The 1,147,788-nt window shown below is 41.8% G+C and overlaps 50 protein-coding genes, 2 long non-coding RNA genes and 2 other non-coding genes across 110 annotated transcripts; 25 read left to right on the top strand and 29 right to left on the bottom strand.

Moving 5' to 3' along the window:
* The first annotated feature begins 47,508 nt into the window (after nt 1-47,508).
* On the top strand, nt 47,509-83,438 carry BAIAP2L1 (BAR/IMD domain containing adaptor protein 2 like 1). 2 transcript variants are annotated; one of them, XM_032125681.1, is made up of 14 exons: nt 47,509-47,728; nt 55,886-55,961; nt 58,719-58,805; nt 72,918-72,979; nt 73,071-73,142; nt 73,472-73,609; nt 74,726-74,878; nt 75,332-75,481; nt 76,241-76,391; nt 77,501-77,708; nt 78,009-78,086; nt 78,420-78,585; nt 82,055-82,095; nt 82,633-83,438. In XM_032125681.1, the coding sequence occupies exons 1-14, from the start codon at nt 47,678-47,680 to the stop codon at nt 82,706-82,708; spliced, it is 1,509 nt and encodes a 502-aa protein (XP_031981572.1). In that variant the 5' UTR covers nt 47,509-47,677; the 3' UTR covers nt 82,709-83,438. The 2 variants fall into 2 exon arrangements, with proteins under 2 accessions (XP_031981572.1, XP_031981571.1); XM_032125680.1 differs by having other exon boundaries at nt 47,510-47,728; nt 75,332-75,499.
* A 1,074-nt stretch (nt 83,439-84,512) lies between these two features.
* BRI3 (brain protein I3) lies at nt 84,513-97,098 on the bottom strand. The gene is made up of 3 exons (XM_032125683.1): nt 96,846-97,098; nt 95,207-95,321; nt 84,513-84,901 (listed from the first exon to the last, which is right to left on the bottom strand). The coding sequence occupies exons 1-3, from the start codon at nt 97,012-97,014 to the stop codon at nt 84,769-84,771; spliced, it is 417 nt and encodes a 138-aa protein (XP_031981574.1). The 5' UTR covers nt 97,015-97,098; the 3' UTR covers nt 84,513-84,768.
* Nucleotides 97,099-101,003: 3,905 nt separating this feature from the next.
* TECPR1 (tectonin beta-propeller repeat containing 1) lies at nt 101,004-125,471 on the top strand. Its single transcript, XM_032126020.1, has 25 exons — nt 101,004-101,091; nt 104,107-104,339; nt 106,016-106,198; nt 106,691-106,813; nt 107,476-107,601; nt 109,106-109,280; nt 109,377-109,477; nt 110,841-110,942; nt 111,336-111,481; nt 112,345-112,862; nt 113,598-113,743; nt 114,657-114,812; nt 115,317-115,466; nt 116,106-116,263; nt 116,908-117,035; nt 117,143-117,245; nt 117,901-117,997; nt 118,371-118,450; nt 118,751-118,807; nt 120,229-120,403; nt 121,327-121,462; nt 121,756-121,848; nt 122,477-122,583; nt 123,042-123,161; nt 123,844-125,471. The coding sequence occupies exons 2-25, from the start codon at nt 104,109-104,111 to the stop codon at nt 124,039-124,041; spliced, it is 3,609 nt and encodes a 1,202-aa protein (XP_031981911.1). The 5' UTR covers nt 101,004-101,091; nt 104,107-104,108; the 3' UTR covers nt 124,042-125,471.
* Nucleotides 125,021-130,765, bottom strand: BHLHA15 (basic helix-loop-helix family member a15). Its single transcript, XM_032126023.1, has 2 exons — nt 130,514-130,765; nt 125,021-128,605 (listed from the first exon to the last, which is right to left on the bottom strand). Exon 2 carries the CDS (start codon nt 128,567-128,569, stop codon nt 128,069-128,071), a length of 501 nt encoding a protein of 166 aa, XP_031981914.1. The 5' UTR covers nt 128,570-128,605; nt 130,514-130,765; the 3' UTR covers nt 125,021-128,068.
* Nucleotides 130,766-132,073: 1,308 nt separating this feature from the next.
* On the bottom strand, nt 132,074-173,492 carry LMTK2 (lemur tyrosine kinase 2). Its single transcript, XM_032126019.1, has 14 exons — nt 173,222-173,492; nt 158,947-159,071; nt 157,972-158,116; nt 156,148-156,221; nt 155,556-155,674; nt 154,746-154,833; nt 147,837-147,970; nt 145,019-145,103; nt 144,258-144,379; nt 142,667-142,816; nt 139,498-142,408; nt 137,860-137,995; nt 137,200-137,448; nt 132,074-136,071 (listed from the first exon to the last, which is right to left on the bottom strand). The coding sequence occupies exons 1-14, from the start codon at nt 173,373-173,375 to the stop codon at nt 136,043-136,045; spliced, it is 4,521 nt and encodes a 1,506-aa protein (XP_031981910.1). The 5' UTR covers nt 173,376-173,492; the 3' UTR covers nt 132,074-136,042.
* Nucleotides 173,493-201,718: 28,226 nt separating this feature from the next.
* On the top strand, nt 201,719-214,038 carry LOC116451982 (parvalbumin, thymic). Of its 2 annotated transcripts, none has more exons than XM_032126025.1 (5): nt 201,719-201,844; nt 210,420-210,487; nt 211,267-211,399; nt 211,617-211,726; nt 213,019-214,038. In XM_032126025.1, the coding sequence occupies exons 2-5, from the start codon at nt 210,427-210,429 to the stop codon at nt 213,042-213,044; spliced, it is 330 nt and encodes a 109-aa protein (XP_031981916.1). In that variant the 5' UTR covers nt 201,719-201,844; nt 210,420-210,426; the 3' UTR covers nt 213,045-214,038. The 2 variants fall into 2 exon arrangements, with proteins under 2 accessions (XP_031981916.1, XP_031981915.1); XM_032126024.1 differs by lacking the exon at nt 201,719-201,844 and adding an exon at nt 208,620-208,724.
* A 1,737-nt stretch (nt 214,039-215,775) lies between these two features.
* On the top strand, nt 215,776-221,904 carry LOC116451983 (parvalbumin beta-like). The gene is given in 6 exon segments (XM_032126026.1): nt 215,776-219,041; nt 219,393-219,463; nt 220,048-220,174; nt 220,908-220,990; nt 220,993-221,016; nt 221,493-221,904. Coding segments are annotated over 5 exon segments (321 nt in total). The 5' UTR covers nt 215,776-219,041; nt 219,393-219,402; the 3' UTR covers nt 221,519-221,904.
* A 7,460-nt stretch (nt 221,905-229,364) lies between these two features.
* On the top strand, nt 229,365-232,016 carry LOC116451984 (parvalbumin, thymic CPV3). The gene is made up of 4 exons (XM_032126028.1): nt 229,365-229,429; nt 229,795-229,927; nt 230,353-230,462; nt 231,991-232,016. The coding sequence occupies exons 1-4, from the start codon at nt 229,369-229,371 to the stop codon at nt 232,014-232,016; spliced, it is 330 nt and encodes a 109-aa protein (XP_031981919.1). The 5' UTR covers nt 229,365-229,368.
* Nucleotides 232,017-239,294: 7,278 nt separating this feature from the next.
* On the top strand, nt 239,295-251,663 carry CCZ1 (CCZ1 homolog, vacuolar protein trafficking and biogenesis associated). The gene is made up of 15 exons (XM_032126022.1): nt 239,295-239,493; nt 241,123-241,220; nt 241,347-241,440; nt 241,538-241,612; nt 242,630-242,677; nt 242,946-243,029; nt 245,000-245,175; nt 245,403-245,484; nt 245,642-245,703; nt 246,194-246,305; nt 246,894-246,927; nt 247,283-247,400; nt 248,901-249,059; nt 250,094-250,221; nt 251,329-251,663. The coding sequence occupies exons 1-15, from the start codon at nt 239,392-239,394 to the stop codon at nt 251,382-251,384; spliced, it is 1,428 nt and encodes a 475-aa protein (XP_031981913.1). The 5' UTR covers nt 239,295-239,391; the 3' UTR covers nt 251,385-251,663.
* On the bottom strand, nt 251,433-265,548 carry LOC116451978 (radial spoke head 10 homolog B-like). Its single transcript, XM_032126021.1, is given in 20 exon segments — nt 251,433-252,096; nt 252,098-252,193; nt 252,591-252,786; nt 253,874-253,984; nt 254,506-254,557; nt 255,761-255,934; nt 256,247-256,354; nt 257,152-257,300; nt 257,401-257,480; nt 257,565-257,673; nt 258,386-258,575; nt 259,054-259,175; nt 259,657-259,798; nt 260,451-260,627; nt 261,412-261,532; nt 262,149-262,234; nt 262,782-262,955; nt 263,160-263,228; nt 263,454-263,529; nt 264,238-265,548. Coding segments are annotated over 20 exon segments (2,718 nt in total). The 5' UTR covers nt 264,522-265,548; the 3' UTR covers nt 251,433-251,894.
* Nucleotides 265,549-266,373: 825 nt separating this feature from the next.
* On the bottom strand, nt 266,374-278,362 carry PMS2 (PMS1 homolog 2, mismatch repair system component). The gene is made up of 15 exons (XM_032126329.1): nt 278,259-278,362; nt 277,885-278,024; nt 277,216-277,302; nt 275,994-276,096; nt 275,141-275,324; nt 274,494-274,661; nt 273,093-273,190; nt 272,685-272,784; nt 272,341-272,425; nt 271,783-271,935; nt 269,877-270,768; nt 268,869-269,036; nt 268,296-268,396; nt 267,191-267,360; nt 266,374-266,808 (listed from the first exon to the last, which is right to left on the bottom strand). Exons 1-15 carry the CDS (start codon nt 278,276-278,278, stop codon nt 266,665-266,667), a joined length of 2,613 nt encoding a protein of 870 aa, XP_031982220.1. The 5' UTR covers nt 278,279-278,362; the 3' UTR covers nt 266,374-266,664.
* A 170-nt stretch (nt 278,363-278,532) lies between these two features.
* AIMP2 (aminoacyl tRNA synthetase complex interacting multifunctional protein 2) lies at nt 278,533-282,237 on the top strand. Its single transcript, XM_032126323.1, has 4 exons — nt 278,533-278,706; nt 280,292-280,498; nt 281,010-281,241; nt 281,713-282,237. The coding sequence occupies exons 1-4, from the start codon at nt 278,575-278,577 to the stop codon at nt 282,096-282,098; spliced, it is 957 nt and encodes a 318-aa protein (XP_031982214.1). The 5' UTR covers nt 278,533-278,574; the 3' UTR covers nt 282,099-282,237.
* A 25-nt stretch (nt 282,238-282,262) lies between these two features.
* Nucleotides 282,263-295,734, bottom strand: EIF2AK1 (eukaryotic translation initiation factor 2 alpha kinase 1). 3 transcript variants are annotated; one of them, XM_032126317.1, is made up of 16 exons: nt 295,133-295,734; nt 294,562-294,720; nt 293,211-293,347; nt 292,483-292,514; nt 291,916-292,015; nt 291,136-291,216; nt 290,635-290,734; nt 289,508-289,562; nt 288,825-289,212; nt 287,630-287,741; nt 286,006-286,112; nt 283,890-284,025; nt 283,699-283,778; nt 283,092-283,325; nt 282,501-282,623; nt 282,263-282,391 (listed from the first exon to the last, which is right to left on the bottom strand). In XM_032126317.1, exons 1-15 carry the CDS (start codon nt 295,689-295,691, stop codon nt 282,501-282,503), a joined length of 2,403 nt encoding a protein of 800 aa, XP_031982208.1. In that variant the 5' UTR covers nt 295,692-295,734; the 3' UTR covers nt 282,263-282,391. The 3 variants fall into 3 exon arrangements, with proteins under 3 accessions (XP_031982208.1, XP_031982207.1, XP_031982209.1); XM_032126316.1 differs by lacking the exon at nt 282,263-282,391 and having other exon boundaries at nt 282,415-282,623; XM_032126318.1 differs by lacking the exon at nt 282,263-282,391 and having other exon boundaries at nt 282,415-282,623; nt 289,508-289,559.
* USP42 (ubiquitin specific peptidase 42) lies at nt 295,700-313,879 on the top strand. Of its 2 annotated transcripts, none has more exons than XM_032126314.1 (17): nt 295,700-295,793; nt 299,321-299,558; nt 300,314-300,514; nt 301,646-301,756; nt 301,920-302,022; nt 302,187-302,254; nt 302,418-302,488; nt 303,028-303,110; nt 304,420-304,531; nt 304,916-305,056; nt 305,259-305,359; nt 305,810-305,948; nt 306,592-307,320; nt 307,662-307,747; nt 308,479-309,975; nt 310,445-310,737; nt 312,772-313,879. In XM_032126314.1, the coding sequence occupies exons 2-17, from the start codon at nt 299,330-299,332 to the stop codon at nt 312,810-312,812; spliced, it is 4,005 nt and encodes a 1,334-aa protein (XP_031982205.1). In that variant the 5' UTR covers nt 295,700-295,793; nt 299,321-299,329; the 3' UTR covers nt 312,813-313,879. The 2 variants fall into 2 exon arrangements, with proteins under 2 accessions (XP_031982205.1, XP_031982206.1); XM_032126315.1 differs by lacking the exon at nt 295,700-295,793 and adding an exon at nt 296,401-296,515.
* Nucleotides 313,880-314,908: 1,029 nt separating this feature from the next.
* On the bottom strand, nt 314,909-363,819 carry CYTH3 (cytohesin 3). Of its 3 annotated transcripts, none has more exons than XM_032126321.1 (13): nt 363,555-363,819; nt 338,785-338,867; nt 338,163-338,227; nt 337,674-337,740; nt 333,478-333,596; nt 330,861-330,941; nt 328,721-328,833; nt 327,518-327,666; nt 326,621-326,733; nt 319,409-319,487; nt 319,256-319,327; nt 318,968-319,122; nt 314,909-318,357 (listed from the first exon to the last, which is right to left on the bottom strand). In XM_032126321.1, the coding sequence occupies exons 1-13, from the start codon at nt 363,583-363,585 to the stop codon at nt 318,285-318,287; spliced, it is 1,200 nt and encodes a 399-aa protein (XP_031982212.1). In that variant the 5' UTR covers nt 363,586-363,819; the 3' UTR covers nt 314,909-318,284. The 3 variants fall into 3 exon arrangements, with proteins under 3 accessions (XP_031982212.1, XP_031982213.1, XP_031982211.1); XM_032126322.1 differs by lacking the exon at nt 363,555-363,819 and adding an exon at nt 340,753-340,858; XM_032126320.1 differs by lacking the exon at nt 363,555-363,819 and having other exon boundaries at nt 319,409-319,485; nt 326,622-326,733; nt 338,785-338,901.
* LOC116452142 (translation initiation factor IF-2-like) lies at nt 363,583-379,137 on the top strand. Of its 8 annotated transcripts, none has more exons than XR_004243416.1 (5): nt 363,903-364,336; nt 364,572-364,676; nt 366,724-366,829; nt 367,365-367,495; nt 375,506-379,137. XR_004243416.1 is itself a non-coding variant. In XM_032126324.1 (3 exons), exons 1-2 carry the CDS (start codon nt 363,584-363,586, stop codon nt 364,578-364,580), a joined length of 717 nt encoding a protein of 238 aa, XP_031982215.1. In that variant the 5' UTR covers nt 363,583; the 3' UTR covers nt 364,581-364,676; nt 366,724-366,829. The 8 variants fall into 8 exon arrangements, 1 of the variants encoding a protein (XP_031982215.1); XR_004243415.1 differs by lacking the exon at nt 375,506-379,137 and adding an exon at nt 373,559-374,152; XR_004243413.1 differs by lacking the exon at nt 375,506-379,137 and adding an exon at nt 373,544-374,152.
* On the bottom strand, nt 378,636-386,749 carry LOC116452144 (small integral membrane protein 10-like protein 2A). The gene is made up of 2 exons (XM_032126328.1): nt 386,519-386,749; nt 378,636-385,049 (listed from the first exon to the last, which is right to left on the bottom strand). Exons 1-2 carry the CDS (start codon nt 386,702-386,704, stop codon nt 385,029-385,031), a joined length of 207 nt encoding a protein of 68 aa, XP_031982219.1. The 5' UTR covers nt 386,705-386,749; the 3' UTR covers nt 378,636-385,028.
* Nucleotides 386,750-394,989: 8,240 nt separating this feature from the next.
* RAC1 (Rac family small GTPase 1) lies at nt 394,990-409,129 on the top strand. 2 transcript variants are annotated; one of them, XM_032126326.1, is made up of 7 exons: nt 394,990-395,183; nt 401,198-401,269; nt 402,578-402,695; nt 404,945-405,001; nt 406,473-406,535; nt 407,247-407,406; nt 407,560-409,129. In XM_032126326.1, exons 1-7 carry the CDS (start codon nt 395,149-395,151, stop codon nt 407,688-407,690), a joined length of 636 nt encoding a protein of 211 aa, XP_031982217.1. In that variant the 5' UTR covers nt 394,990-395,148; the 3' UTR covers nt 407,691-409,129. The 2 variants fall into 2 exon arrangements, with proteins under 2 accessions (XP_031982217.1, XP_031982218.1); XM_032126327.1 differs by lacking the exon at nt 404,945-405,001.
* Nucleotides 408,624-422,005, bottom strand: DAGLB (diacylglycerol lipase beta). Its single transcript, XM_032126319.1, has 15 exons — nt 421,784-422,005; nt 421,160-421,311; nt 418,808-418,982; nt 418,045-418,306; nt 417,828-417,953; nt 416,709-416,836; nt 415,692-415,818; nt 415,262-415,345; nt 414,768-414,845; nt 414,286-414,366; nt 414,070-414,197; nt 413,524-413,592; nt 413,356-413,428; nt 412,161-412,414; nt 408,624-410,685 (listed from the first exon to the last, which is right to left on the bottom strand). Exons 1-15 carry the CDS (start codon nt 421,876-421,878, stop codon nt 410,493-410,495), a joined length of 2,025 nt encoding a protein of 674 aa, XP_031982210.1. The 5' UTR covers nt 421,879-422,005; the 3' UTR covers nt 408,624-410,492.
* Nucleotides 422,006-422,729: 724 nt separating this feature from the next.
* On the bottom strand, nt 422,730-435,422 carry KDELR2 (KDEL endoplasmic reticulum protein retention receptor 2). Its single transcript, XM_032125966.1, has 5 exons — nt 435,216-435,422; nt 428,593-428,693; nt 426,000-426,158; nt 424,722-424,974; nt 422,730-423,954 (listed from the first exon to the last, which is right to left on the bottom strand). Exons 1-5 carry the CDS (start codon nt 435,304-435,306, stop codon nt 423,920-423,922), a joined length of 639 nt encoding a protein of 212 aa, XP_031981857.1. The 5' UTR covers nt 435,307-435,422; the 3' UTR covers nt 422,730-423,919.
* Nucleotides 435,423-437,446: 2,024 nt separating this feature from the next.
* Nucleotides 437,447-478,913, bottom strand: OTOA (otoancorin). Of its 4 annotated transcripts, XM_032126256.1 has the most exons (30): nt 478,563-478,913; nt 475,932-476,041; nt 475,575-475,603; nt 475,459-475,489; nt 475,337-475,364; nt 474,392-474,479; nt 472,818-472,949; nt 471,982-472,217; nt 471,681-471,784; nt 469,210-469,316; nt 468,630-468,769; nt 466,061-466,184; nt 465,485-465,700; nt 464,804-464,971; nt 464,356-464,496; nt 463,710-463,765; nt 463,221-463,338; nt 462,625-462,698; nt 461,266-461,401; nt 460,226-460,416; nt 458,719-458,812; nt 457,459-457,591; nt 453,824-454,011; nt 449,972-450,127; nt 448,436-448,578; nt 447,901-448,037; nt 446,866-446,963; nt 444,812-445,007; nt 444,055-444,237; nt 443,600-443,688 (listed from the first exon to the last, which is right to left on the bottom strand). In XM_032126256.1, the coding sequence occupies exons 2-29, from the start codon at nt 476,008-476,010 to the stop codon at nt 444,098-444,100; spliced, it is 3,483 nt and encodes a 1,160-aa protein (XP_031982147.1). In that variant the 5' UTR covers nt 476,011-476,041; nt 478,563-478,913; the 3' UTR covers nt 443,600-443,688; nt 444,055-444,097. The 4 variants fall into 4 exon arrangements, with proteins under 4 accessions (XP_031982149.1, XP_031982147.1, XP_031982146.1 ...); XM_032126258.1 differs by lacking the exon at nt 444,055-444,237 and adding an exon at nt 437,447-443,051 and having other exon boundaries at nt 443,599-443,688; nt 475,932-478,912; XM_032126255.1 differs by having other exon boundaries at nt 475,932-478,913.
* A 1,932-nt stretch (nt 478,914-480,845) lies between these two features.
* On the bottom strand, nt 480,846-499,205 carry METTL9 (methyltransferase like 9). Of its 3 annotated transcripts, none has more exons than XM_032126154.1 (5): nt 498,751-499,205; nt 495,057-495,247; nt 492,667-492,876; nt 492,067-492,251; nt 480,846-481,576 (listed from the first exon to the last, which is right to left on the bottom strand). In XM_032126154.1, exons 1-5 carry the CDS (start codon nt 498,922-498,924, stop codon nt 481,371-481,373), a joined length of 966 nt encoding a protein of 321 aa, XP_031982045.1. In that variant the 5' UTR covers nt 498,925-499,205; the 3' UTR covers nt 480,846-481,370. The 3 variants fall into 3 exon arrangements, with proteins under 3 accessions (XP_031982045.1, XP_031982046.1, XP_031982047.1); XM_032126155.1 differs by having other exon boundaries at nt 480,846-481,573; XM_032126156.1 differs by lacking the exon at nt 498,751-499,205 and adding an exon at nt 498,274-498,509.
* On the top strand, nt 482,262-488,627 carry IGSF6 (immunoglobulin superfamily member 6). Its single transcript, XM_032126157.1, has 6 exons — nt 482,262-482,395; nt 483,995-484,345; nt 485,246-485,352; nt 486,402-486,455; nt 487,070-487,153; nt 488,297-488,627. Exons 1-6 carry the CDS (start codon nt 482,329-482,331, stop codon nt 488,333-488,335), a joined length of 702 nt encoding a protein of 233 aa, XP_031982048.1. The 5' UTR covers nt 482,262-482,328; the 3' UTR covers nt 488,336-488,627.
* A 4,323-nt stretch (nt 499,206-503,528) lies between the features above and the next one.
* On the bottom strand, nt 503,529-520,559 carry LOC116451794 (transmembrane protein 180-like). 6 transcript variants are annotated; one of them, XM_032125588.1, is made up of 7 exons: nt 520,493-520,559; nt 516,942-517,120; nt 515,470-516,204; nt 512,346-512,500; nt 510,815-510,898; nt 509,628-509,771; nt 503,529-504,650 (listed from the first exon to the last, which is right to left on the bottom strand). In XM_032125588.1, exons 2-7 carry the CDS (start codon nt 517,092-517,094, stop codon nt 504,518-504,520), a joined length of 1,404 nt encoding a protein of 467 aa, XP_031981479.1. In that variant the 5' UTR covers nt 517,095-517,120; nt 520,493-520,559; the 3' UTR covers nt 503,529-504,517. The 6 variants fall into 6 exon arrangements, with proteins under 6 accessions (XP_031981479.1, XP_031981478.1, XP_031981476.1 ...); XM_032125587.1 differs by lacking the exon at nt 520,493-520,559 and adding an exon at nt 520,268-520,364; XM_032125585.1 differs by lacking the exon at nt 520,493-520,559 and adding an exon at nt 518,721-520,049.
* An 87-nt stretch (nt 520,560-520,646) lies between these two features.
* Nucleotides 520,647-536,642, top strand: CDR2 (cerebellar degeneration related protein 2). Of its 2 annotated transcripts, none has more exons than XM_032125592.1 (5): nt 520,647-520,989; nt 526,262-526,374; nt 530,946-531,094; nt 531,259-531,423; nt 532,565-536,642. In XM_032125592.1, exons 1-5 carry the CDS (start codon nt 520,911-520,913, stop codon nt 533,430-533,432), a joined length of 1,374 nt encoding a protein of 457 aa, XP_031981483.1. In that variant the 5' UTR covers nt 520,647-520,910; the 3' UTR covers nt 533,433-536,642. The 2 variants fall into 2 exon arrangements, with proteins under 2 accessions (XP_031981483.1, XP_031981484.1); XM_032125593.1 differs by lacking the exon at nt 520,647-520,989 and adding an exon at nt 529,749-529,822 and having other exon boundaries at nt 526,303-526,374.
* POLR3E (RNA polymerase III subunit E) lies at nt 536,159-566,016 on the bottom strand. Of its 3 annotated transcripts, none has more exons than XR_004243340.1 (21): nt 565,899-566,016; nt 561,833-561,914; nt 560,679-560,729; nt 559,887-559,964; nt 558,256-558,371; nt 557,877-557,959; nt 557,045-557,152; nt 556,554-556,603; nt 556,149-556,268; nt 555,527-555,612; nt 554,447-554,491; nt 554,271-554,362; nt 552,405-552,525; nt 550,502-550,583; nt 548,195-548,254; nt 547,094-547,251; nt 546,750-546,814; nt 544,768-545,267; nt 540,186-540,277; nt 539,225-539,350; nt 536,159-537,005 (listed from the first exon to the last, which is right to left on the bottom strand). XR_004243340.1 is itself a non-coding variant. In XM_032125583.1 (21 exons), exons 2-21 carry the CDS (start codon nt 561,866-561,868, stop codon nt 536,949-536,951), a joined length of 2,112 nt encoding a protein of 703 aa, XP_031981474.1. In that variant the 5' UTR covers nt 561,869-561,914; nt 565,899-566,014; the 3' UTR covers nt 536,159-536,948. The 3 variants fall into 3 exon arrangements, 2 of the variants coding, with proteins under 2 accessions (XP_031981474.1, XP_031981475.1); XM_032125583.1 differs by having other exon boundaries at nt 540,186-540,263; nt 565,899-566,014; XM_032125584.1 differs by lacking the exons at nt 559,887-559,964; nt 560,679-560,729; nt 561,833-561,914; nt 565,899-566,016 and having other exon boundaries at nt 536,645-537,005; nt 540,186-540,263; nt 558,222-558,371.
* An 86-nt stretch (nt 566,017-566,102) lies between these two features.
* Nucleotides 566,103-566,184, bottom strand: TRNAL-AAG. The gene has a single exon. It is a non-coding gene; the product is annotated as a tRNA-Leu (tRNA).
* A 2,582-nt stretch (nt 566,185-568,766) lies between these two features.
* Nucleotides 568,767-595,450, bottom strand: EEF2K (eukaryotic elongation factor 2 kinase). Of its 4 annotated transcripts, none has more exons than XM_032126343.1 (19): nt 595,315-595,450; nt 591,038-591,359; nt 589,206-589,256; nt 587,401-587,501; nt 585,791-585,851; nt 584,925-584,962; nt 582,613-582,784; nt 581,345-581,494; nt 579,722-579,854; nt 578,920-579,047; nt 578,283-578,484; nt 577,950-578,002; nt 577,132-577,209; nt 576,237-576,299; nt 574,849-574,983; nt 573,721-573,909; nt 573,224-573,348; nt 572,476-572,654; nt 568,767-571,827 (listed from the first exon to the last, which is right to left on the bottom strand). In XM_032126343.1, exons 2-19 carry the CDS (start codon nt 591,278-591,280, stop codon nt 571,718-571,720), a joined length of 2,211 nt encoding a protein of 736 aa, XP_031982234.1. In that variant the 5' UTR covers nt 591,281-591,359; nt 595,315-595,450; the 3' UTR covers nt 568,767-571,717. The 4 variants fall into 4 exon arrangements, with proteins under 4 accessions (XP_031982234.1, XP_031982231.1, XP_031982232.1 ...); XM_032126340.1 differs by lacking the exon at nt 595,315-595,450 and adding an exon at nt 594,388-594,940; XM_032126341.1 differs by lacking the exon at nt 589,206-589,256 and having other exon boundaries at nt 595,315-595,426.
* A 4,026-nt stretch (nt 595,451-599,476) lies between these two features.
* TRNAL-UAG lies at nt 599,477-599,558 on the top strand. Its single transcript has one exon. It is a non-coding gene; the product is annotated as a tRNA-Leu (tRNA).
* Nucleotides 599,559-600,543: 985 nt separating this feature from the next.
* LOC116452151 (putative short-chain dehydrogenase/reductase family 42E member 2) lies at nt 600,544-611,666 on the bottom strand. Its single transcript, XM_032126345.1, has 11 exons — nt 610,772-611,666; nt 610,149-610,244; nt 609,119-609,176; nt 608,424-608,542; nt 607,271-607,346; nt 605,739-605,821; nt 604,365-604,502; nt 603,317-603,382; nt 602,593-602,656; nt 601,861-601,934; nt 600,544-601,287 (listed from the first exon to the last, which is right to left on the bottom strand). Exons 1-11 carry the CDS (start codon nt 610,991-610,993, stop codon nt 601,030-601,032), a joined length of 1,254 nt encoding a protein of 417 aa, XP_031982236.1. The 5' UTR covers nt 610,994-611,666; the 3' UTR covers nt 600,544-601,029.
* Nucleotides 611,667-621,325: 9,659 nt separating this feature from the next.
* LOC116452152 (putative short-chain dehydrogenase/reductase family 42E member 2) lies at nt 621,326-632,850 on the bottom strand. Its single transcript, XM_032126346.1, has 12 exons — nt 632,762-632,850; nt 630,390-630,625; nt 629,426-629,521; nt 628,595-628,655; nt 626,709-626,827; nt 626,280-626,355; nt 625,185-625,267; nt 624,527-624,664; nt 623,391-623,456; nt 622,535-622,598; nt 622,141-622,214; nt 621,326-621,938 (listed from the first exon to the last, which is right to left on the bottom strand). Exons 2-12 carry the CDS (start codon nt 630,618-630,620, stop codon nt 621,735-621,737), a joined length of 1,212 nt encoding a protein of 403 aa, XP_031982237.1. The 5' UTR covers nt 630,621-630,625; nt 632,762-632,850; the 3' UTR covers nt 621,326-621,734.
* On the top strand, nt 621,425-643,639 carry LOC116452153. 2 transcript variants are annotated; one of them, XR_004243419.1, is made up of 4 exons: nt 621,425-621,512; nt 624,999-639,842; nt 642,031-642,204; nt 643,022-643,639. It is a non-coding gene; the product is annotated as an uncharacterized LOC116452153 (long non-coding RNA). The 2 variants fall into 2 exon arrangements; XR_004243420.1 differs by lacking the exon at nt 642,031-642,204.
* On the bottom strand, nt 638,951-664,128 carry VWA3A (von Willebrand factor A domain containing 3A). 5 transcript variants are annotated; one of them, XM_032126338.1, is made up of 34 exons: nt 663,910-664,128; nt 663,183-663,265; nt 662,838-662,955; nt 662,100-662,201; nt 661,924-662,006; nt 660,953-661,007; nt 660,100-660,198; nt 658,938-659,044; nt 658,535-658,660; nt 657,180-657,288; nt 656,721-656,786; nt 656,133-656,258; nt 655,587-655,725; nt 655,394-655,497; nt 655,077-655,157; nt 653,945-654,039; nt 652,922-653,041; nt 652,720-652,794; nt 651,871-652,015; nt 650,782-650,980; nt 650,265-650,335; nt 649,132-649,272; nt 647,638-647,737; nt 646,492-646,602; nt 646,030-646,127; nt 645,728-645,880; nt 645,104-645,212; nt 644,272-644,416; nt 643,638-643,782; nt 642,472-642,623; nt 642,076-642,202; nt 641,393-641,490; nt 640,965-641,028; nt 638,951-639,898 (listed from the first exon to the last, which is right to left on the bottom strand). In XM_032126338.1, exons 2-34 carry the CDS (start codon nt 663,245-663,247, stop codon nt 639,893-639,895), a joined length of 3,534 nt encoding a protein of 1,177 aa, XP_031982229.1. In that variant the 5' UTR covers nt 663,248-663,265; nt 663,910-664,128; the 3' UTR covers nt 638,951-639,892. The 5 variants fall into 5 exon arrangements, with proteins under 5 accessions (XP_031982229.1, XP_031982226.1, XP_031982227.1 ...); XM_032126335.1 differs by having other exon boundaries at nt 642,472-642,620; nt 663,910-664,127; XM_032126336.1 differs by lacking the exon at nt 646,492-646,602 and having other exon boundaries at nt 663,910-664,126.
* Nucleotides 664,129-664,603: 475 nt separating this feature from the next.
* MOSMO (modulator of smoothened) lies at nt 664,604-695,853 on the bottom strand. Its single transcript, XM_032126047.1, has 3 exons — nt 695,642-695,853; nt 675,103-675,315; nt 664,604-668,457 (listed from the first exon to the last, which is right to left on the bottom strand). The coding sequence occupies exons 1-3, from the start codon at nt 695,745-695,747 to the stop codon at nt 668,273-668,275; spliced, it is 504 nt and encodes a 167-aa protein (XP_031981938.1). The 5' UTR covers nt 695,748-695,853; the 3' UTR covers nt 664,604-668,272.
* Nucleotides 695,854-696,261: 408 nt separating this feature from the next.
* On the top strand, nt 696,262-699,157 carry LOC116451802. Its single transcript, XR_004243342.1, has 2 exons — nt 696,262-697,031; nt 697,704-699,157. It is a non-coding gene; the product is annotated as an uncharacterized LOC116451802 (long non-coding RNA).
* A 1,486-nt stretch (nt 699,158-700,643) lies between these two features.
* Nucleotides 700,644-712,843, bottom strand: LOC116451799 (cytochrome b-c1 complex subunit 2, mitochondrial). Of its 4 annotated transcripts, none has more exons than XM_032125610.1 (14): nt 712,762-712,843; nt 709,997-710,089; nt 709,717-709,866; nt 709,207-709,271; nt 708,203-708,259; nt 707,727-707,851; nt 706,225-706,322; nt 705,744-705,801; nt 705,483-705,578; nt 704,433-704,632; nt 704,080-704,160; nt 703,427-703,503; nt 701,725-701,878; nt 700,644-700,885 (listed from the first exon to the last, which is right to left on the bottom strand). In XM_032125610.1, exons 1-14 carry the CDS (start codon nt 712,816-712,818, stop codon nt 700,802-700,804), a joined length of 1,395 nt encoding a protein of 464 aa, XP_031981501.1. In that variant the 5' UTR covers nt 712,819-712,843; the 3' UTR covers nt 700,644-700,801. The 4 variants fall into 4 exon arrangements, with proteins under 4 accessions (XP_031981501.1, XP_031981503.1, XP_031981504.1 ...); XM_032125612.1 differs by lacking the exon at nt 712,762-712,843 and adding an exon at nt 712,044-712,151; XM_032125613.1 differs by lacking the exon at nt 712,762-712,843 and adding an exon at nt 712,044-712,149 and having other exon boundaries at nt 709,997-710,086.
* Nucleotides 712,725-723,053, top strand: CRYM (crystallin mu). The gene is made up of 8 exons (XM_032125615.1): nt 712,725-713,017; nt 713,219-713,369; nt 714,427-714,489; nt 716,547-716,648; nt 717,495-717,678; nt 719,111-719,232; nt 720,094-720,178; nt 720,850-723,053. The coding sequence occupies exons 1-8, from the start codon at nt 712,845-712,847 to the stop codon at nt 720,912-720,914; spliced, it is 945 nt and encodes a 314-aa protein (XP_031981506.1). The 5' UTR covers nt 712,725-712,844; the 3' UTR covers nt 720,915-723,053.
* A 2,099-nt stretch (nt 723,054-725,152) lies between these two features.
* ANKS4B (ankyrin repeat and sterile alpha motif domain containing 4B) lies at nt 725,153-730,408 on the bottom strand. The gene is made up of 2 exons (XM_032125616.1): nt 730,160-730,408; nt 725,153-726,433 (listed from the first exon to the last, which is right to left on the bottom strand). The coding sequence occupies exons 1-2, from the start codon at nt 730,321-730,323 to the stop codon at nt 725,359-725,361; spliced, it is 1,239 nt and encodes a 412-aa protein (XP_031981507.1). The 5' UTR covers nt 730,324-730,408; the 3' UTR covers nt 725,153-725,358.
* Nucleotides 730,409-734,113: 3,705 nt separating this feature from the next.
* ZP2 (zona pellucida glycoprotein 2) lies at nt 734,114-739,975 on the top strand. Its single transcript, XM_032126353.1, has 17 exons — nt 734,114-734,118; nt 734,196-734,269; nt 734,606-734,700; nt 735,525-735,683; nt 736,018-736,062; nt 736,288-736,452; nt 736,926-737,022; nt 737,105-737,286; nt 737,696-737,825; nt 737,964-738,145; nt 738,219-738,310; nt 738,394-738,518; nt 738,772-738,961; nt 739,216-739,351; nt 739,437-739,533; nt 739,620-739,706; nt 739,797-739,975. Exons 1-17 carry the CDS (start codon nt 734,114-734,116, stop codon nt 739,937-739,939), a joined length of 2,004 nt encoding a protein of 667 aa, XP_031982244.1. The 3' UTR covers nt 739,940-739,975.
* Nucleotides 739,976-743,625: 3,650 nt separating this feature from the next.
* TMEM159 (transmembrane protein 159) lies at nt 743,626-748,899 on the bottom strand. 2 transcript variants are annotated; one of them, XM_032125873.1, is made up of 5 exons: nt 748,398-748,503; nt 747,290-747,424; nt 746,212-746,380; nt 745,677-745,815; nt 743,626-744,505 (listed from the first exon to the last, which is right to left on the bottom strand). In XM_032125873.1, exons 2-5 carry the CDS (start codon nt 747,359-747,361, stop codon nt 744,415-744,417), a joined length of 471 nt encoding a protein of 156 aa, XP_031981764.1. In that variant the 5' UTR covers nt 747,362-747,424; nt 748,398-748,503; the 3' UTR covers nt 743,626-744,414. The 2 variants fall into 2 exon arrangements, with proteins under 2 accessions (XP_031981764.1, XP_031981765.1); XM_032125874.1 differs by lacking the exon at nt 748,398-748,503 and adding an exon at nt 748,662-748,899 and having other exon boundaries at nt 743,628-744,505.
* DNAH3 (dynein axonemal heavy chain 3) lies at nt 748,141-805,435 on the top strand. 2 transcript variants are annotated; one of them, XM_032125863.1, is made up of 62 exons: nt 748,141-748,273; nt 751,619-751,727; nt 753,270-753,383; nt 754,177-754,381; nt 754,763-754,796; nt 755,298-755,478; nt 755,993-756,182; nt 756,654-756,849; nt 757,816-757,941; nt 758,658-758,853; nt 760,093-760,272; nt 760,645-760,781; nt 760,939-761,044; nt 761,609-761,787; nt 762,080-762,264; nt 763,561-763,684; nt 764,257-764,413; nt 766,171-766,315; nt 766,597-766,808; nt 767,068-767,159; nt 767,581-767,695; nt 768,235-768,351; nt 768,542-768,721; nt 769,841-769,977; nt 770,638-770,839; nt 771,391-771,483; nt 771,791-771,901; nt 773,539-773,653; nt 774,040-774,238; nt 775,278-775,386; nt 775,729-775,842; nt 776,948-777,124; nt 778,279-778,370; nt 778,780-778,999; nt 779,834-779,968; nt 780,722-780,833; nt 781,383-781,624; nt 782,231-782,331; nt 782,410-782,515; nt 783,571-783,700; nt 784,199-784,435; nt 784,823-784,926; nt 785,924-786,218; nt 786,695-786,874; nt 787,899-788,022; nt 788,103-788,259; nt 789,153-789,296; nt 789,784-790,450; nt 790,561-790,726; nt 791,058-791,274; nt 792,231-792,413; nt 793,300-793,498; nt 794,406-796,547; nt 797,524-797,749; nt 798,118-798,362; nt 799,685-799,801; nt 800,582-800,736; nt 801,492-801,659; nt 802,459-802,601; nt 803,166-803,370; nt 804,625-804,762; nt 804,946-805,435. In XM_032125863.1, the coding sequence occupies exons 3-62, from the start codon at nt 753,285-753,287 to the stop codon at nt 805,297-805,299; spliced, it is 12,117 nt and encodes a 4,038-aa protein (XP_031981754.1). In that variant the 5' UTR covers nt 748,141-748,273; nt 751,619-751,727; nt 753,270-753,284; the 3' UTR covers nt 805,300-805,435. The 2 variants fall into 2 exon arrangements, with proteins under 2 accessions (XP_031981754.1, XP_031981755.1); XM_032125864.1 differs by lacking the exon at nt 748,141-748,273 and adding an exon at nt 748,999-751,176.
* Nucleotides 805,436-810,411: 4,976 nt separating this feature from the next.
* LYRM1 (LYR motif containing 1) lies at nt 810,412-823,165 on the bottom strand. Its single transcript, XM_032125875.1, has 4 exons — nt 823,048-823,165; nt 814,635-814,793; nt 813,554-813,646; nt 810,412-812,539 (listed from the first exon to the last, which is right to left on the bottom strand). Exons 2-4 carry the CDS (start codon nt 814,791-814,793, stop codon nt 812,423-812,425), a joined length of 369 nt encoding a protein of 122 aa, XP_031981766.1. The 5' UTR covers nt 823,048-823,165; the 3' UTR covers nt 810,412-812,422.
* A 27-nt stretch (nt 823,166-823,192) lies between these two features.
* Nucleotides 823,193-848,999, top strand: DCUN1D3 (defective in cullin neddylation 1 domain containing 3). Of its 3 annotated transcripts, none has more exons than XM_032125869.1 (4): nt 823,193-823,294; nt 833,837-833,912; nt 838,640-839,172; nt 841,068-848,999. In XM_032125869.1, exons 3-4 carry the CDS (start codon nt 838,742-838,744, stop codon nt 841,549-841,551), a joined length of 915 nt encoding a protein of 304 aa, XP_031981760.1. In that variant the 5' UTR covers nt 823,193-823,294; nt 833,837-833,912; nt 838,640-838,741; the 3' UTR covers nt 841,552-848,999. The 3 variants fall into 3 exon arrangements, with proteins under 3 accessions (XP_031981760.1, XP_031981762.1, XP_031981761.1); XM_032125870.1 differs by lacking the exon at nt 823,193-823,294 and adding an exon at nt 832,959-833,044; XM_032125871.1 differs by lacking the exon at nt 833,837-833,912 and having other exon boundaries at nt 823,200-823,294.
* Nucleotides 849,000-850,541: 1,542 nt separating this feature from the next.
* On the bottom strand, nt 850,542-865,499 carry REXO5 (RNA exonuclease 5). Of its 2 annotated transcripts, none has more exons than XM_032125865.1 (19): nt 865,294-865,499; nt 863,522-863,643; nt 862,491-862,617; nt 861,541-861,625; nt 860,906-861,055; nt 860,671-860,759; nt 859,747-859,862; nt 858,828-858,966; nt 858,163-858,257; nt 857,240-857,342; nt 856,504-856,640; nt 856,080-856,188; nt 855,642-855,752; nt 855,393-855,530; nt 854,806-854,898; nt 854,093-854,312; nt 853,371-853,564; nt 852,664-852,773; nt 850,542-850,774 (listed from the first exon to the last, which is right to left on the bottom strand). In XM_032125865.1, the coding sequence occupies exons 1-19, from the start codon at nt 865,405-865,407 to the stop codon at nt 850,705-850,707; spliced, it is 2,322 nt and encodes a 773-aa protein (XP_031981756.1). In that variant the 5' UTR covers nt 865,408-865,499; the 3' UTR covers nt 850,542-850,704. The 2 variants fall into 2 exon arrangements, 1 of the variants encoding a protein (XP_031981756.1); XR_004243362.1 differs by having other exon boundaries at nt 850,690-850,774; nt 852,371-852,773.
* Nucleotides 865,499-871,266, top strand: ERI2 (ERI1 exoribonuclease family member 2). 2 transcript variants are annotated; one of them, XM_032125867.1, is made up of 8 exons: nt 865,499-865,618; nt 865,698-865,837; nt 866,422-866,549; nt 866,699-866,855; nt 867,348-867,448; nt 868,341-868,422; nt 869,099-869,187; nt 869,398-871,266. In XM_032125867.1, the coding sequence occupies exons 1-8, from the start codon at nt 865,533-865,535 to the stop codon at nt 870,739-870,741; spliced, it is 2,127 nt and encodes a 708-aa protein (XP_031981758.1). In that variant the 5' UTR covers nt 865,499-865,532; the 3' UTR covers nt 870,742-871,266. The 2 variants fall into 2 exon arrangements, with proteins under 2 accessions (XP_031981758.1, XP_031981759.1); XM_032125868.1 differs by lacking the exon at nt 865,698-865,837 and having other exon boundaries at nt 865,530-865,618.
* A 455-nt stretch (nt 871,267-871,721) lies between these two features.
* LOC116451912 (cysteine--tRNA ligase-like) lies at nt 871,722-872,880 on the bottom strand. Its single transcript, XM_032125872.1, has 2 exons — nt 872,160-872,880; nt 871,722-871,842 (listed from the first exon to the last, which is right to left on the bottom strand). Exon 1 carries the CDS (start codon nt 872,842-872,844, stop codon nt 872,332-872,334), a length of 513 nt encoding a protein of 170 aa, XP_031981763.1. The 5' UTR covers nt 872,845-872,880; the 3' UTR covers nt 871,722-871,842; nt 872,160-872,331.
* A 34-nt stretch (nt 872,881-872,914) lies between these two features.
* Nucleotides 872,915-876,539, top strand: THUMPD1 (THUMP domain containing 1). Its single transcript, XM_032126240.1, has 4 exons — nt 872,915-873,176; nt 873,466-873,646; nt 873,998-874,246; nt 874,853-876,539. The coding sequence occupies exons 1-4, from the start codon at nt 872,961-872,963 to the stop codon at nt 875,170-875,172; spliced, it is 966 nt and encodes a 321-aa protein (XP_031982131.1). The 5' UTR covers nt 872,915-872,960; the 3' UTR covers nt 875,173-876,539.
* A 6,318-nt stretch (nt 876,540-882,857) lies between these two features.
* Nucleotides 882,858-891,463, bottom strand: LOC116451998 (acyl-coenzyme A synthetase ACSM4, mitochondrial-like). 2 transcript variants are annotated; one of them, XM_032126058.1, is made up of 14 exons: nt 891,376-891,463; nt 890,582-890,850; nt 889,915-890,125; nt 889,313-889,520; nt 889,054-889,197; nt 888,643-888,799; nt 887,917-887,996; nt 887,035-887,158; nt 886,436-886,516; nt 886,223-886,324; nt 885,712-885,839; nt 884,945-885,044; nt 884,007-884,126; nt 882,858-883,172 (listed from the first exon to the last, which is right to left on the bottom strand). In XM_032126058.1, the coding sequence occupies exons 2-14, from the start codon at nt 890,780-890,782 to the stop codon at nt 883,086-883,088; spliced, it is 1,743 nt and encodes a 580-aa protein (XP_031981949.1). In that variant the 5' UTR covers nt 890,783-890,850; nt 891,376-891,463; the 3' UTR covers nt 882,858-883,085. The 2 variants fall into 2 exon arrangements, with proteins under 2 accessions (XP_031981949.1, XP_031981948.1); XM_032126057.1 differs by having other exon boundaries at nt 891,135-891,454.
* A 385-nt stretch (nt 891,464-891,848) lies between these two features.
* Nucleotides 891,849-920,329, bottom strand: LOC116451997 (acyl-coenzyme A synthetase ACSM4, mitochondrial-like). Of its 8 annotated transcripts, none has more exons than XM_032126051.1 (14): nt 916,943-917,104; nt 910,781-911,045; nt 909,801-910,011; nt 909,145-909,352; nt 908,190-908,333; nt 897,036-897,192; nt 896,502-896,581; nt 895,689-895,812; nt 894,907-894,987; nt 894,668-894,769; nt 893,628-893,755; nt 893,427-893,526; nt 892,694-892,813; nt 891,849-892,285 (listed from the first exon to the last, which is right to left on the bottom strand). In XM_032126051.1, exons 2-14 carry the CDS (start codon nt 910,979-910,981, stop codon nt 892,199-892,201), a joined length of 1,743 nt encoding a protein of 580 aa, XP_031981942.1. In that variant the 5' UTR covers nt 910,982-911,045; nt 916,943-917,104; the 3' UTR covers nt 891,849-892,198. The 8 variants fall into 8 exon arrangements, with proteins under 8 accessions (XP_031981942.1, XP_031981947.1, XP_031981941.1 ...); XM_032126050.1 differs by lacking the exons at nt 891,849-892,285; nt 892,694-892,813; nt 893,427-893,526; ... (5 more) ...; nt 897,036-897,192; nt 916,943-917,104 and adding exons at nt 900,257-902,022; nt 902,665-902,784; nt 903,398-903,497; ... (5 more) ...; nt 907,469-907,625; nt 920,258-920,329; XM_032126048.1 differs by lacking the exons at nt 891,849-892,285; nt 892,694-892,813; nt 893,427-893,526; ... (4 more) ...; nt 896,502-896,581; nt 897,036-897,192 and adding exons at nt 900,257-902,022; nt 902,665-902,784; nt 903,398-903,497; ... (4 more) ...; nt 906,830-906,909; nt 907,469-907,625 and having other exon boundaries at nt 916,943-917,106.
* On the top strand, nt 914,225-937,975 carry PDILT (protein disulfide isomerase like, testis expressed). The gene is made up of 11 exons (XM_032126059.1): nt 914,225-914,423; nt 922,008-922,214; nt 925,066-925,199; nt 926,943-927,080; nt 927,796-927,906; nt 928,597-928,722; nt 929,675-929,872; nt 931,171-931,291; nt 933,440-933,621; nt 935,987-936,076; nt 937,820-937,975. The coding sequence occupies exons 1-11, from the start codon at nt 914,225-914,227 to the stop codon at nt 937,886-937,888; spliced, it is 1,575 nt and encodes a 524-aa protein (XP_031981950.1). The 3' UTR covers nt 937,889-937,975.
* A 79,005-nt stretch (nt 937,976-1,016,980) lies between these two features.
* GPR139 (G protein-coupled receptor 139) lies at nt 1,016,981-1,034,193 on the top strand. Its single transcript, XM_032126302.1, has 2 exons — nt 1,016,981-1,017,165; nt 1,029,841-1,034,193. Exons 1-2 carry the CDS (start codon nt 1,017,045-1,017,047, stop codon nt 1,030,773-1,030,775), a joined length of 1,056 nt encoding a protein of 351 aa, XP_031982193.1. The 5' UTR covers nt 1,016,981-1,017,044; the 3' UTR covers nt 1,030,776-1,034,193.
* A 44,074-nt stretch (nt 1,034,194-1,078,267) lies between these two features.
* On the top strand, nt 1,078,268-1,095,086 carry GPRC5B (G protein-coupled receptor class C group 5 member B). 2 transcript variants are annotated; one of them, XM_032125716.1, is made up of 4 exons: nt 1,078,268-1,078,476; nt 1,084,457-1,085,470; nt 1,090,030-1,090,142; nt 1,091,520-1,095,086. In XM_032125716.1, the coding sequence occupies exons 2-4, from the start codon at nt 1,084,465-1,084,467 to the stop codon at nt 1,091,562-1,091,564; spliced, it is 1,164 nt and encodes a 387-aa protein (XP_031981607.1). In that variant the 5' UTR covers nt 1,078,268-1,078,476; nt 1,084,457-1,084,464; the 3' UTR covers nt 1,091,565-1,095,086. The 2 variants fall into 2 exon arrangements, with proteins under 2 accessions (XP_031981607.1, XP_031981608.1); XM_032125717.1 differs by having other exon boundaries at nt 1,078,359-1,078,476; nt 1,084,461-1,085,470.
* IQCK (IQ motif containing K) lies at nt 1,094,270-1,136,935 on the bottom strand. Of its 2 annotated transcripts, none has more exons than XM_032125719.1 (9): nt 1,136,901-1,136,935; nt 1,135,532-1,135,605; nt 1,132,070-1,132,196; nt 1,130,623-1,130,720; nt 1,125,284-1,125,336; nt 1,125,093-1,125,170; nt 1,115,966-1,116,050; nt 1,108,377-1,108,488; nt 1,094,270-1,096,457 (listed from the first exon to the last, which is right to left on the bottom strand). In XM_032125719.1, the coding sequence occupies exons 3-9, from the start codon at nt 1,132,176-1,132,178 to the stop codon at nt 1,096,396-1,096,398; spliced, it is 597 nt and encodes a 198-aa protein (XP_031981610.1). In that variant the 5' UTR covers nt 1,132,179-1,132,196; nt 1,135,532-1,135,605; nt 1,136,901-1,136,935; the 3' UTR covers nt 1,094,270-1,096,395. The 2 variants fall into 2 exon arrangements, with proteins under 2 accessions (XP_031981610.1, XP_031981609.1); XM_032125718.1 differs by lacking the exon at nt 1,136,901-1,136,935 and adding an exon at nt 1,136,368-1,136,775.
* A 329-nt stretch (nt 1,136,936-1,137,264) lies between these two features.
* Nucleotides 1,137,265-1,147,403, top strand: KNOP1 (lysine rich nucleolar protein 1). Of its 2 annotated transcripts, XM_032126294.1 has the most exons (5): nt 1,137,267-1,137,621; nt 1,138,060-1,139,425; nt 1,143,052-1,143,120; nt 1,143,618-1,143,695; nt 1,146,039-1,147,403. In XM_032126294.1, the coding sequence occupies exons 2-5, from the start codon at nt 1,138,061-1,138,063 to the stop codon at nt 1,146,348-1,146,350; spliced, it is 1,824 nt and encodes a 607-aa protein (XP_031982185.1). In that variant the 5' UTR covers nt 1,137,267-1,137,621; nt 1,138,060; the 3' UTR covers nt 1,146,351-1,147,403. The 2 variants fall into 2 exon arrangements, with proteins under 2 accessions (XP_031982186.1, XP_031982185.1); XM_032126295.1 differs by lacking the exons at nt 1,143,052-1,143,120; nt 1,143,618-1,143,695 and having other exon boundaries at nt 1,137,265-1,137,621.
* The last annotated feature ends 385 nt before the right edge of the window (nt 1,147,404-1,147,788 follow it).

Raw genomic sequence — 1,147,788 nt, 5'->3', positions numbered from 1 at the left:
TTCCGAGTGACATACAAACACCAAACAGTTCTTGCAAACTTCTTGTGGAAATGCAATAAAAACTGTTACCTCACTGGAAAAATAGAGAGACAATTTCCTTATGCATCAGCAGAGGCTGCTCTTAGGACTCCCAAATCTTTGAGCAGAAGTTCAGATTTTCAGAAAACTTACATGTATGGAGACGAAAGACATTTTACCATAGGGTCAGTAGCTCCTACTATGAAATACATAACTTACTTAATAATAATGAATAAAAATTAATAAAGAATATGTAGTTGAAAATAGTTTTAGCTTTTTTTTCAGTCAGTATGAGAATTGCTTTGTTACAGAATGAATTAACAAGTTTCCAGGAGTGTGTACCACAGGGACAGTTAAATCTGATTGTTTCATGGAGTCCAATTTATTTGTTCAAGTCTTCAGGCAATGTCCTGTTTAAAGTCACAGGAGTCAAAGGGAACTGCAGCCACTGTCCAGCCAGACAGCTGAGATGCAGCTCCTATTGCTTATTCGAGGGGAGAGAACACCGGGGGCAGGCAGAGTTCAAATGCAACCAGAAGCTCCAATTTCCGTCTGAACTCCCTTTGTCTGGAAACCAGGTCTCAGGAGACTGTGCTGCTTCCTGGGTGAATGAAAACGTCCCCACTCAAGTGCAGAGGCTCTGACTAATGCCTGGTTAGACATTTCACTCCTGTCGAAATCAACAGCATATCGTTGCTTCATCACTTGGCTGATTAAAATTCTGGATGCTGCAGTGAGGAGGACCAGGCAAGAGCACCAGGAACGTCTCACCTGTCAACACAGGGTCTTTGCAGTCCACATAAGTCAAAGAAATATTAAAGCTTATGCAGAATAATGTACCAGAGTTATTGCTCTACATGTAAAATTAATCAGTCCCATCTGTATTGCATTACAGCTCATTTCTCCCAAATTTCATGTGAAGCGGTATGAAAAAAGTAATAAAATAATTGTAAAATGCTGGATATAGCCTGTAGGACAACAGTAGTCAATTGCTTTTACACAGGTTGATTCTACCCTCTAAAGTATGAATTATGATGGCACCCTGTGCAAATAACCTCACATTACTTCAAAATAAACTTCAAACTCCTGATCTTGATTTTAAAGCCCACTTTACAATTCAGAGCTGTTCTCAAGCAGATTTTGACTGAATGCACGACTGTAATAAAGGCATTGCATCCTTTTAAATTCAAGGAATGTATAACTTGGAGGTTTTGCTTAATTATAGATAGATTTTTGTCATGATCTCTTATTCAGACAAGCTGAGGAACAATACGAGCAGCAGCAAGCAATAAACATCTGACTTCCAGAGTTCTGTAAGGTATATGATGGTAAATTGCTCATGACAACAAAAGTATTGTCCTTTATTACTCTACTGTTTCTTCTTGACAGGAGAGGTCAGTAAAACAGGAAAGAATCCCAACAAAGACACTCAGAAATGTCAGTTATCACACAGTGGGGTATAAATGTGGAGGACATGGGGAAAGACAGGTATTATCCATTGTGCTTCTTAATATCCTTAATATTTTGCTACGGTACTTCAGTGCTTTCAGAATAAAAGGGAGGTGATTGCCCTGCTCTGCTCTGCGCTGGTGCAGCCTCACCTCGAGTTCTGTGTGCATTTTTGGGCACCACAATATAAAAGAGTCATTAAACTAATAGAGACAGTCCAAAGGAGGCCACAAGGATGGGGAAGGGTCTGGAGGGGAGGTCCGGTGAGGAGCAGCTGAGGACACTTGGTCTGTTCAGTCTGGAGGACACTCAGGAGAGACCTCAATGAGGTCTCCAACACCCTCCTGAGGGGCAGAGGAGGGGCAGCTCCAATCTCTGCTCCCTGGGATCTGGGACAGGATCCGAAGGAATGGCTGGAGCTGTGTCAGGGGAGGTTTAGGCTGGATATTAGGAAAAAAAATTTCACCCAGAGGGTGTTTGGATACTGAACAGGCTCCCCAGGGCAGTGGTCACAGCAGCAGCCTGACAGAGCTCAAGAAGCATTTGGACAATGCTCTCAGGCACAGGGTGTAGGGCATTGCAAAGGCTGTCCTGTGCAGGGCCAGGAGCTGGATTTCAGTGATCTCTGTGGATCCTTTCCAACTCAGAATATTCTGTGATTCTATGAACCCAAACAACATGAATTACCCCACTTTACCCCACTTGCAGATTCTAAGACCTAAATTTAATGCGTGCAATAATTTATTGAAACACTTCTTGTGACTGTAGGCAGTGTTTTTTCATGTTGAAGGCCATATAAATCTTCATTTTGAGAGACTGGCATGCAGCAGTATATTATCATAAATAATAAATCTTTAAAATTCTGAGAGAGTCTATCATTATTACATCAATACATCACATGCTAAAGCATAAGCTAGCTGAATACTTGATCAGTCAAGATGTTTTAAAAGGATAGGCTTTTTTTCTTATGACCAAGATGATCACTTCATAGGCACCGTGACGATATTTCACTGCTGGATAAAAGTTGATCGGCTTAGAGGGGGAAGCACAGAGAGCACAGGCAACTTACAGTTGCTTTTGAGAGATTTTTGAAACTTCTGGTTCTGTGGCTGTCAGGAAGCCTAGTGTGTCAGCAGCCCACAGAATGGATTTTTAATTTTTAATTTAACTTTGACAGTTTCTATTGCCTTCAAAAGGGCTTTATTCTCTTTGGAAGCAGCACTTGCATGCTAGCTGCTATCTGTCTTTGATGCCTAACTGTAGTGTCTAACACCAGAACTTCAGTGTCTGTGTAAAATGCATTGGGATTCTCAATAATATAAAGGGTTTGTGTTTAGGATGAAGGTCTGGAATTCAGGGGAGCTGACATAAATCTTTGTTAACACACATCTGTCTGGCCACTATCACTAACACAACTTTGCAAAAACTTCTAAATAAATTAGGAGACCATGCCTCATTTTTTAAGGTGTAGCTTAAGCACATGAAAGGCAGCGTGCAAGTGACTTTAGATGAAAGATTGGCTTCTTATTTTTTTTGATTCTTCAGGTTTGTTCCACTCATTATTATCCAGATATTCAGTGAAATATTGGTCTTTGTTATCTGAAAGGCCTGATTTAAGCTAGACCTACAGATACAGGTTTAAGTCCTTTTTATAGGTGACTTAGAAATTCAGGTCTTACTGTAATGGAAGTTAAGCATTTAAATGGCTAAAGGAATTTTCAAAAGTGCCATGTTTCCAGCTTTGTCAGTAAGAAGGGATATTTGAAAAAAAAGTCTAATTTCTCTACATCTCCTTAGCATTTCTCAGATTATAAACTCACACTAGGCAGAAATTGTCTATTCCTGTATGACTGTGCATCACAACAGCACTTGATGCTTATTATTTGTATCAGAGCAGTGTTTATATTAGCTAGGTTGTAGTAGCTTATTTATTCCATTTTCTTCTAAGAAAATGCTACTTGGGCTGCCATTTACAACTTCCAGAAGTTGAAAAAATAAATATTTCATTTGTGTAATTCCTTAAGTATGTATCACTGTCAAAAAACACCAATTTCACTTCTTTCATCACAAGTTTAGCTATTTACTCTATTAACTAGAGAACTATTCACCATTAATGAAGCCTGAAATTATGCAAGTTTATCAGTATCTTCCAATATGTTTGCTGAAGCAATCAGATATGAACTGACTCTGTATTTATTCTTTAATATCTACTTCTGACTGCATAAAAGTCCCCTGGCTACTGATTAGAGAGGTGCCACAAAACTGAACTCCAATATTCTTAAGCATGTTACTATTCTTAAGCAAATGTTACTACCAGAAAATTTAGGAGGAAGAGAGACAATTAACCAGACATGAAACTCTGGTTTGCCTACAAAAGCTAAAAGTCACAGCATCCAGAAATAATTGCAGCACGAGGATTTTGTTCAACACACTCCAGGTGTTCTTTATATTCCCATTTTACATAGTTTTTACGGATAAAATAGAATATTAGAAGAAACCAATCATTAAGAGACATTCTCCATTTTTCTTTCCATAGCCTAGGCTGGTCTATGAAAATCATAAATGAAAAATATATTCCCTTTCAAGCCAATAGGATTTTTTTCCATTGATCTGAATAAATTCAGGATTTCTCTAGATCATTTAGATGACACATCACTTTTCTGAGAATCATTAGTTTGGATGATCTTCCTCCTAGCAGAAGGACGACAAAACTCACTGTAAAAACTAACTTTGTCAGAGATTCACTGCAGGAACTTTCAAAGACCATCAGGTACTTCAAAGAGAGCTTACTGCCTCCAGCATTCCCATATGCTGCTGGTGACTAAAGGACAGGAACAGGAGACTTTGTGGGAATACACATGAGCTCCTGTCACACTGGCACTGATCACCTACCAGCAAGACAGCGGGTCAGCCACTGCAGGACCTATTCCCTTCCTGCTCTACAGACATTTAGCCCAAAATGCCAGACTTAGGCATCTGAGAAGTGAAATAGGTTCGTTATATTGGAGTACAAGCCCTGAGAGCTTCACCTTTATTGTTCCATTATTATTAATGCACATTCCCCTGAAATTGTGTGAATTTTGTCCAATTCCAAGAGCAAGACAAATCACAGCATTTGGCTGAAGCCTGCCTACATATAATATATATTGCAATGTATTAAATGCTTTTACATGTTCAGATCTGGATATTTTTTGCTCAAGTTTCTTTTCATAACTCTAAGTCCACTTAGATCTGGTGTTTTTGAAGAGTAAGATGCTACTGTGAAAAGACCTAATATCACACTTCTTTCTGTAGCACGTGAGAGGCGTTTCCTCTCTGCAGGCTCCATTAGCACCACTTCCCACATGGACTTTTGCTCTCAGAGCAGGAGCTGAAACGATCAAACTCCGTTGCAGGTGTCTCAGTGCTTTGCACAGGAGCAGGATGAAGTACCTCCTGTCATCTCTCCAAATACTGCAGTGTAGATAATTATTACCGTCCACACTTAGGCTGCTTTGGGGGGTTTCTAGAGGCAATAAGACTATGTCAGTCCCTTGAAATGTTTCCAGGTGTGCAAACTTTAAAGTCCAGCAGCAGGTGAATAGTTTCCCTGTGGCTGGCTGCGAAATTGTGTCCCTTGACCAATCGTTGTCACTGTGGTATTAGAAATGTCTTTCTTCTTTCCAGGACGCAGTTACACAAACCACAAATACATGTTTGTACCAGTCATTGAAATCTCTACGTGTGTGCAAGATGCTCACACACACTCACAGACATATGTTACATTAACTGTATTTTTTAATACAGAAACACACCCTGGGATTTAGAGCCAGAATCCACAGAATAGAATGTAATGTACCCACCTTGTGACAAAGGGAGAGAGAAAAGAATACATGAGAGATTAGAAACCCAGGACAAAAGGCAGAACACCTTTCTGTGCCTTTCCATTACAGAACATTACTATAGAAGCAGCCCAGTCTTTCATGTGGGTGAGTTAGTTTCTCAGTTCTGTCAGGAGCAGAGTGATAACCTTGAGTCCTCCCACCAGGGATTTCCCTTCTCCGCTCACTATTTTTGTGTCTCACTCTGTGACTGACAATTAGAAATGCTATTATGTCATGACCCATATGACATGTGAAATGCCAAAGCCCCAGGTGTTCTGAGATGATGTTAAGTCACCTCAATAGGTTTCATTTCAAGTTCTAATGAGTGTCACACAGTACTGACTCATGGAGAGGATCTGTAAAGTTCTGTTAGGCCAAGGGAAAAAAACCCACATTGTCTGTGGAGGTAGTTTTTGCAAGAAACTAGAATGTGCACAGATGGAAGAAGACTGACACAGGAAGATTGCAAAATGAAGGGTTATGTAACTTTAGCTAAGGATGCTGCACCATGCTTCAGACTAAACACCTGGGGCTAGATTTGATAGAGAATCTGGAAATCAGTTTATTTACACCAGCAGTGAGATTGTGAAGTATTCGGGCTTCAAGAGCAGCTCCACTATTGACCCATGGAGGGCATATCCTGCCCTGGCTCGGGTAGGGTTATTTGCATTAAGAGATACTTGTGTGTGAGAAGAGTTAACCAGCCCAAAAATTTTTAGATTTTAATTGTCAACAATGCATTTACTTGTCATTGTACTAACTCTATTTGGCAAAACAGGAATCATATTTCAAGTAGGGTAGATATAAAAAATTTTGATTGTAATGCTCATAACAGATTTAGCTTACCCCTCCTGCCACTTGCCCAGTTCCATTTTGGTTTAATCTGTTATCTTTTCATCATTTAAGATGACAAGACCTTTGAGGGAGTGATTGGCCATTTTCTATGTGTTTTAAAGTACTCAGCTAACTCCCCACAGACATTAAATACAAGTACTCAGTATCGTAATGATGCTATTCCCATCTATATTTTTATTATCTAATATCTAAATTCACTGGTAGTTTTACATTTAATTGTTTTTCTCAGTATCTTTTACACAGTATGCCATCATGAAATGATGTCACAAACTAAATGTCTTTCTTTGTGGACTGATGGGTATTCATTAGAAAACATACATTGGAATAGCAATAAATGCAGTGTTAAAATTTTCAGTCCTTTGCATGTAAGTGCTTAGCAATATTTCAGGTATCATTAACTGAATGGCATTAAAGTAATTAATTGGTGAAACAGATCCCACATCAATGTTTTCATTCTCTAAGGCATGGCAAAATTTTGCAGTTGCAAATTACATAGATTTCATTTTCAAATAGAATGGAAAATCTTTTGCCTATAAATCCTTAATCTTCAGCCTGTGAAAAATATTGTGGACTATGAAAGAGCAGGTTCTACATCCTTGCTGTGCCTTAGCCAGTCTGAACAAAGGTCTAATGAGTCTCTGAACAGTGTGAAAAAAATCACTGGCTGTCTGACTAGCCAACTGTAGGGCAGGACAAAATCCAATTTGTCTAGGTTTGATTGAAACTTGAGTTAACTGTCAGTGCCCACACAAACTGGGAAAAATAGGATTAAAGGCCAAAGAGATATTAACAGTGGAAATCTTGTACACCTGCTTTGACAGGTGACTTTTGCACTTCACAGGTTTAACTAAGGATCATTTTCGCAGCAGTTCTTATGAAGCTAAAGCCCTTCTAAATGAAATTATTAAAAAACAACTGAGGATTAGAGAAATCTAAGCTTTCATAAAACTATCCAAGTAACAATAAGCAAAGATAAAGCAGAGCACTTACATTTCAAAATAATTAGATGTCTGTACATCAAAATGCAATCAGGTTGTACAGTGCTAAGGGCCTTGGTCATCTATTTTTCCTCATACTCTGTAAATTATTAATCATACACCAAAATAATTTTTATTCGTGATTATGGGAGTACAATAATATTTCACAGACTGTGAAAATTCTAAGGGTGAAAGGGAGATAATCACCTTAGCTCATAACATGACTTCACCCAGATAACTGCCAAAAATTATAACTCAAAGCCATTCAGCACACAAGAGCTGATGTACAGTTCTGGTTTAGTCTGGATCAGTGGCAAATAATTCAGTACAGAGCCATTGAGCCACCACAGCAAATAAGTCAAGGAATTTCTCTCCCGTTGTTTGATCTGATAACAAGGCTTAGTGTCAGAGCTGCTCAAGGAAATGCTACAAATCCAAAAGTGTAAGTTCAGATCCTGATGCTGGGTAGTGTTCCAAAGCCCACGCTCAGTCAGAGCAGTGGTAAAAGAGTAGGTGGCTGTTTGAGCTGGGAAGTCAAAGGCAGCAGGCACAGTAGTGTGCCACAAGCTACAGATGGGCCTGGCTTGATCTCCCATCACCCTGCTGTGGAGAGATGAGTGAAATTCTTAAAACCAGGAGATTTTGGAATCTCATCCCCAATGTACGAATAAATGAAAAATACTATTTATTAATTTGTGTCCACATTTAATTTTTAGTGTTGTTGTGTCATGCTTACACAAAACATTGTTTATGAATAAAAGGCCCTGAAGGGAATATTCTAAAAATAAAGGGAAAAGTGAAGGGAATATTTTTAAAATATTGTCTGACTCAGTTGCCATTGTGCAAGCCTCACTCAGAATTGTGCTTTATAAAACACTGCTTTGGGCTCGATCACCAGACCTAATCTCCATTTGCCAAGCTACAAGGTGCAGTCAATGCAGCAGTGATGAAACCAATTGCTGGGAAAACTAAACATCTTCTCGTGATTAACAAAACTACCTATTGTTAGAGGTTGCGATATTTCTAAGTTCAAGTGTGGAATTAGGTATCGGTAACTGATTTTTTCTTTTTTCCCTGGAGAGATTTGACACAAGCTCTTGATGCTTGGGATCTACAAAGATGCAGTAAAACCAAATGAGAACAAGTGGAAGCACTGCTGTGGAGCAAGGCAGAGTGCTCATGTGAATGAGGTTCATTACAAATCAGATTCACTCCACTCTCCCTCCAGCTGCAGTAAAGGTAAAACTTGTATGAAAATACCATTGCTCACTGCAGCTCTGCAACTCTTCAAAAAACAGATTGATCCTTGTGGTAAGTGGAACCTGGATACAAAAGGATTGCTGAGCAGCAACCAGAGGGCTCAAGATTATGACAAGGAGATTATCCCAGTAAGAACCACTCAAAAAGCAACTGCCATCAAGACCTTTTATCTACAGCATAGTTCTGTGTGGCTTACAAGGTTGGGCAAATTTTATGAGATATTTAGTAACAGAGAGGAAATATCACAGCTCAAAATTCAGAGTCTTAGCAGGTGTACACTCTCACATCAGCATTATTGTCCTGAGCCATAGTTTTCATTATTGCAGGTCTTTATTTTCAATTTGTTCAAAAATCATGGATAGGGCCAAATAGAATACTGAAGTCCAGAGGAACTGTGCAAAAATGGGAGGTGTCTTTATCTGTGAACTGTACTCATTCAAACCCAGTGAACACTCAGGTGAGCACAAGTCCCTGAGTTAGCACGTCCTAAGTCACCACCTCCAGGACAGAGCTGCCTCCTAAGGCCAGTCAGCAATCCTTGTGCCCAAGCTAAAATCACGGCTTATGTCTTTCAGTGAGAGTTCATAACGTGGTTTATTTACCTAGCACTATTCATTCAGAAGCACTCCAGTCTTCTAAAAATAACTCTGTATATTATACACATTCCTCAGCAGATGCTTAATGAACCTAAACACACATCCTAAGAAAAGCAGGGTAGCTCCAAGCTCAGTTGGGCTAGAGAAAAGGTCCCTGATTTATCTGCAGCTAGCCTGGAGTACCCAAAAGCTTTTGTTGAGAGAAGTTTAAAAATTCAAGCACTACTTAAAAATCACACGTGAGAAAATGATTTTGGAATACTCCACAGAATCCGAGCTGATGCATCCAAGGTGCATCACTGAGCTGTCAGAACGTTCCGCACACACTGCAGAGCAGCCTCTAATTAATCCACTGAGTGCCATTAATCCAGCTGCTGATGGGGGGTGTTCCTGGCATCACAAACAGCACCTTGCACCTGAGCACAGCAATGTGAGTGCATGAGATACCTGGGACCCTTTTAATAAGGCAGGTTGGTATTTGAAGGCCATAATATAGCATATTAAGGGGACATATTTTTGCACATGAGCCTTCTGGAGAACAATTCTCTATGTTTAGCTGATATCCCTTTATACTTCCATTAATTTGTTAACTCTTCTACACACAAGTCTTATCTGGAATTCATGCTCTGTGTGTGATTTCTTTCTTCCTGACCGTGCACGGGTGCTGTGCAGTATCAGACATCTGTCCACTCTCCTCATCCCCTCTGGCTTATTCATAGGTCATTTTTGGAATTTTCCCCCATGTTTTGAGCATTGTAAGCATTTTTGGAATTTTCCCCCATGTTTTGAGCATTGCAAGTTTGATGCATTTAACTTAATTCTTCAAAGATACGTTTCCTTTTTCTTGTTGATGGGACGAAAATTATAATACCAAATCTTCCATGTGGATGCTGTATCTTATGGAGACTATTGTTGTGCTTATAATGGTTATGCCATGATTTTTTTGGTGGACATTCCCACTCATAAATGTCTAGGATATTTATAGAAAGAAAATGTGTGAGGCACTAACATGGCTAAATAAGTTCAACATTCAAACACACTTTTGTTTAAAGTCAATTTAGCTGCACATGATGTTTCTGAAGCAGTTAAGTTTCTTTATAGTGAAGTCACTACATCTAATTGTTTAAATCACTTAAAAATTTTAATTACTTTTCTTATTTGAGGTATATGTCAATAATCCAACTAGTCCAAGTAGGTCCCTGGTTAAAACTGCGTCAATAACACCTCTGGGTACTATGTCTGAATAAGCTGCAAGCATATTAAGGCATTACTTTCTGTGGCTTTTGTAATATATTATGCACATAGATGAAAGTGGCAAAGTTTTTAACCTCATCAATGAAGCCTCAAGGGGGCAGTTATGGTGTAACTACATGGTCTCAACCAGATGGAATTCTTTGGGCTAAAAGATGAAAAAGTCCACAATTTATTCCAAGCATTCTTTCTCAAGTCTATTGCTGCAGGGCTCGAGTGAATCCAGAAAACCATTTTCTGAACCAGAAGTAAAGGGCCACAAATAAGATTTATTAAGGAGTCCTTCTTTTAGTGTAAAATTACACTTTGCCAATTTCAATTTCAATTACTCCCTTAAGAAATCCAGCTAAGGAGGGAGATTCAGGACATCAGATACTTGTTTCTCTCAGAAATCAGATTTGCTAGTGAAGAAATTTAAATGTTTGAAACAAGAAGGAATGTATGTCACTGATGGGAGACCAGATCCTTTTGTCACTTACATTTGTTTCAGGGTGAGAAATTCTCCTCGGTCACCACCTTCATATCAGTTCTGAAGAAGCTCAAAGTGAAACTAAGAATAACACACGAAATTTCAGTGTAAAAATATACCTGTCTTTGCTTAAAACACTACTGTGATTCCACATGATGTGCAGAATTCGTTGGTTGAATTTAACTGTACATAGTATCTCTTGACATGAGAAAGCATTTTGATTTGCTGCTTTCGACTTCAGTAAACACAGCTCCACTGACTTTTTTCAGCAATCAGTTCACTCACTTAGCTGTCTAAAATGAATGGGTGGTTTTATTTGGGTTGGTTTGGTCTGCAGAGATAAGTAATGAGTTTCTTATACCCCTGCAAATAAAATTAAAGTTCTCTCTTGTCAACAAGAAGGTGATTAGGGCTTTGAGCACAGAGAGGAGCTTATTACAGCACACATAGAATCTGCTCCCAGTAATGGTTGCACAGTCTGCCCATGCACTTATAACACTTGATAGGTGTTCATCTAATCTGCTGCCAGGGACTGGAGCCAAACACAGAGCAGACACTTTCCTATTATTTAAAACTTTAAGTACATATTAGTAATCTAATTACTACCTACTCAGTGGCACTGGGACAGACTACTAGTCTATGCAAAAGCTGTCTGTACAGAAGAAAATCTAGCAGCTTTCTTTTAAAACTATTTAATGAAATTAAATTGTTCAAATGCCAAACATGACTGACCTCCAAAGGTCAGTAAGGATCCTGGTTCTGCCTCTGGCTCTGTCCTACATTAATGATGTGTGCTTCCAGCTCTATCCTCGGTCCTAGGAAGGCTCCTCAGTTGTTACCTTTCAGCAGACTTGCTTTGATAGCTTTCAAGCCTATCAAATACGCATTGAATAAAAGTATTTTTCAGAATATCTGAGTGGAGACAGACAAAAGAAAATGTGTATGGAAACTCTCCCTGATGGCTCCTTTCTGTCACAGCCTGAAGAACACATACAATTAAAATGCCACACAGAGCTTCAGAGAGGTAATGACTGAGACTCATCACACTGTATTTTAAAGTACCCAGAGGGTGAAGCAAATCCTAAGAGGAAAAGGACAAAAAAAATTGGGGAGTGAATGGAAAGCAGTCAATTAACATCAGCTTTTGAATGGTCAAATGGTAGGAATTCAGAGAGCCAGCAAGTGACAGTTGCCTGGAGAAGTAGTCATAATGTAGAGAGGTACTATCCTGGAGGAGAACTGGGAGGTGACTCAACTACACTTCTCTACCATTTGTTTTTCCTTCTCTTTCTTCAGGAAATATGATAAAATCTATAACATCCAAATCACTGACAAGAAAAGAACATCCACATAGCAGCAGCAAAAAAAGTGTGTTAGACAGGAGTATATTCCCCAATACACAGCAATTTTCTGTTTGGGCTGTGCAGGATAGCCTGCTACATGCCCTGTACAGCCGCTGTATGACTAAACAATTTCTGTCTTAGCATTCTCATTTCCCAGCTAAATTCCACAACTGAAAACCTTCAGTCATTTGTATATTATACTGACATAAATCAAGATTTCCAGCTCTTACTTTCCAGTTCCAAATACGCCTCTGAGATCCTCGTAGCATTTAAAAGGTGTTTTTTTTCACTGTACACATATTAGCATATTATGAAAGAAATAATTGGCATATCAAATGCTAGAGATCAATTAGCTGCCAAAGCACCAGTCTAGACACAAGCGCCTGACACTTGTAATGAAATCAAAGCCAAGCTGGCCAAATGCTGCTGCTCCCTCAGTAGGGCTCCTCAGAGCAGCAGCAGGCATCGTTCATTCATTACCCTCTGCACCAACAGTGCAGAAGCTGATTATCATCTGCTCCCATTTACTGCTGCTGTTGAGCCAAATCCTAAATGAGTTCACAGATTCAGTGACTATTAGTTTCCTGTCTATGTCCATTGACTGCAGGGTTTTTTTCCCCACAATCACCACTTGGTTCCAGTAATTCCTGCACTTACTGCTGAGGTCTCTTCAGGTACAGCTCAGGGGCTGTCTGCTCTTCAGCCCTTCCCATGCTGGAAAACAGAGAACTGCTGTGGAGAGCCAGAGACATGCTCCTGGTGCACAATAGAGTTCAGCTGCAAAAGTTCTGCTGTGTCAAGACTCTTTGAGGTTTTGAAGGATTCTGAAGAGGATTTAACTCATGATGATGAAACAGGGCCAGAACACTGCACTGCACAAAGCAGAGATCAAATACATTTGCCCTCAAAAGGAGCATAAGAAATTGTGAGCTTCAATGCCTTGGCGAGCTGAGAATGAACAGCCTGAGGCAATACATGTCCAGAGAGCAGCAAATACAGCAAAACAGCAGCTAAGTACCTCATTCTGCAGTCTAAGTAAGACCAGTTCCTCATGAGATTTTCCTATACCTTAAAAAGAGAGAGGAAATTTCTTTTAAAGGAAATGTGATCAAATCTCTGCTCTAAATTCACTGTACAGTTGTATATCAGATGCCTTCCCACAGCTAAGAGTCTCCATTCACACTGAAGCTTTGCCTTCTTTGAAAAACTTCTTGCCCTTTTGCCCTAATCACACTTCCTCTGATACAGACGGCTCGAATACTCGTTTACTTCCATGGGGCAATAATCTTTAAGGTGCCATTATCAAATTTCTATCTGCAGATACTATTTAATGGAGAGGCATATTATATGACCATGCATTCAGGAAAGGAAGGAGTCTGACTGGAATTTCATCCATGTTAAAGCAGAGACAATTCAGGAAAGAAACTATAGACAGTTTCAGCATTAGGTTTATTCACATTCAAAAAAGGAAAACCATGCAAAAACTAAAGACTGGTATGGCTTGGTTTCTTAGACTCCCACAAAATGTTGTCCAACACAGCACATTTCTTTTACACCATTTCACTTCACCTAAAGAATAATCACCATTTCAGCAGAGAAACCTATCATTGGTTCTTTATGCTTTGCTTTGAACTCTATCTCAACAGGATGCTGACAGACAATAAAACCTATTTTCTAGTCCTCAACTGGAAGTTACTTCTGAAAAGAGGAGTCATACATATTGACTCCTTTGGGAAAATAGTTCTGTTTTCACCCTTTATTAAAATGTGCAGTGCCCACAGTTTTATTGGGACACACTGCAGACCCACCACACTACGTTATCTGAAGGCTCTGTAAGTTCAGTGTTAACTGCAGCTATTTTTGCTGCTGACCAGCTCTCAGATCTAGGCAAAGCAATTACACTACAGCAGTTGCCAAGAAAATCCAAGGTTAACTGAATCTTTGCTCCTAGGACTTCACTTTGTGGTTTCCTGATAGGCATTACCTTTTCCACTGTTACAAAAAGTCAGTGTCTGCCCGTTAAGTGATCACTGGAACCTTATACCCATACTGTGATTTTCAAAGGAATTATGAAGGATAGCTAATTTACACATTAGTCTTGTGCCTAAGATATATTTGCATGAACCTTATACATTCAGAAAGCCAAACTGGAGGGGGTAAAAGACTCCTGAAGGAATCTAAGCCAGTGCCTTCAATTTTATGGTTAGAAATGAGGGACGGGATGGGGGGGAAAGAACACATTTTGATTTCACTTACTATGATAATTTGTGTGGATTTAATGTAATAATGATAATTCGGGTAAGAGAAATTCACAAACGTTATCCTAGTAAGAAAACACATAAATATATTCATAATTCAGACATTTTAAACAAAATCATCTATTACTTGTCAAGAACTGAGAAACTCCTAAACATCTGCACTGAGCTTGTACAAAATACCACAAATTGCTAAGGATTCCCTGAATATTCATTTCATTTGTTTGTGTTTAATTTGCAGCATATGAGGTTTTATGCTAGTAATTATATAAAATCAACACTTCGGAACACAGATAAAGACCTTCACAGACAGAGCCTAGCAGAGAGCACGATACTGTGTAACAATGCAATCCATTTAAAAGCAAGAGAAAAAATACTGGCATCATTTCAAAAACGTAAAGCACTCAGTACAGCTGGAAGAAGTGTTTATTATTTATAATCTGGAGGCTTTTCATTCACATTTACCAACATGTTTACCATTTGGAATGAAGATAAATTAGCGAGGCAACAGCCAAAAAAATTTTTTTTTCCCCACAATAAATATCAAGTCCAGTAACATTCAGGTGAACTATTCACATCCTTCCTCCCAAGTGACTGACAGAGATGTGAGAGGCTTAGTAAGATATGCCTGGATCAAAGTGGTAGATGCTATGTCACATACAGTTTCTGGATTTGGATACATATCTGAGTTAATGCTAGAAATACATTTAGGCTTGCCAAGGCAGGTTGGTGCCATGAATAATGTATTGCATCCTACAGCAGAGAACCCACCATAGAGGCTTTTATATCAATCCATTTAATGGCTGGTCCAACATACAGAGCATGAATTTTTCACACAAAAACCTGTCTGGGGTTTTTGGGCTGTGGGTACATGACAAGTGACTGTTCAGGGCATCATCCTGTCTAAGCCAACAGTATAAAAAGTTAACAAACTTGCATGAAACCACACAGTCTTTTTAAAACCTGCCTGCGTAATTTGTGCTGTGTTACGCTTTTATCAGGCACAGCAGTAAAATACCTGCACTGTGAATATGGATAGACTCAGATGCACAGGAAAAAACATTTCAAGTCACTGTTGAGAACCATTCGACTCTCTGCCAGTGGAGAAAGCTGCTGAAAGCATTTGTCATCCCAACTAGCCAGCCTTCACCTTATTTCACACTGTAAAAATGCAAAGTCTCCTGTGACCCTTAAGACAATGGTGGAATACCCACACTTGTATAAAAGAAGGTTATACTATCTGGAACAATTTCTGTATATATATCAGCATATACACACTTGCCTCCCAACCAGTGATGAGCCTCTGCTTCCCAGACACTTCACTTTGCTCTTAAAGCTCCCTGAATGTGGAGAGCTTCTCCTGTGTGCATGGCTCTAATTACCCCACTCTGAGCACGTGTAAAATCCAGTTTGCTGAGGGGTTTATTCTCAGGGTGTGTTCAAGACATCCCGTGGCCAGAGTAACACAGAGTTGGTAAGGGTTTTTTTCCAAGACAGGGGTGCTTATGTTGATATGTGTACTTGAGTAATAGCCTGAAGATCAGAAAACTCTTCCCAGCAGTGGGAGACCCACATTCCATTTCCTCATTATCCTGAAAGGCTGTAAACCTCATCTCCCACCATCCCAGGGAAGCTCCCAGCCTGTGCCTGCTCTGGAGGGCAGGCAGCCTCCTCCTTTCCTGTACAACAACTGCTCTGCAGCACAGAAAAGACACAGGACTCACAGATGAAAGGGGAAAAGCAATCATAATACTATTACTCTAAAAATTATGGAATAGAAATGTAAAACTATTTTACCGTTGGCTATTTATCATGCACAAACTACATGCCAGCTGGTGTCAGCTGAAGGAAAAAAACAACTATCTCACAACTAATAACATTGCCAGAGCCAAAACTTGGTCCCAGATCCAGCAAATACTATGTGATCAAATTCCTGTCAATCGAATCTCATGGTGTTGAAGCTTCTAACTCAACAGCAATCTGCCTCCACAAAACCAAGCTGCATACACAAAACACTCTGAGTGGGTATGAGACAGTATCTGTTTACTAATCATTATTGAATACATTTTAAAAGGAGTAATTGCTCTGTCATTTTCTAGCTTTGATGTACTTCAGAAAAAAAATTTCAACCTTCAGGCAGGGCAAAAAAAGAACACTTAATGAGGTATGGTTTCCCCAAATCTGATAAACACAGTACCAAATCATCCCTTTAAAAAGTCAGAGCCTGTACTTTACACATAACTGTGCTCCTGGAAAAATACCAAATTATACTTAGCTGGAAAGCAAATCTACACTGGGCATCAGGGACCAACTTAAGAGAAAGAAAGAAAAATAGAAAAGGAGAGATGTGTTATAAAGAGAGAACACTCTGTGTCTGGCTTAATTTGTGCTCAGAAACAATTATCCCCTTTACCCCTCTATCACATGAATAGTGGATGAAAAATTATAAATATATATATCCAAATATAATATATTTATATACTATATAAGTGTAATATATAATATGCCCTCAGAAGTGATCTGGAGCTCACATTGACCCAGAGCACACAGGTTTGCTCTGCAGGAAGCAGTGAGCTAGAAAAGAGACAAGCTGGCACCCTCAGCCTGCTCTAGCACAGCAAACCTGTGTGTGACAGCTCCCAACAGAGCTGGATGGGCCGGTGGTACCTGGAACACTCTCACTGGGGCACCTGTTCCCATCCCTGCACATGGACTTCCCTCCTCCCACACTGTCTGTGGATGTACAAGCACAAATCTCACTGAAATTCCCTGAATTGGGTTCCCTGGTCTCCAGCCCAAGGGTGTAAAGACAAAGCACTGAATGTCCTGAACACCCTGGAGTATGAGAGGTGCGAGTTGCCATTGGGTGGTGTAAGAGTTGTGACAGATGCTGAGGGATTAATGCACATCCGTGTGCAGCGGGGTCCTGAGGGGCAGGGAAGGAGGCAGTGTCTGCTCGGCTGATGGTGGGGCTGTTAGCAGTCAACCTCGAACCTGGGGAATAAGTTATGAACCAAAGTTTTCTAAAATATAATCAGTGGAGGGAAGAACCCAGGTTAGAAGCCTAAAGACAAGTTAAAGTCATGCTTAAAATTGGAAAAAACTGCATAAAACCAGGACAACAACAAGTCAGAACATGGACAGTGCCTTCTGTAAATAATGTTAAAAATGAGATTGGAGCTTAGTAATGCTGAAAGAGTAAACAACAAATAAGAATCAACTTAAACTCCCCTATCTAAGTAATACTACTGCAAGTTCTCTATACTTCATTATGCAAACTTCTTTCCACTGATCTGACAAATCTGATTAAATGTTTCTAAGCACTCCCCAAGCTGAAACTGAGGTCAATCACAAGACTATTTTCTACAACTCAAATGACTATTGCATTAAAATAATTCAAAGCAATGCAATGTGAATATGAACAAGGATATGTATTCACTGATGTTAAATCAAAATATTAAGGGTAGATGCTGATTACGGGTTTTCACAATCCAATTTTACTATATCTTTCTGAAAAAACTGTGCCTCAAAACATAGTAGAAGTTGCTATGGTACAAAACCAAAAGCTATCCCTTTGCAAAGGAAGATTTCTTCAATAGTAGATGTGGAGCAGAGCTGGGAAAAGTATTCCTAAAACCTGCAACCCCTCTATGGTACTTCTGACACTACTGCAAGTTACAACAAATCTTCTCGTCAGGGGACAAAAGGTTCAGGACTAGAATTGCTGCAGGATCATGGGCTGTCACTGAAATTTAAAGCTTCCTTCTGTCCTCTCTCAGGAGTGAGGAGCAGAGGTCACAGCTCAGCCACTGAGGGTCCCGCTGCAGCCATGCTCAACCCTGCCACGATAATCCATGCCAAGCTTTCAGATCTGTGTAGAATATTTCTCACCAGTGAAGGAAAGTGGATGATTTTCCAGCTCAAGGATTTTTTACTCATCTGTGGGAAAGAATAGGTGTCTGACATGTGTTGGGAGGTCTGTGCCTCTGCCTGTTTCACACTTCAGCTTCAACCACTGTTGACAATCCAGAAGCCCAAGTATTTAATGCCGGGTTTCTTTCCCTGCTTCCCCAGATTTTGTTTTCATTGCCCACAGAAAGGCACCCTGACAGTTAAGGTTATGGCAACATAAACCTCCAACATTAGTATCAAAAATCTGTAAATCTACTAATATTCAAATCTATTCACAAGGCAAAGCAGTTCTGAGAGCCCAGTTGGACAGGTGTGCTTTGCTGCATGTCAGGAAAGCCACAAGGTTGTGATGGCACCTCCAAGGGAGCAACAAGTCCTGAGTCCTAAAGCAAACCCCCACCAATAATCCTTGCTGAGCGAAACTTACTGATGTCAAACCCAATTCAATTCTCTTTCCTCCTGCAGAATGCCAACAGGAGACAGATAGCATCTTAGGTCTCAAGATACCATTTTTTCATGTTTATTCAATTTCAGAAAAATTATATACTTCCTCTAAAACAAATTGTTTTGTCAATATTTCGAAAGGGTAAATAGTGTGAGTCATACTGCTCTGAGTCATCCACTTGGATATTGATTTCAGGGAAAATCATACAATATCTGATTAAAGATTATTAATTACTCTTAGAGGCTTAATTCTTTTTTATAGTACTCAACAGCTTTTGGGAGAACATAAGTCTTGTCAGATCAAATACTCCCACTAACAGAGTGGCAGAAATTGTTAACAACATATTTCTCAGCATGTTTTAAGCTTTGAACTCGATACCACACAAGTTGCTGATCCTAAGAGACAGGAATACCCAGAAGCTACAGGGTAACATCAAACTGGAAAATACTTTCTTGATACACACTTCTTAGTAAGTCATTATCAATTACTTAGGGTGAAAAGCTGCCTAGAGACTGATTCTCAGCCTGTGACATGATGTATTCTTTTAATACAAATATATAATTAAAGCTGGTAATGTTTCCAAAAGGATAAGGATGGATAGAATGGAAAAGAGTGAACAATACCCATAAAGTTTGCTTGGTAAACTGAACTCAAAGGGTTCTTCTAAAGAGCCAAGTACAAGGTTTGTGATGTCAAAATTAAACATTGAAATCTCTGACTGAGGCACCTAAAGAGTTGTCAACAGTAACTGTCTCAATATGAGCTACCAATTCACAAGCGGAACCAATAACTGAAATTTATTATCTGTGGTTTGCAGAGAAGTGTATTAGATGGTCATTATTCTAAATGTTGCTGCTTGTAAAATCTATAAGTAACAAGTGCTGCAGAAATCATTTGTGTTGAGTTTTCCCATGTAATCTTATAATAAATTACATCAATCATAATGCTGCTGGCTGCCATTATTGACAGATTTGTAAATTGGAGTTTGTTCTTTGATGTTTCTGCAATTCTAACTTTGATACCTGAAGCATATCAGGAAAAAAAATCTATATTAGACAACTACGGGCTTGTCAAATTTCTCGCACTTGATTTAAAACAAAGCTTCAATGGGTTTGATCAATGATGTTCTATGCTGATCCTGGACACAATTATTAACAACATCACTAGTATCTATATAAATAAACTTTCACCATTTCCCAAGTAAAATTACAAACCTGTAATAATTGGAACTTAGAGAAGCCAACCCAATGTCAGCTTGCTGCACTTTATTTTATGGCTTCACAGAGCTCATACATCACTTCTTCGTAAACACTCTGTTGGCCTTGATGCAGTGCAGCTTCTCACAGCAGAAAAACAAAAGGGTTTTTAATTATCACAATGAGAGGCTTAAGTGAGGAAAAACAATGTTATTCATTAAACCTTTTCTAATTGATTTTTTACACAGTCTTTTTTAACCCAGTAAAGCATAAACTAAAAGCTAAGTAAAACTAGTATTATTATTCAATTTTAAGTTTACCAAAGAAGAAAATGCTTCAGAATTTGTATCAAATTAAAGAAAGTATGTACAGCTATTTTCTGGCACATATGTGCCATAAATAGAAAGAAACATGGATTAAAAGACCAAGTTCTGCAATTTGCAATCTAAAAACAGAGATGAATTGAAGAATTGGTGGGGGGGGAAAAAGCCACTTTCAAACCTTGCAGATCATGGTTTGGAAGCATCTTTGTGGTAGTGTTTCATATTATAGCAGATATTTGGAACAAAATTAGTCTGTTCTTTTTCCTGGAAACAGGATACAATGTGCAGTAAAAATGTTTAAAAAGCAGATGAGAGTATTCTCAGTTTCCATTTTAGGAAAAAGATAAAGTGATTTGTTTCCCCCTGATGGCATCTCCACTTTTTCTAATTCTATTAACTGAGCTCTGCCAGAAATTATATTCTCATAAACTCACTTATGAGGTGTAAACATTTGTCTTTGCAATAATTCAGCAAACACAGCGTGCCAGGTATCTTCAAAGCAATTCTTTTCTCTGTAACTGGATTATAATGGCTAATTTTGTTAAGAACTGATTCCTAAAATAGTGGCATTATCACTGTCACATGACAAAGATGGTGCAGGGCAGAGTGAAGGAAGAGGACACTCAGTGGGGCTCAGTGCACTCTGCAGAGCTCAGAAACATGAATAATAATTGAGTAATGCTTTCTTGGACAGACCAAAATGTGTTTCCCAACTGCTGGAATCACTGAAGTTTTGCAGCATGTTTCACACACCCACCTCTGCTGAAGGATATTTAAAAAGCACTTCTCTAATAAGTTCTAAAAATAAATAGCATGAAGTCTAAAATTACAGCAAAAGATTTTAAGGAAAGGGTACTACAGTACACATCACATGGTATCAACAAGAAATGTTTAAACCCATTGAATTCCAGAGAATACTGAAGCATTTCTTTCATTTGAGTACTTTAAATGAACATATAAAAGGCATGTAAAAAGCATATTGGCGGGTATCTTTAAATGGTTTCCTGACAAAGGAAGTGATCTTCAACTACAAAATAAAACCTAAATTCCAGATTAGGTTTAACTATAGATTGAATGTGAAAGCTTAGCCTCAAAGAGAAACCATTTACAATGTAAAAAAAAAAAAGAAAAAAAAAAAAGAAAAAAAAAAAAAAAATAAAATGGATCCAATCCAATTGCCAAGCATTAAAACGAAATTAGACAATAAGCAATCCAAAGTTTCAAAAGACAAAATGTTCACAGGAACCATTTGTCTCAGGGAAGTCTCATGCAATGAGAAGCAATGTTTTGAAGCTGATAAATAAGAACAGGATGAGGTTTCACAGGAACAAGTATGCTGCACATGAACTGCTAGCAGCAAAGCCAGGGAACAGCATCCTGTGACACATTTTTGCCAAGTCACCTGGGATCTCGAGCAGCTTTGCACTGCGACCCTTGCATTCACTGGGTAAACTAAACACAGAAAATGAGGTGAAATGCCAAAGCACTGAGGACAGCCAGGACTAGCAACCAACCCCATAATGCCACTGCCTCCAACACTTCTTACAAAGCAGCAACAAAGGGCTCTAAGAGGCTTCTGATGTTCAGCCTCTCTGGACAGAGTTCACTAATACAATAACTTTTATTTTTAGAAGCATGAACACCTGGTAATAAGCTTGACAATACAAAGTATCTCACAAAATTATTGTATTTTTATTATATGCTGGTAACCAGTGCTAACATTGATACAAAAAAACCTTTTCCCTCTTTACATATTACTTTTTCTTCTTGTATTTCCACTTCATCATTATCACAAGGTACCATATTTCAAAAAGGGATCAATTACTAAACTAAAAACACTGTCATAAAATATACCTAATAAAAAGTCGTGGCAACCAAATAAAAACCAAGTTTTAAAAGTCTACACTAAAATTATTAAGGAACAATTTTATTCCTAAAAACAATGACCCTAAGAATTTTTTTTTTAATCCAAAATCCTGTAAATATTTTATGTTCAGTTGATTAGTTTGGTTGATAATGAAACTGTAACCTGTGAAAACAGTAATCTCATTAACTAAAAAAAAAAAAAGGGGGGGGGTAAGAAAAAACTGTGTGGCATTAATCTTATGCAGAGATTCTAAATTATACATTTTATTATCCTACAGAGATTTATACTCCCATTATCTCTTACACCCACATAAGACAAAGCAAGTGTAAATCTGTCTTTCTCCGTGCAGAGAATTTCTTAATGCTGTATTAGAGAGATAATTATTCTACCCCCACATCTCATAACATTGTTTTTTTAACAACCAGAAGCTCTCTGAGTTAATATGAAGACAGATGTTTTGACTGAGAACAACTGTGAATATGTGCTGAAACTAAAAATTAAAACCCCATATGAATAAATATTGAAATGTACATTAATCCTTATTCTAAGGGTGATCTTCCACCACCAAGTAAGATGCTTGGCCAGGATTGCCTTTAAATACTTGCAGCAGCCAAAGCAATTACATTTTTATACAGCTTTCATGGGTTAATTTACTCAAATTGCAAACCACCCAATTTCTCCTTCTGTTAATTGTACATAGGGTAGGGCTACCATAACTGTGCCAATTCACCCTCATATAAACAACAGAACTACAGGCTGAGTGCACCTAAATTGGGACACAGTTTTTAACAGTGCAAATGGTCTGAGAAAAAAAATTTGCAAATATGTCACATTTGTATTTGATATATTTTCCTATATCATCCCCCAACAAGACACACATCATCAATTCAGCTGTGATGGGATTCTGCATGAAAAGTTACCTGCCAGCCATTTGCACGTGGTAACTACTCGCTCAAACTATTAACAAATAGTCATGATGCTCCCTGGAGAACAAGGTGGTGTCTGGGTTAGCTTCAGTTATGATTTCTGGGTCACTATAAATTAAACTCATGCTGTGACTCAGAGATTTAACAGGTAAGCCAGTTTAACCACTGAAAAATACTGGGAAGAACTCGTAAAAATTTTTAATTGGTATTTCTAGAACCAAACAGGATGGTTTGGGTTGAAGAGGCATTAAGTAACTCCAAGCCCCCTGCCACGACCTTCCACTCAAAGGACATTGTTTGTTGTGTAACACTTGTAGAGTTTGCAGATTGCACAGTGACTGAGATACATTCCATGGGGCTGGACTGTAACATGGCTGCACTTGCCGTTTTTGTAAATGAACATCACTGGGTTTGGTAGGAACTCATATTGTCATGCAAGACAGCAGAGTTTAAGGAATTGCAAACCCGTGTACCTGAAGCAGCAGGAACACACCCCTGAGAATACTCTCATCTTGATGCTTGGGAAGGTTTGCATCCAAAACAGGACTCCTCAAATGGGAACATAAAACTGGCTTCTCGAGCAAAAATTATAATTCACAGACTGAATTTTTCATTGACTCTGAGATGCACCCCCATACAGCTGGGAGAAGAGGGGACACATTTCCTCCTCTATCCACTTTTCCCACAGCCATCTCAGACCTGGTGCAGTGAAGGGCAGCTTTAGGGATGCTCTGTATTATGCCAGCCTTTCTTCCAGTTTACAGTCACCCATTCCCAACAAAACTCTAACCAACTGCTGCTCAGTAACTCTCCAAGCAAGTAATCCCTTGCTCTAGTTCTATGTCCCCCCAGCATAGCCTTCCTCAGGCAAACCATCTGGTCAGCTCAGCTTGCAACTTGCTTTGATCCCACAAAGTGGCTCAAAGCAGTAAGAAAACAAAAACTATAGAAATGCCTCTTGGTATTTTGCATAAATGGAAGCAGATACTGCTCCTGGTCTGGTTAATGTAAATCCACAAGAGCTTCACTGAGGACAGGGATGCAGGTCAGGGAACCTGATTTTGCTGCTCTGCCCAATATTAAGCACAGCTGGGTTTTAAATAAACATAGAAAATACCACCACTGTGCATAAAACTTCATCTCCTATAAATCAGCATCGCCCTGCTGAAGTCAACTGAGTTATAAAAATTTACATCAGCTGCAGATTTCCTCCCGTATGTGATGAAGAGTGCTCTGTTTGCTCCCCTGGGTCTCAGCTCAGGCTCTGTACGAATACAAACGGAGTTTTTCCCCTAAATGAGTACCAACACATTTTCTCCTGAGTCACATATCCTTAGCTTCTACACACTGCACATTGCCAAGATGACTAAAACACCTTTAAAAAGTATTTAAATGTTTTCTTCAATAAAAAACATCAATGACATGATTTTCTTACACAGTTAGAAAACTCGCCTCGTTTTATTGCCATTTATTGCACCAGAATGTTAAAAATGAAATCTGCTGTAGAGAACAGGGCTCAGGATAATATACAGCACTGAATAAAATGGAAAGGAAACTTTGAGACAGAGCAACCAGGACCTCTGAAAAGGCCACACAAAATGATGTGGTATGACAGATTTAGCCAGGAATTACAAGGAGCAGGATACCACTAAAATTATGATGAAGAAATTATGAGTCTGTACACATGTAACTAACTGTAATCTTGGAACCAAAGTTATTCTTACACCAATTTTACGGATTGAAGTTTATATGCAGATAATTGGATTTCAGAAGGAAAAACAGTAAGATGTCCTTCACTAACAAGCAGGACACACTACATCAGAGTCCTGAAGTTGAAAATTTGTGTTTCAAAGAAAGCAAAGGTTACATCTGGATGTCAGTAAAAATCATGTTATTACATTTTTATAGAAAAATGCAGCATTAGTATTTTCAAAGTATATATAATACATAATTTCCACTCTCAGGGAAGAGTATACATTTTAACAAGTCCAGATATTCTGTGTATATTATTGCATTGTCCCATGGAAAAAAAAACCAAGCTCCTAAGCAAAGGCACCTATTCAATTTCAGATAATGCTCACACAGTCTGTCTTGAAAAGTGTTATTGACTTCTAAAATCAGGCATCCATAAGTTAGAAAGCATCAAAATTAGATCTGTTTGTGCTTGTTCCATTTAGCAAATCCTTCTGTACATGCTGGAATCTGGGCTCTTACCTCGTCTGTCACACAATCTCTAATTTTGGTGCACAACAGAGTCATTCCCCATGTTAGGTTTGCTGCAGTTATACAAAGGGTATCCTTTTAATACAGAAAATGTTTTATTCTTAAAGGCTTACTTCTGCTGCACAGAAGCCATTACCAAAATGTCAGTCAAATCCAGTGGGATGATGATTAGTCATATTAAATCCTGCTTGAAATTCTACGGATCTTTGTGGCTCACAAACACTGCTTACAACAGCAAAAGGGTTGGTGTAGAGGGACGAGCGTCCCTTATTCCTAGGAAAGCCATCTGCAAGCCCACTGATGTGTGGGACTGCTCAGGTCTCAGAGTGACACACCTAAAGAGCCCCAGCAGATCTGCAGACTGAAACTGGCTCAAATAAAACAGGTTACTGGCCCCACCAGAGAGGTGAAAATGTTTTGTCTAAAGATTTTAAATCAACTCTAACCAGCAATGTGTCCATCAGAAAGCTTAAATATAAATTCAGACTTTGTTAATATCAGAGCAAGAGCAGCATGGTCTGGAGGAAACAGGCCTGGTGAAGTTAAGATTTGTATGATGGCAGTTCTAGGAATTCACCAAAGAGTAGGATACCATTCCCAGAAATAAATGGAGCAGTTTCATGTATAGTCAAGAAATAAAAGAAAAATAATTCCCTTTTTTTTTCCTCCCTTTTTTAATAACTTATATCTGAATAAGAGCTTCACTTACGGTAAAGCTAATACCGTTTCTCTAATTTTGCATTTGATGCAATTTCTATTCATATAAACAGATTATGAGATTATAGTGGCATCAACCAGTAAGAAAAAATGAGGCTTGTTGTGGTTACCAGTGTAATGCTACTAGAAGCAAATAATAAAAGTAGAAATTCATAGCAGAGGTTTCTCAGAATACTTACCACATTCCACTTGGAAGCTGTAGTGGAGATGTTTGTTTCCTTGGGAAACAGGAATGGTTGAAAGCAAGGGAGGCAGTACAGCACTTGAACAGAGAACTGGCCCAGACCTCTGGACTGATTGGTTTCCCCTCCAGCTGCACAATCTGCTTTCCAAGAGACCTTGGAAAAATTTTTTCTTTTCTCTCTTTCAATCTTCTCACCTGCAGACAGGTACAACAACTCTCTGAAAAGCCTTTTTCAAACCCACAGACAGAAAGCACTTTAAGAATTATCTTTTCCCACCACTAAGCACTCACAATGCAATGGAGTCTGCAAGATCTAAGCAATCTTTTCATGTACTTAATTTACGTTTAAGTTTCTTAATGCATTCCTGAGCTATAATCATGTGCTGTTTTGAAAGATACATGACCACAATTCACATTGCTTTAATGATTAAGAAACACTAATATGGTTCTGTGAAACCACATGCAACATAACTCAGCCTCCCCTGGTACACCTGGGTCCCTGTATTGGATTGCAAAACAAGCAATAAAACCCCATCAAACAGCTGAAGCAGAATGGCAGTTAGCAAATAAAACATCTACACAAATATTTAGACTCTATACCACAACAGCATTTTATTTTACCTCATCCACCACGCAGTGATGAAAAATACATCATTTTAACTAGTAAGCAATACACTTTGCTGAAATTACCAGAACACACTCACAGATTCGAAAGTCTACATTAAGACGGCAAATTGCAGGAAAAAAACCAAACCAACAAACACCAGAAAGTACAAAGTGCAGAACATAATTTTCAAATGTGAATGTTTAAATAGAATAAACAAATACTGGAGGTTGGGAGCACAGTACTGCCAAGTTTTACTTCAGCCTCCAAGCAGGCGGATTCCGAGAGGGAACGACTGATAAGAAGTGGCTGCAGAAGCAGTTCTGCTCTGACATGTGCAACCTGTGGCCAGGAAACCCAGCTGGGATCCCCTTGAATTTTCCATACTAATGAAGCTGAACATGTGAGGGTCATCCTATGTAAGATCCACTGCCATTTCCACAGGGTTTTGGACGATAAAAATCAAATTTTTTTCATGGATGCATAATATTTTTTGTTGTTGTTGTTCGAAAACTAATCTTACAATATCATTCAAAACATATCTGTTCTTAATATTGATATGTCTTCCCTCTTCCAATTATTCTGAGAACAAAATGGATTCAGGAAGTAATACTCTCTAAAATACCCAAGACTGTAAAATAACTCTGCAAAATGTCTTACACTGCACTGAAAACAAACTGAAATAAGAGACATTTACCCCCTCAAAAAACCCACACATAATTAAGACAAAAAAATTACTTTTAATCTGGTCACGTTTTTTAAGCATCCAGTAGGCTGTAGCAACAAAATCATTTATGCATTTATCTGCTGAGATGGATAAAAACTGAAAATAAAAAGATTATCCCTTTTATCAGCACAGGTAGGGAAAAATATTCCACTCTTTAATGATTTGGCAGCTATTACAAAGTAATTATCAACTTGTGAGATTGGGAGATAGAACCAGAAAGCAGATTACTGCTCAACACTCAATTTTCAGTGCTTTGTTTCAAGAAATCTGTGACGGCATTTTCTGTTTTAAAACAAGAACTCTGCTCTCATTACTCCTGAAGTAAACCAACCTTAGCAATAAACCCATTCTGAACGTTGGGGGAGTCTTGACTCTGCCTTGAGCCACTGCAGTTACTTCATTTGTTCTACATTTACCAAAAACTACACAGTCTAGATCATAATTTCAGTTCCATGATTATAAATTCAAATCCTGCAAACAGTCTCTTCATGGCAAGGCAGACGTAGAAAACTTCACACTTGCTGCAATTGCTTATCACCCAGGAAATCAGGTTTGCAATTCAGAACCAAAAAGTACTAGTTTTTGTAGAAATAGGGAGGAGACAAGGTCAGAAACATTCTGTGAGGATTTGGAAGAGATTATGGGATCATTTGCTTGGGTGAACTGACATATTAAGCATCTTATATCAGGACTAGTTATGCTGTGCTCTTTTTTGCTTCAGAGTCCAAATACAGATGCTGCTTTCAATTTGTAAAGTCTAGGCAGGAAGCTGCAGACTGGTTTTGACACAGAAACACCAAACTGGAGCACTCTGTAACTCATATTTCTTAATTTTCTGTTCCCAGCATGAAGCTCATTTCCTCCTCAGAATTTTGCATCAAGTGGATTTGGACTGGAGGCCAAAGTCGTGAGAGCTGATGGCAGTTAAGTCATCTTGTTGCACTTGTTAAAAAAAGGGTTGAAGGATATCTGTTCTCACAACTATCAGTTGTCATTTTCACATAACACTTTTCACAATGCGAAGGTGCTCACAGAATCAGGCAACACTTCATTTTTAATATGTATAGAATCAAGAGACACCTTAATTTCTTCCTTAGAAGGATGAAAAATCTAAAAAGTACTAAAAAGCAATTTTATTCCCTTTTAAAAGTGCTTTCAAAGAGAGTGTTAACAGCTGATTTATTTTATTCCTCCTACATTCATCTGTTTGTCTTCATCACTTCACTCTGAGGAAAAGCTGTTCCACTGTTTTAACTTGTGGGCTGTTATTTTTTTTAGACTGACTCGCGTTGTCACATCCAGTTCCTCTGTAAATCACTCCATAAGGTTCTGCACCTTTCCTGAGTTTTACTTCTCCTACTATTATCTGTAAAGTCTGCACCAGAACAATGATTCCACCCACTTAAACTGTTGTGCCATATGTCAGTGATATGGCTGCAAAATGCTTTTTAAGCTTTGCATTCTACATAAATGCTCTCACACATGTTTATTCACAGCAGCAGCTGCTTCAAGAATGTGTTGTGTTGGGCACCTGGAAGGATCCAGCCTTAGAAGTGCCAGTGACACACATGCATTTCCTACTTACTTGATGTGGAATTTGCTGTCACTTCTACCACCCATCAGCAGGTGAGATGAGCAGTTTTTAAACATCCATTTCCAAATGCCTTCCTACCTCCTGCTATATGGGATTGCCTCCATGTGGGAGCATTGTTGGCCTTCCACTTGGCAAAAAAAAAACCAAAACAAAACAAAGCAGAATTCAGGAGAGCCATTTTGCCTGGAAATGGAAGCAATTAAGTTGGATGGCAAAGCCCACAGCAGCCATTCAGTTATGAGAATATCTTTTCAGTGGAACACTGAAATCAAGTTAGAGGAAAAAAGTCTGATTTTTGTAAGTTTTACAAGTGCACTGGTATGGCTGTGAAGATCACCATAGTTAAAGTGCAGCTTTTATTGTGTCATTTCATTTGATTCAGGTGTGCTTTTCAAATTAGACAGTGTTGTCTATGTGGCCTTTTATCCCAATTATGTCGATGACTTCACCACCTCTAAGCCTTAAAAAAAGCTGTTTTCTAATTGGGGTGGAAGACATCATCAAGAATTAACAATTTGGGTTCACTGTCTTGCTCTAACAGAAAAACTATGCTATATTCAAGTTGTATGACTCCTCTTTGCCTTTGTTTTCAGACAGTGAAAAACAAGAAGTTTCCTCACTTCCTGCATGGTACTGTACTGCAAAGCTTTATTAATTCAGGCCTTGTTTTCTCATTCCTTACAGCATCATTTCTGCCACAGTTCCAATAATTCTAGTAAAAATTCGCTGGAGGACATCTATTGCTTTGTGTGCAGGACAGAGAAAAATTTTCATTAAGAAACAACAGTTTCTTCCCCTTCCCCATCTGCCTTCAAAGCCTTTCTCTTATTAAAAGTACATTAGCTCCTTGAGAGCAACAGAAATAAAACGACTTTCTCTATAAGTTGTACTTTCTACCTGCTCTTCTTAAAGAGCAAAAGACCCACCTTACAACTAAACTCCTTGGAGCCCTGGCAGCAGAAACAGGAATTTTCCCTTCTGCACTATCCCTACAAACATATACAAGTTCCCTTTGCTTTTTGCTTTAGCCTGAGGCTTCCAGTATGTAGAAACCTGCTGTCTAAAATGAAACTTATACATTTAATAAGAATTCAAGACTGTCTGAAGAGAATTGGCTCTTTTATTAACTACATAAGTCTGAAACTCAGTTAGACACTGCTCAGAGTTCTGTAAATATAAGTCTATATTTCACCATGGACATGTTCAGTGACTTAAAAGCAATATAAACAAGGTAATTCCTAAAGGAGCGTGGCATCCTTTTCTCAGTGCAGTCATATCCATCGCAGTTACTGGCTACTTTATTTTACTATACTTTACTTCTTACAGTGTTCTAGAGGAGGTTTTTGTGTTGGGTTTTTCTTTTTACAAGAAAAGAAGTTGCAAAGAATAAGCAGCATGTGAATAGCAAAGATATTGTTCATGTTTTTATACAGTATAAAAAATTCAATAACTGTATGGACAACGTTGGTACAACAGAGTGTTTTGGTTAGGAAGAGAGCTATATTTCTCTGCTACCTAAAAATTCAAACTAAAAGAGACTGCAAAGGGAAAGAAATCCCTTCCCTGCCTATACTGTAGTGTTAAAAAATCTCCAAAGCAGGATATCATGCACATGCTCTATGTTGTAAAGCAGCCCTACCTTCATTTTTTAAAAAAGAAACAACACAAAAGAAAAACTTCCTAGGCTTAATGTTTCAGAAAACTGTTGCCATTTGCAAATACATTTTGGGTGCAAAAGTTGAACAATTCTGATCTTTAAAAAACAAGGTTCTCCTAAGAAACTCAGAAAAACATATATTTTTTTTCTAGACACTGAACTGGCAATATTTCCCTACAGAACAGCTCTGAATCTGTCTGAATCTGAAAAAAAAAAAAAAAGCATTCCTTGACCCACAGCCAGACTGTGTGTGTGGAGGCCCAACAGTGTGGCACCAGCTCTGTGCCAGGCTCTGGTCCTTCTGCAGCCTCCTTGGAGCTCACTCCTCCCTGCCCAGCCTCACTGACCCACTGCTGGCTCTGCACAGCCAGAACAGGGGGCAGGGCAGGGCTGTGGCCAACAGGAGTAACGCTGGCTCCATTTGCACAGAGCTAGAGCTAAACACCAGGGGTGGCAAGGAGAGGAACTGAACAGGTTTGAACAGCCCCAGAATTATTTCCATAGAGTCTTAAGGCAAAAAGAAGCCACATGAGCTCTATGCAGCAAATAGAAAGGGCATAAACAGGGACCACACAAGATGGAAAACATTTGTGGCCATGAGATTCACAACGTTGAAGGACAGAGAGTAAAAACTACAAGAACAGACATTTCCTACCGAATATGTGCAAATAACTGCAAAGCCCAGAGTGCCCTAAAGAGTGATATCAAAGGATTCAATTAAAGATAGAAAGGATTTACTGCTTCCACAGTTTTACAACAGAGCTATCGAAGACAAAGTATAAGGACTGACATTTTAATGCTTCTGAAAACAGATAGCGAGGAAACGGGTTTTTTCCCCAGACAGTATTAAAGCATGTAACAGTGAGCAGTCTATATTAATCCTCTGTGCTGCAAAGCAAGTTGGGCTTGGGTTATTTGGGAGTGAATGACAGATTTAGCTGTACTGGTGAAACAAAGTACAAAAGCGAAGGATTTCATCAAAATTATGTGAAAAGGCAACCAATGTCATTTAAGATGACATCAAATCCTAACTTTAAAAACTGTTTCAAATTTTTTCAAATCTCCAGAGACAACCAAAAATAGAGACTGAAATTACTCACTACAAGGCTCTGAAACCATAACCAAAATTAACTGCAGTGACTAAGCATACTTCTCTTGCCAGTAATGAAAAAAAAAAAAAGACATCCTTTTTCCATGATAATTTGACAGCAGTTGTTATTATTAACACAGAAATAAAGTGATCAATGCCCTCTCTCTAAAATACAGAACTCTTCATATTAACAGGTGACAAGGAGAGCAATCCTACTAGAGCTCAATTATAAACTAGTTCTGAAAGGGAATATTTCACACTGAACAAGAACTACAAGGACGACACGAAGACTGCTGCAAAGTTACAGAGAGCACAAGTCCTCTTCAAGACTTTACACAGTGGGCAGGGATTGATAAAGCAATGGAGAAGGTGACAGCGAAAATTCAACATGCAGCCAGCCATGCTATGGGTTAGCAGAGAATTCAGAAAAGACTTATGGTCAAATCTGCAACTATTTAGTCGTAAGTGGTCTTAGTGCAGACTGCAGCCACAAGGAGCAGTTTTCATCAGAATTTTCATTATAACACACAGGACTCTGAGTCTTGCAGGTGATATCCTGCTCTCACCATCTGCACCAGAGTTTCCAATGCTTTCAGGAAAGCAACAGAATTAACAAGGCCGAAAATGCTGATTTCCAGATTTCCCAGTCTTGGTTTCAGTTTAGAGCTGTTATTTTTAACAGAGGTTCAGAGATATGAATTCAGCCACCATTTCACTATGGAAAGTGAAAAATGATGCTCACAGTATTACCATTCACTTGTAAGGATACACCCTTTTCATGGAATTTGACACTTTGGATCATGCACACCTTTATGGAAAAAGCCTCCCAAGCTTGGATAGATCCAACACAACTCAAAAATCCGCTCTCCAGCAGAACTTAAAAAATACAAGAACCTTCTTCTTTTGGGGGGAAAAAAAACAAATTTCCATTACCACCTAAACCTCTAGCTTTAAATCTCCAGGCCAGATACCAGAGCCACCCACTGTGAACGGGACTTGCATGTATTTACCAAGCCACTGGAATCTGGCACATCCTCATGCACCTAAAGGAACACTTTATAGAACCACTACAATCAATGATCAATAATCAAGAAGTGCAACAAAAGAGCCCATACAATTTTAAAATAGCTCTGCCTTTATTGTACTTTTTACTATAATCTTTACTTACATAATCAAAATAGTGTTTTTCAAATATTCCAATATAATATCAAGCAATTTTCTTAAGGACTAATTTAGAACTGCAGGCACTGAAGTGATTTATACTTTAATTCCCATGCACTTATCTAAATTGAATTTAATCTGACATCTTATTACCAAGTTCTATTACATTCTCCTAGAGCTCTTAGTAGTCTTTTCTAAAATTGCCTAATTTATATAAATTTATGGCATTACCATGTATTGACACCCTGCTTTTCACCATTCCTCTAGGCAGACAGCATAGTAATATATCAGTTGGTGTGCAAAGCCTCAAATAACCCCAATATTTGACTTCTTTCTAGTCCTTCCCAGTCACAGGACTTGTTCTTTAAGTTTCCTACCAATTCATGCACAAGCATGAGTGGCCCAACTTTCGCCCTGCCTTACTTGCTCCAATTTTCCTTAGTAACTTTGAATGAGTTACTAATCCTTTCAAAGTGCCGTCTCCTAAATCCTGCTGGTTTCCTTCCAACAAAAATTAGGAAAAAACAGCTACATACATCCTTCCAAAAAACATTGGAAACTCATATGCTCACTCCACTTTCAGTTTTACAGATCTCACCCAGCACACAACACACCCAGGCTCAAGTCCTGCCTCAAGGTGAAGTAATGTAGTTGGTGATTCTCATGAGAAAATTATAATGCTCAACTAGATTATTGATTGTTTCTGTATTTCATGTAAAATGATGACTGGATAAGCACTAGGAAACCAGACAAAATGCAGAGACATCTCTAGTAATAACGTGTAGATTCAGGAATCACTAGAATGTTATGATTGAGTTCATCCCATCCTTATGTTTGGTAACAATAAATCTCAAATTTATCTCATGACCAGTGACAGGACTCGAGGAAATGGCACAAACCTGAGTCAGGGGAGGCTTAGGCTGGATACCAGGAAAATGTGGTCGGGCACTGAACAGGCTACCCAGGGCAGTGGTCACAGCACCAAACCTGACAGAGCTCAGGAAGTGTTTGGACAAAATTCTCGGGCACAGGGTGGGATTCTTGGAGTGTCCTGTGCAGGGCCAGGATTGGGACTGTGATAATCCTGGTGGGCCCCTTCCAACTCAGGCTATTCTATGATTCTATGAAGTATTTCTCACGGGTAGCAACACACTTCAGACCACAAGGACTGCAACTTGAGGTGCCCCAAAGTTGAGGCCCTGGAAAGTTTTAAGATCAGGATTCTAGACAGGAGAACTTACACTACAGCTAACTTTACTCACCCTAGAATAATTTTTTTTTACTATTACATTATATTCCTGAATAACTGAAATGCATTAACTGTCATTTTCTAATACCATCAAAATAAATGTTATATCTAGACTTCATACCATTCAAAGACCAGGGTTCCTCAAAGTCAGAGCGGCAGCTGTGACATTTGGCACACTCAGAGATCACTGGTAAACAAGGGCTGAAATTGCACTTATTTTCCTGCTCTGCTCTTCTCTCTTGAAAATACTCAAGGTCAATGGCAACACTTGGGTTTGTTTTAAAGAAGACAGCTATCTGTGGAGAAATGTTTCCCTTGGAGATTTTAAAAATTCGTATTAAAGAAAATAACAATGAACATTATTTGAATATAAATTGAAAAATATATTTCAGTTCTGTTAAGTTAATCAGACTTAAATCTCCATGGGAAACTTGCAACACTGTTCTCAATTTAAACACTTCCCAACAATTTACAGCTTCATTTTGCCAACTTTTCCCCAAACCATACTCCCCTGAATTTACACAACCTAGAATGCTATTCAACAACAGCTGAACAAAGCCTGTGAAGAAGAGGTTTAATATGCTGATGAGAAATAGTGCAGGAAAAAGTAGCAGCAGCCCCTGAAAAAAGTCCTCCTTTTTATTCAGATGAAAGATACCTTAGTAATGCATCACCACTTTCTACACTTTAGATCAACATTGGCAGATCAATTTTGTTCTTATGTTTGCACATCTATGACCAGAAATGTTAATTAGCTTTAGGATTCTCTGGCCCCTCATTAGCATCAAAGTGAGGAACATATCAGGGAGGGGGACAGGCAGAATGATGCAAAAGCTACTTAAAAGATGAACCAAACTTCAGAGTTTCTTGTACTTGGTGCAGAACTTCTAAATGGAGTCGGGCTGTAAACGTGCCACAGCACAGATCCTGTTCAAAATCTCTGTCACATGGAGACCAGGTAAAGTGGAAGTGCAAATCAACAACAGCAGAGCTTAATCTATTTTTCATTTTGCACTCTGAGCCAAAGCATAAAAATGTGAGATGTTGAGTAAGCATCAATGCATCGATGGGCTATGGATGGGTGAGCTCCCAGCAAACAATGCACAGACACAGAGCCAGAATGCACTGAATTTTCTTACCAGGACCCAAAGGAAAGTTGATTCCAGAGGATGACATTTGCACTTAGATACTGTTTCAGTTCCTGGAATTAGCCAGCACTGAATTGAACTCTTGGTGCTGAAAGAATGCAGTGAATGAAGTGGGCATCTGCACCATCCAAACGCACACCACTCTGCTGGAACAATTCTTACTGCTCCTCTTCAAGTGCCTCTCCTACACTGCCAGTGTTCAGTTTCCAGTACAATACACAGACATTTCCATAACAGCTGTTTCAAGGAAAAGGGATATAGCAGCAGTCATGAGGATGGATGAATATTAGGATCTGGCCCTTGAAGTGGATTTTGTGTTCAGAGGTGGCTGATTCTAATAAAATCAGAATACACAAACACACATTTATATGGTTGCAAAAAAAAAAAGGTGAAATTCTATTCACTATGAATTTGTTGGACTAAAATGCTTGTTTCCATAGTGAAACAAGACAAAAAGTCAAAAATCTAGAAAAAAATAAAGAATTTTTAAAGGCTGGGACTGATAATTCTATTCCCAGGCCAAAAGATCTGTATCCAGCAAAAACACTTGATGTAAATAAGATTAAATGTTGCAAAATATTACAGATTTTTGTTGTCTATTTTAAACAATATGGAGAAACCCAAATATTTTGTTTCACTATAATAAGTGAAATCTAAGCAATTTTACGACTAAAATTTTTTTTCCCCAAAAATCAAATAATCTTTCATGTTCAATTTCCATGAATTAGCCTAACACACAGAGCAAAAAAAAAAAAAAAAAAAAAAAAAAGTAATCAGAAAAAGAATTGACTGTTCCAGCTCTCAGCAGCTCACCCACAGTTGGAAGCTGTTTGATACCTTTCTTGAGCAGGACACTGGGAACTTCATGTGCATCCACTCACTGCTGAGTGCTTCATGGAGCTGCTCTGGAACTGCATTTTCACACCAGTTCCTTCAGTGAAGTCACTGGTTGTATCTGGTTATTCTTCTCCCTTCCTTTGCAATACCTGCACATAAGATGAACTACCTTACCATCCCCACGAGCAACTTCTGCTACAAGTCAGTCAATATATTAAGTTTCTGTCTCATTTTAAAAACTCTGTGATAGCAAAGTATTTATAACTACAACCCCAAAGTAATAACACTATTGCTCTGACCTCTGTTGATTACTTTTAATTTATATACAGGTTAGTACTTTTTCACCTTCTGGTCTTGTTTAAGAATATAACAACAAAGCAACCTTGACAAAATTGGAATCAACTGGTAATTAGTATTCCATTTAATGGAGATGAAAGCCACGGCACTCTAAGAGGATACTGCACTTATTACATTAAGCTATATATAACTGCATCGAATGGAATATTTAAGCATTTTAACTTGAGCATTTTATGCGTTAGTAATTCACTTAATTATTTTCTCCAGAGAACAAGTGGTATAATATCATGCTGATGCATGGGGAGTCATATGAATAAATCTTCAGGCATCAGGATAGGATCAGATACCCCAGAGCCTCACTTAAATCAATAACAGCAGGAGGAAGTAGTGGGAAGAATGCTGCTTCTGGCTTATTTCACAGCACTGTCTGTACAGCAGGTACACCAATAATGCTGAAGACCTAGTTGCCTTAACTTAATGAAAATGTAACTCATACTTTCACACTTTCATAAAAGTAAAAAGCTACCTATATTACATCCTCATTTAAAATGTCTCTGCTAGACCTCTTGCTTCATGATAATCATGTTCTAATGAATTTGAGCTGTTTAGGTCACATTGTATTTCTACACGGTCACTGCAGTCTCAGAAAACAGGTGAGAATGAATCAGTAGAGTGAGAGGGCATAAACAAGAAACTTCACTAACAATTCCCTGCAGATAAATAAATGAATGTGTCACTATTCTCCAACACATAACTTCACTAACACAACTAAACCAGCCTCTGTCTAAAATATTTTCTGCAGTGTAGCCTATTTTTATAGCTCTGAATTTGATATGGGAAATATTACAACAGTAATCAATGACTGCAGAGAGAAATTGAGATGAGAAAGAGTCATAAAATGAGCAAGTAAGGCAAGGAGAAATGGAACATTATGTTAGAGATCTGAAAATGGGAAACAGGACTTCTGTTACTTTGTGTCTATGTGCTTTATTTTATACAGTATTTTCTCTTTACTGTATTGGCAAATAGTACCCATACGTGGGGCAGGAGAAATTGGAAGTTAAAGAAATAGAGTAAGAGACTGACACAAAATTGGCAATGAAAAATTGCCAATTTGATTTTGTCTGAAATTTTGTCAAATTCTGTCTGAATTTGATTTGCACCTGATCCCAGCTGTAGTTGCTGCTACAGCTGAGTGGTGGCCAGGGACTTCCATCTTCAGACCTCAAACTCCAGCGCAGCTGTGGTGAAATCCAGATCACACTGTGAGTCAGACCAGCACAAACATCAAACAGAATTCAAGCTACAGCACTGCCCTAAATTCATATGCTGCTACCCACTTTCTTGGTGGACTGTTGACAGCTGAGACTAACTCAGAACCAAAAACCAATTTCCAACTCTTGTTTTGCACAGGAATTTCAACCAATTTGGCACTGGAGAAAAGTTGAAATGAAGCTGCTGTGGTGGTTGTTTGTTACCAAGGGATTCCTCCTGTGTAAGTGGAATTCCTACCTAGCCACTGTTTGCCTTTTCAACTACTTTGTGCTGCAGAAAAAGGGATGTGACCTTGGCCCCCATTATCTAGAAAAACTAACAAAATGTAACACACTTCTACATTAACTCATTAATATTACCCAAAGAGCACAAACTGTTGGCTGCACTTAGGAAGATGAATATTTCTGAATATTTTGGGAAAAGCATCCAGCTGCCAGCTGGTGAATCACCATAACAAAATGCTCATTCCTCTAAAGAGTTGCCCATCAATGTAAGTAATGCATGCGTTTAAATTCCCAGTTACACAGCCCCCTTGACTTGGTCATTTTGATGTCATTCCTGAATTGGTGCTACATAATTGCCATAGCTCTCTTGAAGTCATGGAAAGTTCCCCACAGTGAAAGAAAACCCAAAGAAATTTACTGCCTTACTACCCACCCCTCCCCGCCCCTTGCCTGCAGTTATTGCAATAACTGATTTAATTTTTTCTACTAATGCAGGTGTTCAATATCTCCTTGTCCATTTGCTACACCTCTGCCTATCTTTCACCCTTCTGTTTTCCATGAGTGCAGATTTCGGTCCTTGACTGTCAAGGATGCTTTTATCCTTTTTATAGGCATTATTCCACAATGAATACATAATCACTCATAATAGACCCCAGATTCCAGCCTTCCCCTCAGCAGTGCTGGTAATGCTGTTATCGTGACACTGTCACAGCTCTTATCTCACCTTCGTAATTTGCAAATCCTTTCTTGCCTGAAGTGCCATTCATGGGTATAGACAGACCTAAACTGTTTACACTGCCCACAGCTCTCACAGACTGCTCAAAGACCACAGGTTTATATTTAAAAAGTTTGGGAAAAAAAGGTTGCAGACATCTCCCTTTACATTTCTTCTGTGGTGCTGAAGTACTACTTGTACTGATATTTTCATCAGCAGTATTAATTCTACGCACCATCTCATCCCTTAGTAATTTCCAGAAAAATCAGCATAACAGGGTGATACTTGAAGTGTTATTTGAAGAGTTACCCATGGAATTAAGAATTAAAATGGACTAGAGGGACAGGACTTCTGAAAGAGAGACCTATCCCCAGCTCCTCACAGTGTGGATTTTGAAGGATTCAGAAATTGTAGGAGAGAGATGAACCATCTGTTCTGTCAGCTGGGGGAGGAAAGGGACTTAGGATACTGATCTAGAATAAACTCACAGTACAATATTACATCTTTTCTGGATATTCCCAAAAAAGGAGACAATCGTAATTATCTTTTTCTTTAATTCATTACTGTGCATGGTAATACTTTCAGTTCAGCCTTGTGTCTTGGTCTGTAAATACTAGATACAGAACACCCAAAAGCAGAGCCAGGTAATTCTAATGACTTTTCACATTTAAAAATATAAAACCAATGTGAGATCTCTGATCTTCGGAAAATTTCAGAGCTAAACCATTATTTGAATTTTGCAGCTTACAGCGTTGTCTCTATTGTAAAGAGGGAAATTTAGCGGTTTCTTTTCATTACTGCTCCTTTGATTTACTTCTAGTTGCTAAGTAGTGTTACAATAGTAACAAACGTGGGTAGAGATATGAAACTTTATGTAAGGTTTAGCTGCAAGTATGTGTATTCCATGATACTAATGAAAAACATCTGCACAACCAACTGACTGATGAAGAGCAGGTAATAAAAATGTGGCAAGTACAACAGCAAGCTCCTGGTATTTTAGGAGTCAAAGAAGGAGGAAGTATTATCAAATTGTTTCACAAATCCTGTCAGCATAAGAGTTTTGTGAGTAACTGTTTTCTCTCTTAAATGTTTGCATTACTTGAAGTTTAACAGAAAATCAAGAGCATAAAAAAGAAAGCTGGGCTTCTCTAAATTAAATCAAAACCAAAATTTTGTCCTAAATTTAAGACACTGACAAAATCTCATTGTCAAAAGAAGGTCCACCACATCCCTTTTCTCCTAGTTTGGACCAGCAGTAACATACAGGCTTTCTATATGAATAAGACAAAATTTAACATATCACCCATTTAGAAACCCAGAAATTAATGAAATTCTTGATATCTAATTCAATGAATTCTAGGGTGGAGCAGCAGTAATATGCAGCATAGAAGCAACTTGATTTATCTCCTGTATCCAGAAACTGGGTTATCTGGTTCCAGAACAGCTAGTTCCAAAACATCCCCAGGAATATAAGCTATAGCCCTTATGTGAAAAGGACGAAAGAAACAGAAAATGCTTTTTCCTCGGAAGCCAAACAACCGGTCAGCTGCAATGTCTGTGTTGAATCACAACCCAAATAATTCTTACCTAGTAAGTTATCTATAACTCTAGTAATTCACTGGCTCAATGACATGGAAGGACTATGCCCTAGAACCCCATGGGAAGCCAGCACCCACGGCGCTGTTATCAGAAGCCAAGAGCCTTCTTCTCCTCGCATGTCAGGTAAGGATGACAAATAAGCTCCTTAGGTCACTCCTAGATCCCAGCGTTCTCGATCACCTTCGTAACTCCTGTCACTTTACAGGCGGGGTCCCCTTTCCTGCCACCTTGCCTCTCAAACGAAATTGGAGCAAAGAAAAGTTCATTGCAAGTATCCACCTTAAAGGCCGAACATGTCCATCCACCCTGGACCCAGCTGCCTCCTCTGACCCCACTGCGGGAACGCTGCCGAGCTCGATCCGCCCTCTGCTCGCACATCCTCCTGCCCAGCCCCAGGGCACGCAGCGGTACCTGCACTCCCATCCCGTGCAAATGCTACTCAGGCAAGCTACGGCACAACCCTCGGCCTAGGTCAGACACTTGGAACCGAAAAACACGGAATAAAGTGATGGTTAAGGGTTCGCAGCCCCATGGGCGGAGCCCAGCAGTGACCCACAGCAACGGCCGGGAACGCAGCCGGAAAGTGCCAGAGCAAACCCGCCCCGAACCAGGTGGATTTGAGCCATCCCACACCAGTCTGCCCTGAGGCTAGGGACCGCTCCTTGTGCTACAGCCCACGTATTTGATTTTCAAATGAGAAAGCTGAGCAGAAATGAGGAATGTTGAGCCAAACTCTTTCAGGAAATCCGGAGGAACTGAACTGACTTCAATGAAGCCAGTTAATCAGGAGCTGAAAACCTCTCGTAATCACTCTAATTTCCCTAACCATGTCATTTTCCCAATCTCAATGGGACTGGAAGTGAGGTATTTTGACCCTAGAGCTATCACCTTTCAGACAACCAGTGATTAATCAATCATCCTTTTCATCCAAATCTCCAAGACTGCCTTTTGCCAACCCAATCTAATCCTCATCTTCCCCTCTTTGCAGAACAGTCACAGCCTCCAACCACCTCCTTCCTCAGGCGTTTTTGCAAGCCAGGGGCGGGACCCCAAGCGGGGACAGCGACTGTCAGCAGCTACTTTGGGTCTGCTGTGGAGACACACTCAGAACACACCACCAGGCTGCACAGGTACTTGGGATTATAAATATCCATCACAGGCTGCTCCCAAGATTTGCGCTGCTCAATATCAACCATCACTGCCCGTGCATTTTCTGGAAAACGTTGCAAGTGTTGTCACTGGCCAGTGGGTGTCTAGAAACAAGGAGTGGGCAGGCACAGCAGTGTTAGATTCCTGGAACAGCAACTGAACATAAGAGGAGAAGGCAGGCTCATAACATGTCCATAGAAAGAAACTTCAGTATGGCTCAATCCAAGAATATCCAAGTAGGGGTTTGGAATCATATTTTTATTACCAACAAATAGAAATGGATTGCTTTTTTGGTATCAGTACAACTTCTAAAAAATGTTCACAATTAAATGGCAATACAGGAAGAAGGTAATTGTATTTTTGTAATAGTTTACTATTAATACAATCTATCCTGAACCTAGTTCTAGTAATTTTCCATGACACTAAGTCTGCATAAAAGATTGCGGTTAATGAGCTACAAATTTCTTCACAATATAGAAATGCAATTCTAGGAGTTTTTTCTAGAAAAAAAAAAATTTTTAAGTACAATCAAATTACCATTTTAAAGTACAAACAAATAATCAGTATTATGTACTTGGTCTATTTTGTCATTGCTATGAAAAGGAAGAGCAGCAAAATTCTCTGAAAATCCTCACAGAAGTGCTACTTTTACCTGGTGCACATTTTGTTCCCAGCCCAGCAATAGCATCACATTCCAGTTGAGGTCTTTATGTTCCACCCCATAATAAACACTGATAATTCCTACTCTGGTTCTAAAACAGAATCTATTGACATTTCTAAGACCAGCAATGAGCAGATCTCTGTTCAGCTGGAGAACTCTACACTCAGCCCCAGGCAAAACCTGTTTATCCATCTGGGACAGCACACACCTGTTGTTAGTTAATCCCCAGCTGACAAATTACGAAAGGGAGAATAACAAATACGTAGGATTTAAAATAATGTGTTTCCAGCATGAGTCACCTCATAAAACCCTGAATTTTTAATCATTAAAATGGATTAGAAGTTTGTAACAGGAGTTTAACCAGGATGTTTTCTTGCTACTAGGGCTGACTTCCAAAATAAAGTTACAGATCCCAAGGCATATTTAGATTTCAATAACATGAACATACTAACTGCACTTACACTCTTGAGAAAAAATTCCAAGGCTGTGTCTGAGCAATATAAAGGCTGTTTCATTCGCTTACCACTAATATCTATCTTGTTTCATTATAAAGCACTTGAAAGCCCTGTGCATACAGATAATGTGTGTTTCTTCTGCTCCATCGTGCATAGCTCGCTTGCCATCTAGTGGGTAGAGCACGTGAAATAAAGCACAGCTACTCTCGGCAGGAAATGAGCAGTCACAAAATGTGTGGGTATAACAGCTTTGAATTAAATATTTCAACTAACAGCAGAAAATTATTAGCATAGCAAGCAGGACTGCCTACTAGATTCCCTTGAATGCTAAAGTTTGTCTAACTCCTAAAAAAAACACGTTAAAAAACACTTTCTTCATTAACATACATTTAGTCTCAAAAAAAGAAACCACAATGATGAAATCAGATTATAGTTCATCTTATAATACTGCCAAGATAATTTGCAACACGAGACTATTGAGACACAAAACATAAGCATCTAAAGCCTTAATCTCCAAGACAAAAACATCATCTCACTTTTAGTCTGGAGAAAGACGAGTTAATAAAAAGCATCCTGTACTTCCTTGATTCAACCCCCCAAAGTACAGTGAATTAATTACATGTTTAAATTAAGCATTCAATTAAGTGTCTTCCTTGACCAGAGAGCTCAGTATCTTATTGACCTGTGAGTCTGAGTTACGGCTCATTTGCTTTGAAACCAGCCCAGGACAATGAACAGCAGGTAACAAAATGATTTTGTGCTTGCTTGCATCAGTTTAAAAATGGAGTAAATCCTTTAAATGATCTAGAGCTGAATCAGACCGAAAGGGTCAGTAACCCTTCAAAAGTTTTGTATAATTCTTTCAAACAACACTTTGTTTAAGTTTTAGTGTGCTTCTACATTGTCAATTTGAAGGGGATTAAAATACTTGAAAAATTCCATATAAGAGTCAACAGAGGACAAAAAATATCTATCAATCAGAAAAGAGAGCCTGTAGAGTCCTTCTAATTTCCTGTTCAGAAAATTATATTCTGACTCTGAATGTTGTTTGAGATCACTAAATAACATGCTGTGGACATGTTTTTTTCCTTAATCAAGTTAAGCATCTGCTAATGACCACGGGGAATGAAATAGGCCACAGCTGGCTAGATCGTGCACATGTGATTACTGCTTAGCCACAATTTATGTAATTAGTTGCAGTCATACTAAGCTACCTAAAACACGTGTTAAAGATCTAATGATGAGCTGACATTAGTGGGTCTTTGCAGCATGCTTAAACCCTTCCCAAAGAATGTTTGAATATGTCTCTGACATGCAAACAGGACACATGCAGAAGATATCAAAATATTACTGCTTTTAAAGAAATTTACTCAAGGGAATATTTCTGAGTATGTACATTTTCAAAAGATATATCAATACCCTTTTCTCATTACAATCTCAGTTCTACAGGGCTGGCAATGTGTGGAAATTTTTATTGTGGCTATTCATGTTCAAAAGCTTAAAGCCTACAAGGGAGAACTGGCCTTCTGGAGGGAATAAACATAAGCACTTATTTTGAGTGAGTCCCTCGACAGCAGTTTTGCTAAACCTATGTGATTCTGCTTCTGGCCAACATGGAAGGAGCTGCTGGACTGGGGCCCAGAGAGGCACTTCACAGCAATACATGCAGAAAGCCAGGTTCAGGTGCTGCAGCCCCAGCTCCAGGCCAGCCCATGCCTGGCTGCTCCTGCTCAGTACCTGCCTGCCAGGGGCAGGAGCATCTTAACCATTGCAAGGGTGAGACCAGGACATGCTGGAATCCAAGCCATCCCTTATAAACAGCTAGCATCAAGTGGAACTGTTGGAATTATGCATCACTACAGTCCTTCAAACATTTTGGTTTAACATCAGGAAAGTGTAAAGTGAGGCAGAATGGCAGGTAATGAGGAAGGAGTTTTGCTTTCTGAACAGGCAATATTACAGTCAAAGTTCTCATTACGACCCAGAGGATGCCTGTGAGCACAGGCAACTCAGCTGGGTTAGTGACATAGGGAATAGACCAACACAAAATGCTAAATACTGTCTCCTATAACACTTTAACTCCTATTTTCTTTACTTGACAAGTTACACGCTCTTTCAAATAAAACTTTCAGTTCTGTCCTTCAACTTTTCCTTCAAAATTCAACTGGATGAAGCCATGAGCAACCTAATCCTGAATTCAGCCCTACTCTGATGGGTACTGGACCAGGTAAGCCACTAACCTGGCAAATTTCCCAAACCATTCTTGAGGTGCAGTTATTGCTTGAGACAAAGTACAAAGAACAGATGTAGTTATACCACAGGATTGGTTCACCACCAAAGAAAGAACATTTCCTTCTTCATCTCTTCTGGCCAACAAATCCCTATATGTTAAAAGTAAGCATCAAAAAAAGATAATCACATTAATTTTGATTCCAATCAGTTCAGAAAGCAGATATGGTTGGTGATCAGGACTCCTGCTCATTCAACTATTCCAAAGTCCTGTTGTTTGCACACATCAGGATTGACTCCAGCTAAGTCAGTAATGTAACACTAATCTTAACACAATGTAAGATAAAAATCCCCTATTAAGAGAACAAAACATTTGCATTACAAGCTCAAGCAGACTTTTTTTTTCCTAGTGAATTTGAAAATTTACTGTTTATAGAAAAGGCCTGGATACTTAAAGGACTGGATTTGGCTGTCAAGTTTCAAATTTTGCAGTCACACAGTAAAGCTAAATATCTCAACTATTTATGGTTATTTTTATTTTAATATGGAGATAGATAACATAATAGATGCAATCATTACTCCAAAGTAAGGATTCTGCCCTCCTAGCTTCATTTCTCGCTTAGGTATTCTTTGAAGACTGTTTATTTTTTAAGTTCCTTTTTCTTTTCTCCACAGCTTTACAACTGTATTATTTATTTCCATCTTTATTTTCCTTTTTTTTAAAATAACCTACAGCACTAAAAACACAAAAAAGATTACATAAAAACTCTAAAAAATGTATACACATGAAGACTACAGAAACTAACACCAAAGGTCATACCAAAGACCAAAGGTCACACAGTAGGAAATTCAGTAGAAGTTTAAAATATTTACATCTGCTTTAAAAAGAAAGACCTTTACAAATGTTTTGAAATGCTGAGCATTCCCACGAAGTGTGTTAAGTGTCGTAACAATTTAAGCACTTCTGCCTACATAAATTATCCATATTGTCTCTGATATGCATACTCCATTAACACTCACTTTGTAATTTACTATGACTGAACTTAGCAAGCCAACTGGAAACAAATACCCTGAGTCCTAGGTGAGCTCCTAGAGCTTCATAGTGTTCAGAGGAAAGAGAAATGCTCTGCCCCTAACAGGAACAGAACATTCCCTGCTCTACGCTACACTCCCAGCTCCTTTAGCAGGAATCAGGGAAGGAAAAGTCCTTTTCTGCATCTTCCTTTGGGTACCTGCTCGCTCAAATTTGAACACCAGTCCATTAGGGAGTAACATCCTTTTCAGGCACTGGCATATAGTAAAACAAAAGTTAGTAGTACCCAGTCTGTTTTCAGAGCTGTAGCAAACTCTGCAGACAAAAGACTTGGAAACAAACAGTGTGACTTGTGACTCTTCATGCCATACTCAGGCAAGCAGCCACATCACATTTGAGAGGACCGTTTGTATGAGCAAACACTGCTTAGCAGGAACATAAATTGTAGACTTGGGCCCCAAACAATCCATTATGCCCATAGGACAACATTATAAATTAAACTGAATAGCAATTAATACCATGCATACCAGAAGTCTGTAAAGACCTCAGCTGAGAGTACAAAGTCTCATAAAACCCCCTTTCTGCCCTGCATTGTAGCTGCATTGAAGGTAACACCTTAAGCGCCCACTTTTTCCTCAGATGGCAAACTGTAATTCTAAAGGCACATCTCCTTGTGCTCAAACGAAAACATTTTTGTGGCTCTCAAAACCTGGTAACAACCTCCTCCCTCACCAGAGTCCAGTATCTAGGATTCTGATCCAAGTCCAGTTTTTTATTGCTGCAATAAAGTGAAGGAAACAGAGGGAAAGACAACGACCAAGAGGACAGCCAATGTGTAAGGATGGTGATTACACCTCACACGCCCGATACCCGGCACCATAACCTAGTTATAAATACCCAAGGTTATGAAATTCTCACAAAGCCCTTCCAGATAGTGCCGGTATTACGTTATCAGAAAGATATTCCAGCTGGCATACTTTATTCTCACAATCTCTGGACAATTTATGGTCCACAAAAATTTACAGCTTCCCACAGCCTTCCTCACCACCCCTCTCCATGAAGGCCTTGTAAGTCAGTTCACAGAGGAAAGATGACTGGGGGGCACTGTTTTATGGGTGTGTATTTAAAAGAAATAGAAAACTTCCTCGTGTAGCAGGAAGCTCGGGCAGTGCTCTAGACCAGGACTGGGGAGAAAGACATTTTTGTCCATTCCTGAGAGGGTCTCTCCCCCCCGCTCTCCCTCACGTTGGGCTGCTGTGGAAGGAAGCAGGGCGACCACCCCGCACCGCACTACCGTCGCCAGGTCTACGCTAATTCATTCTGACTAATTAACTTCTACAGAACCCTCACTTAATTGCTGGGAGAAGAAGTTTACCCGCGACTTCGTGGGGCACACACAGCAGAGCGGCCTCTTGAAAGGACTTCCACAGGACTTCCCAGCCGGGCTGGGCTGGGCTGGGCTGGGCTTTGGCAGCGGGGCAGGAGCTCCCATAGAAGGAAGCGGGGAGGAGGAGGCCGGAGGATGGAGGCGGTGCTCGGGAGCAGGCGGCGGCTCAGGTAGAGAGGGGCGGTCCGTGCGCTCCGCCCGCCCCGCCCGGCCGTGCCCGCCGAGCCGAGTGCGGTGATGCGAGCCCAGCCCAGCCCGGCCCGGCCCGGCCCGGCCCTCCCCGCCCGCCGAGCCAGTCCTGCCGCGTCGGGAGCCGCGGCGCAGGGCCCGCCCCGGCGGCGCTGCCCGGCTGGTTCCGCAAGTTTTTGACAGTTTGTTCGCGGCACCGGGAGCCGAGGCTGCGGCGCTGGGCTGGGGCCGGGGCGCTCCGCAGGACCGAGCTCTCCCCGCCGGCACCATGTCCCGGGACCCCGAGGAGGTGAACAAGCTGACGGAGAACACGTACAAAGTGAGTGCGGAACGGGGAGGGGCTGCCCGCGGCCACCTTTGGCCCGGCACCGGGGGCCGCGGGGCAGCCGCGGCTCCTCACGCGGAAACGCAGCAAACTTTTCTCTTTTTTTTTTTTTTTCCCCTTCTCTTTTCTTTTTTTTTCTTCCTTTCTTTGTTCTTTTTTTCTTTTCCTTTTTTTCCCCTGTCCCCGTTTCCCTCTCCGGGAGTGATCCCACCCGCCCCGCTGTGTCCGGCCGCTCCCCGTCCCCGCGGCCGGGGCTCCGCCGCAGCCCCCGGGCGGGCACGGCCGCGGCACCCCCGGGACAAGGCGGCTTCCAGACCGGTTTCTGCCTCTCCAGCAGGCTCGGTTCAACAGCCAGCCCTCATTCCCTCGGTGTGTTTTGGTGATAAGGTGGTTTGGAGATCCTGGTGGTTGTGGTCTTCTGCTTGAACCGTTTCTTCATACGGGCCAGAGCCTAAAAATGGCTTAACGCTGAATTAATTTGCTTGCCAGCGTCCCGAGCTGATAATCAGATTTATGATGGTGCACCCTAGCACTGCTTCAAAGCACTGACCGCTGCGGGTAGTTCAGTTCATGTTAGGAGGCTTTAAAACTTTCCAAAATGCTTCATTATTTGTAGAATTAAAAATATTTTGCTTATGGGCACCAGACACTTGTTCTGAACTCTTTTTCCTTATAAACACAGTCCTTCCAAAACACAGCAATTCTAATTGGGAAAAATTCCCTTGAGAATCATACTTTTGGTTGGGTAGTGAAGTAATCCATAGTTGGATCTGTAATCCTCATTCTGTACAGTCTGTTGTACCAGAGAAAGCACTCACATTTGCATGATTGAATCCATTTGCAAATTTAACTTACAGCTGCACTGCACTTGCAGGTTTGAGCCCTAAGGAAAGCTTTCTGATGGATTGTTCTATTTCACTATTTACTAAATTTTTCTGGTTTATTATCAAATGTTTTCATATTTCTGAAGATGTTGTCATCATCATTTAAAGGTTTTCAAAAACATTTACTAGGAGTAAATTTTGCTGTTACTTTTGTTGTTCTTTGACACACTTAAGTCAACTTTACCCCCGTCTTATACCCCCAGTTATATTGGGGCCATGTTTTATTTATTGTTTACTTTCTTTGGACTTAGATATCAAATTAATGCAAAACTACTGAAAAAAAATGAGATTATCCGGCTATAAATTTTGTCCTCTAGAACCAGAGCAGATAATCGTAAATAGTCTGGTGCTTTTTGGTATCAGTTACGTTTGCGGCAAGGCCATAAGCAAACATAAATTCCCCTCTCAGAAGTGCACCCTGTAAATACAGGCTCACAGAGGAGAAACCTGGGAAGTTGACTGTTCAGGGCTGTGCCAACAAAGGAATGCTCTACTCTGTCTATTGACTTCCAGAATGCAGTCATAACAGTTTTACAGAGGAGAGGGAAGAAGATCTCCTGTGTGTTTTAATGGATATAATTTAAAATAGGCTTTAAAAGGAGTGACCACTAAATAGGAAAACCTTCCCTGTTACTCAGTTATTTCCTGGGAAAGTTTACCCTTTAGTTTTGTTTCCTAGACTGATTCAAAGAGATCTAAAGATTGAAATAACCAGCAAAAACACAGAGTAATACAAAGTTAATGTTGACAGTGTGATGAAATGTCTCCTCTGTAGGTATTTTGAGAGGTCTGGCATGTTGCATCACATAGCTCGTACTCACAGGCCTGGAAACCCTCCTGCCCTGCCCTCATTAAAAATTGAAACTTTATCCAGATAAGGTAGAAAGGCTGCTTCAGATAGAGAATGGATTCAGGGTCCACTTTAAAGCAGTTATTTCTACATCAAAGTCGAAATCTTGAAAACAGTTGGTTACCCTTTCGGGGCAGAGAGCAGGAGCCTGTGTATTCAGCACTGGCTGGGACTGTAATCACAGCTCCCCCATCTAAAACAAATGAACACCTCTTTGTGCTGTGCTCTGGCCTGCGTGGAGAGTGTGCTCTCTTTTGTTCAGCAGTGCCCATGGCACTTCTGCTCTTGCCTGTGCCATCCCAGCAGTGCACACGAACACCGTGCTGGGATGGGTAGAATCCAGAGCAGTGTTTTGTGCTTCTCCTACCTGTAAGAAGAAAGGCTTGGTCTGGGGAAACCAATTCAGTGTAGTGCTGTGATGGCATCTGTGCTGCAGGACCAAATACAGGCTTTAGAGTTCTCAAAAAGAATCAAGTTTTGGGTGACCTGGAAAAATAATAGAAAATTAAATTGAATACCTTGCTGGCCTGCTATTTTGGGGGGAGGGGGTGTTGTTGTGTAATTTTTTTATTTTTCTTTCTTACAGTGCTAATCCATTGGATTTATTAAATACATGGTAACCTGTGTTATACAAAGCTTCAAAATATATTTACAGAAGTCATCAGGTGGCTGAGTAATGCCGTTTTATTTTTATCTTGTTCTTCCTTTCTGTTGGCATCCAGACCAGAAAGTGAATACCTCAGTGTTTTTTAGCTAACCTGACTGAATAAACAGCACAATTCACAACTGTGTGTGCACACACAAAAATCAGGGCTGACATTTACCCTTTATGTAAGACCTGAAGAATCACTTTAGCGCATGATGGGAATGGCACGTGCACAATGAAGCCCAAGGGTGTGGGAGCCTATGACTAAAGAAGGCCACAGCCTCCCTTTTGCCAAGGAACTGCTGAGAGGTTCCCTGGTATGACACTGCCCTGCCCTGGCAGGGACGTGGGGACGATGTGGGGGAACACTGTGGGCCACCCTCATGCACAGATGGTCACTTGGTCACCCAGGAAGGTTGTCGTGTGCTGTTGTGTCCCTGCAGCCTGTACAGGTTTTCTGCTGTAAATGGGGGAAAACTGCTTGGCATCCGGCTGAGATACACAGAGTGCAGGGGAAAGGGGACAAAACAGGAAAGTGCTGAGGTACAGACCTGTCCTTCTGCCTGGACGGGCCAAGGGCTGGGCAAGCAGCTCACAGAGTGTTCCCATGGTGGGAGGTTTCTGGAGCTCTTGATAATGGCATGATTGGTGTTGCTAATCTTGGATTTAAAAGATGTGTTTCTCTGTATCCAAGTGAATTTTGATTATCAACCAAAGCATAATTTAAAAAAAACCAAAACACCTTCCTCCCGCAAGAAACCCATTTGTTCTCCCCAGAGGCATTGAGAATTACTTTGGTAGGCTATATTGTTTTATCAAAGAAATATATCTGATAAATTCAGTTTAAAGTCCCACATTCCATGTTTCTGTATTTTAAAAAGACTCACAATTATATTAAACTACTGGACTTATGTATCAAAATTCAGATTCACCTATGGTCCCCGCTCATACTGCAGTGAGGCTGTCGCTTTGCATTCCTGCAGTACAAATCTAACTCCGGGGAAGAGGAGCCTTTGGGAGTTTGTGAGTTTATAAAATCCAGTTCTTCCTTAGTACAAATTTTCTCCTCTGCCCTTATTTAGAGTTATGCCGGCTTGAGGTCTATCCTTGGGCATGTGTTCATAACCTGGAAAAGTTGTATTAGAAACACACCGATGGATGATGTACTAATGATGTTTCTCTTAAACAAGAAGTTTTCCATCAAGACGACTAATAATTAGTCATAAGAATTAGTCTTTTTGAATAAACACTGGCATCTTGATTTATTCTTTTCCATTCTGTTAAACCTGTTTTAAAATAATATTAAGCTAACTTACAAATGAGATATCTTAACATGAGTGTGTTGAGGGCTCAACTGTGCCCTTCTGAAAACTGTACTATGGATTTCAGAAGCTAAAGCAGGAGATGAAATGCACTAATGTACAAAATGCTTCAGGTTCAGTACAGCACAGTATTATTTCCTTTTTGAATCTTCTCAAGGCGTGTCTCCGACATAGTGTGGCAACACTAAAGACTTTTTTAAAAAATTTACTCATTTTCAGATTGAGAAATAATTTAAACTAAACCACTAGTAGCTATACAAATCTTAGCTATGAATAGCTACAGTGGTGGTAACTAATAGGAGTGATGCTAGAAATCAAGATCTACTTTTCTCTGGTGGTTTTATAATTTCAGAATTCTACCCAAATGCGTTGTTATTCACTCTTGCAAGAGTGCCTGCAGGATGTAAACTTGAAACTGCAGGGAGTCTATGCATTGTTTAGTTGTGTTCATACCTGCTGAGCTATTGTTCAGTGAGGTGTGTCTTTAAGTAAAAAGCAAAGCTGAGCATTTACAGGAAGGCACTTTTACAATGGCTGTCATTTGTTTTGAAGATTAGCGTTGTTTATACGACTGTCAGGAACTGTGGAAGATGTGATACCCACACACAACAAGTGGAAATTCAGGGTTTCTTCCTCTCCAGCCAGCTCCATGCTACCCAGCTGGATAACTCACACTGGTTTCATGTGGTGAAAGGAACACAGCAACTCCTACAACAGATTCTGAGGATTTAATGACTCAAATGACCAGAATAGGTTTCTCTTACGCTTTTTTCCTTGGAAGGTCGCTTTTGCCAACTCTAAAGGTCTCTGCATAAAAGATGTTTCCAGTTGCCTGTTTTGAAAATGTTTCCCTTTATTTCCATTCATTCTAAATAATGGAAAGCTGTAGGATCTGATCATGTGCCTCCTCTTCTCGTTAATTATTCTGTTCATGAGAGGTAGTGTGTCACTAGAATATAGGACACACGATTGACAATTAGGAGGCCCTGTTTGTGTGCCTCACTGTACAGGCAAATAATGTGTTGTGAACCTCTTTATCTCTCCCAAGCTCTTTCTCACTTTGTGATGTTTATTTGGATTAAGACAAAGGTTTTATTTCCATGTCCTTGTACACCAAGGCAGATAAAAATACTGTTATTTTCTGAGACTTTTGACAATTTTAGATTAATTGTTTTCCTGATCAGAATTTTTTCTTTGTTCCTCTGTCCTCCTTTTTGAGAAGTTTTGAGATATGGCTTTATTGTATGACTTGAAATTTTGCACTGGTGTTCATTCCACTCATTTTTGTGACCTTGTCCTTAGACTACAAGTAAGAGAAGCTATAAGGCTGTAAGATGTGGTAAGAAAAAGTAGCTGTACAAATTGATTTGAGTTGCTCTTGTCCCCTATAACTTCTGAAGCTGAATAGAATACAACAATAATTTTAATTGCTCTGAAATGCCTTGACAGTATCAAATCTATAGCTCATTCTGAAGAGGGAGTTGCCTGTGACAGCTTCCCTTTTTGATAAAGTGCTCTAGATACTTCTTCCTGAACTTCCTGGACTTCAAAGACAGCCCGTGGTTACCTGTGGTTAACTGTATAGAACGACCACTAGAAGCATGGCCAGGTTTTTTGTTTGCTTTGAGAATCTAGTCTTCAGTAGAAAGGAAAAAGATCACATATTATGCTTTTTTCCTAATGTATGAAAGGGAAATAATCTGAGAATTATTTCATCAGTTCATCTTGGAGACGTGGCAGGGGGGTCAGGGAGAGTTAAGTTTTTCTATCGAGCACAAACCTTTGATTGAGATGAGCCTTGCCCAGTGCTGTGAGGATCAGCTAACACCCATAAACCAAACTCTGCTAAACCAAGCAGACTCCAAAGGGGAATTTCCATTGCAAAGGTTTTTGCCGTTTCTCGGGCGTTCACGTCCAGGGACTGGTTCTGCTAACAATCAACCACTGTGGCAGTGCAAAGCCTGAAACACTTCCAGAGGCTGCCTGGGCTGATGGAGAAAAGATCCATTAGTTGTGCTCCTTCCAGCTGCTGCAGGCACTGGCTGTAAATAGTTTCCTCACCTTTCCCAGCAGCTTTACGTGTACCTTGAGCAGATGTGATGTCCTGGAGCTCTTCCTCCGAGTTCCCTGTGTTCAGTGGACCTGCTGTGTCTCCAGAGCATGGTCTGTGTCTGCTGTTCATGAATACCTGCTGTGGATCAAGAGCTCTAGTGAAAAACAAGAGCTGTGGTGCCTGGCTTCAGAGAGGGGAGCTGTTGAGAGCAATTTTATTGGGGTTTGTTTACTTCCTCTTGGATGAAAACAACTGACAAGTGCAATCACGATTTTTTGCTTGAAATCTGCATTAGAGGATGACAAGAAAACTATAATCTTTACCCCTGAATGCCTAATATAGTCATTCCAAAAATCAGTGCCTCAAGGCCAATAATTATCACGTTATTCTTAGAATTTTGGGGTAGGTGGCAATACGGTGTTTTACTCTGTAATTTTTTGTTTTGAGAAACAGGGTTAGCAGAGGCAGAATCTTCCAAGATTATTTTCAGTATAGAATGGCAATTCAAGGTGGCATTGGGATTCTTACCTGCCATGGATGCACACCATTATGGTACATCTTTTTTTCCCTCATATCCTTGAAAATACAGGACTCTCTATCCTGAAACAACCCCCTAATTCATCTTTTTTTTTTTTTTTCCTTGTGATTCACTGACTCCATGTAAGTCAGCAGACATCATCTTTAGTACACAGCTGGGAAGAAATGGCAAAAAGTTGGAATAGGAAGAAACAACTTGCTCCTTGGAACAAGTGTCTCACAGAGTACCTCAGCAACGAGGAGAGCAACAGGCACAGCAGCAACACAGACAGGAACAAATTAAAAAGCTGGGGCAGGAGGAGGGATGTTCCCAGACACCAGAGCCTGAATATCCATCCTGTTAAGTTGTTAGAATAGCCCTTGGCATTGTTGGCCCAACCTGAAACACACTTTCCCAAATGATTTCTGGATGTGGTTTGTGAGTTAACACAAATCAAGGGCCTGGGGACAATAGCTGGTTTGTTTGCAGTGATTGCATTTGGGTGGGTGAGAGTTTAATGGGACAGACCAGAAAACAATCCCAGTTGCATTTAATTTGTACACAAAGGCAGTGAGGCCAGGTATTGTTCTGTGGCTGCTTTTGATGTAATTTATACTATACTAGTATTGGAATCTAATAGTTTATATTGTTTTAAAATAACTGTATTTTTACTTGATATGACTGTTAAAGTATTACTGGAGTTAATCCTTCACTTTTTATGTTGAGCAGAATTCAGGTATAGTGCTGTCTTTAAAAAATAGTAAAATTCTATCTGCGTGACCTTGCCTGAAAATCAGATCAATGTGATGGTATTGCTGTTCTTTTTGGGTCCCCCTGTGTACTAAACATAAATATTTTCATTCTGTTAGTAGTACAACAGACAAAAGCTCGATAGTATTTCACTTGTCTTGAGTCTTGTATTTCTTGTAAACAGAAAGCATCTGTTTTGAATTCCTTGAACTTGATAGCTCTGCTGTGTGAACAGTAGTGAGTTTGTGTCATAAAAGTATTGCCATAAAAATAGTAAGAATAACAGAACGGTGTCCACAGGTATCTCATGATCTTCTTTTCATGACAGTGTAATTTCAGAGAGTAATGTCATAGCTATAGTTTCGTTAGGAAGATTCTGGGGAAAGGAGGTCTAGAATCTGCAGGTTGTAGCATTTGCTAGGAATGAGAGCAGTCCTGCCTGGAGCTGCTAGATTTCAGATTCTGGTTGTTTCAGCCAGTAATTGTATTTAACAGTGAAAGCAGCTGCAGTGGTTTTTATTTTCCCCTCCTATTTAAAGTCACCATTTTCACTATCTTTCTGAAAGAACCATGGCTTTGTACAATTTTCAAACAAACAAAAAAAGCAGAAAAAATCCCCAAAATAACCAATTTCACTTAATGCATCTGTAACACAGAAAACACAAAGAATATGAATCAGAGATCTGATGAAATTTTTCTTCTTTTCTTTTCTAGAATTTTTTTAAATTTAGAACTCAAATCTTGAACCATTGTCAGAAAGTTCTTGTCTGAATTTATAAAACAATTAGTGGACAAAGGATTTTCCAACATCACCCACCATAAAGATGGTTTTGTACAAACTTTGATCACACACATGATACCCTTTTGTATTACAAACAGCCAGATCCCTGTTGAAATAGTTTAACTTTTTTTTTTCCCGTTTGTTGATCTTAAATGCTCAGTTTCTTCTCCCTTCCATCCTTTGTTTTCCTGTGTGCCTCAAATCTTCCAATTTTCATCCATCCTTGGACTTCTGAGTTGTGTGCTGTACATATGAAACTTTAGACTCATCTCAGGTCGCTGAGATGAGTACTGACACCCACTGTGGAATTGCCTTGGTTATAACACAAATGTTGTTTTCTTTCACTAGAATGTTATGGAACAGTTCAATCCCGGACTGAGGAATTTAATAAATCTGGGGAAGAATTATGAAAAAGCTGTTAATGGTAAGTTTCCTGGCTGCTACATTTAGAAAGAATGTTTAATTCTCATTTAAATATACATACTGGATATGAGGGTTGTGTATATAGGCTTCCAAGTTGAACTTTGGATGTGTTTAATTAAGAGGAAGAAAACCCCAACTAACAAGCACAAATACACAAATATACCGTCTCTCCAGTCTTTTGGGGTTTTTCCACTGTCCTGGAGAAGTTGCATCACAAACAGTTAGGCACAGAGCTCCTGCAAAATAAACTGAAAGTGGGTTTAAGTAACCCACATTGGAATAATGAATGAAAAAACCCAAAGTTATGTAAATTAGGTGGGTTTTTTTTTTCTCTCTGAAAATACCTTCCAGAGATATTTCACATTCTTAGATGTGTTCCTACTCACCTACACACATCACTACCTAAGTAACCTTGTGTATTGAACAATGTGAATTAGTACAAGTTGCAGGAGTGAACTGATTTGTTGTTGTTATCCATACTAACCCTGATGATATCATTTTTATGGAGTCAAAATCAGAATGAATAAATTTGAATCTAAGGACCCAGTTTCTCCAACTTTTTAGAATATAATTGCTTACTGCCATTACTGACCTCACAGAAACAATTGAAGAAGGGCTTTCCCAGAGCCTGCACTGTGGGACCTGTCAGAGCCTGCTCCATTTCACCATGCAGACCTGTCAAACTGCTTGATACCATATTAAAGCCATGTAAAATCTCTCTAATTTTGCCTCACTCAAGCCTATGGCACATCTTTCCCCTCTATGTAATGCACTTCTCTGAGAAATGGGATCCTGCAGAAGTAGTGCATAGCCAGACAGACACTGAAATCTCTCTTCATGCAAATTTTAGACCTGGCTTGAGAAAAAGATAAAACCAAAGCCTGCTGGAGATGAAAATAGGGAAATGTTGACTTATTTGTGGTAGTGCCTAACTTGATGGATTAACATGTGGTTACCTAGTACCTGACCTTAGGAATTACAGGTAGTACCAGAAGTAATAACAGGTGTTTTCATATTCATTTGAAATACTTCTATACCAGTTTCTAAGGGTTCTGCTCTTCACACACTTTGCTGTTGATATGTTGCATTTTGCCTTTTGTTACATTTGCCTTTAAGGCTGGCTGATAAGGCATATCTGAAATGAATGCTTGATTTCAAATGAATATTTACACTGTTGCAACAACTGTTGCAAAGTCATCTTTGGACTCCCATAAATTTGTAATCTTTTCACCATCGCTTCTGAGTGGTGTAAATAGATCTGTAACAAGGAGTAAATACTCTGTTGCTAAACAAACACTTCACAGCTTTCCAAAAAAGTCGGAGTAGGCTGACAAAGAACATAAAACGTACAAGAACTCCAGATATGTTTGCAATGTATTTTTCTACATTTTGAGGACAAAAGGTCAAAAACCCCTTCCTTTCTGCAGAAGTAATTTGTAAGCCATAGTACTGGTGAAGGGACTATGCAAGCGGGGCTCTTGATTTAGCTTAGTTAGCACAGGGAAAATCACACATTTCCTTCCTTTTTTAGTGCTTGTATTAGGAGAAAAGAGTGACTTGGGGCTGTCTTGAGAAAACACAGATAGGAAGAGTTGGACTGGCATCAAACCCTCTTGTACAGGTGGCACACTGCTCCATCAGTAGCACCAGTATGATTCTTCTGCTCAGAAAGTTTGAGCACAGAGCACCTATGAGACAGAAATCACCCTTTTTAATGCAACAGAGCCTCAAAGAGGATCTTTGTTCGATTTGGAAAATGTTCAGACTTCTCAGTGAATATACTGTTATGTAACCAAAGATGTCACCTTACTAGTAAAAACTATAAAATACAGACCTGTAATTGGCAATTATATTCCTCTCAGAAAAAAAAAGTATTCTAAAGTCAACAGTGAGGCTCTGCTTGACTTTCACTTTAGGCTAAGAATGTACAACTACAAAAAACTGTGACGAATAACTTCAATAAGTTATTTTTCACATTAAAGCTTGCCAGCTTGTCCTTGTTATTTCTTTTCTCTGTGGCATGCAGATGAGTTCTAGACACTGAAGATGCAAGGCAGGCACTGTAGATCTATTCCCTGTGTAAGATGTTTCTCCCCACTGGCCTCCCTGCAGCTTCACTCCGACGTTTCCGTGTTTGTTCCAGCGAAACTGGCTTTGCTGTTTAAATCAGCCCTAACCAGGAAATGATTAACTGGCAATAACTGAAACCTTCGTGGTGTACAGTGAGAGCTTATTGGTTCCTGTAACAGCCAGCTTTAGAGGGAAATGATGATTTGTTTTTGAGGGGCTCCACGTCTCCTTGGGGCAACCGCAGGCCCATGGTTGGTGGCCAGTTGCCATTTCCCAGATCACTGGTCTGGCTGGTCAGTACAAGAGACCTCAGCACTTTTTTGGGATTGCAGTTTGGTTTTATTCCAACAGTTTTCTCTGTACCAAGGAATTTGGTTATGTCCTGACCAATGGCCTATGGCTAAGCCTTCCCACCAGGTGCTGATTGCCCCATGGGAGTTGGAGCTAAGTAACAGGCTGAAACTTCATTAATATGTTCTGGAGTTCTGTCTTTGTTTCCTGGTTTCACAGATCAGCAGGGAGCACAGGGACTTGTGCAACTTTCTCTGACAGAAGGATTTCCTTGTTGCCATGTACCCCTCTCTTACTCTGTGCTCTGGATGACAAGATTTCATAGAATCATAGATTAATAAAAATTGAAGATACTTTGATTTTTTTAAACAGTTGTGTTTTTTTCACTCACCCCCAGTTATGGTAGTGGCTGGAAGAGCATATTATGATAGCCTTGCAAAGATTGGGGACATATCAGCAGATTCTCCAGTATCTAAAGAATTAGGTAAGTGAAAAGTAATTTTTTAAAATTACTTCAAAATATAAACTTTATTTTTGCTTTCCTGCTGGCAGTTCACCGAACGAATGTGAAGTAGATAGGGACGAGTAAAAGTATGTTCTACTCTTATATAACAGGGGTGGAAGGGATCAGATGCCTTTAAGGCATATTATTTCTCAAGACACTTACAATGTTTTGACAAAATTACCTTTTTTTCCTCCTTTTGTGAATATGTATCTGCATATGCATTCAAAAGCATGTATTTTTAAGCTCATATAATTCTAAAATAAATACAAAAGTATGTATCTTGATTTTGAATGCAGAGGTGAAGGTTGAAATACTTCTGCAACAGACTATTGGTATGAGGAGTCCTAGTGTACAGCAGCAGTTTTAGAACTAAAACAATTTTCTGATTGAGTGTCATTGTGAAGGGTTCAGTTTTACTTCACTACTTTTGATCAAGTGTATCACTAAAAGTTCTCAGGTACATTTATATTTATTTCCTACTTGAGCTTTTGAAAGAGAAACTGTAGGCTCAAAGATGGATTAATTTTACATTAATAGAAATCCACTTCAAGTTCTGTACTCTCCCGAAAACAATTTCTGAATGTTTGAAAGATCAGCAGCAACACTTGCCCTTGACAACTTCACTTTTGTAGGTTGAGCAGTATAATTGCAACACTGGGCAAAGGAGTACAAAATATTTGTAATATTTCTGGCAAAAGATTCTCAAGTCACTGCAAAAGAAAGAACTGGGAACTATACTGCAAAGAAGAAACATTTGCTTAATGCCTTCATTTGCTTTTTGACAAAAATAACTTGATGACGTGTCTTGCCTCTGAACTTTTGATTTTGGGCAATGTAGGACTCTTCCAGTGATGTAACTTGCATCTCCTGCTGTAACTCACAGTATTTTGTTAATTCCGCTGATTACAAAGGATGGGTTTAGCAATTTTTTTTTCACAGCTCTGGAGAAGTAGAATTGAGGGGACAGACTCCGCTTGAAAGGTGGCCACTGGTTTCTGTGTGGCTGCCTACATTTTTATGGCTTGTCCTGAAACCACTCATGGGTGAGTGTTAACGTCTGTGCCGAGGGCTGGGAGAGGCAGAACAGCAAACAGGGCAGAGCAAACAGTCCCAGCAAGCAGCTCCCTCTGTTTGCTCTGCAGGCTGTTTACAGAAAGCAGAGCTGCTGCTGTCAAACTGTGGAACAACAGCTAAAAGAAATGGCTGTGCAGAGTCTTAGGAAATCGCAGAAAATGCACAATTTCAGTTTTTGCAATCAAGCGCTTGGGCAGATGCATGGCAGCAACTGATTTATGACTTGTCGGGGGGGACATTTTCTGCTTGTTTGGAAATATTATTATTATTGGGTAATCTTCTGCTGACTTCTGAAAATAACTGGTTTTCCCTATTGTTTGGGACAATACAGAATTGTGATTGAAAACATACTTTTGTTGAACTATGAATTCCATCCTGCAATTACAAATCTTTTTCAAGATACACCATATTGAGAAAACACAGCCTTCTTCCCTGCTTTCTGTTCACCTTCTGCTTTAACTGTTACTGCAGACAAATCTATTCTTCTTAAGGCAAACTAACTCTGGATTTCTTCCAACGTACTCTCTGATGGAATACTTAATTTAGAGATAAGGAAAGTCAATGAATGCTGGAAAAGGCATGATAATGTGGCTAGGAGTCTGTGACAGATCATTTGCATTTTCAAGAAGAAGTCTTTCTTACAAGTTCTGAAGCTGGGCTACAATATTGGACTATTTACCACAGAAATATGATACACCCAGGTGTCTCCAAAAGTATCTGCTTGAAAAGAAAAGTATTTACTGTACACTTGTGTGTTTTAATAGCATTGCAGGGCATGCTGAGCAGTGTAAGGACTGGGGTGTGTAAGGACAGATCAAACTTTGCCCATTCATGGGCCCTGTAACTCCAGGGGAGTTGCTGCAGCCACCTGTGCAATTGTCTCATCCATGAGTTCCTTTAGACTTGCCAAAAGACAGGTGATTGACCACTAGCAGCTCTATCATGCATAACACTTCTGTTATCTCTGCCAAATTAGAGGTGGTTTCCCAGTTCAAAGCCAAACCTGCTGGGTGACCTAGAGTGTATTCACTGCCAGTGTGATGTAAAGATTTGTATCAAACCCACAGCCAATCCTTCCTTCTCATAAGGAAACACAGAACGGAACTTCTGAGATGAGACAGTGAAATGGACACCAGCTCCACAGCAGGGTAGAAAGAGAAATGCACTAGAAATAAAGGAGTTTTTTTTAAAGTAGAGGGTAGAAAGCAGAGAGGCTGGAGAAGTCATGGGGTAAAAAATCAAATAAAAATCAAGCCAGAAAATGCTTTCTTCTGTTGAATGAGATTGGAGCAGAAGAGGGAAATGAGGATGAAAAGGAAATCTGGATATTCCAGCTGATTCAGAGCTTTTGTACTAAGTATCTCTATCTTTCAAGTCTGGTTGAAGCTCTGAATCATTTTAATACAGAATAATTTAAGCAAATTGAGGAAGTAGAAGAATGTACTGCAGTCATAACACAATCCTTATGAATAAGGGATGAGTTGATTGAGTCAACATTCTTTCTAATTCCATATTTCCCTAAATTTCTGAGCTTGTAGTCCCTCAGACTTGGCTATGAGCATTTAAAGAACGGAACCTGAATTTGGTGGTTCAAGCTATTCTGCAATACAGAATTTGCATACCTTTTTTCCTAGGCACCTTTTGGAAATCCCTCCAGGAAGAAAAGATAGAAAACAAGAAACTGCACGTTTAAAAATGTTGAGATTTCATACTATTCAAATTTCAGCATACCACACCAGCCCAATAAAACGCTATGTTTCAATAATGCACTAAACCAGTTCCACACAGACACTTCACCACGGTGTTAAAACAGTAACTTTCACATGTTGCTAATTGTTTTTGCCCTGCCCAAAACGCAAAGGCTTGTGAGGCTCTGTCACGTCGATTTTTAGTGCTTATAATTTAAATAAAATCTCCTCTAGTAACACAGGCTGTCTCTGTAGCCTTACACAAGGAATCAGGAAGTTATTTCCTGCTTGCCTGTGGAATACTGCTTCTCCTATCTTCCCAACTATCTTCTCCAGCACCTGCCAGTTATTGTAGCTACATCTCATTTTATATTGTGGGTGTAAAGTCCCACTTAGTTTGTTGTGTAGCAACGGTATCTACAGCAGTCACCCACAATTGCATTATGGGTCTGTACCCAGAGCTTATTGCTCAAGAACTAAGGAGTGTAAACTATTAATTGCTTGTCAAAATAGAATAAGAAAGAAAAATATTATCTTGCATGGTCTTGATCAGTGGAACTAAACTATAGAAGATCAGTATGTTAATAGGACAACCAGAGGAGACAAAATAGTCTTCCCTAATCTAACCAAGACTGATAATTTATTTAAAGATTACCCTGGTTTACAGGCTTGTTTTTTATAGTTTATGTATTGTGTTCTAAATTAATTTGAAGCAGGTATGCAAGAGCTTATGCTCATCTGCAGTCTAAAATGTAAGAATTTGGGAAGATTTGGGTTCCTTTCAGAAGAATTTTTTTTGTTAAAAAACCAGTACAAATGATCTGGAGAAGCAAGTCTTGTTCTTTATTGTGGCAGTCACAAGATAGAGAGAGGTGGGGAGAAAACTCCAAAACTTCTCATGGTGCACAGAGGATGTGGAATTCTTTCCTGACAGAGGGTGAGCCCTGAACTTGATGTTCCTCTCAAGCACAAAAGAACAGACTGTTCTTCAGGTTAAAATACAGGATTTGAACACATTCACAAAACACTTTTGCCCATCAAGTGGTGTAATTTTAAAGGTTTCCACAACTTTGTCATGTTTTGCCAAATACAAAATCTTGTGGTATAGTAATACCACTTTATTTTACAGAGTAATAGATTGATTGCAGGAATTCTGTGATATGAATAACGGGGCAGGAGTTCTCTGTATCCATGTTTCCTTCTTTTGAGAGCCTTTATACTCCTCTGCAGGTAGGCAAATGCCTGTATTGGGGTAACTGAATGTTGGTTTGAGAGTCAAGGCTGATAAACCATCAGTCACAATAAACTAGTGATGGTTGATGAATAGACCTGCAGCTTATCCAAGAGTTGGCATTTCGTATGAATCTCTATCAAGTTTGATCCTTTGATAACCATGTACATTTAATACTAATAGAACCAGCAGTGTGAGGTTCAATTTGTAGAGGGTTGTGATTTTTTTTTTTTTTAGTGATAACCACTTTATTTCAGCTTTGCAACTAAGAGAAACCCTGTGGGCTTTTCTTTTTCCTCATTATTTCCAGAATTAAGAGAATTTCTGTATCAGAAACTGTGTGCTTTAAGTGTTCAGCTCATACAGGAAAGAATTTGGAACTAAATTGGAAAATTCTAATTTTGCTAAAAAGGACATACCTACTTGCTGAAAAATTTCTGATCAGGCCATAATGTAAAGCAGTACTTTCTTTTTAAAAGATTATCTTGCAAGTATTTATTATTCAAAACTATCTATTTTCTTCCTGTTTAGCAAGCAAAATTGCCACTTTATTGGGTACTTGTCAGAACTATAGGTCTGGGGTTTTAATTCTGGGATATAGCACTTGTGTCACTCTCACTAGTGGGAAAACCAAGCAGAAAAAGAGAAAATTCCATAGTTTAGGATGAATGCAGCTAGCTCTACTTCCATTTTTAAAAAAAGGGAGGAGGGAGAGTTGTTGGCTTAGTTTAACACATATACATTGACCCTGTCAACTGGAATCCTATTGCACTTAGAAAGATGACACCTTGCACTCTTCCCTTCTCTGGCTCATTTCAGCTGGACAGGAGAGCTCTGTCATCTTTGTCCACCTTACTGCATCCGTGTCTTCTCTGTAGAACCTCTGTGCTACCTTTGGAATAGATTGTGTTGGATAGAAAGGAAAGAGAAGTGTGCCAGCAGCTGCAGAACCTTACACACCTCATCTGGTGGAAACTTCTGGGAAAGCAGCTTAGAGGCTGCAGTTTAAGTAGTTAGAATCAGGCCAGCTTTTCCTATGGAGCATTAATAAAAGAGTCTTCTACTATATTTATAATGGAATTTCATTTGAAGAAGCCACTCCACTCCTGTGCTCTAAAAGGAAACTACACAGAGAGCTGCCTTGAAAGGGAAATGCAAAGTATTTGTGGGCTATTACAGGAATGAGGTTTTGTATCTTCCAAATATATATTGTGTATTCTGGGCTTGTGCCATGCTTGTCTGCTATAAGAAAGGTGGAAGGAGATGAGCCAGTCTTGGGTGTAAGTTCTATAATATTTTTCTGATAGAATATAAACCAGAAATGCTACTTTCGAGAAACACAGTGAACAAGAGGTGAGTTTGTTACTGAACATAAATAATGTGTCTAAAAATGCATACTGCAGTTTGTTCTTACAGAACTATCCAAAACAAGTCTGTTCTGTACACAATTATATTGTTGTAAATTTTGTTATGAAGACTTCCAGGTAAGTTACAAATTTTCTGGTTCTAGAAATAGCTGATGGGAGGAAACAGACTATGAAAATACACAAGGCATTTGGGATCAATTACAGTAACACCAGGGAAGGAAAGAAGACAGATACTCACATGATTTCAGTGATACTTTTCCAGCTATTTTTTCATTTTAAGTTAGATAATAGGTTATATTTTTCAGTCAGTTTTAATATTTTATTCCTTACCTGCCCCAGCCTTACAGCACCCTGTAAACTGAAGCTGATTCCCCTGTTTTCAGTCAGTGATAAGATAGGGAATAACAGTCCTGCGAGTCTGTAGGGTGTGTAGGGTGTAGGTCTGTGGGGTGGCTGTCTGATGCAGTGTGGTGGTGATGGCACCAGCACAGGTGTCTTGGCACCTGCAGCTGTAGGAGCACCTGCTTGTGTGCCATGACTCTGGGCTTCAGCACAGAAACCCTTAATGGTACTGGTGAGCACACACCCTCCAGGGAAAAATACATATTCAAAACACCTGCAGTGAGCAAGACTTGATATCTTCGTGCTGTGCCTCAAAGGCCTGAGACAACAGTGAAGGGAATCCTTAAAGAATTTCTCACTATACTGGAACACATAAATTCCACTCGGGCCTCACACACATCTTTCATCTTGCAGTGGGAACCCTGGGAAGGACACCCTGGACCTCACCTGCATGTCCATGCAATCTTTCCTAGGTTGTGGCTAGGTCTGGCTAGGCAAGAGTAATTCCAGGCCCTCTGTGTGCACACAGCTGTGTGCTTCCCCCAGTTCTGAGCCCACCCAAACACGGTACCAGCACCAGGGGCCCGTTCAGGGCAGGAGGTTGTTCTCTCTCACATCTCTAAGCTCAGGATGCTGAGCAATCACAGCCTTTCCTCACCACCAGCCCCAGGTGAAATAAGCCTGAGAGCTGCTGTCAAGAAAATGTACTTGATTGTCCTCTCAGTGAGAGAAAAAATGGAAAGTAAATGACAACTTTGTGAAGAAAATAAAGCCGTATTTTAAACCAGCTTGTAAATCCTTTAGTGAAAGTCTAACTATACTTAGTCTGTACAGTCAGCTCTTCCTGCTGAATTTTTTCTCAACAGAAAAATAATCCAGTGTCCATCGCAGATGTCAGTACCAGTCCCAGGGGGTAGGGCAGGGAATTAAAACCAATTGTCTTGGACTTCTGAGAAAGAGACTTTTATCAAAACTTGCGACTCAATTTGGGTGTGGGGTTTTTTGGTTTGGGTTTTTTTTGGACACTGCTAAGACTGTGAAACTCAGTGGCAGTTCCAAAATGCTGTAATGAAAGTTGCAGTGGCTGCTTGTGGTTTATTGCATTTCATGTTACATATATAATGATAATTTAAATATATACTTTCTCTGGTACTGGAAACCCATAAAAACTTCAGCTTTTGCAGGTTAGCATGATTTGTTTGTTCCAGTCCTGCTGTAAAACAGAGATTAGCTCTCTTGTATGATCTTCCTTAACTAATCTCACTAAAACCAGCAGGGTTTCATCCAGGCAAGTTCAGGCTTGTGCCTGTATTGTAACTTGCTTTCTTTTCACCTGGCTTGTGTGAGGATTACGAGTCACTGCACAGCATTGCAGCTCAGGTATGAAAAGCTGTGGTATACAGGGCTTCCAAGGCCCTATGAGAGATGAGTCTCTGACATATAAACCTTAATATATTCTGGGTTTGCATGACTGGGGGGAAAAAAAAAATGCCTGAAGCAGACTTCATATATACTAGTAATGGAGTAACAGGTGGAACAACAAGTTTGTAATTTTTCATGCATTATTTACATGGCATAGGCTTTTCCTTTCCTTTTTTAACATGAAAATTTAGTTTCTGTGCTTACCAATCATCTGAGACAAGCTGAATATTTCGTGTTAATTAACATCTGTTCAATGATATAGTATGTTTAAAAAAAATTCTAATCTCTGAATTTTTTTGACTAAGAGATCAAAACATCTTGGGAGAAACGGGGAAACCAGACTGCAGACTGAACTCTGCTGAATCTGCAGTAAAGTCACATTCCTCTTTAGAATGCAATGTGAGCTAATGTTTTTGTTCCATTTAAAACAGGAAAAAAATAGGAGCATCACCCCAAGAACAAACGCAGAGTAACTGGAAATCGTAATGGTCTTGTTAATGTCATAAATATTCACTCTTGTCTGGCCTTATGTGGGAATAGCTAATGGATTAGCAGTTCATTGCCCACTTTATAGCATGGTATGAATTGTGTAGTACTTTCTAAAATCACCTGTGTCCAGCTGAAAGAATTTGGCTGGATAAATACAGAGGCCGAAGTTTTAGGCTTTTTTTGGGTTGGGTGGTTTGGGTTTTTTTCACTTGAATCAGATGATAATTTGACTGTGGTCAAGCTAGAATACATTCTTCCCTCTGGAGCCATATGAGGAGCACAGCAGGGAAGTCTGTGAGAAGGAGCAAGAGGAGCACTGGGAGTTCATCAGTTCAAACACCATCAGTGCCCACGTCACTGAATTAGCAACAGTGTCCTGCACAATCCTATTTATTGCTTACTGGTCTTGTCTGGACGTGGGGCAAGATACCTAGACTACTTAGGCATCTTGCAGGACTGTTTATCTCTTTCGTATCAATGAGACTGTAAAGTAATTATTCATTTCCCTTAACCCTTAATCTGTTTTAAATTAACTGACTTATTTGCTTGCTATGTCGCAGAAACATTTCTGTTGTTCACAGCCTTGATGAGAACTCTGCATATTTTAAAATTAATCTCAGAATGCCATTTAGAATGTGAAGTTCTCCTTGCTTCTGTTTTTATTTGCAGATTTTATTTATGTATGGTTCTAGCTGCCTCAGGGCACTGTATCTAGCATGTAGAGTGGACTCAAAACACTACTGTGCTTGAAAATCTCTTCCCCTTTTCTTGACTGTAGGCTTTATTCTTTTTTTTCTCCTCCCCTTCACCTTCTGCAGTCACCTTCACAAAATGGCACTGAATGGTCATGTGTCAATGCCATTTTGTAAAATGAACTACAGAGAGATTTACTCCTGACTTCCTATTCCATGTTCGCTCATGCAGTAAGGAAAGGCAGACTTGACCTAGTCCTATTGATTTATGTGCGTATTACTGTTAATTCTACAGATGGGGGGAGTGTGTCAAAGCTCCCTGTCAAAGCATTCTGGACAAATTGTATCAGAAGGAAAGTGCAGTTAGAGCTGGGCAAGTTTTACATTATTTTATCCTTCTTTATGATTTTCTTCCTCCATGTTAAAGTCCATTGAAGCTTTTTGGTTTCTTTAAAGCATCTGTTGCACAGTTAAATCCTTCCTATCACAGAATGACAGATTTATCACCTTTGAAGCTTAGCAGATGTTTCATTCAATCATATTTATTTGTTATACTGTATTCCTTTGAAGATTCCTATTTTACTACCTCCTGGGGGCTACTGTTTTCAAAGGACTTTGTTTCTAACTTTCCCATGTCATAAATGCCTTTTTTTCTGGACAGAGGGTGACTTGGAGGAAAGAGTATCATGCCAGCAATAGCATCTAATAACACACTTGGACGATACTGTCTCCATGTGCAGCTTTGACTCAGCCTTTCATTCTCTTGTTTAATATAAATAATTATGTGGCTTCATCTCTAAGACACAAAGTTAATCAACCTGCCCTGAATACAAAACAGGACAACAGAAGGTAAATAAGTGATACAGTTAAGCATTTTGCCTGTTCCCAGACATCTAAGAAAGTCTCACTATTAAGAGACTTGAAATATTTCAAGAGCAACCTCCTCTAAATAAAACAAAATTGAAGTATATTTCAAGTAAGATGATGCAATTAATACTTTTATTGATTTTAATTTAGCTATTTGGTGTTTTAAAAGTTTAAGTGATTTTGTTGGTAGCTGTTGATACTTGTTTCTATGACAGAACTCTATTGATTGAGTTCCATTTTTGTTTCTAACTTGAACAAATTCTTCTAGACTTCGCAAGAACAGTCAACACAAGATGAAAATGTAAATAACCTGAACAATCAGCCAGTGCAAACAGTGAGGTTGAAGTGTAACTGCTGCAGAAGTTCTGGCCTTACAATGAGTATTTCTGATAGAAATTGCTTTCCTTGATTTTCATCTCCTGGGAAGACAGCTTTTCAAGGATGTCTCCTTGTTCAGGGGATGCTGTATATGGAGCAATGAGTGTTGCACCCTTTGGGCTCATTATTTTTTTTTTTAAACAAAACCAATATCATTAATGGAATTCTAGTCTGTATTACGTTCTCAGTAGAAAATATAGATACAACCAACAGCCTTGGTTAAGCTTAAAAGTATTCCACAAATTCCTAAAGTTTTGTCTTAAAAGATCTTTCTATGTGTGCACTGAATCTATTTGAAACTGAAACAAATTTACCATGGAACCATTACTGTTCATGGTCCTGTATCAGATTATAGCTGTATTATGAGACATGGTTTCAAGAATTGCATATGAGAAATGTTTAATTTTTTAAGTCATTTAAGATACTTGAGATGTTCCCCCAATATCCTTTTCTGAAAGAGATTGTTGTTTCCCTTCCCTACAGTGCACCTCTAAGGTAATAGCAAAATATCAGAGCAAGTATCTGTGAACATCTACAACTACTTTTTTGTTTTCTAATCAAAGTGTGAATATTTAACGTACACCTACTTTATTAAGCCACAAAGATTTCATGTTCAGGGTGTGGGGAGATAGAAAGCAGAAAAAATGTATTTTTGAGACAAGTATTTGAATAGTTATGTTTATCATCAAGACCAGGGTTTGGGGTTTATTAATTCATTGCATAATATGATGCCTAAAACTGGTTCAAGTTTACAGGCTGCCACAAATTGGACTTAAGTGGCCTGTTATCATGTGCTCTGGTCATGTCATTATGTTTGATAGGTTTGGGGTTTGCCAGTAAATGATGACGAGGTTAATATTTGGTTATCAGGTATTATGAGTTCGCATATATAAAACCTGATCAAGAGCAGCTTTAATATATAGCAGAATATTTTAATTGATGTGAGAAATACATGTTTGTCTTCACCTTAAGTAGTTTTGTCTACCCTTTTGCAAGAGCCTGGCCTTAGGTTATGCTGCCATTAATCCAGAGTAATCCACTGTCTTTCTTAGAGCTATTCTATAATTCACCATGGTGATTAAAATTCAAATATTATATTGAAGTTGGTCAATTTCCATTCTACTTGGACACTGTTCCCTTTAGGCTAGGGGTTGTTTTGTCTTTCCTGGATTAGTCTACAAAAACTTGTCTCCTTGGATAAATTAATTCAGGAGAACCATCTAAATGTGACTAACCCATTATCTTAAACTGGCTATAAGGAAACATGGTATATGTTCCCTTCAAAAAATGCTCTCTATTTATTCAAAGTGCAGAATCTGATCTGTAATTTAAATCTTAATTGATCAGAATGTGGCTACTATGGATGGGCTCTTTTCATGTTTTGAATCAACACTTTGAAAGGGGAAATGAACTGGGTGAGCCGGTACATGTAGTGCCTGTGGATTCCTGGTGGCAGGGAGGAGATCCCAGTATAAAGTATGTGTATACACAAGTATAAATATGACTTTTGCCTGATGCACAGTACAGGGAGTCTCTGGTTGAGAGGAAAAGAAAATGCAATTAGGGACACAGTCACTGACATCTAACCACACTGTTTAAAAGTGTTCTGGAACACTCTAAAATAAACTCGTAAAATAATCCAGCACAAACCATTTAGAAGGAAGTGTAGTTTTCAAAGTTCTCTTCAGGACATGTTTTGGCAGTATTTTTTTGTAACAGAGATGAAAAAACCTGTTTCCAAGCAAGCACCCAAAGCCCAAAGACTGGAAGGCTGCAGTGAGTGCGAGACAAAAATAACCCCGTGTGCGCGTCAGGTTTTCCACTCGCGCCGCCCCAGGTGAATGGGTGTTTTATGGAGGCAGGCAGGGAGGGAGGGAGGCAGGGAGGGAGCTGAGTCAATGCCCAGCGTTGTTGGATGTCTGTCTGTGCTCGGAACGCTGGCGTTGCCAAGGATTAGCTCAGTGCTCTGCCTTGGCAGCCGCTGCTCAGAGCGGGGTTTTTACACAGAGGGAGAATAAGTTCGTTTTAAAAGCAGAAATCTATAAGGGTAATTATATTGAGGGCCATTCCAGTTCTCACCCTGAATTTCTGTAACTTCCCAAACAGCTTTCTAGTCTGTGTATGTAAAACCAAACAAACTCGGTAATTTTATTTGTATTTCTTGATATTTTTTCCTGCTTTCTTTTATCAACATTTTCCTTTTTAAGTTGTAGGTAAGTATTCACAAAACTCTTCTAACTTTAAAAGCCCATTACCGTCTCAAATGTATCTTTTGAGTTGAGTAGGTGAAACAGAAACAGCAGGGACAAAAGTGCCTTCACTTCTGGAGCCTTAAAATAACACTGCTCACCTCTGTTACTTCAAGTGTTTGTGTAACTAATCGTATTTACTTTTCTCTTGTACATGAACAACAAATTACTATAGCATCTCTCCCTTCTCACAGCATTCATATTGCTGTAGTGATCAGCAACTTTAAATATGAACAGAAAAAGCACAGCACTCTGTGGGCTGTACAGAACTCAGAAAAACTATACATATTTTAAAAAAAATAAAGCATTCCTCTGTCTCTGCCATCTCCCATCCTGACTGTGAATTCCTTTTCTTGCTGCTCAAGGGGTTGTCTGTTCTCATTGTACTCAGATTCTTTCCTCTCAGTGTCCTGCAGTCTGTTATGCAAAGAGAGGTAGGGGTGGGCACTGGAGCACAAAGAGGGATTCCTGAAAAACCAGGAGAGATGTGTGTTTCTTCCTGTACCACCTGATGTTTCCCCATAAACAACAAAGCAGACCCACATTTTATATGATTTAGTTGAAGATCTGCTGTGTCATAGTGCTTCACAGGAGATGTGGTTCTCATTTCAAAGAAACCAGGATTTTGAGATTATGTGACTGGAAAATGACAAATCAGAAGGGAGGAAGGTGGTAACACATACCCAGGAACATGGGAATGCTTCTACCTTCTGTGAGAAGGTTACCAAGTCACTTCCCTGCACTATGGGGAGACAGGCTTGGATGTCTGTGCATTTCTTGGATGAGAAAGGAGAAGATGAGAAGGTTCTCATCAAGTTTTGTCATTTATTGAGCCAAATTTTTTAATTACCAGCATCTTTTGGGAGCTTTCCTGAGCAGCTGAAGGATCTGAAGCACTTTAGGATGATATGTCTTTGCTGACTAACTCAGGGGTTCTCAAAGTATATGGATGGTAGAAAACATCATACACTGGCATGTTAATGCATCCTTTCTTTTTTAACCCGAAAAAAGGAAACTAGAATTGCGTAAGATGGCAAATAGGAGGGACACACAGTCCCATGCAGTGACTGCCAGTGGCAGGCATTGCAGTGCAGGAATTACAGAACTGTGGTCACTCTGCAGCCCTGCCTGTGCACGAAGACAGCACAACTGCAGGTACCTGTGTGGCAAATCCAGGTGGGACAGCTGCAAGGGGGATTGAGGGATACAAGGATCACTGGAGGAGGCATGCCAGGGAACAGCTGTTGAACGGAACCTGCCAGTGCTGCCATGCAAATGGAGTGCCAGGAAAACACATCTCTAGTCAAGGTGTCCACATGCAGCCCAGTTTGTGACTGTGGTCCTGGCACTTTGGTAGTGGCCCCTGGCCAGGAGCTGGTAACACTGGACTGATCTGATTTGGGTGAAATCAAACTGGGTCCTTCCAGCTGCTCCCCTCAGCAGTGTGTTGCAATCTCCCAGACAGGGCTGGCACTCACCCAGTGTGCCCGTGCCAGGGCACGGAAGGGAGTGGGGATGATGTGGCCATGAGCAGCAGGCAGGGTGATGTGGCTGGCTGCAGGCAGGGCAGCACCAGCCCACAGTTTACACTGCTTTGCACATACAACCACACCCAAAAGATTGAGGGATGTTTCCTCTATATCCTCCTAAAGCAAAATGGAACAGTTCAGCTTTCAACTGCTCATGGTTCAGAGTGAGGGGTGTAAGTTTGTGCTGGAAGACAGCAGAGCAGAAGGGGATAGTCAGGGCTTCTTGTGAGGATGCTGAGGAATCTGCTTTGCCTTGGCTGTTGGCTAATGCTGTACAGGTGGGAATTCATGTGTGGATCAGGTCTGTTTTAGCAGGTGTGCTGCCAGGGAACTGAAAGGTTCCTTTGTTGACTCTGAAGGTGCAGTAACTTAATAAACATTGAAGTTTAATTTTCAGACTAAGAAATGGGTAGCAGCTATTTGGGTAGTAACAACTTGTGTGTTATTCTCTGACTTGGCATGAAAAGAGGCTGTTACTAAACCAACAGGAGCTATTCTGGAGAGAAGGAAGTATTTATTATGTCCCTTTTGCATAACAATGCATGATTAGTTCTTCTATCACTTATGAACTGCTTGGTTTGTCTGTGGCCAGAGTGAATTATTTATTTCAGCTGCTGAGATGAGCAACAGCAAGATATTTTCTGTCCCTCTTAAATATAACCATTAATGAGTATATTAGTTAAATGTATTTTATTACTGCTCTGTGTTAACTAACTTCAGAAGTCTAAGAAAGAAACCAATATGGTTGTATGTTTATCAACAGGCCAAGTTCTGGTAGAAATCTCAAGAACACACAAGAAACTTAATGACAGTCTAGAGGAGAGTGTAAGTTAAATTATTTCTTCTAATTAATTCTGCTTGTGAAATTATAAATTACTTTTTCCAATTTTTAATAACCCTTAATTTGTTTTTAAAGTTCAAAAAATTTCATAAGGAAATTATATCTGAACTGGAGAAGAAAACAGACCTGGATGTAAAATACATGACTGTAAGTACATTCAATTCTAAAACTCCTATTTTATTTGTGTATTGCTAGTCAAAGAATTTTTTGAGACATTGTTTCCCAAGATTTAATTAATTGATATAAGCTTTAATAGAAATGAACTTTAGATATCTAAAGATGGCCAAAATTTTCATGCTTAATTTAAGTTACAAAGGGAACCCCTGTATAACTTCATAGCTCCTTAAAACTACAGCAGTTGCTGAATTCATTTGGTGTGTGAGAGAGATCTCAGAGATCACAGTGATGCTTCTTAGTCCCTTACTCAGCTACCTGGCTGAGTGCATTATGAGATGATGTAAATGCTTTGATTGCAGGCAACTTTAAAAAGGTACCAAACTGAGCACAGGAGCAAACTGGATTCTTTAGAGAAGTCTCAGGCTGAGCTGAAAAAAATCAGAAGGAAAAGCCAAGGAGCGCGAAATGTAACGAAGTACGAGCACAAAGAAATGGAGGTCAGTGCGTTGTCTCTCGTTTCTTTCTCTGTATGAGAACTGGTCAAAAGGAAATGTTAATGGTTCCTCAAAGCTGATTCATATTAAAGGCACTCCTAGAGTTTGTACTGCAGCTGCAATTGAGCTCTCATTGCTCCACTGTACGTATTCAGAGACTTCTGCTCTGGTGCCTCGATTTTGTCGCCTGACCAATAATTGATTTTTTTTAAAGTACCTCTGTAACTACATCTTTATGCAGAGCTTTACACAGGGAGCCAGCTAAACTATGCAAATTCAGCAGAAACTTGCTATAGAGTAATTCCCCAAAGTAGGCAGTGCCAACTTGTGTTATTGCCTTTCCTACTGCCCTTAATCCAGCATTGCCATCTTGAGGTGAAATCCGAAATGGCAAGACACTGAAGAGAAACTGTTTTAAAATTAGTAAATCAGATTCTCATTGTCATGTGTCTCCCTGAAAATCCTTGCCTTTGATATATATTTGCATGAAACTTGTACTTCGTGCTGGCTTATATATTTTTTTTCTCCTTATCTTTCTATTTTAATTTTCAAATAAAGCTTCATGTATAAACACAGTGTAGTAAACATAGGTAACAGTAGCTCCTATTTCTTACTGCCTATTTTTTAATCTACAATTGTAACAGTTGAAGGTTTTTTTAAGGTTCTGAGTCTGAGAGTTCATGGATTAGCATTTAATCACAGTTTAGCCATGAATCCTCATAATCTCAGATAAATATAGTTTAGTCTTTTTAGTAACTCATTCCCCCCCCCCTCAAATGATTCATCACAGCTTTGTGTGAATAAATGCAGCTGCATTCAATAAATGCAGTGGAGCAGACAAAGGTCATTAGTCTAATTTGAACACACACCACACACAACCCCCTCACAAACCCTAAATAGGCTGTTGATTGCCTGTAGGGACAATACACATCTACCTGATGAGATCAGGGAAGTCAGATGTGTGCAGGAAAAGAGAGAGACTTAGAAGTAAGGCTACCCTATCCCATCCTGTCTTTCCAAAAACTTTTTCTAATTTAGAGTTTACTTAACTAATTGGATATAGCATCAAATAAAATTCAGAGGCTCTATGTGATTCTTTTTTTTCCCTTTTTCCCTCAGTATTTGGAAACCGTGAGCTCTCGACAAAGTGATATTCAGAGGTTTATTGCAGAAGGCTGCAGAGAAGCTCTACTTGAAGAGAAAAGAAGGTTCTGTTTTCTGGTTGACAAGCACTGCAGCTTTACCCAGCACATGCACTTCTACCACGTTCAGGTCAGTGGTGTGAGTGTGAACAGAAATGAAACTCCTGAAATCCAGGCACACAGGAGATGTTTTGTACTTCCTGCAGCATGTAGACCAGACTGCCAGAAATAGCTAAGGAAGACTGAAGTGCCAGACGAGTGTTGTGATCAGCTCACAGGAAATGTTTACAATACACTATTCTATGAAATGTATTGTAGCAAAAATAAAGGGTCACTGAGACTTTTTAAAAATCATGTATTAAGAAAAAATGCATGGACTAATCAGGTACTTCCAGTATGTGACCCTGCAAGAGAGTTGTTTTTACATCTTATTTGTTTCAAAGAGGTATTCCGTAGAAAAATCTTAGAAAATGCTTCCATTTTGCTGGTGTAAACATCTTGGTATAGTGAAAGTTAACCAGTAGGTTTGTGCAGTTTTATGAAGAAGCCTGTCTTTGACGAGTGTCTTTTAACTTGGATGCAGTGTGCAGACTTCCTAAAATCCAAGCTGCCGGGGTGGGAAGAAATCTGTAGTGATGCCACCAAAGTGCCTGAGAAGGTCAGGATGATGATAGATGAAATCAGGACCCCTGGTTCCACCCCGGTGTCGGGAACGCCGCAGCCTTCGCCCATGGTAAAGAGAAATACCCTGGTATGTTGTTCCTTACGGTTGGGGGTTCTCTTCAGTGGGTGTGGAGTGGCTTCATGAGGTTCTGTTGGACCTCAGCATTTAGGATGGAGTCCACAGTGTATCTCAGCTGGAATATACTGGGATTGGGTATGGAACTAAAACCATTCAGCTGAAGCTCTGCCATGGGACAAATACACAGTATAAAAGGGAGAAGCACATGTCCTAACAAGGCTCAGCTCTCAGCTGGGTGCCCAGGGCTTCTCCTGCAGAGCTCAGCCTCAGGGCTACTTTTGTTCCAACCATTCCATTTCCTGCATTGTTGTCTGTAAGTAATAATAATTACATACTCAGTAGTTCAATATAAACTTAAGCAAAATGTTATTTCTATTTTCTTTCCTTCTTCCCTTCATGATTATTAGCTTACTGGAGTACAGGTGAAATTCTCATTTCTGCCAGTTTGCATGTTGTGTCATCATCAGTTGTTAAATTTCTAAATGATTATAGTAAACTTCTAAACAAGAAAAATCTGGAGATAATCATGGTATTTGCAGAAAAAAAGGCTATTGTAGCCTTCCCACTAGCAAGTGTTTATCAAGCCTCTTACAAACCATCAATCAGCAGTTCCATAGGAATATGTGGGCTTTATGTCATGTTTAAATGTGTTATTGTTTAGGAATATAAGCCTTGCTCACTAGAATTTAATCTTACAAAAAAGTTATTGCTGTCTCCTCAGTATTGTGATACTTGTTTTTGTGACTCTAGATTGGAAATGATTTTTATCCTCATCAAGAAAATGCATCCAAAGTGCCCCCGGCTCCCATGGGCAAGGCGTACACGAGCCCACTCGTGGATATGTTCAACAATCCTGCAACAGCTCCCAAAGCACCTTCTGAAAAACTAAATCACTCAGCAGGTGAGTGTCCCTGCCCTGCAGACTGGGTAAGTGTGAATGCAGCGTTCAGAATTACCTCAGGGCTTCTCCTCTGCTACAATGATGTGAATTCCAGGATGTATAGAGGAGTAGGAAATGATCTTTACAAAGGATTTATGTAATTTACCTAACAGGACAGAGATGTGTTACAAGAGAATGGTTTGCAGTAAAATGCAGGTCAGGATAGGTGGTTTCTGTTTTAATCACTTTCTGTGTGTCACTGATTAACTCAACTTAACTGCTCTCATGGCTTCCAATGTTATCAGCAGAAGGCATTCCATAATTTTGAAAAGGATACATCTGAGTGTTTCAGTGCATGCAAACAAACATAAACACTCCAACAGTCTCGCTCTGGTTTCCTTTAAGGGCATGTAGCACTAAGGGAGGAATGCACATGGGACAAAATGAACACAATTTTGTAGTTCTTTTCCTGAAATTTAAAATCCTAGTAAGAATGGCTTCCCAAGTGTCTAATATATTGATTTTTTTTTCCCTTTCTGTGATATAGGACAGAACTAGGCCTAGATCACAGCATAAGAAATGCAGAACTCTTCAACGTGTAGTAGAAATTCCAGCATTTCTTCCTTAAAATTTTCTTCCTTGTATGGTCAAATAACACACAGTTTTAAGCCCTCCTTTATTTTTTTTTCTGATAAACATATGGTGTCTAGAAAGTGACAAGTATCTGCAAATCTCCCCAGTGCTGAAGCTGAGTGCTGAGGCACATTTGAAAGTGAAAGTTGGATTTTATACACAGTTCCATTTTTTCAGAAGGGAAGATTTTCAAAGGCCTTTTACAGCTGTGATTGATTAGTACTTTTCATGTCAAAAGAGGAAGAAACCAGTTAAAACTCACAGAACTTTTTATGCCTGTTCCATTTTATTATGCTGGGTGTGTGCATATAAAGACACATGCAGTTAAGAACTTCATGGTGATAAGAAACATTGGCAGTGAAAGTTGTCTAAGTACAAAGTCTCAGAACTCAGATTTGCACTTGAGTTTTCCTTTTATTTTTTTCCTCTCAGATTACTAATTGCATTTATTTATGTGTGTCTAATTTTTCTTTGGGTTTTTTTTCTGTTTTTGACAGAGAATTCAGATGATGCCAGTTTGTCACGTTCAACTTCTGTTGCCACAGGCCTAAATATAATGAAAAGGCAAAAAGTGAAAACAATCTTCCCACACACTGCTGGAAGTAACAAGACGTTGCTCAGCTTTGCCCAGGGGGACATCATCACCCTGCTGGTGGCTGAGGAGAAGGATGGCTGGCTTTATGGGGAGCATGACACAACCAGACTGTAAGATAATCAGTATATTACCCACCCTGAACATGAAGTAAAAGTGTGTCTCAGCAGACTGTGTTAGCAGATGTTAGTAAATGGTTTTCCACCCTTTTTAGTGGCTGTCACTGACTAGGGACTCGGAGTCTCTCGCTAAGGAAAATCTCTGCACATATTTAGTTTTACACACTAATTTGGCATCAGAAATTGGTTCCTTCAAAAGTTAAATCTGTTTGCTGAGTCTGTTGTTTTGTCCACTGCTGTATTTTGAAAGATCTTTCCAATTTTATATAATATAAAAGACTTCTCCCATTACAGAAAAGGATGGTTTCCATCATCATACACCAGACCACTGGATGAATCAACGGAAGAAAAGGCTTTTGCCCCAGTGCCAAGGTAACATTTTGGGTGGCACTTGCAGAAATGCCCAGATCTTCGCTAACATTTATTTAAAACGTTATTTTTATGCTCATGTTCTTTAAGGTTCAGTAACATGTACAGAAAATACTCTAACAGCCTGTAGTACAGTGCCTTAATTATGTTAATGTGTTTTTATGGTTACACACAGACCCAAGAAGTAGCTTTAACTCAGACTCCCACTGACTCCAGGACACTGTACCCCATTACCAACTTCCAGCTCATGCACTTCTGTGCCTTCCTGGTGCTGCAGAGCAGTGAGAGATGGATTCTGGCACCTGAGGATGGTATTTGTTGGGTTCTGTCTTGCAGCCCTGCACCAATCCGAAGTGTTAGTTCTGTGAACCTTGTGGAGAAAGGGGAAGTTGTCCTCCCACCTCCAGACTACGTGGGGGCTTCGCAGACAGACAGACAGATGGAGCCTGCCAAAGGTGCTGCTGTGAAATCTCCCCCTGACAGAGCGGAGCAGGCAGGCCCGGTGAGTGCCCGGGGCAGGGAATCCAAATGTTCCACCCTGCTCAGATGGGGTCTTCAACGGGGCCCTGGGATCTCCTACCTGACCTACCTGTGCTTGACTTCAGCCCTTTGTCCCAGCTGTCTTCAGGAATATTGGGGCTTTGGCATTTCAGTCCGTGCATCCCAACAGGAAGGGAGAAGAGTTGTTCAGGGATATAATTGACAGTAGCAGGAGACTCACTCTGTACAGCAAAACTTCTCAGCAATGGAATCTGTCAGACATGGAAAGAAATTCTCACAGAAAGCAGTACAAATCCATCATCTCCAGTGATTTTAGAGCTGTGGGGCACAGGGGATTTACAGCAGCATAAGCACGTGTACTTCTGTATGCTTCTGTATTCAAGAACCCCCTGAAAGCGAGTGTTGGGTTTGCAGCTGTGGCTGAGGGAGAGCTGTGCTAACTCCTGGCTGAATTCAGCAAAGCTCCAGCTGAGTGGAAATACATTTTTTATAAACAGATAATGCTATACAATGCTATTATTTCTGCTATCAAGGCAGCATTCAAACTGATTCAAAACGAAGACTAATCAAATTAGGCAATTTCTAGTTTTTTTCTCACTGCTTGTTTGTTTTTTGCTGATGTGTATCTAAGGGTGATGTTTTTGAGACTTTCTCCAAAAAACCTCGTGAAGCAGAGATGACATTTTGAAGGCAAAAAAACTAATTATATAAAATAAGGTTATCATTGCTAAACTTTGGGACACTGTACCAAAGTAAGATGCAAAGTTCTATTAGTCGGTGCCATGGGAAGCTTCAGGAATCAGAATCATACAGTTGGCTGCCAGTAGCTAAAAAAATGTGTTTTATTATTTATTGGTATGACTAAAATATTTTGTCTGTCAATATAACATCTAAACAAATTTTGGGATGACCTGCTGACAGATGTTTCTGCTTTCTAAGTCATCTGGTGAATCGTACAGTAGAAATTGAAGTGGCCTTTGTAAATTTGTGCTTTGTGCAAGTAAAACTAACTAAGAAATTTAAAAAGCAGAAACTGAAAGCTTGTTACACCACGTCTTGATTAGTGGTGAAAGAGTCCAAAGGATGACAATTTATAAAGGTATTCTGTGAAATGGAAAGGCACAAGGAAACAATGCCTGTCTTTAAAGAAACCTCCTCTCCTGTTCCATTTAAGTCTGCTTTTAGGATGTTGGGTACATGAACAGCATTTCTTACCTGGAGGTGTTGGGCAGTAGAGGGGTTTTTTTGCTATATTGGCAAGCAAAGAAAATGAACTGTGTTTAAAATAAGTAAGACGAGAAGCATTTGCTTAATAATAACCAAAATATAACTGCCAATACATCACTCTAGAACTCTAGAAAAAAAGCAGAAAACATGGGAAAGACAAGCATGGCATAAATTAGATAAATTGACAGTAACATGTGCATTTTAAACTATTATCTGCATTTCAGAAGTATGGAGAAATACAGAAATTTAACAAAGGGGGGGGAAAAGGAATTATATTAATTTTGTTTCTTGAGGAATAGAGTGTTTTCAAAGCAATCTCTTTTGTAATCAAATCACAGACTTGTAGCTAGTTCTTAAAATAACAGGTTACCTCAATTTTACAAACATAAAAAATGAGAAAGGAAGAAAGAAAGAAAGAAAGTTAGTTAGTTTTTGCTGGAGACTTGTGAAGCTCCTCTGAGTTGGAGATCTTACCCCATTTCACTGTGAGTCATGTTTTGGGATATCTTTTTTTTCCCCACATAAATATTCCCATGGAAAAGATTTGCACTTTTCTGGGGAGCCCAAACAGTTTAATATTAGCATATATATTTGAATCCACATTCAAGTAAGTGGGTTTATTTCTCAGTAATGAGCCTTGTGGTGTAGGAAGTGTGTAGTTTGTGCAGTGATGTGTTTCTGGGACAGTGTTTTCTGTGAGGAATGAAGCTTTTCTGCTGCATGAAATGATTATCAAGAAATGTGACCTAAATCTCAGTGTTCAGTCACTTTCAAACAAGTATCTGGGAACTTCTAAAATGATTCTGACAACCAGCATCTATATTTTGACATATTTGTGGTTTTCATTTTTGAATGAAGAAGCCATGAGCCTTAGTAATGGTTTAAGGTCAGGATTTATACAGTGGCTCCCTTACCCTGTGCCTTGCTCTTGAGACCTGCAGGATCAACACAGCCTTCAAGTGTGATTATGTTCAAAGCCCTTGAAGGTGCCAATCCAGCACGGAGAGTTCCGTGCCCTGGCACCAGGTGACTGACTAAAGAGCTTAAAAGAATTATGGAATAGGTGAAACGGTCTCAGGAGCCCTGCACTGTTCCGCTGTGGTCACTCCATTCTCAGAACAGTCACCTTAAGGGTTCTTTTGGTTTGTGGCATTAGGTCAGAGGGTTTAGGAATAAATTTAAGGCTCAGGGACTAACGTTCCTGTTGAACCAGAAACCCAAGAGGAATGGCAGACCAGTCAGCTGGCAGAGCTCTAATGAGAGCAGCACAATCTCTTTGGAAGCCAGAATGGAAACTGATAGCTCCCTGATAGCTCCTAGGAGTGGAAAACAAATACATCTTTTTTGATAATCTAAATTTCCACAGGGGAAGCAAGATTAAAATAAATTGGAAATTCTGGAGTATAGAACAATAACCACTTTTGTTGAGGCACCTCCTAACTCACAGCAGCTGCTGTGACCCCATCTTAGGGCAACTGTAGAGGAGAGATGCTGCACTTGCAACCAAGTGTTTTGTTCCAAAGTCACTATTTATTTTCACTCTTGCAGAACTTCCTTGTCTTTCCTGCTTCCGTGCAAGTCCCCAACCCCCACGCCTCCATAGGCTTTGGAAATAAGCCCAGCATTATACTGGGCTGGCTTGTATGCTCATAGAGGATTTACAGACGTGTAAAACAGTCTGTCCACCAGGACTCCTATGCAGAAGCAGAAAATTATTCAAGGCATATTATTTTTGTTTCAGAAGACACAGAAAAAGCAGCTCAGGATTTCAAGAAGGAAAGATGAGGAATGGTTCTTGCCAGTTAAATTGTTCACGCTATGCTACACTAAGTAATATGCACAATGGTATCAACTATTAAAAAAAAGACTTAGTTATTGAAATATCTTTGAGGAAGACTGGTGTTCAGTAAGATTTAATTTAGGCATTTGTTCAATTTTCTTAATTTTAAGGGCTAATTAGGCCTAATTCTAAGGTCTAAGTCTATTCACAACTGATGTACTTGAGCAATTTCACTGGAACCACAAGCCAAGATTGAGTTAAGAACCTGCTGAATGAACCTGCTGAAACCCAGCGTGCCTGGAATGGAAAGCCTGCCAGGCTTTGGTTCAGCACTGAAATTTGAAGTGTTAAAACCAAACTGGCCATATAGACTGGGGACAGGGTCTCCTTCCCTTGGCAGGACAGCGAGATCACCTGTAGTGTATTTCTATAAATTCATGTAAATATCTTTTTTTTTTAACAGAAACCTGGCATGAATGGCATTATAAAACCACCTTTTCTAAGGTAAAATACTTCTACACTGATTTAGTTGTGTTGATTTTTATATGGGCTTCTTTTTATTTTATAGATTATAAGGGTAAATAAGGATGTTTATCATTAATTTCTCTGTGACCTTTCTCAGGCACTGCTAGAACAATATGGCTAAAATTAGTTGCACTTTCCTCAAGAGTGGCATCAAGTGCAGTACAATACACAGGCCCTTCTCAGAAAAACATGTTTCTCCAGTAGTTTGACAGGGAGCAGGACTTTTCTTTAACTGACTTTGAGGATTAAAAGCAAAAATCTTTGAAGACTGGGGGCTGTTTGAAGAAGTCCAGATGTGACTGGACATTAATTTCCCAAATTTCTGGATCACTGAAAAATGATTCTTCATATTAAACTCTTTTTAAAAATTCAAATTAAACTAAGAGTTGCACAGAATCCCTGAGTCTCAGAACCATAACTTACTGTTTGATGACAGCTTGGATGAAGGACCTGAATGAATAAATTTGGGGTTGGATTGCAGCCAGCCTTCAAGTAACTTTATGCATTTCTTTTCAGTGGAGAAAACCCCTTTGCAACAGTGAAACTCAGACCCACAGTAACAAATGACAGATCAGCACCGATTATCCGATGAACACACGGGCCAGACACGTGTGCTTCTTCCTTACCAACACCCACTTCCAGCAATGACAATTACTATCTCAACTTGTCCTAAAAATTTATTTAAATGTAATTACTGTACAATAGACACATGTTGGAATGGAGCTCTGATGTTTTTTTAAACCTGTAGTTTCTAATGAGGTAATTGCTTTGGGCTAGTGTTTGAGCACTTGGGCTTGATTTTACAGTATGCCTTTTTTTGTAGTAGGAATTGTGAAAATACTAGAGATAGTTTGGATACTCTAGTGAATCAGTGTAAGTAATAGCTCACAGAATCTTTGGCATTCATTACTTGGAAGCTGCAATGGTAAGTTCTAGAATATAAGCCTGCATATGCCACCTACTAAAGAAGACAACAGTGATTTTTTTTTTTTCCAAACAGAACAATGTAACAACTGCCTTATTCCAGAATAGAGAATTGCCTGTATAAATGATGTTATTTTGTGTAAGAAAGATACCTTAGGTTATAAATAAATATTTATCCCCTTAAGAATAGAGAACTTGTAATGCCTTGCTTAATGTTCACACACAAATTTCAAGTGTCAACAGAAACTCATTTTCAGTCTAATGTTATACTGTCAACACATTCTTCAATGATAATTTTGTCTTTAAAAAGTGTTGTCAAATTTTAGTCTGATAAAAGGTCATAATAAAGCAGTGCCATGATTTTTTCTCAAATGCCAATATAAAAACCTGCCTTTGAAGTTCCTCCATTACTGTAGCTTCCCCAAAAGGAAAACAGCTTAAAGTTGGAAAATTTTTGGTTAAGGAGCTGAGCAAAGGCCTAAGTGCTGGCACAGTGCAGTAGCTGAGAAGTGAAATTGAGCTTTTACCTTCAGCCACAGCAGAGCTGAGCAGTTTGTTACCTCAGGCTCAGATGTGGCAATTCCAGTGGAGCCAGCTTGTCCAAAGCCTTTTCCTACAGTAATAATGACCTCAGAAATGAGCCCAGCATGCTAGGAACTGACTCTGAATCACTGCCCAGCTCAGGGGGCATTTCCCACCTGCTGCAAAGTCTGTGTTGTGACTGCTGCCCGTGATAAATCCTTGCTCTAAATCCTTCTGTTTGACACATGCACATGTTTCCTGCAGCATCCCCTGGCTCGTTCACTTAGTGGTGCCTACTTCTACTACTCTGAACAGTGAATTTGAGTCATGTGAAATGCCTTTCAGTTACTTAATATCAAAAAATAGTATATGAGCATGTGCTGGCTCCTCTCACCCTGCCCTTTCAAGTTCAAGGCTGAGGACAGTTTGCCAGAGCCCTGCATAAACATCCACCATCCCCACCTGAAACACCAGTTTTTCAGAGGGGTAACTTACACCCTTAGACCTGAGCCCATCTTCTAAGCACAGTAGGGGCAAGTCAGCCTTGCCTGTCTGAGCTTTCAGTAATTTAGTGTCAGAATTAAACAATCTAAGATGCAAAAGCCTTTACTCAGTGCCTCAACCTCTTCCTGCTGCAGGCAGAGGGTTCTGTGAACCAGCACCAGCCCCTGTATGAAGCAAAACCTTCAGTAATTAAAGCAGGGCTCTGATTGTGTGTTAATACTTGTGCTTTCAGTGGGGGAGAGGAGCTGCCAGATTAGGGGCAGCACACACAGCGCTTCCCCCAAATACCTGATGCCCTGAACATGTACAGCCTTAAAGCATGCTTTATCATCATCATAAGGATTCTGGCAAATACTTATCCTTCATTGTAGCTAGGAATACTACTCTGTTTCCAGACTATATGGGATCAGACATGTCAGTAACATACTTAATAATCCAGCCACAAGTTGAGGATTGCAAAAGGAAAAGCAGTTTTATTTAGTTTTCAACAGGTGCCACTAAACATGGAAAACAAGTCAGGTTTTCATGTTTTGCAATGCACATGCTCATAAAAGATTAAGTTTAAATTACATGCAAGAGACTAAAATCCTTCACACTTTACAAAACAGGTCTGAAGCAAATAAAATGATTGTACATGACATTTACATTAGAAAGAGTACGCTAACAGTTGTAGCTTCTGTAAGCACGTCCACGTTCAGCCCCTCAGCCAAAAGCTGCCCCACAGTTAGGGCATCTTCTCTGCCTCAGTGCAAGGCAGAACAGAATCCCAATTGGAAAGAATACAATGGCACACAAAACACCAAGACAGGTGAAGGTGTCCTCCAACACGCCAACCCTGCAAAAAGGGAGAACAGCAACAGTCAAGGACACTCAGCAAGTTTGCCCTCAAGTCACCACTCAGTGCTTTGGCAGTCACGAGAAACCACACCATTTTACAGAGAAAGATAAAGTACAAGGTTTGGGGTTTGTTCCTGGTTTGTACTTCTCCAAACTGATGTCCCTTTACCACTGTAGAAGAACTAATGATTGATGTCACCTGGCTCCAGCTGACTCCCAACTCCACGACCACCCAGAAATTTTGTTTCAGCACAGTCCTATGACAGCAGAAATTTACCTCCATTTCAGTCCCTGACTCCTTTCTGAACTGCTGTATCTGAGCATCCCCCAAAATGAAGGCAGACAGTCAAACAGAGAATTCATACTTTAGAAATTTGTGCAGTTACATTAAATAGTCAAGATTTGGAGTTTAGCAAAACACTCGGGACAAGATGTATCCTCCTGGTACAGTGAAAGTCAACGCAAACAGAGCTGAGCAACCCTGAAGTGCAGGCTGTGAGCAGGGTGCCAAGGCCAACAAGCTGCTCACAGCCTGCAAGCAGGCAGGGACAAGCTCTTGGACGTGTAAGTGGAGCAAAGGAAGGAAGGTGCAGGCTCAAGAGACCATTTCCTTACAGCAACTGCCCAAAACACTGGAACTTGATTAAACTTGGGAACCATTCCCCTTCCCCTCAACCATCATCACAAGCCAAAGGCTTTTCCAAGTGTTCTTGATACTCTGCTGCTTATGGAAGTTCATGTTTCCCTTAAGCATTCCCTCATTTTAATGCACTTTATTTCTGTTTGCAGAGATAGAAGTTAACTCTGTATCTGGTATAAAATAAAGGAACTGTCAGGTTACCACTGATCCCAGCAGCAGCTTTATCATTTCATGTCCTCACTCAAAAAACGCAACTAAAAAATGTAGACAAAGCTTGTATCACTACACAGATTCAAGTCTCAGCACACAAGTGTCCCACAGCTCAGACTTGTGCAGCCTTTGCTGGACATTGTGGCTGCTCCCACAAAGTCAGCATAACATTACCCCTGTTCCCTGCAAGTCAGGCAGTCCCCGAGCTCCAGCTCTCAGGGCAGGCACTTTGGCCACAACAATGCAAGATTACTCTTGAACAAGAGAGAGATGAGCTCTGCAGAAGTGTTCCGCTTCAAGACACTCCTCAGGACTTCAGATCTGACCCTTTTTCCCAGAGCTGGACCGCATTTGGTAGAGTGAGTTTCAGTAGTGTAGGTACTACTGTCCTCTCCCCATGGCTGCAAAGCACTTCAGGAGAGCCTCCTGTTCTCTCCCCATGGCTCCAAAGCACTTCAGGAGAGCCTCCTGTTCTCTCCCCATGGCTCCAAAGCACTTCAGGAGAGCCTCCTGTTCTCTCCCCATGGCTCCAAAGCACTTCAGGAGAGCCTCCTGTTCTCTCCCCATGGCTCCAAAGCACTTCAGGAGAGCCTCCTGTTCTCTTCCCATGGCTCCAAAGCACTTCAGGCGAGCCTCCTGTTCTCTTCCCATGGCTCCAAAGCAGTTCAGGAGAGCCTCCTGTTCTCTTCCCATGGCTCCAAAGCACTTCAGGAGAGCCTCCTCAAGTGTGGAAAGAGTTTCACCTATCTCTCCAGAACCTTCCAACTCCTATTCCCACACCCCTATCACCAAATTACAAATCCAGGCATCAACACTGACCTAAAATAAAACTCTTTCTGTGATGCAGGTTACCAGAGCTCTCTTCTGAATGTCTGGTTTGACAGTATATCTGTCTGGCTGACACTGCAAGCATTTCTTGTGACAATGACGATGAACAGAATTCTGTGTGTCACCAACCAGCCTCTGCACCTCTGCTGGCCTGATGAGCAGTGGGCCCATAAGGAGAAAAAGGCGTCCTATAGTCCCTGCCTGGCACACACCATGTCTCTACCTCTGCAGCAGTGTCCCCAGCAGCCACAGAGGAGCCCAGGCCACTCACCCTTGGCTCAGAGGGTGTGTGAGTCACTCTGAAAACACAGGCGCTGCTTTTGCACAGCTTGGTTAGTATTTCTTCTTTCTTAGGCTGTGCCTGGTGTGCTGCTACAAAGAACTTTAACCCAGAATTCCCCTGCTTCCCTGCCCCTCTCACCACAGAGCATTCCCCAAAGTGAAATACCAATGGTTAAACCAGTCAGAGGGGACAGGACTGCTGGGGAAAGAAATATGAAGGAGTTACTGAAAAAATCACTAACAGAACAGCAGTCACCATCACTACAAGAAAAAAAGCAAACATCATAAAGGCATGTCATGAGCAAACTTTTCCCACATAATATGGATGATTAATGGCTTCATCCAAACCACTGTATGCAGCTCTGGTCCTCATTTAAAAAAAAAAAAAAAAAAAGAAAAAAGTATGGATTACTAAGAGTCAGAAGGAAAGAAAAACATGAAAAAAAGTATTGTTCCCATCAACTTACCCTTGCTACCCAACTCTCAACTCCTAATCCCAAAGCAGCTGTTATACAATTAGCTTGTGTCAGGAACATCAAGATCTGCTTGCTAGGTCAAGCTCAGAGCACACTAACCCAAGCAGAGATGCCTTCATTAGGCTGCCCTGTAAAGCAGAGCTGAAGAGCCTCACATTAACCCTTCCCGAGACTTCCCACTGGCTGCCATACCTGAGCACATCACTGTCTATGATGGGGGGTTATGGAGCATGGCTTAAGACTCACAGGAAAGCTTCACCAGAATTCCTTTGCTGTGCAACCTGTTTTAAAAGGGCCTATCTGAACAGTAAAACTGAAATTACATTGCAAGTGACCCTCAAAATTAGACTCCAATTAAAGAATGAAGTCAGCAGACAAGGCTCTCATTTGGCAGGGAGAAGATGTGCTACTGGAAGTGCCATCTCCTGGGAACACTCTGCTACTAGGGCTGGAATGCAGAGAAATTCAGGACCATTGGGACCAGACCAGTAACAGATACCAGGGCAAAAAGGACACTGCAGTGTGTCAGCCAGAACTGTCAGGTGGGGATGAAGCAGCTGAATTTGGTAATTTGCACTTGGGAAATGCGTGAAATGCTGAGCAGCCTCAGACCAAACAGAAAGCAGCAGCACAAGCTCAGTCAGTGAGGCCTCTCCTTTTCCCCAGTAGTACAGTGTATGTACAGAGAGGCTCAGACACAGTCTAGCAGTTTCTCAGTAATTCAAGATTTAGTTTTCACACTACAGATCCACCCAAGACATGCAAAGCCCCTGTCCCAGGCATTCCATGACATCACAAATAACACTAGTTTGGAAAATGCACACCAAGTACAGTACCCAGCATGTAACAGCTGCTGTATTTCCTTTCTGCTCTGCTGTTACACTAATGCCTTCTTTTCCTTTCACACACACTGAGCCTCCTGCAGGCATCCAACTCCTGCTTCATTACTGTTCTGAAATCTTCTCCTGGTCTCTTAATAATTCCACATTCCCTTCCTGCCCTGAAACCTACATTTGTGACGAGTAAGCCAGTGTGCCCAGTTAAGAGTATAAGCACTATTGATGTGACCTTAAAGAACAAACACACTGATCAAACATTAAAGGGATCAATTGGGGTACTTCTGGTCAGCCCCGAGGAGCTGCAGACCCGACAGCCCAACCCATTCCAATCAACCCTCTTAAGCAGCTTGCAGGGCCCAAGTCTCTTGGTCAGCACATGTCCTTGACACTAAATAGAATTTCTTTTAAACTCCCTTCACCCTAAACAGAGTTATTCAGAAGTGTTTTGTGGTAGTGCAAAATGCCAAGTTAAACTAAAAATAAAAATTAAAAAATTGCCATCCATATTCAACTCCAGATCCAGGGAAAAGGCCCAGGGAGCACTGCTGGATCAGCACTGGACAAGAACAGGGATAGCCCAAGCCAGCAGCAGAGCAAGGCAGCTCCAAGGGACACTCACCAGAGCTGTGCCTGCATGACCTCCACACCATACCTGTTGTTTCAGAGCTCCTGGGGTGTCTAAGTGTGATTACAGCATTAGCCACACAAACACTTCTTGGCTTCTGTTGATTTATGTCACCACCTAATTTTAGATGAACACTTACCCAACCACTGCTTAGCCAGTTACTAAATTTAAAAAGAGAAAAAAAAATACTTTTCATAAGGGAGACTATGAATATTTTTTGCTTGTATATCTTACCTGAGCTGTGGAGTAATGAGAGACTCCATATTCAAACTGTAGATTCACTAATGTAACCAAACATAAATTTTCTTCTACAGCATAAACCACATAAAAGCTGATTATAACTGCACCACTCCCACTCTAAAAATAAAGTGGAAAGGTTTATTTATACTGCAAGCAGCATCTTGCATTTAAGCTATAACTGCAGCTGCCAACTCCATATAGTAAGGTCAATTATTCCCACTGACAAGTATTTAAAACCAAATTATTTTTCAGACAACCCCCTTTTTCAAAGTAACTCTTAAAACATTAAGATCTTAAGTCAAATGCCCACAATCAGAGGGCCAATAATGAGATTGGTGAACACAGCATTGGTAAGATTTAACATGTGCATTTTTCGACTTACACTACATCACAGTGTTTAAATGTGGCCTTATCAGCAGTTTTTAGACCTTATAAATACACTCAAAGGGTCACCCCAGGTAATCAGAGATAGGCTGGTTGTACCATAAGCTCTTCAAGACACGAAAAGAAACTGCACTTGAGAAAATTGTTATCCAGTACACAGATCACTGACCAACCACATGGAATTTTCATATCATATCCCATCTTCTGCCCTGGAGGTCAGTTGAGTTTCAAAGTTTAGATTTGAATGGAAACATCATACCAGGGACAAACATGGACTTTGGCAGCTATGCCCTAAATCTTTAATTTTGAACATACAAACAAAACCAGCCAGAGATTCTTTATAGTCTCCTGGCTAATGGAACAACAGCAGCTGTGTTAAGAATGTTTAAACCTCACCTGCAAGCTGCAGAAGAAAAAGGATTGAGAATTATATACAGAGCTACTGAGTAAGCACTGAATGTTTACAGTTTTAATTTCTACGAAGAGAGGGATCAGCTCCTCCAGCCTCAGCCTGATGGCAATTTTGAATAGTTGTTGATCCATATTCACAAGAAGCCTAAATCTCTATGTAGCCACTGGCTTGCCTTCCTCAGCATAAGATGTACATATATGTAAATGCAATTATCCTTAAAAGTCACTTTCAACTAAGAGGCATGACAGTATTTACAGATTTATCTGGGTTTCCTCATGCTTTAGGCCTCATTTCCTAAACAGAGGGCTGGCTGTAGAAGCAGAGGAATTCTGGCAATGGGAGCAGCCTGTATCTAGCTGTTGTCTTTCTTGAAATGCCTCCAAACCACCAGCCTTCCCTGCTGCAGGAGCACTACTGCTTTAATTCCAGTTCTAATTAGGAGACGAGCCTCAAGGCTTCACACCAACAGCCCAGCCTGGCAAACGAGGCTAAGCACACCAGTTCAAGCTCTCTGTGGGGTGGACATCCAGCAGGGTGAACCAGACTGAGCCCTGGTGGGGTTTTCCCTCCCTTGTCTGCACACACAGCCAAATCAGCACCGCTGTGGTGACCAACAAAGAAGGGCAGTTCCCTCTTCTCTCCCAGAACAACTCATTGCTACAGTGAAATCCTAATTATCACAATACAGACAAGTATTCTTCAAGACAAATGGTGGCTCTAATAAAAAAATTGCTGTAATTCAGGGCCAGTGACAGACAAGGCATTAGAGACCAGATCATCATTTTTATAGAGTCTCATTAGGGAATTCATTCCTGCTGTGCCTTATTTTTCTAAGAAATGAGACTTTATGAGATGAAGTCAATGATTATTGACCACAAATCAGGTCAGACCAGTGGAACAAAACTCCTCAGAAGCAGCCAGAGCTGTGCTGTTCTCATTTGGGACCCTGTTAAAGGCTTATCCCTCCTCTCTGTGGGGCTCAGCAAGCAACTTCCTGCTCAGCAGCTGCTGTTAGGCTGGGAAAAGTCCCAGCTCTCCCAGTCAGGAATTCCAAACGGCACTCACGGCATCTGCCCCAGTCTGCTGGATCAAGGCTTTCTTCTTTCCTGTCCTCCTCACAGCACTCCCAAAAAGGTATTGCAAAGTTTGCTTCACTCACAAGGTTCAAAAGGCTCTCCAGCCTGCTGCTGGAAACCAAAAATGCTCAGGTTTGCTCACACTATCAGACATGCTCTCTAAACAGGTGTTTTGCTGGTGCCTTTTATTTAATTCCTTGTATATTTAACCACTGAATGTAATTAAATTATATTAAGAATATTTACATGAAGTTTAAACGTAGCTGTGAATAACTACAGAAAACCTGTATCCTGAGCAGCCTTTTATCAAAGCCCACACAGCATTCGTGACTGAAAGAATGGAATTAAGAGCAGAAGACTGAAATTTGGAAGGACCTGATCACCTAAGTGCAATTTTTCTAGAGTCTATTTCCTCAGTAGACATGCACATAATTGAAGAAAACAAAATTTTAACCAAAACCTCAGAACTTACAACTAAAGTCAAAAACGCCCCCAATAAACAAAAAACCCCACCATAATACACCAAAACCACACCTGTGGCAGGAAGAATGCTGTGAGAGATCTCAAAATAAATACAGCTTTAATCAAACTTGTCTCATCTTCCAGTTCTGGAAGAAGCTTCAGTGTTGGCATTATTTGAGACCCACTACAATGCCTATCCAGCAGTTGTGCTGTAGTTACCAGAAGTAAAAGCTGCAGCAGTGTGAGGTCCTTTCCCTCACTCTTTCTCCCAACTGAATACTGTTGAATAGGAAAATAAAAACCCAACAGGGACCATCACAGGCTCTCTCTCAGATTTTGAAGGAACTGGCTTTTACAATCATCAGATCAAGAGAATGTTTTTATAGTCTTTAAAAGAAACTTTCTTCTGTTAAATAACAGGAAAGCAAACATTCCTGAGCAGTTAGTTATCCCCAACAACAAAAGACAGAGAAAAAGAAAATGAAAGTGACCACAAGTAAAGCAGCCAGGCTGCATTCTCCAAGCTAAAAAGATAATTCCACAGCAGGATATCTGAAGTCAGTGCCTGTAATGACTCAATGTGTACTTGGGAACATAAAATAGTTCAAAAGCAGGACTTGGCCAAACCTTAAATGTCAACTAGAAGCCATAAAGCTGACGAGATTGTGCAACTCAGTTTAATTCTCTGTACATCAGGGCTGGGAGAAGAACAGACACCAAGACAACAGGACTACAACCACCCAGGACATTCTCAGAGTGCAGGGAAGGATGGAACACACATTAAAACTGAAGTCTGTAACTAGAAAGCACCACTGAGCAGTGATGAATGAGCACAATGTAAGGAACAGCTCTAAGCAAGAGGCACAGCTTGAGAGACAGGAGAGTCATCCCTCAGAGGGCAGCAGGGCTTCAGAGGGAGAAGGGCAGGAATGCAATTACCAGTCACCAGGGGCATACTACCAACTTCAGAGAGGCTACTTCTGGAGATACTTTGTACTTTTTATGACTAAATACTATTAAAAAAGCCTAAAGATCAACTGTACTCGAGCCAGCTTATTAACCCCAAGATCACACATGACTGCAATAAAACAGACACCAATTCAAATAACAGACCAATACTGTGTACTGCTCCTCAACACCATATATTTTTAGTTGGAAATGGTTTTGACTTCAATCAGCAACATGAATACATGCCATAGTGCAAAAGACTACTTTGTATTTCTGATGGCAGAAATCCTCTCGATGGCCTTTAGGTCACTCCATCAGTTACGTCATTCCACAGCCACACAAAAGGCTTTTCCTGGTGATCCAAAGCAGATGGACTTCTCTAACAATGATGCACACCATCAAATCAGGACAGTAACAGGACAACTGACCTGGTAGTTTAAAAACAAAGTCTTTTTATGTACCATTAATAGTTTTTAATATTTTTCAATGCCCCTTCAACAACTTTTCTGTTCAGAGTGTAGCTGCACATTGCATTCCTCATAAAATGTTTCCAGGACATGGAAGTAAACTAGAACTGTGTTTAAGGTCTTGAGAAGTCAAAGATGATTGGGTTCTTTCTCTAACAGAAGCAGCCAGTGTAACCTTCTAGAATATGAACCTGATCTTTCAGGCTCCCATGAATATTTCCAATATTATGCTTTTCACCCAGCCTCCCTGTCCTTTCTCCTGAAATAACAGACTATCAATTCCATGACTACTCAAAAAAACAGCAATCTGAAATTTTTCTCTCCTACCTTGACACTTGACTCCTGTTCTAAAGACAATTAGGAACAAACAGTGATAGGGCAAATGAGACTGACACACCATTACTAGATACAGTTACTCAGCCTTGGGATCCCCTGATCCAGGTGCTGAGAAGAGTCCTACACTTCACGCAGTGCAGTAATCAAGATGTCACAGTTCTCCTCACAGTTTTTATTTTTCAAAGCCTAAAACAGAAACTGAGGATCCAAGATTAAACTAGGATTTTGTGGAGAGTACTTTGCTTTAGGAAAGAGTCCACAATGGGTGCTTCCAGCTGGGGCATATCTGATGACTTAAGAAAACAATTCAAGTGAGGTCACTTAAAACCAACTAACAACAGAGTGCTCATTTTCAAAAATTTGGCTAAAGTTAAATATTATATGTGCAAATGATTGTTTCAAAAGTCTTTCCTAGACCATCCTAGAAGCCTTAAGTCTGTCTGAGTTCAAGAAGTTTTGGACAATGCTCTCAGGCACATGGTGGGATTCTTTGAGTGTCCTGTACAGGGTCAGGAGTTGGACTAGATAATCCTGATGGGTCCCTTCTAACTCAGCATATTCTATGAACTTCCAGAAAAAGAAAAAATAATAGCAACAAGAGCCTACCAATTTTAAGCTATTGCCAAGAGCACTTCCCCAGTGAAATGCTTTGAGCTGTACTGGGGTCAGGGCCAGAAGGCCTGTCTGTATAAGCACCCTGCCTGCCTCTCTCCAAGCCATGCACAACATCTGCCCTGTCTTCTGGCTGAGCTACAGCATCAGCATCTTGATGTAATCACGCAGGTGGCAGGATCTAACACATCCTCTGAACAGCTCAGCGCTTGCTTTCCCCCACAGTTTCAAAACACATGTTTTTGGATCAATAGCTCTAGCTGGTACAGGTTTCTCAGCCTTAACTAGTGGCATTTCAACAGGCACCTGATGTTACATAACACCAGAGGATACTTCTTCTTTGAATCGACCTTTGAAGGCAGGTACTGACTCTCAAACACCAACTCTAAGAAAACCAAAAGACACCTGGGGTCCAGCCTCTGCCATATGACACCCTCTGTCCCATTCATCACACTGCAAACTGCATTGCTTCAGCTGCTCAGGCAAGTCTGCCTCCTACACGTTCTGAAAGGGAAGCAAGGGCTCAGACCTGCAGAGTATCAAGTGCCTCCCTGCAAGGTACCCCAAGGGTAACTCCTGTACACTTTAACAGAGGGGAATGAGCCTGCATTTGAGTCAGGGCTGGCCAGGCACAGCAGAGCCTGAACTGCACCAGCAGCAATCCCTCTGCCCTCAGCCACGCCCCATATCCTGGGAAGAGAAGAACTGAGAAGCGAAAGGGACAACAGCCGACTTAGAGCACTAGTGAGGAAACTGAGTGCCTTCTTCCTTTTTTATGGCTGTGATCTCCAAGGGGGAAGTTCTTCTCTTGCTGCAACTCCAAGTAACAGCTGACCACTTTTTCTGCAGCAGACTGACATTTTTAGTCTGGTCTATCAATCTCTGTTCTTCTGCAGTGAAAGGACTTTTAGAGATTTTTTTAAAGCCTTAAGCCACTGATGTTTTCAGCCGATACTGACAATCACCCTGCCTGGTTTTGCACAGTTTGGATTGGGAATGGGAACATACACCACAACAGCAGAAGTTCTTCCACATAGCTGCCAGAAAACCAGAAGTGACTATGGTCAAAAATTACAGTTTCCCAATAAAATCATGCTACTCACCATCACCAGGCATAAACACATGAGAAAGGACTTCCTGTCATGCTCTCCCCCAAGAACTGACCCGCCACATCTGTTACTGAAGTGCCTTTTCATTAAAAGTATTACTTACAGATCTGCCTCCATCTTAAAGAACAGATTCACCTTTGAAGTGTCTTGTATTATTTATAGCAGGTGTCACAAACCCATCAGGACAAGCTCACACTGCACAAACCAAAGCATTCCACTCCTAGATCTCAGTGCCCTTTCAGTTAATTGTAATACACACACAAGCAGAAACTATAGGAAACCAAGGAACCATATGGACACCTCTATCTCAAAAAACAAAACCCAAGACTGAGTTAAATTCCTTGAGAGCCATTTTACCTGCAGGCAGGACAGCCACCAACTACTACTACAGAAGTGGTGGTGGCAGGCTGCTGAATAATGGTGTACGTGCTCGAATAGCCTGGCTGTGAAGTCGGTGGAGGAACAGCATACCCTAAAATAAGAAAAAAAACTTCAATCACCACACGTAAGGTACAAAGAACAATGGTAATTTACAAGTATGACAACAAAACATGGAAAACAATAAACAGGAATGTGGCGTTGATTAAGCACTTTAAGATCTATCAAAATCAGAGCTGGAACACCTGGCACATCTAATAGCAAAGCCACTTCATAAACACAAGTATCAATTTAACCATCCCAAAAGGACACTGAGCTAATAATTAACTTGGAGATTTTGTTTCAATGCTGTTGAGCACCAGGGAAAAACTGTTTAAACAATGACCATAGCTTTCATCTCCGGATGTTATGTATCAAGAACATCCCACTCTAGCAGACAAACGACTTGAAACAGAATAAATCTTCTTCTAGTTTCAAGTTTAAATTCCATATACTGAGTTTCTAACTGGAGAGCAAGGAAGGAGATGCAAATAGAAAGAAACAGCATAGCACAGAAAAAACCACCAACTTTCAGAAAGTCCATGTTGTTAGCGATGAGTAATTTTAACAGCTGTAGATAGAAGACAGAAGCCTTTAACTCCTTTATTAACATTAAAAACGTTAAATTATATTTTTAAAAGCTTTTGAAAGGGATGGTTGGATGTACGCAGTGTAATCAAGGCACAGTTTGCCGAGGTATAATCCACTTTGACCTTATTTCCCAAGTTCTCAGATTTTCTTCAATCAAGTTATGCATCTGTGAAGTCTGGCAACCTCACTTTTCAAACCGAAAATAACCACTAATATCCGTATTGCAGGAAAGCAAGCTACAAGTTATCAGCAGGAAAATCAATATATAGCCTCAAGGTTCAACTCAAAGACGGGGGTCTGTGTCTGCTGTGTAACTTTTGTAACTTTTGAAGCATTTCTCTTTCCTGAGAGGTTACTTCTTTCTTCGACAAATATTAATTCAGTTAACGAAAGTACTGCATCTACTCACCTAAGTCTCTCCCCGACTACTGAAGTGTATCAGAAAAAAAACAAACATTAACCAGAGTACAGCGAAGTGCAAGCAAAGAACAAGTTTGGGGTCTGTTTTAGCGCCAAGCACAGCTGTGGCTCTGCCATTGTTCCGAGGCAGAAAACCCGCGCGTGTGAGGAATGCCCGCAAACCCAGCCGGGATTTTGGGGCGAGCACAACGCAAACACCTCAGGGGCCCCGAGGGAAGGAGGGGAAAGGGAGATGGCGCTTCCGAACACCTGGATGCCGGCGCACCCGCCCCCGTGCGCTGCCTTCGAGCGGGGGAGCCGCGACACCGCCAGCACCTCCGTGTGCCGGGGGAGCCGCACGCAGGAGCGGCCCGGGAGCTCCCCGCTGCCGCCCCGCAGCCCCGGCCCGGCTCCCGAGCCCGCGGGGCACCCCCGTCCAGTGCCGGGGGCAGGGGAGGCTCTCCACAGCCGCCCCCCGCCCCAGCGAAGGGGCGCTCGGGCGCTCGCTCCGCACACCGGGGACCCCCCACCCGCAGCCCTCCTCCCCCCCCCCCCCCCCCCCCCCGAGTCGGCGCCGCCCGTGACCCACCTGGGGCGGCCGCGGCGCCCGGGTAGGAGTACGGCGGGGGCGGCTGGAAGCCGGGCTGCGGGGCGGGGATGGTGCCGTAGTTGCCGTGCCCGTAGTCGTAGCCCGGCGCGCCCGGCGCGGCGGGGCTGTAGGCGGGGGGCCGCTCCTGCAGCAGCGGTTTGCTGTCCATGCTGCGCCGGCGCTGCCTCGTCCCGCGGGGCCCACCAGGAAGCGGCGCCCGGCCCGGCGCGCGCCGCCCGCCCCGCCCCGCCCGGGGGCGCCGGAGCTCGGGGGCGGCGGCGGCGCGAGGAGCCCGCGGCGGGGGGAGGGGAGGGGCGGGGCGGGGGAGCGGCCCCCCCCCGAGCGGCGCGCGCGGAGCGGCGGCCCCGGTGCTGCGCTCGCGGCCGGTCACGAGGCCGCCGCGCCCCACGTGACGGCGCTCCCCGAGCGGCGCGCGGCGGCTCCGCCGGGCGGGGCGGGGAACCCGCGGCCTTAAAGGGGCCGCGCCCCGCCGGGACCCCGCAGCGCCGCCGACACCGGCACCGGCAGCCCCCGCAGCCTTCTGCCCCGGTCAGCGGGGCTGGGAACACGCTGCCCTCGCTGGGGGTCCCGGGTTTCGCCCGCTCGGGCAGCGGGAGCAGCCGGCGGTGGGACAGCCTGGTCCTCGGCACTGCCCCGAGCCACCGCGCCGGCCCCGCTGGTCTGTCACTAAAGCGATGAGGGATTTTTAACTTGCCCGCTCAGCCCCTGTTCAGCATCGTGCTCCTGCCGGTGGTCTCTCCCCGGACTGCGATCCTGCGCCGACCCTGCGTGAGCTGGGAGGTTGGAGCGGATGAGCCGCTGTGCTCCCTTCCAAGCTGACCCTTTCTGTGAAATGCGGTCCCTGCTGGAAGCCCGCGGCATGGGGAGGGGAGGATGAGGATGGTTACTCGCAGTGACTTCTGCAAACTCTTGCATCCCCACTGGGAAGAGCCGCACTTGAGCGTTAAAGGAAAAAGAGCTCTGGGGTGGTGGCACAGAGAAGGAATGTTGTAAAAAGAGGGAATGCTTTTTAAAAAGAAATTGAGGAAAAAGCAGGAGAAAACTCTCATGGTTCAAAGAAACATTGAAGTTAAGAAACAAACACTACAGGAATGAAGAGGAAAGCAAAGGCGATGCTGCTGCCTCCTGTACAGCAAACGACAGGAACGAGTTCAACAACACTTTCACCAGACTCAGCTGCTTCTGAAACCCACGTTCTCGATGACTGCCCGGGCCAGATGCTGTAAAGATGTTAAACGTCTTTTACTCCAGCCAGAACTCTTGCCTCTTCCCTCCACACCTTTATCCCTTGAGCTGTCTGACTCACCAAATCTTTTGGTTTGGAAATCCCTGGTTTGTCCTTTGCTACAGGTCCCAACACAGCCTTATCACCATGGCAAACACTGCGGCTCCCTCCCATGACAGGTCCTGTGCAGCACGGAAGGGGTAGCCCCATTTCATGGGAAGGGGAGAAAAAACATAAAAAGCAGAAGTCATTAAACAATTTGTCTTGAAACAAATTCTTGAAATGGATAGGGACACAGATCACACCACCCCAAATCCAAGCCAGTGCCAGCATCACATGATGGTGAGGAGGTCCCTGCCCTCCTGCCTTCTGTCTCCTTCCTCTGGTTTGCAGGTGACCCATCTGAAAGGGGCACCTCCTCTGAGGGCTCTCTTGCTTACTCTAACAGTAGCAGTGTAAATACTGCAGGAGGTTCTTGAACGAAAAATCTTAAAACACGAAGGAAATGCAGCACTTCCTCACTAGGGGAAAGATACTTCCTTAAAATGAATGTTAAGTAACAAGGAAAAATCCCTCTTTTAAAGAAGTGAAGTTTGGGAAAGCATGGAAGAGCCAACAGGAGGAAACCTCTCTGTACAAACCCGCTCTGACTGTGTTAGGACACAGACTGCAAAGCACTGAAATAGGATTGAAGATATCCTGACTAGGCTTTGGTTCCCTGGAGAAAACTCCTTCTTCCTGAGTCACTCAGTAACCACAGGACTGAAGGATGTAAATGAGGAAGGATATCTGCATGTTTTCTCTCTCTTTTGCAAGGCTTCAGCCATTTAGGGAAGATCCAGGACTCAGCCTTCACAGGCTGCAGACTGGAAGTGAGGTTCCCATTAACCCAGTGTAAATCTATTTATATTCAGCTGTCTTTGCAAAAGCTTCCTCCTTAGCTCCTTACAGAATGGGAGCTCTGTTGCAACACCAGCAATTGAACACAGCAGGGCTCAGCACTGGACACCCAGAGCAGAGAGTTCTTGTAAGGTATCAATTCGATCCTAACTTTTACATCAAAGTACAGGCATAGCAGAGCCACTGACCACACAGAAGGTACGTGCTGCAGTGTTATGGAGAGCACTCGTTTGGTTTCACATGAAGTGTCCTCCTTAAAAGAAGCATGGAAAAACTGTACTGGTTGTAAATGACTTATTGTGCAAACCCCTCGCATATCCTATCGTTTATGCTGCCATCCTGTAAGATTAAAGGACTGCAGTTCAAAATCCAAACCGTGAAAAAAATCCCAGGAAATGCTCCACAAATTCTTCTGCAATCTAGTTCCCATGGAAAATAACAAAAATCTTGTTTCTACCTGCTCAAAGTGGAAATGGGATTGAGTACACATGAATTGTATCAGAGTCACAACCACTGAAAATCTTGCAACATTAATTTTCTAGGATCTAAACTGTACTTGGTCTTTATAAATATATATTGCTACAATGATCAAATCATCAAAACACTAATAGGGAGCAAAAATTCTGTGTTGAGGTAGGCCCCAGTCTGTGCAAGGGACCAAACCAGTGCAGTGAGTCAAGTGTCCTGGGGGCTCAGCAGGAAACGACCCAGACGGGATGGTTTTACCTCACACAGGAACCATTCCAGAGAATTTCATGTGTGCATCAACCCTCCAAACCACAACCCTCTGCTCATCAAAACCATCTGAATCCACAGGCCACAGGACAAGAGCAAGGCAGACGTATTCTCCTTAACCAGCAACTAGAAACTCCTCAGGCAGGATTTACAACAGATCAGCCAGTTCCCTTTGAAAGAGGTCTGCAATGCTTTTTCAACTCCTGTACTGACCTGCAAGACATATGGAGGTCTGGGATACTTTTTGTTCAGATATTTGAACGGACAGGCATGGGAGGCATTGCCTATCTTCTTAGATTTTCTATCTCACTTCAAAATGAACTGGAATGTGATGGCAAAAACTGAGATGTATGGGCAAGCAGTTTCAAAGGCAGGTTATTGTTTGTAGCAGGGCAAGTGTGCAATATCCTGCAATAAACGCTAAGCAGCACCTTTGGTGTCGCCCAGGGAAGGAGGATTGCTACTGTGCTCCTACTGCACTGCCACAGGTTGTGACAGTAAAGGCCTTCCTTACACCTCAGGCAGGGCATTTACTGATGCATCAAGAGTAAACACAGCTCCGGGTAAAGGCTGGTTTCCCTCACTCCGGCTGCAGCCACTGCTCACTCCGAGCAGCCGGACAGAGGGATGGGCACTGCCTGCACAAGCCCCTTTCACAGAATCACAGCATCACAGAATGGGTCGGGCTGGGAGGGACCACAGTGGCTCATCTGTTCAACCTTCTCTCTCAAGCAAGGTCGCTCCAGAGCACAGGATTACATCCAGACAGATCTTGACTATCTTCAGTGAGGGAGACTCCACACCCTCTCCGTAAGATCTATTCCTCTTCAGTGAGGGAGACTCCACACCCTCTCCGTAAGATCTATTCCAGTGCTCGGTCACTGCACAGGAAAGTTCTTCCTCCTCACGTTCAGGTGGAACCTCCTGTGCATCAGTTTCTGCCCCATGTCTCTTGTTGTATTGCTCGACACCACCGAGCAGAGCCTGGCTCCGTCCTCTTGACACACACACACCTCCCTTTAGATACTTCTACACTGGATGAGGTCCCCTCTCAGTCGTCTCTTCTCAAGGCTGAACAGGCCCAGCTCCTTCAGCCTTCCCTCGTAAGACTCGCTCCGGTCCCTCGCTCAGCTCTGTGGTCCTCCCTGGAGCTCACGCCCGGGCGCTCCCCAAGCCCGCTCCCGGCGGAGCCCCTCGGTCCGGCCCCGCCGCCCCGGCCGTGACGCGCCCGGCCCGCGCCAATGGCGGCGGCGCTCGCAGCCGCTGTGGGCGCGGCGCTCCCCGCCGGCCGCGGCTCCGCGGGGCCGCCCTGCCGGGGCGCGGCGGCTCCTTCGGCCGGGAGCGGCGCCGGGCGGCGGGAGGCAGGTGAGGGGCGAGCCCGGGGGGCCGGGTCGGGGCAGTGCCGCTCGCTGCCCGCGGGCCGGCGGAGGGGAGGGGAGGGGAGGGGCGGGCCGGGCAGGGCGGGTGGAGGTCGGGCACCCGCCGCCCTTCCCGGCGGCTCCAGCGCTGTTGGGAGCAGCGGCGGAGCCGTGGGGAGGTGCCGGCACCTCCGCTCAGCCCCCGCGGGGAGGGCGTGGGGGGCGCCGCGGGGCGTTTCGGGTCGCGCCGCCGCCGGAGCCCCGCGCCCGGAGCTGCCGCAGCCCGCGGGGAGCGGGGCCTGAGCCCGGCCCGGGGCCGCCCCAAGGCCGCTCCCGCCGCCCCGGCCCCGCGCGGCTCCTGAGCCGATCCGGCCTTAATGCCCGGCCGGGAGCGCCCCGGGCGGGGCTGCCGGGTGCGGTTCGAGCCTTGGCGCGTTTGTGCCGCGCTCTGGGATCCCCGCGGGCTCCAAGCGGCGCGTCCGTGGCTGGACGGGGGTACCGGAGGAGTCCCCGCTCGGTCCGTGTGACACGGAGGAGAAATGTGTGCGCGGTGTGCCTTGGAACACGTCGAGTCCTGGCGTGGTTCACATCCTGCCGCCGCCACGGCCTGAACTCGGGGACAGGGCCTTGCTCTTCGGAGGAACATCATTGCTTTTATTATATGCAAGGAATTGGGATCTTTTTCTTGAATTCTGTAGCAATCAGCGTTTTGCCAGGCCACTGGAAATTTTAATTAACAATATGTTATCGTCATTTCAGCATTTTAATTCTATCCAAAATTACCTGGCTGAGCTGCGGGATGAGAAGTCAGCAGATCTGATTTTTTCAAGGCCCCTGAGAATACTTGACAACTTCTGCTTTCACTATAAAGCACACTGAGCATCCTTCAAAACTGGGCAATATCTGTCTTCATCTTCTGCAGCACAGCCAGTGCAAAGTGGCCTAAAGTGAAGTCTTAAAAGTTTATAATCCCAAATGCATTTGGGATTTTCCCATGATTCCCCAAACACTGTCTCCAAAGTTCAGATGAAAGAATATGTAGAAACTCTCACTTGTCTTGGCTGCCTTGAGTATTTCAAGCCAGTTGCATTAGCCTGCGTTATTTTAATTGTCCCATCTATGTTTTTTTTAACTTCATAATCTTTGGAACCTTCATCACCTTTTCCCGAACTGCTCCAGGTACTTTTCTTCCTGCCTGCACTGTCATTCCAGGTACAAGTCTTCATTTATATCTTTGCCCATCTCTAAGATACCCAAGCATCACTTTTCTTTGTTACCTGGCTAGGTAGCTGTCTTCGTTGCATTATCCATAATGCTTCCTTTACTCCAGACTCTCTGGCATTCTGTTTATTTAAGTGCATAATATTTTCTTCTGTTCTAAACACTGCTTTGGAGAATTTTAAGTGCTAATACTGAAAGGCTTCTTTTCATGGCCTTTACTTTCCCAGTGATACACTCACTATAATTTCCACCCCATCTTCACTTTGTTCCATTCCATTATTCCCTGTTATGTCCTTCTGTACTCCACTATAGGAGGATGTAAAGAAGGTGATCCAAGAGCAGACAAACATGCATACCTTCAAAGTCCCAGCAACAACGAGGGAAAAACGGTCAAAACCAGCGGATTCATCTTAGTTATGCCACAACTAATGGGAGAATTCTGCTTGTGACCTCCCCCTGGTATCACTCATTCTCTGCTGCTGTGTGTTTGCTTATCACCGTTTCCTGTTCTTCAGCTGTTGGATCCAGGCTTTTAGGTACTTAGCAGCAGCAATTCTATGAAGCAAAGATTCCTGATATATTCTCCCTGGGATCCCATGGGAATTTCTGTGCTGTTCTTTGACACTGACCCAGCTGTGTGAGATTCTCCACAGTTCCACTATTGCCATTCACATACACAGGGCAAGTCAGTCCCTCTGTACCACCGCTTTTATCAGAAAGCAGGCAGGCAGCTCTCCTGAGGTTCTTTTATTAAAAGCACAGTTGCCATTTGACAACAAAGAAGCAGTGTTCCACACTGACTCCAAGCAAGAATTCCTCTTTCATTGTGTTGGATCTGAGTCCACTTTTCTACCTTTCCTCTCCTAGTTCCCTACTGCATAGTTAAAGGAGCTGAAGGCAAAGTTCAAAACACTCATCAGCAGTTCTGACTGTCAAACATGCAGAACAACCAAAATTTGTCTGTTTTGATGGCACCCAGAAGGTCAAGTGACAGAAACACACTGGCCTTTCTTGACTTCTGAAAGGACTGATGTGCACCTGCCTCACCCCTCTGAGAAGGGCTGGGCTGCAGTGCCCAGAAAATGACAGGTTATTATGTGATAGAACTGGAATGGAACTCAACCAGGTCTCTGCTGCCAAACCATGCTCTGTATATACTTAAATTCATCACACCTATTAATATAAAGATCAGATCCTAAAGCTGGATCTGATCCAGAATGTTTTGAAAGAGGTTTCCTGGCAGGAGCAGGCAGTATGTCCACGGATTAAAACCAGATGTGTGCTTTTGGAGAAGCTCTCTTTCACATCCTTGCCTTTGTACCTGTGTAGGTGTGTTCTCAGCCTCCATGGAGAGCAGGCTGAGAAGGAGGGATCAGGGGATATCAGGGCTTTGTGGAGCTGAGATGAGCAGGGTGTGTAGCACCACCAGCATTACCAGATCTTGAGAGCAGAGCTGCCTGCCATGAAATGGTCTGTGCTGTCATCCCAGTTCAGAGCTGACGTCTGTCCCCAGCCTGCCAGAGCTGTCCCATTTACTTCTGAGCTCTTGTAGGATGGGCAGTAGTGGGCTGGTAGAAAGGCCTTTCAGATGGCTTTTCAGGGCCATCTGAGAGGTGTTGGCTGCACAGCTCTGACAAAGAGATCTGCTGCCAGCTTTGCACAGGCTCTTTTTAAAAAATCATCCCTTACATCTTTATTTAATTTGACTGATGATGGCTCGGAGCATGACTGACCTGCAGTAGGTTCAAGATCCATTTTTGTACCCACCATTTCCATTAATAACCTCGGTTTTGCCTTTCAGATATGGCCATGCCCAGTTCCCTTTTGTGGGCTGTTGACATTTTTGGGAGGGTTTACACTCTCTCTACTGTTGGCCAGTACTGGGAGCTCTGTAAGGACACACAGCTGGAATTCAAACGGGTCTCTGCTGTCAAACAGTGCTGCTGGGGAATAGCCTGTGACCATCAAGTGTACACCTACGTGTTCTCAGGAGATGTTCCTATCAGATACCAGGAGGAGACCTATGAGAACCAGGTATGACAGGTACAGTCCCTCTGTGACACAGCCACTGCTTGGGCTGCCAGCACATCCTACATCAGCTGTCTCGGGGTGTTCTTCTCACCAGAGAATCGATTGAGCAGTTTTGTTTTCATTTTTTACCAGAAGTTTCTGAAGAATACATATATGTGCCAAATACCAGCTTATCTTTTAGTATTTAAACTCCCAAACGAGTTATACTACCCTGCTCCTAGCAAAAGCAATGCCAGTGTGAACTCCACCTGTTCTGAAGCATTCACCCATTTCACTGGCTGGTTTACATTTCTCCTTTCCTTACAAAAGTGACAAATACCCAATCCCCTGAAGAAAATGTCCAGTGTTACTTCCAGGCACCAAAGATACATTATCAGAAATATATTATTCTTAGGAAAATGCTATTTCTTAGTGTTAAAAAGACTTCTCTAATAAAGGCATGATTTTCCATTAAAGTACAATGTTTCCAACTTTTTTTGCATAGGAGTGTTAAGATGATCCTTTCTATCTGATGGACTTCAAAAAATGTCTTTAAAACCATATTTCAAAGGATATTTATCAGATTTTTTTTCTAGTTAACCAAAAGTTATTTGGGAGAGAAAATTGATGGATTTTCTTGAGCACATTTCTCTGATTTCTAATGGGCACTGGAATGAATATAAATTGGGAAAAGACATTAACTTAATTTGCATGGGCAAAAATACAACAAATTAATTTTATACATTATTTAATATTGATACAGCTTTTCAGCCATTTAAGAATGTTCCTTTCATTGTGTAAACATGTTCTTTAAAAATGCAAAATTTAAAATTTTATTTGTTACTTTAAAACTTTCATTTTGTTTGTTCTAGGTAATGAAAAACAGAAAACAAAATACTAGAAAGCACAAAAATAAATATTCTACAAGAGCTAACAACAACAAAATTAAACTGAAATAGTTTGCAGATAATGTACAAGGCAATTTAGCCAGATTTCTAGTAACAGCAAATAATAATTTGTGTAAAAATTATATATGGATTTTGAACGACTCAGTTTTCACATGCCCTAAAATGTAAGACAGTATTACAGGACAGATTTTGCCAGTATTTCTATAGTATGTAGGAGTGTGGGGGAAAAAAATGACAGCTGTATTGGTGAAAATCCTTGTGTTATTTGTTCTGTAACTGATTCAAGGCAGATTAGGGAAAAAATATAACGTGAGATCCAGGGGAGATTTGCTGATCCAGTTCTCTCCAGACAGTTCCTGGCAGAGGCAGTGCTGTTTTTCTAGTGCAGACAAGATATGAATCATCTTTCTCTGGGAGTAGATTAGAGATACCAAGGCCATCTATCCAGCATTACCCTAATGCTGCAGTGTCATGGTGCCATACATCACCAAAGAAAAATATATAATATATTTTACTGTGCCTAGTAAAATATAGCATCAGATGTTCCTATTTATGTAGCTGAAGCTGACTTGGTTGGGACGAGCTCTGCAGTCAGCCCTTCTTTGATATTCAAAAAAGCTTCCCCCAAAGGCTGTGTCAGGGAGGGCCTCATGGAGTGAACACTTTCTCATTCATCCCAGCAATTTATTCCTCTTCTAGTGCAGAAAATAAGAAACATGTCATGATTCCCTGTAGATGTCCAATGAGATAATGTGATCTCAAACAAAATACTTTATTTATTATTTCTGGCAGCGCTGGAATCCAGTTGGTGGCTTTTGTGAGAAATTACTGCCCAGTGACCGCTGGCAGTGGAGTGATGTGAGCGGGCTAAAACACCAGCAGCTTGATAGTTTCACACTGCCTTCACCACACTGGGAGTGGGAGTCTGACTGGTATGTGGATGAAAATATTGGAGGGGAACCAACAGAGAAAGGGGTAGGTGAACAAAAAGAGATCTATTCTGGGAATCCTTACTCTGTAAAATGAAAAGAACTGTTATAGAAGTGTAAAAAAGTCTGTAAAAATAAAACTTGCCATAGATACTTCTTTCTGGGAAATAGCTCAACTCTAATACAACAGAAGGAAGGATCTTGTTTGAAGGCTTTTGAAGTCTATAGGAGCTTCTGTAGAAGCTTTTTTTCCTGATCAAAAAAATCACAAAATCCTGGCAACTGAATGCCATTGTTATTTAAGGTCTTTACTATGAAGAAAGTAAAATGTTTTACTGTGTCTTGTTTGTTCTGTGTATATCATCCCGAGGAATTTGGGCATGATTCATAAATCATTCATGGAATTAGCTGATCTGTTAATCAGGGCTCTAGAGACACAGAGTGACTTGTGCTGTGAGTCTTGTGCAGAATTGCTCTGAGTTATGTCTTCAAGCTTTCCCTTGATCCTGTTTTCATACAAGAAAACCTCTGTTTGCAGGGCTGGACTTATGCCATAGACTTCCCCAGCACCTACACAAAGGATAAGAGATGGAATTCTTGTGTCAGACGCAGGAGATGGATCAGATACAGGAGATACAAATCCCGGGACATTTGGGCGAAGGTTCTGGATCTCTTTTAAATATTAAATAAACTGAGGGTCTGAAATAATCAATTATAAGGGTGGGGAAGTTAATTCTTATGACTTTTCTGTAGGCTGGACTTGGATTCCTTCACTTCTAACTTGCTATTTTGTTAGCATAAATGGAAGGCTGGGATTTTTCATAGAAACCTGTGGTAATAAGGTGCCAAATCTCATGGTGAAGCAATTAGAGATGGATGCTCAGCTCCTTTGCAAATTTCAGATCAACTTTTTAACTTCCTTTGGTTGTGTGACAAAACACTCTCCTTCAAGCTGGCATCTGCCTTGTATTGTTCACCAGCTGCTCCTTTATGTGTGTGAATAACTGTTCTTTAATAATCGTTGTTCCATTCTAAGGACATTAAAAATGTGTAATTTTTGATCTTTCAGCTTTCCAATTCTGTATGCAGTGTTCTGTGAATAAAAACTTCCTTTAGTTAGGGTACAAAACACAGACTTCTCCATGCTGCCTTGGCAGCGTTTCTCTCTCTGCATATGGAGGCCTTGAATGAGAGGGAGGATCTCCATGCTCAAACACTCTAGGAAGCGCTACATAACCAATCTGCAAGAAACAGGCTAGGCCACCAGCCAAGTCACCTGTTTGCAGTGTCTCCTCTCCTCAACCTTCCTTCCCTTTGCTCCAGATTGTGTCCCATGATGAACCAGACCAGCTGCCAGACCCTTTCAATGACATCTCCATCGGAGGATGGGAGATCACGGACGAGCCCCTCGGCCGCCTGTCAGTGTGGGCAGTTTCTTTGCAAGGAAGGGTATGTGTGCATTCCTCAAGTTTTCTAATTAAAATTACTAGTGGAAAGGAGTTAAATACTTGTAAAGCAAGGCAGGAGTGTTATTGTCTTATGTTGGTAAGTAAATACACTGCTTGTGCATCTGGATGAAAAGCTGCTTTGGGACTACATTATGTAACAACTTGTGTTGTAAATGGAAAGGCTTAGTATCTCTAGGATTGTTTTATGGAAGCCTTTAACCTCTGTGAACAGGTGAATCTTAAAAACTTGGGTTGAGTACTATCTTATATCTTGAAAAATGCCCAGAATGCTGACTGTGGTGCTCGTAACCAGGAGAAGGAGCTTTAAAACCTGACAAAGGTTCTGGTGAAGCATTGTGCTGTGCCTTTGGGATGGAGAGACAGAGAGAATTCAAGACTTTACAAAATGGTTTTCTAAGACTTACTGATCAGAAAGTGGTCACCTCCTGACCTGGCAATGTGGCATCCAGCTCTGAAATGTTTTCATTTTATTTTCTATTGAAAACTATACATCTTTCTCTGTTGGTGGTGGTTTTAGGCCTCCCATGAGGTGTCCTCTTTTGCTCAGTGCTGTGAAGATTTGATTCTCCCTTTTCTTCCTTCATCCTTACAGCATGTATCTGATATTCCTGTGTCTCTAGACAGTTTCTAACTTATGGTCTCACAGGGCAGAATGTAATACTTTTTAACAGATAGCCTGAGCTCTCAGTCACATTTGGCACTGCCTGGAAGGGCAAGCAATCTTGGTTAAATTGTTTAAAATAAAATTCCCTATTCCTCCTACTTTCTAGTAATATGTGACAAGCACCCCAGTCTACAAGCTTACCTGACTGCCATTGTAAAATGCTTTCATTTCCCAAGTGGAAGTCCCCAGGGAAATAAAGTATTTCCAAAAATGAAGCTTTAGCACTCAGCAGTCATGCTGTGGAGCACTCATGTGACTGCCACAGGATGCTTTCTATGTTTGACCTTCCTATTTCGACTGTGATCTACAGAAAATTGCACAGTCCAAGACTAGCAAATGGCTGGATGTCACCAAGGGCTGCACAGAGAATGGAATTATTCCCCCATATTGTGGCAAGCTCTGTTCAGTGAAAGTGAGGTCAGGCTGTCAGCTAACAGTAACATTTTTGTGTTATGTATTTGTTCACTCTCAGTTTATATAACATGCCCTGAAATACACTGAAGTGGTTTAAATGTTGAAATATACACAAAACTTGTAGCAATAAGTTACTGTACCCAATCCAGATTCAGTTCCATGATAAAAGCTGCTCTGTAGAACAGCCTCCTCCCTAAGTACATAAGGAAATGGCTTCAACTGCATAATCAACATTAAAAAAACGTACCTTTAAAGGTCAGAGTACCATACACTACATAAAAAAATCCTGTTGTTAAAGGAGAACTGTTCTTTCCAGTTTGGCTTTACTCTTGTCTCAATGGTTTCATTGTTGTAGTGATATTTTTTTCTTATTTCATTTGTTTTTGTTTTTTTTAAACTTGTCTAGGTATGGTACAGAGAAAATGTCTGCCATCACAATCCAGAAGGTTCCACATGGTCCTTAGTCACCACTCCTGGTGAAGTTGTACAGATCAGCTGTGGACCCTATGACCTCCTTTGGGCAACTCTTTGGGAAGGGCAAGCTATTGTGAGAGAAGGAATTGATAGGAATAACCCTCAAGGTAAAGTTTGTTAAATTTGGCTGGAAACCCCTTTGATTTGTATAGTGTTGAATAAGAAACTAACCTACAATGCCTTCTGGGTTCTGTCTTTTGCAGGAATTTCCTGGAGTATTGTGGAGTCTCCAAGCTCTGAAAATGGAATTATGCACGTCTCCGTGGGTGTTGATGTGGTGTGGTGTGTTACAAAGGATAGAAAAGTAAGAGGGTCATGCTCTGCTTCTGCTTTTTTCCTTCCCTTTCCCTGTCTGCTGCTCTCAAACAGGAGTGCAACTTGCCCAGGAAGCATTGTGATTTGGACTCTGTATCCCCATGGTCTGGGGAATTCTAGTTCCCCTTGCTGTTATGGGAATGCTCTGTGGTTTGTGATAGTTGAGTTTAATTGAAGGAAGACTTTCTGCTTTTCTTTTATAAGGAATTTTCTAAACCCAAGTCAGACAGATTTGGCAGGTGGGTGGGGATGTTGGTGGGGATTGGATAAGGGGCATCTTCTAAGGGATATTAAGCATCAAAATTGAAGTGACTCCTGTTTCCACAAGGACTGAATTTTACATCAAAAGCAGCATGGGGAATATTCTCATCTACATTTATGATGCTATTTTTTTATCTTCTTATTCCAACTGTTCCCTCTTCATCAGCCTTTTAATGTGGGGGTTTTGGTATTTAATTAGGTGAGATATCTCTTCTGTGGATGTGTGATTACTTTCTTACTGGAGTTTTAACTTAGAATGATAGAATGTCTTAAGTTGGAAGGGCCCATAAGGATCATGGAGTCCAACTCCCTGCTCCTTCAGACTGAATTGAAAGCCAGGCATGAACTCTGTGCAAGTGCAGCAGTTCTGTTGAGTTTCTCTGGTCTAGTGAGTCACTACTCGTCAACTGAGCCATGGTAACAGGTTGTGCCCAGCCTGCTCCATCTGCCAGATAAACCCACTGTAATCAATGGAGATAAGCTGGTGTGTTTTCCTTCAGATCTGCCACAGGGCAGTCAAGTATCCTGATGTTATGGGATTCAACCAACAGCTTCTAAGGGAGCTGCTTGCTACTGCAGAACTATAAAGCTATATGCTACATACAGAGGAAACCTTTTCCAGGTACCCAGCCCACAGACACTTTCAGATTGGTAAAGTCAGATCTAAGGGGAGACAATGTAAAGAGCTGTACTGCTAAAGACATCCCCCTGACAGTTCCCTCTGGCTGCCCTGCTTCTAGGGTTTGAATGTAAGAACACTATTTAGAAGCCCATTCAGAGTGATCAAAAATAGCCTACATGTAGACATGTAATAGAAAGTATTTTTCCAACAGCAGAGAAACTAACTCTGTCACAGAAAGTCCTACAAAAAAGTCTCCTTGTGGGCTCTTCTGGCTGCAGGTGGACACACAGTGTAGGTACTATTGGGAGAATTGTTTTATCTTTATCTGATAAAGAAAAAGAATCAAGGAAGTAATTGACTTCTTAAGACAATGTGGTGAGTCAGTACTAGAGATTAAGACTAATCCACTAAAGAAACTAAATTCCTGATACTGCAGGAGAAAAATTTGGACTTTCTGTTGTTATGGTAGGTGTGGTTTAGAAGAGGAGTGAACTCACATAATCCTTGTGGAACAAGCTGGATTGAAATGGTTGGAGAAATGATGATGGTAACTGTAGGCTTAAACAACCAGGTAAGAGAGCTGGGGAGCAGCTGGGAGGGTATTTACACTCCCCTCTGTACAGGCACTGCTCACATGTGGTGAGGACTCTCAGCCATGCCAATAGGGCTGGCTGGACAAAGGGCCCTGGGCTTAAACTGCTGGGAGGGAAAGGGGCTGAATTCTGCAGTTCTGCACCTGAAGGTGACAGTCAGCACGTGTCTTGTGTGGTACAGGGAGGTGCAGATAGGCTTTGGTACAGAACTTTGTTCTGCATCTACAGTGTCAGCATTAAGGAAGAACACAAAAGGAAAACACTGTGTCCAGCAGTTTTCTGTGCTCAATTCTGCGCCACTGCACCTTTTTGTATCTGATAACCTACTGCATTCTAAGTCATTTCTTTCACCAAGCCCCTTCCCTCCCTAGGTCTGGGGAATCGGCTGTGATGACAGAGCGATTTATTTTCGTCAAGGTGTCACACCAAGTGAGCTCAGTGGGAAGACATGGAAGGCAATTGTGTCTGGCAGAGAGAGTGACAGATCTCAGACTGGGAGCTCAACAAGTCTGCTCAGGTACGTCATGAAATACCTGCTCAAGACTTTGTACAGCAAGAGTTTCAATGCTAGGAGATATTTCTTTATGTCCAAGTGGTACAGACAGGGAGGAGCGGGGAAGACTTCTCTAATCATTATGTATGCCAAAAGGCATTTGCATTTTTGCCATTATAATTAACAGTAAGCAGCAGTTGTTGCACTCAGAGAAGAATCTGAAGCTCCCACATTGGAATTCACTGCATGATGCAGAAAATGCAGTAAAGCATTTTCCTCTGGGCATACTATCACTATCTGGAACTAGTCTCTAATAAGCGAAAATGTTGTCTATGAAATACCATGAAGGAGTGCCAATTCCACTTAGGAATTATTCTTCCTGAGTGTCACTGTATGTTTCTTTTCCTAGGGAGATTAAATCAGTTACTCCCACCTGCCTGCCGGCCTCTGGGCTGTGCCACACATGCCAATGAATCTGGGAGGACTGCAGAAGCTACTTGTTTGAGCCAGAGTGTGTGCTGAGAAGTTCCCTTTAGCAAAGACAAATCATAATGTTAATAATGGGCTTTAAAAAATTCTATTCATTCTTTCATATTCAGAAAATGCAATGTTGCTTCAGTGTTTTCCTGACAGTTGTAGGCAGCCAATACCACCAATTGTTTGAAAAGATCAGTGAAGTTCCTTCCTGTGTTTCAGATTTACTAGACCAGTTTGCCAGATTTGTGTCGGACTCTTTCCTCTGATGATAGAATTTGACCTTTAAAAGAGAAATCTGCTGTTTCTCTCCTACAGTGAAACACTAAATCAGTTTCTGTGTGTCTGTGATCTAAGGCCTGTGCTAATTTACAATGCTTTGGATGATAATTAATTATCTATTTGTCCTTCAGTGCTGGCTGTTTCTTTACTGATGATATTCAGAACCAAACAAGCGCGGTCATTCAGGGTGATGCAGATCCTTCCTCTGATACAGAGCTCCCTGGCGTGCCCACGAGCCCTGCCAGCACTGCCCTGCTGGGAGCTGCAGCCGCTGGGAACAGCCCAGCCAGCCAGGCTGACACATCTGCACAGCTGCCTGTGGATCCTCTGCACTCTGAGCAAGGAGAAGCCACTGCTGCTTCAGCTACTACTGAGAAAGATAACCTAGAAATGAATAAATCTCCTGCAAACCCAAATCCTTCTGCAGAACTGCAGTGGATAAACATTGACTTGAAGGAGGCTCGGAAGCATCCAGTCCTCTCTGTCAGCAGCTTTGCAGACACATCCAGCCTCTCTTCCCTGGGCGTGTTCTCGGTGGGAGCTGAAGACCAGTACGGAGCTGATGAGCACCCACTGTGGGCCTGGGTGTCTGGGGGAGGCTGTCTTGTAGACCTGCACAGCCCACTGAAGTGGTTCACTGCTCCATCAGGTACTGGCCAGTCACCACAGCACACTCCAGTTCCAGTCACAGTTCAATATGCTCTTTAAGGAAAATGTTGGTTTGTTTTTTCTGACCAAAGCCATGGTGCAAAACTTGTGCTAACCCACTTTCTCTTACTGCAGTTTGTTAGTAGGTTCATGTCTGAGCATAGTGCTGCAGTATTTAGCTGTAGAGCACTTTGGGCTTGAGATAAATAAATGTGAAAGTGATATTTTCTACTGAGTTCCTGTAAGTTTTGTAAAGTAATCTGTGCTGGATCTACATCTCATTTTTAATTGTACTGAGACTGCAACTTTGGGCAAAACACATATCATTGAACAGGAAGGGGTGAAAAGGGCCCTCTTGGGAGATGCAGATGCCAGAAATAACTGCCTCACTGCCATTCCTACTGAGATGGGTAAAATAAACCATGAATTGTGGTATCCCAGTATTTAACAGTCTAACTCGTGATGCAGTATATTATCTAATTGTCTTGCATTGACGAAACTCCCATTTTTACAAGGTTATGGATTTAAAAGCTTCTGTAGAATCATCTAGTGATCCTATTTCTATGCATCATTTACAAAGTTTGGCTGTAATACATTGATTCCAAATGATAATCACTATAAAAATGGTGTTAGACTGGGTTGATCCAGTCTGGTGTTCAAAGGAGCGCCGTGTTTGACCTTTCACAGAACTGTACTCAAAGCTCACTGGATTTTATTGGGTTTGGTTCTGTCCCAGGTTTGTCATCGTCTGTGCAGTCTCTGTCCCTGTCTATCACTCCTGCACAGACAGCAGCGTGGAGGAAGCAGATTTTTCAGCAGCTCAGTGAAAGGACAAAGCGGGAACTGGAGAATTTCAGGCACTATGAGCAGGCTATTGAGCAGGTAAGCAGTGAGGACATTTATCTCTTAGCTTCTAAACACATCTGGGAATCAGTAATACATTTCTGACATACTGATTTGAGCTTATTGCCAGCTTTATATTCTTGCCCTTATTTCTGTCTGGGACAACTTTCCTGGATTATTAATGTCTGAGCTCCTTGTGGGAAATGAACAGCTTTTCAAACATGGAGCAGCAGCTTTTTTCATCTAAAAGCATTATCAGATAGTTTTATTTAGGAAGAAACAAAGCATTGGTCAGCATTATTTGGGTACTGTGAGACCTCAAATCCTCAGAGAAGTGGTTGCAACAGTGGAATATTGTATGAATTATTCCACCACAAGATGAGGCATCTTAATTGAAACAGTGACTCAAGTAGGTGAGCTTCCCTTTCTATGGCCATCAGGACTAATTCAACTTGCCTAAATAAATGATGAAAACGTCAATGGCAGCACATAAATAGCAGCAGTTTTGTTTGATGTTCCCTTTGTTATGACTCCTTGGCTCTTTTCAGATTCATTCATATTTTTGGTCCCTTCATTGCTAATTGCCAAATGACATCTGGAATTATTTGATTAAAAACACTTGGAGTCCAGGGCTTTAGTCAAGTTTAAAAAAATTATGTCAAAGCCTTTAAACTCTGAACAGAGGTTCTGTTATAACAGGAGCAGACTTGAGTCAATTAGTACCTGCGTGCTACTGCATTCTTGCGGGGTAAGATGTTACTACTGTTGTACACGTGCTACTTCAGTATCTTTTTATCCACTTTTATGAGTGTTCAGTGTGATACAGTGTATGAATGTATGATACAGACTAACCTGCAGCACAGGCAACTCCTGGTCACAAAAACGGCATTTGGGAGAAAGAAAAAGAGTCGTGCAGTTTCTTCATTGCTGTAATTTTGTGTTTGCCTTGTAGTCGGTTTGGGTTAAAACTGGAGCCTTGCAGTGGTGGAGGAACTGGAAGCCTCATAAGTGGATGGACGTTCGAGTGGCACTGGAGCAGTTCACCGGGAGCGATGGCATGCGCGACAGCATCCTGTTCATCTATTACATGTATCATGAGGAGAAAAAGGTGTGTTCAGCTGCAGACCCCTGGGTTTGCTTTTGGCAAACCTCCAAAGGGGAAACAGTTTCTTGAAAGGAGGCAAATTATGGCACGCTACTGTTCTGAGCTTTGGGAACCAATTCAAAGGTAACCCCAGGTACCAGCAAACCACAGGCTTTTCTGAGCTGTGTTAATGCTGTGTCAGAAATACCCAGTCAGGAACCACTCACACTGCTTAAACCATCAGTTCTGCACTAATTAGGAATTCTTCTGGAAGTTCAAAATGTTCTTGATTGTGATGGCTTGTTCTGGCTTGGCTGAACAGGGTCTTCACAAGTAGGGTTAATGCCTGCAGGCAATAGGAATCAGAGGTGGTGCGAGGTTGGAAATTGAGTCCCATTCCCTCTGTGCCAAGAATTGATTCTTTGCTGTCCTTGGCAGGAATGCCTTGTTTGTAGACCTGAAGTGCAAAAATGCTGGATCTGTGGAAGGTTTGCCTTAAGTCACAGGTTTTTTTTTCTCTTGTCTTAGTACATCCACGTGTTCCTCAATGAAGTGACCATTATAGTTGAGGTGCTGAATGAAGCCAAGCACTCCTTTGCACTGTACACACCTGAGAGGACGAAGCAGCGATGGCCAATCCGCCTGGCAGCTGCAACGGAGCAAGAAATGCATGACTGGGTAATTCTGGGCATCTCTCATTTCAAGCTGGCAGTATCTGCAATAAAACATAGAAGCCAGTCTCTGAAATCTCAGCATTACATTTAAACTCTTGAGGCCACTCATCTGTTTTTTAAGTTTAGGTATTTAAACCATCTGATCAAACTTACTTAGAGGCACCTGAGGCTTCTTATCTCCTCTGAAGTCTGCCTGCTTTCTGGTGCTGCAGTTATCCACAGCAACACAAATGTTGCTTTTCATTCTCTTCCCATCTCTGGATATAGATTAGGGTGGGAATGAGTTAGGAGTTGAATTAAGTTATTGTGTTCTTCTGCATTGGTAGAAGAACCATTCTGTGTTGTCACTGTTGCAGAGTCTTTTGTACAGGCAGACAGGCATAGACACACTGGAGCAGGAGCAAACCTGAGAGATGCTTCATCCTGATCAGCTCCTGCAAACCACAGCGGTTCCAGTGGTTGTGTAATAATTTCTGAACCACTGAATTCTAGTGGGAATTTTTTTTGAGAAAAGGCTGCAAATTCACTTTGCTGATTTGCAAGAACATGCAGAGGTAAATTTTTGTTTTACAGTACTGAGCATCTCTATGGAAATTTTTGTTCTCGCTGTAAATAGAAGCTTTTTTTGCTTCTTGTTTTGTAGCTGTCTTTGCTGAACATGTCTTGCTGTGAAAGCAGACGGATTCAAGGCCCTCCTTCTCACCATGCCATTTGGTCAGTTACTTGTAAAGGAGACATCTTTGTTAGTGAGCCAAGTCCTGAGCTGGAGGCCGGACCCCAGCTGATGCCGTGTGATCAAATGTAAGAGGCTTCTGAAGCTGTTCTTTCTGCATGGGATGCCATCCAGCAAAGAATGTCCTTCCTGTCAGTTCAGTGGCTTTGATGGGCTGTTGGAGTGTGTAGTGCACTGCAGATGTCTCTCAGTGACAGAGTTAATGAGTGCCTTCCTATTCATGACTGCATGTGAAGAAATTCACCTAATCATATTTTAATTCTTAGATTCTGGAGATATCCTTGTGATTTCAAAAGCCTTTCTCACTGAGATCCCATTTTTTGTAATTGCATTTTTAATGTCATAAGAGATAGCCTAGACTAAAAGTAAATCTAATCTCTGTAATTGGAATATAATTTGAGCTTTCAGTTTTATCTGAAATTCGCAGTCCTCCATAGACACTGCAGTCCAGAAGCAGTTTCTCGACAGTTTTTATGACAACTGTGGCAATATGGTACTGCAAACCCCTCAAGCAGAATAACACCATCTGCTTTTTGGTAGCTGTTCAGAGGGAAATGCTTTCAGCTGGTATCTGCCTTCACTTACAGGTTGCACAGTGGTTGGACGAGTGAGCAAAGAAAGTTGCCTGTCCTGAAGATTGTTGGGTTGTTGGTGGGGAAAGCACACATTCCTGAAGGATGTGGTGTTGAATAAAATGTCCTTTTCCTGGCAGGTTCTGGCGTCAGGTGGGAGGCCACCTTTGGCTGATAGAGTGCAACAGCCGGGGCGTGGTGTGGGGCATCGGCTACGACCACACAGCCTGGGTGTACACCGGGGGATACGGAGGTGGCTTCATCCAAGGTACAGCTTCAGAGTGAGAAATACAATAATCAGTGGCTATTGGAATTGAAAATGTAATGTCTTTAAGCTTTAGCTTTTCTCTAATCCACCTGATTTATTCCTCACAGGACTGGCCAGTAGTGCTGATAACATTTATACACAGTCAGATGTGAAATGTGTTTACATCTATGAGAACCAACGGTGGAACCCGGTCACTGGATACAGCAGCAGGTTATTTACTCAATTTATTGTATTTATTTACTTTAATACTTTAATAAATGAAACAAGGCCTTTTTTCTAGCTTTTTGGAAGAGTTATTCCAGTTACTTCAGCATTCATAGTTAACCTGAGATGGAAGGAGCAGTGTTTCTCAATTTTCTAATTTGTAATTATCTTTTCAAAATGTCCTTATGGCAAAACATTACAGATTTGTGCTTTGTGATTGCACAAAGTGTGCCTACTTGCACTATCACTATTAAGGCCAGACAGAAAAGTTATTAGGCTCTATATATTCGTATACACATTGTGCTAAATACACTGGGTTCTTGAATAGTATATTTGAACAAAAGTATTGAAAAATCCATATCCGCATAAATGGGATTCACATTCCAGTTTTAAATGGTAGTGAGGAATATCGTTCTTGTTCTACAGAGAACAATTTACATGGTCCTCAGGTCTGGTATAACTGGAAGCAATAGTACAGATTCTTTCCCACTATGCTCATCACTCACTATTTCTAAATAGAGATTTCTGAATAGAGATTAATGATGGCAGTGTTCTGTGTGTGAAAGTAGGAAGTGCTACAAATAGGCTTTTCTTCCCTCGCCCTTTAAACTCCCTGTTGTAAATGACCTTGCATTCCTTGTGCACTGTTCCACCACCACAGAGGTCTGCCCACAGACAGATACATGTGGAGTGATGCCTCTGGCCTGCAGGAATGTACAAAGACCAACACCAAGCCTCCTTCTCCGCAGTGGTCTTGGGTAAGTTTTGTCTTACAAATTTTTTTACAAAGTCCAGGCTTAGCAAGTAGGATACAACACTTGAGTTCAAGGGGCCCAGATTTTCTTCTGGGATTTGTTGTAACATTTAACCTTGTTTTTCCCATTCATAACCAGTAGTAATCTTCCAGTCAAAAGAATGTTAAGCATTGAGTGAGGTTTTTTGTTTAACATGACTTAGATCCTTTTCTCTTCAGCTGAATTAAAAAGCTTTGGGAACCTCTGTATGTATTCCAAGTATTAGAAGGTTTTTAGCAAGTCTTTGCTCTCCAAAAGCTGGAGGCAAGTAGAAGCAGAGGTGTTTATCATACATTAGGTGTTGATTGTTATTCCCAGTGTCCCCATTTACCCACAGGTCTCAGATTGGTACATCGACTTCAGCCCGGCGGGCGGCACGGACCGGGAGGGCTGGCAGTACGCAGCTGACTTCCCAGCGTAAGGAAACTCCTCTTCTACCAAATCCCAGGCTCCACTCCTCATTCCTTCTCACTTCTGTTTGCACATTAACTGCCCTTTGACAGGGACACAACACTGCCTCATTTCCCCCCTTTTGTGGGCACGCTGATGTTTGCAGGGAGGGAGGGCAGCGAGGTGAACTTGGCAAACTGTCACTTTAGGAATTTTAAAGTCAGCAGGGGTGCCTGGTGGGCAGATGGAGGCAGTGCTCTCAGGCTGGCACTGACACTGGAGATGCTCTGACATCCTCATGAACACTGTTTAAATCTGTTTTGGTAGGTCCTACCATGGCCACAAGACAATGAAAGACTTTGTCCGACGGAGGCGCTGGGCAAGGTGAGGAACCTCAATATAAATAAGTTTTGAACTTGAATGCTAATTGCTCACTAAAAGGCTACTTCAGTTATGAGGTGAAGAGTCTTGTCACCCAATCAACAAAAGAAAAAGTAAAGAAACCTGCAATAAATAACCCATCTCCGGTAGAGAAACTGATGTTCTTTAGCATTATGGCTTTGACTGTAAGCCTTTATGGGTGGTTACCCTATTGGATTTTGTGGGATCTGTAGATAAAAGTCAGATGGTTCTTCTCTATATCTGATTTTCCTTATGGTAAATGATTAAGGAATAGTAGACACTGGCTATATCAGTACATATGAGGTCACTTGTAACAACAAGTTAATAGGCCTTTTATATTAATAGTTTTAATTTATGAATTCCACATACTTGGTGCTAGGCCACAGATAATGCAACCCCATTTCCATCAGAGGAAATGTCCAGGTGGAACCTGGAAAACAGCAAACTGCCACTATATTCTATAAGCTGGGGAAGTCTGTGCATTCCCTGTTTTTCCAACTTTTCTGTCCTTTCTATACTAGAGCATTTAACAGCTGTCCTAATTAATTGCTGTGAACTTTCATACTGCTGGGTTTGGTATTGATGCTACAAAGTATTTTGCCCCTTGTACAAAAAGCTTCGAAGTGAGGTTCTGAAGCATCAAAACTAGATTTCTCAAGTTGCTTATTTCAAGTCACCATTTTGATTTACTGGGTTTGTTTTGCTGTATATCCTGGAACAACACTTTTGATGCTTCAGAACCTCACTTCGAAGCTTTTTTCAGAACTGGAAAATGGAGGAATGTCCTGATGTTTTTTAGGACATTCTTCATACACAAAATATTGTGGTGATGATAGAGCCTAACATAATTTCCCCAATAGACAGCACTACTTTGTTTCAGTTTCCACAGAAAAAGTACACAAATTCCCAGCAAGACTTAGCAAATCTTTCATTTAGAGCTGCCTTACCTCTGCCTACCTCAAGATGCTACATAATCTTTTTAACAGGCCCCACCAAAAAAGAATTGTAAAATTATTCCCTCAAGCAAGACAGAGGAAGGAATGAACTGGGTGTGGAGTTCTCTCTGCAATTTATTGCCCTGCTGTTGCCCAGTGAGTCTGAGAGAGCTATGGAGCAGTGTAGCACCAGTTGCAGACTTCTTGGGTAGTCTTGGTTTTATACAGTAGCTTTAAAAAAAACAAACAACAGAAGCTTTGAGGAATCAGTATTAGTTGAAACTTCAAAATCTGATGCAAAACATGAGTGATTGTTAAAAACCTCTTTCAGATTAAAAATACTAATATTTAATGAAAAGTATGCCTAGTGAAAAGACTTTAGGACTGGAAGTCAACAATAGACTGGGAAACAAATTCAGTCATAGAAAGTATGTACTTCTGACAGGCTTGGGTTTTTTTCTGCCTCAGAAAATGTAAGATAGTCACCAACGGGCCATGGCTGGAAGTGCCTCCTGTTACCCTGTGGGACATCTCCATAATTCCCAGTTCAGATGCAGATGATGAAGAAGCAGTAGCACTGTGGGCAATCAGTGACAAAGGAGACGTGCTCTGCAGGCTTGGAGTGACACAGCAAAATCCAGCTGTAAGGCTCCCTGTTTGTTTTTACTGCTTACTGAGGTATTTAATGTAATACACAAGTACATACAATCACACAGGGCCCTCTCTCAAAGCACCTTGTTATTTTTCATCCCTTTGTGTCCCAGATTTGGAAGTCCCTGTCCATCAGCTGCAGCACAGTTTGCTGCCCACGTTCCTTATAATAGCATTTCCCTTGCATAATCTACCTGAGCTTGTGCCACATCACCTGCAGGAGCCTCTCTCAGCTCCTGGCCATCTTCTCATGAAGCATTTTACTTCCACTTTCTGCACTGGCAGCTTAGTTCCTCTTTTTTTGTTTGTTTTTTGAAATTGTTGATAATAGGTGTATCCCATTTAAAGGAATTGCCAAGGAATAGACCCTGTGAAGCATGGTCCCAGTCTAGTGCCTGTTGATACCAGTGGGATAAAAAAACAGGAAAAACATCTAAGAAAATACTGTAGTATTGAATTTAGAGAAAAACTACAAGAAGTTGAAAAATATTTAAGAATTTTTTTTTCATCCTGATCTGTAAGGCACTGCAGCAGTAAGAATTGGAATCTGTCCGGAATCTGAAATCCCATATCAGTTGATTTTTGTGAGACTTGTTCTGTGTAATAAAAAACAAGGGATTTTTAAAAAATAGAAGGCCCTAGTCTAGCTGTTCAGAGACATGTAGATATCCAAAATCCAGTGACTTTAATAGAAAAGGTCCTTCATTGTCCAACTTAGCTATTTTCCAAGAGTTGTTTATCCAAATATCTTTGAGGATCAGCAACCTTGTTTCTGTTCAGTTGTAAAGTATGTAAGATTTATTCTTCAGAATATTTTTCACTATGTTGTTTTTTTCTCATTTGGTAATAATCAACAATATTTTGTCATAGAATTTTTAACTATTGCTTCACAATTCATCTCCCATGATTTGTTAGGGAACATCCTGGCTGCACGTGGGAACAGACCAGCCCTTCATTTCCATCTCCATTGGGGCATTTTACCAAGTGTGGGCTATTGCTAGAGATGGTTCTGCCTTCTACCGGGGTTCGGTGTCTCCAAACAAACCTGCAGGTAAGAACCTGCACTTTATCTTTTGCTCTGTTCCACTGCCATGTCTGAAAAAGTCCAACCTGTTTCACAGAGTCCTTTCCCATAGCTGTGCAAAACAGTGCATACAAATAATACAATAATGAGAGCAGGTAATTTGCTCTTCACCTGCATAAGTTAAATTGTAAAAAAACGAGTTGTTAAAAATATATGAAGTGTGAGGTCATTCACAGCTTTCTTGCTTATATTTCAACTGCAGGCATTTCCATGCCTAATTCTATTTTCTCAATGCTTAACTCAAGATTTCTGACCTTTAGGTGACTGTTGGTACCATATCCCTTCACCTCAAAAACAGAAGTTAAAGCAAGTCTCAGTAGGACGAACATCTGTGTTTGTCTTGGATAAAAATGGTAAGGATTTAAAAAACTATTAGGCAGTGCTACAAAAAGTACATCAGTCTACACCAGACTGATTTAAAAAGGAGAGGCTAAGTTAGAACTGGACAGATGATTACTGGTGCTCCAAAGGGAGTAATATTTCCTATTGAAGGATTTGGAGTAGCAGTGCACTTAGGTACTGCTTCAGAAGGCCTGGGTTTTGTTATATCTGATAGTGCCCTGGCTAACAACAATCCAGCAGCTGTGCTCTGTGGGGGGAAGACACTGATGAATGTCAGAGAATTGCATGGCAGGGTTTTGTCTGGAATCCTGCTCCAAAACAGATAAATCATGAAGCGCCTTTTGTACAAGAAACAAGCCTTTAACACCAGATTCAGAAACCTTCATCTCATTTTCTTTTGTTTTCTAGTGCGTAGTTCCTTATATGAACATTTTTCCCCAAGAAGTTTTACAAAACAGAGTATTTGCTGGTTTTTATAAACAGTAATTACAGAAATACAAATTCCAAAGTGAGAACTTAATTTTGTCCACCTCTGTAACAGCATTTCCCCAGAACACAGAAAGAATAAATTCCTGATTTATGTTGTTTACAGCACTGCAGACAAACAGTCTGGGCTGTAACCAGCACTTTGTTTTACAGGCAATCTTTGGTACCGCCAGGGCATCACACCCAGCTACCCTCAAGGATCTACCTGGGATCATGTTTCAAATAATATCCGAAAAATGTCTGTAGGGCCCCTGGACCAGGTGTGTACTGAGCTTCCTTGTATCTCATTAGTTTATTAAAAATTATGTAGAACATACCTTAGTAATTAAATGTTCTTCAGCCTTAGTTTTGTTTAACTTTATTCCACAAAGTGTTGGTCTAAATGCTGGAATCTGATAGCAAGACAAAAAACCATACCAATGAAATAGTGATACAGCCAAGCCCTCTGCTGTAAAAAGCCTCATTATTTTTCCATTTTTTTTAAACAAAGCTATGTATTTTAAGAAGGCTTTTATATATTTAATCTCTTTCCTGCCAAGTCTTACCAGGCGATGTTTTAATTATAACACTGCTCTATAGTTTGTTTGGGTGTCTCGCTGCCTAAATTAGAGAATTTTCAGCCTATTGAAGACCAAGACTGCTTTTTGAGAGGGATTAGACAGAGATTTCACATCTGGGAAGAGCAGCACATTTTATTGCCTCTCTCTGCTTCCTCGAGGTGTGGGTGATAGCTGACAAAGTGCAGGGCAGCCACAGTCTGAGCTGTGGGACCGTCTGCCACCGGACTGGTGTCCAGCCAATGGAACCTAAAGGCCTCTCGTGGGATTATGGTATTGGGGTAAGTGCTGGGGGCACAGAACTGCCTGGAAGTTGTACATCCCAATGTCCATGGGCTCACAGAGAAAGGGAAGTGCCATCCTTCCCAGCGTTGGAAAGCTGGGATATACCTGCAGGAAACTTGACATTTGCCTTCAGGTTTATGTTCCTTTTTGAAGTTACTATAATGGGCTGTGCAAGTGTTGCTGGGAAGTTGTTTATTTGCATTTGATAAGTATTCATTTTAAATACGTAATTTAAAAGTTACAATGGAAAAACTAGCAGAGTAAGAGCCATTTGAAAAGAAAGTGGATTCCTTCCTGGTCTGCTCATGATTATTCCTCACTGTTGTACCCTGTATTATTCTCAATGTTTTGAGAAAGGCTTTTTTAAGGTTTTGCCACCTTTTAAGCTGGTGGAACATCTGCAGTGGCTCTGTTATGAATGCTTGACTCTACTAATCTTAATTCCCTGTGATAAGAAATAATCCTCAAGTTTTCCACCTCTATAACTCCCTGTCAGGGAGTTCTGTTGTATTTTGTTTCATTTTACAGGGAGCCTTTTTTCTGATTCATCCCAGAGCAGGATAACTTTCCTCATGAACAAATAGTATAAACTAGCAGTGCACATAAAGCATCACATCAGATAACAGCACTGACAGGGTGATGTTTCTTCTTTTGAATTTCTGTATCACTTTTTCACAGGGTGGGTGGGAGCACATTACAGTCAGAGGAAATGCAACAGAAGCATCGCGGGTTGCTGTGCCTGACACCGCCGAAGAAAACCCGGCAGTATCGAAGGAGGGAGAAGATGAGGAGAGTAAAGGGAAAACAGAACACTCTAAGACCCTTCTGATGGTCAGTGAAAGTCAAGAATTGGACAGAAATTCTGTTAACTGTTAAATTGTTGCCATCTACATGTTGCTATCAAGTAATTTAAAAGAAACAAAATGTCTCCTGCTTGAAGAGAAAAATGTGACCTTTCTGTGCTACTAATATGTTTGACTTAACTGGACTTTGCAATGGGGTATTTTAAGTACTGAATCCTAATGCATCTTGTTTAAAATGTGACTTGATAGAGTTCATAGTTTTGTCAAAGCAGGCAAGGTTTTTAACCACAATGTATTTCTGACCCTTTATCATAGCTGCTACACACCGTACAAATGTGAATATGTGCAGATGATCACTACATTTACTTCTTTTTTTTAATGTTCCCTACATCTCTCTTGTATTGACACATCTTGCACACTGTCCTTGAGCACAAATGAAGATGTTGTTTTGATTTGAATGAATTGCAGGCAAACACAACTGGTCCTGTTTGTACAGGGCCTTACCCATGCATGGAGCTCTGCTCACGGGAGGGCTCCGTGTGTAAGGACGGACTCGGGTCAGGCTGATCTTGCTCCCATCAGCAAAATCCAATTCTGTACAACTCTGCTTAGGCTGCAGTTACCAGGAAGGGCCAATTTTTGCTGTCTTTGCTCACAGTGAGCAATGTGTTAATCAGGCAGAAGAACCTCTCTCTGCTTTCAGGGAGCCACTGGAGAGAGCCCAGTCCCGGTCAGTTGGGCTCAGCGAGGTCTCGCTGTAAACTGTCAGTGCAAGAGCTGGGAAATCATGTTCTGTCCTCAGCTTAACTGGAACTGGGATAATTGAGGTACACAGATGCCTACCTAATGAGGCTGGAAGGCACCAGACTCTGGAGGCTACGTTCCACATCATTGCAAATTATGCTTTCATACTGTAAAAGTCAAGGGAAGGTTTAAACTCTGAGTTTACAGTGGTAGGAATGCAAAATAACTTCACTGATGTCAGTGGAGTTTGCCAGTGTACACTGATGGCAGTTCAGAATGAAGCTTTGCTCTTCATTTTTAGTAAGTGATTTATTCATCCCGTTTTCCAACATGAAACCACTTTCTATTCTCAAAATAAGCTTTTTTTCCTGACTTATTTATCATAATTGGACAGTTTACATTCATTTCTCCTCTCTGTGTGTGACTGTATATGGAGCTATTTTTATATGATGAGCAGTTTGGTGTGGTCTCAGTACTGTATTTGTAGAAGTAAAACTTAATGTTTGCACGTATTTAAGGAATATATTTGGTATTTAATGCCAAGGAAAGCACTGTTTCCACGTACAAATGTGAATGAAGATTGAAGATGCTTTACTGTTAAAAAAAGAACCTGTTGATCTTTCCAGTATGTGATTAGAGATTTCTGGTTTATACATACATTGTGGGAGAACCATAAATAATGTGTTGCATTAATTACCATAATAGGTTTTGCATAAATTGCACAGTATCTTGTCCAAATAAATAACTTTATTACATGTATTTTTAGAGAATTATTAGGATTGTATTTTTCTCTGCATTGTATCAAGGAGATTTTTCCTTTTAATAGTCAGTGTTTACATCTCCAACAACCAACCTGATTGCATACAATAAGCTTTATAATGTACCTTTGCATTTTTCCCTACATTGCCAAGTTTCACTTACTTTACTGTAAAAATCTGGGTTTAAGTGAAAAAAAGGTAAGTTATAAGTTGTTTATGTTTGAGTACTAAGTATTTGCCTTCTAAAACTATTATTTAGAAAATTATTTGATTTAAAAATATAATGTCATTGTTGTGGCTAGTTAAAATACAGAAAAGTGACTTTAAATTGAAGCAATTTTGAAAAATAAAAGTAATTTATCAGAAAAAAATGCTTCTTACAAATCCCTTTTGACATATCCAAGAACACAGTGCTTTGTAGCACAGTACCACTGTGGAACTAGCAGCTGTAATTCCATTAAATGCCTGTGTCCAGAGCCTGTCTATCCCTCAGGGATGGCAGTGTGCAGAGACGGGGTGACTTTCACCTGCCTCCTCTGCTGCTGTATTTATAGCTAGACATGACATGCCATTTTGGGCTTAATATTTGAAATACCTCTGGTTGCAGGAAGTCAAAAATACACTGCCCAAGCATAAACTCTGTCTATTTAGCAGCAATACCAGCATACTTGTTCTTAAAGTGCAATTCTTCACCAATAGCACTGTTCAAGTACTGGGTTTTAAACTCACTGGTTCCCTCTTCCCACCAACACAACCAGCCAGCAGTTCAAACGTAACTATCCCACAAAAGCATTTCAGGGACATTTACTAGCTGGCAACTCTCAGATAATGACCTTTAAAGAATCCTACAAAAAAATACCATAATCTACAAGTCCTTAGTCATCACTTACTGTGTGACATGCAGAGCCACAGTTTGCACTGACCTGTAGGGTGAGAAATAACCAAATAACGTCAACATCTCTTACCTGAAAAGTGCTGAGTGGAACAACTGAAAGAAAAAGCCTTGGTGTAACTGACTGACCCCACTGTGATCAGACAGTGTAAATACAGTGAAGATTAATTCACACACAGGGGGCAGCTGGTGAATGGAGTAAGATCCAGCACTGTAATGACAAGTTAAATCTCTAAGAGACACTGCAATACTTTCATTAACACTTGAGTACAAGAAGGGCTTAAACACATTTATTTTAATGTGAAAACAGTTCAAAAACTAAGAAAGTGCTGGGTTGAGGCAGGATCCAAATGTTTTCTCCAGTAAGGCAACCACAGATATAAACTGTTGTGTTGTTCTACATCATAGCTATGGATTGCTGTGGTGGAGAAAGATAATTCACATCCCTTGCCAACCTCACCTTTCACTCCGATTTAAATTGTCACCCCCTCAGCTGGGCTGCAGCAAACTACAAACTGCACAGAGCAGCACAACCCTTCTGTGATGGATCTGATTAATCCTTCCTCAGCCCCCATTCCTCCTTGGACAGCCTTCCTCTGCAGGAAAAGGACCATACCACAAACCATTATCAATCCTAGTGATGCATGAGGTGCCAAATGCTTCCTGTGCCATCCACAGCACAAAGCAGCAGCCTCCTGTTCCACGGGGCATGTGAGGAGGGGGAGCTGTTACAGGGGGGCTCCATGGGCACCACACTCTCAACTGAGGCCACCCCAGCTTCAGGTGCCCCAGGTATGAGAATACAAGAGGAAATGAGAGTTCCTCTGTGACATAAAACTTTTCACCACAGAAGGGGATATGGGGAGGGGAAAAAAAGAGCTCATTTTCCTTTCTGAAGAGTTTCTGCTCATTTATTGTTTTATAGTATCAGAATCTAACACTAACACGGAAAGAACGTGATCATGTCACAGGCTTCATTAGCAAATAATTTATATTGGCCAGAGCATTGTCTAACTTAAGACTATACTAAAGCATTTTTATCATTGTTTTGGCAAAAATAAGTCATTTGTCCCTTATTTATTATTTGTATTACAATGGCACCCAGACACCCACTAAAGAAAATCTTCATGAGGCCAGATGCTCTGGAAATGCAGATCAGAACTGTCCTTACTCTAGAGAGCTTACAATCTAAGAAAGCTTTGCAGATGTTTGCATCAGCAGGTATTTTTATGCCTTGCAAGGTTCAGAATTATCAGGGCAGATCCACAGAAGTTAAATATCAAGATAAATATTCAGATCTGGTGACCAATTTTCCATATGTGCCACTTCAGTCACCAAGTCAAATGCTGTCATCAATTTTAATCTTCTCTTTAGCATGGGAGATGAGTCACTGAAAGGCCGATGAACAGAGCTACAACCAAATTCTCAACAAACTCCAAAGAACTTGGGTGACACAGACCTTAAATGCTCAACTCACTCTACTCCAGGTAGGGTAATTTTCAGAAGCTACTAAATCACTGTTTTCAAGTCAACTCCAGTGCTACAGGATAGGTTTCCAGACCCTGGCACACCACACAAACACATTCATTATGCTCTGAAAAATTCTGAGGGTTTAAACCTCTAGGTAATGACATGTATTGTGATGTAAGAAGGAAAAACAATTACAGTAGTAGGTGGCAGCCGGTGTTTTGGCTGAAGTTATGAATCTATGTGGAATATTTCTGTAGATGTTCCTCATGGTCATCTTCCCCATGCTGCTGTTGATAATGCTGGTACAATTTGGATCCCCAGGCTCCCCCCATCCCTTCTACTGCTGGAAAGTGTCCGTTGGACATATTGAGTATAATGGAGGTCAAGGATTTAATGTAATTTTTGGCCAGCGTGAGGGTCTCTATTTTGGAAAGTTTGTTCTCAGCTCTCACGTGAGGGATCACCTCCCGCAAGGCCTGGAACGCATTGTTGAGCTTGTGCATTCTCTGCCTCTCGCGCTCGTTGCTTTCCAGTCTCCTCAGAAGCCTGTCCTTACTGCTCCAAGGACGCTTGCCTCTGGCTGTGGGGATCTTGCTGCTCTCCTTGCTTCCCCCATTCCTCCTTTCTTGGCGTCGCAAGCATTTCCCCAGTTCCTTTTTTCTCACTGCCGGCTCTTCGGAAAATGCTTCTTTGTCAACAGCTTGCCTTTGCTTCTTTCCTTTGGTTTTAGTCTTCATGTTTTGTTGGATGGACTGGTATTAATTAGCAGTGTGCTGTAAAAACATAACACCAATGTTCAGCTGGGAGTAGAGCTTGCAGAGGAAGCAGGGGGCAAGTGAATGGAACCAGTGGAACAAAGATGCAGTGAATCACCTACTAGTGAAAAACAGATGCCTCTGCTTTCTCAGAAACAGGCCTCATAGCAGAGAGATTTTTCCTTTATCACTGTACATAAGAGAAAATGGTCTCCAAGTTGATCCAGTCTTTCTGTAGAGAAGTGAACCACAACTCAAAAAATATGCACAGTATGACAGTCAGTTAGGTTTGGTAACATTGCCTCTGTTGTTTGATCTCATATGCTGCTGTTGTCTCCCAGCTCCTCACTACCCCACGTTATAATAAAACCATGCACCACTTCATTGTGCATATGCTGGCTTATGGGGGGGTATTAGACTGACCCTCAGGCTCTTATTCAAAGTAATTTCTCCTTGACTCCTGGTAATTGTTTTTTGTAGGCACAGGTTTCCACTGTGCGAGGAGTCCACTAGAGGGAAACATGGCACACTCTCAGGGAGAAGCTCCGAGCCAGCCACGTGTTTTCAGCTGCAGCATTTCTGTGTTCTGGGCTAGTCCCCACCACACACACAAAAAAAGCACTTCCCTCTTCCAGCAACAATCCGATAAAGGCAGGGCTTAATTGCAGTTACTGCCCCAGATCAACAGCAGCAGAGCAGGCTTTCCAAGTTATCCAGAAAGACACAGCAATGTTCCTTCCTCTGCATTAATGGCAGCACTGATATTTTACTCCCCCCTCAGCCCAGATTCTGTGCCCACACTACACCTGAAGACAACAGCATCACAGCAACCCTGCCTATAACACCAGTGATCAACATTACTAAGAGACATTCCTAAAATATGTTTCTTCCATGGTCTTCCAGTTCATGTAGTCATAAAAAGGTTTGGTCAAAACAAAATATATTTTATGCCAATACTATTACGTAGGAGCAGCCTGAGAGTTGGTGAGCCAATAAAAAATGAAAGAAAAAGAAGAACCAAAAACTAACCCCAGCTGCAAGACTGTCCCAGCACAAGACATCAACCTTAGCTGGAGCAGGTGGTGGCAGTTCCCAGCTGTGCTGTGGTAAACACCACCTCCTGTCTCATTTCTCATTATTTAGAGCCATGCTCAGCTGCTCGGCTTGCACAGTGACTCAGTTCTCTGCCTGTGAGGGCATTCTGGCCATCCCCAGGTTCCCTACTACCAAAGACACCAGGAATTCACAAAGCAGCTGGGTTAGGGCAGCACCCAGGTGATGACAGCTGAAAGACAGCACCAAGCAGCTTGTGTTGTGGGAGCCTAAAAAAATGCTGGAGACACAGAGGTACTTTCTGTGAGAAAACAGGTCCAAAGGCAAGCACTGGGCTTGTTCTGGACCCTTTGTGTAACTCACTTGGCAGAAAAGGGACAGCTACAGGACAGCACAGAGGCAAGGGAGCTTCCCTGCCCAAGCACAGGAAGCACTGCTGGGGAGAGCTGCTGTTTGGAAGAAAACAGCCCACAGGACTTGGTGAAGAGGGGGTTCATGGAGGCAGCCAGGAGAGAAAGCTGGAAGAAGACCCAAGAGAAAGGAAGCTTCAGCTAACTGAGAGAGCAAAGTAGTCTGTAAACTGCAGGCTAGGCAAAAGCGAATGGGTTATCATGGGATAAACAAGGTGCTGAGCTTTTCTTTCAGACTGCCACTGCTGTTACCTGGAGAAGCAACCTTACAGAGCCCCAGCTCAGCTGCTGGGAGCCCCAGAGAGGTGGTATGAGTGTGCAAGGAGCAAACAGATTGTGGGGGGATCAGCAGCAACAGATTGGAGTGGTCAAGAGAAGCCAAAGAGAGAGCAGCCAAATACCAACACATTTAACACCCTCTGCAGCCGTCTACCAGGGCTGGCAACCATCCTCTGTGACTTACCACTCTACCAGCTGCTGAGAAGGTGCCTGGGGCCCAAGGGGCAACGCGGCAGAGCCCAGGGGAAGGCAGGAACAGCAGCAGGGGCTGTGGGGGCAACAGGGAGCGAGCGCTGCGTGTCCTTTGACCGAGCCCGGGTCTGTCAGCAGGAGCCTGCGAGGGGCCCAGGCCCTGCCCCTGGCCCGAGGAGCCCCGGGCAGGCGCTGCCCCGAGCGCGCAGGCAGAGGCTGCCGGCGCTGCCGGCGCTGCCCCGGACACGTCGCTTTAGCGGCGGGGGCGGGCCCGGCGGGCGGGCGGGGGCGAGCTCCGGTCCCTCCGCGGCACGGGCCGGGCCGGCACCCCGGGCACCCACCGAGGGGCCGGGCCCGCACCCCGGGCACCCACCGAGGGGCCGGGCCCGCACCCCGGGCACCCACCGAGGGGCCGGGCACGGCCACTGCGCCCTGTTCAAGGCTCCCGTCCGTGTTCGGGGTGCCACAGGGGACTCAGGCACGGGGAGGCAGCACTCGGCAGCGCTGCGGCAGCGTGGGTGTCCCTGACACTGAGCCAGGCACGGCTCTGTCACCACAGGAGGGGTCGGCCCTGTACCTCCTTCAGCAGGTGGAGTGTCCCCAGCTGGAGGAGGACAAAGTCTGTCTCAGCTCTGTTGTGCAAGTTGTCACAGCACCCCTGTGACACAGAGCCCCAGACACAGCACTGCCCTCCCTTTGAGAACTTGCTGCTCATAAAGATTCCAACTTCTCAAATTCTTTGATAATAAGCTCTATATAAGGTGACCAATTTAGTGCCATGGGATCTTTTACATCTGTTCTCATTAATGACCATTGCCTTGGTCAAATTTCAGCCCAGTAGTTATATTTTACCTAATGAAGTTAAGTCATCTTGGTATCAGTTTCTCATTCCCAGGTCACAGCAGGTGCCAGCACTCAACAGCTGCGATGTGAGGTGGGGGCTTCCACAAGCGCCTCCATCCACACTGCCCGGGCTGCCCTGGGCCATCCCAGCCCTCCCGGATAGCAGGGAAATCAGCACTCTCCTCCTGTCCCACCGAGTGCCCAGCCTGAAACAGCCTCAGTATCTCATCAAAGGAGCTCCCTTTACACACCAGTACTACACTTATTTACTGGAGATTTTTGGTCCATTCAGCACAGGCACTTAGATTGAAAAAACCCAAGCAAAAGCAAGTCTTCTAGAAAGAAATTCAATGAACACCAAGAAAACATCATTAACCTGTTTTCTGAATTTATAAATTCCAAATCCCCATTCTTCCCACAGATCTTTAATTCTATGATTTAAAGCAATATTCAGTATCCAGAATTACACTATTTCGGTTTTAATTATTGCTTCTCTACTGACTGTGTACACACTTTACCTGACATTTTCACAAGGGTGATGATACTGGAAGAAATGAAAGGTGACTACACTATTTACCATAGACTCATCTGCTGGGACTGTGGCTTTGAGCTTTTGGAACTTTCTCAACCTCAGGACACTAATAAATTTATCTTACACTGGAACTACACTGCTGGCATCTGTTTAAAAATGAACAAACAGACAAAGAGATTATAAATATATAACTGTATTTTATTTTTAATATTAAATATTTTTAAATTACAAGCAGTTTCTTGAATCACACTATGCATGATAATCAATATACAGTAGAAATTACAATTTAAAAATGTACACAATTTAAAGACATTTTGACCTGAAATTTCATTAACTATGATATATTGCCATAAACCTCATACCTGTATTAAATTACAATAGGAAAACCTCATACCTATGATTTTGTTACATAGTTTCTCATTTACAAATAGAATTAAACATTATATATACACACACACATCAGTACCATTTATCATTTAAGTTACACCTACATCTGTGCAAGTTCAAACAATTTCATAAACAAAACTAACTGTAAGTCATATTCAAGTTTCTGAAAAACAGGCTGCTGGTATTACAAATACTTATTTTCAATAAGTTTATATGATGTTTGACTCTCCTCTAGATTTCTTCCCATTTTGTACCAAAACCATTAACATACAAGGATATTTGTGTATGACTTAAAGCTGAAGTAATTTTGTACACTCCATTCTTATTTAAGGCTATTTCTTATAAGGCTAATGTACTTGGATTCCACCTTTCACCAACTCCAACACAAATAGCCAAGTCACTGACACCTGACAATGCTGACATTTTAGGATAGTGCTTAATTGTAAAAACAAGTCTTTCTACCAACCAGCCTCCTCATGAAAGATTGAGTATTACATAAAAATCTGCTAAAAATACTGATAAAAAGAATGAGGCTTAAATGGCTTTCATTAGTGCATCAACAAGGATGTGGAAAAAAAATGTTAAATCTCCTAATTTCCAGGAAAATAGCAATTTCCATAAATGCAGTTATACACAGTGTATCTGCAGCTGGGGGATTTGGGAGAGTACAGGTGTTCCCACTGAAACTGGACACTCTTGTTGCTCTCTTGGCTTCTCACTACAGATCCTAATGTTTAAACAAACTTCTTTAGGTGGGAAAAATCAGATCTTTTAGATACCTTTAGTAGCCAAATTGAGACAATGCCTTCATTATTCAAACAATTCAGGTATTCTACTAGAGAAGGAATTAAGCTGTAACCAGTCCTCATAATAAACCATTGAAAATAGATACATGTACTTCTAAAACGGAGACCAGGCTTAAGTAGCTAGTGCAAGAAATTATACAGAGTGTAATGAATGATTTGGAACAAATCCCCTCATTATAATGTAACATGTTGGAATTATTGATTCATCTTCATTGTGCCACTTGACTGCCAGGCAGATATTTAAGTATTGCTAGTAGTTGATCAGATCTTTAAGTATAATTTTTTACCCCAAAAGACAGTTTATATTATTGCAATCCAGCCTACTGGATTACTGAAATTAAAATTCATGTTTAAGTGATGCGAGTTAACTTTAAATATTTCTTTCTCTTCATTGTACAGCTAAAAAGGACATAACCTTGCTTAATATCATACACATCTAGTTTTGGAAAAAAATGCTCCTTTGGCAATTCATTAGCAATGAGTCCATTTGGACAAAGGAGTAAACTTTCACTTCCTGTATAATATTTTCTTTAAACCTGGGTAAAGAATAAAAATCTTAGATCTCCATCAAGCAAAGGAAATTCCTGATGTGCAAGATAAACGTCTGATTTTCCAGAATTACAAGAAACAAAATGCACAAGCAAATTACAACATTCTGGAGCATAAGCTTTTATTTAACCCAGGACTATATTTTAAATCAAATGATTCAAAATTAAGGCTGAACTCCAGGTCTGACAGGTTTTTCACCACGCAAGGCAGACAAGCCCACATGTTCTTTGCAGACCATTATAGAGTTTCATTCTTACTATGGTGAGAATTAAAGACAGATGAGATACCCTAAATCTAGCTGTATCAAGGAGTTCAATGTTGGAATTATGGAATTTCTAGGCAATAATTTGTGCACAAAGTCTATTACCAACATTTTAAAATATTTTCAGTAGCGCACAGCTTCCTTAAACCCTCTACAGTACTATAAGCCTGTATTAAGAACTACTTGACTTTGCCTTCTAAAAAATGTTTTGGGAAAGGTCCTTAGGAAAATTCAGTTCTTCACTTCATACTGAAGAACAGTTCTGACTAACTCCGAACCTGAGTGCCTCATCAGAAAAAGATATCTCAACAATTCATTGGCAACTTCAAACAACATGATAACTAAATCATTCCCTTTTAATCAGTATGGAAGCCGTTCTGGTTTAAGGGCTAAATAACATTGGAAAAAAGTAGTTAACATATTCCTGTCATTTTTAAAACATACTTAGAAACCAAAATTAACACAGAGGTATAAAAAAAAAAAAAAAAATCACACATCTGAAAATATCTAGTCCTCCCATCTTCAAATAATGAAAATTCTCTGGTGACTGGATCTGGACACAGAGCACTTGGACCACCATTATCTCAAGCCCTGCCAAAGCAGCCACTAAAATACAAAGTACTTTGTATCTCAGTACATTTGCATTTTAGTACAGGTAAACAAATACAAAGCCAGGTAAACTGTTCCTATCAGTGTTCCCTACAGATCTGCAACTGCGTAAGGCATTCCAAGAAGTCAGGGATTTGTTTCTCAGCTGAACTCAGTTCGGAGTAATAACTAAGGATATCTTTTTCCGAGCAGTTTAAATGATTAACTCAGCTAAATGCATGGTAAAGCAGGAAGGTTAAGCCCCCACACTGTATTCTCTTCCCTACAGGCTTCAGAGCAAACCTATTGTACTGCACCCTTTGTTCAGGATGCACCATGGAGCTCTGCAGACATCTTAAATGGATCTGGCCCTATAACAGGTGCAAAACTGGGCATTAACCACTAATCAGAATCTTAATTGTCATAACGTCACCAAGAGGTAGATTTACCACAGGCCTCTGAACGGAGCCTCGATCTGCAGGCAGCAGAAGAGTGAGCTTCAAAATTCACAGAATGTACAACCAAAGGGCCAAGTGTACCCAAATCCAGTCTGTTGAAATTAGTCTTTTTATAAGATTCATAAATTCCAGAGTTTTGTACAGCCAATTTTTCCTCCTCTTTCTCCAAGGCAGAAATTGTAGTAAAAACTGGAAGGCCCTTAACTGTGATATAGTCAGATGCTATTACAGTTTAAGCAGTCAGTAGGATCATATGTAGGAATTAAGAGACATTATCTCTTTCATCTAAAAATTCCAGAGTATATCATATATTCTTTTCCAGTTTCCTATAAAACATGAACACGAACAACCATTCTATAACCATTATCATTTTAGAAATGGTACTGAATATAAGATTTCAGCAAGTCTAACGTGATACTCAGAAGTTATGTACGTTTTACAAGTACCGTGCATAGCAAAGGCTACAAAAAGGACAAATTAAACTGGATAACTGGGCCAATTCAACTTGTCTTATTTTCCTTGAAAGATTTAAGATTTTGATTCTGTACATCATCAGGAAATAAAGGAAGAATAATCCATAGTGCAATTGTAATAAGCAAAGTAATATGTAGTGATATCTTTTTGAATAAATATGGCTCACTACTGATCAACTACCATTCATACAGTTCCATCAACACAGCCACCTGTTGCACAGGACAGTTATACACAATTCTACAACAGGTGTATGTTCAAATAGATAATGAACTACATGGAAAAATATAAAAAGAATATTATACAATCTCATACATAAACCAGACTGTAGTGTAATTGCTTTACTTGTTTAAGTTATCTGAAAAATACTTCAAGTACTTGAAAACAGCGGCAGAATCGTCTTTCAATGAAAAGCAAAATTGCACTGATTTAAAAATACATTACAAAGTTAAATACACATTCAAATTAATGTCCTGATTTAACATTGCTTTCAGTGTTCACTTTCATTTCTCAGTACTTCTTGATTACCTGTGTTACTCCAGGAGGATCCAGAGTTTAGATAAAGAAGTTTCAAACACAAAGCCTGTGTGTTTTATGTATGGAGTCCGAGCAAGTTTAAATTGATTTAATCTTTTTCTCCATCTTCACTGCTTCCTATTAGTAGAGGAAAGGTCATAAGATACAGTGAGATTCATCTGCATAACCCCCACTACTTCTTTGCAAGACTCTTGCTATTCTGCTGTTTTGCACTTCTAAGTTTTGGTTAATTTTTCCCTACACTTTCAACTACTGTAAACATTTGGTTCATTTATTCATAGACATCTGCTTCAATCACACAGTTCAATGTCACTTCTTAGGACACATAAGGCAATGTAGGATCTCCAAAATATTCTCTCTTATCTGTAAGTTACTAAGCAGCAAACACTATCTAATCAATAAGCAAAATACAAGAACAATACAACTCCATATAGCACTGATTACATATTTATAGACATTGACCATTAGCAAGGCTCTGCAATCAGTAATATTTATTTTTAATAATGCAGTGTGTTATCAAGATGAATAATATGCCAGACAGATTCAAGTCTGCTTATTTTTGCTTCTCTTAACCTCAAAAATGTATCAAAGGTTAAAAAAGCTTTTTGTTACTCACAAGAAGGCCTGTTAATAAATACTGCTAGTACTCAGTTATTGCTCTGAATGGATTGTTTGGCTCTCCTAACAGAAGCTATCCTATTCACAGCTCTAGAAAACATGCTGCAATTCTGGACAGAATGTCAAGAATGCACTGTCTAAAAAGCAATATGAAAAGAAACTAAACAGTAAAACGAGCTTACACAATAATGGCAGAAACATTACATTCCTGGCATCCTCATCCTGTGCAATGAAAACACAATTGTGACTTGAGACAGAGCAATAACCAGGATTAGTAACTGCCACAGTGTGGCAGGTGTAACAGCAGTGCTTCAGGATTGCAGAGGTTTCATTTATCCATATACAGCACTAGGGGTTTGTAACATTAGAACTGAGCTTGTCCTGTAAATGTTCCATAGGCTGTTCAACCACAGTTTTGTAGCAACTTGGATGCAAATAAACCCAATCTCCATGGAAAACTATGTCTTAAGTGAAACACAAGACCAGACAAACTTTTATGGTTTTAAAAATGTACTTCTATATTTGGTATTTAAAATACAACAAGACTCGTTGTATCTGCTAGTTTTATCTTTACATAACAATTTTAATTTGTATCCTTAAAGTAGTTTTTATAACTAAATCACTTACCTCCTTGCTCTATATCCGAATCTGTAAGGTGTGTAAGAGAAAAGCTTGCCATGTTTGCAGGAGAGATGGAGAATCTGGAATAAGGGGATGAATGTGACCAGTTCTGATCAAGAGTCCGGGAAGGTGGAGGTGGAGAGAAGTACTTTGATGGCTGAAGGGGTGGTTTAGAACCAATGAGACTATTAGCTGCCTTGGATATAAAGGATGGCTCTGGAGAAGAGAAGTCATCGTCCCATTCAAAACCCCCACCTTGAGGAGAAAAAAAAAAAAAAAAAGAAGAAAAAAGCAGCATTACAGTAATGTCATGTAAGGTCACCCAGAGCTGTACAAGTAGACTGGAAGATTGCATTAACCCCAAACAAAACCTGTAGCCCTGGGCAGGGTTCTAGCCCAGGGAAACACAAAGATTTGCCACCCACAGTTTGGTTGCCTTTCAGGATACCTTGGACACATCAATACATAAACAACCACTATCACATCCCAGCTTTGCTCCTCAGGAACAAGGGAATCTGAGCCCAGATGCAGTGTCTGCTTAGGACACAAAACTGAAGCCAACGTCGTCCAGTGAATTTACAGATCACATATAGTTTAATGACTTCTCATAAAAGGCTGTGCATAAAATTGTCTTGGCCCCTGCTGTGTATAAATATATTCACGCACCTTCTTCATCAGTTGAGCTTTCTGAATTTGCAAATCTGTTTAAGTAACCAGGACTGGAAGATGGAACAGGAGAGCTGCCAGCACCTTCCCCGTTCACGTCTATCCCACGGCTTCCCAGCTCCTTCGTTGGTGTTTCCTACGGCAAACAAAATCACTTATTTAACTCTTTTTACACACAATGTCTCCATGCCTTCAGATGCCAGCACCCACAAATACACTCCCCCATCCAGCCATCAAGTCAAATGTGGAATTAGAAGGTCTGTAAACTGTTACAACTACACCAGAAGACTTTGAGTTACAGATTAAGCACGTACACGTACTTCTAAAGAAAGGTGCACCAAATCTATGCTAAAATGCATGCAGGAAATGACTATTTAAATATTATTTACCATATTAAAAATGGTTTCATATTTCTAAGAACAAAGCTAAAATATCTTCCAATTGAAAACAGTTCCCATATCAGCTTAACATGGGGTACGAGTTTCTTTTCCTCTTTATTAAAGCCTTATCCCATTTCCCAACATTTTTTTTTAATCCCCTAATCATGTTCAGGATAAAGAGACAGACTTTGTACAGCCGCTATTGGAAGCGGCCTACATTTTATCAGTCATTGTAATAAAAACTAAAGAGTTCAACAACTAAGAGCAGTTTAAACACAGCTGATTTTCTCTTTCCCCTCTGGACAAAAGGATTACTATTCTACAGGCTGCCTAAACACAAATAAATCACCTACGTTTTCTGTTCCAAAACACAGTTAACTCTAATATTTATGTGCGTCATCATAAGCAACATTTCCAAAGCTTGACAATGTGACTGTTCTCTTAAACTCACTGGACTAGTTTAGTCACCATAATGCTAAAATACAATCCCCTCTGTATCCAGTTACAGAAGTTAAAAATTGATAAAGCTGATAGGGAAACAAAAGTAACCTTGAATTTTATAAGCCGATCAGTATTTCACTGAACATGAATCCCATTGGAGTAATAAAAATCAGCATTACCATCTAAATACTGTTCTCATCTTTGATTATGATCTTAGTTAAATTTAGTGCTAACTAACACACGATTCAGAGTTAGGTTTTTTGGTTAATTATTGGCTTTTTTTGCTTTCTTCCTTTCTTTTATAAAGGTATCTTAAACTCAACATCTTCAAACACATTAAACAGATATGCTGCTTCTAGAAAGTTACAACAATATTCTGTCAAAATAAGATAATTAAATCTTATAAACAGCAGAAAAACCTAACTAAAACCCATGTTGCATTCAGCATGTGCAGTCAAGGGTCCAACAGCAATGGAGACTCAGGATTTGACAACCAAAGCAAAACCCTCCTTCACTTCAGATTAGTGCTGCTATTCTGCCAGCAGCACAAAACTGCACTACCCAAGTCAAAAAGTTCTTTTTTCTTTATATATAAGTATTATTCTTTTACATATATGTATTCTTGTATAGCCTTAATATATAAAGGCAAAATAACCCACATCACGAACCAGCTTTAACCCTGCCGAAACAAGAAAGGTACTCTTGTAACGAGGTTTTCCCAAATATTAAGCAATTTATTCAATTACTCCTTATTTAAAGAAAAACAAAAATAGCAAGCCAACAAAAACTTTACTTAATAATAAAAAAAAAGGTGTACCTGATCAAACAAATAGACTGTCACATCATCAAAGAATGTTACAGCCTTTTTCTCATCTTTCCAAAGTTCAGGCTGCCTTTCATTAAGGGGTTTTGGAAGTTTCAACAAGCTTCTCAAATGTTTTCCATCATCCTTGTCAGTAATTATCTCAGGTACCTGATGAACAGTTTCATCTTCACTGTCAGAACTCAGACTATGCATATGAAAAGTCCTCATGTCATCCTCAGAATCACTGTTTTCATCTTCCTCATCTGCATCATCGCCATCTTCTAAATCCAGCATTCCAGACACGCTGAGTTTGCCAAGGTATTTTCCTTCGATATCTGGCTCTTTCAGTTTTTGTCCTTCCATGTGATAGAAGGACTTCTCACTGTTACTCAGATCTAAAGCCATGTTGTGCACAGGCTTTAAGTCTCTGTGTGAAAGAAGCTCTGAAGTGTTAGTGCCAACACAAGAGACACTTTTATGAGAAGTCTCAGATAGTTTTATTTCATCCCTCAGGTTACCTTCCATCACTATTTCCAGGGAAGACAGAGTTGACTCAGCCCACTCATCAGGACACCCCTGCATCCTTTCATCCATCTCTTGGATCTCTAAATTGTGGTTTAGTTCTAGTTTTCCATTTTGATTATCATCATCCTGGTGATTCCTCACATCACACGTTTGCTGTCTCTCTTCAAAACCATAAACCTCTTCAGTGTGATTCTCTCTGTTGGAGGAAACAACACACACAGTCTCTCTGGACAGATTTACAGACTCTTCTGGTTTTTTATCTGGCTCAGAATCATTATCAGAGAAATAGGCAGAGTCTCTATATGAGTTTTGACTTCCACTCAGAAAAACCACTGGGGTTATCTCAAAATTGCTGTTCACTGCATCCAAACAAGCTGCTGCTTCTGACACAATGATGACTGGATTAGAAGGCAAAGCACTGACACTGTTCTCGCTCACAACACACAGAGCAGTATCCACACTGGAAGCGTCCTCAACAGGGACATGGGAAGTCCATTCTGGAGATTCCAGGTTTTCTGTTTCATAGCCACTGTCAGCAGGTTTATCTGGTGGCAAAAGTTTCTGAGGACTTTGAGCCTGTAAAGATTCTAAAACCTCATTTACATCTAAAGAATCCAAAGAATCAGGTGTCTCTAAGGCTTGTTCTACAGTTTGTATAGGAGATGGGCTGTCTTCCAAAAGACTGTCCTGACTTGTACAATCTGAAGCAGCAACAGAAATTAAGGTCACCTCTTCTGGAACATCCTTACAGTTCTCAAAATGATTTGATGTTTCTTGTATTTCCTCCAATAAACATTCATTTTTTTTTAATACAGGAGAACTATCTTGCAAGTTTCTTTTCCTATCTTCCTGATCACTACATTTTTCTCTATTAAAAGTTATTTCATCAGACTTGAAAAGCTTTCCCTGTTTCATCTGTGCATCACACTCATCTGTTTCAACAGCAACACTGTAATATGGACTATTTCCAACATCATTATTTTTGGCATTGCAAGATAGCTCTTCTTGACAGAGAACATTGGTGTTACAGGACATGACTTCATTCACTTCTACATTTAGAAGTTTCCCCTCATCCTTCAAAATAGGAAGATTTTCACATTTATCACATGACTTATGTGCTGTGGGTGGACTAGAGGATGCCTGCATCTCTACAGGAGTCTGAGACTGAGAACTGGGATCTTTATTCATTGTCACTGGGTTAAAATTTTCATCTTTCACTGTTCTAAGACTTTCGTGTATTAAAGAAAAGACCTGTGCATTTTCAGCCAGCACAGGCTCAGGCTCTACAGAGTTTCTTTTTGAGGTTTCTAATATACTTTTTAGAACATCATCTGAGTTTTGCCCAAAATCACTGCTGGTTTTTTTAGGCAATAATCCTGTTAATAAATTTTTCTCTTGAAGAAATAAGAAGTTATCAGAAAGCTCTTCTAAAGTTACCAGGTCCGACTGGTTAGAGATATTTTCAGATAAGGAAACTGCTTCATTTTCAGAAGCATGACTAGAATGCTCCTTCCCAGAACAGCCTACTGCCTTTCTAGCATCTGTGTTTGAGTCCAAAACAGCTGGTTTAAAGTCTTTAGGAGAATCATTTGTTTCAGCAAACCCAAGTATTTTTCTGTTTGTCAATTCTTCTGATCTATCAATGTCATTAAATATACTCTGGAAAGGACTTTCTGGACTACTAGTAGCAGGCAAAAATTCCTCTTTAGGATCTGTATTGTAGTGGAAGAAGTCCCCATCGGTACTAGATTCTTCAACATCAAGATCCCTGAGAACCGTGAAATGAGAACTTTTTTCTTGTACAGCTTCTTGATGATCAACTTCTGTTGTTAATACAACTGATTGGTTATCAAAATTCATGCTGCAGCCACTTCCTTTTTCCTCTAACTGGATATAGTAGTCATTTCCAACAGAAAGTTTGTGTGCATCAAACACAGGTAACACCCCAGGGACAGCCAGTGATGCCTCTTGACCACTTCCATCCTGTGCTCCCGGTCCTTGCTCTGAAAGTGACCTCTCAAAAACCTCCACTGGATAGAAAATACTTGTGTAGGTCATGGCTTCCTCAGGATTCACATGACCACATTCATCAAAGTGATCATGTTTAGCTGCCTCCCAGATGTATTCAAAGCTCAGACCATGGCTTGTTTCAGTTACAGTCAGAACCTCCTCCAGCTCATGGCCAAGTCTATCTCCTGTGAAGTGATCCAAGATTGGGAATGCAGAATTACTTGCTTCTCTATTTGAGGTGTTTGGTTTCAGAGCATTCCACTGCTGTTCAAAATCAATCTCTGAGTCCCTTTGGCTTTGCATGCGGAGGTAAGTTAAAAGTCTGTGCACTTCTTCTGCCGTTGGTCTCTTCTCTGGAGGCAGCCAACAGAACTGCAGAACTTCATACCTATACAAATAAAAACATGTTTCAATAGGTTTCACACTGAAAAGGAATTTATAGAATTCAGACACCTAACAAGCCTCAGAGTACCAATGTCACTAGCAGGAACTTCCACCTACAGCAAGTCCTTTTACTCCCTTTATCTAGAATTTGTTTCCTGGAAGCATGTTTCCACGTAGCAATTTCAATGTATTTAAGAGAACTGAGTCATTTGAGAAACTTCTTCAGCAGCTTTAGGAATAAATAGAAATATTTAAAGTTTACCATCTATCAGAGTATGGCTGCTCCAGACGTGGCTTGAAGGGTTTAACCTGCTTCTCCTTGATGACATGGGTCAGGACTTCCCTGTCAGAGAAGTCCGAGTAAGGCCGAGCACCATTCTCAAACAGCTCCCATAACGTCACACCCAGCGCCCTGGAAAAGAGCAGCAAATGACTGAGCATTCTCAGAACTGTCCTGGAGATGCTTTTCTAAGAAAGTAAGGATATGCAAATCATAACTGGCAAGGAGAAATAAATACCACTCCCCATTGTCTCTAGAATAACTTCAGAAGTTAACTCATTTTGACAGAATGCTAAGAGCCCGAAGAGTAAAATTGCTTGAAGGCAACAACAACTAAGGCAACAAAATATAGGGGGTCTAAAATTATTTGATCATGAAAAAAAATCCCACATATAATAAAATACTATCTTTTCAACAGTTTTTAAATAAAAAAATATTGTTATAGTGTATAGAAATGAGATTAAAAAACCTTATGGTTCATTCAACAGAAGAAAAAAGCTTTCATGAGAAATTGCAGTTATAGGTCAAACTGCTAGAAAACTTGTCTTTGTTCCAGTGTTCATAGAATTCCTTATTTTCAAGCTGCAGTGGTCAAAAGCTGCCTCTGCTCAGTGCTGCAGCTGTACTCTATCCAACACTAATCGCATTTTCAGTTATCACAGTCAATGCTAATCTTGGGGGAATCTTTCTGTGCTCAAAATGCAAAGTAACTGACTCTGCATGTAGAATAATTTAGATTGGAAGGGGTGTCTGGAATCATCTAGTCCAAACCTATTCAAAGCAGCTCTGCATAAGAGGCACTAAAATACAAGCTGGAAAGCTTAAGACCCTGGCTGCTTGCAGTCCAGATGAACACTATGAGCTGAGGAAGCCTCCTTGGAGGATGGAAGCAAATTAGTATTTACATAATTTCTATCTATCCCACCTGCTTTCTGCAACCCTACTTTTAAAACACCAAAGCCTAGTTTACTATTTAATATCCTTAGAATATAAAACCAGGAATTAACTACAATGTTTTCAGAAATGTTAGCCTAATCCACAATTTCCATTATCCAAATTTCTTGGGGCTTGAGAACTGAAGTGGAACTTGGCAATTTCAAAAACGTTCATCTTCAAGAGTTTCACCAGCCATTGTCTATCAGCTCTTTGGCAACACAAACCATCAGTTAATTGCTCTCAAATGCTGCAGCAACAACACAGCATTTTAATTAAAATGCCACTGTTCTACCAACTGAACTTAATCGGGCTCTAGTGGGATCAACTTTTTATGTCACCCACAGCTACTTAATCTTGGAAAATTCATTTACCATTTCTTTCCTTTATGAACATCTGAAGGTATTTTTATTAGTATAAACACCTATTATTCTGCTAAACATTTTTGTTTGCTCCAACTTTCTCTCAACAGATTTCTAAGAATCTTTCCAAAGCAGGATATAGTGTCAGGTTTACAGAGATTAACCTACTGTACATCCGATGCATCAGGCCAATTTAAATATTATTTACTCCTTCATGTAACACTTGAAAATATGTTCACAAATCTCTCATTGAAATTATTTTAAAGACTTCTACATACCATATGTTACTGTATTTATTTTGCTCTGCTGATAACAGTCTGTCTTGAAAACTTGTTACTAACTCAGGTGCAGTCCAACGTAGAGGAACAAGTTTCTTCTCATCTGTCTCAATATAATCTTCCTGAATTATTGATTAAAATGAAAAAAACAAAATCAGAAAAAGGCTGAACATGCATTGGATCAACTTCCAGACAGTGACAGTCCTTTCCTTAATATGTTTTTATGTGAAGCCTATGCAAAAAATTAGAATTAAAAAAAATAATCCCATTTTCCCCAAGTAGCAGAGAATAATGCTATGGAGGAAAGTCATTCACTGGTCACTGCACAGCCGAAACTTGAATGCAAATTTCTTGTTTAAGGTTTGGTACTTACAAAATGTTTTAATTAATGTCTTTAATTTTTCTTTTTCTTGATATACTTTAATATTTTAAATAGTTTCCTTAAGAAATTTGAGCCTTTCTTTCAAATTTGTCCTTAAAAGACATTAAAATAAATTTGTTCATATTCTAGGACTACTGTAAATAGGACCAAAAAAAGGTAGATTTACCAGAAGCTTCCAGAAGCATAAACTCTACTCATCTCTAGAAAGACCATCTATTCTGGTACATGAACTTGCTGCAGTTATTTGCCAGTAATACTCTGAAAGTTCATTATTCAAATAAAGGACAATCTAGTATCAGTTTACAACTTTCAGGCATGCTTGTTGTAACCTTGAGCCCGGAATCCTTTAAAAAAGTGGTCCATGACTAGATTAACTTACCTTATACCTGCTGAATCCTATACCATAATCTCCTACTTTGACATTTAAATCAGATGTAAGGAAGCAATTCCGTAAGGCCAAGTCACTGAAAATGCAAACAAATAAACAGTGAGACAAACCAGGAGGTCTTCAAGGCAAATTAAGACAAAAGGGCTAGTAGAAGTGACAATTCTTAGAACAGTCAGGTCACAGTTTAAAGTATCAAATGAAAAATCAAGAATACTATTTTTTAAAAACTTAGAATCTAAAAATCAAGGACTTATGCACAGTTACAGATCATAGCTGCAAGTAACAGGAGCACAAAACAGTGTTAATGATTCAGCATCCACTCTAGATATACTTCAGCAATCCCATGTGCATGAGCTGTAGGCTGATCCCTAAATCCTACTGAAGGCTGAGGCAAGCTGCGTGCAAGAAAGGTGTGCTCCTGGAGCTCCTGGAGTTCCCTTCCTGATTCTCTTCAGAGGAAATCAAACCAGTCCATGCACTCCGAAAGACCAACTCATGCAGTGCAAACCCAGGCAAAGGAACTGGGGAGACTGATTTCTGAAGTGCAATTGTGATCTAAACCAAATATTAAGTTTTCTTGTTGCTTACATTTTTACTAAGTTTTAGAACCTACACGTGCCAACAATTAATTCTGTATCTCATTGGAATACTGCGGACACTACAGTTCTATACAAACACTCATCACTTCCAGAAAAAACAAACACCAACAGGGTTTCTCCTTAGAGATGACTTATTGGACAAGATTTGTTTTGTGGCCAAAAGTCTGATTTCCCTCAGGTACTCCCACTGCTTCAAAAGAGGATCAGTTTAGAGTCACAGAACCAAGCAGACACAGCATTCTGGAATCCAAAGAAATCTAAACACAGTGACAAGGCAATCACATTTAAAGATTTCATACAAAAACCCTGGACTATTATGCTGTCCTGTACAAAAAAGATCAAGCTGCAGGCACTTCTCTAGAGCAGTGGTGTAGACTCTTAAGCATTCAAACTACAAACAGCATTTACATGCAGTTATTTCATTCTGCTCGTAATCCTCTCACGGAGATTACGTGGGCTGTTCACATGCTACAGTGATGTCACCCCTCTTCACACCTATCATTGCATGGCTTGCATTCTAATTGTCCCAAGCAAAATCTATCAGCAATTCAGATTAAGTTTGAATATTAGTTCACAGTATGATACTAAGCTACCAGTAATATCTTACATCTACAGTTAAGTTCCTTAAGCAACAAACCCATACATTACACGTGAGCCAGAACTACAGTCAGTCTTTGGAAAAGACCCACAGAAAAAGTATTTCATAGAAGTCCTCTACTAAACAAATCACAAAGCTCGTGAATAGACACAGAATTTGCTTCCAGTTTCTACCATAAACCAGACCACAACTAGTCACAAACCAGCAGTGCTGCTGTAATAGCACCAAGAAGCAGTTTTAGGAAACCCATCATGCAAACTCAGAAATTTATGCACGTTTAATGAAGCTGGAACTGTGGCTGCGACAGCAGAGAGCTCGGCAGACTAACTGCTCAAATATTTCACTTCTCAGTTTCACAGAAGGGGACCAGGCAATTAAGTGCCCTGAAAGAACACTACCTTTGCTTCTGTTGGCTTAAAAAACAGTCTCTGAAGTACAAATTGTCTGAAAGCCACAGCTTGCTTGCTACAAAGAAAGATGATGATGTTTTCCTTTCCAGAGTCATTGAACTACACAGGTCAGAAACACATCTATAACCTTCAAGTATGTCCTAGAGCTTGCCAAATTGTTTTATACTATTTAAATAAATATCCTGGAAGAAAAAAATTGTTGGCTGCTTGAATTTACCACTAACAACAAAATCACTGATGCTGGAGCTTTACCACTTACTCTGACAGCATCAGGATAGTGTTGCTAGAAGTAAACATTACAATGAGAATCCTGCAGATCCACAGAATAATTATTTACCAAGTTTATCTGTGTTTCACTGAAAATGTACTGTTAAATTTAATACCTACAGAGCCATGCTGCTGCAAGACAAGAAACTGGTCCCTCAGTTAGACAGGTACAACTGGTATTACTTTCAAGTCATCTGAAATTGTTAAATGGGTTAAAAGAATAGCTCTGCTCATCAGCCACCAGCTGAGTCCAGGCTTTGGGGTTTTTTCAGGGTTTTGCTGCTGCTTTACACCTGCACCTTTTAAGACTTAGGTTTGAGAGTTCATTTCTCCCTGAACTAAAGGTCTTTGCCTTCCCTAAGCTGCAAGATGTGCATTGATAAGCTCCAACACAAGCTCCTGACTTGCTGAAAGGGTGATGCAAGTGCTGGTCCATTTCAGTCAGATTTTCCCTCTAAACTCAGCTTCCCCCTTACTACATTAGAAAGGCTTTTTTTTTCCATTTTTAGTAACAAAGGTAACAGGTTACCAAAGAGAAGTTCTAAATTGCTATAATCTGATAAAAAAAATCACAGTAGGTAAGATTCATCCTAACTGAATGTTAACCTCCCTCCCTCCACAATAAACAAAACAAATTTGATTTGGCCAAGAATTAATCAAACAACTACATCTGGATTGGCTTGGCAGCAGGTTGTGTTCTGTGGGCTGCAAACTCAAAGGGCAGGTGATCAGCTTTCAGGCAGGTGGAGCTGGAACACCACACCACTGCAGCTCAGTTAGCACCTTCATTAGCATCACACCTTCATGCCTCAGGGTATGTCACAGTTAGACAGAAGTTTGTGCAAACAGTCTTCAACAGCCATGGATTTTAATGCAAATACTCAAATGAATTTCAGAGTGCATCTTGACTGAGTGGGATTTCTCTGGGAGCCTACCTGTGCACAAAGTTGTGTTTGTGCATCACAGCGAGGCCAGCGGCGATCTCGCACGCCATTCTCTGCAGCAGCATTATCTGAGACTCTCCTTTAATGTGCTCCTGCTCATTGCAGATGTAAGTTTTCAGGTCACCCTGTAAAAGAAGTTGAGGATATTTATTAGCCTTATATGTTGGTTGAATCTGAGAAATTCATTTTTAATAAAGATCCAGCCGACCACATTACTTATTTACCACGTTTATGCTCAATAAAGTTCCTCAAGTTTCCAATCTCCATAAAGGGTCATATAAAAGTCATCTAAGGCCTATGGTATTGTCCTTAAGGGTTTTTAATCTAATCATTTAGTAATTAACATCCTAGATCAGACTGCCACATGAAACCTGTCACGCATGAGTAACTTCCACTAAAAAAACCCAGAGTTTGCTGAGCCTCTGCTTTTAAATGAGATGAGTTGTCAAGTGCTCCAAATCAGCAAAAGCTGGCTGTCTGGAATTTGTAAGAGGATGGAAGGGAGAGACTACAGAAGAGAGTTTCAGACATTGCCAGCTCCCAGAGCTTTCTATATAAAAAGCATGGTAATACACCCCATTCCAGTCAGAGAATTCTGATGATGGCAGCAGTTTTACAGAACCCAGGCAATGCTGAGCAATAGACATGTAATTAATGAGCACACAGAAGCACTCCATAAATTACTAAAATAAGAACAGCTTTGAAATAGAGGAAAATAATTGAATACTGTCCAAACATTTGGGAAAAGGAAAACTTATGTAGTAAGAGAATCCAAGCCAGGCAAAAGAACAAGTTTCTCATACCATTGTTGTTCCTCTTCTCACAGTTTGGCTTTTAACCCAGCAGTCCCGTATTTTTGTTATTTAAAATATAGACTTTCCAAAAGGGTAGCAAATTATTTCAAAGACATTTCTGTATTGAGACTGCACAACATACATCACAACTTGTTTCACCAGCATAACACTCTGGGCTCTATGTCCATTTTCTTCCTAAATCTTGGGCCAGGAAGCTCTTGCCAGAGCAGAGTTCCAAACAATTAGGAAAGCAACAGCGTTTGTAACACACACAGGTTCCAAACGGCAGAGTCCAATACAAGCCCTGAACATCCAGCTGAGCAGACTGTAGGTGGCAGCAAGAGCTCGAAAAAAGTCAAACTCCCTAAAATTGTCATTCATTAAAACAGCAGCTGCTTGCTTAGGGCTTGTCCCAGGTAGATTAAGTTCCTAGGATGCCTGAAATGCACCCAGGAATTACTTTTTAATTTTTAAATGCATTAGTAACAGCAGTACTGTGTGACATCCCTTATTTCATAAATTATTCATGTAGGCACATATTTTTGTAGGAAAAACAATTTTTATTAAATCCAGCACCTTGAAACACACTGGTTCTATGTTCCCATTCTGGTCTAATTAAGGCTACAATCAAGGTTAAAAATATAAAATAGGTACTTTTGGTATTGCTTTAAAAGGAAATTGCTTGTACCAAACTGGGGTGAACCAATGGTCACACTCAGGTGCTGAACTGCCCTTCAGAAGAACCTGGACAAGCTGAAGAATGTTTCAACAGAGACCTTATGAAATTCCAGAAAGACAAATGCAAACTCTCACACCCAGGAAGGAAAAAACCCCTTGCAACAGCACAAAGTGAACAGTGGCCAGCTGGGCAGCAGCTCTGCAGGAAGGGACCTGGGGATCCTGGTGGGCAGCAAGCTCCACATAAGCCCTGTGTGCCCTGGGAGCAGACGGGGAGCAGCCTCCTGGGCTGCACGAACTGGGCCAGAGCCAGGGGAGGTCTCACCACCTTCTCAGCACTTGTCAGACCACATCAGATCCTGTGTTCAGAACTGGCTGCCCCAGAACACGACAAACTGGAGCAAGGTCAGGAAAGAGCCACCGTGACAGGGGTCAGAGCATTTCACCGTGAGGAGAGGCTCAGGGAACCAGGCTCATTCAGCCTGGAGAAAGAAAGACTTCAGCATAATAACTTGCCCAGTATTAAGTTATTAAAGACTAAGCCAGGCTCCTACCCGTGGAGCAGGGATGGAGGATGAGAGAGAACAGGCATGAGCTGAAACATGGAAATTTCAGACTGAGTGTAAGGAAAACAGTTCTACACATAAAGACATCAGCAGAAGTGCAGGCTGATCAGAAAGAACATGCAGTTTCCATCCCTGGACGTTTTCAAGATTCAACTGGACAAAGTCCTGAGAAATCTAGTCTGGCCTCAGGATGATACTGCTTTGAGTGGGAGGCTGCAGACCTCCTGAGCTCCTTGCTAGCCTGAATTATCCTATGATGCCTCCCTGCCTAAAAGCAGACAGTAGCAACACAGCAACATTATCCCTGCACTATTTCAAGAGCCACAAAATGGCCCTTTATTGACAGACTTTTTAACACAGTAAATATCAAAGGTTATATATATCTGAATAAATGCAGTTCTGCAAAATTCACTGCAGAGAAATCTAAATATAAAAAGCTCAATAATCATGCTTGAGGAAGGCTCTGCTTTCTCTCCAACCTCCTCTGCCACTCTGCCTTTTCCCTCCTCTCCTGGGACACCATGAAGAACTAAATTTTGCCTTTCTTCCTATCCTTTTCAGTTCAGTCATTTTTGTAAGTAAGTCTTAATATGATTTTTCTCTGTAATAGCCAGAAGCTGGGGGCACACTTACAGTCAGTACTCTTTGTCAGCTTTTTGTTTGTGCAAATTCCACACTGAGCTCATCTGAACACCCAAACAGATGACTGACATGACTTTTTAACCAGAAGGCACTGATGGTTTTAAAACTGATGACAGTTTTGAAAATGTGAAGAGGTTACCAAATTACATCTACACATTCTACCAAGTTGTCATAAACTGACAAATCCCCCCTTTATTTTTAAACCACACACCACTGATAGATAAGTCTGCTCCTTGGCTCATATCCATACTGACCATGATCATGAAATAGATTCACTGAACTCTTTGATTATGAAGTTTTCATCACAAAGACTCTTCTTTTGATTAGAACATGTTTTCAAGGGGCCGTAATTAAAAAAAGAACCAATCACTGCAAGCAGGCACCCTCCCCTAACAGCAGCATCCCTGAAGTAAGCCACAGAGCATTCCAGGCAAATCAGCATCCTGCTGATCTCATCTGCCCAGGGAATTGCAAGACTCGAAGAATTTCTGTAAGAATTTGATAGGCAAATCAGCCTCACAATATACATGCAACTTCCACATTTGAATAACTTTCCTTTTACTCATAAATTATGTCAATCTGTTAGAGGATTTGCTGTGCTGACAAAATGCTGGCCACACAGGGTTGAGTAATATATTAAAGTTAATAAGACAGCTACCACTATTTTTAACCTGGCATCGTTCTGCAATGTTTAACAGTGAACAGTTAACTATTCCTAGCAGACTGCACCAACATACTATGCAACTAATATGGGGAAAGGGGTTGTGAGACCTTTTAGAGCATTTCTTTTTATATTTACTGTTTTCTAAATAATTTTAACACAGGCAAAGCATAGAATTTAACAGCTTAAATCACTTACGTGAGACTGACCTCTCTTGCTTCTTTCCCAGCTCTGCAAAGCAAGGGATACAGAGCAACCGGGACTACATTATGAAATAGACTAAATGTTAGCCAAAACAGTTATTGCACATGCAACCAGCAATCTTGTGTAACAGAAATATATCAGGAGTTTCTGTGGCCAAGAAAACAAGTAAGCCAGCCTGCCTGACATTCAGCATTGCCACCCTGACAGCTCTGGTTTCTCTGCACTACAGTTTCCAGTGCCTCTGATCAAGACCTTTCAATGCCAAGGAGCCTGGGAACTGATAATCCAACAGGGCTGCCTGAGCAGCCAAGACAAGGTCAACTGGCCCTAAAAAGGCTACAAATCCAAGCAAGAGAAGTAGCAAAAGGAGGACATGCTGTGATAGGCTATGAGTTTGAAGGAGTGTGAATAAAACAACCACTGTACCCTCCAGACCGTCAATGCGTCAGCAGAATAGATGCATTTTTTGTTACTTAATATGCCAAATTTGTAAAACAAGGTCAACACTGCCAAATGAGCCTCAAAAGAACTTGTCACCTGAAGATATTAAAACTTCCTATCCAACACAGCTGACATATTTGCCATCTTTTTTCAGAACTATTGAATTCTTAAACACACAGGTACCAGGGACTAAAACAAGTTCACTTTGCTGGATATACACAGACACCACCACACAAGGGAAAGAGCTCTAGCTCAGCATTAAACCACTGGTAGCAGAACAGGACCATGTTCCTCATCCTTCCCATTTGAGCAATAGTCACCACAGACACTGGAACCTTTAGTCAACCACTTTAAGTTCCACCTGCCCTGATGTTTTTTCTGATGAAGAATCACTCCTGTGTGTGCATCTCCATGCACCCACCCCAATTCACCCAATTTCAGGAAAAAAAGTACAAAAGGAGTTTTGAGATCAATTACTAAAAGTCTAAAAAATCCAAGTAACTGCCATTCCAACCACAGCGATAAAAAGCTTCCTGACACTCCCTTAAAAACCTTTTTACTAAAAAAACCTATTTAGCACCATCTCCTGTTCCAAAAGGTGCCATCATGCTTCCTTTACATTGCTTCCTTCCTGTCTCTTCTCTGCCCTTACTCCAACATTGTCACCTCCCACTGCAGGCCCTGGACCACAACAAGAATTAGTGATGTACAGGGACACTGAGCTACTCCCTTGTCCCACTCTCTGCATCAAACTGTTCAAGTGAACACTGCCCTGTCTGCCCAGCTCCTGTGTATTTGTGTGCACATGGAAAAAAAATGTTATCATGTCTAGGAGATACTCAGCTCTACCAAGTAAGACCTCTTTAAGTGAGCCAGACTTCAATATGAAAGTTATGTTTAACTGACTAATATATAATTTTCTAAAACCAAGTTTTATTTCACTTGGAATAGAAAAATGAGCACAGACATTTATTTTCCATTCCAAAGAAATTACCTAACTACACTCAAATTTGTAAAACCACCACTTTAACTGTCAAGCTTACTGCCCCCAGTTAAAGGGAAAATCTGTTTTATCCCCTTAAATGAAATCCTTTCCAGATTACTCTGAAGGATCATGACAACTTCTGGCATAAATAATCAGGCATCAAACGAGGCTATTATTTTTTCCTGTATACTTAAAGTAGGGCAATCTTTAAAAGCTACTCCATCTTCAAATTTGAAGTTGGATCAAATCACATAACTATTTGAAAACATGGCAGCAATTAAATCTGATTTGGATGCATATCTGATGGACTCTATAAAATGAAATTCTCTTTCCAGGGTCCTTTTAAAGAAACTCCAATCTGAATTGCAGGTTTAAAAACCAGTAAGAAGTATTCTATTTCTACATTGAAAAACTATAAAAAACCTTATCTGTTAACCTTAGGCACAGAGTTTTTAATTGTTAGCAAAACCAGAACATTTCACTTTGATCAGTCACTTTAAAAGTTCAGGCATTTCTTCAATTTGGAAAAGAAGGATTTTATCAGCACTTTTGCCTCATTAATTTACCACAGCTAATACGTTTGAGCAAAAGAGCAGCAAGTAAAAACATAGTTATTTAAGGTCACAGATTAATTGATATTTCTCAAAAATCTCAAGTTCATGCTAACTAATTTAAATTGCCTGAGGCAACTAGAAGCAGATTTTTGCACCTGAGTTTAAAGGAAAACTGTGAAGTACAGAAACTGGTAAAAAAGATCTTGCTGAAATTTATAAATGCAAACTGTCTTATTTCTGAAAGATTCATTCCTTAGTAATATCTGTGCACTTCTGACTTCATTTCTGTCTTGACATTTCCCAAGGAACTCTGCTTTGGGTGACATCTGCACAACAAACCTTAAAAGCAGCTACTGAGCCAATGTTTAGACAGCCACCTGGACTTTGGGGTTTGTTTGGTTTTAGTAACTTGTTAAGCTACAATAAAACAACTCAAGTCTTTCCAGACCATGAATCCAAATTTTTGTCTCTCATGACTCTGCATGCTGGGCACAGTTCAGAGGTTCTCTACATGCCCCCCCCTTCCTCACAACATTCACGTACATTCCAAGGAATGCGGTGGCTGAGCAAGGCTTTGTGCTGTCCCTCCCATTCCAGGGACCACTGTGGCACTGAAAGCAGTGGGAACACCCTTCAGTGTGTTCCTACCTTTTCTTCTGGTGCCCAGGAAGCATAAGGCAGTTGTTTGGGGGGCAGAAGAAGGCAAATAAAAGGATAAGAAAGTAGGGAAAAGAATAATACAGTAAGAGAAAGGACCAGGAAGAGAATGAACACTGAAACTGAAAATTCTAGCTATAAGAAGACACATGACTGATATCAGATGTGAGCCCACCATTGCATTTTAGCCCAAAGCTGCACAGCATGGGTAAAATCCAGGCACTGCAGAGGTGGGGGTGGAGGCAGGAGGCAGGAAATTCTTCCATTTTCCTCAATTAACATTTTCACATAAATGGTAATAAAAGCACATTAAGATTGCAGACAGCAAATATCATCTCAGATGTGATGTTAGTGCACGCATGTGATACTGGACCGTGATAAAAAGCTCCTTTCTATGATACCCTCTGCCCTCCAAGCTCCCTGTTGAAGGCAGACTGAAAGAGACTGGCAATTCCATTATCAAAGAACAGGTATTTGCCTCTTCAGCATATTCCACAAGCACTTAGAACATACATGATGAATTGAAGAAAGTACCAAAAAAATTGTAATTGTGGTGTCTCTAAACAAAAAAAAAAAAAAAGTCCTGTGAAATTCTGGTTAATCAAAAAACTTCCCAGAGAGAAGAAGAATCATTTCATGAGCAAAGGGCAGTAAATATACCACACACAATTCACACCAGCAGAAAAACAACCGCAGCCTCTCGTATAAGTGCACTTACCAAGTCACAGAACTCAAAAACTAGGAGATAAGGAATGGCTTCCACACATTGCCCAATACACTGGAGAACATTTGGATGCTGAAGAATGCTGGAGTGAAAAAATACAGTTAAAGCCAGGAAGATCACAGCAGAATGCAACACACTGAAATCCCTACCAGAAGTTTCAACACATAACATTGGAGGGGGGTGGCAGGAACAGAAGGTGCAAGTACCAAAGCTACAGATTCCATTTGGACCTTTGTATCTCCTTTGTATTGCTGAAGTGTATCACTGACAGCAGTCAAAACTCAGAGCATCTCAAAACCAAAAAATCCAGGACTGTCACATGAGAGTCACACCCATCCTCCCACCATCCCTCATACCAAAAATAAAAGCATGCAACTGGTTCACGAACTACACCAAGGTACAGAGCTGGCTAAAAGATAAACCTTTTTTTAGCCAGGTTAGTTCCCAGCCAGATCAGTTACTTTTCCTAAATTGCTCCAAAACCACTTGTGCCAATGCAGCAGAAGGCATGAAATTTCTTCTGACAACTGCCAACAACCCAAGCCTAAATGCAAATATAGCCAGGACGTTAGAAAGCACGGAGAAGAGAAAGCACTTCACTGACCAATCTTTTACAGCATGTTCAGGCAAGGTAAAGCACAAGTTATATGAACACAACTTTTGCTCACTTTGGGTTGAATGTATTTCACATTTTAAAGACAAACATTACAGTTATATGGGAGGGCAAGTAGAGACAATAACACTGAACAAAAGCAACGTCCAAAACTCATCTGCAGTAGAACGAAGCTGTGAAACATTACTTACTAATATGGTTCTCCATTTCTTAAAAACTGTTCTTGCTCCTTGGGACCTGCACTTGCCTTTAACTCCTTCACTATTACCCTTGCTACACTAGTGCCTGTGTAGATCTCTCCAAGGAGAACCTGAAAAAGAGATTGCGTCTTTAATCAGAAGGGAATTCTGTAGTGCTCCTCCAAAGAAAAACAAGAGCTAAAAACATGTTGTAGGAAAGACACTCTGGCTTTTTTACAAACACAAACAGAGCTTTGATAATTAAATACCCATACTTAAATCTTGACAACTGATCTACACATCAGCTTTCAGAAAACATGTTTGCAGGTGAAGACCACTTATTAACTTAAATTTTTTCCTAAAAAGAATTGGTAAAAACAGGAGTGCATTAACTCAAATCCATGTAAGTGAAAAGTCTAAGTAGTCTCTAGTAAGAATCTACAGGTAAATTCAAAAAGTACTGCATGCAAGGAACTATCTAATTTCAACTTCAATTTTTCTTATGTTACTACTTTTTTTTGAGTACCATTTTAAGGTAAATACAGAGGCCTAGTCAGCTGGGAATAAGCCTCAATCTGAGCAATATTAAGAGATAACTCCTCACCTTTCCAAACCAGCCATTTCCAATTTCCTGGATGTAGTTTAGACTCTGACGTGCAACTTGAGACTTTGATCCATCTGTCACACAATGAAACAAATGTAACACGTATCAACCACTCAGATGGCCAAAGTCAGCAACTGCTGAGGAAATAATGCAAGCTTCTACAAAATTTATTCCCAACAGGGTGCACACATTCAGCCCAAGCACCAAAACCTTGTCAAGTGTACATAAAGTAGGAAGGTAATGTTGTGACAACAGCACTCAAGTGAAACTTTACTCAGGGGCAGCTTCTAAGCCATACCAGAACACACCCCCTACAAAACCACAGCAATTGTCCTGAAGAAATGTGAGCTTGAAAGTTTTTAACACATTCAGCAAGAAGGCAAAAAGGCTAAGTTCTGCTTCCAATATAAAACTGTGTTAAAGCCTGTAGCTGGGTAGAGAAAACAATCTACTTACAATAGTTTCCTATGTAAGTAAAATAGAAAACCCAATGTACATATTAATATTTATAGTTATATAGAGTTACTGTTTTAAGAGAAACAGTTTGACTGCTTTATTCTTCAGCCCAACTGCCCTACTTGTAGCTACCATCTGGAAGGAGGACATTTTTCAACTAAAAATGCTTCACATAAGAGCCCAGAGAGGAGAAGGACAGAAAAAGAAAACCCAGATCGCGGCAGATAATGGGCAGTAATAATGGCAGACCCCATACACCAGAGGAGATCCAGCAGCATCTGTCCCTCTGCTGCCCCACTGCTTAGGAACACTAACAAATAGATGCAAACAAAACCTTTTCTTGTCTGAGAATTCTAGCCCACAATTTATTTCCATAAACCACATTTAGAGCAGTATTATTGTATTGGAAGAGCCAGAGCTGTATAATTCACTGTCAGTGTGCTCCCTAAGCATGGTGAAGGCCACAGCAGTGCAACCACATTTTATCCAAGCACTCAAGCACATTGCCTTACTTCTGGCAAAACCCTTGTTGTGACAGTATCATTTTAACAATTATGGCTACACAGAAGAGCTGACATAAAATTTTTCACTCAATTTTTCCCAGCTCTTTAAAATACTGAGTCATTTGTACAACTGTGTCATTTGTATTAAAGGCACACTGAGTTTCTTGTAATTCATACAGGAATTTTACTAGAAGCTTCCCTGAACATCTAATGCTCAAGCAACACAAGTAGTACGTAAAATTATGTGAAATAGCACATAATAGGAGAGTAAGCACTCCAGGCTAAACTGTGGTTATAGTATGATAAGATGCTTAAGTTTCCCTTTACAAAAATTGTGTTTTAAAGAACACATTCCAAAAACCCTTCCACACAGAGAGATTAAACCTAATGCTCTGTCTTACCAAGATCACATTTACAGCACAAGTAGTCTACAGTGACATTAAGAAAGTGATGCAGCTGAATAGCAGCACTGATGTCAAGTAAAGGATTCACTCTTGTTTCCATTTAAGGGTGGTGGTTAAAATCCAATGACAACTTAGCCATGAAGAAAACCACTAAAGAGCAAAGTCACAAGTGTGCCAGGGTACTTCAAACCCTTTAGGTATATAGAGATATGATGACAGCAATCTAGAGAGGGGGTTTTAAGGTAGTTTTGCTCTCTTAAGCTCTCTTACCCTGCCACAGGTTAACATCGTAGAAGCAGTATTTCACATTTTATCCTTTACCCTACAAAATATATTGGCTCGGTTTATGGAAATCTGTAGCAAGTTATTTGTTACAGTAAAGTCAAACATAATCAGTCACACTCCATTTTAGACACTGAAAATGGCTACTTTTGTTTTTGCACTGAAAACCAGTATTTTACCTGTACGAGATGGAAACTGGGAGGGAGTTGGTAAAGCAATATTGGGAACTGAAAGAGTAAACACTTCTGCTGGAGACTGAACAGATGGAGTATCTTCTGCTGGAGGTGTAAAATCTATTTCATCATCAAAGTTATCTTCAAATTCCTAAACAAAAGAAGTCTTAGTAAACAAGCTGATCCTTGCCTTTAAATAAGTACTAATACATTTCTTTCAGTTTGAATGACCAATGCAAAGGAAGCTTAAGCTTTCTTCCAAGGATAGTAACAGACATTTAGTATTCTACTCTTTATTTTCCAATAATTGCTGTCTCAAAGAGATTAAAGCATTGCTTTTAATAATCAAGGGGTTTTTGTTTAGTTGGGTTTTTGTGGGCTTGGTGGTTTGGGTTTTGTTGGTGGTGTTGGTTTTTTTGCTTTGTTTTCTTTTTACTTTAAATGCTGGCTTTGAACAAACTACCATGAACTGCTCAGGCCAAATATTCTCCAGTTAGAAATGAGAGCAAAGCTCAATTTTAGGAACACTGATTACAGATGTTCCAAAAGTAACTATTCTCTGATGACAATTTCTCAAGAGTTTTGCTACAGTGCATATGCATCTTCAGTATTCTTATTCGACAGGAGTGTCTTAAACCCCACCAGCAGACTAAGAAAAACAAAAGAAAACACAGAACAACAACAAAAAGGTTCTTTACAGCAAAATTGTCTCAAGGGTGTAACTTTTACTACTGATCCTGATAGCTAGTTACTACTTTGAAAAGGCATTAAAGATTCTTACTGCAGCAGGGACCAATTAGTTCAAACAAACACCTGCATCAGGACTTCACAGCCTGCAAGAATACAGTCACTGGCTGTTTCAGAAGAGAGAGGATGTACAGTGACACTGAAGAGTATTAGCACAACTAATCAAGTGTTCTGGATATCAGGATGCAGCTGAGAATTATCACTTATACACACCTTGGTAACTTCAGGTCTTACCTTGAAATCTATCTCAGGGTCTTTACAGCAGGAGACACAATTTGCCAGCAGAATGACCAGGACTACCAGAGTACACAGAGACAGAACCACAAAAGATGAGGGAACTTCAGCTGTAGCTCCTTCTCCTAGAAATAAACATGTATGCAGTATTATATAAATATGTTTAGCACTCTAAGCAGTTCCTCCAAAACATACTACCTACCAGCATTTACTTTAAAATGGGAAGCTGAACATTTAATCCCATGGATGTGATAGTACCAAGCCTTGGGATTCTGTTTAAGTCAATAAATTTATACAGATATCCAAACACAGAGAGTAGAAATATGGTCTTTTGGAAGACATTTCCCATGAGCTAAAACACCTGACCTAAAGAACAGGCAGCAAGTAGAAATCCTCACCTAATCTGCACACAAATTTAAAATATATCACCATAGGACAGTACTCTGTCTTTCAATAAATGCATTTGTGACAATCTGCCAAACACACAAGTTGCTGTCACAAATGCAATGGATGTAATCAGCTCCACCCAGTTTCTGTTTCTTGTGATTCACTGGGTGATTTGTCTCCATTTCAAGAACTTTAGATTTCTAGCCATTTTACAAACACAAATAATTTTCCAACATTTTATAGATAAACATTCTACAGTACATTTCCTGAGATTAAGTCAGGTTATTACTCACACAGGATCAAAAGCCTCAAATGGCATTTTAGAAAAATCATAAGTTATTTCCAGGGGTATTAAACCTATTTTCCTCCCTGTTTTCATCTTCGATAGAGAACAAAGACATGTGGTTCCCTAGGAGACCAGAGCACACATCTTGAGGAGTTTTGTTGTTGCTGTTTTTTTTCAAACAGGTACTGCCACAGGGATTAGAAGAGTAGTTGGACCACAACTGATTAAAATATATTTAGATATTACATCACTGTCAGAGTTTAACAATGTCAGGTGACCTGGACTGACTGGATTTTACGAGAGCATTTCAGTATCAATGGGAACGTCTGGCAACAGGACACAGTGTATACGAAGCCTTGAAAATAAGAAAAGCAGAAGCTGATCATGAGTTAAGGGGCACACAAACTTTTCCACCTACCTCTTAAACCTTCAAAAAACTACATAATTTAAGAGATTTGCAGAAAAAAAACCTACAGCTTTTTATCATGTTCCACTGAACACTTACAGAATATTTACTTATTTTAATTACATGTAAAGACTAAATTGACATAATAAAAATCCTGCTTTCAAGTGTGTCAGCATATTTTCAGGTCACATTTTCTGCACAACTAGGAATATTACCAAAACAACAAATAAAAGTTAGCAAAAATGGAAGGTTTTCAAACAAGTGATTCTGTTTCTGGTTTCCACAACAGTTTTGGCATTCTAACCTCATTAGGGACTGGGAATACTCCACTGCAGATATTGAGAATTGTTCAAACACAGATCAACAACAATGTGAGACCACTCACCAGCTTTTAGTCATAACTCTGAAGAAAACAAAGTATCTCTGAAGAGGGCTCTCAATAGAACAATTTATATTCATTTAAATCAAGTCTTCTACATAACTCAATGGATATTTTTCAATTTCTAAGCATCAACAAGAAACAAGGGGAAGATAACAGCTGACTTCTGTTTACTTCCTCCAAATGTTCAGTAGCCTGATGAAGGAGACTGAAAATTACCTGAACTGCAAATACGAGCATTTTTTGTGAAGTCATTAATTAGTCGAATTACTGTAACAAACACACACAGGTAATACAGTTGTAGATAAAATTTAAGAAATTCCTTTGAACTCCTATTTGAAACCAAATTATAAAAGGTAGCTTTACTACAAAAAAAAAGAAAATATTTATGTTACCAGGTATTACAAATTAAAATTACTGTTTCAGACATTTTTCCAAACCCATCACACCTGATTTCCAAACAACTTCCTTACCTTCACCAGCAACTCCACTGAAACAAGAAGTCAACTCACCCCAGACTATCTACTGAACCGATGCAGATTTTCCCTAACAAACACCCAGGAACACATCACCACAATCACAATATACTCCTCCCAGTAGAAGATCAAGACTCCTGAACCCCTCAAATGTTTCAAGCACTTAGGAAAGTTGGCCAAGCAAATCCCTGCACACTGAACTCAGCCACCAAGAGCATTGTAATTACTCACAGAAAGCATTCCTGCTATTTGAGGACTTAATTTCAGACCAGGTTGTTAAAGCACCTCAACTGCCAAGTGTATGAAACACTAAAAAAATGTTATCAAACTTTGAGTTTCTAGTACACTCTAAGGTCTCTTTTGATGCCCACATGGCTAACATGAATTTTCCAGTGACTTCCTGTTCCCCACAGAAACTGAGCATTATCCCTTCTCACCAGAACCTTCTGCTCCAAACACCACATCATCTTCTAGATGGTCCTTCTGACCAGCCTCTACCGAAACTTGAAGCAGCTCTTCAAAGTTTCCTTTACTTCTTTCAATCCTACTGTTTCTTTTCAAGACCTGACCAGGGGTTTGTGCCCCCAGAAGTACATCTACTGCAAGCACATCAGTTGGTCTACAACATGATGGCCTCTCTACCTACAAACTCTCAGCCCCGCACTATCCCAGCTACAGCAGCACAATCACAACTACTGTTTACACAAACATTATCATGCTCACTGCAACTTAGGATCCCCACTTTTGACCCCAGCAGTTACAAGTTATCGTAGCAAATCCAGCTAGGAGGATTCAAGTTCCGGATGATCTTACACACAATTTATTAACACAAAGCGATACATTTATTTAACTCAAAGTGGTTTATTTATTATATCACTCAAAGTGAGACATAATGAGCACTATCAATCATAAGTTGCACTTATTGAACATGTTAGATACACTGCATATGTATTCAGACATTTAATATGAAACAGATTACATTTTTGCTGGAATTCCTTCTGTGAGGGAAACTGCACATTTATCAAGCCTAAAGTCTTAGGTGTTTTATGCAAGTTACACTGTTCTCCATAAGGTAACCATCTCTTTTAAGTGTCTTGGAAAGAATACCTAAAAGAAAAATATTGCTGCTGTTCATTATGTTACTTCCTAACCTTTAAATCCTTTTATAATTTCCTAGGAAAGAAAGCATGTGAATGAGCAGCAAATAATTGGAGAAAGTAATGAGTTTTTTCTTTTAAAAGCAAAGATCACTTTGAAAATGCAGCTTATCATTAAAGGTCTGTAAAGATGGAAGTCATCTAAACTTCCAAAAGCACAAGGCAATTTTCACATAGAAAGTTATGAACAGAAGCTTTAACACAAGAAAAATGCCAATTATCATGGGCAAGTTTCTGCAACAGTTACAGAACAGCATTTCAGATGACTCATACAATTAAGAGCTACTTACTAAGAATTACAGAATCCATCTCTGTTTGGATAAACTTTGAAGTTTCTTATACAGTAATTAATAAGTAATATCTTTAATTTTTAAAAAACCCCTGCAAATTAATGTAAAATTAAGTATTAAATTATGGCAACCTGTAACTGGGCTAAAATTTATTATAAGTGAAGCTATTTTAATAGCTTGCATGTATACATATTCAGTGATAGAAGTCACTGATTAAATATTGGAACTGGTCTTTGTGACACAGTGCTGAAAATCCGCTGCAGTATAACCTCGTTTTTCAACTATTTCCATCCGATTAATTCACTGGAGCTTTGTAAAATGACTTGGAACTAGAAGATATTTAATACACCCTTTTGTTTGTAAATTGTGGAAGTATCAAGGAATGATGGATATTTATTTTATGATCCTGACTGAAAACAGCAACCAGCAAGAAATCCATTCTAATTAATGCAGAAGAGCATTTTATATAGTCATCACACAAGAATTTTCTTTAATTAAAAAACCAATTAAAAACATCGTAAATTGAAATAATTTTAATATAAACCTGGATAAAATCCAATAAACACTCAAATTCAAGATTCTTAATATTATACATTCTACAGAAGTAAAGAGATTTACTCAGGATATCACTTTAAAACCCTGCCATATTTACTGTAACCCTATGCAGTAACAACCTAAGGCATCTTAATATCTATCCAGAAGTCAGAATCTGTTCTTTAGGAAAGGAACCATCAAACAGATTTAAAAAAAAAAAACAAACCATCTCTAACATGGCAACTGTAAAAGGCTTCCTGTCAGCTAATACAAACAGCCTAGACTACTTTGCTTTGGTATATCCAAACTACTTAAGCCAGAGGAAGAGGCCTGGATTACGTCCGTCCTATATTAAAATAAGCAGGAGATGAAGTGCAGCTGTGTCACTCTATGTGTTACTGCAAGGTTCACACAAAGTAATGCTTTACAAAGCTCCGTGCTAGCCACATGTTCCATCCCAAAATGGCACCTAGGTGGTCCTAAATTATCAACATAGAAAATCAAGTACTCTTCCAAAGCTTCACGGGATTAAATACATCTATGTTATTTACCCACTTTTTAGAAGTGCATGGTATCATAAACAATTCAAAGCCCTGGTTGAGGCAGACATTTAATTAACAGCTTGTGAAGCAGATTCCTCAGCACCTCTGAAGATGCCATTTCCTAAGCAAGTTCTTCACTAAAGCCTAAATTTGAGCACAGCACATGTGAAGTCAAAGGCAGAACACAGGCAAGCACACGAACAGGCTCACTGAGGAAACAATGATGATGAGCTGCGTTGGCATTCTCAGGATCAAGTACGGACCTGAGAATACACACGTCAGTATTTATTACAATGTTTCAAGGGGTGGAAAATATTATTTTCATACAAAGCATATTTCAAAGCAACTTCTATAGGCCAGGATTCCCTATAACTTCTTAAGTTTCTTTTAAATCTCCTTTCTTCATAAGATAGTTCTCCAACTATCAAATGCAACACTCAAGCAAACACAAGTTTTCTCACTAGAATTGTTTGCCTTCTCTATCCCATTTCCCAGTCTGCCCACAATACTCTCAAATACCCACATGTCATCCACCTGTGGCATCCTTTGGTATCATTAATTACAAGTAATGAGCATGCCAACTAGCCAAATATTCCATCCACATTTACTCGCCAAGCAACAGCCTCCACTCAGGACAACACAGGACCAGGTGTAGCTGTCCATACATGAGGGATGCTGGGCTTGCCTTTATTCTACTACCAAATCATGAAAGGCCGGTATGTACTCTTAATTTTGGTTCAATGTGAGTAATCACATTATTAGGTTCTCAACCTTCAGAAAACTGGGCTAAAAAGTGCGTGATACCACACAGTTCTAAGCTCAGGGAAACAGAAAAGTAAATGCATATTCCAGACATTACCGAGTGCACTGATAAAAGACATTCATTACTGTGATAAAGGCAGCGTAAGGCACAGATAAATTAAGCATTATTAGGGCACAGTGAACTTCAAGGGAGCATCTGATTTTAAGCTTTCAGCACAGTAGTTGCTATGCAACAACAGTCCCACTGCATAAGCAAGAGCCCATTTCCTTTCAAGAGCAGCTATATAACTGGCACTAATAGCTATAACTATTTCCAGCACAAATCTAGCATGACAGCAGTCACTTAAACTGTCTCTTGGACACACTCAAATTATATGATCATGAACTAAGATGCTACTTTATGACACCAAGGCAGAACAGCGCAGTCTTTCAAATACTAATGAATGACCAAATCTAATTTTGCTCCCTAGGTATACCCAGGGCATCTTTCATAAACTTTGTCAGTTTACTTACTCTGCTTTTAACGAATATTAAAGCAACCACATTTAAAAGTGTAATATCACCCTAATTTATAGTGGTTTTGACAAATATGATTTTAAAAGCCATCCCAACTTTCCTAAATAATGCTGTCATTCTCTTCTATGCCAGCAATTAAGTGGGAAAGTGCTATCGACTCCTATCCAGTTCTTCACAAGTCAGATTCAGATCATTATCTTTCCCTCATAAAGAGGTTCTCCTGCATTTATTTACTCCCTGAAATCTTCAGAGGTTTGCTACTAATAAGAACAAAACCATACAGACAGAACCAGGCCTATAAATTCAGATGGCCTGCAGGTAATGGAGAATACTACACGAAGCCTCTATTCAAAATTATTTTTGACACATCTATTGTGTAATGCCCAAGCTGTATGATAAGGTAAAGCACAACAGACACTGCAACTCCTCCATTTCACAACAAAAAAACCCCAACCAAACTCAAGCACATTCCATTCATTACTGCATTCTTGTAATCTCAATTTTTTCCTGCTATGCTGCATTTAACAACTGAGCCAAAAAAAGCATCGTTTTCAAGATTAAGTTTCAGCAGAAATGGGTGCAGTACGATTATTCAGTTGTGCAATGCTATATCACAATGGGCTTTAAAATACTACATTAGAAGGGCATTCAAATCACCAACCTTCAACTGAGATACAACACAAGCAAACAAAAACTTAAGTTTTGAAGGAGTGTTATTTGCACTTCAGACATTCTTTTGAAAATAAAATGAAGAGAATTCTCAGGTGAGAGAGACACTCCTAATTCCAATCTGCCCTTTGCCTTGAACGGCCATTACCAGTAAAACACCAGTACTCCAGGAAGAAACATTCCCAAGATCTCAGAAGATTTTCATTGACTTGATGTCCTCAGTGCAATGGCAGCACCTTAGTGAAATCTAAAATGGGTTCCAAATGCCCAAAATATTTCAGTGACTGGAAATGTTCCTTCATTGAGCGTTGCTCTCCAAGAACAGGCACACAACACTGCTTAAGGAACTTTTACGTTTCTCAGTTTACACCTGAACTTTTCAGCATTCAGATTTTTAGTACTTAAGCCACTCAACTCAAGCAGAAATGTTTACTGTCTTAGAACAATAACCTGGAACAAACTATTGAAAATTTTATTAACTGAAGAGTTATTTCAAAAGTCTGTCTTCTCATGACTTTATTGCTACCCTTACGTTGGATAATGCAAATGTCTAATGCATTACTAATAAAAGGAACCTTGGGTATTATGTACCCTTTTGCAAAAGCACTTTATCAACTGATTTTATTTTTCCTTCTGTGGAAAAATCTTACTTTCTAGATATAGTCTCAAGCAAAAAAATCTCTTAGGGACTTAAAGCTGCAGCTTTCCAAGTTACTTGTGCACAATTGTACTTAATCTTTCTGAAAACAAGAAGCAATAACTAACAGCTTGTCAATAAAATGATTTCCTGGCTAAATCTGAATTGCGTCACATGGCCTAAATCAAAGTCTGGCACTTGGAAAGATACAAGTAAAACGACAAGACTTTTCAGCAGTAGTGTGGGGAAAAAATAATCAAAAGTCAAATACAAGTCTGTTCCCATATTCTACCAGACAGAAATTGAAACATTTCATCCCTCTACTCAACTTGTCCACTACAAACCCTGCCTTACCCTAGAACTCCATTAAGTCCCTCATGGGGCAGGTGGGTGGGATGAAAGGCCAAGGCATGTGCATAGACAATTCTTTTGAAAAAGAATTCTTCTTTACAACCATTGACCATCAGAAGTAAGGGTAATGAAGACAGCAACATGGCCATTTCTTACAGAGTTTATCCCCATGAAACAATAAAAACCCGTCTGACACACTCCTTCAACCCATCTTGAGTTCTGGATATATTTCTACAGTGTCAAAAGCCAGTTTCACAGTTAAATGTGTGTTTTGTGGACACATGACCCTGAAATATCACTGTCCTATGCAGTAAGTTACAATATTTTCAAGAAGAAATCTTAGCTATTTCATATCACAACTGGATGTGTAATTCCATGTCAACAATTCTCAGCAAATTATCTCTGTCCTCCCATTTGTCCTTAAAAAGAACAGAAGTCTACCCTGCAGTATAAGCCAGCATTTTTTCAAACTGCTTTATCCCATGCTCCCCCCTAAATGCTTTTACAATGTGCTTCAAGTGAGTTTCTACATCTGCTTAAATCCACTTTGTGTGGAAGAGTGGCACAGGTTACATATCCTAAGGCAAGAATACCCAGGGAAATGCTGGACTCTCCTGGAGCACAGCATCTCGGAACAACACTGCTCTGATCCTCCTGCTTCTGAACACTTGTCCTGGCCCGAATATTGGCTGAACAGTTAGTAACCAGCAAAACTCTGAGCTGGGATTAGTTTTACATTACTGACCTTATTCTATTATCCTACAAGTCTTCCCAGTAATGTCAGAGAATTACTCACACAACAGCATACTGCTCAATTTTAATAAGGACTAAATATAGGCTGGTACTTCAAGTGTTTACAGAGCGAGATCTGTTTGAAGTTTCAGTGCTAGAATCTCATGTTTGCACAAAGGCATCTTAAGACAAGGTAAAAAATATCCATGTTAAATAATTATGTGCCTTATGCCTTCATGGCAGTGTTTCTGGAAAATCTGGGTAGCATTATCATCTTGCAAATGTATCACTGACTCTTCACTGTGTGCATGTATATGTGTGCATATAGGTACATACACATGCTCACAAAATTCTGCTGTGCATACTTTATTCTGTACTGCTAGATGTTGGTTTTGACAATTATTTCCTGCTCAAGTACATTTTTTTTCATCTGCTATATCATTTCTCCAACAGTGAGGCATGGGAGTTGTAGATTTTTTTTTTTTTTTTTTTTTACACAGGAAAGACCACAATAATTCAAAGCAGCATGAGAAAATCACACATCAAGGTATCTCAAACCACCAGAAAAGCATTATCTGCAGCATGGAAACCAAAACTACAGTATCTCTTTCTCCTGTCATTTGATAGCAATACAAGCTATTAAGATACACTGCCTTTGAAGAGACTAATTTCCTTCACTTCACAGGAAAGAAATCCATAAATGCAACTTTCATGAGACAGGATGTTCTGGAATCTTGATTTTATAGTAGATGCCTTTCCAATTCCAATGTACAGCTGGGTTAAGAAATGCAGGAAAGAAAGGAAAAAGCAGCATTTTGCAAAAAGAGCTTATTAGATCTATTTCTCACCCCTATTCATAGCTAAAGGATGCCTAGGAAGCAGAGGCCATAGAGTAAATGACTGATTTTGGAGAACTGGATCTGGTCTACAGTCTGAAAGCTTAAAAGTCAGCACTAAAAAAATCTACTGTTACTATTTTCTGCACATCTTTCATACCAAAGAAGTCTCAGGGTGCAATGGCAGTCCCAGAAGAGTCATGTCACTGTTAAGTCACTACAGTGATGTTTTCTACCAGGAAGGAAACTTTTGTAAGTGTAGCAGTGTTGGACAAGGTGTTACTTTGTACAGCATTTCATACTAAAATCATTCAGAAGACAATTTACTGACAATGTGCTTCCCACCACTACCTTGCCTAAGCTACATATGGCACAACACCTTGCTACAGACAGTGCTTAAAGCACATGTCCAGACTCACAGGGCTATCCTGACATTTTGTACATTTCTGACTATAAAAGTTGACAAAATGTTTCTAGTAGCTAGATGTTGCTCAAGACCTTTCATAACAGCAGTACAATGAAAACAAAGAGCTCACAGAGAGCAACAAAAGCATTGAAGCTTTTGCAAATTGTATCCAGAACCGCATCAAGCTCCAGATACTAAATGCCCACACCAAACAGAAAGGCAGACCCAAAATAAAACCTAAGGCAGACTCCAGTACTCCATGTGCTGTCCTTCTGCTGCAGAACTGCAGTGTTAGTACTGAAACAGAACTGCGATTTCTGCAGCTCTGGCATTACACTGACTGAGGTCCCTTTATCCCACGCAGATAAACCGTGTGTGAATAGTGACTGAAACCAGACTACAGCAAATATTCAGAAAATTACTCCCAATCAAATTTACCAATCCGGAATGCTGGATCTCACAAAATCTTTTTTTTATACAGGGGCACAGCCAGCACCCATCAATGCACCCTTTCAAACCAATGCCCAGCACCTGATGCTGCGACAACAAACCTTTAAACAGTCTCTGATCAGTGCTATCTCAACATGCTGCAATGATAACTGAGGAATTATTAGATACACCCAAGCATTCGAGACATAAGAAACTGCTTCAGAAAGTGACCTCCTCCTATGAGGACTCCTTTAGTTGTAGCAAAGTCCAGACACTTTATAGCCACAGGCAGAGAAAAGCAAACCAAGCCTGTGAACAAAGCCTTGCGTGGAACATCCCTGCTGGCCAAAGTCAGCACTGGCTTCCTACCTCAGAGTCAAACTCACAGGCAGAAACAAAAGATAAAAGACAAATTTCCAGCTCTAGTTCTACGATTATTAAATGCTTGGGACAGAAGCTGGAAGAAGAAATATAGGGAGAAGTAAACAAGTTCAGTGCTTGAAAGGGGAAGAAGGATAGACCACTCCCATGGAAGGCACATACCATAGTTAAAATCCCCACTTTAAAAGCAAGATTTTTCTTAACTTTCAGTGTTGCTAACTTGCATACACTTAGAAAATTTTCTTATTATGTGCAAGAGTCACAGACATTTTACATGGTACCAAACCACAGGCCACAACTGCAATTTGGTCCCAGTCTGACAGAACTCCAAGTAAAACACCAAGCCAAACCAACTCCAAAGCAACAATTTTCCCAAGGGGTATATATATACACTACAGAACTCATCTCAACACACACAAAAAAAGTGTCTTCATCTCAAAAGTTTTAACTTGTCACCTGAGGCCAGCTGAGTACACTAGACATAGCTGCATGAATATTTAGATACTCTGGATACTATATACCAATTTCTAACCATCTCTTCCTGGATCCTACATGACCAAGTCCATCAGCAGGGACTCCCTGCCACTGACACCCAACTGGGCCACTCAGTCCCAAGCCCAAGGTTCTCAAAAAGCAATCATGTAGGCACCAAGTCCAGCTGCCTCACTTCAACTGATCAGACTGTGTAGTCATCACAAGTGTGAAATTGAACACACCTGCTAAAATTGCTACCACCTATACAAGTTTTACAGGATAATAAAAGTATGTTGGAGTCTTACTTTGTATTTGCAAAGACTTCAGAGAGCACAGAGATGATGAAAAGACTTTGTCTGACATTACACACACACTTGATTCAGATGCTCAGCAGAATTAAGGTCAAGTATGGAAATCCAAGTCAGAACCAAGAGCCTGGATGTGAAGCTTTGGTGGTGGGTTGTGATGCCCTGTGTTTGGCTGCTAAACTCTGCTGCAGAAGAGCAGTGCCCAAACATCCTTACTTCAGCCACACAGCTGGTAGGGGAAGTCATGTTAGCCTGATGCACTCAGGGAAAATCACCAACACTGCAGGCTCAAGACAACTTCAGCACTTCAGTCTAGGAACTCCTTTTCAGCACAACTGCCCCAGCTCTCACCTCCAGTATAAAGTCAAACCGTAAATTCAGAACTATCACAGTACATATCAGTATCCTTCTTTTCCACTCTCAGAATAAATTAAATCTAAGTTAGCCAAAGTATTTTTAGCCAGTAGCATCTTCAACAGCCTGTTTTTTGTATTTCCTACAATAATTGCAAGGAACCTTGCCAGTTAAACAGTTCAAACCTGATTTCATTTACCTCCTCTCCTTATTGTTGGATAAAAAACATATTAAGTCAGTTTAGAAATATAACATCAAAAATGCAGATAAATATAGAACACCTCATCATCTGCTTGAAAAGAGTGGCATCATTCATCTCAATCAGGGCCCTGAGAACCTGACAGGTCCCCAGCCATCCAGTCTGGCAAACTTCCACAGCATTTCCACAAATTGGAGCATTTTTGCACAAGGAATCCAATCTAGTCTTGCTAGAACCTGCCCATCACCACTTCCAGCATTCCAGCTTCCTCCCCAGAGGAGGAGTTAATTTACTGCAGGTGTATTCCATGAAACAGTCTGTAAAATTCCTTACAATAATAACTACAGGCACTTTCCTTCTTTTTCTGTGGATCTCACCTTTCCTATTACAAGCGACACACATAAAGATGTTTCTCCATTGTCAAAGAAGCAACCACTCTTGTTAGGTGAAGAACTGTGGGATTCTAAAGTAATTTTGAAACCAATTACTAATCATTCTATGAAAAGCCCATTGAATACTTCACAAGTTTTCAATCCATATGTATCAGACCAAGTGTTACAGTGAACTGCAAAAACTGCCAAGGCCCAGAATGGAGCCCACCACCACCTGCCAGCCCCAACACAGGAAATCAAAGCAACCTGTCAGGGACACAAGAGGCACATTCAGAATACAGCTGATTTGTTTTTAAACACAACCCATGACTCTTAACCCTGCAAAATAAAGTCACAGGTTTGTCTTCAGACAGGTTATAAAACCTGCCTAGAGTGACAGAGAAGGTTCAAGCTGAACCAGTCTCATTGTCATCCACTGGGAAGCCATTCAAAGGAAGGAGAAAAAAACAAGGGCCTTGTAGCTTTCCCACTGGTTCCTGCTGCTCCTACAGGTGATGATACAGGACACCTTGCAGCCTAAGAACCTGTTGCACTCAAACCCACCAGGCACACATTATTTCAGTCAGGAGAAAGTCCTCCCAGCAAAAGTGATGCCAGTGAAACTGGAAAAGGCTCCTAGTGAGGCCCTGAAGTTTCAATACTAAATATCCATCAATAAAGTAATCCAAATACATTATCTCTTCTTACATGACAAAGACACAGTAGAAAGCAGCAGCTTCATTTCCTGGAGTCCACTGGGTTTCCCATGACAGGATTTGGGCAATTGGCTACACTTGAGATAACATCCCATGTATACATACTTTGGCCTAAATATAACCAAAACCTACAAATAAAATTACAATATCTCATTCATGTTGTATGAGTCCAATATCACAACATCATAAATATTTCTCTTAGCAGTATTGCAGTTGGCAGACCTGATTCAGTCTTTTAAAAATACAGAATAAAAAAAAACAAAAACAAAAAACTAACACTTTAATACTATGTCCTGCAATTTGTCCAATCAGCTTTTTATTTTGAGAATAAAGCTTTTTACCAGTGCCATGGAAGTTATGCTTTGTTCCCCCATCTTTGGAAGGTACATGCATAGTCCTAATAGCAAAGAGGAAATAGTATTAAAAAAAAGGAACACTTTGACATTTCCCTTTCAATAGAAAAATTAACTGCATTTCAAGAAAAGTAAGACCTTGAAAAGGCACAAAAAAATTCTCCATACAGAACTGATTCTGCTGTCCTACCTTACACCTCAATGAAAAATTGATATTATTTGGACAAAACTCAAGTATTTTATAAATGAAAAAAATTATCATTTAGCATCAAAGGAAATAAATATTTAACTGACAGATTTCTCCTTTTCAGAAGTTTACCTTTATACAAAGTATGAAAGACCTCAAAGCAAGCTGATGGACGGAGTGACTTATGAACAATTCATAAATGTTCTGGGAAGAAAAATCTGGGAAAGAGACACAGGTCCGAAAATAAAGGAAGTATGGGTTCTACTCCCAGTTTTGATACCTCGTGTGGAAGAGCAGCCAAATTACCTAATCTTTGTGCTTCGTATCTTTCCCTCCCCACTGCTCCTGCTCCTCCCTCAACATCTTGTCTATTTAAGCTATACAACTCTTCATGGCTAGAAGGGAATCTCAGCACACATTCAAACCAACCCGACTCTAACAAAATTCAGTCTCAATACAATGTTATACTTGTAAGTCCCAATGAAACGCCAACAATAAAAATGAATCAAAGACGTAGTTGGTACCTGTGAGTCCATATAAACCTCTGATCAGTCACTCCTGCAACTACGAGGGCATATTGTTTAGCTTGTGCTTTTAAGACAAACAGGAAAATAAGCAGGGAAATCGAAGGAAGCTAGGGTTACCTAACATACGAGAGAAATGTGAACTACATGACTATTTAGAGAGCCCGGCCCGGGGGGGGCGGGGGGGGGGGGGAATCCGACTAATCTGACCGGAAAACAGGGAAGCTCCGTCTGCCCTGAGGAGCCTCCACCCAGGAACGGGAGTCCCGGTGATTCACAGGCAAAACCAGAAAAAGAAAAATCCCGCCGAGCTCTGTACAGGCGAAAACAGCAGCACTATAGGAAGAAGGTCTGCGGTAAACACACAGAGAGAGCAAGCCCGTAGCTCAGTGCCAGGGGTCTGAGCGATCCACAGCGGGATATCGCTCACTGCCACCGGCAGAGCCGTGACCTACAGCCGGGGAGCCCCAACCGCCCGCCGTGCCCTTCCCGACGCTTCGGCGGAGCCCTGCCCGCAGCACGGGGGAGGGACGGGGGCTCAGAAACCCGCAGTGCCGCCGCTCCCGGGCCCCGCCGCGGAGCCGCACCCCCAGCCCCGCTTCCCCGCGCTCACCTGCACCTGCTGGCGGCAGCGGAGCCGCCTCGCCGCTCCCCACGAGCGGCCACAGCAGAAGGACGAGCCCGAGCAGGTGTCGCGAGCCGAGGAGCCGCGGGCCACCGCCCCCCCGCCGCCCGGCGCTCCCGCCGAGCCCCCCGCGCTGCCGCATGCCGTCCGCTCCCGGACTGAGGCCCGGCGCCGAACGAGGGGCTCGAGGTTCTCAGCGACTCCGGGGAGCCCCCGCGGCAGCCGCCGCCCCCCGGCTCCGCGGCATCGGCCCCGCCGCCGCTCCCCTCACAGAGCCCCACCGGCCGCCGCCGCCATCTTCCGGGCTACCTGACCGCGACGGGGCGGGGCGCGCTGCTGATTGACAGCCCGGTGCACCAATCAACCCGCGCATCACGCTCAGGAGGCGGCACCACTGGTTGGGATGGGGCTAATCCGTGATTGGCAGGTGCGTCAGCCAATCACCCTGCAGAGGGCGAGCTAGGGCGAGGGAAGGCTGCGGCGCGAGAGCCGCGGCGCGCGGTTGCCAATCAAACCGCGCTCGGAGCGGTTGGAAGAGGGCGGGCCGAGGGGGCGGGGCTTGGCCGAGCCCGCGCGCAGGACTCGAGGGCGCGGGGGGAGCAGCGCCCCCTGGCGGCGTAATGTCCCCTCAGGGCCGGTCCGGCCGTGGAGCCCCTTCAGAGCTGGCCCGGAACCGCCCCGGCCCGGCCATCCCTTGGGATCAGCCCTGCGGGAACAGAGACCCTCCTGCCATCCCTTGGGATCAGCCCTGCGGGAACAGAAACCCTCCTGCCATCCCTTGGGATCAGCCCTGCGGGAACAGAGACCCTCCTGCCATCCCTTGGGATCAGCCCTGCGGGAACAGAGACCCTCCTGCCATCCCTTGGGATCAGCCCTGCGGGAGCGCAGAGCCCCGGCCATCCCTTGGGATCAGCCCTGCGGGAACAGAGAGCCCCGGCCATCCCTTGGGATCAGCCCTGCGGGAACAGAAACCCTCCTGCCATCCCTTGGGATCAGCCCTGCGGGAACAGAGACCCTCCTGCCATCCCTTGGGATCAGCCCTGCGGGAACAGAAACCCTCCTGCCATCCCTTGGGATCAGCCCTGCGGGAGCGCAGAGCCCCGGCCATCCCTTGGGATCAGCCCTGCGGGAACAGAAACCCTCCTGCCATCCCTTGGGATCAGCCCTGCGGGAACAGAGACCCTCCTGCCATCCCTTGGGATCAGCCCTGCGGGAACAGAGACCCTCCTGCCATCCCTTGGGATCAGCCCTGCGGGAACAGAGACCCTCCTGCCATTCCTTGGGATCAGCCCTGCGGGAACAGAGACTCTCCTGCCATCCCTTGGGATCAGCCCTGCGGGAACAGAGACCCTCCTGCCATTCCTTGGGATGAGCCCCTCGGGGACCACAGCCCCGGGTGCCATTCCTTGGGATGAGCCCGGCCTATTCCTGCTGCTCTGCGGGAGCGCGATGAGTCCCAGGTTAGAGACCGGGACGGGCACACCCCCCTCCCTCTGCAGCCCGAGCGCTTCCAGGGCTGGAGGTGACCTTGATAAATTATTGATACCAGCAGGATTTAGAAATAAAGATTATTCTCCTTTAGGTCTGTGATTCTGCTGAACTTTGAGTACATGAAAATGAGGTGTCAGCTTTAAGCAGCATAAATGGAAGTGTTAATCCTAAGGAATCAGGGGCTCTCTGCAGTGAGGAAATAGGGAAATACCATATGACTAACAAACTAGATTTCCGTTTTCCAAATAATTTAACGAAAAGGCTAATTATGTCAAGATTATATAACGACTTTGGGAGCTCAGATTGTCCAAAGAAATGTACAATGAGTGCGCCTCTGGGGATTCATGAAAGGAAAGTTTTGTGCTCAAAGTAGTATTTGGAACATGGTGTCCAGGAAGACAAAACATAAACCTAAATCCCCGCTGTCCCTCAGAATTTTTTCTACCATGGGGATATATTTAAATCAAACTACTCTTACCAAGTCTGTGTCTAACCCCAGATATCCTCTGTCTGGTTGAAGACACTAATTGTGTTACCCAATGACCCATATTTTTTGAAATGTTCTAATTAGTTTTCCTTCCAAAGGAAATATTTTAATTGAATAATAAAATGGGATACAATCTTCTGTTTTGTTGCTTTAGTAAATTATTACTAATGCATTATGCTGCTTATAATGAATTACTTTTTTAAAGTAGTCCCAGAATATTGTTTGTCTGGCTGGCTGTGGATTTCATGGATGGGAGGCAAAATGTGATCCCTTCCCTTTAAAATTAGTGATATATAATATACAAGATATAATATGTATGACATAATTGTTTTCATGTACAAACAGCCACCATCTCCAATTAATAGCTCTTTGCTGTTGTGAAACTGAGGCTGGTGATGATACAGCCAGGTTTTTTTCTGTCTGTACTCTAAGTACCCAGTGGAAACATCAAGGTTAGTCCTTTATCCTTCACTCTATCCCATTTCCCTCCCATGAGCACGGACATCAGAGCTGGGGCCCCTGTATGCGAGTGTGGCTCCTTTTAGCTGACGTTAGAGCCACACTTTGTAATGATGGTTATTCAAACAACACCGTGTTTCTGTGGTGTAACATGGGCAGAAGCAGGGTCCTGATCACTGCCGTGCCTTGGGTCTGAGGTACTTCTGAGCTCTGTCACAGACTTCATGCAAATTTCACACAAAAAAGATGTTGAGATTGATAGCAGCCACAGACATGAAGTTTGAACCTTCCTTTGTAGCCTTCCAGCAAGTCTACAATGCAAGGGTGTTCACATTTCACTACTGAAAACAATTCACTGCATCTCAGCACAGCAGGCTGCTTGATTTCCCAACCCACCCTATCATAATTGAATGCTGGGCCTTTGATGTAATTTTCTGATAAAACATCATGTTGTGATATCATCTGGGATGTTATGGCAGCATATCATTACAAGGACTTGTTAGACCACAGTTCTGTAATGACGGGACACTTAAGGTTTGCTGTGAATTAGTCACTGGTTGAAGCTAAATAACCAAACCTTCCAGTCCTTTGTTCTACATGTTAGTCACAGTTTACTCCCTATCTTCAAATACACCACGAACATCAAAAAAACCCCAAAGACACAAAGCCTCATCTCCTATCTCCATCCTCGGGAATGTTAGATTCACCCGTTTACAATTTCTGCAATTAAACATTTGTGGTAACTACATGAGACTAATGGGATGAGCAACATAATAGCGAGTAACCTGGAAGGTATAAAATATATTTACTTAAACAAAACTCTTCCTATGCACAAAATGGGACCTGTCACCACGTATCACAGCCTCGCGTTTCTTGATTATGCACTGTTATCATTGCCAAATTACTGAAGTTGCTGTTTGGCGTGGGAGGCGTTAAAACCTTTTTGTCAAGACAGATAATTGGACCAACTAAAGGATGTTGATAGTTTTATTTTCAGTTGGTTTTCTTCAATATTTTTGATAACATTATTGGTGCAGAAGGAGTATTTGTCTAGCAGGCTGAGCAAGTTGCCAGAGGGGTGTTAAAGGTCCTCAATGTAACTGCGAATAAAGCCCCAAAAGATTCACAATTCATTTAATACGAAAGAGCATCACTGAGCGTCAGGAGCCGAGCTGATCACAGGACCCAGCTCTTTATTCCAGACCACTGTTTTAGGCACCAAGATTGGCTTCTCTATTTATGAATGTTGAGACACACACTCTGCTCTCCCTCCCCCCAAAAGAATCATGTCTCATCCTTTCAAATATAACCTTTCTTTCCCTGTCAGTGTTGTCTTTTTGTATTTAATAAACTGATTCACTTCTCCACCCGACAGAGACAAAATAAATATCACTGGTTTTAACCTCTACCTTCAGTTTTCAGTGACCTAATAGTGGTTTTATATAACTGGAGGCTTCTTTCTCCATTCCAACACTCCAGCATCCAGAATTTCACATTTCAAGGAAAACTGGCTGAAGAAAAATGCATTTAAAACAACCAGTAAAAGAAATTTTCTCATTTGTGTCAATTGTTCTCTCTTAGTATCTATCTGTCATGCTAAAATGGGTGTAGGTCAGAACTCTCTGATGTCTTCCCACAAATGATTAAGTTTGCACGTGGAAAAACAAACCTCTGGAATATATGGTGCTGCATGTTTTCAATTGCTGGTAGAAAATTTGGTTTGCGTTAATTCTAAAATGTGTTAAATAGAGATCAAAGAGCTCTTTTTTAATCCGTTCCTTGTAAATCATTAAGGAATTACATTCTTCTTGGGAAATATTTAATATTTGGATTTGTATCTGCCACTAACATCCTGGAACATTTAGTATAGTTTTCATTTCTGTTGACCCAGAAATACTTAGTGGATTTTGATGGGTCTGACTGGGAAGGTTCTACTTACTTTGGCTTCAAACAGGTAGGCTTTCAATAAGTTTTAACATTAAGATACGAAGATGGATCATAATTGTAAGTGTACCTCAATTAATTTAAATGTACTTTATTTACTCTATTAAATTAAATTAATTTCACTTTAGTCCACTGAACCATTCTATGGAATCAATGGAGTGAGTCAAAAGAATTAATTTTTGTGAAAGAGCATTTAAGTAGTCCCTCAAAAAAAGCATAAGTGCCAACATCCGTATAAATTTATTCTCAACAGTATTCCATCCTGGTTTACAAAAAATAGAGTCAAAAGTGGGTAAATTTCTTTCCCCACATATGACTCTGATGATGTTGCCATCCAAATTGCCAACTCATGCCAATTTTGAAGCTTGCTTTTATGCCACTGACAACTTTCTAATGCTGAAATAGAAGATACATCTGTGGTGATAAATCTGTATTTTAAAGCTTCCTATAGAACCTTCCACCAGGATCATAAGAGAGAAATGATGTGTGTCTATTCCCTCCAAAGGTATAGGAGATTTAATTAATTTCCATTAACACAAAAGGAAATGCAAAGTTATGATTTTTGTGCAAAAAAGCTATCGTAAAACTTTCTCAGTAACATTAGAAATTCCTTCCACCCTCTCCTATTTATTTTTAGTAGACATTAAACTGTGTGGACTATTAAATTTTGCTCCAGATGCAGCAAAGCAGGACCGAATAGAGTGAGAAGCCATTTAACGAAACGAATGTCTGATGCAGTGCTGATCTAAATATACATTCTATGTGTGTCAAGGGAAAAAAAGCAAACCAGAAAAAATACTCTCACAAACAGACCAAGTAAGAAGCAAGAGATCAAACAACGAGGTTGCAGCTCAGCTTCTCCTCATGCAATACTTTCATGAAGGCAATAGTTGTGGAAGCTGCTCAGCAACTCTCAAGAACTTGTCCTATCTGAGACCGCTCAAGAAAGCAAATGTCACTGCGTGAGGCTCCGGGTGTTCTTACACTGGAGGTGTAGGTGACAAGAACAGCACTTCTGCAAAGGAACAGTTCAGCACCACTTCTGCCTAAGTGTGAGGGTTTAGTAAAACTACCTACAAGGTACAGAACCAGGCAGCGCCTCTGAGAAACAAACCATCTCCAGGCTGCAGAATGCTCCTGTAATTAGCCGTGTTTAGCTAAGTGTTTGCTGATGCAAACTCTGCTTACACAATGCATTATCTGTTTCTAGACCTCTTGAACAGCAGGAATCTCTTCATCACAAATCCTTTCAATAAAGGAAGGCAAACTTTTGAGCACAAGATAAAATATGATTTGCATGTCTCACTAAATAGAAATTCTAATACTAAATTTTGATGAGTGTTATCTATCACCTCTTGAATGTGTCACCTGTTGAAAGACAAAAATGGTTTGGGATCCTATCAAACAGGGAATTCTTGATCAACCTGTCTATTAAGGTAGTCCTTTCCATTTCCATATGACTTCATACCTACCTTTATAGAAAACAATCAAGAAAAAGTCTCATACAAGTACTAGTTCTCATTAACATTGAGCAAGCTGAAACTCATGGAAGATTAAAGGACAATTTTTTTTACATGCAGGCACCCACCTTTCATTTTAAATATCTTTAATAACCCAATCCTATGCAACTGCTCTAAAATTAAACCAGAAATTATCTTAGACCTCTTGCATTCCCTTTCAACAATTTCTCACTGGCTTCCACACTTAGCTTTAGTGAAAGCATGAGCAAAGGCTTCAGGCTAAGAACCCCTCTGTGTATGGGGGGGAAGCTCATCCCAATTTGGAAATAATTTGTAATACTGACAAAATGAATTTTTGAAAGAAGTACTTGGATGTGGAGGGCAGATCCAGAAAAGAATAAAAGAAGAGTAAGGAAGCTGCTAACAGAGAGACAGCTGGTGTCTCGATGCTTGCAGCTGAAAGCTTCCAAGCACACTTGGAAGAAAAGCACAAGGGTCCAAGATTTAGAGGAAGGTGCAGCTCATTACAGCACTGCAAGGGAAGGATGTACCTTGTACTGAAAAGTTAATGCTTTCTTATGTGTTTTTCTTATATTAATGAATGTTGTCTTCCAGAGCACTGACATTTCAACATGACCAATTACACAGAGAAGAATTGGGTGAATCAAGACATATTAAGCAGGATCAGGAAGAATCTTGTCAACTGAGGAAGGAGCACAAACCAATATATCCTGCACATGTAAACTGGAAAACAAACTTTTTAATATTTTCATTATTTTTAATAATTATTTGTTTAAAAGATCATATTTAGAACAAGAACCATTTACAGAAGGTAGCATTTGGTTATAAATTTCTGTACTATTTGGTAATCAGAAGAGAAAGAGGTAAAAAATACCTCAGTGAAAAATTATTACAGAGAAAGCAATAAAAACCAATGAGTAAAGCTTGTGCCACAGACAAGGAACAACTCACTAAAAACAAATATCAGATGCATTTTAAAAAACCTTGTCCCTCTTAAGGCCAGCACCTTATTTTAAAAGTTTACTTATTAACTGGCTACTTACAAAAACAGACCTGAAATACGTAGCTCATTTGCCTTCTCCTTGCAGTCTGAGAGTCCAAAGATCATCCAAGAATCAAAGCCCTTCTATCTTCCACAATCCCTTCATCTTTTTAATAAAGCTAATCCAACATAAACAGGTTTACAAAATTATGTACATGTTGTAGTCTTACAGGTGAAGTCGCTTTGCTTGTAGAGTTATAAAATACAGACAAATAAAAAGATTGTGAGAATTTAAGCAAGGCTCATACTCACTATAACTGGTTTTCCAGCTCCAACACTAACAACTTACTGAGCTCAACTCGCCATGGGGGATATTTTTTCCTACCCCTTGTTACAGCATTATAGGAGCATTGCATGTCCTTCACTCTGCACTATATTGTTTTGGCCGCGTCCTGCAAGGGAGTAGAGCTGCTTTTGTGACTGACATTACTCATGTGTGCCAGGATATCGAGAAATATGCCTCATATTTTTACTGATGAACTTTAAGAAAATCCGGGGAATGAGCCCACCTTTTATAAGCATGAGCAACTTGAGAACAAAAGACATTTTTCAAAATGCTCACCTCCTCACCTCGCTTCATTTCAAAGCTTTGATTAAAGTAAGAAGGTCTGATCCCATTCATTAAATGTCAATAGTTACAATTTTGCTCTCCAATCCCAGAAAAGAACAATTGGTCCAAATAAAAAAATGCATTTATCTTTATGGGGAACTGGTGTTTTCTTTTGATATCGAAGCAATGTAAAAACCAACAACGGTACCTTAGTGGGATGTTTATGATATATCAGAAAATACAGAATCTAAACGACTTCTGAAGAGCAGAAAGGGGTTTGATGACAATTCGCTGACTACATATGAATCTCATGAATCAACCTCTTACACACTGAGTAATCAGGAAGCAATGGTAGCTGAAAAATGCATTTTGCTTTTCATATTTTCAAATGTAAATTATCGTAACATAAAGGAAATTCAGTCCAAAGGTCCAAAGCTAATCCAAACCCATGGGCTGTAGTATGTTCAGCAAGAGGATCTCTTTCATATCTGTATACAATACCAAAAGGATGTGGTGTTTCAGTGATATGAACTCCAGGGGGTACAGTGACTACCACTGTAAATGGAGAAAAAACATCGTAACAGATTAAACTAGATATGAAAACAGTTATCAGCACCTTTACCAAAAGTTTAGTTCCTCTGCAGGTGTGTGCTACCAGGGCTAAGTAATTTTGAACATCCAAATGTTTTTAGAACATGGCAGGTGACATACCTATTCCAAGACATTACAAAATGCTAATACCACATCTGCTTAGAACTTCTTTTAATGCAGAAGCAGACTAGGAAGTTTCAAAATAACAAAACCCCCACAACTTTATGTCATAGTGTACTACATAAACATGAAGAATTATTTCCTCTTGGGTTATGGGCATGTGCCATCAGCACACTGCTGGAAAGCTGCCTAACAAGCTGACAACTTCTGAATTACCCCTGTGTGAGCACAGCTCAGGTTATCTATTTATAAAGTCATACCACAGGTGTTGCCTACAGTGGGATATTACAATAAGCAGCAGTTAAAGAGCTTTTCTGATTTTGATGCGACCCAGGTGCTCAGTTGTGCCTTATCAGTCTTTCTAGTCAGTGCTCTCAATTAGAAATTTGGAGAGCCTGGCATCTGGCACAGGAAGACAACAGAAATGAACATTACCATTTCCCAGGGGCCATGGATTAAACATGGCTTGCACCTGCTCTGCTTACTGCTGAGCTGGTAAAAGCAAGATTATCAGTTTTACCCTTTCCTTGATTAAATTTTACAGCTTAACTATCCACCAAAGTATGGACCACTTTTTAATTTGACCCAAATATATTCTTTATCCCACACAAACCATTAGATATATTTATTTTTCCTAAAGGCGTGTCTCAAAATGCTGAATCACTGAAGATAGGTACAGAAAATGTTATTTTTATCAAGCAAATTAACACAAGTCACATTACATTCCTACACATTAAATACTCCTGTCATGCAAGAAAATATTCCAATGCTCTTTGTGCATAAGCACAACATCAGTGTGTGATATCAGATTTTTCCTCTGCCTAGATTTGCTTATGGTTGCTGGAGATCAGGACAGTTACAAGAGCTTTCCTCTTCACTGGCTGGTCCCACCACTGGTGAAGGGCTTGGACACACATCCCTGCTGCATTGTGCTTTTCTCCAGCTGGCAAACATGAGCCTGGCAGCCATCTGTTAACATTGTCCATGCTGATCTAGATTCCCTGCCTGGGCAGACCCACTGCAGAGGAAATAGCCACTCTGAGGATTCCTGGTCTCATGTACTGCGAGCCTCATCCTGTACATGAGGTGCTAATGGAAGAGAAAGTGGAGAAATGTGCTGGTTTGGCTGGGATTTTCATCACAGTAGCTGGTATGGGGCTGTGTTTTGTATTTATGCTGGAAACAGTGTAGATGTAGTTCTTGCTGAGCAGAGCTCACACAGAGTCAAGGCCTTTCCTGCTCCTCACCCCACACACCAAACAGGAGGATGGGGGTGCACAAGGAGTTGGGAAGGGACACAGCCAGGACAGGTGACCCCAACTGACCAAGGGATATCCCAGACCACAGAGCTTCATGCTCCATGTTTAAAGCTGGCAGAAGAATAGGGAAGGGGGGCACTTTCAGAGTGGTGCCATTTGCCTTCCCAAGTCACTGTTACATGTGGTGGAGCTCTTCTTTCCTGGAATGGCTGAACCTGACTGCCCATGGGGAGTGGTGAATGAATTCCTTGTTTTGCTTTACTTGTGTGTGTTGATCTTCTTTACCCATTAAACTGTCTTCATCTCAACTCATGAGTTTCCTCACTTTTACCCTTTCAATTCTCTCCCCATCCCACCAGGCAGGTGAGTGAGTGGCTGCAGGGCGCTGAGTTTCCATCTGGGATTAAACCACAACAAGAAGGAAGGTCCTAGAACATCAAGCTGATCACTGCAAGGCCCTGTGTGTGCCCCACCATCACCTGCCAATGACTCCCACAGAGATCTGAACAGCTCCAGTTACGGCCTGAACCCAGGCTCACCTCTGTACGCTCTGGTGCTGTGGCACTTATGCAGGTGGCTCAATTAATGCACACAGGTCTCCTTATAGAGCAAATTCTCGAGTGAGAAACACACAGGAGCTCTGCCACAGATTGGTTTAGTGTCCAAAGATCTCACCAATGGATATTGTTTCCCATATCTGCTCTAACTTATTTTCTGCTCTGTCATTCCTGTCCTTGTCTGAAATACACTTTGTCCACTACTGAGAAATTCAGTACCTCTCCAGATGGCTCTGGCTATTTTCTTCCCTTAAGCAGAGTTTGTGCTGCTGTATAGAACTGCATGACATTACAGAATATCAGAGAAAGTAGGTTTAGTGCTGTACAATGAAAACACAATGCTCAGCCCACTGTTAGAGGCAAAAATCTAAATAAGACATAGATATGAAGGTCACCATTCGGAACACAGCAGGTACATAGTAACTTATGGATTTGCTGATCCTATGTTGAAGGAATCTTGCATTTAATGATTTCTAGGTATATATAGATCACTCACACAGAGAAAGAATATTCATTGGTTCAGAGGACCAATAAATCAGTTGTTCTACACTGAAAATGGATTGACAGCAAACACTACACCAGTTGTGTTTTATTTTACTGCTACTGAACAACAAGCAATTAGCATAAGCACTTGTGATAATTACAAATTAAAATATGCAATTGGTCATGCATTTTGTGTATGTAATTTTGAGTCTACTTCATCATCTGGCCTGGGAACAGCTATCATATATAGCCATGTTTATTTACAGAAGGAGACTTACACTGCAACTGATTGTTTTGTGCAGTGATTTCAGCATAAAGCAGACACATTCAAATGGATTTGAGGCAGAACAGTCATTCCTGTGTTCTCTGTCCACTGCATTATTATTGATATGCTTTTGCTTTTCGCTTCATGGAACTATATTTGGCAGAAGAATTCAGGCTCCTGCCTGGTCTTAATAAAAAGTAAAAATTACTGAGGAAGGATGGAACAGAATTCCACAGATAGATTTGCACATGATAGACATACATGTGTAAGAATGCATATAAAATTCCAATGGAACAATGTCTACATTGGTGCTACTAATTCTGTAAGCCTTTAAGCCACCAAGAGAATCCCTCGTTGATTCTGCCCTTTGTTTAATTGCTACAGACTTCAGCAGCAGTTCCGGCCATTCACAGACAGAAGGGTCAGCCCCTGAGAGACTGATAAGATATTGCAGAGATTACTAGAAAGGAAGAAATACACCCACTTAACAAGGCTATGGAAGAAAACAGTGCCTTTTAAATGGATCTACAAGAAGCAGAAATCAGAATCTGTGGCTATGTTTAGAGGCACAGTATGATCCTATTTACGCAAGGGCCTCAACCCAAACAAGTTGAGGAAACTCCCATTCCCAAAATTAGGAAAAGAAAATGTAACTTGCATTCACTTAAGACTCCTTTCAGACTTGCTCATCTTTCATTATACAGTTTTGTAGATAATTAGCTCCTAACTGAGAAATTAAAGATGAAGCCACTAAGAGTGAAACAAACACAGTATGGGAATGAGATGAGAACCTAAGGAAAATTTCATATCACATTTCCTGAAAGTGAGCTTCTGTCAGAAAGATGATCATGACTGCAATAACAAGCCCCCTGGTTATTCCCAGCAACATGACTTTCAACAGCCTTTGATACACATAATGACAGCTTTGCAGTATTAAAGCTTAATTTGGGGCGAATAGAATTCTTCCTTGATTTTTCTCTCCACAGACTCTGATGCAATTAATTCCCCTGACATTTCTGCTTATAAAACCAGGTAGGTCAAGTTAAAGCAGTTAATAGCAAATATGTATGGACAACAATGATTTTTTCCCCCCGCCTGCAGTATCCTGTGCATAATTTTACATAGAATCAATTGACTCTTGTTAAAAATACTACATGGTTTGTGTAATAAGAGGCTGGAATTCTTGATTTTACATAAATATACATTAACAGCCTTAAGAAGAAAATTGCTGCAAGTCAGAACTTTATGTAGCTTTCAGAAACGAGAACTGGATCTAGGTCAAAACTGAATCTTTAAATAAATACCATAAATAAATTGAAGTCTAGACTGCCTAGTTCTGTAAACAGAAAAGATTATTCTGTATTTTCAGTGACATGTAGTTCACATTACAATACAGTTTTGAACAAAGAAGTGTGTGATCACTCATAAAACATTTCCCCTAAATGCTAATGAATCTATGGTGCACTAAAAAGCAGGCTACGATGCTGGGACCTTCCCTTCTGCTCAGCCCTCAAGCAAACATCCCCTGGAAACCCACATTGTGCATTGTCAGGTTATAGAATGAGATGTGCGGTATTGAATAAGGCTCCTCTATCCCACAAGCCAAATAAGTCTTTGCACTTTGATTCTGCAGTCAGAACTTCAACCCAATGCTGACTCATGTGCATCTTACAGGGTCACAACCCTGATTTGGTAATACTGCCTGGCAGTCAGAATGAGAGTTTCCATTGCAAAGTTCATTTTATCAAAAAAACCAGCGTGAATACAATGCTTTGAAAAGACCTGGATTGTTGCTGAAGACTGCAAAAAGCTGAATTACTAATTGCTTTGACTGTAAAGGCACCGAAACAACACATTTTTCTAAGCCAATCAGTCATGCTGATTTGAACCTGGGACATATATTGGCAGGTAGGTACTATTAAAATACAACTGGTGTAATTACAGTATCATCAATACTGTTGTATCCTTGCCATCTCTATTAAGCTGTCTCACATACTGCTGCATGTGCAAAACTCCCCGAGCTGGAGCTGAAGGATGATGTTCAGAAACAAGAGCACACGTTTGCCCAATTTTCTTCATCGGTGTTTAATTATGGTACTATTTGCAGTGACACTCTCCCTAAGAGCTGAAATCATGGACAAAATCCTATCTACCCAACAGGGTTTCCAGCCCAAGGAGCATTATACAGACTGCACAGAATTACTGCTATGAATCCCACAAGCTGGACTGTTTCACCAGTTTTAGGTAAGACTCTTGTTCACTCTCCATCCTAAAACTGTAGACACAAGATCAAGTGTTTATTTCAGCAGCCACTTTCCACAGATATAATTCTTCCCCCAGGTGAAACAACCTCCTGTCTCAGCCACCTTTCAGCACAGGCAAGCAAGAAGAACTCTTAGAGATGCAGGTGCCTCACCAAGATGACAAGAAATTTCAGAGTTTCCTCACATTCTGCTGGTGGGAAGAAGGCCTGTACACTCTGTTACCAGTAGGCCAAAAGTTCTTTGCCAACCATTCTATCTTTTTAGAAACTATTGCACTGGTGGTATGAGTTTAAACCATATTGTGCTTTTGAAGTAATCAACCCCCAAACTCCTCAAAAGATGTGCCTCTGACAAAATATCTCCCAAAAAATATTCTGAGCATGAAACAGCCCACAGAAATACCAGTGGGACATTTCAATACTAAAATTGCTGTTCCTATCCTCTCTATTGAAAAATGACCTCCTCGTACTCTCTGAGAACTGCTAATTAAGACCTACTAAAGCATTTTGCAGATACAATATGCCAGGTAAATGCCAATCCTTTCTGTAACATACTGCAATGGAAAGGTGTGAGAACAGCAATAAGGAAACATTGTCAAAAAGTGTTACCAGATAACAGGAGAGTTATTGTAGCTGAATTAATAATGTTGCAGTTACAGAACTGTTTTTGCTACATGGAAAAATGCAGAAGTTCTGACCAGAGCTGCTAAACTGTAAACACTGTGGAACTGCTGGCCCTTTGAAGAGAACTGAGTCTATTTTTGATCTGATGGAATGGTTTGAAAACGAATCAGGCACAAACTTATTACTCTTTCTCCAATTCACCCAACCTTTTGCTGCTGTCCTCCTGTCTAATTTAATTTTACATCTCTGAAAAATTAAGCACGATGCAGCCAATGGTAATGGGTAAAAGGGAGAGCATTCCTTGAGCTGCAAGCCTCAGTCTCATCCTCCTGTGGGAGACAAGAACCGCTCTTCAGCCTTGCTGCTATGCTTTGCCTTCAGGCTCCAGCCACAATGCGTGCTGCCCTTAGCTGTTATCTAATCCAGAAATGCACAATATTTACTTTCTCTAAACAGTTGCTCTTGAGCCTGTGATGGCAATTCTTCATTGTGCAAACATTTGGAAAATGCTTTGCATCATCCAGCTCTGTTTGGAGGCACTCCCAGCCACAGCAACTGGGTGTGTGCAGACATGAGTGACTGGGGCCAAAAGAACTCCAGCAATGTCGTTTCTCAGCAAGTCCTTTATTTTTTGTTTGATGTTGCAGTCAGCGACAAGAAGCAGATCTCTGGTGGATTCAGGGGATCAGGTATGTAGGAGCACATTTCTCCCCTGGCTCTGCTGAAATTTATAACCTCAGTGAATGGCCTCATGATGGGGCTAAAATAATTTCTCTGAAGAACAAGTAAGACATGCAGATTAGCTCAAGTAGATCACTCCATAGGAAGTGCCCTGACTATTCTCATTGGCTGTGAAGTCCAGAAAAATACTGGAAATATGACATCCACAGGGGAACAAATCAATAAGCACAAAAATCAGTGTTTCTGTACTTTTTCTTCATATTAATTCTTCTCTATGACAATCCTGAGAGGGTAGTCAGGGCCTGAGAACCTGTGGAGTCAGGGGGTTCACACAGGCAGCTAAACTATCAAATGTCTATTTTCAGGTCATCTTTGATTGTGAAAAGTGTTTGGTTACCACCTGGGCACTGGCAGGGCACAGCCTCTCCCTGCGCCTCACACAGGCCATGCCCTGTCTCCCTTGAAAGTTGTCGTGTTCAGACAGAATGGCAATGTCAAAGGCAAGATGAGATATCAGAAGCTCATCAGCAACTTTGCTGGAGCATGGAGAGGTCTTCTGCATTTCTGCTGAGAACAGAATATTCCCACTAATGCAGTATGCAGGTTGTTGGTTAGGGAAGACAGAAATGAGAGGAGAGGGAGGGTGTCACTGAATCTAGAGGAAATGGCTGAGTGTAAAGAAATCTGTGATCACATTGACCAAGCAAATTCTGTTTGGGTGGAAATTACTCAGACTAGAGATGACAAAAACTGCCCCAGCAAGATATTGCTGAGGATCTTTTACAGCCTCCTTCCTCTATTCAAATTTGAATATGAATTATGAGCGATGTAAAATTACAGGAAAGTAATAACTGCAATTCTTTGTTTAAGGAAGACTTTAACTTCCCAGACCTAAAGCAGAAAAATGCCACCAGTGATGGAAGAGCTCCATCAAAGACACAGGCATGGTATAAGGTGGTTTTCTTTAATAATAAATCAGAGATGGTGTTGCTTGAGAATAAGCAATGATCCTTTGCTTTGAAATTAGGCTAATAACAGATGGGAATGACATATAAAGGAAGCTGTAGTGTAACAGAAATTACAAGCCTTAAGAGAAACAAAGTATATTTCTTCATGCAAAAAACTATTGAGGAATACATACAATCTCCTCCCTAGCACACTGAAATAACTGGTATATGAATTTACAAGTAAAAGCAGCCAGTGTTTAATGAATTTCAATGAAAGCTTGCCTAGGACTTCAGCATAGCAAATACAATGTTTATATTCTGAAATGTATTTTTAGAAAATATACATATTCTAAAATGTATTTTTAAAATTCAGTATAATGCCAAGTCTTAGAACAAACTTTGAAAGAAAGAACAATTAATTGTAGGGAGGCAAACAGAATGTGAGAAAACATACATGGTTTACCAGAGCAGAGGGTATCAGACTGAGCTGGTGTATCTTGAGTAAAATAATCATCTCTCCAGAATGAAATAATGCAATGAACTCAGTCTACTGAAATTCAAACAGATCATTTGATACAACACTCTGCAGGAAATCATTACTGAAGGTGGAGTGATAGGGATTAATATAAAAACAATGCAAAGAAGGAGCAACAGGTTATAATAAAAATGGAACTACAAGAATGGAGCCAATTACCCCACAGTGTTCCTCAGGGATCACTCTTTGGAGCAATACCATAGAATCTACATTTCCATGACTAGGAACATAATCAGGCCTAGCCTCAAAAACTGTGCATGGTGATTAAACGATGGAAGGTATTGCCAGTCCTGAGGAGGACCAGATCACCTCACTGGAATTAGATGACCTTCTTGTCTGCAGTGATAGAAATTTAATAATGTGAACTGCAAAGTCATGTTCTTGGGATTCATCAGCTGGAAGCAACAGAGAAGGAAAAAGATCTGAGTGTTCTGATAGACTGACAGTGTGCCAAATCTGCCAGTACAACACAGCTGTGGCGACAGATAATGTAGTGCTCAGATGGGTTAGGTGAGATTTTTAGCAGAGAAGGAAATATTGGCACTTTTAGACAAGGCACTGGTAAGATTTTGTGTGAAATATTTATACAGTTCCTGTCAACAGTGTTGAAAAAGATTAGCTTAAACTGGAATCAGTGCAGACTGGCTATTAGAGCAATTACAGAATTAGCAGTCTTAGGGAGAGATAAAAAGAACATGACTTCTTCAGTGTGACAGTGGAGGAACAATATGCAAGTCCTTTATAAATAGATCTATGCAAGTCCTTTATAAATAGATCTTAAGATAAATAGAGCGGGAAAAGAACTAAGTTAAAGGTTAACATGGCTGTGAGATAAAATTTTTATTATCTGATCAACAGCATGTTTAGACTGAAAACTACAGAAAACATTTCTAGCTGTTGATGGATATCACACGTTTGCATGGTCCTTCAAAGGGAGCAGTAAGGGCAAAGAACCTAAACAGCCTTAATATGGAACTTGATGCTCCCACAGAGGAGTTGCATAGCTAAGAAAATGGGTCTGTGGGCAATAAATGTTTGGGATATACCAAAAGAAGCTTGAAACAAGACTAGATCTCTCTTGTTCTGTATTTCCTGTGTGTGGATCCCATGCTTCACAGAGTTTTCTGATTGCCAAAGGGTTCCACCAGCAAGGGACCAGCGGGCTCCTCCCAGCACATCCTCATTGCCACACAAGTTCATTTCTGAGGTTTTTTCACATTTCTCTGAGATACTGGGCCTTTGCCAATTGTTCAATTTCACCTCCAAAAAATTAAATCTGCCTGGGAAGTGCAGAGTGCCTGGGAAGAGACATAGCTAAATGATGTATTTCTCCTCCCAGGCAGCTGGGATTTGTACCTGGGTGCCCTGATGTGCAGAAGGATGTGTGTAGGTGTGTAGATGGACCAGCTCTTCCTCTCCAGCCCTTTCTGTGGCACTGGAGCACCTAATAGTGCAGTGTGGCTCTCCCTTTTCAAACATAATGCACTCTGTTCCATTGCCCAAACTAATCATTGGATGACATTTTATTCCCTTCAATCTTCTGGCTGAATTTTCATTCCTTAAGTGTCTGGTTTTTCCATTCTTGCTTATACTGGTATAAATCTGGAGTAACCATCCTGTAGGCTGGCCCTTGCAAACTGAAATTAAACGTGGATTACAGAGGACTGGAGAAACTTGGATTGCTTATTAAGTTCTTCTCAAATACCCTTTGCCTCCTAAGACTTCTATTCAGCATCAGCTGCTCAGTCCCCGTTCTCTGAGTTATTGATTCTGCTCTTTTATCACAGTATGGAATGCGATAAAGAACTCCTGCTGGGAGGCTCTGGAAGTTCATGGACATCTTTTCTGCACCTGCCAAAGGTGATTCTCGGAAATGCTGCAGGGTGGCTGAATGTCTGTATTACTCTTTTCTCTACAGTTATCATCTTCCTCACCCTATGTAATGAGGAAAGAAAGCCAGAGTAGTTACATAACATGTTCTCAGCAAGAAACCAAATAATTGCTAATGTTGTGTTTATTTTGTTTCCATGTCAAACTGAAAAAAAAAGCTGATATCCCACTGTGAACTACCTGGCCAGATGTAATTCTTTCTTTTATGTCTGAGAAATACCTACAACATCTCAAACATTTGTGGAAACAATATTAGTAACAGTAACAACAACACGTGCTGTGGTTTGATCTCACTCTGCTATGTTGCTTTTCAGCCCTTTCCCAACGCTATCATAATCTGACTCTGGAGGCTCCCACACAGCCTACTGGGGTTTTCCACCACATGAAATCTTTTCTCATTTTTCTGGAGGTTTGAACACGAAATTGGTATGAATAATTCTGATTTAATCACAAAATCCTGTGTAACTTGTAGCCTGTCAGGATAAGGTGATTTTTTTCTCTTAGAATAAGGATAATTCCAATAGGCCCTGCCTGTGCACTTAGACACTCCTGTGTCCCAGTGGATACGGCCCTGCAGGACATTTCAAATCCCAAAGAACTGCTTTGTTTGAATTGGGTTCTTCATCCATTTGAGGATCCCATGTCTGTCTATTATTCTATAATAGAAGGCAGCTACATAAGGTTTAGCATGGGTGATAGGATTCAGGTAGTGATGCCAATGGGAGCTTTTCACAGCTTGATGAGAGAACCAAGATTACAGGGAAAAATCTTTCTGGAAAACTGAACCTCCCCTTCAGAGAAATGCACTAGGAAAGATGGCAGTGGGCTGAAGGATCACGTACAAGACACACTGGCGGGATGGAAGGGGTCTGGGCTCTGTCGGAGCAGCTCTGTGCTCACCTGAGGGAACCAGAGGAATCACAGACAGAGGTGACACAAAACAGCAGAGCAGCTAGAAGTGACAGCCCTGGAAGCTTCCTTGACCTTGCTACTGGTATTTTGTCCCTCGATTTTTGCACTGCAGAACAGGATTTAGTGACCTATCAACAAATCCTCATATCCATCCTCCTGGCTAACTCAGCAGTGTGAGAGGGGCAGCTTTTTCCATGAAATACGATTTACAAATGTTTTTAGAGGCTCGATGTTTTTACGTACTTACGACCTCAGCTTGTCTGCCGAGAGTTCTGCGGGAAGGCAGAGCTCGGCACCCGATCCCGCCGCCTGACGCTGCTGCCCGGCCCCGGGGGGGACCCAGCCGCCCCCGGCCCCCGGCGCCAGCGCGGCGGACACGAGGGGGCGCTCCGCGGCCTCCCTGCGCCGGCAGCGAGCGCAGCGCTCCCGACGGCGGGGCGCGGGGCTGGCCATTCCCAACTGCGGGAATTCCGCACTCCTAACTGCGGGAATTGCGCATTCCTATCTGCGGGGCGTGAGGTTGGCCATTCCCAACTGCGGGAATTCCGCACTCCTAACTGCGGGAATTGCGCATTCCTATCTGCGGGGCGTGAGGTTGGCCATTCCCAACTGCGGGAATTCCGCACTCCTAACTGCGGGAATTGCGCATTCCTATCTGCGGGGCGTGAGGTTGGCCATTCCCAACTGCGGGAATTCCGCACTCCTAACTGCGGGAATTGCGCATTCCTATCTGCGGGGCGTGAGGTTGGCCATTCCCAACTGCGGGAATTCCGCACTCCTAACTGCGGGAATTGCGCATTCCTATCTGCGGGGCGTGAGGTTGGCCATTCCCAACTGCGGGAATTGCGCATTCCCGACGGCGGGGCGCGGGACTGGGCATTCCCAACTGCGGGAATTGCGCATTCCCGACGGCGGGGCGCGGGACTGGGCATTCCCAACTGCGGGAATTGCGCATTCCCGACGGCGGGGCGCGGGACTGGGCATTCCCAACTGAAGGAATTGCGCATTCCCGACGGCGGGGCGCGGGACTGGGCATTCCCAACTGCGGGAATTGCGCACTCCTAACTGCGGGAATTGCGCATTCCCGACGGCGGGGCGTGGGGCTGGCCATTCCCAACTGCGGGAATTGCGCACTCCTAACTGCGGGAATTGCGCATTCCCGACGGCGGGGCGTGGGGCTGGCCATTCCCAACTGCGGGAATTGTGCACTCCCAACTGCGGGGCGTGGGACTGAGCTCGGCACCATTCCCAACTGCGGGAATTGCGCACTCCCAACTGCGGGAATTGCGCATTCCTAACTGCGGGAATTGCGCATTCCTAACTGCGGGGCGTGGGGCTGGCCATTCCCAACTGCGGGAATTGTGCACTCCTAACTGCGGGGCGTGGGACTGGGCATTCCCAGCTGCGGGAATTGCGCATTCCTGACGGCGGGATGTGGAATTGTGCATTCCCAACTGCGAGAATTGCGCATTCCCAACTGCGGGAATTGTGCACTCCCGACGCCAGGATTCGGGGCTGGGCATTCCGAAGGGATGCGGAGCTAGGCTGGGGACAGGCCAGAGGCCGGGAGCCGAGCTAGGCAAGGACTGCACACTCTCAGTCCTTGAGCAATTGTTTCCTGCACCAGTGCAAATCCTCCACGTTTAAAGGCTTTAGATTTTAAGAAGTCTTACGAAGAGTAACAAACATTTTAAGGGAGCATACTAAGAGAAAGAAAACTGGAGGAGCCAAGAGACATCTTAACACTCTGATGTCAATCCTGACAGAGCTTGTAACTCAGTGTTTGCAGGTTACCAGCCTTGTCCCGTTCTTCCTGCCAGGCTCAGACAACAGCAGCTGAAAGGAGAAAGGTGAGAGCACCTCTAATGTGTTGTACACAACAAGATCTTGTTCACATTTTCGCTCTTTTTATTTTTCTGTCTTTTGGTCATTTCCTGCTCCCTGCCTATTTATTTCTCTTCAGTCTCCATTCTCTGCTTTGGCTGAATTGTCTCTCAGAAAGCACAAAAGAAGAGGACTCAACAAGCCAAGCCCTGACTGACAAGTCCAATACTTCCATCTCCCCATTTTTGCCACCGAGGCTGCAGCAAAGCCTCACTGCAGAGTGCAATTCATGGATCTTCTGTCCTTCCCTGCAGCCTGAAAACAAGCCTTTGTTTGAAGAATTTACATTTACATAAATATCACAGGGCAGGGAAGACTGATCACAGTGGAATATTCTCCCTAAACAGTTCTTTATTATGATCACTCCCTCTGTTACTTCTTTTTGTCCTGTACAAGCAGGTCAGGCCATGTATGCTTCAGTCACATAATCATGTCCACATGCATCACATGCAACACGTGCTACCTGTGCTGGTACCAGCTGGGTGAGATGAAGTTTCTGTATTTTTTTATATTGTATTTCATCTTGGAACAGGTGGTCTCCCCGATTTCTTGGCATCACCAGCATGTTTGAGGCCCATTCTTTCATGCACTGACATTTATGGCTGCTATAGTTGTATGACTTATCCCTGGGTAATGCCAACTAAATCAAAATTATGTTTATGCATAAGAACTACTTTATTTTTCAGGCATCCTGCTTTAGTGCAGGCAGTTCAAAAATGATTTCCCATCTTTTCTCCTTAATACCTTGTCAAAATTTGATTAGTGCATTATCCCTCCTATTCTAGCAGGACCAGCCTTTAAGCAACAGAATTCACTCTTCATTTCCATCCTATTCTTATGACATTTCCTCTTAGGCAAATCTTGCCTGCTCCAAGAAAAATAATCTAATCTGCAAGGACTGACTGTCAAGTAGGTGCAGAATTCAATGAGTTTGCACACAGTTTGCACAGACGAGTTCCATGGTTGTTGACTGTTGCATACCAAGAATGTGTCACGGAGTGCAAGGTGCATATTTGGGATTAATAAAAGTCCACTGGCACTGCTCTGCATCACCCTTCAGGAGCACCACAGCAGCACTGAAGCCATTACAAAGCCTTGGATGGCACTGTGCCCCTCAGCCCTGGTGGCAGCTTTTAGGCACCGCTGAATAGCTAAGCTGAGCTGGAGGAGGCAGTGTTTATCCTTCTGCTTTGGTTTTAGAGCAATTTGCCCAGCCAGATCCCTCTACTGCTCCATCAATGATTTCCAACATACAGCACTCCTTGGACCATTGTAAGAGCAGAATACTCCACAGCTGACTGCCCCAAGAGCACAGTTTGAGTTACACCTCATCCAAAAATGAAATACTGTGCATCTTAAACAAAAACTGGAAGACCTCAGTCAGTTCCCACCCCGCTGCTTCAGTCACTTGAGAACAAATCATAACCTTTAAACACCATTCAGAGATCACAGAGATGAACTCCCACATTCATGATGACTTACCATCTTTTCAGTTGTCCTTTTGTCAGTCCAAACAATCCAAGTCATCAATAAATCCCAGCAGTTTCACAAAGGCCTGCTGAACACTCAAAGGTCAGCGCTGTCTCTCACAGTAGGGAAAGATGTGCTCACTTTGCCATGGCTAGTTCAGCTTTGGGAGGTCTCTAAGCCAGCCATAAACAGCTACTACTAATTACAATTAGGCTCCAGATCTTCACCTACCAAAGTAAGATAAATCTGCAATGTGTTTGTGTGTTTGTGTCTTATTTAAAAGAGTCACACTGTGAAAAATCTAAGTGCAGAGCTGCTGAGTGGCTGATTAGCAACAGCCCAAATCTGCATCTTTACCCCCATTTTCACACTGGCTTAGTCTGAAACATTACTTAAAAACATTTCCCACTCCTGAAACTAATCTGACTTATTTACATACTTATACTTGCACTGCTTCAAATTCTACTATGAGATCTACCTCCCAGAGATTGGATGTAGATTTGGACAAAACAACATAAAACCAGAACCAAATAGGAGAGTCATTCTAGAATTGAACCTCCCCATCCTTCTTTCACACAAATACTATTATTCTATGCCATATAAAAGAAGCTGTTGGAGAGCTATGTGAAAACCAGAAAGCTTTACATTTCTTACTTTTCTAAAAAAAGGCAAAACAGAGAAATTATTCTCTGATTACTCTCTATCTGACACTGGAGGTTTGTTTTAAAGGTAACTTATTTATTAAAAAATGTAATTTCCTTCAAACACCAAAGCCTTTTATTTTTCTTTTTTTCATTAGTGTTTCCTGTTACATAGTTCACAGAAAGTCACATATCAGGTTTTCTGGGTGAAAGATGCTTAAAGAACAAAAGCTTTACCATAAGTGGGGGGTTTTTAAATAATTGTTGAGCCTGTAACAAGTAATATATCTGATTAGCAGCAGAAAAGCAATGACTGGCCTTTTCCTCAGAAAGGCAGCACCTTGTCCCATCTCCCGGACAGAAGGTGGCTGACCCGGAGGTCGGGTTTTGCAGCCAGGCCACCCGAGGCAGTCACACACTGCAGTCCCAGCGCTGCGGACGTGGCGGGCAGGGTTTGTGACGAGAAGGCAGCGGAGTTCAGCCCTAACCCTGGCTCTAACCCTGGCTCCAGGACGGATTTGTGAGGTGCAACACTGGGCTTTAGCCCCACGCAATAATCACCTTCCCCCCAGCCCTGCCCGCAGCTCCCCTGGCCCCGCTGCCGGGGTCACGCCGGTGCAGGGTGAGGAGGATGGAGGGTTAATGCAGCCCAGGGTCAGCGGGTCACTGCTGGGCTTCAGCACGCCGGGGATCTGGTGTCGGCACTCAAGAATGAGTCATTTTCAAAGAATGTAGGTATCAAAATGCAGGCAGTTCTCCAGCTACATACAAGTTAGACTATCTGTTTCTTGCTGATACAAATTTTCACACAGTAGGGGGGAAAAGTGCTGGTTTCATGCATCACTTTGCACTGGATTGTGTCCAGTTGCTTTACTTATCATTATGCAACTGAACCCAGGGCAATTCAACACCCAAGACAAAATTAGAAATACATAAACATATTTGCACTGTTTCTTTGCTCTCCATAACAATATTTTTTTCTCTCCCCAACCCAAGATAAATTGCACAGAACAAAATGAAGTACAGAAAAAATACCCATAATTTTATTTTTCTGAATTGAGTATTTCGCCATTTATTATTGGCTCACATAGCAGATCAGATGGGACTATTTCAGTTTAAAATAAAACTACCGTCTTGATAGCTGGGAAAATTCATACATGGACCAAATCTACCATAAGGCAGCCCTTAACCAGGCAAAAGCTGAAGCTTTGTCAATATAGGGATAAGCAAAAACGTATGACCAGTGTAACTCAAATTCTGTTTTTACCAAACTGAAGAACTTACAGAAAAGCTAAAAGCGAAACAAAACTAAACCCAACCAAAACAAAACCACCCTGACAACAAAAACAACTGGCCTGTATTTCAGTACAATTTTTCATCTCCGGAAATCATTAAAAGTAACTGTGGAGTTCATACACACCTTTCAGCCATTAAGAGATTAGCCCAGTTTTGCTTATAGGGAAACAGCAGCTTAAGTAATACACAGAAACCTTTTGTGATACACTTACACTGAGTAGGATCTGATTCCTAGAATCATCTCTCTTGTAATGAAGCAGTTTGTAGCACAAGAATCTATTCAACATATACTGAGACAATATCAACAATTTTCTCTTTCAGCTTTGACCTCTTTCTTTCACCCTTTTTTAAGGACAAAGCCTAACACTTAAATGCCTGTGGCAAACTGCACAGGGAGGTACTGGCACAAAGCACACAGTAAATATCAGCTGTCCAGGGCCACAGGGAGGCTCAACACCAACATCAGAATTAGAATTCAGATAGTCCATCCAGGGTTTTGCATTCCTCTCTCTGATAAGCATAAATGATTTACATACAAAGACAGGTGTTCCCTGGAGGCAGAACTACAGATGTACAGCAGGGAGGTCCAGTCCTGTGCTTGCTCTTGATCCCTGCCAGGGTAGGTCCTTCCTCCTAAACTCTGCCATGTGAACTATTCAGCCAAATACCTGCTGCCATTCCTGGGTACCCTGCAACTGCTGCTGCCTGAAGAGTGTCTGTTTCCTCCTTCTACTGACAATTACCCTCTTTCTTTGACCACGTGTTGAAATGTTCCTCTTTTGACTGGGAAGTAAATTTAAGAATATGGCTGATAATAACCACATCACCTTAACAGAAACTTCCATGTGTTTTGACAGGGGTCACAAAGTATGCTAAGATGGCTTTAACCATCATGAGGTACAGGATGAAAAATTTACAGATCTTGGTAAAAACAAGGACACTACTTAATTTTCAGTTGAAGTAGTAGAGAAACAAAGAAAGATTCAGTTCATACTAATGACCCACAGCTTCTGTAGCTATCAGATCCACCTTGGTAAGCAGTTTCCCAGTTTTAATTATAACATGATTTTAATGGGAAATATGTCTTACTGTGGTCCAGATCAGGTTGGCATTCAAGTCTATGGGAATTTTGCCATTGACTTCAATGGAAACAGGAAGTCTCGTATAGTAGGCATTTATAAATATCAGATATTTGTCCATATAATTCATAAATTATGGTATTGCTTGCAAGACTAAATCTTACTGCAGTCCCAGTAGAAATCCATGGAATTTCCTTCTTTTGGACCCAGGAACACTGTGGTGTCTGTGTATTGTATTTACTCCTGTCAGAGAAAGTTAATTTCATTCTGCAGTCTGTTCTCCAGCCAACAGAGGAATGACAGCAGCAGCCTCTGAAAGAGCTGTGTCCAGCCCTCATCAGCCCAGGGACTGTCACTGTGCTGCCTGAAGAGAAGGACACAGGCACATGGCTGGGCCCAGACAGACTGTGGGGGTACCCAGGGTGAGATGTGCTGAGATTGCAACTTGATTCATTTGCCCAGAAAATTTCCTTCTGGTCAGAGAGACTCCTCAATGCAAAATAAAACCACCAGTGCAATTCTCAGAGCATCCTCTTGTTATAAAGCTATCAATACAAAAATCATAAAGCAAAGTCCAACATATCACACACATACAGAGCCTGTCTTTCCATGCACAGGGAAAAAAATATTTTTCTTTTCTTTTCATTCTTATAAAACCTTTGAGTTTCTCAGCATTGGGATTGCAGCCTCTTAACTTTTTATTTTTATTTGAATCCTCCCAGCTGAAGAACTTACAGAGAAACAACCTTTTGTAGTTGAAAGGTTTTATAAGAACGAAAAGGAAAGGAAAATAATATAAATAGGTGCATATAATAAATTTCACTGTTGTCATACTTAGTGGTGCAATAAAAACCTCTATTATATAGGCACTTTATCCTTATCAAAACACATTGAGAGATTGATTCCACAATCTGTATTCATTAAATTCCCACTCGCTCCTTACCAGAGCTTTATTTAGAAATTTGCCAAGGCTCCTGTTTGCTACAACTTCACAGCTGTAGAATTCACAATCCAATTCACTACTAAACAAACGTTGCCTGCAGAAATGTCAGATAATACAAACTATCTCAGAAAGATCTGGAAAGTGCTCCGTGCTCCCCAGAAGAGAAATAGCCATTACCACCAGGGAAAGATTCCTGTCATATATGATTCAAAGAAATGGACTTTATAATATTAATTTCAAATATTTAGAAGTCGATACAATACAGCCAGTACATCTGTTTGGGGAGAGAACCTAATTTTCAGTGTTAAGAAGAGTCACTTTACCCAGGTTTTTCACTGTACCAGGAGCTCTACTATAATATTTACAGACAGATTTTTAAAACTCAGCATTTGGTCTGCAGCTCCTTCAAAAACCTAACTCTAAAAGTCTAATGTTATCAGCTGTGAGATAAAGGCAGAAATAGCTCTGTGCACAGATGTGCTCTAAGCAACATCAGAAAATATGTCCCTTCTCCCAAGCTTGTCAAGACTGCACGTTTTCCCTTTCATGAAAAGGAAATCCAAGGCTGCATTTTTAGCAGCACTATGGAGAAAAGACACTAAGTCCTTGAGAGCTAAAAATTGGATGCATTTAAAAAATCTATCTTCCATGCATTTACCTCAAAATCATACCTCTTTCCCTAAAGAGGCACAATCTGATAAAATTTGAAACCACTGAGTGGGATGTGATCAACAGGAGAAGCTAGAGAGAATTTGGATTCTGGTGACTCTTTTGGGTACAGAGGCAGAGTGTATTCCCCAAACACAGAACTCAGTGTTTTTGTTAAATATAGCCCTAAACTCTCACTGTGCTTGAAAATATGTGTCAGCTTTATCTGCATTGACCAGTCTGTAATTTTACACCCTGTCAGGGACTGAAAAAACAGTCTTAACACAAACTAGGCTGAGAGCCTGTGCTTTTAGAAAACCCTGGGGCTGGAGTAAAATTCGTGGTCTTTTTTAATTTTATACTGTTGCTTTTGCACCAAGATCACACCGCGAGGCTTGTGAGCAGCAGCACAAGTTCTTGATGCAGAATTATTCAGCTTTGCTCAGTTATGAGCACAGTTGGAGGAACATACACGAACCTTAGAAACTAGAGTTTAGGAAAAAAACATTTAAGAGTGCTAGAAAGATATTTACTTCATGATTTTGGTGGAGAGACTTTCCTACCAACAAGGATCTATTAAGCTTCTTTTGTTTTCTACTGAATTGTTATTAATGAATTGCACTACTAACAGCAAAAATAAAGAATATTCCATGCATCATCCTTTAATTCTGAGTTTTCTAATAGTGATGCCAATATCCTTTAAATTAAATGCTCTGCCATATTCAGGTAAACAAGTCTGTTATTCAGTAAGTCTGCATGGTTCTCTTAAGAATGGTGCTAAAACCATCATGGGGATTTTGGGTCAGCTGAGACACAGGATATCTGATCTAGCAGTCCCTAACTGGAATTTCCTTAGTAGCTGAAACAGTAGAGGACAAGCTGAATTATCAGATTCATCAGACAACTTTAAATGGTCTAAATTAATTGGTGGTGCTAAATGCACTGATTTTCCTTTGCTAGGCTGGAGTGAAGGGAAACAAAGATAATTTTGAAAAGTATTGTTTGAGTCAAATAGTTTTTTGTTTGTCAAGACTTTTTCACCCTAACGGCCTTCAAAATAATCAGGAAAGGGACTACAGAGAGATCTCATGTTTGTTGCTTTAATTGTAAACATTTCTCATCTATAATTCTATGTCTTTTTAATCTCTTCCATCTGCTCCTCATGTGTTCAGCATTCCCTGGACACAAACAGACAGTGTAGTAACTATATTAGCTCAATTTTGTATTTCTTACATCAAGCCCATGTCATGCCAAGCAAGCAGGTTGGGATACTCAGTCTTACTCCTGCTGCTTATGGCAGGGCTGTAAATCTGTTGTAGGACCTGGCCCATAGGCACTGCTCACCCTTGGGAGGATGTCAGATCTCCTCAGGGGAGCAAATGGCTGCTGTATTTCAGTGGGGCTTACCCAGATTATTTTAAATAAACCAGAAAAATCTCAAGCTCTGCCCAGTCATGAGACAGTGTCTCCAAACAGGTTTTGCTCTTTTGGGAAAGCTGAATTTCAGGCTGTTTTACGCCCCAGAGGCACAGCTGAGCAGGCTGTGCAGTGCTGGCTCTGCGCTGCCCAGGGACAGCTGCGACCTTCCTGAGCCATGGGCTTGAACTGGGCTTACTGGAGAACCTGAGATAACAAGAGCCAAAGCACCATGGCCTCATTCCCGAATCTGTACTCTCAAATCCCACCTCCCAGGCAATATCCCTACACAGGGGATACCCCACAGACTGCAGCCTCCAGGAGGTTTATGGATGTTTCTATTGTGGAAAGATTGTTACAGGATTTTAACCTCTAATGATTGCACCTTTATTTTCCATTTTACTGACTGGGTTTGTTTCTCTAATAGCAGTCTTGCTATTTTTGCCATTGTTGTTGTTTATGCAGTTTTCCTTGGAAAACTCTAGGGGGTTGCTAAAGAACTGGCAGAATTAGGACACCAAGATGCAAGTGCTGCCTGATTATCAGATCATGTTTTTCATACTTCTAGTCTTAAAACTGGGTGAAATCCAATTCCACTCACTCAGAGGAAATCCTCCTCTGTGAAGACAACCTGCCGGCCATATCAGCAGAAGGTAAGTTTCCATATTTTCCTTTTGTTAATGACACTGAGCTGCCCATATACTCAGGGTCTAAATAGAAATGTATTCTGCAAATAAAGGTGATTATAGAAGATGTCCAAGCAAACGCTGCAGAGCAGTGGCTCACACTGTGCAGTGAGTCACTCTCTCTCAGATCCATCAGAGCCACTGCCCAGAAACCTCCCAGGACTGGCTCCATCATCAGCTTCAACAAGGCTTAGAACAACTTTCAAACCTTATTCAATGGATGCTTCTCTATCTGTTTTGTAATGCCTACATATTTAATAGAAAAATCTGTTTGTTAGCCAAATATTCATGAATGTTAAACCATGCCTAACTTTGTACTTTTCTCCACAACATGACTTGAATTCTTCTACTAGTTCTAATAATGCATACTCTTTAATTCCTATGCCAAAAAAATCCATCATTCATAACCAGAAGCATTCATAATTTAAATGACTGTCTCTGCTGTTGATGGCACCATCAATTACAGGGTTAGGTGATGGGGAAGATCTGCACTGATTAACATGCATTTTTCAACATCACTGCTCAGTAAGGTTTTATATAGCTGCAACTTCCAGGGAGTAGCTGGGATCTGGTATTCTGAAATTACCTTGCCATGGTATTCTGAGATAACAGCTCTGGAGCATTTCTTAGTAAAGGCTTCACATTTCATTTAATAATCAAATTTCAGTAACATCACATTGGCCACAGAAGTAATTAACTTTCCAGAAAAAATTCTACGTGACAAATTTTGCCCAGAACTACAGCTTGTACAGCCCAGCTCAGCATAGTGTAGGTCACAGAATACATTTGCAGAATGCTCTTACTCTTCAAATTCAGCAAAGTTCTTATGCATTTATTCTCCTTTTCACCTGCTTTCATCTACCTCTACTCAGAAAGGGACAAGCCAATATGGAGAATTTGGGAATCAGCAAGACTCCTTCTGCTTCTTCCAAAGAATTTGAAATTATTTGGATTTTCAAATCTGGGTGTTGCTGTATGGTATATCCAAATGCAAAAGTCAAAATAATAAATCAAATCCTTCAAAATTTGTAATATTGATGCAAGAATCTCAAGACTTTTTTTCTCCTACTTGTTGTCTCTGTATTATAAAGTTACTCTGTGAGTTGTCTCAGAGAATCAAAAGTGCATCAAGCATTTCTCCATTTACCTCCTCCTGTGTGAGCAGGAGCTCAAGTTAAATTCCTTTTCAGTTCAAGGGCATTTTCTGCTCTAACAAGGAACCAGGCACAGCCAGGCTGGAATTCCTGTTCCAAGGCCTCCTGATCTAGAGATTCATCCTGCCTTTTTCTGCTTAAGCTTCCCCTTTAGTAAAATTCCTTTTTAAATGTATCCTTTTTAGCAAGGTGCAGTCAGTGCTATAATTCAGCTCAGACGGAGGCCATTACAATTCAAGGAAAGAATGTTAAATGAATTTATGACTTGAATACAATAAATTTAATTTTTCATTCAGAGAAACAGATCTGAAGTAATTTGCTTCACACCTGACTGCAGCAATTTGCCAATAAAATCCACAGAGATTATAATGTGGTTTGTCCATAGATGAAAAAGAAGAACTCGCATTTGCTGTCTGGGTTGTCCTATGCTATACAATAAAGTTTGAAATCACTGGGCTATCTGGACACTGATATCACTCAGGAGCTACAGCACAAATGCAGCACTGTATAGGAAGAACAATGCCTGCTTCTGTCTTTTCATCCCACTGATCCTTCAAATATTTGAGCAGCGGAATCACTTCATTGATGCACCATTTGATTAAACCAGGCTTAGCTCTCAAATGCTCAATGGATTCTTGTTTGTAAAGACTTAATGCTTTCATATCCGATGGTTATGTCTCTAGTACCAATTTCCATATTCATTCAGCTTACTTTTCTATAGTCCTCATTCTAATTATTGTCAGTGTTGTTGGCAGCGTCTAATGAGGGATGAAGGAATGCTTCTGAGTTCCTGGGTCCGGCTGCTGTGCCCTGGAGACATGAACTCCACATTTGGACAATACCCAAACACACATCAGCCCCTTATCACGCTCTAGTTTGCATAGAAAAGAAGCCCAGCAGCCCAGGCTGGAAGGAGCTGGGACAAGTCCTGACCATTTCCTGAACTCAGCAAACGGAGGAGCAGGGCATTAAGTCACACCTCACTGGGCACCTGTAAGTCAGATTGGTCTGGGCTTTGTGCACAGAAAAAATATCTCTCAGAGTCAGCATCTGGGGGTTTTGAAACCCATATATCCTTGGAACATATATATCCCCTTGAAAAGCAACTCTGCCAGAAGAATCAAAGGCCCTGCTTTATTCAGCAGTATCAGTACTAGATCAGCATAAGCACAGATAATGACCCAGTTCTTACTTCGAGCTCCTGCCATCATACAACCCAAGGAGCTGGTTCTGTTTATAGTGGGAGCTGCTGTTTACACAGTGGGGTAAGGACTACACAGGAACATACAGACAGGCTGAAAAACATCTGAGTTCATTTCAAACACATCTATATTTGAAAGCTTGCTGCAACTGAGGATTATTTATAGTGCTTATAAACCACAGTCATGGAGCAGGACTGCACCAAGCTACGTAGAATAAACACACGGACTAAAGTTACAGTTCCTGTAACAAGGATCCCCTTGAAGGATTTTACCAGACGGGATTTCAAGAACACAGCTCAAGAACAGAAGATGGTAGATCAAATACTGAATTGAAGTTCTGTTTTCAGCATATATCTTTGCTTCCAACTTATCTAGAGAAGACTGCCTTGGCAGAAGTGATTTTATTTTCTACTCAAAAAACATGATTATCCTACACATACCTTGTTATTGTCATTTTTATTAGGATACTTTCAAAAATACTAAGCTTTTTGCTTCAGAATTAAAGCAGGAAAACTGATTCTATAGGTTTTCTGACACTTACTGCAAGTAATTTTAGACCTATGGATGGAGTCATCGGGAGGTTCAAGTATCTTGTCTGTTTATGAATGGTTGTATCAGATTTAACAGACCCAAGAACCCACCATTTCAGAAATCAGTCTATGAGAATTTCTTTAAAAAAAAGCCTTTTTCTTTCTGCATCAATGGATGAACATTTTTAGAAAGAAACAGAAATGGAAGTGAACTGGAAAGGTTGAATTCAGGAATAGAAGTTTTGAGTTACAGCTTCAGAAATCACATAGAATTTACATCTGGACCATATTCCTTTCAAATTCTGGAATCAGGATTGAAATTCCCATTTCAGATATGCAGGATCAGAAATTGTCTGATTTATGTAAACAATCCAGTTGGCTTAAAAATAATGTTTTATGCACGTAAGAAACATATGAGTGAAGAAGTTTTGTACATTAACATTTTACAGGGCACTTGAAGCTGAAAAGTTGCATTGTAAATTCTTAGAATCTCTGAAAATCTACCTCAGAGGTTGAACCCACGCGACACTAGAATGATAACTGGTGAAAAATAAATTACTTAAATTTTGTAATTCATTCAAGTTTGCAAAAATAAACCAGATGCTTTTTGGTGTATTTCCCACAAACAGCCTCCTCCCCCCATAGCAACAGTTCCAGCATTTTTCTTTATTCAGCATTTTACTGGGGAGTAGTTATGAGGTGTCTACAGACGGTAGGTTAAGTAATATAAACCTAAAACCACTCACAAATATTTCCAGATCTCTCCAAGAGTTATGTTCCTCAAATGACTGGAGTGTGATGCATTAATACAATTACATTAAATTACATCCATAGAGTTCCTTTCATCTGATATCTTCCCAAAACAAATTACAAGTTGAATGAATATTCTACTCTCACTACTCACATGTCATTTAACAATAGGTTAAACACATTTTGTCAGGGGATCCCTGTTCCCTGACTCGTGACCATGGATACCCCTATCAGAAGCATTCATCTCATTCATCTGAAAATGATCTCAGGCATATACAAGGCAGCAAGTCACACTTATTTAAATTAAAGCAGACACTCACACAACTGTTTGCTGCACTTTTGTCATTCTCTTGCACATGATTCACATCAGCACTCAAAGAAGAACGACAAGAACAGATTATAGAACAATCACAGAACTTATGATGACCTAAAATACAACTTTTCAGCCTGGGGAGGGAGCTTCAGATGTCAAAAGAATTAAGGTTAAAAATGGGAAGAATAAAACAATGCCATGCCTCCAGAAGGCAAAGAGCCTTGAGTAAAGAGAAATGCTCAAGTCCCAGGGTTTAAAACTGCTTTTAGTGGTAACCTGACAGGCTATTTTCCTTACTTTTTCATACCTCCCCAGTTCTTCCCCTGCCAAGTTGGATGCCAGATGCAAAGTTCCTAATAGTATTTGATTTAAGAAAGCAAAAGTGACCAGACAGATGTTTGTGTAATCTCTAATGTGGTGCTCGAAAAGAAAATGGTTGTTGGAGGCTGGTTGTAAATAGTTACATGATCCCTTTGCATTTCATCAGTGCACATGTTCTGGATCTCTAGTGCCTCCAATCTTTCTGCAAAAGTGACTCCAAAATTTGCTGGAGTCTGAATACAGCTGAACACAGCAGAGCCGTAAATCATTTGACTACATGCTTTATCCTTAAAATCTCGGGACACAAAAGGAATTACCTTGTCAAAGCCTCTTAGAAAACAAACCACAATTTTAAAGACTGCATCCTTATGTGCTTCACATACTAAAGTTCAAACTAATGGCAACAGTCCACAGGCATTAAGGGAAATAACAGCAATCAATGCTATTTTTAAAGGGAAGAGAGGGGGCGAGGGGTTAACATATGTGGAATTAGCTCTGGGCAAAATGAGAAGCCATTGCATCTAAAATCAAATGCATTCTCTGAAATAGACACCAGGGACCAAATTCCCATGCAGACTCCTGCAGTCCAAGAGTTTCAGCAGAATTTGGCCTTCCTCTTAACTTAGCTTCATTAGGTCATATCATGCCATCAGTTTTTATGTTGGACACCCTACGTACTGCGCATCAGTTGTTGGCACTATGTAGACAATTTTCCAAATTGGAGGGGGACAAAAGGGTGGTGTGTGTAAAAGGGAGAGGAATTTTTTTCCCCATTTAGAATAAAAGTAATTTCTTAGAAGAGTTTGAGGGGGGAAAGTGGTATTTGCATCCCTTCTACCAGATGTCACAAGTGACAACAAGAGCCGGTATTGAATATCTCTCCATCAAATTCTTCTTGAAATTTTTCAGTGTCAGCTGGTCAAGAACCATTCAGAAAACAGGGAAAGCTGAAATCTTCCACAGCCATTGTTAACCAATGGTTCTTCCCTGCAAAAGAATTATCTGTATCTGAAACTTTTTGTGGGGGACAGACTTGTAGGATTGTAAAAAGAAAAAATACTCGTAGCAATAATTTTTCTTACGTTTATATGCTGCAAATGAAATAACACCTCCTTCACACAGAGAATCTTTTGCAATGGTCTTTTTGTTGCTTTTTGATCAGCTGCTGTCAGTGCTGGATGCACTAAGGTCTTGCAGGTACCCTCCATTTGTCACCTTTCTGTCTGGAACCCCGATTTATTAGTGGCTGGCTTTGGTGACTGGCTAGGTCTGTCTTCCATCTTAGAGGGAAATGCTTTGGAAAAGAGATGCCTTGACACCCTCTCTGACATTAAGACAGTCTCTGCACCGTCACCTCTTACTGTGCCACCACCTCAAGCTGTGATGCCAATTGCACTGTCATCCCTTACTATCCCTTAATCCCAGCCATAATGATACCTTGTGCTGTCATCCATATGACTTGTCTTTCACTGTTCTGCTACCTCAAGCCACAAGTGAGATCCAAGCTGACAGGCTCCTCACCCAGTCAGGCTACAACATTCGTGAAAGAAAACTGAGACGATCAAATTATACCCATGAAAAAAGCAACTAGCACAAAGGAACACAGCACTGGCCAAACAATTCTAGAAAATAATCTCTCTTCTAAAAGAGATTGAAGACAGGCTGAAAACTGAAAAGACACTCTTCAGATATGGTTATAGCAATGATGTTGCTATTGAAATTTTTATCTTTATTCTGAAAGCAAAGATCTTTCATGTGGGGCTCAGGGACTTTTGTCTCAGAGACAGCTGGGCAGATCATAACCCCTTTGCTCCATACATAGCCGACTAAACAGGCTGTCAGAATCTTGCAGAATTGTAAGATTTTCTCTGGAAACATAGCAGATGAAATACCCTCCCCCAACCAACTGTTCTGATGGATTGACATCATATTATTCTACCTCCTATAGCAACAAATTAACTGTGGGGTATTTTTTTTTCAAAACAACAACAGATCAGACATTCTGGGAGACAACATGGCTATTATTTTCCCTGATTGGTTTGCTATGCAAACAATACCTGAACAGGATACTTTTAATTTTTTCTTTTTGTTTAGTACTCCAGTGATGAAACTCTATCACAAGTAGTGTCTACAGATAAGATAACAAGTTATCACATTTAAACATTCATTAAAGACGCCTCTTCAGAAGTTATTGTGCTTCATTTCATCTGACTCCTTAGATCAAGCATATGAGATAGTGGGGGGTTTCATCTTGCCCTACATCACATGGAGATGCTGGTGTTTTCTGCTTAAATCAGAGGAAATTTGACATGACTCTGTTCTTTTTGCCTATCTGGCCACTTATCTTGTTTCGTTTGCAAATATCATATGTATTTTCTTGAGATAAAAATAGTGCAAGATGATTAGTTAGGCAAGTTCATTTGACACCATTCCCCCTTCGTGACGCTGAAATCTACAATCTGTATATGGTATACAACTTAAAGTATATATATGCAAGCTCAGCTCTGCTGGAGACACACAGCAAGTGCCTTCCTCCCAACCTGAGTGCGTCCTTATCCAGTCAAGAAGACCACAAAGGTAAGCTAATTACATATTCTGCTTTCAAAGAAACACAAAAGCAAAATGCTCCCTAAATGGAAAGCAATTAAAATATCTGCTCTTATCTCAGCTTCCAGTACGTTGTATCTTTACAAGCTGACATAGAATGGAATCGGCATTTGGATAATAGGATGGAACAAGACAGGAATGGTGCCCCTTGTAAAAAATGCTGCAATTCTTAGTTTTTCCTTCAATTCTTCCCCTGTCAGCAGTGAGAATTAGGTGAACATCTGAGCTCCAAATTATCTTGCCTAATGCTGAGAGGGGGAAGTATTTTGCACAAGAAACCACAGGGACAAAATAATCGCTAGTAAAAGAAAAGTAACTCAGCTGCCTGAGCTGGGGAAGGATCCACTGCCATCAGTGGGAATGGGTCCCATTGCTTTCTTAACAGTTTTGAGATATTCAGAAAGGGACTAAAATGATTGACAACGTCTTCTGCTGCAAACCAACAGGTACAGAGGCAGCCATTTCATATTTTAGGCAAAGTTTAAACCTGTGTTTAGATCTCAAACCAGTGCAGAGACTATAAATGGGTACCACCAGTTGATTCCTTCTCATTCCATGCTTAGACAGGAAGAATGATGTTGCTGAACACCAGTTAGGGATTAACAAAAAGATATTTCTATTCTCTTGTGGCTTTCAAGAATCACTTTTCCATGCCTTAGTCCCCTTCTTTCACTAACATGAATTAAGAGTAATGTTGCAAGGTTTAAACTGTAACCTGTCTGCGCTGGTGTGTGCAGTTTACCAAACTGTAAATACATCAATGCACTAAAAACTGTTCAGAAATGCAGGCAATATAGCATTTTGTTAAGTGATACATACTACATTGGCAAACTATTGCAGCTGTTGGTGCCTGAATGGCACAGAGTATTTTTCTCAAATGAAGTGCTGCTGTGTCAGAATAAAACACCTCCTCTGCTCTACTAAGTCCTAATACCTCTCTTCTAAAGACAACAATCTACTGACATGCCCAAATCTGGGCAAAAATATGGTTTATTATAACCTATAGCAAAAAAACCAACCAAACAAAAAAACCTCAGAAAATACTGACAAAAACCTTTTCCAAAGCTCTCATGAAATGTAGTCTTTCAGTGATGCAGCAGCCCAACAAGCCACATTTATTTTTGCAACTAAATAGGGGAGGAACTTACTCTCCAAATTTACATGAGTAAATTTACTATCACTAATTCTACACTAATATTTTCATTCTTTGTGAAGATCACTACATCTATCGATAACAATAAGGGACTTTTAACATTCCAGTCACACTTATTCCATATAGTTCTAGGGGACATACCGAACCTTATCTCTTGTGTGTGCTGTAAATACATTCTGGGTTTTATTGAGTAATAATCCACCTCCAGGAAAACCCACACAGAAGTCATGAAGTTCTGTTGTGCTGGACACCTTTGATTTGCTCTCCCAGAGCAGCAGAGGCATCAGATCTTCCTGAAGCCCCACGCTCCCGCGTGCAGAATTCCTCCCTCATTCCAGCTTTCAGTGGAAGCACCTGCTGCAGACATCTGTTACAGCGTGCTCCACTTGCCATCAGATGAATAATGTCTCCCCTATCACACACTGTCACTGCAGCAACTTCAAATGGAGCCATGAAAGTAGGAGAGAAGTCATTTTAATGACAAAGTAGCTCACATTTAATTTATTTTACAGTTCAACAATGGCCATCACTGACATCCTCTCTGCTAAAGATATTGAATCTGCTCTCTCCAGCTGCCAGGGTAAGGAATGGTCGCTCTGCAGACAGAAGATGCATATCATTTTTATGTCTTAAGATGACATGCCTATCATTTTCCCCTTAGATTCCTTCCCTGTGAGATCTCTTTCTAAGCTACATTACAATATAGCCCCTTAAATTCAAAAGGTCTCACAAGTGGTGAGCAGCAATTAAAGGGCCACAGTTGCAGTTAGGGCTGGCTTAACACTAAGCTGTCAGTGTCTAAACCTGTTAAAGACTTAAATTTAAAGTTAGCCTTTTCCTTCAAAATGTCATAAAAAGCCTCAGCTTGCAGAATCAGTGTCATTTGTGAAGCAGTGATCAGTCTCACTTCTCTCAAGAGCTGCTCAGTAAGATCAAGCCAATTTCTCAAATACTCAAAGATCTGGTTTGTCTGTGTATTACTTACTTTTCTATCAAATTCTTCACCTAAGTAAGGACTCTGTGAATATGAATTAAGAATTACAGGAGTTGTTTGTAAGTCGCAGTAGCACCCTCTCAATATTTATTATTAATTGCATGTGACACATGGCATAAATCCTGGTTTAGCAGAATGTGCATTGCAGCAGAAAACTTCAAACTGGCTGAAAGGAAACGTGACCACAGGCACAGAGTGATTAAAAAGGGAAATTATTATCCAGTGTATCTGCTCTTTTGCCACACCAGGGAAAAAGAGAAAGAGAAGCAGGCTGCTGCTTCAGAAAAGACATACATATTCACAAGGAATACATACAGTAGTAGCAACTTCAAGGGAGAATACTTAATGACTTCTGTTTCTTCCAGCTGATGATTCCTTCAACTACAAGGCTTTCTTCTCCACGGTTGGTTTATCCAGCAAAACTCCTGATCAGATAAAGAAAGTTTTTGGAATCCTTGATCAGGACAAGAGTGGTTTCATTGAAGAAGAGGAGCTGCAGTAAGTACTGTTCAGCTGCTCTATTTCTTTAAACAACGAAAACATTTGAACTTGTTTGGTGTCCTAGAAGAAACCCTTGATGTCATTTTAAAAATAAAACACAAATCCTTGTCTTTCCTTGAATCTGTGTGGATTCCCTCAGATAATAAGAGCAGATGTTACCTTATGGGGCATTTCAGAGAGTAAAACTCAAGCACAGCACCCTGCTCTATTTCAGGCTGTTCCTGAAGAATTTCTCTTCAAATGCCAGAGTCCTCACCTCGGCAGAGACCAAGGCTTTTCTGGCTGCAGGAGACACTGATGGTGATGGCAAAATTGGAGTGGAAGGTAAGATTTTGGAAAATGGATAAAATTCGTGGTTTAAAATGCACACATTTAGGGCTGCATTTAAACTGGGGCAGGAAGAATACACAGGAGTACTTTGGCCTGATACTTTCTGCCACAATTTTTATATGAGCAAATACTCCTTTATTTTCATATTTTTATTCCCATTTGGTCTCTGTTGCAGGAACAGAATATTTAGGCCCAGTGTAGAGTCTGGTCTTTCATGCAATGATAACAGCTTTGGGTTAATCCTGCTGTGTGTCTGATCCATAGACTCAATGTGCCAGATTCTTAAAATGTTCAGAACACCTGAATTTCTCTGAATTTCCATTTCTGCAGTGAATACTCTGCACTTCTGGCCATACAACACTTCCATTTTTAAACACACTCTCTACCTAAAGAAACTTATTTCTTCATCTTCTGCTATCAAACATTGGCCAATATTACTGAGTGCTCAATGCACTAATGTAAAACACGAAGGGTATTGTTTCTCAAGGCTGCAACCGCTGCGGTGCAGAACAGGATTTTGTGCTGGAAAATCATCTGATAAGTGCACATTTCACTGGGCAGTCCTTCAAGAAACTCAATCAAATTCCTGAAGAAAACCTCAGGGATGATGTGAACTAGCCAGGATATTTCTTTTAGAAACTGCAGCACAGAAAAATAGGACATTATGCATCATGTATTAGAGATGAAGTCACTGAAAACAAGGCTGTCTCAGCTGAACTAGGACAGGTGGCAGTAACTCCAACAGACACACGTGCTAATCTTAGCCAGATTTGGGAGGAGAGGGAGATACACTATTGGAGGAATTTGCTTTAGCAGCAGCTTTTGCAGCTTCTGTTTATGAGCCCCAAATAGGGCATTATATTATGCAGATCTTAGCCCTTAACCATTGAATCTCCCATTCTGGAATTACTTCACTACAGATATTTTTTATTTGGAACAACAAAACAAAAAAAAAATTCTTCTCACTGAGAGCTACAGGCTCTTCTTCCTTGGATATTATCGAAGTTTGTAATGGGGTAAAGTTAGTTTACCTTTAAGTCAGGATTTCCTACAAATACAAATTTACAGACACACTCCTCCTCTCTGCACTTACTCTTTTTAAGGAGTGAAAAATCTGTTACGCCCCCAGAATCTCAGTTTAGCAGTAGCTTGTGCAGTGTTATAATAACTTTGGGAGCCCTCCATGCCTAGGAGCTTTAGTCATTTTTATCTATCTTTTTTAAGATGTCAAAAAACCACTTTCCACGAGTTTTATTCCCTGCTTTTCTCACTTTCTTCCTTGACAGAATTCCAGTCTCTGGTGAAGGCATAAACAGCATTAGACCAAAGGAACCTTGGACTGACTCTGCCAATTACCTCGTCCAACAGGCACTTAGCACTCAGCATGTGTTTGTACATTTTTATATTGTTTCAGGCATTAACAGGTCCCCACACAGGAAGTTCACACACCTGACTGCTGAGAAATCTTGCAATGTTTTGGTCACATGGCATTGTTACATTTCTATTGTAAAGAAGGCACTTTGTGATTTTCAACCACTGATAATGTTGAAATTGTGGCTGGGAGCAGGGAGAAAAAATTTAAAAATCAACTAAACAAAAAGGTTCTTGGGGGAAAAGCTGCTGTTTAAAATTTTGTTTAGGTTCTCCATCCTCATACTTGAGCATGCTGACTTGCCAGACACAGTTTTGATGATCTTAAGCCATATGATATCTTCTAAGGCTTAATTGTACTGATTTAACTGAGGTTTATTTCTGATTAATTCTCTGATACTTGAGGAAAAGCAATGCTAACAAGGTAGCTAAAGATAATTCATATTAAGTCCCAACCCTGTGAATATGAGAAAAAAAATTAAGACATTTAAGAGGAGTTCACACATAGCTCAAAGCACAGAATAAGTTTGTGGGTAATTTTACAAAATAAAGTAGTAGATTACAGCGTAATGGTATTGCCAGAAAGTGTTTATGGCCTAAAATGTGACTCTCCCTTAAGAAGATTTATCTTTCATGAAATCTAAGGCAGCTGTGAGATAGAGGAGAAGGGTCTAATCCTACTCTGACACTGCCACAAGTCATGGGCCCCTGACAACCTGGGCCAAGGCCTGGAGGTTTTTCCATGAATCATGAGCCTGTTGCTTTTTGTCTCTTAACATGTACAAAGCAATAATACTTGGCCACATCTGTGAATTTCTGTATTTTCTACAGATGAAACTACAGCCAATCTTGCTGTTTGATTACCCTAAAGCTGCTACATTGTTAAATAATGGCCATTACTCAACTCTGTCATTTATTGTATGTATTATCATCTATATGTTCCATAATATCAGCAGTTTTCTTCAGTCTGAAAACTAAGAACTAGTCTTCCCTTTGGTAAGTGTCTTACAGGGTTTAGAGTTGGTTATAGCATTGTCTTCATTAGTAGGCAAAGTAAATAATGCTCATGGCTAAATGCAGACATCAGCAGGCTGAGTGGATGTTGTGCATTTCTGGCTGAGTGTGTCAGAAATTTCCCCACCAAGATTTAGCTGTTTCCTTCCCTGTGTACCGTGCTGTGGCTCCAGCTCACAAGCAGACTGTCCTTTCAATACTCCTCGCTGAAACTGAATGATAATTATGATTTGGCAGCTGTTTTGAAGAAGAGCAGAAACAAAGCCTTCTGGAACTTTTATGTAACATCCAGTGTTGGCATTTCCATGAATTGCAAGATGATTATGTGAGGCAAGCACAGCTCCCTCATTTCCCAGGCATGTAAGAGAGCTGGTGGACAGATTTAAGATGGCTAATGCAAAAGAGGAATTCTAGCAATCAGACTTGAAGCCTTGGCAGAATTACAATGATTATAAATCCTAATTCTATCCCCACTGCCTTTGATGTTAAATCTGGGCTTAAATTATAGCTGCTGTTAATTGCAGCACTGAAACATTTTGCATAATGATGAGACACTGTTGGTTCCTTTTACCTTAATTATTTCCCTGCTGAAGAAAAAAACCTGGGGCTACCCAGATCTGCAGCAATATCCAGATGTAATATATACATTAGCTCTTCAGACTGCTGATCACTAAACTATCCTGCCACTGGCTCACAAGCAGATGGCACATACAGTACCAGAAGCGCCAGACCTGACACTGCATTCCTTGCACCTTTGAGAGTCTCATGTGGAATCCAAGAAATGCAAGACTGCACAGTGGCCCATCCTGTATTTCAGAGATGCAGAACAACTGCACATCACTGCCTTGTGCTACAGGGGCACGAAGCACTCCCAAGAATCAGGGAATTCTTGTGCAAGCTGCAGCTTCACCTATGCTTAAAAGAAAATCTGTTCTTCTTAAATAGTGACTTGCAGCAAGAAGATGTGTTTTAAATCTGGTTAAAGTCACCCAGCCATTTCACTAGAAGGAGTTATAATAAAACTCCAAGAAGTCCGCAATTCAAAAAAAAAGCCCATAGGCTTCAGCAAAAATGCCACCTACTGTCTGTTAAGGTTTCTGTGGGCACATTTTAGATCCACATTTTAACCAAACTAGAGGAGTATTTTTCAACTAAAGGAAACAAATTCAACAAATGTAAAGTTTTCTGGGAAGGTTCATTTTAATTAACTTCAGTCCGTGGCAGCCTTTTTTTAGGGAATATCATGGAGTGTTCTCTGAACTTGACAATGCCATCGTGCTAGAGAAAAACTTTGGTTGCAGGATGTCTACATGAATGCCAACTGAAGTAGCAAAGAGACACATGGTTGGTATCACAATGTCACCATAATTCAGGTACAGAATCAGAGACTAATTCCTGATAGAAAGGTTCTCTGGAGGTCTCTGGTCCAATCACTCCCTCAGAAGGGCACATTGCTCTAAGATGAGTTTGAGTATCTTCAAGGATAGAAGTTCTAAGGATTAAATCTGCATCAAGTTGTTATGAATGAATTACACAAATAAAACACTGCTGAGTACACAGTTGAAAACTAAAATTCTGTTAGAAATTGTTTATGCTACATCAAATCAGAAAGGATCTAACAACCCCTGGTATTTTCACACTGATCACCTGCTCTCAGGTTTAGAGTAAGACCATCCTACTCACTATAATACTCAGTATAAGACTGCTTCATAGTTCCCAGCATAAAGGAGATGTGGTTTATGTGTTTTACCTTCACTTAGGACAATTAAAGAGCAACCCAAATTGTGAGTGGTAGATCTGAATTCCACTAGGCCCAAAGACTGTGAGTTCTCAGACACCTGAGTCCCTTAGTCGTCCTGTGTGAGCAGTTTAACCTCTAATCCTCCCTACAGTTCTTATGAAATAAAGACATACTACGATCCCTTTAAGCAGGAACAAAACACAAAGAAATTGATTGCCCTACACAAGCTCTTAGAAAAAGGATACAGAGGGCCAGGGTCACAATCCCAAGCTACCCCAGTGCTCTAGCCACTGAATTTACCACCTCTCGTAAACCAAAATTTTGGGTTGTCCTGAAAGAGGAGCAGAACCAAGCATGAGATAAAACCTCCTGGTGTTTAGTGGAAGCTGGCTGCCCCCTAATTTCATGTTCCTTTGGAAATACCAATCCAAAAGCCATTTGTAAACTTCAGATTCAATTTCAGCTCTCCAACTGTTTGAAATCTCAGTCATCTTCTAACAAGTAGAGAGCACAGAAAGGGCAAGGGGATGTCAGAACATTCATTGCACATATAGACAGGTACAGTTCCTTCACTGAGTTAGCAGCCAGCCCATGTGGAAAATCTTTGATGCAGCATCATCAGAGGCGCCTGGAGCTCTTCACACAAACAGTGTGGGCAGAGGGGGCCAAGGCTGGATTAATTTCCTGGAATGGGTTACTGAAATAGATACATCTTGATTAAGTCCCTGTACAGACATGTACCTAACACTTTCACGCTTAATTTTTCCATGCATTTTAAAACATTTTAATAAGAGGATACTGTGGAATACGAACTAAAGTGTTCACATTTTACAAACTTCATTTCCACCTTAGTTTTGATTGTAAACACAGAAAGATACCATGTTTTTGGTCTGGACTTTCTGGTACACTTTCTGTACCAAAGATCTATAGAGCACATCAGCAGCTGAGATATGGCTGCTCCAGAACTTCTGATTCGTTGGTCAGCATGCCCTACCGTCATGAAAACAAGAAAATCAGTTTTGTATATCAAGTTTCAGAAGAGAAAATCAGACCATCACTCCAGTTACAACAGAAAAAGAAGGTACCCTTAGACAATGCCTTTCCCTGCAGGTACGAAGGGATTGTTGACCCTAAATTCAAAGGGGAACTTCTGCCCAAGTAGAATACGCAAATACTTGACTCAAATGGAATCACATCAGCTCAATCACAATGACATATTAATCATTTTTATAGACTGTAAAAAGCCTGTCTTTTCTAGACACTGACTTCCTGCTTTAACTCCCAGGCTTCCAGAACAAATTGATTTCATATTTACAATGATCTCCATAATGGACTGTAAAATTCAGCCAATATAAAAATAAACACAGTAAACCCTGGTTTTGTTAGACAGACAAAATAACCTGTTTTTCTAAATCATCATGAAAGGAAAGCTCTTGGGAATTATCTCAGACTTTTCAGTTCAGTCTGTTTATATTCCTGTTCTTTCAAGCGACTTGGTAGACTAGACTTTTTTTCTTTTAAATACCTGTTCCTTCCTCTCTTCCCCTCTGATGAACACGCTCCTGTTATCCTGTTCTCATCCTGGTCCGCAGTTTTCCCTCTCCCGCAGTCCTTCAGCGCTCTCACGGCTGGACTTGCCTGTCTTTGGTGCCACCTTCGGGCAAGTGCTGGTTTGCCACAGAAATACTCCAAAACTCTTCTCTATAAATGCTTTGTAATCTCAGTGTGGGCTCCTCACAAGGATTACTTCCTGAAGGCTCAGTAATTCCCATACAATTATCAGATTGTCTCTGATCCTAGGCCAGACTCTTGATTATTTCCTAGTAACCTGAGCCAAAGGCAAAGCTAGATTCCCAATGGGAAAACTGAACAATCTAATTTAGATATCCACCTGTTTGGGTTAAAATGCCTTTAAAAGTAACTTGTTCAGTTGATCTTATATCATCCAGAAAAGTTAGTTTTCACAGTTTTCAATTTACCACACAGCATGGGTTTAGAATAACATAGTCAGTGCTCCTCTTAAAAATTCTTCTCTTGAAGAAATCAAGGGGAACTGAGATAGATGAGGTTTCGTCTGTATTTTCATGTACATAATTTTTGAAAGACAGCAGCTTTATGATATAGTGGTTAGAAGACAGGCTTCATTTTAAATGTTCTCATCACTCAAATGTTATTTAAACCTAAGCAATACTCCAGCCATGTTTACATAAGTGTCAGTGTGAAATGTTTTCCCAATGGCTTTTTGCACCAGTGGACAATTCCAACTATTCTCAACGGCATTAAGTTCCAATAAATTTCATGAGATAACTGAGTGGGGTCCCTATTAGTACCCAGTAAGAGAAAGAGCTGCAGTTTGATTTTAGCTGCTGAGACCTTACAGAAGTTTATTTTTTCAGCCCAGCAAGGAAGAACCAAATATCACTGATTTCACTGCTCTGTTTCCCTCCTGGCCATAATTGACTCACCCTCCCGCATCCTGCTGAACAACTGACAATCTTCATTCTATAAACTGACACATTTACTAGGATGATTTAAAAATGTGCACCATGCAATTAATTAATGCTGAGCAAATGCTGTCAAGATTAGACTTTTATAGCTAACCAAAGCTTATATGACAACTCATTAAAAGTACTTCGGGCTGAAGAAGTTTTGTCTTTGAGCTTGTACTTGTATATCAGATACATCTGTTACAAATGTATCAGTATTCGTATGTTTTGAAGACTACTCGGGCAACTGCAGGAGTAGTGTTTCACAGGTAATTCCTATCAGGACTGGGCCCTTAAAAGTCAAAGTCAGCTAGGAAGATGTCAATTTCTTGCTATCATTAAGCACTTAAAAATGTATGTATTTTTTCATTTATACATAAAAAGTAATTAATTTCACTAAAATAGGTGCAAGCTGAGAGGATTTACTGTATATAGCACGAAACCTTACATATTCCTTTGGGATATAAATATCAATCTGATTAGCTAGCAGGTCTTGTCAGCCACAGTAACTTATCCCCTGGGGTATCTGAGCCATCACGTGGCTCTAGGACTTCTGTAAAAGGTCAAGGGGACTTAACTAAGGTCTGTATAAGTCCTTCTCTATGTCATTTGAAAAAGAATTAAGTCAAGAGGACTCTGCAGATCTTTTACCTGACAATATTTTCTGTTCTTGGCTTGGGAAAAACTAAGTGGCCAGGTGAGTTCAATCTTTCCTCTGGAGCTTTAGAGGACATCACAATAATTCACACAAAAAATGCATGGAAATAACCAAAGATGCCTGAATGCTGGGCAGTTCTGTAAATAGATTTGGCTTTGTCCTCAGCTTGTGCACCTGAAGACTTAACTAGAAACACCAGTGACTCAGATGCACGATGTGCATCTGAACTAAAGGATGGAGCAGTTGGCTCCTGCAGGGCAGCTTCCCCTGTTCTGCCCTGGGACCTGGGCTCACCTGCCCCCTGACGAGACCTGGCTCCCCTCGGGGCCAGCTCCACAGCTGAGAGAGCAAGAGCAGTGGCAACTCTACCCAACATTGTTCATTTTGCAGTGGTCTTGGCATGGCTCTTCCCAGTATCCTGACAGAAGCTGAAATTGCTGCTGGTCTACAGAGCTGTCAAGGTAACATTTATGTTTTAAATTTGGGGTTTCAGTCTGTTTATCAAATTCCTCTGTCCTTGCTACCCCAAAGTCCCAATTCCAATGGAAACAGAAAATGCTTTCTTACTTAATGCAAGGTAATGGAACAGATGCGAGTTTTAATCTTGGCCAGCCAAGGTACAGGCACCCATCATTTGTTCATTGCAGCAATTTTAAGGATGAAAAAATCCAAAGGCTGAAATCCCACAGCAGAAATCCTGTTTTTTCAGAGAAACTGCTGATTTCAATACAAGCACGATATTTATCATCATGTTCTGCAAATATGTCTTTCAGTGACGTATCAATTTACACGGGTATGTTCCTGCATGCTGAAGACCACAGTCACTATTTCATTATCTTCCTAGGTGTGAGATATCATTGATGGAAAAATCCCATTGATCTGATATAAACTCAGGAAAATCCAAGACTGTTACTTGGGATTTGTAATTAATCCTCACTGTACTACAGAATAGTTTGCTGCTTTTTGATCAAGAAGCTAATTCTTTTTGTTCCAGATGTTTGACTACTTTTCTTCATCTCTTCTTATTTCCATCTGCTTATTTCAGCTGCTGATTCATTTGATCGCAAAACCTTTTTTGTCAAAGTGGGTCTCAAGTCCAAAGACCAAGCTGACAAAGTCTTTGGAATTCTTGACCAGGACAGGAGTGGCTTTACCAAGGAAGAGGAATTGAAGTAAGTAAATAAAAAAGTTACCAACAGGGTTGTGTTTTATCATCTTAAAATGCATGATAAGATCAGAAATATTCCCGTTCCTCCTGCCCCTTTGGATGGGAGACAATTGTGTTTGTGCACCTGTGTGTGAGTGCTGGTGCTGGAGGAGCTGCAAGTCAAATAACAAAGGCAAGGCTGGATCACAACGGGAAAACTCTCTGACAGCACTGAAAATACTCATTTCATGTAGCAATAACTGTCAGACTCTGAAGATAAAAATAGAAGTTCTGCTACAGCTGTTTTTTATTATTATAAGATTTTTTACCAGACTGAATTCAAAGGGCCATTTTTCTCTCATCTTTCTTCCTGTCACATGAATTCTACCTTCCAGATCACATTCATCTGACTTTGAAGTTAAAATTAAGGTTAGAGAAATTCTTGCTGCTAAGACTCTGCATCCTAGGAGAAAGAAGCAAGATAACAAGGGAGGGAAGATGAATCCTGCCACTACAGAGTCAGTGTTAATTTTACTTTTTTAATCCAATGAAACCAAGATGCCACCAAGGATTTTTACAGGCTGTGATGCAGCATCCTCTGACTTCCTTACCCTCACTCTCAATGAAGTTAGAGGAAGTTTTGCCATTAATAGTTCTCAAGAATTGAATTAAGCTTGAAATTTTGCAGCTATTACCAATCCAAACCCTGAACACTTTCAGTACTGTGTCTCACTCGTTTGTTCTCTCACCTTTAACAGACTTTTCCTGAAGAATTTCTCAGCCAGTGCCAGAGCTTTGACTGATGCTGAGACCGAGGCATTCCTGGCAGCAGGGGACAGTGATGAGACGGTAAAATTGGAATGGATGGTAAGACTGCTCTTATTAAAAGGATAATACCTGCCCTTGAGACTTCCTAAAGGCAGCTCTAGGCAGCTGCCCTGCTCCATGTATTGGATGTTATGGATCTGATTTTGAGGTGCTCAGATCTGCTCTGTATTATAGAGAGAATCTAACAGGAACTGACCTCTATTATGCCCCTGACTAAAGTTACCAGTCCCTTTTCTCACCTATGGAGATTTTTTCAGGACTGGAACCCAAATTCAGTCTATAATTTCACTTCTTTTTGCTAATGAACTGCGATACAATGTGACACTTAAATGCAACACTTCCTTTGCCTTAAGTATCTATTGTTATGAATACACAATGAGCTACCTTTAAGGAACGACTATCAGAGGAAGTAGCATTAGTTTCCCATTTTAACTCTAAAAATTAGGAAAGAAATTTTTGACTGTGCGATTACAAATTGAGGTCCCATTTTATTATTCTTTTTTCTTCTTTTTCAGAGTTTCAAGCACTGGTCAAATTGTAACCAGCAGTCAAGATAAAGACCAAGATAGATGTGCCATAAACAATCTTTCCTATTGCAAACCTACCATTTATTTACACATTTTGTACCCTGAAAGGTCAGGAACAATTGTTGGCAAGTGGTTTCACATTGCTGGAATACATCTGAAGTAGTACAAGCACTACTAAAGCCACACTCCCAGGTGTTTTAAGCAGAAGATCTATGCCACTGGGGGACTGAATTGGAATCCACTCTGCTCATCTGAATGTAGGGCATTAAAGATACAAACAAAAATATTAAGAGGATAAATTAAAAGCATCTCTGTGGGCCATTGAATTTTCAATATTTGCATAAATAGCTAGCACATGTTGCTAAAAAAAACAGAATTAATAAAATGTCCAGGTGTAAAACCTGGTTGTAGTAACTGGTAGTGGTATTTAATCAAGAGGCATTTTAATATTGCATTGTTTTTCTGTCATTCTTTATGCAGCTGATCGTGTTTCAGAGATAAGTATACTGCAGGACCATGCACTAATGAAGTCATCAATTTAAGATCAACTGGATCCAGGATGAATTTAGATTACTGAAATAGCTGAAAATTCAAAATCCCCCAAGGAATCCCTCACCTTCATGCCCACCCGATGGCACTGTTGTTCCACTGCCGAGAAGTTCAGTGTTCTGTGTGCTCGAATGAATTCCAGAACACTTCTTGTGTCCCACCTGCCACTTCTGCAAAAAGCACTTCAAAAAAACAAGTCCCCAGTGCTCCATATGAGCAAATGGGGGAATGTTGCCCAAATAATCAACGTTCTGCTGCTTTTCTCCTTCTCAACACTGAGAATAACATAATGCCCACATCTCACAGGGTTGTAAAATGCATCAATGTTTGTGAGGAAAGCACAATAAAATGAAGAGTGCCATAAAAAATTGCTAAGAAATTAATTTTTTTTTTCTTTGCAGACTGATTGAAATAGCAAGACAGACGTAAGGAATGGGGAGAATGCAAATTCTGAGTAGTTGCTCATTATTTGAAGTTGATCCATTTTGTGCACTAGGTTAGGGTTCTGGTTGAAAAGCATGAGTGTGATGATGTCAGCACAATTTTGTCACAGTATAAACGCACAGAGCAATCAAACTGGGCTACAAAAGGAACTCATTGCTAATAGCACCTAATGAAACACCGCACTGTATCTGGTTTTGTCTTAGATATGTGACCAAAATAAACACTCAGCCAAACAGCCTTTTAAAAAATCTACATGGCTTTGACCATCCCAAACGTTGTACTTCCAACATTATAGTTGCTCCTACATACTCTTTTAAAAAAATTTGGAGCTCTTGAAAAGTCTGTTCTTGGACATAAATCCTGCAAAAACTGGTATGACTGTCTCATACTGTACTTGTTGGAGGTCTTTAAGAAGATGTTTTAATATTTGCAGATCAAAAATCTTAATTTCAAAATTGCCTGCAGATGTTGTTGTGGTTCTAATGCACAGCATATTTGTGAAGAGACATTATGGAGAAGGAAGAAAATATCAATACAATGGTGGAGAAATCATCATATTACACAAAGGTAAAGCAATCTACAAGACTTTAATGAATACCCAATAATGTGTTCATGCTCTATACATCAGCCAAAGATATATTTCCATTAACTCTAATTAATGAATCAGGTCCTAATATTGTAGAATTTTCTATAAGAGTGAAAAAAGAATTAGCCATAAGCAAACTGACATTCATTATTTCAATGTCATCTCAGGAGAGCAATTAAAAAAGGAAATTTTGCAGAATTAATAACTGCAGCCTGATTGCAGTGCTAAAAGCTCTCATTATTGTCAGAAAATGCTTTGTGTCTCAGCTGATATCATGTTTTATGTGTTCCTTGTGCAGTATGGGTCACCCAGACATTTTCAAGAATTGTACCAACATTAATGGCCAAATGAGAGAGAAAGGCACAGACATCTCAGATAACTTCTGAGATAGCAGGCAGCTCCTTTATTTAACCACATTTACTTCCAGCCTGATTAGCCTGCTAGGCCTACAAATCTAAGACAATTTCACCACTTACCATTCCATTAAGAACAGTAAAAAATTCATGACAAGGTAAGTCTGGTATCAGCTTCAGTGATCACTCCAGGAAGTTAAGAAGAGCTTGTGACTAGAGACGTTTTTAGACCTTTCCTTTTTCCAGCATTACCACTAAGCAGATCAGTGGAGAAAATGCTGTTTTCTTTGCACAAGCGTACACTCACTCACTTTCTTTTCCTCTCTACCTCTCACTCACACAGGCTGTCAGGTACTGTGAAATTTCTGTAACTACTTACCATGGGATTTAAGAAAGCTCTTCAAATTGTGCCTCAGCTGGAAATACTGCTGCCTGACCATAAACATTCCCAAAGAGCTCCCTTAAAGTGAACAACATTCTGCTGCAATCAGACATTTGGAGGTCTGAGACCCTAAATATGGGATTGCCTCTTGTCAACAGAATTTTGTCACATGCTTGTTGCATGTGTTTTAATGGTTTGTCTGAGTCTCCTTTCTTTAGGCCATTTCTGTTAAACGAGCAACTTTTGATGATTATTAACGATAAAATTAACTCTAATTACAGGGTAATTCTACTTCAAGCCTCACCAAGGGTTATACATCCTCCTACAGCTGAAATTAATGGCTGACATCCCACTGAAATCAGTGAGGACAGGCAGTGAATACAGAAGTAGCTGGAAGCACCTCAGTGCTATTTGGTTCATTTTACCATGGTTCCTTACACTGTGGGGTACAGTGAAATGCAGCCATGTGCAAAGAGCCTTTGGTAACAGTGTAGTAGCACTGTGCTTATCTTTTACATGTCACAATAGGCAGAATCCAGATTATTTCACAGCCTCCAGCATTAGGGCATAGTTATTCCTAAAATAGACAGAAACCCTGAGCAATGTAGAGTTTTAAAGATCACTCCATCTGACACTGTCTATAATGCTGACAGCAGACAGAAACATGTTAGACAATTACATTTAGGGTCAGAGACAGAAAATTGCATTACTGAGTAACAGAAGAACTTCCAAGTGCTTTTAAAGACAAACACATATCAAATGCTGGCAGAGATCTTCCAGAACAGCTTTTTAAGTTAAAAAATATGTTTATCAGACCAGACTCTATGAATTAGTGACACTATTATTCATCTATGTTGGTCTATCCTGCTGTCATTTTCAAACAGAAATCAAGTCCATTCCCACAGAATGATAAGGACATCATTTGAACTGAGGAAAATCCACATGGTATTTCCCCCAGCATGAGAAGTACCTGCTCTCCTCTAGGTCCAGACCCACAGTGCTGCAGAATCTATCTCGTATCTTGGGTTCTCTAGTCCAGATCCCTGCTCAGTGCTCTGGGTAATATCCTCTACCTGCTGCAGGGAAAGAAAGCTCTGTCACTGGGGCCTGGCTTTCCTCCTTCATCACAGCAATGCACAGGACCAAAAAAGTCAAACACTACAGCATGTGCTCAAACTTCTCCGGAAATATGGTAAAATACTGTGGCCCGAGCAACAATTCAAGTTAAATGCTGTAATTATTTCTTTATTTCTATGTGATTAAAACATGTGCCCTAAGAGACCACTTGAAGTGGCAGGATAGAATTCATTTTGTTGTAAAGGTCCTTTTCAATGATTATAGCTGTAAACACACTAAGATTCTCTGCCGTCACCACTGAAACATCAACACTACTATCAACCACAGAGGTTACTGAGTATCTATTTTAGTTACTTCCAAACTCATTACAAAGGCAGAATCTGTTATCCAGGATCATGATACAACTGGCCCTGACACAACCAGGGCTGAAAGATGGAGTTGTGTGGGTTTGAGAACAGCTGCTGCAGCATCTCTTTACACTGTTGTAGTTGGTCTCAGGTTAACACCTCTCCTCTGATCTCACCTGAGACAACTGCTGATGTTTCTTTTGCATCTGCTTGAAGTCATGGCTTTGGTTGACTGCCACTGCTAATTAACTCTGTACTTTATGCCAAACAGAACACAAAGGGTACATGTCTAGTCCACAACCTGTCAATGATTTACCAAATACAACTTTTCTCTGATTCTTAGAGAAGTAAATAGCACTTGATTTGAAGACAATTGTTTTATATGTTTAGATTCCTAGCAAGAACTTGTCAATATGAATATTCTGTATTTCTCAGAATCACATCTTCAAGTTTAATTCTGGAAGTCTGAAGACAAAAAAAAAAGGCTTTAATATTACTTAATAAAGACACCTCATGTGAAAACGACACTAGGTATGCAACTACATGAATATTCAGATGATCAAGCCAATAGAACTTTCAGATGTCTCTCATAGAGAAAAAAAACCCCAAAACCACATAAACGAACAAACAAAAATTAATATTTTTCTTGAATTTTATAGGAACGAGTGCTAAACATTCCTGGAAAACTGTGCAAAACTCAGATTCTGTGCCAGATTTTGCACTATTGTTAACTGCCCATTATTTAGCAGCTGTTGTTCTGGTTGAATTATTAGGGATTTTCTTTATAATGTTACACTACTTGCATAGCATCTTCTAAAAAAACATGTTCACAGATCTCATTTTCTGAATGCATAATGTAATTACAATCACCTAAGCTAACACATAACCCAGAAGTAAGGAAAACAGGCAGATAATTCAGATGTAAAACAGATTATCTCATCAAAATATCCCTTAATATACTAATCCCTGATTATTGCATTCTAATTGTAGTGGAGGGAAACCTGTACTTCAGATGAAGTGTCATTAATAAATAAATAAAACCCAGTAACCCTAGATTCCCACCTGTATCAATGTACAGTGACATCAACTTGATTCTGAAATTCAGCTCTTTTAGGCTTTTGTAAACCATCTTTCAGCCAGGATTAGCATCACTTTTGTTGTCAGCATTGAATTTCAAACATTAAAAGATCCCTTCAAAAGCAATCATAGCAATTATCTCACTTTTATTTGAGATCATATTCTAATATAATACTAATTCTGGCTATTTTACTCCTGCTGAATACACACAAAACCAGCTCAGCACTCTGTGTGCCACGGCAGAGTGTATGAGGTAACCAGATGTTGTTCTTTGAACTTTTGGTGCTTTTATTTTAAATACAATGCCCAAATTAGTTGCAGACACATCTTGAACTGCTTGAGCATTACATGCTCACCTCAATCTTGTCGTTTTCCTCTACTTCATTTCAATTCCCTCGTTCTCATTAGCTGCCAATAATTAGTGTCTTATGGCAAGTGAAACACAAACAAAGAGAGCAGTTCCATGAGTACTGTGTAGGAGCCAGCAGAAATAAGGGAAGTCTTCTATAAAGGAACATCTATGACACTGTCACAGAGCACTAAAAAAAGCCCTTTTCTCTAGAGACGGCAGTAAAAAAAGAACCCTTCTGTTCAAACTCAGATAACTTGAGATAATCATAAAGGAGAAAATACAACAGGGTGTAAAAAGGTACCTAAGAGGTTGAAAGTTATTTCAGGGTGATTCTGGAGAAAGCACAGAATGAACTTAGCTCCCACTGACACTGCCTGACATCACAACATCATGGAAATCTCAGGCAGAAAGCAACACAAATAGGCAGTACGGAATAAAGAAGATAAATGGAAAGAGCACCAAAAGATTCAGCTTGTACAAATCAGCACTGTTAAATTTGTTTTAATCACACAATACTAATCTACAACTGCCCAGGGTTCTTAGGTGTAATAGGAAAATGTTCTTCCAGGTCGCTATAACCAGTTTTCCCACTGGAAGCAATAGAAGGAGCATTTGTTTGTTCCTGGACAGCTGGTATTTGGGATCAAAGGTAAGTCTGATTATTTGTGATTTATTCCTTGGCATACAGAAGAGGTAGCAAAAAAGGTAAAAGTATCATTAAATTATGTCTGCTTTTTGTGTTACTTATACCTTGCATTTCTCTATCCAAATTAAAACAGTGCTATGCAATATTGCTATGATTGACAGTTTTCTCACTGTCATTAAACCAAGTAGGAGTAAACCCACTGTAGTTCATTAACTTACATCAAGGCTTAGATATATTTATTATTCTGCTCCACAGCATAATTTGCAACCCTTGCTACTATAAAAATATTTCCTCTTTGCCATACCATGCCATTTCCATTCATTTAAAAATAAAACAATGCTCATGGATTAAGAGAACATTAGTTTAGCTACCACAATTGACTATTACACAATAAATACTAACCAAAATACACATGAGTTTTATTGGTCTTCATCCTAGAATTTTGCCCATATTAACCCCCTTAAAGATGGAAACAGATTTTTGTCTGAGAAGGAAAACCTCCTATCTGCTGTTATGAATTTTCTTAAGGCTTTTTGTTCCAAAAGTAATACTCCTGAAATATATAATAAACTCTAATTTACAATTAAAATTTCATTATTAATGAAATAGATTGTGAGAGTGTGTGTTATAAAATGTATTTAAAACTATTTCCACACTAACAATGTCTGATTCCTACAACCTACAGAATTTGCTACAACTAGTAAGCCTATTATTGATTTCATGTAATTCGAAACATTCAAAATGGATTATTAAGTAGGCCAACCGATTATACATCATCTTCCAAGGAATACTGACAACAAGATCATTTTATTCAGCTTTACCTAGTTCAGTTTTCTGCCACTGAAGGCATTGGTTTCTGTTTCTGTAATTCAGGAAACGGTCAGGAAATACAAAATGAAGCTTACTGTAGAAAGATCACCCAAATTAGGAAATGCTTTCCTCTACCCTAGTGACAAGTTATCTTTGTCAGAATGACACATTGTCACCTCTGATCTTTCATCTCCTACCTCCCTTATATATTCCATTCCAAAGGATCAACAGACCCAGGGAGAACAAATTCATTTCTTTTCGTAAGGATTTGACTGCTGGAGTCACCTTCCAAAGAGTGACTTTCAGGTGCAGAGGTTACCTCTTAACATACTTGGAGGCTGAAAGGTGCTTCTGATGGCAGAGTTGTACTTAATTAAGCACTAGTGGATTTATTTTAAAAAACCCTACTTTTTGTCCGTATTATCTTAGGATATAAATAGAAAGAAAACTTTAATTAGTTAAGGAAGAAATTTGAGCCAGGTCTCAATTCAAACATTTGATCCATGAAAGTGTAACCTAAGTAGTGGTTATTGTCACCTTTTGAATCCTTTATAAGACAGAGTGGCAAGCCAGAGCCAACAGTACGTTTTTGCCTGGTATCTCCTCAACTATTTTTCCTTTACCTAGCTGAGAAAATTCAGAAGGTGAGCAGCTGACTTGAGATTAATTAAATAAAATTACTGTGCAGAGCTGCACCAGTAGTAAGTACAATAACCATTGTTCTAAGGTTTTTATTTTAATTGCTGGAATTACATATGGATGGACTTTATATAGATAAGTATCTGTTTTCTTTTTATTCTTTAGAGTTGTTGGGGGAGATAATAGAAGCAAATTTTCTTACCTTTCCTTTTCCAACTGCAGATATTGTTACTTGTATTGCCAGATTCCATGCATTCCAGTAAGACTGGAATTATTTATTAGATTAATGGTTACATAGAGTTTTAAAATGTGCTTTATTTATATAGGTTGTAGATAAATGACAAAATATTGAACATTAACTCACAACACAGCTAATGTAACCCATCTTATTAAAAAGCATTATTTCTGCACTGCTATTTTGAAGGAAGTGATGTACTAAACCTTGTAATTTGTTAAGGAATAGCAGAGATGTTGGTTTGATCAGTGAGATTCATCTAGTCTTGTTGATGTTATATATCTTCAAACCACGGAAAAACCCAATTTGCTGTAAGATGCATTTGCATTTCAAAACTCTGCAATATTCTATTTTGTGCAGGTTTAAAATGAGCCTTACAGACATTCTAAGCCCTTCTGACATCGCTGCTGCTCTGCGGGACTGCCAAGGTGAGAAAACAATTAAAACTCTCAAAATCTATTACTTTGTGCAACACCTGGCAAGTTTAACTCATTCCCAAAGAAATATTGAACAAGTGCATACTTGAAACAGACTTCTGTAATCTCTTTACTCAGCTGTCACAGTATGTTTGTTCATAACTGGTTTATATTGTCAATTTGGAGCATCCCCACATGATTTTGTGGGATGTTTAGGAGGCTATGGGGCAGTATGGCAAATTCATTCATTCTTTGACAGGCTTCACCTACTGGTCTTGTTTAGAACAATTAAAATGTAACAAAGTAGCATCCTCAGACCGTTTAGGAACAGTGAACACAGTGGTCTGGGGTTAATTTCTTTATTAATTTATTTTCAGCTCCAGATTCCTTTAGTCCCAAAAAATTCTTTCAGATCAGTGGGATGTCTAAAAAGAGTAGCAGCCAGCTCAAGGAGATCTTCCGGATTCTCGACAATGATCAAAGTGGCTTTATTGAGGAAGATGAGCTCAAGTAAGGATTTTGTTGACTACTTGGAGGCTATCAAAAAAATCAGCAGTTTTTCCATTCCAGAACTTTCAGTAAATGTGAACAAAATTTATGCTAAATGTTGATAAAACCTTCAGCAGGTTGTGAAAAGTGTATTTAAATAGATAATCCCTACAGAGAGAAGCAAATTAATAATACCTGCCTTTTATGCTCAATATAGAAAAAAAGAGCTCCCTGGGGCTGGATTTTCATAGTGGACAGAATCAATTTAATCAGGCTTGCACCTACAAAGCGGAAATATATACAACTAAGATTTAGCTTGTCAAACAGTGTTTGAAGGACTCGGCTATTGTGGTAAATTATTTAGAGATAGCTATCTGTTTGATTACACAACAAGCATAAAAAATATTATGGCGTGAAAGTCTAAATCCAAGTTGTTTCCTTCCAAGGTATTTCCTTCAGAGGTTTGAGTGTGGAGCCAGAGTGTTAACCACCTCAGAAACCAAGACCTTTTTGGCAGCTGCAGATCATGATGGGGATGGTAAAATCGGGGCTGAAGGTATTACCTGCTTTAAATACAGAATGAGGCACCTCAGGATGTTTGTAGTGATGTGGGATTCTCTTTTATGTTGATGGTACGTTTAATGTACCCTCTGGTTTTACTGAAACCCTTGAGTAGCAACCTGTTTAAGGGTAGAAATGGTCCCTGATCTTAGAGATTCATCTTTGCAATTCCTTTTGCATGAGCAAGTAAAAAACCCTAAGGAACTTTCCTGTTGCCACTCACTCCCATATTTCCAGTTGTTCTGAAAGGAACTGCCCCTCATGTCTCCTTCCACTTACTCTAACGTAAGGCAGCGCTGGCATCACTTGGAATACACAAATGTAAAATCAAGGACAAAAGAACCAGCTGCACACAGGAGAACAAACAGCTCACACATCAGCTCGTTTCCAGCAGCTACTGCCCCACAGAAATTCCACTGGGCACTGAAATCATTCTCAATACGTCCCTTGTAGTTCCATATTTGTTTTGCATGAGAAGAACAGAATGATCAAGTGACACTACCCCAGTATGAGATCCCATAACAGGATCTGTGCAGGGATGGATGCTGTCTATCTCCAGTGGCAGGTTAAGGACCAGACAGGAAGGAGCAGCAGTTTTAGGAAGCAGCACACTGCACTCACCACGTGGAAACACTGGTGTGGTATAATGGCTGCACAGTGCAGAAACCCCCTGATTTCCTAATTCCGTACTTCTGTGCTGTCCTTTGGAGACAAAGCACACACACAAAAGGCCTGCAGCTAATGGCAACTCGCCCCATGAGAGCAGCGAGCTGCCTGGACGAGCATGAAAGGGGCTTAGGGAATAGCATGCAGGGAATGTGCTGGCGTGCAGATTCCCCGGCTCACTGCACCAGCAGCACTGAACTCTTCTGTTTCTTTCTTTGGAAGGAATTAAACCCAGTTCCTTAGGAACTATGCCAGAATAAACATACATGATTTATGAAGCAATCTGTATATTAATATAGTCACTCAGGGATGGGACTGATCAGATACTCTAATTCATGGAAGCCAAACATTTAAAAGATCTTTAAAATAACAGTATCTTATTGCACAACTCAACACGCCAGGACCATACCACATAGAACTGCCCAGTGTTTTTAGCTTTAGCCTGTGCTCTAAATCAACACTTCTCAATGTCTGAAGCATTACAAACAGCTAATAAAACACACACACTCGCTTATCATTTTTTCACTTCAGCTATTACCTGCTTCTAACTTAAATTCCATATAAGCCACTCCATTATTTTTGCCGAAGATCAGTATTATGCAGAGAGAAGGCCAAAATGACCCTGAATATTTAATTATTCCCTGTAAGTGTCATCAAAACACTGCTTTTCCGTGTGTTGTTTAGAAGAGGATGTTTAGGTGGTGCCTCTTGTCCACACATTTCTTCTCTGGTCATCTATCAGATAACTGTTTTCTGTTCATTCCTATTCTAAATCTCTTGATAAGACACTAATCCTTTACTCCTAATCCTTTCATGTGAATATTTCTTTCATGTAAATATTCTCTTATCTTTCACAGAATTCCAGGAAATGGTGCAGGCTTAGGACCAAACAAGATAGAATTGGGATGAATCTGCACAAGACACTCAAAAACCTTGAAAATTGGGAGTCCCTTATTTATCTTGTCAGGGTCTGTTATTTTTTCACTGACTTAGCAACATAATGGAACACTGATTACTGATTTTTTTCATTGTGTGGACTATTTACCATGTTCTAACCTCTACTTTAGCAGACACTTCCCTTAAAAATATCCAATAAAAAGTAATCATATACTGTAGCCTGTGTCTATTTTTTTGACTCCTATATTGAAACATGAGAATTCTTAAACCAAAAGTGTTAATCCCTCCAAGATCTTGAACTTATCAGATCCTCATATATGGAACATCTTTTGAAATTAGTGGGAGTTCTGTTTGGATTCAGCCTTCTGGATTAAGTTTAAATTCTCAGAACATTCAGATTTTCACCAAAGACTAGGAGCTCAGATACAGTTGTGAGATAGATGAGGGTAAAATCTCTCACTGACCTCCAAGTGAAAAGCAGTCGTATATTTTTGCTTAAGAAGTGGGTTCTGCATGAGGTTGTTGCAGTTTCAAACCACTCTTTTATACCAGCTAATTAACAGATGAAGAAAGAGAAACCACATGCTTTCCTGCACAAAGAATTAAAAGGAAAGCCTATGAGGACTTGATGTTTCAGACAACTGTGAGGTTTTAAGAAGCAGAGGGGAAGCAAGATATCTTCTTGGTGGTATTTTCTCATTTTCTCAACAGGGAGGACTGAAAGTGTGGAGGAAGAATTTGTAAAAATGCATGTTGAGAAAGCTCCAACGTACTCTCCCTGGTGGGCTGGACTGACCTGTTAAAAATGTCCTTCACATCCATCTCTGGGGATGATGAAGAAACGTCTTTTTATGAGCAAACTATTCACTCATTAGAAAAGGAGATATTCAGATGCTCTGATGGAGTATTTATACCTTCACTTACTTTCTCAACATCAGCAAGTTGCAGGGCACACACATGCAGCTTGCAGAGGCACCACAACACGACAGAAGCCCTTAAGCAAAGTGAACAGTTCAGTCACTGCAGTTCCAGTGCATTTCTTCCTTTGCTGCATATGACTACATTCAAAATTAACTGCATTTCTTCCTTACCAAAAGTCTCTATGAATACTGGTAATTGTGCACAAAAACACCAAACCCAGAACAGAACTGTTTATGAGATAACCAGCTACTCCTGGGCAAGAGATTAACAAGTCTGAATGGACTTGAGAAAAGGACCATGCATCTTTCAGAGCACCAGAGTCACAGAGTCCATAGAGTTAATGCTTCCATATGCTGAGCCTTTGCTCTCTCCCAGCCTGTTAACAAAACAGTACTTGAAAAATTTCTGTTGGTTAAAACATCCTCATCATCACAGCAAAAGCAGTTAAATTAAGTTCTCCTGTACTCATTGTGAAGCAAATTTCACACAGTTCCATCCTCCGAGACACCCTAGACACCTTAACCCAAACAAATTCCATAATGATTCCTCCCTGATTTCTCCTCTGTGCTCTCTGCAGCTACCTACTCTTTTGGGAGCCAAGCAATGGCAAGCCAGGCTAGAAACATCAACTGCCTTTTAAAAAAACACATACATAGCAATCCACAATTCTTAACAGTTGACAATTGAAAACAGAATTTTTGTATCATTTCGAGATGTTTTCAAGCAGATTAACTTGGTATACAAGTTGTTTGTAAGCTGGTAGACTCAATACATGTGAGAATTTAATATGGCCATCACACTTTTCCTTTTATTGTGAAGAAATAATACAAACTGATAAAAAATGAACACTGAATTTTGATATTACTTTTTAATGTTGTGAAATATGCTCACCTGGCATAAATCTCTAGAGTATCAGTGACTTAAACAGAGATATTCAGATTTACACAAGCTGAGGGTCTGACCCATGGCCATTCTCAGAGCATAAGATGGATGTCACAGGATAGTCACAAGAAATAAAGTCTGTTCTTGGCAATGAAATCAGTCTGATGACAGAAGGGTCTTGGAGTAGTTCACATGTAAGTAACAAACAAACTGCTCTGCATTTCACTGACAATTAAGTGTCCTGACCTTGACTAATCATGTTACATCAGGCAGGCAAATGCCTGTAATATAAAGAATTTTCCAGGTGCTGTTGCACTCTGAACTCTAGCTCCTCTCAGTGTCTCAGCCTTTGCACTGTGCCCTCAACAAAGAAACCCAGAGGCAAAGCACAAATTTTGTTATTCTCCACTGAGATGCAACAGGATGCTGGAGCAGGTCACCAAGCAGAAAAAAATACACTTGCTCCACTCAAGATATTCTGAGGTCTCTCAAACATCCAAAGTATTGCAGTTAAAGAGTCTTTCCATGCTTTCCATCAGGAAAAAAGGTACCTTAAAAACCCCAGTAGGACAGCACCTACCCCAGCAGATTTAAGTAACAGAAAACTTGCTGACTTGTAGGAAGAAACACTTAAAACATCACTTCACCAGGATCCTTGAAACATTAAATCATACTTTTGAATACTCTTGTGAAACATGTGATAGTCATAACTCAAACTGGATTTATTCACTGACAAAGATACTTGTCTGCTCCCTAGCATAAACCAACACATCATTGCTAAAGCTCCTAGAGATGTGGCATGTAGAATTCCCAGTGCTTCAGGCAGGCCCCTGTAATTGAGAAAGCTCCTGGGCAGGGTTTTATTGACTGATAAGGAAGGAACAACTGAATATACTGACCATATTTAACCCCCATTTAACACATGGATATGGGTGCTCACTATAAGTACATATTTAATTAATAGGGTGGAAATAATAATTAATCTACTGCATTCACCACAATTTGACATGAAAGGCAGCAGTCAGAAATCACCCATCACTGGCAGTCAGAAGTTGCAAGTGGTTATCAGAATTGCCACTTGTACATTGCATAACACAATTATTCACTAGACACAACTACTATAAAGATACATTATAGAAAATACCAGAATACTTATGATTCCCTTAAAATACAGGTCTCAGAAATGCTATTCCATGTTCAGGTCATGTACCCCCTAATACCTTGTGCCAGTCTACCCTGTCTGTGAACAGTTAAAATTAAAATATAAAAAAAACCTGTAGCCTTATTCAACTTCTAAGCAGAAAAATTCCATGCCTTAAATATGTCAAACTGTGGCATCATTCTTAATGTAATTTTCATTTCTTGCAGTGCTCAGAATGGAAATAATTAACATATTAATATAATCCATCTTCAGAGCTGAAATTCTTTTAACTGCCTAGCCCCTTCCTCATCTTCTCTTACCAGCTTTTCTTCAGACCCAGGCTAGCAACATTAAACAAAAAACCCATTTCAGTACTTCAAGTTTTGCATGAAAGCAGTTTTTCAGTTGCTACTCAGTAACTTTGTATTCTTAATCATAACCCAAGCTAGTGTAAAGTTACTGCCTTCCTTTATGAAATCTCTGGTCCTGCAAAGCAAATGCATCCATTATTAAACCATTACTCACCACGACACTCACAGTGCTGCTCACATTCCCTGACATCACACACAACAGAAGAAGTCTGGGGGATGTGAAGGCTGTCTTAGCAGGAGCCCAGCTCCAGCTGCACTGTTGTGTTTTCCCACACAGCTCCACAGGCCTCTTGCAGTGTTAACAAAGCGTGCAGACCAGGGATACACAGCCATTGTGCTTTTTGCTGGATCACAGCATTGTTTTGTAATTTATTTGCTAAACTAATCCCAAACTGCTGAGTCTACACATTTGTTAACACATTTAGACCACATTCTGTCAATGGAACAGCTATTTGAGCTGTCAGCTGTATTTATTTAAAGCTGTCAGCTCTAACACCCAGAATGATTTATGGTATACCTTTTTGTGAAGTCTGCTACTGCACAGCTGACAGAAGTGCTCAAAATAGTATCCAGAAATAGGCTCAACAAACCAAAACATATGTCTACACAATACTATATCTTACTTCTACGTATTTTTAAACATAAATTGGAAAGCACTCATAAAGTTGTTAATTGTTTGTCCCTTGATGCAGGGGTTGTCCTGCAAATTCCCAATGTACTTATGCAGCAGTTTAATTTTACATAATCATGGGCTGGGAATCACATTTCAAACTCGGGGTGATCTGATGCCACTTTGCAAATGTCAAGGTGTGGTGTTACTGCACATACAATTAAGAAGATGGGATGAAATTGGAACCACAATCGAAGTTTCTTCATGCCCTGTTAATGTGTACATTAGAAATGTAATAATTTAATTGAATCTGTTATCACTTGCTTGTTGTAGATTCTCGCAAATACTTCCACCAAAAGCAATGTTGATGAGGTTGCATTGAGCAGAATTATATGTTAGCAATCACTACACATACATTAATTCCCTTCCTAGGGAAAGTTGGACACAGAAACCCCTTCCTCAGCAATCCCCATTTACAGTGAGTACCCAGTGTCCAACTCTATGTACCTCCACAATACATCCCTTGCACCAGTGTTTGTATTGCAGCAGTAAACAGGCACCCCAGTCACAGCCCAGGATCTCCATCTTACTAAGTCCTGAACAAACACACATCTAAACATTTCAACCAACACAAACAAAAATCTACAGTCCCTGCTGTTTTATGACTTCTTTGGTAAGAAATTATTTAACTTGACTATCAATACTATCAATTTTAAGAATTCTCCTGTTTTGCTTTAAGTGAGTAGTATAAGCAAATGAACTTCCCCTCTGGCCTGATCACCACCTCACCCCTGCCTGCAGTGGAGCACAAGCAAGGAGTGGAACTGGGCTCCTTTTGTTTGATGTATTCAATCCTGATTGGATCTTCCCAGAAATTGTCTCAAGTGTGCTGCAGCCTTCACATGGACAGATCACAGTGAAAGGCCTGTTCTGCACACACTGTTGATTTTTAACTCAGAGCTGTAGGGTAGCAAACAAGAATTACTGTATATGGATACCTCACCTTGACACATTTGGCCTGATCCTTCCTCAGACCCTGCTCAGGGAAAGGCTGCGGAGCTCAGCACAGCAGGGCCTTCCCTCATCCTGCTTTGCTGGCAAGGGGAAGGAGTCACCTTCTGCTATGACCTCTCTGAAAACACCATGAAATGATAAAGAAGATTCTCTCTGCAGCTTTGGAAACATTTCCTACAGCTGTCCGAGAACTGGCTGGCACTGTCTGGAAATGCTCTGTCTGTGGTGTGGCTCAGCCTGTTGTGTCACTCCTGCCTGTCCAGGCCACACAGGAGGAGCTGCTCACTCTTGAGAGGTTTGGGTTAAACGCCACCTGTGCGGGCAGGAAAGGTGACACCCAAGGTAGTGGTGATCTCTGCACCCATGGAAAGGAGCCTGCACACATCCACATGAACTCACATATCCAAACTCGGTGCTGAGCCAGCCCGGAGGACCTCAGCATGGCCAGGGGAGGTGAGCCAGAACTTCTATTTCACGCCTCCTCTCCCTCACAAGGCACCAGCCTCCTCCAGGCCAGGCACTGGGAGGGTTTGCAGCCACGGCACAAGGCAGTAGGGATGGGATGGAGATGACTCCAGCAGGATTTGCAGCCACGGCACAAGGCAGTAGGGATGGGATGGAGATGACTCCAGCAGGATTTGCAGCCACGGCACAAGGCAGTAGGGATGGGATGGAGATGACTCCAGCAGGATTTGCAGCCACGGCACAAGGCAGTAGGGATGGGTCAGAGATGACTCCAGCAGGATTTGCAGCCACGGCACAAGGCAGGAGGGATGGGATGGAGCTGACTCCAGCAGCCCAGGGGGAAACAGCGGTCATCCCTCTCTGGCTTACACCGCTCAGTTTTTGAGTACACACATTAAATATTAAATTGCTGTAGTCTTACAGCATCTCTATTCCACACAGTGCTGCTACTGCACTGGATTGGATTCTCAAGGAATACACCAGCTGCTGAGGCTGAGGACTATCTGGAATGATGCTACTGGCAATGAAAGTAAATATAAACTCAGTGTGATGATAGGAACTGAAATAATAACAAAAGGGGAAAAAAATTTGAAAAACTCAAGAAATACTGGTTTTTTTCATATTTAATTTGGCACAACTTTAACAGAGTTTGCCAGTACATTCTTCTAAATTACTTGGTGGGATGAGATATTCAATGATATCTTCTATACCTTACCCAAGTGTTTATTTAAGCAATTACGTAACCTTAGTTTATTCAGATGCCTAAACTTCACACTCCTATGGAGAAGAAAAGTGATACATCTCTTACCGTGTAGCCATTTTTACTTCTATTTTAGCTCACACTGAATTTTATTAAAATGGGAATTGAAAAGTAATAGAAAAGCTTTTTTTATTAGTTTAATGCCACTATCTTAAATGTGCCAGGCAGAAAATGGAAAAATAATCAGAATAGACATAATATATCTATGTATGGTGAAAGGATTACCTGCACTAAGTGATGCTGCATGCCAATTCCTTCAACATACTCAAACTTCATCTCATCTTTCAAATCTCGGATTCTACCTCCAAAAATAACGCGTTTCTACTTTTTCCAGCTGACAGGCAGCTCTGAACGATCCAGAGGGGAGTGAAACGCTCGTACTTTTGCGCTTCGAACAGGGGTCCAATGGCCCGGGCACCGCGCCACACCCCGGCCCAGCGCCCGGAGCTCCCCGCCTGCGAGGGACTGCCGGGCGGGGCTGGCCGGCCACGGCTTCTGGCTGAGGGAACACCGGGCAAAGCCACTCGTTGAGGGAACACCGGGCACGGCCTCTGGCTGGGGGAACACCGGGCACGGCTTCTGGCTGAGGGAACGCCGGGCAAAGCCACTCGTTGAGGGAACACCGGGCACGGCCTCTGGCTGGGGGAACACCGGGCACGGCTTCTGGCTGAGGGAACGCCGGGCAAAGCCACTCGTTGAGGGAACACCGGGCACGGCCTCTGGCTGAGGGAACGCCGGGCACGGCCTCTGGCTGAGGGGACGCCGGGCACGGCCTCTGGCTGAGGGAACACCGGGCACGGCCCCTGGCTGAGGGAACGCCGGGCACGCCTCTGGCTGAGGGGACGCCGGGCACGGCCCCTGGCTGAGGGAACACCGGGCACGGCCTCTGGCTGAGGGAACACCGGGCACGGCCCCTGGCTGAGGGAACGCCGGGCACGCCTCTGGCTGAGGGGACGCGGGGCCTCGCAGCCCCCGGGCGCCCGGCAAGGCTCCCCCGCCCGCCGTTCCCGCGCCCGTCGTTGGGGGCGCTGCGAGGCGCCTGGGCCGGGAGCGCTTCCCGGCCGCTGCTGCGCTTCCGGGGCGCGGAGGCGGAACCGCGGCCGGGCCGGGGCCGCTGGAAGCGCGGCGGGGCCGGTGCCGCGGCGGCCTCGGGCCGATCCCCGATGGTGTCTGGCGGCTGCCGGCCCCAGGCTCAGGATGGCGGCGGCGGCGGGGGCGGCCGGCCAGGAAAAGCAGCTCGCTCCGACCCTCCTCAGTTTCTTCATCTACAACCCCAAGCTGGGGCCCAAAGAGGGAGAGGTACCGGGAGGATGTCGCGCCCGGGGATGCGGGGAAGGCGCGGCGGTCCCTCCGTGCCCGAGGCCGGGCCGCAGTGGGTGCGGGCTCGGCGCTGTCCCTGCGGAGCGGCCCCGGACAAAGGCGGTCGCAGCTGCGGCTTCTCCCGGCCCGCGGCTGCCGCACCCGCACCCGGCATTCGGGTACCCGCGGGGCCGGGGACGCCTGCCCTCCCTGCTGGGGTCTGTCACTGCTGCAGACCGAACAGAAACCGTAACCGGAGGTGTTGTCAGCAGCAGGGCGTATGTTGTAGATGAGGAGCTGGACAGTCAGCAACTGTTTTACTGATGCTTTAACTTTCTCTAAAAATAACTTTCTCGACGTAGATACAATATGGTAGAAAGGTTACCGTTTAGCTTAGTTACATTCAATTTACTGCTAGTGTTTATTCGCCATTGTGTCTCTTAGTAAGGGAAGTTAAGAAGCTCTAGTCACTAGCTTTAGGTAACAGCATATTGCGTGGTTCATGTGATAATCTTGGGCTTCAGTAGTTTTTGAACAGAGCAGTGTACTTACCTGCTTGGCAATGACAGGATGAGGAGGCTGAGCGTGTCCTCAGCACGCTCCTGGGTGACTCCAGAGCGGGGGCAGCTGTTGTTCCTCTGGAGGATGAGGTCCTGTTCGAAGGGACCCTCAGCGAGCTGAGGCCGACTGGGCCGGCAGAAACCTCGTGGAGCTCAGCGAAGTCCCGTGTGTGGGGTGGAATAATCTGGCTCAGCGTGGCAGGTCAGGGAGGACTGGCCGGGAGCAGGTCTGCAAAACAGGACCAGGGAGTCTGTGAACAACAACAGGTCGTACGTGAATCAGCAGCGAGCGCTTGTGGCTGTGGGAGAGAGGGTGGCTCAGCAGGTCCAGCCAAGCCTCCCCTCTGTCCAGCACATGGGAGGTTGCTGGTGGGTGCTGTGCTCCTCCAGGGATTCCCAGAGTAGGAAAAATACTGGCAAACTGAAATAGCCTGGTGGAGAGCCCCTAAGTCAGTCAGGGGGGTGCAGTCTGTGGTGTACCAGAGGAGCCTTTGATAACCTGTACTTGTGCAGCCTGGAGGAGAGACAATGTGGAAAGGGGGCAGAGGGCAGTCTCACCTGCCTAAAGGATGGCGGCACATGATGAAGTTGGGTTCTTGAAGTGAAGAATGAGGATGGATGAAGGGAAATTCTGATGAGATAGAAAAAAAAAATTCTTCACAGTGAAGAGATCTAACACCAGAGCAGGGCTGGAAAGTTGGGGAATTTCCATCTCTGGAGGTATCGAACACATGACTGGACAAGGCCTGGAGCAATCTGAGCTGCCTTTGAAGCTTGCCATGCTTTGAGCTGGCTTTGAAGCTCGCCTTGCTTTGAACAGGCTGAGAAATGACTGGGGCCCGTGATTTCAATAGCCTTCAATTTATGAAGTACTTTGACATATCATGGGATGATTGACTGCTTACGTGTGCTTAATATGCCTTTTATCTGTTATTACAGAAGCCTACTTTAGTACAAAATAAAATTCTGCCTACGTAATTAAGGGATTAAAAAACAAGCAAACCATGAACTCAATATTCTTTGATTCTGTTAAAATGCATTTGCTTGGATTCTTTTTTTTGAATTTTAGGAAGAAAAGAAGATTCTCTTCTATCACCCAAATGAAGTAGAAAAGAATGAAAAAATTAGAAATGTGGGGCTATGTGAAGCTATAGTGCAGTTCACGAGGTAGGAAGTCTGATTGCATGGCTCACTGTTTTGGTACAAGCACTGTATTTTCAGTATCTCAGTTGTATGTCTTCTCGTTGTGAGTATGTATGAATATCTATATCTACATATATTTTTTCTTTCCAGGACCTTTAGCCCAACAAAACCTGCAAAATCCCTACATACACAGAAGAATAGACAGTTTTTCCATGAACCTGAAGAAAACTTCTGGATGGTCATGGTACTTATGCATGTGATATGCATATTCCTAAAACACCATCCTGCAATGTTCTCAATGCATTCTGCATTGTCTAATACCAGCCTGTTCCACTTCCTAGGTTGTACGGAATCCCATAATAGAAAAACACAAAGATGGAAAGCCAGTCTATGAATATCAGGAAGAAGAATTGCTGGTAATAATGAACTTTCCTTTTTTTTTAATGAGTTGTGTTGTATTTTAAGAGTACTTCTAGAAATATCTTAGTTTGATTCTTCTTGAACTGCTGTCAGATTAATTTTATATATATCTATATCTATCTCCATAAATGGAAAAAGGGCAAAGTACTTTTCAGTAAAGTTTAAAGAAGAGCACAAGAAAGAGAATTATCCAGAGAACAGTTCAAGATCATTCCATAAACACTGGTGAAATATACAGCTGTGAGACTTTTAGCTTGGAGTGGCTGAATATTTCTGAGGATGTTTGTTTAATAAAGTTCTTAAATCTATGTATTTTTATTAGGTGCAAGTATACATGTTACTACTTTCTTGAGACTGCTAGTAATATTTACTAATAATCTGAAAAACCAAAAAAGCTCATAACTATGATGGGATTTCTTGTCCAAGCTGCAGTATCATTAGGTCTGTTCAATTGTATACCAGAAGGGTATTTGGCAGGGTGGGATAATAATTAAAAAGTTGGTTGGTTATCCTGCCCCTTTTCATTACAGTGTGCATTACTTTTGGTCCTCTCTGTGTCCTAAGAAAAGGATTGGTGTCACAGGGACTCTATTTTGCCAGATAAAATAGTCTTTTTTCGTCTGGGTTAAAATCTCAGCCCCATAAAATCAGCTGTAGTGTCCCATGTTCTTCAGCCTTTGATTTGGATGAAGAGAGAGCTGCCAGAAAGAGGTTCATTGTTACTGACCACTGGCCTCAGGGAAGAGGACTGTTTGTAACTGGAATCCTTGGCATGAGTTCTTAAAGTGGTTTTGGTACTAAATGTGAGGGGGGAAGGGACTCCCTTTGTTGAAATCATACTTTATAAGTAAGAGACATTTCTAGATGCTGACTGAAAATGCCATTTAAATTTTCAAAGATTGATTTATCCAATTTGTGTCTTAGCTGACTCTTTGAAAATATGTTATGTGTAGCTCAGCCAAAATACTTGTAATTCACAGCTCCTACTGATAATGCTGCTCTCTTTCCTGCAGGACAAGGTTTATAGTTCAGTCCTCCAGCAGTGCTACAGCATGTACAAGGTAGGATTAACACGGGAGGCTCAAGGCCTTTTACAAAACAAGAGCATGAAATACTTCAGTGTCACATAAGTATTCTGCCTCTGCTGCCATATGTACCTGGACTCTGCAAATCTAAATGTTTTTCACTAAAGAAGGGATACATTTGGATTGATGTGGAGTGTGTTAAGGAATGGGAGCTGTGTTGTAATCTATATTCATAGCCAAGTTATAAGAAATTACTGTAAATGATTACCCAACTCACTGATTTTTTTTTTCTTTAAACTGTTAGCTTTTCAATGGTACATTCCTGAAAGCCATGGAAGATGGGGGTGTGAAAGTTCTAAAGGAGAGACTAGAGAAGTTCTTCCATCGGGTAAGACCTTATTTTTCAGGCACATACAGTGTGATTCTGCACTGGAAATAAAATGCAAAAAAAAAGTGGCAGCAGTGTGACTATAACACACAGGCAGTGGAAAAGATGTAGAGTCAACACAAAGTATGTGATTACTCATTTTGTCAAATACTTTCTGCTTTTTCTGACGGAGAAGGTTCTTTAAGTGGAGTTGAACCACAAGCATGGTTATGGCTTGATGGAACAACTTAACTGTTGGATCTTTTTTCTGATGGAATTGTGTTCTTTCTTTCAAACTTCTGCTTTAATGTTTGAATTGGTTACTGTGATAACAGTTTGTGCAGATCTATTTGAGTGACTGTTAAAGAATCATTGAGGTTAGAAGGAATGTGGGGAGGTCATCCAGTTCAGCCTCCTACTCAAAGCAGGGTAACACTGAAGTTAAACTCTCCTGCCCAGAGCTTTGGGTGTTGAGACTTGAAAACATCCATGGGTGGAGATTCCACAAGCTGCATGCACAGGCTTAAAGTCCTGTAGTGCTGTGAAATAGAGAATAGTTGAAATTTTTAACTTCTCCCCCTCCTCCACCCCCCAAGTGGAATTAGTAGCCAATCCTGAGAAGGCTTCAGGAAATACTGCATACATCATAACTGGTGTTCAGAATGTCGTTTCAAAGCTGATATTTTAGTGAAAGGATGTAAAGAAAAACCTATTTTTCACATAAAGTAACTGATTGAATAGTCACATCTGGCAGAATTTTGAGTTCCTGCATGAAAAGTTTCATCACACTTTAAAAGTGCCTGCCTGCCCCCATTTTTCTTGTTTGCATGGAAGGAAACAGGACTGCGGTCAGCAGTTTGTGCTTTTGTGGTAGAGATGTGAATATCTGATAACGATGGAGCATAGACACTGCAAAAAGGTGTTTAAATTTTTGTTCTTTTAACAGATTTTTAGAATAGCAGTGTTGTGACAGTGTAAACTAAAGCACAGGCTTTGCTTGTGGATTTGGGGAGGGTCTTGCTTGTTTCTTTTTAAGACTTGTGGCAGACTCCAGAATAAACACCACTGGCACAAGGAGTACCGTGATGAGCTGGTGTGTGTTTCTGTCCAGACTAAATTAAAAATAGACCTTGGCAAAAAAGGAAGTAAATAGATTTTTATCGCTAAAACAGAGAGACATAAGCTGTGGCAGAGATCTGTCACCCTGTTGGTCTGTATTACTTGTGGGCATTTGGTAATGTGAAGTGACTGTAGAGGGAGCCATTGGATAAAGCATCTTTCAACAGACCACTTGACAGTGCATTTGAAATCTCTTGGTAAAGGTTACAGTCTGTCAAGAAAGTGAATAATAGAAATTATTTATTCCATTGCACATTGAAAGCTAATTATCTGTTCCTATTTCTACAGCTGAATCTGAAACTAAATATTAGTAAGATAGGCTTTGCTTTCTTATAGTCTCAAAAGATCTTGAACTTTCCTTAAAAGCTGTTGTCATAATGATTAAATAAAAGCAAAGTGACACTTGGAATCACATTCATGCACTCATACATGGAATCACAGAATAGTTTGGGTTGAAAGGTACCCTTAAAGGTCATCTAGGCCAACCCCCTGCTATGAGCAGAGGCATCTTCAGCTAGGTCAGATTACTCAGAGCTTTGTCCAACCTGGCTGTGAATGTTTCCAGGGATGGGGCATTCACCACCTTTCTGGGAAAGCTGTGCCAGTGTGTGACCACCCTCATTGTAAAAAGCTTCTTTCTTATATCTAATCTAAACTGAGCCTCCTTCAGTCTGAAACTCTTGTCCTGTCACTACAAACCTTTGTAAAAAGTCTGTCCCCACATGAAGGAGTGTGTCAGGCAAGCAGTGCTGGAAGGATTTTTTTTTCTTTGATTGTTAGTCCAGATTATTGGGGATTAGACTCAAATTTGTCATTTAAATCTACACCTTGGCAGTTTTCTGAATTCTAAAAGCCAACTGTCATTCTCTCAGTACTTGCAGACACTGCACTTACAGTCTTGTGATCTGCTGGATGTGTTTTGTGGAATCAGCTTCTTTCCACTGGATAAAATGACTTACTTGAAAATTCAGTCATTTATTAATAGGATGGAAGAAAGCCTGAACATAGTCAAGTACACTGCATTTCTCTACAATGACCAGCTTATCTGGTAGGTATTTCAGTAAATCTTTTGTGTGTCTTCAATTTCTAATCCTATGAGTAAGTGTCACAATAGAGAAGCTTTTAAATTAGTGACAGAGTTGGATGAAAATGAGAAAATATGAGTCAGGCTACCATTCAGTAAGAAAGGCATTGGTCTGAGCTAGTTAGAGGAAAATGTGTGGTCCGAACTGCAGCACAGACATAATTTGCTTCTTTTTCCCCACAATGTTCTAGGAGTGGACTGGAGCAAGATGACATGAGAATTTTGTACAAATATCTCACGACATCTCTGTTTCCAAGGCACATGGAGCCTGAGGTAGTTGGGCTGGGGGGTTTTGGCGGGGAAGGTGGTTGGGTGGTTTTGGTTTTTTCTTCCTGTTTACCTGGTACTAAAGGCTCAAATACCAAAGAGGAATCTCTCTCTTCTCTGTGCCTCTAAGCTGGTTTTTCCTGTGTGTTCTTTTTCCCCTCAGTTAGCGGGAAGAGATTCTCCCATACGTGCTGAAATGCCAGGAAATCTACAACACTACGGAAGGTAGGTCCTGCTTCACTGTCACTGCTTCTTCCCCCCAGGGCAAACCATTTGGGAGGAGTGTGTGTATTTTGAGTACATATTCCACACACAGTTCATTCCAGAAGGTTGCACAGTAGTTGGTGCAGTATAAAACTTGACCTCTGGAAAAAAGAGAAAATGCTTCATTAACATTCCTGCATATTTATTTTTCTTCCCATTGTTCTTAATGCATTGTATGATAAATTTGGGAATTGTTCTAATAATTTCTTTTTGGTCAAGCACTCCAGACAAAGGTGTAGATTTGATCTAGGATTTATCTGTTTGATATTCCTCTGTAGTCAGCATGTCAATGAGGAATTCTGTACTTAAACAAGCAGACAACATTATTTTGAGTAATTGTGGGTTTGGACATCCTTAATCATGAGAATTGCAGGTTTGGAGAACATCTGTAAAATTCAAGAAACTGAAATACAAGAATTCATCACCTCTCACCTGTTGAATTATTTTCTAGGTTTCTTACTGGACCTTTAAATCTCAATGATCCAGAGACAAAATGCCGTTTCCCCAAAATATTTGTTAACACTGATGACACTTACGAAGAGCTTCACTTAATTGTTTATAAGGTAGTACAGTTTCCTCTGCAATTACTCCACAGAATTAGGAATCTCTATGCAATGAAGGTGACAATGATGTGAAGTACTTAGGAATTGTATAGACAGGTGCACGAATAAGGCCAGGTTAAAGCAAAGAGACAGAAAACTGGCATTTCTAGGAACAAGCTTTAAACCCTGAATTCTCTTTTCACCTCTCCTGTACCCTGTCCAAAGCAAACAATTGTTTTATTAAAACAAAATACCAGCCTTCAGTTGCTGTAAGTGATTTCATGCCTGGTTTTAGATAGGATTAATCAATAAAACAAACAAAAATTTTTTTTTACATTAAATGGGAGTCTCTTGCAGACATCTTTGTGTAAGTGCATTTTTGCAAGTTGTGTATTTCCCCTAAAACTGTTAACTGGGCTGAATTTTAAAATCATAGCTAACCTTTGTTTTACAAGACTGCAAAAAGATTATCCCGTTGAAGTGTTACTTTTAAAAAAGATTTTTAAATTTCTTCTCACCTGTGTGTGACCTCACTGAAGTATTGTCATTTATTTGAGTTAGCTGAAGTAATCTGCTGTAAATGGTTTTTTTGCTTTTGTTTTGTTCCAGGCCATGAGTGCAGCTGTCTGCTTTATGATTGATGGTAAGTACCTATTAGCATCAATTATTTGCCAAGATTTTATATGCAAAATACTTTGACATGCAGCTTGTTTTACTCTTGAAAAATACTCACATTAATTTGTTACTTGAGTCTCTTTTTCATGAGTGCTTTTATCAGTCTTTCATCTTTGTTCCAGTGGTATAAGTAACTCATTTTACACAATAAAATTTCTAAACACTGCTTCACGTAGCCACTTTTAAAATCACCCCTGAGGTTTTAATTATGGGAGAAATTTGTTCTTGGACTCTCACTGATGTTTAAAGAAAACAACTACAGAAACTGTACCTTCAGCTGTGGGAAGAGAATCTCACCTCTCCCTTTTCTCTGCCTGACACAGCTTCAATTCCACCCACGCTGGAGTTTTGCAGAAAACTGGACAGCATTGTTGGGCCTCAGCTCACAGTGTTGGCATCAGACATATGTGAACAATACAACATCAACAAGAGAATATCAGGGTTTGTACTACACTTCTTTGCCTGTTGCATTCCCTCATTAGTTGGTGAAAAGTTAGGTTTAATGAACTGCTTAAATAATGGTAACATGAGCCCAAATTTTGAAAGCATTAATGGTGTACTTAAAACAATGCTTGTCTACTTTTCTGTATCTTTAAGAGTTTATGAAGTGCATATTGTTGCATATTTGGGTCTCTCTGAAGTAACAATAGATGTTACTAATTTAGGAACAAATGTTTATTGTCTGGCTGAAATGGGAATTTTAGTGAGTAAATTTAGTTTTAGGAATTTTAGTTTGGTTACAGTGGAAGCTTTACAGCTGAGGACTTTTCCAGAGTTACTGCTTCTTGAAATGTTGCCATGTATAGTTGGTGAGGAAAAAAAGGTCTTTTTTGTTTTCTGTTTTGCAGGACTAAGGTAATTACTTGAGGGACAAAAAACAGTCAAAAGAAAAAGGATTTTAATGCTTCATACTTCACTTAGAACTACAGCTGTCTTGCAATAAAATTGCATCTATTTTTTGATAGATTTATTAGCTGGGGAAGCAAGAACAGCACCACATATGGCAACATAAGAGGAATTCAACCAAAGATGGGTGTGTGAGTGAACTTAGTGGTACCATCCCAAATCAGCAAAATCGCACAGGATGGAATAGGATGTGCTTGAAATTGTGCCAATCTACTAAATCATTAAACTTGGGGTTTTTAAATGTCATCTGGGACTGGCTTTGGCAGCTTTAACTCTTTAAAAGTTTAATGCCATGGTGTCCTGAAAACATGATACAGTTCCTTGACACTAATGCATGTGGGTGACAGAGAGCAGGGGTATCTGGTTGTTTGTTAAGGTGAGTGGTGTCATCACAGTATCTCCTGGTTCTAAATAATGCATTGCCTCAAGTACCAATTCTGCAGCCAGTTTTTGGTCAGTCTGAATTTGTTGTGACTTCTACAAAAAATTACAGCTCTAGGTTTTTATACTAACTTCATAAAAGAGGAAATGGAGGAAGACCGCCAAGGCAGGAGTTTGAAAATAGTCTCTTGCTTGGCCCACACAAATGATGGTTGTAACAAATAACAAATACATGAATAGAAGATGACTTATTGCTCAAAGAGCCAGGATCCATTCAAAGCAGCTTGGACTGGCATAGAGGAGAGCAGCAGGAACAAAATGGGGCCAGAGAAAAAACCAGTTCATTAGAAAAATGCAAATGAATTACTACTGTGAAGTGGAACAAGGCCTTCAGACTCCCCTGTGAGTGTTTCCTGGCAGCCTGAGTGGCAGAAAGGGAAACACTGGCTGGTTCTGCAGGCTTGGTTGTCTTTTGTTTTTTTTTAAAGTGTGTTAAAATGAAGTTTGATCCCACAAGTCCCTTCAGTGTGAACATAACTCCAGGCTAAGTTAGCTTTGCACTGGCTCACTACCCAATCTCTGGGAGGCCTGTGCTTATAGAACATGTTGGTATTCACAAAACACAATTTTTTTTTTCTTTTTAAATCTTCCTAGGGCTGAGAAGGAACCTCAATTTAAGTTCATCTATTTCAATCACATGAACTTGGCAGAGAAAAGTACCATTCACATGAGGAAAACACCCAGCGTATCACTTGCATCTGTTCACCCTGACCTCATGAAGATTCTTGGTGACATCAACAGTGACTTCTCCAGGTAATGCTTAGCTATTAAGTAGTCTGTAACTCCTACTGTCAAGCAGATTTAGTTGTTTTTCAAAGGAGTGGAGTTTTCCAGTCTTTGTTGATGGCTGTCTGTTCATGTTTGGTATTTTGTGTTAGTCTAGAAATAGTCCATCTTAAAAAAAACCTTCTACTGTCCTTTTAAAAAAATAACTTAAAAGAGGGCCAGGGCCTCTATCAAAGAAAATACTTCATCTATTGGAGGCTTCAGAGTAGTCCTAACAAATGGGATGGGAAGCACCAGAGTCTGTCTAATCTGGGAAAGCAGTATAAAGGACAGGGACACCTGCTTCTGCCTGTGTCATACCTGCCCCGACACAGCTGGTGGCCTCTAGGGGTGAGACAATGGATGAAATGCAAACCTTGCAGTTACTGCAGTCCTGCTGATAGAGAAGATAAGTGGCTTCTTGTCAATGGGTATCACGCTGCAAAGTGGGAGAGACCCTCTGTAACTACAAAAGTTAATGAAGATCATGACAGTGCTGAATGATTGGGATGCCTGATGCTCTAATTAGCAACAAGCAATTTTCCCACTCTGCTTAAGGACAAGGTTTTAACTTTTCTGTAAATGACAAAAGCATGTGTCATCATGTTATGGAAGTACTGGGTTAGTGACAGCTTTATAGAATATATGTAGTTGTTGAGCATAGTTTAGGTCCAGGTTTAACAGTTCAGTGAAAGCTTAGGATCACCAACCCATCTCCAGCTTTCCGTATTTGGTCACTGTGTGGCAAATCCTCATTCTGTGAAGTGTGTTCTTGCCAGAATGGAGGAGTTTTCTTCAGAGGACTGGAGTGTTTGGCTAATGAAAAAATTACTGATTTGGGGATGTCCTAAGCAGCCATTTATGAAGCCTTCGTGCTGGACTGAATGTTGGCCAAGTTAGAACTGATGTTTTCTTTGACACTGCACAACATTTCTGACATTGAGCTGTTCCTAATGATTACAGATAAAGTTGTTGAAGATGAACTTGCTGCCACCTTCTTTACTTTTTAAAACTTCTTTCAGAGTTGATGAAGACGAGGAAATTATTGTGAAGGCGATGAGTGATTACTGGGTAGTTGGGAAAAAGTCTGACCAGCGAGAACTGTATGTTATTTTGAATCAAAAAAATGTAAATCTGATTGAAGTTAATGGTAAGGTTTGTTTCTTATTACCTTTAAACACAGTTACTCCTAAAATGTGTGTCCCTAGAGAAGTAATAAAACCATCTCATGAGAAATCTAGAGAGGGACTGATCTTTGATAGAGCAGGTGAGTTTGCCTAAGGTTTTGGTCTGCCTACTACCAGCTGTGAAAGGACAGCATAAATATTCAGCAGGCATTCTTAATTATTAATCAGTCATCCTTCCTCCTTCAAATAATAGAGGACAGCAGTGTGAGCTTAGTTTAGGAGTAATTTAAAAAGTGTATTACAGGTGAGAGATGAATATATTTACATCTGACTTTTTATCTGTCAGATCCGGGCGTAGTTACTTACACATTGTGGCTGTCCTGTCAGTGCTCCTCATCCATCGCTATCTTGTTTCTAATGTGGTTTTGAGAATGATTTACTATGACTGAGAGTGAGAATTACCATTAAGATGCAATAAGCTTTTACATTGCTATTTCTCTAAAAATCTGTTTGAATCTTACTTGCAGGAATTCTAGGGCTCTGTTTTAACAGGAGGCACTGTGCTCGCTTAGACAATGGGAAAGAATTTGGTCCTTTTCCAGGACCAAAGCCTAGCAACCTACACTTTAAAATCAGGAATGAGTTGCATAACTTGGAAATCTTTCTATAACTGTGTTTCAGCATCAAACCTAGCATACAGAAGCAGTAAATGAGTGTTTCTGTGCCTGATAAACTTAGAAAGTGTTGTCTACCAAATAACACAAAGTGAACGTTTTGCAGACTTGATTTACTGTAACAGAATACCCTAATTCCTCCCTTCTCTGAAAAGGGGGTTATAATATACTTCCTTATGTAAAGCCAAGTCTGCTGCTGTTGCAGTGTCTGGTGAGAGGCCCATCATTTGCACTTAAGCCACTTAGACACAACACAGCTTTCAGGCAGTGGAAGATGTCAGACTTGCCTTTCTCCTACTGAAGACAGCAACATTAAGTGTATTTCTACATTAGAAACTCTTAGGGCTTTTTCTGTTTGAATTTAATTATATTCTCCATGACAATCCCCAGGGTTTTTCTTGAGGAGGTTTCTGTAAAATACCATACTGATGTATCTTTTTTTCTTTTTTTAAACAGAAGAAGTGAAGAAACTTTGTGCAACACAGTTTAATAATATTTTCTTCTTGGATTGATCTGCAAAGGGCTGATTTATTGAAGATGTCAATGTCAGGCACTTGTTCAACATGAGAAGTTATTAGTCATATTATTGACTGGAATAATGACAATAGTAAAGCAATACTTGCTTTGTAAGAATCAAAATTTCTACTAAAATCTGTAAACTGACCATAAAATTTTTAAATTTTAAAAATGTTTATGTGCAAACTAATTAAAAACCAGTCTGAATTCATCTGTACCATTCCATTCTGATAGGTTATGTGAATATTTTGCTGAAAAATAAAACTAATAATTGTTACACTTTAGGAGCATCTGTGTTCATTTGCGTGACGTGACTTCCTGCTAGTTAACCACTTGCCCAAGACCCTGGTGTAAAAGACTCTTCCCTCTGAAACCAGCAATTCTTGTGCATATGGCTGAACCATGCTTCCTACAAGTGAGGGTCTTCTGGGTTTGTTTTGGTTTGGGGGTTTTTTCCTTATTTGGAGAGTACTTTCTGGAAGCTTCAGTAGTTGCCAGCAGAGGATTTATTTATTTATTTTACATTTTGTCAGCAGGTGCTTAGTACCTGTGGGTGCTGCCTCTTCCTCCTCAGGCTGTGCTGCCTTGTGAGCCTCTTTATGATGAAGGTTCTGTCTTGGGGGCCTCTTTATTTGCCAAGAGACTTCTCTTGGGAGAGGGTCCTCTCTTGGACGTATCTTTCTTTGACCAGGCTCCTCTCCTGGGCTTTCCTTTCAGCGTTTTGACACTCTCTAACTCTGCAAGTGCCTTTTCTGCTGCAGCTGCTTCTCGCCTTTTTGCCTCTTCTTCTTTTTCAGCAATAAGTCTGCGTGAACAAAATTTGAATTTGAGGTACTGCTAGAGGAGGGAGACAGATTTATACTGGCTAAGCAACTACAGCTCTAGTCATAGTATAAGTAGTATGAAGTGTCACAGCGTAGAGAAGCAGAAAGTCTCTAATTACCTCATCAAGTCCAAATATGTCTTAACTGCCTTTCCACAGAGCAGGACCCAAGTGTCAGGAAATACCAGAGTTAAAAGTTTGTAACCTGAAAGCAGCCTGTCTTTGTTACTCCAGCCAGTAACAAAAAGCACGTGAGTTACAATCTGTATGTTACTAATTATACCTGGGTGAGTTTCTTTTCCAGTACAGTATGCTATACTTTCTTAAGCACACTTCTCATTTTTGAAAACAGTACTGCCAGACAAGACTCAACACTCACCTTGCCAGCTCCTCAGCTTGGATCTTTCTCAGCCCAGCTAATTCAGCATCCTCCTTTTTTACTTCTTTTATTTTTTCCCTCAGCACTATTTCATGCTCAAAAGCAGGGAAGAACTTAGTTGTGAAAAAGGTTTGCATCTGACACCTCCACAGACTCAATAGCTCGTCTTGTTCATCTTTGTCTTCTTTTGCTTCATCTGCAACATGCAAATTAAACATGTTTATTTAGCAGGGCACTTCAGTTTCAAATGTGGTTTGGACTACAATATTTCAGCTCTGATACTCTGCAAGGGGAAGGTCTGACTTCTGCATGGTACAGAAGATGAAAGGTGTGAGACACTTTGAACTGAAAGTGGGTGGCCCTTTTGTGAGGCTTCAGTGACTTGGCCCTTGAAATGGCACAAAAAGACAATGAACTCTTCCCTTTAATCCTGTAATAAGGGTCTTCTGCAGTAACCTGATGACAGTTCAGTATCTGTGACTCCTGTGCACAGGGGAAGGGAGGAACAAACATGACCACCTGAAAGGACAGAGGTGTCCCTTGTCATGTCAGGAAACAGGCCAGGAAACAGGCCAGGCCCAGGTGATGGGCCCTGAACGAAGTTTTTCAGATGTGTAACTTTTCAGCCATCAGATTTCAGCAGAAGAGCTGATGACTACAGAGATCCTTGTCTACCTTTGTCCTTGGATTTGAGTTCAGTATCAGCAGAAAACATTTAACAAACACAAAAAACCAACCCAGATGAGATCTGCTAATCAGCTGGAAGGAAGATGGCACAAAAATCTAGGACCCTCAACATACCAAAGTGCTCTTACTGATATCTCTTCTGCATGAATGTTGGCCTGTCCTAACATAAGGCCTCTTGTCCCAGCTAGTGGTGGCACCACCACTAATAATAATTCTTATATTAAGTAAAAGAAGCAGGACATAGCAGTAATACATTTTATTGTCCAGGACACTCCACAGACAGGCTTGCAGCTTGAGCTTCAATAGAGTAAATACAAATTACAGCTTATAGATGCCCTACAAATAAAATGTAGCATTTTAAATTTGAGGAAACTATGTAAGTTGGTCTTTAAATGTCTCATTTAATCATGAAGTTTTATTTTCTTATTTTTAAAAATACTTAAAGTTTTTTACAAATCTTTCTCCAGAATTAATGCTCATTTACTGCCCTCTTGTGACAAGCTGAAATCTGCATATACAATTAAAACTTCACAATTCAAGAGCTACAAGAGATTTGTGTGTGTGTGTTAAGTTCTAAAACAGTAGGACTGTTTTACCTGAGAATTCCTTTTCTGGACAGGAATCCTGTTCTTCTTTTACATCCTCATTGGGCAATGACACATCATATTTGCTTTCTCCAGGAGTTGTGGGAAATGAGGGAAGAGTTTCTGATATTGCAAATAAAGAAAATTAAAATTACTCGGCCTTTAATTCTGTGCGTGAAATACCAAGTTTGATCTTCAGCACAAATAAATATAGATTGTCATCTGACCTGACAGCCAGACCTGTGGTTAAAATACTTAAGAAATGATGAAAAGTTTGTTTCTAATGAAGGCACAATGCAGAGTTCAATCTCCTGTTTCCATGCCCAAATGAGTGGGACAGAACAGGAAGAATTAAGGTTTAAAAAGCCTTTAAAGTTATTTTTAAGGAAAAAGTGATAGCTTCTAATTAAAAAGCACAGAAGATTCAGAGATTTCAACTTGCCGAGCTATCTGTGTACAGCAGGTATGGAAAGCTAAACATAAACCTTGCCATAATTGCCAAACTGAATGGAGCTGCCCTCTGTAACTGCAATTTATCAGCTGTTTCCATGATCAGCTCCTGTTTAATTGTTTTGAAAGTTGCAGAAAAAGTGAATCTCCTCTAGCCACTTCGTAGTTTTGTAGCCACTTTATACAGTACTCACCCAGTAGAGAAGGTAGACAAGCAAGCTGTGTGCCTTCACAAGGTCTCGGTGGCTGGCAAGAAGTTTTAAATTCAGTTACTAAATGTCTGGGCTTGTGTTCAAATTACTAAGTGAAATCCCAAGTCCCTTTGAGTCATGCAAATTCCCATCTACAAAGCATTCTGCCAACCAAATGCATCCTGCAATCATGCCTATCTCAAAACATTTAAACTGCAGGGGTGTTTCACCTTTTCAAGTACTACCAGGTAACATTTTACCTTTGATACCAGCCAGGCAAGTAGGATTATCCTATTTCAGAGCCAGGGAAAGACAGCACTACAGAGAATGAAAGCTCCTGTTCTTTGACCTGTTCCTCTGTTCTTACATGTTGCTCTACATATTGTTCATCTATTGTTCATCTGCTCCTGAGCATACAGCTCAGCTGCCTCAGAAATGTCATCACTTATGTCTGTACCAATTATACTCCTGCTGTAGGTGCACTAATGAAATGTAATGCAAGAATTTTACCCTCAATACATTTAAATTAGGATTTTTCTTTTTGTTTCTTTACTATTTTAATTGGACCACTTCAGTGTACAACTGTGTCACTGCTTGCAGTGATGAAATGGAATGGGTCCATAGGGTGGGAACAACTGGCCAAAGAATGGGAAGTGGTGGTGTACAGTGGCACTACTGGCCTACAGAGGCTGTGAAATTATGTGTTTGTGAATACTCTTTGAATTAACAAAAATACTTTCATCTTGTGCATAATTCCAAACAATAACAATTCTAATTCATGCCTTCAACTACTCTGTTTACCCAAATTGCACCAGTGTCACAGGCAGCATCTTACAACCTATAAAATTCTTATTCAGAAGTTTAGTAAAAAGAAAAAGAGGACAGCTTAACTGCTGGCAAACAGCAAGGCTTGCTACATACAACAGAATGCCATTTTTACAGGACAATTTCAGACATTCAGCTTAATGCAGGAGAGCCAGATCTTTCACCAGCCAACCAATCTGTCAGTTCCCCTTCAGAAGTACTCTGTGTATATATAGTTATCTAGGAAAATGGGCAAATGTGCTAAAATTGTCTATGCTGATGTTACAATTAAAGGTACCAACAAGGAGAAAAAGCAGAAGGACCCAATCCAATGATTGTTTATGGAAAAAGAAGAAATTGGTTTCCACGGACAGGAAACAGAACATTTGCAGGGCCTGACTTTGCCCTCTAAGTGGACACATAGCAACACTCAACAGGTCTGCATCAACTTTACCTGGGGCAGAGAACATTCTGTGAGAGACACAGCTGAAGTTTTCCTGGAGAACTCCTTGATTTCAACACTACTTCTTTTTTGATCATCTTGAGCTGCTTTCTCCAGGATCATATCCTCAGTAACATACACCAATGCACATTCAAGAAGAGCTTCAAAAAATTCCAGAAAAACCATCTAGAGTAAAACAAATGCAGTGGTAAATTAGTTCATTTTTACAAAATCTCTTCATTAACAGGCCTAGGTACCTGAGCAAGCAAAGAACTCAGAAGTGCTAGTGAAGTCTCTCTGGCCTCATTTATCTAGTCAAACATCCCTTCTTCTGAAGAAAAACTGGAAACAGCCAAAGCTTAAAACATTCAGGAGGGGATATGATGTGTTACACTTTATATAAGTCATATTGAGCTAAAACACTGCACTGATTTTTGTTTTTAAAAGCAATTTTAGTTGTTCCTGTAGCAATGAACTATGGGTTTTTTCCATACACACCTCCAGATCCAGGTTGACACCAGTGATATCAGGTAGGGAAGCACCAACTTTGACAAATATTCCCACAACTCTTGAAGCAGTTAATTGTTCACTGAGAAGTTTAAAATCCTGGGTAAGAATAAATGTTACATGTTAACAGCACTTAAGGCATTCCCCACATGGACCTCATCTACCTCCCTTTCAAGCCTGTGCCAAAATTTCTAGTGGTTTCAAATGATACTTCCACATACGTAATTAACAACAGAGTGAAATTCTAGTCCTACTGAAGCCTATGGGAATTTTCCCTGGACTGCAAAAGCAGTGTCACAAAAGAACTTGTGAAAGCTCATAAACAAAAATATTAAAAAATTACAGTTTTTCCATCTGATTTTTCTTCATGAAAAATTGCTTGGATAAAGTGACAGTACCCAAACCCCAGGCATATCAGTGGGACCTTCATAGTAATCTTGATCTGTCCCCAAATTACTGAATTGTAGTAAACAACCTCATGTTCTTCTTGTAGTAAATACATTATTGAAATGGTTTACTGTGTTACTTCAATAGCTGTCAGTCTGAGTTCTAACAATAGGACATGTTCCTATGTACATTTTATACAGGGGGCAGAGGGAGACACAGTGGGGACCAGGAAAAAAATATTTATATTCTTTAAACACATTTGTCTAGGATTTGATTATATGAAATTATAAAGTACAAAATTAGAATTCAATCCTGAAAAAGTGCATAAATACTAGTAAATAACAGTAGAACAACTGTTCCTTTACTGTTCCTTGAACAGCTTGCACAAATAACCTCACTCCTACTTTTCAACTGTGCAGAAGCCACAGGGACTATTTTAAAAGGCTCATACAAACTGAACAAAGAAAGCACATCTAATCACACAGAACAAAAAAAAATTAGATTATTACAGCCAACATCCAGAGGAATTGCCTCATCTTCACTGTGGGTTCAAATGGAGGCCTGGAATGCGGTCTACAAAAATTGTTGTATATTTCCCAGCATTTGTCAATGTAGCTCATGGCAAAAGATGTGAATTGTTCACCAGAAAATAAGAGACCTTTCAAAATGAATTGGGGAAAAAATAACAGTTACAATAAAACTGTAATGCATGTGGCACTAATTAATGAATTCTGCACAGAAAAAATAGCATTGCTTACCTTGGACACAACAGGCAGAGGGCAGAACATTCCTGGACATCATTTTTAAGAAACACTTACAGAGATGAGGAACTTCGTCTCTAGAGTTGAAACAAAAATGCTCTTATCTAGGAAGGCTCAAGCTGATTACACTGAAGTAAATTTCACTAAAAGATGAAACTTACTTGTACTCTTCATGATAGATATGAAATGCCAGGTGAACAAGGTAGGATAAAAATGTTCTGAACACCAATACCTCATGTGGACAATGTATACTCTCAAATGGTTTATCACCTAAAAAATTAAAAAAACCAAATCTCTACTGTTCGCATGTACATTAAAATGCTTATAGGCATATTGACTTGTCAGCCCTTCTTATCCTCTCCATCTCCACCTATCACAGTGTAACAACACTCCTGGAAGACTCTGACCAGACAATACAGCACTTCTAAATAAAGGTCAAGGGGGAACTGTCCACCTATAGCTGGATCTTGGACAATTCTCTTTCTAGAAATGCACCCACTCAGCATATCTAGAAATAGAAGGGGATTCAAAGCTGGAGTTAAACCCTTCCTATACTAAGGACACTGCAAGTCTAAAGGGAATTGATTGATTAACTGGCTCTATGGATGAAAAAAACCCATACTACGTGCAAACCAAAGTCAAGAACACTGAAAAAAAACAAAAAAAGATTTGTTTCTCCTACTTCTCTCCCTCTTAAAACTGTAATAGTAATGGCAAGACCGGGGTGAATATGTATTTTGAACAGATGGCTCTTCAGTGCAGTTTTTTATGTTGTATTTCGATTTCGTATTTTCTCACCTAAGGACCAGAAGTGCCCAGAGATGTGTAAATTCATCCTCTGACAACTCACAGGCACAGAGGTACTGACTCAGGGCCACTTAACTCCCAGAGCTGAGCTGCCAGGAGACCTTGCCACTCCAACTCTCCACAGCTTACTAGTAAAATTCTTTCATTCTAGACCCGGATCAGGAGGAATACAAACCTCTCAACAGCCGATCCATTTCAGCGAGAGTTACGGAGGAGAAATGAAACTCACAGTCCTTCAGAAACCTCCAAAACTGCAGCTTAGTCAGGGTGTTATTGTTGTCAGGAGAATGACCATAGCCTAAGACACTGTAGAAGTGGTAGGCATTTTTCAGTTTTGAAATATGCATCAACACAGCCAATTCTACCTAAATAAAGCAGGACATGTTTTCAGCATCATCTCAAAGCAAGCAGAGATCAGTTTGTACTGATCCTGTAACAGGGCAGATAATTATTTGACCTTGCAACTTAGAAGAGCATATCCCAGGCTAAGTGTTCACAAAAGCATTACTCAAAAGTAGTTTTAATACATGGGTTTTGGTGACTGATAAAAATAAATTATTATCTGAAAGCAGACAAACCTCAGAGTACCTAAAGCTGGTTGCTCAATGCCTTTCCAGACATGTTAACCTATTTTTAATTGGCCTTTTTTAGTGGAAGCTCAGAAGAGGCAATACTGCCTATTAATTCTTTTTGCTTTTCTGTTTTCATGGCCTTCAGATTTTTGAATAATTGTTTAATAATTTAATAATGGAAAGAGTTACTTTAACACAAATAAACTAGAAATAAAATAATATGAAACACAATACAAGGGAAAACTGCAAGTATTAAACGGTAGACTCTTACTTGTTTCACTTCTTCCTCTCTGTCTTCCACTGGCAACAACTCAAGCAGTAAAGATATATCCAACTCAATATCTGATTTCAGAATAGAAGTCTCTCCCAAGGCATTAATGATTATGGTCTTTTCTATCATGCAAATAAAATAAGTTAGACAAACTAAAACAAAGTTTAATGCATATACACACAAAAAACCAAAACATGTATTATTCCTTCTTACATTACTGACTTGGAACAACAGATTCCTTCATAGTGAGGAGCAGAGATTTCATAACCAACAGCACAACAACTGAAGAGCAATTTTGTCAAATCAACCTCTAACCAAAAGGAAATGCAGATATTACATAAGCTGTGAAACTTTCACACAGCAGTGTTCCATCCATTACAAGCTGTGGTGTGGATGTGTCACTCCACTCCAAGTGTCACTCACAGGAAATGCTGCATGGAAGCAAAAACCATGACCTCCATTTTTATCTAAGTTCTTTGAAGAAATGCCTGATTCTTGGGTATGTACAAACAGTTTCATGTTACAGAAAACGGAACAACAAAATGTGAACTGAGTAAAATTTGTTTTGTTAAGCAAAGTTAAGTAAAATTTTGTTTTGCTCACCAGTGCCAGAACACCTTCTTGTGCCAGTGGCTCTCTGCTGTTTGGCTTCCACAGCAGCCCCTTGACGAGCAGGACATTCCACTGGATGATTGTCTATGAACTCTCCTTGAAACACTTGACCATTCGGGGAGACAAACACACCCTACAGACAGATTAACATAATGTAAAACAAAGATCGTAAAAAGCAAAGCAAAGCAAAACTAATGCTCCCAGTCCAATTTCCTTTTCAGAATCTTGGCTAAAATGCAATATATGAAATAAAATACAGCAAAATAATTTTTCCTACCGTCTTTTATAATGCATTTTGTCACCCATTAAATAGGTACATTGTTGAGATAAAGAACTGCCTATATATATATTTGAAAAGTTTTTTCCCCCATATAGAAGGACTTGTTTGCACTCCTTAGTTTGCATATGTGGCACTCCACTCAGAGTTTTTGCAAAAGGCTGTTTTATGTAAGAACCTCTCTGTGCAAAGACAGCTTGAAATCCATTAGTTCGCTGTGGAACTGTGAAATTCTGACCAACCACTGCAAAACTCAAGATGCACCTATTGCACTGAAAATCTCCACAGTGAAATGTATGTCTTTGTACACACAAAACACATCTAACCACAGACTCAACCTGTGTCCTTGGAAATACTCCTACTGCTTTCAGTGGATTCTCTGCCCTTTGTGTGGGGATTCCATCCACACTGCAAACTGAATGTAATTTGCTGTAAAGAAATCTAGAGATCCTCTATACAGAGCAGAACAGTTTGCTCTGCTGTTGTCTGCAGTTTTGTCAATCCTCACCTTGCCATGCTTCTTATCACAAACCCATTCTCCATTGTACGTTGCTCCACTAGGATATATAAACAAGCCACGTCCATGGCGCTTCCCTTTTACAAAATCACCGATGTATTCACTCCGCAGAGGATACTGAGACATATGCATTGCCTTGAAAAACCATGTGTGGGTGCCAAATCCATGCTGAAAAAAACCCCAGTGTGTTTAAAAAAATAGGTCCAGACTTTGGCAATTCTCTGAAATAAAAGCCCCCAGCTAATGGCTGCAGCACTTCAAAGCAGGCACAGAACTACATCCTACAAAGGTGCACGGGAGAAGCGCCCAGAGGATACAGTGCATCAACATATAGTTGAGCAAGCTCTACCACAGGACTCCTAAAGTCACCCGCCCTTCCTCCCTAAATCCTTCTCCCACAGTGCTGAACAGCCAGGTGAGGAACACCATGCCACAGAGCCAGGATATTACACAAGCTGGACTCCTTGACAATTTTAAGCAGAGTGAAAAGACAGAGCAAGTAGCTCACATTCTTTTTGAAACAGAATAATAAATGGAAGGAAGTGAAAATGCCACAAAATTGTCTTCCATCATAAAACTTTTCCAAGAGGGAACAGTATGGCCTAGTATTTCACAGGTGACACAGAAATAAACTGCCACATATACCTGCTGCTGAAGTCATAGCTCAAGCTAAGTCACAAACACTTCTTTAACTTTTTTTAAAATTGAATAATGTTTATATTTTCCACTAGGAATTAAATTTTGATTTTATAAGACTAAATCAAAGCCTTTTAACAATTTTAATATTGCTAACATGAGAATCAATTTACAATAAAGAACATGTTTCTGCTATCTCAACTGGCAAAAATCGTACAAAGCTCCTTTGATATTGCACAAAACTCCCTATTTAGCTTTCCTAGAGCAGTGGACAGATGCTGAACTAAAGAAAGGTTTCTGGGGAAGAAATGAATACCTGTATGCCACACACCCACTGTCCTGTATACTCTTGATTAGCTGCCAGCCATGTCATTTTTCCATGTCCATGTCGTAGATTTTTCTTCCACTGACCTACATAGGTATTTCCAGACCTGTAGCTGCAAAAAAACAACAAAAGTTAATTCACACTAAATTCTATGCTGATCTTATGAAAGGTTTATGTGAAACCTCGTTGCTAATAAATTTAGAATGTATTAAGGTTAAATATAAGCATTAAATTGAAAATTGACTCATTATGACATGGATACAGAGGTTTGAGTAGCCACTGTTTACCTCCTATTTTTAATTTAGAAATCACTAAAAATATTAACCAGCTCCTTTTCCCAAAAAGTCTTTGCCATAGCTATTAAAAATATTTGTTTATATGTAACTCTATAGATAAGTGATTTACTCATAAGGCACCTCCATCTGCTCAAATCAATTGAGTGTGTTTGGTTTTAAATCTTGAATTGTGGTTAACCACAGCTGATTTGGGATTTTGTCTTTACCTATTGTTTTGTGCAAATGGTCAGTAGAAACACTGCACATAAAAATAAACTTAAAAGAAAGCTTTGTTATCACAAAGCACTTTGTACATTTTTTATTCCACTGCAGAAGGTACACACTACTATGAAATGACAGCATTTGTACCCCTTTTAAACAACACATGAAACTGTAACATAAGACACATAAAATAAAAAATGTGAGGGTAAGAACAAGTGTTATCATATTTACCGTCTCAATCCCTGTCCTTCTCTGACATTATTTACCCATTCACCTGAATACCAGGAGGTATGTTCCTCATCATAATAAATTACACCCTGAAACAAAGAATTTAGTCAATTTAAATACCTAAATATTCATCTACATGAATAAAACACCACATACAAATTATATGACACTTGTAATCACGTTCTAATACTTAAGAGTCACTTTGATTCACTGTACTGAAAGCAACTGAAGGGATACAATTAAATTAAAAAAGCAACCTCTTTTGATTAATATTAGGTAAGACCTTAGAAAACACTAAGTGTTCAAAAGAAAAATCCTATTACATTACATCAAAGTCTACCATGTTTTACAAACCCCTTGGAAATACTTTAAGAGAGCTAACCTTGGCATCTTAATTACAGTACTCACTCTGAGGTAGATCAGTTTTCTGACCCATTCAGAATTTTACTTCCAACAGTAGGTCTACAGTATTAACTGTATTCACAACCTCAGAAAAACTCCCCAGGAGAAACAAATCTCCACAGAGCATAAGACCATGCAACAGAACAAAATACTTTTGCAAAATCTTTGCACAGTAACACTTGCTAGTTTTGAAGGCATCACCCGAGCCCACACTCTCATTTAGTTGTTACTGACCTTTCCATGTCTTTTGCCATTGCACCAATCACCATGGTAAGAAATTGGATGAGTACCACTCCTAAAAAATCCATATCCATGCCTAAGTCCATCTTTGATTGATCCTTCGTAAACACTGCCATCACTCCAGGTATAACGGCCACCAAGCATCTGCACATTCTTAATAAATGTTCCCTGAAAGATTAAATTACAACATTAAAAACTAAGACTCTGTTCCCCAGCTTCCTGGGACAAGTCAGGCTTGTGATTGAAATTGCTGTCACAGCTCTGCAGTCACCACCTGTACTGTACCAATTACTGCAACTTCTCTACTTTCCTTCAGTTTGCACATCTAACTTGGTGCAACTGTGTTCAGTTATAACTTAAATTGTGCTTTACCTCGTACTTTACTCCATCAGCCCACGTGTAAGTGCCCTGTCCATCCATACGTCCTTCAGAAAATAGACCCTTCAAAATGAAGAGAATAGCATCATTTGCAGATTTATTCTTACCCCAGCTGAAGCCTACAGCAACTGTAAGGTTTCAAAAGAATGACATGTTAATTCCCCTCCAACTACTGGTTTCAAATCAAGAGTTTTATTGCCAGAAATTAACAGAGCTTTCAATGCTTCTCAGTGCTCTTGAGAGAGAACTTATTCCACTACTATCTTTTTTTTAAATTTATACACTCACCTTGTATGTATTTCCTCCCTCAAAACATATAAATCCTTCACCCTCATAGAATCCATCAACTTCTTCACCTTCATAGCTACAAAGAAAACAAACTAAAGATGAAGATTTCAAGTCACTGCTAAAAGATCTAAATCACATATAATAAATGACCTTTGATTTACCACAGTCTACACAGAGGTCAGCTGTTGCATCTTATGTAGAATAATGAACTACAAGAAAATTTCCAATTTTTTTGAACCTTCCTTGTAATATTCCATGTAATTTTTGTGTTGCCTCAGACCCATAATTCCACCAATTAAGGAAAAAAATCACATTGGTAGCATTTACTACCTTACAGCCAGGCATGCTGGAATATGAAAATTACATATAGTTCTCTTGAAATACAAAAGGATTTTGTTAACATCGCCATTCACCTGCTTCCTCAGTTTTGGATATTCTGAAGGGATATGAGCAGCCCTAAGCATTAAAAGGCAGCAGCAGCAACTAAAGATTACATGATATATTTTCTTCATCATCTATATATTTTAACAAAACTTCATTGAAGGTGAACAAGCTAAAACAATGAGGGTTTTCGCAGACAGAGAGCATGAGCAGCACTCTAGTATGCAAGAAGGCAGCAGAATTCCACATGTATGTCTCCTAAGGTGTCACTGCTACTAGGTCTGAATAACCTGATTTTCTGCTTCAAATAAAGAGTCAAATCTGTGTTTGTATGACACTGGCTACAGCAGAGATACTTAAATGAGAGTTCTTGACTTCACTGCTGTATTTGAAAGAAGTTTACCTTTTTATAATCACTTGAGCAAGAATAGGCTCCTCGTGGAACAGGGGAACAGGCTGGACTGGTGGTTCCTCTACCTCTACCTCTTTGTCTGGTGCCTCTGGAATTGCCTGAGTTTCTTCACTCACTGACTCATTCTGCAAATCTGGCTGCATTGTTAAGCTACTCTCAGCTGTAGGACCTATAGATTCTTCTGACTTCTCACCGGCTTCCTTCTTACCATCTTTCTTGGCATCTTTCTTCTTGACATCTTTCTTCTTGACATCTTTCTTCTTGCCTTTTGGCATAGCTACTGAACTGTCTCAATGTGTATTTTCCTTCTGAAAAATGAAAATTTACTTCTCTCTTATATAAGTATTTTTACCTCATAAACTAGTTAAAAAACCCAAAACACAGACAACTAAAAAAAAAAAAAAATCAGTATTTCTGTCATTATATGTTCATGTATTTAAGTTATTTCTGTAACAGCAGTTCCTCAAGGCAGGGGTGGCAGCTTGTGGCAGGGAGGCCACAGGGTAAACAGGGAGCAATGTCTGTGAATTACCTCCAAGTCTTCCACCAAAACCACTGTGATGGAAGTGTTGTCAGCAGACTTACTTTTGCCACATGGAGATCACCTTTACTCGATTTTTAGGTGTCTATTAGATTTAATTACATGGAAAAGTTGAAAGCCATTTCTCAAAGATATGCATTCAGCAAGTTCTTGGAAGATACAGCTGCACTACTGTGATTGATTTAATTTGCCTTCCAAGTTATGAGTTGCAGATTGAACCACAGCACAGCATAACCACTCTAGCTTGTAGTTATTTTGCCAGTTGAGAGCTACCTGAAGGTTACAGGACTGCCAGAACCACAGCCGGGTATCACCGCTTGGCAGCGCAGGAACCCAGCCCGCCAATGCTGCAGTGGCGAGGGCTGGCAGGGACAGCCTCAGGCCCGCGCCGGGTTCTCAGCACCGCCGGGTGACCGCAGCCCCGGCACCTGAGCGGGGGAGGACGGGGGAAGGCCGGTGCCAAACCCGTCCCACGGAACGGCGCGGCCAGGCGGGTGCCGAGCCCTTGCTGAGGGACAGCGGGGCCGAGCCCTTACCGAGCCCTGGCTGAGGAACGGCGGGGCCGGGGCCGGGCCCGTGCGGAGCCCTTACCGAGCCCTGGCTGAGGGACAGCGGGGCCTGGTCCGTGCGGAGCCCTTACCGAGCCCTGGCTGAGGGACGGCGGGGCCGAGCCCTTACGGAGCCCTCACCGAGCCCCGGCTGAGGGACGGCGGGGCCGAGCCCCTACCGAGCCCGTGCCGAGCCCTTACGGAGCCCTCACCGAGCCCGCGCCGAGCGCCTCCGGCCCGCGCAGGCGCAGTGCGGCGGCGCTGCCGTAGCCATGACAACGGCGCCGCGGGCCCAGGGCCCCGCCGGGCCGGCTCCCACCCGGGCAGAGCAGGACTGCGGAATTGCGGCTCCGCACGCAACACGAACAATTGGTTGAAGGTTCTTGGCCACAGCCGTGCCGGGTAGCATGGGCACGCTCAGCCACGCTGCTCCGAGAAGCGGCATGGACGGCTTTGAGCACTGGAGGAACAGCAGCAGCATCACGGCCACCCCTCCATCAGCAGCAAATGGAGTGTGAAGAGAACATAACCCATAAACACAGGTCCTACAGAACTGGAAGAGCTTAGCCAATTTACCAATTTAATGGTTTCTGATTCAAAAAGCCCGTTTTCTAACTATTTTGATTGTACTGAGATAGAATTTGGGCTGACCTGACTGGCAAGACATTCATTGTCAGAAAAGGAATCCCTGTTCTTGAAAAACAGTTTGGAATTCGGAAGGGAACAATGCTAATTAAAAGTAAAGATGCTAGACGAATTATTCTATTCAAGCCTTAAACGCAGATACCAGTAAATTAATCATGAAATGAAATATTAAAGCTCTAAGTCATTATCTAATGAAACCCAACTTTGGTATAAGCAAAAAAAAAAAAAATTTTAACTTGTGTATCATTTTCATTTTCTTTAAAATTGTGATAGACATGATGTATAAACACAGAAAGCTAATATTTGTTTTATGGCACTCCTAGGTACTTATATTCACATGCCACTTCATGTTAAGAATCAGTGTATTTGCTGTAAATGAGGTTCACCTACTCCTGATCTTTATATATAAACATATTTATTTTATAAAAGTTTTGACTGCTGCTCAGATAAGTACAACACACAGTAAAATGCAGAAAGAGAGGAGTTATTTACATGAATTCCAGGATGTTTGTGTTGATGACTCGACAGGGATAATGAGGAAACCCTGCTGAATGCCTTCAAGTGCTACTGTTTCCAGCTCTGAAGACTGGCTAAAATTTTTTTAGTCAAAATAAGAGAGTCACGATAAAAGCTCAAAATATTGCCAAGAATTAAAAATAAAAATGTTAATAAACAGACACTGACTTATTCTGGTGAAATCAAGTCTAAACTGACTATGTGTCTCATAGTAGGCCTTCCATGGGGGCAGTTCCAGGGATGCTCAATCTCACCCATATGGGTGATCAGTTTTCTCATTTCCTGCACATTCAGTGCAGTTCCAATCATCACCTGCAAGTAAAGGAAAAAAAATGAATTATTTCCTTTTTCCATTTGCCAGCTGACACGAACCAGAGCAGTACTTCAGCTACTACAGGAAATAAATTAAATAAAAGGCATTAAAAGCAAAAAAACCTACCAGACAACCAAAAGACAAAACACAGCTAACACAATCTTCATAAATGACTTAGTTTGGAACAAAATGAAAAACTAACAGAAGTTGTCCCCAAATTCTACTAGATAAACATGAGGAACAGATGGAAGGATATCAGCTGTTGACACTCAGCAGTAAATAAACCTGCCCTGCAATACACATACAGATACAGCCACCCACACTGCATCAGGAAACGTGGTATTTATTTGTTTGAACACAAATATCCAGCACAGGACTTACAGACTTTCGGCAAGCTCGAGAAGCAAACATCTGCCGGACCCTGGAGGGCCTACACATCACTCCAGGGCAGTCACTCAACATGAAGATCAGCTCATCTATGTCCTGTGGACCAAAAGTCCAGTTTTTGCTTGTTGGCAACGATACCAATTTAACTCTTTGAGTTACAGGAGCTGGAAGGTTTGCAGCGATAATAAAGAAGCAGAGAAATACAGGAAATTACTTTTTCTTGAGAGAAAAACTGAGAAACTACTTTAAAACGTTAATATGATGTGATGTGTGTATATACCAATGCTTAAATTGAATCTTTTGACGGATGTAATTAACTAACCAAAGTGGTAACTATGGCAGACGCCCTTTTGACATTAACAAAAAAATTGTTTGCGAACTTAAAAGCAGGAAGATCTACTTTCTGACAAACCCTTCAATTCCAAAGAACAATTGGTTTGTGAAACTATTTTGAGTTTATGTGACTACAAAATCACTAAGGATTTATGATAGTAAGAGATTGATAATTAATAGCATTTTAGACCAAAAAACCCCTGGGATATTCTGGAATGAAGACTATGGAAAAAATGTGTAGTGACTTCCCAGATAGCACAGTGGTACCTCACTGCATTTTCATTATCCTCACTGTAAAAGGGAAACAATAAGGAGCTTGCAGGTTCCAAAATTTGCTCAAAAGAACAAAGCAAGTCAGTACTAAAGCCATAAGGAAACCAAAGAATATCAGTTACTAATGGTATCTATTTATTTTAAATTACTACATTTACTGCATGCCTGCATTTATCCCTGCAAGTGTACTAATAAAACAAAAGGATTTTAATATGACATATCCAGAAAATGCACATCCAGTCATATAGCCAAAGAGTGACTCCAAAGAGTCTTCAAAAACTTCTGTAAAAAGCTGGAGAGACAAATAATCTACAACATTCTGTTAAATCATGCAGAGAGACCACAGAACTGTAAGTCTTAAAAAACAAATATCCCATATACAATAATGCATCTTATCTCAAAGTTTCTGATAATACCCAAGGGAATTTTTGCACAGTAAGTAAGATTAAACCTTTGAACTCTTTTACTTCCAGCAATTCTGGTCCCAACTCACCATTTTCATTTATGAAAAAATCAAATCCATTTTTTCTGAATATCTCCAGGTTTTCAATCAATACAGTTTCATTTACTGCTGTTAAATTGAGATTTTGAGGCCTGAAATAGAGAAAAAGATGGTGTTGCACAGCTACACAGTGCAGAGCACTTAAAACAGATTTCAGAAGCAACCTAGAGATACTTAATAGAGAGCTCTGTGGTAAAACTTTTCACTTTGCTTTGTTAAAAAAATCTCACTACTGAACAGTTACTTCCAAGCATTACTCAGCAGAATAAAGTTGGGCAGCATTCCTTGTTGCAGGAACAGCTTCCAATATCCTACCTAATTGTGGGTTGCTATGAAAGCCCACTGGGAAATCTGTTTGCAGATTTGCTGCATAGCTACAACTGCATCCATGGAATTGATGTTTCATGTGAGGATTGACTCTTTGAAACACAGAATATAAAAACCACTTTAGTCTCAAGTGTTCTGAACATGTGAAATGCTACATAAATATAAATCATAGATATCCTTCTGAAACACCAAATTAATTTTAAAAAATGTTATTGTTAAAACACTGAAAATACTTACACTATCAGCTTCTGACCTTGGAGAACAGTGTGTTGTTGCAACATCTCAAAGTTGTATTTCTCATCAGTGGCATGTTGGTCAATTATGAAAAGATCAGAATTCAACTTTGCTATTATAAACCCTAAATTGAACTGGCCAATGATTTCCATTTTTGCAAACATTTCTTTACTGTATACAAAAAATATAAAGAGATTACAAATTACACCGTATCAGTTACCATGTAAAACTTAAAAACCTCTTTTTCTCCCCTGCAGAACACACTTTATATTTAAAAAAAAAGAAAATCTCATTTAAGCAGGATATAAATGCAAAAATAAATTACAGTTATTGAGAATCTCTCACTGACTGATGAGGCCATTACTGGCAGAACACAATCCATCATTAAGACAGGACTTGTTCAGGATTCCCCCATTTGTGATAATAAAATTAGAAGCAGGCAATATGGCAATAGTCCAAGTAAGTAACACTGAAGATGGCATCACGGTTTTGAAGGCAGCTGACATATTTGCCTTCTTTTCCTGAGTAGAAGACTTTAGAAGACTTTCCTAACATTTTTTTTTAATCCAAATACTAACAAATCACAGACTTTTACTGTCTGCTGACCACCTGAATTTAACTTATTTTTCCAGGTAAGTCTCACCAAATTTCATTCACACAAGGGAGAAATATGAGCTATGCAGTCTTTTCAGTGCATTGTTATCTGTTGTGAAATTTGGTGTTTCTCTGACTGCACTGCAATTTACAGGGCTGATCTAAGCCAAATCTATGATGGTTGTGGCCTTTTTAGTGTCTTTTTCCGTACTCTTTTGCAATTAGTTCAAGTAGCTGCTCTGTCAGCAAAATAACTCATCAAACAAACTTTTTAGTGACATTAAATAAAAAACAGACCCAAAACTAACAGGTACATGTAAGTCTCCTGCCCACCTCCCAAGAAAGTCTTATATTCTTCCTCAACTAATTTTATTAGCTGATGAACAAAATACATCAAGCAAGTGAAAGCAGAAATACCTGATCTCTTTTCTTAATTCATCTTCTGCTATTTTATTGTCCCCAGGACTAATTTTTGCTTTAAATCTTCTGTAATTTTCAGTTTCTGTATTTTTCTGTTGTTGTTGTATTACCTTTTTTACCTTTTCTGCCAAAACCTTCATAGAGAATTCAAGAGGCACAATTTTCTTTTTAACTTCCACCAGTACATCAACAGTAGTGTTCTTCACTTCAGGATATTTACCTGCCTTGGAATCATCTGCTTCACTTTTAAAGTTTCTGCTTTTAAAACGTTTTACTCTTGGGGAGCAACTACTGGGTTCTTGAGAGAACTCATTTTGATTGGTCCAGTCATTCACTTGATCTAACTTGGGTTCAGTGCCCAAGACCTGAACATCACAGTCCAGTGACTTCTTACTACATCCAGCAGTTTTAAGACATTCCTTCTGAATCTGTTCTTCCGTGCTACAGAATTCTTCTTTAGAATTAATTGCACTTTCACTGTTGATGCAGCTTCCAGCTCCTGGTGTACTACATCCAGCATCTGACTCAGAAATGCTACAGAATCCAGAATCTGCATTATCTTCTAATTTTCTCGACTGTCTCCTTGGAATTGACACCCTTGAGTCAAACTTAGGACAACTCTCAGCCTCCTTAGTCAAGACAGCCTTTTGGATCTTTACAGTACTCCCAGTGGTATTGAGCAACCTTTGTCTAGGGGAACTGTGCTGCTGTTTTACCTTTTTAGAGCCTTGAAAATTACTTTCTGTTCCTTGATGGAGAGAGAACGACTCCCTTAATCTGGCAAGAGTCATTATTCTTTTGCCTTCACCACTTGGATTTTCAGTCTCAGAGTCAGACAGCATTTCTGCCTGAGGCTTTTCTGTCTCTTCAGGAAGTGTCTTCAAGTTGCCTAATGAAATCAGAATACGGAGCTTTTCAAGACTCTAAGTTAGCTGGAAACATGAATTAAATGATGTGCTTTAACAAAGAGAATGAAAAGAGGTAGAAAAATAGCAAACTGCCCAAAGGAGCCCTGAAGCTTCAGACAATGAGTATGGGGCTGAAATGCACTAATAACAAACACAGAAACAGGTACATCTTGAAGCCACTTAATGGTGCTACTAAGAATGAATTTGTAGTCTCTTTTTAAATTGGAGCAGTAATGAGTCCAATCAGCACAATTATTTATATTATCAAAAGAGTTTAATGGCAGAGCGACAATGAAAAGTGAATTGCTCTTACACTTCATGGTCACTATAAAATTCCACTGACAAAGTGTTAAGGAGCTGGCACAATAGGCACTTAGAGTATATGGGATTTGCAGGTCATTAGAGGACTTCAACCTCACCAACTGCCAGTCACACATGGATTTTACTAAAGGTTAATTTAAAATAACAGAGAGAATCAGGCTACAACAGATTCTGTATGTCAGCAAAAAGGAAAATTAGAAAGGGCTCAGTTAATGAAAGGAAGAGGATGAGATGATCATAACTCGGGAAAGCGATTTTAAAAGACTATACAGTCACAAGAGAATCATCAATTTCTGTAGATGTCATACAAGAATCAAAGTTTAAAATCCAATAAACTCATATTTAATTTTCATATTTTGTTTATGAGCCCTTAACCATTATTTCTCAAAGACATTTTCATACAAAAACATAGATCTCTTTCAGTACCTTGGGGGAAATCTTTTGCAAGCATTATCAATTAATTTTGTGTTAATTTTTTCCTCATAAAGTTGACTGTAAATCCTGCTGTGTTGGCATGTGTAATTTCCATAACAATCACTTAATAACTTAGGGTCCTTCTTAATTTTTGTTTAAATTTTTTTTTCATTTCTTCTTTGGGTTTTTAAAACCACTTTTTTCCATCTTCAATTCCCTGCCATATATCATACTCAAAACTTCCACATTTTGTGTCCTACCTGCAATGTCCAGAAGTTTCTGATTGACATTCAGTTTGTTAACATCACTACCAAACATTTCCATCAGAGAAGTCTTTAGAATTGCTAATAAAAACTTTTCCTCCTGAAGTAAAATTTGCCTTTTGTCAGGAGTTACATTGATATCAACACACTCTGGGAAAAAAAAAGAAAAGAAAAATATTACTGCTTTACAAATAAAATTAAATGCGATTGCCCAGAATTAGTTCTGGTTTGTTTTCTATTTTGTCTGCAAATCAGATTTAACCGTCTCAACATTCCAGCAAACAAAAACATGACACTAGTTTTCTTGTATTTAAGCTGACCTCTTCCTCATCAATTAAGATAAGAACTTACTTTTGAATATAGAAAAAGTGTAGGGGAAAAACAGTGGAACCACAGCTAGACCTTCTTTCTCCCTCACCAACTGAGCATTCAAAAATCCCCAGAGAGCAGGAAGTCATGCAGATGAAAATTACAATATTCTCTAAATAAAAGCATCATTGAAGAGTAAATTGTAATAGCCTTTACTGAAGTTACTAAAAATTATTCAGAACATACCAGAATCTACCCCAATGTTAAGGACAACAAATGGATACTGGTGTTTATTGTGTAAGTGATAAACTTCATTCACAATCTTGACAACCTGCAAAAAAAGTGAAAAACAGTAAACTTCAATACTATTATCTTCTATTTTGCACCAGTGTATATTAATTAATGTACTAAAACATAGATTGCATGATTGAGCTCTTGTTCACACAAATAGACACAACTAAGACTGAAGCTTGAGACACAGGAACTTGTACCACCAAGAAACAAACATGCACATGAGCTGCTAATCCTGAGGTTTTCAGAGAATATTGAACAAATTAGTGGGGGTGATGACAGAAAAAGAAACCCCTCACCTTTGCTGGATCACAGGGACGTTGGTTGATAAAGAAGAACTGTCTGTCTGTCGCACTCCTTCCAACACCGTGATCACAACGAGAAATGAAGCCAGTAATACTGTTGGATAAATAATGGAAGAGTAAGGTAAAATGGATAAGAAAAGCATGTTTAAAGGGAAAGTATTTTATAAGGGGCTTAAGGAAACACTATTATATAGCATCAGTGAAAATGAATATACACATTTCCTCTCCCAATTTCTTATCTGACAAAGACTACTACAAAACTACATCCCAATATGTACCATGCTGTTCTTGGCTCTTTTTAATACTATAAACCACAACTTTTTATTTCTTTTACTTTTTATTTTCAATTTTGGTTTATGGTAAAATGCCACAGGCAACAGTGGTTTGTACTTGTCTAATTACCTATACAGATTTTGTGGCATGTCAGCAGAGTTGAGTCCATATTCTTCACAGACAGCTTCACTAGGAGGAAGCTGAACAAAAGGAATAAGGCTCTGCAACTGAAAAAAAAAAAAAATAAGGGAAGGAACTGAAACATCAAACCTACACAGATTTTTCCCTTCTATTTTATTGTCATTTATTAGCCTTAAAATTTGAGAAAATGGTGGGTTTTGGCTAACCAAGATAAATACTAAAATATCAAAACCTAGTAGAAGACAACAGCACTGTTCACTGAGAAACAGAACAACGCCTTTAATAAAGGCTGTTCTCATCCTTTGATATCACAACCTGTGCCTTAGTTATTTCACAGACCCTTACTTTAAATGTACACAGACAGAACAACAAAATAATTGACAGTTTGACATACATATGACCTAAACAAGTTTTATGCTAAAACAACAGGCAAAAAGAGTAATAGAAATTTCTTTTGAAAGGACAACAAAACTATTTCAAAATGTGTTACTTGAATCACAAGCTCCCTAAGAACAGTTATGTTTACCACAAACATTTTCCCAGTCGTGCCACTATTATTTTTCTGCCATTAGAGCAGCCTCTAGGAATTTAAGTATTCAATATTAAAAAACAGGCTATAAGCTAAACATTCTATTCAGATAACACTCAATTTTCAGCTGTGCTTGGTGCCACGTGGCAAGACAAAGTTACGTCTTCCATCTCATCTTTCAGCCACAGCATGAACAGGCTTTGAGATCTCTGCATGGGCACTGTGGAGGGAAAAAGTGTTCATCAACAGCCAGCAGCTGTCAACCACTCCATACTTCTGATGATTGCAACATACAGTTGTAGGGAAGATGCTTTGGAGCTTTCTTTCATCTCTGCTCTCATCTAGAGGATAACAATTATTTTTATAGCTATTCCTTAGGAAGCATCACAATCTACAGCTTTATAGGGGCTGACTGCAATCCCATTTAAAGGCTAACCAGAACACCAATAAAACTTAGTTTCATAGGAGGAGCTTGAAAAAGCTGGATTGTGCTGGTTTGGACACGGATGCACCTCAGTTTTCTGTTCTCCAGCTAAGATTTTCACATCACATCATTTTAAAGATTTTTTAAATTGCTTGTTGTTGTGACATACAGCCCGTTTGCTGGTACAACAGCTCTTAAAACTGGTTTCAGAGAGATATTAAGCCATAACCCCATCTCCTAAATAATTTCTTTTCCATAAAACGTCTCTGAGCAGATCCAGGACTTTCAGAGGAAGCCGTGGAGGCTGCGGTGTTTCTCCTCTGTCAGCCTGTAGGGTGTACTGCAGGCCAACACTCCATCCTCCCACACTTTATTAGACATTAAAAACCTCTCTATACAGCTACATTGTCTCTCTTTTCGATAATAAAAGCAATACCTGTTTTTGTCCAAATACTGCTCCAATGTTCTCCTTTAAACTGGGACTTCCAGCAGTGGATATCACACAGCTTTTTTTCCCTTGGCCGATTTGATTAGTGCAGTTAATCCGCACTCCTTTGGAAATAATACAGTAGGCCTGCAACAGCTGGACCATTTTTGCATATTCCTATTAGAAGAAAAAGAAAGTTCATATTTATACAAAATGTCTCTTTTTAAAACATATAGGTATACACAAAGCATTCAATATCTGCAGGTAACAAGTGGCGGGGGGAGTTTTATAGTTCTTAAAATCTTTACCAACTAAATTAAAATACATATATATGAAAAATAGTACTTTAAAAATAAACAGGATGTTTACAAGACTGATATTTTAGCCACAACACAGCAGTCCCTGGTTTTAAAATACACGTTAGTGATCATGATAAGGATTCTTTTCAAAACCTTAAAATCTGAAAACGTACCTTTAAACCCAAATATTGCAAAGCATAAAAGAAAAGCACACAAGAAGACTTCTTATTTGATTAAGATGTAAGACAGGCATGAACAAGTCTGTAATCAATATATTCTACAGAGAACTGAATTCATTCAGCAGTGAATAAATTCTGGGGTATGACACTCCTTTGAATTGAGGATTTCTGGCATTACCTTTTTGATGTTTCTCTGAAACTCTTTATGCCGCACTGGTAATGTATAAAACAACTGCTGGATGCTGACAGTTGTTCCCTGCTGTCGTGGGAAAGGAGTCTTCTGAGTAATTTTGCCATTGTGATCAAACACCAAACGAGTCCCAACCTTTGCTGACTTATGACAGGTAAAAATGGTAACATCACTAACAGGAGGAAAGAGGCAACAGAATTATTCACTGAGCACTGTATTACCTATTCCTCACGACAATCAGCATAGAAACTACAGCAATACTATTAACTTATTTAAAACAACTCTCCACCATAAACAACTAAGAACCTGCTCTTCAGAGTAGTGTAACATTTTCCTAGCTACAATACAAACATTCTTATTTCTATCCCTTTCATTCCTCTCTTATAAAATTCAATGTTAAAATCTAGTTTTGTTGAACACTACATTCCTCATTTTAATAGATACCACAGCACTGTGTACAAAAGCTGATTTAAAATGTATAGTTGGTCTGAAAGAAATTTAAGTACAGTTTTAATGAGTTACAGCCTAACAATCAGCACTTAAATATTACACTGCTTTACATCAGAGGATCAAATACTCATGCAAATACACACTCCCACCCTGTAAAGATCTGCACACTTAAGTAACGCTAAATTTTGTACATAAAATGACCAATTAGGTGCTTAGGATCATTGAATAATTTTGGTTGGAAAGGACTCAGGATGTTGTGCAACCTACTGCTCAAAATTGACCTAACAGTAAGGAACTGGAAGCCTCATTTTATCAATAAGGATAAACTGAAAGGGTGTCGTGTTTTTGTGCATACAGTAACTTTCTACTACTAACAAATAATATTAATTACCTTAATGCACACAGTGAACTCAAAGCTTCACCTCGAAACCCAAATGTTTCAACATGTATTAGATCAGAAAAATCTTGTATCTTTGATGTATAATGTTTCAGAGCTGGAAAAAGATATTTCAAATACATATTTCACTTCAAAGTGACACTGGTCTATGCAAGTAGATTTTGTATGCATGTCAAGAAGCAAAAAACCTTCTGTATTATTCATTGTACTTTACATAACGATTAAAGACAAAATACTGCTTGCTTTCCCTTTTTCCTATAAACAAAATCTCTTTAAAATCCTCAGATGCACTTGTTATCCCACACTTACACCACAGATTCATTCAGCATTATTGGTATAAGCACTACAAGATGCCTCAGAGCAGGACACAGTACCTGTCTCTGCTGCTGCTGTACCTGTCACAGATCTTGCCCTGCCAGAAAACAGTTGCAGCCTGTGCTGAGCACGGTGGACAGAGGACAGGCATAAGCCCAGTCCCCCACAACAGCTGAGGAGGACTCAATCCCCACCATCAGTTCAGCACCAGCCACCAGGTAACAAACTGACCTAGCAGCAGAACCCCTGGACTTTCACTGTCCTGGAACAGCAGCAGAGTGAGTTTCTGATGTACAATAATGTACACTGAACACCAAAGTTACTGAGTAATAACCTAAGGTGGAAAGATTCCTAGCTGTTATATCAAAAAATAAATGCCAGTATTCCTGCTGCAGTGGCCAGTTAGATTCTTCAGATGGTATTGTTTCTGCTCCCACTTTGTGCAAGCTAAAACCGGCAAATGGAAATTAGACAGTCAGTGCAACATCAGCTTCCTTTCAGCAAATACTCAAGCTTACAATTCACCTTCCCAAAGCAGTCACTTACACACAGCTCAATTCCTTCAACAATGATCAATGATTAAACGAGAATTAATCCACATGAACATTTATAGAATTTTCTCCTCTGTGATTATTTGTATTGCTTGTGACACTTAAATAAGCAATGAAACTAAAGACTATTTCTGAGTTACAGGAACTGTAACTACAAGAGCACTACAGAACACCAGCCTAGTGTTGCTCAAGTCTCGCAGATCACACACGCATTATATAAAAGCCAAGTATGCATTAAATATGATTAAACTTAGGAAATTTACTTTTTTAAAAAAAAGTGGTTTTCTTATTGAAAACCCACTTTCAAAATGCCCAAATATAAATTACAAAAAAAAAAAAAATCAACTTACTCAAGCCTTCAAAGTTTTCCTCTTCCACTCCACCTCCATTATCTGAAACTTCTATCAGATCTGCTCCATGATCTTTAAGTTTTATATCTACAAAATTGAGTTGTAAAGTATTTTAATTCTTTATGTCCACACACGGTGGTTGGTATCAATTTTTCACTTGAAGTCAATTTTTCAAGTAACAGCTTTCCATGTCAAAATTGAACAAACAAACAAACAAACAAATCCTGATAGCTGTCAAAAGTTAGGTCAATCTAATTCAAACTGGTCTGTAGTTCCATGTAGTTAAGCTTCACTGAACTTCTGCCTGAACAGAAGTTTTCCCAATTATCCCAAGCCACCATCCTGGGAGCTATGGAAACCAGCCCTGCCTTTACCCTGTGCTAGCCTAAGGCCAGCTGGCACAGCCTGATCACCACTGCTGTACAGCCCACATACTTTTTTAGTGGCCAAAAGGGCTAGAAATTAAATAACACAATCTCACATGCTACTAGGAATGCAGCTAGAGCCTGGAAATCAGCATTTTTATTAACCTAAGGTGTAAGATCACTGCAAACATGCTTGGCCCTAACAGAAAATATAAGCCCAGATTTGTTAACATGCACTCGGTTTTGAGGAAAAAGACGTGCTTTAGAAATCTATGAAAAGTTATGAAAATAGAGGAAGAGTTACCGATGTTGGTAGCTCCGGCATCCAGGCTGTTTTCCACCAGCTCCTTCACGGCAGTGCCGAGGTTCAGCACAACCTGCCCTGAGCAGATGCGATGGACAGACCCGCGGTCGATGGGCCGGATGGCCCCGGCGGGCTGCGGGCTGGGGAGAGAGGGACAGCAAACCAGAGCGGTGAGAGAGGGCAGCAAACCCCACTCAGGCTCCCCCAAGACAGCCGTAAGGGGAGCCAGGAACTGAGGGGAAGCCGGAACCGCGACGGCGACAGAGGTACGGCCCGTGCGAGGAGCACGGCTCCCGCGAGGGGAGCAAAGCGGCCTGGGCGGGGGGTGCGAAGGCCGGGGCCAGGGCCGGTGCCGGATCGGAGCACACACTCACCAGGGCGCAGCCGCCTCCATCGGGGCCCCGGCGGGGCGGGACGCGCCGCGCTCTTCTCAGGCTCCCGCCCCGCTCCGCCAGCGCCGGGAGCGGCCGGAGCGCGCCCGCCCCGCACCGTCCGCGCTCCCCGGCCCGACGGCTCAGCCCCGCCCACTGCCCTGTGGGGGTCAACCCTGGCCAATGGCAGAAGGGCGGGACGGTAATCCCGCATCCCATTGGGTGTCGTGAGTGTCAGTAACGCGCCGCTCCGCCAATGGGCGGAGGGGTGGGCGGGCCGGTGGTGGCGGAGCGGGTGCGCGGCGGGGCGGGAGCCGCCATGCCCGCGATGTACAAGGTCCGGCCGCTGCACAGCGCGGGGGTGTTGCCGGGGCACCTGCCCACCTGCATGTACCCCGTGCCCAACCTGCATCGCGCCGCCGACACCGCCACGCCGCCGACACCGCCGCAGGTAGGGGCGAGGAACCGAGTGGGCGGAAGGAGCTGCTCAGGCCGCGGCCCGCGGTGGTCGCCCTGGCGGTGTCAGCCACGCGGCCGCCGGGCCGGGGTTCTCTCTGGTGGCAGCCCCAGCTCCGGTTAGGGACCGGGCGGAGCCTCCGTTGCCGGAGAGCTCACGGAGCCGAGTCCCACCGCCTCAGCCCGCAGGAGGGGCCCTGGCTCCGCCTCGCCGTAAGCGGCTCGTCGGAGGGTTAAATAAAACCAACGTTTTCAGGAATTTCTCCGTAATGTTTTTAAAGCCTTCAGTAGTTCCCTTTTTGACTTTTCTGGGCTCTCGCGTGTATCGCTGTCGCGGTTTTTATGTTTGAATGGTCGTGCCGAGCTCCCTGCCAGCCTGGCAGTCCATGAGTGCCCAGCAGGCCTCGTTCCGTCCTGCTGCATCATCGCTCTGCTGGCTCAGCTCGGGTTTTAGCCAGCTACACACCCTCTATTTCTAGTTTCAGTTTCTTTTGCCTTAAATAAGACAAAAATGTAAAATGCTGTGTTACGTAGGTCTAGTTGAGCAGCCTCTCTCCGGTGCCAGAAATGCATGGAATTCTCAAAGGCTGCTTGTGGCCAGTTCAGGCTTGATGCCATCAGGGATTTGCTGTGCTCTCACCCAGGCTGATGGTGGAGGTACTGAATAGGAGTAACTTCGGGGCAGAACCTAACAGGAGTGCTAACTAAATGCCTTCCCATTGCAAAGTATGGACTTGTGTACTGACTAAATAATGATCACTTAAGGAGTCTTTCCTTGTCTTGTCTTTGAGCATGTTGATTGTGTTGAGTGTGTCATGATTGTGTTGAGTGGGTATAAAGATTTTACTTTGATACCTTGTCTATGTCTTCATCCATGATAGTTTGGGTTTTGTTAATCCTCCTTCAGGATGCTTAGAAATAAGCTATTTGAAGATTTTTCTTTAACGTTATTGTAAGTTTGTAGACGTAAAACCTGCCACAGGAATATATTTTTCATCTTCTTTTAAAAGAGATTGTAAGATGAGATGCTTGTAAGGTAATTGAGATAAAAAGCTGCATTGGTATTAACGTAACAAAGCCCATGGTCTTTTTTTTCCTCTATAATTTATATTCTCTGAAACAAAGACTGAATCCAGATGATACACCATCCATCTAAACCTACAGGGTTTTTTACTTTTATTAACTACCTGATTAGTCAAAAAGTTTCCTTGTTTGGCTGCTGTAGCACAAACCTCCCCATCTGCTCTTCTGGGCTGAAAAGAACCTGACAAGTTGTCTTTGACTTTTCAGTCATCATTCCGCACTTCATTGCCAGCTCTGTCTGATTTTGACTATGTTACAGAGTTTGCTATAACAAGTGGTTTTAAAAATATACTAAGCAGGAAGATTTCAGGAATTTATTAAATACGTCACTTCACCACACAACAGACAACTGATAGACATAAGCCCATGACATTCACAATGGTCTGGGTATTTGAATGTGTTTAGTCTTTCAAAACTTAATTTCAAGGGAGCTGTGGACTCTTTTGACACTGAGCTGAGTGAACGTTTACGTGGCCTTGGTTTTTTCTGTCCTATAGGAAGAGGCTGACCCATCACTTCAAGCACTTGAATCCCGCCAGGAAGAGATTCTAAAGCGCTTGTATGAACTGAAGAGTGCTGTGGATGGGCTCTCCAAGATGATACAAACCCCAGATGCTGACTTCGATGTAACAAATATCATTCAAACTGATGAATTTTCTCCTTTGACAACAAATGGAGCAGATTTAGATCTGATGCTTGGAAAGGTAAGTCTAGTTGAGTAGGTACATTGGTAGATACTTTCTCAATGTTCAGTTTTCAGGGTTGGAAGGAGAGCATTAAAACCTGGGATACTCAGAACTCAATATACAACCTACAATTACCATTTCCTTTTGGCCATGCAGATTATAGATACAAACATTTATAAATACTAGTACTATATATGCTCATTTGGATAGAATTTCAAGCTAGAATAGTTGATCTTGAAATTACAACAGTTGGTTTCTTGTTTGTTACTAAACTGGAAACTTTGACATTGGCTTCAGCTTGGGAGTAGAATTTACCTCACTCATGTCCTTGAATTATGTGTTGAGGAAGGAAGATGTTCGAAGGTTTAAACGAGTTTTAAATATCCAAGCTTGAATGATTTACTTGAATGTCATTAGAATTTCAGATATACACATGCATGACTGTACATTTTGGTGTCAAATAAAAGCAATACTTACGAGTATGATCTGGAATGTGTCTTAACTGCTGAATGTTTTACTTTCCATTCAGGATTATGGTGCCCTCAAAGATGTTGTCATCAATGCAAATCCTTCTCTACCTCCGCTGTCACTGTTAGTGATACACAGTCTGCTTTGTGAACGCTACAAAATATTATCAGCTGTTCACACACATTCATCAGTGAAAAGTGTGCCAGAAAACCTCTTGAAATGCTTTGGAGAGCAGACTAAGAAGCAGCCACGTCATGAGTATCAGCTGGGCTTTACTCTGATTTGGAAGGATGGTAAGAATGAAAGCTGTAGATCAATATTTTACAATAGGTGAGAAAATGAAACTTGTGCTAAACCCTTGCCAACAGCTGCCCTGGTATCCCTGTGCTGAGACATGGTGGATATGAAGAAGCAGGTAACGTGTTTGTTCTCTTTTCATAGCTGTGAACCATGCTGGGCCAGAAGAGGAAGATTCTTGTTTGTAGTTACTGCTGTTAAAATACACGACATTGACAGAGCTGCTTGTACCTTCAGGATTTTTTTCTAATAGAAGTGTTTTTCAGTTTCTACAAATAAGGTAGCTAGAAGAGAAATTATGGGGGAGTTTTGGCTGATGTTTTCAAAAAGCCATCCCTTTATCCCAGAAGACTGAAAACTGCTCATTGGGTTAATGTTAACAGTGGTGCTGGCATCACAAATGTGCATCATGTTCTAGTTCATTTCTTTACTATGTTGTATTCACTTTTTTTTCCTGTTAATTTCAGTTCCCAAACCCCAGATGAAGTTTAGCGTTCAAACCATGTGCCCTATAGAAGGAGAGGGGAACATCGCTCGATTTCTCTTTTCCCTGTTTGGCCAGAAGTACAATGCAGTTACCTCAACTCTGATTGACAGCTGGGTGGACACAGCCATCTTCCAGCTGAAAGAAGGCAGCAGCAAGGAGAGAGGAGCAGTGCTGCGCTCCATGAACGCTGCCCTGGGCAAGAGCTCGTGGCTGGTGGGCAATGAACTGACGGTGGCCGACGTGGTGGCGTGGTGCGCGCTGCGGCAGACGGGCACTGCCAACACTGCCCCGGCCAATGTGCAGAAGTGGATGAAGTCCTGTGAGAATCTGGCGCCTTTCAGCTCTGTGATGAAGCTCCTCAAGTGAGCCTGTACTCTCTGCACAGTGGTGTTGTTTTAATCTTACTCCACCTCATGCCTGCTGTAATGTTTGAGTCCTTTCTGAGATGTATTTTAGCTACTACAGTTGGACAGGATCCTAAATTAATAAAAGCATTACAGCTGCCTTTTGGGTGTGACCTTCCTTTTTTGTAACTCCTGTGTAACATGTATTTGTTCAATGGCTAAGGTATGGAAATTAATCCTATGTAAATACAAGCTGTGCTCTTAATTTTTCCACTGCAACATGATTCCTTTCTCAGGAGCCTTTGGTCAAGATACCTTTTAAGAACAGACAGCAGAAAGAAAATGCATTGAAATATTTTATGTAAAAAAAAAATGAAACATTTTATATAACTTAATACACAATAGAAGTTAGTTCTTCCTGTACTTAAACAGGAGAGCCTAGTCTCGTTTGTTCATCCTGCTCTTCAGAAAGCTGTCTTATTGTCTCCCTCAGCTTCTCTATTTCTTCTTCTTGCTGTCTCACCTTCTCTTGAAGGTTAGAAATAACCTGAAAATTAGAGTCAGTTTACTTCATTTATAGCTAAGCAAGGATAAAGCCTTACTGACCTACTTGAATTGTGTTTGCAATCCACTACACACACAATGCAGCAGCACTCAGCTATTCTACATTCCTGATACTACAAGTTAATCCACAAAGCAGTGGGGCATGGAAAGGAAAAATGATTAGAAGAATCTGCAGATGTGGTGAAAAGCTTTGAAATCTTTTCTGACCTATGAAAATACCTCTCACCTGTACAGTCTTCAGAAAGTTACCTATAGTTAAGGACCAGCTATCTCAGTGCAAAGACACCAGAAATAATAGAGTGGCCTAAATACTGTAATCAGAAAAAGAGTCTTAAGAGGAATGTGATTAAGTTCAAAGCCAAACAAATGTAATGGTGGCAGGGATAACAGAGGGCATTTTCTTTTTGTGCTGCTTTATGCTGTAAGGGTTGGGGTCAGTGGCATGACTTACCTGGTCTGTGGTGTGGAAGAGTTCGCTGTCCCGAAGCTGAGCCGCTGTTGGGCGTTCTGTAGCTCTCGCACTGGTGAGGAGTTTCACATACTTGGCCTGAGTAGGCCATTTCTTGTAGAAAGTGTGAGGAATTTGGCCTGTCCTTAAATGTGTAAGAACTTCAGTTCTTTCCATTTCTGTTCCAAATGGTTGGAAGAGTTCTAGCAGGATAACACCCATGCTGTACATGTCTGACTGTTGATGGGGTGAAGAGAAAGTTCTGGGATAACTGTGATTTTAACTTAGTACGCTTCTCTTTCTCATAAAATCATGACATGAAAACGTTTAACAACAATGAAGTTTCATGATGATATGAGGAATATCATGACACTACTAAAGGAACACAAAGCTATCTACATTCTCAACATATTAAAAAATAATTTTTGCTTTAATAGCAAATGAGAAGGCAAAGTTGAAATCCATGTTTCAACAAAAACATTAGGAGTGACAGTAGGAGGAATATTTATGTATTTATCAAGTATGTATTTGCCCATTGAAAGGCTTGATTTATTCCTATTATCTACCATGTGTTAATAGAGAAAAGAAGGAACAAAACAAAGTTCTCTACCTTGAAATCATAGTGAGATCCCTGCAGTTGTTCTGGTGAGGCATAGAGGCAAGTCCCAACTCCTGAAGTATGTGTCAGTCCTTTGAAAGGCAATTGAGATTTAGCAAGTGTTACCCTTGCAAGTAACAGTTTACTGATTTTAATACCATAGAAACTGAAACACTGAAACCCATTAAACTTTCTTCTCTTACCATTTATCCTTTTACCATTTATCCTTTCTGTCTGAAACCGCTGGTCTGCATCATCCCAAAGAAGGTCTTTGCAGGCTAATCCGAAGTCACCTATTTTTACCTGATGATCTGATCCATGTAGAAAGATATTCCTAGGCTGCAAGACAGAACACAATTTAAATACATGTCTATATAAAGAATTATGTAATTTCAGTAGTTTCAAAGGCTATAAAATCCAGTTCACAGGTATAAGATGATTATTTCACTTTTTTGAGTAGTGAGAGAGAAAAAATAGTCATTGCTGATACCAAATCATGTGTTAGCAACACCATTTGGGCCGAAAGACCACAGACCTAGAACAAGGATCTAGACAAAAAGGAAGAAAAGCAAAACTGAAAAAACCAAGATTTAGTGAAAAAATGAAGTACTTTTTTCTCCCCAACAGAAACTGGGAAATTTGCAGAACAGTAGACAGGAACAGGCAAGAGTGGAGAGTAAATTTGACCAACTGATGTAGCAGGAAGGATGACTAAATATCATTGGGCCAGACATAAAGAAACCAAAATAGACTTTTCCGTATGATGAGCACAGCTGCAATATGCTACTTGGTTCTGGGAAGCTGCTATGAAAAAAAAAGCCAAATTATGACAGACTTGAGAGCTCTGACTCAGAAAACTGAAATGTTTTTTTCCATATATTTTGATTTTAGGACCACTAAGGAGGAGAAATGCAAGCATTATGTATCTAGAAAAAAACCCAACTTGCTCAGGTGGCAGAAAGGAAATAGTTGGTCTTCTGTTAGAGTATAAAGGAAATGTGAATAGTTTAACAAGAGATGGGCAATCTCCATTCTTTTCCTATCCACAATGCAGATCAAATTTAAAAGATGCAGCACTGTTGAACAAGTTGCTAGGCTTCTCATATGCACTGAAGTTAAAACATACTCCAGGACACCCACCCACTGGGCTTCTGTTCTCAGAAATTCACATGCTGAAAGACTTAGAATATTATCACAGAAATTACAGTCTCTGCAAGATACCTGCAAAATCACCATTAGAAGAATATATGGTGAAAACCATCAGAACTGGCTCAAACACAGGTTTGCAGTAACTGTGTGGAATTCTGGAATTCTTTATACAACTACCAGGACTTTGGACAATAAGGCCATGATGATGCTAAATGGGAAGGCAAACTGAAACCTGTTCACCCTGAAACAGTTGACAGGAAAATGAAAATTAATCCTGAATGAAGATTGTGTGACTTCAAGTACTTCCAAGCTTCCACATGTGAAGTTTTAATAATCATGATTTCTTCATACTGCTGCTGTATCAGATGCAGAAAACCTGAGTGGGAAGCAAAGTAGGAAAACACACATTCACCTCCTTGCTATTCAGGTTTATCAGTTTAATGGTGGGGGTGGACCAGAAGTGAGATTCATCTACCTGTGCTTCAATCCAAGCCAGCCAGGAAGTCAAAAGTATTCTTAGAGTTCCAAAAATCTTCAAGGGAACATATAAAGGGCATCCTATTCTAATCATTCTAAGTGGTATTTTTTAAAGTCTGCTCTTTATTACTGTTAATAGGAATAAACCCAAAACTTTCAGTCACTAATGACATCTATAATTTTGGTTCCTTAGAGGATGCAGCAACTTCTAGAAAGACAGCAATTATTTGCAACAAAGGGGGTTGGGTTTTTTTTAAAGCAAGTAACTAGAACATATTTCCAAAATCTAACTGGTATGCAGTTAGCAAACTGAGGTGTAGTCAAGGGGCTTTTCTTACTTTTGCCTAAAAGAAAATTTTTTTAGGTAATTAAGTTCCTACCCTGGTTAAGGAAAGACTGAGACAAAAGAAAACCACTCTCACCATGCCTGTTTCAGACAGGAAAATGGCTTCCAAGGAGAAAACACTTCCAGAGCTTAAAATCCACTTGTAAGTCAGTGTAAATCACTACTATGCTGACAGCAAAGCAAGCATGGTACTGCTATAGAGGAGATAATGTAATTTTTCATATGTAACAACTAAATTCTGAAGAGCCCAGGTCATCTCAAATGCAACTATGAAGTTGCTTTCATTTTCCCATAATGTAAATTGTCTTTGTTTTCTTCAACCTCAAGTAATAATTTGATGGACTTACTTTAATGTCTCGATGCATCACTCCCATGCTGTGGATATAGCAAACTCCTTCTACTACCTCCTGGAAAATTTTTGTTGTCCAGCGAACATCCACGAGATGGTATGGACCTTAAAACAATTTAATTTATTTCAGCTAGTTTTACTGAGTTATGTAAGTTTATGGTGGTATGTCTTGTAGAATTCTGTTTATTTATGCTGTGGAATAAATTTTTAACAGAATGTGCATATTTTAAATATGGATTTTCCCATGCTTCTCTCAAGATATTATTTCTGAATCAGCAAAAAGTCACTAAGATCAAAATTCCAAAAAGGAAAGTTGAAGGAACATGAACCTAGGTTCTCCTGAAAAGATTCTTCCAAACCCCGTCAGATAGTTATTTGATTATGAATTTAATAAACTCTTTACTTTCATGTCAGTCCTGACCTAGCATAAAAAATACAGTTCCAGATAAAATCGTACTAATTTATGTAGTGACATGCTGTCTGTATTGCTTTGCACTCTTCCTGTTTGGTTCCTAATCCTGCTGCTGCTGTGCTACCCTCTGGAATCCCTCAATCTCCTCTGGCTGTAGTGGTCCTAAATAAACTTAGCATCTCCTTGTTTTGACTATTTTCCACATTACTATTTTAATAAACTATGTTGTCTTCCTGCTCTAATAACCCACATGTTGTCCATTTAAACATTAGCAATTTACTCACATTTGGATTTCTGTTTCTTCATGTCTAACCTATGATAACATTCACCATTTCCATGAAAATGTGTGAAACCAGCATTTTGCAAGCACAAATGCCATAGTAATTCTGTCATTTCCTGACCAGGAACATCATCTTTTAGCTTAAGAAAGCTACAAGATTATGATTACAGGAGGGATTAGTGGAAGTCAGCTGACAGTTTGCTGGTAAACCTGACTCTATGAATGAAGAGAAGAACAGATTTACCTTAATAATGATTAAAACCAAGATAAAACATTAATCACACAGTTTGTTTTACAGTCTGATATGCATATGCTGCTTTTATACAACCACCCCAGAGAATGGAACATGTCTCTAACGCTTTAAGAGCATTAGACTTGTTCCTCTAAATGTCAACAGTTACTGATGACTGCTTGGTATGAGAGCATGAGAACCCCCTGGTCACTCAGAAAAAGGGAGTGTTACATTCTTTGACCTATTACAGATTAGCCTGCATAGGATTTTTGACTCCTGAGAACAAACCTTTAAGTTTGTTGTAATCTGTCTGGATCAAATGATGTATTTGTATTTTCCACAGCAGATAAATTTGCCTTTAACCACTTTCTGAGAAGCAGCAGATTCTGTCAATAAAAAACTCAATTCCAAATAAGGAGTATTGCCCAGACACTGATCTCCCCTGGTAACAACTATGCCTCAGGCATTCAGTCATTCTTTTTTGAAGAGCTGTCTAAAACTGAAGAATTTCAATTCTTTTACCAACATCTATCGTACAAAAATTCAATACAAGCTGCTATTTGATAAAATGAATAAAGAATTTAATGAAGATCTGTATTATAAGCTGCTAAAGTAAAATAAAAGTAGACAACTGCACTCAAATCACAAAAAAAAAAAATTATTTGCTTTACAATGAATAAGATAGTGATGAATCTTACTTGAAGTGTCCTCTGATCTCTTGTTGCATCTTTTATTACGGTCAACAATCCAATCCCACAAGGATATTTCACACAACTGCATTTGTATATGAAGCATCAAATGATACTCCACCTAACAGAAAAATAATGGTCCATAATTTTGCCATAGTAATATGAACAGTATTTCCTTAGTTATTTTCTCTAAATAAACCCAAAATTTATTAAACAAAAAACCCCTCCAAAAACAGGTGCCAAAAGGACATCAAGTATAGTATTAGTAACCTACTGCACTCAAGAAGCAGATGCAACAATACTATCTAGTTTCAGGGTGTTTTTTGCTTGTTTCTCGAATTTTAACAATTTTTACATGATAAATGCTAACAAAACTGCCAGATACATACTTTAATATTCAAAGCAGAGTTTGAAACCTTCTAGACATACTAAACAGACACTTATTCCAGTGTAATTAATATAAAATAGAAAAAAAAAACCAATTTCTTGACATGGAATTTTATGGAATCACAGAATTGTTTAGGCTGGAAAAGATCTTTGAGTCCAACTGTTTGATTTATTACCATGAATATGTATCTCAGTTTCTGATAATGTACCAGTTCATCTGACAAGTCAAGCAGACACCTTTAAAATTGGGTTTCTTGCAAGAGGGAGCTCCAAGTGATAGCAAAAGCTTGAAGCATTCCAGAGGTGGCTGTGTTGTACAAAACATATCAGTGGTATGGTATGAATGCTAACAAGGTTTTAGAAGCACAAGTGATTCCCTGCTCAAATCTGCTTTTTATCTTTTTCCCATGTGCTCCTATACTGCATGAGCACCACAGGACAGACCAAGACACTTTTACCAATAACAGCTGCTTTAGCCATCATTACTGATAGCTAAATGTTTTCAGGTTTGATGGGGCCATTTTATGCAGCAGTAGCACTTTTTATTCATACAGGTACTTTGAAAGGACTCAAGGTGCCAAACACATGGAAAGTTCCTCACAGATGCTGTGCTTTGCCAGCTCTTCTGGTCATTACATTCCTTGTAATGATGTTACCCACTTAAGTAAAAATTGTCTGAACTTTTGGCTCTACTTGCAGTCATTTAATCCTTTTAAATTTATTGTTATGAATCATTCTTTTCCTGTCTACTGAACTACTTTTAAAACAACACAAAATTAGACAGCAGTTAAGGATACTTAAAGAGAATTGTATTTACCTCAAACTCTCCACAGAGTGCTACCTCGTTTTTGGAGCATTCTTCAGAGTAGGACTTACTTTCAGAGCTGGACTGGCTTTCAGTGCTAGCATCTTGATCCAGACTGGAATGACATCCCTGTGTTGAATGATTTTTCACATCAGTTGACAAACTGTTAACATTATGTACAAAGTCTTCTTGTAGTTCTATGGATAATTCACATTTATTTGGTTTCACACGCTCTTTGCTATTGCTGTTTGTAAAGTCATTCCTTACATCCATATTCTGCACTGATTCTCCACCCAGATTTTTAAGATTGGTACTGTCAGAAGACTTCTTTTCTTGTGAGGTAAGGTCAGCAAAGATAATTGAACTATCACTTTCCACGCTCTGGATGTGACAGTGATCACTGAAAATAATAAAGGGAGAGAAATCCAAGTAAGTACACAGTTTCATACCATCTCTTTGTGATACACCATACTGATTATTTTTTCCCCCCAGTTGCAAAAAGCACTCCCAAGTAAGAGTTTAGCTGCTTCCCCACACAAAACTGCAGGATTACATAACTGTCAGTGCAGGCTCCAGCTGTTTTAATGCTTTCTCCCAGCAGGGATTTCGGACAGCTGTCCCAGACAGCAATGTCTCAGATACACACCTGAAGCTAAAGTCAAATATACGTTGACGCTGAGATTTGTAATACTCACTTGCTGCTCTCTTGCTCCAAAGATAATGGCTGCAACTCCATTATTGTTTTACCTGCTGGATGAAAAGATAAATATGGTATTTTATAAAACAAAGAATGCATGCACATATTTACTAAATTCAGCATTTAAGCTACAGCACCTCACTGAATTTAACTTTGTTACCTATGCATAGCTCTAGATGACCTCTATTTCTGCTGCTGCAAAAGAGGCTTGTTAAGTTTCCTAAGAAGCTACCCTAATATGTATTTAATTTTTCTTTAAATGGAAAGAAAATATATGTTTTACAAAGTCACTAACTGGGCTCTCTTAGATATTTACTTAGACTTCATCTTTCAGAAGTCAGCCTGTTCAAAGTAAGGGTTTACAATGTATAAAATAACACACAGTTAAAGAAGCAGCTCCAAAAGGCACCACCCTTCACATCACACTGCTGCTGTTTTGAAGACACTTGATATCTTGGAAATAACTGTCATCAAAATTGCATTTTTATATGAAAAAGCTGCTTTAGCACACAAAAGCAAATATAAAACACCAATCTTGTAACACAAGGGAAACCATTAAGTACCACAGAACCTACCGATAGATCTCATTATGTACTTCCATTACCACCATTAAATACTTGTGAAGGACTCCCGGCATTAAAGAATTGCTTCCCTCGAGAGTCTCTGGATCACTGGTTAAAAAGTTTTGCCTGTTTTACTCTGCAGTCAACTTCCTATGCATTTATGCATTTTCTTTGGTGTTTTTGGGCTGGCTGGGCATCAAGTCAGTGACTTGGAAAGCAATAAAGTTATACAGAGCATAACCAAACCTCCCACTAAGAGAGGATCAAAAGATTTAACTGCTAAAGGCATTCCAGGAAAGGACTAGACAGGGACCAATGGATTAGGGTTACAAAGGGACCAAAGGACAGAGTGTGGAAAGAGCTGAGAACAAAGAAACTGAAGAGGAAAACCAAGAAGAAGGTATAAAATTAACACAAAAAAAGATAAATTCTCAACAGTTACAGACAGTAGCTGATACACAAAAAAAATTAGTTATTTTATCAGAGAAGTAATACTCTCCTTCAAATAATAGTAGAGAGGTTGCAAGATGCAAGCAAGAATTACACAATGAGCTGTACTTTCCTTTTGGATGTACTGTTTGAACTTGTTCCATCCAAGCAGTGTGATAGCCTACAATATTGGGATGCTGCAGCCCAGCCAGCACTTTGACTTCTCGGAGCACCTAAAAAGACCAAAAACCCCACAGTGTGACAGTCCTTTATTCTGAATGCTTAGAAACACGAAATGTAACAAAAAATAAGTTTCTTACAGAGAAGGAACAGATAAAATTGTTACAGTAACAGAGAAAATTTGAAAGCTTTAAAACAAATTGATTTTCATGGTTGCAGAGATGCATCACGTTCAAGTAATTAATATGGCTCTTTTAATGGACTTAAATACCTCTCATTTACTTTTTTCTACTAGGTATTGATTGGCTCAAACCTTTAAAAACTCAGAATGCATAAAAATCGTATTAGTATTTTTAATATATCAGGAAATATTAGCTACATTAATAAATTAGAACAGAATAAGCTAAAGCCAACAAGGTGTTAAAACAGGGACAAAACACAGGAAGAAGAATACCTTCATGCAATCTCTTCTTGTAGCCTTCTTAATTTTAATTTTTTTAATAGCATAGAACTGACCATCTAACTTGTTTCTGACCTGAAAACAATTGCAATAGGAGAAAATTAGATGTTAATGTGCTTGGATTAATTAAATCCTTTAGAATCCACTATTTTCTAGAATTTTATTTCCGCACCCCATTCATATAGAGTATCACCTGCATCAGAGAATGAAACTGGAATTAGGCCCCTGCTGTCTAAGATAGGGATACTGATAGGTCCAATAACTGCTTAACAGGTCCTCAATAAATATGTGAGACCACACTTGCCATTTCCACATGGCACATACCTCATGGGGAACCTTGGGCTGGCCATGCACTACAAGTCCTTAATACAATTAAGCCAATTCCAAGCCAATGTTGACAGTTTATGTTCATATTAAGGCTCATTTTTTTTCAAGCAGCCACAACTAAAGCATTGGATTGTGGAGACTAATCAGTTCTGAGGCTGTTCAAAGTCAATGTAACACAATACTTCACATGTGAAATAAGAAGTTTTCTTTCATTTTAAAAGGGTCAAAATACACAAAGTAAAACATCTGATATATCCTGCTTCTGACAAGCAAAACTAACTACAACTGAGCAGCTTCTGAAATGAAACACCAGCTTTCTTCTAAGGTACAGATTTGCACCTTTTCTATTCAAAAAAACATTTGATAGTACAGCTGAAACAGTAACTCTAAATTCCAAACAAAAACTAGATACAAACAGATTCGTTTTAAATGTGAGGTAAAGAATACCTTGTATACTTTACCATATCCTCCTTTTCCTAGCCTTGCAACCTCTTCAAATTCAATCAAGTATCGTGAAGTCTGTGCTTCAAAGAGAACTTCTTTTTCCCTGATCAAAAAAAGTTAGGCTGCATTAAACTAAATTACAACTTACAAGTAAGATACAGCTGTACACATTCTAAAAATATTATTCACGTTATGAAAAGAAGAAGGAAGTACCTTGACATTACCATACTGTACCAGCCTGAGTTTCAGTGAATACTGAAAACCAGCAGACTGCAAGAACATGCACATGTGCTACGAATCCATACTCTGTTTTAGCAGAAGTATTCAGCTTACTTCTTTTACGTTGATGCCTGATAAATCTTGTTTTCCTGAACAGTGGCAGTGAATGCTAGAGTTGTACTGAAGAATAAATTTTCACCACGACATTTTGAGAATTTGAAGAAGCTTTTACCTTTTTTTTCTATGTTTCAGAGCCAAAATATGATATGCAGTATATATTAAATTCAGAGTAGAGCACAGAACTTTAAGGAAGGAGTTAGTTTAGTATTTGTACATGCCTTGAATACATACCCAATTGCATGAGACTCTCCATTATCAAGCTCCTGTGAAACAACAAAATCCAACATAAAAATATGCCATATAAAAAGAATAACATGTCTACTGTGCTAGTGGCATGGACAGCTTAATCAAACCAGAAACTGCAACCTCCTTCTTAGAAGAAAATGAGGTTACAGCCAGGCATTCGCATGCTGCGGAGAGCTTCACCAAATTAAAGTATTATTATCCCACTGGTAATCTGTTAACATCTCTCTGCTGGAGAGATTACTGCCCTTTTAGAGTTCTGCTGGCAAACAGGATAAAATGAGGGCTCTAAAATGTGCTTAAAACAAAATTAACTAGCTTAGTTCAAGCAGTGAGATAAGCAAATGGGTCTGATTCAGCCTGAAACACAAGTACACAAAATACACCCTCCACTAATGTAAATATGAGGGTGTTAACATAACCAACAGTTTCAAGTTGAAAATGGATGTCTGTCAAAAAAAGCTGTAGCAATACTTACACCACCTTGCCTTTGTTTATAAACATTTTAACTTGGTTTATTATTATTCTTATTTATTAAGGTACAAAATATTGATGGCTTCAAAAATCGGTTTCCACATATAGAACCAGAGCATGCCATTCCAAACAGCTAAGTTCTTTTGTATAACTATTAAAAAGACCCAATCCAACAATAAAAGAACTCCCCAAACAAAAGCTCCTTACTGCAGAGGTTGCCAAAGACATGTAACAAAGCTTACTCCGTTAAGTATTTGTTGATTAGCTGCTTTCATCAGTTCAGCAATGGCTCTGTTGTGCTGCAGTCTTACAGTACTAAATTCATCACAGAAGGCAAAAGGGGAGAGCAAGCCTGTTCTTGTGAAAGCCTGACGAAGAACTGCACAAAGGAACAGAGAAAGGTCAGAGAAACATTAAATAAAGCCAGCCAATAAGACCATGCAAAGTTTTTAAACAAGAAATCTTATTTGAAAGATAACGTGTCTGAAAAACTCAACAATCCCTCCTACTCTAAAGCTGTTCCTGTACTCTTAGCAATAAAAACTAATTAAATCCAAACCAGAGCTGCTCTATGGGAATCTCTTTGCATAATAGTTATTTGCCATGCCCTTCAGCGTCACAACTGCATCTCCTCTTCTTCCTCATCTCAGCAGATGAATCATACAAACATCCGCCCATCCACTTACATTTTACCTTTGGACTTATTTTGACCAGTGAAAAGAAAAATTCAAAGCAGGTTTGCAATTAGAATTAAAAGTGGTCATGTCAAGATTTTTTAATTCCCCTGCAAACCCACACACTTGTGCACATACTCATAATAAAGAAAGAAGTCACTCCCTTCCACCACCTCCCCAAGGCACCTCATCTCTCTCAGTTGCAGTAAAACAACTGAGGCAAACAAAACCTAAAAAGTGCTGGAGATGGGTGCAACTGTGTTGTTATAAATGGCATAAATTTTAGCTATGAACAACACATTAGATTTTATTGTCTACAATCATGTAAAGTAAGGACAAACCCCTTGGATATGCATTTTTAAATGCACTCAGTATATGCCTAAATGAATGAAATACCCATGATAAGTCACATACCAAAAAGGCATTTTAAAAGTAACACTTCACACTTAAAAATGCAAACTCCCTGAATGACTTTATGGCAAAATAAATGGCTTATAAAGGTATTTACTCAGATTTTCGCAGAATTTTGAAATATTTAGTGAAGACTCTACTACAACTATTTCTTGATAAATATTTTATTAAATTCCTCTTCTACCTGCCTTTTTAGATCACATTTAACAGTTACATAATTTACCCTGCTGCCCTTCTCATGATGCAACTCACAGGATCTAGCTGGAACAGAACTGTCTGATTCTTACATCTACAGCAATATTCTGTTACTGTTTTCAAGAATAAGACAAGTTGTCATTGCCAATTTAGTTGATTCAAGGTATTCATCCTCTTCAGAGAATCATTCTTGTCCCAGCAGGATGAAACCTACAGCTTTGTATTGATATTACACTGTAACTCTGCACAGAAGGGTCTGGTACGTATTGCAGTAAGGCAGGTTAAGAGACAGGAATGAACTCCTCTTACTAACTTCGGAACAAACACCTGGAGTGAACGGGGTTGTGCGTGTACATGTGGCAGAGATGCTCCAGCAGTGAAACGAGCAGCAGCTGGTTTTGGATGGTCGAAGTGAACTTCACAAATTTTTGCGACCCGTTTGCAACTCGCAGCTCGGCCGGCACATCCGATTCTGAAAGAGGACAGTTAGACGAATGAACTGAGGTCTCAGTTCACACCTATTTACCTAAACATCAAAACTATGTACGACCCAGGCTCACAGAGGCAGCACCCGAGCTGCCACTGAGCGAGTAGCTTAAGACGCTAATTAAGAACCTAATTAATTTTTTTAAGTGTACACGGAAAGCAGCTACCCGGGGAGGCCGAGGCGCCTCGTGCCCGAGGCAGGGGGAGCTCCCACGGCGGCCTCAGGGCAGGGCACTGCTGAGGGCCTGCCCGCTCTTGCATCACCCCCGCGGCCACCGCTACCTCAGAGCGGTGGGGAAGGACGGGAAGAGGAAGGCGGCGGTTCTACCTTCCTTCCCTCCCTGCCAGCCGGGGAAAGGGGCGACTTCCCCGGTCGCCCACATGGTTGCCCTGCTTACCGTCAAAGCGCGGCTCCGGGCTCTCCTCAGGGTACTCGATAGCGGGCGGCGGCGCCCGCAGGGCCGCAGCCCTCCTGCCCCCCCACATGCCGGGTGCCGGGGCCCGGGTCCCCTCCGCTGCGGCCGGCGGGGCCCGCCCGCCTCCCTGTGGGCGGCTCTGGGGGCCGGGCCAGCGTTTATGGCCTCTCTTTGAGCGCGGAGCGATAAAACATGAACCGGACGGATAAACCCGAGAGGGGAACCTTCGGCCCGGGAGGCGGGGACGGGCAGGCAGGAGCTTATACCGAAGGTCTGCGGCGGGGAGCGGAGCGTCCCCTTCCCTCCGCACGGGGACCGACACCGCCCGCAGCCCGCGTGAGCCCCGCGCCCGGACCGGGGGTCGCCGAGCCCCCTCTAGCGGCTCCCGGCCGCGGCACAGGGGCGGTGCCGGTCCCCGTGTGACCCGGAGGCGCTCGCTGCTCCCCCCGCCGCCGCCGCCGCCTCCTCTCCTCCCCCCGCCCGCCCGCCTGCCCGGCCGGCGCCGGGCCCCGGATGCAAGAGGCCGGCGGAGGGACGTCATTGTTCCCCGACGGACTGTAACAGTAGGCGGAGCGGGCCGGGCTGAGGCGGGGGCTGCGGCGAGGGGGACCCGGCAGCGCCGAGTCAAGCGGGGCCGAGCCAGGTAATGGGGCTGGGGGGCAGCGCCGGGCCCGGCGGCGGCCCCGGCACAGCCCGGCGGCACCGCGTGCGCATCCCGCCTGGAAATCAATGGGCCGGGGGGAGGGGCCGGCCCGGGAAAGGGAAGGGAAAGCGACCGGCGGGAGCAGCCGGCTCAGCCCAGCCCACCGCACCGGGGCGCGGGCCGGGCGCTCGGCCGCTGCCCTCCTGGCTGGCGGGCAGCCGGAGGGGGTGGGACCCCCGGGCGGGGCGGGGCGCCGTCCCCAGCACGCGGCGGAGGGACCCAGCCCCGCCGCCGCCGCCACCCCCTGGGCCGGCGGGACCGGCCCCCTCCCGGCGCGGCGGTGCCTCCGCGCCCGCCCTCTCTGTTACGCGCCGGGGTCCCGCCGGCGCCCACTTCTCCTTCCTCCTACTCCTGCTGCTGTCGGCGTGGGGGACCCGGCGTGGCTCCCCCGCGTCCCGGCGCTGGCGGGAGGGCGGCCGGGACGCCCCGGCCCCGCGTCCCGCGGCGGGAGCGGCGCTGTGCCCCGCCTGGCCCCGCGTTGTTCCCGCTCGGCGCGGCGGTGGCGGCTCCCGCGGCCCCTCCGCCCCGTGCCCGGGGGGCTCCGCGCTAGGTTCGCCGCCCCCCTCTCCCCCCCCTCCGCGTTGCCATGGGCACGGAGCCGCCGTTGGGCGCCGCCGCCGCGGTCCTGCCCCCGGGCCGGGATGGGACGCGGGCCCGGACAGGTCAGCGCGGGGCCGGGAGGCGGGCACGGCACGGGCGGGGAGCCGCGGGGCTGGGGGGTCTGGCGGGTGTGCGGTGTGACGAAGAAGGGCGAGGCGGGGGCTCGCTCAGGGCCGGTTCCCGGCACTCCTCGCCTGCGTGTCGGAGTGGGTTTTGTTTTGTGTGTGTTTGGGCTCTTGCCGCGCTGAGCGCGGACATGTTGCTTGCGGTGCCCGTCCCTGCCCCTGCCAGCGGCCTTTTACTGTCGGTGTCACAACGTTTTCGGGAACCGGGACTCTTCCGAAAGGCAGAGCGGGGGAAGCCGGGTCGGTGCCGCGGGCTTGGCGCTGGCGGTACCGGGGCGGGCGGGTCGGTTGTGAGCGGGGTCCCGGGGCTCGGGGCCGCCCGGAGCGAGGCGCTCACGGCGCCGGGCTCGGTCCCGCCACAACCAGCGGCCCCGGGACACGCAGCGCGGAGCTGTCCCGCGCCGGGCGCTCCCCGCCGCCTGCTGAGCAAGGGTAAACTCATTAATTACTTTTGCCTCTGCTGCCTTTCATTTTGTAACTAAAGTAACAGCAGCGCGGGGGGTGTGTGTTTGTGTTCCGCACTGCCCCGGGTTGTTTTGCTCCCGGCGGCGTGTGCGGTGATGTAGCGAGGTGGCTCTGCCTGGGCTTCTGCTGGAGTAGTTGCCTCCTGCTTCTTGTTTGTGCCTCGGCGTTGCCGTGTGCCGCTCTTGTTTTTTTACACTCTCTGCTGGAAACGTTTGGTTTGTACTGAGATAAAGGCGCAATCATGCTCCCTGGCTGAACGCGGTTCTGTGAACGGGATCTTGTCTAAAACCCTCCTCAGCTGTGATTTATTGTATGCAAAGCGGAGACCAAACATAAATACTTAGATCCAAGTCGTAACTGATGCGTGTTGTGATGAGACTGCGAAAAAAGAGTCTAAACAACCCTGATGCAACACTCCAAATGGGAGGAAAGCAACTGTTTGTTCTGTTTCAGTATCATACTGGGAGAAGTCTGTTATGGGAATAGCACGGGGAAAAAACGCTCAATACACACGGCAATGTGCATTTATGTTCAGCAGTGGTACAGGAACAGAACCTGTACACGCATTGAATAGCGGGAGAGGAAGAATATCTTTTGTAATTTTTGTGCTACTTCATCACAGAGATGTTATATCCAAATTAGTTATATTGACATTTTTTAAAAGTGGTGGATCTGAGTTATTCTTGACATCCATTGATATTTGCAGGTGTCTTACTGTTTGATATCTGGTAGTGTGCTACTCGGTTGTCAAAAATAAGTTTAAAAGTACATGAGGCATCCCTCATTGGTCAGAATAAGGCCAAAGCCTGTTTGTGATAATATTCTTCTGATTGCTTTTCACTGCAGTCTTGATTCTGGTTTTTGTCTTGCAAACGAGTTTTAAATATGATGTTGGAACCCCTTCCCTTTCCATCAGGAAAAGGAGATGTCACTGGTATCTGCAATTTGAAGTCTGGATCTTACCTGAAAATCACTGAGCCCAAGAACTGTCATCTTAGTCTTTCAAATGGAAAAGGATGTCCTATTTTTTCAGTAAAATTAGTATATTTTCATTTTTTTTGTGTATTATCATCTCTAAAATGGAAAGTGTGCACAGAGTAGATTCGGAATTGAAAATTTAGAGGGGGAAAATCTAATTAAAGGCTCCACACATCATTTGTCTTTTGTGGGCCTAGAAGTTCTCTGATTTACTTGCTTTGTTTCATCTACCCAAAATTTTATCATTAGCAATCAAGTTGTGCTATGAATCTGAAGTGCTTCATGCTTTGTTCTCTCAGTTATTTCAGGATTACAAAGCAGGTTATACTTTAAACCCTCAGTTAAGTTTATAGTTTCCCTAAACTTAAAAAGGCCCTACATGATATAGTACGATAGTAGTAAAAATTCATATATAGGAGTTGATAGTTGATCATGTAATTATTAAGCAGCTTACTATGCACACACAATGACACATATTTAAAGAGGTACCATCTTGAAACATAATCAGCATTTTATAAAGGCCTTAATATCAGTTGTTGCCTTTATTCTTGAGGGCTGAGGATTTCTTTTGCTTTCTTTTGCATTCATCATTTTCTTTTTATAGTTTACGTTCCTCTTTTGTTTTTCCCTGGTAAAATAGTTTCACGTAACTAGAACTGAAAAAGATACTTTTTAATTCAACTTCTTGGTTGATAAGTAAGCATTGTAAATGTGATGGCTGCAAAATATCGCAAGGAGTGCTGCCAAAATTGTATCCAAACAAATACTTCTTGGAAGGGCAGAAGAAACCCAGGTGGAAATAAATTTGCAAGTGTTTTCTTGCTCTCCTTTCCCAAGATTTCTGAGCTATATCCCATCCTCTGTGTCATCCGGGGTGTGTGGTTCCCAGGAGTGAGAGCATGTTGGCCAGACAATTCCTGCTGGATCTCAACAGGCCGGCATGTGATTGTTCCACTGCTCACAGCTTCTTTTAGGAAGGAGGTCTTGGTAGCTATAGTGGTTTAAAACCCCATGAAAGTGTAAGAAATCCCATCAGTCATTAGCTCAGCAGAAGTTAAAAGCAACATTGATACAGTTTTGATGGAAAATGCTACTTTGTGCGTTTAGTTGTGTGTTGGGTGGAATTTTTTTTTTTTTTTTTTTTTTTTTAGTTTTGGGTTTGTTCCTTTGTTTGTAATCACTTTTAGCTGTTCAATTCTTCAAGTTCTTTGAGGCTAAGTGACAGGATCTCTCTTAGTCTTTCCTTTCTGGAATATTTTGGACATTCTTATGCCAAACTGAACTTTTGCCTTGTTACAGATATGAACAATGACCATAGTTAACAAGCCAAAATCTTCAAAGTCTAAAAAATCTTCCTCAAGACGGTCTGACAAATCTATGAAACCCCGTACTAAAAAAATGACATCACGCACTGCAAGTTTGGGCCGGGTACCTCCTACAGAAGATCCAAACAAAGTCTCTGTGGACAAAGGTCCTGGGGGGCATATTTATTGTAGATCATCTCAAAAATCAAAGCCTTTTGCCCAAAGAGATCTAGGTAAGTGTCTTTTGTCCTCCCTCCTTTTTCTTAAAAACAAAACCAAAGTAGAAGCAGATTTTAGTTGTTGCATTGCTATAAAATGGGCCCACAATGAATCAAGAGTTCAGCCATAGACTTCAATTCTGTGCATCCCCTGAGGCAGCTGCAGGGATAGGTGTTGCAGAACTTGGTTTTATCTATTTACAATTGATTTGTAAAGTATTTTTTATTTATGTATAATCAAATAAGGGGAGCTTTTCATAGTGCACAGATGTACCTAGGTCTCTTCTGTTCTGGAGAGAAAAGTACATTTTACCATTCATGGCTTCCATTATTCACAAGTCTTTGAATAATAACACTGCCCAGGAAGAGATTTGATATTTGTAGGGTTACTTTCTGTACTTGCTTGTCCGTCTGAGTTCTTCTTACTGTGTAACCACAAGTGTAAGTTTGTGGTTGAAGTTACAATAAGGAAAAAACCAGTAATTTAATTAATAAAGAGATTAAAGGATATAGATACAAAGAAACCAGGTACTAAAATAGAGTGGTAGTTTGTCTTGCATTAGAAGAATTAAAACAGATTAATAAATTGTTGTCCCAAACAGTGTGTTGACCAGCAAATTCACGTGGCAGTGTTAAAGCTGTGCATCGTGTGTTGCTGTGTTTTGGAGTAGAGCTGGTTCTTCAGGCTGCTCCTGCAGAAACCTACCTTTTAAATACCTGCTTTAAAACAAAACCAATACAACTCTTTCTAAAAGAAAGTTTTCTTGCAGTTGTTAATGATGGGATTGCTCCGCCACAAAGAATTCTTTTTCCACCTGAGAAAATCTGTATGGATTGGCAACAAACACAAAGTGTTGGAGTTGGGCTGCAGAACCTCGGCAACACATGTTTCCTTAATTCTACTCTCCAGTGTTTGACCTACACGCCTCCTCTTGCCAATTACATGCTTTCTCTTGAGCACACCAAGTCATGTGAGTACTTTCTAACACTATAAATCTGTTGGACAGCTCCAGAGGTGAAAGAAAAACAGTGGCTCTGTGAAGAAAATTCTTAGTTGTCCTGTTTTGCCTGTAGAAGCAGGTTTTGCACATGATCTTAAAGGTCTTTTTCAGCCTAAATGGTTCTATGATTCTGCTAACAGGAAGCTCAGAATTATAGGAGGCATATAAAGTGAATTTGTTAATTTAATGTGCCACGGTAAAACTTAAAGAAAAGATCATTTCTTGCTTCATGTGAATAATAAAGTACATTGTAAAGTAAGGCATTTGATGAACATTTGGCATTTGGGCTTCCTGCTGGTGGAAAGGTGGTAAAATTTAGGATGCTGGCGTTGAAGATTCTTAGTGTTCACAGCTGAGATACTGCAGTGCACTAATACTGTGATAAATTGTGTGTTCAATGTTGACCCATTAAAAAACCCAAACATTCTAGAGAGCGCTACAAACTAATATGAACCCAAATAGAAATTTGGGATGGGGCTGGATTAAAATTTAGGCTGATTTTAATCTAAATAATTAAGTTTGTGTTTTTTAAATGCTGGAATTCGTGTTCTTTGAATTTTGTTTTTCTACTTGAATTTATTTAAGCCTAGGGCAGCTTCTTTTTATATCCATAAATGTGGTTTTTTCCTAAGGCACCTCTGTGCTTTCTAGTATGGTATCTTAATGTGTATTCCTAGAAGTTTGATTGCATTTTGTTCCCATATGAAAATTATTTCCATTCAGAATCGTAGAATGGTTTGGGCTGGAAGGAACCTTCAAAATGATTTAGTTCCAATCCCCTGCCATGGGCAGGGACACCTTCCACTGGGAGTGTTCCAGGCCAGGTTGGATGGGGCTTTGAGCAGCCTGGTCTGTGATTCTAAGAGTTTTATTCTGTACAGTTCTGCATATTAAAATGCCACAAAACTGTTGGGATATTGACACCTTAGGAGAAGGGAATGTAACACAGAGAGTGGACATTGCACCCACAACTTAGATTATTATTATTTTGGGGTGGGTTTGTTTTTAGCAATGTACATTTGACTGGAATCAGTCAAATATACATTGCTGAAAAGATGCAAATTTGACTGGAATGGGATGCTGTCTTCTTTCACTGTCTAGGTCATGTAGAAGGATTCTGTATGATGTGCACAATGGAAAGTCACATCAACCAGGTCCTGTGTTGCTCTAATAATGCCATCAAACCTACGTCTGTTATCAATGGCCTTAAAAGTAAGTAGTATAGCTTTATTTTCTTTGTTTTGTTTTTAGTTTTTCAAAGAGTTATTTGATGCATATAAATAATTCTGATACTTTAAAGAAGAGATATTTTAGAAATCTGTGTTTTCTTTCATTCTATAAGAAATAAATATATAATAACCTTCTTATTTATTAGGAATAGGAAAACATTTCCATTTTGGCAGTCAAGAGGATGCACATGAATTCTTATGCTTCACTGTTGATGCTTTACAGAAAGCTTGCTTGAATGGAAGCACCAAGTAAGCATAAACTAATTAAATTTAAATGTTTCTTAGCCCCTCTTACTACTTTAATTACTATCATGAATTAAAATCTATGTCCTTGGTTTTCATAAAACCAAAAATTGTTTGCGGAGTTAACTGTGCTTTCAGTCTTCTGAGGTCTGACTCTAATTTATTTCCAGGTTAGACAGATCTTCTCAAGCCACCACGCTTATTTATCAAATATTTGGAGGATATCTAAGATCTCGAGGTACTTTTTAAAAAAATCTACTGTCTTCCGAACTGATCTGTGTCTTTTTGTCTGCCTGTAGCAAAGGAATTTTTAGTTTGACTAAAGTAATGTGTACTAATAATTTAAATTCATGCAGTTAGTCTCATTCACATGATGTTAAGCATTTGTATTTTGTTTCCAGTAAAGTGCTTGAACTGCAAAGCAGTGTCGGATACGTACGAGCCATTTCTCGACGTTACTTTGGATATAAAGGTAAGATGTTTTGTGAGCATGGGTTGAGATGTGGAAAGGCCTATAGAGCTTCATAAAATAAAGTCATTTTCCTTAAAAACGTATCTTGTTGAAACAAAAGAACTTGGTGGTGGATGTGGGTGGGTTGGACTTTGTTATTCTGTGGAAGCCGTGGAAATGCTCTCTGTGTTTGGATTGGATTTAAGCTGGAAAAATAATAATTATGTCTACACAAACAGTGATACAATCATACTTCTCAATTATTCTACTTCAATATACATCTATTGTCAGACTGATGGGTTTGATTGTTCTCATTATTGGTGCCAAAGCATACCACAGATATTGTCTGGCACTGCAAAATTTATTTATTTTGAAGTAGGATCATTTTCAAATGAGGTAAAGGCTCAATGAATTCTGTTTCTGTCTCCTCCTTCACAGTGTTTGCTGTTCACAATAGGTCACTTAAGTATGAACTAGCAAGGTTCTCTTGTATAGTGCTTGTAAGTGCTTGAAATTTTGCATTTCTTGTGACTTAGTGCTCTACTTTCTTACTCATCCAGGCAGTTACATCTGTCACCAGAGCTCTAGAACAATTTGTGAAACCAGAACAACTGGACGGTGAAAATAGCTATAAGTGTAGCAAGTAAGATTATTATTAATTACACTTTAATAAAAGATACACGTTTAATGCAGTGCATGACTTGGAGGATAAGTTATCTCTTGACTTTGTTTACCATTGAGACAGACATGGCTTGCTGTTTCATTTAGTTTTGTTTATACAACTAATATACTGAAATCATTCAAACCTTGGAAAATAATGCACTTGTTTCTAAGTGAGTAACTTTAATGTTTCTGTTTGAATATTTGGAAATATGTTATAAGAATTGTGTTGCTCACATTAGACTTTTGTTCCTAATGTTGTCTGTACTGGGGCTTGTCAGCCTTCCTAAGGGTGAAGTTGCACACTAAAATACTCATGGCTGGAAGTTAAAAGGCGTGTCTGATAAGAAGTGGTGAGCTGGAGCACAGGGCCATGGACAAGGATTTGGGGTGGGAGGCAACACCAGCTTAGTCACACATAAACCCAGAAGCTTTAGTCTTTTTGTGAGTTTGAAAAGAAAGGTTTGGTATACATACAATGTCATTTCCATTGCAGGCAAGCTATTATATTACTTTTCAGTTTCCTTTTTGTTTTCTACCATTATTTTTTCTAATAAAGACTACTGCCTGAAAATTTTGTTTCTAAATACAGGTTACAGAATTTTATAAACCACCTTTTTTTTTTGTATTCTGGGTGGGTCTTTTTTTTACACTGGCTTTCACTATCAGTTTGGAATTCTGTGCCTTGTATTTTGACATCAGTTTGAAAAGAGGCTATTAAATTCTTTCTGTTTGTTAGCTCTCAGCAGTATTTTTCTTCACAATGTAAAGTGACATATTTCAGTCTTTATGCTGATTGTTGCATTTCAGGACTTAGTCTGTACCTCCTTTGAGTGTGCAGTGCAACATACAAAATTACCAATTTTGTTTTGAAAGACTGCAGAGGGTTTCAGTGTCTTTCCAGGCAACCTCAGTTCAAGAAAACTCAATATTGTCCAGTGTCTGCCTCTTTGCAGCATGGCTGACTGTTTCCTTCCAGTGATTTTTGTTTACATTTTTTACAGCCTTACCTTTTTGGCATAAGAAAGATGCATGTTCAGACATTTATTTGGCTATCAAGAGATAATGTCCTAAATCCTTTATTCCTTGTTCTGTAGAGCTGTCTCTAATGTCCTATCTTCTCTCTCTTAACAAAGCTGAAATGCAGTTTATGGATTTAAGAAAAGATCTAACATATTACACAAACAAATATCATTCAAATAGCATAAGCATGTGTGAGAGATGAAAACTTGTTTGACTTCTGGGTGAGAAAAGAATATACTGTTAAAAATATGTCTGTGCTTGTTTTAAAGGTGTAAAAAGATGGTCCCAGCATCAAAGAGATACACGATACATCGCTCTTCCAATGTTCTCACAATATCACTGAAAAGATTTGCAAATTTTACAGGTGGAAAGATCAACAAGGTATGTTTGTAGCTGGAATGCTACTTTATCTTCTCAGAATGGGACGTTTCCCAAAGATGAATACTCATTTTAAAGTTGTTCACATTTTCAGGCAGTACCTGTAAGAGAAATCGATACAACAACTTAGCAGCAGTGGCTGCTTCTTTCTTTTTTAATTGTGATAAAGTTCCTGTGTGACCATAAGAACATACCTTACCCTTAAAGAGCTAATTCTGTAGAAAATAGCTCCCTGCAGTTAAGTTATTAAATGTTGTTTCTGAGAATAGGCATTTTTAAGTGAATCGAAAAATATGTAAGTCCCTAGTCTGTGTTTGTAGAAATGTTTTTTTCAGGCTGTTCTCTGAAGTATTTCAGGATAATGTTTGAATCTTTGTCTGTGTTTAGGATGTAAAATACCCTGAATATTTGGATCTTCGAGCATATATGTCCCAATCCATTGGAGAGCCCCTCATCTATGCTTTATATGCAGTTCTTGTACATAGTGGCTTCAACTGTAATGCTGGACACTATCTCTGCTTCATAAAGGTAGGTGTCAGCTCAACTTCTAGCAGGGTAAAATATATGCTGGCAAAGAAATCAAAATGTTACTGGTAACCACTGGCTTTCGGGGAAAACATTGCATCATGTGCTTTGTTTGCTTTGGTGTGCTTTGTTCTGTAGTGCTCTATCTGTGATGTCCTTTGGAACGCATGCAATTCATCTGAAGTTGTTCTGTCTTTGTTTGCAGGCTGGTAATGGACTTTGGTACCGAATGAATGATGCCTCAGTAGAGCTTTCTGATATCAAAACAGTTCTCAATCAGCAAGCTTATGTACTTTTTTATATCAGGTAATAACAAACACCAGTTGTGCTCACGATATTTTTACTATGAAGTTGTTGATACTTTTCTTGTGTTCAAGTCTTTTTCTTTTCACCCTAGGAAAATATTATTGTTTGTATACTTCTGTCAAAGTGGAAATTCCCCATGTCATTTATTATCTCTCGTTGCTTGACATTAAACTTCTGCTCTTGGGTACACTGCATTATATCTGCTCTCTGTAGCTGGCCACCTTAGAAAAAAGGAGAAATCATGGCCATAGATGGTGTGAGGCTGAAGCATTGCTCTGGGAAGTCATTGTAGGAGGACTATTATCTAATCTTCAGTTTGTAGTCTTGGCTAAATCTTCCTCATGTGTCTCTCATGTCATATACACTGTTCCTGTGAGATTATAGGGTGGGGTTTAATCCAGGGACAGGCTGAAAGCAAAGCTCTGAGCTGAGGTGCCCTTGTCTCCCAAGGCGCTACGATCTGACGCTGGGCGAGCGAGCCTTTTACCTGCCCGCGCCGTCCTACCCCCGCACCTTCCTCGGCCAGCGCGGAGCCAACAGCAAGCAGGCTGCATTTATGGGGCCACGCCTTCCTCCTCACATGATCAAGGTAACTGGAGCAGGGCAGATTATAGCACCAAATTATGGTGGGTTTTCATGTGGGGTTGGGGGTTTTTTTTGAGTTTTTTCTTCCCTTCCACACTGCAGGTTTTTTCACGGCTCTCATGCTGGAGCCAGAGTTATTCAAACAGTAGCTAATCCTAAATTGTGCAGCCTTGCCACTTTGTTACTTTACCCTTCCAGCTCAGCTTTCTAAAGCACTGAGAGCTGTGCTCGAGACAATTTAAGTCGTCTATTAATGCCTAAATAATTTAAATTTACAAAGTAAAAGCCCCGTCCCTATCACTGTCACTTTAGTTGAGACAGTGATAGAAGAAAAATTGTCTTGTTCCTGGGTACCAGCAGAATCATTCCAGTGTTGTCAGAGAATGTTTTAAAAGGAAAATAAATATTTTTGGGATAGCTTTAGTCAATGTTAAGTTGTTTGGGTGGGTGTCAAAACTGATGCTCATTTGATACCAAAAGCAGGATTTACACACACTTGTTGGACTTGCAGTTATATTGGAAGGGAGATGAGGTTTCTTCTTAGGTGTTGAGGCAATCTGTAGAACTATTTAGCGTGAGAATTCAGTGTTGTAAACCTTGCAATGCTGTGTTTGAACATGTCCATCTTACAATCTCATTAAATCCAGAGTTCCAGTCGCTTAAATGGAAATGGACCCTTGAAAGAGGATCCCAGTACTGTTGGTGTTGCTGTAAAAAGGCCGTCTTCAGCTCCACCAACAGCTTGTGTTCAAAACTGGGCAATTTCCAGGCCTTCAATGACAGACCCTTCAAAGCCCCAGAAGATCACGATCAGTATTCACAACAAGCTGCCCTCACGCCAGACGGTGTCGCAGGCGGAGTGTCCGAGCAGTGCTGTGGAGGAGGAGGATCTGAAGCCCCTTCCTTCAGCCACAATTACAAACTCTTCCGCAGCAGAGCCTACCTCAAACCTAGCCACAGTGTCAGTTGCTACTAATGTCTCCAAGCAGGAGGTTCCTGATGAAATCTTTGTTGAGCCAGCAGTGAATGGAAACCCTAAGCTCTGTTCTGATAACACAGTCCCATACGGTGCAGAACCTTCAGGAAAATCCGAGGAGTCCAAGGGCTTGTTTAAAAGGAATTGCAACGTCATATCTTCCAATGGAATTCTGATTGGGAAGGTGGTCCGTACATTGCATAATTCCCATTCGTCCTGTCAGAATGCTGAAGAAAGATCCCAACATGAGCTGCCAAAAATTGATTCCTTAAATGGTGCTATTAGTTTAGATAATGAATATAAAGAAAATGGACTGAAACTTGATGATTCCACTTGCCAAGTCCAACCCGTTAAACCTTCTGAGATTTTCTTCTCTAAAGCAAATGGAGTGCTTGAAATGGTGAGTTACGTTTGTTCCTCTGGACTTCCTCACCTGTGATATATTCAATATTCATGAGCACTACATTCTAACCCTTTGTGCTGTTATCCCACTGAATTTGCAGAGCTGAGCTGCCACATGACATATGTCAACATAAGAGAAGTTCAGGGAGAGAAGACTTCATAAGTTTCATAAAATACATTTTTGAGCGAAGTGGGGGATGATGTGTAAAGTGGGAGTAGTGCAGGTAGCTCAGTGTGATCTTGTTTAACATCTGATGTTGGAAGTTTGTCAACAACAGTAGTTTTCTACTAAAAATAGCTTTTTCTTTCTGATTGTTAACTTCTGTGTTTTAATTGTAGATGCCTAAAGCTTTGTCACCAGATCCTCAAGGTATCTTAGAATCTCTTACATACAGCCAGTTGAACAGCTTGTCAGAGGAAAAAAGGTAAAATGAGTACACACTGATTAAAACAAGATTTCGTACAAGTTTATTATTATTTTACCCCTCTACTAACACTACTTAAGAGATTTACTTCAGTACAGAGAATTCCACACTGTACATGTGGTATTGCAAACATCAGCACTGGGCACACATTATTCTGATACTAAATACAGGCAGACAGTTTCACTCCTGTAAAACTTTCACAGGATGTTTTTACGTTTTTCTTCCATTGTCTGGAATACTTTTCTATTCCTCTTTCCCTTTTTTGCATCCTAGGATGAGTGAATGTAAATTCCCACAATCTGTTCTCCCGTTTGGGAGAGAGTGGGAGATCTGTGTGTTTACCTTTTTTCTAATTGGGGGGAGAGCAAATATCACTCTTCTGGCTACTGATATGATTCAGAGCTGCAAGTGGAAGGAGATGGATGTGTTGGGGTTTCTAATTAAAACGGGGATTTTCTCTCAATTTTGCTTGTGTGTTATTTGAAAAATGCCTAAAAATGGTGGGTTTTTCAAGGCAAGACTTGAAGAATTGAGAAAAGAAAAACTCTCCATGGGAGCAGAGGGAGGTGTAAGAATAGTTTTCTAAGGACAATGTCTTTCAGAGTTTTGCATTAGCCACCTTTTTATTTCTTTTTTATTTTATTTCTTTTTTTTTACTTTAGGAGATTTTACTCCTAATATCTTTTACATGGAATTTTTTAAGTTAAACATATGTTTTTGTTTTTATGCAGTGTCTCTGGATCTCAGAAATCTTCTGACAATGATGGTCTTATGGAAACTGTAGTGATGGAAGCACTGTTTGCCTATGAAGATTCCAGGAAGGTTTCTTCCAACTTCAGCTGTGACGTTGAGAAACTTTTTACTCAATCAGATTCTGAAACTGTTTTTACCAAAGAAGAAGTTGCTGAAAGTATTATAACAAAAGCTGATAATGCACATCTCAATATTAATGGTCAGCACAAGGTTAGGAAAAAATCCTTGGATACTGAAGGTGAATTCCTTGGGCAGTGCGAGTCTGAAGACATCAGAGATAAAGACAAACTAAGAAGATCAAAGGAACCTGAACTCATTTCAAAAGAAAATCCTTTGTACATGAAAGGGTCTCCTGAGAGCAAAGAGAAATTAGGGCAAACTTCCTCTATAAAGCCTGACATTGAATGTAGTTCTAAAAAACTTGCATCTCTAGATATTACAGATAAATGCCAAGATACAAAGGACATTTCTAATAACTATGTAGAGGTACCACCCGTTAATGACTCCTCTATTACAAAACTGGATAAAGTATTGGAAAGTCAATTTTCTAGAGCAGATGAGGGACTGAGTAATAAAATATGTGAAGAAGATGATAAACATATGAAAAAAAATAAGAAAAAAATCCACGACTCTAAAAGAACTGACAAAGAGCACTACCGGAGGAAGAGAGAAAACTCGGACACTGAGGAGAAGGAGAGGCAAACCAGAAACAAACCAGATGATCATTCCCACAGGAGGAGGAGCTCTCACAGCATGGAAACAAACAAGCAAAGCCGTCATAAGCAGGAGTATTGCAGTGAGAGCAAGTACAGATCCTCCCACAATGAAAGAAACAGTCCCAGTAATGGCAGGAGCTCAGGAAAATATTCTCGTTACAGATCCCGAAGCAGAGAAAGGACAGATCCAGACAGGAATAGGTATTATTATTCCAAAGGAGACAGACCTTGGATTAGAGAAAGATACTATCAAGATGAACCACGGAGATGGGAAAAATGCAGATACTACAATGATTATTATTCCTCCCATGGAACAAGGGATGGTAGGGAGAGGAAGTCCTCTCATTGTGATAAAGACTATGACAAATTGAGCCAAGCTTACAGCAGGTCACACAAGGATTATCATTGCAAAAGCAGATGGGCTCACAGCACACTCTCCCGAGAGGAGGATGTGCATCACTTCAGCAGCCACAGAGCAAACTTCCACCACTGTTCAGTACCTCAGCAGCACTCGGAAAAATACTCTCGTGAAAGGCACACACTTCCACCAGTGTCAGCTCACTCAAATTTTGAGGACTCTTCCCGGGAAAATGAAAAAGAAAAACTAAGAAATAGCAAAAGAAAATACTCCCACCAAGAAGAAAGTGGAAGTGACATAGAAAAGAAATGCCGAAAGGTGGATGACCAAAGAATGAAAAAGTATAAGAAGGTCAAGAAGAAAAAGAAGTCCAAAGATAAACATCGAGAGAAGGATTACAAGTAAGCAAGGATTCCAGCATAATCAGCAATTTTTTCCTAATTATTTTCTGGGTATTTCTCATGTCTGCCTTTTTTTCCTTGTTTCTAAGTAACTTTTCTGTCATAATGTGACGGGATCATGTCATTAGGTTGGCCAAGTGAAGATAGGAAAGATGTTGCTGAATTGTGTTAGAACACTAGAGCTGGACAATGTAGTCAGAATAACATCTGCACACCGTTCTTGGTTAGGTTACAATTTTAATTTTTTTTTTTAATTCCCCATATGCCTGTTAATGATTTGTGTACAAACCAGGACCTCTTGTCCTTCATTCTGAGGGCTTAAGGTTGCTGCATCTAAATTAAGTTAGATGTGCAGAAATTACCACAAAGTAGCAGACACTCTGCAAGTCGTCACCTGTGGTAAATAAATAACATTTCATATATACATCAAGTGCCACATCTGTTTTTCTAACTTGCATGTTTCCTTCAGACTTTATGATTTGGATTGCTCTGTGCTCCACTTTGACAATGACAATCGCAAACATAAGAAAAAGAAGAAAAAGAAGAAGCATGACAGGAAACTGAAAGACTTATTGGAATATTTAGATCCTCGTTTCCAGAAGAAAACATGGGAGAAGAAGGAAGAATCCCATCCTCCAGATGACCATTTATGTGAGCAATACAGAAACCAGGGCAGTAAACAACCCTACAAGGAAGAGAAGCCTTCTGGTGCAGGTGACAGCAAGAAATACAGCTCCATGGCATCCAATGAGTATGTCAGAGGTAAGGGGCCCTGGGATGCTGGCAGGACTCCTGGTTATTCATAACCATCTTTAAATGCTTGTGTGATAAAATCCCTGGGTTTTATCATGGCTTCCAAACACTATCGTGGCAGGGGGTTGGAAATAGATGATCTTTAAGATGCCTTCCAACCCAAACCATTCTGTAATTTAAGTAAAATACCACATTCAGCTGTTCAGAGCATAGAAACAGTGCTGGTTGCTCACTCAGAGTAACAGAAGTTGGTGATGATACTGAAATATTGTTGGTCCAGGTGTAGCTCTGCCTTCTCCTAAGCACAGCTGTCAAACCTCCAGAGGACACTTCACAATTAAACACCTGGAGAGTGTTAAATTCCTGCTATTGTTTTATTCAGTTGTGGGGTTTTTCTGTTAGCATAGGCTTAAACAATACATAGAAGTGGGCTGAGGAAACAGCTCTTCCCCAGTTTTTAATATTTAGAAAATCTGATTGGTGCTTCTTACAAAAAACCTGAATATGAATTTGTGTGCCTGACTAAATTTACACTGAGCTCTCAGCTGTTGCTTGTCATAATCTCAACTTGGGCTCACAGTAGATCAATTAATTAAATTAATTAGCTCTAAAATTATGCAATGAAGATGATTGCATACTGCAACAAATTCAACATCTAAAATCAAACTTGACAACATCTCCCATGAAATTTTTGCTGAACAGAAGTGTTTATTATAGAAATAAAATATTATTAAATGGCTATTATCTGACATAAACCAGTTCCAGTTACCCATCTATTTTAATAAAAAACCAAAACAATCCCCCAGCTATCTATTTTACTCGAAGATAAGTGAAGTAATCCCTGAAGAAGACAGCTCACTATCCAAAAGCAAATTTTATTGTCAAATTTTCTACGTTTTATACCTACCCATGGTTTAAGAACTGGGTTAATGGTCAGGAGGGAAAGCTGACTGTTCATCCATTATTCTTTAACAAGGAAAATTTAAGAACTGAGTTGAGGTCTTTCAAATCCTAATGTTGTAAAAAGAGATTTATTTTATAATACTCATGTCCAAAATAACCCTTATTGCACTAAAAGGTTATCGAGCTGATAAATCAGGAACTAAACAGAACAAAATGCTTGTGATCAGTAGGGGTTTGGCCTTAGTGATTTTCTGGCCAGCAGATGGCAAACTCGGGTTTTTCCAAACCAGTCAGGTTTAGTGAGGAGTTCAGGGTCTTGCCGTGCTCACAGGGCACTGGGGGTGCTGGGCTGTGCAGGGAGGGAGCCGTTCGTCCATTGCACAACTCGCCCCTCACAACTCGAGGGGAGACGAGGGCTGGCAAACGCAATTTTTTCAAGTCTTGAGAATTTTAGTATTTCCTCAAGTGCATGGATGTTAATTCCATCTTCTGGAAGGTCAGTGTTTTTTTGGTTTTTTTTTTTTTTTAATGGGTCTCAGAAGTCTCTGAACAATGAAAGCTGCTTTCCAAAGAGGCCACTTGGGCTGTGTTTTTAGAGTATTGAACCTCTCAAACAAGGTAGGGACAGGCGTGGAACCACTGAAGAGGAATTGTGAGGTTGTGCCTTTTCACCACAACTCCTGTTATTTTGAAGGAATTAATAAGGATGAAAACAGCTAGTGCTGAGTTGTGGTTTAAGAAAAATTCACACAGGACGGGAGAAGGAGCAGCTTTGAAGCAGTTCTTCCCTACATTCCTACATGTCCTCTCCAGCAAATTTCTGAGGGCTCTGCCTTTGTGGCTAAGATCTGGTCAGCCTGACCACAAGATTGTTACTAAAACAACAATGCTGTTTGGGCAGACCTTAAATTAAATTTGATTCAGCCAAGGTCCAGCACTTGCTGTTAAAGCAGGTGGCTCTGTCCTGTTCAGCAGCCTTAGCTGAGAACTGGGATGCAGTTGGTGTGTGAGGAGGTTGGATCCTGTACTGAGGGAGCAGATGGAGCTGGGGAAGATTTGAGCCTTTTAGAAATCAAGCCCGAGACAGTTTTCTGTTTAATGTCCCAGCAGAGCCTGACCTTGCTTCCTTTTGCCTTTCAGATGTGGAGCTGACTGATGAAAGCCTTCAATACTCAGACTGAACCCACCACCAACCCCAATGACTTCTGACCACCAACCCCAGCAACCCTTCACCTTCAAAACCAACAACTTTTCATCATCAAAACCAATGACTTCTTACCTTCAACGACTTCTTACCTTCAAACCTGACATTACCAATATTGACCATCAAAACTTAAAATTTATTATCAATTACCATCAAGACAAAATCCAGTCATAAGTGGTGCTTAACATTTCTGTACAGAATTTTACCATATAAGAACTTTTTTTTAGTTTTTAACTTGAGACTTTCTTTTTTAAAATATACTTCTAATCCAAAAGGGTGAAAACTTTTTACAACTGCTGAACATTGTAAATTACCACATAAATATCTCACTGTGCTGAGATAATGCCCTGGAATAGACCATCTCAAATGCTGCTTAATTACAGACTCAGGTTGACTTTATGTTATTCATGTAATGTTACTCCAAGTTAAGACATCTGGTGCAAGAGCGACCAGGAATTATAAAAGTTGCAACTGACAGTCTGTATATTTAATTTAAAGACTTATTTAAAACTTCACAAGTTTTGCAAGAGCTTCATTTTTTTCTGTGGTCTGACACTAGAAACTAATTTACTTCACATTTGAGTTATATTCAAGATCTGAAGAAAATCTTCTGGTTTTCGGCATTGTGAAACAACAAATATGCAGTTCTGAATGTATCTCTCAAGACTATTTGTATATTGTTCCATATGTTTTTATTACATTTTCTTAATATACTGTCATTTGTCTTAAGTCTCAGTTGTCTGTTTTGTCTCTCTAAAGTGTCTAGTTACAGACAAATTCATACTGTGATTTTTATTTTTATTATTAAATGCTATCAAACTGTGATGCACTTATTATTCACTGGTCCTGCATCAGGAGATGAGTGGGGAACCTGTATTAAATACAGTTCATCTGAATAATCTGTCTGGTTTATACAAGCTGTGTTGTTCAGAGATGTCTAAAGTTTGATCTTTGTTTTTTTAAAGATAAAAAGCACTTGCCCCACTGTAAATATATAGCATGTAAAATTTATATAGTATATAAATACAGCAAAGTTAAAATGGATTTTTACTTGAGTTTTACTTGAGTTATTTAACGTGCACTGTGTCATGGGAGCTGACAGCTGTCAGAGCATGTTTGACACTCCAGAAGTCACATTTCCTCTCAGTGTAGGGGAGAAGATGCTGTTGATGTGAGCCAGAGAAGATCAGTAGCCCAGGACTGCAGCGGCCCAGACAACGATGCAGAAGGCTTCTCCTTTGAACTCAAAGCTGCCCCAGCCAGGCACCAGGCTGGGAGCTCAGCAGGAGCTTCTTATTGTGTGTGACAAAATAAAAAAAAACCCAATTAAAAAAAACAGCAAAAAAGAGCAAGGTTAATGTTTCACTAATACTTAAAAGTACTATTTTAGTACATGGAGAACACCACAAAGCCAAACCATAATGTACCTGCATAATGTTCCTATGGCAACAGTGATGTGACGTTACATAAAGTAACATGGCAAAGTAACCAACATTCCTGTCCTGTATCTGGCTTTTTTTTCCTCTTCTGTCCTCTGGCTCCAAGATCTGGTGGTGTGTCCTTTGTCTGACGAGTAACTCCAGCACAAGTGTCTCAAGGAGTTTGTGTTGCTGCTGTGCCTCCCTTCAGAGCCTCACCTGGCTCTGGAGCAGGGAGGGCACATGGGGTGACACTGCCCCAGAGCTGTGGAGCAGCAGCACCTGTTTCTAAATGCTAATTGAGGAAACTAATTAATCTACTCCAGGAGCACAGATCCATTTCTGCCCCTCACATCTGACTGAAACTCCTGGCAGGGAACTGACAAAATAAAATACCTCAATTTAGGGTGGCTCTCAAGGGAAACCAGCTCTTACTGGAGTCACACTCATGTGGTAACACACTGCACTGAAACATTTTGCAGTTGAAGGATTTTTTCTCTGAAAAATTAAACCTGGTAATTCAAATTACTGTGCCTAAGGGGTAGGGAAAAGAGGCCTTTTATTTACAAGAGCAGTCATAAAATTAAACTTTAACCTCTTAAGAGTCAGCAACTGCCTCTCATCTATTCCTGGTAAATGAGGAGATACATGATAGTACAGTTACACACTTTATTTCTGAGAAAACTGACAGATTTAAGCAACAGGTCTTATAATGCTAAATGAGAACATTAATATTGCTGTGGCTTTACATAAGAACATCACCGTTTTAACAATGATTGATACAGAATATTTTGTCATGCAAATCACTTGTGTACACCAAGTAATACTCATATCAATACATACCTGTACAGTATTTACATTTTATATTTAAACTCTAGCTAGAAACATTTTCCAAGAAAATATAGAAATGAAACTGGTAAGCCACAAGTCTTAATTTGTAGCATCTGGTCTACAACAGACCCAGCTTTTCCAGCAAGCATATCTACATAGATATGTAATAAATCTTAAAAATATGCAGTTTTTTATATATGAAGCATTATAAATGCTGCTCAGTTTATAAAGGTTCAGTTTTGTACCAGCTTAAAACGGTTCAAAATGTTAAGTGACACAGAGCTTATTTTGTCAGAATATTGTAAAATTTAAGTCAGTCCAGCTGAGCTTAAGTTTTGTGTACAGCTCCCTTCCAGCTGCACTGGCACCGTGGCTCTCACTGCCCCTGCAGCTGTAAAGGGCAGAGTCAAAAGCAAAGAGCTCAAGAATCACTCAGGTTTCAGTGCAGCAGGAAGGGAGAATCTGTTGTCCCCAGAGGACTTTTCCTCAGCATGGCCAAACTGTAACAGATCCTGCTTTAGGCCACTGAGCAGCCACTTTCAAGTAGCCACCCCTGGACTTGAAGCCCAATAAAAAAGGGAAAGGTTGAGAGATTTTTCTTCACCCTCGTGGATAGTACCTGATACGGCCAAAATTTTCACAAGCCACTTTGTTTTACTGGCCTCATGGCCAGTGGAAATTTTGGGCCAGTTTCACTCCCCTGTTAATACTGTTACAAAGAGCATCTGAAATCAAATACAAACACACACACACACAAACGCTATTCCATTAGCTTTGGTAAATTAAATAGATACATTGAGCACCACAAGTAGCTGTTTAAGATGTTGCATTTCAATGCTAAGAAATAATGTATTTCCTGCTATAATAGCCTCAGTTACATGTCACTCTAAATAATTATTTCTGCTCGATATAAGAACTTCAAACTAAATACAGCAAATGAACTCTCAAGGCATTTCCTTCATGCTTATAGGCAGACATCCTCACCTGGTTAAATAAATAGATTTCCTCAAAGGTGGTATTTCAGAAGATTTGATACAAAAGTGCTTCATGGCTTATTAATGCTTTTGTAATCTCACATTTCTCCAGAAATACTGTATTTGCTGCCTTTCACCTTTATGCTCTCTAGTACCACTGATTTGGCTTGTCACTATTTGCATTACAAATCTACTTGTCCACAGCTATGACTGATGTAGCCAGTGCTTGAAAACAAAATGTCACTGCAGAACAGAAGACTCAAAACAAGTGCTGGCAGCAGCTCCATCATTGTGCTGCTTTGCAAACACAGGACACAAAACTTAATTCATTTCTATAAAGAGTTTAAATGTGTTCCATTAAGCAAAGATATCCCCACACTGACACTTACTCAAGGATTCTATCCCTTCTGGCTGAGTTGTATTCCTTTGGAAGCACTTGGATTTAAACATTCACCCAAGCAGTTCCACACACGCTGGGGAAAACCTAAAATGTAGGAAAGTTTACTTTGTTCTTCTCCTCTCAGCCTCTTTTGCAAACATGCAATAAAGCAAAACACTCACACGGCTGACACCCCATGCAAAACAAGGCAAATCAGTAAGACAGAACAGTGAAACAGACTCTCCCTCACAGTTCAAAGGAGATTTCAAACAGATCAACTTGCTAAGTCTGTGGGTTTGCCACTGCAGCCCATCTTGCTACAACCGACCCAGAGATGCTCCTGTAACCAACAAGCAAAGCTGCTTTTAACGTTTTGGGTCTCCAAAGCATCCACTGGCACAGTAGGCACAGCTCAGGCTCAACAAGTTTTTCCGAAACTGAGTAGTAACAGAAGCAGTAGAGTCAAAACCTCCCACTTCCTGCGCCCATTGTGGAATTAGGGGCTTTACCTTAAGAACAGTATGTGTGCTATCAACAGAAAAGCACTGCAGTAAAATCTGCTGCAGCACTTGATGTGTTCCTGAAAGACCCATGAGTAGGACCACAGAAAGATCTTCCACAAGTTTCAAAGACAGACACACGTGCCTGTGGGGAAGCCTAGCTGCACCAGGCAATCAATGTGTAATACTTTATTTTTCAGTAAAAACATCTATTTTTTTCAATTTTAACTGCTGAAGCACAAATCTGAAAATTGCCTCTAAGAATGCAATAAAAATGCTGAACTTGTATGAACTTGCATGAACTCTGTATGCCCAAAGTTTGTTGTCAAGCAAAGGAGCGAATCCTGCTTGTTTAACTCTCTAGGGCTGCATCTTACAGAGACAGCTCACCTTCCTGGCTCTTCCCTTTAAAAACGTTGAATGCATGTGAAATTATCTGGGGGTGTTTTCACACGCAAGGCCTAAAATCACACAAGCCCTGTCATCTCTCTCCTTTAGTAGCAACTTAGTGTTAATCAAACTACATCATCTCAAATGTAAGAAGGACGTTACTGTATAAAAAACAGATTAAACCAGTCATTAAACCCTAGTGTTTGTTGTGAGTGTATGAGCAGGCAGGAGTGTATTTTAGCCAACTGGCAAACACCAGACCACATCTGTACTTTGTGTCATGGCTCAAACCTCTGCTGCTGGGCCCTGCCTGTATTTCAGTGCACACTGACAAACCCTTTGGCACCACGAGGTACCTGCTGAGCTGCCAGTCACTGTGTTTCTGAAGAAAAGCTATTTCCATGAAGGTGGGAGAGGAATCCTGAATGAAAGCTGCACTCAGCTGTTACTGTGAAACACACACGACTTGAAAACTGACGCTGGGATTGTGAGGTTTCTGCTTACAGGAAAATGCAGTGCCAGATCATGCCCTGCTCCACTGTTGGTGCTGCACTTTAGTGAGAACTCAAAAGTCTTATAATCACTCCTTTTATGGGAAATGTGCTCAGGTAACAGGTAGAGGACATTTTAGTGTTAGCCCTGGACTCCTTCCCTCCCAGCCCAAGTAAACTGGAGTTGTCACTAATGTAAGTGAAAACAAGGCTTCCATGTGTTCAGTTGCATTAAGTTCCAATATAATCATTCTCTGGGATTTGAAGCTTGCTTCAAATTATATGCCAGTAACTATTTACCCTGAAAAAGTTTTGCCAAGTTTTTATGCCATAATAAAATGTATATATATGTATATATATATATAAAATTTACAGTTGTCTTCACTTAGTTTGTCCAATTTCTTCTATCTCTCCACTGTACGCTCAGTTGTTGGTTGATGCAGCTTTACAAGCTGCTGATCATGTTCTATTTCTTATTTGCAATTCTTCGTTTCCTTGTTGCCAGCATATCATAAAAGGGATCCCTGCTGATACTTGCTCTGGAAGAGAAAAAAGGAATCATCAGTTTGGTTAACAAATACCTAGTTCTGAAAACTAAAACCTCTCATCCTTGTGGATGACTCCACATTCTTAGTAAGATGGATGGCTGACTTCTAAGCACCACAAGTATTTCTTTAGCAAAAGATGCTATTCAGCTGTGATTTGTAAAGAGTTCACATCTTCACATCTTGACTATTATTTATTTCTTTTAAGTGGGTCTGTTAACACACCTTCCAAGATAAAGTCAGGCTGTGGAAGTTTAAAGCTGCCTGTGAACATGCTTAAGAAACACGTTACTGAACTTAATTATTAAGTGAAGTAAGAATCCAATAAAATTAGATTTAAAGACAATCCACACAAGGTTTTACATTTGCATAAAACAGTAAATCCTGTTTTCCTCATTTGAGTTAGCAGCAATACTTCTTTAGGACCAGAGAGTAACAGGAGATTTGTATCTTCATCCATCAACCCTGCAGAGCTCATTGTTAATCCTCGAGGACATTGCCACATCAGAGTTCTTCAAACAAGTTACAACAAATTCTCTCAGTATCATACTCTGAAAAGAGCTTATACTTCATTTCTGAAAAACATTTAAAACTTTAAACTCACTTGATAGATTTAATCCACTCTTCCTTTTCTTCTGGGGTGGGAGCAGATATTCTGTACACTACATGGTTGCCTTCCACCACTCTACCATCAGCTTCAGTTTTACATGCTTTAATTACTTGACCTTTATGACTGGGGTTGTAGAGCTCAAAGCAGTTCTGGAGGGTAGAAATGAAGTAATAAATTTGAAAGAACAAAACAAAACTGACAAATAAATTCGTTTAACAGCACGATTAAGTTCCCTATGGTTTACTTATCTTCATTTAGAAAATAAATATGAAACTGTCTTACTGGTTTCCTAGGGTCTTCAACTTCTCTTATGCTAAGATTTTCTAATGGAATAATTCCTCGAGGTTCTTTGTCCTAAAAAATTAGGAAAATATCACATTATTGGCTACTTATATGTCTTGATTACAAAGAGAATTCACCATGATATATACTCACTGTTGTGTATTCAAAGTAATACAGGCAATTATCAGTCAGAATAAACCATCTCCGTTTCCATGTTTTTACTCTTCCCCCTACAAACAAAAGGATTCCAGAATTAAACATGTGCTACCATCAGGGCTTCAACAATGGGCAAGGAAATAATTAAGTTTTGCTTATTTCTCAAAGTATGGTTTAATTGCTTAATGGTAAATGGATCAGGCACAGATGAGGGAGGTTAAAGGAACATGTTACTGCAACTTGTCCTGAGGCAGCATCAGCTTTGGAGGTGCCATCAGCCACAAGAGCTGTGGGCAACCATCAGTGGCCAGACCTGCTCCCTCTGTCCAGGCCCTCACACATGTCCACTGCACCAAAAATCCCAAGTCTGCAGAGTGCTGGACACAGCCAGTGCTGCCAGGGAGCCCTGGGCTGGTCTGACACCCCCAGCTGCTCACTCACACCAGCACTGGCTGCAGAACCAGCAGCTGGGCCCAGCAACAGGAGCAACCCCCTGGACAGCTTGGCTGGGGCAAGGGAAAGGTCCCATCAATAAAATTAAGGGCATTTTACCACCTTCCTGTCACTCCATTCACAAGCAAACACGTGATTAAGAACGTGTCTTTACTTTCAGATTTAATGTCAAGTGTGTAAGGTGCTTATGAACATCACTAACAGAACAAATATGATGTCATCAATGAGGAGCAAATCCTATGCCAAAATATACCATATTTACTAATTTGTCATCTTTCAGTATTTTTAAAATATCTTCATGGGTCATTATATCATTGAGTACACTTGACAGAAAAAATAGCTACTGCTCCAAAAATGCCAATTTTTCCTTCATTAACAGTTCAGACAACAGCAACCACAGAGTTCCTTTTCTTTACACCTGCTAATGTCACCCTGTAGGGAACAGTTTCTTTTTAGAAACAGTATTGCTTTGGCCCTTTCAGTTGTTTTGCTGCCACTGGCTGCTTCAGAACACACCTGGCTTCCCACATTTACACTATTTTAAAACTCATTTCCAAGAAGGACAACTGTAGATAAAGCATTCATGTGTTATTAGTTTAAAGGTTTAGATACACCATAGTTATCTGACTTCAGGATTATGTCACCACCTGTGCATCATCCATTCAGCAGTATTTAATTTCATTAAGCCAACATTTCAAAATAGTTGATCTTGCTATTGAACACCTGTGCATAAAAGAGCACCATTAATACACACAAGACACCCAGTTTAATCCAAGTGATATAACCAAATTTAAGACATAAGCATAATTTTTTAATCTTTTTGTTCTGCTTAAGATAGCTGGGTTTTTGGTTAATACAGAAATCCAAATCATATTAAAGAACAATTCTAGGGATATCATGACATTTCTTGATACCAATCTACTGCATATTTGCATTGCAGACCAAGTATGTGGCACATTGTACCTTCCTTTTGCTGGGTTTCATGACCTGCACAATAACCCAGTGCTAACACACTGCGACATTCAATGTACTCAAACTTTGTTTCCACCAGACGCACTCATATCTTAAGAAAAATTTAATCTGCAAGCAGGTGTGGTGAAATAAGTGAAGGCAAAATAGTGCAAGATGCAGAAGCCGTGACACAATGAATGGTTGAGTGAACTGGAGACAGTGAGGGAAGAACTGGTGGCATTTTAGTACAACCACTGTGACAGATCTGTAAATAAAGCATGGCAGAGATGTTCAAACTGGCACGTAAGTCACTAGAAAAATTCCCCACCACCTTGACCGAGAGCTGGTTCAAGTATCAGGAAGTATTTGGGCTAGGAATGATGAACTCAAGCTTGACTCACTTCCAGACCAATGGAAGAGCAGCCGCCGAGTCACGGTGACTGCCAGGGCACTCCCTGCCACCACCTCAACGTGACTCGTGTTCACATAACCCAGGACCAACTGCCATGGCTTTAAGTCACGTTCTGCTCTCCAAGGTTAGCAGATTAACATCACTTAACATTTTTATGGCCCTAAACCATCACCATGTTTTCCAGGCTAACAGTCAATATCAGCTATCAGAGGTCATGGCTTGCCCAGCTCTAGCAGAAAAACAGCTCAGGAGAGAGAATGAATCAAACAGGGAAACAGGTTACTATCACAGAGCAGCTTAAACTGAACAAAAGTGCTTCTCATAAACTCTGATATCATGCCAAAACACAATAAAAAAAATCAGTAATAACCACATATTTAAAAGAAGACCTATTTATAATTTGAGAAAGAAACAACAGACCTAAAACACACACTCCCAGAACAATATGAATTGCCAAGCAGTAAACAGCAGTTGAGCTTGCTGAATGTTTTCCCAACAACACTCCCTCTCTCTGGAAAAGCCAGATTTCTCAAACCTGAAACCTTTTGTAATCATGCTGCAGTTTTGATGAAGCTTTTGTCATGAAACATCTCCCAGCTCAAGGGAAGCCACAAAGAGTAAGCATTTCCAACAATCCTCTTACTGCTCCCTTTTCCCTGAAACAGCCAGTAGCCCACTGGGTTACAGCACTCATGGGAGCCATGAAAACAGACCTTAAGTCCCTGCTCCACCAAGCTATCAGTTACTCTTCCAAAGAAAAGAAAAATGGAAAAAAAAAAAAAAAAGCAGTCAGTCAGGATTTTTTGGCAGGATAAGGAACTACTCTCACATGCAAGTCCCTGTCTCCCCACGCCATTACTGAGTTGCAGCTGTCAACAGCACAGAAACGCTAATAAAGCTCAAAATCTAATCTGTACTAATCAAATTTGCAGGGGTCACCACATAAAACACATTTAATATGCCTTTACAATGGGCTGCAGCCCAAGCAGCTGGCTGATAAGGCACTGTGGCCTGTAAACTCTGCACATGACATTAATAGGTAAAAACATGTGATAATAAAACATTCTTGTCCTTGGCTGAGATTGCTGTAGGCTCACAAAACAACAACAAAGGGTTTAGTACCGTACTTCATCTCTTATTCCAGCTCCCAGCCTTTTAAAGATTAAGACTGGGAGGAATTAAGTTAGCAGAAGAGGATCAAGAAAACCAGAGTATGAATTCATAAACATCTACAGAAATGGAGAGATAAGTGACATACTTCTGAAAGATCAAGCTGATTACAAAAATGCACAGACATCTCAAATAATGAAGTATAGAAGCATGGTATCTTCCACAGCATGTGGAAATGTAAGTAAGCTACAAGGAAAGGCTACAAGGCAAAATGTACAGAAACAGAAACCCTCTTCACCTTTGTAACTCAACATAGGATTTTTTTTTTTTTTAACTCTGAGCAAAGTACAAACTAGGCAACAAGGTAAAAGAAACCATCTATAATAAAAGGAAAAACAACTGGCAATGACTTAGGAAACAAATCTAAGTAAAAAAGGCCTTAAGGCTAAAGGCAACAAGGTATCTAAAGTTAGAAAATTCTACCCAAATCTTCAGCTCATTTATATAAAAGTTTTAGAGCTGAAGGAGATGCATACACCAAGAATGTTTTTTCTCCTCCTGAGTTCATTTAGATATCACCAGACAGAAAAGACTCAGCAACTGCACAGCTGGTTGGATCAAAGTTTGGCTTTCTTTTAAAAAGCATTTTCCCTTGACCACAGCACTGATTGCCTCGACCTGGAAGAGCCTCAGTCACCACAAGAGCCAAGCAGGTACCGGAAGGCACCGGTTTCCTGATCACCCGGCACTCTTCTCTCACCCCAGATCAGGGAAGAGAAACAACATCCTCCCAAGGACAGATGTGCTGGAATAAGCACCACTGGAGGGACAGGCCCGGATGTGAAGCTTTTGGACCATCTCCAAGCATTCCGTAACCGCCTGACTGGCAGAAAAAATTAACACACTCATATGTCTGGCTGGAATCATTTCCTCTCCAGTTTGGGGGAATAATGTCACAGTTTCCTTCAAACGAGAAGAAAATATTACACAAACCAAGAAATTTGCCAAGAGAAGCTGTTTAAGGCGAGGAAACATCTCCCTGTGCAAAACAGATCTAACTTGGGCACTAGCAAAGAGAGCATAGGCAACAATTTCAAAATACCTTAGAGCGGATGGCAGAAAATTTCATGGTACCAACACCACTCATTAGGCAGAAAAGTCTGAAAGCTCATAACGTGTCAAGCTGCTCCAAGGAGGACTCACTAGCACTCAGCAGGTTTCAGTTTTTAACTTGCTGCATTCATTTTCATTACACCATGCTTCAAACAATGCAGAACTGAATGATAATTTAGGTCTACCAAGATAAAGATGTCTATTTATAGGCTCTGGCTAAGTCTAGATAGACAAAACCAGAATTGCTGTCTGGCTGCCAGGTTTGGCACTCGGACTTAACATGGTCACCTCTGAACAATTCAGAGCAGCAAACTCTCCAAAAGCTTTCTGCACCCTCCCAGCCTTCTAAAACCCAGAGTAGTCTTTTGGACAGATGAATTTTACAATATATGAAATTTTCACGATATCCTTCTTCTGCCCAAAGAAAAATCAATATAGTGAGAGATGGAATACTAAAAAAAGGGCACAACTGCATAAATGGGAAGAGCTGTGAGAAACACCAGATACAAAATACTGTCTTGATATACTCAGAGCCTGCAAGTAGTCTTTAGTCATGTTTATAGTTTCATTTAAAACTTTCTATTTCAGCTTTTATGCGTTATCACAACTGAGCACTTAAACCCTCATAGAGGAGTTCGTCTCCTTAGCATTTCAACAATACACAACTTTTTAGTATCAGGATCTTCTAGAACTGAAGGAAGCCCTACCCATTTCACAAGAAGAGCTTCCCAACAGAAAGGACTGTAAAAATGCAAACCATGTGGCTTGAGACAGCACTCTCAACATACAGTTTAAGACTCCTAGCAAATAGGAAACTCGAGGGAGAGGAAAGAAATAAAATGGGGGGGGGAAAAAAATAAAAAGACTGTCAGGTTTATTTCTGGTCATTGCATCTAAACTAGCAATGTATTAGTCTGTACCAGTCTGTCTCTGCTGAAAAAAAATGCAGTCTTTCATGGAAGCACAGCTCCAGGCATTCCCAGGCTGATTCACCGGAGGCTTCTGGACACGTTTCATTTCTTTATTCAAATAACCCTCACACTGTGGGAGTGTTGCGTGTAACACCCTTCTGCTTCACACACTCTTTTACTACTGGGTTTTCTGTGCTCTGTGTCTCATCTGCATCCCACACAGCAAAGACTCAGGCACAGTTTTCAGTCCTCTGACCCCTGGTTTATTGACTTTGCACCAGAGCCAGAGACAGCCTGTGCAGAAGTACCTGGCAGCTCTCACTTACTTTCAGTCATTGCTTCCTCAATTTCTTGGTTCCTCTATTTTTCATTAGATCTATTTAATGGGCAGTTTCTTCCACAGAGGATGTTGCCACTTCTCTACACACACTCACACTTGCCTGCACTCACATTATGTGTAGAAGTCTATGAGGGAGCACTGGCAACAGCAAAGGCACAGCACAGCCTTATACTCAACCTCTTCTCCAAGCAGCACATTCCACCTACATCAACTTGAAAGGCTTTTCTGTTAACCATCATCTCATACTACCAAATGGAGAAAAGCTGCAAAGTCACGTTTGAAATTGTGCCAGCTGAGCCAATACAGGTCAAAAAGCAAGAGCTTTGCTTTTTTGTAGTTAGAAAAGGAGCTCCACAGCATCTGTAGCACAGAGGTCAGAATACGACAATGCAGAGCATGTGAATGAATTCCAAATGCTTCCTTTTCACATCCACTTCCTTCCAGCACAAGCATGACTACCAGGTTCCAGGTGCAACCAGCAGAGTGGGCCCAGGGCTCTGTCCAGGCTCTTTTTTCACCATCCTCCCCATGTGCACCCCAGCACACATCCCTTTTCACACTTCAGTCACCATTCTCCAAGTGCAAAGTTCTTCCACTTTAACACATTCAAGTGGCCAACAACTGACTCTACTGAAGTGTGTGCTGGTGTTTAAATCTTAAAAACTTATTGTTTTGAAAAACAACTGTTAAAACAAAGTGTCAGTCTCCTTTATATGGGAAAAAAATTCCCTAAGGTCAAGTGAAAAAGTGAATCCCATCAACTTTACAAGAGTCTGTAAAAACAAAGGCACCTTGCAGTGCCAGGAGACTGAAATACCTGAGGTTTCTGCAACCCTAAATTTGATGCACATTTAAGACTCTGTTAAGTGAGCTAAATGTATTATTTAAAAGGGAAAATAAGCAGGAAAAAGAACAGCTTTTACAACTGTAGTTCAAATGTAATCTATCTTTCAATAATCTATTATCATTGATAAACAAGTAACATAACCACTCTGAAACTTCATGACAGAGTGAGACATTGTTTACTCTCAGTGGAGATTATTCTTTCCTTGTTATGTTTTTCCACGAATGAGAGAAGTGTGCTGAAGTCATCTTTATTTTTCTGCTTTACATGTAAACGCTTCCTTCTTTTGCTGAACTCACTTGCATGTGAGTTAGACACTGACATGCCAGTCCCTCAGAGCACCACTGATGACACTGTTAGTGACACTGAGTGAAAAAGCAAAATGCTACAACAAATCTGATTTAAAAAAAAAAAAAAAAAAAAAAGAAAAAAGAAAAAACCAGGAGGAAGGAGGAAGAAAATAAAAGAATGAGCAACTGAAGAAGAGGGGACTGGAAAGCAATCAGATACGTACCTCCTAATGCAGAATAAGCAGAGACAGCCAGTCACAGAACAGAAAGGTGATAGGTCATAGGCCATAAGGAAAACAAGAAGGCACATTTAAACCACTCATTAAAAAATCATAGCCAAAACCAAACCAAGAGAAACTCACAAATAATATGGAAAAAAAAAAGACATACAAAAGTAACTATTTGAGGAGACATCCTTTTTTTGTACACAGAAAACTGTGTTGAAATATCACACACAGTTTTCTGAAATGACCTTATGGAGACTTAGTTGTTATTTATCAGTCACAGCATGTGGTAAATACCATGTGGTGTTTCCTTTTTGCCGCCGAGTTTTTATTTCTCAGATCTCAGAAATAAAACTCCGAAGTTTGAAACAAGATTGCTAATTTGGGTATGCAAAATAAGAAGTAACAGCCTTCAGACGCAAAGGAGCTACTTATTTTGGTTCACACGTTTTTAAATAAAAAGTTCAACCTGTTACCTTCACGAGAAAGCAGGTAGACACGGAGCAGCAAACATGCTAACAATGAACAAACATACAGCAGCAGAACTGCCCTTGTGACTAACCTAATTTCAGCAGCCAACCTTCTCTATCTGGATTAAAAAATGTATGCGTTAGATCATTTCCATCATCCTCTGGAATTTTAAATGGCTCATTCTTAATACTTTCATATAAATTCTAGAAAAATAAAGAGGAGAAAGACCTTATTAATAAATGTCTTAAGAGAAAATGCAACCAGGATATCTTATTGCTTCATAGACCATTTCTATAAAAAGCACAGGAAATACTGTCCATAAAATTCTGGACCACCCCTTGTCAATCTTTGCTTTCTATTTTGATCATGATTGATTTTAAACTACTTCATCCATAAGCAAGTCTCTCTTCAGTACAAATTTCTTAAGCACTCCTAGCAACGACAATTTTATTTTATCTTCAGCATTTAGTATTTCAAAGGTTTCAGGATCAGTCTCATTTAGTACAAGTTTTGCCAAATGAATCTGGGTTTTCAGAAAATGGTGTAGCCCATCACACTGTCTTACAGCAGTAAATATTTATACTGATTTCTCAAGGAAGGAGCTCCACAAGACACATGAAAAAAAAAAGAGACGCAATAAGGAAAACCAAAAATTTTTACTATTTTTTCTGACTTATCTAGAAATACTACTCTTTTTCATAAGAAGCCAATTGCACAAGAATTTTGCCATAAGCAAACTACTGAGAGATGCACAGAGCATTAACTCTGAAACAGCTTGTTCTCAACAAAGGTTGGATATAGGGAGAACTAGCTCAAAGTAGCTGTGAATATCAGAATGTGCTTCTTTCAGCTACTCAAATGGTTACACATCCTAGAAAATGCTCCCTTGCCTTCCCTTGACAAATCTGCCTGAGAACTGTTGTACATGCTTTTAAGTCTGCTATTACAAACACAAAGCCAGGCTTTGTCTTACCCAGCCTAACTTACCCTTAGCAATTCCTCTGGAAGGTCTCCACCTTCATTAATTCCACGATTCATGGAGATAAACCTCTCCACTGTGGGTTTATCTCGCACGTTGTGGTTGTGCAGGCTGGTATTCAACATAATGATGGCAAATGAAAGCACGTAACATGTATCTGAAATCAGATTCGAAAAATGGTTTACCTTCCCATGTGCTGTGTGTACAAACCCGTAAAATTAGTATATACCTCATCCTGACTGATAAAGGAACACTCAAAACATCCTGAATGCTGTACATAAAAGTCTAAAATCTTTCTTTAAGCTGTTGAATTAAGCCCAATTTAAAAAGTTACAATTCAAATAACAAACAAGTATAAGAAAATTGTATGAGAATAAAAAAAAATTAAACTCTTATGAAATCACTGCTATCACCCTAAATTAACATTTCACTTCAAACGCTGAAGTGTTGCGCAAAATGTTCTCTGCACAGATTTTGCCTAAATCATAGTGGTGGATGCTATAATAAACCTGGTCCATCAGCCTCCTCCTACTCAAAGTATTTCCAAAGCTCTCTCCAAAGAGAAAGAATGGTCTCTTCAAAATAATATTTTGATTGCATTTAAAAAGACTGAAAATTACATTGACTCAATTTTGTGGCATTCAGCAGGCAGCTAGCACTACTGGATAATATCAGAAGATGACAAAGGAAATCTTATCATGCTTCTTGCCATGGTTATGATTATAATAAATTCTCCCAGAATTCAAGTACAAGACTCTGTGTAAGAAAAAGCAGGATGAAAACCTGCTAGAGAGAGGAAAATTGTGCCTGCATCTTCAGCAGTTTGTTTTCAGTAGCTATTTTCCTCTCTAGCAGCTACAGACCTGCTTTACACCAACCTTTTCCCATCCTATCTAATCCTCAAATTAAGTGATCAAGAGCAAACTATTTGTGTATATAACCAAACAGACCAAAAATGCCAGGGCATTCTGTGTAGTTCTGCGAAGCTTTATAAATGAAAATGCATTCTGACCATAAGTTTGCACCTCCTGGCTTAGACAGTCACATGTTCTCACTTCCCAGGTATTCCTCATTTCACATATTATTTTATCCTCAACTTCCAAACTGGCCATTATCTCCTTGCATCAGATGTATAAGAACATACACATATATATATAAAATTGTATTTGGATCATTCAAGTACTTAAGAACTCCTGTTTCCTGTGACTGACCTGTAGACTGGAAGACTCCTGGGTTACAAAGGCAATAGCGTGAAGCAAAAGCTTCCATCATACGGTCAATTTTTTGAGCCTCTCCTGGGAGTCTGAAGCTCCACAGAAACTGCCTACAGAAGGGAAGAACAGTTGTTAGACTCATTCCAATATTTACATAGTAAGTATTTATTACAAATAACCCAAAACAAACGGAAAAAGGAAAAAAAATCAGCAGTGCCTATATAGAATGTCCTAGAAATATGTTCTCAATCTCTCAACACACAAGTCAGGAGCTATTATAAAGCAACATGCACAGATGGCTAGCCCAGTAACTCAGCCAGCAACACTGCATGCTATCAGGCAAGATAATATGGCAGTTCATATTCTGAGGCTCTCTCTTTTTTCCAGCCTAGTAAACAATTTTCTGTATGCATCCCATTTTTGCCACGAGAATGCTATGGGGGGAAAAAATGAGTTCAATCCTCCCTGGGTTTCCTGGCTACAGAAAGCAAAGAACAGTCAGCTAGACTTTATTCACAATGTAAAAAGACACAATACACAAAGTATTTCTGGTGTAAGGAGAGAGAAACAAGGAATACAGAAAGACTTAACATATTTACTTAAATTCATACAAAACCTTTTAAAAATGGTAACAACAAGAAAACCCCACTGCTTAGAGAGGTGCTGCCTGTCTACTGTAAGCTCAACCTACAAGAATCAGACCTAGGTCGTAAAAAGAGCAACTCATGCCATCATTTCAGTAATTTTGTAATACATGCAGCAGATCTTGCTGCTTCTTAGCACCATGAACTGGAATACAGAGTTGACTTTTGTAACTATTTCTACACAGAGGTACACTGGAATGCATACAGGACAGAAGTCTTCACAAATTTATTTTGGCACATGGTGGCACTAAAATGTTCCAATTAATTTCATCATTTATTCTTTTATCTCTTAGCAAAAGAATTATCTGAATTAAACCAGGATCTAAACCAGCAAAGTTACATGCTCTGCCATGCAAAACAAGTTCTCACTATTCCCTGTACACTGGATGCCATATAACAACCATTTGTTCCTGTCTTCACCAGTTTTCATTTCAGGACATTATATTCAAGTGTCACAGGCCATCTTTAGTTTGTCAGCTCTATATACTGTCTTTACTCACCTCGTGCAAGGTTCCAACCCAGATCACGAATTTTGTAAGCTACCAAAATACAAACATTTAATAGTAGCAGCTGCTGAGGAAGAAGAAAGTCAAACCTAACATCAAATTGGGTAAAAGAGACAGGAATACGAAGCTTCCCAGACAAGCTTCAGCAGCCACAGAAAAGGCTTCTTTGGCTCAAGCCTCAGGCAGCTCAAGTTATCATCACCACATCATTCAACCATAGCAAAGCTGTTCTGACTCCACATCACAAGGCACTGCACCAGAAACAAAGATCACACGGACACTTCCATTTATCTGGTGTCAGGAGGGAGTCACTCGCGGCAAAAAAAACAGGCAAAACTGTCTAAGCCAACTTAATTTGCTCAATCTGTTACAGATTTTCACCAAGTTGAGAAGGGATCTCACAAGGTCACCGTATGCAAGCATCCCAGATAAATCAAGGGAACTGTTCACATAGCAAGGGGAAAAAATAAACTAAGAAATCACACTTTCTTTCACATGACAAGTGGGAAACTGAGGGAAGCAGAAAGAAATCACTCATTTCAAAGTTTACCTCTCTGTGACTGAACATAATCAGTGACTATGGTCAGAGGATTTCTCCCCCTCCCTGCCCAGAAGGACAAGTTGAGGTGGAAGAAAAGGAGGAAGAAAATTATTTAAGTAAAGAGTTTATTTCTTTTTTAACCTATCTCTGTGCTAAGATAGAAAACAGATCTTCAAATCTCCACATATGGCAGGCACACCAAGGAGTAACAGCTGTTTTAGTTGCATGTATTTGTCTGAAATAATCAGGAGTTTTCACCCCCAAAGGTAGCACACACACAAGCCATCAGAAGGGTTAAACGGAGCTGTCTCTGCTCACTTGCACAGTAATTTGTACAGTTGTGCTGAGCTGTAGAGCAGCTTTTTTACAAATAAATCAACACAGTGACTCATATAAACATGCAATTTGATAAAGGGAGCTCAGGTCAAAAAACAGAAAGAACTCACCTTAAGGCTTGTACAAGATTGAGATCAGCGAACTCATGGAGTTCAACAAAAGCCTGAAGAACTTTAATATTAAATTCATCTCTGTGAAAGACAAATTAAATAGATGATTACAATTCTGATCTTTAAAGACTTGATAGATACTTTGATTTGCTTCTGAAAATAAATAAGGAAATAAACAATCATACTGATCAAGTCATCAGAAAATCTACACATTTATTTGAGAGGTATTTTAATATTTAACACTAGTACTTCGCCCATTTTTGCTGGTAGGTTAGCAAAAGCCAGTACATTTGAACTGATTTTAGAACTGCTTATTTAAATGACCTAAAAAATAGCCTTGCCTTCTTTGCTTCATATTTATTATTACTGTGCCTGCCTTGACATAGGAGGATACCTGAGAAATTTATTCAGTAAGAAGTCTTTTGCAGAAATTGTCACGAATTCTTAAAACAATGGTTAATGTAAAACTAATTTCCTTAGCCATACAACACATGATAAGCAAACTACCTTTTTTCCACTCTAAGAACAGAAAATATTAAAGCAGTATCTTAATTTATGTACAAAGATAAGAAACAAAAACTTATTGCTTCTATTGAGTCTATCCAAGAAAAAGAACAGCTTTTTAGAAGTGCTGCTTAGCATGTACTCTTACTCCATTCTCAAAAACTGGTACAACAAAGTTTAGTAAAATCAGAATAGGTTTTGAATGGACTTCCTCTCACCCATCTCTTAGACTGGTATGTAAATCATGAGCCAAATTATGCTTTGTTTAATACAAGGGTGCTTGAATGCAGAAGAAACATTTAAACATTAATGAACACAAAACTATGTGGATGGACAGAACTTGGCCTAAACCATGCCTGAGTTCATGTGCCAGAAGAATAAAGGTTTATAATCCTTAGGGTGTGCTTTAAATACATCACCAAGACAGAATGCTGCGTATCAGCCTCCACCCAAAAACAGAAAGGTGTGCACCCACCAGCAATTAGCTGCTGCTTTGCTGACTAACTGCATAGTCAGACTAACCTGTAACACTCAGGAGGAAATACCTTAAAACCAACTGTTCATTCATTAGCAGATTCCCACATTGTTTACAGAAAAACACACCAGTTCTGTCAGCAAATCCAAGCAATTCTCATCAAATTTAGCAATGCACAATTCAACTGGGCAACTACTTTTCAGTGAAGTGGCATGAGAGTGTAATAAAAGAGCACTTGAGAGGGGTATGTTTTTACTCTAAGCCAATTATTTATTTTGTTTATAGGCATGCAGTACTTGTGCTGGGTACACCTCCCAAGACACAAGCCAAATAACACAAATGCTCCAGGAAGCCACTTAAAAAAAGAAGTGAAGAGTTACCCACATAGAAAGAAATCTTAACTCTTTTTTAGGATGTAATTCATCCCTCATTTATTATTATTTTTGCTGTATTTTTAAGCGTTATCTCATTCCATTTTTACATTCACTTTTTTCAGTTTGCTGAGTGCTGTTAGACTATAAAAGTCAGTAATTTAGAATATATCCTTTATGGAACAATGTTATATAAATATTTCATTCTGTTGACTAACCTTGTCTTGTCTTCAGCTATATTTAGCTAGAATACAGAAGTAATTTATGATGGGCCCCTGAGAGGGGGTGGCAAAGAAAGAGAGAATGTCCTCAGACATAATTCTGCTGTATAAAAACTGTTGACATGTCTACATGCTCTGCACAGTGACTTCATAACAAAGACCTATTTTCAAAATGCTCGTATTACAGTAAAAACTTTCACTGAACCTATGAAAGCCAAGAGGAAACTGCTGAGCAAAAACCACGCCACTGATGCTGGAACCAGACTGAAGAGTGTCTCAAAAGGGACCTGCCACAACCCATCACCACAGGAGCACATCCTAAATGAGTCACCTCCGAGAGCTCCCTAAGTGGCACTGGAACATGTGCCAGCACGTCCATACACACACTCCAACCCACTGCACTGCTGCCTCTCTCAGCTGCCTTTTTAAAATCAGTTCCTGGGTTGCACAGCAATGCAAGTCATTTGCATTCTGATTGTGTTTTGCAACAGTGTGCATAAAAATGCACACTGCATGTTTACTGTACCAGGATTGATAAGCACTGGGCGCAGCTGCCCTTGGAGACGCCTTCTTAGCAATGGGACTTCTGCACGCAGGGAAGTGACTACACCAAAACCTGCTTGTAACTACTGTCCCAGGAAGTACCTCTTTTCATAAGTAATTTCTCTACTGTCAATTATTACTGACTGTAAATCATTCCTTCTCTGGACACAGTACTAAGAGTTACCAGTAGTGTTGCAACACAACTCTCAAACATTCTAAAAGCTCATGGTATTAAATACTGCACTACAGACAAATGTTTTGGTTTACCCCAAACAGTAAGTTACAGTTAATTAAATATCATTCCACAATGTACCCATTTAAAAATTAACAACCTAACAGGAAGAAAACCTATCACAATACTGTAGCAGTTTTACATCCCCACTGTAGCTCTTCCAGATCTCAGGGTACTCAAGCAGTTCTTCCATGCAGCCTGTGAAAGGTACCCAAAACCTGTACATGTGCTTTGTGAGCTCAAGAGCAAAGTTCCAATATTTCTACTTTACCTTTCACCGAGGTAATCTCCAATTACCGTTTTATTTAATCCTTCTCCTTTATAAAGGAACTGTGCAATGTCTTCTGCAGTGTTGTGCAGGAGGTCATTTTCTATCAGAAACTGTATTCCCTAGGAAGAGCAATTCCAGAGGAAAAGGAATGTTATGTCTTCTTCCACAAGCATTTATGTAAATATCACTCGTAACATTTGGTATTAATATACTGACACATATACATAGCTGAGACATATACATAGCACATTAAGAACTACATTAACTGACAGATTTTTATTTCTTTTAATAAAATGGTAAACAAATGCTTTTCTGTTAGACAAGCAATATTTAGTCCTGGTTTTAAGATGAAAATGAGAACACATTTTTAAGGCTAGAAGTACTAGGTGGCAGTTTGAATCCCTAAACCACAGAGAGATCAAATATTAATGGAATAACGATTGCATGTTGCTCTTTGGAGCTAATGTGTGAGCTGGCCTGTTCCCAACATTGCATAAATGTCTGCAGAGCTGTAATCTGCAAAATCATATAATGAAGAGGTACGTAGAAACAGCTTAATTACCACCATGACACAAAATAAAGCATCTGGTATAATCTACAAACTGCAACCCAATACATCAAGCCACTACTTGCAGAAGGAAGTCACAGCTGAAGATACTGAAACCGGTTTAAAAGAGTTTATGCTGACACTGGGATTATCAGTGAATTCTGGTTGTGCTGGAACTAAACTATTCACAAAGGACTGGAGCTACACTAGTCACAAAGGGCTGCTCAGTCAGGCTGCTACCAAAGGCAGGTGGAGAGTCTTACCCTGTCCCTCAGAGGGTACATGATCAAGCCCCAGGACTCCTACTCCTCCACAAATTACTGCCCTACAACTGGCACACTCTAGGGAAGCCCAGAGACCTCTCTGCAAAGCGGCAAAGAAAGGAGACTAAGAGTTACACAGAGATTATGGAAAGGATGGAAGGGACATTGTTCTGACACCGAGCAGGTCATGCAGGGATAACCATCCTCTTTACAGCCCACAGATCCCAACACAGATGTTGCTACTCCTGATGATTTCTTCAAACTGTAACATGCTGGTGAAAAGCAGAAATGGAGACTCTAAGTAACCTTAATGTCTTGGATTCCAAATAAGTACCGAAGAGGTTAATAAATTATTACTAATATGCTCTACTAGAATATTTCAGAATTTCAGAAATATTAGTTTTTCAGTTTCTGCAAGTGGAGTATTATTTACTTCATTTCAACTGAAAAAATTGCATTTTTTTTTGATATAGCATAGATAGCCCTCTAGTAACATTCAAGAAAGTTACTATCCTTCTGTTTGGTTAATTCTAGTTTTTAAATAATAAAATGGTTGCCCGTCTGAGAAAAAAAAAGTCAGTTTTCTGACTAATTTAACAAAGAAAGTGAACTGTGATGTTATAAAGCTTGAAGCTTCCTTTAGAAAGTCTGGAATGCAATTCTCTCAAAACAATTTTATCATCATCTGAAAACTTTAGATGCCAGGCTGGTACTCTGACAACTTAATATTTTCGTAAGTCATTTCATAACAGATATGATTTCTTTACAAAAAGTATATCCATTATATCTTGAACCAGAAATTGCTGAGCTTTCCTCAAAACTGATCCCTTCAAAGCTTATTTGTACAACATTTGACTACAAAACATAATACTTTTTCCCATACCAAGTTATCCAAAAGCTCTCATCTCTGACAATAGAATCTTTCCTCTGATATCAGAAACAGCAGATTCCCTTGTTCAACACCTGGACCATATTATTCATGCTTAGTATAAATAGACTGATCTGAATAGGTGTTTTGAAGTTGTGCAAGTTACTGATAATGGACTTGACTAGAAGTATGGAAAACAAATTTCTGTGCACAGAAGCAGACACTTCACCATACTGCAAAAATCAATTTAATTTTCCTTTTCCTGGATATTTTAAAAATCATTACTAAGATGTTAAAAAACCAGAAGTCAAACAGACAGGAAAAGGAATTTGTCTGGGACAACAACTTCAGCATCTGGAATAAATGGCAAAATAGGCCAAGCAAACCCCCATCACCTCCTACACTATCTTTTGTCTTGATGCAAATTTTCTTTCTGTAGACTGACAGGAGACAGATGACAGCTGTACTAGTTTAACTTCCCCACACAAAACTCACGGCTACAGACATATTTAATATTCCCTACAAATATTGCATGGATTTTTTTTAAATCACTGCAGCAAAATCTGCTTTGAATTTCATCGCTTTTACAGTAGTTCAATTACAAATTTTGCAGTTATTTAAACCCTGTCTTTGTCACAGTGAATTCATTTCCCGGGCCCAACACAGGCAGTACCAACTTCAGCACTGCACAATTTCAAGCACCACTTTGTCTGTGCACAGGGATTCTTGAAGTGTTTTACAAACTTTTACCATTACAGCCCTTCCCACATGAGCTCACCAAATCCAAACTCCCAGGTACCCTCTATGACATCATGGAAATACATAAAACACACCTATTTTCAGAGGGAGCAAGGCAGAATTGCTCTACATACACACTAGAATGTGTAAAGATCTTCAAATACAATGATAAAAGAAAATTACCTCACTGTGTTCCTGCTAATACAAAAACATGAGACCTCTGTTACCTGGTTTAAAGGAGGAAACTTGGTAGATTCAACCCAAGTATTACTACCCCAGTTCTCTGGCATTCCTAAATCCAGATACCATCTTCCCTCCTGTTTATGAATGAAAAAAAACCTTTTCCCAATGAACCCAAGGTAGCTTTTCCCAGCAGCAGAAGGATGTATACTTGAGCTGTCTGTAACTTAATGTAGCAGCTGCAAACAACACCATGACCCAGCTTTAGAGCAGACAGCTACTGCAGCCACCACTGATCCCAGGCACTATTAAGAAATTACTATTCTAAGACTGTTTACCACATTTAAATTATGTTGCAGTAGCAATATGGCCATAGCATCTATTTATAGAAATAATTTCATCCAGGAAGAACCATAATAAAAAATAGTTAATGCTGGAATGAAAGCATCTGACATCATCCTGTGACTTTGCCACAAACTTCTAGGACTTGAAAGAGCTGGAGGACAACAGGAAAGTACCAGGATATTTGGGGGTTTGGCCCTCAGCAGAAGTTAGGCAGTCACCAAAATGGAAAATAAAAGACATGGCCAGCAGTTTAGAAAGGGTTCTTGCACTTGAGAATTTCTGGCAAACTGAAACAGTCTGAAGAACAGAAGCCATCACTGTACTTGGAACATTTCAGAAAAGACACCAAAATGTAAATTAATTCAATACAATTGGAAAGAAAACATGTCAAGAACACAGAAAAACAAATGCTAAATGATTTCCAAAAAGACCCTAAAGAATACTCTTCACAATTTCAAAATCTCAATTACAAACAATAGAAGACAGTAAAACAAAGGAAGGAAGATGAAAAATGAAAAGCAAAGGCTAAAGGTCAAATATGTCAAAGAAGCTCTTTTATTGTAGGGGATGTCTGTAAGAGAATGTGCAGGTCCCCGAATTTTCCAGAAAATTATCAACTATTTAAGAAACAGAGAGGCACTCCAGAAAGAAGAACTGCATTACTTCTTGGCTAAATGCAGAGCAGATTTCTTGAAACTGGTAACCAAGTTTGTACAAGTCAGATGGGTACACATCTATATGTACATACATATACACACATACAGATGTTCACACGCGCCTTTTCCACAAACAGACTTTAGATATCCAAATACAAAAGTCTACATGAGAACAAATTAAAAGACATGGTAAAGGCATTTTGAAAGATAAAAATAGGAGAGCATTAAAGAATAAAAAGTATGGCCTCACTAATAACCACACATCAAAAATTTTTTTTAATTATATTTGACATATCAACATAGAACACCTCTGTCAGGTACAAAGCAAGCCAGGTCAATCAATATCTGGCATATTTGATTGTTGATAAGTAACCTCCATTATCAAAGATTTGCTTAAGTGAAAGAAGCACACAACTGGCACATGACCTGATCACTGCTTCCAATTTAACCCTCTGCTCCGTGTGTTACAGGACATGCAGTAAGGCCTGTGAACTTACATTATCAGAAATGTTTCTTAAGAAAAACATGAAAGTATTTGTCACAGATCATACTACAAGCAGAAACTTGATTTCTGACAAGTAGAAAAAAAATTTCTCTACCTTCTTAGGGTCCATGTTGAATTTCTTCCTTCCCATGGCTATTTGCTTATTTCTTTGTGTAGTTTTGCTACATATGGAGACAAAGAAGAAACGAGCACTTACCAGCTGCTCTTTTACAAAAACAACAACTTCTGGATGAGCTTTTAATTTGTATTTTGGCTACTTTGAATGTTCCATTACAAAACCAAGACATCCACTTTTTATAACGGAGAAAATTATGATACTATTTTCAAATCCCTTAAGCGACTGCAGCTTCAGAGACCCATATCCTTATCAACTGGACAGTAAAATATTACACACTATCCAACATATTCTCTAGCCAAACAAATGACGCACCTGCATGGGATAAAGTCAGGCTTTAGAGACTTTATAACAGACTAAATAAAGGTGGATCCATTGTTTGTTTAGCATGGGAAAGGTATTTTCACTTGCTGTTCCTGGAAGACCAAGGTCTTAACTGAATCATGTTCATATGTTGGCATTACTTACCTTTCTTCTACACTAGTCAGATTATCAATTTCAGTCATAACCTCAGCAATTTCAAATTTTAATCTCTGTCAAAAGAAGGAAGGACAATACATTAACCTACACTAGAACTCCTTTTGAAATCATCTATCATATAATAATATGATAATTGGGTTCTATTTTCTAATATTTGTTATTTACCAGAAGAAAAGTGAACAATCTTAGGGCTTCCTTAGATATTTAAAGATTTTACCACAACTGAATGACTGTTAAACACATGAACCTGCACTCCCAGTGAGTGCTTGGGTCAGAGCACGAAGACCAAGCTTCCATTATCAATTAAGATTTCTTTATCCACATTTCTCACTTGCTCCTATCCTGGATGCAAACCTGCTGTTTAATGAGCTTTTGATTATACAAATCAAATGTGGACATCTGCACATATTGCATTACAAAAAATTCAGAAGTTAATATTTTTAAAAGCACACATATGATGCATAAATCCTGTTCATAATTAGGAGTATTTAGCTTAAGTCATTTATATGCTTTTAAAACCATTACCTGAAATTCATATCTAGGTCTGCAGCTTACTGTAACTTAATCTACTGAAGCAGTTTTCTAAGGATCTTTCCAGTAAATCAATTACCTCAATATCATCAATCAGTTCTTTTTTCCTACGACGAATATTTAGAAGCTCTTCTCTTTCTTCCATGGAGAGGTCATCAGGCACTGGAACAGAGCAAAACGTACAATTCTTTAGCATTTGCAAACATACCTCATCATCACAGAAAACTTAATAAACTGATTAGGAAAAATAAGCTTACATGAAATATCAGGACATTTCTTTTACATCATTTTCAGGAAAAAGAAACCAAACAAATCAAAACAACACAAATGAAACCTAAATCTAATCTATTTGTAATCTGCTTTATAAAAATCCTAAGTAAGGCAATTGAATGAATGACTATGAACAGAATCTATCTTTCAAAAGAAAGACAATGAAAGGAATCCTGTTATCACACAATGTGGCAAAATTTGGCTCTACAGCTTAATTGCTGAACTCAAGTCTGGTATAATTCCTATTATATCAGTAACATACTAAAGTTCTTCATGTAAATTAATTATGATTCAGAAGATATTACTGTCTTCCAGAGAAAAAAGCCAAAGAATAGCCAGTGATGTGTATCTTGGTGCTTGACCTCAGACATCACTTATCCCAGCAGTGCCCTTCATTTGGTTGCTTTGGAGAGGTGCAGGCAGGTCCAACCCAACAAACGCCTGCAACACCAAGTACCTCCCCTCAGTAGGATACACCAATACAGCAGCAGAATCAATTATCTAACACAAACATGGGCTTGGCATAACATCATTTAGGTGAGTCTGTAGTATTTAAGTCAATTTTAGGTCTCTCCTTGGCCACGCTAAATCAAATATATGAGCCTGCTCATAAAAATCAGTTGCTACTGAGGATGCAAGCGTGTGTGTGTGTGTCACTCACCCTACCCTTACCCTGTCTCTCTGACAACCAGCAAACATCAAAGATTATTTGCACAAAACCTTTGCTTTTCTTGATGCTGCCCAGCAAGAAGCTTCTTTGGACAGCAATTACTTCTGCTCATTTGTACAGCACTAGACACCAACCACAAATATTCACCTCCTGTGCGATGATCCTATAATAACAGTTCTAATGCTACCCACTTTCTTGGAAATAGCTCCTTAATTACAGAACAGCTTTTCCTTCCAGCTCAGTAAAATGGAACAACAAAAATAATTAATAAGAAATGTAAGAGCAACACACAACAAATGTAGTCATTTGGGATGGCCAAGGCCACTACTTTATGTCCTATACACATATAACAGACTGTAGCAAGAGGATTACAAAAAAAAAAAGTTCAGCTTGAGAGGAGAGTTTTAAACACACATTTGGAACAGAGCTTCTGTTCAAATCCTAATAATGAAATATATTGATTATTTCAACGTCCAGTGGTTAAGCTCCTTTCCTTTTAGGATCCTAATCATAACAAAATCCAAATGGCGACAGACCTTGTTAGACATGAAGTAATTACGGCAAATTATTTCATTTAACTACTCCAGATACAAACGTGATTAAATTACTTTCAGTATAGGAAATGACAGTCTTCTGTTGAACAAATACCAGACTTCAATATGTTTACCTGCTTTTATTCTCTTCATCTCGTCAGAAAGACACCCACTCCTAAAAATTTCTTGCATGCGATAGTGGTAGGAGTCTTTTCACATCAAACCTTATAAATACACGTGCCTACACCACACCTTTGCCTTACATGTTTACTCTGAGATCCTAAACCAAGGAGAATTAATGACTATACACACACTATGTACATACACCACAAATATTCCAACTAGTTAAGTGACAACTGACAAGAAAAAAATTAATATAGCTACCCAGTGCTGATTATAAAAAAGGCAAACCATATATAATCACTCCCTTAGCTAGGAAGCACATTCTGATAGCCTTAAAGCATTTCTGCAGTACTGTAGATGAAATTACACTGCAGTTTTACAGTAGCAGTATCAGTATGAGATGCTAAGTTTTTAACTCTTTGCTGCAGCAAGATGTTTTGGTAAATCTCACCTTTGCTGGCAACTGGAAATACTAATCAAACAGAAAATCATCTCTAAGCATTAAATATTCAGAATTCATAGACGGTGTTGCTTTTTCTTCAAGCTGAGTTACAAAACCTCTGGGTTAGCTGCTACCACAAGCCCTTCCCAAATCTGCACGCCAGTGAGCGGTACTGCAGCTTCTTCTCACTCTACCACGCAGTGAAGGCTCCTTGGGACACGTTTGGAATATCTGGAACAAGTGAAATTGCTTTCTTGGAATCAACATGAATTGTAACAGTTTTCTATGCATGAGCAACCCACAAAAAAGAGAAATCAAACACCTCAGTGTTTTCCTACAGCACCCAAATACTGTCTGCTGTGTTTTCCTCTCCTCTGATCACAGCCACAGTAGAGACAAGCCTCACAGTATAATTAATGATGCTGTTAGACAGAAAGGAAAAAAGCTAAATGGAGTCAGACTATGTTTTGCATTAGGCAATAGCATCAAGTATTTATCTGCCAGATACAAGACAAGCAGTCTGCTGGAAAACAAGATTCTGTACTTGGAGAACACTTAGATAGAACTGGACATTAATGCAACATCTTTAAATAACAGTATTTAAATACCAGAGCCAAAATATTTCAGTATCTTTTGAGAAGAATAGAAGAGTCAGGATATAACTGAGTGGGAGCTACAGCACTGCTCAACCTCTAGAAACTCTTGGTATAGACAGTATTTTCCTTCCCCTCACACTACCAGCACGAGAAGGGATGATTGACTCTCCAGGATCACTCCCAAGAGCACTGTCCTATAGTCACATGAACTGGCCTCTGTGGGATACTGAAGATGTCTGCCTTATTATCATCCTTCTACTGGTTGTCCATCACTGCCTCCCTTCTCCACCGCTGCTGTTTATGCTGTAGAAAACTTATCAGGGGGAAAATGAATGCACCAAAAGAAAGCTTCTGAAGAGCCCTCATGTGGTATTACAGCCTGGAAAGTGTCTGCTCCAGGAGGCCGCGTGACTTTATGTCTGCTGTCCCTGCTGTTTTAACTCTGTGTCTTAAAACAAAGGCTAGCAGTATTTCTGTATTTCAATTAAGGCTTTTGAAATATTAACATAGGAGGGCAACACACAATGGTGCATTAAAACATCTTTACAGTCCTAAGCAAGCACTGCAGGTACATGGTAAGAGATGATCTGCTCTGGCAAGGCCCCTCCCAAGGCCACCCTTTTGCCTCTAGCAGCAAGAGCACTTCTTTTTCAACCTTGTGTTCACAATTCTCCACACAGAACAACTCATGGAGCACATATCATGTATTTGTTCTGTAAAACAAATTTTCTAGCTGTCCTCTCTGAGTCACTTCTGAAGTTTTTTGTCTTTCACCAATCTAAACACAAAGTAGATAGGATGGGGGGAGTTAGCATGAACATTTAAATACTAAAAAAGAACAAAAGCATTTCAGTACTGTGAACAAGCTACAGCTGCAGCATGCTTTCATGCTATCTTCTAACCTTTAAATAAAGACAGTTCTAATGTTCTAATGTAAGTCATTTCTGTGAAAACCTTTTCACTTACAGGGAGAGCATTTCTTTTTTCTAGAACTTCAGAGCTTCAGGTACTACTAAATAGAAAGTCAATATACTACTGATACTTTATTTATGAGGAACAAAGTTGTTGAAAATACAAATTATATTCTTGGCCAAACAGAAAGAAACAAACACACAACACCATATATGTTGCAATACTACTCCTCCTACCAACAGGAAAAAATAAAAAAATATTTAATATATTCCAACTTGGACTATAGAGTTCAAGTCCTGTAACTGAACTAAATGTACTTAAATTAATATCCTGTAAACCAACACTTATTGGAACACACTTTTAATACAGTTCTGTTTACTATACCATGTTAGGGAAAACAAATGAACTGCACCTCACCACAGAAATCAGTGTACTGTGCATCAGTTGTGATGACACTTGGTTAAACAACTGTCCACTATGGACAGCCCAAGTACAATATCCGAAGAGGAGCATTATCCCACAACTCTCCATATGAAGCATTTTTGAGCTATCAAATACCAAAAAATCCAAAAACTTCTAGAGACTGAGAAAGAACTGCAACAGATTAGCTTGCAAAGAAAGTTCCCATAGGTTAGTGAAATAGGAGCAAATCCCATAATAGGAAACAGAAATCTAGTGCTTTCCAAGTCCATAACTATGATACCTTCATCTTTTTCAATAGCAAAATGTAAATCTCTTCCAGCTCTCCAATGGCATCATAAGAAGCAAAACTCCTGTGTTTAACTTCACTTACTAGCCTTCCGATTGCCAGTCACCAGCCAAAGGCTAAAGCTATCTCACTTGACCCCTTCACCTGACTTCAGAGTTCATCTCTCAAGAGGACACAGTAAATACCCACAACCAGCAGAAAGCAAACATCTTAACAATATCTAACACAGACAAAACACTAATTCTGTAACCCCACTTACAAAGCAATAAGACACCCTGACTCTCATTGCTCAGCTAAGTTCTTGGTTTCATAAACATTTTCCTTCTTCTGTGTCAGTCTCAAATTAGTGGTCTTCAGTATTTGCATTCCAAGCAAAGAACAATTAGATGGAATTTAATTTTGGTACAGTTGAAACATCTTGCAAGTGTAAAGATATTTACACAATGCAAGGCTTAAAACTAAACAAACCTTTCTCAGCCATACACAAAATGGGTAGACATGTTTCTTCTGGCCTTTAAAATAATATACATTCACCCCTGAGAACAAATCTGATTGTCTCAGGACATTTGCCTCAACGGATATTCTCAGGCTGTTCTCTCTTCCTTTCCCCCTACATGCTTCCTTTTTTAAAAACTTGATTACAGGAACATTTTCCAGCTTTCAGACAAGATGTATAAACAGTGCTCCAACTACTTGTGGCTATTAAAAATTCCATACAAGTTTTCGTAGGAGGACATCCTTCTGAATAGATTCACTTCATAGTGCAGAAACAAACTATCTACATTAAATTCAATCAGCAAAACCAGCTGGATTTAGCTGCTTCCTTAACTACCTTACTATGTGAATCTTCTTTTTAGTCACTCCTGAGTGTGTTCCAGCATAGGAGCAATGACACTTGCATTAAGAGGGGAAATAATCCTGTACACAATATCCTTTCACACACACACAAAAAAAAAATCACCAGTTGGTGGTATGAGGAATCTAGGACAGAATCCATGGCTTGCAGAGTTATTTTGAGTTTTCAATCACAAGGGATTCTGTGGCCAGAAATCACATTAGTGGCCAAACCCAAAAGAGAACCTCCAACACACATCCATCACTCCCATTGTTTAGCTGCTGGAAATCACACCATTACAAGACGTTCCTGAAAACATTTTTTTTCTATAGGATAAGGACATACTTTGCAGGAAAGTTACAGTTAAGATATTATCATTTTATGCTTCTAATAATAGGAGGGGGGGAAACCCCCAAGATATTAATGCCATTACCACATAAAAATACATTTTCAGGAATTTAGAGGAAATAGTTTCCCTCTGACCTGCTACACCTTCATGATTTTTTTCCTTTTATTTCCACTGCAAAGCAGGTTTATTATATCAGCAATACACATTTGTGTAGGGTTTGGGTTTTTTTAAACAGACAAAAGCATAAAAAATTGGAAATATGAAATACATTTTTTATTCTTTATAGAAAAGGTCCAGCAGGGTGACTGCAGCATCAAGCGTGAAATCATCTCTTGTAAAAAAAAACCAGTATTTCTTATAATCCATAAGGATTACTTCAAATAAGGCAAGATTATGTTTTTGTTCCAATCAGAAATAGTCTGTTACATAATTTGTTAATGCGTTAGCATCTCTAGTCAAGCAGAAAGTAGGCAGTTGCAAAATCGTGCAAAATCAGGGTCCAGATAACACTGATTTGGAGGGAAGGAAAATTTTACCTGCCTCCCAAAAACCATCTGATTTCAGATGTCACAGCTGCCATGCCCTGCCATGGTACCTGCAAATGTTTCTGTCTGTAGAGTACAAAAGGAAGAGGAGTCAGCAGCAGATGTGTCTTTACAAACTGTGTGTGCAGGGAGCACCAACAGCTGTGCAGGGCAGCAGGGAGTATAAAGGCTTCCCCGAGCTCTCGCATGAGCTGCTAATCCTGCCTGGGAGCGATGAGCTGCCCTTCTTAACGGCACCAAAGCACAAAGAGGTGCTTTACAGCAACCTCAGATCTTCACCTTCCTACACAGATATACACGCAGAAACTGGAGAGGAACCTCCCTGCATTTCAGCTCCTAACCAGGCCTCTGACACAGATACTGCCATTAGATACCAGGGTGTGTTTAAGTTAATGTGTATTTCTTCTTTACTGTCCATGCTCTTATTTTCATGAGCAGGCAGCACTGAAGGTCGCATTTACATTATATTTACCTGCTTTAATTCAACAGTGTGTCTTATTTCAATGTTTTTATGTATTTCCATTAGGAAACCAAGTGTTTTGCAACAATTAAATAAACGAGCCACTTTCAATCAAATAACGGAGCATCACTGGGGAGAAAGAAGAAAGGTGTGAGGAAGATTTCACAGGTAATGAGTTGGTACCTGCTCCTGTATGGTCCTGCACTGCTTTGCCACTTGATGCCTGGACCCTGTTTTTTCTGGGTTTGTTTTTTTTTTCCCAGTTTAGCAGGACAAATGCACCAAGGGACCACAGAATTGCCCAAGACAACAAAACAGGCACAGCAGAAACCCCTGGCAGCAGAAACGTACAGGAGACGGCAACCCCCTTGAGGTTAGCCAGCCCTAAAACCAGCTTAGCTCAGGCCCAAAACCCCACCCTTACAGACTGTACTCTCAAAATACTAAAAGTAGTTCAACCTGATATTAATAATAGATAAGCACGGATTTCCTTTCAGAAGCATTTTTCTTTTGAAGTCACCCTACTCTTGCTTCAAGATCAGAAGATGCTTCTAGGCCAACTTTTCTTTCTAAAATATGTAAATACAAATTACTGAATATGAAAAGAAAGCTGAGTTTAACTTAACATTCTAAGTCTCTTACCCAAATACATTAATACTTGCATTAATAATACAAAGTGTTAAAATATGCATATCCATGCATATTTGAGAAGTGCAGAAAAATTTTATGCCAGCTAATGTGAAAATTTAAAAGGGAGATGTTTGCCACACTGTAGTGGTATGTGTTTCAGAGAGGGCTATGAACAGATTAGCACAGATACAGGAAATACTATCCAGTATAACAAGTGCCTTCATCAGCATCAGTTACCAATTACTATTCAGGAATTCTGGCGAATCACCATTCTGATTTCAGTGTTACAGCTACACACTGTCACATCTTAACATCACAGTCTTCTTCCAACATGGAAAACAGTAACATCGAAGTAATGTTGGACTAATGCAATGCTGTCCAGTGCCAAGCACTGTAAGCAAAAAATGCACAGTCTTGTATTGTCCTGCTGGCTTGGGGATAGTGGGGCATTTACATTGCCTTAAATTTTTCTTACTCTGCTTTCAGCTTTTTAAGAGAACTATTGCATCTGATTTCTTTTCTGCACAGCAAATAATGAGGGTGATCAGAACCAGCTTTGTGTAGTAATACCACCACTATAAATACAGATATCACTCTTCCAAAAGAAAGTGGCCTCAAGCCTTTTCTTTACACTGCATCAAACCAACAAAATACCATTAAACAGAAACAAATTTTTTTTTTCCCCTCCTCATTATGTATGCTGCAAGGCAGACTCTCACAGATAAATAATTTTGGGAAAGCTCAGTAATAATTTTCTCTCTGTGGAGCACTTGTACGTGCAAAACTGGAGAAACAAATGGGGAATTTATGTAGTGCCATAGCTGAAATCAAACAAATTTTTTCTGATGTTTCCATTTGAAAGCCTTTGCTTAGAGTACATTATATTATAGTATGCATGAACACAAATTTAGTCTTTACACAGTTGAAGTCTGCAAATTCTGAATTTCTTTTGTACACTTTCACGGCAAGATCCAGGTCACAAAAAGTTTTAGCACCCCCTGAGCAAAAGAATGATCCTGCAATAACACCAGGGGAGACCACGGGTAACAGCTGATAGCACACTATGTATCCACTTGCAATGCAGAACAACAGCCACTTTTCAAGTGGGAGTCTTGGGAAGGAAATCAGGGCTCCCCCTCAACACTATCTAGGAGGTGAAAGGAACAGATCACCATGCCAACTATGCACAGCATAGCTAAGTGGCACATTAGAGATATCATGTCTTTAACTGAAACCCTTCATTCACAACAGAGCAAAGAAAGGGCAGCAAAAGAGCAGTGGATTTTGCTTGCCTGCAGCAAAAAGAGAAAATTCTGAAATGAAAATGTGTAGATGCAATAGCTTTCCACAAGTAAGATCTTTTAAGCCACACAATAGAAGCAGGATGTACCTTCTAACTTGGGGCATTTATGATTGTGCCCAATATAACTGTAGTGTATTACTAGACAGAATTATACAAAGAACTGGATGGACAGGGACTGGATGGTCCCATGAGTATGACAGCACAGTTTGCTTCTGATTGAGCCAAGTATACAGGCAACACTGACAGGAATTAACAGACACTATAGCTTTAAACAACTCTTCAGATGACCAGCACAGGAGAGTGACCTGCTCGGACTGCTGATGGAAAACAGGTGGAACAAGTGGGAGCCCATACAAACTGAGAAGATGGATTGCCTGAAGTACTGCAGCCACTGCTCAGGATTCAGTTCTGTGTCCACTTCAGCAGATTTGGGATGACTCTCAGCAACTCTGTAGAGTGTGAGGCAAAGCTTAAACTACTGACAGGGGAGCAAATACCTCTCTTGTCAACTTCTTTTCCCTGGCAGTCAGGGAAAGTTTCTCCCAACCATTCCAAGGATGGTTTGTGGATGAAAAGGAAAGCAGGGACACTCCATCTCCCACTGGTACACAACTCCCAGCAGTCCCTGTGAACAACTGGACTAACCACACATGTCCTGCTGACAATCTAGATTTTTTTCAGCTCCAGGATCAGCTCCAAGATTCAGCTTCAGACCAAGGATGGGACAACTCCTTCTGAAAGCAGAGATCATTTCATCACACCTTGCATGAGGAAGAGGAAAACAAAAACACTGATTCCTTCAGGTTTTGAAATGGTATGAGAAGGAAAAAAAGAGTAAAACTGCAGCAACGTATTTCAGCTTTACCCTCACAGAAGGGCTGTGTCTCCTCAGTCACCCTGAGTTACTGGCAAGAGGAAATGGTTGGCTGGCAGGCACCTACATTTTTTCCTAGGATAGACCTTGGAAAATAGACTTGAAAAGCAAACACACCAGAGTAGTAGCAGACATTCCTGTCAGATCCATTTCGAGTAGCAGCGCAGAAAATTGACAGGAATGTCGCTGAGCAGCTGCAGGGGGGTCCTGGAGCCCAGACCTTGTGGTCAGCGGCCAGCAATACCCCCAAATCCTGCTCAATATTCAGGCACAGCTCATCAGACCTACCGTGTTCCCAGCAAAACAGTTGGGGCTCAGACAGGCTTTCCATCACAAATTTCCAGTAACATCTACTCTTGGCAATAAGGGATCTGCTCACAGCACTGCGCTCATTAGTGAGGAGCATTAGCTGTTACTTAGGATTGCCGGCTGTTTCTAAAGCACACAATCCAATTTTCAGAAAAAGCAAGGCAAAGTTCATTTTTCCCCTTCCCCCATCCCTGCCTGACACAGCTCTGGAGTTAGATTTCAGAACAGTATTTATTGCAGAAGCTTTCTATTTATTCATTTTCCAAGATCAGTTGCACACTGAAGGAGGTGGAACAACTGCCAGATTTGAAAGCAATCTTCCTTCCCTGAGGAATGTCTCCAAACGCAGCTACAGAGTGTCACACAGGACTGCTCATCTATCAAGTAACTGCTCGAGCAGCATTCACATCCACCCAAAACAAGACAGACTGCAGGATGCACAACTCTGTGCACAACGTGAAGTCTGATGTCGTGTAAGCCTTTGAAATTCCTGCAGTCTCCTCCAAAAAAAGTAACCCCGGTACCTGCTATGGAAACCACTGAGCTGCAGTACTTGGAGAGAGATGCACTGCAGCTAATATAGTATATTGCTTCTTGGATATCTTAGGCTTGAATTACTCCAGCTTCTTACTATAACATCAACAGGCACATTGGTCCCATTGCCTGAAGTCTGAGAGGGCATGGAGAGAGTCAGGAATTTACTCATAGATTTACTGGTGAAGGAATAGCAAAGCTTAGCTTAAGACTGCGAAGCATTTTCAGATTCCTCAGAAAAGAGTATACTCAGCTTTTGTGAATTGTTGGCTGCCATCACACCATGAAACAATTAGCTTGACAGGTCACTAATTCAGATATAAAAGAGCTTTTTATCTGGCCCACTGCTAACAAGGCTGTTGGATGGATCCACTTACCGTAGGGTCCCACCCCTGGACTCTCAATTCTTTGCTTGGCAAAAGACCATCAGCAGTCATACCAAATCTGCCTCACCATACTTCCAAAACAGAGCACATTCAACATCTACTGAAATTCTTCTAAGTACAGACATAACTTATATGTTGCAAAAAGAAAGATCTTTCATACTCCAGGCAGAGTTCCTGGCATTCTGATCAAAAACTCATTTGAATAAATACATTCTTCCTATTTAAACTTTCACCAACTGTTTCAACTAAATCTGCTGAAATATTACATTGCCCTTTCTAAGCTGTTTTCTCTGCCCCTTACTGGCAAAATCACTGCATTCCTTAAAGAGATCAGTGAAAAATAATCTGAACACATAATCTTTTGTACTTTATTTTCAAGTAACTCAGTCATTTTTCTCAGCTAAGTACTTAACAAGAAAAAAATCATATCCATACAAAAGATCAAAGATTAAGCAATTTAGTTTTATTACTCCCAATGTCTTTGAGATTCAGCATTTTCCCTCAAAATGTAAGCAACTAACTGGGATTCAACCCTCAATCTCATTTTTAAACCCACCTATTAATACACATTCTTTCTTAGATTTCCATTTCATCCTGTCAGGCTCAAATAGGAAACATTTTTGTTGACTGGAAAACAATCGAGTAGGATTATATGTTTTAGTTCTGCTACCCCTCAACATGGCACAAAAGGTAACAATAAAACCATACCAGTCCCATTGACAGTGTGGTCAGATGTAGCCTCTGCTAAGCACCTTTCCAAAGAGGCAGTGCCTTCAGAGCAGTGCTCTACCTGGCACAAGCTTTCATTATACAAACTTTGTGTAAGACTGAAAAAATCTGACTCATATTAACATACTTGCAATTATCCTAAATTTGCCTTAGGGCAACCAGAAATACCAAGCTATAACTTCTGTTAAGCAGTCTGTAGCAACAGTGTCTGCAGCTCTACGAACACAGCCCACATACTGAACAGTGGGAAAACTTACTTGTGCAGTTCAGAAATTCTTCTGTGTATCACAGACATGGACAATGCAGCAGCAAGTACAAAACACCTGCAGAATACCATTCACAGGTAAACTCTTCATTGTTTTAAGGATTTCTTGAACACCTAGAGAAGTGGTTGGTAATAAAAGCAGTGGCACTTTAAGCCTAGACCTTTGTCCCCAATAATCCTGACATACATCTACACAGGCAGCAGTCTACAGTCCACTTGAAAATCATACAGAAACTACTTCTGAAAGATTCTTCAATCATAGCATCTGTTCTACCATCTGTTGAATGTCTCAATAAAGTGGACCTTGAAACTTTGTTGAAAGTAAGTATTTGAAGCTCGACCAGAACACAGAAGTGTCGTACCCAACTGACCCTGCAGATGTTTAACCAGTATTTCCAAATGACCAGAAGCAGGTTCTGAAAGATTACATTGTCATTTTTTAGAGAAAATAGATCAACATAAATCAGTTACAGAAGTTTTTAATCAGGCTGTTAGATTCCATTAGATCTGACTGCAAGTATTTTATCATGAAGTTCACAACTGATAAGACAACTGGAAGCATCTAATTTTTCTTTTTTTGAATTCTTCCACAGCTGTACCTCAAAACAATGTTGTAACATACACTGAAGAACCTCAAAGCACAATTAATTACAAACTAACAATGAAAGTCTAGCCATCCTGTGTTATCCTAGCTAAGATCTTATGAAAACAAAACCTTATCATAAATTTTCCATTTTAAACGCCAAATTGGTCACTAATGAAATCTAAAAATATTTTATACTGATTTAATGATGATGTACGTGCTTTCACGAAACCCTGCAGCATGCAACTTTGCACGACACACATAATATGCTCATACTAAAAAGATGACATATTTTCCATTAGAAATAGCAGCAATGGAAAATGACAACTTATACAGACCCACAGAATATAATCACGACATTGTTCACTAATGCCTGCCACCACTGTTAACTCTACCCCAGAAAGTCTCGAGAGGAAGCTAGATATAGTAGCAGAAGCTGATGAACTTCCAGCTGCAAGGGGGTGGGAGAAAAAGGAAGCAGACTGATGAGTTGAATAGATTTACTGTATGCACATATTCTATGGTAAAACCCTGTATCTACTTCAACATAAATTTTTTTGAGTCATTTGACTGTTCACAATTCAAATACAGGAAAATGCTATCAGACTAACATGTGTTTGTTCAGCAGGAAACCCTTTCTTCAAAATGTAAAATGAGGTAGTGAAAAGCCAAAACTTCACTAGAATTGTTGTACTGTTATTCCTCCAATGTGAGGAGGACCTTTTGATGTTCTCCCATCACATTAGAAAATCATCTCCTAAGTTCAAATGAGCTCCAGAGAAAAATACAATACAGTAATAATTGCAATGCAGTATTCTCTCCCCTTCCAAGGTGCAAGACATTATCACACTACTTTCTTCAACTTAGCTGGCAGATTTTATTCTCAAGACACAAATATTTTCTTCATTTTCCTTATGTGTAATGAATACAGCCAAAATATCCTAAAGCAAATCTGTAAGCCAAGTTTCTCATTCTAGTTGCTGTATTTCAATGGCAGAGTCTACATAAAACCTATTTTGCAAAATACACTGGAAGTTGACCTGCACTTCAAGAAAACAATTAACTGAAAGAGACTCCTTTAGGCACTTCGCAATTCACATAAAAATCACAGCCTTTAAAAATTGGGAGCAAAGAACTCTGACTACCATTCTCACTAAACAAGGATAAAATGTCATACTGGCTATTTGATTCCTGCAAATGTCCAAAAAAAAAAACAACCACCAAAAAGTAAAGCAAATTATTTGCATGGTATTCATTTAAAATACTGTATGCAAAAGGACATCACAGATGTTTCTGCATTGCAACTGCTTTGTGTTAGAAGTGTTCTGCTTTCAAAGCACAGTGTTTGTCCACATTTCACTTCCACTTTGAAGCCAGAGATCAGCTCCTGCTTGCTCAGGAAGGAAAGTAAGTTGTTGCTATTCTGTTCTAGGACTGAGGGGCAATGTGCCAGCCTATCCCACAGCCAACAAACCCACCATAAATCTTCATTCTTTTTTATTTTTCCTCCAACAAAAAAAAATTAGTAACTAAGGTTGAAAAGAAATGCAATATCCAGGTTATGTTTGAGACAGTAATTACATTTTAAAATTCATGTCACTGTCAGTATTGATGGATATCATTTACAGTATTTGAAGCTAGCTCTTTCAGTCAACCAGGACGTATAATTTGTATACTATTGTTATTAAACTTCTTAAATTAGACTAGTGCAATTACAAACTGATTGAGTAATGACATTCAAAATTAAAGGTTTGGAGCAACAGTAAAACAACCCTGAAATTCAGGCAGCTATTTGATGGACTCCCTCGGCAAGTTAAGTTTGGAATGAAGATTTGGAGAGGAAGCAGACACCTAAAAGAGAGTTGGAAGCACCAAATATACCAAAGGTAAACCAAATTCTATAGAAAAATATTAGGCTTCTCCCCTTCTTACATCCTTAGGTTCTGTAGAAGACCAGCAAAACACAGTGTAAATGAAATTAGTAAAACCAAACCTGTTTGATCTACTCCACGTGGTAGCATTACATACTGCACCAATACTATAAAGAGACTAAAGCCTTGTACTACGAATGAGCAAACAGCATCTTCTTCCATTAAATAATTTGAAAGAACAGGCACCTTCCCATTCCAACCAGCTAACTTCATTTTCTGTTTAAAAAATTAACCAAAAACTCTTAGATGACTTAAAGTCTACAGCAAAATCTGAAGGCGTTTAAGCATTTCAGGATGGGATTTATGGCAGAGTTCTGAAATGGATACTCCTAGTTCCTGTTGCTTTTACTGGAATACTTTTATGGAGAGTCACTTTTTTCCCACCCTACCCTTTTCCTTTACTGAATTTCCACACAATAACTTAGATCTGACCATCACCGGACATCTGAACAACAATAAAAAAAAGTTACAGCTGGATCCTGTATTAGTCCCAGCTGCACAGGATCTTTGGCTGCTTTCAGAAAACAAGACAGCCAATAGGAAAACAGTAGGAGAATTTCTTTTAGCAGCTTACCTTCGAATAAATTGTTTTTTCATATGCTACTACAACTAACTATTTTACTACTCAATGCAAAAAATGTTATTCTTCCTATTTTTCACCTCATTTCTAAAAAAAAAAAAAAAAAAAAAAAAAAATTAGCTTAAAAAAAATTAAAACTTCCTTCTTCAGAAACTTTTACTACAAAATGCCAGAAAATAATCATCTCCATATGTTCTTTCAAGTCTAACATACCACAATGGATAGATCCGCCAAGTCCACCCACCCACAGGCTCTATAAACTTGAGAGTATTATTTGTATTTAATTTGGATTACCAATTTCACCCAACCTTTCCCCTTCATAACACGTTACTTTTCTAGCTTTACCACTCAGGTAGAAGATACAAAAGGAAAAGAAATAAAGTTTTCAGCAGAATAACAACAATAACATAATGCATACTCACTTTACTTTGAATATCAGTGAATTCACAGCGGAAGGACTTAAACCAGTCCTTTTTTTATGTTTGCTCTTATAAAATATCACCTAATCTTTTAAAACATTCATGTGATACTATGTCATTTATTGGTACAAGACCAAGACTAAACATTGCAGTCTTTCCAGCTTACATTGCACAAAATGAGAGTGAAGAAAGTTACATGTATTCTTATTAAAAAAAAAAAAAAAAAATCTCACTGGGAGTGGGGAAGCTTCCGCTCAGATATTTAAAAAAAGAAAGTTACTATTTTTAATGCACAAAAATCCACTTCCTATCGCCAAAAAAAAAAAAAATCAAATCCATATGTTCCATTCATCTATCCTTGCTAAAACATGTACAGCACACTGAAATGTCAGCTGCCCAGAAAGGCTGACCACACATAACACATAAAATACAGGCTTAAGACACAGCCTGAGATTCCCAGATTACAGAATTAATCAGCAACGTCTACACGAAGAATAAACTCCTCCCATATACCTGGAACCTTTTAATCTCTCCCTTCTGTGACTGCAAACGTTTCCACAGACAAGAGCCAATTCCCTAAACTTTGACTAGCCTTGGCTACCAGTTTCAACTTCCACTTACAAAATAGTTAATCTACAAACTGCAAATCAGGGACAGCAGCACAGCTGATTAGAGATGGTGGGAACACAAGCACAGATACTTTCCCTCTCCCCAGATGAATGCTTAAAAATGCTGCAACTACATGACATGATAATTTTAATGACCAAAAGGGTATAGTAGGTCAAAACTGAATTGCAGAAGAGGAAGTTAGATAATAATAAAACTTCTGTAAAGTAACACAGTTGCTTTTGAGTCTATAAACTTACACTTCCATAAAATGGACTACTCATTTATGCGTTTACATGACAGATACCACATGCAACGTGAGTTTTCCCCAATTAGTATATACTGGGTTTGCAAAATACAAGACTATATCAAGAATTATTTCATCCTGATAGAGGCTCTTGAAGGCAAACTTCTGAAATATGAAGTGCTTGTTTTGGGTGGGTACCAAGCAGAACTCTTTCAGTTAAAAGAAAAGAAAAAATAAATTTAAAAATTGAACTAAAAATAAGAAAAATGTAAAGGGAGAACCACAAAGCAACAGAAAGATGCTCATTCACCTACCCCACGCAGTGAAGTCCATAGATCTATTCACAGATCTACTACAATGGATCATCAGCACGCAGAGTTTGCACACAGCAGCTCCTGCCTGGATCAGAGCCAGAGGAGCACTGCACATGAACAAGAAAGGGGTCAGGTCCTCCTGATCTTCTCAAGACAGACTGAGAATGCTCCTGTGCAGGACCCAGCCCCTGTCTTGTATACATGAGGAGTTTCATGGCTAGAGGATACATTTAACTTGCAAAATTCTTCCCCAGGAATGGAGCTTCTCCTGAACAGAGCCACCATCTCCTCTTACAGCCACTGTGGTTTAACCTCAACTTCCTGGGGAAAAAAACTTTCCTCCACATCCCCTGGCTGGGCAGTTGCAAGACACTGGAACAAAAACATGCAGCAGCTTTAGAAATTCAAAAATTGCATTTGCGAGTGGTCAAAGCTGTACTCAGAGTACATGGTCTGGTGGGAAAATTCCTCCGTGCACAGAATGACTGGGCAGGAAGCTCATTACAACAAACTTACTTGAGTAAGAAAGACAAAAAACAAACAAAAAAAACCCCTTACTTGGAATCCAGCTACTGAATATAAGAAACACTGCCTCAAGCAACCATAATTCTTTATTTTATAGTATCCAATGCAACTACAAATACCCCTTTTGAGAATTCCCCCTCTCTTGTAGTAAGGCAATGGGATCTGTTTATGTCAGAATTTGACTCTACAGACAACACTGATTGTGAGCTAAACAAGGACCTTATTAAGGAACATGATATCTACAGGACATGAAAGCAAAAATGTAACAGCAAATAGACTCTTGAATACTTGAATTCAACAAGAAAACAACATGAATGGTATTTTGCAATATGAATCAGATACTAAAACAAAAATAAATTGAAATCTGCATTCTAGAAGTCACACTAATGAGGCAGTTGTATAAACTGTAGAGGTGAATCATTAAGACATTACATCCCACAGTTCCTCTTAGAGAAAACAGTGTGAGGCAGTTCCCTTACTTGCATATGCAAATTTTTTTCAGCCTTTTTTTGTGCAGGCATGTGTGTGAGAACAAGAGTAAGCACAAGAGACATTGGACACATTTGTTTTCCTGCCCATCAGCTCCTTCTGCCAAAGTACGCCTCGCACAGTACTCAATTTCAATCTCATTTGACTGAGGAGATGATGTTCCTACAAGCTGAGTGAAAACTAGCAGCTGGATAGAAGAGACACCAAAACTAATTCCCACAGTTAGTGTTAGCCTCTTCCATACCCTCAGATCAGCAGACTCACAGTTCAACATTTCCACACAGCTTTTTTGTTTTGTTAAGACACTCAATGTATTCCATCTACAAGTCAATACTGGTTTCTCCATTTTTTTATTAAGAACCTGCACCTGCAAGAACAACAGCAGCTCCTCGAAATCCAACCAAGCCCTTGGACACGACAGCAAAAGACAGATCTGAATTCAGATTCAACTTTCACAAATGGACTGATCTCAGATTCTTTTTGAAGAATTGTTAGTAAAATCAATAAAATCTATCCTCCTTGGGACAATTTCCATTATGCTGCTAAATAAAAGAATCAGCTTAAATTCTTCCATATACCTGGCATAAGATAACTATTTCTTTTTATAATAAACATCTGAAAATGAGGCTAATCACTAAAACCACACTAAGAAGGCCAACCTGTTGAAAAATTAAATCAAAACATCTTCAAATCCGAGATGAGATTATGATTTAGATTTCCCAAGGTTCCAGCATGCAACGTTTCCTGTTAACTCATGAGATCCTACTGAATTTGCCAAACATTTTTTTCCTCGTAAATACTAGATAACATTCCTGTCTGCCTTTCAACGTGTCAACTTTGACTGGAAAACCTACCCACTTATATTGTACCTATTCATAAGCAGATATCAGAAATTCAATGAAATTGTGGAAGCAGCTATTTATCACTTTACTTTCCTTAAATAAAACTTCGTATTAGCAAATAATGTGCTTAAAGAACCTCAAAAAGTAATGAAATAAATGTGACACAGATGTTCACAAAAAAAAAAAAAAGGAGAGAGAGAACAAGAATGTTTTTACTTCATAGCAACCAAATAGGTCAAGCCATTTCCTTCTTCAGGCAAATCTCAGAGGACCACAAAACACATGGTTTTTTAGTGGATTTTGTATGTCTATCCCACTAAGAGGAAACACTGCTGTCCAAAAAAACTTGCAGTACTAAGTTTTCCCATGAAATTGTTGAAATTAAAAAAAGGAAGTCATATGCAATTAAAAACAATTTGCTAATGTTAAAATTATACAAATGGCATAAATAAATACTCTTACTACCTCATTCATACACCTTTCCATTACAACATATTGCTCTAAAAGAATGCACAGTGAAGTCAGAAATGCCAACAGTACATCTGTTCACACAACTTCTCTTTTGCTTCTGTAAAACAAAGTAAAACACCACGTGTTCTTCCCTTCCCTGGGATCCCTGTCTTACAGTTCTATATATTGACAGGTTTTCCTAATAATCCAGCTGCCAAGGATTTATTTTTATCCTCTGTGAATGAAGCACATGGTCATTAGGTCCAAACTCCTCACTATAATTAGTGCAATCTTTTGTATGTGCTTAAGTACTCATGAACTGCAGGGAGACAAAGCAAAGAAGAAATCATTAACCATCACACTACTTTAAAAAGAAGGAAAAAAATCCATATAGATTCATTCAATAATGACAAAATGCTAACCCGTGTGCTTGCTGGTCCCATGCAGAAGCCTACAGAAAATGTGATCCCATAACCAGATTAAATCTGTTTGTGCGTTCCAACAGGAAAATTAATATTGCATAGGAGAACATAACTTATTTCATAAGTAGGTCAATACTTTTGCATTGCCCTTCCGCTGCCATTTTTATTACAACTTCCCTACAGATTATTTTTTAAGAAGCAATAAATTACAACATCTCACTACTTCCTTGTCAATAACCACGCGGGATGCCAGCATGTGTCCACAGACATGAAAAAGAGGAAGTGGGTGGAAACAACATTAAGAGCTCTGTTTTAGACTCATTAAGCTTAAGACGACAATTACACAATCTTAAGATGTCAAACAAGCCAACATTTTAGCTGGGACAGATGGTACTGGATCCAGAGCACACAGAGTATAAGCTGTGAGTCATCAGTTTAAATACGATAGTTCCACTCTTACTTGCAAATTCGATTATCCAGAAACAAGATGTAGAGAGGAAGAGAGCACTAAAGCAAGCACAGGGTCCTGCACATCTTCACAAAAAAAGCTGGAAGTAGAAAGATCATCTTCCAAATGAAAAAGCAAGTAAGACAGGAGGGAGAGAAAAAAACAAAGAAGGGGAGAAAAAAAAAAAAAAACAAGCAAGATTTCAAAAAGAAAAATATAGTAAACAGTACTAGAGGCAGCTGGCAGTACAAAGAGGAGGAAGGGAATGTACTGAGTACAAGGGGTCAGGACAAGCGTGGAAAGGACCTCCAGGAGATACTCTTCAGAGAGTGACTGCAAACAGCTCATTCAATGACTCCCAACAAGGAAAAGAGACGAGTGGTAGTTCAAACGTTGGCCTTGGAGTCAAAGATGGGGCATATAAAGAATCAGACTAAACCATGTTTGCATTGGGAGGGAAAAGAATGGAGCAAAAGATTGCAGCAGGTAGGATGGAGCTACAGTTTAAGTGAAACATTTTAAAGCTTTTCAAACCTTTGTGGTACTAGGAAAGGAGAGACAGGACAAAAAGATGGCAAGCAGAATCATAGAATGGTTTGGGTTGAAAGGGACCTCAAAACTCATTTCATTCTACTCCCCCTGCCACGGGCAGAGACACCTTCCCCTATTCCAGGCTGCTCCAAGCCCTGTCCAACCTGGCCTTGAACACTGCCAGGGATGGGCCAATCACAGCTTCTCTAGGAAATCTGTGCTGTGTCTCACCAGGCCCATAATGAAGACTCTCTTCCTAAAATCTAATCTAAATCTACCCTCTTTCAGTTTACAGCCATTACACCTTGTCCTATCACTACACCCCCTTGTAAAAGGAAGAAAATGGAGGAAAGTAATTTTTTTCATTTTTCCCTTGAAAAAGCGTTCAAAATCATAAAAAGAAAGAAGGGGAAGCAATAAATATGATGGGATTGAAAAATTTTATGTGAACTGCAGAATATATCTTGAAAATCACTGTGCTGTCTCACCTTCTGCAGCCTTTCAATTGGTGAAAGCTCTTGGAACTCCTGTGGTATTAAAAGATTGCAATATCCATTTGGTAACAGTGGCCCACGGGGAGCCCACTTTCATGTGGCTATCACTGTGATTCCCAGCCGTTGTTGTGCAAAATACACTCTGTTCCTGCCTGTAAATCCCACAGCTTTCTTTCCCAGTTGTAACAGTACAGACAGATGCTGTTACAGGCACGCTGCTCCCCTAAATCCACGGCGCGCTTACATTGCTGAGCATGCCACCAAATACCATTATATAACAATACACCAAGTCTGGCAACCAACCACCTCTGGAAACTCTATCAGCAAAAATTTCACACTTTCTTCCAAGTCACAGCTAAAAATATCAAACATTAGGCTAAGAAAAACTTAACAAGTTACTGCAATTAACAAGCACATTTTCTGATACCACCAAAAATAACTATTACGTACAACATAATTGTTAATGCCTTATTATGATATTTTTTACTGCAGTGATAAAACAGTAAACGGTTTTGGGGTAAAAATTAAGACCCTACTGAGCTGACAGATAATCTGAACAAATATGAGATTAGTTTAGCATGAAGAAATACCTATTTAGCAAAAAGAGACTAAGCATGAAGCTCTGCTAGCTGGTAAAAGAACACAAAAAACTAAATTACATAAATAGACTATCTCTGTATCTGCTCTTTTTCACTCCCTAGAACCAAGTGGAGTGGTCAGTCCAAAACTCAGGTGCTTTTTTATATTCTTGGGATTTCCCCAAAGTGCTATTTAAAACTACAAGCCCTCCTCTGAAGGACTTTTGGGACATGTTTTATTTAAAACTACTGGTACAAGTTATCCACTTTGATGAGTAGGGAGTGAAACATATTTAACGTTCTTCTGTGTTAAAACACATTTGTTTATAATAAAAGGAACTCATAAAATAAGAAAACATGCAGAATTAGCCTTAAATGCAAAGCAAATGTCTATAACCATGAGGAGGCCACATGGCCTCTGATATCTTTAAGGTCTGCCTTTGAAAGACATTACAACATGGAAAGAAGAGATGAGGCTGCTCATGTCTAAAATATAAATATATATATACATTTAATCAATTTAAAAACTTTTTTCTAAGAAAAATCTGGGTCGTTTGTTACTTTTAACAGCTTTTACTTGTAAGTAGGTAACTGTTTTGCCCTGCAGAAGAACAGAAGTCACCCTGCTAAGTCTGGTTTGGCAGCAAATCCACTCTCCCGAGTCCTCTGTACGACGATCTGGTCTCTTGGTGTCTCTCCTAATGAAGGACTCTCTACATTCTGTCCTCATCAGAGATCCAACGTGCTACCTGGCACCATCGCTGGCAAGTACAGCCAGCAACTAACAGAGCTTGGCAACCCAACTGCTCTGACCCAGAAGAGCTTCAACATTCAGAAATAAAGCACAGAGTTTGGGGAACAGTAGGGAAACCTCAGTGGCATAATTAGTGCTATAATTTGGTCTATTTGTCAAGTAGAAGCAGGACTTTAACCTTCTGGCATGTCTGTTTAGAGCCCTTTGTTGAGACAGCATAAAACAAACATACAGAAGCTGGTAAGTACCCAATCTTGCAGTCTTTTTCTAGAGGAATGGCACAAAATTGAATTTGGGGGATGGAAAACCTGCTGGATGACTAGAGTCAAATTCAGAAAACAAAGAGAAGTTCTATCCTGTGCCTCCAGCACTGACTGTTTATACATTTTGACCTTTCACAGAGGATCACTCACTCACTGAGCAACCACACCAAGAGCACTATTGAACGCGAGGGTCCCGCTCACTGGCACCGCCACCAGCTAGCTGTGAGCCTGTGAGAAAAGCCACTCAAATCACACAAGACGTGGTTTTAAACCAAGTGGGGAGAGGGAGGAGGAGAAATTTCCTGGACTGAGTGAACCACAGAGATATTTTAATCAGGACACAAAAGAAAGTTGAGCCAAACACCAACTGACTCGGATCATATAGCATCAATAATCCATGCACAGAGGCTCTGCCGAAATCAATGGGAGGCTTGTGTGGAAGTGGATTGTACAATATAAATGCACAGCCCTGTTTAGAGCTCCACATACAAAAGAGAAGGAGGTACTGAGAACAATTCCCTTAATTAGCATTTCTCTTCCATCGAGTGCTTCTAAAATAAAAAATTCTAACTTTACACAGCTCTGTTTTCATTCACAGTTTTTATCAGAGGTGGTAAAACAACTGACCCCATTTGACAAATAAGAGAACTGAAGCATAGGATGCAAATCAAACTGAAGAGCAGTGCAGCAGGCAGAGCTGAACTGGGAATAGCAGCTTACCTTCTGAATCACACTTTAATGTCCTAGATATTTACATGCTTATCTAGTTCAAGTCTCTAATTAGGGTGACTCTGTGCAGCCTAATAATTTTGCACACTTCCTAAAGTACCTGTGCACAGTGATAAGCTTAGCTGTAAGAGTTTCCCACTCAATAATGTCAATTTTATGAGGATTTAGAATGTCCTGCAGAAGTTCAAAACACGGGACTGCCCTGGTCAGAATCCGAAGGGAGTCTCATTGCTCAGGTATGACAAGTCTCATTACTCAACAGCAATAAAGTTTTAAAACAGGCCATCAAATCCACGCGTTTCCTATCATTAAAGAAAAAAAGGGGGGGGGGAGGGGGGGAAAAACCCAAACAAATAACAGCTTGCCAATTCATTAGCTAGAAATGACCTAACTAATCCTGGTGTTCCAAATTGACATCGATCCCTAAGAAAAAGAGAGACTGGGTCTCTATTCAAGAATAAAGTACAATACTTACAAGAAGCCAGTATAAAATGTCATATACACCAACTGCAAAACAAAATTCCAGTCTTACTTGTCTGCGATTGCTTTACAATGAAGCTGAACATAAACTATACTGTAGTTTGACCCAAAAAAGCAATCTGTTTATTAAAGTGGTATTAGTTTCACTTGCATGCTGGAGGTTCAAATCTGGCTTCACCTATAGAATCACCTTTTAGCTAAATACAGACTGTCTCCTCCCCAGGCCCTGAGCATTTGTCCTCCCATGAAAATCCAACTTTGAAATGCTTAACACCTTATGAAAGATTAATTCAGCAGTATGTCCACTTTCTAGTTTACATTTTGCACGCGATTAAGTGCTACATTACACAGGGTTAGTGCAAGTAAAGAAGCGCGTTCGTTTCCCTGAACTATAGATGCAAGTCCATAATACTGTAAAAATAACATATTTTGAGTTAAATGAGCTTTCTGCTCTTTACAATTACAGTGTTCAACTGCTTTGAATAATAACTTTTCAGGACTGAGTTGTTTTGTCTTCAGCTTTCCTTTTTCAGATTCTTTTTTTTTAAGAGTTAAGTCTATCACTGTCAAAACAAGCAGAAATGCCTGCTGAGAAATGGCCACATTTCCAACCCACTGCTTGAAGAATTATTTTTCTGATTCATCATAGCATTATTTTTTCAAGTTGTCAAAACAAACACCACACCCTCTTGATTTCCGAGTTCTAGGTAATTATATTTAGAATTAGCAAGTACCGCGCAACTATTAATCATACAGCGCTTAGCCCTTACTTTACCTACTTAGAGATCAGCCAATGCATTCAAAGGCCGCCTGTTTAGCATTTGGTTTAAGATATACCCCCATCGCTCCCTTCTGTACCACCACGGCACAGACGGTCACAGACACGCTGAATATAGGGCAGGCCATGCAGTCGATCCCTCTCCCCCAGGGCAGGATCAGCTCCTGCTCACCCACCATTATCGCTGATGATACACAAGAACTGGTTATTTCAGGCAGCAGCTTTACACACGCACTCGCAAAACACATTATAAATTAAAGGAGGGAAGCGTGTGGCACGTCTGCAGTGCCTTAAACTGGGGCAGCGCGCAAGCCCGTCTCCAAAAGATAAAAAATACAAATAAAAGCTTCCCCAACATGCGAGTCCGGATTTTCTAAAAGTAGTATCTGGCAAGGTAAACGCCGCTGCCTTTGGAAACAGTTCACCTCGTTTAAACTGGCTGAACCACCCCGTGATTATCACCGAGCCTCCATTAAGATGACACACACAAACAGAGACCTCGCAGAGCTTAATTACTCTTTTCTCTGCTCGTACACCGCCAGACGCACACTTTTTTATCTTTTGCCCCTTCCCCTCTCGCAGCAGAGGAGCAGCTGCAGCAGCGAGCGCGGGGCTGTCACGGCAGCGGGGCCGGGACCCGCCTGCCCTGCCCTGCCGCCCCCGGCAGCGCCCGGACCCGCCGCGCCCCCGCCAGACCCTGCCCGGGCACGGGGCACAGAGACCCCATTGTGGCCCGGCCCCCGCCCGGGCGCTGCTCGGTAGCGCCGATACAGCGGCTCGGCCCGGGGGCGCCGGCAGGACGGGGCAGCACCGGCGGCAGGGGCCGCGGCCGCTCTCAGGGGCTCCTGCCGTCCTGCCGCCCGCAATGCCGGCTGAGGGCCCGCGTCCCCCCCGCACGAGCCCCGCACTCACCGCCGCCACCTCCGCCACCCTCTTCGTCCATGTTGGGATCGCGGGCAGGGCGCTCCGCGGCGGCCGCGGCTCAGGGAGGCCCGGGACTCGTTCCACTCGCTCGGCGCCTCGCGGCCGCTCCTGCTCCTTCCCCTCCTTCTCTTCCTCCTCCTCTTTTCCTTCTTCTCTTCTTCTTCTTCCTTCTCCGCTGCTACTACCAGTGCCGCCACTCTCTGCTGCTGCGCTCTGCCGCCCCGTCCCTCCCCGCCCAACCCTGCCTCAGCCCCGACAGCCGCCACCGCCTCGGCCCAGCCGCCCGCCCCTCTCATGTGACCCGCGGAGGGCGGAGGGGAGGCGGCTCCGCCCGGCCCCTCCGCCGCCACCCCCGCGCCGCGGGGTCGCGGCCAGCGCCGCGCTGCCCGTCCCCCTCAGCGCCCCGGTCGAGCCCTGCGGCGCAGCGGAGCCTCTCTCCCGTCTGCCCTTTGCGGTGTTCCGTCCTCGGCGGGTCCCGCACGGCGCGGCCCCGCAGCGCCGAGGCCCCTAAAGCGACCTGCCCGGGGGCTGTCGGGGGTCGCCGGGGCGGTCGGGAGCGAGAGGAGCCTGGGTCGAGTCACTTGGGTTCATGTCGGTGGGGGTCGTGTTTTGGGGTCTGCAAGAGCGAGAAGATGTCTGCACAGCCCCTGGCTCTTTTGTGGGGTTCTAAAGACTCCTTGGGCCGTTTTAAAGGGAAGCGGGGAAGAGCGGGAGGAGACTGGAAGGTGAGGGCTGAGCTGGCCTGAAGCAGCGTGGTGAAGGGGGACGAGGTGGGTTGAAGTCTCTGAAAAAGAGCCCGAGACATCTGATGTTTCTGCATGTTTTCTGCTGATTCTTGCTTGCTCCTTGTTCTTGGGCCTGGTGCTGGGTGCTCCTACTGCCACAGGGGTCATGGAGAGTCTGGTGTAGAAGTGGGACTGTGCCCCATGGGCGGTGCAGGGATTTGTCTCGGTGAGTATTGTGTGTGTGGATAACAGAAAATACTCTCCTGGTTAACTGCCCTAGGAGCCATAGCATCTGTGGGATTTCTTTAATCTTCAATAAAGAAGATCTTCAGTGAGTTTCCTACCATGGCAGTCAGGGTATCAGCAACCTCCAAAGTCTATAAAGGTAAGCAGAACTGTACTGGCGCACATCACCCTCCCTCCCTCCCTTCCTTCCTCCCTTCCTTCCTCCCTTCCTTCCTCCCTTCCTCCCTTCCTTCCTCCCTCCCTTCCTTCCTTCCTTCCTTCCTTCCTTCCTTCCTGCCACCCCTTATTATTTTTAAAAAACTGTTCGTGTCAAAATCTTATTCAGAAAGGAAGCTGTGGGAGGAAAGGGTCAGCCAACAGGAAAATACCGGGTTTTTCATTTTCCTTTTGTAGGCTGGCACGGGACAGAGCACCGGCTAGGAAGCTGTGTCAGGAGCACTCACCTCTTGACACTGCTGCTAATAGCTGGTTATTACAGCCCATTTTGCTGAGAGCTGAGGTTTGGCTCTGACAGCTGCTCTGGTGATAAAGTGTTTTACCTCATCTAAAAATCATAAACCTTTAAAATACCCCTCTTTGTCTTTCATATTTTATATTAAATATTGTTATAAGTTTAGTAAGTTAGTTATAAAAAGGGTATGATTACATAAAACAGAAGCATCACCTTGGTAAGAGATTTATTTTGAAATGCATGTCTATAAAGTGCTATTACAGGATGGTTTAAAATAAGTCTTAATGCAGATGAACTGACAGCGGGCTCTGAATATTTTTGCACACTGAGCAAACTGTTCATTTACGTTAGTGGGGAATCTGGTTCATGACAAAAATTCTAATTTTATAATTGATCACAGATTGTTTGCTTTCATTTCATTTATGTTGTTTTACACCTTTATATAAAGTATATGCTTTTATGTTCTTGTTTCTGTTTGTCAGCCTTCCTTCCTTCCTCCCTTCCTTCCTTCCTTCCATCCATCCTTCCTTCCTCCCTCCCTCCCTTACTATACTTTTGCTACGAGGAAAATTCTAGTCCAAAATAAAAAAGCCTAATCACAAATTCTAATAGCAGGGGAGAATGAAGTGTGGAGAACAGTCCTCCTCCCACCCATTCAGTGCAAAGTTCCTGTTCACCTCACGGAAGCAATACTAGTTTTAAAACTCTCCCAATTCATAGCAAATATAAAAATTATTTTGTTATGCAAAGAAGATATGAAAAATGTCTGTCCTAGTTCCAAGTGACCAGCTGTAATATTTTATAGAAACTTCTTGGTGAAATCCAAATCCAAACTCATGAGATATGGAAAATGTTATTTATTATATGTTTGTTATTAACCTGAACAGGGAAATTTTCAGTATTTTGCTGAATATATAGCTTACTGTGTTGGAACTCTGGAATAGATGTCATTCAATACTCTCTCAAGGAGAATCTGTTCTTTCCAGTCCTGCCTTAGCAGGATGACTTATTAATGATACATAGTACAAAAGAGTATTGAAATTATAGTGTTCTCTTCAAGGCTGAGTGTCTTTGAAAGGATGGCAGATATTCCTTAAAACTCTTTCATTCATGCTGTGTGTGTCATAAATAGACTTCCTTTTGCATGGGCCTTATCCTACAGATGTTCTAAGCATAAAACTGTTAATTTTGTGTACAAGGCGCTTTAGTGGACAAAGCTGTTCAATCTGTAGGTGAGATGTGTCATAGAAACTTTTAAGATCAAGCTTTTCGCCCTGTTGCCTCATTTTCCTGTGTATAGAGTAAAGCTCATGTCTGGCTGTAGACCTAACTAGGTCAGGAGTAGATTTTTTGAAAATGTGTAAAATCAAGTAAAGAATTACAGTCACAGTTCTACATCGTAGCTATAGCAGTTCTACCATAGCAGAACTCCTCCCTGGTTTTTGGCAATTCAACAGCAACAACACCACTATCATTAAACACAGGGTAGTTCCTTACCAACAAAGATTCCAGGAAGCAATACAGGTTACAATCTCAGCAAATTCTAAGACAAACTCCAATAGATTATTTCCTACTCATGTGGTTAATTCTGTCACATCTGCTTTGTTTTCTGGAATTTTGATCGTTCCTCTGCTTTAAAATACATATGAATTTTAATTATTTCTTCATATTATTGAGAGTTTCAATCAACAGTTTTCTTAAGATTGCTTGATTTTTTTTGTTTCCTTTCTTGCAGTGTCTTCTGTAGTCTTAGCTCTGTTTTTACCACCAGTGTGTTTGGCAGTTTCATATCCACAAGTCTAACCTTCTGTGTTGGAAGAACTTCATAGTCTGTCATTCATGTAAGTAATAGTCTAATAGCAGGTCTGTTTAAATTATTTTTAGTGGAAAATTGGGCTTTCTCCAAAAACTGCTGTTGGCAGGGTTGATTCATCAATGGTAAATGTGGTTGCTTGCAGAATTTTTGGGTAATATACTTTGTCTTTTTTTTTTTTTTTTTGGTCCCTCTTTGGATAGTTCAGTAACTGTTCTGATTCAGTTTCCACTAAGAAGTAATTTATCATGTCATTTTTCATTTTAAGGGTTCAGGAGCACATCTGTTATGGCATTTGTCCCTTCACAGAGAGCCAGTGAAGACAACTGAAACTTACATCACATTTTTGTGGTCTATAAAGCTCATTAAATATTAAGCCACTTCTGTGGGTTTCAGTTTGAACCAGATTCCAAGAGTAGTGAATGAAAATAAAAACTATACGATTATAGATTTCATAAAGTTTTTATTTCTAATCAAAAGCATGAGCTATGAAGATGTTCATACATGGATAGTAGCATTGTATTCAAGTATAAGAAATAAAATTCTGGGTTTTTTTATTGCAGAAAGAAATGAAATAACTGTTGGGCCATCAGGCTGGATGTCAGTATCAGCCACAGGGAGATGGAATAATGCTCCTTACTGTTGGAGGGAAGACTTTGAAATCTTTCTGAAGGAGGCAGTCACTTCCATGCAGGTATTCCCATTTCGTGTGTTCAGGCAAGACATGACTAATTTGCAATTCTGGCTTAGTGTGATTTCTGTTAGATTTGGTAAGAAGGATAGTTACCCTTAGGGAGAACAGTTAATCTTAAAGACATGAACATCTGTACAATCTTGATAATACATTCTTAGAGAATATAGATCTGTCTTAAAGAATGTAGGTCTATCCCAAAGAATATAGATACATCTTAAACAATACAGATGGTGTGCAGTGTTTTGTAGTCTAGACTTGTTTGGTTGATTTTACAACTTGCTCACACAGATGCTCTCACATTTTTAGAAAAATGGTGCAAGCATTACATTTCCTAAAACAACATCTTGTTGATAGAATCAGTCATTGATACCCAGCCATTGTAATAAAGAATAATTTTGTTTCAAATCTAGACAATCAAACAGTTATTATTTTTTAAGAAGCATTGCTTAATAGTTTCCATGCAGGAAAGTCTTAGTCCATCAGCATGTCTTTTTTTTTTTCCCTGTTTTTTTTATCAGTACTTGAATAATCTGGTACTCTTAAACCCCTCAGGCAAACTCTTTGACTTCCTGTGCTTGGCAGATGGGTTTTAGCCATGTATTGTTTCTTAAAATGTTTGTGTTGTCACAAGTATCATATTTTTCTCAGCTGGAAAAACATTTTTATAGAAAATCCTGTTTTCTGGTTGTCTCAAAGGTTTCAAAAGTGCTTGTACCTTGCATTTAGGCCAAAAGAAATTTACATGCAGGTATTTTATATTGCTTTGGGGAACATCAGAGCTAAAGCTTAGCAAGTCAAACGTCTTTTATGAATAGTGCTTTTTTGTATGGATAGGAAGATAGTTCCATTCAAATAGTCAAAACCCCCAAGAATAAACATACCTCTCTTCTAAGAATTTTGCAGGGGGTTCTCTCAGATTACCTTTGAAATCACGTCCTGAATTTTATTTGCAGTTTATTTTAAATTCCTGGTCTTGACACATTTGAGGGTTTGTGGTTTTTTAAGATTTCTAAATGAGCTTTATCTACTGCTAGCATCAAATATTACTGGTTTTGGAAGGCAGCGCTTGTTTCCATTGTGTAACACCGATAAGGCCACTTGTGAGTCATTGAGGAAAAAACACCAGAATTCCCCAGTGAGGAAAACAAAATGCATTAGAAATTGCAAAGGTCCAGCACCTCTGTAATGCTTCTGATCTGAAATATACTTTGCATTAGAACATGTTCTACCTGTAATAATTATGCACAGTACTAGACACAAGCAGGATGCTTTCTAGCATGAAAGCAGAAAAAACAGAAAAAAGAGGACTTGGATTCAAAGGACATGGGCTGAACCAGATCATGGGTGGAATTTTGCATGAAGCTTGAGAGGGTTTTTCTATCTCAGGAAAGAACTTGATGTAAATTAACTCTCAAAGGAGAATGTGCTGATTAAGGCCAGACTGTTCCCACCCTGAGAAGTAGCCACAGTCTGAATTCCCCTCTGCTGGCTAACCCCAGCTTGGCATGGTTAGATGTATTCTCACATACCACTCTCCAGTCTCACCAAGGCCTGGGAATGTAAAATTCCTAATTCATCCTACAGTGGGAGCTGCAGCTGGGCTGCAAATCATGCATGAGTCCTGCTCTGGCTGCATGCACATGGCAGCAGCTGATGGATGGGAGCCCCCACAGTTCCTCCTCTCTGCCTGAAGAAGCCTTCTCAGCCAAGTCCCAGTGTACCAGGGCTGGCATCCCCTGGCACACGTGGCAGCCAAGTGACAAGCTGTACTTGCTCATGACACATGGTGTAAGAAGGGTCACACCAGGTGCTCTTGCTGATTCACCAGTGGGTGAAATGCAATGGCATATCTCCACATGAGCTGGCTCAAATCTTGCTGCTGGCTAGTCAGCAGTGCACAAATCTGGGTTTAATAAATATGGAGCCATAAATTCAGACAGGAGCAGGAACTGGCAACTAATGATTTTGACTTTTAGTGGCCTCTGAGCTGTTTGTGCAGCTGTTTGTGAAGCCACGCTTAAATCAGATCACTCAATCCAGGTTTTTACAAAGTCATGTCTAATCTAATCACTTTGAACTAGAGTTGCTCCATTGATTAAATTCACGCTCTGGTCCCACAAACAGTTGCATTGGCACAATTGCAGCACTGGTAGACAGTGACACACAGATGGTATGGAAAGAAGGAGGGGAGGCTGCTGGATTGTAAATTTGTCTGTGGGGACAATATCCCTGCATAATTCCAGCCTTATTCTGAACCACAGACTCTCCATCAATTTCACTTCCTGATCCCTCATGCTCAGCCCGTCCCAAACTGAGCCTATACTCAGGCTTACATGCTTGTTATGTCTCATCTGTGTAATACTAGATCATCTAATGGTAATAAATTGATCAAGATTAAATATGAACATGTAATTGCATTTCTTTCAAGGTTAGCCAGCTGTGAGTTAGTGTTTAGACCAAGCTTTATCCTGGTGTTTTACTGGCAGCAGGAAGACAGATGATACCAACTAATGTAAAACCATCAGGAGGAAAACCACTCACCAGTCCTTGTTTTTGAGGGTTTTGGGTTTTAAATAACTTTGTACTGCTGGGTTGAATTTGCACAAAGAATTTCATGCCACATTGCCATCCAAAGATTAAATTTATTGCATTATGGAATTGTGGTTATATACTGGTGAGAGGAGGCTTTCAGCTTCTCTCATAGGTTATTTTGGAATATACCTGCCGAGTCTAGGGGAAAGGGGATGATTCTTTGTTAAAAGGTGATGTGTAGTAGTTTAAATTCTTATGGTATCTAGCCAAAGTTTATTTCAGCTGTTGCAGTTAGAAATAAACACATGGGTCTTATGCCAAAAAACATTCCTTAGACCCTTACCCTCTCATGGTTATATGTACTGTTTTATACCTTTCATATCCTCACAGATGTAAGAATAATCCCATACACATCTATACCAAATAAAAAGGTTTTGGCATTTTCTTACCATAATTGAAGTGTACTTTAAATTTAAAAAGCAGATCTTCACCTTAATTATCTTTCCCCTGCTGTATTTCTCTTTATAGTCTTAAAGAAAGAAAAACTGTCTCTAGGTACAAGAAGATGTTAAGCAAGGGAGAGTCAAAGTTAAAACTTGGCAAGAGCTAAAACAAAGAATTTTTCCAAGGAAATGGAGGAGACAGGTCAAATTAATTCCTTATGTAACTCCATTTACCTCAGTACAGTTACAGGAAGGATGAATTTGGTACCTTCTACTTCTGTGGTCAGAAAAGGATTTCTGTGATCTCAATCAGCACAGTATAAAATAATAATTCTTCAGAAACAGAATTTAAGTCTGGTAGAACTGCCCTTGTTATTTTTAGTCTATTAATATGATTGCAAAAGAACAATAGGTCTACAGAACAACAAAAAACCGTCTTCATAAAAAGATTAGTACGTGATGATTTGTAGCTTACATCCTTGGTAACAATTTTTTGTGGGAAAGAGGAATTCATGACAGACTGCTAAAATGGGCAGGGACAGCAGGGACAGCTTCTCTTTCTTGTAAGTTCCAGAAGCTTTTTTCCAGATCACTGCATTGCAACTTCAACTTTTCCCCCCTCTGATCTCATTCTTCTCCTCTAACCACCCCTAATTCAAATTCTCCTTTCCTTCAAGATTCTTCGGGTTCCACTGTGTGTGCAGGGCTCTCTATGGCTTCTCTTTACTGATAAGTTTTTTAGATTTTTCTCCTCAGGCAGAAATATTCAGCCCCTTAGGACAGATGAAGGAGAGGTGTTCAGCCTCCACCATAATTTCTTTTTATATTTTAAACTTCAATATGTTTAAATTGGAGATGCTTTAATAATGCATATTCACTGTGAGAGCCCAGCCTTCATGTGCCAATCTGTAGTACTCAAGTGTAGCCATACCCAGAGATTATTTCCATTTCAAAACCTTGTTATGAAACAACACCCCTGCCTCTCCACCCCACTGCCAAGTTCAGGAAATACTTCTAATATCAATGTTAAGGTCTTTTAATACTGTAACATAAAAGCATTCATATAGTGTATTAGTGCAATGAAATTTAAGTCAACAGTCTGTCTTTTTTTATCCTTACCAACTTGCAACTATCAGTTTTCATACAGAGGAAAGTGTCTGTGTATACAAGCATATAAAAGATGTGAAAATACAAAGGCATTTATTGAAAACAGACAAAACCAGGAAGATGATAAAATAGCAGAAGGAAGTGGCCTCACATATAAAAACTTTTGCTTTGTATAGCAGAATTTATCACTAAAAGCTCAGGCTGGCAAATTGCCATGCTTTGGACTAAACAAGGAATGTAACATTAAAAAAATTTGAGTTCGTGTAGAAAACACAATAGACACATTTGAAACAGTAATGTCCTACAAAGTAATTTAATTAAAATTTTTTTGTTTCTTTTTAATGTGTATTTTTTAAAGTTTCATTATATTTTCAAATAGCAGAAATCTCATTTGCACAGATACAAGCTCTCCTCTTAAGGATGTGTGCATCGATCAAGTGTGCCATTCAGCAGGATATATGAAATTCCCAAATATCCAAAATTAAACAATGATGGTGGAGCTGTATTTTGAAAGGAAATAATTTTATTTCAAAATAGTGGAACTATTAAAGCATGTTTTATAAAAAGTTATTCACTCTACTGCAGTTTTAATGCACAGCTGCTCAAGTAAATGTGGACTGCTCAATGTTCTCACACTGGATAAAGAATATGTTTTTTAAATAGACTATGTTCTCCATTTCTTTTCATGTTGGTGGGGAAAAAAATTGAAAGCATTAGGGAATAACAGTACAGTTATGCCTGAAAGACTTTCACATAGAAGTCTTTGAAATCTGCTGTTGATTGAGAACACTTCAAAAGCCTGAGAATCTGGGATACTTAATTCTGTTATTTTACCACCTGAGAACAAATGAATTATTTCCTGCAAGGATGTTCTCTCCCCCTGGCCTCCTAAGGCCTGCGTCCTGGTATTCCTGTTGGAAGTGGTATCCAGTAGAACACGGATAAACTCTCATGAGTTACCAAATCATGCCCTTGCTCTTTACTCTGTAAGGCTTTTCCAGAGCTTGGCAGGTATGAAAGACTCCAAACCTGAAAAACAAGATGGCAGATAACTACAATTAAAACAAACTGATAATTTTTTTCAACATCTTAATCACATTTGCAAGATAAATACACTGCTAAGTACTAGTTATGTTCTTAAATATTATCTCATTCACAGTTAAAACCTTTTCATCTTGTTGACCAGAGTAATTATCTCCTCCATACATATAAATCATTCCATGATTTAATGTATGGAGTATTTTTATATGTTTCTTATATTTGAATCTCCAGTGTCCTGCTTGATTCTGTGGAATTTCCATATTTACTCTCCACAAAGTACAGTTGCCTGGCAGTTCTTTTTCTAGCTGCTGCTTTTCCCTGAAATGGTCTGGACTTCCTGCATAATTTGTACAGAGCTTTCCTTTCTATAAATGTCATTTTAATTTTGTTTTAGTGAAGCTGAGATATTCTGATATGAGTTAAAAAGAGATAAATTCTTCATATTCTTCAGCTAAAATAATGAAATGATGCCTTGAAACTATTAGAAAGGAGATAATATTGGTTTTTTATAAGTAATGACAGATAAATGCAGATAAATCAGTATTCTCAGAAATCTAAACTGCTAATCAATAAAAGATGTTACTCCAGAATGCTGACCATAGGCAACAGCAATGAGTAAAGCAGTATCTTTATCACAATGGGCTTTTGGAAGGTCTGTATTAATTCCAGAATTATACAACAGCAAAGAAAGGTGTGCTTTTACCATGCAGCACCTATGGCTACACATTTGGGGTGTGTTTCCATTCTTTCTACTGCACTTTTAATCATTTATGGAAAGCACTTAAGCAGAAATTTATCCTTGATCTAAACAAGCAGATACTAATGCATGTGTATGTTATATATGTGTTTATATATAGTTACTACATGCAGTCAGGAAAACTACAATTTCCTATTTTATGTTAACAAAATGGCCTTTTATCTCTAGATCACATTATTACAGGTGTGCTGGGAGCATGATGAGCAAAATACTCCCTGAATGCTGCTGCAAAGCTGGTTGGACATCCTACCTTGGTTTCAGTCCAGTTTTGAACAGAGGCCTGTCCACTCACATTCAACAGTCACTTGAATAATGGGAACTCTTTAATTTCCTTACAGAGCCCCTTAGTAAAAGTTTAGACACAAACTCCACCTTTGAGTTTGGAGTCTGCCTCGTTAAAACAATCTCTCCTCCCCTTCTGCTAGCAATCAACAATTGTTTAACACTTCTGTAGTACTTCTTTATCATGATAACAATAGCAACTTTTTGAGATGTCATGTGACATTCTCCCTGAATTATTGAATTTACTCTTGATGGGGCTATCTTCTGTTCTAAGTGGAAATGGCAAGGAGACACTGCTGTGCCAGTAAATGTGTCAGTCGTAACACAATTTAGCATAACTGGCCAAAGTAACTGTAGATTCTTCCTTACAGTGACAAGAAATTATATAACTTAACAATGTTTGTCAGATTAATTTGAAAAAAGAAGTATTGTTATTTAAACTGTGACAAGAAAAGGTGCTCTGAAAATATACCCATTTCTTCTCTAACAGCCTAATTTCTTGTAAGGACTTTATAATTAATTTTGGTGTGACTTCATTAACTCTCCATTTCAAGAAGATACTCCAGTGTATTTTCTTGATCAGTAGCAGTAGATAAAAATATTAAAATTATGTTTAACTGCAGCACCAACATCAAGCAAAGTGATATAATACCCAGTGTATCACAAATGAATAATGTGTAGCTGAGAAAGAAAAAAATCAGAATTTAGTTCTCCAGGAAATAAAAAAGGTACACTTCCTTTGCATAAAAAGCTTTAATAACCTTGTTAACAATTACTTGGAGCAGTTCATGTGAGAATGTCTAAGATTAAAAAGAAATAGTAACTTTAAAGCTTTGTAAAAAGTCTTATCAAAAGCTTTTATCAATTTAATCATTCAAATAAAGTAGCAAATGTTACCCTTTTATAAACTGGAATTCCGAGGAAATTTCTCTTAGAAGACCATCCATGTGCTATAACTTTAGACATGGTGTATTTTATTTTTCTAGTTCTCAGTTGGTAAATGCTGACTCTTTTTTTCCAAGATAATACACTTAAGGATGGCTGTTCTATGAAGAGCACGGTATTTGGAATGGATGCAATGAATTTCAAGGCCCTTCAGGAACATGATATTGTCTCAGTTTGAATGGCTGGGAAGATTCACATTGACTCTGCTGTGGGTAGGGCTGCACTTTTAACCCAGACTAAATTTAATGATATTCCCATAAATCACCAAGTCCAGGCATTGTGGCTCAGCTCACGCAGGCAGATCCTCAGCTCCAGAGCTCTGATTAAGTCAACAGGGCTAGACATCAGTACTGATCTTGTGTGATTGGATTACAGGATTGGAGCTGTGATTTGTCCTACTGAAACCACTCTAAGGTACTTAGACAGATAAATCCTACTATCAGATTTCTTTTCTTATTGATTACACTTTCTGAAATAAAGAAAACCAACCAAAACCAAAAAAACCCAACTTCGCTTTCTCCATGTAGCATTCTGATAAGGTGCATGTAGGGCTGGAAGGACAACAGAAATACCTCTGGGGGAATAATAGTAGAAGTGTGATTTTCCTCTTCCACAAAAGGTTGTAAAATATTTGTGCTTTTTTTTTATTTCCTCTGAGCCCATTTCCAGTCCTTAATTAACCCCACCCTCCTTGTGTGATATGACCTATCTGACAGTTCCTGTTATAAAGGAAAATCATAGCTAGGTTGCCCCCTGTCTCAAGTTTTAATTCATACCTTCTCATCCCATGTTTCTGGCAAAATGATCTATCACTTTAAACCAAGAATATGTTCAAACACTTTTTTTTTTTAATTGGTTGGTCTTTCTGGTTTCTTCTCCATGAGTTTATTCCTTGCCTCTCAGGTTTGCATGTTAGGCTGAGAGGAATCATCTTGTGTATCCCATTATCTGATCGTGGCTGGAATATCTGCTAGGAGGCAGAAGAGGCAGATCACCTGCTGAATTTAACAAGCACATGTGAATAACAATCACTGACCAGAGGTATTTTCATTTATAAAAGCATCCTTTTATACTAACTATAGTAACAATAGCCATATACAAAATGGAATCAAACCTTTGGGCAGTGCTGTTTCAATAGGGGCCTTCAGAAAAACCACTTCCTATGTGATGAAAGAGAAGCTGCTCAAAAATCCATTCTGTAATTCCTTATGGATACTTTATGAAGGTATATTAGAATTAACTGTAAATTGAGCAAGTAGCAAAAATGCTTGATGAACTGACTGTAACAAAATATCCAGTGATGAAAATCTCTGCAGACTTCTGCTTGCTAGCATTGGCAAGTAAGTAGTTTAGCTAAAGAGAAGGAAAGCAGAAGATACAGCTGTCAACTGCAAACGAATGATTATAAACCAGAAAGAAAATGTGAGGAAGAGCTCTGAAAATTATGATTGACAGTGACAACACAGACCAGACAGCTTTTATTTTAAGCAACAGATTGTTGGGAACATAACACCGTATATCAAAGTGAAGGACTTGAAACCTGCTGTAGTCTGTACAGATGTTCTCACTCAGAAAGCAGCTAGAGGGAACAGAAGATAAAAGAAGGCTGTCCAACTTCAAAAAAGGTTTGAATTTTCATTCTGTTTTGACAAGTTTTTGTGCTAGTCTGTGATTTTCAGCGTGATAGAAAATTCAGCATCTACAAACCTGACCTAAAGTGGGAAACACCTGAAGGGGTACAAGCGAACCCTTAAGGAGGTGCTATACAACATCATAAAATATTTCTTGTTGTTTTAATCTTAAATGCTTTTCTGTTGAAGGAGGCAGAAATTGGAAATGCTGTAACTATTCTAGCTCTGGAGCAGGTCATACGTGCTTGCAGTCAGCATGCACTACTTGGAATGCAAGGCTGAGATCTGAGAAGCAATTTAGGAATCCCTGCTGTAGAAAAGATTTTTTATGATACAAAGCAAGACAGGATTACTGAGCTCAGAAGGGTTATTCGTGAATAACTTCCAGCTAAAGTGATTAAGGGCTTCAGCCACTAGCCCCAGAAAAAAACCAACAAAGCATCAAAAACATCCTGCTTGTCATTGCTGCTGACTTTTTGTTCAATGAGCAAGAGGTCTGTGTTGGTTTTGGTCCTTTGCCCTTGGGGACACTTTTAACAAAACATAATACTTGAAAGAATTCCAAAATGTGGTTGTTTTGGTTTTTTTCTTTTCTTTTCTTTGAACTACAAGGTTAAAGATAAATAAAGGAATATTTTGATTCGTCTAAAACATACTTGTGATAACAAATAGACAAAGCACTTCCTAACGTTCAAGACTTACAAGTACTTTTTACAAACACACCACAGTTCTTGATAACAAAAACCCCATCCGATACTTTCTTTTTTAATGGAAGGTAAAGCACTCCACTTTTAAAAAATCGTCTCTTTAAGAAATATGAGTATCTTCAGCAGAATCTTTGGTACTTGTGTTTGAGGTTTTGGGGTTTTTAAATTTTAAGCTGCTATAATATCTGCCAGAAAAAGCAAGAGCTAAGAAACATACTGAAGAGATAAATGTTGTGATGAGTGGAAATTGCTAAAAGGTTCCTCTGGCAATCTCAGATTCACAGAGAGGAAATTTGGGCTTCCGTGCAGACGAGTTGCTCTTACAGAATTTTACAGTATGAGATGAACAAAGAGACTACCACAAAGTCATAGGCCACCAGCTTGAATCCAACTTCAAAGCCTTTCAGATCCTAATAGGAAGAGGTTTGGATATGCACACAGTAGCATGTCTATTTCTCAGTATTCAGAGTTCCTTAGCATTCCCCATTGCAGGTATCATGCCCAGTTATATAAATGTATATAAAACTACTGGTAAACCATCTGAAAGAGATGACAACATGAGTAATTAAGGCTGTAACATAGTACGGTCACAGTGGGTGGCTGGAACATCCTGGAGACCCAAAGGTTACAATGTACTGCTTCAGGATCTGCCACACAAATTCCAAAAGCCATGAGGAACCTACAGTGATGTGCAGGGAGCACTGATAACACTTTCTTAACCATGGAGATCTAACCACATGCCAAAACCTTACAGAACTTTATTAGATTATTATATTCAGTTTTGTCCCCCCTCCTTTTTTCCTGTTTAAATGCTTGTTTTGAGGGACAATATGATCTCAGCACTCATCATTAAGAAAAATAGTACATATTAATTCTGTACTTAAAGTATCAGCCTTTTCTTCAGGGTTGCCAATACCAGTTCTTTTCAGAATACAGCCCATAACAATAACATACTTCCTCAAAACTTGTGGCAGCAAAGGACCCCCAGATCAAACAAAAACTTAAGTTTTTTGAGTTTAGAATCAAAATGCCACCTGATAGCAGCTTTCAGAAGAGACATCTCTGAAGGGTGAGTGGCTCCTGTTTTAGTATGGTTTTTTTAATGTTCAACATTAAGCAGAGGGTACATGTTTATTCTGCTCCATTAATGGGAATATTTCATTCAGCAAAAACAAGAGTTCTGGCATATCTGTTATTATCTTGGTGATTTTAACTGTGCAGAGAAGCACCCAGCAATGTTTATCCTCAATGATGCAAGAGAGGGGCTATGGCCATTACATGTATTTACCGTGGTTTGCTTTCCCCTTTAAAATGAAACTGTGCTGCAAGACTGGAGCTAGTTAGTTAGGAAATACCTTGGAATTACGTTGAAAGTAACTGGCTTGTTAAGGTTTCTCACCAAAAAAAAAGTGTGCAAAAAGAATGCTTATGAATGAATAATGTGGCTAACATCATTAAGCTAGCCTTGAGTTCAAATACCAAATCCCCAAGGTCAGGTATAAGCACCGAGTCCTTTTATTCTCACAGAGGTTTTAAATTTGCTTTGTTTCTGTAAACACAGATCTCTCGAAGTGTACCTCTGAAAAAGGCACTCACTGTCTGACTTTATATTGTCAGAAACACAATCTCTTTAAGTACATCCATACAATTTATACAATGAAAAATTGCACTGAGAAGCACCAAAACCACCTCGTGTCTTTTAAAAAAGATTTTTATTTCTGTTTTTAAATAGCTTGACAAAACCCATCCATTGGTACTCTGAGTTCAGTTGTAAACAGTTACAATACATTACTGCTGTGTATTGATTTTGTACATTAACCTATTTGCAGTGACAATCCATAAGACAAGTCAAACTGAAATGCACTGTACTAAGAAGTACTAACAATGCTGTAACTCAACATACTCCAAAGACTGATGTGTAACTCCCTCCTGTGGTGTGAGCGAGCAGCATCGCAGTCAACAGCTTCTGGCAGCTTGGGGAGCACTCCCGATATTCAAAAGTCTGTATTCAGGTTTCAAGTCTACTATGGAAACTTCTCTCCCAAGTTAAAAGTGTCACAATACATTTTAAAAATACATACAAAGTTGTAAACATCTTTCTCTGGAACTAAAAAAAAAAAAAAAAAAGGTTTGTGCCAGCCTTCTCCACCTCCCACATTGCAATAAAAAAATAAGAATTAAAAAAAATAGGGCCAAAGACCAAGGCCATAGACTAAAATTGTTCTGCAGGGATGACATCACAGTTTACAGGAAGTATTGAGTATCAGCATTGAAAATTAGTCACTATCAGGCAGCAGAACCCATTTTCAAGAAACGGTTTCACTCAACTTCAAGTGATGAATCAGGCACTGAATATTAGACTTCCCTACTTTTAAGAACAAAAGCTTGAATTACATTTAGGTGTAGTGTTTGATAATAGCTAAAATTGACTACAAACAGAAAATTAAACACTGCCACTTTTGCAATTTTGGTTTTGACCACTTTTGCTATCAGGTTTATACGGATCTTCCATGAAGAAGGAAGGAATTTGCAAAACAGACTACAAATACATAGAGATCACAGAAATAAAATGGACCTTTTCAAGGCAGATTTACTTTGTGGAAACTTCTCTGGTCATTTTCTAAAATGTTTTAGCTTTTAAATTTATTTCATCATTAACAATGAAATAACCATCTTAGGCTGAATCCTGTATCACTAATTCCAAAAAGACTAAGGTAATTGAGATTTTTGGAGGCAGTAGAGGATTAATTTCGAAGTACAATAGGATTTGCTTTTACCAGTGCAGGCTGGTAAAGGATAACATTATTCTAGCACTTCTGTATTTATTATTCTTATTTTATTTTCACACTGTCAGGAGATTGATATCTATGACCCTGTAATTTAAGTATGAGAGTTGATAATAAGTATCAGTATTTTCATAGGCAACATTGGTTTATTTTAAAGTTCTATCAAATGCATCTCTTCCATGAGGATTAGAGGCTCTGCAGTCTAAAAAGGATCCCCCCTGCCCTCAGTTACTGCCTGTGCATCACAGAAAAGTGTCAGAACACATTTTATTCTGTGCACTCTTAGGGGAAAAAAAAAAGGTTTCAAAATATTCACGTGAATGTACTCTTTAATTTTTTGAGAAGTTACACTATTTAAGTTCTGACCTTACTGTATTTTGTAAACCGCAAATTCTAGCTGCAATTCTCAGCTGACAGAGGTACCACACATGCAAATTAAATATTGGATTTTAATTAAAGCAGCTGTTTTGAAGAGAAAAAAAGCAGAAATATGTCCCATTGACTGCATATTGCTCTGCCAGTTATACTACCTGTCATACACCCTAATGAGAGACTAGGACTCTTACATCTCTTCATGGTTTCTGTCAATTTGTTGTGCATAATTAATTATAGGACACTGTTTCTGAGGTGGAACAAAATATCAGCATATGCTTATGCTGAGAAATCATAGGGACAGGAATATATGTAAGACCAGGCCATAAAAACAAAAGTAGCAACCTGACAATAAGATGATATATTAGGAGAGTACATACAGGCTTGTTTCTTCCAAAAATTAAATGTGTATACCTATAAGGGGCAAAGGTGGAGAGAAGGAGAAAGGAAGCAAACTTTGGCAAAGTTTAAGAAAGTGCAGTCTTTATAATCCTAAAAATAACTTTCAGAAAAAGAGAAATAAACCACAGACAAACAGACAAACCACCAAACCTCAAACAGCAACAAAACCAAACTCAACACTGAAAAAGCAAAAGGCTAAAAAATGTCTACAGCTAGAACTGTCTCCTGTGCAGGATGATGCAAACACACGATTGCTCGGATTGCACTGGCTAAAACCACACGGAGAAGTAACACCACCATCTCTGCTGCTTTTTGCACTGCAGTGTCAGAAAGTAAAGAAGCATTTGCATAAGCATCCCAACATCATACTGTAGTAAAACACTTTTTATCTACATGCAGAGCTCTGTGCACACACATTTAAAAGTATATTTTCTTCTCAAAGCAGTATACCATATAGTAAATTTTCACTCAAGTGTAACTACTAGGAAATTCTCTAAATATTGAGTATCTTCTTCTTTTCTAAAGGCAGAAATAAAACTCTGCTATGTAGTGCAGGAAGGATCTGGACACTAATCAATGAAATTTTAGAAAGCACAAGTTGTTTAGTAGAACCCTGGCATTTTGCTTAGAAATAACCTCTTTCTAGAGCAGGATGAGAGACAAAATACAGAAATACAAAGGCAACTCCTGGTTGAGTATAAAGGTCCCTTACCCCCTACTAAGAATGTTATTTTTCTGTACTATAATAATCATCTGAGCCAGTCTCAGCCCTAACAGCACATTAACTCAGAAAATTTTCCACATTGGGCGTAGTGAAGCCATGAAACTCCACGCAAACTGGTTCTTGGCCAGGATACCTTCCATCTTTTGAGATGAGTTAGTATCAAAACATCTATAGGAAGAAAACAATGGCATAAACCATATAGTGTTAGATTTATCTATAGTTTCAAAGGATGGATGCCATCCTTCAGGTTCCCTATTCTCCCTCCAGACAGGAAAAGCCATTTAAACATTGTCAGGGCAGACAGTTCTTTTACTGCAAGAACAGCGCTTTCAATCAATTCATGGCCTCCCCAGATTTAAAGTGCAGTATATTACATGAGATTTTAACATACCAAACTATCCTTTATTTGAATTTCAGAAGGAATGTTCAAGTTAAAATTACCCTTTAGGTTTTAAGCAATAAAATTCAAGGCAAGGTATATAAACTGTCTTAAAATGGATTAAATCCACTCACTTAAGACTTATTCTTTGTATCTTATGTTCAATAGACATATAATACACAACAACCATCCATCATTTCACTTAGCTGTGTTGTATTTAAAGTGATCCTGTAATAAGTGATGAAAGGCCACGCACTCAAACAAGACTTTGCTTAAAACAGGACTGTGATACGTAACACAGTTCAACATTCCAGGATCTCCTCCTGCATAGGCTTGTCATCAATAAGGAGAAAACCCTTGGCACTCTGCTGTACACACATTTAAATTCTAGTTTACTGGTGGTGTCTCTCATGTTTCATTCCCCCCCCCCTTTAAAATCACAATGAAAAATAGGAGCATTAAAAACTGGATTCATGGTTTTATGCCTCTAGCTACTCCTTTTGCCCATTAACCTGACAGTCTCAGCTGCAAGTTCCTGTATGTAACTGTGGTTCCCAAAACATGAAGTGCCCAAATGACATACAGCAGAGAATGTTCCAGGCCAAACCAGTCAGCTGCACAAACAGGGTCTCAAGTAACAACTGCAGGTACAGCTGTGCCAATTGATCCTTTGTACAGAAGTCCAAGCACTCAACTTTTGGGTGCAGGACTGTGTTCATGCACAACTTAAGGTAAGACTCACCATACAGGGAGAGTATGGCTGTACCTATGGAGCTGCTTAGAGAGGTTAATATGGAGTTGTACAATGTTGCTCATGTCTTTAGCAATCAAGCCAGCTTTAACAGGCTCCAACCCCTCCCCTCCCTGTCTTCATTCCTCTGCCCTCAGCTCTGCCAAGTGGTTTTTTGAGTCAAGATACAGGCAGACAGCAGCTTAACACCGTAACTCCACGCCACAGACATTTGGAGAAGAGCCTTTTTTTCTGGTGTTCTGGGATTTCAGATCCACATCACTTCAAGAATCCTGAACCTCTGCAATACCACGTGTTAATACTACTCACTGCAAGACTGATAAATTCCAGCAGTGGAGATGAGAGCGAATGGCTTGACTAAGAGGGAACTGTTGCTGTCAATACTTACTGTACTTACAATACATAATCCAGTATTATTTTGGGGCTTTTGCTCACTTCATAACAGGTAATTGCATGGTCAAAAGTCTACAAGTTAAACAATCATTTAAATACCAGGGAAAAAGTTATCTTCTAAATTAAAGTAAGTGGCCTTTCATCTCTTTTAGCATCCAAAAGAAACAATCAGCCAATGGGTATAATGAAAACACAACATATCATTTAACATAAAAAGTAATAGATCTTATTTTCAGTACTCAAATAAGATTAAAAGTTTCCAGCATTTCTCCCTGTAACACTGATAACCAGCATCTCATCTTCGTAATCAAGGACTTCTCTACACACGTGTGCTAACAGCCCAATAAACACCACACTGGGAATTCTACTGGCTTTCCAGGTAAGTTCAGTTTAAACTAAATGCAACATCACGTTCCCTCTTTCCAAGATGAAGCAAGACCAGCTGGCAAAAAGGATATCTAGTGTGTGAATCACTGGCATGGCTTTACTCCACATTGAGTCCTCACTTTTAAGTCAGAGTGAAGGGGAGGCTGAAAATGCATCCTAACTCACACACCAACACCTCCCTCTTTACATGAACCTTTAAAGCACATTAAGCCCATCTACAGCAACGTCTCTGTTGAGAATTTTGGACATTGAATCCAAAGTTTCACCTACTGCACAATGAGTTACTTCACTGAAGTGCCAACAGAAGCCTGTTCCTCAAAATGCTATTCACCAGCAGCTCTATGGAGTCCAGCACTTTTGCCCCATTCTTTGGCAAACCTCATTGTTAGAAGCCTGTCCCAAAGCCAAAGTCAATAGGCCCAGAAGTTATTAATGTACTTCAGCAATAACAATCACTTTTTCAAGGAAAAAAAAATTGTTTTAGAAAGTTTACAGTGTCTATTGTAGCACAATAAAGCTCACAAGATATTGTTAAAACAGAGCAGTGAACACTGCTGAGAATTATGCTGCATTGAAGACCACCCTCCCAACAGCTTTCCAGTTCCAAGTGTTTTAAGGACTGATATATTAGTTGCTGTTGGATTCAGAGCAGGAATTCAATTCTACAAGAAACAAGTTTCATTGGAAATGGTTATAAATAGTACTAGCCAGAACACTCCACCAATACAAACTCTAAAGAAAACAAAGGATCTGTGCTAATCAAATTGGGTTCTAGTTTAGTTTAACAGCAGACCTGCAGAAGTCCCAAAGAGTCTGAAGATTATGAAGTTCTTTACTCAGATGCAGCTATTCCTTACAAAAAAAAAAGTCCCTACTGTTCTAACAGCTAGTTTAACCAGCAATTACACAACTATAATTTTTACTTTACCTATCTACTTCTCACTAAAACCTGAACTGTAACCTTGTCTCTTATTTTCTGCTAATATTAAAAAAAGTAGTTACTAAAATCTCTGTATTTTTTTACCTTCACTACTGCACACCAGAGACCTGCTAGTGCAAAAGCTAGCACAGAGATCACTAGCTGTATGATGTGAAAAGTATTAGTCACATATTGTATATTCAAAAGCATTTGCTCGTATCCAAGTGTTTGCTCTGAAGATACAAGGTTTAAGTAACAAAGAGAAAAACATGGTTTCTGGTTGTTTATGAGTCCCACAGCATAGTTGTTCTTAGAACAGGGATCAAGAAGTCCACCAAGCTCCAATACTTTAAAAAATGCAAACTGCAATTCATTCTCTTTGCCACTGCTCATTTCTAATTCCAGAAACCACAGGTTTTTATTATACTGCAAATTTCCCAGCCAGAATTGTGCAAAACATACAAAGTTGTCTCCTGGGCAGCGTGAGCTGAAGTCTCCAGAAATGCTACAAGCTTCTTCCAGCCAGCCTGTTACTGAGATACCATCGATGCAGTGAGAAGCCCTATCGAGACTGTCTTTCCCAGAAGAAAAATGCAGATGAAATGAATCCTTCCAAGGAGCAGCTGCACTTGAGTTCGTCCCTGCTGATTCACTGAAGCTCAGAGGCATTTCCTTGCCACCAGAAGGCAGAGGTATATTATTAAAGAGAGAACAATTCCCGATGTTATATAATTCTTGTAAACTGCTACGATGATTTTGAGAACTGTCCAACATGGAATGCACATGTGTCAGATGAGCTGCTGGCTTGTGATGATCTGGGCCATCGTCACGTACTCGTTTCTGGGTAAAATCTTCTTTCTTCATAGTCCTAGAGCACACGAGCACAGCTTTGCTGCTTCACAACAGGCTGGATTTGAAGAAGAGTGTGACTGACTAGTTGCAGCATACAGTGCAAGCAGCACACCAAATCACAAGTTAATGGATCTCAATATGGACCTAAAGATAAAGAATGCAGGAAATTATTACACTGATACCCCAGTTTCCTAGTTCCCACTATAAAGAACCAAAAATAATTCAAAATCTTTCACAGAAAGAATAACCCAGCTACAGAAAGTAACAGTTGTCCCAACAGACAAATCTCCCTACAGGCTGCTTGAGCACATCCAGAGGGCTAGGAAGTATACTCAAACACCAGCCGCCTTCTGTAGTTTCAGTTTAATCTCCTACAAGCTCTCTTTTGGTGACAGGCATGAAAGTGAGTCAGCAAACGAGCAGCCAGAGAGATTCGCTGTGTAACAGCAGCATTTCCCTTAACCAATAGAAACACAGGCTGGGACTGATTAGAGGCTCAGCATGAAAGGTTAATATTAAAGTCATCCTCCTGTAAACAGAAGTGCAAGCTGAAATCAGACACACAACACTGGAAATCAACAATGTACCAAGAACAGCTTCCTGGAGGGGAGGGAACTGGTCACACTGGCTGCCCCAGCACAGTTAGCAGGTATCAGCTGTAGCGCAATCAAAGGACTGTCCCAACACTGATAACCAGCAAAGACAAGGCTTTTTCAGCTACCAGGGTTACTAAGCTACGTGTACCACTCCTGGCCGTGTGGCTTATTTTCAAGCTTCAGAACTTTAGGGCAAATTCCCAAAACAAAAATAGGATATGCCATACTTTGACCTCTTCCCATTTCAAATTATCTTTTACAAGTAACAAACTCCAACCAGACTTGTCTTTCAATACTTGGCCACCGGCCAGATGTCAAAACTTTCATTACAGCTATGTTTACGAAGAGTGCCAATCCTTGGCTAGAAGAGATGTTTGTAGTGACAGTGCATAGCCTGCTTCTGTTGCCAGTTAAGTTAAAAGTAAATCTTTCATTTCATCACAAAAACAATGAAACTTCTACCCTACAACAGGTCAAAGCTGTGTTAGAGAGTTCCATGTTTTGTAGAAACAGGTTCAAAACTGGAGAGATACAAATTAAATCTGAACCATCTTTTTCATGCAGTAACATTGGTATTTAAAACTGGCTGCGTTTTCTCTGCCGCAACTGTTCTTGATTAAAAAAAAAAAATAGATGAAGGAAATTGTTTTCTTCGCTCCTTGGTGTCAGGAGCGCGCTATCAAAGTGCACATATTCACAGTTTATTCCCAGTATTTAAGCCAGCTATGTCTTAGGAACAGGAAGGCGACACGTTTGCTGCTAACACGCAGAGCGAGGAGCACAGCGGGGCACTCACAGCTGGCCACCGACGAGGGCAAGGCTCCGGGGCTGCAGCACAACCCAGGAGACATCGCCCGGGGTGACACAGGGCAGGGCACAGCCCCCGCCCCGGCGCGGGGACGAGCACTCGTCCGGCCGAGCTCCGCCGTTATTCGGGGCAGCGGCCGCGAACCAGCCCCGGGCCCGGCCGCTGACACCGGGACGCGAGCCCGCCCCGGCCCCGCCGCCCCCGCCCACCTGCAGCCGCACGTTGAGCATCATGGAGGCGACGATGTAGAGGTAGGGGAAGTTGATGCGGAGCTTCCAGGCCAGGTCGAAGAAGATGAGAAGGGTCCTGGTAAGCCCCTTGCAGAACACGCCGTAGGACCTGGCCGCGGCCGACTGGGAGAGCCTGGCAGCGAGCGCGGACAGAGCCGCCGCCATAAACCCACCCCCGCTCCCGCGGCCGCGCCGCGCCCGGGCGCCGCCGCCGCCACCGCCTCCTCGCGCTGCGCGTGCCCGCCGGGCGGGGCGCGCGGCCGGGCGTCAGCACCGCGCGTGCGCCGGGCCGGGCCGCGCCGGGCTGCGGCAGCGCGCGGCTCTGCTCGCTGCGCACGCGCAGGGGGCGGGGCGCGGTGGCCGCGGGAGCGGCCCCGCCCTCGCGAGCCGCCCTCACGAGCCGCCGCCTCGCCCCTCGCCGCGGAGCGGGGCGGAGAGCTGGGAGCGCACGGAGAGCTCACGGAATTACCGCAGGGATCGTCGATTCCTAGTCCTAGCCCAGCACAGGACACTCCCCGAGAATCCCGCGATGTGCCTGAGAGCGTTGTCCGGACACTTCTTGAACTCCTGTCAGGTTTGGTGCTGCGACCACTTCCCTGGGAGTCTGTTCCAGCCCAGCCACCCTCCTGGGGAAGAGCCTTCTACTGATACCCAACTTTAACCTCCCCATTTTCTGAGGGCGTGACCCAGGTGTGCGCTCTGGCCTGCTCAGTGACAGCTGCGTGGGCCACGGATGTCATAGAATCATAGAAGGTTTGGGTTGGAAGGACCTTACAGCCCATCCAGTTGCACCCCCTGCCGTGGGCAGGGACACCTTCCACTATCCCAGCTTGCTCCAAGCCCCGTCCAACTTGGCCTTGGACACTACCAAGGATGGGGCAGCCACGGCTTCTCTGGGCACCCTGTGCCAGGGCCTGCCCACCCTCACATGGGGGAATTTTCTCCTAACGTCCAAAGCTACTCTCAGTCAGTGGGAAATGTCAGTAATGGTTTCTGGGTTTGGGTGTGCTTTTTTGTAATTTCGTTGTTTACACAGCCAGGTGATGAATTCAGTGAGCCAGCTACTGTCACAAGGAAATACTTGCTATGCCTTTCCAGCTAATACTTGAGTTACATAGTGAATTAAAAATACGCTGTTCAGGCGCAGGTTACACACAAGATTTTAAAAACATTTTGCGAGCATTTCCTAGGAAGGTCTTTGAGATAAATTACCATCACGACACTTTTCAAGTAGGCGAAAATATCCCAAAAGATGAACAGTGGACCAATATAATATTTGGACATGGCCCCATTTTTTTTCCCTGGAACTGTTCTTTATAGTTTCCATTCAATCAACTTTCAGTAACTGAAATGAAACAGAAAAATCAATACATTGATATAAATGCCTTATAAAATACTGTTTTATTGCCACAGAATCAAGCTGATGCATAGAGAAAGAATAATTCCAGAACAGGACATTTAGCAGCTTTCCATTATTAACTGGAAAACAAGGTAGGATACACAAAGGTTAAATCAGGAAGCTGATTAACTAGATGTCTGCCAGAGTCTCATTAGTTCTGGCTCATGTTGCATGTTGAAACAGATGCGACACAGTATCAATTTTAAAATTTCGATTTAAATTACTTTCTACACTAAAATAGGCAATATAATTGCTAAATTAGGTCATAATGACAAGTTAGCATCAGTGTTTTTTCATTAAATAGTGAGATTGATAAAACACTCTAGCTTTCCAACAAAGAAATTGGCAGATAATGCAATTGGATACCAGTTGAAGAGAAATACCAGATTTTGTCACATCGAGATTTGGAAATTAGCTAATTATTTTGATAGTGAAACTAAACCTCAAAGGCATCCCCCACTTCTTCTTTTGATTTCAGCTCTCTCATGGTGGTAAAATCATTTTCAATTTAGCTAAAACACTGATTACTTTAGTATGCAGAAGTCCAAAACTATTGACATGCAGTTTGCAGCTGATGCCTGTAGAGATCATTTTCCATCACTTTAATGCCACTATCTCTTTTTTGATTCTCAACCCTGACTTGTGTTTTTCTGTTGCATCAGAGAACATATTTATCTTTTGTAAACCGTTCATGATTTATTTCATTTTACCTAAAATTTCTTCTTGCGTATTCAAATATTCCTCTATTCAAAGAGAAAACATTGTGAGTCAACATTACTGAGTTGTTACATTTTCAGAGTGTCCTCTTAAGCTTTCTCAGTGTATATCCATAATATTTAGTAGTTCCTCATAGGTTTATGAAAAAATTCCTTTTCTTGGCTCTGCAGCATGACACAGAATAATCCTTGTCCTTGAGATCAGGTCTCCAGGCCTCTCTCCAAGAACTAATAATGACACAGATAAACTGTGAACTGAGTGTGTAAATGAGACAAAGTTTAGGGTTATTTGTTCTTACAGTTCTTTCTTTCTGGCACCTTTTATATCCACTGCTATGTAGGCAAAAATTACATTAACTGATTGCAAAAGACCGAGTCCAAACAGACGCTTGGAAAAGGGGAAAAGTCAAATATTTTAGACTGAATAGAATGGAAGTTCAGTTAAAAAAAGAAGAAAAAGAAAGCCAGATCGTTCCTACAAATCCCTTCTTGTGAGTGGGCTTTTTAGGACTGAAAAGAAACTCGTCATCAGCTGTGGTGGCCTGTCTGCTGCCACCATGCCTTCCCCAGCAGTGACCTGCCAGGACACTCCAGAATCCCAGGCACCCCTCAGAGAGTTTATTGACCCTGGTGACAAAAGCACTCAGTTCAAGCCTGGTTTGTGATGACATCGAGCTGAGAGCCCTCCCTCTCTAAAACCTTTCAGGAAATGACCACCACAACACACTGTGGGTTCTCACAACACAACGTGTGCACGTTACAGTCACGCAGGAGGCTGCTGACAACAGGGACAACTCCTGCACAAGCTGCTGGGTTACAGCACAGTGTTGCACACAGAAACACAGCAACATTAAAAAGGCATAACACGGGTATTTTTAATGAGTTTAATAAAGGGATCTAACATTAACTCAAAATACCCAGCTGCATCTCGTGGTGAAACAGCAAGCAGGTGGTTGATGTATGTCACAGTTAGCCTGCAGTGTTTTGCAAACAGAACAATTTTGTAATTTTTATATTTAGGGGGTGAGGAATAAATCAAATATCTTACTTTGACAAGTCTTCCTCTTCACCAAAATTGTAACTTAGCAGCTTATCAGTATAAAATCACTGGGGGAAAAAAAACACTGTAGGTTTTCATGTTTTCATACAATCTGTATATTCGATTTATGCTAAAATAAGCTATTTTGTATTTATTTATGATATCTTTTACTCTTAAAAGTTCTTCAGAATTTCCACAAATGGTCCCACTGAGTAATAGATTCCAGAATATATCATCACTTTTTGAGAATTGTCTTATTTCTGTTTCAAATGTTGATCGTCCTATATGATGGACCCCTGATTTTAATTTCTGGCTTTGATCTAATGTGTTATTTGAAGCTGTCTGTTTCTTGTCTTGCTTTCCACTCCAAGAAAAGCTGTTCAGTTGGGATGTGAGTCACAGCTGTGCAGCATTACAGGGGGAAGTCGGCTTCTTACCATTCCATCTGTTCTCAGACATACCGACCACAGAAGGTTTGGTCCTTTTTTAGGTCTGAGCTCTGCTGAAGTCCATAAGCTTGTCTGCAAGTCTGGAGCAAAACAAACACTGAATCTTTCTAAGCAAATCAGGGGCCACATCACAGCTTGTAGCTTTCAGTTTTATTCATGTAAAAAATGACTGGGCAATGGAAGGCAGCAAAACTAGTAATACCAAGTGGGCTTATGTCATGATAAACCTTTAACCTTTTTCTTGGTATTTTAAGGCTCATTTCTGTGAAATGCTTGATATCAAGATAGGTAGAAGTTGAGGGGCACTTGCAGCTTACGTGTCTGTGAGTTTCAGCAACGCCTCACCTCAGGGCATGATGTGATGCCTATAAAAGGCTTATTCCCATATTTCTGCTGAGGGAGTTCCAGCAATAAAAGACTGAAGAGACACAGAGAAGTCTCAGGTCCTTGTTTATAAGTATATAATGATGCCTCTATTCCAGAAAGCTCACAGCCATATACAGGGATTACTGTGTGTAGTCCCACGGCCTTCAACAACAGTTGAAGCACTGTCTGTTACTGCTTGCTAAACCTGAGGGTAGACATCAGTGAATGCGAAGCCTTATGTGGTTTTTATAACTGAAATTCTTGACAGAAGAGATATTTATCAGAAGCTACCTAAAGAAAATACAGGACTTGTTTCTGTTCTATACATACACCAGAGAAATCATCAATGCTAGAATCACATGAACGGGATGCATTTATTTTACAATGCTTTATTATTAATGTAAAGATTTACATGCTAACAGTTTCATGCTCCTTTAATCTGTTCTCTCTGATGCAGCAAATGCTGACATTTAAAAGTTGTGGTTCCTTTTTTATTGCTGGCTTTGGTTCCTCTAGAGCAGACTGACTGCTATATTTGAACAGTGTACATATCACATGCAAGTACAGGGTTTTTTCAACACTCAGGAAACTAATCATGCCAAAAACGTTTGCCTGGAATATCTAGCTATTACTTCTGGATTAGAATATTTTCTAACATTAATTTTATGTCATGGTGCCTCCCCAAGTTCAGTGAAGATCACTCTGAATTTCCTTCACAGCAATAGTGTCACTTTCCCCAATTAAAAATCTGTGCTCTATTAGCTGGACAAAGAGACATCCACTAAAGAATTCAAACATCATTAAGCAAAAATCTTGGAATCTCAGGAAACTGTTAGGTGAGAAGCTTTAAGTGGTAGCTACTGTCCTAACAGCTGGAGTAAGTACTACTGTCTGGATTTAAAAGGAGGAGGGCAGAGGGGCTCAGAGAGTGACAGGCCAGAAAGATGGATAACACCACAGGTGGAATTAGAGTCCAGGAAAGAATTCTGGATGCCCACTGCTGTCTGACGTTAAGATTTCTTCCTCCTAATTACTATGTACCTAATACTACATCATTAAATACCTGACTTTTGCCACCAACTCAAATTAGGATCAAGCCTTAATTACAATTTTTAAAGACAGTTATTTCAGCTATTTTAAGATGAAAAAGCATCTGGAAACCCCATTTTCTCCAGGAAGGTAAGTCTCTCTTCAGCTGTTTTGTGTGAGGTTTGGGGGGTTTTTGCTTCTGATTTTAATAGAAATTATCTAAAGAGAGTGCAATATGCTGAAAACGTTATTCCACCCTCTGACACTTCACACCTTTGCTTCACATAAAATTGGCTCTTGCACTTCAGTCCAAGCCCCAGTTTCCAGTGATTGTGAATTCCAATTACAGCTTTTCACCCTAAACCAGTTTTTCTGTTATTGTTAAAGACAGAAGGTTACTTTTGACCTCAGTATTGTACACCCTGTGTCCTGGAGGCAACTGAACAGAACCGGTGTCAGCAGGAGGTGTCATCTGGGAGTAAGGGAGCGCACCTATGAACCACTGCCAGGTGTTGTGGTTGTTTCCCTGTACAAAGTGTATACTGGGCCTTCTCTGCTTCTCTGTGGCTTCATTAATGAGCTGACATGTTACAGAACACAGTAATAGTTGTGGATGAAAGATACTATAAAAGTGCAAATAATTATTGTCTCTGTAATGTTGATAGTCTGTGTCATAGTGAGTAGAACTTTCCAGTATTGCATCAGCGTGATTACCCTGCCACTCCCCATCCACAAAGGAGAATAATCCTCCCTCAGTGCCAGCACACACACAATACACACATTCAGACAGCATCCCAAACAATCTTATATCATGATTTCTTGATGTCTAAGAAAAAGGCTTTCAACAACAATTGTAATGGTGAGAGAAGACAAGGTGATAGAGCGTGGAACAATATTAGGAATGATCTAAGCCTCAACTTTATGATTCATGATTTTATCAGAGGTATGGAAAGATTTATAATTGGTTATTGTCACTGCCATTCATTTTTTTCTTCTGCCCTGCTCTGTGAGGTGCATTTGTAACTATTCTGTACACAACTCAGCACTGTAGTCGTGTGTATCAAACTGAGAATTTTTCTATCAAGTTGTCTTTTATTAACTTCTCACTCCTTTGCCCTATGTTTCATCCTATTCTATAAGTTTCTTTTATTTAATTAATTAATTTATTTATTTATTTATTATTTCTTTTATTTAATTAGTTAAACTAATGTTTCAAAATATTCCATGTTGCTCTCTCTTCTCCTTCTCAGGGGAAAACCATACCTGCAAAGTCTTGAGTATTTGTAGCATGATGTAAGTTATTTTTTTCTCTTTAAAAACAAACACACTATATACTAGGTAAACCAAAAAAGATGCAATAAGAAAATAAAATGTAGCTGAAATATAGTAATGTTTCATAATAGAATAATTATCACATCATGTATTTTAAGGAGCATACACACAGTTGTCTGCCAGGGCAAATAAGGAAAGTTACTGTAAGAGAGATATCAGCTACGATTTCAAATGCAGAATCTTGAATAATTCCAAATGGCCTTTTTTATAACATTTGAGGAAATAAATATTTACAAATGTATGGGGGAAAATTGTCTAAATATGTTGCCATTATCATCATCTATCCAAACTGTAATATTGTTTTTAATGACTAACAGTAAGCATTTCTCTAGGTATTTTCTAATGTTGTCAATTATATACCAAATTCAATATAAAATTGTTGATTTAAAATGTATTTAAAGTGTGCTCTGTGTTTTAACTTACGTATTTTTTTGACAGTGCAAAACAATTGATCCCAAAACAATAGGGTGGATGAGCACTGCAAAGAACATATATAAAAAGATAGTGCTTGTCTCGTGACAGGATCATAAAAGCAATTTGTGCTAATGTGTTTTGTCTGTTACAGCCTTCATCCTTGTCTTTGTGTGCTATTTTGTAATGATATTGTAAATGCTGTTGTACCTCTTTTTCATAGAAAAAGCTCTAATCATCCCTCTGTTACACACTGGATGAAAAAGAACCAGTGAGGGAAGAGGTAGGTACTAGAAAAATCAGAAGCCGTTCTCTTCCCATGTCCTGGGTCTGCCCAGGACTGTGACATCAGTCAGACACTCGTAGTGCTGCTCTGGTTCTGTGCAGGATCTCAGCCCAAAGGCTGCTGCAGCAGGCGGGAGCAGCAGGAGCACGGCGGTCCTGCCCACACCTCCCTTCCACAGCTCCCACCTGCTGGGTGCCAGGTCATTGGCAGCAGCTGAGTTTTGGCTTTGAAGATATTTAGCTTAAGTGACGAGTCATTTCAGCTTCCATCTGTGTGAGGGAACACGGACATACAAGTGTTACAAAAATAGCCTTTCGGTTCACAGTCATAGTTAGGATTTCCTGTCTGATGGGAAATATCAGAGAATTATCTCTGCTCAATGAAAGAAAAATGAAAGAGAGTAACTGTCTTGGAATGCTCTGTCCACTGATCAAGTTGCATTGTGTGGTATCAAAACAATTTAGAAATGTTCTGAAATTAAGAGGAGATCAAATCACTGGAAATCCACCCTGATGGTACACTATTGATTCCAGTGAATTCATCGTCACTTTGCAGGAGCAGTGTGTGCATGGGCCCTCTCCCCACACTTCCCTCGAGGAACAGATGGCAATGCAAACAAAGGGAATAGTGCAACCAGGACATGCTCTGGCAAAAGTAGAACTATGGCAAGAACTAATTGTAGAAATTAAGACTCTTGGGATCATCGGACCTGCTCTGCTTGACTTCTGCTTCACTACTTCCTGGAAATAACTGGTTTGCTTGAGGGAAAGAAGAAACCCAAAGCTATGTGAGGCCTGACAATCCCTGGGCTGGCCTATCTTGAGAAGACTGGACGTGCACTGATCTGATTTAAAACTTGCCAGCCCAGTTAAGTAATGTCACAGCATATCAGGAGGAGGGAGGGTGGTGGGAAGATCCATGGATGGAGGGAAACATTCTGGATCTGCAGTGGTGGCACAGTGAGAGATGGTCCCACGGCAGGTGCCTGGTTGTGGAAAAAGGGCACCTGCCCACAGCAGCAGAGGGGGAACGTTGTGGTGACCCGAGTTACACGTGCCCAGTACGTCTGTGTGGTAAACACAACTGCACATTAACGTGCTTCAAGAGATGCAGGAATGAGGTTGCTGCATGATGGGTGCCAGGCGTGATAGACGGGATACATGGTGGTGTCAAAGGCAGCTCTTAAGTTCCGGCTTGTTAGACACAACAGGGCTGCTGTGGGACGATGCCCAGCCCCATGCCCCTGACGGGGCTGCGGGCTTGTGCAAGCAGTGCCAGCGCTGACATTCCTGCTCAGAACGGCTCCGCCTGAATGCACCAAACGGGGATGGGCGGCCAGGGCCGCGCTTCCCGGACTGGGTCAGTGGCACAGCGCCGGCTCTCCGCCCCGAGCGCCCCGAGCCGAGGCACCGCCCGCGAGGCGGCCCCGGCGCGGCCCGGCCGGATGTGAGCGCGGCGCCGCTTCCTGCGCTCGCAGTCCGCCCTCTCGCTCCCCGCCTTGGGTGGTGCCGCTGCCTCGTCCCTGCTCCAGGCTCAGGGCGGAGGCGGCCGCCGCTCCCTGCTCCGCTCAGCAACAGCCCCGATGCAGGCCATCAAGTGTGTGGTGGTGGGCGACGGGTAAGTCCGAGGGACCCTCGGCCGGGCCCGGCCCTGAGCTGCTCCGCCGGCCCGTGGGAGGTGTCGGGCCGCGGGGCGAGAGCGGCCCCCGGGCCCCGCCGCGGGGTGTGGGCGATCCCGGCGCGAGGCGCGGGCGCGGCCCGGCCGCCCTGAGGGAGCGGGGCTGCCCGGAGCCGGGGCCGGGACCGAGCCGTGGCCGGGGGCGGGTGGGTGGCGGCTGCGGCTTCCTGCTGCTGCTGCCGGGCGGGGAGGGAAGCGCGGGCACGGCGGGGCCGGGGAGCGGGGGTGTGCAGGGGTCGGCAGGCCGTGCGCGCCCCTGGGCCGGCCGGCCGAGCCTCGCGTCGCCGTGGGGCCGGTGCTCCAGGGCCGGGGCCGTGCCGGTGACCGAGTGCTTCGCGTTGGCGCGGGCAGAAGCGGGCGCTGTGAACGAACAGGGTGTGCTGGGCTGTCCGGGCAGGCCGGGCCGCGTCCCTGGACTGCCACTGCTTGCTGGTGTTCTTTCATCAGCGAAGTAGTCCAAGTGTATTAAAAAATTGCCATATTGTTAATTATATGAGAAAATTAATATTGATTTGAAATACCTTTTGTGAAAGTAACAAACTTACTACCTTTTAGAGTTTGATTTTTGACATCTGACTTTTGCGGTAAAACTGAATGAAATGGGCTGAACTCTATGCAGATCATAAATGCTTTTGGGCAGAAACTGCTTTTTTGCCTGCAGACATCTGGTCTTGTTAGGCTCCTGTCTAAAGGAGACTGGTAGGCCCTTGAAATACAAATAGTTAATGATATACTTGTCCATAAAGAGCTGTTACACCTACAGTATCTTAATATGGTGTTGCTTATATGTGAAACAAGTTGGGAATGCTTTTTAGAATCGAGTTAACCTGTAAGTTTAGCAGTTGGATTCAGTGTGAGGAGTGCTGGAATTGAAGGAAGAGTTTGTGTGTTTGGTATTTTTGAATATTCTCCATGATACTATTCCCTTCAGCTCAGAGGGATTCTCTCTCTTACTGGATGTCAGAGCTCAGTGGAACATCACAGGCCGGCTGGAAAACAAGACTTGTCTTATGCAGTTTGAGGGGCTTTTTTTTTCCTTTAGGAGAAACAAAAATCCCAGTGTAGGCTGAGCATAATTGGTGTCACAGCAAACTTCTGTAGATGACAGAGGAGTGAAGTGTATGTAAACGGACTCGCTACAGTGGTCTGTAATTTCACATGGTGCCTTAATCTTCAAGTTATTTGTGTGGGGTGGGGTTTGTTGATTTGTTTTTAATGATGTAGAATCCCTAAAAAGGCATCTAAGTATGGTTGAAAAATAAACCTTACAGTGTGACAAATTTGTTTTGACTTGCTATGTAAGATTTGGAGCCATATGAACATGAAAGTGGTATCTCGATAAATCATTTTCGTAGTAGTGTGGGCTGCTCTTTTGCTTCTACCAAATTTGAACCCAACAAAATGGCTTTTCTGCTGTATTTTGTTTTAATTCATCTGAACTCTGTATTTACAATGCTGTAAATAAATGCGATGCATCATGTTTGGGTGGGGAAAAGGTTCAGTCTACTTCTTCCTCTAGAACTGAAAACTCAGTACAGATGAACTGTATAATGTTCACTAATTCATTCAGCAAAACAGCTCTTTGGGTCATTTGCTTTGTAAACCATCCCTCTTCCCACAATTTTTGTTGTTCTTTGTCTTGGAAATGTAAGTGGTGTAGTTCTACCTGACTTTTGTACGTGTGTTAACAAAATATGGTAGTTTAATTTCTTTTCCTTCCTCCTTAGTTAGAAACAAATCTTTCTTAAAGATCTGTTTAGGTACTGTTGCTTAGTTTTGGTAGTTTTGTATAATTCTCTGTTCGCTGTTTAAAAAAAATATTTAACTATTTGTGTTTCTTTGTGCTGTTGCTGCTTCAAGAGCTCCAGCATTGCAGGCATTCTAGGAAACACCATGTTTGGCTGAGATAAGGCCAAAGTTTTAGTGTTCCTGTAAAACAATGCAGGTTAAAGATTTGCTTATGTACTATAAAACTTGGGTATTGTTTTATGTACCTCCACAAAGATCTGCTAGGAACAAAATAAACAAAGCCGTAGAAGTACCTGTGGTTATTTTTTTAATTTGTTAATGAGTAGGCTGTTTCTCATACGTAACTCATGTTTTGTTCTTAGAGTTTTGACTAGTGTATGTTTAGGCAGCTAACTTGACTAGAAAAGTGTGGCATGTGTGCTAGTTTGGGCTAGCATATTTTCCCCTTGGTTTTTTTTACTTCACTGTGGGGATTGTTTGGGGGAAAATAAATGACAACTGTTGCTTTGAGCTGTCATGATAGAGAGCAGGAGGAATGTGCAGGACAGATGAAGAGCAGCCGCTGGAATAACTGCAGGAATTGCTGTTGATTGACACTTGAGAAAAAGCATTGGTGGAAGTTATTTTTAGCAGCTTTTGTTTTCACTCCAAAAAGGCAGTTATTAAGTGGTACAAAATCTCCAGCGATGTTGTGTAACATTAGGAGAAGTTCTGCATTTTGGAGAAATTTTCAATTACTGGATGCCATAGAATTTGTCACACTTTGTGCTCTTCTGGAGGCATTTTTAAATTGTGGAAATACTGTAAGAGCAGTAATTCAGGAGCTCTTGTTTGGAATTCTGCTTAATCTGAGGCCTTGTCTACTAAAGCCGTGCTGTATTTGCTTTGATGGCTCGGTGAGAAGGGGAGGGCATAGGATAATCGGCTTCTTACTGAGTGTCGTGCAGTGTTTGTGTGAGGTGCTGAACACCTCGGGTCCCTCCCGTGCCATCTGGAGAGAGTGCAGTGACTTGAGATTTGGTAACTTGTGTTACTGAACGTTTCAAAGCTTTTTAAAAAGTACTAGTATTGTAAGTACTGAAGAGCATATTTGGGGGAGGGTGTGTCACTGTGAGTAACACAGCTTATCTGAGAGCCTATGCAGCTAAACCTACTACAGCAGCAGTACTGAACTCTTGATCTGAGGGTGGTACTAGGGAAATCTCAGCTACTCTTTAATGTCTGAGCAAAGACCTGGGCAGTTGTGCATCGTGTCTGCCAGAGAGGTAGTTCATGTGCATCAGAGAAAGGGAGAAAGGGCGCAAGCAAAGCCTTCTATAAAGGCTGCCATCTGCAGATAAAACATGGCTCCAAGCAGCTTACAGTGGGGAAATTTCATAAAACTTGTTAGCATAAATAAAGAGAAGGAATGTTTTGTTTCAGGAATTAATACATATGTGGTTATATAAATACGTTGATTCCTGGGTGCTGCTCAGAATCAAAAAGGGACTCAGTGCTGTCTTTTGTTAAGGTAGTTTTGTTAAGCGTTTAAAGCTGGATTTCTGTAGGCCATGTTTTTGATGACAGTCAAATGTTGCTAGTTTCATTTATGTAATAGTGGGTGGACAGAGCTGTGATTAAGTAGTTGCTAGAAATCTTATGACTAATCTTGGTGTTATTTTAGATTCTTAGTCTCAGCCTTTATGTACAAGGATTTAAACTTTGCCAAACAGTTGGAATTCTCTTTAGGGGAGTTGCTTTATTACAGAAATTAGAAGTCTAAAAAAGTTGATAAAGCACTTAGAGGATGTACTTTATAAATGTAGGCATTAGTGTTTATTTTTAAGACTGGTGACCATAATGATCTGATTCGTGTGGCAGTGAGCCAAAAGGCAAGGAAGGCAGGAAACCTGGATGGAGCAAGTCTGAAATGAGGTTGTTGAACGTGTTTTTTCTTGTTTAAATGACTCTGGCTGATTGGTGCTGCAGAAACACACTACAGGCACTTCTAAGCTTGGAATGAAACCTCTCACCACCTTCCTGTGCTGTTTTGATTAGCCACAACAGACTCAGGAGTTTCAGTGCAAGGTGGGCAATGGAGCCCGGATGCACAGAAAAGTTCTTGATTGGCTGCTGAAAATGTTGAGTTCAACATTAATTTGTTGGAAGCTCAAATTACCTGTAATGACTTTACTGGAAGCTGAAGCGTCAGCCCAAACAGGTTCCAGAAGCGTGAGAACGTGTCATGTCTGCGCCTCAAGAGATTTCCCAAAGCATTTGGCTGCTGCTCCACTCGGGATCCTGACGGTTTTCCCGCCTGTCCTTTGTGAGCTGGCCCAGCACAGCCGGCTGTGGTGTTGGGAGAGCAGCACATCCAAACTGATCTAACTCATCAGCAGGCAGCTAAAATAGCAAGTTGTCCTTATGGGGGAGGAATAACTTTCTTTAACTCCTTGTTCTGGCTTGTTAGAGTGTTAGTTCAGGAGCTAAGATGGGATCTCCTCTTTTGACAGCTGTTAAACAGGTATCTGCATGGTGAACTGCTCCTTGATTGTTTCCCACACAAGTTTTTTTGAAGCGTAAATCCATCTACTTTTGAGCACAAGTATATCACCAACCCTTTACAACAAGGGAATGTTCAGAGATTGTACTTAATGAGAACAGAATTAAATGCTTCCTTTCATGATGCTATTATAGCTTGGTAAAGAGTGCGTGCTGAAAGGAAAAAACCCTCAGACTGTGTGAGGAGCTACTGTCTTAGAAGCAGGTGTGAAAAGCAGGGTGGAAAACTTCATGGTTTGCATGGAGTTGCAGCAGATAGGGTGGTATGGCAGGTACTGGCTCAGAAATGTAAAGCAAATTACAATTAAAAATGGGTGTGTGGGACAAAATCCCAGATAATTTTGCACGCTGAAGCGACTCTTCCATAGCACAGGCATTTCAGGTGATGTCAGAAGCTGCTATCAAATACCTTCTTGGGCTAATGCAGTGAGGAACTGCTTAAAGTTGAACGGAGAGACTTTAGAGATTGAGCTGTGACTTACGGATGTGACAAAGCTCAAATTCACTTGTGAAGGATTTAGTTCAGGAGGCTCATGAGTCAAACCTCATACTAATGGCACAATCATACGTGTAGGTGCAGCAAGGTTTCAGAGTTACTGCTGACTGGTTGTGAGCAAATCGCTGTAGTGATAAAACATCTGCAAGACAATGCAGTTTTCCCTGCCCAGGAGCAGGAAGGAGGATCGGCAGGGTGTGAGGCTTTGGAGGAACAAGCTCACCGCTGGAATCTCTCACGTACGGCGAGTGGGAAGCCTGCAAGGGAACCAGTCTGCAGTGTCACGGACACTCTTTGCAGACGCTATTTTAAAAAAGAAATAAGGCCCAATTTCAGGTTTTCCAACACTTCAATTGAAACTGCAACAAAAATTGAGTGCTGTCGTTAATCAAATGTTTGACTCCAGATAAGATGTGGGGAGGAGGGTGGAGAGTGAAGGAGCTGGCTGCCAGAGTTCTGAAGGAATCATGGAACAGAGCCTTGTCCTGACCCCATTTGAGGCTCTTGTGAATTAGATTGGTAGGAAGAGGTTTGGTGTCCAAGTTCTTCAATACTGGAATGTAATTTATCTATAAATCAGTTAATGAAATGTTTGAATAGTTGGTGAATGCATGTGGGGTGTCACTTTGCAATAGCAGTAAATAATGTGAGAGTTATCATTTGTATTCATTCCTTAAATACTCCAAAATAATGATATATTTAGAAATTATACTTTCCAAGCTTTCTTTAACTTCACTTATATGCAAGTATACAATTTTCTGGAAAAGAGAACAGTTTTGGAGTTGTGTAAGGGTATCTGGAAATACTTCTCAGTTTTTTTTAGTTTCAGAGTTGGAGTAAGGTGATCTTCCTGGGTATTCAGTCAGGTGACTAGGAGGTGTTAGCAGTCTAATTAATACCTGTGGGTTTGTTGGGGTTTTTGAGACTAAAAAATAACAAAATGTGGTAATCTATCACTTCACAAAATGGATGTTTATATTAGGTGTGTTTTCATTGCCAGTAATTTTAAGGCTGCAGTCTGTCAGCTGTTTTCCTGCACAGTAGTGACTGGAGACACTCAGTTGTCCTTGGGTGTCTGGATGTAATTAGTCTTCTTCCCCTAAAAGAAATGTTATTTCTTGTTATTCAAGATGAATGTGTTTTACATGTGAACTTTCTCTTTTTGCAGTGCTGTAGGTAAAACATGCCTACTCATCAGTTACACAACCAATGCATTTCCTGGAGAGTATATACCCACTGTGTAAGTACTTATAAAACCCAAAGAACTCATTTCTCTCAGCTTCTCAGTGCCTACTGCCATTCCAGATTCCTTAGCTGAATTGTTTGAATTGGCTGCAAGCACCCCTCAGGTGTGTGTACAGTTGGAGCTTTTACTGAAGCACAGTCACACCAGTGCCTGCTGATGGTCCCTCAGTTTTGGCCCTCTGTGCCTTCTAGGCCTGGCTGATTAGGGACTAACATTTGCTAACATTTTACCAGATGTTGTTCTCTTCCAAAATAGTGTGTACTGTCATTTATAATAAGCAGTCCTAAGGCTGAACAGCTTGTAAAACATCATATCACAGTCAGAAATAGTTGTCTTACATGACTGGTGATTTTTTGTTTATTTGTTCCTTCCACTTTTTGTGCTATTGCCAATCCTGTGCTAAGCCAGCCACAGCTCTGTAGCTCCTCAGGCGAGACTGTGGAGACTCATTTATTCTGGTGCTTCCCTTTTTCTTTCACGCAAGGATTTGTCAGTATCAGTATTAGTGCAGTTCTCTTTTCCAGGGCCTGTTGGGGGGTGTTTTATACATGTGCAGCTTCTTTGCCCTCTTCTGATGTCTCTGTATTTTCATCTCGCTATGGTGCTCTCTGGAGTATTGAGTTTTTCAGATAAAATAAATTCTAGTAAGGTTTACAGACACTTTTGTTACCTGTCCAAGGCCTTGCTGCCTTAGTTACTCCTGTTTCTTCTCTTTGGTCTTAAATTTGAGTTTTTGCTTTACAGTTGTATTCCCAGTGAACTTGGTTTAGCCTTAACCTTTGCACCCACAGCAGTGATGAGATAAAAACGATCCTTCCACTGGCCCCTAGTTATGAGCTTTGATATTTCATTGGAGGAGGTTTTGATTAGCAGGATTAATTAGCTTTTTTCTTACCTACTGTTGTCATTAAGGATTCCTTGGTTGTTGCTCCTGTATCTTCTGTTCTAAATCTCACAGCATGAGACAGATTAACTTGCTGAATGTCCCACTAAGACTGGAAAGTGCTTGCTAAGTACATCACCTGCTTTCCTGTGCTCACTGGGATTAACACTTCTTTGGAAGAGCCATGACAGGGATCACTTCTGCTCAGACTGGACCAAGTCTGTTGTGTATAATTTTTTATTCCATTACCCAATGCCACACTTGTTATTTAAAGAACAGCTTTACTGTCTCTGGGGAGCAGACAGGTGCAATGAAAACATTTCCTTCCCTAGTTTTCCCAGTTAGGACTCTGAGGCTGAAGTCCTTGGGTGCTTTATTTTACTGCAAGCTAATGCAGCTAACTCTCTCTTTGTTTTCAGTTTTGACAACTACTCTGCCAATGTAATGGTTGATGGAAAACCAGTCAACCTGGGTTTGTGGGACACAGCTGGTCAAGAGGATTATGACAGACTACGTCCACTCTCCTACCCGCAAACAGTAAGAGCTGCAGGGTGAAACCAGGAGCAGTTTTGCCTTATGTTGGACAGCCTTGTCTAAGATAAAGCAGTTTTCTTTTTGAACATGAGGCCAACACTGTCACACCTGGAGTTGTATTTATTAGTAACAGTGACCTTCTTTCATTTTATGTGCTGTAGCTGTAATTTATGATCTCTGAGGTGTGTACAGTTGCAAAAAAGTTAAAATTTGTGTGCCCCGTGTATTCGTGTGCACTGGTACTTGTAGGGTTTTGTGTAGTTGCAGCCTCAGAATTGTCTAGAATGCTTGATTTAAAAGGGAAAAAAACCACCCCAAAACTAACCCAAAAAATCTTGGTGCACAGTCCCATCAGCTAGTCCATCGATTGTAAGGTTAGCATGCCTGCCAAAGGCAGGGTTTGTTTTTGGTTTTAGGCGATGTTTGGCTGCAACCTGACACTGTCACTGCTAAGCACTTGATACTGTTTAGTCTGTGTGAAGATGTTCTACATGTGAAAGAGGCAGCACTGAATGAAGAGATTATTGATATTGACAGAGGCTGCGGTGTCCCAGCTTTCCAATGTGCTTGAGCCCATGGTTATTTTATTGCTTGCTGTAGTTTGTGCTGTGACATCGATACAAATGCGCTTCTGTCTTCCCTGTGTGCAACTGGTTAAGTCCTGCCTGCATCCTGCATCTTTCCATGTTTGAGGAAAATGCTGAAGAGATCTGCTCTCTTCTTTCCAGTGTGACTTCAGCTACAGTCAATCTTTGCAGAGGTGGTTTTCTAATCTCTTTAGAGCCCTGACTTTTACCTGATGGAGCTGTGTTATAAGTAAAGAAAGGGTAATTTGCAGGGTTTTTTTGGCTCTTGTTGTTGACTGTCAAATATATGTTAAATGCGAGTAATGTAAAATGCAAAATTGTCCCACTTACTTGACAGCATAACTGCTCTCTTGAATAATGTGAATCTTATTTAAGGAACTCCGGTGCTATTTTTAGTAATCTGTCTTAATTCACAATTTCCTTTAAATTCACTGCTCTCTAACTTAGAGTCATTAGGCTTCCCCATCAGTTATGATACACAAGATTGATACAAGTTTGCCAGTTGTGGGCAACTACAGTTGAAATGCCAGAAATACCTGTCTTTTCTAGGAGAGACTATGGAAAGCTGGTTTTCTCTAGTACTTAGATATTTATAGGATACTTAAAACTTCAGCTTTGCTTAACATAAAAATGTTTTCAAAAAAGTGGAAAAAGATATGTTGAAAGATATTTAATAGGGATAGAATGCCTGTGACACGGAATGTCTGTGACAGAGGGACAGAATGCATGTGCATGTCTTCAGCCTGCTAAAGTAACCGTGGCTTTCTGGTAGACTGCAAAAGAATTCCATGTCAATCTAAGCATCTTAGGGAAAAAGTGTCTCCTGTGCAAGCATGTATAACTGTTCAGTACAGGTTTAAGTACTTTCAGTTATTTGGATTGGTTTTTCACAGCAGAAAATTAAACAGGGTGGTAAGTCTTGAAATTCTTGTGAAGAAGTCTTCAGGTTTCGGACTTGTCCACTATCAAAGATTCATCATCCCCACAAAACTAACAAAAAGCACAGAGGAAGAGGACAGTGGTGCTGATAAAACCTGACTTTTTTTAAGATCTGTGTTCAGCCTCCCTTTTCCTTCACTGTGGTGTTTAAAACTCACCCCTTGCATGTTCTCGTGGCCCTCCTTTCCCTATTAGTGCACCTGAACGATGTTTTGGGCAGGGTGAAAGCAGCAGGTGTTGGTTACTTGGGCAGTGTGTGTTGGGATCAGCCACCCAGCAGTTCAGTTGGTAACTTCACAGTGAAGGCTTGGCATTAATTTGTATTTTTTTCTCCTTACTTTTATTCCTTAAATATACAGGAATTTAGTATCTTCTCCTGAATGCATTTGAAATCTACTAATATTTCCAAATATTTGGGGAAGGAAAGAGTTGGGACAGAAAAGATGGTCACGTCTGTTTCCTCAGGAGAGCAAACCAAAGAGAAATTGTTGGTTGGGTGCTTTTCAGGAGAGGTTTGATCTTGCAGGTTTCCCCTGACAGTGCAGAACTGGTTTCTGGGGAAGGCTGGTGTTTGCTCTGGGTGCAGTTGGTTGTGCTGAATTACAGGGCAGCGTCTCTCTTAAGGAGAAAATCCTCCTTGAGAATGTCTGTGAGCACAAATTGCTGACTGAGAACATTTTCCCTTAAATCCATTTGAGGAGTAACTTTATCTCCTGCTGTTATTAGGTTGGAGGAACCAATGGTAAGAATATATCTTCCAGTCTGGCAGATCAACCTATTGCCGTATGTAAAACTTTAAATGAACTTCAGTTCCAAGTTCTGTCATCTTGTCTTGCCTATGATAGTGATAAATTGGCCCCTATTTTTTGAACAAATACTTTTCTTGGAACTATCAAATTGCTAGATTTGAGAACTCTGTTACCAAATTTCTTTATATGAGTTGCTAAGATTAAATATTTTCTTGAAAACAAATAGCTTTTCCTACTTAGTAAGATTGATAGTGTGCAAGACACCTGAGATCTTCCAGTATTTCCTTGTGGTTACACCAAATCTTTTGATCTCTGGAGCTAGTGAAGGAGAGAGTCTGCATCACGTGCAGCCTTGAGTCCCCACAAACCTGCAGAATTGGAAAACAGAAGTAGTGGCCATAGTATCACATTATTTGATGTTATTTCTTTCTTCTTCTGGGACGCTGCTATGGAAACCTGTTGGGTGATGCATGCAAGTGCTTAGCAGTGAGATGTCAGCTGCTGACCTAACAAAATGCCTTGAAATGCAGCACAATCAACTAACATTCTGCAATGCCTGATTCTCTAGCACGTTTGGTACCAGAATAAGTACAGATGCACAGGTAGGTTGGGGAAAGTTGGGCTTGTTTGGGAGACACTTCCCGAGTCTTGGGTCATACAGCAAGTTTACATCAACACAGACAGAGGAAATGAATGTTGGGGTTAATCTTGAATGCTTGCAGAATGGAGCATGTCACCTGTGAAACCTGAATTGTATCCTCCAGTTACCATAAACATGTGCTCTGAAATATTTTTACCTGCCTTTACTTAGAATTTTTTGCCTTCAGTTGAAAAGCAAGATGTGCAAGATTCCATTTTTCTTTCTGCTTTCTTATTATTTAGAAAGGAAAGGGGGGAGCTTTGAGATTTTTAATGCCCTTCTCAATCCTCATTTGGTTACAGAGAAATTCTAAAATTTTTTTATACTGGCATTCAGTAGGAGTGAAGTTTTATAAGAAGTTCAGCAAGATTCTTCTGATTTGGGCATGAAAGTAGTAATTGTTGAAATTCTCGTGTTTTCTTTGGCTTTTTTTATTTCATGGTGTATAGTCAGCCTTGGCAATTTAAGACTACTTTAGAGTTGTTTATTAATAGTTAACACTTTGCAACATCTTATGCTGATGAGGTCAGTGAAGAAGAAATGACATTTAGAGAAAAAAACCGTGAAAGGCAGTGGTATTAGTGTCCTGGTTGCTGGCTACTGCAAGAGCTGATTATAAATTTGACTGCAATCTATTTGTTGTTTGTTTTCCCCCCTTCTCTCTGGCTGCTTGTAGCTGCCTGGGAATGGATTTCCCTCTGGGAAAGCTGCCTTTGATTGTCACATGCAACTGTATTGCTGACCTTGCCTTTTGCAAGTGTGGTAGAGCTGGCAGTGTGATGGAGGTACTGCTGATATTGGCCTGTTCATGACATTTCTACAGTGGTTTCTCAGTTGGGCTGACTTCTGTCAACTTGTTTTGTAGGATGTCTTCTTAATCTGCTTTTCCCTTGTGAGCCCAGCTTCCTTTGAAAATGTCCGTGCTAAGGTAAGGATGTGCTGGTACCATTTTATTTCTGAATGTTCATCATCCCGTTCACTTCACAGCAGAGCTTGGAAAATGTTAGGTGCTTTTTTTTCCAATCGTTTTTCCCACAGGCCACGTGAAATGCAGTTCGGAAAAGCAGAAATCCATTTGCCTAACTTGTGAGTCATGGAAGTTCAGAGCACATGACACACTTAAGTACGAATTGTTCCTTGATGCACTGATAACAGTAATTCAGGAGTGTTCAGCCAGCAAGGTGCTGAGATCACAAACGGGAGCTTTCCTTTTAGTACAGTTTGAAATAAAAAGAGTTTACAAACAAATGCCTGTAAACACTGGGTTGACAGCCCTTGTTCCTTGCATCAGCCATCCTTCTGCACGTGCTCTGTGACTGTTGGGAGTGTTCCATGTCCTCAGACAACTCAGCTGCACAAGGAGGCATCTCCATGGGCAAGGGGGGCTCAGGGCTCTTCTGGTGTGTGAGGAAAATACAGCCCTTAATGGGCTACATTTTTTAATTGTGTGGAAACAGCTGCTGGCTTCACTAATGGTGATGTGCCCTTTTCTAATCCTGCCCTGATGGGATCTTGGTGCTCCCGTCTCCTCCGACTGACCGAAAGTGAAGGACTGGGAGCCTTCAGGTGAGGTGTTCCAGGGCCTTCAGGGAACTCTGCCCCCACACAAGAGACACCATTTTTTATTTGTCTTTTTCAGTGGTACCCTGAGGTGCGGCACCACTGTCCCAACACCCCCATCATCCTCGTGGGCACCAAACTCGATCTCCGGGATGACAAGGACACGATTGAAAAGCTGAAGGAGAAGAAGCTGACTCCCATCACCTACCCACAGGGCCTTGCCATGGCAAAAGAGATCGGTATGAGGCAGTGGGGTTATTGTTGGCTGTGTTTGTGGAAGACCTTGTACCTTAACTAAATAAAATGCCTGGCTTTTGTTGTGGAGCCAGCTGGGAGCAGTGCTGCTGGAGCTGTGGGAAGCTGCTCTGTAACTGTGTCTCTGCTTCCCCCAGGCGCAGTGAAGTATCTCGAATGCTCAGCACTTACGCAGCGAGGCCTCAAGACAGTGTTTGATGAAGCCATCCGAGCAGTGCTGTGCCCCCCTCCTGTAAAGAAGAGGAAGAGAAAATGCCTGCTGCTGTAAACGTCACCCTCCCCCACCCCATCAACCCTGTGCTTTGCTCAAACAATGGAGCATTCACATGCCAATTTTTTCTGTTATAAATTAGTTCTCTTCCATCAATTCTTGAACCAATTGACAATTTCATGGTTTCGTTTAAAGTATGATCCTTACCTTGCATTCTTCTAAGAGAAAAACTGAAACTCCTGAAAAGACACACCTATGTAAAGCCTTATTTTTAAAATCCTCTTCTTGCTCAATTAAGTGTTGCCAAACTATCTGCTGAACTAAGTCGCATTGTTGTGCTACAAACACTAAGCACTAAACTGTTTTTTAAAGATTCTTCTTGAAAATGACTCTAATTTCTGGTAGGAAATGCAAAATCTTTCTAGTTTTTCACAGTAAGTAACAGTACCAGGGAATTAGCAGAACACTGCGCTCTAATGTGTTTTATCCTGAACTGTTTTCCCAGCGCAGCCGTTGCCTGGTGGTGCACCCAGCACCCACCTCTGGCAATGACTGACACCCGAGTCACAGTGTAAATGCTTTATCGTTGGTAAGGGCTTGGTTGCAATCTAGTTCTTGCTGCTGTGATTGAAAAAATAACTATTCTTACTGAAGTGTATCTAGTCCTTTTGACAGCATTGTATTGTGATAAATGGAATATTGGGTTGGATCAAGAGATAGTGCCAGACAGTATTTTGACACTGTACAGCTGACTTACACTACACTGCCAGAGTAGCTCAGCAACCATTTTCCCAGAGGTGCAGTAGTGGAGAGAGGTTGGTGTTCATGGGTAAATTCCTCTGAATTTCAAGTAGGGCATTCATGTAGGTACAATTCTGAATCAGTCATTCCCACTTTTATGTAGTAGATGCTTTTCTTGTAGAATCTCTTCTTACTGAGCAATATAACTTGTATTTTAAAACTTTCTGATAGAAATTGGCTTTTTTTTTCTTTTTTTTTTTTTTAGAGTAGAATGTTTAAGCATATCCTCCTTATTTGCCTCTTGTTTCTGACCCAGTAAGTTATGCTTTCTGAGGAGCTTTTAGTCTAATTAACTAGGTGTAAAAATCATGTGAAGCAGCTTTACACATTTTAGTAATTTTTATATTTTAAACCTCTGTTACTGACAAACCTTCTTAAATATCACTATTTGCAAGATCCCCCCACTGTAACGTGACTAATGCAGCCAAGTGTTCTTTCTGTCACTCCATGTGCAGCATTGATTGCGTAACGGTAACTTGGGTCCGTGAGGTTCTGTAATTAGTGCTAATGTTCTGTACCTTCTAAACTGGCAGGAATATGATGTTGAACTACACCCTTTCAACCACTAAAGCAAAATTTAAAAATAAAAGTTGCAAAATTGTGAAGTTTTTACATTGATCTTTTGCTAATGCAATTGGCAGTATGTTTTGCATGTATGACTTAATAAATCCTTGAATCACAAGTGTGGTAATGTTTGAGTTTCTGAGAAAGTGTCTCGTTCTTGTGCCACTCTGAGCTCACATTCTTGTTCCATGCCAGCAGCGCTGTGTGCCTGTGTCTCCTCAGGGACAGTGTGCAAACCCCAGGCTGGCAGTGGTGCTCTGAGAGCCCAAATTCAACACAGCACTTGGCAACAGCTCTGCAGAGGCCTTGCCCTGTCAGTGCAGTTGTTAGAGCTCCTGCAGTGGGTTAAAGCTGCTGGCAGCAGGGGCCAGGTTCTCTGTTCCACTCCCCTCTATGCAAACAGAAGTGCTTTTCCTCTGAACCTCTTACAGTTTGTGCTTAAATGCCCCAGATTCCAGGCTCTGCGTGTTGGCTCCTCTCCTCCAGAGTCGCTGCACCCAAGGCTGCTGCCCTGGGCCCCTGCAGTCCCTGCCTCGTTGCTCTGACAACCAGCACTGGTCCCTGTCATTGCACAGGAGCCAAGGTTTTATTGTGCATTTAATTTTGTCTCCATACTGAGTATCACAGCAAGAGCATCCACACAGTTAATTCTCAACCACATCATATTTTACTTACATCAGTTTTTTTTAAATAAATGCTGCTGAGCCTTAAAAAGAAAAAAAATTAAAATAGTTACACACTAGAAACAAGGAATCCACTTTTTAAAAATCAGTACAACTGGTTACACATTCTTGGCATAATTGGAGTGGTGCTCAGTAGCTGGAGCTGGTGACCAACATGATGCCATGGCCTGAACAATATTTTTTTTCTTCTCATTAAGTAGTTTTAGTTTCAAATCAATAAAAGCAGTGATGTAGATCAACAAATACAAAAGACAGGTAGATTAAAGAGTATTGCACATGTATATCCAAGCAGCATTTAACCACAACACACCCTCCCCCCCCAACCCCGGGATCCCAGCACAATCTGTAAGAAAAAATAGTGCAATCACTGAGCTGTGCCTGCTGCAGCCCGGCCCGGGCTGGGCTCACTCTGCCCTGCAGCCCTGAGCTGCCCCACAGCTCTGCCACGGCCCAGGCACCCAGGAGGGGACCTGGAAGCAGCAGTGGAGTTGCAGGTAAGGTCTGGCCCCGCCCCCCTCACACATTCACTTTGGTCAAGCGTTCAGCTGCTGCGCCAGCGTACACAGGCTCAGCTGGAGCTTCTCACCCTGATCCGTTCTGGAAAAGCCCAGCCTTCAGCACAGAGACAGAATCTGTGCTTTCACCAGCACAACATTCCCCGAGGTCGCTGCACAGGCAAGGGCATTAAGACCCTTGTTCATTTTATGCAATGTGAGCAAAGTACTGAAATCCACTTAGGCATGAAAGTGGAAATGTGTCCTGAATACCTGAAACCTGCAAAAAAGCCCCCCAGGTTGTCCTCGAGCTGTGGTTATACTGCACTGGGGTTGTAGTCTCGTGTTTGACAAGACAGACACGATCCATGTTCCTGAGACAAACTGTTCAGAGCTTTCAGCACAACATCTGGCATGTGGTCTGTGATCATCTTGGGACTTATTAAAATGCTGCTGAAGACAGTTTCGTTTGACCATCTTGCTGTGTATTTAATATCTGAAGAACACAACCTAGGAAAAAAACCACACCATAAATACAATAGCTGTGTCAGAACTGGAACAGGCAACCTGGACACTCTGGACATTGCTCAGGGAGGAACTGGAACCCTCTCACAGCAGCAGGTGAGCTCCCAGAGGTGCAGGTCTGCCCTTCAGCAAACAGCTGGAATTGCTGCCATGAAGTGTCCCTGAGGGCAGAACTGCACCAAATTACACTGTGCATTAACAGGGAAAGAAACCACCAAAGATTCAAATAATCTTGCTCCCAAAAACACAGAATACAGCCTGGGCAAGGAGGGGGAGGGGGCTAAACACTGCACGTTCACGTGGTTAATGTCAAATTTAGGAATAAGTCACAGTGGTATCAACAGGAGACGAGGCAATACATTCAGTGCTGCAGACAGGCTGCACCATTCTAAATTAAATCCCAAATACATGATGGGTGCTCTTGTGTGCTAGTCCAACTTAAAAAACCCCCCATGATTAACTGCTGTGCTGTGGAGTAAGATAGAAAAGAAATTAGCTCAATAGAAGAGCAGCCATCGAGAAAACCTGCCAGGTCAGAGGTGTTCAAGTATCTAACTTGCAAAACCAGTATCAAAATTGCTAGAAATTAAAGATGTGAAGCTTAAACAAAATACTGATCTACTGAATGGGAGGAAAAAAGTGAATTTCTTCTCCAATATTTTTCTCTCCTCTCTGTAAGACACAATTTCTCTTTTCTTCTATAAGATAGTCTTGTGCAAGTTAGAAATGCTCTTATTTCTCTTTCAGAACACAACGAGAGGATATCATGGCCTGCCTGGTGGTTTATGGGCTGTTTTAGGTTCCTTTGTCTAAAATCACCCAACATCAACAAAAAAAAAACACACAAAAAACCCCTGAACATGACACTGCCCCAACAAAGCCACAATCCTCACTCTTTCAGCAGTTTCAGCTTTCTGGTGTCTTTGTCTCAGCTTCCTGCATCCACAGAAAAGCAGCAAATGACAGGAAAATCTACAGGCTCTGTGGGCACACACTGGATACTGGGGCAGCTACAGCTCTCCAGCCTGGCTGGGTCAGTGTTACAGGCAGTATTGCACCTCCTTCTGATCACCAGCACCCATGTGACTGCTCAGTAACGAGGTATTTTGTTACCACTTCACCACTACCAGGACACACTGCAGATCTGCAGTCTCAGGCAGAAACTGCAGCCTGGCAAAGCTGAACTTGCCAGTCTTAGTGTTTAAGGTCCTCACTTCAGCAGCTGCCATAAATGGGCAGGATAAGGCATAAAGAGGAACAGTGTCCAGGGCTTGCAGCAAAACCAAAAGAAGCCAGGAGGCACAGAATAGAAACTGAAAGCTGGGTAATGTGCAGTAACCAGAACTGGGTACTGGAGATGCAGGTAAGTCACAGAGCTGGAAACGTGTACTTTGAAAGGGAGAAGGAGCTGTAAGTAGACTTTAGAGAGACAGGAGAGTGGAATTCATTATTCCACTTACCTCCTAGAGCTGCATTCTTCAACAATGTGGATAATCTTCCCAGGCAGATACAGATGAGGATACTGAGGGGGTGAATTCAAGCGCGATTCCTCCTCAAGGGCGTTGTATGAAGGCGACCGATGAACCATTAAACTCTCCTCAGCCAGAAGGGGCTGGGTCAGGGCATCCTGGTTCCTTCCATCCAGCTCTGTTGGGAAGTCATCAGGATCTCCTCCAAACACCTCGTACCAACACCCCCGCAGCAAAATCTGGTACTGATAGCAGAGAGGAGAACAGTCCAACTGAAGTCTGGCATCTCTTCAAGTAACTTACTCTAAAAATTACTTCATGCACATGCTCCCCAAACTTTGTTTGATAATTATCTCCTTGCTGAGTTTTCCCCACAGTAACATTCATATCAACAGTATGGATCCCAAGCCTCCAGTAATACCACAGAAAACATTACCATCTTTACCAGCTGAATTACTCCATGTGGATTCTGCTCTGCAGGTTTAAGTTTTCTTGCACCTTCTAACTGTCCATTATCTTATCCTGTATTTATGACATCACACAGACCCTCTGCACATCCTGGAAATCTTGTGGGTATGGCAGATTCAAATTCAGATGTTCAAAAATGGCAGTTCTGAATCTTTAAGCCACACCTCTATACCTGCAGTACCATCCTGCCTGACATCACACTGATCCAGCACTTTCAAAACTGTGTTTCCCACTAACAGTAAAAAGAGGTAAAGAATTAACACTGTAACAGAGAAATATTTGCTTTCCAAATGAATTCTGACAGTAATATTTAAGTAAAATCATTAATTTGCTTACCTACTCGTACTAGAGTATTAAAGTAAGTAATCTTACTGACTTCTCATAATTTTAGCCATTTGGGGTTTTTTTCCCCATTTTTGTTTTTTAATAGTTTCCTTTTATCAGCAAAACTAGCAAACAGATAATTTCAGGTGTTTGATGGTATAAACTGGTATATCCAGAGTCTTCCTGAATCCTAATCTCCAACAATACAACTTTACAGGATAGGAGACTAACACAAATGTCACTGAATTAACCACAAACCATTTTGTTCTGAAACACAATTGTAACTCTCAGCTTTAAGATCAAAAATACACACAACCAGCAGTGACTGCATTAAATCTGGGGCTTAACCCAGGTAACAATTCCACAATTTTAACCAGGAACTGCACTTAGTTACCTTGGGTCTGTTGCAGTTTGCCACAATTCTCACTATTCTTCTCTTTAAATCCTCCATGTTGGGCATACTTAACCTGTTTAAACACACAGAACAAAGTAAAGCAAAGCCTCCTATTGTCTGCTATCAAACACATCTCCAAATATCAATTTAAAAGTATTTTCATCTCACCTTGCAACAAGGTCTTTTCCAACAATGACTGAAACAATGAAGTGCTTAGTATAATCTGCAAGTGATTTGCTAAAAATAAATAAAGAAAAAAGAAAAAAGACACTTTAGATGCACTAAAGAGATAAGCAGAGTTTAGTTTTAGGATGATCACTATCTGTCAGTAAAAATGCAAGCATGTGGCAGCAGCATTTGCAGTCAGTGCCTCAGTGGGCGTTCAGACCTCCTTGCTGAAGGCACAGAGTAACTTCAGTGCTGACTGTAAGGGTGTGGGGATGTCCACCAGGCCACAGCAGACAAGTCAGGTGAACGTTTTTCTGGAACGTTTAAACTCTCATTTCACTGCCTGACAGAATTCCCTGGATGTATTTCAGTCTGTAATGTTCTGCCAAGGACTCGACTGTAATTCCAGACGGAGCAAATTAATTTGAGTGGAGAACATAGAAACTCTTCCCATAGTCAGGCCACAGCTACAACCTAACACACCTGGCAGCTGCCTTAAAGACTTTTACAGCTTAGACACAGAGCCAAGCAACAGAAGTCTCTCACCTTAAGAGCCCTCCTGGGGGAGAGAAGGCGTAACACCTCAGTGTGGGGAAGGAGTTCCTGAGCATGACGGCCAGGATAGATGCTGTCCCACCACCCAAACTGTGACCAACTATCACAAGTTTATATTCCTACAGACAGAGAGACAAACTTAGACAGACACAGAAAAAGCTGTGGGTAATTTTTCTGACAAATCAAATTATTTGGGAGGTAACTTACTGGGGCAATTGTGAAAGCCTGGTTTAAAATTCCATCATTTATTAGTTTTCGATAGATGTAATTTGCAGCCTGAGTTATTCCCTACAAGAGAGCAGTTCAGGTTAGAAGGGTGTATCTAATCTGAGGTGTGACACATGTATAGTTCAAATACAACACCATCACAGAAAACCCTCCTTTTTGCAAAGCTGGTCTTCTCTTTAACATCCTCCTGACAGAGGTCTGGTTATAACCAAGAGGTCTGTTGGTGTTGTTATGTATGGGTTAAAAAGGTTTTGGGCTATTTCGTAAGGACATTAAGTCTGATAAGAGGATTAAAAATTCTACTTTGCAGTGCCAGAGGCAGTATTTGATGCACCAAACACTGAAATAATTTGTGCAATCCATCCGACAAGGAGAACATTCTTCTGTTTAACTAAGGACCCCAGGTGTTTACAGCTTGCTACTGCTGAGCTGATCTACAAACAGCCACAGGCTGCACACACCTTATGCACAAACCCATTCTCCAGAACTTCCTCCAGTGTCAGGTCTTCGCAGTCTGCTGACAGATCAGTGAGAATGTCCTGCAAACAAAGCTTTGCTCAGCCCTCCCTGCAGGGCTGTGTGGCTCGTGGGTTGTGCTCTGCTGCTCACTGCTGCCACAGGGACATCAGCTGTGGGAGCAGCACAACACATCCCACCACACACCACCACCCCAGCAAACACAGCAACCACAGCTCCAAGCCTGGCTATTTCCAACTGCAGACACCCCACTGTGGATGCACTCCACCCACAGTGACCTGGAATTACCACCGCCTGTCCTCCACTCTCACTTCCAGTAGCACAGGGAATATCACCCATCCAAGGGTTTATTACTTAAACCTGCAAGACTCTTACCTGTGAGTTATTTTTACATGTGCCAGAGTAACACAATTTCCTCTAGGTACTGGGAGTTCACTCATTTCTATAAAGCTAATTATTGATATCAGATGGATGATACCTCAAAAGACAAGGTTCCTCTCACAGCAACCACAATAGCTTCTTTTTTGTGATCCAAAGCAACAAAAAATGGAATCTCATAGATCTGGAGGAGAAGAATGTAATCAGTAAAGACACCAACTTTTTGTAAGGGCAAGCACTTGTTCTCACCTTCTGAAAGCTCTTATTGAGCTCCATATTGTACTACGGAAAGAAGCAGAATTGGTCTCTTATCTGGTTAGTCTAAGTGCCTTTTTTCAATACTGAGACAGACTTATATCAATGGTTTTGTGGCTGTTCCATTAGAATAGAAAAGAAATCCAAACTGAATTGTTTTCATTTGGCTTTGCATCCTGCACTTCATAAATGCTGAAGGCAAACTAGACCCTTCACCCCTTGCTTTCCCTGAATTAATCACAACAGCTTGCTGAATGCCTGTCCAGGTTGTTTACCTTGTTATGAAAACTGATATGAATGAAGTCTCTGTACTGCAGTCCTGTTATTTTTAGGATGGATCCGAAGTGAAAGTTATGACGATCACTGCCCGTTATATCAGAATCTGTTGGTCTATTTCTGCAACTAACAAACACAGAAGAGAAAAACTTTCATTTTCCAATTTTTTAAGTTTCCTTTCAAAGAATCAAACTCAGTTAAATTTGCAGAAGGCCTTCTGGCAGGAACCAAAAGTACTTTCTTTTTGCAGTAGCACAAGTAGTCTGATACAAGATGTTACCTCTGCCTTGTTACAGGAGCACTGGCAGAGCAAACAGTGCAGTAAGAAAGAATTCTTAAGATTAAAAGCCACTGAGAGAAAATACAAATGAGGAAAAAGGAAATTCAAACAAAAATCTGACATCAATCTTATGTTTTATCCACAGTATTATGTGGTAATTTTTTTCAGTAGATTATATTGAATATTTCATGTTAGTAATTACGAAAATCGTTCTTACAGTCACAAATATCAATGGTCACATACAGCAATCATACATAGCAATATGCAAAATGACATACTGACTATAAACATTTTTGATTAAAGGGGTCAAAAGAAACAGAAAGGAGGCTGGAGGGACAGGAAACTTTAGCTAAGTCCTTAAGGCAGGCAAAACTGTTGATAGATTTTTATTTCTATATGTACGTCTGTGCCCAAAAGGCACCTAGAAAAAGCCTCATTTTAAAATATGTTTCATTTAATTAGAATTCCTCCTTTGTCATTTTGCTAAATGATTTTTTTATCTCAATCACAAACTTTTCTCATTAAAAAACCCCCAATCTTTGAGAGTAGTTAGAGGTTTGAGGGTGGAATTTTCTCTGAATTTGTGAAAGAGAATTCTACCAGTCAAGCTCATGTACTCCCAAGAGTGATACAGTTAAATGCAACAAAAATACTGCTATTGCAACTGTTTTATTTCTGCTATGACTAGTTAAATAGAAGGCAGCTGTGTGTTTTTAAGCTCTTGGGTCAAACCTACCAGTCACCATTGAGCTTACAGAGTGCAGTATACGGGTTGGTGTATACGTAGTAGGGCCAGCCATAAGCAGCTGCAGCAAACAGCATGTAGTGAGCAGCATTCTCCAGCTCAACATCCAAATCATCAGTCTGGAAGCACACAGGGGAAGAAAAGGAAGCAGAGAGAGGGAGGAAGGCGTGTTAGGCAGCCTCAGAATAAAACTGAACACAGGCTAGTGAAAATCAAGGCACGATGGAATACACACTACCCAAAAGGAAAACCTCAAGATCTAAGAGGAACTAAAAATAGCCACTTGTATTTCAGGAAAAAGTCTGTGTTTATTTATGTAGCTACAGAGCTCAAGGATCTTGTAAAGCTCTCATTGAATCAGTTTCTTCCAATACTGATACACTGATAAGCTCGATGCTGAAAGCAACATTCACTCCAAATATGTTACCTAAGGATGTCCAGGGGAAGGCTAAAGAGTCTGCAGCAGATCTCTCTGGTACAGACTTTTAAAGTACGACCCCATCACACTGGCTGGATTCAAAAGGAAGTTGACAGAAATGCAATGGTTGAAGTAAAACTATATACATCTATGAAACACAGGCCAAAAGGAGGGGAAAAAAATTACAAAGGCACTTTTCCACTGAAGACCAGCAAAAATCAGTTAGCAAACTAACCCACCCCCTGCAAGCATTTTAAAAGATGCTATTTCTGTTCTTACCCTGTCTGGGTATTTGCAGCAGACAAAGAGCCCACAATACATACTAGAAGACTATCTTCTCAGTTCTATGCAAAAGGCACCAAATATTATATTCTCCTTCTGTTCCCTTTCTCTCCCAACTGTTCAACAATGATCAAATGTCCTAAATGGTTCCTTTTTTGCACTGAATTCCCATTCAGATATAAGTTCTACTCATGCAAAGGCAGAAAAATGTTTGGCTATAAACTCATCAAGTTGTTTTCTCTGCATTTATTAATACCTTACACTGTTACAAATTTTTATTGCAGTGTTTAATTTAGTTAAAAGAATAAACAAAACCAAGAAAACCCTCTACAGAAAGAAGTGCATTTCAATTTGCTCTGGCACCATTTCCTACAATAATTACACCAGAGGCTGCACCAACCCTATCTTACCACAAGAGACGATGGAGAATGACACAGGACTTCTTCAGGCTCCTTGGGGCAATTTTCCATTTTATCTTGCTCTTGATGGAGCAGAATCAAACCAGCTGCTATGTCACTTGGCACCAGATCAGTGTCCTGCACAAAGACATGGAAGACTGTGTAAAACCACCCCAGAGCTCAACACTGCAGAGCTCTCTGGGAACACAAGCGAGGCGCTCCCTCTTACTGAGAAGTAGTTGCGGAAGAGCTCGGCGATGCTGGTGAAGGCCACCCGGTGGTCATCGTCCTGCACGATGCAGCAGCACAGCAGCCGGATCCTCTTCTCCCACACCCTGGTGGCAGAGCTCTTCACGTTGTACAGCAGCTGCCCCGACTGGCTGCTCTCCAGGTTGCGGCTCACACCGTCGGGCAGATAGAACGTCTTCTTCCCCCCGAGGGGGTCAAAGACAATGACAACTCCAACGATGGTGAAGACGATGATAATCCAGCTGCCAGACAGGAGGGAGTGGGATAACTGATCTGTGAAACCAGACACTTCTGGCAAGTGTGCAAGAAATCCCAACAACAGATCTTGACAGGCAGAAAACGCAGCTGGGTATGGAATTCTGTATGGAGACCTCTGCTGCTGTCCTGAGGGTGCAGCTCTTGGCACTGGGCTTGCAATACTCTGGGCACCAGAACAAGGCTGTCAGTTCAGTTCACACAGGGCACCAAACCTGGAATCCCAGCCCTGTGCTTTGGAAGCAGCAGCCCAGAGGTGTGACAGCTCCATTTTTCAACACCAGCTAAGTGACCTTGTTACTATCCCCTTCACATTTATCCAGTTTTCTACACTCCCATTGTCCCTCTTACCCTTTCTGATCTTCACCTCCTTTCCTTCTCTGCAGGACATGCTCTCTCTCCCAAGGCAAGCAGATTTTTTAGGGAAGGAGACCATTTTCCTTCTCACATACACTACCAAGCTCAGATTTGTGGGAAAGCACCTTTACCTTGCAATAACTGTCCCAATGACGCCATTTATCACAGTCTTCTCACAATGCACACTGTTGTCTGACACCCACACAGCTCCTACAACAGCCCAGATGAATTCAGGGAAGTAGAGAAGGAGGCGAGTATAAAGTATTTTGGGAAGTGATTTTCTTGGGCCTGGATTAGAAATTGTTCCTGAAATTAGAGAGAGAATTTAAAACAAGAACCGCTCATGAATGCACCTCAAGAACATAAAATCCTATCTGGAAACATGAACTTTCTGGGCTTTACAGAAAGTAAGAAACAACTGAAACGATCAAGTTCTTTCATACTAATGGAAAGCTATCACTGAAGCAAAGAAAAACAACAATGGGTTTATAGCTGTGATTCTTAGAATTTACTAAAACCCAAACCAACTCTAGTCAGAGACAATTCTGCACTGAACTTGGGGCAGCAGTGCTGTGCCCAGCATAAGCCAAAGCTGCATCCAGGAGCAACGGCTCACCTACAGCTCCTCATAACACTTGGGGCCCTTTATTATTCTATTTAGCTTTTAGTTGGTTGAATATTTAATTTTCAGATGCTATTTTGCTGGGCTATTATGAAGTTTTGTTAATGGAGTTACTAAATAATAGGAGAACAAAAGTAGGACCATTACCAGGACAAATACTTCTCAGGCTATTCTCTGCTTTGTTAATTTACTAACAAGCTCTTCGTTTTAGCACTCTCAGGCAATAAAAAGGGAGTAACTTTTGGCCAACTCATCTCCTTAAACCAGTTTGCTGATCCCAAGGTAATGAGGTACACCTGAGCGGGGTGTGCGTGCTCAGGTGTAGACAGGCAATTTATAAAGGCTGCTGAACAAAAACAACTTTGGAAACTTTTTTCCAATTACACAGCTGTGGTTCACACCCAGTGATCAAACTGTTTCAGAAGCCCTCGATCCAGAGGTTGCTTTTTCCCATTCCCAGGTCGCAGCCTGTCCTGTAGCAGCGTGGTTGCTTACACAGACACAATCAGATGGAACTGTAGTTCCTCTAAACAACTTTTCCTTTCTCAGCACCACCCACAGGGTGTGGAGACTCCAGCCAGGTTCCCTGCTGGCATCACCAACTGCCAGCACAGCACAAGGGCTGGTGCAAGACCCAGCACACCCAAACCCACACATTACAACCACAGTCCAACACACCTCACCTTTTATTTTCTTAGAAATTTATTCAGCTTCAGAATTCTTCCATCTCTTAGTTACAACGGCCTTTACAACACAATAGCTGTACTTTCATACCGAACAAGGGTCTTTTATTACTGCTATTTACAGTTACCTCTCTCACCTCTGCAGCTTTGGTTAGAGCCTGGTGCTGACAACACCAAGGATATGGGTTTGACCCCTGGATGGGCCATTCACCTAAGAGATGGACTCAGTGATCCTTGTGGGTCCCTTCCAACCCAGAATATTCTGGGAAACTTGGATATAAACAGCACAGTCTGCCTGATCTTACTTCCCCTCCTCTGAAAACTCTAGGAAAACCAGTGGTCAGATTCAAGGCCACGATTATCATCCACACTTCTGCTCTGTCATTTTCTCTTCATGTACTCTTAAAATTGCTTAAATTGAAAGAAGTATAAATACTTATTTACAGAAGAATAAATACTTATTTTCATTGTGTCATGAGAACCAATATATTAGAAACTGTGGAGTCTCATCTGTTACTCCAGAGACCACACACATTTTTCAAACTAATCCTCTTAACATTACTTCGATGATCAGGTGCTTCACCAGAAAAAAGCTTCCCTAGCAATTTTAACCCAAAATGAACCATTTCTACAAATGATTAGAAGTTGCACTGGGATCCTTACTTCTGTTCAGCCATTCAGTTCAAGCTGTGGGTCCTGCTCTATTTAACAGTACTCACTGTCAGTTTTATTATGACATTTATACAATTCACTTTTCTCTGTGTTTTTCCCCAAGCAGCCCGCTGCAGCTAAGGGACTTTTACAAGACATGACTAAACCTGCCCATGCAAGGCAGAACTAACATGATAGTTCATATGATTCTGGATGCATTTCCCTAAATTCCTGTCAGAGAGGTGGAGCAGTGTTTCATCAGCAGTCACGCAGAGTTTTCAGGATGCTCTGATGGCAATGAACCATTAGCTCCACTAAGATGTTGTGTCTATTTATTATGTTAGATTCCAGACTAATAAAGATAATACTATTAAAGCAAATATGTTAATGCTGATGGAGTTTTTCAAGTCTGACTACCATCAAAACATTTCAACTTTTGGTGGCTTTTAATGTCAGCTCCGGATTAAAACCACGTATCTATTACAATTCTAGTAGATAAACACAAAATATCATTATCAACTATTTACCTTGCATACTGATGTATACAAGAGCAGATAACGCACATATTATGGAAGCCAGAAGAATGAGGAGGCCGAGCAGGTAGCTGTGCAGCAATCCTCCCCCAGGACAGTTAAATTGCCCCTTGTGAACCGTGTAAAGGACAAGAATCCCAATCCACCTGCCGGGACGTGAGATAACAAGAGTTATAGCCGGAAGGGGGACGCGCCTGCTGCCAAGTGATCACCTGATAGGTAGCGCTCGTCGTAAGGAAAGCATTGCACAAAGATTAACAGCAAGGGACCTGTTACATAAGGGAAGTGTCAGAATGAAATCACTACACGAGCACTCAGCAGGAATTACAATTCAGTGGAGCCACGGGCTCCGAGCGTGGTGCTACTCCCTCCCTCCGAGCCCAAAGCACCGCGGCTGGCGGACACAAAGCAGTCCCGGTATTAATTACGAAACCACACGAGCGCTACTCGGAGATGCAGCACAGCGGGTGCCGGCGGCCCGGAGCGCTCCGGCAGCGCGGGCACCGCACCGCACCGCGGGGGATGCGCCACGGCCGGACACCGCCCGGGCCGCGGGCACCGCTCACCCCGCCGGGAAGCGGCCGGGCCGGCGGGCAGCGGCCCCGGGGCGCGCCTTACCACACCAGCCTGACGAACAGCTCGAAGGCCCCCGGGAGCACGAAGTCGTCGCTGCCGATGGCCCAGCGCCGGCCGAACACTACGAGCCCCGGCATCCTGCGGGTCCCGCCGCCGCCGCTCCCTCAGGGCCGCCCGAGCCCCGTCCCCCCCCCACCCCCGCCAAAGACTTCACCGCCCGCCGGGGCGGGCACGACGTCACGCTGCCGTGACGTCACGACGCCCACACCGCGCTGCTGCCATCGCCCCGCCCCCGCCCGATCGGGCCGCGCCGCGCACGCGCCTGGCGGGAGCCCCGCCCCGCCCCGGGGCGCGCGCGCGGAGCGGCGGGAACGCCGGGGGCACCCAGGGCGCGTGCGCGGTGCGGCTCGGGCGGGCCCGGGCGTGGCCGCAGGGAGGATTGGGCGCCCTGACGTCACCGCCCCGTGACGTCACGCCCGCCAGTGACGTCACCCCGCCCCGTGAGGAGGCTGGAGCAGGGCCGCCGGTGCCGGCACAGAGCGAGGAGGCGGCTCCGGCCTCGCCCGGAGCTCCCGCGGGCCTCAGCGGGCGGCCCGGCCCCGCCAGTCCAGCACACGGACAGAGCGCGCTGGGGAGCGCTGGGACAGGGATGGCAGCACCGCGGCTGCAATAAACACTGCTCAGCTGGGCTTAGGAACGAGAACCAGCACTGACGAGGGAGATAACGACGGCAAATTAAATTGAAGGAGATAAAACACATACAAGCACTAAATCCTCCTCTGCACCCGGCTGGAGACTGAGCTCTTACTAAACAAGCAGAACTCAGTCATCGTTTCCATCAGTTATAATGCCCCTCAGAGCCTTAAAGACTTCATATTTCAATACAGCAAGGACATAACCAACTTGTCCTCACTGCAACGTTTCATCCAGTCCCAGGCGAACAGAAAACTTTCATGTTCAGGAATGAAAAAAAAATATAAAACCAAACTGTTTTCACCATTTCATAAAGTGTTTATTGAGGATGGTAACACAGGATAAATCATGCAACAGCTCAGTAAAAAAAGGGAATCATTTAAAGGATGAAGAATGGTAACTGGTGCTGCTGATTCTGAAAAGTTTATAAAAAAAATATTAATTGTCCAAAAGTGACATTGAAAACCACTTGAAGCTGAACATGGAAATTGCTTATAAAGCATTCATTAATAAGAAAATGTAGATATTGTTTCAAATGATCACCCACAGATTTCTGTAATCAACAACTTACAAGTCTCCCATTCCTACAGCTGTAATGGTGGAGCAGGGCTGGACATCCAAGATATTTAACCTTCTCTTCCTGAACAAACAACACAGTCACAAACATTTGCCACTAAGTAACACGATCGCATCTCTCACCCCTCACAACCTGGGCTGCCAAGTGCTTTCATTATTGGGATGACCTTCCCAGACATCATGGCAGAACAGGAAAGGGCCCGTCCTTGTGGCCTCAAGTGATTTCCTCGCTGCCCTCTTGCCATCAGTCTGTTTTAGAAGGGGAACAACTACAAAATGTGACTGTTCCCCTTCTAGCACCAACATACATTTTGAATAAGGAACTCCATGTCAGCAGATGGCACAAAGACTGGGCACCAGCACATCACATCAAACATCGGTGGTTTCAGATTTAGAGTTGACATATATTCGCCTTTTGGAAAAAAAAATAAATATAGTGGAATGAAAACTGAATCAAAGGGAAAGAACAGATGACTACCATCCATCAAGGATGCACATATTTGTGCACTGAAAAAAAAAAAAAAAAGAAAAAATATCAGTCATTTCAAAGAAAATCTTGAAAATTAAAAAAAAAAACGTTTGCACTTGTTCCTGGTCATAAACAATCTCACAAAAATCTCACTTTTGGAACTATTCCAATTGAAACCATACACTGAATTTATTAATACAGTATAAGTTTCTTTATGTAAAAAATCTTTATACATAGTAATAAAAAAGATAAAGGCAAGATGCATCAAACAGAAATCTGCTGGTTGTTTTTCCTCCGTTCTTACAGAGCCGCTGATGACTACCTGCACTATAAAGAGCTGTGTTTCTGACTTTCTGTCTCAAGCATCTTCGCCTTTGCTTGTGATAAGGATTGTTCTGTCCAAGCATCCAAAAGGACAGATGCTGGTGATGTTTTGGCACTTACGCTGGCAAACTGAGCTTCTTTCCCTTGAGAACTGCAAGGAAAAGTGGGAAAGAAAACAGTCAGCAAAACAAAGTTGTGATGTAGGAGAAGCAAACACTGTTAAAATGTGCAAGGGACCGAAACCTTTCACACCAAATAGGCCCACTGCAGACAGTCCTGCCAGACTGCCTCTCTCCTTCCAGTACATACTGGTAAAACTAGAATTAACAACTCTCATCTTGCCCTCTTGTGGCACCCAGGAATTCCCACTTTTCATCCTCATAGGACATACTAGCTGCTCACCACAGTCTCTTAGGAATTATGACTAAAACAACACAGCCCCATGCAGCTTTGTGGTTACATGATAGAAGTTGAGATGTGAGTAAGGGCAGAATTGTTAATGCACCCAGCAGAAGTGTCTGTCTGTTCAGCATGAACAGAAACATCCAAAACACTTTCAACTTTTATGGTATTTAAACCACTGAGAAAGGTGTGTCTGTAAGCACAGGACCTGCACATAACGGTGTAGATAGTCAGGGGATGCAGGAGGATCATGCTTATCCATGGAAGGCAACAGCAAAATATACTTAGCCATACTTAAGTTTTTCCAAAAGTTCATCAGACCATCTATACATTTATATTCTACCCATACCCCAGAAATGCTCCCCGGAAGCAAAAATGTACTTGATAAATTAAGGATATTTCAGCACTAATTTGCACACAGAATTAACGAGCTCCTAATGCTGATGCAGCAGATCCTATAAACCTGTTAACTGCTACATTCCACAACCTGAAGCTGGAAGTTACTGCACTACTTACCTTTTGTAACATACAAATAGAAGAAGTCACAGTACAGAACGGTCTGGACCACACCAGCAACAACAGCTATGAGGTCAAAAAATCCCTCAAAGTAGTAGCGCCAAATCCAGTTGACTAAGTACAAGGCACGGTACAGACCCAAGAAGAAAAGATAGTGAGTAGTGATGGTCTCTGCTTCCCCAGTTTTGCTGATCATAAAAAGTTGAGGGAGAATAGCAACCGATTCCAGATAGATGGAGAAGGTCCACAGTATCTGAAAGGACAAAACCACAGGTAAATTCAACTGTCTTACTGGTAACAGTAGGACAGAAAACATTCTCACTCTCTAACAATGTTATGGATGAATACCTATTCATACAGGTACAGTATTTTGGCAAACTTTCCTTGGTACAGGAAAAACAAAGTGAAAGCTTCATAACCAGAGGATGGTAGGAGGGAACTCTCCTGGCAGACAGCAGACTCTCCAAACCAGTTGTCTGCTGAGCTGGCACACAACAAGTTCACTTGTGAGGGAACTTGTGTGCTTCCAGTTCACATTACCATGAAATACAGCTTACAGAGCCCATGCTGTGAAATCTGCAGGGAAGATGAAGTCCTTTTTCACCCCTAATGTTTCTCCATTTTTTATCTGTTTAAAGAGTGAGCTAACACAGAGCAAAATCTAAAATACGTCTCAAAGTGTTGCAATTCAAATTCCCTTACTCTATAATAAATTCATTTAACCCCAATATAAAAATGCACCTCAGTCCACGTAAAACAAGCATCTAAAGTTATTCTCTATTTTGTAGGAAAAATTCCCTGTTTGAACTCCCTATAATTACATTTTTAACATATTTTTTCTGCAATTAAACACACAGCTGCACTTTAAATATAATGCAATTCTTTTTATTAATCTAGACCATTTGCAATTCTATAAAATTTAAGTAGTAGTATAATTCCTTTTGTTTTCACCAGGTGGCACCAACTATTCACTAACTGCATTCCTGGGGATTTCTTTAACAAACAGAACAAAAGGAATTCTGAATTAATACAGCCATCAGAGTGTACTGGGAAAAACACAGTCTTCTGCTAAATGAAATAATCAATGCTGATCTCCTGAGGTGCCTTAAATTTGCACAGACATCTGCACCACACAGATTCTTTGAGGAAAGCATTAGCCTGAACCTATTAAACATAGACACCCTTCAACCATTTACCAGTCAGACTAAAAATGCTCATCTTCACATTCTAAATATTTTAAGGAAAAAATAAATAATCTCCTGCCCACAATCAACTCACCTCCAGAGGAGAGAAGTCATGATTGACAAGAAAGGAGAGCCCACCAACAGGAACTATCAGAAACTCCACTCGGAAGGTGTCATGGTTTCCATCGTAGGTGGCCTTGAACTTCATGTAGATCAGGTACACGGTGGCGTACGAGCAAGCGATGTAGATAAGCTGAGGGCAAGGAAAGAAAGAAACAAAACACCAAAACAATCCATAGAGGTTCCAGGATTAAATCACACTGCCTGAATAAGCACTAAGAGGAGTAAGTGTGGTCTTTTTGGATTCTTTGCATTGTTTACGTGGTTTAGCTGGCTGTTGGTGGTGCTTAACTTTTGTCAGCAGAGTAATAATTCAAAATGAGTGACTCTGGGCTCTACTGGTTTTGTTGCTTTAAAGGCATCACATGGTTGAACTGATTGCCCAAAGGTGAAGACCCTTTCCAGAGTAGACAGAACTAAGGAAGTGACTGGAGAAGGAATACATGTTCTGCAGCTGCAGGGGAAGCACTGGCCCCAAACCTTTAGGTTAAAAATGTGCAGGTGCATAGACACAGTAATAATGGAAGGGGCCTTTCTACATTCAAAATGCCCAGCGTGGTGTGGCTCATGTGGCAATTAAAAAAATATTCAGTAAGCCCCATTCAGACAACCATTTACATATCACAAACAAGCTGGTTTGCTTTGGACCTTTAAACATCTCTAAAATCTGAAGAGTGACAACTGGACACTGCTCTTCACCAGCCACCAGGCCACAAAACCTGCAAGACTAACAGACTATGAGAAGCAATGAACCAGAATTCAGTTTGAGCTGATGTCTAACCATTTTGAATGGTTATGGCACAGTACACTTTATAGCTATTCCCTGTGGAATGAGCAAAAAGCTTGATTTTACAGGTGAGAAAACAGAACCAGAGAGAATCTAAGACTTTCTAAAGGTCAATCTGCCATCATCAGGACAGAGCTCATTGTCCTGGAGTCAACACAGTACAGCAGACTAGACAAATATTTTAGCTTCTGCCAGTTCCAGCACAAAGATTAAATGCTCCAAACCATTTATCACATTAAAAAAGGCTTCTTTGCAACAGAGAAGTAACAGATTAAAAATCCAACTGTTTGCAGATGCTATTAATCACTAAAAGCTCTGCTCACAGATACAAAATCCTACAAATACTGTATTAAGGAGCTCAGAATCCAAAGGCTCTGCTACACAAGCATCCCAGCTGAGTAAAGATAAAGGACGACAGGACAGGATACAGAGAACCTTTACTACAGATGTAAACTAATCACAGCTGGTATAGTCATAAGAGACACTAAGGAAGTGTGAATGAATCCAAATTTCTTATATTACAGATTTCTTCATCACAAGAATCTCAACTCTCGACTTCTCAACTGAAGTTCTCTCAAGTTCTCAACTATTCTCAGTGACTGTGTAACATTATATACTCCTAAATGTATGCAAATAGAACACAAAGTTGTGTTGGGATACTCAAGCAGCTTCATCTTGACACTACAACAATGGGCTGAAAAGACAATTATATCCAACAGTCTTTCTAAGCAGTAACCTTTGAAACTGAACCATTTTCAAAGTTAGTATTTCCACATTCATTCCTTTTCTGGTTAGGAGGGCTGCAGAACAAAGATGTGGTCATGGCCCTGAATCACAACCAATAAATAAATAAATAAATGGCAAAACCCCCCCACCTGCTCCTTTAGTGCACCTAACAGTTCCTTCCAATCAGAAACTGCAGATGGAAAAAGCTTCTGTTTCAAGAATATTTTACTTAATCCACAGCCCTTCATCTATACTGTTAATATTAAAACTTAAGCATACACATTTCACTTGTTGGAAAGCAAGTGTGAGCTTAAGACACAAAATTTTATTTTACAGTATTATTTCCCTAATTCTTCAGTATGATTTGCCTTATTGATTATTTAGTCTTTCCTCTTGGCAAAGTTATACTGCCCTCTGAATTAAAGCTGAAAAGCATCAGGAAAATCCAAGAATAAAGGAATTGGATTTAAAAAGCACGAACATACTGCCCTCTCCCAGACTACTGCTTTGTTTTCTTGTACTCAGCACCAGAAATTGCAGGAATGAATAAGAAGTAACAAACTCAAATTCAGGCTCACTGACATTCAGTGGGCAAGTGACAGGGTATAACTCACAGAAGCTACATTCCTTAGAGCTCACTCCTGTCAACTTTTGATCAGCCTCTGACCAGACACTAGCTGCAATTCTGGCAGTGCATTCTGAATACTAATTTACCTTGTAGTGAATAAAGGAGATTTAGTTGAGCTTTAATGTCTCAGTTGAGGAATACAGTTTATTTGAACTGTTTTTCCAAAAGCTTTTATTTTCAATAACCACAATGCCATTTGTTCTAAATGTCACAGTCCTGATACAAACAGTTTTTTTAAAATTGGATGTGGAGTGCAGCAAAAGAAGCAGGATTTTGAGTCCATCTTCCACATTCTTTATCTAAAGCCCATCTAGAACTTACTCTGTAACAATTGTGCAGTGGGTCATTCAAAGTGGCTTTTATTAATGAAATTATGCACTCTGCATGCAACATCACTGGCTTTTCTAACTCTTCAGTATACTCTACCTTCATAGATGTGTTATACAATGAAATGAATGAAGTGAAGAGGTCCAGGTAACGAGTAGTGAAGACCAGTGCAAACAGAAGCTGGCTTTTCCCAGAAATACCTGAAGTGACAAAGGAAATAATTAATTATTCAGAAAGTGATGAGGTGCTTTGAAACACTTGACACCCGGGATGAGAAAGGATATATCCTTCATTTTTAAGCAACTTGATCACAAAATTAGAACAACATCCAAGTTCCCAAGCTGTACAAACAGAATCCTAAGCCCATATAGCTCAGTAGTGTGAACGTAAGTTACCTTGTACTGCAACAGGTGCTGGCACTACACAAGGTTTAGAAGTTACAGCAGGTAGTGTCATCTCCAAAAACATCACCTGCAAGCTATCTGTTCTGTATTATCACTGGGCAAGGCTGCATTAGTTTTCAGTTCTCAGCTGTCACATGCCTCAGTACAATCTTTAGATGCTGAATAACTGGAAAGGCACAAGGGCAATAGACAGAACAGACCCAGTGACAAGCAGAAGGTATGCGGGCACCAGTAACGGGATTTTAGAGGAATACATAGATTTTAAAACATAAGACAATTCAATTCACAGACTCAATTGGCCACATGGTGAGAAAAACATCAAACAATCAAGCCCACATGTTATTATGTACTAAAAGAAAATTTTAAAAAGAGAGGGAAGTGAGAGAAAATGTCAGATATCTACACCGCATCTTCAAAGCAACTTTCGATTCTAGGTCAAAGCCCCAATGTCAAAACGTTTGTTTGTACTTAACTTCAGGCACTAGAGCACAGTTAGAAGCATAAAAGCTTTGCACAATCAGTCACTAAAAGCTTCTGAAAACTGAGGCGAAGCATCGCTCCATAATACTGATGTGGTGGTGTGTCACAGCAGGGGGACAAAACAACCTACTCTGTGCCTCTGTCTTGTTATTCCAATTACTCTTGTTTTCAGTCATCCAGGGTGAAAATAATTGAATCTGTTCAGCTAAGCATGCAAGTCTTGTTCAAAAAACAAGAGGGAAAAATACTCTGTAGGGAGAGGGTTATGATGCAAGGCTGAAAATCCTTGTCCTTTTATATAGAGATATTTCTAGAAAGGCTTTTGTCAACAGTGCCATAAAGCAATTAAGAGAAGGCAGTCTGCTATGGCTATTGAAGTCCTTTTTCACTCCAGCTTAAGGAACATGGAACAGGCTGCTCCAAATGAAGAAATTTAACATATGAAGTACAGGAATGGCTGAAACAGTAACAATTAGAAAGGGGGGTGTTTGCAACTTTCACATGTGAAATGTCTGCAAGGTGAGCCTGATGTACCACCAACAGAACAGCTCGAGTGCAGTACAGGGAACATAAACCACCTCAAAACCTGTGGGCTGTAAAGCTGTAAAACACAAGCTGCAAGTATAAAAACCAAAACAACCCTCCCCCACAAAAAAAAAAAATCACAAGCAAACCACTTCCCAAAGTTTAGAAAAAAATACATTTGACATTTCTTGAACTACAACTACATTGCATAGACAGCTGAAGCAGCACTCCGGGCTCATCCCAGGTGTGCTTGTTGGCATCAGGACTTGTCAATAAAACCTCCCAGCAAGCAAAGCTGTCCTAAGGTCAGAACCCACAGGACAAAGAAATCCACCTGGACAGATTACAGAACAGCATCTCACTACAGAATATAATTAAGCTAAATTATTTAGCATGCTATTTTCTTTTAGCAAATAACTGGGGGGGGGAGGAAGCATATAAGAGACATTAATTATTGATAACAGCTATAAATTTGGATCTGGATGTACTGTCACAAACACATATAATATACTTGACAAATTCTTCTAAGCCATTGCCAGTCTCACCTCCTCAACCCCAAAGTTGTAATTTTTATTAAGACTTTCAATACTCACTGATTTTTGAATCTTCAGAATAGTCATAAAATCCTGAAACCCACCCTAGACCCAAACTAATTTTCAAGTTAAGTAGACTAGACTAGACTAGGCAAGGTTTAAAGTGTAAACCAAAGGCCTGTGAAGGGACAGGCAATCTGGGAGAAACATCTAAACCATAAGCAAAAACAGGAGGAGGGAACAGGTAAACACACTCTTGTACCACTGATGCAAAACTTTAGGAAATGTGTCAATATACGTGTCACAGCACTGACCCTGGCTCACCATTGGCAACTGCAATACACTGAGGCTACAGTGATATTCTCATCCTTCTCCCTTTTCCTTTTACTCCCACAAACATTATACTTAGTTCTTGAGCTAAATAAAAATGGTTTTATTTCTTTTTCCAAAGCTCTGGGCTCAAATTTGGAGGAGCCAAACCTCTCCATTCTGTTTCATCCTCACACCTGGAAAAACTCCTTCAACTTCTGTGCTCCAGCTTGGCTGAAAGCCATAGCATGAAACTTTAATTCAGGTGATTTTCACAGCCAGGCAGGAGGGCAGAGCTGAAATTGTAGTACTTTCTTATCAACTTCATTTTGCTGTGGTGAGGCAGGTAAGAATTAACAGGCAGGAGCAGAGACACTGAGCTGTGGAGTGTGTACAGCACTTACCAACTATGAACAGCACATCACAGCCTTAAAACCCACAAACAAATCCTCTCTCTTAAGGAAGGGCAGTCCATACTTGGCCACGGAAACTTCGCAGACTTTCTAAAACAAAGTAGTTTCGTTCTGTACCAAGTCCACATCAGCCACAGAACCACAACTTCTTTGGTTCTGCTAATAACATACTAGTATTAAGACTCTTGTGCTACCAATTTAAAAACCCAACCTAATTTTAAAGATAAATTTTCCAACTGACAAAGAGAATACTTTCCTTCAAAGACAGAGAAAAAATTCCAAAGCTACCTAAAGCAGCAGTTTTTGAAAAATACAGACAAATTAGCAGCAGCCTATGGCAGAGTACTGTCAGAAATCTTCATCTTCGCATATTATCTGGTCCACAGCAGGCACATAAAATAGAGACACAGCTACATTACCTAGCAAAAGTACTACACATTTACTACCTACACCACTTTTTTAGAGCATACAGCATATAATTTGACAGCACTGCAACTGCAGGTCACCTTTAACACTTGATAAATGACACAGAGAAATGCAAATCAATTTTCAGGCAGTAATTTGCACTGCAAACAATGTAATTTGACTTGAAATGGGTAAGAAAATGCAGTCTGAACAGGACAATGTTTGAAAGCATGGGATTCCTCAAGTCTCATGAATTTCCTAATTATGACATGATGTCAATAATGGAGTTACCTACTACATGCTCCATGGCTCTTCCTAATGACTTTTGAGCTGTTATTTTGAGTAGCAAACATTTTCCCAAATTCTAAATTTGGAAACTCCAATAACCAGACATGCAAAAAATTGTTTCCCTGCCAGCTCTAAAATTCTGAAGTCATGATTTGATTTGCTTTCCCCTTGTTCTCTTTTCAACCTATTGACTAAATTAGAAAAAAAAAAAAAAGTTAAGTTTCTTGAACACTGAAAACACAGACTGATTCAAAGTGCAGATGAGCTTAGTCTCACCTATCTTCCTCAATTAGAGGAGTCACTGCTTAAGAAAGGCAATGGGGACTATGAGTCTTCAAAAAACAGCAGGTTGCAGCAGAGGTGCACAGGCTGTCTCCCTCATTTCCAGCTGATTTTACAGGCCTCTGCGTTCCCCCGGAACAAAGGCCTCAGACACACACAGACACAACCAGAAGAGAGGAGTCGGCACCATCTGGTTTGCCAGCTCTTCATGGATCACAGGCTGCAGCTCAGCCAGCAGTTAGAAGCCCTTATTTATTTTCAAAGCCTCTACTGCTTCAAAAGTCACAGTTCAAGCAGCAGCTGGTTTGCCCATGTTTCCTTAGTCACCAATAACCACAAGGTATAAGATTATTTAATTTATAAATGGCTCTAATAACCATACAATGTAAAGGAACAGCATAAAGCCCCCTAATAAGAGGCTCTTCGTAGCTGCTCAACATTAACTGGTAACTACTTAGGGGTTACTGTCATGCATGACTTTACAAACATATGCAAATATATATTTACAAAGTTTTTATCAATAGAAACCTCAACGGACAACAATGAACCACTAGGAGGAACAGAATAGAGCCCCAAAAATAAAAATCTCATTCTAGACAATCTTGTTAGGCCTCAGACACCAATCTCACAGCAGCAACATGGGTCTGGATTTACTCCTGAGGACTCAGGCAGAACTGGAAGACACCAAAGAAACAACCCCTGACAAATACATCCCTGTTTCTTCTTTTTTTGCTCAGGAAAATGAATTAAGCAAATATTTTCTACTGAAAGACCTTATGCATGTGTGTTTGTGGCCAGGGATGCTGGCTTATTTGAGAAAGGGAAGAGCTGAAGGCCCTGTGTCATACACGCCATTTATTTTTCTGTCCTGGAGAAAGCTGTACCAATGATTGGTGTGAGGCTGCTTTCTTATGAATAAACCCCTAGCAGCAGAGATTCTCAATCACAACAGGCTTAAGGAAAGCAGCATCAGATCACTTTTTAAGCAGAAAGACGGGACCAGGTCACATTGTGCTATACTGTGTAAATAACCTCACATCCAAAGGTCACTTAAAAATTTCTCTTGGCTCAAATCCTATCTGAATTTCAGCTTTGCAACAGAATTTCTCATTTTCCTTCTTCAGACAGTAAATGATATTCAGTTTTTAGATCATTAACCCTCTTGCAGTTTGTAATCTCAACTGCCTTTCTCAAACACAGGACAAAACTCTACGCAAGAGTTGGAGGAGGCAAGGCCCTCTCCTGCCAGATCCAGGCAGGATTCCTGATGCACTAGAGCGTGAGCCAGGTAAGTTCATCAGGAAGGTGCTCTTGTGCTCCATGACGTCAGGAACAATAGTTCTGCACTACTGCTGCATGTGGGCCATGGAGTCATTTCCCTGACCTCTTCTGTAAATTTAAGAAGAGTTTTTACTTTAAGTGTGTTTAAAACCAAAGCTATTAGTTTACTTTATAAAAACCAAAACTATTCATTTACTGGGTTTTTTTGTGCTATCAAGTGATTAGCCAGTGATTTGACATGAAAACATACAGAACCTCTACTTCCTCCTACCTGTAGTGTAAATCTCTTTCATTTCCCCATTCTCAGTTATTTCAAGTTACAACCTCAACTAATTCTTCTTGCTTTTAACTAAAGACTTTACAGATACATCTTTTCAACAGTGCTAACGTGGTATTTGAACAGTTATCATCAACACATGGCAAACTGATTTCAAGAACAATCGCCCTCACTAAAGAAGCAGAAGCTCACCGGAAAGAAGGCAAAGTCAAGCTCAGAGTCAAAGCCCCGTGCACAACGAAAGCGGTATTCCCAGGGTGTGTGGTCCGATCCACATAACACACAGCGCACGGAAATGCCCATTTTGAATGACAACAACCCCCAGTTTTCTGAGAGAAATCAGCTACGCTGCGGTTATGGGAACTGCCTGCAATTCCCTCCAACCACCACACCGTACAGCCGAAGGGGGAAAGCGAACCAAGGCACAGGGAACTGGAGCATGCCCGTTCCGAACGGGGGGGAAGCGGCAGCGGGGGGCGGCGGAGCGGGGCTCGCCCGGCCGGGACCCGGCGCAGCTCCCGCTGCCACGTCACACAGGCCCGCGGCTCCCGCCGGGAATCTCCCTCCGACCGCTTCCTACTGCAGCTGGCCCGGCCAGCAGCGAGCCCTCCATCAGCCCTAAAAGCGGCACGAAACACGGTTCAATTCCTGCACAAAAGCGAAGGAGAGCGGGAGTGTGAGGCCGCTGCGGAGGGACGGGAAGAACGAGGAAACTTCAGAGGCTGCGAACCACGAGTCAGCGGCGGCCGGCGCTGCACCAAACCCGGGGCTGCCGCGTACACCGGCGGCCCAGAGGCCGGGCGCAGCCAGGGCAGGCGAGGGAAGGGACGGAAGGACGGAGGGACGAAGGGACGGAGGGAGGGCGGCTGCCCGCTCCGCGGGGGACGAATTCCTCCCCTCCTCCCCCTCCAAACCGGCCTCCCCATTCATTCGCCTGCCGCCGGGCAGTTACATAAGGAAGGAGCGACCCTCCCGGAGACAGCCGGAGCGGCGGTGCACAGGGATTAAAGTACAAATAATGGCAACCACAACACCTTTCAGGGAATGGCAGCTCCCGCCGGCGCACCCCCACCCCGACGCGGGGATGCGCCTCCTCCTTCCCCCTCTCCCGGCGGCTCACCCGCTTCGCCAGCGCTGGATTTGGAGCGGGCCGAGTCACGGGGAGGTCAGGAGGAGGGCAGAGCCCACTCCCTGCGCGGACGGGAGCGACCGTCCCTTTTCACCTGCCCGGGCCGAGTTCTGCCTGCCCGCCCCGGGGGCCCTCGGGGACGCCCCAGGGGGGAAAATGCCCTCCCCGCCTTTCCCCGCTTCACCAGGGCCGCCTCCCGGGCCAGTGGGACAGGCGGGACCCACCCCCCCCCAGCTCGCTGGGCTCTCCCCGGGCCGCGGTCCTTCGGGGGCGATCGCAGCACCCCGCGGCCGCGGCGAGCTCGGGGCGATGCCGCCCGGCCCCCGGCGGGGCTCCCGCGGGGCTCCGCGGCCCGGAGCCGCCCGGCCTGTCCCGCCCCGCGGCCTCCGCACGCACCCGCGCAGGAGCGGCTCTTCCAGATCTTGAGCAGCAGGATGATGATGGCCGCCAGGTGGGACAGGTCCCCGGTGAGGCGGAAAATGTTCATGGCGGCGACAGAGGCGGCGGCGCAGCCGGAGCCGGGGAGCGAAGATGGCGCAAGCTCAGCGGGCACCGAGCGACGTGGCCCGGGGACGTGGCCAGGCAGCCCCGCGCCGGTGCACGCCGGGAAGCGGGGGGAGCGCCCGCCCCGCCCCGCGCCGCCCTCACGGCGGGGCCGCCCCGGCAGCCGCGGGCCCGGGCGAGGGGAGCGGAGCGACCGCGGGACTCAGCCCTTGGGGCGGCCGCGCAGCTGATATGTGTGTATGTATATATATTTAATAGCGAATATAATATATATTTTATTATAGGTATGTTTTATTATGTTTTGTAGTCCAACAGTGTGAAAATCTACATCAGCTACTAGTGAGGGTCCAGCGGAGGCCATAAAGGTGATTGAGGGGTCTGGAGCGTCTCTCTTAGGAGAGACTGCGGGGGCTGGGGCTGGTTTGTCTGGAGAAGAGAAAACTGAGAGGGGATCTCATCAATACATATAAATATCTCAAAGGTGGGTGCCAGGAGGCTCACAGAATCATGGAATCACAGAATAGTTTCAGTGGGAAGGGACCTTAGGGATCATCTCATTCCGCCCCCTGCCACTCACCAGACCAGGTTACTCGGGGCCCTGTCCAGCCTAGCCTAGAACGCTGCCGGGGATGGAGCAGCCACAGCTTCTCTGGGCAACCCGTGCCAGAATGGTGCCAGACTCTTCCGTGGTGCCCAGTGACAAGACAAGGAGCAGTGGCCATAAACTAAAACACAAGTAGTTTCACCTCAGCATGAGGAAGAACTTTCTTCATGGAGGGTAGCAGAACACTGGGACAGGCTTTTCAGGGTCATGGATTCTCCCTCCCTGGAGACATTCCAAATAACGTTCCTGTGTCACCACTCCAGGTGACCCTGCCTTGGCAGGACGGTGTGACTGGGTGATCTCCAGCAGTCCCTTCCAACGCTAACAATTCTGTGATTCTGTGTAAACTTCCAAGAAAAAAAGAAATTATTTCTTCAATAAGAAGCACGCTGAAGCACTCTTCAAAAGAGCATGCTGCCTCTTCAGAGTCTTGAATCCCTAAAACAGGACCAGCATAGTTCAGTGGGCAGTTCAAAGAGGCATCTCCTCTTAATAATGCTCCAATGTTCTCTGTAAAAAAACCCCAAAAATCCAAACAATAACAAAGAAAAATAGGAATAGCCATCCAGGAATAGGATTTCCAATGGTTGTAGAAAATGGGTAACAGCTTATTCCAGGTAAACAGTGGTGCTTTGCTGGATAGCAGCATTTCTTTAAAATATCTTGCTTTACATTGTTTCACACCCTGTTTGAGGAAATAGTGTAAGGACTTTACTGTTACAGAATGATATACTGAAAAGATCCCACAGCAGAAGGTTATGGATTGTTTGAAATTTATGAAAAGGATCCTCACTACAATCTTTAATTTTCCTGTTTAAAATGTGGCACAAACATTGAAATCTTTAAAGAGTTTACATAATCCTGGAAAGAAAAGAGAACTGATTAGTACTTGGTATTGAGTTTATCTTTTTTAGTAAGGACCCATAGTGTGACAAAACCAAATTTACTTATTTTCAGAGATTAGGAATCAAAGCCTGTCCTCTTACAACACTGTGTTTACAAGTACAGCAGTACAACTCCTTGACAAGCTCCATAGTATCTCTTATCACTTCCTAAGAGAAGAGGTTGTATGTTGCATTTGTTTTATAGATCTGAACTCTAACAGAATAATTATTTTTAAAATACTGAATAATTTTTGGCATCAAATAATGTTTGATGTAACCACCAGTGAGTTGCCTACTTGAGGACACGTTAAAAACCCAAATATAGTACTTGGAGAATTTGTACTGAAGACAAGAGCGTTTGGCAGAACTCCCCAGATCTGTGGTACCAACTGCAACAGGAGGGGAGAAAGTGCAAATTCATAAATAAAACATTTGCAGCTGCAGTGCTGAGGCACTTCCATCACTGCACACACGTGTGAGGTCTGAAAACTCAGACATGTCTCAGAGCACTGGCTGGACCAGCCTGTTTGGCACAGGCTTGACTGAAATGTGGACATTTAATATGTCAGATCTCAACACTTCTGAAAGGATGAACAGTGAAATAAAAGTAGCTAATAAAAACACTGACAGATGCATATCTGGAATCTATTTTAATAGATACGTTAAAGGCAGAGAGATGACATCCATTCTCTCCACTCCCTTCTCAGTTCATGCAGGATATATTCAGAACTTGTTTGTGATCTAAGTTGTTTTTTGTGACATCTGATTAAGTGTTAAAACATGTCAGGCCCCAATTAAAGATGACCTAGGGCAGTTTCAGCTTGTGCATCAAACCAATGTGATTTTAACTATAGCAATGGCTATTCTATGATAAATCAATACAGTTCACTACCATATGCAAGGGTTAAAAGTTATTGAGGAAAGCAGTACCAGAAAATATTATGCTGCTGTATTTGTGACATATTAGCATTTTCCACTGTTTTCATGTTTCTCCTTCAGGACTTTACTTCTGGCTTCTCTCCTTTTCTCCTTGTCCCTCAAAGAGAAGATTACAGATATTAAGTGAGATATTGTTAAGTATTTGTAAGGCTAATTATACCAGCTAAAACATTAGAAGATAAATGCTATGCTGTTGCCAGCAAAGCAAGAAATCCATCAGTCAATTCCTCCATTTAATACTTCAATGTTTAGTCACTTGGACTGTGAGTTCTGAACATGCCTGTGTTCCTGCATCATGAGGGCAAGAAAATCCTCTCATTAATCCGGATTGGGAAAGCAGACTGATGCTGAACAGAAAGGGGCAGGAAGAGACAGATGGACATTGGTTGCTTTCTACTCATTGCAGAAAAAATGTAATACATTTTGTGACTATCTATTTTTGGGTACAAATAAAGAACCAGATGTGAATTGTGATAAAAATATCCTATGGTACAAAACTCCTACGTGTCCTGATGCCAGGCAAGGTCTGGTGGGGTCTTTGAGGTAGTTGCATAATTTTTCTGTCTAAGGACTGATAGATATGGAAAGATAGTCTGATAATGGATCACAGTCTTAACTAAAATATGAAATTATGCATACCTGGATAGCACACAGGTCTGTTTTGCTTTCTGACAAGTTTGTTATTTATCTGCACTTTCAACAGCATTTTGTATAACAATGCACAAAATACTCTTTCTGAGGAGCAATTCCAGATGTTCTGGGGTACCAATAAAAGAAATTTAACTTACAGTGGAGTTTTTGTTTATTCTTTGCAGACCTGTCTTTTCTATCCAGTTTCCCTCCTGCCTTACTGGAAAAGGAAGTCAGATCCCTCACCTCCAACAGCACTGGAGTAAACAGTCCCCAAGGCTGTCCCACATCATATGGCACGGATGAGAATATTTTACTAATCAGGACTCTAATGTTCTTAGCTCTTCTTATCCCATGCCTACAGATCTTGCTTAAAAATACAAAACCAAAATACACACACCAAAAAAACCCACAAATTCATCAAAAGCATTTAAACATTTTCCCTGAAATAAAGAGAGCCCATTGCTTAAAGTTGTGTACCAGCCTGGAATATCAGCCTTTTTTGAGAGAAGAAGGAAAAAAAAGAGGAAGAAATCACTTGAAATTTGATTTCTTTTCTAAGGAGGACAGTCTATGAGGGGGAACAAGGTACTGCAGCTGGATGACTGTTCCTCGACTGCCATGAGGAAATTGGCAGTGTCCCACTGGGAAGCAGCATGTGGTATCTATAACCACAACACAGCACGAGCCAAAATACCAACAGTGCCCTATGGGCAGTTACCTGCTCAAGTGACACATTCCATGTGACTGTCGATTCCTTGCTTCTCTCTGAGTGTCATTTGAGCGAGCCAGGCCTCTCCCACAGCCCCAGGTTCGATGGGCTGGCACACCTCGAGCAATGTCTCACATCTGCTCCAAGGGGGACAGCCAGTGGGACTCTGACAAGGTCCCAGCCTAATATGACAGGGCTGCAATTTGTGTTACTGGAAAATAAAGGAGGGGGTGATGATCCCTAGGCACAGCAGTGAACTGGTAAACTGAATCTGCCTTAATACAGCACGTAATTGCCTCTGGAATATTTGAGCAGATTATACGGAGGCATAAAGGGCTGCTTAAAATTAAGGAAGGTTGCCTTTTTTTTTTCTGTTTTTTTCTTGTGGTTTTTTTGGGTTTTTTTTGGTTTTTTTGGCTAAACAGTATCTTTGGAGCCTCACACTGAGGAGCTGGTTAGCTCTGATGTGTGACAGATTGAGATCACTGGGACTCAAACATTCTGTGCACTGTACAAAACCTGACAACAGCCATAATGCCAGCTTTAACAGGGACGGTTTTCAGACACTGTGGATGGGTAGTTGTTTTCTTCCTTTCGGGGATTTAGAGATACCACAGATGTGGCACTTACCTCAGTACCAGGTCATAGGGATATTTTCTCTCCTGCTGATCCAGAACCAGTAGCCCTTTTCTCTTTTCTAAACACAATTCTGAACATAAATGTCTCAGGCACTGAAATAATAAGCCAACAAAGTATTTCTTTCCATCTGTTAACTCCTGAAGACTCCTACATCCCATCACAGGAATGAAATGCCTCCTCTCACATACTGCTGGCCAGGGTCACCTGTCACAGGGCTCACAGCACTCAGAGGAGCCAGGCCTACACCAGAGTTGTGACTGTCAGCAGTTGGATGGTTGGATGCACATCCCACAGGATGCATGGCACTGCCCAGCAACCATCAGAGGAGTCACAAGTGGAGAGGACAGCTGCAGTTCTCACAATAAGCAGATAACAAAATTATTATCATGATATATATTCAACAGCAGATTTATGCACAAATCTGATTTTTTTTCATTCTCAAAGAACTAAAAAGAATGTAGGAGAAATTAAGCTTGGTTTAAACAAACATTACCCACATCTACAAGCAGCAACATTTCTCTAAGAATCAAATCTTTATACCACATTTCTCTCTAGTATATTTTTCCCCAAAATCCTGATCATGCAAAAAGAAAGGGACTGTGACACATTTTTCCAATGAATGCATTCCACTGAAAGTGATCACGTGCATGTTGTATGCAATACACATCTGCAGAGGGGACAGATGCCTGCTCTGAGGGGTTCTATGGTTTGTTTCACAGAAGTGAAGTGTCCATGTTTCAGTTTCCTCTTAGCACTGGCAGTGTGCAGGATTGTGAATGGATGGCAGATCACACACACGGATTACATACCATGCATACTAGTGCTCTCCGTGCCTTTCTCCCCTTTCCATCTATTCTTCCCACAGAAATTCAGTTTCAACAGTTTTGATGGAGGTGTCCCATAAATCCCAGATTTTGTAGAATGGGCTTTTCCATCAGTGACCTTTACAAGAGTTATATTGGCAGGAGTAAAACTGCTTTTCTACAATACTTGCCATCCAAATGCTCACCCATCTCATGAAGCAAACAGGATTTGCAATCTCACCGTGAAACAAGTACAACATAAAGTCAGTGCTCCACATTTACACCTCCTACACTACTCTTCTAAGAAATAGATAAGTCCTTGACCAAACATAAATGCAATGCCAAAGTTCTTAACATAATTATTAATTTAATAAAATATATAAATAATCAAGCAGTTCAGCTATTTAAAAGCACTTAAACAGCACAGATGGCACAAAACAAAGAGCTCACTCCTGCTCCAATTAAAAGCTAAACTGTGACTCACATAATTGCAAACGGAATCACTCCCAGGTATATTGACAGAAGAAGATCACTTTCAGCTCATATAGATTTTTGAAGGGCTTGGTAGAGCTAACTCACGTATCTGACCTAAGCAGCTGAACTGGAAATGCTGACTGTCTTCTTGACACGAAAACACTCTCCTGCAGCTTCAGAAGTGCACACAGAATTCAAGTCAGGCAATTTCTAGAAATCAAACAACCTTTTAGTACTTTCACATCTGAGCGAGGCAGAACTTTTAATGTGAAAACACAGATAAATCTTTATAATGCATTTGATCCACTGAAGTATTTTTTGGTTTTAGTGGACATTTGCATGTATTTGCTGGGATTAATAAAACAAATGTCTTCCTATTTAAATGTATGTCTCAATCTCCTGTTCACATGCAGAAAAGGAAATGCACCTGGAGAAGCTGGAATCTTACTGTGAGGATTAGAGAAAAAAGTGCCAGGCAGCTTGCAGCAATCATAATTCTTTGCTTATAAAATGCAGAACTAAAGCATGTAGTATTATCTGTAACATCATGTCACACTTGCCAGGGTTAGTTATAGACAAAGGCAGTTCCCAGAGCAGCAGATTGATGGAGGGGGAGAGGGAAAGGAGGGGGCGAGAAACGGCTCTCACTGCCTACTTTGCCAATAACAAAGCCCTGAAAATCAAGTTAGCCCCTGCTGCTGCAGGAATTACAGAATATATGGGACTGTGGTGGGAACTGTTACTCTCAACAGTAGCAACAGCTCACATTCACCTTCCCCAGCAGCAGCCAGGCTCTTCCCCCCAGCTCTCCCTCCCATTCCTATTGCTTCCCCACCTGAGCAAAATTTCAATTCTCCTTTCAGGGCTGAGAAGCCAGATATAATGTTTGCCATAAAGAAATACAAATTATAGTTTGAAGGGCATTTACTACAGTACAGCCCTGAATGAAAAAGCTAAACTTTTCAATCTATGCATTGCCTTTTTTAGTCTAGAAAAAATAAGACTTTTGCAATGGCAAAATGGAAAACTCTGCCATGTGTTCATGGTCTAAAATAATGTTGAATGACATAAAAATGTATGTTCACATGTAGAGGATTTTTAATATATTTTTTCCCCCATTGTTTAAAATACTGAGGTGTGGCATGACAAGCTAATATTAGACCTGTAAGTCATATGCTGATAAAACACAGGAAAGTATCTATGGTTTATAATTATGAGAAATTCCTTATTCTAGGTCTTGTGGAAAAAACTGGATTGACAGTCCAGTAGTGTGTAGGCTCAGTGAACAGTTCCCCCTTAGTATTCCCAGGCATACACTTCAACCCCACCTGAAGTGAAAGGACTGTCTCTTGATGAACATAAGCAAGTTTCCATGGTGCATTTTGTCACATGAAATACTAATAGTATTGCCAATGCCCTCAGTGTCAACAGTTCTGTGTTGAATACAAACAGCCATGGGGAAACTACGTTTTGTAGAGGTGCTTAAATTTTAAGAGCCTGTTATCACTTCTTGTCTGAGCAGGATTTAAACCAGCAGCCCCAAGACAAAGTTATTTTATTGCAACAGCAGTAACTTTTAGTGCAGTTTCTACTACACCACACAGAAGGATAGCCCCTCTCCAGGGAATGTGCATCTGAAGTAGAAGAAAACCCAAGAAATGGACACAACAGTGTGACCAAATTAGCCTGTGTAAAAAGCACTGGGTATCAGACATCAGCCTCCAAATAACATTCCCCTGCTACCTGTCCCCCCTATAATTCAAGTTCCTCCCTAACACAAGATCCTATATTTCAGTGATTTTCTCATGAGACAGATAAGCCATTTCCAGTTTTTAAATTTGGACTATTTGGAGGGATACTGTGTTACTTGTTAGTGATGAAGCTATGGAAAGGAGATAGTTCTCATCATGATAGCAGATGAAGGTCTTGCTTGTAAGAATTTAACCACTGTGCACCCAGAAATCTCAGAGCCTCTTGATTCTACTGTTCATGCTGAGCTGACACTCTTTTATCTTTAGCATCTTTGTTGTAAGCTCCAGGACACTGAAAATCAAAGCAAAGAAAAATATTAAGTCCTTTGACATGCCTTGCTTTGCAATCTTAAAGACTTAAGCATTTAGTTTGCCTAATTGGAACCTAAACTTTAAGCCCACCAGTGCTCTTCTTAAATGTTAGCCTGCCAAAATGTTAAAACCCAATGAAAGTTAATGGCAGTACTATACTAAATAGCGTTTATCAAAGTGTTTGTGGAATAAAATCTTATATATAGCCTGGAATAGGCAAAACACAGAGAAAAACCAAGAACATGTTCCAAATAACAATGCAGTAATTGATTGGTGTTACATGGGGTTTTAAATATACCTTTGTTATGTTTGGCTTTACAATAAAGATAAGATAAAGTGTTTTCCCCTTGATTAGATTCAGAGATAGTCTAACCAAGGTAGAAGACACCTTTGTAATACAGAAAAATTATTCAAGAATAGTTATCTTTGTATTCAAAGCAGGAAGAGGGTCCCATAGTCCTCCTTCTCTGTTACAGGTGATCTGCACTTCTGTTATAAAGTTACCTCCAACTGAAAATATAACTTACCTCAAGCTTAACACCTGTGGGTTCAGAAAGGCAGGTGCAGTGTAAACACAGCACACAGCCAGATGCCAAAGCCGCTCAAACAAGGAGCACCTGGAAAGCAGAAGGCTTTATTGTCTTAGTGTCACGCTAAAGTTCAGCTCTAGAAGTCTTACCTACACCACCCCAAAGTGGTGCAGCAAATTCCAACAGTTGAATCCTAACTGCATTCAGCTCTCAAGAGATGTCACTTCCAGTTTAACATACACAGCTCCAAAGAGAAGCATTTCACAGGGAACAATGGACAAGAAGCCCAAGAACTCAGGTGATCTTTTCCCAGAAAACTCCTCCCTTTGGCAGACCTCCAGAAGGAACAGGTCACACCTGAGAGGGAGCTGGGCTAAGAGCATTTCCCAGGTGCTTCTGGGAAGGTCTGCTCTAATTTCAGCAAGGGCATCATAGCAATTTAGTTCCCCTTACCCCTATCTCAGCACTTCAGCTTCCCTCTCTCTCCTTCAACAGCTTATGTCTTGCTGGTGTCACTGGAAGCAACAGTATTTGCAGTCTGATAGGGATAAGTTCTCAACATTGTCTTGACCATGTGCAAACTCTCCCACTGTAATACATCCTTAGACATTGCCAGTGTGACTTGCCCAGTGTAAACTGCAACGTGCAGAAGTAAAAGGTTAAACCACTGAAGTATAGGTACTAACAGGCCTTAATTCCAAATAGGATGGGAATGGCAGGACAAACCATTCAACGGTCCTACAGTCTGGATAAAGATGTTAATCCACCCCAGTGCTACCTCCTTTCCCACTTGCAGCTCTGCAAACAACACTGTGCTGCACATAAAGGTTGTGACCTGAAGGTCCAGAGATGGAGACCCCTACCTTAAATTTCAGCAAAGAATATGGGAAGGAAGGAGAGGGAAAAGCTCACTGTTTCAGACTACATTTTACACAAGCTAGTGCTTAGCACAGTGTAATGCTACTGGACAGCTGGTAATGCCATCTGACAGTCTTCCTCCATTACCTCTTGCTGTGGGTGAATCCAACATCCTCCTGGCTGTTTGTCTTGGTCAGGCATGTGATTTGAAGCATGACTTTAAGAGTTGGTTAGTAAATTCACTGCAACCCACCCTCAGAATAGAGGCCTGATCCTGGTGCATGCTGTGAGACCTCACACCCCACTGGTGTGTGCCCTTCCCCTAAGCAGGAGCGGGGAGGGCTCCACTCACCGCTGGCAGCCGGGGTTTGTCCCTCCTGGGGAGATGCTGCACTGCTGCTCTGTGTCCCTGGGCTGCCAGTTCTGGCTCCATCCAGTGCCAGCCCCAGGCTCTGGAGCTGGGATGCATCCAGATGCTGTCGCTGCGATCCTGTCACCATGGCGGCGTTCTCGGGGCCCAGGTTTGCTATTTGTTCTGGGGACAATGCCTGGGAGGAACAAAAGACAGAAAAATTCGTTTAGGCTGTCAATTATAGAAGGCAGGTAAGGAATCAGAAGTCAGCACTGCCTTGCATTTGGAATGAGGGACAGCAGCCTGCAACATTGTGTTGCTATAAAAGAGCTCAATAGAGCTTTAAAAAATCCTCTGTATTCATTTACTTCCCTGACCACTCATCTCTCTGTCACCTTTCTCTTTGATGCTGGGAGCTGACAGCTTGAGAAGCTTTCTATGCCAGCACTGTATTGGACACCTCTTCAGTATATTGTTGGAGTTTAATTTTCCAGCCATTTATTTTCTGATTTGTTCAAAGACTGATGGCATTGTGCATCCTCTTGTGTTTTCATTTATTTTCTCTTACATCTGCTCCCAAGCAACCTTCCTTGAACTTACATTTGACCTTTCATTATAGTTAGCAGTAGAGCAATGAGATGAAAAGACCCCATGCTTTAATCTCATTCTTCAATTTTTCTCTTTTAGATTGAAAATCTTCCCAGTTTGTTCATATTAAATTTAAAAATTAAACATGGCAGTCATAATCTTACAGTAATTATCTTATATCACAAAGCAATTAACCAGTTTGTAAAGCCTGCATTATTGGGCAGGCTGGATTGCTTTAGCTCTAGTTAAGATTCTGCAGTCACAAGCATTTTAACCCTCCTACACAACAAGCTTTTTTTCTTGCAACAATTCTGCATCCAGGTTCTACTTTGGAAAGACAAAATCACCCTTGCAAGTAGATCAGATGATGGAGCAAACCCTTGCCCATTTTTCATTGTCTGCCAAATGGTGTGCTGGTTTAAACTGAGCAAACTCATGGAAATGCCTACAGGTCCAGACATTTTGAATTGAGCATCTTCTTAACTCACTTGAAGTCCATAATACAATGTAATTTTTCATAAATCAAAATCTGAATAATTTATACAGTTGCAAAATGAGGCCATAAAAAACCTGTGTAAAACCAAAACCTGCTTTGAATCTTTCAAATACAGAAAACTCTTCCAAAGTGGTACCCTGCTTTTTGTTAATTACTTTTTGTAGTCTCATTATTACTCTTACTAACAAAAATGTTGTTTGATAGAAATTCTACAAGATTATATAGAGCTGTTTTGCAAAGAAATATTTTCAGTAAGGACATTTTAGGTTTATCTGAACTGTCAGTGGTACTGTGCACAAACAGTTAGTGCTCAAGGAGATTTTCTCTTTTATGGGAGCTGACACAGTTAACTCTCTGTTTAGCTCATCTGTCCATAAGTACACTGCTTGCCTGAGCATCTGAAAGAGACCAGCCCAGGCAGAGTATTAATCTTGTCACTAAGTCAAAGAAAGTCCGGGGCAATGATCTCAGGATCCCTGTTCTAATTTCTGGTCCACATTCAGTACTGCTGTAATTAGATGTAATTCCTTTCTGATCTGTATCTGCCTGTACAATCTGTTTTTCAGAGCTAACTCAGGAGAATGGTGCCAGATTTTAGGTTAATAAAACAGCTCTTACACAGCAGAGAAATCTGTAGCTATTACAGCATCCTTGCAAATGTTAATAAACAGAGAAGACAACTCAAATCTGAATAAAATGTTGGAAGATACAGAGTCCATTCCCTGTTTTGTAATACTTGCTTTTTCTTTGGGATGCATTCTGAAGGATGAATAAAGCTTGTCTAGCATATTTCATGGGCATCACAAATACAGTGATACAGCTGAAAGTTAATGTTTCAGATCCTTGATGGTCTCTCACTTAACAGACCATAGAAAATCTTTTGCCAAAACCCAAAATCTATAAATCAGTGCTGCAGTTTATTCCTACTAGAGTAGAAATTTAGTAACTTCTTCAGTAATCAGGCTCTTACTTGGAAAATTTCAGGAGGTATATGTCTTACTGCTGATGGCTGGAAATATGGCATCAAGCTTTTATCAAAAGCTTTTAATTCATCCTCATTCAAACCACCTAAAAAAAAAATCAAACAAAACTCTGTTAATGTTCTTTTTATTAGATTTCTTTTTAAGGTAATATAAACTTTAAGCATTTATAAAAAATATATAATCAATGGTTTATTCCAGGGCATTATAGAGAGATGATGGTTCTTTTTATGTTCTGTTTCTTTCATTATATTCCAGCATTACAAATAATCTGACCTTAACCATTGACATGTAATGTACTTTACCTGAGTTATTTTATCTTGGAAAAGAGAATTACAAGAACCTACAAAATCATAAGCAGTGTTACTAGGGAATGCTTGTTCACAGTCTCTTCTGATCCGAGGTTAGGGAGCATAATCATGCAATGGGAGTGACTTCTTCACCCCTTAGGTGGTTACGGTGGGGAATCACTGCCACAGGCATCGGGGATGCTAAAATATATGAGAGTTCAATGTGCAGTTAAATGATAACAGGGAAGCAAATCCAGGAACAAAACACGGGGTGACCTCTGGCTCAGGAAATCTCCGAGGCTGCAAGAGCACTCTGGAGAAGTATCCCTCCAGGCTAATCCTGCCCTTGTGCTCTTCCCTGGGCAGCCCATTCTTTCCAGGCAGGATGCTCGGGCAGCCAGAGCACAGCTCCTCCCAGTACAGCCTGGCTCACAAAGAGTGACTGGCTCTGGAATCCTGTTTGGTTTTGCCCTCCTTGATTTACCCTTTCCGACTTACAGGACCCAAGTAACTTCAGGCTGTGCTTCCCAAGGTCAGTTTGACCAGATTTACAGAACCTTACAGAGAATACCACTTCTCCTTAGTGCTTCTGAAATTGCTGAATGTCTGTGCCTGCAGGTGACTCCCCTCTGGAAGAAATGTCTTTTGCCAGTCTAGAAATCCCCAGCTCCGTGAACCCGTCTCTTAATAGCAATGCTTCACAACCATCACCATCTGGAGTAGTAGTTTTGTTACCTGCTATGGTACCAATTTCCTGTAAAATAGAGCCATTCCAGCTGGTAGCAGCACCAAACACGGACTCTGTCATCTTCTTAAACTGCCTCAGAACAGGGGTGCTACAAAACAACAGGCCAATTCTTGCAACTGCAGCACTGCAAAAGGCAACAAGGTCAACATTAGATGCTGCAATTACATGCAGTATAAATAGGCCTGGAATATACTTAGCCTGCTTTAAGAAGATTGTAAAACCTGTTTTCAATTTAAAATACACGTACATAAATTGCATACAAACATTTAAGGTTTTGAGCAAAACCCTGGATTTCTTGATGCAATACTTAAATGGTGGGATATAAATGGCAGAGGAATACTATAAAACAACATGTTTTAAACTACTGTATGCTTTCCATAACAGTGACTGCTTTTCTAAAGGCATTTAAAATGCAAAAAGCTGTCCTTTAGGCTCTGAAAATCTAAACAGAACAAAAAAGGCATAATAAATTTTATCAATAGAGTTACTAATAAATATTTCATTAGGTATAAAATGCAGTACCTGAATTCAGCAGTCTTTATGGATTTGATTTCTGTGGAATTCAAAGCACAGAGGATTGCTCCTAGTCCAACTAAATCAAAACTTTTTAGTGTGCCGATGGTCTGGCCAGAGTCTTCTAGAAAACCTTGCAGAATAGCTCTTTCCTACAAAACCAGTAAGATAGCATACATGAAGAGGGTAAATATAATTTTGTTACTAGATGGTTAAAACCTTATCAGAAGCTATGGAGCATAAATATATATCCTGAGTGTCCCCAATGGATGGCCATGGCCTTCAGGAGGAGCACTGTCACCACCTATATGTGACACTAAACAGGGCACTGTTACCCAACCACTTGCTAAGTGCAACTGGTGTGAAAACACTGAGTATTTCTTCTGCCAGGTCACAAGGAAAGCCTTCACCAGAAGAAAAGGTGCTGGATTGCCTCACAGAATCAGTTAAAATGCTACAAGAAAATATAAAATACCTAAGGGGATCAGTATGTAATTTTTATTGTTTTTAATACTCAGGATGACTTGTCTTATTTAAGTGCCATATATCTATCAGTGGTGACTGTGTCTAGGATTAATTTTCAGATATGAATGGGATATTGGTACCAAAGTGCCTTTCCAAGCCAAAGTACTTTAGGATGGTGCTCATTCTAAACTAAGCCTTTAAAAACTGAGCCCAGCTCAAGCCTGTCACCAAGGCATCCTCCAAAGCCAGTGAAAGAAACAAGCATCTTCCAAGATTTCTTAATCTATCCACAAAGCTGAGCCTCAAATAACTAGCTTAACTAGCTGCCTAACTTTTAGACAACTGAAGTTCAGCAGGATGAATCTCTTTTAAATAGCTACTCTTACTGACAGTAGGAAACCTCAAAAGCAAACTGGTTTTGTATAAAGTCCTCCCAAGGGCTTCCTTCCTATGGTGCCCTTCAGAACATGAATCTATTAAACAGATTTGTGATATTCTGCCAGAACTGCCACCATGCCAGCATCTGTGGAGCCACAGAGCCCTGATGGTGTGGGCCACAAAGTCAGAAATATGCTGCCAATTGCATGTATAAATAAAAGGTTTTAACTCTTACGATGAAAGTCCCATTGACATAACTAGACGTTATCCAAGGAAAGGAATATGAGAGGAGTATATCTGCCAAAAAAGAGCTTCTAGGGCAATGCTGGGGTTGGGACACACTACTTATTCTGTGATTGTCCTTAGGCAGGACTAGTACTCCTAGCAGTAGTGTCTGTTCCAGGGCCAGTGTGAGAGGAGCTGCTGACCTCTTTCCACTGCTTGGTGGGCAAGTGCTAAAGAACACACTCAGCCCCACCCCAATTAACAGTGATTGATGTTGTCTTGGCCACTTCCCCAGGGAAGCCCCCAGCCAGGCAGACACAAGTGCTGACCTACCTGGCCACTTTCACTGGGGTCACAGCTGCAGAAAAGCAGCAGGGAGTAGTGTGGTGTTTCCTAGGCAATTCCAGGACTTCAGTCTCAAAGGGCGTGAATCCAGAGCCTTTCACCAGGACTGCATTCACTCACTCACTCACTCACCTGGGTAAGAGTCCACTCTGTTTGCTGACTCAGAACAGAAACGGTGTCGATGGAGTGCAGATCCAGCTCTGTGATTTCCTGCTCAGTGAGTGCCAGAGCAATGCGGCCCAGGGAGATGATTTGGTAACTCCTCCAGTCTGGCAGCGACCCCCAAACCTTTAGAGGAGAGCATTAATAACTGTTAGATAATTATGATTCTTTCTCTATATACACACCATTCCCAAACCCCTTGGTTTAAAAGTCCTAAAACCTGAATATTCCTCTTTGCACACAAAAGGCAGAGCTAAGGTATTGTGAAGGTTTTTGAGGTTCTACACCAACAATGGTCAGTTCATCTAAAAATGCTGCAATTTTTACAGCTTGGACTTGTTGATGAGTCAGAACAGAACCTGCTGGAAGTGTGGCTGTAGGAGCAAAACCACTAAGAACAATAAAAATGGGAATCTGTGCCTAGATCCACACTGTTATACTGCCAAGAAAGCAGCACCTGGACTACCCAGGCCTCTACCCAGCTGCAATCGCTCCAGGGGACTGACTTCTAAGTTGCTTTTGTGACCAGTCACCCTGGCTCAGTCACTGACAAGGAAAGACAAAGTAGAGAATTGAGTAATACCAACAAAGAGCTGGTTCCTAAAGTTCCTATTCCTAGTTTGTGTTCATATAATGTTAAAATAAAAAATAATTTAAATGTGTTTGTACAGATAGAATTAAATCTGTAAAGCTTTGTAAAAAAACCCCCCAAAATAAGCAGGGGCTCTTCTAAACCAGTACCAATGTATTTAAACTGACAACTTCCCCTGCTTTTGACTTTATGTGTGATAAAGTTACAGTGATTGAAAAGCTGTCACCAAGCAGCCCAAAGGAAATTTTGATATCAGGAAAAGTTCTGCCTGAATAAAGAATAATAGAAGTCCATCAAGAGCTGAATTTTCAGCGGCCAGGACTGTCAATTACATTTAGTTGACAATGATAGAAGACGATAGACAGTGGTCAGTATCTCCCTGGATGTGGCCAATTGCCTTTCCAGAAAAAGACACTGGATTTTGGCTGGAGGAAGTGACTTGAACAAGACAGGCATCAATTTAAAAAAAGGCTCATTTTAAAGCTCTCATGAATTTCAGCTACTCTACTTTGTGTCAGTGAATACATGACAGGTTTCTAGTATAACATTGTGCTGCTAACTCCACTTAGAAAATTACAACTAAAAGCCCACGGCCGGGTGTCTGAGTCAGAAAAATATTTACTCCATTTTCAGGATAGCTACAATTTAAGTTTTGTTCAAAAAGTTAGAAAGGACAAAGCTAGTGGGGACTTGCTGAAGAGCATCTCTGTAGTTGCCTACTAAATAGTGTCTGCACCATCAGATAGACATGAAGCTGTACAACCTCCAGAAAATAAAGAAGTAGGGCTCAGGACTCTGGACCTCTGGAATTAAATACTCCTTACACAGAGCTGCAGGCTCTCTGCTGTTCATACCAATGTGCATATTCAGCGCAGAGCGGCCTCAGAGCTGCCAGGCTGCTTTTCCCAGCTATGACCCTCGGGTTAAGGATTTGTTTAAGAGATGCATTGCTGGACTTGTACCTCCCAACTGAGTTTCCACCAGATCTTTTATGTTGGTTTTACAATGTCATAAAGGGTCTAAGTCTGGGAAACTTCAATCTTTTCCAAAGAAAATAGATAGTAAAAAGCATTAGCCCAATTTTAAAGCTTTTAATTCTCTAGCTTAACAGATACATTAAACACATGCAGGCAAAAATACGTCTGTTTCCTGATCTAGGCCATAAACTACAGAATTTGAAGTACTTCATAAATAGTATTATCTGACAGTGCTGGGTGAAATCTCAGGCAGAATGATATAAATAACACAACACATGAAACTGAAACACTCCTTTGTCCTCATTCACCTAGAGACTACAGATCCATACAGCTGTCACTGCTGCAGAGCTGGGAGACCTTCCACTTACACGTGAGCTAAGCTTCTTACTTTCATTAAGACACAATCTGATAACCAGACCTTTTGAATTAGTTTGGAACAATGAGTAGTACAGGCTTAATAAAACCTTTAATCAAAGATGTTAATAACGTAACAGCATCTTATGCATATAGTTTCAAAAAGCTTTGCATGTCCTGTTTCATTTCTCGTGCTTTATGTTCAGTGTAGCACCACCTTGCATTTTGCAAATTAATATACAGGAAGTCTGTCTTTGTCTAGCAGAAATCTGTACAAACACTCACACAGAGAATAAACATACTGCCATTCAGTGCACTACAGATCTGTGTGTCTTTGAATATAGCCAAAAAAGTGAGTGTATCAACCTTGCTGGCAATTTCCCTACAACTGATACCACTCTGTAAGCACACCAGTATGTTGTTGCACTGCTGTAAAGAATATTAGTTCCCACGATCCCAGGGGAGCACTGTTTTTATCTTCTTCTAGAATTACATTTTTTCCCCTTTTCCTACCCACCTGTGTCCATGCTGACAGAGGGAAGCTGTCTTGGGAAGAATACATTTGCTGCAGTTGTCCTCCTGCAACAAGGCAGCAGAGACACAACTGCAGAGAGTCGCCATCTGCTTGCAGAAATCTGGGCAGTGCCACTGCTCTTCAAGCACCTGCAGTTCCACTGTTTTAAAAGCTGAGCTTCACTGCTAAAAAATGCACAGTTGGCCTTATTTACCCCAAATCCATGGTCAGCTCCACTACTGGCTGCAGCTGCTGGTTAAACAGATGCTGCCCAGGCCCATGTTGTTCCCTGCTCCCACTTTCCTCCAGAGGTCACAGCCCTCAGGTCTCCAAGCCTCTTGCACTCTCTACTACTTACAGCCAAGTGCAACTTGTAAATGCTTCCCAACCTCATTCTGTCAGAATTATCTGATGGGACCTAAAAAGGACTTTTAAATGTTGGATCATTTTGACAGAAAGGGATTACAGAGTAGGCATGCAGAGATGGGAGCAGAGAGCAGATAACCTCCAGCAGAAGCTGCTGACAGGAAGCTGAAGCCAGGCTGGGGCCAGTAACCTCTTCACCTTTGGGTTTTCTGCAACCAAAACAATTTGTCTTACTGCACCCTAAGGCTTTTCCTTGCTGAACCAAAACTATGTTTGGGAATTTGCCTATTCCCTGGCAGTGCAGGCAACCACAAAGCAGCAAGAGGAGGTCACCCCTAGGGAGAAGTGCAGTGGCAACAACAAGGATGGAGTGAGGTCTGACTTCTCTGCCAGCCCACACCGGCCCAGGCAGGGCCACTCAGAGCCCAGACCAGATGCAGATGCCCCAGACCCAGCCAGAGTGCTGACCTGCCCCCAGCACAGTCCTCTGACCGACTCTGCTCCTGGTAAAGACAAACTGTAGGTGATTTTTTTCCTCCCTAATATTTCCTACTGATGGATCTGTCCCTGCTTGCAACAAGAAGGTGGAGGAAGGAGCTTTTTTCAGCCAGTAACTCCCTTTCAGTCAGTTTGGGTTTACCCCACTGTAAGCTCTATTTAGCATCGATGTAGACAGTTTAACATGCCAAGCTTAATTCTCAGCAGGGCAACCAACAGCCCCTAGTACTGCTTGCTGATTTTTCATTTATGAAAGGAAAGTGAGAAGCCAGCAGAAAAGCAATTCAAAAGTAAAAACACTTCACTTTTCCAGCTGCCAATAGCTCAGAACTACTTGCCTGTTGACTCTAAAGCAAGGGCAATAGTCTTCTATCACCACCTCACATTATTTTTCCAATAAACCATAGATATTCTTGTGGCAGTAGTGACATTGACATAGCACAGTTATTTTAGAACTGCATAGTTCAATAACACCAAATCAAATTACAGATTTAATTTTCCTTCACAGACAGGATAGTTACCTGCTTGGCTTTCTCCTTCAAGGCAGTCAGCTGGGAGCTGTTAAAACCTGAGACAGCCCCAAGAAGTTCCACATTTTTGTCAAAAGTCCCTGGGTCCATGCACTCCAGTTCTTGAACTGACCAAAAGACATTTGCTTCTGCTAATTTAATTATTTCATTTGAAGAAGGAGCTCTGGTTCCCAGGCAATCTGAAAAAAGTCAAAAGAGTTTTCATCAAAGAGACAACAAACTAAATCAAAGCAATATTGATATTTAAGAGAGCAACAGACTATGAAAATTAACTACAGCTGATGTGATATTGATAAATTAATTATTTTGTAATTAAATAATTTAAAAAATATTTATATTGTTCACGTCCTGGATATAAAACCAGAATTTGCCTAATTTGCAAGACATTGGTTATTTTCTTTGTACTCCAAAGGCAGTGCATGCTGGACAAGAGCAGACATACATTTCAGAACAGTTACAATGCAAGATGCCATAATAAAACGAAAATATGGATCTGTGCAATAAGAACAACCAGTATCTTGGAAGTTTCATTCAAGTCTAATTCTCTAAAGGCATCAAAACCCAGGCAAGAGCTCGTTCTGAGGTAAAGCCACCATTTGCTGGGAGCCTTGATTCAGTAAGAGTGAAATGCAAATGTTTGGGATGATCCTGGTGGAAGTTCACCAAAAAGAGCTTCAGCTGAATAAACGCCACGTTCAAATAGCAAATTCAACTCAACAGGAAAGTAACAGACATGAGAGGTCCTTGCACTCTGAAATGCCCTGATAGAGATATGTCTTGTAAGACTTGCCTGACATTTAAACAAGGTGAAGAGAGGAGCTGGATGTGTCAGAGAAGCATGGTGCTTGTTCTTTATGTCAAGCCTGTTGTTAAAATGTCAGGATCTAGAGAGGGCTGTTCACTTACCACAGAACTGTTTGGACAGACAAACTGCCTTTAAAGATCTTATTTACAGTCAGCTTCCAGCCCTATGCATTATCCAACCAGACAGTTTCCATTGTGTGTTTTAACAAATCCTAGTCTTTGTTGGCATAATCTACCTCTAATGTTGATGGAAAGCAGAAATTAGAATCCTAATGTGGTTGTTTACTGCTCCCTCTCCTGTCACTAATTTAGGAAAACCTTATTAAATAATTATCTAAACCAAATAATCCCTACATGTCTTCAGATACGGTCATTACCAGTAAAAAGCATGGATTTCACAGATGCTGTGCCTCAGCTAAGCTCCCCCAGATAAATAAATTAAAGTGAGGATGTACAAAGTAGATTTGTACTTTGAAAGGAGGCAGAGGAGGGATTTATTTGCATCAAAGGAAGCTGCAGTAGTGGGTAGAACACTGAAAAGATTGAATCTGTTGAGCAAACGAAAACGCTGTTCAGCTTCCACTGTACCAGCTGATGTTCTGCTCTCCCTTTACCTCCCTCTTGTGAAGCTGCATTGTTTCCCTTTCCCCTGCTGCAGAAGGTCAGCTTTTCTCATGTAAATACTGCCCATCCAGACACAGTGCAGCTCCCTTCCCCAAGTCATGAAAACCTAAGACTTTGTGTCCTTGAAAAAAACCCATTGATTTTATTATTTTTAACACACCAGATACACTGGTGCGATTACACAGGGAAATACTAATTAGATTTTTGATGTGATGCCCCTTTGCTCTTCCTTTTGCTATACATGTAGTTTGATGAAAAACATATATACATATTATAGCATCTCAGTGCTTGTGGTGAGAAACCCGAGTTCTTTCTCCAGCACTGCCACTGCTCTGTGGTAGCATCTCAGACACACAGTTCCCAAGTCTTGCTTTTCACATTCCATCTTGCCTGAAGCACCTTAAAACCTTTGTTTTTAATCTTGATATAGGCACAGATGTAAGAACTCTGTCACTGGTAATTGGTACTGTTATTAATATTAGCTCACAACTGTGAGAAATGCAAAAAAGCATTGGTGGCATGAAAAGCATCAATGTCATTCTGGAGTAATTTTCGTAATATCCAATTTTTTAGTGATTTACAAATCAGTAATTAAAACTCATTCCTTATTGAAACCACCGTGTGAATTTGATGGAGCTGATGAGATTATGTTTGGTAACAGAAGTTCAGTACCATGTTTGGACTGCAGAAGCATTTCCTAGAGTAGCACAAACAATCCCTCAACTTCTCACCTCCCAAACTTTCCCCCAGCTGAGCTCATGCACTCCAAGTGAAGACTGAGGAGCCTCCACAGCCTTAGAGCCAAGTTATCCTTTGACAAAGACCATCAGCATTGCTGGCAGGTTTGTATTGGTCTTGCAATGCAGATGAGAGAGCTCTGCAATCGAACTGGACATGAGCTGGGGTGATTAGAGAAGTCTTTGGGATTCATGTAGATCCAAAGGCTTAAAAAAGCACACATACGGACACAAGCAGACTGAAATACCTGCTGCTGAACCTTTGGTCCTGTGGCCCGTGTCTAAAGAAATATGGCTTATGATCTGCTGATTTACTTGTTGAAGGAAGAATGAATTTCATGCATACAGGTGAACTAACACCCTGCTATTTCACCAGCTTGATCCTGCTTTTTTTAGAGCCTGATGATTGTGTAATGACTCCTCTGATCAAATTAGGTCATGTTTTGTTTCAGGCTATGAAAAAACACAAGTCTTAGAACTCCTTCCACCTCTCTCTGTCTATGAATACAGCATTGTAAGAGGCAAATTCATTCCCAGAGACACATAGTCATCATTCAGCGTTCCTGCTATACAAGCACTTGGATTTCCATCATGGCCCAGGGCTTGCTGAGAGCTTGAATCTCTATTCTGCTAGGCAGAAAACCAATGGGGGGATTTTCAAAGATAAAGGCAGACAATATCAAACTCCTTGAATTTGTTTGGGTCTAAATTCCCATTGGTGCTTTCAAAAGCTTTCCCCACAGCAGGATTGTTTTCCATGGCACAGGATGGTACAGCTTACAAATTCTGCCTGGGTGAATTTCAGATAAGAGAAAGAATAGTTATTATAATAATCAAACATAGTCAAAGTATGTACCTTATAGAAAGAAAATGATCCATTCCTCACCAGAGATTCTAATAGATTCATTTGGTTGCTAATTAAAATACCTTTTAGACGATTACAAACTTTGTCCATTTGGACAGAAAAAACACAGTGCTACCACTGTCAGATTTAAGAACAGATCAGTCACCATATGCTCATGTCTGGCAAAGGATTAACTATGTGCAATCTTTTGGCACGAGAGTAACTTGTCACCTTCACAGGTTTTTAGTTCAAGGGGTTTCAATTAGATTACAAAGTAAAAATAAACAAAACATTAAAAATAAACAAACCCCTCTAATTCACATCATTCATCGTTTTCCTTTGTGCACTCAGAAACATTTCAGGAAATGCTTAATTATGCAATCCTGTAATAAAAGTGTTTCAGCAATTAGTCAGTGCATCATACAACTCTGATGAGCAGCAGAATGAAGACTCCCAACTGGTTTTTGCCAGAAGTCTTTAAGTTGCTCAATACTTCACTTTTATTGTCTGGCTTCTCAGAATGCATTCGATGACAAAGTGAGACGAAGTCTGTTTGAATTGCACCATCACAGCCCCAAATGGCAGCACTTTGAAGAGGCCCCAGGTGCAATACTGACCAGCTCTGCTGAGAGACAGGCGGATGCTGCCAGTGCTGTTGGAGACTGACTCGAACACAACTGATAGAAGAAGCTCTTCAGCTGAAGAAACTGGTCCAATTGTCTTTGCTATTTGTAAGATGATATCTGGGAACTTCAGAAGGAAAGAATAAATAAGACTTCTCTCTCCCTTTCAAAACAAACCAATTTGTGGAGAAAGACTGTGCAGCCCTTAGCAAAGCAGGGGTTAGTAACAGTTCAGCCTCGTCCCATTGTGCAGACGTTTCAGAAAAGAGTAATTGGCTGCTACTGAAAGGTCATCAGCACACGTTTGAGGGGGAAAATATTAGGAACAAAGCAAATTCTGAGTGATTCTCCCTCCTGTATGCCCTCTCAGCTTCTGGCAACACCTGAGCACTGCCTGATTGGCATCTGTGTCCAGACACTGCCAATGGAGGAGCAATGAGTTCCACCATTTTAATACGGGCTTTATCTCGCTTGTCTTAAATTTGCCAGGTAAGTATAAGAACTGAGGATAGGGACCCAATTAAATTATGAGAAATAACTTTGACCTGTTTGCCTTCTTAAAGCTTTTTTGACCTCTCTCCTCCACCCTGCCAGACACCTTACTTTCCTTTGAAGAGTCCTTACTTTCCTTTGAAGAGTCCTATTCTATCTGGTCAATTATAAGCATTATCTCCGGTGGAAAAGCTGCTGTGTTCACATATTTCTGCTGAAAAATGAATCTCTCATCCAGTATGGTTTACTCCTATGCATTAAAAAATTAAGATTATATGAACTAAAGAGGGCAAGGAAACTACAAAGTGCAATGCTGAGGCCATCAAATATCGTTACTTGTACTATGTTGGCCCCAGGGCAAAGGGCCACATGAGTAAATGCTAATTTGATCAGTATGATCCCATTAATAACAGGATAAGAAACACAACTTTTATGATTGGGGATGGAGTAAAGAGCACTGCAAGGTGTAAAGTACTAAAAATAAGTCTGTGTCACTATAAATGTCCCTTTTTTTTCCTATGTGACAATGTATAATTGTCATTGTACACATGCAAATAATTGCTTATAGTAACATTACTCTCAAGAAGAAATCTCATTTGATGGAATCAAGCATATGTGAAATATTAACACAAGGTTCCTTGACAAAAGAATTATTTACCTAGTTTAGCATTCAGGTTACATAATTTAGACTGCATTATGACATTCACAAATCCAAGTTCTAAAATACCTGTTACAAATTTTAAATTTTTAATAAAAGCATACCTTTTCAGCAAGGACATTTAATTCCTCTTTTGACAGCAGAGCTATGAATGGTCCAACATCTAATGTTGTTTCTGCTGTCCAGTTGTTTGAGGAGCTGAAAAAATATTTTGAAAAATTATATTAATAAAAAATGTTACAATAAAAGTAATACTAAAACTTCAGTGTTTTTATAATACTTTATCATACAGGAAACACAGACAGTTCTATGCCAATGTGATGATTGATTGTTACTAGCATCAGATTGTATTTTCTTATCTCTCTGGGCATAGGGCATCAGTGGAACTTGCAATATAATCAGAAAAACCCTTCAAATATGGTGGTGATGGAGCTCTCCCTCAATAGTCAAGTGTTCTTAGCATTACAGTGTTTGAACAAAGAGAAATCATTCTTTCTTTGAAAGAAAACTTACTATTTTCTGTCAGTTCATATTGCAATAGTAGTCTGCAAAATGGTTATCAAAAGAGAAGTAAAAACATCATCCAAATCTGACAAATGTTAGTCAGCCCATTTGGTGGGTGACTTAATAAAACACTTGGATAAGTAACTTTAAGCCTGACAGAGCCTACAGAAGAGGGTAGCAACTAATATGGTACTAGTTCCTGTTCCCACAAACAACTTTATTTGCTTTGTTGCTCCACTATGAGGACGTTTAAATATTTTCAAAATTAAATAATATAAAATAAAGTAAAATCTTATTTAGCACCATGTGCCACGATTCAATAAAACCGATCTGCATCAAGATCAATGCAGGGCTGGGATCTGGTGGAAAATACAGTTATCCTATCACAGAAAAATGCTGACTAGCAGGAGGCTGACGTGATTAGGTGGATCAAGTGGCTGACTTTAGGGTGAAGGGGTGGTCAGAAACTGTGCATCCAGTCTCCCTTTTCAAATGCAGGTAGTCCTGAGGGACAATGCAAGAGAGAAACAGTCTATTCTTGTCAGACAGAGGATGGCTTTGTTCTTTGCCTGGCTGATACTGGTGAGGTTCCAGTTGCTCGCCTAATCTGAGACCTTAGTGACACCCAACAGGCTGCCAACTCTGCTGCTTCAGCTGCTTGAGCTTTATATCCCTCTTCTTCTCTGCTCTCTCCTATGGTGAGAGGTGCTTGCAGTCTTCTTTATTTGTCTTCTCACACCAGCACACCGAGTATCCCACTTCCATTTTCCCATTCTTTGCATTCCTGTGCCATTCTCTGCCTGTAACCCCCTTCTCTTGCCAGGCCAGCAAGTCTATTTGCCTGCCCCCCTCAAACATTACACTTTCTCTCCTTTTCCTCTGGGACTTAAGTCATGCAGGGTGTCCCTGGGGTTGTATTTTGTTCCACAGTTATCACATTACACACAAGAACAGAAATGTCATTCTAGTGGACAAGGCCTCGAGCCTGGCCAGTGACAGAAGCTGCTTTGTGCTGTTTTCACTGCAGCTCATCTGGGCAAAGCAAATGCTTGGTATTTGCATGGTGTAACCACCAGCATGACCCAGGTGGTGTATCCAATACCTTACCCATATAACTGAAGGAGTTTGTATTTAATTTCAGTCTTCTGCTCATGGCTGAGCTCTTGGCAAAGTTTGAATTGATGTAGGGCTGCTGCCATTGCCTTCAGGGACATTCTGCCATGTAGAAAGGCTGCAGGTAAGTAGCAGATTAGATTTCCAAGGAGGTCAACATCATATTCATCAGCAATGGAGCTGTTCTGAAACAAGAAGCATTTGCCCTGTTGGCAGAGCTAACCTTGGCTCCTGCCCTGTATCACTCAGCTGCATCACAACTCATTTAAGCCCGAAGGAATAAAGACAAAACAGTTTGCACTGGCAACTTAATCTACAATTTCTGCTGAGACTGCCTTATATTTTTTGTTTTACCAATCCAGCTGGTGATATTTCATAAGCACTTCTCAGAGCTTTCCGTATTCTTTATTCCATACTGAATCACACAGAAAGAATGTGACCACCCAGCACCTGCAGAAGCGGTGCAGTTCTGTCTGGCAGCACAGCCCTCACCCGGCCCCTTGCAGCAGAGGGGCCCCAAGCTCTTGTTGTTAGAAGGCTGAGCTCTGAGGGGTTTCTCAAGCAGCTGCCAAAACACTGGGGATTATACAGCTGGTAGTGTGTAAGGACAGGAATAGCCACAGCTACATCAAATAACTTAGTTTCCCCTAAAAACTGGTGAGTGCTGCAGCTCCCAGACAGCAGAAGTCACTAAATCCTCCTGGTACCACCACCTCTCTCATGGAGCTCCCTGTGCCACAACAGCTCTGCTTGGACTGGCACTGCTTGGAGCCAGGGGAGCAGCTCAAGGTGCAGACTGGTCAGCTCCCGGCTGTCCTGGCCAGCAACGACAATTCATGAGAACACTTTGTAACATGCATGGAATCAAGGAAAATTGTTAAGGAAGGTTTCCTTAAGCAGCAAACAATAAAGTTGAACCAGTACATAAACCCCCCAAAGAATACAGATGGACAGGTGAAGAACTCGGGTAGGTGGTGACTCTCCCCACCTCCACGGTGTCTCCTCCTCTGCTGAGCCCTCCCAGCCATACCCACCAAGCACTCCTGCACTTTTTGCAGGACAGCATCCCTTTTGTGATGGCTTGGATTCAGAAGGTCCATTCCTGCCTTCCCCAGACGTTCAAGGAAAGGGACGCACAAAGGGCCTGTAACGTACTCCAGGTACTCAGAACTGCAGAAAGAATTCGAACAAACAGTCTCAGAATGCAAACCTGACCTTCATACACCCACAGCCATACCCATAAACATCTGTGATGACAGAAACATTTAGAGACAAGGCTGGACTTGAAAAATCATAAACCAGACAGCCCAGAAAAATTGCAATTATTCCTCACCTTACTTCAACATCCATCTTCTTCCAGTTCATCAGGACATGAACTGAACTCCAAAAAATGGCTAAGAATTATAAATAGCTGCAAGTGGATGAAAGAGCTCTGAGATGCTTTAACACCATATAAAACAAGACTGTCTACAGTTCAGAAACTTTTCCCCTTTCTCTGTTTCATTAGGAATAATTCTCTGATGAAGATGTGGTGGGTGGCCTAAGGACCACAAGCACTTTTAGAGTAGGTTTCCTTTTTATCAAAGTTCCAAAAATCCTGCCAAAGTAAACAAAATTATGCTCATCTCCACACAGAGTGGCAGACAACCTTTGCAAATAAAGCCACAGCCCACATCTGCACTTGCCTTGCCAGGGTCTGTAGACAACAGCACCAGTGACTTCTGATGGCCCTGAACAAGCAACATGCAATTGTTGCCAAATAAGTGGGTGCTGCAGTTTGTAGGAAGCTTTGCATTGAAGTCTTTCTATTACTATTTCATAGTTGTTAAATAGAATAGAGCCTTTTCAAACTGAATACTTTTCTTACTTTTTCAATTAAAAATTATTTCACAAAAAGAATGGTTCTCGGTCCCTTTTATCACCTTAGGCACATAGACAGAAAAAGAAAGGAAGGAATTAACAAGTTCTACAATTCAGGAGTTCTTATCAATATGCAAGGTTTTCTTCTAAGAAAGAAAGCTGTCACTGAAAAGTTTTGCTAACTTACACAAATGTCTTAAAACACACTGAAATGTTTTTAACCATACAGAGCAATATGCTTCAGCAGCACTCAGTGGTTTTGTCTTACATATCCACTCTCCAAAAAAACCCTAAACAAATAAGCAAACCTAAACGAAATAAGCCCACCTAAAGGGGAAAAAACCCCTCAATTGTGACAAAAATGTGCTGTACTAGACACAAAGTATGACCAACTTTCACTTGAGACAGACTTTGCCTACACACAGTGACCACTCTTGATAAATTACCATTTGTTTGATTCATCAGTTTTCTTAGGACTGAAGGGATTATTTAAAAAGTGCTCAGAAGTTAAGATGGACTAAGATATAACTCACGGAAGTGCCAGTAAGAGGAAGGGAGGAATAGATGCATTGGAGACTTTCCAAAACTTCCAAGCTAAACAATTAACCTAAAAGCAACAAAAATTTAGGATCTTAAACCTCTGTCAATTTTAAAGAAAGGAAAAAAAAAAAAAAAGGCTTGTTATTGCAGCATATAAATTAGCATCTATAAGACTGTGCATATTATCTTCAGAGAACATTTTTATCTGGCTTTTTTTAGTTTTCTTTTTGTAGACATCAGAGATGAAACATCGTCTATTTGGGAACATGAGACTGTTTGTATGTTTTCAAAACTTCTGTGTATTTCCAAACAGATTACTCAGGAATTAACAAGTCAGAAGGGCTGTAGGAATTTCTTGCAATTTTTAAGTGACAAATGAAATTTTCAAACTGAAGTATGATAACAGACAAATTCACACATAAAAGATTTAAATAAAATATGCTAACAGACAAGCTGAGACATACAGGATTCTGAAAAAAAAACCAAACAAAAAACCAAAGACAAAACAGAATGAACCAAATTCTGATTTACCTAATTTGGATATTGGGTAGGATGTTTTTGTACATAAAGTCTTTTTTTTTGGTTTTACCTGATATGGAGAAAGCAGATGAAGATTAATTTCAAAGAATTTAAAATTGTTTAAAAACGTATCTGTGTCCATACTTTCAATGAGCTGACAAGTTACTCCTTTCACAAGCTGTCCTGTGCTGATAGGAAAAGAAAATGTCAATCTTTTGAATATTTAAGCAGGATCTAGTCCTTACTTCCCACGGCCCCATCCTAAAACAGTTTCTTCACCTCTCTTTCTCATTTCTTGTAATTAAAAGGCTCTTGAAAGTAAAAATGCAAAGAAATTGAAAAATATCAACTAAGCCTTAAAACACCCAAGCCTCTGCAATGCTTTGATCCTGATTTTGGTTTTGAAGACCCTTTTTAGTGAGGGGGTGAATTATCCTGTGGTATCCAGGAATGAACAAACATAAAATAATACAAAACAACTACATATTGTTTACCTCAAAGTTGCTCTCATCATAAAACTAGTCTCTAAACCCCATTTCAAAAGAGATATAATCCATACCTTAGAAGGTCAACAGGATAGTTTTCCTTAGACAGTAATTCATACAGATACAAAGCCTGAAATTAAACCACCATAATTAAAGTTAACTTCCGTTAATCCACTTGTAAGACACAGTGACTACTGCAAGGTTTTTGTACTCTCAGCTCTCTTGTTTCCTCTAAAGGTACTTCTAGGGTCCAGTTTGAGCAACCACAAGGTTTGGCATCCAGTGCTGAATTTTTTTTTCACAAGACAAGACATCACTGAGTGGCATTATGGGATGTTGTTAAACCTGTACGTGGCCCACAGCCACTGAAAAACTTTGGGCTGAAGGGATGTCTGGAGATCATCTGATCCAACCTTTCATCTCTCTGGACAGAGTCAAAGATTTTTACATGGAAATGTCTAATATGCAGCACTGGAAAGAGAAAATTTACATGGCAGAAACCTGGGAACTTAAATTCAGCATATTAATGCTTCCTTTTACAGCATTGTCTCATAATGCTGCCTGGGCTCTAAATGCCCTTTTGGTGTTTATGTTGAGATGTAATTGGGGCAGTTCCTTCCTGTTACCTGTGTTCCTTGAACACAAATACATTACACCACTTTTCTAATTCTTCCCTCACACTAAATTGCAGTGGATTGGGAACTGCATAGTAATTTTTACCTGGCTGCTTCTTAGTTCTTTTTCTTTCAGCATTGAGGAATTATATCCAGTCTGCTTCCATAAACCAGAAAGAGAGACTTCTTTAAAGAAAGCTCCTTGTATATCTTTGACTGATGAAGAAAAATCTCCAGATGCAGCTATCTAAAAAGAGGAACACAGAAATACATGGCATTTCAGAATTGATGCTTAGATTTACAGGATTTACTCTTCTTTCTACTCTGTGTAATATTTCTCTTAAGAGGATAAAGGAAAAACATGACAGTATTAAAAACAAAACAGAAGTAAGCAAGAGAGAACCTTCAAAATGCACTTGGTGTTCAGAAAAAAAGCAGTAGAACCATTAACCCTTGAGCTGAAGGACACACCTTGGTTTAATTCATGCTCTACAGTTCTGGTTACTGTGCTCTTGTGCAGAGAGAATCTGCCACACACTCGAGTTTATAATCACCTTCCTGAGGATGCCTTGTTGCTGTGCAGGAGATAAGTCAGACAAGTACTGGGACATCGTGCCTCGAATAATCTGAGACAGCTCCCTGGGGTTCATGCTGTGGAGTGACTGGGTGCCAATTCCTGTCACCAAGGCGCCCATTTGGCTCACGTTATAAAATGATAAAACCTGCAGGGACAACAGCACAAGCAAACAGGAAGTTTTCTGGCTTGAGAACAGCAGATATATTTAAAAGCAAAAGTCAATAAATAAATCAAAACTATTCTTGTTAAATGCTTAATACATTTCTTGCCTGGGAATACCCTTTCTGTGTCGGTCCATGGAACAAATGTGTGCAGTTTCTCAGAAGTTCCTTTTTCTGCAACTTCAGCCAGGACCTGATTCCTTGCATTAAAATATATTTGAATATACAACCTGGGATCTCTGACCATGCAAGTTCTGCTTAGGGCAGTGACACAGACAAAATAATATATACAGCTGCCAAATCCAAATATTCACTCTCTTTTACTAGAGAATTACTTTGGGATGTACAATCTTGGACACTTTTGATTTAAACATGTATTTCAGACCACTAACTAAATAGAATTCATGTATTAAACTTTTCAAAATTTACACTTATTGTTGAGAAAAAGCCATTTCACCTTTAAAAACAGAAGGTAGGAAAGCTGTTATCAGAGGTACCTTTTCATAAGAGAGGTATTTACTGGATAAAATCATAACTTGGCTCTTTGCCCACCCAGAGACTTGGTTTAATGTTGCAACAGCATTATGCACTGCTTCAGGTGACAGAGATTCCAGCTGACTTGAAGTTAGTCCAACCACAGCATCTGACAGAGATCCAAGGGTATCATTCAATGTCTGGTTTTGCATGGCAATGTTCAGGAGTTGAGATTTGAGCTAAATCAAACAAAAAGAGCAGATGGGAAATAAAAATTTGCCAAGAACCAATTTCCATTACCACCCAAAACATTAACTGGAATCTCTGGAATAGGCATTGGCAAATATTCACACACTTCATAAAATTTCAAAAATAGAACCACAGTTGTGAAAGGAATATGGAACAGGAATATGAAACAGAATGAGAAAAGAATGAGCACTCAAAATGGGTTTCTATTCTTTGCATGCTCAAGAACTGTTTTCCCTTATTTCTTAAGTCCCAGTAATTTTTCACTCATTTCTTTCCTTATTTAAGAAGAACATCCCTCCTCCTCTGTTTACAGGATTGCGTTAGGCAAGAGGAACAAGTGTTGTACCCACCTCATGAAGCTCGGCCTGGAAACCTCTCAGCTGATTGCATTTAATCATTTGATGAAGTAGAGCCCGGGCCACAGCTGCCTCCATCTGCTCCAGGTCATCATAAAAGCAAACCAATAAACCCAGCCTACAGAGCAGAAATACATTAGCTCCCTTCTGACATAAAAGGTGTCACTGCTGGGAAATGGAAACACAGCTTGGTACCTTCTCCTTGTGATCACAGCTTGAGCCATTTCTGTTTGTCAAGAGTGCCTCAACCTGCAATTTTTAAAACTTAGCCTGTAACTGGGGTATGAGAACATGCACTGGCCTTTGTATTCAGCTGAATTCTGCCTCGATTGCTTGTGCTTGAAAATTTACCTGTCCTGGTTCCATTTGTCCATGGCTGGATTGTCCCAGTTAATGACTCCACTTCCCTTGACAGGATAATCTTGAAAATGATGGAGGGCTATTACTAAGTCTCTAGAAGTGGCTGGCTGGTTTGATTGGATGTTTTTGAAGTCTAAGTCCTGCTTGGATTGCACATGCAACACAACCCATTTGTGTTTCAGAGCAGACCCCAGAGCACAACATGGCCTCTTTATCATTTTAGGATTAAGCAAAGCCTGCTGTATTTCACATCAAACACAGGACTGGCCAATGGATGGAGGCCTGTCCAGTTCAACAGTGGTTTGGAGAAAGCACACTGAGGCTCACTGCCCAGTTGTGCCAGCACAGCAGTCTGCAAGGCAGGGTTGAACTGAGCTCATTTTCCTTCACAGTTCCCATGCTGTAATATTTAAGTCAACATTTCCATTAACCTCTGCAAAGTGCAACCACAGCCATAGTTTCTGGAGAGGAGGAGTCACACCACCATGGGGAAATGCCTCTTGTAGGTGTCCTTCTGGCTTAGACCTTGTGCTCATTTACTGCCTTTACCTGCAGCCCTGCAAAGAAAGAGCTCTGAATTGTGCACACTGTCTCTGGCCTTTGAGCTTTATAGTGATGGGGATGAACTGGTTTGTAGGAAGCCTGAGTCAATTCCCTGTCCCTGTAAACTCTCAGCCTTTGCTTTCATAACTTAGAACAAGAACCTCAAAGACATGGCCAAATATATATCAAGCTTTCCTGCTACAGTCCCTGGTTTTTAGCAGTTCAGTGAGGCAGGCACAGGCAGAGTCTGGGCAATAATCTCCAGATGTGAATCAAGTCAACAGTGGACAATGCTGCAGCACTACCACAAACTCAGTCAAATTCTACAGCACAGAAAGGCTTTTAGTTCCTCTAGTCCCTCAACAACAACCTGCCAGCGATATAACAAAACATTCCTTCAGCAGCACATCTGAATTCATGGGACATCATCAAACCAACACACAAATCGAAGAAACATCTCTAAGAGCATTTTTATAACAAATAATTACATTCTGATGCATTATTACATACCCACCAAGAGCTCTTCATCTCCTTTGGGATTTGCAGAAATGAATAACACTACTTCTTAAAAGTAAAAGTGCATTTAAATCAACAGTATGGTTAAAATGAGTAACATAAACTAAGTGTGTTGTAAAAATGGAATATATTAAAGATTATGGAGCATGACATTTCTCTCATCTGTGAGAATGTGGCAGCTCTTGTGAGTGACAAAATCATTTTTAAGATTTCTGACATTGAAATTTAGAGCGTGGGCATAACTCTTCTCCCGCTTACTCCTCCGACAATGAGCAATGCCTCATGGAAGTCAGCGAGCTGCACTGCAGTAATGACAGGAGCTCTGAAGCCATAAAGCATATTCTCCATTAGTTTAAAGCTCCAAGGTATCCCCCAAGGAGACTACAAATAATTTCACACAGCATTGTCTTGGGACTAAATACATCCACTGATATGACAGTGTAAATGTAAATGTGGAGTGCAGAGCTTTCTCACACTTGCTGCGTATTTATGAGTAACAGCAGTTTATTTTGGTTTTTTATTATTGTTAAAGTTACTTCAGTGCAGATTTGACAGCCCTGAAAATTCAATTTCCTGCTCACACACCTAACATTCAAGCATATTTAGGCGTGGCTCATCCCTACCCTGCAGGACAAAGAGGACAGACAGCAGGGCAGGCTTTACACCACTTCACTATGTGGCTTCTCTGGTGACACCCATGTCCTCAAAACCCACTTGTAGTCCTGGCTGGCAGGAGTTGAGATTTCCTCCTTCAGTCCTAACTGTAACATGATTTCCACCAAACACCTCCATGTTCTATGATTCAAGCAGCCAAGATAACCCATGCTCTGCTGTCCCAGTTTATTTTATTGTTCCACAATGTGGTGGAGCTCTGCCTGGGTCTCCCAGATACTGCTGCAGACTTCCTACGAATGCTACAGGCATCTCTTCACTCTGGAGCAGGAGACAAAGCATTAGCTAATTAGGCACACCTCCAAAAATTCATAAAGTAGCAATTCTTCACTGTTGCTAAACAGAGCTGGATTTCAGCCTAGATTTTTCTGCTGGAATGAAAAAGCTGTGCCACATTATCAATTTCCATTTTCTCCTTATTTATTCATTCCATCCATACACAGCCATAAAAGAAAAAGCAAAGCAGCCTTGCCTGTAGATAGTTGAAGTGTTCCTCATATCAAATCCTGACGAGTTTATCCTTTTCAGGAGGGCCTGTGCAAGCTCTGGTGTGATATCATACACCGTGTCCAACTGCTTTGTTGCATTGTCGTAGCTAATGAACAGTCTGATCTGACCAGCACAAACAAAACCATCATCAGCTCTGTGAAACAACAACAGCCTATAAAGTATGTGTCTGACACTAAATTAATTGACCCTATTCATGTTATAGAGAAAGGAAGAAGATTTGGATAAAACAGTATTTCTGAAGGCAAAGCTGAGTGAGTGATTCGAGTGATTCTCTGCCAAAATGTCACATAATTTGAGGGTCTTCTATCATTGGTCCCTTTCAGTAGAAGTCACAGAAGTCTGATACAGATAAATAATTACATATTAATGACAGGCAATTTAAAATTAAAAATATAGAAGAATTTTGTAAAGAATATGTTTATATTTTCCCTCTATATTTTCTCTTTAATTAATGAAAATACATAAAGTTATTTTTCATGTTTAAATTTGCATTTGTGTTCATATTGTTTGTAGCTGACATCCAATCACACTTTGTTACTTACTTCATTGAGACTAATTTTCAGGATTTCTTCTAATGGGAGATGGACCATGTATCTTCCCAAAATCCATAAGCTTTCTGCACTCACCCAAGAAGTTGATTCATTGAACTCTGTTTTGTACAAATAAATACTCACTACAATGTTAAGAAAGTAATTACTTTTCAAATACATTGTACCTAATATATTGTTATTGGTAAATAATAAAAAAAATCTGCAAATCAGAAAAATCCTTAGCAGAGAGAGTCAGGTTCCCTCCATTTGCTACATTTTAGCACCACACTTTTATGAGCCCATAAATTTTTTAATGAAATGAAATAGTGTTTCAAATGTCTCAAATTTTCTCATATAAAAACAATGAATGTTTTATGTTGTTGAAATAGAGAATGGATGAAGTGTGGGACAGGAAAAATTTACCCAAAAGTATTAAATATGGAGCAGTATTTTTTAAATTCCCTTTTCCTAATCAATTGCATTATTTAAGAACATCAGGAAGGCATGACACTTTATGTATCTTATATATTATTATTGATGATGCCATTTATTTTGGCAATATGCAATAGCAATAATGGAGAAAATGAAAAACTGTTCAAATACCTACATGGAAATATGTTGACAAAAATACAAAACACTGCATAACAGTTAAAAAATGCCATTCATTTAGTAACATTCTCCCAAGGATTGAAAACGAAATCAAGATCCAAACATCCCTGAGAAAAAACATATTTATGGACTCCATGGGTACCCTGAGCCACAAAGACCGTTTTCTCCAGAGTGTTGTGATTTGGATGGCTCAGTGTGTGACACCTCTGATCACATTCCTTGGCAGTGCTGATACTCACACAACTCTGCTAAATAAAATCATCAGAGCACTTGGAAGAGTTTCCAGCGTCGGGAAAAAACCAGCCTGTATCTATCAGAAGCTGAAGGACTCCATTAAGAGATTTTTTTGAAAACACAGATCTAAGCTCCTTAACTGAGACAAGATGATGCTCCCAGCAGACTCGTCAGGCCTGTGGTTTTTAAAGTGATACTACCTCCCATTACCCAGAATATTACAAGAGCTGAAAGACCTGGCAAGAGAGCTAAAGACAAACCAGCACAATTTAACGATGCTGACTGTGGCCTTTAGCAGAACAGACTTGCACTTACCAGCCATGGCAGCTGTGATCCCCAAAAACTGATCCCTATCCCAGGTGGTCCCAGTGCTACCCACATATAAAGTGAATAAATCACCCTCCTGCAGGACTCTTCCTGCACTCTGCTGTGGCCTGGGCATTGCAGATGAACATGAGGGAGCTTTAGACTTCCAGTCTGAGTGTGCCTGCCCAGGGCTGATGGTTCACACTGCCACAACCAGCTGGGAATCAGCCCCTGCTCGATGCCCTGGGAGTGGAGTCACCACATCTACGCTGCTTTCAGCATGGGAAGCAGCAGCCAGGAGGAAAAAGAAGCACAGCAATTCCCAGTCCCTCCCAAGCTGGGTGATCTTCCTTAAATCAAGGGTTCACCAATGCTTCAGACACAACCCAAGATGATGCTGAGTAGCACCAGGCAAGTTCTGCATCTTCGCTTCCCCAGCAAATGCACTGGCACTAACATCACCTCATAGCAGCAGCATGAACCTCCTCTTCACAACTTATTACTCTGATATTTTGAAATGGCAGGAGACACAGGAGGCAGATTTAGCTCCACTGAAGCAAGTGGGCATTTTGCCTTTAATTTCTAGGGAAAGAGGAAGAACACACACATATAAAAGTCTAAAATGCTCCCAGGACAGCTGTGTTGGGATGTTCAGTGAAACCCAGGCACCGGCTCTGATGGTTCAGTGCCCTGCACAGCCCCCTTGTGGAGCCCATCCTGCCTGTCCCAGCTGTGGAACAGCTGTTTAAGGCACATTAACCAGGCAAACAGATGTGGGAAAATGCATCCAATCAGGATTAATTAACTTCAGTTTTATCTTGTCCCTTTGCTGATCGAGTCAGTGCCATGTGCTTCTACAACATCCTGCATTTTTTTAAACAGTGCAGTGGATAATGTATCCTGAGCCAGAGCTGTTTTTCTCCTCTGAACAGGAGTTCAGAAGGGAACAACACACTTTGGCAGAGCACCTGGCCACTGTATCCTATTTCAGACTTAGTAAGTACAGAGAGAAAAGACTGGCATACGAGAAAAAGACTTTGTGTATAGCTCTGTGCAGAACAGAGGAAGAGTCCATTGGTTGGACTTGATCCTGGAGGTCTTTTCCAGCCTTAACAATAGCATGATTCTATCCTATAAGTGCAAGCATCATTGGAGAACTATTTGTCATGAGTAACAAACACATTATATTTACTGTGTTCTGGAGAAAAGGTATTCCAAACAGCTACTCTTAAACAGACCTGTGTTAAACTAGGCAAACAATTCAATACAGTGAACAGGCCTTTTGCTGAGTGCTTTTCTCTTATGATAAGCAAGAAAAAACCACTGTAACATACCACTCATGTTGTAAGACTTCTGTAGAATCTGCTTCATCCAGCCATACAGAGCTCTCTGAGTGCTTGCTGAGGTTCTGTCATAGAGGTCCTTGAATAATGATGATCTAAGTGATACAAGGGCGTTTTAGTTCACTAGTGAGTTAACTATTCATTTTTTTAATGACTCGCATGGACAAATGATTTTAGAAACAGCGACACATAAGCAGAAAGCTGTGTCTGGAAAACAGACTGAGACCATATAGCAACCTCTTTTTAAAGAGCCAGCAAATCCAACATAGTGTCTGAAAAATAAATGGCTTACAAGTTTCTGAAAGCATCCTCCAGCAGAAGGTTTGGGAGGCTTCCAATAACATCAGGGTGGAGATAGCTCACTGCTGACATACTCAGAACCTGGCTCAGGATATCCACACAGTCCAGAGCACTCAGAGCCAGGAAGCATTTATCCAGTGTTACAAGGAACAAGGTCCTGTTTACTCCTGGGCTTTGAAAAATTCTCTCTCTAGTCTTGTCCCAGTCAAGAATAATATTTCCCACTTCCTGCAAGCAACAAAGTGTTAAAGTAGTATCTCTGATTAATTCAATATATTGTTCATTTTGAGGCCTGACAGAGAGCACTCTACACAGAACATGATGCTATTCTCATGAAAAACAGCTGCAAACTATTGGTTGTTTGCATTACTTCAGATCACTCCTTTCTTTTTTTACAAAACTACAATGAAACCCAAAAAAAGGATCCAAAAGGCTGATTAACAAAATTACTAATTTCACCTTCTTTAGCCATCTTGGCTCTCTTCCCAGCCACTGAAAAGAAGACACTCCCTGAGAATTACTGGCCCTACCTACCTTAGATGTTACTGTAGGAGGGTGAACTCTTCTCTGGAGATGAGTTTCTCTCTACTGATTACAGTGAAAACCCAAACGACTGACTTGGACTTGCAGCAACTTTGAGACAATAAGAATTAAATGAAGTTAAGTCTAACCTAAGAGGAGAGGGAGTTTTGGAATGCAATCCAAGCCAGGTAAGGAACTGCAGGGCCTGCACTGCGAGCCCCCCAGTCTGTCCCTTTCTGTTTATCTAAATGGACAGTTTATCCACTGACAGCAGCTTTTCCTTTTCCAAAGTGTAAAGTCACTTACAAGATGCTCCTTTTTGCTGTGGAAGAGGTACTTCATTGCAGTTTGGAACTGCTGCTGATCAAGCTGTTGCAATTCAGACAGTAGTTGCCTGGGCTGGTATAAAAGGTTCTTCAGGTAACTTTTTATGGACATCTGAAATATAGAAAAATATGTGTAATATACATAAAACTCATACTATTGTACTAGGGGCATCTTTTACTCCCTGAAAATCTCTGCTCAAGGAGAACTAAGTGCTTAGCTCTGTACTGTCTGTGCTGTCAATGATCAAAATAACTATTCTCCACACAAACTGAAAACAAAAATAATCTAAATGCATTCTGAAAGACAGTAATTTTCAAATCCTATTCTTGGCTTCGTGAACAAGTCCTCTCGAGGGAGCTTTTTAGCAAAGATGCCTCAGTTTCTCACTTCATAAAACAAGAGTAATAAAGCTTTTCTGCTTCACACAGCAGAGCTGTGAAAAGGAAACTTCTAAAGAGCTACAAAAAAACGAAAAAAAAAAATCAGGTACCATGTGCATATTATTACTTTAAAAAGGGAAGGAATTGTGCAATTAAATGGGAGGAAAAGTCTGTACCAGGTCACAAGCCAAAAATATTCTCTTTCTCATCAAGCTGCACTACCACTTAACAATCTCATGCCTGTTTTGAAAAATTTAAGGGAAATGATAACATTGGAACAGAAATAAATGTAAGGCTCATTAGCATCAGACTGGAGTAAAATCCCTTCTAATTCCTGACAGAATTATTTCAGAATTGGTTTGCAATTTGAGTTGCAATTGTTCTTTACTGCCTTTGCTTAACTTGCATTGCCACCACCAAATATTAACACAGTTCCTTCTTCCCTGGGGGTTCAGCCTGCTGAGAGCCTCAGGCTGCCAATAAACCTGACAAAGGGAAGGGGCAGTGGCAGGAAAATATAGGTGAGGATGAGCTGTGACAGCGACATGGAGCTTGGGACAGGGTTCAAGCACTGTGGAGCTTCTGGGAATGCCTGAGGCTCAGGGATGGCACAGTTGACACTTCCCTGTTTCAGCGTGCAGGGACGAGGGAGGGGCTCAGGTTTGATGAGCTGGGTACAGCTCCACTTAAAGCAGCTCATCACGAATCCTCAGCAGCAGGAGGAACAACAACTCCTTCCTGCATCACTTCCACAGCCATAATTTACAAAAACAGCTTTCAAAGGAGCTTTAAAAGATGGAGACATTTTGTAGGATGCTCTGGAGCCTCTCATTCCACAAGGAGCAGCGTGAACTACAGCCAGTCAAAACCTGTCGTTTTCTGGGGAAGCAGCATTTATATACACTCAACTCAGAAATAATGAGCCTGAAAACTCCTAATTCCTGCTTCCCATCAGAGGAAAAACAAAAAAGATCGTTATTATTATTTCTGCCTTGCATTCTCCTGCAATCTTAGGGGGAAAAGACAACCTATGCCTATTTCCTGTTTAGTTGCCACACTACAGATGTGTCAATTACCTCCATCATTGGCCACCTAGCTTTGGCTACAGAGGTAGGCTGGTTTTTTAAATTCATTTTCAAATAAAAGTTTTCATGCATCTTAAATGTCACAAACCTGGAGGCTGCTAAGAGTAAACATAACTTCCTGAGCATGAAAATATGCCATGACTTTTGTAAGCATATCTGCCGTCCAGACATCAGAGCTGTAACAGAAAACAAGACCAAAAATGACTGTAAAATAATATAACGAGTTAAATAGCAGATTACCAAAGTAAAGAAGAAAAAGGGAAACAAACAGTTCTGCTAACACTATACTCACAAAAGTATTCTGGTTTTTGCCTAACCAGAGTAAAAGTTGATCTATTTAACGCAACGAAAACACATAGTTCAATGGGGAATGGAATTAATTAGTTATGTTTCTTTCCATCTGATTCCACAACCACCCACAATAATCTCAGTTTTCCAAGGTGTTGCCATTAGTACCATCTCCAGGCACGTGCTTCTGGGCATCCCATTATGCCTGTTCTGATCTGCTTGCAGAAAGTACAGGGAGTAACTGGTGCCTTTCCCTCAGCACAGCCATTAATTTCACTGTCTTCTTTACACAGCCACTGATTTTCTCAAAACATGGAGTGGAATGGCCTTTGAGGCTTATACTGCTCTTTCAAATTTAGACAAAATTAGCAAATAGTTCAAAAGTCACCAGGAGCTGGAGGATGGGGGATGGAGTGGGACTGAAAGAAGGAAGTGGACAGAAAGCTGGAACTGCACCTAATTTCCTTAAGAAGCCATTTGGACACATGTGAGAAAAGTTATTTATCAAAACTTCTGAAAATTGAAGTATATATTCTCAGCCTCATTCTATTTTTTTTTCTTTTTCATGACAAACAGGTCTTTCCCTGTTAATAGGAAATATCCTCCCAGGAGACCTAAATCCAGGTAATCGTATGTGCCAATTTCATTCTATCCATAAAGTTCCAGTTTCTGTGGAAATGAAACAGATCATATCTGAAGTGCAAGATAATACCGAAAAATCAAGATAGTGAGAGTAATTCATTACCTTTGACAATTAAGTACATCTAGGAGAGCTGCACATGAAAAATGGAACATAAATAGTTACGGTGAGACACTGAGTTTTAACTCATTTTAGAAGTGTTAAGAGGGAACAACTCTGTACATTACCATTCAGATACTTCCCAGCTATTACTTCCTCCTAAGGAAAAATTAGGAATATATGTAATAAATTATTATTTTTAGATTATAAAATGTTAGTAGAGAGATCAAATAAAAATACTCACCACAGCTTTGAGTAACAATGGAGGCAAATCTGTAAAAGATTATCCCGTTACTAGATGTTAATTTAATGTTTTATCATTCAATTGTATTACACAAAAATACATTTATTGTATGTAGTGAATATAAATACATATATAATTTATTTGCAAACATTTAATGCAGTTTTGATTACATTTATTTGCAGAAAAACAGTGGGGAGAAAAAAGGCTGTTAAATAATAATCAGTCTTGGTGAAATTCTTTGCTGGCATAGCTCCATGAAATCAAGAGAGCAGAGACCACTAAACAGCACCTAATTTATTACACACAGCTTTTTCCACCCCACAAAATACACCCCTTAGACAGGAGTTCTGGTCTTACCTTCAGAGTTCTGACTGTGAGTAATCTCAGCATGATTCATTGATATCAACAAGAAACACATCTTCAAAAGTCTGGACATTTTTTCTGGTGTTTTTTAGAATAAAAAGATACTTGAATTGAAAAGGAAAATAGAACAGAGTCAAAAGGCAATATTTACCCCAAACTTTCATAGCTATAAATCAGAGACAGCCTATGCTATGGAGTACAGATAGAGATCAGAACAATCCAGAACTGCTTGCTCCCAGGTTTTTAATTTAGATCTTTTTCTAGGATAGAGATATACCTTATGCAAACACAAGTCCACTACAAGTGTGTGAGCAGCTAGAATTATCTCCCTTTAGCAAGTGGCTCATTTAATTTTCTTCCTTGTAGCACCATTTATTTACTAAATTACACGGCACCTAAATATGACTTCAATGCAGTTTTCTTAAAACAGGCAAGCAAATCCTTTTAAAATCAGATAAAAAAGAAGATAAATAGAGGGAGAAAGGAAATTATAAAGAAGCTTCAAACAAACCCTAAGCTTTTCCTAGCTGGTTAAGCTGCCTGCAGGATCACTGCAAACTTGGTCTGGGACCCTCCATTTGCAGATGTCTGACCTCAGGGGTGGGACAGCCTGGCCCTTGTCCCATGTCACTGTAGGGTGCTCCAGGCAGGGAGGGGAAAGGAGTGCTCCACTTCCCTGCTGCCACATTTGGCAAAAAGGGAGAAAATGTCCTTATGCTCTTCTGAAGCAGAGGGAAAGTCACACATTTGGGAAACAGACCATGTCACTTCACCTGGACGGATCAAAGCCGTGGTCCTCGTACTCACAAGAAGTGTCCCATCAATGTTCCACCACCATCTCGGACAGTTTGTATAGAAAGAGATGTTTTAGTAGCTCTTGCTATCCCTGCTGCCCTGTGCTATGCAGCATGAAGACCACTGAAAGATAAATTATCTGAAGGGCAGTAATGGGATACCCAGAGCCTTTCACTGGGTTGTCACTGACTGCCATCAGAAAAAAATTGACAGTCTCACAGTCATCCAAAACAAAATGAATGTGTTGCTTTTGGTCCTGTTCATAGACATAGCAGCAATGCAATGGGATGGAAAGGAAGCCAAGACTGGGCAGCTCTCACTCACACAGGGGTTTCTGCAGCCACGTCCCCTCCGCAGCTCTGACGGCCATCAGCTGCTTCAATCCACACTGCAGGGAAGATTTTCTGCATCTGCACCCCTCAGCCTGACCCCCTGCTCAGCCTGAGAGTCACCACCCCACAGGTAAAACAATTAATTAATCTGACGTATTAGATGATGCCTTGATCCACAGATTGCAGCTTCTTACACTGGGATTAGTCCCTGATGTAACAAATGACATAGAGGGTCCCATTGGCCAACTTGGCTCTGACCACAGAGAGACTTTGTTAGTTTTCTCTCCCTTTCCCTCATTTCAAAGGTTTATTTGCAAGACACTGAATTTCTGCATTTCTTTTTGTTGCTGAATTTGGATCTGTGCTCACTGTCTCTTTTTTCCCCCCAAAGTTCTCTGCCACAGCTTGAGTTACAGATCTGACAATTTGATAAATACAACACCTTTTTTGGACTGTTTAATCCCATGTACCAAGGTACTCTTTTATGAAAACGTCTTCCAACAAGCCTCCAGCAATACTTCAGTCTACTGCAAATACTTAAATCCAGTCTTGTAACAGGAATGACTCAAACTGACAGATGATGAAAAATTTAAACATTAGACTAAGAAGCTATCACCTCTATCCTGTTCTTACACAGACTGAAACCCCTTTCAGCCACTCTTTTGGGAGCACCACAGTAAATGTCTCTCATTCAGATGTATCTGGTTTCCCAGACAATGAACTCACTTGTGTTTGTTTCAGCCGGTGCTCTAATAATTTTGCAGTAAGTTTTTGATAACTCTGCGTAGGTTAAATCATGCTTCCAGTGTCAGTCCTGATGTTTATTCCAATTCATTCACTTTGATCAGGGAGTGCATTTTAATTAAAGCATGCTAACTTAATACATAAGGAGATTAAATGCTAAGGGAAGTGCTTTTTCACCCTGACTAACTCAAGCGGACAATCAGCAGGTGCACAAAAAGTCTGCTGTGCAATAGCCCTGCTTGGTAAAACAATCTGTGGGATGAAGCAGTTCATTTTTTCGGTGAAACAGGTCTGTTTGCAGTTCACAGCAGCTTTCAGACAGCCCCAAATCACACTGTGGGGATCTCCTGCAGATCCCATCCAGCACTTTCCCAGAGATCATTCCTTGAATATGCTGTGATCAGATCTCTGACAAGTCACCCTTGCAGGACTCCCCACTTACGAGGAACTCCCAGATTGCCTTCTCCTTTCACTCCCCAAACAGCCACTATAACATGTACAGAAATCCTAGACATGTTATCACTCACTCCACATGCAGTCGCTCTCTTATCTGAAGCTTGATAACCAGAAAGCTGACCTCACAATCACAAGCCTTGCTGATAAGCCTGGGCACTGCCGGTGCCCACCTTCCTCCTTGCACCCGGGCTCTGAGAAAAAGCACCACACGCTGTGAGGGAACCCGCAATGGGTCCGGGCTGGAAAGGGAGAGAGGGGAGGAGAAGAGAAGGAGAGCCAGGACCCCAGAGCACTTTACCTGCCTCTGCCGTGTGCGCCTCCTGCCCTGCACTGCGGGAGCTGGGCGGCTCCAGCCACGGACCCTGAGAGCAGCGCCAGGCCCAGCACCGCCCTGCAGCCTCAGGCGCCGGCCCAGCAGCGCCGGCCCTCAGAGCGGGCGGGCAGGACTCCCCTGCCGGGCTCGGCGGGCGAGGGACTCCCAGAGCAGGCAGAAGGGGACACTTCTGTCCCGAGATGAAGAGAGCTCAACAAGCTGTGCAGGGGAAACTTAGGGCTGGGGTGGTGCTGCCCGGCTACCTCATCTCCCCGGCCCTGGGTTCCTCAGGGCAGAGTATGAACTGACTGTTCCTGGGATCACCCTGCAAAAGGGGGCTGTGGTTTTGACGGATGAAGCTGTTCCAACTTTGCTTTGAAGGTTTCTGGCTAAAAATCATGCCCTTGCACAGCATTGTTTTCCTACAGTGCAACACACCCAGTCCACCCTGACAAAACAGAACAGTTTAGTCACTCTCTAGGGCAAAACACTGCACTCAGCGAGAGCACTGAAGTGCAGCCCGGACGCTGCCACCCACAGCAGGACAGGAACAGCGGAAGGATGAGGCAGGATTCCCAAACCCGGGAGTAATGAATTCGGACATTGGAATTGCAACACTTGTTCCCTTAGATGGCATCTTAGAGTATTTGGGGCAATTTAATGAACTACCGGACTCAAGAGTTTCTCTGTGTGGGCTGAGCAGCATTAACTGCACACAAATGCTCTCTCAGGGCCTGCAGGGAGGAAGAAGTCCCTTCCCTCCACAGGAACTCTGGCTTTAGAAATACAGATGTAGGTACAGTCCTACGGTTTATTCTGTTTATTCAACACGACTAAGGTTTTCGACCCTGCTGATTTAGGCTTTGTAGAAAGCTTTTCTTCATTATTGCTCATGTTTTAATTCCTCATCTCAAGTGTAAGAATACTTTGTTAAACAGAGTGAATAAAGTAGAAAATCATAAGAAAGGAAAAAAACCTCCTATTATTTACATTGCACATTCTGTTCCTAGACCTCTCAAAGCTATTACAAACTGAAATCCTAAGTGACAGGACTAAAAGATGAGAAACATGAAATGCAGTCTCTTGTGTGATTTTTAACCTGTGGGATTAAAACACTGAAGTACCTTTGAAGAAGTTTGTCTTAATACGTATTTGCTACCTTAACCTAAATTCATGACACATTAAAAATCATTTTCCTACTACTAGATGAGTACAAAATGAAGGTAGCAGAAGATAAATTAATGGATTCACTCCAGAGCATACATAGCTCATTTTCCCAACAGACAAATCTGATTGCACTATGTGCCAAAATGCAACAGCACATCATGAAATGAGAATAACACAGAGTCTAAATTACTGTTGAAAAGTAATTTGAAATTTCACCAGTCAAGTCCCTTGCCCCATACTACAGAATACTTACTTTTCCACAAAGATGACTGAGAACAAAAAGCTAATAAACTGGCAGGAGAAATCATTAACCATCAGGCAAAGTGAGTTTGAGGTAAACCTAAAATGACATATTAAGCATCCTACCTGGCACAGAATCACCAATAATTATAAAAACCACAAAACCCCCACAACAGACAACACCACTTTTAGACTTCAAAAGCAACAGAAGTCCGTTCTCACTTTACTTACCTGAGGTTTCTCTGCTCTCTCACACCTGCAGCTCAAGCACTGCATGATGTACACCTGCCAGGTCTGTACTACTTATGATGTCTCTTGTTGTTTTAAAGGAAGGTTATATCCCAACTGCCAGAAATTATCCACTTAAAACAGTTTTTTAAACAAGACATGTTAAAATAAATAGCAATTATTTACTGCTCCTGAAGTAAGGAGAATGTCTCAAGCTAGCTGAACTCTCAAGCCCCTACAGCCTGATTCTCTCAGGCAGTTTGACTCAGGAAATTTGCAAGAAACCACCTGCAACTTTTTAAAGCTGAAAACATTTGGCAACAACTTGCTTAGAGGATTTGTTATTAAAGCCATCAGTTTAAAGTGCAGTTTTAACACGTTCTACCGTAAACCCTTTATCTGGAAAATGGCATATGCAAAAGCAATGAGCATTTATGAGGCTTTGAGAGGAACATGAAGGAACCCCAACCAAAAGTGATACATTTTTTGTGCACTGTTATCCCTAACTAAATGCTGTTTAAATAAATGCAAGGTTGTGCTGCTACTGAAAGCTTGATTCTCAACACAAAGAGCAGTTGCTGCAGACAAGCATGGCTATGGTTACAAAAATGAACACAGAAGTTAATGCAAAAGTCATCTCAAAAAAGTTTATTAGCATGATTAAAAACGTGAAGAATGACAGTAAGAGAGAAAGTAACTTAGCATGGAAGATTATCCATTTCAACAGTTTTTATTCAACAAGGCTTGAACTGAATGGATAACTTTATTGCCAGATTTTGCTTGATTTCTTTCACAACAGTTCACACTGTATCGGTTTCACCATTATAAAGACTATTGCTTTTGTTTGGATATGATCCCTGTTGCAGGTAAGTATAAAAAAATATCCCCCATTGCTGCTGGATTGCAGAATGCAATGTTGGTTTAAGAGCTGGTAAAAAAGAAATTCTCAGCTGAGGAGTCCATTTAAAAAACAACCTTTTTCCCCCCCCTAATCACACTACAAAGAAATACATTAGTATTTTGGCCTTTAAATTTCTTACACGGTATTTGTTTAGCATGGCAATCCCAAAATTCCCTCCCTTTAAGTAACCATAAATCAAAACCCTCTTTCAGAGGCTGCTTCTTGCGTTAGACTGTGGAGCTTTACTTCACACAGGCTTACACTGGCTTGAGGACGAAGACAGCATCATCCAGCACGTAGTAGTCATTGTACATGTCACCTTCACAGAGGTAGGGCAGTCTGGTGAAAGCCTCGATGGCAAAACCTGCTTTACTGAAGACTTCTGGCAGGCTGTTCACCTGTTCTTCCCAAGTGTGCCCTTTGATTTCCAAAACTTCTGAGGGTTTTTCCCACTTGCCACCTACTGAGAAAACAGAACAGCTTTGTTTCAATTATAAAGAAAACTTTATTGTGTGCTGCATTTTCTTACAGAAAGCATAATTACACTGATTATGTTCCATTCCACGCTACACAGGAGGTTGCCAAACCCCTTGTAGATCTGCTGCAAGATCAGTTCTAGTTTGTCCCTGTTCAAAAGCAGCTTCTTTAAGGTTATCTTTTGTTACATTTTTAACTAGAAGTCCCAGGAGTGGCTAAAAGGTAACTGCCATTAGTGAGGCTGGTGTCCAGCAGACAAGTGCACAGGTAATTAACAGTTATTAGAGTCACCAGCTTGGAAATTATGATTTGCTGTGAAGCTTTCACCAGTGTATCACCACATTACAATGGATGGCTACTTTGTGCCTTCAGTGGCCATCTACTAGCTGATCTGCTAAAGGCTGCTTAGGGTCATATAAAACAAAGAAGCTGATCACTTGCAGCATGCTGGAAAATGCATTATTTGTTATATCCAATGAAATAATCTGAAGGATTATAGGTACAACTCTCAGAAGTTCAAAATTTAAAGTTTTTCACTCATTTTCCAAGTAATGTCATCCACAACAAACAAAAGCTTTCTGGCTTGATCTGTACCTTTAACCAGTTTGCTAAATGCAGTAGTAAACACCCTTCTAAACAGGAAGTTCTACATCTTGTGATTAAGACAGTTCTGCAAATCCAAACATTTCCTAAGTTCCTCTTCCTTCATGAAGATTCATTTCCAGAGAGATACAAGAAATGGCATCTTTCAACAAATTAAACAACGTGCTAATGCTGGCATTTGACTGTATCCTGTATGGTGCTGGTAAGACTTTAAAAATATTTCTTATATTTTCTCATTTAACAGCAGTTAAAAAAGTCTGAGAATTTTGTGGTTATGATTTGCAACACAGCTACAAAATAAAAGCAGTGAAAAGTTTCACTGAAAATCAAGTTAATTTCTGCTATCTTTATAGAACTTCCAAAGTACGTAACTGCTAGCAAATGCTTTTTTCTTCCAAAAGTCTGAAATGCTGCTGTAACCTGTGATTTATGGGTCAGATCCCGCTGCACCTCCCTGCCTGGAACACTCCAGAAGCAGCCGGGTTTCACTGCAACTGTGTTTGTTTGGGAGGAGGGTTTGGGAAGCTCAGCAGGCAGCACCTACATGACCTGAGGCCATGGAGTTCTGCTCTGCAAGGACACCAGAACCTGTGGATAAGGTGGAAAAGAGAAGGGGATCAGCTGCAGAAGCACAAGCTACCATCTTTCACCACACAGGGTGCAAGGACACGCACAACTTAAAATTTTCAGATTGCTGTAGCTGCTGTGGAATGGCTCTGATATGGACCTGACACAGAATCAGCTTCATTTTATTCCTGTAGAAGTCACAGACACTGAATCTGATTGGATTTGGTGAGAAAAATGGTGAAGAGACAATGTTAATTGTTCACCACGGACAGGTTTACAAATTGTGTATCAGCATTACACTAAGAGATTTCAGTTTATTTATCTTCTAATTTGTTATTTTCTGGCAAGCACAAAAGGATGCTGTTTAGATACTACCTTTATTCTCACTGCAATAATTTCAATGCCATACTTTAAATAACTACACAACTTATTTGAAAAAAAATATACTAAAACAGAATTTACACTGTGGATTTCAATAAGGACTTTAAAAAACCCCTTCCAGACTAGTCATATTAAACCACACATTATTTTAGTTCCTTAATTAAAACGCTCTTCTCTGATTACCCTTCCTGTTTTCTCTGCACACATTTTTAAATGTCAGAACTAACAAGCACTATTATTCTTAGAAACCCAGAGTCAATATGTGTGATGAAGTGGAAGAATGTCTTGGAACTATTGTGAATTCTAATCAATGTTATGACGTTGCTAAATTATAGATGTCTTGATTTATGACATTTCCACTGCCTGCCTTCGGGTCGTCTGGCTTGACTCAGACCAGTGGAGGAGAGAGAAAGCCCTGCAGAACTGCTCCACTGAGCAGCTGCACTTAGGTCACACAACACCCACCCCCACTGCACAGTACCCCCCCAAACGTGCAGGACTAAATCTCAGGCAGGAAACTGCACAAAGTATTCTTCTGGTCTTCTCCAGTGCCAAAGGAAACATTCACATTGCTTCACATCTATCAGTCTTCTCTGTTTTGTCAGAAAATAGAAAGCCAAGTGCACTACCCCGTAGATGAAAGTGTGAAATTAGCACATGTGCAAGCTGTAGGAATTATCTAAGAACAAAGTTCACTGAAAACAGCCTTAACAATTTCAAGTTTGAAACGCGGCTGGTTTCCTCCTTTCCTCCCACCTTTTCCTGAATGAACCAAAAGCAGCTGTATTTTCTTTTTAGACTGTACCTTGCTTTTTAGCTGTCCCTCATGGTACCAATCGTTCCTTCCCAACAGGTGTTGCAGGTCAGTGCCGAGTCACTGTAACACAGCCCAGGTTTCAGCAAGCTGACTCCTCCACGAACAATGTGTCCCTAACATGCACTTTCTCTGCCTCTGGATGCTCCTCCTCTCCACCTGAAGTTCTGTGGTTTCGCTTTTTAACTAATACACATCAGGATTTGTGTACTCCTGGATGCACAGATCATCAGAAGTACAAAGTACACTTATCAGGAAATAACATCTTACTTCAGATAAAAGATCTGACTGTAGATGACAATGCTGTTTATATCTGTGGAATAGCATTTTCAGACTCAGGTTCACCCCTCTCCAAACAAACAGGAGATGGAACAGTACTAACGGTAACAGGTCAGTTGTTCATTCCTTCTTAATGAAGCATCTTAGAAGAAATAAATTATCTTGTCTAAATACTCTCTTTATTTATACTTCCAAGAATGACATTTAAGATGGAAATACCAACAAACCCATTAGGAGTAGTAGGACTATATTAAGATGTTATTAGTAAAATCAGAGGGATTCCACAAATAAGCATCTCAACCTCGTTTGCTAATTAGCCTGTTCTATCATATGATGATGATGACCCTAGAATTCTACAAAAGAAAGAAGTTTTGTACTTGTGCTGTCTAAACATACTGTACATCTTCTTACATAAAGACTTTCATGGCTGTCAGAAAGGAAGTTTCAACAAAAAAATGGGAAGTAGAGAAACCAACATTTAGTAGAAGTATGTGCAAGAGAGTGCAGGCCTCAGACTGGGGGATTCACTGTGCCAGCCTGAGAAAAATGTTCTAAACCTTTGTATCACTTGCCTTCTAGTTAAGAAAATAATGAAACTTCAGTAACTACATTTCAGTTTTACATGCCTAAAATAGAAAAAGAAAAAAACCCCAGCTGGATTATTACTTTCTTTATATTCCTTCCTTCCTTTAACTTCATGTCTGAACAGAAGCCTATGAGCTTTATTCAGATACACCTTTACAAGAGCAGAAAACTGGATTCCATTCTCTCTCTACCCTTAAAGGAAGGGTTTGTAATCAAAACTAACAGGTCTCCATTGCCCTTGCAAACGTATGAGCAAACAAAAGGAAAATGGTCTCACAAAGGAATTTAGACTGAAAATGAACCAGAAAAATATTGATGGTATAAGGTTTTTTTAATTCCTCAGAGAAAGGGAGCTGGAATGCAGAGTCTTAAAAAAATTATGTGACTCAGAACTGCCCTTTATTCTAACGCTCATTTTTAATAAAGGATCAGGGAAGCAACACAGCAATGGAAAACTCATCTTCATGATCATCACCTCGTCCTTACTGTTCCTGTACAGCTCTGCTGTGTTCACATCCTTTGTGGTCTACAAGGTAGGCTCAAAGTGTTTTTTCTGGTTTTGTTCATTTTCTAAATCGATGCAGTTTTAACATCTCCATAAGGGGAATAAAAACACATTTCTAGATTTCATAACTTTTATGGTTAAGTTTTAAAGAGGAGGTTGGTTCAAGTCCATGAGCTGCGCAAACACATCTGTGAAATCCTGTGTGGCACACACCTGGACTCTCAACAGCAACCACATTTTCTTTTTTCAGTAAAGTGTCTAAAAGAAAAGGTATTCTGAAGTTAAAATTACCCTGAGAGTATAAATTTCCAGTAAAGGTAAAATAATTTAAATTTCACATCAAAGTATTTATGAGGTGCAGTAAAGTTACTGCAGACTGACTTCGCTTGTCTACAGAGTCTCTTCATACATGGACAGAACAGATAACGGTAAAATTAAAAAATGAGACTTGGAAGAAGTTTTATGCTTATAGAAACACACCCATTAAAATGCACATGGTTAAAAGCTATGTAATTACTGTTTTTTGTTTTTTTTTTTTAATCTAGAACAAAATTTGTGCTTAGATAAAAACACCCAGAGCTACAACTGGAACTGTTACATAATAATGAGACTTTGACAGGAGAATCAGGACTTCACAGTCCTTATTTCTATGATATGGTAAAATGGTTCTTTCCTGTAGTGACCACTATCCAAGCATAAAGACAGGACTGGCTTTTTCATTTTTGTTTTTCTTTAGAAGTGAAGGTACAGAGTGAAGAGTACAGTGGGAAAAATTAAACAAGCCTTCTTCAGGGGAAAAACTGGATCTATGATGCCATTGGTTTCTTTTTGAGATTAAGTTGTGTTTCAAGCAGGTCCCACTGTGCTCAAAGCAAAAATACTTGCAGTATCTACTACTAGAAGCTGAAAAAAACTTTACACATGTGAAAACCTCTCTGATTTTTCCTATGGTATCAGCTGATCTAGTGAAACACTTACCTACAAACTGACACTGCAAAAGGGCAACAATTTTAACTACTCTGCTAATTTCTCACCTTATATCTTATTTGCTTTGTCATTTATTTTCCCTCCCTCCAGTTAAAACCAAAGCTGCTAAAGAAAAGTGGGAAAGACCAAACAACACAGAACTACGTATGTTACCATGTTATTTGCTTTGCCTGTGATTCAGATCTTCTTCTTCTTGTCTTTTTAAAGTATATTTGGCATCAAATTTGTGATTAATTGATGATTCCATTGAAGAGACATTCCAAGCTGTTAAGGCTTCACTTTATATTTAACTAATTTTAACAAACCAGTTAATTTATTTTTAACCCATTGGATACATGGTAAAGTTAATCTATGTAAAGGCCATCTCTAATACACTGTTTCCTTTAGGTTTTAAGTAAAGTTGGTTCAAACTTCTGACAGTAACAGGTTTTGCTATTAATTTTTTGTTTCTTTAAATGATCCATTCAAGTAAGCGCTAATGTGTTTAAAAAACCAACCTGGACCATTATGTATCCTTGTACAAAAATCAGAAGCCATGCATTTAAATATCCATTAAAGAAGGTGCATATGTTAAGCAATGCAGTAGTAATGTAATTTAAAAGCCTTCTGCTTGCCAAACTGTGTGGTTTTAAATTGTTACTTAGTAACATTCCCAAAGACAAATCCAGGTAAAAAACCTGAATTACAAAAGGTAGAAAAAGATGCTTCCTCCAACATAAAATGTTGCACTGAACAAAAATATTTTACATAATTTGCAGAACATAAATAGTGGCCGAAAAATTTTTCAAGCAATTGCTCAAGAACTTCAAAAGCAGAGATACGCTCAACACAGTCAGCAGCCTGTGAGTATGCACCTACTAATACCTAAATTTATGGGGAAAAAGAGAAACCAAAAGGTTTTAGGAGTACAGCGTGCCCATTTCCTTTAAAGTTGATAGAGGTGTAAAAAAAAGTATTCTGAATGACAGTCAGACATTATAAAGCATTATAAATGGCCATATGCATACAATTACATATCTATCTATTTACAGATGTGTGTGCAGATATATATACACATACACACCCACTCCTTTTAAAATTATGCATGTACATTTAAAAATAAAATTGCCAAAAGTTTGTATTTTGCCAAGAAGAAGTCTGGTTCTGGACTGTTTGCTAAATGCTTGGAGCTATTAACAGGTCATGTTTGAAAAATATTTCTTTTGCAGCTCCTCTTGCTCCCTTAACCCAGAATAGGGGACAGAAACATAACAGAACTATTATAAAAACTCAGGAATATATTTAAAGGTATTTCCCCTCCTTCAGCACACAGAGCCTAAACTAAGTATTCAATATCAGTGGGTAAAGAAAGACACACAACTTATTTCATCATTCCAAATTTATGCCATCAAGTCTTATATGACAATAATTTTACATGTGCCATGTAAATTATCAAAAAAACCTGCAAAACCAAACCACACGACTTTAGAAGTCACAGGTATTTACAAGCAAAGAAAATGGCTTCAAAATTTTGCTTCAAAAATCTTGCTTGAGAAACAATGTTAATTCTTTCCTGTTCTGAGTACAGAGACCATTCCAAGATGCAAGGAGGAACCAAATGAAACACAGACCAAAGTCAAGCACTTCTCCTATATACATCTTACTTCATTTATTTCCATACAGCTCCAATCATTTTCCCCTGTAATTACCCCTTTAAAGACTTCAAGTCCCTGCTGACATGACCTGGTCTTTGGTTTGAGCATCAGATATGAAAATATGGGCTATGTTTTACTGCCTCTGTGCTCCCTGGAGATTAGGAAAAGTCAATAGGGTAAAAAACATGTTCTGAAGCCTGTAGATACCACATGGACAAAAACAACTGGGTAAGAGGGGAGAAAGGATTTTACTGAAACACTAAAGGGATGGAGTTTGCCTCAAAAAAGGAATTTTGCCTTTATTTAAAAAAAATAAAAATCACCTCAATAACGGAACACTTCTCTCCCCAGGATGATTCGGAAGATGGCACCGTTTATCAGAACAGATGAGAATGTGCAGCACTTCAGATCTGTTCAACAGTTCTGGTGCAAGCAAAGGGGCTGGTGAGGAAGTTAAGCTTCTTCACAGACTTCCTTTGCTTTAAAGGGAGAGGACAAAACCTTGCAGGGCAGTGTTCTTCAAGAGTATTTTCTAAACAGATCACCAGAACCAAGTGCATTGTACCTTACATCTGTGTTACCCATTCCATTTTCCATTTCCAAGAACCCTGGGAAAAGACTTCATCTTTGTAAGATAACTGCTGATGCTTCATAAAAGTTTCCTATTTTAGTTTAGATTGAATTCTGTGTCTTCTTTTTTTTCTCTTTACATAAACTTACATGTATTCCTTTTACATGAACTGGGCAATTGTGAAACACGTTTGGTAATTTACAGCAACAGAAAATAAACTCGTTTCATGGGTGAAATTCTGGGTTTGGTCATATTAATGGGATAGCTATTGATGTACCATTTACAGACCAACACTTAATGAGCCTTAGAACAGCTTAAACAGAGCAAAACCTGTCAGGCAAGCAGAAAAAAGTGACAATATAAACACATGCACTATCCTGGCAAAGCTCATTTGGGATGGGAGCTTCCTCCAAGCCTATTTAGGAAAGTAATGCTCATTGTGAAAAGCTTGTTCCTCCAATACTAAAATTCACCTGCTAGACTGGCAACCCCCATCTCCCAGTCCTACCATCCCAAGTCAGGAATACCTGGAGCACCACATTTTGCCTTTGCATGCCTGTTCAACATGGACACAAGCACAAAAAAGAACTACACTATCCAGTCAAAGGAAGTATACTGGTTTTTTTAAAGTACCTTTTTCAGCAGTTACTACCCAGCCAATCTGCAAAATCAGCACTTTTACAAGATACCTGTTGGTATCAAGCATTTTCCCTTCTAAAGAACAGCTGCATCTTTTATCGTAATTTAAATAAAGCAAGGCTTTGTTTAACAAATGAAGTGGCATTTCTCACTTCAGCAGGATGAGAACTGACAACTGAGACAAAGCAAGGGTCCATCTTACACACTACTGTGTTTCCAGCTCAATTAATAGTATTTCAGGAGGATGGAAAAGACACCTTTGCCTTCTCATCCCTGTCAATCAATCACAAGGGTATTAATGTGTTCAACAAGGAAATTTCACACTCCCAGGCTCCCAGTGTTCACTACTTCTGAAGTGTGGCATGGCATTTTTATTTTAGAGAAAATTACACCAGTCTAGTCATGTATTATCCAATAATGACTTTTTCTGTCTGTATTAGGAAATACAAAGGATTCTCATATGACTCTATGAGATACCTATTAGAAACAAAGTTGTGGTAATATTTGTTCTTAGTGACTGGGTTTAATAAACCTGATGATTCATTCAGCTCTCTGACCTAATTTAGAAATCTGAAATAATTGCATTCCTGGTTGTCCTGCATGGTGAAATAAAACTGAAAAGCCCAGAGAGAATTTATGATTAAGCTCCTACGGACTCTAGGTGTCACTGTCATTCCACAAACAGTGAGCACAGATCTGTATTTTAATTCCTCCTCCACCTTGCTTTGTTCTCTTAGAGCAGGTTTTATATTATTCACATAGACTGTTTCCACCATTACCATCCCCTTATATTGCATGTAATAACCCAAATATCTCATTTTGATTAAAATAATTTCTCCACTTCTATCTATGGATCTGCCACTGGATCAAACACCTTACCTGCCCCAACTCTTTTCCATTTGTTCTCCCTCTAGAAAATTCAAGTTTCACTATGTGGGTCCAAGCTGGTTTTAATGAGCTGCTACAAGAAGTTACTTGAGCCATGAAATGCTCTCCTCTTTGAATGTTCCAAGTATAATTTTGTTACATATAAAACATATGTACATATCTATTTTTAAAATGCATCATCATGTAAAACAGCTGAATGAAATACTGAAATCCTAAAATGTTGTTTAGATCATGAAGATAGTCTGGCAGTTCACTGTCTGTTTCTTTAGCCCACAGTTAAATTGATCTTAAGTGGGAAGGCTGTAACTTTTGTGTGTGTTAACCTGCATTGTGAACAGTTTATACAAGTCCATATCCATAACAGTGGCAAACAGACAAACAGAGCATGTTTTTAAGTTTCAGAGAATATTAAGGGAACAAAAATGCCTTCAGCAAAGTGACTCATCTGCCAAGTCACCATCACGAATAAAATTATGACACTGGTTTACGAATCATCTTACAACAGCATTTCAGCTTTCAACAAGTAGGAATGAGTGTGTCCAACAATCACAGAACAGGTGTCCAGTCCCTTGGGATTTATAAATTTAACTCTCTCTTCTCCTCCTAGTGTAAAGTAGGAGACTAATGATGGAGGATATAAGCAGGCTCAGAATAGTTTGTTCCTTCATTTATCCTCTTCCTGTTGAGCCAGGGAGTTGTACATGGTCTGTCATGGGGTTACCCAACAAAATGCAGAAAAGTAGATGTGGGGTGCAATAGTGATTGCCAAACACAATGGCACAGAGTTTTGAAGGCACACAAAAAAAGAAGTACTTCTCATTTTTTGGTTTTAATATGCCAGTGAAAGACTACAAAGACACTGCTGTTATTTGGAATTTTGAAGGATTTCTACAAGGGGAAGCCATATTGTTCCACATTACAGGAACAATAAGTTGCAACTAAATATGCTTGAAATACTTTACAGATGCCTAAGTCAAACCCCAAATCTAATTTAAGACACACTACTTTTCAGAACAGTTACAAAATTACAAGCTCAAATACTGTATTTTAAGTAATTCTTCATCTGTTGGCATTACTTCTTGTACTTAAAACTTCTTTTCTCCCTTCTCCCACCAAAACACCATTGGCATGTAAAAAGAGAAAATCAGATTCAGTTTGATGCATTTGTGATTGCCAGAACATGATTAGTTCTGTATTTTCTGGGCATCCATGCCTTTCCACAGACAAGTCTTAGCACTCAAGGAGAACCAGAGGCCAAACAATGACTGATGATCATCAGCCTCCTGGAACTCAAACCACCTTCAGGGTGCTTCAACCTGAATCCACAATCACAAGCATGTAAAAAAGTTCCTAGTCTCTTTAGAAGTTTAGTCAGTGGGACAGATTAATCTGAAAATCTCTCATATATTTCTTTAAAATCCAAGTAGGGTAAATAATTGAGTTTTAGCACTGAATTTTACTTTTTTATTCCTGTTACTAGTACAAGGTAAATGAATACAATACTAGTAGTGGTTGATATTTGTATTCGTAGGGGTCTGTATTTTACTTTGAGACCTCATGTTGGAAAGTCAAAGTTATCTCTCTATGAATTTTTAGGTAGGATTCATCTGGAACACTTCAAACAGCTTGACCTGAACTACCTATCCAGCACTAGACAGTTCTGATGGTTTTGCTCAATTGGTCACTAGAGACAGCTGGAGTCACCTCTAGGTAAAAGGCCCTAATCAGGGACCAGTTTTCCCAAGCTGTTCCAACACAGCTGAAATGTGGTAACTTGCAGAACAGGATCTGTGACTTCAATATTTGAGCTTTTTGTTGGTGCCAACAATGTATTCTGTGGAGTTAACAAAACAGCTTACATCATGTAGCCTATTTACCTATGATTTCATACTTCTGGACATGCCCTGTTATTTGCAAAAAAATCCAATACAAACATGTCATTTATTAAACATTTAATTTGGGATACTAGATCCTACAAATGTTTTCTTTAACTGCCTAAACAGCTGTTAATCTGTGCACTTACCATTTTCCACATAGGGGTGGAACGGCAGAACCAGTGCTAAGATGACTCTGCCTCTGGTTGGCTCCAGTACACTTCTAATATCTTTTAATACAGTCAGTGGTTGATCACAGCGATCCAGCAAATTCAAACAGCTGATAACATCATACTGAAATCCTGTGTTTTGCCATTCATTTATACCAAGCACCCTGTGAAAGGAAAGACAAAGAGATACAGTCTGTTGAAGACAAAAATTCCCTGTGGATGTGTTGACAGTGCAGGTAAGGTCAACCATTTAGAGAAGAGCCAGACACAATCCCTTCTGGTCTTTTGGAAAAGAAAACTAAATCAGTGAACAGCATGGCTACATGTCCAGCCCTACGAACCTTGATACTGCCTGATAAACATCAGGTAATAAAGGAGACAAAACCCAACACTGCTAACATCAACCAACTGCTAACACAACATCAGATGTGTTTGTTTTTCTGCTTTTGTACAGGTTAGCCTTTTCCATAACAATCAAACAATAAAGGAATTGACTGACAATACTGAACATTAATTAAATTACAAACAGATTGCTGTAATGTCTGATATAAAGGATGTAGGAATTATTCAGTACAATACCTGTATTTCTTCTTCTGAAGCTGCCATATCATAGTTTCAGACAATTCAGTGGCATAGATTTCTTCAAAATGAGGACTCATGACTTTAGTGACTTCTCCATCCCCAGCCCCTAAATCAAGAAGTCTGTGGGATTTCCATTCAGGATTTATTTTAAGCAGTCTTTGAAATTGTTCTGGGGAAAACACAAACATTGAGCCCCTTCCCAGCAGCCTGAAATGTAAAACCAAGAAATGACCAATTTTGTACAAACTTAACCGGACAGGCAGTAAAGAAATTTAGAATGTGCTTTGGCAGGAACCAGTCACACATAATATTAAAAAAGGTCACCACTCGGATAAATTCTAAATCCAGTTCAACTTGCCTTGCACTTCTCAGAGCTCAAACACAGAGCCACATGCAGTTACAGTGGTTAAGACTCCAGAAGGAATTTGATTAGGTAAGGAAGAGCTTGTGGAGTGCAGCTCAAGAAAATGATTGCATTAAAACAGAAAAAGGAAGAGGAAGAGAAAGAGAAGCAAAGATAAAGACTGAACTTTATTTGTCACATCTGCAGGTCTGAATCTCTGCCACCTACTTTAAAAAAAAACCAAGATAAAATAACAGAGGAAATAAAATGGCTGCAGACACAGAAGTATGCACAATGAATGAGGAATAGGATGTGGAAAGAGGAGACAGGGAACAGATTTAAAGAAAGGATGGGGGTAACACTGCTGGAGGGGCAAAAGAGATTTTTTTAATTCTATGTTACAATGGCTTTTGCTGCTATCTGCAGATCCTGCATTCAACATGAAAAGCTGTGGAACAGAAAATAGACAACTCATTAAGGAATTGGGTAGAGGTGACAGTTGGATTCCTTGTGGATCAAGTCAATGACATACCCGCCCATAACTGTTTGAAGACTACACTGTGACACACTTCAGCTGTCATAGCAGAATTCAATGATGAAACAGTTAGAAGAACAGGCAGAGGAAAAATAACTGGTCAGTAATAGACTGCAGGTAGATAAATACTATTCTTTAAACTCCTGCCGGATAGCAGGTTAAACTTAAAGACAATGAACAGGAAAAAAAAAAACCCCAGAAAAAAGATAAACAGAGATAAAAAGACTCAAAGAATAAAAAATGTGAAAAGGAGGTAGCCTAGGAAAGACTGACTGTACTAAAACCCAAAGAAACAAAAAGGACAGAGTATACAAAGTCATAGAGAAGAAACTAAGCAGGATATCAAATGTATAAAAATAAACAGACTACATCCAATTTAAGTAGAGGCCCCTTGCAGCACACATGTGTCAGTCCACACTGTATAATTGGCTCATAGCTATTATTCCTAACAGCATTATGAGGTGTTATTCAAAGCCCTGAAGAGCCTTTGAAAAAAAAAATAGAAGAGAAAGGAAGAAGAGACCAAAGGAACCTTTATATAGAGCTACACATAACTAAGAACACCACAGGGAAGCTCATAAAGTCATCTGGGTAGAAAATAAGGAAAAAGACTATTTTTCTAGCCCCAGTAGACAGCTCCTATCTTGTGTCAGACTGTGCAGAAGTATGTAGCAGGTGCAGAGGTGGGGATACTGGAGAAATTGGCTAAATGTAATAAAATGCATTCTTTAGGAGCTCAAAACTGATAATCTGTTAAACGTGTCTGAATGAGGTGAGGTGAGCAAAAATAGGCACTGACTTCTTTGAAAAAAATACTAAAGCACCTATGAACAGCCAAACTCCCCTGCAGCTGATGCAATAAGAATAGAAGAATGCTGTTTGATCAACTTATGTTTTCCTGCTCTGCTGATGCAGACATGCTACATCAGAAGTTTCCTGTTCCACTGCAGCTTACACACAAATTGAGGTGGAATTGTTTTAGAGAATAAGAGGAAGGACAGAATTCCACATTAGTGTTACAACATTTGGCCAGCTTTGCACTGTTTGCCATGATTTGCAGTTGGCAGGTACATACTCTGCAGTAGGAAGAGTTTCAGGTGCAATACAGAACTGACTGGATACAGCCAACAACCTGCACAATCACAACAGTAACTGATATAAATGTGGCAGTAGGGAAAGGGCAAGGTGTGGGGGGAGAAAGCTGAGGGAAGGGACACAAAGAAAACACTCTCTTAGTTAGAAGAAAATTACACAAGTTATAAAATACAATCAGAATCCTCTGTCTTTTATTAATAGCAATTAGCTCCTTTGTCCCCCCATACTGGAAATAGTGATCACCAGTTAAGAGGGCTGGGCATGATGAGCACAGGAAGGCATTTCACATCTGACAGACCAGCAAAGGGAAATTACACATTTTGAAAAGCTGGCAGATTAAGGGGTAGGGCTGAACACTTGAAAACTCTAAATCCAAACTGTATTTAGCTTACTCAAGATCGACTTTTCACTTACCCATTGATAGATGTTCTGGACATAAAAAGGCTAAAAATAGAGGACACAAAAGAGTGATAGAGCTGGATAAACAGCCAGCCTGACTTCTCAATGCTGTTGTTTAAGAAGATCTGTGTTCCTTGGTCAAGGTAACTCTGGACAAAAACGGGCTGAAGGGATTCAGACAACTGTTCTGTGTTGCAGACATACCACTAGAGAAAGAGACAAAGGATCATTAAAAAAGTTCAGCAATGTAAACCCAAAAATAGTAAAAATAATACACAGAAAGCTATTATCAATTTCCATAAATACTAAAGTTTAGTTTTTCCTACAGTCTTTCCAACAAACTTCAGGTTAAAATTAACTCAGAATTGTAACAAAGTGAGGACTAATTACTTGCTAAGAAATAATGCTTTAAACTTTTGTCTTAATCATTACTCTGTTCTTTGAAGATATCTACAAGGTAAACTCCCTAGAAAGCCATTGTAGGTTCTCTGTGCGAAAGTTGTATTTAAAAAATTTAAATTTCTTTTTTAATGAAGAGCATCACTATTATTTTTCACTCTCCTACACTGACATGGAGTTATTCCCAGTCCTTCTCATAAAATGCCATTGTGTCTGTTTTCTACCATCAAGAATTATTCTCTACAGCCAACACCCTTTTATCTCACCCTTAAATCTTGCAATAATGTGCCTTAATCTGACTGCATGTGTTCATTGTGCAGATAGGGAGCTTTAAGTATCCTAAAGTGAGATGTAGAGTTTTAACAGAACCTGGTAAAAAACGCACGTGGAAGGACAGAAACTGTCAGCTGGGGTAACTCCCTGAAGATTTAACACACAGGTGCTCAGACCCTGATCCCATCACATTCATTTGCCTTGCTGGGAGAGGAACATTCACTCAGTGCAGGTTTACACAGCCTTCAGCACAATGGAACTTCCAGTCACTACTGTAATAGGACAGGATTCTCATCCCAGTGTGTGCAGCATCCCAGCAAGCAGAGGGGAGCACACAGTGCACCAAGGCCCTTATGCCAGATCAAACACTGGCCCAAAGCAGCGAGGGAAGACCCTTCAGCTGAGCAACAAATGTGCCTGCTTAGGATTGAAAACCACCTGGAAATGGGTGCATTTCTGGCAGAATCAGGCTCGTGACTGTACTTTCAAACACACTTGTAGACAGAACAAGTGAGTGATCCTTTCCTCTGAAAAACAGATTCTGAGTCTGCCCCAGGGATCCCCGAGACTGCTGATTCACTGGTTTAGGTCTCTTCTCACTGCAGCTCAGTGCTTGTTAAATAAAACAGCACAGGCCAGTGAGTCCCAAAAGGAATCCTTAGTGGCTCCTGAAAAACCACTAAAGCAGCAGCTTGTGTACTTTGTCCATTCATTCAGAAGCCAATTCCAAGAGCCTGGCAGAAGCAAATGATCCCAAGGAGCTGAGGAGCAGGCTGCGATGTGTCAGGTTCACTCATGAGGCTGCTGCCTCACTCCACTGAACAGGTCTGGAGTGGCTCAGATGATTTGCCTTTTGCAGTGTGTTGCCAGTTTCAATCCAGAAGAAAACATTTTCAAAGCCTTGGGAAACACCGGCTTTGTTCCATAAGCAGCATGACTACACATATGCTGTACCTGAGCTCATACACCTTGGGGTTCTGCACTGAACTCTCACCTGCAGTTCCACTGAAAAACAACAGTCCTGCAATTCTTGTCTTTAAGACTTCTGATTATTGACATAACCATTGGCAGAAGGGTGATGGTGACAACTAACAGAAGCTTGTTTCCAAAATTAAGGTGTTATTCACAGATCTCCACTTTCTTCTCATTATGGTTTAGTGGGCATGGTGGTTATTTGGTCGAAGGTTGGACTTGATGATCTTGGAGCTCTTTTTCAACCTCAATGACTAAATGATTCTATGATCCTCCATGGTTAATCTTGCCAATAAGGTTATCGACAACTACCTATATAACACCAGTGAATAACAGAAATGCTAACAAATTATAAGACCAAAACCCCCCTCACCAAAAACTCCCAAACCCAATCTAAATTTCAAATTAAAAAAATGGTGAAAACCAGCTTAATTCCAGAACTACTTCCTCAGAACAGAAACTGCTTTTGTTTTCCTCCATGTACAACATATGAAATGCCACTAGTTTCATGACAGAAAGTGTGTCAATCTTTTATCTTTTCAGATTGTTGTGCTAAGACCTTTGTTACAATAAAAATTATAAACATTGCAACTCTTGCCTAATATTAGTAAAAGGATTAAACACTTCTTTAAGTGTTAAGTCAATAAAACTGCAGAGAGTCAAAGTACCAGGGGTCTCAACATGCAATCCTTGCTTACCCCACAAACTCAGTAACCATAAATCTTACTAAATGTACTAAATAATCAATACCTACATTTAAAATCTAGATCTAATATAATAGAGATGGAGGTTATCCACTGCAGACCATCTACCTGTGAATGACACAGGCACCTCCACATTTTCCTGACTTGTTTTTCTACTACTGCTTTTAACAACACAAAAGACTTTCAGATTTTCTTTGTTCACCAGAAGGAAGTTCTTCCTGTAAACCTGAACTCTGCTTCTCTTTGTACTTATGTCTTGAATGATCCAAACAGCAGACCACAAGCATTAAATTCCAGGGATACATCCACCCAGCAAGATTCTGGATGTCAGTGCCCACCCAGAGCACTAAGAACGCTGCAGTAATGGATCAGCAGGAAGAATTATGGTCTTCCTTTGTACAGCAGTCCTCAAGTGTTTATACTACGTTTTCTTCGTTAGCTCAGCTCTGCATATTTAACCTAGATTAGGCTGCCAGCTTCCTTCTGCACTAAGAGTTTCTATTAGCCCTTCTAACTCCTGTCAGATTTTCAGTAGCATTTTGCCAAAACACAGCGCGGATCTGAACACGTTCCAAATGAAATCTATCACATAACCATTGCGTTGCAAGGGCATAGCCCCTAACTTCTCCACCAGGTACCGACCCATGTGGCCACACTGCCCAAACATAGCAATAACCTTTTATCGCAGCCGGATCCCATTGCAACAACTCATTCCTAGTTTGCCACCTACTACTGCTCCAAGGCCTCTGTGGGATTCTCAGTTTCCCACTTTTTTTGTTTTCCTCTAGATGCACCGGTACTAATTACAAACATCTCTGTGATTACAAACCCCCTCCCGTCACCGCCACCTGCAAACTTCACTGGAGCGCTCTCACAGGGCTCACCGGACAAACCGGGGGTGGCATTGAAAATACCGGGGTGCACATCCTCAGCCCGGGGCGCGCGTCCAGAACCCGGGGCGCACCTCTGCCGGGAGCAGCTCCGGCCCCGACCCGCTCCGGCTGCCGGGACAGGCGCCGCTGCCCCCGCCGGTACCGCCGGGCTCGCCCCGGCCCCCGCGGCGACCCCGCAGCGGCGGTACCGCTCCGCGGCGCGTTCCGCAGGCAGGGCACACGGCAACTTTCTCACCGCAGGACCGAGCGGTTCCCTCTCTTTGTCTGCGCTGCCCGGCCCGGTGCCCCCTCAGCCCGCACCGCGGTCCCCGCTCCTGCCGCCGTTCCCCCCGGCGCACCCCCGCCCCTGCCCGGCGGAGCTCCCCGGGGGCGGGGGGTCCCCGTGCCGCCCCCGCCGCCCAGCCCGGCACGATGAGGGGAGGGGAGGGAAGGGAGGGGCGGGCAGGGCGGCCGCCGCCGGGGCTGTACCTGGTGGTTCTCCCTGGCGTCCGGGGCTGGCTGGCGGTGGCTGCCCATCATATTCACGTAGAGAGACCTGGATAAAGGGCTCCGCAGGTACCGGGCAGGGCCAGCCCACATCGTCCTCCTCAGCACCCACAGGAGCAGGGTGTAGCAGCCCAGCCAGCACAGCCACAGTCTCATGGGGAAGGGGCGCGATCAGCCCCGCGCACCGCCGCCGCCCCCCCGCTCCATGGCAGCGGCGGCTCCGCTCGGGGCCCGCGCACACGCTCCGGGCGGAACGCGCCGCCGCGGCAGCGGAGCCCGCCCGGACGCCTTCGCTGCGACACGCCGGGGCCTGGCGCGCACCGGCTCCCTTCCTCTCCCTCGCCAATGGCCGGGCGGGGCCGCGCCGCGTTCGAACCGGAGCGGGGCTGGGCGGGGCGGGCCCGCGGCGGCTCGGCCGGGCCCCTCGGCCGGGCCCCTCCTTCCTCCCCGCCCCGGGCACCGCCGGCAGCGGCGGGCAAGCGGCGGCCGCCTCGGCGGAGCTGGCGCACGTGCTCGGCGCCGCCCTGTCACCCGCGCGCGCGTGCGCAGAGCGCCCCGGGGGGGCGCGGGACTGAGGGGGCCGGGGGGCGCAGGGCTGAGGGGCTGCGGGCCCGGGAGGTGCGGGACTGAGGGGCCCGGGGCTGAGGGGCTGCGGGCTCGGGACTGAGGGGCCCGAGGCTGAGGGGCTGCGGGCTCGGGACTGAGGGGCCCGGGGCTGCGGGAGGCGCGGGGTTGAGGGGGCCGGGACTGAGGGGCTGCGGGCGCGGGGCTGCGGGAGGCGCGGGGCTGAGGGGCTGCGGGCCCGGGAGGTACGGGAGGCGCGGGGCTGAGGGCCGGGGACTGAGGGGCCCGGGGCGGGACAGTTGTTTGTAAACAGCCGCCAGCGAGCGGTGTCTTTATCTGATTTGATGGCTGGGGTCCAGCCCCTTCATTTCCTGGGAAGGATAGCACTGAGGTCAGACCCCTCTGGGATCCCGGCTTCTACCTGGAACTTCCTCTGGTCAAGCACTGATCATACCCAGCCTTGCTTATCCTGGGAAATGAGCAAAACCAGAGCAACAACAGAATAGTGCCAGAGGATTGTTGTGTTCAGTTCATTTTCACTGATGTTTAGCCTCCTTGAGGAAAGTTTTTGACTTGAGAACTTTAGACAGTTTTCCACTGAAGACTGGGGTTTTTTCTCTCCACTGGCTAGATGGGCTAGAATGCCTTTTTGGTATATTTTTATTTGGCTTGGGATTAAGACTCTCCTTTCCATGTGTGCTATTATTTGTAAAGACGGAGTAGTTTTATTTTTTTTCCCTCCAGGAATAAAATAACTTCATAATCAAAATCCAAAAGGACAAAAGCTGCTTTTTAAACAGACATCTGCTGACAATGTTACAAACCAATAAATAAAATTGCTTCAGGTTAGTTACATGTTCACAGGGAAACATATCTTGGTTTTATCACATAAAAAATACAGATAATTGCTTGCATGCCAAATAAATTAAGAACTTTGCTAGCTTTTGTCTTTGCATTGTTAGCATACAACCTGGGTGTGTTTTAGTGAGATTTTTCAAAATTCCTACCCAGTGTTACATTTGTCATTAATATTCTGATGCAGTAGTTGTATACTCAGCATATTTTTCTCTTGACAAGCTATAAAGAACTCGCTATTCATGCATATTTAGGTAATAATTTTGATGTATAGTCATTTGCACATAAGCTGGTGGAGTTTTAACCAACTGCTGGACAATCTGAGCAAACCATTTTTGGGGTAAGTGCATTGCTTTGTCATTCAAAGCAGTTCGTGTGCTGGGAGAGGATTTCCAGAAATAATGGAATCACTTCTCTTCTACTTTCTGCTGCACTATTTGGATGGTGGTTTTTCTTTGTCTTGATGGAAAATTTCTATAATCAGTTGAATCCCTGGAGTCTTAAAGGTCCCAAACACACCCAAGGGTGTGTTTAACACAGCCCTTGCTGCTTCGTGGTGATCCCAAGGAGCCTGGCCTCTGGAGCAGGCTCGGTGGCAGGGCTGCCTGCACAGCCTCGTGTAGTCTGCGATGTGAATCCTCAATTTTCCCAATAAAACACAATGATAAAACAACTTTCCCTTCTATTATTTAAACATTAGCTGGAAAGGGATTACCAGAAAGAGATCTTTAAGGTAAACACAGGTATCTAAAATCCTCTCCCCCAAAGGTTGTGGCTCTGTCTAGAGCCTTCAAACAACTCCCTCCAGTCTCAGCTGTATGTTCCTTTACAAAACCAGCTGGAATTCTTTTGCCTTCGTGTGGGCTACTGAGCTTTTTCCCCAAGCTCGCTTAATTCTGCAAAGAAGTGCCTAGAAGTACTTGTGGAGATGTGGCTTATCTTAAGTGTTCCTTCCCCTTCCTGCTTGTCTTTCCTGACAGCACCCATTAGGCTGTAGAACTGTATTCAAATGTAAACATCCCTACTAGCCATGTCAACACAGTACGCTCGTGAATTACTGAGCAGTTCCAAAAGCAGGGCAGCAGGAGACTGGGAAGGTCATTTTGTACAAGACCAGAATAGAGGTAGGCCTGTAAGCTCCACAAAACATCACATTTACCCACTTAAAATTAAATATGCTTTGTTGTCATTTCTTCAGTATTTTCACTCTATCACTGACCATATCTTTTATTACTACTATATTAGACTAACATTCTTTAGTGTGTATTAGGCAACATCCTTTTAAGCCTAGCAGACACTTCTACTTACTGATTTTCAATAAATAAAATTCATTCAGTGTATTAAGTTCCATATTCTCAGAATTTATAGAGAAACACTTAAGAATGGATTCAAGCATCACATTTCTCCTCCTCTGAACCTACCACAGCATTTCATATTTTATACTATACACACACAGCCTCTTTATCAGTTATGAGACTATTTCAGACACTCTTAAATTATCAAGATTAGACTGAGGCATTTTTCCAGCAGTGGGAGTTCAAGCTCAGATACTATTGGCTAATAAGGAGAGAAAGCAGGGAAACCAGCTGTTGCAAGACACTGAACTTTTGCCTTTGATCATCCTTTACTTGATTCACAGCCAAAACCAGTCGTGTAGGTTTAGCAGAAGATAACAAATTTTAGTGGGTGACAGAGAAATGGAGAATAAGCAACGTCAGTCACAGCACAGTGCCAACCTTCTACTCCCGTAGGAACACCACCACCCAAATTTAAAGCACTTTTCCAGTCCTCTTTGGGATTGACTATTGATGCTCTGAAAGACGTTTCTCCTGCCCTTATAGCAAGGGAAATAGGACAGACAAATGGGAGGATAATGCATAATAAATTAGGAAAATTATTAGTATTTTACACCTTAAATAAATTGTATTGTCTTTCTCAGGTTTTTTTTCTAAACTGGTTTATTCTATAGTTAATGTCTCCTATCTTCAGGGTGTCTTGCTTAGCAATCTTTGATTATGTACTTTTCCTATCTGAATTCTAGAGATGCAGCAGTTTGTAGAGGCTATTCAAACTGTGCATTGAGTCATATCACTCCTCACTCCTTTCTTATTTCAGCAAATTTATGGTAACTTTACCAGACATTTTCCAGAAAAAATATTTCTGATGATTTCAAAGAATTCTTGATGTAATTTTGGCTCTTAAAACCACTTATTAGATTTCCTGTTGTATAGCACGATACTCTTCCAGTTGTACACTATATTCTAATAACTTAATATTAGAAATAACTAACACAGTCACCTAACAAAGCCTATTTGCAGTACAGTAACATTATATTATTGTAGATGTTAAAATATATATTCTATAAGGATGGAATGAACATGGGAAATTTAGGAAATACAGAAACAGTAAAGAAAAAAGAGACTATTTTACTTGACTACCATTTTAAAGGAACCTTCAGGGAGAAGACTGTTTCATATAATGAATCAAAGATTATATTAACTTAAATTCCTTTTTGCTCCTGCCTTTCAGACACAAAATAAATTCATATAATGCGGGAAATCTTTTCAAATTCAAAACCTAAACACAGGCCATATCTGCTCTGGTATTTGTATTTACCTATCCACAGAGTATTTACACAAGTGATGCTGTATGTGTACATAATGCTGTTAGCATGCACAATGCAAATGGGCAACACTATCTCTGACAAGACAGATAAAAACCAGATAACACAACTTCAAACTTCACCACAGTTCTGGCTTCTTGCATTTTAACATAAATCTTCATATTCCTATCAAAGGATTCATTTGGATTTCTAAATATTTAATGATGCTCTCCCACTTTTTCACGCATCGCCTTGAAAGCACTTCAGACTTCAAAAAAGGTAAGGAAATATGTTATTTCTACTCTGCAAATGTAAAAAATCAGGCACAAATGAATGTTTTTTTCAACTCTGGTATTTCAAATCTCAAACATCTTCGTTAAATTATGCTAGTGTCCACCAAAATGCAGAGCCATTTCTCACACTCCTTTCTTTTCCAAGTTCCCTGTCACAGTAAATGTAGAGCCTTGAAAATAAGCTGGCCCAGCCCTTTAGAACTGGAATCTGCACAATGCTCTTGTACTTTCAAGTGGCACTCCCTAAGAAAGGTGCTACTGAAACTGTGTTTGCCCAGGCAAAACAAAATACAAAAATGCAGTGATTATATTATGCTAAAGGTATTATCATGGCACAATTACACCGTGAAAATACTGAAGGAAGAATAATATTGATTGAATAGGAGTACTGTAAACATGCTAATGTCTTATCATTACAACATGTGAAATGAAGAGAGGACTCCACGTTTCTGAAATTTTGTCAAAACCCTTTATTTTATAAAAATCACAGGATCCATTTAAAAGGTTGACTGAATACATTCTGGTAGGAATGAATTAGAAATTAACTAACTTTAACTTGATGATTCAGAAATCAACTTCAATTGTCACACACCAAATGAGTTTGCCAACATAACACCACTGAACAGGTAGAGCTTGGTTTAGTAACTGTGTGTGCTTAGATTTGTCCAAGAGCCACAGACTAATGCTCTCCTTGCCACAATGACATTCTGTAGGAAGCACTAACAATATGATACCTTCAAAACTATTTTCCCATTAAAGCCAGAAAACTGCACTGACCTTCCACCAACCAGAGACACTCAGAAAGCCAGTGAGGACTTATGGAGCTTTTTCCATATTCAGCAACACTGAACAGCATTTTAATCTTTTTCTTCTTTAGCCTTACACAGACTTTCACAGGGTAGTTAATTACTCATGGCACTTCCTGTGGCAGCTGTCAGATTTGTCTTGAGACTGGCCAGCTAGGCACCATCTAAATTTTTCTCTTCATCTCCCTGCCATCCATGAGGGATGTCCACCAGGATCTTCCAGATTAACTTCAGAAATCTGCCATTTTATCAGTATGGCGAAATTAATCCACCAGTAAGCTTAAGAAAATACAGTTCCCTGGAATTCCAGGTGCTGGGTTGGGATTCCTTTCCCTGATCTGCCATATCCTTTCTTCAAATGAGTTATTAGGAGTCATTATATACCAGAAATTACTTTAAATAAAGTAATTAAGGATAAAACCTATTAATGGAAAGCAACCGAACTAGGAAAACTCTGTGTAGGCTCAACATTAGGGCTGATGTGACTTAGAGCCTACAGAGACTGCAAATGCAGCCCTCCTGAAACAGCTCAAACTGTGTTTCAGCTTGCAATTTTGCTTTCTCACATGAAACACTTACTGAACTCTTCTGTGGTTCAGCAGGAGATGCACTGACCACTGGGTGCATATTCAGTGTAGAGCTGCCACGTGGCTGTTCTGGATGGAAAAGGGAGTCCAGGTCAGGATCTGCAGGACTGCAATGCAGAGTGGAACCAGACACACCAGGTAGAACATGGCATCGTGGAGATCTAAAAAAGACCTGCTGAAACAAATGAGAACACAGCTTTCAGTGTGAAGATTAACATCCATGGTCACTAAATAAGTTATTTTTAAAGCATTCCCATTATATACACAGAGACATGCTACTGTACAGTCAATTCTAAATAAAAGAAATATAAATATCTTGTGTATTTTCTAATTCTGCATACGAATATGTATTTTACGTTGCTTTCTCTAGCTGGGAGGAATTCAGACAATTAGCACACAAAGAGTTAATTTTAATACACTGTAGGCAATCTAAGAAATCCTGCTCACTACTTTCCTGCTCATCTGCATTATGTAATACAGAAATCAATTTAAGCAAATTTCATCCAATTATAGAACAGAGCATCTGAAAAGCTTTAGTAAGACTGAAAAATCTGGAAGAGAAAGAAAAGCAGAAAATGGAAGCAAACATTTTAACATGAAATTCATTTATTAAAGTTGAAATCTGTGCTACTAACTACCCACATAGTGTGTTGTTTTAGCTGCTGAGTGCTAGATAGAAGTTATGATAATTGCACAAAATTCAGGTGTGGTTTCAAGGGCTGTTTGAAATATCAAGCCTTATTTTATTTCGTTTTAACAAATGATTACAAGATAATATAAGCCATAAAAAGAATACATGTGAAATTAACACTCATTTTCATTTTTTCTAATGAATGCATGGCATTTCCTCATGTAAATCTTCTCTAATGAAAAAGAAATAAAAGCATCAGCAAATATGAATCAAAAAAGAAAATACAGGAATTAAATGAGCTCCCTTTTATGAGCAGTATGGTTTCTGACAGCTCAAAGCATGCATTTTGGCATTCATCTAGTAGCTGGAATCATTATCTACTTGCATTTTGTTAATTATGGGATTCTAATTACTTAAATATCAGGAAAGTCAACTCAAGCTGAGAAACAGCCCCTAAGTGAACTTTCTCTCCATGAGGCAGTTTATGTTATTTTCTAATTTTTTTCCTTAGCATTCAGGGATGAGATAAGAGACTCACAGAACAGCTATGGACATGATCCAAAAAACCTGAAATCTGTGAAAAAACCCCCAAACCTCAAGCAGGTTTTTGAGTAAAACCTAAAAGCTCCTCTGAATCATGAAAGAATCAACTCATGTCTCACTCGATTTAACAGAAAAAATGTTTGCAACCTCCAACACAGCCCAGATCCCGTCCTTAGTGCAGACACAGGCTCATAAACGAGCACAGTTTATCTCAAGTCATGTACATGCTAATGCTACATAAGAAAACAAAAGCCCACAGGCTCACAAGCGAATCACTTAATCACTCAGGCAATTGCATTTATGACTGGAAGTGTTCACTAGCAGGCCACTGGTCCATAGCCAATGTTTATTGGCAGTGACAATAATTTACCATTTGGAGTTGTTTACTGGCCTCTATCCAAATGCATTTCCAGTGCACCTACAAGGGAAGGAGCCCACATCATGCACAGCTCTGGCACAACTGCCCCCAGGGACTGCAGGAGCAGTGCCAGCAGGGAGGCCACAGACACATTACTTAACCACCTAACGATGAGAACAGGACTCAGACACAGTTAACAGGATGCTGGGGCTTGCATTTGGCCTGTTGTGCACACTAAAGAGGATTGCAGCTTTCAGTACTAACATTATTCTGTCTTTACACAAAGAGCATCTGCAAAGTTACTCATACTCTGCAATCCTAATTGTTCACTGGAACAATGCTGATTTAAGAAAATAACATTACCTATTGTACTGTAAAACCTTAAGTTATTGCAAGAATTATGAAAAAATATCTATAATACACGAAACAAGGAATGGTGAAATATTTCATTAAGGGACTGGAATAAATCAAGAGCAGAGCTTGGATTTTATCATGATTACAGCTGAACAAGTACCTTCAGAAATTTCCACATCTATGTTTCTTTTTGCACACACAGGAATAAAACATACAATGTTTCCCTAAAGAGCCCTAAAATCCCTCTGAACAGAATGTCATGTAGTTCAGTAATTTAATATGAAAGCATTAACAGTTTAAAGTGCCTTCAATAAATAATGAAGAGTTGCTGCCAAATAACTTCGTTCTGAAGAATGAACTTGAAAAGCACTTTCAAGAGAAGCTGCTGGTAGTTACAGTGGCTCTCCAGAAGAGGGAGGTTTTAAACTAGGCATTTTTTCTGTAGCAAAGAATAAAAAGAATCAAGCCAAACTAAAAAAAAACCAAACAAGAACAAAAACCATCTCAAGCCATACAGGGCAGGTACTGCTTTGCTATGATGATGGAAGAAAGGAATAATCAAGACACCCCATTCTGCAAAGTACTGCTCAAATTTTAAGGATATTAAAAAACACTTTCCCTGACAAAGTGCTGAACTTCTGTGTAGTGACCACATTTCCTAAGGATGTGGCACAATGTGTGAGCAGAGGGGAAGGATCCCCTGTGAGCTGCTGGCAGTACTTTGTCTAACGCAGCCCCAGGTACCATTCCAGCCCATTTCTCCAGCTTGCTGAGATGCCCTGGGATGGTGGTGTGACCCTCTGTGTACCTGCCACAGCCCCAGCTTTGCGTCATCCCCAGACTTCCTGAGGGTCCATCCTGCCCCATCATCCTGGTGATTAAGGAATGCAGCCCAGACAGGCAATATCCACTGCCTTCCCCTGCCCACCAGGCAAGTCATTTAACTGTGGAAGTTTATCGAGTTGGTCAAGCATCACTTCCCCTTGGTGGAGCCATGCTGGCTATTACTGATGATTTTATTGTCCTTACTGTGCCTGGAGGTTTCCAGGATTAGCTGCTCCATCATTGTTGCTACGGTTTAACTTTCAGTTCAAGAAGAAGTAATAATTATTAATAAAGTAAGTCATTAAAAAATAACTTAGAACACAGCAAAGAGTGTATAGACTGCATATTCTGCCTTCTCTCGGTAAACAACATTGCTGGAAACTCTTAAGACATATTTATTCAGGGCCCAAACATTTTATTAACGCAGAGTAAGGGTCCTCTGTACAATCTTCACAAATCACTGCCACTACACCTAATACAGCAAATGCTTTCCTAAACACTTAATAGATATTGCCAGCTTTGGAGAAGGAGGAACAACAGAGCTGAGATTGTATTGGCATGGCTCATAATACTTCATTTTCTGCAATTCACATGTGTGAAATGCTTTTTCCCCCCCAAAACAGTTTGAGCCTATTTTAAACAATCTCTTGTATTTAATTTCTGTTTGTCCCCAAACAACTTCGTCCTAGTGCAAGAGTATTTTAACTGTCTGCCTATGGCTGAAATACAAGATCAGCCAATAGGTTTTTAATATATATAAGTAATTTTAGCTCAGTCAATGGTCTGAGTACATTGCCAAGGGCAAACTGACTCCCTAGAAACAACTTTGAGTTTTCTGGTCTTGGTGGATTGTGTATCAACCCTGTACTCCATCTGCAAGCAAAGGACATCCCATTCACACACTACATATACAGGAAACACAGGCAAACTGCTTCATATCTAAGAAATTATTTTTTGAAAGGATGGGCAAAAGAAATACTAAATAATATATTTCAGGTGCTCTGATTCACTTATCTCAGCTTTGTAAGTTTTATGCTGTTCCTGGCCCTAGTGAAATAAACAAAATTTCAGCATGACTCAAGTGAACAAACAGACTTTATAGGTTGAGCATTCCAAGTATTTCAAATCTGTATATAATAAATTTATTGTTGCTATAGTCCAGGGGCTACTTACCAGGGAAAAAAGATTCATGACTACTGTGATTTAAAATCCATCCACAAAGGGATCATTTCTCTGATTGAAAGGGATCAGAACTGCAGTTTTTATGTTTCAAATCTGAATTTCTCTGAATCATCAAGATGAATATATTCAGCCCTCTCATATCCACATCCAGTTCAACCTACCGCTCTTCCGCAAAAATCATTCATCTTATTTGACGTTATAATGAGGTTCATGTCCTCTTCACATCATCTCACTGGCTATCTACAGACTGCATTAAAACAAGCTGTTCTCACACACAGCCTCAAACTTAAGCTGCCTTTGCTTCTGTCTGGATGCATTTCTGAAGACCACCTGTTGTTCTTTTATGTCATGCTTGTCCTCACATATTTTTTTAGAAAATTCCTCAAATACAAAATGTTCTCCTAACCTTAGGTGACACATAAGCAGAGCTTTCTCCCTCAGGAGCTATCTCCACAAAAGTTCATATACAATTGTGTTTCCCTATTTCTTGAGGTTTTTACTAAAAATTTAGGACAGCTATGTAGTTCTCAGGATATTCATGTTGTTCCCTCAAGTAAATCCTAATCAGGATTTTTCCGTTTAGCCCTGACTTCAGTTGTTCCTTACGTTGCCACTTCCTCCTGATGGGTCATAAATACAGCCTGTGACCCTTTCAGTGTGGTTATTCCCCATTAATTTGTTTTTATAAAAGTCCACACATGTCCAACTAACCAGCAACCACAGCTTTATGCTGTATTAAGGTCTCCAGGGACTGCAATGAAATCATTAGCATTAGAATGGTAAGTAGTATTGGAGCCAAGATTATACACTCCTACTCGAGGCAAATTCCCTCCCTCCAGTGACCATACTGCTTTCTCTCAATCAAAAAATGGATCTTATTAACATTGTATATTATATATTTAAGGAAGTAGGTTTATGAGGTAAACAAAATGCAGAAGCCAGGACAACATGGATCTTATAAGAGCTACTAGGTGATCTCAAACTTTTTTTTTTATTTTTTTGCAAAAAAACAGGAGCTGGTCATCTACTTTGCTTTCCAAAATTAGGCAGATATCCTCATGTATATTGTTTAATAAATGATTTACTCTTTAAAAAACATTTGTACTTCTACACAGACAAAAACAACTGATAAGTATTTTTAAAGTGTGTATGTTTTTGAAGTTCAGTTGATGCAAACTAATTGCTGATCAATTTGCCTTTTAGATTACAGAGCATTTCACATTATTTTCTAAGATTTAAAGTATCTCTTTTGAACTCACCTTATATCAGGATGACCAGGTACATTATTCAAGTTGTAATATCCATAATGATTTAGTATTGTAACCACAACCATTGGAGCCAAAGATTGGGCAGGCTTGGTAAATAAAGCATTGGTACCAAAAACCATAGAGGAAAGTGGTAATCTAAAATATTTGGGGAAAAACCAAATTAATGCACAACACAAACTTTTTAGTGTATTAATTACAATCGTGATTTTAAAAAGCTTGAAATCCTGTTAATATGCAAATGCTAAAAATCATGACCCTTAGCTTTATCTAGTTCACACATTATAGCAAACAGATCTATTAGCACAATGAAATTTGAATTCATTTGGAAATTAAAGGTTACAAACCTCTGAGGGGTGCATATAAATATATATATATATTAAAAAAAAAAATATATATATATATGCACACATATATATACACACACAGAGCTTGGCCCCAGTTCTGAAGTGACTAGTACTCAAATTCAGCTTGGTGCACTTTGAGTAATTACTGAAGTTCAATTAGACTGAACAGTGCATGGAGAATTAATTACAACTTAAGATTTTGCATGCATAGGCCAGAAAATGAGGCAAATTTTTCCTCATGAAAGCAACAGATCTCCCCTTTGAGGGGCAAGTTCTTTAACAGGGCTGAACCTGCACTTACATAACCACTGATGGAACCAACAGGAAGTTATGTGCACTTTGATAAAAATCCAAAAGATCAGTGAGTTGCAATATGCTATTCTGCAGCAGGTTTTATCACTTTTATTTCAGGGAGATAATGGAACCAGTTACACTTTGAACTTTGCACTTTAGCTAGCATAGGCAAAGCTTTCTTAACACCTTTTCCATCTTAAAAAGGCCTTATTCAGAAAATCATACATGATTACAGATGCATCGAGTTACAAAATAATTCAATTGAAGCTAACAAAAATAAAGCCACAAAAATTGGAAGGACTTGGCTTATATTATAGAATGATAAAAACTAGAGATGACCTAATAATCTAAGTGACTCTACTGAAGTAACTGCAGGAAACTTGAGTAAAGTTCTGATCTTTACTTATGCTAAGTTGCTCTCCCAAAAAGTGCTTCTGTATCAAGGACCCCAGATCACTTACTGTCTTTACTTTGACATAATTTATTACCAAAGGGGGAACAAGGCAAACAGCATGTGTAAAAAAAACCAGACTGACATACCTCCTCTTGTGCTTTATTAAATCTGCATCGACAATATCTGCCAAAGGCAAATTGAACAAGCTAAATGAAGCTTGCACAATTACCCTGAAGAAAAACAAAATATTGAAGATGTTCATAGTTCTTATATTCACTTTCATAATGAAATTGTAACTGACATTCTAACACAAACACATCAACATTGATATTCTGCAAACACACAAAGCTGAGATGTCTTTAAAACTTGGTGATCTATCTGAAAGCATTGCTAGATCTGTTCTTAGTTGAGAAGTAGAGATCAAGATGCAAACCTAAAAGTGGGGGGTTTCCTGCTTTTTTTTCCTGGACATTGGTGTATAAGGTCATGAACACTTTCACAATAAATTTACATTATCAGTAAATGTCATTTAAAATGATCAGGAGAAAAGAAACACCTCAGAAAAAGGAGAAACTGAAGATTTGCTCTTGAATCTGGAAAAGACATGATCACATGGAAGATAAACTTCAAGATGGAAGAATTAGAAAGAATAGCTTACATGCATTCCTATATATGTATTTACGGTGTATATAGCTGTATATAGATATGCATTTAAACACACACATAAAAAAGCTGATTCTTAACAAATAGCTAAATGAAACAAACTCAAGTATTACAATTTCTGTGTCTTATTAAATTTTGGGTGTGATGAGCTTTTACTAACAAGATACTTTGAACAACTAGCACTTCAAACATACAGTCTTTAGGTACCTTAGATTTTTTTTCTTGGAGAAATCAAAATACATCTTCATCATTTAAAACATGCAGATAATGAAATTCAATTTATTGTTCACACAATTCAGTGTTAGAGTAGCCCATGACTGCAATACTGAAAATAAAAATGAAAACAGGGTGGGGAGAGAAAGAGAAAGAAAAGGAGGGCAGGAAAGAACATGTAGAAAGACAGAAATGAAAAAGAACATGAGGAAATAAAAACAAACTGCTATAACACTATGCTGATACAAACAGTTCTTTATCTTTAAGTAAGATTCCCATGTATCATTATATGCTTATGTGAAAATACTACTTCTTGGCATCTTACTACTGAGCACCAGTGGAAATGTGACTCAGTGCTGGTTACCCAAGAGACACCTGAGTTACCCAGATTTGTCTGCAGTGCAGCACACAAGTGGTCCTGCAATACAGGGTGAGGTCTGAGCTTTCGAGCAAACTGACTCTGGGGAGTTCCTCTGCTGAGCTCTTCCATGTCTAGTGGAAAATATGAGATTCTCCTTCCCTTGAATCTCAGGTTAAAGTGACTGAAGGCATGTGGCTGCAAAACGTAATTCCTCTGTATTTTAAAGCTTTTCTTTTCTAAGCATAAATTAAAAGCTGAAACAAAATAAAATAAAAGCTGGGGGAAAAAAGCTGTTATCTGGAGTTTCAACTTTTCTGACAAGTGAAACAGAATGAAAACCATGAAAGCAGAGGCAGAATCTTCATGGTAATGAAATCAAGTGTGTGGTCTGTTAGAAATATTTCAGCTGTGTCTATGAACAGGGGAGTGTATTTACTTACATATTTGTTGTGACATAAAATGCCAACAGGTAATAGTGTTCTTGCCCTAGAAGACACATGACAGCAGCAGCTACTCCTTCATAGTAAAAGGAAAACAAGATGATTCTGTAATAACCAAACTTCTTCAACGAAGCATGACTGAGAAGAACAAGGCACTGAAAAGACAATATGTACACATACAGGATGACAAGATACAGTGTCTCAGCATTAGCAGAGCTATAAAACACGGGCCAGACATAAATTATTAATAGCCTTTAAAGAAAAAAACCTGACCAACAACCCTTTCTAAGAAGTTCAACAAAATAAAAAAATAGAAATTGAACAAAGAAACTGTCTACTGGCTCCTTCTATGCTACCTCTACCAGGTAGTCTCCTTTCACTCAAAAACTAGCCAGCTGAGAACTGCCATGTCCTGAGGGAAATACTGTTTCCCACAGTGCCTAACTAATATTTAATGCTCATGATCTTTACTTTTGATATCCCTGAAAGTATTAGCTTTGCAGTATGATAACTGTAAATCAAGCATCTTGCCATTCAACTGCTGACAAGAAATATTTTCAGTAATTGCTTTTTCATTAATATTACTATTTTCATTGACATTTCTAGAAATCAAGCACGATTTTTAAGTTGGCAAAGCAAGCTCACCAAGACAGCTTTAACTAAGCAAGTGAGAGGCTTTACTAGCAAGCAGAGGAAGGCAGAAGCCAGTGCTTGTGCATGGCTGGGTTTTAATTTTGCCAATCTTGGCAAAAAGTAGATTCTGAGAATCGAGTGACTGGCAAACTCATGAAAATGATATTATGTGCTGACTATAGTATTAACAAACTAAGTTCTTCTACATTGTTCCTCACTTTCCACTTCCAATAGGACATTCTGTAATGAATTGTATCTTTTTATTATATGGGCCTTTGTCACCATCTACACGGTCCTCATCTCTGTCACAAATACACAAACTGTATAAAGATACAGGTTTTCTCCTCTCTTCTGTGTTACAGAGATGAACTGTGTAATATTCAGATGAAGAACAGGAAAGAATTTTCCTTGTACAATTGTTGCCACACTGAAGTGCTTTTTTAACATAACAAATAAAACCAGGATGCTACAGTCAGACAAAGATTACCATGGCAAATGCTATTGTAAAAAAGCTCAAGATTTCTACTTGATCAGGGAGGTAAAACAAATCTGGAAAGTTGGTATAAGAAAAACATCTTGTTATAAGATTAAAGCATAATCTTTGCTCCTGGCTGTTTTCAGGGATTTTGCTGAAAAGTGCCCCCACTAGAAATACTAAGGGATCATTAATGCCTGCTATTGTAAACATCATGTTCCTGTCTCCCTGTAATTGCAAAATAACCCTGTCTCAGGAAGTACTTATGACTTAGAAAATTCCTCACTACTTGCACATCTCTAAGACTTTGTAAGGAAAATACTAACAATGATGCAAATTAAAAGTTGTTTGCCTGTGTAACAGCAACATTTTCCTTGTGGGCAAGTTGTATTCCTCACATCCACTACTAAAAGGAACCTAAATCAGAAGCTGAATTCTAGTTTAGCAGAGGCCACTGAAGCAGAGTTCATAAAAATGAGCTTTATTTTACAAGGGTCGGGTGTTTTTCCAGTAAGTGAAGTTCAGGACACTGCCATCAGAGAATTCTCTTATTATATCTTGAGCTCAAAGGGACAAAACCTGAGAAAAATAAGGTCACGGCAAACCCTCAACGGTTCAGTGACCTTGTAGACAAAGAGTCTCTGGGGAGCAGAGAGAGACTCATTTTCTGAAAGATTGTTCTTTTCACACTGTCACACTGATTTTATCAATAAAAGTGATTGCTACATATTAAATGTAAAATTATTTAAGCTTTCCTAACTTCTGTAGCTTCTCATTTATTTCCAGAGTTCATTATCTAATTTAATCAAAGTTCATTATCTTTCTAAGTTCATTACCATAGTCTGAGCTACAGGGGAAAAAAACCCAAAACCATTAAACCTGTGGTAAGAACAAAAGCTGAAATTAAAGACAGTTAGGAGTTATGGAATTAAAGATCGTTAGGAGTTATGGAACAGAAGGTACATTCAGGATCTGTATGTTTTACATGCAAAAGCCAAAATGGGAACTGAAATTGAGCCGTGAATTCCAGTTGCAATTGCATTTATCTTCTTATAGATACTACTTATCAAAACCCATCACAATTTAATGAATGTAGCAGCCTGATTCTGAGAAATTCTGAACACCATCAGCACCTATGATGAATGTCAGGATAGTCAGATTTTGAGTATCCTGACTTTCAACATTTAACAAGTAAACACAGAGAAAGTTCTAAAAGATCTAGAGAAAGAAGCTAGAAGGCAATGAACAGAGGAATATTTTGTTTACTGCAGACACATATGTTCACATTCTGTGGGGTATATTTTTGCTGCTTTTCTTGTTGTCACATATTACTCTTTAGGGTTCTCTTTCTCTTTTCAGTTCATCACTCCTCCCCCCATCCCTGACTGGGCTCTTAAAGGTATGTCTCTCTCCCCCATAAATATTTCTGAGCAAGAGATCAAACAACAAAATAAATGTATTATTCTCCAAAAGCAGCTGTTTAGAGTTTTGTTTGGTTTCCATGGCTGAGATACCACATATTTCAACAATGCTTTTAATACCTTATAATTTTTTCTGGTATTTTGTGCAGCTTATTTCAGAAACTTCCTGAAGAAGAGCTCAGCCTTTCATTAGTAGTATACAATATTACAAAACAAAACAAAGAAAAAAAGAATTCAGAATTCTGTAGATGTTGCTTTTAGAAATGTTTTATCTTGGCCATGTTTTTCATTCCTTTATGCTTAGGTATTATAAGCACTGTAGGATATGAAACATTCATTCCTTGCCTACTCATGTCTCACATTGTTTTAAACAGATACTCTACCAGCCTGCCTGTCTGCTCTCTCTAACTCTTACATTTGATCAGCCTGCACAGACGTACTTTCTTTTTCTAGAGCACTGGGGAGTGAGATTTATTACTCATTTTGGCCAATGCCTTATGCCAAATACAGCATTTTTTCAAGCGTTAAATGGATTCTGTGAACTATTAAAACACCAGGTTTTCATACTTAGAAATAAAAAAGTATGACTGCCTACCTGAGGACAAATAAAACCTGCTCCATACATGATACTTCTTACTGAGGAAGAAAGGACATCCTTAGGAATAAGATTATCTGCAAAGATCATCATAAAATTGTTGTAGAAGGCTAGGTGGAAGACTTGGAAGAAGTTCATTGTTACAAAACATAGAAAGTTCTTCTCTGTCATGATCTGTTTGGTCAATGAAACTACTGAGGCCAAGGAGAAAGCTCCATCACTGTTTTCCAGATTAGCATTCTCTGTATGGATTTCCCTCTGCTCATATTGACTTGTGCTGTATTTACCTGTGCAACACATACAAGCTGTTGCTAACGCTGCAATCAAAACAGTGAATGCCTGAAAATAGGCAAAGTTTTCCATATTATCTGAGATGAGACCACAAAAGAGAACACTTGTGGACCCAATTAACGTTGCCACTTGGTTGTACTTGATGAGCTGGAGCCTGCTCTCGTGCCGGGTGGAGCTCTCGGCGAAGAGCGCGCACTGCGCCAGGAGCACGAAGGTCAGCAAGGCGTCGAAGGCGCACAGCGAGACGACGAGGTGCAGGCCACTGAGCCAGTCCCCCTCCTCGTAGTGCCCCCAGGGGAACCAGGGCAGCAGGAAGGCCAGCCCATACAAAGGGGCTCCGTACAGAATGGAGAACTGGCGCCTTGCGCAGCACCTCAGCTTGGAGTTGTCCTGTATGTACCCAAACAGGGGGTCATTGATGGCATTCCAGACCATAAACACAACCTGCCACGAACAAGGGAATGTGTCACTACTGTCACTCTTCTACAGAGGTTTACACAAACACAACAGATTTATTTAAAATAAATCTCTATTCAGACAATAAATAAATACATAGAAAAGCTACTCAGGTCAAAACAGACTCTAAAACAATGTCTTATTGGTATTCATAGGCTTATAGAAATCTTGAAAAAATAAGATGAATAAGTAGGTAGGTGACCAACTACATCTGAAATGAACTGTCTCTAAGACTTCACTCTTGCAAAACCTTATATATCTGGGCTTTCATCCTGCAAAGCTCAGATATTATTCTCACAGTAAGTTAATTCAAAACATGAGCTGGCCCATTACTTTCAGGAGACCATTTACAACAAGAGTTACTCATGTGGATAATGACTCGCAGGATAAATGCAGTATTTAAGTACTTAAACAGTCCATAGGAAAGCACTAATGTCAAACTTATCTATGGAGCTGAGGTGCAAGATCAGTTTAGAAAATTACTTCAAGCTATCAAAGGTAAAAATCTTTTCAGCAATTAAGTCTGGAGATTTTTACTCTATAGACTGTAAATAATGTGGTTTATGTGTACGTTCCATTGCTTATGGATTACCTAAATTCAAAGATAATTTACTGTTAATTAACTGCAATGATTCCAAAATTAATGTCATTAAAAGAATCACTTTGTTGTAATAACACTGCTGCGTAGCACAACATGGTAATCAAACTATTCCATTGTTCAGTACCTGTGCTTCATGAAATGCTGCTTCTGAAATTTTGTATCGGTTTAGGAAAAGCTTAACGTAGTAGAAATTAAAAATACTGTTCATCATTCCAGCACCTAAGGTTGTCATGGAATATGCCAGCGCATTAGCATGAATTCCCCAAAGGATCTTCATCTTCCAAGAGTACAGCTCTCTTCTTCCTCAAGTTACAAAAGAGAATTACAACAATCAGTAGAATAATTTTCCAAATTAAAATAATATGGGGGATTTGCTTGTTTCAGAGGTGCAGAAATGGATTCTTACAGGAAAATTTTCCCATTCTTCCTTTTTTTTTTAAATCAGAAACACATTTTACTGAGCTGTTAGACACTGAGCCCAAAATAATAAGAAGTTATTAGGTGACATTTCTAAGTATAATCAGTGCTTAAAAGTCAATGGAACAAGTAGACAAAAATTTAAAAGAAACCTTTCCTAACTGATGCATAGATTCCACTTAAAAACCTACTACTGCTAACAGTCATCTTGGTGTAGAGTTTGAAGTAATCGTACACATTTTAGGTCTTTCTTGCTAGCTATATATTCTTAAAATTATGGACTGTGTTGGAATAAAGTGACTCAACTCATATCCTTACGTATTCCATTGCAATGAATGTCAAATGCAGTGTGCAGGTAGGGGAGTATTTCTTTCAAAACAAATACCAAGTTTTGCCCTTCTGTTTTAAAATATTAATTGCTAAGAAGTCATGGAAGCAGTATTTTCACCTAATAAACCATGAAACAATCAAAACAAAACATCTTTTAATTAACATTTTCATGGTATGGAAGACTGCATGTAAATAAAACACAGCAAGTAACACACAGCATTTTACATATGCCCAAATAACAGAGATTCAGCCCAAGAATAAAGATTTCTTTAATCTATCAATGAATTCAGACAATGAATTTTTAAGATGCTGACCTTTTCCATCAATTACCTTAGCATGTTTGGTGTAAACTATGCCAAGAAAAGAGCCAGCTCCAGTAAACCTCTACTTTTTAAAGCTGTTTAATAGCTACCTAACAGTAGTCCTTGACCATACTTGATTCTATAACCCCAATACAAAAATACTGCCAGGTATCTGTTTTTAACCGAGACTTTATTCATTTTTACATCTGTTGAAGGAAGCTGTCTCCCATTAATTTGGATACTTCAAGTTCAAATTTTAGCCTTACTATGCAGAGCTTTACAACCTGCTTTATGTCAATAGTTCACACTTTGCTCCTCTGCATATTAACAGTTTTACCCTAAATGCAATTTTCATATATCCATCAAAATACTGCGCCTGAATATCTGCTTGATCAGCAGCTCTATAAGCAGCTCCCTGAACTCCTCATAAAAATAACCATGGAAGAAACAGGAAATGAAAGCCAAGGCTGTTTCCAGCCTTCCTGTGGTTTACAAGGCGGCTGAAGAGAGGCTGCTGTGCAGGAAGGGAGGAACTTCCGAATCACCAGGTGAGGACCACGCAAAAGCCACAAATCAGGTAGGGACTGGGGAAGATGGAACAGGCAGCTTTTCCACCCCCCAACACGGAAAATGGAATGTTGAAGAATAATAAGTGTGGATGCACTTCGGCACATATATGTAAGGTGCTGTGATACGAAACGAGACGCAAAGAGTAGGTAACCTCATTCTATAGCTAAGAAAAAGAACCAGCTGACAAACAACTGGAACCCTAGGATTTGTTTTTATTAAAGCCAATTTATTTCTAAGAATAGGACTGATTTTTTTAAATACTTGAGAATTACCATGATATATACCTTCAAACTTGTTTTTCTACAGCCATAGAGACAATTCCATTTTCAGGGGACAAAATTTTGCATTTTTGCAGCAAGTTTGGTTTCACAATCTTTTACTGAGAAACCTATAATGAATAAAAAGGTTATTGAAAAGATGTCCAATTGAAGTATTTATTTTTAAAAATAAGTTTGATATTAATGTAAAAGTCATGACAGTATATTATTAGCAAGCGTCACATTTGCTTTTTCAAACCTTCACAAATATACTTAATGAAATTATTTATATAGTGGATATTAGGGTTTTGGAAAGGTAGATATTTCACCTCTATTTCTACCTGGAGCACCCTACACAGGTCTTCAAAATGGAGAACTGGGAGACTTTCATTTCCTTCAAATTCCATAAGCACCAAGAATAAAAGTGCTTCACACTAACATTACCAGCAAACAGTCACTTCTCAAATCATGTTTGACTCGATTCCTTCTGACACAAATAAAAATGGCCCTCTCCGTTCAGAAAATCTGAAAGAAGGTATTTGAAATTTCATCAACAAAAATCTTCTAACAATGCACAAACTGGCCTCTGGTACCGTGACTAATTGTCATTGTGCAGGGCCTGACACAACTCTACCCTAATTGGTACATCTGGTTCTGCACCTTGTTTATGGAATAGGTTCAATTAGAAGTTGAGGTACCACACTTCCTTCCCCAGAAGTAAGGGGAAGCTAGCACTACAATGAAATCATGCATGAGCATCCCCTCCCTCTTAATAGTCAGCCTTTATATTGAGTACGTAAAAGCACGGGCGCACATTTTGTGACTCACAGAAGGCAAATCGGTTTCAGCAATGTCTAGTGGTTACAACTGTGTTAATACACAGAGGCCAAAAGAACAGGCTGTTCGGGCCACTGAGATGCAGTGTGACATTACCTGCGTTTCTCCCAGAGCGGGATGACAATTGCTAAAGGAAACTAGAACACGAGTCTAAAGAAGAAAAGTGTATTCCAAGAGATAATAGCAAATGTTGCCTGAGGCACACTAGCTGACATCCTGCCCTGCCGTTCTGGGTCCCAAACCGCTGTGCCATGCCCACAGCCCTGACAGACTGGTTGGACACACGTATCTTCCTCATCCTTCTGACGTGACTTGCACCACATTAAGAGTGAAGTCAGAATAAACGCGCTGCTAGTCCTGAGGGTAGCACTGAGGGGAAATGCTCAGGGGCTGCTCACAGAGGCGGCCGGGCTGTGGCACCGGCGGTGCCCGCTCGCCGGGCCCGCGCTGCGGGGCTGCCCCGGCGCTGCGCTCCCGCCAGCCGGGGGCTCGGGGAGCTCGCATGACTGCACCTTTGGAAGGGCTCATCTGCTAAGAACAGGGAAGTTACGCTCGTTTTCCTCAGCAGGTCCCCGGACAGGAACACGGCTCCCTCCGCTTTGTGCGGAAGACAGCCGAGAGCGAGCGGCGGCCGCCCGAGCGAGGTGAGCGGAGGGAGCCAGCCCTTTTCGGACTGACCCTGCACGCTCCCCTCTCCGCCCTCCGCTCCCACACTCCGGCGGGGAGGCCACTCGCACCTGGGCACCACGCCGGGTCCCTCCTCACGGGCTCTTCCCTCAGCGCTCCCAACGCGGGGCAACTACGAGCCCCGGCTTTCCCTACGCCAGGTCGCCCTGCCCCATCCCGGGCCGTGCCAGTCCTGCTCCGCCACGAGCCGCAGCAGACACCTTCAGCAACCGCTCCCCGCCATCAACGCCCCAGAGCGCCGGCGACCACCGCCCCTTCCACAGGCACCGACCCACCTCTTCTGCCGAGAGGCTGCGCACCGCGCGGCGGGGCGGGGCACGGCTACCCCGGGCCCACCCTCCCCTAGCCCTTATTGGCCGCTCGGTATGAATTCACCTTGTGATTGGTCTAGCGCCCTTTCGATCTGTGCGGCGGGCGGCTCCCCATTGGCTGCCCGCCGGCGAGGCGAGGCGAGGGTGCTGTGTTTGAATCGCGGGAGGCGGGGGGCGGGCGGCGGCAGCAGCTGCCACGTTGCCGCCGGCGCAGCCCGGCCAGAAGGGGGAGAGGTTCGGCAAAGTCCGGAACCGCTCGGCAATGGCCGGAGGCGGCTGCTGAGGCGGGGAGCGGCTGCCGGCTCGCTCTGCCCCGCTCGGTGCGAGGGGGATCGTGGGGTGGGCGCTGCCGGCTCAGCCGCCCGGGAAGGGAAGGGGCGCGATGCTGGCCGACAGCCTGGTAGAGGAGTTCGAGATCCGCGAGGATGAGCCCTGGTACGACCAGCAGGACCTGCAACAAGGTGAGCCGGGGCCGGAGAGCCGGGGCGGCGGCGGGGGGCGTGTGAGGGAGGGAGCGCAGCGAGCCGGGTATGTGAGGGAAGGGGCCGTGGGGAACCGCCGCGGGGGTGCGGGTAGGGGCCGCATTGAGCGGAGCGTGTGAGGCAAGGGGCCGTGGAGAACCGCCGGGCGCGGGGTGTGTGAGGGTAGGGGCTGCGGCGAGGAGGGCGTGTGAGGGAAGGGGCCGCGGCGGGCGGCGAGGAGGCAGCGGCGGCGCGGGGCGGCGGGAAGGGCGCTCGGGGGCCGGGGGTGGCAGGGCGGCGGCGGGCGGGTCGGTCGTGCCGGGCTCGGAGCGTCGGAGCCCGGGATCCCCGCACGGCCGCGCTTCCCGCCGCCGCGGGATCGCTGTCACCGGTAACGACTGCGGCCGTCTTTGTCTGAGGGAAGGAGGTGCGGCAGCCGAGCTGAATGGTGCCGGGGTCTCTCTCCGCCCGGAGGGAGGGAAGCGGCTCGCCGAAAAGTTGCACCTTGCACGGAAGGTGAAGCAGCTTCTGTTCGGGGCAGGCGCTGGAAGCACCGGGTGGGATGCGCTGTTGCGCCCTGTTGAGTTCTTTGTAAGGGCTTCCAGTCGATGAAGTTGTAGTCGCAGCAGTGCTCGATTAGTCGCAGGTCCCTTAATAAAAACTTTTTAGGTTTTCTTATTAAAATATCAAATGACTCCATTATGTCTCAGAAATATACGTGTCGCTTCTGTATGTAATTCCATCAATAGGTCTTAAAACACTACATGCAAGAGGTAAATGCTGTTCTCATTTCACAGATGAGAAGGGAGCCCAGAATACAATTATAATTGCACTAAAAATCTTTTTAACAGGCATGATACGGGAAGAATGTGCAATTTCCTTAAGAGCTTAGTGGCATTTATGACTGGTATTTACCTAAGTTACATAGTTCTACTTTTTGTTCTTAATCCCAAATTTGTTTTGAAAGGCCAGCTCAAAAGTGGTGAAGTGGCTTCCTGCAAACCTGCTCCAGTCTTACATGTTTTGCTTTTATGTTGAAATACATTAATTCTTGGGATTGCTGGGGCCTGCTGTACTGTAAACCATAGAGAAAGCTAAACAGTATTCACACTGAGATCAGGCATCTGACAGCAGAAACTTTCTTAAGACAGGAACAGGTCTCTCTAATTATATACTATATAAAACAGCTAACTGTTTGAAAGCTGTATTTAGGTACTCTTCACCCAAAATTGATGTTTTCCTGGCTCTAGGATACAAACAAATCAGTTTAAATAAGATCCTGAAACTACTGTTGGCTGTCAAAGGGAAGAGAGTGAAAAATTTGAAGACATGATTCAGTAATGTTTTTACTATGTCAGTGTTTATGGAATAGAAGACCTACAAAGAGACTTCACAATGTATAACAACTGACTTCTTGCCTTCTCGATGTTTCTCTGCTTTCATTTTAATTAAAATAAAGTAAATAATCACCAGTTGACTCTGCTGTCAACTTTTAAGAAACAGTATTCCATTCTAGAGGTTACTGCTTTTTGGGGGTTGGTTAATGCGCTCTCAACATGTGAACAGTCTTTTTCTGGGGATTCTCTGTTCTCAAGCTTAAATGGAAGCAACTAATAGCCTCGCAAAAAGGAAAAGGGGGAAAATAAACTGATGGGCAAGTTGAAACGCAAAGAAGGAATTCCTTACAGGAATGTTTTTCAAATGTTGTGCTGTACTTTATTTCTGGACTCTGAAGGATACTACTCCTCCTGCTGCTAAGGCTAAGACACACAGATGTGTGTAAACAGGGTAGTAGGAGTGCTTATCAAGGTCTCGTGAAACCCTTCACAACCCAAACAATCAGTGCATGTTTAAAAACTGGTGAGTGTGATTATGAGAACCTAGGTTGTAAAACATTAGAATGCACCCTGAAACAAGCCTGAAGTCCTTGTCAGCCAGTCTTTGAAACTTAAAATTAGGGTAGGGGTTTTGGAAAACCTTGGCAGTCTTCCTACTTACCAAAGATTTTTGCCTTGACAGCAGAGATGGGCTTTTCTGGCATACTGCTCATGCAAAAAGTGCTTGTGGAAATCTTGTAAAGATGGGAACAGCCATCCTTCTGCAATGTTTTGCTGAAGTATGCTGACCTTCAAAAGAGAATTTTTTTATATGACTGCTCTTTTTGCATCTTGCTGTTACTCACTTTTATGGAATAGAGGGTATTCTGAATACAGAATAGGAAATAGGAAACTAAGTAAAAAAATAAAGGTTTAATTTTACAGTTAAGTAAACTTCAACTAGGTTTACTAATACATCTTGCACAATTGATGCCTTTTGCTGTTTAAAAGAACAGGCTTAATTTTATATTGAAAATTTCTGAATAATTTTGTTAGGTGGGTTATGAAAAAGTAGACGAGAAGGATTTTGGTACTGTTTCTATCTTTTTTTCAATGATGGTAATGCAGTCAGAGATTGTAAGGCGCTGGTAAGTGAGGCGCTGGTAAGTGAGGGCTGTTCAACATCACAGAAGACATCCTTGAAGTCTGGCTTTGGGGATTTCTGATGGAGCTGGTAAACGCCAGTACAACTAATCAGATTAACGAAAATGAAGATCTTTAGATCTGCACAGACATATTTTGCATTATTAAAAACCTCTCTGCTTCCATCTTTATGGTGAAAAGGAAAAATGCATGTCTGTCAGAATTTAGTTGTTGCTTTACATAAATTTACAACAGAAAATGCAGTTTTGCTTCTAGTGTTCTACCGTAACTCTCTCCAGAGAAATGTAAATTAACACTTTCCATTTTGTATCTGGAAAACATACATGGGACACCTCACTTGTAAAATTTGCTCTTAATAGGGCTTCCAGGTACTTGACAATGTAGAAAAATCAATGCAAAAAAATTCTGAATTTTAGAAGAGGTGAAATTATTTCAGTACTTGCTTTCTCTGTGGTTAAGGTTTTATTGTATGTTCTTGAGCGCTCCCACTTGTATCCTCCCCGTCAGAAACAAATTGTCTTAATTATAAAAGTGTTTCTCCCATAGTAACCCATTTGTGCTTCTGCCAGTCTAACAAACAGAACGAGTGTGAAGTATGACAGTAATTCTATTATTCACCTTGTATTCCAAGTACTGTGTGGTATGTGCTAGTTGATTTAGTAGATGAGGGGGCATTTAAAAATGAAGCTATAAACTCCTAAATGTACTTAAACATGAAAACAAACTTTCACTTTGGGAAGGGAAATGATAGTAATTCCATTATGTATTATGTCTTTAACATAATCCTAAATCCTCTCTAAAGCTCTTATTCTACTCTATTAAAATAAAAGAATAGACTATTTAGTCTTTGCCTTGAATGATGCTAGTATTGTTGTAAAGATTGTGGCTCCTAGTAAAGATCTGTGCAGTACAAGATTTTGTGAAGCAGGACTCCATTTTCTATAGGATAATGAATTCACTGAATTTGAAGACTACAGTATTCCATAATGAGATAGAACAAACAGCTTGGTGTTTGACTGGGAGTTACTCTGTCCATGGTAAACAATGTGCAATCTGTTTACCAAATGGGAAAAATTTAAGCAGGATGCCTTAAGGTTTCGTTATCCAAATACTTTAAATCCAGCTCTAGCATAGGCTGCTTTGTAATGAGTGGTGCTATGGTGAAAAAGCAATGTGAGGATAAACTCCTAAGTACAGACCAATATGCCTTGTGCCTTCTAATCGTACATCTTTTGAAACTGAAGAACTCCCATGCAGTGGGATTTCTTTTAAATAATTTTTATGGCATTTATGCTAAGAATCTGACCTTAAGGTAGGAAACAATGCATTGTGGCTGTAAAGAATGTGTAAAGAATAGCACAGCTGTTGTTTTGCCAGAATTGGACATCTACAACTTTATAGGCAAGCGTTTGTACTGACTTGTCCTTGTAAGTCTGAATTTGGTCTGAATAAGATCTTTGGCTTATGTATGGAGATGGAGTAATCATTTTGGACAGGCTGCCAAACTGAAGGTTAGCACAAAACAATCTTGGAACAGTATTGTATGTATTACAGTTCCTAGCTGATAAGATAAATGAGAGGGGGCAGGAAAGAGGTAGGATAACATGTTAAAGAAAGGCCATTGCAGTCAGATGAAAATGGAATTAATGTGTTCTCTTCTCTGGCTGTAACTACTGATGATGCAATACATGTCTCCTGTTTATTAATTTAAGGCTTCTTGATGTGACTCAAAGTGTTTCTTGACTTTTCTTCTGTCTCTTTCCCATTAATGATACAAGGTCTGTGTGAGAACCAACTAGGTTGTACTGTATGCATGCAGGTCATGGGTCATGTGAGGGGAAGGAGGTGGAAAATCAGAGATTTCTAGAAATCTTTTGGATCTTTGACATGTAGTACTTTGCACAGAGTAATTACAATTTTAGCATTAATACCAGGATTTATTGCTTTGTCACATTATGTTAGCTTTTAAATTACACTTGTCTTTAAACATAATATTATATGATATCTAGCACTTCTGATTCTGTTGAGCAAATATCAAGCTTCCCTCTAGAAAGCTGAGTGTTCAGATGACTTATTTCTTAATTTGCGACAACTACAGTCACTGCACCCTGGAGGTGATTGAAGATGACTGAAGTGAAATTGAGATTAAGTGCCTGAGAACAAATGACATTTAAAGTGATGTTTTGGAGCACATGAAACAATTCTTGTCACCTGGGTTTATGAGCTTGAAAAGCAGAATAGCTGCAAGCCTCCATCAGTTTTATGTCTTTTGATATTATTGGTTCACCATAAAAAGCATCTAAAACTTTCATTTAGCACTTTGATCCTGAGTGACCTGAACTCTGAAGGAGTAATGGGTAGGAACAGTCAAGTAAATAAAGAATTCATCAGCTTCGGCCTGGGTCTGAGGAACATTTACAGGGTCTCCTATGCTTATTCTTCTGAGTGCTGTAAAGATGGTGAGCCCCAAGATACGTTGGGCAGAGGTGGTGCAGACCGGGCACAGGGTGGGAGGTGAACGTGGCTGGGTGTGTCTGGACGGCTTGTGGAGGGACTGAGGAAGCTTCATGACACAGAGTGTCTCTGCATCTCAGGGCCAACTTAGACTTGCATTAGAGATGGTAGATGAATGTCCTAACTCAGTGTAAGCTAACTTCCATTTTGGGTACTGGAGATAACTTGGAGCAGTTATAACAGCAATGAAAATACCTCAAGTATTTGATAACATGCTTTAGAATTAGATTGCATTATTGTTTCTCTCACTCACATGCAAACATGATTTCTTTGTTTAGATCTTCACCTTGCAGCTGAGCTTGGGAAGACACTACTGGACCGTAACACTGAACTAGAAGAATCCTTACAGCAAATGTATGCGACAAATCAAGAGCAATTGCAGGAGATAGAGGTAACATATCTGAAGGATCCCCATGTGAAAGCATCTAGACCTGCAACATACAGTGTATAAATTAAGATCTGAATTCCTTGAGATCTGATGGAAAATACTGAACAATCTTTCACCACTTCTGCTATTTTGAGAATTTGAGAACCAGTATAGGTAGATCATACTTAGAACTGTTTTTCTGATTATCAAAAGCTTTGTGCCACTAAATGTCATGTTGGGTTTGGTTTGTTTAATGACAAATGACTGGTATTTTTCAGTTTTGTACAGAAAAGATACTTCAGTTATTTTTATTGCTCAACTTTGCTGATCTTGCCAGGTAAAATGACATTAAATTATATGATGATAAATACATTAATAATTTAAAGTATTACATGAGAGTTTTAATGAATTCTCACTGAAATTTAAATGCTGATAAGTGCAGGTGTGAGATTTAAGTAAAATCTAAAGATACATACTTCCATACATAAACTGGGCTGTGATAAAAGGAGCTAAAGTCTATTTTGATGTAAAAGAAACTCTACAAGGACAAAAAAAGCCAACAAAACCCAGGAAAAAAAATCCCACTTAAGTAGTATCTAAATATAGGACATAGTGGATATATTGTCCCATATTTTCCAGGGGAAAAAACCCAAAAACATAACCATCCTTTCAAAACTACTCATCTTTAGGAAACAGAGTGGGAAAACCTGGCTATTTTTGGCAATTCCTTTTTTTTTTTTTTTTAATATTGCCTATGTTCTTGCAGACCTAGCATTTGTCAGCATAATGAGATTTTTTCAGCTATTAGAGGGCAATGCATGGTCTCTAATAATCAAATTATTAAATATTCAGGACTTTGCTGACTGACAACATATTGAAAACATAGTCAGCATTTCAGTTTGGTTCTGGTGTGAATCACAGGGCACAGGCTGTGACTGGTATATACCAGATTTTTACAAAATCCGATTTCCTTTGTGCTAGCAGTACTTCTGCAGGTAAGAGATGTGCATTTTGTACAGCTGCAACTTCAGACTGAAAACGCTCACTATTGTAGTGTCAACAGGTAACTGAAAGAATCCTAAGCTTAGTACTTAAAGATATATAGGTGTCTTTAAAGTAGTCAACACAAATGCAGCATTTTTAGTAAGTGATAAACAGTTTCTGAGTGCAGGTTTGATTTGTGGGAGTTTTTTGAGAAGTTACTTTTGTTTTGTACCTCATATATTTGGCTTTTTTCTGTTATGTACTAAATGTAATCTTTGTTATCCTATTCATTCTGGGATACAATGGTTGGAATGGCTGATATTTATATTAGTGCTGCAGCGTTAAAAGGTGTATTTACTTATGCAGAGGCTGAAAATAACTCATTGCCATGAATAGTTTTTATAAAAAGATCCATTCTTAAGATGTAGAGAGGACAAGCCCTTCCAAGGTGCTATACAAACACTGTAGACAAGGTTCAACACTTGTATGAACAACCACGTGTAAGAAAGTGTTTAGCAGAGTTACGACACACCTTTTGAAATAACACACCAGAACTTTGTGATAGGCAACTAACCTGGCTCATTGAGTGTAGCTACTTAATAAGCAGCTGGATTTTAACACTGTCTAGAAATACGGAAAATATACTATTGCTAAGCTACATTGATTTACAGAAATAGTCCGGTGCTGTTAAGAACGCAATATCCTATTGGTTTAAGCCAGTTTATTTGCTTAAGCTGTTCTGGTGGGTCAGTGTTTATTGACTCCATAAGAGAGCTTCAGCTCCAGGAAGTGTCATGAATGTCCTTCCAGCAGTGATCTATAGTTGGTGTGTTGCAGGGTCAAGTACTTGTGTGGTCAGACTACCTCAGACATGACAGAGGAATTTTTTCTCTCAATGTCTTGCTCTACCAAGATTTGGGCAATACTACTTTTTGAAGGCTTTATCTGATACCTCTTCAGTCTCTTTTCTCCTATCCCCCAAGGAGGATAGGAGATGTGTATTAGATTGTCCTATTAGCTCCCTCCGAAAGGGGAGGGGGAGAGTGGGAGAACAGTTTTTGTGATGCTTCAGACACATAAATAGTGCCTGCACCTTTTATTTGCCCAGCCTGTTGAGCCAAAGGCTGTATTTGTATCTGCTGTTACAGCACGCTGTCTTCTCAGTTCCATCTCCTGTCTCAATCTTTTCTCTTTCCCCAGTGCCATTTTAAAGTGTAATAGCAACAAAAAATTTTTCTTCCTCCAAAGAAGTTTCTCTTGCCTATGGATTTCTGGTAGAAAAGGGAAGATGAACCCAGAGATCAAATACCCAGAGAAACCCTCCAGCTGGGGAACTGAGTATATTAGCTTACTGGCACGAGGAATTGTTACAGGAATTCACTGAAACAAATGGGAATAAAATTTTCATATGCAAGGTGTAGTACTTAGCTGGTAAAGCACTTCAGTCTATTATTTTCATACCAGCATTTGTTTCTCTTGTGGGATCACAGGATACCCTGTTGCACAGGTTACCTGTGCAAATGGCAGATTTAGTCTCTGTGCTTGATTTTTTCCCAATTTTCAAGTGCTTGTCTCTGCAACCTACATGTGATCTTTCAGCTGTTCCTGTAGCTACTCTGCTGAATTTTTGTACTGGCTTTTACAGTGCAGTATCTGTGTAAGTTTTTGGGGCCTTTTTCCTATTAATTTGGATCTTACAGGTAGCAAAGTCTGGAACTGGCTGAGAAATCATTCTGAAATATGGCACTGCTTTGCCTGCACTGAAAGAGAAGGGTCAAAGTCTCTGATGTGCTTAAGATTACATCTCATATATTAAATACTAACATATTAAGCATTTTACATTTGGATCATTATACCTGACCTTTGTGCTGACACGTGTGCCACTAACTAATCACTGCAGATGTAATAAAGTCTGGGTGGAAACAGCAACTTTATTCCTGCCTGAATCTGTTCTCAGCACTCAGACACTGGAATCCTGACAATGTCCAATTTTCATGTGCTAGAATGCAAAGTGCTGCTTCATGTTAGGTGCTCAGTTGTAGGGGACGTGGATTAAATGTGAACGTCTAAAGTATTTATTACATCATCTTTTGGTGGTCTGGTTATACCAGGACAACGGGACACCAGCCCTGAAGATACTGGAGATGGAAGGTGAAGGAAGTGGTGCTTCACCCCTTCCATTCATCTCAAACTTCTGCAAAAGCCCATTGTAATAAGTGGCAACATTTCTTCAGGCACTAAAGCCTTGGCTCCTGTGCTTGGCCACACTCCTTTTGCTAAGGAAAGTCTGAGAATATCCAGCTCCTTCCTCAGCTATAACCAATAGGGAAAGTTAATCTGAAGTGGGTCACACTGAGATTCTACTGCTAATCTACGTTCTATTTTTGTGTAAATCCTCTGTCATGTGTGCACAGGCTACAAAAGGATCTAGCCAACAGCTATCATGTTGATCTTCTAGAAGTCTGTATGGAGCAGTTACTAGTCCTAGATAAACTTATTATCTGTTCTTAAATTGCCTAAAATGTAAACCCACCAATCTTTTAATGAGGTAAAAGGTTAAGTAGAATATTAGAAGTTTTTTAGTATGTAACAGGCCTATGTAAAGAGAAGTAATTCTGCCTAGGAGTTTGCTGGATGTTGCTACTTAAAGCTTACTTTTAAGAAAGTAACATGTAGCAATACAAAATATATTGCAAAATACAAATTCTACGCAAGAACAAAATATTTCAGATTTAGGGGGTTAGACTCAAACTGAAAAAAACTGTCTCATGTAAATGCTCATGTCCTGGGTGGGAGAATATCAAATACTTTTTTTAAGAGCTTTAGGTGATTGTGAACTGCTTAGACTAAGAATTCCAAGCTTTCTGACATTATTCAGGAAACTAAACACTCTATGTAGTTAATTGTAAAACCCAAAAGGATTAAATTGAGAATACTTCATGTGAGGCTTTATTTTTTAAAAAAGGCCAGAAGACCTTTGTTTGGGATTACAGTAACTGGAATAGTTCCCTGTGAGTAATTAAAGATTTGAATTCAATAACTTGATTATACTTCCTGACACATATTAGCCCACATACTGTCTTAAGTGTGACCACAACCTAAATTCTGCTGTGCTGAACCTAATGCTGCTTCAGACTGGAAGAACTTAGGTCAGCTGAAAATAAATTTAGTTATGTATGGTGCTACCCAATATTTCAGTTTTAATACTGAGAAAGTTGTTGGGTCAACACAGTTAAGAAATTTCTGTTGGACCCCACTGCAACCTTTAGGCCACAGCGGACAGTTGAGGGCTGTGTTGGAATCTGAAGGCTCTGTCAGTGCTGACTGCAGCACAGCCCCATCAGAAGGCGTGGGCACAGATAAGGACAGCTGGCACCATCAAACCCAGCTCCTCCAGGTAAAAGGCTGCTGGATCAGCCTGGGGTGACCTCCATGACCAAAGGCAAGCTGCCTGGTGAGTTACCTATAGCCTCTTGAGCTTACCAAAGCAAACACAGGAATTTACATTTGTAAAACTCAGGAGTTTCTCTCTGAATGTGAATAAAAATGGAAAACAGGAGTTGTGGCTTGTGTTTCAAGTGTAAAGCAGTAACAGCAGAACTGTCTTGCAGTACCTCACAAAGCAAGTGGAGCTCTTGCGGCAGATGAATGACCAGCATGCAAAAGTCTACGAACAGCTGGACGTGACAGCAAGAGAACTGGAAGACACGAATCAAAAACTGGTTGCAGAAAGTAGAGCTTCACAACAAAAGATAATAAGGTAACAAACTTTTACAGATTCCCTCACCCCCCAGCTGATAATACCAATAAGAGCAGTCCAGGTGTATTTGTGTAGTTACTGGGTGGCTGTCTCTGTCCAGTGGCGTTCTACAATACTGGTAAATTGAAAGGTTAGTTTTATTTAAAGGTCTTTTCACTTTCTAGCTTGACAGAGACTATTGAAAGTCTACAAACACACATAGATGACCTGCAACGCCAAGTGGAAGAACTGAAAAAGCCTGGACGAGGCCGGATGAGCCAGGAGAGATCTGAGCAGCCAAGATCAATGCACAGCTTCTCATGTTTGAAGGAGCTGTATGACCTCCGCCAGTAAGACTTTTTACCTTACATAGTAAAGAACACTGAAACTATTTTAAGCAAAACTTTAAGAACTAAGACACAAGCACAGATAGCAGACAAGCTGGAAGAAGAATTATCTGATGTTCACAACTACCAAAGTATCTGCACTGTGTGGTGCTGCCATTACTTCTGGCCTGCTTCTAGACCACACCAGTAGTGGTACGCCACTTTCTCCCCCAGAGCCAGCCATATCAAATGGTAGCCTGGAAAGCTTACAACAGTTTGCACCCCAGTGTTTTCAGTCAGATAAAAGCAAACACACAGATAATCAGAAAAACAAACTTATTCAATGCAAAATATTTTCTGTAACTTATCCTTTCCTTGAATGTCGATGGACGCTTCTTTAGCTTACCTGAACTGAAGCTGGTTAAAATGATCCTAAAAGCTGGGAAGATAGTGCATGGAGCACTGGGTTGCCATTTAAATGTAGAGCCATTTGACCCAGCTGAACTGCATTAGGGGGCCCATCGGGACAATCACATGGTAAAAGCTCAGAGTAACTGCAAGCCTAGAGGGCAGTTTTGTAAGAGAAGCATCTCCACAGATAGAATGGGCTCTTTGTGTCTGGGCTTCAGCACTACATGGAGGTAGTACTCCAGAATAAATTGTACATCCAAAAAGAAGTTATTTCTTGGCAATTCAAAAGATAAGTGAATCCTTCAAGCTGCCAAAGGGTCGTGAAAATACCAGCCTACAGCATTGCTTTGTTAATTATGAAGCTTGTTCCTACCATCGATAGTGACAAAATTTACAGGAGTGGAGTGCTGTAGAAAAAAATCAGTGTCAGAAAGTACTGTATGGTACAGGGAGGCAATGTGTATTTAAACTGAAATTATAATTTAAGCTTATTCAATCATCTCGTCTGTAACTTGAAACTGTTAACGAGCTGCTATTCTGCCTAAGTTGCGAGCTTGGTTCAATGGCATGGAAGTCCTTACAAACTGTTCCGATTACTAAATCGACTGACTGGTTAAGTGCAATGGCCCCTGTGAGTGCTCTGAAGTGTGTTAGCACACAGTTTAAATACATCATTAGTTACCCAGGACAGGAAAATTTTAGGTGTGGTCAGCTGTACTTCCTATGTTTGATAATCCTTATTTTGTTTCTGCAGGTATTTTGTTTATGATCACGTGTTTGCAGAAAAGATTACTTCAATGGATAGCCAGCTAAGTCCTGTAGAAGAAGAAAATGAGAAGTTAAAGAAGGCAGTGACAGTCCTGCAAGCCCAGCTGAACCTAGAGAAAGAGAAGAGGGTAACCATGGAAGAGGAATACAGTCTTATGGTGAAAGAAAACTGTGACCTGGAGCGGAGGCTGGTTGATGTAGACTTGTATCGGGCTCGTGCAGAGGAGCTGGAAGCAGAAGTAGCTGAAATGCGACAGATACTTCAGTCTGAAAACACGGTCCATAATGCAGAGAAATTGGTGCCAGAATCCTTTTTCATTTCATTTAAGGAATCTCTAGACAGGGAGCTTGGTCAGAGCCTGGCAGATGATGGACTTCTGACAGTATCGGAGCTTGAGAAGAAGGCACTGAAACGGAGCAGCAGCGAAAGCCTCCTGAGCAGTGCTGCCGGGGCAGACATTCTCAGGGGCCATGAGGAAACGTGTATTAGGAGAGCTGAAGCTGTGAAGCAGCGTGGAATCTCTGTACTCAATGAAGTTGATGCTCAGTACAATGCTCTGAAAGTGAAGTATGAGGAACTTTTGAAGAAGTGTCAAATGGATGAAGACTCTTTGAAACACAAGGCTGTACAAACGCTGAAGCAGTATTCCAGAGACCTAAATGTGGGAAACACCCAGTACGATCTTTCAGCTAGCAATCAAGAATTCACAATTGCTGAGCTAAGTGACTCTTCCACAAACGCTCTCCCTGAATATAAAGCACTCTTCAAGGAGATTTTTAGCTGTATCAGAAAAACAAAGGAAGAAATAGATGAACACAGAGCGAAGTACAAGACTCTCTCCTCTCAGCCATAACCTTATCTGTTAGTCAAGAACACACTTCATATGAATGTCAGAAGACCCCTTAAACGGATGTATTTCTTAAGCACTCAAAATGAATGTTTTTGGATTGGCTGGTAGCCCTGTAGTTAACCAAGCTAGTTAGTTATCAGCTAGATTCCCTGTTCTATGTAGCAGTAGATTTAATGTTCAGCACTGTCACACAAACTAGTGGTTGTAAAGCAAACAAATATCATAGCTTAATGCTACACTACTACTTCATATTACACTTCATCTCTGGCCAGAGCAGTGACTGACACTAGTTTCCTTATTCCACTTCAGAAACAACAGAGCTAAGAACTCCAGATCTCTCACAAGAACCAGACTGAAGCTTTCCTTTGGTTCACAGGGATGATCTAGCCCTGTGACTACGCTGATGTAGAAAATTAACAAAAGCAAATCCCCAGCCAGTCTCAGGGGCAGCATCTCCTCAGCTCCAGAGGAGGGGAGCAGTCCAGCTGAGCGTGCTTTGGCAGGGTGGTGGAAAGCTGTGCTTGCTTTAAGCCAGTACCATGTTTCAACAATCACTAAACTCTCCCACAGATCAGTATAAATGTCTTCCTACTAAGAAAGGATTTGATGTAAAGTTTGTGTGGCTTTTTAGATACAGTTTCCTTTGTAGGGCACTTTGTCTTAAGGCAAGATACTGTGAATTGACTCTGTGTTATTTGGGACCTACTGTTCTTTGGTGGAATGTCTGCAAAGTACATTTTTATGTGTATTTGGTAAGTTAGAGAGTTGTTATTTAGCTATTTAACTTTAGAAGTAGCATTGACATAGTGGAGTAGCTTTTAATGTTACATACCACAAACTCCAAGTGCTTGAGGAGACAGGCCAGGTAAAACCTTACATTGTTTTGTCTGTTGCTTCCAGTGTCAGCCTCTCTGGACCTATTCCACGCTGCCTGGGGGGGTGGGAGAGTGAACACAACACTGCCAGCACATATCCTACTGAAAACGGGGGATCACACTCTTGTTCTTCCTCTCCTTTTCCACTCCCTAATAGTAATTCATATATACTTAATTACTGAAAAACAAAGAACATGGAGATGGTGGTTGTTTAGAACAGCTTCAAGCTGTGAAGAAAACAGATGAAGAGGGAGAAAAAAAGGCACAATGAGAAGGTGACATCCTTCTCCTTGTGAAGGGTCTCAAAGCTTAATGTGGCCAGCAGTTCTTGGGAAGCAGCTTCCTGCCGAGTTGCTGCAAGGTACCAAACCCTTGACCCGGAATGTCGACAGTTTCTCAGCTTTAGTCCAGCTGCTGCTGCTGCAGCTCTGCTGCCTTATGCTGTTCTCTGTTCAGCTCGTCCTTCAGGTGCAGTATTAAGACTTCATGTTGTGGGAGTTTCTCTAAAACGTATTGCAGTCTGAAAATTATTTAAAAATGGGACTCTGAATCTTCTGAATATTTTTCTAAGCAAATAAATAATCCAGTCAAGCTGCATGTGTAAGTAGTAATTATATCCATCTGTGCCAATCAGGAAACAGTGTGCTTGGTGCAGATGACACCTGCATTATCTAGGCTCGTCATCTTTCCTACAGAATGGAGTTCCCATGAAATTTGTATTTTAGAAAAGTTAAGCTGCATGGAAAAGAACAGGCCTGTCTAGGACAGAAATCCAGATAAAAGTAAGTAGTTTTTCCTCGTTGTTGTGGCTTATTTCAGTGCTGTTCAAAAACGAGGCGAGTGGGGGAAAAGCAGAAAAGCTGTTGTGCCATGAGGTTACTGTGCTGTCACTGTGTCCCTGCCACCTGGACCCGTCTCACCCCAATTCGGAGACTGAAAGCAGGAACCTGAGAAGGGCACAAAGAAGTTCACTGCCAGTATTCCGTACCACTTCAGGGGCAATCCACACCTGCTGGGCAGAAGACATGGAAAAATAGGTGATCTTCAGTGGTTTACTACTTTTGGCTAATTTAGAGCACTTTGATAGGTAAAATTTTTGTGCTTTAAAAATACCAAAAATATTTCCTCAAAACTTCTTGATTCTTCTGTACTGTACCTCTCCCTTGGCTGCCTGTGCCATTGCTGAGCTCTGGCTGTCCTGCAGCACTTACCTGTGCAGGCTGTGCAGTAAACCCCTCCAGGCTGGGCTCTTCTTAGAGCTGCTCTTGGAGCGTGGCTTTCCCAGAGAGCTTTCCAGCCACAGGCAGTGGGTCAGTGCCAGCCAGGGCTGCCTGAACATAAAACACATCCCAGTTTTATTGATGTAGTTAATAAATTACACTAGCCTATTAAATAAGGTAGAGTTTTAGCAGTTTGAAAATATCTATTTTCCATCAAAATGCAAAATGCCATAAGTATGGTAACAATATTCTTAGCCAATCTTATCTGGATTAACTACTTTAATCTGCTTATTTTAGTCAACGACTCGAGTCAGCCTTTTCTGAGCATAAGGAGATGAAATCAATAGAATCCCCTTGGGCTTCTCATGTGATGGAAGAAGCTACAGCAGAGAGCAGGACCAGCAGTGCCCGTGTTGAGCAGTGCCCACAGCAGATACTCCTCTGGTACTGCAGGTATGGTCAGTTCAGGATGTGCTGCCAGGGCTGGGTCCCTGTCCCTGCTGCTGCCCAGGGAGCTCGGGGACTGCACTGCAGTTTGCTCTCCACCTCTGTCCTTCCTCCCCAGGCCTTCAGGATGTAAAAGGAGCAGGTGCAGCTTCTGTTTCTTCTTGGACAAATACAAGGCGGGGTAGAATTGACCTCTGAGATAAAATTTTATTTAAAAATTACACAAAATAGAGGTTTTACATGGTTGCCGTGTGGTAACTACAGCTGGATGCCTTCCAGAGGGTGCCCTCGGTTACCTACCTCGCTATATCACATCAGTAATACACAAAGTCCCTCAAACCAACCCCACACCAGTAGAAGAAATCCAGTAGTTGTTCCCCATGTTTCAGATGTAGGTACTTTTCCAAGTAACTCATTTCACAGACGACAGGTGAGAACAATTGCTATGTAGTACACAGTTCACAGACAGTGATTTTGTTCCCCCCTCCCAGGCCTGACATTCCCATGAACATGACTACCTGCTCTCTATGGAGAGGGCTGCAAGGGCTATGACAATGCTCAGACTAAAGTATGAGCATCCAGGGATTTAACAAAAACTGGGATGTTTGTAAACAAATTTAATTTATTGGCGTTACTTACAAAATAAAGTTTTAGACCATGATTTTCCATCATGTCTGTGTCACTATATGGTTTTATTTTTTCATAACGAAACGGAAAGGGAATTGCAATACATGAGAAATCCCAGATTAATCAAGCTGCAGACAGGGTCCCACGGTGCCTTCCCGGCGGCTCCCGCGCCTCGGAGGCCATGCAAACTCTGAGTGTTGGGATGTCAGTGACTGCCCGCAATGCCCACGTGCCCCAGAGCAGCTCAGATCCTGCCCTGGCTGCCGAGGCCGCGGCATTGCTCCGGCTGTGCCACCCGCTGCAGGTTCCTCTTGCGTCCCCGAGATCACCTGACACCGCTGCCACCGCTGTCAGGACTGCACCGTCCCCTTAAGATACCACATTCCCCCGTAGCTCACGCAGCAGTCCTGGGGAGACAGGGAAAGGCTCTGTTAGGCTGCTCCGGCAAGGGAACGGGCTGAGCTGGGACATGGTGGAGGTACCATCCCCGGAGGCGTTTAAGAGGTGCTGGGTGGTGGTCTGTGGTTACAGTGCTGCACTGATGGTTGGACTGGATCATCTCGAAGGTCTCTTCCAACCTTGAAGATTCTATGATTCTAAAGTCCATAAAATCTTGGGAACTGGCTGGCTCTGGGACAATAAATGTGATCAGAAACAGAAGCCTTTGTCCAGTGCACAGGAGAGAGCACGAACCCAGAGCGTGGGGTATCCCCACCCTGGAGGACAGATGGCTTCAATGGAGGGGACACACAGCAGGGGAAGGTTGAGAGCCACAAAGGGACAAATGATGCCAAGGCAGTGAGGAACAGTGGTGGCTCCTGGGGGAGAACGTGGGGCTCGTGCAGAAGGCAGCTGAGAGAGGGCAGGGTGTGTGAGGGGTGAGGAGCAGGGCAGTGGAGGGCAAAACGGGCTGAAGCTCAAGGGAAGAGGCCAAGGGGAGCAGTGGGACAGAGCAGGGGAGTGAGGGCAGTCACTGGATCTGAAGCCTTTTAAGAAACCCATTTTATGACAATGAGAGCACCTCAGCAAAGGAGCGCAGGGACTGGCCTGTCTCGGGGCTCATTTCCTTGTTTCTGTTAGGTGAGCACAAAGTCTGCAGTTCTGAGCTAATGGCTTCCCTTTCTTTTGCTCCAACCACCCTCTTGGGCAATTCAACACAGGCTCGAGCACTGCTGCAGAACTGAGGCTGTGGAGTTTAAATGTATTTTTGTTTCTGAAGTCTTGGGGCTCGTCCATCATGAAAACAAACCCAGAGGTTAGAAAGAGGGTTTGCAGACTTGATCTGCAGATGTGAAAATACAAACCCTGTCAGTCTGTTCCTGTGTGTATAAAAATGAGCACAGGCAGATGGGGAAATAGGAGTCAACAAATCCAATTTCACTCATAGAGGAATCCAATCTCTTGTGGTGTAAAGAAGCCAGAGAATCTTCCCTTTTCATTAAATCATACTTCTAAATTTTATTTCAGAAACAAAGGTAATTTCCCATACTCCTGTAACAAATGTATTCAAGGCAATAAGGCCTGCCACAACACAATGCTGGTTCCCCACTGACTTAGTGACTTACATAAAAACAGTGCCTGGTGACTTAGGGGCAGGTATTTTTTCTAGAAATAGGTTATCTGTTAAATAGCAACAGCATCATGAAAAACTAATGCCAGTACATTGTCTAGATGTTCCAGGAGAGCTGATACTTGAGCTCATGTAGTCGCTGACAAATCCCCCAGCACAGGGAGCCACAGGAAATACTGTCTAATAGGCAGAAATGTCTGAGCTTATTTTACTGCTAAGACACCTGGGTTCTTTCAAGCGAGACCAGTTTGCTTATTATCACAGCAACAGATCTGCAGTTCTTCAAAGATGCTATTATTCATTTGTAGATCACAATGTAATAAAGTACTTAAGCACTTGTCTTATTGAAGTGGGTGACAGTGAGCAAAGGCCCAGCCACAATGATTAAAGTATTACATTAGCTGGCAACTTTCTGCTTGGCCATCCTGCATCTCTTTTAAAGTCATGGCCTGTGTGGTCAGTACTTTATACCTTAAACTTCTTGAGCAAGTAAATGGTGCATCTTCAAAGACGGATGAAAGGATTCAAATAAACATTCACAATGAGATGTGTTAACTACTGCTCTGCCTGCTGGGTTTGGCCAGGGTTTTGCTCTGTACAAAGCTGCACATCCTGCTAGAGAATGAAGCACTTCCTTCTGAACATGTGGCACTCGTGCTCTTCAGCATTAACCACCAGCAGTCAGTTGGTAACTCAGAGCACTGCACAGAGCCCTCCCACCTCCTTAATGTTTAATTCTGCATTATTTAAAAATAACTCAAGTATCACACTCAATATTCAATATTACTACACTCTATTCTCTGCTGCTCCAAGCTGACAGAGAGATTTGTTTAAATAATACAAAATAATGTGTGAGCCATTGCTCCTTGGAGGGAAAGAAGATAAAATGATGCAAGTGCATTTTCAAGAAGACAAGCTGAAACACAGGCTTTGTCCATATTCTAACATCAACTGTTCTAATATCCTTACCATTTGTCAGTATATAATCCTTTGCTCAAATCAAGCATTAAAACTCACCTATTAATTGGATCAAACCCAAAGTGAAGAGAAGCTTACCTTTAACACTCTATCCACCTCCTGCTTGTTTAGATCCTCTCCACACTCCTGACTCAGCTGGTTCTGGATGACGTTCCTGCGCACTCGGTAGTTTTTCGAAAAGATTTCAAGCAAAACTTGGCGATGCTTTAAAAGAAAATGCATCGTAAGTACACAGAGAACAATTATTTCTGCCTTTCTCTCAAAACTGCACATGCCTTAGTCTGTACAAAACATTCTCTGAACTACGTTAGAGGACTCTTGCTTCATAATCCTGAAACCATCCCACATATTCCTGCTCTCCAGCAGTGCCTTATCCTCCACAGGCTCTACAGGGGTCCCTCCATACCCTGTGGCCACACCTGCACCTGTCCTCTGACCTGGGGCACCCCCAAAGGTACAAAAACACACTGAAGAAGGGGTTGCAATGTATTCCTCTCAAATGCGTCCATGGAAGCTCACATCACTCCAGACAAGAGCCTGGCTAGTGCTTGGCTCTTTCCTGTAAAAATGTATTTAGTTCAGGAGCTAGGAACTGCACTGCCCATCCACAGGTCGTTAGGCACCTTCCCTTTCACCTCAGTTACTCTGACAGCAGTTAGAACTCAGCAGATGTTCACATATGCTGCAGTCATTTCCTACTCTGAGTATAAACAGATACAACAGATACGCCGTTAATCTCTGGTTAATGTTGCATTACCATCAAAAGGAAAAAAAACCTTGGACTGGAGCCTGGTCTGAGGCCTGCACTGAAGAATCCTTTCTTCACACAGGTTCAGAAATAGCCACTGAGCTGGTCACTGACATGATTACCAACACGTTATGAGCTAAGAGCTTCCTTTCAGCTGGAAGCAGGTTGGTGTTGAAAACACCAATAGAGAAAGAGGAAAACTGTACCTGCTGTACCAGTTACAGAACCATGGATGCAAACAATGCCAAATGCTCAATAAACAGTGGGGAACATCCCTTATTTTATCTTTACCTGATCATAAGTGTCACCAGCTTCCCAAAGTGCATAGACCTTTAGTTCATCTGGCGAGGCAGCAGTCTGTGGAGGAAACTGAGAACAAGAGGCTGTTAAAAATAACCAGCTATTTAATGAGTCTGCCTAATGATTCTCTGATACTGTATCCCAGGACACCCATTACTGAATCAGAACCCTGGCTGCCATGGAATAACTGCTGAAACAACCCAACTGCTGTCCCACCCCACACTGGAAGGGGTGCCTTGGCTCTGGCAGCCCTGTGCCTGCTCAGCACCTTCTTCACAGAGCAGAAACATGGTCTGTGTCACACCTGTGACCCAGGGAATGGGATGAGCACCATGGACCCCTGAGGTGTGCCTCGACGTGCCCAGGTTTGACTGATGGCTCTGGTCAGGGTGGGAAAACTCCCACAGGGCACTGGTGCCACATCTGTCACACACCAACGACAGCTGGGCTTTCAAGGGAGCTGCTGGACAAACTGGAATCCCGTCAACTGTGCAGGGGACAGTTTTCCACTGGTGGAGAGTCAGCCACCACGTACCAGAACAATCCCAGGGCTGGGACCTTGATAGTATCCCATGGCAAGAGGTCTGTAGGTTTTTCCTGTCAGCAGTGTTTGCTTCAAGACCATCCAGAACAGTACTCAGCTGAGAGCACCAACTGCATTGCAGGGTCTTTCTGGAGGGTTTTACCTTTACAGTGGCAGGTTTTAGAGATTCAGCCTCTATCCTGTAGTTATCTGCTTCACTAATCCCAAGCCAGTGTTACTGACAAGAAGGTGCTTCTGGTGTATTGCCATCTCTGTTTTGGGGCAGACTACAGGACTCCAGAAGACTGAACACTGATGGACTTGCTCATTTCAGACTCCAAAAGTGACAGTGGTTTTGTGTATTTTGTTTTTTCCCCATGTGCCAAGCTAGAGAAACACGTTCATTTTTTCTGAGGCAGAAGCTTCACACCCCTGCAGACAGGAGGGAGCTCAACTGCCTCCCCTCCATACCCTGAGTTCCTAAAAAAATAAAATAGCATCCATTTGCCTTAACATTTCCCCTTGGAGCAGCGACTAATGAGCACTGCTGGAATATGCCTTCACTCCTGACGTGTCTCTTCCTGTCTGTCACTAACGATTTATTCCTTGCTAACCGCCCAGACGACCTAAATCAATCATCTATGAAAAGCAAACAAGCCAGTCCCAATTGTTCCAGCATCCCTCAATCCTGGCTGCTGGTACAAACCAAACCTTTCTTCCCAGCCTCCCTCACACCAGCCAAAAGACTTGTGCATCGCAGAGTGAAAAGATCAGCATTTCCTTTCATGCTCTGCCTCTGATCTTACTGCAAAGGGGAAGGGTTTTGTCCAGTGGGAGCTGCCTAGTGGGATTAGCAGCTTTGACTTTCAGGTTAGTCCAAATGGCTGGAATATAACAAGGTTTTACACTTGGTTTAGAGCCAGGATTCAGGTTGATTAGGCTCACAGCACCTGACATAATTCTCCTCCTGTAAGGACACCTGCTTTTGAGGAATAATCTCTCTTGTAGGTTTTCACCAGAGATAAAATCAAATACTCCAGCTTCCCTCCACAAAACAGCTGCAGCAGGAATGGCAAAGTGCAGGGCACTGGGAGCACCCAGGCACAGCCTGCTGGGCTCCACAAAGTGAGTCAGCACAGCCCTGGAGTGCAGACTCCTCCTGCCTCAGCCACAGGGCTGAAACACAGCTGTGTTTATCCAGCCATTCTGTGAGGAAACAGCTTCCAAACAAACACAATACTTAGTTGGGAAGAAAAACACACAGAATCTCCTCCTCCCTCCAGCCTTCCTCTGCAAACTGCTGCAAGCACTGGTGCCAACAGCTCCCTGCTCGCTTGCTGCTGTCACACAGCCCGGCCATGGGAGTGGGAAATGCCATCAGGGATTCCTTGGAGAGACACGAGCCCAAACAGCTTCACTGCCTTGCCATCTGCTGTCCCTTTGCTGGTTTATGTCACCTTGATCTCTCCAGCCTCACCTTGATACAGCTCTCTGCTACCCTAAAATCATTTAAAAAATATTTGTCCTGTGCCCCTCCCTGCTCTAAGCCCCTGGAGCAAGTGCAGGCTCTTGGGAGATGAACTGCTGCCCCAGGTCCCAGGGCTGCCACGTTCAAACGGAGCCTCTCAGGGAGGAGCCCTCGGCTCTGGGACGTGTCTCACTCAAGCACTGAGCCACTGCCAGGCAGCCTCAAGTTACAGGTGGAAGGGGCTGATTGTGCCAGAAAAAAACTTAGCAGCTGGAGTAATCCTAAAGGTAAACTGTTGATCTCACATGTCAGGGAGCCTGGCATTGGTACCAGCCTGCAGGGCTCTCTGTGAGTGCAGGGCAGCACTCCCCTCCTGTCAGCCCAGCCAGGCAGGACACCCACAACAGTTACATCATTTCCTTAGGCCTCAGAAATATGCTCAGGCTTTGGCAGAACCTTGCCACTCCATGGGCCTTGGGAAGGGAGCTGGCAGGAGCCAGTCACCCCCCAGTCTGCAGGAAATGGGTGCAGATCCTCAGGAGCCAGAGTCCTGCACAGACGCTTCCCATGGGGCGGGAGAGTGGCTCAGCCTGCACAGCTCCGGGCACAGGCACCAAGTCCTGCCTGCCCAGGGCTCCTCTCCTCTCCTCTCCTCTCCTCTGTGTCTGTCCCTTCTCCTCACCCTCTCCCATGGCAGCACCAGCCCAGGATTTGCCCTTTCCTGACTCGTGCTTTTCCCTCCCGCTTGATGAGGCTACGAAGCACAGCAAGCACAGCACCCTGCAGGCATCCCCATGGCCACATCTGCAGCTGGAGTGGCCTCTCTTTTGGCTCCCCACAAATACTGTTTATCTCATACCCTGGGTGCTGTTGGGTCAGCTCTGTAATAGATCCTGCATTCCCCTGCTAAGGTTTCAATTGCCATTTTCAGCCACATGTTTTCTATAATAGGTAAGCACTCAAGCCAAGAGTGTCTTCACCCCCCACAGAACATCATTTTAATTACCTCAGATCATTGATTTTTATCACCAAAGCACTTTCAATTACAGAAAACTAATGAGTAACCATGAAATCCCACACTAAACAACCCTCCAGGCTTTCCCTGAGCTCAGGCGCCCTTGCTGGCTTCTGACAAAATTGTCCAGGGGAACAATCAAGAAACTCCAAAGTGTCTGAGCCCATGCAAAGAGTAAACCCAGCCCCAGCCCCTTTGCCATCTGCACAGAGCATCAGGGGGAGGCTCGGGGGCAATGATTTACATTGCTGACAGCAGTACAGGCTCATACAGGCTCCTGTACAAGAGCTGGGGTGTTGTGGTAAATTCTGAGTCAGCAGAACTAAAACCTGCAACAGTCTCCTCAAGAGACATTCCAGGGACCACTTCTGCACCTCTGCAGGTCTCCTGTGTCAGGGTTTTCCAAACAGAAGGAAGCTCCTGGCCACCCCTCTTCAGCAGGATTTTATTTTGCTTTTTGAAAAGAGAAACTATCTCACTTTCACTCCTCGTGTAGATTTCCAAAATCCCCAAATTTCCAAAGCAAACAAGTCCCAGTTCCAAGTAAGAGAGCAGGAATGACCTCAGCTGTTTACCATCAGCATGGCAGAGGCACACACTACACCAGGTACAGGGGAGAGCCTGGCCAGCACCAAGACAGTTCCAGGCAAGCACCACCCCAGGACTTGGAAACTGCCAGGGGAGGAAGCAGAAAGCAGCACAACTGGTGCTCTCCCTAGTGACATTTCCAGGCTGTTACTCAGTTCCCAGGTGCCACAACATGTACTTTGCACACGACTGAACACGTTCCTGCTGGCCCCCAGCAGCTCCCATGCTCCAGGCTCTCCCAGCCCTCCTCTTTTGAGCAGTTCACACGTTCCTTCTCCTCTCTCCTCAAAGGCAGCTGCTCCCAAGCTCCTTCTGGTTGTAACCCAATCAGCAGTGCCAGATGTCTTGTAAAATTAATTTCCTTTTAGGCTCTTTCCCATGATGCCAGATTCCCTTTCCTCTCCTAAGCAATCCAGTCTCACAGCCCTGCTCTGTCTCACGCAATCCCACACGTCACTTCCATACAGACACAGAAACAGACACCTCTGCACAGCCTAGGAGGAAACAGACTGGCCAAGGAAACCTGCTGCAGATGGGCTTTGTCGCTTCCCAGAGGCTCTGCTGGGTGTGCCCTGCTGCTCCCAGGCAGTCAATGTCACCTTTCCTCTCCCAGCTGGGTGCCTGTCCCCTAGGGAAGGAGCTTGTGCAATTCCAGGAGAGCCGATGGGAATCTGGGACTGCCTTAGATCATGGTAACAGGAGCAAGCTGGGACAGCAAATCACTGTGGCCCAACACCTTGGATGTGGAAACAGAGCCCCAAGGACAACAGGGCACAGAGAGCAGAGTGCAGGGCCTGCCAGGAGCAGGACTCCAGACGGAATTCCAGCAGTTTCAACATGTCCAGTATGGGACAGTTCCTCCGAGCACATCTGTCCTTCCTGTCCACCAGCACAGGACACAAATATTTCACAGCTCAGATGTTTAACTGTGCCCCACACACCCCTTCCCCAAACCACACCAAGGAAAACCCATACTTACAGGCACCAAAATCTGTTTGCAGCCAGTGTCCAACACCATGTCCTGTAACATTTTGTCCGAAATGCCACTGAACAAGGTATGTCCTGGAGGCAGACTGGCTAAGTGGAGGTTAAATAACCGTTTAAGCTCACTCAGGGTGAGCACAAATTGTTTCTTAAATGTCGACGACACAAAGGCCTTCAGTTCCTGAGCGACCCTGTCGATGCAGCCCCCGGACAGGTGGCCATTCAGGGGCTCTGTGGAGCCCTGGGCTGGGTGCAGGCCATTGACCAGGCCGTTGTTCAGGCCCTCGTTGTGGGCCGAGGTATCCATGGGCTCCTCCACACTCACGGGCTCCTCTTTAATGCGGGCATTGGGAACATCCATCTTGGCTGAGGTGTCGTTTGATTTCATCTCTGCCTTCTGCTTCTGGAACTCCTTCTCCAGCTGCCCATAGTTCTGCTTGACTTTTGCTTTAGCCATGTTGACCCTTTGCTCCCCAGAAACCAGCAATGGATGAGCTGGTAAAAAACAAAAGGTACCATAAATCTCAGCAGGGCTCATAGTGAAATAAAACCAGGAAACTTAAGAAATCTAAGGCATAAACCCAGTCTGTTGATTAGATTTTACATTACTTTTTGGGGGTTTTGCTGGCTTTTGAAGGCAGTGTGTGTTTGTTTTTCTAAGCCAAATGCTTGGGGAAGGGTGTTCCAGTCAAGGAATCTGAAGCAAAGTGTGTTTGTTCAATCACCAGGGCCTTTTCCACAATTCAGGAAACCAGGATACAGACTGCTTACACATCTCTGCTTGTGACCCAAATACTTCTTTGTCCAACAGCTCTTCTTTTTGTCTTTTAGATTCTCTAGTGGCTGGTGGGGGCCTGGTGCAGCCTCTGCCAGAGGCAGCACCAGGATGCCACCAGGTACAGGGAGGAGTGTGGAAGGGTTAACAGTGAACCTGAACACCCTTGCAGCATGAGCTGCACAGCACAAGAGGCTGAGACTCTCTGCTTAGTGTTATTATCCACTAATGGGGAGAAAGGGACAGGAGGAATTCTTTCCCATGGCATCCTGTGCTTCTGCCCCTCTCCACACCCAGCCATCCCAAGGTGAAAGAAGGGGAGTGTTGGCAGCAGAGGAATCCAGTCCTTACCAAAGCAAGGAGTGCAGAGTTTAAGGCAAAGGCATGCCCAGCACACATGCTGCTATCTTCCCTGCTGTTAGGCTCACTGATCCTCTCCAAATAACCCAACACCTCATCCTTCCGAGCAGATCAGACACAGGGTATTGAAATGGATTCATATGCTCCTTTGTCAGTTCTGCTTACACTCCTCAATTGCTCCAGTGTTTGGCACTGAGCCAAATGTTCAGTTAAAACTCTGGAATCTCAAGTTTTCCCAATCTTTTAGGATTTTGGAGCAGCTACTTTAATACTTTCACTGGCATCCATAGTGGAGAAGGATGTCAAAAAGAGACAGCTTCACACCTCCTTACAGCCTCCTGCCATTACATTCTCCAGTAATTGCTTGGCCCTCAACCACACCAGAGAGCACAATACAAATCAGGGAAGTAAAAAATCATCTCATGCACATTAAGTTGCATTAACGTTAAATTGAGAGGTGAAAACTACCTTGTGCACTGGCCCTGTCTGTCCTCCCTGCAGGAGCTGCTTACACCCCACAAGCTGCCTTAAACGAGCAAGTGGGTAACAGAACCAGTGCTTTTACAGTGTCAGAGTGAGTCCCCAGGGCCACAGGCTCCTCCCTGCTCTGCTACAAGGATGCCACAGTAGCTGGTGTCACCCCAACATCAGTGACATTAGTACAGACCAAGATCTGTCTTAAATATCCCAGAGGAGATAGTAAGAAAGAAAAGACATTAAACAAGACCAGTCTCCACCACATTCAAAACCAGAAAGAAACTCCAAACCATCACTCAGGAATATGGATGGGTGGATGAGTACATGCATATGCTCCAACATGATCCAAGCACAACTCCATTTACCTGATTGTGCCTCTTGCTTCTTTGGTGTCAAGTGCTCCTTTAAGAGATTATAGACCTTTTCTAATCTGAAAGACAAAGACAATATTCCAGGACAGTTTCAGTTGTTATGTCTGCATGCAGCCATGCCAGCTTTAGCCATTAGCTAGAACATTCCATCTCTCCAGGGAGCCAAGAACCAGGAATGAGTGATGCAGTAACACCCCCCACCACACCACTGCCTGGACACTGGCAGGGAGAAGCTTGGAGACAATACAGATCAAATTATCCATCAGTGTCTACAGAACCTTTGTACCAGACAGTTCTTTGCTTTTAGCTTATTCCCCAAAATACAGTAAGTTATTTACTTGGCCTGAATGCCCATCCACAGCATCTGTTGCCTCTGAACTATATCTGGATGCTTCTTAACAAAATCTTCATCGTAAGGGAGCATGAACTCCCAACCTTTGTTTATTCTTGCCACAGACATGTGCTCTAGGAAGTCTTTCACATCTTCTGGGCAAAGCTAAAAGAAAAAGAAAAAGCACAAGTAAGATGGAAGTCAGTTTACACAGGGGAGATGCAGCAATGAGCACTGTGCCACGAGACAGGAGAGCTGGGCTGATGTGGTGTACATGGGGCACCTCCACGGGCACACACCCAGCTCAGTCAGAGATACTCATCCTGCTCTGCAGCACCAACACTTTCACACACTGTTAGAAGCCCAGGACTTCAGAGAGCAGTGGTGAATAATCACCCCAGAGTCAAATAGCTCACGGCATGTTTTGCAAAGAAAAGGGAGTTTCCAAACTGAGATGAAAAGGTTCTATGGGGAAGAGAAGCGTATTCTACAGTGTTAATCTTATTTTAGAGGTGCAGGCCAGACATGCAGCACCTACACATGCCCAGCTTTTACACAGCACTGGTTCTTACATTCCAAAAATAGATGGTCTGTCCACAAACTGACTCGTGCTTTATCACTTCAGTGTGTTTCAAAGAATTTGGGTTTTGTCCTTTTTAATGTTTCTCATTCATTTGCCACTTTTTACAGAATGTTCAGCTGCCTGAGTTGCTTTAAAGTTTTCACTCAATATTGCAGCTGGAAAATGCCAACGGAAGAGTTGCTCTTAACACACCCAAAACAGAGCAGCCACTCTGGGCTGTGTAAGCACCTGCAGTCAGCTCAATTCTAACTGTGCCCAGCTTTGCACTGAAACACATGAGAGGACAGGATGCATTCCAGGGGCTCAGCTGCAAGGCCAGTCTTGGAGTCGTGGAAACGGTGGGAGCTGCTCAGAATGTTTTTCTCTAGAAAGAGTGTTATCTATACCTGCTCCAAATGGAGAGCAAAGCAGGCACTGTGAGAGGAAAGGCTTGCAGCAGCATCCACAATCTACACCCACACAATGCCCAGCAGCATTTAGCCAACTTATCACCACCTTCTGATTTAAGAAAAAAATTCCACTCACTTTTGTAACTGCTGCTACTTCCTTTCTCACAACCCAGCGGTCCTGTGTGAACTTCCACATCTAGGAAGGGAACAAAAGAGGAAAACCTAATAACTGCATGGAGCAGTGGCTTTACTGAAGTTGTAGCAATGACCCTGTTCAACGAAGTTACCACAAAAATAGAACCCCCATTCCTTTCAAGAATGTAGAAGTGATTCTCAGCCAGGCAGAGGAAAACATTTTCTGGCTCCTTCTGTCCTCAAATGGCCATGAACACAGGACCAAAAGCTTTGAGAGGCCATGGTGTGCCTTGGCAAATCTATGACTACAAAAGCTACGAGGAATCTCTCGAACTCAAACTCCATTTAGCTTCTGAACAAAAAAAAAACCCAACAAAACCACTGCAGTGATGCTGGGACCCCAGAAGTCACACCTGAGGCTCAGCTTCTCACACACCTCATCACCAGCCTAGAGAAACTCTCCATGCACTCTTACAAAGGGGCCTGTGGAGGCTGGTGACTGTTGCCCTTCAGCAGCACAGAGCCCCTAAAAAGTACCTGTTCCCTTCTTCCATCCCCATCACAGTCACTCACAGTTATATCAAAGTGTCCTGTCACTCACAGTTATGCCAAGGTGTCCTGTCACTCACAGTTATGCCAAGGTGTCCTGTCACTCACACACTTGTCCCCAGGTAGGGAACTGCCAGGTGCTCCATAAAGCAGCTCCTGAGGGGCAGCTGCTGAGGGCAGGCTGACAGGACTTGGGTAAAACACTGCCTAAACACGACCTTTCATTTCTTCCTGTCTCCATTTAAATAGGCTACAGCCTCTTTTAGTCTGTGTGTAGTAATAATGCTGTTAAGAATCCAAAATCTCATTACTGACAATTTCTTCCTGCCCTACTACGCCACCCATGCCTCCTTCTCTCCCATTCAGCTTCTCTCTGCCCACAAACACACAAACCCACCCACCCCACTCACTTTAGGGCACAAGGCATTTCTGTTTTAAAGCACAAGAAATCCATAAATGTTTTTTGAACTTATTAATTACTTTACACAAATATATCCAGGGAAATCAAGTTCACTTTTCAAGCTAGAACACATTTTCTCCACAGATGCAATACAGCATTACATGCTACGAGTCTTAAAACCAGACACTTCTCTTTGTCTGAAAACCAGAAATATTGATCTTTTCTATTTTCTAACATTTTAACTTCTTCCTTGTTGTAGTACTAATCAGCAAATTATTCGCCTTTAAGATCAGTGCAGATCCATTTCTCATGGAAGGTATATTTGACATGATTCTAATGAAAATAATGTATCTTTTCATCCTAATTGTTAAAACAGTATCCCTTACTTAACTGAGCGTAATAATTCTGGTCCCTGAACTTCATGCACGAAGTGTCACCTAATCTGCTGTGTCCTAAACACTTATGTCACTGGGTCACACCTGAATCCAGGTCTCCATATGGCAGTGTCTTGGGCAGACATCAAGAGACAATGAAAAGTCAGTTTCAATCACCATCAGTTTGATCTTACAGTAGTACAGTAATACCGTTACAGTCTCCTGCACAGCATCCTCCTGTTCAGAGCTAACCCTCACGAACAAACTCTGCAAAAACAGTCAGGTCTAACTGAAACAAATGAGAGCTGGGCACTCATCAGATTTGCTCTGGTGGGGCGGAAGCCATAAACTGATTATGAACTTAGGAACCACTTAGGAACTTAATTCTTTCCATGGTTAGTGAAAATAAACACAATGCAGAGGTTGTTCCTTTTTGCTGTGGTTATGTGTGTGTTTACAAGACCTGTATTCATTTCAATTTCCATGTGCAGCCACTGCTCACAAAAGGTGCCTGGGAACAAAGTCCTCTCACTGATTAGCAGCCCTAGGCAATAAAGTCCTTTTTAAAGATCAACAGTGCATGCTCAGGGAGCACAAGGCTTACCCACACTGCCCTCCTGAGCCTTCAGTCCTGAGCCCACAGAAACTGAGCTGGAGAAACAAGCACTTTATTATCCAGTCCTGGCTGTTCTGCAAGCCCCACATTGTGGGGGCAATGTGATAGTGGCTCTACAGCATGTGTTAGAAAGGGATGAATGCTGCTAATGACAGATGATCTGAACCTGCCAGCCAGACACAATGTCAGCCTACACCAACACTCCCACGGCAGACTTGTAACAACACCTTCAGGATTAAAGCACACAAACAACTTCCTTGGAGGAAACACCTCACTGCAGTAGAGCAGAAGAGTTTTGCAACGCTGTGGCCTCCCAGGCAAACTTCACCTGTGTTTTCCTTTAAAAGCAACAAACACTTTTATACTTACAACAAAGTCTCTCCCTCTACAGAGCACTTCTGCAGGAACTCCACTATGGGGACTAGAAGTATCTTTTGGGTAGAGGACATCACTGTTAATTAAAAAGGAAGAGGAACTAGTTACTAGGTACTCCAGAAAAAATAGCATTAGTGAAGATTAACATAACAAACATGCCCTCCCTGTTCTGCAGTTAAATTATACCTTTATCCAAAGCGTGGTTTTCATTAAAGGCATTAATACTGCTGTAATTACACCACTGCAATTACACTAGTGCAGAAAGGCTTACACCAGCAAAGCACAGCCTTATGGCAAGCAGGTGTGTGCAACACAGAGACAAGCTCTGCTTTGTTCTTGCAGAGCCTACCCTCCCTTGGATCCGTGTAAACAGGACCAGAATGATCCTAAGAAGTGCTTAGGCTAACCTGGTATGCAGCCTTGAAGGCAGCATTTAGCCAAAATGCTGATGTATGGGCATGAGAGTTTTTTATTTCCTTCCAGGCAATCAAGGGTTTAACAGAGCAATATTACAGAATGTCACACTCGAACCAACAGCCCCAAGACCAGCATTACTCTGTGTCCTTGTCTGCTTGCAGGGACACCTGGTAGCATGTGTTACCACGCTCTCCAAAGCCCCACAGCAACTCAGGTTCATGATCTTGCTCCTACCCAGGCCAAAGAAATGGTTCCCCATGCTGTTCAAAGCTCTGATGTGTGCTGCTCTGTGCCCAAACACCACACGCGCTACAGATCCACACATCCTCCTCAGACTACGAAGCAAAGAATCAGTCAGATATAACCTAAGAACAATCTGAATGCTAAAATACTGTCTTTTAACTCGCTTCCAGCTCCCTCCTGTCACAGCTGGGGCGACAGCAGGGTTGCTGTAAAAGCTGGTCACATTGCTAATACAGGCCTGTACCACAATAGCTGAAACATCCTGCTGGCGTACTTGGACTGGTAGCTGATGCCATTCATCTTAACACAGCTATTCCAGAGACTGCAATTCTCTGTATGCAGGGCTCCACCCAGGTAAAAAAAAACCAAAACATACTGCATTTTAGACTTCAACTCCCAATAGCATGCCTTATCCTATCAAACAGGAGGATGGTACAGACTCCAACTCACATGGTACATTCAGTACCCCCACGCTTGATTTATTAAACAAGTAATGCCTTCTAAAGGGTAGTTTGCAGCTGACAAGAGCAGCATCCACTGAAGAACAGCAAGGGGACTGCACAGAGATCCTTATAGGCCTGAATTTTGCTACGAAATACTACAGCTGACATTGGTTTGATTTTCTGTGTTTCTATTTGACACTAATCTCTGGAAGAATTCAGAGCAGCTCTCTCACAAAAGAATGTGAGTGCAAACAACATCAAAAACCTGTCATAAGTCAGATGCAAACACAGATTGCATCGCTGCTCAGCCATAACCCCACTTGGGCCGGTACTGGGCATTATCCTTCCACAGCAGCCCTTTGGATATGGAGCAGCTGACTGCACTAAGGCACAAACAGCACGAAACCAAAGGTTCGCAGAGCTGCCAGTTGGGAGCGTGGCTGTTTTGGGCCGCGAGGATGGGCGCGGTACGATCCCGGTATGACCCTGGCGCGTTCCCGGTACGATCCCGGCGCGCTCCCGGTACGATCCCGGCGCGTTCCCGGTACGATCCCGGTATGACCCCGGCGCGCTCCCGGTACGATCCCGGCGCACTCCCGGCGCGCTCCCGGCACGATCCCGGCGCACTCCCGGCGCGCTCCCGGCACGATCCCGGCGCGCTCCCGGCACGATCCCGGCGCACTCCCGGCGCGCTCCCGGCACGATCCCGGCGCGCTCCCGGTACGATCCCGGCGCATTCGCGGCGCGTTCCCGGCACGATCCCGGCGCGCTCCCGGTACAAAGCCGGGCCGTACCTCTTCACCACCCAGTTTCCCTGGACCAGCAGCGCCACCTGCTGCACGCAGCGCAGCACGGCCGTGGGGTCGGTGCCCGAGCCCAGCAGACTCATCAGGTTGGCGAACGGCATCACCTTCACTGCAAGGCAAACAGGGCGTCACACACACACCCTGTGTCACACACACCCTGTGTCACACACACCCCACTGTGTCACACACACACCCTGTGTCACACACACACCGCTGTGTCACACACACCCTGTGTCACACACACCCCACTGTGTCACACACACACCCTGTGTCACACACACACCCTGTGTCACACACACCCCACTGTGTCACACACACACCGCTGTGTCACACACACCCCACTGTGTCACACACACACCCTGTGTCACACACACACCGCTGTGTCACACACACACCCTGTGTCACACACACACCCTGTGTCACACACACCCCACTGTGTCACACACACACCGCTGTGTCACACACACCCCACTGTGTCACACACACACCCTGTGTCACACACACACCGCTGTGTCACACACACCCTGTGTCACACACACCCCACTGTGTCACACACACACCCTGTGTCACACACACACCCTGTGTCACACACACCCCACTGTGTCACACACACACCCTGTGTCACACACACACCCCACTGTGTCACACACACACCGCTGTGTCACACACACCCCACTGTGTCACACACACACCCTGTGTCACACACACCCCACTGTGTCACACACACCCCACTGTGTCACACACACCCTGTGTCACACACACCCCACTGTGTCACACACACCCCACTGTGTCACACACACACCCTGTGTCACACACACACCGCTGTGTCACACACACCCTGTGTCACACACACACCCTGTGTCACACACACCCCACTGTGTCACACACACACCCTGTGTCACACACACACCCTGTGTCACACACACCCCACTGTGTCACACACACACCCTGTGTCACACACACACCGCTGTGTCACACACACACCCTGTGTCACACACACACCCTGTGTCACACACACACCGCTGTGTCACACACACCCTGTGTCACACACACCCCACTGTGTCACACACACACCACTGTGTCACACACACCCCACTGTGTCACACACACACCGCTGTGTCACACACACCCTGTGTCACACACACCCCACTGTGTCACACACACACCACTGTGTCACACACACCCCATTGACACAGCCGCAAACTGGTATTCAAGGTGTTCACGGGCAAAGATTTGTCTTGGGAAAAGAAATAAAGCCTAAGTTTTACTCGGTCTCCCCATGTGCTATAGGCATCCTCTGTTCTAAAAGTACCTGCTAGTGTTGGATCAGAGTTGACTGGCTGAACTGTATTAATAAAACATTAATTTTTAAAAGATCAATGCCTTTGGCAATATCTGTAAGCAGAGATAGTTGACAAAGCAAGATGCTCCTGAGGAAAAATCCTCAGGACTTGCTCTCATCAGAGAGTAACCCTGAAGAGACAAAATTAAATTCCTAGGCAACACTCATGAAGTGTGTATCATTAAAAACTTCCCAGAAAATGCCAAAGTGCAGGCTGTACATGCTCAGACCCCACATTCCAGGAGATACCTGCTGAAATAAGTGTATCCAGAAAGCTATCATCAAATTAGAAAATTTTCTAAGAGTAAATTGATAGCAAGTGTACTAGCAGTCAGATCAGCTGTCACTGCTCTTTTTAAGGAAAGGCTTGGGATTTAGATTCTTCAGAGAATCAGAGAGCCAGACAGTCTGTCTGGTGGGGTGACAGAACTGGTAATACTGGGGAAGGAACCTTATCTGAGGCAACCAGAAGTCACAAAGTGAAGTGCAAATGAATTGCAAAAGCTACAAACCGTTCTTCATCAGGATCTTGATCTGATCAGCAAGGGGTAAAGTTCTCAGCTGGGCCATAGAAAGCACATTGCTTGGAGCCATTGGTTTGTCACTGCAGGTAAACAAACAGATTTGCAGCCCATGAAAAAGAGCATCCAGCCAATGTGGACTTTGAACATTATGTACAAACACTTACTTCTCTTCCTCTACGCTTGGAGGCATCAGCATCATTAAATATTCACTAGAAGAAAAGGAAGCACATTCTTTAAAATGCTTGTCTTGGGACTTCCCAGGTTTAAGTACAGTAATTTCCTACTTAGAGTAAACCTGCTTGTGTAAATCTACAAAACAAACATCAGCCTGAAAAGAGCTCTCCCTTCCACTCCCATCTCCTCAGTAAATTCAGAACTAGTAAAAGCTACTGACATTCATCTGCCCAAAGAGAAGGTATGAAGCAAATGTGAGTCAGAATCCCAGCTCTTTGGTACAGCAGAGGTGTCCAAACAGAAGATCTGCATGAGGAAATACATTAAACACAGGTGCTCTGACCAGCAGTCAGCAGGGTCACATGAAGCCCCACAGACAGAAGGAATCAGGCCAGCAACAAGCAAAAACTCTGTCCCACCCATGCAATTACCAGTGTCTGTGAGAAAGAATCAGATCCAAAAGCCTCCTCAGAACACCTATCACTGACCCACTTGATGTTAAATGTTGAGAAAAACATGCCCACACCATTAACCAGAGTCAGACTCTGCCATTTCACCGTTACTTGGGCCATGGCTACATCAGGTGACAGGAAAGCACTGACTGCATTGTGGAAGGCTCCTGTAGAGCTGCAGTCACCAAGAAACAGACACAAACACCTTTCAAGTAGTTTCAGTTGTCCCCACAAATTGCAAAGGGAAGTTTTATAAGATTTGCTAACAACAGAAGTTATTGGCTTCAGGGTATTATTTTATATTAACCACAAGAAGCTTTTGTTTTAGTTTTCCTTTGCAGTATTCACAGTCCAAATAAAGTAGGGTTGTGATAATGTACAAGAAGCTACAACCCTGAGTAAAAACAAGAGCTTTTAATCTCAAGAGTATAGGGAAACAAAGAAGGTAACCTCAATAAGATGAAAGCTAGTTTGTTTCTGTATTTTTTTAAACAATTCAACTTTTATCATGAATAGGACTTTCAAACAGCAGATTTTTAAGTAATATACCTGCTTATTACTCTGAAAACAATTCCAACTAATTAATGCCTTTTCTGTAGGAAACCACCAAACCATTACCTGGGAGATTTAATTAATTCTGTGTTTTCAGCAAGGCCGTGACCTTGACTAAATAAATACTGGCGCTCGTGTTCAGAACGGCTATCCTGGAGACAGGGAGAAAACAAGAGTCATTATCACATACTGAAACTACACAAAGTGCCAGAGAGCTAGATTTCTCATTCCAAACTATGACCACCCTGTCATTCATTACTACATCACTCAAGTGTTCCACCTCACTAACTCATGTTCTGCTTTCACATCCTTGTACAATGCTCATGTGATTGGGAACATTTCCTTTGCTATGCCTTTGAAACCTCCTGACAGATGTGCACAAGTCAGCCAAACAGGATTGCTCACTCTTGACTTTCACAAAGTCCAGTTCACAATCCAAGACCCGAGTGATTTTTGCACTCAGACCCCCCTTTATGTTCGTCCAGCTCTCAGTTTTGAAGTGTGGAGACCCCAAAGCATTATCCAGCAGAGGAGATACAGAGCACTGCAGGGTCTCTTGCAGCCTACAGACTTCTTCATTATCTTTTGATGATCCCCTGATTCCCATGGGCCCAGATTTAAAAACAGTTCTAGACTCGGCTGAGCCTTCAGGCCCAGGCAGCCTCCTCAGCAGCCAGCACACCCCTACCTTCAAGCCATAATAATGTAGGTGAACCCAGTGCTCTTCTGCTTGTCTCTTCTGCAGGAACTCATAGGACTGAACACGTCGCTGCCGAGCTTGTTCGGTCTCAGGGCGGGAGAATCGGACCTAGAAGATTTGGGCCTCATTCAACACAGCCCTAAAACCCTTGGAAAAACCCCACCTGCATTATTTCTTTGGTATATCAGTAACAAGTTAGAGGCCTTAGTGCCAATGAATCACCCCTTGCTCTCAGTGCTGTTTTTGTGCCTGTGCAACACCTGGCCTCCCCCTCCCAAGCCCAGGGTCAGCAGGACTAGCTGAGGTTTGCTGTCCTTTCATTTGGCCCTGAATTGTCAAGCTTTCTTGTGAACTGTTGCCTGAATCAGCACAAAAAGGAAAATGTGGACATACAGTAATTTGCTTAACATCGTCCTCAGCTTCATCCTGGGATGAATCACCACCTGCCAGAAAACACAGAAATAAACACAGTGGTGCAGTGAAAGAGCCAAAGCCAGTCTGGGGGCCCATGCAGGAAGGAAGCACACTGAGAACTCCATATCCATGGGTTCAATCCCAGCCTGCCAAACTATGCCATGTATGACAGCACCACACTGCTCCCGTGAGAGGACACCCTGTTGCCATGATCTTTCCAGTGGCAGTGGTGACAGTCCCCACCACTACCCTTCGTCACTACCCAGCACCTCTGCCAATCCCCCTCACTGTGCCCACCAAAGCATTTCGATAAAAAACCCCAAGATCAGTGAAATAATCTGAGAAATGGCCTAATAATGACTGTGTTGTTAGAATAAGCACCTTCAGAACAGAATGACTCTTATCAGCAAAATTATAGAGAGAACTTGTATCTCACCTCCCCAGAGAAAACCCAACTGCGGAGCATTTACCTTCATTAGCAGCTTCTCTTTCTCGGTGTTTTGCATCAGCCTTGTCCAAGTAGGTGAAGCTTGGCCTCAGCTGAAGAATTCCATGTAGGGGAGTCAAGTGAAGTTCACCTGAAAAAGAGAATTAATGTTGGTTAAAATTGATTTTTTCCACTGCACGAGGACACGACTTTTCTTTATCTCCCTGTCTCTGTAAAGCCACAGCTTCAATTGAGCATAAAAATTTAATATAGCAAAAAGTAAAAAGGGATTGAAGTGAAAAATTCATCCAGTGCTCAGGATTTCAAGGGAATACGAAAAACCAAGATCTGTTTCTGTTATTTTGCCTTCCATGTTGAAATCAGATTTTGTAGAGCCACATTTTGGCTCAGGCCTGACCCATAGTCCAGAAGACCCCCAGTAAAATAGCCATCACTGAAAACAATCTACATATTGTCATCTCAAATGACCACCAGATCAAAACTCTGTGATGGTCTGGGCAGTCAAGAGAGGGACAAGAACTGCTGAACAGGAAATTGACAGACAAAGTGAGATTAAGAAAGCAATATAAATAATAATGATAAATTCATGCTACAAATGTGTGTATTTCAGGCCACCATAAACTGCTAGGATTCTGGAGGCATCTATAAACCCAAGGTGTTCTTACATGGTATTTACGATTTTGCTAGACCTACTCAAGGACTCTTGGAACACAGATAAGGGAAAATTTTCCTTCCTTTAAAGACCCATTAGTCCACTAAAATCCAGGCCAAAAAAAAAAAAATCAAATAGGTCTTACCTTAGCACTGAAATGAGTATGTTTCACTGATGTGAGGGTTAAGCAAAAGAAACTTACCTTTTTTATAAACAGCAGCTGCATAGCGGGAAACATTACTGGCAGCTTGGGAAGAGCAGAAAGTTTGCTTGTCCATCAGCTTCCTGCAGATAGAGGAGGGCAGTGAGATGGTCTTCCACAGACAATGTGGCATGCAGGTGCCAAAGGTCTGAAAACACCAATTCTCAAAATGGACTACCAACAACTGCAGCAGATAAACATCCATCACTTCTGTCTGCAAATCTGAATTCATGACGCACCACAAAAAATGTAGGTGATTCCCAGAAATACTTGCTACAGAACAGTGTTCAAAGCAGCCCCTGTGACTGCACAGCCACTGGTGGACATACAGATATCTGTGCTCACCACAAAAAGGAAATGAAGGCAAGAGGACACCTACGAGGAATAGGTGCTTGTTTCATCTGTACATGTGCCATCCACGTTGAGAGCGATCTGTTCTCCCTTGCTGCGACAGTAGTTAGGATTTAAAGTATCAATGGCCATTTCAAGCTCAACCTAAAGAATATCAGAGGAAAGACAGCAAATTACCATGGCACAACCCCAAACATATCAATTAAAACCCAACTCCACACTTTCCAACATTTCCACAGGTTTACAGCAAATTTAAGTACATAATGCAGCACCATTCAAACCCACAGGGCAAATCTCCCACACAGAGATGAGCAGCACTTAGAAGGATTTGGTACAATGAGGTCATTTAAACAACAAGTTGGAGATACACAAACTCCTGTGTAAATGAATGGGATCAGAAGAAGCAGAGTTCTTTAGGCAGCCCTGAAATACACCTTTGCTTTGTTGAATACCTTCCACTACATTATCAGTCTAATTTACTTATCAGAACAGATACGGTGCACAAGCAACCTCCTTCAAGCCCCCCCATCACCAAGGACCCACTCAGAACCTCTCTTAAGATGTATTTCCTTCTGGTTTGGCTACCAAGAATACCAAGTAACTCTGTCCTCTTCAGAGGCAAAGGCCTGGATTCTGCTAACTCGAGACCGCAGCGCTCAGCACGGACTTCAGTTACTCCTGACTTTCACTTGTCTGAGCACTGTAACAAGCTCCAAGCCTTTAGTTACACAGAGAACTATTCCCCCCACATAAACTTAAAACTTCAAACAAATCTCCAAAAATAAGCATTCTCCTGCATAATATTTCTATTTATATACTATGACAATACAGTACATATTCTTCTTCAGGGTGTGCCAAAGCCCTTATAATTTGTGTATCACAGCTACTGTCTTATTTTTTTCTTCCCCTTTATGTTATTCATGAACTGAACTAGTTTCAAGTCCCTGGATGAGACAGTGTATTTACAAAGGTCTGCACAGGGCTTACAGTGCAAATGTTTGCTGATTTTAATAAAAGACTTCCTGAACACAACAGGCATCCTAACTCCAAAGTTCACTGAAGCACTTTCCTTAACCATTTTCCAGAACCAAATTCTAGTAACACAGACATCTACTGCTGCAGTTTTTAAATAAGGCAGTGTAAAATAACAGCTGGGGTTCTGGGATATGTTTGCAAGCAAGTGCAATGACTCTGGCTTTGGCTGTACTTTACCTGTACAGCCCCAGTGATTTCAGAAGGACTCCTGATGCTTCACTGCCAGGCAGGAGAGAAATCAAGACCTGCACTGACACTGAAAGACAGAGGATGGCTCTGAGGCTCAATCCTTCTTCAATCCTTCTATGAATACTGGAAAGACCTTTTAAATCAAGCTGAATTCACACAAGCATCCACAGACTGAATTAGCATTAGTGACTATGTTTCCCTGAGTGATTCTGTTTTCTATTAAAATAGTGGCTTTCCCACCATGATTTATAAACTACTTTTATTCTAAACTCTACCTCACAGACACAAAAGGCTCCTCACACCTTCAAGCATAGAGGCCTGGTCCTGCAAGTAGCTGCATGGTTAGAACAGCCCAACAGCGCAATGTCCTTTTCTTAAGTACATTCTGCACATCATAAAGCAACTTTTACCAACTGGACTCAAATGATGACCAACCTTTTGCTGCTTTGGTTTTATCTTCGCTGATAAATGTGTAACATCATCGTAGGTCATGGAAGCTGGGCGAATGGGATACTGGAAAACAGATTATTTCATACACCCCTCTTCTTTTAAAGATCAAAGAATTCCACAGAAATTAACTCAATTTCCCCTGTCCCCTCACATGCAGATCCACTTGCCAGATCTCAGAGACAAGACACAAAGAAAAGAAATTAATTGACTGATTTGTGAGTCATGAGGGGATTTGGGAGCATGACCTAGAAAGTCTGTTGTTTCTCTCCCAGCCCTCTGCTTTTGTCACTTCACAACCCGCTTCCTGCCCCTCACACACCACAATAACCTGTAATACAGGAAAATAGTCCCACACATTAGTCCAGCAGAAAAATAAAACCTTATCCCTCAGCATTAATTCTCTGTAGAGTTATTAGAAGTAAAATATCTGTGGGTTTATACAAGTGTTAGCTTAGAGAGTAGAGTGCATGTTGCTGGTCAGGAGAGCAGACCCAGGTTTAGCCACATGGGTCTCTCTTCCAAGCCCCTTGGGAATGCTGAGAGGACAGTGTGGTCTCCCAGGGAAATCTCCCAGCCACAGCAGCATCCTGCTGGAGCTGCCACGTCTCCAGCACACCCACAGGCCCCATCACCAACCAGCCTCACTCCTGACTCCAAACTGAGACCCAAACAGGTTCTCTGTATCCAAGATGTTGGCAGACTAAAGCACTAAGGAAAGCTATGCTCGTTGCATTTATTTTAAACAAACTATCACTGCATAAAAGTTAACTGGAATACCTGAAACAGATAGAGCTTCTCCAGTAGACTTCTGGCCAGGAACACGTCAATCTAAAAAGCAAAACACACAACTTTCATCAGGTGCCAGCTGTAATAGAAGTATAACCCTTAGAGCTCAAATACTGACAACACTAGCTTTTCATTATGAACTCTAACACAAAACAGATTCACGACTCTCCTGTCAAAAGTTTCCTCTTTGCTAACTTTGACATGAAATTCTGCAGTTGGCCTTTTTAAAAACCAAACCTAAAAACCCCACTACAAAGAGGCAGCAGACAGTGGCTCTAGCTGTGTTCTTCCTCTCTAAGAAAACTTGGCAAACAAATGTGAAAGAGGAATTCTTTTCCTCCAAGGGACTGAAGCAAATCTGTTATCACAATTATAGAAAGAGGAGGAAGTTCTCACTTTGGCAGAATGACTGAAAGGTAAATTTGTTACTGGTATTTTGGCACAAAATCTTTCTAAATTAGACAAGAGACACCCACATCCTCAATCTGGTTCAATACTTGCATTTGGCCATCAGAACTGAAAATGCACAGATGTTTCATGAATATAATATATGGAAGTTGCCATGTTAGGTATACTCCTGACAATTGCCACACTTTCCTCATGGCTTTTCACCTTCTATGGACTTGCCCTTCCTTGTACTTCTGGTGTGTAAACTCAGATATCAAGTGACAAGACACTGTGGCTACTTCTTGGGACACAGCAGTCCTTTAAAGAAGTCCAGACTCAGAACACAACTCCTTACTTCAGCAGAAGCCATGAACACTGTAGCTTCATGTTTAACAGATACTAACTCATGAAAGTCACTCCCATTTTTTCAGCTCCCAGAGACATGCAATGGAGTTCACTGGAAGCACAGTGGTAGAAGCAAATTCCTCACCTTCTCTTCTGCCATGGACAGATTACAAAGGGTGAAAAACCTGAGCTGCATCTGCCTACATGGGCAAGACTATTCTGACAAAAAGATACCATGAGCCACACGTGGCCCACACAACATAACTCTTTGTACAGAGCCAGCCATTGGCTATAAGACAACCACTGATGTTGATAACACATGGTTTCAGCAATGTAAGAACACTGGGAATTGCAGTAATAAAAATTATAAAAAATTCTCATGTACAATCACTGCTGCCACAATGCACTTTTACCTCTTGTATAATTGGATCATCTTCTTCATTTGCCATGCTAGGATAAAACAAAGCTTTTTCTTGGCTTATTCCTAGGCACAACCTGAAAGAAAACAGGAACGTCATATGAATAATTTCATCTGTGTCACATACCACATGCAGCCTAGAGTACTGATCAAGTTAACTTCGTTCCTTCCAGTGATAATCTGTTTAGTTTTTCTGTTTAATCCATTTTGGAGGAATGGATGTGTTTGCATGAACAGGTCCTTAATACTCAGCAATGTTAATCGAAGGCCACAAAATTATAGAGCCAAGTGAATGTCTCAAAACTAGGTAAACTGCTGTAACTTCTGTGGAAGCTGCAGTTATTAAGAAAGCCCTGAACAACCACCCTAGGGAGGGAAAGCCCCTTTTGCACTTGCACAAGGTGTATCTTCTATACACTGTGTAACAGTAACACACAGGTAGCAGCTCTTTCCCAGCCACAACTGGCCCTGCAGCACCGCTGTCCCGGATACTCCCGTCTGGGAATACCCTGACTTTGATTTCATGTCCCTGGCACACTGCAGCCTTGTCTCCTGATCTGCCACTCTTCAGACTGTACTGCTAAATGAGAGCTCCAGAACACGCTCCTCAGCCTTTTCTGGAGTCCTCCGAAACCAGCAGAACAGCAGATTTGTCTTCGTAAGACTCTGACATTAACTCAGGATTGGATACTCTGGAACAAAAGTTCATTATGTTCAATCCAGTGCTGGAGTCACTGTTGTGCCTGGTTCAGACCTCTGAATAAAAAATGATCTCTCAGCTAAAGCAACAATAGTTTTTCCCTGCTGAAATCAAACAAAAGGATTTACAAATTATTTGGTATGCCACTGCAACAATGTTAAGATACTCTTAATCAGCCAATACTGGTCAAGATAAGCATAAAAAAATAAGACCTCTCGCAAACTGACCAAGGAAAGTTTTAGCAACAAAGACGATCAGGCAAAGAAACAAGATCCGTGTTCAGGAATTCTCCCTCACTGTCCTTTCTACTAGAGGACAGCTTGCTTCTTTGCTGGACCTCCTATGGAGGAAGGATCAGCTGGGAACCGAGCAGCTGGGAAAGAAAGAACCCAGCACCCATGTTACATCAGGACAATGGCATTATTTTCAAATACTCAAGGCACCACACAATTTAGGCAGCTCAGCATATTTCAGCTGACATGCAGGCTTCTCAAATATCACATTAATGTACACACAGTTATCTAAGAAACCTTTCAGAGAGGCTGGACATTCTGGATACGAGTGTTATTAACATCCATTCGGGCTTGCACTGTTTCTGCCATTCCACCTAGAAATATGATTCCATATTTTTCACTTACAGGCTCTCTGCTACCAAAAAAGTGCCCCTCCCATTACTGAGCTGGCATTTTCCATTTCTTCATGCACCTGCGTATCCCAGAGTCTTTCTACCATACATAAGTATTTGAAAATTTATGATGTAGTATTTCAGATTCCTATCCGAAATAATTTTGTAGAAATGCAAAACACCTTCACAGCAAAAAGCCAGTACCTTAACCAGGCTGGGCTGTGAGCAAAACCCTGAGTATGTGATATCTGACTGACATCAGTGTTTTCTGTGATCAGGCACCCAGTTCTTCCCAGAAATACACAAGAATATGTTTTAAAGAAATGAGATTTGTCAGTCCCATTTTTGCTTTCCCCACTTACATCCCCTGGGTGGCCCAACACCTGATAGCTCTGCGTGACATGGAAGGACTGCAGTCTGCACTCACCACACAGCTGATGAAGGGAGGATGCCCAGGATGCGTGAGGACAAGTGGTAACACCCAAAAGATGGGACACTTGGGTACAAACCCTCCTTCCTCACACCCCTGAGAGAACTGGGAACCACCCTTCCCTTCCTGACAGCCTGCACGCCAAGTACCTGCTAGGCTTGTTCTCTCTCTTCTGAGAAAGTTATTTCACTTTTGAGAAATTAAGATTCCCTGGGCTAAGGAGGGACAGAGAAACTTAGCCTGAAGGACCTGGTCTCTGGTCCCTCACTGAGCGCTGCTTGTGCAATTATACACAAAATCTCTTTGTGAATCCACCTGTCACTACTCAGGGAAAATGCTGTATTGCAGAAACTACATTTTTTTCTTAGTCCTGTAAAGACAAAGCATGACTACAGATCCTTTTACTGGAAAGTGAGACTGACACTATAAATAGGAAGCAGTGTGTCCCAGCACAACTTATAATACTCATGAAGAAATCCTCTGAATCAGAATGAAGGCATGCAGACACAACCCTATGTCAGATACATATACAGAGTGATGTAATTTCCACATTTCTCATATACATATATTTATGATACCACAAGAGGTACAGAATGCAATCAAACACTAAGAGACAGCAAACATGGTCAGCAGGTTCAAACTTCTTTTGGTAGACCTGTTTGCTTTTAAGAGGGACTTTCCTTTAAGACTGAAGATGCAAATCAAAGTATAATGTGAGTTATTAGTGTGAATCATTAAACTTTACAACAGCTCACAGGAGGGCAAGAGATATAAATCTTCTCATTTCTCCTGCAAAGTGACCAATGTATGGACCAATCCATGAAACTGCTCATTAGCTGCCCATAACACCAACAATTTTGAACCAATGAGGAAAAATGTTGTGGTTAAAGAACTGTAAAAATCAAGTGATGAAGCGACTGAATCCTGCATCTAACTCAGAGCTTAGAAGGGCATTTGAGTATTAGAGATTTGATTTCATTTCATTACCAAAGACTTGAATATAACTGTGAGAAGGTAAACTGCAAATCTGCACATCATTTGACACGCAGACTTTTAGTCAGGCCTGCAAGAAATGCTCCAGTATTTCATTCTTACCTAAATTTGTCAGTAATAATAGACCCCAAAAGTGCTAACACTGAAACCTGAAATATTCTTCATATAATCATGCACTGCTAAGGAAAGGCCAAGAATTCCTGCTGCATCAGTGCCTGAAAGTATAAATACTGAAACAGCATCGTGGGAAAAGTGCCATCTCCTGAATCACTACCACAACTAACTCTGGCACCCAGACTCCTCTGGAAGGGGCTCTCAGCAACCCTCTCGCTCAGGGTGGCCCACGGCACACACTAAAATGGAAGCTGGAAAAAGAAGCTGAAGCACCTTCCATATATTTATGGCAATTACCATTCTGACCCAATTACTTGCTTCATTTTCTCCTCGTCTGCAAGCAGCTTTGCACAGTCATCCTCTGGCAGTGAACCTAAGAGGGCTCCTCTGCACCAGGACCTCTCTGTGGAGGTGATGTCACTGAAGCAAACCTTTAGGGTTTAACAGATTGCGCATCAAGCATAAACCTTTTTTTACCACCTCAATACTTGCATAGCGCAGGACGTGCCAGGCCTGACTGCGAGGGGCAGGGGTCACTCCCGCCGCTGTGTGACACTCCCGGGACAGGTCGCGGTGCCCGTCCCGTGCTCCCCGCGGGCAGCGCTCCCGGGCGGACGCGGCCCCGCTCTCCTGGCGCCCGCCCTCTCCTGACACAGCGGCCTGGCAGCGCAGGGGTGCGGGGAAAGGGAGCCCCGCGGAGAGGCCACAGCGAGCCGCGCAACCCGCCCTGACCGTGGGGACGAAGCGAATCCCCCCTGGCGGGACGGCGGGGCTGGGCTGCAGCCCCGCAGAGCCGGGGCCAGGCAGGGGCAGCCGCTGCACTTCGGGGCGGGTGCGCTGCGCCCTTCCCGGGCGGGAGGCGCGGGGCTGCGGGCCCCGGCAGCACCGGCGGGGCCGCCGCTCTCAGCCCCGGCAGGACCGGCCGGCACCCCCCGGTGCTGCTGAGGGAGCCGAGGGGCCGCGGCTGCGGCCGGACCCCGCCCGCCCCTCCAAGCTCCCCGGCCCATGCCGGGTCCTGTCAGGGCGGCGCGGCCCCGCACCCCCGCGGCGCCGAGTCCTCGCAGTCTCGTCTCCGCCGCCCTCCCCGCACAGGCAGAGCCCACCCCAGCCCAGGCCGCGCTCCTCCCCCGCCACCTCCCGCAGGGTCCGCGCCGCCCGGGCGGCCCCGAAAGGCGCAAAAGCGGCGCGACCCCGCGTACCTGTGCGCGGGCTGGGCGGGCGGCGGCGGCGGCGCCGCTCCCCCGCTCCCGGTGTCGGTGGGGCAGCGCTCAGGCAGCCGCCATGTTGGTGGCCCCCGGGCCGGCACGTGGGGACGCGGCGCCTCCTCCTACCCACAATGCTCTCCCGCCCGCCGCCGCCGCTAGGGGGCGATAGCGCCCGCCCGCGGCGCAAAAAAGCGTTGCTGGCAGCGGTGGGATTCGAACCCACGCCCCCGAAGAGACTGGAGCCTTAATCCAGCGCCTTAGACCGCTCGGCCACGCTACCGCCGTGGCAACACGTCCTCGTGGCGACACTTTTATTCCAGACCGCCTTTCCTCTTTCCCGCACCGCTCCATCCGCAGCATTCGGGCTCCCCACACGCCCCTTCTACCCGAAAAATAAAACGCGGGGGCTCCTTTTCGGCCTGTTTCCAAGCAGCGGCACTTGGAGCGGCGCGATGCACCCAGGACGGGCGGGAGCAGCAGCGCCCGAGCCCTGTGCGCCGCGCCCGCTGCCACGTGGATGCCACGGAGCAGCACAGCCGCCTGCGCGGTACGTGTGGCATCTCCCGAGCACCCCCTCTGAAAGCCTAAAAAAAGTTCTAAAGTTTTAATTTTCCGTTGCAAAGCCACAACTCACTGAGTTTGCACGGTCAAAGTCAGCAGTTTATGGCTGGGGGGTTGTTCTTTTGGTTACAGCACAGGGACCAGCAGGGCAGCAGTCAGTACACTCGTGCAAAGGGGTGGTAGCACACCTCAGCGGCGGGTGCTCCATGAACCTGCCCCTGGGAGTCTCTGGCCGCATTTTGCCTGAAAGTCTAGTAAGTTTTCTTAAAGAATTAATGTTATTTTCACCACTTAGTTACAACTGAAGGGTTGTATTTGGAGGAAAAATTCCAGCTTCTCTACGGTAAGGCCACAAAGCCTTAATGCAGCTTGATTTAATCTTGTCCTTGTGGCATTTCATTTAAATAGGATAGAGAAAATAAACCTGCTAGATCCCTGCTGACAGCATCATTCAACCCTTTTCCCTGGCACCTCCCACAGCCTGTCCCTGCAGCACCCGGTGGTGCCAGCTCTCTTTCCAGGGAGCTGCTGAACATGGAATCATGGAAGGGTTTGGCTGGGGTTGGAACTGTCTTTTAAAGGTCTGACAGTCCAACTCCCTGCACTGAGCAGGGACATCTTCAACCAGATCAGGTAGCTCAGAGCCCCATCCAACCTGACCTTGGATGTTTATAGGGATGAGGCATCCACCACCTCTCTGGGCAACCTGTGCCTGCATTTCACCACTCTCATTGGGAGAAGCTGCAGCATTGCAGAGTCTTGCTAAAAATTTCATTCACTGCCTGCAAGTACTGAGGAATAACAGCACACACATGTAAACATGAATAAACTCCTCCAGTGCTGCTGCAGTTGCACACCCTCCGTTCAGTGTCTTTTCAGGACATGAGGCTTTTTAAGAACAGAGGGAGCTGACTCTGCAGAGCAGCAGGAGAGGGTCAGGGAGGAGAGGAGGCTGGTGGCAGTTGGGTCACCAGTTTTTTCATTTCACCTGTGGGATGTCCGTTGTAATTACAGGACTTTTTCCAAATTAAGAAAGAATTAATGTAGAGGAGAACATAAACTATAACACAAGCTACCAGCCTCACCACATTGTTTTCCTGGCACAGGAATCAGCCACAGAACAGCAAGGACTCAACATGTCTTGAACACTTCCAGACTAAGGGCCAGGCCCAATGGTTACAAACCCCTGAGCTGTCCCCACACAGGAGTCAGGTCCGTCAGGGAGCAACTGAGAGATATCCCTGAACTTAAACCTGAAAACACCCTGACTCACCCCTAGCAGCACTGCCCAGCATCCATCCTGAGAGCTTCAAATGAAATTCTGCCTGTCCCAATTCAGATGGAAGTCCTGATTTGACCCATTGTAACCACACCTGGCTCTGTCAGCACTCCCTCTGCTCTGAGTGAAATTACATCTGTGGGGAAGAGAGTGAGATTCAAATCAGTCCCACAGTAACTAAGAAACAGGCAATATTCTTATTTACACTTCAAAAGCTGTAAGAGTTTGCCGTCTCCATGGTTTCTGAAGAATGCTATTCTTACTTTGCTACACTTGCCAAACAGGCTGTAAAGCTATAGCAGGGCCAAATTTCACCATTTTTCATCTTATTGATTCTACAGTGCAGAGGCCCACGTGGTGCTTTTTTGTTAGGAAATTCTGCTATTTCACAGTGCCTTTGCTAGGGGGTAATTTCGCATTGTTTAAACTACACAGGTGTAAGAAGTTCCACCTGTCTAAATAAAGCAATAAAAAAGCAACAGGAAGAGCTCCCTTTGTAACAGTTTGAAAGGGCCTGTATCAAACAGATTATTCTTGAACAGAAAAGGAAATAAATCATAGCAAGATGACAGTTTATCATCAAATATTGTAGCCAGGACAAAAACCTCTCCCACCTCAAATCACAGAGCCCAGGAATTTCCAGCCCATTCTCAGGACTAAACAAAAGCTAAATGCATAGGGAGGCCTCTGCAGCACCCTGCAAATGAGCCCCCCAGCTCTTACATTTTATCCTCCATTAGGTACAGGCACCACGTGTGTAATCAAATGCAAATCAGAGAGTACATCAACCATTTTGTTTTTCTGGAGGAAAACAGATTTTGTTGCTACACATCTAATAATTTCCTCCCAGTTAGTTACTTCTGACTGTTGAAAGGGGATGAAATGAGGAATGGAATAATACAAATAACAGAGAAGATTTCTGGAAGCTTGCAATAGTAGGATTGAATTTTTGGCAATCTGTAAAGAAAAAAAAAACAAAACAACAAAACCAAACACCCACAAGCAAAGAGTAAAACTCTGAGGAAAGTGACAAAAAGAACCATTTTATTGACTAGCCAGAATGAACCCAGACAAAGTGAATGAGAGGACTAAGTGATGCAGGCAAGCAGTATTTGCTTGTCTGACATACAAACAAGGGCTTCCATCTCACTGTCCTTACCCAAGCAATATTCCCACTGACATCTGGAAACACTGAACCCGGGTAAGTTCTGGCAGGCTGAGCCTCAGATTCATTTTCACATTTTTTAAAAATACAGATTTTTGTTTATTCATTGTGAATAGATTAAAAATACAGCATATAGCAGTATCATTGCAAAAGTCTTTAAAATATACAGTTTTTCCCTTCAAAAGAATGTCACAGAATAAGTTGTGAATATTTCTGTAAACAATTTCCATTTTCATATTATTGACAGTCCCATTTACTGTATGGCTAAATCATATGATACACCTTAGGACAGAAGGTAGTCTTCATCACTAAAAAGCAGTATTTGCAAACAAAGAATTAATCATAATAATTTTTGCACTGAGTTGTGTTCACATTTACATACCAGATCTACACAGAGCTGACAGCAACTTTAGCAACTACTGAATTTAGCAAATTAGACTACACCAAAAAGTGTCAATTATTACACTCTACATCCTCTGCATGCACATTTTGGACAGGCACTTTCAATCTCCTCCCTACATGGTTAGTGGTGGTGTCACACATGCTTCCTTCTCAAGGAAAATCTCAAAGATTTGGCATCAACACCTTATGAGGGAAACAAATCCTTTTGTCTAAGTTTGCTATAGTCCCTACACTGTATAGGTTCTGCACAAAACAGACTATTCAACTGTCTTTAGAGGGGAGTGGCTTCACCTTTCACTGACAGCTGATACCTTAATGCTATGAACTGAAATAGAAAAAAAAAAAAAAAAAGCCACATCTCAGAGAGGTTTTAGGCATCTAAAGCAGAACTTTGGATAGTTCATCTGAATTGCAGTTCTCTGGTTCTATTTCAGCATATTAGGAACAGAAAGTACTAGGTCCAAACATCTGGCCATTTTAGTACCTCACTACCCAAGACCAACTGAGATGTAGAAATGAGACCTTCCCCCATTAATGGGTGAAGACCTTGGTCTTCACTCTCAAAAAACAGGCCGTGGGCACTACTTTCCCACAACCCCTGCAATGTACAGCTAGATGATGTTGCCATGTGCTGCAAGGCTGCTCACAGCTACAACTGCCTGGTAGTTACAGCACCAGCCAGAAGCACAACACTGAGGATTACTTTCCCTTCTCTCCTAGAAAGGATTCAAATCCTCCCATCTCACTCCCTTAACCACCAGGAGATCACCCCTTTCAGACAGTGGCAGTTGTTATTGACATCATCCTTGGATACTGTCTAAGCAGTAATTCAAGATCCACTTGCCATAAAAAAGAGAAAATGGGAGCACAATTTGATCCCAGTGACAGGAACTTGCACAGGAAAGGGAGAACTGACTTCTGTTCCCTGAACAATTTCTGCATTTTACAAGAAATTAATATTCCTTGGCTATGCATGTGAGAAATCCTAATCAATCTGCATCATCTCTCAGCCTGCTTAGCTTTAAGCCTGCTTTTAAGAGCCTGGCTGAAGTGGTGAGCATTACAGGTCATTCAGCACTTCACAGGGGCTGCCCCTTGTGCACATCAATTTACACCTCAGGAGACAGCAAGGCCAAGGAAGCAGAAGCTTCCATCTTAAATCTCCTGCAAAATGCCTGTTAACCACAACCAAGGACCAGGAACAGCTTCTGTACTATCCATATAGATGGCACAGCAGCTTTGGAATAAAAGACTGGATTCGGAAGAAACTTATCTCTATATAATGATAATTCAACCACCACCAGGTATTTGTCCTCCCCTCACTAGTTAGGATTAGGCAAAGAGGACACAAATTCAAATGTTTGGGGATAATACTGTTCTCCCTTTCTAACTAGCAATTCTTCTCTAAATGGCATTTGAAACCATTTACAGATAAAACACCATTTAAAAATATACTTAAACCATGTAAATTGTTATCTGTACACAGAAATAGGTGAATCAACATCTCCTACCCTCTTCAAACACACATCTGGAAATGGTGGAAAATGTGTTCTCATTTTAAGTGAGATGATCTAGCTTCACTGAGATTTGAGATGACACTGTAAAAATAACTTCAAATTACCCATATATTACAAATCTTGCTACTGTCCATCACTAGACAAATATAAGGTCAGTAGAATTTTATCCAACTAAACTTTTATATGGTGCAAAATGTGAAACTGAGAGAGGTAGCTGCATGCCTCACCTCATCAGCAACATGAGTGATTTTCTAATGGTATAATATGCAATGCTGGCAATGAATAAAACATTCCACCCTGAACATCCTCACTGCCAATCAGAATCATCTTCCCTACCCCTGCCCAAACTAAGGATTCCATCTGAAATTCATTTGAGAATAACAGTGTCCAACAATGTCAGCAAAACAGAATGGGACTATTTACTAACATCAGTAGCTGCATCCATAAACTGAAAATTTACATTCATGTGCAAATTTGGTGAGATACACCAAAAATGATGAAGAAATGCTGAGAATTTAGGAAAATGTTTTTCTGTATGTGGAGAGGAGAAGAAAAATGTAAACTGATCATTTGCTGTGTAAAAAACAGGATGTCTAAAACCTAAACAAGAAGGCCTCATTTTCTTTTGTCAAAAAAAGAGACCCCTTAGTTCTAACAGTAAAAATGTACAAAAGGTCCAAGTGTATCAGCACTACAGCTTTAAAACACAAACTGAAGTATGCTGTGGCACCCTACATACTACTTACACTTAGATTTCTACCCTCAAAAAATTATAAAACTAAAATACGAAAGAAAGAAACTGGTAACATCACATAAAAATACATCTTTTTAGCTGCAAATGCAGCAAGTGTATTAAAAAATTATATACAAGAACTGCTTAATTTCAGTGTCATTCTTCCATCACTGCCCAAGCCTCTTCTGCTTTTTCGTAGTACTGATTTGCCAGTCTGCCCTTCATGGCCTCCATGGCTGCTTCTGCTGCTTCTGTGTAAAGCTCACCTAGAGAGGAAACAGTACCAGTTATGTTGACAGAGTAAAGAAAGAACATGGCTTTAGCCTGAAGCAAATAAAGGACAAAAGGAGAAATTGAGGTCAAACTGCAGGACCGGATGTATGGGTGTGTTCTAATAGTGTCAGAGTTACACCAGCTGGGAATCTGGCTTCTGCTCTTCAAGTTGAAAGTGATACAAGTGGCTGCTGATGGCTCCTCAATATATTTGGAAGGATGGGAAATAGGACCAGCCTGTAGGAGCCCCCCAAGACAGACATCTAGGATGTAGGTTACAGAGCAACTAAGAGAATGCTGTGTAGGGCCTGGGAGTCAATGGGTGTAACCCAAACTACAAGCACCAACCTGCAGCTCAGGAGAGTGACCCGAAGAGCAGCCTCGGAGGGAGTGAAGGTTGCCTGGCAGTGACTCAGTGTGCCACAGATTGGACCTAGCACCACCCACTACCCTGTCACTGCCAAGATCTCTTCTTTCACTGTTACCAGCCTTGTTACACCCAGCATCATTAAATCTGAAGGTACTGACCCTCTCTGTGTTTTGTAACAGCTGAAGCAAGAAATCTATTTTTGGGGTACATGCTGGGGGAGAAGGGAAGAAAAAGCAGGATTATAGGTAACAGAAACAAAATGAGGCCACACCTGATCTCTGTGGATCCTTATCCAGGTTGAACCCTCCCATCATGAACATCTCTGCTTCCCTGGCCAGGAGCAGATACCGGGGCTCATCCTGAGTGCCATCATATTCACCTCCCTCATCATAGTCGGTCATGTTCAGCGCAGCATTGTACCAGTGCAGTGCCTCCTTCCAGTCCTGGGCCCTGAAGTACAAAAATAATTTGGAAGATGGTTCCCTTAGGAAACAAATGTACTTTGCATTGGAGATTCAGCATCCAATTTTGTACCGGCTTCTCAGAGCTTTGATGCTCTCCAAGAAAGCAAATGTTCTCATGAAGACTCACTAACTGCACTGCAGCATTAGATCACTACAGCAAAATGGGGCTGGGGTCACGTTATGCAGGAATTACAGAGGAGAAAGTATTAGACTGAAGTGTTTTGCTGAGCTCCAGAGTCTGAGCCTCATTACCAGCTGTATGGTTTTGGTCTGGCATTTACATTTGTGAAAGTAACTGATTTAGAAAAAAACCTGAAGTTGCAGAGTCTTGTTTCGTAAATACATTAAAATCAGTTATTTTCATACTGAGAATGCTCAGTGAACTTCAATTAAAAGTTTAATGTTGACGGTGATAAAATTTATAGTTTCACTGTTGTGCAAAACAGAAAACCCAGGTAAATAACAAGGACATGCTAAAATAAAAAAGCAGAAAAATCGTTGCCCCAGCCCTGCCTCAGTGAAGTACCACCAAGTTAATTTAGCCATGCACAGTACCTGTCTGCACCGAGATTTACACCTGTATCATATGCTCTTGCTACCAAAATCATGGAAGGCCGGTCTCCAGCTTCTGCTGCTCTCAACAAGTAATTAAATCCTTTATTTCTGTTCTCCTTTGTGTCCTAGTAAAGGAAATAAAACCTTTAAAATGCTTATTTCTAAGTAAAACCATCCCTTCATCCTTCTAACATTAAATGCAGCTTCTTAAAGTCAGCAAGTATTTAGTATGTCTGAGAAACTGGCACAGCCACAAGAAATAAAGCAGCTGAATAGTAAAGGTGGCTTCAAAAGCTTCCCAAAGGCATGCAGTAATTTACTGGCAAACCCAGAAAGAGGTGGCACGTTTTGCTGTTTTGTCCAAATCACAAAGTAATTATTTTTTCTGAAGAGGCTACAGAACACCTAACTATGGTTTTTGCTTTGTCTCCCTTTCCTGCTATTCCTATGTTATTTTTCCAATGGATTACAATTCTGCTTTTTGGCATTTTCCATACCTCCAGAGTGACCTCGGAAAGAATGTGATGTGGCAGCTGAGAGCACATGAGTCCTAAGCCAACGATGGCTTCCAGCTCCCCGCAGTCTGCGGCGTGCTCCAGGTGGAACAGGGCCGACTCCCGATCCCACTCCTTGTCCTTCTCACAGAAGCGCCCGGCTTCATGATAGCGAACCATGGCCAGGTGAACCTGGACACAATTGCACAGGACAGACACAGGATCATGGAGGGATCCTTCAAAACCCCTCTGCCCACACTTTACCAGGTCTTAGAGGTATGTCCTGGAATAAGAGGAGGCTCAGGGGAAATCTTATCACTCTCTACAATTATATAAAAGGAGGTTCTAGCAAGATGGGGCTCAGCATCTTCTCCCAAGCAGCTAGTGACAAGATGAAAGGAGATAGCCTCAAGCTGCACCAGGGGACATTCAGGTTGGACATCAGGAAGAATTTCTTCATGGAAAGGGTTGTTAAACACTGGAATGGACTGCCCAGGAAAGTGGTGGAATCACTGATCCTGGAGGTGCTCAAGAAACAACTGAACATGTCTGGTTGACAAGGTGGTGATCAGTCAGAGGCTAGACGCTGATCTTAGAGATCTTTTCCAACTTAAATGATTCTGTGAAAAACAGGTTTCTTCCCACACCAAAAGGTTTGAGAACACCTAAGGCTCCCAGGATGTTCAGAAAGATGTTTTAGGTATGGGCTTAAGGCCATACATAAACCCAAACTTAATTCACATTTGCATTATCTGGAAAAGTCTGGAGTAAAAAGAGTCAGTCCATGCTACCAGTTTTCAGGAGCTCAGCTTTGCCTATGTGCGATGTATGTGGAGCAGGCACACCATATCCATCCCACTGTATCTTCCCTGCATGATGCCTCTGGAAAGGCAGACTAACAACAGCAGGGTTCTTCCCAAAGGAGCCCAGACATTGCAAGGCCAAAAGCAGATGGAATTCACGGGTTCCTGAACTCAGATGTCCCTTATACAACATGGGTAGGTGACACAAAGCTATGGATGTGTTATTTTCACCTGCACAAATAAACGCATGCAGGGCAACAACTCTATGTAAGTAATAAATACAAGATGCTTCTTGTTGGATAAAACAGTATCAACAGGCCCATCCTACCTTTCCAAGGACTGACTTCCCAATTTTCTTTTCAAGTTCTAGTGCACTGAGCCTCTGAATTTCTTGGGCAACACAGGACGGTCTGTGGATGTGGACTCTGGAAGAGTTGTAGAGATTCCATTTCTCCACACTGATCTGAAATATGAAATATATGGTTATTTATATTCAAAATTAAAATTCCCATCCATATGGATTACCACCCAGGAATCAAAGCCTCCATTAATATTGTTACTTGGTAGTAAATACTGTATTTTAAAACACAGCTTTCAAAAGTCCTATTAGTAGCTGAATAAATGGTTATTATTGTTCATTAAATAAATGGAGTAAACCCCTCTATTTCTAAACTGAACATCATCACTTTACAGTGAAGTAAAGAATCATCTTAAAGTTCTGAATCAGAAAAAGTTACTTACAAAAATAAGGAACTGAATAGTCACACTAAGCACTGAAGTCACCCATGCACAAAAAAAATGAAACCCACACTTTTCTGTCCAGAATTTCAGTTAACAACACTTAAAATGCAGCTTGCATTCTAGAACTCTAGGAAAATGACATGTAACAATGCAGACAATGACAGGCAGATAATGTGTTGGCATTTCTCAGGAGGAGCAACCCAAACGAGAAGAAAGTTTTCAACATAAGAGGTCAATGGGAAACAGCTGAACACAATCCTATCATAATTAAGGCCTTTGCCGGTACACAGGGGAAACACAGCAGGAAAGGTTACTGGCACAGAACTTCAGTCTGTTAAAGCTGTTTCAATTTTCTGAAACAGGAATATATAATAATTAAAAGGAAATTCTGAAAATTGTATCTAAATTAATTACTAATTGTTGTCAAAGCTCTGCTTTTAATTTCCTTTCACAGCAGTTATATGTTTAAGTTAAACCAAAGACCAATTATCACAGAAGTTATATCTTGTAAAAACATTCAAGGTCTGGTCTTCCCTAACTCAGGTGACAGTGCTTCTCTGCACTGTGTATCTATTTCAAACACTGCATGTTTTTAAGAAATCATATAATCACACATAGGATGTAATTCCAAAAATGACGCGCAAAAAGGAAATACAATTTAGTTAGGCAGAAAAAGAATCCATAGAACTAAAATTTATGTTTTTAAGTGAGAAACCCATGCATAATCACTGATTTATGACAGAGATCAGCTACAGAGGTGACAATTCGTTTCACAGTACTTCTTGAATGAGCAAATAAAGATGAAACATAAAAGGAAATAACAGAGAGGTAAGTTGATATTAATAAACATTTTCTGTAGCTGAAAAGGAAGGGAAACTGACATCTGGTTTAGTGATGTGGTTAGGTGGCAGATGAGTGGAACAAAGGACAAGCAGAGCAGCAAACTCATACTGTGAACATTTCTGCTTTATTTACCCTTGCAGAGCTTCCCAAACTGTCTTCATCAGACTCCTGCCTCCGGTTGTTGTTTGAATGGCCCTATGTTAATGTAAAGATTTGCATCATTCAATCTGCAGCAACTGATGTGTTCCAGGTTCACCCCTCTACACTCTCCCCATCCTGCAGAATTAATAGTGACAATGACCAAAATGGTTTCCACTGGATCCTTTTCTTTCACTGATACCACAATATTCTAAGAAACGTATCAAAATGATCAGGAACTTGGCACACATGGGCTTTAATCCTGTAAACTGGAGATGCCATGACAAATACCTTGCCAAAAGGAGATGACAAAAGGAGTAGTATCTTTGGAAGCAATATTCTCTTTCCTGTCTTCTAATTAAGTATCTTGTTAAGAACTCCAGGTCAAATAGCATTTATTTAAAAATGTGTATTTTTAAATACACATTTATTTAAATACACATTTTAAATACACAAGTAACCCACAGGAATTCTAAAGTTCCATATTATTACCTGACAACAACGTTAAGTTCTGTAATGTTTCAAGCTATATAAAGCAAAGAGGGTAAACGAGTCTGAAAGCAGATCATATTCATGGATTCCATATGACAAAAAGATGGCTACACCTCCCAAATGCAATACACAATACTTAAAAAACCCACGCAACAACATGTAATCAAATATGATATTTGAAATTAAGCTACTCATTACAAATCGTTTCTTCCTGTAGGACTGTCATTCCCAATATGGATAAGTAATTTTCAGCATCAGGGAATTTCTTTGTTTCCTCTGTTTTCAAAGTCTAGATCAGGATCAGATCTAGATCACGAAGGACAAAAAACAAGATTCTTCTACAGAAACAGTTTAAGCATGAACAGGCCCAACTCTGCTATACCAGTCAGGTTCTTACCCTCTCTCTGTGATCCAGATCTTCTGTCTCACTTCTCTTTTCACTGGGATATCCACTGTCTCCACCATTTTCAAAATCCTACAGAAGACAAGAACAGAACAGCATTAGCATCACACTTTGTAAGGACCTTGGCTTGACACTTCTCACAGAGCAAACCTTTTGCTGCTTCAATGAAAAATACTGGATGGTTATACTGGATGAAAATGATTGTGCTACCTCTGCCAGAAGGAGCAAGACATTATACAGAAAGCACCATCTAAGATTGTCTTCTCCCTTACATACATTAAAAAAACCAACGACTTGCACATTTTATCAAATCAAGAATCCACTAAATACAGTTTTCAATCTTCAGTGGAAAATCAGTAACTGACAGCCCCTGGCACTAAGGCCCAGCACTGGAAAATGCCCATTGCAAACTTCCTGCATCTCCTCAGGCAAGGTTCTCTAACATCCCATGGTACCAGTACTTGCAGAGACCTCATCCATAGGGATTCTTTAGCTTTCATGCCACAGTAGTTGGCACAAGTGCCCAAGACACAACATGAAAGCAGGGGAACAGGTACATGCTTTAAGTACCTGTTAAAATACACCAGATGCAAATAAATTTCTGGTGGCAAAATAATGAATACTAAAATACTAAAATAAAATGTTCTTCCTTTACTAGAAACAGCAAATGCACAAAGGTAACATGATCTGCAAGAGTAAAAATAGGCAGAGCATCTTTATGTGCTTTTATTGAACAAAACCTTTGGGAAATCCTATAAAGACACATTTCATTAGGCAACTGCAACCTCATTTTCTGTTGGAAAGACACTCACCCTTTTGTTGTCAAGCTGATCCAAGTTATCCACTTCATTGAACACAGGCCAGTCTAGGAGAAATATTTGCTGTTATAAGGACAACGTGATTGACAAAAAAGCTCTAGATATCATCATATTACTGCTGTTTTTTTTCACAGAAGCATCTGTACATTAATTATCTACATAGAAGTACTTTCAGTGTTATTTCTGCTCAAAGAGGAGCACCAAAAACAACCGTTCTGGACTAAATCATTGCTTGTTGTGGCTAAGAACAAAGTTAAGACAAAACCGAAGTAAGACAAGCCCACTGTTCAGAACCGCCCCCCGAGGTGATGGATGAGGCTCACTCACTGAGCACGTCCACCTTGTGGCTGTGAGGGGTTGCCGAGGAGGGAGAGCAGGGCAGGGAGTCAAATGCCACATCACTCATGCTTTCATCCCCGGAGTTCTCAGACAGGCGGAAGAGCAGAGGGGGCCGACTCCCGGACACCGTCCTCACCCGGCTGCTGCCGCATTTCTCCTCTGTGCCACGGAGAATCGTCTGAGCGGATTCCTTGGCAAATCAACAAGAAAGTCCTGTGAATAATCCTTCTGTGTATCCCAAGCATGCTACACAAGCCGATGTGGATGTTTATTAGGAGTCCTCTACGAAAGAGAGGGTATAAATATGCACATGTATAGTGAAGTATTTGCTTTGAAAAGTTCTACTCTGCAATAAAATATCAAGCCCTGACATTTTTACTGTCAGAGAGAGTTTTGTTTAGGACTGAATTTCCATTCAAAGTGTTTCATCAAGTCCCATTCCCACCAAAATTAGCTGAAACTGAGATCAATTTGCAACAAGCATCAAATCAGGTTTGTGAGATCCAAAACTTAATAAATTATTTCAGCATTCAAAGATCTCCTTGGTCCCAAGCATACACTGTGTTACAAGGTTCCCTATTAATTAAAGCTACAGCTTAATTACACTTTTTCATCAAGCACTTACAAGCAATTTTTTATTATAATCCAAGGCATCTTTCTCTTTGGATGAAAGATCAAATGGTGCAAGCCCCATGCTTCTGCAGATCTTGTTGCAGAAATGAGAATGAAAGAACAAGGCCATACCTCGAACACCTAAGGCATTAAAAAAAGGTGAAGAAAGGGTTTAATCAAATTTTTATTATGACTTACTTACCAAAAGCAAAAATTCCAAAAGCTTTTTCTAAAAAGTCCAGAGAAAGAGAGAGAGAAAATGCTTTGTAGCACACAGCCTAACCTACTTCCATTTCAACACCTGTAAGAGCTTTCCACTCTCTGCACAAGAGAGTTAAAGAGAGTCTGAAAAATCTTGAAAAGCTATGTATGAACAGGATATAATAAAAACCTAATTTGGCTGCATTGCTGAGGAATGTGCCTAAATTTGATCCTGCTTACAAAACCTGCAGTGTCCTATGAACAACTTCATATATAGACACTTGGAACTTCAAAAATACATGGTGCCTATCTCTCTGCACTCAGCTGTATCCATTCCTGCAACGTGACAAGGAAATCAAAGGCCATGATTACTGCTCTCACATTGTAGAAACTACTTAATTACATTTCTTGTTTAGGAGTAAGCCAGGAGACATGAGCCAAGATCAGCTCTCATTTTAAGTCTGCCCTTATATGACAGCTGAGCTGTACAGGACTCCTCACAACAGAACTTCCCCAGCTGCTTGCAAGACCCTCAGAAATGAGTGGCTACTCAGCAGAGCTGGGAAATAAAAAGAAGCACCCCTTAGTACGTGAAACAGAATCATTGATTTTACCTAGGTTGCCATCTCCAAAATCTGTACCACCCTCTGTATGGATCTGAGGGTCTGTGTAAAGATCTCCAACTCCCTGGATATCAACAACAATGAGTTGGTGTCCTGAGCGCTCAAAGGTGAAGTGACTGAAGGCCTGGAAAGAACCATAGAAGATGTCTGAGAACACTCTCCCTGGATCGACTGGAAACAGCAACATATATTCACCTGTTATAAATGGGAAAAGAAGTCTGATAACCCTATCAGTGAAATATAACTGGTATAAACATCATGATGAAAGAAGCGAGAGAGACTAAAAGCATGTAGTATCGTGTCTCTCCAACCTGCTCCAACTTGCAGATAGGCTAAAAAAAGGCAGGGTGAAAAGCAGCAGTGGGCACAGGCAGGGTAAAGAAGATTGCTTAATTCCTCATTTTTGTACCGGAGATTGCTTTTCACTAGAGTCTTCACCTTAGGTAGTGGGGAGCTGGCTAGCAGAGGGAACAACAGTGGGCTCTGAAGCCAGTGCAGAGTAACTTCTGTATAAACATTCGGGCTGTGCCTGTGAATCTGCAAGCTCTGCATCTCTGGGACACTGCTTCCTTCTGCCAACAAGCCTTAGCTCTGCCACATCTTGGAAAAAAACCCCATAAATAAATGTGAGCATCCCCACAAATTCTTCTTCCCCTCTGAGAGCTCCCCTGAGTGACTGCTCTGTGTCTACATTTGTGTATCAGACAATGAATTATACATTTGTGCTCTCCAAAAAACACATTTCAAGAATCAGGTATAAAAAGCCCTTCTCTTCAGCATAAAGCTGAGATATTAGGAATCTTCTGGGAAGGCCTCCAAAAAAGTGTTGCCAGGCTTGGGGGAGGTGACTGGTGGTGATAGACAAACATTTTAACTGCAGCAAATACCACAGAACATTTTGTTCCCAACCTGTGAAAGCACAGCACTGATTCAGTGCACAGACAACAGCCCAGAACATAAATTCTCTGCTTACATTAAGCATCATGATAAATACCTTAAAAATAGTGGAAAAAATGTAAAGAACAGAACTCTCAAGGCTCAGTAAAATACCTTCATTACATTGACCACTTTGCATTTTTCGACAGTATTTTAAATTTATTTCACAAGATTCAAGAATCACTTGAAATCTGTACTTGTATTTCTATATGCAATCTCAGATTCAGCTATTGAGAGGCTGCAGCTGGAAAAACCAACATTTTTATATGCTAATGGACTAGATATATTTACATGCATTGGATACCAGCCACGTCTTGTGCATTACATGAGGCACCAAAAGACTATTCAGTACATCCTACATGAGAGATCTCACTGCCTCGATTTGAAGAAAGTTTGAAATATTTTGATGCCTGCAGTTATAATTAAAGGGCTTAAGGTTTCCAAAGAGTATTAACCCTGTTCAACTCAACTGTAATCAACTGAAATGCAAGAAAGAAGCACTCAGCGCTTGAAAGAGCAGGCCCCAAGTAAGGGGCAGACAAACTGCAAATAGAGAAATTAATCTGGCATTGTACTGCAGAGCCTGCAGTTTCCTTTCTTGGCAGTCATGCAAGACCTCTGGAGAGAGCCCAGAAATTCCCTGCAGCACTCTATGGAAACCGTTAAACAAAGCCTCACTTGCGGAGTTAGACGAATGTTGTCGTCTCGCACAAATCCAGAATTTGAGTTGTATTTGATGTATTTGCCCTCAATGTAATGTTCCAGATGAAAGAGAGGCTTTCCAGGCCTGTTCTTCATTTCAATAATACAGGTCTGTACTATATCCACCTGGGGAGGGAAAGAAGATAAACAATGACTAACAGAATACTGTCTTTGGATCAAAGTTGTGTGTGAATCCTCAGCCATGAAAACTTTCCCAACACAAGAATCTGAACAATTGCTAAGATCTTTCTGTTTAACTGGGGGGAAGAGTACTGTGCTTCTTGAGTTACTGGAGGAATTCCATAAATTAAAAGCAGTCAGTTCAAAACACCTCACTTCTGCAACAAATCCCTCTGAAAAAATTCTCAGCAAGTGCTGGCTTTCTATTTTATCTTCTGGGTACCTTAAGAGTACTCTGCAAGCAGAGTCTGCTCTGCACCCAGAGAGCAAAACATACAGTCACTACTGCACAACTTGAAAAAATGCCTTTTCAGAGAAGCACTGAAGGTATCTACTGTTCAGGTATCTCTGTATTCTGCCTTAGCTTCTCCCTCTGTCCCATACACATTCCTAAAGGAGAAACCATCACAACTCTCACTCTACTTGCATATTTTCTCCTACATGGCATTTAAAAATTCTAGATTTGTAAATTTTCTCTGTGTGCTTCACTGTATAACTCACCTTGCTGTTATGAGACAGGTAGTTATTAACTAACCCCTATATGTGAGGCAATGCAAATATCCCACATATCAAAACCTCTCATTTGGCCATTGAAATTGTTAAGGTTTCCAGCAGGTTTCCAGCTCTTCTCAAAACTCACTGCTAGTTATATATTTGGATAGGTGTGCAAGATTTAAGCATCTACCTTCCTGAAGCACTAACAGTTAAGCGCTTACTGAGACTGCTGCTGGCAATAAATTCTGTGACATCTCTGGTTATCTCAAAAGCAGCTGGGCACACATCAAAGAGAGCACTACAAACATCATTTTATTTTGGTTTTCAGTCAACAGCTGAGAACAGCCAGACATGCACAAACACACAGCCCCTAGTCCTGGAAATATAAAGCAATTTCTGTATTTACTCCACTGAAAATCAGCTATCATTTAACAGAAAACGTAGTAGGGCAAAAGAATCTAAGAATCTGAATGTGATGGAATGTGAACAAGTAATTCCCTCCAAATTATGTCTGAAATGAAGCCAACAGAAGCACAGTACTGCATTTTTGCTTTGATCCTTCAATGCACCTGTTTTGGTGGCTTGTGCCGGTTGTACTCTTCTCCCCAGAGTTTTGCTTCCATCTGCAGTCGAACATCCTCAAAATACACATCCCTGCTCACACTCTCTATGTATTGCTTGGCAACATAATTATAGGCACCTTTCCAGTTCTGAGTGTGTAAGAAGTTGGACAGCTTTTTTCTGAAAGACAAATCAATCGTTAGTGAAAGGAAACCCAAGGATTTTAGTTTAATATTTCCCATTTCTTTGCCTGCATGGATAGAGCCAGGTTCCAAGATGAGCATTACCCTCAGTCATTTACCAGGTATTCTACCTGAAACGTGAAGCACAGGAAGGGGACATGGGAGAATGAAACACCCTTTGGGAATGGCTGGGATGTGCCAAACTGTTTGGTTTAGATGCAGCTACACATGCTCTGAACTTTCTCCTTTTCTCAATTCCTTTCCCTCCCTGTTCCTCTCAAACCCAGAGTATGAAGGGTTGGTGCCTCCTCAACAACCTGTTCTAATGTCAACAATTATTTTCTGCAGAAATTACCGGGGAGTGGCCTTTCAAACATGAACTGAGAAACCTCTTCTGGGATAAACGCAATCTGCTGCTTCTCAACACACAGCAGTTACTGCTCAGTAACCCACATGCTCCCAGAAGCAAAATTGCACCTGACAGTTCTCATGATGCAATTTGTTGATGTGCAAATCTTTAATCCACAGATCCCTCCAAAGCAAGGGGGCTGGGGCAGGAGGGTGGTAGTGAGTAGCACAGGAAAACTTTGATAAGAGAGGATCTGCTGACTGCCAACAAATGCATTAAGCAGGTGCTTTAATCAGCAGCAGCACCCAAACTCTCAACCCTTCCCTCTCCTTCCTCTCCTCTCCCTGCCAAGACCTTGGTGCAGAGGTCTTGGTTCAGGGGACACTCTACAGGCCAAACAACTTGATGCTGTCTGTCCTCCTACACGGATGGGTACACAGTCACTGCAACAGAGGCCTTGGAAAGAATGAACAAGGAAGTGAGGTAAGAATTTCAGCCAGCTCTCAAACTTCCCAGTTCTTGAAGGAACACACTCCTCTGCATAAAACAAGCCAGCTCATGTTTTTCTAAAGCCAATACCCTCTCATTGTTTCACTGGGCCACAGGCAGCTAATGCTCTCACTTTCTTAACTTAAGACTAGCAGAGTTACAAAAATCTAGGAGAGAGCTCCAGATGGGAAATATCAATGTACCACTGACACATATGGGAAACCAGCAGTAGGAAGCTGACATTCAAGTTATGCTTTCTTAGTACCAGAGGTTAAGGCAAAACTGCTAACAAATTTCTGTTTATGGCATTCCTCAAAATATTGTGTAATGGGGAGTTTGGTAAATAACAAGAGCTAAAAGCAATGTCAGCGGGCTGAGATTTGTTACTTCCTAGGCTTCATTCACTACTGTATCCAGCTGGCTTTGCAGGAACAGAGCCACCAGCGTGAACTGATACTGAAACAACACCAAACTGGAGCACTGAAGGGTTACTTGTCTTCCATTTTGCTCAAGTTCAAAACATCCCATTTCTGTCTTTCAGGAGTATCTATCTTTCCAGAGTTGAAACCACACATGAAGTGCAATTTCTCTGGATTCCACATATGGGAAGAAGAGGGAATGGTTTCAAACACACACACATGTACATTTGTTTCCAGAGCGTGGAAGGGGTGGGGTAATCTCTTAGCACAAAGCAATTTATATCTGGATGCTGATGCCCACAATAACATTTGATAACACTCTGCAAGGAAAGGAAAGTTCCTACTCTGTCTTCCCCCACACTTTATCCTTCTGGGCAGCGCAACTGTTAGTGTTCAAGTTCTGCCTTACTCAGAACATCATTTTGGTTTATGTGATCCAAAGCAAACTCTAGGAGGATAACCTTCTTCACAAGCTGAGGCTTTTCTAGTTGGAACGGAACCATCCAAACATTTTTTCTCCTTTTTTCTGCCTAACTATAGGCCTCAAGTTGGTCTCCAGGCTGCCCACACCTACGACCTCATATCAAATTTTAAAGTATTTTAGCACACAAGGAACACAGAAACAAAGCAGCTGTTACCACACATTCATTAATATTTTGCCTCCCAGAGATGGTTGAAGTAGAACATTCAGAGAACATTCCCCTTTCTAAATGCCACTCCCTGCAGGTAGAGTCACACAAACAGGAATAAACCCCTCAGCAATGCCCTTTAGAAAGGAGTTGAGCTTCACACAATTTCCACTACATCTAAGTGAAATTAGAGTCACCATAGAAAAAAATACTGCAGGGAAGCCAACAAAGATGAAGTGGGCAGGTACTCACGTTCTGAAACACTCTCGCATTGCTCCACGGCCGAAAGGCTGGGGAAAAGAAGAAACAAACACCCAGCATTGCCATTTCCACAAAGTTAATTTCTAACCAGTAAGAGACACAACCATGACTTCCCCTTTACATAGGGCAGAAAGCAGTTTTCAAACAGGCTCTATAAAAATATTTCCTCAAGGAAAAATGAAAACCCACTGGTAGTGCAAGCAGGTATCTGGGGAAAAGGCACTTGGATAACCTCCCCCCCAATGTCCCATGGAGAAGACATGGTATGTCTTTTAAATAAGTTATTTAAATTCTCTCCCCAGTTGGGAGTCAGCTCTGTGTGTCTGCCTAAAGAAGCTTCACAGACCTCATGCTCTCTGCTTTCAGGCTTCCATTCAGGATGCGCCAAACAGAGCATCATCTCCCCAGATGCCAAATACTATGCCAGCAGCACAGAGTGAGGCGACCCCAACACACAATCAACCCCAGGACTTAAATGGGAAGTGACAGTGCCTTCTACCCTCACATACAGAAAATTCAGCTGGTTTTCATTCTAAAAGCAGAAATTATTTGGGAGCACACAAAATACTAAGACTACTGCCAGGCAGGGAAATGATGCCAGAAGGAAATGGGAGGGGTGACATGGAAGGGAAATCACTGGGAATGGAACAAATGCCTCATGTTGCTGACAGGGAAGGTCTGACTCCATTTTCTACTCTCTCCTGGAGAGAATGAGACAAAGAAAAAGAGATAGGAGAAAAGAACTACATTGAGACTTCAAAACTTCTATGAGGAAAACATCTTGCTGCCACTATTCAGGAACAGAAAGGAAATTACAAACTTGCTGCTAGTAAACATGAAGGACAGCGTGATCTTACTTGTGAAGCCATCTTGATAAGGACTTCATCTTCAACCCAGTCCCCAGTAACTGCATTGTACCTGCAAAATCAGGAGATATGTCTCAGAAAAATGCAAAGGGAACCCAAATCCTCCCACTTCCAGCACCTATCCTTCCTCATCTGTAACTGACTCTGGAAAGTGCTGCTGCCACTCCCACACAAAAGCTTCTAGTCTTCCCACCACACTCTGGTCCTCCTCACTTTGGGCAGGCAAGCAGAAACACATTTAACTCTTTGAAGAGACACCGAAGCCTCCTGTCAATGAGCAGATTGCAATGCAGAATCTGAACTTCCGTAACACTGCAAATCAGGCTTTATCTGCTTTGAAGTTAAACGTCCTCTGTGATGCCTGGGCAGCACACTGGGGGGCAAAAAGGGCCTCACCAAGTTCTACACACTGAACAGGTTGTCTCCCCCAACCCTGAGCTTGCAGAAACCTGCCTCGGGGCTGTGGAGAATGTGAGCAGCACCAGCTGTGAGAAGCCGTGGGGCCAGGAACTGCCCAACACTGCACTGAGGGAAGAGCAAGTCCCTGCACAACCCTGTGATACAACAAAGAGTTCGACTGTGGTCTCTCCCCACCCCTTTAACTCCCAACACAGTGGAAGCCAAATTGAGAACCACAGCAGCTGAGTCATCAACACATGATTGTTTCCAGCTTGGTTCCCCCAGCCCGCACAGAGTAATTCATGCACGCAGACACCCCATATTCCTCCTTATGTATTATGTATCATCTCAGTTTGCAGTAGATAAAAAAGATGAAAATAGGAGTATCAGAGCCATCTCTTTTTAGTAGTGTATTGAGTAGCCCTAAACCAAAATTTTCACTTATTTGTATTTTAAAATATGCGAACTATTTCAGGACTGTGTGGCTGACCAGGGACAGATGCAGTCTATGGGGAAGAGCAGCACTGCATGACTGGTATGGGATTGGAAGGGAGGCCTCCCCAAACACTGATACTAAGTGCTGATTAGCTGGCCTCTAACCCCTAACCCTTCCTCCCAGAAACCTGTGTCAGTAGAGTAAATATTTTGGCAAAGCTCGTGTTAAAGCACTGAAACCAGTTTCAGGGCCAAACTGCCTTTTAGCACGTAGACCACGCTGAGCTATTCTGGGCTTTATAAGGATTTGAATTCCAGCCACATGCAATACCGCATGGACCAGCAACACTGAAACTGCTATTTTGGGAAAGGCACAGGGGGCTTTGTTGCTTTCTTTCCTAAACTACTTAAACTAAGTATGCTGTCTCTTTGTTGGGATTCATTTCCTTATTAGATTAAATTTATGGCATCAATAAACCAACTAGAAAATACTTTTCAGCCTTGTTTCCTGTCTACACAGTGAAAGTCCTAGATACTGCTTAGGTGGGAGAGAAAGAGTGTGACCATGGTTTGCTGAAAGGTTTCTTTTTTGATGATGTGCAGTATTTACATATTCCTGGGAGACTGAGTTAAAACACACTCACTTTGGGCATTATGAAAAGTCTTCAGCCATGTAACTACACATACTCTGCACGACACAAACACAGCCCTTGCACAAACCAGCAGCTCTATGTAACATCAGCATCCAAAGCAGAAGACCCACAGACCTGTAACGAGTGGCGTGCTCTGTCTCAACGTCCTCCAGATGAAATTCTGCCCAGGGATCAGGCATGTGCTTGGCTTTCTCAATAGCATGTTTCCAGGTTTCCTGAAGAAGTTACAGACTGGCACTTTATATATAATCAGCAGTAGCTCACAAAACCAGCACTTTCTAGAGCACATCAGGATCTCAATGCTATGAAGATGTGCAACTACACAAGCCCCCAAAGCACTACTCAGAGCAGGGACCAAACAGTACCAAAGACCACCACGACCTTTTTATAGTGTCAATTATAATGAAACTAGTTCAGATATATAAAGCATAGATTTCAGTTCAATTTGCACCAACTGTAAAGTTACTGAGAATAGAATCTGGCACAGTATATACCAGATATAATTTACAAAACCTGTGGTAATTTGCAGATATCTCTGACACACCCTGCAAGTGGCAATAAGGCACACCTAAATGATATTAATTCACTTTTTCTGTTTTGATTTTTAGCTTTTCATACCTAACAGCGTATGCTGATTTTGCACGCATACAAGTATAAGAAAGTCCAGTAATGATACAATTTATATGGATAAAGGGTCCCAGACTCTGCTCAGCATGAGAATGAAGAAATTAGAAAGCTGTAAAAATTGATTATTATAACAATTCCAGACAAGTAGCTATTTCAATGTTCACCAAGTCAACAGTAAAATATCAAAGCAGTTTTCTGGAGTATAAACAGTCTCTCTCTACCAGCCAATTTGGATGCTTTACTCTTAACTTTTTGTTCTCCCTCTCTTTACATTGTATATTTCCAAGAAAACTGGAGATATGACCCTGTGATGCCAAATGCCAAATGCCTTCTGCAAAGTAAGCAGGAGAAAAAGCACTCTGCACCCTGCCAGTAAAGAAGTACTGAGCTCTGAGGTATTATTACTGCCTCTGACTGAATTTCAAGTGTGCAGAAATGGTAACTTTTGACATTTGGGGATTTTTTTGGTTTTTGTCCTCAGGAATTTAAATCAGTCTTTTTTTATTAAAAAAATACTCTATGAACTTGTGTCAGCAACAGCAGCAAGGAAGTTTTTGAAGCAGCTAAGCTTTAAATGTTCATGTTTATTTTGAACTTCAGCTTTAACTATGCATACCTTGCAAACAATTTAAATGCTCCCCTTTCTGACAATAATAACACAAAATTAAAACAATACTACATTAAAGAAAACTAGTTTAAAGGACATGTTGACAAAGATTTCCTACATGTTTCATAAGAAAATGAAGTTGCCTCAGGTCATGCAATGACAGCTTATATGGACCTGAGAATTTCCATACTTAAATACCTATGACAGAAATAAGGAATAAGAAGAGACAACAACAAGAATTGCTTGGTCAATCAGCTGTATCAAATCATTCTTGAGTAGATTCCCTCTTCAAAAGGTGATGTGTGTTCATGTTAGATGGTAATTTAAATAAGTTAATTACTTGCACTTGATCTCTTGAGGTGCTTTGTACAAAGTACTCTCATCTTCAAACAAACACATGGATTTCACGGAAATGGTGCTAACAGGGCAATTTTTCTCCTGCTGGAGGCATATGGCTGTCATACAGTGACATTTCAGGGTAGAGAACACAAGATGGGTATTATTCCATTTAACGAGTACCTCTTTTAGTTTTGACTTGATGACTTTTATGGGCTGAGGCAATCAGTCCTCCCAAACAATAAAGTAATTTAAAAAAAAGGTCCATAAAAGGGAAAAAAAAAACCCAAACCAAAAAAATCATAATGCATCTATTAGACATGGTGTTGACATTTTCTTTTTAACCTACCCGACCATGGTCAACCACAGAGCCATGCTTAGAACGATGCTGTGTGTCATTCTAAAGGATCCATGAAAGACATGAAAGCAGGAAAACACATGTGATAAGACAAATGATTGACAAAGAGTCTTGGTTCTCTTTGTTAGTTAAAAAAAAAAAAATCCAGTAAAAAGCCATTCTTCAGTTTATATTTCCAATTTAAGTTGATTCTTAGAACCCCTGTGAACAAACCTATTGAGGTAAGTTGGTAATTTTTTTTATTGGAAAGCACATATTTAAAGGGTCTTGCCTAGTAACTAGCTAATTAAACATTGCTGAGTCTTGTTTAAAGCAGAGAGTTAACAGCAATTTCTCTATCTGGCTCTGCCTTTCATTATCAATGGCCCACACTGCCTTTCTTTAGCTCTGGGGTCTGACAGGCAGACTCTGATAGGCCAGGCTGTGGGGTTTAGGATGCCATCAGTTCTGGCTGTCTGCTTCATAATGTTGGAAGTCACCATTCCTGCAGCTTAAACAGGACATGGAGACTTGCTTGCTCCACATCTCCACACAAAGCAATTTATCTGTCATAGGAGCTACAGTTCCAAACTAGACATTGTGGAGACCAAAACACGGGCACAAACATTCTGCAGAAGCAAAATGACAGCTTAGGAAGGAGGAAATAATTGCAATTTCTGAAGTCCTTATCAGTTTTATATCAGACCATATGACTCAGAAATTGCACTGCAGACCCAGAGGCAAGTGTTTAGAACATGTTAAAATGTACACACAGATGAAGACCAAGCTCCCTATCAGGTCTTAACTTGCTTAGCTTAGCATACACCAACATCTGTCCCATTTCTATACTAAGCTTTTTCTCCTCACCTTCCTTAGGAATACACACCTTTTAAAGTTTCTATTCACTAGCTTTGGTAAAAATCTTTCTGCAGACAAGCCAGCTTCACTTTCAATGTGTTACTCAATATGTTATCTGACTGAAATAAATCCCCTGGAATCTTTTCACAAATAAAGCATGCATTAGGCATTACTGTGATTTTAGAGTATCTATTAAATAAATGTTAATATTTATAAGAAGAAATGTGTTAATAAACCACATTAAATTGTGGTCTAGACAAAATCTAAGAGACATGCCAGTTTAGCACAAACTGTGTTTATTTAGAATATCTAAGCTACAGAGTGGATGTCACTTGAGGCTCCATTGCCTGGCCTGATCTGTGTGAAGGGAGCTGAGTTAAAAAGGACACACTGCCAAGGAAGCACCAGCTATGGCCCCTCTGACCTCCCTGCAATGCTGTAGCTGCTGCTCATCCCAAAAAGGTCAGATACTGCTCACGTACGCTGCCAGGAACTACTGCCAGTGTGACACTTCATGCCCAAGCATGAAAGTCAACATGTCAAAAGCTCCCTAAGAAGGAATTACAACATAAAAACTAACCATTAAATTCTATAATTTACGATTTTATTTGCCCAACTAAAAATATCATAGGCTTGCAAAATTAATAATAAGTTATCTTCTGACAGGCCCCAATTTATCTTACATCAAGTGTATTATCTTTTGAATTTCCCAATCAACGCACTGCTTGTAAATGGTTTGATCCTTATGGCAGTGAATTGTTCTCCTGGATTGAGTGGAAGAAGATCTCCCACTGAACTGAAAGGGACAGTAAGCAATTCCATGGCAGTGTCAGACTATTGGCTTAATGGAATTAACTGCAGGTCTGGAAAAACAGATGAGCATCTTCATTGAAAAGTGTTAGTTACAAGAGATGAAGCAGTTAGAGAATGTCTCATGCCAACCAAGTAAAACCAAAACCTTAATGAAGACTGGAGCCAATACTTACCTTAAAGCTAAAGCTTCTGGGAGAAGAGCTTGAACTGTACTGCTCAGTTTTTGCTAAGCTGCTGTAATAATTGTCTACTTTGGTATTGGTAGACTTGTTGGAAACTGGATCATCAGTTATTGGACAGATAAAATAACTGTCTTCATCATCACTATCAGCATCAAGATAATTCCCAGAGTCCGCTGGAGTTGTTCTGGCATTATCAATCCCTTCCATACGAAAAATAAGGTCCTCGTCTGCCATGTTTGCAGGAGGTTGGTTCAACTCCTGCAACGACTGGAACACCCACTCCTCCAATGCACATGCAAACAGGGGGAAGAAGCTGGGTGAGGGAGGAAAAAAGGAAAAGGGCTGTTATTAAAAGAAAAAATAATGCATGACACCGATGTCAGCACACTGGCAGAAAAGAAACATATTTGCATCTGGCTCTATAAAAGTAATCCTCAAGTACCTACATGCAGTTTTGAACACCTCTGCTAGAGCTGGGTTTCCAGAAGGCATTCTGGTTTTAAACTGCTACAGGACTGAGAAGATAGGAGCTAGCATTATTCTATACTTGGTTATCTCCTCCTCCAAGTGTTTTTATTCTTCCTTATATGAAATGCTGAGTTTCACAACATTAGTCTTAGAAACTTGTTTTACCTTGAACACCACAGTTAAGTTTTCAAATCTTTTCAGGACAACTTTTCTCAAGGGTATTGTGCACAAATTATGAATCAAATGAATTTGAGAGTATTATTAAAAAAATTTTCCACCATCCACAAGATTTAAACTGACTTTTAGCTCACATACAATCAACAGTCCACAGTGGAAAATAGGCTGCTGAAAGTGTAGCACATTGCAGAAAAATGAGGTGGAGGAATGATCAAAGCCCTTGGAAGAGGTGGAAGTTTACACAGATACTCTGAAAATACTGGCATGTACAAAACAGAGGATTAGCGTGAATTTTCAAAATGTGGCCCTGATGCTGGCTGAGCAACAGGATGTAATTTAAAACAGATGCTTCCAAGTGTCACATTGTTTAGTTCTTCACCCAACCAGCAAAATCAAGGATTTTCACACAGCTAGCCTAATAGAACAACCATAAACCAAAGTTTTCAGTTGAGCTTCACTGTTATTCTTCAGCCCTTTGCATTTTGAGTCCTCTTTCTCCACGAAACAGGACGATGAATACACTCCTACAGCAGTATTCATAGTTGCAGACTTTACTCCCCAGTTACCAAGAAACTGGTCACCACAGAAACAGTGCCTTAACATGTGGCAGCTTTCACCAGCAACATTATCTCGTTGATTACTGCTCTTCTGATGGGGGCAGCATTCCCACACCTCAGCCAGCAACACAGGTAACTCCAGCACTCCATCCCCACCAGGCAGCAGCAGCTCTGGAAAACCACTGCTGCAGGAGGTCTCAGCCAGCTCACCTCACTTTGCCCTGGAGCAGCTCCGGAGTGCTCACATAACCTGCTCTTCCAGGAAAGACCACACAGGAGCTGTCGATTCTGGAAAGGGGCAGTAGCACATACCTGGCAGCGGAAGGTGTCCTCAGTTGCCACTGCCATTTTTACCGTGATCATCTTACTCAGTGTGCACTGAGTGCTGGAGAAACTCTACTGCCTGTCACACACACAGACAGCAAGTGTCAATGATGCTTCAAGGATGTGACTATTCCAGGACATACCAGAGCACTGGACAGCCCCATTACACCCAAGTGCTGTCCTGCACTCCCTTCTGCTCCTGCTGTCACACACACCAGCAGATCCATGGCGTTCAGGACAGTCTGAGAAGCAGCAGCAATGCAGGACTGCAGGTTGTGCAGCAGTGACTGCAACCATTCTGATTTCTGTGACTTGTGTAAATGGAGTATCACCACACAGATCAGTTTCTATTTAAAGCTAATGGTGTTTATAAAAAGTCTCTTGTTTTTTCTTGGAACCGTATTTCTTGCAAAGTACTTGTGGTGTTTACTTTGGAAGTGGATATACCAAGAGCCATACTCACATAACGTGCTCTTTAAAACAGAATTCAATAACCACACCTTGAACTACACAAACACTGCTCTAAACCTCACAGTTTGCTTGATAAAAAGCCTTATAAAAAAGCCTGAGCTTCATCTCAAGGATTATATTCTGTGCTTTTGCATTATAGCACAGAAGTTGTACTATCTAGGAATTTCTGTTACTACTGCTGTTGTGTTTTGATCATTTAATCTTTAATATCCATTACAGCAGCATTCCTAAGGCTAAGCAACAAGGAGAGTGAGACTGCACTGAACCAAGCCTGCCAGCCTGCATTATCACACACAACCTGTAATTTTAACTACCCACTCCAACCCACTTTGAAAATTTATTCCATTTTTAATCAACCTTGTACTATGTGATTCAAAATGCAGAGAATTTAAAATACAGTTCTTAAATCTGCTCTAGTCTGTATTAATTTTTTTCCCATGCCTGTTTCAAGCATTTTTCTTTCTCTTGCCTTTATACCCAAGAGCCACATGACCAGGAGGGGCAGGTGAGTCGCAAGGACAACACGCAAATATGTGAACACAGATAAACAGCAGGGAAAATTCACATCTCAGGGCTGTTAAAGCCTGACTTGTTTCTTGTAGGAGTCTGTTGTTACAAAGCACTGCTGGGTTTGGTGAGAGTCTTGACCAAGGTTCCACCGTGGCCTCAGCATCTGCCTTAATTCATCTCAAAGAGCTGAGTGATAGGAATGCTCCAGTCAGCAAAAGAAGGGACAACCAGAGCATCTCCAGTTGCTTCTAACTCACTGTTTCAGCTCAGACATGGCCCTCTGCACCTCTTTAACACAGGACGGGGGAACACTACTGCCTTGCAGCAGAATCCCCAGCTTCTCTTGAAGAGAAGCATTAAAGCAAGCATGACCCAGCTCTCCCCAGTATAATACTAAATCCCTTTTGGTTTAATACCGCATCAGTCAAAGCCATTTAACAGGATACCTGTAAGAGTAACAAGCAGTTTTTTTCTTGAAAGAGAGAAGTCATCTCTCAGATTAACAGTCTTTTAAAATACAGATTCAAAATTTAACCTAAGCAACTATACAGACTGTGCACCTTAAAAAGTACTACCACCCTTATGAACAGACACAAAGCTACATAACATTGTCCAGAACAACCCCACTAGCTATGTTAATGATCTGTAGGACATTACAGAACTATTTTGCTTTCCAAACACGCAACCGACCCCTGAAAAGAAAATGTCTATTCTCATCTGCACCACACACTGCAAGAAAACAAGTTTAGTGAGTCTAGGTAAGAGCAGTGATAAAAAACAAGATTAAAAACCCCACAGATAACTCACTGTCTACCTTTGAAAACCTTGTCTTACCAAAGACAGATCTTCTAATGAGAAGCCTTTAACACAGGTTCCATCGAGTGTGTCACTACTGCAAACACCATGGCACAAATCACAGTCCGTTTGCCTGCAAGCACAGCTGGGACAACCACTGTATTAGTCTAAGTGTTAGAGAGCACCGATGCAAAATTCATGAAGCAAACGGGTGAGCTCATCTGCACCAGCCCAGAGTACGAAGCACTTGAGACAAAAACCTGGGCAAGGAAACACAGCACGGCTTCAAACACACGAATGGCTTTTAGAGCTGCAGGCAGTGAGGCACAAGAACAGCCCTTCCGAGTCAAGTCCACCCTGCTGCCAAACACACAAATAAACACTACGTTAACAGTACCCAAAACACGGGGGTAGAAAAGGACAGGAGAGGAACTTCCAAGATAACTTGAAAATAGCCTTCCATTGCCATTAATAGACCTGCCATTTCAACTGGCTTTAAATACTCTGCACAATTACCTATCACTGACTTTTTGTAAGCATTTCCTCAGTACCCCACGTTGTTAAGTAAACCCGTGCTTTATGCGTACTGAGGCATTTGAAGAATTCTCCAAACACGAGCCGTCCTGGAGCAATCCCAAGCTGTCAGGGCGGACTCAGCCGCGGTCAGCCCTGCACACAGCAGCTGCTCCACGGTCACAGACAGCACTTGGCACTTTTAAACAGCGTAGGCACCAAATTATGCGCACTACCGCGGAAACATAAATGGACGAAACGCTAATCTTCAGGTGCGAGCGCAGCACTGCTGCCCAATAGCACAAACCAGGTTATTTTTGGGCCCGCGCAGAAGCCTGAACCACCCCACTGATCATCATTTTCCGCAATTAAAAACGCCCTTCCCGCCGCGGGCAGCGCTGAGGCAGCTCCCCACCGCCGCCGGGTCACGCCCCGCACCGCGACGGCACCTACCGGGTTAGGAGAGCCCCGCTCCACCGCGCAGCCCGGTACGGAGCGATCTCACAGCCCCCACAGCCGAGCTGCCGCCCCGCCGAGAGAAGGCAGGCGGGGGGAGGAGAAGCCGCCCCGCTGAGGGGAGGGAGGAGGCGGGAGCCGGGCACCGGGGCCGCCCCTCGCCGCCCGCGCCGCCTTCCCGCTCGCGGCCCTGGCCCGGCAGCGCCTCCCGCTCCCTCAGCCGTGCCGCGGGCACTCGCCGCGCCATCTCACAGCGCAGCGGCGCGGGAAGCCTGCCAGGTGCTTTATTCCAGTGAGAAAACCGATGAAAATCTGAGCAGAACCCCCAGCTAATACCGTTAGGTGTTAGCGATGAGGGAATCCCGGGGCGGGTGGGGACAGGAAGGAGAGCGGGTGTGCAGGTCTCCAGGGCGCTGCGCACAGGAGCGCCATCGAAATTTGCTTTCATTTCTGTTCCCGTTGGGTGTGGAGCTGAAAGGAGGGGGTGTCTTGGGGCAGGTGCTCCCATGGGAAGCACCCGCTGCACGGCAGACCCCCGAAGAATCCAGCCCCGAGAGACGGCACAGGGAGCAGACGTGGGCAGTGACCACGGGGTCTGCCTGCACTTCAGGTTGGTCTTTTCAGCTAAATTAAATAGCAGGATTATGCACCAGATTTCACGTTCTGAAGACTACATTTCCTCAAAGCACCCACATTTGCATTTTTCCTAAAACACAGGCTTTCTGGGTTGAAAATGCTCATGTTTAAGCTTTTCTTCAAGCTAGAATTTGTGGAAAATTTAAACAAAACTCCTTATCCTTTCATGAGTTACATGGAAATTAATGTAAATAGGTTCTGGCTTAATTGTATTACTTGGCAGTCTACAAAGAGTCTGCCTTTTTTACTGTTGTTCAATCCCTTATTCGTGTAAATAATTCTCATTAGTGCTTTTTACCATGAGTAGGTGTTACAGAGACTGGAAGATGTGCGTACGTCCTTTGTGACAGATGGATGGTCTCTTGCAGCATCACAGACAGAAAAATGCACAATCCCTATGTTCTCTGAAGAGAGCAGAAAAACACTGCTGCAATGCTCGTGCTGAGATAATTTTCAGAAGGAAGATTACCAATGTTTAATTAAAAACACAGAACAGATGCTCTGACTCTCTGCCAGGAAAACCCGCCTGCCACCAGCATTACTTACATAAATTAAACTGTGTCCCAGCATGAGGACTGGAGGGAGCAGCACGCACGTGCAGGAACACCACCTGCAATTTGAGGGTACCTGTAATTTTGTCACTAATTTTCAGCACCATGCTGAGGGTGCAGCCCTCGTTAGAGAATGTCAAGCAGACACTTGACTGAGCCCCCGTTTAAAGCTGTTTCCTAAGGGCATATTTTTTCTCAAATTCGTGCAGAGTTTAAACTCAAAACACGGTTGCGATGTTAGTGATTGTGCAGAAAAACTCTTGAGATCCTGTTCATCTCCCAGCTGCACATCACTGTGGTAAATATTAGCAATTATCAATAACTGTGCACTTTTGCCCCATGAGCACCAGAACCGGCATCTCCTCATTTCTCATTCTGCTGTCAGCCCAGCTGAGCACCCTGAGGAGAGCAGCACCCAGCAGAGCTGATGTTGGGATGCTTCATGGCAGGGCCTGGGAGGAGCACAGACTTATCAAATGAATTCTGAAGGCCTAGGAGAAGCCAGGTGTCTGGTTCCCACTGTGAGAATGTGTTGATAACGGTTAAAAAATCACCACCTGCCATGGTAGGCTACTGATAACTGTGGAATGCTGTAGCTGGTGTGATACATGAGCACAACTGAACACGTCATGAGAGTAGCTCGTTTTAAACTCAGGCAAATCATGGAATCATTAAGGCTGCAAAAGACCTCCAAGGTTAAGAGCAACCTTCCACTGAATCCCACCATACCCACTAGACTGTATCACAAAGTGCCACATCTGCTTGTTTTTTGACCACTTCCAGGCATGGTGACTCTGCCACTTCCCTAGGCAGCCTGTTCCAATGCTTAATCCACTCTTTCAGTGAAGACATTTTTTCTAATATCCAACCTGAACTCCCCCAATGCAGCATGGGGCCATTTCCTTTTGTCTTGTTACTTGGGAGGAGAGACTGGTCCCCACCTTGCCACAACCTCCTTTCAGGCAGTTGCAGAGAGCCTCCTTTTCTCGAGGCTAAACACCCCCAGCTCCTTCAGCTGCTCGTCACAGGACTTACCCTCTAGACCCTTCACCAGCTCTGTTTCCCTTCTCTGGACACAAAATACTCGGCATTGTTTTGAACTAAAAGGAACCCAGTGGCACACAGCTGTCTTGTGCCATAAATCCTCCTGGAGAGCATTCTGCTCTAGTCTCAAGCTACACATTTCTCATGCTTTTACATAAGCCAGTTCTGCTACCCTGGTGCAAGGGTGTACTTATTCCCAGGTTTAAGCCTCGGGCTTTTCTTCTCTATAACATTTTCTTAAAAGAACAATCAGTGATGATGAAAAACTAAAGACATGTTGAAATCAGGTATAGGCCCAGACATGCTGTATCTTCCAGTTTTAGTTTGCTATTTATACATTATGTGTTACATCCTTTACACTTAAAGAGTTCTATTCCCTTTTTTGTTTTGTTTGAAAATATTAAAAATTAAGGAAATTAGTGACCTGCTAGTCTAGTACGTTATTCTTCCACTGAGTATGTTCAGCACTGCATGTATTTTTTTTTCCAAGAGCACTGTAGCTTGTAAAGTTTCAGTATGCTCATTTTAAATAAGGTTCCCTTTAGAAATCATTGCTCTAGGGAACTGTGGTTTTTGGAAGGAAAAATAAGAGCACACCCCACATGATACTAACTTTTGGAGCAATTTTATTCTGCGTTCATTTAAATCTGCAGATTTAAAACTTGCCTTTAAATCAATCAATTCCCTGACAATTTGTGCCCTCATACTCCTATAACAATCTGCTCTTACAAGGTAAATCAAGTTGGTCACAAACCTCACTCCAGCCATATGGCAGGTGCATGTAACATACCTTGAACTTCCTGGAGCCACCAGTGCATGACTTTCTACAGGAAGAAGGGCAATGGTAGACATAATTTTTCCATATTGTTTTAATTGCATGGCATTTAGTATTGATATTTTTAGCTCTGTCCACACAGTAATTATACAAATTTCTCCTGCAGGCCTCCCAGAACATGAGAATTCATCTTTCTACTCACCAGTGACAGCCTGAATCTGGCTCTGGATGCCAAACCCAGCTCTCTCATTGAGGTGGACAGGAAAAGCATGTGCTCACACCGTGCCTGAGCTCAGTGGCAGCAGGTAAGCGAGGCACCAATGCAGCAGGACGACACTCTGTGTCCAGGCAGCCCCGGCCACCAGCTGCCAGCGAGATAAAGGCAGCCGGGGCCTCCCGTGTTGGGTGGGAATGGTTCAGCTGAGGACACACTGCAATGCCAAGTGAGCAGCTGCCTGGGAAGGTCACCGGCCTCGCAGCGAGCTGGCAGCTCTTGGGCTGCACATGTGCTCTGGTGGGCAGGGAAGGCAGCGGGTGCCTGATACGGGGCAGGACGGACCCTTTTCACGGCTGGGAGCTGTGTGCAGACCTGCTATCGAGGCTGCCAAGGGACCGGCCAAGGCCTGCCCTCGAGCCTGCGTGTCCACGGCACAGCCATCGCTGGGGCTGCAGATCCGTGCGCAAAGCCCTCCCGAGGAGCAGCTGGAGCTGATCCGCCACCGGTGCACTTGCTGTGGGGCACAGTCCGCACGGCAGCGGTTTGCCGAGATGCTGGCCTGGGCCTGCCGCGGACAAAGTGCCCCGAGGCACGGCCCCGCAGCCGAAGCGCCTGGAAGACGGGGCCGAGGCTCAAGGTCTGGCCCAGCCCGAGCGAGGGAGCCGCAGCCACGCTGCGAGCCCGGGCGCGGGGCCGCGGCGCCACCTGTCGGGCAGGAGCAGGGACTGCGCTAGGCCGGGCTCGGCGGCGCCGCCGCAGCCGCGGGCAGAGAGAGCGCCGGGCCTGGGCCGACGGCAGCAGCGGCGTTCCCGGAGCGCGGCGGGCGCTGCAGGCGGTGTGGTACCGCGACACGGGTGGGCAACATACAGAGATAGAGGGGGAGAACGGCGGCGCTGCCCCGTGAAAGAGGCCTGGCGGGCGGTTGAGGAGCCAGGCGGTAGCGTGGCCGAGTGGTCTAAGGCGCTGGATTTAGGCTCCAGTCATTTCGATGGCGTGGGTTCGAATCCCACCGCTGCCAAGCTGTTTTGTCCCCGCCGCGGCGGCTCCTTTTCGTCGCCCGCACAGCGGGAACGCGGGAGCCGCCGGCGGGGGCGGCCCGGGACCGGCACGGTGAGACCGTCGCTGAACGGGCCGGACACTCCGCCCGCGGGGCGGTGGTGCGGGGCTTGGAGATCTCATTCTTTAAAATCAATAATAGAAGTTGTGATATGTGCTAGGGAAAAGGGATTATCCACTGTGTGAGCCTCTTGCTTTAAGAATAAAACGAGAAACACTGTAATTTTCAGTGGTTCTGCCTTTCTGCCCCACTTTTGGGTTACAGCACCCCGACCTGCGGGCCTGGCACTTGGGCTTTGCGCCTGCCCTGGACTGAGGGGAGGTGCCAGTGTTGGCACCTTCTCCGGAATTCTCAAATCCGTCCATGATCACTCCACCCCAGACCATGATTTCTCAAGCTCTCATCCCTAGTCCTTTCCCAAGCTCTCTTACTGTTTGCATCCTGCTCCTGGTGTTCCTTCTCCATGTTGGAAAGGTGCAGATGGGAAGGAGATTTCTCTGATAAATTCCCACTGTGAGTAGTGGATGGGAAGGAGCCAGAGCCTCCCTGACCGTGCTTTTAGGTCCATTGTAGCTGAACAGTAATTTGAAAAGCACATTGTTCACTTTAGCTGCTGCAGGGATTTGCTCAGTACAGCTGCTGTACTTCAGAAATTTGGTGCTTTAAGTTCAGCTGAGGAGCAACTGAACTGTGTTAGTTGTTACCCCTAACTACAGGAGGTGAAGGAAGCTATACAAAGATCTGTGCAACCCATAGTGGCAGATTCCTCTACTGTGACATAAATACACTTAACTAATGTAGCTTACTAATGTAACTTCCAATTTAACTAAAATACCCAGTTTTGACCCGTGAAAAACCCTACCAGCATGTATCCCCTAGCTCTGCACCAGGGGCAGGGCAGGGAGCAGTTCTGGGACATTGTGCAGAAGCACAGCATGGACTTCAGCAATGTTTCAAGTACACTTTTATTTGCCCTCAGATGCGGTGATAGAGCTAATTCACAAAATCACACTATGTGAAGTCTCTGTAGGCCTGGTGTGTGTTATTTGCAGTAATCTGTTCTGTCTGTCCCTTTGCTTGTTCCTCTGTTCCCCAAGGTAGTGAGTCATGACAGAAGCTGTGGTCAGTCTTTCTCCTTATTTCAGCTATTTTTCTTCACTGGTGATGCACTGCAGGCTGTCTGCAGCTCTTGTTCTTTCTGCAGGTTCTCATTTACTTCAGCAATCAATATGGAAAGTTTTGGGTTGAAATAGACGCAACAATCTTGACTCTAGTTGTGTTTCGGTGATTTGGCAATTATTCTTTACTGTATTTTAATTTCTCAGGTCCAGCCACTGATCTGTTATGATTTTGTTTGTAAATTTAAAAGTAGCTGCCAGTAACTATTGTGGAGGTTAGAATTATCCGAGTGGCAGTACTGTGACTGTGCAGTTTATGCAGGTCCGTGTCGTCTTTCTTTAAAAAAATGCAAAGCTGAAAGGCTATCAAGTCTTAAAGAAAGAAAAAACAAAACTAAAGTAACAATTAAAGTAAGCAAAATATTGAGGAAGAGGTAATAATTCGAGGGTTGTGGTCTGGATTTAATGTAGTGGTCCACAGAATCAGCGAAGTCATACTTCAGTGGGTGGTACCCCAGCTGAGTCCGTGCCTTGTCTATTCGAAATGTGTGAGTTACAGAAATGTTCTGTACCTACAGGGCAAAAGAGTCAACATAGAAAGCTATGAATACACAGGCAACTGGAACAAACTGTAAATGGTAGCGAAGACACAGTTAAAGGAAACATAAAATATAAAAGCCCCACAACGTTATACCAACGTCCTATGAGTATCGCACACATTATTTTTAAAATTGTCCACTCAAAAGGAGATTCTTGAAAGGACAAAGAGGCATTAAAAGATGCAAAGTAGAATCTGTAAACATCCACAAAAAATGTTCTGCTGTTGTTCTCTTGCTTAGGTACTCAAAGAGGCACATCAAAGCCTAAAGGCCCAGCCAAGCCATGCAGGATACTGGCCCTTGGAAGGGAGGAGCTGAAGAAGCCCCTCCCAGATTGGAAGCATAAAGCTCTTTTCCAAAATCATGGCAACAAGCAGAATACGTTGCCTAAATTGTACACAATGCATGTATTTGCCTTGGAAACTGGAGGCTGAAGTAACGCTGGGTGAATTTTACTTTCTACCAACTTAATCTTAAAAGTCTCTCTCATATTAACATGTATGGATCCTGTGAGAATTAAGGGGAGTTTACAAGCACAGACTTTACCTCATTTCTGGTCAGCAGTGGGGGCAGGTCAACAAATGGTCTCAGAATCGAATGAAGGTGTTCCATGAATGTGGCTGCATAATAAAAGATTTCTACTTGAGGTAAGAACAGTAAGTTGCTTTGCCATTATGATTGTGACAAATCTCACACTGTAAATGCTCGTGAAGGATAATCACAGACCCGAGAGCTTGGGGCACGCTTACTAACACCATCAAGACTACTTGCTCACAAGGGGCTGGATTTAATTTTAGTTATCGTGCTTGTGGGAAAAGGGTTTGTATGGTTGGGCACAGATCCACTGAAAAGGTCATGTGGCTTCATAGAAAATATGGTGACAGAGAACTCAGTTGGATTCTGTCTGAGCTGCACAGGGGATTTGATTCTAGAGAGAACAAGACATTTAGCCATGCAGCAAAGCAGATATTCTTCAGCATATTTCATAAAGTCATGGAATTTTACATTTAACTTTTTTTATAATTAACTCCACAAAGTTATAAATCTGTTAGGTCCTACATAAAACCTGTTTTAGTGGAACTTGAATAAGAGATCATTCTGGTTTCAACATACTGCACAGAGCTGAATTTCACTCTGCTGAACACTAGGTGAGCCCACAGCATATTCTTTTTATACATGAAAATAAAAATTGTGGGCAAATGAAATACAACAATATTATATTACAGAGGAATGAGGGTAGCATGGACAGGAAAGAGAAATGTTGATAAAATATTTTACCTGATGCATAAACGAAGGAAGTAGGAATACGTATCCATGGCTTACTGCAACCTAATCTTTCAAACTGAAAAAAATTTAAAAAAAAATGAAAAACCCCAGAAACTTCAAACAAGTTTGAAAGTTTCTATATAGAAGATATTTGTGGAAATATTTACTGTTAAAAGAGAAAAAATAATCATTGCTCTTACTATTTTTAATTTTTAAGGGGATTCCAGTTAAATGTCACCCACAGACACTATGTCATTTTCAAATGTCAGTCTTAAAAGAAGGAAAAAAAATTATAATAATTACTTGAAATGTCATGGTGGGCTGATACCTAATTTAACATCATGACATGTTTAGGATTTTGAGCCTATCATTAACAATTAAATGGTATTTTGAAACGAATGAATAGTTGAATACTTAAGACATATTTTTTGCCCACCCAAAGTACCTATTATTCCCATCTGCATGCCCCAAAAATGAAGCCAATAACAGCTCAGGACAGGGTGCTGGTGTAAATGGTCCTTTGGCCTCAGGGAAGACGCTTTAATGTAGTATTTTGGGTGAGCTTTGTTACAGTGCTGATCACACTGAAATTCAAGCAGGAATTAAACCCACATTCAGAGAGTTCCATGTGGAACTCACACCCAAAGCAAACATACGAAATGTAACATGCACACAAAAGCTGGAGTTGCATACAGTTAAAGAAATTGATGTATTTGAAGATTAATATTGCACATACAAGTGGAGTTAACCATTCAAAAAGGTTGGATTTTTCGCCATCATGAATGAAATACACCTGGCCACTCTGTTAAAGAGGTAAAGAAGAGATAAGTCAGCAAAAATAATACTGCATATATATTCACTTCTTTTTCTTTATCTCACTCCTTATGAATAGCTTAAAAATAACACAGCAATACCAAGTATGAGTGGATGCACACACAGGTCACAAACTCTCTGCTTGTGTTTCAATCAGTTGCACTGTTGTGTGCAAAGAAATTGGTGACCAAATGGTTTGTGTGATTAACATGCCTTGGAGTAAATGATTTATTATAGTTGTGCCTGTTCAGAGTGGCTGTACTGACTGTGCAGAGACACCACTGGAGGTGGTGCTGGATCTCCTGGTGCTGCTGGCAGGTGTTCACCAGAGGGTGGAACACGTTCTGCTCTGGGTCTAGTTAAGGCTCACTGGAATCCAGAAGACCCCTGTGTAGCCAAGGTCTACGTTCCTGCTTTCCTTTTGCTTTTAGAAAAAGTAGTTTAATCTACTTTGAAACTCTTTCTAATTTACTCTCAGGGCAGTGCTTCAGGTGAATAAAAACCTGATTTACAAGGAGGAGAACAGTTGTAACTGGTTTTGAAAGCAATGAACCCAAATGAAATGTGCCTCTGTTGGCACACGGTATGGGAAGAACTGATCATCACAGTTCAGGACATTAAATCTGGACCTGTACAGGGGAATGGAATGAATCTGCCTGAACTTGCAGTTTCATTTCCAACATGGCAAACATTCTTTGCTCATCTTTCAGAAATGACAGATATTAAATTTTAAAAATGCAAAGATGGAGCTATTCTTACAGAACTGAATATTCCATCTCTGAACCAACACCAACAGCTAACACTGTGCCCCATCCCACATTGCTTGTAGCACATTTATCAGCTGAAAACACAGACAACAACGTAAGCTGAAGGACAGTAACACTGATTACTGCACTGGTTACTACAGCACAGGTTACAGTGGCAGGATCCACTGACACATGAAATCTGTGGTGCTTTTACTGTGTACTTACAGCTATGTAGCTCTTTTCAGGGGTGAGAGCTTCAGCAGCCAGAATATGAGCTTGTACAAAATTCTCAACATGTATCCAGTTCATTTTAACAGTAGGGTCCCCAAACTTGAAGCTAAGTAGCCTTCTCTCAATAATCTTCTGTAGACAAACAAACATTAAACCAAAGCAAAATGGGTTTTAGAATGAGCTAAAGTGCACTTTCTTGTCCAGATAAATGTAGGTTTATCTCTACTTAAAAAAAAAAAATAAAATACATGAATCAATTAAAAATATTCAAGAGAACTTCTCATGAGAAAATGTCAAAAAATGTATTGCAATATGTCCTGAATTTACAAAAAATACAAGTCTGTTCTAGGGATAAGTAAAATATTGTATGGAAAGGTAAGATACACTTCTAAGTGGATCAAAAGTATTCACTAAATTGTATCAAATTTATCAAATATCTTTGGCTAGGAAAAACTGGAAGGTACACTTTGGCTGGAAGGAAAGTGTCATTTTCATTAAATAGGTGAATTTTAGAAACTGCAAAACATGACAGTTGCATAAGGCCTTAAAATTGGCTCAAAACAAATAAGCTCAAAATCAAATAGACATTTAAAAATATTATATTTTTTTAAAGGGGCTAAAAAACCCATCTCAGATTTAACTGAAATGACATTTTGCATTCTTAAAATTATTTACAAGATGATAAAGTATGTTTTAGCTGACTCTAGTATAATTTCCTACCTCGGCCACAAACCAAAAATATTTATTATGTGGTCAACTTGAATCTGTAATTTCCTGAAAGCTGTGCATAACTTTGTATTACGCTAATTCTTTTAAAATAACTGGCTCACAGAATTCTACAGGGATCATGTTCCAAACATCATCTGTTGGCCTTGCAGTTTAAAAGCCAGTGAAAAAGAGCAAAATGTGAACACCTCAGCTGCTGCCCTTCAGTAACCTGTTGTACCAGAGGGTGCTTCCAGCTCTGGAACCTGCTTCATTGGACAGTGAAAGCTGTTAATAGTTGAGAGTGGAAATAAGATATTTTGCTGTATCCCTTTTCATTAGTATTTTAAACCATTTGGTGTAAGTTGCATGTAAACAGACATTTGAAATATCATGGATTGGCCTGAATCTTACAGTAATCATTACATTATAAAGCTGGATTTTCGTGTGTTCGTATTTCAAAAAAAAAGGCTTTTTAAATCTACACTCTTTACAGATATAATGCTTGTTAAAAAAAGTTATAATATCCTCAGCAGACAATTGAATTGTTGAATTGCTACCCAGTAAGACCAGTCAATTTATAATAAAAATAAGTGATGCTCCTTTCAGCTTTTTATCCATATCATAGAAAACTCTGCTGGTTAAAAAATTCAGATGACATACTGCTAGCCTTGGCAAGTGTCTCTGCTCTTCTGGTCCATAGATTCCTGGTGGGCGAAGAACACACGTATGGAGTATTCCACCTCCTAGAACATGGGATAAGACCATTCTTAAGAGAGCTTCACATGACTACATTATATGTTTGGATGAACCAAAGGCTGTGGCAGCAGAACTTACTCTGAAATAAATTCATTTCACAACCTTAAAAAACAATACATACCAAAAGGTTCTGCATTAGTAGTTGGATATTAAATTGGGAGAATCAGAGCATGCAAAACAGCAAGATAAGATTCAAAGAAGTCTTGCAAGCATAGTTGTGTTGCTAGAAAATACCAGATAGTTAAAAATCACTTTCTGATCAGTCCCTTGTCCCTGTGCCAGAGCAGTGAATGCATGTGCCAACTGTGGTGATGAGTTTGCTGAAGTGAGCAGATTATTTGAAAATCTATTGGATAGTGGAATGAAACCAACTAATGCCACACAAAACTATTGATGGGAAGCAGTGACTTGTTAGCAGTACAAGGTAGAGCTGAAATGTTCCTTCAACAGCAGGTGCAGCTCCCACTGGAGGGAGGTAGAAGCTCTTGACAATTTCAGTGGGATCATAAAAGTCCAATCTTCCCAAGTACATCAGTTGGCTATTCCATCACCTGCTAATAACTGTTCTTAATAGTACTTGTAAACATATAAAATACTCAGTCTTGCTATGGCACAGGATCAAAATGGTATGTTTGGAACACTGAGTGGTTCTAATTTCATTGACAAATGCAGAAATGTGTATTGGTCCCAAAATTAGGAGGGGCTTTGATGTGAAGTGCTGCTAAGGAAATAAAAGGGAAAAAAAAACCCCTTTCTTATTTTAAACCAAATAATTTTGTTGGGATGGAGTTCCCATCATGGACTTTCTACCTCTTATAGCCCTCTGCAAGTATCAAGTGAAAAGTCTTTCCTGTAAGTTGTCCACAGCTAAATTTAGCTCAGTATCACTTGGTCACATAGAATCAAGTTGCACTTTACATTAATTTGTTTTGCACTGGCAGTTATAGTATCTCACAGGTGAGCTTAAGTATTCAAGTGTATAACTGGCTTCTTCAGCATGGAAAACTTTGGGAAGCACTAATAAATAATTCCAGGCTCTAGGCTCAGGTGGCTATTTCAGATTTTAATATATAACTTGAGGGGGTGTGTGGTACGTAACAATTGAATCAGCATTCATGTTTTACTTATGTTGCATGAGACAGTGACATTAAACACTTGGTTTTGTTTAATTTATAGCTTTCTTATTATTTTTTATTAACATACTGAACTTACTGCTACCATGCTAAAACCCTTTACAGACATTGTGGGAACTTAAACCAATTAAAAGTAACTTTTAAGTGAAAATACTTTTGTTTGTGAGAGAGGCTTGGTAAGTTAATTTCATAACTGCTGGGCAGTCTTGTCTACTAAGGATTGATACAGGACACAGGATTTTGGGGATGAACAAGAAGAGGAGTAGTAACTTCTACTATGAATTCATGCTCAGACAAACGTACCTGCTAGTGGAGATCCATTAGCTGCTAGTATCATTTGTTCTGCAATTGATTTGGTTCTGGAATAATGGTCAACGAGCTACAGAGAAAAAGCAAAAATATTTGTATCTGTTCCTGAAATGACAGGGCAGAGAGGCATCTCTTCTTCACTAGTCTTTACTTAGCAGATGGCAACAAATACCTCAAAATACAGAAGTTGTGGGGTATTAGGTTCGGGGTAAAACATGAATATTTCTAGGGTAAGGAAGCATTTTTGTGTATGCAAATCTGTTTAATTAATTTCAGCACATTTGAGAAGCAATAAATATATGTATGCTTTGAATGCTGCCAGGAATGTAATTGATCACTACTTTGTAATCCGGATTTCTTCAGGTAACGGAAAAGTCAAAAGCCAAGTTTTGAAGTCATTACACTTGGTCTGAAGTATCCTGTCCACTTCGATGTGGCATTGTCCCAGAAAAAATGTTATTCAAAATGTTATTAAAAATATTATTAATATTTTCTCTCCATCTCTACTTCTTGAAAGACTGTGAAGTACTTGATGGAGAGAAGAGGCACACAAAAAACAACTGTGTGTGCAAAGCAGCCAGAAGTACTTTCTCTTTTTTAATTAAATGCAATAAAACCATATAAAAATAGGCTGCTTTTCTAGATCAGCTCTACATTCAATATATGTCATCCTCAATCAGGGAAAACCAAAAAAATCATATTGATAATAAATAGCTAAAGAGAAACCAAGCCATATAACACAATCCTCATGTCCAGGTGGAATATCCCTGATGTTAGTGTGACATACATTGTGCAAGTTATTTTCCAAAATCAAGGCCTTAATAGGAAAACAAAGAAATATATACTTTGAGGTATATAAAACTGATGTGCCAAGGTTGTGAATAGTATCTTCAAAGAGTATAAAGAGTTTTCTTTTTTCTTTCATAGAATCACAGAATGATTTGGGTTGGAAGGGACTTCAGAGATCATCTCATTCCAAACTGCTCTTCCATGGGCAGGGTCAGGTTGCTCAAACTCTCATCCCACCTGGCCTTTCTTGTGCCTGGATTCTGGCATCTGGCAAAACACTGTCATAAAAATTCCAGGCTTTTTCAGAAACACGAAAGTAAACAAAGAGGAAATTTGAAAATACACTACAACAAAATACCTTGTCAATTGGGAAATATTGCAAAGATTCCTCATCCCCGTCTTCAATAGGAAGCCCTCCAAACACCACATTCACTGAGCTGGTGTAGATCAGCCGAGGGATGTTTTGTTGTTTGCAGGCTGTAGCAATGTAGAAAGTCAATTAATTACTGGAAAATTATATGGGGAAAAAGTTTGTGTGATGTTTTTTCTAAGAAAGTGTCAAATCTTAAAAGAGAAAATGCTTCCATTCTGTGACTGGGTGAGTTGAAATGCAAAGTGTAGGATATTTAAAGGGAAGACATCAGTGTAGAAGCAAGTGCTTTACTCTCTGGCACATGCTGAGCTGGGCATCAGGGCAGAAGTCCTTCTGCTTCAAGGGCTGCCCACTGCCTGTGCACAAGGTATTAGCAACCAGGTTAGCTGCTACAAGATACACAGAGAATTGGTTAACTCCTTACATGGATACAGATTCCCACATCAGTCAAACAAGGTGTTGAAAAGCTGAAGTAGTAACTACAGTGCTGGCTCTCATATCACACTTCATGGCAGGATTGAGCATATCCCCCCCTGTGATGTGTTTCCTCATCTTCTGCCAACAATGTAAAGTAGTTGGTAACAAATAGAGTGTGCCAAAAAGGCTAACTGGCTTTCTCTAAATGGTTTATGATATTTGATATGCTGTACTAACACCTAATGGCACAGTTAAATACCTACCATTAAGGATGAATCTTGTCCCGTTAATGTTTACAGATTCAATCTCTTCTTTATGCAACTAAGAAAAGAAATTGTGCATTTAAAAATAATAATACATATTAAATTCAATGAGGGATGTTATAAATATTCCCAAATAAACATAATTTAGTGCTTTAATTATTAAAAATGTAATTTGGACTGCTGTTTCAGACTAATCACTAGTCTGAATTACTAATCATCACTCTAATCATTATTTTTAAATTATACCTGTATTTTTCTTGTATTTTTACAGACTAGTTTGCTTGAAGCAAAGAGAATTGTGGTGCTTCTAAAAATATGTGTCTAGTTATTATATATCTTGCAGCAGTATGTTAAATATCTGTGTTTCAGTAGCACTTTAGTGACCAGTTGCCTCTAACCAGAGCAATTCCAATTATGCATTGCTCAGTGGCAAACAATGAGTGAGCTGTTCTATCCAGACAGGGTAATTACTGAAGTTCCTCTTATTAAATAAGGTAAGAAAGGGTTATGTTTGTTTGTGTGTGTGTATGCGTGTGCTTGTAACTCTAATTATAAAACTGTGACTCCAAGTCCTACATCAAGTGCATCCTTGCAGCTTTTTACCCAATGGCAAACAATTAAAGACTTGAAATGCTGTTATTGTTATAATTCAGATATATGAAATAATTTATAATTTAGTTCAGGTTTTATTCTTCCAAGTGACCTTACACCTTAAACCTGTGAAGGTTTAGGGAAGGATCAGGGTTTCGGAGGGAACCAGCCTCCCTTGTCCTTTCTTTTATCTTCACAACATTTCAGAACTTTTCAATGCCATTTCCATCTCAAACACCTTCCCAGGTGGAGCGTCTAATGGAGAGGAAATCAGTCTGCAAGCAGCCTGCTTGCAGCTGGCACTCCACTTTGCACAGAGCAATTTACCAAAACACCAGGGCAATAAGAGAGAAAATCTGTCATACAGTGTTACAGCATCAAGTCTCTCACCCTCAGTGTGGGCAGTCACACAGAAAAAACCAAAACTATGTGGACTCACTTGCTCTGTTCCTGACATTCCATATGAAGCTACATGAAACACACAGTCGGCCCCTTCACAGGCTGCAAGTATGGCATTGTAATCCCTGATATCTGTCTGTAATACATAAGAAAAGACATTTGATTTGAAATCAAAGCTGCAGGTGAGCATTTGTCATACAGTGGGTTAGCACAGAGGGAATCCATATATATAATGCATACATAGAACTGTACTTGCTGTATGTCCTGGGACTCAAAACTGGGCATACCTCAGTACTTGCTGATAATTATACATGTCTTCCATACAACCCAAAGGACTTTAAAGACATTCATTAAGGTTCACAATACTCCAGTGTTTATTCTACAGGTGGTTAAACTAAGGCCTACATGAGGGCAGGATCCTCAGGAGTCAGGAGTGAAACTGCTCTGTTCATTACAGGTTTTGCTGGTTTCTTGATTTCAAATATACTAAAATCCATTCACCAAAACTCATGTGGGATATTCATGCAGTTAAAAAGGTTACTGAAATTTGAAATTATTGGCAATTAGGTATTTGGATTCTGTGAAAACTAGTAAGACATTGCAGAAAAGGCATTATGGAAAATGAAATAACTTTGACTGTTTGGAAAATATTATTTATCATACCTGGATCCACGCCACTCCATTGGGAATCAGCCACATAGGCTTGTGTATGTCACACAGAACAACAGAAGCTCCTATGTTGGCAAGAGCACATCCCAGCTTGTATCCACAATAGCCACCACCTCCTGTCACCACGGCTCTCATATGGATTTTATTGTGTGCTCCAGCACTTCTGTTCCATTTGCAGTCAGAGATTCCGCGAGAGGGTGTTGCTACTACACTCATTGTAAGTTTTGTGTCAATGAAATACTGCCTGGCACTACCAGATACATGCAACAATTCCTCCTACATGGTGAAAATTGCTCCATAGCACTCCTGGATGCAGACAATTTCAGGGAATTTCATGTTAACAAGATCTATTCACAGCAGCAAAATCTGACTTTAATGCAACCTGTTTAAGAGAGAAAGACAAAAGCAAAACAGAATTTACAGTCCCCAGTTTACTGCCAAGGCAGACGTCTGACAGAAGTGGTATTTCCAGCTTCTTTCTAAGTAGCAGCAGCTGAACATAAATTAAGAATATGCTGAGTTGTTATCACTGGCAGTCCTGGAGTTGAGATAGATGACGATTTCAGAAGGGAAGAGGGATGCCTGGATCCTTATGTTATAACTTTAGAAGGTGTGTCAGAGAACAAGGCTATAAAATCCCTTGCTTTTGAGGGGAACTCGAATAAAATAGCTGCTGTGCTATAGAAAAGGTTAATAACTGCATTAACAAAAAAATGATAGTGAATCACTTATTTCCTGAACATGGGAGTTCTTGCCCTTCCAGGGGTTCCTCACCGGCAGTCAGGACATTTCAGAGGCTGTGACTACCGACTCTTTCCGACACCCCCCCGTCCGTGCCCCGGCCGCAATTAAACATTCAAAGCCACCCGAGTCCCGCCAGGGCTCTCTGCATCTCACTTGCAAATCGGCCGGGCGGCAGCGCAGGGACTCGTGCTCGGGCCGGGCCCCCGCCCGTCCCCGCGGCCCCGGGCGGCTCCCGCGGCCGCCGCCGTTGTGGCCGTTGTGGCCCGGGGCCGCCGGGGCCGGCGCGGGCAGCGGCCGCGGGAGCCGCTCCGGGCAGCAGCGTCCGGCCCGGCCCCGCCAACAGCCCCGCAGCGGCCCCGCAGCATCCCCGGCGCCCGCTCACCCCGCAGCATCTCTGACATCCCGCCGCACCCCCAGGCTCCCACAGCACCCGTGGGTCCCACTCATCTGGCAGCAGCTTTAGGATTGCCAACTTTCCTGAGATATTGCTCGTCCCACAGCATCCCTGGGATTCTGCTCGTCACACGGCGTCCTGGTAGCCCACAGCGTCCTGGGGATCCCACAGCATGTCACGGTATTCCTGGGTTGCCAGAGCGTCCCAGGGATCCCACAGCGTCCTATGGTGGTTCTTACCTCCAAGTGTCTTCACACAGCTGTGACTGCTGCTCAAAAGCATCCTGTCGGTAGCGAGGGCTCCGGCCACACTGAGGTACCTGTTGAACAGGTTGTTCAGGAAAAAAACCACCACTTCCTGCCTACTGGTTGGACAGTCGGTGGTGGGACATGGCTCAGAGAGATGCAGAACTTCTGAGACACCTGTGAAACAGCAGGAGTATCCAAAGAGGCGCAAATAAACAAATAAGCGCTAAGGTGCCTTTCCACCTGAGCCTCCCGGTGGTCATTCGAGCCTGGGAGGGTGTGAAAAGGGTCAGGAGATGCAGAATTTCAGTTACCCATTCCAGGCAGAAGTCAAGCTTTGAACACGTTTACCTCTTTCCTTACACCTGTGCCATGTCTGAACGTTCATTAAATTTTAATCACTTAAAGACACACTGCAGTTATGTTAGAATAGGAGTAAATCAAACAAGAGCCAGCTTAAACTGAGACTCAGTAAAGACCCACAGAAATAAGAGAGATGGCTATTCCCAGCTGGTACTGAAGCTTCAGTACATTGATTTGTCTTTCTTACAGAGGCCAGCCAGGTCTGGGGGAAAACTCAGTGGCCTCATCCTGAGAAAAGCTGAATAATGCCAAGAAAACTGATGGAAAAGTGCATTTCTGGTCCTGGGGGTTAAGATGTGATTGACGAATGCTTTAAAATCACGTAGTGTTAAGATCTGGTTGAATGGTGCTCTCCAGCCACGGGAGAGATCTGAGCACCACAGCTGATATTCTTTAGTTTTACAACATGAAAGGAAAGGATGCTAAAATGAGTTTGAATTTTGTCTCCACCTGGAATGGTTCATATGCTGCAACGAAGTACTTATTTTTGACTAGCAACAACTCAGATTGTAGTTGTGAGATTAAGGGGTGTTTATCTTATTTTTAAGTTTGCGTTTCTGTAAGTAAACTGAAATCGAGATTATTTGCCAGTCCCATTTGACATCCAGTGTAGCCTACCAGCTTTGTTTTGGTCTGTAGGCCAGCTTTCCTTGACATTATTGCCACATGGTGAGTTTGACTCTTTAATGACACAAATAAGATCTTCACAGGTCCTGTTGGAGCATCACTGAGCAGTAGAATCGTGGCCGGGCAATAACTTTATGTCCAAAATGACAGAAAGTGTAAATCCAGGTGTGATTGTAGAACCAGCCCCAGGCCGATTCAGTGACATTGCCACCTGCTGTTCCCCAAATTTACTGTGCCCTTGGTTCTGTGAAAAACGAGCTTCAATCTTCGTAAAATTTTAAGGAAAGTTTAATAAAAGGGACAATTAGGAGATAACAGCACAAAGGGTGTTATGGCCGGGTCTTTCGGCAGAGATCCAAAGGCACAGCTTTACATCCAAAAGATAGGCTTTAAAAGTACATCGCTTATTTCGTATTCATCACCGTTATGCATCATTCATTAATTCTTTGGAGTCGCTGAGTATCATCTTATCAGTCTTATCTTTTTCCTTGGCTCCATTCCGTCTGGTTTTGGGTTCTTTTCTTCTGATAAGATTTTCCAGGAATGTGAAGACCCCCCCAATCCTTGCCAAACTGAGCACCCAAACTACAGACATTCTACAGCATTACATTACAGAACCCAGGCAAAGCTTTTCCAACATTAAGGAACATGAAAAAACCACCATCACAATCCATTCATAACAATGATGGAACATGCGAAAAGCCAATACCACAGTACATTTAGAACAGTTCCTTCCTGACTGAACACTTTTCCAAGGGCTGCAAAGTTGCCACACTCAGGCACGTTGCTGGAAGGTGTTCTGAGTGCCAGGCTGTGTCTTGCATGTTAAATAGTGCCTGCTTTTGTTTTCCAGCTGCAGGACAAACAGGGCTTTCATTAGAAATGCTGCTCTTTCCCCCAGGAATTTTGGGTTCCTGGCTTGGCTGCTCTAACCTTTCTCCCCCCCCCTCAGTTATCCAGGCACACCAAGTGTTCAAACTTGTTGCATTTATTTGCCAGTGCTCTCCTTTGGTAGCTCCCTTTTCCTTTGTTCTGTTCTACCACAGCTCCCAGAGCAGTCCCTACTGAGATCTTCCCTTTGAATAAAAGCCCCTGGGATTAAAATCATCAAAATACAGTGATCATAAAGAAAGTTCTTCCAAAAAACACTCCCAGTGTACCAGGGTTAGATGTGGTGATGCTGGATCCTCCAGGCCAGTAGGAAAAACCTCCGTTTCTGGCTTTCTTATGGTGCTGTTTTTCTCAGAGGCAGAAGGGGAAATTGAGATGTGATCTTTAAAGTGAGGAAATAAATACCACTTGTAGATATTTCCTGGCTGCAGATTATGTGGATTTTAGAAGACAGCAGCTGCAACAACTCTCACAGCCTCCTTTGACACCAGCTTAGACTCTTTTTGCCTGTAAAGTTAATTAGCTTATGTCAGTTTACAGTGCAAGGTGATTAAGTGGTCAGCTTGTCCAGTTTCATGAAAAAACCACCATCACATGCCCCTTTGGAATTTTAAACTCTGCACTCGAGAAACTCCAGCTCAGAGCAAGAGCTAAGGTGCTTTGCTGTTAATCTCTGCAAATCCAGCAGGCAGAGTTGAAATTCACCCTAACAGGGATTCAGCTGTAATCTCCTGGGACAATGACTCTGCACAAGCAGACATCTCAGCTGGGGCTGGGCTGGCAGGGCAGCAGGGTAGAGGGAAGTGCCTTCCTTTTGTCAAGGCAAAGTTTGAGATAGGGAGCTGGGCTGGAGAGCTGCTATCCATATGTGTTATTCCAAATCCAAGCTCACCAGGATTGAGAAATGCACTGTGGGGAGTCCTTGCCATCCTGTCATGGTCCTGAGTTAGCCAAAATATTGATTAATGCTTCAGCTGAGGAGCTGGAATGTATTTTAGAAATAAACAGAAAGAGCTTAGATATCAGTAAGAAGCTCAAAGAATTCTGAAGTAAGAAAACTGTAATATGTATATTTATGGCGCATATTCCTAGTAAAAGTTGCAGAGTAACAAATGAAACAGCAGATGTGATGAGTAAAGGGCAAAGGCTGGATCATTCAGTTATCCAGAGAAACATCATTTCCTGATTTTAAAGTAAGGTTGTTGTAAGTGAAAATCAGGAAATAAAGCCTCACCAGGAGCACAAATGCTGAGCTGGAGCACCAGCCCTCAGAGAGGAGCCCATCTGGATGTGGGAGATTCCAGCAGGAATGGCTGAGGTCATTTTGTAGGGAAGAAATTCCTCCCTGGGAGGAGGCCCAGAGAAGCTGTGGCTGCCCCTGGATCCCTGGAAGTGTCCAAGGCCAGGTTGGACAGAGCTTAGTCTCTTGCTGCCTGTGGTGTCTCATAGGTTCTCCCACCATAAGAGTTGCTCATCCCTTTCTTCTGGTTACCCTCCCCCAGAAGAGCCACTGTTCCCCTGAGTACAAGCAGACAGACAGAAGGACGTGTACAGCCATGAGTTGCCTGGGCAGGCATCTAATTTCCTGTGAGTGGAGGGAAGCAGGAGGCCGAGCCCAGGGGAGCTCCTCACTGCTGTGAGGATGCGTCAGGTCAGGACATCCTGCTGGGCTCATGTGCTGCTTCCTCCTGGGCCTTGTGCCCAATTCTTTTGCAACTGAGCCCAGACCTGGTTCCCCTCCTGTTTTGGGACTTCCCCCACCTGTATCATGACTAGACTGGAGAACTGTAACCGTTTGCCATGCTGGAAGCATCCCCAGCAGAAGCAGGGCCAACAGGGAAGGTGAGGGAGAGGCCGGGATCTGGCAGTGGGGGATGCTGGCCACCGTGTCAGGCCGAGGGCTCCGGCTCCGGGTTTTCGCTGCAGCTGCCCCGAGCAGGCTCCGGCTCCCACGCTCCGCGCCCGGTTTTGCGCGCGGCTGCGCTGCCGTGTGCCGCGGGGGAGGCTCCGGCTCCGTCCGGCGGGCGGGCGCGGATCCGGTGCCGGGATTTGCCCGGGGCCGGCTGGGGGCGTTGCCGAAGTTGTGAGGCGAGGGCGGGCCCGGCGCGTCCTTCCTGCGGCCCGGCCGGAGCAGCGTGGCCGCGGCGTCTCCCTGGCACAGGTACCGGCGCTGCGCGTCCGGACACGGCGCGGGGCCGCCGCCGCCGCCCCGCAGCGCTGCCCCGCTGTGTCCGTGTCTGCGGGAGGGAGGAGGGGAGGGAGAACGGCAGCGAGGGGCTGCGGGAGAGCAGCCGTGACCCGCGGCCCGGGGGTGCCAAGGGTAGGGAACGGGGTCCCGCCCGGCCGCAGGTGCCTCTGCCCGGGGCTGGGGAGACCCGGCCGGGGAGCGGCCCTGGGCGGGCGGGGCTGCGCCGGCGGCGGTCGCGGTCCGTCTTTTGCCTCTGTAGGACTCGGGGCGCCGGGCTGGAGCCCAGCGAACCCCGTCCCGTGAACGCCGAGGGCGGGCCGTGCGCTCGGGGAGCGTTCGCCAAGGGGCCGAAAGGCGATAGCGCCGGGTTGAGGTGTCCGTGCCCGGTGCCAGCCCCGCGGCCGCCGGGGGCCTCCCGACAGCGCGGGCACACCCGGCATCGAGAGGTTCTCCGGGGCCATGGGCAGGGGACCCTGGGAGGGACAGACGAATTTCTTGTTTTAACAGAAAGCCGTCTCCGCAGATACTGCTTGCAAGTCGTTTTACCTTGGTTTTAGTGGGCCCCGTGGTGTGGGGACACTGTTGTCACATAGTGCCCATACAGGTGCCTCATAGTGAAGAGTAGTGCAGGTGAGAGCCCTAAAACTTGGAGACTCTTGGCACTGTTTCATGCTCGTGTGATCTCACTTCACCTCAATCCTTACTGCTCACATTTTTTCCTGATGGTAATGGAATCACTTCACACAGGTTATTCTATACCGTTAGGACCATGCCTTATTCCCCAGAGCTGTGATAGCTAATGAACTGACACTTTTTGGTACTTTTTAATTTCATTTAGCAGTGACATGAGAAATTTTCATTCCTACGTGACATAAGGCTGAGGTGGGCCTATTGGTGCATCCTCCTAGCTTGGGATGCTTCAATCTGATAGCCAGTTGTGATATTTACAGAAAGTAAAGCTGGTAAATAAGCTTAATGAATTTCTTAAGCACATGGAAGTAAACTTAAAAAGCTGGCAGCAAGGCTGCTCAATTTGCAGTTACTTACATAGTTCTCTTTTGAGAGTATTATCAACCATTTCAAGGAAAGAAAGGAGAATAGTTCAGTGAAAAGGTGAACAAATGGTTGGAGAAAACAAATGTGTCTTTAAGAGTCTAAAGGTATAGAGTTACGACGTACAGTACTTTTGGTGAAAGCTTGCTTTATATTAAAATCGCCAAGTTAGCCTTTTCTGAGTCTCTTTTTCAACAGTCTTCAAGTAAACGAACAAGCTTTAAAGCATCTGCTTACTGAAGGGAAAGAAGTTCTCACAGAGCTGTCCTGGCTCTTCATTTGGGGAGAGGAGTGGGGTGTCAGCTCTGATGTGTTCTACAGCAAGACATTGTTGCTTACAGGCTGTGTAATCCTTTCATTGTAGAATTTATTTACTTTTTCTGGTCACATGGATGGGGGACTAAATACAAATGTGATAATGTTGACAGAAGCAGAAAAATCGCCAGTATCCTTAAAACCATTGTGGCTGCAGCTTACATCAGTGGTTAAACTGAGGGAGCTATTTCTGTGTTGACCATTTCTGTGGGGATTTCTTTTTTTGGCTTGTTTTTTCTTCTTGTGTTGCATAAGAATCATCTTAGAAAGCCAAGCAAGCCTGTAGATAATTTTTCCAATGTAGGTTCTAATATGTGGAATTTTAGGGTTATAAAAAGTCCTCACAAGTGGTGAAGTGTTCAGAATCTGTTCAAGAGCAAGAGGAAGCAAAAATGAGGGCGTGGGAGCGGGGAGTGCAGTGGTGGCTGCACCGAGATCAGTTACTGACACCGGCAGTAAAGGTGTGCAGATCGGCACATGCAGAGAGCAAGAAGCACATGAACCTGCACTCAGACTCACTGTTGGGTCCGATTTTCTGTTCCCTTTCCTGTGTTTGGTTTGACAGTACTGCAGCACGGCTGGGGCGTTGAGTATTTCAAATGAGATGAGGGTATTTTCAGATGACTTTGCAGCTGCTGTGTCTGAGAGGGCTGCACATCCTTTATTTGAATATCAAAGCTGTAATTTCAGTAATTTGAAACTTTTTGGTGCTAATTGTATTCTTCTGACAGATTAGTAAAAATACTTCAGGACTGTGTAGCTGTAGTGAAATTTATTACACCAAGTATGCTTGAAGAAGAGTTGCAAACTGAAGGTGATTATCTCCCCCTCCTCTCTCCCTGCAAGTAGTAGTCTGAAGTATCTTTCATCTCCTCATTTTTAACCCATTCTGCAACATCTTGTTGCCACTTGCATTTACTCAGTGAGTGTTACGGTCTGAGCATGACTGTGAATTTAATGTGGAACTTCTAAGGTAACTTCTACCACGGTAGTGTTTTGTTGTGGTTGCCTTTAGTTTGGAAACAAGCAAACAACAGCAACGAGAAGGAACTGTCTGATCTCACAGATTGTCATCTGTTGTTGGAAAAGTCAAATTAAGCTATAACCAATATAAGGGGTTGAATGTTTTGACCCTCCAAGGATGGCTGCTTATCTGACCTATTTCATATGGGGAATTTAGGGAGGAAGAATAGAAAACTGAAGATGTGGAAGATGGATGTTGAGAATGAGGAAGAGGTGTTCTTGAAAGGTGGGCTAATATGGACATGCAGTAACTTCTTGTTGCTCTTGAAAATTGAACTTGTGGTTTATTCTGAAAAACTGGCTGTGATTGAAGGGGAAGCTTGCAGTTCAGGGAAGCACTGTAAAGAAATATTCAGGAAGAAATTTTCTTATCCCAGAAGAATATCCTAGTTTATGTTTGCATCTGTTGGTTTATTGTGGGATATACTTTGAAGGAAGACCAAGTCTATTAGTAGTAAAATATTCTGGGAAACTTTTTTATTACTGTTACTCTATTCACAGGAAATTCCAGTTACTCCACTGATGCTGATATTAAAATGAATATTGGAAACACTAATGAAATAAATAAGAATTATTGGCTCGTCCTCTTAAGTACTGAATGAAAAGATTGTTTTGCACTTAGTGTTTCCAGTGCAGGACTTCAACACGATGTTTCCTGTCCAGGAGTGACAATGATCAGTTTGCCTGTAATAAGGAAGCATTTGGCTGAACAAAGGGTGACATTGGGCAAGAGGGATGATGCACAAGAATCAATGGTTCCAGGGGCTGCCTTGGTCAGCTCCATTCTACTTTTCTGCTCACAGCTTTAATTTTTGTCCTGTGCCTAGACTTTTACATTCTAATGAAGTAACACTTAGTAAGTCCAATATTTGAGTATTTGGGAGAACTACCACTCTAGGTTGCTGAGTGGGAAAAGAAAGCATGTGAGGTTTAGGTAAGAAAATACAGCGTGCTGTGGAGTGCTGGAAAGCAACTGAAAGTTGTTCGTTGTATTGGTGTTGTGGTAGTCTGAGGGCTGGCAAAAGTTGAATATATTTTGTTAGGCTATTTTAAGGGATGTGTAACAGCATGCTTAATTGATGGCTGAAATAATAAAAGCCAGTTATTGTTAATCAGTGCTGTTTTAACAGTGATGTAAAAAGCATCTTACCCAAAATAACAAACCACAGGTTTGGTGTTACAGGACTGAAATGATGGGACTCCACAGGGACTTAAAACCACAAAGCCAGTGAATTCCTTGGTTAGTCCTAACTGAGGATCATCCAAACAAGGTCAGAGCCTGCACTCTTGTTAAAAGTGTTGGTGTAATCTGGGATGCATCCTGAGCTACCAGTCCAATAAAAGCAATGTGAAAGATTTATAAGTAAGTAACTTAGAACCAAATTGAATGTTTGCATGCAGCTAAAATGCTCTCACTGGGAAGTAACTTTACACTTGTGGTTTTCTATTCTGCATTTCTAGGGAGTAAAGGCTTTCACAGTACCTCCTGCCTGCAGCACTTGCTGGGTCAGCTGCAGCTCTGTAGTGATAAATCGTGAATTGAACTGGTTTTAATCAAACCTGGATTAAGGTCTCATATATACAGAGCTTCTTTAAGCTTCCTGTCAATTGCCAGGAATAGGAGAGAGGGCTGAGAAATGCCCCTAACTGAAGGAAGATGTAAAGGAAGATGTACAGTGGGAGCTCACTTTGTATGGAGAAGGATAATCTCCGACTGCAGATCCATAATCAAGCAGACTCTACTGCTTTCACTGCACACAAAAATATTTGTTTAGTGAAAAGAAAAAAAAACAGAGTAAAACAAATCATTGCTCATTCAAGCTGCAGTGGTAATTGTGGCTGCTCATGCATTTTCCTGTCACTGTGTATTGTCTTTTACCTGTAACCTTTATTCTTCCAGGGTTGCTGTTAGCTCTCCTGCGTATTCTTTAGATTTAGTGAGAGACTCTCCATAATAGAGAGTCTACTGGTCTTAAAAATCCTGTAAAATGCTAACAAAAGACAAAATGAATACAGAGTGGAGATAATCAGTTGCAGAGCTTTTCCATCACTGTCTTCCATGACCTACCGTGGCAAATCCAGCGCTCCTGATTCATGTGGGGACCAAGAGAGGGAGAACTCGCTGGTCAGAGCAAAGCTGGTTCCTAAGAAAAAACTCGTAACATCTTTAAGGTTTGTCAGGGCTACACCTGGTGTGTATGTGTAGCACAGGTGGCTCACATAGTGCAATCCACCCATGAAGCAACTGATGTAAGCCTTAAGAAAGGGGAAAAGAGAGAGGCTGGATTCTCACTCCTGTCTTGGCCCTTGGCTTGTCTGCTCACCCCAAAATGCAATTCCCTGAACACACGGTGTGTGCCAGCACTGCTACAGGGTTGTGGTTGTGGTGAATGTGACTCCAGGGAGCAGTAACAGCTGGCTGAACTACCCCCTTCCCACAAGCTCCTTAAAAACAGTATTTGGTTATTATTTATTATTGCATTTAAAGCATATTATTTGATTTACAAACACACATAATGATACTTACTACATTTTTTACAAAGCTTTAGCACAATAAAACTTTTACATAAATAGGATTTTCATTCTTCTAATCACCTATTATTTATAAATATTTACTTTCCATATTTTTTGCACTGTTTCCCAGGTCTCTGTAGCTCCTCAGACTAACTGACAGTAGCTGTGGCTTCATCAGAAGAGTTGTTTAGTCACCCTTTTCTTCATTGGAGCTACTGGACTTGTTACAGCACTGTTGTCCTGTGACAGTTCCTCTTCTTCCAACTTCTCACCCTCCTGAATCATCATTTTTAGAAAATGCTTCCCAGCATGAAACCATTAATTAATGAAGAGCCATTAAAAGTATTCCTGCACCCATTTGTGGTAAACTCCTTTGATGTAAGTGTGTTGCTCTTGGAGAACATTTCCTGATACGTCCTACGTTTTCACTTTTGTAATTGTTTTTTGGGTTATTTTCTTTCTTTCTTAATGAGATCGGAGAGGTGTCATCATAGTAATATGAATAAGAAAGTCCAGAGTGGCTGAGGAATGTACTATAACCAGATCGTTAATACTCAAACAAAATGAGGTTTCCTGGAACAGGTGGGTGGTTATTTGATTTTAGAAGAAAGAAAGAATGATCAAACTTAACAAAATGCCAAAACCAAACACCATTTTAATGAACGTGTGATCTTCTTGGCAGGTAGGTCTTGTTTTCAGATAATGATCCACAGAATCAGCGAATGAGAATTTCTTCGGTTTGTAACCGAGTTGATTTCGTGCCTTGTCTATTCGGAAAGTGTGAGTTACAGTGACATTCCACACCTAAAATCCAAAAGAACAGTTATGGAAGTGACTTTAATATCCAGTTCTCTAGAACTTGGAGGAGAATATATCAACAACGATACTACAATGGAAACAGAACAGAAAACAGAGCTGTAATGCTGACAATCCAAAGGGTGTATCACATACCTAATGAGAATTTTAGTCAGAAATATATAAACATTATCTCTTTTTATCTATTTACCTCATTCCTTGTCAAGAAAGGTGTGAAGCTAAAAACTGGCTTTAGTATCAGGTGCAGATATTCCATCACAGTGGCTGTGTAACAAAAATTACTTAATGAGACATCTGGGTAACAATAAACTGAGACAATGCTGACATTGTACATCCTGTAATTCCTGCTGGTAAAAGGCACTGTTTAATTTATAGAGTACATGATGAGTTTATGACTAGCCTTTAAACTTTATCTGGTACAATTAATAGCACATAGCACAAGCGATTATTCTCAATTAAAATAATGTTAAGTTAAATAATTCCCTCAGTTTGGGCCCCTGCATTTTATAAAACCACTATGTAGCTTCATAGGAATAAAAAAATCAAACAACCCACAATAATTAAGAACATATTTTTTTTTTTACCTGCTATATGAGCCAGGAGAACAGGAATATGTATCCAAGGTTTCCTGTAGCCTAGTTTTTCAAACTAAAAAGGGTATAAAAGGAAAGAATAACAGAGAACTTATACCAAATTGAGGGTATCAATGAGGCATGAAAATGGAAAAAAATAAAAGAGTGTTTATAAAACTTGTATCTAAACTTTTTTTTCCAGCTAGTCTCCCTGTCAATACTGGTGGTAAGAAATGCAGTTGAAACCCACTTCTCATTCTTTGGTGTCCATCTCCCACCCTTCATCTGCAATGTACAGTAAAGGGGAATAAAAGGCCACTTCCAAGGAAGTGACCCAGACTGGAATACTGAACTACAATTAAATACCGGCCCACTGTTCTACTGCAGTCATTTTCTGTGATGGCATTGCAGGATCAAACCTTGGCATGCTCCTGGAATCCCAGCCTGATATTTCTGAAAATATAGTGTTGTGTCTTTTTAGCTTCTAAGATAGGATTCTGAATGGGCTTCCCTTCTGTGCTGCAGCTGGTGCCCGAACAAAGGGATAAGCAATGGCTGTAAGAGTCCTGCCAGGTGCCAGTGGCAGAGCTTGCTGTGCACTGTGGGTTTGCTTCATGAAATGTTGCTGTTCTGCAGCAGGTTCTGGGCCTCTCAAAGCAGTAAGGCCAAACTCCAGTTACATATATCCAAAACTTCCCTTAACACCAGTGGAACTTTGGGATAATCAGGAAGAATAGGACTGAGTTTAATGTTAAGTAATTCAGTAATTCCTGTGCACTGAACTTCATTTAGTTGGTCTGGTGTGTCAGTCAGTGACAGGACTTTTGCCCACGTGGTGCTGGGAGCTGCAGGGCTGTGCAGTACATACCAAAGGCACGATCCACTCAGAGAAGATGACATTTTCACCATCGTGGATGTAATAAGCCTGACCACTCTGGTAAAGAAGCAGAGAAAAACAGTGACAAAACACTGTGCACAGGATGGCATTTTCTGTCTCTCTCATACCTACCTACATGTCATGATTTTGTGAGCAACATGCACAGGGTGAATGTACACAGAGCAAACTGCCTTCACTGGGCTTCACTGCAGTAACCCCACAGTGGTGGTAGAGCTCATGATGATTAACCATGCTGTAGTGTAGATCAGAGCTCAGTTTCCCCCTGTAGTAGCCCAGCTGTTGGAGCACTATGTTCTTCATGATGTGCAGGGCACAGAATTACCTTTGTGAGTGCAACAGAAGGGGCACCACTGACAACATTTAACAAACACAGCTCTGAGGTCAAGTTCCGGCTGTGCTCTGGATGAGGGGTCTGCCCAGCTCTGAGTACCAGGAACACCTGAGCACCCCAAGCAAACCTGGGACTCTGGGAGTGACATCAATCTAAAATAGCTGTGAGGCTTCCAAGCACTGAACTAATAGAAAACACATGGAGAGATGTTCGCCTGTGTCTACCTGTTGTCTGTATGTTCCTACCAATGTAAATAAATCTGGTACCTTCAAGAACTGTGAATGCAGCAGCTGCTGCAACGTTGTCAGTTCTCTAATGCTTCACGTCCTCAGATTGCTGTTGCAATTATGACCAGTAGAACAAAAAGAAAAACCTTTTAAAATTGTCCATTAATTTTGTACATCTCTTTTTGGAATTTTCAGCTCTGAAAATTCAACTGGAATGCCTCAGGACGATTGCTCTAAATTTTATGCATCTAGGATCAAAACCTATTTTCAAGAGAACAGGATATATAGATTTGTGTAATGGTGAATATATTAAGCTAGTTAAAAATACAGTTTCTTCCAGTAACCCAGGAAATTGTGTCTTTTCAAACCAAACAAAAACATCATCAAGATACAAGCAAAATGTATTTGCATTTGCACTGTCTATGTGCTTGTGGAGCCACACACCATTTTAGAGAATTTAGCATATGACTTTTTGGAGACTCTTTGGTCTCAAAACATCAAAAATTAAACTTGTTTGAGAACTCACAATGATTATATTGTTTACTTACAGCTACGTAGCCCTTCTCAGAGGTGAGAGCCTCAGCAGCCAGTAAATGAGCTTGCACTAGATTTCCTACGTGAACCCAGTTCATCTGAACTTTGTGATTCCCGAATTTGAAGTTAAAAAGTCTCCGCTGGATATTTATCTGTAGAAACAGAAAACATGAGATAACTACATTATACCTTTATTGTGCAGTATAACATTAATTTTGTGTCAACCCAAATACTTGGAACTTGCTGTATTTGTCTACAATTGCAACACAAGAAAGGTGTCACAAGAAAAAATCCAACTAGTGGGTGGTTTTGTAAATCAAAGATGGTTGCACTGATAGGCAGTGGCAAAATATGGTGACATTATACTGTTTAGCAGAAACTAAAGTGCATATTTAAAAGACAGTATTTCCATTAAACAATAGGGATGCAAACCTACTTCTTTTGCCATGGCATTTCAGCCTTCCATTTTCTCTTTTCACTGAAAAGCCCAGCTTGATCCTGGCCCGCAGTGCTGCTTTCCTGCTGTTTGTTACCCTGCACCACATCACCTGTCCCTGAGCTTTCACCACATTCCTGCAGGAATGGTTAAGAACTGCAATCAAGGTACCCCACTTGTGTTATGCCCTTACAACTACTCGTGGTGTCCTCCAGAGCTGACTACAAAACACATACGGCTACTCGAGGCAGGTGCCGCTGCTCTTCTGGTCCATAGATGCCCGGTGGGCGAAGCACACATGTGTGGAGCTTGTCCCCTCCTTGGAGAGAGAGCAACAGGTGACTGTTAGACAGCTGTGATGGCAACATACAGTTGACACATACTGTCTGAATTTTACACTTTCAAAATTAAGGCTCAGTCTGACCATTCTGTGTGGTTCAGCTTCCTGGGAACCTGATTTCATTGTTGTGCAAAACTGAATTCAGTAGCAGTGACAGACCTGAGCTTAGCAGCCTGGAAAACCAAATCCCATAAGAGTTTGAATAGGAACAGGACAAATCAAACTTTCCTCCTGCTTGATTGACTTTTTCTATTTATTACAGAGAGAAGTTTACAACTTGTATTTGTCCACTCTAGACATGTGCAATACTGGAAACAGACCACTCAATTTACTATATCCAGACTCCGTGCTTGCTTGCAGATCAAGGGCGCCATAAAGGAATGGAAGAAGTCTCCTAAACAGAGGCTTTCAAATGAGTTTAAATATTGTAAATCAAAATTAGTACTCTAAGATTGACATGTGAATGAGTAAGCAGACTCCTCTGACTCCTGAGAACAGGCACAATGACCTTTCATACGGCCAAGAATATCAGGTCATAGGCATTTGCTCAGTAGTTAATCAAGGATGCTAAAATTGAATCCCCACCTAGCTTACGTTTGCCAACTTTTCTGTTAAGAGAAATCAGTAGGAATAGCAAAATATGTATCTAAAAGCAAGGAGACGTATTTCCCTTGCCATGTTCAGATAGATTTTTAGCCACAACTATTCATGTTGACTAGAAGTCAACATGTCCCTGATATTACCAATCTCTTCAGGAAACTGGGACTGTTCTTCCCCAGACACTTGTGAGCTGTGGGATTACAAGAAGGACCCATTGGACAGTGCTGACAGATTGGTATTATCAGAACACTAATTATCCACCAAAGAGAGGAGTAGAATCAAATAAATCCTTATTTCAGTTAAAGTATCCTATTGATAAATGAGCAACCAGAGAAAGGAATGCCCATTAGCACTCCTAATGATAGAAAACCCCCAAATACCTCATATGTACCTTTTAGTAAAGTTCCATTAGCAGCAAGAACCATTTGGTCTGCAATTGCCTTGGTTCTAGAATAATGATTAAATTGCTATAAAGAAAGCAGAATAAGATAATTGTTAAATTATATTAAACTTACTGTTTCTGACTGACAACATTTCAATCTAGCCAGCTCACAGGTATCAGCTGAGCAAAACAAAACTAGAAATAATAAGATTTAGTAAATATATAGTTTGTCTATGACAAAAAACTTAAGAGACTTAAAAATTAGTGGCACAAGCTTAGCTTCAGAGGGAATTTAAGTCCATTAGTATTTATTTAACTCACTTCTTGAGTTGAATGTACTGAGAACATCTGCAGTGAAACAACTGCTCTCAGAACAGCCTTGGCACAATCTACCCTTTGGAGCACAGTAAATGCCACACCATCCCATGAACGAAGTACCTTTTCCAGTGGAAAATATGGTACAGTTTCTTCATCTCCTTCTTCTATAGGATTCCCTCCAAACACCACATTCACTGTACTGGTATATATCAGTCTAGGGATATTTCTCTGTTTGCAGACTACAATGATACACAAAATAAATTATTTTAAAACAAAAATAAAGAGGGAGAAATAACTGAACTGGCAGATTTTCTTTTTGAAAACAAACATTATGTTTATAGAAAAAAAGTATTATTTCAATTTTAACGTTACCTTATCATTTAATATAATATTATCTTCCATTCAGCTGGAATTTTTCATCCCAAATATCTGCTATGTGAATATTACGCCTTGTGGTCACCAAATGTTTCATGATGACATACCTGTAACTATCATATCACTGGTTTGCAGTCATCAGCTGGATAGAGGAATTATCTTCATGGGGGAAAAACTCCTCCTTGAGAAACCTTTCTTAAAACACGTTCATTTTACAAATTGAATACAAAGGAGATGAGTAAGAACACTGGTGTGGGACAGCCCTTGGGGCAGTGCTGTGGGGACCAGCCACTCCAAGGCTTTGCCCTGGGTCCCATGAGCTGCCTCTTGCACCCCATTTGATGGAACATGCAGTCACACAGGAGCACAGGCCAGCTCTGCCCACATGCCACAAAACTGCCTTTGTCTCAGTCTGCTCATAAGTGACAAATGATGTGTTAACAGGAAAACACACCCTGCTAGTGTATAATCAGCAGTGCTTCAAATACAAAGAAAATTAATGTTATTTGCAAAACAAAGACTTAATTACAGATTTCAGTCTTGTGTAGCTAAATTCTGCTGCATATATGTCATGGCAAACTTGAATAATGTACATTTCCTTTTTATTTAACAATATTCCTAAAATGGAAGTGAATTAATACTCAAAGTCAGGAATGTTTAGAATGTACAGGGCAGTCTTTCCAGCTGGTTCATTGGCTCATTTTGAAAATCATAAATGTTAATTATTGTTGTAAATATTTGGGAAAAAATACAATAATAAGGTGTATTATTAAAATGTAGATGAACAGGTTCATGCTCCTCCCAGCCTCTTGATTTGCTGGGAACCTATGGAAATTTGACATGACGTGTTTCTGTGGGTTTGGAGGTTGGGGTGGGAAGAAGGGAATATGTGGCAACTCTTCCTTCTAACTCACTTAGAGCTTTACTTGCCTACTATTCCATTTCTGCATTTTTTTCCAGAAATAACGCACAGGCAGCATGAAAATTAGTCTAAATAAAAACGGATCTTGCCTTTTTTATGCTTTTTTTTTTTTCTTTCCCCCCATTTGGTTTTTGAAAGAAAAACAAAGAGAAAGTAGCTTTGGTATTTACAGTACACTCGGAAAACATTCTTTCTGGAATTGAATATACTGAAAGAGATCTACTGGCATCTTGCAGAGACAGTAGTTAAAAATCAGTATGTAATAAAAAGGGATCACAGATGAGCAGAAAGGATGGAAGATTTTCTGTATTAATGTGATAAAATAATAGCTAAATATACTTCTATGGTGCCTGCTACCAAATGTTTATGATACAACAAACAGTACAACAGCTCTCATCTTAGTTCTATGAGGAAAGAGGATAACACTGCTCCATTACATAGAGTAAAGGGAAAAAAATTAACCAGTACATGGAAGAGAGCTTTAGTTGGACTGCCAAGGAATGAAGTCCGCTGAAAATCTATCCCCAGTTCAAACCAGTGGCAAGTCTACCTGCTTGGGGCCTGCACACCCAGGTTTACATCATGCTCTGACAGGAGGGAGAGAAGAGCCTCATTTTAGTGCCTGATCTTCACAGGAAACATCCAGTTAGAAAGTTTTTTTAATTCATGGTTTGGATCAGATGCAGAGAAAGAAAATCTAGGTACCTACCATCAATTATTATTTTTGTGCCGCCAACATTTATGGATTCAATCTGATCTTTCTTTTGAAGCTAGAAATAAAGTTTGCACAAGATTTAATTAATCAAACAAGTAACATTCACAATATGATGGTTAAAATTGCCAGATCTAGAATAGCTGAGGCCTTTTTATAATATTTGTTACAGTTCTGTCTGACATACAGTGATTTCTAGCAGTTCTCGTGTTTATTGTCTTGTTTAGTGTATGAGTAAAGAAAGCTGAAAATGAAAGATAAAATGCATCTAAAGGGAAATAGCAATGCTTCAATATTTTGTCACACCCCAGATAATCCATGATACAGAAACAAGAATTACAGGCAGGGTTATGCTCCCTCAAAGCTTTCACAAGTTCTTGTTCCAGTGGCAATCTGTCCTGTTCCTAGAAATAAATCAGTAGGTTCGTGACTTTTTTGATAACACCCTCTGTGAATATCACTGTTATTCAGCATAACATATTGATTGAAGTCTGTTTCCTCATGACTGAATTCACAAGAAAATGCATCAGTATTAGTTTTAGAGCAATGCTGTCACTCTTCTTCAGATCAGAGAAAAAGACTGTACCTTCTTATCCAAGATCTTAAAACTGTGATCTCATTTTTCTAGAATATTTTGTAGTACGTTGCTTTCACACTTTGACTTTTATTATTTAAGGAATACCTCCCTTGTTGCCTGTATGGATGACTTGACCTTTATAACAATTTCTGTCTGACATAAATACCATAAAATTACATTCTTTGTTACTTGCAGACAATTTTTTTCTTTCTCAAAGTAACCAAAGAAAACTTTAGGAGAATGGTACTTGCTTGTTCCAATCCTGACATTCCACATGCAGCTACATGGAAAACACAGTCAACCCCTTCACATGCTTTGAACACTGCTTCATAGTCCCTCACATCACCCTGTAAAATGAGAAAAGAATGGAGTTTTGACAGGCAGAGCTCCTTACATTCTCTCTAGAACTATATTAACTATGGCCAGTAAGGAAAATCTAAAGCTATTCTGGTCTATTTTTCACAGTACTTAACAACAATTAAATAAAGCATTATGAACAAGGCAGAAAAATCAATGACTAAGAATTTTGCCAGTATTTTGTTGCAAAACAAAGATGACTCTTGTTGGCTTTGATTATAATGCGTATTTTCACGCTTAGTCCTGCAGCCTCCAGGCTGGCAAAACTTGTTTGACTTGAATGGGAGCAGCAAGGGCTGGAGAATCGAGCCCCAGGGACAATAAATCACAGCAGGAAGGGTTCAGCTGTTTGCCTTGGATCACCAAATAAGAGAACCCCGTTTCTGTTGGCACCTTGACACCCGATCTGTGCTGCCTTCACAAATGTCTCTTTTTAAGGTTTATTCGTGGTGCACTGTATGATAACTTTAATTACAGTTTTACACAAGAGTGAAAACCCTAGTACACTCTATATGGATTTAATACTTTATTTAGTGTACATTAGTGTATTACAATCACATTTATGAAATTCCATTTATCACTGAACACACCTGTATCTAGTATTAAATGCTATGGTGGGGTTAGAGTATTATATTGCATTTTTGTATACCAGGTAATGCTACATTAACAGTACTCCCCATACATACAGATATCAATAAAAATATAGTACCTTGGTGTTCAGAATTCAGATATTTCCAAATATTAGATACTATATTATTTCCTGTAATGAACTTGTCCTGAAAGGCTTTTCAGTAAATGTTTTAATCAAAGGTCCTTAAGAGGAAGCCTTGACAATGAAGCATCAGACATGTAACATACCTTGAAAAAATCCGCTCCGCTTGGAATTTCCCATTTAGGTTTCCGTACATCGAACAGCACAACAGCAACTCCTGAGCTAACGAGGGCACATCCCAGATTGTATCCCAGGTAGCCCCCACCTCCTGTCACCATTGTCCTGGTGCTCCTGGCAGCCAGCAGCCCAGCAGGCTCCGTCACTTGGCTCTCACAGGGTTGGCTGCTGTGGAGCTCTTCTGCGAACCCCTCTGGCATCACGACTGCAACAGAGAAATCTCTTGAAAATTCCTGCATAGTGCTCTGAGATCTGGGTCATTTCAATTACTTTCACATTACAATGGTCCTATACTAGTTTTATTATCTTAATATGTTTAAAATGTATAAATTCATAATTTTGCTGATGGGCTATGTATAATGTGTAATGAGTCTGAATACTTTTATATTCCAAGATTTAGTCTTCTCCTCATATCACTAAATGTCATATTATATAAAATGAAGAGAAATTACAGAATTTTAGAGCCATTATAATTACCTAACCTTAACAGCTATGATTGCATTTTTGAATGCTTGGTTCAATCAAACATTTTACCCTTGAAAACTCATTAACTTCTGATACATTAATGCCAAATAGATGTTATCCTACTACTCAGGAAAATAAACCAAGACGTTAGATAAGGAATATAAGGAAGGATTCATTCTACTTTTAAAATTCACTTTATTTCACATTTGGGTCTTCAGCAATGATAAAAATTTGTTACCATTTTAAGCTTTTCTGGTTATACATGAAATATATTTCGTTTTCTGTCCAGTTCTCACTAACTTTTGACCAAAATTTTCTCGATAGGCATTCAAAGACAGCTAAACTGACAAGGGGCAGAAGAGATAAGCCATCTGCCCTGTGGGTTCATCTACTTGGGAAAACGGATTAGAGTATCATTCTAGGATAACAACTCCATGGGAGTTACCCATCTGTACACCTTGTTCTGTATTGCAAATTGGTTTATTCTACATTAATCACTTCTGTTTAGAAATTCACTTATCTTCTGTACCTCAAGTGACTGGTATTCCAGACCACAGTGTTGTCCAAGAAATGAGTCCATTTAATTCTCCCACACAGAGAGCCCCTGTTGTCCTAATTCCATGCTTGGCCTTTGCACATTAGGATCTAGGCTGTTACACCCCCAAACAGAAACCCAGAAGAAATAAATCTGAAATCAGTCATGTCACTGTAAAGTGGGAGCCAAACTGAGTGCCTGCAGGCTATTACAGGAATATGGACCCAATCTCTGCAGATTATTTTGGTTTTCTCATAGGGAGAGAGGTCCTCATATGAGAGGAACCTCATAGTTAAGTACAGCTCGCTCTCAGCCATTTACACCAGGCTTCAGCAGAGCTCAGGCAGAAACTGGGCATGGCTGGTAGCTGGCATCTCTGTCACTTCCAGGGTGACAAAAAAATTCTAGAAAAGTAACACAAAATGCAGCCACAGCACACAAAATTATAGACTACCTTTGCTATCGCTTAGTTAATGTTTTATAATTTTGTTTGCGATATTTTTCTTATTTTATATATTGATTTTTAGATTTCAGACACAGGAAATTACTGTATTCTCCATGCTGTTACATGGCTTTAACACCAATGTCAGTTCACTCAATTCAGCAAAGTGAGTGGCATAACAGTGTAAAACACAAGCTCCTTATGTTGAAAAACATCCTGACATTTCAAAAATGAAAAATAATCCACATTTCAAAACAAAATTTAAACTAGAACTAATATAATACAACTAAAAAAAGTACGCTGTCTTGTTCAAGCAAGGAGACATAAATTTGTACTCCTGGATTATGCTACGCAGGAGTCTTAAGCCATATAAAATTCTTTGGCCATGTCTTCTGAGAAAAAGCATCTTTTTATACACTGTAAGGAGACCTAAAGTTAAGCTTATCACATATACTACAAAAAGACATTTGACAAATGGTATATATTTGAATACTTGTCATTAGTATCTCATGAAGATTTAAGTAAGCTGGAGGTCACATAAAAGAGTTTAAAGATTTTTTAGAAATCTCTTAAAAAGCACTAATAGCATTAATATATTAATCTGCTTCATGGAATTAGAAAATTGTTTTCAAATTTCAAATGTAAACAACTTTCTTCAAAAAAATAATTCTTTCCAGAATCAGTAGCTCTTTTTTCTCTGAATTTATAGGAGCTATTCTGATTTATTAATGTATTCTGCATGATAAGCACAGCTACATCTCATGCAGCACATGCAGTGTGAGTTGCTCGTAGCTCCCCTACTGTCATTTCAAATACCAGAAGTGTTCTAATTACTTCCCATAAAAAGTTAGAGTCAAACATATCAGATATTTAAAAATAGCCAAAGTAGTAGTAAGTACCTGTGGTAGAATCCTGCTGTCAGCACTGTCCCAGTCCTTCCTGTCCAGGTAGGAGGGTGAGATCTCTCTTTGCTGGACAATCCGTGACTCAAGGGCATCAGGTACTCTCAGGCAGACAGAGAAGTTCACGTGTGCTCAGGCCTTTTGCTGTTCCTGCTCCTTTGTAGCTGGTGGTTGGGCTGGGAGCCAAAAAAGGGCAGGGCTTAATTAGTACATAATTTATGTTCCTTTTCAGGAAAAAAAAAATTTCTCCACATCAGACCATTCTTAACAGGATGGTACCTCTCACTGACCTGGTAAAAGTGTACGACACTACACAACATAAATATACCCTTGGTATATTGTTATTCTGTAGATAAACTGTACTAGAGTTTTCCTGTAGATAGAGAAGAACTGTACTAGAGAAGAAACAAAAATCCTGTTTGGCAGTGCTACACAGCACTTTCATCCTGACTTTTCTATCTCCATCCCCATCCCAGTTTTGTATTTGCAGAGAGGCACAAGGGTTGTTCTCTGCCTTCCAAGATGAATGAAGGTAATAAACTACCTTGTGCACACCAGAACAGGAAAAGGTGATTTACTGTTAAATAATGCGAAGGATGAATTAATGAAATTATTAATAATTATTTATGTTCTCTGTCCTAAGGTTTTAAAGCACTTTTAAAACACATATGCTTTTGCAAATTAAACAATGAGAAATCAAAGCCAACATTTTTAAATGGGTGTGTCTAAAATTAAGTCTCAAAACAGTAGTTAAGATGCTAAAGAAACACTCCCACATCTAAATATAAATTACTACAATTTTCAGTGTTGGCATGTTAGAAATATCTCAAGTTCATAGGTAACCAATTGCAATTTAAATGTAATTTAATGTTCATGTGCTGACAAGAACTCAAACTGACACCTAGGAAAATGTATCTTAGCATAACATGTATGTTCCAAAGTCCCTACAGTCGGCATTAGAACCGGCACCTTAGAACCTGTCAAATTAATCTGCACTTCTTGGATTGCTGGGTGACAAGCCCAGCTCACAGTAAAACCCCCAAGAACACCAAATTCTCTGTTTTGAGCTGTCCACAGCACTGACAGTTTTCCCTATTTAATGCAAGAAATAAAGTGCCCATTCTCTCGCTGAACCATTCCAGAGCTCCTTCACAAGTCAAAGCAGCTGGTCAGCTTATTCAGGGGATATCAATCCCTCACTCTTCAGTGAAATTTAACAAAGAGTATTTTAACTTGGCTTTGGTTTCCACCTTGGCAAGAAGGGGACACCTCAGAGGAGTTCTCAGAACTGGTATTTTGTACCTCTCCTGTTATGCTTATTCTCTTACCTTTAGTAAAGAGGGGTGCCCATATTTTATTCAATGAATCCTGCTTAGTATTTCTGAAAGAAACAGAAGCTAAAGTTACAAGGAGAAAAGCTGCTGCATTAAGATTGGAGCTTGCTTTTGGTCTTGAATCACAATTCTATACTGCCTTTTTCTACTTTTTCTCCTGTGACCAGTCATAGGTCATGTAGGCACATAGAAACAAACAAAACATCCAGTACTTGTAGCAGATGACTATAAAATACAGCAGGAAGGTGTCAGACAGTTTGTCCATTTATTTACATGGAGAAGGTCCACATTTCTGAAATGTTGTGTTGGCTTACCAAAATGTTACTGACATCCGCATGGTAAAGCAATGTTGAAATGTAATTGCACTGTTTCATAGAGGAACCCAGGAACTTACACAAGTTCATTTCAAATCACATGCTGGTAGAGCCAAGCCTGAATTGAGTAAGGAGGATTTGGCATAAGACAGACAAGACAATCTCTGTCTCCAGCATACAAAGCCTGGTCCCTGTGCTAGTTCTGGGCACTGCTGGGTCCTGGACCCCAGCGGGGTTTCAAACCATGGCCCAGAAGGCAGATGTAGAGACCAGGTCTGAGTCTCTGTCACTCAGCAGGTCCTGTGAACTTCACAGCTCTGCCCTCCCAGGCCACAAAACAGGAGCTGTGCTCCAGCTGTGAGCTAACAGGAACCTGAAGAATGGTTTTCAAGTGTGGCAGATACTATGCAGAAAGGAGCCTTTAACAGACGTAACCAGAGCATGAAGAGCTTGACAGAGGTGTGAGTTAAGGTGACAGCCGGATATTTGGCGTGAGTCACAGGCAGGATGGGACATTCTGGAGGGCCCAAGGGCAGAAGAATAGCAGAAAAGAAGAGACTAAGCTCTCTTAAAGCTACTCAAGGACAGGGTTTTGCTGAAATAGCTGCAATATAAAAAATACCCTCTCTTCATTTAACTTACTAAAATTTTCAGAATCTAAGCCCTCAATTAGTAGAGTTGTCCAAGCTTGCCATGTGTTTGAGCACCTCCTTGTGCACTTGTTCACATGCAGATGCCCCATCACAGGTACTGACAGTTTGTGAACTCAGAGTGGTGAGACTCGTTTGGACAGGGTGCCAGAGCAGTGATCCCCTCTGCAGCTCCAGAGGAGTCTGGGCAGAGCTGTTGTAGGGTGTAAGTACTTCTGACTAAGGGTACTTATCTCTTTGTGACTACAAAAACAATCACCCTCATAACAAGGACTGAGTCTAAAACAACAGAGAGCCGAGAGAAGGGAACTGTCAACAGTAAGACGTTCACTCTTTATGTGAGAGAAGATAAAAAATGTTAAAAAACATTTAAATCAGGTCTTGAAATGTTAATGGAAAAGAGGAAAAGAATAGAACTCTAATTATGTCTAGCTGTGCTTATAATTTTTGGTCAAAAAGATAAATCGTGGGATCTGAATTTGTGAAAGGAAGCTTCAGAATATTTTTCATATAACCAAATGCTAAACATTGGTACATATCAAATATTTCTAAGGCATGAAGTCATCCTTAAAAACGCTTACCAACACAACATTAATGCAACAACAAATATAATACCCAAAGTGTTATGATAATACAACATTCTTCACATTCCTTGCTAAGTTAGAGGAGTAAGACACAGAGGCAAAGCAACTTACCCATGTCATGCTCTAAGTCCAGGCCAGAAATGAAAAGAAGATGCAGATCCTTATTCCTCGCTGCAAAGCTAAGAGATCAGGTTCTTCTTAAATCCCTCCATTCTTCATTAACATACATAAATATTCTCTCTCCTTCCTTTTCCCTGTTTCTTTGTGTATTTGTGTTACAGTTCTGCATATTTCACTGTTTCCTCATGGAGGGAATAAAGCACACATAAATACAGCCTTGGAACGTGCCACATAAAATGCTTTTCAAATGACTTTGTTCTCATTTCCTTTGCATTCGTGGTTACTTTGCATGTTACACAGATTGATTTACAGGTCAAATGGAATGATAACTCTGAGCCTGCATTGCCAAGTCAGGATGGAATTACAGGAAGAAACAAAGCAACTTCTCACAGCACCAGTGAACATCCCTGTATTAGCCCTTGGGTCTTGTTAAAGAAGAGGAGAGTTTATGCAAAATTTGAAGGGAAGGAATACAAATGCATCATAAATAAAAATACTGTGTTAAATTGTACTGAATAAAGGCATGTTTCTATACAATTAGCAGGGATCACATCCTGGCTTGCTACACACAGGAATCAGAGACAACAAAAGTGTCAAACAAACTATACAGATGCAAGTTTGAAAGAGATTATAACCCCACTTCCAACAGGTTTGTTATTTGCTAGTTTTTTCTCTATTTGGAAAAGCCTTGGTACCACGTTGGGAGTGGCCATGGTGACAGAGGCAGCCCATGTCACTGAAAGGATATAAACTTGTGGCTTACAAGGTCTGCCTAAGCTACTGACCAAATTCTGGGTAGCATTTAAGATTCTAACAGATGAAGTCTCATATAATATGAGTCAGGGATTATCAGTCTCCTTATAAATTACTTCTATACTTAAAACCTAAATGATCATTATTGTAACAGACAGGGAAGGAAAAGGGTATTTTCTGATGCTGGCAATTTTCTGGAATTGAATTTTCCCTTCTTCCTCTCTCTTCATATTATTTAACTAATCAGGAAGCAAACATCTCATAAGCATCTGTTTGAGACGGCTTCACAGAGGATCAAAGTTCAATGGAATGAAATATACACCTGATATACATCTGATTTAGATGCATTTAAATGATTCAATGAAAATTCCAGTGACTTAGTCGTATTGACACATTTGGGTGCCTAAAGTCTTGGAACTTTGTGATTACAGATCTAGATACATGCTAGTAATAGCAACATGCTTACAGGACACAGAGAAATTCTTACTGAACAGAATTCTAAAGGACACCACACACTGCCATTACCTTCCTTTGAAGCAGCATGAACTGCTGGGGGTGACTCAAATTCAGGCATATTTCGATGGAGGAATTTGTTACTTGGCCAAGCTGTCCCACCCCTCTTCTGGAAGCTGTCCCCTGAAGCAGCTAAGGCTGAACCATGCACAAAGGAGTTCCTGAACTGCCAGTCCTTGCTAAGGAATGGTTTGTGAACATCTGCACCAGTTAAACCCAGCTCAGCAGCTGGAAACTGGAAATTATAGCAGTACATGAGATGCTCCACACGGAAATTCCCAGCTGTGAAAGCAGCACTCTTGAAGGGGGTCGCACACGCGTGGAGATAGTAACTGCTTTAGCCATTTGTCTTTAATTCATTGCACACAAATCAGCATATTCAGTGAGTCACAGCAATGACATGACTTGCAAACGAGCTGGCAGAAAAATATGCATTTGGTCAATTATAAAACTCCTCTTTTATTATGTCTTGAATACAGTGAGTTGCATTCCAGCAAGCACAAACCAGGAAAGCAAATGACACAGAGCTGACAGATCGACACTGAGGTCACAAACCGAGTATTACTCAGGTCATCCCCACTGAGGCATCTCCTGAAAATGTCTTCCTGGCTGAGCAGCCCTCAGACTCATGGGAGCAGGTAGGATGGGAGTTTCCAGGTAGGTAGTAAGGAGACAGAATCTGTATTTTAAAGGAAGGAGCTGCTCTGAGGAGGTAGCAGGGCTGACCAGCCTGCAAGACCACATGGCTTCGGCTGCACAGGCTGAACACACAAAAGAAGAGACCTTGGATGGGGTGCAATGGCTCAATGCTGTAATATCTGACTATTTTACAGCTTCTGTGCTCATACAAATTCTAACATCAACACTTGCTCCTTACTTTTCATTGCATTTTTCTTAACAGGAGGCTGAGAAGCCCTTAGCTCACACCACCAGCAAGAGAAGGCTCTGGGTTCCCAACACCTACTTCGAGTGTGAGATCATGCTCAGGAGAACCAGAGCAACGTGCTGTGCTCTGCCCACAGAAACAAACGCCCAGTCCAAGCTGAAACAAACAGCTCAGTGATGAGTATTCGTGTAGGCTGCCCCAAATTTAGGGTTACAGATCCACTATCAGCCAACGGAGACACTGTGTAAATGCAATTGTTTTGATAGAGTAAAACCTCTGAACACCAAATACTGTATGGTGGGAAAAAGACTCTAAATGAGAGCCCTGACAATTGCAATCTAACACAACAGACTGAAATACTCTGATGCTTATCCACATTTGCAAAATCCAACATGTTCATTATGATCTTACTTCACAAAGAGCCTCTGATACCACACACCTGCATAAGTGTAATTCATTTTAAGTTCTTTTAAAGTACTTTTATAGGAATGTAAGAATCTATGCTGCAGTACTGTGACATTTCTTAAATCCTCCAAGGAACTAATAAGAAACCCTTTTTGGCAATACAGAAAGCTCTTTCTACCTTTCTACCTGGATTTACTGTTTTAACATTTCTGTTAGTACAAATCCTCATTTTATCAGTGATCATCATCTAGTATTTCTATACCCCAAACAGAAATGTAACCAATCCTGTTAATTTACAATTAACATTTTCATATCAAATCATTTCAGCAGTTACAGACATCCACAAACAAAATCACAGAAGGTGATGCATAGCACAAAGCACCAGTTTAACTGCAGTATTCCAGTGAAGGCTGGTACTAACAATGGAAGGCTGGAGTCACCTGGCTCAGAGCATACAACAGTAAAAAGATACATTTATGATAGAAATAATCTTCAATTCTTTGTAGAGATAAAAGAGATAAAGGGACAGAAAAGACACCATCTCCCATATCACAGGATACCAAGTCATGCCCATAAGCTGGCACTCAGGAGATGCAAATGGCTCTGAATAAACACAGATCGAGTATCTGAATTTTGAAGTCTGAATCCATTTTTATTATATTACATACATTAAACACCTGAGATGAATTTCTAACCCTCTAAAAGACAACAGTGAAATGTCTACAAAATACTAATGAGCTGTCATTACAGAAATCAGTAAAAAACAAGTATATTTCATAAATCAACTAGCACTAGCAAACATATTTTAAATCTTTCTAGACAGGAACTGTGTAAGAACAGAATTGCTCAGAAGATTGGCAGTGTCTGGTTATACAAATACAACCAGGCTACACCAGCAACAGGGTATTACTTTCTTGCATGTCTGATAATTTCTGAATCATCAACTCTAAATCTTTCTTTACTGCCAACATGAAAAGCAAAGAGTTGAAATAATTATTAGCAAAACTTCTCTGTGCAAAAACATGAATTACAAGCTTTGTTTTCTGCACTAAGGTTATTTCTTGGACTTTCTATGCAAAACTGGCATAAAGAATTCTCTTCCTAACATCACAGCCATCTGTCCCAACTATTATGGATAATAAGCACCGGCAAAGAAATCTCAAACCAACTGACAAAAAAGACAATTTAGGCATACCAGCAACTAATTGAAGGAATTATTAATATGATGAGTAGAAGAGAAACAAAAGTTGTGACCCTGTATAACTACTGGTTATTTTAGAAATACATACACTTTTAAAATTTGTATTAGCTATATTGAAAACTATCCTCTACTTATATTTAAACTTCGTAGAGTTCAGGGCTTGATTTACTTTGAATCCTGCAAAATCTGCAAGTGGAGTCAGTGCAGCACTTACCATCTGCACCTTCTTGTCTTGCCAGCACTTGTGACAACAAAGAATAAATCTTCTCTTTTTCTTCTTGAAGCTGGAAGCTCTGAGCACACTTTGAAAAGAAGCAGGTAAGTGGTATGATTCCAGACCTCTTCAGCATCTTTTCTTCGTCTAAAATTTAATCCTACAAGTGAAGCACATGAATACTTTTTAAAATACAACTCAAAATATATAAACTGCATAAGCTCACTACCACCATTCACAAAATTGTAATGGAAAAACAATACAATTTAAACTGAAATCAAGTTTCCTTACTTACATGTTTAATGGGGCTACAGTGCTATGCACTCTGGAGTATTTTAACAGGAATGCCCTCCTATACACTTTACCAGCAATACAGTTCTCTTTGAAATGTTGAAAGACAGAGATAGTTGTGGAAGAGCAGCCTTTATTTCTGCATGCCTGGAACAACTTCCTTGCTCCCACAGGATGGTTTTATATCTGCTCCCTCTCCAAGCATCTCTCATGAGCGATCAGCCCTTCAGTGTTGAATTCTGCACTCTCAGACACACTCTGACACACTGACACACTCTTACATGCTCAAACACCCCCTTACACACTCTCAATCATGCACAATCCTTGATGAATATCTTGGAAGGCCAACGTTCGCTAGTGCAACTCTGCACCTGTCTGTGTGCCCACTGTTCTTCCTCAAACAGCTCTGTGACAAATGCCTGTGTCTGGTTTAACCCTGAGAAAGTACTTCCACCCAGCAGTTTAGACTTTGCCAATTTAAAAGCAGCAGGATGGCTCTATGAGAGGTTTGGTTTGCCCAGCTGCCTCCCACCACTCTGTAATGAGAGTCCCATGTTTGCTGAGGCTGTCTTTGCTGTTAATGGGATCTTTTTCAGTCAGCCTTGTTCATTTAACAGATAAATCATGCAGCCCATGCAGCAGCTGTTATTACAGCTGTTACATCTGGTTCTAACCCTTCATGTGCTTAACTGCTTGCTAGACCATTAACAGCTACAAATACACATCTGCCTTGCTCTTTTCACCCCTAACAGTTCTCTTTGAACTGTTCTTTGGTTATACTGGGTTTTACTGTGGACTATCTCAGCTAAGAACTGAAATCACTACAAATGTTTTCAACTTTGGAAAAAGTCACAGCTAGAAATGAATACATTTAATAAAACACTACCCTTCTGCTGAAATACATGAACTATGATGGAAATGTGGTGACTGTTTACCTGAGCACTTTTCTGAAAGCTAGAACTGTCCTTTTGGCTTGTCTTCCATTTTTCAAGCAATAATCTGTTTGAAAGAAAAACAAACCCCAAAGAATTACAGCAGTTTTTCACAGAGGCATACAGTACCTCGGAGTCTTTGTTTAGCCCTGTCCTTGTGTGACCTTTAACGAGTAGGTATAATGCTTTTTAAAGCTTTTGCAGGTACTTTTGCCTGCTATTCCTATTGAATTGGTGCTTTCTGGTTCTGCACTGGCAGTTAGGAATGATAACAATGAAGAAACATAATGATCAATAGAATTTAATTGCCCTTCACTCCTATTCTAGACAATTCTCCAGATCTATTTTTTATATAACAGACATTGGGAGTCAGATATTCTTGTCTGCATTCCATGAAATAACAAATACAAAGATTCTTGATAAATACTCACCTCCAAGATTTTGCCTGCTTTAAAAAACTTCGAGCTTTTGCTACTTCTTGAGTAAGTTTCTTTAAATCATCTCCTTCAAAGTAAGGGAAAACTGGATCCTGAAAACATAGTTAAAATAGTTAACTTTACTTGCACCTATCTTTTTCTCTTTCACCAACTTAATTAACTGAGCCTAATCTCTAAATTTCCCTACTCCTAGCTACTTGCAGAGAAGGTCTCGGTCTTACAAGGAGAGAGCAGAGTAAGCCCAGATTGAACCTGGTTCTGTTCAGTAACATTTCCTGCTGTGGCACTCCCTGAGGTCTCACACTGGAGAATTAATGTGCTAAGCACTGTACAAGGGTTTTACAATTAAATGTAACACAAGATGTCAAGGACAAGAAGACACAGTAAAAGCTAAAGATAGCTTAAAACCCACATCCAGACACACGACATATATTTTACTTCTCTTTCAAAACCTATATTGCCCTGTGTATTCCTTTCATGGGCTTGGGCACCCTCACCAAGGCAGTTAGCAGAAAGGCAAAGACAGATATTAAGATTTCTCCTTTTGGTTTCAATGTGAAATACCTTAGGAGTTTTGTATTATTTTTTCTCATTATTTTTCTTTTTTAAATGAACTTTCTCTACTGATGAAGAACTAAGTTGCAATGAAACAAAAGAAACCGATTTATTGAACATACATCTTCATCATCCAGCCCCTCTGTCAATATTCTGTGTGCTGCTAATTGTCCATCTTCACCTCCAGAACTGCAGTGGAAGCGCCCTCCTGTTTGGGAAGCAAGCTTCTTGAGGAATTCTACAGCTTCTCTGTTAGTACAAAGTAGAAAGCTAATTATGAAAATTATTTCTCTGAAAGCAACAGCAAAAGAATTTCTAAAAACTCCTCAAAAATATTACATCAAAACAAATAGACTGGAGGACATGATTATAAACTCCTGTATGAAATGGAGGCCATGTGGCAATTACCTGTGTCAGAACAAACTTCCCCAGTACCATCTTGGTAGCACAGACTTCTGACAATAAATAAAGTAGTAATTTTAAGAGGTTTTTTGCTGTTCTTGAGAAGTATCATATACCTGTCTGCACAGCTAAAAGAAATGGTGTGGATTTTAATATCTTGTTTCTTTCTCAGTCTTCCAGTTTCTTTCAAAATCAGACTGCAACTGGTGTCTGGTTTCCCATCAGTCAATAGATACAGTGCCTCTACACCTTGGAAACTGAAAGCCTTCTGAAAAGCAGAAAATAAACTTAAATAATTGGTACATTTATATGAAAAGTTATACTTCAGAACAAAAATCCAATGATTTAAGATAGTTTTATATGTGCCACATCATTAATCAATTTAGTTTTGTCTTTTCATTTTCACTAATTAGGAAGGAGATCAAGGATATAAATTTGAAAATTTAAGTAGATAATTTGTAGCATAAGACAACATATTTATAAGCAGGGCATTGCCAAAACCTGACTCACTGAAATAAGAAAATGAACTGGTTTAAAAGATTTTTACATCATATTTTATGGGAGTTAAAGATGTTTAATGTCTGAAAATCAGGCTCACTAGGACTTGAATGAATATTATGCAAATTTGCTACAGTAATTGACTCAGTGGACATCTTTGTATTACAGACATGGCTTACAGCTCTACTGGACCTGATTCATGATGAATGCCATAACATTTATATAGAGATTGTGCAAGGATGTCTGGAAGAAGAATCATTCATTAAAGGCAACATTTCTGTTTTGATTTCAATTTTAAATCTCATAAATTGCAAATTCAGTTTTAAGTTATTATTACTAGTAATTTCTACACTGAGTATTTTTATACGAGGAAAGTTTCTTCACTTGCAACTGAAGTTCAAGAATTGTTCTCAAAACCCATGAGATTCCAACAAACACTGCTTATTTAAAATCCTGTTTGGGTTGGAGCAACATATCACAGCCACAGCTGTACATAAGCATCACTTTGAGCTCCTGGCTATTTTCCCTCTCCAGTATTCTTTCAACACAAATATTAACAAAACTATTGATATTTGACTTTTTTTTAAAACTTAGTACGAGCAATTAATTCAAGTATCTATGAGCCCTGAGGCCAGAAACAGTGACTTAATTTCTAAACTGTTCCATGATTTGCATATAAAAAGGTTGTACACTTTGACATAATTTTCCTAGAACATTACCAGTCAGGTGGGAGTGTTTTACCACCACAAGACACACTGTGTTCTCCAAGCTGTGGCCCACCAACCTGTAAAGCTGCAAGCATGCAGGAGTTGCCATGAGCATGGCATGTGGAAGCCCACTGCACAGCATCATGGCAGGTTTCATCAGTTGCCTCTACAAGATACTCTTTCCAACTCTCTGTATTTTCTGCAAATCTCACCAGGTTAAACCTGAGGAGAAAGATGACCCACAACATTTAACCCTAACCAATGCAATGAGTCACTATGGATAAGCCAGTTTTGAAATAAGTAAATAAATAAAATTAAAAAAAACCAAACCCAAACACAAACCCAAGAGCAAAAAAACCCAAACCCAATCACTGTCCCCCCCAGTCCAAGAGCCTAGTGTTGGATTCAGATGTTCAGCCTTGGAAGAGTCAAAAAGCATATCTTACTTTGCATGAACAGAAAATCTGTGGGAATGCTGACCCTAAAAGGGTAAACAGCATCAGCCTATGGCAGAGGCTCAGATCTTAGAGAGTTTACAACTAAAAACTGGTAAAAGCAACAGAAGAAGCAGTTCTTGTCACATGCACACTATACTCTAACATATAATAATTACCTGAATTGTGTTTCAGTGGTGTATTACTGTAATTATTAAGCAATTTGATTACATAATAATGAGTGCAGATTTCAGTCTTTATCAGTCATTCACCATACCTGACTTCATTTTTTCTCAGCTGTTCCCAGATAAGGGAGGTAAGTTCTTTTGTGATGGGTGGCAAATATGGGTCCATGGAACCAGATGTATCAATCAAAACACAGACATTTGCTTCTAAAATGGTACCAAACAATCTTCGGCTGCCTGGGCCACAACATTGAAACTAATTAAGAGTTATTCTATAGGCTTATTTTATTGAGCATAATGTAAATCTTCAGATTTTAGGGGTAATTCTGGCCACATTTCTACATAATTAAGTCTAATCTATGTGGCAATTAGGTAGTTAAAAGGTTAATAATAGAAAAGTCTTCTGCCATTTCAAATCTAGCACTATCAAGCATTAATTACTACCTAATTGTGGTAACTCACATTAAATAATTTGTAACTCCTTTACAATCCAGCAAAAAATTAAACTGTTTCCCAACAAAGATCTTTATGAGCAACAGAGAGATCAAAATACCCTTCACCAGCAGTGATGCTGAACTTCTAAGCAGGGCACATTCTTAGCAAAACATGCAGAAAAGCTAATTTTGCTTGTATATGTTACTGTATATATGCTGTTGATAGAAAGCTTTGCTCTGTATTCATGAACACACAAAGAGCAAAAGCTGTTTGACAGCAAGCTAGATGTTCATCAGCTGCACAGATGCTGAATTCTCTTGTATTCACAAAAACAAGTTTTAAAATTTCAATGAAATGCAAGACAGAGAACCTTTATTCCTATTGGAGGTTCAGATTGATGTTCAGATCTATTCTACCAGAAACAGCAGACAAGAAGGGTTTGTGTATATTTGAGTTGTGCTTTACAGAAAACCAGAGGCACACCAATACCTGAGAGAAGCCACTGCATTCTCTGGATATAACGCTGCAACACCTTCCCCAGTTGTTCTGTGTAGATTTCCAGTTCTCTGGGGTGGAACTGCAGATGCTTCACCACCCCCTGGAAAAATTCAGTTTGTACAAGAGCATCTTACTTTAGGAAATCTGAGCTCAGCTGCTGCATATGGAATGCTGGCATTAGAAATCAGGGAGTTTTTTGTCTTTACATCTATGAAATAGGGTAAGAAAAATTCTGTGACTCTGTTGCTTGCATTTAACTGTCTATGCTTCTCTCCAGTCATTACACAAACTGAAACAACCAAGATCTAATATTCTCCCAGTTTCAACTCATGCATGATTTTGAAAAGTTTTACTTAAATTTCAAAAATTATTTTCATACTGTATGAGCAGAGGAGATGCTGCACATTCTAAAGAACATGCAGTTTGGACTTCAAACATACTCAGTGGCTCTTTGTGGTGAATAAAAGACCTTCTCCAGCTTTCTACTAGAAGTATGATTTAGAAAGAACAGGGAAGGGTGGAGAGAATGTCACACTAGAAAGCCAGAAACATCAATCAACATTCACTACACAAGGCCTTTTAATAATGTAGGTACCTGACATCTGCAAAACCTACATTGATTTCTGCACTGGGGAAGATGGAACAGTATTTTGCTGATACTTTCTTGTGCAGAGACTCCACAGTTTTCTTCTGGTGGGTACAGCCTGGACCAAACATCAGTCTGGGCAATTCCAGTTTAAGTTTTTTAATACTGTACTTGCTCAGCCACTTGTAAGACAAACAAATAGAGCAACAGATTGTTGGCAAATATTAGAACAGTTTAAGTAATAGGACATTGTGCAGAATCACAATTAATATTTACATTAATTCAGAGGGATAGTTCCAAAATGGCAATTAATTAATAAGGAGAAAAATACCTCTTTGCTTGAAGAGATTTCCTCTTCCTCTGGCAATGTGACAGAGGAAACAGATTTTCTTATGCACTTTGCCTTTGGATACTTCTGATATACTGTACCTATTTAAGGAATGAACAAAGTAGCTAAAAAATTATTTTTAAAAATTGTCACCTTCAAAAAATTCCAAACCAAATATCCTGTAATCATCTAAATCATAATCACAGCACTTTTCCTGGGAGCACCTTTGACCAAAAGATTCCTAAGGACTTTACAAAAGAAAAACCAAAAAAAAAAAAAAAGGGGCAAAAAGAGGCACCCACCTGCACCCAAACTAAAAATCCTTACCACTAGTTGCTAAGTGAAACTCTCTTCCAGTCACTGTTTAAAGCACACTGGTTATCAGTGACTTATCATACTGCCAGTTTTACAATAAAAGTGCTGATAAGAAAAGGGCTTCACCCATCCTATCCTGATAACACATACCCACACTTCTTCCTTCATCAGTGTAAAATACAGACACAGAAAGCTCTGGTTGCTTCCTTGGTTTGTGCTTTCCTTTATTCTCAGTCTGAGGCCATTCTTTTGCTCTTTGTGCTACAAGTAAATAACAGATAAAAAACCCCTATTAACTTAGTTCAGCTGGATGAAACTCTTACATGAGAAGAGCTGAACTCTGTTCTTCTCTTCATATATTCCTATTACCAGAATTATAAATGCTTCATTTTCTTAGGTACTGATTAAGAAAAATCATATTACAGCACAACTTAGGAGGCTTTCATAGAAATGGAACCAAAACCTTTACAAATATATAAATTACCATCAGGAAGTTAGTTTGAAAAAATTAGGGGTTTGAACAAGCATGATACTTGCTGGAGAAACCAATTTACTTTGTACAAAGCACCTCAGATGCAAAAATGAATCCAGATTTGTAAACACTGCTACACATCAATATCAGTAGATTTGAAGACTCAAATTTAATGTAAAGAAAAATAAATTGCAGATGTTAGCAAAGATACAAAGAAAAAAACACAGGAAAAGCACAAAAAAATGGAGGAGAAATGAATTGGGCTTTAAGGGACCAACAGTAACTGAAATCAGTTTAAGAGCTTTTCATAGACCAGGAGCAGTTGGAAGAGTCAGCAGTTCAGACAAACTGACACTGGTGTTGTACTTTGCCTTCATGACTAGATCATAAATAAACCAAGTGGAACAGCATATTAATTAAAATTAATCTAACACAATTAGTGACCATGTATATATTGAACTAATGACATCTCTGAATTGCTGAGTCTTATGGCCTCAGGTATGGAACACAGTGGGGTTCTACTTTCCATCACACACATTTGACATTTCCTGATAAAGGTCAGGTATTCAATCCTAGGACCTGGAAATCATTGTACAGCTGTGCTGAGTTCCTTCCTTGCACAGTGCAGAAGCAAACAAGACAAATTACAGCTAAAACTCATCCCAGAGGAATTCCAAAACAAACACGATGTTTACTATCAATCTGATTAAAGATTACAATTCCAGGTGCTTCTAAAAACTTAATTTAAACTTCTAATTTAAATACTGTCTTTTAAGCAACACCCAGAAGAAACTGAAGACAAAAAGCCCCTAATCCATACAGACCAGGTGGAATTCCTGCTTTGGCACTAGGAGGACGCCATGCCAGGACTCTTACAGGAGTGTTTCTCTCTGCACCATGGTTGCCTTTAACATCCTTAAGCACCTTCAATAACAAAAAAATAAATGTAAAAAGTGTTTCAGCTGGATCATAACTGCATTATTCTATCCTGGAACTATCCTTCTTTATGCTTTAATTCCTGCTTTACTCTGGCTTTGACAAATCCACAGACTGCCATGACAACACATTAATTTGCAGTTTCTTGCTGGGTTAAGTAACTGTAATTGCTCCGTTTTAATTATCTTGCCAATATCATCTGCTGCCATAAACCTGACAACTAAAATCTATAGGGAGAGGAGTTTGGACCATTTTTGCCAGCAGTCTAGTATGGTAATGGCCTTGCTTTATAGAATACAGTATTTAGTATCTTCCTCTGCATCTTACTAAATATTGGAAATCTAGTGCTGACACCAGTAATTTCTCCTTTAGGTTTGGCTTATCCCTCTAGGGGTTGAGCAGTCTGCTAAGCAACACCAGCACTTGTTTAACCCTACCGTAGAGTAAGACTTGCTGTGACACTGAGCCTTCAAGCAACTGACATATAATTTAATATACAGCTCTACTATAAATATCACCGAACATCTACAGACAACCCTGTACCAGTCTTCCACAAGTTTAATCCCTGCAAACTGTGTTCTCTTGTCATCTCCGAGTAATTGGTTTCTCCTGCATTTGTGAAGAGGTGTTGAGAATATGTCACTTTTGATAAAACAGCCTGGAAGACCTACAAAGCCTTTGCAACATTCCCACACCTACATTCCCATTTCCTACATTCCCACACCCACAGTGCCATTCCCATTTCAAAGATGAGACCTGAAAGTTCCAGTAAGCACTGGCCCTTTATGCATAGTACACATGTGCACTCCTACTCAAAGCAGACACATGCACAGCCAAAATGAACAAAGAAACAGCAAAATCCCAAGGGACTCAGTAGTGTAACTCCATGGAAATAAGCACAGCAGGCAGGAAACCAATGCTGAATCCTGTTCTTGTTTTATTCTGGCTCTCTGTGAGGCCAAATACATGCTACTGAGCTGCAGCTGTCTCATCTGTAAATGAGCAGAACACCATAAAACTCAGTACCTTCTAGAAGGACTTGCAAAATAGATGTAATTTGGTAAAGCACATTTCTACTTTGCCTTTATTTCCATGAAACGTTATTTTTTTAAGGTCAGAGGAAGGATTATTTAGACACCTTTTGATACTAAAGTGTGGTTCCATTATAATGAATTACTTAGTAAGATGCACTTTTGGGATATGTAGCCTTTTGAATGCAAACATAAATTCAAAGTACTATCACAGTGCTGTTTTTATTCCTTCAGATCTTCAGCTGAGCACTTCTCCCACCAAGAGGAGCATCCAATAGCTGGGTAGGATCTCTAATTAACACACAGCATATTAAAAATTGGACCATTTCAAACCATTCTAGCCAGACTCACAGCTGTGGGTTTAGGAGATGGCACCTTCTGTGGCTTTTTTTTCTCCTTCTTTGTAAGCACATTTGAGTCTCCTCGTGGTGTAAGGGGTGTCACAGACTGATTCACTGAGCGTTGCTTTAAGGACTCCACTAGGAATGCACACTGAAATGGAAATTCACATTGTTTACTAATTCATATACATGGAATTTAAATAAATGACATTTCAAAGACAGTATTTTGTATTTACTACTATAATAATGAATAAAATTCCTATTTGATAATGCTTAACACCTCTAACTGAACAGAAATCCCTTTGTGCTGTGCTTGCTCAAACACACTGTATGGAAACCCTTCCTGCTCTGGGCAGACTAAACCAAAAGGCAGCAGTGTAAATAGACCAGGGCTAGGACAAATCGAAGATGGTGAACCAAGTATATGCAACTGTGAAATGATAACAAGATATTTTAAAATGTCATTGAATAGCCACCAGCTCTTCTTTTAAAAAAGTCCAACTTTTGTGATTCAGACTTGTATCCAACAGGGTGCTCAGCCCTCTGGACAAGGTTCTTACTGCATATCTCTTTCTATACACACTTTTATAAGAAACAGCCCCCACACTGCCAGGCTGGCTATGCTGCCTCAGTTATTCTGTTGGATATCTTTGGAAAAAAGTCATGTGCATGGAATATAGAGAGATACAGTCTAGTCCTACACCCTCAGTACACTTCAGAAAACAACTTGTTTTAGAATTGACAAAGGTTCCATGCTAATGACAAGCCCTCCCTACACTGGGACTTACAAGAATGTAGTATTATTTAATTGTATTTAACAAATGTAACTTTCTTATAATGGAGAATTAATTTACTTGAAAAGAATTCATCACAGGATTGGCAGCAAAAAGGAGAATCACTTGAACTGTAAACTCCTTATATTTGGTAAGGAATCATGGCTACTCCAACAGCAGTCACTGCAGTGCTATTGTACAGCTGCTTTCCAGTCCATATTTACTCTATGGTCACTATTTTCACACTCTAGAACATTCCTGCTCATCATAAAAGGGTTTTGTCCCATCTCCTGAATTGTCAGCTGAACAAACACTGTTGAAATTTTTTAGGAAGAAACATGTAATCTAAAAAGTTCTATGTAATTCATACCTTTTGGGAGTAGTTCTTTGCTTTTTCCATTTCAGATATAATACTGGCAATATCATCACTTTCAAAAATACCTGATAATCACACAGATGCCAATTAGAATGGGTTTTTTTAAAGTGTACAAAATAAGTCTTTTAAAAAATGCATAACAATTTGTAGAACATGCTAAATACCAATGCAAAGAATCAAAAAGCCTTTGTTTCCAGCAAGCCTGACCATCTGGACCTTCTGTATTAGAACCTGTATTTTAAAGGAGCATCTTTAAAAAGGTTAACAGAAAATAGTGAATTCAAATAGAAAAAAAACCCGAACAAATTTCTTCATGAAGGCTGCATTATAATATTCTGCAATGTGACTGAAAGTCTCAATAAAACTATAACCTGTGTTTATATCTCAGTGCTAGTACAGCATTAGCATATCCTAAAAAAAGTAAACTACTTGACTTGGGAGTAAAAAAGCATTAACAAATATTTTTTCATTAATGAAAAAGAAGCATGTGCTGACTTTCCTTTTCCCATACCTGCTTCTCCAAACCAGTGAAACCTCCCGTTGGCTGCCTGCACAATTTCTTTAAAAGCACTGGCAGTTTCCCTTGGGGTAGCGTAGCGGGCTGGAATAACCCCGCTGGAGTCAGTGCCCTTCACTGCACTGAACAGACAGACATGGAGCTGTAAATCAAAACCTCTGCAAACCTCAGCCACGTAAGCACTGATTGTGTGCTGTGAGACAGAAAAAAGAAACATCCGTGGTGAGCCTCTACCTCGGACAAGCTTCCATCCACTCCACTGGTTCCTGACTGATGTACAAATCCTCCCCATCGGAGCAATTCAGCACAGGAACATACCCTGAGCAGCCCAGTGCCTCCTCCATCCTTGCAGATACACACCCATTGTCACTGCTGCTGGTTACAGTGGCAACAGCTCTACTGCAGGCAAGAGGTGAGCTGGGGTACGTTTGGGAACCAAAGACAGAGACCGTGGACATCAAGTTAGCCATGCACAGAAGCAAAGCAGGGATGAAACTGTCCATTTGTCCCTCGTTTCCTTGTCAGCCAGATGGGCTTTAATGGTTTCTTAGGTTTGCCCAGAATTTCCAGAGGTTTGGTAACAAAAGGAGACACCTCACTGCACACATGTAGAAAAGGCCCCGGAGTGCACACACTACAAACATGGATCCAAGCAAGGGATTTCTGGGATAAAAATAGGAGTTGTCTCTACATTGTGTGCTATGGAGTTCCACTGGAAAATTATTTGTGTCTTTGTTCCCATGAGTCATAAGTAAATAATAAAATACAAACAATCAGCTTGTTTGAACTCAGAAATCTGCAGGGAAATGATGTCCAGAGCTGGAGTGGGAAAGGAATTCTAAAAGCACATCTTGAATTTTCTATAATTCACACATAATTAATAACTACTACCTCCAACACATGACTAGCAATTGCAGAAATGGAAGTTTGGGATGCTGGCAATTGTGCTGCCTTAGGTATGTAAAGGAGAAATATTCTGCCAATGAACTGTGATGACTAGCCATAAGGAAAAAAAAGAGAAAAATAAAGCTGAGATTAGTTTTGATAGGAACTTGGAGAAGAGTTGTCTATGATGACACTCACTGTTTCCTGATCAGGTATTCCAGTAGCCAGCAGGTAGAGTCCCTGTGATTTGTGTTTGTCTTTGTCTTTGAAGTCAACTTCCACAGCTCTCCTGAGTGCACTCAAGAAATTTCTGCTGCCCTTGCACTCCAACCTCAACACCCACCTAAACCAAGATGTTTTCAGTTCAAAGAATGAAGAAACAAAAGCTCCTGTTTCTGCTTAAAGCAATAAATAGCACTAAGTATCTTAAATAACACTACACTGGAGTCTAAAATTTTTGAAAATGACAGAGGGCAAAACCAGATTATATAATGGCCCAAATTATTTGTTCTGGTTTCTGTACTGCCAGCATGGCAAATCAGTTTTTAAAGTAAGATACAGAGCATAAAGAGGACAGAATTCTCTTTTAATTTTATGTGGAAAAATATTAATATTATAGAACTTACAGAAATAGAAATGAAACCAGAAATATAATGAAGACAGAGTGTGTGACCCCACAAACAGAAACCTTTTTTCCAAAGCATGTGGGAAAAAACCGATAGTTTAGCTCTCACATCCCAGTTGTATTTGAAGCAGTTTTCAATTCTTTATGTAACCTGTTCATGAAGTGTTTTTACAGACACTTCTGTATCTGTGTACATATATATAATGTATACATATGAAATACGAAGTCACCAAGGCATATTAACCTTTACAATACTATTTTCACAGCAAACCACCATGAACAATCAGTGTAGAACATGGCAGCCTATTTTTACAATATGATAAACTTATAATTTTTTTTAGTTGTCCACAATTTTTCTCTGTTCTATCTAATTTCAAGGAACCTGTGAAATTCACATATATGGGATAATTATTTGATCCTACCTCCAAGCCTTTTCTAAGTTTTCTGGTTGGGAAGGAAGCAGTTCCTGCTGCCAAGGCACAATGTCACTCCCAAATCTTTCATGGAAAGGTAACAGCAGTTAGTGTTCAGATTATGGTTTAGAACAAGAAAAAGATAAAATAAATTCATTGGAAAAGAAAAATCTCATTACAATTATTTTAAAACACTTAAATAGTTACTTACGCTATAATATTGAAATAATCCTTGTTTGACATTTGTTCCTCAAGTAAAAGTCGCAAAGAATGTTGGATATGAGAAATGTAGGTAGAGTTTGTTGCTGATATATCAACAAGTATAACCACCCTATATAAAAAATATGTTTTTCATTAAAAAAAAGAAAAAAAATCTTATTTAATGATGTATTCTTATCTTCAGTGCACTCTAACTTGTCAGGGAAAGTATCTGCTACCTATGTATCAAAATGTATAAACACAGAATCTATATTTAAAAAAAAATCTGCAAAATATTAGGTGAGATTTAAAAAGAAAAAAAGTAACAGTAATGGAAACTTCTATCTTCCCTAAACTATGGAATAATCAGGGTACTGGTGACTTGTAGTGCCATAATGGCTGCTGAACCCCAAACAGGTCCTCCTCCTTCTCTGTACTTGAGTATCTAAAACCCTCCTGGAAAGCGTGGATGTTTGCCAGCAAGGAGAAGTTGTTGGACAGGTCGCTGTCCTTTCCCCAGCCATCATTGCAGAACATATGGAATATTACTCTAAAGACAAATGGAGAAGCTTTCGCTCAGCATGTCAGTGCCAGAGTGGTTGCTCAGGCATGGACTGACTGATGGTACCTAGCACATTACTTGTTTTGAGAAAAGTGTTAACGATGAGATTCTCAGCATGGTCAGTTTGAAGTCTTGCTTGCAGAGACAATGCAGGATCGCTGGTTAATGGACAGGGGATAATTTGGGAGCAGCAGTATTGAAAAGACCCACAGATGAGATGGACAGTCAGTGGGACGTGAGTTGCCAGCACAATACAGTGGCCAGATGGGTTAATTCAGTCCTTAACCAATAAGCAAGAAAATCTCTGGTAACTGGGGCCTCAGCTACCTTCCTTTTGTCTGAAACTTCATATTCAAGGTTTGTAAAAAAGAGCAAATGTGCACTTGAGGTTGAGTAAGGCCTCAGACAAAACGTAAACAAACATTGTTCTCAAACACATTAAAGCTTCAAACATCACCAAAAAAAATACAATACCTTCTTTCACAAACACTTCCCCATATTCTTCTGCTAGCAACAGACAGCCAGTCAATTCGTTTCTCATAGATTCTTACCATTTTAGCAAGGATTTTCTATGCACAAATAAAGAAAATTTATATTAAAAATAAAAAGTTCAAGTATTTTATTGCCAAATGCTTAATAAAGAAATACCATAACACAGTAATGAAAAAAATAAAAAAGATTTTCATTCATTTAGACAGTGACGTTTCATTCTTAGTACAGATATGAATACACAGTCCATGAAAAAAACATACAGTGATAAAAAAGCAACAAAGAATCTAAAGGTCTCTATCTCCACTTCACTTTTCCTCTTGCTAGCACATCCCAAAACAGTGGTCAGGCATATCAAGAAAAGAAAAGAAAAAAAGCTTTAAAAATATAGTTTTTGCAAGCTTACCCTTTCTTCAATAGCATTTTTAAGCAGTGTTCGTAACAGAACACATCATTTAACATAAACACAATATTCTCAAACACATGTAATTCTTTAACACAGTATCAATTTGATACTAAGGTAATTTGTCCAAACTCTACACACCACAACCTTTCCAAGTATATGTAGGCATTATATGAGGGCATATCAAGCTAGAAAAGGGCACTGAACTTGGAAATAAAGCTATAATTTAACATGCTTTTGGAGCATAAAACAAGCATCTACCAGTGAGCCAGGAACCACAGAAGCTGCTTTCATTTCAGCCACTTTACACTCTCCTTTTGGTCTGGCTGTAGAGTTCCACAGACTTCTCATCAATCGCACTTTAATGAATTATTTGCCCTGCCTGGAAACATTCCCATAGCCCTTTGTCAGGACTGCTAGTGAAGTGGGAAAGAAAACGGACTGATAGACCTACATAGCAAACCCTGGCTGCTAAAATCCCCAAAACAGCTTCTCTTTTATTCAACTTGTCCCACTCTCTGATGACCTGCATTCTGATCTAGGAGGAAATCCTCAAGAATCACTGCTTCCTGTAAGAATTCCAGTGGCTGCAGACTTTCATGGACAGCTGTCTGCACATGAATCCCTGCAGTACTTAGCTAACAAGACAATTAATGAGGAATAATTAGATGTTAGTCTAGCCCTGACAAGGCCACATCATGACAGACAACTCACCTGATAGTTGTACAATACTGGCAGGTCAACATGGATATTTTTCACAGTTCCATCATACCATTCAAACTGCATCATCACTTTCTAGAAGGATAAATAGTGTTAACTGTTTAACAGAACCCAACGTAAGACAGACTAACATGGAATTTCTTCCTGAGCCATTCTTAAGAATGACCTAAGTATTTGATTTGAATCTATGACTCAAATTTCAGCCTGTAAAATTTCAGCCACCTTATAAAGTACTGATTTTAATTAGAAAAATGTAGCAATAGAAAGAAGAAAACCCCACAAACCCAGAAAAAAAATTCCTCATCACTTGCCTCATGTAGAGTTGATGATACTGTTTTTTTAAGAATAGGTACAAAATCTTCCACAGGAGAGAAAGCATTGGGAGCCAAAACTTGATAAAGGTCTAACTTTTTAGCTATAGGAAGAAATAAATACATTAAATAAAACACATACTCTGTCTTTAATTCATGTTTCATACCTGTTAAGCTTTTCTTTCTGTGCTACCTTTCAATCCATATGTCTTTAACCAGTCTGCTGAGGTTTTGGCCAGGATGCCTGGTGTTTGAATAACTAATGGTCCTTTGTGCTTTGGAGGCTTTGGGAAGAAGCTGGAAGGTGCTGTACTTGCAAATGTTGTGGAAACCTAAAATGGATTTCAAGAAAAGCTCTTGCAAGTTTTAGGATAATATAAGTTTGCAGTGGATTTAAATGTCCATCTAAATCACATGGGAGTAAGTATCTTTTCACCAATTTAAAGGACCGTTGGAACTTCATTTAAATGATCCTGCATAGAGTTAGGCTAGCGATCCTCTTAGACTCCCATGATGATCATAGGACGATGTTCTTTTCATGCATTTTGGAGACTGTTCAGCAAAAGGTCTTCTTTACAGATTTGGTTCTTAATTTGCTCTTACAAGAGATGTTCAATACAGAATATTCAAAGCTCACTTATGAAAATACCCGATCGTACAATTTTTTTTCATATTGTGAACACTTAAAATTTCTAACCCTGATTATTCAAAGTACATTTGAAAATAAAAAGATACATACAGCTGCTGTTTTACTACTAAGCAAGCCACCAACTCTTCTTTGAAAAGTCTGTTTGATGCTGTTGAGTAGGTCCTTAGCCTTCTGGGATTCCTGAAGTAGTAGATGAAAATCACTGCTATCGAATTTCTGCAATTATAAAAACAAATGGGGAAAAGTAAGTTAAGTACTGTTCAAACACCAACTGAAACCAACTTTCTTACTTAACTGTGCAAACATCAATACAAGACTGCCTGGCATAGCAGAATTGGGTATAAATGTATCTAATGCACTGCATATGAATTAGTAATCCTTTATAAACAAGATATTACTTTATTACTTTGAATCATTCTACAGTAAGCCACTGCTTTTATCAGCTGTCTGTCAGTAAACAATAACTGCAAAATTTATTGCACTTTTAGGAAATGTTTTCAGTTGCAGAAAGAATTAACCACAGGTTTATTGACCACATCCTCAGCATTTCTGTGACCAAGACTTTCAGCACCAAATCCTACTATCAACTTCTACTCAGGTGATAATTATTTTACCTTCTCAAAGCAAAGAATCATCAGAAAGAGAGAAAAATGCTTTGTGCCTCTGCCTGTCACCTACCTCTCCGCTGGAAGAGTAGCAATGGTAACGGCCTCTTACAGCTTCTGCAAGGTTCTTTAGAACTGCCTACATACAAAAACAGGAAGAGAAACAGTTACTTTGATTTGGTGGTCTCTTTTGATAATGTGGGTTGTTGGTATTCAGTTCTCAGCAGAGAGAGAAAAAGAATCTTTGAGGTACATATAGTGAGAAAGCCAAAATAATTGTTTCCATCATTTGCTTACCAGTCTCATTTTAATATGGCTGAAAAACTAACTCAGTAAAGAAAGTTACAAGATGATGCTCCAAACAATTTTTTCATGTGTGCAAATCTGCTCTGAAGAGAATACAACACTAATTCAAGAACTCTAATGACTAGGTTAGCTTCCCCACAAGTTTTTGAGAGAAGGCATTACAGCTGAATAGGAAAAAAAAATGACAGGGCACTTAAGGAAGTTAAATATTAACACAATTACTTACCAGAGAAACAGGGTTGCTGCAATCATATGTAACAGTGTGAATCTGCAGTTTTCTCCCCAGCATACACTGCTGAGCATAATCACATAATATTTCAAAAGACTGATCAGGGCTGATTAAAAAAAGTAAAAAAAAAGGATATTAACAATGGCAGTAATCAAATGGGAAAAAAGGCCAACTAAAGAAGTCATGGAAAAAACCCTAGGAAAGAAATAATAAATCATGGGAAATATTTATTTATTTAGCACTACCATGCTTTTGGAGGGACCTTCTCTCCCTCTTTCAATCATTACTGAGGTGTCACTACTGGAGTTTGGTTCTGTCCTGAAACCCTGAATGATAACCCACCAAGATCCTGTTCCCATTCATAACAGCTTGTGATTGAAATGTTCTGAAGTATTCCCTGCTAGCCCTGGAAGCTAAAAATCATGAACTGTGGCCCCTGTGATAGACAACCTTTCAACTCTGGTATGTAAGGATGTCCTCTGTTTCCAAAGGCACCAAAACTTTGTCTTATGTTTAGAACTTAGTGGCCCACAGAGCTTTCATTTCCTGAGTTCTGATGGCTAGTAAAAACCTTTCCTTCCAGCTACACTTCTGCCAGGGACAGAAATTAAGGAATTTTTCACAGTAGAAACTTCTGTTTTCTGTTCAGAGCAGAAAACTTGGAAGCTTTTAATCAATACTGTGCGTTCAATAAGTTACCTGAAATTTAAGTTCAATTACCCTAAGTATCAATCTTGCCAAAGTTACACCATCCCTTTTTGCACATTTAAAATAAAATACAATTAGTAAACTAGGGGTAAGGTAACACTCCCAGAATCCTTATTGTAGTCTTTTCTTCGTAATCCCAACTCCAATATTGCAATTTTCAAATTATGACAGTAGAACTGCAGAATTTAAGTCCATAACTTACACAACCTCATCTGGTTTCATTTATTTAATCAGACATTTTAAGTTCTCCATCAGCACTACTAAGATCACAGAGAGAACACAATCTTTGAATGCTCAATGCTATTTTACAGCAAAATCTATCTTATCCTCTTATCTTCCCACAGGTTTGGACTCTTTCAGTGACATCCTTAATGACACTTAACTGATGTAAAATTATAGCTAGCAGGCTCTCAATAGATTACTGTGATAAGTGATCTTCAAAGGAAAAACATAGCTTCATACCACAAAAGAGTAGATTAATAAATAGTAAAAAAGGGAAGAAATAAAGGCATTCAAAGGTATAAACTAAAAATAGGTAAAACTTGGATCTTAAATTTTCTATTTATTTTTGTATCAAGTTCAGTTTCTTGTACTAATCTTGTATCCAAGTTAAATCTGGTTGTTAAGACAGATAATGAACTTACCAGCTTCCTACAATAAGAACCAAGGAATTCAGTTCTTTCATCGTGAGGACATGCCTCAAAGCTTTCAGCAAATTGCAGCCTCGACCAGGCTCCAGCTCTTGTATCCACTGTCTTGCTTCATGTAGCCTAGGAGAGGGGAAAAAGAAAAAGAATATGTGCAGGTGCTAAGTAAGATAGATCACGAAGATTACTACAAACCACAGGAGCAGCTAAGATATTCTATACATGAAAACCATCTTGAAACCACTGATCACATGATCAAATTCATTGCTTTTCTCCCCTCTTAAAATCACTGCAGGCACAAGATAAAAACCACTATTATCTACAATACTAGAGATTGCTCAAATTAAATGGAGACCTTGTTTGAAACACCTTTATTTTTCAGAGAAATTAACTTACTTACACATGAACATTGATGGTTTTTGGACTCTCCCACAGTGGTGAAATTTCTGTACTGAATGAGAGGCAGTACAATTGCTTCTTATAACAAAGCTGTTCATCCATTAAGCACTAATAAATAAAAAATTATGAACGCATTACTATCCATGCTGCTTCTGGTAGGGTTATCATGTAAAAGACTAAAAGTAGTAATTTTCTAGAAATAGTTCCAGCAATTTTTTCATCTGCCACTAAAAACAGCTTCCAAGAAAAGCTCATAGAGATTCAAATATTTGGTAAGGATAGAGACAAAACCTGCAAACTTATGGCATTCCAACGAATTTGTTAATGGGGCAGGAGGCAGGGGTATTTGCTGTACTGGTACCAGTTTTTCTCTTCAGCTGATGACCACATGAAACAGTAGTGATCCAGAATGCACATATTCACCCACCAAGCAATTTCTAAAAATGGTTAGCACGTAATCAAGGACAGGGCTAAACAACAGCTCAGATATTCAGGCTAAGCAAACCAGACTGAGTTTGTGGAAACTGAGTTTTTTTGAAGGAGTTTTATTTGAAACACACAAATGAAAAACCACAAATAATACAAACTGATGGTAAATAATTTCTGAATGTGGGAAATTGAATTGTACCAAGTGTCAATTTTAGACAGTAAACCAGCTACATTGTATCTTCCTTCCTTACTACAAAAGTTTTCTAAAAACAAAGAGCACAATAAAGGACAAGTTTCTTCTGAGAACACAGAAAGTTATTAATTCACCAGGGTTCTGACAAGATTGTGAAGTGGGCCTTACTGTGACAAAATGTAAAGTTAAAGGAAACTATATTTACTATAAATAGCTCTATGTACAGCTTGGCTCTACCTCTTACAGCTGCTTTTGTTAGGCAAGTTTATTCCATAGAGAATGCTGACAGAATTGAGAAACGTCAACAATAACACTTCCCTTCATATTTTGAAGTATATACTGGATTTGTTTTGATCTGGACATTAACAAATACTACATTTTCAAAGACATTCGGAGCATGCTTTTCTACAACAGAAAATTTCTATTCTATTGTATATTAGGATTTTAAGCAGATTTTTTTCTGTTTGGTTCCTGGCTTCTAGTTCCACAGAAGCTTGATTAGTATGTTAAAATTGGCAAAATTTGCTTTATTATTACTTACCAAAAGGTTCTTCTGAAAATCCAGTAGTCTAGGTCCATAACTCAAATGAGACACATCAACCAAAAGTCCAACTTTATTTCCTTTTATAACGCCAAACACCTAAAAAGAGAAAGGTCACTGTAAATATGAGCTTATCTACAGTTTAATAATTTTACTGCTTATGCTGCACAACACCATTTTAAAATTAAGTATTAGGTATTTATTTTAATTTTAAACTTTTTAGCACAAAGATAACACAGTGACAAAATCAAGGAGGAAAAAAAAAAAGAAAAAAAGAGTCCTACTGGCTCCCAGTTAATCCTTACCAGGGAATCATATCACCTCCTTCCCAAGATAACCTATCCATTAATTGAGAGGATAAATGAAAAATAACTTTGTCTACAGCATCTCCTTCAGGCTAAATCCAGCAACTTTATGGAAACCAGATTTTGGAATGCTGCTCCTTTCTCTATTCCCTTTGAGAGGGAGTTACATCCTGAGCATTAGCACTGCCAGGCACAGTGGGATGAACCAGCTGTGCAAGACTGGGCACAATGAACTACAAGACAGCTCCAGTCCAGGCAGAGGTTAAGCTCAGCATTGTCTGCTCCCACTTAAATTGTGCTGAGGGGACCTGATGACTAAGACTGCAAAGACAAAGACTGAATCTAGAAAGCAGAGAACTGCATACCAATGAAAGATCAGGAAAAACAATCCACTGTCAATATCACTGCATATGATGTGGAACTTGTAGTAAATAAAGAAAATAGAAAGGCTTTCTGGAAGCCACTTTTCACTAATATTCAAAAGTGAATTTATTCTTTAATGCCATATAGAGTTCCATTCTAAAAATATACTGCAAAGTTCAAGTTACCTTTCTGCTGTCCTGCAACAGCCACTGAATTCGGTGCTGATAGAGTTCAATCACTCTGACAAAAGGCAGAGCACACATTTAGCTACTGCATCCTCTCACACTGGGTTTCAATGTAACAATCAACCATCTGTCTTCATCACATCCCTTTTCTCACAGATGCAAAATCTGTGAGAAAGATATTTTAAAATATGTTAAATATGCCCTTATACAACTGGTCGTTGCAGGGCTAACCAATTAAATACTTCTTCCCCTAAAGCAGCACAACTTCTAACAGTTTAATATCAAAATAATTATAGCTTGAGGCGAAGCTAAGTGCTTCCTGTCCTCTTAAAATGGTTTTACTTTAGCCAACTTATTTTTAATTCCATGCACATAGTGTTTACAAGTTGGCAAACAGAAAGTTTAAACCAACATTATAAAGGGGAAAACCCTTTTTGCTTTTTCAAAACAGAAAAGTTGCTTCTGTTTTATAAAAGCCTGGCACAGTGAGGTATGCTGAAATGCCACCACTCCTGTCAGTTGTGAAGACCAGCAAAAATATTATGATTATTCTACAGTTTATTAAACCTATAAATTAAATTATTTAAGTATTCTTGATTTTATACATTTAAAATTCACTTAGAAAACTTTCGACTTCCACGTCATGACTGCATCCATGACTTGAAACCAATCCAAGTCACACTAAGTATAACCCCTAACTACACTGTGTTACATATGGAAACCTGACCATTCACTGGCTGCTTTTTTAAAATGAGCAAACTGCTTCACATCAACACCTGGCTGATAAGGATATTCCTTAAAAAAGCCCAAACCTCAGTTGTAGTGACGTACAATTATCCCTTACTCTCTCAGCAGAAAGGATTTAATGTTGAGATACTCCGAGGCACCCAGAGATAAAAAATTAAGATTTAAGGCAGTGCCTGCAGTAATGGAGATACAGAATCAAAATAGTAAACAGGATGGACACTTACTCAGAAATTCTGGATTCAAAATCGGTAACGGTCTCCTCTGTAAACTCCATCTCTTCAACACCATTCCCTGAATTCCTGGAGCACTATGCATGATTAACATCAGAGATGCACACAAGTTATGACTGACTAGAGAAAAGGCAGTGTTGTACTTACAAAATAATACTGCCTTCATTTACCAGATACTCGAATGTTAATTGCAAGGATTCCAAACTGTAGTTTCTTATCCATTCTTCTGTTGTTTGCACCTTTTGAGACTGTGTTTTCTTCATTTCTCCTCTCTACAGATCAAGAGAGAAAAAATTACACGCAGTATGAGAAACTACATGTGCTGCTTAAATGTGACAAAAGTGTAAGTAGTAAGGAAAGTTGCTGCTGGGCAGTGCATGTCCAAGAACATAATTTTATGTACTGGAATACTCTTTTGAATGTGGGATACAAGGGAAAAGAAGCTTTCACAACACCCCCAGATTGTGAGCTAAAGGAAGGAAAAAAAAAGCTTAGTTTAGAGTAGAGAGGAATTAAGAAAAGAAATAGGAGAGTTCAATAAAAGAATTAAAATAAATACCCCAGTGATTTACCAGAGAGGAATAAAAATCAGCATCTCCCAAACACGACTCAAGAGTCTGAAGTGATATATATTGGCTCCTGCCTTTCTGAAGAAAAATGCAGTATCAACAGTTGATCTCATTTATTGTTTTACCTCATTTGTTCACAGACTGATTCATCTCTGCAGGGAGACTACACGTAGTTTCATGACATCAGTAATTATGCCTATCAAACTGTCTGGGTATATATGCAAATGTATGTAAGGAAGCATATTAGTTGCCTATCAGTTTATTTGTTTCCCACTCTGAATTTATAGTGGGTATGCATTACTGTACTAGCTGCTCCATTTTATAGGATAAGCCACCTACCAGCACGTCTTGTGTCTTGCTGGTATGTTTTTCCAGCAATCCATTATCTGGTCCTAGATGAGGCACAGCAAAATCTTGCCATGGTGGACAATCACCCTGTAGATGGCATTTTGTCAACCTACAAGACAATAATTTTATGCAAGCAATTCATTACTTATAATATTCCTGTACTGTCATAAAGTAATTTCAAGTTTTTCTGTAGGAACGGTTTTATACTTTGACAGTTGTTGAAGCATTAATTTAATATAGGATGTTTTGAAGGGACATAGTACACAGTTAACATGAACTTTAACTTATTTTCTATCTACATATGAAGCCCCAACTAGATTTTGTAAGTTTCCTCACCCAGTTTTTTCCAAATATTGATCATTGTCCAACAACCACGCCATTTTCCTGACGTGTGTATCCATTATATGAATAGACTTAGCCTTGTTAAAAATAAAACAACAGAATTAGAGCAAAAAAGTTAAAATACTCAGGAATAAACACTATTTAAAAGGTATTAATATTGTCAGCAACTTAAATGATAATTTGTATTGTATGTGGGACAACAGTAAACTAAAAAATAAAGATAAGTTACAATTACCCATTTATAGAAAACACAGTTAGGAACCATTCTGCAGAAGCTGCTTGTTAAGGGATTTTATGCAGTTAATTATATGTGTGCACAGCTGCTGGGAGACTGGCTACAGAGCTCAACCAGAAGAAGAGATTAATCACAGCAAACCCCAGAGCGGCGGCGGGAGCTGCGCCAGCCGGGCTGGCAGCGGGTGGGCGAGCTGCCCTCGGGTTTAGGTGCGGTACGAGTCGAGCAAAAGCCGTAAGATCCCGGGTTTCCCTTGGCCGGGCTCCACTGCCTCACCCCGTCCCGGGCCACCCGGGCCCTTCGGCTCACAGCGGGCGTCAGCGCAGCCCTTCCCATCCCCGAGACCCTCCTCACCTCACGGGGGAAAGAACCCTGGGTTCCCCGACCCCGCGGTGTCCCGTGCCCGAGACTCACCTCACCCCACCGGGGAGAGACCCCTCGGCCCCTCCGACCCCGCGCCGCCCACTCCCGTCCGCTGAGACTCACCTGACGGGGGAAAAGGCTCTCCCGTGCCCCGTCCTCCCTCCCTGGGCACCGCGCCAGTGACAGGGACCCCCCAAACCCTCTCAGCACCTCCCAGCACTGCCTCGACTCTTCCCTTGTGCGGGGCCCCGGGAGCGCAGGGGCCCAACCCGGTCCCCGCCCGGTGTTGCGGCGTTGCCGCTGGAGACGGGGCCGGCTCCGGCGCGCCACTTCCCGCCGCCTGAGGGCGCTGGTGGGAAGGAGGCGAGGGGCTTGCCGGGCGTGAGGGGAGACACCTGAGGGGAGACTCCTGAGGGGGCACACCTGAGGGGAGACACCTGAGGGGAGACACCTGAGGGGAGACACCTGAGGGGGCACACCTGAGGGGAGACACCTGAGGGGAGACACCTGAGGGGGCACACCCGAGGGGAGACTCCTGAGGGGAGACTCCTGAGGGGGCACACCTGAGGGGAGACTCCTGAGGGGAGACTCCTGAGGGGGCACACCTGAGGGGGCACACCTGAGGGGAGACACCTGAGGGGAGACTCCTGAGGGGGCACACCTGAGGGGGCACACCTGAGGGGAGACACCTGAGGGGAGACTCCTGAGGGGAGACTCCTGAGGGGGCACACCTGAGGGGAGACACCTGAGGGGAGACACCTGAGGGGGGACCTGTGTGCGGGGCGGGGCCGATTCCAGTCTGTGCAGCCGGGGCCAGTCGCTTTAGTAGACAATTTATTTTGATAAACTTGCTCAATAACAAAAATACAAGTGAAGAAAATTATGTTCATTTTATACAGTTTGTATTAACATTTGTTCGGAAATCATTAATTGAAAAAAATGCTCTAACCAATTAGAAAACAACCTCAGTAAAGGCCGGGGCGCGCAGGCGGCGGGCCCGGCCTCGAGCCCAGGCGGGACAGCCCGCCTGCAGACACCCATTTCCTTCATTATGTTCATCCTTCACAAAGGTTTTAAAGGACAGCTTTCATTTTCCTGTGGCTGTGTCAGGGCAAACAGGAACCTACAGTTGTGTTCTGGAGTGGTTAAACAAGGTCTCGGAAACACAGGGACGGCAGGAGGGCCCGGCTCTGGCAGCATCACCTCAGCCCGAGGCCGGGCCCGGCGCTGTGGCACACTCACTGCCCGTGTCTTTGGGACACTGGCATCGCTCTCCAGCAGGATGAACAGGGGGAAAAACACCTTACATTGTTAGGCTGGTGTGTTCAGGGAAGCACACCCTCCCCAGGTCTGAGCCAAACAGCTTCCAGGCAATTATTTCAGCTGAGCTCAATTACAAGATTTATATGGACAATTTAATAGTTTTCCTTCTGAAAGTATTTTTGCAGTTTCCAATCTTACATTTTATTAGCCAAATAAATGACAAAGTGTGCACAAATTACATTATGATGGGGCATCAAACCTTTGGGAGGATTTAGAAGCAAAAGAATAAATGGAATTCTCTAGTAATGTATGAAATGAGCTGTCCTTCAAAAAGTTAAAAAATAATGGCTGGCAGAATCAGAAAAGTTTATGTAAACACTCAACACAAATATGGGATTACCTTTGGAGAAGATTCATATGGAAACATTTGCTTTTCATGAACTGAAAAAGTCTACAGATGTTTAGGCATGTTCAATACGAACTTCCTGTAGTTCAAAACAGAACTTTGTGCAAATAAAACCTATAAATAGTCTTCAGCAGATTTTACAGTGATGCTCTTAGGTATGAAAAGAATGCACACAACTTTAAAACAAAAGTAACAGACATAAGTTTGACAAATGATTGCACCATAAAACAGTGTTTTATATACAGTTTACAAGATATGATTTTCTGCTATAAATTAATACTGTACTATATAGTACTTAGTGACCTTATTAAAAGCAACTGTTGACAGCTGTCTCTTCAATTACTGGGTTGGGTTTTTTTAAATGCATTTGGCTGCATCTATTTCTGGACTTGAAATGCTCAAATATTTAATAAACCTATTTGTTAAACATTTGCTAACATTTAATAATTCACAGCAATAGCACTGGCAGATCAGATAAATTTCCAGTCAGCCAACCACAGTCTGGGTATGCTCCAAGGTAAGTGTTTCTTTTTTATTATTATTATTATGATCCATTTAACCGAAGCCTAAATCCACATGATGTTACAATAACTGAAATAAGTAAATTGGAGGGGCAGGAAGGGAAAGAAATCTTAGCAGCTGAGAAATTCTCCCCACCCCCCAGCTGTGTTCCAGTTACCAAAATCTTGAACTATTTACAAGTGTAACATTTCTGAAAAAGTAATTTATAATCCCATTTTTAGTGAATACTTTATCTTAGGACACAGTAGTGATAACACCAAAATTTTAACACATACCAAGCAGTTGAACCCTGCCTTTTACCTCCACTGCTAGGGGCCTCAGACTGCCCATGCAGATGAAGGCTTAAATTAGGAACCAAATTATATTTAAACCATGACTTCCAAGTAAGTGCTTGGCTGTATTTACAGATTAGTATACTTTAGAAAAATTTAGTGATCCATTAAAACTCCATTCTACCTGTAAATGAGCTGACTGGAAAAAAAAAAATTACTTAGAAACCAGTGGCAAGTTTGGTCAGTAATGAAAAAAAAAATACATCAACAAATAACCTTTTTGTATTAAAATACCTTGTGAGGGAGAGAGGGAAGAGATGGAGAAAACAGGGATCCACTATGGTCTAAATGGCACAGAGTTTAAAATAATTGTGCAAATTGTGTTATTTTTAAATACTCCATCTTATCTGGTAAGTGATGATTTTGGAAACTGCTGATTTTATTTTAACAAAGACCTCATTCTAAAATGAGTGTCTATTCATTAATGCAGTTCCTCTAGTAAGCTCAATGAAACAACGCTCAAAACAGACAATTTTTTTGTTTTCAGAATGAATCTCAGGTAAACTATGTATTAACTGGAAAACAAATACTGATAGTGCAGGCAGCTTCCCTGGAACACCAACCTAGTAGTGAATTAAGATGTCTGTGGATTCAATGGTTTATCCTTGTGTTGAAAAATAAAACTACTTTTAGTGAGGAGTATTTACTCCAAATTGGGGTGGCCATTAAATCTACATTTAAAATTACAACTTTACTAAACAAGGCATACATTTTTAAACAATTATATTGCTCATTTTTTCGGCAAAGATGAATTAATACTCAGGTAAAATAAGTTCATCCATCTTTGCAGTGGAACAGTGTTTGCATTATTTTAAACATTGCATTTTATATGTGCTAGAGAAATGCTTACCTACGGTAAAATGCTGTGCTTGAACATGTATGAATGCTAATGTAACAAAGCAGTAGAAAAAGAGATTTCCGTACAACAGTTGCTAATAATTTAAATAGTGTCAGTTTCCCAAAATTAGGATTTTAAGGTATGACATGATCTCACCTTCTACCCTCATATACAAATAAATTACCATAAAAAGAATTTTAGCTTAACTTAAAATTGCACCTAGAAAGGCATGGGATCGTTTGTACCTATTACAAAAAACTGTTAAAATCAAGGGCTGCTACAAAGAATGAGGTAAACTGAAGACTCTCAGCTATGTGGCCTTCAGAAAAATGGCTTTTTTCTATTGAGTTCTAGTTTTGCACACCACAGTGTTTTGCTAGCAAAGCATTCTGAGTTCTTTTCCAGGAACCATTTGTGTGTATATACATATATATACATATGTGTATATACACACACACACACATACACACACACTGTATACTGCATCAGCAAAATATATATATATTTATATATATATTTATATAAATATAAGGACAAAATCCCCCTCTAAAATGTTCCTTAGTGTTTCCTAGAGCTTATGGGGGAGGAGGGGATGTATGTCTTTTTGCTGTTACATACATTGGGAACATATTTTGATCTATTGGCTTCTTGGTGCAGTAATGCAAGATTGATCCACATTGGTGTCAAAGGCTTTGCTCATCAGAAGGAAGATGTAAAATACTAATCTCCTAAACAGCGAGGCCAGCCTCACTTGAATTCCTCCGCAACCCTCTGGTCTACCACAAGGTTCATAAATACTTTGACTTCCAAATTGTGAGACGTTAAAAACAGGAACAGTTCAGTAACATGGGGCATTATGCTTCTCAGTGTAAAGCATTCTTCATTAGTTCCTATCACAGTGCAGACCTGACTGCATTAAAGTATGCTCAGGAGATTAGTCAACGTGGTCTGTATTTGGTTATGGGAAAGGCTCTCCTTTTTTTCATCCAAAGTGCATAGTGAGAACAAGTCAAAGCATTCCTCTTTTCAGTCAGTGTTTGATAGTCTGATTTAGGCATCCTCCTGAGAATGCAACTCCGATGTCTTGCTCTTTTCCAAAATAAAGTCCTGCAGTCCAGACATTCATCAGCCAGGTAAACAAACTTTGCCAGCAAATAGAAGTCCCACTATTGTAAAGAAAATGGATAAGACAAACAGTACATATGAAGACCCAACCACTGTGTTATTGGGTAATTTATACGGTTGACCTCCAACTTCATTGATGTAAAATCCTATCGGAAATATTAGGGCTGCCATACAGAATAGAATCACTGCAAAGAAAAGAGAAAAGAAAAAAACAGTCACTGCAGTGTTAAAGCGAAAATATTTACCCGTTCATAGAGCACTCCAGAAAAACAAGCAAAATATCTTGACTGAACTGAAGGGCTGAGATCAGAACTATCTGAGCTGATAACTTGCTTGAAATGACTGAGTAGGCTTTATGTCACTTTCAAAACATCCCTCATCTACTGCCAAGAAAGACTAAAAGTCCCCAATTTTGACTGTAATTTCAGTTCTGCTCACTAGATCATAAACTCTCTTTACAGAATAAAAAATTGGTAGAGATACTTCTATCACCATTTCAAAGTTTAGTCATTTCTTCTCCAGTTATTTTAGATTCATTTTGCCCAGTTAAGATGAAGCAACATTCGACATTGAAGAAACTTTTTCTATATCAGTTGTATTTTTCAACTGTAGTTGCCCTCTCCCATTCTTCACAGATTCCTTTTCTGTAAAAGTTTTGCTAAAAATGGAAAACACTGAGATTGTCATTACCATTTCTTTTAAGATTAAAAGATACCAGTTTCCTGAAGTTATAAGCATGTTTCCTTAGATAATGAAACAGCCATAGAATTTCCCATTGGAATACAATGAAATGAAAGTTTTCTGATTCAGTTTAATCCAAGCTTCTTAGTGAAAAACTAAATCCAGACTCTGTGAACAAAGAGACCAAGCAATTAGGGTTTTTAGTTCACCTCAAAGTTAGACTTATGTGTATGTTTTGGTTTTGCAACTGACTCTGTGGAAGTACAAGAAATCCAGAACTCCTGTTAAAGAATTACATTATGGATTTCACAGGCCTTCAATTATCAATAGTGGCCAAGATTCCTCACAGCACATTTCAATATCCTGATCAAATCCAGGAGAGAACACCCACTGCTGTTTCCCAGATGACGACTTCAGTGTTCCTGTAACACATCTTTGGAAAAGTAACCTTGTTTAGTTTGGATGTAGCTGTGCAGGACTCTACTGTCTCAATCAAGGGAATGACTTCCAAATATGGCTCCTCTGAGAGGCAAGATACTCTTCACAATAAAAAGGATTAGCTTTTGAATTGGTTTGATTGCATATGCAAGAATACACAATTGGGGTTTTTTAATCAATATTAGAATAAAACAGAATTTTATCTGATTCTACCAGTTCAGTCAAGTATTAGTGCTTTACTCTTACTTCACTTCTATGAATTTCACTGTTGTTTCAGACATTATTTGCTGTGAGTGGAACATGGCACCACAATACCTATTATTCAACCAAGTCTAATTAGATTTAGGGGGAGAGAGGAGCTGAACCTGCTCTGTTTCCTCACCAACCCCACAAATCCACATACCAACATCTTCTAACATGAAGCACAGCTCACACTGAAGCCTCTCCTAGTCCACACACTTTGCCTATAGCCTGGCCACACAAAAGAGAAAATTCAAGCCAAGTTACAATGCTCCTGCCTGAACAAAGTGCATCATACGCTGATTTTTTCAGCTTTCTCCAGTTAATACAGGCTGCTGCTTTTAGTTTGTTAGCAAGGGACACAGGTGCTGACCTTGTTTCTCCTTTCTCTTCTCCAGCACTACAAGACAGAAGAAACCCTGGAGATGCTGCTCCTTACAAGTCAAACAAGCAACATTAAAAACCACTGGCAAGCAACTTAATCACTGTCTCCCCTGCAAGTCAGAAGTGGTGCAGCTGCTTTTGTTCCAAAAGTATGTAAAATAAAATAGGAGCTTGCCTGTCCCCTTTGGCCTCACCAGGACAAAGTTTCTAGTCTTTACAAATGAGGAAACAACCGGCTGGAGCAGCATCAATATTTTTTAATGTAGCTTCATTACTGCTCTTCCTCACTAAATACAGATGCTCCAGTTTATGCAGCTACAGTGCCCACACTAAAACCATTTTTAATGGACTCCATGTTTATCCAAGAAAAACAGTTTACCACATATTTTATATCTTAGTGCTTATGATTTCCATAGCACAGGTCTCAGCTTTGAGGAAAGAACATTCATATTCTAGAAGATACTGGTTGTGGGCATGATGAATCTGAATTCAGAGTGTCCAAGTAGGACCTGGGCATAAACAAAGAAGGATGCTTCCATAAAGCACGATCCACATCAGAACATCAGCTGCTCCTTGCCTTCCAAAACACACAGAGCAGCTTTCACGACACCTTGAGCCAAGAGCAGCCAGCACCAGGATCTTTCCTTCGGCTGCCAGTGCCGAGCAGGAAAACCCAGATATTCCACTGGAGGGGGCTCGTGTCTCGCTCGCACCGTGCTCGCACCGTGCCCGCACCGTGCCCGCACCGTCGGGTGATTCTCCAAAGCGGAAGGGAAAGAGCACAAACAGAAAACATCTGGCAACTGCAGTTACCACATTCCTGCTCGGTGCCACTTCGTTAGGCCATTTGTTAGAACAGAACCAGCAACCAGACGTTAAACAATCAAGAAAGTTTTAATCTACATGATTATTGGTCCATGTAATTCCATGCTGCACAATCTAATCCTTACAGAATGCTTCCTTTTTTTTCTATTGTATCTCAAACATCTGAGTCCATCTGAGGAAAGCATGGGTATGTGTTTCTTGAGCAGATCCATGTAAGCACAGAAGAGCTTTCTAGTCTGCATCTGAATGGTGGCTGTAAAACCAATTAGTTCTTGTAATTCTTTAGCTTGAAATTGTTTTGAGCATCTAATGACAACTTCAAAAGAAATCCAGTCTTAGAAAAAGGTCTAGTCTTCAGAGGGCTCACGGTAATATCTGCTTGCCTCTTTAGAGACACATAACATAGAAAGCAGCACCTGGTACAAATCTTTAATAACTCAAGAAGCAGTTTATGCACTGGGGAGCACCAGACGTTCACAGGATAGCTACTGTTAGTTAAGGATGTGATTATCCTGCCCCATTTTTACTTGCATTCCAAAAAGCAGTTCATTATTGCTCATGAACTTTTAAATCCTCAGGTAAAAAAAACCAAACTAAATCCAGACCATCTGGTAACTGCTGGAAAAAAGGCAGAAATACGATTTTTCTGTCTAGCATCTTCTCCCTTGATAAATCTCAGAGAAGCACCTCATTCAGTAGTAGCAAACACAGAATTAATTCTCTTTCTAGTTGCAGCAGATGGTAAGAGACCTAAATCTGTAAGATGTAAACAGATCTTGAGGGTGCTCTGTGAATTCCTGCAATAGCCAAAATTGCAATAACATACGTGAGATCACCTATGTGACCTCCATAGGGAATAAGCTCTGGATATTGTTTCTAATTATGGAACTTAACAGTACTTGTCTTAAGGACCACGACAATTACAACATTTGAGACTTCCACACCTTCACCACATGCTATCTTTTCAACCGAGGGTAGAAAACAAGCAGTACAGAAAAAAAGAAGTAGAGGTAGCAAAATAAGAGCAGTGTCAGAGACGTGGAACAATACCAAAACCAGGTTACTTTTTGGCTACCAACTTGTGTCACTATGTGCCAGGGCACAGTTAGTGATGAGATGATTTAGAAGCTGGGATGGCAAAAGGCAGATCTGGTATACAAGCAAAGGAACAGCTCATCAGAGCTTTGCCTGCTACCAACACACCAGGCACAGCTGTGGGTTTGTAACACCCTGTCCATTGAAGAAACACACAAAACCTGGGTAGTGCACACGTGAACACCAACAAGGAACCCACTCTTCATCACACTGTATGAATGTGGTACTACTGAAACATCAGTCATAGTTTTGATAGTATCTATGCCCAGAGTGACAAACCTATCACATCAGTAGGAATACTGATTCCTGAAAGACTCTTCTCTACAAAAAATGAAGGAAAACCTTCACATTTACAAGACTTTTGTCACTCACTCATGCAGTATGACCTGGAGGACAGCAATATCTCTCCTCTCCACAAAGCTGTTTGCAGAGACATCAGAAGGATAAGTTTCTGTGCAGTAAACCCACCAACAACTGGGGAATGAGGCAAATCCTGTGCTTGTAAATACCCTCTGGGGTGTATCCCTTCAGAAAAGGAAGTACACAGGATACAGGAAAGTATACAGTATGAAGGAAAGAGAACTGACAGATCAAACTTCTGTCTTCTGCATTTCTCTTAGCTGAACACGATAGACAAGGCCACACTTTCAGCAATACTTGATACTTATAGGTATGACTCGAAAAGATCTGGAGTCATCAAAGATGACAAGATTACAAGCAAAAATTCCATGAAAAATAGAAGTTATACAATTATATATAAATTCCAGCATGGACTGGGCAAAAGTGACCTCTTACCAGGCTTTCTTTGCTGCTCTCAGAGTTGCAAGGGAAGGGATGAGCAAGAGGATTCCTTTGCCCTCAGATATTTACTCCAGACCCCCTTGCATTTGAAGGAACAGAGCTGCCAGTCCCAGAGCTTCCCTTGGAAGCCCCAGCAGACTTCCCTGCCTGCCCAGGATAGATGTCCTGAGTTGTGTTCAGAAAGTTCTGTGAGAAGACTATCTGCTAGCAGCCTGCACGAGGCCACTGAGTCTTGAAATCACTTGCAGATGAGATGTAATACAAATACGAAGTTTTCCCTACCCCCTTCTAATGAGTTACACATGTTTTCATCTAAACAGCACTGGCACTTCACAGGAAGGACCTGCTCATGGTATTCCAAGTTGATTCCACATGGCTGTGTATTTCCTACTACTAACCTACAAATAGGTTACTAATTTGTGTTTCATCCAGTGAACCACAGAAGTCACTCTCGACAACTTTTTGAAAAAATCTAGAATTCTTCCTTCCATTCACTTCTATTTTTCAAAATTAGTTTTCCTAACAAGTGAGTTCACAGATATAAGTCCCCATCATCTTTGTTAACAGGAATGCAAAGGTCACAGACTTGTATGTATCGGAGAAGAACACCAGAGACATTGAATTTTATAATTTCAGCAACGCAGTGATCATATCTTAATAGAATTATGAATAATTCTGACTTGCAAAAGAACAAATTAGTGTGTTTCATTATTAAACATCTCATACCAAGAAGACAAGTGCTGAAATAAAAATGTCCTTTTATACTGAGACATCTAATAATGAACCTGTTGCAAGCCTAAAGAAATCTCCAGAGAAAAAACCTAAAACAAAACAGCTTTAGGGTACATTTTGGCTGAACTAATCATCACAGCTGTAGAAAACTAAAGCTGCAGGGGTGTGATGATTTGAGATATTTAAGAAAAACACTGATATCTAGAACTCAAACCCCTCTCTTTACCCAAGAGCTTTGACTCCAGCTTACTGTTAGCATCTTAACTTTATATGGCATTTTGGCTTCAACCCCACCCACATATATCAGATAAACATAAATATGTCTAGATAAACAGGTGCGCTGGAAAAGCTGGGATGGAATATTCAGTAATACTCAGGTCTGCTATTTTAATCATTCACTGGAAAATAAATGAAAGTCAATCACAACAGATACAGCATTTCAATAGCTCCACTGTCTGCAAGAGCTGCACTATTAATTTAATATGCTGTGTAGCAACGCTGTCAGAAAGATGGCTTTCATTGTACAAGTGCCTCAGTGAAGTACCTTTGTTGAAGCTGAGCACTTTTAATACTATTGCCTTCCCAAAAACAAGGTTAAATCTTACTCGTATTAGATATCACTAGATGTCACAGAGTTCCATTAAACCTTATTTATGCCCATGTAAACCACAAACTTGCATTTTCTAGTTAGTGTTCACACTACCTTTAGTGGTTTGTCATAATTCAAGTCAATTTAAAAGCCCTCAGGTTTTGAGCTTTTTCATGCTGTCATCCCCACCATTAAGGCACCATTTCACAGTTGGGCTAAGCCTGTAACACACACCAAGAAAAGGAAGTTTTAAAGTTATTCCCCTTGCTCATTACAACTGTTTTTCTTTTGCACTGAAGTAGCCATAGGATATGTTTCCCTGTGTGCAAACACAGGGCTGGAGAAGGCTCAGCTGTGAGGAATTACACCGGTGCTCACGCAGAGCAGAATGAGGGGAGGCAGAAAAGCACTGGTACTCCTCCCTCCGGCTAAAGCACGGCTGCAGGTCACTTCTGGAAGCAGAAGTCTCAGTGCTGTGAAGCACAGCAGATGCTCTGCAGTGGGCAATCCTCCTGCATAGCCAATTAGGATGCAGATACTCTGAATAAAGCAGCTGCTGTGAGCATGAAGCAGGACTGAACCAGCCTCAACCCTGAACGAGGTATTCGCAAGACACCTGAGTAAGGGACAGGTTACCTCAGATGTACCAACTGCCTCCTCTGCCTCAGAGAGGGAATTTTCAGTAATTGCATGCCGCTAGGATTAAGTCCTGGATATATTCAAGTGGGGAAGTATGAAATACTACAGCCACTCTTCTATCCCTGCTCATTTTCTTAGGTCAATTAATGGCACTGCCCAAGGAAGGTAAAGGGGTCAGGCCTTCCTTTCTTTCACACCATTATTCCCTCTCAATTGCAGTCACTTAAGATACCAACCCTTTTATTTCTGAAGACTGATATTTCCCTCAGATGTGATATTTAAAGAGAAGGAATGTTTTGCGTAGCAGGAGCCCTAAGCACTTGCTCCTTTCCAACACTATGGTGTTATTTCAGACTCCACCAGTTTATCCTGCATACAGGTCAACTGTGCAGTTGAGGTCACTTACTTCCAGTGAAAGCTATCCAGCGGGCATATTTAGTAGCTTCTCTTCGCCAGTGGGAAGCCACCAGCAAGCCACATGTGACAGTTAGTGAAATGATTCCCATTATGATGAAAAATAACGTAGTGACCCACTCGGGAGGCAGCCGTGGAGGAATACAGGTCCTGTCACGTCCATGGATGGTTTGACACTGTCGCACAAGGCCAACTGTGAGAGCACCTGAAAATACATAGCAGAGAGGCAAGTAAACTTTCAAAATCCTCTCTGAGGGGCGCTCAATTGCAAACCACAGCTCAGAATTGCCCCAAAGTAAGGGATTCTTTCTTTGATGAACCTTAGTAAGCCTTTCAAACACGGAGGATGGGGGGCATGCTATAAACATCTGTCTGCATGTTCCTTCATCACACGCTTGCACAAGCTGAAGTGAGATGGCTGCAAGCTGTATCTGGTTCCTGAGTGGTAATCAAGGTCTAATCAAAGGGATAAAGCACTCGTAATAAAGCCTGCCAATATCTGCTAATGTGGTAGCTGAGTTGCATAGAGGATCACTCCCTCATCTGTGCAAGATGAAATACTTTTACAGTCTAACAAAATGAGTTGTAGCCCCCTAAAATGCCTTTAATTGTCTAATATCTTTCCCCCTCATCTGTAAACACAGCTTGAAGCCTCTGAACCTTGCAGCAGAAACTGCATTTGATTCACATATGATTTTAAAAACATTAAAAAAACCCCCTGCTTCTTGACAACAATTCATTAAAAAGAGTCCCTCCATGCAAGACTGATCAATCCTTTTGATTGTTAACAAGAGTTACTGTACCCAGAAACTGGGATATCTACACAAAAGATCTATCAAAAAGATCCTAGAAAAAGGATAAGATTGGTACAGGAACCGTAAAGATTTAACCAAAATGATGTCTTTTCTGTTAAATTATACAAAAAAAAAAATCTTCTTTTAAATCCAAGTCAGTGCTTTTGAGACTCATAAAGAAGCTTTTAGTGAGCTTTAATAGTGAAGTTATCTTTCTAACCCCACTTTAACTGGCAAGATTAAGATCCATTTCTTCCAATGTCTCTTAAACATCAAGTTCTACATTTCTCAATTTTATCCCTTCTTCTGAACTATTGTCCTAAATAATCACAATTATCCTTTATCTACATTAGGAGCAAAACCCAACAGTGGACAGCTTCAGAGTCAACATCTTTCTCCACAAATTACTTCAAGTAAATATTGTTTTAGTTGACCTGTTTCAAATAAAAAGAGGGCAACTTAGACACAATTACAGTAAGACTGGGAAGCTTAGGTTTAGCAGTTTAGGTTGGAGGGAGAAACATCTGTCATACTTTCTAGCCTCTTTTTGGGGAAAAAAAGAGCACGAAACAAAGGAGAAAGCCAGTAGTCAAAAGGGTAACCAGTCCTAGCATGCACCTCCTGGCACCCTGGAGCCGATTTCTACAGATCCTCTCTGCTCACACCTCAGCAATGAGTACCAGCAGAATCAGCTTCTGAGCTTAGAATTGTTGGGTTAGGAGGCAGCAGATCATGTTTTACTAGGCGTCTAGAGTTTTATTAGATGTACTGCTTCACATCCCAGGAGGATGAGAAGAATCAAGACCATTATCAGTTCTGTTGATATATTCTTGCAACATTTGTTTAGACTACAAAATTTCAGTCTTATTCAAATATATCCTTTTAATTACACATCCATTGACTGAAAGATTCAGGGATGAATTTTCAGCTAAAAACTGAACAACTACAAACCCAATAAAGTTGACATTTTCTCCTCCAGATACACAGCAACCACACCATTGCTGTGCATCAGGATCACACAAACCTCAGCCGGGGTTACACAAGCAGTCCTGCACAGCTCCTCACCTGCACAGTACAGTTTTGCATGAACTGCTTCTCTTCCATAGCTTGCAGTGTTTTCATTGCACATCAGCTGCTGGGGCAGAGGGGAGATGTGCCTGTGTCCTTAAAAGTCAAGCTCCCTGGAACACACACACTGCAGAACCTCATACAAAACACTGAGCAGTTTCCTGTAGTTTGGGGATAAAGAGGCTATTCACTGCAGCATCATAGAACAGGAAATTAATCCCAACCACTGCAAGACTAGGATTTAACAACAATTTCACTATCCTTACAGCAGAAGTCAGTTTTCTCTAAACTGCAATTCTAATCAAAGAATGACTTCATAAAAATGACATCATACACTCAATAGATGTTTTCTGAATTCAAAGACCTCTCCTGACTTCAGTGACAATAATTTAGTGCATTTTTAACTTTGGCAAAAGCAACGGTGATAGGAGTGACTCTGCTGGACTTGGTTCCATTTTGTGTCTTAACTGAAACACAGCTGCTGGAGATGAGCATGTATTAGCAAGAGACAACTATTTCATCTTTGCATCATTGTAGATGCAATTTGCAGTTTATATTGAAGACATTTTTCAATTAACAAGAGTACATTTAACATGTCAGATTCACAGAGAACCAAAGCTAAGCCCAGGAGTGCCATATCCAGAGGAAACTGAAGAGAACTTAATCTTGAACTATTATTTTTCAATGCAATTTTTCTTACTATCAACGTCTACTACACCAAAAGGAGATTTTTTCAAAAAAACCCCTCCCAAACCAAAAAACACAGAACTGAAAATGAAGAAAAGGAAAATAAAAATCTCTGAGTTGTGAGTACCAGAGTAGCATTCCTTCTTAATACACAAGGATAGCTGCAAGAAACTATTCAGATGATGGTTTCCTAAACATCACTTCTGGTGCCCAAGTGTATTGTTTCACCCTGGTGGGGCTTTTTGTTTTGGTTTGTTGGGTTGGGGGTTTCTTTGTTTGTTTGGGTTTTTTATTTGTTTGTTTGTTTTTTTAATCAGAGTTTTAAAGTGTCAGAATTAAATTTCAGAATCTGACATTTTGGAGAAAATATACTGAACTTTATGGCTAAAACCTTGCTAGCATATACACAGTACTTTTTCTTAACTCTGCTTTATGGATTATGAATCTGAAGTAGATATACTCCATATTCAAGGTTTTGAACCTTGAGTGTGCAGACTCTAGGGAGGCAAATGGAGGGCAAGAGGTCTGTAAACCATTTCTGAAGGTTTCACAAAGGTAACTGGAAAATCAACCCCATTATGTGCTCATAAATTCAGTTAAAGTTCAACTTTAAGTTGACTATACATGAATACCTCACTCGTGTGCATAAACTGGGCAGAAGGAAATGAAACCTCAGGGCTCGTCCCATAGTGACAAATCTGTTGAATTCAGACTTCAAAATAAGTCTCTGGTGTGGAAAAACAGTATTTATTTGCCATGAAATTCAAGAGGAGTGTGTTTATACGGTGTTTTACTCTCCCCCATTCTAAAGCAATCAAGCAAACAGTTGCCAGTCAGCTGCAAACAAACAAACTTGTTACAGAAAATCTTGTTTCACCTTCTCTAGCCGATCACTGAAAAGAGGGACAGAGATAGGAAATTGCAGAGTCCTTCTGCCTGTAGTTAAAGAGCCCAACAGCCCATCTCAAACCAATCACCAAGTTCCACTGATCCGTAAGAAAAAGGTTTTTAAGTCATCCTCTCAGAACTATTTCAGCATAATTGCTGAAAATCTAAGCACCTAACACAGGTATGGAACAAACAGCACAGCTAATGCCAGTAGATTAGGCAGCTGAAAGATGGCTCCAGCCCTAAACATGTGCAGTGGAGTAAACACAGCTGCCCACCCACCTCCCCCTGCCTGCATGGCTCAGCCCTCGGGAGCTACAATGACAACCCCGAGGTGCAGGGGCTGCTCCCCCGCTCTCATCTGCCTCTCTCCCTGAAACTTCCAAGACTGGCATTATTCAGGTCAGTATAGCTAGAACAGGAGGTGATTAGAATAGATATGCTAATTATTAAAAATGAAATTTGACCTTTATCAAATCAGAGAATGCTGCACTGAGCAAATGTTACTGAAGTGGTCCTTAGTCTTTTCCAGTAAATGTATTCCCTGAAGTGCCAAAGCATTTCAAACACATTAAACAACCTCTCAGTAGTGACAGTCTGTGTACAACCAGGACTCCAGTTAATTTCAGAGAAAGATTCTGTGATCACCCAACTCCTCCAAACTACCAGCAGTAATGCTCATTTTCCAACACAGCATATTTTTACTAAAATCAATCATAAAAAGACTCTTCAACAAATACACCAATGCTAGGGAGCATCACCTATTTAACAATTAAGTTTCACAAAACCATTGTGGAAAAGAGGGGGAAAGGCACCAAACCAAGGAGAGGCAAGCCCTCATTTTGCCCCCTGGTGCAGATGTGCAGCTGCCAGGGAGCCGACCCCTAAGTCCCACTCCAGCCCCGCGGTGCTCTGCCATCCCTCTCCTGTTTCCCTGGTAACTACAGAGCCACCAAGGAGGAATCACACTCTACAGAGACAAACAAAGATTGCTGCAACCCTTTAACTCCCCCTCCTCTACATCACTTCTGAATTATTAAAAGTGGCACAGCGATAGCACGGCTGGAAAGCAGCAGCATAAGAATGGCCATTCAGATGTTCACTGCTCATCTGTTATTTGAGTGCCAGGACATGCGGGACCAAGTGTGCCAGATGGACACAGGAGAGGTGCTACTGCCATGAGGAGCTCACCACAGCACAAGAAACAACTAATACGGTAAAAGCAAGATGCAGTGAATGAGGTGGGGCTCAAATGCTAGAAGGTCCCAGAGCTCAGCAGCTATGCTGGCACATGAACATGCAAGGCACAAACGCTCAGAACTGCTCTTGCTCAGCCTGGGGTACCTGTTCCTCCTCTGTATCCCCTACTGTCCCAAGCTGAAAATGTGTTTACTCTTTCCTATTATTGTAGAGAAAATGCTCTTCCTTGGGTTTAAATGCATCTGCAACCCTTTATATTCCTCAACAATAGCTTCCTTATTTCTACCTCCCATACATCAACCACATCCTTAGCAAAATGCTCAATACTAACATTAAATAAATATTACGGGCCAATATGCCTTGTGAGGGGGTTAAAACATGGAACTGCCCTCAGAGAGCTACCTGCTCTCCCTCCCTCATTGTCCTGATGAGATGGGGTGATGCTGCTGGAAATGCCAGTTGCGGCTGGAAGCTTCTGCTCAAAGGAGATACTTTTCTTTAGCGTACTGCGGAAAAGCAGAGTTTAGAGGTTTCTTAATGAGGTGCTGGTGACATGAATCTTAGAGCACTGCCAGTGTGGCAAGGACACTGCTAAGTAGTATGTTTTAGTAATGAGCACAGTACATGGAGCCGTGTTATTTGGGCACACTAAAACATTTATTGCTGCTGGTTAGGTAACAGTCACATGCCAGGGAATGACATATATGAAGTTAAGGGCAGTTAAGCCATTCCCTGTAACTCTCACTGGGCCACAGACAAGGACAGCTTGGTTTTGAGCTGATAAACTTGAATGGAAAAAGGTGTAGATCCATCTAAGAGGAACAGGCGGCAGCAATGAGCACAGCTGTAGCTTGTTGCCAATCCAAGTGGAAACTTGAAAGGTCTAAAGAAAACACAGTGATTTGGTCATGGTAGACTAATTCCACACACTAGTGTTAAGGATAACCATCAAGTTGGCTTCGGCCACCCTGCCTTTAACGTGTTTGCTGCTCCTTGCCTGCAACCAAGCTGACAGAAGACTGCTTACAAAGTGAGCGAAGCATAGCTGAGGAATTTCTGAGAGGAAAAAACAACACAGCACGGAAAGAATAGTTCCAATGCACCTACCCGTAACAGCAAACAAGGAGGAGGGACTTCCAAGAAGAAAATTTTCAAAGTCATCAAAGGAATTTGGCAGTTGAAGTGGGATGTTTCCCATTCTTACATATGGAATTTATTTTCCTGCAAGAGGCACTTGAAGTGATGTTGCTATACAAAGGGGGAAGAGAGAATGACTTATTTAGGTTTATTTATATGTATTTTGTTTTGGGCAAAATTTCTATGAATTCTATAGTCTAGGTACTAGTTCCTTGGAAACAGAGGGCTCTCCCTTCTGCCTTTCCCAAAATCCAGGGAAAAGCTGTGCCTTTCTAGGATAAGCACCACCTCTGGTGTGAAGGCAAAAAAGACAACAGCATCTCACTGGTTTGCAAAACCAAGGAGGAAAAAAGAATTAACAACACTGGGGAAGACCACTTGATCCTGTAAGGCAAGGCTCATGTTGTAAGAGTCAAACAGAGTTATGGGGTCTCTCTGTCAGGTCCCACTGAACAAGGCCCACAGGCACAGCTCCCAGAATCACTTTGTGTCTACAACTGCTCACAGTTATAGCCTTGTAAGTTATAGCGCTCATCTCAATTTTCAACCTTGACCCACTAAAGCAATTTTGAAAAGTTTACAGCCTCAAATAACATCATAGCAGAGCATTTTTTAAAACAGCACATACACATAATTAACTGCAGCTGAGTAACTGTAAGCAAGTTGAACACCCTGTCTTCACATTTGTGCTTCAGTCATTGTAGGACAACACAGTAACTGAGTTATACCTAAATAGCTATAAAGGGTATATAAAAGAATCAAAATATAAGATAAGATCATCTGCCAGTTTCTAATCAAGTATGAAAATATAATGTCTGGTACAGTTCTTACATAAATAATTACTTCTTCTCTGAGGGATGGAGGTAGTTTGAGTAGATGCTCTTTAGCACTTATGCTGCTAAAATAACTTTGAGGTTACCATGCAAGTACAGTATTCAGGATGTAGCAGAACAGATTGATTCTTTCACTGCGGATGTTCCAGTACGTTGTTCAGGTAGTAGATTAATAGGAAACCAAGACTCACTAAATAAGATTTATGAATGTTAAAGGATAATCTACAAGAAGGCTGAAAAGAATAAAAGAGGATCAGCTGCAAAGGCACAGAATATAGAATTCAAAATAAAGAGATTATAAATTATCTTTCCTGCCTTTTGTATGCCAAATCTTATGCTTTTGGCCTTCACTCCAATTTGTCTCTCAAATCATCTAACAAGTATCATAACCCTGGGAAAAATCTTTGGAGTTTCTCACTTTGAAGACAACCAGATACAAGATCAATTCATACACCCACTGGAATTCCATTGGTATGAAACAAACAGAAAAAAAAAAACCCCAAAAATATTTATGCAATGTTAAAAAAGTCAGTTTTCAATAAAGACCTCGATTTAGTGGCAAAGTCCCTGCTCTATCTAGAGGGCCTCTTTTAAGAACCTTGTTGTAAGAGTCCTTGTTGTAAGATTATGTTATACAATCTGTTATTTCTCTTCTACTCAATTTATCCCCTCCTCTCAAATCTGATGCTCTCTTCCTCCTAAAACAGCTTCAAAATGCATCATCGTTCTTGCTCTAGAGATGTAAAGGATGTTTACTTGCTTCAGGAAGGAAGAATTCTTAAAAATATTCATACAGGTGAGGTAATATCCCTGGCTTCAATCCCAGCTTATATCAACTATGAGGAACCTATCAATTTAATTATATTTAATAATCTTAATTTCCAGATAATTGAACTTATTAGGTACCATTTTTGGCATTCCTTAGAAATCTTACTGACTTTTAAAGAGAAGAATTCAAAATTTTAAAGTCTAAAGCCAATATTAAAAGAGTTGTGGTATATTAGCAAAAAAGCCTGCCTTGCTGCTGAAGAACATCTGGTGCCAAGTTGCCTCAAAATTTTTCAGTTCTGTGTTTGTATCATGCCTAATGCAAACCAAATCTCCCTTCCACAAAACCCACAGTCTTCTCCCTCCCTCTTCCTTTCCCAAAGAGAAAAAAAATCAGGGGCCATCTATTGGGAAAGACTTACACATATTAGAAAAGTTTATTACTACAGATGACAATCATTATGGTACATTAGTTCTGAGGGATGCTTAAATTGCAGACATTTGGACCAATAAAACGTGAGATTATTTCTGAATTCTAGTAACTTTCAATGCCCTGCTGCTTGTGTATTGGGTTTATTTAACTTTTTTTTCTTTTGCAACCCTTCTTTTTAATTTTTTTTTGAGATGGACCACCAGACTCTCTAAGAGCTACCCTCAGGCCCTAATGCAGGAACAACTCTCCTGACACAACAAAGGCTGTGTGTTCTCACATATCAGAGCCAAGAAATCTGCCTGTGCTGAAGGTATTCTTTCCTTCAGACGAAGGTATTAATTCAAATTTCAGAAGACAACATTAATTAAATGTTGGTAAAGAGGATCTCTAATAAGCTGCATCCTTCTGGTTGTTTATTTTCTAACACTATAAGCATTTTTCACAATGGAACAGTTTTGTCAGTGACTAGAATCTTTACAGTTTCTGAAGTGGCAAGGGCCTGGAAAAAAAGAGAACTTTCCTAAAATAAGAAAGCAGTGTTTTATTTAGTTTAAAACACAAACAAAGAATCCAGTTATTTCCCTTTTTCCTCCAACCAAAGTAGAGCTACTCAAAGTTGACAAAATTCACTGCCTAAAAAAAGAAAGATCAAAGGCAGTGTCAATATTTAAAAGTGATTTTTGTAGTCAGCTACACCATTTTACGCCATATGTTCAGTTGAAAGCCACAAGCTATGCCACCTACAGCTGTTCTGCCATTTAACAACTGATGAGCTTGTGTTCTTTTTAACAGTTAGTTAAATTGGGCTTCAGACAGAGCTGTAAAACGATACCTCTTTATCCAATACACCACACGGCCCTACCCCAACCTTCTCAGAAATGGTCTGCTCAGCACCTCACAGCTGTATGGCTGATGTGCAGCTCTCTAAGGCTGCATCATCAACAGGAGCCAGTGACATGAGGTGGCCAGGCTGGGGCAGTAATGGCAGCACCAAACTTTGCCACGTGGTACAAACACAACATAACCAGAACAACACAGAAATTCTGGATCTCACAGTGCAGTAGTCACACAGGTGTCTTTTATAAGATGGTCTGTTCACAGGCTGGCAATAACTGGACTCCAGAGCCCTCCATTTTTAACTCCTGCATATCCAAAAGCATCATTTCATCAAGCTGAGTTTCAAACTTATTAGATATGCTCAAGCAGATCAGGATGGATATACCAAAAGTCCCAAACCACCCCAAGTAAAGTACCCTATTGTTCTCCCTCTTTTTATTCATGGAGAGAAAGTAAGTATCAACCTTCCTGGTTACAGCCTAAAGCAATTTCTCTAACCCAGTGACAAAGGTAGGGGGAAAACTCAGGTCCTGGCTCCGCCTTCAAGACTGCTTATGCATTTTAACAAATTAAATTCATGAGGAATAAGGATCATCTTCCTCTGTCAGATACAACCGTTGTGCTTTGCACTGATCTCAGCTTGCATCAGACACACTCCAAGGACACCCACTGATCTGGCTCTGCCATGGCCTCATGAATCACCCAGTGGCGAAGGTGAAAAGAGAAGTGTTGAAATGCCTTTTGGTATTTGTATGGTTAGAAACACATCTGCAGAGTTTACGTGTCTGTTCTGCACTCACTCAGCCTAAATACACCTTATGTGCTTGAATGTTTGCCTACACCTGAGCAAAACTTTCTCTTGGTCCACTACAGACAGAATATTTCAGGCCCAGATTGCCTGAAAGTACAACAAGCAGACTATGCTAAATAAAGAACAAAACGTTCAAAACCCAAACCAAATGCACTAACAATTGTGGCAGTTTCTTTACATCACATAACTGATGGCAGGATTGTATTTATAGCAATGAGGACACGAGAAGGGAGGTTTGCAGGTAGAAGTAATCCTTCATTAGAACTGCTAGAAAAATTGGAAAGATAAGCATATTTCTGGTCTTGCAAGTCCTTCTCTGGACACACAGGTTACCATCACTGTATCAGCTGGGGATATAAAAGAGCCTACCTCTGTCTACTATGGTAGACATATGGCACTTTTATCGACTGAAGAACAGCACCTATTTGCCCAAAGATGTATTTCACTACAACTAGAATAATATTTCAAGCAAATTAAAACTTAACCTTAGTTTTTATTCCTAACGCCGCTTTTTAACTGTTGCCAAATCTGTGTATGACATGCTTGTAACAACTGGGAATACAGGTTAAACTGCACTTCAAGTAGGGATTAGGTACAGGGCCAAGATCTTATTATCTACAAGTAACACTTGATGTGCTGAAAGACAGACTGAGATACAGCTTAACTACATTCAGGACTGCTGGCACACAGTTTCCTGGCTAATTAACATTTTAAGCCCCTGCCAATAAAAAAGGCAAACTGGAAAATGAACTGAACCAAACCAAACCCCAACCTCCTTCTGCAGTAATAATCCTCAAATTTAGGCATTTACTTGCTGTTCCCATCACAATAAAAACATTAAAACCAAAGAAGAATAGGAATGCAGGAAGCATATTCAGGATTTATCCCAAAGTATGTATTTTCTTATTGCTTTTGCTAGGGCAAGTCCTTGTTTTAGAAGCCTGCATAATTTAAGCCTGAATTATTTAGGCAATTAACAGGTGCTGTCGGTGTGGTGATAACACTTTCTCCCTTATCACAAATTGGCATCTACAAAAATAGACTGTTAAGAGTCTGGAGAGTTCTCTTTTATTTTTTTTTACTAGTATAAGAGAAGACAGACCATTCCTGAACAGTTAAATTCGCACTTTACTGAAATAAAATAGGACTTTATTGAAACAGCAAGGCTCAGTCCTTTCTGAGCAAGTAGGACTGTTCTTAAAAAGCAACCATACGTTATATAGTGCTCCAAAGAACATATCTGTTAACAAATGTTTACACATTTGTTATACTGACATTCTGAAACAGATTCACTCTAATTTTAGATTTTATATAAACAACCAAGAGATCTCTGTCCTTATCACCAACTTCATCTTACTGAACCTCTACTTACAGAGAACATTTACTTCAGATTACATTGGGCATAAGTCAACAGACTTCTGTTTGCAAAACAGCAACTGCTACTTCTGGCCTTTACTCTCTTTATTCCATCATTTTTCATGTATTGAGCTTCAGGGTGCTTCTTGAAATTGTTGAGTGACCCAGTAATATTCCACTGAAAGAATTTATGGGACCACATTAGAAATTCTTGGCCTTTCAATCTTTTCAGGTTTCCTGTACAATCTTGTTGCATAGTTTTTAAATTGAATTAAGTGTGGGCTTAAAAAACAAAGTGAAACATGCTTCTTCCCACGAGTTTCTACAATGGAGAGCACATCATTAACGCCTGAATTTAGGTGCACAATTCGTTTCAGAATGCAATTCAACCTAAGGAAAATAAAAAAATTCTTTCTTCACCCTTGTGACTTCTCTTCCCCCACAGCATGAAACGCCTACAATGCTCCTCACATCAACAGGCACAGAGGAAGCAGCAGTGCATTTTCCCCTCTACAAGAAAGGATATCAGAATCTTCCACTGTTGCAGTTCTGGAGCTGACACTTCCACTGACCGTGGGAATACTGTTGGATTACTGTCTATGATTGAGAAAAAGCTATCTCTTAATGCTCAATTTAGAGTATTTTTATTTTATATAGAGAAGACTGAACATCAAAGCAAATTTTCAAGTCAAACAAGTCACCCACTATACAAAAGTCATCCTTCAGGAAACTTGAAGCCCATGACAACCCTTTATGAGTTTTCTTCACTTTACTTTGGTATAGAGACATTACAATTAAAGGTTGTTAATGTTTTATACATTAAGCTCACACTGATGAAGTTACAGATTAAACCATTCCCCCTTACTTGTACATTTGCCCTGCCTATCAACAAAGTCAGGATCCCTCTCATTTCAGATGTATACAAAGATTTTATTGCAGAAAGCAAGCAGTTTCACCAAGATATCCTAATAATATTAGTATATGTGCCATCAATTTGAGAAAAGTAGAAAGAATCTAGGTTCAAAGCAGCTCTTCTGAAGTATTCATAGCAAAACAGTTGTGAGGTACACTGAACATCAGTTGTCCTGTTCTGATCCCACACGTATTCCTTAAAATACAACTAAATTACATTGCTGCCAATAGCAGAAAGTAGTCACAGCAAGAGAAGTGGAAACCACACAAGAACGGCCTGGGCAAAAGAATGGAAAGCCCCGAAGTAAGAACTGCAAGAATACAAATTGGGAAGCTGGCTCCATGATGAGCACTACAGAAATAAACTACTTGACTTTACTGTCTATGAACACTGTCATTTGATTATTAAATTCTTGGATGTACCAAGCTCAGAGACAGCCCAGCCCTGTTAATGCATTGTGCAAACAATGGCACAAAGAATTGCTCACCATCAAGTAAGTTCAAGGCCTAATGAGAATTGTCCTCAACTGGACAAGTATTTAAACATCCAAGTGCAGTATTAATCACTACACCTTGAGAGACTGTCATCCTTAATGATCCCAAAGTGCTTTGTAATTTATGGCACAGAACTGCAGCTACCATGAGGTTCTTGGGTAGCAGCCAACTGTTGCCTATTGCACTGTGTTGTGCTGGCTCTGAATACTGCAGTGAATCGCTGGGAGGCTTTTGATGCCCTCACAAGGGAGCATTTTAGTTCATCCCAAGGACCCAGATGTAATAGACTGTTTTGCTCAAAGACAGGAACCAGGCTCTATATACTCTATGAATTTTGAACCTCAAACTCTTAGCAGCAAGTATTTCCTACTGGATTAGCCCATCCCACAGAAACACCCATCACAATAGATGTTTCCTAGGGTACCCAAGAGAGATCAAACTCTTGTCATCAACTCTATCCACAAAATTTAAAATATATATACAAGACAATACATCAGACAGGAGATAAAATATGATATCATAGGAAGAACCCAAAAGCTTCACACTGAGAAGGGATATAACCTATGACTGTTGATTCCCCATAGATCCCTATAGGATCAGGCCAATATAACTGCTTTGCCAGTCTAGCTTGTTTCCCTTCTCCTTAAAACAGACACATACCCTGCACAGATCCTCTTCTTGGCCATATCTCCAGTTTTTCAGATCTGTGTATATCTCCATCAGTCAGAGGCTTGAGGAAGAAAAGTGAAATTGAGGAAAGCAGCTGGAGCGTACATAAGAGGATTGCTGCAAAATTACCAAAGAACTTTTCTCCTGCATATAGCCCTCACTAATAAAAAACTCTCTCAATTACTAAATTTGTAGGCATTCTGAATTACAATAATAACAACTTACAACTAGGTAATAAGAAAATTATTTTAAAATTTAAAATTGCATAAACTAAAAAATTTAAATAATTTTATAGTTTTCCCAAATTACTTTGTAGAAGAATAAAACAGCTTTTATATAGTATTTGTTTCACCATACTACAAACATCATTTTGTATCTGTTTCTAAAATAAATAGCAGCATTTATTCTCTGTGAAGTTCAGTATACTTCCTCATCCATGAGTCACTTTAGCTACATTCTTCTGAAATACACAGGCCTCAACCACTGCTGGAAAAGGACTCAAGAATGAGGTGAAGAACTCCTGCTTAAGGATGAAAATCCTACACACTGCACTGCACTGCATTAAAATAGATGGGAAAAAGTTGAGCTGTTTTGAGGAACCTATGGAAAAAAAAGTAGGTCAAGCTTAAAAGTTTGACCTACTGATCTTCTCTGCTTTGGCAAAAGTACAAATGGAGTTTACATAATGCTGCTCACATGTAAGTGCTGGCTGGGAACTAAATGATACAAATGTTTTTAATAAGCCCCAGCCATTAACAGGATTCCTTTTTTTTATTATTTCAGACAATTTTATATCTTTGTTTTGCAGTACACACTATTGAATCCTTACTTTTAAGACTCAATACATTTAAGTTACTCTTGTGTTCATTTCAGTATAAGTTTGTGGCAACAAATGTAATACACACACCTCAAATCAGGTCTAAGTTGATTTAAAAAACCAGATCAAACTCAGGTAACTTCCTGAAGCTACAAAGCTGAAGTCTGAACAAGGCATCTTTCCCACAGACAAACCACGTGTACAAAGCAGCTTCACAGTCACATACTTCTTGAGTAAAGCACAGGATGGACAGAAAACAAATCTGTATCTGCACATACTGAATAGAATTTAATTCTGTAGGAACTGTGCACACTGCTGGAAAGTAATAAAGACAAAAAGGGTTATTCCAAATATCTGAAACTCAAGTACCTTATCCAAAGCACCTACAATTAGAAAAGACAAATGAAATGCCTGTTATTCTGTGATTTTCCCCCTCAGTTTAATAAAGCAAACTGTGACAGGAAACAAAAGTTAAAAAAACACCTGAAATGAAATTAAAGCTTTGCTGTTAATGCTAACAGAAGTTACTGTGATAAAGACACCACCTTTGCTTTACAGAGGAAGAAACTGGGGTACTACCACAATAACTTGCCAACATCCAAAGTCAGCCGTGCCAGATACTAGATTTGAAAGTTACTGGCTCCCAGATCTCAACTCTATGTTCAGGTACTTCTTACCTAACTCTTTAACACTAATTAGAGAGAGAGGAATTCAACAGGATTTGGTGGAAGGCAAACAAATAATTTTGTACCTTCACACGCTAAAGAGAAAACAAAATGTGCACCTAACAGGAGCAGCATTAGCTTGTATCTGTTAAAACCAGATGTAAAACATCAGTTCCTCTATGGACAAAAACAATTGGCTCTCTCATGTCTTCTCTGGCAGGCTCAAATAACCAGGCTGACACAGCTCTCTTTCATGAGATTCTTCCTACACATAAAATAGTTCCATATGTTTAAATGCTGAATGGTTGAGTAAACACAAAATTAATTCATTACAACAATGCCTTTCTTTGATTTTTCTTGTGCCTTAAGGCCTGGTCAATTACAGAACCCAAGCACAATTCAAACACTCTGCTCTGTCACATTTTTACATCCACTTGAAAGACATCTACAGACACAAAGTGGAATGGAAATGTTCATTTTAAAGATGGCACTGACCCTCCCAGTACAGGCAGACCTATTAACAGGCCACTCTTGTTGGAGTATTCAGGTTATATGGGGTTCAGAATCTTGTTCTTGTTTGGGTTTTGTGCTGCTCTTTTTAAGGCACTGGCAACATCTCTGAAATGCAAGTGCTGCTGGCAGGGCCTGCATCTTAGGACCAGCAGGTCCTAATCCCTCACTGTGGGGATCAGCAACACATCACAATCCACCTTTCCCTCCTTCCTCACACACCTGGGAGCATCCATCAAAGAAATGTGTTTTCCTGAAAATTATGTCCCAGAATCTAATTTTAACACTCTGATGTTCAGATGGCTTTGGAGATTGCTTTTCAGCACTCACCTCTAGGACCTGATGGTACATAAATCTTCATTCTCTGTATCATCCTCCTTTTTTTTTTTGTATTCTCAGCATGCAATCCAAACAGGTTCATGAAAGGGCAAATAACTTCTCCTGTCACAGTCACTACACGATAGCACAAAAAACATTAGGAAAAAGTAATTTTGTAGAATTGCTTCCTATCATGTCCCATCACTTGCTACCGAGAAGAACTGGGAGATGCATACTGTGTTTTGAGTATATTGCAAGGTGCTTAACAAATGATCACCAGAACCCTTTTGCAGTTTTTGAAAAGCCAGCTATCCACACATCACAGAAACCAAACACTATCTCCTTCAGAGGACAGCACAATGGCTGCTCTATACCATGGCTTGTCCACAGGGGAGCATTGTACATGAACAGTTTCTCAGCACAGGCCCTAAAGGGCAGAAGTCACTGGTAATACGCCATACTGATTTTTACATATCACTACTTTTTGAGCAGACAACTTCATTTAGAACAATAATGCCAGCTGGAACTCAAGTTTACACCCTCTTTAAGTTGTGGATTTACTTTATTTATCTATTCTATTCTATCTAGAAGTACTGTTTCACGTGACCACCTTCATGTGGTCTTGGGTTTATTCCATGTATACTCAGTGCTCCAATTAGAGAAAAGTATTTCAGTGGTCTCAAGCTCAGCAGGAGCCAGGAATCACTGCTTGGTCACACCACCTGTGATAGTTCATTAAGCTGATCCCAACAAAGCTACAGTTCCTGTTGGGACTGTGAAGCAAAATTCCTCAGGAAGAGCTTTGTCATGCAGAGGAATAACACTGAACATCAGTAATTTTCCACTAAGTACTAGACAACTTATTCCACAGGAGCAGAGAGTTAACTGCCTCAGGAGGAATGGCCTGCTGCACAGAGCCTGCTGTTCTGTAAGACCACTGCATCTGAAATCATACTTCACAAATAAAACGCAACTGAGTATGCAAACCCCAAGAACTACACATAACACTTCAGAAGATACACAGAAACGCAGCATTGGTAAACAGACCATTTTAAATAAGTGCCATATTCTAGATTCACAATTCACTCTCACACTGTTACTGCACAGCAAGATACAGAAGGAGTTTAAATGAAAAATGTAATTCCTAGCACAAGTGACCTTGATACTTTTGTCACAGAAGCAAGATGAAATTGGAAGCTCTGCTGAACACAAATATGGCCCAGGTCAGCTCTACTGGGCCTATGCTGAGTGGCCTGGCCATAACATTCTACTGTGTGTTCCCTGGTGACCTATGGATCAGCATAGGAGGATGTGATATATCCTTGCTTTAGGAGTTACCCATCAGCTAAGCACCCCTAAATCCTGACATCCATGTTAACTTAACAACTGTTATAAAAAGGGTACACGTTGTTCTGTAAATTGGAATCAAATGAACAATCATGCTACATATGAAGGGATGACTAAGCCACATAAACAAACTGATAGCTTAGCTTTCTGAAGGAAGATTTTACTTGATTAAATTATTCCCTTGACTTACTTGACCTATACTAAACCCTATAAAAAGCATTTCAAATTGTCAATCCCCCCACATGTACAGCTTTTAACATCTCTAATTTCAACTGTGCATACTATTCATACCCTTTTTCCTACAAAAGGGTTGAGAGCTGAAGCTAGAGCTGCTTCTATCCCCCTTCCTCTCCTGCTGAAGACAAAATATCAAAATCATTAAAGACCCTCCCACACAAAGAAAGGAACATATGGAGACAAAACTATCAGCTTATAAAGTTCTTTGCAGAAGTGTAGAGATACAGGAGCAAAATTCCTTCCTACTGAAATCAGTGGCACTTTAGGCATTGGCTTAAATTAAAGCCAACTCTGTCCTTATTTCTCACACAGAGTGTCCGTTTGATAAGAAAAGGCAGTCAGTGCAAGAATACTGAGCAGCTGCTGGTTTCCAGATTGGAGTTATCAGTGTTCTGTACTTGCACAGCACGAATAACAAAACCTCACTGAGAACTCACTGGAAGAAAAATCCATTTAATTTTCATCTTTCCTTTACCATCTTAAAGATGTATGAAATAGCTGAAACCGAGTTAATGAACAATTCTTACAAAACTACATAAAGAAAAAGTGCCCAACAGAGACTTGGACCCACATCCACAAAGGTGTAGTTCCTCTGGCCTAAAGACAGATAAGCATCTGAGACCTTCAATAATCTCAGTTGCAATCCTTTGCTGATAATTACTAGGGAGAAATTTTTATAGCCAACATTTTACAAGTGACTGTAAAACTTATCTTTAAGAGTAAGATTTAGGAGACTAATCAGCCCTTTTATATTGATTTTAAAAATATTGAAAACTATCTAGATTTTCCAGAGAAGCATTAAAGCCAGTGATTTATTTTGCTATCCAATTTAGCTGAAACTCATCACTATCTCTGGAGTAAGAGGTACATATTGTTTAGCATCCAAATCGGAACAGATTTTTTTTTCCTGAAACATAAGCCCAGGTTCCCAACCTTAGTGGCTGTAAACAGCTCTGAATGAGCCAATGCAGTGCTGAAAGACCTCTGCTCTTCGCCATCCTCAAACAGCTGCAGTATTGAGGAGACCAGGCTGTTCCCCGCTGCCTTTCAGAACCCCCAGGACAGCAGCCAAGCAGACAAACACTATTACTCCCCTTCTTCCTCGCTACTAGGCTGATTTGCAGAAGCAGAATTTAGAATAATTCCCACAGGAGATGAACCTAAGAATGCAGAGATAAAGCAAAGAAATATTTTCTTTCACCAAATAGTTCCTTCCACCAGCTGAGCATAGGATGCTCCAAAAACACCCTGCTTCTTAGTGGCACATATGGAAGCTGGATGCCTTGGATGTGCTCCAAGCACAGTAGTCTGCTGAGAGTCCCTGAATGTCACCAGCAGCTGGGACAGGTTTTACCATCAGGGCTGTGCCCTCCTGTGCTGTATCTCTCCCCAGCAGACTCTGGGTAATGAATGGCACTCATAAAAGCATTCACCTCATAATTCAATACTACAGGAAGTCCTTGGTTCAACAGGCATCTCCACACTTCCTTTCTTTACAGTTTGGGCAAACTGCTCAGTTAGAAGGTCTAGGCACCAGAAATATACATTTATATTGCTTTTAAGCACAAGTATTATAATAATGCATTGAATCCTGTATCAGTAAAAACCTACAGAAGAGTCATTAAGGGTGGCAGCTAGCTCTCCTTTATGGTTTCACCAAGACAACTATTTGTTTGGCTTCAAAATAGAGCAAAGAAAAAAAAGGCTTAGATCTGTCAAAACATTCTTTGACTGGTGTAGTCCTTCAGAAAAACCCATACAGATTTTGTGTTTGCCAGCCTAATTAAAACTGTTCGTTGCACCTCAGAAATGGCAGATGATTCTTAAGTAATCATCCACTAAGTAACTAATAATGATTGCTGCTGAAAGTATTTTAGGAAAAAAATTTGTATTACAAAGAGATATAAAACATTTTTCTTTAGGAAAGAACCTAATGGACTGTGCTTAGTTCCCAAAGGACTGTTTCTTCCATGAGCGCTTTTTTCAGAACAGTTTTTGTTATCTCATTTCTGTGCACACAAAGAGAATCCAACATCCTACACATTGCACAGGATCTGCTAACGTGAGGCAGGACTTCAGAAAGACATACTTAAATATTTGAAATTAATACTATTTTATTTGACCTTAAGCCCCTGAAGAAGGGCTCATTACTGCAGCACTGCTGTTAGCTGGAATTATAAGAGGAAAGAACCAACTATTTCATCTAGCCACAGGCAGGGAGATCATCACAATTAGCTACAGGAGGAACGGTGAAGTCACCCAGGGAGTTCCTGAAGGCTGCACTTTGGGAAGGGACTCGTTCCTCTCCTCTGAACCATGTTGGAAAGTCTGGGTTCTAGACTAGGTAATTAAAAGCAAATCAAATAAGCCATAAGCACAGTCTGGTCAGAGTACAGTCACCAATCCCTAATAGCCAGTGTTTTTAATACTCTATTTCATGAGAATAAAGGAAATATGACACAATTTGAACCAGTGCAATCCATTCACATGCAGTGAATATTAGGCATGGAAGATGCAAGCCAGATGAAAAAAATTTTTAACCCTCTGCAAGAACTTATGACAGAAGTCTTTACAGTCAGACCAGTTCTCTCTATACTAACCTGTGGTTTGCTTGGAAATGATAAGTTTAGGAAAAGTCACAGAATCACAGAATCTCCTGAGCTGAAAGGGACCTAGGGGGATCATCAAGTCCAAGTCCTAGTTCTGCACAGGACAGCCCCAAAAATCACACCATGTACCTGAGAGCATTGTCCAAACACTTTTTGAACACTCACAGGCTTGATGGTGTGACCACTGCCCTGGGGAGCCTGTTCAGTGCCCAGTCACCCTCTGATACCGAACCTAAACCTCCCCTGACACAGTTTCATGCTGTTCCCTTGGGTCCTGTGACCGGTCAAAGTGGTTAAGTTAGTTTAATCTGTTTGCAGTAAGGATGGCTTCCTTTCCTGACAGGGAACTCTGGGTTCCTCTGGGACATGAGATCAAAGAGCTGTCCTCCTCCTGTTCTCTCTCCCTGCTCCACTGATCACAACATGCAGGTCTTTATCAACAGACTGAATTAAATTGTTCACAGAAACAATTACATCATTAGTAAAAAGACAGATGCACAAATCCTTGTTCTTTTAAAGATAGCAATGTCACACTAAAATAAAAAACACATGGGATCTCGGCTTAAAAGCGGATAAAAATCAACACGCAGGAAATATTCTAGGGGAAAAAAAAAGATGAAGGAAAGCAAGAACTTCCCTGCAACAAAGGAAACGTCAGTGTAGTACGAAACACTCCAAACCTGCCGCAAACTAAGCGGAGACAGATCTCAATTCCCTGTCCAAGGTGACGGCACCTGGGAGGCACAGGCAGGGATGCTGCCCTGGCCCTCGGCTTCCCAGAGTCAGAGCCGGCTCGGGGGCTTTGCAGGACCCCTCGGGAGACCGGGCTCTGCCAAGACAGCCGGGAGGCACCGCGGGGGCTCTGCCCGGGACTGGGGTCCCACCAGATCCCCCCGGCCGCTTCACTCGCCGCCGCCCCGGGGGAGCAGCCCCGGGAGCGCCCGGAACCCGGCCCAGCTGCCCTCCGGCCCCGCGGCCAGCAGCCCCCCGGGCTGGCCTCCCCTCGGCGCCTCACGCCGGCCCCACCGCCGCCCCGGGCCCCGCACCCCGCCCGGCCCCGAGCCCCCCGGGCGCTGCCGGAGCCCTCTCCCGGCCACCCGCCGCACGCCGCCGGCGGGTCCCGCCGCCGGCCGCCCTCACCCGCGGACTCGCCGGTGTTGATCCAGTCCGGGTTCGCCAGGCTGGCGATGGCGAAGATGTCGGCGGCCAGGAAGAGGCATCCTGAGATGATGGTCAGTTTGTCCATCTCCTCCGGCTCCGGCGGCACCCGGCTCCGGCCTCCGCCCGGCTCCCACAGCGGGCCCGGGCCGGGGGCGCCTCACGGCCGCGGCTCCATGGGCCCCGCGCCGCGCTCGGCGGCGGCGGCAGGAACGGACCCCGGACGGCGCCGGAAGCGAACCCGGCGGGCGGGGGGGCGGCGGCCGCTCCGGAAGGGGAACCCGCGGTCCCCAGCGCGCGCCCCGGGCGGGGCGGTGCTTCCCGCGAGTGCGGGGCCGGCGCCGGGCGGGGCGGGGCGGGGCGGGGCAGCTCCGGGGAGCGCGGCGCGGGGCAGGGGGCCTGCCGATGATGGGCGGGACCGCTGGGGGCGGTGAGAAGGGCGGGGCTCGTGCGGGGTCGGAGGGGTTTGCCCCGGTGGGCGAGAAAGTGGGCGGGGCTGGCCGGAAGGCGCGGAGCGGGCGGGGCGGGGCCGGTGGGTGCGGCCTGAGGGAGGGGGCGGGGCACGGGGCGAGGGTGGGGCGGGCGGTGGCCCAGGGCGGGTCGGTCGTGAGGGGCGGGCGCTGCCCGGGGACCCCGCCGTGTGTGGTCCGCGACCGGCTCCGGTGCGAGGAGCCCCAAGGCTTCCCCTGCCGCCTGCTGCTTCGCGGCCCTTATGCGTCGCGATCCCCAGAGGTGTTTTGGAACCGACAATGAGCCGCTTGGTCAGTACCAAGGGCTGAGGAACAACCACAGGTCTGTGTTCACCACAAAAACTGCCTTCTGTTTTTCGAGTCCCTGCTCTCTATCCCTTTGCAAGGTTGGGCATGAGGTGGAATTCCACAGCTACTTCTGTAGCGCTGATGAGAACAGGGGAAGTGGAACGACTGAGGTTTGGCGGCTGTGGAGCCCCTCAGAAGCCGCCACGGTGTTGTGTCTATGCTGTGTCTTTGGAAGAAAACCTAATTAATTGTGACTGGAAATCTCACCCAAATACAGCCATTTTTGATGGCATGCTTTTCCATGGATTCAGCTGTACACAACTGTGGGGAATCTGTAGCCAATAAATGAACAATGCACCAAATGTGGGAAACCAGCCCGGTTTTGGCCACAATAGCTCTGTGCCTTCGATACTGTCATTCTGGTATGGGAATGCTGAAGTAAATGAACCAAACAGTCCCCACATCTACAGGTACTTGGAAAATATCTAATTGCCTGCATAATTCTTTTCCTTCCAACAGTGAACACCCACCTCTTTTTCCAGAGCAGCACAACTGGTCTATATGGAACATACTGGGAAGCCAAGTGGGTGACTGTCTGCACTGTTTATTTTTATGTAAGTATTTTATGTAAATGGCAGACTATACAAACAAAATGGAGATATCAGGAAAGTAATCTTAAAGTATTCAACAGCAAGCAGTAGGATTTGTTATTTGGAGAACAAGCCCTGTACTTACCTCCCATTGAAATCGCCTGTACTTGACAAATTTTCTTAAGGGTGGAGAAAATACAAGGCTTTTGATGAAAAATAGCTGAAATTATTCCCTTTAAACCAGAAAGAATTGGTGCATGGAAGAAATAGTGATTTGAAAAATCCATTTGCTATAGGCATGCAGTATTTTCTTGAAGTCCTTAATAGCTGGAAACTCCTCTGTTCTGTTATTTTGTGCCCTGTTCCCTACCTTCCCTGAATATATTGCCCTTAGTAATGAATCCTTAAGTAACAGCACTATCACTCCTTCTCTTGGCAAAATGTGTGACTTTTTAAGAAATAAGTTTCTAAGTAAAACTACTTTCAGTGTATTTATTTGCAGAAAGCAAGTTTATGGAGTCTTTTGGCAGCAACTCAGCACACAATGCCTGTCTAAAGAGTAACTAAGGATGAGAAGCTTAACTATTTGGACACTTACAAATGGGGACAGCACCTGCTCAAATGTCTCCTTAAACCTTTTATTGAAGCATGGTATCACACTTTCAGCTAGTAAAGTTTTCCTCTCACTTTTCAAAGGGCAGTTGACAGCACTGGAAAACTTCTCTCAGCACACATAGATTGCAGCATTGATGGCAGATACTAGGAAGGATGAACAAGGATTAGCTCTCACAGTGGTACAGGATGGGCCTTATCTCCAGATAACAAGCCTTATTGAAAAAAGCTCTGCAGCTAATGATGGAAAGCTGAAACCAGGTAAAAAGAACCAATAGTGATATTAAAATTTAATAGCATTGAAAATATCCTTGTACTGCATTTATGCTTTGAGCCTGTCTCTGATTTCTTTACACTTACACAGATCAAAAGAAACTCAGTTTAAAATTACAGAGAAAAGAAACTAGCACAAACTGTATAAAGCTCAGTGCCAGCATTCCACTGTGATGAAATACCTGTGATCTTAAAATAGCTGATACAGTAACTGTTCCATAATCAGATCAAGATTTAAGTCTGTACATTGTTCTCCAGCAAAAACAGATTTCCTATTCACCAGCAGATTTTTCCAAAAAATATTTTGACTATTACCTTTATGTAACAACTAAACTTGAGTAATAGAATTCTTTATTCAGTGCATTATTGTTCAAGTAATTTCACTCGACAAGTAACACAAATCTTCCCAAGGCTTGAAATTAATTTGCTTTTTATTTCTCTTTATTACAGAGTAGTTACAAAGTGGCAATGGACTAATCTCTGTGCTTTAATAATCCACACAGGTGTTCATTTGCTAAATGTTTTAAATGAAATGAACCGTGTCAGTACTAGCAGAGTATTACCAGTTATTAAAGGTTTCTTGTGGAACATCTGACACCTGTATTAAACTTGAAATTGAAAGCTCTGTAAATGTGAGTGCTTCACATGGGTCCCCAGCCCAATTACATTAAACTCATGAACTAGTTTGGGGAAGATACTGTGCTATGGTAATTCCCAGCATGAAATTGTCTCTAACATTGAAATCTATGAAGCGAAAACTGGAGCGTAATGAAGTAATTTAGAAATTTACTGGCTGTACAGGTAAAAAGCGTATCTTTAAATTAGAACAATTTTCCTAGCAATGCCTTTATAGTTTGGGCAGTCCTTTCTTCAGAATTGCAAGCACCACGAAGAAATATCTACTTGCTTGATGAAATAAAATCCATCCAGTTCTTAGCCTCTTCTTAGGAAAAAGGCTTTGCACTTTTGATCTGAGTATAAAAATCAGTGGAAAAATCTAGAGAACAAATTTGAACTTATTATTATTTTCTTAGGACACGATAGCTCATCCATTCCCTGAAAAAAAATCCCTTTGATTTACAAAAGTATATATATGATACTGATTTGGTTGTTGGTTTGTTTGGGTTTTTTCCATCTATAATTAGAATACTAATCATTGAATATTAAGAATATGCATCACTGAAACTAAGTAGTTCTATTTGCAACAATTTGAAGAAGGCAAGCTCCAAAAACATTTTCAATAAAGGCTACAAGGAGTCAAATTATTTATGGCATGGGATGTGTTTGATTTACTGGAGCAAATACAGAAAGGTTTAAAGCAGGTTGAGGACTTGTAACAAGTAAGATGCACAAATGCACTATTTGGGAGCTTTTCTTGCAGCAAATTATATTTTATCTTTAGGGACTTTTTTTTCCCCCAGTTGATTGAGTATAATCTGTAGTTGCAAACAGGAACCTAAAAGAACAGTATATGACTGCTTGTAGCTTGAACAAGTTGGTGCCACTCTGCTGAATATAAGAGGAGATAGAAATTAAGAGAGGTAGGGGGAGGTACTAATATCTTAAAATCCTACAGTTACTCACCAAACTGGCACAGAGGCATGCATGTCCTATTCCCCATGCCAGCAAGAAGAAACAGGGCTGCAGAGCATGTGTGTCTCCTCAAAATACCTTCAACGGTGCAAGAAGTATCTCCATAAAAATCTTCAGTGGCCTCTTTCTGCTGGAATGCCTCAGCTCTTGCAGGCACCTCCTGCTTAGCCCCTGGCTTCTCCTGACAGGGTCTTGCAAGGTGCCCATGTGTTGGTTGTTTTGACATTCTGCTTCCTGCCTCCTCTGTGAGCATAAATTCTGGGTGGCAATAAAGCCCCTGAAGTCAAAGAGGCCACATCCACTTGTAATGGCCACACATCAAGACATCAGCTGCTTGTAATTGATACCAAGATGGAGCTCTTGTTAATCCTCTAAATAGCTTATCTGTTTCTTAATCCGTTGAACTCCTAACAGTGACTAAAGATTAGGACTTTTAAAATTAAACAGGGAAAAAAAGCACTTTTTGTGAGAGCCATGGCATACAACTTTTAAGAATACATTTCTGTCAGTGCTAAGGGTGGTCCTTGCGGTAAGTAGAATTAGTTTAGGTGGGTTACAAGGCAGTTCCAAGTTTTCCCAGGGCACAAAGTTTTAATAGAAATAAACCTTGGTGGTGGGGGAAGGAAGAGAAGTATTAAAATGAGATAATTAGGCTAGAACAGCAGAAAGGAAGCTCACACAGCAAGGGGCTTTCCAAGAGATTAAACCTTTAAGCTTACATATTAGTAAATCATTTGCTATGCTGAAGGAGCAGAAAAAGAAGAGCTGCAACTTAGCTATTGGAGACGAAAGGAAATGGTATACAAAGGACTATGGACAATAGAATTAGTTTGATACTAGAGGAGCTTCAGAACTAAAGAATTTGTCCTTAGAACAAGAGTTTGAAAAAAATGGAACATTCCACAAGTTTCTTCATTTAATTGATGTAAGGATGGTAGAGAATCTATCAAGAACTTTTCCTGAATATACAAGAATACATGGATAACTAGTGGTAATTACAGCATTTGTCTTCACTGCAGTGATCATTTTTTATATATTTATTTTTTTACATAGACCAAAACTCACCTTGTTTTCGCACTGTAGTTTTAACCTGCAGTGTACAGAGCCAGACCTATCAGCCTTTTATATACTACTTTCAGTGAAAAAAACTACACAAAATATATGAACTCAGCACTTTATTTGATGAGTGCAAGCCCACAATTACTCCAGATTAATTTTCTGAAAGAACTGAATTCATAAATAACAAGTTAGTAATTCATTTAGAACATAGGTGACTTAGAGCTCAGGTCCATCTTGAATCAAATCCATCCCAGTTTTTACAACTCATCAAGAAAAGGAGTATTTCCTAAATTCCCAGTAGCTGCCATTGATTTCTTCCCACTTACAAACTTCTTTGCAGCCTGAAAATAAATCAGGAAAGTGGATATGGGGAAATATTCACAACAAGATAGCTGATGCTACTCATAGCATCAGCTTCAAGTTACGAAAACAAAGAACAAATCCTGGCACTACTATAATATACCATCATGTAAACAATCTTCCTTTTGCTGTATAAACCTAATTTGTTCTAATGCTCATTACTTTATAATCTAAACAGAAATGGCAGATCAACAGTTGGGTATAAAAGGCGTAAACTCTAAAAATGGTTATTCCTGAAATAATTATTACACCATAAAATACAGTGTATCTCATTACTACTAGAGCTATTGCTAGTTGCTGCTGCAATACAAATAAGCAACGACTGTGAAAAAACAAATTTTCTATCTCAGAATTTCTCTTTATGATAGATTTTTAGAAATTTGCTTCACGTACAAGCAACAAGGTAATGTGCAGCAGCAACAAAGTTACATCAATTTATCACTGAAAACCTAATTGCTTTTTTAAACACACCCATTATCCCAGACTCAGGCAACCTAAAAACCTTGACACAGAATCACCCACACTTGAACTAATATGAAGTTTTCCAAGAATATTAGCTGGCAGTTTTGGTAAATTTAAGTGAAAAAGATGAGAATTTTACATAATTCACAGCTACACTAGTTTTACAGTGTATTGGATTAAAGAGTCTTCTGTTAATAAAGTAAGTGAAGACATCAAAAGATACCCAGCTGGGATTTGTAAATGAGCTGCCTTTTCTATTTTTAAAGATAGTATATGTGTGTGTTTATAAACATCAGTTTTCCATAAAAAACCTGACACAGTGATTAAGGAGCACCTGTAGATGCTGACACATACTTACATTCACAACATCAGCAGTGGCTACAGAGTCGATTTTTTGAGCAACAACAGATGGGGATGTGTGTGTGCCAGAAACCAGGGACTCGGAGCCTATTTCATTCAGTAACCCTTTTGAGGTCTCCACTGACATCAAATAGTTGGCTTTCAGCTGATTTCTGCCACCAAACAAAGCATCAAGAATCAGTGTAAGTCCTGCTATTACCTTCCCCACCACCCCATAAATACAATGAGGTTTTGATCCTTTTAAACTCTCAAGACTCCATTTTGAAAGGTTTTCCTTTCCTAACAGGGAAGGATTCCATGATTAGGAAAGAGGCACTGTGAACAGACCAAGCATAAAATGACAGGTACTTCAACACCTACTGCCTCCCCACACAGTGAGAAAATCTCTAGCTCAGGATTTGTTTCTGTCTGAAGTAATTAATGCAGTCAGACAAACTATCAAGTTTAAACCTAATTTTCTCGTCAAAACCAGATGCATGCAGAGCAATGTTGCCCTAAGTGACAAAGCAGCAGTGAATGTAAATGGTCAGGCTCCTCCTGTAATAGTTCCATGTTTTGTTAAAAGACAGTGAATTCTGTTTCTTTTGTTTCTTGCAGAATCACTGTTACACATGAAAACCTTATTTTTATAAGCCAATCCTTCTATTCTGAAGACAGAAAGATAGAAAACCATTTATTCTGATAGCACATTATTAAGTAGCTTGGTGTTTCTGTTTGAATTGCCAGACTCTGCAAATAGAACTGATTGGGTTTGGGGTTTTTCTTTTTCAATAAAGGAAAAAGAGGAACACAGGAAATATATGAAGCCATTCCAGAAGGAAATGCCTTAAAAAAAAAAAAAAAGAAAAATAGCCACAGCAGCACTGTGTGTAACTCCCTAATACCAGGCAGCTTTGTTTAAAAAAACAAAAAGAACAAAACAAAAAACCACAAAACCCACAACACACAAAACAAATAATGCCCAGTATAAAAGTCTAGAATCCACCATTTAGCTCCTAGTAACTAAGGCAGAACCAATTAGGCCTAGGCTATCATATTTTGTGTAATTATGCTTTACATGAAGTATTTTATATATGCAACAGACAATATTTTCATTTTGCTACTTGAGTCTGTACTATATTGTTGTATTGCACAACTGCAATTTTAAAAGCTCAGTGCAGTTTAACACCACTTGGAGACCCCCTCCCCCAAATATTCCTAGGGGCATGTATTTCAAACACTTGGTGTAACATCACTAATTCAGTGCTTTACACTTGCAGACCCTCATTACTCTTTTTCTTTGAAGATGGCACAGATTGCTTATTATAATTGTTTTGGGAATTGCTCAGTGTAACTGTAAAGGGAATTACTTAAATAATGCAATTTAGGATTCTAATTAAAATATATCTTAATACTACAGAATATGATTAACACGACAGCATCTGCTGACACTTGCTAATTTCTTACATTGAAACAGTCTTCAGAAAATATTAACACTTCTCTACCAAGTTTTTATTAGGAAATAACACTACTGGAGAATCAGTGCAGCTTTGAAAAAGAATATTGACAGGGGCTCAGTTTTAATGCAGGACTGTGAGCAGTTCCCCATGGAAATAATTACAGGATAAGCGCTGCTGTCCAGAATAGTCTGAGTGTTTGACAAGTAGCTGCATGTTAAGAAACTTCTCTTTACAGCACATGAGAGTTCTTTACACACTTACTTTGCCATTGTGACATCGGCATCGGTGACACCGCCCTGAGCAACTGCCTTTACCTGGTTCAAAGCAGCTTTAATGACCTGAGGAAAATCAAATCATTTAAGACTTCTTCCCACATTATATTTCAACATGTTATTTCTTCTATCTGACATCTTGGAAACTTCAAGGGAAGAGCAGCTGACAATGTGAGGATTATCTGCCTGAACACGATTCTGAGCAGTTTTATAAAAAAACTAAAAACAGTGTAATGAATGCCCAAAAATGCACAAAAAGCAGTGTGGATTTTAACTGCACCACAGCATTACTTTATATGGTCTCACCATTTTTCATGAAAGTGTTCAGTTCTGCCAGCTTCAAGAGACAGCATGTTCTTCATCATATACTTAGGCTTACAAATGTAAATCAGCAATTACAGTCAGCAATTCAAGGCATTTTACTAACTCCAGTTCATATTATGTATCTGTCCTTCCCACAAAGCAAGTCTCATTCCCAGTTTACAGAGCTAAGTCATAACTGAACATGCAGCATTCCTTCCTATACAGGGAATCAGATGAAGTTCCTTTTTTTTTTTTTAAGATGAATCAGTCACTATCTCAAATCAAAACACTACTTTGAAGGTCATGTTGTTAATACTTAAAGTCTAATCAGCAACTCACCTCCCCAGCATTTGGAGCCTGGGATATGGTATAAATCCCAAAGAGCCCAGAATCAGAGTAATTAACATTAAATGCGGAAACCTGCAAAACAAACATTATCATCAACTGTTTCAAGTATCAGAGTAATTCAGCATCAAGCATAGGAAAATAATTACTATTAGGATCTAAAATACTGTAATTCAAGAAGCTAAAGTCCATTTGTGCTGAGGAAAGATCAGACTGGAAGCCCATCACTGATGCACTGTAATATGTGCAAGAATGAACTAAGATTCTAGCTAAAGGTAGAAACCTCTCAAAGATTATTAATACACATTTTACTTAAAAATCAGAGAACAGTAATCCTTGGAACTTACATCAAATGGCTGGCTGGTTGCTTTAGCAACACCCTGGGTCAATTTGCTGGTAACACAGCTTCCCCTCTTGACAAGGGGCCCAGCACCTAAAACGTACTGAAGGACACTGAAAGCATTTGCTTCTGTGCTCCCAGCAACAGCTCCTTCTGTTACAATAGCAGCATGGACAAGGCTATCCCCGGTCTGTTTCCTGATTTCTCCTAGAAATACAACAGAATAAAAGGTAATACAGTGTTGAATTAGAAACTACTGTACATTCAGCGGCACATAAAAGAAGTATTTCCCTTTAACGAGAGAGAAGCCAGGGCCTGAAATTACTGCATGTCCACTCAGGAAGGCAGCATGAGGCTGCAGGTAATTTTAAAAGGTCCTTTACATTCAAAATTTTTCTTGCTAACACAAAACCAGTACCTTAGTATACCTTATTTGAATGTGACCCTAAACCATGCAGAGTGTGGGATGATAAAACTCCACATAACAAATTCCCAGGAAAATAGTGTACCTTCTGTTCATAATAATACTTATGTTGGCTTACAGAAACTGAAGTTATTCCAATCAAATATTAAATGTTGGAAAATTTCTTTTTCCCCTTCATGTCTTTACAGAGACATGTGAAACTCCAACTAAACAGTAGCTGTTGGTAATGGTACAAGACACTGCTCTGAAAGAGCTGAGCATTGTTTTGACTTACCACATTTAACACATCTTCCCTAAATAGAAATCCTACCTCCACTTCCTGACAGCCCTTCATCTACTCTTACAGGAATCTTACCAGAACTGCCAAGAGAAACCATATGCCAGCTTGTTTTTTACTTTATAGAAAAAATGATGTTGCAGGTACAACTTTGTTGAAGAGCTGGGTTCAGTTTTATCCCAGAACTTTCAATGGTGGAAACTTCTGCTTATTTAAACAGGATATGCATCTGAACTGTCACTTCCAACACCCAGCATTTAGTGCAGCTGTATAGTTTTCAGTTGTAACTTTGAATACTACTACATTTATAACCAGAAAAATCAGTCACTCAGAATAGATACAAGAAACATCCTTACCCCCTCTATAAACAGCCTTTGCACCAGGAGCACCGGCTCCACTTCGGATATTTAGGAATTGCTCTGCAACTTGCTTTAAGGTAGAGTGCTTTATACCTGCAATACAACAGTTACTCTGAGTAATGCAATGACATTGAAAAGCTACAGCAGTTAAATAAAAGCGTTTGAAGCCTATGGTAACATTTTGCTTGTACAGAGAATTCAGATTTCTCCAGCAGTTTTCCCACATGACCTGCAGCATTCATTCAGGAACATACATACCTATTCCTACGAGAGCAATTCTTGAACTTGTGAAACTGTTCTGTACAAAATGGTGAAGCTGCAACAGTAAATTCATATTTTAGGGTATTTTGTTTAAAGAACAAAAATTGTGTGTGTTTCTGACATAGCCCCTTACGTTTCTTAAAGCAAATTCCAAAGCTTCCAAAAGGAACTGTCTATAGAATATCATTTTATTTCACTCCCCAGTGACAACTACAAAACCCTTTTATAGAAGAACACCTGCATTTCATTGACAGCCTTACTGTCAACAGAAAGCCACTGACATTAACCATCTAAATGCAAACATGAGTTCTGTACCCAGTACTAAAAGCTGCACGGAAATAAATTATTTTAACACCAGATCAATAAGGTAATAAATACTGATGGTATATATACTAAATTAATTTTCTCTCACAAGTGCCAGCATCCATTCCTGACAAAAAACTGAAACAGATACGTAACACAATAAAAACAACCCTACCTGCTCAGAAGTAATTTTTCCAACTCTGTAGTCTGGACAATACAAGGGGTTTGCCAGAGCATTTTTATAAGCTGCAGCATGCAAGTTTTCCAGCACTCCTGAGAGGAACAGAGTTTCAGATGATTAATGTAAGAGCCACATGTAATGAAGATTATGAATGAAACTAAATGGAGGAGAGCTGTGGTCCACTTTAAGGACCATAAGATCTGCAAAAGCAGGTCTGGAATAATCCAATTCATACGGAAGTTTGCTCCAGCCCAAGGCTTTGGATGAATCTGGCCTGAGGCCTTCTATTCTTCTGTAACTTATTAGAAAGAAACCAAACAAACTAGTAACTTTTATATGCTCAACACTTTTTGGCTTCAACAGCAAGCTATAAATGCAACCAGTGTTTAGAAGGGGAGCAGCAGAAAACAAAACCACACCCCAATATCCTTTTAATTAATTTCATAATCATCTTCACTGTAGGCATCCCTTGTTCTTGAGGAAGAACGGGCTCTCTAGAATACTATTTGTAGCTTTGTGAGGTGTCTCATCTATCTCCCTACTCAGATGAAGGATGCTAGTGTCTTCAATTCCCTTCTCATTAGTTTTTTTTTGCATTCCAACAGCATTCTAGTAATTCCTGTTTGATATTGTCCTTGTATTTGTTCATACTTTTTCCTCAAGAGAAAGATTCTTTTCTTCATAGTTCTGTTTCTGAACTGTAACTGAAAATACTGCATTACTATGAAAACCAACCTGCAATTGTATAAATTAAAGAAAAAAAAAAAGATTGTGACTAATTAAAAAAAACAGTAGCACTTCAGTATAAGCCCGAGATTCTTCCAACATTACACTGTCACCTGCAATGGGTTACAAAGGTAAACATGCTTCAGAGTGGTACAAATTATGTTTATTGTGTAGAACTACCTGGGTGATCTTGCATGACAAGAGTTAGTAACACAAGATATACTGGATTAGGCTTGATCTGACTGAGGCTTTGTGTTGTGTTTCCTCTTTGTTTTTCCTTAAACACACAAATCTAAATTTACAATCCTAAAGCTGGAACCCATTTTCAGTATGATGAAAATATATATTGTTTTTATACCAAAATAACCATACAAAATTTACAAGTCTTTTGTAGGGTACTGTTTTCACACCCATGAGTAATACCTAAATACAATTTTCAGAACACAAGCTTCTGCAAATACATTGTCAACAACAATCATGACTTGCACATTCTTTGGTTGTACTCGAAAAGAACCAAAAATGTAAAAGGGAAGGTGCCAAGGAGAATGGTGTAAGCTGTCTTCAGCATGTTACTTGCTGAACGTTACTACAGGCTGGAAAAACCTGTGTATTAAAAAAAGTTCCAAAACAACAGAAAGACCATACCTATCAACAAGCTGAAAAATTAAATGGTCATGCAACAGCAAAAGGGAAACTATTTTTTTCCACTTTTTTTCCATTTTGAAGGAACTCCCACAGAGCCAATACCATGGATCAGAAAATACACTTACCAGCTTGGGGATTCTGAAGTGCAATTACTTTATCAACTTTTAATTTTGGCTGAAGATCAGCTACTTCCCATGGTCTGAACTCTGGTGCTGTGGTGACATTCAGGAGATACTCCATTACGGTATCACTAGATAAAAAACATTACAAAGGCATTAAACACAAGTAACGTGTACTTCTTCTGCAGTTGAAAGCAATTCAAACTAATCTGTAAGCAACACATTAACAGCCAAATGCATCACTCCAGCCAGGGCAGTTATTAGCACTGCTGTACAAAGCAGGATAATTCAACTTCAATTCTGTAGCACTTGTATGCTCGGTAACATGACACAGAAGTTGAATATCAATATAGTAATTTACTGATTTATTACAAAAGCATGAGAATAGATATTCCTCCCACCCTGTAAAATGACAGGTCTTCACTACCAAGCAGTTTGTAAAGAAGGCAGTAATTCCCTTTATAGCCCATCCAGATACCTACACGTAGTCTCGCAGACATTCAACAGAGTAAGCCATTTTCTCTCTTGTTGCATGCACACTACATGAGAAAAAACCAAAATCCATTTCAGCAAAGAACACAGAAGTGAATTTTCACACATATTCCCCATTCATCAAATTCATCAGCAAGATACAGACTGGAATAACTACTTAACCTTAAATCTGTTTGGGATGACTGTTTAAAGAAGTGATAAAACACACACACAGTACAAACAGGCATAATTAAAACTCACATTTTCAGTATTCAAGTAATAACAAATGTCTTGTGACCATCAGAATTTAAGATGCCACAATAATTCAAGGTAAAACAGCAAATAAGGCTGAATAGCAAAACTTGAAGAAAAATGTGTGTATGTACTAAAAAAAGCAATTTAGTAATTACTCTCTTTGGGCAGAAAACACAGTTATCCTGTCCTTTTACTTCAATATATTTATTATTGACAGGACCAGAAAAAGGTAGAGTCTCAAGTCATAAAACACTATTTTTAACCACACTCTAGATAAAAAGATCTTACTGGATGATTTCAAGATACACTAGAAGAAAGCAGGCATAGTGAGATCCCTCTTATTTCTCTTACTATTGTTTTCTAGGCTTAAAACCCTCAAATCACGAAAGCCAACTACTGTCTGTATGAGTAGTATCTATTCACAAAAGATGAAGGAAAAAATGACTTTAGGAAGTTTATTCTCAAAATCTGAAAAGGCAGAAAGAAAACTAAGCTTTCTAGACAAATTATATTTTTTCCATGTGCACAATATTTTATTTATTGAAAAGTGTTTTTAAAATACAATTCATGAGTGCACCCTTGAAGCTTAACAGAACAAAAAGTACACGATGTTCCTTAACAACATTCAGTATTCAAGTACCACTTCCCCGCTGAGCTTACCCACCTACACATTGTTGTGCTTATTGTCTTATGTTTCCTTTAGTCACAGAGCTCATTTGCACCTCACCAACACAGATTATCTTTCTATGTGGCTACAAACCTCAGGCTGCCCCCAACAGCTTCAATGCCACGAGTGATCCGGAAGGAGGAAGCTCCTTTAGTAGTCTATTAAAACAAACATAAAAAAAGGGCAACTTACAATTCTAGCTATTTATAAAACAGATTTTGTGTTGATGGCAGCAATAAGAAAAACTACTCAGAAATATTCCCCACATGCCCAAAATCGAGTTTGTATCAGCCATGTGAATTAATTTTCACTGCAGCTTAAATAAAACGAGTTATTGTGCATAACTGAATATAGATATACTACACATATCTAGTTTAAGACACCAGAAGAAAGCATAATTATTAATAAATATTACTTCCCACCTTCCAGGAAGCAGTAACATTTCTCCTGCATTGAACCACATAACCAAGTGCCACTGTATGTTGTTCTCCACTTTGTAAGATCTCTTACATTAAATTTTACCATACCAGTTATCTTTGCAATAATAAATCTTTGACCATTTCACCTACTCTCAACATAATAACAAAGGCCATAAACACCTACCAAATTAGATGCAAGACGAAGCAGGTGAGCAGTTCCCAGGTTACTGGTGGTTTCATATCTGCTGCCTGTTTTGATAAACACACCAATTCTTGAAGTTGGAGAGAAGTTTTCCAGAGATGCAATAACTAAGCCATTTGGTAATTTTGTGATCTGTATTAAAAACAACAAAAAAAGCGCTTTGTTTTCATTCAGTGTAAGTACTATCACAGCTCTACTTTGACTGAGTCAAAAAAAAATAAAAAGAGAACAAAAAAAACCAACCCTGTATTTTTATACTGACCTCAAGATCCTGAGACTCTGGAGATAATTTCACTTTTGCTGCAGTTGCTGAGGGTGAAACTTTAGGAGCTACTTTAAGTGAGTAAAATCTCTTCTAGGGGAGAAAGCATAAGAGAATGGATTTCCTTAATTAGTTTATCACATGTTTCCTTATATACTGAAAAAGAACCTAATTTTAAATTAGAAATACAATGAAGGACTTCAAACACTGGAGTAAAAAGAGTGATTCCCTTGTAATTCCTCTGATTATTTTTTACATCAGTCAGGCCCTGTGCTATGACTTACACAAGGACTTTGGAATTTCAAGAAATAGCACTGTAAGAATGCTTTCCTCCCCTCCTCTCTTTGCTGCTGTACAGTGGGAATCTCTCTCAATCCTATACAGTCTGCAGGACACCTGCAGAGCAATTAACTGAACCAAGAGCCACAGCAATCCACATATGCAGCACAACACCTTGGAGGTCACTTTAAATTCCTTAGGTGTAGACAGTTCAGCTCCCGAAGAGTCACCTCAGAGCTCCAACCTGTCTGCACTGACTGCTGCATACAAAGAGGACACGAAGGCAAGTCCCCAGACTGCAGTTTGGACCTGCTAAAATGGGTCCAGAGGAGGCCATGAAGATGATCAAAGGACTGGAGCACCTCTGCTACACAGACAGCCTGAGAGAGCTGGGGGAGTTCAGCATGGAGAAGAGAAGGCTCCAGGGAGACCTCACTCCAGCCTTGCAGGACCTTACCTTAAAAGGGCTTTTAAAAGAGATGGAGAGAGACTTTTTATACAGGCAGACAGTGACAGGACAAAGGGCAATGATTTTAAACTGTCAGAGAGTTTAAACTAGATTTTAGGAAGAAACTCTTCCCTGTGAGTGTGGTGAGGCACTGGAAAAGTTGCCCAGAGAAGCTGTGGATTCCTCATCCCTGGAAATATTCAAGGCCAGGTTGGATGGGGCCTGGAACGACCTGGTCTAGTGAAAGGTGTCCCTGCCCATGACAAGGGCCTGCAATGAGATGATCTCTAAGGTCCCTTCCAACCCAAACCATTCCATGATTCTAGGATTCCAATAACCAGAAGCAGTCCTTCACACAAAAAAGGTGAATATCACAAAAGCCCTGCCTTCAGCAGCTGGCAACAGAAATGACAAGACTATGGATTTCAAATCTGAAATGATATTACCTTCCACCCACTTTAGAAGTTGCTTATACTAGAAAATTTACATATTACTCTTGTTTTCCCATTAAAAAATAAACTAATTCCCATACATCTCAAGGTGAAAGCCTAGTGACAGAAACACCACTGCGCTCAGCTGTAAGGATGCCAGTGATGTAATTCCCATTGCTTTATCAGAGACTGTCCACTGTGAGTCTAGGAAAAACTCCTTTCTTCCCCCTCCAAGGATTTGGTAAGACACTTAGTTTTAACCTCTAAGTCTAGTTATTTATGAACTATCACTGCATATCTAAAACTGACCCAAATACACGCTGTCACTCAGAGGTCATTCTCCATCCCTCTCGAGCGCATTCGCAGGCGGGATCCAGCACAGGTTCTACCCCAGCTGTCCGCCGGCTCCATCAGAGCCTTTGAGCAGGACAAGCCCTCTGCCTCCTGCCCGCCTCCGGGGCACGCCAAGCCCCAATGCCAAGGGCACCACCTTGTCCCAAGCAGCTGAAGCTTCTCCAGCGCGGCGGGACCGCCTCCCCTCCCCTCTTCCCGTGCCCCGTCGGGCGCTGCCGGGGCGGCTCTGGCAAAGCCTCGGGCGCCGCTCGCTGCGCGGCGCTCCGGGCCCGGCCCGCGGCCTGTCTGACCTTCAGCCGCCGTCCCGCTCCGCCGCCTGCCCGCCCGGCCCGCCCCCAACCCTGGCGCACGCCCCGACCCCGCGGGCAGCCCGGCAGCCCCGCTGCCGTGACCGCCGTCCGCCGCCCTCCGCCCGGCTCGCCGCTCTGGGCTGGCCGGGGTCAGGCCCGCCCGCAACCGCCGGGCCCGGACTGCGGCTGTCACCGCCAGCCGGGCATCTTCCGCACCGCGCACGACGCGCGCGGGTCCCGCTCACCGAGAGGGAACGCGCGACTACCGGGAACCCCTTCATCGTCCCGCGCCCCTCGGCTCGGCCCCGGCCAGGACAAGATGGCTGTCCCGGAGGGAGACCCCGCCTTCCCGGCACGCCCCGCGCCGCGCTGACCTTCCAGCGAGCGAACCCCCAACTCTACTGCTCCGGCGGGACGGCGCGCCGGGAGGCAACAGCGCCGCCGCGCGGGCACCGGGGGCTGTGCGCCTGCCGGGGTGTCGCCCCCTCCCGGGCACGGGGGGCCGTGACACCCTGCGGGACGCGGGGTCCCGGTGGCGGCGGTCGCTCGGGAATGTGCCCCGGGAATGTCCCTCCGGAACGTGTTTCGGGAATGCCCCTCGGGGCGGTGCCTCGGGGCGCGGGCCCCGGTGGCGGCTGTCCCTCGGTCTGTCCCTCGGGGCGCGGGGTCCCGGGGTGGCTGTGCCCAACCTATGTCGGGGCCATTCCGTGGCGTTCGCAGCCTCCTTCCCCCGAGCGCTGCCTGGGTAAGGCGGGACAGCGGCGGTGCCTGCGGGCGCGGCAGCTCCCAGGGCACCGGAGCTCCCCTCGAGCAGGACTTCAGACGGGACATAGCGGGGTGCCCGTGGTGGGCGTGGGGCGCGGAGGCGGAGCCGAGAGCGGCGGGGCGGTTCCGCGGGGCGGTTCCGCGGGGCGGTTCGGCGGCGGGACCGGCGGCAGCGGGGCCGCCCCGGCGAGTTCCTACCGGCCGTGCGGGCGGTGCGCGGTGTTGCAGTCTCGGAGTGCCGTCGTCCCGTTCCATCCTGTCCCGTCCGCCCGGTTCTCGCCATGGGCTCGACTCCGCCCGTGTTCATCGGCGCCGAGGAGGTGGAGAAGCACCTGCACCGCGCCAGCCTCCTGCTGCCGGCGCTGGAGGCCGCCCTGGCCAACTTCTCCGCGGGCGCGGCGGGCGGGGTGGTGCAGCCCGTGCGCACCGTGCTGCCCGTGCCCCGCCACGGCGGGTGAGGGACACGGCGGGGTAGCGGCAGCGGGGGTGGCGGACTCGCGGCGGGGAAGGGACCGGGTGGGCGGATTTGGAGCATCAGAACCTTGGTACCGAGTTACTGATTAACCGGCCGGTAGCGGCGTGGCGGGCACAGCCCGCTGGCTGTGGGCTCCCGGGATAACGGTGCGTGAGTAACGCGGGTAATTCTCCCCCCGAGGTACCTCGGAGTCATGCCCGCGTACAGTGCTGCGGACGATGCGCTCACAACCAAGTTGGTGACTTTCTATGAGCACCTGAAGGACTCCTCTGTGCCTTCTCACCAAGCGACTGTCCTCTTGTTTGACCCCAGCAATGGCACTTTGAAAGCTGTAAGTCTCGTGTGTCCTTCTGCATTCTTCTTTGCTCATGCTGTCAGTTCTCGCTTCTGCTTCTTGGAAGCTGGAGCTGGTGTAAATTGGCCTGAATTTACCAACATCATCAGTGTGTCAAATCAGGATTTGGCCTAAAGCTGCCTATGTTTCCTTTGTGTTAAACTGTACTCACCGTGCTATTATTTACTGCTGCTCGCGATTTGAATCTGATAGCTCAGAGGGGAACTGGAAGAGAGAAATGATCAGGAAAAATTTATCTTGCATTTGAAAGCAAAAATACCCCTTACCTTGTGGATAAAGAGTGGATCCTGAACCATCTTAAGTCTCAAATTGAAGGAGATTTACAATTTGCATTGCAGAGAATAGTATTCAGATTGCTTTATTTAAAGAATTTAAGAATTTTTTTTAAGAACAGTGATGATTTGCATTGCACTTTAATAATAATGATTTATTAAAGGGCCAAAACTTATCTTGGGTTTTTTTACCAACTGTGTGGGCTTTTTAAGATCCATAATTAATATGTAATTTATATTATATTGTATTATATTATATTATATTATATTATATTCAGTAGCTAATGCACATTGAGGCTGTAGTGTCCCATGTGTGATACACATTTAAGGAATTCCATGGTTCCCTGTCACCCCTCTGTACAGACCAAGACAGTGCAGACTGGGGAACCACTGCCAGCTTGCACTGGTCCCTGGTCTTACTGGAGTGCAGAGCGTTGGAGTCATATCCATCTATCCCCTGCACTGGAGAGCCAGGGAAGTGCAGTGCATCAGGAGTTAGGTGAGTTAGAGGTGGCTCTTCTCTGACCATTATCACTCCTTTTGTGCTGATGGAATGACAGGGAAGAACTGGAACAAACAGAGAATCTGCCCAGTTTGAACGTTACTCTATGGTTTGTGGTTGCTATAATAATAATTGCCATCTTTTACATGTGTATATGTTTTATGTCTGTAATACCACATCATTCACAAATTGGATGAAAATGTTTGGCAATTATTCATATTTTCAATGTTCATGTCAATCTGTTTGAATTTTTTTGAAGGTCCTGGATGGCAGTGTCATTACAGCAAAACGGACAGCTGCAGTTTCTGCCATCGCTACCAAGGTGTGTCTTCTGTTCTCTCACGTGGGGCTTGGAGTTACAAAATAACTAGAAGGAATGATTCAAATGGCTTTTCATCCAATACAGCTTTAAGTTAGATTTATGACAATGTATGTACTTTCAGGGAAAACTTAAGCTCACTGTTTTGAGTCAATCATGTCTGGCTTTAACACTTTGCGTGTGATTGGAGAAGGATCCGAGTTACATTTTTGTGGCTTCTATTGCATGCTCTTCTACGAATTTACTGAGCTGTCTTTCTCTGTAATTTTCTTTCTTTTGTGTTTGTCTTAACATGCCCCTTTATGGCTTTGGGTGATGTAGCTGTGGTGATATATTGAATTTTATTTAGATAGATGCCTTCTGCTGTCAGGACAGGACAAGTGGGTTGCACTGGACCTGTGAAAAGAGGGAAAAAGCACATTTCCATTTTTCTTAAGAAAGATAATGCCCAGTATAGATGGATAACTTGTCCAGAGGTGTCTGTCAGTGTCTCTGTTGTCACTGGAAGATGTCCAGATGACTGTCCCTGACCATGGCCATAAACTTCAGTGTCTGAAGGCAGGTGAGGTGTATCTGGCTGTGTGTTGCTTTACATCACCTCAATTTCAGTGGGAAATTGTTGTGTTGGAATACTTTTTAAAAAGAATTTTTGGTTTTTGGTTGGGCTGCTAACAGCAGGAAGAGAGCAAGTGACCATGCATTGCACAGGAGGGTTTTAGCCTTCACCTCAAAGGGTGAGGCAATAAGAAGAGGGCCAGAGCTGAAAAATACTGTTGTTTGTCACCCCTCAGCTTTGGACCAGAATAAAGGCTGATCTCACTACTTTGTGAGGGGCAGACTTCATGCCAGGGTGACTCTATCCATGGCAATGGAGCTGCGCTGGCATAAAATTGAGTGAAGGACCTGTCCCCAGGAGCTTCTCCTGAACCAAAGGACAGAATGATTTACAATGAGCTCCTTGGACAGGAGGTTACAGGACCTCATCCATTTTGGCCATTCTTTATTGGGTCAGTTCTGATGGTTTTTATGCAGTCCATGCTGGCTTCAAAGGAGCTTGGCTGCTGAAGGTACTTCAAGATCAGATCCTTCATTATCATCTGTTGTTTTGGGAAATTTTCAGGAGTGTTTGAGTTTAGCTCGTATTTGTCATCTTGTCCTCTTTATGGCATTTGCTTTTCAAAGACCCATGGTCTTATGCAAAGAACCTTTGAAATCAGTGCTTCAGAGTCTTTAAAAGACACACTAAAACAAGTTCTTGTTACTGGAAAATGGGATTAATGAGATTTTTTTTCCATTTGTTTGAAGCAGAATAAACCTTGAGAGCCTAGACTCTAAAGCTTTTTAGACAGGACTGAGTGGCCACAGCAAATGCATAAACAAGGGTAGGTTAGGGCTGGACTCCAGCAGCCCTGTCTTCTCCTTTGCCAAGTACTGGTGAATCACAGGCAAGAACTAAATCAGAAAACCAAAAGCAACTGTAGAACTGAATTGTATTATTTGTTCCTCAGAACCATCCCTGTTTTTACAATATCTGTGTATTATGGCTCTTGCCATGCCAAGATATGTTTGTGGTGTGATTTACGGCTTCAGTGAATTCAAAAAGCTGTTTTAGTGTGGGGCTGCCAGGACCAGTTTACCTGTGCAGCTGCCACTCTCAGTACTGATGGTTTGTGGGGTTCTGCTTTTAGCCAGTGCAGAACATCAGCACTGTGGTTTTACATTCAATCACCCCCATGGGTGTGTCAATACTGGAGTGTGCTGAGGCTCCAGAACTTGCTGTTCGTGCTGTTGCATCTTAGATCTGAATTTCAAGTCAGACAATTCAACACTGGAATTAAGCCAAGATGTGTTTTGGTGCTATTGATGCTAGCTTTTGCATTAAAAAAAGCCCAATATATATAGTGATTATTGAATACTTGTTTATATACTTTTCTGTTGTTTAAAAGGACTAACACTACTGCTTTCTTTTGTAGTATTTTGATATGTATTTTTAATGCCTGTTAATATATTGTTCTTGCATATTCTCTTTTTTTTTTTTTTTTATTTCTGATACTGTTCAGTTGCTAATGCCAGCTTTTGCAGAAGTGCTGTGCATTTTGGGAGCTGGTGTTCAAGCATACAGCCATTACGATATCTTCACAGAACTGTTCACGTTTAAAGAGGTAACAGACACATCTTAAGAGGATACATTTATCTGTCTCTGTTATGTTGCAGGATCCATTATAAAAAAATTACAGCCAATGAAGTTGTATCAGGTCAGGCTGGGATGGAGCTCCTGTTCCCCCGAGCAGCCCTCACAGTGCTGTGCACTGGCAGCTCGAAGGGTCTGATAACACCCCAGTGTTTTGGCTACTTCTGAGCAGTGCTCACACAACATCAAGGCTGTCTCTCCAACATTTGTTTCTGTTCTATTAAACTGCCTTTATCTCGACCCACAAATTTTTCCATCTTATTTTCTCTTCCCTCTCCCTGTGCTGCTGGGGAGCGGAGTGATAAAACAGCTTTCTGGGCACCTGGTGTCCAGCCATGGTCAATCCACCACAAAAGGTTAATCATATTTGGTTCTGTTTCTACAGAACCCAAGAAGAACTGGAGCAACTGTAGAATTTCTTGTTCAGATGTTGGTATTTCAAAAACATAAAAGGTTGGAATCAAAGTTGTTTCAGATAGCTTTTTGTCTGAGACGATCCTACTGTGTATGCCATGCTTGCATAAGCTTTTTGTGACTTTCCCTTAAATGTTTTTTTTGGAAATATTTACATTTTATAAGAGCAGCTCTACAAGGAGCTGTTATTCTGCCATCACAAAACAGGCATTGCAATGTAGCCAAACACTCATGAAATTTAGTCACTTGTATGATAAGACCACTAAAGGGGAAAAAACCCCCAACCCTTAGGATACGTTTATCTACTGAAAACTTAAACCAAGTGTTCTGTTTCAGCAAGGAGAGATTCTCCAAGTTAATCTGTCTTTGTTTTGTTTTGTTTTCCGTGTTTCTCTCCGTGAAGGTCAGGATATGGAATCGCACCCAGGAGAAGGCTCTGAAGTTTGCCAGTTCTGTCAGCGGTCCCGTGCGGGTCTGCTCCTCTGCCCAGGAGGCAGTGACAGGGGCTGATGTGATTGTGACAGTCACTATGGCAACAGCTCCCATCTTGTTTGGAGACTGGGTGAAGCCAGGTGCCCACATCAATGGTATGTTCTGTTCCCATGGTGTCCAGCATGTGTTCATTAGCACGTTGTTTAGCATCACCCTCTGTTGAAAAACAGTTCTCTGTGCTTCATGGAACGAATGTTCTTTCCATTTTGACTTTTCCATTTTAGCAAGGACTGCTTTTCCCAGCCCTGTCTTCCTGGAGCCAGAACACCTGCATAATCCAGTAGGGGATTTTTGCTAGAGCATGGGATTTTCTCTTTTCCCATCTGCTCTTTTCTCTTAGTGGTGCATCATCTTTGCCCTCATGTTGTCATTATTCTCACCTCGCTCTCCATTTAAATAACCCAGATGAATGTCTTATTTCCTAAGTAGTTACTGCTCATTGTTATATTTCCCTGGTGGTGTCATCTTTTCTTCCACCCATTTTTTAAGCTCCTCTATTTGTTTCTTTTGGGGCTGATCACACCAATTTACTTTTCTACTTGAGTTCTGAAAATGCAATAACTGATAAGAACATCATCATTTAACCTCTAATTATAGTGAGGTTTGGGGGGGTTGCTTTTTTTTTGTTGCCTACCTTGTAATGATGTTGCCACACTATTGTTTGGAGTCTCTGGACATGCTCTTGTTTGTTTATTTTTATTAATTGTGGGCCTTGTTCAGATGACCTTGTGCACTTTCTAGATAGCATGGTAATAAGACAAAAGCAACTTCTCAAAGGGAACAATTTGAGGTCCCACATTCCAGCAGCATCCTACCAATTTTTTAAACTCAATTTAGTCCTTTGTCATTGAAAGTTGCTGTCTGTGTTATGTCATGGCATGGAAGCCAGAAATACAACAAAATCAATTAAGGTCCACAGTTGCTGAGGCGACACAGACACAAAGACCTCTCTCCTTTCTTTGCCTTTTTTTTACCCTTCCTTGAGGCATTTTTACTGTTTGAAGAGGCATTTGACCAACATGGAATTTATTGTTCCGTAACAGTTGACATGTAAAAATATCTGAATATAGTATAACTGGGTAGTCCTTTTAGTTTTTGTTGGGTTTCTTGTTTGCTTGTTTTTTAAGCCCATAACAAGTTGATAATGATCTTGGTACTGTGTGTAAAAAGTTAAGCTCCATGATTTGTTTTCAGTTTCTCTGGGTAAGTGATAATCTAATAAAGGTGTGTAAAATTAATTTGGTAATGATCTGATGAAAACAAGGGTGCTAGAGATAACAGACAAAGGGAGAGGACTTTCTTTTGTCTCAGCTACTCAGACTCTTTTGACAAGGATATTTTACTGACATATCAAACGTTGTTTTGTTGTCCTATCAATCAGTATTTCTCCAAGGCTAACACTGTATATTTTGTATATTACATTTCAATAGTAACGTCCATTGTTACTTCACACGTGTCTTTTGAAGAAAATGTGGTTTGAATTTGTTTTAAACATTGCTCCCAAGTTCATCAGTTTTGTTACTTTAGCTGTTGGAGCAAGCAGACCAGACTGGAGAGAACTGGATGATGAGCTGATGAAGAATTCTGTTCTGTTCGTGGATTCCAGAGATGCTGCTCTGACAGAATCAGGAGATGTTATTTTATCAGGGGTAAGACTTTCTGAAATGATGGGCTTTATTTTTGTGACAACTGACTTGCATTTGAAATGAGTTGGTATTGATGATGTCCTGCACTGAAACCTTTAGGGCATGAGATGTAATTGTTAACACTTTCCAGGCAGGGGTTGAAAGATAAACTGGTTTCAAACTGAGACTGCTGTGTCTGTGACCAAACCATGCAACCCCCATATTTACCATTACATGGCACCATGTTACAGTAGCATGTTTGCAGCATTGGCTTGTGATGATAACAATGTATTGCTGTTGAAAGACCTACTTCTCCTGCAGTGTTTGGTTATCTTAAGTGTTTTCAAGTCTATTTATTCAAACCTGTAACTTTCTTCCCATGAGATTTCAGTGTGATTGACACTGAATGGACCAGCCCAAAGAATGGACCACACAAGCCAAGCAGACAATGATCTGCACAGATTTGCCAGCAGGGACTCTTTGAGGTTCAGTGGAGTTTTCTTTTTCTCTTTTCATGTGTCTGCAGAATAAATATGATTTACACTTTTGAGGTTTAACATAAGAGCTCCAGATATGGTAATGTGTGTGGAATCCCATGTGTTTTGTTGGATAAGTAACAAGCTATCCACTGTAAAAAACCTTGCTGGCTGAGGAAAGTCTGCCAGCTGTTTTTCTTTGAAAACCATTCTGCTCCTCTGATTTCTGTCCAGTTTCTATATTATTTGTCTGAATGCTGATCTGCTTCACCATGGAAAGTAATCACTTTTGGGATGCAGCACTGGAGGAGTTCTTTCTTTTGAAGTCACTCAGAAGAAAAGGGTTTTTTTTTCTCTTAACATACGTATGGGTATTATGTTTTTGTATTAATATGTATTTTCTTCACAGGCAGAGATTTTTGCTGAGCTGGGGGAGGTATTGAAGGGTACAAAACCAGCCCTGCCTGAGAAAACAACAGTGTTTAAATCATTGGGTAAGAACAGCCCCTCCTGTGTACAAGTCTGACAGAAAACAATGCCTTGTTCTTTATTAGGTCCCCCATGCGTGGGAAAGCTGCTGCTCATCTTCAGAACGGCTGTGGCAGTGCACTGCCCACAGGAACGTAGACTGTGATTTGCATTTTCCCTTTTTATTTCCCTTTTTATTTATCTAGCAGGATTGATGTAATGAAAAGTGATAGGAAAGCAGGCAAACAATAGGAAGTCCATTTTCCATTTCACAGTTGTTCAAGACATGACTGCAGCATTTATTAATAGAGCTCCAGCCCGACTGCCCCGCTGTTCCACCCGTGGGGTCTGTCTGACCTGAGACAATGTGACAGTGTCCCGTGGGGCTGGGCTTTGGGAAAGGGTGGCCCTGGGGATGAATTACCATGCTCTGAGCTACATGACATCTCCAAAAGGGCCCAGTTGTGATATGAACACTGAAAATTAAGATTCCTACTGTTACATTAACTTCTTACAGCACACCCAACACCACATGATGGCTATGGACTTTGAATGTAGCACTGTAGGTGTTTGGGATGGGAAATAATTCCTGTTCCTGTCCAGTTAGATAAGCTCCTGAGTGTTCCTGTTCCCTTCTGAAGCTAAATTATTTGTACAGCTGAACAGCTGTTTGAAGGTGACTTTAATTCTTTTTTAGGGATGGCAGTTGAAGATACAGTAGCAGCAAAATTTGTCTATGACGCGTGGTCAGCTGGTAACTAAAGAGAGAAGTCTACAATGCCAATGAGGCCAAGAAAATAGTTTGCACTTAGTTTCCCTGAATCCTGTGTTAACAAGGAAGGCACCAATCCTATCTGAATGTGGCCCTTCTAGAACATTCAAGAAGGAAAAGTAAAATTTCAGCAATAGACTAATTTCTCAAGTTTTCTAATTTCAAGTGTTAGATACTTGCATTATTGCTAATAAATGTCTCTCTCCTGTAACAGCAAGTATTAGATGTTTGCAGTGACACTAACAAGGGTATCTTTACATATTTTGGTATCATTCTGGAATCAATGCCTTTCCTCCCTGATTATTTATGTAGCAGAAGCTTGTGTGTAGATTTCATGGTTTTTAGAGGGTTGGTTCATTCTGGTGTAAAATGCATCAGTTTGTAGAATGGACTCTGGCATCATATTTACCTGTGAAGGTACTTTAAATGCAACTCTGGGTTTCAGTGCTACAGTGACAGTGACCTTGTCTTCAGCCTCCTGGGAACACAGCTCAACACTAATTCCTGGACACACCTTCCCTTCCAGCTCACACTGGAAGTCACCATTTTTATCCCCCCTTGCCATCCACCTTCCCTAGCCCTCAGACTCAATGGTTTTTCACTTAGGAGCACAGTTGTGAGTGAGGATTTATGTAAATAACCATGCCTCCATACAGTTAGGTTTCTGTTCAGTGCTTCCCTTAGCACATGCCTTGCTGGGATATTGCCATTTTCATATTGCAAGGAGTCACACAGAATGTGAGGACTAATATGTGTGTTGATTTATCTGTATTCTCTAGGGAGATTTTGCTATTAATCTATGGTGCCTCTAAGTTCTTTTTCTAAGCTTCTTGAAGGAACCACCCAAACTGATTTCACGTATACAGGCAAATATTTTCAGTTTGGCTGTGCCATGCTTCAATTGCTAATTGTTCCATTATCGCAGATATTAGCTGGGGCAGGAATTTTCATGATCCTTTCCTGGCAGAGGAACACAGTGACATAAGGAAAAGTTCCAGTTTTGTGCTGTTATGCAACTGCCTTGCAAAAGATTGAGGATCTGCTGAAAAACAGCTATTGCCCTGGAAACAAATTCCTGTCTCAGGCTCACGAGTTTTGCCTTGTGAAATTTTATTTCCATTTGCGTATTATTTCATGCAGGCTATTAAGTGTTTCTTCGTGCTCTGGAAAAGTTGGATGACAGGGCATTTTATAACATGCCTGTAGAATAGAGCAGAGCAACAGGAAGGAGGGTCAGAAGCAGTTGGCATTAAAGCCCTGGAGGGTGCATAGGTAAGTGTAGAAGAGGTTAATGAGTACAGTGCAGGTGTGATGTAAACAATACTCCCAGTTACAAGCCTGGTGTAAGCTAGTTGGAAAATGTACTAAGTGGCAGAGTTTGTAATTTGCACAGGTAGCGTAGAAGGGTACCAGACCACTAAGTGAGTAGGGCTGAAGGATGTTTCCTGTGGATCCAACGTGAACTCCATTGATCCTGTTTATTCCATCAGAAGGAACAACAGAAATTTCTCTATGAGCTTTTGCATTTTAATTGTAGCAAAATTACTCTCTGTTTTTACATGTCTTGTTTCTTCTCTGTCATTTCTGAGGTGTTCAGAAGTGTATGTGTTGACTTAGTTTGTTACTTCAGTGATGCAGAACTACACTAACTTGAGGTAAACATGAAAGCCAGCGATGTTCCATTATTCAAGAACTGTATGGAAACTTGCAGTTAATAATTATGGCAGTATTATCCCAGTTCTGTGCCAGTGTGACACCGGATTTGTAATTTGATGTGTTTGGGAAGAAGACAAGTCCAGTTTATTTTCACATGTACTGTCCTACAGACTATGCACTTTAAAGAGTAAATGGAGCCAGTCCAAAGACCTGGTTCTGAAAACCCACACTGTTCTCAGCCTCATTGGCAGTGGGAGATTTTGGGAGCCTGGCTTCAGTGTTGCACCTCTGATGTCATGAAGAGGATTTGGTTCAGTTACAATGGAAATTGCTTGAATGCCACCTTTAGATTTTTCTGAGGGGAAATAATAGCATCAATTTCTATGTTTCCTTCTCTTACAAATTAGTGGATTATGAACTTGTGTAACTTGCATTTATATTAAAATCAAATAGATACTGCTGGTTTTCTTTGACTTTCATGTTGTTGTCCATTACTTTTCTGGTTTGTGGCTGATTTATTTTTCCCCCATTTTTTTTCCACAGAGCTACTTTATACCATCCCATAAGAAAAGGGTTAGCACTATCGCACTTTTTTAAATTAAAAGTATAAAAATAAAAAATTTATTCAGTTGCCTACAAATAAGTATCATATGGGGTGCTCTGGGGCTTCTTGCAGTCTCTTGATACAGTTTCTGGAGGACAAGGGACGCCCACAGGTCTGGTGCTGTTCCTTTTAGCTCCAGAGTCACTGCAAATACCTAAGGAGATGCCTGAACACTGAGGAAGCCTGTGGCAACTGAGTTATTTATGTGCAGATGGTCTCTGCTGTTCTCTCTGGTTGTCAGAGGCTGCAGATGAGTAAGCAGGCAGATTTTCAGTGCAATATGGAGATCCTTGGTTCCTTGCAGTGCTTTCTCCTCTACCTCCACTTGCCTCCCATCGGTGACAGGCATTTGCATGCTTAGAGTTGTCAAAAGTATTTCCTGGGTAGCTGAATCCAACCCACTTATTTAAAATCTGCCCTGAAAAGGGTGCATCATGCTCAGCACTTTGCAGCAGAGAGGAGTCACTGGAGCAGTACAGACCTTGTGCCAGCCCTGTGTGCTGGGGGTGTGGAACTGAGCTGCTGCAGGGACCAGAGGATGCAGGGAGGGATGAGGCTGGGCTGGCCTCAGCAGCAATGGGAAGGGGGATTGAAAATCCACTTAATCATATGCCTTCAAATATGAAAGATTAATTGGTTCCTTCTTGCTTTGTTAAACATTTGGGAGTTTCTTAGCCAAAATGAAAACAACCAGGCACAGAGTCTGGGGGGAAGGTGTCTGGATTACTGTGCTGAGCACAGCAACCATGGAAGGTTGCACAGAACAGGACTTTGATGTGATTGCTTCATATAAGGACAGATCGACCTGCTGTAGTGCAGGAATCCAAGCAGGGAAGAGTGCAGTATAAAGTTCAGCCAAGACAAGGTGCTATAATACACAAATCAAAGTCACAAGATGATATGGAAAGAAGAAACATGAAAAAACACAGATCATTAACCAGGATTAGTGTCCACAAATGCCACATTCCCCTAAGGAAAAAAATCATAGCTGGCTAATAGAAAGCTATAAAAAGAGATTTAAAGATGAATGTTCTGCTAATAAATGTGCATCTAAAATCTGTGATCTTAGCCAGAGCATGGCTGCTGCAAACACCTTATTAGAGTCACAAAACTCAACAGGAGTGATTAATTTATATCTGAGAGTGCTGGCTTCCCAAAGGAACAGGGGAACCCTGCTGTGAATGCCTCCAGATAGACTGTGAGGAGCAGGAGCTTCCACAGCAGCACATCTCATTTTCTTTTTATTTTGATGGGCTCTCTGTGTGTGTGTGATACACAGCTTTCAGGCTAAGGCTGACAACAACCCACAGAAAATGGTGTGTGATATGAATCCTCATTTCTGGGACTTTGCATGGAAAATGCAGCCTATAGGAACCAAGCTGAGGGTATACCAAAACAGATCCAAAATTTTGAAAATTAAACATCAGCTTCTTGTAGATAAAAGTACTGCAGCCTTGATGGCATTTAGGACATGATGGGTGCTGGTAGTTGGATCCAGTCTAATGAGATAAGAAAGGAATATACAACTCACACTGAACATCTCTTGGGAGAATACTTCATGTATTTTTAAATTATTGTCAATACAGAAGTAAAAACTTAACTGACAAAAATATGAAACTTGCTGTAAATTAGTATTATTTACATTAATTCAGATCTGATTAGAGTCAATGAACCACAGCTAAAATCAAGATTCAGATGCCTTTTCGAACACACCATCAGTACCAAGAAGAGTTGTTTGTAGTGATCTTACAGAAGCAAATGGAGAAAACTCAAAGCTCCCAAGCTCTGAGAATGCTCTTTGCATTGTGGTTTTGGAGAAGAAAGGGAGGCCTTTACTAAGGAATGCAGTGGGCCTGGTCTTCACAGATATTTTAAATTATCTGGACCAAAAGAAATCCAATCCACATAAACAGTTCAGGGAAAAAAAGCTTTTGGGTTTTTTCTTTCCCATTCTTCTTCTTTTTTTTTCTTTGGCAGAACATGCTTTGCTTAATATCCTGTTCACCACAACTATCTATCCAGAGAGAAAAATTTTATCCCTGCTGTACTTTCTAAAGCAATTGGTAACCTCTCTGCCTTCTGCTTTAGTAGAGTTCTGAAAAGAGTTGCACACTCTTTGGAAAGAGGGAAAGGTAACGAATCAGTGTGTAGGCTACAACAACTGCTATGATAATTTATAAGCAAGTATCTACAGTTTTCCCAGGGCTCTCGAGTGCCTGTTTTCTTTTATTCACAGCATTCAGGACTTTCTTTCTTGGCCCAAGCTCCATCTGAATGTTGCGTAGATCTTCATCAGAGCATAGCATCAGGGCATCTAAATCAATTTTTTCCCTCATGAAGACTGGAAGAAATTCATCCAGCATCTGTGATGCCAGAAACACTTCAAGGGGTGTATTTTCTGCTTCCTCATCCTCCCAAATGACTTCTTCCTCATTCCAAGGGACATCAGCGCTGTTTTCAGCATCATCTTCCCCGCCATTCTCAGCATTCTCATACTGAAACAGCTCACTGGCCATTGTAAATCTTATCCCTTCTTTCTCAGAAGACACAGTTTCAGGATTTACCTCTGCAGCCAAATTCCTTCCAAACACAATCTTGCCAAGACCTGGCCGCTGAAAAATGGAGAGCTGACTGTCATTATCAGCAAGGTTTTTCCCTTCGAGGTCATCCAGTAATTCATCCTCCTCTTTCTCATCAAACAAATGCATCACACTTCTCCTACCTGCATCATCCTCTTGGTCATTTCTTTGTGTTTCCTGCCTTCTTGTGCTGTCGGCTGTCTTTTTTGCCTTGAGTTTCAAGGTATCTTTCAGGTTTTTGGTTAAAGTACTTGTGGTATTTGAAGCAAACAGACCAGGCAACTTTACCCTGGAGTGTGTTCCTTTGGAAGAATTCACCGTGCCAACCCTTTCTTTAATGTAATTCCGGTTCATTTCATGCTGGTGTTTCTCTTGGCGCTTCTCACATTCCTTGATTTGTCTCTCGACGTTCCTCTGGGCCTGTGCCTTCTGTTTGGAGACCTTCTTTGGATTCAGCAGGTTCTGCTCGGTGGCAGCTTTGTCCAGGATCTGGACGCAGTCCTTGCGGTCCCTGCTAGCCGCCGCCTCCAGGGGAGTGCGCAGGTCGTTGTCCAGAGCGAAGATGTTGGCACCGAAGTTGATCAGGAAAGAGACGCAGTGGATGTGGCCATTGCAGGCAGCGTGGTGCAGGGCCGTGTTCCCCCAGATGTCACACCTGTCCGGATCACCCCTGCCAGGGAGAACAGCGCACCGTGAGCTGGGCTACCCGCGCCGGGCCCTGCAGTGGCCCTGAACAGACACTGAACGGGTCACTCTGCTCTGCTCTGAGGAGAACAGCCCAGGGACAGCTCAGCTTGGCTCCAGCCACTAGAACAGGGCTGCACCCACTTACACAAGCCCTGAGCGTGGCTCTGTGTGTGGCATGAGCTCCAGTTCCTGCCCTGTGAGTTAAACGAGTTCCTGGGGCTCACTGGGACTGCATGTGCATCTCCCCCTAAGGGAGCCAGGGCATTTCCTTTGTCATCCCAGCGTCTGGCAACTCAAAGTAGGCGCAGGCTTTGACTCAGTCTCATTGAATTACTGGCAAAACTGTTTCAAGAACATTTGCATGGAATATTTAAAAGTGTTCTTTGTGACTCGTTCCTTTTGCCTGTCAAATACAGAGCAGTTATTAGGAGGTTTCCTCACTGGCCACAGTGATGTATTTTTGATGAGCTCCTGCAGTAACTTTCTAGGTAGGTAATAGGTAAATGATCAGGAGTGAAGCCCTGATTACCCATTTCTCTCCATCGCTATTAGTTGAAGCCCAGACAGATGCCATTGTTTTCCAACCCTTTTGTTCTCCGTAAGTTGCTTTTGCTCATGATGATTTGAAAAGCAGAAGCTCATTTGAAAATAAAATGCCACATTTTTCAATTGAATTTAAAGCCAGTGAAAAGTACTGCTTGATTTTTAACTCTTGCACTGACTTCACACTGAACTGCTGCCTGCAGACAAGAATCAGCTTGAATATTTCAATAAACATTTGGCAAGGTCAGCCTTAGCAATGTTCAGAACAGAGCTTTTGTCCTCTTGTGACCAACAAATAAGGTGGCCACAGAAGCCCAAAATCTTTCTTGACTTCAGAGCCAGGGACCAAATTTTCAAGGAGAATTTCTACTCTTGGGAGTTCAAGCATTTCAGTGACATTTCAGAGGTTGGTGCCACTGCAGCTGTACTGTGAAAGACTTGGTACATCCTGTCACAAAACGTCCTTCAGGCACTGATCTCTGGCTTGGAGGCTCTGAAGAAAAGCAGTAGCAGGTTTGTTGAGGGCCAGATCTGAACACATCCTTCAGCCTGAGCTGCCCAAGGCAGGGGTGAGGTCAGGGGTCCGGCAGAGCTGCCCGTGCTGCCCGTGGGAGCTCAGGCTTTGCTACAAGGAGGTGGCAGCTGAGGATCGAAGTTTCTCCACTCAGACATGTGGAAACCACGTGTACATATTTCTGCCTCTGTGGCTGTGCCCTGGGGAGCTGCCTGGCTGCCTGAACTCCCACATCAGCGAGCTGCCTGCGCTACCCTGAGCCCTGGGAGTGCCGGGTCATGCGTCCTCCCCCAGGTCCCTTCGGAGCTGTTTGTGGTCTCTTTTCCCTGTGGAACCTGCCAGCCTTTGAGTCTCAAACAATTGACAAGCTGGAGTGGCTGTTCCCAGCTCAGTGGGGCTTTGGACAAGGTCTGACATCTGCTCTGGGTTCTCATACTCCTCCTTTCCCTGCTTTCCCAAGGAGAAGGCTCACACCAAAAGGGAGCTGAGAAATTCTGCTATTTGGTTTTGCCTTTATTCATGTACCTGCAAGGCAAGCAGAGAAAATATCTCCTGATGCCTGGGAAGATAAATTATTTCAAGATGAAAGGGGTTTATTGTTAGTATTGCTATGCTTTCCCAGGGCCAAACGTGTTGCAAGCTTGAGAGTCCTAAAATCTGCAACCACTCTAAAGAAAACTGCTCTGTACCTCAGAGCCTCTGTCAGGAAACCTCCTCAAGGAAAGGACAAATTTGTTAAAAATAATTAAAATACTTTCTCACAAGAAAAGATTAAGTGGCTGGAGAACAGATTGAAAGTCTTCTAAAATTCAGAGTCTCTCCAAAAAAACAGGGAGAGTGCAGCCATACCTCTGACAGCCCTGTCTTGCTGATTGTGTCAAGAAATCTCAGATTAAAATAGAGGTAAACACATATGTTTGAAGATTTTGAGGGTGATACTGTCCCAAAGCTGTCCTCTGCCAAGAAAGAGACTTAGAAATACATGAAATAACAAATATATAGAAATTTTGATCTTTGTGTCATCTGCTGTGATTTCTGTCAGCTTATGTGGTAGAAGATACATTTTTCACTTAAATTTTGAAAACAATTATTTTGTTATTTGTTCCTTAGCTAGTTGTTCTGGCTAGCAGGTGTTCAGGGACAAACCTTATTGACAGGTATTTCCTGGGAGCTGCCTTAATTGCACAAGCTGGAAAACTGTCAATCTATTTTTGCTTGTCCTGAGGAAACAGCAACAACCACGCAGTCCAAAGGTCTTTTTTATTGGGATACTACAGCCACACCTGAGCCCAATGAGCTATAAAGCAAATCTACTAAAAAACCCTTTTTTTCAACTCCATTTTTAATTAAAAAACCTCAGATGCATCCAAATAGTTTTCCAACTGTTCCCTGCAATCTGTTCACCGTTCTGCAAAAGAACATTTTATTAACTGTATCTCTACACAAGAGCAGGTTTTCTTTTGTTAGATGTTATTACAGAATCACAGCTTAAAAGGCAGGCTCTGAGCAAGACTGATGGTGGAGAGGTAATTACCATTTCAGTAAGACATTTAAATGACACAGACGTTTTACTACCAGAAAATAAACCTGTAGAAAACCTTTCTTTCTTTTCTTTTTCTTTTTCTTTTTCTTTTTCTTTTTCTTTTTCTTTTTCTTTTTTTATGGTTTACAAGGGTCCTACCACAGCTTCTGAAACAGCGTTCTCAGTTTTAGTGTGATGGTAGTTGTCAATGCTAACAAAGCAGAGAAATAACCATTTTAGATGTTACTGTCTCAAAACTGTTGTGACTCACCTCTGGACAGCATTAAATCTTCACAAGTGCCTACTAACGGCACTTTGGAAGCAAATGGGAGATATTTTTTGCCAAAAAAATTGTTTCAAACAATGCATTTCTCTATAAAGACTATCTCAAAGATATCCTCAAAGGTTCTTGACCACCTTCTCCAGTGAGAAAAGAAAAGGTCCCAGGGCCCTGCTCCTACGAGCTGCTGCCTGCAGGCTCCACACACGATGTGGTCCCGTGGATGCTGAAGTGGCTTCACTGACAGACCACCTGAAGAACTCTTCGATCCCTGCCTGAGAAAATAATGAACAGACCCACCTGCAGGTTCTGGACTGTGGATACAAAAATGCTGCTAGCAAGGATTTTCTTGCTATTTTCTAAGTCCGTGAGAGACTTTTCTCTCACGCAGAAGAGGTAACAGGGTATGTAAACAACCAAACACCTGCAGCCTTGAAAAGCCTTGTTTATGGTATAGTAGAAAAATATTTTGACGATGGATGTTTTAGGATTTTAGCCAATCACCCCAAGGGGTGGCTGACCCTTTGTCCAATTAGACTATGAAGAAAAAGTCTATAAAAGGATTTGTAAAATAATTAAATAAATCAATCTCGCTGCACGATTCCTGCCTGCTGGATCTTCTCTCCTCCTCCTCCCTTCAGCTGTGGGACACGGTGATATACCATAGGGCATTTTTTTTAATACTGGACCTAAACCACTGCCAATAAACAAACAATTCTTGGCAATGCATTGAAAGAAGTTACTGTGATTTTCAGCCTTTCGGGCCCGAGGCCATGGGGGTGTTAGAAACACGAGAAGTAATTGTGGTTTTGGGGCCCAGGCTTTAAGCACTGGAGGCTGGCTGACTTACCCCCTCCGGCATATGACTTCCAGAGCTTCCAGGTACCCGTGGTAGGCTGCCAGAAGGGTGGGAGTGATCCCATCTTCATCAGAAGCGTTGAGGTCTTTCCTAGTGGCTTCTTTCAACAGGTCCACATTGCCATCAGCCGCTGCTTTGTGATACCTGCTCGACATTTTCAGCAGCTTCTGGTTTCCCAAAGCAGCTCTGAGCAATATCCAGACTTTACAGTCACTCTTCCATGGCAGGGATCGTTCATTAATGATTACAAGCTGAGACGTCCCTGGGAGGAGGGGAATGGGGAGGCAAAGTTCATCCTTGCAGGCTCTTTCTCTGCAGCTCTGCATCAGTAATGAGGTGTGGTGTGGTGAATGTGGTGTGTGAATGCTCTCATTTCCTGGAAGGTGGCTCTGCCATGCACTAACAGCTTGTTGAAAATTTGACTACTTAGAGAGGGGATCCGTTCATCTTCCCCATGTCTTTGCCTGACTGTTCTGTGGAAATTGCAAAAGGACTTTGAACTACAAAAAGAACTTCAAAAAAACCTTCAAAAGGCTGTGATTGTCATTGTGACCAGGCTTCACCCCAAGTAATGAAGTATCCCCGAGTTTGATGGGAGGAAATGCATGAGCCCTGCATTACCTTTACTGGGGAAGCCCTTTGTAACCCATCTTTTACTGGGATGCTGCCTCTGAAAACAAGTCACTCCCCTGCTAAACCAGACACTTCCATGGAACCCTTTTGTGTCCACAGACTGGAAATGATGACCAGGGTGGTGTTTGGATAAAACCCCCAACAGGTCTGCAAGTCACAGCTGGCAAGCCCACAGCTGTGTATATTTTGTCAGGAGATCATCAGGAAATTGGCAAATACAAAACTCTTTTTACAGGTATTGTAATCTTTGTTTTAGATACAAAAAAATATATATATGTGCAGGATTTCCTCAGGACAGCACAGGGAATTTCAGAAAAGGAAACATGATGGGCCTGCACCCACTGCCCCACCTGAGCACTGTGATCCTTGCCTGGGAATAGATGGGTCCATTCCCCATCACAAATAACAGCTTCTTGGTTTAGAAACCATTTCCCCTGATTTCAGTGACATTAAGGGCTACCTCTACAAGCAGAAACTTACAGAATTAGACTAATTCTAACTTCAAAAGAATTACTAAGAGCAAGCCATATAAAAAAGCCAGTTTTCAAAGAGCAGCTGAAAAGTTGGTAAGAGGCAACTGCAGCTTCCTGCAGTGCTGTGAGCTCAGGGTTCTTCTGGCCACATTCACAAGAGCTGCCACATAAACATTGCTTTTTGCCAAGCTGTTTTCTGCGACTCACTGAGTTAACCTGGATCCGAGACTCTACCCTCAGCAATTAAGCAGTGGGGTTTTGTTGCTTGTTGTGCCCCCATTAGAGAGAATCACAAACCAGCTCCTTGCTCAGCGTTGGTGCAATCCCCAAATGGAATTCTGCCACCTCATTTACATCCCATAATTCTGCCCCTGTGACACACCAGAGACCTCTCAAAATGGGCTTTCTCTCTTCATTATTTTCTCAGACAGGGATTGAAGCGCTCTTCAGGAGTGAACTTGTACCAACCTATTTCTCCCCACATGGGGAGTCAGTCGGATCCTGTGACAGGTTTGAATCTTTGAGTAAACCAGTCCAGGTGGGAGTAAAGCAAAGCTCTGGGTGTCCTCCCTGTCACCCCCAGGCACAGCTGTCCCTGGTGCTGTCCTGCTGTCTCAGGGAGCTGGGATGGGCTGTGCTTCACCCAGGCCAACCTCCACCCCACTTTAGAAGACAGTTTTACTCTCAGCCCTTTCTCAAGTTCCCTGCACTGCCTTAATACTTTTCCAATAAAAATGCAGCCATTTATTCTGTTTTCTTTTTACCAGGCCCAGCACAGAATTAAATTTACAGCTACTAGAATATACACATGTGATTAGCTGTTTCTTAATGCCACTGAATTTTATTTCCTTTACTAGGCCTTTTTTGAAGACTAAAATGAGCACCAAGTCACATACTGCTTTTACCACCAGTGCCTGGTAGGAGAGAGGAAACATTATACACCCATGAGAAGTGATTTGGTGGCTGAAGAGTCCTTTTAATTTTCAAGATCCTTGGTTTTTACTACAGAAGTACCTTCATTTGCTTTTCTCTTAATTAATCCAGCACACAAAGTGTTGATTTCAGAGTGATTTTTACCATCAGCATCTGAAAATATTGATCTTAAACTTACCCTGTATAATGCTAAGTGGGAAACTATTGTACCAAGTTTCAATTAGAGGTAAAGAAAAACCCATGTAAATTGGGGAGAAGCTCCAGAACTTTGCAAGCCTTGTTATTATTTCTGTCATAAAAGTGGGCATCACAAAAAAGAAAGAAAAAAGAAAGACCAAACAAAATCTTCATCTGTTTCTAAACTCCTGGTACTTGTTCATCCTTGTCCCATCCAAAACCTCAACTTGAAATGCAATAAATGATTCAACATCAAATGAGCTACATTTCTCAGCCTGAATGGAGATTATTCTTTTGAGACTAAAGCTCAAAATTGTGAACTTTTTAAACTCCCTGGATAGTTAGAATGAAGCTTTTATTTTTGTGTTTGAAAAGAACTTCAGAACCATTCCACTTCCAATTGAAATGTCTTACCAGGCTCAAGAGAAACTCTGTTGTGATGGTACATGGTGTTGTAAACTAATGAATTATTTAACCAGCAGCTTTGATTTGTTATTGCATTTTACTGTGTATATGGGTATTACTCTATTAATTTGAGAACTATCTGAAATAAAATATTACAGTTAAATAAACTGTCTGGATTGAAAGGCTGCAGCATCACCAGTTAGGTTGCTGTAGGTAACTTGGAGCATAAATCTGCAGCGATGCTGTTGTGGCATCTGTTCTGCATGAGGATTATCCAGCACAACATTTCCTCATTGCAACTTTTATAAGCACCAAATGTGGTATGGTAAAGGCCATGCAAGGGGAGGCAAGGAAGTCTCTGCTTGCCTAATGAGATCTTTGGAACTAATGGGCTTAGGGAAGAATGAAATTAGTCACACTGGGTAATCGTGGCTACACAATTCAGAGATGATGATGACAACATTTAAAACAACAATAAGAGCTTATTTCTTCACTTTGTAGGGAGGCAAAGCTGCTGTGCCCCAGGGTACACTGCTGCTGGATGTCCTCTGGAGCAGCCAGTTCCCACAGCCAGGCTGAGCCTGACCCACACCAGGCTGAGGGTCACCAAAGCCAGGCTCAGGGTGACCCACACTGGTGCTGCCTGACACCCAGCTGACGTGATTGTTGTTCTGCTGTGGGCCAAGGGCATCCCTTACAGAGCCTGCACACTGTAGGGCTGGGAGCAGGGACATTATCTGTTGTATCACAGGGACTTCTGCAGGTTTTGCTGTGAGTGCTCAAAAGTGGAAGTTCTGACCTGGCATTCAGGCTCTTTGCTTTGTTAAAAGCTTTTGCTTGGTTTTGGGGATCTTTTCCCCCACGATATCATTATCAGTGCTTCAAACTGTCCCAAGGAAGGCCATGTTGAGCTCGTTGGTGTCTCAAATGCTGTCCTGCTGCCAACGTGTGAGGGACAGGGACAGCAAAGTGGAACAGAGAATGCCATTCAAGAAAATAACTGCCAAAACAGACATGCATTTTTCTGTGAAACATCTTGAAAGGGAATAAAGGAAATACCTTGTCAGAGCAAGAAAAGCATGCCTTCAAAACAGAAGGCAACAACAACCCATGCCAAAGCCTCAGTATCACCTGAAGGTCTCCTGTGAGCCTCCCCACTCAAGGGGCAGCAGGTGCAAGTGCTCTGCTCCCTGGGCAGCAGAGAGGTGGCACCTGTGTGAGCCAGGCCCAGGGATTATATAACCCTCCCTGGGCAGCTAAAACCCAAGCTTGTGGTGTCAGTGAGAAGATGGGGCTTGAGCAGTGGTGCTGGAGCAACTCAAGGATGTGGTGAGTCAGGTTTGGGATAGAAGGGGAGCTGGGCCCCTTTATTGATGCTTTCTGATTGGATTCTCTTTTCCTTGCAGGTTGCTGCTCCTCTTTGGATTTTTGCTGCCCTTAGCCCCTTGTGCTGAAGGCCTGGGGGATCAGGATCTCTTGGGTAAAGTGCCCTTCCTGGGCGGGCAGTGGGGGGGATGTGGCTTTGGCTTTGCTTGGAGCTGCTTCCCCTCTGCCTTGGCACGGAAGGGGCTTTGGAGGGTGGCTGGCTGGGGGGGCTTGCAGGGTGTGTGCCTCCAGCAGGGTTTGCTGCAGCTCATGGTGGTCTTCCCTCTGCAGAGAATGTGACCTGTCACAGGGATGGGATGGAAGTTGAGTTTTCCAGAGAGCTTGGCAACTACTCCTGGCACGTGTGTGTGGTGGGTACGTACTGCTGCTGCCCTGGCCCTTCCTGCTGAGACCTGCCTGCTGCAGGGCTAATCTTCCACATCCCTCCTAGATGTGAGTGGTGAGGAGATCGTGTCCTGTGACCACACTGTGGATTATGAGAGGCTGACACTCCGTGTCCTGTTTGCCAACTGCACTAGCCTGCAGGTAAAGGGGTCTTCATTCTGGGAAGCTGCTGCAATGAAGTTGAGATTTTAATTTTTTCTCTGGACAGGACTGGGTTTACTAGGGTTTCTATTTCTAACTTTCTTCAAGAGTAAGAATACTTATGCTTCTGATAATTTAAAACTGTTACAGAAGAACACTTCATGCCAAAAGCTGGAAAAAAGAAAACCAAACCTACTTAAATTCTTGTTCTTTCAACAAATTAATTAAATTAATTTATTAAATTAATTGATTAAATCCCTCAGAGTGTGCCATAAATGTTGTGCTCTCCTGTAAAGGACTTGAACTACTTGACAGGTTTTCTTGTAGGGAGAATGGACCAGGGTCAAGAGTTTCAGAGCACCAATCTATTTAAATGTATATCTATTGACAGACAATTAACATTGCATGCTGATCAGAGCTGTTGAGGCAGAGTAGTAAGTGGGAGGCCAAAACCAGATGCTTCACTGGTATCTGTTGCTTTTAAGTATTTGAAATACCAGAAGTCTCTGTTTTTGCTGTTTATCAGCTTAGTTTTTCTGGATAGCTGACAGGTGCTGCAGCCTGCTACTCCTTGGAGTTTTCTTCTTGACTTCTGCAGTTATCTTTGTATCTTCTGCTCTTCAACCTAACCCTGTGCCTCCTGCTTTCCTAGAGAGCTCATCCTTTTCCTCTGGGCTTTTAAAACAAGAAGTTATCTTTTCCTTGCACTGGTACAAACACCTAAACCTACTTTGAAGTTAAAGTTCAATCCTAATGGCTTTTAGCTGCCCTCATGCTGTAGTGAGTACTGCTGCTTCTTTCTAATTAATATCTCTTGTCTGTAGCATGGTCAGCACCAGCTCTGGTTGAGGCTGATGGTGAATGACACAATGGGAGAGGAGAAGAATGTCACCTACAGCACTCACTGTGACAGCGTTCATGCAGATAAAGTCGTTACTCCTGTGTTTGCTGGTGCAACAAACTGCACAAAAGACTTCATGGCAGTAAGTAGAGGAGTGGGAGTGCCATAGATCCTGCTCTGAGGCTCGCAAGGCAGGGTGGCTCCTGCAATTGTGTGTCTGGGATCTGCAGAAAGCTGGGGAAGGCTCCAGTGAGCTGCAGGGAGGTCTCTTGGCTGCATGCTCATTTTGGCTTGGCTGCTGGCTCTTTGGAGAGCTAGTTTGCAAGTGGTCATTAATGATGCACCTAGTCTGGCTCCAGTCTTATTGCAGGGGAAGCTGATGTTGGCTGTCTGCTTTGGGAAGCTGTAGTTGAGATTTTGCTTTGTGGCTACAACCCTGCAAGTTCCTGTAGTCTAATTCCTGTCCTGTGTTTCAGGTTGCCTTCCCAGGACTCATTTCAAGCCTCAGTGATGAGCATATGGTATGTCCCTTGTGAAGGGAGCTGGGGGGGAATGCCTGGGTTTTTGGCCTAACCTGGGCCTGATGTCTCCAAGCTGGGGCAGGTACCTCTTGGATGTAGTTCCATCTTGCTGGAAAGCCTAATTCTCTGCTGTCAATAGAGGGAGCTGGGAGGTGGCAGCCCTGCAGGCTGAAAATCTAATGCCTTGTGCCTTCCTTCCCTAAGCAAGGATCTCCTGCTTTGCAGGTTGCAGCCACTCCAATGTCCTGGAACCTGTCAGTTGATGATGGAACCAGAATACACCAGCTGAGCCTTGGGCAAGCAATGCAGCAAGGCTATAACTTCCTAGTTGATGGCCACAACCTGATCTTTCAGGTGGCCTTTGCTGCCACAGGAGTTGTGTCCTACAAGGTATGTGAATGGAGAATCAGCACTGGGGAGTCACACTGCCCCTGTTTGGGCGATGCTCTCTCCCTCCTGTAGACCTGGGGAAAGCATTTCCAGGCCAGGGCCAGAGCTGATGTCAAGCTGCTGCACTGCTGGGCTGAGCTGGTGTGTGCAAAGCTGTTGGGCTTTGCACAGCTGTCCCTGACCTGCCTGGCACAAGGAAATGGGGAGGCACAGTGTGCCCCTCAAACAGCAGCAGAGTGAGTGGGAATCTCCAGAAGCAGAATTCTAGCCACAGCCAGCCCTGTGAACATCTGACTGGCAGTCTTATGATCAGCAGCTGTTTTTAGGAAGGGTGAGGTGGGAAGAAACTGCTGTTGCAAACATGAATAGCAGCAAACCTGAAGCTGATGCAACAATACACTGCCCCCTGGGGCTGGTCTTATGATGGATCAGGAGCTGAGCACTGTCTAATAGAGCTTCCTCTTCTTTGTCAGCACAACGATAAGGTGCTCTACACTGTGGCACTCAAGCTCATGTACGGCCCTCCTGAGCATAGACTGACTGTGAAGTCAAGAATGCTTTGTGCTCCAGGTAATGCATGGGAAAAATCAGAACCTGACCTGCTTTTGCCCTAGGGAAAATGATGTTATATTTATCAAAGGTGTTGTTGCAGGTCCAGCAATCTGTAATGCAACGCACATGACTGTTGCCATCCCAGACTTTCCAGGGATCCTTATGGATGTGGATGTAGAGAATAAGACCATCCCCATGGATCAGCTTCATGAAAATGGAATCACTCTGGACACACAGAGAGGGGTCAGGCTGCATATTAGCAGGAGAGTCCTTAAGTCCAGGGTGAGTTCTGATCCTTGGGTCAGAGGTGTTGGTGTGATCACACCTCCTTGGTGTTTTGAGGCCCAGAGCAGAGTAGCTTTGACCTTGACTAAGCATCTGTCAAGTCTGTCATGCCCTGTGGCTGGCTGAGGTGTGATTAAGACGAATGCAAACTGACTTTGTAGTAGATAGAGGCACTATGCAAGGCAACTTGGGTTTCCTGGAGTCTTTTGGCAAAAACAGATGGAGGTGAAAATATTCCTGTTGGAGGGGGATAGGTGTTTGGCATGTCTGGAACAATGCAAATGAGTTTCCCCTGAGGCAGCTGTGTTCTTCAGGCTCAGCTTATTTGTTAATCAGCTCTAACAGGTGCATGTGTTAAAATGAGCTCGTGTAGCCACACTCCAAGAGAGTAACTCCTGTCTTTCAGCTGCCTGGGGAGAGCTGCTCAGGACTTCAGTACTACATGTCCCCTTTGAAGCTGGCTTTTCACTTCCATGGGGAGACTGTGGCAATGGTGATGCACCCTGAGTGCCCCTGTGAGCAGCACACACCAATAGGTAAGTGACTGACTCCTGCAGCTCCTCAGCACAGCTCATTCTTATACTTTGTGTTGGATTAGTTCATCTCACTAACAGCTCCTGGCAGACAGAGCTGTCACTGGCTCGCATGATAACTTATTTGAACATCTGTTACAGCTGCTGTATGCACCCAGGATGGGTACATGGATTTTGAAATCCTTGCTGAGAGTACCACCCCACTGCTGGACTTGGATACACTCAGGCTCAGGGATCCTGTGTGCAGGCCAGCCTACAAGTCACCTTTGAATGACAGGGTTCGGTTCCATGTCCCCCTGAACGGGTGCGGGACCAGGCACTGGGTACGTGTGTGGCCGGGGTTGGTGGGATTCAGGCATTGGGAATGCCCTCACTAATGCTGTTATTTACCCACAGTTTGATGGGGAGCAGATTCATTATGAGAATGAGGTGAGGGCATTATGGACAGACCTTCCCCTGGGCAGGATCTCAAGGGACAGTGAACTCAGGTGTGTCTGGAAACCTCTTTAGGCTATCCAGTATTGTATTACCCATACATCAGCATGACTTACCTGCTCCTTCCTTGTTGCAGGTTAACAGTCAAGTGCTCCTTCAGCAATGGTGATGCCTCCCTCACTATAAAAGTAGACAACCTTTCTCCTCCACCTTCTTCAGTGAACCAAGGTTCCCTCTCCTTAGTTCTTCTAAGCTACCCAGGTAAAGCTGGCTCTGGGCTCAGTGGCTGGGAAGCATCTGGAGCTTGTGGAGGGGAGGGTGTATGAGTGAACTGTTCTGGTACATGGACTTCTACTGTCCTGGTGTGCTTCCCTCCTGCCCATCCATGCTGCTTGAAAAGGTGCCTCAGATCTGTGGCCCTAGGATGCACAGCAGTTGTTGGAGCAGCTGCTGTTGAAGAGCTTGAGGCCCTCTTTGCACCCTGAGGTGTTTAACAGGGCTTTGGCTCTTGCAGAGGACTCGTACAGGCAGCCGTACCGCGAGGATCAGTATCCGATAGTGAGGTACCTGCGGCAGCCCATCTTCCTGGAAGTTCAGGTCCTGAACCGCAACGACCCCAACCTCCACTTGGTACTGGATGACTGCTGGGCAACGGCCTCACGAGATCCAAGATCACTTCCCCAGTGGAATATTGTTGTAGATGGGTGAGTGCCCTGCCATACAAATGGAAGCACCTTTTGCAGCAGGTGGGAGGATTCCCTAATTCTCCTCTGCTCCCTCTTTAGTAAGAGAGCCTTAAGTATGAGGCCCTTCCAAGTAGTGCCCTGGGATGCTGGAATTCGTAGGAAGAAGGTAGCACCTCAGCCTTGAACTTTAATCTGCTGCTTAAAGAAGTCAACACCAACAACCCAAACCTTCTCTACCCTGATGTTCTGACTTGGTTCTTATTTACTGGCAGGTGTGAGTATGACCTAGACAGCTACAGGACTGTGTTTCACCCTGTGGGACGTGGTGTCAGCTATGCTAACTATCGCCAAAGGCTGGAAGTGAAGACTTTTGCTTTTGTCAGTGGTGACAAAGCCCTTCCTGGCCTGGTAGGTGACATTATTCCCCTACTTGGAGGAGCAGTTATTGTTCCAAAATGAACAGACCGCTCATTCCTCTTGTTCTCTGTCCCAGGTGTACTTCCACTGCAGTGTTCTCATCTGTCACCGTTTTCACCCAGACTCCCCGTTGTGCATACCGAGATGCCCAAGGCCATCTAGAAGCAAGCGAGGTAAGTCTGGGTGGATTTTTAGCTTGCACTGATCCAAGATACCCCACTGCACTGTGGGGTTCAACTGTGCTGTGTTACTGTTGTAGAAAGTGGGATGGCAGCTGTGAACCCTGCTGTGGCAAGCCTGCAGGGCCCTGTCCTCCTGGTGCCAGAAGAGTGGTCTGCAGCCCGAGGTACTGAGCCAGTGTGGTGCTGAGGGGTGTTGCTTGGGCTTAGTGAAGTTCTATCTCCACAAACAAACTGCTTTTCCCCTTGCTTTGCAGGGAGCACTCTCCTGAGCAAGGAGGCATGGGCTGGCATTGCAATGACTGCTGTTGGTGTTCTCTCTCTGGCCACAATGCTGCTATTTCTGGCTTTTCTTAAGTGCCTAAAAAGAAGAGCGTACATGGTAAATGTGGTAGGTTAGTGTGTATTTCCAAATAAACTTGGAGTAGTCACTTGGTGAATTGTCTGCTGTGTAGTCCCTCTCCTGCATCTAGTTATGTAAATCAATGCTGCTCATCCTCGGACTATCTCCTTAGTTGAGATTTGTCTTTAACAATGACTATAATACTTAATTTCCTGAGTGCCTTTGTTCTGAAACAGACCACTGCTGCGTTAAATTCCTGTTGGACTTTGCAGCCAATTTCCTTTCTTGAATTGCTTATCATTATTCACAATTGTGATTCCATTCAATTGGGTTTTTAAACATCCATTTTGTGCCAGTATCTGCAGTTATGAGTAGCTCCTGCAGCTGCTCTTGTAAACATGAGCCCTGCACTGCACCTGGAAATTAAAACCTGGCTTTACTGAAGTTGTTTAGCAACACCCAGCACTTGTGTTAAAACATTACTGTTAAAAACTCCTTTGTCCTGATTATGGGAATCAGATCCTTACAAAGGGTCTTTGAAGGAAATACAGAGCGAAGCCTCCCTTTTCTGCATACAGTAGTCTAGAAGGACGTTAGAAAAACCAGTGGAACAGACTCTTCCTGCTGCCAGAGCTGACCTTCTGATGGCTGGAAGTTCTATTGGCCACTTACTAGGGACACCAGGAGTATGTAATTTGGGGTCTCAAACTGGGGGAGGAAAAAAGTGTGGGTACAGCTAAAGCTGTCTTGTCTGCAGATGTAATACTGCCCACCTGAGGTGAGGCAGTTCATCATGCAGTTCTTATTTTGTATTTGGTACACCTTGCCTTGCACAGTCAAGGAAATGATGTGTAAAATACAAATGCATGTGCCAGAGTGAAAGCGCTTTGTTGCAGTAGGAATGTAACAGCCTTAGGTTAAACATTGTGTGGCAACTTTGTGTGAGCGGGGACAGTGATTATCTCAAGTCCAGCTCTGTGTTCTGAGTATGCAGGGTTTCAGCTCAAGTCAGTGGCCAAACCCTGCCCCTTGTCAAACACGCTGTGCATAAACAGCATGGGCTGGGGCTTGTCTGCCACAGCCCCTACTTCCCTTGGGCATTGTTAATGAGCTGTTCTTAATGCAACAGATTTCAGGCTGCATTTTCTAAGTATTAATGTGTATTTCATGCAAAGAGTGTGGAGTAGAGACCATGAGCAACATGATTATTAGACTTTAGGGTAGTGTTTAATAAAAATTATAATAATAATATAAACACAATGAAATAATGAATCTCATATTGGATCCACTTAATGGCAAGTCAGTTACTGTCATCAGCCTGATGGAAGCTAGGGTTGAAATGATTACTTAAGCTATTGTCCAGCAAACAACCTGCTATACTTAAGTCTTGTTGACTTAGCACTTGGCTGGAATATGAAGTATTTCTGCAAAAGCCAGATAAGTGGTGCTTGAAAAGAGGGTTTATGTACTTGACAGTGTACTTAACTGCATGGGCTCTTTAGCTCTTCTGACCCAAACGAGGCTAATCTTAATATTCTCCCTCTCCATCCTTCTTATTCTGAGGCATGGGGGAAAAAATCTCAGTGCATATTCAGGTAGAGAAGTTTCCCTGTTTCTCATTGATGGAGTTTGAACCTTTGCTCTAGGATGGCTGGAGTCTACTAAATAATGTTAGTGACTGTTGTGTGAATGTAAACATGCTAGTTAACATCCCAATAAGCTACAATATTTCTCATGTATCTTGCATACATGAATCTGCAGACTTGCACTAGTGCAGGTATTTAAAATAACTCAGGTACCTTCAGTAATGGAAACAGTGCAAGCTTTAGTTTTGCTCTTTGACTTCTGTGTTCTGTACTATTTTTACTGCCTGAGGAGGTGAGACAAAGAGGTTGCACATGGTGACAGCCATCTAGGTCAAAGAGGAAGTTGCTCTTGCCTGGTTTCTGCCCCTGGCTGATATTGTCTCTCTAGGGAAAGATTTCAGCTGTGGCACAGGAGGAGATCTGTCTCTGGGAGGGTTAACTATAGTTCTCTCAGGGTGGCTCAGTTGTGCTCTTTAGGGACATTGCAGGGGTGGTTTGAATGAAGACTCATGTAATTAATTCAAATCAAGGAAAACACAAGATTTTGTTCCCTATTTTGTAAATAATTTACTTTAAAGCCCAGCCAGATGCATTCCTACCCTCTTCCTCTATGTGTGCTGCTGCTCCTCTGTCCCCTGTTAAAGTGTGTTATTGGGAAAGTTTAAGCTCATCTTACAAGTAAAAAAGATTCCTTCCCTGCATTCAGGCAGATGTCCCTCTCTTCTGACAGAGGGCAGGGGTGAGGTGAGGATGATGGTCCTGCAAGAGGAGCCAGAGGAATTAGTCAGGGAACCTGCTGCAAGTGGAGGCAGCATTGACTCTGCAGCCTGAGCTCAAGCAGCTGCTTCAGGAACTCTTACTGCAGTTGGTTGCTCCAAGGATGTATGAGGTCCCCTGGGGTGTAGGGCCATGAGGGTGGTTGCCTATTAAGGCATGTTTATGCCTAAAGTAAGGGGCAGTGAACCAGGTCTGTGAGGGCTGAGTAGGCTGAGGAGCTGGCTGGGAATGGTGCCACTGGGGTGGGAGTCTCCTGCCAGTTTCTTGTGGGGTTGGTGCTGTTCTGCAGGAAGCTGGGAGCAACTGAGAGAAAGGGGACTTGGCAGCATCACCCCAGCCTGTCTTGCTAAGAACTTCTTAGCTCTACTGCAGTGTTTAATAATTTAAAGAAGAAAACAACCTATGCCCTCCTTTTAAGGGATGGCCTTACTGTCTCCAGTAAAAACACCTACTCTATGCTGACCTAGTTTTTTCTTCAGCATCTCCCTATTGAAAACCACACTGCAGTGATGGCACAGCACAAAAAGCAGCTCTTGGTGAAAAGGACACAGTGAGAAGCCTTGAAATGCCTGATAAGCATGCAAAGGTCAGGGCAGCAGGAGAGAAACTGCTCCAAATTTACCTGCAGGTCACTGAGAAGTCACAGCTTTAGCTCCTGATAAGTGTTGATGACAAGAATGAATTGTATAATGAAAAATAAATTTAAAATGCAGAAGGAAATGGTTCATGTGGGGTCAGACTCTGAGTGGGACTGAATTAACTTATTTTAGAGTCTGCTGATAAGGGCATAAAGGAAATTCAGGAAGAAGGATTCAGCTGTGTATCCATGTATAAGCTGTGCTATAAAGGTTTTGAGTGTTGTTACTTTAGACAGGTCTAAGGGCTTTATTGCTCTGTCTTTGGAGGTGCCCCCTGGAACGCTCTTGCAAGCAGCCGTGCCTGAGGGAAGGCTGGTTATGTGGCTTTGTAATGTTTGCTGAATTAATGTGCCATTAAAATAAAGGGCTCCTGGAAGTCTTCTGGGGATTATTTCACTCTACAGCTCAAGTGTGGGGCCAGCTCAGCCTAAGGGCTGAAGCTATTTACCACCACTACTGTGTGGAGCACATTACAGCTCAGGTAGGCTTTGTGTCTGTGTTTTAGTCAAGCCTGCTGCCTGTTCACACAAAACTAAGTAAAAACTAATTTAGACCTTAGACACCTGCGTTTCCTTTAGAGGCATGAGAAGGTGAGTAATCTTCAGTTTTTGGCTCAGCAATGTTTGCCCTATAAAATCCTTTAATCAAGGAGAAAAACTCAGCTCCAAATGTAGCCTTCCTAAAAGGAGATGTGAAAAAGTTGTTTTTACTGTTATTAGAATAAAACAGACTAATAAGACAATCTGGTTAAACAAACAGCACTTTATTAAACTAATGTAGTTAGATACCTTCTTAATGCTTAAAAATAAAATAGCACTTGCAAAAATGAATAAAGTTGAAACAACATACACAAAGGTACAACTTGAAAAGCAAACCAGGCAATTTAAATACCTAAACAAATAGGAAAAAAATGCAAGACCTAAGCATACCCCTGATATGATAAGGCAATCAGAATAAGGAAAATATCCCTTTGGAATAACATAACATCTAAGGGTAGGTAAAAGCTTAGACTGTGACTTAACATATAACAAACCCACTTTTCCCTGCATAATAAATATAAAGCATTGGCAGGGGCTACCCATACTATTTTAACAGAGGTTGTTAAGGCTAACAAATATTTTTCCACATTCAAAACATGTTTCTACTGTTCTGAACTTTGGCACTTCTGTATCAAAATGACCACTGCTCTGTACTAAGCAGAGTATATTCAGAACTCCAGTATCTGAGAAATCAAATACCTCCCTCCCCTTTCTGTCCACCTACTTGCCACTGACTCAACAGTTATTAACAATTATTATTGCATCCCTTTACCAAACTCTATGGAACATTCCATCATGCACATACACTTACTATTGCAATGCACTGCTGCATTATTATTCTTAACATCCCTTTAACAGTGCCAGTGTAAGGTGTATATTGGTTTTTCTCAGTTTCCAGCAGTACACAATGGTTCAATGCTCAAGGAGTAAACAATTACATAGCAAAGGCTGGAATTGTACAGCTAAGTGCCTATGAAGTGGGAGAAACCCACTTATTCACTCTTTGCAGCATTGGCAGAAAGATCCAAGCCAGGCTTCTTCTGTGGCAAGCTTCCATTAACATCTGGCTTCCTTATCTGATCCCTGTAGACATGAGAAAAGAAAGGTTTTATAGGCTGTTCTTCTCTAAGATTATTGTCCTTTAACTTTTTGCTCAAAAAAGCTGAGCAATGTGAGATGTCCCAGACAGGTTTGTATCTGCTGCTGGTCTACCTAAGCTTCTTTCAGAAGACAGAGGAACACAAAAATAGATGGTATTATCTGTTTTACCATCAAAGCTGTAGGTCAACAGGGCTGGTGTGCAGGTTGGGTTGTGTGCTTGGATATGCTATAGAAAATGGAAGTCTTCTGGAACTGGTGGGCAATGTTGTGGACCTGGCAGCATGCCCAGGAGCAAGTGTGAGCACACTGGGCCTTGCACCATGCTTTTGTCCCCCTGGTGCCATCTCAGGCAGCTTTGTGTGTCTTTGAGAGCTGTGCAAACACAGCTGTGCTGAAGAAGCAAACTGAGAAAATCTAAAAGGGAGCAGCTGCAGTTTTTCTCCTTGCTCTTCCCTCTGCCTCAGTGATTACTGTGGTTCCTTCCCTGGCAGATATTTCAGGGGGCCACAGGTGGCACTCCAGCACAGCCTGCTGCTGCCTCCTGCTCCCAGCTGCCTGGCTGAGGCAATGCTGACTGAAATAGACCCCAAAGTCCTGGGAGGCACAACTGGCACCCTGCACCTATCCGACAACCCCTGCTCTTTCTATTTTGACCATACTGTCCCTTTTACATACTCCTCTGCCTATCCCAAATCTACAACTGATTTTGGTGCCTTACTCTACAAATGCAGGTAAGCAGAGATAGCTGGGTCATCATGCAGGAAAAACTGTAAAACATTCATCCCCTACACAAAATTCAACTTGGCAATGGGTTTTAATGACATTTAAAGCAACACACTGGAGTGAGACAAAGTTGTATTTTACTGCCTGATGTCATGTTGTGTTAGCACACTCACATTTAAAGACCATTTATATTTCCTCCTTCCCACCTAGGAAACAGGGCATGTATTAACACTCATTAGAATAGCTATTGATGACCAGACACCTGTAGGCTGCGTATTAAGCCACGAAGGTAGCCCAAGATTCAAAGCATACAAGAGCCATTGTTAAACTAAGCAACAGTGGCTCAATTAGAAAAAAAATGAAGCAATGAATGCAATAGTACAGTTGCAGAGTTTGAAATCCAAGCATGGATCAAGACATCCATACTCACCTTGATGCACACCAGTAGTTGACCAGAGTTGAAAGTGCAACGTAAGAAACACTCAGCACTCCAGAAACTCCCAGGGACAGTGCTCCCAGGCCACACAGCACACAGAGAAGGGCTATGCCACCTATGGCTATGACAACACCTAATAAAACAACAACAGTTTGTTATTTTAAAAAGTCTATGTACAAATTAGAAGAGTTGATATTCTACCATAACCCCAATCTCAAACCATTTGGGAAAACAATCTTCCTCAATCATCTGGCTAACTTCTATAAAAGCTATGCATGCTCAAGATAACTGGTTTAGGCATATCCTGGTGGCTGAGATTAGAAAGGAAAATAGGATTTCCCCTCTATAAACTATACTTAATCAGATTACTATTCTTCTATTAAGAGTTTTACTACTGCTGAGACCTGAGGACTACACACAGAAATCCTCAATTGCTTGGACTCAGACTTCCAGAGGGAAGAAGAGAAAAGGAAAAGATAACATGCCTTAAAAGGGAATAGCTAAGTACACACATGAATGCATACAGTACCTTCCATGACTATCACACCAATACAGGCCATTACAGCTGTTGTAACAACAAAAACCAGGAAAAATGCAACGGGAATAGCTGACACTGCAACAAACATCAGGAGTGATAAGGCAACAAAAGGATGGTCATCTAAATATTGGCCAACACGGGAATTCATAAAGGCAACAACCTGCAGATGAAAGAAAAACATTTCAGATTTTTTTTCTCTCTTGTCACAGATGCCTTTCACAGATCACTGCCACTGCAGTGAACTACAGGTAGGATAGCTCTTTTGCCAGTCTACAGCTGGAATAGGGAGCAGCTGTTGCCTCTTTGTTTCAAAAGCATGGGGACTTGCTGCAAATTTAGATAACTTCAGAGCAAATATAATTCTACCAACATGTTTCTCTTGGACTCCCCAGTTCTATTCTTGCGCAAATTATAAAAAACAACAAATCCACAAAAAACCCAATCTGAAAACAAGTAAAAAAATAAGTCAGTCTAGCTGCAGTTTTCACTGGGGTCTCTGCAACCATTGTTTTGAACTATTTGAGAATTTGTTAATTTAAAAAATCTGCAACATTTAAAAATTATCAATTTTCTTTTATCCATGGCTTAGTAATATCTGCAACCTGCTCACCTGTTGAATCTAAGTACAGTGCAGGCATGTCTGTATCAGAGAGTCGTTAAGAATTTAGTAACGCTACTAGTAAAAAAAAAATCTTTTTACAGAGGCAGTCATAGCTATACTCTGGAATTTTACTGCAGTAGTTTCCCTTCCCTTAAGGAAACATGTATCCTAGTTTTGGTATTTTATTGATAAGGAAATGTATTGTAGTTTAGTTATTTTTATAGCAGTACAACCATTTCACGAAAATGCCACTCTATCATCTCAAAGAGTTATGCCAGTAAAACACAAAAATGCAGAGCCAGGCCTCCCTTTTTCTTGACTGAAGGCGTGGGAGGACAGGCCTTCCCATAGGCCTCACAGCATTCACTTCAAAAATAGGGAGTGCATTTAAATAAATCAGGGTATGTTATCCTGATAGCTATGAAAGGAGCAGCATTATAAATATATAAAATTACAATCCAGACCCACATTTGCGTTGCTGTGGATGGTCTGTATCACGGAGTGCCAACGCTTCTGTAGTTCCTGCATTTCTTTAGACATGTTATTAATCCTCAGTCACGACCTCTTCTGAACAGCCAGCTCTCACTCAGCCATCCACTTTCCCTTAAAAATTAAGGTACAGTTAATAACGGGCTCATACAGATGCTTTTTGAAAATTAAATTTTTTTTTGTATAATGCAGGTTTCAGATGAAGCGATACACAATCTAAAACATTACTTTTACAAAGACACATCTAATGTAGGCTTGTCCCTGCAAGCTCTTCTGGAACTCCCAAAGCCAAGTAGCAAGATACAGGTGACTCTCACCTTCTTCCTTTATAACATTAACCCTGTGCTTACCCATCAGGGTATTCAATTACCAGTAAAAACACCACTTCTAACTACCTGCATGGACAATTTGTTGCTATTGATGCTGGAAACCGGTAACACGCTAATGAGACTTTTTTCTGTGAGCATCCTTGTGCTCAGCATTGAAAGCATATCTCATACAGCTTCAAAACTCTGCACGTAAAGCCAAAATGCTTCCAGATGCTCTAACATATTCAATTATGTCAGTTTAAAAGAAACCTCAGTGCAGCAATCTCCCTGAAAATGTCCAGCTGTTGTTGCCGGGGGACCCTTACGCGGGGCAGGTTAGAGGAGGCATTTTCCTGTTTGCGAGGCCGAGCAGCCAGGGCGCCAGTGTCCCTGCTGTGCCCCTCCTCGGCACTCGGCGTTGTCACACGCAGCGGTCGAGCCCTCGCTGCCGGCAGCGCTGGGCAGGAGCTGCCCGCGGGGCGCGCCCGAGCCCGGGCGTTACCTCGGCCACCGCCCGCGGCCTGCACCGGGCACCCAGAACCGCAGAACCGCGGCCAGGGCACCGCCACCACCCCCCTTCTAATCACCGCTGCAGCCACCCGCACTAATCAGCGCCCCGGGCGGACAGCGGCTCCCCGGCGTGTGTCCCCCGGAGGTAAGGGGGGACACGGCCCCGCTCCCGCGGGGCTACCGGGCCGCGGCCCTCCCGCTGAGCCGGGCGGTGCCGGAGCCCGGGCTGGCGGAGCGGTGCCGGGCGGCCCCGGGAACGTCCCGCTCACCTGCGGCTGCCGCCCCCCGGGCCGCGGCCCGCTCGGCCGCTCCCCCCCGGCTGCCGGGCCTGCCGGGCTGCGGGAGCGCCGCCGCCGCCCTCCCGCCGCTGTCTCCTCCCCGCGGGGCCGGGCAGGGCCCGCCTGGCGCGGCCGTGGGCGGGCAGAGCGAGGGGCCGGTTTCCAAAGGCCGCCGGGGCTGGGTGGTGGCGGCTGCTGCCCCTCTGGTGTCCTTTCGCGTCCCCCTCGCTGTCCTGCCCTTCACCCCGGCCCTACCTCAGCCGCTCGGTCCGGGCACCCTCATGAGTGTCCTAGAGATTTGTGTTGCTTTAGGACACGCAGCCTGGAGCTTTTTGGAACGGAGGACGGACGATGAGGGTATCTGCGGCCGCCGTGCCGCTGTGGAGGCGTGCGGAGGCTCGCTCGGCCCCAGGAGGCGGTGGGCACCGCGCCTCACGGCTCCGGTGCCAGCAATCGCTCCGTGGGTGTCTGCAATGCCAGCATCCCCGGGCTGCGAGGCAGCGGAGGCAGCTCGAGTGGGCTGGGAGTGTTCAGTCACGCCGTGAGGAGCGGTGGAGCGGCTGCTGTGAAACGCCTCAGCTGGCACAGCCGCCTTCCCCCGTCACGGGTTGTTGTTCCCACACGTTTCCACCTTGTCCTGCTGCCTCCAGGTGTTTTGGTGCCCACGTGGCAAACCTGTTCGGGGAGATGTGCCGTGTGAGGAGAAATTAACTGTAGGAATTTAGCTGGGTTTTCGGCAAAAGCAGTGCGTCCTACAGTGTCTGAGCATTTGGCTGGGACTGTTCTCAGCAGTGATGCTCGGTGCGGTTGTCGCACGATGGTTTGGCCTGGCTGTTCTCCAGATCCATCATCATGGTGTTAACATGCAAGCGTGAGGCTTCAGTGAATTCCCAGCTTCTGCTACACGGAATTTTTCGTGCTGTAAATTGCAATCAGAAATGAGTTCAATATTCATGTTTCTCACGGCTGCTTTAATCATTTAATTGGTGCCACCTATGAGAGTATTACAAAACTGAATGTTAGCGGTTTCATGATTATTTTTTTAAAAGGCAACAAAATAAATAGCATGTTTAATTTGTAAATTAATGCAAAAAGAGGTTTTATGAAGTATGGAGGGTTTAACATATCAGACTGTTGGAGCTCTGTGTCTTTGAAGTGCTGATTTCAATGATCTCTGCAGATACAAGGATTTGTGTAGACAGAGGGAGTAAGATTTGTATATTAACACATATTTGGACGGTGGGGGTCTAAAAGCCCAGCACAAGATACCTGCAAGAAGAGGATGGTCCGGGCAAATGTATTTTGCTTGAACTCTTAAAGTGCTTAATCTCTCATATTATTAAAGTGCATAGTGTATTGATATTCCTGGTACACTAGGGTGTATCGTAATAAATTTGAATTTGTTGTGTTTGTATCCTTTTTGAAAAAGTAAGTGTAGGGAAAACTAACTGGCAGAATTACAGTGTGACATAATCCAGTGATAATGGCACTATAAAGTTTAATGGAGTCACTGAGTTTAAAGTATACTGGAGATTTTAAATTTCTGGCTGTTTTCAAGCATGCCATAGCTGTGGTTTTGAAGATAGTCTTGTACTTCTTAGTAAATTATTTTCTTGCTATGTGTAATTAGCTCTTCTGCTAAAAATTCATATGTAATCTTCCACTATACAAAATAACTGGTTTTAATGTTTTTCAAGCAGCACAAATAATTTATTCAACTTCGAAGGGCACGCATATATGAGCATCTGAGTTGATGTGCAGAGAGGAACAGTAGTTACTCTTAACTGCTGCTTAATTGAGCTTGTCTTCATGCCAGTGTCGGCTCCAATTAGCAGGAAAATACTCATGTTGCAAACCAGCACTGAAATATTTGGAGAGTTACGGCGCACGTTAGCCAAGCAATTACCAGCACCAGCAGTGCTGCTTCTGTACCCTGCACTGCTGGCCTGTGTTTAAAGAACAGTGGCCAACAACAGTGTTCCACTTGTAGATGGTATAAGGACAAGGTATAACGAAAACTCTGCTGTTAACTCAGGGATATCAGCCATTCTCACAGCTCACAGAAGACTGGATGACAAGTAGCTAAGATGATGGGGAAGGGTTTAAAATGGAACTCTTGCCGTGTTGGCAGAACGTGTCCAAGGCCCCTCTTGAGGGTAGCTGTTAAGAGATTGTGCTAGATTTCATGTTGGATGGTTGTAATTCCCATTTGTGGAGGAATGTGATGGAAGGCTCTTTCAGGACGTAGTGATGACTTGAGTGGGAGGCAAATGCATGCAGGCTTAGAGGAACTGGGAGTATCTCACCTGCTGTGTTCAGCTCTTCAGGGAGTTTGATTCTGAATGGTGGAAAAGTGGTGGAGGTGTTTGGATTCAAGATTTTGAATCTTGAATATTTTTTTTCCAAATCTTCTTAAGAAAATTTGGGTTTATAGAGCCTTTACTGCTCTGGGAGCTCTGTGCAGTGCTTTCATGCAAAAGTTAGAATATCTCAGGGATCTCAGGACTACATTTTTCATAACTTTCAGAGGCAAAAGGAGCCTGTACAATTCCTCATTGGTTCCACAGCTGAATCTCCTTGATCACAGCTTGGCACAACACTGAAAGGGGCTGTTTCCTCTTTGCTGGGGGAGGAGAGGGAGGAGGGAATTCTGTCTCCAAGCACCAGCTATGCTGTAACTGGGGCAACCAAGCTGAGGACTGAAAGGCAGTGTCAGAGAAGTTCACCAAGCTGCGGCAGGCAGAGGGACTGGTACCAAGAGTGCCTGCAGGTACTACCTGCCCTTACCCTGCTCACCTGTGCTTCCTGTGGATGTGTGAGGCATGCTGGGCATCTCTCTCTTTCTCTTTTCCCATTCCTTTTGACATGGGCTTATTCTCCTTGGCAATTAATGTGTGGTTCTGCTGTAAACCACAGCTGGGGGGCCCAGAGTCCCTGGGAACAGGGAGGAAGCTGGTTTTGGAGAAAGCAGAAAGGGCAGGATGGAAGAAAGTCTTACTTGAAGGACATCTGGGGGGAGTTAGAAAGATTAAGGTGAAAAGTGAGCTTGGGAGGAATGAAGAAAAAAGATCATGGAGGTTTGGTGGGAGAGAAAGCTTACTGTTGTAAACAGAGAATGGGAGAGCTGGGATTTTTCTTCTTCCTGGCAGTTGGGATAGAAGCTGATTGACACCTTGTGTAGTACCTGAAATGAGTCTCTCATTCTTTTTCAGTGCATGTAACGACAAGGATGTTCACACTGCTGGGGAGGCCTAAAGAATTCTTAGCAAACAAAAAAAGCAAAGCAAAACAAAGCCAACACAGAGCCCAAGTCTCCTGAGGGTAAGTTACTTCTGCGGCGACTGTGAAAGATCAATAACTTTGTCAAAACTTCAGATGAAATTGGCCATTACTGGTGGTTAGTGGTTTGGCATTGGAAGAACTCTTATTAAAAGACACATGTTCTTGTTGAATATTCTTTGGACTTAATCCTTTATAATGTACTTCTTTTAAAGGATTTCTTTGTGCAAATATTTAGGTGTTTGAAAGGTTAGTTGGCATGTAAGTCAGGAGCTGTTTCAGGATGAACAATGGCTTTTTTAATGACTCTTGTACCTTTAAGAATGAATTAGTGGATGTCCTAATAAACTGTATCATTTATTCATTTTTAAAGTACCCTAAGGCCCAATCCTTTAGTCATTAATCAAGAGGAATTCATACTCTCTTCAATAAGTTATGTCTGGCAGTGATAATGTCTTTATTTCTCTGTGCTTGTGTGTGCAGGCATGCTGGGGAATACCAAGGAGGTAAATCAAATCAGTCCTTTCTCAAATTTTATTTCTAAATGGGCTCTACTTTGATATTGATGAGGGCACAGTTTTGTCTGCTAGAAAACTAGGTTCCAGCAGCCTAGTTTTTCAGTGATATATCAGAAAGCAATAACCATGTGCTAAAATTATGGGGAAAAAAAGATTATATCATTTAAAAACGTAATTATATTGGGCAATAAATTCCTCTTTCATGGTGATTTAACTCACTTGTGTTTGGATACAACACCCTTCCACCTCCTTTTTCTCATAGTGTCACTATGTATTCAGGAATTTGTTCCTTTGAATCTGCTCAACAAATTTGATTTAGGAAACTCAGACTGTGGGTGAGGCTTTGGCCTACACTAAGGAAAGCTGTCATTCAAAAGCATCTTAAAACACTGTGAGGCTAAATAATTCTGAGAAAATATCCTGACAGAACTTTGTGTGGAGTCCTGGAAGGCCATCTCAAAGTATTATCACCTTGAAGAGGTGGAACATAATCCTAAAGCATATTGGATATCCTGACATTTGTTGTAAAACACTTTGCAGAGTACTTGTGAGCAGTTTGTTCTTCCAGCAGCATCCTGGCAGTAGCTTCTCCTGGAACTGAGTCATTACAGACATGAAAAAAATGTAGTGGGTCTTTTTTTCGTCCCCAGTAAAGTGGTTCACACAACTTGGACTGTTTCACTGTCATTTTGGCAGTCTGGTAGGATTTAATATTCTAATATCCAGAGTTTATACCATTACAAACTCCATGTGGAGTTTTTGGTATAACTTAAAACATTCAAATATTTTTAATCGTTTTCAGGGATATAACAATAAGGATTTTTTTTTGTTTTTTTTTTTTAACTGACATTTACTGGTATTTAGAGGTTTTATCAAATGACTGCAAAAAACATGTTTTGCTGAGGAGCCCACCCCAAAGAACAGCTGTTTCCTTAAAATTTGAAAAGTTGCAATATGTAATTTTCAACTTGTAATGAAAACTGAGGGACTCTTCCTTCTTCACAAATCTTTTTTGAAACAGAGTATTTCATAAACATCTTTGAAGTTGTTTTTCATTTCTCTCCAGTCACAAACCAATTCCATGTGCAATATGAGTCGTCCAAAACGGTCACCGAAATTACCATTGCTACACACACCTGCACCTGCTTCTGCTTCAGATGCCCCTTCAGACCTGCATGAGGTATGTGCTGTCAGGGTATGCACACGTTCCATGGGCTGGCAAATTCCCATTCTTTGCAATGTGGTTTAGTGGCCATGGTGGTACTGGGTCAAAGGTTGGACTTGATGGCCTTGGAGGTCTTTTCCAACCTTAATCATTCAATGGTTCCAAGCACATTCATGATTGCACCTCATGTACTTTTATCTCTGAGGGTGTTTTGAGACCTGCATCTCATTTGCCTGTGAGCTATCTTAGTAAAGTTTAGATATCAGGACTGATGAAAAGTCCATCAATAGATACCAAGTCACCTGAGAAAACATGGAATGAACAGGCAGAAGAAATGCATTACAAATCCTTAGTGATGTGAGAGAAAAACAAGAGCTGAATTTATTAACTTGTACTATTGTTCAACTATTACAAGGATTGAGTGTTAAAAGTAGACAGGCCATTGACAAAGGCATGAGAAATAGGAATTTTCTAAATCTAAGCAAATATAAGGAGAACAAAAGAAGCAAGATAGAGATGTGGGGGAGTAGAAAGAATGAGATAATGTACTGTCTTCTCTTATTTATAAAAAATACCTTGATTATGCAAAAAAAAAAAAAAAGCCTGAGTGTTACTGAAGTGTTGTATAAAATTATCCTTATAAATGTGCAGAGCATTGTGATCTAAAAATAGGTTAGTGGTCAAATGTATGTCAGACCTATGTATTTTCTTTTTATACTAATTGAGGTTTAATCCTGTTCTAGCCCTAAGAAGTCTTTTTAAATTACTGTGCTGTGTAAAACTTTTGCTTTTATTTTTCCAATTTCAGCTTCTCCGTGAGAAAAGCTGTTATCCTCCTTTGATGCAAGAGTCATCATGGACTTTGGCAGCTCCATTCAAGGAACAGAAACACTACCGAAACCCAAGTGACTCCATAGCTAATAACTACACTCTTACTGCACAGGATTTAAAATTGAAAAATATGCAAAAATTCAAGTCGTTTTCAGTGATAGAGTTATCACAGGCTTCACCGTGTATCCATATTTGAATGTGTTTATAAGTTTGGGCTTGCTTGTTCTATGCATTTTTATCTCTAATTCTTTATCTGTGAAAGTGTCATCCCTGGAAGAAATCACTTATCCCTAGTAAACACTTACAAGCTTGTCACCTCAGAGTCAGTACAGACAAGTTTGCCCAAGCATGCATAACTTCAATAAATGAAAGGCCAGTTTCAGATTAACTAGTTAGGTTCATCCCTCCAAATAATCATGTGCAGTGCTTCTCTGTGAGGTTGTATTTTTTTTTTCTTATTTCATTATCTGATTAATTATCTTAGCTCTGTTTTTTCCCAATATGAAATAATATCTTCTTGAACAATATTTCTGTATGTGATTTTTCTTAACTGGTATTGAAAGCTGCTAGGAGAAAGCGGCGCTGGAGTTCTGACAGGTAACGTAATGAAATGTTGTAAAGGTACAGATTATTGCAGTCATTCTAGTTTGAGTTGTGATTTTATATTTCTTTTTACTTGAATGCTGTGTTAAGCATCCAAGCATGAAATGTTAAGTCCCTACAAAAAATATATGTGCATCAATGCTGGCTTTGGTGTCACAAGATTTTGGTGAGATAATCACATGAAAGTACATGGAGATCTTGGGCAACCTAAATAACTCTGCTAGTAGGTTTGACTCTGGTAGAACTGCTCATAAAATACTGCTTGTCTGAGTGATACTGGGCAGTTGTAAGGTTTGCATGATTGCATCCTTTATGTTAAAGTAGTGTATTGTATTATACAATTTTAATGAGAGTTTTTTTATTGAATATTTGAAGTACTTCCATAGGTCATACTTGTCCTCAGTGCAGCACAAGTCGTTTATATAATCCTTGTCACCTGTCCTTAAACATTACTGCTTCTTTATTCACTAAACTTTTATTCCTTTTTTTCAAAAGTACTTTGTTAAAGAGTTTGAAACCCATTTCACTGAGTGCACCTGCTCATACACCAGTACTGCATGTCATAAATTACACAGACAACCAGCCACTGACCCCAGAAGAACAATTTGCTCTCATGGATTTACATGAGAAGGACATAAGTAAGCGAGAAAAGCCACCTTCAAGTGATGATATAGAGGTATTTCTAGAATTTCTTTTTAAGATGGAAGTAGCAGCAGTAATCATCTGCAATGTATCTGGAAATTGTTTACTAAAAAGTAGCTGAGAAAAGCAGGCAGTACACGAGGATTAGGAATGTAAATATTCAATATAGCAAAGTGCTGTTAAATGTTATCAACTCCTTTCTCATTTGTTTGTAGCTACTCTGATTTTTGCTGTAAAGGGTTTGCAAGTTAAGTATCTTCCCAAATTCTTAACCTCTCATGTTGTTCTCTAGTACTTTTTTGATCAGTAATTTAATATGCTGCACTGGGTTCTAGTGGTCTATATGCTTACATCAACACAGATGGAAGTATTGTAAAGATGTCAGTGCTTTAAAAGGAACAGACATAGGTAGCCAAAATCCATTATATTCCAACACCTTTCAATTACAGAAAAGGCTCAAGTGATAGAAAAGCTGAAAGCACTTTGTAGTAATTAATTACTTGTCAGGAAATTCATGCAATAACTGTAATCTTTTAAACATTTTTTAGCGGTACTGTCACTACATCTACAATGGAGTGCAGGAAGACATGCTGGCACCTCAGGATAAGGAAGTGGTGAATAAAATTTTAAAACATATTCCAACTCACATTCTTCCTAGCCCAGAGCTGGAGAAATTCCTTGCAGGTTTAAAAGAAGAGATTAAGACAGACTATCGTATCGGCCTCATGAAAGGCATTGGTAAGACTCAATCTCTGGGTGGTTCCAAGTATGTGGACATTTCCTGCGCTTTGAAAGCGAGTCTCCATTCTATTCTTAGCATCTATGGAGAATTCCTTTGGGGTCAGTAGAACTACAGTAGATCTCTGAGACAAAATAACCTGTGATCGTGCTATGTCATTCCAATTTCAGCAAATATCTACTTCTGAAACCTTACGTCCCAACATCCCATCAGGAATGAAAAACTGTTTCTCCTGCCTCCCATTTTTTAGGATCAGGACCGATTCTCTTCTTTTTTTTTTTTTTTCTGAAATAATTTTAGAGTAAAATTTGTAATTTGGTTACTGTGCTGTATTTTATGCTAAAAACTTACAAATAACTATGACTCTGTTAGTTTTAAATGTGCAGACTTCTACAGCTTCCTGAACTACGAAGATATAGTGATTTTGGCTATACATGCAGTCTCACCTTGATACATATGATTTGTTCTAGTTGATTATGTCTTGTTGGATCCAGCTGAGAGGACGAGACTCTCTATTCGAAATACCCCACGCCCTTTTCCCCGGAGAATTGTCTGTGCACCAGTCCCATGGCACAGCTCTTACAAAGAAACAAAAAGCTGGAACGAAAGGAATCTGTTCATAGTGAATTCATTGATGCTCACTTTGCAAGAGCTCTGGCTTTCTCAGTAAGATGGCTTGTTCATAGGACCTTAATGCAATTCAGCATGTTTTTATTTAATGATTTGGTTAGAGAGTGCATCTGCTGACTTCTCAACATATGCTACAGAGATCCTGGGGAAGCCGCTAGAAAGAGTGGCAAAATATGTCTGTTTTCTAAATAATTCTAATTTTCCTGAGCCTCTAAGAATTTCAGCATGAAATTATTGTTTCCTGCCATCTCTGAATGAACATGTGTTACATGTCCATGGTGAAAAATGGATAAATTAATGCTGTGAAAAGATCATGCCCTTTGTTAAAAGATGCTATGCCTAAATTAAGATTCAATGCTCTAGTAAATGGTGATTTGAAATTTGCATCCTGGTTGTTGATATGAACAACATTACCTCTTAAAACTGAGTATCTCTCAAGTGTCTGTAGTTGAATTTTTGCCCTGGGGACATTTGAAAATTAAGATGTGTAATTAGGAAGTTAAATATGGTAGTTAGTAATTCTGAGAGCTGGTTTTGCATTTAAGAAACATTTGCAGGCATTTAAGCTCGTATGTTACAGACTGTGATATATGCCATGCTGCTGAAATTTCATTTTTTTCCCCATAGAGTAGTCAGGATAGCTACTTATTAATATGGAATAGAAGCAGCAGGTGTCATTCTGTATGTTCTTTAATGACTGGATACACTAATGAATCTTGGAAAAGGACAAGACAATTTTAGCAAAGAATTAAGAGTTTGAAATACAGCAAGTACAAATAAAATGTGATAGCATTTGTTTGTTGTTGTTGATAGATGTTTGTTGATAGCAGAAACCCAATCAGAAGTGCACTTATTGGACAGCTTAGCAATGGAATGATATTTATAAATGAAATTATATTTTTAGTGTTTATGATACATTTGAAGCCTTCCTGACTATATTTCATGGATTTTTTTTTTTTTAAACAGTATTCTGTAAAGATCTCCTCTGTTTCCCTGCCCTAGGTACAGCCATCTCCGGTTTGTTCGCACTGCTGAGGTGCTTTGTGGAAACCTGCCACTGCTGCCTGCCGAGTTTGAGGCCATCGTTCGAAGGCACTGTGTGGAAGCTCGTGATATCCTTCAGAACAAGTCAGTGCCAGCTGTGGTAGCTGTAGATAAATAGAGTATTTTAGGGTCTGACTGACATGAAGGCCCCTTTTAAAAACAGACCTTAGGCTGAGATGACACTAGGCCCAACCACAAGGCTGCCAAAACAAAGGGTGAATAGCCCTGAGCGGAATAAACATCTGGATACTGTCAGAGCCTTTGGAACTGCAACAGTGCTTGTACAAGAACAAATGGTAATAAACTATGAATAAACATTGACAGGAAATCCAGAGGTTTCTAACCATGACAGAAGTGGAGTCTGTATCTGTAAAAATGGTGATGGAAATTTCCTTTTTTATTATGGAAATCAGTCAATTTAAGAAAGAGATGATACGAGGCACATGATAGAAGGTGTTTGCACTCTGCCACCTGAGATATCTTCCAAACTTGTTTAATGCTAATAATTGAATATTGTTTCATAGTCAATAAAACAATATAATTGACTATTATTTTGTCTATTACTATTAATTTAAACTAATCATAGTGGTCCATTGTAACAAGTATCCTTAGATTTAAAACTCAGGTTTCTCTAAGTCCTGGAAGGTACAGTTTTGTTTGATATCTAGTTGTGAATTGTCTTCTAACCCTTTGGATTTTATTCATTCTTTGGGTAATTTCTGAGCTTAGATTTCATTGCAAGCAGCAAAGTAAGACTAACAAGCCTTTAAAAACTTTGTCTCCATATTATTTCATTGTAGGTGGATCCCATCTTGTGCATCTGTTTTCATTGATCAGGGTAATAAGTGGCTTCATTTTGCTCCTGAAAAGGACTCTGATTCCTCGGAGAAAGTTGAAAGCTATTTCAGTTCCGTGGCAAGTCTAATGTCCTTACAATTGCGTGAGATGGTTATTAACTCCTTAGAAGATCTTCTTGCACTTTTTATGATCCACAAGGTATCTGCTGTCAAGTATATCTACAGTTTTCTGTCTTACTTGGAGATCATTCGTACAGCCATAAAATCTAGTGCTCTTTGAAGGCTAAAATGTCCCAAATGGCTCTTGCCTCCATAAAAAATGGCTGTATCCTTTGAAGACTTGTGCATACTCAGTGGATTTTTTTTCACTGTCAAGAATTGCTTACTTGCATGATCACTTGGGAGGTCTAGGGTTACAAGTAACAGTTTATATGAGCTCAACTCGATCTTGAGTGAGCGTGCATTTATTTTATTTTTATTTTAGTTTAATTTTTCTTGGTCTTAATGAGGCAAGACAGTTACAGTACTTCTCTGAAAGCACATAAATAATCCCCTTTGAAGTCAAAAGTGTGCACAGTCGTGTGTAATCCTTGCAGAGGTGATCTATGTGTGTGGTGTCCCTGTCTATACCTGATGAGTGCCCTGTATTATTTCCAGTAATATATAGGATTATAATAATAAGCATTACACCATGGGAGTTTTTACCACTGTTTTGGCTACCATAAAGCTGCTTCTTTGGTGAAAGGTTCACCCAGGACCTACCTTGATAAGACAAAATGAATAAATGTGGCAGGTTAATACTGCATTGCAGAGGATCACACTTAGTGCAAAGTACTGTCAGACCTTGCACTAAGCCTTGCCATTAAGCCTTGCATCTGGATGATGATTGTGTTGCTGATGGTTGGGTTTTAAAATTTTTTTTTTTGGTTTTGTCTTGTGGGTTGGTTTGGGTGTGCTCTTTTATTTATTTTGTTTTGTTTTTTGGATTTTTTAAAATTATTATAACATCTACATTGTGAGTCTAGTCATGCATTAGGACTCTTGTTATTGTAAAGGCAATTTGGGGGTAGTGCAGTTCTTACTGACCATACAAGACAATTAAAACTAGATTCTAGATTTTATTTCAGATAGATAGCATAGATAAAATTTTTTAGGAATTTTGTTCAGTACAATAATTAGTGCTTTACTTCTGTTACTTAAGAGAAAAATCAAGGCAATTAGGCTTAAATCCAGTTTCTTAATTCCAGCTTCTATAGATTGATTTAGGAGACAACACCATAATATCTTGTTTGGAATAACAGGTTTTGTATAAAAATCAGGGGAGATGATCTCACTGGTGTTGTGTGGTAAGGATGTTTGGGGAGTTTGAACAGTTTAGAAATGATTATTCTTATATCTCATTTCTTTGTTCTGTAAATTTTTCCTTCTTTCCCCTAAGGATGGAAATGATTTTAAAGAACCGTATCGAGGAGTGCAGTTCTTCCTGTCTCAGATACTCACAGTCAAACTCCGTGTGGAAGAACCTGATGTTGTCTTTGAGCCACCTTTGAGAGCATGTTGGGATTTAATCAGTCATTGCTTCCATGAGATCCTGAAGAGTGCTGAGGAACTCCCAAAGGTACTGGATAAGTTATAGCTGCGTACAAAATACAATATTAATAAAAACTATCTATAATATAAAAAGTTATGAATGAGGCTGAAGACTGACAAATAGAAGACAAAGATGAGGATTGTGAATCATGAACTGTGTGAACTTTTTGATTATAGAAGATACTTTTCAGATTCAAGTTATATTGAAGGTGTGATTTTCATATTGTTTTCACAAGCAAACTGTGTGAGTAACCAAGTGTTAATTATGGATCAGAGCCTTTTCACATTGCACTGTTTTTACCAAAATATGATTTTTTTATGTGGTGGGTGAATGGGTAATAGAATACCTTATTTTTGCTATTCTGTGTCTTATTACAGTATTTGTAATAATTTCCTTTAGGTAGAAAAACTTCTATTTCCGAAATTACAAAGACATGATCTCACTCTTAATACAGTCAAACCACATGAATCATTGTTTTCAGAGTATATAAACAAACTTGAGAAGATCTTTGAAACCAACATACTTGGTCCAAAGAAGTAAGTTTTGGCTGGTAACGCCGTTGCCCTTCCAAACCCTCAGTTTCATAACACTGTCCATTTGACTGAAGAGACAGTTGGGGTTTATTTGTTTCTTTCTATAGATAAACTTGGCATTGGAAACTTATGTTTGTTTTTGTGGTCTTCTGTGTTTAAGGTATTTAAATGTGTACAGGAAGTACAGCAATCTTTTGAACAACAATTCACGGCAAGATGTCACAAATTTCTTGGCTAAAAGTCCTTCTTTAGATGCTTTAACTGAGGTAATGTGTTACTGACAACTGCAGCATGTTCATACAGCAGCTAACACATCAGAATGACTTCCTAATTTATTGCCTAAAGAACAAGTCACTTATTTTACCCTTGGGAATACCAGGGAGTGCTCAATTTACATAGCCCCTTACTGAGGGGCTGCTGTGCAAAGGTAGGAGGAGGTTTCTTTATGACCTTCTTCTATGAGTTTTGTTGTTCTTTCTCAGCAGAAAGGCTGCCCAGAGTGTTTGGTCAGTCTGCAGCTTGCTTGTCTTTTCAATATCTTGTCCTCAGTCAGCCTTGTCTACTCTTCTCCTTGCATCCCTGAGTTAGCATATGGCTAAATGCTTCCTTAGGCAGCTTTGGGTCTTCCCTACTGTGGAAAATTACTATGCAAAGCTTTCAGCCCTGGAATCTGTGGATAGGAGCAGAGATCTGGAAAGATAAAAATTAGTCTTCCTTCTTCTGTTTGGAATAAATGATCCAATTTGATGGATGGCAACTATTAGTTGTGTCAGATTTTTCAGCTGTGGACTTTTAGGAAAAATAACAGATGTATTATTTTCTGTTTTTAGAAGATTGATAGCTTCACAGAACTGAAAAAAGAGATTGCTTCTATGGATGTCACTGTTCCTCTGGCCATGTTCTGTCTGGATGCTCTACAACTGAATGAGGAACTCTGCAATCGGACCCAAAATCTCAAAGACACATTGATTGAATTTGAAGTGATGGAAAATAGAGAGTTAAACCAAAGGTACCTGTTGTTTGTGTGGATGGTTATTGCTATCTGCCTGGATTGATGCTGTATATCTGTGGATGAGATACTTTTATTCATCTGCTGGGTTTTCTAGTGCTGACTGGACAAGTGCAAGAAGGCCAGCCTGGCTGAACAGGGAGCTTTGGCTAGAACTCACAAAAAGGAAAAAAAAAATTCAATTTATGACGAAATTTAATATATTTGTTTCAAAGACAAAATCAATTTACCAGATCTTGCATCTCTCTTCGCTTACAATCCCAGTGATTTGCCTATTCTCTTTTTGTTGTAGAATTTGTGATGAGTATAACTTCATTGCAAAGAGAATGAGCGAGGTGCCTCAGAACACTGAACAGCTGGTGGAGTATGAGGCATTCTTAAAGAAATCCAGTGAAGTTACTGTTATTAAACTGAATAAGGAGCTCATCAAAGCAGCACACAGACTGCAAATCCTCATGGACTATGCTGATCTCTCTCGTATGTCTAACTACAGAATATAACATTTCCATATGAGAATATTTATATAGATAATGGCCTCTGCATGCCTAAATGTTGCATCTTCTAGGATGCTAATGGAAAGTTCCAAAAGAGACAGAAGGGAAATAAAAAGAATTCAATAGATGCCAAAATGTACCAGTGCAGCAAGGAATGGTGGAGAAATGGCACACAGCATAGTCAGGGCTTTTTAATGTGTTTTAAGTATTACCAAGTCAATGTCATGTAATCTGGCCAAATGATGTTACAGCTGTATGTTAATAAATAAAAATTCTCCAGAGAAAAGCCATCCAAAAAGCCAAAAAGGCTCTATGACAGCATGTCAAAGTGTGAGAACTTGCATCTCTGCAGCTGAGGATTAGATCAGAGCAGGCCTTTTGTTGTTTTGCTGTCATGGTTTGCTGTTCTTAATTAGTACAAAGGCTGTTCTCTAAGACTGAAGTTACTTTTAGTTTGCATTTTTATTCAAAGCAAAAATGTAGTTCCCAGATGCAGTCTGTTATTTGCTGCACCTAAAAAGAGGGGCAGTTATATGAATGCAAACCTATTTTAGTGTCAGGATGATACTTTTTCCTTAAGCAGAATACAGTCTTGGATCAGAAAGTGATAGAAATAACAAGGGTATGTCATGTTTATTAGACTTAATTTATGATAAAAATTAGGATGCCTATGGAAGCCAGGACAATTTTCTGTCACATTTGGGACTGGAGTGTTTGCAATTGCAGTATTTCATAATTCATATCCTCTGTAGCTGGGTTTATAAGCATGTGTCCTATGTCAGTTGTAATAAGCTAAGTGCACTGAACAAACAGACAAATATGAAGATGGAGATGCCTGCTCATCTTGTAGTTGTGATGCTCTAGCTTTTGTGATTAATTCAGCATTTACAGATTGAGGACTAGAAACGATTTAAACATTTATCCATCATATGTAGGTATAATATACACTTAGTTGGGAGTGGTCTGTCACTGTGTGTAGTTGAATGGAACTGATATTATGGAATAGCTGTTCTTACTAACTCTCTCTGCCTAACTAACATCTTAATTAGAGAAGTTCACATTCTTAACTTGTTTTTACAGTTTTGCCATCAATTAGAATTGTTTCAGGAAAGAGTTTCTTTGCAGTGAAGATAATTCAGCCACCAGCTTCTTTGTTTATTCCTAAACATAGTTTAACTATTTTTCTTGTTGGTAGCCATTCTAATATATAATAACCATTCAATTAATTCATTAGTTAAAAGGTATTTTCTTAAAGATGGCTATATATTTTTTATTTTAGATGACGACATAAACCTGAATAGCACAGTCTTCCATTGGCCTGATGAGATTACGAAAATATTTGAAAGCAGTAAAAATATGTTGACTGACAGGAGGATTCAGGTAGAGAGGGCGTTGATTGAAAGGTATGGTGTTAAGTAATTTTTTTTCACTGGGTATTTTTAAAGAACAGAAAAATCTCACTATCAGTTGAAGGGAGATAATGCCGAAGAAGGAAAACTCAGAAGGAAGCTGAGAAAGTAAGGAATAAACCTAGTTTACAGTATTATGGATATTTCTGAAAAACACTGTTGATGAGGGTTGATTAGAGTATCTCTCTACTTAAATAGCTCTGAAAGGAGGAATGGAGGATTGGTCCAGAATATTCATAATTTTATGTTGTTATATTGGTTAGTACAGCATTACACGTAGTTTTGTTACATTGTTTTCATTCTTCCTTTATTTTCTCCAGGTAGTAAAGGTAGCAAATGTAAGTAAAGTAAATAATTTGTGAGGTTTGAAAGTGAGTCTTGAATTCCAATCCCGTGAACTGCATAGTATTGATAGAACTGATTAGTGAGCTTTCATTGGCATCTGTGTTTACACTCGTGCTGAGATCAGATTTCATGTGACAGTGCCTGTTGTAATTAATAAAATAACTGAAACCTGAAAAGGAATGAAACACAATATCATATTACCTTATCTATCTTTACCTCAGGTGTTCTCAGTTTAAGAAAACTCTTGAACTTTATAATAAAGAGCTAGAAAGCTTCAAAAGGCGCGGGGATATCGTGACCGTGGAAGAATTGAGGAAGAATGCTGGGAAATTTGAAGAGTTAAATAAGAATATAGATAATGCACTAACAGAATTTGAGGTTAGTATTTATTAATCAAGTGTGGAGTGGGTTACAATGTGCTGGATGACCAAAAGTTTGGTTCCTGAACCTGATTTTTTTTTTTCGGGGTTCTGACCGTGTATTGTTAAGGTGGCTTTAAAATTTCCAGATGCACAAAGATGTGGCAAATATCTTCTTGTCCCTGTATGCTGATTTGTCCCAACTAGTGAGTTGAAGGGCAAATTTTTTGCGAAATAAATGTTAGGGAGTTTTTAAAATTGAAATACTGAATTTCAGTGTTTCCAAGCAGTCAGTAGTAGCAAGATGCTATCTACAGAAAACAATTCTTCTGGCAGAGTTGGCAGAGGCAGAATGTGAGGGAGCTGGCATTTTCCCTGAATCGTGGTTTGTGCACTGGAGGTCTGTTTTCAGTCCCTCTGCTTGTTTTCTAATTAAACCCAAATGTTTTTCAACTGTTTGTATAATTTCCATTTAATGCTGATAGGCATTAAATATACATTTTAACACAACAGGAATTTCAAATGCTAGGAAACAAACTGAAGACCAAGATCCCTAGATTCTTTTCAGGGCTCTCCATCCAATCTCTTGTATCATTTTAAGTTGAACAGTTTGTCTTAGCTGTGACTCTGCTGGGAAATGAGAAGGGTTGTCTTTGAGAGATCTCACAGGCATTGTGAGGCTTAATCAAGCTTCTAAATCACAGTGAGACAATAAGATTTCTCCATATATGAAGCCTTAGGGGTCAAGATTTTAATTAAGTCAAAAGAAAAAATGGAACCAATTAAATGAGTTTAGAATTTAGATAAATTGGTAGTCCTACACATCAATACTATTAATCAGATTTAAAGGCATCTAGTATATTTAATTAGTGTGAGTTAACAGCACTGATGTGCTGTTATAGGTAGATCAGAACAAGTAATTAAGCCTAAGTTTCTTAATACATGATCACAATGAGAGGTGTAGCCACACAATTTCAATGACGTGACAATTAGCTCAGTGAATACATGAATTTAAGTATTATCTTGGAATATGAATCTTTAATATTTTTTCTGCCTGCAGCTCATATTGAATGATTACAAGTTTTATGGAAGGCCTGTTGGCATTATGAAAGCACATACTCAGGACTCAATCTGAATTCAGTGTCTGCATTTCAGACAGCATTTCTCTGGGCTTCACCTCCCTACCTGTAAAATGAAGAAGACAATACTTTTTTTAAATCCAAATCTTTGGACATTGGTTTTTACTGTAAAATCTTTTGGACAAAGACAATGCCTTACCGTGGATAAGCAGAGCAATTAACACCTGTTTTGATGGGAGCTCCCAGATAATTCTGTAAAAGAAAAAAACCTAATCACAAGTTAAAAAAAATTCCAGCAAGCCTCTCTAACTGAGGAGCTTACATTCAAATTTCACAGTGGATTGGAAACTTGTGAGCCTTGTTTTTGCTGAATGCCATGGTACATTATGTTATTCTAAAATGGATTTGGATTTTTAAAATTATTTGAGGAGGAAAAGATACCCACAAATGCTGGGTTAACAGTTGGACTTGATGATCTTAGAATCATTTAGGTTGGAATAGACCTCTATGATTCCATGAAATAACCAGGGGAAGAACACCATTTACCTTATGTACCTAAAATCCATAGGCTTATATCTACAGATCTGTCTGGCTTTAAGACATGTAAAATAATTGTGTTCAGTATTATCTGTTTAAAAGTTTAAGCAACAATAGGAATTTTTGATGGAAATAATATACATTTTTGTTTCCTCTAAAGGCTATTAATTTTGAGGAAGATTTGCTTGAGCGGGAGAAGAGTCAATTTCCTCTACTGCAATCTATAATTGCAACCAAAGAACCCTTTGAGCAGCTTTGGGTAACAGCATATAGCTTCCATACCAAATCTGAGGAATGGATGAATGGTGAGGCTTTGATGCTCATTTGATGAAACATGTTATTTACACTTAATTAATTAGAAGCTGAAAGTGTTGATCAGTGGTGAGAAAATAATTTTTAAGAAATAAATGCTGTGAAGCAGTGTGAAATAGAGTTACTGACTTGGATTTTGCATTAAGATAATTTTTTGTAACACAATTGATTTTCAGTTAGAGGACAATGATTAAAAATAGCTGTAATTAAACCACCCTGGGAATCTCCTTTGTGCTGATGTGCCTGCTGCACTTTTTTATGCTGTTGTATTCAGGACCTCTTCAGCAACTGAATGCTGATGAAATTAATGAAGAAGTTGGAAATATGTGGAGGACCATGTACAAGCTCAGTAAGAGCTTCCCAGATGTGCCCGTGCCTAGGCGCATGGCAGAATCCATGAAATACAAGCTTGATAAATTTAAACAGCATCTTCCTGTCCTGTCAATTGCCTGCAATCGTGGAATGAAGGAGAGACACTGGGAGCAGGTACTTCAAACTCTGCTTTAACTGTGGAAATATTCTGCCACAGAAGCTGACAGTCCAATATCTTTTATCCTGTGACATGATAGATCCAGTTCTGAAATTTGTAACACCACAGGCAGAAGCTTCTTTAAATTAATAATTTATGGCAGAAAAGCAAATTAGGGTGTTCACTAATACTTCATTAGAACTTGCTGCTTGCTGTTTGAAAGGATTTCACAAAAAAGCATCTTGATAATAGATTTATTTCTTACTTTATTTTCAGATTAGTCAAATTGTAGGATGCGAGATCAAACCGGATGCAAATACTAACCTTAAAAACATATTGGACTGTGGACTCTCAAAATTTATTGAACAGTAAGAAGCTTAATCTAGTCTCATTTTTTAGACATTGAATTTCATAGGTCAGATATCAAATATTAGTTCTTTTGGGGTTTTGTGTGCTGTTAGAACATGCTGTAAAATCAGCTGTATTTTATCAAGCAGTGAACTGTCAGTTGTTCTTGTAGCACAGAGGCATAAAAATCCAGTTGTATTCCTAAACCACTTAATTTGCTCATTCAGAATTTTGTCTGCATTTGTCTTCCAATTAATATCAATATCTCTAACTTGTTGAGGCTGAAAGTGGAAAAATATTCCTTGAAGAAAGAGTCTATGATATTATTAACAAATTATTATGAAAGGTAGTCTGATATGCAACTCTACCTACAGCTGCTTTTTTTATGCTCTTCAGCTATGTTACAAAAACATTTCAAAGATATGTTTCATTTCAATTTAGAATAGAACCTGTTGGAGCAGCTGCAAGTAAGGAGTATTCCTTAGAGAAATCAATAGAGAAAATGAAATCGGAGTGGGTCGATGTGCAGTTCGGTTTGGTGAAGTACAGAGATACTGTAAGTAAACACCAAATCAATATATATATCTGAAAAGAATTACTTTGATTCTGAATACCACTTGAGAAATACTAGAGGGACGTTGCTGCTGATTATTGTGGCATGATGGAAAGTTGTATCTTAGCCCAGAGCTGGGCAGATGTCTCTGTTATTATATATCTTTTTATTTGGACTTTAGTATCTGGACAGCTTGTGATCTCACATACTCATCCTAACAAATATGTAGGCCTGAGCACTTCTCCAGTATTGTATGGAAAGCTGGACAGTAGCGAAATTTTAACTTGCTCAGAAGAAACAAGAATCACAGTGGAAAAGATCGAGTCAGAAGGCACCAGCTTCCTATTCACAAAACAATCTGTCTCTGGACCTTTGAAACAGAGGTGTACAGAGGAGATACCATTTGATATCTTCACACATTTGCAGCCTTTCTCAATTCCTTGCTGCTTCAACCATCATAGAGAAGGGGGAAACAGGAAGCTGAATGAGTGGTGAAGTAAAGTGACTGCCATTTGACTTACCAAAATGTGATGTATTTACAGGACACCAACATCCTGTCAGCAGTGGATGACATCCAGCTTTTGCTGGATGATCACATTGTTAAGACTCAGACAGTATGTGGCTCTCCCTTCATCAAACCAATAGAAGCTGAATGTGTGGTAAGGAAAGGCCAGTGTGACTGAGCTTGCATGTCTCATAGTATGCTTTCCCCAAGTGCTTCAAGGTATTTTGACATGATAAGACATTACAGAGTTGTTAACTAAGAACACATACTCATAGTTCTGGATTTATTCTTGTAATTCTGCTTAACTACTAATTTTGCTTAACTACTAAATGTTTTCATTGCAGGCTTGGAAAGATAAGCTGTGTTTAATGCAAGATATTATAGACAGCTGGTTAAAATGTCAGGCAACGTGGTTGTATTTGGAACCAATTTTTAGTTCAGAAGACATTATAGCTCAAATGCCTGAAGAGGGCAGAAAGTTTAAGATTGTGGATTCATACTGGAAAAACATCATGACAGAAGTGGTAAGTGCTAACATTTCATAAATTGTGTGTTTTTATGCACATCTGGTAACATGATTATTAATGTCATGTGCATATAGTGTTCTCTTCTTCTGCAGTTGGATACTTGTATCCATGGAGTGGAAAAACCTTCATTAAAGTCCAACAAATTGTAGTCTTGCAGTAAAAGTGGTAGATCACATCATTATTGCACTGAGATTTCTATAAAGGCTGGGTATTGAAGGGACGAGGAGCATGAATTCTAAATTTTCTAGCTTTTTTGTTTCTAAATGGTCAGAATTAGGTAGAAAGATGAATGATTTGTGCTTTCAGGATCTGCTTACGACTTCACTGGCAATCTGTACAAAGCCTTGCCTGGATGCAATGAGAGTTTGCATTAGGCTTACAAGGTGTACACACTTTGGAGCAACTAAGTGGATTTTTTTTTCATGTGATTGTTTTCTAATATGTGATGACATGGGTATTCAAAACCTAAGTGAATATGGACTGTCATGGTAGTGTGTCAGGTTAAGATAATGGGGATAGGAAGTGCAATTTGGTAACCTGTTCAATTCCCTGTAAATCAGAAGTTGAGTAAGAGGCCAGACAGTGGTGGTGTGAGCTGAGATGTTTGTCAAAAATGCTGAGAGTGTGTGGTTGTGTGATAAAGGTGTTGAAATAATCAGTGTAACTAAATAGAAGTTGAGACCTGTCCAACAGCTCAGATGCTGTGAATGAAGTCTGTACTGAAATAGAATCCTCTGAAGAAGAGTGTTATCAGAAAGAAAAAATGCAACCTAGATAGTGAGAACAGAGAATAATTGTCATGTACTGTGTCTCTGATAGAACTTACTTGTGAGTGGAAAACAGTGTAGCAAGCTCAAGACACAGAAACAAGTGCCAAAGATCTTATTTCCTGATATTTCCTTCCTTAATGTCTATAAAGTTCAAATTGGTAAAACTGACAGTCTGAAAAGCAAAGCAATCAAATAATGCAAACATATTTAATAACATGAAAGAAGACTACAGAGGAGAAATACAGCTTTTTAGCCTCCTGTAATAGATGTGATTGATGCTAACAATTTTAATGCAAAACTTAGTGCAATTTTTAGCAGTTTCTGCTTTGTGTTTGTTTTTACAAAGGTGAAAGACACAAAGGTACTTGTAGCAACTGAACAACCCAAGATGTTAGACAGACTTCAGGAAGCAAATATTCTCTTAGAGGACATTCAGAAGGGGCTGAATACTTACTTGGAGTCAAAAAGATTATTTTTCCCAAGGTAAATTAATTTAAAAGGCCTAAGTTAGAAACAAGAAGCCATGAGCTCTTTCAAACCGTTTCTACTGAACTGAAAAGTCTCATTTTATAAACATATGTGGGACACAGTCACATGGAGCAAAAAATGAAAAGCTGTTCTCATCTCCAGACATAACTCATTCTCCTCGTTACGAAATGCCGGCAGCAGGCGGGGATGGGGAGGCACAATCTGTCTGTCACAATGTAAACTTTGATTAGAAAGGCTTTCTTACTCACAGGGTATTTTTGAAGGAGCTTGCTACCTTCCCCTGGCTGATATGCAATTATGTCCCTGCCCTACCCTCTTTAGAGGTGTGTGATCCGTGGGAGTTGTACATGATCACGAGGAGCAGGATTCAGGGTTTGTACAGGGTAATTAATGGCTGCCTGGAGCCATCTGGTCTTTCCTGCCTGAGTTTGAGAAGCCTTTTTTTTCCTTTGCATAAAAAGATGGTCACATTGAAATGCTGAAAAAACAGATGTGATGAGTTTTATAATGTTAAAAATTGCTTAAGGAAAAGGATTTGAGATGATAATTTCCTCTCTGATACACTAGTGTCTTAAGCAACAATAAAACCAATTGCATTAATCGATTATTAATGGCAATTTTCATGATTGGAAAGTAATTGTATTTTTCTGGCAGATTCTTCTTCCTGTCTAACGATGAGCTGCTTGAAATACTGTCTGAAACAAAGGATCCACTTCGAGTACAACCACATTTAAAGAAGTGTTTTGAAGGAATTGCTAAACTGGAATTCACAGAAGATCTGGAGATCATAGGCATGATCAGTTCCGAGAAAGAAATTGTTCCTTTCATAGACAAAATCTATCCCGTGAAAGCAAATGTAATGAAAAAAATTTTTTTAGTATACGAAATTAGATTAATACATAATACATTGCATAAAGTGCATGTTTTTGAGGGAATTAGGTTTAAATCATTTAGAATCACATCATGAAAGGAGTTTAGAAAGTGAGAGTGCAGACTGGTATTCTCGAATAAAAAGGCTTTCCTACAAAAAGGAGTGAGACATACCAATTTTGCAGTAAATTCCTCTGAAAGGTGGGGCCTGTTGTGAGTTACAGATACACGTTTCACTTAAAATGAGCAGCCTTACCTGACCATGCAATCTGTGGTTTTTGTTTATGCTTATATGAAACATATCCAGCTGTTTCTTTAGCTGGGTTGTCTTTAGAGTTAGCTTAATATACCTGCCTTCAGACAGTGTAAACTACAGTATTACCTGTCAGAACCTGGGAAATTTCAACCTTTATTCCTTTTATATACAGCACCCAAAGAAAGCATATTTAAGCCTAACATATTTCAAATAATTTATCATTGAAGAAGAATATAACCAGGAAATGTGTGTTGACTCTTAACTACTTTTCTTTCTTGAAGGGCATGGTAGAAAAATGGCTTCTGCAAGTAGAAGAAATGATGTTGGCCAGTGTAAGACAAGTTCTTCAAGATGGCATAAAAGGATATAGCCAGGTAATTATTCCTGACCTATGCTATAAGTTAGATTTCACAAGCAAATAGACATGAATAGGTTGCTCAAATTCTTAACCAGGGAAACATATTTGAAGCTAAGTGGAATCCAGCTCTTCTTGTTCAGTAGTACCAGTCTGAAGTTTTAACTCTGAAGTTTCATGAAGAAAAAGTATTAAAGTTTTACATGCTGATTCCCATTTATTTGCAGCATGAGACAAAAGACATTTGGGGAAAGTAATTGTTATCAGTTCCATAATCTAATGTGTTTATATGACTTCTTGTGTCTGGAATGATCTTTTGGTTTAAGGTTCCTCGAAAGGAGTGGGTACTTCAGTGGCCTGGACAGGCAGTTATTTGTGTTTCATCCATTTATTGGACAGAAGAAGTGTCCAGGGCTATAAGGACAAGAGCTTTACAAGTAAGATTTTTTTTTTACTATTTCTAGGCACTGAACTCTGATTAATTAATGAAAAGCTCCTTTTAGCAAAGGAGAGCCTCAGTCAACAACATATTGCAATTTACTCACGCAGTGTGCTTTATTTTGTTTTTCCTTCTGTGTTGGGTCTTAGCAGAGGTTTGTTCCCATTTACTTTGGTGTGTATCAGGAGAAATCCTACTGAAGGAAATTGTATTACTTCATTTACAAATGATACTGGTGTAAGCTAAAGTACCAAACAAAAAGTGACAGACCATTGTTAAACACCAGGTGTTTTTATTTCTAATTCATGTCTTTACATGGGAAGCCTCAGAGAAACATGCAGGCAGAAATCTCTCTTTACAGAATGGTGAAGTTATTTCAGAGAATCACAGAATCAATGAGGTTGGAAAAGACCTCTGAGCCCATTGAGTCCAGCCCATGACCCAACAGCACTTTGTCAACCAGACCCTGGCACTGAGGGACACGTCCAGTCTCCTTAAACACCTCAGGGACAGTGACTCCACCACCTCCCTGGGCTGCCAATTCCCATGTCTAATCACTCTTTTCGTGCAGAAATTCTTCCTAATGTCCAACCTAAACCTCCCCTGGCACAGCTCAAGATTATGTCCTCTTGTCCTGTCACTTGTTACCTGGGAGCAGAGCCCAGCCCCCACCTGGCTCCAACCTCGTTTCAGGGAGCTGTGGAGAGTGGTAAGGTCACCACTGATTTCTTGGTTATTGCTTGGCTCTCCTGGTGAGGAAGGTGCAGCAGCCAAATTTGTTACTTCATACAAGAGACTTTTCTTACGTGTTCCTAGTGCCTCCGTCACTGCAGCAGTTTTAACTGTCACTTCACTGAGGCTTTACTCAAATGCCTGCTCAAGCAGTGGAAATAATTCACTGGGCTTTTCTGTGATCCTATTTAATCTGGGTGGATGAGGATTTATTTGGAGATTAATTCTGTCAACAGAATGTTTGGGCTGCTTTTTATATGTTGGAATAGAAAAGTATTAATAAGCTTTACACCAAATACTGTATTTTAATACTGGCTTTTTGTTTCTGTATCCCTACTGAATTTCTTAGATTTAACTTGCCTATATTGTTTAACACCAGTGGAAGATCTTATTCCATATATCCAGACAGAACTAAAAATGTTTATTACTTTCAGAGAAAGTATCCTGAACAATCCACAGCTGGAGAAAAATGAGAAGGAATCACGGAACAGTGAATCACAGAATATAAGGGATCTCTGGACTTCATGTAGTCCGACCTCTGTTTAAACTAGAGCCAACTAAACCATGTTGCTAATGGATTTGGTCCCATATGCCCATTCCTTTCTGGTATGGGGGAACCAAAACAAAGAGTATCTGCTCCTCTCCCATCATAGTGTTGTCATTTCCATTAGGAAGAAAGATAAACCTTCTGCTTATATTACTTTCAAGCCATAAATATTTTTGAAGTGTTCTTAGTAAAATAAAATGCCAGTATGCAAAAGAGAATTTAAAATGTTTGTGTAGTGCCCAGACTTCCATTAATATGTTTTGTTGGAGGGGCTGTCTACAATGATTGCACCCATAGGAGCTTAGGAACTGCTGGCTACAGCATCTCATTAATGCCTGTGTTTGTTTCTGTGACAGGATTTCTTGGAGAAGAGCAATCTACAGATTAGGGACATAGTTGAGTTAGTGAGAGGAAAGCTGTCCAGTGGAGCCCGGCTGACCCTCGGAGCCCTCATTGTCATCGATGTGCACGGTAATGTGCAGCTGCTGCTGCCCTTGTTACCCCTGGGGCACTTCTGCTCTCATTAGCTGGGTGGGCTCTTGGAGAGAGGCACCTAAAATGCTTTCTCTGAATCAGCCTTTACAGAGTTGTTGCTCAGTTCTTTCGGCAAATGGGGATTGCTAAGTACTGCACAAGGATCTCCCATCTACTTAGAACAGATGCTGGAATCTGGTTAAAATTAACCTGACTCCCTATTCAAAACAAGTGCAAATTCCTCTCTAATGTGAAATCCAGCCTCTAAATGTTGAATTACTCTTATATAGCTCTAAGTAAATGTTACTTTACTTATAAGTTGTTTTAAGTAAACTAACACAGTAGAAGTGTTTAGATTTTTCAATCTCTGTCGTACTCTGCAGCTCGTGATGTGGTCTCAAAATTGCTTGAAGATAAAGTCATAGATCTGAATGACTTCCAGTGGATTTCTCAGCTGAGATACTACTGGGAAGAGAATGATGTGATAGTGCGAATGATCACAACAGAAATGAAATATGGTTATGAGTATCTGGGCAATTCTCAGCGTCTGGTTATAACCCCACTGACAGATCGATGTTATAGGTAAAGCCATATTGTCTGTGAATAATGTTTTCATTTTTTGGATTGATCTATGTTTACTTTCATTTGTTCTAGTTAATAATAGCAGGAACCTCAGCAGCTAGTATTCTCCTGTAGAATTTAGAGGCAAATCTTATATATCTTTGCCCAAATATGGTAAAATATTTACAATGTATAGGCTTCTACACCAGTAGAGTAATAGACTCTATTGTATCCAACAAAGTGCTTCCGAAAAGAGGTGGCAGCACATGGTAATGGAACTGCAAATTCTACAGTAGCACTGGTCAGTTAATTAATCTGAAATAAGACACACAGTTTGGGTATGCCTGCCTGTAAGATAAATGAAGTAATTATAGAGCCCAAATAGTCCAAACCGGCACGCCTTCACAGATGTTTGAATGCAGTTAGCTTCCTGTTCCTCCACTGCCTTGCAAGAGGTTGTAATGGAAATGCTTCTGTCCTCAAGGTTTAAATATTCAAAGGCATGTGGTATTTCACTTCTGGTGAGCCCTGAGGACATGAGTCAAAGCCTTTGAATGAGGATTTTGTAAAATAATCAGATCACTCCAGTGTTAACAGGGATCTCATTTTAGTAAGATGTTCACTTGAAAAGCAATGTGATTCCCAGGTTTATCAACCTTTATGCTTTCTCATCCATTTCTAAGGATTGGCTGAATTTATAAAACCAGCTTCAAGCTCTTGCCAGTTCAAGTGCCACTTGAGGGAAATGCATGCTTTTGCAGACTCTACCATTTTGCTCATGGCACTGTTCATTTGCTTGTGTAATTGTGGATATACAAGGTGGATGCATGTAATAAAAGCCTTGACATTCCTTTTAGGCCAAGTGGCTGAATGTGAGCTTCCACAATTAGGGATCACTTACGAGACAATACTGGGTTTTTAGGGCAAGCTGCAAAGTCAGTAGAGAAACAAGTAAATTGTTTTCAGGGGAGCCTGGATAGGAAAATACTTATCAATCCATTCAGAAAGAATCTGACGTTAAAGATTGCTATTTCTAATGCCTGTGTTCTTGATAATGTAGGACGTTAATGGGTGCCTTGAAATTAAATCTTGGTGGTGCTCCAGAAGGGCCTGCTGGAACTGGCAAAACAGAAACAACGAAAGATCTAGCAAAAGCAATAGCTAAGCAGGTACCAAAACTCCCTTTTTTCTACTTTCCACTGTTTATGTTTGGATATATAGTAGATATTTCTTAAAATGCCATTCTTAAGCAAGTGCTGCTTGTTTTGTAGCTATTCGTTTACAGTTGGACTTGAACATGTTAAGGTCTTTTCCAGCTCCTCACCTGTGGTTCTGTTCTTTATTCACAGGACCAGCTGATAAGAAGCACACATTTAGGACTGTGTCTATATGGCATCCTGGTTTTCTAATCCAAACTTAGCAACTATAATCCCTTCCCATTTTAGATGCTAAGAATTTTATAGTGGACTTTGTGTTAATACTGAGAAATGCTCTCTGTGTTTTTGTTGTAGTGTGTCGTCTTTAATTGCTCCGATGGCCTCGATTACAAGGCAATGGGCAAGTTCTTTAAGGGGCTGGCACAAGCTGGGGCGTGGGCCTGCTTTGACGAGTTCAATAGAATTGAGGTAATGTTTTAACTCAGGCAAATAAAATGAGAAAGCTTTAATTTAAGACACAAGAAGTTTTAGATTTAGACATGACAGCAGTATTGCCAATTTTCTGCTTTTACTTGTGGTGAGGCCTCTTTGTTTTGATAATTAGTGACACAGAAATAGGCACTCAGCTGCCTGCTCTAGAAGCACACGCTTACCTGTGCTGTCTTGCAGAAGTATTGTGTTCTGGGTCAATTTAGCAGAAAAAAAAGTTCCTTTACAATTTTTTCTTTTGTATGTGACACTCATTTGTTGGGAAAGAACTGTTCTTGTCTTCTCCTTGAGAAATCCAGCTACAGCTGTGGAGTTGCATTTGCCTATATTCAGCACAAGACAGACAAATCCCAGTGGAGTTATTCCTGTAATGACTAGAACTGGGTGTCACTAACTGAGTGACCTGGTCACCAAGCTGTGTAAACAGACACATCTAATTCCCCCCTTGATCTTACTCGGGTCTTTTTGGTTTAAATTTGGTCCCTAATGGCTTTGGATAAGTTTTATTGTTACTTTGATGGAATTCAATTTAAGTACATACTAGTAAATGTGGAAATTTCATTAAATTCTATTTCGTATGATTGGTATCTTTAACTCCTTAATTTTTCCATTTTTCTGTTGTAGCTTGTTTTCTAGTGAATTCAAGTGTTAGCATTCCTTGTCCAGTATTCTTTTACCTTGATACTTTAAAACACTCTGGATTGGCACTGGGCAGCCTTACCTATTATTTACCTTCAGTTTTGGGCATTGAGTGAGTCAGTTTTTCCAGAGAGCCTAAACTCTGAGTTGAAGGGAAAGTGCTTTTAGAGGCCTCCAGAGGGAGTTCCTGTCCAAGTAACTTACATTCAGGCGCATGGTACTTCCCTGTGGAGGCTTTTAGAAGCCTCTGTTGATCAGCCTCTGTTAGTTGAGTAGAAATAGTGGCACTAACTTTCAGAGGATCCCTTCCATAGTCAGCTAATATATAGGCTGAGGGTGATTTTCCCTGGAGGAATGCAAACACAGCCATCAAAATATGTAAACAAAACCATTTTATATTATCTCCAAGTGTCTCATGCTTTCCAATCTGTTCTGTCTGTATTAGGTTGAAGTGTTATCTGTAGTTGCCCAACAAATACTTAGCATCCAGCAGGCTATTGTTCGCAAACTCAAAAAATTCATCTTTGAAGGGACAGAGATCTCTCTTAATCCCACATGTGCTGTGTTTATTACGATGAATCCTGGCTATGCTGGACGAGCAGAGTTGCCTGATAATCTGAAGGTAAGTCTGAAATCCTGCTTTCTTGTAGAAATTAAACTGAATTTTCAACTTCTAGTCTATAGTGATGAGAAAAGTCAGCAGTCGAATAATAAACTGATGTGCAACGGTTGCTTAAGGAAGAAAAACGCCATCACTCTGAGCATCCCCTCCCTTGCTGCTTCTGCTGAGCATCTCCCCATATGCTCTGGAACAGCCCTTGGCTCAGCTGTCCTGGCTGAGTCCCCTCCCAACTTCTTGTGCACCCCTATCCTCCCGGCTGGTGCGTGGGGTGAGGAGCAGGAAAGGCCTTGACTCTGTGTGAGCTCTGCTCAGCAGTAACAAAAACACCCTGGAATTATCAACACTGTTTCCAGCACAAATCCAAAGCACAGCCTCAGGCCAGCTACTGTGAAGCAAATTAACTCTACCCCAGCCAAAACCAGCACAACTGATAACGTGTTCAAGTGTACCCCGCTGTGCTTTTCTCCAAGCTTTAGTAAACAGTTAGGGTTGTACAAAATGCACAGATGAAAGGGCTCAGTCTAATCATACTGATACCAGTTTACAGGTTTAACTGTGCTCTCCCTAAGTGGAAATTCTCCGGGTTTACAATGGCTTGGTGATCCCAATCCCAATTGAAATTTATTATAACTTTGTGAGTTGCTGAGATGCTGGTATCATACTGATACCAGTTTACAGGTTTAACTGTGCTCTCCCTAAGTGGAAATTCTCTGGGTTTACAATGGCTTGGTGATCCCAATCCCAATTGAAATTTATTATAACTTTGTGAGTTGCTGAGATGCTATGGAGAGACTGATACGGTCTTGGTTCTTTTTCTAGCATTGCCACAATTCTTTGCATCATCTTTTACAGGGCATTAACCACACTATGTGCTAGTTTGTCTGTTATGAAAGTGAGATGAATGTCACCTCCCTTTTCCTGTATTCATAGTTCTTTAGAATTGACTCTTTCTAAGCATTTGTTACTGCAGTGCTTAGCACAGACCTCTTGAACCTCTTGATAAGATCAGAATAGAATAGGACAGATTTCTAAAGAAGTCTCATAGATTTCAAATGATTCATGAATTTATGGAGAGATGCTATTCTTACAAAACAGGCACAATTTATTACAGTATTCCATAGTCCAAAGTTGGCATCTTTCTTTTTTCCTTATAGGCACTGTTCCGAACAGTTGCCATGATGGTCCCAGATTATGCCTTGATTGGGGAAATTTCACTTTATTCAATGGGATTTCTGGACTCTAAGAGGTAAGACATGCTGAATTTTCTACCTTAGTTGAGTCTGATATACCTCATTCCTCTATAAGGCATTGAAGGCATACATGGAAGGCTGTCCATGTTTTTTTTCCTCCAGAAAGTACTTCTTAATCTCCTGCTTCCTTGTCAATTCTCATTTACCACCTCATGTTGCCAGATGTGCACTTCTACACAGGATCATTTGGAAAATGTATCAGAATATCAGACAGAATTCCTAAATGATGCACACATTCTCTAGCATGGCATAATCTACAGTCTTGCTTCCCAGATGTTTTGGGCCATCTTGTCAGCTGCTGTGTCTTAGAATCACTGCAGTTACTTTGTGTATATAAATAGGTAAATTATTTTCCTTGCATGGTGAGCTATTTTCACTTTACATGCTATATTTTATTATCCACAGTCTTGCCCAGAAAATTGTTGCCACTTACCGTTTGTGCTCAGAGCAGTTGTCATCTCAGCACCACTATGATTATGGCATGCGTGCAGTTAAATCTGTCCTGACAGCTGCAGGGAACCTAAAACTGAAGTACCCAACTGAAAATGAAAGTGTGTTGTTACTTCGGGCTTTGCTGGATGTTAATTTGGCCAAGTTCTTGTCCCAAGATGTGCCATTGTTTCAGGTAAGGTATCAGGCCAGTGTGTTTTAGGTTTGATGATGATGAGATCCATTATAAGAACCTGCAGAAACAGGTCATTATCTAAATTTAGAATGGTTTGATCTAGCTGATGCCATATTAGTGTAGAGTTATTTCAGTCCACTGATCTGGAGGAACTCTTTGGTTCTGTTAGGATTATTTTGTAAAGCAAACTTTCAATGGTGCCTTTAAAGTTATTCTAGAAAATGTTGTAGAAGGTATCTTGTTAAAAATCATCTTGTGCTGTTTCATTTGTGGAAATCATCCTTTGAAATGTCACATTCTGACTTTGTGCTCCAAAAGAGATGTGGTGTGGATAATTAAGGTCAATTAGAAATTTGAGTTCAGAATAAAAATGAAGAAGTTTCTGTTTGCATGCTGCTTTAATAGGAAGTAAAGATTATGTTAAGCTACAAAGCAATCAATATTAAAGACTAAAAGCTAGGGTACAAGCACAGCCACAGTCACTGCTCTGAAATTTTGGAGCACATACCCTTCTATTTAATCACTGAAATTCTTTCAACTACTTTCACATCCTTTTGTGTAATCCTGATGGGGGCAAATTTGCAAAGTTTAAGCTTCTTTTTGCAATAGCAGTATGCTTATGAAAACTGCAGGCACAGGTTTCAGTTTCATGTATACAGAATACTTCCATGGCTTCAGTTTGCCTAGAAGTTAGTTTTGTTAGTTTGTTGGTTAGTTGGCTGAGTACATTTGGTTTTAAGCTTCTGTTATCTGTACGAATATTGTTTTACTTGGGAATTTTCTCTTTTTGTAACCTATGTTTAAATGGTGTTCTATTCTGTCTTTCCTTAACAGGGTATCATATCTGACCTGTTTCCTGGAGTGGTTCTTCCTACACCAGACTATGACCTATTTTGCAAGGCACTAACTGAAAATATTGAAAAATTGAATCTTCAACCAGTGCCATGGTTCATTGGAAAAATTATTCAGGTTTGTTTTCACATACTTCTGGGGATGAAAAGCATGAGAGCAGAAACATTCTTCATTCACTGTCTGTGTCATGAATGAATAGTTAATAATTTCCTTACCAATTGATGGAATATTACAAATGGAGTATTTTTACTGAGTAAAAATCATGGAATAAAAGCCTGCTTTTCTCATAGTGATTCTGTAATTCAGACAGTTTGTGAAGGAGCTAAACCAGGAAATATCAACCTCAACCTGATAAAAAAGTCTGTTTGATGGTGGTTTTGCTTTGACTTGAGGTTTGACAAGATCTTGTGGGGTGACTGAAGAAGTTACCACTCCTGCAGTCTAAAGACAGCCTCTGTGGGACCAACCATATGCCAGATCCTCAGAGCTGTAGCTTCAGTCCCTTCTTGTCAGCTTCTCTGGTAACCACTGATTCCAGTTCAGGCCCTTTCAGTTCAGGGCTGTGATCTGCAGTGTCTCGTTTGTGCCCTCACACCCTGCACAGTGCTGCTGTTGCAGCTGAGAGATGACATTTAGCAAGGAGAAAGGGAGGATGCCTGGGGAAAATGACTTCTTAAATTGTATCAGTGAGAATTGCTATAAAAGCATGACTGCCCCCTGATTCGGATGAAGGCTTTGGTCAACCAGCAGAGTGCAGAGATTTGGTTGTGTCACATCTGAAAGCAGGAGAGAGACTTCTAATTTCATACACATAACACATAACACTTGCTTTTGTGCCATGTTAAGGAGTGGCTCTCCTGTCACTGGCAGGTGTACGAAATGATGCTGGTGCGCCATGGTTTCATGATTGTTGGAGATCCTATGAGTGGGAAGACCAGTTCATACAAAGTGCTGGCTGGAGCCCTGGCTGATTTGTGTGCAGGTAACATTGTCCAGCCACAAACTTCTCATTAAATGAAGTCAATTCTACGACTGTTATTTTTCCTTTGCCGAGATAAGCCCAGGTTGTTAATTGTCCTATATTCTCCTTCCTTGACTGCAAAATTTCTATTAATTGAACTATTTTTGTCTGGTATATTTGTCTGATAGTATTTTTGTTCACATCTGCTGAAACAGTAAGCCATACTAATGTGTTTATGCTTTTCTGAATTTTGTTAGGCATTTTATTTGGCATAATACTCTTGAAAAAATTTGCTCTGATAGGATATTGTAAGTAGCTCCCCTAAGTACATGAAATCTATGCTGCTGTGCTTTTTCTTTTTTTCATGTGTTTTTTACAGCAGACTTCTTGCTTCCCTTGTACAAGTAAGGGAATTTCGTATTTACTGCTACCTAGATGCCAGATATCTGGGGTTTCTTGCTTTGAGCAGCTAGAGTAGGATCCTCAGGAATCATTGAGTTCTGTACTTCAGCTATTGAATAAAACTAACCTGTCAAATTCTCAAGCTTGTGTGTTTGCCTTTTTACACAGCAAATGCCATGGATGAATTTGCTGTTGAATACAAAGTTATTAATCCCAAAGCCATTACTATGGGGCAGTTGTATGGCAGTTTTGATCCTGTAAGTCATGAGTGGTCAGATGGAATTCTTGCAAAGGCCTTCAGGGAACAAGCATCTTCTACCACAGATGATCGCAAGTGGATTATTTTTGATGGCCCAGTGGATGCAGTTTGGATAGAGAACATGAACACTGTGCTGGATGATAATAAAAAGGTAGCCTAATTTTTTGCCTGTAACTTCGTCCTTGAACAAACAGACTTGATTTTAGTAGTAGCAATATTGGTACTATGTTAGTCAAAGGAAGTGTGAAACTCAGGAAAGGCTGATGTGCTTAAAAGCATTGCTTTATTTCCCCAATAGTATGAATGGGTTTAGATGGTATTAGATAATATTAACCTGTTACTTCTCTCTAGAAGCCTTGTCTTGCTTCTTCTTCATTGAAATGAGGTTTATCACGGAGGCTTTTTTATTGACCTTTTTAGGAAACTGAAATGCATGAACTCAGTTCTGTGACTGAAAACTGAACTTGCTTAAATTACCAAGTGAATAAATAAATTTAAAAAAAAGATGCACGTGATAACTGCTTTTTCTTGCAGAGTTATTTAAAGATAGAGCATTGTTCTCTGTTTCTCTGCAAGCCTTACAGTAAGACATGGAAAAGTTGAGGTAAGGTCATAAAATATCATGTATTGTAAGGATACAAATGAATGAATGAGGAGTGACACTAAGTAAAATTTTCAGTGATTTTATGGCATTGCTTTGACTGCACAATCAGCACTGACATGACTAGACCATGTTTATGTGATGCTCTTCTTCCAGTTATGCTTAATGAGTGGTGAAATAATTCAGATGAATTCAAAAATGAGTTTAATCTTTGAGCCAGCGGACTTAGAGGAGGCATCTCCAGCAACTGTCAGCAGGTAATGTGAGAGCGTTCAAGCTTGAACTGTCCCGCCTTGCACATGTATTCCTCTACCACAGGTGTTTGTTCTTCCCAGGTGTGGTATGATCTATATGGACCCACAACAGTTGGGTTGGAAGCCACTGAAGGATTCCTACATGAAAACTCTGCCTCCAAACCTGCAGGAAGAACACCGGGCGCTGGTGCGAGACTTCATTTTTTACCTAAGTCTAATTTAGATTAACTATAAGGTGATATTCACAGTTTGCCCACTTGAAGGCAGACAGGGGGAATCAAAACTTTTTTATTATTACCATTGACAGCTTAGTCTTGAAAGCCTTTTTCACCTCATTGCTTGCATGACAGAGAGCTCTTTGTGCTGTGTATTGTACTATGTCTTCAGTAGATGCAAATAAAAGTACATGTTGGTGAGAATCAGCTTTCAATGAAAATTTTAAATCCCTATTATTAGGCATTAAAATCTAGTAAAATAATTGGAATGATATTAGGATTGGAGCTGTAGAAAACTTATTTATGTGATTTGAGAAGATCCCCTTTCAGTTTTTACAGGAAATTAGAATCAAATTCCCAAGAAGTATCAAGACTAGAAGAGTTCTTTATTTATAGTTTTCTTAGTTCATAAGAGTAAAATAATTATTCCTTAACCAATAGATAGCCTGACCCTTTGGTGCATCTTCTTGAGTACTAGTTCCTGGGAAAAGGGTAGGTCATGATTCCTGTCCTGTTTTCCAGTTTGAGTTCATGGAGCAGATACCACCAGCCATGGTCAGTATTAACCCCCCTGCTGTGGCACTCCTGCAGGCACCAGTCTGCCCCAGCATACTGGAATTTCTGCTGTGGCACAGTATCTGTGCTGAGTCCTCAGTAGGGGGCCTCTTTTTAAGGGAGGGTGAAGCCTTTGCCTTTGCTTCTGTTGGAACAATTTTGTTGTTGCCTAAGCAAGACAGGGGTCTCTCTAGGCTGAGCTTCTGCTCTGCTGTCTGGATTAGTAACTCGGTAACAGAATTCCTGCTGAAAACTTCTCCATGGTAAAAACAACTTGTTTTCCCCATCAGATAGTGATGGTGTGACTTTGTGAACATTTCAGTACTGCCTCACACAGGCCCTTTCCTGATCTTCTCTCTGCCAACCTGGAGAGTTTCTGATGCCCTATGTTTGACGGAGGGTGAATTGAGGGACAGTGGGGAATGTGGCAAGTCCTGCATTGTCACACAGCTGTTTCCTTTTCTCCTGGTAGGTCAATGACTTGTTTATGTGGCTAGTCGAGCCCTGTTTAGATTTCATTCACCATCGTTGCAAATTCATTGTGAAAACGTCCTCTATTCACCTGAGTTACAGCTTGATGAAACTCTATTCTTCTCTCCTTGGTAAGTACCCTAAGCCACCTTCTTTTTATTTCAATTTTTCTTTTTTGTTCCTGCCATGTCCCAGGACAAAATGCAGGTTATAAGATGCAAGGAAATACCACAGGAATTCCTTACTGTTGAGTTCATACAACACACTCAGTGATCTCACTGATCAGTATTACTAATAGTTCTTTGACCAGCATACAGAGCTTTCACATTTGGAAACTGGTGTCACTACAAAACTGAATATGATCTTGTGAGTATTTTCTGTGTTTTGCTTGCTGTTTGCTACCATCTGAAGAAGAGAGTTAGGACTCTTTCTAAATATTTTTCTTCTAATTTCATTTTTATTTCTAAACAGTATTTTACACAGACAAGATCCTCCTTTTGTAGATTGGCTTCATTCCACTGAAAACAGTGCTTTACTTTTGTCTCAGGGTAGTTTTGCAAAAATGCATTTTGAATTGGAGTTTATGGTTGTTACTGGCATTTAACTAAAATTCAAAATACGTGTTTTAGATGAAATAAAGGAATCTGATGAAGAGGACAGGGAAAGCTTGTCCAATCAGCAGATCACCTCATGGCTGCAGGCCCTTTTCCTTTTTGCTTTGGTGTGGACAATTGGAGGGATCATTGATGCAGACAGCAGAAGAAAATTTGATTCGTTTTTCCGCAACTTGCTCAATGGAATGAATGAGGAAAACCCACGCCCTAAAAATGTGAAGCTTAACAAAAATAATATCTTCCCAGAAAAAGGTGCTTCTTCGTAACTGTACTTGCTTGGCCTTTTATAAAGCAGTAAGAAAGCTTGGCACCTAGTGTGCCTGGCAGATGTTAAGTCTGCAGCAGAGCCACCATCTGCCAAGCCTTGGGCTGCACAGTTGGGTGCCCTTTCCTGGCTCTTTTACCCAGGAGTAGCATATGCCTTCTGTTGTACTCAAACAATGTGGCTGAATCTGACCTAAAATAATTTGGTGATGATAATGGCAGTGGGGGGGTGGGGGGGAATGGGAGAATGGGGGTGTATTTTGTGTATCTACTAGAAAGCTTCCATTATCTCAGTGTTGAACATCTCACACTCAAATTAATGAAGTTTATAATTTAATCAGTGGGTTTTCCTATGTTGTGTTTTTCAATTAACAGGGAGTGTTTATGACTTCTATTTTCACAAGCGTGGCCATGGGCAGTGGCACATGTGGACAGACTGCATCACAAAGGAAGAGCAAGTTATCGCCCCAGGGGCTAAGGTGCACAGTGGTGTCTTTATTGTAGAAAATAATTATTTGACTAAATGATTTAGAGGTATAAATAACTATATGAGGCTGTTTAATGATTGCTTTGCAACATTTCATTAGTCTCTGTAAGCTCCTGTTCATGCTTTTGTCTCAGTTCTGGTAGCACTGACACTGGAAGTTCAGCACTGCAGGTGCACATGGAGCCCTGAGGTTTCCTGGTGGCTAAAATTTGGGTTCTGCTTTTTTCTCTAACAGCCTCTGATATTGGGGAAACCATGGCAGGAAAAAGCCAAAGCCTGAATTTCCATTCCTTCATTTCTGTTTCCAGTGGTTAATCTTATGATATTATGGTATAAGTTACTTAGAGAAAGCAAGCAAAGAGATTTACTACTACTTTGGGATATGGGGAACAGTACTGAGAGTCCTGGATCCCCTCCATATCCAAATAGGGACACTCAGATTTTGATGGCAGCTGTGAACTGAATGGAAGTGAAGCACATCAGAGATCTGCAGATGAAACTTCAAGATAACTTAAGCTTGTTCAACTTTTCATTCCATTGTAGTTGCAATTGTCTTGTCTATTAAGTACATGAGAGATGTAAGATTACATTTCATTCTGCTGCTGAAAATCTTCCCTCAGTATCAAATCCACAGCTGCTAATCATGAGTAAAAAGTGAAGAAGAGAAAAAAATTTCCAAACCAGTGTTCCTTTCCCTTTGCACAGTAGGGTAACAGAACTAGGCCATACTTTATAGTTCTCCATCCAGGCTTTATATAATGTTTGTAAACCATGATATAGATAATACTGGTTGTGCTATTGTCTGTACAAGCCCTGAACAAGACGTGGGGCCATAGTATCTACTAGAACCTTGTTATAGCTTAGGTTTTCAGACAATAGCATTTTATAAAAATGCATTTGTGCTGCAGGGTTCCTGTAGTTGCTTGCAAATTCATGTTGATTAAGGTATTAGATGTTTGATTTTCCTGTTTTATTTTACTTTCCTGCAGGTATCTGAGCTGATCATTCCAACAATGGAAACTGCCAGACAAATGTTTTTTCTTAAAACATATGTGGAGCATAGTGTCCCTTTGCTTTTTGTGGGTCCCACTGGCACTGGAAAAACAGCTATAACAAACAATTTTCTACTAAAACTTCCAAAGGAAAAATACATCCCGAGTTTCATCAACTTCTCTGCAAGAACCTCTGCTAACCAAACCCAGGATATTATTATGTCCAAGCTGGACAGAAGAAGAAAAGGATTATTTGGACCTCCTGCAGGGAAAGAAGCTATAATTTTTGTGGGTAAGACATATTTTTCATTTTTAAAAATCGTTTTTATTCCGGCTTTAGGCAAAAGAAGTGGTTCACTGAGACTAGTAAATTTGGATTGCCTCAGTGCTTTTTGGCTTTTTTCAGGTATCCAGAGAATCATAGAATCCTAGAATCTCCCGAGCTGGAAGGGACACACAAGAACCATCAAAGAATTAGCACTGCCCTTGCTGAGAGGTTTAAGTGGTGGTTGTCTTCAGAATAGTTCTTAGAGTTGCAGTGGGACATGACATGAAATAAAACAAAATCACCAGCCACACTAAATTAAGCCATCACCCCTAATTATCCCTGCGAGGTATAATTGTATTTGATTTTGGTTACTTCAATGGGAAGCATAAATAAAAACACACAGCCTTTTTCTACCTCTAGTTCAGTTATTTTTCCTTCTTAGAAGAAAATGAAATTCCTAAACACTGAGGTTTTTTATTCAATGTCTGTGTTCTCCACAGATGACCTAAACATGCCTGAAAAGGAAGTGTATGGAGCGCAGCCAGCTATTGAGCTTCTGAGGCAATGGATTGATCACGGGCACTGGTACGACAGGAAAGATGCATCCCACATCAGTATCAGAGATGTGCTGCTTGTCTCAGCTATGGGTCCCCCCGGGGGAGGCAGGAATGACATTACAGGTAGGAAATGCATTAGTGTGGCAAGTGGTTATCTAGCTGACTGAACTTTAGAGGTGGGTTCAGGTTTGCTCATGGCAAATTCTACATTTATCTGTGACTGGTGAATCTACAGGTGCATTCACTGAGTGGGTCATTCCAAGTACAGGTCTGTTAGGTTCAAGTTCAAATCTCTGCCTTTTCCAGGGGGAGTTTAATCAACCTTAGAAAGAATGTTTTTATGTTGATCAAACGGTGAATGACGGAAGTTGTTCTAAAATTAGCAATGGAGATTATTTCCATTTTCTATTCTTTGGAAAAGGGAGGGAATACATCTTCTTACCATGCTTCTGGCAAGTCTCTTCTGAAGTTGTATCTGCTGCTGCTAAGTAGGCTGCCTGCATTTATTTACAAGCATGTTACCTGCAACTCCATGATTCCTGTCACAGCAGCATAAGGGAGGTTATATTTTCTAACAAAAAAATTACGTAAATAAAAGCCCTAATGTAGCTGCAGCTGCATTACTATAGGCTACATACATCTGCATTGTTATAAAGCACTTCCTTCTACTTCCCTTCATATAAACACTGTGGTACAGATATAACTGTATATGCTCTGAGGAGGCTTTATGAAATTAACTATTCTGATATAGCTGAATTTCTAAAATTTACTTGGGTAGAGACTGATTCTTTTTAGGTGAAAGCCAGTAACAAGATCCTTGACTTTGTAAAGTTTTACTGTGTCATATCATAATCAATAAGGCTGGGTGAGCTGAAATTTCAAATTGGGTAATAGCGGCCTTGTAATGGAGATGCATGGTTTACAGACTCAAAAGAGTAATTTTAAGTAAAATACTGATAAAAAATATAAACCAGTTTATATTTCTTTTGCATCACTGCTAGGGCAAAAATTTGCCAGAAACAAAATCATGAAGCTGGTCCCAGATTGCAATGTTGTTTTAGTGACAGTCAGTCCTAGAGGATGCTAGCTGAAAGGTGGAAGGATATTTGAACATTGAAATCTCTCTGCATCCATCTGTGTTTCACAGGACGCTTCACACGGCACTTGAATATTGTCTCTATCTGTTCTTTCAATGATGACATTTTAACCAAGATTTTCACTGCAGTTACTGACTGGCACTTCAGCAAAGGCTTTGATGCTTCATTTCTGAGGTAATGGGATCTATTTCCTGTAGCACCTTTGTTGTCTTTTACCTGCAGAAGTCAAAATTGTATTTCTTTTCTTTCTTAAGGCTGGGTAAGATGATGGTCCAAGCGACATCGGTGATTTATAAATTGGCAGTTAATAATTTTCTCCCAACTCCTTCAAAATCCCACTATGTCTTTAATCTACGGGATTTTTCCAGGGTTATTAAAGGAGTTCTGCTCTGTCCACACACTCATTTGCAAGTAAGTTGTAGTTTAATTATGTTGATGTAGAAGAGAGCAGTAGAAAAAGTAAATTATTTCTATAATATCAGTAAGTAAATATCTCAAAATATATGAACTATGATTTCAATAGATTTACAGGGTTTAAAATCAGAATAGTCCCTGAATACCTTGGTTTGTATTTTCTGTCTGTCTCTGAGGGAGAGAGCTGTCATTTTGTTAATATTCTTTACATGTAATACAGTTGGGCCCAGAGGTCCAAGATCCTCCTGTTAAAGTCTGTACATCAAGGCAGACAGTCCCCTCTGTTGAACTTGCAAACTAAATACAAAAAAGAAACAAACTTGAGAAAAGACTCAGTTTCTCTTTTTACAAATGGCAAACAGTCATGAACAGGACTGAATAATTTCATCCTGAGTTTGCCTCTTGTCACAAACTACAAATTAATACTGAGAGATGTATATGATATTCACCCTTCTAATTTTTTACATCCCTTTACAGTAAAATGTCAGATAAAAAGAGTATTAAAGGTTTTATTTCTGCTGGAGGAATGTGTTTGGTGCAGAAACAGAACAAACCAGCTACAAGCTATTCAAGGGAAATCTTAGCCAGGGTGGGTTTTAGGGCTTGGGTTACAGCCCATGAGCCAGACCTTGGAAGGACGGAGTAGAGAAAAAGGTTTGACATGAGAGTCCCAGTTTGTGTTGGCAGGAAGGACAAGATGGTAACTAGGTGAGGAATCCAGTTAAGTTAGCAGATGCTGGGCCATGTGCTGAATGGCTTGGGATTGAAAGATTCCCACTGAGTTTAGTATGAGGTATAGCAGGGTCCAGATGGACATTTCTAACCTTTTCTTTTTGAACAAATCCTGCCTAAGCTATATTTATCAATTTTGTTTGTATTTGCATTTTCAGGATGGAGATAAACTGATCAGACTTTGGATTCATGAGGTTTACAGAGTTTTCTATGATCGCTTGGTTGATGAGGATGACAAGAACGTTTTCTTTCAGATGGTACAAGAGACAACATTAAACAGCTTCAAGCAGAACCTTAATAAGGTATTTTTGGGTAATGTGCTGGGACCAAGATGATACTGATGCGTTTTCAGAAATACTTAAACATTGAGATTAAATCTGTACTGGAGACATTTTGCAATGTTTTGATCAGTGAATTTAAAAAGTGTGGACAATCTTCTATTCAGCATTGAGTATTATACATATTTTTATTCAAGATACTTCGTATCAGAATGTTTTATAGCTTCTGAGGGATACTGTGTTGGTACAGAGGACCAACTGAAGTGGAATAAATGTCTTGCACAGCATTTATCTGTGTTTTTACTTAAGATAAAAGATTATTTGGATGCTCCAATGGGTGTAGTGGGTACCTTTCTGAGAAGCCTTTTGAGAACTTGTTCTATATTTGACAGCAGTATCTCTCTGTGAGGTATTCATATGTGGAAACCTGCATGTCAACCTACAGAATTATGAGTTTAAGGAAAATTCCCTAATAGTTAGAATTATCTGTTGATCCTTGTCTTTTTCCTAGGTACTGGGTCATCTCTCACCTACTGGAAAAGTCACTGATGATAATATTCGTGCCCTGTTCTTTGGGGACTACATAAAGCCGAGCAGTTCTGTCAAAATTTATGATGAAATCACAGACTTAAAGCAGCTGACAAGCGTGATGGAATTCTACCTTGAGGAGTACAACAATATGAGCAAGGCACCGATGTCCCTGGTCATGTTCCAGTTTGCTATCGAGCACATCTCAAGGATATGCAGGGTACTGAAACAGGACAGTGGACACCTGCTGCTGGTGGGTGTTGGCGGGAGCGGCCGGCAAAGCGCGACCAAGCTTGCCACCTTCATGAATTCCTTTGAGCTCTTCCAGATCGAAATTACCAAGTCCTATGGCATCAGTGAATGGAAGGATGATATTAAGCAAGTCATGCTGAAAGCAGGTGTTGGTAACAACAATGTGTCTTTTTTGTTCTGCGATAATCAAATAAAGGATGAATCATTTGTGGAAGACATCAACATGCTTTTAAATACTGGGGATGTGCCTAATATCTTTGCAGCAGATGAGAAGGCTGAAATTGTTGAGAAAATGCGAAGTGCAGCAAGGGTGGAGAACAGGAGAATTGAAGCCACGCCCCTTGCTATGTACAGTTTCTTTATTGAAAGGGTGAAGAAAAATTTGCATATTGTCTTAGGTCTGTATACAATGTGTTATTTCTCAGAATATTTTTATTTAGGTTTATTTTTTTTTCAGCTTCCTAACTGCAAAGAAACTTAGGTGACAACCATGTTTTTATTTTTGTAGCCATGAGTCCTATTGGAGATGCCTTTCGGAATCGATTACGGATGTTCCCTTCACTGATAAACTGCTGCACCATTGACTGGTTCCAAACGTGGCCTACAGATGCTTTGGAAATGGTTGCTAACAAGTTTTTAGAGGATATTGAGCTCAAAGATGACATTAGAAAAGAGTATGAGTTTATCTCTCAAGAAACATATGAATCAAAAGTTTGTTCCCCCACCCCTCGTGCCCCCAGTGTATTTGATTGGGAGACTGTCCTTATAAATGGACAAAGCTAAGCCAACTCTGGGATTTCAGTGCAAGTCAAAGATACCCCGATATATGTATCTGATGTTTCTGAAAATCTCTTCAACAGGAGTCCAAAATATTTCTAATAATGGGGAAAATACATTTCTGCCTTCCCTAACACTAACATGACTTCATAAGCTTAGAGTAATTTTTTGATAGTTGACATAAAGACAGACTGTATTTTCGAAGTAATGTGGAAAATTTTCCCCTAGGGTTGTGTCAGTGTGCAAGTACTTCCAAGAAAGTGTGAGAGAACTCTCTGCTGGCTACTACGCTACGCTGCGCAGACACAACTACGTGACACCAACTTCCTACGTGGAGCTGATTCTCACCTTCAAGACTCTGCTGAGTAGAAAAAGGGAAGAAGTTGACATGATGAGGACTCGTTATCTTGTGGGACTTGAAAAGCTTGAATTTGCATCTTCACAAGTAAGTTTCAGATGAAAATGCTGAATATGTGCCACATGCATACTTCATGTATGGGGTCTGTATGGTTGAAGCTTACAAAAATAAAACTTACTAATTTGTTCTTCACTATGTTCATGATGCTGTTGATAGTTTTCTACAGAAAGCCAGCAGGAAAAGTTAGATTACTGCTTAGTAAATTGAAGAAATTGTAATCTCTACGTTTGGATTATAGCTCTTCATAGCAAACAAAATTGAAATGAAGGTACTCATTAAATGTTGAAGGAATAAACCTTATAAATTTCATTATTGTCTCAAAACCTTATATGGAGAATCCATGCCTCAGAGTTCTAGGACCTATTACCCTTTCCAAAATAGAGGAGAAATTGAAAAACATTGTAAGAGAATATTAAACATTAATTCTTGAGTAGATTCCCAGTAGGAAATGGATCAGATTTATTTATTCCAGATAAATAATCCCTTTTTCAACCCATGTGATCCAGGGATTGATCTTTCTAAGGCACAAACTCAAGGGGCTTCTGGATAGTTGCTGGATGAAGAAGAAGATCCAGTTTGCAGCTGTTGCTGTCACTAATTCTGTGTTCCATTCCAGGTTTCTTTTGAATTTTGTTTTCCAGCTGTGCAATAAAGGATTATTTGGACTTTCATTATCTGAAAGTGACTGTGAGGAAAAAACAGAATTAAACAATATATTTCTCATTATTGACATTAATGAATCTGAAAAAAGCAAGTGTATTGCATAGACAATGATTAAAATATCTTTAAAAAAATCTACTCAGTTAAATGAAACAACGCTTAGTAAAAATAAACCAGAGAATTATTAATTATTTAGATCAAATGTCCTTTTTTTAGATTGTCTTAATATAGGGCCCTCCAATCTTTCTTCATGAGACATCAAGATATGACATGCATGCAATGTTTACACAGACTTTTTCTTGATTTCCTGTTGTATCCATCAGGTTGCCGACATGCAGAAAGAACTGACTGACCTTCAGCCTGAACTGATTAAAACGTCTGCAGAAACAGAAAAAATGATGGTCAAGATTGAAAAGGAAACAGTTGAAGTAGATGCAAAAAAGGCAATAGTGTCAGCAGATGAAAAGGAAGCCAATGATGCAGCTGCTGTTGCCCAAGCTATTAAGGTAGTGCCCAAGGGCTTGAGCCTGGAGCGTGATGGGTTCCAAGTGAATGGGAGCTGTGATGATGTGTTAATGGCGTGAGCCAAGCTCTTAGAGTAACAAAATTGCAGGAGATGATGAATGACACGTTCCTAATATAAACACGGTAAATTTGGGCTGTTTGGAGTATGACTGCACCTCACAGTCCTGCATAGCTTCCCTTTCTAGTTCACGTTCCAAAAGCTGTATAGCTCTTATTTCTTTACTAATATATTCTCATTTTCAACAGATTGAATAACGAGTTTATACTGTTTCCATGCCCAGAGACAGTTAATTTAGAGTTAGCTGAGGTAATTTGGCATATGCTGCACGTAGTCCTGTTAGGCATAACTTTAGAGGTAATGCCACAGCCAGACATCTGTAACACAGAATTTCCTGTGGAAAGCCTCAAGATTCCTCAATATTTTTTTGTAACTAGCTGGAAATGTCAGTGATATATAATATGGATAATTACTGAGATCAGAGTATCTGGTAAAGAATTTAAGCTACACAGTATCCATTTTTCACCTGATCAGCACTGTAAGATTTAACTAAGAACAACTGTCTCTAACCTTTATTTTAATTCTCATTGCCAAACCAGAGAGACCTTGATCTTGAAAGCTTGTGTGACATTTTTAATTATCAGTTCAGTTTATGGAAGTTACTAATTTCTCTACAAACCTTCTCTCTTTAAACTGTGCTGTCAAATGGTGAAAGTAGTTTTCTCTCCAAGAAACGTTGTGAAGAGTCTATTTAATGGATGCTTAACAAGACAGAAGGTTCTCCGAGGCTGTGCTGTAGTGGGGGGTGATCAGGCTGCAGACCTGGTATTGTATGAAGGTTCACAGCTTTCTGCCCAATGTCTTAACAGGACGAATGTGAAGCAGACCTTGCAGAGGCTCTGCCAGCTCTGGCTGCTGCAGAGGCAGCTCTCAACACCCTGAATCCTTCAGACATCACTCTTGTGAAATCCATGCAGAATCCCCCTGGTCCTGTCAAGCTCGTCATGGAGAGTATCTGTGTCATGAGGGCAGTTAAGCCAGAGAGGAAACCCGACCCCAATGGCAGCGGTAATGACACAGCTTTTGTTATCCCTGCCCCAGGAATGTGTGGCTGCTGCTGAGGTGTGCTGGTGAGGTGCTTCTGGCATGAACGCAGCCTCGTGCATTGGAGGTGCATTTTGCTGGCAGTGGCAAGTACACTGAGTAGTGAAGAGCTGCTTTTGCCATGCTGGCATACTGCCCTTGCCTGACACTGTTGTACAAGCTTTGTAAATATGATCCCAGTCGCCTGCACAAAGTCATCTCTTCAACTTGCTTTGACCCAACCTTGAGATTTGCATTGCCTTGAGGAGCTCTGGGTGCTGGAGGTGTGCTGTGCACCATCTGCCTGTGTTTCCCCCTGTAACCCCTGCTTCCAAACTATCAGTTATGCTGGGAGAGGGAATTCTAATTATACCTGTCATAGGTAATTATTCTAATAAGCCTTTTCTGTGTGGTTTAATGTTGTTATTGTGGGGTTGCACAGGATTTGCGAGGTGGGAAAGAGACCTTTTTCTTTCACTTTTCATCCACCTTATGCCTATACAGCTCAACCCTTCATAATTAAAAATGAGGATGATATAAATGCCTTTTATCCCAAATGGTCTTATCTAGATTAAGAAGGAATACTTCCACAGTTACTGATTTATCTAATAGACAATGCTGAGAAAGACTGTATAGTAATTGGCCTCCCTTAATGTGCTTGGTTGATTTAGAATTAATATGCAGTTAATAAATATGACATTGGTTAGTGATGCTGAAGGTCCTGTCTGAATTCCTTTAGGTAATGATTTTCCCAAACTATTCAATAGTCTTTGCATAGTAAAATTCCATTGCAGTATCATTGATGTTAATTCTTCATACTATGTTTCAAAGTACTTTTTTCACTTTGAACATGCATGTATTACGCCTGATTTTAGTCTTATTTGCAATATAGGTAAAATGATTGAAGACTTCTGGGGGCCAGCTAAAAAACTTCTTTCAGATATTAAGTTCCTTGACAGATTAAAGTCATATGATAAAGATAAAATTCCTCCTGCTATAATGAAGAAGATTAGAGAGAAATTTATGAATCATCCTGATTTTCAGCCAGAGGTCGTAAAAAATGTCTCATCTGCCTGTGAAGGCCTTTGCAAGTGGGTGCGAGCCATGGAGGTGTATGACCGTGTTCAGAAAGTGGTTGCCCCAAAGCGTGAGCGTTTGCAAGAGGCTGAAGGAATACTGGACATTCAAATGCAGAAGCTACAAGTGAAACAAGCAGAACTTAAGGAGGTTGTTGATCGCCTTCAAGCTTTGCAAGATGAGTTTGACAAAATGAATAATCGGAAGAAAGACTTAGAAAATAATATTGAACGTTGTTCACAAAAGCTCGTGAGAGCTGAGCAGCTGATTAGTGGTCTTGGTGGAGAGAAGGAGAGGTGGACAGAAGCTGCACGGTTATTAGGAATTCAGTACATAGACCTAGTAGGGGATGTGTTGTTGTCATCAGGAACTGTGGCTTATTTGGGAGCCTTTACTGTTGATTATCGCCTAAAATGCCAAAAGCAGTGGCAGGATCTGTGCATTGAAAAGAACATACCATGCTCCAGCGATTTTAGCTTAAGTAATACATTAGGGGATCCAGTCAAAATCCGTGCATGGCAGATTGCTGGATTGCCAGTTGATTCTTTTTCCATTGACAATGGTGTAATTGTTTCTAACTCAAGAAGATGGGCTTTAATGATAGATCCTCAAAGGCAAGCTAACAAATGGATAAAAAATATGGAGAAAACTAACAAGCTGTCAGTTATCAAATTATCTGACACACATTATGTGAGGACATTAGAAACTGCTCTTCAGCTTGGAACACCAGTCTTGCTAGAAAATATTGGTGAAGAATTAGATGCTTTCTTAGAACCCATTTTATTAAAGCAAACATTCAGACAACAAGGAGTAGAATACATGAAATTAGGGGAAAATATAATTGAATATTCAAAAGACTTCAGGTTTTACATGACAACCCACTTAAGAAATCCTCATTATTATCCTGAAGTGGCTGTGAAAGTTTGTCTACTCAATTTCATGATTACACCTTTGGGTCTTCAGGACCAGCTCCTTGGAATTGTAGCTGCAAAGGAAAAGCCTGAGCTAGAAGAAAAGAAAAACCAACTCATTATAGAAAGTGCAGCCAATAAGAAACAACTAAAAGAAATAGAAGATAAAATCCTGGAGGTCCTTTCCCACTCAGAAGGAAACATCTTAGAGGATGAAACAGCAATTAATATTTTGTCTTCTTCCAAGGAGTTATCAGCAGAAATCTCTGAAAAGCAAAAAATTGCCTCTATAACCGAGAAGGAAATAGATTCTACTCGAATGGGGTATAAGCCAGTTGCTGTTCATTCAGCTGTTGTCTTCTTCTGCATCTCTGATCTGGCAAACATTGAACCTATGTACCAGTATTCATTGATTTGGTTCATTAACTTGTATGTTCAATCTATTGCTAAAAGCAGAAAGAGTGGATGTCTACAGGAGAGAATTAAAAATATAACTGACCATTTCACAGTAAGCATCTATAATAATGTCTGTCGTTCGCTGTTTGAAAAGGACAAGCTGTTATTCTCCTTCCTTCTGACAGTAGGCATTATGAAGGGAAAAGGCCAGATAGATGATGCAGTTTGGCGTTTCCTACTGACAGGAGGTGTTGCTCTTGATAATCCTCACCCCAATCCAGCTCCAGACTGGCTGTCCAACAAATCATGGGCTGAGCTCGTACGTGCATCTTGCCTGACAAACCTCCAGGGGCTAATGGAACACGTAAGAGAGAATTCTTCCAAGTGGAAGCCAATCTATGACTCTGTCAGACCCCATGAAGAAGCCTTCCCGGATGCCTGGAGCGCGCTGACGGGGTTAGACCGCATGGTTCTTCTCAGGTGTTTGCGACCTGACAAAATTATCCCAGCAGTGCAGATCTTCATTGTGGAAAACATGGGAAGAACATTCATTGAACCACCTACATTTGATCTTGGAAGAAGTTACAGTGATTCAAATTGTTGTGCCCCTTTGATTTTTATATTATCACCGGGTGCTGATCCCATGGCAGGTGAGATTGGTATTAAAAACCCATTTTTTTATCTGGTTAAATGTCACTGAGTCTGACTAAATGAATAGTCAGACTACAGTTAATAGTGTAGGCCCCCTCATTTGATCTTTAAAGTGTCTCTAAGGTACAATACAGCAATGAGGGAATATCAAACATTGGCATCTGCCCATATATAAACAATGACAGTAAAATTGTTAGAGGGTGGAACGAAAGTAGTGGTGATGAAATGTCTTGGTCTCTGAACAGCAATTTGGGGATCTAACAGACTGTAGCATCCAGACCAATTTATAATTTATACTTGCATTACAATTCTTTCCGTGGGTGTTGGAGGTTTGCCCCAGTCTTTATTGCAACCCCTCCTCCAGAAAGTTTCCTCCCTCTCAGTTACTAATTAAATGGTGTGTATTGGCCACACTTAAAACCACATTTGTTAAATGTCCTTTAACGTGTAACCACCCAGATTATTTTTAAATCTGGTTTTCTGCCAAAAGAACTGTGATATGGAGCCATACCGTAAGGATGTATTTCCAGAAAGTACTGATTTTGATAGCAAAGCTGGAGGTCTGTTTTTAGCCAGATCTTAAGATCTGGCTAAATTTGCAGCTCAACCCCCATAAACAATTGTACCTGTGCAACAGAGAGAGCCGAGGGCTGTTGTGCAGACTGCAGCTGAACACCCAGAGGCCAAGGAGAGGACAGCCATTTAACCTGGCTGGTTTTGGGGTTGGGCTTTTTTTATTAATACTTTGTACCCCTAAATTTTAGTATATGCCTCAGCGACACAGTGACTGATACAGTATATGATGCTACTTCTGGGTTGTTGAGGTGCTTTTATTTGTTATTTTTTTTAATTTTAATATTTGTTAACATTTGTTGACTTTTCTCCCTTTAATGACATTGCAAAAATGATGACTAGAACATATTCTACTTCCTAATAGTTTGTCTTTGTTTGCATGTATAAAACTTGCCATCCTAGGTTTGCTAAAATTTGCTGATGATGTTAGCATGGGAAGCTCAAACATTCAAACGGTTTCGCTTGGCCAGGGCCAGGGCCCAATAGCAGAAAAAACAATTTACAAGGCTATTACTGAGGGAACCTGGGTAGTGTTACAAAACTGCCATCTTGCAACCAGCTGGATGCCTGCCTTGGAAAAAATCTGTGAGGAAGTTATAGTGCCTGAGAATACCAATGATAAATTCAGGTAGGAGTTTTAGTATTTTGCACTTTTTAATGTGAGTATTTCCTGTTTGCTGAAGACACTACTAACAAGAAATTAAACTACTTTTGTAAGAATGCCTAAGTATGACATTCATATCATTTATGTGCAGTGATAAAATAAAGATCCATCATTAAGAGTTCATCTTTTCTACCTGTCCAATATAATCTGCTCTGTCTGCATTTTAGAACAAATTTAGATGTTATCTTTATAGTTAAACAAGGAGTAAAACTTAGTCTTCTATAGATCAAGATGCAGGATTATAATACTGATTTTATTATTATTGTTATTACTACTACTACTGTTACTATCATGTGATTTTTTAATAATGTGCTTTGTAAACTTCTTTTTAGGTTGTGGTTAACTAGTTATCCATCAGAAAAGTTTCCTGTTAGTATCCTCCAGAATGGCATCAAAATGACAAATGAGCCTCCAAAAGGTGTTAGAGTGAACCTCCTTCGCTCCTACCTGAACGATCCCATCTCTGACCCCGTGTTCTTTCAAAGCTGCCAAAAGCCAAAAATGTGGCAAAAACTGCTTTTTGGCCTTTGCTTTTTTCATGCTGTTGTGCAGGAAAGGAGAAACTTTGGCCCACTGGGTAAGTTTTAGATTATTTTGCACTTTGTTTCAAAAAAAAGATTTGTGGTTTTGAAATGCATTGCTGGAGTCTCTCTGTAAAAAGGCAGTACTATTAACAGTATTGCAAGAGTGCAATCTGCATTGCACAGAGCACCATAAAGTTTAAAAGCTGTTATTTGCAGGGATTCTTATTTAGCCAAAGCTGCTTCTGAAACTTCTAAAAGTATTCCCCAGGGAAGACTAGAAAGTACCATTTTTCCAAATAAATATATTATACAGAACTTACATGAAATGATAGCTTACTAAATTATTAACTTATTACTGTAGTTCTTTCTAACAATGAAATTCAGATCTGTTTTAAATTTTTGTAATTAAAAATACGCCTTCTTCTATTCTGCTTTTGTTATTTATGTGCATACTTTGTTTTATCAAACCTAGTGCATGTATTTACTTGGTGTGAAGCAAATCTGTGTAGCTGCAGTGTGGTGTTTATAACAGCAATGAAAAGATATGTCATTCATAAGATTTGTGCTTCAGCTTTTTCTGTAATCTTCAAATACATAGAAAACTAGATAGAATTTCTAACATATAGAAATGTATGGACTTAGAGATTCCATTTTTATAACTGTTTAAAGTTTATGCTCTGCACGGGTGTACATGAAGTCCTCAGTCTTCCATTCCAGCTGAGTTCGCCTTCCTCATAACTGGTTGCTGTTAGGAAATGTTGTATTTTGACTGAAAACCACTGTCATTATTTTAGTAGGCAGCTGTTTAAATAAGCACTAAACTTCCAGTATGAAGACACTAATTTATTGCTTTAGAGTAAAAACTGAATTTTCTAGAGGCCATTTTCTATAGCAACATCTACTGCTGATGTGACCAGCTATCCTGGTGAAGAAGGATAGTTGCATCACTAGCTCTATTTTTGGTTTGCATTAGGGATATAGGTTTTCTGAAGGATTCTTTTATCGAGAATATGTTCCTGTTTGTTTGCTTGCTTGTTTTATTGTACTGTTATTTTGAATGTCATCTGCAAACAGTATTAATAGATGGGCAGATGAAAAATTGAAATCAGTAAGTGAAGTAAAACTCCTGTTCTCGTTGTGTCCAGATAGCAACAGATTAGCTTAAAATATCAAGCAGGTAAAATATAATTTTCAGGAAATTTTGATGCCAAAATGCCTATGGTTAATAAACAGCCTGGTGTATTCCAGGCTCCTTCTAGACTGTCTGGCAGTTGTATCTTCAGCTCTGTAGGAGCAGTGTAGTACCAATCATTTCCTGAGCCCAGCTGTCAGTGCAGTGCACCATTTCCCTGTGTATCTCTTCTGAATTGAACAGGTTGGAATATTCCATACGAATTCAACGAGTCTGACCTCAGAATCAGCATGCAACAGATCCAGATGTTTCTGAATGAATATGAAGAGATCCCATTTGAAGCTCTGACATACCTAACAGGTACAGGCATTACATCCTCTCACATGTGTTTGTTGACTTTGCTAGGCACTTTCAGCTGACACGCTGATAAACTGGTGACTTCTCAACAAACGGAGTGGATTCCACACAGGTTTGTTTTACTGGCCTGCCACATACAATGTGGTTGTCACTGGATGGATATTGGAGTTGGACTGTGACTGGAATTGGATCCCAAACCCTCAGCTGTCATTGTTTTGACTTGCATATGGCTACAATTACTAATGGTCCAGCAAACCTCCTGGTCTTTGCTTCATACACATCAAATAAAACCATCCATGGCCTCTGTTCCACCTTCGCTGGTCAACGTGAGCCTGACACAGGAAGCTTTGGTGCTTCACCAGAGGGTGTGATCATACTCAGGGGTTTAGAGCAGGAGGTGTTGACATGTGTAAATAACTCAGTTGCTGTGGCTATTCTGTTCTCTTTCTCCACGGAAATAAGCTGCCTTTTGGCACCTCCTTGTCAGCCTTGTCATTCTTGATTTCTGTTAATATTATGATTAGCTTTATGAAAAAGAATTTTGGGACACGAGTAGCAGTTTCTCAGACCAACTCATAGCGTTCCTTAAACCTCTCATCATCAAGACACATAAATTTGGCCCATAGATGTCCAAGTGTCTAATTTCGATTGAATCAATTCAAGTATAAGACCTAAAAACTTTGGAAGATCTGGAGCTTTGGAGCTTCAGCTTACTAGAGTTTCACATTATTGCAAGATAATTTTAATTTGATCATTAAACTGGTTTTCTTTGTCCTTTTCCAGGGGAGTGTAACTACGGAGGTAGAGTGACAGATGATAAAGACAGGCGTCTCCTCCTGTCCCTGCTTTCTATAGTCTATAACAAGGATATAGAGCAGGAGAAGTACATGCTGTCAGCTGGAGGTGACTACTACATCCCACCACATGGCCCATATGAGGTGAGAAGACAACAAGTGTAAATTCTCTCTGAGTTACTGGGGAGGAGCTTACCTACACTGTGCTTGGATGATGCTGAATACACCAAATAGAAAATAAACCCCATAAGATCATAAAGCCCTGGAATGTATCTTATGTATGAAATAGGAGTCTGGTACTTCATATCTGCCATACCCCAATGGGGATGTAGAGATCATCCAACACTCTGGCATTTGTTGATGCAAAGAGCCTGTGTAGGTTTCCAATACAGTTCTAGAAAGCCAATAGGAGTCAGGCTTCAGAAATTTACAGGGTGCCTGTGCACTTTCTTGCCACCAGTCTGACCTTGAAAGCAGCAGTCAGGAGGAAGAGGTTGTATACTCAGTTTCCATCCTCTTTTTCCCTTCTAACAGCTTCATAGAGATAATGAATGTGCTCAAATCCCACCTATTTGTGTAGCCCACAAGTTGTAGGGATGACACATCCAGCATCCTACCCCCTTCTGTGACTCCTACCAGCACTCCTTGGATATTTCTAATGTACTTTCCTTTCTCTTGCCACTTACATGAGGGTGGTAATAACAACTCCCCCATGAGTTTTTGAATCACTCAGAACTTTTATATTTATCTCTGTGGAGAGTCAGTCAATTCCTGGATGTGTTTAGCAGGAAACGACCATCTTTAATTTTAAATGGGAAGGTTCTGTCCCAGTTGGGTTTACTGATGGTTTATGAATATCACATTGCATGATGTCTGGTATCTGAATGTTTGTTTTACAGTCTTATGTTGAATACATACGAAGTTTGCCTATTACAACACACCCTGAAGTGTTTGGACTTCATGAAAATGCAGATATCACCAAGGATAACCAGGAGACCAACCAGCTGTTCCATGCAGTGCTCCTGACTTTGCCTAGAGAAGCAGGGGGAGCTGGCAAGTCCCCTCAGGTAACTGGGGAAGAAAGATCAACTTGCACTCTGGAAAGGTGCCCTTTCCTGTCATGTCCTAGGCCTCAGAGTAACCCAACACCTCTCATCTCATGACTGTAGCATTGGGAGCAGATGTGAATGTCCTTAGAGAGAAGCAGATGGATTTGGCATAGCACCTTTAGGGATGGAAGATACCTCCATGACTTTGCATTCAAACAGATTAATACCATGTGTCCTGGCAGCTGAGGTTACTCAGGCCAAATCCATGCCTCTTTGAGATACAGATAAATAACCTTTCAAGCCTCTCAGATTTGACATCCTGTATTTTATATACAAGTGGATTCTTGAACAGTGGAATTGATGGAGCCTCATTTCCTGCAGGGTTGTCCAGTGATCATATTTTCTGATGTCTAATATACTGCAAGTAGAGCTTCTCTTGGGGCTGTGGTATTCATGGGGTCTTCCCATTATTTTGCTCATGCTGCATGCTTTGTCTTTTCCTTCACTGTGGCAGTAATAGGATTATGCTTGTCTGCTCTCCTGCCTATTTCCTTAGAATTTGCCTAAAACCTTGTTGCAAATTAAAAATTATTATTTAACAAATTTAAAATTATTGAGAAGGAAGGAGTAAGCAAGCACATGCAGACAGGATGATGCCCAAAGCAAGTAAGAGCACTATATCTTTAGGAAAATGGACTAAAATACCTATGTGGTTGTACAGAAAAAATATAAAATCTATAGTGTTTTGTGGAATTTATTCAATAAAAATAGGGGGGGAAAGGAATATTTGTTATTCACTGCAAACTTGTGCCTTCAGGAAGTTGTTGAAGATTTGGCACAGGACATCCTGTCCAAACTACCAAGTAGCTTTGATATGGAAGAAGTGATGAAGGCGTACCCAGTACTTTATGAAGAGTCCATGAATACAGTTCTTAGGCAAGAACTAATTCGATTTAACAGGTATGGCTCAGTGTTTTGTGTAGCACTTCTTAAACTGAAATATGCTTGTGTCCATTGCTGCTAGTTGCTCACAAGCCTTAACCAAGCCTTTTACAATACATTTTTCTTAACATGTTAGATTCTGCTTTGGATGAATCTTTTAAAAATACTTGAAAGCTGCAGGTGAGTACCTGAATATAGCAATGGTATTCTTGGAGTATGAACTTGAATCAGGTTTGAGTTTGTTGTGTTGAGGGAGAGCAGCCTGCTTTAGCCTTTGTAAGTGATACCCAGGCCCCAAAATTCACAGCACACTGTGACAATGAGTGCTACAAGCTTTAAAGCTCTCATCACTTGATTTCCCTTGTCTAGAGTGAAAGTTTTCATTGTCTTTTCTCTGTGTGTCTGTTTTTAATCTGTTTGCTTTTCTAAAGTTAAGTAAGAGTTTTGATAACCACAAATTTGATGAGGAATTTCTGACAGGACATTTACCACCTTTATAAACCCTTCATTCAAGTTGGACTGAGGGGTATTTAGCCAGGTAGTAAGAAGTAAATAATGACAATTCCTTTCTTTTCTCTGAAGGCTTACTGAAGTTGTTCGGAGCAGCCTCATTAATATAGGCAAAGCCATTAAAGGCCAAGTGTTGATGTCTTCTGAGCTTGAAGATGTTTTCAACAGCATGCTAATGGGAAAAGTGCCATCAATGTGGGCTTCCAAATCCTATCCATCACTGAAACCTCTCGGAAGTTACGTGTCCGATCTCCTCTGTCGTTTGGAGTTCTTCCAGGTCTGCTAAACTGAGACTGAGGGGTGTGGGTAGTTGCAGTTGAAAGCTGGATGGGGAGAGTGTGTGTCAGTGCTGTCCTTGCTCAGCAGTCCCTGGGTAGCTCCAGACTGTGAGCTGCTCACACACACTCACGGCCAAATACCCTCTGCATTAGCAGCACTGCAGTTCGCTGGGCAATTGCTCAGCAGGGTGAGCTGGGAGTATGATCCCTTGGTGCTAATCCAGTGCTGCTTTTGGTAGTTTCCATCTTTCTATTTCTATAAGATTCATTTTAGTTCGAATTGGTGTCTTAATGGCTTCCTTGCTGAAAGGACACCGAGCTGGGTGTGAGAACGCTTTAGAACCAGTGTGTAACAGGAGCTATGAAATTTTATATACGTGTAAATATCTTTCAAGTTTCATAGAATGTCACACCACTTCCACACACTTTTTTGAACAGACTATTTTAATTTTTAACTCACCATTCCATTATTTTCTCTGCACTCTTAGCACTCTTAAAACTACTTAAAATTTTGGGTATACCTTAAATAGTGAGGTACTGAGATGTAGTGAAACCCCATACAAGTCAGGAGAGGAGAAAGCTAGGAAGAAGTGTCTGAGAGATTTGTATAAATGGCACTTTCCTGTTTGCTGGATCAGAGCATTGTAGGGGCTTCTTCTGACTCCAAATAACTTCCAGTAGTGTGAGGACATTCTGCCCTTGTTTTGCTTTTTCCTACTGCATTGTGTGGACAAGGCCCAAGATCTCCCTGTCTTGGCATCTTTGTACAGGAATGATTTCCTCTGCTAGCATCTGGTATGTAGGCTGTAGTGAGTGCCCTCACAGTGATCAGTGAAGAGACATTGATCAGGAAAGAATGTAAAAGAATTTGGCCTTTTTGCATGTTAGGAGATTGGTGGAGATTATTTTGATAAAAGTGTCCAAATTCAATCACTTTTCTGTTTTGGGGGGCCACTATCTAGACTTAACAAAACACATGCTACTTTCTGAAATTTTTCTCAGTAGCACTGAGTTCTGGTTGTTTCAGAATGAGTGATTATTTTGGTTGTTATCCTAAAGAACTGACTTCTGTGATTTGTTGTCTCAGAAAAACAGAGAATTGATGGATGGAAGCAGAGGGTTCCATCAAGGCTTAGATCTCGTTGTGCTGTTTGAGGGTATCTGAAAAGACATCCCTTTTCTGGTGAATTGGCACAGTGAAGCCACAAGTATGTTGGGGTTTTTTTACATTTGTTTTCTCTCTCCCTATTCAGGATTGGGTTGACAATGGGCCACCTACAGTCTTTTGGCTCTCAGGATTCTTCTTCACTCAGTCTTTCTTGACCGGTGTTTTACAAAACTTTGCCAGAAAATACACCATCCCAATCGACCACATTGGATTTGAATTTGAGGTAAGAAAAATGCAGAAGAATATTGCTTTTCTTGAACAGCTTGAAACGTATCCTGGGGCCAGCAAGAAATAGAGTTTTCAGATGAAAAGGTATTTTATTTAAAGGAGCAATTTCAGACTGTCACTTATAGGATTTAGTATACTCAGATAAAAATAAAATCAAGCAATGGTTTAATCATTCTAGGTGATGAAACAGGAGCACACAATGGAGAAAATGCCAGAAGATGGGGCTTACGTGAGAGGCCTTTTTTTGGAAGGTGCACGATGGGATAGAGAATCCTGGGTAATTGGAGAATCACTGCCAAAAATCCTTTATGATCCTTTGCCCATAATTTGGCTGAAACCTGGAGAAAGTTCGAAGTTTCTTCATCTGAACATCTATTCATGCCCTGTATACAAGACAAGTGAAAGAAGAGGTGTCTTATCCACCACTGGGCACTCAACCAACTATGTTCTGTCGATTGAACTCCCTTCAGACAAGCCCCAGAAGCACTGGATAAATCGAGGTGTGGCAGCCCTGTGCCAGCTGGACGACTGAGGGGGTGCAGTATTGATTCTGTAAAGATCTGCTTTACTCCTCAATGGCTGCATGGTTGTTTGTGGTTTTTTTGTTGTTTTTTGGGTTTTTTTTTTTTTTTTTTTATGAAATTGGGCTTAAAGAGTTTTGATGCTGATTTTAATGGGAATCCACTTCCCATCTGTTGCAAAAAGATTGTGGATTTGCCTACCACTTCTGTGTCCCCGGAGTATGTAGGACAAGGAGGGAGGAGATGAGAATATTCTGTTGTCAACATATGAACCCAATCCTTCAATCCTCAGGTAGAATGAACTACCAAAGCTGTATTATAAACCTGTAATCATTCCTGGATGATGTCTCTCAGAGTTTCCACAGAAGACTTCTGGACAGCACATGCATTGGGAGCCTGCCATTTCTCAGAACAGTATGCTTGTGCCATAATTTTGTAACTTTTTTGTTTCCAATATTATTCACCTACCTATTCAAGGTACCCGATACATGGAGCTGTTTTCTTTCTCCCAGTCTCACTTTACTTCCTGCCAGCAGCCCAGCCCCACACAGCCACTCACTCACCCCCTCCACTACCTCATGGGGTGAGATAAAGAGAGTTTAATAGGGAAAGCAAAAGCCACGCACACAAACAAAACAAAACAATTAATTCCCTGCTTCCCATGGGCGGGCAGGTGTTCAGCCATTCCCAGGAGACCAGGGGCACATCACATGTAATGGTGACTTGGGAAGACAAACGCCATCACTCTAGATGTCCCCCTCTTCCTTCTTTCCTCCACTTTACATACTGATCATGATGTCACATGGTCTGCAATGTCCCTTTGCTCATTTGGGGTCCTGGCTTTGTCTCCTCCCAACCTCCCAGACATCACCAACTTCCTTCCCAGCCTGGCAGTATGAAAAGCAGGAAAGGCCTTGGCTCTGTGCAATCCCTGCTCAGCAATAACAAAAACATCTCTATATTATCAACCCCTGTGCTCAGCACAATCCAAAACACAGCCCCATACCAGCCCCTGTGAGGAAAACTGACTCTACCCCAACCAAACCCAGCACACTTCCTCATCTTGCTCTCTTGCTTGTTGGACTAATAACTGCCTGAAATTTCATACTTGTTTAAGCTCTTTCATCAGAGAAGCTCAAAGTAGCTTGCAAACATTAATTAAAAATAAAATAGCCTGAACATCTTCAAAGAGCTGTGCAGTCATTAACTAATCCCCACAGCATGCCAAGAAGGTACTTAAGATGCATCATTAGACTTGTTGTGTACACAGTACAAGAGAAGCACAAAGATCAAGGCAAACATTTAAAAAAACATGCACTACGTAGACATCCACTAATTTGGGGTCTTGTATTTTTTTTCATTGCCCAAATTGCAGCATTTTAATGACCTGCTGGAGGCCTCACGAAGTCAGAGATTCAAGCCATCATTTAGCAATTCTCAGTATCCTGCTACAAGCATTAAGGAATGCTGCTACAACTTGAAGGACATGGTTCTTGTCACAGGAATTGGTCTGTTGTGTTGTGATTAGGTGAAAACAGTGTTCATTTATTGTTTCATTAACCACTGCTTTGTTTTATGCAGATATTCATAAAATAGTAACTGTTAAGAATGGTACTGCAAGGTAAGGCAGAAGTGTTGGGGATGTGTTGTGCAGTGCTGCTCTGCAGGAAGATGCACAGGGAAACAGCAGCTTCATGTACCACACCTGATACCTCACTGACAGTCCAGCATGCAGGCATTTGGTGCATCGCTGGTATGTGGTGAGTGGAGCCAAGATGTCAGGCCAGGACATCTAATGGATGTTTGTTTTAATAAAAGGGATAGGGATGTGCAGGTGTTTCAAATTACTGAGAGGAAGAAACTACTCTTAACAAATTAGACTAAATGATATTTGGCACCTAAACCAAAATAAAACTTGTTTATGAATGTTACAGCACACTCATCCAAATAGACAACAGTTTTTAAGAAGAGAATCATGTTTCAGTAGATCTATAAATAAATTAATTAAAATTGGTCCTTGAAAAAATTATTTTCTTAGACTTCATAAGAGAGATACTTTGTACTTTTCATATAATTAAAATTAACAGAAATTTACTATACATTTAAAAAAATCATTGTGGTGATTACTATATTTTTGAACGTCTGCATCTAATTGTTGTTGTAATTGCATCAACAATTCAGATCACTCATTAGGTCACTGTGGCATCAGAGATAACAAACCAGTCATGATCCTCCTTGTATGGAAGCTCTGTGTGCAGGCAAAGGGGCAGGGCCTGGCTGTGAAACCCTTCCCTACGGACTGACCAGCTCAGTCACTGCTCTCAGGAGGATCCTTCTGCTCAGATGTAGCTTCTGCATCAAGGCACTGGTGCCACCTCACCTGCTGAAAAGGGAGGCTGGGCCAACAACACTTAAAACACTAAAATGAAGGTTTGTCAATCCTCTTACAGATAATGCTAGTCTTACAAACAGTCTTCTAAATTAAACCATTAAAAAAAATTCACTGATTCACTATCTAAATTGTGTTTTATGGAGATCAATTGCTTTAAAACTCTTGGAAATCTGTGGAATAGTTTGCCATGTGGATTGCTTGTTAACACCTTTTTGTGAACCAACGGTAATTGACAGTTTATTGAATGACACAGTTGTGGTTCTTGTGAATGAATATACAGTGACTGAATGAATATACAGTGCCTTTGCTACGATACACGTGCAATTTGTTACTGTGTTGATTTCTTAAGTGCTTCCTGTGTGTTGATGTTTAGATTTGATATGAAGGCATCTCTTGGAATGTAATTAAAGATGTATTTTAAACTTTTGTAGTCATGATAACAATATATATAGATAGGAGAGGAGTCTGTGAAAGAGGGTTTGTGCATCCCCTTCACCAGGCATCAGGCATGGCTGAGTTGCTTTAGCTGATGATTACTGCAGTACATGATTTCCTAGGCTGCCCTCCCTAGTACAGAAAAAGTAATGGTATTTACTGTCAAGGGATATGTGTCTTAGAGATATTTTTCTGTGGTTCTTTGAAATGAGCTTCCCAGCCTTATTTCCTGAGCATTGTGTAGACCTTCCTGGAGTATGATAAACTAGCTAAACATTAGAATTCACAATCTTTCTTGGCTGAGATGCATTTTAAAAAAAGAAAAAGGCAACTCAGCTGCTAGTTGGACATGATAGAAATGTGAAAAATTTTTGGACAAACTAAGTACCTTATAATAGTAGTATTAGAGCCCTTGGATTTACAGGTTTAGAATTTTCATTTCTAAATTAGAAGCACTCATTAAATAAGCCACAAAACCCACCTGCAATTACTGCAAATTGTAGATTTACAGCCTTGCTAATAACTCAAGGCAGATGGAAAAAAGTGCATCATGGAGCAAGAGGTATTTTTCCCTTAGCAGAGACAGATTTCCAGCTAGGGGTGCTGTAAGACAGATGGGGTTTGTACATTTTCTTAGGAGACTGAAACCTTCCTCATAACTGTACAAAAATTCATTTCAGAAAGTACTACCCCTGTGGATTTAAACACTGTTGGGCTGTTAAAGGGAAAATTATACGGTGAAAAAGCAGAAGACAATACAAAGACCCCAAATTCTTCTAATTATAGCTAGAATGTTTGGCCTAATAGGATTAGAGTTATTAGTGAAAGTTGCAGGATCTCTGCTTTAATTAGCATTATTGAAAATGAATGTATAGGTATGATCAAATAAGTGACCTGTCTGTGGATAAAAGATGGATGTTACTGGTCCCATTTCTGATGGATACATAGTAGGGCCCAGGACAGTGAGGTCCAGCTTGCCTTATTTTCTCCACATTTAAAAGGTATTACAAGAAGCAACTTGTGTTAGTAGGAAGATGGACCAGATAACCTAATCTATCTTAACCTGTTTCAGTGCTGTGATGCAGCCCTGGGAACCAACTGGGGTGCTGCTGCAGCAAAATGAGCATCTCCTCACCCCCAGCCAATGTCAAGGGGTACATTCAGTAAGCAAGGTGCCACGTCCATCTTTTTAAAAGGTTGTGTGCTTGCTAATGTTAGTCCTAAGTGCATAGCTTCATAAATTATAACCTTAGTAATGATGGATTTAGGGACAGAACTTCCAGAAAGGAGGTGTTATTTAGGTATTCAAGGCCAGATACTGTGTAAACAAACTATTACTGCCTTGCCTACCAGTTAGCTTGCAGGAGAGTTCAAGCAACTGACTCAGGATTTTTATTTCTGAAGAATATAATGTCATCATTTTCTTCTAAATTATTCTAAAGCATCTCCTGACTAGGGTGATAAATTGGAAAATGACAGCATTTACTGGAAGGGGAGTAAGAGAAGGTTCAGCAAGTACAGGACAGAGAGTACACTGGTTAAATCCAGTCCATTACAAATTCTGCAGAAGGCAGAGGCATTTTAGGACAACCTGTTTTTGCAAGTAAAATTTATGGGTAGGAATGACATATTGTGCAATCATTGGGATACTTCTTGACAGGAGTTATATGGGCCTTGGCATCTAATACAAGAGTACCAGTTGAGATGTCTGCCTACTTGCTGGACTGAGTTGCAGATGAATTTTTTTAATGAAACTCCCTCAAAATGGTAGTTTGCCAGTTTGACCTCCAAAAACAAAGGATTCTAGTTAAGGCAGATTCTCCTTTCCATAGCAACTTTAACTTAAGCTGTGAAAGAAAGGTTTTGCTCTCCAGACTTGAAAAAAGAGCTGATCTAATCCTTTCTTTAGCTGAACAGCCTGAAGTTTTAACAAATTTCAGTCTGCCTTCTGGTGATGAAGAGTAAAGAGAATGAAGCACCAGTTAGTAATTTTTCAAACACTTACTCTGAAGAATTATTAGGCTGTGTAGCATTTTAAGGCATCTCAGATAATTTGATGCTGTTACTTGCTGGTTTCTCAGTTAAGCAACTGGATACTCATTTGAGTTACTTGAGAGTACTTGAACCTTTTTAAAGTTGCTTCTTTGCATTTTCCTTCAGATGTAAACTGAAACTCCTGTTGTTATTTCAGTTTGGTGTAAATCTTCTGTAATTTTAGGGCTGTTCTTTTGAAATAATCTATGTATATGCTTAGGAAAGAGTTGTGCCTATAACACAGACAGTAAATTTAGACTGCTCATTTCCATGGCTGTTTATTCACCTGATGTGTCAGAGCATCAGTACCTTCATTAGTCACATGCACTTTAGCAATTCAAAAAACTCAAATGCTAGTTTAATGACAAACAGTGAGCTTAAGCTTCCATTCAAACCCCTTGGCTCTGCACGTTTTGGTTGGGCTCAGCTGACGCATCCTTACACTGGTGTATCAGGATTAGGGTAGGGAGCCTGTATTTAGACTTTTTTCTCTGAAGAATTAAGTAGTGTGTGCAATCATGTTAATATTTTCTTTCGCTTTTTTTTATGTAATCCCCCTTTTCCTAGGCTAAAGGAGTTCTGTTTTGTGTCTTCCTGGCAGCAGTAAATTTGCAAAGCTCCCACTGACAGAACAATGGCGTTTTACTGGTTACTTCCCACATGAGGCATTCCCAGGAAATAATTATATGGGAATAGAGACCTTTGTGGACCGGAGCCATAAATGGTAGTGAGAAACTGGGCCAGCCAGTACCTGTCATACTGATTCACTCTTCTTATTTTCTTGTACTTTCTCATCTGCTTGTACTTTTTTCACTCTTATAAGTGCATTCCAGGGGGAGGGACTGTCAGTCTGTTCTGCACAGGAACAGTTCTAACTTACTTTTCAAGTAGACAGGAATTATTTATTTGTCATTGTTTATTAGAGCTTGGAGAGTTTTAAATGAGTTGGTGAGCTCAGAAATGAGATTTCATTGATTTCTCCCACTGTAAAAGGAAATACACAAATGCCTGTTTCAAATTTGCTTTCTTTTGCCACTATTATTGTCAGGCTGGAATAGGTTGTCCTTAAAGTGCTGAGGACTCTGCTTAGGTAGTGTCCAGTACAGTGTGGCTCTTGTCCAAGCTTGGTCTCACTGGTACTTCCAGCCTGAAGGACGGAGGGCTCCCCTAACTTCCCTGAAGAGAATGTGTCAACAGCCTGGTAAAATCAAAGGACTGAAAGGGAGCCAAAACAACTGGTAGCCCATGAAAGGAAAATTAATTTCACTTTACTTCCATTCATGAGGCACCTGTGAAAGAGAAATACCCTTCAAACTTAGGAGACTTGGAGATACTTTCTTTTACTAAAGTTGGGGTTCTGTCCATAATGTAAGAGTTAAAACCTAACACTAAAATTAAAATAATTGTTGAGAAAGCCAGTGTGCTGATTATGCTGAAAAGCTGACCATGTGAAAACACACAGTGAGGACACCAAAGCATCCTAAGCTTGTTCCCATAGTGATACCCTGAAGCGAGAGTTTTCAACCAGTCCATACATGGGAACCTGAGGAAGCCAACACTGGAATGTTTCACTCAGAGTTGTGTAATGGCATTCCAAACTTTGCATTTCACATCCACACCCTCTCCAAAGGAAGGGGGAAAAATGCTGACATAGAGGCTCTAGGCCACTCCTCTGCAGTTTGCAAAAAGGAGGAAGAGTAGTGGCATTTCTGCTTTCTCTTTGCTACTGTCCATTCAGAAACAAAACTTCCCCATAAGGGTACTATGGAACTCTCCTCCAGGGACAGCAGGCAGAGCAGGGACCAGAGAGGAAGGAGAGCAGCTGCATGGTGCAGTGACTGTATTCCCACTGGCATTCAGAAGCTCTGGAGGAACTGGGTCTGCTTGACTCTCCCAGACTGCCTTGATTTTGGCTGACCTTACACAAGGCACTGTCTTGAGTCACAGCCGAGCTCACAGAATCCTCAAACCACCAGAGAACGCTGCTACAGATGAACAGAGTTTGAAATCCTGCTGCAGTTTGTCCTAATGTCAAAGTAATCTTTGTATCACACCTCCTTAAAAAAGTGTTACTTTTATTGACAAGTCAGTGGTTGAAATGTAATAAATACTAGAGCAACCTTATCCATCATACATAATGGATCAGTTGGCTTTTTGGCCTCAGGAAATGTGTGAGCAAGTGACCACACCATTCACAGTTGTGCACACAAATCACCTGGATTGCAGTTCACAGCTTAAAGGATGTGATTACACAGCACAGCTTAAAGGGTGGGTTATGAAACTTCATCATGGGATTTCAGGTATATTGGCTTAGAAATCTTCCTTAACTTTTCCTGGTGTCGCAATGTACGGCCTTGTTTATGGGCAAGGCCCATGGGAGGCAGATGGATCTGGAAAAGAAAATCCCACCAGTTAGGTGCATATTGGGAAGAAAAAGGCAGCATGTATACAAACTAAGTTTCACTGAGTTTTAAATAATTTCTTCACACTTTGGAGAGGGTAACTCTATTGTCTCAAGCCGGGTTATTAGATTTCTAGGCGGAGCACTCTCTGAGGAGTGGTGTAACTTTCAGGCCCTAATTTTTGTGTTTATTAAAATCCTATACATTTTAGGCCTTAATAAAATCCTAGATATGCTAGGCCTTAGTAACTTTGTTTTGTAGTTTGATATCAGACTGCAATGATACTTAATGAAATAGGTTTGCTGACAATGTTCCAGAAGAGTAAGAACTAGAAACCCTAAAAATTCTTGAGTAGATGTCTTGAATCACTATGTGATTTATTCATACCTACTTAACAAGTCACAAAATAACTCCAAACTGTATGTATTGAAAGCCTGCCTTCTTACTCTCATGATTATATATATGGCACATTAAAATGCACAATCAATGTCATTGACTCCATAAGCAGAAGGAGCAATAGGTGACAGACTCTTCCTTTGATTGACAAAGTCTTTATATTTCATAAGATTGTTCATGGGAATCATGCAGCTGTAACCCCCCTAAATGACTGAAAAATGTAGGTGGTGGCAGTCAGGTGTTACTGTTGCTGAGGCTGTCATCCTGCAAGATGGGTGTTTAGGTGCAAATAGTAGTACAAGCACTGACTAAAGCAGCAGTAGAGATTTCTATATTCATCGGTCAGAGAAGACTGGCTAAATATTCAGAGGCCTTGGGAATTTAGCTCATGAAACTCCATTTAGGCTTTGACTCCTTGTTTTGAGAAGAAATCCTCCACTTTACAGTGAAAGAGAACATCTCAATGTACATTTGGCTCTGCTTTAGTACACATTTAAATGCCAACTCATCTAAAAATGCAGTGCAGTGAGAGTGATGTAAACTGATGGTTTTGTTGTACAGGGAAAGCTCAGTGGGTATCAGTGAAGACTTTGTATTTATACTCACAGGTCTCGGGTAGGGGATGTTATAGTGAAGTCCAATTTCTATTCTTGCCTCACATTCTTCCATGCACTGCTTAATCAGCTTTGGATCTGTTACCTACAATCATACAAACAAGCGTTTTATACGAGTACAGTAATTAGCAATTGGAAGCTCAAGTGTAAATGATGCACAGCACGTGGCTTTCCTTAGCTTATTTTGGCAATGCCAAGGATACAATGATTCTATTTTTCACATCCATAAAAGGTAACATTGATATTTCCTTGACTCAACAGTTCTGGGCTTGATGGTGCTGAATGTTAAGGCCCAGAGGCTGTCAGGACTGAGGCTAAAGATGGAGTTTTTTACCCAAACATGGTATTTTCTCTGTAAAAAGACAATACACATGTAAACTACTACTACATCTATGAAAAAACCACACTCACCGATTTTTCACTCTGCAAAGTCACTAGAGGAGAAAGGAAAGACACTGCTTGGTGTACATTCTGTTATCATCCTATCCAGAAACTCCCTCTGAAGTCAGAAATGTGGTGTGAATTATGACTTAAATTCATTTTTTTGATTTTGCATTACTTCAATTTAGTCCCAGACCAGTATGGGATATAAATAAGTGCTGTGATCTTGAATTACAAGAAGGGCCTTTGATTACCAGGGTTTGAAATTTCTTCCTTAAGAAAAAAATTAAAGTGCTTCTTTTAAAAGAAGTGCCAATAATTGCTGCTTTGAGAAGAAAAAAAGAAGCTGCTGAGCTCTGTTTGCCATTGCATGGGTAATGATACACTTAGCTAACTTTGTAAAGATCAAAAGCTGCTTCAATTACACAGGCAGTATCTTTGGAATTTCATTTTTTCTTGGCACTTTTTTACTGAAAAAAGACCTTTTAGACTTCTACAGTAGTTAATGAAGAGCTGAAATGGTTTGAGTTTTCTCAGGGATGAAATTTAAACTGTAACCCAAATATGCCAGCATTTAAGGTGAATGAAATTTTGGGAATTCAAGCCTTATATTCCTATCTTAACATCCAACCACAGAGTGCTAAGAGCAAGAGAAGAGTCATTCGGAAATTCAAAACCATAAGGACACTCACATTTTTGTTTTTTCGGAATAACGTTCTGGCTTCATTTCTTATGTACTCTTTCTCTCTCATGGTTTCCTCTATCTGTCCTGATGCCGACTGCCAGGTTTTGGCTATTTGCAAAACCTTGCGGTAAAGGCCAAGAACTTCTTGTCGAGTTGCTGGTGTCATCTATAAAGACAAGACAAACCCCCAACATATGCATGAACATCTGAGATGCCAAAAGGCCAGCAAGCAGGACGTTTTTTCACACCATTAAATTAGTTTAAAAATATTTCCGCCATCCAAAGACATGCTGAGCTATATGAAAAACCCCTGAAATAGCTGTAAACAATAATTAGCTGTTGAAAGCTGAAGACTCAGTCCAGCAAAGTATTTATACAGATACTTAAATCCGTCTCCATTCAAACAACTTGAGCTCTTGCTTAAAGTTAAGCACTTGGTTTAGTGCTTTGCTGAATCAAGGCTGCTACAAGAATGCCTGGGTTCTGTTTCACTCACGTTTTGCAACAGACATTGGGCAAGTCACCGAAACTCTACGCATCCCCCTTCCTGAGACATTGTTGTACCAATGCTGACCCTATCTTTGCAAATCTGTGAATGAAATACATGATAAAACCACCACAACATTGCTGAAAACTTGTACAGGCTTCAGGGGCTGAGAAGCTTATTTGTGATACCATGACAGTAGGCAGTAATGATTCAGCTGGAGTCTGATGTGATGAAAAGGTGATGAAAGCTATTTTATCTAAGCACTCAGGAGAGGCAGACTAACAGTGGATTTAGAAAAGTTCTGAATGTCTTTATTTTCAGAGAGCTGTGTACCTGCTGAGCCCACTGAATCAGCCTCCAGGTGTGATAAGACTATTTGTCAGAAGAAAGAATGAAATTTATTCTTGTTTTATGTAAATGAGTATTTTATCATATAAGTGGTTACACTATTTCATGACAGACCACAAATATCCCTGAGACAAATCCACTTCTGGATAACAACATTTCTGCCATGAATTAAATTAACAGAAGGGGCACTGCAGCTGTCAAAGGTACCTTACTGTCCCAAAGGAAGGTGCAGCAGCACTGCCAAGTAAGAACATGGACGCAATGAGGAACAAGTGTCAGGGACAGGACATTATCTGACTATCAGGATCCATTTGCCAGCCTGGAGCTCTAATTACTGTGGGTGAATCTACCCTGAAATCAGACCCGTGTGCTGGGAATGGACAGTTTGGAGCAGAGTAATTCAGACAGCCTCACCTTCCCTCTGGAGGGAGCGCTCTCCTGGCCATGAGGAAAAGCTGCTTCCTAATGCAGCACCCAAACTACCGTGGGAAGTTTGGCAGTGTGCTATGGCTCAAATCCCTGCAGTCTGTGGCAATTCCTGAATTCTGGGTTGTAGAAGAGGGGCTTGAGCCAAAGGCGTCTCAGGCTGTACTGTTCTCGAGCTGCTGCCTCCAGTACAGTGGCCAGAACAGGCCTCCTGTGGCTCCAGACACTCACACCCTTTTTCCCTCACCAAAGCTGGAATGACAGATACTAACCTGAACACAGGATTTGGCTCATGGTTCTTTTTCATTAGAAATCCTAGCTTTAACTGTTGCTGTGATCTAAAGACCTTTCGTGGTTTCAAGAACTGTTTTCCTCTGATTCTTAAGAGAGAACATTTTTGTGTTGCTGTTTGTATCTTAACATGTTTAACCAATCATATATTTTTCCCCCAGATAGGAAATTATTCTTCCTACACAGCAGAAAGTACTTCTAGTAAATGTTTATGGTATTTCTAGGAAATAAATTCCACAATAATATAATGAGGTAGTCTCAGCTCATCAAACACTTTGGAGTAAGTGCTTTGCTTTATCCACTCTAGAGCTCATTTCAGGCAATGAAATCAGTCAGACACGAAGGCACAGGTGAACATGTATCTGACAAATCACTGCGTCCCCCTGTTAGGTGCATATTTTGTACAGAAAAGAAACAGTTCAGTTACAGGCGTTAACCTAGCACCAAGCTGAGTCCCAAATCCTGGCCTCACCCCTCTGTTTTGATCTGAAGGTGTCACCTCTGAGAAGCTGGTAACAGCTTAGGTTTTAATGTAATCTATAAAGAAAATAAAAGGAACAATGCCGGGGTATGTTTAAATGTTTAAAATACAGATTTCAATTCTGATCTATGCATCAGACAATTACTAAGGTAACAACTTGGGACAGCACATGCCCTCTGTTCAGAGCTGACCTTGGATTTTAAACATACCAATATAAAGATTTTATTGAAAAGTTTAGAACCAACAATTATTTCCCCCACTAGTTGCTTCCACTCCCCCCCCCCCTACAAGTTACTCTTTTGTTCTTTAACTTCTCCATGCTGGAATTGCTACAGAACTGTGTAGCCCCCCATCTAGGCATGGGCTGCACTTCTGCATTCTTGCTCTCCTTCCCACGTATGCTGGATGATGTAAAAGACATGAAGCAGCTATTCCTGTATACTCGGCAACCAGCTGCTCCCAGGGCTCATTTAGTCAACAATTCTTAACATTACAGACCTGCTCATAAGCCATTTCTGCAAAGATACATAAATGAAGCTATGAGGAGCCCTTTACAGATCAAGGACCTCTGTCAATGACAGGAAAGGCTGAGAGCAAATAAGACAGAATTCAAAGCCTGGGTCAGATTCTGATCTGAGTGGGAGTATAAATAGGGAGTAATTCCACTGAGAGCAGAATTACTTCCAACTTAAAATGTTGTAAATGAGATTGGAATTTTTCCTTTGGTATAAACAGAGCCCACACTGACAGAAATGTAAGTGATGGTACAAGTCATGTATCAGGTATAATTTCATCAAGTGACACTACTTGTATTAGTTTTGTGGGTGTGCAAAATGATTCTGAGTGGGATAGAAAGGAAGATAAGGGAGGCTTTCATGTCCTTGTAGTTACTCATCTTGCAACTTACATCTTTGGCATTTAAATCATAATTATATTTCACATCTCTGGAATGCTAAGTGGATGTTACACCACTTTCCCACTAACACCCATCTTGTGGTAGTCACACCCATTGTTTAACTTCTACCACCCTTCATTTTAGTGCAGAATGCAGCCCACAGAGGTTAACCACAGGCGTTTCTGTCAAAAAGTACAGGGCTATTGTATTAGCTGAGCAAATTTCGGGTGTTTACTGCCACAAAGCAAACCAGGAGAGGTCAAAGGTAGGTGTGTCCGCACAGCCGAGTCAGTGGGGAAAAGCGGGATCGCAGTTTGGAGCCCAGTGTCGGAACCGGGGCTGTGGAGGGAAGCCAAGCGCTGCCTCCCAAACAAGCCCAGCTGGAGGCTGGGGCAGAGCCCGACGGCGCAGGCTGGTAACGCTCCCTCGGTCTCCACGCAAACCCCTCCTACCCGTGCGCACATCCAGCACCTGAAACATCCCATTGCCTCCAAACTCCGAAGGAGATTTGAGCAGTTAATGACTTACTGCAGGGTGAAGATGCAAAGTTTTTTCACTGTTAATTAAAACAAATAGTCCCTTAGACTATAAAAAGCAGGAAGTTTTTCTTTCAGGAAACAAACATTCCTTTGGATTTTTAGATGGTTGACGCAAAAGTTCAATAATCTGAATAATCAATGAAACAGCAGTCTTATTTTACTATTTGCAGGCTTGTCTAGAATTTAAATTAAACGTTCATATAAAAATAATAAAAGGAATCTGCCAACTGCACTATACAATGACCCCAACAGTGCAGTGTCAAAGCACAGCTTGGACAGAAGTCAGGCTGCACCAAGACTGACTGCAGATCCAGGAGCAGCTAAATCACAGGTGCTTTCCAGCGAGGGATGCTTGGCTGGGAACGCATGTCCAGCACCCTCCTCCTCTGCCCAGCTCCTTTGCTGAAGCTGTAAGCCTATTTTATTTCATCCTTTCTTCTCAAGTCAAGCATTAGCCACTCACTTTAAGCATAAAATCTGCCAGCAGTGAGTACATAGAGAGTTTTAGAAAATAAAGGGTGAAAGGAAGAGCCCATGGAAAAAAAAGGGTATTTTAAAACAATTGATCTCTTCTTTCAGATCCCAGCTAACTGGGCCACACGTTAGTAACACACACCTAGCGCTGGTGCTGAAACTGGATTTGCTCAGGGGTGGTGGGGAACAAAACCCTGCATGAAATAATGTGAAAAGGCAGCTTTGAACTTCTCAGATGTAAAATGTTTTCTTTAGGAGCAATACAACTTCTATTTGACAGCTGGTTTGCTAGTGGCAAGGAGTCTAAAGACACAGTGACAAACTGCTGGGCTGACTGCCTTCCAAATTAAGCTGTGGTCACATCTCTGCTATGGAAGTAAATTCTGTCGTTCAAGACCCTGGTGTATCAACACTGTAGTAGGGAACACCACCATGTTCCATACTGTGTGCCCGTAAGACAATCCTCCCTGTATCCCAATCCATAGCTGCTATTTTCAAATGCACTCTTTGGCTAACGTTTATTTAAATAGATGCAGAAAAGTTCATATATCTGGGGGTTTTTAAAGAGCTAAATGATGCCACTTAGCTAAAAAGTGACCTGCAGTCTCTCTCCTGCTGCTAATGCAGCAGATAATCAATCATTCCTTTCAGAGCTCTCCACAGCAACGAGAGGTCAGTAATCCATATTCACCTTTCATGCAAGTCTGCCAAAATGAGCCTGTGGTTCCTAAGGCAGCAGTGGATTTGGGCTGTCATTTCCTTGAGGGACAACAACTGAGACAATGAGTTCTGTGGCACAGGGGGCAGAGAAGGGGTCACAGATTCCTGTGATAGCTGGGTAGGTCACATGCCTTCCAGCAATATTAAGTAAGTTTCAAAATCTATTTTCCACAAAAGTAATTTTGTCTTCTTTTACTCAAATCAGTGACTCAGCGGCCTGTGACAGCACCCTGCAAACGCTGACCACACGTGGCTGCCGTATGTACCTGGCAAAGTGAAAACTTCATTTGATTTTCATTCTTGATGGAACATTCATAACTTTTTTTTGAGATTCAGAAAAAACCAAATCATAGCAAAGCATCGATCACAGCTAAAGTATTCCATCTCCACATGGTGAAAAGTGACTAGAATGAAAGATCACGAATTCTTCCATGATGGTGTTACATCCTCATTTCTACCAGTGACACAAGCCTGTAAACTTCCAGACATTCCCATCAATTTGACTCAAAGATTTATTTCTCACTGTTTCCATCTACAAGCTGCAATCACAAATATATGCAGATTTGGTGAAAAAGAATGAAGCTACTGAATCAAGATATTCAGTAATAGTATCTGAAAGCAGAGTGACTTTCACAGGGTTTAGGATTTTGTCATGCCAGTGTCTTTCTGCTGGCAAACTAAAGTGATCTGAAACCCTGATCTACACCTCTGCACCAGACTCCCTAAGTCAATTGCACTCACATTGTTCATCAACTGGGATGGGAACTCTGCTGTTCTATCTGTGCCTCAGATTTCCGACTGAACTTGGATCTCTTTTAAGCTTGCTCTTGCATATGGACCAGTCTTTTGATCAGAAAAATCAAACTGCATGCAAAGAGAATATAATTAAATAGTAAAAGCAAGGACATGGATTTTATCACTGTTTCCTATGTCAGTTCAAATAAGCCAATTTGCACAAAATTAGGATCTACAACATTCTTTTCACTTGAATAAATGAAAGTGGAAACCCTTAACTAGTTCCTTTTGATCACTGAGTTTTTATTCTCTTGGTCTGAGGTGGTCGAGGCATTATCTAATTTTAGTAGGACATACAGACTCTTGCTCTGGGAGTGCCTCCTGTACAGGAGCCTCAGCAAGAACAGAAATGCTGACTTAGACTGTGGGAAGGGGGAAGGGAAACAAACAAAAAAATTGCTTTACTTAGTTTTCTCATGAAAAGCACACAGTGTCCAGGTAAAATCTAAAGCAATATGAACTTGTCTCTAGTCTTGTCAACAACTCTGTTGTTTATGCTTTCATACCATTTTCTCCTCCTGTGTGTTTAGTTCTCTGTTACTTACAAGCAGAGAAAGATTTTAATGCAGTGCAAGAAATTTAGCAGAGAAAATGAATTCTCAGCTATCCTTGGATGGCCTTGCTTATATAATATAGAAGCATACAGAAATATAACAACATGGACACAAGCTCCAGTATAGATTTATGCACCTTATTCATACCTTGGCTTCCAGCCAAATGCAACTGAATGCATGAATAGAAATATTTCCCAGCATTGGAAACACTCCCAAGCTTAAGAACAGGTATAAATATTAATGCTAGCAGAGACAAAATCCACTCTGACTTCCCTGACCCTTTTCTAACTTCATTCTGAGGGTCACTCAATGAAACTCATTGATAGACATGATTTTTGGTTGCTATTTGAGAACCACAGCAGGGCTGTGGGATGAAGGGCTACGGGACACAGAACCAGGCGAGTTGGGAAAGACCTCTGAGCCCATCGAGTCCAATCTGCAACCAAACACCACCTTGTCAACCAGACCATGGCACTGAGTGCTGCGTCCAGTCTTTCCTTAAACACCTCCAGGGATGGTGACTCCACCACCAAACTGGGCAGCCCATTCCCATGTCTAATGCCCTTTTCCATGAAGTTCTTCCTAGTGTCCAATCTAAACCTCCCTTGGCACAGCTTAAGACGCTGCCTTCTCCTCCTGTGGGCACTAAGCGCTGTGGGTCACTGAGCGCTGTGGGCACTGAGGGTCACTGAGCCCTGTGGGTCACTGAGCGCTGTGGGTCACTGAGCGCTGTGGGGCACTGCAGGCTGTGGGCACTGAGCGCTGTGGGGCACTGCAGGCTGTGGGCACTGAGCGCTGTGGGTCACTGAGCCCTGTGGGTCACTGAGCGCTGTGGGGCACTGAGCCCTGTGGGCACTGAGGGTCACTGAGCCCTGTGGGTCACTGAGCGCTGTGGGTCACTGAGCCCTGTGGGTCACTGAGCGCTGTGGGTCACTGAGCGCTGTGGGGCACTGAGCCCTGTGGGCACTGCAGGCTGTGGGTCACTGCGGGCTGTGGGGCACTGCGGGCTGTGGGGCACTGAGCGCTGTGGGGCACTGAGCCCTGTGGGTCACTGAGCGCTGTGGGGCACTGAGGGCTGTGGGGCACTGCAGGCTGTGGGCACTGAGCGCTGTGGGTCACTGAGCCCTGTGGGCACTGAGGGTCACTGAGCCCTGTGGGTCACTGAGCGCTGTGGGCACTGAGGGCTGTGGGGCACTGAGCCCTGTGGGCACTGCAGGCTGTGGGTCACTGCGGGCTGTGGGGCACTGAGCCCTGTGGGTCACTGAGCCCTGTGGGCACTGAGGGCTGTGGGTCACTGCGGGCTGTGGGTCAATGAGCGCTGTGGGGCACTGAGCCCTGTGGGCACTGAGGGTCACTGAGCCCTGTGGGTCACTGAGCGCTGTGGGGCACTGAGCCCTGTGGGGCACTGCGGGCTGTGGGTCACTGAGCGCTGTGGGGCACTGAGCGCTGCGGGCACTGAGCCCTGTGGGTCACTGAGCCCTGTGGGCACTGAGCGCTGTGGGTCACTGAGCCCTGTGGGCACTGAGGGTCACTGAGCCCTGTGGGCACTGAGGGTCACTGAGCCCTGTGGGTCACTGAGCCCTGTGGGGCACTGAGCCCTGTGGGTCACTGAGCCCTGTGGGTCACTGAGCGCTGTGGGGCACTGAGCCCTGTGGGGCACTGCGGGCTGTGGGTCACTGAGCGCTGTGGGGCACTGAGCGCTGCGGGCACTGAGCCCTGTGGGTCACTGAGCCCTGTGGGCACTGAGCGCTGTGGGTCACTGAGCCCTGTGGGCACTGAGGGTCACTGAGCCCTGTGGGCACTGAGGGTCACTGAGCCCTGTGGGTCACTGAGCCCTGTGGGGCACTGAGCCCTGTGGGTCACTGAGCCCTGTGGGGCACTGAGCGCTGTGGGGCACTGAGCCCTGTGGGCACTGAGGGTCACTGAGCCCTGTGGGTCACTGAGCCCTGTGGGGCACTGAGCGCTGTGGGGCACTGAGCGCTGTGGGGCACTGAGCCCTGTGGGCACTGAGGGTCACTGAGCCCTGTGGGGCACTGAGCGCTGCGGGCACTGAGCCCTGTGGGTCACTGAGCGCTGTGGGGCACTGAGCGCTGTGGGGCACTGAGCCCTGTGGGTCACTGAGCACTGAGGGTCACTGAGCGCTGCCCATGCCGGGCGCCCCCACGGCCGCCGCCGCTGTCAAGATGGCGCTGCCGCCCCTCCACGGGCTGGAGCCGCGCAGCCACGAGAAGGCGCTGCCGGGACAGGCGCCCTTGCACCCCCTGGCGGCCGGGGCGGCCCTGCCCCCGCAGCCGGGCGGAACCAACGAGCGAAGCAGAGGGGGGTGAGCCCACCGCGAGCGCCTCCGGCCTCTCCCCTCCCTCCGCCCTCCCCGCGTGTACGCCCGCCTTCCCCCCCTCCCCCGGTTTACCTTGGTGCAGCCGGGCCGCGGCCCCGCCCCGCCGGCTGCCCCCGCTCCGGTGGGCGCGGGAGGCGCGAGCCGCCGCCTTCCCTGCCCTCACCGTGCGTGCGGCGTCGCGCGCCCCGCCTCTCGTCACGGTACGTCACGGTACGTCACGGCACGTCACGTTACGTCACGGTACGTCACGGTGCGTCCGCCAGCTGAGCGCTCGCCCGGAAGTGATGCGGCGGAGGCAGAGCCGCTCGGCGCCGCGGAGGTGAGTGAATTGGACCGGAGCTCTTCCCGTCCGCCCGGGCTGCGGGGGAGCGGCGGCGGGAGCGGCGGGGGCAGCGCGGGGCTCGGCGCGGCTCGGCACGGCCCGGGCGACGGCGGCGGGCTTCGTCCGTGGCCGCCGCGCTGCCCCTCAGCCCCGCCAGGGCCGGTTGGGCTCGAGGGGCCCCGCGCTGTCGCCGCCGCCCCCTCACGTCAGGGCCCCCCGAGCCGCAGCCGTGCAGCGCCGGGACAGCCCGCCGGGAGCGGCCGCACAGGCGCTGCCCCGGTGCCGCAGGCGGGGCGGTCCCGGCCGGGCGCTGCTCCGGATGGTGCCGGTGGGGTCCGGCCCCGCGGTCCCGGGGCTCTCGGTGCCTCCGGGCCGAGCCCACCCCACACTCGTCCCCGTGCCCCGAGCGGCGGTGCTGCCTCGCCCCGGGGTTTGGCTCTCCTGGTTTCCTCCGTTCCGGTGTCTGCAGGGTCCTAACACGTCCCTTACGATGGTCGCTACCGGCGGCCCCGCAGCCCCCCAGGGCCGGGGAGAGCGGCTGCTTTGTTCGGGTGCGCTTCGTGCCCAGCCTTCTCACGTGTCCCGTTAGACCGTGAATGTTCGTAGTGTTTTCAGGAAAAAGACAGAGAAATAAACTGTAAAGCGATTTATTTTCAAGGTAGTTCTCTCTATCTGAGCATACCCCCTTCGCACAGCCGCTTTTTTTTCCTGCTTCAGCTCTTCCTCCCTCCCTTGAACGTGTTTACCCTTCCTGTGCAAGCTGCAATCTGCGTTAATCACTCTCTGGGGCTGTGGTGGTACTAATAAGCTACTCATAACTACTTGAATTATAATTTGCATAATCAGTGTTTCGAGCAAATATTGGTTGGAAGAATATGCCTATCCTATCAGTGCTCTGGTTGTTGGAAAGAATCATTGATTATCTTTTAAATAGTTAACACTGCTGATATGCTGCCCTTCAAAATGTTACATTGATAACTGAACAGGCTGATGCTAAGTGTCAGAATACAGCATTGATCCACAGATGGTATATTTTTTTGAATGGCAGTGTCTGACACGTAATTTAAAGGGGTAATGAGTTAAGTGCTCTGGAAAGAAAAGGGGATATTGCTGTACAAACAAAAAGCACAGAACTGCCCTACCCTTTTGAAAATTACAGGCCTCATTGGCATGGTCTGTCTTTTTTTGAGAGAACAGTTGACCAAAAAACATCATCTGAACAAATTCTGATGTGTTTAAAAAACTCTTTGTTAAACAGTTAATGTGTAGCTACAGTATTAGTGTTTTATTTGGGCTACAGCAATGGGAAGAGAGAGTGTCTGAGTACTCGTGTGCATCTGAACACTGCTGCGCGTTTCCCTGGTGAAAGATAATCCTCAGAAGAGGAAACACAGTCCCTTAGTTAAGATTGCATGTGAAAGTAAAGAGATCTGACCTCGTGTTCTTGTCGGTTCTGTAGTCTGTCCTCAAAGTCTTCCCCACGCAGGTGTGTCATGGTGGTCTGTGGAAAACATTCGCATTTACATGAAAGGCAGCTCACAGTCTAAAGCAAAGGTTTTCTGCGCATCAGCAGAAAAAGGGGAGCTTGTGATCTGTGTTGAATTAGCTCAGATTTGCAAAGTGCAACTGGCTTTACAAACTTACTGCAAATACCGGCTTTTGTAATGATTTCTAAAACTCTGATTATTTCCTAATGTTCCCAATAGCAAGTTGTATGTAGGCATGAATGACTGTAATTCTTAAAAAAAAAAAAGTAACAAAACTAATAACAGGGGAACTTACAGCTTTGGTACTACTTGGCTGCTTTCTTTATGAGACTGACAGCCTGCAATATGAGCTGTAATCAGGACCTTCAAGGCTGTGTAAGGTGCCTTTTCTGCCCAGATTCTTGCTTTATTTTAAAGTTGAGTGTTGTTGTGTTCATAGAAAATTCTCACTGATTTCTGTCAGTAGTTCTTATAATTTGTTGATCTCGGAAATTCATTAATAATTACATCTTGCTTCCATTTAGCATGAATTGTATTGAATAAAGATGATCAGATGAAGGAGTGGCTTTGAGAGAAAACTAAGAACAGCTCTTTTGGAAGACCCTCATTGAAATTAATTGAAGACATATATATTGAACAAGAAGGGCTGCCAGACAATTTGACAGACTTCTAGGATGTGTTCTGACAAATTTGGGAGTGGATAGGGAAGAGGCTTGGTTCTGCTGCATGCTTTAGTTCGGCTTAAGGAACAGGAAGAAGTCCTGTGTGGTGTGTATGGGGCAGTGGGGTATAAAACAGATGAGAAGGGGATGGAAGAAGAAGGGACAGACACAACTCTTCTACACTTGCATTTCCTCATGGCAGAAAGAAATGCACAGAGGGTTTGGATATAGAGATGCACGGCTGCAGGTCGGAGGGAGTGAGAGTGCCCCAGCAAATCTCAGATCTGTCTTACACTGAAGCACTTGATTTTCTTTATTGGTGCCAGGGAAACATTGGTAAATTTAATTTAGAGCCTTGGAGCACTATAAAATCCATCATGATGGGGTTTTGGCAGTTTGTAAGAACTTGCAAATTGCAGAAACAATGTTATTGTTCCATTAGGCGCATGGGTCTGTATGTGAATGTAACAGGAAAACTCTGCTCTGAGTAAGAAGAGGTTATAAAAATAGAAGCATGGGATGTTAGAAAAACAGTCCTTTCTTTCATCCTCATACTTAAAAATACAGAAGGAGCTCAATATTGGTAGCCAGAATTCTTGGAAGACTGAAAGAACAATCTGTAAACACTCGAGGGACTTGGTAGTCACAGGAAGATAAGAGGGAACCCCCCTAACAGCTTCATCAGAATTCCCTGGCTGGGCTCCTTCTCTTTGGCTGCATCTCCCTAGGGGTCTGCATCTTATCTTGCTGGCTTCCTTTCCCCTATTTGCCTCTGACTAATAGGCTTTGTCTTCTGGTTACTGGAAGTCTAGTAAGTTCTTTTGTCTCTTACCCCTTCCTCCTTTTTAAAAATACTAGATTAATGGCTGTAATGTTTTGCAGACTATCTTCATAGGTGACACGGATTAATTGTGTACTTGACTCTTAAGTTACCCAGCAGTAATAACATAGTAACTTGACTTGAAACAATGGTAATTTCATGGCAAATGTTCAAGGCAAATGTTGCCTTCTGGTAAAGTGCCAACTGCAATTTACCCCCTGTAAACATGTGACACAAGTAAACTGTCTGTGCAGATTTTCTCAGTGTCTTCTGTACAGTAAGTCGTCTCGAGTGTGGCTTTTGAAACAGTCAGTGATCTCTCTTTTCTCCTCCCCTCCTTTCTTTTGCCTCTCACTTGAGTCAGGTAATTGCAGATCTGGGTTGAAACCTTCCCAGGGAGTGATGAGGAAAGCCGAGACTTGCAGACTGCTCCCATTGCTCACTGTCACCTTGGCTTCCCCCTTCCCTGAGGAAGGCTCTTGGCGACGGACTGGGGGTGAGCAAATTGGAGAGCCCCAGGGAGGTGGGGGTTGGCAAAGCTAAGGGGAGCTCTGATTTCCCCTGCACAAGTGCCAGTGGTCTTTGTGGTGAGATGAGGAGGTTCTCCTTGTCACGTGTGGCTTTGGTGTGATAGTGTGATGGTGTTTTTACGTTCTGATCTCCGTGCTGACCATAACAGAGCAAGTAGGGAATCAAAGCTTCTTGCCTAAAAGATAATCTGAGAACTGACCCATTTAGGTCTCCAGTTTGTCCATGTGTCTTGGGGGGCAGCTCTCTGGTCCAATGATCTGCATCTTAAAGGAAGCAGAAAATCTGGATTTTAGTTAAAGGTTATTTAATTGCAGTGTTTTGCTGCTAGAAGAATGCCAGTTAGGGGACTACTTAGATGTAAGTATTAAAGAACTCTTTCACAGAACTAGGAATACTGTAGAGGAACCAACAAAAGCATAGGTGGTGAGACAGGATTCCAGTAAAGAGAATAAGCTAGTATAATATTCTGGTGTCTCAGAAAGAATGGTTATAAATGCTGTTCTGTCTACAGCATCTGTCTTGTGAAAGACAAAACTTACTTTGCAAAATGTGAGAATGCTGTTCCTGACCTCCTGTCACAGTTTGTTATTCCCACAAAGTCAGACTGCCAGAGACAGTATGACAGTCGTAGTTGTTTGTTGTCTCACTTTTCCTGTTTAGTGAACATAAGTGGGTTTTTTTCAACCAAAAGGATTATGTGCTCCTGAAATATACCAGTCTTATTTTTGCATCCATGTAGTAGCATAAAGTGACAGTTTTTAGTTCTTACTTTGAGGTTTTTTTTGTGTGTGTAATGCTTTTCCTCCTGCAACTTTGAAACTTGTAATGCAGTCAGTCTTATCCTTTTGTTTTAAAATGGAAAGGGAGGGAGAAAATCATCTTAGTGCCTATGATTATGGGAGGCATGTGTAGCTCAGTAATAGACTCACAAACACAAGTGTCCTCACTCTTGGTTTTGGTCATATGCTGACTGTTCAATATTTTCATTGCCAATGAGTCTGTACAGAAAGCCTCAAGTATTCTGGATCACCATAAAAATGGGTGGCCTGGAGTGCCAAAGATCTGATGTATTCCAGCTTCCAGCAGTTACCTGTGCTTGGAGTTAGTGATTATGTCTCATGAAGTACAGGATAGATACCTACCTGGTTTCTTGTGAGGCACAAAATGTCAAGAGAACTCAAAAATATGTGAAAACTTATGAAAAGAAAAGTGTGTGTTGGTTGAATGCCACCAGATTTCTAAAGGAGAGCTGAGAGTCTGATACAACTGCTGACCAAGTTCAAGTACTCAAAAGGAGCTCCTTTGAAGCTGCTGATATAGTTAGCATCAAAATACTGCAGCATCCTTTGTACAGTGGGAAATGGTGATGCTGTTCACTGCAATAGGGAAGTTGGCACTCAAATCAGGAGAGAGAATTAGGGCTTCAGCAGGTGGCTGTGTGTATTTTCTGCTTTAGAAACTGCAGTCAGTTTAAAAATCCAAGCATATGCTCTTAAAGCACTTTCATATGTCAGTGCTTTCACTTAGAACAATTTGTTTTACATAACTTAGATATGAATCCAGTATTTATGTGGTCAGCTGGTACTGAAGTTCCTACACAACTGCATGCAATGAGTGATTCTTTTGGCTGGCAGCCTGTAAACTGTGTTACACTCACTGAGATGGCCAGTGGCCCTTCTGTAAACTCCTTATGAGCATCTGCTGCCAGCAGGGATCTTATGAGGTGGTCTGGCTCTTGTCTTTAGACTTGTCCCTTCAGTGTTAGGGGCTGTGTGGGTCACTGTTCTCACAACTGCTTTCTGCTGGAGAGGGACACTGTTAGCCAGAACTGCTAGAAGGGCTTCCTTTTTTTGTGTGACTGCTGTCTTTTCTTCATTGTTGAGAGCAGTAAGAAATATGAAGTTATTTACTTACTACAATTAGTTTAAAGCATATCTTATTATTACAGGAGTCACTTGATAATCTACCTGAATTACATTCAGCTGAATGTAATTGGTGAAGGCACCTCAGACACTTCAAGGTGAAGTCTGATAGCTGAACTCAGTGTAAAAGAAAATCTGTGCACACTTAGTTTAAAAGTAAATGTTTTTCTTTCCATTGCCAAGTAGATTGTAGACCGAGGTGGTTTTTCAAAGTTATTCTGGTTTGGCTACAGAGACTTGCAATTTTCCATAGGTTAATTTGCAGAATGGATTGAGCCAGGGTAAGGTAAATATTTGTAGCACAACTACTTTCAGATGCTTTCAGTGGAATGCATCTCTGTCAAATACCCAGGGGTCGTGGTTTCTTTTGGTCCCATAACCTGCAGTTTTGCTGTAGAGATGTGAACTGGTTGTGTCAGCACAGAGTAGCTCTTCCCTTGGCATGAGCTGCTTTAATTATTCATAATACATACCGAGGTGTTAAAGGTCTGTCATGCTGTGCAAAAGTTACAGTGTACCCTGGAAAAATAGTGAAGGATTATTCTTTTACCACCCTTTGCAAATGAAAGGGGAAAAAACACACAAACTCTTGTTAGAAGATAATTTGCTTTTTTGTACATGCTGGACCTTGTATGGCCTTTGACAAGGATCTTGAGGGAGGAGGGGAATATTGGTAGTTTTTAAATGGATGGAGATTAATTCCTCAGGGAATGAACCTTTGTTTTTTGAAGGCGATTGAGTTATGCGCAGTGAAATAAATGAGAATAAATGAGTGACTACGACGTAGGGAATTGGATGGAATCTGGTTTGGGTTGTGGTTTCAGCTTTACTGAAAACTGATGGCATGATCTTGAACAGCCCCGTTGTTTGGCTGTCTTGATTTCCCCTCTGCCCATTGTCTTGCTCATAGCTTAAATAGACTTCTCAAAACAAGTACTGCTGCTGAATTAATTAGTTCATTAATTTATTTACATTACAAAAGCACCTGAAGGCACCCTTCTAAAATTATATTCTGTTTAGCTAACCGGACTTGGGTTTGTTCTTTGAAAAGACAGTAATCCTAACAAATCATTCCACCCACCTAATAAAGTAAGATGAAGCACATAATAGGAAACAATTGAAAACTTTTTAATGGGGCCAAATGGAAAAACAATGAGAAGTAATCAGTAAGGTATTGTGTGGCTAGAGAATGTAAAGAGAAGGGAGGGATTCAAGGATGATGCGTGTGTCTGCTGAAAAAGCTGCTTAAGGAATGTGTCTTCCATAAGAAAAAGTTGTAAGGTGCTTTACTCTTTCTCTGCCTATCATTTTTCACACTATTATTCGTTTTTCCTTAAGCTGGCCTTACACAATTAGCTGCACACAGTGAGCTACAGATCTGAAACATCTGTTCCACTTTTTCTTAAGACTACTTGTTGGACTTTGAACATGAAATGCGGTGTTGTGTGAGTGCACACAGAGTCAGGTGCTCTTCAAGAGTGCAGAAAGTGGGTTTCTTCTGCCCGGTCTTGAGTGGAAAAACCTCTCTTGATGAGCAAGCTCTGGACTTGGAGTGACAGCACACCAGGTTAAGGCTCAGTTGTTTGCTAAGAGACTTTTGCCTGCATCCTGGTGACTGGCGGGGTTGCTGTAGGAAGAGATTTGGTGATAGCTCTGATTCTTGGCCCTGAGACCTGGCTTGGCATTATGGACTGTAAATGTGGTGAAGTTGTTTCTGATTTTTTTGGGGTATTTTTGTACCTGGCCTTCTCTTCCCTGCCAAAGTAGTAAATCCTTTCCAGTATGGCCTTTCTCAGAGAAGTCCACTTTTCATTTGAGAAGGTATTCAGGCTTCCAACATACCTGTTGCCTGGCTTGGTATTCCCATAGACTGCCATGTAGCCTTCTGCCAAGTGGCAGCCAGAACTCAGCATGGTGCCTTTTCAGGTGTCTACTTAACTAGCTTCTACTCTATGCAGGCATGTTCTTAGGATCAAATTTTACCTAGTTTGATCACATTTCTTAAGCTGTTTTGTTTCCAAAGCTCAAACTGAGGCTAATCAGAAATAGTTTGTTATCCTGGTTTGGAGCAGATTGATAAAGTTCTTGTGTATTTGCTCCCAAAACCATAACCTGTCTGTAATTCATTGAAAGGTTCTTCAACTGCAGGAAGCCTCACAAACTAATAATTCATTTCAACTAATTGCAGCAGGACTTTCCTGCTTTTAGACTTCCTCTTGAGTAACTTTGCATAAATGTATTTGTGCAGCAGTGGTGCGGAGCAGATCAGTGTGACAGACTGGTACTAGCACAGTGCTTGGTTGAGGATGTGGTGAGGTGTGTTCTGGGCTCCTGAGAGTCCATTATATGCCATTGTGCTGCACTCAGAATGCTTCTGCTGAGAAAGTTTCATTGCAGGTTAAGGCTTGAAATAAGCAGTTCCCATAACATGCTGGCTTTGACTGAAGTTTGTTTTATGCTGTAACACTTGTGCACAAAGTGCTTTGGTATTGTAGTGTAGAACTGAAATGCACAGTGAAAGCTTCCACATGTAGCACTGATCCTTTCAATTTCTGCCTGTTGAAGAGGGAAAAAATACCACTGATTCTTCACTGATTCCCCACATGGGAGAAAAGAAAGTTACCTTTGGTGAGAAAGCTGCCTGCTCTTACCTCTGGGCAAGCTGCTGAGGGTGTGGAGGGTCTGCACTGATCCTCACAGCCAGTGTCAGAGCAAAGGGGCTTAGACACAGGTGCGAAAAGAGGCAGGTGAGCGAAACAAAGGCCTCCATAATCCCGAGGGTCCACACTGTTTACTTACTTACATTTCCCTGTGGGTTGCTGAGGGATTGCTAACGAGCAGTGCAGGCTGTTGTCTGAGTTCCTGTGCTGTGGTGTTGTTGCTCCACAGCAGCGCAGGGGGAGGGATGTTGGCGACCACAGCATACGGCTACACCGTGCGACTGTGGCCCAAGGACTGAACCGAAACCTGTGCCACCAACGTGCTGATGCTTCTCTCCACCCCCGCTGCAGTCACTGTACATGGTTTAGGATGTAGTCAGTCAGCCACAGTGCATTGCTGTGCTATGACAGCCTTTAAATACAGCCTTGAAGAGCTCGATCTTTTAACTGCTAACTCATACTAACTTTTTATTCCATATCCTATAATTGTGTTTTCAAAGTTTACACATGTTACTACATTAAAAAATTTTAAAAGGTTAAATGGACAACTTGGAAGGCCAGAAACATAAAGAAAGGGGAAGGAAGAATTGTAACTGGTGGTTCTAACAGATGTTAAAATTTCTGGCTCCAGTCAGTGTGTGTGTGTGTGTATAGGTCAGCCAACATGAAAATTACTTCAAACAACCTGAAAAAGTTTGGCTTTTGCTGGGTAGGGCTGATCTCCATCAGATTCAGCTTCTTTTGAACTTGAAATAAGTATTTGCTTCCAGTACGTGCAGTAAGTCAACTGGAAATGTAGATTTGGTGGATCATAGATCTTTTCCAAAGAAATACAAATATGTTTGAAAAGTAGTTTATTGCAAAAAGTTGCCATGACAATGATTTTTCAAAATGTGAACTGTAAGATGTTGCTTCTCAGTTTAGGTTCCTGGGGAATGAGGCTGCACAGCACCCTGTGTCCCTCCCTTTTCTTCTTTCCTCCCTGGTGATTTATAAAAGGAATTATGTAGATGCAGAAGGCCAGAAGAAATTAACATAGATGTGCCAGATGTTACATTTTTTTAAATTCTTGAAATTCATGGGATGCTACGGTCAAATAGGAAGAAATTCAAGCTAGTACTTCCACCGGGAGAGAGGCAGACACTCCTCTGCTTCCCTGCACATTTAAGTTGGCTGGTGGCTGTGCACCCACAGGAGTGTCTGCTAAAAGAGCTGTGAAGCCCTGGAGGAGGGAAAAAGGGTGGTTGGTTGTTGGTGGAAGATGAAGTTTGAGAGCAGAGTATATAAACCCAGTGTGGAGTAGACTTTTTGGTCTCCATCTCAACAGTAAGTGCCTAAAAATGGTTCAGTGGAGATATGTTTTTGCTCTGTGTGTGTATATGAGTGAAAGTACCACCCCAGAGTTTCCAGGCATTTTGAAATGTTTGGGGCTTTTAAAGCTCTTATCAACAGCTTTGGTCTAAAGCAGGTTTTATGTGTCAGTCAGATTTTCCTAATCCACGTATAGGATTCAGGTTCGGGGAAAACTCATGTGGAGATTGGCATGTATGACAAGACCTTGTTTTATGGTTGTCCTTCTACATTGAGCCCCCTCCTTCTGCTGCAGAAAGCTCTGAACAAGCTAATGTTCCTGCTTGTTTCCTAAGAAGTCAATCTCCTGTAAAGGTAAGTATGCAGCAAGGCAGCTTTTGATCACCTGTCTGCTCCCTAGGTGTACTAAGAGCTGTACAGATGTTTTAGTGTTTATGTTAGTATGGTAGAGCAGGGGAGCTTTGCCAGAGATTTCTTGTTTGTTGTGTTTTTCTTCTAGATCAGATGCAGAGGTGTTGACTAGGGGCTGCAGTTGCAGCTCTTGCTACACAAACCAGACATACCTCTGTCTGTCATTTCTTCAGAGGTTCCTAGTTATACAGCAGAGCTGTGAATTTAAGAGAAGTGAAGTTGAGCCAGCTCGACTGAACATGGGAAAACAAACATGGAAAAGAATGTGCTAGAGAATGAAAAAAGAGAATTACTCTCCAGACCCAAATTATGCTTTGCTAGGTAGCAGCTGTCTGGCATTCACAGATTAAACAGCGCTCAGCTAACATGCAGTGACAGTGATAGCATGTCCTCTGCTTTGCTTTGAGTGCATGAAACGAGGAATTAACTCTGCCATCCTGAAAGCCATAAAAGTATCCGGAAGCGTCTATTTACTCCTAACAAACATTTGAATTTGTCTGTTGTTTTCAGTACCTGTTCTATGGTTTATATGACAATGCAGAGTTAATGGTGTTAATGCTACTTTATAAGTCAAAAAAGTGAAGTAGTATTTTATAAAATGACTCTTTGAACAAATGGAGTTTGGCTCTGAATGGTTTTATTAAATACACAGTTGGTTCTCAGTGATTTGGTGCATTTCATGGTTTTCATAGCCTCTCCTAAATGTAAAGATTTGTGTGGTCTTTTGTCTTCCAGCATTCTATGTGGAACCCAGGGAGCCTAAAGGAAGCTGTGCAGCTAGTGGAATGATTCCCTGTGTAGCTGAAACTAAGTAAGTATTAGATGTTTGCTTACAAGATCACTTGTCCAGCACAATTGTTAGAGCAGCAATTGCTTCTGCTTCAGCAGTGGCAGTGATCCTCTCCTGCCTCCCCAGTGGGAAGCTCTGTGTATCTGTTCAGAGTTGGAAACAGACAGAGCATCCATGATGCTGTTCCCTACTCTCAGCTGTTTTTCAAGTCAAAAAGTCATGTATCCCTGTCCATTAAAAGGTAGATAATGCACAGCGGAATTCTGTAAAATTCTTGCAGACTATGCTCAAGTGTTTGTGAAAAGCTGAGGCTGGGTTGAGGCTTAGTTAAGCTCTAGCAATGTTGTCTTTGCCTTAGCTAGTGCAATGCTACTTGGAAAGGGATTTAGTGGTTGGCTGAGCTGTCTCCCCTTTTGTTATGAGATTTCCTAAATTTGTCTTCGAGGTCTTCTTGAACGTATGGAAAGTTTTTCCCTCTATTCTCTTGATACTTTCTGTGTTTTGAAACTCATTATAAATACCTTCTGATGCAACACTTTATTAAACAGCATAATGCTTGTTTTGCTTGTTATTCTCTGGACATATCCAATAATTTCTATTGCTACAATAACATCAGTCATTAAAGAAAAATACAGGGTTACTTAAATATCTCCTTTGCATCTTCTCTCCTCCTGCCAGCTCCCCCCCACTTCATTGCTGCTGTTTTCAATTGTTCCACGGTGTGCCTGTATGATTGAGAGTTATTACTGAGTCACTTTGTTTTGCTCCCTTCAAATTTGGGTTATGTGTGATCTGGTCACTTGAAAATGGAGGAAAAATGCTGCAAATTCCTTACAGCACTTAGAAAGAAACCCCACACAAAACCCTCACCAAATCAAAAAGCCCCACCAAGCATTAGCTAAGGCCTTTGTAATCTTCTCTAGGTTTTCATTTAATGTGTGGGGCCATATGGCTCTGCACATCCTTTGTTCTTAGAGGGTGACTTTCCTTTAGCTGGCTGTATTCACCAGCACTCATCTTCCTGTGTTCCCAGCTGCTGACTCCTTTCTAGAAAGGTGCAGAGAACGTCATTGTGGATCTCTGCTTTGCAGATCCTGTGATGTGGAAGACGGCCTCATGGGCATCTTGGTGATTCATATGTACTGGAGATCATTGCTCAATACTTTTCTGAGTAATAGACTTCTTTGGGAGCACTGCATCCTGAAGTGCTGAGCGCATTCCAACCTTAGCCCTGAATTTTGATCCTTTTTAGTAGAATGGCAAAAGTAGCGGTCACTGCTGCCTTTTATGTCTTGCTTTTATGCTGCACAAGCCTGTTAGTAATTTTGCTTTTGGGCACTGATCCTTCTGGGAATTGGTGCTTTGCCACCAGTCCGGTGTAACCTTGGGGTACACGAGAACTTTATACTGGCAGTTCCTGACCCAGCTGGGAGTGATCTCTCTGCAGCTCCCGGCGCTGCTGCAGCCGGGACACTCGCTGTGCTCTGGAGCCGAGCGCACGGCCCTGTTCACCTTCCTGAGGGTGCTCTCTCCCACTCCCTGAACGCTGCCTTCACTGCAGCTCCTGATGCTGCAATTAGATCCTCTCTCCAGCCTTCCTTAACAAAAGGGCCGGCTTCTCCCACTTGTTTCTATCTCCTTCCGAGGCTCTTGTTCCTTTCATGCCTTGAAACCTGAGTCATGTAGGAAGCGGAGGTGACTAGTTAGTGAAGTGGATCCAGCTCAGCGAAGGCAATTTACAAAAGGGTAACTGATGGAGTGCCAGAAGACTTTTCTCTTACAAAACCAGATACATGCACAAGCTGCCAGCGGATGCAGTCTGGATTTTTTTTTCCCGAGCTGGTTTTGCTATTTTTGGGGTAGAATGCTTCTAAGTATCTGGCACATGGCATCAAGTTTCATGTAGAAGAAAAGTGAGGAATTTCAGCAACTGTACATCAGTATCTTCTAGTGTTTGTTCATAAGGAGTAGGATTGTGCTCTGAAAACCTCCTCAGCAGGGGGAGGAGGAAGGAAGAACTCAGTTGCTGCAGGGAAGAGCAGCGCTAGCAGTGCCCAGGCAGTGGCTGTTCAGGAGCAGCATTCAGCTCTTTGTAAGGCAAGTAGGAGTACAGGAAATGTGTTTGTTAGAGGGGTACGATGTGAGGGAGGTGGTTAGCTTGCGCTCTAGGGGCTAATGCTATTGGGCTTGCTTGTTTTTGAAAACTGCTCGTGGGACACTTCTTCCTTCTATGTATTGTAATGCTCTTTTTGTGACAGCTAATGTCTTTAAAACCCATCAGTTTCATCACATTGGTGATGTCACTTTGTAAACCTGAACATGAGATTGTTATCATCGTTAATACAAGCTGTTGCTTAGGAAGCATGACAGCATGAGTCACTTGTATTAGGAAAATTATGGACACAGTCTTGCAAACTGCCTTTTTTTAAAAAAAGCCCTTTAAATTGGGATTCCTCGAGTGAATTCGATTAATCTGTCAATTATGATGTGTGTGATTTGACTACTTTAGAGGAAAGTACTGTTCACTAATAGGCAGCTGTTCCTTAACCTTCCCACAGGGAAAAGCTGTTCCAAATCACAATAGCTAATAACTGCTGTTACATCTTTGAGCAGAAAGTTTTCTATACTACCTAGACTCTGCTTTAAGCTCTAATACTAGTCTGTACTCAGGATTTTTTATTCTGTTCTTTTACCTGCATGCTTTTCTCTAAAGAAAAATCTGTCCAGTGTGGTGCTAGCTGCCTCTGAGAAACTGATGGAAGAACAAGAATTAGTGTAGATTGAGCATTTGAGTTCTGATGAATTTAAAGATGGGGAGGGGGGGAAAAGCTGGTATGTGGGAGTTAATCACTAAGCAGTTTTTACACTGCCTACTAATATCCTGTTTGTTTTGGTGTAATGAAATAATGACTGGTGTAGACTGGAGAGGACGATGTTACTCAGGCACCTGGCAGCACAGAAATCAGTGCCAGGCTGTGCTTTGCAACTGACAGAGCTGTGAAGAACTAACGACCAGTGAAATTGTCTTATGGATTGTTTATATTGACATGCATATTTTTATGAATCCTTTAAAATAACTATTTTTAGTGATTTTAATTTTTAAAAATTGTTTTAATTAAAATATTTATTGAACACATTAAATCAAACTTTGCTTGCCTGTAAAAATGATGCTGCAAAGTTCATCTTTAAAGCATTGTGATGAAAGAATATATAATATGTTTGTTCCTTTGGCTTCTTAAAAAAAGGTATTTGTTAGTTTTGTGTATGGGTTATGTGCTTAAGAAAAGGGACTGGGGAGGGAAAGGGAAGCCAGGTAGTGAAATCCAGCATCTTGGCTGTTGTAGTTCCACTGGCAAAATTTTTTGCTTATGAAGCTGCACAGGTGCTGTTTTGTCAAAACAGGTATAATGGCTGAGAGAAGATTTGTTTTTGTAATCCTAATATCTGAGAATTCATCTGTACTTGCTGCTGCTGTTGGTTTACAGCTTAGAAGAGGGGTTCAGTCTCAGTAAAGCTTTGCCCAAGAAAGAATACAGTAAAACTGACATGACAGCTATTGTATTTCTTGATTTTTAAATTTTTGTCTCTCTTCTTTCTTGTTCTAATTCTAAACTGGAAGCTGTACACAAAGTCAAGGCAATCTGTATGTTTGAAGCTTTTGCCTAACTGACAGCAGAGGTGAAATGCAAATAAGTGGGTAAAGGAGGAATATGATAAGCAATTGCTTTCTTGGAGCTGACATTTCTGAGAAATGGACTGTCCATGGTGTGGCTGCTCGCTGATAGGACAGTGTCAGAGTGTTAGCTTGGTTTTAACAGGGAAAATTGGAGAACCCTTTTCTGTGGTTAAAATATCTTTTCCAAATATGCAGGGCTTTGTGATCTATAAAAAGAGAGTATGATGAAATCATTTCGGCGTTTTAATTTTTATTTTAAAAAAAACCCTCTGAACTGGAATTACTACTTCTTATCTGCATGTGTGTCTGTCTGAAGAAGTTTCATTAAGGAGACCCCCTCCCCTGTCTGTCTCCTTACCTGAAGGGAGGAGCCCACTTGAAACAATGAACTGTTCCTGAACACCCTCTTGCATAAGAAGTGTTGCCTCCTTTCTGCAAACACATTCTGTGTATATTTTAAGTACAAAAATCTAGATTCCAAACTCTGTTTAAAAACAAACACACAACTTCCACTCTCTCTCCTCCTCCCAAAAAACAGCCAACAGCCAGCTCCCTCCTCCCCACCTCCTTGAGAAGCCCCTTTTGCTGGTTTGCTGAAGGTACAGTCTAGATCCAGTGCTTAGGTCTCTGCCAGGTTGTCCCATCACTGTCCCCGTCCTTCCTTCCCTGCTTTGTTTCAGTGTTTTATATTCTATATATAAAGTGTGGGTATACTTTTAAAAAACATTTCCTTTAAAATATTTCTGGGTTAGACGAGTCTGTCGCGATGAAGCCTGTACATGAATCAACCTCTTTGTAACCTATGCTGCAGTAAGAATTTTAGGAATTTCCTTTATTAGGACCCGTTAGTATAGTGCAGCCACTGAGTGAGCTGCATTGCTTTCTAGGTAAAACAGCCTGAAATTGCCTGAAATTTATGGCATATACCAGCCTTGTGTACACTGCTCCTTTGCAGTACGCAAACCTTAAATATCCTGAAGTCGGTCGCTTAATGGCAAATGTTATCCCACATTTAATACTTCAGATATTCTTTGTAGAAACACAGCAGTTTGACTCTGAAACTGTTTTTCAGGTTAGCTGAGCGCTGCTAATGGCATGGTGAGATGTGTTGAAGAGCAGCTGCGAGGGTGTCCAAGGGCAGGGGGACCGCGCTAGGAGCTGGGCTTGCAACATCATGGGCCAGTGTGTCACCAAGTGCAAGAATCCTTCTTCTACCCTTGGCAGCAAAAATGGGGAAAGAGAATCTGGCAGCAAGTCCCACAGCAAGAGAAGTGCAGTCCACAAAGACGACCATGGCTCAGCTTGCGGGAAGGCTTCAGGAGACATTCTTGTGAATGGGACAAAGAAAACAGATGCTGCCGTTGAGTCCAGTCAGCCTCCGACGTTTTCTGGAGATACAAAGAAAGACTCTGTTTGCAGTGCAGAGGAATCTTCTCTTCAAAGGATTGGGGAGTTATTCAGGAGGTATAAGGACGAGCGGGAAGATGCCATACTGGAAGAAGGAATGGAACGATTTTGCAATGACCTCTGTGTTGATCCCACTGAATTTAAAGTACTAGTTTTGGCTTGGAAATTCCAGGCTGCTACCATGTGCAAATTTACAAGGTTAGTTCTTGTAGAACTTGTAATTATTTTCATATGTTAAGTGTATCCTGTCAGCAGTACATTGGAGAGACAGCCTCATTAGCTTCACTTACTTATTTCTTCTAACATTTGTATTTTGATCAAATTAATTCCTACCACTGCAGAAGGTAAGCTTTGTATTGTCTTCTTTTCCCCTTCCCCTCACACTGGATTTCAGATGATGTGGTTTTGGCCATTATGCTGCTTGTGATGAACAGTGTAGTGAGATTCTGTAGACATTAATTTATTCCTGATTTACCAAAAGCAATTTACTGTATCCAGCATTATCATGGTGATGAGATTGGACACTGAAATTAATTTTTCCTTTAAAGTGATGTGAGATTCTTTAGTAATTGCTACTAACTCTGTTAACAGTCTGTGAAAGAATGACAGAATTGTTCCTGTGCAGCCAGTGTTACACTTAATGTCTTTTTCCAAGAGTAATCCTGTTAAAGCATAGAGAGGGAAGGAAATGTGAGGGTTTTGACACTGGTAGCTGTTTCATACTGGCTGACAAATGATTGCTGTTCAAAGTGCTGTCTGCCCTGCTGGACAAGGGCCTCAGTCAGCAGGCTGACAGCATGTGTGATGCTACAGGAAACAATGGACGGGCTAAAACTTACCCCACAAAGCCCACAAGCAAACCCAAACTGCAGCAGCCTCCCCCAGCTTGATTAGCAATGTCCAGGTAAGAGCAAGTAAAGACTGCCTACAAGACTTGCAGGGAGAGAAGGAATTTTTTTGTTTTTTGGTCTACCTAGATTGGTTTGAGTAATGCTGCCTATTTTTACTGAGCTTATAACTTTAAAAATTACTTTGGTGTTCAGAGCTTTGACCCAAGCCTCTGCTGTGCACTGAACAGCATCTTCAGAGTCTTTGTGGCTGTGGGTGTGTGTCAAAAGGATGAGTTACTCTGGAATGCAAATGTGGATTTACTGGAGGCTGGCGATGCAGGTATTTGCTAAGATGGTAAAGGAATTGTAAGTAGTGTCTGTGATTCTGCACAGCTACCATGAGTATTATAAACGGGTTTTAATTTCCTTGGGGAGGACAAATCTAGTGGTGAGAGGTTAGATTTGTTGAAGGGCATGCTCCATGGTACAGGTGCTGATGGACTTCTTCCATCAAGGAAAACAGCGTGGTCTGTTCTCCTGAGTGCTGCTCCATCTCTTGTCTTCCCTCGTGTGTCAGCCTGCTGGCTCTCCTGGCTGGCTGTAACACTTGCACAGGAGCATCAGAGAAACTGGAGCTAAAGGTGTACCCACTTGGTACAGGACTGGTGCTTCGAGCAGTGTTGATACATTGTGCTGTAGCCCCTGTGATGCCGTGCTCCCTTCCATGCTCTCAGCAAGTGCCTTGCTGACCCACACCAGTGGCTCCCTTTTGGTTTTGCAGGCTGGAAGAGCAACCACAAACCAAGGAAAAGCAGAAGTGAACTGCACTGTCTCTTGCAAATAGCTCACCCAGAGCATGGGCATTTAGCCATGGGCAGTATTGAATCAAGTTGGGGTAACATTTCAAACATATGGAATTTCTTCTGTGGTAAATTAGATTCACTTGTTAATGTGAAAGGCGTTCCAGGATGTGGAAATGTCCAGAAAAGCCAGAGAGCAGAATCTTTGAGAGGCTAACAGTGCCCCAGCAGACCTGGGGGCTGTGTGTGGTTCCCCAGGCCTTAAGGACTTGAGGCCTTGGGACCATCTCTCTTTCCAGTAGCTCCCCTTGCCAAAACCTTTGTGCCACTGGGTCTGAGGGTACACCTTGTCTTGTCCAGGTGGTCCTCTTTGCTTTGATGCAGCTGAACGGAGACGGGACGTGTTCGGCACGCGAGGTCAGTGGGAAGGGCTCACTCTGACTTCTCTTCTCTTGCTTAACAGGAAGGAGTTTTTTGACGGCTGCAAAGCAATAAATGCAGACAGCATTGATGGCATTTGTGCAAGGTTCCCCAGCCTCCTAAATGAAGCCAAGCAGGAAGATAAATTCAAGGATCTCTATCGTTTCACCTTCCAGTTTGGCCTGGACTCTGAAGAAGGACAGAGGTCGCTACATCGGGAAATAGCCATTGCCCTTTGGAAATTAGTCTTCACCCAAAACAAGCCCCCTATTTTGGACCAGTGGTTACACTTCCTAATCAAGAACCCCTCAGGAATCAAGGGAATCTCCCGGGACACGTGGAACATGTTTCTAAATTTTACTCAGGTGATTGGACCGGACCTTAGCAACTACAGCGAGGATGAGGCCTGGCCGAGTCTCTTCGATACCTTTGTGGAGTGGGAAATGGAGCGAAGGAAAAAGGAAGAGGAAACCAAATGTATTCTGTCCTCGGACACAGAGGGCCTGTGTGCAGACAAACAGACTTAGCGGCGGCCGAGCAGCAGTGACAAAAGCGACTTGTTGCCCTTCATGAAATGTAAACTCTGGATGTTTCTGGAAATTACCGAGGCTCCAGATTTTTCTACTTTACACCTTTTTCTGCCTTGTCTTTGAAAGGGCTCTAAAATGCTGTATCATGTTTTAGGCACTTTCTTAATTTTGGTTATTCCTTTTATTCTTGCCCTGAAATATTTGACCCTGGCTACAAGTTAAGCATTTTTGGTTTGTTTGTTTTTTTTTTTTCCTAAGACTTCAGATTAGTATAAATAAGTCTGATACTTCTTGCACAATGTAGATCTTTTTAGTTAGGTTAAATTAACATTGCTAAATTATACAGTGCCAGATTAAGTTTTTCATACTACATCTGTCAGGGCAGGTCTGTACTGTGTGTAGTGCTGTTTACATTGTTGAAATTTTAGGCTGTAATAATTTTAAGGTTTTATACCAAGATGAACAGCAGTGTTAACTATAAATGCATTAATCCTGGGTAATAAGGCTCTAAAAACCAACATAAGCAACAGCTTTTTGTAATATGGCTAATTCCCATTTTGAGCTAACTCCTAGTGAAGGAGTCCAGATCATTCCTTTTTTTGGACTTTCAAACTAAATGTTGGGATTGTTTTATAAAATTACTGTACCTGTCAGTCAACTGAGTGGTAGATGATGATTTGTATCTAAATCTCTTTACACATTCATGTAATAAAAGAGCAGTACTACCTCAGTTTTATTGAAAGTGGACTTGTTGATGGACTTCCATTTTCTCTGGAAGTTGTATTTTTGTGGTTACATGAGAATATTTTTACTTGACTAAAAGAACCAAAGGTTCTGCTTCTTAAGTTTGCTAAACATTGACAGAAGCAACACACAAATCCTAAGTCTTCAAGGAAAACTGTGGTATAATTCTGCTTTAACTTGTTTGATTTATACCTAAAGTATTACCTTACTTGTCTGGCAAGCACAGTACTTCTATGTAAGGAACTATCTTTTGCATTAATATTGACAAACCAATTTTTTAAAGCATATGTTTAATTGCTAAATTGCAGTTAATACTCCACACTTTCTGGAGCAACAATATTGGCATCTGATGAAAAAGTGAATTCTTAATGTGTTCTTAATGACAACAGTGTAGATGAGTCATTTTTAGACTGATTTGATAATACTTGGATAGGAGTCAATTTATTATTTTACAATGCCTGTATTGGGACTATTTGCCTGTTGAAATTGTTGTGACTTAAAGGGAGTTTTATTAACACTGGTTGAAACTTTTTTGGTTATTGATGCTACCTTTTTTAATTTTAGTATGTCAACTTTTTTACACCTTTTGGTAAAAGGATTGATTGCCAAGGCTTTCTCTATAGCCAAGTGCTGGCTTAATGAATTTGATACACTTCCGTTACACACTGTTTATTTTCAGAGCTGCATTTCAGGATCATAAAACAACTTCAGCTGAAGAAAACAAAACCAAAACAAAAAAATTCTGGACAGTCATCCATAGCATCTAATGGCTTTTGTGATATAAGGGTTTTAAAGCTAAAGGGAAACAGGTGTTAAGTGGTGAGCTTGTCACCAGGTCTAGGATGTCAGCTTTGCATATCTGCTGTGCCCCAGGGGGGTTAGCAGAAACAGGAGTAGGATCTGCCCGAGTTCTGGGACTGGCTTTGCTGGTGTGCAGCCCTGTAGTAGCTTGGCTCGGAGGTCATAAATCACTGACAAAATGTGGGTAGTGCAAACTGTTTAAAAACAAACCCACAAGCCACAGATAGCATCTCTTTCATCTAATAAAAGGAGAGTTTAGTCCATGCTACTTTTGCTGGGAGACAAGCTGTGGAAAACAAATGTGGTTGTTTTAGATGCAGCTGAATCTGTTGCTTTGCAGGAGGAGAACCCTGAAGTTGCTGTTTTTGGGTAAATACACCCAAAGCTTTGTCCTTGCTTCTCTAACCTTCTGTGGCACAAAAGTGTTTGGCAGCAAAACCTTATTCTGATTTGGTGAGCAAAGCAGGCCAAAGCACTCGTGCTGGAATCGTTGAATTTATGGTGAGACTTTTGCTGGTGCTGTTATTTTTAAAAGACTAAAATAAATTTCCCAACAGAGGCTGCTTTGTTAGGAAAAGTTCCAAAAGGAAAATGATTTGATAGTAAATGAAGACTGTATTTGTAAGTTTGAGACTCTTCATTCATTCAGGTGTTAAATGCTTTTGTTCATCCCTTGGTTTTTTCCCCCTAAAGGAAATTTAAAATGTCCAGAATGTGAAGAGTAACTATTCAAATGGGTAGGCAGTGCATGCTTGCACACCAGATCATGGCAGCTTGTGATTTACACCCTAGCATGCAGCAGCTCCAAAGGATGAGGGACAGAGCTCTTTAAGGAAGGTGTTTGTCCTGCAGTTAGAATGTGGACAGCAGTGAGGAAATCAATGTGTAGCACATCAGGCTCAGCCATTTTAATGTATCAGATGTAATACAGCTTCCTTTTAGAGGCAGAGGTGAACACACACGAAGGGCAAAGCTGGTTTCCTGTTGGGAAAAGGACATACCATTGCCAATGGCCGAGTCCCACGTGTTCAGTGTGGGGGACAGCCCTGCTCCTGTTCTGCTGCTTCCAGCCGGGCAGGAGCAACTCCACCCACTGGGCCGGGTACTTGCAAAAATAACCAAATGATCTACCTAGCAGAGTATCACTTATTTTTAGCCTGATTTCAGTCCTTTAATTACAGAATGCACACCAGACCTGTGTCAGTTTTAAACTCCTGAAGCAGGAGCTGAAGGTGCAGCTCTCTGGCAGTGCTGGCAGTGGGCGAGGCCGTCAGACCTTCTCTTGGATTGCCTGGTGATTTTGTGATCCCAAACGAGACTCGCCCGGACTCTGTAATGCTGGGGTGAGGGAGTGGGGTTTGTGTGTGTTTCTGAGAAGTCTTTAATAATATTGGAGCCTCTGAAAATGTGCTTGTTTAATGGTTAAACTGTGAATATCTGTGGAACAGGCCAAATACATTCACTCATCGTTTTTATATAATTTAATTCTTCATTGTGTAGGGCACCGGACTGTAAGTGAGCAGTGATTCTCATGAAATCCTTGAAACCATTGCAACTGTTTCATTTTTTAAAAAATTAGATTATGCATTAGGAAACTTTATGCATGTAGTAAATCTGCTGCAACTTGGGATAAATAACTATAGATAACTATATAGATAGAGTAATATACTGGAAAACTGGTCTGACATCCACAATCTGTGGCATTTTATTGCCTTCTCTTATATGCAAAGAAATACAACTCCTGTAAACTTTAGTCCCTAGTAATAAAACACCACCTACACCATATTACAGTTTGCAACACCTTTAACATTTGGCTTCCATATAAACTGGAGGCTTAATTGCGCTAATTTTTACTCGTGTGGGTGCATTTCTGAGGTCAAAGACTATCTCTCGATTCAAGTAAGGATTTGAAAGATCCCACCCGTAGCTGGCCATAAAACATGACCGAGGAAATGAGTTGGAATTGACCACCAAATTGTGAGTTTACTTGCTGCTGGTGCTATTCTACATGGAGAATTACAGCTTTTTAGTACTGTGCAATCCTAGTGAAAGGACCACAGGAAAATGACTGAAAGTGTGGCAGGTGGCACAGAAGCAGCTGCAGCTCTGGCAGTTGGGACTGTGAGAGCCACTTCCCTGGGCTGGCCCGGCTGATCTCCTGGATCAGCTCTGAACCAGGACAGTTCTCAGCCAAGCACAGTTGAGAGCGTGAAATGAGCTCAGGCTGCTCTGCTGAGGAGGGAGTGGCTCGGGTTGGTGGCAGAGGGATGCAGCCCCTCCTCCCGTGGACCGGGGGTGGTCACAGTGCTGGGGGCAGCAGCAGCTTTACTGGGTGACTTTTATTTCACTCTCTGTGTGTCCATCAGAGCCTGAAGAACCTACGGATCCAGGACTAGCCTGTCACCCGTGGTTCCCAGACCTATGCACTGACCAGTGACCTTAGACTTTTTGTGACACTGTCAACATAACTATTATACTTACAGTTCTAAGCCTTGTATCCAAAAAAAGCCCAGCAAAGTTAAAGAAACCATGTAGTTAATAGCCACCTCAGTTGTGACATAGTTTGTTGGCTGAGGTTACATCATTCTCATTCTTTGGTAAATAATAGTCATTGTGAGTTTCTGGGTCTTGCAGCCTTGTGTTCTGCAGTGTGATCAGTAAATTGGGCACCCAGTTCTTCCCTTGAGCCCACTCTGCTCAAAGTGTGTGCATGTGAATTTAGCCTTTCATATAAAAAAGGAAGATGCTTAACCTGAAACTCAAAATTCTTCAGGGTAGTGCTTCAATATAGAGAAAAACATATTTTTTCAAATAAGTATTAAAGCAAAATGTCTGCTTAAATTTTGTTGTGTGCAAACGAACCCACCAGTGTTAACATTTTCTCTCTGCATTATTGAAGATTGACCCTTTGGTTTTATAGTGTGAACTGAAGTGAAATTCATGAGATTTTAAGACAGAAAGAAGGCTGTAACTCCTTCACCATGAAGTACGTAGGTATCTCTACCTCTTGTTCTTAGACTTGAATAGTTTAAGGCTACCATCCTTTTGTCCCAGGATTTTATGCCTGGATGAGTAATCTATTTTTTTTAATTGACCCAAGTTAAGTATTATCTATTTGCCATAGTTTTGGTATCCTGCATTTAACCTGTATGCAAAGGACCCTTTGGAAGGGGGCCGGGTCAAGCTGCAAGCAAGAGTTGGTCCTCCCGGGTGCTACTTTTGGAGTGCAATAGAGCGAGCGAGCAGAGCTACGTGGCCTGTGGCTCAGGGGCTTCTGTCACCACACCTCCTCTTCCCTGGTCAGGGTGCCTGGACTGACAATGAATTGAAGATGGAGCAGCTGCTCCCCAAGAGGGAGCCATCAGCCTTTTCATTCGCCCTTGAAAAGCTTTAGGAACCCACCTGATGCAGTGCCATGAGTGTATTTTTCTTTTAATCAAAAATACTGTGTTTTGTTCCATGTTGGACTGGACTTGTAACACCCAGCAAAGATGGGAGCTGCGAAAGTGCAAAGGCTGCACTCATCCTTTTTCTCTCTGAGGTCAGAATCATGCTCAGGATAAAACCCTTGTGCTTGAGCAAAGCTGGAGCATTCTCAAGGGAACTGGAGATGCCGGAGTGGCTTCGGTGCTCAGCTGTGTTCATGAATGCATTGGGGGTGTTCTTTTCCATGCAACACATCTGTGTCCTTCCTTTCCTCCCCCAAAGCAAGCTGCAACACAGTTGCTGTCACGGCAAATCCCCCACAGTGCGATGCTGTAGCAACTGCTGCTGCAAGGTTCTTCCAGTGTGAGGGCTGGTTTTGGGGTGTGACCTCTTGCACTATCAGGACGGGCACGTATTTCAAGAGAACGGGGGACATGTGAGATAAAAGGTAAAAGGAGCATGTACGTTCTTGTCCTAACAGCTTGCCTTAAATCACTGACATTGCAGCGGTTCCTTGCTACTATTGCAATCCTCAGTCTTTGAAAATCCAACAGGTTCTGTAGGTAATACTGTTTTTTGTTTAATTTTTAATAAGTTTCTATCTTTGCATAATTGCACTCTTCAGATAAGCCCTTTTTGGATAACATGTCATTTCACACACAGGAAAAAAATCCATCTCCAGTGTTTGTGCTGTAAAGTGTTTCTTTTTTCCCCCCCTGTAAATTATATCTGGACTAAAGGTTGCCTACTGTTGAAGCAGCGTGTTTACTTGAATGTTGCCATTTTATGCAGTTACAGCTGCTGACTCTTGCTCTTCTCTGGGCCCATGACAGTGGAGATTGTGTGACCAGAGGTGGCAAACCTGCACAGAGTATCGGTGGAGCTGAAGGCTGGCTGCTACTCCCATGTGTGTTACATGTTAGAGGACTTCACAGATTAGTGCTCCATATTTTGAAGTTGTGACTTTTTAAGTCATGCTAAACAAAGTTATTTAAAAATACACTTGCTTTCTTATCTGTAAGTTTGAAGTAGTCTTTAAAAAAGAGATGGGCTGGCAGGAGGGTTTTGGGGCCTTGTGCTGTTAGTTGTTGAGTAACTCAAGTTCCGGGAGCCATGGATGGGATTGGCAGGGTTCTGTCCTGTTCGTTTTGTTGGGGTTTCCACTGGCTGGTCTTGAGGGAATGAAGCAACCGCAGGGCCCTGATGGGCTGTGGAGAAGGGTCGGCCTGGGAGCGCTGGTTGGTGCAGCCTCGTTTCTCTCTTGTGGATCGTGAGGCCCCAGTTGAGGCTCGAGTCCTCCCGTATGGAAGGAGTGCACTTTGGTGGTGTTTGCTCCCAGAGAAGGAACTTGGTGTAACTAAGGAAGCAACGGGAGCAGGCTTTGTGTGGCTGTCACTGCGCCTCCTGTGAGCACCGCTCCCTGCTGGGCCTCTCGGCTCCTCAGTAACCAGCGAGGGTGGGCAGGGTCAGATCTGCCGGGCTGGGTGCCGGGGGTGTTTTGCCTTTTCAGACTTACCCAGGAGATAACCCTGTATGAGCCAGTTTTCTCACTCTGGGAAATGATGAATGTGTTGCGTGTCACAGAGCAGCCCCGTGGGTCCTCTTTGGGACAGCAGTATCAGAAGTGCTGTGTAAATGTAATGCTTGAAAACAGCTGGAGTAAATTCTGTTTCGTGTAGGATTTTTTTTCAAGGGGATGCAGCCAAATTTGAAACCTGATCTAGAGGAGAATTGGGAGAATTTCAGGACAATGCATCTACTGAATCCCAATCTACTGAATTGGTTTGTAGTTTTACAGTTACTTTTCTTACATCAAATTTTCTCACCATTGGTGTCTGGAACAGAATGGAAACAGCATCTTATGGAATGTGCAATCTAAGGCACAATGCAAGTAGGGTGTGATAAGAGGTTGTCTTTACTTGATAGCAATCCTGAGTGCAATGTTTTTGTTGTGTCCCTTTTGGAAGAAGAGCATTAAGTACAGTCTGAGGTTTTCCTTTTCTTATAAGCAAAGCATTGGTTTGTCCATTACTGACTTCTTGTGAAATTTGTGCCAGATGTATATTAAATATTTTGGTGCTTTTTCTAATCCAAGCTGCCATTCATTTACCTGTGAGATTATTGTACTTCTGTATATTTAAATGACCAATCCCTTAAAGAAAAAAAAAAAAACCAACAAAAAAAATCCTTTAGTCACAATGTATCCTGACTACTGTAGCTTGTAAGTGTTCCAAAGCTTCTGGGTTTCCTGTATTCCAGTAAGGTCTGAGGGGAGGGGAACAGCTACAGAAATCTCACCCACTGGACGGGGAACTCGCACACTGTTCTGTGCGTTACTGAACAAATGAGTAACATTTGTGGTGTTTACATAACGACACTTTGGTGTTCACTTTTTTGTGCTCAAGCTTTGTACAAAATGTCTTATTTAAAGCTGAAGTCCTTTTTACATTTTTCAATTAAAAAGGGACAAATTACTTATTTTTTCATGCCTATGAATAGGACTCTGGCTAGTTTTATTTGTCATGTGAGTTTCTCAAGCAGGACTCCTGGATGCTCACTGAATCCTACCTAGTCCTTGCAGGGAGGTGACCACATCATTTTTAAGTGTGTGGAAGGAAAACTAGCTGGTTTTTTTCAACTTTGCAGTGCAGGTGTCTGCAACAAGGAGATGCTGAATGTGAACAGCCTGAACAGGAGCAAATCCTTAGAGATGAGTGCTGGGCTCAGTCTGCCCTTCACCCCCTGCCCTGAGCTGCCTGGGGCCCTGGTCTGTGCGGGGCTGGCTCAGCAGCAGGGACTGGCTCTGCTGCTGAAGGCACTGGCTCCCTTTCACATTCTGGAGTAGCATGGATGTTGGTCCTTACACCAGTTTGCAATAGCTGCAGCCAAAGGATGCCAGGCTCACTTGGAGTGACCAAAGTACCTTTTTGTAAGAAAAAAATTGGCTGCATTCATCTTGCTGAATAATAGATTTGACTTTCAGGTGGCTTTAAATTTAGTCTTTAATGACACTGACATGAGCATCTCCTGCCCGCTCACTGCTGCTTCTGGGCTTGTGCTGAACTTGCCTTTCTCCCGCTTGCCTGTATTTGTGCCTGCTCCTCCATGCAGCAATTCCCAGCTTCCAAATCCCAATGTAAAGAGAGAGCCCAGCGCAGTGAACTTGGGGTTGGAAAGTAGGAGGGTGTAAATGTTCCATCAGCTGTATTTAGTAATTTCTGGAATTATAGCTATTTCATCTTTATCTTGGCCTATTCCAATTCACATGAAAAAATCCCTCAACTCATGGTCAAACCTTTTGACAAACATTTCCTTACAATTTTTCAATTTTTTTTTCTGAGTGCCAGAAGCTCTTCTAAGCATCCTTGTGCTTGGAAATTCTGTATGTTAACAAGAGCTGGTCAAGCAGCCTCTACTTTAGGTGGCAATGGCTGCAAAGGACAGGGCTGGAGCTATCAGGTTGCAAATCACCTCATCCTGCTTCCAGCCCCCTGTGGAAAGCCATGCTCTGCAAAGTGCACACAGCCATGTGCTTTCCTTAAAACACCCCTTGCCCCTCCTACAGCCACACGGAAACTTTTTTTCTTTTTTTTTGTGCGTGTGAGGGGAGCGTGGCTGTGGTCAGGGAGGGAGGAGAAAGTGGAGATTGTCCAAGAAGTGTGAATCACCAATTCCTCCTTTCTATGGACTAAGTACAGCACTTTCCCGGAAAGGAGGCAGCGACTCCAATTCAGGAGCTGGCACTGCACGGTTCCAGAAATCCACACAATTCCTGGGGTAGCTGTTAACTGCTGAGCAGCTGCTGCAGGTTCTGCACCAACCTGGCTGCCTGGTTTATGGGCTGGGATGTTGCAGGGAAGATGCCCCAGCTGGCAGCTTGGTCTCCCAACAAGGAATGGGATCCCACAGGCCAATCCTGCCCGGCTCCTATGGAGCACGGCCCCGGTTTGCCCCAGCGCTGCCTGAGCACCTCCCTGGCTCAACCTTCCCACAGCAAGAAGGGTTAATGGAAAAGGTTTTGTGCTTAAAGACATTTTGAATGGCTTTTATTTTTAGACTTTGTTGAAGATACAGAGTGAAAGCCTATTGTTCTTATGGTAAGAGATCTTTACAAAGACATCAATATTTAAAGTAATTAAAAATATCTTAACAAAAGACTTTGCTTAAAAACTTGGCAGTTTAACAAGTGCTCCTCCCTTCATCATCTTTTATTCCCATCAGACCAAGGCCAGATTGTGATCCATGCGTGCTGCAACACAAACAAGAAGTGTGTTCTGCTCAGTTCAGCCTCCATGCACATAACCCTGCTGGGCTGGTACTGAGAGGACTGCAACCCCCAGGGTCAGCACATTGAAAAACTAATTCTTTTTCCACCCCACAATTACTTGGCATTCTTTTTAATCAAGAAGCCTCCTCTGAACTGTTGGTCCTCTGGGAAGCACTAATACAGGAACCTCACTTGGCAAGAAAGCCCTTCCCAGCCTGAGATGGAGTTCCCATCTAACCCACTCAGCAGCCTGAGAGTGTGAGCCAGGCTCTGTGGGCTTCCACAGGCTCCCTGTGGATGCAGATTCCTGAATCCACCTGTTCTGCTGGTGGGATTCCTACCCCTCAGTGATGGAAGCTTGTGATAAGGGAGAATAGTTGGAAATGGCCCTCGAAAGGTAAATTTGGATGTGCTGAACCCGGTGACTGCTGCAAAGGACACATGGTGTGGACTGCAACCCACAGCCTCAAACCTTCCTGTGGGGTGACAGGTGAGTGTGCAGGCTACCTGAGGCGATACAGGGCATAGAGAAGAGGCAAATGATTGCTCAGAAATGTAAAAACTGATGCAGTTTTAGCCCAAAGAAAGCAGCAGCTGATCCAAGGCCCACATGCATGGAAGTGCCCACAGCCAGGTCAGACTGAGGCAGTGTTTGAATCCCAGCTGCACTCAGGGTGACCTGCAGGGAATGCTTTGCTGGTAAGGCAGGAACTGCTGCTGGTTCAGTTTGTAAGCTACAATTTGGGGGGGTGGGGGGGGAACAACAACTTATGCTCTATTGAAGATGACAAATTTTAAAAATTATCTTTTTTCCTTTAAGTTTTAGTAACTGAACAATTGGAGCAAATCACACCAAGAGCAGCCCTTGGCTGAAATGGTTTGTCACTGCCATTAAGCCTAAATATCTCTTAGCTTCAGATCAATCTCTCTTCCAGGGACACAGCTGGGAGCACAGGATTATACAGCATCATGGCTCTTCTCAGGAAGCTTTGGAAGTGAGGGAGGGGAACCTGGCATGGCTGCCCAGCCAGGCAAAAGATGCTGCTGAGCAGCTCTGGCTCTGCTTGTATTCCAGGGCATGTCTCCACAGGGAACAATGCCCCTTCTGCTGAAGGGCACTGAAGAAAAGCAAAGGTAGATGTGACCTTTATTAGGCTGACCAGTGACAGTGAGAGCACAGAAAGCTGCTGGAGTATGTCCTCAGGAACCAGGGCTTTGCTTAGGGAAGACTGAACCTTTCTGGTTAATAATTTAGCAGAGCATGGCAGTTCAGGCCCCAGGGGCTGAAATGCAGGAAGCTCACTACAGCTGGAAGCCCAACTCAAATGCACAACTCGCTCCTTCCTAAAGAGCTGAAGGACTCAGTGAACGTATTTGGGTTTTCTCATTTTTGTCCATCACGTAAGGGCATGAACCACCTCCTTGATCAGCTGTGTCTGAAGCACATACATTGGAGTACCACAACACAACAACTGGTAGGTGGTTTTAAAAACCAAACAAAACCCCACCAAAACCCCCCCAAAAACCTGCCTGCTGTGGAAACTCTGCTTGATTCTCTCATGGCCACATAAAACTTACCTCATTGTCAATGGGGATGAAACATCCATCAGGGCAGATGAGTGAACTGCTAAGATGTGCACAATTAATCAGCACTGTGGGCCCTAAGATACATGAATTTGGCTCAGGCCTGCTTTGTGGGCAGAACGCAGGCCTGAGGTTTTATTGGCCCAACATGAAAGTCAGATTAAGTACAACAGCTTCTTCAGCCTTTCTCTTGGGCTTTCTCTTCCTTGTGCAAGGCTTTAATTTTTAATAGATTAAGACAAAATTATTCGGCTCCTTGGTTCTCTGCAAAATAGGCAGCAAGTTACCTGTTCACACCAGGAAAGAGAACAACGCACAGGGTGTTATTCTGCAGGCTTCTATAAAGCTTTTTGATATCGTGGTCTAACTTCTTCACCTTTTTCCTTAGATCCTGCTCCTGCATAAGAGAACAGAACATTAAAGTCCCTCGTTCATCAGCAGTTATACCTCTGAGTGTGTGGGGAGGCTGACCTGTGGGATGGCACAGGTGAGGGCAGCAGTGATGCCACTTCTGCCTGGCACTTGGCAGCGCAGTGGCCCAGCTGCAGGGACAACCATGTGCCCCACTCAAATGGCATCACAACTCCCTCCAGGTAAAAATGAGAGCTCCACCTCCAGAGCTCTCAACTAGAGCTCTTCTTTGCTGTGCAGCCACTCACCCCTCCCTGTGACTCCTGTGCCACCTGTGCCCTGTCAGCTCTCCAGTGCCAGGCTTCTGTTCCTGGGCAGCACCACCCACTGCTCTGTGCAGCTATGCTGGTTTTAAGGCTATGCAATACCCTGCAAACACCACGTTATCTCATGTGGTATTATTTCTCAAACTGCTCTGTGGAAGAGAGCTCTTGGCAGCCCCTTTGCTCCAGCACAAGGAGACCCTTCCGTCCCAAGCAGCTCTGCACCTCAAAGTGACGTCAGCTCAAAGCTACCACTCCAGGTTCCCAGGGCAATCCCTCCTCACTAATTGCAACAAACATCAGCAGAGCCTCACACTCACAGAGTCAGACAGCTGCTCCATTTGCTCATAGAAGATGTGTTTTCCTTGTTTCCCATCGCTGTGATTCATTTGCCAAATCCATCTCCAGAGGTGACCTGGAGCAAGGGCATTCCTACTTCTTAGCTCGCTACCCTTCATGGTCCATCCATTTATAGCTTCAAGGGCATCCATGGCACTCTGGGATTTCTGGAATTCTGAAATGCAAAGAGAAGGGAACATGCTTTGGCAATGCTGCTGCTGCCCTCCTTGGCACCTGCAAGGCAGGGCTAAAGGTGTGCAGCAGGATGGAGATGAGAAACAAATCACTGCAGCAAGCAGATCCTCATCTCGCTGCAGATAAACATCAGACTTGAAGTGCCAGTTGGCTGCAGCAGCACTCATTGAGCTGTTCTCACCTTTTAGAGGTGATTACTGATCTGTGTGAAGCTGCACAGTAGCCAGCCCTCACATGGAAGTACCCATGTGAGGGGCTCCAGTAGCTACCCTGGAATTTTTCTAAGTAAATGCTGGGGGTTTTTTTCAAGCAGGTGTTTTTTCCTCTTAAATATTTAGCTGTAAAGTGCTCTTCCAAACAGTATGTGCTTCCACTGCAGCATTTTAAATACCATCCCTTTGAGCATACCTGAGTTTCAGCAGCTCTTGCTGTGTCTGTGCAAAGTCCCAGGGGCTGCTGAATGAGCTTATTTGAAGGAAATACGCAGGCTGTGTGTGAAGCTACTTACTGAGGAAACAGCAGTTCCTGTGCTTTCCACTCTGAAGATCCTTTGGCAGGAACAGTGTTTCTAGGTCTTTCAACTGGCTGAATTCTTCTTGCAAGTCTGTCTCTGTTAATGACTTCTTCAGACCAGCCACATAAATCACACCTTCATTTTCTACATCCAGTTCTAATTCCTTAATCAGAACACTGCAGTCCAGCATGGCTGCAGTGACCGGTCTCTGGACCTGGGGTGGATGCAGCAGGAATAAAGAGCCCATCAGCCCACACAGCTCTGTGTTCTGAGCTTCTATTTTAAAGTATTTTTCTCCCATTACCAAAAGTAGACAGGCTGTTTTCCCTCACTCGAAATAAATATGACTAATGAAGGCTAACTTACTTAGTCATGATAAAGAGAGATCATATTTGTAATGCAGAAACACTGTAAAACTAAAATGCCATACTCTGTATAGCCCTGTTACCTGGATCTGCCCTTTAAAGCTGCAGCTGGAGGTCAGAATGCTTTCTAATTCCCTTCTGCTGACAGGCAGAAAGGAAAAAAAAGAGGGATATAGGCACTTCCTTTCTGCCAGGGGCCCTAAGCTGTGCAGGGACAGGGAGGCTGTAACAGCACAAGCAGCCAGCACTTGCCCAGACACGCTGCTGGGGTGTTCCAGAGCTGTACTGGAGGCTGTGCCTGGGCTCAACACAACTTGGGCTTTTGCTGTTTGCCTTGTTTACCTTAATGCAGGATCCTGCCACCTCAGCTCCATTCAGGCTTTCCACAGCAAGCTGGGCAGCTTCCAGCACTTCGTATTGGATACAGACATATGGCTTGAAACAGAACAGTAAAGCACTTCAGGCTTACCAGTGAGACACATTAGCCCTCCCTTTTAAAAAGTCAGGCCTCAATGAAGTTGTGCTTTCTTTTAAAAATAGAATATAAAAAAGTTTGGGGGTAATATATGTAACACTCCACATACTCTAGCTGTTTAAAACCCCCTTCAATTAACTCTTCAATTAATAATAGCCTTTTTTTTCTCCTTTGGCTGTAAAAGGCCTTAACGTATCAGTTCTCTTGAGAAGGACAAAAAGCACCTCAGCTTCTCCAGTGCTCAGAGTCCCCTGAGCAGCACATGAGCTGCATTTGTTCTTGTCATTGTATGGAGCAGCTTTTTAGGTACCCTGAATGATTGTAGCTGATGACTAAACTACCAGACAAAAACTCCAAACAGAATAACTGGTATTTCTGTGGTTCTAATCCATCTCTTTCCAAGAGATTCATCTGACCTTCCAGGCCTGTCAGCAACCTTATGAGTGCTCCTCACCTGGAATGTTTCAGTTACCACTGTAAGGGACTGGATTGGTCCACACCTCCCAAATTCTTTCTTCACAGACTTCAGGCAAAAGTTTTCTTCAAAAGGACCTGCGTAAATTGTCAGCATGTCAGTCAGCTTGCTTCTCACCTGTTGGAACACAGATTAGAGAAGGCACTTCACAAAGCAAAGGTGCCTCCTGATAAATCACATCTGTCTGCAAGCTCAGTGTGAGGACTATTCTCAAATAAAAAATAATACCTTTTCATGAAGTCCAGCATGAAGGTGAGATGCAATGTACTCTGGACCCAAACTGAACTGAATGATACTGAATTTGGACAGGGGAACATCTTCCAAGGCTCTCTGAAGAATCTGGAGGGACAAGAGCATTAAAGAGGTACAAGACAATTGTACTGCAGAGGATCAGAAACAACTGAATTTAACTCCCAACTTTAATTTTCATTATTGTCCAAGAAAGCCCTCAGGCAGAAATTCCCCTTTGGTGAGTCATGAGAGGATGCAGAGGATCAAAGCTCATTTCCGAAATGCTCAGATGGATTTAGCTAACCTGGCATTAACAGTATTGCTAACAGTACTGTCAGTCAGCTCTTTAAAACAGGACTCATCTACCCACTCCCAGAACAAGAACAACTTTGAACTATTTTGACGCTCAGACCAACCCACTCTAAGTCCATTCACCTGTTTGTTTGAAGTGCTCAGGTTTCTCTGACACAGGCCGGAAGAGTCTAGTCCCTGTCTGCCCAAAAGGAGGGGTTTTTGGCCAGTCACCTTCAGACAATCTAAAAAACTAGCAGAGAGAAGTACACTCTGAATCACAGTACTTTTCAATATGGGAAATCAAAAACTTTCAAGAAATTCTTGTCAGAGAACTAAAGCTCATTAAAGAAATTTGAAAGAATATTCTTGTCCACAACATGAAAAGAAGCCTAGGAAATACTCTGTGAAATTTAAGATGAAACTGCTGAAAGTTTTTCAGCACTATGCTGCAATTATTTGTGTCTCTCTGAAGATCCTGATGACTTCTGAAAAACCGAAGGCCCTCATCTGATTTTACTGAAGATTCAGCTGAAGGAAAAACATGCATATTTGAGAATCTTATTACCATGGTCTGGATAATGGCGGAGGCTCATTCAGCTGTTCCTGGAACCCACATCTTTGTGGCTGAAGCACAGCTTTGTTCTGTGAGACCTCAGCCAGTTTTTCAGCTGTCAGAAGCATCTCCAAGTTTAGTTCTGCTACCTTGGGGAAGGAAGATTATTAGTTGGCTTTCATCTCATCAGTTAATTGCAGCTGACCAAAAAGCCTATGCTTTCCCTATGAGTCACGTAGGCACACTCCAGCAGTGAAGAAACATGGGCATTAATTTCTTGACTTATTATTTTCTGTTGTCATTTTCGAGCATGCAGCACTCACAGCATCAACAGGCAATCATCTCCAAAAATGTTCTCTCAGAAATCAACAACACAAGGGACTCATAAAACCAGCTGAATCACTACCACAACACACAAGGTCTCTCTCTTCTTTCATCTAGAAAAATTACAGGCATTCCTGCAGGCTGGGAGGCATTCCTCAGTCCTTCTTTACCCAGTGCCCCCCTTGAGGATCAGCAGCAATGCTGGCTGATGTTGGTGAGCACCGAGCACTGGTGCTGCCCAGGTTATTCAGGCACCTGGATCCAGGCTGAAAGCAACAGGCTGTCAAAACTGGAGTCTCTAGCACAGCTCCATTTTCCCTTTTAAATCAATAGGAAGATGTGCAGGAGTGGGGTTTTTTCTTCATAAGCACAACAACATTATGTTCTGTATTTTAGGACAGGAATATTAATTAGATATAACTACCTTTGTTGGTCCTTGCTCAATGAAGAATTGAGCTAATTCCAATGCAGCTCTAGCATCTTCTGTAGGATCATGCCCAAGCTTCTGTTCACACTGAATCTCCTTCCTAGGGCATCAAAATTAGGTGTACAGGCAGGTTATCTGTTTCTCCACACTGACCAACATCCTGTCTTTTCTAAACTGGGTCCTTTTCGGGCAAAAGAGCTTTCCCCTCTCCAAAAAGGATTTCAGTTCTGTGCAGCAGCATTCTTGTGAAATATTCCCAAAAGTTACTGCAAGAAATGTTTTTGCAATGTTGAGCGAAATGGTTTATGGAGTTTGACAGAAGCAGTGCTAATACTTGCCACTCTGATGCATGACTATTTTTCAATTTTACTTCTTTCTTGACTGATGGCCCAACTCATAATCTGCACACACAGGAAGGCAGCCTCCAGGTCAGTGAAGTTTGGCACTGCAGAGTACTACCACTCACTGTGAGCATGGGGAGAGCTGTCTCACTGAGACACTATCCAGTGGTAGCTGATACACTGAGAAATATGATTTAAATCAGAAAATCCGACTTTCATGCATTAATTTTTCTTTCTTGCCAACTGCACCTCTCATTTGTGTGAGCCAGAGTGCCTTTGTTGTTCTACAATTCAATACACCTCTAGAGCCCTGCAGAAAGGCTAGTTTTGCTGGGACTCAGATCTGGCTGGGTCACAGCATTCCTGCTTGCTCAAAGACAAGCCCATTTATTATGCCGCCTGATGTTTTAAGCAGCCAGTAAATCCCTTTTCACCATGTCTTACTTGCACAGCCTGCTCCTTTATTCAGAATCTTAGTAAAAAAATAATAATTCTGATACTAGTAGTGGCAGAATAAGACCCTATGATCCACCATGACAGTTTCTAATCTTTGCCATGACAGTACAGTAATAATCTTACCCTAAAACAGCTTTGGCTAGAAATTTTAGCTTAAATCTTCGACCTTCACTTCTGGCAAAAAGCAGTGAAGTATCAATAACACTGGGGTGGATCATCTGGAGGAGAAAATCATCAGTTTAGTTTAAGAACAGCAGACATACAGAATTGGACAGTAACTCCACAGTTTTCTGTGCCTCTGCCTTTTCATTTCAGTTGCCAGTTTCTCACTGACAGCAACCTGATCCACAATAAGAGAGCAAAAGGAATAATCAAACAAGTCCAACTCTCCTTTCTACTTCCCATTCTAGTGGTAAGATCTAGATTGGGTTAGAAAGATTAGTTATGATTCAAGCATTTTAGACTGGTTAAATTACCCACAGAAAGGATTTCAGTTCTCCCCATGACAGAGCTATCAGAAGCATCTGGCTGAAGCAGAGGGGTAAAGCTTCAGTTGCAACAATACCTATGTCTGGACAGACTTCTCTCCTTAGGGTTCTGAACAGCCCCTTGCAAATTTTATAGCTGTAAGGAGACTCTTTGTCTTTTAAATCCTTACAGACATAGGGCTATTCATAATAAGAAGCAATTAACAACTGTTCACTAATAAAAAGAGCAATTTTAAAGAGTTTTCAGGTCTGAAATGAGCAACACAGGATTGGGAAAAACACTCTTAGAAACATACTCACTTCTAAAGCCTGAAGATCAGAATTTAGAGAATGACCCACCAATACTGCATCATGGGGAAGCATTTTTTTTAGCCTGGTTTGGATGTCTGACAGTCTTGTCTTCACTGGAAGAAGCATTTTCTTTGTGATTCCTGAGAACCTTCAAAACAAAAGTTGCACGAGTTAAAAGCAACACATTAGAACAGTGTGTGCTAGAGAGTATTACAAGCAGGTCCCGTAAAATATGGGCTCAGTATAACCAATCACAGAATTTACTATTTACTGCTTTCTCTTCCAACATCAGAGGATATGCTGCAGCTGTATTAAACTGCTAAGAGTGCTACCACGTCTGTTTCAAAAGGTCATTTCTCCCAAGTATTTTTAAGTGATGCAGTTGGCAGCATCAGATAGCACAGGTAAGGAAATACTGCAAGTCTGATGGCGGAAGGAGATGCTTCCAAGTAACCTGAGGGGACTGGCACATCACGTCCTGGATAAAGCCAGGTGACATTTTGAAGAAGACAAGACTTGAGTTTTGCCTGCTTTTGTTACAATCCTGAGCCCCACCCTAGAGGTGTGTACAAGCTCTATGCATTTTTTACATATGAGCAAATTCAGCTATGGACTCCATCTTATTTTATAACCAGCAGTGACGAGTAACTTGTACTGTGTATCATCAATTTGTAACAGAACTTTCCCACGGACACTGCAGAATGGCAACGGTTCTGCCTGGTAGCCCCAGGGGCACTGTGCAGCAGATTGTACACATAATGCTGGTCACTTCAGTCACACAGCAAGAACTGTATTCTTAACACTGAGGGGAATGCAGCAGGCATCCGTGCAAACCAAGGGGTTTCTGAAAGGTCCTGTGTAACAGGCTGAGTGTGAAAGGGCTGCAGCTCTGAAAGACAGAGAGGTAGGAAAGGTTTGTGCAAGTGACCTGGTGCGGTAGTTCACCACTGTGCTCTCAGGTCTGACCAGCTCATTCAGCAGGCACCGACCCCGGGCATCCACCAAGGACACGCGGGTGACTTCGTTCCCTTTCGCCGTCAGGCACTGTCAGGAAGAAGCACAGGCAGTTGTTGGATCAGCATGATGCTGCCACTTGAACACCTCAGCTAACATCTGCTTTGGCTGCAGCAGCAGCTAAGGAGTTCCTTGACTCAGAGATCTACCACTCATAGCTGGTTGTTTTATACTCTACTGTGCTTCATTTGAGTTGTTAAATGTGCACTGTAAGCACAGCAAACACACAGGCAAGCACAGCACAGAGAGAAACACTGTAAAGAAGTGCTGATTTCACAGAATCAGTCTGTGCTCTGCACTGCACAACTGCCACTGACAGCACCAGCCCCAGAGAAGTTGTACAGTTTCAAGGCAGAGCCCAGGTTGTATCAATAGTTATGCTGATGCCAAACAGGCATCTCTGCAACTGCACTAAAAGAGGACTCTTCACCACAGCAGCTGTCAGAGGAACTGTGCTGGCTAAATGAAAAGATGTGTGACAGGGAAGTACTTTTCCTTTCCCAAACCTTGGAGAGAGCAGAGGAGGAATTCCACAGCACCCTCGTGGGTTACTGCAGCATTGCTGATAGGCCTGGCAGATCCTGCTGCTGCCCTGGGAGCCAACACAGAACTGAGCTCTCTGCTCAGGATATTGTTTCTGTCTCGTTGCCAGAACCACTTCCAGGGCCTTTCCCATGGCTGCATTAGCACTGGTACCATCGAGGAAGGGACTGGCAGCAGATATTAAGATATCAGAAGTGGTTTAACAAATACACAGAGTGCTTGGCTCACTTGGGAACAGCTGGTAAGAGCTGGGTGCCTGACTCTATTTTTTAAGGCCACACACACTGATTTTTACCATTTCACAATCCAGACCAAAGAGGGGGCTGCTGTCTGTCCTCTGCTGATCACACTCTGTGGAGATGTAGCCCTTGCATCCAGGGGAACCTGGAGGGAAAACACACCCAGGAATAAGAAAAAGAACTTTCTCCTACAACTCATCTTATATGACAAAGCATATCACTAAACTATCAAAATTAAAAACAACCCCCACCATAACAAAACAACTAAACAGCCCTTGCTCAAAAACTGACCTTCTATGGGATAGTCATTTCTTTTCTGCTCTTCTAAAGTTAGAGTATAGCTTGTAAGGCCTTGTTTCTTTTCTCCGTATCTCTGAATGATGGGATCACATTGCAAGTCTGAGCTTTTAGTAATGCATTCACTGCTGGGGGAAGTCAAGCCTGTAAAATACAGAAGCATCTGTGGTGCTCAGATAGCACTCCCTACCTGCATGCAGTTTCTGCATCAGATGAACACTTACAGGCTGCACCATTCCAAATTACTACCTGGAACAACAGACTGGAGAGAGAAGGTCAGAGAAAAAGACAGACACACAGTCTTCTTAGCTTAAAATATTGATGTCTTGTTTCTTTGATTAGATACATCTTAGAATAAAAGAATCACAAAATGGGTAGCAAAGCAGCAGAGTTTGGGATTAAATATGTCAAAAACTTTCTCTCTTTTTGCATTCACTTTGACAATTGGCCCAACATGAGTTACTGAAGTAGTCAGGGTAAGAAGTCTCATGGTTTAAGCCATTGTATGTGTTTCTTTCTAAACAAGTTTGCCATGGCAGCACTGGGATTGCAGAGGACACAAAATCATAAGTTTCTATTCACAGTGAGTCACTGTATTGAAAGAGACAATGCAAAGCCAAACAAAATACCTTGTGGAGTGTTTTGAGGTTTCAGGTTTGTTCCTTCTCCATACAGGCTGACTGGGAAGTTAGCAGAAGGTGTTAATGTGAATCTCTGAAAAAAGACACATGTTAGTGACTTTGAAAGACATGCGGAAATAACAAGCAAATGGGGGGTTTATTGACCCCCAAACCAGCCAAATTCAGAGAAGGATGGATAAAGAAATAGTGGGAATACATTTGGTGTTTTATCAAGTAGAAAAACCCAACACAAAGCAAACGTGTTCCAATGAGGGATGACACAGGATTCTTTGTACTACAGAACAGATTTGCCTTGCCAGATACGATAAAGAAGGCAAATCTCAAGACTTTCTTTGATAGAAACTAAAGCCAGTTCCTGTCTTTCCAGTTAAGTTGTGATTTACATTTGCTGTAGTTCAGGAAGAACTCTAGAAGCTTGAACTCAAGTCCTTCTTTCTATCTTCCTTCAAAAATGTTGCTTGTAAGTCAGAAAATTAAAATAATTATTTTACTAATCTTTTTGGGAAATGGGAGAAACTTGACATAAAGTTCAAATAACAAAAGTGATATTTTTCAACCAGTGGGATTAGCATAACTCTATTGAGAGTCTCTTCACTCAGAGTAAATTCCAAATTATTGAAATTATTCCAAAATATTTATAATCTAATTGGCATCTGTAGATGCAGGATACATAACAGTCAGAGGACTGAAGCATCAATAAACATTTCACCTGGTAAGGCTTCAAAGACATAAGTCTTGAAATCCTGTTCCTAATATCAAAGCCCTGTCCTTTGTTCTGAGCTGACAACTGCTGCAAATAGATCCTCTCACTTGCTGTAAGAGTCAAGGATGGCTGCATCCTTGGAAAAGGCAGTCATTCCACTGCAGCCATTATCCCTGGGATGTGGTTTCAGGACTGGAAGAAGTTTAGAAGACACGGATGCAGTTTGGGGACTTACATGCCGGAACACTTTCCTGAGGTGTTTGAACTGTAAATAGAATCTGTAGAAATGGAGTTGGCTCATTTCGTGTAGAACAACAACCACAACCCCAGCCAGGTGTCTTTGGTGATAAACATGGCACCAGCTACAGTTAAAAAAAAGGGGCAATAATTAAAAAAAAAAAAAAACTTAAAAATCAAAGCAAAACCATTATCAAGCACTCTTTAAAAAAAAAGTTGGAACCAGCCCAGCTTTTAAGTCAGTAAATGGCAAAGTGCCAAATTACTCCAATAAGAAGAGGCTTTATAGCTTATCTCAAACAGCCACATATTCCTGGAAGCAACAGAATATGGGAGACAGAGCAAGAAAAGTTATTGCAAATGTCTGCTGCTTACCATTTCAAGACCTGTGTATCTCATTTATATGCATCAGAATGTGAACATACCAGTAACTTCAACTGTACTGACACAGTCTGGTGAATTAATGCATCAAAGTAAGTTTCACAAAATAATTTTCTATTCACTATTAAAATCTAAAGTGGGGTACTTTCTGCTTTGAGTTTCATTTCAAGATTCATTTCATTACACCGTATTTTTGCCATTCAAGGTTACATACGCTCCCCAGCCTTGCCCTTCCAGCACTGACAACTTGCCCAGAGAAAGGGAGAAGTGATTAAAATGCTTTTTTTTCTAAAACACTCTATAGAATGCTCTGTTCCGATTCTATCCAACATGAAATACATACATATTTGTGTTAATATTTTAACAGGATATTTTGTTTCTCAGTGTGTGGAGCTTCTTCAGTTCCACAGCAGTCATTTAGTTTTTCAAAACTGCATGAAACAAAACTGTGCAATGGCAGGACTTCTGCCAGAAGAGGAATTCTGCCTCCTGGCCAAGTCTAACAACAACTGCATCTGCACAATCCAGGCTGCCATTGTGGCACCTCCACGGTGAGCATTCCAAACCCAGCATGGCCAATGTTCCTTTAGGAATGTTCTCACACCACGGGAAAACACGAGGCCAGGCTGATTCTGGCTGTGGATGTACCTGGGCTGTGCTGCGTTGTGGCATTTCCCCAGAGCTGCATATTTCAGCAGCTCATACAGCTGCTCCTGGCTGATTTCGGAGCCCTCGCCAAGCAGAGCTGCTGACAAACGACACGACTTTTCCTGTGGAAAGGGAAATGCTGGTAAAGAGAGGTTTCATGTAATCACACCAGTTCATGGAAAACGAAGGAAAAAGAAACTATTAGGATACGACCAACTACATTTAAAATAACTCTTCCACTCATTATGGGCGAAAGTTTCCTTTCAGATCACACTTCAACATTATATTTACTGTCAACCCAGGTACTCTAACTTCAAAGATTTATTTAATAAAGATTAACATAAGCAGATGCATGCAGTAAAGAGACAATTGATACGCAAACACAATGTCCTACTCTCTCAGCCCTTTCCCCCACTTGCTGCTGTAGAGCTTTAAACATTTGTACAAGTGTTACATGCAGCCACTCCATGTGAGGTTTTCTCTATTTACAGCGCGGGATCTGCTCTGCCAGAAGGGTTTGCTGACCCCTGCAGGGAAAAACGCTTCAGTAAAATCCAAGGAAGCTGCAGAAAGAAAGCACTGGGTAGATGAGGTGGGGACTGTGCCACACAGTTCAACACAACAGTTCTTTAAGCCTAAACGCACAATTCTTCTAAAGGCTAATTAGCAAGTAAATGCAGCATTTTGGAGACCTCCACTGACCAGATGGCCTGTTCCAAAGAATTCCTGTAAAAACTTTAAAGATATTCTTTTAATATGTGATGGAAAAATGCCACACAACACTACAGGATGTAAAACCTCACAGCATAAACAACCACTGGAAGTTGTTTTCCTCTGCACAGGGCTAACAAGCCCTGTGCTCAGTAATTTGGACACAGCCGGCCCAAATCAGGGACTGAGCCGTTGGGCTCTTAAAGGTATTTGTCATTGAGTAAAGAAGTTAAAGAGAGGTGACCACCTTCGTGGTTCCAGCGGTTAAGAATCATCTGGCAGTAACAACACAGGCTGGTGTAATTGCCAGTGCCTCATCTCTCATGCTAAGTGAGACAAGTAATGACACCGTTGTTTTCAATGTGGCCTAATTAAAGCTTTGCGGAAAAACCCAAACAAAGAGCAGAGGTTTTGAGTCACCAAATAGAGGGTACTGCCAACCACAGGAATCCGTCTCCAGCCGGCTACAAACAGGACTGATCTCACAGACTGGACATGCCACCTTCTGTCCCACGGGCACTGACTCGGTGTGCCTGGGGTAAGGTGTTACCACGGCTGCTCTGCATCCTTCAGGGGCGCACGTGCTGAGCACGCACAACGCTCCTTTCAAGACCCGCTTTGTTTAGGAGAAGATTATATTGGCGAATGTATCTATTTTTTAAACAAAATTCCTTAAATGTAACGCTGAGCACTCCAAATGAGTTCTTTTCCACATTCCTTGGAGCAGAATCCAAGCCATTAACAGGCTCTCCAGGGCAGTGGTCACGGCCCCAAACCTGTCCAGGTTCGAGAAGCGTTTGGGCAATGCTCTCAGGCACATGGTGGGATTGCTGGGGCGTCCTGTGCAGGGCCAGCCGCTGGGCTCGATGATCCCTGTCGAGCAACTCAGGGCATTCTACGATGTTACCTGTAGCCGGCCCTCCCAGCGCACTGCCCGTGTACACGGCTTTGCTGAGGTCCCAGCGTCCCACCGTGGGACACAGCAATGCCCCCGAGAAGCGGCCGCAGGGCACAGGCGGCCCGCGCCGCGCTCCTCACAGCGCCGGGCGCTCGGCTCTCACCTCGGGGCCCAGGCCCGGCCCGCCGCCGTCCGCCTTCCGCCTCTTCTGCGCCCGCGGCCCCTCCGCGGCCTCCCCGAGCCGCTTGCGCCCGTTGAGGCACAGCCGCTCCGCCATGGCCTGCACGGCGAGGTCAGCCGGGCCCTCCCGGCCGGGCACAGCCCCGCGCTCCCGGGCGCTCCCGCACCGCACCGGGGCCGCGCCGCGCTGGGCGGGGCCGCGGCGGAGCGGCCGAGAGCGCGATGGGGGCGGGCCCGCGGGACGTTCGGAATGGCGGCCGCTCGCTGAGGCGGCGGAGCGTGGCCATGGCCACCAAGCGCCTGGCCAGGTACGGGGCCGGGCCGCGGAGGGGTGCGGGCGCGGAGGGGCCGCGGCGGGCGGCCCCTGAGCGCAGTCGGTGTCCGCAGGCGGCTGGGGCTGGCGCGGAGCAGCGCGAGGGCGCGGAGCGGGGCGCGGGCGGCCGCGGGGCAGCGCTTCGCCTTCCTCATCGTCCTGGACTTCGAGGCCACGTGCTGGGCGGCCCCCGAGCGGCGCGGGGCCGAGATCAGTGAGTGCACCGGGCACGGGCTGGCGCCGCACCGTGTGTCCGCTGTGCCTTCCTTGTATTCTGCTCCTTTTAACTCCTGGCGGTTCAGCCCCAGTGTAATGCAGTAATAGATAAACGAGTAACGTGAATGTGTGTATATCTGTGTGTATATATATATATAATATATATATATATATCACAGAATATTCTGAGCTGGAAGAGACCAACAAGGATCATCGAGTCCAGCTCTTAAGTGAACGGACCACACAGGAATCAAACCTGCAACCTTGGCCTTGTCAGCACCATGCTCAAACCCTGTGTGTATATATATAAAATATAGAATATACATAATATATATGTATATAATATATATAACATATAATGTATATTATATATAATATATATAATAATATATATAATAATATATATAGATATGTATAATAGAATCATGGAATACGCAGAGTTGGCAGGGACCCATATAAAAATGGAATAATTCCTGTGAACAGCTTTAACCTTTCTGGTTTTGTGTTTTGGTTCTGGTTTGTTTGTTTTGTTTCTTCTTCTCCTTCGTTTTGTTTCTTCTTCTCCTCCTGTGTTTGTTGCAGTTGAATTTCCAGCAGTCCTGTTAAACACCTCAACAGGAGAGATTGAATCTGAATTCCACATGTATGTCCAGCCCCAGGAGAATCCTATTCTCTCTGGATTCTGTACGGGACTAACTGGCATAACACAGGTAATTGTGCTTTAACATTATTTTACAATTGTATAATTGCTATTTACTGTTTTATTTAAAGAGGCCCATAAAAGGCTAGAAAGAAATAAACCTCAAATGAATTTCAGTGCATTCTAACACATACATGCTTCTTGTTCTGTTCCCTGAAGGATCAAGTGGACAAAGGGGTGCCTCTCAACATTTGCTTATCACAGTTTTTGAAATGGATTCAAAAGATACAAAAGGAGAAGAAAATTATATTCAGCACAGACAGTCAAAGTAATTCTACTTCAGAAGCAAAAGCATGTGCCTTTGTTACTTGGACAGGTAAATAACATTTTCATTTACTTTTTCTGCACAGTAATAACATTAGGTGGCACTAGTGAGATTGTGTCCTCACTTCTAGGCAGCCAAAATCCTGTTATTAAGTATTAAAAATGTGGAATATTGGGATAAGACTGAAAATATGAAATCCATGGAATCCCGATGTGTTCGCTGCATCTTTGACTTCAGGATCTGACATTGTTACATTTTTCTGCTTTACATGGGGAACTGTGTGACCATTCTTAGTGTGTCTAAATGATTTAATGATTGCCTTTGAGATCTTTAACTGTCTGAAGTTATTTACTAACAACAGGGGTTTGCTTCTCCTGGTGTCCCGTTGCAGCAATCCCGGTGTTTTCCATGGACGACGACTTCACACACAGGATGCTGACAGTGTGTTGGTGTTGTGTCCCTTTATGTAGATTTGTAGGCCACATTATGTGGATTTTAGGCCAGTTCTGTAGTGGTGGATTGACTGTGGTTTTCCCTGCACAGACTGGGACCTGGGCGTGTGTTTGCACTACGAGTGTAAAAGGAAGCAGCTGCGCAAACCCGAGATCCTGAATTCCTGGATTGATCTCAAAGCAACGTACAGGGTGAGAAGACTGAGAGACTGAAACATTTCTACCCACCCTCACCTCAAAGGCTGACTGTACCTGAGCTTACAAAGCGATGCTGTATGTCCCAGTGACCAGAGTAACCTGGGATTTTTTTTGTGTTGTTATCACTTAATAACCAACTGCCCTAGACCTGTAGGAATTTCAACAGAAATATTAATGCCAGGAAAAGATTGTTGTTTGATAAAAGAATGATAATCCTTTTATCATTTTTGAGCTGCTCTTCCTTTCCTGACAGTTTTTGCTCTCCTTGCTTCCTAACTTTTTTTTTTGTGTGTGTGGTCTTATTGCTGCCTTATATTGCTGTGTAGGAAGTCATCATCATAGTCTGTTTAGAAGTACTTAGAGGTACCTTACACATAGGCAGCAGAATTAGGTCTCTAAAGATAAACAGTGTGACTATTCCCCCTTTCTAGTGATCAAATCAGATACCAGGAATAAGTAGTAATACTCACTTTTTTCACTTACAAAAAAAATCCATACCTGTGCCAAATATATTCATGCCCATGCCTTTGACTGCATATTGTGCAACAGTTTAAACACCTTAAGGTATTATTTATAGTTGTATTCTTCACTGCTGGTCTATTAAGACTTGTCAAGGTAAGCCATAGAGTGCAGACAAATGACTCCACAGCTCAGACAGAATGGATTTGCTTAGAACTGAGGGAAGGGATTCATGGTTCTTTCCATTCTGATTTCTTACAGGGTTAAGTCACTTATGGTCTGATCCTCACTGTAAAATGCCAACCCAACTTGCTTAATTGCCTTGTGAGATTTATTATTCATAAGGGGATATTTCTGAAATGGCTTTGCTTCACTAGGGAAAGGTTTTGAAATGCTTCATGCTAAGCACCTGCATTTCTTTCCTTAGGCCTTCTACAACAGAAAGCCTAAAGGGCTAAACGGAGCTTTGCAGGATTTGGGGATAGCTTTTGAAGGGCGGGAACATTGTGGTAAGTATGATGATCCTCACTTTAATATATACATTAATATATATCTCTTCTAAAGCTAAATACTATTTAGCTTTAGTTAGCTAACTTAACCTAAAGCAGCTAGTTAATAGTAGTCATTATTCTGAACAGTAACTATTGCTTCAGGTTATGCCATGTTCTGTCCAACAAACCATCAAAACAAAAACGGCAAAATGCTTCCAAGAACAGTTTGTTATTTCTAACCTCATACTTCATTTCTGAAATCTCTTCTACTGCTACTGAGTGCATGTTCACAAGATCAATTTATGAATTGCTGGGATGCAAAGGAAAAGAGGTGGACGGAAGATAAAGAAACTTGATTTTACCTGATAGCTCAGCATGTTAATGTTAGAGAATTCCAGCACAATATGTTTTTTGGGGTTTTTTTTTGGAGCTGATTAGTAAAACAGAGCAAAGATATTTAAAATTGTGAATAGATATTCAGCTCTATGGATAGTACTTCAGATGTTTCAGCACAGGGAATTATTTGGAATTTTCTACTTCCACTTCCCCTTTTTGAACTAGATGACTAAGTGTCACAGTTCTGTGACTCCTTGTCATTTATGTAAGGCTTACCTAGATTACATTTTTCCTCTAATAAGAACTATCCCCAATAGCAGTTTGAAAAGAAGACATTAATATAACCATGCTTTTGAAGGGTTGGATGATTCCCGGAATACTGCTCGTCTTGCTTGGAGGCTGATTTGTGATGGATGTGTGCTGAAAGTTACTAAATCTTTGGATAAGGTCAGTCACTGCTTCGTATCTTCCGGCCTACTTGCTTTGTAGCCTGGAATACAGATGAAAGGTGAGCTATTCAAATAATAAACCCAGCATCTTGACTATGATTTGGAAGGAACATCCTTAGGCTGATACGCTTATTAATTTTGTGCATTTATTCCCAAAATGTCTGGGTATTCACTTTCCAAAATCTGCTTTTGTTTATGGACTCCTCAGGCACATCAGAACTGTAATTTAATTTCCAGAACACTGACTGGAAATTTCACTGACAAAACTCCACTGGGAAGAAGGAGCAGACCTGAAACATCTAGAGATGGAACTTGTGAAACAAACTCTCTGGCTGAGAACAAACACAACAGTATTGCTGGAAACAAGATGATTTCTAATGTACAGACTGGGGAACAGCAGATCACTTGCACTGATCCCTCTGCAGATGTCTGTGTTGTACCCAGCAGCAGCTCAAGGACTGAATTCCACGCTCAATCCCAAAGCTCTTCAGCATCATCTACTGACAGATTTCCTGTTCCTCTTGGTCTGGCACAGCCACGTCCCAGTCCTGCATCAGCAGGCATCCGGCAGGGATGGAGCATTGGGCAGCCCCTGGGAACGGCCAGACCCAGCCTCCCAGTACAGGGATCAGGGCTGGTGCTTGTCTCCACCACCATCCCCTCAGTTACTCTCTCCAGTGGGGACATCAGCACCAGTTCTGAGTGCTTGTCTCTGCTGACAGACTGGGAAGACGTTGCTTTGATACCAGAATCTCAGTATGAACAAAATTCGGACTCTGTTCAGCTCAAGGATGACTCAAATACAGATAATCTAACAGTGTTTGAAGAAAAATCTATTTCAAAACAATTGGCTGTGACAAGTTCAGATAATCAGAGTTTGGAGGAAAGTGTAGCACCCACCGAACCTCTGAAGTCTGTTGTTTACAAAAGTCCTGATACTACAATCTATAATATAGGGACAGTACAAAGGCAGACTTCAAAATTTTCAGCTTTTAAGTTACCATCTGCAAAGGGAAATGCTGTTTCAGCACAATCAGCATTAATTGGAAATTACTCTACTCCTTTGGAGGCTCCTAAAAGAAAGCCAGCTAGTCCAAAAACATGCCCACCAGCAAAAAAACAGTCTTTTCATATATATCAAGAGAAAACTTCCTCTTTTGGTGACTCCTTACCTTTGAGAAGTTCGAATATTCCCAAAGTATCTCCTGCTGTTCTGAACTCCACAGTCAATTTGAATCAGTCTGTAAGAGCTGTGAGAAGTGGAAAACCAACTCCCCCTCTGTGTAACTGTGGTCGAAGAGCCAAAAAACTCTGTGTGTCAAATGGTGGCCCAAATCATGGCAGAGCATTTTTTTGTTGTCCTGTTGGCAAGCAAGGAGGTAATAAGAAAAGTTGTGGATACTTGAAGTGGGAATCTGCACTTCTGAAAGAGAAGTCTAATGGTCTCACCTTGAGTGCAGATGCTTTGACCTCTCTTGGAACTGTTTCTAGTAATACAGAAAATTCTTCCAAAAAAAAGTATTTGTGTCTTAGACCCTCTATGAGAACTTGAAAATGGATACAGTTTTTTGTCTGAATGCTAAACTCTTTATGTTTCATGCTTAATGTAATCAGGACAGTCAAATGATGTCAGATATATATTCTCAGAATGGGACAAAAAGGACACTTCTTGGTTAAGATAGCTAGAAAGGGAAGTTGCTCAAACACACAAAAATATCAGCAGATCATAAAGTAACTCCTTAATGAAGTGTGAGAGAACAGATAGAACTATTAGTGCTAAAATTAGAGTATGAGCAGCTGTTGCTACAATCTTAAATTTCTGTTCTATCATATTTTAAATACTTTACTAGTCCAATCCTTAAATATTTCAATGACACAGATTTTATTTGCACTTTTTTTCTAAATATACTTGTTATGCCTACAACTTTTAAATTTTTGAAACTTCTGAAACATTTTAAAATCTCTTTAGAAGGTGTCACATCAAAAGTGATTCTTGAAGCTCTTACAGAGTTTTTTATCCTTTAAGTAACAATAAAGGTAAGACACCGACATTTCATTAAATACTTTATTTAACACACGTTACTGTTGTGCTCTTGCCTCCCTGAGTTTCCTATTTCATTTGTATCAGTGTCTGCTTTAGCTCTTAGTGTAGCCCCTGGACAGACAAATAGTGGCAATCAGGTAAGATTGTATTCAAAACTAAACTAAGAAGCATATAGTGTAATGTCTTTTACTTTACATTACTGTGTAAATCTGCAATGTCTTACTTTGTAAAAACACCTGCAAAAAAGCAGCAGGTACTTTAATTTTGCCTCCACTTCTGGCACAGTTTGTTTCTTCTGCTCTTCCTACTGTTATTGGAAACTACTGAACAAAGTTCATCTAAAGGGAGGAAATAACAATACAAAATAACATACATTTTACCTAAATTTTTACTTTTCCTTAACCTCAGCAGCATAGACTTACTAACCACACAGCAGTTAACACTCACTCTCTATGGCAGTGAAAATTATTTGTGTATTTGACCACTCACCTTATGAGGATACCTGTATGGAACAGTAACTTTCTCAACATGGTCTTGTAGCTCTTTTGTCATTTTTTCGAGATCATATGAATCGTAGCCAAATGTTCAAACAGCAGAGGGTGTCACTACCTAAAGAAGTTATGGAGGTAATGGTTTAAGTGCCAATGAAACTGTATTACACAACCAGTGAGATCTGAAGCTTTTAAACAAACCCTTGCTGACAAACGGCAGAAAAGTGTAAGGGCAGGTACAGAAGCTTTGCCAAAGTCTGTGTGTCGGTCTGCAGTTTAAATAAACTGCAAGCAATTTATTTACATCTAATAAAGATGAAAATCTCTAAGTATTAGATGATAGGAAAAGCTTCAAATGGTGGTTTTCTTATATTGGATTTCGAGCAACTGCCTTGGTCAGTTTTTCCACAGATCAGAACCTGTAATAATTCTTACCCCCTTAATTGTCCAAGCAGCTGAAGAATTCCTGCAGGGAGCAGTGGCTCTTACGGGCCGGGATGCACAGAGACACCTTTCTCTGGGCCACAGCTGTTCTGTCAGCACATGTTCGCTATTTTTCCAAGCCTCCATCTACCTGTTCAAAGAGTTTCTGGTTTAGCTGGTCCCTCTACGCCGCGACACCTTCGGGAGTCGGGCAGGCAGGGAAGTGGCCGAAGCATCTCTCCGGCCCCGGGGCGCACGGCTCGGTGTCAGACGCGGCGTTGCAGAGCAGGACCGAGGGCTGCTCGCTCCCCTCCAGCGTGTCCAGAGCTCGGGGGAAGCGAAAGCATCGAGGACGGCGAGTGACCGAGTCTGGCCGCGGCTGAGCGCGCCACACGAGTGCCGCCGCCCCGGGCCCGCGGCCGGCGCTCCGGCGGCTCGGTCCCCGCGGCTCGGTCCCATCGGCTCGGTCCCATCGGCTCGGTGCCCGCGGCTCGGTGCCATCGGCTCGGTCCCATCGGCTCGGTGCCCGCGGCTCGGTCCCATCGGCTCGGTCCCCGCGGCTCGGTCCCCGCGGCTCGGTCCCATCGGCTCGGTGCCCGCGGCTCGGTCCCATCGGCTCGGTCCCATCGGCTCGGTGCCCGCGGCTCGGTCCCATCGGCTCGGTGCCCGGGGCTCGGTGCCCGCGGCTCGGTGCCATCGGTTCAGCCCCCGGTGCCCTTGGGCCGCCGCTCCGGGCGCGGCGCTGTGCCGGGCGGGCGGGCGGGGCCGGGCGCGGCGCTGACGCCATCGCGGCGGTGCTGGCGGAGCTGCCCGATGGCCGCGGCCGAGCCGGCGGCGCGCAAGCGGCGGCCCAAGGGGCACTTCGCAGCGGCGGCCGGCCGGGCCAAGCGGCCCCGCGGCGGCGGGCGGCAGCTGGAGGCCGGCATGCGCGGCATCCTCATCACCTGCAACATGAACGAGCGCAAGTGCGTGGGGGAGGCCTACAGCCTGCTCGGCGAGTACGGGGACCTGCTCTACGGGCCCGAGCAGGTGCGTGCGGCGGGGCCGGCGGGCGCTCGGGGCGCCGGCGGGGCGGGGGAGCGGCACCCCGCGGCCTCGGCTCCCGCTGTGTGTGTGGAACGCACCGCGTGTGTGTGCAAGGAGCCGTGGGTGAGCACCACGGCCACGAGAGTCCCAGGTTCTGCAGGCGAAGCCCAGCGCAGCCCCGCTGCCGGCTGGAGCAGAGGCCCGGCCCGTGCCCGTGTGCCCCGGGCCCAGCGCGGGCTGGGAGCCGGGCACTGCTGCTCGGTGCTCACCAGCGAACCGTGCCTGTGTGAAGTTTTCAGATCACGAGGAGCGGCTGTCTGGAAGTGACAGGGAGGAGGATGAGGACGATGTCGAGGCAGCCCTGAAGAAGGAGGTTGGCCAGATCCGTGCCTCGACGGAGCAGAAGCTGCGGCGATTCCAGTCGGTGGAGAGTGGTGCCAACAACGTGGTCTTCATCAGAACCCAGGGCATAGGTGGGACTTCAGCTGATGCTGGGTAATGCAAACTGCTCTGAGCACTGTTAGGAAAAGGCCACAGTGTGGCTGCCGAGTAACACACATATATCAAACAAATACCCTTCCCTTCCTTTGGCTGTGCCACTGAATTCTGTCATTAGTGAAAAAGCTAAAGGTAGTTGAAACTGCTTTGACAGAATAATCTTTGGTTCTCCAGTCTTGGTATAGTAAAACAACGCTCTATTTAAAGGGATTTGAGGCTGACAGCAGTGCAGCCAAGCGTGCATTACCTCATCTTATTATTTAGAAGGGGAAGAAGGGAGATAATGCTTTCAATTTGTTGCTCATACCCACCTGTTTTTCTTGTAGAACCTGAGGACCTGGTGCACCATATACTAAAGGATATGCACACCACTAAAAAGAAGAAAACAAGAGTCATTCTGCGCATGCTGCCCATTTCTGGAACTTGCAAGGCTTTTATGGAAGATATGAAAAAATACACGGAAACGTTTTTTGAGCCTTGGTTTAAAGCCCCTAACAAGGGTACTTTTCAGATTGTTTACAAAGCTCGTAATAACAGCCATATGAGTAGGGAAGAAGTAATTAAGGAATTGGCAGGTATGTATGGGTATCACACGAAACAGAACAAGTTTACATGCACAGGTATATTGCATGCACAACATGGGTCAGACTCTTAAAAGTGGTCATAATGGACATACACATTTGTTGCTTAAAACCTGTATTTTGAACATTAAAAGCTTCTCTAAGACTTAAAAAAAGTCTTGACATCAGTATTCCATGTTGGTGTTGATGTCTTAAGAGACTATAAGCAGAAGAGAGAGCACTGTTGAATGTAATTGTCAGTATCAGTGATATGTGCTTTGAAATTACTTCTATCAGCCTTTCTCTCTGGATGCTGTATTGAAATAATAATGTTACTATTTCTGTTCAATATTTGGCTCATAAAATAGCTCCGCCTTACTCGAATATTTTGTTTCTCAGTAATTGCAGTGGGATAATTTTTCAGTTGCTTCAGCCCTACTAGTGGTATATTCTGCCAGTCCTGCTCTCTTCTGCTACTTTAAGCAGTTACAAAAATAAGTAATTGGCTGTAACTGAGGGGGATCTTGCTTTCTCTGTCTTAATTTCTATCCATTCAGTAAGACGTGCTTATGCTCTTAAACAGTTTTTCCAGCATCTTTTAAACTGCATCTTCTTTTACAGGAATTGTGGGCAGCCTCAATCCAGAAAACAAAGTCGATCTTAATAATCCACAATACACAGTTGTGGTGGAAATAATAAAAACCGTCTGTTGCTTGAGTGTGGTGAGGGACTATGTTCTGTTCAGAAAATACAATCTGCAGGAGGTGGTGAAGAGCAACAAAGAAGATGCACAACAAAAGTCAACTCTGACAGAAGAACAGAATTCTGAGGTAGTTAAAGCAGAAACTGAGGAGAAGAGCTCTAAAGAAGTAAAAGAAGAGAACAAGAATCAAAGTGAAATAGAATCTGAGCCCAAGGGGAATGATGCACTGACAGTGTAGAAAATGTGATATAAGGGAAAGGTAAACATAATCCAAACATATAAAAAAAGTTGCCCCAGTGTTCTGAAAGGGTGTTGGAATGAGGAGAGGGGGTTTTGTTTTGAAATCCTGGTTTTGAAATCCACGTGTGTAAGAATTTTAGTGCTCGTTGCAGGTGGAACTGACATTACAACAGATGTAAGGGTGCTCAGGAGTGCATCACCTTTCTGGTGAAGCTTGCTGTCCTCCTACAGCCTTGTTGTGCATTTCCTGTACCTGGCACACAAAGCAGCAGTCTGTGCATGTATGTGTAGGTGTGGCCATCCTGACATGTATGGACTCTCCTTTGTTTTATCTGGAAGCTACAGAAGCCAAAAGGCAGCACAGAAACAGCCCTGAGCAATTACTGACAGAAGTGAGAGATCTGGTAAAGATGGTTGCAGGGGGTTTTGGGAAGGAAGTGATCTGACAGCTGCAGAACTTGGTAACATTTTCGTGTGTGAGCAACAGAATGAGGTAAATCCAATAATTTGATGGAGGGTTTTATACATATATTTATATATACACAAGGATATGCTGTCTTGAAATGAATGGAAAGAACTGTTACATATAAATACTTGAATATTATGAGATGATCTAGAGTAAAAGATTGGACTGTTCTAGAACAGTAGAAGTACAGTGCAGGCATTGCAGTTGGTTCTATCAAAAACTACATGTGTTTACATTAGCTGTGTATGCAGCACTTACTGATTTATAGTAAATGCTGTTGGTCACTGAATGGAATCCTTTTGAGTAATTTCCTGCAAATAGCATTTTGCTGCTCTTTCCAAAGACTCAATCCTTGGGAGTTTTTTATAAAGTGTTTTTGTTTTTATTTTTTTTTCTTAAGTCTCAAAATTTGAATTTAAATACTGCTTGGAAACTTCTTATGAAAGAAGCTCTCTATTATACTATACTAGATTAGGGGAATTAAATTTTAATTTTTGGTACAGTTTTAGCTTTATGGTATTAATTTTGTTTCAGATTGAAAGTAATGCTAGTGAGTCTTTCTGTTGTCTTGCTGTTACAGTGGACTGTCCTTGTGACTTCTAAAAACCAACCAAAACCTGTGCAGCTATAACTTGCTTTCCAGCAGGGTTTTGAATATGCTTCCTGTACAACTTTCTAGCTTTAGTATTTCATTTCTGGCATAAAATGGGAAAAGACTTACCTTGAAGAACACAATTTGTTATTTGTCTTGGTTTAATGAAAAGGATGTGTTCAAGTCTCTCATATTTATATTTTCCTCTTCTTTCAAGATTGTTTTAGAAGTTGGAAAATGAAGATGACTTTTTTTCCCTAGTCCTGTGTCCTTTTCAACCCGTTTATTAAAAGTCTGCTTTCTTACCTCCCGTGGTGTTTTCTTTAAATTGTTGAAGATTCTTGTGTGTGGATTAAAACATCAATTTCTAGGTCACACAAAGGAACCTACCAAAGGAGACCAGACACAAAGGCCAGCTGTGGATGTTTACTGGTGGCTGATGTTGGTGATCATGATTCATGACAGCCTGCTTATCTTCTAAGGACAAAGACTCAGGGGAGTTAGTGGGATTTTTTGTTTTCTTTCTTCCTCTCTCTTTTTTCCTCTGTGTGCCTACAGGACTTACAGTTTACTTCTGATTTTTCACAATTTGCACTTACTGAACATTCATTGCTAACACATGAATTCCCTGGCTTCTCCACCGTGCCATCACTTTTGGGCTCAGTGGTGTGGACAGACAGTGCTTCAGTGTTTTGAATTCAAACCTTCATGGACAAACTAGAAGACATTATTATGATCTCACTTGCATGAAAAGCCAAATAATTGCTGACACTGTCAGTGCTGAGGAAGGATGTTACAGTGCCCAAACATCAGCTGAAGAGGTGATACACTGTACTCTGGTGTACCTAGTTTGTCCTAATGCTGGCTTGAAACACAAGGACCATCCCTTGGTATGAAACCCTGACTCTGAGATTCAATCTTCCCCTTGTGCTAGATTAAAACTCAGATTGGCTTGAGAAGCTTGAAAATAATTTCTTTTAAGAGCAGGCCAACCTCACAGCCTTGGTGTTTCGCAGTACGGACTTGCCTTTCTTGAGGGTCGCATTAAAATATTAATTTACATGTAATTCAGCTCATTTATTATTTCAGTAGTGAAATACAGTAGGGGAGAGCTTTAAGTAACACCAGTAACTCCCACTGATAGGAAGCAGCTGGTAATATCCTGCACCCAAAAGAATCATGCTGCAAAATCCTTCCTGTATTATATTCCTATTCAAATAACAATCACCCTCTGGTTATGCCATCTTAAAACAGCTAATCCTGTAAACCTAAGAGGCTTAGTTTTTTGGCCTGCCTGGGAAACAACATGAAATATGAGTAACTGTTCATTGTGGGCATGGTGTTCTTACATTTAAGATTGCTCTTGGATCAAACTGTGGTGTGGCATGTACAAAAAGGGACAAAAAATGCTCTGCTAGGAGTGATGTTTGAACAGGTTTGGCTTGGCATGCAAACACTGCCCGTTGTGTGAGGTTACGTGTGGGCAGTCTGTGTCCCCAGCCCAGCCGTGTCTGGTGCTGGCTGGTGGCTCCTGCTGCCCAGGAGCTCCCACTGCAGAGCCCCAGAGCCTCCTGGGCAGCTCAGTGGGCAGCTGGGGCAGCAGGGAAGTCGGGGCAATTATCCTGCCAGGTAGGCAGACTGACAGTGATCTGTTGAGAGGATTCCTAAAGACATTAAGTTCATTTTGCAGTGCCCTTTTTAGCCTTTCATAGTGAAAAGCTGTTCACATTAGCCTTGTTATCACCAAGTTTCAGGAATATGGATTGGAATAATTTGTACAGAATATTTTTCTGTGTCTTTTAGAGGGTAAATAGGCCACAGCTGTCAATAAAAGAATAATTTCTGCCCACTTTTCTGTATTGTTTTATAGTCTTATATAACAAATCATAAGGCTACCTATTTTATAATTAGCAGTTTGGATATTCCTAAATATTCCTTTTCTATACAAAAAAGAGACTAAATTGCCTCCTGTGCTACCCCCTTAGAAGTATCTAATTAATTAGTGAGATACAAGTGTACGGGAGTGTTTAAACTTGAGGAAATTTCCACTAGAGATATCTCTTAACGGGGTTGAGGTAGAAGGCACTTACTGGAGCAAATGGCTGAAGTTCAGGCACTCAGCCCTGCTGCTTTCAGACACAATTAGCTTTGTTTTCAGAGACTGGCACTGGGATGCAACCGAGTCCACCCCAGGAGCAAGAGCAGCTGTAATAATGCACCTGGCCTTCGAAGGCAGCAATCGATAGCCAGTGTTTGGTGCTGTCAGTTGTGTTGTCCCTGAGATGGTGATAACACCTGAAAGTGTAATAAAATTGGAAATTTGTTAAGTATTTTTCCCTTTCGGTCCTGATCACTTCACAGCTTTTCCTGATTTGTTGAATGTCAGCACCATTCAATCCAGAAATGAGAAGGTGGTAAACCAAGTCTCACACATCTGAACTTGAATAGAGATGTGCAGACTTGAAGTGCAAAATAGCTTCTGTTTCTATGAGGTCCTTTGCTGCAGGCACAAGGAAAGTAGAATGTGTAACTTTGAGGCAGAAAACACTAGCAGCTTTAGCCTGAGTCTGTCGCAGTTAAACTGATTTAGCACAAACCACTGAAAGAAAAACGATGAAGGTAATTACATCAGTTGTAAGAGATTACCCCAGCCACCCCTTTGATTGTCAAATGTTCAAGCAAGGAAGTCGAATAAGAAATACAACTGTTAAATGAGTTGTTAACTTCTGGCAGAGAAGCTAATAAATGGTCTACAGACCATTAGGAGTTCACCTGTTTGAATACAAGCCACGCTCAGCAGCCACCACTCTGGGATTCGAGGTGGAATCCCTAAAACTCTCTCTCCTCTTTGCAGACTGCACGGCCCAAAGAGCACAGTGGCTGCTTTTTGGGACACGAAACCCAGCTCTTCAAAGCTCCATTTAATTACATCTTTTCCATTTCTGCTCCTAAAGAAATAAATTCTCAACTATCCTCTGGTTTCAGTAGTGCAAGCTCAGATCTATTTAGATTAATGTATAGACACAGCATTTTGTGCATTTGTTTTCTCTCCGTTTTTGACCTCAGACAATAATGAGCTTTGTAGCTGGAAAGCAAAGGAATATCCATTTCAGAGCTTAAGGGTGTGAAGGAGGTGAGATCCACCTGCAGAACTTTCCTGGCACAGCCTCGCCCAGGACTTGTGTTCATTAGCTAGTTAATAACAATTAGATGTCCTGAAAGGTCATCAACAGCTTTACTGCACAGCACATTTGCTGTTTTCCCAGACTCCTGCCACCAGCAGAAGTGTTTATGGGTAGTGCATAGTGGGTTTACAGCAGGACCAGGAAAATCCAAGATAAATAGCCTTGTGCTTTTTCTTTTTCTTCGGTTCACTGGTGTTTTTGTGCTCCTATTAAATACAGCCTTGGTCACAGAGTTCAACTGCTACTTATATCTTCTGAATCAAGTGCTGTAGCAGCACTGTGTGAAGTGCAAGGGCTACAGAGAGGTAACAAGAAATGTGAGATGTGACCTAGCAGGGATGATCTAAACCTCTGCTGTGCCCGTAACCACCTAACAGATTGACTGTTATGGAAATATCTCACAGTCTGAACTGACACCTCAGTCCAGGAAATCCTTGATTATATTTAATCCTGAAACTCTGTGCAACCCAGTACTGGCCAGAGCTGGAAGTCTGATCACCAACAATGATTAAAAAACATTCTCACAAAATAATATTTGGCACAGAGTTATGTATGTCATGGCTTTCAGTGACAGCACTGCAGATACAAAAATAAAGGCCAGTCCATTTTTCCCTCTTCTATCACTATTTTCAAAAAGCTGTTCTCCCATGTACAATTTAAAGTTATAGAGAACATATTGCTTTAGAAATATTCCAAAGCAGCAGAAGAGCAATGTGTATCTTCCACTGTTATTCAAAAGGTTGTCCTCTTAAGAGTGACAGGGAACAGGATGCTGGAATACACAAAAGTCCAGGATGAGCATGTTCTGGTGAGGAGCAGTGAAGAGCACAGAGCACCACTCTGTGTTTCTGTTTCTTCCTCTGAGTGTTCCCAGGGATCATCTTTGAGAGTTATTGAACAAACTCCAACTTCTCTGTACAGAGGAATAACAACACTTAGTTTCGTTCCAAGCTGTGCTCCTTTTCTGTGGCAAGCCTGCAAATTTAAAAGCTGTGGGCTCTTTTTAGGATTTAGCTGGCAGGCAGCACATCACTCCCTGTGCCCAACAAAAGGAACAAGCTCTGTTTTAGAGAAACAGGGAATATCGGTTGACTCAGTAATTCCTCAAGTCACTAGTGCAGGACAAACACCCACCACTGAAACTGAGCACAACCTCGACTTCAAAGGGAGCAGCTGAGGGGCTTTGTGCGGCTTCTGGAAACCCTGGGCAGTGAGGCAGAGCAGGGCTCCTGCCCACACATCAAACAGAAATGTTTTGACTCACCAGTTTGTTTCTTCCTTTTTTTCCTGGTCAGGTTCAGGTTTTGTACCACTGCAGAACTGCAAGAACACGTTGGCAAGTCTGGCTGGCCCAATGTGCAGACTGAGCTGTCGGGGCTGCAGCAGAGAGAAAACCTCCTGAGCAAGCCCTTCCCTGCTGCAATGAGCAGTCGGTGCCACTACCAGGGCTCAGGGAAAAATCTAACCAGGTCTGTCGAAAGCCCAGCACAGACCAGTACCAAAACCTAGGAACCTGTTGCAGGGTTATACTTTTATATTTGCTTTAAAATAAATTAGTTTCAAAGTTCATAATTAGATTATATTTAAAAATGTATTACTTACATGGAATAAATGGATTACATTAAAAATCTGATTACTGCACTTCAAAGTGGATTACTTTTCCAAAAAGTACTCACACTTGAAATCTGAACGTCCTTAAAAGAATCAGAGGCTGAAATTGTGACCAGATTACATTTTTCAACTTTTTTTTTGATTGCTCTTTAAGACCTAATCCAATTTCTTGTTTGTCTATTCCAAAATTTGCATTACATTTAAAATATTCAACATGTTTTCCCTCTGTTCTGACTGAATGGAGAGAAAAGTTAATCTTTCAGAACAAAGCTGTAATACAAGAAAAGGGAAGTTTAAAACCCTGCTGCAGCCAGACTTGAGCACAACCTTATTTTGTTCACTTTTCTTCCAGTAGAATCACATTAAACAAACTACTTGCTCTCATGGGGGATTTAATTTTCTACACTCACTAGAAACCTGTGAGACTGTGTTTGAAGATAACTGTATTTTGGATTTTAAGGACTGTAAAGGAACCCATTAAGAAATGAGCAGCTGCTGAGCTCTGTTGCTCTGCCACAGCTGACGGAAGCTCAGGCAGTGATGATGAGTTCTGGTCTGCATCTTAAATGTCACCTGAGTGTGATGGCCAAACTTGGCAAATTACCCCTTCTCTTACTGATCTTTTCAATAACAAACCCTTTTCAAACAGATAAGCTTACATACATTTCATTTGTAAATTGTGTTAGTCTTTTATTCTTACAGGATGGCTATTTAGACCCAGATTAAGTATTAGCAGAAGAGTTGGTTTTATATCAACAATCTGAACCTTTTGAATAACTAAACCCAAACTCACCTAAAGGCTGCTCTGTTTTTCATTAAAGCTTGATTCCAACTTTTGGTATTGTGGGAAAGGAGATGAAGTTGTAGATCACTTATAAAAGGCTCCTGCTCAATGGACTGGCTAAACTAACACACGCAAAGTCACAAAAATCACAATCCAGAAAATCTGCAGGACCAAGTTCCAAACCCATTCTGGAAATGTATTAAGCATTTCAAGATGTAAAACTAAATATTAACTTTCTTACTAATGCAAGCAGAGCAATTTTATGTGCCAAATGCATACACAAAGCATATATTTATACACACTGTAGGTACAGGTATGTGCAACATTAAGCAAGTACTGTGAATTTCTATAACTTACTTGTTTCTCATGATGCATGACAGCATCATCTGTAAAAGGATTATTTCTCACATACTGAACATAATCTCAATTCTCATTTCATTTACCTCAGAGGGATTTTAAAAGCAAAGGATGGGATCTTATGTTCATATCTACTTCAGAATAGTTTTCGGTATAAATACATATTACTTGTGCAAGTCAGTAGTCTTATATTGTCCACAATAACATACCTCACAGTTTAAAAACATGCCAAATACTTCCAACCTTGCATTGAGAATTCCACTCCTGGCTAGTGCTTGGAAGAGAGAAGATGCTTTCAAAAGAAAGGACACCTACATGTGGTTCTCATCCCACCACCAAAACCGTGGATTTTGAATCTATTCAATAAAACTGCTAATCCCCCATCTGTAACAATGCTTTTCCAGGACTTTTGCTGTCACTATCCAAAACCAGAAAAAAATGTTCTTTTGCAACCTTTTCATAATGTTGCGTTTTTGGAACCCATATAGCGACCATACCAGTCCCCATGTCCTTTCCATAAGCTTTGGATGTCAGGGTAAACCCTCAGGAAATAGTGAATCAAAATATGTGTGACGTAGAATACCTTTTCAGATGGGGGCGTTATCTTTCCTGTTGTCTCTTGAGAATAACATCAAATAGAAGCTGGGCTCTAAGAGGGATGATGAGGAGCTCTCAAAGGGAAAGGCTATTGAAGTTGTCTATTAAAAATTTTATTTTTCACCCAGAATAATACAATTCAGTCAAGTACTGGCATTGGAAACTCTGCAAGCAGGCACAAATATCACATCTTGATGTTACCTGTAGTTTTTGATGCTCAAGCATTTAACAAAAAGAGATCAGAATGAGGGCAGTTATAGTAGTGAAATTTATATAGTGCTAATGGAATGAAAGAAGTTTTGTTAAATTCCAAACAATGCTATATCCGTCCCCACTCTTTGTCTCTTAATTCTTTCCTCTTGATCTTCCCAGTCACTGTCTTTGGCAGCTCTTTGACAAATTCCACCTGGATGAAATAAAGAGAGAAAGCAATGCAGCGTGTTCTACAGAGCTGGTTTTCCAAGACTCGCTCTCAGCACATGTGGAAAATGGAGAGGACTCCCATCAGTAAGAGCTGCCTGCCCCAGATCCAAGCCACACCAAAGCAGCACATTGTGCCCCTTGTGAAACCTTCTCTTTGGCTGCCTGGATGGCCAAACATCTCTACAGCTGCCTCTCAGCTCACCAAGCTGAGTACAGTAACTCACAGCAGAAGGGTGAATGCCTGCATGGTATCAGAGGTCTGAGATGAATGACAAAAAGAAGAAAAAAAGGATGTTACAGCCCCAAAGTCGTTAATGGTTCTTAGTTCTGTGAGTTCTGCACACATGAGCTAAGGCACTGCAGTAGCTCTTTTCCTGTGGTGCTGGGATTACTAAGAAACACCAAGTGTATCATCTTGGGCTTGTGTCTATTTGTTAGTTGTGATGATCAGTAGTCAAAAACTTATTCAGGTTCAGTCATGTGCTACCCTAAAGGCACTGGCAACTGCTTGTTTGAAGGTTAAATACAAACCAGAGAATTAGGATTGTGAGTCTGACTTAGAATATGGAGATCTAACTGGGATATATAAAACCTAGAAAATTCTGAGAAATTTTAACAAGTACTTTGTGCAAATGCATGAAAACCAATGTAAACTAATGTTATTTAGGAAGTTATTGTTAATGGTATTCTGGAGCCAGTGCTCTAGACGAATCTTTACTGCTGTCTCTTTCAAGTGAATCATGAAAATCTAAATGGCAATTCTCCTGAGACTTAGGAAGGGTGCTCTGTTTTAAAGTTTCTCCTCAGAAGTATTTACCTTTCTAGGGTATTTATATGGAGCAGTAGTTTTCTTGACATGGTCCTGCAAGTCACGAGTTAAGCTCTTCAGGTCAGTGGATGAAAAGGTTGGGGACAGAACCACAAATGCTTTCACAACCTGCAAGGTAAAATCAACAAAAGCAATCTGACACCATCTGTTTTTAAGGGCTGATGTGCAGGTTACCAGCGAGCAGAGCTGCCCAGAGTCACCACGGTCAGGAGGAACACAGAAACCAGCACATGGTAAGAAAGGACACAACTTCTGCATGTGTATGTGCAGAAGGGAAAGTTTAAAGCATGGGTTTTGTGCCCTCATCACAAATAAGAGCCTTTGCTCTTTTTTCTCAGCGGCAGTCAAGAGGAAGGGACAATAAAAGGTGTCTCTGGAGTTGTCCCTGAAGCTAAGGGACATTTTGTTTCTCTCTGAAGTTCACGCTGAGGACAGTAAACCCTGTTATCCCAGCACAGGACCGTGCTTCCACCACACCTGCAGCCCATGTCTAATGCTTGGGCAGGTACAGCACAACTTTGGCTGCACCAAGAGTCATAAATGACAATTTCAGTGAATAGACAAATACTTAAGAACAAGGGCAAAGTAAACATCACAGTAATTCTCTCCACAGAGGGGACCTGGGGATGAAAAGAAACTCAGAAGAGCAAAGGCACGTAACTGGGAAGGGATTTTGCTTGTCAGCCCCACTGGGATTATCCATGATGGAAGTAAATGTGGTGCTTAGGTTTGTTTGTGGACCTGACAGTGCTGGTTTCATGGTTGGACTCAATGATCTCAAGGGTGTTTTCCAGCCTAAACTATTCCATGATTCTAAGATGATGTTATTGCCTTAGAGTACGTGATTCAGTTAAGTAGAAAACTCTTTATATCATTATGTATTTGGACAAATGCATTGCTTCTCCCCCTCTGTTCAGCATTGTTACCTCTCCTCTGAGGGGGTCTGGGCTGCTGACAACAGCTGTTTCTACCACAGCTGGGTGCTCTATCAGGGCACTCTCTACTTCAAATGGCCCGATGCGATACCTAGGCAAGCAAAAATAAAAATGAGATTTGTCTCTTATTTTTTCTCTGGAATAACCAGTACCAAATGTTTTTTAATTGTCATGTTGAAGAAAAAAGCCAAGCCAGAACAAATCGACAACCAACTATGGAAGCTTTAGGCAAAAAGGGAAAGCTGGCTGGGTTAGAAGCAGCAGCATTTCATGGTGCTCCTGTGGCAGAGGACTGCTGGGGCTGTGCATCCTTCTCCATCTGTCCTCTCTCCTTGGGGCTCTTACACTGGAGCTCCACCCCACTGCAATTGCAGCAGCACCTGGTGCCATATTATGATATCACATCGTACAAATCTTCCATTTCAACATGTTAAAAATAAATTGTTTCAAAAGCTCTTTGAATTCAATAGAGAGTCCTTCAATTTTAGTCAGAAAATAAACTAGATAAACATCCCTCCTTTGCCAGATGGACTCTTGATTCTTTGTTGAAACACATGAGAGGTTGCAGGGGAAATGGATGCAGCATCCTCACCAAGATGATCATCATACTGTGGGTCTGTGAAAAGCTGATAATGACAGCAAGTATTCCAAAGTCAAGAGGTCAAGAGATTCCTATCACAGCACTCTGATGTCAGAAGCTCACCAGGACATTCAAGACTATACAAAGGCAGATTTAGAATGGGTGTGTGCACACTGACCCTGAAGAAATGATGATGTCATCGTCTCTGCCAATAAACTGGAAATATCCATCTTCATCCATAGTCCCTCTGTCTCCAGTGACATAAAAATCCCCACGTTCACTTTCTGCAGTTTTCTTGGGGTTATCCTTAAAGTGGTTTACAAGCAGCAGTTAAGATTTTAAACAGGCATTGACTGAACATTGTGCTGTAACACCCACAACATCAAATGCACTGGAACTTAATTTTTCAATCAAGAATGTTGATATTGCTATAAAGTACAATAAAATAAGTTTAAAACAATTTCTATTCTTTAAGAAAAAAATTTAACTTGATCTTAAATTATTTTCTTTCCTTTTCTAACATCTACCAATCCAAATAATAACAAATAACAAATAATAACAAATAAACAAATTACTCTGGTAATAAATAATAAAATGGTGAAAAATGTTCAACATTTTGGACTACTATGCAATTGGAGAGATTTTGGGGAGATTGGTAGTGGTGGTGAGGAATAAAATAAAGTTCTTACTAAATATTCAGAGAAAAAACCAAGTGGCCTTATAGGTTTGCTTCTGACGGCAATTTCCCCCTGTTGTCCTGGAGGCAGGATATTGGCATTTTTGTCTACAATCTGGAATGAAAAACAGCTCTTATTTTAGTCCAATGGAAAAACAATCTCCAAACACAAATCCAACCAAACAAATAATCCCCTATGACAGAATCTAAAGAGCAGTCAACAAACCTGAACATCATATAGGGGAGCTGCCTTCCCCATTGATCCAGGTTTAATCTTCATTCCTTTAAAACCACAGCAGATTATTCCCTGCAAAAATCAAAATCAAAATCAAACCAAAGTTTTGCAGTAGAAAATCACCACATTCACACTCAATTCATTAAATGTAGTTTCTAGCCTAATTCCAAAGTAAGGAATTAAGGTTCATAGGATCCTATATGTCAGTGCTGGAGAGTACAGATGAGCAAAATTATAAAACTCCCTAAAAGAATCCTGTTCCATTATCTGTGGAAAATTAATGTCCTCTACTAACTAGTCTTCTTCCCTTTGATTCAAACTCTGCCCTCTTGGCTGTCACTGTTACTTGGAATTAGCTTAAGGACATTTGTGGAGATATTACAGCACATTCCCTCCCAAAGCCCCGTGTTTCTGGCAGGTTCTGTGAGGAGAGCTGTGAGAGGGAGTTCTTGCAGAGGTTACCAGGGAAGGGGATTACTGAAACATTCACAGAAATGTGAAGGAGGAAACAGGCTGTGCTCCTACAGAACAAACCTTGCAGCAAAAAGGAATTCCAAAGACAGAATAGGCTATGGACCCTACAGATGTACCGTTTCAGTCTGGCCATACACTTCGTGGATGTCCAGCCCTGTCTGGCTCTTCCACTGCTCCATGACTTCAGGGTTGAGCGGTTCCCCTCCACTCGTGCAGTACTTCAGGCTCATGAATTTGTATCTTCACGGGGAGTTGAAAACAAGAAAGGCAATACTTAAGTCTATAGGGTGAGAGCAGGAGCAGGCAAGGGTAAAGACCACGGGAGAGCTGTTTGCTGAGAGGGTTAGTGCCATGAGGTGGGGAAATCAGGGGATCCCTGATCCTTCTGCTCCCCATACAGCAGCAATATTGGTCTGTGCTCAACACTCTACCTACAAGTAGTAGCAGTCAGGGTTAAACATGTGAAAAATAAAATTTTTGCTGAAGTCAGCTGGGATTATAAATAACCAAGTACTGATCTGCTGAGCCAGGGCCCTGGTTGCTGACCCTCTGCAACAGGCCAAGTGAGAAAGTTCAAGAGGGAAGGAAGGAACAATGGCAGGCAGTGAGAATTGGAGATGGGGGTGAGGTACAACTGCCACAACAAATAGTTCCCTCACAGTTATGCTGACATGCACTTTCTAGGATGAAGCCCTTCCCAAAGTGTGGACAATTAATGTGGTAAACAAAAATTATGACAAAGTATTTAACAGACTCTCAGTTTCATACTCACAAGTTCAGTAGCAAATAGAAAAAGTCTCAAATTTCTGAGGGAAAACATCAAGTTTCTCTGTTTGATCAAAAAACTCAGCAAAACTCAAATTTTGCTTGATGGTCTTCTCATGAAGGATATTTTAAACTAAATTATTGCCCTATTTTGGGTCAAGCAGTTAGATATGAGAGATGACTGAAGTTCAGTTAGGGTAAATTAAACAGAAGTAAATAATTTCTTGACGTACTTGGAGAGATCATTTTGCACCAGCATGCGGAACAATGTTGGAGCACCGACCAGGGCATCAATTGGGAATCTGCAGAGAGTCTAGAGGGTTAAACAACAAGATGGATCTGTGAAGCTCAGACAAGAAACTGCCTTGGGAATGTGCAGTAAACAGGTGACACAGAAAGGAGAAGTACATTTGCCCCCTGTGTGAAAGCACCACACCCTCTGTTGGGTGAGGAACCCTCCTGCAGCTGGTGCAATATTGTATATTGTATATTTGTATATAAGTTTGAATATTTGATTGGATAAATCCCATGCTAACACATCTACCTGACACCAGGACCCCACAGCTTGGGGCATGGCCAGAAAAAGGATGTCTCTGCCTACATCATGGGGAAGTTTTCACTTTAATCTTGGCCAGTGTGGGCAGAGATACCCCTCGTTTTCTACATTAGTATCAACTGATACTGCTTCCACAGTCACTAGAATGAATGGCAGGCAATTAGTGCTGCTTTTGGATGATTTCCATTCACGTGCTCACCAGCTATGAGCAAAATGTAAGAATGGATTGCATGTTTGTCCCCTTCTGGATACATTAAAAATGAGAGCAGGGGCTTTACTCAAGAAATACAGCATCTCAAACACTGCTATAAACACAACCCTCATGAAATCTGTGGATGCTGTCAAGAATTGGTTTTGGCACCCTTTCTGCAGATGAATACATTTCCAAGAGCTTTTCCCTTACATTTAGGATGACTGCTGATTCAGTCTGTGGTAGGTGATGTATAAAGATGCATGATCCAAAAACCCAGGGATCAAAAAAAGATGCTACTGAAGTTAGTATCCATCCTGTGTCTGCTGTGTTCCATATCATGTCAGAGGGAGTCAAATCCAACCAGTACCTGATAGAACAGAAAAAAAAAATAATGAAAAGATACTGAAAAATACCCAGAAAGAGAGTAAGAGTTATTAACTGGAAGATGGGGACACTAGGGATGATCCTAATCCCTAGAAATTTGATGGGTTTTTTACTCTGATTTCAAAGGGAGAAGGACTGGGGATGTACACTGGTATTTCTTATTCAGAAATGTTTTACAATAGTTCTGCTGTGCAATTTCAATTATCTTATGTTCAAGCAGGTTTAAGTCTTTCATACCTTTCACTTAAAAGGGGTCTGAAACCAAGACTACCCTGGGAATGTTGAGTCATCTTTGGAGAACCTGTGGTTCCACTGGTAAAGAAGATAATCATTGGGTCTTCAATCCTGGTTTTGATGCAGTCATGGTCAGCAGATTGTTTTCTGTAAAAAGGAGAATGCAATTATGACTTCAGTGGTTGTAGTTGGTGTCAATGAGCGCTTGTGGGAACAGGTCTGCTTTGTCCTCGTGACTGCAGTGGCACTAAGTCACACTCACTGGTACAGCTCAGTGAAGTTCAGCCATCCCTCCCTGCTGCTTTTGGACACCATTAGCTTGGTTTTCAGGAGCTGGCACTGGGATGCCACCGAGTCCACTGCAGGAGCCAGTTTGTCAGTGGTAATGAGGCACGTGGCCTTTGATGCCTGGAGTCGGTACAGTATGTCTTTGGCTGATAACTGGGATGTTCCTGGAATTACGACAATTCCTGGAAGAGCGATGAAGTTAGTTTGTGTTGGCATTTTTCCTGCATCTGATTCTTTTCTAAGAACCTAAATTAACTACTCCCAAACTGACCTCGGATATGGATTTGCCCTGGTGTTCCCCAGCCAAACAGTTATATCAGATTAATGCAGATGCCTGTGCTCTCCTGTCAGGAGTGAAATGTGGACCTGTCTGGTGACTCCCATGGCTCTTCCAAGCCTTCTGGAATCGCCTTGTCTGCTGCACAAGCTCTGTCTCCCATGGCCCCTAGTGAAAATCCTTTGGGACTGCCTGGGGGCTAGGCCACTCACTGGGTTGTTACACTACTTTTCCTTGATAAACCATATCCATTCTTGATCCTCTCAGCCAATTTGCAATGATCTTTTTACCTCACTGACCTGCTCGCATGCAAGCCACCTTGACCAGCCACCATTCTGGAATTCGTGGTAGGACCAGGATAAGCCTGTCCCCCTTCTGCAGTCCACAGTCTTTAGTCAGCACATTGGCCACTTTCCGGGACAGGAACCCCAGCTCCTCAAAGCTCCACTTCACTTCTTCTCCTTTGCCATTTATCCACCAGAAAGCAGGGTTTGATGGCCTCTTGCCAGCCTAAAAAACACAGGGATTCAAACACAAAACATTTTCTTCTGAAAGACCATGAAATAATAACGCACAGACATCTGTAAATTATGGAAGAGCTGAGTATTTGACAACTGGCATATAAGCTATTATTTTTCTCCTGTCCTTAAAGGATCAAGATTTGCTATTCATCAAGCTCAAGTATTCCCAATAGATTCTTCTTTTCTGAACCTGAAATGTTTACCAGCCTAATTGTCTCCAGACCCAAGTCCTAGTCTGGATCCTATTTCAGTTTAAGCCTTACACTGTGCATTAGTGCTCCTCCAAAATAACAATAAATAAAGCAAGCAAGAATGAGCTTTTGTATAATTTCCTGATGCAAATATGGTTTGGCAGCTGGTTGCTTTTATAAAGAAAAAAACCTGACTTATTCCAAATGAAATTTAAAATTAAAGTATTTCATTGGCACAACAAAAGATCACCTACCTTTTCAATCTCAGACCACTTGTCCAGTACATCACTTGCGAAGTTGAAGTACTTTGGTATTTCCTGTTTGCCCTGTCTGATGGACTCATACTGGGAATGTACATCAGAGGAAAGCAGCCTGGGATGTCCATGGAAAGTCCTATTAGGAGGCTTCAGAGTCCACAAGAGTTTTAGACTCTGTAATTTAAACAACAACTTCATGGCAGAAGATTATGTATGTAGGTGCTGTAGACGATATAAGAAAATCAGCAGAATTGTTGCTATGAATCCTGCAACAACAAACAACAAAAACCAAACAAAAAATAAAAATAATATTGAGATTAACCAAAGATAATCTAGGTATGAATTAATGAGTTTTTCATTAAAGTCACTTAAGCTAGACAGAGCCAGACTGATGATTTTAACCTGCTAATTACATGTTAAGTTCCCTATCCTGCTTTCTAAAATTTTTAATTTTTTAATTAATTGCCTACAACCCTCCATAGGAAAACACAAAAACATCAGATGTTATTGTTTGCATTAGAAGAACATTCCTGCTTCATACATTCAGTACCTAATTCTCTATTCCTTTTTCTTTCTGGGTTTTTCCAAACTCCTTCCAGCAAGAATCTCATTGCTTTAGCTGCAGCAGTTGCTGACTGATCCATTCACCACATCAGTCCCAAGAACCTTCACTTCACTACGTAGCCCCCGAATTTGATAGAGACATTTCTCCTCATTTTCCTGACCTGGCTGCTGTGGGCAGGAGAGGCTGAGAGCTGCTGGGGGAGATCCTCTTCATTCACTTCACTCACCTGTCAGGACGTTTCCCATACGAGGCCCTGTAAAGATCAGCTGTCCCCTGGAGATGTGAAAGCCGGGCACTCCTTCATAAGTGTTTTGGAGTGAAGCCCTTCTGGCTTTATTGCTCACTTCTTCTGGAGTGACGAGAACAGAATGTGCCACAATACAGAGCAAGGAGCAGAACTCTTCCTGTGGCATAACCTTTTTCTTGTAATCATTTACACCACTGGTAATTGTGCATAATTTGCAGTTAACCTAAAGCACTTTGGGTCTTCTTTTGCCTCGACTTTAGCCATTTAAGTAGATCACAAATTTATCAAGATGAAGAGAAGCATTAAAAAGAAATGTCTTTTTCCTTCCACTCCGAAAGAGTTTGAGAATGTTACAGTGGTAGTTTTTGAAAAGAATATATCAATGCACCGCTGATACCCACCACAGGACAAAGACTATTTTTATTAATTTCTCATTTATTTGTATGTATCTAAGAGTTATAGTTACCTTTTATTTTTTTTTTTTTTTTGTAAGGAAAGTATTTATACAAATTGCAGTTAAAAAAATTTGACCTTTGTATGCACTTGGGACTGTCCTTTCTCATATTCCACACTTTGAATTACTTGCACTTCTTCCTGAAAATTTGTAGGTCGATGGCAAAAGTGGTTCCAATACCACATACCCTCAAACCATATGAGTGTTTTATCCTTTTTCTGCCATAGATTGATTTTCCCAATGTTTCCAAGAGTTCTGGGTCATAAACACATGCCATATTTGATGTGTTATGGTTGGTACAGGTGAGGGAATATTTCTCTCCTTGCCTTCCAGATCACTCTTGCTCTTTTATATGCTTGCCCACTCTTTGCTCCTTAGAACCTTTCTCTGGATTTTCCCAGTTGCTGTCTTTGGCAGACCCTGAACAAACTCCACCTGAAAGGCAAAAATAAATTCTGGTTAAATTCCCAGCTGAAGGAAAGACACGCTTTCATTATGGCTGGGGGTGAAAGGATGGGAAGCTGCACAGCCAGGGCTGGGATGATGAAATATTGACTGAATGCCTTGCCTGTTTGAGGTGCTGTGAAAACCCCAGTACTCCATGAAAGAAAGACTGGACACCCATAAAGTAAAATTTCATGACCATTGCCTCCCTCTGGGTCCTTTCTAGCACACACAGACAACCCAAGGCTACAGCTGCAACAGACCCTGTCATCTGCTTCTATTCCATCTAACTCTGCCTGGAGTGTTTGTCAGAACGCAGTCGAGAAGCAGCTGAGGCAGGGCAAAAAATGCTCAGTTTCTGGTCCAGTTAGAGAACCTGTGGTTTTGGGCTGTACTTACCTTCCTTGGATACTTGTAAGGTGCAGTCACCTTCTTGACATGCTGCTGGAGCTCGTGAGTTAATTTTTCTGGATCATGTGATACAAAAGCAGGAGCTAAAACAATGAAGGCTTTGACCACCTGTGCCACAAAAAGGAAGGGATTCCATTAACTTCCAGAGGTGGGAATAAAGGGGTACATTTGTCATGTAAAGTGAGTGTCAAAATTGAGAATGCCCAAATTGGGTCTTTTTCTTTAATTTCTCTTTTCATTGGCTGGTTATTACAGAATGCTGTGCTATGAAGGACTGATTATAGAGCAGAGGATGTTTTCCATATTTCCATCTTTATTTTCCCCTTAACTTTATATCCTACTGAAGCTGAAAATCTCATCCCTGTTTCTCAAAGAAATGTTGCAAAGTTCGAAAATATAAAACAAAAATGAAACACTCTGGATGTCATTGGTGCAGTGCACTAAGGGATGAAACAAGAAATAATCAAAATTTCCTTGCTTAGAGAAAGACATGTCATGATTAGTCTGGAAAGCCAAACTATTTTTCCACATAAAACCTGCAAACAAGGAAATAGTTCTGATATTCTAAGATCTATTAAAATGTGGATTGAAAAAACTTTAGCCCACTTACTTTCAAAAATCTGCAACATACTGAATTCCAAGGAAGCCTAGTACATACAGGGATACTGATGCTTAGAATAAAGGGCATTTCTTACTACATCTTTGCTCTGTTTTCTTTTACCTCCCCTCGAACTGGGTCGGGGCTGCTGACAACAGCCACCTCGGAGACTGCTGGGTGCTGCAGCAACGCACTCTCCACCTCAAAGGGGCCGATGCGGTACCTGGGAGAGCACGAGCAGAGGTCAGCCCCAGCAGGATGGGCCAGTCCATTGGTGTTGGCGGGCTCTGGTTTATGAGGCAAATCTAGAAGCAGATGCCTTACCCAGCAGAGTTAATGATATCATCAGCTCTTCCAACAAACCAGACATATCCCTCTTCATCCATAACGCCTCTGTCCCCCGTGACATAAAAATCTCCACGCATAGAGGCAGCAGTTTGCTCTGGATTATCCTGGCAACAACCAAACATTTCAAGAGAAGTTTCTGATTCTTAGTGAGACATAACACATTTACTTTGCAGTGGTGCTAAAAATTATCAAAATAAGTTTTTAAGGTGTTCTTGAAATGAGTATGTTCAATACTGTTTTATATTTCCTGGTGAAAAACCCAGAGCCATGTTAATTAGCCATGTTAATTTGATGGCTGAAGTATGTGACAGGTGGAAAAGAGAGCTACACACTAAAGAGTGTATGTAGAAATTTCTGTTCTAGAGGGAAAAGGTCGTGCTCTATCAAAATGCCCATCCATCAGAGCAAATATGCAACCCATTCTGTTCAGAGAAGTGATTTATCATTGCAGGGGGTTGCCAAAATAACCTCCTATCAAAAGTAACTTTTTACCCTTAACTGTCAGGACCAAAACTCAGATGAGGTGACCTGCAGAAAAAACTTCTTTATTTGCCTTGACCTATAGGACCTCCACATCCTGTTTAACCTCTTGGTTACACAGAAAAAACACTGACAACAGAAGACAGTGAAAGCCTGAAATTACAGTATTGAACCTAAAGAAGACTTTTATCACAGAGTGAGCAATTACATTTTACAAGTTGTTGTTTGATGATGCTACAAATATCCCAATATTATGGGGGTTCAAAAGAGGATTAAAAACATGGATAGGTCCCCTAAAGCTTGTTCAATATGAGAGTGTAACTGCAGGGGAGAATATCTTTAGGTTACTTAATTCTACTGTTTTCTTAAGAATGTCCTGCGCCTCAGCACCACCACGCACTGACCAGGATCAAAGTCGTCAAGCAACCCAGTGAGACCTTCTGAGGAGCCTGCATGAAATTCTGCTCCTGGCAGAGCCTTGCCCTGGGTCTCTCCCAGGTCTCTCAGCAGACACAGGCACAGCAGGTCGGGCTCACCAAGTACTGGGAGAACAGACAGAAGGGTCGTGTGGGTTGCACTCGGACAGCAATGGTGCCCTCTTCTCCTGCAGGCACAACAGCCCCATGGTCATCCACGATCTGCAGCAAGGACAGACACAGCAGCAGTGCTTTGATCAGCCCAGAGGAGCATCTGCTCCAGCTCAGTGCAGGGCACAGAAGGGCTGCAGACAGCCCTGCCTTACTCTTCTACCCACAGCTGCCACATTTCCACGTACCTGCACATCATAAGGGGGAACAGCTTTTCCCAAAGAGCCAGGTTTAATTTTCATTCCTTTCATATTGGCACAGATTGCCACCTGCAGAATAGATTTTTGGGGTTTTTTTAAATTGTTGCAACATCTTGTGAATGCTATTATTGTTTGCATTAGGCACCTTCCCATGACTTTGTTGTGACAAGGGCTGAATGAAGGACCTGCACTGGGGTTTTTGAGAACATCAGAGAGGGATTGAGAGGCATTGCAGGTCAGACCTGTGTGAGGTTGGTTTTGCTGAGTCAGAGCCAGTGGGTTCTCCTGCAAACACTTGACTCTGCAAGACAGCAGATGTGAAATTATTACAGACCTTACTTCAATAATGGGACGATTAATTTGGGACCATTTCAAGAGCAAGATGAGAGAAGGCCTGAGATCTGACCCTTAATAGTTTTGTTAATGTTCACTTACAGAGAAGTCTGGGATGTGAGCTGGTTTAATATTTGCCATTAAAACCTTGGAAAGGCAAACTGATAGCTGGAGCAAATTATTTTTTAAGTTTTCTTTTGAAGGAAAGATGACAACTTATTTGATCTGAAGTGTCTCTGGAATGGTTTTTGCAGGGGTCTAAAACATCAAAATATGCAGATTGCTGATTCCGGAACTATATAACTATAATTATACAAAGTATTATATTTTTAATCATGTAAGTGATTCTCACCTTTTCCATTGATTTATCAAGGACATTGTGGCTCTGGTATTGTTACCTGTGAATGGGTATATTGCAAGAATTAATGCACACGTACTGTTTCAGTCTGGCCATAACCTTCATGGATATCCAGCCCTGTCTGGATTTTCCACTTTGCAAACACTTCGGGATTCAGTGCTTCCCCTCCAGTTACACAGTGCTTCAGACTCAGGAACTTGTAGCTTGAGAGGAACAGAAAATGAAATAATTGTCTTAGCTCCTAAAATGAGCAGTGAATGGCCCTCACTGAACAGCCTCCCTTGGCTTTCCAAGTAAGTACCCCTAAAACTGAAGGTAAGGCTGAATAGGTACAGAGAGGCTGAGCTCTGCTAAACCTGGGTTGGCTTTTGTCAGGTTGAAAGACCTATGTGACAAGAATAAGTACCTTACCAAAGATGTGAAAACTCCCTGCAAACCACTTCTCACAAGCTGGGTATTTTACAGAGTAACAAACTGGGGAGAACAGCTGCCAAATAACTCTCAGGATGTGAAGCTCCTCTAACTGCTCCCTTCATTCTCAAGCATGTGACAACAACTCCACCATACTCCAGTAGCTCCCTGATCCAATGCTGCCCAGCTGATTTAAATTGAACTGGGAACCCTAAGTTCAGAGGAAGTGACAACTTAAAAATGTCTCCTTTGTTTCCTCTGTGCTGTCTATTCAAAGACCCAGTCCTGAAGCCCAGGTGGCCTACCTGGGCTAGCCCTAGTCATTCTCACCTTTCAGAACACAGCCTTCTTTTCTGAGAGCTGGTTTTGCTAATTAGATTGCCTTTAACAGAAAAAGAAATTAAGGAACCTGAGGAACTAAACCTCCAGGGCTGTCCCAGCATTGTGCCTCAGCCTCCCTCCCCTCCCCTCCCTGCAGTACCTGCTCACATCGTGTTGGACCAGCATGCAGAAGGCAGTGGGAGCTGTGCAGAAGGTGGTGATGGGATATCTGGAGAGAGTCTAGAAAAACAGGGAGTTATTCTGTTGCAAATGAAAGTGTGATGGTGGCTCTGACCTTGTGAATGTGCAGGTGATTAATACAATTTATGTGCTCAAATGTCTGCAAGATGAAAGCCATAAAAATGCTGCACCAGTCAGTCCAACTCCTGTAGAAAATACGGAACTTTCTGTCCAACAAAAGCCACACATATAAGTGAAGGACCACTGAGAGCAGTAGTTCAAATTGATTTTCTTTGTGCTTTCCAAGGTGTGTCCCAGGCTCAAGCCTAATTGGTCATAGGGAACTAGACTAGAGCTTTTCCAGTATTATTCTTGGGAAATTCAGGGTCTCTACCCCATACAAGAGGCCAACGTTGAGGAGAATTGTCCAGCTGACTGGTTTTTGAGGAATAGCTGGAAGGAGGAATAGGCATTCTGGTACCTTTGGATTGCTTGGGATATGGGGATTACTCACCTCTGCAATAACTTCTGGTTTAAACTGTGGCATATTGTGTACAAAGACACAGGATCCACAGACCCATGGTGCAAACACACTGCCCCAAGCCGATTTTGCCCAGCCAGTATCCGAGGTATTCCACATTATGTCTGAAGGAGTCAAGTTCATCCAATACCTGATGAAGAAGCAGAGATGAAAAAATTTCCAGGGAAAGCAAATCAGTACCAAGCCACAGATTTAACCCGAAGTGTAACTTTTAAGATTCAATGACATGGCCCAAGGTTGCTTTGGTTCTCAGGGCAGGTTGGCCCAACATGAAAGCACTTGAATTCCTCTGGTGCAGCTGTAGGGACACTTTCCTTATTGTTCCTCTGCTTTCAGCCTGTGAGTGACACAACTCTGCACATGATGAGGTCAACTGGGCCTTGACGAAGCTTTTAATAACACAGGTTTCACCCTGAGAGGGGAAAGATGAGGACAGCGCAAATCCTACAGTCACAAATTGCCCACATTTACTGGAGCTTTATGGTCACATGTTCCATTTAATGGTGATCACGTCACTTAATGAGGACCCTGGGAGGAACTGCAAGGTGATACCTGCCAGTAGTTGCAAATCCGATCCCGTAACTGCTGTGGGACTGCACCACCATTTTTGGGAAGCCCGTAGTTCCACTGGTGAAATACACTACCATTGGCTCGTGACTCCTCGTCTTGACACATTCATGGTCAGCAGATGCAACCCTTCAGAGGAAATGGTATATTCTGGTCAGTACACACAGTTTTCCAGCAGGGAATCAGTATTTTTATTGTTTAGGAGTTCAACAGGAAAGTTGCCCCAAATTATATGATCTTACTAAAGAAATAGTTGCATTTCATATCACAGGGAAGAGTTAGCGAACACACTGCCTGTCACAAGTACACTCTGAATCATAAGGCTGAGGAGCAAGAAGAAGCTGAAAAATCTGAACTTATCTCCCAAAACCTGGGCTGGATGAACCTGTACTTAATGCAGTTTAATCACAATGCAGCAGGTTGACAGAGAAATGTAAGTCCTTTGTATTTTGAAAATGAACCTCAAAACTCAGCAATGTCACCTGCCTGGTACAGCTCCCTTCACCTCACAGGGATGATGGTGAAAGAGCTGGATACTCACGCAAGGAGTTCTTTGAGGTTCAGCCACCCAGCCCTGCTCCCTCTGCCTACAATGAGTTTACTTCTCAGGAACTGGCTGCCAGGCAGGACAGATTCCAGTGCAGGTGCCAGGGTGTCACTGGTAATGATGCACTTGGCCTTTGAAGCCTGGAGTCGGTATGAGATGTCTTTGGCTGTTAATTGGGATGTTCCTGGAATAAAGACAATTCCTGGAAAAGAGCAAGCAGCAATTGAGGAAACTCATCATTTCCCAAAAATACCTGATCGTGTCTCTCTGTTGATGCTGATTTGATCCGTCATGGATGTTTGGCAGCTTAAAAGCAGAGCAAAATAGATACATTCAATTATTAATGACACTAATTCTGTAAGTTCCTCCATTATACATTCAGCTCCCTTACAATGTATGTGGTCAAGCCTGGCCTCAGGCTGCAGCCACTGGAGCCTCTCTGGCTTCACCTGAGGATGCCTCTTGACTGGACCCTGTCTGGCACTGTGGTTCCTGGGTGAGTGCTGCCAATCCTGCCTTTAGGCAAAAGCTGAATTGTGCAGGTCACAGCAACATATCCCTGCCTGCATTTTCTTCACACTGATCTAACATGTGGCTTGTAGGCTCTGTTTGCTCTGTCTCTGCACCCCAGGGGTGGGCGAGTCGCTCACCTGCTCGCATGCAGGCTACGTTCAGGAGCCACCACTCGGGAACACGAGGCAGAACTGCCATAGCTCTGTCTCCTCTCTGCAGAGCACAGGCCTCACAAAGGACATTGGCTGCCTTCCTCGAGAGAGAGCCCAGCTCTTCAAAGCTCCACTTCACCTCCTCTCCCTCATCACTGACCCACCAAAAAGCTGGATTTGCTGGTTTTCTTCCATCCTGCAGCACATCAGAAGACATTAAAACATGAAGACAAACCTTAAAAGATTTCACTTCAATACAAAATAACTCCCGACTAAGCAAATCATCCCTGGCAATCATTCTCTCAGAGTGACACATGTATTTCTGATGAACAAAATGAAATGGTGCTTTCCACTCTGCAGCTAATACTGCCCAGTACCCATGAGGAAAAATGATTTGTTTCATCTGAGATTTGTTCCACTGTGTCCTCATTTTGACTGGGATAGAGTCAATTTTCTTACTGAGTTCTGGTAAAGTGCTGTGGTCTATGGATTTAGGATGAGTATAATGTTGATAACACACTGATACTTTAGTTGTTGCTAAGCAGTGCTTACTCTGAGTCAAGGACTTTCCAGTTTCCCACACTCTGCCAGCCAGGATGTGCACAAGAAGCACCTAGACAGGACAGCTGACCTGAACTGCCCAAAGGGATATTCCAGACCACAGAAGGTCCTGCTCAGTTTATAACCTAGGGGGAAGTTGGCTGGGAGGTGTTTGGGGATGGGCTGGGCATTGATCAATGGGCAGTGAGCTACTACTACTACTATGATTATTATTATAATATTTCAATTCTTAAACTGTTCTTCCCTCAACCCCTGAGTTTTACCTTTATTTTCTCCTGATTCTCTTCCCCATCCCACTGGGGAGTGTGGGAGTGAGATCCAGGGGCTCTGTGGTTCTTAGTTGCCAGCTGGGGTTAACAACACAATGTCTATAAGGTAAAAGACAAATACTACCTTTTCCAGCCGTGCCCACTCATCTAAGACATCACTTGCAAAGTTGAAATATTCTGGCAGTTCCTTTTTACACTGGTTTATAGATTCATAGTAGGAAACAATCTGAGATGTAAGAAGCCTGTTGTTTCCATGGAATGATCTGCAAGGTGACCTGAGAATCCGCAAACACTGAGGAATCCAGGATTTAATAAATGTTCTCATGATAAATGATGTTTTATCAGACAGTGAGGGGAAGAATCAGGTGCACACCTAAGGAATCAGTCACCTGGAATGAAAGAAAACACATTTAAACCAATCCAGTTATTGGATGCTGTCTCATGTATGATGTTGGATAAATGAATGCAAACCAGCTTGAATAAATAGGTTGATTGCACACATCCTCATTTTATATCATGTTACCTGTATTTTTATGATATGAGTATTTAACATCACAGTATGCAGAAGGAATAAGCACAGCCATCTTGAGGTTAAGAAAATCAGCAGAGTTGTTGCTATGAATCCTGCAAAAACAGCGACAACAAGAACCAACAAATCAAACAAATCTCAGCATTTTCCAGACAATCCAGTTATGAGTGATTCATTGAAGTCACTTAGGCCCACTGCCAGACTGATGGTTCAAATGGTCCAAATAAATGTGAAGTTCCCCATCCTGCTTTCTGGTATTTTTTACCTTCTGTGTTTTAAGGTCTTAATGTCCTGTACTGATCTGTCACCTTGTCTGTATCTCAGCTGATCCTTGCATAGCTTTGATGTGTTCTTTGGGGCTGTTAATTGCCCACAACTTTCCTTCCTCAAACACAACATCAGTTGTAAATAATCCTTAATGACTTAGGAAGATGTTTCTCATTTCTTAGTCTGCTCTAATTCTCTGATTTAGCTGTAACTTGCATTTTTCAGAGCATTACAATGACAATATCTGCACAATAGCCTATGAAGGAAAGAGGAGGGACAGAACACTTAGGAAGAGTTTTCAAGATGAGAAATTATATTCAAGACTGACAAGATGAAACACATTTGACGTTTAGGATTCCCTAGTGCTCTATGAAAACATCTGCCAAGTTTAGCTGTGAGAGCCTTCAATTTTTTAGCACTTTTTCATCTGCAAATGTAGAGGTGAAAATGAAGACAGAAAACAGAGGAAAAGACCCAGTAATGGCAATTCAGTCCTCTGAATGCCTGCAAGAATCAGAAATGATTATTCCTGATTTAATACCATTTGCTTCTGCTCAGTGATCATCAACACAAGGAATTCGGATAAATAACATTTTCCTGACCTGGCTGCTGTGGGCAGGAGAGGCTGAGAGCTGCTGGGGGAGATCCTCTTCATTCACTTCACTCACCTGTCAGGACGTTTCCCATACGAGGCCCTGTAAAGATCAGCTGTCCCCTGGAGATGTGAAAGCCGGGCACTCCTTCATAAGTGTTTTGGAGTGAAACCCTTCTGGCTTTATTGCTCACTTCTTCTGGAGTGACGAGAACAGAATGTGCCACAATACAGAGCAAGGAACAGAACTCTTTCTGTGGCATAACCTTTTTCTTGTAATCATTTACACCACTGGTAATTGTGCATAATTTGCAGTTAACCTAAAGCACTTTTCCTCCAGTCTAACCATTTACTTAAATCACAAATTCATCAAGATGAAGAGAAGCATTAAAAAGAAATGTCTTTTTCCTTCCACTCTGAAAGAGTTTGAGAATGTTACAGTGGTAGTTTTTGGATGTTAATTAATGGCTGATACCCACCTCGGGACAAACATATCTTTTTGTTAATTTCTCATTTATTTGTAATTTTCAAAGTCTTGTAGTTTCACCCATTTTTTTTTTAGGGAAGCTGTTAATACAAATTGCAGTAAAAAAAATCTGACCTTTGTATGCACCTGAGTCTGTCTTTCTGTCTCCCATTCTACACTTTGAATTACTTGGACTTCCTTCCTTCCTTCTGAAAATTTATAGGTCGATAGCAAAAGCGTTTCCAATACCACATGTCCTCAAGAGTGTTTTCTCCTTTTTCTTCCATAGTTTGTTTTTCCTGATGTTCTCATACTGCTCTGGGTCATGACAACCTGCTCTGTGTCATGTGTTATGGCTGATACATGATGGAAATTTTCTCTCCTCATTTTCCAGATCATTCTTGCCCTTGTCGTACTCTTGCCCACTCTTTGCTCTTTAGAGCCTTTCTCTGGATTTTCCCAGTTGCTGTCTTTGGCAGATCCTGAACAAACTCCACCTGAAAGGCAAAAATGCTCCCTGTAGCCAAATGAATTGTGGTTAATTTTCCAGGTGCAACAAAAGATTGCAAAAACACTTTTAGCGTGGCTGGGGATGAACAGATGGGAAGCTGCACAGCCAGGGCTGGTGTGGTGGAATTCCTTACTACACCTTGTAGGTACTGCACAGACCAGACTTGCAGGGAGAAGTACCACAATCTCTAGGAGCTGAGTGCTTCAGCTTTCAGGACAGGGAGTTACTGGTGTCTTTCCTAGTGTGAAGAGATGGATTCCAATCCACTGATGCCAGCAGGAATTTCCCTTTTGTTTTGGCTGAGTGCCAGAGGAGAGCTCAAGGTAGGGACTGGTTGGAGTTGAATGCCTTGTCTGTTTGAGGTGCTGTGAAAACCCCAGTACTCCATGAAAGAAAGACTGGACACTCATAAAGTAAAATTTCATGACCATTGCCTCCCTCTGGGTCCTTTCTAGCACACACAGACAACCCAAGGCTACAGCTGCAACAGACCCTGTCATCTGCTTCTATTCCATCTAACTCTGCCTGGAGTGTTTGTCAGAACGCAGTCGAGAAGCAGCTGAGGCAGGGCAAAAAATGCTCAGTTTCTGGTCCAGTTAGAGAACCTGTGGTTTTGGGCTGTACTTACCTTCCTTGGATACTTGTAAGGTGCAGTCACCTTCTTGACATGCTGCTGGAGCTCGTGAGTTAATTTTTCTGGATCATGTGATACAAAAGCAGGAGCTAAAACAATGAAGGCTTTGACCACCTGTGCCACAAAAAGGAAGGGATTCCATTAACTTCCAGAGGTGGGAATAAAGGGGTACATTTGTCATGTAAAGTGAGTGTCAAAATTGAGAATGCCCAAATTGGGTCTTTTTCTTTAATTTCTCTTTTCATTGGCTGGTTATTACAGAATGCTGTGCTATGAAGGACTGATTATAGAGCAGAGGATGTTTTCCATATTTCCATCTTTATTTTCCCCTTAACTTTATATCCTACTGAAGCTGAAAATCTCATCCCTGTTTCTCAAAGAAATGTTGCAAAGTTCGAAAATATAAAACAAAAATGAAACACTCTGGATGTCATTGGTGCAGTGCACTAAGGGATGAAACAAGAAATAATCAAAATTTCCTTGCTTAGAGAAAGACATGTCATGATTAGTCTGGAAAGCCAAACTATTTTTCCACATAAAACCTGCAAACAAGGAAATAGTTCTGATATTCTAAGATCTATTAAGATGTGGATTGAAAAAACTTTAGCCCACTTACTTTCAAAAATCTGCAACATACTGAATTCCAAGGAAGCCTAGTACATACAGGGATACTGATGCTTAGAATAAAGGGCATTTCTTACTACATCTTTGCTCTGTTTTCTTTTACCTCCCCTCGAACTGGGTCGGGGCTGCTGACAACAGCCACCTCGGAGACTGCTGGGTGCTGCAGCAACGCACTCTCCACCTCAAAGGGGCCGATGCGGTACCTGGGAGAGCACGAGCAGAGGTCAGCCCCAGCAGGATGGGCCAGTCCATTGGTGTTGGCGGGCTCTGGTTTATGAGGCAAATCTAGAAGCAGATGCCTTACCCAGCAGAGTTAATGATATCATCAGCTCTTCCAACAAACCAGACATATCCCTCTTCATCCATAACGCCTCTGTCCCCCGTGACATAAAAATCTCCACGCATAGAGGCAGCAGTTTGCTCTGGATTATCCTGGCAACAACCAAACATTTCAAGAGAAGTTTCTGATTCTTAGTGAGACATAACACATTTACTTTGCAGTGGTGCTAAAAAAAACAATAGAAGGGTCTACAACTGAGTATGTTCAATACTGTTTTATATTTTCAGCTAAATAAAAGAGCCACATTTAGCAGCTTTGTTGTGGAAATATATGATATGTGGACAAAAGTACCTTTTATGTAGAGATTTCTGTTCTAGAGAGAAAAGGCCATGCTCTATCAAAATGCCCGTTCACCACAGCAAATGACTAAAATATGTAACCCACTCTGTTCAGGGAAATGATTTACCATTGCAGGGGGTTGCCAAAATAACTTCCAGCCAAAGGAAAGTTTTTACTCTTAACTGTCAGGACCAAGACACAAATGAGGTGACCTGCAGGAAAAACACTGTCTGACCTTTAGGACCTATATATCCAGTGTAACCTCTTGGTTAGACAGGAAAAACACTTTGACAAGAGAAGACATAGTGAAAAACGCAAGTTATAGTATTGAACCTAAAGAAGATTTCTATCACATAGTGAGATGTTACTTTGTGCAAGTTGTTGCATGAGAATGCTACAAACATACAAATATTATGGGGATTCAGAAGAGGATTAAAAACATAGCTGGGTTCCCCAAAGCCTATTGAATATGACAGTTCCAATACAGGGGAGAATATCTTTAATTTTGCCTGTTTTCCTAAGAATGCCCTGCACCTCAGCACCACTGCAGATGAACAGTTGCTTAAGATGGACCTTTGACCCGAACCAAAATGTCTTTTTCTGGTGTGTTTTCCTAAGCTGGTTCTGCTTTCAGTGGGTAGAGCATCCCCTTTTGAGTAGTGGTGTTTGATTAAGTGTGTCACTACTTCAGAGCTGTATGATCATCTACACGTGAGGGCCGTGTGCTGTGACTTGTGTTTGTGCTGCTGCTCTTGTGCCCGTGGTCTGTGTGACAGGCACCTGTGCAAAGGTTTCTCTGACTCCAGTGCCTGCTGGAGTGGGGGTACCTCTGAGAGGAGTATGAGGCAACAAAATACCTGTGCCTTGGAAAGCCTCCTGGAGCTTCTGATGTGTAAGAGTAGAATTTATGGGCTTTCTTCATTAATGTTTAACCAAAGATAGGAATGGAATAGAGGGAAAAGAGTGGTGCTCTGTACTTGAAGCCCATGGCAACTGCCTGGTACATATCTGGAACAGGGGATCCCCTGGTTCACATGGCATTTTGAAGCTACACTCAGTCAGTCTGTCCTGGAACTATGCACTGACCAGGATCAAAGTCGTCAAGCAACCCAGTGAGACCTTCTGAGGAGCCTGCATGAAATTCTGCTCCTGGCAGAGCCTTGCCCTGGGTCTCTCCCAGGTCTCTCAGCAGACACAGGCACAGCAGGTCGGGCTCACCAAGTACTGGGAGAACAGACAGAAGGGTCGTGTGGGTTGCACTCGGACAGCAATGGTGCCCTCTTCTCCTGCAGGCACAACAGCCCCATGGTCATCCACGATCTGCAGCAAGGACAGACACAGCAGCAGTGCTTTGATCAGCCCAGAGGAGCATCTGCTCCAGCTCAGTGCAGGGCACAGAAGGGCTGCAGACAGCCCTGCCTTACTCTTCTACCCACAGCTGCCACATTTCCACGTACCTGCACATCATAAGGGGGAACAGCTTTTCCCAAAGAGCCAGGTTTAATTTTCATTCCTTTCATATTGGCACAGATTGTCACCTGCAGAGTAGATTTAAAAAAAAAAAAAATTAAAATTGTTGCAACATCTTGTGAATGCTAGTATTGTTTGCATTAGGCACCTTCCCATGACTTTGTTGTGACAAGGGCTGAATCAGAACCTGCACTGGGGTTTTTGAGAACATCAGTCTGAGGTGTGAGCTGCTTTAATATTTTTCATTAAAACCTCAGACAGGAAAAATTGATACCCAGAGAAAATACTCTTTTTTATTTTTGCTTTTGAAGCAAAGATGGTGAAGGGTTCTATTACCAGTAATTACATTTATTGCAAACGTACTGTTTCAGTCTGGCCATAACCTTCATGGATATCCAGCCCTGTTTGGATTTTCCACTTTGCAAACACTTCGGGATTCAGTGCTTCCCCTCCAGTTACACAGTGCTTCAGACTCGGGAACTTGTAGCTTGAGAGGAACAGAAAATGAAATAATTGTCTTAGCTCCTAAAATGAGCAGTAGGTAGACTTAAGTGAACATCCTCCCTTGGCTTTCCAAGTAAGTATACCTAACACTTCACAAGCTCCTTTGGAAATGAGTCATCATCCTGTTATGCACACCTGGACTAGACTCCTCGATTGCTTGAGCTGCCACTGAAGATGATATTGGTTTATCTCTGTGTCACTAGAAATAGGTTTCTCCGCTGGAAAATGTGTGAGCAAAAGCGTTTCCTTGAGAGAGCTGACATAAAAGGAGAAATCTGAACAAGCACATCAAATGTATGTGGAAAGCTGAGTTATGTGCCAACACCCAAGATCAGATTTAATGCAGGGAATTTTCTAGAGCAAAAGGAAGGCTGAATAGGTACAGAGAGGCTGAGCTCTGCTAAACCTGGGTTGGCTTTTGTCAGGTTGAAAGACCTATGTGACAAGAATAAGTACCTTACCAAAGATGTGAAAACTCCCTGCAAACCACTTCTCACAAGCTGGGTATTTTACAGAGTAACAAACTGGGGAGAACAGCTGCCAAATAACTCTCAGGATGTGAAGCTCCTCTAACTGCTCCCTTCATTCTCAAGCATGTGACAACAACTCCACCATACTCCAGTAGCTCCCTGATCCAATGCTGCCCAGCTGATTTAAATTGAACTGGGAACCCTAAGTTCAGAGGAAGTGACAACTTAAAAATGTCTCCTTTGTTTCCTCTGTGCTGTCTATTCAAAGACCCAGTCCTGAAGCCCAGGTGGCCTACCTGGGCTAGCCCTAGTCATTCTCACCTTTCAGAACACAGCCTTCTTTTCTGAGAGCTGGTTTTGCTAATTAGATTGCCTTTAACAGAAAAAGAAATTAAGGAACCTGAGGAACTAAACCTCCAGGGCTGTCCCAGCATTGTGCCCCAGCCTCCCTCCCCTCCCCTCCCTGCAGTACCTGCTCACATCGTGTTGGACCAGCATGCAGAAGGCAGTGGGAGCTGTGCAGAAGGTGGTGATGGGATATCTGGAGAGAGTCTAGAAAAACAGGGAGTTATTCTGTTGCAAATGAAAGTGTGATGGTGGCTCTGACCTTGTGAATGTGCAGGTGATTAACAAAAGAGGCCAGTGTTGATGGGAATCAATCAGCTAACTGGTTTTGTGCAGTGCCTGAGGGGAGGAATAGGCACTCTGGCAACTCACTGAAAATTCAGGATAACAGAGCCTTAATTCAGGTTCATGCCATGCTCTGATTACTGGCCCATGCTCAGCCTGACCCTCAAGCAGCTGGAAGTCCATACCTGAAGTGAGCTTTAAGCTCAATATTGGACAACACAGCAGTGACCCCAAGATCTTTATATCCTGCATCTTTCTCCAGTTGTGCTCTACACTGGAGCCATGCCACATGGCCTAATCAGGAGGGAAAACACTTGTTCCTTGAGCTGAATGGGCATCAAATGGAGGGATGATTCCTTGGGATGTGGGAAGTACTATCCCTGCTGCTACTGAGTAGTGGCACCCATGGACGAGTGCCAGTTTGTTTCCTTCATTTGTGTAAAATGGAAGCAAACATCACAGTATAAAATGTTAAGGTTACCTCTGCAATAACCTCTGGTTTAAACTGTGGCATATTGTGTACAAAGACACAGGATCCACAGATCCAAGGTGCAAAAAGACTGCTCCAAGCTGCTTTTACCCAGCCAGTATCAGAGGTATTCCACATTATATCTGAAGGAGTCAAGTTCATCCAATACCTGATGAAAAAGCAGAGATGAAAAAATGCTACAGAGAATGTGAGATACTCGGGCCCAGGTCACAGCAGTGTTCAAGGAAAGGGCAGGAGGCTTCCATTAGAAGATGCGATTAGAGCAAGTGGGGCTCTGTAGAAAGTTTGAGAGATTTGAAGAGTCTTAAACATTCTCTTATTTCCCTTCATTCCCTCCTGCTTAATATTTTGAGCATTTATTTTTCTTGTGAGCAATGCAAGACATCTTTGTCTCGAGCTGCAGAATCTGGATCTAGAGCAGAACCCAAACAGATCATTTGGAGCAGCCTTTTCCCACCTGGTGCAGTTGAGACATCAGCTGTCACAGCTCATTTCTCTAGGAAACTAAACAAGTTACTTCTCTGGACCCTTGACCACCAGCTTTCAACTCGGAATATTTTGAGAAAGGTATCCTTTAACATTCAAAATGAGGAGGATGCAAATCCTACAGTCACGAATTGCCCACATTTACTGGAGTTTGATGGTCATATGTTCCATTTAATGGTGATCACGTCAGTTAATGAGGACCCTGGGAGGAACTGCAAGGTGATACCTGCCAGAGATTGTGAATCCAATCCCGTAACTGCTGTGGGACTGCACCACCATTTTTGGGAAGCCCGTAGTTCCACTGGTGAAATAGATCAGCATTGGCTCTTGACTCCTCGTCTTGACACATTCATGGTCAGCAGATGCAACCCTTCAGAGGAAATGGTATATTCTGGTCAGTACACACAGTTTTCCAGCAGGGAATCAGTATTTTTATTGTTTAGGAGTTCAACAGGAAAGCTGCCCCAAACTGAATGATCTCACTGAGTAAGTGGTAACACAGGTAAGAACAGTTAGAGAAAACATTTTCCTTGTAACGATGATGCCCTGTATGCCATAACATTTAAAATATGAGCACCTACAGAATATTCCAGACTTTGTCTGCCACTGTTTATCAAGGGCACTCCAGGTGCTGATTATGGAACAGCAGGCAGAAATCAGTGTCTGCTTCAACACAAACCAACCCCCAACCTGAAATCAATAACTGAGGTTATTATGCCAAGTACATTGGTCTTTTTACTAATAGTGTATCATTTATGTTCAAGAGACTGATGAACAATTCAGATCCTCTGAGGTGCCAGGATAATAAAGGGAAAAAAGAACTGAGCATCAAGAGCTAGCAATTGGTATTTTCCCATTTAATCAAGAGCCATTAGAATGGGCTCTAGCAGGCATGCTCATAACAATTGTTTAGAACTCTGCTTGTCTTGTGATCACAGTAGAAGCAGAGAGCTTCTAAAAGCTGGCAGGCTGCTAAGTGAGGAGAAGGTGAAGGACCTGAACTTAGCTCCCAAAACCTGGGTTGGACAAACCTCTACCAGTGTAATCACAATGCAGCAGGTTGACAGAGAAATGTAAGTCCTTTGTATTTTGAAAATGAACCTCAAAACTCAGCAATGTCACCTGCCTGGTACAGCTCCCTCCACCTCACAGGGATGATGGTGAAAGAGCTGGATACTCACGCAAGGAGTTCTTTGAGGTTCAGCCACCCAGCCCTGCTCCCTCTGCCTACAATGAGTTTACTTCTCAGGAACTGGCTGCCAGGCAGGACAGATTCCAGTGCAGGTGCCAGGGTGTCACTGGTAATGATGCACTTGGCCTTTGAAGCCTGGAGTCGGTATGAGATGTCTTTGGCCGTTAATTGGGATGTTCCTGGAATAAAGACAATTCCTGGAAAAGAGCAAGCAGCAATTGAGGAAACTCATCATTTCCCAAAAATACCTGATCGTGTCTCTCTGTTGATGCTGATTTGATCCGTCATGGGTGTTTGGCAGCTTAAAAGCAGAGCAAAATAGATATATTCAATTATTAATGACACTAATTCTGTAAGTTCCTCCATTATACATTCAGCTCCCTTACAATGTATGTGGTCAAGCCTGGCCTCAGGCTGCAGCCACGGGAGCCTCTCTGGCTTCACCTGAGGATGCCTCTTGACTGGACCCTGTCTGGCACTGTGGTTCCTGGGTGAGTGCTGCCAATCCTGCCTTTAGGCAAAAGCTGAATTGTGCAGGTCACAGCAACATATCCCTGCCTGCATTTTCTTCACACTGATCTAACATGTGGCTTGTAGGCTCTGTTTGCTCTGTCTCTGCACCCCAGGGGTGGGCGAGTCGCTCACCTGCTCGCATGCAGGCTACGTTCAGGAGCCACCACTCGGGAACACGAGGCAGAACTGCCATAGCTCTGTCTCCTCTCTGCAGAGCACAGGCCTCACAAAGGACATTGGCTGCCTTCCTCGAGAGAGAGCCCAGCTCTTCAAAGCTCCACTTCACCTCCTCTCCCTCATCACTGACCCACCAAAAAGCTGGATTTGCTGGTTTTCTTCCATCCTGCAGCACATCAGAAGACATTAAAACATGAAGACAAACCTTAAAAGATTTCACTTCAATACAAATCATCTTTGGCAATCACTCTGCTAGAGTGAAACCCATCTTTCTGACAAACAAAATAAAATGGTGCTAACACTATCGAGTATCCATCAGTAAAACTGAATCATCTGAGATTTGTTCCACTGTGTCCTGGTTTTGACTGGCACTGAGTAAGCACTGCTTAGCAACAACTAAGTCGAGGACTTTCCAGTTTCTCACACTCTGCCAACAAGGGGGTGCATGAGAATCTGGAAGGGTTCAAGACAGCTGATCTGAGCTGTCCAAAGGGATACTCCACACCACAGAAAGCCTTGCTCAGTTTATTACCTGGTGAGAAGTTGGGTGAGGGGTGCCAGTTGCTGTTTGGGGACAGGATGGGTGTCAATCAGTGGGCACTGGGCAGTTGTGTTGTACATCATTTGTCTTGTCTGGGTTTTCTTTGTTGCGCTCTCTTTTTGTTGTCTCCCTTTTCATCACTACTATTGCTACTGATACTACTACAATGGTGATAATTATAATTAATATTCTTCTTATTATTGTATTTTATTTTATTTTATTTCAATTCTTAAACTGTTCTTTCCTCAACCCATAAAGGTTTTACCTTTATTTTCTCCTGATTCTCCTCCCCATCCCACTGGGGAGTGTGGGAGTGAGATCCAGGGGCTCTGTGGTTCTTAGTTGCCAGCTGGGGTTAACAACACAATGTCTATAAGGTAAAAGAAAATACTACCTTTTCCAGCCGTGCCCACTCATCTAAGACATCACTTGCAAAGTTGAAATATTCTGGCAGTTCCTTTTTACACTGGTTTATAGATTCATAGTAGGAAACAATCTGAGATGTAAGAAGCCTGTTGTTTCCATGGAATGATCTGCAAGGTGACCTGAGAATCCGCAAACACTGAGGAATCCAGGATTTAATAAATGTTCTCATGATAAATGATGTTTTATCAGACAGTGAGGGGAAGAATCAGGTGCACACCTAAGGAATCAGTCACCTGGAATGAAAAAAAAACACATTTAAAAGCAGTTAGTTATTGGATGCTGTCTAGTTTGTGATGCTGGATGAATTAATGCAAACCAGCTTGAATAAATAGGTTGTTTGAACACATCCTTGTTTTCCCTATTATTTTATGTTCCTCCTTTTCTTGTAAAGAGATTGAGCACTGCTTTTTCATTAGAATATTTGTCCTCTACTTTGTCAGCTGATGAATGACTCTCGTATCTCCTCTCTAAAATTTCACTTGCCAGTCCTTTTTTCAATATCTTTGTCTTGATTCCTGTAAGTTTTATGTTACTTTGCGTGCTTACAGAAATAAAATGCCACTAGTTTTGAAGTGTTTTAGGAGACTACCACCTTGACTTACAACAGTCTCTAATTATGTTATGCCTTAAACCTGCACTAGATGGCGAGTCACACTGAATTTATGCACCAATAAAACTGATGAATCTCTGATTTATTTTTTTATGAGTTCTCTTTTCTTTGAGGGCATGAAATAAACACAAAATAAACAGTAGGTGAGCAAAGGTGAAATGCCAAAGACTTCCATTTGCTTTGCACTTCAGCTGAAGTGTGCAACTTGGGAAAAGATACGTGTAAAATAAACTTGCAAAGAGAGTGCCAACAGTTCCAGTCTTTCCCACACAGCATACAGGTACATGTGGAAGAGACAGAATGGAGGATGCCACAGGTATTTGAAGCCCAACCCTGAAAGTCAAGAAAACTGGATTTTCACTCACAGGTGCTGAATCATCAGATAAACTTGTTTTCAGTGTAATGAAGTCCTTAAGGATGCACCCAAATTTCTAAGGGAATTTTCCCCCAGTTCAATGGAATCAGCTTTGCTTTTAAACTTTTCTGTGCCATGATGCTGTCCTTATTGAACAGCCAGCACTACATACCTGTCTCACAGGGATACTTTCACCTTTGCATTGTATATTGCAAGTGTAGTTGTAGTGAGAGCTTCCAGTGCTCAATGCCAATAAATAACAGTAACTGGCATCACTCTGAAATCCCTGTGTTTGTGAGGCAAACCAGAGAAACTGAGACAGAAGGTGCACGTGTGAGGCACATCTCAATGGCTCTTGACCACGTATTTTACAGGCTGTGAGGGGTAACTAAGCAGAAGTCCCTAGAATATTACTTATCCTGAATCCAGTATTTCCTGTTGACTGGACTGTGACTTCTGCAGAGGGCAGATTTTCCAGAGCTCTCAAACTATAAAGCACAAAAGGAAAGCCAGCACTAGTTAGCACTGATGAAGTAATGCACAGAGTGTGACCTTACCTGCTCTATGTCTAAAAGAAAACATTGTTCACCAGCTCAGATCCACTAAATCCCACTCCTTTCCTCATTGCAAATCTGTCCTGGCAGGATGGACTATTGTATCATCCCCTTTTTTCTGCAGTTTCCTTTCAGGACATAGAGGTTAGAAGCCCTTTCCATGATGGAGCCTACTTCCTGGTAGGAGATTTCCAGGAGGGTTTAAAGTCGACTGCAGTTTGTTTCAGGGGCAGACAGGGGAAAACCAGCTCTCTCAGCAAATGGTTTTGTCATCCTGCCTTTGTTCTGGGAGCCTTAGGCTGTGTTCTGATCTTAAACACTGCCTGCTCAGCTCAAACAGGCCTTGTTAGTTTTAACCTGCAGTTCTGAAAGATGCTTTTTAACCTCACTGGCATGTTGCTTGAAAGACGTCTTTGGAAAGCAGCCTGTTATGAAGAGAAAGAGACCACAAAGTCAAATGGGAGACTCTTATCTTTCTGCTTCTTTTTCTCCTTTGGTACCTGATTGCTGAATCTGTATTTATGTGTGATCTTATCTTGCAAGCAGCCTGAATACACAGCTCCTGATTTCGTTAGGCACCCTGCACAAGTACTAATAGAACACCTCTCAAGGTGCGTTGCAACTCAAAGCTTTTGAGACTGATAGAGGAGAGTTTGCTCCACTCACACCAGGCATGAAAACAGACTAAATTGCAGCAATATGTCCCCTAAGATCCTTCACCCACAGAAAGTGGAGGCTACCACATCAGCCCCCATTACAAACACTCCCTTTTAGTGGTGCCCTCCTGGATAAAAAGTCTGCTAAAGGCACGAGGAGCGAAGCAGCACTTGCTACTCCTCAAGAAGAACAAAGAGTCATTATTGGAGGAATTTCTTCTTGGTTCTACTAATCCAGACCCAGCTGTTGTCAACTAACCTGTGTCCTCTGTGCCACTGAAACAGCCAGTGGAATACCTGATCTCTACCTGCTACAGGGGTAAAGTTCACAAATTGCAACACAGTTTAAGGGTCAAAGATGTTTCTGCTACAACTACAGACTGGCAGATATTTACAGAAATAGTAATTCCTTAGTAAATGAAGGAATTCCAAAATCTCAACGTTTCTGTAAGTCCTTTTTTTAAATGTTCTGGAAAGACTGTCTAGGGAGGCCTCACAGTTCACATGCATGGGTGACAGCTATCCTAAGGATGACATGGTACATTTAAAAGTCCCTTCAATTTATTGCACAGAAAATTGGGCTACCACTGAAAACCAATGGTGAAATTTTCTGGTTTAACCCACGAAGTACTATCTTACTTGAGCTACAACTTGGCACTTGAGTGGAGGGGGAGCCTCACAGACAAGGCCTCCAAGACTTACAGGCACTGAAATTCCCTATGCAAAGAAATGAGAGTTTTTCCCTGACTTCAGCACACTCTCAGTCAGATCCCCAATCAGTAGCTCCGTAAGTGCAAGAGACAAGCAAACATTAGGCAGGGGAGCAGCCCTCAAATACTGTCCCAGGTACCTCACCTGCTGCTTGGTGTGCAGCCCTGACAAGAGAAGGGTGTCTAATCACACAAGTGCACTCTGAATCCACTGGTGCTTCCAGTGGTAGGCAAGTGTTTCCTCCTGTGCTCTTTCACCTTCTCCCTGGGGTGTTTATTTCCAGAAACAGTAAACTTCCCCATAGATACTTTTTTCCCCTCACAAGCACTAGTAAAAGTGGGGAAGTACTTAACTAATTTAATCTTCCCATGGAAAGTACAGTTGGTTCCACTGGTGGTAGACTGTTATCAACCTTATCAGCCTCTTGGTTTGGCTGATACAGCTGCAGACATTTGAGCAGCAAACCCTACTGCTTAATGCTCCTTTGCTTCTTTCTTTCTCAGTATCTGGGTAAAGGCAGGACAAGATGAAGACACATCCTTTTTTCCTTCTTCTCTTGTTGTTTCTCACAGGCTTCCTGGCAGCAGACAGCATAAGCCCAAATGAAGCAAAGCTGAAGAAAGCCAAGCTCCCCAAAATAAAAAAGGAGAACCATGTCCTCTTGCTGAAATCGAGCAACTTTGACAGAGCATTGAAGGAAACCAAATACCTCCTGGTGAAGTTCTGTGAGTATCAATTTCCACTCTCTTGCCCTGGTGGCTCAGCAGAGAATGACTGATGTTGGGACACTCAGGAGTGCTTGTTTTACCATTCCTTTGCCCCCCAGCAGTCCTTGTTTATTTTGGTTTCCTCCATGTATCTATTTCTGATTGTAACTACAAAAGTTTATTCTTTTTTGGGGTGGTTAAACACCAGTCTGCTACTTAAGACATAAGACAGTGATGAGCTGGCATTCTTTGCTTTCACTGCCTGGTTTTGCAAGTATGTGTTTCACAGCAGTGATGGGTAAAACATATTAAAAAAACCCCCAACCAAACAAAAATTAACCAGAGAATGCTTTTCTCCTTCTTACATTTTCATCAGCACTTTGTATGAGATTTTTTGGATGGCATCTCTCCTCTGGGAGTCTTTGGGTTTTAGGGATTGTCTTTCTACAACATTTTGATGTCTGTAATTGCATTATATTGTTCTTTTCCCCTGAAATGAGCACTTGGTTAGGTAGAGGCAGGTTTGTGGTCCTTGTTTTAGGTTCACGTTTATTCCTCCTGGGGAGAAAACTGGTGGGGTTTTTGAGTAACTAACTTTGTTGTCAGGTCTGGCCTACAAGTACATCACAAGGGCAAAAGCCAAGAGGTGGATTCTTGTGATGTTACCCATCTAAAAGTTCAGATGCTGCATAATTTCCCATGCCACAAACAGGGATCTGCACTGGCCAGCAGCTTGCTGGTAGCAGAAACCCTTTGATCTGCATAAGGCTAATATAATATAATATAATATAATATCTTTAATTATAATAATATGAAAATATAACAACACATACAATATAATATTATGGCAATAAATAAAAAGTGATAATAACCTAAATAAAGAATATAATAAAGACATAGATGACAAAGATAATAATAATATTATTAATAATAATAGTAATAATAATGATTATGATGTACTGTAGGTCAAGCTGAAATGAAAATACTTGTATTTTTCCAACAACAAGACCCAAAATACACTAACAGACTCCTGAAACAAAAAATATGTTTGGATCATACCAAACACTTCATTAATCCTGAAACAATGTTATAAAACTTCAAGTATTTTTAAACTTTCAGAATAATCACATAAGAAAATTATTTGAAACATAATGTTTAAAATTTTTAAATACTTCTGAAAGTTTTGAACTTTGGGAAGATTTTATTTACTAATTGTGGAGGATTTAAAGCTATTTGCCACATTCAGTCCGCAGTTGTGAACGGTTTTATCTCTCTGAAGATGCATAATTTTGGTGAAAAAATAGTTTATCAGAAAAACCTTGGTCATTCTGTATTCTCAGCTTTGTAAGAGCTGTTTCAAAGCACAGGATCTAAATGGCCAGGCCAGAGCAGAGTTTGTAGCCAAACCTTCTTAGTACTGGCAGAGATTATCAACAGTGAGATATTGCAACACACCTCAGGATTGCAAACCAAATATGAACGGAAAACAGATGTGAAAGAATTCATCAAGAGAGAGGAGATGGAGAAAGAGTTGTTCAGAATACAGTAGCCCAGGGACTGGGGCACTCAAAGGATGTGGGAGTCTAAATCAGGCTTTCTTTCCCCTTCTTCAGAGCAGAGTCTTGGACATCTCTGACATCCCACCACCCTCACCACTGGCTTCTCCAGAAGGGAAGGACAGACACACTCTTCCATTCCCCACTGCATCTTCCAAAATGCAGAGATGAAGCTCTGCTCCCCAAACACACCTTGCTCCAGTGATCCTCATCGCTTGCTGGTTTGGATCAAAGGCCAACAAGTCTGTCTGAAGGGCTTACTGAAAACTCATGGACTGCCTTTCCCCCACAAACCATAACGGCATCTACAGTCCCCAGAAAGAGTTTTGGAATCACTCCCAAGAGTGATGAGCTCCACAGCACAGATACATGATCTGGAAATCACTGACCTCAGTCTCTATAGCTCCCTTTGGAGACATGCCACTGAACAGCCTCTGGGGCAGTGAAAAACTATCCTGCAGTGAGGCACTGCCCTGGGGTGTGGGAAACCTGACTCCACAATGCTGAATGAGCTGATTCATTTGCTGTAATAATTTCATTGCCACAGCATAAGGAGACTAAAGATGGGACTGGCACACAAAAGCCATAAAGCCTTAATCTTTTATATCCCATTCTTTAAAATTCTATCTAAATGAACAACCTGTGTTAACAAGGAACTATTAAAGAAACTAAGATAATGTGAGAGAAAACAATATTGCCCAGATCACTCAGGAAATCTGTGGGGCTGCCAGGAATTAGCTTCTGACATTCAGAATGAATGCAGGACCTGAGATCTTTTTCCTCCTTACTCATCAGCAATCACAGAGACATAGGGAGTGGGAAGGAATCCCAGGCTTCCCAGAAGGTGGAATTTCTTCTGGTGCTGTACCGACACCAGAAATGTTTGAGCTACAAACTTTGATTCAAGACTGTGCCTTGGACCACCTATCAGTTCTAAGAAAGCCCCAATGCTTTCCCTGTTGCATAATATTATTTACTTACCAGTCCCACAATAGTTGTGAGGTGAGGTCTGCTTTGATGTCTTCTGCCCAGTGACGCCCAAGTCCTTTTAATACCTGTCAGTTCCACCCTCCCAGAGCCCCAGGTCTGCCTTCCTTCAGGAAGGGTTGCTATAAATACATGCTGACTTTCGGCCAGGCAGTGTACAGATCCCTCTGGAGCTGGGCAAAGTTCACAGGGCAAGTACCCAGTGGGGAAACCAAGCATTGACCTGGAAATCCTCTTCCTCCCTCATCCCAGCTATTTTGTGCCACAAGACATGTCTGAAAAGGATGCAAGCATCACCCAGCAATGTGTGAGCCCTGCCCAGCTGAGCTGTGTGCCCTGCACACGCTAGGAGCACCCCATCTCAGCACTCACTTGAAAGTGGTCTTCTGCTGCAGGCTGTGGCATGTCCCTATCCATGTTAAACTGATCTAAATTCCACACAAATGCTTATGAGCACAGGGAATTCAGAGCACTTGTTGCCAGCAGAAGGCAGACCTTAGATCAGTGCTGCCTGCATGGGAGAGTTTCACTGTTTACACTACACACTGCCTGAATATGAGTCCCTGTGTTGACTTCCACTGCAGGGAAAAGCAAACAAACACCATAAAAGGTCTCAAGCACTCTAACAAATATGCCTATCACAGAGAGAATCAACTTTGTACACTCATGCACAGGAATGCTAAAAACACTGCTTTCAAAGCACAGGATAACACCATTTCCTCCAACTTATCAGGAGAGCTCAGGAAAAGACACAGGCCCCAGTGAATGCTGTATTCCACAGGTTTCTGAGAATGCTTGCTGCTGTTCTTTGCACTGAAAAGTTTCCAGTTCCTAGATAAACATGGGGATAGCCTAAGGACAAGCACATGAGTGGTGCAGACCTTGTGCTGCTGCTTTGTGTGCTAAGCACGCTCTCATTTGTGAAAAGGTGAAGTTTACCTTCTCTAGCAGAACATTTGTACATCTAGTGAGCCACTGGGTCAGGCACAGTGTTCCTGCAACCTGTGACTGACAGCCTATGCTGAGATAATGACATTGAATAGGCAAGATGAGGGTTACTCTTGAAGACAAACATCTCCTTTCTAAGGCACAAAAGCTGAAGGTGATATTATTGGAAAAAAAATTGTAGTTACCAGCTGCAGAATTACTGACTAGCATGGGTCCCTCATGTAGGTGTCTCTCACACCTGCCTGTTTCAGTGAATGCTTTGAATAACCCAAGCTTAGAATAAACCCTGATGTTTGCATAGCAGAAGAGCTCAAATGAACTACAAACCTCAGTTAAAAAGTAGAGAGGTCAGCACAGGATGTTATGGCCATATCTCACTCTAGAAAAGAATGAGAGAATTCAAGGTTACACAAGCAAGCTTGCAACTGCAGCAAGATTAACATCCTTCCACTCTGATAAGTTAAACATGAATCTATCCTTCATCTCCAGACTCTTCTACAGAGAAGATTATATATCTGTAGTGCAACTGCAAAAGCTGCCTGCACAGAAGATGAGAAATGGGACTGCTGAAATGGTTTTGTGACCATGTCAGAAACTAACAGCCAGGAAATTGTACGTGGCAGGAGAACAGACACATTCACAATGACTGCAGCCATCCCTAAACCATCGATGTAGACAGCAGAGTGAGATTGGAGGCCACCAGCAATTAGCTAAAGGAAAAGTAACTTGTTGTGCTTCCATGTATACCCACTTCAAGAATACTTTAGGGTCATTAAACGCATTAATGTGTCAGCAAAACATTTATCTGTCCACATTTCAATGTATTTTAGCTCAGTAAACTGCACTGTGAAAAAGAAACAGCAGCTTACTCAGGTTGTTGATGTACTGAAGAGATAAGAGTCAAAATACAGGATTTCTGGTTCTCTTCCCACTTTTAATTTTCCAACCCTTAATTTCTCCTTGTTTTTATTTACAACACAGCTAAAACTACAGATAATGGAAACATTCTCCCATGTTAATACGATGCTGTTCTTGAGCTGGCAGCCTTTGAAGGGCCTCTTGCTTCTGGCAGATGTGGCACAGCACACTGGTTTGCACAGGTGTCCCACCACCCACACATGCCTTCCCTGGTGACCTTGTCACCAGCTCTCTTGCCTCTTATCCCTGTCTGCTCTTGTACCCTGCTGATGCTCCTTGAGTCTGGAGCCTGTGATGCCACATTAGCCCCAGCAGCTGCTTCCTCATCCCACTGCCTGGAGTGATCGGTGTCAATAAAAATCTAAACCAGAGGAAACGAAACAAACCTCAAGAAAAGGCTCCAAATAAAAGGAGCGATGATTTCCTGCAACACTCAAACAACTTGAAAAATAAAGCACCTGGGAGGCAAACAGAGAATGAGTGGAATGAAAAGGAATTGATGGAGAGCTGAAGAGGAGTCTAATCACTCAGGAAAGCAGGGGAAAGGTGCATGATGGATGTTTCCACATGATTTCTGGGTAGTCAAGGAGACAGTTTTTATCTGTGTGATGAAGAAGCCTGTTCACTCACTGAACTTGTGTCTCACAGTTAGCAGGTGAATGGTACTTAAAGTTCTCCTGGTCTCTGACTGCAGATTACTTTTTACAGAATGGAGTCATGTAGTGGCATGGAGCCACTAACTCTGCCAACTCTCATTATCTAAGCATGCTACTTACATTCCTAGTTACCTGCAACTCTGACTACCCAGGTCATTCAGTGATAAGGGATGATTCTTAAAACATCTGTTTGGAATTGAAATATTTCAGAGAAAAATGGATCCTACACCCTCTTCTACCCAGGCAATCTACCCAGATATCTTGTGTCTGAGATCAGTATTTATTTTTTATTTGTGAAACTTCAGCTTCTGTTTCTGGGCTTCACCAACAGTTTCTTCTGCTCCTTCCCATTTCACTGTGCAAAAAGCATTTAAGCTTCCACTTTCCCAGCTGTGGTAAAACAGCTGTGCAACCTTAGGTTATTAGAAGAAAAATCATTATACTGAAATTGCCTCTGGTGTGAAACACTGACTTGGAATTAGCTGAAAGCTGCTGGATCCTGATTTGCTGTGGGGTTTCCTGCTCCTTACTCCAACTGCACTCTGTCCAGAGCCATACACCCTTCCTCTTGGCAAGCCCAGCCATTGTTCTGGGCTAGCCCTGCCACCTGCAGTCACTGTGTACCAGCACTCTCAAACTGCATCGCAAACACTCCATGTCTTATTGAATAGTCCACCTTTGCAATCAGTTTAAGCAAAAATAGTTCATAAAGGCTCAACACACAGTGTCCCTAGAAGCAGCATAGGGTAGACATGCAATTTTATAGGGTAGGCATGCAATTTCTTACATTGATGGCTCAGCATTGCTGGTTTGCTGCAGTTGCCTCTAGAGCATCTTGAGGTACAACTGGAGACATCTTGGTTTCTTTCTTTTTTTCTTTCTTTCTTTCTTTCTTTCTTTGGTGCTAGGAGATAACACATTACAATCCTGTTGAGGGAAAGGTTCATAAGAATATTGTTATACATTGGAAATAGGAAATTAAAGTTTGGGTAAAATTTCTTTGAAAAATCATAATAAATTTATTTGATGAAACACTGATTTTACAGGCAGTTAGAACACAATTCGGATTTGGACTGCTGTCTTAAGGCTCATTTACTTTATTTAGAAAAGCACCTTCTCTTCATCACATGGTATCTGGTTATCCCCTGAGCAGACACTGAGTTTTGTTGTACTAACAGGAACCCTTGGCAAATTAGCAGCTGGAGCAGCTGTTCCAGTGCAGGGGTTCTATGAGCCTCTCCAAAATGGGTTTGTATGTCACTGAATGTGGAAGGGCCTATCACTTTAATATTCTGAGAAAATAGCATTATTTGATGCTAATCTTCACACTTGCTGTAACAGTAAGGTGGAAGAAAATGATTGATGGCTGGGAATCAGAGCAAGGATAACAGTGAATAATGCAAGGCATGTAACTCAGCACTGAGTTAGATTATGGAGTTATCTTTCATTTATTAGAACTCCTACAGAAATGTCCATTTGTTTTTTTTGGTTATAACCACATTGTGCAATCACCAGGTATGCTGTAGAGAAGGGCTTCTGTAATTTAGTGAAAGAACAAAAGACATTTGTTTGGTTAGAGTTGTGCTTTGGTGCATTTGTGCGTGTGCTTGTGCAATTATACATCTGAACACGTGTATACACAAAGCCACTCATACACACACAAAAGAACAAACACCATTTTATGAAACCAAATTTAACTGCATGTTTTTCATCTGTTCCCATTTGCAAAATATATCGAAGAAACAAAAAATTTTATGTGCATAATCTAAAGAAAAAGGTTTTGTTCTTTATAATAAAAGAAATTTAACAAGACAGGGTATCTCAATTTCAACCAAAATTTGGGGTTTTTTTTCAACCCAAGTTGCAAAACTGTAAAGCTCCAGGCCTTTATTTCTTACCTGACTTTGAATGCAGAGCAGTTTGTGTGCCTAGGTTCCTTCTCTTGTCCTTTTTTTCATGTTAATACAACTTTACAGCTCCAGGGCCCAGCCTGGGGTGGCCGCTCTCCTTGCACCAAGCACACAGCTGCCGTTGGAGCTGGAGAAGGGCTGGCACCCAGCACAGCACACAGGAGCACACTGCCAGCCTTTAAAACACCAGCTCTGCTCCTCTCTCTCCCTCCTCAGTATCTTTTCTGGAAAAGTACTTTCTGCATTACGAAAGTTTGCCTCAGTGAAGTGCTTACAAAAATGGGATCTTATCAAAGAGTCCTAATGTGAGCAATACTTAACTCTATCCTTCACCTCTCTAACTCATGCCCAGCATTGTCAGTCAAGCCACTTTTTAATTGCTCATTGTACTTTCCCAACAGAAGACTATTGTAATGTTGCTGGTTGTTCATCGTGACTGGTTCAAGATCACATGGAGTGGTGAAAAACCAGCATCAATATAAAGAAGTAAATATAATCTCTCATTTATTTCTGAGTCATAGAAGACCTTATTCAAACCCTCCAGCTACCACTTGACACAACAACCTCCACTGAAAGCTTCATGCTGTGGCTTATGTAACCCATTTGCTCTTGATTGGCCTTTTCCAGATGTTACTTTATCTCAATCATCTCAGAATTTGTCTGAAGAATTTGCTGAGGCTGCACGGCAGCTTAAAAAAGAAGCTCCAAGAATCCAGTTTGGCAAAATGGATGTGACACACCAACATGACTTGAGAAAAGAATTTAATATTCAAGCCTTTCCTACGGTGAAATTTTTTGTGAATGGCAGCAGGGAAGATCCCACAGACTGCAAAGGTAAACTGTCTCATGCACTGATAAGATAATGATAGTAATGACAGGATGTACCTATCTATTACACTGCTGAGAAGAAAAATACAGATGCTCAGATAAAAAATACACAAGGTGGAAAGCTGGTTTTGCCCACGGTTTTAAATATGCAATTGCCTCTGTACCAATACAGGAACTTGAATCTGAATTCATCTTCCAAGGGTGTAACTGAATATCTTCTCTATTAAGTTCACACAGCCAAATTAATTACTGGTGTTATTCCACCGAGTACAGAACTGCCCCAACAAGACAACTCACTCCCAATTACTACAGTAAACATTAATGAGTTATGCCAAACAAGAACTGGGTCCCAAAACTGCTCCATTACTCTTCTGGTCCACTGCAATTCCCACGGGCAGCATGCCTACAGAAGCAGGCTGGAGCAACACTACGTCTGACAATGAATTGGGAATTCACAGGGTCCTTAGCATACAGGTAGGCTTCCTAAGCTAAGGAAAATAATTTTGCTATTTAGCCATCAGAGGGAGCTCATATGTGGCTTAGAATAAAACACGGAATAATTTGAAGTACTTTACAGAAAGATACTAAGCAAAGACAACAGCAGACTTTAGCAATCCCAGAAACCCAGGTCTTACGAGATGTTTTCGTTCACTTACAGTGTATACAAGAAAGGGTTTTTTTCATAAAATGAACTTTTACAGAGGTGATAAAAATTGCATGACTTGCAATCTGTTAGCATACTCTGAGCACATACAGGTGAGTCACAAGTTTAATACAACAATCAAAAAAAAAGAACCCAGAGTTTGCCTCCTGAGCCTGTACACAACCAAGTGCTAAGATATCTTTAACTGCTGAGCCCCCTGTGGCTCCTGCTGAAACCTGATCTTCAGTATTTTTAGCAACTTGCTCCTCCTCACTATTGAATTTCTTACCAAGTTCCCACCATCCAGACTTGTGCAAACAGCAGCCTCTGCACAAATGCCACTGACAGCGTGACATGCTGTACTGAACTTTTATTAGAGGTGCTGTCACCTGAAACCAAAAGCCCTTACCTTCAGTCTCTGATTAAATCTACAGCACTGACAAGAAAACCTCTCTTAAACTGGTAAAGGTGGCAGGTTTTCTGGTGTGAGCCAGTGAGTACAGAGTATTGCAACAACACACACATAGCTGCCCTCCAGCAGAGCTGCTGCTTCAGGCACGCTTTCCAGCAAGATGCAGGAATTAGGAAACTGGCTGCTGCTCTGTGCTTTGTAGCAGGCAGATAGCACCAGTGGTTTGGAATACATGTACCACCAATAATGGCTTAAATTACATTTTGTTCACTGGTAAATGCTTATGTGCAACACTGAGTAAAACCTCACGTAGCATGTTTGACTTTTAAACCACTGAGCATTGGCAACTGGAAATGTGCACTGGCCACCCAGTGGCTTCTCACACAGGACTTGGTACATACAAAAGAAACTGCAGACCTTGCTTAAATCAATGAATTAATTCAACTCTTTAGGGAAGATGGAATTTTTGAATGGTTGCCCTGGCAATGGACATAACATGAAAGCCAAATCTAGGCTTTGTAAATCATCATTTACGACTGCATGGTCAGAATTTGGCCAGTACACAGGCTGATTAAAGGAACTCAATAGAAAGATTAATCAAATGGAAAGTAGGTTTAGGGGCTATAGCACTGACATAAGTGACAAGACCTCCATTCTGCATTTAGACAGCAGAAGTCAAGCACTATGTGACCACTAGATACTGCTCTGTGCTTTGTTCTGCAGCCTCTACACTCCAGAGCAGATGTCTGCCTGCTTCACTTTAAAGAAATGGTATTTTAAACTATTTGCAGTGCTGTCTGCTGCAAAACTGATGGCAGTGAAATGGTCTGACTCAATTTTGATCTTGTCATTCTGCTAAAATGCACAGTGCCAGGACTTGCATCTCTGATAATCCACTTGTACTATACATTTTGACTCTAGCACTTAACTTCTTCTCTTTCATGTATGATTTTAATTAACCTTTACTCTGATCCAAGAAGGCTGTCTGTCATATAGAGATGAAAGGGCCGAGATTTTAATAGCCTAAACCTCAATTTGGTACCTCAAATTCCTCTGAAAACATCATAGTTTAAGAGCATAATTTTAAAAGAGACTCAATATTCTAAAACTCCTGAAAGCTTAGGAGAATTTACCAAATAAACACACTGACTATAATCTCAGTAAAACTGGTAGTGGTAATTTGGAAACCAAAAGATGGAACAATCCAGAACTAAATGACAACTTTTACACTTCAGCTTTGTTTCTTATGTCTAAACTGAAGTGATGCTATAGCCCCACAGAGGAATTTTAACATGTCTCTGTGCCTATCAGATCCCTCCTGCAGCACCAAAGGAACAATTTTGACACCTAATATAATTGAACAAACAGTTCAATAAAATCTGCAACTGGTTTGAAGTCATTCTGGATTAAACCTCAGGTCGATAGCACTTTATGGCTCACTGTGATTTTGGGACACATGAAATCTTGCAGGACAGGTTTTCTGCCTGAATTTCCTCATCTCTATTCTCCAGGTGTGATTAATCATTTAACTGGACTCAAAACCATTTGCAGAGGTCTCAGAAAACACTGTACTGATCCACTGTTGGTCTTCTGGAGTCACAGTAGTTTAAATGGTGACTAGAACCTGAGGTTGAATTTGGATATCTCAAGCCCCCTCTGAACCAGCTTTGACCTCAGTCCTAAGAAGTCCAAGTCCATTTGTATTCAGCATCCCTCTGCACCTCCACTGCCTTTGTCCTGATTGCACAGAAATTTCTGTCATTCCTTTTGACTTTCATTTTAACTCTCTTTTCCTTCCACAGGAGTCAGAAAAGCCTCAACCTTTATTACATGGGTGAAAAGAAGAACAGGACCTAGCACTGTTTTAATCAACTCTACTGATCAGGCTGAAGCCATCATAAAAGCTGATGATTTGGCAGTGATTGGCTTCTTTAGGGTAATTATCTGGAAAGCTCAAAAGGCTGGTTTCTGTTCCAAATTTGGGATATACTTCTTGCTATCACCACCAAATCCCACACATCCAAACTAGAACTCACCAGAAAAAAACAGACTCTTAGTTTTCTCTACTTTTAAAAAACCATTATCTGCCTCTATCTGTTTTTTCACACTTCCAGACAAGCGGCCCAGGCAGATACAAGAAAATCTTAACCACAGCACATTTCCTTAATCAGTATCTGGGCACAGAGACCCTGAGAACAGCTCCTGAGAGCACGATCCTTCAGCAGTGCTTGCACAGCCCTGGTTGGTCACAGCAGTGTCTCCTGCAGCCTCAGAGAAAGGGCTTCTGCTAAACCATCCCAAGTTTGGCCAGTGTGAAGAAGGCCAAAAAGTCATAAAATATTACCACTGTAAATGATCCAACACATGTAGTCCTTTCTCAAGCAAATTCTGCCACTTTTCAGAGCAGAATAAGGTTCTTAGGATTTGGGACGAATGCTAGTGAACAATAGTCAAGATATGCTGTCAGAGTCAGTAAAACAGGAACAGCTTTTTCCTGCTTTTCAATTGTGTCCTTGAAATCTTTCATATCTGGAAATTCAATCAAGGATTTTCTCTAACGAAACAGATTTTTATTCTGGTATCTCTCTGCCCAGTTAAAAGCACAATGTCTGGACTCACACCTGAACTGATAATATCCCAAATGTGCTGGCTGCAGTACATAGTCCAAGTTTTGTGGATGTGGAAAACAGGATTCATTACCAAAATGCCCCATGGTAACGGAGCCGGTGAGCACATACAACATTAACAGGACAAACTGTGAAAGTGCTCAGTGCCCAGAACCTTGCTTTGCAGCAATCTGCTTGCTGTTCAGGGAGGAAGGCAGTGTTCCAGTGCTGGGAGAAATTGAGAAGCTCTTTCTATGACAGAGATGCCAGAGAGTTCCCTGAACCACGCTGATAGCAGGTACTGCCTGCAGATGTGTTTCACTGGACACTGATTTCGCTCGGCGGCTGAAATGACAACAGATGAGCATGAGCTAGGGCATGTCAGAAATTTAATGGGTGGAAGCCAACAAAACAGTGTCCAAGCAAATAAAGAACCGTATTTGGCCTTCTATTACTCACAGATTGCTCACAAATATGAGTGCCAGGATGTGTTGGAAGGTCTCAGCATATAAATTACTATTCATCTAGCATGAAATAATTGTCTGATTAAATCAAATCTGGAAGTGCTGTTGCCCTTCATCCTGCTAATTTGCTCTTATTTTGAGGGTGGACAGCACAGTGACTATTTGGTAGATGCAGGAGTCAAGGTCCCTGCCTTGAGGAGCACTCAGTCCAAAGCCCCAAAGGTGTCAGTCAGCTCCTCTCCTATGTAATCCCTCACCTCCTGCTGGCTGTGCAGGGCGAGCAGCTGGTGGCACGATCCCTCCTGTCTGCAGAAGGCTTTGCAGAGTGGCAGTGCCAGGGGAGGGCAGGGAGGACACAGGGGACCCCACACCATCCCTGCTGACCCAGGCCAGCCAACACAAGCTGGAAAGGGGAGCACAGCAGATGTGTCACAGCACTCCCAGGATCTCCCCTTAGAGGTAATCCTGGCAAGCAATACCCACTTTACAATTACACTCTGCTCTTTGCTTCACAAGCCTTTAGGGGCCTGCTTCACCTGGAGCTCTAACTCCCGCACATCTTAGCAGGGTGTAGGGCACAGTCTTAATAAATACTCTTTCTGGGACTAGGAACTTCACAATGACAGTGTGGAAGTTTTCTGTGAGACAGCAAGAGATGTGCCAGAGATGCCTTTTGGGATGACAGCCAGTGAGGACGTCTGCGCTAACTACGGCATCCAAAGGAACTCTCTTGTTGTGTTTAAGAAGGTAGGAGTACAAAAGTCTAGCAGGCAAGGTGCTGTGACAGCTGTGGGCTATGGAAATGCAGTTTGGGAAATTTTCAGGTTAAATAATTTCCTGGTGGTAATTCAAACAGCTTAACACACAAAAAATAATGCATTTACAGACAAGAGAGACAAGTAGGAGGCAAAACCAGCCACCTTTAGACAAGTGATATTTTCAGCCTGCCTGCCTACATCCAGACTCCTAATTTATGCTTAAATATCTGGATATAATAGCTTTACTTTCCAACCTGCATTCTAATCAACCTTTGCTGCCACGTTCAGTAAGATTTGCAGACATTCACCTCTTTTCTTGTGTGTTGATTTTGACCAGGAATCTTCTTCTAGTCCACAACAGAAGAAGTGGCCAACAACAAACCTAAAACTACACAGGGTAGCAGCAGTATTTAGACTAGGAAGTAGTCAGACCAATGATTTCCTGAGCGAGCACATCTCACAGATAGTGTGTATAGAGGTGGGAAAGATCTTTCAGTATGTTAAGATTACTGAACAAATTAAAACTGTCATCTGTACCTTGAATTTTAGCTATAATCTTGTTCTGCAATCTAGCTGTGACATTCATTTTACAAGTTACAGAACTTCAGCTGCTGAGGATCATAAACCTCTCACTTTTAAAGCCTGTCATTTTGCTCCTATAGTTGATAAGGCCACCAACCTCACAAACTTCACTATTTGTCCAGGGAAAACCTGTGCATAATGAAGTGCTTGAAGATGGAAGACAGAACAAACTGGGTCTAACGAGGCTAATCAAAACCTTTACCTTGGATTTGGTCACTGAATATAATATCGAGGTATGTGCATTTCTCTGCATTAACAAAAACTACAGGAGAAAGACAGAAATCCATGCAGAAAAAGACCAAGGGAGCTATTCTGCACCTTAGGGACTGAGGCTTTGCTTGTTAGGCAAGGCCATCCTTAAACACATCTAGAAACACCAGCAGAACCCAACACGCAGCTCTTGGTCCAGCCCAGGCCAAATGATGCTTCCCTCTGGCAAGATGCTGTTTCCTGGAGGAGATGAGGAGTGGCTGGTGGAACAGTGAACTCTGAGCATGCAAACACCTCCCTCCTGTGGAGCCAACACCAAGGCCTAAGGCTGCTTCTGCAGCAAAAAAGTGGGGTGGGACCCAGCTGGGCCTCCCTGGGTAACACCAACTTTTACTTTCCGCACTAATTCTTCTGTGTGTGTTACACAGGATATCAGACTAGAAGATCACAGCCCCTTCTGACTGTAAAAACCTGTGAATAATCACGAGGTTTTTCCTGGAACTGAAAAAACCACTCAGCAGCTGCTGATTCTTCTTACTTTATCTACTTTAAAACAGTGAAACAAAATCCGATGGTTATGGAAATGATTGGGAACTGAGTCTTAAAAAGTAAAATCTGCAATAGCAGAACCTAGGGATACTGATATGCTGAGCCTCTGATTCACTGTTCTGCTTACAAAGAGTGGAACAGATGTTGAGTCTTTTGTTTCCCAGACATCTGTGAAGATTTTCGATGTCCCTGTTGAAAATCACATCCTGCTGTTCACCCCAACGAACTCGGAGACATTCAATGAGATTTATGAAAACTACAAGTCTGCTGCTGCAGAATTCAGAGGAAAGGTTTGTAACACTGAATCCAGATTTGCAAATAGGAATGCCAAAAGATCAGTGGAAAACCACCCAGCAACATGACTGGTAAAAGTACACTGCTGTCAGTCCCTCTTCTAAGTCCACCAAACAATTTAAAAACAGTTTCAGTAACTATTATTTGAATTTGTTAAGGACAAGCTGAAAGATAAACTACACTTGGAAACGACTCTTTAAAACACAAAGACCGCGAAGAGGAGCACTAATTCCAGCTGCTCCAAATAAACCTCTTTCTGGTTTTACAAATATGACTTTCTGGGAGCAACTTCCAACCAAAGGGAGTTTTAGCAAGGTTCTGGCAATTTCTGGCACTACCAGGAAATACCATGAGGATCTCAGAGTGTTGCCTGAACCAAGGGCTGGAGCCAGCTACAAAACCTGAGGAATGCTGCAAGTCATGTGCATAGCCTTGCCTGCAGCCACGTGTTTGCATGTATAGAGACAGTTACAGGCAGTCATACACACAAGTATTTCGGTTTCCCACGGTGCTGCTCCTGCTCCAGGTACATGAGACACTGAAGAATAGTAAGTCATCTTGTGATAAAATATCACCTATTGGTAAATACATACGGATTGCAGGTGTTTCAGCTCTTCTGTTAAGATTTACGAAGAAGAGCAATAAGCACTTTGAGGGGTAAATTAGAAGTGTTACTAAAAGACGTGGCAGCAAACCACTCTGGAAGGACAGAGAGAAAATCTTCAGTACTTTTGGCTGCTTTAGCATTTGTTATTAACTAGGATCAAGGTGTAATAAAGGCCACAGGGCTGCTGGGTTTTGGTCTGAGACCAAAAATGGTTCTACACAGTTCCTTGAATTAAGGGTTAGATCCTACCTCACTGCCAAGCTCCGTAGTCCATTTCTCCAAAATGGCAAAACCAAAGCTGGAAGGCTCAACCAGATGCATGATTCTCTCTTTATCATCAGATATTGTTTGTTTTGGTGGATACCAACGAAGCAAGGAACGGACGGATTTTTGAGTATTTTCGCGTCAGGGACATCGATGTTCCTGCTGTGAGAATCCTAAATCTGACCAGTGATGCCAAGTACAAAATGCCCGCAGATGAGGTGACTGTGGAGAGCCTAAAAGCATTTTGCCAGAGCTACCTAAGTGGAAAAGCAAAGGTATGTCCATTGCTAATGGGACACCTCTCTACTACACCAGCTGAAACATAACAAATTGACAAAGCACCCCCTTTTTGAATTAGAACAGCATCCTGTTGGGATCATGGGTTTGTTATTCTACTGTCACCCTAATGCATCCATCCACGCCTGTTGACAGAGCATTCCTCTGTATTTAACAACTGAGGTGGACTACAAAGTTTCCCAGTCCTCCAGTGTAAATACTGGATTGATCATTTATGGCCCAGTATTTTAACTGATGCCAGCTGTTGTACTCCAGTGCTTTAAAAACTCCCTGTGCGTCAATCTTTCCAATACTATAATGGAGATATTTCCCTCCCTTTGCTGGAAGAGATGCAAACAACGATTGCAAGAGATTTTAAGGTTATAAAAAAATCCAGTAAATAGAAAATTGACAGTTTCAGAGGGGATTAAGATTTGGTATTTGTTTTATGTGAGTTTAGCAAAGTGGATTTCCCAGGGGGATCATTCCCAATGGTAAATACAGCATTTGTTGCCATAATGAGGCATCATCACACTCATGTGGAAAATACATTAAAACATTTTGCTTATTCAGTGCTCCTCTGGATGATTTACAGGGAGAAAAGATAAAGCAGTCAGTCTGAGAGCAGGCAGAATTTAAGAAACTTGAGCAGGTAGATCCTGTATTCAGGGCCAGAGGGGAGCAGAAGGATGGGAGCAGTGGGGATGTGGCCTCTTTCTTACCAAGATCTGCTTGAGTGGCACAGTCCCACCAAGGACAGCTGCCATGGGGCATGTGTGCCTTTCTGCTGCTGTGCCGTGGTGTTAGAGAAGAGAAATTCCCAGCTACTGCACTGTAAATTGTAGGAGTCATGTGGGGACTGTGACTGGTGGTGGAGGCAGAGATTTAAGCAGCAATGCACACTTTCTGTTGTGTTTTATATCACTTCTGAGAGCCCACAATACATAAACTTTCCACTAGTCCAACTCCTGAACACTGGGCAACAAGAATTCAGGAGAGGAATACAAATGTGCTCCAAAGGATCATTTTCAGACAGTCTGCTACAGAGTCTGTATTCAACAGAGGGACAAGTAATTCTGAGCACCAGCTACCCAGGGCTGTGAGCTCCCAGCTCCTGCTGAAGGGAGAGAAGGTGGAACCATGTGATGGCTGACCAGGATGTAATGATATAAAAGAGTTATCAGACAGTAACAGAGCACATTAGGTAATGTCCCATCAGTCTCACATTAACTTGAGCCGGAGTACAGTTCCTCAATGCTCCCTGCACTTTCACAGCAATGTTTCTGTTTCTGCCCAGCAACATCTTTCTAGTGAAGAAATTCCAGAAGACTGGGACAAGATGCCTGTCAAAGTGCTTGTTGGGAAGAATTTCAACAGTATCATCTTCAATAAGACCATGACTGTGTTTGTTATGTTTTGTAAGTGTTGTGATTAAATTCGGGTTTTAAGCTGCTTTAAAAGCTTAAAAGCTGGTCAATTGGAAGGAAAAAAAGAAAGCTCATGCCTATATACCAAACTAATCTTTACACGTTACAGAATCTGAGCTCGATTAATTTTTATTGTTTGTGGAAAGAATTGAAGAAAAATTTGTGTCATATCTATGGAAACGCTGTGATACCTTTGCTGACTTAGTGTTGCACTGAGTAGCACTGGATCCCTTCAGTAAATATTTGCCAAGGCCATATCAAATCTCCCTGTTGAAAGACAGCACAACACTGGAACCTCATGGTGTACGATGGAAATGTGTTGTCTTCCAAGGGCAGAGGGAGAGTTCAGTGAGATTGTCTGGTAATAATACTCCAGGATTAAATCCCAGATAGGAATTGTGGTTTAGGAAATTGATTTAGGAAATCCTTTTTTCCTCCTCTGTCTGCAAGGGAAGTGGCTTCCTTACAGGACTCTTTCCAGGAAGAAACCTCTGCCTTATCCTTGTACCAGCCAGCAGGGATTCGGTTGAGCCTTAATTACTTCAGTAAAACAAACATGCAGCATTAACAGAAATACAGACAACTAGCTCTACTGTCCTGAATTCCAGAAATTCATAAGGGTAGTACATTCCTGCCACCCTCCTTGCTGGCTGCAGCTGTGTCACTCACATGAGTAATTTTTACATTTCAGTATCATGAACAAACTGAATGATCTAAGCAAGAATTGAACCAAGTCCTCTGGAAATGAGAGGCTGGAAAAGGGAATGTACTGTATTCAGTAAAGCACTCCTGAAATTTTAGTTCTGTATAAACCAAGTGTGAGCACTGCTCTCCTGCTGAAGGGCTGCAACTGTGTTGTGAGCTATTTAAGGGGATGCTGGGCTCTCAGCCGTTTGCCTTTCTGGTAACCTGCATCAGTGCAGTGCTCAGAGTCAAAACAGCACCATAACTCAGACTCCTCTTTCTAGAGCCAGCATAGCATGGTTTATGAACACAGTTAATTTTAGTGTGCAGGAAGTATTTTGTACACTTTGGACAACACAGGAATGATGGAGACTTACTGGGGTTGCACTGGTTTGTTGGAGTGAAAACTCCTCTGGACTCAGGCCCAGAGGGAAGCCAAAGCACAGGGACTGAATTAAAACCTTTGGACAAGCTGAAGTATGTGAAGTCACACCAAAGTGAAATAGAAATATAGATTTTTTAACTTTTAGTAGAAATATATGCTAAGTGCCTTAAACATTAAAAAGCTGCAGCAGAGACCTTAAACACAGTTCTTGCTGCAGCAGTGTTACCTTTTCACAGAAATCTTTACTTTAGACAAAATATAGATAGAATTACACTGTTCACATTTTTTAGATAGAGTGTTCACATAAACAATAACAACTGATAGAAACTGCATACACAAATCTGTGTAAAACCTGTGTAACACTGGTGTAAGGCTTACGACTGTTAGAATTAGACCAGGATAGGTTAAGGAAAGAAAAACTAGAATCGTGTGTTAATCTTATTGGTCAACTAACAAATATAATCTACACTTCTGTAAGAAAAAATATAGAGTGTATAGTGTATAGTATACAGTGTATAGTGTATAGAGCATACAGAGTATAGAGCATACAGAGTATAGAGCATATAGAGTATATGGAGCATATAGAATACACAGAAGAAGCGGATTTTGCCTGCTGTTTGCTGTTGCTGCTTGCCTTTATCATGTAACCCCCTTTGAACTCTGCCTTCAAGAAAGCTGTGAGACTATGAAATAAAGAACTTAGCAGGACAGCAGCCTCCTCTGCTCTCTTACCCTGGTCTGAGAAGGAAGGGTACCCTGTCAAAAGCTCGACACTGGTTATCTGGCACACCTCTCCAGCAAAGCTGTCCAAGTGCTGTGTGCTGGCTACAGTCATAGGAGGCTAAAGAGAGCTAAGGCAGCACTGCTATCAGAAAAGTGCTAGTGAATAACTAGTTATCACTACATGGAGATGTGAAATTCATGAGGGGCAAATGGTTTCTAGCAGAGAGTGACAACAAATGAAACCCCAAACCCTGTTAACCTAAAGGGCTAAATAGGTCCCTGTGATTGCACCACCACATGCTCTTCTGCTCTTCTCTGTCCTTCTAATTTTACTTTTAAATTTGCAGATGCCCCTTGGTCTCATGAGTGCAGAAAACTCCTGCTGATCTGGGAGAAGCTGGGAGAGCAATACCAAAGTCGCAAGGACGTAATGATTGCGAAGATCGATGTCACAGCAAACGACATCCTGGCCGTGGCGCTGGCTCGCTACCCGTTCTTCACTCTCTTTCCTGCTGGCTCGGATTACCAGGTGAGAAGCTGTTGGGGGACATTGTGGGGGCACAGCTGCCCACCAAGGCAGGGGGCTGTGCTTGCACACGTGCACAGGTCTCACAGGGAGAAAGGGGTCCCTTAGCTGAGAAAGATTTGGTCCTTTTTTGCTCAGCACTGGCCTCTGAGTAGACATTGAACCTGAATTAGAGGAGAAGCCCTTCTATTGTCTCATCCTGTGGCAAGAGCTCAGGTAGCATTTACTGACTCGGGCTACAAGTCCCTAGGGCCTCACATTCTGCTGTTCAACAATCTCCAATCTGCCTGTTGGGTTCTAGCAACAGTCTCAGCTTGGAGTGAATTCACAGATACCTCCTAATGACTGCAGTGCTTTTTTACTTCAAAGAGATGTTCTGTCAAAGAACCACTTGTGCTAGTTGTTTCCAGAGCATGTATGACAATTGTCTCTAAAGTGTTAATACTGTTCTTGTTATTTTCCTCTATATTTTCACAAAACCCAAATCAAAACCTTTCTTCTGTACATTTAAGCCAGTAATTTTACTCCATTATGGTATCCCAGCCTCCACTGGGAATAAATATTTGTTGTCAAGACCAATGATTTTTGCAAGATGCTACCTAATGAATCAGCTATTTACACAATAATTGGAAAAGGCTGCTGAAAGTCAAAGCAAAGAAAAATATTAAATAGCGACATTCTCCATCTATGTACATTATCTAATTAAAAAGAAAATATCTCTGAAGTAAAAAAAAATTAAGATACCGCTATAATTAAGGCATTACTAAGCTTTTCATTTTTCTGCTTAGTACTAAACTTAAATTAAATTCTAAGGCATTTACCCATGTCCTCATTTAATCTTTGAGAGATTTTCCTCTTGGATGTGCATGCACAACTTCTGATGAATTGGACTGCAGTCCTGCACACTCACAGAGCGTTTAGTCTTCAAGCAGAAGAGCAGAAACCCATTAAATGCTCTTAATAAATGTCAGTTTGCAAAAAAACCAAATAAACAAACAAAAAAGCCCCAAACTAGTAAAAGATTTCCATTAACTATTAAGGGATTGTTTCATACTTTAAAACTCTCTGGGATTAAAGAGTGTTTGAAATCTCAAGTCCTTCTTTGCGCACCATGTTTTTGCACTACTTCCCTGAAATGCAGAGATTTTGTCTTGTACTTGACTTGTCTGCTTCTATGGGTTAAGTGAGAAAAAGAACATCTACGTACTCTTATGCACTGATTACTGTAGTGAGAAGTGTTGACACACATCCCCAGTAACCAGTGCAGGAATCAGCTTTACAGGTCTGGCTTTACAGGTCTTCAGGCTCTGAGAAGCTGCTGTCCCAGCCATCATCAGAGCCAATAAAAATCAAGACTCATCTGAGAATGTTAATTGCCACTGGAGAAATAAAATAATCTTTCTCAAGAAACTTAAACTTACAAACATAGAAACCATAAAAAAAGTAGTTTCAAAGCTGCCGCATTTTCATTAAAATGGAATGGAAATACCAAACTTCTAATATACGAAAAGTGTACAATTTTAGTGAACTCACCAGTCTGGAGTTGTTTTGTTTACAATCCTTTGAACTCAAATCAGGTGTAAGAGTAACCAGCATTATTGGTCTGAGTGGGAGTGAGCTTAACCCAAATGAGAATAGGCATCCACCTATTTCCAAACACACTCAGATACAGCAGATAGTTCCCAATGTCATGTTCATGATCTCCTACAACTTTTTGCTAAAAAACTTGTGCAAAACCCTTCTATACTTCCAGAGAGCAAAGGATTTTTGGAGAGGAATCTTTAAAACACAATATGGCGCCTAGATCCACTCAGAAAATTTTAAAGTTCTAAACTGAAACTTCTTTCATTGAACTTCCTCAGAAGAAAATCCTCAGTAAATCCCCAACTTAAGGTGAAGTATAAGAAAATTAATGTCACTGCTCATATTCATCCTGTTCTTTCAAGCTGTGCAACAGCTGGACAATGTATTCAAAACTATTCCAGAATCTGAATTTCCATCGAAAGGTTTAGACAGCTTTGAATAGCACGGCTGGACACTTAAAAGACTCTGCTCTTCAGAATATCTTGCCAATGCTTATTGTTAAACACAAAAACCCCCACTGACGTCAGTAGTTGGCAGGATCCCAAGCTGGTACCACAAAATAACGGTTAAAATTTTTATACAAATCCTTTCCTTCTTAGACATCTATTTCTTCTTTACACTCAAGTTTCAGGTGATGCTGGAACCTGCTGTGTCTCTGCCCTTGCTTTGTAAACTGAGCACAAAAGTCTAGAGTTTGGTCAGTCTAAAGAATCCTCCACCCGATTTTGCCATTATTTCCAAAATGTTGTGTACCGTTACATACTTAACTTTAAATCTTTTTCAGGAAGTGGCCTATACTGGGGAATATACATTGGAAGCATTTTCTGAATTCTTAGAAGAAAAAGGCAAGACAAAAGCAGAACCAGGAGAGAACGTAGGTATTTTATCCAGACACTGCCAGATCTGCTGTGCAATCCAGGCATGTTCCCAGCTTGTGGAGACATTCCTGGACCGGCTGCAGCACAGCCACAGTCCTGGGCCCCTGCTCGTGGCAGTGCTGGGGTGGTCCTTACTGGTCTGTAGCTGGTTCCATCCCCACAGCAGCTGCAGTCGTGTACCACAGCCTGGCAGGCACGCACCCACTCACATCCTTGTTTTTGTCACACAAAGCCCTCTTCTCCCAGTGCTCGTGCTACAGCTGAGTCACTGCACCAACACTGGCAGAAAGCAGCGCTCGGCAGAAAGGAGCCGGCACCCTGACAGGTGTGAGCAACACTTGCTCACCATTTTAGCTGGAAAAAACAAAGCCCCAGCTAAGTGTCAGCTGTAGCTGGAGTGGTTCAAATGCCCATTGCCCACCTTGTTCTGCTGCATTCAGTGTGGCTTCTCTTTGCTGTAAAACAAGGACACAGCTGAGAGCAGATGATGTCCCTTCTCTGAGCTATCTGGTTGTGATTCTTGCCCAGTTCCTCCACCCTTTCTTCTCCACTGTAAATCAGACCAGAGAAGTGTTTGCTGTCCCACATCTGCTTGTTATTTAATCACAGACACTTCACTGCAAAAATACACATGGTAAGTGAACAGTGGATCTCCACACAGAGAACTACGAGCGGCAGAAAAAATCCTGACACGTAAATGGAGACACTGTCCATCCAGGATAAGGATCCTGGGCTCTTCCTGCCCAGAAATGAAGTGGAACCACTGGGTAGCAGTAGTTATTAACACTTTTCAGCTAGCAGGAAAACTGCCTGTGGGTGGAGAAACAGTTTTGAGTTTTCAGACTTATTTCCACCAGAGGCTTTGATTTTTTCCTGCAGTCAGTGGTTAAATATGTTGTTACTGATGGAGAGAGATGACTAAACTTGTACTGGGACACAGAAGGCTGCAGAGCAGGATCAGACATCTGCCTTTCCCCAGTCATTGCACAATTCTGCTTTCCAGTACCCAAAGCCTACGCTTGATGGCTGCCTCTTGCATGTTCCTCAGTGCTGTGTTTCAAGCAGATCTGTTGAGTTCTACACACAGTCTTTTACATGCAAAATTTGAGCTGTGTATATTCTGTTGTCTCTTCTTCATGCTTTATTTCACATTAAAGAATAAGTAAAAAAGTCAGCTTAGACAATACCACTCAAAAACATGCTCTGTGTAGCAAAAGGGGTTAGTAATTGACATTTTCTCATCTGTTCACTTTTTCCACCCTTACCTGACACCCACCAAATTTTCCCAGAACATTGCAGTATTAGGACATTTGCAGTACAGTGCTTGATATGAACTCCCCTGCTGAAGTAATTCTTCACCCTCACCTCAGGGCATTCACAAACACACAAACAAGATAAATAGGGCAGTTTCTTTTGACATTGCCAAAGAAAGACAGCCTTGAGCCCACCAGCACACATGGTATTCTAAGTTCTTATTAAATCTTCACACAAAGCTTCATGTAAGCTCTGCCATAAAGGTGAAAAGGTTTGAAAAGCACACTTTAGCAACAGCTGCACTATTTCTGACCTCATTAACAAGACCTCAAGTTCCTTGGTTGAAAAGATGAGACTCTGCGTTTCAACTAATCTTAAAATGTTTTTGGTTTGTTTTTTTTTTTTTTTTAAGAATTACTGGAGCAATTGTCTTTGTGAACATCTGTAATCAGCAATTTTCCTTTTGCATTTCCTTTTTTTGAAAGGATCCTTCAGGAGGAATCAAAGAGGATTTCAGTCAAAAGGAAGCTGTAATAACAGAGAAAGAACTTTAATAGTACAGAGACAGAGAAACATTCTGAGGATTGTGGGGAATCCTTCCTGGAAGGAGCTCACTGGAAGAATGAATCATCTCAAGTGAACACAGAGCTGAATAAAAAAATAAAAGTAAAGAATTCAGCATCCATGGCTCATTATGTGCAACCTCTCTTCTGAATCCCATTTAATGCCTCATTTTACTGGGATCAGTTCTCAAGGGTTCTTAAAAGATTGTCAATTTTGCTTAAACAATGGCTTTATTATTAATAAAACTGCTCTTCTTTAGAAAGGTGGGTATGCCATGGCAAACAGATCAAGATATAAAACTATTCTTTCTGAACAAGGTCTGCAACAGGATTGCAACTGATTGGTCTCCAATTTACCCTAAAACAACCCTCTTGTTTTCTAAGGAGCTTAACTGCTCCCAGAAAAAAGGGTCTGACACTGCAAAGAGCATTCCTAGAGTGATCTTCAGAAGAAGTAATTGAAGCTAGGGGATGTGTCCAAAGGGGCAGCAAGGCACAGTTCGTTATTTCTTTTTATTATCAAGCAGTAAAAAAATGCAGAAATTGAGATATAATTTAATTTCAGTTAGAAAAATACTGTAGCTAACTCACAAAGTCATAAATACGACTCACATTTTAGTTACGTGAGGTCCCTTAACCACATGTTAAAGAAGTTAAGCAGGTGAAACTGCTGGACAATAGTAATTTTGAACAACTATTAAACACAGAAGCTATAATCTCTTAATTAGTTTCCTTCCAGAAAAATAGAGCAAGCAACATTCAGCACCACCCTGTATCTGGCAGATGGGTTTACCATTCAAGATAATGAAAAAAAAAATTTTCACTGCATCTACCCACTGTACACAAGGCTCAATCCTGAAACCATCTATCCTATTATGAGGTGCAAGATTACATTTTAATGAAAACATGTGCCATCTCAGCACATGGTGTTCTCATTTCTGCTCCAGCCACTCTCAGATGTGGCGTCAAGACAAGGGGCCAAGTGCAGACTCACGTGCCATGCCCTGACACAACAAGAGTTGCAAATCTACTTCATAAAGCATCTGGCAAAAGCCTGCCTGAAAGAAAGGCTTGGTCAAAAGTCTGCCTTGTTACTGGCTGAGTTCCTCCAGGTCTTGACCACGGCAGAAGGTGCCCTTGGTGCCAAACCAGTGGCCTGGCACATTGTCTCATTTTCCCTCTGACCCAAGACAATTACAGAATATTTTCCTGGAACAAAAATTTAGAATTTTCACAAGGAGAATTGAGCCCTAAGTGTCTGAAATGAAATCACTTCCTCAAGCTTTGCTAAGTCAAGCACTACTTCTTTTATTTTAGCCTAAACATGAAGTGAATCTGTTTAATTTTAAAGAGTACGTCATTATAACCATGATCAGACATTCTAAATATTACTTAAAACCATAAAACAATTTTTAAAAAATCAATATCTATTAGCCAAACTTGTTTCTGTAAATGAACACCAATATTTTGAATGCCCCACTCACATGAATAACCTCCTCATGCACATAAATAAGACCTATCAATTAAGACTGACAGGACTAACTAAAGAGATGTGAATGCATACTAGCAGTGGAGCTGCTTTAATCTGCACTGTCAGGATGATTTGGTTATCAACATGGAGCAGCAGAAGCAATACTACCAGCTAGGAATCTTATTTATTAAAACAAACAAACAAACAAAAGAAACAAACAATCAAAAACCCCAAAACAAAAAAAAACCCAACAACAAAACAAACAAACAAACAAACAACAACAAAAAAACCCCAAAAAAGGTGAAGCATCACAAAGATTAATACAAAAATGGAATAAGCTTGAACCATCCCCAAGAAATGCTGACTTGTTTTTCTATTCAACGCCAGCTTATTCTGGCTTAAAATACAAGCTTTGAGCAGCTTGCAGATAGAAATTCATCTCAATAAGTTCTTTTCTTAAATCCTGGGAATGAAAATTGTTGTTCAGAATTGACAATCATTCATAGATGCTCAGACGAACAGGAAAAAAATAATCAATCCTAATGAGAACTATAATAATTCTTTTCCTCTCTACAACAGATTAATCCTAGCTTAATTTCCCTGGAATTACCTTTAGCTGGCATTAGCACAACAACAATACATTAAAAGAGATTAATAGGAACAAAAACAAATGCACTGACTGTTCAAAAAAACCAACCCTGATGTGTGGCAGTGGCATAATTGGTATAAATATAAAGGTCTGGCTTGGAGGTCAAAAACTCGGTGTTGGTGGAAATAGATGTGTGCTATATGATGGGATAACCAGAGAGAGGGGTCTAAAGCCAGTATCCCAGGCATTTCATTCAGAGAATTGTGTTGTCCAACTGGTTAGGAAGTTTGACACGCTTGTCTTCCCTTTCTCTCACACTCCTGACAGCAAAGAGAGGAGAGTTTGCTGCAAGGCCACAGCGATTTAGTGCCAATATATTAACAAAAAAGAACAGCTCACACATTTATAAAAACGTGCTCTTGTGTTAACTCAAGTGGAGTTTGACCAGTGGAAGTTACTCAGCTCAGATGTTTGAAAACCATGCTTGGTAAAGCCAGTGGTGACAGGGGGAAGGAGCCTGGGTTCGTTTAAAACTTTGCTGTGGGAAATGCTTTAAACCCATTTGCCCCCTGCGCTTGTGCCCACTGTTGTGGCATCAGGAGTCTCACACAAGCTGTCAGTCATTCACTCAAGCTTGTGTCCAGCTCAGAGTGCTTCCAGGAGCATTTCACTGCTCACGTTTCACTCTTGATTCACCTCATTTGAGAGATGACACGACTGAAGGGCCAAGCCAAACGCAGCCCTGCCGCTGCTCTTGGAGGAGGCAGCTGCTGCTCGCGGTGCAGTCCTGCACCAGCGGGATCACACATAGCCCAGGGTGTCCTCAGGTTGCAGTTTCTGAGAATCACCTTGGAAATATTTGCTTTCTGTGAAACATTGACAGAGCCAAAGCTGTGCCGGCGCTGCTGCCCACCCCTCTTGCTGCTGAACAAACATGCAGCGGCTGCCTTTTCACCAGAGCCTGCCAGCTACTCCACACCAGGTCCTGGGTGGGGAATTTACTGCACAGGGACCCTCACTACTCACACACAGGACCCACATCACCACTCAAACACCACACAGTGAACACAAACAGCTCAAGAATCATTTTCTCCCCCTCCCCAGGAAGAAATACCATGCTGTATTTCATTTGAGCCCTCCTGGGCAAATGCATGTTACCAATAACTGCAACCAGTGAATAATAAATATTAATAAAGCCTTTAATTGGAATCCTGTTGAAAAGCACTTTCTCCAGCACAGCTGGCAAGAGCCCCCTTGAACAAATGCTGCCTTCTTGCCAAATACAACATAGCTAGTCATAATTAGAGAGCAGAGGCTAAGGTCATATGTGAACACCACTGCTGAAGCCTGAGCTTTACAAAGCATCTATTTTATAGACTGAAGTAATTTGGCAATTCTGCCCAAATTTTCCTCCTCTGGCCTTGTCATTTTTGAGAAGGTGCTGGTTATTTCTGAGCACACACACCACATGCTAACAGAGTCGTGAGCTAAAACAGCACCCTGGAGCAGCATTCCCTGCAGCCTCTGTGCACCAGGACGCATCACCGATGGTTGCCAAAAACCAGCTCTTTTAGACCAGAAACAGACTAAAGGGTTCATAAAAACTCGTAACTATCACTTCCCTTCACGGAGTTTGACACGGCTGGGTCTCTGCCTGCCCTGCCTCACTCTCCTTGTCTCCAAAGCACTGCTATTTGCTGAGTCACAAAGAAAACCAACCCTCTCCCACGTGCCCTGATCCTTTCCTTAACCAGCTCTTTGCCAAACTCCAGCAGCTTCCACAGACCAAGGTACCCGCCCAGAAATCACTTTTGCTTGGAAGAGTCTGAGCACATTGCAAAAACCTGTCCCACTGTTTTAGCCTGGCTGCACAGCATCAGGTGCCTGTGGGAATACTTGGTTTAAGGGTGGCAATTACAGTCTTTGTAAGAGCCAAGTGTGGGCTGTAACAGCTTTCTAACTGGCATTAAATACATGGTCTACTCTAAACTATTTCTGTTCTAGTCCTTAATAATTTCTCATGTATTCCTTTATTAAGACTCCTTGAAAGAAAGGACTGGACACCTTTTCATGTTCACTTAATTGGCAATCTTTGCTGTAATTTTTTCTGTGTGTTTTTCTACTTGAAACCCTTCGACTAAGATGCTGGTCGGCATAAGAATTCTTAGGACAATTTCCTCAGAGAGCACACTGGTGTGGAAATGTGAAGGATGTGCTCCCTTAGCAACCAGAGGACTCCATAAAAGACAAGGAAGATGGTCTTCTATGGAGCAGTCATTGGTGAAAGTGAACTCCAATTTGCAATACATGAAAAGAACATCCCTTCGGATAAATGAATCTCTTCATTTTGAAGTTTTGCAACATGAAATTTTCTCTTCCAAATGATAGCCGCTGTTTTTTTGGTTCTTTTCTCAACTGAACAAATTCTCATTTATAATGGGAACATGCAAAACACATCCCCAAATACGTTTATTCTTCTACAGCCTTCTTCCTACCAATTTACCCAAGCCTGGTACGAGACTATGTTTCAATCATACGGCCACAGATGTGAAATAAGGCCGTGTGACTTAGGAAAATCACCCTGGCAAACAGCAGGAGCTTAAGGAAATAACCGTACGAGACTTGGGAGTGCCAGGAAAGGCGCAGCCTTTGGGCAGGCGAGGGGGGAACGAGAGTGAGCGCGGCTTCCCAGGAGCCGGATCCCGATTCCAGCAGAATTCCCACGGCTCCGCCGGGCAGCGCGGGCGCCCTGCCCCGGGTCGGGACCCGGGACACATCCTGAGCCCAGGAACGGCACCGGGAGCACCAAGGGACGGCGTGTCTGGGAGAGAAAACACCGCCTGGGCCACGCCATGGGTGTCAGAGGCACGTCCGTGTGCCCCCATGGAGGGAGGGAATGAAGATCTCCCAGATCCTTCGTACCTGTTTGTAACACACACACGCAGCTCTGGGGCGGCCAGAAAGACCAGCAGAGTGCTGGGGCATCTGGAGCGCCAGGGCAGCTTCAAACAACACAATTAACCAGGGACTTGCACCTAATTAACGCCGACACCAAGCTATTTAGAACAGGTGCAATTTTGGCCAAGCTGGTCTGACAGATCTGAAACCAAGAAAAAAGTTCAATCTGGAAAGTAAAGCTGAAAATATCTTGACTTCAGTCCGAAGCCATACCATGCCCAAGTTGTAACTGTATGTTAATGCATAAAATCACAGCAATGTCTTTTTCAAAAGTATCAAAATATTTTGCCCCTTTCTACAGGTTTGAAACAGCTGACTGGAACAACATCAAAATGTGTTAAGGGACACGCCAGCCAATTGGAACATTGGTCAAATTGAATTCCTCACGTGGAAACACATCACGACAACAGAGCTACCATGCTAATAGTGCACAGAGAAGCTGCAAGCGCAGCACTGCTGTGTCTGTCCTGAGACCAGGCTGCAGTTCAAAGAATGACTCCGTGGTGTTTGCAGAGAAGACACAGTTCAGCCATCTGCACTGAGCTAGGGTCCTGACAAAACAAATTCACAGCAAGGCTGATATCCCTAGAGAGCTTCCTGATCCTACCAAACCAGCCACTAGGCATGGTTTAGATTTTGCTCTTTTTAGTATCCCACTGGCTTATTCCTCCAAGATGTTCGTATTTTGGATGACTTCCAAGATCTGCCCGGTTCTTCTCTACTGTATTTTCATTGCCATTATTTCCTCTAATACTTGTTTAGCATCCTTACTCTGGCATCCTGTCCCTTCTTCCTTTAGCCCTGTTGTACTCGAAGGACGATGCACTGTGCTTACAGACAGGCTGATTTTCAAAGACAGTCACGTACTGACACCAGTGCAGAGTATGTTACAGGTGACCAAGGTTCACTTCCGTACAAACGAACTTTTTGTAGGTGGAGAAAAACCAAATACAGGCAGCAAAGTTACAGCTGATTTCCCTCTCTCTGCATTTTCCAAAGCCAGGTCAAAAAACGTGAGAATTTGCTCCCAAACAATTAACTGACTGACAGAGTTTGAACTTTGATTACAAATAAAACCTTTACAAGTTTACATAAACACTATTAATCCTGTTGTTCACTGTATTTTCCTTCGAATCATAGAATATGCTACATTGGAAGGAACCCACAAGGATCACCAGTTCAACTCCTGGCCCTGCACAGGACAGTCCCAAGAATGCCACCCTGTGCCTGAGAGCATTGTCCAAACACAGCCTGAACTCAGGCCTTGGAGCCCTGACCTCCTCCCTGGGCAGCCTTCTCCAGTGCCCAGCCACCCTGACTTGCACTGTGGCAGCTTCTCAGGCACTTCACACTGTGGTCACCACGCTGCACCAAGGCCGTGCAACTGCAGAGAATTCTCCTCCTGAACCCATTCCAAAAAGAAATCTAAAATATGGAGAAGTATCTTCACAGTCCTGAATTTTGTAGGATCTGCATTTTGTTACTGAAATTTTTTAAGCATGAAGTTCAAAATACCCTAAAATACAGTCGGATGAAAAGTGACACGACCTCCTTACTTTAATAGAGTCAGAATTCTCATCTGGCCCCACTGAGATTTAGGAAGTGCTGGGACAGGTTTAGCTTAAAAGATAAATAGGTGCAAAGAGCTGAGGTCCACTTTATGCCAGAGTTGCAGTTTTCTCTACATATGAGAAACTTCTGCAGACTTTTGAAGTTTTCAGGAGTAGCAGGGGTTCTTGGTGTCGCTTCTTTTTCTTGTTATTGAATTGTTGATTTTAATTTCCTGTTCTAGAATTTGATGACAACAGCAACAGGATCAGACACATGTGCTTCAACTCATGGAGCTAAACCGATGGATACACACTGAGGATCAAATAATTATTTAAACTTAATTTGATTTATATTTTCCTAATTCTAATTTTTATTTGCTCATGAACATGACTGATCACTGAACACACTTAATTAAAAATTGCTCAAGTTGCTGTGTTGGATCAACCCTTCCAGTTTCTCTGACTACAGTTTTGATTACAGAAGCCAGGTTTCTTCTGCTTTTCCCTCTCTCTGAGGAGGCAAGAGGGAAAAAGGGTATGTTACAGATTTACACTTGCTCCCTGTCTTGGAAATGAGGGAGGCAGAGTTTGTGTTTCCCTGCACAAATCAGCTTTTTTTTGTACACAAACACCACTAATTACTTTCTCTTCATGCCTGAATATCAGAAAAATTATCTATATTTAGCAGACTCAATATAACATTAGGAGTAGGATGAGGCTTTGGAGCAAAACACAATGAACATCTCATTCAAGGGAACTCAGCGTTTCTCAAAGCTTAATGCTACCAATCCATTTGCTTCCAGAGAGAAGAGAATGAATCTGATTAAAATTTCTGCTGGCCTTTCTATCCTATGGGTTCTCAGCAGGAATCTTTTGGAGGACAACACGAAATGCTCTGTGCATGTTATTCCTTCTGTGGATCACACTTCTCTGCATACACTACACCATACTCCAGCAGATAACAAACAACACAATCTCTTATCTTCATCGCGTTGCATCCCTTCTTCCCTCCTGTGTTCTGCTAGTGCCACAATAGATACAGAGGGAAGGGCAGGGAGTAAGAAAGGTGAGGAATATTTGTGGAATGAAGATGTGCCATGGGTCTGGTGAGAGACCAAGCCACCGACTAAATACGGGACTCGCACAGGAAGGAAACTTGAAAGTGGTAGGTAGGACAGGACAAGTAAAGGTCATGAGAGGAGGTGCATATAAGTATGAAGAACTGAAGAAGAAAATGAAGAACTGGTTTTACAAGAAGGGAGAAGCTCCGCTGCTGGCTATTTCAGCATCCAGTCCCAAATACAGCCCTGCTGCGCCTCAGACACCTCACACATACAGGACCAACTATCAGTGCAAGCCTCCCTCGACCACTGCTGAGAAGAGCCTCTGGATTCCACTGTGGAATTATTTTGGCTTGATTTAGAAAGCCTCTACTTCGGGGAAACAGTTTTAGTGCAGTTTTATTGAACCCCAGAAAAGAGCCAGACAGTGGAGAACATTTCAGCTAAACTCAAAGTGAAAATTGTCAATAGGATATAAAACCAGTTCCCTGAAATTTTTCTGATCATGAAGTTTCCATTAAAAGTGTGCAGTATGCACTGTGGATATGTTACACCAGGCTGTGCTGGGTTATTTCCCAAGTACAGCATTGTCAGGATAAACACTGAGTACAGCTGAGAGATTATGACATCCCATGATGGCACTAGCCTTGACTCAAGCCGTGAGAGGTAAAATGTTCATCTCAGGAATGGGAGAACAGCCCTCTTTCTCATTCCAGAAGACACCAACAAGTGGGTTTTAGTTAGAAGTACTGTAATTATCCACTTTGCAACAGATAATGTTCAGTGCTTCTAATTAAACACAGGTAACCGTACAGAACTTTGTAATTACGTGGGATAATCTTTGCATCAAAATAAGACACAGCCCACACTTTACTTGCATGGGCCACGTAGGTTTAGAGCATGCCAAAACCACTTCACTTCCAGTCAGCTACACTAAAGCAGAGGTACAGACCTGTATGAAGAGGATCATACCCCCTGTAAAATTCATTTCACTTGGAACTAGCACACAGACACTAATTTGGGTGGCATAAATAGTACCTACAAAGACAGTTTGCCAGGCAGGTCACCTGATACAAAGTGAAGCTTCAACCACACAGGCCGAGCCTATTTCAACGGAATTATTGGGCATCACTTTGAGGAATAGGACCTCTGGGAAGTGGCATTTCATCTTAACTCTCTACACAATAGTCTGTACAGTCTTGAGCTGAGCTGCTTTCTGTCACAAACCCTTTAACTTGGCCAGGTGGTCAGCCATAACCCAGGCAGAGAAATCCCAGACAACCACTTTCCTAAACAACCCCAAATTTCAGGGACACGAGTAGGAGCAGCTGTGCCCCAGAATGACCCATAGACCATCAACACACAAGTTATGCAATGTATTACTTGAGGAGAATCAGAGCTGCACCTTCAAATCAACAATTTGCTCTTCATTTTCTGGCTATCCTGTCCTCAGGGCTAATCACTTTGGTGGTTTTATATCCAGAATGAACCTGCAGCTCTGTGCTTATGGCTGCTCCTTCAGTTTCTACATTTTTTTTCTCCTTGCTTCAGCACAGGGATAGGAAAAGACAATGATTGCTTCGAGACAGTGGTAGAGAAAGGTAATAGGGAGCAGTGATGAAGGAATGTGGATGGAGGTGTTACCTTGGCAACAGGGGGACAGAGAGTTTTCCAGCTTTGGGAAAGCAAGCACATTTTTCATCACTGTTTCTACTCTGAGTTCTGAGCAGCCCTTGTGACTTTTAGGATGAGGGACAAGAGAGCAAACAGCATTTGGCCCCAGGGAGCTGTTCCATCATTGCAAAAGTTAAAGAGCAGCTGAGAAAGCCACACAGAAATTCAAACTGGTGTTCAGGTCAACACCTCCAGCACAAACTTCTGTTACTGAATAGTGTAGCAGATCTATAAATCCATTAATTTTCAGAATAACTTATAAAAATATAATTCCCGTGCTCTGAAACAAAGTGTTTGTTATCACATTCCCAAGCACTGGCTGCATCTGCCATATGTGTTACATAGGCACTGTACAGTCAGCATTTCCCTGCCAAAACTGAGTCCAAGAAGAAAGAGCAATACATAACAACAACAGTATTGAAATAATCCCATTGCAAGGAAGGAATATAACAGGAGTACGACAGAAATAAGAGCATCTATTGACAGTCCTTTATCAGTAGTAACTTTGGCTGCAATGCTTTTCTGAGTTAAGATGACAAACTCCCTGCAAGGGTGTGCCTTTGTGTGTTCTTAAATATAAAGAAGCTGTTAAAGGATGAACTACAACATAAAAATGCCTAAAGGAAGAACCACATGAACTCTGCAAATTGGCAGAAGATTTACAGACATGCAAAGCTGCCAATTTTCAGAGAACACCTCCTGGAGCAAGCAGTCTACAGCTTATAATTTCTGAAACAGACGATGGGAATGCTATGAAAGGGAAGTGCCACTTGGAGTAAAGTAACAAAATGAAGGAAATTGTATTTGAATATGTAGGTCTGCAAATGGTAGATGTCTCTGCTGTTCAATACAAATACATTTTTGAGGAAATAATGGTAGTTCTGATGTTAAGGTAAAGGCTGATAAAATCAGCAAGAAGATGCAAAGCTTTCACCTTCTTTGGGGCATGATGCTGCTGACAGTGATACATGATATAATCTCTCCACCTGCTTCTTAGGGAAGCTGAGCATGACAGATAATCTCACACTGTTTAGTTTGGAGGAGTAGATAAATTCACCTGGAAAGCCATGAAGACCCTTGTTGAGGTCACAGCAGTTCTTTGCAGGATGTCACATCATTTACACTTTCCAATTTGTTTCTGCCCCTGTCCACAATCAGACCTCAGCAGCACACAGAACACAGCCCAGGTAACTTTTAGAATGTGAAACAAGAGCCCAGGAGCAGGAGGCTCATGGAATTAGCACACCACCAGTAGTGCCCAGTGAGGCATTCAGGCTCTGGTCACAGCAAACAGAAAACCCACAGATACAGCTTTGCTATTCCCACCCAAACTGTGCCTGACCAAGTCATTGCCCAAGGTGGGTTGGAGATCTGAATAACTTACACCTGAACAAACAGATGGTCCCCAGTGCCTCAACACATCTTCATCAGGCATGAAAAAGGAAGAACTGTTTCTCACTTTGCCAGCCTGCCACCAAGCCGTGCTTCCAAGCAAGATGGGTGATGTTGGGCAGATTTCTGTAATGCTGTACCAGGTCTTCCTGTAATACCACAGCAGCAAATCAAAGTGAGATATAAACTACGGTTGCTCAGCTCTTTCATGCATCTCTAACATTCTGTCTTGCTACAGAAAAAAAAAGAAACAAATGCTAGCATTTCTCTTGGGGGAGAAAAGAGAAAAGCAAAAGGAACCAAACAGAACAGATAAAGTCTGCCACACACTCTTCAAGATTTCTGAAGGTTAACATGGAAGAAATACTGAAAGCAGAACCACAAGCTGTGAATTTTTGCATTTGTTCCCTACTTCTCTTAAAAATCCTGTCAATCACATCTCAGCAGATAAACACACTGCTAGCAGTTTCACCTCGCCATAGGCATCATCTCATCTTCAGCCAGCAGACGTGAACACATTTTCTTCTGCACTGCTTTGGAAAATCCTGTAGATCTACTTGGAAAGGAAAATTCCCAGCTCAGGAGTCCCTCAAGCCATAAGCCAGCAGAAAAGCCTCAGCAGAAGGGGGTTACTCTGAGCTGTTTGCACCAAGTGCTGCAGCAATACTTTCAGGGCTGCAGGACAGAGCTGTGGGCCAAGCAACTGGAATGCCCTGTGATCCAGACTCCAGCTTGTTCCCTCAACACAGCACTTGGCCTTTGCGAAGCAGCAATTTGAAAAGCACCATAGCTTGGGAGGAAAAAACCCTCCAGAAGCATGAAACCATTTCCCAGCTGCTCCTGCCTTTCCTGCTTCATTCCCAAGGCACACACCAGCCAGGCTGGCTGTCCTTCCCCCTTCCACCACTAAATAAACCTCCAGGTAAGAAGGCACACAGTTCGACAGAGGGCATGTTGTCAGAATTGATTCCTCCCAGCCCCCAAGCTGACTTCTTGACTTTGCTTTATTCAGTTAGTGCCTCTGGCCATTACAGCACAGCTACTATGTCTGTCCTCTTTTATCTAAACTTCTTTACATAATGCTGAATTTAGGCACGCAGGGGAAGAAAAAAGAACAACAGCAAATAATTTTTACTCTTACAGAACAATCTATTTGCAGGAGAAAAGAGAAGGCAAATTGCTGCCATTTTACTGTCTTGTTTGAATAATTTTCTGTGGGAGAATTTTAAATGCCTTGTGTATCAGGAAGGGGCAGCTGCTCCGTTTTCCATATGGGTATTATGGTACGAGGCACTGATGCAATTTGGAAGATGGACTATTGACTGTTGTGAAATGATGCTGAAAATGATGCAATCAATTTAATTCTCTAATGGCCTAAGTGAAGGAGGGGAAACTTTCTGAGCATTGTTTGACCCACCTTATGAGAGACTGAAAATACTGTTCTGAGTAATCAGAAGATGGATCTCATTCTATACAACTTTTTTTTGATTCAGTAGCTGAAGGAGGAAGAACTGAATCTCAATTTATAATTCTAGTTCCTTCCACTATTACTCAAAATGAATAAAGATGACAGTTTTCATTCCAAAACCCGGAGTGCTTCAAGCCTTTAGATGACCTTCAAGAGAACAGCAAGACAGTCTGACTACTGTCGTCAAAAGATTTCTGTTTAATTGGATCTTGCAGAAGTATGCTCTTTATTAAATATTTTGTGGCAAAGAATTGGTCTGAGGTTTTCTTTCTGAAAAAATAAATACAGAGTGAGGTGGCTGTATCATAGGATGAAGGGAGGCATCATTTCAGTTCCCTGTTCTGACCAAGTCAGGGATATCTGGGATGAAAAATGACCTAAGTAGGTGAACCTCTGTGTGTGGGTTAGAGGGCAAGTGAGAGACCACATGGATCTGGGTGTCCAACAGAACAGTGGACCTTCGTTCTGAAAATATGAATTATGGCAATTCTATATTCACATTAAAAAAAAATGGGTCCATATTGCTCCACATCAGGATTAACCTGTATTTCAAAACATGAGAATTTGATGAAATTAGAATTGCTGCCTTTTCATCAATAAAACACTGACATCAAAAAAGAGGGAAATTGTCATGTCCTCTAGATCAATACAGGTTGCTTTAGGGAGTGTATGTACTACAGAAATCATCATTTCTGTTACATCATTAGGTACAGTGGAAGACAAAGGTCATGTTACCATGTTTCTCTTTTTTTTTTTAAATAAAGAATTTATTTAAACGAACAGGAAAACTACGAAAGCGAGTTTTACCTCACACCTGGTGAATTGACATTCCATGGACAGGTTCAAAACAGGTATCATTTAAACAAACCAGCCCTAATTTCAGAGCATTGTCTGCTGCTCCTGTGCATCTGCAAGGTCTCTCCTGAACCACTCCCTGGGCCTTCCTATGGGCACAGCCCTGGTATTTCTCTCTGTTTATTGTATCATGAATTATCACTTTGAAATGTTCTTCTGACCCTAAACACATTAACCTCAGCTGCTTTCAATCACACCAATGTCCAGGGAAAAATGCTAATCCAAAATTTGTTTGTCAGCTGTCTCTAAAGGAGACTCAGATTCAGGAGCTCTGTTTTTAGTTCTCAGTTCCACTACAAGTTTCCTGAGCAGGGCATTTAATTTCATTACAGCTGTCACCTACTCCAAGCATACACTTGCTGCCTAAACTGTAAATTACCCAAGACAGGGCCACCTAGCCCTGAGCACCTCTAGCAGCTGGCAGAGAGCAGAGGAAGAGTCCCAGCTGGACTCCAGTGCAATGTTGCATTACAAACATTACAACACCAAGCAAGGTCCTCCCAGCCAGTGCACCCCAGCTGGGCATTTCTCCCCGTTTCACTGGTGTTCACAGGCTGATCATGCAGTGAGATGCTCTGAACAAAAAGTCAGGCTCCCAGCTTTTTGCATGAGGATGTGCAAGGAAAGTGTGCAGGACCTGATGCAAGCCTTGCTGGTTCAGCCTGCCTGCCCTGTATCCACCACATATTCCCTTTATAATGAATCTTCAGGATAAACAATGCCTGAACATTTTTGATTAAATGCTTTTCAAGCTCTTAAAGTCCCTAGCAAGTGAGTTAGTTTGGTCTGTGATATTGCATTATACAAGAATGATTGATTGGAACAAACCTTTTCCCCTCTCACTCCATAGCTATTTCCACAAGTATTTTGAATCTGGCAAGAAGTATGACATTATTGATTTGCTCTGCGCTGCTTGTTCTGGAGCCTCATCTGCAAACACATTATTCTTTACTGCTTCAATAATTTCCCTGAGTGAACAGGACTCCATTGTGGTTTTTTTTTTAACTTAGCATGTAGTGATTCTTTAAATTTTTTATGTGCTCTGAAGCTGAATATCAGCCATTTGCAGAAATGCACTGGCAGGCAACCAGAAACTCAGATGTTTTCACAGACATGCCACTACTCCTTTTGCAGATCCAAAGCTGCCCGCAGAGGTTTTGTTTGGTCTGGGACACTGATAGCACACTGCGTTAAGGGGTGAGGAGGACTGGGCAGAGAAGAGAAACTGATACTGAACTCAGGGCAGAAGCCATTTCTGTGCTCAAGTGGCTCCTGGTCGGTAGAAGTAAAAGCAGTGTTTGATGCCTCATCCAGGCCCTCAGCAGACCCTAGGAATGGGTCTCAAAACACCTTCATTTTAACCCTTTTCCTTTCCAAAGCCCTCTGTTCACAGCGCTGAATGCACAGCTGTCTTAAATTGCATAAAATGCACAGTCTTAAAAGCCCTGCCTGATTTGCACACCTGTTCCTTGAGAGGTGAACTATAAATCCAACGGGACTGGGAAATCAGTGCTGGGAGAAGGAGCATCCACAAAGCCAGGCTACGAGGCACTCATCCCAGAAGCCACCTCCATATGGAGGAGATAACAGACTGACACTGGGCTCAGAAATGTGCTGGAGACTCCAAGGAAGTGCCCTCCTGCAGCCCACTCAAACTAAAGGAAGCCCAAGAACACACAAAGACAGCGTGGTGTGACTTGAAGGAGCTTTGGTCCAGTGGTTTTGTGATGGACCAAACCTGTCAGAACCACTCACTGCTGCTTATTTTCTCAGGCTGCTTCCTTGTGTTTCAGCCACCTGCTGTAACCCAGCTTGCAGGCAGAGGACCAAAACAATTACAGTAAGACAGAAAACCTCCCACTCTCATTAGAGATGTGAATGAGCTGTGATCTTCACATTTAGAAGCATTTTAAAGTTTCCAGGATACTGCGACATACAGAGTTACTTAGCAGCCTGGAAAGGTCACATCTACTCTGCCTCCCACCACTGTTTACAGAGCACAGTAGGCATCAAAAACAATAGATCATGGATTTTCATGCTACAGGTTGAGGGGGAACAGAAATTAGAAAGCAAGAACGTGTTTGCAAAATAACAAAACTGTGGATGGGGCGAGCAGACAGTAATCACATCCTCTGTCATGTGAAAGTCACCCTTCACTGGTCTTAAGAGGGACACTGAACATTTTCCACATCTGAGGAATCAGATTCAAGCCTTGAATAATGAGCCAAGAACAAATCCATAAACTAAGATTCCATTACACACAACACCTGCCCAGAAGCCATTTTACACCTCAGTCTTTGTTTTATGACCAAAGAAATTAACAGCTTCATGTGAGGTGTTGGGCAGCGAGTTCATAAAACCAAAAACCCCAAAGCTTCTCTTTGTCAAGCTGCTAACTTGTCCATTTTGAGTAGCAAAGGGTGGTCCAAAATAGAGAAGTTTTACACCCTGAGATGTTGTAGATATGACACTTTAAAGATACATGGTCTTATAACAGATTGTGTGGTAATCTTCCTATGTAGAAAATACACATCTTTGAGGGTATGTTTAGAGGAAGGAAAATGCTATAAATTGTGCAGTGCTGCAAGCATGTACTGAAACTCAATATACAAAACCTCCTCACATGTTTTCCCTCTCTCAGAGCAGCTGGGTGATGTGATGCAACACGGCTGACTCATTCCCATTGCCACCAACCCCAGACAGCTTTTCCTTGCAGGGTGGAGGCAGAACATCATCCCAATAACCAACCTTACTCACTTCTAGAAGTGCTTCACTAACCACCTCCTTCCCTACTTAAAAAATAAAAGATCTCTTTCCAGGGTAGTGGAAATCATACCCAAATCCTCACATGAGCAGCTCTCCCATGAAAGCTCACAACCTGGTGCTGAACACACAGAGCCTGGACTGTGGCACAGCTCTTGCACGACTTGCTGCAGGCACACTCACAGAGGTGATACTTAGCGGGTCAGAGCAAGGCTGCATTAAAGCACCAGGGTCTGGATTTGTATGAGTGAAACCTGGGCCAGCTCCATTGCAATCAGCAGAGTGCTGCCTCTACACCAGTGAAGAACCAGGCTCAAAACTAATTTTACCACGTTTTTAAAGATTGTCTCAGTGGTCTTAAACCCATTTCTTTGGTTGTGCATGTTTTGACCTTATTTAAGAGATTTTTCAGCAGTTCTAATCTGCACATCTGTTCAATGCAACAACAGGGCAATTACAAAGGCAATTTCAAAAGATACTTTAGCAGTTAGGACTGTCAGATTCTCACAGGTGACAGCTGTTTTGCCACACTGCCAGGTTCACAGCAAGCTTTGTATCCCACCCAGAATAGCTCCAGGAAAACTGTACACAGGCCACGAGTCTCTGTGGTGACGTGAAGACTTTGTCAATGGATAAAACATCAGCCGGTCCTGCCAGGGCACGGGGGAGGCTGGGCTCACCTCAGCTCACCTCCAGCACTGTGAGCTCTGTGGCACTGCTCCCTCCTGTGCCAGCACCTCCGTGCTTTGTGGGCACAGAAACATCCCCCTGCTCCCAGACACGTTTGCTACATGCAGCATCTTTCCAGACAGCCTTGGGAGCAACTGAAATGGGGGCTAAGGGGAGAGGACATTATTTTTGTCTTGTTGGCAACTTTACAGATCCAGGCTAAGCCTTTTAAGATAAGGGGTACACGCCTGCTGATTTCAGGAAAATTTGGGGCAGTTTAAAAACTGCTGGGCCTTTTTTTTCCCTTTTAAATTAACACCTACATTTCTTTTCCGGCGTTTAATGCAAACCTTGCTAATAACAGCTAGATATTAATTACCATCCTGCAGGTCATCAGCCAGCATCAGACTGGAGGAGAAAGGCACCAACTGCACAGCTGCAGTCTCTGCTACTGGTCAGACCACACCAACAAATTGGGATGTGCTCTTGGTCACAGCTGCTCTTCAGCCGTCTGTTAATATCTGCACTGCTTTAAACCCTCTCCTCTGATTTTAATTCTTAAGGCAGTCAATGTCATGATAGTAAATGGCTTCCTTGTCCCCATCCCTGCTTATATTGTATTGAATTACCTACTTTAAGAACATCTTTCCAACTGACTGAACAAGCCTCTCTTTGCTGGGTGAGCTCAGGCTTTAATATTGTATCAGAAACGTGTTGAGTCCTTAGCCTTTTGTGAATAAACTAAGTTTACTGAAGTATTGTAGGAGGCCCTTCTCTAAGAAGTCATTAGAGAAAATCACTTTCTCCATAAGTAAATGGGTATACTTCCTATGAAATACTAAACATTTCTTTCATTACTTCAGTACGAAAATCGTGCTTTTCTTTTTCTAAGCCAACAGGTCAGTTTGAAGGTCTAAATGAAGCTCAGATGTTGTAGCGTCCCCACATCTAATTTAATATTTACCTCTACTGCAAATGTTGTTCACAGTTATTTTGATTTTGGATTTATGAGTCAAAGGAACTTATCTGCTCATTGTTTGCAAATTCCTCCACAGGAATGGTACCTAATATATTTAATGAAGACTGGAATACAGAAGTTAGGTGGGAATTTTGCTCCCTCTTTGTTGCCACTTTCCCAATGGCATTCCCTGCTTCCCATCCTAAACAGCACCAGCTGCAGATAGCTACCTCAGGCACATTTCTAGGGGCCTCACAACTGCCAGTCACAGAAATCTGACTTCATCTGTTGACTGTGAAGGGCTGTAACAAAGAACAACTCCATGGCTAACAGCAGCATCTCTTCAAAATACAAATCTTAATACAGTAGATTTAAAAGCTGTTGCCTGACTTTAAAAATCACATATGGTTCAGAATACACACCTTTTTTGCTATTTCAAACTGCTTTTAAAATGAAGAAAGAAGATAAATTAATTGCTAGTAGGGAGTTATATAGGGACCTACATAATAGAGACACAGAAAATCACTGCACAGCACTGGAAAATAATACAGCCACTCTCTCACACCAGCCAGTCAGTTGACTGAAATCATCATTTATCATTCCATTTGCATCATCTGAAACGAAGCAGTGTGTTAATGTGCTTTGTCAAATAAGAAATGGTGGAGATCTGTTTAGCACTTCAACAAAAAGATGGTGCATGCTCTGATTCCTGAGCTCAGTGCATAGATAGCATTCAGTACTTGCCCCTGCTCTGCACCAGGACTCTCCTCTCTGTCCCCTGCCAAAAATCTTCTCTCGTAGTTGTTCGTGTCTCATAGGAGCTCATCACCTCTAATAAGACAGGAAAACATTATCAGACTACAGTAGGAGGACTCACCCTCTTTGCCAGTCTGTTTCCCCCACAGCCTGTTCTCCTTCAGTGGTTTTTCCCCCAGCAAAGGACAGCAAATCAAGTATGCAAGAAAAACTTCAGCCCTTGGATTTTTTTTTTTCTTTTTTTGACACTTGGATGACTTTTTGAGAGGGTCTGCTTTCATGGGTTGAGTTCATTCCCACTACACTTGTGCTTTTATCGACAAGTGTAGCAAAAGCTCCTACTTGCTCTGCATTTTATCTGGCTTCCTGTGTCAGCTAGGGTGAGGTGCCAAGTGTTACATTTCCTTTGCTAAACATTTTACAAAGTCTGTATTTCACCTACCCAGGACACACTGATCAATCCAAAATAAAACCTCCTGCTTTTGAATGGTCTCTGTTAAGTAAACAGGAACAGGAGACCCCAAAACTGTGCTTAATGTAGCAGTGAGCACTCTGACTCCAGGGTGCTTTGGGGGCTTGGAGAGCCTTCTGCTTCTGCTTGGACTTCAAGTTAAGTACGAGCAACTGGAGCCTTGGTGAAAGCTCTTTACAGACATTTACACTAAGCTGATCCCAGAGGAGTAACAGCCAGGACACAGCCCACAAATACCTGGCAATATTCCAGGATGTTTCCTGTATTAATTTTCTCCAATAAATTTCCCCAATGTTTTGAAGGAATCGAGACTTTTTTTTTAAATCCGAGGTTGAAACAGAAGATTAACAAGTTTTCTTTCAGCAGATTATGTGTGTTTACTGCCTATCTAACTCTTTACTGGATTTAGGTAGTGTTATACCCAGTTTACCAATATCTGACATTCTGTCTAGATTTGTGAAGGAACATAAATCTGGCAAATGACTGCAGATCTTTTTTTCTTGAAAAATCTAATTTTATTTTCAGCTTAGTGCTGATTCATATAATAACTGATTTTCAAAAAGCACATTTTCAGATATTTTGATCTTACAAGTGTTTTTAAATTCAAGAGCTTCATCCACATTGGAAAACCACTCAGAGAATACATACAGAAAATTAATTAGAGTTCAGTTCCTGACAGAAGCTGAGCATCTGCTGAGTACAGAGATCCAGTTTCCAGTGGGAAATAAATAAATAAAAATCAAACCCTAAATTAAATCAATTTGTATTACAGGCACTCAGAAGCATTCAGAAGTGGGCATTTGTGATCTAACTTTAACATAAAGATGTTCAGAGCTAGCTGGTGTAAGCAGCTTTTTCACACCAGTCCTAACACAAGTCTAGCATTAGCACCAAGGAGTTTGGGATTATTTCAGAGCAAGCAGGAGCTGCCTGTTAGCACCAACCTGGATCATGCCCAGTTTTGATGAAGGACTCAGGATATTTTATCACATACCATGATAGACAAAAGTATGATAATTACTATTAAATGCAGCTGGTTTTATAACAGGATTTTGTTCCTTGTCAAGATGCAATTAAACCCTTGGGATAAGTTTTCAGTATAATTCTCAGTGATTTAGCTCTGAGATTCATTAGAAGTTACTTTCCTTAAAGCCTTCTGTGCTGACTGCGAAGTTTTGGCTGTTGCTTCAGATTTTCCTGCTGTGTCTCCCCGCTGCAGTTCATATCAATAGATCCCTTGCAAGATCATCTTTGTGCCTTTTTCTGTGTATTAAGGACACCCTCCCACCTGGGCCACTCATACCATTGACTCTCAATTGCACATATTCTTATCTTCCCCTCTCTAACCTCCTCAGGAGAAGCATCTTATGCCTTACAAAAGATGGTAGCACAAATCCATGTATGCATATGAATTAGAAGATCATTTAAGGAAACAGGTTTTTAATACACATGATTCATTCCTAAATAGACCTTTATGGCAATATATGTTTTATATATATGGGACCTACAGTAAGTCCATGCAAGAGCCATTCTTTGTAAAGTCCAGGTTCCCAAAGAGAACACAGTTATCCAAAAGGTGTAAACATGAAAGTTTTAATTTCAGAGGGTCATTAGCTCATGAGAGCAGGAAGGAACAGACACAACCTTTTAGAGTAATTAACTTAGGAACGCATAGAGGAGCCTGCAGACAGGCTGGTGCTCCAGATCAAAGCACCATGCTCACTCTGCTCTTGCATGCTGCCAGTACCAAAGTTACTGATAACTTAAAGTGTCACTATTCTAACTAGGTTACTGCTGACCTAAAAATGCCAATAAATATTTAAGACTAGTCCAATATGGCAGTACAGTCTACCTGTGATACACTGGCAGGGCAGACACGGGTTTGTGTGCAGAACTTGGAAAACATCCCCAAAGCCCTGGTCTTCAACATTGTGTCCTGGACAGACAGGCTTTGTTTGTAACATGGAACCAATGCCTCAGGAGAGAAAAATAGTAATAAATTATGCAGCTCTCACTGCTTTAGGATGCTACTGTTGCCCATTCATCCTTTCATTCTCTCTGTTGTCTTTAAAAGGCAAAATCTCTCACTAAGCATTCTGTTGATAACCTTTGGGAATATTTCAATACAGGGTAAGAAAACAAAACCAATAGGGAAATATACACCATCCCTACTGGATAATTAAAAAGGATGACCAGTTACAGTCTGAACCAAAATCTTTCACATCACTGAAACAGTGCAGGAGGGTAAGTAATAGCAAACAGCAGCATTATTAGAGCACTAATGCAGTGCAGTCGTGTGCGAATACTGAAATCCCTGGAATGTGAGAGGAATTCAAAATCCAGCTGATAAGGCTGTAAATCACCACTCAGTCAGGGCTGCAGGTATGAACTGTGGTGAAAAACCAGAGTGGCAAAACTCCATCATTCATTTCATTATATTCTTTCCCCTTCTATGTCCCACTCCCTCTTCCCAGTTCAAATTTCTAACAAAATTATGGCAAAATTCACGTCCTTTTCCATCATTTTGACTATTCTCTTCTAGCTAGAACTGTCATTAGAATGGAAATTGCTTCCTTGCTTTTTCACTGCCTTTAATAATATACAAGACTAATTATTTATTTTGCCACAGATTAATTTGCAGCTGGAATACAATGAAGATATGGTGCATGCCATCTTGCCAAAAAGAGATGTTAACAGTAAACAGGATGATCAGTTCACACGGCCAGGGACAGGCCCACAATTTAGAGAAATTTTTATCACCCTTCCTTTTTTAATCAACCATGACTACCAATTGACATGTAGAATGGATCCAAGACTTTTTAACATTATTTTATCTTGGATTTGGTCAGAACAAAGAAGCTGAATCAAGTCCCTGTTTTGTGAAATTTATAAAAATCTCACCTGAGACACAAAATGAAGATAAAGTACTGAAATGTCAGCTGAACTAGGAGATTCTGTTCTTTGCAAAATTAGATAGCTGGGGCTTCTATGAATTTTTAAGTTACTGAGTTGGGCCTACTTCAGTACAGTTCTGCCTTTCTAGCCAGCACTCCTGCACTTGCTGTTCCTCTGACTTTGGAGGTGGTTTATGGCATTCTGTAAATAATTATCTGGAAAGTGAGTACTGGCAAGAAGCACCTACTATTCTGAAAAGTCTTCTCTTTAAAAGCTGGTATGTACAAAACCACATAAAAAAACCTATGCCAAAAATCTATTCCTACTGTACACCAAATGATTTCCACCCCTGTTCTATTCTGCCTAAAAGAAAGCTTTCCTTGCAGAGGGTCATTAGCAGGACCTTGAACTCACAGGGGACTTGCAGACTGACCAGCTGGTGCTGCTGCCTTAGGCCTGGTGCCTGTGACCATCTGTCTGCAAGGGATCTGCAGCTGGCAGCCGCTGGCATGGAATGGCTGGAGGCTCTGCAGCCAGGGTTTGATTTCCATTGCTACCTGACATCTCCCCCCTTTGTTGAGACCAGCTTTTTAGAGGTAAAAATCCTCCCTCCCACAAACTGACAAGCTCTGTGCCAGTCGTTTTCTCTCTGCTCAGGCTATTCCTCCCCCAGCAGAGCTAAAAGTGTTTCCTCCTTTTTTCTGTTTCAGGAGCACAGTTAACAAGGGGCAGGGACCAAATCATCACAAGCACAGCAAAAACGAGAGGAAGTATTTTCTCCACAGGAGGTAGCAGCTGTATTATTCACCAAGACTTAACCAACACCCTGAGAGGGGAATAACCATAAGTCAAGGAAAAACATCACTTTTCAGAAGCAAGGTCATGCCTGGAGAAGTGCCACCTAAGGCAAGGTTTTGCACAGGGTGTTGCAAGCAATGAATAATGTTCTGCACACATAAAAGGTTTTGTGAAATCAAGACCTGAATAACTTCAGAAATACAGATTGAAACCTCCTCTGTACTATTGATGTGTCACACAACGCTGAGTACATTTTAAGGTGCTCTTATTTTCCACCAACACTGTATGAAAATACATTCACTGTTCATAATATGACAGCACAGCAGAATCATGGGTTTATTCAGAAGATTAGTGGCATTGCAGAATATTGACAAATCCATGTTCCCACCAGATCAAACATACCACACTTTAGACTGGCATTTAATACAGATATTTGTAGACTGCAGGAATAAAAAATGAAACTAATTAAGTTTAATAATTCAAGATAACTTGGCATGCCTGATTGTTACATAAAGGCTAATTATCTTTCTCCTTTTCTTCCAAATCTCCCCCTTCTCTCACCAAATTAATCTGGAAACTTCACAAAATATGAAAATATTAAGAAAAAAAATCAGAATGGTAAATCCTTTGAACACAAAGAAAACGCCCTGCAACAGATTTACAGCTGATGCAAACTTGACTAAAATCCCGCAGATTTTTAAAGAGTGATGTCTGTTTTTACAAGTAGTCACCTTAGTCTTAAAGGAGATTTATTTTCTTATACATCCCCTCATCACAGAAACAGGACCCAAAAAATTGTCTTAGGCAGACCCTACTAAATCCAAGTCACCAGCAGCACTTCAGCAGAGATCTCAGATATTGCAATCTCTGTACCAATTAGTTCACATGTGTTGGCACACAGTAACTTTTATTGAAGATCTACTTCTATCAGCACTGGAATGTTTAAAAGCACTAATATTTCTAGAAAATTACTGCTCTCTTCTTTTTCCACATTTCCCAGACAGGGACAATCAAAACACAAGTTTAAATTAACTGTTTGAAACCTTAATAGTGCCTTAGACTGAGAGAAAAACAATTCTTCAGTTAAGAGAAGATAAAATTGAGAGAAGGTTTTATCAGAAGCACTGGACTCAAGAGGGGAATTTTATGTGAGAAGGGTTTACCCTGGATGCCAAATACTCAGTGTGAAGCACTCCAGATCAGCAGGTACCCACACAGAAAGCAATGTTCAGGGTGCCAGAAGGTACAACCACATTACAATAAAACCCAAACCCCAATCCCAGCTGCATCTATTAATTTTCTTCCAAAATCCACTTCTAGCCAATAGTCTTTTTCCAAGGTGAAGAGTTAAAGAAAATACTCTCTAACAGATGATTAATTTCGTTCACAGTACAGTGAAAATCTTTAGAGCCAGAGGTTGACTTAGATTACCTTGCTAACTAATAAAGAGAGTAGGTTTTTAATTAGGTTGCCTAAAGCTCATTCTCCCTTCATTATTTATGATTCTTCCTTCGCACATTGTAATTACTACCAGCAATATATATATGTATATTTTACAAAAACCCCCTACACACACATATATGTGTACACAGAGAGAGCACCATGCCAATAAGAAGCTTCCTCCTCCTGCACAGGCATTTCTACCTGACAGTAGCCATGCAAAGAGAGACTTGGCACGTGCAAACATCGCTTTTCCTCTTCTTCAGATCCCACTTCTCCTGGGACATCTACAAGATACATCTAATAAGGGGCTGCTGGGCAGTGTAACTCTTACCATGGCATTTCATTTGACATTCATGGTTTGACTGGAAACTCTTCCAGTCAAGGCTGTTCTCTATTTTAGTGCCTAGCACACGGGGCCTTGAGCAGCAGTGATGGATTCTCAGCAGCATCACAGAACCCACCACTTTTTGTGTGTAAAATTTGTACAACATTTGCCTGATAGAATGACACTGAACAAGGCTGGCTCCCACACTGATGTTTGAAATTACTGGAATGGTGTGTTTCATGTGTACACAGTGTGGGGTGCGCAGAGAGCTGCATAAAGGCTGTGAATTATTTACAATTTTAGCATTATTCGTTTCAGAGGAGTTGCCTTTCCTGAGTCCCATGTCTCCTCATTTACTAAGACGGTCAGGGAGATTGTGTTAAGCCAGCAAACATCAGCCCAGAGCCTGTGCTAGACTTGCATCTCACCGAGGGCTGGAAGTGGAGCAGCTCTGGGGGAAACTCTGCTGTGACACGCGAGAGAGGCACCGAAGCCAAGCAGCGCCTCGTGGATGTCGAGCTGGGATTATTGGCATTGTTTTCAGGCAGACATGGCTACTGAATACAGGCAAGAAGAATGTAAGCCACACACCACTAAAATTTACTTCCCAGGCTAAAAGGATTGTTTGCCAAGTCTTCAATTGTTGCAACCACTGCTTACCCCAGCACCTGCGAAGGCTCCACACCGTCCGCAATACTCGGTTTGTGAGAGTCTTTGGGACAGGCTTCGTTGGCCTCTGTATTTCACCTGAGCAGGTTTCTTTCTTTTCCTCAGCTGTGCCCAGAGAGATCATTTGAGGCCAATAATTACATACCCACAGCACATCCTCCTGCTGTTGTATACTACGCTTTATCAAAGTTTAATAAGCCTCTGAAAAAAATGAGCATTGCTGCTCAGTTGCATTGGGGTGTAATAAAGTTGTTTATTTTTGTCCCCAAGGGTTGAATTAATTCTCTCTAGCACCCTGCCTATGCAGTTATACTGCCACGATCATTTGGGCACAGGGAAAAAAAAGTTTGTGGCATTGTTCATTAGCATTGTAGCAGTCCTAAAAACCCTGTCATTGACCAAGCAGTGCCTTTGGATCCTAACAGACCAGGAAGAGCAACTCCAGTCAATGAGCTCAGAATCCAGTTTAACAGGGAGATTTTTACTGCTTTTCCATCTCTGCCTTGTTAAAAAAAAAAAAAAAAAAAAAAAAAAAAAAAAAAAGCTTATTGATGACTTTTCTCCATGTACTTTGCATGCACAAATCAAAAAACCTGATGCCAGTCCATCGAGCCAGAAAGACCACCAGCACAAAGGAAAGGAAAGGAAAGGAAAGGACAAAACTACAGTTTCCTTTTGCTTTAAAGCACATGAAAGGGGTAGTAGAAGGCACCCAGAGTAGCTCATAAACCTATGGTACAGCAGCTTCCCAGCAGAAAGGCAGGGGGTCAGAGCCACTGGCCTGCATGGTCCTGCTGCAGCAGCAAGGACACTGCCAGGGGCCATTTCTCTGCACCATGAATGCAGAGAGAGCAACGCAGGACAGTCAACCCCACAACACAGGCATGGCTACAGTGAAAAATGCACTTAGTGCCTTTTCTTTTTCCCTCAATCCCTGCCCAAGGACCCACACAGCATTCTCCTGGCTCTGGCTATCTCCAGCTGTAGTAAAGAGCTCTGGGGCCACAGGTGTGGGAATAAATTAGATCTGTGCTGTTTTGTTCAGCATATTTCAGTTAACTGTGAATAAAACTGGACACGGAGAGGTCAGACGGAGATAGCCAGTGACAGCACAGAGACTCTGTCTGCAGGAAATGCAGGGAACTGCTGAAGAGCTCCCTGGTTCACTCAAGAGAGCTTTTCCCTCTTTGGGTTCGTAAGATTTAAATAACCTGCCTCCCGAATGATTCTTGTTAACTTGTTACTTGTCTCTGATATAAAGCTTCCCTGCTCGAAGTGGGTCAGCTCTTCACGCAGAAGATTTTCTGTTTCTGTAGGGAATTACTCAGCAGAAGTTTGGATTATCAACAGAATTCTGGTGCATTCAGACTTTCCCTCACTGATTCTATAATACGAAGAGCCCTTGCCCTTCTTTTGGCAGCTTTGTTCATTTGGCTAGTGGATCCTCAAACATCCGAATTTTGCATTCCTAGAAGTCTGGTATTCAAGTCCTTCAAAATACATCATCTCCCCAGAAAAACAGAGCGTATTTGTGAGACAGCAACAAGAGCCTTCTCTACTTCAGCCTGCTATGCTAAAGCATAAATTCTTGTTACACCTACTTACAACCAGGCACTGCAGGCACACTTGGGGAGAACAGACATGGAAACAGCTAACACATAAGTTGTGATAATTCCTCTTTTATTTTGCTCACGAGCTGGTGACGAGCAGTGAGCCTTTCCTTCCTCCCTGAGCAGAGATAAGGAATACAGAGAAAAACAGAGATTTGCAAATGCACACACGTGGCTTTAAAGCAGAGAAGATGTACTGGCCCTGCTGAGCTCCGTGGACATTCGGTGCACAGACTGCTGCTGCCCACCACGCATTCAGCCATGTGCCTGCACTGCTCCTGGCAATGCTTATAATTGCCCATAGTTGATTTACATGATGCATTTTAAGCATTGGAGATGAGCGTGAAGTTGCCTGAAGGTCTGAATCCTTTTGAAAACACTGTATATCATGTTAGGAGAGGTAGATGAAACAGTTCTCCAACAATGGAACAGCAGGAAGAAAGTTCCCCCCAGTACTCGTGCAGCGTCTGTTCCATACATCAATGACTGATTTGGACTACTACAACTTCACTTAGGCCCATACAGTCACACTAGGAAGAAGAATTATGCCATTATGTCTATACAAGGGCCTATTCCATGCTTACTGCAAAAATAAGTGCCTTTTAAAAATACACATATTGGTGAATTCAGCTTAGGCATGAGGAATAGTGACATACTCAGCCAGCCAACAGCAGGACAGATTCCAGGAGCGTTGTTGATATGGGTTTGATAGTCTATCACTTCAGTGGGGCTACTGTGTGAAGCGTGCACTGCTTGGTACAAGTAAGACTACCCAGAGCCTAACCCTGCATTAGCGATTCACCCAGGAAATTTCATGAAGCAGCATTCTTTAAAATCTCAAAGGTGTATTCAAAAGTAAATACACATGTGGAGTTATAGGCATGATCCTGCCAGACACTGTCATAAAGGTTTCACCCTCTATTCTGGATATATCCTTTGTAGTATCGGGTTAACTTTGAACACATGCTAAAGAAACCAGTGAGGAATAAATGCCACCCTTTGAATAGATGCTTCTGTCCAGCAAGTATCTAAATGCATGTTATTACTTATCAACTCATCAGGAAAAAAAATAATTAATTCAATATCTCCCCAAGCAAATTTTAATCACTTTTTCAATGTCAAACCTTTAATTAGGCCATTCCTAGGAAACAGTGTAACCAGGCCATTAGCAATGCAGCCATAGAACAAAACTCTATTAGGAAAATGACACTTTCACTTCAGCAGACTCAGACATACACCAATGTAGTCAATCTAAATCAGATTCTAAGTGAAAACAAGAAAATATTGAACAGAGTTCTGAATGCCCTCAACTGCTCATCAGAACTACAATTTGTACATATATGACACAGTAAAACTGTACAGAAATGCCAAAGAGAATGCCTAAGCTTACTAAAAAGAAAATGTTTCACTGTGTCATTTTTGCTACTGTTATGAAATTTCTGTCGGAAGCAGCACTTCCCTCATTTGCATCTATCACAGGGAAACAGACATTTCTTCATTTTATTGAGGAGAGCACTGGGACAACTTGTGGAACAATGAACTTGGAGTACTGAAACACTGAACGAGCACATGAACCACGATCACAATTGCTTACATTAATTGACAGACAAGGAACTGGACTCCTCCAAAACACACTAGGTTGTACTACCTAACAGTAAGTCTAGCCACTGTTAGAAATAATGCTGTCCTCTTGGGTAATGGGAACTACTACCCTATCACTTCTTTCTTCAGCCACACTTGTGCATTTGTCAGGGTTTGAATTGTATTACAGAGAAGCAAAGCAGAATACGCGTTCACAAAGGCACAGCAAAGCAAGAAAGACAAGGAGAACAGGGAGGAAAAGAAAAAAATACCATTATATTCAAGTTATAAAAGGGTAAGCAGAAAATAGATTTTAAACAGTAAGTGGAAAAAGCAAGAAAGCTATAGCTAGAGATTAGAAGAGTACAGTGGCTAGACCTTGATGACTTGAAGAGAGTTTCTTTGAAGAGCTTGAATTGAAACAAAAGCTCCTCCATTTGTATTAGTAATGGAACAGTAATCAAGCCTCTGGGCAAAATACGAGAGCAAGGCACATCAGAGCTCAAGTGCAAGATGTGAAGACTTTATGCTCAATCTTAGAAGTGAAATGTTTTTATCTGAGGAGGTTTTCATAAACAGTTTTATTTTAGGAGCTGCCCTTTGAGAAGCTACTACACAAAAATGCACACAGAAGAAAGCAAGATGCTTTTCTCTATTTGAACTTTGCCTTAACAGAAAAAACGCTGTTTGCTATTTATAAAAATATCTGAGAGCTGGCAGCTCTTACAGCATGTCCCCATACTTAAATGCTTTTATAGTTTCAAAAATCTCAAATAATCAAGTGATGCTTATATGAAACCTATGAAGAGCTGCTGAGTCTCTTACTGTAAAGCTGTAAGTACAGACCACGAGAGCTCATCTTTGCTTTACACATTCAGAAATACGGATGAGTTCAATTCCAATTTTAACATCCATGGTCAAAGCAGTCTACGAACCTCTCATGCACCAGAAGAAAAAGTCTCCATGAATCTTCCATCTCTTCAATAAGCAATAAAATGTATCTTAGTTGTTAATACTTGCCATTTAAAATGGCAATGTGGAAATTGCCAAGTGACAGAAGTGCAGGGACATTAGACAACAGAGTGCAGTGAACTTTATGGGAGACGGCAATTGTCATTTTTAGGAGCATTAAATTTCACAAGCATCAGAGCTCTGCTGTGACTGTGAGCCTGGTACAATAAACTAGCTCTTGCTAAGGATGGCAACACAGAACATCTACCCAAGTTCATCTTAGCTGTTTATGTGACTCCAGGGTAGAAGCTGCTTGTACACAGCTCTGATACTCAAAAACCAACCCAAAGCTAAAACACTGGTAGAAGATAAACTCTCCTGATGTAATGATTGTTTTAAACTCAGAAAAGAGATTTCTGGAGTCCCACTCCCCTCTACTTCCCACGTCTGGTGGCAAGGCCCCTAATGTGATACTGGGTTCTGTAACATCAGCTAAGGCACAGGCCTGGGGACACACTTTCTCTAAAGCATCACCTGGAACATTTTTCTTCTCCAGCAGGTTGTTTGACCAAGCTGAGTTGTATGACAGCAGAAATAGTGTTCATGGATTTTTTTCCCCCACAGTATTTAGTAATTGATTCATTTTTTCTACCATATAGACCTGCAAAAATGCTTCAACAGCAATTCCCTGCTTCCCCACAAGCTACTCTAACTCCAGCATCTTGATTTAGTCCAGCTAAGTCCAGGAAACAAAACAGGAGCTAAACAACACTACCTTCAGCCATTAACATCCTGAAAATGCACATTAGAACATAGAAAAGTTTCAGACTCCACGGTGGAAGTGGACATGTGCCACCAGCTCCAGCCAGGCTCTGCACAAGAGCTGTGTGTGGCTCAGCCCAGGCAGGGCTGTCCCCAGCACACACCCCATGGATGCCACTGATGGAAATTCTCCCGGGAGCACGTGCCAGTGGAGACCTGTGGATTTGCTGTGGAAGCTGCACTTGCCTTTTGCTCTCAAGTGAGAAAAACAGCCAAAGGGTAAAACAGCTGGCACAGAGTGGCAGTTCTGGGGTGGATGGTGGTCACGTACAGCTCTTGCCTGTGGGAAGACACATAGGGATACACAGGGATTTTCCTCTGACTCCCAGAGTTCTGGCTGCTTTCCTCCTCTCTGTGTCCCTGACTTTAGGCTGTCTGCTAAGCACTGCTGCTGACAAGTGCTACTCAGGCACAGCAGCCAGCCCTGGCTCTTACCTGTCACTGAATGAACACTCCTTGACCCCAAACCAGACCCAAGAGGGAACAGAAACAGGTATGTGTTGATCTGAGCTCCAGGCCCCAATGCAGTTGTCCTTTTCTCAATAGGATGAGAAGATCCAGCAGCTACAGCTCCGCTCGGAGAGGTCTCCTCCACCTGCACACCTGCTCTGTAGGGACTGGCACTCTGCAGAGGGTTTGATGACCCTGAATATTAACAAAGATTTCTCTACACCACCCAGGTAACCTTGCTGATGTACCTGGGGTGATGATGGTGTTCTACCCTTGAAAGTTCTCCTCCCAGAAATGTCTCAGTTGCTCTATAGGAGACAATAATGAATTCAGTGACGTACTCAGCATGCACAGATCCTGGCTGAAGCGTAATTTTACTGACATGCATGAAGTTACACCAGAACTGATTCACCCCAGTAGGTTAGATTTTAGTTCACTGTATCCTTGTTGCCTTTCAGAAGTGTGTGTGCATTCAGCCCACAAGGACAGACTTACTGCTTGCTTGAACTCAAGCCCCAGAACATGCTCCCATGGTCAGGCAGAGCAGGCTCCAAGGCCCAAGTTCAGCTGGTGCCTTGGGAGGCTGGAAATATTTTTTTGAGGGGGTCAATACACCACCATGGCATGCCCAGACAGGCAGGCAAAGCCTCCAGCCTGCCACAGAAAGGCAGAGAGCACATTCCAGCTATTCCTGAACACAAGCAGTAAAAAGCCTCTGGGTCAGATCTGTAGCTCTTCTATGGTGTATGCAAGGAATTAGTGAGCCAAAGGATCGAAATGAATTTGGTGAGAATGCTCCTGAGAATCGCTGATTTTTAAATTTTTTAAAAAGTACAAAGATTGTCCTTTCAGAAGCTCTTTTCTGTTGATGGTGAGGTTTTGTGTGCCCTCGTCTTCTTGTGATCAGTGGGACATTCAGCAGCAAGCGCTCTTTGAGTTCCATCGATATTTTCAAGGGTAGGAGAGAACTTCACTCCTTTCGAGTGCCACTCAGACAAAGATGAAAAGCTTGTGAGGGTGCCAATTATATAACCTGGCTGAGCCATCTTGCCAGCGAAGAGCTTTGCAGGATGTAGTCTGGCTCCACAAGATGGAAATTCAGCTTTTATTCAAGTAGTTTGATTTGGTGGCTTCACTGTTTAATCCATGAAGCCACTGTGATCAGTCAAAAGCAGTAACTGAAAGGGAGGTAGCTGAAATTAATTCTACCAAGATTTCAGTGTTTACTATTATGGATCTCTCTGGCAGCACGCCAGTGGGACAAGAGTTCAAGACAACAGTTGATGTGTTCTGCACTGGAGACAACATATTCTTACACTACATGACAGAGCCTTAAGCTGAGATGCTGGATGAGCCCCAAGTAGGTTCCCACAGTGCAGTGGGCAGATCTGGCCTGGATGCTGCATAGCCACATTTGTGCTGAGTTAAATCCAGATCAGTAAAACCTGTCTCCTGGCTTATTACCCTGGGCAAGACACCAAGTCATAGAGAGCCAATACTATTTTCCAGTCTAGACAGGCCTGTGTGCAGCTGACTGTGTCACTCAGCATTTCTGCTCTCCCCGCTCTGTGCATGTGTGGACTTTAATTATTAAAGCGCCTTGGATTGCCAGGCCTTTGGGACAGGGACAGTCCTTTTCTTACAGGTCCATCTCATGTCTCACTCTTGAACACAAATGCACAAGTGCCCCTGCAGCCAGAGTAACAGCAGCTATTCTTTGTGTAGCAGGAGGCCTGAGCAAGGAAATTGCTGCTCTGATAGACACTGAGAGAAAAAATATCATCAAAACATAGGATGGAAAGGAAGGAAAACCAACGCAGAGCTTATTAGCCAAGTTGGATAAAAGCTTAAAACATGTATCAGCCTAGACCTGGAAATTTATGTTCAAAGCCACGAATTCAGAGTTAATTTATTATGCAGTAGATTTCCAGCTCCACTGAGCTAATGGGATTTGTTATTCTGTTAAATGGGCTTTTCCCTCAGAGCACCTTGTTTCATTAGACCATTTAACAAAGGTTTGGGAGAACGAGGTGTGTAAACACAGCACAGCCATGCCAGCTGCCTCTTTGTTTTGCACACTAAAGTGCTAATTCCTCTTACAGACTATGGGTGCACATGAACTGCACTCTATGTAGCAGGCAGGGGGATTTCTCTTTTCTGAAAGCTAAAGAGAAAGTGCAGAAAATTTCCCAGATTTCTTGAGAGAAGACTTTTGCTTGTTAATGATCTCTGGTGTGTTTAGAGTTAAAAACTGGAACTATCTTCCTTGCACTAACAGTGTTGATGATGGGTTCTCCAGGAGCCAACCAGCACTTTGTGAAATGGCAGATGTAAACAGAACTGTCTATAATTAATAACACTTTAATTAATAGCAGGGCTAAGTAGACCAGACAAAATCAAGCCCCTGAGAGTCTCTATTTCCTGTAAAGTATCAACACAGAAAAAAAATACCAGGAAGGGGAAAGATCAAGCTCTGTTTCATGGAAGTTAAACCAAGTCATGGAAGAAGCACGCGAGTCTGGCAACAACCCAGGAGTGAGCTCGAGCGCTGCTTGTTCATTCAACACCCAAATGAAACTCCTTTTCTGATGTTCCTCACAGCATCCTACCCCAGTGTGCCCAAATTACATGCTGTTCTTCCCAATATCCGTATCTCTGGTGAGAAAAGAAATGCTTGCACTCCAGGAATAATCGGAACATTAATTTTCTATCAACTTTAAGTTTTTTAAATGAGAGCTCTTTACCATTCTGGTCAGCAAGTTGAGAGCAAATGCTATAACCCTTTGTAAAGCAATGCAAACTTTAAGGAGACATTCTGCACCTTTTCAGGATGCAGTCTTATACCATACAGCTGACTGACCTCCATATTCCCACTGTTTACAATCATTCAATTTTCAGTTATAAGATTTTGATTTTTTCCCAAGGAAAACTTAAGAGCAATTCCAGCAGCTATTAGGCATTGTCAATGAAACTTCATTTATGATGAAAAGAATAAACCTGACAAAACTGTCAAGGAAACCAGGAAAGTCAATGCCTGCATTCCTGACGGCATCAGGAATAACAAATCTCTTGTTAAATGGCATGAGTTTTCCCCAGATATCCATTTTGTAACTGGTATAGAATAGAAATCTTGTTGAAAATAAAATTAATGTAGAGAAAAAGGGCTGAAAAAATTAATAAAAGCTGTGGGACTTGAAATGGTTTCTTTCTCTGTCACTTTCATTTGTGTGTGTATTCATGACTGTGTGTAAATCTAAATACATTCCCAAGCCTGGGGGCAATGTTGATTCAGAAACACAGAATAAAAATTAGAGAACCAATGGCCTGTTGAAATGAATGGCAAAACTCCCTTGACTTCAGCAGAGACAGAATTTTGCCACAGAAATTTGGGCCAAAGTTATCAATGGGCAGGAGGTAGTAAACTTGACCTTTGCAAACCAGTGAACAGGAGAAGGAAAATGGCCTCTGGATTGTCCACCTGTTCTGTAAAATCTTCCTGAAAATGTAACAGAAAGGGCTCAAAACTTGCTTCCCTACCCCCACCTCATTCAAATCTGGTGATGCTTCTTTCTCCACCACCTTAGGGGCGGTGTAAGCTCATTGAGCAGATGTGTTGGTCTAGAGTTAGGTGGGGTAACTACACCTTCAGCTTCATGTGAGGTAGAGCAGATCAGAATTTTCTTTCAAGACCTCTCAGATGACTTCACAGCTACTTTGTGTTAGGAGTGTGCAGTGGAGGGAAAGAGTGCAGACTAACTCGTGGTGTATCCATCCGTGGCCCCGTGTAGTCACTCCCACATGGACACAAGCCTAAGCTGGCTACCCTGAAGTTTCTCACCTTCTCACACTTACCCCTGCAGCTGCTGTGCTCAAATGGAGAGAAGAACCATGGCCTCTCATTTCCAGATGGAGGCACTGAAAAAAACAGAGACTGTAGCTCAACATCCTTCCTGTATTTATACGGATTTCAGAGGCTGGGTTATAGCAAACACAGATTGGAAGATGGCCTCAGAGGTGCCAGTCACACTCTGGGTGTGCGAGGCTGGCAGGCTGCTGGGGCACGGCCATTCTCTTCATCCTGGGAATAGGTTCCTGCAGGGGGCAGGGAGGATGGTGACAGGATGGGACCAGCTCCCCACAGCCCCTTTACAGGACCCTTGCACACCCAGAGGTTTGGCACCTACTGCTGGTGGTCCTGTGGTCCCAGCCAAGCTGGCCTCTGGCACCCAGCCCTGTGGCTGGTGAGGCTGGCACAGCAAAAGGCTGCTCCCTCTCCGTGGCATCAGGGGAAATGAGTGAAGTAGGCCAGGCACTGGCTTGTTACAGGAGGCTGCCTGATCTCACAAATGAACCTTCTTTCTATTGGCATGAGCCCAGCTCTTCCCTCTCCTTGTTACTGTAAAGCAGCAGCCACCAGACAGGTAGGATTTAAAAATGCCATTATAATAACAACAACAGTCTTCAGGCAGAGTGGAAGCCCTGGCAGAACAAAGCCCAGCTAAAGGTGGAATAATACATGCCTGGGACAACCCCTACTGCTCTAATTTTTCTTATGTATTTGTGTTTAATTAGCTAGTGATTCAGAATGGCTCTGGGAGTAAATCCCTCCTGGATAAATCCCAAGGTCACTTCCTCAGCTGCAGGATGGAGAAATGCACTGAAGCCTGGCCAGCTGATAATCTTTTGCTTGCTTATACCAATTGAATCCTTTTTTTTTCTTGGATGAACTTATCTGGGAGCTAGCTAGGCTGTAGGCCCCTGTTAAATAATGATGATTATGTTCTTTTTGCTCACTGTCGACAAAGAATTATAGCCCCTCATTTAGAGCTCATTTCAAAACCATAAGATTCTGTAATTGAAAGTGGCTGAAGCTAATTTGATAACCCAGTTCTGAACACAGCCGAGTAACTACTTTCCTTTTGTCCTTTCAACAGTAATGGCCTTGTCAGGAAAGTCTCCTGTGCTACTTTAAAGAGAGCGATTACGCCAAAGGTTAAAAACTATTGTCCAGTGTGCAATTTCAACATTGCCTTCGGGTTCCCACCAAGGCCAGGGCATGGCAGGAGGGTGAAACTCCCTCCAGGCACAGCTGTCCTCTCAAACACCCACCCAGTGCTCACTGTCTTGGGCAACCGATGCTGTTGCACTCCCCAGGATGCAGAACTCCATCCAGGAGAGCACCTGACTCTCTGACGGCACGGATACCGCTGGGCTCTCCCAGCAGGGGAGGGGGAAGAGTGTCTCAGTGTCTCTGTCTCGCCTGGCAGCTCCCTCAGACACACTGGACCATCCACCCTCGTGATTAAAATCCCACACCAGCACACCCTGAAGGCTCCTTCTCCCTTACAGCAGCCACTGCTGACTGCACTGGTGGTGCAGGAGGAAGTGAATCCTCCTCTGGTGCCCAAGAGATGGGTGAATTCCTATGGCACAGACAGGCAGGAGAGGAACTCCCGCAAGGAACAGCCCCACGAGGATGAGCAGGATACCCTGGCCCTCAGCAAGGGCAAAGCAGCCTCATACAACTCAAGATAGACAATAAAGCCTAAAAGGGATGCCCACCTAGTGCTCTGCCTGCTGTCCCTCAGACTGCCTGGCTCCTGTGGTTAAACCTGACCCCTGAACACGTTTACTGGTGCCAGCAGCAGTGCAGGAAGCCCCTTTTGCCTCCAGTTCTGTTTCACAGCTGCCCCTGGGCATTCAGTGATTCCAGGAGATAAGAGCAGCTTTCCTTAAGCCTCCTTTCCAGTGATCTTGGAGGGGAAACTCACCAACTGCAGGATGAATATTTCTGATAGCTTAGTAAATTTTCCTCGTGTATTTTGGATTCTGGGCCTTTCCCAAGGTAAATGGAGGAAATGTAAATAACATGGCAAACATTTCTCTAGCCATAGCCTGGAGCTGTGCTCAGAACTGCTCTGGCTGGTGTAGTGATTAGCATAAGCAAATTGCTAAATTGTGTGCTGTGATAAAATGATGGATTACAGCATGGGAGAAATCATTAACTCATTGATTAGCAGCACACGCCTTCAAAACCACTATCTAAGCAAATTCTGAGGGTTGTGGCAGCTTTGTAAATGCTACAACTGCTGTCTCCCCTAAGCAAGAATCGGGAAATATTAATATATAAATCACCAAAATTAAATTTTAACTATTAAAATTGGTTGTCAAACGGTTTCTAATATTTATTGTAGCTGTCCATGCGGGGGTCCTGTTCTGTGTCTCCCTCTCCTCACAGGGAGAAGGCTGTGCTGGTGTCTGCACGAGGCAGGGTCTGACACTGGGAGCTGCCTCCACGTGTCCTGGTGCATGTTCCCCTCCTTTGCTATCTTCACTGCACAAGTTTTAAGCATTCCAGAGAATGGATGGTGCAATGGTGTGTACAGACCATGCAATGGGTACCTTCAGGCACAGCAAAAGGATCATTTAGATAGTTACAACATGCATAGTACCTTTTTTTTTTTTCCCCCCAATGGTTTTGCTTTGAATCTGGTGGGACTTTGGTTTTTTTTTTTTTTTTGTTTTTTTTTTTTTTTTTTTTTTTTTGTTGTTGATGTTCTGGTTTTTTTAGGAAAGGAAATGCTTTCCTACACTTACACTTTGAGAGGATCTCCTGCTCAAAGTCTGTGTGGTTCACTGGCAGCATCTGTTTCTAGGTATTCCCTCCTGGTGACTTCAATAATAAAAGCAGCCTGTTATTGCCACATCTAATAGCAGTAGGCTTCACTTCTTATTCAGCACAAGTGCTCGGTAGTTTATCAAATTACTCATTTAAATGGGCTTCCTTTTATTAGGATTAGCAGGCCAATCCCACCCCTCCTCCCCACATCCCTCCCCCTCTTGTTTTAAGTAAGATGAGACACTCATGTTGAATGTTAGGACATCATGGTAACAGAACCTGTGTGTCAATAGCTGTGAAAGTGGGGTACAGGAGCCCTCCCCACAGCTCTGTGTCAGCATGGACACTGTACCTAATCCCAGAGGCTCCCCAAAGTCATTAGCAGTAGAATGGGGGATCTCCAGGCTGTGATTGCCCCTGTTGACTTGGGGGCTGCCACAGCAGAGAGGAGTGTACCTACAGGCCTTGCTGTGGTGCTCACTGCCAGTTTGAACAGCCACTGATGGTGGGAGGACAAACCCAGGGGCAGGGACAACAAAACATCAGTCTAGGCTGGAGAAATGCTCAGATGGGTCCCTCCCCACCTCTAACCACACTCACACCCCTGACCAGTGTGGTTCAGGGAACAACCCCACCTGAAAAAGGCCAGGTCAACATGGCTTGGAGCCGGGGAGGTTCCCTTTTGCTCCCACACGTCTCTGTCTTTGTCTGCTGGCATTTCTAGCACTTCCCTCCAGCCAGCTCATGCACCTGCCTCTGCTTTATTTCTGACTCCATTCCACCTTTGAAAATGTGCTGGTCTTTCCCATCAGCTGTGATCCCATAGTAGGGCCAAACATTTAGCTGCTCTGATTATTTTACAGATCCCACAGCCAGGTCATTACATCTGTTTCTGGGTCCTCCAGTGGACTGGAAAGGAAGAGAAAGAGATCTGAAAAACATTTGCATCTGTTTTGGATATCAGGGTTTCCCTTTGTTTCACTGTCAGATTAAATCATGGACATGGAAACTAGTGACCAGTTATTTCAGGGTCTGCATCTGTAACTGAAAGAGTTTCAATGAGAGGGTAATTTATTTCACTTAATTAAACCTACTGGTTTGTGTTATTAATCCATTCAGTAAAATGCCCTTTTAATAAGTAAAAGAATACCTTTCAGAATTGAAAGATTTGCAGTTGTGATCTTCAGTTCCCACTTCAATTCTGCTGCAAGGCAGTTCTTGGAAATGAGAGACAAAGCATTCCTCTCCAAGGAGAGTCCATTTTCTGAGTGTCTGGTGGCATACTTATGTGCTCACTGTCTCTCTCCCAAAATCCTGCATCTCATTGGAATTCTTTTTTTTTTAACTAATTAGGCAATTTTATACATAGTTCCAGGAGTACCTCTTAGGACAGCATTAATTTTAATAGCATCTTAAAATGACAAATTCAAGATATGCCACTAACAGTGAATATATGTAGTTAATAGATTTTCTTCATGCTGCTCTTGCCTGACACTGCATTTGTCATAGCAGACGTCCTGCTTTGGCACCATTCTCATCCATTCTTCATCCACTGATTTTTCTATCATAACATATCTTTCACTAGCAGTGTAATTTCTGCATTACCATACAGGCAATGTCACATACTTAACAAACTCTTCATAAACATTTACATCAGCAGCTGTCTGTCAGACAGCAAATGTTCTTTTCTGGAGGAGTCTCCAGTTTCAACTATTATTATGGTAAATCATCTCCCAGAAACAGTTTTATAAATACCCCTCACAAACCTGAGCATTTTACCTTGCACAAACAGCCTTCCCCTAACCAGCTGCAGCAGCTTGTCCCCGTTCTTTGTCAGCCAAAAGGAAAGTGCAGGCTGCAGGCAGTGCTGAGGAATGACACAGCAGCCAGCCCCTCCACTAGACAGCCCCCAGCAGACCAGCCTGCCCGGCCATCTCACAGCACAAGTCCCCTTTTGCCTGTTTTTAGTAGAATCTTCCCTTTTTTGCATTTCTTCAGGGAGTCTGGACCACTTGACATTGTGGCTGTTTGAAGAAAAAGTGCTGCTTTGCAGTGACACAAAGCAGCACAGTACTGCTGAAATTCGCTGTCCACCCTGGTTTTGTTAGGAAAGCTGCTTTGTAAGAGTAGGCTTGTGGGTACTTACTCACTTGGGGTTTGCACCTAAAAGCTGTGCAAGAGCAGAAACGAAGTTCCGTGCCTGTAGTCCCAGAATAACGTAGCCATTAAAAATCTGAAACCCAGGAAGAACAGTTCTACTTTCCAGATATGTTTGAATGATTTCATGTGTGTACTTACAATAGTTTTTTGGTACTTCAAGCTGGAGGTAGCCAGGAACAGCACAAGACTGGAGAATTGAAACTGCTTGCCATGCCCTCCAGCACACCGTAGCTATTTGGTTACCCACTAAACCACACCACTTACATTCCTTCTAGACCCCTCTAGAATTGGGTCAACTGAAGAAAAGAAAACAAAACCATTGATAAGTCTTCACAGTAAAAAGCTATTGCCTGAGTGTTTGACTCTGGGTTGTATCTCACTGGAGCCTGGCAATAAAGTCTGCAATTGGAGACCTAATGCTATCCACCTGGGGCAAGGAGTAGGAATGCACAAGAATGGAGGCTGCAAAAGGGCTCATGTCTTCTTCCTGCTGATAAAGTGCATGAGGACAGTGAAGAGCAGAAGAAAAGCTGATTTCTCATCTCTGGAAACTGCTCCTCAGGAGTGTCAGCTGAGGGAAGTTGTCCCAGAGACCCTTGGAGAAAACAGAGGGGAGGAGTTTTATGTAAGGAAAGAAAACACCTGTGTAGGTTTCATGAGATGAGATGAGGAAGAAAACAGCTGACCTGGCTGCAGAAATGGGAGGAATGCCAAGCTGCAAGGCTTGCCCTGCTGTGCAGCCTCCCCCCTCCCGCACCCTTTCCACCCTTCTCAGCCATCACCTGACAGCAGCTACCAGGAACCAGCTGATGCCTACAGCAAACAGGAGTTCAGGACACAGCATCCTCCTTAGGAAAGGCACTCTAAAGCTGTGGTGTGTTAAACATTAGAGCTGATGAAATCCTCATTCTATTGAAGGCAATGCCAAAACTACCTCTGATTTCAATGGAGCAAGCATTTTTCCCATCCTGCTGTCTCTCTGATCAGATCTCTGTTCCCTTTATCACCCATTCTTTTTTTCTGAAGCTCTTTCAAACATTTTCAGAGGAAATTAACTGATTTCATCTCTTCTAGTTTTAACATTTCTGTAATATAATTGTATTCTTTGTCCTAAAAGGGAACTCTGACAGTATACTTTTCGAGTTTTCCATCTTGCACAGTTCATTTCTGTAGGAATCAATAAAGGTCACGCTATTTAAAAATGCACAGCCTGAGCAGAGTGCAGAAGAGACCACAGAACTGCTCAGTGTTGCCACAGCAATGCATGTATTTCTTTTTCAGCAGCAGATGGTAGGGCTGACATCTGCAAAAGCAAAGGGCACAGCTGGGTTACATCTCAGGTTATGCAAAGCAACAACATCTACTATGTGTCACCTGTTTTAACTGCATAATTCATTTTTCTCTGAGAACAAAGAGCTTCCCCTATGCATAGAAAATGACTCTGTGTTTCCTATTTAAAGTGATGCCTCGTACCCCAGTGGGGATAAAACATCAAGGGCCTATAGTAGTGATATGACATTCATGGCAAAAAGCAAAGCTACCAGCCTCCAAGGTGTTTTCTACATTCTGGAATTAAAACCATTTTCATGACAGATGTTAACATAAGAGCAATAATCAGTATTTTAACAAAAAAGGAAGGCCATTTTCTGTGGGATTGGGTGTGTTTCAGTACTATTTCGTAAAGCAATGGTGATGCTTACATTGAGGATGTCAGCTGACATGGTCTTGGCATGGCTGGAGCACTGTAGGGGCAGTGAGAGCTGGGGACAAAGGGTGCCCACGTACCACACATCCAGATGACACCAAGAAAGTCCCAGCTTTGCTCCCCTCCCCAACTGACTACAGTCTTTCAACCCAAACTGAGAGGAAAACATCTTTTGGTCCTGGGGAAGGAGTTAGCAAGCAAACCCAAAGAAAGCACACAGCAAGTTTCTCACCACTGAGCAGGAACTGGTGGATTTTAGATCACACTAATTGCATCTTTCTGGCTTTACTGTCCAGCATTGCTGAAAAGAGCTTTTTATAACTCTGTTGTGATTCAGTCTGTGCCAAGTGCTTCCCAGTCTGGATTCCACCCCAGGTATTCCATTTCTGTGCATTACTTGAACGTACTGACCCAACACACACCACCCCAGGCAAGGAACACCTGCAGAGAAGGATATTCCTGCATGCAGAGCAAAGAGCTGGCGCTGTCAGCTGCCCTAATCTCAGTCGTGTGTATTCGGAGCAGCTGACAATGCAGTTGGGAGTTTCCCTGGAAGCAGGCAGAGGGCATGCACTCTCAGAGGAAGAGATGGCACGACTGCAAGAGTACCCCAAAGTTCAGCCCCACCCCCTTATTTGTCCTGTATTAAAGATACTCTGTGTGCTTTCTGTCGGGGACTTTTCTGCATGCTGGTGATAATGTTGCCTTGTTCAGAGGGGTCAGCAAGAACAGTACAGAGTATTTTCCAATTAAATGGTTGGAATTACCGAGCTGAGTCCTTTTATTTAAAAAAGAAAAAAAAGCTGCTTAACATTTCAGCAAAACAAGATCTCTTTGGATTGATTCAGGCTTGCATCTAAAAACAAAAAGGGCAAAAGTGACAAAGGCATCCTGTCCTTGCAGTGGGTAATAAACCCAAAAGTGAGGCTATGCCTTCTGCAGCTACCTCCAGACTTTAACTCCTGATGTCAGAGCTCAGCACTGAGGTGCTCATACCTCAGGCATTTTTGGTTTTTTCATCTGATGTACACAGAGTGTCAGTGGTATAGCATTTCACAGCGTAATGGGAAGCTGCAGGGCTGTGCACAGCTTCGAGAGGGTCCAGAAAATCCTACAAAATAGCAATGAGATTAGACACGAGCAATGAGATATAAATACTGTGCAGTCCAATCACTATCTTGTTATTATTTATATGTAGCTAATATCAGTAACTATCAAGAGGGTAGTACTATGCTATCAGACAATAGGACTCTATCCCCTAAATCTGAGGGGCAGCTGATACCCAGCTCACAGAGGCCACTGCTGATTAGGAGAAATGACAATGAACAACAAAACAGCATTTTTGTTCATCACTCAGGCTTGGGGATGTCCTTGGCCTCTAGAAATTGGGAAAGATCTCCCCAGTCTTACTTGTCAAAGCAAAACCTCTCCAACTACAGCTTTGAAACCTGGGCTAGGGCCAGGGTGCCTTCAAGCAGAAATGAAGTGATTGGCCTGTAATCTCAAAACAAATTTGGATCTTTCTTAAAAAAACACTTAAACTACCATTGGGAGCATCTAAAAGCTGAAAGAGCAATACATGTCTTTTAGTGGCCCAGTGACTTTGGAGCCAGCACTGTCTCCAGCAGCAGCAGGAAGAAGGGCTCCAGGACTGTATCCTGTGCAGGTACTGACTAAAATCCTGAAATCCTGGGGACAGATCCATGGGGTGACTGGCACCGCAGGTACTTGAGGAATTGTAGAGTAGTCTCTAGGTGTTCTTCCCATTTTCTCTATCAGATGGAGAAACTTTTCCAAAGGAACTGGGACTGTGCAGTAGATGGACGATGTCTTCCAGGGTGGGGAAAGAGCAGGAAGCAAGAATCTGCCTGGCTGGATTACTGCTATCATTACATAATAGCAGTATGTGTTTAGGAGCCTCATTTTGCAGGGCTCCAGGCCTCTCATTGTGTGCTCCTTATAAAAGGAATAATCAAAAGCACCTGAAGGGACAACAGCCTTGTCCTCACCCTGGTGGAACACAGGGATGGGCTCCTATCTCCAAGGAATGCTGTGAGCTAAAGGCCATTTTCCAGCTGAAATCAGTGAGAGCTGCAACAGCTCCTGTTCTCTACTTCTCCCTAAAATGTCCAATTAATTCTACCTGAGAAGAAAAGTCTGCAGCACTTTCAGATATTTGCCTTCTAAACAGATTTAACTGGACTTGAGGTGCCCATCATCCTTCCTCCTAATTCCCCTGTAAAAGGCAGTGAGGTGTTCCTGTCTCTGAAAGTGACATAATCATAATAAATGCATTTGCTGGAAGGAATTAAACAACAACAGGTGTCCTTCAGAGTCCTCAATGACTGTTAAAGGAATTTACATTTGTGAATAAACAGCAGTAGAAATTATTTTTCTGACAGCTTCTCATTATTAAAATTAGGACCCTGCTTAATCCTGCCAACGTCAGTGGCACCCAAGATGACCTGCTAAGTGCTGGTCACAAAAGTTAATGTTGAGTAAGGGAAGTATTAATGGAAGCAGCCCTTAAAAAAAAAAGGTATAAAAATATTTTGGAGCTATCTTTCTGGATGTTGAAGTCAATAGCAAAATCCCCCAGCTTTCAGTGAAGCAATGAAGCAGAGCTTTTAGAGACTGTCTGCAACCAGGCTCCTGTGCAATAGCAGAGTTTTAGGGAGTTACACTGGGAGGAAGGTTGGTCCTGTACAGTCAGATGTGCTCCACCAAACAGTGCCTGAAGCAGAAGCTACACCTCCACTTGGAAAAAATTCCTTACCTGTCCCACAGCCTTCCTATCACCTTGACAGACCTTTTTTCCCTCTTCCTGCAAAATGAGGATTTTGTGGTCATCTGTAATTCTAATATGCTTTTAAAGTTTCATACACTTGGAAAGTTTCTCCCTAGTGTTGTTAAATTACCCTATTTGAGAAATAAGATATCCCACAACGCCATTATTTTGAGTGAGACCTTAAATTCAAACCCTGATCACTTAGCAGAGAGCACATACCACATATGCTTAATGAGGCTTACTGTGAGCAATGTTAAGGAAGATAGGGAAGCTTTTATGCTGACTAGCTTTCCTTTTCTTTTCCCCTGTATATTTTATTGCTACTCAAAAGTTAAGGATTTATAGGAAAACCATGCATTTGCAGCAGATTTGTCAAAATGTAAAAATATTGATTTTTGAAGAAGCTTGTCCACAGTGTAAAAGTAAGTCAAAGTTAAAATCAATAGGGATAAATTAGGACTTCTCCAGCTATATAAATGTTACAATAACAGAGCCTTTAATGCACGAAAGTCCTGCACATCAGATGACAAAAATAGTTTAAACTTACTTTTTACTTAAATTTTAAAAGGTTAAAGTAAAACGTCCCTTACCTGCTGTTCTAAATTTTGAACAGTAGAGCAGATTATTTTTTGAGAGAGATTATTTTCCAGGTATACTATTTTTCCAGAGCATCAAGAGTCCTGTCAGTGCTTGTTATCTTCCCATGGTCACGCTCAGCCTCTGCTATACCAACATGGGACTGCACAGCTACGCCCCGGGGAAGATGCTCTTGTCCCAGGAGTGCAGAGAAGCTCCAGCTGGGCAAATTTTATAGCCCTTTTTGTGGCCACCTCCAAAGGTTTCCACCTGTCTGTTAAGCCCTTGGCCCAAACGTCCCACACCAGTGGGGCTTCTCACCCTGAGCTGTTCACCAATGTGATTTAGTGATGGGATAACCCAGTTCTGAGCCTGTCCTGCTAAATTAGGTGCCACCGTTAGGGTGATATGTCCTTAATTACTTTTTCCCTCCAGGGTGCATGAGACATTGTCCTTCAATAACATCTTTGCTACTCCTGGACCCATATTACACCTGTTCCCACCTAGTTTTCCCCTTCTTGTCTTTCAGCAATTCTAGCAAGTTTGTTGCACGGCCTCTTGCTTGATCAAGTTGTCCTCCTGCATCTCTCCAATTATTTTAACTTTGTGATGTCTGGCTGAGTTAGGCTGGAGATCACAGAAGAGTGGGATTGCCCGTGGAACAGCAGATGTGGCCACTCCTCTGACCTTACCCCGCCTTCTTGGAGATTTTGGTCTGGTAATTTGAAATATCTCCTTGTCTCAGATCACTAAACAAGGGTAGCACTGCCCCTCAGGCACTTTTTGGTACCAGTATGATTTATATGAGTATTTTCCTATGTATGAAATTCTCCTAGTAACCTAAAGAAATTGGACTCTGGATTGTTGTGAGTGTCCTGTGACTGACCAAGAAAGGGTCAGCCCCACAGCTGGTCTGAGAGCTCAGGTGTGGTGGGTGTTTGCAGGAAGAGATGAGACAAAAATTCTTCTTCCAAGTGCTGCCTGTCTTACCAACAACCTTACATTCAGCCAGAACTGCCCTGTGAGAGAAGGTCGGCAGCTTTTCCCCTCGGGTCTGAGTACAGACTGTTTAAATACTTATGATGGGCTTTCAGACCGTACATTTTTGCTGCAGTTATGCTATTCATAAGAAGTGGCTCAAAGGAGACTTTTCAACTGCTTATGTGGGAGGAAGCATTTGGCAACCAGACAGAGAAAACCAGATTTTTTCAGGAGATGCCTTACCCACAAAGTACAATTGTTTTGTCACACATTTCTTTCAGTCTCTCAAGGTTGAAAAGATTTTGGCAGCAGTAACAGCAGATGAACCTGATGAGACAGGTCCTTGGTGCCTGTAAGCAGGTCCAGCTCCATTTACAATGGGACAATAAGACTGATTTACACTGCAGCAAACAAGACCCAAAATGCTGTAAACTTGGAGGCTACAATTATAACTCTGAACACAGTTTAATGGCTCACATCTTTACTCTGCTTCAGCACTGTGTATGATGCCACTTCATGAGCTGTGGTGATGGGAAAGATACCATTACAATAGTACTGGTTGGCTTCATCTTTCTCTGCATCTTTTTTTTTTTTAGCAGTCATATAATTGCATGTAAATAGATTTCTTTTACAGTTCTGGATGTAAAATGCTTTTTAATGATATATTCATTGCATCTGCTCTAGTAGATGACTGAGAGCAGGAAACCTTGTTTACTACACTTCCTTGGCTAGAGGCTGGAAATGGCCCTGGTGCCAAAGCATGCAGAGGTATTAACACAGAGAGAGAGAAGCAGGGACATGCTGTACAGGTTACTCCCTGCAACATGTCCTAGGAAAAGTGGGCTCTAGGGCCTATTCCCTTTGCCTGAGAGGGTGTCCCATTCTCACGGCTTTTCCTTGCTAGAAAGGGCATAATCAGGCCCTGAGCGTTGAGCAGAAATCAAAAAAATCTATTTTTCATGTTTGTTAGAATCCAACAGTGTTTAGGCTCTCTAAAGAGTCATTAAGTGCACTTTACACAAAATTTAATTTAACTAATTTCTTCATAAAATTCTCCATCCAGAGCTTCCCCAAATGTTTACTGGTGCAATAAACCATTACATGGATTGTTTTAAGTCATTTGCCTCCAGACAAAATAGACATTTTAGAGGATTTTGATTTCTGCTGTCTAATAAATGAAGTGCTACAATTCTAAACTTAATATCTGTCATCCCCATTATTTTTCAGTACTTTACATCCTTCCTAGAGGTTCATCATGACACAAAAAGATAAATTGTTGTAATATTTTCTGCACATAGGGCAACATTTGTTTTTTCCTCCAAGTTTGTCTTTCAAGATGACTTACTGTAGGCTGCCTTTTTTAATTTTCCAAGTATATTTAGTTTATAAAAGCTTGACCTCTAATTAGAGCCTAATTCACTGGAGCTGAGAAATGTCCTGTAATAATTGAGAAGCGTGGATTTTTGGACAGAATCCCACTGACTGTGAATGGACCTTGTCCTTGAAAGCCTAACACACTTGACATTTCTTAGTTTATTTCAAGCATTGATGCTTTTAAATTTGAGCTATTTTATTGTTTCTCCTCTATTTGGGATTATTCTAAATGGAAACTTGCCAATGTCTTATACCACTGTATGAACACTCCCCACCCTCACCAAGGATATTTTAACTGACGCAGTTGGGAATTATGGCAGCTCTTTCCAGACTGGACACTTTGGCAGCTCATCATTGTTTTACAATTGACTAAAGTAGTCAAGTTTATGATCTCCAGTTTCTGAGTCTGAAGTTTGCAGCAGAAGTCCCTGCAGCCTCTGTGTCCATCTTGTATGACACAAATGCCAGGACACAGCCTCATGGCCCCTCTGGAAAGGGCCCCATTGTTATCCCTCTTCCCTCATTTCACTCCATCCCTCCCCTGCCACTGCCAGCACCAGCTCTGCCAGCATTAAAAGCCATTTCAGCAGGGATCACCAGCCTCTGCCAGTGCCAAGACACAGAAGGTGTCTGTGACCTTCAGTCAGGGTCAGGGAAGCAGACTGGAAGAGTCCATTCCATGATCTTATTTTCTCTTCTCAGTCTTGCCAAGAATGAATGCTTTACCTCAGACATGGTTCCCGTGTCTCTCTATAAAAACCTTTTGCTGTGGAGCTCTTTAACCATTCTAGCTGCACTCATTCATTCATCACACATTATGTCACTTACCTCTTAGCCTCCTGAAGCATTACAACTTTAAGACTCATATTGTACGGGCTGTAAATATATTTGATGCAGTTCCCCTGCTATTGAAAATAAAACTAAGAGCTTGGAAATGGGAGAACACTAAGTCCAAGCACACTTTATACAAATGATAGCATGCTATACCAATGATACTCTGGGAAAAAAACCTGCAAAAATTAACTGAGTTTCAATGTGTATCTGCTAGGTACATACAATTTAAGAGCCTTCCATTACAAGGAACGACATATTTCAAAACATTACTTTAAAAAGGCAGTATCTTTTACATTCTTAAAACCTAGTTTATACCTAGTGCAACCTATTTATATCACCCCTCACTGGAAGTTCCCACATGAAGATTTAAGACTGCTGTGCTCTGTACAGCAAAAGCCTCCTGGATACCCAGTTTCTCAGCCTGATGGAGGTTACTCCAGGCTTTTTGCAGTCTCACCTGTGCCTTGCAAAATAGTTCACAAAAATGTGCAAATCCTGCTTCCTGATCCATTGCTCTTTCAGTACCATCTTCAGGGGGTTTTTATTTACAAGGAGGAGTAGTGTCTGGAAGAACCACGAATTATATATATTGGAATAATGAAGATTTGCTCATCTACATCAATGCTTCCTGAAGGAACTCGAGGCTTCATTTTGCACAGGACTAATACAACGATTGGATCAGAAATGTACCATGATCAACAATAAATTGTAAGACATCTTTAAGCACAGCAATTAGTTACCAAATTAGAGCCATTCTTGACCTTTCTCTTCAGCCATTTGCATTTCCAGAAAGTCACAGCTCTTAATCTTAAATACTGCCAGAGGACATGCCAAAAAGCTTCTCTCTCCATAACACGCTGCAGTCCTAAAACTGAAACTAGAATCATTCTTCATTACCAGTTCCAGAGCAGCCACATCAGAACTTTACAGCTTCAACAGAATTGAACTCTCGTTAATGAAATGTCCCAGTGCCGACCTGTAACAGTGTCAGCTCTCTCAGCAATCTTTTAACTCAAAACAGATTGTCTGTCTCTATATTCTGGGACTGGATTGACTGCACTCATCAACACTATCAATGCATAATCATGACTTATGGAGCCAATTTGCCAAAAAGTGGCTTGACACAGAGCCAATGTTTGCATGCCTCAGTATCTGGTATGTGCTCAGCTGCACTGGAAGTGGGCTGGGAATAAATGAGAGGAGGGAGGAGATGGGAAGAGCACCAGAGACTGAGTCATGCGAGCCCTAAAGGCTGTTGCATAAAATCTGCCTGATTGGCTCCCTGATGATGTATACCTCGAGTTGCACTGTCTGCCCCTGCTCCTGCATTCCAACCACAACACGCAACCTCCACACTCAGAAGCGCTTCGATCGGACCTGTAGGAAAGGAGATACACAATGTGTTGAAAATGTGTGAAAATCTCTTGTGGAACTGCCTGGGTCAAAAGAAAAGTAGGGATGTTCTTGTTCCTTCTTCCTGGGAAGCTCCTCACCCCCACTCTGTGAGTCACAGCACCATCAGGTTAGGATGGGTTTTGTAGCTTTTTCTTAACCGAAGGTCCCTGTGAATAGCGCAGGCACAGCCTCCTCTGCAGGTCAAAGACATGTCCTGGAAAGCCTGGTGTGTTCACTGCACTGGCTACACCCACACTTTGCAATAGCTGAGAGCTGCTCTTCCCTCTGCCTCCACACCAGCATCTTCAAGGAGACGAAATAAAAATTAAGACAAAAAAAATTCTTCTTCACAGCTGAATTTGGAGGATTTCATCTGCGGTGTTTGGCTCTCAGTGTTGAGATAGTAAAGAAAAAATTAAACCAGAGCCAAGGTCTAACTCATCTCTAAGACAGAGGAACACTGGCCTTTGTATTGCAGTGCTGTAATGAATAAAAGGAAATACATACAGCAGAAATTAACTTGAGCTTGTGGAGTTTCCTTTATTTTAGTCAAGACTTTATTTAACTCACTGCTTTCTAACTATACTATGCTACTCTTCTTGTATCTAGTTTTGGTTTAATTAAAAAAAAAATTCCCTTTCACTGTCAGTCCTGGAAACATAGGAAAAGTTTCTCAGCAGAATACTAAGATAATGATGCAGTGAAGTATTTGGAGACAAGAATGTACCTTGATATGAGCAGCTGGGACTAGCCTCAAGTTACGTGATAGGAAAATGCATGCAAATAACAAACTCACTGTCATTTTCTTTTTCTCCCTTTCCTCATCTCACTAAAAACTCATTAGTATGGGGATTGCTGAAAAAGTCAACACTCTCCCCAAGAAAGGGAAACCAGAGGTGCCAGGATTAGCCAGTTTCTATTATTTCTGCTTGATTAAGTAGATTAAGGGCTGACGATCATGCAGGGCACCACAACAGAGCTCAATTTTTTCTATTTCTGCAGCTAAGAGCTGACATTTACAGTCTGCTGAAGTACAGGACACAGCTCCCATCTCTAAGCTGGCACATCACAATGACTGCAGTGGAAAGAATTGGTTTATACAACTGGAGCACCGGCTATAAAAGTCAGGGTAGGTGCTTGTCAGAATCCCCACTTTTTATTTCCAAACACTGGGGTAGTGATGACTGATCTTGTCATCCTCTCATCAGTACCAGACAGCTTTGTGTAAAGTGCAGGCTTTCATTTTTTTGCTCCTCACGTTTTTCTGGCTTTGAAAGTCTCCCTTAGGGCTAGCAATTTATCATCAAGGCTACCAAACCTCTTTGAAGAGTAGCAGCTCTCTTGCTCAGGATTTAGGATTCCACCGGGTCAGTCAGACTTTAGTTTAAGAAGCTTAATAGAACAAATATTAGTTATTAATGAGTTTTACCCTTGAGAACTCCACTGCAAATCTGATACAAGTGCCTGGATGGATCATTAATCAGGCATCTTCATTTTAACACTGAAAACTACTGCTGGAGTGGAAGCAGAAAAAGGATATGCAGAGCAACATTCCTCACTTTCAGTAATGTTATTTACCAGCCCATTATGCCACCAAACCATCATCCAGATGTTATTGCAGCCCTTTCAGATCTCTATACATATGTCTCAAAGCAGAGAAACTCAAGCTGAATATGTAACAGCAATTACAAGAGACATCTGCAGCACTCCTTATTCCATCTGAAAATTTTTCAGCTATTCTGTCTTGGGTTTCTTCATGTTCTTTTAACACGATTTGGCAAAATAATTACAATCAGAGATCAGAACAACACTCTGTTGGAATGCACTGTCCTTTATTTCTTTGAAGGTGTATATTGCTTCATCAGATTTCATTTCTGTGTTAGTGTTCGCGGTGTTCATCCGAATTTTGTACATTATGCCTTAGTATTAATATTTATTTCATTTGTCCTTGATCAGGAATCTCAGGGTCAAAGCATTTTCCAAACTCAGCAGCACAGCCTCCTTGTGCCTGTCAGATGTATCAGACAGGTACCTGAGAAGCACAAAATGCTCCTCCTGAGGAGACAGCTGATGGTGAGGTTGCTTCTCCCTCCTGCTCCTCAGTAGGGCTTTTCCCAGGAGACAGGGACTCCTTCAGTACATATTCAAACTCACTTTGTAGATCCTGACTGCCTTTCTCACTGAAGTGTGAAACTTCATGGCTGGGACTTGTGTGACTTGGCTCCCAGGACAAGCAGGAACATATCTTTATGCTGTGCAGTCGTTTTGACCATAACAACAGGTGAATGACATTATCTGATGCTCATCACACTTTCTTCTAGACAGATCTGGGCCCTCGAATGAACATTAGGCTAATTTGATACACATTGATTGAGGATGAGGCTAGAGACAGCCATCCAGTTTCTCTGTGATCCAGCTTCCCATTTGTAAAATGGATATGATATTACTTCTGGGGTGATGCAAGGACAAGTGAATTGCAATTTGCAAAGGTCTTCATAACTGTTACTGATGGGAGCAGGAATGACTCTGATACAGCTGTGACCCTGGCCAGGGCAGCCTTCCCTGCAACAGCACATCCAGGGCTCTGTGCCTGGGGCATGGCTCACAGCCCTGCAAACCCCACCAAGGAATATATATATATACACACACACACACACACACATATATATGTATATCTCAGTTCTTCTTTATGCATGATTCTCACCGTACCTTAATACTGTATACAGAGCTGTGCCTGAGAATTACAGACATAGGGAGCTCCAAATAACATCTTTGTTGAATAGCACAAAGTGATCTTGAATTTGATCTCTGGTGCTACTTTAATCCACCAAATCATCACAGTTCACTTCATTGTGCACTGGGGTTCTCCATCTAAATGGGTTTTCTGATTGAAATTAGACTCCATTCCTAGCTAGTTTCAGAAGAATGGATCCATATTTTCAGGTTGGTTTACTCACTCTCATGAAGATTTGATGACATAATTTTCCTCCTGATCTCCTGAAATAATATTTAGCATCCAACTAACACTACCCATCCAACGAAAAAGGTAAATAAATCAATATATAGACACACAAACATACCTATAAAATCTCTGTTGTTAGACCAGCGCTAACCTACAGCTACAAAGTATTTCCATGGTACATGAAGACCCTTAACTTACACTTACATCTCCAAAGAATGAATCAAGAATTAATTGCTACAAACAAGTGGGCAACTCCGATACAGGAATGAGTCCAGTGACTTCAGAGGATCTGTCTGTCCTGAGCTGCACCAGCTGAGGCATCAGCTCACTGCAGTTAATTGTGCCTGTGAAACTGCTGAATAAAAGGCTCCGGAGAAAAATGTCCCAGCACATTCCTCAATTATTTCAAAGGTAGCACTGTAAGCCAGCAAGGCTATCTACACTGGATTTTAGGCTGAGCAGATCCCTAGTTCTGTGTTGGCTCATTAATGCAGGGAACAACTGGGGTGTGACTGCTCTGTGTATTTACTACACTGGTCGGAGCAGCATCTTATATTGCTGCAGATAACGCTGCTCTGTAGCTAGGCTCCCTAATAACCAGCTTTCCTTTGCAAAGATATATGGGAGCTAGAAACAATGATAATACCTGCAGGATCGTCTTTCATTATTTTTCTTTCATAGCAAAGCAAACTGAAGCATATGAATATATACAAGAGGCAATAAAAATGGGGAACAGAATGCAGGAGGCTCTTGTGAATCAAATCAATAAATTAATGTTAACCGGTGTCTACACTGTTATGCTGATGTATGCAGATTTTTTGGTTCATTTACAATGCCACCAGGTTACTCAGTGGTTCCCATACTAGGGTATCATCCCCCACCAGGCATTTCCTGAGTTGCAATCCAAACACAGGCAGCTGCAGTGATGCTCCCATGTAGTTACTCCAAAGCACAGATTTTGTTCTGAACTCCTTTCCCTACAGTCTCTCATCACCACAGCACTCACCTGTTGGACATCATGATGGGAGCCACCTCCAAAACATCTCAGCAACGAAATTCAGCTTGGTGTTGGTGCCAGGGAGGGAATGGCAGGGAGCGGGTGGGGTGAGGGGTCTCTCCAGGAGATCCATGGTTTTCAAAGCCTGTTTGGATAGAAGTCAGGATATGGCAGTGAGGATAAGCAAGGCAAAAAGTGACAGTGACAAGAGAGGTGGGGAGACATCAGGAGGTTTAGGGAGCTGTTGGGAGAGGAGGGCTGGGAGGGGGGCAGGAATTTTTGAGGGAGGCTGTGGAAGGGTTTGGAGCTGAGTGTTCCGGAATTCTCTCTTCCTTTCCTGCTGCCTCAGGCATGGGGTTTCATGTCATCGTAGTCCTACCCCCAAACCAGCACCAATACCCTCTGCAGTGAGGCTGCAGAAAGAACACAGCCGGGAGGGCACAAAGCCCCAGAGATTTCTGTTTCTGCTGTCAGGGAGGATGGAGAAAAGAATGAAGGCAGCACTGGAAGAACAGTGAGAGCCTCCTGCTTCTCCCTCCTCCCCTGGCAGAGGGCTGTGGGATCTGGGAGCAGTGCAGAGCTCTTCTTGTCCCTGCCCATGACCTCCCCATCTCTGCAGCCCTGGAGGAGGAGAGGTGTCCCCTGCAGGCTGCCAGACCCGGCTCCAGCCTCCTCTGCCTGAGCTTGGGACAAGTTCTCTTCCCAGTTCCATCTCAAAATATTATATTTAGAATTACATAACTGAATTCATGTCTAATCTAGCCTAACCTCATCAATGATTAAACAATAAAACTTATTATTGCTCTTCTATCTAATCCAGGAGGCATCATAATGAAATAGTGTGTCTGGAAGAAAGGCAAACAGTTGAGCAGTTGCAGACAGAGGCCAAGGGGAGGGAGGAAAGCCCAATCAGGGCATTTAATGAGTTTCTGGGTTACCACTTCTGAGAGCTTCATTCTTCCAGGCTTCTCTGTCCCTCAGCATCTTGCAGACAAAGTCACTGTCACCAGTTGCCAAAGGCTGGTTGTAAGCATGGAGTACAAATGAGTGCAAGGATCAGAGAAGCTGAGAGGTGCTGGATCCTTCCCATCTGCAGGTAACAGCCATCCCACCACTCTGAGCCTGATGGTTTGGGACCTGGGCAGCAGAGAGCTGGCCTTTCCTCTGGAATAGCTCAGCTGTGACCCAGCAAAGAGAGGAGGATTCAGTTTTCAGGAACCACTGGAACACACTGGCATCGCTTCTTACCAGAGCTGCTTTGGTGTAAGAGAATATTCAGTGATGAGGAATTACCAGTGAAAACATTTCACCCATGGAGAATGCCGTCCCCCTTTTTCTGACAGATTTTCTTGGCATGCCGTACCTCTTGCCTTTTCTCTCAGGCATTTTGGAGAGTTGGTCATTTAAGGACAAGGAGGAAAAATCAGTAACGTGCTACTTTGGCAAGGCTCTGAAGCTTGCCTTCATTTAAAACCTGCCAATAGCTCAACCAAATACAAGAAAGTTTTCATTAAAATATTGCCAAAACACAATTAATTCTTTTAGAAGATCATATCCATGTTAAAAGAAAATTGATGCAGAATTGTTAGTCAAATCTTTACATCTCAAACATAAAAACTAATATGTCATTTTCAAACTTTCTACAAATCTGGAGGAGGTTGAATTAAAATTCTTGGACCAAAATCCCCCTTCAAATCTGTTATCCTGTGCAGCATTCAAAGCACAGGCTCTCATCACCAGCTATCATTAGATGCAGCCCAGGCAACAAGTATTATTTGCATAGTTGGCATTAACAAAACCTGAACCTTTTCCTCTAGCTCACAGCTAACCCTTGTAAAGCCAGTGCAGAGTGTAAGGCTGCTTCCTTAAACATCTGGTTTGTTTTGGTTCAGTTTCTTCCTATTATTTCCACAACCACATGGTATAATTATCTGATCTATAATTTACACTGCTATTCAGAGAAGTATAAATAGTTTACTTTGTTGCTGCAGGAGCACAGCATGTCCGGATAACATCAATATTTTATTTATCTCTGTTTCTGTCTGTGTTTGGTTATTGAGGTGCTTATTAAGTATGGAATTATTATAATAGCAGAGAATAAATAGCAACTGAAAAGGAGCAAAAAAAAGACTGGAAACAAAACATGTCTGAAACAGAGTCTGCTCTTTCTGTCCCTCTCCTGTCCACCAAGAAGCTGGAAAACAGAGCACTTTCAGGATATTTCCAAAGAGCTAAACCCACCTCCATGGGTGGGGATGGATTCTTCTCATTAGTAGTGTCTCTCACATTTCCAGAAACTGTAACGACTTCGTCTTAGCTGGCAGGTCTGAACTGAACCACTTGTGTTTTCAGGGTTCTTAAAAGCAAATGAAATCCTTCAGGGTGTTGTTTTTAATCACCAATTTAAATTTCATCATCATCTAGACAGTGATATCAAGTGACACCCAAAATTCAAGCAAGAATTGAGTTGAATGGAACTTCATACACATAGGCTTGTTTACAAGACGTGAAACAACTTCCTAATTTATTAAAAAGTGACTCGGGTAATTAAACAAAAATTGGAAATTTCTGTGTTGGTTCAATTTTATCTTAGTACAGCAAGAACATTAAGAGCCCCAGTCTTCTGACACATTACACAGTGATGGTGGCTTGTGAAGCATTTAGCTTTTAATGTGGATTCCAGTTAAGTGGGCTAAACGCATGCGGAAAGTAGCAGAAAATTTCACAAAGTTTATGAGCCTGATCTTACATTGCTTGTGCATCAGGAGCTTAAGAAGATCCAATCCCATCTGCTAATCTATTTTATGAATTGTTCAATCACATTTGCTTTGGATATGTAGATGGAAAAAGAAACATTATTCCCTGATAGAAGGGAGAAGGAAAGCATAACCAGCACCAACAACTTGCTGCTATTCAGTGGTTTGGTTGTTGTCTCATCGACACAAAAAATTAAAGCATGTGAATAATAATGCAGGCACATAAACTTGTGATTATGTTACAACCATACACCCTTGCTCAAAAGTCACTTAACTTTTCCCTTTTGCACACAGAAATATTTTCTGAAACCTAATGATACTCATGTAGAAATAGCAATGGGTGACTTCAACAAAACACTTTTCCTGCAGCTGCTCAAATTTTGTCAAGTTTTGAGAGAATCTGCTGGGGGTTTTCACTGCTACAGATAATAGGAAGTAAGGGAGGAAAAAGTGCAGATCCAACACTGTAAGGACAAACTACACCGAACATTTTGGAGTTTCCTGCTCAGCCTTGGGGCTGGCTGAAATTCTGAGCAAATAACTTGTTTTCAAAAAATCTAAATAGCCAGTAAAGAAATTTAAAAAAAAAAAAAGTCCACTCTTAAAATAATTTTTCCTGATTCTTTTCCCTTCCACATGATTTTCACAAGCTTCCCCAAACCCAAGTCACTTCCCGAGCTCTCCAGGTACTGTAATACATGGTCACAGCTCTCCTGTGGTGGAACATCATCTTTCATGTCACAATACAGACACCATAAAGGCAGGATCCCATAGTGGGACTGCTGCCATGGTGTGACATAAAGAATTATAAGGATTGTTAGGAAAAGAAATTTCAACTCTCACAGCCCCTCACCTTCTCTTCAAGAAATAAAGGTGGTTTGGAAAAAAATAGGCCAATATGATTAATGTACAATATTATCCATTTGTTTTGGGGTTGGGTTTTTTTTTCATTTCACCCATATTTCCTAATATTAAGGTGTGGTTTTATTATTGCCTGTGTAATATAAGCTGCTTAAAGAACAAATGAGTACCGAAGGGAGCTGTTTTCTGGGACATATATATAGGCTTGTGCAGGTAGCCCATCATTACCACAGTTAGCATTACACAGTTCCCATCCCACTAGAATATTCAAGTAAAAAGTACTGCAGGCAGCAAAATAGCCATCCTGCCAGCAAGCCATTAGTTAGCTCATGCCAGACACTACATACATTATTTGTGGCAGGCTTCTACTTAGAGAATAATGATAAAAAAGCTTGTGATGAGGACAAGCCCCAAATGGTCCATCACTAGGGACTGTATGGCTTTTGCAAATACTTGTCAGCCAGCCTGATGTGCTGGATTATACCTGGCACCAGCTGGATAAGATACTGAGATCTTGAGAAAAATAATGTGATTTATTTGAAGAAAGGTAATGTTCAACTTCTCTAGTGTCAGAAAGCTTCAGAGCAGGGGACCTCTTCGAACCCCAGGCTGAGAGATTTCAGCACCAAGAGCTACACCTTGTCTGTGAGTGGGTTAATTCAAAATGTTCTTACTTGAATCTGGACACACTCAGGAGCCCCAGCCGTGAACAAATCCTTCGTACAATATGTCCTACAGAAATACACAGAGAGCAGAGAGACCCAAGTCTGCTCTGCCTGGATTCACTCCAGAACCAGGAATGCAGGTGCAAAAGCATTCCAGAAGAAAAGTCACTTAGGCTGTGAAGTTGTCTGGTTGCATCCATAGAGTTCCCCACACCTGCAAGCCCTGTGCACACAGATACACCAGCATGAGTTAAAAACCCAAATCTAAAATTGTCAGTACTGAAAATGGGGCAGGAAAGTGAGCTATAGGCTCTTAAAATTATTATGGGGACAGGTTCCTTTAAAGAAAACTGGGAATGTGTAGAAAAGCAAAACCTGAGCTTCTTACTTCGAGGATTTTTTCAGCTGCCCGAGCAGAGCTTTGCCTCTGCATAAACAACGGTGTTCAGAGGCAGCAACGACTGCCACACAATTGGTGGGCTCAAGAATAACAAGCTGACAAGTGGATTTGGCATCCCCACAGCCAGAGCCCAAAGATTTATTGCGCTGGAGTGGTGCACGTCAGTGGCCTTTGTCACTGGAGTCCCACAGCAGATTTATACACGGTGACGTTAATTGAAAACGAATAAAGCCACACATTCTCCGAACAACTGAGGCTCACTCAGCATCTCTGACTGGCAGCCCAGCAACCACTGCTCTTGTCAGGGTCAGGCACCTGGCACTGAGAATAGCCCTACAGAGAAACAGGGTCACAGCTGGGCTCTTTGTTGAAGGATGCTTTAACCAAATGCCAGCTATTTCCAAGGAATCTATTCAGCTTCTACAGCTCCACCCTAGAGTCCATTAAATGCATCTCTTCCCTTGCTTCTCATGACCTAAATGGTTGATGATGTCTTCTTTATATGCCTAAGAGAAGATGGGCTTCCCCCTTGTTGTTTAGTTTACTCTGCAGAGAAGTAAGAGAGCCCTTCCCCTGCTTTACAGCTGTCCTTGTTTCCATGACATAACCTGGTTCTGGTCCGCTTGTCTGAGCCTTCCCACTGCCATTTCCATTACTACCAGGGTGTCACTCCACGAGTTTTCTTCTCTGGGTCATTTGCCAAGCTTGTAGTAGGCACTGACTGCTAGAAAGAAAACCCAAAACCCAAGCAGAATGGAGTAAATAAGCAGCAAACTGTTCTCTCTTCTGCATGTTCGAAAATAAGTGAGAGTTTGTGCTTGATAACCTTTCCCCAAGGCCAGGGCTTCAGAGGGATCACAGAGCCTGCTTGCATAAAATATAATTCCAGCTCCTGCTCCTCCACACCACCTGGGCAGGGGACACACCAACCTTGCTCTGCTCCCTTCAGAACTGCAGAGATTGATCTGGGAGCAGAGTCAAAGGAGCTCCAAACTGCTGAAAATCCCCCTGCAAAGGCCAGGCTCAGGCCCTGCCTGGGTGCAGGGTGGGCTCATGGACCCTCCTGGAAGGCGCTGCTTTCATGAGCTCATCTGCAAACTCCTGGCTTTGAGGGTGAGCAGCTGCTCACGGCTGCTGAGAGGTTTTTTAGGGTAATTCTGTCCCGATGGGCACCTGCAAGTCCTGCCACTGACTCAGCCTTCCTCACTCTGTGCCAGGGACCGGCCACCTCCCTGCAGGGAGGAACAGCAAATGCCATCCCAGGCAAAGGTAATTTTATAAGGAGAGAAACCTTGTTATTTCTTCCGTGGACTTTATTGGCTTTTTGTTGTTTCCATTAACTTTTAAGAGTTTAATAAACATGCCCAATTTTAAAAAATAAAGTGTTTTCCCAGCCTTGGAAATTGGATTTTCCATGTTGTCGAAACACAACAGCTGTTTTAAACTGTTCACCAGGAGGAATCATTGAAACAACACTTTTGAATATTTTGTGTTATTTCACTGTGAGTAACACACAGATTACTTGGAACATAGTCTCTAAATTGATTGTGTTCATTGTTGTATAAACCCAGTGAAAGAGCAAAACCAGCCAAGAACATCTTTACCTATGGGATGACCTGACTTAAAGTCTTTTCTGCTCAGCTGCTCATTGGCCAAATGTTAAACATAGCAACTCCATTCATTAGTGTACTAAATCTCTTTTGTGATGATAAAAGTCAGACTTAAAAATAGCAGGACTAGTACAGTGACTCGATGAGACTTTACATAAAATCAGCTGGAAGTGTTAATGGTGCCCCTGTCTCAGAAACATGTAAATGATGGCAAAGGAAGGAGATCATGCCCAGATATAATCTGGGTTCCCGTGCAGTTTTCCTTCGGAGCTCACCCATCTCACAATTACTGGAGCACTGTGGTAGCTCAAAGTCACCTTCATTAAACCAGCCAAGCTTCACTCTGTGCCTGTCCCCGCAGCCCCAGCTCTGCACCAACGTCTGGCTGAATTAAAATAGGTGTGAACCCTTCCAAAAAGCTGAAAGGTCTTTGCAAGGACCCAAAGTGTTACTTGATTACAGGTAAGGTGTCAGTTGAGGGAAAAAACCCAGCTAATTTAAGGAGTGCAGGACCTGAAAGGCAGCCCAGTTGTCCAGAAGACTCCAGCAAGTGAGGATGGGTACAGCACCTGCCTAATTACTCCTCCTGGGCTAAAGGTGGACATGAACATTGGGTCACTACTGAAAGGCAGCTCCACTGACTCTCAATAGATGCAGAAATTAAATAGCAAATTACTGAAAACCTGCAACTCTTTCTGAAAATGCAGTGCATATTTAAATGCCTTTCCTGTAATCCCAGAATTATAATTTAGGAATACCTGAATTGTCATCTAGCCTCTGTGGAATTCTGCTTTTTCCAGACTATTCCAAAACAAACCTAATCAGTTTACAGCTACTGCAAGCCCCAAGAAAAATAATGTGGAGTCTTTGATAGAAATTGAGCTGCCTTTCCTGATAATTCCCATGTTACTGCACCGGGGTAAACGGTAATGAAATATGGGCAGTGAGATGAAGGCCTTCCCCTCTCCTCAGCTCATGTTCAAATTATTATTATAAAACCATTTCCAGCAAAGCCATATTTATTTGGCCCAGGCTCTAGGGCAAAAATTCTCTATCTGCTGTTTAAATAATGACAACCAATTTGCAGGATACTGGTAATCTTAGATCAATTGCCCACAAGCTGTTAAAAAAAATATTAAAACCCCTTCTCTGCACACTCTTCCGCAGGATGTGAGCAGGCTGCAAAGCAGTGGGAAAGCTGCAGAGCAGGGAGAGAATGGAGAATCAGACCAACGGGCTTCGTGACATTGTGCAACCAGCAGCTGCAATCCAGAAGAAAATGCTATTTAAAAGTCCATTTCCTTTGAAAACATCTGTCTTCACACCTGTAAGCTATACACAGTAACTCACTTTCTCCCACTATTGCTTTGTTTTTTGCTCTTCTGGCTGAAATGTTCAGGTTTTGGGCCAGCAGGAGCACATTCCCCTTCAAAGCACTTCTTCCTCAGTAAATCAGGACATGGTGTGGGAGAAGTGGCTCTGAAGCACGGTTCTGCTCCCCGGGGAGGCACTGGGACCAGCAGCAGCCATCCCTGCAGGGAACAGGCCAGGCAGCACCGGTGGGTCTGTGAGGTGGGACTCTGTTGGCTGCAGAGGGAACAATCCTTGCACAAGACAAAGAACCCAGGAGGTCAGAAGACCTCTGAGCTGCTCTGAGTCTCAGCTGCACCCACCCAGTGCAGCCTGGCTCCACCTGCCCCATGGGGGCTGTCTCCCACAGGCAGGGAAGTGCTCCTGGGACCCTCTGGAAGGAATAATAGTAATCTTCCCCCAGAACTGTAAAACTGCCCAACAGAGTTCCAAGACAGGGATAAAATTCTCTGTAAAAATCTAAATCTACACAGCATTCAAGTTGTCTCTACAGAGCTCTGCTCTCTTCAAGTTCATTCCAATTAACAAGCTGGGTACTTATAGATAAAAAAAAAAGCACAGTTATTTGGTTTTGCCTCATAAGCAAGAGTTAGTTACAAAAATACTTGGTATTTTTAGTACAATCTGGGATATTGTAACTGGGCTACATAAAATATCTCATTTTGTAACTTCTGTTTCTCAGCACCAAGATTAACTCTGTCCCTCATTCTTGCTCTCTGTTTCTGCAGCCTGTGGGCTCTCACTGAAACAACTGCAAACCAGACTCTTTGGTTCCTTCTTTCTGATCACACCTGATTAACTTAAAGTTCTGTATTTCAAAATATTCTGGTAAGAAACACATCACTCTGTAGCCTCAGTAGGTGAGGATAAAGCAGGAAAATACCCCCACTGCTGCTGTCATCCACCAGCACACCTGGCTGACTGCTGCCTTCTGTCGTAAAGCCACGTTTAAAGGACTTGATCAGCCCTCAGCTGCAAGAAGGAAAATTCAAAACAAACCTGCTGATTTCAGTGACACCTCAGTGACTGGCTGTAAGCAGGATGTGAGTGTGGAGCTGGCTCCTTTTGCTGGCTGCAGCTGTGTCCCAGCACCAGCACCCACCACGTGGAACCACGCCAGGCACGGTGGGCCCTGCAAAGGCTTTTCTTCTTCTTCTTCTTGCTGCACATCCCAGGCAAAGCTGGACCTTTTATCTGGGGAATATAGGAGCCCTGAGCACAGAGCTGTAGGATTCCCTCCAGCAATAACTCAGCCTCACTGGAGACAACCAACTTAATGCAATCTTAATGTGATAAACTGCTAACTTGATTGGATTCAATGAGATGTAAATTATTAGATTCAATAAGTACACAGAGACCATTTCACCTTACATTCTGCTCAAGAGGGCTCTGCCTTCAGTCTCTTCATCATTCCTCTTAATTATATGCAATGCATCATAGAGATGGGAACAGTTTGGGACTTAAGCTGTCCTCTGACTCCTCACAAGCATCCACAGTGTTCCCTTCTGTGGTAATATGCCTTTTATTGATAACTTTTTTCAGAACAGCTCCCATCACTTACAGACACAAGCTGATCTTCAGCATGGTCAAATTTGAACCAAAAAAATTCTGTTCACCCATATTTCTGCAAAATTCCCACATGTTTAAGGCAGAGAATGTCTTCCCATGTGGATAGATTAATTTTTAGTAACCAAAAAGTTTGTGGCAACCAGCAGACTTTTATAGCTTCTCATTCACTGGAAGATTCTTTAAAATCTGTTCTGCTGAGCAAAGAAACCTGCATTACCATTCCAAAAAAGGGGGAAAAATGATGGAGCACTATTTAAACATGTACAAAGAGATTCACAAAAATATGAGTCCAAAGTAGTGTCTTGGGCTTGTAAAACTCAAGTGGGATTTACATTCCCCTGTGGCTCATAAATATTTTGAAAAGATTTCTTCTTATAACCTTTTTCAGATTCTGACTCAGACAAGTGATGTTTCTTAATTATATTTAGCTGGCATATTTCTAATCAAAGAAAAGTGCTGGTGTGCACTTTGCACCACTCACCTTCTCCTCACTTTTAACTTCCCTGTCTGCCATTTGAAAGGTTTTTTACCACCCCACCGCCTCACACAGTACTTTCAGATGTTTCCAATCTACCAAGATGTAATTCCTAACTACCACCCTTTCTGACAATTAACCTTTGCTGGGAGGAAGGCACACTTTCCACTTCACAGATGTGGCTTTTTCACTGAACAAGGTCCACAGACTTTTCTTCTTCCATATACAGTCCTTTGTGCTAAAAGCCTTTGAGAAAATAACACATAATCTTCTGATCCTATTAAGAACATCACAGTGTATGATTTAGCTGAGATCATGGGTATTCCTTCACTTCAGGCGTCTCTGAAAGGAATTCTTTAAATAAAAAAACTCCTACTTGAATTTGCTCAACAGTTTTATACTGAATAAGGCTCTGTCAAAATAAAGATTCTGATCAATGTTTTCAAAGGATTTGTTTAAGAGTTCAAAACCAAACCAAAACAGTTAATTTCAGACTCCACACTTCATGATGGCTTTTTCATTTTGCCTTAGAGGAGTGTTTCAGAGACCCCAAGTGATGTTAAGGCTGTTGCCCTATAGCTCCCCAAAGACAGACACTCAGCATGACATTCTTCATGCTGTCTATGATATTATTATGTGTTTCCTTGACAAATGGGAACCAAGTAATTGCCTGTGCAGAACAGATCTCTTGGGAGTACATCTAGGGAACAGAGCAAGGGATTTCCAGCTCTCCTATAACTCAGTAGCCCTCAGAGGAGAGGCACAAAACCTAAGCAACTCCTCCTAGAGGTCTGCAGCAGCCAGCCCCCTTACACCCACTGATTTGGGCTGATTTTCTGCTGGCTTGGCCTGGACCGGAGCTGCTCAGGGGCTGCCATCACTAAAATCAGGTTTTCAGAGTCCCAGCTGACACCACACCAGGGACACCACCACAGCTGCCATGGACCCACCCTGCAAATGTTTTACAGCCTGATGAGAAGGTGGATTTGCCTCTTCCATCGGCTAAGAATCCAGTTTAGGTGTGAGAGGGGGCTGCTGGTTTGTTCAGCTGGCCCTAGATGACTGGGGTTTCACATATGGCCCTTCTCGTGGGACTTTCAAATGGATGCCTGAGGCACTGAGACCTCCCATTTTGAAGTCATCACCTCTGTTTCTCCTCTTTCAGCTTAACACAGGGGTTTTGGGCATTTTAATGGGCAGTTGCTAAGCAGAGGCATGGCTAAGAAGTCAGCAGTATCAGCAGTACCTTTAAAATGACACTTCTGGACATGTAAGAGCTGTTCACGCTCTCTTTTTGCTCAGACTACAACTGAGTTTCATGCTCCCTGCAATTCTCAAAAATGCAACCTGCTCTCAGGCTTTGTGGGCACTCTTCATCTCATTTGTTTTCCTACACTTGCCAACAGGTCAGTTATTTCTATTTTATTGCTGGTGCATAATGAGCAACTGCATTCCCAGGTAGAAAATCCCTTTGGGACGCAAAGCCACAAATGCTGCAGCATGGACAGACACAATCAGAGGCCAGTTCAATGCAAAATCCACTGAAATCAAGACACAAGAAAGGAGGAGGTATAAATGAGTAATTGCTGCCCAAAAATACAGCTGCAGCTTCTGCAGGGAACTTGTTGAAGTATCTCTAAACTATTTGTGGTGTTGGATTTGGGAAAAGAAGGAAGAGGTTGGGAAATCCATCCAGCTCTCAACCAGGAGCTCTACAGCCATCATCTCACCTTGATGGTGAAGGAAAATACGAACCTCTTGAGGACAACCTGAACTGAGGGAGAAGTATTTTGGAGTGTGAGGTAGCTTAGAGAGAGGTCAAGCTTGAACAGGCCCTTAGCTGGCAGTATTTTTACAGGCTCTGCCTCCAGAAAATTAACTTCTCATCCAGAACTGTGTGTTTCCTTCCCAAGTCCATGCTTCAAGTGCTAATCTGAAAGGTCAGACAGAAGCATTAGAGCATCGTTTCCACACAAGTTTTTAATGCTCAGCCTTAGAAACCCAAGGGAAGGCACAAAGCTCATTCTGCTAGATTAATACAAATAGGGACTTTTGTTTCCCATTGACTTTTGTGTACTTAGTCATATTATCACCAGGTACTAATGTGTAGCCCAAAGGACAAGATTTGAGCCCAGCTTTAATTAGTTTACTGTAATGAGGTAAACCACATTTCACCTTTCCAAGGAAGTAATTACTTGCACTCTTCTTGCTTTTCAGTACTTGCACCACCTTCTTCATCTGCTGTGGGGTGCAGCTACTGCCTGGTTTATCAGAAACCCAGCAGGACCTGTACATACATATGGAAATAACAAGGGAAAGCTCCTGAAAACGACACAATGGACCAGAGATAAACGAAGGGACAAACCCAGCGATGAGACAAAGTGCTTTTAAGGCAGGTCACCTCATTAGTGGCCAGCTTTGGCAGGAAGAGGCCAGTCTGCTGCCCTGTGGTCCTCCAGTGCCCCTGAGGCACTGAGCTTGCCACGAGCATTTCCAGGCCAGCTCAGAGCCGGGGCACAGGGAGCTGTGCAGCTCGCAGGGAGGCTGCTGGGGATGTCCTGAGCTCAGCCACAGCCACGGCACGAGGCTGCAGGGCTCCTCCAGGGATGGCTCCGGCGGACAGGACCTGCTCCACTCCACAGCTCTGCTGCTCTTAGCCCGCCTGAGGGAGGAAGGAAGCGGGTCTGCAGTAGAGGCCATGGAAAATAAACAAAAATGAGGACTTGGAAGTTGTTTTGGCTTCACGGGGGAATGACACAGTGCAGTTCCCCACACATGGGGATTATGCAGCAGGGTGTTTTTATGCTAGAATCCAGAGAACAGGAATACTTTCCATTTTCTGATTGCAAGAACATGAAGGATCCCCAGGCTGGGGCTTCTCCCCACCACTTTCCCTTAACTCAGAGCACTTCTGAGAGTGTAAAAATAAGCTAAAATAAGAAACCCAGACCTTGAAAAAATATTAGGGTTTCAATAAACTACATTCAAGATAGTTAGGGGTGATACCTGCTAAAGGGGAAGCTTTTAGTTTTTACAAAAGAATAGGACAAATAAAATATTTATTTTTAAAAAGAGAGCATTTTTTCTTTAAAGGTGGTTTAAATCCTGCTTTCACACAATGCTAGCCCCTGCAGGTGCAAAGCAGCTCCTGCCCTCAGGGGAGCAAACAGGCCATGGCTGCTCTGTTAATAGGGATTTTTGTCTCCGTATGAAATAAGGACCTGTATTCAAAAAGTACTCAGAGGGACTGTTGCCTAAGTGATTCTGAAAATCCAAGTTTTTAGTCTTGTCTATAGATATCTAAATATCTTTTAAAATTTTGTTCTAAATAAAATTGAGTAAGATCCCCCTCTGGCTCAGTAAACTCCAAGCTCTTCCTGGAGATTTGGGGGTTTTTTTTTCAGAAAATGTATTGCTGCTGCAAAAATTTAACTCAGGTTTTTAAACCACCTCATCTATAAAAAAGGATAATATTAAGCAAGAGAGCCATGAAATAAGAATGATCAAATACTTCCATGCCTTATCATCAATAAGACTGTAAATCTGGCCACACCAGTTCACTTCAGGGCATCTGCTCACATTTAATTGAATGATTGTTTTAATTTTTCATTGTTTAAAACCACTCAACCACTTATCAAATGCCAGTTCTGCTCCTAGAGTTGGGCATAAAAACTTCTTGCTCAGCTCCACTGAAAGGTCCCCATTTTTTTCCAGGGGATCCTGGACCCTGTGAGAGCTGCCTAAGTCCAGACCGTGGGGTTTCTCAGGCAGGATTCCATATGTGGGATCAGATCCTCAGACATCTCCTTGAGACTGTTGCTTGCTTTTATCAGAGGAAAGCTGGGTGCTATTTCCTCCCCAAAACTGTCAAGAGGCTGTTTCCTCTCCAGTTTTTTGCTTATTTAAGGAATCTCAGAGGCTGAACTTCACATGAAATAATGCAGAAAAAGGATTGGTGGCCTTCTCCAAAGAGCTTTAGTAAAGGGATCATTTCCTGTAGGATCAGATGTTTCCAGAAAGGCTGGAGCAGCTGTTAAAGCGACGTGGACCAGTGCTGGCATTGGAAACGTAGCACTTATTAATACAAATGATGCCACCACTTGACACCTGTGATGTCTGAAGTCCTCAGCTCATAGTGGACAGTTTACAGAAAGCAAATTGACCATCCCTTAAACAGCCTCCAGTCTATAAAATTGTGGCAAAAAAAGAGAAGAGATCCTTGTCACAGTGGTGCTGGCAGAGCCGCACAGTGACGTGGTCCCTTCCTTGCCACACTCAGAGCTTGCCTTGCCACGCTCTTTCCTTGCCACACTCTGGCTGTGCTGCAGGAAGGGAGGCACAGTCCTGCTGCCCACTGCAGCCCCCCATGCTGTGTGTTACCCTGGCAAGGCTTGCAGGGGCTCAGAGCCCAGGGGAAAGCCCATGAGAGGCAGCAAGAAGCAGAGGTTGGAAAAAGAGCCAGATTGGGGGTCAGTGTCCTTGGGCTTCACAAAGTGATCAAATACACCCTCAAAACTTCTTTTGAACCAAGGCTTAGATTGCATTTTAAAGTCCTGCTGATTACACCCAGGAAGGTGAGACAGCCAGGGGCTCTCAGTTTGTGGCAAGACAAGAAAGGTGAAGGAAAGGAAGTCCATAATTCTTGCACACACGCCAAAATACTTCTGCTGATTTTAGGAAAGAGGCCACATTCTGCAGAGTGCTGGATTCTTCTGCGCTGGTACCAAGGGCACAAAACAGTGCAGCACGTTTAAGCACGTGCAGACTCAGTTGATTTTTCCAGAGCAGCTTTTCCTGCAGCATTCATCCCCAACAAACCTGATCTCCAGAATAAGCATTCTACATATAATGGGTGTATAATTTGTTAAATCAAAATGTCTGCACCTTCCAAATTTTTTCAATCATCCCCTATTGTTTTGTTTACTTTCTTGGTTTAATTTACTTTTTAAACAACAACTCGATTTTGGAATGTAAACACTGTGTCAAAGCAAAAGCTAGAATGCTTAAGAAAAATGGTTCAGCTTATCCAAAGCAAATGTCTCCAGTTTTCCTCCCAAAGTATTTGCTGAATATCATGTGAATTCACAGAAAGCTTCAGATCTGCTGAAAATGCTTTTGTTAGGTTTGGGACTTTTTTTAAAAAATAAAACTTGGCATTCACTGAAGGCAACTTCCCATTATGAGATTGGCTCTATTGAGATGGCTTCTAAAATCAGGAGATGTTAAACAACAAAAGTGAGACTCTTTAGTCCTCTGGCCTGTACACCTTGTCTGGTCCCTCGGCTCATCTGTGCAAGCTAATCTTTGCTGCTCTGCAGTACAGAAACTTATTTTTTCTTTTAAATGAAACTGAGAGTCTTATGTAATTGAATGACTCCAGCATCAAATATTGTGATACAATCTCAATTTGGGAGACTTGCAATTGCAGATGTCTTAGGGCTAAAACCTATCATTTCCCTGAGTCTGGACTGATTGTGTAGAATTACTGTGGGCTTTCCTCAGCACAGCAGATGGTGAAGGCTCAAGGGAAACAGTTCCAGGTCCCTGATTCTCCTTCCCATCCATGCCCTATTCTACATCAAATAATCTGCTATTTTGCCACTGGCAAGGAAAATGCCACATTCTCGTGCAGGATGCTCACCTCATACTCAGCAAAGACATGAGCAGAAGTGCAAGGGCCACGTTCCCCTGCAGATTCTCACCCCAGCCTTCCTTGCATTGCAGAAACTTGCTGGGGTCAACCTGCAAGCAAAATCAGATGGTTGCCCTTCCCCATCCCTGTGTGGCACAGACACACTGGAATCACAGGCAACAGCCCACCTGAGATGACAGCAGGGGCTGAGACATCACCAAATTACAGGAGATGGATGGCAAAACTGAGGAGAGCTCCAAATTCATAGAGTTACAAAACCCTTGGGACCCAGTGCAAGGCTGATGGTCTACTTTAGGTCTCTGAGTGCAATTACCAGCACTAATGGTTACAGGGACAGCTTCCAAGCAAGCACTATTTAAAACTCAGAACTGGAGGGTTTGGGATAGTGCTAAAGCCAAGCAGATAATCTTTATAAAAGAAGAAAACAAAACTGTGATTACAACAGTGCCACACTCGCCTGATATTATAAAGTATGTGGAAGTTATACCAGGACACACAATACTGAGAAGGAACAATCTGGATTTTTTTTTTTTTTTTGCAAATGCTGTCGGTGGTTGATATCCAGACATTGGTCATTAGATCTGGTTTTATTACAGCCATAAAAGAAGTGAGTCAACAGCTTAGTCACATCAGGCAGGATATGCTTCAAGCACAGCCTGAATGAAAGAATGAAGTTAAACACTGAGAAATACAACGTAATTAGAGAAAGAACCCTAATAGTTTCTTCCCTAAACCAGCATGAGGTAACGTGCAGGAGAGTCTTCAAGCCAGACTGCACGGCACCCTGGGAGGCAGCAGGGTGTGGATTTAAAGGAAATAAGCTGGGTTTATCAGCATGTGTATCAGGACAGCAGTTTATTAGCTATCACTACAGGTCTCCTGACTTTCAAGAGTATCAGGTATCTTCATCTTGTAAAAGAAATGCAAAGATATGAAATCTAGTTCTTGTCCCACATCTGCTGCCTGTTGACTCCATTTGTGCAGATTATCTAATTACTAAAGGCAGGTTCTGCAAGTGTGAAGGCTGTAGAATAAATAAGAGAAACAGGTCAGCAGGCTCTGGTAACTTCAGCTGCCACGTGAGTATGGAGTGACCTTTCAAGAGTGATCCAGAACAGAGTCTGATGGATACCTCAGACCATTATTTATTTATCTTAAACTGAACTGGCAGCAAAGCACTGTGCCCACAGGAAGAGAAGAGATACAGTGAGCAGGACGGCAAGAGAGGAAGGCAGGAAACTTCTGCAGATAAGTCAAAATTATCATGTCACTGCAGGACTAGAAATAAATCTTTCACAGACAGCATGGCAGATTTATACCCCTCTAGGCTTGGCTCCAGGAGGCTGGAAAGTTGGAGTGAGTTTTTCAGAACGTCATTTTATTTCAATGTGGGCACAAGACAAAAACTCAACACTGAAGAAATTTAATGACACTATATTCTGAAGGGAAATATGAAATATATATGGACATGGTCACATATGCCTCCTGTCTGATGGCAAGGACTAGCATTTTCTGTTGAACTAGCAAACATGAATGGGATTGGAGTTTTGTGAGTAACACGCTGAAGTGCACCTCTCATGGTCAGTGGGGTGGGAGCAGGGGACTGTGGATCTACTCCCAAACCCCTGGAGGCCATCAGAAGGCCAACCCTTCTGCAAGCAGTTAACAAGGTCTTTGCACAGCTGGTTTGCAACGTGTACAAAAAAGGACATTAACTTCTCCTTTGGGATCCACAGATGCAATGGATCTGTGAGGAAGGATCAATATGGGTAAAAGTGAATATGCCACCAGAGGACAGTGAATGACATGCGTTGGGTTTTGTTTGTAAGAGACAAGGTACATGGATAAAACCACCAAACCAGCTAAATTCTGCACACTTGTACTTACAGACACCTCCTGGCCTGATTCGCTGGTGGTTTGGTGACTCACTGTCAGTTGGATGCTGGAATGTCTTGGTGAGAACCAGAGGAGCTGTGTGGATACAAAATCTCTTCAAGGAGGTGCCCAGTCAGTGCTGCCGTGTTGGGAACTGCACACGGGTGAGGCAGGGAATCAGAGACCTACGGGAGGAGCCTTCCTCTAAACACACACAAAGCCAAAAGCTTCCAGCAGAGGGAAAGCCTCCTCAGACTCCCACCACACATTATCTGAGGCACACAGGCAGGCACTCCTGCAGGACACACCATCATCCTCCCAAGGGCTGCTCTGCCCACGGGTTCTGTTTGTGCCAGTGGGACACACCACAACCCCTGCTCCACCTCCACCTTGCTGTCAAAGCATCCTCCACCCAAGGGAACATCCTTCCTACGGACTCTGAGGAGGTGGGGGCTGCTGCTGCCGTTCTGCTGCTTTGTGCTGCTTTGTCCTCGGTGTGCAATTACCCGAAACACAGAGTCATGAGACACAATTTACAATCCCTGCAGCTTTTTGGCATCCCACTGTATTGGCTTACAGATAGAATTGGTAGTAGGATGCAGCAGATAGAGACAGCACTCTAATTACAGATTTACATTAAGAGGAAGGTTTAAAAGCTAATAGGACATTATTAGAATAATGATCCCTAGATGTTCTCCCAGCTGAACATCTGCCATTACTAATTAAAAACAAGTTAAAGCCAACCTGTTCAAAGAGAAATCAATATTTACAGAAACTAGATACCACCCTAGTGTTAGACATGGTGCTGACCTACAAGTCCCTTCCCACATGCCACAACGAATCAAGGATCTCAAAAAGCACGTTGGTTATAAACCCCTGCCCGTGCAAAAACCACCTTTGTAAAACCGACTCAGAAAATTGACTCATGTACGGCCTGTTTGTCTCTTTCATTAGTCAGCTGCCCAACAGTTTTAAATGATTGCCTCATAAAATGATAGGTTACCCACTTTCTCAGACCAGGGTGTCATTTTTCCCAAAAGCAGGTTAGAAATTGCATTTCGGGTGGCAGCTGAAAATAATCTCCTTGCAGCCTCTGTCTCCTCAGTTTGCACCCCTGATTGCTATTGAACAGAGTGACATTCTGTGGACAGAATCTGCATCAATCTCACTACACAGGAATGTAAGAGTCAGTCCTGGAAGTGGAGGCATACAGTTACAGACAGAAAACAATTAGGCAAAAAAATTACAATAGCAAATAGCTTTGAAATCCATTAGCTACCTCAAACTGCAAAACAAGTGCTTATTGAATTGGTCATTGCACAACTATCACAAAAAGTACGAATCCCTGAAAATGAGGAAACACTCAGCTGTCTGATCCAACATGTATTTTAAGATCTACCACCAACATCGTGCAAGAGAAGTTCAAAAATATGTGGGTTCACACAAAGACTAAAAGAAGAGCATCCAGCCCACAGCTGCAGGCAACTCCTTGCTAGCACAGTACCCCATCAACATCTGCCTGCACAGGGACTTAACAAAATTAACAGGGGGGGCACTTGCATCAGCTGGCCCAGGACCCTGGCTGGTACAAAGGAAAAACAAAGGAAAGGGCTGAAATTCTCCTAATGATTTGCCTTTCCTTTCTCACATAAACCCAAATCTATTGAAAAATATTAAAGCCAATTCCTGACTCTGGAATTTAATTTTGCCATTGGTCTGACAAAGCCCTTGCATATCAACCATGAGGAGTGGGTGCAGCAATGAACTTGAGGCCTCAGACTGGAACTGCTGGCCACTGACACCTTCCACAGGCGAAGATCAGTGGCCCCTTTGGAAAATACTGTTCCGTCTGTGTCTGGAAGAAAAGCTCTGTGGTCAGTAAGTGCTCTAGTGCTCCCAGGCCAACAGCAGTGGAGGAGAAGAGTCAATGGCAGAGGAGTCTCTGCTTTTATAGCAGTGCCCAAGTTGGACTTCAGGGGCCAATAGCAAGCACTGCATGACCCTGCATTTCTGATTCCATAGGCTGTATTATTGGAGACTTCTGTGTTTGCAGTGTGGGAGCAATAAAGAGCAAAGGCAAGAAATAAAGAGCCTCCGGGTGCTGACATAAAATTAAATCCTGACTTCTCTTTCAAGTTCAAGGTAGGAAAATCACAGCTGTATGTCTTTGTCAAAAGTGTGCCCAAGCACTAATATCATCAAGGACAGAAACTTTTACCATGTAATCTTACCACACACTGTATATCATCTGGAGCCTTTGTGGACTTGGATGTAACATAAACTACTAACCCTCTTTAAAACATGCCAGCAAGCAGGATTTGGCCCCATTTAAGTAACTTTAGATTACCGATGCCTGATCCATGGGGAGACCAAAACTCCCTTCAGGGCAATATCTGATTAGAGGAGAAACAGTTGTCGGCCTCTAGGAAACTGCAAATAATTTTTTGTTCAAACCCACAGGGATTTTTGCAAGGCCTGCTGAGCCAATTTAAACAGGGAAAAATATCTGAGAACCCTGCGATGGTATTCTCTGCAGCTTTCTAAAACCCAAATCCTGCTCATCCCACTCAGTGAAGCAATCTTACTGAAGTTAATGAAAGCAGTCCCCACCTAGAAGCCAGGCTGGCTGCAGCTCTGCTGCTGCACAGAGAATTGCTCCATGGTCTCAGCTGAGTTGAGCTGCATCAGGGTGTTTGCAGTTACATCCCTCTCCCTGCTCACACTGACAAGTTCAATTTTTTCAGTTTGTTTTCCTCCCTTTTTTTTTTTTCTTCCTTTCTTCAGTGATGTGTTCCAACATTCTTTCCTCCTGCCATAGGCAGAGGCAGGTGAACTGCAGAATAAACATAAAGATATCAGAGCACTGCACCTGCCTGTAAAATGACATGAATTTAATCAAAACCACTTCTAGTTTCAGGGCTCAGGCACACAACTGGTCCTGTTGCTCTTCCCCATGGCAGCTGCTGGTGGTGCCTCCAGCGTAGGCTTGGACATATGTTTGACATCAGCAGCAAGCACTAAGCGGAGCTGTAGGGGGATTGCATTATTTGATTTCTGATTATGTAGAGCTTCCTTCCTTTTGTGCTCTCATTGACCTCACGGATTACAGTAAAGCTGTGGCTAACCCGAGATGGATTCTGCTTATGCCTCACTTATGCCAAAGTAAATCAAGAGAAATCATGGCACAGTCAGTGGAACTGCACGAGAGTAAGACTGGATACAAAGCTCATTAACATTTTTAATGGCACTGCTGTTTGATTAAGCAGTTACTCTTTTTACCTAGAACAATAACAACAACAAACAAGCCAAGCCTTGAGGAGAATATGTGTCCACTGACAGACAAATTACTCTTGCTGAAAATTCAAAATAAGATTTTTTTTATATCAAGGAAATAAAACCAAATTAATAGTGGCTTTTATAACCACTTAAAGCATCCACCTGCAGGGAGGTATTTTTGCTGTATCTGCTAAGTGTGGTACCTAAAAATACCCACAATACCTAGAAAGTGAGAAAAAAATCAGTCTTTTCTTCTGATCATTTTATAATGGTTACATCTAATTCAAAGTGTATCAGACAAGAAAAGAGGAGTGCAAGGAAGCCAGAACCTTTAATCTACTTAATTAATAGGGGGGATAGCATGTGAAAGCTTTATGTAAAATGAGAAAGTAATCTTATTCTGCTCAGGCTGGCTGCTCATTTGGTGGACGGGCAGAAGTTAACAAGGGGCCTTGCAACTTATTTTAATTGGCCACAAAACCAGAGTCTGCATCAGCCTCTTTTCCATGGAGCCTCACTCCTTTATGCCTCCTGTTCCTTCCCACAGAAAGCGAAGGTGATGCTGCAGGACCTTCCTTCATTTGCACCGCAGGCCAGCGGGCGGCTGCTGCAGGGGCTGCAGGGCTGCAGGGGCTGCAGGGGCTGCAGGGCTGCTGCTGTGCGTGCCCGTGACAGGCACGGCCGGGCCAGAGCCACCCCTCCCGACAAGACACTCTCTGTGGGCACCCTGCCACCAGCCAGTGCTGGCCACTGCACACAGGAGCCGTGCCAGCCCCGCCAACAGCAGCACGGATGCGCCTGTGCCCGCTGCGCTCCAGCAAAGGCACCAACGAGTAAATATGGGGAGGATTATGTGTTTTCTTAAAGAAAAGCTCCAAATCCAAATCATGTAGCTTGGCCTGAGATGTGCAGAGAGGATTTAACCACACCAGCTAAACATGGCGTTTGCATAGGAAACCCTAAGCTACAGAACAAAGTAATTAACTTTGTGACTTGATCCTGAAATGAGGTCTAGTGAGGTTTAGCATGGCAAATAGGAATGCACTATAACCTTGTAATAATACCTTATTTTTTTCAATAATCAGTAAAAATAATTGGTACAATGGTTTTAAAATAAGAGATAATCTAAACTGTTTTCACCCTTCTTCTTGGTATGCAGAGGGTGGAGTTGGTTTCTGCTCCGTAACGGGGCAAGGAAGTGTCACCTCCATCTGTCAGCATTCCACTTCGAGCTCTGTGCATGCCACACCTTTTCTACAGTTAAACCACTTGGAACTTCCAGCTCAAGGAAACTCGAACGTTCAAGTATTTCTTATCCAACTTTTTACAATCACAGTAGAGGAAATGCACTGAGTCTGTGACATGAATCCCATGTGCTTTCTTTTCACCTTGGGGAGAGGATAAATGAGCCTCCATCTTCAGAAGGATTTGTCAAGTAGTTACATTTTAATCCTAATTTATTTATGTCTAAATCCAGCAAAGGATTTAAGCATATGCTTATGCTAAACATATGAACTAGCCCATAAATTCTGTAGTTAAGCATCATACAAGTACATCATACAAGTCCTGATGGATCCTTTTCACTTTCCTGTCTTGCAGAAAGAGTTTGATTTCTACTGTGTGTAACACATTCATTTTATCTGAAACACCATCTATATGCTGAGTATTGCCAAAATAGCAGTGATTTGTCATAACCACTGCAAACTGGACAGGTCAAATGAGTTTACCTCAGGGCACATTTCTACCCGATGTTTTCAATGTAACCTCAAAAGACAACAGTGGAAAATCAGGTGTATCATCTACCAATTAAACACAAACAAAACACGGTATGTTTTGTAACTCTTCTTTAAAACAACAGATGTTAGGTTTAATCTCATGTTCAGGCATTTATCACATCTGTTTTCTGTTCCCTTGGAAAAGGTACTCACAATAGAGCTCAAATTAATTACAATGAGATTTGTCAGTTGAAACCTAAAAGGGAGTTCAGGGAATAAACATTTAATTCTAAGAGGAAATAATTGGTGTTTAAAAGCTTTAAACTTGTTTTCAGTTGGTTCACATAGGCAAAGCTCCATTACAGACAGTGTTTCAGACCTCTTGTAACCTTCATGAGCTCTCCAAGGAGATACAAGGCCAAAGGAAGAAGAGATGAAGAGGAGTCTGCAGGGCTGTGGAGCCTGAGGGTGCAGGCTGTGGACCTGCAGCACAAGCTGGAGAAGCCATAATGCACCCACAGCCTTCCCTGGCAACAAGAAAAACTTCTGACCTTAAAAATGAATAAATCTTCACTCTTCTCTCGTAAAACTGGAGCCTGCCAATGCATAGGCACTGAGGAGGTTCCAGTAAAGAACTTTCATAATCACCTTTTTTCTTTAATGGCTTTTATGAGAACATAGAAAGGTCTCCCTCACCTTCCAAGTCTGGAGAGACCTGCAGAATGCTATTGATAGAGACAGTTCTTTAACTCACAAGGAGTAGAATTTGACTCAAATATCCTGCAGCCTAACAGTAAGGAAAGATAAAAATATTGCTTTGAAGGAAAGGGTTTCATTGCAGCAAAATTATATACAAGCATCTAATAAGGTATAATCTAAGACTTGTCATTCCTACAGGTATCATTTTCTCTGAAGCAGCTCTGAGTTTAATTCCTGCAGCACTACAACCCAGGTGAGACAGCCCTGATCAGGCCCTAAACCAGTTCTCTTGCCAACGTCCCTGGCCTCTGGTAGCTGTTAACACACATCTTTTCGGCCAAACAACACCTCTTCCTTTGAGAGACTTCTCTACCTTCACCCAGCCTCTCCCAATCCCTTTACACACTCCATGCATTACCCTTCCAGTTTCACCTTTGCTGTCTTCCAGGCATGTTACTCACAGCAATGACCAACTTGCTGCAACAACGCAACCCTTGGCTCTTCCCGACTCCTCAGGGAACGGCTCTTGTCTCTTGAAGTCACCAGTGCTTTGTTCCACGGCCCGAGTGGATGGGGGAGTGTGTGACTAACTCATCACTCCATCTTCCTGCCACCAGGATCACTGTCTAGCAGTTTCTAGGAAGGCTCATTCCCTCTGGGGGGAAAAAAAAAAAAAAGGAAGCTAACCAAGTTCAAGTGCCCCTGGAATTTTAAAGTGAAGTAATTCCACCTGTTATTGTTACGTAGCATGCCATGAAAACAATAAACTGCTCTTAGGAAAAGAATAAACATCATTCACTGTCTAAGCCTGTGGCTGTTTATGAGATGAGCTTCAGGAGCCGTCCTCCTCAAGGCTCCAGAGGCATCTGCCTGTTAGTTCAGCAGCAGAGCAGTGCTCTCCTCACTGCGGCCCTGATGTTACACATAAATGTCATCCCTTTAGAAAACAGAGAGAAGCTTAAAAATAAACAGCTATAAGTAGAAGCAAGCATTGTGGTTAGTTTTGAATTGGCTTTATTGACATTTCTGTCTGGGGTTCTGTTACTGCACAATTCAGAGAGCAGAAAAACCAAATTCTTTTCATTCAGGCCAAAACTGGTTTGAAGTTGTTTGAAGGACAAAAGCCCCTCCAAACACCATTCACACACAGAACACAAGAGCAATTTTCACCTTTACTCTGGGCCCTTAATTCTGATATATTACAAAGTATTTCACTAATTTTACTTCAGTGAAGCAAAAGCAAATCAGATGTGGAAACCCAGTTCATCCTGCCTTAGAAGCTCTTGGTGCAATGAGGCAGAAAAGTTCCTCAGGAAGCTTCAATTAAGCTAACTGAGGTACGAGGAGCAGATTTACTTTCTGTGGCCTCTCCATTAGCAGGGCAGGAGAGAGGGAACTGTTAGTGAATGTGAACAAACCTCCCAGTTTTCCTCCTCCTACAATAGGAGCAGGTCACATGCAGCAGAGCCTCCTGTGAGGCTCTACTGAGAGTTCCAGGTGGGAAGATAGGAAAAGATTCTTATTACCAACAGCTCTCCTCAGCACACGAGCAGCTACCTGAACTGTGCCCTGGAGACAACTCCAGCTCTGAGGAAACATATGCTTCTATTAGAGAAACAGCCCTCTCCAGGGAAGCCCGACTGCTCAGGATGTTCAAAACTAGGCCAGACTTAAAAGTGGCAGCAGCACAACAGAAAATAGATGGCAGAGGTTCTTCCTTAGCCTCCAGCTTCTCGCGGGATCTCACTGTTGTTAACCGGAAAGTTGAGAGACACATGGTGCTGCAAACTGGATGTGGCACTTTTTAACCATCACTTGCTCTACTGCCATCCCCTTCTTCTGTGTTTTGTTTTGCTGATGAGCTTCACTTAACTTCGAAATAGTGAGTCACGCTTCCAGCCCTGCTGAGGTACTTACTCCCCCCAAGAAAAGGCTCCAGGAAAAATCACCTCTCTTTCGGGAGGCAATAAAAGATCTCTTTCCTCCTCAGGTCTGTTGCAGAAACATGAGAAGAACTTTAAAAAACCTCAAAAAAGACCCTGTAAGTTAAATATCTGGGGAAAAGAAAACCAGACAAAGCTGAATTCACAGGACTTTGTACTATATAATCACCCCCACATACACTGCTTTATACACTTCTGCTGGTTATTTGAATGAATGGTTTAGAAAAAATTCTTTTCAAAAGGATCACAGCCCCATAAAAGCTGTACCAGCAGACTCTAACTTACACTCATGAAGACATCCACCGAAAAGCAGAGAAAAAACATGTTTTTTCTAGCATGTTTAACCTGGGAAGGTGGACAGCAGTTTCAGTACAATTCAAAAAGACCTCTTCTATAAAGCATTTAAGCACGTGAATAATCTTACTGACTCTCCCAGCAAAGTAACTTACTCAAGTCCTTGCAAGACCAGAGCCTTACTTGCTCCTGGCTATGTTTCCAAACAGAAGCTAAACTACTTTTCAAACAAGACCCCGGAAACCCAAAGGTGCAGAAGTCCTTACTGAGTCACCTGATGGCCCACAGCTATCCACCCTAAGCAGTCGGATGTTTTCAGAGAGTAAGGATCACATCTTCATTTAGTTCTGTAACCCACCCACTGTATCTTGTGTGCGTCCCACCAGACACAGCTCTTTGACCAACCTCACGTTGGACAGGTACATCCCTCTTGGCTTGCTCTGGCAGCCCGGGGGGTTCTTCCAACACACCGTGCTGGTCTGTGGGGCTCAGCTGAACACTTTGGGTGAAAAACCATCTTGTTTTCTGCTCAGTAGGCAGGCACTGCAATCAAACATCTATTTTATCACTAAACCATGACCTCCTGGACGTATCAATGTGCTCACACCTGACCAGCCCACTGACTAGCACAAAGGACAGGCTTCCATCACCCTATCGCAACAAGCCTAACTCTAAATCCTTTAGTAGTTACACCTGGGACTATGTACTGAAGTACACAAGCCTTAAGGAATGAGTGAAGAAGGTTTTAGAAACTGATTTCCCTTCAGCACTGTCCTGCAGGAGCCGCTCACGGGGGACACGGCAATGTCCCCGCTGGAGCACGGCGGTGTCCCCGCTGGAGCACGGCGGTGTCCCTGCTGGAGCACGGCGGTGTCCCCGCTGGAGCACGGCGGTGTCCCCGCTGGCCGCCCCGTGCTTCACCCGCAGCACTGCGGGCAGAGGAGGGACAGTGCATTGTTAACCCGGCTCTGCGCTTTGACGCCGCAGATACGAACGCCTATTGCTGGATGAGCCCCTGCCTCCCCAGCCGGTCGGAAGCCCAGCCCAGGGCTGCAGCCAGGCACACCGAGGGCTGACGGCCCTCGCCTCTGCTCTCCTCCCACTGACCCGCGTGCCAGCTTGGAGAGAAAACCCCTTTTCCTGCTGCTCGCTGCGGGGCGAGCCCGCTGCCCACCGGGAAGGCGGCGGCTCCCGGCGGAGCTCCCCGCTCGCAGCCGGGCTGCCGGGGGCGGCCCGAGGCGGGGGCCGGTCCCGCCCCGCCCCGCCCGGCCCGGCCCGGCCCCGCCGGCTGCCCGGGGGCCGCGCCATGTGCCGCCGCCCGCCGCGGGGCCGCGCCGCGCTCGCCGCCGCCGCCGAGCGTGCGAGGGGCGGCCCGTGCGGCGGAGCGAGCGCCGGCAGCGGGGACAGCGGGTCCATGGAGCACAGCCACCTCCACCTCCACAACGGCTCGCTCCTGGCGCACCACCGCTATGGCTGCGGCTTGGGATACGCACCCGTCGTCTACTACAGCCTGCTGCTCTGCCTCGGGCTGCCGGGTGAGTGCCGCGGGACGGGCGAGGCTGCGGGGCCCCGGCAGCGCCCGCCGGAGCGGCTCCTGCCCGCTGTGCGGTGCGGGGCGGGGCGGGGGGAGCGCCCGCGGTGTCCTCGGGATGCCCCGGGCGCGCTGGCTCCGCGTGCTCGGCGGGATAAGCACGGGCGGTTCGGACAGCAGCATCCCCCGGACAGCAGCATCCCCCGGACAGCATCTCCCCGCCCGGCGCGCTGCCGTCCCGGTGCTGCCTCCCTCGCCAGGGTTTGTCCCTGCCTGCCCTCGCCCTCCTACCCGGCTTCGGGCACCCTGACTTTGAACTTGACGAACAGAGTCAGCCTGTCGTGAAGTTTCTGCCATTGTCGTTTTGGCCATGTGAGTACCAGAGCGGTACCCAGGCGGCCGTGTCCCCACCGATCTCCTGCCGGGCCAGCACAAGTGTAGCTGCCGAGTTTTTCTGGTGCAAATCCCCACCCGACTCTGTGGGGCAGGGCTGGCTATAGGAAGCGACACACTACCACTATGGAACTTGGCTGGGGAAGGAGCATGCTGTCAGAAGCTTAGCAGACAGCTGTCATACTCGTGAGCCTGTCCTTGTGGCTGGTGGAGCAGGACAGTAGGTAGAAAGTCCAGTCTTGAGGTCAGTGTGCAGCAAAGGCAATGGCAATGCTGACACTGAGACCCCTGGTACAGGTACTTGGAAGAAAGTCCCAGCTGGCAGGGACCAGTCTCCAGAGTGTATAACCCTGAGCAAAATTTCCTGCTTAAAAGGGGGACAAAGACATTATAGAGATGTTTGGAACGAGAAAAGCTGAGACAGTCCAAATAAGGAAGGAAAGGATGTCCCAAGCTTGGATGTGAACACCTGTGGGGCACCACTGCCAGCACACAGCTCCAAACGTGCAGATGCCACACGAGCATCACATTGGCAGTACTGTCTCAGCCGAGACAAGGACTGAGCAGGTGCTTCCTCCTGGAGGGGGCTGCCTGTGGCTGCCAGTGAGATGCCTCAGCACGCAGGATGGAGAGGAGCTGCTGTAGTTACAGTGGGCAGCGCTGCCATCCCGGCACAGCTGGGGTGGGCAAACAGCGTGGCTTGCTCACTGGCTTAACACCTCCAGCCTGACAGTGACTTAGAGTGATCCCAAGGACAGGTAGAATGAGTTGGGGAAAAAGTGAAAGCCTTCTGATGCACCAAGGTGAATTGGTGTTTTAAGGGTGTGATACAAGAGAGTTTGGTTTTGTCTGTGTAGAGCTACTCATTTTAAGTGGCATGTGGAATGGCAAGCAGTGATGATAGGTAATAGTCCATAGTTTCCAAATGTTTGTTCGCCTTAATTCCTTCTTCAAGCAATTTTTTCATAGAAAAATTTTTAATCAGACATGAAGAGAAGCCTGCCTCTGAGTGGCATGCATGCAATAACACTCTCCGTAGGAATTGATGTGCTTTGTGTTGGTTTGGTTTGGGGTTTTTTCCCCCGCCTTTCTGTCTCACAATTAAAATTTGAAGATTGGCTAACAGTTCAGAGAACTGGAAAGTTAAGTCCTGTATTTACCCACAGAGGATGCAGAGCACAGGCAGGTAAGTGTCTGTGCTCCAAAACACTGATGAGTCTCAGCCCTGACCTGAAGAGACTCAGCCAGCAGGGATAGGAGGAAGTTTCCCCTTCGTTAATTCCTTAGGGGCTGCTTAGATTCCATAGTAATGAGAGGCTCTGACTTCAACATCAGTCCCCTAGAAACTGAGCAAGACCCTCTCAGGATTATGAGGTGAAGAAGTTGTCATGAAGCACTCTGTGGCTAAGCTTGCCTTTGTGCTTCTCTGAAACGGGGGAAAGTCTTGCGTGCACCAACAAGAAAAGTCATTTAATGAACGTTCTGCACATACTTGCACCAGCTCCCTGGGGATACTGCATTGTAATTACAGACCTAACACTGTCATTCTAAGAACATGGTTAAAGTCAGACACAGTCCAAATTAGCAGTGGTCTCATGCATTTCTCAAGGGATCAGACATCAGTTGATTAGAGCAGTGGCACCAGTGCCAGTGCTTAACAGAACTAGCCAAAGCGCATGGTGGTGCAGCACTGCTGAGTTCCGTGGGCTTACATCAGGTGTGGATGTGTCCAGAGCACTGGCACTGACACCTGGACTCACTGCACATGTACAGTGTGCTGAGTAAATGCACAGTGTGCTGAGTAAATGCAGAGTGTGCTGAGTGCATGAGAAATTCATGAGACTGCACAGAGATGAGAACAAGCTGGATGTGCTTAGGGGAAGGCTCACACAGCCAAGCTTCGTTGAGGATGGGGTACAGGGCGAGAGCAGTGTTAAAAAGAGCTTTTCATGTTTTAATTTGAAGCTGCTCTTCAGTTTTTTGACATTAGAAATTTGTAAAGGTAGCGGGCTTTGTTGGCTGTTAGAGAAAGAGTCCTGAACTATGTGGGATCTTAATTAGCTCTGTGTGGTGCCAAGAATTTTAAGAGAAACCCTGTCTAGGATCTGTCCTCAAATACAGCACTAGTGCAGTGTTTTGCTGATATGCAAAGAGTTAACTCCTTGCCACAAATCTTGGAGAAAGACTGATGAGAAGAAAAGCCAGTTAACTGTTTCCACCTTTTCTGCTGTAGCATCTGAAGGAAATTTCACTAACTCAACAACTCCACATTGAGGCCAAGCGATGCCAGGCCTGACAGTGTGTGCAGCAGAAACATCCTCCCCCTCCCACCCCTGTATAACCCAGGCACCTCAGCAGACCCGGCTCTCAGCAGTGGCTCCTTCTCCCTCTGTTCAACCAGCCACCAGAAAGTCTGTAGATAGCAGAGAGGAGAGAGCGCAAAGCAAACTCCCTTCAGCCCTGCTCTGGCAGTAGCACACAGAGGGAAGGGACAGGCTGGACCCTACAGAGAGGCACCCACAGAGCCCCACCCCACTGCCCACTGACCCTGCGTGGCTGGTGCTGCACCCGAGCTGGCTGCAGCTCTGCCAGGGGTCCTCGTGCCTTCGGGCACCTGGGCCAGGAGGCTGCTTCTTTTCATTTTAAGCAGAGGCTGATAAGACAGAGACAGGTTTTTGAAACTTGTTTCGAGTGCAGGCATGCAAAGGTGTCCCACAAGTACGTGGTCCTGCTGGCAGGAGTGGGGTGTCTCAGGATCAGGCTGCAGGGAACAAGGAGAAAATGCCAGTGCAGTGGTGGGGAGCAGCATGAGGCAGAGGCCCTGAGGTGGGGTCTTCTCCCATTCAGAGGGGAAGGTTTCTCGTTTATGGAGCCGTTCTGCAGCCCCTGCTCTGCTAACCCTGCATTCCCCTTGTCTGTCAGAGAGAACCTCTGAAGTACCTGCAGTTAGCTGGGAGGCAAGAGAGGGGCTGCAAAAAGTCTTAATGGAAATGTTTCTTGCTTTAGTGAGAGAAAATGCTAGAGAGGGGATGGTGTTGGATGTGGGGGAGGGAATAAATTGCTCTGATTCAGTCCAAGAGGAGGCTGGTAAAGGTGAGAAAGCAAAGAGCAACAGGTACCACTCTGTCTCTGCCTTTGTCAGTGAGAGCTGCACAAAGCAGCTGCACCAAAGAGCTCCTTCTGTGGTGGGGCCACTGAACACAACCAAGAAGGTCAGGCACAGAAGTAGCAGTGCTTGCTGCAGAAACCTGGCTCTGACCTTGATTCCTGCTTCATTAGAAGGAGCAGCAGCAATGGAGTTGCCTTGCATGCAGTCCGTTTTTCCATCAGGAAGGGAGCATATTGCTGCTGAAAGGACAGAGCATCAGCATTTCCTAGATCACAGTCTGGCCTGATCCAGGTTCCCAGGGCTCATCTCCTCCTGACAGTGTGAGAGGCAGAGTGAAATCTGGCTTTCTTAGTCAATCCCAGTGGGATTGCTGGTTCCATTTTGCTCCCCAGTCAGTTGCCTACCTGGGATGTGCATTGGCTTCAGGGATCGTTGCATCCCAGTGACACAAAGCACAGCACCTTTACAGCATCTCCAGGAGGCAACAGACTCACAGCAGTACCCCAGGGAAGTGCCACTCCAAACTTCAGGAGCCTGGTACACAACTGTTTCTTTTACTTGCGCTTTAGGCTTTTGCATTAAACCGGTCCCACTGATCTAAATGTAGATTCAGGACTTCACAAGCTTGGGAAAGCAGCCTGGACATGCTTGGATGCTCCCAGCTGGAAGGTGTGAACAGGTAGTGTTCATGTCAGACCTGCTGCTGAACAAGGTGACGTGGAGATGGGGACAACCCGGGTCATCCAAAGCCCAGCCAAGCACAGGGTGCATTCACAGAGCTCCATGCAGAGGGAGAGAAGCTGCAGTCCTGACCTGGAGGAACGTGTCAGCTCAGCAGGGGTGCCTAACTGCTTTGACACTCTGTGAAGAGAGTCCAAGCTATGGACCTTGCCCTAGCAGGTGACAGATTGGCTGTCCTTGCACAGCGAGGCAGATCCTTCCTAGGGCGTTGGATTGACACATGGGTGCACTGAGCCTGTGCAAACTGCGGGGTGGTCCCAGGCCAGCCGAAAGGATGGAGACCTGATCCTTCTGGAGCCTTCTCCCTGTATAAAGCTTGGGATAAGGAGGCTCTCTGGGAGATGTGCATGCCTGGGTCATCATCCTGGCAAGGCAGGTGCTGTTGGTGGGCTGAGCACCCCTGACCCAAGAGACCATCACCATGCAGCAGCCCAGCTGCATTCCCTCCACTCCGAGGCTGTGTGGGGGAATGAGACCTGGAGAGCGCTGCCATCCCTGTGCCCACAGCTGTGACCCAGTTAGTACCCTGAGCGGTGAGGGGGACACGGAGCAACGTTTGCTGGCGACCCACGTGGCGTGTAGTAGCAGTAAATACCAAAGCAGGCAGAGGAAGGTGTACACAGAGCACACAGCGCTGTGGAAGTGTCCGACTCGTTTTGGATTCCTGCCATCTACTGCCTAGTATATTCTTCTGCAATCACAGTACAGGCGTCTGATTAAAGAGAGCATTTCCAACACCTGAATAAATAGCTTTTCTCATAGCAGCATACCTGAAAAATAGAAGTGCTAAAGGAAGATCCGAAAATATGAGTGGGAGAGTTGTTAAAATGTATTGTTATGACCTTGAAAAAACAGCACTCTTCTGCTGTCGCTCATTAGGGAACAGGAACCAAACCCTCCTGAGACCTGATTCAACCACCCTTTTCACTCAAAGACCATATATTCTCTGCTTAAAATCTGAACTGGATGCAAGGCCAGTACATTGCATCTTACTTAAAAGGGGACAAATAGATTGCTGGAACTTTAGCTCGGCTGTTGGAGCAACTGAAGGGCACTACAGCTCATTTACAGTAGCAGTGCTGGGCAGAGGGGAACAAAACTGCTGCTAACACGCTTAAAATGAGTCATTTCCTATTGTAAAATGAATGCTTGTTCTTTAAGGAGAGAAGAACCATTATGAAAAATAATAGATTCATTCTGTTCCTGCACAGAACTGGTGACAGCAAGGTGTGCAGATGGGAGTGATTTCGTTTGGTCAGTGCCTCTGGAGCCTGCAGCTGCTAAAATCTTGCAGCCTGGAAGACAGCATGTGGCTGAACCCATGCTAACGCATGGATTGGGGAGAGGTTGATTGTACATTTCTGGATGCCACTAGACAGAGTACAATTGCTAACTTTGGATTTCTTCTGCCACATCAGTAGGAAACAACACTGTTGGGGCTGTAATGATAATGAGGTGCCATATTTGGGAGGCTCAGCAGACTATGAAGTGCACAACCTTGCATGGCAGGCAGCTACAATGGATTGGAAAGGAAAAACTCCAAAATACATTTTTCCTTGAAATGACAATGACACAAAAGAGAGAGCACAGCCAGTTTTCACGGTAGGTGGGTAATGCAGAGCCCCCAGTTGTTAAGAAGTCAAAACATTCAGAAGCACTAGGCAGTCTAATATCCTGCTGTTCTTCATCCACTCCCTTACTTAGTTCTCTCCTCCTCATCCTCTTTCTGCTGCCTTCCATAAAATGGGGGTGAATCAGCAGAACGAAGGCAGCAGGAGAAGGCCTTCGTCCACACACGGCACAACTCTGTGTAGGCAAACAAACAACACGGAGATGTCCTGGTGGGGGGTGTGCTCTGCTTTCACACACCAAGGGCAAAGCAATCCCTGTCCACAAAAGCTTCCACCTTCTGTCTCAGGTGGTCTTTTTGAGCCTATAATCTCTTTTCCCATTAGCTTTGAGACACCAGAAAAGGAAGCAAAGCCAAAATCACTCCTTGAGCACAGGAGACCTTACACACAAATCAGTTTTCATTTTGCAGAATATGAATATGTACTTACAGATCCTAACTCCCCATGTCTGGAGTGCCTTTGGTGCTGTTCTTGGGGTAAGCTTCTCTCGTGGGAGAAGACGGTGTTGGGTTGTCCCCCAGGACCCCAGTGTGGTTGTGCAGAGAGAGTGAAGTGGAGGCAGCCAAGCAGGACCAGAATTAGCAGTACAGAAGATGACCAAAAAGAGTTTTACCCCTTTATCCATGGAAGGGGAGAGAAGCTTGCCTGTTGTAACACTGAACATCTTTTTCACTGGAATTGTTCCCTTCTACCACCTAAGAGAGTCCCTGCAATGTACAGTCATTAAACCTCTCCATCTTTTCAATCTTATGGAGTATTGCCTGCACGGACAGGTGCTCTAGAGGTTGCTTTTGGTCTCAAGACAAATCACCTGTCAGTCACTTACATCAAACTAGGATATTTCTCACACATTGGTTCACTCCAAGTGTGTTTTCTTCAGTGTCCTGACTGGCACACAGCACAATGATATATCTAGTGGGGATGCAGTATATTCTCCGTGGGCAAATAAAGCCAAACTGCAATGGTTTTACAAAGTCTGTAATTTCCTGCATATTGTGTAAAATTGGTGTAGTCTCTGAGAAAGCTTGGCCATGGGGTTTGCAATCTTGAGCTCCTATTGCATTACCTAATGCTTTAGGAAGACATAAAGACTAGTTTATTTTAGCAAAACCACAATCGAAGGTAAAATCCTCTTAATTATTCATGTTCAGTAAAGAATTCACGGCAGTGTCCTTATGAAGTCACATCCTCTCTCCATCCCAGTCATCCCATGAAACACCTTTGGCATCTGCCGCAGTACTTTGGCATTTGGTATCGAAAGGTTAGAATGGTCACCCTGGAACTCGAGTTACTCAGCTTGAGACCTCTTACACTGCACTGACAGCCCACATTTAGAAGCCACAGACACCTGCCAAATGAGATACCCAAACTGCCTTTGAAAATCCCTGTCTCTCCAGATAGGTTGCATGAATAACCAAATTCCTTTTATGATTTCTGCATCATTTTACAGATCACTTTTTCTGTTCCCAGCTCCAGTTTCCATTAGAAGGCTGTCCTGCTCTGGTAGCAAGATGCGAGGCTAGACTTTGAGATGTGCATTTTAGACATTTTTATCCTTGTGTGGGAGCCTCTAAGCAAGGCTTTGGAGCGGCAGGAGGAATGTCTGAGAGTCATTAGAGACTTTCTGCTCTGCAGGCCCACCTCAGGAAAGGTGGACAAGGAGAGTGAAGATGGGAAGAGGAGAACCAGATCCCTGTCACACTTACACACGCATGGCCCCAGTGAGCACAAACCAGACCTCCCCACATCCTAGCCCAGTGTTCCTGGGCTGTTCTCATACTGCAGAAATAGCCCTGTTTTATACAGACTGCTCCAGAAAAACTCCAGTGGTCTAGGAAAGCCAAAAGCAGCACAGTGTAATTACACCTTTGTGCCAGACAAGCTGCTGCACTCCATCCTCGTGGCTGGCAAGGCTCAAAGGGAGTATCAGCCATTGGCATCTCCATGCCATTGCTGTGTCTGTGCCCTCCAACAGTGAGGAAGTGCTTTTGTTGGATTAAAATCCTTCTCTGGCCTCCGTGACCCACTGATGGCTAATGCCAGCTGCAGAGCAGAGTACCTCATTCACTGCATCCTTCCCCAGAGCCATCTCAGCTAATAAATGCTGTCAGTGAGAAAAGTGGCCCCAGAGGCCAGATTTCATTGTCAGAATCTGGCCTCTGGCACCGACTCTCTCATTCACTTGTGACTCGTAAGCACAAGGCCGTGCTGTGTTTTCCCTGGCAGTAACTAACCCGGCCTCCTGCACCTAGAAGGGAGTTTGGGTTGTCCTGGGAAGGATCTTGGGCCTCCTCTACCTCCAGGTTCTCTTCCACCCTCAGAACTGGCACGGTCTGTCCCTGCAGATGGGATTGCTAAGCACAGGCCACACGAGAGCCTTCCCAAAGATGTGAAACCTCTTCCAGCAGCAATCCTGCATCCGTTCCTGCCATAGCTTTTATGATGCTCTTTTTTTTTTTGCATATATCCCTCTCCATTCCCTGGGAGATGATGCAGGCACCAGCAGAAGGGGCTGACAGCTCTTCCCTCGTGGGGGTGCCTTGCTGTGTGCTGTTTGACAGCACTCGGACAACTGAACAACAAATAAATCCATTTATTTTCAAAAGTCAATCCTCACAGGAACTCCCCAGGAAGACAAAACTTGTATTGCAGTAATTATATTCTGTAAAGTATCTCTTTAGGCTTCACAACAGTTTAAGGGAGGCACTCAGGATATGATAATAAAAGAGGAACAAACTGAAGCACCGTTCAGTCTGTCCCCATCTGCTCTAGTGTGGAGTTTGATCCACACTGGCTGTAAGAGGGAAATGTGGACCTAGCCTATCTTCTTTAAGGACAAACAGCATCCAGAGGTCATTGGAAAAGATCACATAACCAGCTATAGCCAAGATCAGTAAAAAACATGTATTTCCATTGCCACAGCATCTTTGGTTGGGTTTTTTTTTTTTAATAGCTTCTGTTATGTAACGCCTTTGTCAGAAATCACCCATTGTCATCAGCTTCTCCAGAGAGCTCCCACACTAAATCAGGGCTGAACGCCGTCCTCATCTCCAGTCTGGTAACTATTGGTGAGCAGTAAACAGTACCTGTTTACATTTGAATATTGCCTCCTCGCTTAGAGGAAATCATCTATTCCCATCAAGCCAGAACATTCCTTTTTCTCACCACTTATTTTAGCATATTGTACTTACATTCTCAGAGTTCCTAAATCTGAGAAGGAGGTGTTACTAACATTTTTTCTGAGGCAACTTAAAACTTCCCCTTTGTAAGCCATCTCTCTGTGCCAGTCAGGTGACTACTGCTAAGCCTGCAGAGAAGTTTCCCACATTACACGATAATTTGTGGGGATCCTAGCAACAGCTGTGTTGGCTAAAAGGTGTCCATTCTATTCCGTGACCTAACGGAATCACGCTTGGCGAGCAGCACTCGTGGCTACTTCATTTAGGTAGTTTATAAAGCTCAACTGCTGAACCAATGTAGGGGGCTACTGCTTGTGTTGTAAAGGCCATTTGACTGCAGAGGCTGCAAAGTGCTCTCAATTAAAAAAAAAACAAACCACAAATAAAGCCCAGAACTATGCCTATTTCTTCTTTGGACAGATACAATCACTCCTGCTCACGTGCAGTGAAAGTAGTCAGTGAAAGGAGCTCTTCAAATCCCTGCAAAGGCCGCTGTTAGACACTATTTGAGTGATGGCTGTAACCCATGAAATGAGAAGCTGGGGGCAAAACTCTGCCCTCAGCTCACAGGCACTGCTTTGAGGCACGGAAGACTGCCCAGGCTCTGCAGCCAAGGCAGCATGGCTTTGGCATGGGAAGTAAACCCAAATCCACATGGGAGCCTAAGTTACTCCTAAAGGAAGACACAACGGCCCTCCAATGGCATGAATTTTGGTGCTGCAGTTTGTACTCAGAAGCTGATAAAGTCAGAAGAGGTGTCAGAGGAGAGATGGAAGTGTGCTGTGGTGCAGCCTGGCTGAGTTAGAAGGTGGCTGTGTTTTGAGCAGCCTGGACCAAAGGTGTTTGGGTATCAGAGACCTTAGGACGCTGTGTCTCAAATGTCTCGTCCTCATGCCAGGAGGGAAAGAATTGAGACTGCCATTTTGTACAGTTGCTTCTAATCATCTGCCAGCAGCACCTCAAGGCTTCAGCCAGCTAGTCCCCAATCAAGCCCTGGTTCTCAAACAGATATTTATAAATTCAGAATACTGCACTGCAGCAAGCGACGCTGGCATAAATTCCCATCTGTCATCCCCTAATCATCTCCCAGCACAGTGATCAATCTCTTTCAAATTCAAATGATCTTAACCACTTAGTATCTAGAGAATACACTGCAGGAGATGGGCAGTGTACCATCCAGGACAATTTAGGGGTGCTGACCTATCCAGCAGCTGTAGCTCCACCTACATTACAGCAGAGACAGATACTTTTATATCTCCATCATCATCATCTCTGCCATAGTTCTCATCACAGACTACCTTGCTAGTGCAAGAATTAGTGTCAGCAAGGTTAAAATATGGTCACAGATACTCTTCTATCACCTTTCACCCACAGTGGGTAATTTTTGCCCACAGGAGAGCAGGACACTGAAGAGGCACTCAGGAGTTACCGAGACACTGGCACAAGGACACAATTGGTCACAGAGAGTGGTGTCCCTACCCCTTTCCCATTTTCCTGAGCTTTAGGAACAGTTTGAGGACAACCAAGGACCAGCTTAACACTGGCTAGGAAATGGATGAAGGACTGAGGCATCCATAGCTCAGCTACACTTTCCCTATACAGTGTGCAGCAGGAAAAATACTCACAGACCCTGTGCTGAGACAGTCACACCAGCAACTTTCTGCTGCACCCCAGTATGTATCTGTTTGCACAAAGTAGATGGTGTTACTGTATTTCATATCATCCAGCAAGGAAAAAGCTCTAATGTGATCCCAGGGAAAGCATTTCCAGTACAAGGTACAGTAACCCTTGCAGAAGGAATTAGGTAGAGCTCATGTTTACTTCATCAGATCAATTTTCTAATCTGGCTCACCAAGCAAGGCTCGCTGGCCTTGGATAAATAACTTGCATTTCAGCACACGCTGTACTGCCGTGGTGGGGAACCCTGAGAGGGGCAGGGGCAAAGGGTGCAAAGGACTGCTCCTAAATCTGCTCCTCGAGCAAAACGGAGTGGGGTTAGAGGCCAACAGCAGGACCCTGCAGTAGACAGAGAGTTGAGGAGCAGGGCTGCTGTACCTGAACACAGCACGGCTTCAGCATCCCGGCAGGAGCTGCTCTGGCAGTCAGGCCAGAGCTACCAGCAGGGACCAGTGCCTTCAAACATCGCCCTTGCTGCACACTGGTTCCAGCTGCTGCCACTGGAACGAGTCGAATCCAGAGGATTTAAAGAGGAGATGCACCCCATGGGTCACATCCAATATCTGTGAAGCTGAGCCAGTCAGCCTGGCTGGCCAAAACCAGCAGTGGCTGCAGAGCCTTGATAAACACTCCAGCTCGAGGATTTCCTTGACAGTACATCACTCACTGCACCTCCAGGACTCGTCTGCAGGCACAGCAGAAGCATTTCTAAGCAAGTGAGTGAAAAATGACACAGCAGTTCTGGTGATATCACCTCTTGTCTCCCACGTCTGTGCTGAGCTGAAATCAATGCAGCTGCGTTCACATTAATGGAGGACAGAATTGGGAAAATTCCCCTGAAGGCAATTTGAGACTGTACCATTGGAAAGATCGTGCTTCTTTTCTTTTGTTTGTTTGTTTTTAATATAGGGAAAGAGTCAGTTGATTGTCATGTTTGGGTTAGTTTTTTTCCAAGATACAAAATTAATACGTTCAGGTAACGCAAAAATAGGTGAGGGCTGTTAGTCAAGATCATTCACTCTGCTGCAGTTCATTTCCCTGGTGGCAGAAATCTGCTCCCAGACAGCAGGCTTTGAAGGTGTTCATGAAGGAGGAAGTTTTCTCAGTGCCAAGAAAAACAGTTTTTAAAAAAACAAGCGTTTTCAGTTGTAGGACACGTCCTAGGCCGTCATTACCTTCATGTCAGCAGCTTCCTTTTTCTCTGATTTAAAGGAATCTTTCCAATTATTGTTGATTTGTTTTGGGAAATCCATCAAAGCTGGCAGAAATGTTTGAAGCACTGAATGCACAGAAGAGGTGATTTACAGAAGACTTAGAAAAGTATCAACTACAAACATTTGGCACTCACTTGTACAGTAACCACATCTCTGATTTTTAAGCACTTTTCCAGATATTCTAGCCAAGTGATACCAGCTTCTGATGGGAACAATCTTGTCTGTCTCATTCTAGCCAAACTGATAGTAGGAATAATAGGATTTTATTTTTTTTTCCAATTCAAGACTACACAGTAAGTTCTAGTAAACAAGAGAAAGTAGTTAAAATTTGGCTACACCTTAGTGCTCCAGCAAATCTCTCAAGTACTGCAAGGGCTGTTTATATTCATTACCCTTCTCATTCATCCCTTGTTACATGTAAAAGTGAAAAAACCAAGGTGAGAAATAGAAGTGTGTGTGTGAGAGCTTTTTTTCTCCTGCTACCCCTCCCTTTGTGCACAGACAGGAGTCCCAGCATCCCCTGCTCAGGGGTGGATTCCAGAGCTGAGGGCAGGGCCACACACTCTTGTCATTGCAACAGCTTCACTGAGGGACATGACTGGGGTGTTTTCCTTTTGGTTTCTTGAATTTTAATTAGGTGGTCATGTTGCCAAGTGCTTGAACAACTCCAAGCAAGTGCTCAGAAAAGCTAATGTTACATCTTAATAGCCTAACTCTGTGTTTCTTTTTCCACAGCAAACATCTTGACAGTCATCATCCTCTCCCAGCTTGTAGCTCGCAGGCAGAAGTCCTCCTATAATTACCTTCTAGCTCTAGCTGCTGCCGACATCCTGGTTCTCTTCTTCATCGTCTTTGTTGACTTCCTCATGGAAGACTTCATCTTAAACAAACAGATGCCTCAGGTACTGGACAAAATAATTGAGGTCTTGGAATTTTCTTCCATCCACACGTCGATTTGGATCACGGTCCCGCTGACCATCGACAGGTACATCGCGGTGTGCCACCCCCTCAAGTACCACACCGTCTCCTACCCGGCTCGTACCCGCAAAGTCATTGTGAGCGTCTACATCACCTGCTTTTTGACCAGCATCCCCTACTACTGGTGGCCCAACATTTGGAGTGAAGACTACATCAGCACGTCCGTGCACCACGTCCTCATCTGGGTGCACTGCTTCACCGTGTACTTAGTGCCCTGCTCCATCTTCTTCATCCTCAATTCCATCATTGTGTACAAGCTGCGGCGAAAGAGCAATTTCCGCCTGCGAGGGTACTCCACGGGGAAAACAACAGCCATTTTGTTTACTATAACTTCTATTTTTGCCATACTGTGGGCGCCAAGAATAATCATGATATTGTATCACCTCTACGTGTCGCCTATAAACAACAGCTGGGTGGTCCATATTGTGTCGGACATCGCCAATATGCTGGCACTGCTGAACACTGCCATTAATTTCTTCCTCTACTGTTTTATTAGCAAAAGGTTTCGCACAATGGCAGCTGCCGCCTTGAAAGCCTTCTTTAAGTGTCAGAAGCAGCCTGTGCAATTCTATACAAACCATAACTTTTCCATAACGAGCAGCCCTTGGATTTCCCCAGCCAACTCTCACTGCATCAAAATGCTTGTTTACCAGTATGATAAGAATGGAAAGCCTATAAAAATATCACCATGAAAAGGGCAATAGTTGGAGTTTCTGGGTGCAAGTTCTTTTCAAGTGGTTACATCTTCAGGATGTAATTTTCTGAAATGGCTGTTTTGGAGAGAGGTCATTTGATTTCATTTCCCTGGGTGGCCAGGGGCAGATCAGACTGTCAGGAGGAAACAGGAGCACTTGATTTTCGGAGCAAAAGTGAGAAGGCAAACACCTCCATCTCTTATATAGCATTTTGAATATGCTTCAGAGTTCAAGTCTTAGTGTTCAGTCACACTCAAATGTTTTGCATCCCAACACCAGTGCAATCCAAAGTCATCAGAGGGGTGAAGCCACAGCAGTGTTTAATTACAACCTTTTAAAACACAACGAAACCTTACTTGACCATCAGTTTGCAATCAACAAAGTAAATGGATGCTTTTGCGTACTGTGGAAGGTGCCATTTCTGGAGCATGCACTTGCCAAAAATTATGTGTCAATTCTGGCATGAAGTGCCACCACACACAGTTGTGCTGTCAAGACCTCCTTGCAGGAGGCAGCCTGTGAGACACAAACGGTGACAAGCCTGTTTTGGCTCATTTGACCAAGGCTCGAGGACCGATACAGTACCTGTTGCAGCCTTGGCATGGAAAGCAATCCTGCAAGCTGCCAACATTTGCTTGTTTTAAGTTGTTATTTAAGAATGTGACTGAGACAGGGGAGCTCAAGGGAGGGAGGGATGTTTCTAGAGCCAAGAACAAAAGCAGCATCTTTCCCCAGCTATTTCAGTCACGGTGTCTAAGGACTTTCAAGGGTGAAACCAAGTCCTGCCTGATGCAGAGCTCTCACCGAAGCTGCTCCTGTGAGCAGAGTGATCAGAGCCTTCAAGTTCATTCTTAATCAATACAGACTCTCAGTTATCCCCCATGTTCAGGCCTTTAGGGATTAACATATAAAAACCTCAACTTAAGACTTTCTCCTGAGGGATGATGCCATCCTATTGCAGATTTGCCATTGAGTTGTTAAAAAAAAAAAACCAAACTGTGAAAGAAATTCATTAAATACCCAACAGCAGTAAAAACATTAAAGCCTTAGTTTAAGCTGATCTAAGTATTTAGCTTATTTAAAGGAGGTTAGCTTCTCTTCCTTCACACTCAAAAACCAGCACCCCATCAATGCTGACTGTAGAAAATAAGAGATTTACAGGAAGGCTGAAAATGCATTTCTTTTAATTTCTTTCCCTTTCAAATCTTGGCATGTGGCTTCTTGGAGCCACATGCCACAACCTCTTTATTCTACAGTGGGCACTTCAGGGACCTCACTGGCATGAGGGCAGTGAAGGTGTGTGGTGAACACCAGCCCAGCGTGGTCAGTGGAGCTCCTCAGGAGCTGCAGATCAGTGGTAGCTTGGTGCTAACACTGCATTTGTGCCTGTGCCCATCTCCAGTGCCATCAGGGAGCTCATGGTGCATCAGGAACTAACACAGAGAGGTCCTCTGAGGAGGGATCCAGTCAGTCCCACTAAGGTGGGATCAGAAGGCTGAAAGCATCTCTCTGAAATACATGGATGGCTCAGCTTTGGTGCAAATCCCCTAAGAAATGCCAAGCTGGCAGAAGTCCTGCTGAGGACGAGCCTGGTTCCCTTCTGCCACAAAGGCTGTGTTTGCACAATGCCTTGTACCCACATCCTGCAGGAGCCAACCCCACCAACCCCGAGCTCGCCTTTCCCAGCAGGGAATGGCAGCAGAAGGCCATGGAAACCAGGCCCCCGGGCAAAGGGGTGTTCTCAGGAGCAGAGATGGGATGCCTAGGGCCTGCCACTGGCAGAACTGCTCAGCAATTCTCTGCTGAGGCAGCCCAGGGACCACGCAGGCCAGAGCAAGGAGGGGGGCACATCTGGGGAACTGGGCTGAGATGAAAAGCTGACCTTTTCTACCCTCGGCCACCACAGGGATGGTATCCATTTAAATGTCCCCAGAGAAAAATAAGGAGCTTCTCAGTCTGTTGGCTGTTTGTCCTTGTGATCTCAAAGCTTCACCCTTGCAATAATGTAAAAGTGAAAAAGGGATGCTCAGCCTTGTTGTATTTGTCATGACAAGGTTAAAATTACTGCTCCCTTTATAGTGTATTACAGAAATTCAGTTGTGTGTCCATCCTTCCTGCCCTTCTCTTGGAAACCTCCCTCTGGTCTTTGTCAGTTGATAGTAACCAAAGTTACCTTATGGAAAAGGTACTGTATGTTTCATTTTGGAAAAACACTGTATTTATAACTTATTTTTATTCTACATTTGTTATGAGGAATGCTTGTCTGAGTTAAACGTGAATGAATCTGAAGTGCAATATCTATGTAGATAAGTGGTTCATTTTTGAGAATGTATCTATTGAAAAAATACCTATTTATACAAGAAGTTCTCTATTCTATTTAATATAAAAGTAACCTTAAAGAAAATAGTGAATGTTTAGGGCTTTTATTTATTAAAAAACGTTCAATTAAGTGCATGGCATATGCTGCCATTCACATGCTGTGACTTATTAATTTTTGTAACATAATGTTTATCCTGCAAACTATCAGTGTCATCTGATTTTTTCTGTCCTGATAATGTATTTTTGTAAATTACCATATTTAAAAACAAAAATCTTTCTGCGTGACTATTTTTTTCCCTATGAAAAATAACGCATTAAATCCTTGTAACTTATTTGGAAAAACTCACAATCATTTTCCATATCACTTTAGCAATGACAAGGTGCAATTTTCATGTACAGTGGATTGGTCATTTCACTTCGGATAATTTAGGGCTTTAAAAGCTTGCTTCCAAAGCCCTTTGAAGTCAAAGGGAAGGTTGCTAGTGGGTTTTGTGGTTGGTTTTTCCAATCCCCATCATTTCAGGAGGGCTTTGGATCAAACTGTATCTTGTTAGCAGACATTGGAAGCCTTCTTAGAGCCCAGTTTGGATAATAAAGCCTTGACTTTTTAGTCTGCCATATGGGAGCTGCTGTTGATAATACCTGCCTTATTTTTGGTTGTGTGAAGCATCTTGCAATGACTGTTGCTAACTAGCCATTGTCTTGCTGTATTACTCGTACCTCCTAATTTTCCAATAGTAAAAACTTAACCAAGCACATACAGTGTCATTATTTAGGGAAAAAGTATCCTGGAGACAAAACCATCTTTGTTGTGGAGATGGTCTTTTGTACTCTAATTTGTATTTCAAATATCTACAATTAGAAAAAATAAGCTGTGAATGGACAGTTTTGCAGTTATTTACCGGTATACGTCCTTGAAGACCACAGCTAGGAACAAAATACTTTTTAGATGAGTTGCTGGTATATAAAATTATGGGACCTATCACCTATTTAAATTGTGAATATTGATATTTTCATAAGTAGACAATATATTGTGTTTGACAAACTTGTTTGTATTATAATAAATTATGGTGCATAACTTACTACTGTGTTTGGAGCTATTGTTTGATTTGTGGATTCTTATGATGTTCTTCTGATTCATAGATGCTTATGATATACTACAAATGAGAGATAGAAAGTGGATTCAGAACCTCAGGAGACTGCACATGGAAGAAGCCCAACATTTCTTCAAATGAAAATTACCAGCACTGCAGATTTCATACGCCTGGCAAGCGTAAAACTATCTGGGATCAAGTTCCTAATTTCTCTGGAGAAGTAAAAGGACATGAAAAGGACCAAAAAATACTAAAGCTAAGCAGAGAATAGAGAAGAACCTGACCAGAAAAGTCCAGTGTCTGAGAGATCAAACACTCTAGGGTTAAGCACACTGCAAGGACCACGCAGGCAATGCTTGTCAGATTTCCCTGCTGTGAAAGGCTTGGGAGCAGGTTTTAAAATACAGCTTCAAAGAGACAAATGAGGGGAAAGGGGCACTGCAGAAAGGGGCAATGTCAGACTTGGTGGAGCTTATCAGAGTTATTCCTTAAGGAAGGAGCCTGGGGTCTGCCTGTCTTGATACTTTCATTAACAGCTGTGGCATGAGAAGTACTGATGAAGTTATTAAAAAAGGAATTATACTGCTGGCAGAGGACTGAAGGACAGGTATTTCATGTAAGAATCAGATGACCTTGCAGATTGCAGTGATAAAAATGGGATGAATTCAGTAGTAATAAACACAAGGTTCTCCACTTGTCTGCCTGTAACAATACATCTGCTATAAAACCTCAGCAGTCAGAAACAACTAAGAACCCAGTTGTGCCAGCTGGGCTTGAATGACAATGAGTCACCAACAGAAAGCAGCTGAGAAAAAATCCCAGAATGTAATCACAGACACTTCTAACGATACAGCACAGTATTAATTGCATTTTATAAGACTTCATGTGCTAGATGCACATGTATATAAAGGGATAAAAAGCAGTGCAGAAAAACTTGATGAAACTGAGCTGGAATAACAATAAGAGGTTATGAATTTTCCTCAGGTAAATTTGTCCTGGAAGTTAGAAGACATTCTCACTACCAAAGCAGGGAGGCTCAGCAAAAGCCTTGCTAGCAGCCCAGATCTCCCTGCTGGTTTTAAATGGAGCCTGGTGGGTTCATGGACAGAATTATGAGATGAGGCAGGTGGCAGAGTACGTTGGGACCGTGCTTCCTTGGAGCTGGCAGGTCCCTAACTCAGCTCAAAGGACAGCAGAGGTGTCCATTCATCCCATCTCATGCTGAGGGGCAGCATAAGAACCATGAGAGCCAGCAGCCACTCAGAGCAATTCCTGCAGCAAGCCACAATTCCCTCAGCAGCTCTCACTGTGGGTGCTGCAGGTGGGACCACTCTTTACACACCCCCTCTGAACTCACACCAGCTTCTGCCTCAGCTTTCAGTTCTTTAAAATCCTCTTTAAGCCCACCAGGAAGAGTAAAATTTTAAAAAGCAGCCTCATACAGTCCTGAACAATTAAATAATAATCCCACTCTTAGCAGGCTGGGGCTGGCTTTGCAGGATCTGCCTTTCTGACAGCATGCAATTAATTCCCGGGAGTTGCCAGACACACCAAGGGGGTTGAAAGGCTCCAGCCTTTTGTAATAAATAGGCATCAAAAATGAATTTACTGCTAGCTTCCTACAGTGAACCAAATACACATAAATATTTATTACAATTACAAAATGGTGTCGAAAAATATTAAAAGCTCATGTTTTCCTGCCTTACCAACAGGCTAGAAATGCTGCTCCACCTGTTTCTCCCACTCTGCACCTTCTAGCAGACTAAATGGACAAGAGGAGCTGCAGGCAAAAGTATGATATTGAATATTACAGTCTTACAGATTGATTTGCTGTAACAGAACATACTGAAGACCTTCAGCTGAGCCCGGCTCAGCGTGGCTCGTGCTGTACAGCAGCATAATGAAACAGCCCCTGGTCTGAGGATTCTGCAGGGACGTGGTGTCCAGGCAGAGCCTGTGCTCCAGCAGGTCCAGCAGGTGCAGGTTAGCCTAGGAAAGGGGTCGTGGGAAAGGCAGTAATGTGGAACTGAAAGAGGCACACTGGGATGCTGTCCTTGCCATGGCACGGAGAGAGACCCCAGGATGGGTTCTGCTGCTGGAACCTGGCTCCAAATGGGGCAGCGACCCCCAGGGATGGGCACAGCCCTGCAGAGGAATAGTGGCCTTCACATCTCCAAACAAAAAGCAGCAAAGGAGGGATCAGCTTCTGGTGCTCTAAAGCATCGTTTCTCCCACCCTTGCAGTGTCACAGGACAGTGAGGCAGCCCATCCACAGCAGGAGTGCCCAGGCCCCTCGCTGTCCCTGCAGATCTGCCTGGCAGCTGGGATTCCCCTCATGACATGAAGATGACTGCCATGTAGACAGCTCCCCACCAGCCACTCCTCCCAGCCAGCAGAGAGAAATTCATCTCGGCCGCTGAAAGTGCCCGAAGTGCAGCAGAGGTGACACGTGCCATGGTCCCAAGTCATACATCACACAAATGAGGGCAATGAGCCCTGCCTCCACCAGCCACCCTGCCCCCTTGGAAAAGGGCAAAGAATTTAAACAGTCAAGACTTTTCCCTCCTGGATTTTGTGACGGAATTTGCAGCCCAGCCTCAGGACAGCCAGACTTTCCAACAACGGGATTGGAGACATTCAGCCTTGTGAATTAAATATCACCACGAGCCTGGTGATGGGCAGTGGCATCCAGCAGTACCTTCCTAGTCATTTGTCACAGTCATCTTTGTAAATGTGACTGATTCTGCTGGATTGAGCTCTCACGAGTTTCTGTCCTGCAGGTACAGACCTCTGGCATTGCTACATTTCTAGAATAAAAGTGTGAGTAGAAGTCCAAATCTGAGATGATGTGTTCAGGAGGAAATCCATCAGCCTATGACTAGTACACATCTCAGGTATTGGGGTAAAATCACACAGGGCTGCAGCCAAACAAATTGTGCATTTTAACAAACATTACTCAAAAGGTTTTTAGCAGAGCTCCATTGCCCTGGATTTCTTCGGTGTTTTTTTTTATAGGTCTCCCCTCTCCCCCATATCCCTTAATGAAGAAAAATAGTTTTTTCTCCTTTTTCTTTCTTTTATCTACTTACAAGTTTCAGACAAACCAACCTAATTGAACTGCAGGCAGTTTTAAGGAAGGGATAACTATGCCCAGTAACACAGGAGCAGAGGAATCATTTGTATTACCTCCTCTTTTAAACTTTATTGCTGGGGCCAATTTAGACAGAAAAAACCCAACCCCCTGTCTCTTGCTGTGCATCTTGAACAGGTCAGATGATGTTGGATAATTGCTTTGCTAGTGTTTAAGACAAGAAGTTCATGTTTGTGATGTTGAACCATGGGGTGCAACATGCTCCAGCTCCTCCAGGAGCTTCTGCTCTCTCTGGGCTCAAAAATGGTCACCTGCCCTCCCATCCTCCTCCTGCCACCCACACAGCCCAGCAGCCCCTCTCACAGCCCCTTCCCTGCTCACAGACAGGCAGGGCTGCAGGGCCTCTCCACACCGTGTCCCTCTGTCCAGCTGCTGCCTGGCACGGACACTGCACGGGTTTGCTACACAGCAAGTTTGCATGGAGGGGAAAGTGGGGAAGTTTGGGGAGGTGCTGCTATAAGCAACCCCTTATCCCTAAACCAGAGAGCACTATACAGAGCCCAGGAGTGCAGAAACCAAGACCAGAAGATGCTACTATCTTGATTTTAAACTGTAGATGTCAAATGAATCACGTTATCTACATCTTCCCAATCTGATCAGATAGTCACTTTAAAACAGCATCTGTTGTTATTTATCACCAGTATTAATAGAGGTTGTGTAGGGAAAAATTAGTGGAAGACTGCTTTACAGATTAAAGCTGACTCCGATTAGAAAAGCACAAAGTAAAGGGAACCAAGAACTATCCTGATAGATAAAAGCATTTGGAATGGGTCCCCCTCAGTGCCAGCACAGCTCCAAGTGAACCAGAGGTGCATCCTCCCCCCACACAGCAGCGGTGAGCACAACGAGCAGCCCTGTGTGCTCTGAGGGGGTGTAATGTACCCAGCTGTGACAAAAAGCACCCCCAGTCTGGCTGAGCCAACCAACAGGCACAACTGCACGGCCTCCAAACCATCTTTTGAAGCTGCATCCCGAAGAATCTCCAGCAGACATCTGGCCACAGCTGGCTGCTTAATCAGCTGCCTGCAGGAAGAGCCACATGCATAATAAACCAATTTTCATTTAAGCCGATCTTGCACTGGTGTGACCTTTTCCAGGAGTGCGTTTGTGTAAAGTCCAGCAAACAGCAGCACTAAAGCTCGGCAGCTGCGTGCGGGGAGGCTCCGACAATTCAGCGCTGGCAGCCCGGGCCGGGGGCAGCGAGGAGGAGGAGGAGGAAAAGGAGGAGGAGGAGGAGGAGGAGAACAGCACGCTGTGTTTGTGTCTGCGAGCGCTGAAGAGAGCGGGCTCGGGGGGAAGATAAGGCTGCACATCTGCGGGCTGGCTGGAGAGGCTGCTTAACATGCAGAGCCACCACACGGAGTGTGAGCTGCTGCACCGGTGACTCAGCGGGGAGAACGAGCGGGGAAGGGAGGAAATCTGCAGTTTAATTAAACTACTCGAATTATCAAAGTGGGGCAAACAGAGGAGCAGCACAGGGGGATCCAAGGGGCAGAGGGCAGGGGCTGTCACCTCATACAGGAGCACATTAGTGTAAACAAAAGGAATCATAATCAAGAGCATCAGCGGGTCTCTGGAGGGAGGAATGCAGGAAGCAGCAAGAGAAGGGTTAGATCACTATAGAGTCACCAAAACATTTAGGTTGGAAAAGACCCTTTATCTCCTGGAGTCCAGCCCCAGTACAAAGCAGCAGAAAGGCGGAGTTCCTCTGATCACCTCCTCAGAGGGGTTGTGCGAGGCCCCTGCAGACACTGTGGGTGCTGCAGACCACACAGGAGGATGTCTCCTTCAAGACCTGCCCCACGACCCTCAGTCTTGTCCTAATCAGGGCCAGAGTGAGTAAGACAACACCGCTGCGGAGGAAGGTGCTGCTTCCAGGTTATATCGGTTTTGAGTGGCAGCATTTGGGCAGCGGGGGGGACCCTCCTGAGGCACAGCCTCCCCTGCCCCATCCCGAGGCAGAGGGGGCTGCCCGTGTAGGACATTGCCTCGTGAGAGGAGCACACTGTCACGTTAATTCTCAGGCTCTGTACAACCACAGACATCATCAGCAGCATTTAATAGAACCTCACACTCGTTCGGTAACCACCCCACATGTGCCAGGCTGTGCAGCTCCTGCCTTGCATCCAGCAGACACACTGCAGGCACCCCCAAGCACGGATGCAGCCACAACCCAGCAGGTAAAGGCAATGCAGAGGTGACAATTTATCAGTGCTGCTAAAGCACATTAAACAAATCCAAACCTTTCTCCACTCAGGCCTCTCTGCGCTAGTTATCCTCTTACACCCAGTAGAGCAACAAAGGAGAAATATCAATATCTTTGTGAGGTTTTTAACAGCCGAGTTTGTCATCATTTTTCCCCACTCTGCTAAAGTCTTGGGGAGATGTATGAGGACAAGTTATTCTTCTCTGTGGTGAGTCATCCCCGGCCTTGCCCACTTTGAGAGGTGTTTGATTGATACCAGGGTGAGAAAGCCCCAGGTGGCAGAACATGCTGCTTTACCAGCATTCCCACTGTGCCCCTTCAGCAGCGCACGACTCACCTGCAGAGACCCAGGATCAGGTTCGTGAACACCAAGAAATTGCAGGGCTCTGCTCTCATCAGAGCTGGGGATAAACTCCAAGACAGCAGAGTGAAGATAGAGCTCAAGCAGCTCCACATGGTTTTGGAGCCAGGTTTAAAAGATTTAAATGTTCCAGGAGATGAAAGTATTGACTACTAAATGGATTCAACAAAACTCATCCTCATGCTCATGAGAGACTGAGCATTTAAATTCTATATTGCACACATTTTCTAGTGATTTTTGTAAAACAAACTTCTTCATACAAGTTAAAAGATTTTGCTCTACTTTCCTTTGTTTAGTTTTCTAAAGGGCAAAGCTCAGTGTATGGCTAGTTCTGACCTGTCTCCAGGAGGCCATCAGACATCCTTCTGGGCTCACGAGGCACACAGCCACCCACAGCCACACCGGGACCACAGCGTGTTCCCTCCCCATCCATGTCTCTAATGAGCAGTGGGTCACAAGGAGGAACACTGACCCTTTTCTCATTAGTCAATAGTTTATGGCAGTAGGTATCAGGCAGGGAAAATCCAGCTTTTGCATTCTTACAGGTGTTCTGACCTTGTCCTTCAGAGCAGGTTTGTACACCCAGAGCTCCCACTTTTACCTGGAGCCACACCAGCCTTCTGCAGCAAACAGCTCTGCTGGCTCCACACAACTCCAGTGGGCTGTGAGAGCTTGGCAGCCTCTGACACAGCTCTCATATTATGGGGAAGCAGGTGGAGAAATGAATGTTGCTGTGGGTTCTCAGCCTGGCATATAGCAGCCTCCTGATGGGTGGGAGTGCCACCACCCCAACCTCGCCTCCTGGCAAAGCCATTTCCTGCACCTGCAAAGCCCCATCTCCTTAGGCAGCACTAGCACATTCCCCCTGGCCACAGGATGCTCGCTGGTGAGGTCTGTGACACAGCTCAAGCACACAAGGGCTCGGAAATGTGAGCTGCTCATGTCCGGTGAGCTCCCAGCTGAGCACCGGCCGATCAGAATAAATGATATTTCAGAAGCAGCTCATCTGGATGAGCCTTTCAAATCACACTGTCCTCACCAAGACACCTCAGTTTTACAGTTCCTAAACCCAACTTTTCCTTGATGTAAATAAACAAGCAAGAGCTGAAGGCTGAGTTAGTGCAGAGTCAGCCAAAGGTCACGCCAATACCTGTGGGCACACGAGCACTTTGTGGATACAGTTTGTAATGAGCTGGGCCACTGCTAAGGGTTGGCTGTACTCAGCAGGTACAGAGATTTGCTTCTAGACCTGGGGATAAGATAGACAGCTGCTCTCCTGGATGTGGGGATACTCCTCAGGATCACTGCCTGGATTTTTTTTTTTTAATAAATACTTTGCTCTGAGAACTGCATTTATGCAGAAACCTGCTGGAAGGATTACTGCAAATAGATGATCCTACATCAAAGAGCCACTTTCAAGCCAATGCATGATTTCCAGAAGACCCCTGCCTCCCTCAGGGGACGGACAACAATGTACACCCTGCATGCAGGGACAGCTGTGCTACAGCCAGTGTCACCCCACAAAGCTGTAACAAGCTGAAGGTGACTCCATCAATAGCACCAAATGCTGTCAGTGCCACATCTGGTCACTTGGGACAAGTTTCTGCTGCAAAGACACTTTACTTCATAGCTTGATTGTAGAGGAAAAGCTGGGTTTTTTTCAATGGTGTAAGGATTCTGGAACAAGAAATCTGCATATTTCCAGGGAACGTGTACCAACATCCAGGTCTGCAATTTAGATCACGCTGGCCTTGTTATGCAATGACTTCAGCTCTGAGACAAGCAGCCAGCTCCAGAGGAAAGGGCCCTAACACACTTCAAACCAGGTTGTTAACAGGCAGAGGCCAAGAGCTTCATGCCACACTTTTTGCACTGAATGCACATGAAGGACTAATATGAAACACTAAGAGAAGTCACACATGGACAGAAGGCCACAAACTGTGGAAAGAGAGCCAGGGCTATAAAGTCCAGGGGACCAGGACAGGGTGTACTTTCCCTAGATGGCTGCTAATCCATTTTACCCATTTCTACCACCTTGAAACCCCTGGGGGGAAGGTGGGGGAGAGCCACATTGCAAGTCCTGAACAAGCACAACATTTAAGTGCAGAGGAGAGACTGTGCTGGTGTGTCCTGCAGCCCAGCACGAGGTGGGAGATCTGCAAGCAAGCATGGGACATCTCAGCCAGAGATGTGACACTGCAGCAGAGCAGTGACACTGATGGCAGCTCTCAGCCTGGACCATGTCCCAGACCTGGCACCTCACTCAGCTCTCGGGACACAGGCCACCAGATAACCGTGTGATGACACTTAACCAGACACCGTGATAGCTTCACTGTCCTGGGGACAGCCACGAGCAGATATCCATCCCCCCACCTGCATTTCCTACCTGCCCCCAGCAGGCTGTGGAGCTCACCGCTGTGCTTTGTGTGCTTTTGGAAAAGTCATGCTGCCAAGTGCCCCGGCAGTGACTGCTGCAATGGTGAAGCCCAACGTGAGACAGTCACGCTGCAGATCTGATCCTGCCACGGCTGCTGGAGCAGAGTGCTCCAGAGAGCCTCCAGATGGTACCTCTGGCACTGCTTTATTGCATTTGCCAGGGACACCCCAGAAAACAGTATGCAGGCATTGAGTTAATGAAACTAGCTGCTAGGCACGAAGGGTTAACAGTTCAGCTAGAAAGATTAATTCATGCCCAAACCCCTTTCTGTTGTCACTTACTGAGAGAAAAAAGTTAAGCACTGTAAAACGGGCAGCGATAATTGCATTTCCTTAAGGACGGGTCTGGCAGGAGGTCGCTATCTGCTCCATGAAGTACGTGACCACGATACTGTCATTTTGACAGAATCAATCTATGTAGTCATTAATCTTACAAATTAAAAACCCATAAATCTCTGTTAAACCCACTGTCATTGATTAGGAATTACATTACCACAATACACAGAAGCCTTTTAATTTTGTTTTTCCTCCAAAATGAATAAACAGGTCTGTTCAGTTTATCTTCTCCTATGCTGGAGTGATAAAGGGCAAAGCCATTTCATGGCTATGCATCATTGTTTTGGAACAAAATCATACCTAGGAAGCTTGGGAAAGGGGAGAATGAAGAAGAAAATTCAGTTCCCAGGGATGTAATTTAGCCCAACTACTTATTATTACTTCTCAGGAGTATCAGACACTGAGGCAGAATTTGTCAAACTTTAAATCTTGTAAATTTGGTTGATATATGCCCTGTGAATAATCCAGCAGGTCTCCTCATGAAAAAGATAAGGACATTTGTTGTCTTGGATTTTTACCTGCTTGCCTTTTTTTTTTTTTTTTTTTTTGATGCTCCTAGCCATTGGAAATAGTCCAGTTTGATCAGCTATCCAATGAATTGACCTTCCAAGGTAACAGGTAATTGCTTCTCATTACAGTAATGACTCAATAATTCACACAAATGACCAGGAAATCCACTGGTGCCTTCTGAATTTTGACACCTGGGTGGTGCTCTAAAATGCAAAAGTAGACATGAACTTCAGAATAGAGGCAATTCAATTAGAGACAGGATTGATGTTGTGATAGTTCAACACACAAATACTCCACTAGACCAGCCTGACTCCATCTTCACTATAAACCCTGCAGTTCTGGTGTGATTAGGTCACCTCATCATCTTGTTCAAGTATTTGGGAAGCAAAGTGAGGTCTTTCTGATAATTAGTTATAAAATTGTTCAGGTTTAGCCATCTATCAGTTTTGCTGCTGGGAGGACACATATAAAAGAAGACTTCTGAGAATAAGGACTCACAGACAAGAGCTTTCTGGAGGATGTTTCTGAGAGCAGCTGGTGAGTACAGGAATGGGAGAGTGAGCACCCATGGATACACTCCCAAAGCAAGACCAATGTCCCAGCTGCATTCCAGTAGCTCCAGCAGGAAACAGAAAGGGCTCAGGGAGTGAAACTTGTTCAACTCTTCCACCTTCTTCACTCACCTTTTCTCACAATGTCCATCCCCTGTAACTGCCCCTTGCTTCAAATAAGGAGAAAAGAAACTCTATGAGCTGTCAGTTTGGATGCAAGCACCTCAATGGAGGGTAATTAAATACAGCATGTGTGCTCTTTTAGTAGTTGTTTACAGCTGGAAGATCAAATGGTTTTCTCAGACTTTGATCTTGATGCTTCTCCTTGAAAAAACACACAGACAAGTTCAATGGACCCTAGCTGCAACTTTCTAGGGATGATGTTGACTGGATTCAGTGTCCCTTAGCAGAGCTGCACACCTTCAGGCTGGGGAAACAAAGACAGTTTTTCCAGTCTGTAAGGGCAACATACCCATAAGTGAAACTGAAAAGGTGGGGAAGTTCAGGGTGCAAACCCCAATACAGCAGCCTAGGAGCAGAAGTTGAAGAAGCAGGCACTCAGTGTCTCATCCAAACCTCAGGGCTGCTCTCGCTGCTTCGTCCCATTGCTGCTCTGAAGTGCTGGCTGACTTGGGAAGGGACCAGCCACACTTATCACTACAACTGTCACCAAGGGCAGTAGCCTTTTTTTTAATAGAAAAGGACATCTATTTTGTGTAAAAAAAATCTTTTATTGCACAAAGAGGTCTTATGCGAGAATTTTGTAGTATTTTCACATAGTTTAACATCAGGAATTTTTTCCTGATCTTCTGGGTGAGCTGTTGCTCTAAGGACACAAGGCAAGTTAATTGAAATAGTCCCCAAGACCAAGCCCAGCCAGAGGGAGCTATGGGACACTGACAAGAGCCAACAATTTAATTTGCCTGAGGGCTAGAAAGTCAGAGACTAGTACAAGATGCCCTGAACACCAAGTAGCCGTAACAAATACCCCCCTTCAGAAACTCTGCAGCTGAATCTTGCCTTTCACTGCATCACACAGACAACAGGAGGCACTTAGGAACTTGCCAGTTCTCAAATTGGCCAGCAAGCCCAAGCCAATCCAATTGGAATAGGAATAGAAACATTTGCCAGAGTGAAGCAAACCACACAAGATCAATAAAATAGATCCTGGGACAAGGAAAAATTACTGTGTCTGAAGAAGGAAACAAATGAGAGAAAAATCCCAAATCAATTATTGCCAGGATCTGGTGAAAAATGAAACAGAAAGTGGAATAGCAAAATGGCAGTTCTATGTGTATGCATGAAATGAGTAGATATGAGGAAAAAATACACATTTACTATTTACACACGAGACAACTCCCACTCCACATTCACACAGCTCCTTCCACAGCTGCATGCACTGGGTTCAAAGGGAAAACAGTGAAAAGCACCAGAAAAGATGGGAAGGTTTGTTCTGCAGATGCACCTTTCCAGAATGAGCAATGCCTGAGCCATCCCCACGGGGCTTTGAAGAGAAACATTGCCTCCATTTGCTGAGTCTACTTTGAATGCTAAATACAGCATTTGATAACTCATTCCTTGCAAGAGCATACAGGTAAGAGGTTAAAAAAGCAGCAGCTAATGACACTCAATCACCTGCCAGCCAGTGACAGAAACAGGTTGCCAAAAGATGGACTTTTGGTATGGTTCAATACAGAAACCCCGACAAGAAAGGGATGTGAATAAAAATTGCAACTCCACAAGGAAGCCAGGCAGATTTTCAGGGATATACACACACACACATTCAAGGTAACCCTCTTAATCACCCAGCTATGATTTACAGCACTTGAGGTGGTATCTATTGTCATGGACTTGAGTCTACAGGACCAAATTTCAATATTTTGCCTTTCAAACCATCTAGTGATGGCCTGTTTTGGATACCAGAGGAGAAGGTGGAAGGAATTCTATTTTAAACGTTGTTCAGTTTAGACTTCAAAATAATTATGCATTTTATTGCAGTGGAGTCAGAACTTTTTCTGTGGGTGTCATCTGGGAAAGACCTGCCTTTCCAGTCACAGCAACAGATAAAAGATTTCATTTGCTCTCTGTGTGCTTGAGCTAAACTTACCAAAGCAGTGGAGTATCTAAAAGACTGCAATATGGTTTGAAATATTAATGTTTTGCCAGTGACTAAAACCAGGATTTTTTTTTCTGTTCATGAGTTAGTCAGCTGCTAAAGTTAATTCCTCTATGAAGTTTAGATTGCCAAGGACCTCATAATTTGTAAGTCACCAGACTAATCTTGCTCTTTCCTAAAGCCAGATTTCTAATGATTTGAACTTCAATAAATCCTGTGAACAATCTCATCCTGTTTAGACAATTCCATATCGCCCTTCTTCCAAATCCAAGTCTTTGCAGTCTTGTTCACATGGGAGTACAGATTACAAACCCACAGCAATCAGCTGGCACAGCCTGCTCTGCCCACAGTGCTCTCCTACTTCCCTGCATAAATTCACTGAGGCTGCAGGATTAATTACTGGATGTTTTCCTCATGCCAAATATGACTGCCATGCACAAGGCACATGTTTAGCAAGTGTTCTGGTAAGGCCTATTCTCCATCAGCAGCAGTGTCAGTGCAGAGACGAGTCCTGCTTCAGACACGCTCCCTGAAGCCATGCCCACACCGGCAGCGCTGCCTGGCTTTGTCCAGAGTTGGTTGTTCATGATTTCAGGGCAGGTAGGAAGCCAGTGCCCAAGTCAAGACTTCTGAAACAGAATCGGAGCTCTGCCTTCTTCCATATAAAGCAGGAGAGAGATGCAGGGACAAACCTGCATTGTACTGTCTTTGTGTACTGCACTGTCTTTGGTGACATGGATGCAATTTTAAACAAAACCTTCCCGCGTGTCTCAACCCTCCTCCAAATACTAAACCCAAAAGCCTCAATCCTTCTCCACCCCATCTTGGGAGACTCTCAGCCAGCACAACTTGTACAGTGACATGCTCCTTCCCTAATCATGACTTATGCTAATGTTGCTCTGGAACTGATTACTAGGACAAGCTGCTCAGTGGTATCTCTCCAAATCAATATTTCACTGCTCTCAAACCACTCAGTTGTCCTCCCCCCAAGCAAAAGCCCATGTGAAGCGCCCAGTAACTTCAGCAGAATTTCAGTGAAGGCCAGCAGTGCAGATCCTCCACCACAGTCAGTCAGTCAATCTTTATTGATTTCAGTGGAGCTGCACTGATCTGCACTTGCTGGTGATTTGGACCAGCATCTTTAGCCAGCAGGAGCCTAAAGAAGTTTTTGTACCTTTTCACATCACCTATAAGGCAAGGCCTGGTAACATCTGCAATGGGCAGATCTGCAGCAGCTCCTTCTGAGTAGTTAACAGCCCACACAGCAGCAAATCACCACTAATGCCTGGTTCTCACACCACACGGGGCTGCAGAGCAAAAATGCCTCCAGAGCTGCACTCAGAAATGCTGCAGCTGAAACTTTAATCATCTCCACAGAGGCCAGCTTGGTCATGCCTTAAAACCCTTGCTCACCTTCTCCTTCAAGGTTCCCTTTGGGAGCAGAAGCAGGTGTCCCTCAGCTCAGGGGGCTGGGGTGGTGCTGGTCACACGGGCAGGGCAGGAGGGCATTTCCCAGCTCCATCTGTGGAGGGGAAACCCTGTGGTTTTGTAGGTGTTCCCACTCACAGCAGTGTCTGGAAGGGGCAGGAGGTATGTCCTTCTCCAGTTTAGGTCATGATGGAGAATGTGATTCACAGACCTAAACGCAAGTGAATTTTATGCAAGGACCTGTCCTAACCCACCTACAAAGAAGGTGCCACTGTGGGTCCTACAGCAAGCTTAGCTCCCCCCCATAAAATGTATCTGGGCCTGAAGCCAATTACTTCAGTGTATCTTTCATGCTAATATTTAGGTCAGAAGCAATTGAATTAAACAAATTCAAACTCCATTTGAATTTTCAGTCTTTATTGTGGTTTGCCTTTAGAGAAGACTGGTTCTCAGAAAGGCCCAGGCAACTGAGTAAATTGAGGTATTTGAAGTCTCAAGCTGGGTACCCAAAAGAAAGGGAGAAGGAAGCCATGAGCACTGCTGCTGAGCAGAGATCTGGTAAAAGAGGAAATTATTCCCTGCTCTCAAACTGTAAAGAATTTGGGTAGACTTCCATATTTTATAAGTGTGAATTTATTTTAATTAAAATCATTTGGCATTATTTCAGCACTGTTTAAATTATTTTGGCCAAACTAGTAAATCTGATAATTCAGGACTGAATATAACCAGTTAGATTTACTGTGTGATACACCATAATCTGATCAAGCAGTCTCAAAGGATTTGACTTGTTAGCATTTCAAAAGCATAGGAGGTTTTTGAATAATTTATTACATTTCTTTCAAGCTCATCTTTGTTAATTCATTATGTAAGGATAAGGCAGATGTTTTACAGAGACTTGTGCCATATCTATTTTAACTTGTATTAATCTGTTGCCAAAGACACCCCCTCTTTGATAGACAACTCAGGGAATATAACAGGTACTGAAAAAGTTTGGGAGTAGATGAGTGTTGTGGCTTTCAAAATCCAGTTTCAGAGATAAGGGAATTTCCCACAAGCCCCTCCACCCTTTCTGAGAAAGCAGTTTTGTTCATTTTCTTCTCCCTGATTTCCTGTCTCACTCAAGTTTAGTTTTAACACACCCACTCATCCTTCTGCTAGAAGCTACAACATGTCTTGCATCAAAACCTCTGGAAATAGAACCATTAGCTGGGTTAAACAAACCCACAGCACCTCAGCTCAGCCTGATGGGGGTATTTTTCCCCCTGCCAACTACCATGGGCTGTGAGCAGGCATTTTTTGCCCAGCTCAGTAGCAGACACCCCACCCTCCTCTGCCTCCCAGCAGCTGTTCAGAGAAGCAGCTTCCTACATCCCAAGAGCACACTCACCACAGGTTATTTTGCTTTGTTCTTCTTCTGCCCAGCAACGAGTTTTTTGCCAGAGGTTTGAATTCCTGTGAACAAACTCTACCGAGTGCATTTGGAAAAGGGCACAGGTTCATTGCTTGCTCTCCTTTCTGGGGGCTCAGGGCAGCAGGGTAATGCTCCAGGGCTGCAAACACAGCACAGGGGCCTCTTCTCCATGTAAATAGCAAATAGTGCCCAGCTGTGCTCACCTGGAAACTACAGTGAAAATCATCTCACCTCACTAAGTGGTAAATAGTTACCACACAAGCAGCTGCAATTCAGACACTTCCCTTGGAATATGATGGATCTGGAGCTGTTTCTCTCTACTGGATATAGGAGTGTAGACAGCTACCCTAAACGTGGCAGATGTCTAAACCTAGGGGGATAGGAAAGCCAGTGTTCTTCAGCCAGAAGAGGGACTAAAACTCTGCACTTTCAGATGACAGTTGTGAAAAAGAACACTGCTGATGTATGCAGGCAAGATTATGGTCTTGCCCATGGGGTTAAAATGGAAAAGAAGAAATTATTTGGAGATTTCCTAGAAATCCTAGAACACTACACCAGGTCAGAAGACTGAGGCAACTTGAAAGGATTTTTTCTGGAACTGAAGGCTACTTGAAAGCAGAATTGCATTAGCAAAAAGCTACAGACATGTAAATGAGAACACTGTAACCCAGCAAGCACAATTCATTAATTCAAAATCCATGAGACATTATTGCTCTAAGTGAGGCTGGGACCATCTCAGGAAGTTCCTGCTGCATCCAGTTCTAAACTGTGCTACCCAACCACTCTCCATGGGAAGACAGCCATTGAAGTGCCCTTTGAACCAAGGCTGACAGTGCTTGCTACCACAGGTCAGCCAAACATCTTTTCCTTTAGAAGCCATTTGTAACTTTCGAGGCTCAGCAGCTAAAATTTGGCAAAGTTACATGGTGAGCATATGCACCAAGAAGAAAAACCTGTGTATGCAAGCCCAGGGTAAGATGGCTTTTTGACTCACACCTGTGGTGGTGCTCTCGTGCAATGCTGAGCTAAAAAAGAAACCCAGATAAAGCTGGAATGGCCCCAACATCTAATAATCTTCCTAAGAAATTTAGATTTTTTTTTTTTTTTTTAACAACAATGAGTTTGAATTATATCATTAACTAGAATGCAAATTCTAATCCAGGAAGTTGTATTTTATCTTGATTCCATTTTCAAAACCATCTGGACATAAACCACGCAGATGAAGTAGCATCAAAAATACGTGGCTATTACTAATTCTGGTATGCTGTGCCATTTCTCCCACCACCTGCTAGCAATGACACAACGTTACTCAAGAATCAAGCTTGATAAGCTTGATGAATAATTTTAGTATTATTTTATTCAGCGTGCAAATTATCTCTGAGCAGATTTTTTTCTCCCCCCACCCCTCCCCATATCTATCTTGTTATTTAAAGTTAGTCACAATGGTTTCAGTGACTAATTTCTGATCTGTAACTTGTTTATGAGAACTGTGTTGCAAGCATTTGAAATTCAGAATTTGGTGCAGTTGAGATTTGACATGTAATTCAACAGAGGTTTACTCCCTGACTAGATAACAACCCAGTCATCCTCCCAGGATGAATACTTGCATATGAGGACTCAAAGCACACTTTTTACCAAAGTGTAGTGGTTCCCTACAGTTTGCTGCACCTTCATAGAACATTCTAAGACCACAGCAACTGTGAAAGCATTAAGGAAGCTTGAGGGTTAGAGAAAAAGTGGAAGAGGTAAGGAGTTGCCTGAGATTTTCTGGTTTTACAGGATGAGCTTCAAAAATAGCAGTAGAGTCCAAACAACGCTTCCAAATATGCTCACCACCAGATCAATGAAACAGGAGGCTTCACAAGCACCTGTAGACAAAGGCAACGACCTTGTGAAAACAACTGTTCATGTCCCAGGCATCCTCCTGCACAGGTAAGGGTGGCCTCACTAAGGAGGAGCTCTAATCCTGTAAGAAGTCACCCACTGCTCACTGAACGAAGGCTTCTGCTTCCTCACATTTCCCATCTTTTAACCTCCAGGATAAGTACCAGTGTCCTTTTGAAGCTGCACATATTTGAAAGCACAACATAACTGAGCAAGGCACATCTCACATGGGACAGGGCTTGCTGAGGTGGAGCAGGAGTATTCCTACAGCCTCCCAGCTGCTCAGATCCACGCCTGCATTTTGGGAGGGGTGTTACCGCACTGTGGGTCAAGGGAGACAACACATCCCCCTCCTCTGTCAGCCCCTTGCAGAGCAGCTCAGGAAGTCTCCCAGTTTCCATTCAGCCCTGTGCAGTTCTGAGGGAAGCCTAAACACCAGGCAGGCACCCCAGAAGTGCTTTAAACCCACCCACGTGGAGCAGAGTGCTGTGAGAAACCCGTGCCTGGGACTGGGGAGCTGGGCACTGCCAAAGAGCACAGCCCCTGCCAGCCACGGGGTCAGACCTGCTGCCCCCCAGCCTCCACAGGCACTGACACCATCTTGCAGTCAAATATTTCTGGAAATATCCCGCAGCACACGCTGGATTTAAAAAAATAAAAAATTCAGAGACCGTTCCCTGGCTGATATTTTGCAGGGGTCTGAAGTACTCTAAAAGGATGATACATGAATCTTGTGAGAAAAAGTTGCACTTCCAGTACAAAACAGACTGACCATACAGTAGAAATAGCTTGTGAGTCACCTGTAGCACCTGCCCCGTCAGAGTGGCAGCTACACCTCATGTAACAGCACCCCAGACCCACATGCTCTGATCTTACTGCAGTGGTTATTTACACAGCATAGCACAAGCAACTCACAAAGGTCCCTCCAGCCTAATGCCTATGAATGTGTCATCACAGAAGCTTCTAGAACTTCTATGCTCTCCTGCCTGCCCTGTCACAGGCATTTGAGAGCATGCAAAGATGTGTCATAACCGATATTAAACTTAATAATTAATTAAAACACCTGAGAAGAGTTTAAGTTCAGTATTCATTTTATCCTATTAATTATGATTAAAGCACTTTTCACAACTTGCTAGTAGCATTTTCTTCATTAAGGCAGTAATTTTACTCATTAGTTTTCACCTTCAAGTCAGTCTCACACCAGCACTTGGGTTTGCTTTGTAAAAATAAGAGTCAAGAGGAGGAACCAAAGCCACGCTTTCCAATGAAAAGTTCTCCTGTGCTTTAGCTCAGGAAGTTAATTCAGCTACAGGCTCCCAATTTACAGTTCTGTCCCAGGGAGATGAAATGCACAGTCAAGCTCCTTACAGGTTTGATTGAGTAAGACAGGACCACTCTGATGGAAGATTTAACTGAGAAAGAGGGGGAAAACCTCCTCAGAGATAGATTAACACCCCAGTGGCTGCTTCAGACCGACTCACACGTTCTGCCTGTTTCTCAGCTATGCAAAGCAGTCACATGTTTCCTGGGAAAAAAATCCTGGAAGTTTTTTGTCCTGGTGTTCCTGGGGTGGAATGCTCACATTCCCCACTCCACAGTGGTGTTTCCCAGCAGTGCACAAGGTCTTTGGCTATCTGTCAGGGTGACTCACACATTCAGACTGGCTCCTGTTTGATGTTACTCACCAAGAAAACAAAGCTTCTGCCTTCCTTCATATGACTTCTTTATCCCCAGATCATAATTTATTGTGTCCTCCTTACTAAGGAAATTTTATTTAATGGAGAATAAAACAAACTCGATTTTAGAATCACTTTGCTGAAAATAAAATGCTTTGTCTGGCACAGTTGGGCATGGAAAGCACACATTACTGGTGGAAGCAAGTGGCTAAAGCAAGGATAACAAACACAAAAGGATAAAATCCAAAATGTGGGGAAAGGACCTCGGCACGAGGACTGCAGGCTGCAAATCTATTTCCTCTTGCTGTGATTAACCCCAAAAGAAATGTGAAGAACAGGGCTTTGGGTGGCTCTGTGGGACCAGGAAGAGGACACGAGGTGCTGCCTCTGGATGAAGGCTTGTCCTGCTGCACCAGGGCAGCACTCACAGCTTTGACTCCACGCAGTGCTGGAGGAACAGAAATCAGAGGCATTTCTGGTCTCAGCTCAGATTTTTGCTTACACACCTGTCCCCAACACTGCTGCTTCTTTTCCTACTTGTCCCTGCCATCCCATTTTATTTTATTTTATTGCTCCATTTCCTCTTTGTGCTGGTGTGAAACATCTTGTTGTCTCATTCGGTACTTTCCATTTCTCTAGGAAAACTGAGTGTTGTGCTGGAATCTCTTTCCATTCTCATGGTCTGTTTCACACAGCAACAGCAGCCAGGCAGCCAAGCACACGGGGTACCACACACCTTGGACAAAGACATCCTCACAAGGCACGAGGTGAAAGGCTCTGGGCTTTACTTTTACAAACTACTGTAAAAGGGCCTGTGGGGGCAAGGAAAGAGGAGAGAGTCCTCTAAGTTGTTAGACCTCCACCACAGCTGCCTAACTTCAACTGGCTTGGGAAATGACTGTCATGGGGCCCCGCTCTCCAGCAGCTCAGTCGGTGATATTTCTCCTACTCAGTGCCTCTCAGAGAGCTCAGGAAGAACATCAGGGGTCTCAGACCCCTGAGCCACACACCCACAGTGATCACTTGGATGCCAAGGCTATAAAAACAGTGTCTTTTCCTCAAAAGCACATGCTCAGAAACAACCTGAAGTGTCTCATTCTGAAATTACATGGGTCTACACACACCTTTAAATATGAACCTGGACTTCACACCCAAGAGGCTTCTGAAAGAGCCTGAAAGTCACCCAAAGGATTTGTTCTTGGGGAGCCCAGCCCTGACACCACAGGAGCATCCAGGTTTCATTAGCACAGCTCCCATGCATTTAAGAGCACCACGGACCACCAATCTATAAACCACACTGCCATGCTCTAAAGACAGTAACAAAGATTGTAGTGCTTACAAGCCACAAACATTAAATTGTATGTATTGTTTATTTAAAAGCATCACAAGGTTCTCATTTGTGTGATTAACAACCTGCTCAGTGCTATAATCAAATGAAAAGCCCGGATCTCTGCTGACCCCAAAACACTTAAAACAATCAGGATCAGCTATATAAGAACTGTCCTCCATTTTACCTTTCCATAGAGCTTTTTCCTCTACACAGCCCCCAGCAAGATGACACAAGTCCTTCCAGGTCCTTAAAAGGACTTCCACAGACCTATTTTTAAGCCTGCTAAAGTCACCTTGTTAATTGTGTCTTCTCGACTTCCTCAGCTGACCACTGCCAAGGGTGACTTCACTTTAGGGAGGAATTTGGCTGTTTATGTGGATATTCACACAGCACAAACTTCAGCAGAACAGACATCTGAGCTGGGTCCCGATGCTCTGTCACACAGTGTTAGCACCAGCAAGGCTGCACGTTGGGGTTCAGGATTTGGTGAGCACTTGTGTTGATAAGGAAGGTTAAACAGCACATGCTCAAGGTGATGCTGCAAACACGGTGTCATAACCCCCTCAGCATCTTCCCCAGGAGCCAGGGAGATGCTGTACATGACTCAGGTGTAGGAGACAGGCATCGTGCCTGAGCTAATCCTCAACTACCTCAAGCTGGAATTAACAGAAACACGGGAGAGAGCCTGGCTGGCCCAGTCCAGCTGGGGAGAAGAGCCTGGACCTGACAAGTCCCCTCCTGCTGGTGGTGTGGCTGCAGCGAACCAGCAGTAAATCAGCTGGCTCCAGCAGAGCCCGCTCAGCAAGGACAGCACAAACCACGTTCACACTGGTTCCTCCTTGCCCTCACACCCACCACCCTGAGCCACCGGGCCACCTCTGCAGTCACCAAGGCAGCAACAGGAGGCTGCATTAACTTTGCTTGCTCCCATCGTACTGCCTCCTCTGGGAAAGTTTTGAGCCTGCTAGCTCTTGCTGCCAGCTGTGAAGATAGAGTTATTGTTTATCACAGCAAAGCCCTCTGATTGGCATCCCTGTGAGAGGGCAGAGCCACTGTCCTGTGGCAGACCTGGGGAGAGGCACATGGTGCCATCAGTCTTGAGGCAGGTAGAGAAGAGCAGGGGTGTTACCCCTCCTTTGGCTTCCCCTCTACAGCTCCTGTTAAGGGATGACAGTGCATTTTCTTGAGTTTAGCTTCATCTTAAGTGCGTCAGACAGTCCTGGCTGCTGCTTCTCAATGCAATGCTATGTCCAGAGAGGGAAGAACAAAGCCCAGCAAATCTTGGGAGGAAGATGTGTTTTCACACTTTTATAAAGGGCCCCAGCATCAGTTTAGAAGTGTCAATGAAACTTTTCTAACTCCAGCCTCAGGAGCTTTGTTAGGTCCTTGCTTCTCAGTCATACACATTACAAAGCAAGAGCAGCCACGAATGGCTTACAAATAGCTTTACACAGGTCAGCACTGGTCCTTCCCTGGGTTACATCTAAGAACTTTCCTGGCTTTTATCTCTATGAGTCTACACCCCAAATAATGTTTTGCTATGGCACAAAACCCCCAAGAATAAAGTAACAGATCCGCAGTAATGATGACAGACCTGCCTACATAAGGAAATGCAAGAAACCAAAACCTGACTTTTTGACTAAAAAATAACTTGCTGAAAGACTGTGTTTGGAACTGAAGTTTAGTGTCTTATTTGTTTAAATGCCCATTGGAGTTTAATGCTTAAGGTGATGTGAGATACCATCAAGTGGTTGGGTTCACCCAGGTCAAGCACAACTTCACTTTAGTCTCAGGCCTTTCTCCTCTATGCAGAAAAGTAATAGATTTCCCAAAATGCAGAGGTGACATAGAAAATTTCACCAGAGATTACTCTGCTCTTATAAAACTACAGTGAGCCCAAACTGTTCTCAATAAATCAGCAAGTAGCTGTTAACCCCACTGAGTTCTGTTTTCCAGCAGGTGTTGCTGCATGCAATGCCTGACCCCTGAGCCCAGGATCAGGCTCTGGCAAACACCTGCCCTGAAAAAAAATCACAACTCTGCTCTATTTCCAATATGCATTAACAGGAAACAAAGCACAGCATCTGACCTCTCCAGATACATTCACATGAGAATAATGTGCTATAAACCTCTGACAGGGCTGCATTCACTCTAAACTGTCCAAAACAGCTGCTGTTCCACCACCTTTACTCCCACTCAGTACCAGGCTGATGAAAGAGCAACTCCTAAGCATTCCTGACCCTAAGTAAGATACGTGGGGAAAAATAGATCTCATTTTAAGAGGCATCCTAATCAGCATCCAGATCTCTGTTCAGTGGATATTTAATGTTTAAAAATAGTAAAAATTTAAAAAAAAGGCTGAGAAGATTAGAGAGTTTTCAAAGGTTTAAAACTGAAGTTGGCACAAGCTCAAAGATGCCGTAGTTTGTTAAAAGGCAAGAAGCAGGAAGAATTTTAATAACAGAGGTTCACTAGTCCATCCCTAATTAACAACATGATGGAGTTCGCACTACAGCAGAGTGATTTGGGGTAGAGAAAACACTGTATTAGTATGTAATTATTTATATTGCATTTGTATTTACAAATACAGCATATTGGGCTCAGCATTGCAAAGCACACCCAGAAAACACAAAGGAAACCCCAGAGTCCATTCATGCTCCAGCAGTTTTTGCACTCCCCACTTTGTCCTTCTCCCCTGCACTGTAGCCCAGGCCTCTCTGCTGTAGCATCACAGCCCATCCACTCCACACCTCCCCGGGGTCCAGGAGGGCCACCAGGACATGGAGCTGAACGGTGCCTGGGGGGTCTGCATGTCCTACTCCCCAGTTACAGCACCAGGCATCCAAGCCCTCTCTGCATCCTCACTCAACTCCTAGCAAGGCACACTAACCAGACACAGCCAAAGCCCTCCCTGCCCTTTTTGCTAGGCAAGAACAGAGGCAGAAACCTGCTGCTTAACTACATCTGCATGCTGTAGTGACCTGCCATGCCCTGCCCATATTGAAGGCAGTGGGGTGGCCTTGATCCCTTAAAAGATATTGGCTCTCAGTGAGGGATGAGCATGTGCAATTAGCAGCACAGACTGGTTTTATCCCTCTCCAGTGCCCAGGGGAGCCGACTGTCAGAATAGCTCCAGCTGTTTAATAAAGCTCAAACCTGCTGTCTAAAGGTTAGACCCTTTCTGAACCACAGCAAACACTTCAGGTGGCCTGGCTTTGTGGGCCACTTAGGACTCTGCATCCCTTGTCCTTCTGTGATTTAATGGCATAAAGTGAATAGAGCAAGAGGCAGAGCTGATGGGGTTGGTCCCACCACCCTCAGAGGGGAGGGCACGGAGCACCACTGCCAAAGCCTGGGACACACAAAGGACTGACAGCACACAGAAGGGCAGCTCATGGGCTGCAGAGGGAGGTGGAGAGAAGGAGATAAACTGCACAGAGTAGCAAGAGCTGCTGAACACCTCCAGGCACCTCTGCAGAGGGGAGAGGACAATGCTGCAGTTCATCCTAATCTAAAACAGACTGTACAACACAAAAATATGTAGCAAGCTGGTGTGCACTGTCACAATGGAAAACCTAACCACATCAGGGCAGAAAGGGGTGGGGGTGGTGCCAATCATAAGAGCAGAATCATGTGCAGCCTCTCAGGGAGGTGCCATCCTCCCAAAACAGCCCATCTCCCATGCCAAGCATGGGGCATTCATCCTAGCTCAGACCAGGCCCTTAGTGCAGCGTTCACACTTGTCAAAGTCACCCATTTCCCATCTTTCTGGTGTGAAAACAGACACTATTCAAAAGGAAAGAGGTAAAAATCCACGGAATGGGGAACATTTGGATAAAATGAGATTGGAGAGACTTTCAGCAGCAGTTTTTGGGCAGACCAGGGTGGCTGCTGAGCTATCAATTTCCATACATCAGAATCTAAGTGGAGCAAGACTGTTTTTGAGACAGTGGCCTTGATACAACCATTATATTTCTTTTTCCTTCAGAGCGAAGTTCCATACCTGCCATGCAACATCCTGCCGAGGCCAACACAGCTGCCAGACACCAGCACTCTGTGGGGAAGCTGAGCCCTTTGTGCTCTCCTTGGAGCCTCCATTGCCTCATTTGGACAAGCAGCTTGTGCTCTGCATGGTTTTGGCAAAGTTCCACCTGCTGTCAAACCTGCCACCCCTCAAGCAAGTCCCCAGGGACCTGAGGACCAGCTCGTTTAACTCAAGCCTCTTTTGTGCAGACCCCTGTAGGGCACCTTTGCAGCAGCACAAACCACAGTGCCCCCACTGCACCCAGGCTTTTAAAGAGTGATGTTCCAAAGCAGTACCCTTCATATGCTCTGTGCCTCACCAAGGTAAAAAAAAAAAAAAAACGTTTAAAAATCACCTTGCACTGCCTGCTGAAGGCTGATGTGGGGAGAAGTTTCCTTGGTCAACAGAATTGGGAGAAAGCTTTCCTTTCAAGGAGTCCAGGCTTTCCTGGGCTCTCCCTCTGCTAATAAAAGATTATACATGAAGAGCCAACTGCAACTTAACATCACAAAACACTCACTGTTTGTGCTTCTCCTGAGGAGCAGATGAAGGGAAGCGGGCTCATGTCTGGGTGGCTCAGAAACCAGAGACATACAGCCCACAGCACTGCACCTGCACACAGGAGGACCAGACTCTGGTGAGCTCCCCCTGCTTCTCAGAAAACACAGAAACAAGGAAATATTCCCAACATTTTCCCCTTGGGTCTCGTTTGAAAATTGTTTTCCCTAAAGCTAAGGCTCCAACTCAGCAATGAGTTTGTAAAGAGAGGATCTGCACGGCAGACAGCAGAGCTCAGGACAGCTGGAACAGGAGGCAACACCCAGCAGGCTGAAATGCCCTTGGAAAGTAGCAGCTACAGCCTGGCCAGCCAGTGTCACTGACACCAGGCAGTGCCAAACACTGCCAGCAGCATGCACAAACAGTGATTCAGTGTCTCTTCCACCCTTCTGAAAGAAATAACCTCTTGGTACAAGGATGGGTCAGTCTGTCTCATCAACCAGAGGTTAGGCAAAGAGCAAAATGGGAAGAAAGGATGAACACACAGTGCCAATTATTTCTTTATCCTCACTTCAGAGTCCCTCCACCCCCACCTGAGTCTCTATCCCCTGCAGCCTCTAGCTTTTTCCACTCCAACATCATGCATCACTTTTTATCACTCCTGCCATTTGGTTTCTTAAGTCCCCCTCTTCTAATCAGTGAAAACTTCATCTGTCTCTCCCCAAAACAAAGTCTCAGGGAGCTGTTTTGGAAGAGATGCCAAGAGCATATCTTTCTGCTGACAGGCAAAGTCTGAGAAACTGCCTAGTCATGGTCCTGATAGCCTGTGTGACAGTCAAGCCAGTGCAGTAACTGATACTCTATGCCATTACAGAGAGAACATGAGCTGCTTAAAAAGCTCCTGCTGCCTAATCTCTGGTGACATCTTTAACTCCAGCTGCCAAAACTTGTGCTTACTCATCCATTGTTATCCCCTGTCCCATGTTTTCTGAATGGGAAGTCAAAAAGCTGAACACATTTGAACCTAAATAAGCATTCACTGACATCAAGAGCAGCCACTGCTATACATCACTGGCGTGTTTTATATTTTAAGGGAAAATAAGTTTCTTGCACTGTATTTCAGCTACTGCCCTTCCCAGGGAGAGGAAGCAGGATGGGAGTCAGGCAAGGCTGGGGTCAATGCTGGGCAGGCAGGAGCAGACTCAGCAGGCAGATCATGAAGAAAGAGCTCAGAGTGATTTTCCATAGAGGGACAAGCTTGAACCAGTGGCAGAAAAACTTACCTAAGCATATAATGACATATTATTAGTATATAGTTACAGTATTACAGTGGGCACTAGGAGAATGTATTTATAGAATAAATGTAATAACCACCTAAGCTTTCAGCAATACATTAGCAGTAACTATAGGAATTTCACACTGCATTCTCTGAGTCAGCCCAAGGTCCTTCCTGGGCAGCTCTGGGCTGGTCCTGCACCAAAATAAGGGTGTTCATCAAATGCACAGAGCTCCAAATGCCCCACAGGCTGCTGCAGCCCATCCCAGGGCTCACTGCAGGCTCTGAGCCCTTCCCAAAGGAGCCACAGCCAATCCTATCCCCTGTGCCAGAACAATTCCAGCAGCAGGCCAGCACAGCCCTGTTCACTGGCTTTGCTCCTGAGCATCATGGTACTGGAGACAGGAACAGTTGGGCAACAGTCATTCTTCCTGCAACAAAAGGGGTTTTTCATATGTTTCTCATAACATTATAGAAAATTTTAATCAGTCATTATACAGTTATAGAGCCTTATTTTAATTAGTTATGATAATTAGTCTCAATTTTTCTGCATGTAGTCTATTATCCCTTCCTATCCCAGCACTATTTTTCCATTACTTTACGCTTGGGTTGTATTGCACAAGTGGGACGTGAAATATTTACAACCATAATACCCCCAGAAAGTATTGCTTTCCAAATTCAAAAACTACATCCACTATAGTTCCACTGAAGGCTTTGACTAATATTCTATTTTAACAAAAACCTTGTAGGAAAGAACCCTTTTGAGTAGCTCTGGCTGCAGTTCTCGCCCATGCCCCTGGCAGCAGTGCCCACAGTGAGCTCTCTCGGGGCAGGCTGGCTCTGTGCACTTGTGGCAAAGCCCTTGTAACGGGGGACAAGAACGAGATAAAAGGCCAGAAATGGAAAGGGGATAAAGTGGAAGAAGGAAAAGGAAAATCCTCTCCTTTCCCCCCGCCACAAGCTGCTAATTACCTCCACAAGGAGGGCTAATTACCCAGGCAGACTGCGGAGTGCCTGCGAGGGATTAAAGAGCTGCAGACACTCAGCAGCCCGTCCTCCTGCCCGGCTGGGACAGCAGCTCCGGAGGCAGCTCTGGTGTTCAGATGTGCTGAGCACGGGGGATGCACGTACCCCCAGCACCAGGAAGATGCTAAAGCTGTGCCAGAGGATACCCCAGCTGAAGACACCCCGGAGCAGCTCTCCCCGAGTCCCTTCGGAGGCAGCTCCCGAGTCTCTTCCGCGCAGCCCTCGCTCCTCATCCAGTGGTGCCACCCGGTGCCACCAGCCCCGGCACGGGACAGCCCCGCTCTCCCCGCTGGGGGATGCTTCCCTCGCATCCCTTGGGCAAACCGGTCCGGCGAGGGCCGCTTGTAGCCTGGATCTCCTGCAGACCGAAGTTTGTCTAAAGGGACACAGTATTGAAAACCGTTTGGTTTTTTTATTTTCTGAAATCAGTGAGATGCACCCACTGGAAAAATATTCACGTGAGAAAACAGCAAAAATGTTGTTACTATTCCAAAGCATGGGCATGCACACACCAAAGGTAATTTCAACTAAATCAGGGTGAATTGATAACAGCATCATTTCCTCTACATGGAGGTGGGGATCAAATTTTACTGCCAGCATTAATTAGGGGAACTAGTCACTTGACTGTGCATTTATTCAAGGGTTCCCCCGGGTTTCTGGAAAATCTGCCCAGTCTGTGCAGGGGTGCACATGACCTGAAAAGGAATCACTTAATTTCATGGCCTCGAGATACAAAAGGGCAATTTCAGTTTTTGGCAAGAGAATGAAGTTGGGTCTGAAAGATGGGGTGCTCGTTTAGATCAAAGTCCTGTCCAGCCAGCACAGTGCTGCCAGCTCACAGATCAATGCCCAAGCTGCTTTTTGAGGCTCTTAATAATTGGATTTGATCAGATGCTTTGAGAGGCATCACCCCATCTCAGCGACACTCCCTGGTGATGGGATGCAGGCTCTGCAAGGGGCTGGGTAGCAACAGAATGAACCCCTGTAAAGTCAACTTGAATGCTCAGTTCTTTGAATGTATTTTCATATTTTCCCTGTTGTCTTCTTTAAGCACCATTATTGTTCACCAGCAGTAAATCCATCACCAGGCAGAGTGCAAGGACATAGCAGCAAGGGAAGGCAGCACGCAGGGAGCACGAGGAAGGCGTGTGAGCAGGTTTGAGTGTTTGTGCAGGTCTGCACAAACATCAGCCTGAGCAAGGCAGACAACAGCCCTCTGCTGCTGCACCTGAACACCCTGCCACAGCCGCTGTCCCTGCCCTGCCACCTCTCCAGGATTAATGTCACCGTAATTCACATCACACCACAGCCAGGCCAGACACCAGGATGCTTCCCAACATCTGTTTGGGGATAGAGAGGAAGGAACAGACCTCTCAATCCCTCCTATGAAAGGACCAAGAGTTCTTCTAGAGGCCAGTGGATGTAAGAGCCCAGAGTGCCCCAGCTCCCTGTGGCCATCAGCTCCTGACCCTGCTAGGCACAGGCTTCACCCAAATCCCACACAGCACCTCTAGAGTCCTCCCCAGGCAGACACCATCCTCTCCACCTTCCTGAGGGATGCTCAGGCTGCAGATACTCCTGAGTGAGGCTGTACCAAAAGCAGGCACGATTTCAGTGTGCAGAGAGAGGGGAGCTTCCCTGTCTCCAAGCCAGGGTGAGGGAGCACCTCCCTGCAGGGGAGGCTGAAGGAAGCAAGGACAGGAAGGTCCATGGACCCTTTCCTAGACCAGAGCCAGGCTGTGTTAAACACAACAGGACAGGTGCCCCAGGGTGCAGCAGTTCAGCCACACGCTTGAAGAGACACCGTGCCCTGTGCCACTGAGGCCAGGTGACACAGGTGGCACCCACTGCCCTCCCTGCTGGGGTCCAGTGGCTGCTGCAGGCTCCAGCCCCCCCAGACAGCACCCACACCTTGCTGCAGACTCCACAGCAAAACCACCCTTGTAGTTTAAAGCTATTTCAATAGATTCCCTCTTCAGGGATCACCCCGAGGTGCACACTACCCCTCTGCCTGCCACCATGGAGGGGCCTTTCCCCAGACCCCGCTGCAGCCAAGCTGTGAGGCTGAGACTGCAGGGATACAGAGCCTTTACCACCTCTCACAAGACTCTGCATCTCTGAGTTCAAGCATGAGATGCAGGCTCTGGGGATTAACAGGTACCCCCTTGCTTATGCTAAGGCCAGCAAAGAACTCTCCCTCAGCGCAGCCACAAAGTTCCTGCTCGCTGTAGAGATGTCACCTAGCCCTACTGGCTTTGCCTGTGCACTCACTGAGACCAAGGCAAGAAGCTGAGTCTCCAACCCTTATCAAAAAAGCTCAATTTCAGTTCAGGTTCCCAGGATCACTCTCTGGCAGTCCCTAAAGGCTACTTACTGTGTTTGTGAATGGTTTTGAAAGTACCAAATCTTTCAGAGAAAGAGGAATAAAAGAAGGATATCAGCTTTAAACAAAGAAGATGAGAAGCAAGCTTACACATGCTGACCCCAACAGCTTTTCAAAAATCATGAACAGCTGATATTGCATCCAAGTTTCCACACAGGGTCCCAGTAACAGCCCTGGTGCCATGCTGGGTGCTCAGCCCCGAGCACATCCCCAAAGAAATACCCCTTAACCAAGGGGAAAGCTCTCTACCACTCACCAGATCGTTGTGAGCTTTACTGAGATCACCAGGCACCGTCAGAGTGAGGGAGCAGCTCCCTGGCCAAGCAAGGCATGGCTGGGGCTGAACTGAAGACATCCACCTTTACAGTCTGACTCAGGAAAAAGGCAAAGCTCCTGGGCTGAGCTTAAATAGAGCTCCCAGCCCTCACTGGGGGAGGCCCCAGGTGGAGCTGAACAGGGACAATCAAGACCTGTTAGTGTACTCAGGCCCTGGCAGGAGAGGTGGGTGGCACCCCAGGCTGCAGGTGGCACCTGACCTTTATTGGTCTCCAGAGGCTGCAGAGCTAGAGAAACGTCTCCTGGAGAGGGTCCATGCAACAGGATCTTGCCACCCCTCCAGAATGAGCAGAAGATTTAAAGGAGTCAGGAAAGAAGATCTAGGACACAAGAAACATCCCTCCACGAGCCAAAACATCCAGGCTTCCTTGCCAGCACAGCTGCCCATCACAGCTTCATGTGAAGCCTCCACTGTTGCCAGCCCTAAAGCCCATGAGGCTTCAAAGCCCTGGGACAGCAAAAGCCCCACCACTATCTCACAGAAGAGAAGATTCAGCAACATAAGCGACATTTAGCCAGGAGGAGGGGTGGCAGTGCCAAGCCACAGCTGTGCAGTGCGACAGGGCACTGGCTGAAGCCCCCACGCTGGTGGCACTTGGCTGAGCTTCTCCCACATGCCCGGACTGCAGCAGGGACGGCCCCACCAAGCCCAGCACGAATCTGTGGTGGGTCACAGCTCAGCAGGAGCAGGGTGATGCATCAAAGGGAGTGAGCAGGGCAGGTGGGAGCTCTGCAGGCTGGGTCCTGCCAGCCAGATGCTCTTGGGCTGGTAGGGACAAACAATGAAGCCAGGGAAACCTGTGCAGCTTGCTGTGGGGAAAACACAACCCACTCCAATTCAACTGGGAGACCATGGGGGAAAGCACAGGGAGCAGGGAGCCTCCCTGGAACCTCTGCTCCGCCTTAGCTTTCGGTGGCATCGCAGCACCATCTGCCGGGAACGCGAGGGAGCCGGGCAGGCTGCTCCGCAGCTCCGGGGATGCTGGGGCAGGCACCGCGCCCGGCTCTCACGGACGGGCAGGGCGGCGATAGCAGCCCCAGCGCCCCGGTTCACCCCTGTGCTTATCAACCAGAAGCTGGTAAATGTGTGCTTCCCCCTCAGAAGGCAACCTCTTCAAACCCCACCAAATCTGACATCCACCCCACACCTGGGTGCTCCTTCCTGCTGCTGGACCTGGTCACTGCATCAACAGGAGGACACAGACGTGGCCCTCGGCAGTGAAACGTGAAATGCAGGAGCCTCGTGAAGAAGAGATGTCACAGAGCGGTCACTGCACCCTGAGCCCGTGCCACAAGCTGCACAGACAGCATGGCTCGCTGGAAATTGCTCAGCAGGGGATGATAGATTGACTCTAGGGACAAAATTTAGCCCCATGTGACCCTTTGGTTGGACACAGTGCTGGTCTTTACACTTGGAAAGGCTGACAAGTGTAAAGGTTGAAACACAAGAAGTACACATGCATTATGGCTTTCTCACGGGAGATCTCTGACCTCTTGTCTGAAATTCAGCAGGGCAGGCCAAGTGGCACAAACCTCTGTTCTCCCTCCCTTCCCACCAGCAGGCTCAGTGCCCTTGCACCAGTGAAGCAGCCGTGATGCCAGAGCAAGGGCGTTACCTCTGGAACAGGTGAGCACACTGCAGCGGTCCTCGTACGCTGAGAAGAGCCCACGTTTGGATTTGGGCTGATCACCGACTGCCTGCCCAAGCAATTCTAAACTTCATTTTCACTTAGAAAAGCCCTCTCAATGCCCTGTGCCAGCTTCAGCGATTTCAGAGCAGTGAATCTTTCCCTGGGGGCTGAGCTCCCACAGCTGGAGCATTCACTCCACTGGGCATTCCTGCCATGTCCTCCCTGGACACACACACGTCATTAAACCAGCACTGGCACTGCCCCCTCCTGCTGCTGCCGCGGCTGAACTGCCCCTGCCCTGTGTCCTGCAGCTCACTAAACGCATTTCAGTTAAAAACGTAACAAAAAGAAGGAGATTTCCAAAGGCTGCATCTGATTCGTGTGCTGCTGCCCGGCCCCGCTGCGCCCAGGGCCCGCAGAGGCGCTGCCGTGTGGCTGCCCATGGCCATCCCCACATCCTGCCTGCAGCAGGAGCATTCCTGCTTCACTCCCTGCAAGTCAGCAGCACCTGGGCATTCCTGGGCAGCCCTAAGTGTACAAACCTGGTGGCCCTCCCTCTGCTTCCCTCCCAGCACCTGCAGTGACACACGCTCCAGTGCTGCAGCCGGATCCCTTCTCTGCACTCACGCACTGCCTCCCGCTCCTGTGTTTCCATTTTATGTAACTGGCCATGGCAAAGGAGCCCTTATATAACCACAGCCACCCCAGGCACGTCTCAGAACACATGCATGCCTCCCCTCTCTGTCAGCTGTGATCTTTTGCACATGGATGGATTCAGACCTTATCCAGGAGCTACTAAAAATAAAGAAACCACACTGGCAAGCATCAGGGACTCACCAAACAGTGTTTCATGTCTCTCACAGACAGTGTCTGTATACTGGAGCATAAGGACCCGGGCACAACACATACCGGTGGGAAAAAAAAAACTTGCTTTACTCAGTCACCTTCTCTGCATTCAAGCAGAGCAAGTTCTCTTAATGAAAATGTTCTTTTTTAATCTTTCCAAGTGCGCAGATCTGTGCGCAAGCCATCCATACAGACCAGGGACCTGCACAGAGGCTAAAAACACTTTGGACAAAGTTATTTTAATCATCTAAGTGATTCCATTGATTTTCCTGGGCTACTTGCATATCTAAATTAATCTGAACATTTGCATGACTTCTGCCCAAAAGTTTGCTCTCTAAAAGCATTGGCACAATAAGTCCCCATGAGATCAGCCTTAGAGCTGGCACAGGGAATCACATTGACTGCTCACATGGATCATTCGCAGGGGCAGAGTATCACTTACAGATGAAACAGGCTGGAGCCTGTTGTGCAGTGGTGAACCCAAGGGGCACTTTGGCACCAGCCTCAGGGAAAGCCAGATCAGGGGCTAGATAACCTCGGGCACGATCTGTTTGCAAAGCAAAGAGATGTTCACTCCACCTGACCAGGCACTGCAGCCTTACTTCTCTCTGACAGCAAGGCTTTGTAGTTTCTTTTTGTGTTCATCTCCCTACTCTGCTACCATGTCCCGTGTGTCCTGGCAGGTGGCTCTTCTCACCCCTGCCATCAGTAACTGCAAAGCTACTAACTCCATGCTAAAAGGAGATGGGATCTGACCACATCTGTTAAAATTATTTTGGCCTAATACAACTTCCAGAATGCTGAAGGCAAACAGTTGTTTTTTCCTTTTTATAGTCAGCATTTCATTTTACAAGGCTCATTGCAGCAGTCCCCCAATGCCCACATAGGCTACTAAAGTGTTGTCTGGACTGAAAATCTTCTGAATTTATGAGATGAAAAACTGAAAAACTTTCTGTCAAAGCCTTGGACTTGGGAGGCTGTGCTGACATCATCTAATCATGGTCTTTTTGGAAGGATCACAGACTGTGTTAGGGTTATTGATGGTGACCATGGAGTCACCACACAGAGGCCAATCAGTCACTAATCATTTACTTACATGAATGATTTTTCCAGCCCAGCAATTCAGCTGGCACAGAAATGACAGCAGCTTTCTCCTGCTTGGATTTGGGTAGAGCTGGGCTTTGTCCAGACCTGGACATCAGCTCACTGTCAGCCCCTGGGCAGGACTCCCTCTCTGAGATTCCCAGCAGCGAGGCTGCAGTGCCTGGCACGTCACACTGCCTGGGCCAGTGGGGACACCCAGCACTCACAGAGAGGCAGGAGAGCAGGAATTTGGGACACAGGAGATGCACTCTTCTGTTTTGCTTTGTTCTGCTATTTTTACTTTTTTTTTTTTTTTTTTTTTTTAATGAAATGAATGCAATTTGAGTATGACTTAAGTCACAATATTGAATTTAGATTGTCCACACTACAACAGTCACCACCCTTAGGCAAAACTGCTGGGCTCCTGGTGGAAAAATTCAGTCATGTGCTCAACAGCAGCCCTACCTCAGGCACACAGGTATTGGGTGGGCACCTGGGGCTGATCTCTGGCTCCTGACTGTGCAGACACCTCAGTAATCCACATCTTCGGCGTGGCTGAGGGGAGGAGCACCGAATCCAGCTGTCACAAACCACACTGCTCAGTATTTTGACAGAAAGTTTTTCAGGCAGCTCTAATGAAAACTCAGAAATCCCCACCCCCGCCCGGCTGCTTTCCTCGGGAGAGCTCGCCGTCTTACGAGCATTAATTAATGAAGCTCCTCGCACACTTGAGCTGCTTGCTGCGAGGTGAGGCGGGGATTTGTGGATCGTTCCCTCCTGGCTGAGCGCAGCCGTCCAGGAGAGCCCCAGGGCAGTCCCGCAGGAGCGATGGGGAGGTGCGGGTGTGCTCCCAGCTGTACGTGCTGGGCAGTCTGGGACAGGTGATGCAGCCACTGCAGCTTGAGTAAGCCCAGCACTTCCTTCCTGTTAGGAACAGTGGATGGGCTTTTTCCAAGCTGGCTGAGATTCCCAGCAAAGTTATTTTACTTTAAAGGTTAAACTCTCTAGAATAGGAGAACTGCCTTCTGAAGGATTATCTAAGCATTTTATTCTGCTGTTAACACTGACACCAAACACCCAGTATGATTCTCGTTTGCATTTACCCAAAGACACAATTCAATCACGCCCAGCCTCAGTTAAAGCAAAGCAAATGCTGTGCGGGGGTGGTAAGCATGAGGCAGTGCACAGGCACTACACAAACCAAAGCCTGCTTTTCTCCTGAAAGCATCCTGACTCCCCACAAACCCCCCACATCTCTGCTCCCAAATGCACAGGACTGCCATAGGAATAAATGCATGAACTGCAGTGGTAGGTAGGACCGTAACACACAGCAAATGCCTTGCCAGATTTACAGAAAAAACATTGCACAGAATTGTTCATATGAGAGAGGCTGGGCTCATTTAGCTTCAAACAACATCTAAGTGAGTTGATCATCCATTTCCTCCTGAGGCACAAGCACCTTGCTGACCAAACACAAGTTCACCTCTGAGCCAGCCGTCCCCATCCCCAGGTGCCGACGTTGGGAACTGGGATCCGGCCGCTGTGGTGCAGTACAGAGCCCACTGTGCTCTGCAGCACCTCTGCACAAACCCACAGCGAGGCCATGAGCAGTGACATGAATATGCTCCTAAGGCTGGGTGACACTGGGCTGCCAGTGACAGATGCCAGGGGTATCCCTGCAGACCCAGGGACCAGCACAGGAGGATGCTCTGGGTGGGATGCAGCCTGATGGTTTCAGTGCAGTGCTTAGCAGCAGTTTAGGTCAAAATGCTAAACTCACCCCAATTTTTTAGATCTGGTTCAGCATAGAAAAGTCTCTTCAGGTTGAACAGCAAATAATGTTTTAGTAAAAGCCCCATCTTTTGTGGTCAGTCACCAGCCTCCCTATTCACCCCATACACCCTCCTCCCCCCCACCCCTTGTCTACTCAACCCTGCTCTTAACTTTTGCTGTGGGATTTCAAACCTGCACTTGGGGATTTTATTTTATCATCTTTATTTCCCACCTTCCTTGCTTTTCTCATGCAATTGATACCATTAGATCAAAGCATTGTGATGTTTCGTGGAGCTGTTGTGAAACCAGAAGCCCTCTGACTTAGGAGTCTCCCTCAGCAAGCTTTGCCAGCTCCCCCAGTTACAGGAAAGTAAAGCTGGGTCAAGTCAACAGCACAGCCTGTGACAGCACAAAGCACCCATCTCTAGGGATAAACAAGTTATTTGCATGCTTTTTCACTCTTCACCATCGTGCTCTTCAGCCACTGTAAATAGTAAAACAAAGCCACGCTTCATCCTGCTGGCCAGAGGCCTCCATCTTCTCAGGGTGCAGTGGCAAACAACAGGCGAGTGAATTCTCTCCCAAATACAAACAAAACAATGATTCAACCCAGTTGGGTTTTTTTTTCCCCACATGGGTATACAAATTCACCTGCCAGATTAGGAAAGTATAAATATTATGTGGGTACACAGCTGTGTGCAGCACCTGGAGCTGTGTTTGCAGGAGGCTGGGGCTCACACCCCCCCAGGAGTGGGACCCTTCCACTGGCCAGGCCAGAGCTGGACACTACTTGCAGTGCCATGACAGCTGAGGGACTTGCTAACCAAACACAGTGCTCCTTGCATCCACGTTTGCAAAATCAAGCACCTTAAATGCACTTTCAGGCTCCCAGCCCCGGCTGTGGCAGCCCAGCTCCTGCTCCAAGGCACGGGCCCTGGTCCTGCCTGCCAGCTGGGAGCCCTCCAGGGCTGGGGTGCTGCCCTTCCAGGGGTGTGCAGAGGCAGTTTGTGTGCACACACCCCATTTAGCCACAGACTTTCTGCCTGTGCAGCAGCACCTGTTTGGACACCGTTCCTTAAGGCCAAGAAGTTCATGAAATTCAACCATTAATATTTCTAAAATGAAGTTTATCATTTTCTTTCTCTTCAGTTCCTTCATTTTAGATCCTGAAGATAGAAAGGGCTTTTTATTCTTCCCTAATAATTAATAATATTAACCCCAAGGAAGAGCAGAAACCAGAAGGAGCCTGGAGGAATCTGACCCTCGATGGCCAGGACTCTCAAAAACATCAAATGTCCTCCAAAGCTCCTTTCAATATCAGCCTGAACCTGAACAAAACAAAATCCCTCTGTTCCGTGTAGGAGGAACATCAGCTGGCCAAAGGGAGGGGGAGGAAAAGGGCCACATCTTCACAGCTGTGTTTGCCAGGTAGCTTTGCTGATGATAATTTAATCCATAGCCCCACCGATCTGGCCATCTCTGGTGGCACTGAGCGCCCCTTCAAAAGCTGCTGTCTCATTGCAGGCCTCTGACTCTCCAGTTTTCCAAGTGGCTGCAGTGAGGACAACCTGCCCTTCCATGGCTCCAGGGGAGGCAGAGGAAGGACCCAAAGTCCTGCCCAAGAGGCAGGAGGGAGCACACTTGGGCTCTTGTCAGCAGGGCAGTGGCTCCTATAAAGGCATCCTTATCCTGACAAATGAGTGTCTCTGGCCTTTCATTGCCTCTCAAAGTGTGACAGCAGTGGCATCCTGCACCAAAGAGGGGGTGAAAGGTGCAGGTTTCTGAATTAGGTACACCTAAACCTCTCCCTCATGGTGAGTTTCATGAAGAAGATCAAAAGGCTCCTGACCTCAAATGGCCAGGCACCACCTGAAGGGGAAAAGAAAAAAGACACAACTTTTTAAACAAATTCAAAGTGAAACTATTGGTGGCAGAACACGCTGCTCTCTGCCTACCCTGTTTCAAGGCCTGGCTGCCAGTCAGTGGTGTTTGAGCTGCAGCCAGCTCTGCCTGTCCAAGTGGACCCCTGGGGAGCCCCAGGCCTGGCTGCTTTCTGCCCACGCCTCTGCAGTGTCCTGCTCCCTGTGCTGAGCAGGTCCTGCTCTGGGCTGGGCTCCCTTGTCTCCGGTCTCTGATCTCCCTTGTCTCCAGTGTCCTGCCCAGGTCTCCGATCTTCCCTCTGTACGTGCTCAGCAGCACCCCAGGGAAATGGCAGCCACCAAGCCCTGGTTCAGGGAGAACACCTGATCCGGTCCCTGCCTTAAGGAACACAAACAGAACTGGACATAACATAGCACAAAAAGAAACAGGGAATAAAAGGTACTGTTTGTGACAAAGGGCATGAGAGGTCCCCCTTTGAACCTCCTGAGTTCTCCTGCACTTCAGTGCCCTCCAGTGTCACTTACCCTGCGGGGTGGAAGCTGTGCTGCACGCTGCAAGTCATGGTTGAGTGTCCCCAGCAAGCAGCACCTTCTCCCAGGCTGCCCAGCTCAGCTTGTGTGGTCCCCCCTCTCCTCCCCAGCCAAAGGCAGCATTCCTAAGGGCAGCTGCCAAGGAAACATCCTGCATCCATAACACAAGAGCTTCACTCTCCTTCCTCAGCAACCTCAGTCAAAAACACTGTGCCTTGACCAAGTCCCAGCAACAGCGTCAGCCCCAAGCCATGGGCAAGGGTTCATCATCCTAACCCTGAAATAAAAGTCTAGTTACCAGTCCCTGGTAACTCTGGGACTGCTTCTGAGGGAAGGCACACGAGCAGGATCAGCTCGTCTCACTGTGGTGGCCCTGTCACCAGAAACATCACTGAGTCCAGACAAGCTTCAGGTGATGAAAACTGTACTGCAGCACAAGCACTCTCCTTTTGACCTTCAATTCTCCCTTTTGCTGAGATACGTCACTGTATCCTCACAGCTCGAGCAGTCCCTTTGCTGGCTCCATTTGTGACATGTGATGTTTTTGCCCAAACTCCATTTCCTTCCTTCCAAAGCACTAAGATTTGCTTATGACTCAGCCTCAATAAAACACACAGCAAGGACCATTAAAATGTATGTGCAATGCAGGGATAAAACTCGCAGGCTACATTCTTTAGGCTAGAATCTCCACTGCCCTTTATTTACCCTCAACAAGAATATTAACTCACGCTAGGTCTCTGTGCAAAGCAAATCTACCAGAGAAAGAGCAGTTTTAAAGGGAATCTATCTCCATGTGATAAATCAAGTGATAGCTGGCACTGCAGAGGCTGTGTGATGGCCCTGGAGAGCCCACGTTCCCAAACTGTACAGGACTTACGGCAGCAGTGCTTCCCAACCATCCTCTGCCTGAACAGAGATCCCACCAGCTCCGAGGAAATCATTTGCTGAGAAATGTGGGTGGGAGGCAGAGAAGGAAGCCACGGGGATTTTTTCTAGTTTAGCATTCACAAATTCAAAAAGAGCATTTCAGGCAAAGCCTCATTTATTCTCAATGAAGCTGGAGAGGCTGTGGTTTCTCCCTGCTGGTGTTTGAGAACTGGCCCCAGGGTCTACCTGGTTGTGAGCCAGAGCTCTCCAAGTCCTCTGGGCACAGAATGGCCTTGAAGAGCCTTGCTCCTTACAGCAGTGCATGAGAAGTGGGTAGGGAGGCAACTCTGGGGGAGGTAAATGGCATTTTCTGTCCTGTACAGGGGTGGAGACTGAGACTCAGCATCCTGTATTAATCCAGCAGTCAAAAGTCTCTCATGATATGCATTTGAAATCTGATCCTAACTTCTTTGAGGTTATGCTTTTTCATTGAATTGAGTGGAATTTCACACAGCCTCTAATCTCTCTGGTTTTCTTTTTAAGCAGCCACTTGCTTTCATAAGACAGACATCCAGGCACCCAGTGTTCTCTAACAACAATAAAGCTTGTAAGTGTCCAAGCACAAGAACAGAGTGAAGGGAAATAAAGGGAAATTATAAACCCCAAAAAACCAGCCAACCAAAAAAAAAAAAAAAAACCTCACCAAAAAAATAATTCCAATTTCTAATAAGAAATAAAAATATGGCCATTTTGCATAACTTCAGTGCTAGGGATTGACTCCAGACACAGTCAAAAATATCTTTAAAGTGCATGAAATCTATTTTTTACAGATGTGAACTAAGAGGCTTATGGAAAAACATCCATTAAAAATCTCTTCTTTAAAGTTTCAGTATGACATGTGGCACTGAACTTGAGGGTTACTTTAGACATGCTTTCAGGCAGCAATGCCCTTGTGTAACACCAAGTGAGCTGAGGATAATTGTAATGAAACAGCCTCCTCTATGGCACCAGCTTTCCTTTCCTATCAGCAGTCCTGCAGGATGCTGGTAACACAGCTCAATTATGTAAGAAAAACCCACAGATTTTTAGGAAGAACTCTAGAGAGTGGTGATCCACTGGAATCACAGGTGCAGTTCAGCACAACAGAACTCGTTTCTGCATCTGAAACAGAAAAATCACAACTGAACAGTGCATTTCAGGCACTGCACTAACCTGCTCTCAGGTCTGGGGGGGAATAGGGGGGCACTCCCCAGAATGAGGAGAATAAACCACCCTGCAATCCCTTAGTCCAGATGGGAATTCCAACTTGCTCAGATTTACACCAGCTGAGATTCTGGCCCAAAAACTGGCAGAAAATGAGCTATCAGTGACAACAGATGGAAGGGCAGGACAAGGACAGGGCTGAAAGAGCTTTTCAGAGAAATTCTTCTCCTTTCCTGTGAAAGCTGTAGTGTAGATCTTCAGCAAAGGTCCTTTGATTCCTGTTGAGCTCTGCTGGTCAATACAAAGATGTGACCCTTTCTTAAGGTCGTCTTGCATCCATGGTCTAATGTGGCAAAAATCCACCAGAGGCAGGATAACCAGTCTTTTTTTTTCCTTTCCCCCCCCCCCCCCTTTCCCGTGCTTATTGGTCATGGCTTAGTTTTCTCTAGTTGAGTTTACTGGGACCAACATTTTACCCCCCATGTTCACTGTGATAAGATCCTGGTTTCCTTTGCGTGGAAACTCCGTTAAATTTAGACGTTTTATAAATGAGGAAGCTTTCCTGGTCTGCCTCCATTTACAGAATTACCATCCTGTTTAGAGTTAGATAAACCAGGAACATCTCAATGTTTCTGAAGGCAAACCCGAGCATTTAATCCATCAGCTTCTGAGGTTGTTCCCGAGATCACGGCGAGCTTCTCCGTGGCCAGCAGGTGACAGTCTCAGCAACAGAAACCCTGAGCACATCACGAAGAGGGGATCGTTCAATCATCTGCGAGGATGCAGACGTTATTTTTTTGGTTTTACATAGTCCACAACGGGGGGCAATATTTTTCACCAAACATGCCACTAAAGAACAAGGCCAGAAAAAAAAATCCTGGTGTGATTTCCGACCTCCCTGAGGAGATATTACAGATAAGGACATTAATGATACTGCATTCAAGAGGTACCAGCACCATTCTTAGCAGCATTCAGGAAAAACCCTTTACACCTCAGCATAGGTGTGAAGCCAGCAGATGTAAATAAAAGCACTTATAAATCAAGCCCATTTGAAGCATAAGTGCATTCAAAGGTGGCACAGTTACACTGGCTGATATCTTTAATGTGTTAAGGAGGGAACGGGATGTAGATTAGAATCTCTATGTGCATTGTAGGTGACTGTAACATTTCCCTGCAGCAGTAACGCTAAGAAACCTCACTGCACCCAGCACCATCCACGGCTACACACCAGAAGGAAGCTCAAGGCTCTGCAGCAGAAGTTGCTCTTCTTGGCCAGGGTCACTATCTCCCCAACACACTCAGTTTTAAGGAAGTTTTCTCATGCTCAGAAGAGAAAGCCACAAATCATTTGCTTGATCAAATTAATTTTAATACAACTGGGACTTTGCCTGTGCAAAGGTCAAGTATAAACTTTTTAAACCTAAGCAGTTTGGGCAGTTTCTCATTTCCCCTTCTCCCGTTCTCCTCACTGAGCCCATCTGGTGACTCTGACCCATCTCACAGAGCGCTGTGGGGAGCAGACTCACTCCGCCCTGGGCAGTGCAAGGAGCCACGTGTGAGACCCCTGCAGTAACAGGGAAACCATCTCACGGTGGTCACACACATCTCGCCGTCTCCTTGATGCTGCCAACCAATGGCAGCACCAGGATTTGTATCCTGCCCCGAGAAAAAGCAGGGCAAGTATTAGGCAAACTAATCACGCTGCAGGGATTTGTGTAATGAAAAGTACCTCTGCTCGGGGGTCAGAAACGGAGTGAATCAACCGCTCACCATTGCTGGGGGCAAATTCACCTGGTGTCTCCTTTCTCTTCTGTCATGCTCATTATTGGGGCATCTCAGCACCTAGGAACAGATACCAGAGCCTGGCCACCCCACGGTTAAGGCACACAGTCCGTCTCAGGGCAGTCTAAAGTGATTTACACAGAGTTGGCTCCCCCCTGTGCCGTGCAGCCCTGTCAGTGCCTGGGGCCTCTACGCGCTCCCTAATGCACACAAAGTAATGCAGACTTAATGATCACTGTCATTTCCATGTGCCTGCTGCTGATCTCTTAATGAAATATTCCACTTAAATTGCACTGGCACAAGCACAGTTCCGTGCTGGCAGGAGCTGCAAAACCCGAGTACCCCGTGAAAAGGTTGTGCAGGAGCCGCCGTACAAAGGAAAGCTGGAAGCGAAACACTGCTCGACTGTTTTTGTGCCTGTTCCTGCAATAAACACAGCACCTGCCAGGCTTTCTGAAGGGTAAGAGGAGAACAGAGGATGGAAGCTGCCTTTTTTAATCTCAGGCTGGGACATGGGAAAACTAGCTGAAGTGATGATGACAGTCTGTGGGGATATGGATTTGGCACTCAGGGATGGGTGAGTGGTGTCCGCTGCTCTAACAGCCTTGCTCTCTCCTCTCAAATCCTGCTGGGAGCACTGCTGCAGGAGAGAAACACTGGGAACATGCAGCACCACACAGACTCTTTGTTTACCTATTGTCACCAAACATTGGTGGGGGGAAAGCTAAAAATCTGTTCAATGACCAAATGTGTGTTGTAGGAAATAGGAGGAGTAAAACTATTGAAAAGCAGTGGGGTTTTTAAAAGCTGACTGTACTGTACACTCAGCCTAAAATAAGGACAGATAGACACCATGCATGCTCTTCACTGTTACAGAGATGAACGAAAGCATTGAGCTTACCCCTCTTTAGGCCATCAGCTCTGGGAGAATTGCATGGCATAAGTGGAGGTCTCTAAATTTCGTCTTTACTTTGGCCTTGCACACCTCACCCCTTCCCCAGTCTCCTCTAAGCACTGATCACATGCAAGCAGTCGCTGGCTACAGGCACTGCAGGGTCTCAGGAACTGATGTAGGAGTAGGGAGCACCATCTGAAATAAGGGAATTCACACAGTCTGCCAGGGTCACAGCACCCACTCCATCCTCCTACCTGCTCTGTCAAGGTGGGGAAATGCTGAAGGTGCTGATGAGTTAGTGGTTGACTGATAGAAATACTTTCCCCCTTAATAAAAGCCTATTTTAAGAGCATATTTTTCAAAGCTAACTAGGTGGAAAGTAATGCAACAAGAGCTGTGATTTAGTCCAGCTGCTCTACCAAGTCCTCCTATAATTTCCTGGATGATTTGGAGTCCTGTCCTACACTTTTTCTTGGTAGCTAACATTAAAAATTGCTTCAGCAGGAGAGAAATCAGCCCTATTCAGTACTGATCCACTAGTAATGGTTGAGAGGGTCATTATCTTCCCTGTTCTATCAGTACAAGGCAAATGGGGGAGGCGGTTTCCTTCAGGGAACCAGGGCTGTGTGAGAGACACAGGAAGAAGGGAACAATGCCCAAGATTTGCATTTGCTGAAGGGCTCAGTACATTGCTCCCTTGTGAGCCGGCCAAGACCGACAGCACATGAATCCTTGTGATTCATCCTTCCCCCTGGTCTACCTCTCTGTACCCAGCATGGCACAGAGAACTCTGTGTGTTTATTTATACACAAAAAGGTCTTTACTTGGTACTGCAGTATTTGGGTGCTTGGCTCAGGCTCCCAAGATGGAGCAGGGGTACAGACTGATCTGTTGAATCAGTATTTTCCACTTTTCTGCCAGACTGCTGGGTGACCTTGGGCAGTTTACCGCAACTTCACCTCTCACCACCTCAATTTCTGTAAAATTATCCTGCTTAACTTTGAATGGAATGTAGCTGTCGACTGATGCAAGGGCAGGGTATATTGTTCACATGTGACTCAAAAAAAGCCAGTGCCTAAAACCTGAAATCAGCAAGATAGAGAAATTGAGAAATAAAAGAGCAGAAATGTGAAACGTTCCTCTGCCTCAGCTTTTCTCCCCCCGCTGCCCTGCCTAAACATGGGCAACTACAGCCCAGCCCCACCATCTGATTTACTCCATGTCAGCCATGCTGAGAAGTTCAGGTTACCCCCCAAGGCATCATAAACGACAGGTAAATAAGCCCACGCATGTTAGGAAGAGCCTCTTTAAAGGTTACACTTCTGCGGTGCTGAAGAATGCACGTTTCAGGGCAGATACTTCCCTTCGGAAGGCTCTGGATACGGAAACCTGGCAGGAAGGGCAGACGCTCAGGAAGGACACATTCCGGGCGCTCCCCGCTGCTGATGCCATGTCAGCTGTGCCTGCCCAGGCTGTCGTTAGTGGTTTAAGTGGAAGCATAACCCAGGGATGCAGGGGTGCATAACCCAGGGATGCAGGGGTGCATAACCCAGGGATGCACAGCACGGCGAGGCTGCCGGTCGTGGACGTGTCAGGCGATGGTCTCTAAGCGGCCGAAAAGGCTCATGAGTTTCTGCTCTGTTCATGAACATCACATGCAGAAGCTGCCTTTCCCTCCTACAATTAACTCCTCCTAGAGTTTGTAGGAAGCCCCGTCTAAGGGTTATGACTGTCTCAGAGTTAAACTGTGGAGAAGCTGAAAAGCAGGGCCCCAGCTGCCCATTGGGAGGTGGAAGGCAGACACGGAGCAGTGCCCAGCATCGCCTTGGCAGGACCTCCTGCGCTTGGCAGGGGCTGATCCCGCCTATGAAGCGTCACTTGCACCGCACACAGGCTCCCAGCGTTTTCTCTTCCAAGTGCTTGTTTAGCTGTTGTCTCGGGCTGTGGCAAGTCGGAAGCTGCATCTGGAGAAGGTTTCAACGTATCCAGCCCCTTTCAAAAAAAAACCCCAAAACCCTGACCTCTGCAGACCCACACCTGGCCGTAGGTGTGTACATGCCCAGCCAGGGAGCGGGTTCCCAGCCCTTGCTCTCGCACTCGTTTGCGGAGACAGGAGCAGCCAGGCATGCCCGTCTGTGTGCCTGCTCCCGCGCCGTGTCCTGCCCTCGTGTCACCTGAGCACGTAGGGCTGCGGCCATGCGGGTGTCCCCCTGTGCAAGTCTGCGCTTACAGCGCCGATACGTGCCCGGCTGCACAGCAGCGCGCTGTGACAGGGGGCGGGGTGGGAGTGCGTGAGTGTGAGGATGTGGTAGTGTGTGCTTGAGGATGTGGTAGTGTGTGTTTGTGGTAGTGTGTGTTTGAGGGTGAGTGTGAGTGTTTGAGGGTGAGTGTGAGTGTCAGTGTGCGCCCACCTCCTCGCCGCGCCCCTCTCCCCTGGGAGCCGGGCAGCTCCGCGCGGCCAGGGCGCCCCGGCGTTGTGGGGTGCGCTGTCCCTGTCCCCGGGGTACCCCGGCCCCGCCGAGCCGGCTCGAGCCGCGCCGAGGGAGCCCGTGCCGGGCCGAGCCGGGCAGTGCCGGGCCGAGCCGTGCCCGAGCGGGGCGGGGCGGTGGGAGGGGGCTGGCCGCGGGGCCGGAGCGCGGCGGAGCGGCGGGCGCAGAGCGCGGCGGACACGGCTCCGCTCCGCTCCGCTCCGCTCGGTGCGCACCGGGGCCGAGCGCTCCATGAGCCGCCGCGGGGGCGGCCGGCGCTGCGCTCGCTCCCCGCCGCGGAGCCGCCACGCCGCCGGAGCCGGGATGTGACTTGCGGAGGGCTGGCGGACAGAGCTGCCCCGCCGCCCTCGGCCCAGCAGACAGCGGGTGAGCCGGCGGCGGGCGGGGGGGACGGCGACCCCGGGCCGGCTCCGGGGGTACCCCGGGGGTAGCGCTGAGGGCGAGGGGGACGTAGCGGAGCCGCTCACCGGGCTCTGCGCCCTGCGCTGCCCGCGGAATTAGCCCGGTGGCCGCCAGCAGACAACAGGCTGGATATAGGAATCCTGAGGGGGGGATTAGACGGGATATAGGGCAGGACGGGGGGGGGGGGGCTCGGAGCAGGGGCTGCGCTGCGGGGAGCGGGGCGGAAGGCTGGCGAGGAGGGCAGTAGAGTTCAGAGAGGATGGGGAAGAAGAGCGGGGACAGGCGGGGGAGAGAGGGACGGGAAAAAGAAGCCGAAGAGAGAAATGAGCGAAGGGACAAGAGAGAGGAGGCTGAAGCGGGATAGGTATCGTCCAGGAGGAGGAGGTTGCAGGCGGATTAAAGGGAGCCCGGAGCGGAGGCAGCCGCGCACCGGCCGCACGGAGGGGCCGCTTGGCCCCGCACCGCGTTCGTACGCGAGGTAGTTGTAGCCAAGCCCGGCACCTCATCGCAGTCCCCAGCGGGAGCTCAAGGGCAGTGGCAGGGAAGAGGCCGAGAGGAAAGAGCCTTTTGTTGGCCCCTGGCCGCCGCGGTCGGTCTCGGGGCTGGCGGGAGCCCTGGCTGGGTGCGGGTGCGCAGCAGTTTTCTCTCTAGTTAATTAAAAGCCCTGTCTCTGCGTTACCTCTCCGCAAAGCCACGCAGAGGGAGGATTTAGCACTTATGTGAGCCCTTTGTTTACACCTGCCCTAATGTTTATCCCAAGGCTAACAGGATTTCCTGCGTGCTGAACCCAAACACCCAGTTTGGTGATCAGCGCTAGTACCGAGTAGCTGTTTATCAGGGATACCCTTGCTGCTTACCAGCAGGGAATATCAGGGCTAAGGTGTTGTCTCACTACATCAGGAGGAATCAGGTGACAGAACCCATCTGCTAGAAGGCTATGACATGAATAGGAACAATCTGAGAATAGCAAAGAAAATAAAAACGTTGATTACTGTTATTGATTGCTGTCGGTTGTGAATTCAACACCAGGCACTATGGTCAGAAGTATCTAGGCACACGTGATGCACAGATTCTGACCAAAAGGAATTGAGCTCCTAGAAAATTAGAAAGATAATTTCATAGGATATTCAGCATCACAAAGTATTTCTAAATGAAAGCAATACTTTTTCTACATGTCCTTTTTGGAGTGGAGTCTTGCCTTCTGTAACCGTGAGGCTGCAACAGAGCATGATGTGTATCTAATGCAGGGGCTGTCAAAATCACTGCTGTATTTTTGCCTACAAAGCACAATTGCACTATTAATTGTTATTCTGGAAATACACACATCTCTTGAGTAGTCTGATCTCAACTTGGCTGTTGCTGCTCTGTTATCAGTCCTGGAGCTCATTCTTCAGATCTGATCAAAAGTAGCTGGCAGAGATCCTCTGTTGTGATTAATTCCTCACTCACTAGCATCTCTCCACAACACTTTGTGGTGGGGGCGGTTTGCTTTTGGAAATTGCACAGTGAACCATCCTTCTGCCTGTGTGGCAGAGCAGGCTACTATTTGTGCTACTATTGCTTATATTTACTAGATTGTTTTTCTTCTCTGTGATTGGATGTGTCTCCCTTTGTCAGTTGACTAACATTGGGACTCCAGGTACAGGAGCAGATAACGCATCTAACCATGAATAGCCTAGCCTTAAATCTTTGCACGATTACAGATTTATTCTGTATATATATTCTGTAGCAGCATACAGCAGTGTCTTTTTGATCCCTTTGCAAGCTTTGGTGAGAAGACTTTAGCTACAGAAAGCCTCGCTGATTTTTAACCGTGACAACTTTTTGGTGACAACTGTGAGATTTTCTGTTTCTGCTTAATTGCTTGTAATTGTAGTTTGTACCCGCTGGGGTAGCTTTGTGTCTGCAATTTCTGTAGTGAGTCTATGCCAGATAATGTAATGAAGAGGACCTCACTCTGTAGAAAATAGTGGAGTTATTAAAGCTGCCACTGAGAGCAGATTTTGAGCCAAAAATTGAGTACTGGATTTGAAGCTGTCCTGCTAACTGTTTGCTGCTTTTGCCTAAAATGTGTAAGGCTTATTGATTAGAATATTGATTGTAAGTGTTCCTGATTGCTCTGGTTTCAGGTATGTTGCCTTAATGGCTTTACTGAAATAAAATTTTGGAGAGGAATCTGGGGGGAAAAAAAAAATCTCAAGTTGCATTTCCTTCCCTGTGAAGAGTTCATTCGAGTATGTGGGGGATGTGTGGGTACCACTGGCTGTATCTGTGCTGGAACGTTTCCGTGGCATTCCTGTGTTACTGTAGTTCTCTGGCATGAGAAGTGAAGTGCCAGCCGAATAGAGCGCTATTGTTACTGCCGTGAGGTTGCATAACTTTGGCAAGAGCTAATCTAGACATAAAGAGGTAAAAATACTCTTCCTCTACAGTTACTGATTTAGGTAACAACCAGCAGGAATGTGCAGAAAAATTTTACTACAAAGTCTCAAGAGATACGGAACTCTGCCACCCCACCCACTGCACATGCTTGAGGAAAATGCTATTTTAATAAAACCCGCATATTGATGTATTTATTTTTTTTCAAAAACAACTTTTCTGGCAATAAAACCCTCTCAGTTTTCCCTTAAAATGATTGAATCGGTGGTTTTAGCTAAAGTTGTGGTATTCCCTTGCCAGACTTGTGTGTTGTAATGCAGTGTTTTCCCTTGTTCTTACAACTTTCTGTTCAGGGCTGAGTACCAGCCCTAGAAAGAGGATTTTTTTGGCTGGTAATGTCTCAGGGGGTAGATTATTAATATTGCCCGTGTTTACCAAGTCAGGCAGAAATTGCCAGTAAACAGGCTGGAAACAGACTGCTTTATTGACAGCAGTTAGGAGGAAAAGACTCCTCCTTTGGAGACTTGGAGCCCTGCTTGCCAGCTGTGGTCTGGGCAGGATCTAGTGTTTAGTGAGACTCACTGACACTGGGTAGGAAATTATTTCACACCAGGAATGCCTGTCAGCAATCCTAGAGATTTCTTGGTCACTATTGTGGCTGTCTAGGACCTTTCTAAGAGGACCACTGGTTATCACAGCTTTCCCAAAAGTAGGAAGTAACTTGGGAAAATTCCTCCGGAGTTGAACACCTCTATATTTCAGAATACATCTTTTGAATTCTGAATATATTTTGTCACAGCTTAATTCCCCCTTTCCTAAAACTAACCACTTCTTCATGGAGGGGGAAATACTCAAATTCATTAACCCTCCCTTCCCCCTCCCAAACACTTCCAAATAGGAAGAGGAAACAAATGATGGCCTGACAATATGACTGCTTACCCATGCAGCACAATCTCCATGGAAACAGACTGTCCTAGAATAGCTCAATCACATGAGGGTTACATGACATGAATAAAGTAATGAAAAAACTGGAAAATATCTTAGAACTGGGGATACTCACACTTAATTCATTATCCCCCAGGTCTTTGGAGAGTAGCTAATAAACAAAGCTAGTATTGAAAGCAATTTAGTCCATGCTTCTCATAATGTGTAAGTGATGGGATAGTGGAAAATTAACATGACCCTCATTAAGGGCTGTTTATTGTTTCTAGTTTGGGTGACATTTAGAATGAATTTTTAGTCATTTTCCATATGACCTCCTACTTCTTGAAGTGGTACCTCTGGTTTGGAGCATTGCCTTAGTAGTTCCCAGTGGATTTCCTCCCTCTGTGTCAGCAGGCGCTGACCGCACTTTTTAGGATGTTTCAAACACACTAAAGAGGAAATTCACAAGTTGCAATAGGAATTGCCTGTGCATAAAAGGAATTGGAGAACTATCTTCAGAATGTTTCCTTCTAGTTAATTATGTACTCAAAGGGCAAGGAGATTTATTGAGCGTAACCATATTCAATACAAAAATGAATCTATTTCACTGATGATTAGTTTTCTGCCTGTAAAGTCAGTGTTTTTAACATGGGTGTTGCGACAGAGTCATTGAAGAATCTGTTACACAGATCAGGTACAAACAAGTGTATATCCTACCAATTCACCATAAAGCAAATTACAGGTAGATAGAAAAAACAGATCATTTGCCCTTAGCAGGTCATTGCATCGTTAGAACATTGCAGCCCTTCCAAAAGTGCAAAGACTACTTTCTGTGGGCTGGCAGAGATCGCCCACTACCCATTTCCTGTTTGTCCAAGCCCAGATCACACGATTTGTTGCAGCTTCCACTTCTGAGATGAAGGTTTGTAACAGGATGTTTTGTATCCCGTGTGAACGAAGACCATAGAGTCACTACACGTTTATATTGGCACATTTGCTGTCTTGGTGCCCCTAATAGGGAACATCAGAACCTTCCTTATCTGTCTCCTGATAGAGGCCAAAATGGTCATTGGCCATTACACAGTGAAACATTAGTTTGAAGATTCAGATCCTCAAGATTTAACTTTGGTCATTACAGGACTGTAAAGCACAGGACTGTAACACACAGGAAAATCCATTGTTCTCAGCTCTGAGAGACTCAGTACAGTTTCAGACAGCCTGTGTAAATTGGTTTTGTGCTGGTTATGACCGATCGTGCTCAATGCAACATTGCAGTGCTCCTTTAAACTGTTTTCAACTCTCATTGAAGTTTTCCAAGTTTTCATTAAAAGCAGTTCTAATCTACGAAATCTCTTTGGACAGGTAACCATTTAGGACTGTTGTATGACTTACAAAAGAGCTACTGATAGTTTCTCTGCTTTTCACTTTGCATCCTAAACGTGTCCCATGAGCCTGTGACTCACATTGACTGACGTTACTGCCTTTCCTTCCTCCTGGTCATACAGCACAAGTGGGAGTCTGCAACGTTCCTCACATCAATGAGGAAAATCCTGCTGGAACCTGCAGCACTAACTGCTAGTGAAGGTTAACAGAGTCAGGTTTCATATCTGCTCCACACGGTGTTCACTGCAGACTGCCCTTACAGGGAGCCTATGGCCGAGGCAGACTGGGAGTTAAAGGTTACATTTTTTAACAATCTCCTTTGCTCTGCTTTGCTTAATAAAAGCAAATGCCATACCACGTATTTGTAAAACACCTAACCCATGTTCTTCCTAAAACTAAGTTGGCATTTGTCTGGGCTTTTGGTCCTGATGGTCGAGTGGGGTGTGTACCTGGAGAATTTACCATTGTCCGCTCTCTGGATCCAGGAAGGCGGTGCTCTGGTTGTTGTTATTGGCTTTGGACTTGCTAGGAAGCACAATGAGGCATTCATTTTTGATTAGTTGATTGATGACACTGCATCTGAGCACCACTGTCACAGAGTATGGGATTTTTCTAGGCTACCATTCCCATTTCCAAATGCAATCTAAAATCTGGACTTTGGAAAAGGATGAAAGAAGTGAATATGATAACTGCCTATTGATCGAGCATGAAAACAAGATTTTTTTTGTTTTTAAGGAAGTACAATGTTTATTTTCCTTGGGTTGTTTTATCCTTTAAAAAGAGATAATTTAAAAAGTGGTTTTGACTCTGCCTTTGTTCCAGTAAAAGGAGCAAGGCTGTGGGACAGTCTCATTGTGATACAGCTTACACTTGCATCAGGCCCAGTGCAACTTACACACACTTTAAACACCTTGGTTTGAATGTAGTATTAAACAGGTAGTAATTATCTAAGCATTGTAGATAATGTAATATTTGCAACAGGATACATAATTTTTTCTGGCTGTGTTTTAGGCCATTTGCAGGGGCAGAGTTTGGAAATGTTGTTTTCAATCTGTGCAAACAGAGCAATGAGTCATTTTGCATTCTGAGTACAACATGGAGCTTTTGGGAGGGCAGCGAAGGGGGCTAGGGGGAGGATGTGCCAGCTGCAAATCCAGTGCAAAAACTGTAAACATGGGCTACTGAAACAAGCTGGGCTTCAGTGGCTGTGAAATCCTCCAAACTGAGCTCTAGCTAAACAAGTATTTTGTTGTCTCAGACAGAAAAATGAAAACCTACCCAGCCATTGGTTTCTTCCTCCTCTTCGTGATCAGCTATGGCTCTTCAGAAAACTCCAGCACTCCTCGAGGGTGTGGACTGGATCTTCTCCCTCAGTATGCGTACCTGTGTGACCTGGATGCCATTTGGGGGATCGTTTTGGAGGCGGTCGCAGGGGCAGGTGTGCTGACCACATTACTGCTGATGCTGATTTTGCTGGTGAGGCTGCCCTTCATCAAGGACAAAGAGAAGAAGAGCCCCCTGGGAATGCACTTCCTCTTTCTCTTTGGGACTCTGGGACTGTTTGGGCTGACCTTTGCTTTCATCATACAGGAAGATGAAATGGTGTGCTCTACCCGAAGGTTTCTGTGGGGAGTTATCTTTGCCTTGTGCTTCTCGTGCTTGCTAGCCCAAGCCTGGAGACTTCGCAGACTCGTTCGCCATGGGAAGAGCCCATCTGGCTGGCATCTGGCTGGGGTGGCCATCTGCCTGATGCTAGTGCAGGTCATCATCGCAACCGAGTGGTTGATCCTGACCATTGTCAGAGATAACAAGCTGGCCTGCAGCTACGAACCGATGGATTTTGCGATGGCTTCGATTTACGTTATGTTCCTGATGGTATTTACCATGGGATTTTCTTTTTTCACTCTCTGTGGGAAGTTTAAGAAGTGGAAGAAAAACGGAGTATGCCTCATTATAACCCTTTTTTGTTCCATTCTGATCTGGGTAGCCTGGATGACTATGTACCTCTTCGGCAATGCTGAGCTACAGAGAAGAGACAAATGGAGTGATCCCACTCTGGCTATTGCACTGGTGTCCAGTGGCTGGGTGTTTGTTATTTTTCATGCCATCCCAGAGGTCCACTGTACCATCCTTCCATCACAGCAGGAAAACACACCCAATTATTTTGATACTTCACAGCCAAGGATGCGTGAAACCGCTTTTGAGGAAGATATACAGCTTCCTCGGAGCTACATGGAAAATAAAGCCTTTTCAATGGATGAACATAATGCAGGTAAGAATTGGCTATAAAGGACTATATATTTCTGTAGTGTCAAGAAAACTCTCTGTATGAGACATTTTTCAGGTGTTGAAAATAAGGGTCATGAGAAATGCAATAATTTGCACACTACACATTGTTCCCTTTTACAGTTTTCACTAAGATATCACCTAGTGAGGGAGAAAAATGAAAAAAAATGCAGAAAATACATGTGTTAGGTTAAAATGATTCTTCTGCACATTGTTTTTTCTTTGAAAAACTGAACAATTTCAAATGCTAAGCCAACACCAAAAGAATCAAAAGAATCACTGTGGAAAAAAATAACTTCTGTTTTAAATAATTTAAATGACATTTTTTGTAATTAGCAGTTATCAGCATTTAATACAAAATATTTTCCCAAAACCTCAGAAAAAAAATTAAGTGGTCTGTGTTACAAAATGCTCAGCCACTTGAGCAACAAAATAATTATTATTAATTATATTGCCATTAAAATGGATTTAGTGCCACTTTGTGTCCCTGGAGGGGAAGAAATGCCAAGTGGCTTATAGACAGTTCAAAGACAGCCTTTGTTCTGAGGGCTTGAGCATCTGAGGTTTCACAGAGGTTTCAAGGTAATTTGCCTCCCTTGTCATAGAACGATGTGTGATGACACATCATTAAAATTTGCAGTGGAAATGTTTCTGAGTGATTGCTGAAAGGACCAGCAACAACTGGGTGCTTCAGAGATCCAAGCCATTGGTGAACGTTTAACCCACGTCAGAAATCCCAGCGATGTCTCTGTGACCAGCACTGGGAAGCAGGAGCCCCATGGTGCTCTTAGGGGGGTTGTGGTCTGGTGCTGCCCCACACCTGGATAAAGGATTTTGTCACAGGTCACACTGATTTTTATTCACTCTAATTGAGAAGAATACTGGCTTGGTATCCCAGGCAGAAGTTGCCACATTGCTCTGGCAGCCCTGGAAAGAAGGCTTAGGGCACGTGGTCCAGGCACTTCACCTTCCTATTCATCTTTATGTGTCTTTGATTTCCTCAGGGTTTGATGTTTCCTCTGAGTGTAGACCAGACATGGAGGAGAATAGCACTTTTGTTTGGCACAGTGTCAGGTCAGGAAGACATTTTTTCCTCTAAGTTTTTTAGCAGGAACTTTAAAGGTCTCCTTCCAGTAGGGAAGTTTGTTCTGTGAGTAGATACCGTAAGGGCAGTGGTAAAACAAAAAAATCCCAAGAATAAGAGAATGGTTGTTATTCCTAATGTTCCAGAGCAAGAGGCAGTTGCACTATGGACTGTTAAAAGCACTCTTCTTGTTTTTCTGTGGTGGTTTTTTTCTTACTGTCCTCCATCTCCCATTAAATTAATTTTGTAGTAAAGTAACTGCAGTGGCTTCAGTGAAGCTATTTCTGGCTAAGGCAGATCTAAGAACAAAATTGGATCTTTCACTCTGTATCCTTCCCATTCATGGATGCATTTAAAAAAAAAGAACTGGAAGCTCCTTTTTTATCTAATCATTCAGTCATTAAGTTTTTTTGTGACATGGATAGATGTATGATAACTATAAAACCATTCTACTGTCTATGATAGTGCAATTTATTTTCTGTTTTAATCTATCTGAATTACAGTACAATACAAAATAGATTTCCTTATCTGATGCCCTTATTAATGTATACCATAATAAATGCCTGTCATTCCTACTCCCATGGCATATAGGAATTTTTAATACATCAAAACAGATTAAATATTCCTTTGCAGCAGTTCTCTAAGGACTGGCTTGGGACAGCAGGGTTTGGAGACAAAACTTAGTAGTATGGTAGAGACTTAAAGTAAATACAGGCAATAATAACCAAGTGGCTAAGTCAGATCCCTGTGCTGATGGTTCAGTGGCAAAGCACCTGGAGTCTGTTTGCAATTGGCTCTGCAGGTATGTAGAAAATGTTCTCTTCTTTCATCCATTTAATTAGCCTCAATCTGAGAATTCATCATTAAGAGTTTAGAAATTAATGGAAGGGTACTTTCTTCAATTTTTATTCATACTTAAGAATGATGTTTAAGAATGGATGACCTACTAGTTGTAAAGTTTTGGAAGACATCATAAACAGAAAACACCTCTTAGTTCCCTGACTAATACTTGTTTCAGTAAATAGTTAGCTTTAAACAGAAAACATGCCTGGACAAACATATTTTCCATCAATTCTTGTTATTTCCACTAATACTTGTATAAAACAATTTCATAACTTCGCTCTTTTTAAAGATTTTAAGCAGCATTTTAAGAATCTGAACAGCCTTCAGGTTCAAACAAGCATATGTCCTCCTAGATTCCTCCTTTCTTAGCAAAAATGTAGCTTCAAGTTACGCATTGCAACAAGAGCTGCTCTGTTCCAGGAACAACATTAACCATTAATAAAGCAAACCTATTTTAAAGTCAGTAATTTAAACACCATTTAAACAGCATACTAATCTGGGATTTTAATATTCATATGATAGGTTGAAATATCTCTTTAAAAGAGTTATTTTCATAGGTGTGCCATTTAAAATTATATTAAAGTATTTAGAAAGCCTGGACAAAGAGCAGTTGACTGAGTTCTCAGTGCTCTCTGGAAGTGCAGTGCACACTAGCAGGGCAACCTCTGTAGGCAGAGAGAATTTGCCTTAAACAAGAGAAATCTGGATGTTCAATGTAGGATGCTACAGCTACAGTCAGGAAACCCAAGCCCAAGCAGCTCTCATTAAATTTCAGATATCATTAAATTTCATTTAATAACTTCTGGTACCACCAGTCACCATCACAGCCATTGCCTAAAAGCAAAGTGAGCGAAATGTAAAATGTGTTAAAAAGAGGCTTTGACACAGTTGCTCAAATATTCTCAGTACTGCTTGGTTTTTACCTATACATACCCTATGCAAGTGATTGTAATAGTAATGTAAAAAGTGCACAGAAAAATGGTAAAACGGGTGTGAGAAAAAAATCCCAAATGAGTATTTTGTCTACAAGCTTTATCACAGAGTCTCAAAAAAATGTAGACTGTTTGCAATTATAGGGAAAGAAAATTTAGCAACATGAAAGTGAATTTACTGGCTCTTTAAGGTAACTTTGAAACGACTGTGGATATTTTGTGTAAATATTCTGTATAAATATGTAAATATTTCAATGATTACATGCACGATAAAGATTTTTTTTCTTGGTGTGTACTAGCAAATACCAGTGCAGTCATGTCTGTTTATCACACAAGAAGTAGTCAAATAGCAAACAAAGAAAAGTTCCTGACCTTGAGATGGTTAAATATCTAATAAAAAATACTTAGTTCCAGTTTAGGCATTTTCGTAATTTTTTCTCCCAGTGTTCTGCAAAAATATGTAATTCTAAAATGCAGAGTAAGTGAGGGTCTGTATGTATCTGAAGTCAACAGCTGAGCATTTGCAGGGTGGAATTTCTAAATTTCCATGGTAAATCAATATTGTTCTTGGTGCACAACTCCCAAAGAGAGGAGCAGCAGTGGATAGAGGACAGCATATGGCAGTAGGATCCATTTAAATCTTCTACACAGAGCAGAGCAACTACATTGGAGAGAAATCCTGGCTTCATTAAAGCCTGTGCTGAAATTCTCATAAACTTCAGCTCATTCACGACTTCAGCCAGAGTCTCTAGAATTCTAATTTGAATTAAATCTAAGAGAAATTCTTGCCCCAGGTGCCTGAACTGGGCATGTTTCTATTTAGCAGCTGACAGATGAGTATTGCCCGTTGTGACCATGCACGTCATGTGGATAAATGAGCTCTGTTCCCTGGCCACGTCTGAGTTCAGTGAAGCCATTATTTACCCTCGAAATTAAAGAGGGAGTTTGTATGTGCCAGTCCCCAGACTGGTTTAGAGAGAGCAGCATATCCCTCACTATTCATATCTCTCAGTCAGAATTTACGTCTTGAACCGAAACTTGTGCTAAAATTAATGGGGAGACCGATTTATCCCTGGTATAAACAGTCAAAAGGACAATCAGTATCTCCTCTCTTGCTTCAGCCATTTGCCATGTTTAAGCTATTGGAAAGCAATATTTACTCCATCTTTCTAGTTTCTCAGAGTAAGTATAATCTGAAACATCTGGAAAATCCTTATGTGCTAGTCATGCTGCAGTAATGCTCAGGGGGTTGTGAGCATTGCTTACTGGCTTGAGCAAGGCTTTGGATCCCTGTCCACTGAGTTTGATAGAAAGCAAAATGTAATGCATTTTACTTAACCCCACGGTATCCAGCCCAACACAGGGAGCGCTGTGCGAAACGCATTGTGCAAGATCCAGCACAGGTTCAGTGACTGAAGACATGGAGCTCCCACTCCAATGAGATTAAGGAAGCTTCAAAAATATGGTTCCATTAAATTTTTTCCCCTCCACAGCAAACAGTTCATTTAATGTAAATCTGATTCTTCTGCGATCCGTTCCCAACGTGTAAGAGAAACAGCTGTTCAAAAGCAACGTGGAAGTTAAAATCAGTGGCAAAGTTCCCAATAACCAAACTGGAAGGAAGATACTCTGTGATTGCACAGCTTTAATTGTGTTCTAAGAGCAATCTCTCTTTTCCAAACACAGCGCTAAGAACAGCAGGATTTCGAAACGGCAGTTTGGGAAGCCGGCCTAGTGCTCCTTTTAGAAGCAATGTTTATCAGCCAACTGAGATGGCAGTTGTGCTAAATGGTGGGACTGTAAGTATCAAAATGTGATGATTTAAGAAATCTTTGAAATGCACTGATATATACAACCACTACTAATTGAGAAACCTGCTTTCGCTTATTCACAGCAGGGGGAAAGCTATAAATGAAAATTTAAGGCAGCAAGCATGCATGTAATGCTTCCCTTCCTTCTAGAAAATATGTAATTAACAAGTATTTTGCATTTGTTTACTTGGCTATTCACATTTTGCAGTGCAGCTTCAGTGAACCAAGTTTTTTTGTGAGACAACATATTCAATGGCCCTTTCAAATTAATTTTGTGTTAAGGTATTTAACATAACTATTAAGTGACACCTTTTATAACCTGGGTTTTTTCAAGATGATGTGAGTCACACAGATGTTTTTAGGCAGTATATTACTTTAAATAATTGTTGCAGATAATGGTGGTGTCTCACATATCTTCCATTTTCTTGTAAAATACATGTAATTCTTTGTAACTTACAGATTTGTTGCTGCCAGATTTGTACATCTGTTGAAAAGGGATTCATAAAAGAAGAATATAGAATATTTTAATGTTAATAGCACTGATTTTTGTTCCTTAGAGAATAGTTTGGCACGTTATTCTTTGATAGACCTGTATTTTTGCAGCCTGGTTGTTGTAAGATTGGTTTAGTGATGCCAAACGGACTTTACAAATGTTTTTCACATGATGTCTTGCTTTCACTTAAGACATTTCATATGGCAGGCATACTGTTAAAAAAGAAGAATTTTCATCCCCACATTTTCCATGCATATCTACATGCTTCTTAAAAATCTACTCATGAGCCAGTTTATACTCATGTGAGTTGGGTTTTCTTTCTTTTGAATCATGAGCTGATTCCATAACTCAACCTCTACATTTAAAACCAAATAACATGAACTGATTGCAGGTCTGGTTTTGTTTTTAAATAAGTAAAGTTTTGGCTGATTTTAGTGAACAAGAGGGACTAGATACAAGCATTCTCCTGTGTGGGTAAGACTGTGTGAAACATGTCAACTTGAGTAAAATGAAAAGGCTTGGCTTTGCTGTCAGTAATGGATTGCATCCTTCTGATGTTTGGATTCATCTCTGCCTGTTTTCTGATACCAGAATGTGCAGCTCAGGGAGAAGGCAGTTAAAGGACAAGAAGCTTGAGAATTTGGGTTTTTTGTTTGTTTTGCTTTGTTCTGAGTTGGATACAAAGCTCATGTTTATATATAGCCATGGTTTTACAGAGAGATAAATGCACTGTATGGTGGAAGATGAGTTTCTTTGTATCACTTTGCTCTAGAACTACCATCTGGAAAGCTGTCATGTACGTGTAGCATGATAATACTGATTTTTGAACAGTCTAGATCTCTCAGTTATGGGTTTATTATCCTTATTTCCAGATACCAACTGCTCCGCCAAGTTACACTGGACGACACCTCTGGTGAAAGGCTATAGGCTGTAGAAAATAAGAATCCTTGTTGCAGATGTTGTTCCCTGGCAGTGTGTCTTTGAGGGAAGGAATCCATAACAGTACCAGAACAAAGCAACAAAACATCCAGGATCTTTCGAAATCCTACAGAGGATTTTGGATAAATGTGAACACCATTGAACTGAGAATTGCTAAAACAAAATTGTAACACTGAAGCTGAATCTAATTTAAAACAGAAGTAGGCACACCTTAAATTGGAAGAGGGGATGTTGTATTTTGAAGTGTAAGATATTCTCTTGTCTGTAACTTGTGTGCCAGGCAAGCCTGGTTTTGGTGGTTGCCAGTTGCCTGCAAAATACCCTCCTCTCACCTAAACTTAATTCATGTTGCCACAAGAGATTGCCACTACAGTGTGAAAACACGCAGGGTTTCTTTCCATTTTTCTCCTTTTCCTGTCATTTCAAACGCCACGAGAAGTCCCTTGTTTGCTCCTCCCCAGCTGTACTGTACAGTCACGCAGCATCGTGCGTAGCCAGACATCGTCCCTGTGGCACCTCCGTCCCCGTGGCGCTCTAGGCTGATTCTCTGCTCTTCAAAAGCTGGCCTAGGAGGGGCAGTTCTGGAGGGATGAAAGGTCTCTGCATGTTATGGAGCTTCTCGGGGCACAGAGGACGAGCAGAGGCCCAGCACAGGCCGCTCTCCTCGGCCCCGTGGGATGGCTGCCCTGGTGTCCAGCCCAGCCCCAGGCGTGGGCCAAGAGCCGCGCGCTCCCACGGCTCCTGCAGGCGCAGCCGTTCTTGGAGGGATGAATTCTTGCCAAGCCATGGCTGGGACAGGCTGTGGCTGGCGCTGGCAGCAGCAGGAGGTGCTGGTGGTGCTGGTGGAGGGCAGGAGGCCGCTCCTGAGCCCCCTGGGCTGAGGGTCAGGCAGGAGCTGGGGCAGCTGAGGAGCGCTGAGCCCGTGGGCGACACGCGGCAGCGGAGCGGGTGGGACCCCCTGAGCCCCTGCTCCTACAGTCCAGTCCCCTCGGCTGCAGTTGTTTGTGCATTTAAATGTGGTTGTGCATTTTAGTGCCTAGAGAGTAGAATCTCTGTGCTGGAGGTGGTTTGTTGTTGTTTTTGTTTATTTAAGGTGGTTTCTTCCCTACTCCTCCCCTGCCCATCCATTTTCTTGGGTTGATATAAGGCAGACTTTTCAAAGCTTTTTATCTTTGTTTTCTCCAGGTTATTTAAAAGGTTCCCATTGCCCATTTGTTGTGCCATGGTTTTTCATTATGTTCAAGCAATCATTCCTTTCTTTAACATTTAATGCATATCGGACATTGAAAACATCACTGTATCCTCACTGTTTGGCCAATGTTAATCTTAGCTTTCGTCAATACTAAAAGCTAATTGTTTTTACTTGAAGGCATAGGAAACATATAACAATTAAACTTTGCATATGCTGTAATAAAAATATATATTTTCAACCTAAAAAAAAAAAATAAAATATACAAATAACCGAATAGCTTAGTAGCTTCACAGAGAGAAGTTACTTGCTGTATACTGCAAAAGAAAGACAAGCTTTTTATTTTTCAAGAGTCTTCCTGATTCCTCATGTACCTCCATTTCTACTGAATTAGGAACCTAGTCCTGCAGACTTGTACTCCCACAAGTAGTCCCGTCGACAGCAGTAGGTCTACGTGCAGGTACAGAGGCTGCAAGACCAGTCCCTAAGTGTTGCACACAGATATAGTGTATATATATATGGAAAAATATATATTGCCGTTGTTGCCATGATCATCTTATGGGGTTTTATTTCAAAGCCCTTCTCCTCCAGAAGCAATGTTTTTCTGTCATGCATGAGTGAAGGAGTATGTCAGCTCCCCCCTGCCCTCCCCTCCTCGAGGCAAAGGAAGCATGTGCTTGTTTTAGGGGTCCTTTCTTTCATTTTGTATGCAACTAGATGGCCTTAGTAACCAAGTAGGGTAGGGGTGGATATTGCATGCTATCCAGTGACTTAGAAATACATTTTGCTTGTTATGAGCAGAGCTTTGATCAAATAAGAGAATATTTAAGATAATGATAGCTACCCAGAAGACACATAATTTGGAGCAATAAAAAAAACTTACCATCACTCGCCTGCAAAATTTTGCTTTTAAAAACCAGTTAAAAAAATCCCTCATAAAATTCTTATAGTAAAAACATATAAGATGACCATGGCATAAATGGTAGGACAGTTTTCTTTTAAAAAGTTTATCATGCTACAACCAAGACTTATGAATTATAATACACATTTTACAGACCTTTGACAAAATCTGTACAAGAAATAGTTATCTTAAGAAACTTTCTTTTTCTTTTTCTAGATGTGACTGAATTAATAAATAGAGTTCCCAATCCTGCTTCTGATGAACTTGTTTGTAATTTTGGGGCTTAGGCAAAGATATGGCCAGATCCTACAAACTGCTATTCACATGACCAGTCTCACTGTGTTAGTCATGTGGACCAGTCACAAAATTAAAAATTAGCAGGATTGGGTTTAATGTGTGGTGGTGAAAGTGTGGCAATAGATTAGGAGGGTCTTTATTTCCCAACTTTATACAACTAGTAACGAGCAACTTTTTTTTTGTAAGTCACTAGTCTGTGATGTAAAATGCCCCAAAATAAAACTGTCATTGAAGAAAGGCACCTTTATGTTAACTTATATTTTTGTTACAGTATTTACTTTTGCCTTTTTTGAAAGTTTTCTAGAATGTAGAGCATCTGTGAACAACATAATAAGTAAGTAAGCACAAGCCTTTCACAGTTCTCCTAATTATAATTAGCTTTTATACTATAAAAGCTACTATGTTGGCCCTTGGTGGTTATGTGCTCATGGTGTTTCCATGCAGAAAAATGAAATCACAAAGCATTTGACAAAACTATTACCAAAACAAGATCTATAATGACTGACTTTTGATCAATGGCAGGAAAAGAGTTCAAAGTCATACAGATCCTGTCCTGCTTTCAGATGGGTTGAGGGTGTTTGACACTTGCCAGAAAATATGTAGCATCTTCAGAAGAGCACTCTCAATCCATCCAGTTGTTTCTAGAAACAAGGTACATGAAATACTGTAGAAGTAGCTGTTTCTGCTTTTAGTCTAAACACAGGCATCTTGGTTGGCTTTGTTTGAGCTCGATGCCTTGGGTCTAACCAAAGGCCATACAAAAGGGAGCATTGTAGCTTTTATAATAAAACAATTGGACTATTCTACCAACTTACAGGATTACAAAGCAGGTGCTTTTTATTAATTGATGAGAGCTAAAGCTCATTTTTGATAGATAATATATATTTATTAAATGTATTAACGTGTGTTTTATAACGTACCCTTTTTCCCGCTGACTGTTGCATACTGGTATCTTATTAAGTACATCTTTAAAGGATTTTCAAGACAATCAATGTGTACCATGATGACTGTACATAAGTATACAAAACTACAAAGGTTGTAAAGCATGGGCAAATGTTTTATTTTCAAAATGCTGTTCTTAACGAGAATAAAGGCTTTACTATTTACTTACAATGTTTGTGTCCACTTGGTTTTAAAATCCACCCAAAAATTTTCCATTGCAGTGAGCAGTGCTACAGACAGAATTGTCCCTTGGTACAGTTCCTCAATACAAGCAAAGTTAAACTGAAGGAAAGGACTCCTAAACCACATTCCTCCACCTTTGGCCACATTCCCACACTTACCCTTAGCTCTGGCACCTATCAAACCGACAGTGAGCCAGTCAAGGAGCTCAGCAGCCAAACTCTTAACACAAAAGGGATATTTTTTTCCCCCTGTTGGCTCAGCAGTCTCCTGTTCTGGTTCAATTGCTTGTGCTTGGAAAAGAAGAGGACAGGAGAATACAGCTGGGCTTGAAGGGTGCAGGATGAGAGTTTTTTCTTCAAGTGGTTTGATTTTCCAGATCTGGTGTAATAACCATCATCACCAACCAGGAAAAAACCCAAGGGGTGGGTACTGGTGTAACAGTGAAGACAAAGTCTGTGCAAGTGATGGAAGAAATCCCCTCTGGAACCACAGCAAGAGACCACTAGCATGTGTCCATTCAAAACAACTACACCTTTGACTCACATGGAATTATTTGCAGTTCTGCTACTATCTTCTCTAATTGTGAAATTATAAAGGACTGTGCTTGACAGGGCTAAGTTAAAAAAATAATAAGGGTTCCTTAGCAAGGGGCCCAATCTGATTTTTATGGTGCTTGGACCTGATGTAAGTAAGTAGCCTGCATAAAACTGCTGAAAATGCTGACACTGGGATCTTAATTCTACACTTTCTCAGCACATGTGCTAAGTGGTAACAAAAGGGCCTTTGACTTTTCTCCCCTGCAGAAATGCAGAGCAACCCCAGCTCTCGTTGCCTTCCGTTGGAATGGCAGGGGCACAGCATTTCTGCAAATCAAACCATCCTGAACAGAGCCTGGATTTGTGTAAATTGTCACAGCTCTGCAGGAGTCAGAGAAGTCCAGTTTATGATAAATGAAGATTTTTGCTTTAGCTTTAACACTTTGCCTACGCGTGGGTGTAACCCCGTTTAATTTCATCCAGAGTTTTGTTCCTGTCAGAAAAGGTTTTAAGTGAGCATTCAGGAACACAAGATAAACACAGATTCAACATTTTTGGCTAGATGTGCACCATTCCATCTGTTTTAACAGAATTGTGCTCACTTAGACTAAGACTGAATTTTGTCTTGGCATGCTGGGTCCTTACATAATCTGCCTTTGATTTACCTCACATGCAAAAGTAAAGGCTTTAATGCTAAGAGAGTTTCTAAATCAGTATCACAAAGTCCATGAGCTCTGTGCTTTGCAGTTTTAGTGAGGAAACTAAAATTGAGATGTTGAAGGATTTTGTGTATGTTTGTCCAGCTCTTCTGATTTTCTTCTCACTGCATCCATACCAAAAAAAAAAAAAATTAACAGGCAGAAAAACAAAAAAGAAAACATCCATACTTGCACAGCAATTACTCTGTTGTTCAAGAAATAAATAAAAATCCCCTGCCCAGCCCAAAAAGCGTATTTCTTCTTTGCATGGTGGTTTTTTTTCGTGTTTTGACACAGCTTCAGCACTCAGATACTTGCACATGGTTCTCTGTGCCAGCTGTGGGAATTGTGCATGTGTAGCTGAGGGCAGAGCTGTTTGCTAGTAAGAAGTCACTGGATTGTTTAAAAAAGAAAAATTGAAAGCAGCTCTTTTGAGGCTTTTGCTTTGAAGAATTTTCACTTAAAAGTCAGTGATGAAATCATACAGTTCACCTAGTATATAAATATATTTTTGTCATTTAGGACAACAAGCAAGGTCAATAAAGAATAGTTTTTCTATGTCTCAGTGGAAAGAAGAATGTTATCCATGTGATTGCAAAGGGTCTGCCAAATGGGAAAAATCAGTCAAACAAAGAGCACAGGGTTGCTTGCTGGAGTAAACAATTCTAAATGAACAAAAGCTCTACATAAAAGTAAAATGTCCCACCCCCTAGTGAAAGCTGTTTTCAAAGCTGTATTCTTTCAGAATGCTGTAATACAGATTAACCTAATGTTTTTCTTCTGCTGATACAACAGTCTGGTTCTTCATTCTACTCCTGTGATTTCAGCTATCTTATTCTGGTTTTAATACTTTAAAATTTTACAAACTGCCTTTCAACTTAAAAAAATCTGCTTTTTATTTCCTACACTTCAGAAGATGCATCTGTACTATACACCTTTTACATCAAGCAAGTTTGTTGGAAAATTTATACATAAAAGCTATGCTGGAGGCAAAGAAAGCCAAATAATCCCCAAAAAATCCCATTTTGTCCATACAGTTTCAGGAGAGCTTAGTTACCCTTCCAAGGCATGCAACTGAAAACCAGCAAACAAAATCCTCTTGATACATACAAGGAATGCTGGGCTGCAGCAGGCCCATGTGCTAATTTAAGGTGCTCAGTGTGCTCCCAGCCTGGAGGATCTCAGCTCACAGAAAGCATACAGGAAAAGTCCTGTATGAGGAGGGACACAGCAATCCCTTAGAAACCCCAAATGAGACTGCAGCAGCAGGATAAACCCTGTTTTACAACGGTCAAGGCAACACAGGCCCAGTGCCTCGATGGCACTAGATCCTTCTGGATTTTAGGGCTTCTGTTTGTACAGCTGTTAAGGAGAAAAATCAAGAGTGGATTTAATATCCCACATGACTACGAGTGTCCTGTATACAAAATACTTTCTATTGCATTGAATTTTATCTAATATTCCTTGATGTGATGAGGCTGACATTTGCAAATATTTAATAAAAATTGCAACACTCAGAAACCTTAGGGCTCACACACTTTCACAATAAAATGAGCAGGTGTTCTAGGTATCTGCTAGCAGTGCTTTTAGTCAGTAGTGTCCATGTCTTATCATAACCTGTGTTACTTAAGCATAACAATTTCCAATCACATCACACCAAGCAGGAAGCACAGGCTGTCAGCATAAATCTGGATTTCAGGCAGTTATGTAAATAGTTTTTGACATATACTTGCTTCTTATGCAGATAGAAAAGTAAGATGTCCTCAGGATTCAGATAACCTGGAAAGATGGAGAACAAAGCTGCCTGGCTACGTTTTTTCAGTAGAAATCTCCATTGGAGAAATGTATTTTTCAGGCTGTGACACCTCACACAGAACTAGCTTGCCTAAAGTATTTTGAAATGCCCAAGGAAGATGTTTAGAACAACTTACAGTACCTGATAATCCAGCCCGTTTCTTTCAGACAACACAAATCTAAAAGCAACGAATGGTGTAAATGTCAACATCAACAACCTGGCTCACAGCTGTGCCATTCCTTATGCTGAGTTTTAACCATTTCAGTCTTAGAAGTCCTATCATTCTTTCAGCAGAGGGAGAGAGCCATTTCAGTTTTCAGCTGCTTTTAGAAAGTATTAAAAGCTGAACCTGAGCAGCACCGTTCCCCTTTCATCCCTCCGTGTCCGCGGTCGCTGTGTGCAGCCGTGCAGGGCCAGCTCCCACCACTGCACAGCTGTGATTCTGCTGCACTGGACACCATTCCTGTTTCTCTGCTGAGCTTTCCTGCATGCTGGGGAAAGGTGTATGGACATAACTGGGCAGAACAAACTGCCCCAGGATGCCATTTACACAGTGGGGATTGCAACTGTGAGCTGCTGCCAGTCTCAGGGCAATGCCAAGGAAACTGTTCTCACAGAAGGCTGGATTCATAAAAATTACAAGCACTTGAAATCCCAAGGTGTTTGTGTAACTGAGTGTATGAAAATTATCTACAGAGAATGCCTAATTTAAGGAGGTGCAATATTAGAATTAACACAATCATGCTCATTGGCAGCATGATCAGTATTTCATGCACTTTTAGAACATCAGCTCCTGTTTGAAGTCCTGAGACACAGAGGAACTGAGGCCCTTAAGTGCTGTAACTGTGTAAGTTAAGAAAAAAATATAATCTCACATCTCACTTATTTCTTCTAGTACTGGTATTTCTACCTGAATAGGTCATATGGACAGAACAGTTTAACTTGCTAGCACTATGTTTCAGTCTCTTTACTGTATTTTTCAGTCTTTTTACTCCTTATTCTTAGTTTTTAATAGTGAGAAAATCTGATTAAACTATGCTTTAGTCACATGCACGTTCTAAATTACAGGACACTATAGGCACCACTGCAATAATAAGCACTAGTGGGGACTGTGATAACTTTCTTTGGAGGTGAGGTGGGGGCTGTTCTTGAGGAGCACAACTGTTAATTTCTATTTTTGATCTGCTATTCCTACTACAATAAAGGCATCTACTGCTTGGTCTGCCACGTTCCTTGGGAATGCAGCTCATTTGACACAGTTTATCATGTATGTGCTGCAACGCAGAGGCACAGATGATGGCTAAGGGAAGCACTGGAAAGTGTCTGGGTTTACTGTTCATTAGCTCCTGAGAAGGGAAAATTCAAAGATCTGCAAGTATTGTAGCTGTCTGAGGACTGGCTTTTGTCCTATTTATATAAGCACTAAGTTCAAACATCCTTAACATCTAATTTGGATGGCAGACATCATTTTCCCTCATCTTAATGTACAGGACTGATGTTCTGGTTTGACACTTGGTTGTTTCAGCATAACAGTGAATAAACTATGACCTACTTTGTGCACTACTGTGTAACACAACTGGCTTGTGACAGTAGCTTATGAAAGGTTTATACACCCACACTTTCTATAGAGTGCACTTCTTCATAGAGCTCCAAGGACTACATTTAGTAATTTAAACAGTTGAAAACAGTAATGAAAGATACTATAGACTCAGACTATAAGAAGATGAAAATCCATTAAAGAAAATCTATTGGAATAACTTATTAGCAGGGGCTTAGAGTAAAATATATATATAGAAAGGAGTTTCACCCTAGCCTCCCAATGAAATGCCAAAGAAGCCTGAACATGAAATTGGAGCCACCAGCAATCTTGCTGAAATAAGACCTGACTTTTAAAGAGACAGTTTTTTTATAAAGTGTTTATAATTTTAGCCTCTTACTATTGGAAGCCTGCCTGTATACAATTATTAGTGAAACCTTTCACTCCAGGAAATACTTAGTCACTAGTGATAGGAAAATGATCTATTGAATACAGATACATTAAACAAACAAATGATAAAATGGAAATTATGCCCATGGACACTCCTGCAAAACATGAATCTGAAATGGAACTGTCAGAGGATCACTCGGCAGAAGAGGCTTCTGCAAGATGGATTTTAAAATGTGACAGGACAAACCTAATTCTCCAAATGAGGAGCAGGGCTTGTCAAATGCTTAGTCTTTCTTTCATGACTGTAGAGGACAAAAAGTTTCAGGGCATTTTTTAATTCAGTTAGGATCAGATTAGCAAAGCAAGAGCTGACATACAGGAGACTTCCAAACACCAACATTCAGATGCATATAGGAAATAAGGGCTGAAAGATCCCTAGCAGAATTTGTTTGTGCAATGGACCATTGCTTTCCTCATATTTTGACAGAAAGACTCAGAATTCATTAGAATATATTTGAATGACATTTTTACAATTCAAGATGTACAAAAAGAAAAGAAATATGGGAAGATACAAGTATTAAAGGAGATCAACAACTGACATGAACACCTGAGTTAGAAGAGAAAAAACTACAGAGAATTAGAGTAACTGGAGACTATTGCTTACAATTATTCAAGTGTCCTCCAAATCATTCAATGACCTGAGATTTATGAAGAGAACAGCCACAGAAACACAACACTTTATGGAACACAACCCTGGACTGAGAGAAGAAAATCCAGAATGAAGGCAACCAGTGCATCTCCAGAGCATCTGATGAATGCAGTATTTTTCAATGTAAGTAGTCAAGACAGAAAAAGAGAACGATGAAAACAGAAAGAACTGACCAGAAATGGAAATCATTCCAGAGTGGCAGGTCCCCAGCTAAAAGCATTTGGGGATTTACAGGCAGAAACCAACACAGGCAGAAACCCAGAATTCCAGATTTGCTGGGCAGCTTCATGAAAACTGCATTTATACCCATTAGCCCCTCTTATTTCTGACATGATTCTGACTTGCAAAATGTGATCGGTTCTGCAAAGTTACCAGATTTAAACTCTTGCACAGACTAAAACAAAGCACCAGGTAAGAAAACAGACTGTTACATTGGAAAAGACACCTGGGTGATGGATGCCACAGGGAGGGCTTAAAGGGAGTCAGGGCAAGCAGCTCCTGTGGTCTACAATCTGTCACCCCCTCCTTTGAATTCTCTGAGTTGTGTTTTAAGACTCCCCTAACAGCTTGTGGTCTTTCTTTCCCTGCCCCACTTCTCCCCTTCTTTTTTTTTAACCAAGAGTCTCAAATCTAGTTTTGCTGCAGGACTATTTGGAGGCTTTATTTTTCAGCTGGTGACAGCCTTTTCTTCAGGCTTTTAGCACATCCCATACCTATAAATAAAAAATTTGGGGTTTGCTTATCTAAATGGCTTAAAAAATACACCACCAGCATTTTCAATAAAAATGCTCCAATGTTTTTCACTGTTAAGGTTAAAAGCAGAAAAAGGAAACAAGATTGCAGAACCCATGAAGAATTTCTGCTCTCCTTTAAAAAACAAAAAAAACCAAAAAAACAAAACCAAAGAAAAGATGTTTGTATAATCACAGAAAAATTGCCAAATTGCAATTGTCCTTTTTTTCCACTACAGATCATTATTAGCAACTGCAGAGTGATGAGTGAAAATACAGCTTTGGTACTGGAGGATTAGTTCAGACTTGTGCTCGCAGACCCACTGCTGTGCCTGTGTAAGCACTGTTCAGATCATCACATGCTGTAGTTTATCTAAATGATCATCTTTCCTTTTTATTTTTTCAAACATTCCCAGCATAGTTTCAGAAATTAAATGTTACTGTAATCTTTATAAATTTTCAAAGATGTCTGAGTCCAGGGTGTGGACCAATAAATTGGATTCTGTATCCTGAGTCTTATGACTTTTATCACTACATTCTCAGCTGTTAGTGCCAAGATTAAACTTTCAGAAACATCTCAAGCATTTTGAATTAGGCTTGATGAAAACCACCACCACGTACTCGGCCTTCAGTACTGCTTTGTTCTTTGATTTTCTTTTTTGTTTCTTAAAAAAAAAAGGAAATTTTAAGGTCTTCCATGTAAGTCAAATTTTATACATGTGCTTTTAAATCAAAAGCAATCATATATATGCCCCCATTTTAAACCATTTTGACTGCAGCACTTTTGCTTTCAGAAAGAAAAAGCCAAATACTGTAAATACAGAAATACTTTAAAAAAAGGAGTGAAATTCTTTTAAAAGTGCAGTGTCCTACTAACAGCAAGCAGCCTTCCACTTTTAACCTGTTTATAAAGCTTAGTTTGAAACCAAATTACTAGAAGAAATACATTCAACATAAAGATCTTAATATATATTGTGTGTGTATATAAATGTTATAGAACAGATTAAAAATGTAAAACCATTGAATATGAGGAGGTCATCACTTACAAGAGTTCCATTATGAGATTAATTAAAGAATTACAGCTGCAGTAAAAGGAGGGCAGATGAAATTAGCAACAAATTATTTTGTTTAAAATCTTCCTCAATTATTTCAACCACCCTTGGTGAAATGGGTGGCGGGAGGAGAAAGAAACTCTCACATAAAACTGAGTAATTCCTTACATTTTATATTTTTTACATTTTTCCTAAATAAACCACAGAGATGCAGTCTTTAAGAAATCCATTAGCTATTCAGACTATGCCTTTTCCTAATCCAACAATATTACCTACAGTAATTTTAAATATTTTTTAAGCCTAGTGTAAGATTTCCCCATTTATAAATATATCCTCTTTTCAATATTTTCTTTGGGAAACGACTCAGTCCTGCAAACATGCATGTGGCTGTAACTTCATTTATGGCCCCAATACTAAGGGTGTTTATGGAATGAATTTAAAGAAGTTTCACAATGTAGCCATTTTTTTCTGGGTTCTGAATTTTACATTTTTCTCTTCTTCAATTAATTCTACTTTGATGTGATACGATTGCATACAGGCATCCTTCAAAAGTATGCAGACTAGACTTCCCCTGCTCAGCTTAACTTGATATTAAGCTTTTGAATCCTTCTTCATCATTCAGGTGGAGACATCACAGCTGTATAAGGAGTGAGTGACTGCATTTCCTTGCTGCTTGACACTGTGCATCTGTTCCTGCTCTAGCACTCCTAAAATATGCAGCCTGTTCTCCCTCGTATCTCACTCACATTTGCAAGGATTTTCCAGAACACCTAAATTTTGAGTTCTTCAGAGTATTGCTGGATGCATCTTCCCAAGGGAAAAGATTATTGCTATGAAAGAAGTATTTTAAAAATCTCTCCAGATAGGTGAGTAATAACTTCTACTGCCAAAGGAAAAATACAGCTTGAAAATTGAATGGAATGTAGAAGAATATTCCCTCCTTTATCTGGAAATCACCCCCCTCACTTGCTGTGAAGATTACTTTCTGTCTTATTTTGATTTAGCTAGATTTTCCACACACTGTGCTTTCTCTGTTACACAAGTGCCTTGCAAAGCCCAGGCTATGGTTGATTCCTAAGAGCTGCCAGCTAATAGGGTCACAATTGGTATTGCTATAAAACCAGGAATATTCCTTTTATTATGTTCCCTAAGAACACTGCTTTTTAAAACTAAAATTTTACAAATTTTATGTAGATAAGAAGAAGAAGAAAAGAATGCCCTTAGGACATACCATAGCTGAAAGTGCTGCTTGTGTAACAGCAGCAACAGTCTTTCCAATAGCAGAGAAGTAACCATTGCAACAGTGTCAGCAAAGTGTTTTGTTCACATAAGTGATGAATGAAGATTTTAGTATTTTCATTAAAAAGTTAAATATTTTTCAAATTCCTTTCACTGTAGGACAGACACTTTTTCATTTCCAGTGCTGTCCCATCAGTACTAAATCTACACAAAGCAGTGCTCAGAACCACAATCTGCTATTCACTCACATGCTGTACAGGTTGGGTTTAAATTAACTGTATTTTCTGTAGAAGGCAAACAATTTTTTAATCTGTAAAAAATTCTGGAACAAATTTATCCCATCAGTTGTGCTATATTAGAGAAAATTCTTTCTCCCTACAAGTCTAAAGCTGTGAGCCACTAAAGTGAGTCTTAAGTGTTATGCTTATCTCTACATTTTCAGTCTGAAATTGTTCAGACAGTAAGGACTGTCATACTTTAAATATAGATCATTTTGTGGAGTGTAATTTTACACAGCAGTGGAGCAGTATAGCAAATAAAATGTCAGCCAAGAATGCTGTAGCTTTATGATCCTGGGTATATGCTGAAAGGAACACAATTTCTTCTTTGCACTCAAAAAGAAATTTTGCCAGCATATGCATTAAAAGAGGTCGACAGTCCTGCAAGGTGCTATTAATGCATAAAGTAATTTTCATGCAGTTTTCACACTTTCTATCCTAGAGCACTTTGCATAACTAATAATAAAGAGTATAAAAGAGAGACTGAGAGAAGACTAAAGAATTTTAGAGGAAAAGATAGAAATGTTTAACATGCTGTGAAGCAGGGGAGAGTCAGTGGTTCACATGAGGCACCATCACAGCCCTGCCTACAAACCCCGCAGCGAGCGTGGCCGCGGCTTCACAGGGCACAGCGGCTCCTCTGACACTGAGTGCCCATCACAGCTGGGCACTTCTCCTTCCCTGCATTACTGGTGCACCATTTCCCCTCTGCTGGATGTAAGGACTGTGTCACTACTGGGTAAGTCAGTTTATTGGGCTGGCAGCAGAAAAGCCTCCCGAGGGGCAGCGGAGCAGAGCGGAGGAGCCGTTCGCGCACCGTGAAGCCACGAGTGCCACTGCCAGGGAAGAGGGGCACGGCACAAGCCTTGGCCAAGGAAGCACAGGGCTGCCTTCCTAATGGGGAAGTTGCTGGATCACCCTATAAAAATGAGACTTTTGGTCTCTACTTGAAAAAGAAAGGACCCTCCAGAAGTATTTCATTCCGGCGTTGTTCTAATGAAAACTCAACTGTTTGTCTCAAAATTAATGGGCATGTTTTAACACACTTTCTGAAACCAGAAAAAGAAGTTAAGAATTCCTTTGGATTTCTTAATTACAATCAATTTACATTTCAATGTCTTCTTACTATCTTTTTTTTAAAGTATCATATACAAACACACTTTCATAAAATTATGTTTTTACCTAGAACATACCCTTGCAATAAGGTACACATAGCATTGTGCTGAAAGTCCCAACAAAGCAGGCTCTGCCTGTTAGCTCACATTAACTGAGTCTTTGGCTGATATTTCCATGGAAGGTATGCTGATCTTTCTAGTAGTGTCAATAGAATCACATTACTGCTCGAGTCATCATTTTCTAAGAGCTGTTTGGCAGCTCACCATTCATCCCCTACAGTTAGATTCAACACTGTTTACAGCATCTAATAAACAGAGTTAGTTATATACAAATCAAAGAGACCCTTTATTATTTTTCTTAATGTGGTTAATTTCGTAATAAAATGCTGTATCTACTTTAAAATGTTACTTTTTTTTCCTTTGACCACGAATTGTAATGCTTTATTTGTGATACCTGAGTTTTCAGTAACAATAAATCCTTTGTCTGCTTGATACAAAGAGTTCAGTGGTTTAATGAAAGGGGATTAATTGAGTTAACCGAATTAAAGAATTCAGTTAAACAAAATGCATAGAAAGACAAGGCTAAAAAGTAGTTGTGTTATGCTATTCATTATTGTGTGAGTGTTCACAATCCATTTCAGCATGAAGTCAGCTGGGTTGGATGGAATCACTGGTAAAAGCAGTTAAACTAACCTTGCTGACTTTATAGTGAAATAGGGTTTAACGACACTAATCAACAGCAGGATAATAAGAGCAGAAATAAGAGCAGCTGGAGCACTAACAAAATGAATTATGGCATCACAGCTGAGATTGATAATGAAAACCCCTGGACAGTAACTTCTCAAACTAGTACAGCTGTTTCCAAACAGCCATCTGTCTGGGCCCCAAGGCTATTTGATGTGTGGATACTCTTAAATTAACTTAGCAGCACTCAGCTGGGAAATTACAGAAACAGGGTGATAATATTGAAAGCTGATGTGATATAAGCAATATAAACTTATACTGGTTTAAGAAAAACGAAAAGGAGCAATTTTGGAACTTTCTTTGAAGTGGTAAAACAGCTGTGTGTCCTAGAGTCCTAAAATAAATGATTTGATGACAGGAAAGCTCTGTGAGAGTGATTAAAAGGAAATTTGTTTGTCCTTTTGAAACAATTGGCAAAGGAAGTCTTATCACTACATAAGTCTCCAAAACAACTGAAGTATAGTTTATAGAAAGATTCGATTTCTTCAGACACAGGAGTTTTTTAATCAATTTAACTGTCAAATGACACAGTCCACCCTTAGCCCCTATTTTTCTTAGTTGCAGCATTTTGGGAATGGCTTCACCATGTCCTCTGAAAATGAACTTGTAATTTTCACCTTTAAGATTTTACATGCAGGAAGACTGCAAACTATGACTAATAGTCTAATATCATCTTCATCCTTTTTCACATTGGTGTGAATATATAGGTTTATTTCTTAGAAGTGGGAAACATGCATCTCTTACTGGTCTCGTGGACAATGGAATGTGTGAAAAAACATGCCTTGATGAGATGATTTAAATATTAACAAATTGAAAACAGAGTCCAAGCCACAAACATTAAATTGCAATTGCTTAAAAGCAATTAGCAAGCCTGCTAGGTCAACCTCTATCATTATCTCCAGGAATGCAATTTTCCAACAATTAACACTGACAGAATGGACCATGTATTACAAAAAGAAAAAGTCATCTTTTATGTTTTACATTTATAATGAGAATAATTTTACTATAGGAAATTTGAATCCACTGTTTTCAGATATTCAAACCCACATACATATGCGTTTTCTTTAAAAAAAAAAAGATGCCTACATTTTTTTACCAAGTAAACTCATAATAGACTGTAGTAGAGAGGCTGTGAAATCCCACTTGAAGGAAACCTTGGTTGCTCTGCCAATATTTTCTTTATATGTCAGTCAAGTCTGCTGGAAGACAACTTAATATCTCACTGATTTTATCTTTTCATCATTCTTGTGCACTGTTACTACATGATTTAACCTTCTAGGTCTAAGCTACTAAAACCAAGAATTCTACTTCCCTTACTGCATATGAACACCCCATATAAATACACACACATAAACACAGTTTTCCCCTCTTGTGATGTATGATTTTGTTTCTCAGAATTCATTATTTTCAGCTATAAAATATCCCTTAGGCAATTTCATGGATTGGTAAATAAAACCTGATCTTTCATAGATTAAACCTGCAACATAAATATAAATAAATGTTGGGAGAATCTACATAGAGCCCTTGCAACAAACTCCTATCACTAAAATTATCACTCCCCTGTAGTTCAGGGCAAAGATTGGCCATGTGAGAACACACCAGTGCCCTCGGAGTGCAGGGCACACAGTGCTCACTGCCACAGCACCACCTGCCCTCCTCCACCCCTGAACAGCCTCACACCTTCTCAGCTCCTGCCCTGCCTGTGGAGGGCACTTCCCCTGTGCATCAGGGCTGAGCCAGCCCACAGAGGCTGCTAAAATGCAGACTGGTTGAGGAGCTAGTGAATCCTGCATTAGCAGACGAAGAGGCTGGGCAAATAATCACAATTAAACCTCTGTGCCTAAGTGAATGGTAACCTGGCCCTGTCAGTAAAGCCTTCTCCACAAACAGGGCAAAAAAATAACATATTACAGTGCTAGTTCTTGAAGCAATCTGGCCTTATTTCCCTTGGCAATTTTTTAGGTTGTTTGGGTTTGTTTTCTTTTTTTTTTTAGAACTATACAGGCCAAGTTCTGCTGTAAATAACTACAGGAAAATGCCAATAGAATATTTACCAGATCGAAATCCCTGAGTTCAGAAGAACTGTACTACAACCCATCTGGTAAAAATCAGCATTTACATGATGAGTAGCTGGTAGATGTCTAATCCTGCCCTAGGAAATACTCTGCCAGTAAATTGTAATAGTCTTCTGAAATTATTGAATTTTGGCCCTATATTGCATTTTTCACTGCTGCTTTCAGCTGCACAGGCAACTAAAGTGGAATAAGTAGTGACTGTAAAGACACAGCCAAGCATTTCCACCAGACATTACCTTCTCTCTCGGGATTGGTGTCCTACTGTGTGGCCTATTTTTTAGCACAACTCAAAGTATAAAAATTCAACACAGTGTAAAAACAAATAAACAAACAAAAAAAACCCAACCAACCAAAACACCCCACAATTTAATTCACTTACCTTTGGCTTCCTGCTTAGTCCAGAATTCTTTCACTATCTTATTAATGTGTCTCTCCTCTCTCAACTTCTTTTGCCACTGACGTAGCTCTTGTATCTCACTATCACAACGCACCTGTGACAGGGGAAGCAGAAAAGAAAACTAAAATCATATACCTTTGTGTTACCCAGGTTGAGGGTACAATTTTTTTCACAAGGCTGTGGCTGGGCAAACATGTGACAGCCATCCTTTTTGCTGGGCCTGAGGTAAAAGCACAATCCCAGAGGTTTACAGTTTTCAGCTTACACAGAAATAAAATCCACATAATTGACAAATCCAATTGAAAACATAAATAGGTCTATTAGGGGATCACTTTGATTACCAAGGACTCCTGAGAATGAGATTGCAGTGAGATGCTAATTCTTTGAGTTAATTAAAATTTAAAGCCTTATGCTGAAGGGTATTAGTGCCTTTAGAAAAGCACAACACTATAAAACCAATCCACTGACCAAAATAATAGAGCAGACGAGGACCATGAAGGGTCATACAGAAGAAAATTTATTCCATCAACCTGATTCACACCTGCCACCAGCTGCCAATAGGCTGACTGGCAATCCCACCCACACAATCTTCACAAACAGGAGAGCCATTAATCTGTTATTTAAAGTAATTGGACTGCCTTACATGGTATCTATTATTTGCCAGTCAATCACCCCATGAAAGGCATAATTCTGCTTCCACAAAAAATTACAATAGTCAAAGGCCTTGATTTCACTTAGATGTAAGTTGAATTTTTCTAGTATTGTTTTTGTACTGGTGTAGTTGCTTGCAGGAAGATAACTACTTAGTTCTCTAGAAAATTTCTCAATAAAACTGTATTTATTGTATTCTTACAGGAGATGGTGCAGAGTTTGCTCTGTGATTTGAACTCTATTTTATATATATACTCTATCTTCTCCATTACACTCTGCTTTTCTCCCACTTTGCTAAGATACATACAGAGCAAAAGAGCACGACTTAGTTTTCCACTAGTTGTAAAAAAACCCAAACCTTAAAGAAAACAGTATAAATTATTTATCAAAAGTATTCTTTCCACCCAGAATTTCTCCTCTGTGGTGCAGCTAAGAATGCAGCAAACAGTAGCTGAACTCCCATAGCACTTTTCAATCCACTTAGGAGATGATAACTTGCTCTGTTTCAGGCACTGGCAGAGCAGAAATACAATACAAGGTTACTCGATCAATAAAAACAGCCAAGACTTTTACTCAGTGACTTGAGACCAGATACCTCTTAAACCTCCAATAATTCCCCATTATACTGATAGAGTTCTGTAATATCTTCTGTAAAAGTTATAAGGATTTCTTACGAGGTTGCTATGAAATTTTAAAAATTAAAGAAGTTACAGATACTAGTGATATCTTCAGCTATACAAAAAAATAAGATAATTTTTTATTAAATCCATCAAATACTATTTGAAAAAATAAAATATAATCAAAACACAGGATAATTTTTTTAGGCTTGCAAGAGACTTTTTTTTCTTTTATGCTGCCATGTCTGCTTTTATAAACCAAATAATTCCCTATTACATGGAGTCAGTTTGTCTGCACAGGAAAGGGTTAAGGGAATGCTTTTGGGACACAAGCATACAAATGACAGAAGTGAAGAGGCAGGGAGATAGAGAAATTACTACCTCTGTACCTAAATATAAAATTTCTGAAAACATGATGTGTCCATTTCCAACTTCAGCTGTGTAACACCTGGATTGGGCCCATGACAGGGCCAAGTGATCTCTGTGTATGGAAAATGAAGACAATAATTCTTAAAGGCAAGTATAGTCAATTCTGTTTAGTCTCCCTAAGCAAATAAACCAGTGACTGTGCAGTGAAATAGAGTGAAATACAGAGTTCTGAGATAAAGGCAGAGGCAGATAGACTCAAATAGTCCAAAGTCAGCATTAAATCCAAGCAGTAAAATGAGCTCCCAGAACAAAGTGTCTTTTTAGAAAAGTGACGAAAAAAAGGAAAAACGAACAGAGACATGCCACCTGCAGTAAAACAGGTGACAGGAACGTAACAAAATTCATCAAAATCTTCCAAATACGCTCAATAGATTATAGTTTAGCATAGCTATAATACAGATTAGCACAGAGGTAATTCCTTAGAAAGTTCTCCTGCTTTGAAACTGGAGTGCAAAGCTACCGTGATCAAAAAGCCAAGAATCAGCAGCAAAATCTCCAGGCAAATAAAGGGGGAGTCAAGGATCTTGTCCAAACAACTTCTGTGTCTCTCCTGCAGACCAGCAATGCCTGAAGCCCTCCCTGGAGGGGTCTCAGCTTTGAAGGGAGATTTCACTCCTGCCCAAGTCCCTTGACTCTACACTTGCTGTAAATGACAGTGAATATTTGTGTGACCGTCTGGGTTTCAGCCTTTGCTGGTAGCCACAACTTGCTGGAAAGCAATAAAAACTGTGACAGCAAAAGCACAACTACACATTGCAAGATACAAAGCAAAACTGAAGCATTTTTGTCTTTAACTTTTGTTCAAAGGACATGTATAGAATAGCACTGAATATTTACATAATGCTGTCCAATTTCAACTCTAGGATATTACAGGATTTAGTAAAGAAAAAAAAACATGCTTTCAGTGCTAGGTGAGAACATGTTGCACAACAGATAAGGGTAACACTAAAGGTTCACCCAGAAACATCAGAGGAAATTCTATCAATGAAAACTTACAGTTAGTCTAGAATAGTTTGTTGCAGTGGGGATCCTGCAACACGCATATATCAAACCAGGAGTCCCGTGGAAAGGAAATATATATGGACAGACAGATTCTTGCTAGATGTTTCAGAGATGTTTATTTCTCCAGCCGCATGGCCGGAGCTCTGCTGAGGAACTGTTCCAGTCACGGGACCAAGGGTCCTTCTGCCCGCGCAGGGAACACAAACCAACCAATGGGAACGAGGCTGAGCAGGGGCAGGGAAGCCCCGTGTCTGTCCCCTCAGGGCCCCTCTCCCAGGGCTACACGGCGGGGGAGGGACCCCAACACCTCACCCGTTTTATTTTAATAAAAGGAGAATGAAAACAACTGGATAAACATAACAAGAACAGTTTCAAAACAAAACAAGCCACCCTCCTGAGTCTTTAAATGTCCAAACAGATTCTCTGGAACATCTTAGGGCTGACAGAAGGGAGACAGAATTCTCTGAGCATGCTTTGTGGGGAAACTGAGGCAGGAGAGGGTTTAACTTCTTCCCTCCCCCTTTTCATCCCCCACTCGGCATTGGAAAGGGATTTTTGGGGAAACAATTGGCAAAAGCATGGTTTTGTGAGGGAAACCATGGATGAAAAAACGGATTGGGAATACACTGGGGGTAATAGGACATAGGGTAAAAGGGAAAGGTGGGATTAGGAAAGGGAAACTGTAGGGGGGGCTTACAATGGAGATATTGTCTAACATGACTACGATTTTTTGCATATATACTGCCTTTTACAGGAACACCATCAGGCCCAGTGACCTGCGATGCTTGTAACCCTTTTCTCCCTAGTACAATATTAAATTCCACCACCTCTCCATCTCCCAAGCTTGGGATGCATTTTTCAGGGTTATTCTTTTTAATAGCAGTTCTATGCACGAATATGTCTTGCTGGTTGTCACACCTTGTTATAAAACCATAATTTCGCTTAACATTATACCATTTTACTATCCCTAAGATCTTAGTTTCTATGATCTTTTCCTTTTTCCGAGTGGCTGCTGTTTTCTGTCTCGCTGCGTCTTTGCTCTCTCCTTCGGTCGCTCCCGTGTTGGAATTGTCGGAGCTGCTGGTGCCTGCGCGCTCTTCCCGGGGTCGCGTTCGGGGCTGCGCGGGCCGGGCCGGGCCGCGCCGCTCAGTTCTCCGCGCGTCGCCTCCTCTGGTCGCAGCTTCGCTGCCAATGCCGGGCGCTGCACCCACGTCTCGGCCAGGCCCCCGAGCGACGACCCCCCCACACCCTGCTCTAGCGCGCGTCTCGGCTGGGCGCGGCTCCGTTCCACCGCCGCTGCCGCCCGCCGCCGCCCGCGCGCCGCCCCTCTCAGTCGGGCGTTCACGGGGCTCGCTCCACCACTCACTGCACAGGACCGGGCAGGCACCGCCGGGTCCCGCCGCGCCTCGCTCCGCCACCGACACTGCGGCTCGCGTGGCTCCGCCCGCACGCGGGAACCGCCTCGCTGCTGCTCGCAGAGCGCTCGGTGCACGTGGCCTGGGCCGCACGGTCCCTGCGCCAGGACACAGCTGACATCGCTCAACAGTCTCGGTAACTAAATAATATTCACGAAAATATTCTTCCATCGGCATATATTTTGACTCCAGTATTAACTGTGTCCAAACGGTTTTCCAAAAGCCCTTGGTAAGAATTAAATCCCAAGAAACATAGAAAAAGTTCTTAAACAACCATGCCAGGAAGTGTTTCAGTTCTTTCTGAGCTTGAATCAAGCTAAAATTTACAAATCGTTGTTCAAGAATCATTTTAAGTTTAAGATAAATGTCCATATGCGGCTCTGAGAGCCAAGAGTCTTCCCACGGTTCCTCCATAGTTTAGATATGGAATAGCAAAGCAAAACCAAGAAGAGGAATCCAAAGTTTCCAGGGTTTACTCACACAAATCAGTCGCTTAGGGATCGGGGATGGTTCTGCTCACAAATCTCCACCATTTGTTGCAGTGGGGATCCTGCAACACGCATATATCAAACCAGGAGTCCCGTGGAAAGGAAATATATATGGACAGACAGATTCTTGATAGCTGTTTCAGAGATGTTTATTTCTCCAGCCGCATGGCCGGAGCTCTGTTGAGGAACTGTTCCAGTCACGGGACCAAGGGTCCTTCTGCCCGCGCAGGGAACACAAACCAACCAATGGGAACGAGGCTGAGCAGGGACAGGGAAACCCCGTGTCTGTGCCCTCAGGGCCCCTCTCCCAGGGCTACACGGCAGGGGAGGGACCCCAACAATAGTTATGCAAATTTTAAAGATTAAAAAGACCCCATTAAAAAAGTGGCACTAACCAAGGATTCTGCAGGAGAGGGGTGAAGGAATTTATCATCTTTTGTTGGAAAATTGACACCTATCTGAACACTGCCTTGGCCTGTGAGAGATGAATGGAACCTCAGTAAAAAGGATGGTGGGAAGTGAAAAGGAAAAATTCTGATGACAGAGCTGTCTCAACTCTTATTTGGGTGCTCCTCCTGGCCCTCAAAGAGCCCTCTCAAGATGATGTCTTCCTTTCTGTGATCTCCTCAGAGAACTCAGCAGCTGTATTCTCCACTGCTATTTGTTTTGGAATTCAGTTCTTGATTAAACCCAAAATAATTGTCAGAGTGCCCATCAGTGTCTTTGTATGAAAGATCACAGCAAGGACTTGGTTGATGGCAGCCATTAATTATTACTACAACAATTAAGCAAGTGTTTTTCTGAAATGTGCTGCAGATAAGGATAAATGTACTGTTTTGATCATGCTTCATTATCAGAGTTCTCAATATTCTGCACCAATAGCTTTTTTTTCCCCTTTACATAGAAAAGCCTTTACTGCCTGATCCATTTTTGCATTTCTTGCCATGTGTTTTTGATACTGGCATGCTCAGACAGCTGGAGGTAGCAGAAACAAGTGAAGTAGCAAGGGAAGACATGATGCTCAGTCAGTTATGTAACTAGATAAACTCTACTGCCTAAATCAATATGGTCAAAAAAAGACCTCAAGAAATGGTCTGAGTCCATAGAAGGTGTGTCTCAGAAGACAAATGATGAATTACCCTGTCTCTCCATCACAGTGTCACATATCTGTGTGCTCATGTTTAATTATCCAGGATTATCACACTGTGTAAATTTTTATTTCAAAAGCAGTATTTAAAAGTCCTAAATCTGAATTATAAAACAAGGTTTAATGAAAAAATTCAGAAAAGGGTTGAAAATTTTGACACCATAATATCCTTCGAATACAAAAAGGCATTATTTGTAAATGTTCAGTTACTACTGGTTATTAACATTAAATCAGTGTTAGCTGACTGAGCCATTTATTTTAAAAGCAAATAGTCTGAATTCTTTGGTTATTTTTCATGACATACTTATCATTAAAGTGATGAAATCCCATTTAAGCTTAGTGTTCTCTTAATCTGCAAGCCCAAGGATAACACATTGCCCTATGTAGTAATTTGTTACTAACGATTTTTATTTTATATTCTGCTTGCAATTTTTAATTTTTAAAACCCCATGTTCTTTCACCTCAAATAAGGTAAAACATTAATAGCTAATTTTATAGCCTGAATTATTTTTTATGTCTCCTACCTTTTATAGCTAGAGTTTCTCTCATTTCTGGGAATTGGTTTAGAATGATAAATACCAGTGTGAGAATTCTGAAGTTCATCTATACCAGGAAGGATTGTGCCCTTCACAAGCTTTCAGAGAAGCAGAAGATATCTGAGCAACCTTGCAGTGTTCAGCAAACATAACTGTTATTGGGTAATGGAAGGATGCCTGCAGGATACTGTCAGTGCTAATTAATGTTAGTTTCAATGCTGTCACTGTTTAAAGAAAGGAAAAGAAAGGAAAACAAACAAGCAGAAAGAGTCACAAAAATCCATCAGTCAAGAAGAACATTTCAAGGTATTTCATCATCTTTGGCTGCACAGCACATTATAGGAGCCACTTATATATTCATGCTTGTTAAAAATAGTAGAGAACTTAACAGAGAGTGTTTTATACTGATTGTTATTTAAAGAACACCTGACACCCAGAGATGTCTCACTGTCCGTCACAACAAAATTGTTGCTATATCCAGAGGCTATTTAGAAGCTCAAGTTTTGATAAAGGAAGTCAAAGACATTTCTTCTTCACCAAAGTCACCTGAATTTCAAATCCATTTCTTCCTGAGGTGTGAAGGTATTGGAGCTTTAAAAAAAAAATTGACAGAATTTGTTCAGGATTTTCAAAACAATTTATTTAGCATCATAGGGTTAGCATGGCTGTTAGCCTCCAAAATAATAGTATTGGACAATTTTCTTTGTATTTATTTTATGCACCTTGCTTTAACCTGGGAATGGCACTAGTGCTGTATTACCAGTACACCTTACAACATCTGCTTGCCATTTTGTTTCCCTGTTCCTTGGATAACAGCCTTCATGCCTCTCATAAATCTCCTGTCTCATTCTTGCTCTCAGCTCCCTATCCTTTCTTTCTGTAGGCTTTTATTTCTCAACAGACCTCAGCAATCCTCCTTGTGCACCTCCACACTCACCCACATATCCCTGCATGAAGGAAAGTAACACTCATCCTTTAGAACCACCCAGAGAAACTTTCAATTAAAGAAAGAAAATTGTTCAGGGCTAACTGTACTTTGGAAAATCGAATTTCTGTGGATTTTTTGTTGTTGAGGAAAACCGTGAGATTACATCAGCATAAATGCCTGTGAAAAAATTGTAGTCACTAGGCATAAGGCAGAGCAACATCCAAAGCCAATGAACCATAGGGGTCTCAGCAGCTATTTATAGTATCCCCTACTTAAAATTTATGTAAGGATTTTCCCTGGGGCCTTCACAGTCCTACAGTTTTCAACATCAAGCAAAATAATTATAGATTACTCTTACCCGATAACCTCTCCAGAAGGATTGAATTAGTATGCTTGCTTCTTCTTCTGATATAAGCAGAGATAGAGGAATTGGTGGTCTAGGACTTAAAAAAAATATTTTTTTTAAACAGACAGCCTGTAAATGTAAAACCTTTTCTTCCCTAACAGTATATTTTATCAAAAAGAGAAATGTTGTTCAGGAGCCTGAAAGACACAATTTCTTATTGCTCAGGAAATAAAATGCACAAAGAATATCTCCATTACAAATATATTGTTATATACACTACAATAATTTCTTTTTAAAACAATAATATACAAATGGCACATCATGCACAGTCATCTTTCTTATTCTTCTACACATATTTCAAATTCCCCCTGTTCTGGTAAGGTTTGAGGTGGCAGTGGGAGGTGGGCAAGGGAAGCAGTCTGCCATTGGCAAAGCAAAGGTTTTAGTGTGTGTGCAACAATGAACAGACTTACGTTGTAAATGTTTATGCCATGAAATACACAGAATATAAACATACCTTAGAACGTTCATTTACGTTGTGATGTCACTGTAAATTAAAATGTGCTGAAAAATAATGATTAGCATATCTGCATAGCATGAATCCATGCTTAGACATGTCTAAACAAGTTCTTAAAATGCTGAAATTTTACTTTTGATAGTATATACACTTTCTTTTGCTAATTAAAAAATGTAATACATTTGTGAACTCAACCATTTTCAGCCAAAATATTTGGTAGTTTGAAGGCATGTTTGGTGATTCTGTTGCTACCGATTTTAATGGGAACAAGCTAGTAATTAAATTCAGCCATCACTAATAAAATCTCAAATTACTATCAAATCTTGCTTCCCAAAAGCCATTTTCTATGGACACTGATTTATTTCTCAGACACAATGATCAAAAATCATCCATTGGAAAGGTAAAAACAAAATTAGTTTCTATACTGTCTTTAATAAGAAATGTAATTTAAAGCTAATGAACTATAGGGCAATAACACTGCAACTCATGAAAATACCAGTTATGAAGAGAAGCCTTGGCACAGCATTAGAATGGCTGCCAAGAGCCACTCTCCCTGCATGGGGAACAGACTGAACCCAGCCTTGACTTGGAAGAACACAACATTATGAATTTGGAAGCAGCATCCACCTGCAGACACATGCAGCCCATGCAGGAACGTGATCTATGGTATTTATACTGTACAGACACATACACTGCAAATCAATAACTATTTATTTATGCAGTCTTATATTTTCTGGCTAAAATGCTGCAATATCTTTTGGAAATTTATTTAGGGCATATTACAGCCCAAGCTAGGAGGCTTGACAGCTTACATTTTCCTTTCACTTAATTTCATTCATATTAGTCTCTGCCCTAGTAAGCTTCCTATGCTCTCTGACATCTTTCTCTTAGGGCTTGTCTCCACTGCAGGAGCATTTCAACTTAGAGCACAACCTTACCTCTTATCTAATGCTGCACTGACTACACCGTTTTAGTCTGTGTACTCAGCTAAATTGGTCTCATCATCATGTCAGCTGGGTTTTGGCCTACATTTATTATCATGTGAAGTTAAACCTTGGTCTGTTTGGAAAAGTCGAAATAAGGCAAAAATAAAAAGCAGTCTCTCCATTGAGCTGAAGAGTCTTAGCGCTGTGAACGTTAATTAGCATTTCTCCTGCTCAGGGGAAATCATACGTGCTGGACAAGCAAGGCTGCCTGAGCTAACAGCTTCTTATAATCAGACATAAAAATCTGAAGTTGGACTGTGCTGGTTTCCCTGGTAGGCTTTCATCCTCTGTTCTATTTTAGATCTTTTTGAAAACCAAAATTTAGGGAAAATCACAGGAAGACCTACATATTTTACAGCGGTTATATCAAAGACACTGAACTTTCTCTAAGTACATCTCCAAAGAACAGCTTGAGATTTCTCCTAGCCTGCAAGGTCAACTCTAGCATTTCTTTGCTTTCGTTTTCAAATCATAAAAATGTCTAGCTTATAATCCAACACTAAAACTGAGAAATCAATATAAAAAAATCAAGCAAGAACAGGCTTTAATTTTCAGTGTGCCAGTCACTGGCACATATCAATCCTTTCAATGGCACAGCTTTGAAGACCAGAAGTCGTGCCAGGTCCAGTTTGGTCTGAGGGAATAAATGGAGAATATACACAGCTGGCTGCAGGTCAAATAAAAATAGAATGTGAGCAGAGGCAATCACCCCTCAGCAGTGAACGAGGGCAAGAGGAGTCTGTCATTTGTGGCAGAGACAGCTGTATGCCTCCAAGATGAAAGCTGACAGTACAACGTGCACTAACCACATTCTGCTTATTTAGTCCTTGATTATGCATGATCTTAAAAGCCCACACGTGAAACAGTGATATCTATTTTGATATACATATATTGTTTAATATAAGTTGCACCTGTAAAAGACATCAGTAAAACGATTTTTCTTAAGTATTTCATTTTACCAAATCTGCATAAAACAGACAGTGACCAGAGGAAGGTTAAATTCCAAAAACACGTTTCTTGCTGTCTGAGCAAACTTGTACAGATCCTGGTTCTGTGAGATATTCACTACTTATATGACATGATGCAAGTGGAACTTGGCACCCAGGAGATACAAAACAGACTTGCATTAAATTAACGTAGGAGGCATTGAAGAAGGTTCTTATTGAAGAAATGTATGTGATTTGCTCATGGACAGAAGATGGAGTTCTCAATGAATTCTGAAGAAGGTAGGAAAAGAGTCCCTCCATTATCTTGTCTCCAAAACAGACAAACTGTGTTCATAGTCACTGAATTCAGGCAGTACTTCCACACAGTAATGCCCAGAAACTCTGATTGCCTTTACGTTCCCAATCTGTCCTACAAATAGGCCTGATTCCTTCCTTGGAAAGGAAATCTAAGGAAAAATTTAATCAAGGAAATTTGCAGTATATGTAATCCAGGATTTTGTAAAGGCTCTCCCTATTCCAGTCTGTTCCCTAACACTGACAACCCTCACATTTAAGCAGCAGCCTCAGAGCCAGGTGCCTGCAGAGAGCAGCAGTGCCTGGGGCTCAGGGAGTGCAGGTGAGAGTGGAATACCCAGGTGCAGTCACAGGATGGTCTGGGTTCTCTCTGCTTTTAGAAAGCTCTTCTCCAGAAATACTGAAGCAACCCTAACGAAAAGGATGAGGCCTCCTAAGTTTCAGTACAACAGCCACATTCACTTCACCTTTAGTGGGACTGTGGTGGTTATTGTTCTTGAATATTTAGATCATGTACGAACACAGGCAGTGACAGAGTCACTGAAAAATTCATCATCTAAAAGAACAGACCAAAGAACAGGGATAAATATAAGACATGCAAGTAAATGACCATAGTGATCTGCATAACTCTTACAAAAAGGATTCTGAGAAAGTCTTTGGCTTGGGAAGTACTCAAAAAAATCACATGCTGCACTGAATAACCAAAAAAAATTCTTCTGGAAATTTGTCAAAGTGGTTCTCTTTCATGTTTTCATTACTTCTTATTCCTAATCATAGAATCTAGAAACACTGCAGCAACATCTGCCTTCATCAGGTCTTTCATCTTACGTGCCTATCCAGATCTCCAAAAGTGTGCATAATGGAAAAAGTATTGTTTTGATCCAAAATAAATGTCTCAAAAATCTCTGCTTATAAATACTACTAAGGTCATTTACCCAAAAAGCAGGAGAAAGATGGTTCATAAGCAATCAGACACTAAAGTACTGATTCATCTGACCTGGTATTTAAAATCAATTAGATATATTGATCAAATATTACACAGGCACTGTATGAGCTTCTCAGGTTTCCAGAGAAATATTCCCACAAACTCTTGACAAAAATACTCTGGAACATTTTAACAGGTCAAACAGAGTGTGAACTGAGACCTTTCTTTGTAACCTTTTTCAGTATTAATACAACCATTCCACAATCAGAAATAAATTCTGAATCACTGGTTTTCTTTTGCAACAATCTAAATGCACTAGAATAAGATTATTAGCACCTGAAGAAAAAAAAAATCCTTACAAGAAAACATTTGAGTGCATTCATTATACGGAGAGTACATTTTTGAAGGATTGTAAACGTGGGAATAACCAAATTTAAACCTCTTAGAAGAGGAACTGCAACCAGGTAGACATCTTAAAGTGTGAATCCTGCTGGTTAGCAGAAGTCTGAACTCTTCCACTCTATCACCTTGTCCAAATAAAAGCTCCCTGATACTGTCAATATCAAATTGAATGTAAAAATATTACAAATACATTTGAGAGTGTTACCAAAGGGGCCATAGTGATAATATGCATTCAACTGTTAAACACATCCTAACTCTTTATATACTTGCTTATCTATTTATAATGAAGAAAAGACACGACACAAAGAAAAAGACAGCGTGGAACTAACATGAGAAAGTTGTTATGTGGGGAGCAGAGTCATGTAACCAACAGGAGACTGAGGCAGAACAGGTGATGTGTAACAAGAATGTCAGAGGAATTAGGGGTAAGAAGTCTTTGTAGTGAGAACATGCCAAAAAATAGCAGAGCAAGAATCTTTTGTCTTCAGTTCTGTCTGAAAATTAGAGTGGATTTCTTGCCTCAGTATGCTCTCTCCTTGGGGGGACATGCCCATTTCAATGCCACAACTCAGTTCTCCTGTGCTTGCCTACTTGCTACATGTTTTGGAAGCCACAAAGCATTGCCTCAGCTTTCTCTCTCGTAGGACCAATATTTATGTAGTCTGAGAGAGTGTTTGTGGGCCTGGACTGAAGGAAACCAAACATGGACCTATTCCAAAGGCCACTCATGTCAACAGGAAAATTTCCATCTATGTTTGTGTACTTTAGGTCAGACTTTGTATGCTGAAAACACTAAAAACTCCCTGTAGTGCTCCAACAGCAACCTTAGGAAGATGTCACAAAGCACTAATAAGTTCTCAGTTTTCTCACTGCCATTTTGACAACTGTTACATAAATTAAAGCATTTTTTAATGCATCAGATATTACAGCCATAAAACCTTCAAGCCCATAAAGCACCATTACAAAATACAAATATTTTACACAGAAAATTTCTGCAGTTTTTCAACACGCTGTTTTTAAGTAAAAAATTTCTCCTTTATTAATTTGAATTCTGCCACGTTACTTGAATGACAATTTTTTGCCAATTTTTTTCTGTGGGAAACACACAGAATAACATCCATAGAGACACATTCATTGGACTTTTCTGTTGTTACAATAAAATGTAACAACATTTATTTGAAGCTCAAATTATTAAAGAAAATTAAAGAAGAAAATATATGGCAAATCATGCATACTCCAAACATGGCTGGGTTAGACACAAACCAATGAAATATGGCAGAATATGTGTGCAGAAAGCACAGCCTGTAGAAACTGGGCATATTATGGGAAGAAAAAAAATCAGTCACCCGTGTAAAATTGCCCCTATTGGCCATCTGAGAACTGACAATGAAGTCAACTGTAAAGGCAGCTGAGACCAGCAGACTTCACCCAATTAAAATATTTGGGGGAGGGAGTAAAAAATAATCAATGTATCCTATAGTACTATATATGAGTATACAGATATTTGGCAAAAAGCCACTACTCCAAATTTAGTAATAATTTATATCTTAGCTGCCCACTTCAGTAAAGCCATGATAAATTTATTTTCTCTGTGTCTGCACACTTGTTTTGGTACACACAGATAGATTAAACCAGGAATTGTGTCCTTCTGAACTGAGTAGCAAGTAAATATCTCTGATAAAAAAGAAGAAAATTCAGAATAAAAAAATCTTGTGGATTATTTTTTATCTCAACTTCAAAAGCCAGGAAAATACTTACACTTGCTCCTAATGCAGATGTACATACCACTCTCTCTCACTGGATGTAAGCGTTGAGGGTTATGTTGAACAATGCTATCATATTATTATATTCACATGACAGACTTTTATGATATCACTGTTTTTCAGAGCAGGGGAACAGTTTTTTTATTGGTTTCTTCATATTTCTTTCATTAATACATTCAGGAAGGTTGGGAAATGATACTGCCATGTTACTCAGAGTATCTATGCCAGAAAAGTAACATTTCAGAGGGATCAGAGCATAATCAGAGCTCGCTGACTTCCCCTGGCCCTGATTCAGCACACAGAGCTTGGTTACCTGCAAGTGAGCTTCAGTGCTGTTCAACCAGAAACACCACTGGAAAACGCTGACAAAAGGCAACTCTGGTGCTCATTAGCACATTTATAGCATTACAAAACATTCCCAGCTCTGGTTCTGTTTCCTTTACTTGGTTCTGTCAGCAGTCTCAAAGGGAGGAACAGGTACAGCAGTTTTGTATCTCAGCAAGTGCCCAACACACGTGGGCTGGTTTTGTGCTCAAATTCCACTTTCCTGCCCTCTCAAAGGTACAGCTGTCCTTCAAGGCAACAGAAATGTCTGGGATGTGAAATGGGGATTACAAGTCAGCATTGAGGCTGCTCCTTCTACTGCTTTTGAAATCTGCTTTGGGAATTGAAGATTCCCAAGGGATGTAGTATTTTGTCAGCGCTACTGGTAACGTACAGAACTCAGTGGAAGACAAGGTACCTATACTAAGATGCCACAGCAATTAGTACACTAAAGCTGGAAACAAATTCAAATTTTACAGGCTCCTTCACCTACAATAACCAGGTTTTGAAGGTACAAGGTTTGCATGTAAAATTCTGAAAAACTGATGCAGCATTTAGGTCTCCTTGTAAGGGAAAAGTAGGCTGCAAGATCTCATTTAGAAACACATTGTACAGAGAGTGAAGCTCATAAGACTGTGGCTTTGACTATTCTTAAAAAAAAATTGAGCTTCAAAGAGGAAACTGGAGGCACTGGAGGAGAGCCAAAAAAGTCATACTCAAGTATGGAATATATTAAAAAAACTGGATCTCTGATAGAAGAAAAACAATATTCCTCTGGGGTTTTTTTGTTTTGGTGGTTTTTGTTGGGGCTTTTTTAAGCATTAAGACTGCTTGGCACTGATAAACCCATCTAAACAGTTGGGATGTTTCCCATCAAAATTTAACCAGCACTTTTTAGCATATTATTATTATATTATTAGTCTCTTATATATTTTTAATCCTGTTAAAAAAGTGAAAACTCCTTTAAAAATAGAAGTGGAAATGACAATAAAAAGCATAGAATCAATTACATTTTAAGTGTGATATCTGGAAGGATATAATAATAAACTATTTATGACCTATCCAGAAGGAAATAATCATAAATTCTCTTATTTTTATTCTTATTTAATATTGCAGTCTTTCGCTTTGCTCCAATAATGTTTGCTTCATACGCAGCATTTGTTAAATCTGTAATTTTAGGATAAGTTCACTAAAAGTAGTTATTTAATAATAATTTTAATAATAATTATTTTAAGGGCCTACTTGTTTAGAGGATTTAAGGTGAAGTGTATCAACTTCAGTAGGACTCTGACACTCCAGTGTCCTTGTGGAGCTGTCACTACATTATTTAGGAGCACCACTACTAACAGAAGCTATGAGTCATTCAGGCTGTGATTCCACAGTGTATTTCTCTTGTTGGCAAAGCTGACTTAAGCAGTTCTTGCCACCACCTCTCTATCTTAGCAGCTCATTTGTTCTAATTCACCTTGCCCTGAGCCCTTCATTTTAATCCTTTCTTTGTGCCAATACACAGGTTTGCCACTCTCCAAGGTGAAGCAGACTGGAGAAATCATCTGTGTTTTAAATAGCTGTACAAACCCTCCTCACACATTTTGGCACAGAGATTCCTAACCCAGAGTAGGACCCTGACCAAAAGGCAAGGTGATACTAGGGTGCCTTCAAGCAGGTTGGGGTGAAGAACAGGAGAGAGCAGGGAACATTTTATCCAGCTTTACCTCCAAGAGAAATGTTTGTAAAACTGTGGTCTTAGAGATTTTGTCTTTGGTACAAACATCCATCCTCACAAAGCCATGGAATCAAAACTGCCTTACTGACCAAGGGCTCTTCTGTGTGCTGGAGAAATGGGTACAACAATCAGGCTGCAGTTAACGAGCACTTTCCAAAGCACAAAATCACAGCCTTAAACGGGAATCTTGTTGGCAAGAGCTGTGTTTGACAATGAAACAGACGTGTCCCACCAGAGGCAGGTCTGAACAGCAGTGGCAGGACAGCAGGGTGGCTGAAGGGATCAGAGCTGAGATGTGAAATGGGGTCATTTTCCAAAGGGGTCTCCAAAGCAGAAACTTTCTACACAACTCTGACCACATGGCTACCTCTCAGAGAGTCAAAGTTAACCCTGAACACGATTGTCAGCTTATCCACAAAGACCTGTGACAGCCAAGGAACTTTCCTCTTGCTCCATTGGTGTCTCAAGGTTCCAAGTGTCACATGTCAAGAATTCAAAAAAGCTCAATTTCCACTTACATTGTGTAATAAAGTAAATGTATGTACAAAGATATTAACCTCTGTTTTCACCAATTACCAATCTAGATTCCAATTAAGTTCTCAAATGGAAAATTTTCTTTAAAATCTGACCTCTGTTAGTTTCTTATTCCCTCACTGTGGACCACTCCTTTGCTCTTCTCACACAGCAGCTGTATTTTAAACTAAATGCAGTCTCAAGGACAGTAACATTTCTTTCAAAACTATTGTGCTGCTTGGTTCTACAAAAATAACAAGGAATATATGACTGAGGCTGCCAAAACAAATGTTCATTTCTCAGAGTCATAGATGCCTACAGAAATGCATCCTGACACCAAGGATTGTGACAGGTATTTCAAAAACAGCTGCTTACAGTTAGAGAAGAATTTCTTGACCATACCCTCAAAGATTTCCATAGTAGGAAGCAGCACTGAAAACACTGCTCTCCTCCTGAGTACAAAGATGTTCATAATACTACCAGACTATTCAAATGTCCTGCACTCTACAATTAACACGTTAAGTAATTCTAAATTAATTTCTCTGTGACCAATTTTAGTATAAAATACCTTGTAAGTAATACACTAGCAAGTTAGAAAGTATCACACAGCTCTTTGTTGCACACAGTAAAGGGCATTTTGAGGGCACAGTGTCAACACACTGAAGCTCTATCACTTTTGTAGGATAGCAGGGGCAAAAGAATAAAAGGAGAAAAGGTTACTCTGAGTACTGCAAGAACTTACTGGTCCTTTAGCCAGTCCTTAACAAAAGGAATGGAAAACAATTCCGTGAATGACTCATCTTTCTTCTTTGGGTTCTTGCTAAAGAAAAAGGAAAACAACTCATATTAATTTAAATTTCAGCTATTCCATTTGCAAATTAGTGCCTTTGAACCAATGAACATACTTAATAGCAAAAAACATTATTCACTTACTTGTATAACCACTCCGTTAGGAAACCAGAGGCAATAAATTTGTTTCTTTTTTCCTAAAGATAGAAGATAGTTTCAAATTATTTATTATCTTTGGATTGGTCATATGTTTAAGCTAAATTGACTGCTTTTATTAAATAAAATATACAGTACATTACTCTTTTATTATTGCTACTGCCAACAGTCAGTGGCTCAGCCAAAATTTTAGAAATGTTGTGGAATGATTTCAAGACAAACTATGAGTGAGAAAATTCTACATAAATTATCTTGGTATTTGCTGCAGTATATCTAGAACAAATACCCCTGAAGGGTGCTCTTTTTAAGTGGCAATTTCATTGTGAAGAAATTAACAGATCTCATTCATACATGAAAATATGTTGTAAACTCCTTGCCATTTTGTTTAAAGTTCTATTATCATACTCAAAATACTTCATTTCTTCCAAGACACAGAAGGAACATTGATTGGATATTGTTTCCTCCTGCATGGAACCAGACTGAAGATGTGAATGCACACAAGCAGAGTATTGTATGCCTGCTCAGACCAAACCATCTGCTGGGTGGTCCAGAAAGGAAGGCAAAACCAAAGGAAGGTTTATGTCTGTCCACAGCCACAGACACCATGGACATTACAGAGAACCAGGTAAAAAGTTCAAAACCTGGAGCTTCACAGCAGAACGTTTGTGCCTTTTGCTCCCAGTTCTCAATCTTAACCAAAAAAGAGAATTTTGCAAATCGTTTTGCAGCAGGTTATCCTTAGGGCCTCATGCAGCCAGTACCAAGCCAGCCATTCAAAGCCTGAATTTTGATAAAGCCAGAGGGGATTAGGACCCTTTTTTTTTCAAGGATTTCCCCTCCACATTCCATCTTGACAGACTGAATGTATAAATGAGTACAGGTGCTCATCCTGCTTATCACAAACCACGGTAACCATAATATGGAGAATATAACATGGAGTTCTGGCTGGAGTAACAGAGGAGCTTGATCAGTATCTTCAGAAGCCCTCTGACATGAGATGTGTTATGGATGCACACAGTCAGAGTGAACCCTAAAAGCCCAGAGGCACCAAGTGCTTTATCACCACAGCAGCCACTGAGCTAAGGGTAAACTGAGCTCCCACCCCAACACTTACCCTGTCAAACAGGAGATTCAGCTGTAATTACTGCTTCTGAGCAAAACAATTCACACTGGTCAAATGCTTTTGTGAAACTGCTTAATGTCACAAAAGAGGCTGGAGTCTTGACTAAAATGTAAGAAATTAAGATACTAATACCACTTGCTAAGGAAAATACAAAACCCATGTAATTGGAAATCTAATGCGTGAAGAATTACTTTATTCTATGCATTGTCCTCAGATGCAAACAGAGAGGCAGGAAAAAAGCTCTACATAGCATAATTCTTTCAGTTCATGGTATATGTCAGAATTTGGGGGTCAGCCACAGGGGAGGTGGAAGAGGAACATTGTGTGAGGTGCTGACTGCCCAGGGAAGAACACAGGGCAGCCACGTAGCTGGGGGATGACAAGTGTGAAGTTCAGTGCTAGACTGCAGGGCAGTCCCACACAATACCCAGGAAAGCTTTTACTTTTCTAGGAGAATCTTACCCTTGGTAGAAATACAGTCTGATTCCCACAGGGGAAAAAAAAAACAAAAGAGAGCTTAAAAAAAAAGGAAGCAGGAGAACAGAAGAAGAGATCATCATAAAACAATTATCAAGCCTGAGCCACATGTGCCTTTCTGACCTGTTTTGTGACAACCAAAGCTTCAGGGTTCAGGTAGGGCTCCATTAAGTGTTTGGCTGGGAAGAAACAGCTCCTCACACAGTTTTCACACTTATGCTAACACCAGATACTGTACCAAGAAGCCAAACACCTAAACTTTAAGAGACCAATACCTTCACTGCAGCGCTTTCTATGAGTCATTTTAGGTGTTAAATGGACAAATCTTGACTTGAACAGAATCTGTAAGCAAACAGCAGAGTCTGATTGCCACTGCACAGCTATTCTCAATCACAGCATGAACCTGGGTCCCATTACTCAGTGAATTGTTTCAGAGAATAAATTCTACACTTTGACAACAAAATTCAACTTAATCTAGCAGTTGTAATTTAATCTGTTTTAAGTAAATTGCTTTTCCTTTGCAATGGGAAAAAATTATCAGAACAGGGTTGTCAAAACAGCTATCACCAAAGGAATCCAATTCATCTTGTTTTATCCTTGTTAGAGGCAGTGAACTTAGCAGAGAGGAATTCAATCAAGCTGAATATTCTTTTACCTTATTTTCTTTGCCAGGAAGCAGTTTATTTTGCTAGTGAATTAAATCATTAGTTGCACAGCAGTCAACATTTATAAAGGGAAAAAATTACATGAACTGACCTGCCTTTGACACGTTCCACCTATGCTGCATGAATCCGGATAAAAACAGGAAATATCTGCACAATGTACATTGTTAACCTGCAGATGTGTTTATAAACTGTTTATATTCCAAATTCATTTTCCATTTGTCAGTTTAAATATGATGTGCTTGGTAATAACCATGAAAATATACTGGTGATCAGAAAATGGCAAAGTCATTAGGAACCCCTCTTCCATTCCCTTTCCCTGATCTATCATACTTTTAAATATATTCCATTACAGAGCCTGATGCAGCTTCCTCCTGTGATAGCTAACTAGAAAGAAAAGTCAGAGTTACGCTAATAAAAACATTTATACATTGTTCAGTTTTAATGCTGAAAAATGAATGCATTAGTCAGGTCTCATGAGAGAAAAGATTGAAGAAAATAGTCTTTCCCCTGTAGGCATTTGACAGCAGATGGGATAAAACACAGGAGAACTTACGGTGGGGAAAAAAAAACAGTGAGGGAATACACTGGGCAACCTAATAGGTTTCTTTCATGTCTAATTTAAAAATGAAGCTTCTGCAGACTGTTCTCATATTTGAAGTCTGCACATATATCTAGCAGCTGGTGGTTTTTTTAGGTTTTAGCTTTTCAGATTTTTTGTATGCATCACATAATGCAAGAGAGCCTATTTTAAATTAAATATCTAAATTGTTATGTTTCTTTATCACCTTCCAGAAAAGGTCTTTCCTACACAATTCCCTACTTCCAGCAAAACCATTTCCCTTTCCTCACTTTCCCATGTGACTGTACAATTCCTCCTCTCCAGACATGGATGCACCTTCTCTGGTCTCCTTATTGAATTCCTCTCTTGGCCCCATGATCTGATCTCCCTTAACACAATTTCAATTGCTCAAAACTCTCCTATTTAACTTTCCATTCTCTTCTCATTCATCTTAATTTCCCTTCAAAACATGAAAACCTTTAGTCCTTCTCATCAAAATCCCACTCTTCATTCTCTCTCACCGTTCCCTCTCTCTTCTCCCAGGCTCATTCAATATTGATTTCAGTCAGTTTGAGCATTCCTCCCTTCCTTCCAGTGCTTCTTCCATTTATCTTCCACTGGTTTATTCTATACAACTGCCCTTTACAGGCTGTAAGGATTCATGCCTAGCCAGAATTCAAACCCAGTATTCTTTTCTCATCCTTCATGATTTCAGTTAGCTTAATCACAATTAATCTTGTTCATCTCCTGTTGTCTCAAGAATTCCATGAATCTTTTGAATCTCTGTTGCCCTCTTATTTGTGGACACTATCTTCCAATGTGTTTATCACAAGACCCTTTCTCCCTCTTCCTACTTTGCTCTGGGTTTCTAAGGACTCTGGTTTTGATCCTAAAATTTCATTAACCATTTTAACACAAATTGCAAAGAGTTCCAAATCCATCTTACCAAACACAAGTGTAACTAGAAATCACGTATTTATGTCAGATAAGGAAACAGAATGTCCAAGTACAATCACCTGGACAGCAATGGAAAAGAACACAAATATTCAATTATAAGGCAGGCATAAAGAGCTATTGTTTTCTTAGTTATTGTTCAAAAGGAGGAAGAAATGAGGTCACAGTGGAAAACAATCACCTGACATCAGCTTGCTTTCCTAAGCTTGGTTCCCCAGTAGCTGGGCATCTCCTCACGTAAGTGTGTTTTCTATAAGCTGAACTCATTTTTATGAAGTTTCTATGTATTAAAAAATAATTTATTTTAGTAGTTTTCCATAAAGCAGCACACAGACCCATACAAAATCCATTTTCAGCACACACACTTTCTAATATATACACCACTGAAGATCCGCAAAATTTCTTTTGATTAAAAATAGAACAAATCTAAGGTTACTTTGTCTGAGTTTGAAACTGAAATATTTCTAAGAATTTTAATATTTTAAAAAGATCTTTGTATTTAAGTTTTATTGCTTTTAGAAATAGCTAACATCTCTCAAACCCTGTATTTTAAACCAGCTGTAGGACATGCCTTTGTCCTGGTAAAGGATACATGCTTCTGGATATCTATGTCCAACCTGTTCTTGGCTAGCTAATGTAGATGTGATGGCAGGAATGACAGACACAGATGTCACGTAAATGGACCATTTTCCTATTTCACCTGTACTCATCACAGATTATAAATACATATACACACCTGTAAATCAATCAGTTTATAGACACACACGAATTTTGTGAAGACCGAGAAAATTTTAAAATAACTGGTATTAAATGTACAGGTTTGGAACTGAAATTGAAATTGCCATGGTTGGAGAAAATAGCAGAAATTATGGGAATCCCCCCAGCTCCCAGTACCTAAGGTACTGCTGGAGGCCTGCTAGGCTGCAGGGATACAATGAGCTTCATTTTGCACCAGTTCTAGGGGTCTTCAAGCATTCCCTATAGACAATGAGGAATGTCTCTCTAGACATACACTGAAAACAGATTTATAAAAACACACACAGCAAACAATTATTTTTTAAATGTACATTTTTATAAGCCCATTCATGCTGGATACCCTGTCTTCCAATTAAATGGAATTTACAGAAAAAAACCAAGCTAAAATAGAAAATTTGTCTCTGTTAGGATGCCAGACCAGCAAAAACAATTGAGTCATGAAGTAAAATTGAAGTCCTGTACATCACCCTCAAATGAGTGAAATGTATTCATCTGGCAGGAAGCTGTTCCTCTAAAACACAACACTATTTAGGCAAGACACAAATGGAAATTTAAGGACGATTTGTTGGGAGCTAGAGATTGTCATAATGATCAAGTTCATGTAGAATGTACTCTGTTCTGAATTACTGGAGAAAACCACATTTAAAACCAGATCCAAAACAACCCATGAGATGTTATATCATATTATTGTGGTTGGTTTTCTTGCAAAAGACCAAACTGAAAGAAACCCTGCCTGTGAAATAAAAGGCTGTAACTTCCTGCCAGTGATTTGAAATGAAAATTACAAACTAACCTCAAAACACTTCTCCTTCTCTGCTTCCTGCAGGAGCGCAGCCAGTCCGGGTAAGAGCACTGGGAATATGTAAAACTCTAAGAATTCTCGAGGAGAACCTGAGCAAAACAGGGCAGCCTTCACTTAGAGCTAAGCACTTTGATGTCACAAAAAGATAAACATCAGATATTATCAAGTCAGTACCATTTTGTCAGTACCATCACAGCTTGGGCTAAGCAGGTTCTTTCTGTCCAGGTACAGCCACTGATCTGTCCTCACTTCTCCTCAGCCAACACAACCTAAACTTGAGTGAATTTCAAACCAAAGGTGCACCAATGCTGCCAACTCAGTGTGCCTCAGAGATGGCAGATTCACTTTTAAGTGAATAAACTCAGACACCAGAAGCAGTTTAGTCACAGAAGTGAAAGGCTCTATGAACTAATTTACCCTGACAGGAGGAAATTAGCCTGTGCTGAACTCAGTGCTGCTGCAGTTAGACCACTTTGGTATCTCATGCCCTTTACAATCTGCATGATCAGAGTTAGTCATAAAACTGAATTTCCAGACAGAGAAAAAACCAAAGGTTATATTTTAGTGGTGCTGTGATTTCTTTTTCATAATTGGTTCATAATTGCCAGATCCTTCAGAAATTTTAACATGACTCCACATATCCAATTTTCCCCTATCAAAGGACTGTCTGGGTTGGCATCTCTCTCCAGTCAGGAAACATCCAGGTTTTGGTGTGATCAGTAAAGATTAAGTCATAGGAGTGTTCTCTTCCGGCAACACAGCTGAAACACTGAATTTATTCTCAGCTTTATACCTTTAATTGGGTCATATACTGCCAGAAAATGCTCATAATTGGGAGGACACATTTATATAAAAGCTAAGGGTAGCACTGTTTCTGACTAGCACCAGGAATTCCTAATGAGCAAGAATTAATGGAAGAGAAGACAAAATGAAGGGCTAAAATGCATTATAAAAACATGTTGCTGCTTGGTAAATTTACTATAAAGTATAGGAATTGATAAAAGTGGGAGAACCAAACTTCAGAGCTGTTTCCATTCTAATTTGTAATCTGATGGGTAAAGACATTATTTTGACAGGAGTTTTCAAATTCAATTGTCTCTTTAGCCTATTGATCCTAGTTTTGCATTATTAAATTAGAGGAAGAGATGCCTGCCATTTCTGATTTAAATGGCTAAATAAAAAGTCACTTATTCAGAAGAGCACAGAACTACCTTTGCTAGTCAATGCTGTTGGTTTGTAATGCACAATTGGAGATTTCTTCCATTGACCAAGTGGCCAAGCTGGCTCCCTGTTTTCAGACCAGGAGCCTAACCATGCAAATTCCACACAAGCAAAGGTGTTGCAGCTGTTAACACTCTAAATTTTAAAAATTACAAACCCTTGCTATGTGCAAGAAAAATAATCACAGCAGAGTTCAAGACAATGTACTCCTACTTACATTTTTTTGGATCAGGGGGTTCTCCAGAGGGGGCTTCCTGGAATATGGAAAGCAGATTTTGGGCTGCAGGGGCAGAAAAAGGTTGTTCCATGTGTAATGGATGCAACATTTCTGCTTCCAAAGGCACCTGTTCAAAATAAATGTATCCTGTCTAAATACCCCAACAGACTAGACAAAAATATACAAACCAATTCAACAGGAAAAATCATAAGGTCAGTTAAAAATTATGGAATTACAATTTCTAATTCAGATATTACGTATTTATTTTCTGAATACTTGAAAATATATAATTACACTTAAAAACTTCTTCAGTTTCCAGCACAGTAAAGTCATCGAAACCTAACAGAGGGTATATGACTCCTTTAGATAGAATATGGTGAGATATCACAATTTAAAAAATATTTTATCCATTGTAAGAAATAGTAATTATTTGGAAATTGAAATTGGTAGCATTTTCTGAATAAGTATCTTCCACTCAGAAGCTTAAATGTCTATTTCATATTGTGCAGAACTCCTGATATTCAAGTTTTCAGGAAAAGAAACATTGCTTGGTATAAAGCACAGAGAAATTCAGAGCAGATGCAAATCCAGATCTAAAGTTCCCTCAAACAATTACTGACACCATGAAAAAAGGCAGCCCACAATTTCATGGAAGGTTTTTGGGAGTGCAGAAGCTGTTACAGTCAGCCAGCAGAATACTCCTAACAGCCCCTGAGCTACACCTGCTCCAGAAAGGCAGATGCATCCTTTTATCCCCAAGAATGCCCCACACTACAGCTTGCTGTGAAAAATGCTATGAAAACTCTCTCACCCAACCAGTTTCCCTCCCAAATTCAGTTGGATGGATGAGCTACTGAAAAGCAGGTGCTGGGATGGGGCCCCTACACTTGTAACACACTCATGTCAGTGAGCACACCTCTGAGCATGCTTAATTACACTAATTCCAGTGGCCACACCTCTGAGCATGCTTAATTACACTAATTCCAGTGGCCACACCTCTGAGCATGTTTCATTACACTGATTCCAGTGACCACACCTCTGAGCATGTCTAATTACACTGATTCCAGTGGCCACACCTCTGAGCATGTTTAATTACACTGATTCCAGTGAGCACACCTCTGAGCATGTTTCATTACACTGATTCCAGTGAGCACACCTCTGAGCATGCTTAATTACACTGATTCCAGTGGCCACACCTCTGAGCATGTTTCATTACACTGATTCCAGTGAGCACACCTCTGAGCATGCTTAATTACACTGATTCCAGTGACCACACCTCTGAGCACGTCTAATTACACTGATTCCAGTGGCCACACCTCTGAGCACGTCTAATTACACTGATTCCAGTGAGCACACCTCTGAGCACGTCTAATTACACTGATTCCAGTGACCACACCTCTGAGCATGTTTCATTACACTGATTCCAGTGAGCACACCTCTGAGCATGCTTAATTACACTGATTCCAGTGGCCACACCTCTGAGCATGCTTAATTACACTGATTCCAGTGGCCACACCTCTGAGCACGTCTAATTACACTGATTCCAGTGGCCACACCTCTGAGCACGTCTAATTACACTGATTCCAGTGGCCACACCTCTGAGCACGTCTAATTACACTGATTCCAGTGAGCACACCTCTGAGCACGTCTAATTACACTGATTCCAGTGACCACACCTCTGAGCATGTTTCATTACACTGATTCCAGTGGCCACACCTCTGAGCACGTCTAATTACACTGATTCCAGTGAGCACACCTCTGAGCATGTCTAATTACACTGATTCCAGTGAGCACACCTCTGAGCATGTTTCATTACACTGATTCCAGTGGCCACACCTCTGAGCATGTTTAATTACACTGATTCCAGTGGCCACACCTCTGAGCATGTCTAATTACACTGATTCCAGTGGCCACACCTCTGAGCATGTTTAATTACACTGATTCCAGTGGCCACACCTCTGAGCATGTTTCATTACACTGATTCCAGTGACCACACCTCTGAGCATGTTTCATTACACTGATTCCAGTGAGCACACCTCTGAGCATGCTTAATTACACTGATTCCAGTGAGCACACCTCTGAGCATGTTTAATTACACTGATTCCAGTGGCCACACCTCTGAGCATGTTTAATTACACTGATTCCAGTGGCCACACCTCTGAGCATGTTTAATTTCACTGATTCCAGTGGCCACACCTCTGAGCATGTCTAATTACACTGATTCCAGTGAGCACACCTCTGAGCATGTCTAATTACACTGATTCCAGTGAGCACACCTCTGAGCATGCTTAATTACACTGATTCCAGTGACCACACCTCTGAGCATGTTTAATTTCACTGATTCCAGTGACCACACCTCTGAGCATGCTTAATTACACTGATTCCAGTGAGCACACCTCTGAGCATGTTTCATTACACTGATTCCAGTGGCCACACCTCTGAGCATGTTTCATTACACTGATTCCAGTGGCCACACCTCTGAGCATGTTTAATTACACTGATTCCAGTGGCCACACCTCTGAGCATGTCTAATTACACTGATTCCAGTGACCACACCTCTGAGCATGTTTAATTACACTGATTCCAGTGGCCACACCTCTGAGCATGCTTAATTACACTGATTCCAGTGGCCACACCTCTGAGCATGTCTAATTACACTGATTCCAGTGAGCACACCTCTGAGCATGTCTAATTACACTGATTCCAGTGAGCACACCTCTGAGCATGCTTAATTACACTGATTCCAGTGGCCACACCTCTGAGCATGTCTAATTACACTGATTCCAGTGAGCACACCTCTGAGCATGTCTAATTACACTGATTCCAGTGAGCACACCTCTGAGCATGTCTAATTACACTGATTCCAGTGAGCACACCTCTGAGCATGCTTAATTACACTGATTCCAGTGAGCACACCTCTGAGCATGCTTAATTACACTGATTCCAGTGAGCACACCTCTGAGCATGTTTAATTACACTGATTCCAGTGGCCACACCTCTGAGCATGTTTCATTACACTGATTCCAGTGGCCACACCTCTGAGCATGTCTAATTACACTGATTCCAGTGGCCACAGCTACGTGACCTATCCCATATGTGAACTTGGCTTTCCCCCAAGTCCTTGCTCCCCTCTGTGTTCCAGTACTGGCTCTGCTTTACACCACCCACAGGGGATCCTTGCACACTTGAGCCCTGCCTGCAGAGCATCAAAAAGACAGTGAGAGGCACAACCCAAACACAGCTGGCCATCTAATTTTAGGACAGCATTATCCAAGTTGCTTTAAATACAAGCAATTATTTGGAATATTACATTTGTTGGTTCAAAGAGGTTGTTTGACAAATAATAGTTTTGTTCTCATTTTATGAATGAGTCTACCCTGTGGGTACCTAATTTTCCCATTTAGTTGTTTAAAATATTTAAAATCCAGCTCTGTGCAGATTTTTTACTTGAACTGTACTCACTGATCCTTCTTTTGATTCAGAATCTTGTTTTGATTGAAGAACATCTGAAAATTGAGGCTGTTCTGCTTCATGCTCTAAAAGTAAAAAAAAGTACCTTTACCAGGAGACCATAAAAAATACTTATTTTCCTCCTAAACCAACATTACTTTTAAAGGTATACTTATTTACGTTTGAAAGAACAAAAGTTAGTACGTAATAAATATTTGTTTAACATGAAATCTAACATTTTAAAACAAGCAAGAACTTTAGAGCCTCTTCTCATGTCCTCTCTTGAGCTTTAAGTCAAGTGCAAGGTTCTCAGTGATAAAAGAACCCTTTATTGGGAAAAAGGGTTTTAACCAAAGTAATAAATTTAAAATATTTCAACAGAAGTAAAATGCACGTGCTTGCACAGAATTAACTGTTGTTTTTCCTAGTAGACAATACTGCTTTTCATGGTGGATTCCTCTATAAGCAATTAAACCTCTTGGACGTTGCTAAGTATTACTATCTCCACTTAAAAAAAACCCAACACACCCAACCAACTAAAAAACAACAAAAAACCCCTACACAAACAAACAGATGATGAACTAAAAGCAGTACGGGACCCTCAAGGATTAATGAGTGACTCAGGATAAGAAAAGTCGAGGACCAAGACAACAGACTCGATATGAGAAAACTTAAGAGGTTCCACAATCCAGAGCACTCAGAGCCAAACCCACAGGTTCACTGTTCCACCATCCCGGCTGGGTAACTTAACGGCATCGCCAAATCCATGAGTGCTACACGTGTCTTGAGTTAGAATAATCAGCCTTATTCCTACGTTAAAAATGGCCATTTTAATGCAAAATGCCTACTTTAGGCATTATTCAGCACTAAATGAAGAGAAGCCCACGGGGAACTGCAGGACTGCAGCGCTGGTCTCCCGGCTTTCCAGCGTCCTCAGCCTTCGGCAAAAAATGAGTTTTGCTATTGGAATGGGGCTCTGAGAAGAGATGTTTTGTGTTTATCTAACTTTTGTAGCAGCAATGACACGGTCGCCTCTCCGCTCTGCCACGGCAGAACCGAACTCCGCACCAGGACAACCCCAAAGCGCGGGGGCAGAGGCACGGCCAGGCAAACCCGAGGCGCTGCCTCTCTGCCACGGGAAGCTCCGACAATAAAAGCGACATAACGCCCACGAGCACAAGCGCTCTCGGCCCTCTGGGCACTCTCTGGGGCGGGCACAGCCCCGCGCCCCGGCCCGCAGCGGCGCTGAGGAGAGCGGGGCCGGCCGGGCAGCGGCGAGGGGCGGCCTGAAGGGCCCCGAGAGCTCGGGGAGGCACCGCGGGGACCGCGCCTGGGGGGGCTCAGAGCGGGGCCGGGGCGGGGGCCGGGGCCGGGCTCCCACCTGCGCGCCCGGGGCCGCCCCGCTGCCCGCCCGCCGCCATGGCCGCGTCCCGCGCGTTGCCGCGGCAACGGCTCCGGCAGCGCCCGCGCGGGGCGGGGCGGCGCGATCGCTTCCGGGGCGGCGGCGGGCGCTGCACGTGGCCGCGGGAGGTGAGCGCGGCCCGGCCCGGCCCGGCCCGGCCCGGCATCCCCGGCTTCCCCTCGGCACGGCCCGGCCCGGCCCGGCCCGGCCCGGCATCCCTTCGGCACGGCCTCCCCTCGGCACGGCCCGGCCGGGCGGTGGCGGGGCGCTGCCGGGGTCCGGAGCGGGCCGGGCCGCGCGGTGCCAGCCCGTCCCCGCGGTGCGCAGCCGGTGGAGGGGCGCGGAGAGCCCGGCGGCTGCCCCGGGACCGCCACAGCCCCGGCCGGGCACGGGCTGAGGGCGGCCCCGGCGGGAGGCCCGGCAGGCAGGGACGGGGAGGGGGGGCTGTGCTAGGATTGATGTTCCGGACAGGGTGCCTTAGTGACATCTTGTGTATTAGCCATTAAAAACCGAGTGGGAGTAATTGGGTTGGTCAGGAAAGGCGGGGAGTGTCGGCAAAGAGGTGCCAAAGGCTTCTCTGCTGTAACCGATTCATTGGTGTAAGTGTCCTGAGAAAAGAAACGGAGGGCAACGATAAGAAACCACAGATAGAAGCAAATTTGAGGTTGTAATTCAGGTGCTTTGGAAGGATCTTGTAATGGTGAGTGGGCACTAAAGTGATGTGATCACTAAAGTGATGTGAAGTCCAGTGTTAAATTAGTGAAAAGTCTTGGGTATGTGGAAAACCACCCTAACTATACATACATAGACATACACACGTTTATGTTTTGCCATTTAGGAAAGCTTTTGAGAGGGTAGGTATTTCTGTGAAAATGTCATGCTCTGCAACTGCCAAAAAGACAAATAGCTGCGAACTGAGTAGGACAAGGTACACTAAAGAACAGTACAGAAACCCCACCCCAGTATTTTCTAGGCTCTGTGCAGTTCTGGCTCCCCATCATGGAAAGCAGACTGAAATTAAGAGTGTCGGGGACAGTGGGAGATAAGGAATGGTTTCAGAATAAAGGAAGACCAAATAGGTTAGGACTTGCATCATCTCTTTGAAGCAGTTCACTAACATCTTCATTTCCTTTTTTAGAATGATAGTAAAGAAAAAGAGAAAAGAAATTCATGAGGAACCTGTACAGAAAAAGAAAAAGGTGAAGACAATCATTAACATTGAGGAAGATGTTCAAACTGTCATTAAAACTGAGGACAATGGCCACCTCAAGAAAAAAACGAAGACAAGGAAAAAGGACAGTTTAAAAGATGAATGTTTACACAAATTGCAACCAAAGAATAATAAGAAAAACAAGAAGAAAGTTGGCTCTGAATTACTCAGAGAAGCTCATTTAGAAAACTTCGTGAATGTAAAAGGTCATCTGGATTTCGAACTTCAAGAAGAATCAGAGGAACGAATTAAAATACTCAAAAAGAAGAAAAAAAAAGTCCGGTGTAATTTCTCCTTGGAGGATAATGAGAGTAGTGCCGTGGAGCTTTCAAATCATCACACAGATGGTGCTAAGAGAAATGAACCCTCTTTAAAAAAAAAGAGAAAGAATACTGCTTTGAATTTGGAATTGGATGGTGAGGTAAAGAAGAAAAAAAAGAAGAAAGGCAGTTTTTCACTGGAGGACATCCAGGACAGTGAACAAAAGCAATCTGCAAAAGTTTGTAACAAACCCCACACATGCATTGCACAAGAAGCAGCTTTTAGGGGTGAAAGCTGTGACACAGATAATGCCCAGAATGGTGGGGAGAGTTGTGTGAGAAGAAAGAAGAAGAAAAAGAAAGATAAGTCTGACTGCATTTTACCACTGGCAGATAATCAGGACAACATACATCAAGTTCCTGGTAGCCCCATTGCATTAAGTGACTTCAGAAAAAGGAAGAAACATAATTCCTGGGAATTTACATTGACAAGCAGAGAGGAAGAGGACAAAATTAAGAACTCTGGGAGTATCAAAGAGAGGAAGAAGAAAAAGAGAAGCAAAGATATTTCTTCCTCAGTCTGTGAAGAAGATAAGGAGGATTGGAGTCACAGCATGCCTTATAAGCATCTCCCAGCACAGCACAAAGTTGAGCTTGAGGAAGAAGAGCTGTCTGGAAGAAAATGCAGGAAGAATTTTGAGGATAATATTGAAGTCAACAAAAAGAAAAAGAAGACTAAGAAAAAGGAGAAGGAAACAACATATTCAGAAGCCTCTTTAAACAATGAAAGTGCCTCTAAAAGCCAAAAAATACTGCTAGAAAGCAATAAAAAGAAGAGAGAGAGTGAAATGGAGCAAGCTCAGTGTGTTGCAGGGGACGCTGTAGATGGGGCATTATGCAATAGTAATCCTGTGCTCTGTGACAGAAAAGGGAAAAAAAGAAAAAAAGTACCACCACAGGACTTTGCTGAAGAGCTAGGTTCAGAAGCAAATGCAAAAAAGATGAAGACACAATTACCAGGGAATGAGTCACTGGTGAGTTTTTGGGAGGAGGGCAGCTCTGCACGCTCCTGCTCAGGAATTGAAGGCCTTTCAGGCAGTTTCCTCCTTTGCAGGCTGTTGTGCCTGTTCCTGGCATGGAGGTCACTGAGGGCCCTGCTGGCTGGTGGGAAGCAGGATCAGCTCATGGAGTTCAGCATGCCAGAGCGGAGAGAGGCACAGGACATCCTGAGCTGGAGGGGGCTCACAGGGATCATCGAGCCCAGCTCTTCAGTGAATGGCCCCTCCGGGGATCCAGCACAACCTGGGCACTGCCAGCTGCGGGCTCCAGCTGAGCTGATCCTGTGGCTCACACGGGGAAGCCTTGATGCCTGCTGCTGTAATCATGTAGTGCTTCAGCTGTGAAAATGTAAATATTACAACTAACAGCAAGTATTGGCCCAAAAAGAAAATAGATTTGTATACTCATAAATGTTCAGTTGCTCTTAGCATAAGTGGCAACACTCTTCATAAAACAGGGGTTTAATGCCATGTCATTTACCCTGAGCAGGTTGGTAATGTTGGCAGCATGAGTGCACCTAACTGTATTTGTTAGACTTTTCCTCAAGCTTTGCTGCTGTTAGTTTGGAATTATGTAATGTTAGAAACAAAGGGCAGGGTTGGCCAAAACCTGTTGACTAATTTGGACGAAACTTCAGAGGAAATCCTGGGAATCCTAAGTGTAGGCTGGGCCAAGAGCATTGAAATATAAATTCTGATAGAAAAATATTAGAGAGCTGTACACAGTTATAATTAAAAGAATAAATCTGTGCAAGAAAACAGACAGATGTCAGAGCTGTGTAGATTGTAACTGAAGGGAAAAGGGGGATTGTAACCAGACTGACTGTTAAAGGAAATCCCATCCCAGAGTCTTGCAGTACTGCCATTTCTGAGGTAAAACAAGCATGGGGAGGAGCTGATGAAATATTTGAAATACAGATGTTTTTTCTTTGATGGTTTTTTCTCCAAAATTAGACTATTAAGATCATGTTTTATTGATTTAATCTTTCTTCTTTACCTGCTCGGAGTCATGTTTTAAAGCTAAGGGTACCAGAAGTTAGTACCTTCATGCCCAACTGCTGTTGTTATCATTAGGAATTAAGCTGTGAGATGCTCAGAAAATCAGTTGGTATCTATCTGTATTTTTAGCTGCTTAAACTTCACTTTGAAAACAGCACGTTGCAAGTCGTTGGGGGGTTGTTTTTATTTCCATAGGTTGGGAAGCTGCATGCCTGTTGCTTTTTATCAAGAATTTTGAATGCTTGGCGTATTTAAATGTCAAGCACTTGTTCATAAAGTATCATTGGAGATTTTTGTAAACGAAGGGTAGAGCAGGCCACAGTGTGAGCTGCTTCTCAAGCTCACTTCATGGTGTGCTTTGCTTTGTCGTGCACTCAGATGCAGTTTCCTCAAGTTCTGTGGAAACCTGGCAGCTGTCTGGTGTCCAGTGCTAATAATTAAATACAGATTTATGTGGAGACCCAGATACAGGCTTTTTCACAGGGGCTTGTGAGGGGACTGTGTATGCTTATCAGTCATGAGGTGAGCAGATGTTTGGGGCCTTCAGCTTGGATTTCTCCTTTTGACCTTTCAAAAGGACGAGGTGGTTTTATTGCTGGATATATTTTCTAATTAAATTGGCATTGCTTTTTTGAGACTGTTGGACATTATTTGGATTCTTGCAGCTGCTGACATTGTGTAGAGGCAAGATAAGCCCTACCATGAGATGTAAACTTGCATGCCCAGTTAAAATGGAAACCACAGCAAAAATACCTTGCAAACAGTTGAGAAGAAGGGAGTAGGGTGATGCATATTTTGTTGCTCATTCCCACAGGCAGCTCCTTTAATAATAAAAAAATACTTAAGAGAAAATCTGACTATTGAGAAGTTGGGGTTAATCAGCTCTAGCGAGTTCCAGTTCCTGCCAGGCCAAAAGACACTGCATTAATAAATGGCTGATAATGTGGTCTTGCATTTAACTGTGCCATCGTCCCGAAACATTTAAGTCTACAGCATGTCACACACTCTGCATGCCTTGAGAAGTCCTTTGCTGGGCTTGTGCTACAAGCAAAAGAGCAAATTTTAAAGACAGTGTGGAGTGATATCTGTTTAATGTCAATGATTGGTGTTTTTCTCATTGGTTGCCACTGCAGTCAACTCAGGCAGAGTGAGGAGGAGTGAGGACTCAGCTGTGATGTTGTTTGCCAGCAGACAGCATAACCCTACCACATGTGAATGTGCTCCTTTTCCATGAAGGTGGAGGAGGCTTGGCACACCTCCACGAGGGTAGTTTTTTCCACTCAGTAGCCCTCAGCAGGTCAGCCCTGTGCTGGGAATTAGCAGGGATGGGGGTGCTCCCTCCTTCTGGCTAAAAAAAAAAAAAATATGCTGCAGTTGTTTGCAGAATCCTGTCAGGACAGTTTTCCTGCTTGTTTTAGTAGATCTGAAAAGACAGTACCAGGCCATCTAGAAGTAAATTGGGGGTTGGTTTTGGTTTCTTCTTTTCATCCAGGAGCATGAGCTCTCCTTCTGCAGTGTTCTCGTGTTTTTAATAGTGCATGTACTTGTGTGTGTGAAAGCAGTGTGTAAGAGGTGCTTTTGGACAATGAGGTAAAGCATTGATGGCTTTTAATAAAACTCAAGCCTCAAAAAAGTAACAGCAGGTTCTGCTGACAGAAGTACGTTACAAATCTTTCCTTGTCGTTTCCCTGGCTGGTTCATGCTTGGTTTATTATGTTAGCTGTATCAATAGATCTTCCCTTTGGCCACTTTTGGCAGGCTGGCCTAAAGCTTATGGCTCTCATTTGCCACTATCCTGGACTTATTACTTATCCTGTTATACTGGATGTCCCAAAAGCTTATCCTAATTACAAATTTGGAAAAGCAAGGCTGGGGGCAGTGGTCTAGGCACTCCATCCACTGGGAGCAAAAGCTGCTGAAGGGCTGCCCTTTGTGGAAGTGTGATCAGTGTCTGGTTGCCTGTGGATCCTGCCATCCAGCCCATCCATTCCTTCTGGAACTGCTCTGTCTCTTCCATCAGCTCCCTGTTCCTGGCTCCCAAATGTGCAATGGTGTCCTGTTTGCTGCCATTGTAGGAGACACCTGATGGATGACACTTGCTACTCCCTGTGCTCCTTCCAGACTGGAAGCTCCTTGGGGACCATCATCCATGAGGGAGCACAGTGCAGCTGCCTCTTGATTGGTTTTTGTTTGTTTATTTGTTTCAGAGAGACCTTTATTTATTTTACCTCCAATTTCTAATTTGTTTTAACTTTTATTCTCTCTGTGCCTTTCTTCAAGTATAAATTTAAGCTTCTACGAAATGGTTTCATCTGAAATTACTCTGCCTGCAAATGTTACTGTGTGTGCCAGTGTTGTTGGCAGGTCCCTTTTAATGTGTGAATCTAAAAATCATTTATCTTGATTAAAAGAAAAAATCTCTGTGAGGTTTCTCCATAGGAATACACAGATTTAATTGGCATTTTCATTTTAGATCTGACTATTTCTTCTTGCCCCAGTACTGAGTGCTTAGTGTTTTAACTACTTTTGTGGTAAGAGCTGTGTAAATTTTAATTAACCAGAATGGATAAAAATAATCATACAAGCTTTTTCCTGTTTTACAGGAACATCTAGATGGTGTAATTATTGTGCAGGAAAAGAAAGGAAACTGTGATGAAATTAGCATAGACAAGGTATGCTTTGTCTTAATCGGGTAAGATCTAAAGCAAGTCAGCATTTAACATATGCATAGGAATTGATACAAAAAAAATGCTTTGTTGCTTATCTATGCATAGATTTCACTAAACTAAGCTCTGCTTAAAGTGTGCTTTATGCATGGGTTAAGTCCAAAATGTACAGCTCCAGTCAATGTCAGAACTAAGTAACTTAGTAGGTTAAATACACATTTCTCTGCCTCTCATCAAGTGTTGGCAGTTTCAGCATAGCTGTTGCCTGCAGTTAGAAAACTAACCTGATACAGCAAAACACTCATTCAACATATCACTAAAAAATTACAGTTCTTGTGTTGAGTGTGTGAAAGGATCTCATGCAACTTTTAATTATCCTTGCAAAATTCTGAAGATAACTAATTATTTTATTCTTCTCTTATTATTTCATTGTGAATAAATTGTCATGTAGCACACAGGACACAGTGCCTTAATGCTGCATGTGTAATTTTTCTGCACACCAGGTGAGGCGGCAGGCCCTGCAAGAAGAAATTGATAGAGAATCTGGCAGAACCAAGGCTTTCAGTTCCGCAGTGGGACAGGTATGTGTGAGCTTAGGCCTCGACCCGATGGAAATGCTGTGTCCCAGGGCAAGCTCCCATAAAAAACACTGTGCTCTTCTTTGCATGTGGCTTGGCACAACAGAGTTCCTTCTGACTGCAGGCTTAAGGTCAGGCTATAGAACAAGTGGGTACAGTGCCAAGAGTCCGAGAGCTTAGCAGCGAACTCGCTGGCATTGTACAGTGCTCCCATCATCAGGCCTCAAAAACAGTATTTTCTCTGGTTCCCCTGGAGAATGAGCCATCAAAAATTGCTACAGAAGCATTTTCTGCTTGCTGTGAAATACGAGTAATGTCTGGGCTGTGGCTGCAGCAGTCACTGAAGTGTATCTGATTTCTTACCTGCAAGGCTTTGCACACATTCAGCAGCAGGGACACGTGGAAAGGTGAAGGCTGACAGCTGTTAACACACGTGTGTGATATTTAGAGTCAGTCCTCTCGTGGCTTCTGCATCTTTGCCCCACCTCTTTGAAAGATGATTCTTTGTTCTTTGCTTTTGCATCCTACTCAGCCTGGCTCCTGACAGATTCCCAGTAAGGTGGTGGAAGCTTGCAGTAGTGTTTAGCCAGAGGTAAGAAGATTAAGGTGGAGAGAAAGCTTTGCTAGTAATTCAGACTCCTGCTGTTTTGCAAGACTGCCAGAATGCCTAGAAAGCTGGAATATGCCTCAAACAAATGCCAGAAACAACTTCTATAGATTCTAACATAGTGGGAGGGAGTCTGTGTAGCTCTGGAACTGCAACTGTCTAATAGTCTCTGAAGTCATTGAGAAAAATGACATCCTTGGCAGGAGATCTCAGTTCTTTGGCACTGGTCTGTCTCTGTTTAGTAGCACGCAGAAGAATAGAAGCTGTGAAAACTAATTCATCAGCTCCACAAAGAGTGAGCTGGAAATGCTTCAGCACAAGCTGTGTGTAGTGCCTGCCAGCAGCTCACTTAAAACCAGAGTTTTGACAAGCCATAATTATATTTGCATCTGTGCAGATGTCTCCCATTGCAAAGGGAGGACCTGGGTTTATTTGTCCGTGGCTCGTGTGTGTCTGTGTGTATCTGTCACAGACTGGGCTCACACAGCAGCTTGCCTTTGTGCAAGGCCAAAAGGCTGAAGTATTATGGGTAGCTTCCTTTCAATACCAGGTATTCTGGCCTGTGATGGTGAATGATACTCCACCCTTGCATTTTTCTTTTAACTTAAAAAACCCTGCTGTAGCTTGCCTGCAGTATTTTGTAGTGTGCTATGTGTCGTGTTGGCTGTCTGCTGGAGAGTGACTGTTTCATGCAAGCTACAACTGTTCTGTTGGAAGGATTTCAGGCTGACATCAACATACCACTGAATTCACATTTTGTCTTTGGATGTAGCCAGCTTAGTCTGTTTAATTAATAATCAGACATTCTGCCATTTATTATCGTGCCCAATTTTAAAGAGAAAATTGTGAGCAGAAATCCTGCCAAAAATATTTATAAATGACTGCATAGCTGTAGCTCAGGAGTCAAATATACCCTTTAATAATGAAGCCTGTTCTGAGGTAAGCTGAAGTTCATGGACTTTGTAAATCCTATAGTGTATCTGGGGTTTTCCACAAACAACTGAAACCTCATTTTCCTGGACATTGCCTCCTCAGAAAGGAGCCAGAGTCTGCAGACAGAAGGAAAATCGTGAAGGGGTGAGCTAGTTCATAGAATAAAGTGCAAATACAGTGAATACAAAGAACGTGGCACACTGCAAGGGAGGGGAGGCTTTTAGAGAACTAGACTCAGTCCTGTTGGATAGGGGAGGCCCTCTGGTTGTGCATGCTTACAGTATTAGTTGTAATTAGTGGGATGAGAATGCAAATATGGCTTAAAGCTTCTAAGCCAGATTAAAAACTGTCTCCACAACTAACATTACAAAACACTGCTGGAAACAACAGCTCCCTAACTAGGCAGTGGGAAAATGAAAAGATAACCATATAAAGTGACAGTGAAAGAGGATTAAGTCTGACAGTTCTCTTAGAATAAGAGATGCTGTCTGGCTCTTTGAGCTGGGTAAATAGATAGCAGAAAGCCAAGATTCCTAAGGACAGAGGGAAAGGAGATTCTCAAAGCACATTAACCCCTGTCTCCAGGTTAAATGGCCTGAAATGCTAATGAAGGTGCACTCAGGCAGAGTTAGGTCAGTCTTTTACCATATCCTTCAACAGGTGCTGCCCATGGAATAACAGCTTCCAGCTCTGTCACCCTGTCAGGCTTTTGTAGCTGGCTCTGTTCTCACGGTACACAGCCAGAAATTGTCTTCCTTGGTCTTGGTATTTCTTAATTTTAGTGTTAACCCTGTTTTGCCTCACAGGATACGAAGCTCGGACAGTGGAGTACAGCTACTTTCAGAAGTTCTGAGGAACAAATGAAGTTTTTTAGACTTATGGGTGGCTTTAAAAAGGGTTCTGTGCCTATCCAAAATCTTTCAGCAACTATGAACAAACCAAACATGGCTCTGAACAAGGAAGGGGAGGAGAAGTTACAGCAGGCCCTGAAGATGGAGTTTGATAAAGCAATGGACTTGAAGCAACACAGAGGAATTGGTCTCGGATTTCAACCTACTGCCAACAAAAAAGTATACATAGACAAATACACATCTAGATCTATAAAACTTGAAGATTAAAACTCTTGAAATAATAAAAAGAACAAAATTTGTTTTTACTTTCCACATCTTTGTACTTGAAATAACAAAATGCCCAAGAAATTTAGTTTGTGAGGTACTTGAGGTACAAGGTTTCAACTGCATATACCAGTGGAGCTGGGTCCACACTTCATCTGAACAGTAAAGTTTTGAAACCTTCACCATGTTTGTTCTACAAAGCAAGAGCCAGCCTCCTTCAAAGACTGAAGATGAGTGCCATTCCTGCAATTAGTTGGAATTTGGTAATTTTTTTAAAATGCTGATTTAATAAACTTACTGTTATCTATATCTTATTGATTTAAAAGGATTTTATTGTTCTCTAAAATCTTCGTATCTTTTGGTGAGTGGTACAAAGTGATGGTGCTTTTATGGTGCTTTACTTTGAAGACACACTAGTGGTGTGCCCTCAAATTTGATGAGGGCAGACTTTTAACTCAGTAGTTCTTAAGAAACTAACATCTTTAGAGTGATGGATAGCATTGAACATCCTCTATATTTGAACTATGCTCTGGCAGTTGGATTTTCAATCAGCAGCTGTTATCTGAAAATGAAAGTAAAAGCATTTTGGAGAGCAGCACCAAATACCTGGATCTAGACTCACTAAATTATAGAAAGCAACATAATTTTAATAATGTGCTTATTGGGTTCATTATGCATCAGTCTGAATGAAATTTCTGACCTTTGGATTTTCAGACAACCTGTACTTGAACTGGCCTTTTAGCAAGAGTACAGAATACAAGACACTTGTGTACGTGTTCAGAATTCAGGAGGCCAGAGCCGTCTGGCCATGTACTGCTTGAAGTGACAAAAAGTAGTGAAAAGCTCACACACCTTATTACTGGCTGTGCCATTTGTTGTGGCAGATAGTGTTAAGTTTTAGTGCAGCTCTGGTTTTGACCATCTCTCATGTCCAGTTTCTCAGAGTGGTTGTGTTAGCTTCTAAGCTAGATACTTAGACTTTCCTCTTGGTATCTAACCAGATTTCTGCCTGTCCTTGAGCTATTTTTGCACTAATAAAAAGCAGTAAAACAGCCAGCAGCATTTCTCATGGCAGTCTTGCATCAATTAAGAAACTGAAGTTACACTGTGCTCGAAAGAAACAGGCAAGAATTGGTGCCTGCCTGGGGAGGAGGAATGGTTGGGCCCTTCGTAAGCCTGCTGAGTTTCATCTCCCAGAGCCTGGAACAATTCCATGTGGGGTTTGGAGCAGTACACTGGCCCCCAGAGGCCAACTTCTGCCACACCACAGCTGCTCATTGTGACCAGCTGGCAGTTCAGAGAGCTCCCAGGTTGATCCACTTACCCAGTTTATGGTTTATGCTTCCAAGGCCAACAGGAAGAATCATCCTGGCTGAGAGTTTTCTGTGCAGTGCAGCAAGAAGGAAAGCTAAATTGAAGTGGGACATGATAACATGATATG

This window comes from Corvus moneduloides, chromosome 16, assembly GCF_009650955.1.
Source record: "Corvus moneduloides isolate bCorMon1 chromosome 16, bCorMon1.pri, whole genome shotgun sequence".
NCBI lineage: Eukaryota > Metazoa > Chordata > Aves > Passeriformes > Corvidae > Corvus > Corvus moneduloides.
The sequence above is the reverse complement of the archived record's forward strand: the minus strand, read 5'-3'. Positions and strand labels throughout refer to the sequence as shown.

Bases quoted from the DNA above. Each gene is read 5' to 3' on its own strand.
- BAIAP2L1 (XM_032125680.1), top strand. From the start codon at position 47,678: ATGTCCCGGGACCCCGAGGAGGTGAACAAGCTGACGGAGAACACGTAC. The intron at 72,980-73,070 runs GTAAGTTAAATT...TTGTTTTTAAAG, and splicing joins ATGACAGTCTAGAGGAGAGT to TTCAAAAAATTTCATAAGGA. The intron at 74,879-75,331 runs GTCAGTGGTGTG...ACTTGGATGCAG, and splicing joins TGCACTTCTACCACGTTCAG to TGTGCAGACTTCCTAAAATC.
- BRI3 (XM_032125683.1), bottom strand. From the start codon at position 97,014: ATGGACAGCAAACCGCTGCTGCAGGAGCGGCCCCCCGCCTACAGCCCC. The intron at 95,322-96,845 runs GTGGGTCACGGG...TTCTTATTTTAG, and splicing joins GGGCGCCGCGGCCGCCCCAG to GGTATGCTGTTCCTCCACCG. The intron at 84,902-95,206 runs GTAAAATGGCTC...CCCTTTTTGCAG, and splicing joins GGTGGCTGTCCTGCCTGCAG to GGTTGGCGTGTTGGAGGACA.
- TECPR1 (XM_032126020.1), top strand. From the start codon at position 104,109: ATGGCCATGCCCAGTTCCCTTTTGTGGGCTGTTGACATTTTTGGGAGG. The intron at 106,199-106,690 runs GTAGGTGAACAA...CTCTGTTTGCAG, and splicing joins GGGAACCAACAGAGAAAGGG to GGCTGGACTTATGCCATAGA. The intron at 117,998-118,370 runs GTAAGTTTTGTC...ATTTACCCACAG, and splicing joins CTTCTCCGCAGTGGTCTTGG to GTCTCAGATTGGTACATCGA.
- BHLHA15 (XM_032126023.1), bottom strand. From the start codon at position 128,569: ATGAAGACTAAAACCAAAGGAAAGAAGCAAAGGCAAGCTGTTGACAAA.
- LMTK2 (XM_032126019.1), bottom strand. From the start codon at position 173,375: ATGCGGCAGCGCGGGGGGCTCGGCGGGAGCGCCGGGCGGCGGGGGGGC. The intron at 159,072-173,221 runs GTGAGCGCGGGG...GTTTATTTCTAG, and splicing joins GCTGCCGCCAGCAGGTGCAG to GAGAAGGAGCTACAGCTGAA. The intron at 137,996-139,497 runs GTACACCTTTTT...TGTTTGCCGTAG, and splicing joins CAGTCTATTTGTTTGATCAG to GAAACACCAACGAAGGAGCT.
- LOC116451982 (XM_032126025.1), top strand. From the start codon at position 210,427: ATGGCCATCACTGACATCCTCTCTGCTAAAGATATTGAATCTGCTCTC. The intron at 211,400-211,616 runs GTAAGTACTGTT...GCTCTATTTCAG, and splicing joins ATTGAAGAAGAGGAGCTGCA to GCTGTTCCTGAAGAATTTCT. The intron at 211,727-213,018 runs GTAAGATTTTGG...CTTCCTTGACAG, and splicing joins TGGCAAAATTGGAGTGGAAG to AATTCCAGTCTCTGGTGAAG.
- LOC116451984 (XM_032126028.1), top strand. From the start codon at position 229,369: ATGAGCCTTACAGACATTCTAAGCCCTTCTGACATCGCTGCTGCTCTG. The intron at 229,928-230,352 runs GTAAGGATTTTG...TTTCCTTCCAAG, and splicing joins ATTGAGGAAGATGAGCTCAA to GTATTTCCTTCAGAGGTTTG. The intron at 230,463-231,990 runs GTATTACCTGCT...TATCTTTCACAG, and splicing joins TGGTAAAATCGGGGCTGAAG to AATTCCAGGAAATGGTGCAG.
- CCZ1 (XM_032126022.1), top strand. From the start codon at position 239,392: ATGGCGGCGGCGGCGGGGGCGGCCGGCCAGGAAAAGCAGCTCGCTCCG. The intron at 243,030-244,999 runs GTAAGACCTTAT...TCATTCTCTCAG, and splicing joins TAGAGAAGTTCTTCCATCGG to TACTTGCAGACACTGCACTT. The intron at 249,060-250,093 runs GTAATGCTTAGC...AACTTCTTTCAG, and splicing joins ATCAACAGTGACTTCTCCAG to AGTTGATGAAGACGAGGAAA.
- PMS2 (XM_032126329.1), bottom strand. From the start codon at position 278,278: ATGGAGGCGGCTGCGCCCTG. The intron at 272,426-272,684 runs GTGAGGGGTTTC...CTTTTTTTGCAG, and splicing joins GTCCCTGTGATCCAGCAAAG to GTTGTCAAGATTGTGAATGA. The intron at 270,769-271,782 runs GTAGGACACAAA...TGATTTCATTAG, and splicing joins GAAACTTCTGGACATTGCAG to GCAACTTGAAGACACTTCCT.
- AIMP2 (XM_032126323.1), top strand. From the start codon at position 278,575: ATGCCCGCGATGTACAAGGTCCGGCCGCTGCACAGCGCGGGGGTGTTG. The intron at 278,707-280,291 runs GTAGGGGCGAGG...TCTGTCCTATAG, and splicing joins CGCCGCCGACACCGCCGCAG to GAAGAGGCTGACCCATCACT. The intron at 281,242-281,712 runs GTAAGAATGAAA...TGTTAATTTCAG, and splicing joins TACTCTGATTTGGAAGGATG to TTCCCAAACCCCAGATGAAG.
- EIF2AK1 (XM_032126317.1), bottom strand. From the start codon at position 295,691: ATGACGTCCCTCCGCCGGCCTCTTGCATCCGGGGCCCGGCGCCGGCCG. The intron at 291,217-291,915 runs GTATTCTTTACC...AATTGTTTTCAG, and splicing joins GATATGGTAAAGTATACAAG to GTCAGAAACAAGTTAGATGG. The intron at 290,735-291,135 runs GTATTCTTCTTC...TGGTCTTTTTAG, and splicing joins CAAGAAGAGATTGCATGAAG to GTGCTCCGAGAAGTCAAAGT.
- USP42 (XM_032126314.1), top strand. From the start codon at position 299,330: ATGACCATAGTTAACAAGCCAAAATCTTCAAAGTCTAAAAAATCTTCC. The intron at 302,489-303,027 runs GTAAGATGTTTT...TTACTCATCCAG, and splicing joins ACGTTACTTTGGATATAAAG to GCAGTTACATCTGTCACCAG. The intron at 305,949-306,591 runs GTAACTGGAGCA...CATTAAATCCAG, and splicing joins TTCCTCCTCACATGATCAAG to AGTTCCAGTCGCTTAAATGG.
- LOC116452142 (XM_032126324.1), top strand. From the start codon at position 363,584: ATGTTGGGATCGCGGGCAGGGCGCTCCGCGGCGGCCGCGGCTCAGGGA.
- CYTH3 (XM_032126321.1), bottom strand. From the start codon at position 363,585: ATGGACGAAGAGGGTGGCGGAGGTGGCGGCG. The intron at 338,228-338,784 runs GTAATTGATTTA...TTCTTTTGACAG, and splicing joins AACTGATTGATGATATTGAG to AGATTAAAATTTGAAATTGC. The intron at 327,667-328,720 runs GTCAGTCACAGG...ATCTGATTTCAG, and splicing joins AGGAGTCTTCCAGTCTACAG to ATACATGTTACGTGCTTTCA.
- LOC116452144 (XM_032126328.1), bottom strand. From the start codon at position 386,704: ATGGCGGCGGCTCTGTCCGCGCTCGCTGCCAGGCTCTCCCAGTCGGCC. The intron at 385,050-386,518 runs GTGGGCGGGGGC...CTTTATCTTTAG, and splicing joins TGCTCAACGTGCGGCTGCAG to GTCCATATTGAGATCCATTA.
- RAC1 (XM_032126326.1), top strand. From the start codon at position 395,149: ATGCAGGCCATCAAGTGTGTGGTGGTGGGCGACGG. The intron at 395,184-401,197 runs GTAAGTCCGAGG...CTCTTTTTGCAG, and splicing joins TGTGTGGTGGTGGGCGACGG to TGCTGTAGGTAAAACATGCC. The intron at 406,536-407,246 runs GTAAGGATGTGC...TGTCTTTTTCAG, and splicing joins TTGAAAATGTCCGTGCTAAG to TGGTACCCTGAGGTGCGGCA.
- DAGLB (XM_032126319.1), bottom strand. From the start codon at position 421,878: ATGCCGGGGCTCGTAGTGTTCGGCCGGCGCTGGGCCATCGGCAGCGAC. The intron at 415,819-416,708 runs GTAGGTTTGACC...TGTGTTTGTTAG, and splicing joins TGTAAGCTCAATGGTGACTG to TTGCAGAAATAGACCAACAG. The intron at 415,346-415,691 runs GTAAACAACCTG...CTTCTCCTCCAG, and splicing joins ATATCAGTTTTCATAACAAG to ATCTATGAGATTCCATTTTT.
- KDELR2 (XM_032125966.1), bottom strand. From the start codon at position 435,306: ATGAACATTTTCCGCCTCACCGGGGACCTGTCCCACCTGGCGGCCATC. The intron at 428,694-435,215 runs GTGCGTGCGGAG...TTGTCACTTCAG, and splicing joins GAAGAGCCGCTCCTGCGCGG to GTATTTCTGGGAAAAGCCAG. The intron at 423,955-424,721 runs GTAAGTAGTGCA...TTTTCCTTGCAG, and splicing joins CTATTTGTATGTTACAAAAG to TTCTCAAGGGAAAGAAGCTC.
- OTOA (XM_032126255.1), bottom strand. From the start codon at position 476,010: ATGTCCAGACTTTTGAAGATGTGTTTCTTGTTGATATCAATGAATCAT. The intron at 471,785-471,981 runs GTAAGCCATTTA...TGTATCACTTAG, and splicing joins GAGGATGCTTTCAGAAACTT to ATCATCATTATTCAAGGACC. The intron at 448,038-448,435 runs GTACTGCATTTT...TGCCTTTTGCAG, and splicing joins ATAAAGACTGCTGAATTCAG to TGCTGCAGTTGCAAGAATTG.
- IGSF6 (XM_032126157.1), top strand. From the start codon at position 482,329: ATGGCATCTTTCAACAAATTAAACAACGTGCTAATGCTGGCATTTGAC. The intron at 482,396-483,994 runs GTAAGACTTTAA...CCTTCCCAACAG, and splicing joins CTGTATCCTGTATGGTGCTG to GTGTTGCAGGTCAGTGCCGA. The intron at 486,456-487,069 runs GTATGTTACCAT...CATAATTTGCAG, and splicing joins ACCAAACAACACAGAACTAC to AACATAAATAGTGGCCGAAA.
- METTL9 (XM_032126154.1), bottom strand. From the start codon at position 498,924: ATGAGACTGTGGCTGTGCTGGCTGGGCTGCTACACCCTGCTCCTGTGG. The intron at 495,248-498,750 runs GTACAGCCCCGG...CTCTTTCTCTAG, and splicing joins ACGCCAGGGAGAACCACCAG to TGGTATGTCTGCAACACAGA. The intron at 492,252-492,666 runs GTATTGTACTGA...TTCCTTTCACAG, and splicing joins CTTCAGAAGAAGAAATACAG to GGTGCTTGGTATAAATGAAT.
- LOC116451794 (XM_032125588.1), bottom strand. From the start codon at position 517,094: ATGAAGATCCTTTGGGGAATTCATGCTAATGCGCTGGCATATTCCATG. The intron at 509,772-510,814 runs GTATGTCAGTCT...CAAATATTTTAG, and splicing joins TTAATAAAGCACAAGAGGAG to ATTACCACTTTCCTCTATGG. The intron at 504,651-509,627 runs GTGAGTTCAAAA...CATTTGTTTCAG, and splicing joins CCTGGTCATCCTGATATAAG to CAGGTCTTTTTTAGATCTCC.
- CDR2 (XM_032125592.1), top strand. From the start codon at position 520,911: ATGCTGGCCGACAGCCTGGTAGAGGAGTTCGAGATCCGCGAGGATGAG. The intron at 520,990-526,261 runs GTGAGCCGGGGC...TTCTTTGTTTAG, and splicing joins CCAGCAGGACCTGCAACAAG to ATCTTCACCTTGCAGCTGAG. The intron at 526,375-530,945 runs GTAACATATCTG...ACTGTCTTGCAG, and splicing joins AGCAATTGCAGGAGATAGAG to TACCTCACAAAGCAAGTGGA.
- POLR3E (XM_032125583.1), bottom strand. From the start codon at position 561,868: ATGGCAAATGAAGAAGATGATCCAATTATACAAGAG. The intron at 559,965-560,678 runs GTATTCCAGTTA...TCTGTTTTCCAG, and splicing joins AGAAGCTCTATCTGTTTCAG to TATCCCATTCGCCCAGCTTC. The intron at 548,255-550,501 runs GTAAGTATAAAA...TTCCCTTCCTAG, and splicing joins GTAGAGGGAGAGACTTTGTT to ATGTGGAAGTTCACACAGGA.
- EEF2K (XM_032126343.1), bottom strand. From the start codon at position 591,280: ATGGCAGACGAGGACCTTATTTTTCGTATGGAAGGGATTGATAATGCC. The intron at 579,855-581,344 runs GTGAGGCTTTGT...GGTTCTTTCCAG, and splicing joins ACATTCGTCTAACTCCGCAA to GCCTTCAGTCACTTCACCTT. The intron at 572,655-573,223 runs GTACTGTGCATG...TTTGTACTTCAG, and splicing joins GTAAATCTCGGTGCAGACAG to GGCCCAGGACTGGAAGGAGG.
- LOC116452151 (XM_032126345.1), bottom strand. From the start codon at position 610,993: ATGAGTGTAGTAGCAACACCCTCTCGCGGAATCTCTGACTGCAAATGG. The intron at 605,822-607,270 runs GTACGTTTGTCT...CCCATGTTCTAG, and splicing joins TAATGGATCTCCACTAGCAG to GAGGTGGAATACTCCATACG. The intron at 601,935-602,592 runs GTAAAATATTTT...TTTATTATGCAG, and splicing joins TTCCTTCGTTTATGCATCAG to CCACATTCATGGAACACCTT.
- LOC116452152 (XM_032126346.1), bottom strand. From the start codon at position 630,620: ATGCCAGAGGGGTTCGCAGAAGAGCTCCACAGCAGCCAACCCTGTGAG. The intron at 626,356-626,708 runs GTACTTCGTTCA...CTTTCTTTATAG, and splicing joins CATATTTTCCACTGGAAAAG to CAATTTAATCATTATTCTAG. The intron at 621,939-622,140 runs GTAAATAGATAA...TTTGGATTTTAG, and splicing joins CTTTCTTGACAAGGAATGAG to GTGTGGAATGTCACTGTAAC.
- VWA3A (XM_032126338.1), bottom strand. From the start codon at position 663,247: ATGGATACACACGTCAGGAAAATGGCGTGGTTGTTGGACAATGATCAA. The intron at 658,661-658,937 runs GTAAGTAAGTTA...CCCCTCTCCTAG, and splicing joins AAAACCATCAATGTTCATGT to GCTACATGAAGCAAGACAGT. The intron at 649,273-650,264 runs GTATGAATTACA...TTTCCATTTCAG, and splicing joins CAAAGAACTACTCCCAAAAG to TGTGCATTCCTAGTGGAGTC.
- MOSMO (XM_032126047.1), bottom strand. From the start codon at position 695,747: ATGGACAAACTGACCATCATCTCAGGATGCCTCTTCCTGGCCGCCGAC. The intron at 675,316-695,641 runs GTGAGGGCGGCC...ATGTATTTTCAG, and splicing joins CAACACCGGCGAGTCCGCGG to GTGCTCTCACAGTTGGCCTT. The intron at 668,458-675,102 runs GTAAGTGACCTC...TTTTCTTTGCAG, and splicing joins CTGGATAGCTTTCACTGGAA to TGATTCTATTCTGTATGGCA.
- LOC116451799 (XM_032125610.1), bottom strand. From the start codon at position 712,818: ATGGAACGGGACGACGGCACTCCGAGACTGCAACACCGCGCACCGCCC. The intron at 705,802-706,224 runs GTAGGGTTGTTT...TTACTGTTGCAG, and splicing joins GAAAAATTACTTCTGAGCAG to CTTCACCATTTTGTACAGAA. The intron at 700,886-701,724 runs GTAAGTATGTGT...ATTTATTTTCAG, and splicing joins CCACTGCTGATGTTGTGAAT to GCTGCAAAGAAGTTTGTAAG.
- CRYM (XM_032125615.1), top strand. From the start codon at position 712,845: ATGGGCTCGACTCCGCCCGTGTTCATCGGCGCCGAGGAGGTGGAGAAG. The intron at 714,490-716,546 runs GTGTGTCTTCTG...GATACTGTTCAG, and splicing joins TTTCTGCCATCGCTACCAAG to TTGCTAATGCCAGCTTTTGC. The intron at 717,679-719,110 runs GTATGTTCTGTT...TTGTTACTTTAG, and splicing joins GCCAGGTGCCCACATCAATG to CTGTTGGAGCAAGCAGACCA.
- ANKS4B (XM_032125616.1), bottom strand. From the start codon at position 730,323: ATGTCGAGCAGGTATCACAAAGCAGCGGCTGATGGCAATGTGGACCTG. The intron at 726,434-730,159 runs GTAAGTCAGCCA...TCTCCCTGGCAG, and splicing joins GAAGTCATATGCCGGAGGGG to GGGTGATCCGGACAGGTGTG.
- ZP2 (XM_032126353.1), top strand. The intron at 736,063-736,287 runs GTATGTCCCTTG...CCTGCTTTGCAG, and splicing joins GCCTCAGTGATGAGCATATG to GTTGCAGCCACTCCAATGTC. The intron at 737,023-737,104 runs GTAATGCATGGG...GTGTTGTTGCAG, and splicing joins AAGAATGCTTTGTGCTCCAG to GTCCAGCAATCTGTAATGCA.
- TMEM159 (XM_032125874.1), bottom strand. From the start codon at position 747,361: ATGTCTAAAGAAATGCAGGAACTACAGAAGCGTTGGCACTCCGTGATA. The intron at 746,381-747,289 runs GTGGGTCTGGAT...TTTCATCTGCAG, and splicing joins CCATCCACAGCAACGCAAAT to GTTGTTGCCTTTATGAATTC. The intron at 744,506-745,676 runs GTGAGTATGGAT...TCATGTCTACAG, and splicing joins AACTACTGGTGTGCATCAAG to GGATCAGATAAGGAAGCCAG.
- DNAH3 (XM_032125863.1), top strand. From the start codon at position 753,285: ATGTGCAATATGAGTCGTCCAAAACGGTCACCGAAATTACCATTGCTA. The intron at 755,479-755,992 runs GTATTTCTAGAA...AACATTTTTTAG, and splicing joins CTTCAAGTGATGATATAGAG to CGGTACTGTCACTACATCTA. The intron at 773,654-774,039 runs GTAATGTGCAGC...CGTACTCTGCAG, and splicing joins CATTGTCATCGATGTGCACG to CTCGTGATGTGGTCTCAAAA.
- LYRM1 (XM_032125875.1), bottom strand. From the start codon at position 814,793: ATGACACCAGCAACTCGACAAGAAGTTCTTGGCCTTTACCGCAAGGTT. The intron at 813,647-814,634 runs GTGAGTGTCCTT...GTATGATTGTAG, and splicing joins TATTCCGAAAAAACAAAAAT to GTAACAGATCCAAAGCTGAT. The intron at 812,540-813,553 runs GTGAGTATAAAT...TTTCTTTTCCAG, and splicing joins ACATCCCCTACCCGAGACCT to ATCCATCTGCCTCCCATGGG.
- DCUN1D3 (XM_032125869.1), top strand. From the start codon at position 838,742: ATGGGCCAGTGTGTCACCAAGTGCAAGAATCCTTCTTCTACCCTTGGC. The intron at 839,173-841,067 runs GTTAGTTCTTGT...CTTGCTTAACAG, and splicing joins ACCATGTGCAAATTTACAAG to GAAGGAGTTTTTTGACGGCT.
- REXO5 (XM_032125865.1), bottom strand. From the start codon at position 865,407: ATGGCGGAGCGGCTGTGCCTCAACGGGCGCAAGCGGCTCGGGGAGGCC. The intron at 858,967-859,746 runs GTCACTTGCACA...TTTGTTTTGAAG, and splicing joins GTGGTGAACTACCGCACCAG to GTTCTCAGGAATCACAAAGA. The intron at 852,774-853,370 runs GTGAGTGTGAGG...TCTCTTATGCAG, and splicing joins TGGAGCAGCTGTCTGACTCT to GAGCAGGATCTAAGGAAAAA.
- ERI2 (XM_032125867.1), top strand. From the start codon at position 865,533: ATGGGGGCGGGCCCGCGGGACGTTCGGAATGGCGGCCGCTCGCTGAGG. The intron at 865,619-865,697 runs GTACGGGGCCGG...CGGTGTCCGCAG, and splicing joins GCCACCAAGCGCCTGGCCAG to GCGGCTGGGGCTGGCGCGGA. The intron at 869,188-869,397 runs GTCAGTCACTGC...TGGACTCCTCAG, and splicing joins TTACTAAATCTTTGGATAAG to GCACATCAGAACTGTAATTT.
- LOC116451912 (XM_032125872.1), bottom strand. From the start codon at position 872,844: ATGGCACCGAGCCGCGGGCACCGAGCCCCGGGCACCGAGCCGATGGGA.
- THUMPD1 (XM_032126240.1), top strand. From the start codon at position 872,961: ATGGCCGCGGCCGAGCCGGCGGCGCGCAAGCGGCGGCCCAAGGGGCAC. The intron at 873,647-873,997 runs GTGGGACTTCAG...TTTTTCTTGTAG, and splicing joins CATCAGAACCCAGGGCATAG to AACCTGAGGACCTGGTGCAC. The intron at 874,247-874,852 runs GTATGTATGGGT...CTTCTTTTACAG, and splicing joins AGTAATTAAGGAATTGGCAG to GAATTGTGGGCAGCCTCAAT.
- LOC116451998 (XM_032126058.1), bottom strand. From the start codon at position 890,782: ATGAAGTTGTTGTTTAAATTACAGAGTCTAAAACTCTTGTGGACTCTG. The intron at 889,198-889,312 runs GTGAGTGTGACT...TCCTTTTTACAG, and splicing joins AACTTCACTGAGCTGTACCA to AAAACAATCTGCTGACCATG. The intron at 885,045-885,711 runs GTCAGTGTGCAC...TTGCTTGCCTAG, and splicing joins GACATCATCATTTCTTCAGG to GTATCGCATCGGGCCATTTG.
- LOC116451997 (XM_032126050.1), bottom strand. From the start codon at position 910,981: ATGAGAACATTTATTAAATCCTGGATTCCTCAGTGTTTGCGGATTCTC. The intron at 905,234-905,370 runs GTACGTGGAAAT...TCCTTGCTGCAG, and splicing joins TTCCCCCTTATGATGTGCAG to ATCGTGGATGACCATGGGGC. The intron at 902,023-902,664 runs GTAAGTACAGCC...TTTGCCTTTCAG, and splicing joins CTTACAAGTATCCAAGGAAG to GTGGAGTTTGTTCAGGATCT.
- PDILT (XM_032126059.1), top strand. From the start codon at position 914,225: ATGAAGACACATCCTTTTTTCCTTCTTCTCTTGTTGTTTCTCACAGGC. The intron at 914,424-922,007 runs GTGAGTATCAAT...GGCCTTTTCCAG, and splicing joins ATACCTCCTGGTGAAGTTCT to ATGTTACTTTATCTCAATCA. The intron at 929,873-931,170 runs GTATGTCCATTG...GTTTCTGCCCAG, and splicing joins ACCTAAGTGGAAAAGCAAAG to CAACATCTTTCTAGTGAAGA.
- GPR139 (XM_032126302.1), top strand. From the start codon at position 1,017,045: ATGGAGCACAGCCACCTCCACCTCCACAACGGCTCGCTCCTGGCGCAC. The intron at 1,017,166-1,029,840 runs GTGAGTGCCGCG...CTTTTTCCACAG, and splicing joins GCTCTGCCTCGGGCTGCCGG to CAAACATCTTGACAGTCATC.
- GPRC5B (XM_032125716.1), top strand. From the start codon at position 1,084,465: ATGAAAACCTACCCAGCCATTGGTTTCTTCCTCCTCTTCGTGATCAGC. The intron at 1,085,471-1,090,029 runs GTAAGAATTGGC...TTCCAAACACAG, and splicing joins AATGGATGAACATAATGCAG to CGCTAAGAACAGCAGGATTT. The intron at 1,090,143-1,091,519 runs GTAAGTATCAAA...CCTTATTTCCAG, and splicing joins TTGTGCTAAATGGTGGGACT to ATACCAACTGCTCCGCCAAG.
- IQCK (XM_032125719.1), bottom strand. From the start codon at position 1,132,178: ATGTTGCATCCATTACACATGGAACAACCTTTTTCTGCCCCTGCAGCC. The intron at 1,125,337-1,130,622 runs GTTAGTTTGTAA...TTCTATCTTTAG, and splicing joins AGAAGGAGAAGTGTTTTGAG to GAAAAAAGAAACAAATTTAT. The intron at 1,108,489-1,115,965 runs GTAAGAGTAATC...CCCCTGTCACAG, and splicing joins CCTTCTGGAGAGGTTATCGG to GTGCGTTGTGATAGTGAGAT.
- KNOP1 (XM_032126294.1), top strand. From the start codon at position 1,138,061: ATGATAGTAAAGAAAAAGAGAAAAGAAATTCATGAGGAACCTGTACAG. The intron at 1,139,426-1,143,051 runs GTGAGTTTTTGG...CCTGTTTTACAG, and splicing joins TACCAGGGAATGAGTCACTG to GAACATCTAGATGGTGTAAT. The intron at 1,143,696-1,146,038 runs GTATGTGTGAGC...TTTGCCTCACAG, and splicing joins TCAGTTCCGCAGTGGGACAG to GATACGAAGCTCGGACAGTG.